Below are 1,153,433 nucleotides of genomic sequence, written 5' to 3'. Positions count from 1 at the left end.
AGATCGTAAAAAAGGGAAAAGTACTTACATGTACAAAAATATTTATAGCAGTTCTTGTGATGACAACAAATTGAGGAGATGCCCATCATTTGGGGAATGGCTGAACAAGTTGTGGTCTAAATGTAATGAAATACTATTGTGAAATAAAAAATGATGAGCAGGCTGATTTCAGAAAAACCTGGGAAGACTCACACGAACTGATGCTGAGTGAAGTGAGTAGAACCAGGAGAACAGTAACAGCAAAGTTGTGTGTTGATCAACTATGATAGATTTAGCTCTTTTCAGCAATACAATGATCCAAGACAATTTCAAAAGACTCATGATGGAAAATGTTATCCACATCCAGAGAAAAAACTATGAAGTCTGGATGCAAATTCAAACATAACTATTTTCACTTTTTTCCCTTACTCATGGTTTTCCCCTTTTGTTTTGAGTCTTCTTTCATAGCATCATTAATGATGAAACATATTTAACATGATTGTGCATATATATCTTATGTCAGATTGCATGCTGTCTTGGGGCAGGAGGGAAGGGAGGGATAAAAATTTGGAACTCAAAATCTTATAAAGATGAATGTTGAAAACAAAAACAAGAAATAAAAAAGAAAGTTTGTGAGCCTTTAATCTAGTAATTACCAAGAGACAATATAGGCTTATCAAGAATAAGTTATGTTCAACTAACTTGATAGAACTAATAGATACTATCTTTACTTGCAATTGGAAAAAATAAAATAGTATTAAATGGAAAAAACAAAATCCCAACTTCTGTAAAAAATAAAATAAAGGGATAAGACTGGAAAAAAAAGAGTAAAATGTGAACAGCAGAGAACAAAAGAAAACCTACAAGGACACAAAAAAAGCTGGGTAGCTTTGAGAACAACATGTGGTATTTATTGTATCGATTTTCTTGAAAGAGAAATTTATTGTTTGTATTGAGTGCTCTCATGTTCTGCTGTGTACATGGCAATTTTTTCCTTTTCTTCTTTTGCATTTAAGTTCAAAAAACCAAAAATAAGTAGAATTAGTAGATTGTTAGGTCAGGTATTGCTGTGGACATAATTTGCTTGAATTTCACTGAGACATTTGAAAGTTTCTCATCATATTTGTGGGCAACATAGGGATATGGACTGGACAGGTATTTAGATGGATTCAGATCTGGGTGAGCAGAACCCAAATAATGAGTCATCTCTAGTGGAGTGTCACAAGAGTCTTTCTGATGTTATTATATTTAATATTTTTATCACCTCTATGAAGACATGGATAGTATGCTTATCAAATTTATAGATGACATGAAGCTGGAAGATGTAGCTAATATGTAGGATGACAGAATTGCAACCCCAAAAGAGCTCGATGGGCTAGAAGGTGGACTACATCCAATATGATAAAATTTACTGTGGTTTTAAATGTAAAGACCTACCTATGTTAAAAAAAGTCTCATATAGAAAAGAAGGGGATGGAGATGTGAGAGAACTTTCACTGGTCCCTTCACACTACTCACTAGATCAAGTCAAAATGATTTCTGATATTTCTTCCAGTTCAGAAACATTCTCTCATCCTTGTCTCTCTCCCCATTTCCTTTCACAAAGGACTCCTTAGATATCTTCATGGACAGCATCAATCCCCCAAATTAAAAAAAAAACCCTACCTGGTCATACTCTCCCTATTCCAGTGATTCAGAACCCTTGGCCATCATTGTATAAACCTTATTGTCTGTTTCTCCACTATCCATTTGCTTGTTCCCATTCCACTCTAGAGCTATCCACCCCTTCCATTATGTTTTGGAGAATGCCTACTCAATAGATACAAAACTGGAGATTTCTTCCTAAATCTTTTCCTTTATTTCTGTCTCTTTTTTCTGGTATTCATTGAAAACTAGTTCTCACTTGATGACACAACCTCCCTTGACACCCTGATCAGCACTGGTTATACTTTCAGTTATCTGCTCTTAACTCTGTCACTGGCCAAGCTGAAGGAGTTGTAATAATTCTTTCTTTGCACTGTCATTTCCAGGCTTTTGCTCTATCATCTTTATTCAGTGGTTTTGAGGTTCACCCCTAGCCATATATACCACCCCATCTTATAGCTGTTCCAATATTGACAATATTCTCCTTCTTTTCTCATTAAGTTCAATGCCTAACTTCCAGTCTTTCTTCCTCAACTTCTACCCTCATTCTATGTGATTTCAGCATACATATTGATGCTCCCTAAACACCCTTTCCTCCCAGTTCCTTGACTTATTCATTTGACTTCTTCTACTGCTTCCTCTACCCCACTTCAGCTACACACAGAGATGGTCAGGCCTTTGATTTTGCATTGCCCATAAATGTGCCACTTCTATGTTTATGAACTCTGAAATTCCCATATCTGATCACAACCTGTTGTCATTTCACTTCTCCCTCTGTCTTGCAACCTCAAATTTTATTCTTTGTTCTTATCATGACCTCCATTCCCTTGACCCTTTAGTTCTTTCTTGGGCCACCACTCTTGTATAGTTTCCACTCTCTGCCCTTCAACATCATGACCCCTTGATAAACCACTTCAACCGTACATTGTTTTTTTCTTTCAAGTGCCTTACCCTATTTCAGATCTTATGCCTCAGCCTTGGATCATTCCCACCATCTACTGCCTTTGCTTTTGCATATATGCTGCTGAATGAAGATGGGGAAAGTTAGGAAATCATGCTGACTGGGTCCACTATGAATTTACGTTATATAACCTCCACTGGGCCCTCAATGCTGCAAGGCAATTCTTTTATTCCTCCTTAATTAACTCACTATTCACTCACCATAATGGCACTTCATGACCTTTTCATTCCTCTTCAAATCCTTTATAGTTTCCCCTCTCTCAACTCAATTAACTGAGAATCTTGCCTCAACCTTCACTGAAAAAAAAATTGAGATCATTTGCTGAGGGCTCCTTCTTTTCCCCTCCCCTTCATTATCCCATCACCCATCTGTCTTCTGCCTCCTTCACCCCTGTCTCACATAAAGAGGTGTCCCTTCTTATCAAGGAGGGGATGAAGGGAGGAGAGTGAGTCAATTTATTATCTGTAGCCAATCTTTGTCAGCAATGTCAAGTCTCACCCCTTTTATGAATATGTTCTGACAGATTTCCTACCTCTTCTATGTGATATGTCACTTATACTGATAGATTTGTAGAATTCTAGGACTGAAAGGAAGGTTTTCTTGGTCCTGGAGTCTGGGCTCAAACTCTGCCTTAATGCTTCCTGAACTTGTGATTTGGGGCAAGTGACTTAATCTACCTGGGACTTAGTTTCCTTAGTTTCCTTCCAATGAGGAGATTGAATTAGATGTTCTCTCTGATCCCTTTCAGCTACGTATCAGTGATCCTATCAAATAATATAGCCCAATTATTATAGCTTATACGTTTTATTTCCCCCTCTATTTTGATAAAGATAACCATTAGGCTTCCTGCACCTCAGGGGAGAAATATCAGGGAAACTGAGCTCTGTTGTTTTTTGACCCATCTATTTGTTTGCCAACTTTGGTCAAGTTATATCCTTTCCCATTGATTAAGTTTCTCTAACTCTATAGTATGCTGGAAGCAGGATATCTTAGAAACATCTCAGCAGTGAATGGGACCTCGAGAAACTACCTAATTTTGCTTCTTGCTGTGGAGAAGCAGACAGCTGAGAGAAGTTCAGGATCACTATCATTGTTCTTTTCCCTATCTGTGAAGGCCAATTCCAATCCAAAGTGCACCTAGTCTTTATAAGTGGGTGGATGTGAATCTGGAACTGGGACAGTTCCAAGTGACCTGAATTGGCTTGGAGCCCCACGATGACTAGTTGAGATCTGATCATTCTTGGGCGTAATGGGCAGTAACTTCAGGATCATCTGGGGGTCCAGCCAGCTCTGATTTTGGCTCATGGGCACCCCCAATCCAAGACTTGCTTCAGAATTGTTCTAGTTGTCTGTTTTCCTTTCCTGCCTCTGTTCCCACTACTCATCATAGGGAGAGGAACCATGAGGAAGAAGGATAGATGGGAAGCATTTAAGCTTTTGTTATTTAGTCCAGGGACAAATAGGAGATGATCCATTGAGACAAAATCTAGGGAAAGGAAGATGAGCAAAGGTCTCAAGCAAGGAAAAGGAAATATATGATAATGTATATCATATGTTATAGTATATAATGTAATAACAACAGTCTGGTAGGTATACTAGACCCAGGAAACTGGCACCCAGTGCATGTCAGGTGGGTTGAACAGAGAAGTTGAAATGATGCTTTAGATATACTGAGTACCAGGAATAGTTGTCACCTGCAATGGTAGCCTTGCTACCCAGTGTCCATTAAGTACATAGACCAAGTCTCTTGGGTCTTTGGGGCTGCTCTGGAGAAGAACAGCCTTCCTAATATCCTCCCCAGCTCAGGGATAACTTCCAGCTACCTAGATTTAATTTAAGTCTTATCTCATTCTGTCCTCCTGAGAAGAGGTATTTTCTTTTTTTTCTTCAAAAATTTCTAGGAACTCTGTGTATGTCATGTAAATGTGACTAACAGTTCCATCCACCCATATTCCTCTCTCCCAAGTCAGGAAATGTGAAACCCTACACCATTGTAGAAATATTCCTTCACAGCTTCCCCCTCCCCTCAATTCTCCACAATGCCCATTAGACTGTCACATTTAACGGTCTGCCTCATAAAACAAAAATATTATAGAACAGTAGAGGGTATGGTCTGTGCAGGAGCAAATGCAATTCTGAGAAACAGGATTCTTTTCTTCCCGGACATCTGTAGGTTCAAGTCTGGAACCTTAAGGACAGTCTGGCCCTATTTTCTACTCTGAGCGAATAAATCAACTCACCAGGTGGCCTTAGTTAATCCCTGAATCCTCTTGAGACCTCAGTTTCCTTTTGTATGAAATGGTATGAATAATCCCTGCTTCCTGCTCATTTTAGAGGGATATAGCAAAGATAAATTGAGGAATATCTTGTAGAATCCTTTGAGGCCCTTGGAGAAAGAAAGTGCTGTTTAAATGCAAAGTATGATGGGAATTTACATAAGAGAGTTTTGCAAATACATATATAAGCACAGTACAACCATGGCAAAAACCTCTCTGTCCATCTATTCAGAATATAAAGGGTACAATCAAATAATCATCTGTGTACATTATTCTGTGAAAGCAAACTCCGAATCTCCATGAAGAGCGTGATTTCCTATCGCGGTTCACTTTTCTATTTTGGTGTTGCATACACAGGGCTGTTCTGTTTCATTACAGCTGCCTGGCTTTATGACAGATCAGGAGTTCATGATGTGTACTAGGAGGAAATTTCTTAACGACATCAAGTACTCCATTCTCAGCCTCACTCAACATCTCCCTCCCCATTCCCATTTCCAGACTCACATGAGCAAGTCCCTGGGGAGAGAGCCCCTGTCATTCACTCACTGACCCCTTCCTAAAATTTTTGATAACCGGGTGACTGTTGGAAAGGGAAAGACATCCAATCCAGCAGATTGAATAACAGATTGTGGGCCATACTTTGATTTTTATTGCCTTGGAGGCAGTCGGGAATGGTGGTCTATCTCAGTCAGTAGTCCCTAGAGTGTACTCTCTATTTCCCACCCCCTCCATTATGATACCAAAAGAAAAAAACGTAGGCTTAATTTTGTAATGTCCTAGTAATGGCTCTGAGGTATGGAGAGCTTGGGCTCCTGAATGTCTGTAGCTTTCAGAAGCTTGGCTCTCTGCCTTTCTTTTAAGAGCATACAGATGCTTAGTCTACGGGATAAAGTCTGCTACTGTATTGATCTCAAATCAAGAGGACTGTAATAGTGTGCTTAACCCATGGTCCTCTGGGGCTAGCACCCAAATGAAGGACAATTAGTGTTTTCTGGATTTGTGTCTGCTGTTGATGACATCACCTCTGCCAATATCATATTGACCTTTCTCCAAGGGACTCCAAATACATGGTAGACATGATCTCATTTGTCCTCATAAACCCCATGGAAGACAGACATAGAAGGACAGAGCCTCCTTGCTTTATAGAAGGGGAAACTGAAATATTAGCTCAGAACCCTCTAGCAAAATGGAACACAGGGCTACTGTGGCCAGTTCATTTGCCAGAGGCTGGTAAACCTTGATGTTCCTGTTAGAACATGGCACCTTGTGCCATTTCATTTTTCATTTGGCTGTTTTCAGTGGCAGGAACCTATCCTGGGGCCTCTGCTACTCTTTCCCTTACTCTATTTGCCTGTACCTGGGAGCAGAATTACTTGTATGTATCCTGTGTTCCTAGACAAATCAGTGGGCCTTGCAATCTTCATTCCAACATTTGGAGATGTGTTCTGCTGATGTAGCATCACCCTTCATACACAAATTCAGCACACATTTGTCACGTCTGCTCTAGGTCAAAGTTCTTTAGAACTCTGAGACATCACAGAAGCTTTCCATCAACAAATGTAGACAACCCTGATTAAGTTCAAATAGATGAGAGGCAAATATAAAATATTACACTTGGGGTTCAAAAACCCAGAAGTATAAGTTGTAGGAAATGTGACTGCATAGCAGTTCACTTGGAAAAAAAAGATCCGAGGGCTTTAGTTGACCGAGAGCCCAATATGGGTCAATTGTGTTGTGCTAGCTAAAGATGCTGCCTTAGAAATTGACTTTAGGCACTTTCAGAGAAGTGCTATACTTTCTGCATCAGTGAGACCACACCTGTATTAGTATGTTCACTTGTTGGTACTAAATGTTGAGAAGTTACTCCGAGGAGGGTGGCTCCAACCATAAAAAGCTCAAGTTTATGCCATGTGAGAATTGAAATAATTGGGAATGTTTGGGAGAACACGATAACTGTGTTGAACTGTTGAAAAAGCTGTTGTGAGAATAGCTGCATGGCTGGGGACTTAGCAGTAATGGGCAGACACTACAGAGAGTAAAACTGAGGCTAGATGTAATAGTCATAATAATGGTTAGCATTTCTATAGCACTTTAAAATTCCAAAGCACTTTACCAATATTATTGTATTTGATCTTCACAATACAATAATATTGGTAAAGTGCTTTGGGAGGTAGATGCTATTATTACTCCCATTTTACATAAGGGGAAACTGAGGCAAACAGAGCTTAAATAACTCGCCTGGGATCCATCCACACAGCTGGCCAATATCTAATGCTGGATTTGAACTCAGATCTCTTGACTCCAGTGGCAGTGCGCTATATATTGTGCAATTTAGCTGTCTATAAGGAAAAACTGTGCAATCATTAAAACTATCCCCAAATCCACTGGGGACTACTTGAGGGAGTGAGAGTGAAGACCTTCTTAGAAATCTTTAGGCTAAGACATATTGGGTTATTGTTGCTTATTATCTGCATTGCATATATTCTGTGTGAGGGGACTTGGTAGCAAATCAATAAAAACATGTCCCAGAGTCAAGGTACTATGAAAATTGTCCTTCCCATCTGCTGCCCCACCTCCTAAATTACATGAACCACACAAGGAGAGGCCATTCAAGGCCAATACAATACGACAAGCCTCTTTTTGCATATCTCTTGTTATGATTCTATTACAAATTCATCATTCTAGCTTCTCTCCCTGTTTATTGCCTTATACTGAGTTCTTTGTAAAGTTTTCTTGATCTTTTTGTTGGCACAGAGGGAATGGAAAGATGGTGGCCTGCTAGGTGAGAATCACTGGATGTGTGGTGATCAGTAGTGTGTTACTTATCTTGAGAATGCTGTGTACAAAAGTGAGAAGAGTGGTACTTGGTGTTGTCCATTGGAGATGAGTATCAAGGACCCTACCCATGTTCCGGAAGGCAGGGACTAGTATTTAAGCCATCTTTATATTGCCTCTCATATTAGTACACACAGGTCAGACTGTCTGAACCCTTGTATAAATTACGGTGAAGAGTATGGAAGAGTAAGAAAGTGGGTGGTAGAGAAGACTCGGAGAGGCTTACAGTTTCTTGGCTGTGATGCTACCCCCATGATAACTCCTTGCTCCTCTCTTGACGTTGTCCATGCTTATGGAATGTTTGTGTTTATCTGGAGGTTTTATGTGTTTCAGCGTTGGATCTCATATTACTAGGGAGTCATGACAAAGATGGGCTATAATAGTAGTTAATATAGAATGTATAGTAAATCAAAATGGATTCATGAAACAAAAGTTCAAAAGGGAAGCTGATCAGTGATGACACAATCCACAGCTTCAACCACACAGCTGATTCTTTATAACTAAGCTCAGTGCCTTATCACTTCAGAAGATTGCTTTGGTGGGCATCCTTGTAACAGATGGTGATGCAGTGTAGTACTGCTAACTGAAGTGTTCTGACCTTGTTACACATTCTTCTCCTCCACACACTGCATTAGAGTCAAACTGGTCTATTGGTTGTTCCTTGCATATGACATTCCATCTCCCATTATTATCATATCCTGTATGGCGTGTTCCCTGATTCCTCTCTGCTCCTCTACAATATATTTCTATGTGTGCACATTGTTTTTCTTGATAGAATGAGCCTTTCTGGAGCCAAGGACTATTTTGTTTTTGTCTTTGTGTTTCCAGCACCTGGCACAGTGTCTGGCAAGTAGCAGGGACTTATTGAATGTCTATCGATTAATTGATTTCTGGTTTCCATATCTGGAGAAGGGTAATTCGCACATCAGGCAGCCTAGAAGATCCAGAGTCTGAAGTGAGTCAGGAAAGGCCTAGGAGGTCATTGACGAGGAGAGTAGGATGAAAGATTTGAGAGGGAGAAGGGTCACTGCCTGCAAAAGACTTAAATCTCTTCTCCCAATGCTTCTACCCTACCCTTCTTCTTTTCACTCATTGTAGCAATGTACAGTTTATGAGCAGGGCTGGCCCTTACACGTAGGCATAGTTGGAAGCTGCTTCAATTACATGATTTGTGAAGTATCACAAGATCTTGCCTATCCCAAAGCGTCTCTTCTAATAGTCTTTTCCTCTTCCCACTTAGCCAGAAATTCTCACTGCTTGTTAAACTCATTATTAATGAGTCTTATTAGACTCTCTGCTCTGGGTTAGATGAGAAAGGTAGGGGATTTTCCCCCCCATGGATGGTCCCTGTTAGAATGCATCTTATGTCATCTAGGAGAAAAAAGAATACTTTGGAGGCATTCTAACCCTATTCTATTCACACATTAGCAGGATCATTTTGCTCTTCATTATTCACCTTAAATAACAGACTCTGTGCCCTGTCCCACCACCATGATACATTGAACTACTAAATTTCAGTAGAAGATGAGAGAGAAATCAGCATCTATCCTTGACATGAATAGGGCATGTCAGACCTTTATGGAGGACCCAAGCAGTCTCTGGACAGTAGAAGATTCAGGGAGAAGTAGACCCTAGTTGATGAATTCCAAGGAGTAAAAATGACAGATAATAATATTCACAAAATTATAAAATTTAGAACCCCCATAAAGGACCTAAGAGGTCATTCAATCTACTCCCTCCCACCATTTTATAGAAGAAGCAAATGGAGAGAAAGAAAGTGACTTGCCTAAAGTTATACATAAGATAAATGGGGCAGGTAGGTGGTGCAGTGGATAGAGCATCAGTGCAGGAGTCAGGAGGATCTGAGTTCAAATCTCATCTCAGACATTTGGCACTCACTAGCTGTGCACTTAACTCCAATTGCCTCATCCTGGGTCATCTCCAGTTATTCCGATGAATATCTGGTCACTGGATCCAGATGGCTCTGGAGGAGAAATGGGGCTGGTGACCTGCACAGCCCTCCCTCACTCAAAACAAAGTTAAGTGCAAGTCATGCCATTGTTTCTCTGAGGGCATGGTCTTCTTCAGCAATGAAGGATGAACACACACACATATGATAAATAACAGAATGAGCTTGGAAGTCAGGTCTTTTGACTTCCAGAACCAGTGATCTTTTTATTTCACATCTTGTATCTCTATTAATGATCACATTCCACTTTTATACTTTTCATAGTATTTTCATAGTCAGTCTCCTTTGTCCTAACTTCTCGTATTATATCATGCATGATATGCAATATTATATATATGTATATATAACTTAAACGGATTAAATTAACCAATTTTAGGCATGCAGTGATATTTTGAAAAGCCTAAAGCCCTCTCAATGCAAGGTGGCATTATTACCTTTCTTATTGTATGTCTTTCAAAACTACCAGGTAGGGTGGGCATTATGTTGTCATTATTATCATTTAAGTGCTATTTTGGTTTTGTAACAGTTACTTCCAGGTGGTCTTTTGGATAGATATCCTTATTCTACAAATGAATAAACTGAGGTCCAAAGAGATTAAGTACTTCATTCAATGTCATACAACATGTTTTGACAGAATAATATCCAGAATATGATAGGTTACCTGACTCCTAGCCCTGGGATCTTTCCACTACACTATGTTATCCCTTCCTACTATTGCATTGGTTGGTTCTGGTTGGGTGGAAGTTATTCCTTGACTTTCATGGGGGGGGGGGGGGCTTTTCTTCTTGGTCCTTTCTTTCTTTTCTTGAATAGGGATAAGAACTCTTTCCCCATACATAAACTTCAAAGTTGGATTTATTGCTTATGCTTATTGAGGAGTTAATTAAAACAGTTGATATTAGCAAGGATTTATCTTTATTTTATTTTATTTTTTAAAATTTATTTATTTAAGTTTTTAACATTCATTTCCAAAAAATTTTTGGGTTCCAAATTTTCTCCCCATTTCTCTTCTCCCCCCAGCCCAAAAAGCTGAGCATTCTAATTACCCCCATCACAAATCTGCCCTCCCTTCTAGCATCCCTCCCCATCTTCTCTTTTGTCCTGTAGTGCAAGAGAAATTTGTATACTCTGTTACCTGTATTTCTTATTTCCTAGCTGTAGCAAGAACTCAACAGTTGTTCCTAAAACTTTGAGTTCCAACTTCTCTTCATCCCTCCCTCCCCACCCATCCCCATTGGGAAGGCAAGCAATTCAATATAGGCCATATATGTGTAGTTTTGCAAATGACTTCCATAATAGTCATGTTGTATAAGACTAACTATATTTCCCTCCATCTTATCCTGCCCCCCATTTCTTCTATTTTCTCTTTTGACCTTTTCCCTCCACAAAAGTGTTTACTTCTAATTGGTTCCTCCTCCCATTGCCCTCCCTTCCACCATCCCCCCCCACCCTGCTTATCCCCTTCTCCCCCACTTTCCTGTATTGTAAGATAGGTTTTCATACCAAAATGAGTGTGCATTTTATTCCTTCCTTGAGTCAAATGTGATGAGAGTAAGCTTTATGTTTTCTCTCTCACCTCCCCCCCTTTTCCCTCCACTGAAAAGTCTTTTACTTGCCTCTTTTATGACAGATAATTTGCCCCATTCCATTTCTCCCTTTCTCCTCCCAATATATTCCTCTCTCACCTCTTAATTTCATTTATTAAATATGATCCCATCCTATTCAACTCACTCTGTGTTCTCTGTCTGTCAGTTTCTCTGTCTCTGTCTCTGTCTCCCTCTCCCTCCCTCCCTCTCTCTCTCTCTCTCTCTCTCTCTCTCTGTGTGTGTGTAATCCCACCAACTACCCAGATACTGAAAAAAGTTTCAAGAGTTACAAATATTGTCTTTCCATGTAGGAATGTAAACAGTTCAACTTTAGTAAGTCACAAATGATTTCTCTTTCCTGTTTACCTTTTCATGCTTCTCTTGATTCTTATGTTTGAAAGTTAAATTTTCTTTTCAGCTCTGGTCTTCTCATCAAGAATGCTTGAGAGTCCTCTATTTCGTTGAAAGGCCATTTTTTCCTCGGAAGTATTATGCTCAATTTTGCTGGGTATGTGATTCTTGGTTTTAGTCCTAGTTCCTTTGACTTCTGGAATATCATATTCCACGTCCTTTGATCCCTTACTGTAGAAGCTGCTAGATCTTGTGTTATCCTGATTGTATTTCCACAGTACTTGAATTGTTTCTTTCTAGCTGCTTGCAATATTTTCTCCTTGACCAGGGAACTCTCGAATTTGGCTACAATGTTCTTAGGAGTTTTTCTTTTTGGATCTCTTTCAGGAGGTGATTGGTGGATTCTTTCAATATTTATTTTTGCCCCCTGGATTGAGAATATCAGGGCAGTTTTCTTTGATAATTTCATGAAAGATGATGTGTAGTCTCTTTTTTGGTCATGGCTTTCAGGTAGTCCCATAATTTTAAAATGGTCTCTTCTAGATCTATTTTCCAGGTGAGTTGTTTTTCCAATGAGGTATTTCACATTATCTTCAGCTTTTCATTCTTCTGGTTTTATTTTGTAATTTTTTGGTTTCTCATAAAGTCATTAGCCTCCAACTGTTTCATTCTAATTTTTAAAGAACTATTTTATTCAGTGAGCTTTTGAACCTCCTTTACCATTTGGCTAATTCTGCTTTTGAAAGCATTCTTCTCCTCATTGGCTTTTGGAACCTCTTTTGCCAGTTGAGTTAGCCTGTTTTTCAAGGTGTTATTTTCTTCAGCATTTTTTTTAGGTCTCTTTTAGCAAGGATTTTCTTGCATCTCTCTCATTTCTCTTCCCATTTTTCCTCCACCTCTCTAACTTGATTTTCAAAATCCTTTTTGAACTCTTCCATGCCCTGAGACTATTGAATATTTATTTTGGATGTTTGGGATACAGAGACCTTGACTTTTATGTCTTTCCCTGATGGTAAACATTGTTCTTCCTCATCCAAAAGGATGGGAGAAGATATCTCTTTACCAAGAAAGTAACCTTTTATAGTCTTATTTCCCCCCCTTTTTTGGGCATTTTCCCAATCAGTTACTTGAGTTTTGGGTCCTTTGTCAAGAGTAGGGTATACTCTGGGTGTCTGTAAGATCTCAGTTCCTCCAAGGTGGTACAATCAAGTGTGTACATTGGTCTGGGAGCAGGCAGAAATTTTTGTTCCCAGAATCTAAGGAATAGAGTTTCCTCTTCACAACCACCTTGCCTCCAGTTCTGCCAAGTCAGCGCTGGGGCTGAGATTCAGATAAGCTGCAGGGGCAGGTCTACCATTCAGTGTGAGATAAAGATCAGCTGCTCAAATCCCCCAGGAGTATTAGGTGGGGGCAGGGCCTCTACACAGGGCTGAGGTAAGAATTAGCTGCTCAATGCCCCCAGGGGTTTTATGATTCAACAATGGATGTGGGCTGCTGTGGAAGCTGCTGCCCACTGCCCAATGTGGCCTCTTCCTGAGGCCAGAGCTATGGGAAGGCCCTTCTCCCTTCTTGGCCAGTTGAAAAAACCCTGTCATTGACCTTTGGTGCCTATGGGTTGAGAGATCTGTGAACCGCTGCTACTGAGGTTGGGAATTCCACCTCCAAGACCTGCTCTCATCCTCCTCCCAGAGCTGCACCATATCATCAAGGCTCGGCTAGGCTCCGTTCCACAACTGGTGTGGACAGATGTTTCCCATAGGCCTTTCAGGTCATCCTGGGCTGAAAAATCTCCTCCACTCTTGTTCTGTGGCCTCTGCTGCTCTAGAATTTGTTGAGAGTCTTTCTTTACAGGTATTTTATGGGCTGTAGGGGGAGAGCTACTATATGTGCATCTTTCTACTCTGCCATCTTGGCTCCGCCCCAGCAAAGACTTATCAAAGTACTTCCATTAACTAATTCTCATGGAGATACAGAGATGTAAAGGTAGCTAGCTGTCCAAGGTCCCATAGCAGGGAAGCAATAGATTTGACACTGGAAGCAAGACATTCTTGCTAGAAGAGGAATGCCATGCTGAGGCAGCTGGAGAGGAGGACACCCCTAATCACCTCATCCCACCTCTGACACTACTTCTAAAGCTGACTCCTTTCAATGTTGTGTCTCCTCACAGTGGCAGTGCAGGGCCTGTGGTTTAAAAATTATGACAGCTGTGGGTTATTCCTTGGATTATTTTTTAAGCAATTCATCTTTTTAGTTTTATCTGGTATTTTTATGTGTCCTCAGCTGTAATAATCTTTTGGAATTTGAGTACTTTTAAGGAAGAACTTAGTGCCACCTCCAGCTTTATATGCATTTTCCAATCTGAAAATAAAGGGAGAGGTGGGGAAAATTTCACAACTACCCACTGACAGTAAACAGAATTTAAAACTCAGACAGACGCACCATTTTCCCCTTCAATTCTTGGGAGATATTGAATGGGTTGCTTTTTTTGAAGGAGGTTCATTGAAGGGAGAAATCCTGTACAGAACTAGACAGAGGAAAAAAAATATCACTATTCTGAGGGCTATATGATAGGTAAGGACAGTATTACCTCACTAGTGCTGCAGAGTAAATACAGGGTTGAGTAGATTGCACTCACTCCTCCTTGGGAAGAGGCATTAGTAGCAAAAGGCCAATATACTAGAGACCACTAGAAGCAAAAGCACAAAAAGTGCTTACAAGTCAACTTTTCAAAACAAATTAAGTTTGGTGGTTGTGGTTGTGGGTAAGGAGAAACCTCAGGAAGAGATCTTAGAATACCTGACCCCCTGGTGGGGTACATAGACACATCAGGACATCAAATCATGTCTGGAGTAAAAAAAAACTGGGTTCAAATCCCTCTGTGCTACCTGTGTGACCTTGGACATGTCAATTAACCTCTCTAAACCTTAGTTTTCTCATCTGGAAAATGAAGGGACTTGACCAAATGATTCTTGTTGTCTTTTCTAGCTCTTTTCCTGTGATCCTATCCAAGCTAGAAAGGAGATCACCTGGGATATGCCTGCTAGAGGACGAAGAAAACTATAATAATTTCCACTGTTAATTATTCTTATGTTATGCTTAGTTTGTTTCTATCTTTCGAAGGAGTAAAAATGCTGCCAAGATCCTCTAAACTTCACTGTCCTGGGAGAAGCCCAGATTGCCCCAACCCAGCTATATAACTCTTCTATTGATGACTCCCCTCCACCCCATCAGTTAATCTTTCAAAATAGCCCAACCCAAGGTTTGTATTATATCCTGGTAGTATGTACTTTCTAAACTAAGCTCCACAATGACAGAAAAGTCCCTGCTATTATTGAGTTCTGAAGGTGTGACCCTCTTCCTTTCCCCCCCCATTTCTTAACCACATGTATTATTTTGAAAACTCTCCTGCTATTTCCATGGTCACAATTTCTTTTTACTTGCCCATTTGTGTTGGGCAAATATAGAAATTTACACAAGTTTGGAAGCAAAAAAGATTGAAAAATGGCTTACTAGAACTCCATGTGCAAAAACCCCTAACATCCCCCCAAAACCAAAAAACCTAAAGTAACTTCAGTGAGTTCAGTATGAGTAAAAAATGTACCATGGAAGCCAGAATTCCATAAACACCCTGATACCATCAAAGACTGCATTAATAGAAATGGAATATCTAGAATGAGAGAAGTGAGATTTCCACTGTATATCTTTGCTGATATCAGGCCACATATGGTTCATGGTCTCTTTTAGAGGTCAGATTATAGTGGGGATATTGACAAATTTGAAAGCATTCAGAGGATGGTGATCAGGATGGTGAATGGACAGGAAGTGGTTTAATATGAAGAACTTTTGAATGGGAAATATTTTTATTAATTAATTTATTTTTAATTTTCAACATTTACTTCCATAAGTTTTACATTTTCTCCCCCTTCCTCTTCCCTTCCTCCCTCCCCAAGACAGCATACAATCTGATTTGGCTCTACAACACATTCCTCTTAAATACATTTTCACATTGATCATGTTGCATAGAAGAATTATAACAAATGGGAGAAATCATGAGAAAGAAAAATGAAACAAAAAAATACTTTTCTTCACTCTGCATTCTCACTCCATAGTTCTTTCTCTGGTTGTGAATGGCATTCACCATCATGAGTCCTTTGGAATTGTTTTAGGTCCTTGCATTGCTGAGAAGGGCTAAGTCTGTCAAAATCAGTTGTCACACGCTGTGGCTGTTTCTGTGAATGATGTTTTCCTGGTTCTGCTCCCTTCACTCAGCATCAGTTCATATAAGTATTTTCAGGATTTTCTGAAGTCCACCTCTTTATCATTTCTTATAGCACAATAGTATTCCATTACATTCTTATATCACAACTTGTTCAGCATTCCCCAATTGATGGGAATCCCCTCAGTTTCTAGTTCTTGGCCATCACAAAAAGAGCTGCTGTAAATATTTTTGCACATGTGAGTCCTTTTCTCTTAATCAGAAATATTTAGCTTATGGAAGAAAAGACTTGGAGGATGGAGAGGAGACATAATTACTAATAATTGAGGAGCTATCATGTGGAAGATTCATCAGACACTATGCAGCTACACATGGGCAGAACCAGGATGAAGATAAGTTGCAGGGAGGCAGATTTTGGTTCAACATAAGGAAAAGCAATAATTAAGATTATAAAAAATGGAATGGACTGCCTTGTGAGTTTGAGAGTATTTAAGCAGTTTAAATAAAGGGGGTAGGCTAGAGGATCCTTAATGCTCCTTCTGACTCTAAATCTTATAATCCTATGATGTATGAAGGATGTTTTGAAGGGATTCATACATTATGCAGGAAGTTGAGCAAGACAACCTCTAAGGTCTTTTCCAACTGATAGATTCTGTGAGTCTCTGGGAAACACTGTATTAGGTAATGTGAGTTCTGGTTTCTTTCTTTCTATTTTTTGTCAATAATCTACCACATGACTTTGGGCAAACCACTTTTCTCTGTCAACTCTTGTTTTCTGTTAATTCTCTCTGTCACTTTTTCCATCTCCTAAAATGGCTGTATTAATAATAGGAGGTACATAGGTATATAAAGGATCAAATTAATGGCTTGAAATGAATATTTAAGAACAAAAAGAGGAAAATATTAAATTGGGATATGATTCTTTGTAGTCTCATTGCTTTCCCCCTCTTGTTGCTTCCCAGAATCTGAATATCCCTGCTTATTGTTGACATTAGGGCTTCTAACTCAGAGAGAATCAGCTTTAAGCGAACTTAAAGGATAATCAGTTCTACTTCCTCATTTTATGGATAAGGAAACTGAAATCTAGAGAGCTTAAATGGTTTGCCCAATGTTACATAGGTCTAAGTTGCTGAGGTAGAGTTTGAACCCAGATCCTTTAACTCCAAAATACTTGCCCTTTCCATTGGGCCATATATCTACCATATTACCTGAAGTACAAGCAAAGAGATTGTTTGGCATTTGTTGTGTGCCCATGATGAATTATGTGCTGTATAGATTTAATAGAGGATCTATTTTAGGGAATTCCAACACCTTAAAATTCACTGAAGAAAGGTATATATTAGTTTCATTTAATGTTCGTTTTTTTTTTAATTTCACCCAAAGTGGAAGTGATTCAGAGGTGATCAATTTTTATTACAGGTTGACTCCATCCATCCTATATCTCCTCACCAGAATAGATCTCCTAAGGGGCCACGGAGAAAGGGAGGACAAGAAAACGTAGGTGCCCTGTCATAGTTACAGAAATGAGTGTAAACATGAGGCTGTGTTTACACAACGCAAAAGCAGTTAGTTTAAAAATTAAGTCAATCAACCAGTATTTTGCTCAGGGATGTTTGTCTGACAATTGGTTTCCTGGCCTTTTGACTGAAATGATTGAATCAGTTGGCTGTTTGATTTCAGGAGAGTGCATTTTTAGCTAGGGTCAGAAAATAAATTGAAATGAAGACATCCTGATTCTCAGTGCAATGTGTAGCATCAATTTTCTTGATCTGATCCCTCCTTAGCTACTCAGGTTCTTGGTACTATTTGAGTTTTCTTCTTAAATTTGTGGCTCTGAGCCCCCACCAATGTGTCTTTATACCAGACCAAGCTAGCTGACACATTTATTCAAACAAAGCCATTGAATTAAAACAGAATGGCAAGTTAATAACTAGGAATTGGATTAAATACTAAACACACTTGTGACTCATTCCCAAATGATTATATGAAGCAGGCTCTACTTGGTCACTCTATTTCCATCCATTCTAAGGGATATTCAAGCTTCTTAGTACAGAAATTAGAGCCCCTAAAAAGAGTCTGGTCATGAAACCTGGAGTTGGACCTTTGAGTATTAATCATTTTTATGCCCATACTGTAACTTATAAAGAGATTTAGAACCCTAATCTAACAGCCAAATGGGTTAAGTTGTGGCACGCAGGAGACTCTTTTCACATTGGTTAATAGAAAACTTTGGGATTGATGGACAGTGGATCCTCACAAGTGACCGCATGAATCTGGAAGTGAGTTATTGGTCTAGTGTAGACCCAGTTTAACATGGTGTATTCGTTTTGGTCTTCATCCTCTTGAGAGCAGCTACTTCTAGGGCCGCATTCTGCTGTTACTTATTCATGCCTGGAGGGACTTTTGTAATTTTCTGTGTCATCTTATTTTTCTCAGGGTTATAGGTGTGGGCAGGGAGGTGGGGGGCAGAGAGTATTGTTTGGGTTCTTTTTTTCTAATTAGGTGGAAAGAGATAGAACCTCAGCTGTGACTCTGCAGCCCATTCTTCATTCTCCCTAGTGCTCCCAGTAATGGTACTTACTGGAAAGACAAAGCCATTTATCTTTCCAGCTTTCCAGCCAAGAGCTCAGGGAAACTGCTGCACTGCTGTCAGAAGAGATATTAGGGGCTATAAAAAGCCACCTGATTCCCTCCCCTTGTTGCTTCCAGCTTGTGACCCTCTTTTCCAGGGAGATTGGCCCAGTGATTGCTGACTCTCTGTCACCTGGAAGTTATAGGACTTGAAGGTGTTTTATTGGAATTTGGCTGCCTTGACCATCCCATTCTTCTTCTTCCCACTTCCCAGCTCCATCCTTTCTCTTCCAGAGACTCTAGCATCAGAAGAGGGATTTTGCCTTCCTAGTTTATTTGCTAGTTTTTAAGAGAACAGGTTTGCATACAGAGGATGTGAAAAACTTCACTCTGGTATTAGGAAGGGCAAGGTCAACTCCTCTGAGACAGGCAGCAGTGGAAAAGATACTCAGAGTTGCTTAAGAAAGAAGAATTCAATTCATTTCAACAAACATGCATAATTTGTGTGTGTGAGACACTGTGGTAGACCCTAGAAAAGACACAAAAGTTAGATAAAACAAAATCTCTGTCCTCATGGAGATTTTAGTCTCATAGAAGTATATAATAACCATGAACACATATATTTACCTCTCTCTGTATGTATATGTATGTATATGCACATGTATCTATCAATATAGCTGTTTTTTAATCTTTATGGTTGTGAAACTAGCTCTCATTTCACTACCCCACCCTGACTCTACATGCACATATGACACAACACAACATAATGTAATGTAACGGAATGTAAGATTATTATCTATATTATCTACAAGTCTAACCAAACTCATTTGTGAAAGAGAGAAGGGGTTTAAATACACAGGACTTGGATTTGAATTTCATCTTTTCTATTAATTGTATGACCTTGAATAAATCATTCAAACTTTCTCAGATTTTTAAATTCTTGTTGTGATCCTAAATGTCACCTACTCCAAAGTCTTCTTGGCTCTGCAACTTTGGGAAAGATGCTTACCATCTCAGGCTCTGTTTCCTCATCTGTAAAATGGGAATAAGAGTTTTTTAATCTGCAACATTGGGTTAAGTATACAGAAAAGATTGAGAGGGTTGGGCTAGATGACCTCTACATTATGTTTGAGCTCTAAGTTTGATTGTAAGTGAGAGAAAGAGACTTGCATTGAGGGTCCATGATTCCCTCGGTGTGGAGGTTCCTGTCTCAAGTCACAGTACCTCTACACTTTAGGATATGGTTTTTGTGACAGAAAAAAATCATCATCAGATGGTCAACATTTTGGTGATTAATCTCTCCCAACTTCACTGGTTCTCAAATCAGACATACAATCTATCAGGAGGCCTGTTCTTGAAGGTTTTCTATCTTGGAAGAACCTGTTGGGGCTTCCACTCTATTGGCATAATGTTTGGGAAGGTCAAATCAGTTCTATGTCACGAATGATGATCCCTTCATTGGGAGAACACATATACATACACAGATACGTATACATATACACATTGGAAGAACCACCCCCTCAAAAAAAACCACACACACATACACACACACATACAACAAAAACATGAGATGAATTCCCAAAAGAGGAGGCAAAACAGAATGCTCGGTGAAGTTGGAATTGGGAAAGCTCTTTATCAACTAGGGACATTAGGGAAGACTTCTTGGATGAAGCAGCATTTGAGTTGGGCTTTAAAGGACTGTTGGAACTCAATCAGTGAAAAAGAGGAGGAACACTAGGCAAAAGAAGCATTCAGTAGTTTCTGTTTATATAGGGTTTTATGATTACCAAGTACTTTACATATTATCCCTCTTGGCCCTTGCAGCAGCTCTGTGGGGTAGCTCTGACAAGTATTATTATTTCCAGTTTCTATATAAAGAAACAGAGTTTAGAGAAATAACGTGATTTACAAGGTTGCATAGGTAGTAAATAAGCAGGGATGCGGGCAAGACTTGTAACTCCCTGTTGCCTCTAGGATATAATACAGACACTCCTGTTTGGCATTTGAAGTCCTTCACAATCTGGCTCCAGCCTTCTTATCCAGGCTTATTACACATTACTCTCCTTTACATACTCTCTGGTCCAATCAAACCAGTCTGCTTACTATTCCCCATACACAAACAAGATTACATCTCCCACCTTTGGTGCCTTTGCACAGTCTATCTGACATGCCTGGAATGCCTTTCTTCCTCACCTCTGCCATTTAGAGTCCCTTGCTTCCTTCAAAGCTCAGCTCAGATGCCATCTCCTACACAAGGCATTTCTTGACGTCTTCCCTTACTTGCTGGTGCCTCTCTCCTCCTTGACCCTCATCACCTTGTATTAACTTTGTAAATCTTTTCTGTATACTTAACTATGTACGTGTTGCATCCCCCCTAGGTATGAGAATAGTATTATTTTTGTTTGTGTATTCCTAATATACATCGTGGTGCCTGACTCATAGTAGGTGCTTAATAAATCATTATTGATTAATTGGTTGGGACACAGATCTTTCTATTACATCACACGCAGAACATCCTCCTCCCCTCTTCTGCACCCAAGTCCCTTGTTATTCTGTGATGCCACTTGGCATTTGACAGGCTCCAGAAAAGGAAGACCTCTCTTTCTTATATCTCCGTGGCTTTCTGCCCACCCCACCCCCAAATCTCCCAGCAAAGGCCGTTGCTTTTAAAAATAAATCTCTCCAAACAGAAATTGGACCGGGAGGGTTTTGGAAAGGCTGTCACAAGGTATGTTCAGCCTGGGTTCCTTTGGGAAGAAGACTTGTAAAATCACAGTCTTCTAGCATTTTCACAGCAACTTTGGCAATATAAACTTACTGCTTGTTATGTACACATGGACTGCCTGGGGGAGTCTTGGAAAATTCTCTGTACTTTCTACTCCCTATTGACAGACTGTTGATTGCTCACAGAAAATATGCTCTAGAAAGCAAAATCTTGGGGGGTTGGATTCAAAAGGCCCATGTTGTCTTTTGACTCTTCAGGGTAGGGAAGGTGAGTTGTTTGGTTGCTCAGAATTACAATTTACTTGTCTACGAAAGGTGCGTGCATGTGTGTGTGTGTGTGTGTGTGTGTGTGTGTGTGTGTGTGTGTGTATGTGCATTGGTTTGTAGCTATAGCCAGTTATTTCTTGCTTAGGACCATAAGGTCAAGAATTTAGAACTGGAAGGAATCTTACAAGTTATCTGGTTCAGCCTCATTATTTTACAAATGAGAAAATTGAGGCCAACAGAAGTTTAGCAGGGCAGCATGGTATTGTGGGAAAAGCACCATATTTGGAGTCATAATTTCAGAGCTAAAAGGGCCATTGAGTCTACCTGTTTGATTTTACTGGTGAGAAAACCAAGACCCCAAGGATAAGCAACCTGGCCAAGGCTTCACAGCTGGTAAGCATAAGAGGTGGAACTAGAACCCAGGTCCTCCAAGGCTAGAGACTTTCTGGTTTCAAACTCCATTTCAGATACTTTCCATTTGCAGAGCATATTACCTCTCCCTCATCTGTTAAATGAAGGTCTTGACTAGATGACCTTTAAGGTTCATTTTATCTCTAAATCTATAATTGTCACATGACTTTTCTAAGGTTACATGTGAAGTAAATGGCACTAGTAGGATTCCTCAGATGTTCTGACACCAAATTAAGTGGTTTTTTTGCTATATGACTCAAAGAAGGAAGGGAACATGCATTTATTAAATGCCTATACCAGGTGAAACAACAAAGTGTCATAGTATATAGAGCACCAGGCCTGGAGTCAGGAAGATTCAGCTTCCTGAGTTTAAGTCTGACCTCAGAAATTTACTAGCTGTGTGACCCTGGGCAAGTCACTTAACCATGCTTGCCTCAGTTTCCTCATTTGTAAAATGAGCTGGAGAAGTAAATGCCAAACTACTACAGTGTTTCTTGCCATGAAAACCCCAAATGGGGTCACAAAGAGTTAGATAGAACTGAGCAACCACAACAAAATATTCCAGGCACTGTGCTAAGTACTTTATAAATATTATGTCATTTGATCCTCACAACAACCCTAGTAGGTACAATTATCCCCATTTTATAGTTGAGTAAACTGAGGAAATAGAGGTTAAATGACTTGCCCATAGTCACACAGCTAATAAATGTCCAAGGATGGATTTGAACTCATTTTCCTGATTCCAGACCCAGATCTTTATTCACTATAACACCTAGTTACCTTAAGGGGTAAGCTTGCTGTTTGTTGAGTTGTGTCTGACTCTTCGTTACTCTGGGGACCACAGCATGCCAGCATGTCTATGAGGTTTTCTTGGCAAAGATATTGGAATAGCTTGCCATTTCCTTCTTCAGTAGATTAAGGCAAACAGAGTGACTTGTCCAAAGTCACACAGTTAGTAAGTGTCTGAGGCTGGATTTGAACTCAGGTCTTCTTAACACCAGGACCAGGGCTCTGTTCACTGAGTCACCTGGCTGCCTCAAGGTATATAGGTTTCTCCTCTTCTCCATCTATTTACAATTCTACCTATCAAATTTCTATCCATCATTTGATGTTCAGTTCCAATGCCATCTCTTCCATGAAGCTTCTCTGATTTTCTGAATCTGTAGTGACCTTTCTCTGCATTGACCTTTGTAATTTTGTTCCTGTACTTTTGCATTATGCCTTGTAATAAAGCTATAATATTTCCCCTGCTAGATTGTAAGCTCTCTTCATATATTTATATTTTCCAAGACCTTGACCCTAGCATCCTTTCAACATCGAATGTCTGTTGAATGAATAAATGAATAATTTGTGTTAGCAGACAAAGATAGTCAAGCCACAAGTAGTATGTTCTGTGACTTTGGATAAGTCCACTTTCTCCTTCTTGGTGTCTCAGTTTTCCCCTTGGTTTGATGGTGAGCAGAGTACATCTTACCTCAAAATAGTTTCTTCAAGAACAATAGAACCTAAACTCTAGGGAAAAATATGTTCATTTGAATTCACTCATTTTTCACATTCTAATTATATAACTTGGTGGTGTAATGAAACTGGAGATGTTAACTCACTTTCCAGAGGAGGAAACTGCCTGAGAGAAGGACAGAAAAGAGCAGTTGACTATAGAATTAACCATGGGAACTTTTGTGTCTTGTATTTAATTTCATGCCACAGGGACATGTTGATTAGTGAAAGCAGGTAGGCAGTGTATTCTTTTTGTAATGTTTATATAGAAGGAGAGGACCTTGCAGGGTGGGTTAAAGCTGGTTGTTACTGTGTGATGAGGTGTATAGAGGGGAGTGGAGGTGAGAATATAAGTTGGCTTCTAACAAAATAGTAACGTATACGTATATATCACTTTGTTGGAACAGTACATTACCTCATTTGATGCTTACAATAACTCCATTGGGAGGGGGTGGTGAACAGAGCAAGTTTTATCACCCCTATTTTGTAGATAAGGAAACTGAATCTGAGATGCTAGGTAATTTGTCCAAGATTACACAGCCAAGGAGGCTTTAGTAATAGGAGGCTTTGAGGCTCACAACAAAGAAAATTAAAGAAATAGGGAGGCAATATGGTATAGGGGAAAGAGCGCTGACTTTGAAATCAGACCTGGGCTCAGATTCTACCTCTAATGATTACTGCCAGTGTAGTCCTGGGAAAATCACTTCACCACCATGGGCTTCAGTTTTCTCATATGTAAAATGAGAAGGTTAAACTAGATGGATACTGAGGTTCTTTCCAGGCATAGATCCATATCTAAGTACTTTGGATGCAAGTTAGCCTTGATTTATGGTGCACCAGAGGCTGCACCACCAATGGACATATATCAGCAGCTATTTAAGATATTTAAGTACATATGGACACAACAACATCCTGTTGTTACAAAAAGAATCCCCAGAACATTACCTGATATAGGAAAAGAACTCCTCTTTTGTCTTTCACTGACTCTATTTCTCTGTCTCTGTCTCTCTCCATCTCTGTGTCTGCGTGTCTCTCTTTGGGTCTCTCTCAGGAAATGTGGTTATAGTCATATGTAACCTTTGCTACAAATAAATGGAAGCAGTGTAGAACAGAGATTTATAATTTAAAAAACCCCAGATTCAAGTCCCACTTTTGTAATTTTATCATTTTTGTGATTGAGGGCAAATTAATCTGTTAGATCTTCTGTTTCTTTGTCTGTAAAATGAGATGACTAAGTGATCTCTGGGGCCCCTTTGGCTCCTATGAATTTATAATCCTATAGTCCTGACAACAGCTTGGTCTAGGTGTAGTAAATTCTCTTGAGGAGTTAGGCTAGATCTTGACAAGAAAGGACAGGTGTAAAGTCATTATTTCTGTTGTGTCCATTGTCTATTACCTCTGTTGTGTTTCTCCTTCATTCTCAAAGAGGACCATGACATTGAGATGATGACACGACTTGCAGTTGACTTTGATTTGACTGAGAGAGGGCTGTGCAAGGTCACCAATCTCACTTTCTTCTCCTGTGCCATCTGGATCCAGTGGCCTGATATTCATCAGGACAGCTGGAGATGGTCCAGGAGGCAATGTGATACCATGGCCCTTTCAGGCTAAGGTTTTATAGCATTCTCTCTTTGAGTAAGATACACCCATTCAATGAATAGACTTCCTTAAGTAGTTGCTCAAGGAATGGTCCCTTTAATTAAAAAAAGTCAAAATGGGAGGAGAAGACCTTCAGGTAAAAGAGAAACAATTACTATTTAGTATTTAAAAACACTCTGTGCTAGGTGGGTGGATACTTGTTGTCCAGGCTATGAGCTCCACAGTGAATTGGGTTTGAGGCTTGATCTTTGAGCAAGAGATGTAGCCAGTAAACCTAGAGGAAAAAAGGCAACTTTTGGAGGTGGAACACTGGAGGAGTGGGAAGAAGCCTATTCACTGAATGGGCATTATCATACTTTAAGTGAGTACCTGAAAAGGCCTTAACCTAAACGGCCAAGGTCTCCCATTGCATTCTGGGCTGTCTCCAGTCATCCTGATGAATATCTGGTCACTGGATCCAGATGGTTCAGGAGGAGAAAGTGAGGATAGTGGCCTTGCACAGCCCTCCCTCACTCAAAGCAAAGTCAAGTACAAGTCATGTCATCATTTCTCTGATGTCATAATCCTCTTCAAAAACAAAAGAGAACACAAATCAAGGCATAACTGATGTAATAGTTGCCTCAAACAAGTGGATAGAGATAGTTCTTCATGGAATCCTTAAGTTTAAGTCCAATATACTTGACAATGCTAAACAGAATTTCTTTAACATTCTTTGACACTGCTTTGGACTTGAAAATGGCAAATCTCCTTTATCAGAGATAGTGGGTTAATCAGTTTCAAAGAGCTGGCAGTGGACTTCAAAAAGAAAGCATCCCACAAAAGGAAATCTCTTCTTCATCCCTCTTAGTGTTGGCAGATCTCCTGTCTGATGACAGGACTTTGTGCATCTTTAGCACCCTTGAATAAATGAATATTTCTGTTACCATGCAAAAGGTATCAATGACTATAATTATCAATACTGTAGTAGGTACCTAGCAATACGACTGTCAGCCAAAACAAACAAAAAAGAACATAAGAATCTACCATTCTTTCTTTGGTGTTTTTTCCAAATCTGGCTATTCATGGTTAATATTTAATATATTTATATTCTTTAGTAGGGCAGCTAGGTGGTGCAGTGGATAGAGCACCAGTGCAGGAGTCAGGAGGACCTGAGTTCAAATCTCACCTCAGACACTTGACACTCACTAGCTGTGTGATCTTGGTCAAGTCACTTAACCCCAATTGCCTAATTCTAGGTCATCTCCAGGTATCTTGATGAATATCTAGTCACTGGATTCACATGGCTCTGGAGGAGAAGTAAGGCTGGTGCCCTGCACAACCCTCTCTCACTCAAAACAAAGTCAAGTGCAAGTCATGTCATTATTTCTCTGATGGCATGGTCTTCTTCAGCAATGAAGGATGAAGACATTCTTTAGTAACTTCAAAAGTAAAGTTGAGGTATGAGCCTATATATGAATTTTGGAGTCTGAATGCAGAGAGAAGCAGACTATTTGATTTCCTTTTCTTTTGTTGTTTTGTTTCTTCTTTCTTGTGGTTCCTCCGATTAGTTCTAATTCTTCTTTATATCATGATGAATGTGAAAATAAGTTTAATATGAATGTATAAGTAGAGCCTATATCAGATTGCACACCACCTTAGGGAAGGAGCAGGAAAGGGAGGGGGAGAAAATGTAAAACTCAAAATATTATGGAAGTGAATGTCTAGATATCCATATAGATATCTATATCTATATGGCTGATCGATATCTATTCTAGACAGATAACCTGTCTACAATCAGTGTACTTCCCTTAAATCTAGACAATCTAAACAGTGAATCAACTTTTTAATACCATCTTTTTGTACAAGGAAGGACAGCAGGGATGGCAACCAGGAGCTCTCTATGGTCCTGAATAAACAGCGGCATTAAGATTTCTGTCCAGTGGTTGATAGCTCCATGTGCTTTGGGTATAGACCCAGAGTTTGTATATTAAACACTCCCACACTATGTCTATGATAATTTCAACAGAGATATAGCTAAAGCTCCCCACCTAATGCTAGGGATTAAGCAGGCATAGGGTTAATGATGTTTATTCAACTCTTCTGTGTTTGGGAAATAGGAGGAGTGTATCATAGGGGTTAAAATCATAGCACAAACAGATAAAATAAAAAAGAACAGGCAGGTAAGTTGTGTAGTTGTAAGGATCAGAGGCTGAAGGTGGAGTCTGAAGAAGTTGTGTTTCCTAAACTAAGAATTGCAACAAAGTATGAGAAACTGGCTCCTAAGATTCTAGGTTCAGGCTTTAAGTTTGGACTAAACAAGAAGCATGGTGTAGAGCTAGACAAAGAGTTACCTCAATCTATGGCAATTAGTTTGTCTATAGAAACCTGTGTGTTTTATGTGCAGGTATACTGACTCTCTATTTTCTTTCTTTTTTGTATAATTTATTTATTTTTGGTTTTCAACTTTCACTTCTATAATATTTTGAGTTTTAAATTTTCTCCCCCTCCCTTTCCTGCTCCTTCCCTAAGGTGGTGTGCAATCTGATATAGGTTCTACTTACACATTCATATTAAACCTATTTTCACATTAGTCATGATATAAAGAAGAATTAGAACTAATCGGAGGAACCACAAGAAAGAAAAAACAAAACAACAAAAGAAAAGGAGATCAAATAGTCTGCTTCTCTCTGCATTCAGACTCCAAAGTTCTTTCTCGGAATGTGGATAGCATTTTCTGTCATGAGTCTTTTGGAGTTGCCTTAGATCCTTGCATTGCTGAGAAGAGTCAAGTCTATCAAAGTCATTCATTACACAATATAACTGTTACTGTGTACAATGTTCTCTTGGTTCTGCTCGTTTCACTAAGTATCAGTTCACATAGGTCTTTCCAGGTTTTTTGAAGTCCACCTGTTCATCATTTCTTATAGCATAATAGTATTCCATTATATACATGTATCACAACTTGTTCAGCCATTCCCCAATTGATGGTCATCCCTTCAATTTCCAATTCTTTGCCACCACAAAAAAGAGTTGCCATAAATATTTTTGTATATGTGGGTCCTTTTCCTGTTTTTATGATCTCTGTGAGATACAGACCTAGGAGTGGTATTGCTGGGTCAAAGAGTATGCACAGTTTTATAGCCCTTTGGGTATAGTTCCAAATTGCTCTCCACAATGGTTGGATCTGTCCACAACTTTACCAACAATTCATTAGTGTTCCAATTTTCCCACATCTTATCCAACATTTGTCATCTTCCTGTTTTGTCATGTTAGCCAATCTGATAGGTGTGATGTGGTACCTCAGAGTCATTTTGATTTGCATTTCTCTAATCAACAGTTATTTAGGGCACTTTTTCATATGATTAAGAAAACTTTAATTTTTTCCTCTGAAAACTGCCTGTTGACATCCTTTGGCCATTTATCAATTGGGGAACTTGTATTCTTATAAATTTGACTCAGTTCTCTATAATAGCTTTTAGAAATGAGGTCTTTATTACAGATATTAGTCATAAAAATGGTTTTCCAACTTTCTGCTTTCCTTCTAAACTTAGTTGCATTGGTTTTGTTTGTGTGAATACTTTTTAATTTAATGTAATCAAAATCATCCATTTTGCATTTCATAATGTTCTCTCTCTTTTGTTTGGTTATGAATTCTCTTCTCCATAGATCTGGCAGGTAAATTATTCCTTTCTCTCCTAGTTTGCTTATAGCATCAGTCTTTATATTGAAATCATGTACCAATTTGACTTGATCTTGGTGTAGGGTATGAGATGTTGGTCCATGCCTAGCTTCTGCCATATTATATTCCAGTTTTTCCAGCAGTTTTTGTTAAATAATGAGTGTTTATCCCAGAAGCTGGAGCCTTTGGATTTATCAAATAGTAGATTACAATAGTCATTGATGGCTGTGTCTTGCATACATAACCTATTTCAATGATCCACCACTCTATTTCTTAGCCAATATCAAGTGGTTTTGATGATTGCTGCTTTATAATACAATTTAAGATCTGGTACAGCTAGGCCAGTTTCCCTTGCATTTTTTTTTCCATCAATTCCCTTGGCATTCTGGATAAATTTTGTTATTGTTTTTTCTAGCTCTAGAAAATAATTTTTGGTAGTTTGATTAGTATGACATTGAATAAGTAATTTAATTTAGGTAGAATTGTCATTTTTATTATATTAGCTTGGCCCACCCATGAGCAACTAATATTTCCACAATTATTTAGATCTGACTTTATTTGTGTGAAAAGTGTTTTGTAATTATGTTCATATAATTCCTGGAATTATTTTGGCAGGTAGACTCCCAAACATTTTATAATATCTACAGTAACTTTAAATGGAAATTTTCTTTCTCTTCCTGTTGGGCTTTGTTAGTAATATGTAGACATGCTGATGATTTATGTGGGTTTATTTTATATCCTGCAAGGTTGCTAAATTTGTCTATTATTTCAAGCAATTTTTCTTCATTTTCTAGGATTCTCTAAGTATGCCATCATATCATCTGTAAAGAGTGATTAATTTGTTGCTTCTTTGCCTGTTTTAATCCTTCAATTTATTTTTCTTTTCTTATTGCTAAAGCTAACGTTTCTAGTGCAATATTGAATAACAGTGGTGATAATGGACATCCTTGTTTCACCTCTGATGTTACTTGAAATGCTTCTAGCTTATCCCCATTACATACCATGCTTGATGATGATTTTAGATAGATGCTATCTATCATTTTAAGAAAGCCTCCATTTATTCCTTTGCTCTCTAGTGTTTTCAATAGGAATAGGTGTTGTATTATGTCAAATGCTTTTTCTGCCTCTATTGAGATAGTTAATGTTACTTCTGTTAGTTTTGCTGTTGATATGGTCAATTATGCTGATAGTTTTCCTAATATTGAACCAGTCCTGCATTCCTGGTATAAATGCTACCTTATCATAGTGTATCATCCTCAAGATAAGTTGCTCTAATCTCTTTGTTAATATTCAATTTAAAAATTTTGCATCTATATTCATTAGGGAAATTGATGTATAATTTTCTTTCTCTGTCTTAGTTCTTTCCATTTTAGGTATTAGTACCATATTTGTATCATAAAAAGAATTTGGTAGGACTCCTTTGCCTATTTTCACAAATAGTTGATATAATATTGGAATTCATTTTTCTTTAAATATTTGATAGAATCCACTTGTAAATCCATCTGGCCATGGAAATTTTTTTCTTAGGGAGTTCATTGTGGCTTGTTTTCCAATCTCTTTTTCTAAAATGGGGTTATTTAAGTAGTTTATATCCTCTTCTATTAATCTGGGCAATTTGTTTTTGTACATATTCATCCATTTCACTAAGTCTGTCAAATTTATTAGCATACAATTGGGCAAAATAGCTCCTATATATTATGATTTCTTCTTCATTGCTGGTGAATTCATCCTTTTCATTTTTTGATTCTGGTAATTTGGTTTTCTTCTTTCTTTTTAAAATAAAATTAACTAAAGGTTTATTTTATTGTTTTTTTCATAAAACCAGCTCTTAGTTTTATTTATTAGTTCAATAGTTTTCTTAATCTCTCCTTTAGTTTTCAGAATTTCTACTTTGGTATTCAGTTGAGGACATTTAATTTGTTCTTTTTCTAGCATTTTTAGTAGCATGCCCAATTTATTGATTCTTCTTTCTCTGTTTTGTTCATGTAAACATTTGGAGATATGACACTTCCCCTAAAAACCACTTCCACTGAATCCCATTTGTTTTGTTATGTTATCTCATTATTGTCATTCTCTTGGAGGAAGTTATTGATTGTTGCTGTGATTTGTTGTTTGACCCACTCATTCTTTAGGGTTAGATTATTAAATTTCCAATTAATTTTTAGTCTATCTTTATTACATGTAATTTTTATTGTATCATTTATTTTTATTGAATTATTGAAAGAATACATTTAATATTTCTTCCTTTCTGCATTGGATTGTGAGGTTTTTATGCCCTAATACATGCTCAATTTTTATGTAGGTGCCATGTACCACTGAGAAAAAGGTGTATTCCTTTTCAATTTTCTCCAGATGTCAATCTTAACCAACTTCTCTAAAATTCTTTTCGTCTCCTTAATTTATTTCTTGCTTATTTTGTGGTTAGATTTATTTAGTTCTAAGAGCAGGAGTTTGAGTTCCTCCACTAGTATAGTTTTGTCATCTATTTCTTCCTGTAACTCTCTTAACTTCTCCTCTAAGAATGTGGATACTATACTACTTGGTCCATATATATTTAGTAATGATATTACTTCATAGTCTATGGTACCTTTTAGCAGGATGTAGTTTCCTTCTTTATCTCTTTTAATTAGATCTATTTTTTTTTTTGCTTTTTCTTTGCCTGAGATCAGGATTACTACCCATGCTTTTTTATTTTACTTCAGCTGAAGCATAATATATTCTGCTCCAGCCTTTTACCTTTACTCTTTGTGTATTCCTTTGCTTCAAATGTATTTCTTATAAACGACATATTGTAGGATTATGGTTCTTAAATACACTTTTGCTATCTGCTTCTATTTTATGAGAGAGTTCATCCCATTCAATTCACAGTTATGATTGCTATCTGTATTTTCTCTTCATCCTATTTCCCTCCTTGTCTATGCTTTTCTCTCCTTTCTCTCTTTCCCTCCTCTCTAGAGTTTTGCTTTTGACCACCACCTTCCTCAGTCTGCCTTCCCTTCTATTTGCCCCCTCCCTTTTCTTCCTCTTTACCCTCACTACTTCTTCCCTCTCTTCTAGCCACCCCTCCCTTCTCTTTCCGCTTTCCCCTCCTACCTCCTACAGAGTAAGTTCGATTTCTCTACCTAACTGATTATGCTATTTGAGCCAAATCTGATGAGAGTAAGGTTCAAACAATGCTCATCTCCCTCCCTTCTTTCCCTCTACTGTAATAGGTTTTTGTGCTTTTTCATATGATGTAATTTACCCTTGTCTCCCTCCTCCTTTTCTCTTCTCCTGGTACAATCCCTTTTCATCACTTAATTAGACTTTTTTTTTGTCATCACAACAAAATTAACTCATACCCACACCCTCTGTCTTATTATGATATCTTAAATGTCATAATGACAATACATTTCTCAAGAGTTGCAAGTGTCATCTTCCTTTATAGGGATATAAAGAGTTTGCCCTTATTAATGACGTTTTTTTCTTTTCTGTTTATCTTTCTATGCCTCTCTTGAGTCTTGTATTTAAAGATAAAATTTTCTGTTGAGTTCTGGTCTTTTAATCAGCAAGGTTTGGGAGTCCCATATTTCACTGAATGTTCATCTCCTCTCCTGAAAGATTATGCTCAATTTCACTGGGTAGTTGATCCTTGATTGTAATCCAAGCTCCTTTGATTTATGGAATATTGTACTCCATGCCCTCTGAGATTATAATGTCGAAGCTGGAAAGTCCTATGTAATTCTGACTGTGGTTCCATGATATGTAAATTGTTTCTTTCTGGCTGCTTGCTGTATTTTCTCTTTGACCTGGTAATTTTGGAATTTGGTTACAATATTCCTTGATGTTTTCAATTTGGGATTTCTTTTAGGAGGTGATTGGTGGATTCTTTCAATGACTATTTTATCTTCTGGTTCTAGGACCTCAGGGCACTTTTCCTTGATGATTTCCTTAAAGATGCTGTCCAGGATCTTTCTGTCATTATGGTTTTCTAGTAGACTAATAAGTTTTAAAGTATCTCTCCTGGATCTATTTTCCAGGTCAGTTGTTTTACCAATGATGTATTTTATGTTTTATTCTATTTTTCTTTCTTTTACTTCTGTTTGACTGATTCTTGATATCTCATAGAGTCATTAACTTCCACTTGCCCAATTCTAATTTTTAGTGAAATGTTTTCTTCTATTAAATTTCATACCCACTTTTCCATTTGGCCCATTTTACTTTTTAAGGAGTTGTTTTCTTCAGTGTACTTTTTTTTCCAATTTGGCCAATTGTATTTTTCAAGGACTTGTTTTCTATAGTCAATTTTTGCCTTTCCCTTTCCAAGCTGTTGACTCTCTCTTGCGTGACTCTCATTTCTTTTCCCAATTTTTTCTACTTCTCTTATTTGACTTTAAAAATCATTCTTGACCTCTTCCAAGAAGACGTTTTAGACTTAATACCAGTTCATATTCCCATTTGAAGTTTTGGATGTGAGTATATTGACAATGACAATTGACAATATTGTCCTCTTCTGAGTTAGTGCCTTGATCTTCCCTGTCCCTATAATATGAATCTATGGTCATTTTCTGCTTTTTGCTTATCATGTTTTCCTATTTCCTGGATTTTAAAGTTGAGCTCTCCTGCTGGAGTGCAGGGGGCACTGACTCAAGCTTCTTGTGTTGGGAGCCCAGGACCTGGTCACTGGCTTTGTGTACTGGGACCTCAGGTGCTGGCAGCTGGAGGTTGTAGAGGTTTGGCAGTTTACCTGATGCTGAGCTGGGTTGGGGTAAGGAGTCTGGTGCCTGGGAAAGCCTACTCACTCAGACTTTGAACTCAAATGTTTGGTTGCTGAACAACATCTGCCATCTTGGAGCTGTGCCTCTTGGAGTTGTGCTTCCTGGAGTTGTGCTGAAGCACTAGGGGATTTGGCTGCTGGAGAACATTGGTTCATGTGGTGGTTTTCTGAGCTGGTCAATGCCAGTTCCCCTGCCTGTGCTGAGATACACAGGGGCTCCTGGTGTTAGTGCTTGCCTGTTCCACACTCTGGGGCTCAAGATCTCCCCCTGGTTTGCTGAGGTGGGGCATGTTGGGACATCTCCCATCCCGTACTGCTCCTCCTCCTCCCCCAAGGTGAGAGGGGCCTTTCCTGTTAATTCTCCAAGCTTCCTTGGCTACAAGACTGCTGCAACCCATCATTCTACTGGATCAGCTGTTCCAGAGTTTTTTTTCCTGGGGAGATATTTTCTGGGCTGTCAGAGGTTAATAAGGGAGGGTGAGAGTGACTTACTTCTTGTTCCTCCATCTTGGCTCCTGGAAATGGACCATTCTCCATTTTCTTCTGACTTCTTTGAAAGGGAGTAATTCTATCAGTGTTACTGCCTCCATTGCTCTCCATGGCAACAGTTGAGTCCACTCTTTATTGAACAGGTTTCTCCTTGGAGAAGTTTCCTTCAGAGCAGTGACTCTGGACATGTGCAGATCAAATGAACTTTTAAAAAATTACTTTCTTTTCCTTAAAAATGTAATATATTTCTGTTTTTGAATGTCACAGTCATTTCCCAGCCAGCCCTGCTCTACACTGAATATTCCCCTATAACAAAGAAAAACAGTTAAGTTCAACCACCCAACAAAGTGAGCACATCTGACAGCACATGCACACTCCATCCGGGAATCCTTTTTTGTAGCCAACTTTCATCTTCTATTCCCCAGCACTGAAATTTGTTACAGCAATTAATCTGAGTCTGACTGCCTTTTATTAGGTAAACTCTTAATGAAACTTCCTTCCTGGGCTCACAAACCTTTCTCTGTAGTATCTTGTGACTGGTCTTTGCCTTCCTTGTATCATGAGCATATGTGTCCTACTTCTGTCCAGGCACTGATTAAGAGGAGACAAAGGATCATAGAGTTAGGGCTAGAATGCTTTGCCTCTTTTGACTCTCAGAGTGTGAGTCTGTGGCTCTCACATACAATTGATAGGGATTAGCCTCAGATTAGACTAGTGCCTGAGTCTTACTAGGCTAAGGAATCACGTATCCAGAACTAGGAAGAAACATGTGAGAGAGAAAAAGAACTTGTCATAAGCAAAGACCTACCCAGTTTGCAGCTCTAATATCTTTGCACATACTAGAGAAGGGAAGGTTGCAGTATCAAGGTGTTATTAGTCTCCTTACATGAAAAGGCTATTAGTGAATATAGTTTAATGGTTGAGGGGGGTGGGAGAGGCATCCACCTCACAGTGATGTGGAAAGAGGCATGAAAAAATAGGCAGCTATTGTGTTTGGCTTTCAAGGTTACCCATTAAGATAGGACTGTTTTTCCCCTCTGGCTGGGAAAAGCAATTCTTTTCTCTGTTGGCTTCATAATGAAGAAGAAAGGCCCTATTGTTAACAACACCTTATATTTATCTCACATTTTTTTTTTTTTTGCCAGAGAAGCTCCAAGTGCTTCAGAGATATAATCTTGTTCATCCTCAGAAAAGGGAATTGTAAGGACCTCCTGGTGATTCCAGCACTTCTCTCTCAGTTCCAACCTGTTTTACATAAAAGCTTTTCCCTCCTGACTATGATTAACATTTGTGAGCATAGGGTCACTGACACATAGTAGGAAATAGAAAATAGGGCAGATGGCAGAGAACCTATACCCTAGTGAGTATGGGAGCTCACCTTGCTGTCTGTTGTTTCCTAATATTGCTACATGGACAATTTACTTTACTTCTCTGGGCCCCATTTTTCTCACATTAAAAAACGGAGGATTGAACTAATTAAATAACTGAAGTAATTAGATTATAAGTCTAATGCCCCTTCTGGTTTCACCATTTTATGATTCTATCCCTACCTTTAGATCCTAATTGTTTATGCCAATGAGTTACTCTTGATACTGCCATCCCTGTATGTTCCTTCTGTAACTCTAGCTCTTAGACCTGTTATCTTTTTTACCTGTCAAAATTTATCTGCCAAGTTGGATTCCTGGTCTTCACCCCTCTTGGGCTTGCCTTCAATATTGTGATGAACTGTGGCATAAAATGTGTACCTTTTGAAACCTTGATCATGCAGCCTTATTTAATAGTACCTAGAATGGACCCAAAAGGGGACCACCAGCCCCTTTCATTAATATGCTATTTTTTATTTCCTTTTATTTTTATTCTGAATTTGACAAATACTAAAATTAAGATGAACATTTCCATGTTGTAGATCAGGAAAGGTTTGCACATGAAACTGTAGATCTCTATTATGTATAGCTTGCTTATGTTTTAAAGTACATAGCAAATTCAACATTTGCCTTTTAAAGCTACCCTGCTTGTTTCTGATTCCTTGTGGCCTTTCTTTAGTTTTCTTCCCTTCTACATTTTTTTGTGGGAAAGGATTCTATCCTTTGTCCTCCTCTCTCTCCTATCTCCTCTGCCACCCAAAAAGAAAAAAATCAAGCTGCAGTAGTAAATAGATAGAATCAAGTAAAAACAAATTCTGTTATGTTCAAAAGTATATGTCTCATTCTGCATCTTGAATCCATCACCTGTCTGACAGGAGGTAGGTAGCATGCTTCATCATCGGTCCTCTTGCCCTGAGTATTTTCCAATCTGATTACTGTTCTGTCTAAGATTGTCTGAAAACATGACTTTGACAAATTGAAGATCTATTGAATTAAAAGGGAACACTGTCCAGATAAAGCTCTGTTCCTTGAATTTATTTCTCTGATTTCAGGATGTAAGAAGGATCTGAAGAAGACATTTTTAGGCCAATGATGAAGCTTCCCTCCCATTATTCATCAGTGAAGGGATAGGCCAGAGATATGGCACGAGGTATACATTTTCAGCCATAATTACTGTGTTGATTGTTGCTTGACTATACTTGTTTGCTTCAAGAGCTTCATTTGGGGTGGTTGGAGTGTATGTATGAGTTAGATGGAAATGTCATCCATATATACATACGTGCATACATATACATATCACCAATACGTTGTAAAAATGGGCATTTTCTTGACTTAACGGGGTCCAAACTTTTTGAAATTCAACAGAGTACCATGACTTGAACCTAGAAGTGCCGGACTGCACTACAGGTAATTCCAAGTTGTAGGTCATACATCCTCCCTCCTTTGGGGCAATGATACAATGTAAGTATAAGACCTGCATGGATGTCCAGGGATAGAAACTAATTCATGATCCCAGTTTGGCTGTTCACCTCGTTCATTTGCTTCAGGAAATCTGCTAGGTCTTGCCTCTGAGGCTATTTTGAATTGCACAGAGGCCAGGTTACAGCACAGGCTCTCAGGTTATCTGAGCCCCAAGCTGGAGCAATACAATTGCAGTCTTCTTTGCTTGTCCATAATTTCCTGTGGTATGGTGTTGTTCCATTACATTCCCATACTCTAACTTGTTCAACCATTCTCTAATCAATGGACAGCAGTTTAACTCCAGGTTCTTGGGACCACAAAAAGAGCTGCTATAGATATTTTTGTATATGTATCTTTTTTCCTCTCTTTCTTCGATCAGCTGGGGGTATGGCTTATTCCAATTACTTTTTGAATGACTCTCTAGACTCCAGAGAGGCCCATAAAGCAGAGAGAGTAAGAAGGAATACTGGTTAATTAAAAAATCCCATCAAGATCTGATTAGGACCACTTCTAACTTGTCTGTCTCATTCTTTCCTTTGGGTATGTGTCACCACATTTGCATATCTCCAGAAGAATCTTTATATTGGAAAATTTGTCTTCTTTTTGAGAATAAAAGTCCCACAAATAGAAATGTTCTTGGAAATGTTTAAAATAAACCAAACAAAATCTGCTCTTGGTAGAAAAATGTGTAGATGTTTCCTCCACAGGCAGCCACATTTCTGACCACCCTTCTCATAGGGTTAGCAATCAAGACCATAGAAAACAGTTTCCTAGACAAATGGGAAAGAACACCAAACAACCACAGCCTGTCTACTGCAGACCCTATCTCACCTCACCTGGCTATTTATTCCCATACTCTATCAAAGTTCCACACACAGTATTCTGTGATCCTCACAAAAGATGGACCCATTTGATGATCTCACTGCAACTAGGTCCTTGCAAAGTTTATTTTTTTCCGTTAGATGTTTTTCATTTTATAAGTGAAGAAAATGAGGTCCTAAGAGGGAAAGCTACTATAGATAAAAAAGAGTAGAGTAAAAAGGGTAGAGTAAAATAGAAGAGAGGGAAAGAAGAAGGAAAGGGAGAAGGAGAAAAATAACAGGGTGGGAGGTGGGTGTTAGTTCTCCCGTCTTCCCTAGGTTGTCTTGGAAGACAGAGCTGGGAGTTCTCAAAAACAGGCAAAGCCAGTTTAGGCTTTGTTGAATCATTCAACTCCAGGTTTGTTTTCTGTGACCTTGTGCTGGGCATATTAGTTCTCTTTACCTTGGCTTTGACTGCTGCTCCTAACTCTGCCTACCTTCACTCTGACTTTCTATGCCAGACCACCTCTTATAATATATTTTTTCCTGGCTTGGACTTCTAGAACCAGTGATTCAAGAATATAATCTGGCATTACTCCCAGTGTCCTCAAATGGCATTTACTAACTCTCCTCCTTCTCAGTACATGTGCTGTCCTTTAGTTTTTACAAACAGAACCCCAACTTAGCTTCTCCCTAGGAGGTAGCTGCCTGCCAGGGGCGTAGTTCCAAATCCTGGCTCTTGGTTGCCCTCCAGTGGCAGTGTGGTCACTTCTGGACTCTAGATCAGCCCTTTATGTGTTGGAAGAGTCTGCTTGGTGTGTTGCTCAATACCTACGGGTCCCCCAGCATTGTTTCCCTTGCTATGGTACTTTGGAAACTAGTCAAGATACTGCTGGCTTTCATGTGCACCTACCATAACATAATATAACTAGGAATAAAATGTGCTTAGAACCCCATAGAATGCAGTCATAGGAACTTAGAAGGCTATACATGTGCAAATATTTGGGTGCCCATGAGTCAGAAATTCTCAACCCTTCTAGTAGAGCACCAAGGTTTATATCATCCTTACCTTTACTTTCATGTTTATAATAATTTATTTAAGCTAATAGTTACACAAATGATAGTGGTGATGACAATAACTATACAAATCTGTAAAACTAGTGAATTACAATATCATAGAAAAAGTACTGGATTTGAAGTTTGAGAAGTTTTGAGTTCTATGCTGGCCCTTATTAATTATGTGACATTCAGGCCTCCCCCCCCCCCCATAAAACTGGAATATAACTATGTACACAACTTACTTGGAGTATTATGAAAAAAATATTCTGTAGGGCTTAGAGTATTATATAATGGTGTTTTAAAATTTTTAAGAGATCTTAGAGTTGAAAGAGACCCCAAGAGATAATCTGGTTTAGCATCCTATTTTGAGGTCCAGAGAGTGTGTTACTTATCCATTATTACATGGCAAACGGGAGTAGTTGAGATCAACAGGTCTTGTGACTAGCAAACTCTGACCTCTTGCTTCATGAACCTCTGTGATTTAGAGTCATTGTATGCTGAGATAAGAACCCTTCTCATGGCTATTTCTCCCAGGTTTCTCATGCCTATGGAACTCAGACATACTTCTCCCAATTTGTTATCTCCCTCTGCCCTCTCTTTCTACTGTGCCCTTTGGAAATCAAACCCTTATTCCTTCTGGATTTCTCACACTTATTCCTTCTTTTGGTCCTGTGTTCTTCTGGAATAGAAGTGGCACAGTGGATAGAGTACAGGCCTAGTCAAGAAGACCTGAATTCAGGTCTTGCATCTGACACTAACTAGCTGTGTGACCCTGGGCAAATCACATAACTTCATTCTGCCTCAGTTTCCTCAGCAATAAAATGGATATTAATAGTAGTATCTACTTCCCAGGGTTGTTGTGACAATTAAATGAGGTGGTATTTGTAAAATACCTAGCACAGTGCCCAGCATATAGTAGGTACTTAATAAATGCTTGTTTCTTTCTTTAGGGAAGATACCACATCCCTTGCTATCCTTGGCAGAGTTTATTGTTCTTATGACATCTCTACCTTGCTCCCCACTTCAACTTCCAGACTTTTCCTCCACAACCTCACCTCTTTTGGGGTTTGCTTCATCTGTCCACATAGTCTGGGTCAGACCTGTTGCTGTTGTCTGCCGTCTTTATCTTGAGGAATTCATCAGTCTTACCTGCTGAGGTGCAGTCTCCTTCCTTGGAGACTTCCATATTTACTTTGATGTCACTTCAAACATTCTGTGCTCACTATTCGTCATCCTCCTAAATTCCCATGCACTCTGTCTTCATTCTACCTCCATCCTCCACAGGGTTGGGCACAACTTAGATTTCACAATAGTGCTACCTCCATGATCCTGAATTTTAAAATTGTCCTTCTTCACTATACTTTCCTCTTTTTGATTCCCCCTCACTTCTTAATCTCAATGAAACCTCTAGCTCTTCCAGGGAGTTTTTTTGGGGGGGATAAGTTGGAATTGTGTTAGATTTGTAGCAAGAGGACTTGGATTGTAATCCCTCTCTGTCACTTAGCATTTACCTATGTAACTTTGGGCAAAGTACTTTATCTTTCCAGGCTTCTGTTTCTTCATCTGCAAAATGAGAAGATTGAACTGGATGAACTCCTAAGATCCTTTCCAGCTCCATATCTATTCTATGTCCCAGCCCCTCCTTATTTTGCTAGTCTGTCACCTGTGACCTGGTTTTACTTTTCTTCCTTTACGTTCTTATCCCTATGGTGAATCAATTAATTCCTCCTCTCCCTGAATCCTTTGCTCCTTTCCTTGTCCTTCCACAAATTACCCTACAGTCCTCAATCTTTGGTTGACTCCGCCATCTGCCTTCTCTGCTATTACTCCTGAGTTGTGGAACCTCTCAGGGGGAAATCTCACAACTGTACTGACTGGATCCACTATAAATCCACTTCCTCACTGCAAGAATGGGTTTACTCCAAGGTTCTGTCATGGTCCTTCTTTTCATTTTCTATACCCTATCCCTTGGTGATATTATTCAGCATTGATGGAGTCACCTATCTCTATTTGAATGACTCTCAGGATCTACATTCAGTCTTAACCTCTGTCTTGAACTTCCTGAATATAGCACCTCAAGCTCAATATATCCAAAACTGAACTTGTAATTTCTGCCTTTAAATTTTCTCTTCTTCCAAACTACCCTACTTTTTGGAAGGTACTATCTTTCTCCCCATTGCCCACGTATACAATCTCATCGTCATTCTAGATTCTTGTCCCTCATCCCCACTCCTATCCCAACCACATTAAATAAATGACAAAATATTGTTAATTCTATCTCTACATAATTTCTCAAACCTGTCTCCTTCCCTCCATTTGCACCTGAGTCAGTTCCTCCTTACCTCCTATCTAGATTACTGTAATAACCTCCCTCCTTTCAATTTCACTCTCTCTAGTCCATTCCTCACACAGCTGCTAAAATAATCTGCCCAAGGTCGAGATTTCACTATGTCAATCCCCTGCCCCAAAACTGAATAGTTCCTAGTTACTTCTAGAAAAAAATTCCCCTAGCTTGTTGTTTAAGAGCCTACAGTTTGGTTCCCACTGATCCCTTCTCGATTGTATAGTTTTTATGTTCCCACAAAACCGAGGGACTGTACTAACCATTCCTCAGTTTTTCCATTTCCCAACTTGGTATATCTGCACAAGCTGTCCTTCATTCTTGGTGTATGCCTTTCAGAATCCTTATCTTCTTTTAACACTCAGCTCAAAGGTCATCTCCTTGGTGAATCCTTTGGATTTCTTATCTGTTAATGTTCTTACCATCCTCAGTCAATATCAGCGTATAATCAATATTTCTAGAGCTCTTTGTCCAATCATTTTTTGCCCCTTGTATTTCTGTCTTGTATTAGGATAGACAGGAGAGAGAGAGAGAGAGAGAGAGAGAGAGAGAGAGAGAGAGAGAGAGAGAGAGAGAGAGAGAGAGAGAGAGAGAGAGCACATTTATTAAGGATGGGCAGGCACTGTCTTAAGCTCTGTGGACACACAGGATGGTACTAAATTGTTTCTCATGTTGGTTGTAAACTGCTTTGAGGGCAGGGACCATTTTTTTCCTTTGTATCCCTACTATGTAGAACATTGTCAAGCAATGAGCATTCCTTTAATATGACGGTATAAATGAAAACAAATCTTAAAGACTTAAGTACTCTGATCAGTATTCTAGAAGATTGATGATGAAGTATGCTTTCCACCTTTTGGCACAGAGCTGAGAGACTAGAGGTGTAGAGTAAGACATAGATTTTCAGGTATGGTAAATGTGTGAATTTGTTTTGCTTGATAACATTTTTGTTGCAAGAAAGAACTTTTTTTCTGAGGAAGGATTGGGGGTTAGTGCATGAGTAGTGATAGCAAGAAATAAAAAAAGTCAATGAATTATTTAAAAAATATATAAGAGAGAGAAGAAAGTTCAGAGGGAACACAGAGAAGCAGTACAATGTGGGTAATACCCTGTTAAATTTTACATATTATATGTGTGTGTGTGTGTGTGTGTGTGTGTGTGTATACTTAAAGCAAGCTGATATAATGAATCTTTTTCCATGTTTTCATATACAGTCTTCTCTTTCTGTCTTTTATATATGGAAATATTCATGTATATTGATGCTTAGGTTCCTAATTAAAAAAAGAAAACAAAAATTAGAAAACAGTTTAATAAATTATTTATTGAACTGAACTGTGCATGATCAAACAAAAAGATATGTACAGCGCATTGAAGATTTTAAGTGATATGTCACAGTTTTAGTATTGTAGAAACTTGTAATGATGACTTCAAAAAGTGAGATTATTAATGCTTAAAGAAAAAAGATCTCTTCCTTCTCTATCTTTTTAATTCTCTCCTTTTCATTTCTGAAGGCTCTAAAGGGAACAAGGAGGATAGGTGGAGGGGTATAAGAGGTAGAACTGTCCCCATTTTTTCATTTTTTTTTATTACTCCCAAACACGTCAGCCTTCCCCAGGAAGATGCTTCTCTGAGCTGTGATACAAAGGTCCTCCTCAGTAGCAGGTCTGAATCTTTATTTGAAATAGCAGCAGCTATTGGGACCACATTAAGGTGTTTGGACATAAATACCTTCCAATTCATGATTAAGTCCTTCAGCTAGTGTTCTCATAACATTAGCCATAATGAACTCTTCACATACTGATGCCAGTTTAATGTGCCACTTCCCCAGGAAGGGCCTGGTAATTTAGTGTTAATTAATGATGACTTATTACAAATTATGTTACTGACTTACTGATGCTCCTGGGTGACATGCACGTCTCCCAGATGAAACCATAACATTATTACTTAGCATTCACACATCACTTTACACATGCAGAATACTTTGCAATCATATTTTCAGTATTGTCATTATTTCTTCTCCTAATACTGCTATACAAGTTAATACAGTGGTCCCTTATTAATAAATAAATTTCATAGACTATATTTCCAAACAACAGAACTGATAAAGCAAAGAACTTTGCTTTGAAGGTGGGAGAGTTTTGTGCTTAAGGAATCTGATAGCAGAAATTTATCATATTAGATGGTGGTAGCTACTGGTTAAAGCATAATATTGCAAGCTAGCTCTATGAAGCATTATAAATAACTAACAAAAGGAATGGGTGGGGTAAGTTCCATGAGCTGTAGTTGTGGAATGAGGTGACTCTTTCATTTGGAAGAAATGACTATATCTTGGGAACAGGAGAGGGTGAGCATCAGTTGGAAAGAGGACATTATGGTAGTGGGAAAATGCCAATAAGAAAAAAATACTAATTGTTTCATTAGGACTCCAACTTATAGGTGCACCTTCTAGCTATCTTAACCTCTCCCTTGTAAACATTTTCAGTATAGTTTACAAGACAGGATTTTCAACGGGAACAAATCTACAATTTTATGTAAAATCAGTCGTAGCTCATGTTTATATAGAGCTTACAGTTTTCAAGATGTTTTCTTTGAAATAATAATGTGAGAGAAGCAAGCAACCCCATGAGACATGCAATGGAAGGAACTTGGAAAAGAAGGAATTACTTAGAGTCAACTTCATGAAAGCATATTTATGCCGTTCAGTGCTAAGGAGGGGGAAAATTCTTATGTAACTCCCTTATTTTAGAAATGAGGAAATTTAGGAACATGGAGATGTAGTGATCACCTAAGAGTAACAAAGGAAGGAGGAAATGGAAGAGGGAAAGCTCTTTGGTCCCCTGAATGATGCCTGGTCTAGTTTACCCCTCCATAATCTCAGTTGTTTGCCTGCTGATGTTGACCTTTTGTGCTGGATACATTATATAGTCTGAAATATTAAACAGATCTGTTTGAAATAATGTTTTGAATTCTAATAAATGATAAGGAGAGGGGAAATGAGATTCCCTTTAGGCCAGAGGAAGGTCAGCTCTTTACTCTCTATGGAAAGATTATAAATCCATTTGATTTGTGGAGTTGGTGTCAAAATTAAATTATTTTCTCAGAAACTTATTTTATAAAAAGAGCCAACCAAACTCTGCTTCTCTTAAAGTGACTCAAGAGGCATTAATATCAGCTTGATTTTGTTGCCACACTAAGGCAAACTCTGAATCTTTAATTAAGACATACTCTTTACTTTTATTACTGTGTTCTTATTTCATTGTTCTCCTGCATCCCATGTTGTATGAAAAGCACCTTGAACTTCACATCAGTAGATTTTGTTCCAAGCCATGAGACTGAGGGCAAGTTACTTTACCAGTCTGAAAAGACTTCTCATGAGTTCTATCATTAGGATTTCTTCTTTCAGTAAAAATCATGACCACTCCCTGCCTTAAAATGTAAACAACCACCATGAGTTGTAGCCAAAACAATTCTTCACGTGGTGGCTGACTCTGTAATGATAAGCCTTTCCAGCCCTGGCTAGTTTGGACCTTCGACTAGACTAATGTCAATTTAGGGCCTGTACCCAAAGACTTTTTATCTTCATTAAAACATTACAGAGCTTTTACTCCCCAGGAATAATCTTTGGGAAGCTGAGGTCACTCCCACACAATGACTGAAGCATTAAAAGAGAACTTGAGGATAAATTATAAAGTATCATATAATCAATCCCATTTTAAAGAGAAAATTGGCTGCAGAAATAGTCAACAAAGAATTAATTTTATGATGAACTCTGAGTGGAGTTCATATCAGAAACTTTCACTTATTACTTTCCATCTTGTGCATCTAAAACAGTTGGCAGAGCTCAAGCAAACCATCCAGGCATTCAAATGAGATCAGCAATTTACACCTTTCTGTAGGAATTAGTAAAAAATTCCATTATTCTAGGCAGTTTTCAGAAGTAGAAATCAAAGCTATCTATAGTCATATGCAAAAAATGTTCTAAATCACTATTAATTAAATAAATGCAAATTAAAACAACTTTAAGGTACCACCTCACACACTAATATGACAGAAAAGAAAATGATAAATGTTGAAGAGGATGGGGGAAAACTGGGACATTAATGCATTGTTGATGGAGTTGTGAATTAATCCAACTATTCTGGAGAGCAATTGGGAACTATGACCATAGGGCTATAAAACTGTGCATACCCTTGGACTCTGCAATACCACTACTAGACGTATATATGAGAAAGATTTAAAAAAGGGAAAAGAACCTATTTGCACAAAAATATTTATAGTGGTTCTTTTTGTGGTGGCAAAGAAATGGAAATTGAGGGGATACCCATGAACTGGGGAATGGCTGAACAAGTTGTGGCATATGATTGTGATGGAATACTATCATGCTATAAGAAATGACAACCAAGATGGTTTCAGAAAAACTTGGGAAGACTTCTATGAACTGATGCAAAGTGAAGTGAGTAAAACCAGGAGAACTTTGTTCATAACAATAATATTGTATGATCAACTGCGAATGATGTTTTCTCAGCAGTACAATGATCCAAGACAATTCTGAAGAACCTGTGATGAAAAGTGCTATCCCCTCCAGAGAGATGACTGATGGAGTCTGATTGCAGATCAAAGCATATTTATTAAACTTTCTTTCTTTTTTTGTTTGTGCTTTCATTTGCAATATGGCTAATATGGACATATTTTTTGTATAACTGTGCATTTATAATCTACATTAAATTACTTGCCTTCTTAAGGAGAGGATAGGAGTGGCAGAAAAGGAGAAGATTTAGAGCACAAAAATAAAAAAAATATTTTGCATATAATTGAGAAAAAATAAAATAAGGGAAAAACAAAGAAAAAACAGTGTTCTGAAGCTTCACCAAAAACCAACAACAAAATCAACTGTCAAGTTATGTAATTTTATTTGTATTTGTGACTGTGTCCCTTTTAATAACAATAACCAAAATATACGTCAGGCAGGATTTGGGGTATTCAGAGAGTCAACTTTCTCTTGAGTGTTGGGGCAAAAGTGAAGGAATGTACTGAAAAAGAGGAAGACTTGAGACCCAAGTATCACAGAGAGGTTCCTGAGATCTATACTTTCTCCCCTTACACCTATCATTTTGGGCATACTACTCTGAGGACCCTAGCATGTCAGGTCAGTGGACCCCAAATCAATTCAACAACACAATCACCATTTATTAGGTGTGTATTACATGTAAGATTTTCAGGGGGCATACAAGGATAAATTACACTCTGCCTTCAAGGAGCTTACATTTTTGTAGGAGAAATAAGATATACATACACACACATATACACACACATGCCCATGTGTAAACAAGCATAATATATGCCAGAATGTTAATTCAACAATACCAACAAATACTGATACCCACTATGTGCAGAGAATTATGCTAAAGATAGGGAAAAGTCATCACTAATGGGGACTGAGGAACTGCTTCATGGAGGAGATAGCATTTGAGCAGGGCCTTAATGGATGTGTAGGAATTCAGCAGGTGAAGGAGAAATAGAGCAAAGACCTTGAGACTGTGAGATTCCAGTATACATCAAGAGGTTAGAGAGCAGTCCAGAGGAGGAGGAAGGGGTAGCTTGGTGGTGCAGTGGATAGAGCTCCTGTGCAGGAGTCAGGAGGACCCGAGTTCAAATGTCACCTCAGACACTTGACACTCACTAACTGTGTGACCTTGGGCAAGTCACTTAACCCCAGCTGCCTCATCCTGGGTCATTTCCAGTCATCCTGATGAATATCTGGCTACTGGATTCAGATGGTTGTGGAGAAGAAGTGAGGCTGGTGACCTGCACAGCCCTCCCTCACTCAAAACAAACTGAAATACAAGTCATGTCATCATTTCTTGAATGGCATGGTCTTCTTTGGAAATGAAGATGAACACGTAGAGAGCAGTCCATTTTGATTGGTGTATAAAGTTTGTGGAATGAAATAAGGGATAAAGCTAGAAAACTAGGATGGTGTCAAATGGTGGATGGCCCAGGATGCCAGGGAAAGGAGTTGGAACTTGGTAGACAACAAGGAACTGTTGAGGATTTTGAGCATAAAGATGATCAAACAGAGAAGTGAGAAGTTTAATTTATATATGGGAGGGAAATTTTAGGGAGGGCTTCATGGAAGAAGTGTCTCTTTAACAAGATCTGGAAGAATTGTGGAGCAGGAGTTAGAACTTAATGAATATTTAAAGAATGCCTTCATGCTAGGTGAACGTATAAATAAACCTTTCACTTTGGATTTGTTTTTCCTGATGTGTTAGGTCAATTTGAAAGTAAATCTCAATATTGGCATTAGTTAATATTATTATGTTTTATTGTGTTTGTTATGTCAGATTGTGAATTGTTTGAGGGTAAGAATTGTGATCTATGTATTTCAGTGTACCCACTTGTGTCAATTTTGAAGCTCTTGGGAGTCTGGATAAACTATAAATGGACAAACTGTACCCCCAAATCAAATTCCTGTGGTGTCAGTGTTGCTTCAAGATGGGTTGCCATTTGTTCATTCAAATTCATTCCCCTGGAGCCTCCCATGACCTTTCACAATTGGAAAATAGTGTTATCAATAAAGACTGGTCCTCAATAACTCACACAAACACACACAAATTTCCTAGAGAGAAAAAGGCTATAAATCATTCAAAACTAGAATGAATAGGGACTATTTCAAGGAAATTTCTAGCTCAATACAAACTTGTAAATCTTATCAAAAATAGCTTCTATAAACTGAAAATCTACTTATTGATACACATCTTAAATGTCCATCAACACACTCATTCAAGCAAGGAAGGTGGAATTGGATTATAAATCTATACCTTTCCTAAGTCCTGATGTGGGCAACTGATAGGTCTACCTTTCTGAAGCCAGTGGAAGCTGCTGTCTCCCTTATATTTGTTACAAAAGAGAAGCTCTGTGCTTTATACATTTTATACTCCTGTATGGGTCAAGTAATCATGCTCTCTCTGTCATGTGGTACATATATGGGGTCTGCTTTTTATAATGATCTATGATCTGTCTTTTAAAAATAGTATTTTATTCCTCCCTCCAATTTCATGAAAAACTATTTTAACATTAGTTTTTTAAAAAAAGCTTTGAATTCCAAATTCTATCCTTCTCTCCTTCCCTTGCCCCCTCTCTGAGATGGTAAGCAATCTGACATAGGTTATGTATGTACAATCACGTAAAACCTGTTTCCATATTAGTCATTTTGTGGAAGAAAACTCAAACTAAAAAAATAAAAGAAGGAAAAAAAGTGAAAAATAGTACGCTGTGGTCTTTTTTCAGAGTCCATCAATTCCATCTCTGGAGACAGATAGCATTTTTTCATCATGAGTCCTTTGGGATTGTCTTGGGACATTGTATTGATGAGAAAAGCTAAGTCATTCACAATTGTTCATCATACAATATTGCTGTTACTGTGTACAGTACTTTCCTGGTTCTGCTCGCTTCACTCTGCATTAGTTCATGTAAGTCTTTCCAGGTTTTCCTGAAATCATCCTGCTTGTCATTTATAGGACAATAGTATTCCATTCCATTCATATACCACAACTTGTTTAGCTATTTCTCAATTCATGGGCATTCTTTTGTTTTCCTTTTCTTAGCCATCACAAAAGGGCTATTATAAATATTTTTGTACAAATAGACCCTTTTCCCTGTTTAAGAATCTCTTTGGGGTTCAGACCTAGTAGTAGCATTGCTGGATCAAAGGACATGCACCATTTGAACATAGTTCCGAATTGCTCTCCAGAGTAGTCGCATCAGTTCATAACTCCATCAACAATGTATTAATGTGTCTCAGTTTCCCCACATCCTCTCCAATATTTTATCATTTCCCCTTTTCTGTCATATTGGCAAGTTTGATAAGTGTGAAGTGGTACCTCAGAGTTGTTTTAATTTGCATTTTTCTAATTAATAGTGATTTAGAGCATTTTTATATGCATATAGCTTTGATTTCATTGTCTGAAAACTGACCATTTTTCAATTGGGGAATGATATGATCTGTCTTGATGATCTAACTCTTTATAGAGGTTTGGGGGCAAAGTTATCTTTCTGTAGTCTAAACTCTGCACTACACTTGGTCACTAGCTTCATTTTGGAGATGCTATCTCCTTTAAGAGACAAATGGATTTGGGATAAAAACGATCCTGTCTTGTGCTCAGCACAAAGCTGCTCCTTTGACTCATTCACATGGTTCTCCAATATGTCCCCATCTAAAATCTGTTGTTACAATGAAACTGGCAGACAGAGGTATTGCTATCCTGACTCCAAATGGCTAGAAGACAACACACATAATGTTACCATTGATATTCATGTCAGAAGCCTCCTAATACTGATGACAAGGCAAGCCTGAGTTAAAATAATCATACAAGAGAAGTTTATCCTTTATATTATCTTTCCTTCTCTTTCTTTGACACTTTCCTTTCTTCTGAAGCTCCCATCCACTTGGAGTACCTATCCTATGTCCTATTTCCAAAGTACCTAGAAGCTGAAACTACTTGGTTAGCAAAGGACCTGACAGACCAATACTACTAATTTCTGACTCCTTCCTCTTAAAAATTAAAAGGAAGCATTCTCTATCTATGGGATTTTAGGCATTAGGTCAAGCCAGAGGTGAAGATACTTTTGGACATAATGCCTTTCCTATACCTCCTCAAATCACACTACGTACTTCACCTACATAAAACTATCTCTAATTGAGGGTGATTTCTAATCCTAACCCTTTATAAAGGATTAGGAAATGCCCATACATGATTATACTGCTATGCTAAACTCCCAGGAGGCAGAATATATAGTAAGCCTGGAACAGAGAATATGAGATAATTTTTCTTTAAGAAATACCAAGGACCCTGGGACCAGCATCATTGTTCAACTCTCATAATCAATTCAATAGGTTTTTAATGTGTCTACTATGGGTAATGAACTGTCCTAGGTACTGGGGATTTAAAGAAAAAATGAACTGGTATCTGCTCTCTATGATCTTACATTCTACAAGGTATAAGAGTGTGTGTGTGTGTGTGTGTGTGTGTGTGTGTGTGTGTGTGAATAAAATCAATAGACATTTTAAAGTGCCTACTATGTGCCATATATGGTACTAAGTACTGGGGATACAGAGAAAAACATAACACTTCAAGGAGTTCACAATCTAATAATGGAAAATAACATACGAAAAGACTTCCCAGTGGGAGTAGGAGAGAGAGGATATTCAAAAGGGCATCATGTAGTCCTGCAGCCAGGGTGGGAAATAATCTGAGGAGATGTGTTACAGAATTTAATTCTTCTTGCAGAATGGTGTTTTTCTGAAGATTATGAAATCTAGTAGAGCAGCCAGGTAAGAAATGATGAGGTGAATTTCCTACATCCTCTCCTTAAAAGGTGGAAGATCTGAGAGGACCTCTCAAATGTCCACCCTCCACCTTTTCCACTCAGAAGGAAAAAGGGGCCCCAGGGGCAGAGGTGATGAGGAAGCATGAGTTTCAGAGCTGATTTCATTTTGTAGAATGATGAGTTTCTGGAGATCATGACACCCATAAAACAGCTGGGTAGAAAATGACTGTGTGTATGAGATTAGTGGATAAGCCTTTATTAAATGTCTGCTACATGTCAAGGAGCATGTTAAGCACTAGAGATACAACGAAAGGCAAGATATTCCCTACTCTCAACAAGCTCACAGTCTAATTGGGGAGGCGACAGGCACACAACTATGTACCAACAATATGTATGTATTTGTTATGTAAAATAATTTGGAGATAATCTATAGAGGAAAGGTGTTAACATTAAGGTAGATTAGGAAAGGCTTTGAGTAAAAACCTTCAGATATTATTTGAAGCAAGTCAGGGAAGCCTGGAGGTGGAGATGAGAAAGGATAATTTTCCAGGCATATGTAACAGCCAGAGAAAATGCCTGGAGTCTAGCGACAGTGTCTTGTATGAGGAATAGCAAGGAGGCCAGTGTCACTGGATCCTATAGCATGTTGTGGAGAGGAAGGCGTAAGAAGACTGGAAAGTTGAGAGGGAGCCAGATTGTGAAGGGCTTTGAATGTCGAATAGAAGACTTTATATTTTATTCTAAAGGTGACAGGGAGCCACTGGATTTTATTGAATGGGGTTGGTTTGATATAGTCAGTTCTGAATTTTAGGAAGACTAGTTTGACAGCTGTCTCTGTGTCTGTCTGCCTGTCTGTCTCTGCTTTTGCCTGTTTACCTACCTGTCTGCCTGTCTATCTGTCTGTCTCTCTCTTTGTCTTCCAGGCTCTCTTTGTGTCTCATTGTCTCTGTCTGTCTCTCCTCCTTTCAAGGACAGAACAAGGGCAAAATAGAAGAGGTGGGTTTTAAGTGAGATCCAAGGGAGAACACTATGAAGATACAGAAATAGATTAACAATAGAGGATATAGCAACTAAGGTATGTATCCATTATCCGGGGGTGAATGCAGCTCTGTTCACCCACAAGATATCAGGAGTGTATTTGAACTGCTTTCAGCATAACAGCATCAGCCTAACTCTTTGGAGTTATGGGTGGATCAATCAGTACTTCTGGGTGGGGCCATTATTTAGAGTAGATGGAGTAACTGTTCATTCAGGAACCTTAAGATGGTTCTACAATCAGGCATCTCCAAAAACTCAGGATCTTCTTGAAATTCCACTATTTGGAAGTTCTCAAAAGGCTTTTTTGGTCTTCTAAGTTACATCTTGATAGGGTTAATAATCTTAATCTTTATAGAATAACAGCCTGTTCAAGAAGAAAAGGTCCTTAGATCAGGAGTTCTTAGCCTGGAGTCCACAGACACTAGATTTCAGGAGGATTATGAATTTGGTATAGAAAAAAATTGTCTTTTCAATATCACTTATTTCTTTTATTATCATATGTATTTCATGCACTTAAAAACATATTCTGAGACAAGAGTCCATAGGCTTCACCAGACTGCCCAAGGGGTTTATGACCCAAATAATGTTGAGAACCCATACTTTCGACTGTGAAATCTAACTTCCTCAATTTATAAATGAGTGAACTGAAGCTAGGGAGGAGAGGTGACAGGTTGAATGGCAGAGCTGAACCAAGAATCTGACTCTTCTATCTCCTAATCTGGTGACCTTTCTGCTATATAACAGACCTGTTACTTCTGAAGAAAGTCACCAGGCAGGCCACGTGAGGGACATTATTCCCACCTGTCACCAACGTTATAGTGGAACAAGTATTGATCTTCACATTACCTACAATTTCCTAAATTAGTTGGATGGTAATGGGAAAAAGGAGTGAGAGAGAAGGGTTTTTGAAACAAAACAAAACCACACAAAACTAGCTCGGTTGCTGCTGAAGCATATGCAGTGTTCATCATGAATGCACAGTGGGTATGAGGCGTGTGGCACACCATCTCAGAATATCTGCTCCCACTGAGCAGCTCTAGTCAAATGTGCTATCACTTGTCTATTCTCTTGAACTTCCCGGTGTGAGTAACACCTTGTGAATGCTTAATTTCTAGTCACAAAAACAACACCTCCCTGGATGCAGACTGGAGCATTGCAGGGAGAAGAACTATGAAGCAAGGGGAAGCTAGGAAAGACTTGACTCACAGAAATTCATACCAAGAATTCAGGAACCTGGTCATTGGATTCAAACTATGTGAGAGAAGGTGAAATGCGTGTTTCCCCCTGTGCTATTCCTCCCCATTCATTGTCTTTGTTTTCTGTGGTGCCCATTCATTGATCTGCCTGAAATCAATGAACACTTTATGTTTCAGTGTACTTTATTAAGGGAATTTTGACTGAATCCTCAGAAATACTAGATGACATTTCTAAAAAAGACTGGTGTTCCATTTAGAGCCCCCCTGGGTGAAACAAGGAGACCGGAGCCTTGTTCTCCATCATAAAGGACAACGTGAAGCAGGGCTGAGATGTCTGAAGCTGATCCACAGGGGCCCATCAGCATTCAGGTCAACCAACCAGCTGGTCATTTCTGTTTATCTGTCCAAATGAGGTACTTGTTGGAGCCAATAGTGATGGTTTCAAGCTCCCCCTTTCTCCCCACTTTGCCTTTCTCCCTGTATCCAGATTGTGTCAGACAAAGAGAAGGGTCATTGGGTAAAAATTCAGAGCTAAAAGGGACTCATATAGTGGGTCCCTCTACTCCTATTTCCCATTGGATAACTCAGAGACTGTCTAGACTGATCCACTCATATTATAGATGAGAGAATTGAGTTTCAGGGAGGGTAAATGATTAAAAGTTATACATTAAAGGTTATACATTCCTGGGACTGGAACCCAGGACCTCTGACTGAAGAACCAATGGCTCTTTCCATGGTATCTTGCTATCTCAGAAAATGTTAGAGCTAGGAGGAACTTTAGAGTTCATATAGTCCAAGGATCCTTAATCTGGGGTCTGTGAACTTGTTTTAAAATTTTTTGATAACTATATTTCAGTGTAATTGGTTTCCTTTTTGCTCGTTCTTCATTCAGGTTATACCCTTTAACCATAGGCCCTTGTGAGGCTCTTCTCTTCTCCATCCCTGCTAAACTTGGTGATTTCATCAAGCTCATATGGATTTAATTATCATCTCTATGCAGATAATTCTCAAATCTACTTTTCCTGCTTTAATCTCTCTGCCGACCTATAATCTTGCATTTCCAACTGCCTTTTAGACATCTTGAACAGGATATCCAGTAAACATCTTAAATTCAGCATGTCCCAAACTGAACTCATTATTTCCCCTGCTAAATCCTCCCAGTAGGTCTATATGGTAACATGCTTAGTAAACATGAAATAGATGAAATGTGTTCCTAGTGCCTTTTTCCCTCCTGTTGCTTCATGGACCCACCTTCTATCCCATGCCCAAAGGGCTGCTCACTTTCAACTAGCCAGCTAGGTTTAAAAGAAATCTGTGATACTAATTGGCCTCTTGTGTTTCTTGGGAATTCTTGCATTTGTCAGGAGGGATGGGGGTTAGAATGAATGATATCTAGGGACTTTCAGCTCTAGGATTCTATGATTCTAGATTGCTTTAAAGAGGAAGTAGTTTGGTAGCACACAGACCATAGCAGGTTTACACTACAGATTTCTGGCTATACTGACCCAGAGGATCTTCATTCAAAGAGAAGAATTTTATAGGTACATTAGTGCTCTATTGGTGGAGTTGTAGAGCCCAGCTATTCTGGAAAGCAGATTGAAATGAAGCACCTAATAAAGCTTTTAAGCTGTTCATACCCTTTGGTCCAGCAATATTGCTACTAAATCTGTACCCCTAAGAGAAAAGAAAAGAGAAAAAAGAAAAGGACCCACATGTACAAAATATTTATAGCAGCTCTTTTTATGAAGGCAATCTGAGGGGGTGTTCATCATTTGGAGAATGGTTGAACAAGTTATTGTACATGAATGTGATGGAAAACTATTGTACTGTAAGAAATGATGGAAGGGATAGTTTCAGAGAAACCTGGGAAAATTTCAAAACGAAGTGGGCAGAACTAGGAGAGCGATTTACATAATAATAGCAATAGGTAAAGATAAACAGCTTAGAAAGCCTTAGGAACTCTGATCAATATAAGGACTAACCCCATTTTCAAAGGTCTCATGATGAAACATGCTATCAACCTCCAGATAGCTGATGCACTCAGAGTGCACTTTAAAGCTTCTCCTCCTCCTCCTGCTCCTCCTCCTCCTCCTCCTCCTCCTCCTCCTCCTCCTCCTCCTCCTCCTCCTCCTCCTTCTCCTTCTCCTGCTCTTTCTTCTTCTTCTTCTTCTTCTTCTTCTTCTTCTTCTTCTTCTTCTTCTTCTTCTTCTTTCTCTTTTTCTTCTCATGACTAATATGGGAATTTGTTTTGTTTGATTACACAATTTTAAAAGTGGATTTTGTTTCTCTTGCCTTCTCAATTTAGTGGAAAGACGGAAGTGGGAAGGAGAGATTCAGAATGGAAAATAAAATTGAATTAAATACAAACAAAAAAGCAATTTTAAAATTAAAGTAATAAGCAGCCCATGAATCATTAAGGGGTCTCTTTACTTGACATAGGGAGAGATAAAATTCTTGTCATGGCCTCCATGTCCTGGTTGGTTCTTGGATTAACTGTATGCTATTCAATTCAATCCAACTCAATAAGTCTTTATCAAGTACCTACTGTACATAAGGTATTGACTCAACCTTGGAGAGATGGAAACTGGTCAGAGCAGCCTCATTCTTGAGGCAGAGATATCAGAGTTCCACACTACTAGTGTGCTTGATTCTGCCAGTAATGCCAATGTCCATATTCATGTTTTTATGGACATTCTTGAAATTAACCTTGTAATTCTGTGTTTATGAACTTTATATTTTTGGTTGTTAACTCCGGCTTAACATTTTAAATCATTCAATCTTGCCTGTAGATTTCCCTAGAACAGGGTCTTATGAACTTTCAGTGAAGCCAAAATATAATATTTTATTTTGGGCACTAAAAGCATGCTTAAAATTAAATTTAATTTGACAAACATTAAATGCCTACCATGTGAAAGGTGCTAGAAAAATAATAATGTCTGACCCATAAGATTTTATGTACATTATATTGCTTGAGCCTCCCAAGGAAGGAAAAGAAACATATTCATTAACTTCCAACTTTGTTCCAGACACCATGCTAAGCACTTTATAAATATTATCTCCTTTGATCCTTACAACAACCCTAGGATGTAGGTGCTATTTTAATTTTCATTTTGTAGTTGAGAAAACTGAGGCACAAAATGGTTAACTCCTTGCCCAGGGTCATACAGCTATTAAGTGTCTGAGGCTAGATTTGAACTTGAGTCTTGTTTCTAGGTCCAGTGTTTTATCTATGGTACCACCGAGCTGCCTCAACAATCCTTTCAGGTAGGTAGTCTGACAGATACTATTATCTCATTTTATAGATGAGGAAACTGAAGCACATAGAGGTTGTGTAACTTGCCCATGGTCATGAAGCTAGCATATGTTGGAGACAGGATTTGAACCTAGGTTTTTTCCAATGTTACGTCCAGCATTTATCATGCTGTATTTACTATTGAATGCCTTTGCATAACTTAGGCCATGTTACAGGCTCTGCAGGGTACTGAAATCTAAAGGAAACATGACAATTCAGTCTAGAAATTCCAAACAAATCAGGATACCCAAAGCTCTTTGCTTGAAGACAGATCATTTTCTTCTCCAAACTTTCCATTAATGCTTTGGGCCTACAACACACACGGATACTTAATGAGAAATTGCTGTCTTATTTTCAGACATGGGAATGAGTTTTGCCTCCTCAACTAGGCTGTGAGCACAGCAAGGACAGAGACTATATAGTCTGCTTTTGCTCTCCCTTGAACATCCAGCACAATGCCAGGCACAGAGCTCAAAACTGTTTTTATCAATGGATTTATTCTCATTTTGCTGTTTCTTCTTATGTGGTCATTTTTTTTCTTGGATGCTGAGTAGGAAGTAGTTTTCAGTAGGAGGGGAGAGAAAATGCTGGGGGATGGGGTAGAGTCATCTAGTATGCATTAAATGCCTACTATGTGCAAGGTACAGTACTAAGCTCTGGCAATACAAACAAAGGCAAAAACCAGTTCCTGCTCCCACCCCACCCCCAACTCACAATCGAATCAGTTGATACTAAGAGGATTTTTTCCCCCTTTTTTATTTAAGAGTGGGTTTGTACAGGGACCTTAGAAAAGGGCAGGAGAAACCCTGACTAGGTATGATATCTGTTCTCCTTAATGTTCCAAAGGGCCTTTTTCCACTGCCCTCCACGTCTTTCCCTGGGTAGAAAGAGAGATAGAGAATAGAGGAGACTAATGGAGAAAGGAGGGGAGAGAGAGGTTAGGAAAAACCCAGAAGGAGAAAAGAGATGGAACAGGCATTTGTGAGGGAGGCAAAGGACTTGCCGGCACTACATCCTTTGTTGCTAGGAAATCAGCGTTTGGAAATGTGACTGTACATGAAGGGTTTTTTTCTGACATTTTTTTTTTTTAATAAAAGATGAGAAGGGACTATAAAGGAGATTAAGGTCAGAGGCATATGGAGAGAAGACAGGGTACCTTTTTACCTGAGTATAAGACTCAGGACTGTATATACTTCTGACCTTTCTAATACCTCTCACCCTTCACCCTGCCATTATTTCCTTTCTCCTGCATCTGCTTCTATCTCTTTTTCCCTAAAGAAAGAAACTTTATCTATTTGGTGCCTTATTCTAGAACTTAAATAGTGGTCCTCTCTGTCCCTTATTCTCCCCTCCCTGGGCCCAGCTACCTGCTTCTTCAGCATGTTCTGTCTTTGCTAGCTACCTGAGGCTAAAGCCTGAAGGCAGGAAGCAAGGTTTCTGACCTGGATGAGGAGTCTGAGTTGCATTATGTTGCCCAGGGTAACCAATTCTGAAATCTTTTCTGCCCTAGGCTTGATTGTAGCTGTCTTTAAGAGAACTTTCCTAGGGACCTAGAGTTCACAGGTCTCCCTCAAACACTTGAAAATGGATTTCTTTCTTTTTTTTTTTGGAGAACTATCAAGGAAACTGGACCTCTGGGTCATGAATATGTTTTCCACTTTGGTAAGACCCTTTGGGAAATCTTTCTTCAGAGATGAGACTGAAAAATCCTATACCAATCTTAAAAGTTTCCTAATAAGCATTCGTTCATTCATTCATTCACCAAAATTTAAGTACTTACTACAAATACTAGGCTTTGGGGACAGGATAGGGAGGGAGTGACATAAAGACAGATAAGACATGGTCCCCTGACCTCAGGGTACTTCCAATTCAATATTTATTAAGTGTTCACTTTGTATAAAACACTGAATAAGAAAGGCAAACAAAAAGGGATAGTTGTGTTCTACTATATCTTGATTAGGTTATATCAGGAATAGTATGTTCAGTTGCTGGTACTTTCTAAGACAGTTGTTGACAAAGACAGAGCAAGCAGATCTAGAGGGCCACCACAACGATCAGTGGGAGTCCAAACCATGCTACATAAGAAATCACTCACACATCACAAAGAGTCACTTTCTCTCTGTTATGTGATAAATGGCTGAAGGAATTGGGGATGTTTTACGTGGAGAACCCATGACAGTTGTCTTCAGAGATGTTTGATGGCTGTGACATGGAAAACAGCTTAAACGTATCCTATTTGCAACTTGAGTTTAGTCTTAGAATGAATGGGTGAAAGTAACGTGAAGGATTTTGGCTCAATATAAAGAAACCCCCTCCCCACCAACAACTGCTCCAAGGTGGAATGGTTTGCCTTGGGAAATACTGAATTTTTCCTCCTAGGAGGTTTTCAAGAAGTACTGGGTTGTTGTAATGTTGTAACTTGAGTTCCTGTTTCTGGGATTTAATGATTCTATTAACATGTAAGTGATAATACTGAATAGGGGAAGCGACCAGACTTTCTGAACTAAAAATCAGAAAATAAAGTCTGAGATTATATATACATATGTCTATATATACATATATACACATACATACATACATACATACACATACATATGTGTGTGTGTGTTTGTGTGTGTGTACATATTTGCAGAGAGACATTAGAAGTGCACTTTCTTTTTTGGAAATTTGGAATGAGCCAGAACATTTGGGATGTTTGATCCCTATAGAGGTGAGTCCCTTCCTTTACCTTTTCCTCATTCTACCACTCTATTATTGAACTTTTTGTAATTAAATTTTATTTTAAAAACATTTTGTATTTGATCATTAACAAACACAATGCAGGTCTAGCACAAAGGTATTCTTGGAGTTGGAGTTGTTAGTGAATAACAGGAGGATTTGGTTCCCTCCATCCATGCTCCCCCCCAGTACTCCTTGCTATGGGGAGCTTATTGGGAAGACTGGTGAGTATACAAATATAATCTCTAGTTATAAAACCAAGGGACTTTCCCCCTGTGCAAAAGTAGTTTATTAATTTTGGCAAAAGCCCCCATTATATGACCTTGAGTGTGGGATATTTGCTGTGATCATGATTATATCTTCTTTATTACAATAGATATCTGTTGAATTGAGTCACAACTAACCACAGCCAATTATTATGGATTATGAGTTGCTATGATACAGTGGAAATGAACACTGGATTTTGGTTAAAAAGATATGTTTTCAAGTCCCAGCTCTGCCACTTAATACATCTGTGACGTGGGCAAGTCTTTTATCTTTAGGGTCTCAGTTTCCTCATTTGTAAAATGTATAGTTGGGGTTGGTTTATCTCATAGATTTATTTCCAGCTCTAAATTCTAAATTCTAATTATTAGTGGGTAATATATCTCTCTCAGATGCTGTCAGAGTCTTTGCCTTATGGAACATTGGATCAAAGAAGGAACAGATGTTTGGATATATGGTGTCACACTGGCCATTCTGCTATTGCTGGATCCTAGGATCTATGATCCTATGAATTTAAAAAATAAAATTTCTCAGAGGATAAAATATATTTGGTCTGACTAAGAAAGTATATGGACCAAAAGCAGTTTCTTCTAGAGATCTGGGCTGGTTTTAAAAAATTTCGAGTGCAGAAATTATTGTAGCAAATATGTCTCCACAATACTAAGGCTACTTGGAAAACTATAGGGAGTGAGGGAATTAACAGGTTGGTTGCCAAGAGTGACTAGTGACTAGCCCAATATCTCTCACATAGTAGTGAATTGATAAATATTTTTTGAATTGGCAAAATTGAAAAATGGTTTGCCTTTCTCACTCTCCTACTTTCCTTGCTATACCCTCCCCCACTTCCTATTACAGTTCTTCCTTAGTTATCAGGGATCTCATTTTTTTTAGTGCCTCCATCATTCCCCCCCTCCCCCAGTGCATGTTGGGGGAAGGGTGAAATAGATTTAATCTGGTCTAATACCAGAAATGAACTCATTTACCCCTCTTTTCCTCCCTTATCCTCCTCAAAGAAAAGCAACTTCAGTCATCTCAATGTAGTTATCTCAGCTAGGGGTTAGAAGGAAAATAAATTGATGATCTAATTTTCACTAAGGTTTGATTGATATTTAGCTCCAACTCTCTCAGATGCATTTGCATTTTTGAAGGAAAATGCTTATTAAGGAAAGTGAATCTTTGGTCAGTGGGATTTCAGGATGATGAAACAAAGCAAAAAAAAAAGTGGTAGTGGTAGGGGAAATACTTTGGGATAGGGGGCCACCTCTCCTTAGCAGTCTGATTCTCAGGGTCAACTTCCCTATACAGCTGCTGCTTCCCAGCCTTTACATCTGAACCTACAGATTCTCAAATATTGCACTTGGCTGTGGTATCAGAAGCAGCTGGGTTCCAGAAGTTGGGGGAGGAGATGGGGTGACCATCTTGTACATATAGGTTATTTGTAAGTGGGCCACTGCTTTTGTATGAGATGGGAAACTATTTAGAGGAAGTTCTCAGAGGTAGAAAATGAGGGGGATGCAAGGCAACATGTAATTTACAATAAGAAAGACAACAAAATGTGCTAAATTAAACATAAATAGTAAAAGTGAACTTGCTGCTGCAAAAGCCCATCTCTTTAATGCTGATATTCTCCTGGCGATGCTAGATGGCTGTGAGTCATGGAACACCACAATCTCTGAAGGCTCTAAATTACACAAAACCCAGAGGGGGCATAATGGACGTAACAAGGGAGGGAATCGTATGTTACCAATAATAGCTTGCACATGAAGAGTAAATAGGAGACATCATCAAAGACCTAAAAGACTGGAAAAGTGGGCAGGATGATCATATAGTAAGAATGAGAGGTAACATGGTCACATTGGCACATTGGCATCCTCCTGTTATTAAAACAACCAAAAGAAGCCCTCTGAAGCATGAGGTGCAACCTCTATGAAGGAGTTATAGGAGGAAAAGGATAAGAATGGGATGTGTGATGTGTGAATGGAGCATTAGACCTCTAATCAGGAAAACCTGGTTCAAATCCTTCCTCAGACACTTAAAAGCCGTGCAATCCTGAGCAAGTCATTTAACATCTCTGGGCCTCAGTTTCATCATTTGTAAAATAAGGGAGTTAGGCCTGATACTTATAAGGTCCTTTCCAACTTTCAATCTGTGCGTCTGTGATTCTAGGTATGGAAATTAAAAATTATGTAGTTAAAGGATCCATAACAATGAAAGTAGAAAGTCATCAAAGAATAATCAAAGCCACTATTTCAAAATATATCAAGGTATATCAAAATAAAATAAGTGAACATGGACTCCTTTTCTGTTATTCCAAAAGAAGAAGCCAGATGCTGTAAAGAATAGTTAACATGAAGGCTCTGTGACCATTGAACTACCTCTGACAAAAGTTTTCCTGTGAGAATAAGGAAGGGCTCAGAATGCATCATCCAACAGTAAACTTTTCTTGACTTTGTGACAGAGTTATTCTTTGTAGCTCTTTAGCAGAGACTACAGTGAGATCTCAAGCAGAACAGAGGACAGCATAATGGCTAAGAATTTTCCCAAGAACACCTACAGCCCAGAGGAACATAGTCATCAATACACAGGAAAGACACTCAGGTAGATCACAAAGAATTGCACTATGCTCTCCCTTCTTCAAACATAATTAACTTTACTGCTATAACAAGTTTAAGGAACACTAAACGAGGGAGCCCAGCTCTCTTTGCTTTTAAAAGGATTGCCATCTACACAATATACAGAAGCTAATGAGCATAGTAACCTAGTGTTTGATAAATCCAAAGATCCTAGCTATTGGGGCAAGAACTCCCTGTTTGACAAAAGTTTCTGGGAAAATTGGAAAGTAGTCTGGTAGAAACTAGGCATAGATGAACATCTATTATCCTATACCATGATAAGCTCAAAATGGATACATGATTCAGACATAAAGGGTGAGATAATGAGCAAATTAGGGTACTGTGGAAGAAATTACCTCTAAGATCGATGGTTAGGGGAAGAATTCATGACCAAACAAGAAATAAATAAGTTCATGGGAGGTAAAATAGATAATTTTGATTATGAAAAATTAAAAAGTTTTGGTAGGAAACAAACCAATGTAAGCAGCAGTAGAAGAAAAGCAAGAAACAATTTCACAATACGTGTCTCTGATAAAGGTGTTATTTCTCATACATACATACATTATATATGATTGAATCAAATTTATAAAAATAAGAGTCATTCTCCTATTGATAGTCAGAGATAAGAACCAGCAGTTTTCAGAGGAAGAAATCAAAGCTATCGATAGCCATATGAAAAAATGCTCTAAATCACTAATCATTAGAGAAATGCAAATCAAGATAACTCTGGGATACCACCTCATAACCATCAGATTGGCTAAGATAAAGGAAAAATAAAGTGCCAAATAGTGGAGGGGATGTGGGAAAAGAGGTGCATTAATGCACTGTTGCTACAGCTGTAAATTAGTCCAACTATTCTGGAGAACAATTTGGAACTATGCCCCAAAGGCTATAAAACTGTGTGGATCTTTGACTCAGAAATATTGCTACTAAGTGTGTGCCCCAAAGAGATCAAAGAAAAAGAAAAAGGACTAATACATATCTTTTTGTGGTGGCAAAAAGATGGAAAATAAGGGGATGCTCATGAATGGGGAATGGTTGAGCAAGTTATGGCCTAGGAATATGATGGAATACTATTGTGCTGTAAGAAATGATGAATGACGTGGTTTCAGAAAAACCTGGAAAGCCTTATATGAATTGATGCAAAGTGAGCAGATCTAGGAGAACAACGTATATAGTAATAGCAACATTGTAAAGACAAACAACCATGAAAGACTTAGGGACGCTGATCAGTGCAATGACCCACCAGAACTTCAGAGGACTCATGATGAAATATGCTATTTATCTCCAGATAGAGAGCTGAAAATTCTGAATGCAGATTGAAGCATTCTTTATTCTTCCCTTCCTCCCTTCCTTCCTTCCTTCCTTCCTTCCTTCCTTCCTTCCTTCCTTCCTTCCTTCCTTCCTCTCTCTCTTTCTTCCTTTCTTTTTTGGAACCTGGCTAATACAGAAATATGACTTCATATGCATCATGAGTATCACATTTCCTACTATCTCAATGAGTGAGGAAAGCTTTGGAGGGAAAAAATTAAAATAAAGTTTTTAAAGGGCTATCTTCAGACAGCCTCGGAGTGGAAGATAAACTGATGCTCTCATTAGGGTTATTAGCAGCAGCTGCCAGCTTCCTGATTCACAGGTTCAAATTCCTGGCTTTCATGATTATAGCAATAGTCTAAATATCTGGTTTGTTTGGATGAAGGGTGAGGAAGGGAAGGCAAAAGTGGGATACGTGCTTTAGGCACTTGATTTCTGGCATCCCAACCCATATGGGTATTGAGCACATGACCTGGGCTCATTAGTATTACGTGTTCACTAACTGAACTAACCAGTGACATTGACTGAGGCCTCCCTTTGGGCAGAGCCTGGGGATCTCTTGAAGGCAAGGTCACTGGTTATTTGGGAAATGATTGTTAGTATAATATTCATCATGAGTCTCATTTACCTTTTAGCCCTGGAGTGGAAAAAGTAAGCCATTCGAGCTTTCTCTTTCTTTTGCTCCTGGATTCATTACTTACATGTACCTTGACTTGAGTGGAGAATCACTTACTTGAGCAGGTGGTCTCTGTGGTCCCTGGCAAAGACCGTTTTCCAGGTTACTTGAACATTTCAGGGACCTGTGATTTCTTCAGCATGGTTTCTTCCACTGACACTAATCACAAATATGTTATATCTAGTGATTTGTGGCTCCTGAAAAATTCATCACTTGGTGACCAGCCTAGTGATGATTAATTTCTCCACACTTAGACTCTACTATTAGATCTCTCCTCAAAACCATTCCAGCTTGTAAGAACCTGCCAGAGTTTGCACTGTACCAGCATGGGTTTGAAGAGCCCAGGATCACCTCTATGCCACAATGGGGCATTAGGGAAGGACTGCTTGAATATGGCACCAAAAAGTGTTAGAGTGTTGGATGGGAACAGTGCCCTAAATCATATGATCAGGAGATTGTTTGGTCACATATGCTGCTGGTACCAGAGATGCCTGCTTTCTGGTATGGATGGCCAGGTTCATGTAGAGAACTGATATATTGTGAGGCTACTGCCCGTGGTGGATAGGAAGGACTAACATCTGCTGTTCGTCGCTCTCTATCTCCTGGGACAAAAAAATCAATATCACTGAGAATAAATAAATGATGAAAATAAAAATAATGCATATTTATAATGAATAAGAAGTGACTTGATGATTAGAGAAAAAAATAATGCATGGAATCTGAGACAATGGACACACTGGAAAATGTAGTACCTTAACGATGGTGCTTTGCAATAAGAGACAGTAATGTTGCTAAGATTATAAATTGGCTTTCAACTTGAGTTAATAAGTTCATTTCAACTATATTATGTGTCAGTATAAAAATGTGTTGAAAAATAGTTGCTCTCAGAAGTCTTTGGGCAGAGCTGTAACAATGGAATGACAAACACTGGCTGATAGACCAGATACTCAAAAGACCAACATCAACTCTTACTACTTTTGCTGGTATACCAGGCAGAACCATCCCAAGGAGACATGAAGCTTAATTAGGGTATGGCTCTGAAAGAAGTCCTGAATCAAATGGTGGGACAGAGTGATGTTAAGATAAGCTCAGTTATGGATGGGTTTTTCCAATATCCTATGTTAAGGAACTAGGGGTTCATTTTGAAACAAACTAATTTGAAAATACAATACAGAAATCAGTAGCTGGTGATGCCAATGTCATCAAAGGATGATGATGATGACACAAAGTAGCTGGTTAATTTTGTGTGGTTATAATGATAGAATAAGATTGATTCAACAGGCTATATTCCAAAATCAGTCTTAATTACTCTAAAGCCACAGGTGCTTTTTGTTAATTAAGTCCAGATGAATCAGAGAAACAAGAATTAAGTGAGAAGAGAGAGGGCTATCTTTCCAAGGCTACAACCACAAAAATAAAATAGTTTTAAAGCTTTTGGTGGTGGCAGTATAAGTAGCTAGTTTTATATAGGTTATTCTATATATGAGAGGCTGCAGTCACAGAGGGTCTGATAGTACCTCCCTGTGAATTGTAGGATTTGGAGCTAGAAAGGACCTTAGTAATCATTTTGTCTAACTCTTCATGAAAAAATGAACATTTTTATGTGAACAAAAGTCTATTTTTTCTCCTTCCATCCCTTGTTCCGCATTAAAAAAAGAAAAACAAGATCTCTGTAACAAATATGAATAGTTAAGTAAAACAAATCCCCCCATTCGTCATGTCCAAAGAGTACATGCCACATTTTGTACCCTGAGTCCATCACCTCTCTTTCAGGAGTTGCTGCATTATTGATTTTCTCCAGTTCTAATTGGTCATTGCATTGCAATGATTTGAATTTTTAAGTCTTTCAAAGTCGGTTGTTGCTAACATTTACATAGCACTTTAAGATTTGTGGAGCCCTTTTCATATGTCGTCTCATTTTGTCTTTTTGATGTTGTTATTTTATAAATCATTCTCCTGGTTCTCCTCACTTTATTCTGCATCAGTTCATACAAATCTTCCCAAGTTTCTCTGAAACCATCCCTTTCAACATCTCCTACAGAGCAATAGTATTCCATTTCACATATAAATCATCATCTACCTCAGTCTCTTCAATGTAATGAAGTTGAAAGAGATCAAAGAAAGAGGAAAATGGCTTATATACATAAAAACATTTATATCAGCTCTTTGTGGTAAAAAACAACTAGCAACCAAGGAGTTAATTTTTAATTGATGAGGGCCTCCTTGGTTTCCAGTCAATTTCACCACAAAGAGAGCTACTATAAATATTTTTTTGTGCATATAGGTCCATTTCTTCTTTCTTTGATCTCTTTCAATCTTTTGGAAGAAGAATCTGAAGGAAATAGTGGTACAGTCGATGGTACAGAAATCATAGTACAGTTGAGTGCTGGGCTAGGAGTCAGGGAGACCTGAGTTCACATCTGGCTTCATTCTCTTACTAGTTGGTTAGCCATGGGTAAGTCATTCAGATTTTGTCTGCCTAAAATTTCCTCAGCTATACAATGGGGGCAATAATAGTGCTTACCTCCCAGGATTGTCATGAGGATCAAATGAGATATTCATAACAGTGCCTGAGACCTAATAAGGTGACTTGTCCATCGCAAAGGAGTGAACCCAGGATTTAAAATTAGGTCTTCTGATGATAAATTTGGCATTCTTTACACTGTGCCTTATGGTCTATCAATATACCAGCTGTAGAATCCATTTAACCCTTCAGAATCTTGGTTTCCCAATCTGTAATCTGATAGGATTGAATGAGATGATGTCTAAGATCACTTCCAACTCAAAGCTATTCCAGATTCCATCACTGGGTGAGGTAGAGGGACACATGGTCAACCACCATATTTTATTTCACCAAATGTAAAGAAAGAAATGTATCCAGATGCTAACCAGTCAGGCCATAATTCCTGTGGCTCACAAGAGTAGCTCATGTTTCTAGAGCTTTAGAATGTTTGAAGTGCTTTCCCCAGTGACAACCTTGTGAAGCAGGTAATGTGAGGATTACTTAAATCTGCTGAAGTGTCTCGCCCCTAGTCATGCAACTAGTAAGTGTAAGATGGAGGACTCAAATGATTTCAAAAAGAGTGGTTTTCCCACTACACCAGACTTCCTTTGCTTCTCTGGCCTTGATTTTTCTTTGGCAATTGGTATCTAGCTCAGTTTAAGGAATTAAAGACCCATCTATGAAATGAGGGAGGTGGATTAGATGGCTTCTGAGGTCTCTTCTAGTTCTAAATTTGTGATTTCTTTCATTCCCTCATTTTACAAATGAGGAAGAAAGAGAATGGAAATGACACGTCCAGGGTTATACAGTTACTATCAGAATTCTATCAGAGAAAGAACTCAAGCCCTGGTTCTTTGACTTTAGATCAGGAGCTCCTGAACCTCTGCCCTTCTGCCTCCCTTGAGTACCACTCTGCCTTTTTTTTCTCTTTGCTGAAATCTTTGCCTCCCTGTTTCCCAGAAGCAGATGCACTGAGCAGTTACAAGTGTGAGGCTGAAAGTCCTATAGCATCTCAGTGGGGGAGTCAGGATTAAAACTCAGGCTTCCCAAGCCTTTGAGAGAAACATGCTGGTTTGGAGCTGCCACAATTCCTGCCTCTCTTTTACCTTCATCTTCTTTCTGATGCTTCCAAGACCCCTCATATTTCCATCTATAACTCCCTACATGCTGCCCGCCTGCCTCCCAGGTGACCATCCCTGAGCCTTTGGCTGCCAACATTAGGGCTTCTCTTTTCTCTCTCTGGGCTCCCTGAGAGACTCTGCATTAGTGGGCTTTTATCTGTATTTATTGTGGCTGCTAAGTGCCTGCCACCCCCAGATGGGTGCTTGGCTAGCAAGCCCAAGTGCTTGGAGGAGGCAGTTTGTATGCTAATTCTGTTGATTGCTTACATCTTCTGATGCCTCTCCCTCTGTCCCCAGTAAAGGCCTTGGGGAGCTGTTACCCACCTGCCCTCCCTCCCCCAGCCCCAAAGCTCCCAGAGAGACAAATACATTTATACTCGACTCATTATATCTCAGGCAAAGGCAGAGCCTGCCTTTTCAGAACAGTAACTAAGTGCACAGATTAAAATGCAGTCGTTGGAGCTGAGACAAGAGCCTCAGGGATGCCACCCTTATTTTATCTCTTCGCAAAAACAATTGCTTCCATGTGTAGAGTGCTTTATGGTTACAACGTGCTTTACCTAAATCATCCAATCGGATTGCTCAGTGATCGTAGGAGATTGGTTATTGTTGGTCAGTTTTTTTCAGTCTTGTCTGACTCTTCACGACCCCATTTCATATTTTCTTGGCAGAGTTACTGGAGTGGTTTGCCATTTCCTTCTCTAGCTCCTTTTACAGATGAGGAAACTGAGGCAAATAGGATTCAATGACTTGCCCAGGGTCACATAGCTAATAAGTGTCTGAGGCTGGATTTGAATTCAGCTTTTCCTGACTACAGGTCTGGCCCTGTATCCACTGCACCATCTAAGTACCCCAAGGAGGTTGGTAGGGCAGGTGTAATTTTCCCTATTCTGTAGAGGCATCTTGGAAGAATGGCTTTGGTGCTGGGCATGGAAAGTAGGCACAAAATCCCACCTCTTCATACTTGCAGAGTGAATGGGCAGCACCAGGAGAACAGTTATATAATAGCAAAAATGTTGTAAGGACAAACTACTTTGACAGATTTAATTCTGATTAATGTAATAATGAACCACGATTGCAGAAGACCAATGATGTATGCACAATGAGTCACTCTTTTTGGACATGGTCAATATGGGAATTTGTTTTGTTTTGCTATGTGTTTTTACAAGGATTTGGATTTTCTTTTATATTTTTCGGTAGAGGTAGGGAGAGAGAAAACACTTGTTCATGGAAAAAAAACTACACTTGCCCAGTGACCTTCAGTAGGTCATTAAACCTTGTGTACTTTGGGACACACTCTAGGACCAGCTTGTTATTAGTTTAGGTCAAAATCACAGATCCTTCGTATATAGGGGATGACACTGAATGCTAGAGAGGCTTTCTGATTCTGGCCCAGCACCATTTTGCTTCTCACCTACCTTCCACTGTACGCCTTTTCCTTAGACATTATTTTTTGACTCATGTAGTTGTTCATCATTTGTCCTGTTGTCTAGATACTCCTTTAAAAATTATTTATTTTTATGTTGAACTTAACCAACACCAAATAAAATGGGCATTTCCATATACATGGTCGGATAGAAAAAAAGGATTATATGTGAAATTGCATATCTATTATGTGTAGCTTACCATTCTTTTAAAGTATATGATAAATTCAAGTTTGTAGCTTTCAAAGCTGTCCTTATTTGTACTCTGGCTGGCCTTCCTTCTTTCCTTTTCAGTGCATTTAAAAAAAAGATAAGCTTGAATCACCCTCTTTTCTTTTCATTACTCTTTCATTCCTCCTTCCCCCACCCACCATTAGAAAAAAAGAGAAAAACAAAGCCCCCAGCTTGGTTTTGAAAACATGGGTCTTCTGCTTCATATTGAGTCTATGAGCTTTCTGTCAAGAGATGGGTAGAATGTTCCGTCATCAGTCCTCTGGAATCCTGTTTGATCATTGCATTGATCAGAGTTCTCAAGTCTTCTAAAGGTCCCCCCTCCATGATGTTGTCATTGTGTAAATTGTTCTACTACTTCTTACTTCACACTGCCCCAGGTTTCTCTGAAACTATACATTTCATCATTTATTATAGCTCAGTAATATTCCATTCCATTGATACCTGATAATTTATTCAGCCATTCCCCAATAAATGGAGACCTCTGTTCATATACTTTTATACCTTCCAGTCTTTTTAGTCTTTGATTATGACCTCCCAGAACCAGAAGATTGTGCAACCCACTCACACAGCACCACCACGTGGTAATAGGCATTTGGTAAGTGCATCCTAGAAGCTGGTGGTGTTTGTTATTAAGGAATACTTAACAAGGGCCTCTAGACTGTAGAAATTCTTCTTAAATGTCTCTTCAGGGGAGTATAGTCCTTGTTACCTACAACTGTCTCAAAATTCCCTCCTTAGAGATTTTCTCCCCAGGGTGAGCCTGTGCTCTATCAATGCTGACTGAACTTCCAGTGGGCATTCTTAGGACAAGGGCTCAGGCCAGCTGGGACTTTGGCACTACAATTGAAATCACTCTGAGCCCCTCCTCACGACTGCTTGTTTCTTGTCATCTTGTAGAAAGTTCCAGAATCTCCAAATTGCTATTATTTCAAAGGCAGATTACTATTTATCCAAGGAAATTCAAAGTTTCCCCAATGGGGTTTGTGCAGCAGGGAATTAAGAGGCTCTATTATCCCTGCCTGAAACTGCTATGATCAGTGGCACCTGGGAAACTTTGAGTACTTTATTACAAAGCAAGGCACTATTGCACTCTAATCAAACATATGGTTGGAAGGGGGCACCATGGACTTTGGTCTCACAGCTTTTGTACCTGCTGGTGGCACAGGCTGTGCTCTTGTCCATTTGTTGATGCTTAAGGAAAAGCAAGACACACCAGTTGGGAACAGAGGAAAGGAAAGTCTTGATCCTGGTTTGGCTTCTGCTTTGCTTTAGAAACATAGACCAAAGAGGTCTTCTTCACTGATACTTAGTTTACTTATTTCTGAAATGAGAACAATACCAGGATCCCAGGAATGGGAGACATACCTTGTGTATCTTCATTAATTTCAGAATCATCATTAATTTCAGAAGTATCTAGATGTTTCTGTTAGTGCTTGACATGCCTGGGAGAGAAAGGTTAGATTTTATTGTAGTTCCCAACCAAGGCTTGCCCTCAGTAAAAACAATAAATACCTAGTTTTCAGGCTCCACCTTCTCATCTCTGTCCTTGTCTCATTCTCCTTGGTAGGGTGCCCCTCTGTGCTTCCCTCCTTTCTTCTTCCCCATAGCTATTTATTATTTTTCCAACATGGTCCCCATTGGGACATAGTATCACATACTCCTTGTGTTTCCTCTTTCCCCTACCAACACTTACCTGTTCTGTGCTTTGTTTCTCCAGGAATGCTAGCACTAATCTGAAAAATGAATTCTATAGGAGGTACCATAAGATATTTATGGTAGATTATAACTTAGCATTATCACTTCTAGTTCCTGGATGGTGAATGTGATCTAAGCCATGGCACAGTGCAAAGTGTGTCAGAGTTAGAGTTAAAGGACCAAATTTTAACTCTCTGTTTGCCACAGGTCACTCTGGTGACCTTGGACAAGTCACTTCTCCCTTTTGGAGTAATATGCTGAGAGTATCTGGCTAGTTCAGCACTGTGGTGCTCCATAGCAGTTGAGTTTTGTAGCTTGGTAGCATCTTTGCTCCTGCAGTGTGCATGAGTGCATTGCCAAGAATGTAGAAGAAGGAAAGGGGGCTGTTACCAGGACTAGACAACTTTTGTATCTTTAGGTGGTTTGGATTGCTCACAGAGTGAGAGCAAACCCTCGAGACATGGGAATGATTCTGATTCATTGTCTGGATTTCCTGAGGAGAAATTTTCCTGACAGTGGGAATATCTTTGTTTTTCTAAGGGACAGAGAAGAAGCTAAATGAAGAATGTGTGTCTAGGTGTCTTTTCCCTAGGTGCCTGGCGTCTTGTGTAAATGCTCAAGACCTTTACAGCCCCAAGCCTGAGCCTCCCTATGAGAAGGCTTGTCAGCAACAGCTCTGGCAGAATTCTGGCAGAATGTTTGTTCTGAGTGCCTGCTTCTTCTCCTCATAGATGGATTTGTTAGGCCAGATATAACAGTTCCTGCTTACCATGGGACCTGCCTCCCATGCTCCACCATTCTGAAGAAACGGGGAAGGTGCTAGAGGGAATAATGAGAGCTGCCATTAGAATTAACCAGGACTTCAAGAGAAGGATGAGAAACAAAGAGCTTGGAATGGATCAAAGGAACACTAAGCTTTGTGTTCCAGAACTGACCTCAATGCAGGTTCCCACCTCCAATGTCTTACCTCAGTGTCTCTGTGGTGTAGAAGTGTGTGTGTGTGTGTGTGTGTGTGTGTGTGTGTGTGTGTGTTCAAGGAGGCTATGATAATGGGGTGTGAACTCTGGCAGTTTCTTTTGAACTGGAAAGATCTGAATATAAATCACTGATGATGAGGCCCCATTACAAGTATTTGTTGTCAGAAAACCAGACAAGTTAAGTTTGAAGAATCTCATCACCAGGTTGGTCATATTATGGTAACTTTTTCCCATCCTTATTAACTTTTAAAGGCTCTCTACTAAGCCACAGGGCAACTAGGTGGTGCAGTGAATAGAATTCAGTTTCCTCATCTGTAAAATGAACTTGAAAAGATATGGCAAACCAGTCCAGTATCTCTGCCATGAAAACCCCAAATGGGGTTATGAAGAGTTTGACATGACAACAATGCTAAGTCACAAGAGAGGTTTGGATCTGTGTTGCTGGGAAGAGTGAGGACACTGAGGAAATTATATATTTTTGAAATATTAGAAAAATGTTTTTATTTTATTCCCCTACTCTACTGTTGGTTCCACAAGGGTAGGAAACAAACCTTTCCTAATTTCTAAAATTTCTAAACAATCCCAAATAGCTTGTTATCTACTTTTTGTTTTTGATCTGTATCTACATCTATATCATCTTTATCTGTACAGACAGAATGTAAGAGCTTTTTGAGCACAAGAGCCATTTCACTTTTGTCTCTGCATAAAGAACAAATTATAAGGAACTGATAAAGTCAGTTTCTGAAAAACCATGGTCTTTTGGGGAAAATGTAGAAGAGGGACATAGAGTTTTTGAGGAGCAATAGGACAGGGCAGCAATGGGACAGGAAAGTAATTCTCAAACTTTTTGATCTCAAGATATTTTACTCACCTAAAAATTGTTAAGGACTCTCACCCCCCAAGGAACTTTTGTTTATATAGGTTCTGTTGCCATTTATTAACATATTAGAAATTAAAATGTCTTAGTATTAGTATGAAAATAGTTTTGACTTCACAGATGCCCCTGAATATTTCTCAAGGAACCCCAGTGGTCCTTGGATTTGCTCCAAAGGAAACTAAAACTCTATTCAGATTTGTTGGTGTTAGTTCAACTTGAAAACATTTATTTGTTCTCCCTCTGCTCCCCTTATTTTGCCTTGTTCTGTATGCCAAAGGCCCAGGCTAGGGTCTGTCTGGTATTGAGGTTTGAAAGAAAGGGGAGGAGAGTCATGTTACTGGAACAGTCATTTGGAAAAACCTGTACCATCCCATTGACGTCCCCCCTTTTCTCTTATCCCTTCCGTTTTCTCTACCTGTGCTCTTCCTTTGCCACTTTAACTGCTGAACCCCTCTTGAGAATTCTCCTGATTGTACCTTCTCACTAACCCACTATGAGATACATAGGTCCTGAGATAGTGGTTTGAATCTAAGCTCATCCTAGGTAGGAGACTGAGAAGTTTTCTGTTTTATTGATTTATTCCTATTCTTGAGGTTTTAAAACTAGAATTTGGTGGGTGAGGATTAGGAGCAGGGAACCTCATTTCTCAGGCAGGAGGGGAGCAGGAAGATCTCATTAACACCTTTGCACAGAGGGAAAAAAATCACATTTCAGCTTGCTCCCTTTGTATCATCAAGCGGTGATAAGGTGCCGCCAAAGTGCCAGTCTGTGCTGCGTTCAAATGAAGGATTACTCTGATAAGATGGAGGGGAGAGATGTTTGTAGAGGGGGTGGGGTGGGTGACAGAGAGAGGGGGAAGATGGTTTAAGGTTATTAAACAGGAAATGCCCAGCCTCAGCGAATCGACGGGAAATTACACATTCTGTCACATTTGCTTATTGAATTCTGATTCTATTGAAGCTTAGAAAGGAGGAAAAAAATGAAATAAAATAACCCCACCCTCCATCAACCTCCTTGTATCTCTTATTAGATTTCACAACCTTTCAATATTAAAATGCCAGCAGTGGTAGTGAAATTCCTCATCTGTTTTTAATATCACTGGGGGCCTATAGAAGGTATAAGCAGGGTGGGGGAGGAGGAGGAAAACATCAAATCTACAGAAGCCAAGCCTGTAGATCTTGATCTGTAACTAGCAATCTGACTATACGCTCCTTCACTGTGTCCTCCCTGCTTCCCCAACTCCAACCCCACTCATTGGGAAGTCAGGTTGTGAGAAAGAACCAAGAAAGGTAGCTTCATGAGATTTGGGTTCTGTTCTTTCCTCAGTCATTTACTGACTCAATGACCTTGGGCAAATCATTTCATCTGTCTTAGTCTTTGTTGCCTCTTCTATATGCAGCCCATATATGACCAAGAGAAGCCAGTTGGCCAAAGCTGACAATGTAAAAAAAAAAAGAGTGTTTTCTCTGGCCTAGATCATGCGTTGATCTATTTGATAAATTTTCTGTCTCCCTCCAATCCATCCTCCACGCAGCTGCCAAAGCGATTTTCTTAAAGCACAGTGTTCTATTGCACTCATGTGTAATTATCCCTCTCAGTAAAATCCAGTGGCTCCCTATTACCTTTAGGAGCAAATCTCCACTCTTCTGTTTGGCATTTCAAAGACTTCACAACTTTCCTTTCTGTTTTGTCATTTATTACTTCCTTTTCCTGGCTTTGTCATATGTAGCATTGTATTTCCAGACTCTGCCTTTGAACTGCCTGTCCCTCATGCCTGGAATGTCCTCCCCCGCTCTCCTTTGCCTCTTAGAATCGCCAGTTTTCTACAAGATTCAGCTCAGGAATCACTTCCCACATGAGGCATCTCCTGATCCTACCCACCCCCATTGTCTTGCTCCCTCCCCAAATCACCTGTTATCTATTTTAAATCTTTTTTTATATTCCTCTATCCATACATATTATATTCTAAGATAAGATATAAACTTTTTGAGAACTGGGGCTGTTTCACTATTGTCTTTGCATCCCCGATGCTGAGCAAAGTACTTGGTACCTAGTAGGTACCTAAGAAATGCTTAAGATTGATTGATTTACTTGGTAAGATATACAAGGATATTCCTGTTGAATATGAATGAATCTAGGTGAGACCCCCTTGAGCCATACACTTGGAGTTGGCCTTCTAAAGGGAGAACAGGGCGAGGAAATTCAAGAGTGAGTTGCAGACTCTGGTTCCCTGGAGGGAAGCTGGCATGGCCCAGTAGTAATCAATATGGAGGCAGCTGTGGAGTGGAAAAATTTCTGGACCAAGCTGGGAGCTTCAAGGACTTGAACTGTCAGTGCAGGAGAAACAGTGGCAGAAAAAGAGGCAACTAGAGGGCACAGGGGATAGAGCCCTGAAATTGGAGTCAATAAGACCTGAGTTCAAATGTGACTTCTAGCACTACTCAACTGCATGACCCTGTCACTTAACTATTGTCTGCCTCAGTTTCCTCATCTGTAAAACAGGCATAATAGTAGCACTGATCTTCCAAGGTTTTTGTGAAGATCTAATGAAATAAAATTTCATTCAATAAAGTGCTTTGGAAATCTTAAAGTAATATGTAAACGCTAGCTAGTGTAACAACTGAGGAATTCCTAGACAACTGGAAGATTTCCTGGAATGAGCCTTCTAGGAACAAAGTAGAAGTCTCTAGATAATTCCAAGCTCCTAGACCAAACCTTTCGAGGCAATGTTGATAGTTTTAGGTCTAAGCAGAAGAGTTCTTTTATCTCACAGCTTGGTCTTGGAACTCCTCACCATTCTATTTCTGTCTCCATCTGCTGCCTTCTCTGGGGCCAGTGGATTCTTTCCTCATATGAAGCCATGTATTTCACTGATAAACATAGTTCCTTTGGGGCAGTGGTGTCTTGGTAAATGTTTAACAAGCAGCTCTGGGGAAAGATATTCTTGACATATTTTTATATTTAGTCTGTGTTATTAACATTTCTCTATCGCTTTCTTAAGGCCAAACAATCAACAAAACAATAAATAAAGCCCTGATTTGTAGCATTTGGTGATTTCCAAGGTGTCAGTGCTCACAGGGAAAATTGAACAATGATGGAAAGTTGGAATTATGGAAAGATCATTCAGACTTCTTTTTTGGGAAGTGGTTCTCTGTATTTCTAATTGGCTTTTCCTTGCTTATCTCCACTTTTCATTCTCTTTGTTCTAGTTTTGTTTCAGCTTTCCCTTTTTAATGCCAGCTCCAAGGGTGTGGCTTAGGTATATCTAATGGTGACTTAATCAGTCTTCTTCCATGTGGTATCATTTCCCCAACAGTACCCAGGTCAAGGGTACCCCATCAAGCAGATATTATCAATAGTAGAACAATTATCCTTTGATCTTGCTACCTTCACCAGAATCTTATCTACGTATCAAAATGAGGTATTTGGGCTAGGTCTCTAAAGTCCTTTTCATCTCTAAATCTAAATGATCTACTTCTCCTCACTTGAGCTTCCTCATTGTCCACCAGCAAGGTTTCTCTGATACTAGCAACTGTTCACTTGCTGGTGAATTGGCTGAAGGTATGAAGTGAACTGTGCTTCATGCTGCCAGTAGCAGCTGGTCATGGTTAGGGAAGAACCAGAGCTCTGCCATGGAGAAATGCCAAGCTAAGCGAATCAGGTTGGAAGGAAATGAGGTAACCTCTGATGAACCAGAAATCTATTCAAGCAACCACAGCAACAACTTATCCAAAAGTAGATCCTCACTATTCTGTTACTTGCCCTACTGTTAAAATATATCTACAATTGTGGATCAGCCATTTCTTGATCATCCGTGTGCTTAGTGCTGTCCATAAGTGTCTTTCCATGGCTCTGACTGAATATCCATACTTCTACTTACTATAGATGCTCCCAATGTGATTCCCTGGTGCAGAACAGACCATAAAGAAAAATGTGGAGTCTGAATGGTGGGAGGAACACACACACACACAAAAAAATTAAACATTTTATTTTTTAAAATTAATTTATTTAACTTTTAACATTCATTTTCACAAAATTTTGGGTTCCAAATTTTCTCCCCATTTGTCCCCTCCCCCCACCCCAAATCACCGAGCATTGTAATTGCCCCTATCACCAATCTGCTCTCTCTTCTATCATCCCTCCCTTCCCTTGTCCCCATCTTCTCTTTTGTCCTGTAGGGCCAGATAACTTTCTATACCCCTTTACCTGTATTTCTTATTTCCTAGTAGCAAGAACAGTACTTGACAGTTGTTCCTAAAACTTTGAGTTCCAACTTCTCTTCCTCCCTCCCTCCCCACCCATTCCCTTGCGAAGGCAAGCAATTCAATATAGGCCATATCTGTGTAGTTTTACAAATGACTTCCATAATAATCGTGTTGTATAAGACTATATTTCCCTCCATCCTATGCTGCCCCCCATTGCTTCTATTCTCTCTTTTGATCCTGTCCCTCCCCAAGAGTATTGACTTCAAGTTGCTCCCTCCTCCCATTGCCCTCCCTTCCATCCCCCCCCCACCCTGCTTATCCCCTTCTCCCCCACTTTCCTGTATTGTAAGATAGGTTTTCATACCAAAATGAATGTGCATTTTATTCCTTCCTTTAGTGGAATGTGATGACAGTAAACTTCATGTTTTTTTTCTCACCTCCCTTCTTTTTCCTTCCACTAAAAAGTCTTTTGCTTGCCTCTTTTATGAGAGATAATTTGCCCCATTCCATTTCTCCCTTTCTCCTCCCAATATATTTCTCTCTCACTGCTTAATTTCATTTTTTAAGATATGATCCCATCCTGTTGAATTCACTCTGTGCTGTGTGTGTGTGTGTGTGTGTGTGTGTGTAATCCCACCCACTACCCAGATACTGAAAAGTTTCAAGTTACAAATATTTTCTTTCCATGTAGGAATGTAAACAGTTCAACTTTAGTAAGTCCCTTATGACTTCTCTTTGCTGTTCACCTTTTCCTGGTTCTCTTCATTCTTGTGTTTGGAAGTCAAATTTTCTTTTCAGCTCTGGTCTTTTCATCAAGAATGCTTGAAAATCCTCTATTTCATTGAAAGACCAATTTTTCCCCTGAAGTATTATACTCAGTTTTGCTGGGTAGGTGATTCTTGGTTTTAGTCCTAGTTCCTTTGACTTCTGGAATATCCTATTCCATGCCCTTCGATTCCTTAATGTAGAGGCTGCTAGATCTTGTGTTATCCTGATTGTATTTCCACAATACTTGAATTGTTTCTTTCTAGCTGCTTGCAATATTTTCTCCTTGACCAGGGAACTCTGGAATTTGGCCACAATGTTTGGATCTCTTTCAGGAGATGATCTGTGGATTCCTTGGATACTTATTTTGCCCTCTGGTTCTAGAATATCAGGGCAGTTTTCCTTGATAATTTCATGAAAGATGATGTCTAGGCTCTTTTTCTGATCATGGCTTTCAGGCAGTCCAATAATTTTTAAATTGTCTCTCCTGGATCTATTTTCCAGGTCAGTTGTCTTTCCAGTGAGATATTTCACATTAGCTTCATTCTTTTTGGTTTTCATTCTTTTGGTTTTGTTTTGTGATTTCTTGGTTTCTCATAAAGTCATTAGCTTCCATCTGTTCCATTCTAATTTTGAAAGAACTATTTTCTTCAGTGAGCTTTTGAACCTCCTTTTCCATTTGGTTAATTCTGCTTTTGAAAGCATTCTTCTCCTCATTGGCTTTTTGAACCTCTTTTGCCAATTGAGTTAGCCTATTTTTCAAGGTGTTATTTTCTTCAGCATTTTTTTGGGTCTCCTTTAGCAAGGTGTTGACCTGCTTTTCGTGCTTTTCTTTCATCTCTCTCATTTCTCTTCCTAGTTTTTCCTCCACCTCTCTTACCTGATTTTCAAAATCCTTTTTGAGCTCTTCCATGGCCTGAGCCCATGGTATATTTATTTTGGATGTGTAGGATACAGAAGCCTTGACTTCTGTGTCTTTCCCTGATGGTAAGCCTTGTTCTTCCTCATCCAAAAGGAAAGGAGGAATTATCTGTTCACCAAGAAAGTAACCTTCTATAGTCTTATTTTTTTTTCCCCTTTTCTGGGCATTTTCCCAGCCAGTGACTTGACTTCTGAGTTTTCTTTCCACACCCACCATGACTCCAGATCTGCCCAGCTAGTGCTTGGGGGCTGAAATTCAAATGCTGCTTCCCAGCCTCAGGCCTTTGGGAGGGGGCGGGGCTGCTATTCAGTGTGAGATTAAGTTCAGGTGCTCAGGTGGGGGCAGGGCCACCTCATGGGGCTCAGTTCCCTCAGGGGCTTTATGCAGACACCTTCAACAACGAATCCAGGCTCCTGCCTGCTTGGGGAGCCCTTGTCTGCTGCTACCTCTGCTGCTGCCTCCCAAGGAGGCCTGAGTTATGGGGACACCCCACTCCCCTCTCTACCAGCCAAAGAGACCCTCTCACCGACCTTTGTCACCTGTGGGTGGAGGGACCTGCGAGGCAGCTGGAGATTCTGTCCCTGAAGCCTGCTCGGATCCACTCCTCTCAGTGCTGGGAGGCCAAGGCAGGGCTGGGCTCTGCTCTGGGTCCAGGGCGCCATGGACCTTTTGCGTCAGGTTTTCAGGTCTCTCTGGAACAGAAATCTCGTCCGCTCCCTTGTTCTGTGGCTTCTGCTGCTCCAGAATTTATTGGGAGTTCTTCTTTACAGACATTTTATGGGCTGTGGGTTTGGAGCTAGCATATGTGTGTCTTTCTACTCTGCCATCTTGGCTCCTCCCTCTAAACATTTTAAACATAAATATAAAACAAGAAAAGGAAAAAAAGAGAACATTTCCATGTATACAGCAGAACATGAGAGGATTAAATATAGAACAATAAATTTCCATTTCAAACTATTTACTTCTTTTTGAAAACCTATGTAATAAATACTACACATTGTTTTCAAAACTACCCAGCTTTCTGTGCTTCCTTCTACATTTTCTTTTATTCTTTTCTATACATTTTTCATTTTTTCTCCCCCTCTCTACCCTAGAAAAGGCTACAATTAAACATGAATATATATAATATACATACTTATCTAGATACACATATATACGCACATATACATATATGTAAGACCATACTAAGTATATTTCTATTGGTCAGTTCTTTCTGTGAAGGTGCATACATCTTCCTTCCTAGGTGCACATCTTTCCATATTTTTCTAAATCAACCAGCTCATCATTTCTTATATCATGGTAGTATTCCATCAATATCATATACCATAACTTCTTTTGGGAATTTTTCATTTTAGCCAATCTGATAGGTTTAAGATGATATATCAAAGTTGTTTTAATTTGCATTCCTTTAATCAATAATGATTTAGAGCATTTTTCATATGATTATATATAGCTTTAATTTCTTCATTAAAAATTGCCTGTTCATATCCTTTGAAGAGGAACACAAATTTGAAATCAGAAGACCCTAGTTCAAATCCCTGTTCTACCATTTATTAGCTGTGTGAACTTAGATAAGACTCTCACTGAGTCTGAGTTTTCTCATCTGGGGCTAATACTCATGATAGGTGACCACCACATAAGATTGTTGTGAGCATCAGATGCCAAAATACATACAAAATAATTTGTAAACTATAAATCAGGGGATAAATATGTTATTAGTAGACAGATTATATATGAACTGTCATTTCCTCTTTCCATCTTCAAAAATATTTTATAGATTTTTTTATACCACTGTCATTTTCCAATAACCCCACCCCAATAAAACCTTGTATGGTAACAAAAGCAGTAACCATACAGTCACATTAACCACGTATGGTGGCACATGGAACATTCCATAGCTGTAGCACACCATCTTCCTACATAAGCGTTTCATTATCCATTATGTACAACATATTGGTCATTACATTTAATCTGAGTTTTGATATCTTTTAGCATTGTCTTCATTTATATTAATGTGATCATTGTGCATAACTTTCTATTAGTTCTCCTTTCTTGCTTGGTATCAGGTTATATGTCTTTCTGTTATTTTTTTAATTTCTCTAGTCTTGTTTCTTATTCATTGTTTCTTATACTGCATTAATATTTCATTACATTCATATAGCATAATATGTTCAGGTTTTTCGCAAACTATAGGCACTTAACTTTGTTTATAGCTTTATTTTGCTCCCACAAAATATTGTTATGCTTACTTTGGCATGTATGGAACCTTTCTTCTTATTTTATTAAGTGCTCGGGAAGGGAAAAAGGTGTGTTCCCAATAGAGGAATTAATAGGTCAAAGAGTATGAACAGGTTAGTAACTTTTCCTTACATAATTATTTTCACAAAATTACAATCACACGAATTACTTTCAAAATTGGTTGGAACAAGTCATAACCCTATCAACTGTGTATTAATGTGCCTAACTTCACATAGCCCCTACTGTTATTTCTGTTGGACTAATTGTTATTAATTGAAAAGCAAAAGTGGAACTATACCATTGGAGACTTAGGAGCATCAGAAAGATGCTCCTTATCTCCTAAGAGCTAATCCTAATGCTCTAAGGGAGATGTGGTAGTCACCCCACCAAGGACCCAACCTACCAATGCAAGTTGGGGTTTGGAGAGTATCTTTAGTCTTTGTGCTAGAGAAAACTCTACACCTACTAAAAACACACAGGGTTCAATTTCATTTGTATTCCTTTTCATTCTCATTGTTGTAGTCATTAAAAATGTTTTCATTCTGCTTACTTTACTCTGCATCAGTTCAGGTAAGTTTTTCACCTGTCTTTGAACGTCATTAAATCTGTGATTTCTTATAGTATAATAACATTCCATTACACTCATATACCATAATTTGTTTAGTCATTTCATATTTGAAAGGCCATTTCCCAGTTCTAGTTCTTTGCTGCCACAAAAGTGCTTCTGTGAATATTTGGGATACTTCATTGTGTTTTTGGTTTCTTTGGGGCATATTCCAGGAATAGGATTTCTGGATCAATGGATATGCCCACATCAGTCACTTTTTTTCCCCTTTATTTATTTATTTAACTTTTAACATTCATTTTCACAAAATTTTGGGTTCCAAATTTTCTTCCCTTTTGTCCCCTCCCCCCACCCCAAAACACCGAGCATTCTAATTGCCCCTGTCTGCCAATCTGCCCTCTCTTCTATCATCCCTCTCTGCCCTTGTCTCTGCATCAGTCACTTTTTAGCATAACTCCAACTTTTTTTTTTTTTACAGAAATTCACAGCTCCATCAATAGTGAATTAGTGTATCAGTTTTGATGATTATAATTTTGGATTAGAATTTGAGATCTGGAAATAACAGGGTCCTTTCATTCTTGCATTTTTTTCAATATTTCCCTTGACATTCTTGATTTTTTGTTCTTTCTTGGTAATTTGATTGGTGTAGCATTAAATATGCAAATTAATTTAGGTAGTATCAAAATTTTTATTACAATGGTGTGGCCCAGACAGCACAATAAATCTCTCTCAAATTATTTGTCTTCCTTTATGTCTGTAAAGGTTGCTCTTGGTAGATTTATTTGTACGAGCCCCAAGTGTGTCTTGGTAAGTTAATTCCAAAATATTTTATGCATTTACTAGTTATTTTAAATTGAATTTTTCTTTCCCTCTTTTTTCTGGGTTTTGTTAGTAATACACAGAAAGGGTCTTCTTTTTTCCATTTATTTTTGATTCCTGCTAATTTTACAAAGCTATTAATTGTGTGATTAATTTTTTGTTGAATCTCTAGGGTTCTCCAAGTAAACCATTATATTGTCTTCAAATAGAGATAGATTTACCTTTCTGCCTATTTACTCTCTCAACTTTTTTTCTTTTCTTATTGCTATTATTGGCATGTGTAGCACTATATCAAATAAGAATAGAGACTATGGGCTATATTACTTTACTCTGCGCCTTTCCATGATTCTTCTTCACCTTTCTCCAGCTCCATATTTCCCATATCCCTTCAACTCTTTTTCTTCTTCCTAGGTATTCCCTGTTTTGATCATCTTATTGATAGTTTATTTGTTATTCCTTCTAGGAATATTGGCATTTCAAGGATTGACTGATGAGAGAAAAACAATTTTAAGCTAAAGGAACAGAAAATCAGAAACTGACATAAGCATTTCTGGGAAGTGAACTTTCCCAAATCAGACTCATGGAAATACTTTTTGGAAAGGTTGGGTCCTATCTTAGAATGCTGTTGCCATAGACCCCCACAAACTGCTTCAGGTCCATGCTTTTCTGCATTGCAAATGCCAAGCTCCAAATCCAAAGTTCCTAATCTTTGATGCTGTGACTTCAGATGATGGAATGTTCCTCCTATCATCAGATTATTTCCTTCTGTAATACACTTCTGAGTTAATCTTAAAATCCTAATCCCATTTGCTCATGAATTTCCACACTGTTTACCATCAAGAATCCCACCATATATTTGGCTGCAACATTGTCAAAAGTTGTGTGAAATGGCTAGAAATGCTTCATTTGATCTGTGACAACAGATGGACAGTTATTTAGGAATAAGGATGTGTTGTGTCCTTAGCCCTGTTCTTAATGTGTAAGGCAGGCTCTATGTTGAGGCTGAAGGATGTATGTTCTTTGAGAAAATGGAGAGGGCCATCATCATCATCATCATCATCAGTAAAAATGAGTTCCAACCTGGATCCAATGTGTGACTTTAAGCAAACCATTTAATCTGTTAATACCTCAGTGTTCTCATTGCCGATGAGGTTGCCTTTTTACTTCCACAGCTCAACTGTCCCCATATACTTCACAAAGTTGTTGAGTGGATAAAGAAAGATAAGTTTATAGATTTCATCTGAGCAGTAAGACCTCAGGACTTTGAATGACAACGAAAAATTTAGCACTATGCCAATGTAAAATAGAATTATAAAAGTAATTTTGAGATTGGTGAAAGGTGAGGAAAGTGGTTGGGATTTTAGAGTGATTGGGAAGAAAGATTGACAGGTAATACCGGGGATATATGGAAGGAATTTGATCCTAATGCCTCAGATATCGTGTGGCACATAAAAATCTACTATTTCATAACTAACTGCAGGTGTGGGGGGATTCAACCACATGAACTTCTAGTTTGATTTTTAGGTATCTCTAAATTGATTGTGTCCTTAACTGCTCCAAATTGGTTATGGCCTTAGGTGGGACTATATTTGGATGATCTCGACAGCATAAATATCTGTAGATTGTAGAGTTTATTTCAGGGAGAAAAAAGTTGAATCAAATTGTGTTAGGGTCCTTTGACCCCTGAGGCCATAGGGAGGAGCTAAGAAATTGTTGTCAAGGATATAGCTGCTTTTAACTTTATTGCGCAGAACCATGATGATCCAGCCCTTACTGTGCCAAGATACTAGGCAGTTTACAGTTCAGTTCAGTACACAAGACTGCCCCAGGGACATGTACAACACAAGGAAACAGGAGCCAAGACATAAATGAACAGCCACTCAGAAAACAAAGGGTGATCTGGTTTTCTTGCTTAGTCTTCTTTAAAGACAATTCTACAGCTATAGCATATTTAACACTTTATTTTTCTCTAATTACATGCAAAAACAATATTTAACTTTCTTTTTTGTAAAAATATGAGTTCCAAATTCTTTCCCTCCCTTCCTTCCCTTCATATTGAGAAGGAAAGTAATTTGACGTAGGTTATATATATGCAGTCATTTAAAACATATTTCTGTATTAGTCATGTTGTAAAGGAAAACACAAAAAAACTCCAAGAAAAATGAAATATAAGAAAACTATGCTTCAATCTACATCTAGTCTCTGTCAGTTTTTTCTCTGGAGATGGATAACATGTTTCATCACAAATTCTTCAGAATTGCCTTAGATCACTGTATTACTGAGAATATGGCTAAGTCATTCACAGTTGATCATTGTATAATATTTATTTTTAATTATTAATTCATTTTTAGTTTTCAACATTCATTTTTATAAGATTCTAAGTTCTAAATTTCCACCCTTCCCTCACTCTTCCCTCCCCAGGATAGCATGCAACCTGATATAGGCTTTACAGACCATTGTACAATACTGCTGTTCCTATGTACAGTGTTCTGCTTCTGCTCACTTCACTTGGCATCAGTTTGTGTAAGTCTTTCCAGGTTTTTCTGAAAGTATTCTGCTCATCATTTCTTATAGCATAATAGTATTCCATCACAACGTCATGTTCAGCCATTCCTCAATGGATGGCTATCCCTTCAATTGTCAATTATTTGTGACCACTGGATATAGCTATAATATAAAGACAATTTACAAACACTGACTCTCTCTCTCTCTCTCTCTCTCTCTCTCTCTCTCTCTCTCTCTCTCTCTCTCTCTCTCTCTCTCTCTCTCTCTCTCTCTCTCTCTCTCTCCCTCCCTCCCTCCCTCCCTCCCTCCCTCTCTCTCTCTGTAGCAGGAGAGAGACTGATGTTTACTATAAAGCCCTGGCAGCTGCTGTTATATTCTTGCTTCCATAGCACAATTGTACTGTTTCCCTGAGGATGATTGTATTTCTAGGTAGGGAAAGGTACTATGGAAAAATGTGCAACAGTTTGGGATGATGATGAGGGAGCTGTTTGAGGCATCAGGCATTATGTGAAATGCAGGTAGATACCAATCTATTTTGGCCTTGTGGACACATTTTTCTGAATCAAAGTGAATATGGTGATTTTACTTCCATTCCCTTCCCCCTCCCTCCTTTCCTCCCTCATTTCTTCCTTCCTTCCTTCCTTCCTTCCTTCCTTCCTTCCTTCCTTCCTTCCTTCCTTCCTTCCTTCCTTCCTTCCTTCCTTCCTTCCTTCTTTCCTACCTCTCTTCCTCCCTTCCTCTTTTTCTCTCCTTTCCTCCCTCCATTCTTCTTTTGTTGCTTTAGTAAATGATATGACTTTTACCTTTTCAATCCTTGTAGGTTGATATCATGTAATTTTTAGAATAATCATTGATTGGTAGTTGTCTTTTCAAAGTCTAGCTTCCATCTGTGCCTTGGAGACAATTATGAAATTTCCCCTACCTATTTCTAAAGCTGAATCCCTCCATGAAGATGGGGCTGCTATACTAAGTTGTTTGAACAGGTACTTTTCCAATGGACTTTTGGGTAACATTCATGTTTTATACTTTTTAGAAGGAAGAAGGGAAAATAGAAGCCTTCTCATTTGTGGAAACTGCCTAATGGAATGGCATCATGGGACTGCATCTGTTCCGCTTGGTGGAGGTTGCCCAAACCTCCCTTCTAGCCTTTGGTGCGGATAGTCTAGTTGAGAACCTCAGGGATGGAGAGAAGCCTGCCTACCCCCTAAGCAGCCTTTCTCTTAGTGGCAGCTTTATAAATCTTTTCTCATTAAATGGAGGCCTGGTGGGGAAGAGATGGGGAGAGGGAGTGGATGGCTTGTATTTCTGAGAAAGCTGGGTAGAGCTGTACCATTAACCTGTCAGTTCCTCCTTTAATATACGATGCTTTGCTTCTGCTCTGGGGTATGCTGTGTCTGTGGGTTGCTTCCAGTGATTTTGTCCCCCACTCTTCAAACCCCGCACCAGCCACTGAGCCCTAGCATCCTGCTAACTGGTGCTGCTCCATTCAGAAAGCCATAGCCCTTCTTCTCGGCTACATTTTCAAGTTCATTTATTTGTAATCCTCTTCCAGCTGGGTCTGGCACCAGGTTTGTTCATATGAGTCACTAGGGCAAAAGCAAAGCAGGGGGAGAAGAGACAAGACAGCCGTCTGATTCTGAAGGTCTTTCTCCTGAGTGGTCTCTTGGGGTCTCTGTTCTTCTGATAGCCCAGCTGTGGCTGATGTCTACATGTGGGCCTTTAGGAAAATGCACTTCCCTGGTTGGTAGTTGAACCAAATTGACATTAAAAAAAAAAAACCGCCTGTACATTCTTACCTGCGAACCACATATATTCCAATAGGCCCATGGGAATGACAACAGACTGCCATTCTACTGACTGTAATGCCCCCTTTCCTTCCTCTCTTTCATCCTTTCTTCCTTCCCTAATCATCCATCCTGAATTGGAGACCATTCCTCTATCCCCCCTTCCTCCATTACAAATTACTGGGCTCTGTACAAGCACAACAAATCAATGTTAGGCGATGGGGATCTAAAAGGAAGGCAATCCTTTCTAGGATGTTAGGGTGGTATAGGAACAAGAATGCAGCCCTTTAGTCAGTCAGTCATTGCTGTGTGAATATGGGCAAGTTCTTTAATCTCTCTCAGTTTCAGTTTCCCCAGCTGTGAAGACAGAGATGTGTACCTTATAGGATTGTTGTGAGGATGAAGTGAGTTAATATATGTGCTTTGGGAACTTTAAAGTGATATATATGTTCCCATTACCTTAGCTACTCCATGCCTATGTAGATGCATAAACGTGTGTATGCATATACACATATATATGTATAATATGTGCATATACACATATATCGTATATATGTGTGCATATATGGATGATACATACATATACACACATTGTTATATATGTGTAAAATGTGTATATATATACACACACAGTATATATGTATATATAATATACTACATATGCTATACACATACATACATATATACATACATATACATGCACACACACACACACACATAATACATTATCCAGAAAGTTGGACAAAGGGCTCTTCCATCGTGAAATACTTTGGGAAGAGAATGATGTCCAACTATGGTACAGGTTTTTAGCCCTCACTCATTCCTGGCTGCGTTGGTCAGTTTTCAGATCTCGTCCTCCTCAGGTATAAGATGATCTGAATAAGAGGGTAGACTTCCTTGGCTGAATGCCCACTAGCAGTCTCCATTCTAGGAACTCTGCTTGAGTCTGGGCTCTTGGCCACTTGGGAGAGGACTTCAATCTTCTTCCTCTAAGATCTGTGTAGACCCATTCTCAGAAAACTAGCAGAGATTCTCAAAACTTCAGCCTCCAAAGTTTAATGTAGAAGATTAAATAATTAGACTCCACTTTTCACACTTAAAAAATAGGACACAGTCAAATGCATTAGATGAAATTAGTTTGCCATTCTACCTCTCCTCCCTCTGTCTCAACTTGCATCTAATTGTCTCAAACTACAAATGTTTGCCAGACCCCTGTATGGTTTTGTAAATGGAACTGATGGCTACAGATATACTTTGTGTCTAACTAAGCACAATATTCCAGAGTCGACTGCTTCTCCCAGGGGCTCTGGTTGGTTGTTGTCCTTCATCTTCGAAGTTGCTTAGAATGTAGAGAGGCAGGATCACTGACCCAATTGTTTTCTTTTTTCTTTTTCTTCTTTCCTCCCTTCCTCCAAAAAGCACTCCTGAAAACCCAGAAAGGCAATTGCTTTAAAGTGTCATCTAGGTCCAATGAACAATGTTGATCTAACTCTATCCAGGTGAATACAATTCAAATGCGCATCTTTCTTGGGTAATAATAGCTCTGGAAAAGAAAAGGAGAAAGACCAAAAAGAAATATAAGAAGAAGTAGAAAAGAAATACACTTTCTGGACTAAAACAGGTGAGGGTGGCTCTGAATAGAGGGACTAAATTTGGTATCTTTCATTCTTCATTGATTCAACCACTAACAGTGTGTGGAAGGAAGTTTCTACCCACAACGATGTTCATTTGATCCTGGAAATGTTTTGGTCTCTGTCTATGGTATTTGCTATCACTCTAAGGTCTGCTTCCAGTAGTATTTTTTTCCACTCAACGTTAATATGAAAATGCTGAAGTCCTCCTATGTTTAAGTTTGGCTTGGAGGTGACCCTCGGTTTCTTGAAAGACATTCTAATGGAAAATGAAAATAGGCTGTACTAAGCAGGGCAGGCTTTGAGAGTGATCTCAACTCGTTGTGAAAGTACCAGCCAGAGTACATTTAGAGAAGTACATCACTCCAGTGGCCACAGGTCAATGAACTGTGTTTATAGCAACTCTTGAAGATTATCTCTGATGTGTCTTCCCCACTAAAATGGGAGCTCCTTGCCAGTTGGGATTGCTTCATTGAGTATTTGTATCCCCAGAACCTGCTATACAACATGTGCTTATTAAATGCTTGTTGATTGGTTAATTATCCAGTCTCATAGGGCTGTTCTGAGCATAAGTGTGATAGTAGAGATAGGGACTAGGTCTAAGGGATGTCTAGATCAGGAAACTCCCTGTACTAACACAGATTAGCACCTCTTCCGTGACTTACAGTCTTAGAGAGTTAGAGCATTTGCTAAGATGTTAAATGATTTGTCTCATGCCACGCAGTCATTATTTGTCAGATGGAACTTAAACCTAGGTCTTCTTGACTTTGAGGATGGCTCTATATTCATTGCACAAATGAGCTTACATGGGTTGCAAAGCTAAAAACCTATAAACCTATAAAGCTGTTTTAGGGGAAACAAAGTCACAGAGCAGAGTAGAAAACACCTCACTGCTGCTTCCTTGTGAGTAAATTAAATTCCATATATCATGCATTTAGGTGATCCTTCTCCACTTTAAGACTCTCCATAGTTAAAGGTAATGGATGATCTGCAATTCTTTGGTAACTTTGCCCTGGATCCCAGAATTTCTCCAAGTAATAGTATAGCCCCAATAACATTGCAAGCACCACCAGATCAATAGCTCTGAAATCCAAGGGCCATTTACTAGCTAAAGGTGTTTATTTGGCCTTTGTGTTTGGTATTAATATTATCCCCATGACATCTAAATGATAGAGCTATTTCTGGACTGGGAGTTATTCTATCAGTGAAGCTCTCATACATGCATTCATCACGGGGTTGGAAGAGAAAAATCCAGGTGAGCAAAACTCATAGGCAGGATGGATTGGGATTTTAAAAGTTGGTGACATAGTTGAATAGCACCCAATGCCTTAGCAAGCAATGGGAACAAGGGACATCAGCATGGCGGGTAGGGTGGGAGTGGGAAAGGAAGGTGTAGAGAAGGAGGCAGTGTGTATATGTTGTATGAGTGTGTGTGTGTGTGTGTGTATGTGTGTGAGAGAGAGAGATAGAGAGAGAGAGAGATAGAGATAGATAGATAGATAGATAGATAGAGAGAGAGAGAGAGAGAGAGAGAGAGAGAGAGAGAGAGAGAGAGAGAGAGAGAGATGCAGATATAGGATCAGAGAGACACAAAGATAGAATTTTCCACACAATGTCATGACATATAACCCATCTTTTGCCCCTTCTCAGAAGTTACTCCTTCATCCTTCTTCTTTAAACCCTTTCTAGTTCAAGGTTAGGGGTAAGACCACAGGAATTGGAGTAAACCATCTTGCCAGCAGGTTGATCAACAACAAGGCTTCTGAGTGCAGACCCCTCCTTCCCCAAACCTTTTTTTTGGGAGGGGGCAAAAGATGGGGTATATTCAGTGATACTTTCCTCTTTTTCTTCATTTTGGGGTCCCAGTCATTATTATGGGAGTGTGATTGGATGTGGTTCCTTATGCAGCCCAAATGAGAACATAATTTACTCTTTGGGAGTAGTTTTTGCAAATCTGAATGGATGTTGGAATAATATCAGTTTTCTATGGTATTATATTTGATAACCCTTTACATAATAAGTTAACATATTCTAGTCGAAAAAGCCCTAGGATTAGAAGTCCTGAGAGCTGTGTCCTAATCCTGGCTCTGCCATTTATTACCTAGGAGCACTTGAGAAAGTCATCGCCTCTTTGAACCTCAGTTTCCTTATTTATAAAATGAGGATTATAATACTTAGAGAAACTACACGACAGCGTTGTTCTGAGAAACATATGAAATAAATATGTCTACTGTAAAGTCTTATGCAAATACAGAGTGTCTCAAAAGTCTTGCTATGTTTTTAATGTGTTAAAATTTAATATTATACTAAGATTTTTTTGGGAGACCCTTTAAAAGCATCATCGTTCATTCCTCCTTTTCCCCTGATTCCCAGCTGAGAAACCAAGCCTCATAAAGGCTACCTCTTACTTGAGGGGGGTGGAATTGGGGGGAGGGGAAGAAATCAGGTCTCCTGATGTCTCAGTCAAATTTAAGGGAAGGGGCTGGAAGTGGTAATAATGTCTGGGCTCTAATCACCACAGGCTGCTTCTGCTCATGCCCTTTGACCAGATAATAAAGTGTTACGACTTTATTGCTACACCATTTAGATGGAAAAACCCATGACAGCCATTTCCTTTTCTTTCATTTTAGCAGAAGCCTTAGGACTTTGTGATTCCAGCACCATCTTTCATCTGAGGCACTTTAAAGGCTTGGAAGACTATGGCTAAAATCTTTTTCTAGATGCAGATATGGATGTAGTAGGTCAGAGAGTACATGGGACCTGCCCCAAGCAGAGACTCAGTCCAGAAAGATCACCCCTCCAATCCCTTCCTGCCTCTCTTGTCTTTTCTTCCCTTTCTAAAAACTGGGATCTCTTTTCTTTTGCTAATTTCCCCCCTTTTGTCCCCCTTATTATTTCCTTTAATAAAATGTTTTAAAGCTGGAGTGGTAGCATAGTATGTATAGATTTGAAGTTAAAAAGTTTGGATTCAAATTTTAGCCTCTGAAACCACCTAAGTGACCTTGTAAAAGTAACTGAGAGTCAGAGCTTCAGAGCAAGAAGGGATCTTAGAAGTCTTCTAGTCTAACACCCTCTTTGTTTTTTGAAAAAATGAGAAAATTGAGACCTAGAGAGGTTGAATGACTTGTTCAAGGTCATACATGTAGCAACTAGTAGAGTCAGGATTTGAATATAGGTCCTCTGACTCCAACCACTCTTTGCTGCATCATGGGTCCTACTCCTTTCTCCTCTCCAGAACTTTGTTTGCTCACCTATATAATGGGAGATTGGGCTAGATAACCTCTAAGATCTTTTCCAGCTCTGAAATCCTGTGGTTACTCTTTTCTTATATAAAAGGTTAGTGATATCAGTGTGTTATGGCTGGGGCCAGAAGAGGATTGTGGGAGTCTTAGTTTTACAGTGTTCTCAAGGCTGTGCTCACACACATGTTCTCACAGTCATGTGCTCTTCAACTGTGGCCTGCTATTGTTTGGGAGGATGGAAGAGAGAGACTCCCCCAATTTCAATCCTGTACCTCACCGGATGGCCATACTGAATCTCTCCTAAAATAGAAGTACTCAAAAGAGACCATCACTTTTCTTAGAGCCTACAGAAGGGGGGCAGGTCCCTCCACAAGAATCTTTCTTTCATGATGCTTAGTGGCCAATCTGCTGCGATGCAGCTCTGAGTCATGGGGAGTTACTGTCATCTTAGCAAAATATATGCATGCCCTTCAGTTAGAAGACAATAGACATGTCCATCTCCACAGAGTCATGGCGCACACTTGACTCCACAGAAAATATCCTAGTCCAGTAGATGAGGTGGAGAGTGGTGTGGGGGGCTGATGGCATTCACTTCTACTATCACCATAAGTTTATGGGTAAGGCATTGTAAGTACTAGTTCTTTTATTTTACACGTGAGAAAACTGAAACTCAGGGAGATGAAATGAATTTGTCCATGGTTTCACAACTAGTGTTGAACCTGGGAATGAAACCTAAATTTCCTGACTCTGTGCTCAGCCTCCTTTCCACGCTGCTTGTTGTATGCTTATGACAAGGACCTCTTAGCACTTCTGTAAATCAATCCTTTTTGAATAGGGTCCAAGACTGATCTGAGATAGGATGAATTCCGCCTCATGGTAGACAGTGTTAAAGCAACAGCCCAGTCTATAGAGTAATTAGACACAGAGACTCTCTGTGACCCCATTTGGGGTTGTCTTTGCAAAGATACTGGAGTGGTTTGCCATTTCTTTATCCAGCACATTTTACAGATGAGGAAACCGAGGCAGATGGGATTAACTGATTTGCTCAGAGTCACATAGCTAGGAAATGTCTGAGGCCAGATTTGCACTTTGGAAGATGAGTCTTCCTGAATCTAAGCCTGGCACTTGATGCACTATAGTGCCACCTAGCTCTAAGGTCCCAGATGGAACTTTAGAGACCATCTAGTCCAGGTCCTTCATTTTAAAAGACAAGGCAACTGAGGCCCAGGGAAACTAAGAGATTTGTCCAAGTTTCCATAAGTAGTAAATGGCAGAGCTGAGACTTAAACCCAGATCATCTGACTTCCATTCTGTGGCTTTTTTCTATTATACCACACTTACTCTTACATGTATAAGACTACGTCTATATTCTTTTCTTGTTCAATGATTCTATGATATTTATAGGAGCTCCTACCATCTTCTTTTATCCTTTAGTAAGAGGATGTGATGACCATTCCCTGAGACACTCTGTTTGGGTTTTACATGACTGTGGCAGAAGTAGACTGACTGACAGATTCAATGCTCCCATTTTAATTATGTCTAAGTGATGGTACCTGGTCATTCCCCATTCTGGGCTCTTCACTGAGCCCTGTACAATGAGTGTGGTGGATTGGGGTAGTAGGGAGACAACATGATAGGTACTTGGGGTCATGGAGACCTAGGTTCCAATTCTTCCTCTAATACTGACCAGCTATGCCACTTACCTTCTCTGAGCCTTGGAGGATGATATCACCCATAGTACCTATGCACTACTATGTCACAGGAGTGTTGAGAGATTCAACTGATACAATGAGTGTAAAGCACTTTGCAAACTTTAAGTGTTATATACCTTCCCATGATGATGATGATGATGATGATGATGATGATGATGACGATAATGATGATGATGACAAATTCAGTTTTTACATGGTGTGTAGAAATCCAGTTGTACAGACAGAAGGTATGAGATGGAGAAACCTTACCTAGGTTCTAGTTCCGGCTCTCCCACTAGGTAACTATGTGACCTTCAGCAATCCCTTCTCTAGGCTAGCACAGTCCTTGGCACATGGTAGGCTCTTAATGAATTCTTGTTTGTCAAGTTAACAAGTATTTATTAAACGCCAATTTATTTATTATTTGACAGGCTCTGTGCTAAGCTTTGGGGACATACACATATACACGCACCCACACACACAAACCAGTCCCTGCTCTCAAGGAGCTCACAGTATATTTGCATACAAATAAAATACATTCAGGGCAGATTCGATGTCATCTCAGAGGGAAGACATTTGCATTGAGGAAAGGCTTCTTGTAGAAGCTGGGATTTTAACTGAGACTTGAAGAATGCCAGCCAGGAGGTGGAGATGAGAAGGGAGAGAATTCCAGCAAACTGGAAATGCAAGAAGGGCCCAGTTTACAAAAGACTTCAAGACCAAACAAGGGATTTTATATTTGATCCTAGAGGTAATAGGGAACCATTGGAGTTTATTGAATAGGGAATGCCATAGTCAAACCTGTGCTTTAAGAAGATCAATATAATAGATAAATGAAGAATCAACTAAAGTGGGGAAAAAGTTGAGGCAGGGAGACCAGCTGGAAGACTATTGCAATGTGCATGTGAGATCTGATGAAGGCTTGCACTATGGTGGTGGTGGTGGTGATTGATTGATTGCCAGACCTGAGTACCCTCTTGTAAAAATAAGGAGATGTGACTCTTAGATGGTCTCTAAGGTCCATTTCAGCTTCAAAAGACCATAATTTTCTGGTTTTTCTGCTGTCATGACTGCTCTCTGTTTTTCAGTTAGACTCTCCGGAGGGAAGAGAGACAGCCTCTATACTTCCTTGCTCGTCGCTCAAAGTCAAGTAGTGTTTTATGACAAAGGCGGATGAACGTGTCTAAATACTTAACTGGCAGATCAATCTGTGGCGACAAGGAGCAGCATTTTTTTTAAAAAAGATGAGACATCCCAGTGAAGTCTTCATTACTGGCAGCAAGCCACCCAGAGGGGCTTCAGTATTCTTGGAATATTTATGTTTAATTGCACTTGACGTCATTGAAGGAGGGAAGGATTGCCATGGAGCCTTATGCCGACATAAGGATAAGAATTCAAAATCTTTGGCCACCAAATAGGGCTAGTGAACATGGAGTGATTTAGACAAAAGGAGACAGTTCCATCGGCACAAACACCCTTGGATTAAGGAATTCATGTGTAGAGAGAACATCCTGTATGGCATCTATTGTCTCTTTTATTGCTTTGTCTTTCTCTCTGGTTGTCTATCTGACTGACTTAGGTGGGCCAGCCATTTGGCTTAAGGCTCTGTGACATCCCCCACCCAGTAATTGTGGACTGGGGCTAAGTACAGGGAAGGGATAGTGGGAGATGAGCTAAAAACACTAACGGAAATTTTGAGTGTGGGAAGAGATGACAATGAGGGTAGTAGGATGTTGGTATCAATAATGCGATGATGTGCACTTGAAATATGGGATTCTCCAAAGAGAATGGTTACCTCAACTCTCTGCTGGGGTAGGCAGGCAATCTAGCGGTATGAAAGGAATATAATTTGAAAGAGCTAAGGAGATTTTTTAAAGTGGAGCTTCGAAGATAAAGATGAATAAACGAGAATGAAGGGTGAACAGATCCAGAGGGAAAGGGAGGACTGAAGGTAATCATGATGATAGGAATAGGGACTGTCTGTGATTTCATTGGTATAGGGCACTCCCAGGTTAGGAAACTCCCTCTACTAATGCTGGTTGGCATCTGCTCTGCAACTTATAGTGATAGAGAGACGCCTGGAGAACATAAGAAGTATTTTTCCAGTAACCATTAGGAAATTTCTTAGAGAAGAACAGCAGAGAAGCTATATAAAAGAGACATGAAGTGGGGCTTGGGGCTATGAGAGCGGAAAATGAAACCTCAAATAAGCAGATCAATGGGTGGAACGAAGAAAATGACATCAGTATAAAAAGAGAGGGCTTGAGGGTGAGATCAGGAAAAACCAAGCCAAGGCTAAAAAGCAGACAAACTAGAAAAGGAGGGAAGGCATGGGAATGGGCTGGGCTTAAGAAAATGTCCAGAAGGCAGTGGTCAAGGTCAATTCAAAATTTCAGAGCCAGGTGAGACTCTGAAGTCATGTCATACAGAGGTACTATTGGTCAGAAGTAGGCTTTAAGGAAGCAATTTGGAATTAGGAGCCACTGAAAAAAAGAGTGATGGCACTGACTAAAAATTAGATAGGAGACTGGAGCTGAGAAATGCACGAGGGTAGGTCAAGATGATGAAATCAGAACTGAGATCAGTTGGCAAGCAGTAGCTAGTGAGCAGTCTAGGGCATTGATGTCAAACTCCAATAGAAATAGGAGGAGTGGAGGCACTCATTCATGCATAAGGATTTCTATGGGCTAGTTATTGACTTGGTTTTAAAATATGATGCTATCCACGTTTTAGCATCTTTAAAATTTTTGTTGAATATTTCACAATTAAATTTGAATCTGGATCAAACAGCATGCTGCCCAACTGGACACATGTTTAACACCTTGAGTCAGGGGCATAGCAAATCATAAACTTCAGATAGTTCAGTCAGTAGATAGAGGGTGTTAGCAGCAGAAACCTTGATCTTCAAGGCAACCTGGCTCAGCCAGAAGGTTTCTTGTGTAGTGTCTGCTTGGGAGAGAACAAATCACAAAGCATGGTCAGCCCAGAGTCTACAGGTGAGATTCAAATCACAGAATCTTTGAACATAAGGAGCCTCAGCCATCATCTGCTCTAATCTGTGCCTAACAAGAGTCCTCTCTCCATCACACCAATAAGTGACCAATCAATCTTTATTCAAATGTCCCATGTAAAGGAGGAACCCACCACTGTCTAAGTCTTCTGTCCTCTAGGCCATTTATTCTCTGTTCCTTCAGCCAATTCTCCCTTAGTATGGTGTTCTGTCCCCTCACCATCCTGTTCACCTTACTCTGGAAACTTTCTGGTTTGTCTAAGTGGTTCTTAAAATCTGGTACCTAGAATGAATGAAATGCTCCAGATAAGACCTTAACAAATGCTTATAAAGTACCTTCTCTATGCAACACAGTGAGGAAGTCTGGATTAATGGAGCTAGGGTTCAAGTTCCATCTCTGACACGTACTAGTTCTGTCATTCATGCCTTTATCCAAGTAATTAATAACAATAAATAGCAGAGGGTCAATGAGAGATACTTGGGGCATTCCATTAGAGACTTCTCTCCAAGTTAATGTGATCCATCAATGACTACTTTGAGTCTGAGCATTCAGTGAAATCCAATAATTCTCATTTCTTTATTAGAGAAACATTGTCAAATATTTGGGGGAAGTTTAGGTAACCTATTTTTATATTATTCTCCTGATTAGTTATCTTTCTCTAGTTTAGTTAGGAAATGGTTTCAGTCTCATATGGCCTCTTTTTAATGAAGAGTTCTGACTTTTTGTGATCACTTCGGGATCAATTTGTGGCCATTTTCTAGATTTCCATAAGTCATCCATTTAATACTACTACTACAATGCCATGATGAATCTCTGAACTCATGAGTATGTGTACTCCCACTCCTTTTCATTTCATGTAACTCTCGTCCACAACATTTAACATTCAGGTAGTATGATAGAGTGGACTGTGTTGTACTTGGAATCAGGAAGTTCTGAGTTTGAATCCTGCTTCATACCTGCCTCAGTAACTGTACGACCTTGGAAGATTCACATAACCTCTCTGTCTCAGTTTCCTCACATGTAAAGGAAGATAATAATACCTCACAGGGTTGTTTTAAGGATCAGATGTGATAATATATGTGAAGCATTCTGTGAAGCCTTAATGCTCTCTATATAAGTGTGGGTTATTATTGATGTTACCAAAAAGTGTTCCTGTACATTCCCTTCCTTCTATTGAATTTTGGACGCAATTTATTGTCCCTATGTCCAGGATGCATATACTGATAGATCATCCCTAAGGGCTATCCATCCAACTAGATTGTCTGCACAACTGGTATTCTTCATCCACTTGGTTTTTCCCTTTTGATTGATTTTATATTTCACTTAGGTGACACTGAATTTCCTGGGCCTTCATTCAATCTGCACAATGTCATCCACAAGCCAACGTCTGAATTAACTGGCGCTGGACATCTTCAATGACCCCCAGAAGCTTTGGTGAGGAATGAGTTTTCTGTTTTCTATATTCCTTGAATGAATGAATGAAAAACTTATTTGTTCAGCACTTACTGTGTACTAAGAATCATGCCAGCCTCTGAGAATATGAATAGAGAAATGAAGCAGCCCCTACTCTCAAAGATCAATTGTGGCAGCTGTGGCTAACTCAGTTAATCTTCTGTAGGAAATGGTGATCATCCATGTGGATGCCTCTTCTTTAATTCATTGCTATTATTCTTCTTTGAAAATTGATTTAAATAGGTCAAGTTGGGGTTATTATTTTTTAAATTTTGTATTCCACCCTGATTGTGCAGAGACAACAGATCCAGAAATACCCACTTATTGGTTAATGGTTGTTTCCTGTCAAGATATAGGGTCAATTAACATAGAGTGTTATTCAGTGCTTACCACATACAGGGCCTCCCATTTTCTTTCCTTGGAGAAAATGTTGATGATATAGAGACATAAGCCATCTATATAACCTGCAAACTATTTTCCTCCTTTGCTTTTTTTATGCTGAACCATATTTTCCAACATTTTTCTACTATCCTTTTCTATATCCACCTTTACATTGAGAGCTACTGAGTATGAAAGTTTAATCTGATTTAACTTGGAGGGCCTCAAATGGCACTTAGCAGAATTTTTGAAACTTCCCATTCTGTGCTAATGGTGTTGGCCCATAAGCTACAATTACTTTCCTGGTGCTCTTTCTGCTTACACTTCTCATGAACGCTGCAATTCAAGATGATGATGTTTCCCGTGAAATGACACTTCTTATTTCCTTTGGACACGTGAAAAACCAACTCTTCCAGCTCTTTTGGTTTCCTTTTTGGGTGAACCTATGAGCTTTCCTTCCATTTATCTGCAAATTTCTCATATCTTTTGCTTTCCTTTTCCAGCAAGGTCAAAATTCATATAAAAGTTCTTGATTTTCTCATTGGAGAGAGACATAGGGACAGAGAGACAGACATAGATACAGACAGATAAAGCAAGACTGAGAGAGACACAGAAACAGCAAAAAAAGAAAGAAACAGAGACAGAAGCAGAGAAAGGGAGACAGAGACAGTGAGTGACAGAGAAGTAGTCCATCAGCACTATTTCTAGACATCTTCCCGTCTTCTCTTAAGTGATGAGGCTAGCTTGCTCAAATACATTGGCAATTAGCAGCTTTTTGCCAAAGAGCCAAATAGTTGAACACAGATAATGTGTACGAAAGGCTATTCAGCTGGATACAGTGTTAAGTCCCTTTACTCTTTCATCATCCTTTTCTTTCTTTTCCAGAAAGATTGTGTTTTATGTGTCTTCTCTGAACTTTCCACTTCTTTACTGCTTTTTGTTTATAGCTAAGGGGATGCACCTGACTGGAAGGGGATTAAGATAGAGATAGGGAGTAGGATTTTGAAACTGGACCAGGTAGGCTTTTAGTACCAAGTGGTGATAGTGGTGGGTAGGAGAATTGTAAGGAACTGAATGAATTTTGTAGTAAAACTAGTCATTTAGAGAGGGCCTGAAGAAAACACACAGCTCATCCTCTTTCATGGACCACATTAAGCTTGGAGGAAACTTGGAAGTCAAGAAATCTAATCTCCCACCCTGTGCAGTAATCTCCTCTGTAATACCCTTGGCATCATTTTATCCAGCCTTTGATTAAATGCCCTTAGGTCAAGTATCTCTTCCCTTCCCCCCTTTTTGAGACTGAGTCTCCCAATATTACCCAGGCTGGAAGTACAGTAGTCACTCACAAGCTTGATCCCACTGCTGGTTGGTATAGAAGCTTTCTTTGTTTCTGACTTGCGCTGGTTTGCCCCCCCTTCAGCAGTTTGTGGCACATTGTTCCCTGGGGGCTGGATTGGTGCCGGACTTAGCATGGACACCCATTTGGCTATAGTCCTAATGCAGACCCGAACTCTCCAACTTAAGCAGTCTGTTAGCCTCAACCTCCTCTATGGCAGGAACTATAGGCATGTTGCACCATATTAGACTCATACTCCTTTCTGAGCTCCCTCTTTCCAATCTTCCATTGATGCGTGACTCCAGTTGTTCTTTTTTTCTTGAAGATTTTTCTTTGTAATTCTCCAACTCTTCTTTTCCAATAAAGTCTACCACCCTTCTGTTTGCATTTGTGCCTTTTTTTCATTCCAGCATTCTTCTAAAACATGTTATATTTCTCAGGCTCACAGATTAGTTTTCATCGATTACATTATGGGTTGGCTGCTTCCTGATGACAAGTGAGGTGTGACTACTCAAGTAATAAGGCTGATTAAAAAACCCAAGCATACTAAAACTTATACATCCCAATGGATATTGTTCTTTAAAGCAGGTCTATTGGGAAGCAAAATTCTTATTTTCGAGATGCTGCTATTGCTCAAAACATTTTTGGAATTGCCTTCACAGCCAGTTTATGAATCAAATGAAAAAATTAGCACGATTATTTTTAATCTCAATTTTACCTCTAGCTGGTATTACTTAGGGCAATCATTTACCTTATTTGCCAGATTTGCCTCCAAGCAACTTTTGGTTGTTTTGAAAAACAAATCCAATTTTGAAGGATGAAGGTTTGTCATCATTAAGGATTTATTTCTTTCTACCATCTATCTATACATATGTATAATATATATACAGATATAATATATATATTATACATATGTACATTTTTATGTACCTATCTACCTATCTACTCAAATACTTGAAAGATCTGTGGTTTCATGGATTTTGAAGTACCCACCAGCAATACAAATTTCAACATATCCTTTCTTGACTTTGCCTATCTTGTGCCATCTTGTCCATGTCCTTCCATAAATTCACTAAAAGGGGTTTACCCAATGTGCTGAAGACCACCTTTAATTTGTTCCAATATCAACAGGTTACCAGTGGAATATTTGGGTCATCTATCTGCTATCCCTTGCTTTTACCATGGTACCAATCCATCTTCCCTTTTTATTATATATTTCCTGGATATTATCTTTCACTCCTTTTCTTCTTCAAGTTTTCATTGCATATATGCTGAAGTCATCTCATCCCCATCATGCATCTCTCCATTACCATCTGTTTGATGTTCATTTTTCATTTTTTGGAGGGTGCTGGTTATGATGTCTCTTTGGCATATGGTAACATTCATACATTATGTGTAAGAGATAGAACTAAACCCATTATTTTGTTGGTATAAAGAACTCCCAGACAGAGCAGCTAGGTAATATAGTGGATAGAGCGCCAGTCCTGGAATCAGGAAGATTCCTCAAATTCAGTCTCAGACACTTACTAGCTGTGTGACCCTGGGCAAGTCACTTAACCCTGTTTGCCTCAGTTTTCTCATCTGTAAAATGAGCTGGAGGAGGAAAAGGCAAACCAGTTCAGTGTCTTTGTTAAGAAAACACCAGATGGGGTCACAAAGAGTTGGACATGACTGAACAACAACAGCAAATAAGGAACTCTCAATGAAGAAACTCCCTGTACTTAATCAGAGTGACATCTTCACTGCACCTTAATGGTCTCTGAGAGCTCATGTTACATAGCACTTTCCTCACAACTTAGGGAAGGCAGGTAATGGGAGTGTTTTTTCCACATGATAGGTGTGGGAAGTGAGGCACACAATGGTGAACTGGTTTCCCCAGTATAACACAGCTAGAAGCTATCAAAGTCAGAATTTGACCACAGATTTTGCCTAGTCTCTTTCTATCATAATATGCTTCTTTTCCTTTTCCACTCTGGAAAAGCATGGATAATACCAAAGAGGACGTATAAAGCAGGTATACTTATAGTTTTGAAGCAATATGGACCCAAAGAGAAAGTTTCTCTTGTACTTGCCACATATTTCGTCCTCATTAACATTTAATAATGAGATATATTGTTGGGATCTAGCTGTAACTGCTCCAGTTTCCAGATGAAGGATCTAAGGAACAGGTTTTGTGATATTCCCAAGACTTCAGAACAAGTGGGTTGGCAAAGTAAGTCCTTGATTTCCTATCTTCCAGGTCTGAGCTCTTAGCGCTATGGTTTGTTTGTTTGTTTGGGTTTTTTTTGGAAGCAATCAGGGTTAAGTGACTTGCTTAATACAATATACAGTTAGTAAGTATCTAAGTCTGGATTTGAACACAGGGCCTCCTGAGTTCAGGACTGGTACTCTATCCACTATGCCACCTAGCTGCTCCTCCTATGTTTGCCTGTTGGCTTTTTTCATGCAGTCATTCTCTGTTCTGTTGGTTACTGTAATTCACCCACAGGCCTCTACATGGTACTTTCCAGTATTCTTCTGGATCCCTTTACAACTTCTACTTTGAAAGAGTCCCTCTAGTCCTCTCTGTGGTCAAATAACATGGAATATTTCTTGAAACTGGATGCTTTCTCTCAGTCTGGTTTCCATTGCTGGTTTTGGGAAAAATACTCAATCAGTTATTAAATACTGTTAGATCAGAGTGAAATCCTGCCAGTCAAATGGCTCTGCACATCCGTGTGTATGTGTGTTCCTGCTTGAGACACAGGGAAAGAGCTGGCCTTGTTTGCTCCCAAATATGTTAACTCCACAATCTCATAATTAGGGAGGATGCTAATGTTCCATGATTGGAAAATGTCACCCTGTGTGACTAATTTGCCAGCAGGGTGTAATTGAAGTTTGGCATCATCTGTGACTCCTCTAATGAGAACTTCCTTGTGAGGTAGCAAGGCACCAGTAGCAGCACTGAGCCCACAAAGTGTTGATGGGGCACCAATTTATAACCCTATATTTCTCAAAGATTTTGAAGGGTTGGGTGGGAAATCAGCTGCAACTGAGATGGAATCTGTAATGAAGGGCAGAGATTGGACTGGATTAGCCCATATGCCAGGGTGGTATTTGGTAGCTGTGCCTGATCTGTGAGGAAGTCTTTTTCATATCTGAGTCCTTTGTGCATATTTGGCTAGATGAAATGGGTGATCTCCAAGGGATTTAAGGAAGCCCCCTCTACCAATGTAAATTGACACCTTTGAAATTTAATAGTCTTAGAGAGTAGTCTGGGGACTCTGAGAGGTCGCATTTAAATAGCATATTAATATTTACAGTGATCTTTCCTCGCAATAATTCTGTGAGGTTGTTAATGAGAGTCTTATTATCTACAGATGTGGAAACTGAGGCAGAGTTTTATATGATCATCATGTGATTATTGAAAGTATAGTAGATGCAGATCACAGAAAAGAATGCTGTGCTGATCAGAGCATATGGAGAGTCCTATGCTAAATACTATGAATCAATTTTTTAGAGGGACATTCTACCTGCAGGAGGTAGTTCCTGATTATCTCAGTTGCTAACGCCTTCCCCTTTCAGATTACATTATCTCCTCTGTATATTTTGTATCTTCTATGAACTTAGCAATTTATTCATTGTCTTCCTTGTTAGAATATAAACTCTTCGAGGGCAGAGGATGTTTGTGTCTTCCTCCAGCTTAGTATAGTGAGTGCTTATTAAATGTTTGTTTACTGACCAGAAAAAAGAGGGACTTGGACAAAAAGGAATGTATTCAGAGCCATGAGGGAATCAGGAAACATTTATTTAGTGCCTGCTATTTACCAGGCACTGTGCTAAGTGCTGGGAATAAAAACAAAGGCAGAAAACCATCCTTGCTCTCAACCAGTTTATAATCTCATGCAGGAAAAAACCACACACAAAGAAGATGAAAAAGGTGGGGAGCAAGTTGGAGTCTGGAGGAATATGGCTGGTTGGGAAATGAAGTATTTGTCTGGATAATGTGGGGTTTGGAGACAATGATTTAAGAAAGGTTTGAAGGAACTGGGAGTGTTTGGTATCTACAGAAGACCCAGAAGAGGCATGGAGGCAATCTTCTAATTTTGGAAGGGTTCTCATGGAGAAGAGGGAATAGATTTGTTCTGTGTCATTCTAGAGGAATGACCTAGGACCAATGAGGGGCAGTTATAAGGTGGCACATTTTTGCTCAATCAAGGAAAGAACTTTCTAAAAACTGGAGTTGTTTAAGAAGACTCCTTAGAGTTCTCCTTCACTGCCAAAGTTCAAAAGAGACTGTCTGATGCTGGCATGGAAGGCATTCTTTCAGTAGGGAGGAGTTTGGTCCATATGACTTTTATGACCCAATCTGATTAGAAGGCTTGGTGACTCTATTGATTCCATGATTCCCCAGTGGTCTTGGGGGGAAGGGCAAAGAGCACCTTTAGCATTTTTAAAGGGTTTTGGGAGAGGGGAGAAAAGAAATGGAAAGGGATCATAGGCTCAAAGGTCTAGAAGCTGTTCAGTTAGTAAATGGACTAAGGCTGGAGATAAATGCCACATCTCATTAAGGCAGAAATGTAAGTCAAACCTACAAGAATTCATTAGACATAATAAATATTAACATATATATAAAATGGTTTGCAATATTGAAGTGTATTGATTTTGAAATACACAAACATATATCACTATAAGGAGATATTATTGTGCCATAAAAATGATGAATAAGAAAAGCATAAAAATATATGGAAATGATGCAGAATGAGATCAGTAGGATAAAAAGTACAACATACTCATTGGATATAACCATGCTTAAAAAACCCCAACCCTAATGGAACTTTATAAATAACAAAGTTTCGTTGACAAGAAGAAATAAAGCAAACGTATCATTATTTTTCATAGTTAAAATGTATATATTACAATAGGTGAGTGATTTCACTGATATGGGTATTCTCTCTAATAGAGCAGAGAGCAACCCTTCCTCTGGTTTCTTATCATCTTTTGCTCCTTTATCACTTCCATAAATCCTCTTTAGGGTGTTTACTCTGTGTCTTTGGGCTTTCCCCTAGATCTTCACACACACACACACACACACACACACACACACACACACACACACACACACACACACACACACACATACACATCAGTGAAGCTTGCAGGTCGCCCAGTAGTTATCATTTACTCTTGCTTCATGACCATCCCAACTGTTTTCCCAATGAAGCATCTCTCTGATTACATCCATTATACAGCTTTTCCTACAGAATTATAGCCTACTCAATCCAACAATTATTTATTAGGTTCCTACCAGGCTCAAAGAGCTGTATATGCAAAGACAGAAAAGAAACATAATCCTTGCTGACAAAGAACTAATTTTATTTTGGGTGATTACAAAAAAGTGAGTCTCAAATCTCTCCTCATTTTACAAATGAAGTTACTTGTCCAAGTTCACACAAGAGATCTGTGCCTGGACAAGAATTTGAACCCAGATCTACTGACAAGTCCAACCTGTTTTCACTATGCAATAGAGGTTCAGATGGTTTTACTCATTAAAAAAAACACACACACACAAACTCTTTAATTAAGTAGAGCCAATGCCCCGTTAAAGACTTTCCTCCAACACCTCTGTGCACATGATAAAATTTTTATTGTATTATTATTATTTTAATTCAAAATGCAAATAGTTTAGATTTTGGAGGTTTATTTGGAGATTTGGTCTGATTGTTTATTCGTATTTGTTGTGTTAAATATATCTTTTTTTTTTAAATGGAAGAATTCATTATAAGTTCTAGGTAGAAACTTCTCTCATCTTGGCTCCTCAGTTTTCTGTTCCAGAAAATAGGAAGACTGATCTTTTCCAATCTTTTCTTAATGCCAGGAATAGAGTCAGAGGAGGAGAGGACATGACCTGAACCTCAACCTTCCCTGGAGTCACACACAGTAACTTGATGCCCTTCTCCTTATCTGACCCCCTTTCTTCCTTCCCAGCCTCATGAAAAGGCCCCAGACTCAACAAGTGAAAGGCTTTAATGAGAAATCCGCTATAGGCATTAGCCACCTTTCCTTCTCTTCCATGCCCTTGCCCTACAGTTAATTCACTAGAGAAAGCTATAATCTGATTTCGGATGTACAAGGCAGCATTATTATTCTGTTTCTTCCTCCTCTTTTCTGCCTAAGCCAATCTGCTGTCATTCTCTCTCTTGCTTGCTCTTAAAAATCATCCTGTATTGCTTTCAGCCTAGCCTTTCAGAGTTTGATTTTCTACCTCCTAATATTTAATTTTATTTTATAGTCTCCCCCATCCCTTCCCCTGCAAATCCTCCCGATGACACAACCTGGCCCAGTTTTCCCCCTTGATTCCTTTCTCTCTCTCTCTCTTTATTATCAGCATGTCAGATTAGGATCTGACAAGGGAGCAGAATCGACTCCATTGGGCCTCCGCTTTAAAACCTAAGGCGGATTATTTCCCCTGTTATAAATATAAAGGACATTTTAATTTTCTGGGAGCCAAGAGCAGCAAATCTCCCCAAGCCAAAATAGAACAGAGTTCATAGGCCCCTCCTGGGTTGTCAGCTGTTTTCTGCTCATCACCTCTTGTCTTCCATCATCGACAAAGGAAGCCATGTCTCAGGAGCCATGATTTCTCAGGGCAATGGGAACACAGAAGAAGGTGCCATTTTGCTAAACCAAGGTCAAGGCCACTTCTCTCCATGCTGGGCCATTGGACAGGGGTTTTCAGAATGGAATCCATTGACTTCACCTGTGAGATGCTCAGGTCCTTCAGGTACACGAGACTGGTCCAAAATATACAAAAAGAGAAAATAACAGATCTAGAACAGGAAGGAATCTCAGAGGTGATCTAGTCCAACCTCATCATTTTACAGATGAGGAAACTGAGGCCCTGAAGGTTAAGCGACTTCTACGTCACACGGACAGTATACATCAAAGGTGGGATTTGAAGGTCTTCCGACTGAAGATCCAGTGCTCTTTGCACCATACCGTGATGCCTCTAGGAGAGAAGGAAATCTCCAATAAAATAATAACTGAACTTATGTAGCACTTCACATGTGTTATCTCATGAGCCTCACAGCAACTCTCCAAGGTGTGTACTATAGGTATTATTATCCCCCTTCTTACAAGTGAAGAAGTTGGAGTGAAATGACTCAAACATTCATGAGCTCACTGACCATGGCTGAGTCACTTAAGTTCTCTGGTACGCAGCTTCCTCATCTATAAAATGGGGATAACAATCAATATCTCACAGAGTTGTTGTAAGACTTGAATAAGGTATGGGAAGTGTTTTATTAAGATCAACTATTATTTAAGATTTGGAAAAGTGATGTGGAACAATCTACTTTTGTTGATAATCAGTTTCCTCATCTGTAAATTGGGGATAATAATATTTTATCTTCCTACCTCACAGGGTCAAAGTAACAAAAGTGCTTTGTAAGTAGTAAAATCTTATAAATATAATAAAAATATATAATATAATTATTAGTATAACTAATAATAATTAGCAATTGTTATTGCTAATAATAGCAAGGGTGAGTTACTATTATTCTTCTTCTCCCTTCCACTCCCTGCCAAGATAGAATGTGATAAGGAGGGCAGAGAGATCCAGATAAAATGTGTTACAAAAAGTCTGAAAAGAAAAAGATCACATTTGACTATAGGAATAAGGGAAGGCTTCATGGATGAAGATGGGATGGGATAAGATCTGGGCTTTGAAAGAAGAGAAGGATTACAAAAGGGGAGAATGAGAAGAGAGCTTTCTAAGAATGAAGGACATGCATGGGGGCAGGAGAATGCAAGATGAGCTGGCAATGAGCTGTTAGTTTTTTGCATTGGAACTAGATTATGCAAGGGGAAATAATGTGAAGTAAAGTTTGTAAAGGATGTTGGAGTTAGACTGTGGAGCCCTTTCACTGCCAGTCTATGTTTTGACTTTGGAGAAATAGAGAACTATTGAAGATTTTTGATTGGAGAGTGAGTGACTTGGCCAGACTAAACTTTAAGTAGACTGTTTTTTTTCTTTTTTGCATTTGTGGGAGACAATGAAGTATGCTAGATGCTGGGACTAGTAAGGTGCATTGGATGTAGTTCTTTCTCTCATAGAGCTTACCATCTAGTAGAAAAACTAAGACAAGAACATAAAGCATTATAATATAAACTAGATTGTCTTAAAAGCCAGTAAAATTACAAAGTACTATGAATCATCTCATCAAGCCTTATGTATGTGTTAATAGTATTTTGGGCAAAACTATTAGAGGATGATTATAGATAATAGGATAAGAATGAGATATAGAAAAACTACTTTCTAGAAATTTCTCTGGTTGGTGGTGTTGTCCTTCGTTTTCAAAAAGGACCAAAATGACATCACCATGATAAAATGAAGTTTCAGTGTATCTGACTGTGGCTTATCAGACCAATATGAGCTCAGAATGCTCTACCACAGGTTGGTTACAGATAGTTCATATGAATTTTTGGGGTGGATACTCCAAATTTGCGCATCCTACATTTCCTTTGTGTTATCTCAATTTTGCTTTGCTCATAGAGCACAGTACCCTTTCTGATGTTGGCACACCATGTTGCACAGTCAAATCCAAAGTTCTTGAGAGGGACCTTGAGAGTGTCCTTATGTTGCTTCTTCTGACTACCATGTGATCACCTTCCCCATGTGAGTTCTCCATAAAATAGTATTTTTTGGCAAGCATATATTTTGCATCCGAACAATGTGGCCAGCCCATGAGAGTTGCATTCTTTGAAGCATAGTTGGAATGCTTGGCAGTTCAACTCAAGGAAGGACTTCACTGTCTGGTACCTTATCCTGCCAGGTGATCCTCAGAATCTTCCTAAGACAGTTCAAACTGAAGTGATCCAGTTTCCTGGCATGACTTTGGTAGACTGTCCTTGTTTCACAAGCATGCAACAATGAGGTCAGTACAACGGCTCTGTAGACCTTCAGTTTGGTAGTCTATTACCTCTTCTCTCCCAAACTTTTCTTCTGAGCCTCTCAAATACTGAGCTAGCTCTGGCAATGTGTGCATCAGCTTCATTGTCAATGTATACATCCCTGGAAAGTACACTACCAAGGTAAGCGAACTTATCCACAACATTTAAAATTTCTCCATTTGTTGTAATTGATGGTTCCATATGTGGATGGTGTGATGGTGGCTAATGGAGCACCTGTGTTTTCTTGGTGTTAATTATTAGGCCAAAATTAGCACAGGAAGCAGAGAATTGATCCATACTTTGTTGTATCTCAGTTTCACAGGCTGCATCGAGTATACAATCATCTGCAAACAGAAAATCATGCACCAACACTCCCTCCACTTTTGTTTTGGCTTGTAGCCTTTCCAAATTGAAGAACTTACCATCAGTACAGTAGCTGACCTTGAAGCTGTGCTCATCCTTATTAAAAGCATTCGACAACATGGCTGAAAACATCATGCTAAAAAGCATGGGAGCAAGCACACAACCCTGTTTCACTCCATTGGTGACTGGGAAGGCATGAGAGCGTTGTCCACTATCTAAAACCTGGGCAAACATGCCATCATGAAATTGATGTACAATGCTGATGAAATACTCCAGGCAGCCACATTTTGACATAATTTTCCACAAGCCCTCACAACCAACAGTGTCAAAGGCCTTGGTCAGATGTACAAACATTGTGTACAGATCTCTGTTCTGCTCCTGGCATTTCTCCTGGAGTTTTCAGGCAGCAAACATCATATCGACTGTTCCTCGACCCTTTCTGAAGCCACAATGGCTCTCAGTATATGACCATCTTCCAGGTGAAGGATTATCCTATTAAGGAGGACTCTATAGCAAGAATTTTACCAGCAGTGACTAAGAGAGAGACCCCCTGTGATTGTCACAGGACAATCTATTCCCTTTACCTTTATAGAGATGGACAATGGAGCCATCCTTGAATTCCTGGGTGATAACTTCCTCTTGCTATGTAACCTGGAAAATTTCAGTCAGCTTTTATATGAGCAGTGGTCCCCCTACCTTGTAAATCTCAGCTGGAATAGAATCAGCACCAGGTGCTTTGCCACATGAAAAGAGCCTAATGGCCCTCAAAACCCCTTCTTCAGTTGGAAGTTCAGCTGGAATTGACTTCAACCTGAGGTAAAAGGTCAATGGCCTCAGCATTGATTGATGATGGTCTCTTGAGAACATTATTAAAATTTCCAGCCCATCTCTCTAAGATCATGTCCTTATCACTAATCAATGGGGCTCCAACAACACTGAGTAGTTGTGGTGCACCATGGGTTTTTGGTCCATAAATAGCTTTCAGGGAATCTTAAAAGTGCTTTGGATTGTTACTGTCAACATAAAACTGATTTTCATCTGCCTTCTTACTGAGCCAGGAATCTTGCTTCTCTCTAAGTTTTTCTTGCACTTTGCTTTTGAAGCAATTAAATGCTGTCTTCTTAGAAGTGGGTAAACTATACTGCTGGTATGTGCTGTGAAGTTCTCATTTTTCATTTAGTAGCTTCTGAATTTTCCCATCATTTTCACCAAACCAGTCTTGGTATTTGCAAGTATTCTGACCTAGATGAGCAAATGCAGTGCTGTACACCAAATCTCTGAAAGTTGCCCACTTCTTTTCTGCTCCACTGTTGCCAACTATGTGTTGGCTCAACTATCCCTCCAAGTTAGCAACAAACTGTTCATGCTTAGAGAAGATCTCTAATTTGTTGACATTAATTCTTCTGGTAGTCATTTTGCCTTGACACTTTTGATGAATGCAAATATTTAGCTTGGAAAGGACAAGTCTATGATCAGTCCAGCACTCTGCACCACACATTGCCTTTGTCACTCTCACATCTTGTCTGTTTCTTCTCCTTACAATCATGTATTAGATGCCAGTGTTTGTTGAGAGGGTGCATCCATGAAGTTTTATTGCATTTAGTAAATGGAAAACAGTGTTGGTGATAAGAAAATCATGCGATGCACAAGTCTTTAGCAGTAAATGACCATTGTTGTTTCTATTTCCAACTCCATTCCTCCCTAAGACTCCCTGCCAAGTCTGGTAGTCCGAGCCTACTCTAGCATTAAAGTCACCCAGAATTATAAGCTTGTCCTCTTTTGGGACATTGATGATAAGGGTCTCTAGGTCATCATAAAATTTTTCTTTGACTTCATCAGAGTACGTCATGGTGGGAGCATAGGCACTGATTATGGTGACATGACATTTTCCTGTCAGTGACAATCTCATTGTCATGAGCCTGTCATTCACTCCTTTTGGCAGGCATACCAGCTTGCTGACTAGATTAATTTTGATTGCAAAACTCGTGCCAGCTTCATGGCACTCCCCTTCACTGAGCTCACTGCAGAAAAATGTGTATCCAGCTCCAACTTCAGTAAGCTGACCTTCATTTGCCAACGTTGTTTCACTCAGGGCTGCTATTTGGATGTGATACCTGTTGAGTTCTCTTGCAACAAGAGCAGTTTCAGGTCTACTGGATTATGTGTTGTCTATAACTGTGCACACATTCCATGTGCCAGTGGTGAGTGGAATCATCTTTGCAGATGTTTCTGTACATTTTGTACATTTTTTTGTGTTTCGACTGCATAGTGAGATTCCCTGCCTGCCATAGTAATCAGGCCAGGGTTGGGTAAGCAGACAATGTTTAGGGCACCTTTCCTAACCCCCTTCCTCAAACCAGGAGGTGAGCAGTGCTATTCTTAAAAGGCTGATCAGACACCCAGGGGCTACCAAGTCCCACTGCTGCTTCGAGTGAGAAGCAACCCTAGAGAAATCTCTCTACTGCCCTAACAAAGGAGGGCATTTTTTTCATTCAAGTTCCATTACATTTGAGAGTGAGCTGGGTTTGTTGAAGTATTCACTATTCCTCTTCTCCACTGAGTAGTGAACAGAGGAAGTATCTGTGGTTTGTAGGTAGGCAGTGTTCAGGGAAAGTTAGGGGGATGGGTGAAGATGTGGGACCACCTTTTAGGAGATTATTCTCTTGGATAGTTTAGATATAATTCCACCTGAAAGTAAGAAGGTGGAAGGAAGGAAATAAACAAGCATTTAATGAACGTTTACTATGTGCCAGGCACTGTGCTAAGTACTTTACAATATTATTCTATTTAATCCTCACCTGACTCTGGGAGGTAGGTGCTATTATTATTCTCATTTTATAGTTGAGGAAACTGAAGAAAACAGAGGTTACGTGACTTGCCCAGGGTCACACACTTAGGAGATAGATTAACACACCCCTGGAAACCTCTGCCAGTCTTGGGATTCCAACTAGTCTCCTTGACAGATTTATCTTGTCCAATGCCATCAGATTAGTCCAGAAAACATTGCTTTCGTTATATCGCTCCTCTTCTCAAAAACCTTCAATGGCTCCTCGTTGCCTATGAGATAAAGTTCAAATTTCTTAGCCTGTTAATAGACAATCTGGCCCTGATCCTCCTGGTTTTTTCATCTCTCCTTCTACTATTCTCAAAACCCTCTGTTCCAGATCGATATCCTCATGTTTCCCTACTCTCCAGCAGGCCCAAACTTGGTAAGCATTGTATCTTCAGTCATGTCTCTCCTCCTCTAACTTAGGGTGCTCCTTTCCTCTATCTATCCAAACCAAACTCCTTTTTAAGGCCAACACTGAGCTTCAGTCCTCATTGAAGCTTTCCCTGACCAGCCCAGTCCAGAACAGTCTGGTCCTCAGTGACATGTCTTTCTCTTTCCTACCAAGAATGTACTGTGTATATGCTGCGTTTGGCACCTTGCATATACTGCCCAGTATTCTTTAACCTTTAATATACATTAGGCTTGTCCTTGTCTCTTATTCAGTCAAGCAAGCATTAAGCATTTACTTTGTGACAGGCAATGTGTTGGGTCAAGTCTTGGGGATACAAAGACGAAAGTGAAATCATTCTGGCCCTCAAGGAGCTGTCTAGTTGGAGGAGATGACAGAGAACATGTAAATGTTTATTTATGTTCTTCTCCTAGTTTCCCTACTAGATGATAAGCTCCTTGAGGGCAAGAGCTATGTGTAAAATATCTTAGTATTTCTAGCACCTAGCACACTGTAGTGTTTCCCACAATTGCCCCCAAATCCCCCAGTCTTCCTAAAAAGGTGGCCCATAGGATAGGGGACTGTGCCTGGAGGCAGGGGGACCTAAGTTCAAATCTGGCCTCAGACTTACTAGCTGTGTGACCCTGGGCAAGTCACTTAACCTTGTTTGCCTCAGTTTCCTCATCTGTAAAATAAGCTGGAGAAGGAATTGGCAAACTACTACTGTATCTTTGCCAAGAAAATCCCAAATGAGGTCATGAAGAGTTGGACATACTAATTGACAGCAACAACAACAAAATATAAACAAAAAATTGGAGGGGGGAGGCATTAGTAGGTGGAGAATAGAGGAAAGGCATAATGTAGAAGGGACTGATTGGACTGAACCTTGAAGGAAACTAGGACTTGGAGAGGCAGAGTCAGGAGGAAGGGCGTTCCAGGCATGGGGTGGGGTGGGGTGTGGGGGAGCAGCAGCGAAGAAGCAGGAAATGGAGTGTCATCATTCATGGTTGAATCCTCCAGTGCTTAGCACAGAGTAGAGGCTTGATAAATATTTGTTGATTCGAAAGAAGCAGCATGGTACAGTGGACAAGAGCATTGAATTAGGACTCAGGAGACCGGGGTTCTGATTCTAGCTCTGGCATTAGTTGTCTTTGTTGTTCAGTCATTTTCAGTCATGTCTGACTCTTCATGACCCTGTTTGGGGTTTTCTTGGCGGAGATACTACAGCAGTTTGCCAATTCCTTCTCCAGCCCAATTTACAGATGAGGAAACTAAGGCAAACAGGATTGATTGACTTACCTGAGGTCACCCAGACAGTAAGCATCTAAGGTCAGATTTGAATTGACAAAGACAAGTCTCTCTGGCCCTATATGCTATACTCTTATTCACTATATCACCTAGTTGCCACAATTAGTTGTGTCACAGTGGCCAAATCTCCTAAACTCTCTGAGTGTCAGTTTTACTAGCTATAGAATGGGGGTGGTAGTACATATGCTACCTGCCTCATAGGATTGTTGTGAGGAAAATGTTGTGTCTATCTTGGAATAACACAGAAATGTGAATGGTTGTTGTTTTTCCAATGGTGCCCAGGTACATAGTAGGCATTCATTTAACACTTGTTAGGATGCATAGATAATCCATGTTGCTCACAGTACAGACATGCTCCTGGGCAGATTGAAAGTTGAAGAATGGATTTCATAGAATAGAGGTGGTATGGAAATAGGTGAGAAAGGAAAGAGAAGGTGCCAGGCCTAGAGGCCTGAGGGCTACCCGAGTCTTACCTTACCTGTCCCAGGTCTTCGGTTGGCCAAACCGGATAAACGTATGAGAGAAGAGACTTTCTGGAGTCGAACAAGGGTTAGGCTTTATTCAGGGTCCTGGTTACATGTGCAGGGGGAGCTCTTCCTTAGGAGGGAGAGAGAAATCTCCCAAGGAGGCAAAGATCTTACGGTAAGAGATTGGAAGTAGAAGTGTAAGTGGGGAGAGAGGGGGAGGGGAGAGCGAAGAGAGGAAAAACGGAGCCTTCTGTCCTGTCAGGGCCCCTCCGAGCTAAGAGCACCTTCGGGCTTTCCTGACCCTACTTAAGCTCTCCGGCCGTGTAGTTTGCACCTGAATACCGTGCCTGTTAGATAACAATAGGTGTGCCCAGACCCGGGCCAATCTCGAGGGCGGGGAGAGCTCTCTCCCATCACGTTTCTCACGGGAAGAGGCGGAAATACACAAGATAGCTCGGTCTCACTCCTCGATTCCCTGCTGTTTTCTGGGGGGCCTCATGAGAACTCTAAGATTTAGAAGTTCCCACCTTTACCCGCCCGAGACTGTCCACATGGAATTGAGCTTCCATCCCCAACAAGAAGGAAACCAGGAGCAGATCACAATGAACAGTAAAGGAAGAGAAATAGAAAGGAGGGAAGGCAACCAAAAGGAAGGGCCCAGTCAAAAATAATAACACAAAGAAAGGTTGGAGCGATGTGGAGCATGGGATAGAAGATTACGTGAGTGTATTTATATGTATGACATTGTTTGCTCATAATCTGGCTGCAAAAAAATGTAATAAGGAGCAGAACATTTCTCCCTGGTTGCATGCAAACTCCTGTTATCTCTCTGAAACCAGTAATTTAGAGCATATTGTGAAAGGGACTACCAGGACACGTTCTGAGAGGGCCTGAGGAGGGACAGGAGATTTCCTTCTTTTGACCTTTCAGAAAACGTGATGTCTTCCAGCTGAGGTGGGAGGAAGGAGACGTGGAGTGCCACGGTTCAGGGCCTGTTTGACCTGGAGCCTTGATTCCCTCCCTTGCCTGGGCCCTTGGGGAAATTGTCTTTGGAGTCAGACCTTCGCCTGGTCTTTGTGTACACAGAGTGTCTGGTGCTACAGAGTGGCTGCTGTTATAGTCACCTCCGGTGATGTGGCTCAGAGCTTTGAGTCTCTGGAGAAGCTGTATCCTAGAAACTCTTGGAGTAAAGATCCCCAAATTCAACCAAGATAGACAGCATGGTATAGTAGAAAAAGCATGAAGCTGGACAGAGATTGTGATGATGGTTAACATTTATATAGCACTTTAAGACGTGCAGAGTAGTTTACATACATGCATACATACATATGTATGTGTATATACATACACATATAGAGTATACACAACCATTAGGGGTTTTCTTGCAGAGATACTGGCGTGGTTTGCCATTTTCTTCTCAACCTCATTTTCCAGCTAAGGAAACTGAGGCAAAGAGGGTTAAGTGACTTGCCCAGGGTGACAAAGCTAGTAAGTGTCTGGGGTCAGATTTGAACTCAAGAAGATGAGTCTTCCTGATTTCATGTTCAGAACTCCATCCACTGAGCCACGTAGCTGCCCCAAGAACTTGTAACTTCATCAGGACATGTACATACATATACACACTATTTGTATGCATGTGGAAATACACACCCAAATATACACGTATATCTATATCTGTCTGTCTGTCTATCTGTCTGTCCATCTCATTTGACTCTCAAAACAGCCCTGGAAAGTAGCTGCTATTACAGATTTATAGATGAGGAAACTGAGACTGAGAAAAGTTAAATGACTTGCCCTGGGTCACACAGATAGTCAATGTCTCAGGGAGTATTTGAATTTAGGTCTTCCTGACTCCAAGTTCAACACATGATCTGCTGCACCAGAGATGTCCAGCTCCTCACCCCAGCTGCCCACAAAACTCAGTGGAGTCGGAACTGGATTAAATTGTAATTGGGAAATGTTTAACAAAATAAATAGAAATGCAATACAACATAGATAACGATGAGTCATAGTTTTCTATGTCAATATAGGGCTGGCAGGATCTATTGCTGTTTGAGTGTGGCACCACTGAACTACACTATATACTCCCTAGCCTCCAATTAGATCTGATTTCCACGTCTGACTTTGTTAGTTGCTATTGTATAACTTTGCGTATCTTACTTTTCTAGACCTCAGTTTTCTTAATCATAAAATAAGAGGGTTGGACTAAAGCTCTAAGGTCTTTTTTAGCTCTGAATTTCTAATCCTATGATTTCTACTGTGGTCCCTGCTACCTTCAGCCAAGCAATCAATCAAACTATCAACCAATCAACTAGCGTTTATGAAGTATGTTACTAAGTGCTAGGCACTGTACAAGATGCTAGGGATAGAAAACCCAAAGTGAGTTAGTCCCTGCCCTCAAGGACCACTTTGGCTCTAGCTCCCTTTGGGGCCCTCAGTCCAGGTCATCACATCCAGGTGGTGCTCAACACTGACCTATCCTTGCTGTTGATTGTCTTCTATTTAGAGGTTGGTGCTTAAATAGCAAGATGGGGAAAGGGACAAACTATATGGAGCTTCCTGCCTAGACTGAGAGAGGAACCTGGAGAGGAAAGGAGGCAGAGAACCACATGTATAGAAATCTAATTATGTGGCTGAGCTAACCATAGCTTGCCTTTATGCGATATTTTAAAGGTTATAAAACACTTCTCACACAATGACACTTTGTGGTCACTAATAGAGGTATTATCTTTATTTTGCCTGGGAGGAAACTGAAGCTGAGAGGTTAAGTGATTTATCCAAGATAAAGCTAATAAGTAGCAGAGCTAGGATTTAAATACAGGTTTCTGGATAGTAGGGATATAGATAACTCTATCTAGTTATGGATATAGATATGGATAAATAGTACTTTTGGTTACCTCATCCTGATGGCCATTGAAAAAGCACTGGAAAAATGGAATACTATTGTGCTATAAGAAATGATGAGCAGGCAGATTTCAGAAAAATCTGGAAAGACTTACATGAGCTGATACCGAGGGAAGTGAGTAGAACCAGGAGAACATTGTACGTGGTAGCAACAACATTGTGCAGTGATCAACCATGATAGACTTAGCTCTTCTTAGCAATAAAATGATCTAAGATAATTCCAAAAGACTTGTGATAGAAAATGCTATCCACACTGGAGAAAGAACTGTGGATTTCAGATTGAAGCATACTATTTTCACTTTTTTGTTTTTGATTTTCTCTCTAATGGTTTTCCCCTTTTTTTCGGATTCTTCATTCACAACATGACTAATATGGAAATATGACTAATATAATTGTACACATATAACCTATATCAGATTACTTGCTGTCTTGGGTGGGGAATGAGGAAAATTTGAAACTCAAAATCTTGTAAAAGTGACTGTTGAAAACTCTTTGCATGTAATTAGAAAAAGATACTATTAAGTAGGGAAGAAAGAAAGAGCACTACATACTGAGTTAAAAGAATTGGGTTATATCCACTTATTGACTGTGTAACCTTGAGCAAGTCACTTTATCTCTCTGAGCATCCTTTTTCTCTCCTGTGTAATGAGGAAATAACCCTTGCACTATCTACCTCTCTGCCTGGCCCCTGTCAAGTAGTGTTTTTCTGTCTCTCTGCCTCCTAACCTTCTTTCCAGTTCTCCAACTTGTGATCCATGATCAAATCAATTCTCCCATTGTGCCTTGATGGGGCATGCCAATCTAGTCCTCTTTGGCTCTACCAATTATCCCTTGAATTGTTTGGGCCAAAGTTCTTCTCCTTGGCCATCATTCCTCTTTGTATTTGTTTCCCCCATTAGAATGTAAACTAGTCAGTTAGGTGATGCAATGGGTAGAGTGATGGGCCTAGAATCAGGAAAATCTGGGTTCAAATACAGCTTTTGATACTACTTATGTGATTGATTGTGGGAAAGTCAACTTCTGTCTGCCTCAGTTTCCTTAACTGTAAGGTGGAAATAATAATAGTGCCTCCTTCTCAGAGCTGTTGTAAGGATCCAATGAGATAATATTTGTAAAGTACTTAGCAGAGTGCTTGACACATGGTAGGTGCTTAATAAATCCTTGTTCCCTTCCCCTTTCCCCTTCTACTTCTCTTCTTAAAAGCAGTGGCTGTCTTTTATTTCATATTTGTATTTCCAGTGCTTAGCATAGTGGTTGGCACATAGTATGCTCTTTATTGAGTCATTGATTCCTTGTTAGGAGGATCATTGAGGTAATCTAAGTAAAGCATTGTAACCTTAAGAAAATTTTATGAATATAAATATAAGCTCATCTCTCTTGAAGTTTTCCTTCACTTATTGTAGTTCCTTTGCGTGGGCTCATTGTTCTTTATCATCATTGTGTAAAGCTTAGTTATCTCTTCCCCTTAGGACACCAAGCAGGATAGAGCAGCGAGGTAGTCAAATCTATCAAAGGGGCCAATATAAATCATGAGTGACAATCATTTTGCCACTTGGATTGCTGCCTGAAGGATGAGGGAAGCACAGATGTCTTTCTTTTATGCCCAGCTGTGTGTACTTACACATATCCATGCCCTTCAGTAAAGTCCAGAGAAGGTGGCAAAGATAATTAAAAGAATTCAAGTCAGGACCCAGGAAGAGAGGTTCTAAACATGGTGGACCTAGGGTCATAGGATTTGGAGCCACAAAGGACACTAGAGATCATCTATCCCACACCTCTCCTTTATGGACAAGAATGCGAAGTCCCAGAGAAGTAAGATAACTTTCCTAAGGTCACACAGTTCTGTAGTACTGAATGGCATTTCTTGAGTTAAGGGACTAAGGGAATCTCAGGGAAATTAGGAGCAATCTCAGTGCCATTGAGGGTTTCATGGGAGGTGCATAGGAATTATTTTCTGAATTTCTCTTTTCATCAGTGAGCTCCTATTTGAGAATTCTTGGCATGAGGCAATTGGATGTAGTGAAAATAGCACTGGACTTTAAGTCAGGAGTCCTGGGTTCAAGGTCCTTTTGTTATTTGATAGCTGTATGACTTTTAGCAAGTAATTCACCCCTCTAGCCTCAGTTTCTACATGTGTATTTAAGAGGTCTTGGAGACTTCCCTTTCCCCAGCACTGCCTTCCTGTTACTCCAGCTTCCAGTTATCCTTTGGCTCAGTCTCTACTCTGAAATCTTTCTCTTTTCAGACCAAGGTACTAAAGCATCACTTGGATCTCACTTTTTAGTATAGCAAGATTTTAATTTGAAAAGTCCAATATTATAAAGCAGCAGCCAGGTCACATAGCATAAACTTTGGCAGACTTTCCCTTCCCCAAGGTTGAAGCTACTATGGAAGGGGAAGGGGAAGCAGATAATTCAACATCTAATAAATATCTTAATTCTGACCTTTATGTTCGCCACCAATTGCAATCCTACCACACCTTGGTTTCCTTCCAGGGTGGATTTTTTTTTCTTCTAGAAATCAGGCAGCTTGCTATTTTCATAATCCTTCTATTTTTTTCATCATAATGGGATAGAAAAGGATCTTAGTTGCAGCTGGTCAACAGCATTGGAAATGGGCTACATTGCAGTTTTGGGAATTCTGGGTGAGATATTAGAACTGACCATCTCCAGCTCTGCTCTTTGGTCCTTGAAATCCAGCTGTCTGTGACGTGCCTGGGCAATTAGGTGGCATAGTGGATAGAGTGTGGGACTTAGAAACAGGAAGAGTTTGAATCCTCCCTCAGAGACTTATTGTATTGATTCTGGGCAAGTTATTTGGCATCTATTAGTTTCAGTTTCTTCATCTATAAAATCGTGATAATAACACCACTTGCCTTGTGGGGTTGTTGTGAGGATCAAATAAGATGAGATGTAAAGCTCTTTGTAAATCTTAAAATAAATATGAACTTTTACTATATTGTGACTTCTAGCTTGGATCTCCCCAGAACAGAAGGTCAAAGCTCCATGGCATAATCAGGATGTGGGAGAGGAAGAAGAGGACCCTCAATGCTGAGCTCTTAGGTAGGTGAACAAACAGATGTCTGCCAGCTTGGTGGAACTCTTACATTATCTCTCATTCTTCATTCTTATTGGCCTTCTCCACTTAGCCTTGATACCACATTCTTGGTTCTTGTCGTTATTTCCTTTATCTTCCATCTGATCACACAATCCAAGTCTTATTCATACTCCAACTATCCTGGGGATGTCCCAATAATGGCAGTCACTGAGGAAACATCACCCAGAGGTCACATCTCAGACCTTGACTTGTGGTATGCTGGAAAGGAAACTGGATTTGGGGTCAGAGGACATGGGTTCAAATACTGCTGCTATCTCCTACTTGTCTGTATGACCTTGGACAAGTCTTTTTTTTAAACCTCTCTGGGCCTCATTTTCTCATCTGTAGAAAGAAGGTTTTGGGGAAGATGACCTCTAAAGTTCTTTTCAACTCCATAATTCTATGACACCTTATATATACATGTATATGTACAATGCACATATGTGTGCATCCACATATATATGTGTATGTATGTATATGTGTATCTATATTTATGTATATAATGACAAGGTTAGACTAGATGAGTTCAAGGTCCTCTCAAAATATGACATCCCATAAATCCATATATTGACCACTTTGGTGAAAGCTTTGCATTTTCCTAGAGCTCTAGGAAAGATGAAAGAGGAGATTATACAGCAGAACTTCCCTAACTGAATTTCTCACCAGTCAAACCATGTATTCCTACATACATTATGCTCCTCTCTCACTATAACATGGAACACACAAGGGCCTTTTGCCTTGTTCCCTGGCAACAGGGTGATAATGAGTTTCTATTGCATCTGTTTCAGTTTGATCTGAAAGCTTTGAGTATGGAGTTTGATGAACCTTCCAGGGATTTTGCCAAATTCCATTCCATTTACCTTTTCTGTCCCTGTTTAGTTTAGGTTCAGAAGCCTTGTTTGATGAGCAGAACTGTAGCTCCTTGTTTTGGGCTCGAGATCAAATCTCAATTGCTATCTGACATAGCCCTGGTGTTCTAGCTGTGCTCTGGAAAAGTCTTTAGGGAAAACTGTGAGCTTTTGACACTTCATTATGTCATAGATTTGAAAGAAGAGTTAAAGAAGATATTTTTCCAGACCAAACTTGTTTCTGTGATATCCTGTATGGCCAAGGGATCCAACATAATGTTCTGCTATGTTAGAATTCCTGTTTTATGAAGTCCCTTTCCTCCTCTGGGCCTTGGAAAAATAAAGGGATTGGATTACATGATTTCTTAGCTCTCTTGAAAGTAAAAAACAGTGCCAGTTCTTTTACTGCATTTAATATTAGGAGCCTTCTACTGATGCCCTACTTTGACTCAATATCATGGAGGTGACCCTATCTTCTCAAAAGCTGTACTAGCAGAACACAGGTTCTAGCAGATGCTACACAGCCATAGAGGCTCAGAGTGTAGATCTAGTGATGAGTCCTCTCTCTTTTGTTTGAGGACAACGGCATCATAGACTATTAAGAGTTGAAAGGGACCTCAGAAGTTATCTAGTCTGACTCATGTCTGAACTATAAGAGTTTAATGACCTCCAGTGATGGGGAACTCATTACCTCACCAGGTAAACTATCCCATTTTGGAACATTTATAATTGTTAGGATATATTCCTTGACATCAAGATGAAATTGACTTCCCTGCAACTTCCAATCATTGTTCCTAGTTCTTTCCTCTAAGACCAAGCAAAGCCAATCTACCCCCTCTTCCACATGGCAACCCTTCAAATGCTTGAAGATAGCTACCATGACTTCTTGGGGTAGGAGGAATATCTGCCTCCAGTATTCCACCCTGTGGATTGGGGTAGCTTTTCCAAAAACCCTAGCCCACTGTGCTTAGGTTAGTTTTTCCTTGAAAGGCATTAAAGTTGTTCTTGCCATCTGATTGACTGAGAGGACTGTCTGGGATACTGATACAGCTTCTGGGTCACCTAGAGCCAGCTTACCATGAGCCAGGGGCTCTTCCCCAAAGTTCTGGATTGACAGACCAATAGCATGACCAATACTGGGGAGCTATGTTTGACTTAAATTAATGCTTTAAAATAAATGAATGGCCTTTGCTGGTTCAGAAAGCCTCCTCCCCATCCTGCCCCAAGCAACCTCATTTTGTTGACTATTGGAATAACAGTGTCTTATTTCATTCCAATCTCCAACCTGAGGCACCATCCTAGCCTAAGCTAGACCTGGTCTACTATCTCTCTCTAAGCCTCCTCTTTTTCAGGATGAACACCTTCATATCTTTCAAATGATGCTCATGGAACAGGATTTCCAGCTCCCCTACTAGTCTGCATTAACAGAAGTATAGTGCCCAAAGTGAAGGCGGCAGTAGTCTGTCTATATCTGTTTCCAGATGGTCCTCGTTTGTAGTATCATATGTAGTTCTAGGTGCCACATTTTTAGAAGTGTATTGATTAGGTGAGGAATGTATATGGCAAACAAGTAAAATCGAATGTAGAAACTAACTCATGCAGGGATTAATAATAATAATATTGATAGCTAATATTTACATAGCACTTACTATGTGCCAGGCACTGTGTTAAGTAGTTTACAGATATGATCTCATTTGATCTGCACAACAACCCTGGGAAGTGGGTGCTATTTTTATTCCCATTTTACAGGGGAGGAAACAGAGACCAACAGAGGTTAAAGGACTTGCCCAGAGTCACACAGCTAGTACTTATCTGAGGCCAGATTTGGAAAGTCTTCCTGACTCCAGGAAGACTCCAGGCTCTTTATCCACTACACCATCTTGTCGCTCCAGTTCATGCTTATAGAGTGTTTTAGAGTTTATAATGCACTTCCCTTCCATTATTCTTAGGAGTAAGGTAAAGTAGTGAATTATTGTTGTTCCCATTTTACAGGTGAGAAAATTGAGGCACAGAGAGTTTAAGTGACTTGTCTAGGATGACACACCCAATCAATATCAAGCTAGGAATCAGACCCAAGTATTCTGAGCCATAAATTCAGAGCTCTGTCCAGATAGAGAGCTAAGTAGATAGATGGCTCTATAATGTTCACGAACAGGTTTCACTGAAGTGCAGTGAATCCAAGAAAAGTTCTCATAGCTATTTGGTGAGGTAGGCTGGAACGTTCCTATTTTCTGTTACTATTGAGGCCTTTTCTATCATGAGTCATTGTGGTATCATGGATGGCGAATGGGACTGTAAGTTAGGAAGACATGTCTGTCTTTGTGGTTTTACAAGGATTTTTTCCCCTTTAGTTAATTGGAGATAGGATGTGGGGACAGGGGGAGGAAAGGAAAGTGTTTAGTTAAAGGGATTCCAGAAAAGACGCTGTAAATTTGATTATTGTGATTGTACTTCTCTTTGTGCAAATGGGAAACCGAGGTGCAGAGTTAGGTAGAAACTTGCATGGGGTGGTACTTGAATTACTGGATAGAATTATAATTGTTTTCTTTTTATGTCTCATTCAGCTCTTTAGCCATGAGCCCACAAGATCTCCCCTCAGCAAGCTTTTGTGCAAAGAGCATTCATTTGAACAAACCCGCTGCCTCATGTCTGCCTCATTTTATATTCCATTATCATCTGGATGAAGGTTTTATTTTCTTCTCTTGGATCTCTTTTCTTCCTCATTCTGTTGCCACTGAAAATACAATTAGAGAGAACACATTGCTAATTTCATCTCAAACTAGGGACTAAATTGAAAACAGGAAGGAGGAAGCTCTTTTCTTTTCATGGCGAGAGAGAGAGAGAGAGAGAGAGAGAGAGAGAGAGAGAGAGAGAGAGAGAGAGAGAGAGAGAGAGAGGATTTGCTACTCTGGAAAGTCTTGCTCCCTGCTCTTGGCACAAAAGAAAAATAAACTGTACCATCTTTGCCTGATATGTCATTACATTGGTGCTTGGGGCATGACCCATGGATGTATGAAAGGAACTATGTCAAGGAATAGCTAAAAATCTCAAAGAGACTTTGAGAGAGGGCATTGATTGTAGCCCTCGACACCTAGAGAAGGTTGCCATGGCTCCATCACTCCAATGCTGAAGTTGCTACAACTTTGTAAATGTTGACAGGGGTCAGATTAGGGAGGAATAGATGCATGAGGCATGGCAGCAAGCTTGGAGTCATAAATACAAGTGAATTCTGTAAGCAACAGTCTCCTTTTTTGATAGTCATCAATCAAGAAACATTTATTAAATACATTCACTGTAAGCCAGGCACCACGTTAAGTGGTGGGGATACAAAGAAAAGGCAAAAATCCTCTCTACCCTCAAGAAGTTTGCTTTCTTATAGGAGAGATATGCATATAAATATGTACAAATAAAATACATACCAAAGAGATGGTAATTAGTTAGCTTTAGAGCTTTAGAGAAGAGAGCCTGCACCATTAGTTGGGGTGGTGGGGGTGGTGGCAGAAGATACCTCCTGCAGAACGTGGGATTTGAGCTGAGTTTTGAACAAAAGTAGGGATTCTAGGAAATGGTGACAAAGAAGAAGAGCAACGAAGGCATGGAGGGCAACCAATGCAAAAGAATGGAGATGGGAGATGGAGTGTTGTCTATGAAGAAACCAAGCAGCTCAGCTTGGATTCTAGAGTCCATGGAAGTGAGGACAGTGTAAGAATACTACATGAATGGGAAGGAGTCAGGTTTGAAAGGGCTTCAAATGCCAGACAAGGTGTTTTGTATTTGATCTTGGAGGAGTTACATAGGATTGAGAGCCAGAGGAGATCTTTGCAACCAACCAGTCCATTCCTTTCATTTTACAGATGAGGAAACTGATCCTCGATTTTTACCGATGACCTCATGGTCTATATGTAGGAATTTGAATAGAAATAATGATGAATGGTAGGGGGCATGCTATAATAGAGAAAGCTTTGGTCTAGGACACAGGATAACTCGTTCTGGGTCTGCTACAAATGAACTATATACTTTTAGGCAAGAGGGCCCAAGTATCATACAGCAAATAGTACTGGAGAAAGGTACGCTATCTACACAGTCCTTTTCGAACAATAAGGATCGGGGATGACAATGGCCACTAATTACCCAATTTGTATGTACCATATCAGAAATTAAAATGAATAAAATTTAAAATTATTTATTAATTAAAAATAACAATAATAAACCCATTGCATGTTCACATTTTTAAAAATGAAAAATAACTACATTTTCCAAAAGAAAAAAATTTTAAAAGAGAGGCATTGTTTTACATATTTTTGTAAGTCTCCTTAAAGTCTGGTTTAATAGAAGACAGCTGGACTCTCATATTTGCTTCTGTATTCGGTTTGTTGCGATATGTTGCTTTGGTTAAAGTATATGAAGAAAATCTGGCCTTACACAGATATGTAGTTAGAAAAGGAATGAGTATTTTACTAGACAAAAATATCTTTGTGTTATTATGAAAACAGTTTTGATCTCTAGGATCACTTGAGACCTTTCAGTGGGTCCTCAGACCATCCTTTAGAAACTACTGCGTTGTTAGTGGTCATCTTTTGTTCTAGAAGAGGACCGTGACATCAGGAAGATGATACCATGATTTGCAAGTGAATTGGACTTGTGAGGCAGGGCTGTGCCAAGGCACGAGGCTCACGCTGTCCTCTGGAGCCATCTGAATCCAGTGGTAAGATGTTGATCAGGACAACTGGAGATGGCCCTGGGTGTAAAAACAGGCATAGACCCCCATCTTCTTTTTGATGCCTTGTCAACGTTGCTTCCTCCACCCTCTTTAATCCTGAAGCAATAAAAATTTCATTTGGTTAAGCATGTCTTTCCCCCATCATAACCTATGTAGGGAAAGTCTCTAGGTCATAGGAGCATCAGTATCAGTATTTGGTCAAAAGTGTCCTGGCTTTTAGCTTATAGAATGGGAAATAGGAAGAAAAACTGGTGGACGCTTATGCTAGATGAAGCATTCATTCTCAATAGAACCTCTGGCTACTTTCTTCCTTAATAGAAACTTTTTATAGGATCATAGGTTTAGGGATGGAAGACACTCCTGAGGACATTTGGTCTATCTCCATCATTTTACACTACTAACTGATTCCCTTGGAGGTTAGTAACTTGCCCAGTATCACTTAGTTCAGGAACTTTAGCCAGGATTTAAGTCCTAGTCTTCTGATCCCAAATTCCATGCTTGTTCTCCTGTACCATTCTGTAGTGCTGTTTTAGACCACTCACTTGGACGGGTCACAAACATTTATCTGTCCTGGGAACCTCATCTTCATTGGGGTAATAAATGGGATAAAAATGCATTTTGCACTGGGATATTTATGTACATGTTGTTTTCCCTTATAGAACGTGTGCTCCTTGAGGTAATATTGTTTTGTTTTTGTTTTCATATCACTACTAACTAGCAGAGTGCTTTTCTAGCACATACTAGATATTCAATAAAGGCTTATTGATTCATTATTTCGTATGCTGCAGTGAAGGCCAAGTGACTTAAATGGAAACACCCAATATAGTCTGGGAGGGGAAGTGGGCAACAAAGGAAGGGGTAGTATGGTAGCTTGCCTCCTTCCTCTATAATCCCCTTCCCACACCTAGCCCATATCCCCTCCTGTCAGATTTCCTTTTTGAGCCTCAGTTTTCTCATCTGTGAAATTTATATTGAATACTTCACAGAGGTGTCATGAGGAAAATACTTGGTAAACCTTAAAATGGTATAGAAATGTGGGCAGTTATTGTGAATATTATCAATTTGTGGTCCATGTCCTCAGCTCTTTAAAAAATTTTTTAAAAGAGGCAACCTACAATTTAGATAAAAGGAATTTTCTCATCTGAGAATCCCTATACCAATGAAATCTCACTTATCCCTACCCTCTTGATTCTTAAGCACCTTTATTTCTGAATACATTCATTCTTCTCCCCTACCCATCCCTTATAACAAGGAATAAAAAAACAGAGGAAAAAATACATTTCAGCAGACCAAATCAACCCAGCAGCCAAATGTGACCATGCTTCTAATGTTCTGTATCTCTAGCCACCTACCTCTACCAAGAAAGGAGGGCAGTCTATCTTCTCAGCTTCTTTTCTGGGGCCAACCTTTTGGTTACTTTAAATTTCATAGCATTCAGATCCTTTTTTCGTATTTCATTTACAATACTGAAATTATTTTGGGGGAGTATTATTTTCCTGGTTCTGCTAATTTTACTCTGAATAAGTTTCATAGAAGTCTTCCTTTGCTTCTCTGATTTTTTTATTAATAGATTCTTATGGTAGTCAGTGATTAGTTATTATTATTAGTGGTAGCAATAGGAACCTTACTACATGAATACACTGCCAACAATTTAACTGTTCTAATTCTTCTTACTACAACTTCTCTACCCAGTTGCAACAAATGATCTTGGCACTATACTACCCATTGTTAAATCAAGAGGTAATGTGAAAGTTTTCTTTGGAACTTTCTTTCCTCTCCTTTCAATTCCATGGAATCATAGATCTACCACTGGAAGGGACCTTGAAGGCTACTGAATCTGGTCTTATTTTGTAGTCAAGGAAAGAGGTTTCCAGAGAAATTATGCAACTTGCTCAAGGTCATCCAGCTTGAAAGTATCTGAGGTGGGATTTGAACCCAAGTATTTTCTACTCCAAGACTGACATACTGTCCATGACCCCACTCTATGCCCTTTCCCTCTTCTTCAGTGTCTGCTCTGTTTTTAGAGAAAGGATATCTGTCTAATGTTGCCCCTGTTTATTATTCCCATCAAGGAAATGAAGCTTAGAGAGATAAAGAAATTGCCCAAGGCAACGTAGCCAAGAAGGAATCAAGCTAGATTTGAACCCAGGTCTTTGGACTCTGAGTTTGTGCCGTTACTAAAATCTGTCACATGGAGCTAAAGGAGACAGCAAACTCTCTCTCTCTCTTTGCATATATAGCAGTAATATTGCTGCAGACCTGTCCCCACTATTCCCTTTCTGATGAGCTGCCTAAATGGATTTGCAGCGTTGTGCAGACCTGCTGTGGGCTTTCTTTATTGTGTTTGTCTTAATGCTGGACATAAATCCTCCAGAAATGATTTCTGCATTTGCTTTGGAAGCCAATCTGCCTAATTGTAATAATAAAACATCATATGCAGATGTCTCTGCATTTTTTAAAAAAAAAACCAATTTCCATTTAATTAACGCTTGACACTGTTGGGGGGGCACTGAGGTGAGGATTATGGTATTAGGAGGAGGAGTTAATGAAATGGGAGAGGCTCCAAGCAAAGTTGTAGCTTGGGTTTTATTTGAATGAAACTTTAGGACAGAAGATCAAGTTAAAAGCTAAAGGAAATAACATTTAATGTTCCCAACCAAGGATCTTTAAAGTTCTTGCCAACATCAATAACAAAGAATGCATTTGGAAGGTACTCTGTGAACCATTCAGTTTGTTGAAATGCTCAGTAATAATCATGGAGAAATAGCTTGTGTTTCTGGCACACCCATCTCGAAAGAGCTCTGAGCAAGTTTTTAAAAATGTGTTAGTCGTCTGCACAATTGTTTCATGTCTTTGAGGGGTCAGAGATCATTCTCCCTTTCTTGTATACTTGGGGAAACCAAGGCCCAGGAAGATGAAAGCAGAGCCTGTACTCACTAAGCAGTTTAGTTCAGTGAAATATGAGTGGAACTCAGTCAGAGAACCATGATATGGAGAGTAGTGGAGGTTGCTTCAATGCTTAATAAATGGTTGTTCTGTATTCTTTAACTGTAGTTAATTTTTGATTTGTCCAAGAAGAGATTGTAACAAACCTGTAGTACAGATGAACATCAAAGCAAAGTGTTCACTGCTTGAGAATCAGGAGAAAGATTCTGGTTCTGGATCTGCCACTAACTCCCTATGTGACTGGACAAGTTAATATCCTTCTCTACGCCTCATTTTTCCTCACTTGTAGAATGAGACTGGCTTAAAGATGCTTTGTCTGAACTTTGACCTCATCCTGCCTTTAGCACCTTTTGCCAGCTCAGTAAATGTCAAAGACTGGGGATTCTGTAGAAGATATTCTTGCACGAGGGGTTTCAGCCTTTGTGATCCCGTCTAATATTAACATTTTTGACTCACCTTGGAGGCTTGTCTCTGTTTTTCTTTCCTAGATCCACAGCTGGAGCATTTTTGTGAGACCATCAGGCCCTAAAGTCCCCTTTGGTGTTTACTCTTCACCTCCCTTTCCCAACCATTTTCTGTTTATATCTTCTCTGGAAGTTATCTTTTGGTCTTGAGAATTCACATTCTAGGAGCCCCCTGGAACTTCAGAAGACCATGGGAGACAGCTTGTCTTTGCCTAAACTAGTGGCATAGATAGAAATCTGAGAAATGATATTGCCTAAAGTGTTACAGGGAGAATTCCTAGGCTTATGAGCCAATGGACCAAGAGGCCTCCTTCCACTTCACTATCCACATGAACAACCTTGCCAAGTACCTGGAGCTGAGGGCCTCCCTTTATGGGTCCCCAGGTTCTGTAGGGGCTGCTTGGGATCTAGCTTACTTATAAGATACCTGGAATCTGTCATTGGCACAGTGATTTGTCTGTCAAGGGCAAGAAGTTATGACTAGGAGATTTAGGTGAAACATTCAGTTTTGCTCAATTTTTTTTTTTTTGCTTTCTCTACCTATTTCTTTTTGTGTCCTTTGAAGAAAGGCATAATTCCCATTGCTCAAAAATCAGTCAATAAGCACTTATTAAGCAAAGTACCTACTATGTGCCTGACCCTGTGCTAGGCAATGGGAGAATGAAGACAAAGTGAAACAGTCCTTACTCTCAAGGAGTTTACATTTTATAATGGTCGAGACAAGATGTGCATCCATGAGTACATGCAAAAATACAAGGTGATGGTGGGACGGTCTGGGCAGGAGATCAGGAAAGGCTTCATACAGATGTCATTTGAGCTGAGTTGGGAAGGAATCAAGGAATTCTATCAGGTGCAGCCAAGGAGGGAATGCATTCTAGTTTGGGGGCAACCAGTGCAGAGACTGAGATGAGACGTGGAATGTCCTCTGTGCAGACCAGCAAGCCAGTCAGCTGAAGATCATTGTCATGTAGAAGGGGCATTTTTACAAAATTCCAGTTCCAGAGAGCATAAGTGATTACAGCTTACGTTTATGCATTATTCTAGATCTTTTTTTCAAAGCTCTCCATTACCTCATTTGGTGTTCAGAATGCCCTTTGAATAGCAGAATAGGGCAGAGATGATTATCTCCGTTTAATCACCGAGGCACTCCCAAAGTGAGTTAGAGCCCAGCACTTGGGCCACCCATTGTGGATGCTGAGGATTCTAGGTACCTAGGGGACTGTGGGGGTGGTGGGGAAAATTTGTTTTTAGAAAAAATCAAATAAACCTAAATCACTATTTAAAGTGATTTAAAGTGCTATTTAAGGCAAATTTACTTTATTTACCTTGGTGTTTCAATATATCCCTCATCTCTGTGGGGCACCTGGGAGGGAAATGCGGTGTGAGTGAGAGAGCAACACCAGAAGGGGATTTTGCATGCAAAAGCCTAGCAAGGGACTTCAGTCATGGCGAGAAGCCGTAATGAGCTGTTTTGCATCCACGACAGTGAAAGTCTAAAGCTTTAGTCAGGTAAGCATCAGAGAAGTGCTTTGTGCATGTAGAAAGACTCAGGGAGGTGTCTGTTTTGAAGTCCCTGTAACTAACTGTGGTATTCGTAACACTGGGGTAGGTGGTTTGAAATGGCAAGACCCAATCCCCTCCAGGTCTTGAGGTTCTCTGATTGGTTTTTACGAAATCTCTTTCCTCTAAGCATTTTGTGTGGATTACCTCATTCCTCTTCCCCACTGGAGAGGGAACAAGCAGATGGTGTAATAAAATAACCATAACTCACATTCATATAGTACTTCAAGGTTTACAAAGTGCTTTCTTCACAACGATGTTGTGAGGTTGAAGTGCTTATCATGACCCTCATGATCACGTTCAGAAAGATGTGTCAGAGGTAGCATTCAAGTCCAGGTTTTCTAAGTCCAAGTCCAAGGTTCTTCTCAGTATGCAATACCAGACTGCCCCAGAGTAGTCTTATTTTATAGCTAGGAAAATGGAAGGGTGATGGAATGCTATGACTTGGTCAAGGTCACAAGAAAGTTAGATATCTGACATCCAGACTCCTTGCTAAGAACTTTATCTCCCAATTAGACTGGACAACAATAATAACTTCTATCTATATAGAACCTTAAGTCTGGAAAGTACTTTAGATATATCTCATTTGATCCTCACAACAATCCTGTGAGGCACAGGATATTATTACCCCCATTCTACAGGCAAGGAAACTGAGGCTGAAAGGTTAAATAATTTAGCCAGAATTGTATAGCTACTAAGTGTCTGAGTCAGGATTTAAATTCAAGACTTCCTGACTCCACATTGAGAGTTCTATCTATTATGTAACCTAGACAATTAATTTCCTCATAAGACTAAGTTCTGTTCTTCCTCCCTCATTTCTTTCTTCCCTTCCCTCCTTCTCTCTTTTCCTCCCTTCTTCCTTCCCTCCCTCCCTCCCTTCCTTCCTCCCTTCCTGATTCTGAGGCCAGTTCTCTATTCACTCTTCTGCATTGCCTTGTTCATTATTTTTTCCAGGTACCTTCTCATGTGCTCTGTGACCAGAGAGGAGGAAATAACAAGGTCGAGTACCCAGTCCAGTTTGGGAAAAGGGCATCTTGGACCAGGGTTGCTAATGTATGTATTTCTGGAGGCAATCACAGTTAAGGGACTTGCCCAGAGTCACACAGCTAGTAAGTGTTTGAGGATGGATTTGAACTCAGGCCCTCCTGGTTCCAGGGATTTACTGTATTTACTGTACCACCTAGCTTCTCTAAGCACTACTTATATTATAATCACTCTTCTCATAACCCATAGTGTGGCTCTTTGCTCCCTGTACTAGTTATTACTTTTACACAAACTTGATTTTGACTTGTTACTGGGTTAACAAAATTCCCTATGAGAATTGGCCAAAGTATGTGTGTGTGCGTGTGCACATGTGCGTGTGTGTGTGCACGTGCATGCACGCATGCCTGTGTATCCACATGCATGACTTGTTAGTGGACAGATGAAAGGGGGAAGGGAGTTTGGAGAAGATCTATTTTCTACCCTATTTTCCCCCCTTCTTCACCCTGCCAGGGATCCAGCTGTTCTCCATTTACAGACAATTTGCGGGAGATTTAACAGCATCCTCCACTAGTAGCAACAGCTGGTTTTGATGCTGCCCCCAGAGGAGACCTAAATTATCCTGCCAAATACAAAGGAGGCATTAGTCACGAAGAGCAGACAAGGGGAAGCCTTCTTCATGAGGGCCTCTGTTCTTTTATCTAAGTTGCTCCCATCTTACCAAGGGAAAAAAGAATCTGGAGACAAACCATTGAAGAAGAGGATCCCTCAAGACTCTCTGCCTTGTTAGTTGTGTGATCTTGGGTAAATTACTTTACTTCTCTGGACCTCATTTTCCTCAATTGAACAATAAAGGCATTGGCTTAGATTTTTAAAATCTCTTTCCTAGGATAAGTTGGCTCATGTAGCCTGGGCAAATCTCAATGGGATCCAGTTTCTAGGTAGAGTTTCTAGAAACTTCTCTCTGCTTCTCCTTTTCTCCCCCAAAGTGGATAAAAAATATATCTTATGCCACAGGCTACAAAGAAGTTGTCCCAATGACCAAAGGGAAATTGGACCCTGGCAAGAGGTGAAGCACCGTAGATTTTTGAATGCAGAGACAATCTTTTTAACCAGTTTCCCCTAGCACCAGGGAAAGTGTATTACACATATTGATCCCTTAAGACTTTATTGAATTAACTGAAATTGAATCATAGAGTAATAGAATGTTACAGATGAAGGGGAGCTTTGTCCAATCTCTTCAATTTGGAAACTGAGTCCCAGAGTGACTAGGTCATGAGAACACAATGGATTGAGGATATACTTTGAAGTAGTATAACTAGTTAAGGGATGCATCACTAAAGATAATGCTTTAGTTATCCCTCATAACACAGAGATCCAATTAATTTAAAAATTCAATACAATAAAATGTTTTTAATCCAAAACTGATTGTCCTAATAATTTCTTGAAATAATCACTGCCCCAAAATCTCAGTACACCCAAAAAGTATCTGCTCTATTTCTTGCAACTTACCATAGTAACATGTGCCCTACTTTATTTGGTACTTAAATAACTTGCATATCTATTGCTTGATGTTAGTTTGGTGACCCAAGTGGTTTTTATAACATATGTTTGTGAGAGTTTTAGGAATCCCATCCAAGGCAAGAGACTTAGGAAAGAAAAGAAGATTTGGGAAGTGAACAGCTGGTTAAGAAGATGGTGCCTGAAAATGAATTTGGATTTTTGGGTCACAGCTTAAAGTACAGAAATAATAGACTCCTGACTAGAGATGGATTTCAGCTAACAAGGGCTGTTAAGAATATATTTGTTTTGGAGTATTACAGTTCTAAGACAATTTTACATAGAAAAGGGTGGGTAGGAGGGAGAAAACTGCCAAAGCATATCCAGTAAGCTAGATGTCATACAGAGTAACTACAATATCAGAAGAAGATTAGCAGCTGAAGTTCACAAGCAACTGAAGTTCACAAGCAGCCAGAAGTTCACAAGAGACAAAATCCAAGAAAGAAGCCATTAATAAAATCAGACATCTGAACACAAATGAACCAAGGGAGGGTAGTAAGCAAGTTGAAGTAGAGATCCTAATTCAAGGAGGCATTTTTGGCCTTGTAGGTGTCACTGGGTCTTAATGGGATGGGACCCATGATGAGAATATGAATCTGGAAGAGTATGGCTTATTTGAAAGAAATAGAATAGGTAAAATGTGTGTCAGGTTGGAGGAGAATAGAATGCCATTGTTTATTATGAGAACCAAGTCATATGAGAAATCCAGGCACCAAAGAGAGGAAACATAATCGAGAGCATTTGTATGAAGACTGATGGAATCAGAAACAAAAGGGATATTGCCTTTTGAGAGTACTCTAGATTACTTGGACAGAGAGAGAAAGTAGATGCATTGGAGGAGAAGGTCATAAATCTAGAAAAAAGCTAATGTAATCTTAGGTTGCATTAAGAAAAACAAACTGGATATAATAGATACCAGAAGTACAAAAACTGGAACTTTATGGTCATCCACACAGTAACTTATTCTGTTGAGGGAAATCTTCAGAATTTTATATGAAGAAGGACCTAGGGGTCTTAATGAACTTCGACTCCATATGAATCTACGGTGTGATGTGGTAGCCAAAAAAGCTAATTTGATCTTTGTCTTTAAGGGAGGCATGAATGTAGAAATAAGGTACTATACTTGTACTATACTCTGCCCTGGTCTGATCACTCCTGGAATATTATGTTCAGTCTTGCAGACCACATTTTAGGAAAGTCATTAGTAAGATAGTGTCTACAGGAAGTAAATCCAATTGGTCAAGAGTCCATTCCATCTGAGAGATGTTTAAAGAACATGAAGATATTGAGCCTGGAGAAGAGAAGGCTCAGGGAGGACAGAATAGTTGTCTCTAATGATTCAAAATGCTATTATTTGGAGAAAGGGTCAGACTTGTTCTATTTGATTCCAGATTGTAGAACAAGGAACAATGTTTGTAAGCTTCAAAAAGGGAAATTATTATTTAATTGGAGGAAAAATTTCCCTACCAATCAAGTCAATAAGCATTTCTTGTATGCCTATTGTGTGCCAGTCAAGTCAAACCAACAGGTATCTATTAAGAGATCACTTAAAAATGTGTCATTATTACGGATAGAAGTACAATCAAAAAGAAAGACATCCTTGCCTTTGAGGAGCTAACTTTCCAGTGGGTGAAGGCAACACATAAAGGAGAGCTGAAATGCTTGAATGGGAGATTTCGACATGGGGATATGGTGATAACATCTAGAGAATAAAGGATAGCTGACCTAGGCTCTTTCTCACGATGGGGGTTTTGAAAATAACTCACCAGTTAGAGAAAGGGGCTGCAGGAAAAAAAGAGAGGACAAGGCTGGAGGTGAAGGCTGGAGAATGTGCCAGGCACTAGCCAGGTCCTGGGAATATAAAGAAAAAAGTGAAATAGTATTTGCCCTCAAGGAACTTACAGTCCAGCTGGGGATGATGTGTATCTATATTTCTTCATGTCTATATCTGTATATCTTTCTCTATCTCATCTCTCTTTCTTACCTCTCTCTCCCACTCTGTCTTTTCATTGCCATTTATACATCTGTATGATATACCTAATTAAATGGATATACATAGATACATATGTATATGTCTGTATATATAGACATATACACACATACATACATACCAATTTACACACATACTGATGGCATATACATAATAGATACAAGATAAATGGAAGGGGTCAGCACTAGCAGTTGGAGGGGGCAATAAGGGCTTCATTTAGGAGATGGTATTTGAGCTGAATCTTGAAGGAAACATGAAGAAAGCAGATGATTCTCTCTAGCCGTGGTGGAAGTGGGGGCATCCTGTGTGAAGACAATCAAATCCATCCCAAAGAGAAATGGGCAACCCTCAGTAGTAATGGATTTCCCTTCACTGAAGGTCTCCATGCAAAAACTGGACAGCTACTTGTCTGTTGCATTGCTATAAAGATTTCTTTTTTGGATATGGGTTGAACTGGATGGCTGTGAGTTCCCTTTCAATGTGAAAGTCTGTAATTCTGTGAAGTGTTTGAAGGACTGTCCTGTAGAAGAAGTGTGACTTTATTAATGCCCACAGGGCGGAAGTGAGTCTGACCCTGGAACTCTGCAGGAGAGTGTAAGATAGAGTTTGATGATGGAAAGTCTTTTGAAGCTAGAGAGGAAAACGAGGTTGGCTAGACAATAAGAGATCTGGGACAACGACCAGAGGCCCATTGTGTGATATCAATATCAGGGCACTCAATTTAGCCTTGGAAGGGGGCAGTGCTGACAGATTTCTTGGGACCTTCAGAAGTGTGTCAAATTACTTTGGAGACCAGTTCCCTCTCAATTATCAGGAGGTGCCAGCCTAATATGTAGGCATGACCTTTTGGTGCTACCCTCTACTTTGCTTCCATCCCATATCTTCCTCTCTGGAGATATACCCAGGGCAGTTGTCCTGTTTCCCCATAGTTGGAGCCCTAACAAGGACAAATAGCAGAAATTCTTTCTCATCTCAGATGAAGGTCTGTTCTCACCAGCTGGGCACCCATAATCTATCTTCCTAGAGAGCTGGGAAGAGGTAAGAATTACATGGCGGAGATGTGGAGAGGGGAGACAATTGAGGAATGGATAGTCCTAAGCTTGTGACAGAGAAAAAGCATGTGAATCTAACAGAGAATCCCAAGTGAGTCCATGATCCATGAAGGGCTATGAGCCTGAGCTGTAATGCCACCAGGATAGCTTCTGATAAAAGCGAGGCCTGGCAGGATTGATGTACCATGAAGCTAAGACAGGAACAGCCTTAGCTGCTTGGCAGCAGAGGGCACATGATCCCTGAGAGGTTAATGGAGGCAGGGCATGGTCTGGTAGTCACAGCCAGGAATTGAGAGCCTAAAGTATTGACTTTGACCAGTGCTTCAGCCATCTTGTGACTCATTGGGTATCTCTGGACAAGCCACCCTATCCCACTTAACCAATTTAACTTTAATAAGGCTGATTTTCTGATCTGATTAGCTCAACTTTTTCAACTGCCCTCTGCTCAGTCTCCCTCATGTGTGACTCCCTGCCATTCTTTTTCACCATTCCTTTTAGAAAGTCCTCTGCCTGGACTGGGTTGTGTCCTGGAGTGTTTCCTGCCATGATAGAATTGGACAAATGTTTTGAATGTATATAAGGGGATGAGGTTCATGGTCATGTCAGGAGCAAAGCTTTACATTTAGAAATGGGCAAAAGCTTTAGGTGGACTAAGGATTAATACAGTAGAAAAGAAAGGTACCAAGTCAGTTCTTCCTTTCCTTAGTGAAACAGGCAAGCTAAGGGAGGGAATTTTGTAAATAGGAACTGTTCTTGAGAGGATGATGGAATGATATACAAAGATAGGCCATGTTGGGATTGGAGAAGCCAAGAGAATGATGAAGCAGAGACTGAGTCCAAGTTAAAGTCAATAGCTGGGAGCTGTTCAGAGGTCAAGTTACCCTGACAGAAGCTTCCTGTTGAATGTTCTCCTTCCCCCTCCTCCTCTCAGCTCTGCTCTGGAGTGACTCAGAGCTTCCTAAGCACATTTAGCTTGGGGCTAGGAGTGGGTCCATCTTTGCCACAATGGGATCCAAGGCTATCTGAATCCTCTACTGGGGATGTAGTGTCATCTTCCTTGGAACAGGCTTCCTCTTAGGAGATAGACTAGAGCCCACATTGATGCAGCCTTCCTTGAGTCCCCAGGGTGGTCCATGTCTAATTCTTCAAAACATGGGGACTGGTTTAGGAGACTGCCTATAGCAGTGACTTTACCTGGGCTTCTGACAAGGGCAGCAAGGACTCAAAGTGTCTTGCACAATGGAATTGAAAATGCCTTCACTTTTGCTACTCTTTGTTTCAGGGATCTTTGTTGTGATAGATTATATATAAAGATAAATCATCAACCCATTGCTGGCAGGCTTTGCCCTTTGACTCATTACCATTCTCCCCTTCCCCATCACACCCCAGTATCTATGATGACTTTGTGTTTGGATGATCATTATTTCAATTCTCCAGATACAAAAGGTTGAGGCTCCAGAAAGACTTCCGAAGGCTCAGCAAAGTTTAAGTTACTTGTCCTAGGTCTCAAAACTAATCAGTTTTAACAACTTGCACTAGAACTTAAGGTCTCCTGATTTCTGGTACAGTGCCCAGTATTCTCATTTATTTACCTTCTCCCTCTCTTTTCTCTTTCTCTTCTTCTTCTCCTCCTCACTCATTTACTTACACGCTCACACACATACACACACACATGCATATGCACACATGTCCCCTGGCACCTCAGGCTAAGATCAGACTCTGTTTCCCTAGAGAAGACTTAGGCAATGAGGCCATAATGAGTTTGCAGTGTTATCTGTCTCTGGGTCCCCTGAGAGAGGAGCAGGGAGGGGGCAGAATGAAGTTGTCATTGCTATGTGACCAGAGAAGGTCTGTAGGATAACATACAATAACCTTCCCCCAAGCTGCTAGCATTTGGGGCTTAATTGTGTTTTGTTAATCAGGAAAACAATTAATTTGGCTGATGTCTTGTTGGTAGGGTTGTTTTTTTCCCCCTTTTAAATACAAGAGATGCTGCTAAAATGATCCTGTCTGATGCCTCTAGATTCAATTTCTTTCCTCCCTGAGGCAAGGAAATTTTTTTCCACACCAGCTCCAACCAAACAGAGACATCAAGGCTGGGTTTTCATTTTATTCTTAGGAAAGGGCTTGATTTTGAAACTTTCGTACATACATTCAAAATAATGTCTGAGCAAGGGCTACATGTAAATCCTTGTGCTAAATTCCCTGTCCAAAATAAAGTAGGATAAGGCTGATCTCATACCTTCATGGAGTTTATGGTCTAGCTGGGAAGATGAACCATATAAAAAAAAATGAATCTAAGAAACGGTAACCTATGAAAGGACAATCAGAGAGAAGTGATATGGGAGTCCAGAGGAGACAACAGTTACTTCTAGGTGGGAGGATCACAGGAGAGTTCATGAAGTAGGTCACATTTGGCCTGATCTTTGAAATAACTGGACAAATAGAACTGCATGTTTCAGTGGAGGAAACAGAGATAACAAAAGTTTGGAGGGAAAAATTTATGAAGCACGTTCCATGAATACTAGGTTAATATATGTAGTTCAATGTACTGGGGCAGCTAGGTGGCACAATGGATAAAGCATCATGCCCAGTCAGGAAGATTCATCTTCTTCAGTTCAAATCCAGCCTCAGACTCTTACTAGTTGTGTGGCTCTGGGGAAGTCACTTAACCCTGTTTGCCTTAGTTTCCTCATCTGAGCTGGAGAAGGACATGGCAAACCATTGCAATATCTTTGCCAAGAAAACCCTAGATGGGATGATGAAGAGCCAAATATGTCTAGAATGACTGAACAACTAAAAATGTACATGAAGGGAGAGAGAAAGGTAGATTGGGGTCAGACTACGCAGGGCCTTGAATGCAAGGCAAAGGAATTTGAGTGGGTTGTATATTTAAAATGCTCTTTGTAGCCTGGTTTTGCTTGCCTTCTTTTTTGCTTGCCTTCTTACTCATAGGGAATTGAGTTGCAATCCCTTCCATTGTGGGGACACTAGGGCACAGACATGTCAGGGGTCATAGGTTATGGATTTAGAGCTGGAAAAGGTCATTTGACAATTCTCTTATTTAATCAGGCAGCTGGGTTGCAGAGTATAAGAGACTTATCCCAGGTCACACAGATAAGTAGCGGAGCAAAAGTTTGAGCCTCAGTCTTCTGACTCTAGGTCCAGTGTGCTTTCAGTTCCACTGTCTGCAGTAGTAGAGCCAGGAAATGAAAACAGGTTACCTAAAGGAGCTTCCCAGCTCCTTTGGCACCACAGATGAATGATTTCTATGGCATTTAACATGTGATTACATTTCCAAAAGTTTAATTTATCATGAAAAGCTGTACACATTCATGGAAATAGCATGAGAATTAGAGTCTAAGGCCCAAATTTCTGTGTTTCTGCCACAGATTAGTTGTATGACTTTGGGTTACACTTAGCCAGTCTGGGTCTCTGTTCCCATCACTCTCCAATGAAATGAGTTGGACAATGGTCTCAGAGACCCCTTCCAGCTTGAAAACTTGATAATGCTGTACGTTGGGCCTTTATTCATTTAACTGACATTTTTTGATCTCTTTCTGTGTACTGTGGGGAATGCAGAGTATAAGATAAGGTTCCTGTCCAAGAGGAGCTTATAATCTAATAAAATTAAATCTCTCTTTTTTCCCTCTCATTCTAATATGAAAAGTCTATGAAACGGGTGCTCCCAATACCACTACTGTGATAGGAACCTATACTATTAATGACTAGCACAACATGACTTCAGCTAAGTAGTTTTTTTTTTCATTACAGGGCAGGCATAATGTGGGTGAAGTTACAGCTATTAAAGTGTGTTGAGAATTCACTTTTAGCAAAGAGTTAATGCAGCCCGAGTTTTGTGTTTTGTTTTTAAGCTTCTCCTGCAAACTCTTGGTGAGAAAGTAAATCTCCTGAATTTAGAAGAGGACCTGAAAACCACAGCCACCTGTTTATGAAAGACTAGAGAATTTTCTTCCAGCTGGGTTCTCTCTGTCTTCTGGCAGAAGAAAGAAAAGAGGAAATTGAGGTCCAGAAAAGAGAAATAAATAGTCTCAGCAACACTGAGAACTAATCATCCAGGCAGAAATCAAGAGTTATGAGTTGGAATGACAACACTTAGAGTGGAAATGCTGGACAGGTCTTCAGTTTCTCTGCCTCAACTTCCCATTCAAATCCACTTTTCACTCAGTTACCAAAGTTATCTTCGTAAAGTATAGATCTGACCCTGTCATTCCCCTAATTGGTCTATGCCCGGTGTCTGTCACGCTATTATCCAGTTTTCCCTACAGTTTCTGTCAAATAGTGAGTTCTGATCCCAGAAGCTGGGGTCCTTGGGTTTATCATTTCCCTACTTGATAAACTTAAGTGAATTCCTATGACTTTTCCTTGTTGTTCAGTCTTTTCAGTCATGTCTGATTCTTCATGACCCCATTTGGGGTTTTCTTGGCAAAGATACTGGAGGGGTTTGCTATTTCCTTCTCAGTTCATTTTATGGAGGAGGAAACTGAGGCAAACGAATGACTTGTACAGGGTCACACAAAAGTGCCTAAAGCCAGATTTGATCCAGGAAGATGAGTCTTCCTGACTCCACACCCTGCACTCTATCCACCAAGACATCTAGCAATTAACTAACCAGAACCAAATACAAAATTTTTTTGTTTAGCTTTTAAAGTTCTTCACAGCCTGGCCCTTCCTGTCTTTCCAATCTTCTTACAGCTTACTCCTTTACATCAACTCTATAATCTTTTGATACCAACCTTCTCACTGTTCCTTGCACACAACACTTCTATCCTTCTAAGACTTTTCAGTAGCTGTCCTCCATAACTGAACTGCTCTCCCTTCTTTCTATTGCCTCTTGATTTCTCTGGCTTCTTTCAAAACTCAGCTAGTCACTTGTACTACTGTCTTCTTTCCATTACTGCCTTCCCTCTGAGATTACTGTAAAAGCAAGCACCTCAACATACACAGGAGGGTCTGCTATCACAGGTTCTTTGATCTGCATTTCTTAAGAGGAAAGCAACTTTTGAGGCGTCAACAATCACTTTAATCAAGCACATGTATATCATTCACTTAGTTCAGGGGAAAAAGTCAGCACCCTGAACTTCAGAGGAAATACAGAGAAATCATTAATCAACAGACAGGGCTTCCAAATGTCTGACAATAAGCAATACAGATATCACAGATCAACAAAAAATAACTATCTGATCACACATACACGATTACCAGAGAAGCACCAACATCTGTGTTTTCAAAGGTGGGGGACTCTTTAGCGTTGTCCAGAGTCTCTTCTGGCCAAACAAACACTTTCAATGAGTACCCCCAAAGTAAAACCTCACCTCGGAGTCTTTATACACTTTTTAGAGCCAAAGGGCATCACAACTCTGGAGAACTTGTGCCTCATTAACACAAGGTGCTGGCCTTCTTACAAATCTTCCCTAATCAAACTCCCCTTAATGGGCAAGCCCATTAATGGGTGGGGAAGATCTTTAATCTCATTAGCATTACAATTACATTCCAAAATCTCCAAATCTGTCTTGTGCTTGCATGTTGTCTTCTTTGTTAGAATGTGATGGCAAGGACTGTTTTCTTTGAATCCCCAGTGCCTAACACAGGTCCAGCCACATAGTAAGTGCTTAATAAATAGCACTTACCTAGTGGGTTTTTTGACTTTCAAAATTCCATTGCCAGAGGAAATTCAGAGTCTTCCTGAATATTGTGGAAGTGTATGCAAGCTGGGAGACATATAGAAGCTGGGAGTCATAAGGATCCTTTCAAGACCTTGCCTACCTACTTTTACATATCACTGGGGCTTAGAAACAGGCCTGGGATGCCAACCCAGGGTGGACAAAGTACACTGCAGGATAACCTGGACTTGTTTGAACTGGCGTCAAATCCCTTTTGTGCATGTTCCTTGGTCTTGGGTCCCTCTTTATCCATATTATCCCATTCAACCACATTAAAGGGTGGATTCCTCCACTCTTACAGAAATTCAAACCTTTGTGGAGCTATGTCTCCCAAATGGCTATCACATCCCCAGGATTTCAGAGGGTGCTAGGGCATATATGCACCTATGTGAAGCAGCAAATGCTGATGCTTGGGGCCATCGAATGACCACTAACTTTTATCTCTCCAAATAAAGCCTAAGGAAGGAAACCAAATGTGAGTATGTTCCATTTGTCAGCTAGGTAGCACATTGGATTAGTGCTGGACCTGGAATCAGCAAAACTTGAGTTCTCATCCAGCCTTAGGCACTTATTAGCTATGTGATCTTGGGCGAGTCACTTAACCTCTGTCTGCCTCAATTTTCTCAATTGTAAAATGGGGACAATGATAGCATCGACTTCCCATGGTTATTGTGAAGATCAAACAAGATAGTAAAGCACTTCGCACAATGCCTGGAAGATGCAAACAATAAATATTTGTTTCTCCCTTTCTTCTTTCTGGGATTCCTTTGAAATTAGCATCATAAATGAAGATATTATGTAAATCTTTCTGTCTATGAATGACATGTCATGTGTGCATAGAATGTTTGTTAGAAGGAACATTAGAGATGATCTGTTTCTACTGTATCATTTTTGAGATGAGGGCCAGAGAGAAGTTTTTTCCAATAGAACATGAAGCATCAGGAGAAGGGATAAGACTATCAAGGATGGATGACAGACTGATTGGTAGCTGTTAGGTTAAGCTTTTTGGAAAGCATTAAGGAGCCACGCGGTTTCTTAGTTTAACTGCCTTCATCTAACAACCTAATAATAGGGAAGCTAGCTATGAAGAGTCAAAGGTGAATTGAGTGAGACAGTGGACAAAAAAATAGCCAACCTTGATAGAGTGCTTTAAAAGTTTGTAAGGATTTCCCTAAGAATGTCTCATGTGGTTTTACTACATACTGTTTGCCTAATGAACCCTAGAGAACTCGAACCCCTATTTTCCTTATCCTCAGGTACCTTGGACAGCAGCCACAGTCATCCCCAGTAGAAAGGTCTCTATGAATATTTCTTATTCTCATTACATGGTCCCCACCTTTCTGCCAGGAAAAGAAAGGCATGTTTTCTCATTAGTCCTCTATGACTGATCATTCCACTTTATTGGGGTTCATCATGATTTATTAGAATTTTATTGCTTTTATTTTAGCCATTGTTTTCTGGGTAATGAAGGCACTGTAAGGTTCACAAAGTGCTTTTCTCCCATTGGAATGTGAGTTGATTGATAGTAGGTCTGTGTCTGGTTTTCTTTGAATCTCCAGTGCTTAGCACAGTTTCAGCCACATAGTAAGTGCTTATTAAATAGCACTTACCTTGTTGGTTTGTTTACTTTCAAAATCCCATTGCCACTAACACTAAGTGTTGGTATTCAGATTTACAAATTAGGAAACTGAGTGTGGAAGAGGTAAACTGACTAACCCACAGGCACACAGCAAACCAGGACTTGAACACAGGCCTACTGTTGTCAAATTCATTATTTTTTCCAGTAGGATATTCTGGCTTTTCCTTTATACATCTCTATTAATGACCTTTGCTTATCCTGACCTCAATTCTGGATTATCCCAGCAGGCTTTAAGAAATAATCCAAGAAGTAGGTAGTGAAAGAACCAGACAATTCCAAATACCAGATGTTCCATATAGTTTTTATTTTCAGCATTGTAATGCAGTGTGTTGTGGGAGTTTCCCAGCCTAAGTTCTATGACTTTTGGCCTCTGAGTTTATTTTTTCTGGGAAGATGTTTCCCCCAAACTCACAGTGCTCATGTCTTTTGCCTCTACCAAAAACCTGTGGTCCCACTCTGCCTCCCTCCCAGTGGATATATCTCCTTTTAAGGTTTATATTTAATTATTATTTTCGCTTACAGGCATACCAACTGAGGGTGGAGAAGAGTAGCGCAGAAGAATGCTGAGTAGCAGGAAGAATTAATGTTTTGCTGTGGATAATCCACAAAATTGATTTACATTTCTATTCCAAAAGCTAATTGTTTGCTTAATAGAGCTTCTGCCTTAATTATGGCTATTAGTAAATGAAACTGCTTTGGAATTCACAAGTGTGCCAGAATTTTACAAGTCTGGTGTTAGATTCAAGAGAGGTTCCATTGGCCAAACCGTTCAAGGCAGTGTGGTATATTGTGGAAAGAGTGCTTTTTTAGGAGTCCGAAGATGTGGGTTCAGATCCCACCTCTACTTCACATTGCATGTGGAACCTAGATCAAGGTACTTTTCCTGTCTGGGGCTCAGTCTCCTCATCTTTAAAATGAGGGGTTTGGATGAGATGGTTTCTAAGGTTGCTTCTAGCTCTAAATCCTATTATCATATGTCGAAACTTCTGTTCTATGCATAAACATTTATTTAAATCTTTATTTCCATTAGCTTTGGGAATAAAAGTGGCAATAATGATTCCCTCCCACCGATTCTAACAGCACTCAGAATACACTGCAACTAGGGAATATTTTGTCTTTCTCCCTCTCCCCAGCCTCCACAATGAAGCACTTTACCCATACCTGTCCAAATTATCTTCTCATCCCCCTAATACAAAAGTATCCTTCCTTTATTGGTTGGTTTCAGCTGGAAAAAAGAATTTAAACATCACTAAGATGTGTATGATTGACAGCCTCAATTCTCCATCCTCCTTTTTTATAATGAAAGCTAGCATTTACCTAACACTTTAAGGTTTGTAAAGTACTACATGTATACTGACTCAATTGATCCTCACAATAACCTTGTGAGGTAAAAGTTATTGTCACCACCATTTTACATGTAAGGAAACGGAGGCTGAGACAAGTTAAGTGATTTGTCCAGGGTCACCCAGCTAGGAAGTATCTGAAGCAGGATTTGAATTTAGTTCTTACTGACTGGGTATGCTACTTCACATCCAAATTCAGCTCAATTCAAACAATCAACAGACAAACATTTATTAAGCAGATAGTAAGTGATAAGACTATGCTAAGTATTAGTGGTACAATGGTAAAAATGAAACAATTCTTGCCCTCAAGGAACTTATACATTATTGGGGGAGACAACATGTACATAAGTGAATATGTGGGGCAGCTAGGTGGTGCAGTGAATAGAGCACCAGTGCAGGAGTCAGAAGGACCTGAGTTCAAATCTCACCTCTGACACTTGACACTCACTAGCTGTGTGACCTTGGGCAAGCCACCTAATCCCAGTTGCCTCATCCTGGGTCATCTCCAGTCATCCTGATGAATATCTGGTCACTGGATTCAGATGGCTCTGGAGGAGAAATGAGGCTGGTGACCTGCATAGCCCTCCTTCCCTCAAAACAAAGTCAAGTGCAAGTCATGTCATCATTTCTCTGATGGCATGGTCTTCTTCAGCAATGAAAGATGAACACAAATGAATATGTATAACATATGTGTAAGATTAATACAAGGTAGTTTTAAAGGGAAGATGCTAGGACCTGGTGGTGGGGTGGTAGATCAGGAAAGGTTTCATGAAGAAGGTAGCATCTGAGTTGAGTCTTAAAAGAAGGAAGACATTCTGAGAGGGGGAGATGAGGAGGGATACATAGGCATGAGGGGATTTAAACGCAATTCATTGGACTCCAATTCCAGCTCTCAATCCACTGCATCATGCTCCATCAAGAAATGTCTAGGCCAGTGATAATTGTCCAGTGATATGAGGAGAAAAGTCTCTTTCATCCCAAAACAGAGCACAAAGGGATCATTCAGCAGAAGTAGGTCCAGTACAAATAGTTTCTCTAAGGCAAAGAAGTGATCTTATTTTTGACTGTAGCAATGGTTGGAGGTGCTAGAGATGAATCATTTTGTTGGCTATGGGACCTGACCTGAGAGGAATTGAGATGAGAGTGTGGGATAGTGACTGTAGAGAAGGGAAAGATAGATCAATCAATCAATCAACAAATATTTGTTAGCACCTCCCTTGTACCAGACACTGTGCTAGGATACAAATACAATAAATAAACCAATCTCTGCTCTCAAGAAGTTGATATCCTGAAAGGACAGAGGAAATTGGGGATAAGTCAATAACAGGGTACAATGATTAAGCTTGCATTTAAACACTAAATGTTTAAACAATAGTATTTCCATATACATAAAAAATAAAAAGACATGAATTCATGAATCTCTATTACATATATCTTATTCTTTTTAAAAGTATATTATAAATTCACTATATTGCTTTCAAAGCTGTCCAGCTTATATTTTTCCTTTTGAGCTTATTTTTTCCCTTTCTGGTGCATTTTCTTTCAAATGCTTTTTCCTTTTCCTTTTAGCAACATTATTGTTCTCCCTCCTACTCCTTTCCCTTCTCGGCAGGAAGTCGAGGAAGGAGGGGAGCAGAGTCCTGCAGAGTGGTGACCTAGGGTGGCAACCCAGGCACTTTGAGAACTGCACCTGAGGTCCAAGGGGGAAAGAGTGGGCTGCAATGTTAAACACTTCCCTCTGGAGTTCTCTGAGCTGAGTTTTAACTGCAGATTTGAAAATTGCCTAGAGATGCATACTAACCTGATGCACCAGAAAACAGTTAAATGCATCAGGGTTTCCTGGTATGATGTGAATATTTTTGCAAGGGAGGCTCATGCGGCTGGCACTGCAAGAGGACATGCTCTTTGCTCCAGCAAGGAGCACAAGAGCAGGTGTAGCTCCCCACAGGGGAGCTTTTATCGCCAGGCCCTAGAGTAAGGCATTGAGGAGTGGCATGGCAAGGACTGAGGGCACCAGGACTCAGTGAAGAAATAGGATATGGGGCTGGGGGAAGGGCAGTGAAAGGACAAAGTCAGTTAGTCAGTAAACATTAAATGCCTACTATGTGCTAACCATTGTCCTGAGTGCTGAGATTTCAAAGAAATGCAAAAGACAATCCCTGCTCTCAAGGAGTTCACAGTCTAATGGGGAAACCAACATGCTAGCAACTACATATGAACAAGCTACATACAGGATCAATTGGGGTACTCAACAGGAAAGGCTCTAGAATGAAGGGGGATCAGGAGAAGCTGGGAATTATAATTGAAGGAAGCCAGGGAAGCCAGGAGATGGAGATGGAGATGGAAATAATGGAAAGTGCATTGAATGTAGTGTCAAAAGACCTTGATTTGAGTTCCTGTTTTTTCCTTATACAACTGAGCAACCTTAAGCTTTTTGAGCCTCAGTGTCCTTATTTGTAAAGGAGCAATAAGAACACTTGTATTACTTACTTCATAAGGTCTTTGTGAGGATCGAATAAGATAATACATGTAATGTCCATTGCAAACCTGAGACTGATATAGACCGCTAATATAACGACTCCTTAATAGCTACTGAGAGCTGGCATTTCTAGTGCTTTACTGTTTACAAAACTTCTTAGGAGACAAACCACAGAACGGCTAGAGGGGACCAAGCCAGGGCGAATTCTGCACTCAGAGACCACGGAATATTGGAGCGAGGGAGATTTCTGCTCCGGAGAGACCTGCAAACCTCTTGCGGGGGGTCCTTCGCACCGTGGACTGGGCACCGGGACGGGGAGCAGAGTGCAGCCCTGCCGCGGCCACGACACTGAGAGGAAAAGATCCAAGAGGGCTACGGGGACGGGATCTCCAGCGGCCACGCGGGTCCCCCCACCCACAGAGGGACCTGCAAACCTCTCGCAAAAGGTCGGTCGCGCTGCAGACGCAGAGCCTAGCCTAGACCTGCGGCGGCGACGGCAGCGGCGCGGCTCCGAGAGGCACAGATCTGAGAGGGCTCTGGAGGCGGGATCTTCAGCGGCGGCACAGGCCCCCCCTCCAACAGGTGACTGACGGGGGTAGGTGAGAGAGTCTCTTTGGCGGGTTGAGAGGCGAGTGGGGTGCCCCCATGGCTCGGGCCCCCCCAGGAGATAGAAGCTGAGAGGCGGCTGCAGACAGGGGCTCCCCAAGCGGGCGGGAGCCTGGATCCATTGTGGAAGGTCTGTGCATAAACCCCCTGAGGGAACTGAGCCAGAGAGGTGGCCCTGCCCCTGTCCTCAGCACCTGAACCTAATTTAACACTGAATAGCAGCCCTGCCCCCGCCAAAAACCCTAAGGCGGGAAGCAGCATTTGAATCTCAGTCCCCAAACGCTGGCTGGGAGGACCAGGAGGCGAGGTGGGTGTGAGGAGAACATTCAGAGGTCAGGCCACTGGTTGGAGAAAATGCCAAGAAAAGGGAAAAGAAATAAAACTATTGAAGGGTACTTTATCGGAGAAAAGACACTTCCTCCCTTCCTTTCTGTTGGGGAGGAACAATGCTTGCCATCAGGCAAAGACACAGAAATCGAGGATTCTGTGTCCCAGCCCACCCAATGGGCTCGGGCCATGGAAGAGCTCAAGAGGAATTTTGAAAATCAAGTTAGAGAGGTGGAGGAAAGACTGGGAAGAGAAATGAGAGGGATGAGGGAGAAGCATGAAAAGCAGATCAGCTCCCTGCTAAAGGAGAACCAAAAAAATCTTGAAGAAATTGGCACCTTGAGAACTAGCCTAACTCAGCTGGCAGGGGAGGTGCAAGGGGCCAATGAGGAGAAGAATGCTTTCAAAAGCAGAATTAACCAAATGGAAAAGGAGATTCAAAAGCTCACTGAAGAAAATAGATCTTTCAAAACTGGAATAGTACAGATGGACGCTAAGGATTTTTCGAGAAAGACAGATATCTCAGAACATACCGCACAGATTCGAAAAATGGAAGATAATGTGAAATATCTTATTGGAAAAACAACTGACCTGGAAAATAGATCCAGGAGAGACAATGTAAAAATTCTGGGACTACCTGAAAACCATGATCAAAAGAAGAGCCTAGACATCATCTTCCATGAAATTATCAAGGAAAACTGCCCTGAGATTCTAGAACCAGAGGGCAAAATAAATATTCAAGGAATCCGCAGAACACCGCATGAAAGAGATCCAAAAAGAGAAACTCCTAGGAGCATTGTGGCCAAATTCCAGAATTCCCAGGTGAAAGAGAAAATATTGCAAGCAGCTAGAAAGAAACAATTCAAGTATTGTGGAAATACAATCAGGATAGCACAAGATCTGGCACCCTCTACATTGAGGGATAGAAGGGAATGGAATAGGATATTCCAGAAGTCAAAGGAACTAGGACTGAAGCCAAGAATCACCTACCCAGCAAAACTGAGTATAATACTTCAGGAGAAAAAATGGTCTTTCAATGAAATAGAGGACTTTCAAATTTTCCTGATGAAAAGACCAGAGCTGGAAAGAAAATTTGACTTTCTAACACAAGAATGAAGAGAACCATGAAAAGGTGAACAGCAAAGAGAAGTCATAAGGGACTTACTAAAGTTGAACTGTTTACATTCCTACATGGAAAGACAATATTTATAACTCTTGAAACATTTCAGTATCTGGGTACTGGGTGGGAGTACACACACACACACATGCACACACGCACACATACATAGAGACAGAGTGCACAGAGTGAATTGAAGAGGATGGGATCATATCTTAAAAAAAAAAATGAAATCAAGCAGTGAGAGAGAAATATTGGGAGGAGAAAGGGAGAAGTTATATGGGGCAAATTATCTCTCATAAAAGAGGCAAGCAAAAGACTTATTAGTGGTGGGATAAAGAGGGGAGGCAAGAGAAAAACATGAGGTCTACTCTCATCACATTCCACTAAAGGAAAGAATATAATGCACACTCATTTTAATAGGAAAACCTATCTCATAATACAGGAGAGTGGGGGACAGGGGCACAAGCAGGGTGGGGGGGAGGATGGAGGGGAGGGCATGGGGAGGAGAATGCAATACGAGGTCGACACTCATGGGGAGGGAAAGGACCATAAGAAAACAGAAGTAAAGGGGGACAGGATAGGATGGAGGGAAATATAGTTAGTCCTATACAACACAACTAGTATGGAAATCATTTGCAAAACTAAACAGATATGGCCTATATTGAATTGCCTGTCTTCCAAGGGGAAGGGGTGGAGAGGGAGGGAGCTAAAGAAGTTGGAATTCAAAGTGTTAGGATCAAATGTAATGTTCTTGCCACTGGGTAACAAGAAATACAGGTTAAGGGGTCAAGAAAGCTATCTGGCCCTACAGGACAAAAGAGAAGACGGAGACAAGGGCAGGGAGGGAGGATAGAGGAGAGAGCAGATAGGTCACAGGGGCAATTAGAAAGCTCGGGTTTGGGGGGGGGAGGGGATAAAAGGGGAGAAAATTTGTAACCCAAAATTGTGTGAAAATAAATGTTAAAAGTTAAATTAAAAAAAAAAACTTCTTAGGACTAGAGAATTATAGATTTGAGCAAGAAAGGACCTTGGGGAGATCTTGTCCAACTTCCTCATTTTACAAAGGTAAAGTGACCTCCAAAGGCATACTGGGGGACGAGAGCAGAGCTGGCCTTCAGTCTCAAGTCTTTGGACCTCCAAATCCAGAGCTCTTTCTCCTATGTTGTGATTTCTTAAACCTCATCCTGCTTCATCCTCAGAAAAATCATCTGAGGTAAATTGTGAAGATATTATTATCTCCATTATGCGGATGCAGAAGTCAAGATACAGAGAAGATAAAGGACTGGCTGAGTGTAATATAGCTAGGAAACAGAAAGGGAGGAGGAATTAGAACTTAGATCTTCCAACTCCAAACCTAGCACTATTTCCATCATAGCACAGTAAGCAACCCTAAATATTTTTACCTCTTATTTGCACTCTGATTTCCACCCTCCTTGCCCTTGTATGCATGATAAGCATTATTTATAACCTGTCCTAGTCTAGTGGGGAGAGTTCTCTGATATTATTCCCAAGTTACTAGGAAGTTGTTTATGAAACTCATTTTAACAGGTGATGCTTTAGGAAGGAAGGAAATATACTAGTAAGTGCCTATTATGTGCTTAGCACTTTTTCTTATCTTATTTGATCTTTTTTAAAAAAAATCCAAATCTCATTGTATTATACATTCAGTTCTCTTAGAAGGTAGCCCAATGATCAGACCCTTACTGTGGCTGGTCAGAGATGGTGTATTTGTTATTATAGTCAAATTATTCTGATGTAATTGATGGATACACTTGATGCTGCTGAGATTTGGTGGAAAAGCAGACTTGATCCTTGGAAAAACTGACCCTGCATGCTAAGATATCTCCAATAATGAATCTAGAACTTGAACAGAGGGGAATAGGGAGGGAGGCCAACCAGCAACCCACAGTTACTCATAGCCATGAGGTCACCAACCAAGAGGAAAGTGTAGGTCAGCAAGCTAAATGCAATCCCTATTACAAATTGCTAATGCTTTACCAAAACTGTCATCCACCAGGTAGGCATTGATGAAGTGACCCAGGAGGTTACAGCCTCACAAGAAAACCACATCTCTCAAGAGGTGAGGTATCAAGCCCACATGGAACACTAGAAGCCCTTCTTTTCTGAAAATCTTCCCACCAGAGCTTAGCACACCACCGAGTGGAGCATATTCAAAGCCTTCCTGGGACTGGGCACTCTGTATTTGGCCTCTTGCCACATGAACTAGACCATATAGTGCATTCTGTACACACCTGCATCCATCTCACAGGAAGTTTCTTTCATCATTTTCCTCAGTGATGTCTCCACATCATCCTTGTTGGATATATGTTCTACTTTTTCCAAAGGCAAGGCCTTTTTCATGCTGCCCCAGGGCATGGTAGAAAGACCACTAGACATAAGCCTTGGACTCAGACCTCAGAACAGTCCCTTTGCTTGTACGATGTATCTGGCCCAAGTGAAGAAATTGGGTGAGTAGAAGACCTTCCTCCCCAGTACATTGGTTCCTAGCAGTGGGAGACAGTGGGTCATGACCAATCTGGATGAGCAGCTTCACACAGAAGAGTGGGTGGCTCAGTGCCATCCTGTAGCCCCTCAATGCCAGAAACCGGCCCTCCGTGGCCATGGAGGTATCCTTAGTTCCCAGGGCTACCAGGGTTGCTAGAGCCTCCACCTCCACACCCTGGGAGGAAGGCTGGGGTGCCATAGGACATGAGGCCTCCAGACCCCAGCTCCAGCAGGGCTCCCAGCTCAGGTACCAGATGCAGCCTCATTTGATCTTCAGAGGTTAAATAATAATAACTAACATTTATACAGCACCTATGATGTGACAGATACTGTACTAAGTGCTTTATAATTATTATCCCATCTGATTATCTCGATAACCCTGGGAGGTAGGTGCTATTATTATACGTAAGGAAATTTTGGTAGATAGAGGTTAAGTGACTTGTTGGGAATCATGTAGCCAGTAAGTGTATAAGCTCAGGCCTTCCTGACTCCAGGCCAAGGACTCTATCCACTGTACCACCTAGCTGTCTCTGGTGGGAGGGCAGAGGGAACCATAGTTCTTCATTGGATGAAGACCAGATAATTTCCTCTGTACAAAAGAGACTTGGGGTCTGATTCTGGGAAGCACAGTCTCCCCCGGGAATCCCCTTCAATGGCAAAGACTACTCCTGGGATACAGTGGTTCATGGCCATCCTGCAGTACCTTTTACTTTAGGGAGTGATGGAGGATTCATTGTCTCCCTTAACCCTCCACATACTCTCATTTAGAGCCCTGATCTAAAGGCATGTTACAGAGTTGGTGTCAGATTCTGATTAACTGAAGGTAGAATATACAAAAATATACAGCTCTAGGCTTGAGTTGGAGAAAAATAAGGACAGAGAGCTTTTTCTCTTGACTTTAGTTTCTCATCCCCATAGAAACTATCCCCAAGACTCAGAGTTAGAAACTAGAAGCTCATTTATTCTCCTGGGCACCAGAGGGATTTTTCTTTAGTTACAAGAACCAGTATTGGGGGAAAGAATTTCTGGGTTCTTTTTGCCTTTTAAGGTGAGTTCACTGCCTTGCTATGCCTCAGTTTCCCCACATATAAAACAGGTTACTTATTTCTCTTAGATGTAAAAAAAGCATTTGTTAAATCATTACTGTGTTCTGGGGATACAAATGGTAAAAGAGCTCATGTTATAGGTGGGAGAAACAACATACATAGGAGAGTTTGGCCGCAGAGCAGATGGAAAGGCTCAGTGGTCCTTAGGGTGTAGTTGCCCTGCAGATAGGTAGACCAAGGATTTCTCTGGGTCTACGCTCTTGGGAAAGGAAGGTTTTGGTGACAACTGGGTGGGTAAGATTTGGGCATGGGACACCTGGGGAGGGCAAAGATGTGAAGACTCAATAAAGTGAATGAATGTCCTTTGGAACTGAAAAAAATTAAGTAGAATATGTATATATATGTGTGTGTATATGTACATATACATGTATATGTATATATACATATATATGTGTATATGTGTATACATATACCCATATACATATACATATATATGTATATATATTTATGGGAAAAAAGCCCAGTACTGAAGTCAGGAGATGTCACTTAAATGGGACCTAAAAGGGCTTCTGCTCTGAGACCACAGAGGGGCACTGTTGTCTCAGAAAACCCTTATGTACGTTTTCGCAGGCAGGGTGTGGCACCTCCCTATGGGCACAGGGTCATCTCTTATAAGGCGGTTTGCAACATAAATCAGTAGTGAGAAGAAAGAAACACTTTCCGAATTCTTCCTTTCTCCCTTCCTTCCTTCCCCACCTCCCTTCTCTCTCTCTCTATCCTTCCTCCTTCCTTCTAATCCTTTGCTCCCTTTACCTTCCTTATCTCTCTCCTTGCCTCTAAGCCCATTTTCTCCATCTCATCCTTCAGTTCCTTCTATGTTCCCATACTTTCATAGCATTTTACAGATCTTGGAAGTCTCACTCTTTCACAAATCCCTCTCTTGGCAAGGATAAATGATACCAATGGGGGCCCCTAGGATTCCTAGACCCAGAATGTTCTCTTAGTTATAGAGGGAATGAAATTCCTTCAGTGGGCTTCTATGTGTCACATAAAGGCCTTTTACTCCTGTAGAAGCACCCTCCTTCACTTTTCTAAGTAACCTTTTAATCTATGTATTCTTACCTCGCCATGACAATAGTGTTAATTCACAGTTATATAATGAGTCAAGGTCTACAAAGCAACTTTCCTCACAATAGCTCATTGAGGGAGGTCATGAAAGTCTTATCCATTCTCATTTTGCAGATGTAGAAACTAATTCTCTGATCACATAAGTGACTTGCTCACTGTCAGTATCAGGATTCAGGCATAGGTCTTTTCTGACTCTAAGACTTGTGTTCTCTCAGCATCAACAGGAGCTGGAGTCTCCTGTGAATCTTCTGAATTCAGCAGATTCGGGCTCTCTGGGAGTGTCACAGGCAATGATTAGAACATGAAAACTTGCCCTGTGAGAATATGGGAACACAGACTCATACAGGTACCACTCATCCACACACCTGGAGCCATTTTTCCCCCGACCAATGCAAAGACAGTAGATCTAAGGCACAAAGATGACAAATATGAGATCATAAAAGCTCAGTCACTACTCACAGAGAAGTGTAATGGAGCCAGTGCTGGATGAGGGGTCAGAATGCTAGCTAGAATTCATGTACGGCGTTAAGATCTGCAAAGTGCTTTCCGTATGTTGGCTCATTTGGTCCTCATGAGAGACTTAAGTCATAGTACCATTTTGTCCATTTACTAGCTGTGTGATCCTGGCTGTGGACAGCTAGGTGGCACAATGGATAGAGCTCCGGACTTGAAGACAAGAAAACCTGAGTTCAAATCCTTCCACAGTGTAAATCATGTAATCTCTCTCAACCTCAGTGTCCTCATCTGTAAAATGGGGATAATAATAGCTCCCACCTCCTGGATTTGTAGTGAGGATGAAATGAGATGATATCTGTAAAGTACTTTGCACATAATTGATAATATAAGTGACTTATCCTTTCCAAGCCAGGGATAATGCCTTGTCATGTTTATGTGCCATGGTTGTTCTGACGAGCAACCTCTGTATACACAAAGGTCTACAAACTATAAGGAGGCATACAAATATAAGGCATCATCATCATCACCACCAATAGCTAGAAATAATAGAATAACTGCATTTAGGTAGCTATCTTGAAGGGTTACAAAGCGCTTTACAAATGTTATTTAATTTGATCTTTATAGCACTCTTGAGTGGTAGGGACAATTATTATCCTCATTTTACAGATGAGGAGACTGAGGCATAGAGAGGTTAAGTAACTTGCCCTGTGTCACATGGCTGGTAAGTATCTGAGGCTGGATTTGAACTCAGTTCTTCCTGACTTCAGGCCCAGTGCTCTATACTGCTCTGCTTCTAATTATTTTTTTTATTACTCTTCTGTGTCCACCATTGTATTATTATATGTTATAAGGGATACAAATGAAGTCTACAGCATTGTTTTCATAATTTTATTTGAGAGGCAAAATATACCTCTATGAAATAGCCAGAGCATAATACAGGGGAGAATGTCATTGGAATACATGAAAGGTGATTTATGAAAAATGTCTAAGATTTCATATAATCTAAGCCTACATTCCCTTGGACTGGTCCCTTTTCATATCTGTGCCTGTGCTTCTCCATCTGCCTTCCCAGAGGTCCCTGCATATGAATAGTGAGAGGAGGAGCATGGAATACACCGATATTTTTGGATGGATGTGAGATGGTAGAAATTTGAGTCCCTGATAGAGCACAAGGTCAGCCCATGGAGACTCATCCCGTGTGTAAGCTGCTGGACCCACGGGGGCACAGTGCCCATAGGGAGCTGGCCTGGGGGAGCCAGGAGGACGGCTCAGGCTTCCTCTTTCCAGCTCTGGCCAGCCAGTTGGCAGGCCGTGCTCTGGCTGAGCTGTACATAGGCTGGCAAAGGCAATTAGGTGAGAGGTGCCCATTCTTTTATGTTGTAATTAGTGGAGGCCGCTCGTTAATTCAGAATGAGTTTGTCTTTCTGCCTTTGTTCAGAGATGGGCCAAATATCTCAGAATAATGTTGGTTATAATATGTCCTCTAAAGGCATATGGAGGCTGACTTATTGTGGGGGACCAGGTTGTTTTGGGGATCTGAGGAGGCTGAGCTGTTAGTCTGGGGATAGAAAAAGAGAAGAGAGCCCTCTCCCCTGTAAACCTGGGTCAGAATTGCCTGAGTATCCAGAGCTCTTCCATTCTGAGCATCACTCCATTTTGTTTACACATATATGTTTGTATTCTCCCAATAGTGCTTTCAAAGCAAATAGGACATGCCACGGTGTCTTTCTCAGGCAACCTGGTTGGAGAAACATTGTACTGTGTTATGCAGAATTGCCTAACTCTGAAACTGAGTAGAAAGGTTATGGTTCCTGTCAGGAGCAGGGACCTTGGCAAATCAGCTTTTGCTCTGTCCCCTATACCAGGTTCCTCACTCCCTGAAACCTATATCAACCTTATGTGCTGTTTGTTCAAGGAGGCCTTATCTCTTTCATTGAGACTCCCCTGATGGGGAACTCAATAAAGCCTTTTGTTGTTGTACAGTTGTTTTTTTCATTCATGTTCAACTCTTCCTTTGGAGTCTTCTTGGCAAAGATACTGGAGTGGTTTACCATTTCCTTCTTAAGCTCATTTTACAGATGAGGAAACTGAGGCAAGCAGAATTAAGTGACTTAACCAACTAGTAAATGTCTGAGGCCAGATTTGAACTCATGTTATCCTGATTTCAGGGCTGGCACTCCATCTACTGTGCCACCTCGATGTCCTTATTTGGACCAAATTCCACTTCTTGGTCAGTCTGTTGTTCCTGGAAAACATGCCTGTGGCATGAAGGACATGAGAAACTTTGTGGGTTTCATGTCTTTTGACTTAAATTCCTATCTAGAAACTTCAGGAAATCTCTCCATTGGGGAATCCAAAAAGTCAACATTAATTTCTTCATTTGTAACATGATCTCCATAGTATATCTTAAGAAGGTTTATTGATGAGGAAAGTAAAGCAGTGAATATACTATTTCTATGTCAAGGAAATTATGTAGCAGAGCACAATGGTGCATGGGGAGACTGAAACTGGAGGATCTCTTGACCTCAGGAGTTCTAAGCTACAATGCGATAAGCTGACTGAGTTCATGTTAAGTCTGGCACCAATATGATGAGCCCTCAAGAGTGAGTGTTTAAGGAGGGGGGCAAACTGGCCCACAAGGGAAACCAGGGAGATTAAAGTTTCTGTTCTTGATCATCACTGTGGTCAGGCCTGCAAGTGGGCTACTATACTTCCCACCTGGGAGAGATAGGGAGATTCACGAAACAACTACATCAGCAAAACCCAAGTAAATTATTGTTGTTGGTCAGTGTTTCAGTCCTGTATGACTCTTTGTGACCTCATTTGGGGTTTTCTTGGCAAAGATCCTTGAGTGGTTTGCCATTTCCTTCTCCAGTTCATTTTACAGATGAGGAGACTGAGGCTAACAGGGTTAGGTGACTCGTCCAGAGTCACACAGCTAGCAAGTGTCTGAGGCTGGATTTGAACTTAGGATAATGAGTCTACTTGACTCCAGGTCAGGCATTCTAGCCACTGTGCCCCCTAGATGTCAGGAGTAAATTATATGAGCTCCAAATCCCAAATCTTCTCATAAAAAGTATTTCACAGGGTCAAATATGGCCTTAGCAAAAAGAATCTCATTGGGCCATGGAATCATAGATTTATAGCTGAAAGTGCCCTTAGCCTAATCATCTCATTTTAAGGATGAGGAAACTAAGCTCTAGAGAGGAACTTTTTCATACTGGGATCTCTTGAATTCCAATGGCATCTCTTCTAGTCAGTCTTCTCTGAATTGCTCAAGATACCCATAAATTGTAGGGAGAAAAAAATTATTTCCTTATTCAGTTGTTGGTTATAAGTTCCTCCTGGAGAACTTACAACTCTAGCAATAAAGACTATACTTAGTTTCTTTTTAATCAAATGCTTAAGTACCAGATTAATGACTAAATGGCATTTTATCTGTGGGAAGGAAAAGTCTTGGAAGTTTTAGTGGATTGTAAATTCAACCTGAATCAACAGTGTGATATGGCAAGAGAAAAGCAAATTCAGTCTTAGATCACATTAGTAGAAGTAAAGTGTCTAGAATGAGACACTATACTCTACTCTGGTTAGATTCTATTTGCAATACTGGGCTCAGGATCACATTTATTAATAAATGAGAGTATCCAGAAGAGGGGGATGAAGTGAGAAGACTTGAAACCAAGCAAATTTAGGGTCCATTGAAGGAACTGGGGGTGTCTATCCTGGAGAAGGGAAGGGGAAATGAATAAACATTTATTAAGTACCTATTCTGGGAGCAGCTGGGTGGCGCAGTGGATAGAGCACTGGGTCTGGAGTTAGGAAGACTCATCTTCATGAGTTCAAAATTGGCCTGAAATACTTACTAGCTGTGTGACCTTGGGCAAGTCATTTAACCTTGTTTGCCTCAGTTTCCTCATCTGTTGAATGAACTGGAGAAGGATGTAGCAAACCATTCCAGGATCTTTGCCAAGAAAACCTAGAACAGGGTCATGAAGAGTCAGACATGACTGAAACAACTCAACAACAAAAACACACCTACTATATGTGAGAAACTGTGCTAAGCACTTTACAGATATTACCTTGATCTACACATCAACACTATGAAGTAGGCCCTGTCATTACCTCCATTTTACAGCTGAGGAAATGGAAGTGGAAAAAGATAAGTGTCTGAGGCTGGATTTGAAATTAAGTCTTTCTGACTCCCAGCCCAGCACTCCATCTGCTGCACCACTTATCTTAGAATTAAGGTTGTAATCTAGGTAATAGATTAGATACTACGTAATCTAGGAATATATAAAGTATGCAGGACCATGAAGTAACCCTAATTCCAACTCTCAAAATTACTATCTTCAACAGGCTGTTATATGAAAGAGAGATTAGATTTATTTTTTTCTTTGTCACCAGAGAGGAGAATTAAGGGTAATGAATGAAAATTATAGAGATATTAATATAATGAATGAAATTAAGATTTCAGGTTAGTAAGAAGGCACTTCTCTTTCCTTTGAGGTCAAAGACAGAGGAAAGATTGTTTGAGAACGAGATGAAAGATTGAGGACTAATCTTTGATTTTATGTGAAAAATCTGTATCTTTTTTCATCTTCCTTCTTCCTATGACATAATCCATCTTCATCCCTTTAGTGCTCAATGGCATTCTTTATTTAACTTCTAAGAAAATTTTTTCCTAGTCCCTCCCCACCTTTGATTTTTTTTAACATCTTTTATATATGCCTTTAGAGATCCATGAGAAACTGTGAGGGGTCAGTTTGGTTCCCTTCATGCTCTTTTCTTCTTATGCTTAAACTCTTTTCTTCTTTTAAAAATACATTTTCATTGATATATTTTCTTTTTACATCATCTACATTTTCTAGCGTACTCTTCTCTTTTACCGTTCCTAAAGAGACATCCCTTACAATAAAAGAAAGTAAAAAGAAGAGAATAAAGTTCAGCAAAACTAACCAATATATCAAACATTTCTGACATACCCAGTCTTCCACATGCATGATCCCCCACCTCTGCAAAGAATTGGAGAAATGGAACAGATTAGGTATGCAAACCCAAGAAGCAATTGAATGCAGTGGCACAGCATTTGATAAACCCAAGATCTCCACTTACTGGGGTAGGGACTCACTGATTTAACAAAAATTGTGGTGAAAGTAGAAAGCAGTGTGCAGAAATTAGAGTTAGATCCAAATCTCACACAATATACCTCAACAAGCTCCAAATGAATATGTCTTGTTATAAAATATCATAACATAAACAAATTAAGGAACAGGGAAGGAGATACCTTTCACAACTGTAGATACGGGAAGAGTTCTTAACCAAATAGTCAATAGAAAGGATCATGGGAGGTAAAATGGATAATTTTGATTACAGAAAATTGAAAAGGTTTTGCACAAACAGAATCAATGCAATTAAAATTAGAAGGGAAATAAATGAAGAAATTTTAGTAGCAGATATATCCAAGAATATTTTGGTATTCAAGACATATAAAGAATTGATACAAATATAGAAGAGACAGAGGCAATTCTGGATAGATAAATGGACAAAGGACATGAAAAATAGTTTTCAAAAGAATAAAGGCAAGTTATATAATCATATAAAAGTACTTCACTAATAATAAGAGAAATTAAACTTTAAGAAACTCTGAGATTCCACCTCACATCTGTAAATTTTTTCTTTTTTAAGAGTTTATTTATTTATTTTTAGTTTTTGACATTCATTTCCACAAAATTTTGAGTTCCAAATTTTCTCTCCATCTCTCCCCTCTCCCCACCCCATAACGCCTTGTATTCTGATTACCCCTTCCCTCAATCCGCCTTCCCTTTGATCACACCCCTCCCTTCCCTTATCCCCGTCTCTTTTCTTGTAGGGCAAGATAGATTTCTATACCCCATTACCTGTATTTCTTATTTCCCAGTTATATACAAAAACAATTCTCAACATTCCTTTCTAATACTTTGAATTCCAACTTCTCTCCCTTCCTCCCTCCCCACCCAAGCAATTCAATATAGGCTATATATGTGTAGTTTTGCAAAAGACTTCCATAATAGTCATGTTGTGTAAGACTAACTATATTTCCCTCCATCCTATTCTGCCCCCCATTTATTCTATTCTCTCTTTTGACCTTGTCCCTCCCCAGAAGTGTTTACTTCTAATTACTACTTTCTCCCATCTGCCTTCCCTTCCATCATCCCCCTCACCCCACTTGTCCTCTTCTCCCCTGCTTTCCTATAGTGTAAGATAGATTTTCATACCAAAAATAGAGTGAGCATGTTATTTCCTCCGTAAAGCCAAATGTGAAGACAGTAAGCTTCACTTTTTCCCTCTTATCTCTTCCCTTTTCTCCTCCACTGAAAAAGCTTTTTCTTGCCTTTTTTAAGAGTGATAATTTGCTACATTCCATTTCTCCCTTTCTCCTCTATATAACTAAATGACCCTTTTTTCCCTTGAAGTATTATACTCAGTGTTGCTGGGTAGATGATTCTTGGTCTTAATCCCAGTTCCTTTGACTTCAAGGCCTTTGATCCCTTAATGTAGAAGCTGCCAGATCCTGTGTTATCCTGATGGTATTTCCACAATACTCAAATTGTTTCTTTCTAGCTGCTTGCAATATTTTCCCCTTGACTTGGGAACTGAAATTTGGCCACAATATTCCTAAGAGTTTCTCTTTTTGGGTCTCTTTCAGGAGGTGATCGGTGGATTCTTTCAATATTTATTTTGCCCTCTGGTTTCAGAATATCAGAATATCCTTGATAATTTCATGAAAGATGATGTCTAGGCTCTTTTCTTGATCATGGCTTTCAGGTAGTCCTATGATTTTTAAATTGTCTCTCCTGGATTTGTTTTCCAGGTCATTTGTTTTTCCAGTGAGATATTTCACATAATCTTCAATTTTTTTCATTCTTTTGGTTTTGTTTTGTAATTTCTTGGTTTTTCATAAAGTCATTAGCTTCCATCTGTTCCATTCTAATTTTTAAAGAACTATTTTCTTCAGTTAGCTTTTGAACCTCCTTTTCCCTTTGGCTAATTCAGCCTTTTAAAGCATTATTCTCCTCATTGGCTTTTTGGACTTCTTTTGCCAATTGAGTTAGCCTATTTTTAAAAGTGTTATTTTCTTCAACATTTTTTTGGGTCTTCTTTAACAAGCTGTTAACTTGCTTTTCATGATTTTCTTGAATTGCTCTCATTTCTCTTCCCAGTTTTTCCTCCACCTCTCTTACCTGATTTTCAAAATCCTTTTTGAGCTATTCCATGGCCTGGGACCATTGCATATTTATTTTGGAGACCTCTGATGGTAAGTTGTTCTTCCTCATCTGAAAGGATGGAAGAAAATACCTGTTCACCAAGAAAGTAATCTTTTATAATCTTATTTTATTCCCTTTCTTGGGCATTTTCCCAGCCAGTTACTTGACTTTTGAGTCCTTTGTCAAAAGAAGGGTATACTCTGCGGATCTGTAAGTTCTCAGTTCCTCCAAGGTGGATCAATCAAGGGAAAGGAGTTTACTCTCCTGGCCTGCACTCTGGTCTCGGAGCTACCAAAACATTTCTGTCTAGAATTGGCAAGTAGAACTCCCTTTCCAGAGCTTCCACCAGCTCCACACACCAGCCAACACTCTTCCTCACCCCTGGAGCACCACTCAAGACTGAGACCCAGATCAGTAGCTCAATTCCCCCAGAGGCTTTCAGTTGAGGGCTCCAAAAATGGATGCTGCTACTGCAGCTGCCACCTGGGGCTGGGGCTAGGGGAGGACCTTAAGAGAAAATGTTTTTTCACTGACCTTTGAAGTGTCTGGTTTTTGTAGGTAGAGGGATTTGAGAACCACTGCTGCAGCTGAGGATTCTACCCCAGAGGCCTGTTCCAGTCCTGTCCCTGCTGCGCCATGCAGTCAAGGCTGGGCTCAGCTCCATGGACTGCACTCCTCTCTGTGACCCGTGTGACAGACCCCTGCTGTCAGCCCTCTATCTTGGGCTGGAAATCTCTTTCACTCTGTCATTTTGTGGCTTCTGCTGCTCTTCTAGTGTTTCCGGTTTGGGCCTTCACATCTACAGAGCTCCTCTAGTTTGTCCATAAATTTTATAAATACAAAAAAGAGGGGAAATGATAAATGTTGGAAGGACTATGGGAAAATAGGTACCTTAACGCACTATTGGTGGTGTTGCAAAGATGTTCAACTATTCTGGAAAGCAATTTAGAACTATACCCCTCAGATCACTAAACTGTACATACCCTTTTATCCAATGATACCATTACAATACTTTTATCCCAAAGAGATTAGAGAAAGAGGGAAAAGAATATGTCTAAAATTATTTATAACAACACATTTTGGTTGTCACAAAGAAATGGAAACAAAGTGGGCACCCATAATTTTTGGAAAAGCTGAGCAAATTATGGTATATAAATATAATGGAACATGATTATGTTGTCAGCAATAACTAAAGGGACAGGTTCACAGGAATCTGAAATTATAAGTGATGCCCAGTAATGAGGGAAGAAATAGAACAAGTAATATAATGATTAAAAGAAAACAATTGTGATCAATGCAATGACCAATCACCACTTCAGAAGACCAAGGAGGAGGCATGCTTCTCACTTTCTGGCATGGGGCTCCTGCACTAGAGTACAGGTGTCAAAATTGTGCACCAAGGGTCACATGTAGCCCACAACACTCCAAAATGTGGCTTGAATCAGTTGAAATGTAGTCCTTCTATGCTTTTAATGTGCTGATGTATTAATAAAAAAGAAATACATAAGTGTGTGGTTTTCTAATTTAATGTGTAACCCAGGGGTATCCTTATATATGATTTAGTAGTCCCTGTTTCTATTTGAGTCTGTAATCTCCCAGCATTCCATTTTGATTTTGTTGTTACTGTTGCTATTTGCTTTGTTATAATCAAAGTGTACTCAAAGTTTTCGTATGACCATGCATATTCACTGTTATTTCAGTGCTAAACTGTGGGCAGAGAATGGGATTTAAAATCAGGACAAAGAGTTAGCACTGGGAAAGCCAAGGCACAGTAAAGATGATTAGATAGGGAGCAGGCAAACAGCATGGATCATGGCATGGAAAGTGGTGGTCACTATGAAGCTAAGTGTGCAGGACTAGGAGACAGACAGCCTGGAGCGGAGGGGGATACTAGGAGTGAATGTCACAGCCAAGAACTGTCAGGAAGCAGAGATTAAGGACCTGGGCAAAGACCAAGAAACAAAACATCAGAATTCAGACAAGAAAGATAGGCAACGGATATAGGACACCTACAGTGGAAAAGAAGCTTGATACTCTGCCAAATATTGGTCCTCAACCTCCCTGAATCCTTTAAGTCAAGGGCAGAAAAACATCTACAGAGTGTAGGTGGGATAGATCCCCCTACTGGTCATGGGTGGGAATAGCTAGCTATGAACTAGAAGGGAAGAGTATCTCTATTTGCAAAGAGGCTCTTCTCTCTAGCTATGACCTGCTCTTTCCTGGGGGCTTAGGCAAGGCTGAATCATCTTCAGCACCTCTCTGTTATGTGATACTTTTATTCATCTTATTGTGTAAAGAGAAACAACAGTGATGGCTCATCCAGCCCAGGGTTCTGCCTGCTCACAGCTGTACCAAAGGATGGTTTGATGTTTTGATCTCCATGATTCCAGTCTCAAAAGGCTAGTGTTATCTGGACAGCCAAACTCTCAGTTACCAGTCTAGGTTGCAAAGACTTAAGCATTAAGGTCAAATTCAAAAGTATGGTCCATCAGATTGGTTTGGTCCCTGTGAAGCCAAGTAGCAGGGCAGGCTCTTGACTGGGGTCTCTGGAGGGGATCGTTGGTTCTGCTAGAGAGTGGCAGTAATCAGGACAAGAAGCCAGGTATAGTTCTTACTCTGTGGATGGAGAAGCAGCAAGGGCTTCAGTAGACAAAGATTCATACACTAGAATTCTATGGAACTTTCCAGAGTTGGAACTTGGCATGGCAGGTAGAGCAATGGATTCAGAGTCAGAAGATTTGTATTTGAATCTGGGCTCTGACATTTCATAGCTGCTCTTAACTGAGCAAATCATAACTTGAGTTTCAGTTTCCTCACCTATAAAATGGTGATATTAATACATTATTCACCTCATAGAGTTGTAGCAAAGAAAATGTTTCATTATCCACAAAGCATTATATACATGACAGCTATTATTAGGAACTAAAAGAGGACCGTGAAAGTGGTGACTCAAACAGCTGTTTTAGGGATTTTGCTACTTTTAAAACTAGGATTGCTCAGACCCATTCTATCTACATCAGAGCTTCTTAAACAGTGGGTTGTGACTCCATCTGAGATGACATAACTGTATGGGATGGTGTAACTGAATGTGGGGTAGTAAAATATTTGGTAACAGTAACAGGTTTCTGAAGATGCAATAAGCAAAAATCAATGAAAAATCAAACGTGTAATGAACACGAGGTGTTTCTGGCAGTCCTTGCCCGTTTTGCATCATACCTTAACTGCAGCCTTGGTTCTAAATATACAATATGTGTATTTTGCACTTTGCATTCTGTCATATTGCCAGAAACATCTCAGCTCAGATTCGAGACTATTGTATGTTATGAATTGCAGTGGTTTTTTTTTTCTTACTGCATGTGCAGAATTGTTAAATGAATTTTGGCTTGGGATTAGTACAGAATTTCCAGTGACTTCTGAAATGGCCCTAAACGTACTTCTGCCGTTTTGTACTGCATATTTATGCGAAGAGGTGTTCTCAGCCCTGATGATTACAAAATCAAAATGTCGACCAACTCCGAAAAATGTTGAACATTCTCTGCATCCTGCGGTATCAAATATCCCCCCAAGATTTATATGTAAAAATAAATAAGCACATTCATGTCATCAGTATGAACATTTACTTTCATCTTTAACAAATGGCAAAATCATATGTATACCGAAGAATTGTTTCAAAATAAATTTCTTTATGATTTACTATCAATAAATATTCAATTTATAGATCTAGTTTATATACCTATATAGCCGGGGTCATGTAAAAATTCCTCCGGCAAGAAGGGATCAGGGGTGGAAAAAGTCTAAGAAACCTTGATGTAGATGACCACTTTCAATTTAAATTTCTTTTATTGGTATCTTTTTTTTTTGAGTCATCTTCATTTCCGAATGTATCTTTTCTCTATTGCCTACCCAGTAAGACATTCTTATAAAGAAGATAAAAGGAAATAAAGAAAGGGAGCAAAGTTAACCTACATATTAACCAACTCTGACAGTATTTACAATGTTCCATACTCATAGCACCCACCTCTGAAAAGAAGAAGGTGTATTTTTTCATCTCTTCTTTAGGTCCAGCCTTGGTTAACAGAGTTGTACAGCATTCAATGTCATTTGGCCTTTCTGGATTTAAAGAACTTTTGTTCTTCTCTGGTCAGACACCCTTACTATCTCCAAAGTTACCAGTGAATTTCTTGATTGACAAATCTAATGACCTTTTAATTAAAACAAATTTAATTTTAATTAAAACAAATTTAATAAGTACCTACTTCACTGTGCAAAGTGCTAGGTATTAAAAACAAACAAACAAAAAACCAAGAAAGATTGTCCTTGCCCTCAAGGAGCTTATAATATAACAGAGGCAGAAAACATATAAAAGGAAGCTGAAAAAGGGGGATGAATGCAGAGGACCTGGAATGGGGGCATAATATTCTATGGAGTTTGAAACCAAGCAGAGCCTTTTGTCAGTCCACATCCTTCTGACATTGCCAATCAATCTCTTCCCTTTCATACTCTCTTCCCTCTAGGTTTTCATGATCCTACTCTTTTCTGGTCCTCCTCCCTATTTATCTGCTCTATCTTAGGTTTCTGTGCTGCATATTCATCCAAATCACTCCCACTAATCATGGGGGTCCCCCAAAGTTCTGTCCTGGGTCTCTTCTCTTCTAGCTCTATATTATTTTATTTAGTGATCTCATCAGTTTCCACGGATTCAATTATCATCTCTATGTAGTATATGCTTCTCAGATATTTTTATCCATCCATGACCTCTTTCCTGATATCCAGTCTTACATCTCCAGCTAAATTGGATATACCGTAAATATCACAAACATGTCCAAAACTTAACTCATTATCTTTCTTCTCAGAGACCTTCGCCTTTTGAACTTCCCTCTAATGGTTGAGGGTAGCATATTCCTAACCTAGATGTGATTCTCAACTCTTCATTCTCAACCTGCCCATATTCAATTTGTTGCCAAGTCCTGTCAATTATACATTAACACCATCTCTTGTGTTGCCCACTCTCTCTCTTTAGACACTTACCCTAGGACAGATTCTTATTATGTCATGCCTGGATAATGATGTGGGTTGGTCTACCTGCCTCAAGTCTCCCTCTACTCAGCTATGAAAAGGATAGTCTTAAGGGACAGGTGTGGCCACGTCCTTCCTTCTTGCCTTCCCCCACCCCACCCCCTGCCTTCCCTGCTCAGTAAACTACAGTGATTCCTGACCACCCCCAAGATTAACTATAAAATTCTCCCTTTGGTATCCAAAGCCTTTTATAACTTACTCCTTCTACCTTTTCAGTTTTCTTTTTAAAAAACTGAACTAAACTAAATATTATTTTATTTTCACCTTTCCAGTCTTCTTAACACCTTATTCACCCCTACATACGCATCACATTCAGTGACACTAGTCTCCTAGTGCTTGTACAAAGCATTCCTTCTCTTATCGCTCAGTAGTTTTTTCAGTCATATCTGATGCTTCATGACCCTATTTGGAATTTTCTTGGCAAAGACACTAGACTGGTTCACCATTTCCTTCTCCAGCTCATTTTGCAGATGAGGAAACTGAGGCAAGCAGGGTTAAATGACTTGCCCAGGGTCATATAGCTGGTAAGGGTCTGAGGTCAGATTTGAACTCAGGAAGATGACTCTTCCTGACTCCAGCCCTGTCAGTCTACCCACTGTGCCACCTAGCTGCCCTTCCATCTCTTATCTCTAGGGCATTTTAGGGCATTTTTACTGGCTGTTATTCATGCTTGAAATTTATTGCCTTCTCATCTCCACCTCCAGGCTTCCCTGGCTTCTTTCATGTCCCAGCTAAAATCCTACCCTTTCCCAATACCTGTAATTACTAGTGCCTTCCCTCTGTTGATTATCTCCAGTTTATTCTGCATATATCTTGTTTTTACATAGTTTGCATATTGTTTCTCCTAACTAGACTGAGTAGTTTGAGAACAGAGAATGTTTTTTTCCTCTCTTCTGATCTAAAGCACTTAACCCAGTGCCCAACTCATAGTAACCACTTAATAAATGCTTGCTGACTGACTGACAGGGGGCACCTTCTTTGGATGTGCAGGGACATCTGTCCCTATGAAAAGGGGCTTAGAAGACTCCCAGTCTTTTGAGAGAGAGTTACAGAGTTGTTACTATCAACTCTAAGAGTTTGAGAAGTGTTCCTATGCACCCTGTATGTTCCCAGATAACAATCGATTCCCTTAAGAATTCATTATGGATATAGACAGTTGTGGACTAATAGAAAACATACTAGCTAAGGAGACAAGAGACTTGGTTTTTAGTCTAGTTCTGCTACTTGGAAGCTACATGACCTGTGGTAAGTCATTAACTTCACTAGGCCTTGCTGGCTGGGTTTCTAAAAATCCTTTCTAACACTACAAGATTCTGTGATTTTACAATATTATCATCCCTGACTTTATCCAAACAGGTGAACCTTTTTATACTCTTATTTAATGAGTTATTTATTATACATGTTATGATATTCAGTTGTATGGACAACCCCTGTCTAGTTTTCAGTACATATATTTTGAACAGACACTAGAGTTGGGACAAGAAATAGGAAGATGAAATTTGGTTGAATTGCCTTTGAGAAACCATATAGTTCTTTAAATGATCCCACTCTTCTCCCCCAAATAAAGACCTGTCTTTTAAATCTGAGACCATACCCCCAGTTCAAAGCAACAGAACAATGGACCCAGGCCACAGCACCTCTCACGTCTATCCCTTTCTTTATATCCACACCCATAGTCACCCTTGGTCAGGCAGTCTCTCTCCTGAAATATTACATTAGTCTCCTCATTGGTTTTCATGCATCCACACCCTCTCCACACCCTCCCTTCTCCAATCCATCTTCCAAATAGCTGCTAGATTGATATTCCTAGAACACAGATCCCACCATGTAAATCCCTTGCTTAAGAAGCTCCTGTGGTTCTCTGCTGTTTCAGAGATAAAACACTCTTTTGTTTGGCATCTAATGTTCTTTATCATTTGGTTCTGTTCTATATTACATTATTCTCTTTTTGGGGGTAATGTGTGTAAGTATGGGGTGTTAAAGGAGTACTAGAACCTCTGGTGTGAGGCCTACTGAGACCTTTTCAGGGCTGCTCATCTACCTTTGGTATTCACCTGTCACCCAAGTCCCACCTGTGTTTCCAAGAAGCTGTATCATGTGCAGCAGCCACATCCCTGTGAAACCATCTTGCCAGGTGGGCTAAACCAAGTTGAGGGTAATGGGCAGACCTCAAACCCATAGATGAGTTAGGGGATGTCTACCCCAAGCATGTGAAGATTTCCTCTCAGGGTGAATGGGCAGATGAGAACAGTTTGTTCCAATGGCCCTGTAGATAGCTGAAGAAGGCACTATGGAACACTTAGAGTTTGGTTAGACAACGAATATGTTAATGTCATCTACTGAATCTGGGGCCATGACCAGTCATACTGACTTTTGTCTTGGGCCTGGACTGATGACTCTGGAGGAGAGACGAGGCTGATGACTTTGTGTAACTCTGCCATACTTAAATAGAATGTAAGTCAAGACAACACCCCATGATCTCATTGGTCCTCTTTGAAAACAAAGGACAAACATTCCCTTTATGTGTCAGCCAGATTTGCTGTTCCCTGTAACTGGTATTCTATCTCCCACTTATGTGCCTTTGCAAGACTGTCCCCCTTTCCTGGAACAGTCTTCCCTTCTACTACCTGGTTCCTTTCTAGGCTTAATGCAAGGACCACTTCCTTCAAGAGATCTTTTCTTACACCTTCAGGTGCTAGTATCCCTCTGAAATCAATTTCCTTTTATTTGGTATATATATTGTATCATCTTCTTTATGAGCATTATTATATCCCCCCCCAGTAGAATACAAGCACCCTGATTATTAGAACGGTTTCATTTTTGTCTTTGTACCTTCAGAGCCTAGCACAGTATCATATATAAATGGAACTTCATACAGGTTTATTGATTATAGACTGAGATCACAGCTCCATTGATGAATGGAAGGGTTACCTCTGGTGGTGAGTTCCATAAATTTTTGAAAGTTTACAAAATTGCTGCCATTACTTCACAAAATCTTCCAATTACCTTTATTTCCATTTGTCCAGTTCATTTTCCTCATCAACCCCCTAGCGTTCCCAACATCTATATTGGCACAGTCCATGGTACCATCATCATTCAGTCAAACCCAAACATGTATCATAGTCAGGTAGCCTTCTTGTATACCCCTGCACCAAGAATGAACCCCACACACTATAGCCCCTGTAGATTCAGAACTGGAAAGGAACTTGAAGAATATCTAGCCCACCCCCTAATTTTTATAGAAGAGGCAACCCAGGCCCATAAAGGTTAATTGACTTGCCTAAAGTCATATAGATATTAAGCAGAAGAGCTAGGATGTGAACACATGTCTCTGACACTCTTTTTGCTAGAGAACCTTGAAGACTTTAAATATTTTCTCTCCTGATCTTTAAACTCTAGTCCTATTAGGTTACAGTTCCATTCTTTCTCATTGTCTAACTTTTCCACTGAAAGGGCTACACCTTCCTAATTCAATTCAAATTCTAATTCTGTTGCTTGTCAACTATGTGAGCCTGGCTATGTCCTTTCCCTTCTCTGCATTTTAGTTTCCTCAGGAACAGAGATAATGATGCTCCCTCTTACTAGGGCACAAAGATGTTAGGAGGAAAAGATACTGTAATCCCCAAAGTGCTATGAAATGTGAGCTCTCTCTCCCCAACCCACTTCAATTCAATTACATAGACATTATTACACATCCATTATATGCAACTCCATTTTCCTGCTAGAATATGCTTCTCATATTCACTGTTGCTCAAGGATCAAATCTCTATACCTAGGAAAACCTCCTGGAATCCGATGTCTACCCCAGCTAAGGGGAAATGAGGTATGGATGCCCCCCTTGGTTTCATGGATCAATGTGCAGGCTACATTGCACAAAGAACACTTGTTATATTTTTGTTAGAGAGAGCAATTAAATTGATCTTATCACAATTCCTATTTAGAAATGTTTTAAGATTTGCAAAGTGCTTGCCTTATAAAGATGCTTACAAATACCCTGGTATGGAGGCAGTACAAGTATCATTATCCCTGTTTTAGAGATGAGAAAACTGGGACTCAGTGACTTTCTCACAGTCACATGATCAGTAAATAGAAAGACAGACAGACAGATAGACAGATAGATAGGTGGTTAGATGGATGCAATACTTACTAACTGCTTATTATCTGCCAGGCATTCTCCTAAGTACTGGGCATGCAAATAGAAGCTTTGTCCTCAGGGAGCTTATATTTTAGAGGGGAAGGAGGATGCCTGAGCAAGACTGAGGAATCTGCAGAAAATGTCCTGGAGGACTATGCTCTAGCAAGATAAGGCAAAAGCTCATCTATCTGTGCTTGGGACCCAAATTTCCAGTGGGATAGAGATAATAGCTAACATTGATATAAAGCTTTAAGGTGTGCAAAACCTTAGAGAATAGGACCATTGGGAGAAGGCAGATCAGTAAGGGTTAGAGCTGGGAAAACCCAGGCTTACTGATGCCAAGTCCAGCATTTCTATACCATGAGTCTTGTTGCTGTTTGACTTTCATTCTTGAAGAGGCTCATGATATCAGGGAGGTGAAGCCATGACATGCAAGTGAAGAGGGTTTAAGTGAGGGAAGACTGTGTGGTCACCAGCCTCACTTTTACCTCCAGAGCCATCTGAAGGCAGTGGTCAGATATACATCAGGATAAGTGGAGATGGCCCCAGAGGCAAGACTCACTATGTAGAGGTTTGCTTCTAATGGGGAAGTAGAAATACTTTCTCCAGCATATAAAAATGGAAGTAACTAAAGAAAAGAATTTTGTGTTAGGGTCGGAGAGCTGTCCAAAAATGGAATGGGCTGTCTTGAGAGGTGATGGTCTCCCTCTTCTTGTACTCTTTGTAGATCTTCAAGCAGACACTGAATGACCTATGTGCATGTATGTGTGTATGTGTGTGTGTGTGTGTGTGTGTGTGGTGTCTATGCTTGCACATGCCATGGAAATTCTTTTTGTTCATGTTACTAAATAGTTGCTGAGACCCCTTCCAGCACTTCAAGGGATTCTGAGTATCCTGCAATGAAATCAAGTACCCAAATACCCACAGGGGTATTATGACTCAGAGCCAGATCTAGATAATTTATAACCCTTCCCTCTCCCCCTTTTGTTACCATTGGAATGTGACTTCTGGTCACCATGTTGATCCAACTTGGGAGAGTCAGAAGTGACCTGGGAATTATGGGGTGTGGCCATCATTGCCCAAAGGCTAGATCAAGTATTATCAACCAATTACCTTTCCTTTCCTTCTACTCAGGGACCTACAACTTGGAATAGGGAACCAGGAATTGCCCAGACTTTGGAGCATTTGTAGAAGAAAACAATTCTGCCTGACTCATAGATACCACTAAATGACTTTATCTACATTATCTCATTTGAGCCTCACACAGGTCCTATGAGGTAGCTAGGTAAGTGTCACTCCCTCCATTTTACAAATGAAGAAACTGAGGCACTGGATGACATTCCCTAGCACCACACATTCCAACAATATCAAATATACTTTCTGAAGTTCTGGGTAGAAACTGAAGGTCAGGCAGAATCATTCCCACTTTTCAAAACTGTTGGCCTCTTGTTCTAGAGGATGTAAAGGATGAGTGTTGGCCATGGCTAGGCAATAGTCATTCCTTTAAAAAAGCATTAAAATCTCTTGCATTGGCTTTGTGAACTCTAGAAAGCCTTGTATACAGACATGGAAGGAGCAGACTAGAGTCAAGAGGCCTTGCTCTGAGCCATGGCTGTAATATGTTGAAGAGCATTGTAATGATGGAGGAAGGAGACTCTGGGATCATGAGAGTAGTAGCTGTGTGGAAGAGTCCTTTATCTTGGGAGTCTATTTTTTTAAACTAAAGAGTGGGAGTGATAATAATAATAATAGCATTTTTGTAACATTTTAAAGTTTGCAAAGCAATTTACTTATGTTATCTCACTTAATCCTTATAACAACCTTGTAAAGTAGGTGTTATTGTTACTCCATTTTACAGATGAGGAAACTAAGGCAGAAAAAAATTAAGCGATTTGCCCAGGATCACACAAATAGTATCTTCCTGACTCCAGGTCCAGCATTATTTCTGCTAAGTCATCTAGCTACAAGAGGCTCCAGTCTCCCCCTTTAAAGAATTCTGATAAGATGAGTCTTAGTATTCTTTTTTTTTGAGGCAATCAGGGTTAAGTGATTTGCCCAGGGTCACACAACTAGTAAGTAACTTGAGACTGGATTTGAATATAGGTCTTTCTGATGCTAGGGCTAGTGCACCACCTGAGACCCTGAGCCTTAGTATTCTTCTTACTTAGAATTATAGACTATCAGAGCCAGAGGGCTCTTTAGAGATCATCACATCCTACTTAATCTTTTAACAGAGGTCCAGGGGAATAAAGCAATTTGCCCAAGGTAACACAGGCAGCATGTGGCATAATTAGAACTCAAACCCGGTTCTCCATTATCCAATATAGAACTTCCCCACTAGACCAAGCCTCAAAGGAGAAGGGAACCTATCTCTCCTCATTGTCTCTCTCTCTCTCTCTCTCTGTCTGTCTCTCTCCCTCTCTCTCTTTGTCTCTCTTTCTCTCTCTCTGTCTCTCTCTGTCTCTTTCTCTCTCTGTCTCTTTCCCTCTCTCTCTTTCTCTCTCTTTGTCTCTCTCTCTGTCTCTCTGTCTCTCTCCCTCTCTCTTTCTCTCTCTTTGTCTCTCTCTCTGTCTCTCTTTCTCTGTCTCTCTCTCTGTCTCTGTCTGTCTCTCTGGGTCTCCATGGCTAACCTGTGTCTCTTCTATGAACCTCACTCCACGTTCCTTGCCTTCCTAGATCCTAGCCAGGGCAGAGACTGAACAGGATAAACACTCAGAGAACAGGATCCACAGCCAGTATTGTTTCCAAGCCATGGAGATGCTGGAGAGCTGACTGGCCGGACTCCCAAGGCAGGCCACAGGATTCGGGGCAGCCTGACTGACGTGAGCTAGCAGCTCTGGCCTGCGGTATATGTGGAAGCTGTCATTTGCAGGGTATTCAAAGTGATAGTTTGTTTTTCACTCTGGCTGTTTGTGGTTCATTTGACTACAGTTGAAACAGAGGAGGTCACACATGGGTGAGCAGTAATAATGACAGCTAGCATTTAGGTAACTCCTTAAGATTTGCAGAACACTTTACATACCCTGTGAGGTAGGTGCGGCTATTATCCCCATTTTACAGATAGAGAATCTGAGACCAAGAAGAGTTAAGGGATTTGCTTAATTGGCCAAGGTCACACAGCTAGTAAGTGTCTGAAGTTGCATTCAGACTCAGGTCTTTATGACTTCAGATCCCTTGCTTATCTACTGTGTAACCTAGGATACCAGATGCATGCATCTTACTTTGACCCCCATCCTGCCCCTCACCAGCTTAACCTCTCTTAAATATTGAAAAAAAAGCCCAACCAACCAAAACACTGCTTATCTCCCGCTCACTGGAGTCGGCAGAAATCCTACCAGCCAGGAACAATTTGTTCATAGCGTTTTGAGCTGGAAGGGGACTTAGAGATCATCTATTGCAACCTTTTCACTGTAAAGATGAAACAAGGGGCAAAAATGTGATGCAGGTTGAAGTGTTGGGGAAGAGATCATGGGAATGGAACAAAAATAGAGAGGATTTTGTGAGCAGGTAGAATTAGAGATCACAGAGTAGTCATAATAAAAATAATTATATAATAGCCAACATTTATTTACGAGAGAGAACCATGGGGTAGTGGATAGAGATCTGGCTCTAGAATCCAGAAGACTTGGTCACAATATGGGCTGTTTGATCCTGAGCAAGTAACTTACCCTAGCAGCTAGATTAAGTGAGGCAGCTAGGTGGCTCAGTGGAGAGAGTGCTGGTTCTGGAGTCAGGAAGATCTGAATTTAAATGTGCTCTCAGACACTTGCTGTGTGGCTCTAGACAAGTCACTTGACTTCTATTTGCCTCCATTTCCTCAACTTTAAGATGGCAATGATGACAGACGCTACCTCACAGAGTTGTTGAGAAGATCAGATGAAACGATTTTGTGGAGGGCTTTGCATAGTGATTGGCATACATTGGGTGCTTAACGAATGTTTCCTTCTCCTTAACCTCTTCATGCTCTAGGCAACTGTCTTAAGACTAACTTAAGTCTGCACATAGGCAGGGAACTGGTACCTGCCTATGTGCATTGGTAGAGGGACAGTTCCACACTAGGAATTCTCTATATGGAAGAAATAATAGCTCCTATCCCATTCTCCTCTCCCCTCTCTCGTTTCTACCTTACTTTACAATGGAAAGAACATGTGACTGAATGGGCACCACAAGACCTGTGTTCAGTCCTCATTGCCTATACGGCTAGATAGATGACATTAGGCAAGTCACTCTCAGGCTCGTTTTCCTCTTCTCTAAGATGATACTTTGTGAAATATTTGTGAGGATCAAAGATGATGTTTTTGAGTTTAAAAAAATACAAAGCACTGTATAAGTGTAAACTACTATCATAATGATTATTTCAAGAACTAGGGAAAATGCCAAACACGCTTCCTCCAGGGCTTTCAGGTGCATGAAATTCTACCATTAGAGATTCACTCCTTTGTATTAGGAATATAGAGGTTGTTAAAATGCAAATATACCCAGAAGTAACACTTTAAAAGCTGTCAGTCATTTATAGCCAAATGCCAGTGAAGTTATCAGAGCCTTTCCAGAGAATATTTTTTGATTAGGGATGAGGGTGGACTTGACTTGAGAGTACTGGGAGGGAATCTGAAAGGATATTAGAAAGAAGACATGGGTGATGAGTTCTGGAGGTAGATCATAAAGCTGGTATGAAAGTATGATATAGCAGTGATAGGGGATTTCACCTGCCTGGAAATCTGCTGGAGGTTCATTTTCCCTCCTCACTCTCTCCCTTCTCTCTCTCTCTCTCTCTCTCTCTCTCTCTCTCTCTCTCTCTCTCTCTCTCTCTCTCCCTCCCTCCCTCCCTCCCTCCCTCCCTCCCTCCCTCCCTCCCTCTCTCTCTCTCTCTCTCTCTCTCTCTCTCTCTCTCTCTCTCTCTCTCTCGTCTCTGTCTCTTGGTATATGTGTCTGTTTCTCTCAGCTAAAAGCTAAGCAACTGAGAAAACTCTTGATTTGATAGGGTGATAATGTAATTTTTCAAAAGATGATGGATGCAAGGAGGGGGAACGGATATCCAATATCTAATTTGAACCAGGAAAGAGGAACTGGTTGCTGAGATACAAAAAATTAGAACTATGAGAAGAAAAAGAAATTGAAGGAATTAGAATAGGCAAAGAAGAAACTAAGTTATCATTCTTTGCAGATGATGTGATAATATGCTTAGAGAATCCTAGAGAATCAAGGAAAAAACTACTTGAAATTAATAGCTTTGAAAAGTTGCAGGATACAAAATAAACCCATATAAATCATATGCACTTCTATATATTACTAACAAAGCCCAACAGCAAGAGATAGAAAAAAAATCCCATTTAAAGCTACAGTAGACACTATAAAATATCTGGGAGTCTACCTGACAAAACAAACCCAGGGACTATACAAACACAATTACAAAACACTTTTCGCACAAATAAAGTGAGATCTAAATAATTCAAAAAACATCAGTAGGGTAGACTGAACTAATATAATAAAAATGACAATTCTACCTAAATTAATTTATTTATTCAGTGTCATGCCAAAAAATTATTTTCTAGAGCAAGAAAAAATATTATCAAAATTCGTCTGGAGTAATACAAGGTCCAGAATATCAAGGGAATTAATGGAAAGAAGTGCTAGGAAAGGTGGACTAGTCCTACCAGATCTCAAATTGCATTATAAAGCAGCACATCAAAACCACTTGGTACTGGCTAAGAAACATAAACGCAGACCAGTGGAATAGGTTAGGTACTGAAGACACAGAAGTCAATGAATATAGCAGCCCACTGTTTGATAAACCCAAGGACCCCAGATTCTGGGATAAGAACTTGCTGTTTGACAAAAACTGTTGGGAAAACTGGAAAATAGTGGGGCAGAAACTGGGCATAGACCAATGCCTGACACTGGATACCAGAATAAAGTCTAAATGTGTACACAATCTAAGTATAAAGGCTGATGCTATAAACAAATTAGGGGACCAAGGAATATTTGTCAGATTTATGGAGAATGGAGAAATTTATGACCAATAAAAAGATAGAGAACATTATGCAGTGCAAAATGGATAATTTTGATTGCATTAAATTGAAAAGATTTTGCACAAAGCCAACGTAACCAAGATTAGGAGGGAAGCAGAAAACTAAGAAAGAATTTTTACAACTAGTGTCTGTGATAAAGGCCTCATTTTTAAAATATATGGAGAACAGAGTCAAATTTACAAGAACACAAGTCATTCCCCAATTGATAAATGGTCAAGGGATATGAACAGGCAATTTTCAGAGGAAGAAATTAAAGCTATCTATAGTCATATGAAAAAATGCTCTAAATCACTCTTGATTAGAGAGATGCAAATCAAAACAACTCTGATGTACCATATCACACCTATCAGATTGGCAAACATGACAAAAGAGGAAGATGATAAATGTTGGAGAAGATGTTGGAAAGTTGGAACACTAATTCATTGTTGGTGGAGCTGTGAGCAGATCCAAGCATTCTGGAGAGCAATTTGGAATTATGCCAAAGGGCTACAAAAATGTGCAGACCCTTTGACCCAGCAATATAGCTTCTAGGGCTGCATCCCAAAGAGATCATAAAAATGGGAAAAGGACTCACATATACAAAAATATTTAGAACAGTTCTTTTTGTGGTGCCCAAGAACTGGAAATTGAGGGGATGCCCATCAACTGGGGAATGGCTGAACAAGTTGTGGTATATTAATGTAATGGAATATATTGTGTTAAAGAAATGATGAACAGGCGGCCTTCAGTAAAACCTAGGAAGATTTATATGAACTGATACTAAGAGAAGTGAGCAGAACCAGGAGAACAGTATGCACAGTAACATCCACACTATGAAGGGGCTGTTTTTGATAGACTTAGCCCTTCACAACAATGCAAGACATTTTCAAAAGACTTGATGCAAAATGCCATCTATAGAACTATAGAGCCAGAACACAGAATGAAGCAGACTATTTTCTCTTTTGTTATGTTTTGTTTTGTTTTTTCTCGTGGTGTCTCCCATTTGTTTTAATTCTTCTATGCAACATGACTAATGTGAAAATATGTTTGATAAGAATGTATGTGTAGAACCCATATAAGATTGCATGCCATCTTGGGGATGGAGGGGAAGAAAATTTAAAATTTATGGAAGTGATTGCTGAAAACTGAAAACAAATTAATTTACAAAAAAATGAAAAAATACTAGGACCTCAGTAGGAAGTAAGCATGCCATTTTATAGTTCACAATGAATAGGGAGAAGAAAGTCTGGTGCCTAGACCTTGGCAGAAATGATTTCAAGCAATTGGAGAAATGATAGCTTCCTATCTATTCATGGGCTCCTGTCCATGGTCTGAAATTCTTCAGGACCAGTTGGCTCAAGAAGATTGGAAAGTCCTCAGGTATACAACTCTTATGGTGCAAATGAAAATAATTTTGTTGAAGTAAAAAAGGGGAATGTCCATTTTAAAAGACTGATGTGACTTCATGGGGGATTCACTGACCAAGTCATATTAAAAACACCAGTTAAGATGATGGAATCAAGGACAGGTAGCTGAAAGTGAATGCAAGAGAACAAAATCCTGTAAGAATAATGTTAGCAGGGTGAAATTTGTCAATCAATTAACAAGCATTGATGAAACACCTACTATGTGCTGAGCACTGGTCCAGGCTTTGGGCATGCACAGACAAATGTCCTCAAGGAGTTTGCAATGTTTTTGGGAGATAGCATATCTCAGTAGATCCAAAATACATAGAAAATGAATAAAAGGTAATTTGGGTAGAAAAGGGAGGTTGTAACACCTGGGGAGGGGAGTGGGAATCAGAGAACGATTTATGGAGCAGGTGGCTCTTGAGTCCATCCTAGGCTAATACAATGCACATTGTCCATTTGTTAAGAAGGCTGGAGGGAGAGCTTGACAAAGGCAAGGAGAGTCTTGAGCATTATGTGCAAGGCATAGTAAGTAGGCCAATTTGGATGAAATATAGAGTGTCTGGCTGGGAGTAATGTGTAATACGTCTGGAAGATAGGCTGGAGCTAGATCATGAAGAGTTTTAAATGCCAAACAGAATGAGCTGAGACTCTTGCTGAATGGTAAGGAGAGAAGAGGCAGCAAAACAGAGCAGATAGGTTTCAAAGTTAGGAAGCTGTATGTTCAGTTCCTGTCTTTGATATGTGCCAGTTCTCTATGTGACCTCTTAGCAGCTCCAATAACTCTATTTAGACCAAAAGTTACTCAGGAGTTGCAGATTTGCATTCATGGAAGGAATTTCCATGCAGGGAGTTCTTTATAGATGAAATCACTTAGCACAGTCCCTGGCACAGAGTGGGTGCTTAATATATGTTTACTGACTGACTGATAGACACATTACAAGTCCAGATTAGAAAAAAATGAGGGTTGGTGGTAGAATAAAATAGAAAGGAAATTTACTCTGAGGGCAAGAGAAGGTGAGAGAAAGGTTGTACCATAGGCTGGGACAAATACAACAATGAAATGAATTATAAAGATAAGGTAGAACTATTTAGACAACTCTATCAGAAACATCTTTTCTTCTTCTCTTTTTATAATCCCCCTCATTAAATCACTTTTCAAGTTCTCTGGTTTGTACCCCATATTGTATCTCTCCTATCCATTGACTCCTACCAAGTCAACTTGCTACCACTGTAATTAAGTCTTTTGTCTTCTCTCACCTGAGCTATTGTAATGGTTTCCCAAGTGATCTTCAAGTTTCCAGTCTCTTTGGTCTCTCCTTCACACCACTGCCAAACTAATCAGTGCAAATCTGACTATCACATGTATGCTAAAAATTTTTTGAGGGATCTCATTAATTATACCACCAACTGCTTATTATTTTAATAAAGGAATTTGATTAAATAAGGCCAAATGTAACTTCAAAGCCATCTTGCAAAAAAGCTATATCATGGACATACGTTAAATCACACATGATTTTTTGATAAATGTGTTCACAATAGTAGCTTATTTCACCAATTTTTTGATGATCAATATAAAGTAAAGCATAAAGTAAACGTATGTTTGCTGCTGTAATAGAGGACGCCCAAGGTAGAGGTAAAATGGAAATCATTCCCAATAGATGGTAAGCATGTCCCTTTTTGATGATAATATCAGGGTGATTTCATTAAGCCCCAGAAGGTTACAGAACCACCCCAATGAGATCTACAATCACTCAGTGTCTTAATAATCTACACAAGAGAAAAAGCCTACACCAACAAATAAAGAGGAATGCCTCTTGTCCAGGTTAATGGCATTCAGTAGGTTGGGAAGCCCATTGAGTTAATCCATCAGCATATAAGCTTTGGACAGGCACTTCAGATGAACAATGAGCTGGGCCCAGAAGTGAATTGGAGGAACAGTAGGTTGGATTGCCTTTGAAGAAACTGTGTAGCATCTTTAAATGTTGCTAAACCTGGACACAAAAATCCCATCTCTTTTTTCCTTTTTAACACTAATGTTCTGGTGACACTATATGGCTGAGATTTATGGGATGCCACAATCCCACTGAGTTAAAACCATATGGGACCCAAAGAGCAATGGAGAAAAGTATTGTGTGTCTAACTTAGCTGTATCATATTATCAATGATGACTAGTGTATGAGGACTATGTAATTTCATCCAGGAAATGTACAGTTGGAAAGAGAAATGGGATGGTCCTATATCAAGAGTGAGATATAAAAGATGGACAACCAAAGTGCTGCCAGAATGCCTATGGATTTCCCCTAGCATGTTAAAAGGCCTAGAGCAAGACTTCTGATAATTTGGATTGATTTCTTGTGGGGGACTTGTGGGAAAGCATGATGAGAATCACATGGGGTGAGAAGGCATGGATGTTTTCTGATCTGGAGGGCCAACCTACATTAATGGGATCCAGTTGACATATGAATACAGAATAGAGAGCTGACTTCCAAGTCAGAAAGACTTGAGTTCAAGTGCCAGACCTGAGTTTAAGTGCTGCCTCTGACTTCTGTTGGCTATGTGACCCTAGTCATTTACCTACATTGGTAAAAAAAGTTTCCTACAGCAATTAAATTACAAGTCCAGTCCCCGTTTCTATGTATTTTTAAGCCCTAAAATGCTAAATAAAGGTCAGCTATTTTAATTGTTGAATTTAATTACTCAGCTCGTGTTTTACTTATATTCTTCTTACGAAGAGAATTTCACTTAGATCAGAAAGTATTGAATAAAAATGGTGAACAATGGAGCTGAACATCACAGTTGTAGGGTCATAGAATTGAGAGCTGGAAAGGACAGTGCTGTTGTTGGTGTTCAGTTGTCTCCAACTTTTCCTGACCCCATTTGGGGTTTTCTTGGCAAAGACACTGGAGTGATTCACCATTTCCCTCTCCAGCTCATTTTACAGATGAGGAAATTGAGGCAAATAGGGACAAGTGACTTGCCCAGGGTCACACAGCTAGTAAGCATCTGAGGCTGGATTTGAACTCAAGTCTTTCTGCCTTGGCTTGGTACTCTATCCACTATGCCACCTAGCTGCCCTGGAAGGGGCCTTAGAGGTCATCTAATCTAATCTAATCTAATCTAATCTAATCTAATCTAACCTAATCTAATCTAATCTATGGGCAGGTAGGTAGTGAAATGAATAGAGCATGGGTCCTGGAGTCAGTAAAACTCATCTTTCTGAGTTCAAATCTGGCCTAGGTACTTACTACTTGTGTGATCCTGGGCAAGTCACTTAACCCTGTTTGCCTCAGTTTCTTCATCTGTAAAATGAGCTGGAGAAGGAAATGGCAAACCACTCCAGGATCTTTGCCAAGAGAACCCCAGATGGGGTCATGAGTCAGATATGACTGAAAACAACTGAACAACAACAAAGAAGTAGAGGGAATTAGAGGAAAAGGGAGAGAATTTGGATAAATAAATAAGATAAAATTGAATTTAAAAACTAGACGCGTGTGCAAAATAAAATGTAAAAAAGGAGAGCACACTTAATTGCCTTGAATAAGTATAAGTCATCAGGCCAGTAGAAGCTACATCATAATGTACTGAAAAAACCTTGAAATGTCGTTTCTGAGCTGCTCCTGGCTATCTTTGAAATGTTATCATAATTGGAGATGTGCCACAGGACTAAAGATGGGCAACTGTGGAGAAGGTAGATTTTGCAAACCATGGAAAAATGAGCTTGTTTTTGGCCCCTGGAGAAATTCTAGATTGTATCATTAAAGGACCAGCTCATGGGCATTTAGAAAGGGGAGAGGGAGTCACTGTGTACGAGTCAGCACAACTTCATTAAAAACGGGCCATTCTTCCCTTTTTTGCCAGGATTATCAGACTGGTAGATCAGAGGAATGGTGTAGACCAGAAGTGTAACCATGTGGCCTGTATGTGGCTTAACACGCTCAATTGCAGTGGAAGCAAATTAAAATGTAATTGGGGAAATATTTAACAAAATAAGTAAAAATACAACAAGACATCGATAACACTACATTTTAAAACTCAGTCAATACATGGCCCACAGGGATACTTCTGTATGGATTAGTGGCCCCCAATTCCGTTGGAGTTTGTCACCACCAATAATGTACCTCGATTTTAACAAGGCATTTGGCAAAGCATTTCATGCTACCTTTGTAGAATGTGATTAGGAGGATAGTACAATTACATACACTTCAAACTGGTTGAATGATAGGACTCTAAGGGTAAGGGGTAATAGATCAGTTCTGCAGAGAGAGGCCTCTGGATTGTTTTAGAACTATATCCTTGGTGCTGTACTATTAATTTTTTATTTTTTTATTTTTACACTAATTTATTAGTTTATTTGTTTTCAATTTTCAACAATCACTTCCACAAGTTTTAAATTTTCTTTCCCTCCTCCCCTTTCCCCAAGATAGCATAAAATCTTATATGGGTTCTATACATACATTCTTATTAAACACATTTTCACATTAGTCATGCTATACAGAAGAATTAAAATGAATGGGAGAAGCCAAGAGAAAAACCAAACCAAACCAAACATAACAAAAGAGAAAATATTTTGTGTCATTCTGCGTTCTGACTCCATAGTTCTTTCTCTGAATGTGGATGGCATTTTGCATCCTTAGTCCTTTGGAAATGTTTTAGGTCGTTGAATTGCTGTGAAGGGCTAAGTCTATCAAAAATAGTCCTTGCACACTGTGGCTGTTACTGTGTACAATGTTCTCCTGGTTCTGCTCACTTCAGTCAGCATCAGTTCATATAAATCTTTCCAGGTTTTTCTGAAGTCCACCTGTTCATCATTTCTTATAGCACAATTATATTCCATTATATTCATATACCCCAACTTATTCAGCCATTCCACATTTGATGGGCATTTCCTCGATTTCCAGTTCTTGAGCACCACAACAAGAGCTGTTATAAATGTTTTTGTACATGTGGGGCTATTATTTTTTTAAATTAATGATTGAATGAAGATATAGATGTCTTCATCAAATTTGCAAATGACATCAAACTGGAAGGGATGGCTACCACTCTGTGTGACACAGTTGGGACCTGAGGAGATCTTGATGCATTAGAATAATAGACCAAATCTCAGAAGATGTAATTAAATAAGAATAAATGTAAGGTCTAATGCTAGGGTTAAAAAAAAAACATCACCACCATAGACTTCACAAGCAGAGGAGGGAGAAATGTGGTGAAGCAACAGTGTCTGACTAATTATGAGTCAGCTATAAGATATGCAGTAGAAAAGTATCTCCACTGAGGGAAATAATCATGAAAAATTTATGGTTATTTTCAGACCTAATGATAGGTAGCATGGTGTGGTGGATAGAGAGCAAGCTTGAAGGCAGGAGGATTTGAGTTCAAATCCAGCCTCTGATATGTACTGACTTGCTTTAAGTTGCACAGAAGGTGACAACCTTCATTAGGAAGCTGAGTTCCTTCACCTGGGAGTTCCCTATATCAAAGAAATCAGGGGTCCAGTTCCTATCCCTATCCTGACTTATTACCACAGGGGTTTCCTCTCCATACCTCTTCCAACTACTAGTCATAATATTAGGAACTAAGCCATCTGGTCCCATGGTAAGATCTGCCCTCCCCAAAGGACACAACTGAGGAAATTGGCAAGGAATTCGAGATCAGTCTCTCCTACTTCTGTTTCATGCTCACCTGAGGCAAGGGGTAGCCTTATCAAAAACCCAAAGCAAAGGAGAGATTCAATTCATTTCTATAAATATCAAGTGCTTTCTAGGGGCAACTAATTGTGCTAAGCTCTGTGTAACCAACGCTGGGGGATTTACCATGAAAAAATGAAAATGTCCCTGCCTTCAAGAAGCTTACCTTCTTCCAGGTAGGGGAAGAAGAAGGAGGGAATGCAACATGTACACAGAAAAGTATATGCAAATTATACAAAATAATTATTTGGACTTTGGTGGGACTTATGTGATTGTACCCTCTCTACTAACATCATCTGAATTGCATTGTTACGTCTCACTCTTGACAGAGAGCAAAATGATCTAAAGCTTTCTCTCGCCTGAGGTTGTCTTCTGTTGAATCTTCATCTGATTTTTCTTACTCCATGTTCATAGAAAATTCTTGGAAGGAATTTTAAATCAGATGGTTTGCGATTTCTGTGAAGGAAGGAAATAAGTGCCACTATGTGCCCAGCACTGTGCTGAGTGCTTTTTACAAATATAATCTCCTTTGGCCCTCACAACAACCCTGGGTGATAGGTGCTATTATCACCCCCATTTTACAGATAAGAATGCTGAAGCAGACAGCAGATCAATGACTTACACAGGATCACATAGCTAGGAAATGTCAAAAGGCCATATTTGAACTCAATTCTTTCTTACTCCATCCCCAGTGCTCTTAGGAGCCAGTAGAGGCTAATGGAGAATAAATCATATAAAATTAATCTTATTACTTTTTCTGAAAGAATTACTCTGCTGGTAGTCGAAAGTAACACCATAGGTATAATGTATACATCTGTATTTTAATAAGGTGTCTGACAGATTATTTCATAATAAATTAGATATAAAATAGAGAAATATAAGCTGAATGACAGGGCTAACTAGATGGGTTTGTGGGTGTTTGAATTTGCTGAGTGTTGATTAATAGATCAATAGAAACTCAAAGGAAAATTGCTAAGAGCACAACGTGAATCTCTACTTTTTATCATCTCCTATCCCACATTGTTCTCAGTTACTTGGATGAAGGCACAGAGGGGATGTTTCTCTAATTTACAGATGACAGAAAGCAAAGAGGGAGAGCTAACATGCTGGATGATAGAATGAGCATCCCTAGTGATCCCAATGAGCTGAAATGATGACCAAGATGAATGGGATGAAATTCAACAGTGATAAATGTAAAGTCCCACACATCATTTCAAAACATCAATTGCATAGATCCAGGATGGGGAGAGCTGACTTAATAGCAGCTCATATGACAAGAGTCCAGGGATTTTAGTTAATTGCAAGCTCAGTAGGACCTAACAGTGTGATATAGCTGTCAGAAAAGCTAAGGTAATTGTGAGATTGCATTATCAGAAGTTTAAGGATCAGAAAAAGAATTGAGGTAATACTCTGTCTATACTCTGCATGGCTCAGAGCATACCTAGAGGGTTGGGCCACAATTTAATGGGGATATTAACAACTAGAACCCATCCAGGCAAAGGTGACCAGGTTGGGAAGAGGACTTGAAATCATGGCATGTAAAGAATGGCTAAGGATATTTGGTATGAACAGTAGGACTTGGGAGGATATGCTACCTGCATTCAATTATTTAATAGGCTACTCCATGGAGGGCTTAGACTTCTTCCATTGTTGCTTCAGAGAGAAGGAATGGGACCCATAGATGGAAGCCAAAGGGAGGCAGATTTTGTTTTACTATAAGGTAAAACTTCACAATAGGTAGAGGTATCCAACAATAAAATGGTCTGCCTGGTGAGGCATTGTTTAAGAGAGATGATGGCTGATCGGGAAAGCAGCATAAGGAATTTCTGCATCAGGTAGAAATAGATTGGGTTGTACAGTTCTTTTCTACTATTAGATTCTTTGAGTCAATAATTCTTTTTTTTTTGGCCAAAGAGACAACAAATTGAGAAGCACCATGTTTGTTGTAATAGAAGATGAGGGCAAACATTTAGCTACCTCCTAGACAGTTACTAGGTACCACTATAGGTTCATAGAGAATAAATCATGTCAAATTAATCTTATTCCTTTTTCCAATAGAATTACTGTGCTGGTAATGCAAAAGTAATGCCACAAGTATAGTGTACACACCTGGATTTTAACAAGGTGTCTGACAAATTATTGCATAATATATTACATATAAAATATAGAAATGTAAGCAGAATGACACGGCTAGTAAAAGCTGGTGAACTTATTTTACCTCAAAAACACATAGATGAACTCTCTGTGTTGACTGGCTCCATCCCTACATCCTGGGAGCCACATTATCTTCAAGAGGACAACCACCATTCACTCCAAGAGGGCTTTTAACAACAGATAGAATGATCATAGAGAAAAATGTCCCAATGGAATTGATCTGTTTTAATCTCTGCAAGGAAACAGTGGTTCAGAGAGTGATATTCTGTTTGAATGAAGTAGAGATTCCAAAAGGGAAGACTAGGTAGGAGGTGGGAGAAGAGAGATGTGTCTTGTTTTGCTGTTGTCCTGTGAATCAGAAAGTCCCAAAATCTCAGAGTTAGAAGAACCTTCATAGTTCATCCAGCCCATCTCATACCTGAACAGGAATTCCCTCTATGTCAAACACTCAAATTCTTAAACAACTTCTTGAAGATCTCTAGTAAATGGTAAAAGTAAAGAACCCATTATATATATGTATATATATATACACACCCAATATATATATACACACATATACATGTATATACATAATTATATGAATATACATATGTATACACACATATGTATGCATACACATATATATACACATATATTTCTGTGTAATGGGGTCTGTTGCATGCTCAGAGTTCTTTGGATGACATTTCCATATGGAGAACATTAAAGATAAGATGGTATCTCTTCATGTAGAAGACTCTAGGGAGCTGCTTCTGGGAGAATCATGACAAGTGGGAAGGGAAATGATTTAGTAAGACAGACTATGAAGTGTGTGTAGACATTCTCTAACTGGTTACTCTCAGCTAATCATGGGTTGAAGAGGAAGCTCTTTGATTGGCTGTGGAGGTATTTGAAAAAGTCTGTCAGCTTCAGTTACTAGCCCTTTGCTTGCATGGGTATGTGTGTATACATATCTACATACATATATATGTGTGAATATACATATATACGTATACGCACATGTGTGTATATGGATACATGTGTATATGGATAGATAGAGGCAGCTAGTGGCACAGTAGACAAGAGTGTTAAGAGTCAAGAAGACATGAGGTTGAATCCAGCCTCAGACACTTATTTGTTGCATGACCCAGGAAAAGTCACTGAAGCTGCTTGTCATAGTTTCCTCAACTGCAAAATGATAAATAATAAGCACTAGGGTTGTTGGGAGGATCAAAGGAGATGTTGTTGTTCAGTTATGTCTGACTCTTTGTGACCCCATTTGGGGTTTTCTTGGCAAAGATACTGGAGTGGTTTACTATTTCCTTTTCCAGCTCATTTTGCAGATGAGGAAGCTGAGGCAAACAGGGTTAAGTGACTTGCCTAGGATCACACAAGTAATAAGTACCTGAGGCCAGATTTCACCTTAGGCCCTCCTGACTCCAGAACCAGCACTCTATCCACTGTGCCACCTACTTGCCCCTTCAAATAAGAGATAGATATACTAGTAAAGGACCCCAAGCTGTTTAGCATTTTTATTAATGACTTACTTGCATAGATAGTATGCTTATCAGATTTGCAACTGATGCAAAACTGGGAAGGCTAGATAACACAGCCAGTAGAGTTGGCATCTAAGGAAACCTTGACAGGCCTCAGCAGTAGACTGAATCTAATAAGGTGAAATTCAAAAGACCTCCATGCAAAGAAAGTCAACCATACAAATACAGAAAGGAGGAGACGTAGTTAAAAGGAATTTATCTGGTATGTCTAAGTCACCTCCTTTCACATTTTTTATTAATTCCCTTCATATTCTAGGACCTTCTGTACTTCCAGTTGAATTTTGTTATTATTTTTTTGTAGCACTACAAAATAATTTGTTGATAGTTTGATTGGTATGGCATTGAATAAGTAAATTAATTTAGGTAGAATAGACAGGAATTTATCTGAAAAAAATGTGGGTGGTTTTAGTGAACTGCAAGCTCATTATGAGCCAGTCCATCAAACACATTGCACTCCCAATGCTAATGGGATCTTGGGATGTGTTCAGAGAGGCCTCGCTTCCAGGAATGGGGAGGTGATAGAACGTTGCCCTGGTTAGTACACTGACCATGTCAGAGCTCATTTGGAGTATTGACTTCAGTTCTGGGCACCGCATTTCAGAAGGACATTGAAGCACTGGACAGCATCTAGAGGAAGGTAATTAGCATTGTGAAAGGCTTTGAATCTGTGCCAAACGAGGATGAATGAAATAATAGGATAATCAACTGGAGAAGAGAAGATGCAAGAGATACAACAGGTGTCCTCAAGGAGTTGAAAGACTGTCATGTAAAAGGGGTATTAGTTTTCATAGAATGATAGATCTAACACCGAAAGGGACATCAGAGCCTCTGATGGTCCAACCCGTTCATTTTACAGACAAGGAAACTGAAGCCCAGAGAACTTGGGTGACTTCCCAAGGTTACATAGGTAAGACATGGTGAGGTGGAACTGGAGTTGAACTCAGGTCCCAAGATGCCAGCTTCAGCCCTCCAAGTTCAGTGCTCTTTCTACTCCATCTGACAAAGCAGAGAACTGGCCAAACGCTGGGGGGGAGGGGGGCAGACACAGAATTAGACAAATATTCATCAGAACACAACTATTAAGTGCTTACTATATGCCAAGTATTGTGTGGATGCTGTATATACAAATACAAAAGTGAGATTATTCTTCCTATAATGGAGATCACCTACTACTGGATAGCTAGAATGTGATATACTTAATTTTATTTTAATTTTTATTGATTGAATAATATTTTATGTTTTCCCAATTACATGTAAAAGCTATTTTTAACATTGGTTTTTGAAAAAAAATTTGAGTTCCAAATCCCCTCCCTCCCTCTCTCCTTTCGCCCCTCCCTGAGAAGGTAAGGAATTTGACATAGGTTATACATGTGCAATCATGCAAAACATATTTCCATATTAGCTATTTTGTGAAAGAAAACAGACCAAAAAACATGAAAAAAATAAAGTAAAAAAAGTATGCTTCAATTTGCATTCAGACTCCATCAGTTTTTTCTCTGGAGGTGGATGGCATTTGTAGTATACTTTAGAACATAAACAGATTGTTCAGACATAATAGGGACATTATGGATAAAAATATGAGCATTTTTCCCAAATAACCCTCTTACTATCTCCTGCTTTGGGAAAACGTTACCTAGGACAGTGGTCCCCAAGCAATTTGATCACCCTCACCTCTAACAGTAAAAGCATTCCCAATGAGTATGGTTGTTATTTATTTTAAATTATATACATGTACTACCATAGTAATGTTATATATTACTATGTACAAAATAATATTAACATGCACAAAAATAAAAAGAATGAGATAAACATGAAATAAACAACATTAAAATATTTTAATTTTATTTTTCCTTCCATTTAAACAAGGATGACAGCCAGTCAACAAACATTTATTATGTCCCTACTATGTGCCAGGTGTGCTAAGCACCTGGGCATGCAAAGAACGAAGACAGTCTCTCTTCTTAAGGAACTTCTAGTCTAATGGAAGTGATTGCACAGGCTTCACTCTTTCTAAAAACTGATTCCCTTCCCTCTCCCCCCAAATTCCCCTGTGTTTGATTGGTCATTTCTCTGTTTTATTGGACAATTTGAGACTTGACGCCTTGATGCCAAAACCCTATGTATGTATGTTCTGAGGCAGTAGGACTTGAAAAGAATAATTGCTAGCTAGTAACTAATTATTCAGTTAATTTGGTTAATATAGTTAGTCAAGTAGGTAAATTTAGGATTGGGGGAGCAATTTTTCATAAAAAAATCGACAATATAACAATCAAATAACAGTATTTAAGTCAGTAATCAGGATAACCGTTCAGTAGGAGTCAAGTTTCTCTCTCTATAAACGTTTGTTGTTGTTGGGTTGTTTCAGTTGTGTCTGACTCTTTAGGACTCTACTGGGGGTTTTCTTGGCAAGCATACCAGAGTGGTTTGTCCTCTCCTTCTCCAGCTCATTTTACAGATGAAGAAACTGAGGCAAACAGGATTAAGCGACAACTAGTAAGTATATGAGGTCAGATTTGAACTCAGAAAGATGAGTCTTCCTAATTCCAAGTCCAGTGCTTTATCCATTGCGCCACATAGCTGCCCCAGATATTCACCATACATCATGCAGAAACAACAGGCAAAAAGTGAATTGTCTCTTATTTCAATAAATTTTCAATATAAATCCATTCAGTTGTCCTGCTTAATGGATGGTATCATTCCTTAAATTCTTTGTTGGGCTATATTAGTTAGATATTTTTGTAGGAGTGTGGGGAATAGGAAGACCAGTTTGGCTGAGCTCTGGAATATACAAAAGGGGGTAGTGTACAAAAAGGATGGGTCTGAGTCTTGAAAGACTTTGTGTGTTTGTATTTGGGCTAAGAGTCAGTAGGGAGCCATAGTTTATTGAGTAGGGGGTGACATGGTCAGACCTACACTTAAGGAAAATCACTTTAGTAACTGAAAGGATTGCCTGGAATGGAAAGCGCCCAATCAGGAGGCTATTTCAACACTCTAAGTGATGACAGAGTGTATATGAGTGAAGAGTAGGATCAGGATATAGGAGCTGTCATGGAATCAAAATTTAGAAACTGTTTGGTTCAGTGGGGTGAGTAAAAGTGAGGTGTGGAGGATTTATCAAAGTTGAGAACCTTGATGAGTACGATGATGGTGCTCCCCTCCACTGACATGAGAAAGGAGGGAAGACTGAGAGGTTTAGGGGGAAGGGAAAATAATATCATGAAATCTTTGATGCTGATTACAACCCATCTATGCCTATCATTTTGTGCTGCTCACTGTGCCTCACCCAAAATGGAAAGTGATGGAACGTGGCTCTTAGTCACCAGGTTACCCTGAGTGATACAAAATTCCTGAAGGGTACCTTTTACAACCATGAAATAACTTAGGTCAGGGGAGAGTACTCTGGGGGAGGGAGGTGGTCTTTTCCTGATGGTACCAGTGTAGCTGCATTGCCTACCTGGGTTTCATTAATGTTGTTTAGTTTATCCTTCATTTTCAAAGAGGACCAATGGCATCATGAGGGTGCTGTCTTGACTTGTGAGTGGACTGGGTTTAAATGGGGCAGAATGGTGCAAAGTCACCAGCCTTCCTCTCTCCTCCAGAGTCATTGGAGTCCAGGGACAAGACAGAAGTCAAGATGAGTGATAATGGCCCAGGATGCAGTGGGTGACCTTGGCCTTTTAAAACTAAGATCTTTCTTAGGTTATAACTCAGCCCCACAGAAAAAAGCCAGCAGCAGTATGTGAATGTTGTAAAGGTGCAGATTTAGACTCGATAGCAGGAGAGAGCTTCTTAACAATGAAAGCTGACTAAAGTGGAGGGGCTGCCCCTGGAGGAAGTGGATTTTTTGTCATTGGAGGTCTTCATGCAGAAGCTGAGTGGCCTCTTGTCGAGCATTTATGGTGGGGATTCCTTTTGGATATAGATTGGACTAAAGGGTCATTGAAAGCTCTTCTAATTCTCAAATTCCATGATCCTTTGATATACATTTATATCATAGAGAAAATGTATATATTCATGTATATACATATGTATATTGTGCATAAGCACATGAAAACATTATATGTATATATAAAATATATATTTTTATAACATATTTAATATATTATGTAAGTGTAGATACATTTATGTAATATATTACTTATATCATATACACACATGTCTATGTCATATACACATATGCATGCATGCGCATATTTACACATATGCATATATTATATGTGTATGTATACATACATGTATGTACATATATGTATATATACACACATACACACATATATGTATTCCTAATTCTGGGGTTTTGTAAAATAGGTCTAATCCCCCTTCCATGGGACAGAAAAGATGTCATATTCGTATGTGAGTTGAAGGTGTGTGTGTGTGTGTCTGTGTCTGTGTGTGTGTGTCTGTGTGTGTTGAGGACAGTGCCATCCAGGGATTCCATTGCCACTTTGGTAGTTCATAGATCCAGACCTGGAAGAGACCTTAGAGATTCCTTAGCCCAAGCTCATCAGTTTATTGACAAGGAAATAGAGGTCTGGGATGGTTAGAAAACATGGCCAGTATCACAGAGAACGTAAATGTCAGAGGTGGGATTTGAATCCAAGTCGTTTGACTCTAGGTCCAGGTCCCTAGCTCCCCTGTGTCATTGTTCTCTCCAGAGTCAATTAACTATCCCTTTTGTTCTAGCAGTTTCTCTGTATCTTTTCTCTGGGCCAGGCCTAGCTGGTCTGTTGGTTGCCCTCGCTGTCCAATTTTACCATTTTGTCTCAGAGTCATCTATCACCATCCCTGTGCTCCTCCCCATGCCCTACATACATTTTGTGGCCTCCTGTTTGGTCCACCCTCTTTCTCCTCTCGCGTCAATAACCCCAAACCTTTCAAACTCCTGGAAAAATGGAATCTTGGCCAAGTGGAACCAGATTTCTAGAGGCCTGATAATCTGCTAAACTAATCCAGGATGAAGTGTTAATGCTTATCTCTTTCAGATTAGATATCCTCATGGAGAGGTGGGCTTTTGGAGAAAATGCCTTAAATGCTAGGAATGAATCCCTGTCATGGAGGATCCCTGAGGCATTCTAAAAGTTCGGTGGATTTGGAATCCCTCAGAACGTAACACATGGAAAGGAAACAAACGTTTATCAAGCACCTACTTTGTGTAAACATTATCTCGTTTGCTCTTCACAACCACCCTGGGATGTCATATTATTGTTATGCCCATTTTACCGTTGAGGAAACTGAGGCATATTTAAAAAAAGGATGGCATTATATACAATGGTAAGGAAATAAGTATTTAGTATTTAAGTATATAGTATTTACTATCAAGGAAACTGAGGTTAAATGACTTGCTCCGGGTCTCACAGCTAGTAAGTATCTGAGGGCGGATTTGATCTCAGGTCTTTCAGACTCTAGACCCAGTGCTCTACCCCTTGTACCTTGTTTTGTGACACTCTTATTGTATGAGGGAGTCTCTCCTGGGAGTTTGTAGGATTCCTGTATTGACCTTTGCTTCTCTGTCTGGTAACTATGCATGTAATAGTCAGACCATTGGAATTGTCTGTTGATTTGTAACATATGTATTACTTATGGTCAGACAGTTAGAAGCCCTGTCTGTTGGTCTTTATTTCTCTGCTTGTATTTTTTCTGTTGTTACATGTGATTAAAGATGATGGTTCATGCCTTAAAAGTTGCTTGATGAGCTAGTTTACACACACTTAGTCACCAGTCAGCTAGGGTAGTTCCTAAAGAGAAGTTTCTCAGAAGGCGAATGGATTAACTTCCCCAGAGACGTAAGAGTCCAGGCTTCAGGTCCTGTGTGCAGAATACTGCTGGAATGGGGATGGCCACAGGCTGATGGTGAGGTGGCCTAGGTGGATGGCAGGATGGATTCATATATAATAGAGTGGGTGGTGCAGCGGATAGAGTGCCAGGTCTGGAGTCATAGAGACTTGAATTCAAATCCAGCCTTAGACACTTAACAGCTGTGTGATCCTGGGCAAGTCACTTAACTATCTTTGCCTCACTTTCCTCATCTATAAAATGAGGATCATAATAGTACCTTCCTCCCAGGGATATTATGAGGATCTAACGTTGGTAAAGTGCTTCACATAATACCTGGCACATAACAGGCATTATGCAAATGCTAACTGTTATTAAATAGAAAATATTATGGCTTGATTTAGCAAATCTTCATTAAAACACATAGTATGTGCAAGTCACTGGTTGGCAGATTGTCTGGTGTCACATACAGAATGCCAGAGAATTCAGGTCCTAAAGCCATTGCAGCAAGTGTTAATGTGGAAGTTAGCACACTGCCTTGTTTCCCCCAGGGAAAATAGGACGGAGCTCATTAGGTTTTACAGTCACATCTTTGCTCATTGTAAGGGATGGAGGATATGGAGAGAAATACAAGCATGCATGCAGACCTACCACTCAGTCTAGCAGGGAAAAGCTAAGGGACTCAAGGTCATTGTATCACTTAAAAAATGGGATGTAAAATGATGCTTTACTCAAACCCTTCCTGCCTTAACCCAGAGATCACATGTCCTTCTTTGCTGCCTTGCGCCATTCAGGTAGGAGTTCCCTGTACAGAGCCCATTTCCTAGAAATGGGAACAATTGGGCCTGAGTTTGAGGCATTTGTAGTCAGGTTTTTTGGGAGTTTTTTGGTTTATCCCATTCCAGCTCAGAGGGTCTTTGAAGTCAGTTGCCTCAGTGAGGTTGGGCTTAGTCTGTCCAAGGGCATGTCTCCCCTGAGATGAGAGGGAGAGAGGGAGTTTGCTTTCCTGCCTGCCTTCTTAGCTGAGAAGAAATAGCTAAGTGTTATTGATCTGGGGACCCAGGGGGAATATTTGCTAGTAGGGAGCTGGCACAAACCCATCACTTAGCTGGTATTCATTATTCAGTGATGGAGAGGGAAGCATAGAAGGGCTGGCACCATGCCCTCTGTGCCTGGCCTCAGCGCAACCACATTGACCAGAGATGGAATAGAGACACACATAGCGGGGGTGGGGGTGGGGGGGGGAAGAGAAGATTCAAGGACAACTTATTCCCCTCAAAGGAGAAAAGGTGTCTAGAAGGATTGGAGTTGTTAGAAAGAGGATTTGGGACAGATCTTTGTATTCACAGATTGCTGGCTGGCATGACCTTGGTGGGAGGAGATGGCAGATTAGGATGACTGGACTAAATCCCTGACTTTTGTCTGTTTCTCTTTGACCAAGTCCCTTCTCCTTTCTCAATGCCTCAGTTTTCTGATACGTCCAATTGGGAAAAACATCTCTGGGGCATTTTTAAAAAACGAGATGCATGATCAGGGTTTGGCAGTGATGGAAATGCTGGATAATTGCTGAGGACTGGGGTTCAACAAACTTGTCTATCTTAACTCTGCCAATAAGTCATTATGAGCATGGAAAAGTCATTTCCTGAGTAGGATCTCAGATTCCTCATCTCTCATATGATGGAGATTGTGGACTAGTTAATTGCAAAAGTTCATTCCAGTTTGAATAGTCTCTGATTCTATGACCTGAACTGCATTTGAACAATGGTCTACACAGAACCAAGTCACCATGAATTCTGATGACCACCTCGCTCTGAGACCTCGCCTGAATTGGGGGTTACCTCCTTAGACAAATCGTTGACCTCTAGTCCTTAATTTCCTTCTCTGTAAAATTAGGGGGTTGGACTAGAAGGCTTATCTTCTAGATCTTCAGAGTCATTCAGAGTATAGCATTGGTTTGCAAAAAGCCTTTTGCAGGGGGGAGGGTTGAGAAACAGTGAATAATGGGCCTTCATGGTTAAGAGAAACTTTGTAAGAAACTCTCCTTGCCCCCCAGTCACCCCATCTCCTTTATAATGAATCTTGTGGTTGGTACAGAATTAGGGGAACAATCGTAGTACTGCAAGATCAGGTAACTATAAATTTAAAGTTGCAAGGCCATCAAATCTAACTCTTTCATTTTGATGATGAGGAAATGATATGCAGAGAGGTTAAGGGATTTGTCCAGAGACATATAAACCAGTAAATATCGGAGGCAAGTTTGGAACCTAGGTCTTCTTGACTCCAAGAACAGTTTCCAATCCTCTGTGGTAAGCAGGTCATCTTTCATGACACCCATGCAACTGGAGTCAGGAAGACCTGAGTTCAAATGCAGCCTCAGACTCTTACTAGCTGTTTAACCCTGGGCAAGTCACTTAATCTTGTTTGCCTCAGTGTCCTCATCTATAAAATGAGCTGGAGGAGTCGATAGCAAACTACTCTGATATCTTTGCCACGAATACCCTAAATGGGCTCATGAAGAGTTGGACACAACTGAAAAATGACTGACCAGCAATGCATTCACAAGCATCCCTTGTTCAGTAGCTACACCTGGGACTGGAACTGTATTGGCATCTATGGGTAAGAGGCTTAGATGAAACTCACTGGGAACATATCTTCTGGTGGGATATGAGTGTTTGGCAGTGATGAAAATTCTATGTGATTATTGAGGACCAGGGAACCTGGGTCTCAGCTCTGCTAACAGGGCAGGCATAGGCTTGGGCAAGTCACTTTTCCTAGTGAGGGCTCATTTTCCTTGTCTCTCCTATGAGGGGATGATGATTGGCTAGGTGGTTGCAAGGGTCTCCAAATACTGCCCAACTTCCACATTTATTGGTTCCTAACTCTTGGTGAAACCTCAAAGGACATTTTAGTGACACAAGTTCATCCACCCTAACCAAGGCCCCTTAGATTTTAGAGGATGTCCCACTCTGCCCTTGGTCTCACAGAGAGTTGGTTTTGCCCAGTGCAGCTAACAGGAAGCAATGCTCAGAGGAGTAAGGCCCTGGAGCAAGTCTTTCCAGGTCTTTGGCCCCATGGTCTTTGTGTTCCCAGATTCCCCTTGTGCTTTGTGTTTGATGTCAGTGGTGGTTGGGGCCAGGCAGAAATGCTAAACTTCTAGATGTCTGGGGGGAGCTTCTGTACATGGAATGTTTTAAATTTATCAGAAAAATCTTCAGGATTTGTAAAAACCATTTCTCTCCCATTGTCTCAGCTGGAGACTCTCTGGCTTCCAGCAGTTCAGAGCTGTTTGCTCTTGGCACTTGGGCCTCCCTTCCCCTCCTGACACCCAGTTACATTTCTACACATTGCCTGCGGCTCCAATTCGTCTTGAACCACCAGCTTCTTAAGCATGATTCTGGGTGATGAACTAATTGGTAGTGTCCTCATTACTGACAGCTGTCAGATGTTCAAAGCAACCTGACTTGTACTTGAAATGGACGTGAGGGAGAGGTTGGGGAGAGAAGGAGAGGGAATGAATTTCTAGGGGGAAGTGTGGTCCAACTACCTTTTAGACCCCCTGAGGTCATATTAGTTAATATTCCTTTTGCTTCTGACAGCTGTCTGTCAAACATCTTGCATGCCTGATCTCTCTGGTCAGGCTTTGGGCTGGTTTTCCTTTCCTTTTGATGATGCTCAAATTGAACAGACATTTATTAAACCCCTACTGTACTCAGTGTAAGTGGAGATACAAAGCCTAGGTAAGACAACATGCTCTCAAAGAGGTATGCTGAAAAATGTTTAACGACTAGCTCTCAAAGACAAAACAACAAAAATAGCATACTTTTCAATTTAATTTGCATTATATTAACACTTTCTCCATTACTTTCTTAAGTCTAGACGATCAACAAAACAATAAATCATGTACTAATTTGCAGTGTTTGACTGATTTCTGACATGTAAACTCTCACACTGAAAAATTTAAAAATCAGCTCTCCAAAGCCCATAAGAACTAGTTCTGACACAGTCCTGGTCTCCTGTCTAATGAAGCTCATAGTCTATTAGGAGATCCTTCAGTGACTGGATCCTTGTGTTGTTACCCTTGTTCACATCCCTCTATGCACCTTTTAGCGAAAGCTTCTCACCCCTATTCCCTATGTCTCTCATCTCTTTTCCTGTAGAACTTGATAACAAAGTGAAGGTCAGTCAAACATGGAATCAGTCGGCATGATGCAGGGGGAAGAGTAATGAATACTGAGTGGGAATTTCTTGGTTCAAATCAGGCCTCTACTACTTACTACCTGTGTGTCCTTGGGAAATTGACTTAACCTCCAAGGGATTTAATTTTCTCCTTTTTAAAATGAAGGGGTTAGATAACCTTGAAGTTCCCTCCATGCATGGGATCCAAGATCCAAAGCAGTATTGCCCTTTGTACATAGTAAACATTGCATAATAGCTTATTGATCAATTGTTTTCTCCAAAAGTGATTGAGATAGATTCTGCCAGCTGAAAATGGTGAAATGCTGGTCTTTTATAAGCATACTCCTCCCCTTTGGAGGCTGGGGGAAACAGAGGCACTCCTCTGATCATCCAGGGGGCTGAGGACAGCATTAAGAGGACAGTATTGTTCAAGAGATGCCCCTCATCCACCCAGCAGAATGTTTGAAGTTTCTGAGCTAATATGTCTGTCTGCAGCTCTCAGGGCTGGTATGCCCAGTCCTTTCCTGAGGATTCTCATTATCATTCATATTAACCCTTTCCCCAAGGGCTCTGCTTGCCTCTGGTTTCCCTTTGTCTGCTCCCTCTGTGAGTCTCCCTGCTATCTGGGCCTGTGGCAGATGGCCCAGTTGAGGTGACCCAGGAAGGTAGAGGAGAAGGCATGAGCTTTATTTAACATGCGGGGAAGCAAGGAGAAGGATTACACGGATTTAAGATTCAACAAAAGGTGAGGGTTAAATTGACATTTTGATTGACTTACAACAGAAGTTGTTAAAGACAGCTTAACTACGCCAAGGACAGGCTAGGATGGGGAGAGGAGTCTGCTATTCAAAGAGTCAAACTCCAAGGCCACTACTATTCAGCACACAGACACACACAAACTCAGATGAGATGAAAGTGTGTATACGTGCGTGTTTAAGAGGCAACTTGGGACAGAGCAGTAGTGTCAGACTCAAATAGAAATGGGGCCACTAACCAACACATAATGATTTCTTCCAAATCCATTATTGACTTAGAAAACCACCTATTAATGTTTTCTTTATTTTATCATATTTTTACTTATTTTGTTAAATATTTCCCAATGACATTTTAATCTTGTTCAGGCCCTACTCTGGAATTTTGTGGGCTAAAGGTTTGATATTTCTGCTGTCGAGGATGGGGCACTGGGTTCATATCCTGACTCAGACATTTTCTAGCTCTGTGACCCCGGGCAAAAGATTTAATTTCTCTATGCATCTGTTTCCTCATCTATTAGAATGATGGGGTTGGACTTGACTGTCTCTGAGGTGCCTCCTAGCTCAAAATCTATGATCCTATATCTCTCTGATAGAGTGTAAGTTCCTTAATGGCAGGAGCTATTTCATTTTTGCCTTTGCATCCTCAGCACACAGTAAGCAAGTTCTTACTAAATGCTTTTTGGTCGATTATCCTCCACATCCTTCTGTTACCTTCCATTCTAGTGACTCTGGGACTGGATAGCAGGGATCCAAGTGATTCACCTGGGTGGAAGAGCAGTCCAGAGTACCCTTTGGGGGTCAGTCCGATGCTCGGGCTCACTTAAAACTTCATTGTTAAGGTTCCCCAGGCAGTAAGAGAATGAGTTTCAAGAAATCATTCCCATTTGCATGTAACTCTTGAGTCAGGATTCCTCCTGAAGCAAAGGTCTCTGGTGCACTATGGAATGTCTTCTTACTTTTTCTGTAGGAAGAATCGTTACTGACATAGTACCTTAAAGTTGGCAAAACACTTTACAAACATCACTTCATTTGAGCCTCATAAGAGCCCTGTGAGATAGGTATCGTTATTTCCATTTTACAGGTGAGGAAACTGAGGGTCAGAGAGGTTAACTTGCTCATGCTTACATACCTAGTAAGTGTCTCAAGTGGGAGCTCGTCTTCCTGATTATGTCTAGCCCTCTATCCATGCTTCTCAAACCCAACTGATCTGGGAATGTCAATTGCTGACATTCCCTCAAGTATATTTACAAATTCTCTTTGTAAGTACACAGGCTCAAATCAGGGTGCTCATTTATCATTCTCCTTGTTCTGCTGTACTCTTCTCACTCCTTGCAGTTTGTCTCTTTGCCAGAAGATGGCATATACTCCCTTTCCCAAAGGACCAGCTCTCCATCCTGGCTTTCCAGCCAGGAGACAAAAGATTTTCTTACATAGCTAAGAAACAAGAAGAAAAAGCCAGTCACTCCCTCATTATTCTTTTTTTAAATTAAATTCTATTTTATTTTCAGATGAAGATCCTCATTCTCACCCTCCCATATACCCTTCTCTCTTTCCATTGGGAAAGCAAGAAAAACAAAATTTCCATTTTGATTGACTTGTATAGTCAGTGGATCAAAGCAAATTCTCACATTGACTATATTAAAAAAAAATCTCAGTCTATACCTTAAGTCTATCACCTCTCTATCAGGAAGTGGGTAGCATGTTTCATCAATTGTGGTTAGTTATTGTATTGATCAAAGTCTCGAAGTCTCTCCAAGTTCTTTGCATTATTATTGTTATTCTTTAAATTTTTCTCATTCTGCTTGCTTTATTCTGTATCAGTTTGTACAGATAGATCTATCAGAAGCATCCCTGAAACTATCCCCCTCATCATTTCTTATAACATAATAGTACTACATCACATCCATATACCATAACAGGCTTAGCCATTCTCCACTTGATGGGCATTCTTCAGTTTTTGCTTCTTTGCCTCTATGAAAAGAACTTCTATAATTTTGCACATATGGGTCCTTTACCGCTTTCTTTGATCTCCTGTTTTTCTTAAGCCTTCTTTCGTACAGGATCTCCGCAGTCCCAGTAGATCGTCTATTACCCTCTACAAGTCGTTTGTTGGAATTTAAACTTGCAAGCAAAGTTCCAAAATGCACTTCCCTATCAGGCTCTCCATTTCCCATAGTCTCTTTATTCTCTCAGTTACAAACAATTAGAAAAGATGACTTTGGTGGTAGAGGGGATCCCTGAGGCTCTCTGGCCCAGGGATTCTTAGCCTTGTTTGTATTATACACCCCTTTGGAAGTCTGGTGAAGCCTATGTACCCCTTCTCAGAATAATGCTATTTTTAAAAGATAATCGAAGGAAATGCTAAATTACATTTAGAGCTTAGTGAAAATAAAGACTTTTTTCCCCTCCATCCAAGTTAATGAACTCCATAGATCCCTTAGAGGTTTATGGACTCTAAGTTAAAAAATTTTGTTCCCATCTGACCTGTACACAAGCAGGTATCCCTTTTATAGCAATCTAGACAAGTGTTTAACCTCTACTTGAAGAGTTTTGTTTGATGAGGAACTTCACTACGTTTTCAAGTAGCTCATTCCATTCCTTGATAACGCTATCCCACCCAGTCTCTTGTCTAGTCTTTTTCTCCAAAGAGAAAGAAGAACTGAAGAGAAGGGTGCATATTGTCTAGTTGTTTCAGTTGTATCTTACCCTTTGTGGAGTTTTGTTTGGAGTTTTCTTGGCAAAGATACTAGAATGGTTTGCCATTTCTTTCTCCAGTTCATTTTCAGTGTTTTGGTTTCAAGTGACTTTCTCAGAGTCACACAGCTACTAAGTGTCTGAGGCTAGATTTGGACCGAGGTCTTCCTGACTTGAAGGCCAGCGTTCTATCTACTGTGCCCCCAGTTGATTTTACAGATGAGGAAACTGAGAACAACAAGGTTATGTGACTTCCCCAAGATCACACAGCTAGTAAGTATCCAAGACCAAATTTGAATTCAGGTCTTCCTGATTGTAGATTCAGTGCTCTGTCCTTTGTGCCACTTAGCTACTGAAAAGTGCATGGGAGGGGTGCAAAAAGGAGGAAAAGAAGAGAGTGAAGGAATCAGACCCGGAATTTGAGGCAACCACCACACCTGCCATTCATCTCAGTGATAAACCCTACTTGCTTCCTGGTAGTCTCATTCCTCTGGGCTGAACCAGAGTCTCTGAGTTTCAGGAGGACCAACAGCCTGCTTTGAGGGAGGTCATTTTCCCTGTTGTCCCATTGTCCAGGACTGCATCCCTTTCTTCCTGTTCCTGCAGAAGGCAGGAGAAAGGGGTCACAGACTCTCTACCACAGTAGACCAACCCAGGGCAGGCTGGAGACAAAGCCCCAGTGGGCCCCCTGCAGCTTCCCAGCCCTGCCTCCACGAGCAGAGTCCTAATCACAGAGCTGACTATGAATCCCAAGCAGGACATCAAAGCAGGGTGATTTATAACCTCCTCTCCATAACCTTTGCCCTTCCTGTTAGCCTCTTGTCTCTCTGGTGAGGTCCAAGCAGATAGGGTTATTATTATTGAAAAATGTCTGCTCCTTGAAATTCCTCCCAGACATTTATTACCTTATAATGTTGGTAGTGATGTTCCAGTCATCTCCCAGGAGAGTGACACCTTCCTCCCTTTCTACCTTGGACCTTGGTTGTCTTTCCAGCTCCATTCATCTCTCCTCCCTCTTCCTTTTGCTCTCTCTCCCTCCTTCCTCACCCCCTGGGTCTCAGAAGTTCAATGTCTGTGACTGAGCAAGCAATCATATGGTTTAGCAAGAGCTTTGAAGGTGACCTTCGTCTGGGTCCAGAGAGAGATAATGATCTCACTGCAATCAACAAGCCTGGCTCCTCTGGATATCAAAACAGCAATTGTTAAGTCAATCTGCTCTCCTGCCCCCACCTCATTTCCCCTCTAGTTTTCTGTAGGACAACACAGAGAAAGTCTCAGGGTGAAATGGGAAATCACAGGACCTCAGCTCAGAAACTTGCTCAAATTTGTGCACCCACGGCAGCTTGTTAGGATGTGAGACCTTGGTCTCTCCCAAGCCACAGTGAGAAAAGCCCTGACTTTGGGGTTCATCTGAGTTCAAAATTTGTTTTTGTCCCCTACCATCTAGATCCTAGACAAATCACCTTAATTCTGGCCCCCATCTGATGGTCCAGAATCTTAGCTTCCTTGTCTGTGATTGAAGTAGATGACTCTGCAAGCTCCAAATCTGTCATCTCTCTAGTCTCCAAACTCCTCTTTTATCCTCACAACAGTATTGAGTGCTAGTGAGAGGCCAGAACCCTATCTTACAGAGGAGAAAAGACAAGATTTCTGATAGAAAATGACTTTCCCAAGCACCCAGAAATCAGAGTTAGAAAGAACTGAGGGATCCTGGAGTAGTGGAGAGAATGGCCGGCTTGGAGTCATTGTCGGTAGTCCTTTACTCCAAAGAGAACCAATGGTATCATGGGGCGACATCTTGACTTCCACATGAATTGGAGTTAAGTGAGGTAGAGTTTCACAAAGTCATCATCCTCACTTTCTTTTCCAGAGTCATTGAAGTCCAGTGGCAGGACAAAAGTCAGGCTGATTGGAGATGGTCTGGGATGCAATAGATGACCTTGGTGTCTGATCGAGCTCTAAGCCATCTTCACGGCCATTGGAACAAATTGTTCCTATCTGCCAATTCCACTGGGTGATGTCTTCACATGCTTGGGGTAGATACCCCCAGAACTCACTGATGGGCTTAAGGCCTGTCAGTTACCCTTAACCTAGTCTAGCCCATCTGCCAGGACAGTTTTACTAGGGTGTGGCTGCTGCACATGCTACAAGTTTATGGAGCCACAGGTGAAAGCTGGGTGATAAATTGGATAAATTGGACCCCAAAAACAGCTGAAAAGGGCTCTGCAAGCCCTCCTTAATACCCCATACACTCTACCTGGAGTCATAAAGATGATTAGATCTCTGCTTTGGGAGTATCAATATGGCATCCGAGTGAAGAATGGGTTGGATAGAGGCTGGATGTAGGGAGAACAATTAAGAGTTTATTACCATAGTTCAGGAGGGAGATGATGGGGGCCTGAATTAGGATGGTTTTCATCTGAGCAGAGAGCATTGGCTAGAGGTGAGAGATATTATAGAGATTAAATGAATATAGCTTGGCAATTACTTAATCAATCAATTAATTAACAAGACTTTACTAAGCACTTAACATATATCAGGCACATATACATACTTATATATAAGTATAAAAGGAATAATAACAACGATGATCGAGGGATAATCCACATTTGTTTGGTTTATGGTTTATAAGTGCTTTTCTCACAACAACCCTGGAGGATAGATAGTTCAGGTATTATCCACATTTTAGAGATGAGACAATTGGGACCATGAGAAATTCAAACACTTGCCCATAGGCACATAGTTAGTATGTGTCAGAGCTGGGTCCAGATATCTGCCTCCAAGTGTAGGGTTCTTCCTTCTGTATCCCACAAGTATTCAATATTATTATTTAACATCATTTTTTCATCTTGAGACTGATTCTCTCCACTGCAGAACTAGAAATATATTTTCCCCTTGGACTTACCCATAGAACCTCCACAGAAGGTTGGTCTGGCAGTGCTTGGTACAGTAAGCTCCTGGCAAATAGCAAGCATTTAATAAATGCTTTGTTGACTGACTAACCAAGCCCCCAACAGGAGCTTCGTCCAAAAGCGGGTAAGGAAGGAAATGGAGAGCATCCTGTACCATGTTCTGGAGTTTACAAGGGGATAGTGTTATAAGGGATGCAGGATGTACATATACAACCATTGTAGAGATCTTTTCGTTTTCCTTCCTGCTACCCCTATGGATTTTCTCCTCATCTCTGCTGCTGCCCTCTGTTTCCAAGGAGCAACAGTCCCATGATTGTCATCATGGCTACTGCAAAGGGCATGACAGTCTCTTGTTATATGACTGCCCTCATAATTCTCATCACTTCCTAGAACAAAGTTACCTTTTCTGGCCACCATTGCCTGAGATATGTCATTTTCTCTACCAGAATTTAGGTTCCTTGAGGGCAAGGATTGTCTTACTTCTGTAGCTGTATCCTGCCCCTTAGCACAAAAGCTTAGCACATATAGGTACTTAATAAATACTTACTGGCTGATTGGCTAAATCACAAGATCAGAGTTGGAAGTAACCACAGAGGTCATTTAGTCCTCCCTACAATATCTATGACATACCTTTGCTTGATGACCTCCAGTGAAAGGAAGCCAATTACCTCTTAAACAACCATTCCTACTTTTGGATAGCTCTAATTGTTAGGATAGTTTTCCTTATGTCACACCTGCATTTTCTCATTTATCATTTCATACATTGTTCCTGGTTCTATCCTTTGGGGCCAAGAAGGGCGAGTATTGGCCATTTTCCACAAGCCAGTCCTTCGAATACTTTGAGACAGGAATCATGTGCCCATCTTCCCTTGATTTCTCATATTCTCCAGGTAAACATCTCCAGTTCCTTCAAATAAGCCTCATATCTTGAGGTCCTTCACCAGGCCAGTTGGCTCTGCTGGACACTCTCTGGCTTATCCATATGTTTCTAACAATGTGTTACCCAGAACCAAAGACAGCATATTTCAGGTGTAGAGGAGCTAAACAAATTAGGGCCAGACTATTAACCTTTCCAGTCCTGGCTTTCCTAATGCAACTCAATTACACATTCACTTGATTTGACTGCTGTATCCAGTTGAATTTTCCCCTTAAAGCCCTTATGTCTTTTTCAGACAAACTAATCTAGCCACACCTCCCTCTTAGATTTGTGAAGCTAATTTTTTAACTTGAGTATATGTTCTTATATTTATCCTTCTTAAACACTGTCTTATTCAATTTGGCCTGATACTGTAGCCTGGCATGACCTTTTTGAGTCCAGATTCTATCATCCAATGTGTCATCTCACCCTCCGAGCTTCGTGTCACCTGAAAATTGGATAAGTATGCCATTTGTGCCTTTGTGCAAGTCAATGATAAAACTATTAAGTAGCAGAGGGATTAGATCCAACCTATCCTTTTTCTGAACCCTTTGAAATCTACCTTCACAAGTTCTAAGATGTTTGCCAAAATACATCCAGTTTTCCTCTCCTTTCCTATCAGAAATTCTGAGAAGAAATGGTCACTTCCTACAAGGCTCCCATCATTTTTACCCTTGCAGTCAATTCCTTATCATATTTTATTGAGAATCAAGTCCAGAACGAAATTTGCCCTAGTCGATTCCTTCACTTTTTGAAGGATGAAATTATCATTAATAAATCACAAAATTGACTGCTGTGCTTTTGGCAGGTAGAAGATTATCTCAGCTAGCTGGGTAATTAGACTTTGCAGTCCAAAGATCCGTCAATGAACCAATCGGTCAATAAGCATTTATTAAGCACCTAATATCTGCTAAGCGGCGTGGATACAAAAAGAAGCACAAGAGAGTCATTTTCTGCAGGTCGCTTACAATCTAATGGAATGCATTATAGTCCGAGGATCTGCATTTAAACCATAGCTCTGCTTCTTTTACTATCTATGTGACTTTGGGTAAGTCATAGAATATCTTTGAGTTTCAGTTTTCACAATTGTAAGATGAGGGACCTGTACTGCCCTTTCTAACTCTAAGTCTCTGGTCCTGTGATTTACGATCTTATGAAGTCTCTCATTACTCTAATTTGTTCCTATGTCAAATTTGCGATCTGTCTCCTGGACCCTCCTGAACCATGAACTCTATTTCTCCTTTTTCTCCTCTTGGTTTGTAGTATATCCCTGTGTTAATATCCCTACTCCTTCAACCTCTGTTAATTTTCATCTTAATGTTCTTCTTTGCAAGTGTATGTCTTCTTAAGGTGCACTATTCCTCTGTCCACATCCTCATCTCTTTTACCTACCCTAGTTCCATCTGAGCTCTTCTCCTCAGTAGAGATATCCCATAACCTGTTTAGGGTGACCGCCCCAACACTGTTCTACTTCCTGAAGCCCCAGTTAAAGCTTTGCATTCCTGATCAATTTCTGGTTTTGAATAAAGTATTTCTAGTAAAGAATCATGTGGAGGCATGAATGGATAATGCAGGAGTGTCCTGGAACAAGCTTGAGCCAACTCTGGAGAACTGATTATTAAATTTTACCTTGGAAATCAGCAAATGTGATAAGCCAAGATTTGCTCAGTTTATTATTTTGTTGATTGTCTATACTTCAAAAAGTGATGAAGAAAAGGTTAATGATGCAGATTAAACTTAAAAGTTTCTCCACTCCCCACCCCAGTGGTTGTTAAATTGTTACCAGCACACCACCAGAAAGATGCCATCTTTGATAAGGGCTGAACCCTTGTCTGTAAACTCGGGATCTGTTTGGGTGGAGAAATCCGTCTATAATTTGAAAATCTTTAATTTACTTCTCCCCAACTACCCAACTTTCAAAACTCAGCTCAAGTCTCACCCTTTCCATGAAATCTTCCCTACTGACTATATCCAGAAATGATCTCTTTCTCTCCTAAGCTCCTTTTGTACCCATTGTCTTTACCACCCATTGAAGGCTGACAGGATGTAGAGCTGAAAGAGACTATACATGCCATCTTTTCTAATCATCTTGTTTTGTAGTTGAGGGAACTTATGGCCAGAGAGATTAAGCGATGTATTTGGGAGCACACAGGCCCTCCAACACCAAATCTATTGCTCATAAAATTAAAATATAATGGTTATTTAGAGCTTAAAGGAACCCTAAAGAATCCTCTAATCATTTTACAGATGTGGAAAGTGAGGACCAGTGAAATAGGTGCTCTCTATTACACTTCATTCACATGTTATATATATATTACTTAATACTGTAGTTATTGATGTCTGTTTCATGTTCTCTATTAAATTGTAAGTTCCTGAAGGGCAGCGCTATATCGTGCATATTGTAGGATCATCCACAGCTCCTATGATGGTGCCTTGAACCAAAGCAGGGACTCCGTAAGTGTGTGTTGAATGAATAGATGGATGGATGAATGAGCAAGTAGATCATTATAGCAGAGAATATCTAAGAAAGAGGGCAGATGCACCCAGAGAGTGAGCTGGACATATGTGAGAGGTGAATAGATGCAGGAAGACAGGAAATGTCTGTACACACAAAGAGAATGAGTATGCGTGTATGTGTGTGTGTTTGGGGGTACCTCCTTGGTCATTCTGTGATAAGGGCTAAATGATAGATTGAGATTTTATAGGTTTAATATTCCCTCCCAATGCTGGGTGCTTTCCATCTGGATAAAAGGAGCTATAAATCTCTCCAGGCAGAATGTGGCTCTGCCCTGCCATCCTCACCCCCTTTTACTGAGATCTTACTTGAAAATACAGCCAAGCAGCCAATGATGAATCATGGAATCTGTGGAACAGCCCAGATAAGGGACAATTTGCATTTTCATGTGATAATTCGCCACTCTTGGCGTTTTCAAATTACCTTTAGAACCACATTAATTCTGTCACTGTAAACTGCCACTCAGTGCCTGAGTCACCATAAGAATGGGATTCAAGTGGCAGGTTTGTTCGGTTTTATGGGGTTCTGAAGGGCACCTCTCAGTACAACAGACTGGCAAAATGGAAACTGATTCCACTCTTGGGCTAAGGGGGGAGCATCCCCCCTAAGTAAATCCCTCTGGGGAAAGTCTTCAGCTCCAAATGAATCTTCCCACATTTCCAATAGCGGTTTCTCTGTATGAGTCTGGACTTATAAACAAATATAAGCTCAGTCTTTCATGGGATTATAGAGCTAGAGATGGAAGGGGCTTTAAAGGTCATCTAATCTAGTCATCTGTTCCACCTGCCTCAATTTAGGGGGTAGATAAATAAGATAAAGCATTTATTAGGTGCTTACTGTGTTATAAGCACTGTGTTAAGTGGTGGGATACAAATATAAGCAAACAAGATGGTTCTAAATCTGAAGAAGCTTATATTTTAATGGAGAATATACAGAGAACTGGGAAGCAGAAAGAGGAGACAAGGGCACCTGGCAGGAATAAGGTGACTGGTGAAGAGGGAGAGAAGTCCAGAGATTAAGTCAAGCCAAGCATGACATGTGCATAGTTTGACCCTCTCACAAAATGGTGGTTTGGGCTCATTCAGGCACCAATCAGAAGAGCAAACCTCATGGCAGAGGTTTTTCCAAGAGTGAGGAGGCAGGTGGTGATGAGGTGGAGAAGTCCAGAAAGTGTGTTAACCTGGAAATTGACATCTGTTTATAGATGAGTAAACTGAAACCTAGGAGGTCAAGGTTACACAGGAACTAAGTGGCACAGGTAGGATTTGAATTCAGGTCCTCTTCTCACAGTTCCATTATAGCCCTTATAATGATTATGTTATGCCGGTCAAAGGCAAAATGGTTTATTGAGAGATAATGTAGTATAGTGGGAAAGAATGTTAAATTTGACATTAGAAGACCTTGTTTCAAATCCCAAAGCTAAAGCTTACCTCACAACGGTGCTACTAAAGGATAGGAAACATTCATTTTACAGATGAGTAAACTGAGACTGAGACATTAAATGGTTTGCTATTCACGTCCATATAACTTGTATGCGTTCATGCACATCCCAGTCAGAACTGAGATTTGAAGTCTAATCCCCTAAATCAACTTCCATTCATTACATAGATCCATTTCTCTGCCAGTTCCCTTGTATAGTGAATGTGGCACAGTAGAATAAATATTTCGGAGTCTGAAGATCTAGGTTCAAATTGTAATTCTGTTACTTTTACTTGCATGACCTTGAGCCAATCACTTAATCTCTTCAGGTTTCAGTTTAGTCATCTGTAAAATAAGGCAGTTGAATCAGATGATTTCTAAGGTCCCTTGTATTTCTCAATTCATGATTCTCTCTCTCTCTCTCTCTCTCTCTCTCTCTCTCGCCCCTTAAGCTAAGTTCTTAGTGGAAGGAGGGCTATTCTTTTTTTTAAATTGAGTTATTTTATTTGTTTTCAGTGTTCGACAATCATTTCCATGTATCTTAGATTTTTTCCCACTCCCTCCTCACTCCCACCCTGAGACGGCCTTCAATCTTATATAGGTTTGACACTTACATTCCTATTAAATGCATATTGCAAAGAAGAATTAAAATGAATGGGGGAAACCATAAAACAAAACAAAACATAACATAATACAAAAGGAAATGGTCTGTTTCTGTCTGCTATCCAATTCCACAGTTCTTTCTCTGGATGTGGAAAGTGTTTTGCTTCAAGAGTCCACTGGAAATTTTTTAAGTCCATGCATTTCAATGAAGTGCTAAGTCTATCAGAAAAATTCCTTGCCCACTGTGGTTGTTGCTGTGTACAAGGTTCCCCTTGTTCTGTTCCTTTCACTCAGCATCAGTTCATATAAGTCTTTCCAGGCTTCTCTGAAGTCTTCGTATTCATCATTTCTCATAGCACAATAGTATTCCATTATATTCATATACCACAACTTGTTCAGCCATTCCCCAATTGATGGGCATCCTGAGGAGGGCTATCTTGAGGAACAACACGATGGGCTGTGTTGCAAGCCTTGAACCTTTCAGAAGATACCTTGGCCATTGTCTGACCTTAGCCCATGCTGCTTATCAATAAGCAGAAGGACTTCACAGGTGCCCAGGGAGGGTTACAGGAGGTCACTTAGTAACTCAACTATGTTAGAGCTCAGACCAGGAAGCAAGTGCCAGCAGGGATAGCCTCCTTGCCTCTGAATGGGGTTCATTCCCATGACCGGGCAGGCAGGCAAGAGGTGAATGCTTATTTGAAAACTTACTTTGCAGATCTGAATGAAATCTGCATGTTGATTATTTCAATATGTCTTTACCTGTTTAGCAAGGGTGTCAAACTCAAACAGAATCAGAGCCGCTAGGTAAGGATCCCCGTGGGCCACATTCTGACTTAGGAAACGTCAAATTAACATTATCTCCGTTTTATTATATTTTCATTTATCTTGTTAAATATTTGTCATTACATCTTAATCTGCTTTGGTCTCACTTGGGAGTGTTGTGTATTTGACTCCTCTGCTGTACAGTCAAGAAGTGCTTCCTAAAACCCATTTGGATTCTCTTGCTGTATTTAAATCATTCTTTCCAGTGGAAATGGAGAATAGCCCTTTCTCTTGCCTAACAAGTCCAAAAGCCTCTATATTCCTTGAAAAATTCATATAATGGCAAAGTGCTATCAAATAAGTTAATGGAAAATTTTTTTTCCTGAATAAGAATGATTTTTTTCTTTATTCTAATTTACACTTGTCTGTTTCCTAATATTCCATTCTATTAACCTTTAATCCTCTCCATCCTCCCCTCACCCATCCCTGTTCTAGTTCTAGGTAGGCAAACCAGCCTAGCTAAAGGCAGCAAAGCACCCTGAGGGAGACACAGAAGGCAGCAGGTACTTCCTTGCTGCTCCCACCCCCACCACTAATCCCTGACCAATTGCTGCTAATGGACAGGTAATCCCAAGAGCCCTGGAAATAGCAGTGCTTCCAAACTCTATCATCCCTGGAAGCAAACCCTGTGGAGATGAGATGTGGTTTGGCAATTGTTTTTTGCTGCAACCTCTGATTCTTCAGCAATCACAGCTACTGAAGATGTAGAAAACACTGTTCTTTCCATTAAAGTCCTTGGCACTGTCAAAGGGTTCAAAATCAGAAATATTATTTTATCAGTGGAAATATTAAAGATGATGCATTACCATCTGTTTTGCTGGTGTACCTTGGGACCTCTCCATCTGACTTGCAGCTGAAACACAACATGCGTTGTCTTCCCCAAAAGGACAGGAACTTTCTGAGATCAAGGATGGTGTCTGCTCTTCTACTTGCATACGGAACTTAGAATAGTGTTTTATTTACAGTAAATGTACAGAAGTGCTTTTTCATCCATACTTTCATTTCAGAAGTCTCACATAGCCGTTATCTCTGTCCTAATTGAAGATATGTTAAGGAGAAGTATCATGGTGCAGTGGATAGAAGGTTTGTCTTGAGGAGAACCTAGGTCTGCTTCTGATGCACAAGGTACGTGATCAGGGGCAAACTTGAACATAGCGTCATTTGAGTGGATGGTCACTTATTCACAGTTAATAGAGTTCAAATTAATGAAGTGTGTCTGTTATTATTGAGTTTGACTCTGACTCACAAGATGGAAATCTTGGTAAACCTTTGGTAAATTTGAGTCTTAAAGAGTGTGGGTGAAGACAGAAGATGTTGAGAGGCCATGAACCAGAATATATGTTGGAGGTGACATTACAAAGTTATGAGACTAATTTTCTTATGCTACTTATAAGGCAATTCCAGAAATGTTCAGAACAATGACAACTTTATTGGGAAAGGTTTGTAGCCTCCAAGTTGGCTATTCTGTGAAGGGGACAACATACCTTTGTAGGTGGCTCAGCCCCCCCAGGCTGAGATAAGCAAGGGCATAAACCCTACTGTCGTTCTCTTGGCTAATTTTGTTCCCACTCAGAGTTTCCTCCAGGGTCCTCAAAATATAGTACAAAGATGTGGGTAAAAGGACCATAGTTGAAGGTAACAATTCACAGTGGGTACAGGACAACTTTTATTTCACCCCACAGGCAATGTATAAGACACCTGGGACTCCTAGCAAAAAAAAAAAATTAACAGGAAAGGAATAGTAACTGAATCTATCACTTCACTGCTATAGGGAATTCCCAGGTGAGGAAATTCCTTCTGTTACTTCAGATCCTCAACTTTTCTGCAACTTATACTCTTACAGAGTCACCTAGAATCCCCACAGTTTAAGTGACTTGTCCAGGGTCCGATGTGATAACACATCTATAAATTCTGACATTATTTTTTAAAACAGTCTCATCATTATCTATAGTCATCTTTATTGCTTTACCTATATAACAGGATTTATCAAAAGCCTCTTTAAATAGCTACAGCTACAACCAAGTCTTTAAATATTTACGGATTGTTTATAACTTGAAGGTTTGGGAGAGAAATAAAGTTCACAGGATCCTAAATATACTGATTAGGAAATTGACAGACTTGCAGAGAAGGTGATGACCTGAACTGGGAGAGGTAGTTTTCTCACTAGGGAGACCACTCTATTAATTCAATCACAGATCCACTCCCTATTCTTCTTCTTATATTTCCATAATGTTGTTCTTCATACTTAGAAGATTGGAAATTATAAAAAGTTACTTAACATTTGCCAGAGAGTAAGTTGGTGCTGGAGCCTATTTGAGACTCAACCCTTTAATTTCTTCCTTTTCCTCTTTTCTTCCCATTGTTTGGTTGTTTTCAGTTGTGCCAGACATTTTGTGACCCTATTTGGGATTTTCTTGGCAAAGATACTGGAATGGTTTGCCCTTTTCTTTTCCAGTTGAGTTTACAGATGAGGAAACTGAGGCAAACAGGGTTAAGTGACTTGCCCAGGATCACACAGCTAATAAGTGCCTGAGGCTGCATTTGAACTTAAGTTATCTTGACTCCAGATCTGGCACTCTGTCCTAGCACCACTTAGCTGCTTTCTTCTCATACATCTGAACTAAAATGACAACAGGAATTGAAGGAAGTATAAGCCTCAGTTGGCAATGGCTGGAGAACATGCAGAGGTGTACTGGAGATTGTCTAGTTAGTGAGAGCTGATAGTTCAGTGTTCAGCATGACATCTTAGTACATCTAAGTACATCTTAGAAATCGGCGAATGCTAAAAATCAGGGCTTGATTTTTTGTTTTGTTGATTGTCTAGACTTAAAAAGTATTAATAATGCAGGTTAAACTTTAGATTATATCATGTGCTCGTTGTCCCCTCTGCCCCCAGAGATGGTTGTTAAACATTTATCAACACAACTTCTGAGGGCACTCAAACCCTTAGTTATATATTTCCACTAAAAGATGACTTGAAATACAAAAGACCCCCTTTCCACCCCACCCTTCCGTTGAAACTACTGTGGCTAAGAAATAGGAAGAGTCCTTAGTGGGTAAACAGAATTCCTAGTTTTCTCTGTCTGTCTCTGTCTGTCTCTATTTGTCTCTCCCTGTCTTCTTCCCTCCCTCCTTTCTCTCCCTCCTTTCTCTCTCTCCCTTTCCCACTATCTTCATGATTACTCAGAGGACTGGATATAAACTACTGTGGACCAGTGGCTGTCTATCCCATCCTCATAGCTCTCCAAGCTATAGATTGTCCTCTGCATGTTTGTAATTGTAATCCTGTTCTCTGATTCTGCCCTGTGAAGGGATAGAGGTATCCTTGCTGCCATCCTTCCTATCTTAACCCTTCAGAGGACTGAAAATCACGCCTGTACATAGGAAGACAGGACACATCATATGTATTTTTAAGGCATTGTGGTTATTACTATTTGTTACCATTTTTGTTTGTGCTTTTTTATCCTGCAGCATAACTGTCCTCCAAGAACAGATGAGTCTCTCTCTCCCTCTCCCTCTCTCTCTCCCCTTCTCTCTCTCTGTCTTTCTCTCCCCTCCCTCCTCTTCCTCCCCTCCCCCCTCTCTTTCTCCATCTCCCTCCCTTTCTCATTCTCTCTCATTCCCTCTCCCTTGTTCCTTCCTTCTCTCTCTCTCTCTTTCTCTCTCTCTCTTTCTCTCTCTCTCTCTCTCTCTTTCTCTCTCTCCCCCCCTCTCTGTCTTCCATTTCCCTTCTCCTTTTCCAGTCTTCTGATCTATAAGATAGATGACATCATCTACCATCCCTCTAGAAGTCTCAGATGTGCATCCAATTGATAATCCCCTACATGGCGGGGGGTAGGGGGAAGGAGGAGTGGGTGAATTCCAGGATCTCAGCAACAGGCTTCTGTTTCCTCACAGCATCCCCATGGGCATGAACATCTTAACAGTCACCATGGAAACCAGACTCTCCCCTTCTCTTCATGCTGGATGCATCTTTGCTTTTGAGAAGCATCCCAGGCTGGCCCCTTGCTCCATGTCTGACTCCCCCTAGTGTTTCTGTACTTTATCACTAACATAATACTATAGTGGTCTGGGGCCTTGCAGCATAAGGAACACTGTTTCTGAGGGCCCTTTTAGCATCACCAATGAGCCTTCAGATAAACAGGAGAGGGAGTCTTGAATTTATAGGATCATAGATTGAAAGAGACCTTAGGAGCTGTCTGATACAACACTCAATTTTACAGATAGAAAATGATTGGTGAACTTTTACCTCCAGTTACCTGGTTTTGTGCCCACTTTGTCACTTTCTGGTCATCTCTAATCCCTGCTACTTCACTAGCTTCCTCCTCATGCTCCACTTAGGAGAACTTAGACTCCTACCCTGCAAATCCTGGAATCTCATTAGTGAGTATTTGCCTTATATGGTCCTGGTTCTACCCCACAACTTTTTTGGGCCATCCTATGTATACCTTCTCATATGGGTGTGTGATTCCTTTCCAGCTCTCACTGCCTGTATAAATTATCTTCCCCTATTAGAATACAAGCTTCTTGAGGGTTGGGCCTGGGTTGTTTCTTTGGAGTTTAGAGTGTTTGGCAGGCTCACAATGCCTGGCACATTGTTTTAGTTCAGTCATTTCAGTTGCATGTGCCTCTTTGTGACCCCTTTTGAAGTTATGGTTTCTCATTTCCTTTTCCAGCTCATTTTACAGATGACAAAACTGAGGTAAACAGGGTTAAGTGACTTGCACAGAGTCACACAAGTAGTAAGTGTCTGAAGTCAAATTTGAACTCAGATCCTCCTGTTTCTAGGACTGGTACTCTAAACTGAGCCATCTAGCTGTCCCGTAGAATCTTGAATAAGTGCTTAAATTCTTTGGATTTTAATTTCCTCATCTGCAGAATGAGAGAATTGGACAATATGATTCTCTCCGTCTCTCAATTTCTCAGTTCATGCATGATCATTTTAATTTGCTCAGCAATGATGATGATAATCCTACCTTCTAATTATGCAGTGCTCAGAGCCATACCTAGTAATTTTTGCACCTGGGGCATATGAGGGTTTGGGGAGAGGAGGGGAGAAAAACTCATCTGAACTGCAGCCAGTAGGGAGGGGAAAAGGACGTGGAGAACATTGTACCATGAGCGGCTAAAAGGAGAGGGAGCACCCCCAAAGAGACTGCTGCTACTACTGAGCCATTTCCATTGGGTTAGGCCATATGTACCATTAGTGTCCTTTACATTTTCCATTCTGGGCAAAGCCCCTTTGTGCCACCATAGTTTTGTTTTTTTAGGGCAATGAGGTGGTGCATTGGATAGAGTGCCAGTCAGAAAACTTCGTCTTTCTAGCTGTGTGACCCTGGGCAAGTCACTTAACCCTGTTTGCCTTATTTTCCTCATCTATAAAAATGACCTAGAGAGGGAAATGACAAACCATTCTAATATCTTTGCCAAGAAAACCCCAAATGGGGTCACAAAGCATCAGATTCTACTGAAAATGATTTAATAGTAAGTTTTGGTTTTAGAACTATGCTCTGTACCTTCCAGAGCATTTTAAAATGGATTCATAGGATTTAGAGATGGAAGGAATATTAGAAATAATCTAGTTGAATCCCTTCAATTTACAGATGAGGAAACTGAGCTGCAGAGGAGTTAAAGGACTTTGCTGAGATTAGTAAAGTAGCTGAGCCAGGATTCTAATGCATGTCATCTGACCCTGAGTACAGAGATCTTGTCCCTGCTTTAAGCTGCTTTTCAAACTTCAGCAGGCTTAATATTCATAACAAGCAAATGAGGCAGAAAGGACAAAAGTTTTTTTTAAAAAAAAAATAATAACCATAGTTAGCATTTACTAAGCATCTCCCATTGATCAGTTACTAAGCCCTTTACAAACATTATATCATTTGATCCTCACAACAACCCTGTTAAGAAGGTGCTATTATTATCCCCGTTTTACAGATGGGAAACTGAGGAAAACATTGGTGAAGTAATTTGCCCAGGGTCACTCAGCCAGTAAGTGTCTGAGGCCAGATTTGAACTCGAGTCTTCCCAGATTTCCTAAACCATCTCTAAGGTTTCTTAAGATCCTAAAGACCTTGAATTGTTTACCCAGGGTTACATAGCAAATTGTTGACTGTTGGGGCTAGAATGGAGGCACAATGGATAGAATATTGGGTATGGAGTCCGGAAGACCTGAGTCCCAAGTTCAAAATCAGCTTCAGATGCTTCCTAGCTGTATGATTCTGATTAAGTCCCTTAACTTCGGTCTTTCTCAGTTTTCTCAACTCTAAATATTAATAGCATGTCCCTCACAAGGTTGTTATGAGAATCAAAAGAGATAACATTTGTCATGTGTTTGGTACAGTCCCTGGCACATAGTAGGCACTTAATAAATGCTTGTTTTCCATCCTCCTAGAACCCGGGTCTTATGACTTTTTGCACAGGGTTTCTGCCTCCCACCATGTTGCTGTTTATAAGCATTATATTGTTGCCAAGTGATAGATGTAGAGAGGCAGTGCAGAATAACAGATATAGAGTTGACTGTGAAGCTAGGAAGACCTGGGTTCAAGTCCTGATTATGACACAACTTGCCTATATGTCTCCAGCCAAGTCTAAGCTACTCTCTAAATCCAAACTTTAAGTCTCAGAGATGATACAGATAAACTTAACATTGGCAGAAGGAGTTATTTATAGCAAGGAAGTCATCCTTCTAGAATGAATGAAAATAGGATGATTAACTTCAAGCAAACTTACAATAATATGCCCAGGATTTCAGCATGCATCATCATCATCGTCATTATCAGTCTAATGAGAAAATACAGAAGTCACCCAGGGGTCTACAGGCAATAGGAGAGGGGACGACCAACTAAGGCAAATGAGCCAACAGCTTCCCAAAGGGACCAGAGATGGGCTAGGGTCCACACTAACCCACAGTACTTTGTTGGTGAGGCTTCTGTGACATAGCTTCAGGGTGGTCCGAAAACCATTTGGAAGCCAACAGGTGTGTCAAGGACTAGTGTGGGCATGGTGGTGATCAGACTAGGACACTCCAGGGCTCTGGGGAATCTCCATAGAAGGGGTCTGAAAGTCTGGGGCTCTGAAGATCCATGGTGGTGGTAGTGGTGGTGGGGCTAACCAACGTGGGAACTCAGGTAGCCCAGGGGGCTCAGGTTCAGATCAGGAAGGCTGTGTGAGAGGAAAAGTACACACACTGGAGGAAGAGTTAGTGGGAGTAGACAGAAGATTAATCTGATTCTTATTGAAGTCACACAAAGGAGGGTTGAACATATCAAACTCAACAGGGAACCAAGTGGGAAGGGGAGAAATAATATCAGTGAGTCAATAGTCATAAGGAACCAAATTTCCTGATGCTAAGGGAGAGATAAGAAGAGGGAATAGAGAAGACCTGGAATGGACAAAAATAATTGTGGCATATTTGAGTACGATAAGGAATGATTATTTTAGAGAATCCTGGGAAATAGAAAATGATGCAGAGGGAAGGGAGCAGAATAAGAACAATTTATAAAAAGATAACAATATTGTAAAGAAAAACAACACTGAAAACTTAAGAACTCTGATCAAACCAGATTAACTTCTCAGAGGACTATGATGAAACATGTTACCCACTTCCTAGGTACAGCCAAGACTCAGATTTTTGGTTAGAGCTATCTTGTGGTTTTGATTTACTTGAATGCAATTATTGGTTACTTTTTCACCTCTCTCTTTAGCTGGGGAGGGGATAGAAGTGAAGTAAGATGGGAAGGATGTGGTTAGCAGGAGTGATATCAGTAAAAAGAGGACCATGGAAACATTTTTGAGAAATAATACTTTATTTTTCCCCAATTACATGTAAAGACAATTTTTATCATTCATTTAAAAAAAATTTTGAGTTCTAAATTTTCTCCTTCTCTCGTCTCCCTACTTCCTGAGATAGTAAACAATTTGATGTTATGCAAGTACAATCATGCAAAATATATTTCTGTATTAGTAATATTGTAAAAAAAGACATAGACAAAAGTAAAAGAATCATAAAAAAGTAAAAAAAAACTGTATGCTTCAATCTGCATTCAGACACCCTCAAGTTCTTTCTCTGCAGGTCGATAGCATTTTTGACCATGAGTGGCAGAATTGTTTTAGATCACTACATTGCTGAGAATAGCTAAGTCATTCACAGCTGATCATTGTACAATGTTGCTGTTACTACATACAGTATTCTCCTGGTTCTGTTCACTTCACTTTGTATCGGTTTGTATAATTCTTTCCAGGTTTTTCTGAAAGTATTCTGCTCATCATTTCTTATTGCAAAATAGTATTCTATCCCAATCATATACCACAAGTTGTTCAACCATTCCCCAATTGATGGACATTCCCTCAATTTACAATACTTTGCTACCACAAAAAGAGCTGCTATAAATATTTTTGTACAAATAAGTCCTTTTTCCTTTGTTCCCATTGCTTTGGGATACAGACCTAGCAATACTATTGCTGGATGAAAAAATATGCAGTTTTATAGCTTTTGGGGCATAGTCATGGAAATATTTGAAAAGAATATTTATAAAAAAAAGAAGGATGTTCAGAAGGAAGCTCATCAAGCAAGACCATTTTGAAAGTAATATATGGAATTTATTAAACTTTTTAAAGCAAGTGTTATGAAATGGAGCTTCATAGCAAAATTTTCTTTTTATACTCTGCTGTACATGTAAAAATGTTACTTTGGTGGGGTGATTTAGATTTAGAATAAAAATTTTTTAAATAATATTTCAGGTCCAGTTCCTATCCACGACCCTAGGATGGAACTGACAGTGATTAGCAGCCTAAACACAAAGCCAAGAGTGTTTCTGTGCTTAAAGGTCCTTCCTTTCCCAGGCACGGAACACATGACGGGTGGCTGGTAGTTTCCATCTTTGTGTTTTATGGTTAGATAAACTCTGAGACACTAAAACAAAGTTACTAACTAGATGTGACAGGAACAGATTGGTTATGTAGAAGTGATTCATGCAAATAGGATTTGGGTGGGGGGATAAGTTTAATAATAAAAATGTCTAATAAATCTTAACATGCCTCCCTTTTAAAATCTGACTGGGGATATTGAGATGGGAGGGGCGGGTCACCGGATCTGTTTGATATGGCATCCAAGCATCAAATTCAACAGGCGTAATGCAACTGGGGAAATTGAAACATCAAATGTCAAATAAGATCTTGCAGCTCTAATTCTTTATTCAAGCCCCTGGGGGATAATGTATCCAATGTGACAATCCAATAAGCTCTTACATATTCTCCATATGTTACTGGAATGTCCCCCCTCATCTGATCTTCTAAAATATTTACCATGTCTTCCTTTCTAATAAATTTAATGGAAGTAGTGAAGGCAGATTATATATACATGCCATTATGTAAACACAATCCTACATTAAAGTCTTTCCCTGATGTTTCATTGTAGTATGGAGGCAACCATGGAGATTCAAGACTTGTGATGGGAGAACTCAAGTGGACCCTACCAAGTCAGAAGACCTTCAAACACTGGTCTGGAAATGGGTATGTCTTTCAGATTTCCTATCAAAGTTTGGAAAATCTCCTTACCAGAAGACTGGCCAACAGGTAATGATTTTATTTTTCAGATACAGAAAATCACAGTGATCACTGATAGAAGCGTGTAGAGGTGGGGTTGGGATTGGCATGATTAAAGGGATTATTCATACCAATGAAATCCTAAATCCTTAATGTTTTGAAATAAGAATATGTACATATTTATGCACAAGTATTTATATATATATACATATATATGTATATATATCATCCTTGGTGCTAAGTTCCATGCTGTGTTCTTTATGTCATAAGGCCTTTTTCACGTATATAATAATAATAGCTAACATTTATTATAATTATTATTATATAATTAAAAGAACTCATGTGGCATGAAAAAATAATTATTATATTTTTGAGAGAGGCCTTGTGGCATAAAATCACAATTATTATATACTTGAGAGAGACTTTGTGACGTGATATCACAATTTTTGTATACTTGAGAGAGGGTTTGTGGCATAATATGATAATTATCATATCCTTGAGAGAGGTCTTATGGTATAATATAATTATTATATAGTTGAGAGATACTTTGAGGCATAATATCACAGTTTTTATATACTTAAGACAGGCTTTGTGGCATAATATCACTTATTATATACTTGAGAGAGGTTTTGTGGCATTATATAATAATTATCCTGTACCTGAGAAAGGTGTTATATCCTTGAGAGAGGCCTTGTGGCATAATGTCTAGAGACCTGGCATCAGAAGCCTTGGACTTGAGTCCCTCTTTGGACACTTCTTGTGACCATGGACCTCTACCTGAGTCTAACCTCTCCCTTACCCTCTGTGAGCCTCAGTTTTCTTTTTCTATAGAATGGAGATGATAATAACTGTAATCTCACATTATGGAATCATTATGAGACTCAAAAAAGAAAAGCTGTGTAAGGTGACAAACTGTGAAGTGTTAACGTCAGTCCTGGTTTTGTTTCCTTCAACACTTCAGTTACTTGAGTGCTGTTGTTGTACCCCCACCAATCACTCTGTTCACATACATGGGTGTGTGCATGCACACATATGTGCACACACAGGGTAGGGACTGGATGGGTGTTTTCATTTATATAGGGTGAAGAAAATCCCTTTATCAACGTAGGTTGTTGTATTCTCTGCAAAGTCTTGGAGAGTTGCCTAGAACACCAAGGTTAAAAGACTTGCTGAGCATCAAACAGTCAGTAGGTGTCAACAAGGGTCTTGAACCCAGAACCCCGTGTGTGTGTGTGTGTGTGTGTGTGTGTGTGTGTGTGTGTGTGTGTACAAAAAAATGGAATCCAGGAGAACTTCCTCTTGTTGTCTCCAAAGGGACTGATGGCCTATCTCCTCCCAAGGTAGGAAGAACACAAAATAAGTCCATGGGTATCACTCCTACCCCTCTATTGCTACCTCATTCCAAACTCTTAGGGAGCATAGGATTTAGAGCTGAAAAAGGCAAATGAGGTTAGACCTTTTGCTCCTCAGGTGAGACACTCCCCTCCCCCCAAAGTAGTCTTTCCACATGTATAATAGAACACAAAAAGAAGACTGTGCCATGAAGCTCCATTTCATAACATTTGCTTTAAAAAATCTAATAAATTCCATACATTCTTTTCAAAACTGTCTTGCTTCCTTCAAAACTGAGTTTCTCTCTATTTTTTAAAATACTATCTACATTTTTATAGTATTTTAAATATGTATGTGTGTATGTACATGTGTATGTTTTCATTCCTGTACCTGGACATTGGCTATCTCTCATTTCTGGAGTGTAATACCTCCTCCATTCTGACTCTAAGAATCATTCGTTTCCTTCAGCTGAGCTCCAGTTTCGCCTCCTACAAGAAATTCTCCCCCCTTAACATCCCAGCTGCTAGTATCCCCCTCCCCAATCCATCTTGAACTCATTTGGTATATCTTCTGTATATGCTTCTGGATGTACATGTTGTCTTCCTCATTACAGTGTGAATTCCTTGAGGACAGGGTTGTTTCACTTTTGTCTCTGTATCTCCATTGTTTAATCCTGTGCACACAGAAAGTGATCCATGAATATTTTGTGCACCAGTACACACATATACATACATATGTGAAAACATGCATACAAACATACATACATGCCACATATGGTCAGGTCTGACAAAATGATGATAGAATGTAAAACTGGAGGGGTCTTAAGTCCATCCCCCTCATCCCTTCAAGAAAGAGCTGGTGAAACAGGTCCAGAGAAGGTTATGTGACTTGTTCAAGGTTGCATGGCGAGTGAATAATCAAGAGGGTTGGGATTGAGAGAAATATATATAGAGAGAATGAGAGGGAGGGAAGGAGGGAGGGAAAGACAGAAAGACAGAGAGAGAGACAGACAGAGATAGAAAGAGACAGAGAGAGAGAGAAAGAAGAAGAAAAGAAGAAGAAGAAGAAGAAGAAGAAGAAGAAGAAGAAGAAGAAGAAGAAGAAGAAGAAGAAGAGGAAATAGAGGAGACAGACATATTTGAATATTTCAACTGCTCAAAACTTTCCATGGAAGCCCAGAACTTTCCAGCCTAGTCTAACTCCTACTTTCAAGCTCAGAATAATAATAACAAAACCAGTTACTCTTCTGGGACCTTTTCCTCCCTCTAAGGACTCATTTTTCTTCACTAACCCATTGTGAGCTAAGAAGGAAAGGAAAGGTTACCGTTCTCTTCCCTGCCACAAGTAGAGAAATGGAGCCCTCCCTCTTTGAGACAGGACAACCTGGGTTTGAGTTCTGGCTTTGCTGTTGGCTCTCTTTGTGACCTTGGACAAGTCACTTATATCTGAGTCTCACCTTATTTGTCCTTTTCAGTTCTAAATCCTACCACTCCTTGAGAGTTTTGGAATGAGGCAGCAATAGAAGGGTGGGAGTGATACTTGGGGACTTATTTTGGGCTCATCCTACCCTGGGAGGGGATAGGCTGTCAGTCCCTTTGAAGACAACAAGACAGATTTCTCCTGGATCCTCTTTCTCTTCTTGATGGCTCCCTTCCTGGGACTACTGATTTGGGAAGGACCTTAGCTCATGCCTATCTTACTCTCGATTTTGGAGTTCCTTCTTCTGCCTGATATTCTTTTTCCTGGCTCTCCCCCTTATGTCTTGCTCCATTAGAATGGAAGTTTTTTGAGGGTAGGAGCTATCTCACTTGTTTGTAGTTGTATCCCTAGTACTTAGAACTGTGACTTGGACGTGGCAGGTTCTTGCTAACTATTTTATCCATCTATCCTGGGGCATTTGGCCAAGCTTGGTTTTTGTTGTTGGGCAGGGTGGAGTGGGGAGTGTGGGGGGGAGTGGGAGGAGGAGAATAGCCACCATGTCAGTGTCTTAGGGAAATCATGCCCACAGATTTACTGAGACACATTTATATTCCATTGTAGTCCCTGACCTGACTCAGTCCTGTCCTTACTTTTCAGGCTTTAGTCCTACTGATGCCACCATTATCCAGGATAGCTGCTAGTGGGCTTTTGGTGGGGATGGGGGTGTTGTTTAATAAACTGCTTACAAATTATACCCAGATATCTTCCATCCTTAAAAAAAATGACTTGACAATCCCCTTCAAGCTGTTGTATATATCCCCTGTTCCTTTCATATCCAAACTTCTAAGAGGGGAAAACTGTTTACATGTTTCTGACTTTATAGTCGCTTCTCAACTCTTTGTAATCTGGTTTCCATTCCCATAATTGAACTGAAACTGATTTTTTCAAGGTCACTATTGGTCTCTTTAAAGCTAAATCCACATTCCTTGTCTTGGTCCTCATCCTTTTTTGACCTCTCTGCAAGATTTGACACTATTGACCATCTCTACTTTCAGGATTCTCTCTCTTCTGTCACAACACTGTTCTTTTGGGGGTGTCCTCTTACTGATTAGACCAATTTTCTGTTTCTTTTGCAAGATCATTCTTTGTATCTCATCTGCCATGTATGACTGTGCCCCGTGGCCTTTTCCTGAGCTCTCTTTATCTTCTTTCTCTACACATCTTCTCTTTGTGACCTCATTAGCTTCCATGGGTTCAACTATCATCTTTCTGCAGGTTATTCCCAGTTTTGTCCTTCTCTGTCTCTTGAACTCTGTCTCTAACTGCCAGCTGGACATCTTCATCCTGAAGTTCCATAGGCATATGAAACTCAACATTTCCCAAACTGACCTCATTAATTTTCCCTCTCAGGGCCCTCTCACCAACATCCCAATTTTTATAGATGGCACCATCATTGTGCCAATTACAAAGCTTCACAGTCTAGGAATCATTCTCAACATTTTATTCTCACTTAGCTCACATATTCAATCAATTGTCAAGTCATACTGATTCTTTGTCCACATCTCCCACATCTGTTGTTCTCCTTATGTCCATAACACAAGAGCTCAAGTTCAGACCCTCACCAGCCCTCACAAGGTCTATGGGAGTCATCTCCTAGTTGGTTTCCTGGCAGCCAAATGGCCCTCTCTCTAATTCGTTGTCTCTACAGCTACCATTTTAGCATTCTGGAAGCAAAGGTATGGCCATGTCACTCTTCTGTTCAAAAAGTTTTAATAGCTTCCTATTGCCTTCAGGATAGAATACCAACTCCTCTGCTTAGCACTTAAAATCCTCCACAATCTGGCTCCAGGCTATTTCTCAGATGATTACACAATATCCTCCTTCATACCATCTATATTATAGCTAAACTGGCTGCCTTACTTTTGCCGTCTTCAGCAGCAGGGAATGATGTAATGAAAGGTCAACTTAGAGTTAGGAAACCAGGTTTAAAGCTCCACTGTACTTCCCACTCCTTGTTTGACCTTAGACTAGTCATTTATTTTAATACTCTGGACCCCAGATTCCTCATCTGTCAAATGAAGGTCATGGTAGAATAGCTGATTTCTGAGTCCCTTCCACCCCTGAATTTGTAATCATACAATCCATGCCTTTGCCCAGTGGGCTGTGTTTCTTACACATGGGATACTCTTTATTCTCACCTTGATTTTTGGCATACCCAGGTCCCTTAAAGGCTTAGCTGAAGTGCCACTTTCTACAAAAGACACTTTTTTTGTTTGACTCAGTTGGTAGGGCCCTCATCCACTATTTTAATGTATATTTTGTATTTATTTGTATACACCAACTCCAGTAGAATGTAAGTTCCTTGAGTGCAGGGGTGGTTTAATTTTTGCCTTTCTACCCCTAGTTCCCAGTGCAATATCTTAGGCTTAGGTTTAGGATTGGGAATGAAGCTGTCACCTTATTGATAAAGGAAGCTCTCAAGTAGGGAAACTATCTAACAACGAAAATTGGCATGCCCATGTTGACTTGTTGTGGTAGCAAGTTGCCTGGCACACTGAGAAGTTAAATGACTTGGCCAGTGTCACCCAACCAATATGTGTCAGAGTTGAGACTTGGACCCAACTCTTTCCAGTTTCAAGACTTGCTTTTATAGCACAATGCCTGACACATAGTGATTAATTAATAGATGCTTTGTTTGGCATACGAACACACCCACATGTATAACATTTCAGGCATGTGCTGGAGCCAGCTCCAACTAGCTTCAGAAAGCTGATGGTTAAAATTTCATTGTGAGCCTTTACACCTTAGACATTGGCTAAAACTACAAATCAGGGCTTTATTTACTTATTTATTTTTTTATTACCAAAACTTAAGAAAGTGTTGGAAAAATGTTAATAATGCAGATTAAAATTAAAAGTGTATCATGCAGTACAATTTTCCTGGAAAGCTGCTTGTTAAACACCACCTATCTCAGGTATAGCAGTTACTTCAGTCACACTCCTCGAGTTGAATTGAAGTGAATGTTCAATCTTCCATGGACACAGGAATGATCAGTCATTCCCAAACTAGGCTCTGACTCTCCAGCTTCTTTCTTTCTTTGACTTAAATCTAGTGTTAGAGTATGATCCTATGCATTAAATGCTGTTTTTCTCTTTAGTCTGTAAATTCCTTGAAGGTAGGGACTAATTTTTATGTTTTTGCCTTTCTTTGTATCCTCAAAGGATTGGCACATAATTAGTGCTTAATAAATGCTTGCTCATTGATTGATCAGGTTGATAATGGTGAGGGTAAACTCACAAGGTAGGATGACATTGGATCATTCTGTATCTTTAAATTCCATTGAAATCCTGAGAGAGGATGCCTAACAGTGTTAAACCTGAGAGTGTTGAAGTCTGGTCCAGATGATTCAGGACTGCAAACGCTTCAACCTTTGGTTGGTGTCCTTGGCTCTTTCCTCCCCCTCTTCCAAACAGCCCAATTGCAGTCTGAACCTGGGAGTGTCACCCAGCACAGTGGAGCACTGATGTGCAGATGCCCTCTCCTTAGCAGGATTGCCTGGGTGTTGGCACACAAAGACAAAAGTACAGTGGGTACAGTGGTTGCCTCTGGGTAAAATGCAGATTATCCCATTCCCAGGCACATTATTGAAGTGCTAATTGTACTTTTTGAGAGCAATTTAGTGCCAGTTGCAGGAATAGCTCTGGCACCAGCTTGGACTTTAGACTTGCAGATGAACGCAAATGGAAAGAATTGCAAAACAGGGAATAATTTGTCCTCTAATAAGTCACTTCAAAGCCAACTCCCTTCTATGATGGATGTCAGAGAAATGCAGCCTGTGGCTTGTATGTGCGAGCAACTGCACATCTGGTGCTGTGAATTCTAGTTCCACCGCTGTTGATGAATTGCAGGACAGATCATTTGTTTTTTCTTTTTAAAAATTTCTTCTTTTAGTCTGAGCTTATTGAAATGACCCCTCCCCCACCCACCCTCACCTACCTCCACAACAAAAACAAAAAATTTCCATCCTTTTTTCATTTCTATATCCAAAAATGAGCACTGGATATGAAATTGTGACTATACACCCTATATTGACAAGACACTTAAGTTTTTACTTTAGTTCCCCTCTTTGTTTTGGGGAACAAGGTTTATTTTATCCAGTTGACCAAACAGGTCTAAAGAGATTTGTACTAGCAGTTTCTGTACTAGCAGAAGAGAAGTAGGAAAATTCTAAGTTCATGGCTAAGTCTTTTTGTAAGTTGTACCTTCTAGGGCAGCTAGGTGGCACAGTGGATAGAGTGCCAGGCCTGGAGTCAGAAAGACTCAAGTTCAAATCTGTCCTCAGGCACTAGCTGTGTGACCTTAGACAAGTCACTTAATCAGCTTTGCCTCAGTTTCCTCATCTGTTAAATCAGCTAGTGAATGAAATGGCAGACCATTCCAGTATCTCTGCCAAGAAAACCCCAAATGGGGTCATGGAGGAATGAGCACAATTTAATAATAACTCCTCTGCTTTATAAAAGGAAATCTTTTTAAGGTATCTTTTTGCCACCTATATTAGTGGTGTGTTGGTAAATGTTTAACTACTGACTTCCCCCCCCCCAAATAAAATATGCATGAAATGCCATTAAGTTGAATCTGCAGGATTTATGTTTTCTCCATCACTTTCTTAAATCTAGACAATCAACAAAATAATAACTCAAACCCAGATCTGTAGCATTTGCCATTTCTGAAGTGTAACTGACTGAAAATTTAACAATCAAATTTAACAATCAGCTATGAGCTGGCTATTACATAATCCTGCTTGATATCCTTATATACATATTTAGAGAATTTAATAAGGCACTGCTATGTATTTCAGCAATTTCACTTTTTAGACAACTGAATACAATTTTCAGAATTTATTGTTCTCTATGACATGAGTCAGCCTTGAAGTCAGAAAGACCTGGGTTCAAGTCCTTTGTCTGATACATTCAGATCATATTACCCAGTTAAGTCACTTCTGCTTTCAGTGGTCAAGAAAATTCACTGAGATAAACTGCTGAGAAGGTACCCATTTCCATTGGCAAAGGAAATTTCTCATGCTAATGAAATCATAAATCTTGTCCGTTTTAGACTATGTAGAGAAATTAAGGCCCTAGCTTCCTAACCTTTAGAGCAGGTTCCACCAAATTCTCATCTCTAATTACAGTTTAATCTCAAACTAAGGGACATATCCTCCCAGGCAGGGGGAACTTTAGGAAGCTCAGCAACAGGTAAATATCTCTCTGATCTGTTACATCGATTCTTATGTTTCGGCTTTGGCTGCATTCTTTATGACCATATCCTTACTTCTTACTTCAGTTTCACTAAAGGGGTCTCTTTCTTGTCCCCAGCCACTACCTTGTTTCCCTGTCTATTCCTCTAATTTCTTGGAGATTGGGGTCATCCTTTGTCCTTTCCTAAAACCTTTATGAGGACGAGAGCCCTGCTCTTGTATCGTCTCTATCTATTTGTTTTCTCTTCATATTCCAAATTCCTGGCACAATGTACTGCATATGATAGGTTGTTGTCCATCCTTTGTTCTTGAAGAGGACCGGGGCATCAGGAAGGTGATGCCATGACATGCAAATGAATTGGATTTAAGTGAGGGAGGACCGGGCAAAATCACCAGCCTCCGTTTCTCCTCCAGGGTGATCTGGGTCCAATGGCAAGTTACGGATCAGGATGAATGGAGATGGCCCAGGATGCAGTGGGAAACCTAGACCTTCTCAAGCTAAGGTCTTTAACAAGTTTCAGTTGGACTGCGGCAATGTCCATTCAGTAATTAAGGCTTAATAAGAAATGAGGCAGAGAATGGCCTCTTTACCTAGTGAAAAGAAAAAGAAAAAAATCTGTCTTGGAGTGAAAGGCTCTTAGGGTTTCTGGCCAAAATAGAAACAAATGCTATTTACGTTAATTCAGAGTCAATCAGGGCTCCAAACATGAGCAAGTACGGATTGGCCTGGAGCCTATGCATCCAAAGTGATTTGTGGTTAAAAAAAGTTCCAGAGATTAAAATAATATTTATATTCCCTTTGGGCAGAACACTTGCAGGTAAGGGTATGATATGCTACATGTACACAGAGAAGGGAAAGAAAGAAGAAAGAAAGAAAGAAAAAAGAAAGAGAAAAGAAAGAAAGATGGAAGGAAGGAGAGAATGAAAGAAGGACTTAAATGAAGGAGGGCTGTGCAAAGTCACCAGCCTCAGTTTCTCCTCCAGAGCCATCTGGGTCCAGTGGTCGGCTGTAGATTAGAACAACTGGAGATGGCCCCTATAGGTTCTATGGGAAAAATAGGAACCATAATCATTTCATGACATCTTGATGGACTAACAGTGTAGAAATCCTCCAGTTACCTGGTGGCCTAAAAGTGAAAAGTAAAAAGAAGTAAAATATGATAAATAATGTAAAGTGCTGAGTAGTGTCATCCATGTTATTAGAGGCAGCTCACAGGTGGTCCAGTGCTAGGCCTGGATAGAGTGCTAGGCATGGAGTTAGGAAGACCCAAGTTCAAATCTAGCCTCAGACACTTACTAGCTGTGTAACTTTGGGGAAGTCACTTAACCTTCATCTGTCTCAGTTCCCTTATCTGTATAATGGGGGTATTAACAGTACATGACTCCCAGGGTTGTAGTGAAGATCAAATTTGATAATTCCAAAGTATTTAGCACTGTGCCTGGCACATGGTAAGAGCTATATAAATGTTAGCTATTGTATATGTATGTGTATATATACATATACGTTGCTGCAAAATGCAGTGGATTGGCTGTGTACTCTAAGCAGGCCTCAAAAGTTACCAAAACTAAATCTGTACCCTCAGAAGCTGAAGGATTTTCTGGAGCATGCTAATAAATCCCTGTGCTTTCAGTGTGGTCTCCTCTCTTTGACCATAGCTAGATTCCTCTCTCCCAAGAGTTCCCATTCCTCTCCTTTGTGCTCCAATAGTGCTGATTTGATTAATCAATCCTAAAGTTATTGATAAATCAGTTGATCAATCAAGTACCTATTATATTCAAGAGTTTCATGGTGGGTACCAGGGATAAAAAGAAAAGAATGAAACAGTCCTTGCTTTCAAGGCACTTCCATTTTATCAAAAGAAACATCCTGTTCCCCAAGTTCAAAGACCATGGGGAAAGGACCCCTCCTCAATGTGTCTCCCTCTAAAGGGGAGGAAACTATCTAACCTTTCCCACATACACTTTGTGAGAACTAGAGAGGACAGGAGGGCTGTGAGGCTGAAAGCTACAGGACACAAAACGTCCGGTGAGTCCTCCTTGCCTCACTTCCCCTCTGGTGGGACTTCATTCTCTGCCTATGGCTCAGAGCCAAGAGGAAAGATAGCGCATCCCCGGCAGGCAGAGACCTGTTTATAGTCTAGCTGGGTACGATAGCATCAGCATCATTTTCCAGGGGTCAGATATGTGCAATATTAAAAAGAAATCATGTGATTTGCTGTCAGCACTTAATGGGTAAAACAAGAGGCCTTATTATTCCTATACATCATGCCCAGCCTGCGACAGGCAGCAGGCTTTCAGGGACAGAGGGAGGCTGGGTGTATTTCTCTATTTTGTGTGTGTGTGTGGGCGTAATTTTCTTCTTGAAGGGATAAAACAAGGACAGAAAGCCTCTCTGGGAGCGGGGTGTCCAAGGAACATCACAGGGTGCTTCTAAGAGTGTCTAAGAGCGCAGTTGGGGGAAGCTGCCTGCTCTGCCATCTAAGGCACATGCTTCTGCACTCAACGAACCCAAAGTCCAAACTAGCTTTGTATGGAAAAATTAAAATGCTGTTCTCCCACGAAGGACTCATCTCTGCCCCTTATTGGTCATTTTGCAAATGAATGCCTTTGGTGAAAGGAAGATAAGATGTGAAGATAAGATTTGGGGAAAGAGAGCTCCAAAGGCATTCCTGCAGATGGATGATGGTTCAGAGGTATCCTCTTGTCGCTGAAATAACATGGCAGCACATGATGGAGTGGAAGATGAACTGAGTGAAGTTTAGTGAGGGGAAGTAAGGAAGGAAACAATCATTTATTAAGGGTCCACTATGGTTCAGGCACTCTGCTAAACACTTTACAAATAATATCCTCACAATAACTCTGGGAGATAGGGGCTATTAGTACCCTAATTTTATAGTTGAGGAAAATGAATCAAGCAGAGATGAAGTGACTTGCCCAAGGTCACATATCTTAGTGAATACCTGAGGCTAGATTTGAACTAAACTCTTTCTGACTCCAGGCTCAGCTATCTGTCTTCCCACTTTGCCAACTAGTTCCCTCAAATGGCCTCGTCTACTCCTAGTTCTTCCACTGACTCACTATAGGTTGTCTTTGACCAGTTGTTTCCCCTCTAGTGTCCCTTTGACATTAATATGGAGAGGGGTATGTGGGGTACTCTTCTAGGTCAGAAAAGAATCAGACAGATGAGTGGCCCTGAGACCTAATCTTAAAAACCAACCAACCAACCAAATCTGCCTAGGGCTATCCCAATGTACAAAGAGGACTTGGGAGAAAATGTACCGTATAGAAGCTTCCATTTTGACTGACCATATTTGGTCTTGATGGTGTCTTGTCAGATCAGATCTCATCACATTTTTCAGTTCAAAATAACCACTTTTGAAGGAGGATATTGGCAAGCAGAAGCTGATCCAGTAGACAGGGCAACCTGAATGGTGAGGGGGGTCTCAAAACCATGGCAACAGAGTATTGGCTGAAGGAACTGGAAATGTTTAGCCTGAAGATGAGAAAACTTATCACGGGACATGATAGCTGTCTTCAAGAATTTGAGGGACTGTCATATAGAGAAAGTGTTTGGCGTATTCTGCTTAGCCCGGAGGAAAAAACCTAAGACCAATGGGTGGAAGTTACAGGGAAGCAGATTTCAGTTCAATATGGTGAAGAGTTTCCTAACAATTACAGCCATGTTAAAATAGAATGACTTGCCTTGGGAGTCAGTAAATTCCACATCACTGGAGACCTTCATGTTGTTATTCTTAGTCCTTTGTGTTCAGAGAAGATGGTCATGAAGTAGAGGTTGGATGACCCTTTATTGTAGATACCTGTTATATGCCTTATTGTAGATTTTTGTTCAAGCAAGGGCTTGATGAACCAAAATCTGAAATCCCTTCCAGATTCAAGGGCAGTAATCTCTCTCACAACATTTTTTGTACAGATGAGATTATGTTAAAAATGAACTCTACCTCCCTCAGAGTGGGTTTTAAACTTGTTAGTGCAGTTTTTAAAATGAATTTGTTCAAAGGAGACAATGGAGTTCACAGCATGGATTAGTCAGCTTACCTGTGCAAGATCCCAATATCTTCATTAGTTTTTCTAGAGACAGGGTTCTTAACCTAAGGTCTATGAACTTATAATTTAAAAAATACATTTAGCTTCCCTTACAATAACATCTTTTTAAAATGCATTTTAAAACATTATTCTGAGAAGAGATCCACAGACTGCCCAAGGGGTCTATGGCACAAAAAAGGTTAAGAGTCCCTGCCTAGGGGCAGATGTATATCTCTCTGGATAGATTGATAATCAATGAATCATTCACTCAACAAGCATTTACTAGTGTCACTGTACTGAGTGCTGGGAACATAAAGACAAAAATGCAACAGACTCTACTGTCAAGTAGCTTCTATTCTATTGGCGGAGGCTTCATGTACATATATAGGTACATACAAAAACACCTACGGAATAAGGTAATTTATGGAGAAAGTCTCTACTAACAGCTGGCATGACTGGGAAAGTCTAAAATGAGTACTGGTGTCGCTGTCCAGGGCTGGGGGCCTGAGTATCCTAAACAAGGAGAATTAGAGACAACCACATGGAAGAAGAATGAGGACAGGCAGGAGGCAACATGGCTCTAAGTTATTGAGGGACATTTTAGTCACTTTGTTTGCATATTTATAAGTTAAGGAATATTCTTTTTAATGTTACAGGTTTACCTAGGTGAGTCAGATAAGTAGTCCAATTCTCCCATCTTAAAGATGAAGAAACCAGAGGCTCAGAGAGATTATAACTTGCACTGTGTCACAGAGGAGGCAGCTAGGTGGTATGGTAGACAGAGTGCTAGGCTTGAAGTCAAGAAGATTAATCTTCTTGAGTTCAAAGCTGACCTCAAGCGCTAGCTGTGTGACCCTGGGCAAGTTACTCAATGCTGCTTGCCTTAGTTTCCACATCTGTAAAATGAGCTGGAGAAGGAAATGGCAAACCACTCCAGTATCTCTACCTAGAAAAACCCAAATGGGATCACGAAGAGTTGGAAGCAACTGAACATTATGTCACAGAAATAGTAAGTACCAGGATTTGAACTCAGGGTCTGCAACTCTAAGTTCAGTGTTTGGTTTAGTTTTGGTTTTTTACACTGTATCCCACTTTGAGAACCAGGTCTTTTAAAAACTAGCTGGGCTGTTTCCCTGAATCACATAGCTAGGAACTCACAGAGCTTTGACTAGAACCCTGGCCTCTGAGTACCTTATTTAGTTTCTACTGGACCAGAAAAAATTCCTCATCTGGTTTGGTGATCTTTCCATCATACCACATTTGTTACAATCTCCGCAGTTGTACAATAGAATAATAGTACCTGCCCTACCTACCTCACAGTGCTATTGTGAGACAATAGATGTGAAAGTACTGTGAATTAATAAAAAGGGGGGAAAGGGTTATGCAAATGATTATTTCTATTACTTGATGAATAATACAGTACTACTAATAATGCACAAATGCACAGGTTTGAGTCCTGACTCACTAGGGGACTTCAGGCAAACTGCAAAGTCTTTCTGATCCTTAACTGCCCATCAGTATTCCTTGGTGAGTTCAGCACTGTGCTGGGTGGCCATTGGTGGTGTAAGGCAGTATTGAGCCATGATGCCTCTCGTTGAGGAAAGCATCATTTCATTGTCTAAAGTCAAATGACAATAAGGGTGGCCTCCACTCTGCTCAGAGATAATTGAATGAATGAATGAATAGCTCTGAAGGCAGGGACTATAGAAAGATCACTCACTCCCTAAGGGCTACTTTGCAACTGATGTTAGCATGAGAACAAATGCAATGGAATGGGACGTTCATAAAGTGCCTACTATGTGCTAGCATTGTGAGAAAGGGAGTGTTCCATCCTTCCTCCCCATTCCAAGTCTTTATTGGACCAAAACTCCATTGGAGAGAGCCACTCTAATACAACTGAACTTAATTCAGTTCAACAAATATTATTAGTCACCTACTATGTGCATTACACTTACATGTGTGCCGGAGATACAAAGAAAAACCCAGACCAACCATCCAAATAAAGCAAGTCTGTACCATTCAGAGAGCTTACGTCTATGGGCTGGGGGCGGGGTGGGTAGGGGATGATATGGAAACAAACTCCTTTTAGGAATGTAATTCAAAAGAACTTGAGGAAAGCCTCCAACATATTGGGGATAGACTCCCACCCCTCCCACAGTGAATTTATGGGAAAACAAAGGCAAGAATCACATTGGATAGGAAGATGTATAAATGGGCTGTTGGCAGGAATAACCAAATGGATGAGATCACAGATTCTTTATTCTGCTAATCGAGGCAGTCTTAATTAAACAAATTAGTCTTGAGAATAGAAGTGTAACTAGGAGTACAATTAATGAATATACTAACTGTTCTTTCCTGCTGTGGATATTAACTGGTAATTTGATCTTCAGATATTGGAAATATATCTATGTGTCTGACAGTGACTCTGAAGACTCTCATGGATATTAGCGTGTTTATTCCTTTTTTCTTTTTTTCCCTCTTATTGTTGGTTGAGTCCCCCACTAACAGTAAGGTCAGAGTGTGTCTGGGCATTCGAGAAGGATGGAAAGGGATTTAGGCGTTGTTAGTTCAAGAATAATCTCTGATGAGATGTAATAGAATATCAGCTCGGAAATTCTGCCCTGTGTGTCATAGACAGATACTTGAAATAAAGATGCCCATGACAGAGAAATGCTGAATAATAGTAATAGTGGCCTTTCTCTTCTCTCCTTGACTCTCCTGATAACATCCTGCCCAGCTCCCTAGTAACCCCTTATCCTCCTATCTGCCCTATCCACAAAGCCCCTTCCTATCCTCTCCAGAGATACCCTGCACCCAGGGCAGCTCTCAGGATAGAACTTTTCATGGCTTCACAAAGTTCTATTCCCATCTCACCCCCTCCCACCCCTGTTGCTAAGCAATGGTTGCGTAGGGGGCTACATCAGACCCATAGCGGCTGCATCTCACCGTTCATTCCATCTGCAATTTAAATTCCCTGACAGGCAGAAGCAGCCAAGCTGTTCGCTTGAGATTGCAAAAAGTTATATTGAAATACAAGGAATATCCAATGCCTGGAGCCCTTCATAAATTTTGCTTTGATAGTAAAGGGGAGAGAGAAGGCAAGAGAGGGGGAAAAAAGAGAGAGGGAGAAAAATATTGCAATTTAGACATTTACGGTCCATTTACATTTGATCAATGTGTTGTCTCCTTCACTCTGCCATTCAGCGAACATGCCCCTTTTCTTCTTTCTCTCTCTTCCTTCTATTCTTTCTTTCTTTTTCATCCATTTCTTTTACCCTCTCTTTGTGTGTGTGACTGTGAGCAGTTGTTCAATTCTAAATGACTATCAGTGTAAGAGGGCTAGAACAGCAGGAGAAAGCCACATGAGACACTAGGAAGAACTTCCTGACCATACGGAGCCTTGTTTTGTTCACATTCCCCAGGCTTTTTCTCCACCAAGGTGACCTCTTTCAGGATGTCTGAAGCCAGATCTCTAAACCATTTCTTTCCCAGCTCCAGACCTCTGGTCCTGCTGGTTCCTATAAACTAGAGATCCTACTGAAGCCTATTAGTCTAAGGAGACAGGTAGCTCTGCCAGCAATCTTTGCTGCATTTGTTAGCTCAGATCTATGAGACATTGGATTAGTTGAAAAAAAGAGCTTGTAGAATTTCCCTCTCAGGAGATTTGATTCTATGATTAGTTATCTCCTTCAATCCCTCTCCATTTTCACTTTTTTGTTTCTCCCCTTTTAGTCTCAATTTCCTAGAGCTTTTCCTATTCCTTTTGTGTTTCCTTTTCATTCTTCCCATCAAAGGGGTTCGTCAAGTGCCCATTTGCATGAAGGCTTTTCTGGGTGCTGTAAATTAAACAGATTAGGTGTCTATTCCCTCAGAATTTACAATCTAAGCACAGAAAAACTAGTGAATACAAATATTGAACCAATACATCATATGATCGAACTGAAAGAGGACCAGTTTGGGTGTTGAGGACTTGGATTTCAATTCCAGCTTTTATGCTGACTGTATGACCTTGGGTAAAACTCTTTGTCTTAGTGGGCCTTACTTTAATCAGATGAAAAATGAAGGACTTGGGTCAGGTGATATCCAAGATTCTTTCTAGTTCCAAATCCTATGATCTTATATAGTTGTTACTATCCTTTGGACATAGAGTCATCATTATCCAATCCTTCTGTGTTATCTGACCCTAAGACTTTGGAAAGAATGCTGTACACTCTTTTTTCATCCAAATCTTTTGGAAATCCCTTTCTTTAAGTCTTTCTTTCTACAATTAGAATGGCACCTTTCCTACTTGTACCATGCAAAGAATATGTGTCATCTAATTCTCAGAGAGACAGTATGGTGTAGTGGAAAGATGACTAGCTTTGGGATTAGAGGACCTCATTTCAAATCTTGGCTCTTCCACTTATTCATGTGTGACTCTGGGTAAATCTCTTCATCTCTCAAAGCCTCAGTTTCTTTATTTATAAAATAAGTGGGTTAGACTAAGCAGTATCTAAAGTCCTTTCCATCTTTAATCTTTATGATTTACCGACATAGAATGTTCAAATAGTGCTACAAAGATGCTGTTTTTGTCCTCCAAGTATTGATAATCTTTAGAAAACTTCTAGATCAAAATCTTTCAATAAATTCTAATACTGACACAAGTATTCTAGTGTGCTTCATATGGAATGGGGTCAAGAATGAACTTCAAGCACTGAATGCTCAGATGGAAGGACTTGGCAGAAATCATCACTTCTGGTCTATTGGGATATGATGGAAGAGAGACCTTAGTATGCGTATGTACATATAGGATCGGGTGATAGTTAGGGAGAAGGAGAGAAGGAGAATTTAAATACAAGGACAAAGACTATCATTGTGGTTAGAGAATTGGATTCAAGAGAAGGAAGACCTGCCTCAGACAAATAATGACTGTGTGACCTTGAGCAAATCACTGTACCTATCTGTACCCCCTGCAGCTCTCTCAGATGACCTGCATTGACTGAAGGAGCTTCCTCACCAAAGTTCCCTACACCTATGAAATCATGTATCAGTGGAGGAAAAATTGGAGACTTAGACGTGTAACTGTGATGACCATTCAGTCAGTCTCTAGTATTTATTAAATGCCTACTATGTGCCAGGCACTGTGCTGAGCACTGGGGATACAAAGAAAGCTAAAAAACAAAACAACACTCCCCCCAAAAACCCCAGTCCTTGCTCTCAAATAACTCCTAGTTGAATAGGGAAGATGACATGCTAACAATTATGCACAAACAAGATATACACAGGTAAATTGGGGGCAATCTCAGAAAGTGAGGTTTTAGCTGAGTCTTGAAGGAAGTCAGGGAAGGCAGGGGATGGGAGTGCTCCAGGCAGGGGAACACAGTCAGAGAAAATGCTGGAAATCAAGAAACGGAGTGTGAAGAAGCAGAAAGAACTCCAGTGTGACTAGATCCCCTTCCTCAATGAAGACGCAGGGGGAACTTACTGGAAATAAATTCCTGAAGAAATTCATGGGAGGAAAGAAAGCTAGGCTAGGCCCATCCCTAGGAAGGCTCAGGCCTGGAACAGATCATTGTGCGTAAACTGCCCTACTCCCTAATATTTTTATATAGTTAAAATCTGGGTAGCATGAATTTCAGGGGCAGTCTCAAGGAGAAAAAGAAGGGGAAAAGATGTGATAAAAGGGCAATGTGCAACCTGTAGGGTGTGTATGGAGGGGGATACTGTTGCCAGGCAACCAATGGCTACATATGTGTATATATGCACATTCACATGTATCAATATGAGCCTCAGCCTCTTTTTAGGCTCATCTGGCCACATCTTTGTTACCTGGCACCTCCTAGAAGAGCTCCAGCTTTTTGCAACATGAAGCAGTATAGGATATCTCAAAGTGCAAGGGTGGCCTTCCCCCAATAAAGACAGAACCCAGAGATATTATCCTGATTGGGTCCATATTAGGAGCAGCTTTGGACCAGGAGATGGAGTGAGATAAGTAGGGGCTGTCTACTGAAAAGCCTTGAAACAAAGGGAAAAGTCTCAATACTTATCTACAGAGTCATGAAAAACGAGTAAAAGAAGGGAAGGCTAGTCAAAGCCACAAGCAGTATTTAGAAGCATAACTCTTTCTTTTTCTCTCTGTTTCTCTCTGTTTCTGTCTGTCTCTCCCTTTCTTTCTCCTCCCCTTTCTCTTTCTCTTCCTCTCCCTCCCTCTCTTTTTATCCTATCTGCATCCTCCCCTTCTCTCACCAGGATGCCTCTTTTCTTTTCTCCCACATCCCCCTTCTTTCTCATTCTCAAGTCTTTTTTTCCCACCAGGAAGCCCTGGACAATGGCTTCAGAGTCATCTGGCCAAGGCGTTAATTTCAGACTTGCTCAAAGGAAATAGATGTTTTTCTCAGGTAAGCTGGAATGAGCTTCTCACCACTGTTTGATCTTTATGCTGCTCATGTGTCTCCTGGTTATAGAGATCTCCACCTTCCCCGCAAAGATTCGAACCCTGGGACATGACAGTCATGTGTCCGGTGAATGAATGCCAAGCCCTGTGTGGGGCTGCTTTTATCTGTAGAATGGTTGGCCTTTGACAATGGCTTTTTGTATCCCTCCAGATGAAAACTTTATCCCTTGGGGTGCTTTAGACATCTGACTCCATTCATCCTTACTATATTGTCAGGGCACAAAAAGGGTCAGGATTTTTTTCCTTCCTATTATGCTGATGGAGAAACTGAAGGCTGAAAGAGGAAAGTGACTTTTCCTCACAGCACACAGCAAATTGGGGGATATAGCAGAGATGAGGATTTGTGTGTCTTATCTCCTGGTCATCTTTTTCCTTCTGGGGGACAGTCTCAGCCCCTTTCATTCACAGAACAGAGATAGCTCCTGGAACATGTGAGACAATTGAAAGAACAAGGGAGCCAAAGAAGGCAAAAGACCCAGGTTCAAGTCTTACCCTTTCATTTACTAGATTACTGTGAGCAAGTCACTTAGACTCTTTCATCCTCAGTTATAAAATAAGAGGTTCAGACTAATAACAGTAACACTCACAAAACGTTTTATGTATCTTCTTTGAACCTCACAATCACCCTGAAGGGAAGGCTCTATTACTATCTATTTTATAGGTGAGGAAACTGAGGCCGAAAGAGATTAAGTGACTTTTCCAAGGTCATCAGCTAGCAAGTATCTGATGCAGGATTTGAACTCAGGTCTTCCTGACTCCAAGTCCAACATTCTATTCATTGATCCCCTAGCTGTTCCTGGATGACGTTTCAGATCTAACTCTTATGGGTTCATGATTCAAGCTTTTCTACACTCTCTCCTTATAACTTCCCATTTTACAAAAAAGAAGGAAAACAAAGCAGAACAAAACACCTCAGCCCTAACTCAGCAGGACAGAGTTTGCTTAGAGTCAGCAGAGCTCATTGGTATTTGAATTTCCCATTTCCTTTCCTGAGGTTGGGGGTGGGGGTAGGGTGAATCTAAGAAGCTGTAGTTCCAAGGGATTTGTCAGATGTACCTGTTCAGAAAAGGAATCGGGTCACACTGACTAGAAGTCCCCTATGCATCCTTTATCAGGAGCAGTGACAAGAGGGTCTATGGATATAGGGGAAGACAGTCTGGGAAAGAGAATGGAAGCATATGGGGAATGATGGCAAAGGTGTCTTGCCCCATCCTGTGGGTTTGGGAATGAGTTAAGGCCCAACCTCTTTCGACAGAAGGCACCCTAACCCCTTTCCTAGGCCATCCCCCTAGCTCCACATCCAGCTCCCTACTCAATTCTCCAGGGAAATAAGTCAATCTCAGATGTTCCCAAGAAAAAGGAAAACTTTCAACTTTTTCCTCCTTCCTGCTTTTCTCTATTTTTCTGCGTCAAGAGATGTTCCCCACCCAGAAGGCCTGAAAGGTTGAAGACTGGTGCAAATCCTCCTTCTAACAGCTGAGGGAGCTCCTGGCCTCATTTTCATTACGAAGAGGCCACATGTGCCAACAGCTCGGGCGTCTACCTCTTCTTTCTGCCAAACTAGAGGCTTGGAGCTGGGGAATGGCCCTGTCTGTTGGGGCCAACAGACATTGTTGAGAGGGATTGAAGAGAGGGATCCGGTGTCTAACTGACTAGGATTCTGTATAAGTTGATCATTTTATATCTTTTTCTCTAGGTCTTTCCTTACCTGTCAGAGAAAGGAATTTGGGTTGGGGGAGCTTTTCTGGTTCCAAATTTCTGTGACTTCACTGCTGGTTACTATAGAGGTATGCTGTAATGAATGCTCGATTTGGAGTCAGAGAACCTGGGTTGGAACGCCTTCTGCCACTTACCATGTGTGCGACCTTGGGAACGTCACTGCATGTCTGTAGACTTCAGGGATTGAAGAAATCATCTGGGAAGGGAGGGGTTGGCCTCCAGCTCGGGATCTTTGATACCATAATTTCCCTATCATTTTACCCTTGTCCCTGATCCTCTACCCGGCTGGTGTACAAAGAACACTTCTAACCTTGCTATGGTCATTCAGGTAAAGTGCTGAATGCAATAGTGGGGAAGCGGCTGAGCAGATTTGCGGCTAACACCTTGGGCTGGGAAGCAGATCCTGCCTTGCTGTTTGTTTATTCCCTACTCTCTCAAATGAGATCTTGCCAAGTGCCCTCACTTTTTTGATCCTTCCCTGTTTGATTGTCAGTGCTCAAGATGTAAATGATGGGCACGTAAGTGGTGCAGTGGGTATAGTGCCACCAGACCTGGAGACAGAGAGACCTGGGTTTAAATCTGGCCCCAGACACTTCCTAGCTGTGTGACTCCAGGCAAGTCACTTCATCTTGTCTGCCTTAGCTTCCTCATCTGTCAAATGAACTGGAGAAGAAATGGCAAACCACTCTGGTATCTTTGCCAAGAAAACTCCAAATAGAGTCATGAAAAGTCAGACATGACTAAATGCCATGTTGGTCTTAACAGTCTTTTGGTTATTAGCCCCACTGAGGGACAGGGTTCTGTTTCTATCTGGTTCATCCATTCACAGTATTCCTTGGTCCATCATTTATATATATATATGTATATAATATGTGTATACGCACACATAGATAGATAGTCACCAACATTTATTAATCCACTGACATACAGACATGTGCATATCAATATCTCTAGAGACTAAGTCATTTTGACCCTAATGGTAAAGACATGTTTGTTTAGAGAGGTTTCACTAAGGAATATTTATAAAATCATTAGGCAAAATTAGACTTGAATAGTTTTAGATGTGCACATGTGAATGGAAAACTGCAAAAGCTGTCTGGCCTGATTGTAAACATCACACTCTACTTCTAGGCTCTGATACAACTCCTGTATCTTATGGTATCTTATTCAATCTGATTTTCCAACTCATTGAAAACATTCTCCAGCTGCTGCTGAATGACTTGATTCAGTATATGCATGATATTCTTTTTATAGGGAATCCTGAAAAGCAACTACTTGGATAGTGAAATTAGTTTCCATTCAATAGACATTTATTAAGAGTTATCATATGTACTTTACCAAAGACTTCAAGGTTTACAAAGACAAATAAGACAGAGTCCTTGACCTTATGGAGTTTGCCATCTAGCTAGAAGATAACATAGACAATTGTGTAAGGTAATGTGATAAATACCATATGACTTCATGAAGGAGGAAACATTTAAACTGGATTTATAGAATTTTGACAGTTAGAGATAAATGGACAAAGAGTGCATTCTTGACTGAGGAGGCAGAGTGAATAAAGCTTTAGAGGTGAGGATGTGAATGGTATGATAGGAAAAGAAAGTACACTATTTTGGTTGGTGTAGCAGGTTTCAAAGAGATCATAGAAAAGGGAAAAGGACCCACATGTACAAAAGTATTTATAGCAGCTCTTTCTGTGGTGGCAAAGAATTGGACATTGTGGGGATGCCCATTGACTGGGGAATGGCTGAACAAGTTGTGGTATGTGATTGTGATGGAATGCTATTGTGCTATAAGAAATGATCAGCAGGTGAATTTCAGAAAAAATCTGGAAAGACTTACCTGAAGTGATAGTGAATGAAGTGAGCAGAACCAGGAGGGCGTTGTACACAGTAACACTAGCACTGTGTGATGATGGGCTATGATTAGCTTAGCTTTTCTCAGCAATACAACGATCCAAGACAATTCCAAAAGACTCATGATGATAGATGCTATCCACATGCAGAGATGGAACAGATGGAATCTGAATGCAGATGAAAGCATACTATTTTCCCTTTTGGGGGGGGTGATTGTGTGTTTTTCTGCTTTTGTTTATTTCTTCTTTCACAATAGGACCAATGTGGATATGTTTTACATTATTGTACATATATAACCTATATCACATTGCTTGCCATCTTGAGGAGGAGGTAAAATAAGGAGGGAAGGAGAAAAATTCAGAACTCAAAACCTTAAAAAATGAATGTTGACAATTGTTCCTACAGGTAATTGGAAAAAAATAAGATCCAAAAAAATAGAGTAGGGGGTTTGTATGTTGAAATAGTGAGAGATAAATTAGGAAAACAGATTATGGAACAATTATGGAGGCCATTGAATATTGGTCTAAAATATTTTGAACTTCATTCTATAGGTCATGGGGAGTTGTTGATGGAATATGAAGAAGGGAGTTACCTGATCAGCACTGTATTTTAACAACTTAAAAAAAAAACTTTTTCAGGGCTGTGTTTTTAAAGGAGTAATATGTCAACAGTGTTCAGGATAGATGAAGGCAGGGAGAAGCTGAAGCAAGGGAATGAGGTTATGAAGTTATTGCAATAGTCTAGATGAGACATAATGAAGTTTTAAGCTTGGCTTTTAGCTGTGAGAATGGAAAAAAGGGGATGGATGAGATAGATATTTCAAAGGTAAATTTGACAGAACTTGGCAACTTATTGAATTTGGTGGTAGTGAGGGGAAAAAAGAGGAGGAATGACTGATGAAGAAGACTGAGATTTCTAGCCTGGGTGTCTGGGGAAATGCTAACATTAACAGAAATAGAAAAGTCAGTAGGAACCGATTTTGAAGTGAAGATAATTAGTTTGGTTTTGGACATGTTGAATTGGTAGTTCTGGGGGAAACATATGAACTACCATATTTGGTGTTAGTTAGGAATAACTTCTGAAGCTCAAAAAAATTGTGGTTAGAAGCACAGAATTGAAATTCAGCTGCCTGAGATGATTGTTCAAAATCATGAATGGATAAAAATAACAAGAAAGAGAGTAGGAATATCAAAGAAACAGAAGAGTCGATGGCCAAAAACAAAACCTTTCGTGTTGCCAACATTGGGCAGGCAGGAGAAGAATGAAGAGGATTTTGAGAAGGAAGGGGACAGAGAACTATGGGGAAAACTATGAACATAAAATGCTATGGAAACCAAAAGAGGAGAGACATGGTGAAGAGACTTTGTAAAATGTCTAATTCTGTTGGAGTCAAAGAGGATGTGACAGGATCAATATGAACCAGGTTTTTCACTCTCCCACCCACAAAATGGGTTAGGCTAGTTTTCCCCTAAAAGATGACAAAACTGTTCCTGGGATTTCATCGGGGGGGATGAGGTAGGACATCAACACTCCAACTGGAAGATTCCTGGTTGCTTTTGCCTATTTCAATGTGACTTGTTGGTCACCAAAGGGCATGAAAAGACCCATGTGGGGTTAGGACCCTTCAGACTTGACAGATATTTCTCTACTCAGTGGACTCTCCCTTGCTATATGGAATGTATGATGAGCTAAGTTATAGAGTCTCCTCATGGAATATCCTTTCTATGCTATAGCTAAGTAAACCTCCTTTTATTAACTCTTGAATACCCAGGAGTAACTCATTTCATTACAACATTGAACTTCAACTAACAAGATACCAGCCTGAGTCAGGAAGAAAGAATAAAGATTGAGAATAGACTAAAGTACTGATTTGTTGATTGTAGTTTGTTTGTCCTTCATTTCAAAGAGGACCAATGACAATCATAGGGTGATGTCTTGACTTTCATATGAATTTAAGTGAGGCAGAGTTGCACAAAGTTCTTAGTCTCACTATCTCTTCCAGAGTCATTGGAGTCCAGTGACAGGACAGAATCAAGAATATTGGTGATGGCCCAGAAAGCAGTGGATGACGTTGATGTTTTCCATGTCTGACCGGGCTCTCGGTCCTCCACAGCACTTACTTCAGCCATCTTCATGGATGTTGGAACATATCGTTCTCATCCTTCTGTTCTGCTGGGGGAAGTCATTACATGCTTGGGATAGACATTTCCCTAACTCATCAACAGGTTTGAGCCTGTTAGGAGGTTATTGGTGATATTTGTGACTCAGTTCATAGAATACTGGGCCTGACATCAAGAAGACGAGTTCAAATCAGACCTCAGTGTCTTACTAGCTATGTGACTCTGGGAAAGTCATTTAACCTCGTTTTGCCTAGGGGGCAACTAGGTGACTTAGTGGATAAAATGCTGGGCCTGGAGTCAGGAAGACTTGAGTTCAAATTTGACCTCTGACACTTACTAGTTATGTGACCCTGAGCAAGTTAATTAATCTCTGTTTACCTTATTCCACTGGAGAAGGAAATGGCAAGCCACTCCAGTATCTTTGCTAAGAAAACCCTATGGATAGTATTGACATACTATGCTCCACAGGGTCATGAAGAGTCACTGAATGACTGAATAACAACAATGGTGACATTTGAGAGAACAATTTTAGCAGAGTACAGGAACTGAAACCAGGTGACTATTCTTTTTTTTCCCCAAATTTATTCATTTGTTTTCATTTTTCTACTCCTCCCTCCCCAATATGGCATGCAATCTTATATGGTCCCTACACATACATTCCTATTAAATACATTTATACACCAGTCATGTTGCGGAGAATTATAACAAATGGGAAAACCAGGAGAAAAACAAAACAAAACACAACAAAACAACAAAAAAGAAAGTAGTCTACTTCATTCTGAGATCTGACTCCACTGCTCTGTAGCTGGATGTGGACTACATTTTGCATCATAAGTCCATTGGAAAGGTTTTAGGTCCTTGCTTTGCTGAGAAGGGCTAAGTCTAACAAAATCATTCCTTGCACACTGAGGCTGTTACTGCATATAATGTTCTCCTGGTTCTCTCACTTCACTCAGGATCAGTTTGTGTAAAGCTTTCTAGGTTTTCCCGAAGTCTACCTGCTCATCATTTCTTATAGCACAATAGTATTTCATTACATTCATATACCACAACTTGTTCAGCCACTTCCCAGCTGATGGGCAACCCCTTGATTGTCAGTTCTTAACCACCACATGAAGAGCTACTATAAATATTTTTATATTGTATCCTTTCCCCATCTTTATGATCTCTTTGGGATACAGACCTAGGAGTGGTATTGCTGGTTCAAAGGGTATGCACAGTTTCACAGCCCTTTGGGCATAGTTCCAAATTGCTTTTCAGAATGGTTTGATCAGCTCACAACTCCACCAACAATGAATTAGTGTTCCAACTCTCCCACATTTTCTCCAACATTTATCATTTTTCCTGTTTTGTCATGTTAGCTAATCTGATTGGTGTGAGGTGGTACCTCAGAGTTGTTTTGATTTGCATCTTTCTAGTCAATAGTAACCTAGAACATTTTTTCATATGACTATAGATAGCTTTAATTTTTTTCCTCTGAAAACTGCTTGTTCATATCCTTTGACCATTTATCAGTTGGGGAATGCCTTGTTTTCTTATAAATTCAATTCAGTTCTTCATATATTTTAGAAATGAGACCTTTATCAGAGACACTAATTATCTTTCTCAGTTTTCTACTTCCCTCCTAGTCTTGGTTGCATTGGCTTTGTTTGTGGAAAACTTTTTTAATTTAATGTAATCAAAATTATCCATTTTGCATTTCATAATGTTCTCTAACTTCTGTTTGTTCATAAATTCCTCCATTCTTCATAAATCTGACAGATAAACTATTCCTTGCTCTCCTAATTTGGTTATAGTATCAGACTTTGTACCTATGTCATGTATCCATTTGGACTGTATTCTGATATACAGCATTAAATGTTGGTCTATGACCAGTTTCTGCCACAGTATTTTCCAGTTTTCCCAGCAGTTTTTGTCAAACAATGAGTTTTTATCCCCGAAGCTAGGGTCCTCGGGTTTATCAAACAATAGATTGCTATAATCATTGACTACTATGTCTTGTATACCTAAGCTATTCCACTGATCTACCTCTCTGTTTCTTAGCCAGTACCAAGTAGTTTTTATGATTGCTGCTTTATATTACAATTTAAGATCTGGTATGGCTAGGAGACCTTCCCTACCATTTCTTTTCATTAATTGCCTTGATATTCTGGACCTTATGTTCTTCCAGATGAATTTTGATATTTTTTTTTCTAGCTCTATAAAATAGTTTTTTGGTAGTTTGATTGATATGGCCAGGAAATTATTCTTTCAAGAACTTTGGCAGTGAAACGAAAGAAGAGAGGGGATGGTAAGTAGAGGATTTAGAAAAGTTTGTTAGGATAGGCAAGAACTGAGTATATTTCTAGTGGAGCAAAAAGAAGTCAGAGAAGAGGAGGAGGCTGAAGTTACATTATAGAGAGAGAATGATGGATAGAACAAGGGCCTAAAGGAGAATCAAAGGCATGAGAACAAAGAATATTTTTTAAACCTCTCAACTGGAGAAGACAGAGGGGAATTTTGTGGAATAGCAGAATGCAGGGAGGAGCTTTCCCAGCACACATAGACCCCAGAAATGGTATCGCTTTCCACTGAGGTCTTTTCTTTTGCTTAAAACAATAATTTATTTATAGTTTTCAGTATTCATTTCCATAAGATTTTGAATTTTAAATTTTCTCTCTCTTCCTCTCCTCCCCCCTCCCTGAGATAGCATGCAGTCTGATATAGGCTCTACTTCTACATTCATATTTTCTTTTTTTTTTTTATTAAATTTATTTATTTAACTTTTAACATTCCTTTTCACAAAATTTTGGGTTACAAATTTTCTCCCCTTCTATCCCCTCCCCCCCCAAACATCAAGCATTCTAATTGCCCCTATGACCAATCTCCTCTCTCTTCTATCATCCCTCTCTGCCCTTGTCTCCATCTTCTCTTTTGTCCTGTAGGGCCAGATAGCTTTCTATACCCCTTTACCTGTATTTCTTATTTCCTAGTGGCAAGAACATTACTCAACAGTTGATCCTAACACTTTGAGTTCCACCTTCTTTACCTCCCTCCCTCTCCACCCCTTCCCTTTGGAAAGCAAGCAATTCAATATAGGCCAAATCTGTGTAGTTTTGCAAATGACTTTCATAATAGTTGTGTTGTATAGGACTAACTATATTTCCCTCCATCCTATATTTGTCCCCCATTACTTCTATTCTCTTTTGATCCTATCCCTCCCCATGAGTGTCAACCTCGAATTGTACTCTCCTCCCCATGCCCTCCCTTCTATCATCCCCCCCACCCTGCTTGTCCCCTTATCCCCCACTTTCCTGTATTGTGAGATAGGTTTTCCTACCAAAATGAGTGTGCATTTTATTCTTTCCTTTAGTGGAATGTGATGAGAGTAGACTTCATGTTTTTCTCTCACCTCCCCTCTTTATCCCTCCACTAATGAGTCTTTTGCTTGCCTCTTTTATGAGAGATAATGTGCCCCATTCAATTTCTCCCTTTCTCCTCCCAATATATTTCTCTCTCACTGCTTGATTTCATTTTTTTAAAGATATGATCCCATCCTCTTCAATTCACTCTGTGCACTCTGTCTCTATGTGTGTGTGCGTGTGTACATGTGTGTGTGTGTGTAATCCCACCCAGTACCCAGAAACTGAAATATTTCAAGAGTTACAAATATTGTCTTTCCATGTAGGAATGTAAACAGTTCAGCTTTAGTAAGTCCCTTATGACTTCTCTTTGCTGTTCACCTTTTCATGGTTCTCTTCATTCTTGTGTTTGAAAGTCAAATTTTCTTTTCAGCTCTGGTCTTTTCATCAAGAAAATTTGAAAATCCTCTATTTCATTGAAAGACCAATTTTTCCCCTGAAGTATTATACTCAGTTTTGCTGGGTAGGTGATTCTTGGTTTTAGTCCTAGTTCCTTTGACTTCTGGAATATCCTATTCCATGCCCTTCGATCCCTTAATGTAGAGGCTGCTAGATCTTGTGTTATCCTGATTGTATTTCCACAATACTTGAATTGTTTCTTTCTAGCTGCTTGCAATATTTTCTCCTCGACCTGGGAACTCTGAAATTTGGCCACAATGTTCCTAGGAGTTTCTCTTTTTGGATCTCTTTCATGCGGTGTTCTGTGGATTCCTTGAATATTTATTTTGCCCTCTGGTTCTAGAATCTCAGGGCAGTTTTCCTTGATAATTTCATGAAAGATGATGTCTAGGCTTTTCTTTTGATCATGGCTTTCAGGTAGTCCCATAATTTTTAAATTGTCTGTCCTGGATCTATTTTCCAGGTCAGTTGTTTTTCCAATGAGATATTTCACATTATCTTCCATTTTTCCATTCTTCTCTCTTTGTTCTGTGATATCATGCTTTCTCATAAAGTCATTAGCCTCCATCTGTGCCATTTTAATTTTGAAAGAACTATTTTCTCCAGTGAGCTTTTGAATTTCCTTTTCCATTTGGCTAATTCTGCTTTTGAAAGCATTCTTCTCCTCATTGGCTTTTTGAACCTCTTTTGCCAATTGAGTTAGGCTAGTTTTCAAGGTGTTAATTTCTTCAACATTTTTTGGGGTCTCCTTTAGCAGGGAGCTGATCTGCTTTTCATGCTTTTCTTTCATCTCTCTCATTTCTCTTGCCAGTTTTTCCTCCACCTCTCTAACTTGATTTTCAAAATTCTTTTTGAGCTCTTCTATGGCCTGAGCCCATTGGGTGGGCTGGGACACAGAAACCTTGATTTCTGTGTCTTTGCCTGATGGTAAGCATTATTCTTCCTCATCAGAAAGGAAGGGAGGAAATGTCTGTTCTCCAAGAAAGTAACCTTCTATTGTCTTATTTCTTTTCCCTTTTCTGGGCATTTTCCCAGCCAGTGACTTGACCTCTGAATATTCTCCTCACACCCACCTCGCCTCCTGATCCTCCCAGCCAGAGTTTGTGGTCTGAGATTCAAATGCTGCTTCCCGCCTTAGGGCTTTTGGCAGGGGCAGGGCTGCTATTCAGTGTGAGAATTAAGTTCAGGTGGTCAGGTCGGGGCAGGGACGCCTCTCAGGCTCAGTTCCCTCAGGGGGTTTATGCACAGACCTTCCACAATGGATCCAGGCTCCCGCCCGCTTGGGGAGCCCTGGTCTGCAGCTGCCTCTCAGCTTCTCCCTTCCGGGGGGGCCTGAATTATGGGGGCACCCCACTCCCCTCTCGACCCGCCAAAGAGACTCTCTCACCAACCCCCATCACCTGTGGGTGGAGGTACTTGTGCGGCCGCTGGAGATCCCGTCCCTGAAGCCTGCTCGGATCTGTATCTCTTGGTGCCGTGGCCGCTGCCGCAGCAGGTCTGGGCTGGGCTCCACGTCTGCAGCGCGACGGACCTTTGGTAGAGGTTTGCAGGTCCCTCTGTGGGTGGAGGGACCTGTGTGGCTGCTGGAGATCCCATCCCTGAAGCCCGCTCGGATCTTTTCCTCTCGGTGTGGCGGCCGCGGCAGGGCTGCACTCACCTCCCAGTCCCGGCGCCCAGTCCACAGCGCGAAGGACCCCCCGCAAGAGGTTTGCAGGTCTCTCTGGAACAGAAATCTCCCTCGCTCCAATGTTCCGTGGCCTCTGGGTGCAGAATTCACCGTGAGTTACTTCCTTGTAGCCGTTCTATGTGTTGTGGGTTCGGAGCTATGTGTATGTGCGTCTTTCTACTCTGCCATCTTGGCTCCGCCCCCTACATTCATATTTTCACATTAGGCATGATGTAAAGAAAAATTAGAACTAATGGTAAGAACCACAAGAAAGAAGAAACAGAACAAGATAAAAGAAAAGGAGAGCAAATAGTGTGCTTCCATCTGCATTCAGACTCCAAATTTCTTTCTCTGGATGTGGATAGTATTTCCTATCGTGAGTCTTTTGGAGTTGTCTTAGATGCTTGCATTGCTGAGAAGAGCTAAGTTTATCAAAGTCAGTCATCATATGGCTGTTACTGTTTACAATGTTCTCCTAATTCTGCTCACTTCACTCAGCATCAGTTCAAATAGTGCTTTCCACCTTTTTCTGAAGTTCACCTGCTCATCTTTTTTTATAGCAAAATAGTATTCCATTATATTCACATACCACAACTTGTTCAGTCATTCCCCAATTGATGGACATCCCTTCAATTTGCCACCCCAAAAAAGAGTTTCTATAAATATTTTTGTACATGTGGGTCCTTTCCCCATCTTTATGATCTCTTTGGGACACAGACCTAGGAGTGGTATTGCTGGTTCAAAGGGTATACACAGTTGGATATAGTTCCAAATTGCTCTCCAGAATGGTTGGATTTGTTCACAACTCTACCAACAATATATTAGTGTTCCATTTTTCCCACATCTTCTCCAACATTTATCATTTTCTTGTTTTGTCATATTAACCAATCTGATAGCATTGAAGTCTTTTCTTGACAGTGAAGAGGCTTGTGAGAGATTGACCAGAAGACTGATCATCCTTTCCTCCAAAGACTCTCTCCTCTCTTGGCTTAGATAACATTGTATTTTCCTAGTTATTCTCTTTGCTCTTTGGGAACTTCTTCTTGGGATCCTTTTCTTTTTTACTCTCATCTAAATGTTGTCATCCCAAGCCTACATTCTTGACCCAGGGAGTTGATTAAACTAACTAGGTGAGTGGAAAAGAAAGAGGAGAGGGGATTCCCTCTTAGGGAATGGGGACAATGAAGAGTGAAAGTTTTGTTTGTGGAACAGGGGAGAGAGAGAAACTCTAGAGTAGGGGCATTACAACTATGGGACAGGCCCTGGGTAGGGCAATGAGATGTGCTGGGTGGCCAGAGAGGAAAACAACCAGCCATCTGAGTTTTGCCTACAAAGGTCACACTGAGGTTACCTCATCTTTTTGCCTGCACTCTAGGATGAGTTATTACCAATTCCTCTCTCACCTTGAAGGACTTAGGAGTTATCTGCATCAATCAATCACTATTTATAAAGTGTTTTTTCCAGTGACAGTCTTTGTGATGGACACTGGACATACAAAGACAAAAATGGAAAAGTTCCAGACCTCAAGTAGCTTACTTTCAATTTGGGTAGACAATATGTAAATATGCAAGTATATAGAAAATTACTATTAGGAATCCTGTGGGTGGTGGTGATGGTGGAGAATATAAGCAAATGTAGGAGCATCAGGAAAGGCCTCATGTTGAGTGGGTTAGTTTAGTGGAGTTTTGAAGGAAAAAAAGGTGTTCTAAGAGGTGGAGATGAATGTGGGAATGCATGAGGCATTACAAGTACAAAGGCCCAGACATAGGAAATGGAGTATTACATATGAGGAACACCAAGAAAGCCTATTGGACTAAATCAGGGGTGGGGAACCTGCAGCCTCGAGGCCACATGTGGCCCTCTAGGTTCTCAAGCACAGCCCTTTCACTGAATCCAAATTTCATAGAACAAATCCTTTGGAATTCTCCATCCCTGGACTAAATCATAGAGGGAGGGAAGGAAAATAATATATAATAAAGTTAGAAAGCTAGTTTGGGGCTAGGTTATAAAAGGATTTAAAAGAAAAACACAGGATTTATATTTAGATGTTAGAGTTTATTGAGTAGGAGAGTGACTTGTCAAAACTTGTCAAATAATCAAAACTGTAGGAAATTCATTATGGGGTCTATATAGAAGACAGATTGGAGAGAGGAGATTCTTGAGCTAGGGAGAACAATTAGGGGGACCTTGTAATAATCCATGATGAAGGGCTGAACTAGTTTAGTGACCATGTGAGTAGAGAGGACATGGATCAGAGAGATACTATAGAGGTAGAAATGACAAGATTCAGCACTTGTTTGTATATGTAAGGTGAGGGGGAATCTGGGAAAGTGGAAGAATGGTGGTACCTTTAAGAGAAATTGGGAAGTTTGGAAGGGTGATAGATTTTAGGAGAAAGATGAGTTTGATTTTTGGACTTACTGAGTTTGAGGTGCCAATGGGACACTGAGTTTGAAATATCCAATAGGCAATTGGAGATGCACCACAGATTGAGCTGAGACTAGGGCTATGTACATGTAGATTTGGTAGTCACCTACAGAGAGATAATGATTAAACCCAAGGAAACTGATGAGGCCACCAAATGAGATGATATAAAGAGAGAGTGGAACAGGACCAAGAACAAAAACTCACAGCTAGGAGACCTGATACGAAAGATGAATGGGCAAAGGAACCTGAGAAGAAATGATGAGACAGGAGAAGAATCAAGGAAAAGATGTGTTACTAAAAACATTGGGGAAAGATTGGAGGAAGAGGAGAGAGTGAGTGGGAAAGGAATGGGCAAGCACTGTCAAATGCTTCAGAAAGACTGAGAGGGATAAGGACTGAGAAAAGGCGAACAAATACGTCAAGTAAGTGAACACTGGAAATTTTATTTATTTTTAAAATTTAAATATTTAATTTATTTATTTTCAGTTTTCAACTTTCACTTCCATAAGTTATAAATTTTCTCCCCTTCCCCTCACCTCCCTCCTCAAGAGGGCATGCAGTCTGATATGGGCTCTATGCATGCATTCCTATTAAACACATTTTCATATTAGACATGTTGCATAGAAGAATTGAAATGAATGGGAGAAACCATGAGAGAGAAAACAAAAGAAAACAAAACAAAAGAGAAAAGAGTCTGCTTCAGTCTGCAATCCAACTTCATAGTTCTTTCTCTAGATGTGAATGACATTTTCCATCATGAGTCCTTTGGAAAAAGTTTTAGGAGATCACTGGAAATTTTAGAGAGAGCAGTTCCACTTGAGTAATAAGGTAGGAAGCCTGATTACATCATCTTCCCTTGGAACCTGATGGAGAGAGCCCAGGACCCTGAATACATGAGCTTTGGAAATGGCACTATCTCCCAAACCATCAGACCTGATTTTAGAGCAGCCCCAAGGGCCATGTTGGGGAAGGAATCATTGCGGGGAGGGGGCCCAGTTTTCTCATCACCCCAGCAGCAACTGCTTGATCCACTGCTATCAAAGGGCAGATAGGCACAGGAGCCCACCTGATCACCAGCCCTTTCATTGACTCTCCTCTGGGGATCCCAGGAGGTAGCTTCTATGGAGAAGGGACCAGTTATCCTCAGCAGCCGCTAACTACCTGCAACTCAGAGGACAGGGAAGCCAGCCTAGCTGCAGCAGCAGTGTGCCCTGAGGAAGAGAGAAGAAGAAACAGGTATCAGGTAGGTCAGAGCATCACCGCTACTTTGAGCACCACCTTCATCACACACTGATGGAGACAGCCTAAGACCTTGAACCCAAGAGCCTTTGGAATAGTGATGCTTTCCCCCCCAGCATCCTCAGCCACCGTCTTGGGAAACAATCCCTGAGGATATGTTTATCACCAAAGTCCTTGGTACTGTCAGATGATTCAATATCAGGAACTGATAGGTTTGTATCAGTGGAAGTAACATTAAAGAAGAAACAATAACATCCACTTGCTGTTCTGTCCTAAGGACTATGGGACCTCTCCATCTGACTTGCAGTTGAACTTTCCATGAATTATCTCACCCATTAGAAAGTGAACTTCTTGAGAATAGGGACCAACTTGCTTTTCTCCTTGTCTTCCCAGAGCTCAGCACAGTGCTTTGTATCTAGCAAGTGCTAAATACATGCTTTGTCCATTCACCAATGAGAAGAAATCAACCAGGAAGTAGTAATTAAATGCCTGTTATGTGCCAGGGGGCCACTTGGCATTGGATAGCCTGTCAAGCCTGGAGTCAGTAAGGCTCAACTTCCCAAGTCCAAATCTGACCTCAGATGTTTACTAGCTGTGTGACCCTGGGCAAGTCACCTAACCCTATTTGCCTCATTTTCCTCATTTATAAAATGAGCTGTAGAAGGAAATTGCAAAACACTCCAGTATCTTTGCCAAGAAAACACCAGATGGGGTCACAGAGTCAGACATGGCTGAAACAACTGAACAACAAAATTGTGCTAAGTGCCAGGGATACAAAAGGACAAAAGATAATCCCTGCCCTCACCAAGATTATAATCAAATGGGGGAGGCAACACAGAAGCAAATATACACAAAGCAAGTTATATGTAGGACAAATAGAAAATAATTAACAGAGGGAAAGCCCTAGAATTAAGAAATTGAGGAACTAAGAGGAAGGAGAGTTGAGACAATATGTGTAGGCTGATTTTTCTAGTAGTTTGGCTGTGAGGAGAGATATAGGTCAATAACTAACAAGGCTGGTAAGATCTCAGTTAATATAGCTGAGTAGATAAGGAGATAACAAGCAGATAAGGAGAGTCTGAAGAGTAGAGATGAGTTGGGGGATTATTTGGGTCACAGGCTCCTGGAGAAGGGAGGGGGTTGGATTGATTATGGAGAGGGCTGGCCTTTGAGAGAAGACTGAGTAAAGGAGAAAAGATTGGGGGATGATGTCCAGAGGTGATCAGAAGGGGAGAAGATGGAACTCCTGGTGCTTTCTCAGTGAGGTAGGAGGTGAGAAGAAAGGGAAGGGCATAGAAAGATGACATGAACGTCATGGATAAAGGGCTGGATTAGGCGTCAGGAAGAGCTGAATCCTTGAGCCTGAAAAAGTCAGTTACCTTGCTTGAGCTTCAGCTTCCTTATGTGCAAAATGAGGAGGTTGGATTTGATGGCCTCTAGGATTTTTGTTTTTATAGTTTGAGAGTTATATGTGATGAAGTGGAAGACTTGAGGAAAGAGAAGATTTGAAATCTTTTGTGGGAGGTGGGATAGATGATCCATTTGCAAGGAGTGAAGGGATCATCTTTCTGAAGTGAAGAGCCAGTAGACACAAGATAACACAAATTTGTAGTGGATTCTGATGTCCCCACTGTGTCTTTCAGTAGAAGTAATCCAGACCTGGAATTTGGCAAGGTGTGATAGGATGGGGGAGGGATTTGAGAGAAAGGGATAATAGAGAAATAATTGAATAAACTAAATAGTCTGGATTGGAGAGGGAGAAAAGTGTGGTGAGAGCAAATCTGGGAGACAACTGAGAGACAGAGCTTTGGAGGATGTGGAGAAGACAATAAATAGATACAGGAGGGGTGAGACTTAGGGAGAGATGTCATGGTAGGAGGTTATGATCTGATAATACGGCAAATCAGATTAAATGAGATAGTATTGTAAAATGCTTAGCATGCTTCCTGGTCCATAGTAGGCACTTAATAAATGCTTATTCCTTTCCCATTTCCATGATATAGGTCATGGTTGAAGTCACAGGAGTGAATGAAATTAGAAGCTTTGTGGCAGAAACGGCCTTGGATCTGGCACTAGAGGACCAAGGTTAACTCTTGGATCTTGCATTTTTCCATTTGAAGGTCTATTTGTCCTCTCTGGGCCTCAGTTTTTTCATCTGTGAAATGAGGATAATAGCAGTCATACTGCCTTACAGGGTTGTTGTAAGGCTCAAATGAGTTAATGTATATAATGCATTTTGTGAACCTTAAAGCACTAGAGAAATATTGGTCATTATTGCTATTCTATGAGGTGTGAAGAGCTTTCTTTTGGAAAAACTTCTTTCCTCCATAATGCATCCCTCTCCACTGCCCGAGTCATAACTTGAAGTTGCAGTGGTAGACTATTTGAATCTGGCCAGGAGCTCCAAACGTTTTATAGCTCTGTAGGGACCCAATCATCTGAACTGATCTGTATTAACCAGATTACGTGAGTCAAGATTAACCAGCTGGAGTGGGGTATTCAGGACTCCCCAGTGAAGGTCTCTGCTGTAATTAGGTGCAATCTTCCCTTGGCCATCTACACAGGGCTTCCAAGCACTCGCCTATTGCTTTATCAATTTGTCTCTGGTGAATCCCCATCAGGCAGGAAGCAGGGATGATTGATTTCCTTTCCTGGCTTGGGGTAGAGAAACAATTTGGCCTGTGGCTTTGCAGAAAGTCAGAGACAGCAGGGAGAAAAGAACCCAGTGTCCCAGCTCTTAGCACTAACTCTCATTCAAGCTCAGTCTATCTAGAAATGGGGAAGCCTGGCTACTCTGCTGTGAGTTCATCATCATCTTCATTACCTAAGGACAATACTGTATTGTCAACAACAGCATTCCTTGTTACATACGAAGCACTTTTATATCCATCACCTCATTTGAGTTTCCTATAAATCCGCTGAAGTTGGTAGGAACACTTTTATTATGTCCACCTTACAAATAAAGAAACTGAGATGTAGGAGGTTATGTGACTCACCCACTCAAGCATATTAGCTCATAGGATCATAGAAACACAGACTAAGAGCTAGAAGGGACTTGGAGTTCATCTAAACTAATCTCTTCATTTTACAGTTGAGGAAATTGAAGCACAGAGAAGTAGGTGACTTGTCAAAGGTCATACAGGCAGTAAGTGACAGATTAGGATTCAAGCTCATGTCCTAGGACTCCAACTTCATTGTTTTTTCTAATGTACCATGAAGTTGGAAGTGGAACATGGGGTTTCTAACTTTAAACTCAACAGTCCTTCCACTGAGAAAGTATGTTTAAAATTTACTTTTAAAAAATTTAATTTATTTGTTTTTAGTTTTCAACAATGATAATCCATAAGTTTTAAATTTTCTCCTCTTCCCTCCTTCCTTCACCCCCAAGATGGCATGCAATCTTATATGGGTTCTTATAGACAGATTCTTATTAAACACATTTTCACATTATTCATGTTGCACAGACAAATTAAAACGAATGGGAGAAACCATGAGAAAACCCAAAACAAACCAAAACAACACAAGAGAAAGTAGTCTGCTTCATTCTGTGTTCGAACTCCATAGTTCTTTCTCTGGATGTGGATGGCATTTTGCCACAAGAGTCCTTTCGAAATGTTTTAGATCCTTGCATTGCTGTGAAAGGCTTAGTCTATCAGAAACAGTCCTCACACATTGTGGCTGTTATTGTGTATAATGTTCTCCTGGTTCTGCTGATTTCATTCAGCATCAGTTCATACAAGTCTTTCCAGGTTTTTCTGAAGTCTGACAGTTCACAATTTCTTTTTTTTATTAATTAATTTATTTTTAGTTTTCAGCATTAATTTCCACAAGATTTAGAGTTCCAAATTTTTCTCCCCATCTCTCCTCTTTGCCCACCGCAAGACAGCATGCATTCTCAATACCCCTTCCCCCAATTTACCTTCCCTTCTATCACACCCCTCCCTTCTCTTATTCCCATCCCCTCTATTTTCTTGTAGGGCAAGATAGATTTCTGTATATACCTGTATATCTTATTTCCCAGTTGCATGTAAAAACAATTTTTAACATTTGTTTTTAAAACTTTGAATTCCAACTTTTCTCCCTTCCTTTCTCCCCACACATCCCCACTGAGAAGACAAGCAATTCAATATAGGTTATACATGTGTAGTTATGTGAAACACTTCCATAAAAATCGTGCTGTGAAAGACTAACTATATTTCCCTCCATCCTATCCTGCCACTCATTTATTCTGTTCTCTCTTTTGACACTATCCCTCTTCAAAAGTATATACTTCTAATTACAACTTCCTCCCATTGACCGTCCCTTCTATCATCCCCCCCCCCCCCAAACCCCGCTTATCCCCTTCTCTCCTACTTTCCTGTAGTGGAAGATAGATTTTCATAGCAAATTGAGTGTGCATGTTATTTCCTCCTTGATCCAAATGTGATGAGACTAAAGTTCACTTTTTTCCTCTTACCTACTCCCATTCCTCTCCATTGAAAAAAGCTTTTTCTTGCCTCTTTTATGTGAGAGATAATTTCCCATTCTATTTCTCCCTTTCTCTTCCCAATACATTCCTCTCTCACCCTTTATTTTTACTTTTTAGCTATCATCCCTTCCTATTCAACTCACCCTGTGCCCTCTGTCTATACGTATATAATCCTTCCAACTACCCTAATACTGAGAAAAGTCTAGAGAGTTACAAATTTGATCTTTCCATGTAGGAATGTAATTAGTTCAACTTTAGTAAGTCCCTTATGATTTCTCTTTCTTGTTTACCTTTTTATGCTTCTCTTGATTCTTGTGTTTGAAATTCAAATTTTCTATTCAGCTCTGGTCTTTTCATCAAGAATGCTTGAAAGTCCTCTATTTCATTGAATAGCCATTTTTTCCTCTGAAGTATTATATTCAGTTTTGCTGGGTAGATGATTCTTGGTTTTAATTCTAGCTCCTTTGACCACTGGAGTATCATATTTCAAGCCCTTCAATCCCTTAATGTAGAAGCTGCTAGATCTTGTGTTATCCTGATTGTATTTCCACAATACTTAAATTGTTTCTTTCTGGTTGCTTGCAATACTTTTTTCTTGACCTGGGAGCTCTGTAATTTGGATACAATATTCCTAGGAGTTTTCCTTTTGGGATCTCTTTCAGGAGATGATTGGTGGATTCTTTCAATATTTATTTTACCCTCTGGTTCTAGAATATCAGGACAGTTTCCCCTGATAATTTCTTGAAAGATGATGTCTAGGCTCTTTTATTGATCATGGCTTTCAGGTGGTCCCATAATTTTAAAATTGTCTCTCCTGGATCTATTTTCTAGGTCAGTTGTTTTTCCAGTGGGATATTTTACACTGTCTGCTGTTTTTTGATTCTTTTGGTTTTGTTTTATAATTTCTTGGTTTTTCATAAAGTCATTGGCTTCTATCTGCTCCATTCTAATCTTTAAGGAATTATTTTCTTCAGTGAGCTTTTGGCCCTCCTTTTCCACCTACTCAATTCTGCCTTTTAGGGTATTCTTCTCCTCGTTGGCTTTTTGGATCTCTTTTGTCATTTGTGTTAGTCTATTTTTTAAAGTGTTATTTTCCTCAGCATTTTTGGGGTCTCCTTTAGCAAGCAGTTGACTTGTTTTTCATGGTTTTCTTGTATCACTCTCATTTCTCTTCCCAATTTTTGCTCTACTTCTCTTACTTGATTTTCAAAATCTTTTTTGAGCTCTTCCATGGCCTGAGACTAATTCATATTTTTCTTGGAGTCTTTGGATGAAGGAGCTTTAACTTTGTTTTCTTCTCTTTGCATGCTTTGGTTTTCCTTGTCACCAAAGTAAGATTCTATAGTCTGATTCTTTTTCCAGTTTTTGCTCATTTCCGTGGCCATTTACTTAGCTTTTGCACTCTTTGTTAAAGTAGTTCTTTGTTTCTGGTAGGGGTGCTCAATCCCCTCACAATCTGTGGACCTAGAGTTCCAGAAACAGCGGCTGCCATTGCCCCTGCTGTTGCTGTGACTGTTGTCTGCCCCCTCCTCCTCTGCCACCCTAGAACTGGGATCAGACCTCTTCTCTCTCCCACAGGTCCCACAGGTTTTTTCCATTGACCTTCCAATTTGTTCTAAGTGTTTGGGGGTCATGAAGTCTGAAAACTGTTGCATGTGTGAGAGATTCAGTCTCCCAAGGCCTGCTCATGTCCTATCTGTGCCAGCATGGCCCACATTGGACTGTGTTCTGCTTCCAATGTGGTGCTAACTCCCAGGTAACTTCCAGGCTATTGTTGGTTGGAGATTTACTACATTCTGTCATTCTGTGGGTTCTGCAGCTCCAGAATTTGTTTAGAGTCATTTTTTACAGGTATTTGGTTGAGCTTGGGGGGAGCACTCTATAAAGTCCATGCTGTTACTCTGCCATTTTGACTCTGCCTCTTAAAATTTACTTTCTAGGTATGTGGTTTGTAGTTGAGATTCTAACCCATGTCTTCTAACTTTTATATATTCTTTCTTCTATACTGTAGCAGCTAGGTGGAGTGGGATTTAGAGTGCTGGACCTGGAATCAGAAGATCTTAGTTTAGATCTTGCTTTAGACAGTTCCTAGCTGTGTGATCCTGGACTAATCACACTGCCTGGGTCTGCCTCAGTTTCCCCAACTGTAAAATGAGTATCATAATGATACCTCATAATGGTACCTACTTCCCAGGGTTGTTGAGAGGATCCAATGAGACAATACTTGCAAAGCACTTAATATAGGCCCTGGCACATAGTAGGTACTTAAATACTTGTTTCCTTTCTTTTTTAGATACATGAGACCAACTCTTTTTGTTTACATTCAGTCATTTTTGAGTCATGCCCTACTCTTTGTGACCCCATTTGGACCCAATTTTCCTTTTGTTTTAAAAATAAGCGTTTATTGATATATATTTTTTTCATTTTCTACATTTCCCAGTATGTTCCTCCTTTTCCTATTCCCAGAGCTCAATTTCCCATTTATTGTTTAGTTGTTTTTTTCTGTTGTGTAGGACTCTGTGACCCCATTTGTTGTCTTTTAGCAAAGATACTGGAGTGGTTTGCCATTTCCTTCTCCAGTTCATTTTACAGATGAAGAAACTGAGGCAAACAGAGTTAGGTGACTGACCCAGAGTCACACAGCTGGTAAGTGTCTGAGGCTGGATTTGGACTCAGCAAGAGGCACTCTATCCCACCCTGCACCATCTAGCTCCCTCTAGGAAATCTTTGACATCTCACTCAAAACTTTCTCATTAAGTATTAGAGTTAGGAAATAGAACTCCATGAAACGGGATAAAATGGTTAGAAATTTTTCCACCAAGAGAAATAAAAGCTAGGGGGACAAGATTCAAGTGTGCCCATCATGCTATGTATATTTATTCAATCATTAATAAAAATAATACCTTGCTCTGTGTAATTCCTTACAGTTTATGAAATGGTTTCACATACATTATCTCAGCTTTACAATGACTCTCTTAGATAAGCTGCACAATCTGGATAAATGGCTTATCCAAGATCACATAGCTACCAGTGGCGATCATTTTCATCAAGCCGTGGAGTCCCTACCAGAATCTGAGTCCTCTGCTATTAAGTACCTGGGGAAGTCCAGGCCAAGAGGGCTGCAACAGAAGGAATTTAAGTTCAATTGTTAGAACTAATTTCCCATCTGTCACAGTTATTGTGTTGAAAAGAGGCTGTGAATTTTCTTTGCCAAACAATCTTTCACTGGACAGAGGTCCATCAATCCGGCTCAGTGCAGACCAGCTTGTGGGTAGGGTTAATATTAGATCTCTTGGGCAGATGCATTTGTTTCCCAAGGAATATAAATGTGAGATGGTTTTTTTTACTGCTTTGTCCAATTTTCTTTTGTTTTAAAAATAAGTGTTTATTGATATCTTTGATTTTTTTTTTACTTTTTCTGTATTTCCCATTATGTTTCTCCTTTTCCTATTGCCAGAGTTCAATTTTCTTTTTATTGTTGTTTAACTGTTTTTTTGGTCATGTATGACTCTTTGTGACCCCATTTGGGGTCTTCTTAGCAAAGATACTGGGGTAGTTTACCATATCTTCTCCAGCTCATTTTACAGATGAGGAAACTGAGGCTAACAGGGTTAAGTGACTTGCTCAGGATCACACAGGCAGTAAGTATCTGAGGCTGGATTTGAAGTCAGGAAGAGGTATCTTCCTGACTCCAGGCCCAGCATTTTATCCACTTTGCTACTTAACTGCCCCTTCCCCTTTTATGGCAAAGAATATTTTAAAAAGAGGGAAAAATAGTTCAGCAAAACTGACCAGCATGTGAAAATCATCTGTCATTATATACAGTGGAAAGGGAATAAGCATTTGTGTACAGCCTACTGTGTGCTAGGAACTGTGCTAAGCACTTTATAAATTTTTTTCTCATTTGATCCTCACAACAACTTTGGGAGGTTGATACTATTATTATCCCCATTTTACAACTGAGTAAATGGAGGCAAATAAATGTTATGTGCCCAGAATCACATAGCTAGTAAATATGTTAGGCCAAATTTGAACTCAGGGCTTCCTGACTCAACTCCCCAATCCCATCCTGCCTGCCCCCTGCCAGAAAAAAACCAAAGCAAACAATACTTGCTCTCAAAGAATTTAATCTGGATGTAGGAGACAACATGTAAATAAGATAAGAACACCTCCTTCAGCATAGGTGATAATTTTTATCCAAATTCCTCCTTGCTGCAAGGCCTGCTTTCTTGTGGGACCACAGGACCAGTGCTGCCCCCCCTCCATGGAGCAGCCCTCTCCACCTTCCCTGACCAAGCTAACCTTTGTCTTGAAGGGTTTTCTGGCCAATGCCATCATCCACCAAACTCTCATACCTCTTCAGGACACTTACCCAGCTGTAGCAGGTTGTAAGATGAGAGAAAAGATTGACCTGTTTCCCAAAATCTACAAGGTGACATAAACCCAAGTCATAACTATAAGTGGGCGATAAACAACATCTATTAGAAAAAATAAATAAATAACATCTCCGAAGGAGATTCAGCCTCCCTGAACCCCTCTCTTCTCTCAAAGAGACAGCTGTCTCCTGGAAGCAGGTGACTCATCCCTCCCTAACAGGGCTCATGTGTGATGAAGGGATCCAAAGCCCCTCTTGCCCACCTCCTCAACCCCTGCTCACGGTACAGCACAATACTGCAGAGGTTTCCAGGTAGAAAGATCCCTTCTCTTTGAAAAAGCTGGAGTGAGGAATTGATTTCTGGCTCATCCTTTCCCCACACAAAGGCCCAGAACTGGATGCTGGTGTGACTGGCTTACACAAGGATCAGGAAAGAGTAAAATGGCAGACCACTCCAGTAGCTTTGTCAAGAAAATACCAAATGGGGCCCCAAAGAGTGTGTGTTTGTCCTTCGTTGCCAAAGAAGACCATGCCATCAGAGAAATAATGAAATGACTTGCACTTTGACTTTGTTTTGAGTGAGGGAAGGCTGTGCAGGTCACCAGCCTCACTTCTCCTCCAGAGCCATCTGAATCTAGTGACCAAATATTCATCAGGATGACTGGAGATGACCCAGGGTGAGGCAATTGGGGTTAAGTGACTTGTCCAAGGTCACACAGCTAGTGAGTGTCAAGTGTCTGAGGTAAGATTTGAACTCAGGTCCTCCTGACTCCTGCACTGATGCTCTATCCACTGCACCGCCTAGCTGCTGCCCCAAAGAATAGAACACAACCGAAAAACAAGAGGTTCTGGTTTTGACACCAGCCATAAGGCTTAGTCCCTTCCCTCCCCCCTCACTCCCTTCCGCAGAAGGTGCCTTAGCGTCTCTGGGCTTCAGTTTCCTTACCTATAAAAGGAGGCTAGCAATCTCACTTACCCAAAGCATTGCTGTGAGGATCAATTGAGTTAACTAGAAGGCTTGAATCCGAATCCTGAATCTTCTGCTTGATAGCTGTGTGACCTTGGGTCAGTCACTTAGCTTTGAGCTTTATTATCATTGGGCCATCTACCTTCACAGTTTGGAGAGCATTAAATGAAATAATGTATGAAAAGTGCCTTGTTAACCTCAAAGTCCCTAAAAATGGCAGCTATTATTGATAGATTATAAATATGTACTACCTTTCTTATGGTATGGTTGAAGTAACTTAGTAAGAGGGCTCAAGCACTATGGACTGAATGTTCAGTTTAGTTTAGAGGTGATGGGTATTTCCCAATTCTTATGCCTCTTGCTACCTGAAGGGAGTGGCTATGTTACATTTCGTTGTTATAGTTCAGTTGTTTCAGTCACATCCGACTCTTTGTGACCCCATTTGGGATTTTCTTGGCAGAAACATTAGAATGCCATTTCCTTCACCAGCTCATTTTACAGATGAGGAAACTGAAGTAAACGTGGTTTAAATGACCTGCTCAGGGTCACACAGCTAGTAAGTTTCTGAGCCTGGGTTTGAACTCAAAGAAAGGAGTCTTCCTGACTGCAGATCCGCACACTGAGCCACCATATTCTATACTAGGACCACTGCCAAATGTGGAGGGAATCCATTTACCTCTTGATTTTTGTACATTGTATGCTCTCCTGTGCATCATCCCCAAACCTGGCCCAGCCTAGCCACTGACAGACTCTTGGGGTGCAACAAAGCCAGTGATGGGCTCAGATCATCCTATAGAATAGCTACCACCTTAAAGAAAGACCAAACTCATCTAACACCCCGTGTGCCTGGGTATATGTGCTTTGTCACCTCCTGACAGAGAGGTGATGGACGCTGGGTGCAGAATATATATATATACATTTGTTGAACATAATCAGTTTTGAAATTTGTTTTGCTTCACATGTGTGCTTGCAACAACGATTTTGTTTTACTTTTTGTGTTCCTCTGTACCCTCATACCAGTTTGGCTAGGATGGGAAGAAGAGAAAAAATTTTTGTTCATTAATTAAGTAAAAATTTAAAATGTCCAGTGTATAAGAGGCAAAATGCTGAATGGCATTACATATTCTATCTGGGTAGATGTCATAATTCCTACCAGCATAATGTAAGTTCCTTGAGGGTAGGGATGATGCCATTTTATCTTTGTGCCCACAGAACTTGTGCATTTAATAGATGTTTGTTGAATGGATGGATGGATGGATGTGGCTATTGAGCTTTTTTGTTTTTCTTTACCAATTTTTGTCTGAGAGGTGAGGTGATGGAACAATCCTAGTAGAGAAGCAAAAGAGAAATTCTGCTAAATAAATAAATTCTGTTAGCAGATAAGCCCTTTGTGGACAGGGATGGTTTAATTTATATCTTTGTATTCCTACAGCCTTGTAAGTAGGTACTTCATATATCCTAATTGATTGATTGATTTGTTACTATGTGTGGAACTAGACCAGGACTCAGAAAATCCCGGGTGCTAGTTCAGGTTCTTCTATTATCTGTGTGACCTTGGGCAAATCTCTTCACTTCTTTAGGACTCAGTTTCTTTATGTGATATAAAAGGGAGTTGTGCTATGTGGTCTCTAACATCCTAAGTAATTCATTCTCTCTCCATTTCTGTGGCATTTTTAATGAAATATATAATACACAATACATGCATATACATGTATTTGTATATATGTGTGCACATATACACATACATGCATATACATGTCTTTGTATATATATACTATACATATGCACATATGTAGATCTGTCTTTGAATGGCCAGATCAGTCGGGTTCAAATGTGGAAAAAATGGGAAAGGACAATTCATTCAATACCTTTTTAAAACTGTTAATATATTGTGTTTTGTTTTTGTATTTTTCATGGGTTTTCTTTATGTTGCTATCACATCCAAATACCACCTCCCATGGATCCCACCCTTGTAACAAAGTAAAACAGTTAAATAAAGCAAATATTTACTATGCCTGACTGTGTATGTAGCCTTTGGTGTCCATTGTCCACTACCTCTGTTGTGTTTGTCCTTGGTTCTTGAAGAGGTCCATGACATCAGGATAACGACATGACTTGCAGTTGACTTTAATTTGAGTGAGGGAGGGCTGTGCAAGGTCACCAATCTCACTTTCTTCCCCTGAGCCATCTGGGTCATTCTCAGTCCTTTATATCGAAATTGGCCATTACTTTAATCTGAATTCTGATATCCATTAGAGTTGTTTTCCTTTACATTACTGTGATCATTGTGCATATCACTCCTTATTTTGGTCTGTATTAGTTCTTACAAGTCTTTCCAGATTTCACTGGATTCTCTACATCCAATTTCTTACCATTGATTTATTACCATAGTAATATTCCATTGCATTCATGTATTTTCAACATAAAGAGCTCTATTAGATATCCAAATGTGAGCTTACCTGCACTTGTCATAAGCCCAAATGATTGGATAATTAATAATAATTAATACCTACCATTTAAAACGTATTCCTCAAAGGTTCAACTTTATTTAGAAAGGAAAACGAAGCCGAACCAAGCCCTACGGGGAATGGGGTTTGTTTCCCCTTCTTTGATGTCAGAACCAGAGCTCCCATAGGGTTGGAAGAACCAGTGAGTCCATGTGCACAGGGACTGCACTAGGTACTTATCCTAGAGTTAGTGCTGGGAGGTGGGAGCAGAGTCCCTGAGGGAGTCGTAATGTGTCCCAACAAATTCGCAGGATTGAAAAGAGTTGGAAAACAACAGCCTATATATCCTCTCAGGGATCTTAAATCAGGCCAGCACCGATCCCAGACTATTGTTTGAGCAGACTGCACGACTACTGGTTTTCCTCTGTGCGTGCTTGACAGGGAGGAGGGAGAGGGGAGAGGACACCAAACACAGAGCAAACTCTGCTTTTGAGGAGTTTCCAATTTCTAGTCGAGAAAAGCAAACACATAAGAGGAGACACCTGAACACTATCACTGAGCCATGTGCCAGAAAGTGCAGAATAACAGCTGAGGGTTCTTAACCATTTGTTTTGACTGACAGGTGATGCAAAGGGTAGAAGACCTGACTCAGAGTCAGGAAGACCGAAGGTCAAATTCAGACTCAAACACTGACTAGTTGCCTGACTGTGAGCAAGTCGGTTAACCTCTGTTTGCTTGTATCCTCATCTATAGAATGGGGATCACAATAGCACTGACCTCCCACGGTTGTTGTGAGGATAAAATGAGATAATTAAACAAGCGAGATGAAATAAAAATATATAAATGAACAAAACAAACAATAAAGGGAAATTTAATAAATAAATAATAATTAAAATATGAATAAAATAAAAATAATAAAAATAAGTGAGATGAAATAAAAAAGGATAATAAAATAAAATAAGATAATAAAGTTTTGTAAACCTTGATGTGTTACATAAGATAGTCCCTGCCCCCAGTAAGCTTATATTCTACTGGGAGCATACAACAATCACACAGATAAGTTTATTTAGAGGTGATCTGAAGAGGTGAAGGGCACAAGCAACTGTAGCCAACAGGAAAGGCTTGATAGAGCAGGGAAGACCTGAGGTGAGCCTTGATGGAAAGTGAGGAGGCCTAAGAACCTAGAACCTTGGGGTACGTGAAAGATCCAAGAATAGGGATAGGTCAGACAAGGAGCTTTGTGAATCCAGTCAGATCCTGCATATCTCAGCTGTCAGGAGCTCTCTTCCTTAGAGCACATTCAGGCAGCACAGTTTTGCATTAATTTAGGGCTAATTGTCAGGTAATGAATTCGATTTGGCTCACCATATTGAAATCCCTTCTGCTCCCAGCTGAACACCAGTAAATCATTTGCATCACAAATCTCCTGTTCTCTGAATGCTCAGCTTGCCCAGGCTGTTGCTCAGTCCTTCCCTCGCTACCCCTCCTGTTCTCCAGTCTTTGAAAACAGCTAAAAAGTCACGTTTCCCTTTGAAAGGGGGACCATGAGCAGACACATGAGAGTGAGACAGAGACAGAGAGAGACATAGGCTTGTTCAATTGGCCCCAAGAGTTCTGGGAAGTCCAATTGACGTTTTGCTTTGGACCCCTCTGGCTGAGCTGGGAGCTTTTCCCTTCTCTCTGGTTGGTAAGTGGACCTTACGTGGTGGACAGTGGACTGTCTTTCAAGTTGGTTTTACTTGAGGGGTTCTCTTGGCTTTGCCAGGGACTTCTGCATTTGGGGCGCCAGCTTCTGAAGCCTATATTACCATCAAAGTTCTCAAGGAAAGTGCTTTAGGGCTCTCACCTCTTTCAAGATCTGGTTCTAAGCTCACCTCCCTTAAGAAGTTTTCTTGGTCTAACCCTGCCCCTTGCAGATTCAGTTTTTCTCCACTGTTCTTCAAGTGCTGATTTTGGAATGAACAGAACTTTAAAGATGGAAGTTACTTTTTGTTAAGTCATTTCAGTTGTGTCTGACTATTAGTAACCTTAGAAATCACTTAATCCAAGTTTCTTTCCCACTAAGAGCCCGCCCTCCCTCTGCCCTCCAGCGGCCCAATCCTTCTCTACCCACTCCAACAATGTTACAGATGTGGAAACTATAGTCTAGGTTTAAGGGACAGTGTCACACAGTGAGTAAATGTTTCCAGATGGGCTCTAAATGTGACTTTGGAAAATTGTTTCAGCTCTGTGGGCTTTTTTTGAGCATAGGGACCTCTTCAAGTAAAAAAAAAAATCAGGGACCTCTCCCCTCTCCCATAACATTAGTTTATTGGATTAATAACTTAACAGATGACAAAAGACTACTGTGATTTTAGCAATGCTTGGAAAATGAATTTGCAGCAGCTGGTTGGCACAGTGCATAGAGAAAAATCCAAGTTCAAATTGAGTCTCCAATACTTACTAGCTGAGTGATCCTAGGTAAGTCAGTTACCCACTGTTTCAGTTTCTTCATCTGTAAAATAAGGATAATAACAATTCCTACCTTTTGGGGTTGTTGTGAGGATAAAATGAGACATGTATAAAGTGCTTTGTAAACCTTAGACTGCTTTGTAAATGCTAGATGGTATTATTTTAATTATTGTAATGTTATCTACATACATTTGAAACAGTCATACCTACATGTTTATTCTGGCTGTAAAGATATGTTTACATTAAACATTTTTTTAAATGTGGATTTTTGAACCTTGGACCCTTCTTTTGTTTCCCCAGGGACATCACTGTGCTGCATGATTTCTTGGGTCCCTGTCAGTTCCAATGGTTCTATACTCTCTCTGCTGTTAGGAACTCCCTGTCTTCTGCATAGTTGACAAATTGACATTCTTAAAACATAGGAATAGTTACTTTCTTACTAAAGAAGTTTCAGTGGCTCCCTATTGTTTCCAGGTCAAGCTCCTCTGTTTGGCATGTAAAGTTCTTTACAATCTGCGTCCATCTCACCTTTCCAGCCTTGCTGAGCATTACTCTCCTTCTATCTCTCACTTCTTTGCATAGATTCTTCCCCACACCTGGAATGGATTGCTTTACCACCTCTGTCTCTTAGAATTCCTAGCTTCTTTGAGTGTTTAGTTTAAGTAGTATCTTCTATGAAAGGTTTAGACTCTAGATGGTACAGTGTTGTTGTCAGTCATAGGGCTAAGGCTCAAATCTCAGTCTTTCTACTTATTAGCTATTTTAAAAGTTACACTCAATCCTCACCTTTTGCAGGGATAACATTCCTAGAAAATATTGTGTACAAGAATGTTGATACATTGGACCTATGGGAAATATAGGGCTAGGTTCTTTTAACCACCAAAAACTGTAGTCTTTTGCTAGAGATGGGAGAAAATATACTTTTCTGCATACAATTCTTTATAACAAAACATTAATTCTGATAATATGCACTTTTCCTAACACAGTAACCATGAAATAATCCATAAAATGCAATACAAAAATTATAATTTGTAACCTGCCAACCATTTTTTCTCACTAGTAATTCCCTAGAATTCTGTGACTTTTTGTACTAACATCTCAATAAAAAAAAACAAAACATTGATTTCAGACAATATTCATTTTTCAGAACACATGAAATCTACAGAACCATAACTACTGAACAACAAATAAAATTCTTAAAACTAAAACACTTTTTAACCTGAATGTTGCCTTTCACTCTGTCCCATGGCAGTGTGAGGGTATGGTACTATTTACTATTGCTGTAAACTTCTCTGCCTTGGCCACCTTCTGAAAACCATGGAAGAGCTTGCTGGGACTTCATTTGCTTCTGTGAGAAGACACTGAGAGTGGTGAGGTCTCCACATCTCCTCTGATGCTCTGCCCTTCAGGGCTGGTGGATGGTGTTAGAGATTGGGGAGGATACACCAGCTTGAAATCCATCAGCAATATCTGCTTGGTATGCCATTTGAGATCCTTAAGGATCTTGGAGTATGGGAGCAGAGCAGAGGGAAGTTGATATTTAACCTTGAGGCTTTAATCCAAGATGGCATCAGCAGCCTTGATGGCTCTAGCCAGGTGGGCTATTAGGCCTGGTAAGATACCAGTCACTCCACAAATTTGCACCCATTGCCCCTCTCATTTTTTTCCCTGTTGTTCATAGCCATGAATGTGCATGGTTGCCAACACAAAAGTGAAAATGAAGTTACTAATAAAATCACTCCAACGTTTGAAGTCATGAAAGTTAAATGCACAAATCTAGAAGGCTGACTGTACTTACCTGACTGTTTGTTTTCTTCTATAAAATGACAGGTTCAGACAGACTACTTGGCCTCAGCTAACTTCCAGCTCTAAATTGATGCATTCCAATTCCCTAAGAAATTATTTTGTATTTACCCATCTCTGTACACATCTCCCTACCAACTCATGGTAGAATGTAGGTTGTATGTGTACAAGACAGAAACTGTTTCAATTTTGTCTCTACACAAAGTCCACATATTGAAGAAATCTTAGATTGTGCCATTTTTAGTGACTCTTGCCCACTGACCTGGTTCTATCTCTCCCCTCTCCATTTTTTAAAAGATTATGTACCTGAGAAGGTATATATAAGCCAAAGTTTTGCTAATCAAATCATTTCCTCTATTAATTTGCATTATAATTTCAGACATTCTTTATAAATCTACAATTACTTAGTACTTACGATGTTCTGATATAGCATGAATTTGGAAGTTACTTCCCACTCTAAGCCCTGACTTTCTTGAGCCTCCAGACCCTTCAGGAAGGTAGGAATATGTAAAATCTTAGAAGATTGAGTAAAGAGTTGTAGATGAATAGATTTTAGAATTGGGAGGAATCTTAGAGGTCATCTAATCCAACAACGTCATTTTAAGGAAACCAAAGCAGAGAAAGATGAAGTAACTTGCTCAATATCGCATAGGTCATAAGTGACAAAGGCAAGATTGAATTCAGGCCTTTTGTTCCAAATCTAGTGTTCTGTCTGTTCTGAATCAGTAAATAAATCCTTAATCCACCAACAAGTCTTTATTAAGCACTTACTGTTTATCAGGGACTGCGCTAGCGTGCAAATACAATAAATGCAACAATCTCTACTGGCAAAGTAGGGGAGACAACAAGAATAAACACATACGTGGTATAAATACAAAGTAGTTGAGGGTGGGGGTGGGGGTGGGGTGGGAAGGACACCAGCAATTAGGAAAGGCTTTTTATATGGAAGGTGATACTTGAGCTGAATCTTAAAGGAAGAGATGCTTCGAGGTAGATGCTGGGGTATGCTGGTAAATGTTTAACAATTGGATCTCTGGGACACATTTTTAATTTTAGTCTGTGTTGTTAGAAATTAACAGAAAAAATAAATTGAACCCTAATTTATAACGTTTGCTGATTGATTTTGGCAGTCAGCTCTCTGGTTCCAGCACACTCTAGGCAGAGGTGAGAAAGGAATGCCTTTCAAGTGTGGGAGATGACTGATGTAAAGGTATGGAGACAGGATGTTATGTATGAGAAACAGAGAGAAGGCCAATTTGTCTAGATCACGGAGTGCAGGAGGAGAAGTAATACATAATACATAAGAAGGTTGGGGCAAGAGTGTGAAGGGTTTTAAAATCTAGATAGAGAGGAGTTTGTAGTTAATGCTAGAGGTAATAGGAAACCACTGGAGTTTGAGAAGGGGAGGACATGAATATTACATCTGTGTTTAAGGAAAATCACTTTGGCAGCAGTGTAGACATTGGATTGAATTTGGAGAGATGAGACAGGGAGACCAAAGGGCCCACTGTGTCACCTACGTGACAAATTCTGGTGGCTCCCAACTGCTTCCAGGCTCAAATATGAAATCCTTTGGTTCCACTTTCAAAGCTTTTTGCAATTTAATTGTCCCTTTCCAGTCTTTTTACACCTCACTCCTTGCCTTGTACTCTTGAATCCAGAGACGTTGGCTTCCATGTTGTTCCAGGGACAAGACCCTCTATTGGCTCGGGGTATTTTCTCTGGCTGCCTCTCTCATGTCTGGAATACTTCCTCCTCCTCTCCACCTACTTCTTTCCCTGACTTCCTTTAAGTTACCAACTAAAATCCCCTTCTCAAAGAAGTCTTTCTCAATCTCTCTTAATTCTAACATCTTCCTTCTCTTAATTATTTCCTATTTGTTCCAACTAAACATTCAATCTATGCTTCAGAGAGCGCAACTGCAGTGAGCTGGCCATGTTGCTCAAATGCAAAATGTACTCTTGCAAAAAGATTATTTTATGGAGAACTCGCATGGAGCAGACGATCACATGGCGGTCAGAAGAAGTGATACATGGACACTGTCATGAACTTTGGATTTGAATGTACAACATGGGAGACACTAACACAAGACTGCTCAGCATGGTGTGCCCACATCAGAAAAGGTGCTGTGCTCTATGAGCAAAGCAGAATTGGAACAGCACAAAGGAAATCTAGGATGCGCAAATTTGGAGTATCCACCCCAAATATTCACATGGACTATCTGTGCCCAACCTGTGGTAGAGCATTCCTAGCTCATATTGGTCTGATCAGCCACAATCATACACACTGAAACTTGAGTTTATCATGGCACTGTCATTTTGGTCCTCTTTGGGAACGAAGGACCACAACCTACCAACCTCCATTTGTCTTGTATATAGCTTGTTGGTACATGTTTGTTTGCTTGTTATCTCCCCCATTAGATTGTGAGTACCTTGAAGGCAGAGATTGTTTTTTCTCTATTTTTGTATTCCCAGTGTTTAGCATAGTGCTTGGCACATAGTAGTTGCTTAATAAATGTTTATTGATCAGGAAGACCTGAATTCAAATTTGGCCTCAGACACTTACTAGCTGTGTGACCATGGGCAAGTCACATAACTCCGACTAGCTCCAAAAAAAAATGTTTATTGACTGACTGAGACCAATTTGGAGGCTGTTGCACTAATCTAGGTGAGAGGTGATGAGGACCTGAATTTAAGTAATAGTTGTGTGAGCAGAGGGCAGCTTAGTGGCACAATGGATAAAGTGCTAGACCCCGCATTAGAAAGACTCATCTTCCTGAGTTCAAATCTGGTTTTGGACATTTGCTAGCTGTGTGGCCCTGGGCAAGTCACTTAACCCTGTTTGCCTCATTTTGCTTATCTGTAAAATAAGCTGGAGAAGAAAATGACAAATCACTCCAGTATCTTTGCCAAGAAAACCCCAAATGGGGTCACAGAGAATTGAAAAATGAATGAATAACAAAAGCCTAATTAGAGAGAATGAGTCAGATAAAAAAGAGATGTAGCGGAGAGGAAATGGTAAGAATTGGCAACTGATTGGACGTGTGGAGTGATAGCAAATAATGAGTTAAAGTTCAGGATAATACCAAGACTCTGAGAATGGAAAAATAGTGGTGCCTTTGACAGAGAGGGGAAATTTGGGAGTGGCTAGATCTGGAGAGAAGATAAGGAGTTTTATTTGACTATGTTGAGTTTGAGATGAGGCTCAACTGAGATGGTGCACATCACTTCATAAACCTTAAAGTATTAGTAAATGTTTCTTCCTCTTCCTCCTCCTCTTCTTCTTCCTTCTCTCCTCCCTCTTTCACATTCTCCCTCTCATCTTCCTCCTTCTCCCCCTCTTCTTCCTCTTCATCAGAAGGCCTCCAGTCTACTGATGACTTCATTTCCTGCCCTTCTATTGAGTTCTGGCTGAGCTTAAGGAATATTTATAGAGCTATACAGTCATGTGCTGGCAAATGTTTAACAACTGGGTTCTCAGGGAAAGAAAAGTATGCAATATACTTTTAAGTTTAATCTATTTTATCAACATTTTCTGAAGTCTAGAAAATCAACAAAACAATCAAACCTTGATTTACAGCAAATATTGATTTCTGAGGTGCAAACTCTCCAACTGAAAATCTAACAATTGGCTCTCCCATTAAAGCTGATTCTAGCACACCTTGGTTTCAGATCTCTAGGGCTGGCAGTTTGAAATCCTATAGAGAAAGGAACAAATATTTTTTAAAAGCACCTACTGTGGACAAGGTACTATACTAAATGCTTTACAAATATTGTCATTTGATTTTTACAACAATTCTGGGAGGTAGTTGCCATTTTGACTCCCATTTTTGTAGGTGAGAAAACTGAGGCAGACAGAGGTTAAGTGACTTGCCCAAAGTCACAGAACTAGTAAGTGTATATGGCTAGATCTGAACTCAGGTCTTTCTGACTCCAGGTTCAGATATCTATCCACTGCACCATCTAGCAGCTCACTAGGCAATTTGTAATGTGGGATTGAAATCTAGGAAAGAAATGGGGGCTGTAAATGGAAATGGGAATCATTGCCATAGACATGCTAATTAAATCTAGGGGAGCTGATGAGATCACTGAGGAAGAATATAGAGAAAGACAAGTAGGGAGCTTAGGACAAAGTCTTGGGCAAAATTCAAGGGAATGACTGGGATGATGAACCAGTAAAGGAGACTGAGAAGTCATCAGACAAGAGGAGGAATCAGAGAGCATTTCCAGGAGGAGAGGGTGGTCAATAGTATAATGTAGTAGATAGGCTGAGAATAGTTAGAACTGGGAAAAAAAGAACATAAAACTGGTTAATTAAGAGACCATTAGTAATTTTGAAGATTCAGTTGAGTGATGAGGTCAGAAACCAGATTGCAGAAGGTAGAGGAGTGACTGAGAGAAGAACTGGAGGCAGCTGGTATTGAAAGGGTTTTTTTTCCCCTAAGTATTTGCCTAAGAAAGGGAAGAGAGAGGATGGATGATCTCTTGAAGAAATGATAGGGTCTACTGAAGGTTTTCATAGATAGGGGAGACTTGAGCATGTTTAAAGACAGCAGAGAAAGAACCAAAAGATAGGAAGAGGCTGATGATTAGAGATCAAGGGTGGGGGTGGGGGAGATGAATGAGATTGTAATCTATTGGAGAAGACAGGAGGGGATGAGATCCAGAGCACGTAGAGAAGGCTTGGCCTTAGAAAAGAGAAGGACCATTTCATTGTCAAATACTAGAGGAGAGAGTTTGAGTTTTGACCTTGACGCTCGCTACCTGTATGACTTTGCTTGGGATCTTAGTTTCCTCATCTGTAAAATGGGATGGTTGGAATAGAAAGCTGTTTGTTGTAGTAGAAGGAGAACTACATTGGGCATCAGCAGTACTAGGTTCAAATTCTGGTTCTCCTATTTAATCTCTATATAACCTTGGATAAGCACCCTTAGCTCAGGGTTCTCATTCATGGTACTATGGTGGGAAGGATACAAAAGTAGCAGAAGAAGTGGTCCCTGTGGTACAGTGAATAGAGTCCTAAGACCTGAGTTCAAATCCTACTTCAGATACTTATTAGCTGAGTGACCTTGGGCAACTCATTAAACTGCTTTCAGTCTCAGTTTCTTCATCTGTAAAATGAGGCTAATCACAGCACTTACCTTCCAGGGTTGTTATAAAGATCAAACAAGATAATATTTGTAAAATATAAAAAATTCAAAAAATATTCAAAAATTAAAGCAGTACGTAAATATTAGCTATCATTATTATTATTAATTAGCTTAATTGGGATGCAAGATTAACCCAGGTAATGCTGCCAAAAACAATACAAGGAAATATATAATTAGGTACTAAGTGGTTCCCTCCCCCGCAGGAAGCTGATTTTCTCCCTGCCCTCAAATTTCTCTTTGGAAATTGTTTGGACTGTTCTTTATTTCATTCTCCCTTGTATCTTAGGCTTTGCTTATCTGCTCTCCCCTTTATTAGATTATAAGCTTCTTGATGGAGGAAGGGAAAGGAAACAACCATTCACTAATTGCCTCCTGTGTGCCAGGCACTGTGTTAAGTGGTTTACAAATATTATCACATTCTGTCCTCACAATCCTGGGACGTAATGGCTGTTGTCATCCCCATTTTACAGATGAGTAAACTGAGACAGACAGAGTAAGTAATCAGCTCATAAGAACTTAGGTCTTCCTGATTGCAGGTGCGGCATTCTGTCTGCTTTGCTCCCTAGCTGCCTCTAGAGCTTGGATGGTGCTACCCATAAGGCTTTGCACAAAGTAAGCGTCAACCCTAACCCTTCCATGACAGCCCTCCAGAAGCGTTCCCCTGATGTCTTGGTAATGATGGCTTTTTCAGGTCTTCTTTATTTATTTTTTTTTATAATTCTTAAATACATGTGGAATCTATATTATGGTCACCAATGTTACTGCTTTATCCTCCCACTCTCCCCATGACAATTTAATGAGGCGATTGACCATATTTTTGTATCTTCTCCAGCTCTGATAATATAGTAGGTTCTTAACATAGCTTGTCATATTGGATTGGAACTTTTTGTTTTATCTGTTCCTCATTCCCCTAATTGATCTACTTTGTATATTCTGCCAACTGATGTGTTTGTGTGTCTGTGTGTAGGAGGTAGAGTGGGTTGGGGTAGGAAGGGTATGCATCTAAACTTGAATCTGGTGCTCTGTTTTGGAAAGTGAAAGCACTGGGAGAAACCAGAAAAAGACGGGCAGAACATTTTACAGATGAGGAAGCTAAGGCAGACAGAGATTAAGTGATTTGCCCAGCATAATTCAGCTTGTAAGCACTCTCTCAATCTCCCTTCTCTGGCTAGGTGGGATGTATCCCTTTCCTCATCTCCCATCTTGTCACAGTCAGACTATTCTCTGACAGAGATGACGTTTTGTAGAATACTGTGATTATTTAGAGGGCCCAGAATGGTGCATAATCTCATAAAAGGTTAGTTAGAGCAACCCTGAAAAACAGTTTTCAAAATTCTTCTAAATTTTCATCAGCCTATGTCAAGGGTTATTTTGCACCAACTCCCCGACTGTGTATTACCCAGGAGATTTACTTTATTTTCCCCACTTAATAGTATTTCATTTTTTCCAATTACATGTAAAGATAGTTTTCAGCATTCACTTTTATAAGATTTTGAATTCCAAATTTTAGGAGGCTTACCTCAATAGTGTCTTGGTATAACATTTTTTCTGCTGTGGAGGAAAGCCCTTTGAAAACATTTTGCAAATACAAGTTATTATTGTTCCTTATTAGTACTTTAGCGGATCTGTGAGCTCATCCATGTGGGTACACCTTTCAATAGTAGAGGTGGTAACCCAGCCCATACCTTCTAAGTCCTTTATTCTTTCTCCTGTAAAGCCTCTATAGGAAATAACCTTATGCAGTCTAGGGTCTTCCATAAGGTCTAGTTCAGATATATCACAACACAAAACCATTATGGAATGAACAATGCCCCTACTCCTTTCTCTTCTTTCTCCCCAAACATCACAACAGCAGATAAAGGTTCACTTAAGTTGGCATCAATTTTATCAGTTTCCTGACTAAATGTTTGCCCAACTGGTCAAGCTTTGACCTCAGCTAAGACACAAAGGCATCTTTTAAATATTCAAGCTTGTCTGAAAGAATATCATACTATTTCAAGTAAAGAGTGGATGATGATGTGTTGGGGATTTTAAAGCCAGGTCTGGTCTGGTAGTTTGACTAAATCAGAGGTGTCAAATTCACATAGAAATGGTGGCCACTAAACTGCATATAAAGGATCCCTATGGTCACATAGTGACTTAGAAAACCACATAGTACACTATCCGTGTTCTATTTTATTTTTATTTTGTTAAATATTTCCAAACTACATCTTAATCTGGTTCTAGCCTTATTTAGGAGTGGGCTTCATACTCAGCACTTCTAGAGTAAATGAACTAACTCTGAGAATCTGTAATTCCTATTTGTTCTCCTATGTCCCAGCAACTTTTCTTTCCTGACCTTTGACTTCATGATCAAGTCATGGAAAGCTTTGACTCCAAGTGTTTTACCAATCTGGATGCTGTCCTTCCAGTTTCAAGCCTGAAAAGGGATCTTCAGTTGATTTTAAAGGTGGAAAGGAATTTAGTTGAAAAACAGAAATTTTGTGTCTTATAGGGATTGATCCTATAGTTGCTCTGCTAGAATGAAAACCTTGGTCTTTATTTAGTATTCATCAACACAGCTAGCTCCATTATAGAAAAGCAGTGTGATGTGTGGGAAAGGTCACTGAACTGGGAGTTAGGATGCCTGGGTTCTCATACCATTACTGCCCCTTACTAGCAAAAGTTACCGTTCATATTTTAGTCCTGTCTAACTCTCTGTGAACCCATTTGGAGTTTTCTTGGCAAAGATGCTGAAATGGTTTGTCATTTCCTTCTCCAGTTCATTTTACAGGTGAGGAAACTGAGGCAAACAGAATTAGGTGACTTGTCCAGGGTCACACAGCTAGGAAGGCTGCCTGAGGCTGGATGTAGACTCAGATCCTTGACTCCAGAGCCAATGTCTATCCACTGGAGCGCCTAGTGGCCCAGCCTTGCATGTAGTAAGAACTTAATAAATGTTTGTTGACTAGAATAAAATTGTACATAAAGTACCCCTCCTACTGAGGATGCTTTATGATTATTATCATTTTAGGAATCAAAATAAGAATCCTATTTAAGCACTAGCTTCAATTCTTTGCCAGCTATCAGGGAGCAAGGAGAGTGACTTAAAGAAGGTCTTGAAGAGAGTTACTTAATTTAGAACATTGGAACCCAACAATTATTTGCTTAAAAACAGAATTTGCTGAAACAACTTCAAGCTTCTCATTCTTCTCACTGTATAATAAGGTAATTAGTAATTTGTGTCATTGGTAATTTTTCTACTTCTCCTAATCACCAGTGGTGACACGGTTGCCATGTTGGCATTCCCCACACATCCACGCTCACACAAAAGTACACAGACACACACAGGTGCCATCTGAACAGTGGAGAAATGGGATGTTGATGATTTTGTTCGTTTTAATGTAAAGCAATTTGGCCCCTGTAATTATACATTACAAGAAGATCAAGAGGTAGAGAAAGGGTCAGTGAATTATCAAATGAGATAGGAATAGTATTGAACCTGTGATTTCATTTGTATAGGGAATGCCCAGGTAAGGAAATTCCTTTTACCAAGGTAGGGTGGTGCCTTCTCTTAGTTTATTGTTTTAAAGAATTGCTTAGGGCACTGAGGGACAAAGTGATTCTGGGATACTTGGGTCCTGGTACCATCTTTGCCATTTATAAGTGACCTGATATTAGGTAAGTAACCTAGAAATACTCAAGGCACAAGTCATATGACACATGATGAGGATGGTGGTAGGGGCTCTCTGGTTGAATTCATTTAGAGATTTCAGATGCTTGTCACTTGGTTTAGAACAAAAACTCAATAGACCTGTGTCTCCGTCCTGTTTACTATATCAATGTAAAAACATTTACAACAGATGATAGACAAAATCGTTGCTGTGGACCAAGCAATGTGCAAATTGTGTCATTTGGAGGATTTTGGAGATGGGGGCAGAGCAGACAATAAATGAAGAATACATAGATTCCTTAGATATGAATCCAAAGACCTGGATTAGAGACCCGGATTTGATACTAATCAATCACTCAGTTAGCATTAGTTAAACCACTACTATTTTCCAGGCACTGTACTAGGTATTGGGGATACAAGAACAGAAATGAAACATTCCCTGCCCTCAGAGAGCTTAGATTATAATGGAACTTACATTCTAACCACATATACGTACATAGGTGTGTGTATGTAAATTCCTATTTGTTCTCCCATGTCCCAGCAACTTTTCTTTCCTGCTCTTTGACTTCGTGATCAAGTCATGCAAAGCTTTTGACTCCAAGTGTTTCACCAATCTGGATGCTGTCCTTCCAGTTTTAAGCGTGAAAAGAGACCTTCAGTTGATTTTGAAGGTAGAAAGAAATTTGGTTGAAAAGCATAAACTTTGTGTCTCATAGGGATTGATCCTATAGTTGCTCTGCTAGAATGAAAACTTTGGTCTTTATTCATCAAGACAGCTAGCTCCATTATAGAAAGGCGGTGAGATGTGTGGGAAAGGTCACTGAACTGGGAGTTAGGGTGCCTGGGTTCTCATACCATTACTGCCCCTTACTAGCAAAATTTACTGTTCATATTTTAGTCCTGTCTAACTCTCTGTGAACCCATTTGGAGTTTTCTTGGCAAAGATACTGAAATGGTTTGTCATTTCCTTCTCCAGCTCATTTTACAGGTGAGGAAATTGAGGCAAACAGAGTTAGTTGACTTGTCCAGGGTCACACAGCTAGGAAGGCTACCTGAGGGTGGATGTGGACTCAGATCCTTGACTCCAGAGCCAATGTTCTGTCCACTGGAGCGCCTAGTGGCCCAGCCTTGCATGTAGTAAGAACTTAATAAATGTTTGTTGACTAGAATAAAATTGTACCTAAAGTACCCCTCCTACTGAGGACAGTCAGGATGCTTTATGATTATTATCATTTTAGGAATCAGAATAAGAAGCCTATTTAAGCACTAGCTTCAACTTTTTGCCAGCCACCAAGGAGTTACACATATGAGTGCGTATGTATATAATATAATATAATGTAATGTGACATACAAAACATATACAAGACAATCTCAAGTCGAGATTGGTGATAGCACTAGACATTGAGAGGACTTTCTGGCCTTACATAGAGAGGAGAACTTGAAATGAGCCTTAAAAGAAACTAGGAACTCTAAGGAATGCATCCCAGGCATTGGGTAGAGCCATGGAAGACATAGGGGTGTAGTCTTGAGTGTAAGGAACAATGGTAAGAGGGTTTTGCTGGACCAGTGAATGAATGGAGAGGAATAAGGTATGATCGTTATGTAATTTTTGAAAAGTAACTTAAATTTGTATAAACTGGTACAGAACGAGGAAACAGAACCTGGGGAAAATTTACATGCTGACTAAAATAATATGAAGAAAAACAACACGGAAATTGTGACTTCAGGAAAGTCAGATCTTCCTGGCTTCCTGACTCCAGGCCTGCACCATCTAGCTGTCTAGGCTCTATGCTGAGCTACTTACAAATATTATCTCGTTAGATGCTCACAACAACCCTGGGAGCTACATGCCATTATTATCTCCGTTTTACATTTGAGGAGACTGAGGCATCAAGAGGTTAAGTGACTTGCCAAGTTACGTAGCTAGGGAGTGTTTGGGGCTGTATTTGAATTCAGATCTTCCTTACTCCAGACTCAACACTCTATCTACTGTGTCATCAGCTGTCTTTGCAGCTCTACTCTGGTACTTTAGTGGGTAAGTGTTGTTGGAAAGAGACAGCTATGTAAAATAAGGAAAGAGAATTAAATAAACAATAAGGAAAAAAAACTCTCTTCCATCTCTCTGAATCTCTGTTTCCTTATCTTTAAGATAGAAATAATAATTCTTGTACTACTTACCTCTCACAGGTTTGTTTGCATTTTATAAATGGCAAACTGATACATAAATTCATTCATTCAACAAACATATGTTAAACATCTCCTATATGAGCAACTCTTAGGGGAGACAGGAGCAAAACTTGAACGAAAGAGAATCCCTTAATTTGGAGTATGCAAATTTGTATTTGAAAAAAAGTTTTAATGACTGTACTTCAATAGAGTTATTCCTCTGTAAACCTATGTATTTTATTTCATGTATTTTAAAATGCTCTTGGGCCTGATACCCCTGCTGTTTAGCATGGGAAAACTGACCTTTCTCTGTTTTTTTTTTAAAATAATCAAATGGTGTAGCTCATTTTAAATTCTATTAACATTTTAGAAGAAAATTATGATTTTTCAATTAAATACATAACTGAAAATAAAAGACTTGAGGCAATTTAATGACATCTTGGAACTAAAAGTATTCCCAGGGGAACCTAGTACCAATTTCATAATGAAAGTTGGTGAGAAAGGAGGTTCTCCTATATACATACATACACAATAGATACATGTATCTATTGTGTGTATATGCACATATACATACATACACATGGATATACATATACACATACATACACACACATAGATACATAGACACATACATATATTTCAAAGCCTTACCTGTCTATTAAGGTGAGGTTCACCTGCTCTCTGAAGAGCTACTGATCACCCCCTGAATGTGGAAGCAGCTCCATGGAGAACCATCTAGTGTCAGGGAAAGGGAAATACACTGAGTGGAAGGCTGAGTCCCTGCAATGGTTAATTCTCTCATCACTAAGTAGCTTCTTGAGAAACAAGCAGAATTACTTTTCCTGGCTCACCACAGGACCAGCCCAATATCTCCTCCGCAACCTCTGAGCCATGATGGAGTCCCACAGCACACATGAACTAATGACCCAAATTGCTATTTCAGCAGCTGCTCTTATGACTTCTGGACTCACCAGCCAGAGGGATTCTAACCTGGGAGAGGAACTTCTGCTGGCACAGACTTCTTCCTTACTGGGTGGCTCACCCCTCCTTATCATTCTTGGGCAGTCCATTTCCAAAAGGTCTCCTTTAATGTATCTGGGTCACACACACACACACACACACACACACACACACACACACACACACACACACACCATGTTCAAAATCAAAGAAAGCTGTGAGTCTTCTTTCCTGTCTCTTTTGGCTTGGGGGTGTGTGTGTGCGCGCGTGCGTGCGTGTGTAGTGAGGCTAGCTTTGTCTATAGCAGCTGTTGTCCTTCTCCCCCACTGGCCTCATGCTGACCCCTGGTCACTTAGAGCTTTTCAGTGCCATAGTCCCATGCTCCAGTGCTGGGATCATTTTTCTCCATTCTGGTAATAATAGCTCACGTTTTTATAGCATCTTCCAGTTTGCAAGACTGCAGCCTTGTAAGGTCAGAAGTTCAAGGTTATTAACCCTATTTCACATGAGAAAATAGAGACTTTTGGTTATTTACTTTTAAAAGGATTTGGGATTTACCTGGGCACAGAGCTCTTAAATTTTATGGTATTAATAATTTTTTACCTTTGCAGAGGCTTTTCAATTTTTCCAAGAACTGTCATGGATTGTGGTGGGTTGATACCTTTGTGACTATTGGAGCAAATGGGAGAATGTATTTGTAACTGGCCTTGGTACGTATTGATATTGCTGCATACCCATGCAATTTTGTGTGTGTCATTATTTTGACAACATGCAATGGTTCAGTGAAAATGTCACTAGTTTAAGAGTCAGAGGATCTGAGCTAAAATCTCTCTTCTATTATCTGTAGTATGACCATGGGCAATTAACTTCTCTGGCTCTCAGTTTCCTTATACGTAAAATGAAGATGTTGGACTAGTCCAGAGTGGGGAACCTGTGGCCTTGATGTCACATGTGGCCCTCTAGGTCCTCAAGTGAATCTGGATTCAAAGGGCTACACTTGAAGACCTAGAAGGCCACATGTGGCCTCAAGGACATGGGCTCCTGACAACTTGACTATATGGTCTGTGACATCCCTCCCAGCTCTAACTCTAGGAATCTCTGAACCTTCAGGAGCCAGATGCTGTGTTTGGAATGGAAGAAGGATGTTCAATGCCCATGGGTCCTAGGATGAGTGGAGAAGCCAGAGCAGTGGAAATAAGGGTTTGTGGTCAGAATAAAAGAGAAGTTTAGTCTCAGTAGAGAGGTCATGCTAGAAATAACATGGGACCTCAGGACCTGGGAACCTGGTGGAAGAGGTAACCTTACCATCAAATACTACATCAGTCACCAAGCTCTAGCTAGTGGTAGTATGTTAGGACAACAAGTAAAGGAAAAGAAAAAAACACAACAACTTCTAAGGGACTGCTTTTCCCAAATTATTTAATCTTCCTGAGGTTTCATCTATATAATGACTGGGATGATTTCTAAGGTTCTTTCTCTTTCCAACATTTGGTGAATCTGTAATTAAACTTTCCAATTAAAGGGAAATAAAGGTGTTAGGGTCTTAGATTTGAAGGGAAATAACTTTATGATCTATTTAGGGTTTGTTTGGTTTTTTGCTCATCTGAAATTAGAGAGGAGAGGAGAACAGGAAATGTTTTTCCACAGTTCACTCTAGTGGATGACTAAGCAGGGAGAAAGGTACCTGTTTAACATTGGCTGGCTACATCCATAGATGAAGATCAGAAAAACATCCCAGAAGGTTAGGACAAAACAGTTTGGCCCCAGTGAATTCAGGTTCTCTCTTCTTGTTTCCCTTTCCCCACTTTCTCCTGCTTTGAGACCACTAGTCATGATCAAATCAACTCTGCAATTGTACCTGGATGGGATGTGTCAATCTAGTCCCCTATGGTTCCACTCACCCCGGCAAGTTTCAGGATCAAAAAGTTCTTCCCTGGCCACCACTAACCTAGGTGATTTATTTCCCCCATTAACAGGTGAGATGCTTGAGGATTGAAACTGTCTTTGTTTTTGTACTTGTATCCCTAGTGTTTAGCACTTAGCAAATACTTCATAGTAGTTAATAAATGCTTTTTTTCATTCAGTCGCTATTACTTTCCCTCTCTGTCTATTTTTTCTTTGTCTCTGTCCATCTTTCCTTTTTTTCTCTTCTCTCCTCCTTCACTCTCTTCCTTCACCTGCCTGTCATCAAAGAGCTTACATTTTATGGGGATGGGAGGAGACACATGCAGCATGCGCATAGATTAGTAAATGCCAAATGATACTAAATAATATTAAGTGGGAGAGAGCATTAAGAAAAGAAGGGATCAGAGGAGGCTTTGTTTAGGAGGTGGCACCTGGGTTTAGTCTTGAAGGATTTAGTCTTGAAGAATTCCAAGAAGCAGAGAAGAGGAAGAACAACATTCTAGCTATGGGAAACCACTGGGCAAAGGCATGAAAATAAAAGGTCAAATAGGGAAATGGCAGCTTGACTGAAACAGAGAGTATGTGAAGGAAAAGAATAGAAAATCAGGATAGAAAGGCATGTGAAAGCTGGAAGGGACCATAGTAAGAATTCGTAGACTCCTCTAATATCATTCCCTCACTTTACAAATGAGAAAACTGAAGCAAGTTACTTGATCAGTGGAGACCCTGGACAAGAACCCAGCCCAGAGATCCTTCCATTGGAATGTTTGCTTAAACTACACCAGTGAGACAAAAGCAGGAATACTATTCCTGGATCAAAATTCCAACATCCTACTTGAAGCCAAACTATTTAGAATGTATATAGTAGCGTATTAGGGTGCTGATGGTATGGTCAAGAATCTTCACACCGTCTACCAGGTTTCATTATGGATCGTGGAGGATGCCCTCAACTGCAGCAAATGAGCCAGAATAGGAGATAACCCCTCCCCCTCCCCTCCTCTCCCCTCTCCTGAGGTAGCAGCAGGAGCTACAGAAGCAAAGGAGAGATGATGGGGAAAATGGAACCCATCTGGCTTTCAGCTTGATCAGACCCTGGATGGAGGTCTTCACACTCTTCTGATTTCTCCCAAGTCCATTCCAGATGTTGTGTCTGAGTTTACCACGTACCTAGCCCATACTAGGTACTTACTAAATGTTTGTTGATTGATTGGTCCACAGCATCCAAAGAAATTGGCCTTCTTGGGAACTACGTACAGTAAAGCCTTATCCTTACTTGTAGGCAGGAAGGCTGTATTAAAGGGCCACCCAAAAGCACAACTGATTTAGGGAAAGGGAGGGATAGGCTTCAAGCAGGGATCTGGGTGTTCCAAAATGTCCTAGCATAGTTATGACCAGCCTCACTGTAACCTGGGACTCTTTGTGAGTCCATCAGAACCATAATTAACACGAGGGAAGTGGAGCTTTGCCCCAGAATGCCCCATGTAGGTGGGGAGTGTTTTCTCCTCATGACAATGACCATCCTGCACCTTGTCTCTATTGCCTCTTCTTATTTGAGGAAAATACAGGCTATACCCTCAATCCTTTCAGGACCTAGAAGGAGCAGAATTTTTTTTTTGGCCTTTCTTTGTATCTCCAGTACTTTGCATAGTGCAAGCACATAGTAGGAGCTTCGTAAATGACTTACCTTGGCAGAGAGTGGAGTTGGAGATGAGCTGGTAGAAGAAGCCTATAGGTATTTGGGCTGAGTCTTTTTTTTTCTTTTTTTTTTATTTAACTTTTAACATTTATTTTCACAAAATTTTGGGTTACAAATTTTCTCCCCTTTTATCCCCTCCCCCCCCCAAACCCCAGCATTCTAATTGCCCCTGTGACCAATCTGCTCTCTCCTCTATCCTCTCTCCCTGTCCATGTCTCCGTCTTCTCTTTTGTCCTGTAGGGCCAGATAGCTTTCTTGACCCCTTAACCTGTGTTTCTTGTTACCCAGTGGTAAGAACATTACAGTTGATCCTAACACTTTGAGTTCCAACTTCTTTACCTCCCTCCCTCTCCACCCCTTCCCCTTGGAAGACAAGCAATTCAATATATGCCAAATCTGTGTAGTTTTGCAAATGATTTCCATACTAGTTGTGTTGTATAGGACTAACTATATTTCCCTCCATCCTATCCTGTCCCCCATTACTTCTATTTTCTTATGGTCCTTTCCCTCCCCATGAGTGTCGACCTCGTATTGCATTCTCCTCCCCATGCCCTCCCCTCCATCCTCCCCCCCACCCTGCTTGTGCCCCTGTCCCCCACTCTCCTGTATTATGAGATAGGTTTTCCTATCAAAATGAATGTGCATTATATTCTTTCCTTTAGTGGAATGTGATGAGAGTAGACCTCATGTTTTTCTCTTGCCTCCCCTCTTTATCCCACCACTAATAAGTCTTTTGCTTGCCTCTTTTATGAGAGATAATTTGCCCCATATAACTTCTCCCTTTCTCCTCCCAATATTTCTCTCTCACTGCTTGATTTCGTTTTTTTTTTTTTTAAAGATATGATCCCATCCTCTTCAATTCACTCTCTGCACTCTGTCTCTATGTATGTGTGCGTGTGTGCATGTGTGTGTGTGTACTCCCACCCAGTACCCAGATACTGAAATGTTTCAAGAGTTATAAATATTGTCTTTCCATGTAGGAATGTAAACAGTTCAACTTTAGTAAGTCCCTTATGACTTCTCTTTGCTGTTCACCTTTTCATGGTTCTCTTCATTCTTGTGTTAGAAAGTCAAATTTTCTTTCTAGCTCTGGTCTTTTCATCAGGAAAATTTGAAAATCCTCTATTTCATTGAAAGACCATTTTTTCTCCTGAAGTATTATACTCAGTTTTGCTGGGTAGGTGATTCTTGGTTTTAGTCCTAGTTCCTTTGACTTCTGGAATAGTCTATTCCATTCCCTTCGATCCCTTAATGTAGAGGGAGCTAGATCTTGTGTTATCCTGATTGTATTTCCACAATACTTGAATTGTTTCTTTCTAGCTGCTTGCAATATTTTCTCTTTCACCTGGGAATTCTGGAATTTGGCCACAATGTTCCTAGGAGTTTCTCTTTTTGGATCTCTTTCATGCGGTGTTCTGCGGATTCCTTGAATATTTATTTTGCCCTCTGGTTCTAGAATCTCAGGGCAGTTTTCCTTGATAATTTCATGAAAGATGATGTCTAGGCTCTTCTTTTGATCATGGTTTTCAGGTAGTCCCAGAATTTTTACATTGTCTCTCCTGGATCTATTTTCCAGGTCAGTTGTTTTTCCAATAAGATATTTCACATTATCTTCCATTTTTCGAATCTGCACGCTATGTTCTGTGATATCTGTCTTTCTCATAAAGTCCTTAGCGTCCATCTGTACCATTCCAGTTTTGAAAGATCTATTTTCTTCAGTGAGCTTTTGAATCTCCTTTTCCATTTGGTTAATTCTGCTTTTGAAAGCATTCTTCTCCTCATTGGCCCCTTGCACCTCCCTTGCCAGCTGAGTTAGGCTAGTTCTCAAGGTGCCAATTTCTTCAAGATTTTTTTGGTTCTCCTTTAGCAGGGAGCTGATCTGCTTTTCATGCTTCTCCCTCATCCCTCTCATTTCTCTTCCCAGTCTTTCCTCCACCTCTCTAACTTGATTTTCAAAATTCCTCTTGAGGTCTTCCATGGCCTGAGCCCATTGGGTGGGCTGGGACACAGAATCCTCGATTTCTGTGTCTTTGCCTGATGGCAAGCATTGTTCCTCCCCATCAGAAAGGAAGGGAGGAAGTGTCTTTTCTCCGAGAAAGTACCCTTCAATAGTTTTATCTCTTTTCCCTTTTCTGGGCATTCTCCCCAGCCAGTGACCTGACCTCTGAATGTTCTCCTCACACCCTCCTTGCCTCCTGGTCCTCCCAGCCAGCGTTTGGGAACTGAGATTCAAATGCTGCTTCCCGCCTTAGGATTTTTGGCGGGGGCAGGGCTGCTATTCAGTGTGAGAATTAAGTTCAGGTGGTCAGGGGCAGGGCCGCCTCTCTGGCTCAGTTCCCTCTGGGGGTTTATGCATAGACCTTCCACAATGGATCCAGGCTCCCACCCGTTTGGGGAGCCCCTGTCTGCAGCCGCCTCTCAGCTTCTATCTCCTGGGGGGGCCCGAGCCATGGGGGCACCCCATTCCCCTCTCGACCCGCCAAAGACACTCTCTCACCTACCCCCGTCAGTCACCTGTTGGTGGGGGGGCTTGTGCCGCTGCTAGAGATCCCGTCTCTGAAGCCTTCTCGGATCTGTACCTCTCGGAGCCCCGGCCACCGCAGGTCCGGGCTGGGCTCCGCGTCTGCAGCGCGACGGACCTTTTGCGAGAGGTTTGCAGGTCCCTCTGTGGGTGGAGGGACCCGCGTGGCTGCTGGAGATCCCATCCCTGTAGCCCGCTGGGATCTTTCCCTCGCTGCCGCGGCAGGGCTGCCCTCTGCTCCCCGTCCCGGCACCCAGTCCACGGGGCGAAGGACCCCCCGCGAGAGGTTTGGAGGTCTCTCTGGAACAGAAATCTCCCTTGCTCCAATATTCCGTGGTCTCTGGGTGCAGAATTCGCCCTGGGTTGGTCCCCTCTAGCCGTTCTGTGGTTTGTGGGTTCAGAGCTGTGTGTATGTGCGTCTTTCTACTTCGCCATCTTGGCTCCGCCCTGGGCTGAGTTTTAAAGGAAATCAGGGGGACTCAAATGTGGAGGTGAGGAGGGAGAGCATTTCAGGTGTGGGGCATACTTGGCGAAAAGCCGAAGTTGGTATATCACGCATGACAAAGAGCAAGAAGGTAGGTGGTGCTGGATTGTAAGAACTTGAAAGGGAATAAAGTATGAAAAAGGGCTTTAACTGTCAAATAGAGAATTTTATATTTGATTCTTGAGTTGGAATTGAGCAGGTAGGTAACAGGGACTTGACAGCAGAGTAGAGGATGGATTAGAGTGGGCCATCATCATGAGATTTGGCTCCATGAGATTTCAGGTCATGAACCTTTGGAGTCCATCCACCTCAGCTTCAATCAGCCAATCATCAGATGCTCCCTGTATCCTATCAGAAAAGTACCATTGGACGAGCTCCCATTGATGGAGACATGCCGCCTCTGATGCCTCTGAATCAAAGCCATTTCTAAGATGGCAGAACTCATCAAGTTCATCATTGACTTCCATGATCAAATCCACCCTGTTCTTCTCCTCCCTCCCCTAGCCTGTTAATGGAATTTTCTCTATAATGAGATTCTTTGGTCATTTTAGTAACCAACCAAAGTCTGTAGTGGAGTCCAAAGAAGATAAGCCTCATGCTGAATTTGGAGTCTTGGTGAGGTTACAGTGCATTAGTTAACTCTGTATACAAATCTAGGGAGCAGTGATTAAAAAAAACAAAACAAAATAACAAAAAAACCCCCAAAAACACCAAAGCAAAAAACTCCATTTGTCTTCAGGCTAATTTAGGATTTTTTTTCCTCTAGAGAAGCAAGCATGAATCTTAGGCAACAAACAGTAATTAGAAATCGTGGCTTTTTTCTTCCCCTACTATTATTTCTTTACAACTTGTTTTTGCAAATACCAGCCATGAATTGTTAAAGAATGTTCAGTATTGTGCAATGCCAAATATAAGTACTGAAGGAAAGCTGGGAAGGGGGGTGGAAAAATAATCAGAAACATACAGACTGTTAATTTGAAAAAAAGTTGGAGATACTGACATAATTAGAGAATTCCTTTTGAAGACTGAAAATTAAGAGGTTGACTTTTGTACTGGAAACCACAAGGCCCGTGTGCTTCCTGATTCCCTCCTCCTCTTCCTTCTCTTGATTAAGACAACTCAGGACATTTAGAGTTGTCTTAAGGTATGTTACTAGGAGGGAACAGACAATAGTTAGGAGGAGAATTAGCTAGCTCCTGTCTGTCCGAGGCTCAGTCCTGCCTGAAATCATCCTTTAAAAAAAAAAAAAATTTTCCTTTATCTTTACTGGCCAGCATTTCAAAGATATGTAGGTTTGCGTGGAGTGGGGGTTAGGAGGTAGCCTTTTTCTCTATCTCTACCTCTGCTAACCTGAATGAATACCACCCTTTTAACTTAAATGCGTTTGAGACAAAAGTTGATATTTTAAAAAATGATTTTAAATAATAATGATAAATATCATAGCTAGCATTTGTATAGTACTTTAAGGTTGTCAAAGTGCTTTCTATATACCATCTCGCTATTACTGTGTCCATTTTACAGCTGAGGAAACTGAGACAGAGAGATTAAGTGACTTGTCTAGGGTCATACAGTTAATAAGAATCTGAGGCAGAATTTGAATCCAAATTTCCCTGATTTCTGAGTCCCATATGCTGCTCCATTCTACCACCTACCAGCCCAATAGAGGCTCAGAGCATGGTCATCTTAACCTAAGATATCCATCACCCAAACATAAATGGGCATTTCAGTTTCCTGGGATGACTTTACCTTGTTCCTATTCCCTGTCAATCTGGGTCTGCCAACAACACACAGCCAGGCACCATTTTTTTCTCCCAAGAAGTATCTATAGGTATGTTCTACCAGCTCATCTCCAATGATACTCATTTCTGCTTCCATGATAGATTTAGTTTTCCCACCCACCTCAAGGGATTAGGGATTTCAGGCACAACTAGCTTTGCCACATTAGTAAGGTTCCTTTTACCAATAGTAAGAAAAGGGCCACTCTGTAGTTACTCATGGCATTGTTTCTAGGAAAAATTGCAAAATGGGGAAACTGTCTGTGAAGGCTAGAGTGAGCTCCCCTCCTCCCAGTTTACTTTCCTGCATCCTTTGCCACTACCTGAGTCCTTTTTCTTCCTACCCCGTTAGTGTTCAGTGACCTTTAGGTTGCTTACTGGCTGTTCCAAATCTTCCATTTGGATAAGTCAACCAGACATACCTTCTGTTATAAAATTACTTTATGTTCTTCTCTCCCTCTGATCCTATTAACATTCCCATTCCCTCAGAGGAGTGTATCTCTGTTGGTAAAAGGAAAGCACTTGATTTAACTAATTAACAGTAAACTGAATATCCAGCTCAGTGTTTCTAAGGAGATTTGCACATTTACAAGTAGTTTCCTTATACAAAGGAATAAACAACTAATAATACAGCTTTTTTGGGCAAGAAGGTCTTACCTCTTTTCGTCAGATTATATACCATGAAGGAGATCATTTATGCTGACTATAAGTAAAGCCAGACCTGGTTCTTACAAGACCAGTGACAGTTCTCAGCTGGCCTTGTCCAGGTATCTGGCCTGGATCCCTGTTTATGACTGCCTCAGTCTGTTGTCTTGAATGAGTCCATCATAAGAGTCTGTCTGGGGCTAAACCCTTAGATTTTACTTCTCACTAAATTGGCCAGGATTTGATCCCTACCAGTTTGGCCACACAGTCTGTTTAAGCCCTATGTCAAACCAGTCAAACAGGTGGCTAAAATAGTGTAGCTGCTAGATCAAGAGCCTCCTTGAAGACAAAATATTCAGTCTACAATGCATGTGGGGTGCTGGAATGTTCACACCCCACATCAATGTTCATCAGTAGGTATCAAGGGTTAGCTGCTCCATTGTGACTATTGACTCCTGAATGCTTTCCCAGAATCTTAGCCTGTACTTTGAAGAGATAATAAATGTTGTTAATATCTATTGTTTTTACATAGCCCCTATATTTGTTCTCTTCCGTCTCCCAGAGACCCATTCAATATAACAGAATTTAAGAAAAATTTTTAAAAAACCTTTTATTTCATTGTTTTCCAATGTACACGAATATGTTTTAGCATTCATTAAAAAAAAGTTCCAAATGCTCTCCCTCCCTCCTATTCTTCCCCCATGTCTTGAAAAGGCAAATAATATGACATGGATTATGCATGAGAAGTCATGCAAAACATATTTCTGTATTATCTATATTGTGAAAGAAAACACATACACACAGTTAAAAAGTATGCTTCAATCTGCCCTCAGAATTCATTAGTTTTTCCTCTGGAAAAGGAGAGCATTTTTCATTAGAAGTCCTTTGGAATTGTGTTGGATCTTTGTATTGCTGAGAAAAACTAAGTCATTCACAGCTGATGATCATTGTACAGTGTTGCTATTTTGTATACTGTTCTGGTTCTGCTCCCTTCACCTTTCATCAGTTTATATAAATCTTTCCACATTTTTTTCTGAAATTATCCTGCTTGTAATTTCTAATAGCACAGTAGTACTCCATTACAATCATATATCACAACTTGTTCAGCCATTCCCTAACTGATGATCATCACTTAGTTTCCTTCCTTTCTTCCTTCCTTCCTTCCTTCCTTCCTTCCTTCCTTCCTTCCTTCCTTCCTTCCTTCCTTCCTTCCATCCATCCATCAGAAAAAGAGTTGCTATCTATACTTTTATATATATAGGTCCTTTTCCCTTTTCTTTGATCTCTTGAGATACAGACCTAGTAATTGCATTGTTGGGTGAAACAGTATGCAGTTTTGTAGCCCTTTGGGCATAGTTCCAAACTGTTTTCCAGGATGTTTGAATCAGTTCACAGCTCTACCTACAGGACATTAGTGGCCCAGTTCCTACAGTCTAGACTACGTAAAAATAACAAATATCAACAAAAATTTATTTTGTTTTCAAAGTATAGAATCCAATAGGCATGAGGTGGTGCCTCAGAGTTGTTTTAATTTTCATTTTTCTAATCAATAGTAGTTCAGAGAATTTTTTCTTTTTTTTTTCTTCTCAAAGTACTCCCCCTTTTTTCTTTTTCTTTTTTTTTATTATATTAAATTTATTTATTTAACTTTTAACATTCATTTTCACAAAATTTTGGGTTACAAATTTTCTCCCCTTTTATCCCCTCCCCCCCCAAACACCAAGCATTCTAATTGCCCCTATGACCAATCTCCTCTCTCTTCTATCATCCCTCTCTGCCCTTGTCTCCATCTTCTCTTTTGTCCTGTAGGGCCAGATAGCTTTCTATACCCCTTTACCTGTATTTCTTGTTTCCTAGTGGCAAGAACATTACTCGACAGTTGATCCTAACACTTTGAGTTCCAACTTCTTTACCTCCCTCCGTCTCCACCCCTTCCCTTTGGAAGGCAAGCAATTCAATATAGGCCAAATCTGTGTATTTTTGCAAATCACTTCCATAATAGTTGTGTTGTATAAGACTAACTATATTTCCCTCCATCCTATCCTGTCCCCCATTACTTCTATTCTCTTTTGATCCTATCCCTCCGCATGAGTGTCAACCTTGAATTGCACCCTCCTCCCCATGCCCTCCCTTCTATCATCCCCCCCACCCTGCTTATCCCCTTATCCCCCACTTTCCTGTATTGTAAGATAGGTTTTCATACCAAAATGTGTGTGCATTTTATTCTTTCCTGTAGTGGAATGTGATGAGAATAGACTTCATGTTTTTCTCTCACCTCCCCTCTTTATCCCTCCACTAATGAGTCTTTTGCTTGCCTCTTTTATGAGAGATAATTTGCCCCATTCAATTTCTCCCTTTCTCCTCCCAATATATCTCTCTCACTGCTTGATTTCATTTTTTTTAAGATATGATCCCATCCTCTTCAATTCACTCTGTGCACTCTGTCTCTATGTGTGTGTGCGTGTGTACATGTGTGTGTGTGTAATCCCACCCAGTACCCAGATACTGAAAAGTTTCAAGAGTTACAAATATTGTCTTTCCATGTAGGAATGTAAACAGTTCAACTTTAGTAAGTCCCTTATGACTTCTCTTTGCTGTTCACCTTTTCCTGGTTCTCTTCATTCTTGTGTTTGAAAATCAAATTTTCTTTTCAGCTCTGGTCTTTTCATCAAGAAAATTTGAAAATCCTCTATTTCATTGAAAGACCAATTTTTCCCCTGAAGTATTATACTCAGTTTTGCTGGGTAGGTGATTCTTGGTTTTAGTCCTAGTTCCTTTGACTTCTGGAATATCCTATTCCATGCCCTTCGATTCCTTAATGTAGAGGCTTCTAGATCTTGTGTTATCCTGATTGTATTTCCACAATACTTGAATTGTTTCTTTCTAGCTGCTTGCAATATTTTCTCCTTGACCTGGGAACTCTGGAATTTGGCCACAATGTTCCTAGGAGTTTCTCTTTTTGGATGTCTTACAGGCGGTGATCTGTGGATTCCTTGAATACTTATTTTGCCCTCTGGTTCTAGAATCTCAGGGCAGTTTTCCTTGATAATTTCATGAAAGATGATATCTAGGCTCTTTTTTTGATCATGGCTTTCAGGAAGTCCCATAATTTTTAAATTGTCTGTCCTGGATCTATTTTCCAGGTCAGTTGTTTTTCCAATGAGATATTTCACATTATCTTCCATTTTTCCATTCTTTTGGTTTTGTATTGTGATATCTTGCTTTCTCACAAAGTCCTTAGCCTCCATCTGTGCCATTCTGATTTTGAAAGAACTATTTTCTTCAGTGAGCTTTTGAATCTCCTTTTCCATCTGGCTAATTCTGCTTTTGAAAGCATTCTTCTCCTCATTGGCTTCTTGAACCTCTTTTGCCAATTGAGTTAGCCTATTTTTCAAGGTGTTCTTTTCTTCAACATTTTTTTGGGTCTCCTTTAGCAGGGAGCTGACCTGCTGTTCATGCTTTGACTTCATGTCTCTCATTTCTCTTCCCAACTTTTCCTCCACCTCTCTAACTTGATTTTCAAAATTCTTTTTGAGCTCTTCCATGGCCTGAGCCCATTGGGTGGGCTGGGACACAGAAGCCTTGCCTTCTGTGTCTTTGCCTGATGGTAAGCATTGTTCCTCCTCATCAGAAAGGCAGGGAGGAAATGCCTGTTCACCTAGAAAGTAACCTTCTATAGTCTTATTTCTTTTCCCTTTTCTGGGCATTTTCCCAGCCAGTGACTTGACCTCTGAATATTCTCCTCACACCCACCTCGCCTCCTGATCCTCCCAGCCAGAGTTTGGGGTCTGAGATTCAAATGCTGCTTCCAGCCTCAGGGCTTTTGGCGGGGGCAGGGCTGCTATTCAGTGTGAGATTAAGTTCAGGTGGTCAGGTCGGGGCAGGGTCACCTCTCAGGCTCAGTTCCCTCAGAGGGTTTATGCACAGACCTTCCACAATGGATCCAGGCTCCCGCCCGCTTGGGGAGCCCTGGTCTGCAGCCGCCTCTCAGCTTCTCCCTTCCGGGGGGGCCTGAATTATGGGGGCACCCCACTCCCCTCTCGACCTGCCAAAGAGACTCTCTCACCAACCCCCGTCACCTGTGGGTGGAGGGACTTGTGCGGTCGCTGGAGATCCTGTCCCTGAAGCCTGCTTGGGTCTGTTCCTCTTCATGCTGTGGCCGCAGCAGGTCTGGGCTGGGCTGGGCTCCGCGTCTGCAGCGTGAGGGACCTTTTGCGAGAGGTTTGCAGGTCCCTCTGGAACAGAAATCTCCTTCGCCCCACTGTTCTGTGGCCTCACTGCTCCAGAATTCGCCGTGAGTTACTTTATACCGATGTTGTATGGGTTGTGGGTTCGGAGCTATGTGTATTTGCGTCTTTCTACTCCACCATCTTGGCTCTGCCCTCCAGAGCATTTTTTCATGTAGCTATTGATAACTTTGATTTTTTTCTTCTAAAACTGCCTCTTCATAGCCTTTGACCATTTATCAATCGGGGAATGGCTTATATTTATATAAATTTGTCTCAGTTCCCTATATATATACCTGAGAAATTAGGTTTTATCAAGAGAAACTTACTGTAAAAAATTTTTCCCTCAGGTTTCTGTACAAAGAACTTTTTTAAAGAAAAAAAAGAAGTCAGCAAAACCGAATGCATATATTAACAAGATCTAAAAATATATGTAATAGTTCTCATTTATGGGCTCCTCTTGCCCCTCTCCACCTTTGCAAAGGAATAGAGGGAACTTCTTCTTCTCTTCTCTTCTTTGGGACCATAATGCTGCTCCTTTTTAATTTTTTTTAGCCTGGACTTCTAGCCTTCTCTTGAGATACTTGATCTTTGTCTATTAATCACAATCTACAACTTTTTACTGTCCAGGGACTTTCAAGGAGGTAGGGTTGAAACAGAAATGAACTGAATGGCTCTTGGTACCACTTGTAGGCAAAGATAACAACCCTCCTGGCTTCTGTTTCCCCATCTTTGCCATAAAAGATGTGAAGGTGAAGTTTTTCAGACAGACAACTGCTAAAAATGGGAAAGGAGGCCAGGAGTTGTGTAGAAAACTTGAAAGATTTAGAAAGTTAGGTAGGTAGGTGAGATCAAGTGTGAAAGGATGAAGAATTTTCAAATTTGTCAAGGAGAAAGAGGGATGATAATAAAATTTTTAACAATTAAGGAATGCTTGTACTTAGGTCTTCATTTCTTATTATTTCTGCATTATCTGTGTAATAATACAGGAGGCTAGATGGCCCAGTGGATAGAACACAAGACTAGCTTTATTATCTGTATTTTTAAATGTTTATGTTTCGCTCTTTAGGTAGCTTTATATTAAAATATAACAGAATAGAAAAATAAGCTAATTTCTTTCAGATAACCGCAGACATGACCACAAATCATAATCAAATTAATACTCTGTCAGTAGCAGAACATAATTGTAGGTAAAGTTCCTACAAAAAAATAGTTTGAAGGATGCAGAGTTACTCTTTTAGGGTGAATTCTTAGCAATTAAACATTGCTAAAATTGTTCTAAGGTGTTTATTTCACACTATATCTGTAATATGTGTATGATAAGTCAGTCAGTTGGTAGTACATAACAGTAAATTGAATGCCAAGGCAGGAATTAGGAAGACTTGAGTTCAAATGTGACTTCAGGAATGTATTAGCTGTGTGACCTTAAGCAAGTCACTTAACTTCTGTCAGTCCCAATTTCCTCAACTGCAAAATGGGAACAAAACTCACACTTACCTCTCAGGGTTAGGATTAAATGAGATAATACTTGTAAAGCACTTAGCATAATGCTAAGTGTAATAAGGTGCATAATAAATACAAATCCTAGAATTCCTTGTACCTCTAAATCCCAAAATCATAGAAAGGGAAATATTACAAGGCAAAAAAGCAATGAAAAATTGCTACAACTTTGTCTTTCTTTTCTTAATTAAAAATTTTCAGTTAACTTTATTTTCTCTCACACCTTTCCCTTCTAACCCTCTCCATTAAGAAAAAAATAGAAAAATAAAACTCATATCACAATTATGCTTAGTTAAACTAAACAAATTCCAACATTGGCTACATCCAAAAATATATCCCATTCTGTATCTTGAATTTATCACTTCTCTGTCAAGAGGGAGGGAGTATATTTCATTATTGTTCCTTCAGAATCATGACTGATCATCTCATTGATCAAAATTCTTGAGTCTTTTGAAGTTATTTGTGTTTAGAATATATTTTGTTGTTGTTTATATCACTCTTCTGATTCTGTTCACTGCATAATCTTATGTAAATCTTCCCAGATTTCTCTGAAACTGTCCATTTAATCATTTCTATCAGCACAATAGTATTCCATTACATTTATGGACCATCATTTTTTCAGCCATTCACCCACGGATGGGTACTCTCTTAGTTTCCAGTTCTTTGCAAGCACAAAGAGTCATGATAAATATTTTTGTACTTATGGGTTGTCCATGCTTTTCTATGAATCACAGAATCTCAGAGTTGGGAGGGACCCCTGAGACCAGCTAGCACTTGATCACAAATCCCCATCCACAGTGTATCTTGCCAGTGGTCATGCAGCCTTTTCTTGATAGGTCACTTCCAGTGAGAGGTCACTTCTGGAAGCAATCCATTCCATTTTGGGGGTGACTAATTATTAAGTTGTTTCTCTCTATATCGAGGTTTAATTTGCCTCTTTGCCATTTCCACTCATTTCCTTCTTCTCCACTTCAGAATAACTCTAATTCTTCTACAAGTCAACCCTTTAAATACTTAAAGGCAATTAGCAGTCCTTAGTCTGCATACTCTTTCCCCTTCCCCTTTCCCTCACCCTGATTCCCCATCATGAAGCCTTTTCTTCACCAGACTAACCATCCCCTTTCCTATATGACCCTGGACAAGTCTCTTAACCATGTTCCCTCATCTGTCAAACTGTCTGGGGAAAGAAATGGCAAATCATTACAGTGTATTTGCTAAGAAAACCAGAAATGGCGTCATGAAGAGTTGATTGTGCCTGAAACAACTGAACGAATCCCCTAGTAAAGTAGAGTTTTTGAATTCAAGTCTAAGAGTATATTTACCTCTGTTATTTTTTCTTATTCCAGTTGGCCCATTGTTCCACTCTGTCAAGATGTTTTTGAGTCCTGACTGGCATCCAGTGGATTACCTATCCATCATAGTTTTTTCATTAGATTTTAGGTGTAGTGGAGCTTGGGTTCTGAGATTGTGCTGTTCTGTGAACATTGCTGTACAGTGTCACAGGGAGAATATTGGTGTTTAAAAGAGGGACTGTCACGGTGGACAGCAAGTAGCTTGGGAATATTGAAGGTGCTACACAGTTTTCTAATATGTCACATAGTAGGTGCATGATACATGTCAGCAGAATGAATGAATGCCTTGCCATGAGAATGATACAAAAAAAGTACTATAGGAGTTCAGAGAAAGATGAAATTACTTCCAGCTGAAGCTGCAAGCGGGAGGTGGCATTGGATGATTATTTTTTCTATTTACTATGAGTCAGAAATGGCAGAAGATAAGAGAACATCCAAAAGATATGTTTGTGTGTGCATATGCGACATAATCTAAATCAGCACTAATCAAAACAGATCTTTTCTATCACTAATTGGATAAATTACCATTGTTCTATGACAGCCAAAAAAACAGCCCTACCAGATGTTGTCAAACCTATTCATTTTGTCCTGTAATCTTTAAATAATCTTTTCATAAAGTACCATCTGAGGGAAAGACCTAATCCTTCCTTTCTCAGTAGGTGGTGAATTATCTTTCTGATGGTATAAAATAATCCTTTTAGCCAACATGAAACCAACTCTCAGCCGAAATCCTTTCTTCTTTTTCCACCCCCACAGGTAGCATCATTACAGTTAAGAACGGCATTTGAGAAATAAGTAGAAAGAGTGGAAGGGCTGTTCTGGCCCCAAAATAGCATTAAGCTGGTTCATGGCTCTCCTAAAAGCCCAGCCTTGGCACCTCACTAGCAGACTGAGGATTTTACTGCTCTCAGTAATAATGTTCCTTCGCCTCCTGGGTCCCTTGTTATTAACCTGGAGAAAAGGGCCTTTTTCCTTACTGTTGTACCATAATATTGCTCCTTACTTGTATGAGGTGAAAAGATGCTGTGCGTGAGAGAGATTAGGGCTATCATGGGAAGAAGACAAGACTCTCCTAAAATTCATTTGGAAAAATGATCACTAGAAAGTCATTGTTAATAAGCCCTAGGTTCAGTGAGGACCAGTTGGTATTATTCTGGGGATTTTTTGGCCACATCCTATATTGTTTCTTTAGTTACAAAAAGGATTGGATAAGAGAGTGTGGATGGTTCATTGCAAAGCCATCTCTATTCGAGATAAAAATAACTTACAGTGTGTGGTCAAAAGTGACAGGTCAAAGGTATCAATTCTGTAGATATGGTCTGCTTAGAGCCCTTGTCCTGAAAGACAAATGAATCCATAAATGGGACTCCTAGACGCTAAAGGAATTTGCCAACCTTGTTCACCATTGTCTAGTTTACTCATGGCTAGTGTACCTAAAGTTCGCTTACCATAGAGTAATACATTTGAAAAGAGACCATAGATTTGGAGCTGGAAATGACTGTAGATATTGTGTAGTAAAACTTCTCCCCCCATTTTACAGATAAGGGAATTGGGACCCAGGAAGATTAAACAACTTGCCCAAATTTACACAGGTGATAAATGGCAGAATCGGGCAGTTAGGTGGTGCGGTGGGTAGAGTGCTTTGCCTACAGTTAGAAAGACTCAACTTCCTGAGTTAAAATCTAGTCTCAGACATTCCCTGGGCAAGTCACTTAATCTTGTTTATCTCAGTTTTCTGATCTGTAAAATGAGCTGGAAGAGAAAATAGCAAAGTACTCCAGTATCTCTGCCAAGAAAACCCCAGATGGGGTCACAAAGAGTCAAGTATGGTTGTAGAGCAGAAGCAGGATGTGAGCCCAGTTCCTCTGACTTCAATTCAATATTTAGTAAGCTGTCCTCTGTGTCAGACCCTGCAGTAGACTCTGGAGATCCAAGGACCAAACAAAACCATTCCTATCTGTAAAGAGTTTACAATCAAACAGGAGTCAGGAAGGGGGACCTCAGCATGGAGATAAGTAGAACATAAAGAAGACTGAGGAGAGAGAGTACTCATCACTGGGGCTGAGTGGAGGTGAGCTCTCTTGGTCCTTTCTTTGTCTTCCTACATATACATGAGGCAGTATTTGCCTCAGCATTGAGGAGCCACTCAGGTTAGTGTTCAGTCATGGCAGAACTGACCAGCGCCTGTCTCTGATAAGGACAAAAGGAACCCTGGGTGACTCCATCACATGCTGTCACATGTTCTCTCCATATCCTTTATTTGAACATCAATAATTATAGCTAAGGAAATTTCTTGGGAGTGCGAGCTGTCTCTCTTCAGCTCCAAATGGCCCATTATAATAGCGCGTCTTTATTTCATGTAAAATGGTGCCAACTTTAACTCTGCATCCCAGGTGGGAGTAGAAGGAATTCTACAGCCCACTGACCAATTAGCAAAACTTGAATTTTGGTAAGAGCTCCCAAAAGAGAGAGATTAGAGGAAGTTATGAGAGAAGGGGGGTGGGCAGGATGGAGCCGTACAATTAGCAAGGATGTTGAACCAAGTCATAAGATAATGGGATTGAAGCCTTGTAAGATATCACATCAGAACCCTCTATTTTGTGGGTGAGGAAAGGCAGGCCCAGAGAGGTTAGATGACTTCACCCTTTGCATCAGAGTTGCACAATGGATAGAATATTGAACCTCAAGTCAGGAAAGCTTGAGAGTAAATATTGTCTCACCACTCAAACTATCACATAGTGCCTTGAAAACAAATTAAATATTTTAAAAATGTAAGTCTAATACCTTTACCTAGGGAGAGTAAACCTCTGGGCCATGCCTCTTATTGTCCATTTTCACTGTGAGGAGAAGCCAACAGATGTCTAGGCCTAAGAAAGAATTCAATTGGAAATACAAAAAAATTAAAAGAAAATCTAAGTATGTTGCTTCACTGTATGAAACTTCTCCTTTTGCCACTGGCCACATCCCCCTGTGGCTAACAGTTAGAGAAATAGAGAGACCCAGCAGGGTTTCCTCCAGAGACAAAGAGCGTCTCAGGTCATTACCCATGGAGATGGCCATGGAGAGCCCCCTGCCTGTCAAATTGGCTGGAACACAGAAATATAAACTCCTGCTGAGTTCTACTTCAGTACCCAGGGGCTTTGGGGACATAGTTAATTAATCAAGACACCAGCGTCAAAATTAAAGTGAGGAGGAGAAAGTCAATTAGTGATTGAGCAGCTAGTGAGGGGACATCTTTTTAATGAGGTTCCCTCTAAGTTAAGTTATTCCTTACTGCTTCCCCCTCCCTTTGAGTCTTCACTGATATTCGTTCTAAAGTACTTTGTGCAAGGAGGGAAGGAGGGAGGGGAAAGAGAGAAGGAAACCTAGCTCTCAAATTTATACATGCACATACTCCTGCGCATACCACTAATGTGGAGTCTGCTGCTGTCTGTAATGCACCGGGGCACCATAAAGCTATTTATCACCACTCCATATTCTTTTCAACAGGATGTTCATTTCAATTTGCAGTCCCCTATTCAGCTCTCCTTCAGTGGGCTTGGCCAGGCTCTTGAGAGAAGAGATAATGCCAAGAAGGGGAGACACAGACAAGAGAGAAGGGTAGAGTTGGTATCTCTAGGGATGGATCCCTTACCCTCTCACCCCAACCCCCCCATTCCCTTTTTCATTCTTCCTATCTATCTCTGGAACACAACTGGTAAGATGATATTTCAAAGGTGTTCCAAGTACATGTCAGGATTAATAAAGGCCTAGCATGGATTGGGGACACAAGGGCTTTGCAAGTCTTTTGGTCCCAGGATGGTGGGTAGGGAATTTAGGTGTCATGATTACCTAAGCATATGTGCGGGGTCCTCTGGCTGAAAGAAGCTGCTATGGTGAGCACATACTCAAAAATTTTTACTAATTCAGTAAGTGACTCAATTCAATTTCTTGATTTTGAAATTGTGAAGTCTAACCCCCTCAATTTATAGGTAAGGGAGCTTGAGGCTCACAGAGGGCAAATAATTTGACCAAGGTCATGTAGATTGTGAGAGTCAAAATTCAAATTCAGATCTTCTGACTCTAAATTCAGTACTCCAGTTCCACCCCTTTTCCATCTCACTCTTTTCTGTTGTTGTTTTTATTGTTATTTAGCTGTTTTCAGTCATGTCTGACCCTTTGCAATCCCATTTGGGGGTTTTCTTGGCAAAGATACTAGAATGGTTTGCGATTTCCTTCTTCCACTCATTTTACAGGTGAGGAAACTGAGGCCAACAGAATTCAGTGACTTGCCCAAGGTCACACAGCTAGGAAGTGTCTGAGGCCAGATTTAAACTCAGGTCTCCCTGACTCCAGGCCCAGCACTCTAACCACTGAGCCATCTAGCTGTTTCCAGACACATGCACAGACCTGGAACATTTATAGAGACAACTAGGTGGTATAGTGGAGAGAGCATAAGACTTGGAGTCAGGAAGGACCTGACTTCAAGGCTACCTCAGATACATTCTAGCAGTGTGACTCTGGACAAATCACTTAACCTTTCTCAGTCTCAGTTTCCCCATCTATAAAACAGGGATACTAATAATCTCTACCTCAAGGGCTATTGTGAAGAACAAATGAGATGACATGTAACGGTACTTTGTGAACTTTAAAGCATCGTATAAATAGTACCTGGTCTTAGTATCAAAGGCTCCATAAAGCTTTAAGCACCAGCTGCGTCATCTGTTAAGAGATAATTTCCTCTGGTGCTCTGGCCGGTACAGGGAGAAGGAGAGACATTGTGATCTAAGTGAGAGTTAGAACCAGCGAGATGGACCCCATATGATGCCTCCTTTCTCTTTCTCCTTCAATATAAACACAGTAATTTCAAGTAGGATTTTATTATTCTGTGTGGCAAAGTGGGGCATACTTAACCATTTATGTCATAGAGGTCTTTCCTATTCTCATTCTTTATGGGGGGAAATGGATTTTGCCTCATGGAACTCTCAAAGTCATCAATAGCAAAGTTTGTATATCCACCATGTTAAGGTCTTCAGGAAACCTGAATTCAAGGCAATAGTATGTCAGAAGTGATATTTCTGTAAATGTCTTTTTTTTTTCAGGACTAGCTTGGTGAAATGGAACAACCAGGGTGTCATATTGTGTTTGCCTAACTGGTGTGGTTTTTGGATTTCTTGGAGTTAAGAGACTGAATAAGAGCTGGATGTTGGTAGATACCAGTTTGTGAGTTGGTGCCACATGGGAAGTAGGAGTACAATGGAAACAAGGAGAATGGAGTGAGAAAGAATGAGGTCTGAAAGAAAAGAAAGTTGGGATAAAAGCTATGGAGAGGCTGGATCATGAATGGAATTAGTTGTGGCTGAGACAAAACTGCCTGGTAATTGGGGCTGAGGGATTTGTGGACTTCTTTTGACTGGAGAGTGACAGAGTAGCCATATGCCCTGGTAGCATCTTAAAGGACTCATACCATAAAAGCCTCTCTATTGGCAGTGACTTCTTCAAAAGTTAAAGGGAAAGATACTTTAGACACTGCAAGGCAAAGGACTCCACAATCGTTGGCCCTATGATTCCTTTTATGGAAACAAGTATATATAGCCTTGCATTTTGCTGGAAATGCACTTCTAAGAATAAGATTGCAGATTTAAATCTGGAATACAGCTTGGAAGCCACCAAGTCCAACCACCTCATTTTACAAATGAGGACTAGAAGAAGGGAAGGAAACATTTATTAAGTGGTGCAGTGGATAGAGTTATGGGCCTGGAGTCAGAAAGACTCATCTTCTTGAATCCAAATCCAGCCTCAGACCCTTACTGTGTGACCCTAGGTGAGGCACTTAACCCTGTTTGCCACAGTTTCCTCATCTATAATGTGAACTGGAGAAAGAAATGACAAACCATTCTAGTATCTCAGCCAAGAAAACCCCAAATGGGGTGACAAAGAATCAGACGTAACTGAAAGAACTGAGCAAATGTGCCAGATACTGTGCTAACCACTTTATAAATAATATCTTGTTTGATCTTCAGAAAAACCCTAGGAATCAGGTGCTATATTTACCTCCAGTTCGTATTTGAAGAAACGGAGGCAGATAGAAATTAAATGATTTGCCCAGGGTCACATAGCTTGTTTTTTGTGTTTGTCCAAAACTTCTGAATAAGGATTTGAACTCGGGTCTTTTAGCTCAGTCTAACTACTTCAGTTTTTAGCATTTATTTTTGAAAGATCCGATCATATCTACTTCTTGTTCTACAAATATTCTAACAACCTTTGGCAAAAAGCAAGAAAATTCCATCCTGGGTCTGGTAAATTCCACTAAGATTAGGAGCTCTCTACTTCCTTTTACAGAAAGTTTTCTGAGATGTCTAAGGCTCTGTAAATACAACATTTACCAATCTGTTTTTTTTTAAAGGGCCAAACCAGTTCTTACATGGCAAAGAACTAGAAATCTGTTGAGGTTGAGACTTTGACCTGTGCTATAGAGATAATCTTGGGCTGAGTTCACTGCCTCTGGATTCAGAAGAGATGGGTTCAAAGTTCAGCTTTCCCCCTTAACACATGTGATCTTGGGTGGGTCTTTTGAACTCTCATTTCTCTGTACATTGAGATGGCTGGAGTATGTCTCATTAGGATGTTAAGTTCCTGCCAGTAATTCTTGTGTCCCTAGTGCTCAGCAAAGGGCTTGGCTTGATTGATTAGTTAGATGACCTCTAAGATCCTTCGTATTTCAATGTTGCTCAGGTAGTCAGGACCTCTGTGGTACATCTGCCCAGTTCCTAATTCGTTGTCCTATACCAGCTCTTTGAGAGCTAGGAAATGAAACCTCTTGTTGATGCTGTATTCATGGTGGAATGATATATTAAAGAGAAGCAGTATATCACAGTGGGTGGAAGGTTGGCTTTGGAGCTAGAAAGAGCCATGTCCCAGTCCTCCTGTGACACATACTATTTGCATTACCTCGGTCAAGTCACTTGAATTCTCAGTGCTCTAAGCAACTCTCTAAATAGCAATTCTCAAAACTTTTGGCTTCAGAACCCCATTACACTCTTGAAAAATTATTGAGGAATCTGTCGCCTCCCCCCAAAGCTTTTGTTTATGTGAATTGATATCCATTTGATATCCATTGGTGTCTATTGTGTTAGAAATTAAAACAACTTAGTATTATTGTGAAAGAAGTTTTGACTTTGTGGGACCCATCAAAGGGTCTTGAGGTTCCCAGACCACAAGAGAACCATTGTTTGAGAATCGCTCTAAGATTATAGGTTCTAAAATTATAGGTTGCAGAGGAAGGGGACCAGTTTGATAGACGGGATTTCTTCATGGGAGTTCCCTACTCCAGTGAAATCACAGATCTAGTCCCTATCCCTGTTAAAGGGGAAAAGAGGCATCACTAATGACATTTATTGTAACTTGTTCTCCAATTGGTCCTCTGTACATGGAATATTTTGATAGAGTTCTTAAGTTTATCAAAATGATTTTTTTGCAATGTTGTCATTGTGTGTGTGTGTATGTGTGTGTGTGCAGGCACATGTGTGTGTGGTTATGTGAAGATTGTCTAATTGATGTCACTTGTGGCTGTGGGTGGCATGGATAGATATGATGTTTAGTTTACCTGTGCTGGAGTTGGAGGAGGGCTGTGCCTTTCCTGCCAGCATGGTAGCTGAGAGGAGAGATTTGCCAAGTCTAGGTGGCTCCCTTTTTCCAAAAAGATTATCAGATTAGAGTTCTTTTATCAGTCACCCCTCCAGGATGGTGTAGGGGTACGAACCTAGATTCAGAGGTAAAGCTACTTTCTCATAACTCTCAAGGAAAAATACAGACTTTGGCTTATACTATATCCCTTCGCTCCCTTCCCCATCAAATACTACAAATAATAAATATTAAGTAAATCAATTTATCCAATCAAAACAGCAAACAGAAATTGGAGATGCTCTAGAGATTAGAATATGCCAGAAAATACACAAAAGTCAATAAGTTAGAGAAGGTGTCAGCTTAAACTAGCAGTCACCACCAGGGACTTCTCTCAGTTTTCTCAGACTTTTAGACCCCAGAGGTCAAAGATCATATATGGGGCAGCTCTCACACATGTTGGCAGCTGAGGGGGCTGCCCCCTGCCACTCAGTCTTTCCTTCTTCTCTGTCTCCTTGGAGCTCCTTTCTCTCTGTGTCTTTCCAAAGAATACCTGGAAACAGCCCAGACAACCAGAATTCATGGCTTCCTTGTCCTATATGGCACCACACAAAACTGCCCCAGACTTGGTTGTCAGCCTGCTTATTACAATTATATAAATTGTCCTCCTGGTTCCATCTGCTTTACTCTGCATAAGCTCCCACTTCCCAGGGTCCTCTGAAATAATTTTTTTCATTATTTAGTACAGCTTGATAATATCCTGTTACGTGCACAGTATACTAATACATTTTAATAGAATAGCAATTCTTAATTTTACTCCGTCTATTTTATATATAAATTTCATTATATATCACCATTAACAGTTTTTGAAAATTGCTATATTTTGTTCTTATATTACCTTTATCTCCAAATAAATCTCTCCCTCTCCACACATCAAAAAAAAAAAAAAGGGGAAAATAGTCCAGAAAAACTAACACTTCAATTCATCTCATAGTACATGCACTTTTCCACACCCTTAGTCCTCTTTAGACAAAAAGAAAGGAGGAGGGGGTGTTTTCCTATTTCTTATTGGGAATATGCTTGGTCATAATTTTGCAGCATTCTGTTTCATTTTATTTTCCAACAAGTATTTATTAATGTATGTTCAGGGAAATGGAGATAAGAAGACAAAAAACCAAAAACAATTTCTGCCTTCCAGAAGCTTACATGTTTTTTAAAAGGCAAGGCAACAGTTACTTATTAAGTACTTACTATGTGTTAGCACTGTGCTAAGTACCTTGGATGCAGATACAAACACACCCCTCCCCTGCCCCCAGAACCAACCAACCAGTCCCTGACCTTAAGGAGATTATTGAGGGCAAGACAAGAAGACAAAAAGGAGCTGAAAAGTGGTATGGGGCAGAAGGGCTTCGGGGCAAAGTCTAGAAAGGCACAAGCAGAACCAAGAAGGGGATGAAGATTGGTGGCCTGGATCTTTCCCCAAAATGAAGGCCCTGTTTGTGTGTGTGTGGGGGGTGGTGGGGGTGGAACACACTAGTGGGAAAAGGGGCTCAGAAGGCCACAGGGAAGAATGACTATTGTAGGGTAAGAAGGATCCAGGCACAGAAATATTGCAATTCCCCACCCCCCCCCCCAAATGTTCTGATGAGCTAGTAGCTAAGGTATGCCAGCAAAGTCTGAAAAATCAGAAGCAGAGCTAGGAGAGGAGTGATAGTTGTTTGACCTTCGTCCCTCACCTAAATGGAGGCCTGAGGAGGAACTTACTGATTGGAGAAGGAGGGATATCACAGTGGAGGGATGATCCAGGGTGAGAAGTTTGTAGGGGAGTATGGATGTTCCACGATGAGGAAGGGGGAAAACAACACGTGTAAAGATAACTCAATACAATACATACAGAGTGAATATAAATTAATTTACCAGGGTGAGGCCCACAAACAATGAATGACATGGGAAAAGGTCTTATATAAGAGATAAGTAGGGGTTCACAGGGTTTGAAGTAAAGAGATTGTAGTAGACATATGGACAATTGTTTCCACTCATCTTGTACATGCTGACTAGGAATCCAATCCATTATAATAACAACAAGAATGGAAGTCCAATCCCTTGCTTAGGGCATAAAGCTCCATTTCCAGGGTAGGAGAAAAAATCAGGGTGCAGAGAAATAATTTAATGCACAGAGAACTAAATTATATGTACATAGATTATTGTTCACTGAATCTATCTTGACTCAGGTTAACACAAAGCCTGGGCTCTTATCGTTTTCTCACTGAAATCAAGGCATTTAACAAAATCTTTCATGTTGTCTTTGTGGACAAGGTGGAGAAAAACAAAGGCCTGATAGTGAAGTTAGAAGGATTCATAGCTAGTTAATTGACTAGATCAGAAGAATGATTTTTAATGGATTGATGTCAACCCAGAGGGAGATCTATCATGCCTACATTAGGGCTCTCCGTCCTTGGTCTTGTCTTGCTCAACATTTTCATCAATGACTTGGATGACTGTATAGAAGATGAACTTATCAAGTCTGTGAACAGCACATACCTAGGCACAGAGCTGACAGATCCAAGGACATGGCCCTGGGATGAGCATGAGCGATCTCTATTTTTAGATAATATATGAGACAGCATGTATTTATAAAATGCTTATGATTTTACGTGCAACTACTTACCCTGATTTGTTGGCTTGTGTTTTGCAAAATACTTTCTTTGCAGCAATTCTGTAAAGTGAGCACATGTATTATTATCTCCATAGTACAGATGAGGAAAGTGAGGCTTGGAGACTTTCATATAGTTACTATAATAGCTAGTATACAAGAGCTGTGATTCAAACAGATGTTTGGACTCCAAGACATATAGGGATGTTTCCATTGAAAGCACTTAGGATTCTAGGAGCATAGTCTTATAGTTATTAAAGGACCTTGTAGGCCATTGAGTCCAAGATTGCTGCTTTACAGATGAGGAAACTGAGGTCCATGGAGGCTAAATGATATTGCCAGAGTTATGCTGGTAGTGTTGTCTGATGTAGGATTTGGACTTGGATCATCCTGCCTCTGGATTCAGGTTTCTTTTCAATGTCACTTAAACAATGATGTGCAGTCTCAAGAAATATTCAGATACACCTGGAAGTTTGAAAAATACTTTACATACTTTGTCTTTTTTACCTTTATGGTAGCCCTGTGAATAGGCACCATTATTATCCCCATTTCCTCACAGATGAGGAAGCATGCTTAGACAGGTCAAGTGACTGGTCCATGATCTCAGATGTAGCACATGTCAGAGGTGGGATTTGAGCCCAGGTCTTCCTGAGTCCATGTCTAGGACTCCAGAATGAGCACAGTATAGCCATTATTATCCTCATTGTGCAAATGAACAAACTAACCATGAAAGTGTAATGGACTTGCCCGTGATAGCATTGCTGGCAAGTGTCAAAGCTGGGATTTGAACTCAGATCTTCTAACTTGAAGATCACTTCTCTTGCCACAATAACATGTTGGATATAAAAGGATTCTGAAAACTGTGATTTACTATATAGCTATGAGACATTGTTATATTGTCTAAGAGTCCCAAGATGAAAATCTTTTTTTGTCCTCATAGGATGGCTGTAGAGTGGTGCAATGAATAGAGTTCTTGGATTGGAATCAGGAAGACTCATCTTCTTGAGTTCAAATCTGGTCTCAAACCCTTCCTAGCTGTGTGAACCTGGGCAAGTCACTTAACCCTATTGGCCTCAGTTTCCCCATCTATAAAATGAACTGAAGAAGAAAATAGCAAAATCCCTCCAGTGTCTTTGACAAGAAAACCCCAAATGGGGTCACAAAGGGTTGGAAATGACTGAAACAACTAAAGAACAACAGAAGCCAACTTCGGGAGCCATCTGAAAAACAGTTTTTTGAGTATAGACCAGGCATTTCTGTTATACCTCAGGATCCTAAGTAGAGAACTGGAAGAGAGGTCAGATGCCATTAGGTCTAATTCCCTTATTTTACAGATAAGGATACTGAAGTCTAGAGCAGGTAAGTGTCATGGCCAAGGTGGTACAGGTGGTGAGCATCAGAGGAGAGATTGGACCCCCATTCTTCTGACTCCAGAGATAGCATTCTTTCCTCTGTACCTTCTTGGTCCCCACTTGGTTTTCCTCCTTTTCTCTAATTTCCTTTGGGAAATTCTAATTTCCTCCATATCTCATTCCTTTCTACTGTATTCCACAGGCTCATACAAAATATGGTAAATTTACCAGATGCATCCATTAAACTGCATTTGAAAGTCATGTTTTATTCTGAGGGATGGGCAGGTGACAGTCTGTGGAAATGATTGGGCAGTGCCTTACTTGTTAGGCTAATGCAATCTTACCACTACATAGAAGTGTCAGTCTTTCTTTTAAAACTTTCATAGGATGATATTGGACTCTTGCCAAGGTGGAGGGTGGAGTAGGTGGGAAGAATGATGGTCAGAATAGTGATGAAGGACTAAGTGTTAATTATCAGAATTAATTCTAATTTCAGATCACAGCCAGCTGGCTACAAAGCATGGTAGAGTCTCCTTGCTCACTGACCTGGGGACCTCAATTTAATGTAGTAAGAGGAAAGCAGAGGTTTTAACTGGCCTTGAAATTCTTAGGGATTTGGGAGGGTGAGGGAGACAATCTTGTGCTTCCTACTATTTTAGTCAAGACAGCTGGAATGCCACTTTGTTGTTGTGGAGTGAACCACTCAGCCTCCTCAGGGAGGAAGCATATTGTGATAGAAGAGGATGAGATTTAGAGTCAGAAGAAGATCTAGGATTCTAATCTGTAAAATGGGCAATAAAAAGTCTTCTATTTATGCTTCAGGATTACTGGGGAGCTCAAACAATGTAAATGCTTTGTTATTTCATCAATGTGGCTCTTCTTTCTAATGGTGCAGATCACTACCAACTCATGCCTTCTCATCCTGAGAGACTCGTCCCATAAATCATCCACCAAGATCCACCCTGTATTTTGGGGGCCTTTCTCCTGTTATCTTCAAATTGCATGGGTACCAATGCAGCAATTGGGCTTTCTAGCCTTTATCCATCACTCTGGCTATATACCTGGGCCATTTCCTTTTCTGATCATACATCTCTTTGATGACATCTTTTATGTCTCTTCATGTGCACCATTCATCATCCATAATATGCTGGAACCTATTTATGCCCATCATGCATCTCTCCATTGCCCTTTTGTTGACCCATAATTTTGATTCCTCCAAGACTGTGGCACTCCATGATTTGCAGCCATGTTCTATCCCTGGACGAATACTGTTGTTAAAACGATACTATTTTATTTCAAGAAGGAGCCTGGGGTCACTGGAATCTCTACACAGTTTCCCAAAGGCAATCAAGACTGCTCTCTTCTTATTCAATTCTGGGCCCAATTTTTAGCCCTTGTGCAATGGCTGCCCAAGATACAGGTACTACCAGACCAGCTCTACTGCCCACCCATCTAAGCACATAGTAGGGAGTTCCCTCTCAGGGAAGCCTCCAGGCAAAGACGAAATGACCACTCAACTAGACAGCAAGTATCCTTCATTGGCTAGTTTTTCCTTTGTTGTTAAGTCTTTTGAATGTTGTTTTGTCATTTGCTCTTAATGAGGACTGATGACATAGTGGTGATTTCTATCTCATTTAGGTGACTCCACCACCTTCTGGGGTTTGATTGAATCAGCCCCATGTCAAAGAGGAGCATATGGAGGACCCCAAGGAATGGAGCTACCTCTTCAACTTGGATGTTACTTTGCACATGCTACATGGTGATGGTGAGTCTGCATTTCATGTTTTATGCCTCTATTGATATTGATAATATTTAGGAGGTTTTAAAATAATCTGTTTTTGAATCGATCAGGGAATCTTAAAAGATCTAAACATTTACATGGAAGACGTCTCATTGGAGGAGAGCCAATTCATCTGATCTATCAAATAAAATGTTTAAAAATAACCAATCATCAGTAAACAATGGGATCTTGTCTTTTCTGCATCACTTATTTAATTACATGACTGTAAAAATGAGCTGTCTTTGACTCAGCTTGGAAAAATGTCTGTCATGGAGTGCCACAACGATCTGGGCTGGGCTCTGTGAAGTTTGATTTTATAGTTGACTTGGACAAAGGTGTGGATTGCATGCATATTAAATTTACAAATGATATTGAATGATAAAGAGCTTGACAGGCTGAATCTATTAAGATGGACTTTAATAGAAGTAAAAAAAAATCTTACACTTGTCTTCAAAAATCAGCTACATAAGTACAAGATGAGGGAAGCATGCTTCAAAAAAAAAAAAAAATCCAGGCATTTAAGTGGATTAATGGTAAGGCAACTGGATGGAATCATGGGTAGAGCCCTGGGTGTAGAGTCAAGAAGATCCACATTTAAATCTGATCTCAGACATTTACCAAGCTATGTTACCCTGGGTTAGTCACTAAGCTTGTCTGCCTTATTGTCCTCAACTGTAAAATGGGGACAATACTTACCTCCCAGGATTATTGGGAGGGTCAAGTAAAGGATTTAGCATAGTGCCTAGTACATTAGGAATGTGCACCTAATAAATGCTTGTTTCATTCCTTTCTATAAATCAACAATGTGATTAAGCAGTTACAAAAGTTAATTCAATCTTATGGTTTCAATGGAAGAATCACAGTGTTAGAGGTGTGACTGCCGGCCTTGGTCAGATGACATCTGGATTCTTGTGTTCCTTTCCAGGAGCCTCACTATGGGAAGTACCTGACTATGTTGTAGAAAATCCAGAGGAGGGCTGAAGTAGAGTCAGCAAGCATTTATTAAGCACCTATTATAAGGTCAGGAGAAAAAGTTGTAGGGATGGATTTAAGCTCATCAGTAAAGAAACACTTCCTAACAGCATTATCCCGATATAGAATGAGCTCCTTTAGGAAGGAGTGAAGTTCCCCTCACTGGAAATCTTCAGGCCAAGGCTGGATGACCACTTGCTGAGTGTTATGGTGGAGGGGGTTTTTGTTCTTGTCTAATTCAGATCAGCTGGCTTCTGTGGTCTTTTCTAACTTAGCTTCTGTGGTTCTGTGACTCTCTATGGTCTGCTGTGGAATAATGGTCTTTGAAATCCTTCTTGGTTCTTACCATCTCATATTTTCAACAAGAATGCCTTCCATACAGGGTAAATTATTCTTTTAATGATTTTGTACTGATGGGAAAGTAGGCATATGGATATGCAATTATTGACAGTTTTTCAACTGCCTTGGGAGGAAGGATAAGAAGAATGTCTGATTTTTTTTTTTTTGCAGTTGTTTATCATTCCGTCTTTCAGATATCTTGAGAATTGATCCCTTAATGTCCTTAAAACTGTGTTGCTTCCTGCACAGAGAAATGAAGGAAAATAGTTCACATTTATGTAGTTTTTGAAGTTTGGAAAATGCCTTCCTCACAATATCCTGTAGTAAAATTTCATATGTAAACATAAGCTAATACTCTTGTGAACTTACAGGGTTGAGCCAAGTCCCACTGAAGAAAGACTGTAGTGGGTGTTGAGCCTGGGGTGTGCTGGACTCTCACAGCTTCAAAGCAGGGCTTGATTTATTGGTATTTTTTTTTATTGTCTGGACTTAAGAAAATGAGGAAGAAAATGTGAGTAATGCAGAGGAAATTTAAAATTGTGTCCTGCAGCTTGTTAAATATTTACCAGCACACCCTGGATGCTGGTTCTCCCAGGTTTGATCTCCCCATTTTAGCTTCCTCACCATGTTCCTGGAGTGCCCTGAGAGTTCATCAAACCTGAAATTGGAAAACTTCCCTTGAGTAGGACCAGAATTCTTTGGCATCGAGGCTTAGGCTGGGAAAAGAGGGCAACTAGCTGGCTGGCATTTTGAACACCTCAGTTCCATTTTCAATTTTGCCAGTGGTTCTGAAGAAAGGTGAGACATTCAGCAGGGCTGTGCCTTGGTTTCCCCGGGGTGAGCAAAGGGAAGGGGAGGAGCAAAAGTGTGTCAACTTCTGAGGGGACAAAGATGACAGATTAAAAATGGGCACTGAGGGGGAAAAGCAAAGAAAGCACAAAATTAGAGTTGGCGCATGAGGGAAAGAGATTAAAAAGAAAAAAAAATCCACAGCAGCTTTAAATTTACACAGCCAGAGTTTTTCCGCTGGGCAAGGGAAGCCTAAGTAATCCAAATTAATTTCTAGTTAAAGGCAGTCACTCATAGAGCAATCAAACAGGTGACCACAGCTGGCACCAATTTCACTGGGAGATAAACCACTAGAGCTAAAAATAAGCCATGGCCCAAAGGACTTGTCTTTGAGCTAAAACAGGTGATGGCTGGGGATGGAATCAGCCTGAACCCAAATTGGGGCAGCCTCCATTGTGGGGTGGTGGAAAGCAGGCAGGAACCTGGGTTTGAATCTTGCATCTGAGATTCATACCTCTGCGACCTTGGGCAGGTCACCTGTCCTTACCACCATATAAAATAGAGAGCAGCCTTTGGAGTGGAGAGGGCAGCTGCAGGCATGAAGTGATATATCCACCCCTTTGAAAGTTAGTGCTAATTCCATATTCTCATGGGGAAAGAGCACTCTTTAGGCAGTTATCCTGGTTTAGCTTTGCCATAGCTCAGAGGAGGTGAGAGGTCACCAGAATGGGCTTGAAATCTGGGAGCCAAAAGCTATTAAGATTACTCTGTATCAGGGGATTCTTGGCCTTTTTTGTATCATGAAGCCTGTGGGCAGTCTGCTGAAGTCTATGGAACCTCAGAAGGTTGCTTTTAAATGCATGTAATAAAATATTTAGGATTACAGAGAATATTAGTTATTTTCCTATATATATATACATATATATATATAGTTATCAAATTAAAAAAAAAAACTACTCCAGGTCATGATTTTGAGATAAAGAACTCTTGATTTATGTTAATAAAATAATTATAATTCATATGTTGATCATGCTTTAAGATTTCTGAAATTCTCTCCAGTTCCAATCAGCCACTATCAGTTAGATTAGCTTTTATAAAGCAATATTTATTTCGAAGATATAGTCACAATTATATAGACCCCCCCCCCCCCCCCCCCCCCCCCCCCCCCCCCGTCCCCGCCAAAATGCGGGAGGCCTAATTTCCTATCCACTCACTGTTCAGTCTCTGGGGAAGGGAAGGGGATCAGTTAGGATATACTGCAGTCCCATTCCAAGCCCAATCCTCTCTTTGGGCTGGAGTCTCAGGGACACTGGCCTCTGGCCTCTCAGGGGTTCCCTGGTGAGCTGGTTGGGTGCACCATCCCACAACTGGCACCCTGGCTCCCGAGATACCATGACTCAGACTCTCAGGTCTGGTACAAATTACTGTTGGTGTGAGTAGCGAAGAAGAGGAACAAATAGTTCCTCCTTCTTCCTCCCCCAGGATCATTTTTCAGAGCTGGGGTAAAAGCAAGGGAGAGCAGGGAAAGGAAATCTTCCCCTCTCATCAGTTCTGTTCATGGTACCTGCCTATAAGGTGGGTAAACTGTGATCTTCACACCCTGGAGGTAACAGGAAAGGAAGTCAACAGCAACAAAACCCCCAAAATAACACAAACTAGAAGTAGCAGAAAGGGGGTACTGTCTTAGTCTTGCCAGTTTTGAGGACACAACCAACCAAAGGAGGTTATGCCCACCTATGTGGGAGGGGACACAGAATTGCCTCCATTTTAGGAGGTCTGGGTACATCCAGTTCAATGTTCTTGGGGCAGGGCCATATTTGGCAATCTAAGCTTGCTCTAAAAACTAGCCCCCATCACAGATGTTATGGACCCCTCTGGCAGTCTGGTGAAACCCTTCTCAGGACAAGTTTTTAAATAATAAAATATTTAGGATTAAAAAAGAAGCCCATGGCATTGAAATGCAGCCATCAAAAATCAACAACAGAAAAAAATAACTATGTTCAAGGATCCAGGGTTATGAACCCTTTATAGACACAGTTGAAGTATGTCACAGGTACATCTCATGTTATTCCTGAGACTTAGTTCAGGTTTAAAGTTCTCAATAGTTCTTTTTAAGTTCTCTCTGGTACCAATTTTTTTTTTTTGTGAGGCAATTGGGATTAAGTGACTTACCCAGAGTCACCTAGCTAGTAAGTGTCAAGTGTCTGAGGTCACATTTGAACTCTGAGGTCAGCCTCTGTCCACTGCACCACCTTGCTGCCCCACCTTTGTACTTAAGGCCCTTTTTTCCCCTAGGTCTTCACCCACCCCACTCCATGTTGTTATTTTGATAGCATTGTAGATCCTAATTACAGGTGAACCTAGGAGTGGCCATTGGATTATGGTTCTAATTAATGCCCTACTATTTTCTTTCTCTGACCTTGGCCACAGGCCCAACTTTTAAGCTGTTGACTGGTCCCTCTACTGTCTATCTTTGCTAACAGTCAACCTCTCACTCTGTCACTGTCTCTCCCTCCTTTCTTCCTTCCCTCTACCCCGTCTCTCCTTCCCTTTTTCTACTGTTTTAAAAAAATTCTGAAATTAATGAACACCAAAGAAAACCAGCATTTTCAATACAGAAATTAGAACAGAAGAGGATTGTACATGAAACAGCAAATCTTTAATACTTACAAGCTGGCTTTTCCTTTTAAGTCTATAACAGAGTCAACATGTAACTTTCAAAGCTGTTGTGCTTTTCTATGATTCTTTTTGGCTTTTCCTCTGTTCTCTTACAAGTTGCTTTAGTGACTCTCTTTTGTTTAATTTTCTTTCTTTTTCTCATTTCTTTCTTTTCTTCTCTCTCTTTCTTTCCTAGTACTCTTCTCCTTCCTAACTTTACTTCCCATAGTCATGTAAAAGAATTTCCTACATTGGGGAAATGTGCATTTCTCATTATTAGTGATTTAGAGCTTTTTAAAATTATTCTTAAGGTCTTGGTAACTTGGAATTCTTTCTTTGAGAGTTGCCTGTTCATATCATTTGACCAATTAGCTCTTGAAGAATCAACATCTCTTTCATAGGCCAGCTTATCTTTACTTTCTCCCCCAACCTTCTCAAAAAATACCATTTAGGTCTTTCTAACTCTGGCCCAAGTTTTGCCGTTTTGCTGTCCCCAGGCTAGCTTCCATCTATTTTCTAATCTCCCTTCCTCTAATCATATACACTATTACAACATTCCCATTTAAGGAATCACAGTAAACATTTCTGTTTTGAAAGGGAGGCTCCATTAGTTTTTATCAAGATTTAAATACCTAAAATCCCACACAGACACTTTATATTCTCATATCTTGGGTTTTAGTATTTGAGGGCATGTGTGTAAGGTGGGGGGAGGGTGGAAGGGGGTGGACCTTGCAATTCCAAATCTCTTTAAGGGAAGGAGAATTTTGACATAGCGGCTGCCATGTATTTTGCTATTGGGCTTTTAACCTCACCAAGGCTACTTTCCAATCTTAGGGACTGAGAAGAGTTTTAGCTGAACCAAGAAAGCCTGCCTACTTTTGAGTGGTAGATAACTCAGGAGAAAAAAAGGTAAAACCAAATATTTCACAGGTTGAAGCTGATAAATAAGTCAGATTAGGAGGAGTAGAACCCATTCACTGGCCTCCATGGTAAACCACGGATTGTAATCATGGAGGACTCCACATAGAGAAAGGGACTTGACCGTAGGGTAGGATATTCTCTATCAATATCCATTCCTGTATCCCTCTGTTAAGAAACATGCTTGTAGGTATATTTAGCTTTGATACCTCCTGATAAGTGAGCAAAGATTTGATCCACATGCTTGCTCCTGAGAGCAACACAAGCCATTCATGACTGAACCTGCAAAAACTCAGAACTCCTGAATAATTCATTCCACATTGGTAAATCCACAGAGGTGTTCTTGGGAAATAATAATAAGGTATTTATACAGTGCTTTAAGGTTTATAAGGTACATTGAAAGTAATTTTGTGTTGTCATTTCTATTTTATAGATGTGGAATTTGAGACTCAGGGAGTTTATGTGACTTGCTCATGGTACCATAGACATAAGTGTCCGAACCAGGGTTTGAACCCAGGTTCCCTGATTCCAAGTCTGAAAATTTATCTACCATGTCATCATCTGGGTCCTAAATTTGTGTCCCTCACAATAGAAATTGAAATAAGGATTCATTGAGTTGAAAAATGAGGGGGAAAGGCCTATTAATAGCTGATTAAGTTGCGATATATGAATGTAATGGGATACTGTTGTGCTATAAGAAATGACGAACAGGAGGACTTCAGAAAAACCTGGAAAGACTTATATGAACTGATGCTGAGTGAAATGAGCAGAACCAGGAGAACATTATACACAGCAACAGAGGACTGTTTCAGATAGACTTAGCCCTTCACAGCAATGCAAGGACCTAAAACATTCCCAAAGGATTCTTGAGGCAAAACACCATCCACATTCAGAGAAAGATCTATGGAATTGGAATGCAGAATGAAGCAGAATATTTTCTCTTTTGTTATGTTTTGTTTTTCTCATGGTTTCTCCCATTTGTTTTTATTCTTCTATGCTACATGACTAATATTAAAATGTGCTTAATAAGAATGTATGTGTAGAACCCATATAAGATGGCATGCAGTCTTAGGGAGGGAGGGGGGAAAGAGGGTGAGAAAATTTAAAACTTATGGAAGTGATTGTTGAAAACTGAAAACAAATTAATTAAAAAAAGAAAAAAATGAGGAGGAAACTTGATGAGTTTCTTCTGCTCATTTCAATTCCTTTATTTGGCAGCAAATGCCTTTCCAAATGAATCATATAAGAACCTTTCCATCCACATAAGAGAGCAGAAAAGGAAAGTCACACACAAAGCTTCTATATCCAAAGGAGATTTATTAAAGGATACTCTTTACAGCCAGCCGAAGATGGGATTTGGAGTACTGTGGGTCTCCAAATCTATGTCCATATTAGGGGAATAGACTGACAGTCATTTTCCAAAGAGAACTTCACATTTTCCCCTTTTGCACATGAAAATTCTCCTCATTAACATATTTTAGAGACATTGTTCTCTTTTTTTTGGGGGGGGGAAGGTTTCTAGGATGTTGATTGGTGGGAGACCAAGTGATATCTGATACTTCTGCCTTCAGATAAATGCTGTAGTATATTTGAGTTCAGTAATTGGTTGAGGGAGAAAGTGAGTAGGGAACCTGGAGGGTTTTATCTATGATGCCAGGTGCTGTGGGGCCTTCTGGACTTTATTCATCAGAAATGTTATTATTAGGTAGAGGAGGGACCTTCTTAGCTGGTTTTAGGAGTAAAAACCAAAAAGTAAAGGACAATTAACACTTAGGGGATACATGCTAATTATCTGCCAGTAGACTGACCTTGGGTTATTTCCTTGAGTGAGGAATTAAATCCCTCAAAGAGACAGGTATTTTCCACCTTTGTTCTACCTCCTTCTACCCCCAATCTACATGTAAAGTGTGAATTTAGATTCCAAAAGGGAGGGGGAATAAGTGCCCAATGTACAAAGATTCTAACAAAGGAATAAAACATTGCTTAATAGTAAAATAGCTAGGTATAAGTGTGTATGGGTGTGAAGAGGATGCACATAAATGTTCTATAGCAAGCAGTATTTGATTTATTTATCTTGAGGAAAGATAGCACTTGCAGTTATAAAACACTATGAAACAAAACCTTATCCTTATGTACATTATTAATATGTGTACTCATATATGTGTGTATCTGTATACATGTATACAGAGAGAGAGAGAACGCCATAGAGACCAGATGTCATAGAAAGCATTGAAGAAGTTTTGTGGGTCCTTCCACAGATCCGTTATATTTCTTAGGGATTCTGTTGATAGGGATAGTAAGTGTAATTCCAGTCTGTTAGAATGCTGTTCCACAGTTTGGTTTCCTGGTATCATAGAATATTAGTACTCAAAGGGGTCTCGGAAAGCATCAAATCTACCTCCTTGATTTTCCTTTGGGAAGGACTGCATCGTTTTTGTCTTCTCCTTACCACCTTGCATGGTGTCTTGGACATGGTAGTCCCTGAATAGGTGGTCGCTGAATTGAATTACATTTTGCTTATAAGGAAACAGATATTCAGAAAGGTCAACTTTATGATAACTATCTGTGCTGGTATCTTCTCCCACCACTACACTGTAAGCTCCGTTGATGTTAGGGGTCATGTCCTTCCTAAACTTTGTTATTTCCACTTATCACCAAGCATAGTGTCCCATATATTGTAGACACTTAATAAATGTCTCTTCTGTTGTCCTTTGCCAAGAGATTTGTTCAAGGCCACCCACCCAGATAGTAAGTGGCAAAGCGAGGGCCCAAATCCAGGTCTTTGGACTGTTTTTCTAGTTCTGGCATCCGCGAAGAGGGGGAAGAGAATGAACTTTTGCTGTAATCCTGTTGTAGGCCTAAAGTCAATACTGTAGGAGTAAAAAAAAAATTCAGATTGAATGCTGGAATTTTACTTTTTTACCCTCTGTTTTCTGGTTAAGCCAACTCGGAAAAGCCCACTGTCACAGCATAATGCCTATTTTGGGTACTTGTTTCATATCCTTAACCAGAGTAAAAGTTGTTAGGTAGAACTGTATGTGTTATGTTATGTTACTTGAACATTACATGGTCCAAATCCACTTATCCTTACCTAGTGGAACAGACTACCTTGAAAGAATGGGATTCCTGTCCTTCCCTGAAGGTTATTAAGCAAAGTGCAAATGACCATCTATGTGACACAGCTTGAGCAGAAGCTTCCTTAGAGCCAGGTAGATGAACTGGATGATCTCTAAACAGCCCTTTCAGCCTATATCTTCAGCTCCTGGTAAGCTATTCTCAGGGAGCTATTTTGGTGATGAAAATGGGATTGAAGGTCATTGGCACTGCTTGGCCTCCCCGAAAAATTGGAGTGTTGATGATCAGATGGATGAATAATAGTGACTGTGGAACCATTTTCCAGCCTTCTGAAGCCCTATTCTCTGCTGCTGCATTGGCATGCCTATAGTCCAGCACTGCCATGTTTCCCTCCTACATTGCATTGCTTTGTGGAAAGCCAGCATTTAATCTAGTGCTTGATAGACACAGAGTAAGCTCCCACAAATAATTGCCTGAGAGGCTTACAGTTTAGAAGGAGGGCTTGGAGACTTTCTCTTATCTTTATCTATGATTGGCAGGACCATGTAGGGTACATAGGAGAGTTATTTTGCGAAAGGAGGTGTGGAGAGAAGCAGTGGGCCCACTCCACTCCTGTGTCTGTCAGGAACTTGAAGAGTAGGATAACATATCTGATCTTCTTTCCCCTTAACCTTGTCAACTGTCTTCTAGCTCGGAAGGAGCCAGTAGTCGACAACAGAAAGAGAGGATGTTGAGAAATCCTTTTCCTGGCAATAAGGAGCTCGCTGTGAGGGTCAGTGAAAGTGATAGTATGTTTTCATGAAGGGCTTCCCAAGTCTTTCCCATATTGTACCTGTGGACATTTTGGGACACATTGTCCTCTCAGCCCTACCAGAACAATCCCTCTTTCAATCCAATCAGTTGTCTAACCTTTCACACTTCTTACCCCTACCCCAGGCACTCCTACTCTGGTCTACCCACCCATAATATACATATATGCCATATCATTTATATTCTCCAGATATCATACTATTTTAAAACAATTCTTTTTATTTGGTTTATTGATATCTTTTATTCTGATATCACATGCATTTTCAAATACATCCTGCATCTCTCCCCTGTTCATTGTGCTTTTCCTTGTAATTAAAATTTGAAAAGAAAAAAAAAAGAGTTCAAGAAAACGAACTAACATGTCAACCGTATTGAATATAACATGTAACATTCCACTCCTATAGTATCCTATCTCTCCAAAAAGTGGAGAGAGGTACATTTTCCCAAATCCTTTGGGGTCAGACTTGGTTATATTTATCTAACATCAAGTTTCTTTTTGTTCTTTCTATTCACATTGTTGTGGTCATCATGCATATTGAGAGGTAGCTTGGCATAGTGGATAGTGCTAGACTTGAAATCAGAAAGAAGTGAGTTGGGATCAGGATTCAAACTATCTATATAAGCCTGGACAAATCACATGACCTCTCTCAGCCTCAGTTTCCTATTCTGTGATGTGGGGATCATGAAAGCATCTATTTCACAGTTTGATGAGGATCAACCAAGATAATATGCCAATATTATTTTGTAATAATGCCAAGTGCTTTGCAAAACTTAAAGTACTAAATATATTAGCTATTATGAATATGGGACAAATAGGTGGTGCAGTGGATGGAATTCTGGGCCTGAAGTCAGGAAAACTCATCTTCCTGAGTTCTAGACACTTACTAGTTATGTGATCCTGGGCAAGTCATTTAACCCCATTTGCCTCAGTTTCCTCATCTGTGAAATGGCCTGGAGAAGGAAATGACAAACCACTCTAGTATCTTTGCCAAGAAAATTCCAAATGGAGCCACCAAGAGTGAGGCATGATTGAAACAAATGAACAATAACAAAAAGTATTAATATTGCTTTTCTATTTTTACTTCTTTTTGCATAATTTCATATTTTCCCCATATTCCTCTGAATTCCTCATATTTTTTTACATTCCTGTACCACAATTTGTTTAGTCACTCCCCAATCCATGGTTATTTAATTCTTCCCTAGTTCTTTACTACCATAAGAAGCTCTGCAATGAATACTTTGGTGTTTCAGAGACCCTTCTTTCAGTCTTTGAGCTCCTCATTGTGTATGCTTAGCAGTGTACTCCCTATGTCAAAGGGTATGGATGTTTTAATAACTTTTTTGCATAATTCTAAATTGCTTTCCAGAGTAGTTGAACTAAATTATAGCTCTACCAATGATGTGTTAATTTATACTATACCATGGAAGGTGTCCAAAGTCATTTTTGTCCTGAATTTTAAAGTAACTTGTGCCAGTAGACACATTTGTAGTAGTAGTGATGATGATGATGAGGAGGAGGATGTATACAATGCTTTAAGGTCTGCAGAACACTTTACAATAATCTAATTTTGTCCTTACAACAACCCTGGAAGGTAGGTACTATTATTATCCCCATTTTAGAGATGAGGAAACTGAGGTTAAATATTTTGCCCAGGGCTAGACATCTACTGAGTGTTTGAGGCTACATCTGAACTCATCTTCCTAACTCTGTCTACTGTGCCACCTGGCTACCCCTTTGTCAATTTTAGGTCACTTTTCAGTCATGTCCAACTCTTTGTGATCCTTTTGGGGGGTTTCTTGGCAAAGACACTGGAGTGGTCTGCCATTTCTTTCTCCAGCTTCATTTTACAAATAGGGAAACTGAGGCCAACAGGGTTAAGTGACTTGCCCAAGGTCACAGAACTAGTAAGGGAAGTTGAATTGGAACTCAGGAAGAAGCTACTAAATGTGAATGTGTTCATCAAATTTGTTGGCTTATCGTTGCTGTTGCCACTCTGGAAGATGTATTGGTTAAAATGATCTCATACTCCTGATAACAACAAGAATGACAATCAATATCTTCAACAGCATCAATAATGAATATCTTTAATAATAACCTATATTTCTAAAGCATTTCATATTTTACAAAGTACTTTCTTCATAGCACCCTGTGAGATAATGGTACAAGTATTACTTTCTCCACTGAGCACTCCAAGAGGGTCATCAAGGTTAAGTGACCAGAATTAAACAGCTTGAATCTTACACTTTTGATCAGAAGTCCAGTATTCTTTTCACTTTGCTCTGCTGCCAAGTATAACTTTTAAAAGCAATTTAATAGTATATATTAATAGAGCACATTCTATATTATGTAGCAACTTACTCAGATCCCTGTGAGGGAGGTGTAATGCAAAGTTATCACCATTTTATAGATAGATAAAGCATGGGTTCAGAGAAGTTGTCACTTGTCCATGATTACCCAATAACCAGTAAATATCACTACTAGGATTTAGCCATCCATCTTTGGTTCTAAGTTCAGTGCACTATTTCTAGGACAATAAGAAACTTGTATCGGGTTAATAGAATTTTAGATCTGGAAAGAACCTTAAAGACCATCTAGGCCAATGCCCTCATTTTATGGATGAGAAAATGAAGCACCTTAGAAGGGAATTGACCTATCCAACTCAGGGCTAATTTACTAGTGACTAGTATGGATAGAAGGGGCAGAAAAGAGGATTTGAACTCTGCTCTTTGGATTTTCTATGAGGTTCCTTTTTTCCTGGAGGACGTCAGGAGGTGACGTCTTGACTTGCAAGTGAATTGGATTTAAGTGAGGCAGAGCTGTGCAGCCATCAGTGGAGTCCAGTGGCAAGACATAGGTCAAGACTCTCAAGACGGTTGTCACTGACTCCACTGAGAAAAGAAGGAGAGTGCCCCAGTAGTCAGTAGACACCAGTTACCAGAATCTTGAGTGGGTGATGAATATAGCTTGGATTAACTTCAAAGTTGGAGAGGTTAAAAATGATAGAGGAAAGTCTAGAAGTGAGAATGCTCTCACTCCTGAGCTCTCTCTTACTCAATAGGGAGCAAGGAGTATTCCAACTCCCCTACCATGACCAGTGAGTTCAGGGGAAAGAGGGAAAGTACAACCGGTACTGAAAAGGATAGCCAGGGAAACTGAGTCATCAAGATGGAACCATATTTCAGTGAGTACAAGAAGACAGAGAATGTGAGAATGGAAGAGGTTTAAGAGGAAAGCAAATTTCTTCACTATGCAGCAGGCATTCTAGAGAGCATAGTGGAAGGGGGTACAGAACTAGCATGGAATTTTGTAGGGTAGGTTGAGGAAGATGGTGTTAAGAGAGTGGGTGGCAAGGGAAGGGGAAGTAGGGTTTGTACAATGACAGCTAAGAGTTTCAAATCACTGTCAAGGGTAGAGTCTGTTGGGGTGAGAAAATGTTAGCGATTAAGGAATGAGCTTGGGTAGATTATCAGTGACTGGAAAAAGTTCACTGAGAAAAAGAAGTGATCAGTTCAAGGCACTTCCTCCATGTCCATCCTTGGGTAGGTGATGGTGTTGAGTTCTGTAAGTCCAGAAGGTCCATGCCACAATGAGTGGAATTGATGCAGGTGTAGTTCAGGAGATTCTAAACAGGTGTAAGGGTCAGTAATCATTTATTAAGCACCTACTATGTTCTGGGTACTTTGCTAAGCTCTGGAGACACAAAGAAAAGTATAAGACAGCCCCTGCCCTCAAGGATCTCATAATCTCATACAGCTTAGAGTGGAAAGTGATTTTAGGAAGTGTGACTTTTTCATCTTGCATAGTGATGAGTTTCTGGAGATGATAAAGTCCAAGAAAACTTGCAGGAAGGAGAAACTGGTGAATTGAAATGGGTCTGGTCTGGGAATGACCTCTGGAGCTCTGGAGGAAGTTTTAGGGGGGCAAAAACTGATGCCAGAGGACCAAAACCTGAATGAAGCTTTATGCAGTGAATCTTGTTAAGATGTAGGAATTTGGAGGCCTCAGAGAATAAAGTCTATCTTTAAATTAAAAACAACAGAAACAACAGTGGAATTTGGAGGCCTCAGACAGGTAGGCTTGCATGTGGGCTGATGCAGGGCCAAAGGTAGAGGCCACAAGAAGAGTGGCATCCTCTGCCCCAGCATCATTCCATTCTCCTCCCTAAATCATGTTGACTTTGGGATTCACCTCTCTTCTTTCCCTATATGGAGTCTGCCCATTCTCAGCTCTCTCTCAGCCAATCAGAGAGCTCCCTGATTACAGTATGGATTTCTTGGGTTATTAAATTCAAAAAGCATTTATAAAATTCCTCCAGTGTGCTAAGTTCTGTCTAAGGTGCTGAATAAGACATAATGTTTAGATAAGAAATTCCTATTGCTCCATGATCACTAGGTATACTCTGACTAAGGGAATCAGAAAGAAATACAAGTGAAGTCATATAATTATATAGCTGACACTTCTCTAGTCTTTTAAGATTTTCTACATGCTTTACATACATTACTCATTCTACAATGAGGAATTGGAATATAACTTAAGCAGAAAAATTGTACTATATTTATGTAAAATATAAGAGGCAATGTGCTATGGTGGATCAAGAATCAGTATGGCGGAGTAAGAAAAACAAACACTGATTAAAGCAGTCAGAGGATCTGTTTTTAAATCCCACCTCTGTTCACCACCGCATGAGACCTTGGACAAATCATGTAACCTCCAGGTGGCTAAATGATTTCCTTACCCTTGGTCAGACAGCTGGTAAATGGAATTTGAACCCAGGTCTCCCTGACTTTAGGGCCAACACTCTATGCAGTATGCCATGCCACCTATAGATAGTGTTCTCATTATCTGAGAAAAATCTAAATAATTCAATCTGGCACACAAGCCACTCCTAAAATTCATAAAAGACAGACCCTTCCCTACTAGTTTCTCATGAATATACTTTCCTTGTGAGGAGCTTACAAGTCCCCTACGTATGTTCCTGTGATTCTAAGTGTTAAGGAAAATATTGGCATCATCTTTATTTTATACACTGAAGATCCTGCAGGATGTCAGGGGTGGGCTGGGAAAGCAGACCTTCAGTCACCTCTCTGGGAGCAGTGCAAAAAGGGTGGTTTGGATTCATGTAACCAAGGGTTACAAATATTAAGAAGCCTCTTCAGAAAGCTACCCCAAATGGTCCAAATACCCAAGAGAAAGCTGGGGAATAATTGCAGATAGCTGAAAAGCAACTGCAGCTCTACAAATACCTTTTAAATGTGATTGGAAGGCACTCTGCAGATGTAGCCATGCAATATAAATGCTAAGTGGTGATGATAGATCCCATGGAAATGAGCAAGGAGCTCACTGCCCACCCACCAATTTCAGCTTTTTAAAACAAAAATTAAATCATGGATCTGTAGGTCTCATCCAAAGCACGGGGCTGGAGGGCCATTTTAGAGCAGCACTGGAATTAAAAGGGGAAGTAAAGAGACTTAGGATCATCTCCCTTCAATTTCATAGGGGTTAATGTGGTAGAGTGGGAAGGCACTGGCTTTGGAAACAGGACCTGTATTCAAGTCCTGCTTTGGATATTTAACTATGTGATCTTGGCCAAGTCAGCTATAAAATGAAGGGGTTGGATGACTGTCTTTTGGCAAATTGAGCAGAGAAACGCATCATAGTAGTTAGTGGTCATAGCGTTCAACAAGAAAGTAGGACCCCAGCATCTATAAAGAACAGTAAAAGAGACAGAAAACAGAAGGTGATGGTGGGATTATTTATTGGGTAGCCAGCCAAAGCAGTTAGTAATGGCAGCCAGTCTTCTCTTTACTGTGTGGGCCTTTTTTCTTCCTCTCCTTTCTGTTCCTCTTTTCTCTCCACCTTCCTTTTCTTTTACTATTTCATTCATTTATTATCTTTTTTCCCCCTCATCTCCAGGCCTTAGATGGGCTAATACTTCCTATGGGCACTGCTTAACCTTTCTGACTGTGAACTCAGGCTAGAAACTTAGCTGTCTTTTGTGTTAGACTGTTATTTGCAGTGTGTGTGTATGTGTGTGTGTGTGTGTGTGTGTGTGTGTGTGTCTGTGTCTGTGTCTGTCTGTCAGTCTGTATAGATTTAGAGCCTTCAATGACTTTAAATCTATCACACATAGGGGTAACAGGAAAGAGGCAATCAAGAGAAAAGAGACTACATTTGGACTAGCACTTTGATAGTCAATGCATCTCTTGACCAATGCGCCATTTCACTCCTTTCTTGGTATGGGAAGATAAATGTTCTGCTATTTCCTTTGGAGATCTTCAACAAGGTGGTAGGAACCATTAAGTGTATTATGTCTCTTCACTTAATATTCATTTCCTGGCTCTAACTTTGTCCTCCTGAGAGAGATGAGGGACAAGGAACTTTTTCTTCCCTACCTTCCCAGTGAGCTAATTATCTGAGAGGAAATCATAGGTTATTGAAAAGAGTGCTGGATTTGTAGGCAGAAGAGATGGATTCAAATTTTGCCTCTTCCAGTTGCTGCTTATATGGCCTAAATGACACAGGTTTTCTGGGCAGTAGCTTCCTTAATGTCAAATGAGAGGGTTGGATTAGATGTTCTCAAAGAATCGCTTCAGTTCTGATGTAATATACATTCAGGTCTTCCTTCTCTCCTTCCTTTTCCTTCCCTGCAGAGATGTTTTGTTGTACTTTCTTATACTATACTGAACAAATGTCTATAGTCGTGGTTCAGTTAAGAAAGTTTAGATTTCTTGGGAAACCAGAGACAAGGAGACTTGATGGCATTGGCTTTTCTTTGTAGGTAAAAGTATGAGGTAGGAGATGGTGGGAAGAAAAAGAAATTAAAAGAGAGACAATTGGGGATATGAGAGACAATAAGAGGAGGGTTCACAGGGGACCAAAATAGAGCCCAAATGGGATGTCTTCCTCTCTATATGGTTTGGTTTAAGTAAAGTCCTGCCTGGGGGGACATTTCAATGAGGTGACCTTTGACAAGATCCCTGAGGAACTCTTGCATCCCAAAGATGAACTATTTGTTCCATTTTCCCTTCCTGTTGTGGAGGAGACCAAGGAGGACTCATTCATTTTCATCCAACCCTAGTACTAGCCTGTTTCCTCAGTACTGGAAGCTGGCACTGTTCCAGGAGGCCCTGTAAAGGACGTGCTCATGGTCCCAGGACTAATTCAGTCTTTTCCCTGTGCCTCCAGGATGCTGCTGGAAGGCCACTCTCAAAAGGACTCCATCTGAGTTCTGGGCTGACACCAGGGTGGCAGTGTGTATGGACCTGTCTAGAGGCTTATTTGTTGGCTGTGGCTGTCTGGCACTGCTAAGCGTGTAGAGGGAGATGGAGAGAGAATTCAGAACACAGCACACACTGACAGGCCCATTGCTTTGAGAAGAGACAGACTGCTAAGTATCACCTTAGCACCTGTCAATCATCAGAAAACAGCTTTCCTCCCCCACCCTCAATTTCCACCTCCTTAGGTGTGGAGAGATGTCAGTTGTTGATTATATGTCTCTAGCTCAGCATCTGTCTGGGCTCAATTTGTATTAGAAACTGCTCTCAACAGAATACTAAGCACAGAGGCCGGAGGTGGGAAGGACTCTTTTAAGATCATTGTGTTCTTGAGTGGACAGGGACCACCAATGGGAGCCCTTGGATAGGACTGGGGGATGGGGAGGAGGAAGAAACAGCAGTTGCCAACAGAATCCATCCTCCTGAGGATAATTGGGCAGGGGAAGGATTTCATGTATTCCTTACATATCCTACTTAAAGCTTCCTTTTAGCATATGAAACTGTGGGAAATGAACTATTCACTTATTTCCCTACAAAGCCCTTTGCAATTACTCTCAGCTTGCAATGTCCAGAACCCATATTATGCCATCCCTAGGGCTCACCCTTCTAGAACACTGGTAGAGTACAAAGAACTGAATTCAAAGTCAGGAGATATGGAACTTTGGTTCTAGATCCAGACTGGAAATTCAAGGTCAAAGAGTGAGTTTGTGGTAGACACAGGACATGACCTAGGCCTTTTAATTCCCAGACTCTTAATACTATGGCTCTGCTTGGGAGAGGTTGCTTTATTTTTAGCTGAGATCCATATTGCTGCTGAGCTGATCACACAAGTCAACTGTTGCATTGAGTGCAGTTATCTGATTTCCCCCTCCTACTCACTTGCATTTTCTCCCTCAGGGAAATCTTCTCTGCTCTAGCTTTATACTTCATAGAGTCTTGGATTGAGAGCTGGAAGGGACCTTAAAGATCATCTAGTCCTATGCCTCATTTTACAGATGAGTTCAGTCATTTCAGTTGTGAATCGATTGTGAAACATAAGAGCTACTAGCACAGGAACACCCAGCATGGTGTCTCCATATTAATGAAGGCACTGTGCTCTCTGAGCAAAGCTGAATTACAGTAGCTCAAAAGAAACATGAGATGTACAAATTTAGAGACATCTCCACTCCAAATGTTTATATGGACTATTTGTACCCAACCTGTGGTAGAGCTTTCTGAGCTCATCAGTCACAGTTAGGCATATTGTACCTTAATCCCAACATAATGATACCATTTTGGTCCTCTTTGTGCATGAAGGACAACAACAAATGAGCAGCCACAGATGGTTTAAGTGACCTGTACAAATTCAACCAGGTAGTAAGTGACCGAGCCAGGATTTCAACTTTGGTCCTTTACCTCCAAATCCAGTGTTCTTTCCAATGTAATGTGCTGTCTCATAGTTTCAATAAGTATGAGCCTGATGAGAGACATAGAGTAATGGGATACTCTGGCCAACTGTAGAATACTTTAGCTCAGAGAGATGATTTGTTTACTTGGGATACAGGCAAATTAGGAGTTTTACTTCCTTTCTTTTTAAGAATAATGCAATGACTTTTTTTAGAATAATACAGTGACAGTACAAATGCAACACACAGTCCAATTATTAAGAAACATTAAGGTTGCAACCATAGTTAGTGGTTATAATGCCATTTATATGGCATTATATGGCATTTATATAATGCCAAGGTTATCATTCCTCGGGAAGGGTGTGCCTGCTAGACTGGAGACAGGAAACCTCAGGAGTTTGGTTTTTACTTGAATTAGCATCTCATGTTTCATATTTTATCAGTTGATGTGACAGTAAAGAAGAGTCATTATCATCTGCTTTGCTACTACAATCTAAGGACCATGGTGTCTTTCTATGTGACTTGCAGATGAAACCTTCCATGTATTGTCTCCTCCTTGTGAAAACTTCTTTGAAAGCAGGGGCTGTCTTACTTTTCTATTCATATCCCAGCTTTTAGCATAGTGCTGCACATACAGTAAGTGCTTAACAAATACTTCATTCATTCATGTCCCATGATTCAAAGAGCTGGGAGGGAGTCCCTGAGTAGTCAGAAGCTCATAGATTCTATGCAAAAAGAGACTTAAGAAACCATCAAGTCCAAATCTTTCAATTCATAGCTGAGGCACAGAACATTTAAGTGACTTGTCCAATGTCACACATCCAACAGGTATCTGAAACATGATTAGAACCCAGGTCTTTCTGAATCCAAGTCCAGCACTATATCCACTATGCCACCTAGCTTCTATAATATTCAAAACTCTGGCATTGTGGCCATGGACACATTCCTTTATCTCTCAGTGCTTCAGAGAACAATCTAAGATTCTAAGCTGCAGTCTACCTTCAGAGATAGAAGGGGTTTCTACACCTTTGGCCACTGGGAACATTTTTTAAAATCTCAACTTAAGAAATAAAACAAGTGTTTCCATAATGTAGAACAGAAAAAAAATGATTGTACATGAAATTGAAAACCTATTATGTACTTGCTGTATCTTTTAAATATGTAGCATTATCATATAACTTTTTTCGTTTTCCCTTTTTTCTCCCTATTCCCCAGAGATGGCTACCATTAGACTCAAATATGTGTATATATGTAAAGCCATTTCTATTTATTAACTCTTTCTCTGGATGCAGATAGTGTCTTCTTTCATAGGTCCTTTGTAGTTAATTTGGGTTTATCAAAATGGCTTAGTTGCTCAAAGTTGTTCTTAAAACAGTATTGCTATTACTGTCATGATAATCTCTTGATTCTCATTTCACTCTTTGTTATTTTGTGCATCTATCCATACTTTTCTAAGATCATTGAGCTCATCATTTCTTACAGCATGATCATATACCATAACTTATTCAGCCTTTTCTCAATTAATGGGCATCCTCTCAACTTTCTCTTCTTTGCTACCACAAAGAGAGCTGCTATAAATATTTTAGAACATACAGATTCTTTTTCTTTTTCCCTGATCATTTTTGGAAACAGACTTAGTAGTGATACTGCTGGGTCAAAGGGTATAGACAGTTTAATAACTCTTTGGGCATAATTCCAGATTGCTTTCCAAAATGGTTGGATCAGTTCGCAGTTACACCAACAGTGAGTTAGTGTCACAGTATTTCCACATCCCCTCCAACATTTGTTGCTTTTCCCTTCAATCATTTTAGCCAATCTGACAGATGTAAAATATCTCGTTTGTTTTAATTTGCATTTCCCTAGTCAATGATGATTTAGAGCATTTTTTCATATGACTATTAATTGTTTTGATTGCTTCATTGGAAAACTCCCTGTTATATCCTTTGAGCATTTATCAGTTGGGGAAAGACTCACATTCTTATAGATTTGACAAAGTTCTTTTTATATTTGAGATACGAGATCTTTATCTGAGAAACTGTCTATAAATTCCCGGCCCCCAATTTTCTGTTTTTCTTCTGATCTTGGCTATATTTGTTTTATCTGTACAAAAACTTTTAAGTTTTATGTAATTGGAATTATCCATTTTATACTTTGCACTGTGTTCTTTTATTCATTCATAAATTGTTCACCTGTCTGTAAGTCTGATAGGTAATATGTTCCATGGTCTTCAGATTTTTTTGTAATATCTCTCACGTATCCATTTTGAACTTATCTTGGTAAATGATGTAAGATACTGATCTATGTCCAATTCCTGCCAGGATGCTTTCTAGCTTTCCCAATAATTTTTACCAAGTAATGAATTCTTATCCCTAAAATTTAAGTCTTTATGCCTATTAAACAAAGGTTACTATAATCACTTCTGTAAATTGCATGTCTATGTTGTTCCACTGATCTACCTTTTTATTTCTTTAGTACCAGATACTTTTAATAATTTCTGCCTTGTAATTTAAGTTCAAGATCTGGTACTGCTAAACATCCTTCCTTTACATTATTTTCATTAGTTCATTTGCTATTTTTGATCTTTTGTTCTTCCAAATGAATTTCATTATTATTTTTTCTAACTCAGTAAAATAATTTTGATAATTTAATTGGGATGGCATTAAATATATAAATTAGGTAAAATTATTTTTTTATTACATAGGCCCTGCCTGCCCATTAACAATGACTATTTCTCCAATTATTTAAATCTGATTTCATTTTTATAATAAGATTTTTTAATAATTTTGTTCATATAGTTCCTGGTTTTGTTTTGGTAAGTATACTTCCAAGTATTTTATATTTCCCATAGTTATTTTAAACGAGGTTATGTTTGCTACCTCTTCTTTCAGGGTTTTGTTTATGATATATAGAAATGCTGATGGTTTATGTAGATTTACTTTATATCTTGCTATTTTACTAAAATTAATTATTTCAACTAACTTTTTGGTTGAGTCTTTGGGATTTTCCAAGTATATCATCATATTATCTGCAAAAAGGTATAGTTTTATTGCCTCATTTCCTAGTCTGATTCCTTCTACCTCTTTTTTCTTCTTTTATTGCTCTTGTTAGGATTTCCAATAAAATATTGAATAATATTGGTGACAGTTTCATACCTGATCTTACTTGAAGACTTCTAGCTTGTTTTCATTACTAATAATGCTTGCTGATGGTTTGAGGTAAAACTTTAAAAATCATTTTAAGGAAAAATCCATTTATACCTATTCTCTCAAATATTTTTTAATAGAAATGAGTGTTGCACTTTATCAAAAGCCTGTTCTACATCTACTGATATAATCAAATAATTTTTGTTACTTTTATTATAGAGTCAACTATGTTAATAGTTTTCTTAATGTTAAACCATCTCTGCATTCATGATATAAATCTGACTTGGTCATAATGTATAATCTTTGTACTGTATTGCTGTAATCTTTTAACTAGTACTTTATTTAAGATTTATGCATTCATATTCATTAACTAAATTGGTTTATAATTTTCTTTTTCTGTTTTTACACTTCCTGGTTTAGATATCAGTATCATATTTATTTCATAAAAGAAGTTTGGTAGGACCTCTTCTTTGCCTATTATTCCAAATTATTTAATATTGGAATTAGTGTATCTTTAAACATTTGAAAGAATTGAATTAAATAACAAGTCTGTCTCTGCCCCTTCACCTTATTCTGTTACTGTGGGTGCTCTATCAAAGGAAATTGATCACAGTCATTACAGTTCCATGATCCTGTGGTCCCTCCATGCCTTAGTAGATGGTTTTGTGGGTTACTATGGAAAAAAAAAGTGCAACCTGGTGGTAAACCTTCTGGTGATGAGCACCTCCTAGTTTAGCTTGGCTAGTCATCAAATGATAAATAGAATCTAATAATGAGATTGTTCTCCAAGTCTTTGCACTTTGGTAGGAGCCTGACAGAGCATGTGCTTTGTTGGGGAATCTTTAAGAACCCAGGCTCACTTCCATGTCACTTTTCTTATAAGGGTCCCCAACCAGTTAACCATCGACTATCACTGGCTAATCTCCATGTCTTGTGGTATAGATCAGTGATGTCAAAATAAAATAAAAATGGATCTCTGCCACTACATATTGACTAAAATTAACACTATGTTATATTGTATTTTTACTTATTTTGATAAGCATTTCCTAATTACATTCTAATTTGTTTGAAGTTGTACTTGCAAGTTTTTGCTAGATTGTTACAGCTCTTGGGCCTCAAGTTTGACACCTTTGGAGATGATTTAGCATTTAAAACTTATAAACAGTAAGAGATACTTTTAAAAAATGTTTCCGATTTATAGAGGGCTCAGGAGTTATGGAAGGTCTGTTCTTTTCAGCATTGGGACAATGATGGTCAGGACTATGCGGAAGAAACATGAAAGCCTTCATCTCCTGATTAGGGGGTCATCGTAGCTGTGAAGCAAACTTTGCTGCCATCAACCATTCATTGGGGAGACACAGAAAGCCTCATTTCCACCAGCTCTGACTCAAAATAATAGCTAGTGTTTATAGTGATTTAAGGTTTGCAAAGTGCTTTGTGACTACTACTATTTCACTTGATTCTCACAAAATCCCTAGGAGGTAAGTGGTATTATTATCTCTATTTTCCAGATGAGGACACTGAGGCTGAGAAAGGTGAAATGATTTGTTCAGTCACACAGCTAGTAAAGTGTCTGAGACAGGATTTGAATTCAAATCTTCCCAACTCCAAGATCAGCACTCTATCTCTTGTACCATGTACATATTGTACATGGCTCATAAAAATACTCAGATAGGGAGACTCCTTCCCATTTAAATCAATCTCACATGAATGTCTCCTTTTCTTCCTTTGGGGTCTGGCTAGTTCCTTGTAGCATAAGGATTATTACTATTTCCTTCCAAGATTCAGGCATTGATGGCAGACCTTGACTTTGCACAGCCCTGCCTCACTTAAATCCAATTCATTTGCAAGTCAAGATGCCATCTTCGTCATATCATTGATCTTCTTTGAGAATGAAGCACAAACCACCACCACTGCCGCCGCCATTACTACTACTACTAAAGGATACAGAGTTGGGAATTTTCTTAAAATGATGGCCCCTCTCTTTTTCAGGCTGCACATTCTGTCAACAAAATTCCCTACAGCTTAACCTTAACAACTACCCAGAGGGTTACCATTTGCTCTGGGGAAGGAGACTTCTGCTCTTTCCACTCAGAAACACCTGGCTCCCAAGAGAAACTTCTCCCTGGGGGCCTTCTTCAAAGCTCCAGTCCTAATGCTTATAAGGCATTAGTACCTCTCCTCAGCCAAGCAATCAATAATAGATAATGCTCCTTGGATTTCAATGGTACTTCTCTTTCCTAGGGCTTCATTGTAATGTGATGCATTGTAAACTCAATGAAAAAAAATCCTACTCCTGTGAGGTGAGTGAGGGATGCCTCATGCTTTTTACTCAGACCTCCACGTAGAAACCCTATGGATTGTAGAATTTTGAGTAGAATTTTTTTTTGGAACTAGGTTTTTCTATCTTAGCCAGGTTGAAAGTGACTTTCATGGAAGCTGTGACTTGCTCTATTTTTGACCTGGTCTGGTTTTTCCTTCCTTAGGCATTCTGGTGACTGCTAGGGGCTTACCATGTTGATGCTGGTAGTAAGGACATTACCAGCCTCCTCACCTCCCTTGCTTAACGGATCCACCAAGAACAGGAATGTTCCTCTCTTCCCAGCTCTATGCCCATTAAAGATTCATATCCTGTATTTATGTCTTCGATCTCTTTGACAATCTGGTGAAGACTATGGACTTCACCTCAGAATTCTTTTAAATACATAGACTTACAAAGGAAGCTAATTGTATTGAAATGAAGTCATGAAAATATTAAAACAAACAAGTTCATCGGCTCTAGATGAAGAACTGCTCCATAGAGAACAGTGTAGCCACAAGGTGAAGTAGCCAAGAGCATATATAATTAGGGTTAGGTCCAGTTTTTTGAGGTTATCATCTTAGTACCATATCAAGGTAAGATAAACAATCATGGCTGCAGGAGTATGAAAGACCCGGGAGGTATCACTCCCTCTGCCTTGCCTTAGGACTTATGCACAAGACATAGCTATAAAGTGATGAGGCTCATTTAAAAACCTATCAATTCCCAAGCATTGATTAGGTGCCCACTATGTTTCAGTCACCATGCTAGAAACTGGGAATACAAAAGACAAAAATGAAGCACTCTCTGCCTTCAAGGAGTTTACAATCTGTTGGAGTGACACAACATGTGTATACATATTCATAACATACATATACATATATAATACTCACTAGACAGATATGTATGTGTGTTTACAGAACAAACACATAGGAAATAAATACAAAACAAGTTCAAGGTAATTAAGGAAAGAGGAAAGGCTTTGCGTTTACTCTCAAAGGAATTAGTGAAATGGAAGTGAGGAGGGAGCAGAATCCAAGCACAGGGGTAGTTCATGTAAAGGCACGTAGATGAGATATAGGGTGCCATGCACAGCAAGGAAAGAGGTTAGTTTTGTTGGATTGTAGAGTGCAAAGAGAGGATCATTGAGTAACAAAAATGGAAATACAAGTTAAGGTGTGGTTGTGAAGGACTCAAATGCCGAGCAGGAGTTATGTACAATTCCTAGTGACAGTGGTGTGTAGTCATGGCAGATGATTACACACAATGGCACATTTTTATTTTTTCAGATGACCTTGCAACTGTACTGTATATATTTGCGTAGATGTGGTAATTTACATGTTATGTCTTGCCTTAGAATTGGAGTTCTCTGAGGGTAAGGACCATGCTTTTGATGTTCTTTTTCTATCCCCAATGTTTAGTATAGCGCCTAATAATGTTAAACACTTAATAAATGCTTTTTGATTGACTAACTCAGAGGAGTGGAAGAATGTTGATACTCTTGCCAGAAATAAGGAAGTTTGGTAAGGGGTTGGTTTCAGAAGGAAAGATAATGAGTTCTAGTTTCGATATATTGTATGTCTAGGGGATATCCAACTTCATGAGAAGTTGATGGTTTGATACTGGAGCTCAGGAGAAACACAGGAATTAGATGCACAGATCTTGGGGGTCACTAGTATAGAGGGAAACAAGTATAATCAGAGAATCTATAGATTGGAAAGGAACTTGATTATTTTATTTGGATTACATGGCCTCAGAGGTGTGTTCCATTTCTATGTCTATGATCCTATGATCTTAGCTGGTGGCAGCTAGGTAGCACAGTGAATACAATGCTGAACCTGGAGTCAGGAAAACTCATCTTTCTTAGTTCATATCTGGCCATAGACACTAGCTATGTGACTTAAGCCTCAGTTTGCCTCTATTTCCCATCTGTAAAATGAACTAGAGAAGGAAATGATAAACCACTCCAAGATCTCTGCCAAGAAAACCCCAAATGGAATCACAAAGAGTCGGACATAACTGTAATGGCAGAACAACAAAAAATGAACTTAACTATTATATTAGCCTCATTATTGGTCTTCCTATTTCCATTGTCTTCCCTTTCCAAACCATCTTCCACATAGCTACATAAATAACTAAAGCATGGGTCTCACGGTGTCATTTTCTTATCTTAAAATCTTCCATGATTATGTATTGCTTCTAAAATAAAATATAGGCTTCTCAGCTTGGCTCTACCTGTCTTTCCAGTTTATTTCATATTGCCATCCTTGAAACTTTTTGTTTCAGCTAAACTGAAATACTCAGGGGCGTGGAGCCAAGAAGGTGGAGTAGAAAGACAGACCAGTAAAAACTCTCCCACATAGCTTATAAAATACCTATAAAAAATGACTCAACAAATTCTAGAGCAGCAGAAGCTGAAATATGACAGAGTGAAAGAGATTTCCAACCCAAGGCAGCCTGGAAGACTGCCAGGAAAAGTCTATTGCACCAGGTATGGAGTGGAGCACACAGATTACTCAACCCATAAACACCAAAGATAGCTTCAAAGGTCAGTGAGAAAGCATTTTCATTCAGGAGAAGAGAACGTGGTCTGGACTGCCAGCAGCAGTCCCTGCAGTGTCCATTTTGGGAGCCATCTGCCTAAAGCCCCTGAGAGAATTGAGAGGCTGATCTGAATCTCAGCCCTGAGTGGTGATCCTAGGGTGAGGAGAAATGCTGGCATGGTGGAGCTGGAGGCAATTGTGGAGAGGGAATTGTATTCACAGATTCTGGGCAGAAAAGTTTTTGGCTGCTCCCAGACCAGTGCACAGGCCAGGAGAGGAGTAAACTCTTCTCCTTTGATTGTGCCACCTTGGAGGAACTAAGAACTTACCTGTCCCCAGAGTATATCCTCCTCTTGACAAAAGACTCAAAAGCCAAGTAACTGGCTGGGAAAATGTCCAAAAAAGGTAAAAAAACAAGACTATAGAAAGCTATTTTCTTGGTGAACAGGTATTTTCTTCCATCCTTTCAGATGAGGAAGAACAATGCTTACCATCAGAGGAAGTCAATGTTTCTGCATTCAAAACCTCCAAAATAAATATGCAATGGTCTCAGGTCATGGAAGAGCTCAAAAAGAAGTTTAAAATCAAGTAAGAGAGGTGGAGGAAACATTGGGAAGAGAAATGAGAGCAATGCAAGAAAATCATGAAAAGCAAGCCAACTGCTTACTAAAGAGACCCAAAAAGATGCTGAAGAAAATAACACCTTTAAAAATAGGCTATGTGTGTTCATCTTTCATTGTCGAAGAAGACCACGCCATCAGAGAAATGATGACATGACTTGCATTTGACTTTGTTTTGAGTGAGGGAAGACTGTGCAGTCACCAACCTCACTTCTTTTCCAGAGCCATTTGAATCCAGTGACCATATGTTCATCAGGATGACTGAAGATGACCCAGGATGAGACAATTGGGGTTAAGTGACTTGCCCAAGGTCATACAGCTAGTGAGTGTCAAATGTCTGAGGTGAGATTTGAACTCAGGTCCTCTTGACTCCTGCAGTGGTGCTGTATGCACTGCACCACCTAGCTGCCCCCAAAATAGGCTAACTTAATTTGCAAAAGAGTTCCAAAAAGTCAATGAGGAAAAGAATGCTTTAAAAAGCAGAATGGGCCAAATGGAAAAGGAAGTTCAAAAGCTCACTGAAGAAAATAGTTCTTTAAAAATTAGAGTGGAGCAGATATAAACTAATGACTTTATGAGAGACCAAGAAATTTCAAAGCAAAACCAAAAGAATGAAAAAATAGAAGGTAATGTGAAATATCTCAATGGAAAAACAACTGACCTGGAAAATAGATCCAGGAGAGACAATTTTAAAATTATGGGACTACCTGAAAGTCATGATCAAAAAAAAAGGCTGGACATCATCTTTCATGAAATTATCAAGAAAAACTGTCCTGATATTTTAGAACCTGAAGGCAAAATAAATATTGAAAGAATCCACTGATCACCTCCTGAAAGAGATGGGACAAAAAGAAACTCCTAGGAACATTGTAGCCAAATTCCAGAGTTCCCAGGTCAAGGAGAAAATATTGCAAGCAGCTAGAAAGAAACAATTTGAGTATTGTGGAAATGCAATCAGGATAACACAAGATCTAGCAGCTTCTACAGTAAGGGATTGAAGGGGTGGAATATGATATTCCAGAAGTCAAAGGAACTAGGATTAAAACCAAGAATCACCTACCCAGCAAAACTGAACATAATGCTTCAGGGGAAAAAATGGTCTTTCAATGAAATCGAGGACTTTCAAGCATTCTTGATGAAAAGACCAGAGCTGAATAGAAAATTTAACTTTCAAACACAAGTATCAAGAGAAGCATGAAAAGGTAAACAGGAAAGAAAAATCACAAGGGACTTACAAAAGTCTAACTGTTTACATTCCTACACGGAAAGATAATATTTGTAACTCTTGAAACTTATCTCAGTATTTGGGTAGTTGGAGGGAATTATACACACATACACACACGCACACACACACAACTAGATTGAGAATGCAGGGTGAGTTGACTAGGAAGGGATGATATCTAAAAAATAAAATTAAGGGGTGAGAGAGGAATATATTGGGAGGAGAAAGGGAGAAATGAATGAGGCAAATTATCTCGCATAAAAGAGGCAAGAAAAAGCTTTTTCAATAGAGGAGAAAAGGGGGGAGATGAGAGAGAAAAAGTGAAACTTACTCTCATTTGGCTTAGGGAGGAAATAACATGCTCACTCAATTTGGTACAAATATCTATCTTACATTACAGGAATGTAGGAGGGGATAAGTGGGGTGGGGAGAATGATAGAAGGGAGGGCAAATGAGAAGAGGGAGTAATTAGAAGTAAACACTTTTGGGGAGGGACAAGTTCAAAAGACAGAATATAAAATAGGGGGCAGGATAGGATGGAAGGAAATATAGCTAGTCTTACACAACATGGCTATTTTGGAAATCTTTTGCAAAACTACACATATAGTCTGTATTGAATTGTTTGCCTTCTCAGTGGGGATGTGTGGGGAGTGAGGAAGGGGGAGAAGTTGGAACTCAAAGTCTTAGGAACGAATGTTGAGAATTGCTTTTGCATACAACTGGGAAATAAGAAATACAGGTAATGGTGTATAGAAATCTATCTTGTCCTACAAGAAAAAAGAGAAGATAGGTATGAGGGAAAGGAGGAGTTTGATAGAAGGGAGGGTAGATTGGAGGAAGGGGTATTCAGAATGCATGGCATTTTGGGGCGCAGGAGGGGGGAGATGGGGAGAATATTTGAAACTCAAAATTTTGTGGAAATGAATGTTGAAAACTAAAAAATAAATAAACATAAAAAATAAACTGAATTACTCATTATTCCTCAAACTCAGCATTTCATCCTCTACCTCTATGGATTTTTTTCAAGTCACTTCATATTTGTATAAATGGAATGAATGCCTTTCTAATTGGCATTTTTATCGCTAGCACTGAGTACAATGCCTGGCATATTGTAGATACTTAATAAATGCTTGTTTATTGATTGATCACTGACTCTAAGAATCTTTATCTCCCCTGAAGGATTGGTTTAGGTTTTACCTTCACTTTAAAGCCTTCCCTGATTTCCCTAGTTGGTCATGTTCTTTCTTAACTCATATTCCTTGGATCAACTTCTCTGTGTTCAGGTAGTACCTTTTCATTTAAATGTAAGTGTTCTTAGGGTAGGCATCATTTCATTTTTGGGTCTGAATCTCTAGTGCCTTGAGTAATGCCTTGTCCATAGTAGATCCTCCATAAATTTGAAATGAGTTAAGAGGAAGTTCTTTCAATGATGAGTCTAAGTAGGCTTCCTTTTAACTTCTGCCATCAGTCCTATTTCTGTCCTCTGGGATATCACAGAACAAGTCTGATCCCTCTCCTATGAGAACCATATTGAAATATCCAAATCCCATTCTTCTTCACCTTTTGAGACAGTATCAAACCCCATCATTCATTATGGTCATTCTTTTGAGGAGACTTTTTTGGTTTGTCAATGTCCTCTTCAAATTCTTTGGCCCAGAAAATAATGTATTTTGATGCATTATATGAGGGTACTATGAGCTTATTATTATCCACAAACTGAAAATGATAATTCTTTCAATTCAATTTAACGTTTTGTTAATTGTTAAAGCATGAAACAGTTCAATATTGAAATTACACTCCGTTGAAGAACATAGGTTTTCTTCATGTGAATTGCTGCTAAGACAGTTGTCTAACATCCTTCATTCATGTATCTGCTTTTCTTTTAAACCCAAGTTAAGGACTTGACAGTTCATCCCTGTTAAACTTAATCTCATTGCTTTTAGCCAACTTTTTAAAGATCTTCTTGGAACATTTTCTAACAACCAATATTCAGGCTATCTTCTGGAGATTTGCGTTTCTGCATACTTCATATACCTTCCATATCTTCATCCAAGTCATTGATAAAAATGTGGGAAGAAGACTGGACCAAGGACCTAGCCTTAGTTATAAGTTGTTATGGCAGTAAGTGGGAGGGAAGTTGAGGGAGAGGATTCACAGGATGGAAGCTTCTTTGGCAGAGCACTGGAAACTTCAGCCCTGGGGCATGGGAGTAGTGACAGAGAATGAGAATTGTTGAAAGGTAAGATCTAGGACCTTTGACTTGTCTTTCAACTTGTATGACTGTGTATAATGGGTGATGATTATAATGCAACATACCATTATTGGGGGAAAGAGACACTGATTAAAGAGACTAACAACTAATAAAGTGAGAGGCAAAAAGCTAAAAATTTGGTTTGATCATGTAAAAGTAATACTGATTACAGTCATTTATGTGATCTACTTCCTATTTATGCCTAATTACCAGACAACATAATAAAGATTACAACTATCATTAAGTATATATCAGATTAACTTTATTGCCAGTTTTATTTTATTGCAACAATAAATTATACACATATGGTCAGTCTTCATAGTTTGTTGCTCATGTAGCATGACTGCCTGTTCATAACTTGAAAACATTTTGAGGGAATATTGGCTGATAGGCACACTGAGTAGAACATTTTCATAGGCTGAATGCAGAGGTCTACACTTTCTTCTAAGCTGTGCCTGGGACATTTGTCATTCTTTCCTTCAAAACTTGCTCTCCACATAAATTCAAGTGTTTCTTCCCTCTTCCTCCCTTAACGCTTCCCCCACCCCCACTGCTCAACAAGAACCCAATGGTAATTTCAAGACATCTTACAAAACATTGCCCAAGATTAATATATAATAGTAATAATAGCTAACATTTTGTAGCATTTCAAGGTTTCCTAAGCATTTTACAGATATTATCTTATTTTATCTTTACAACAGCCCTAGGAGGTATTTTATTATCCCCATTTTACAGATGAGGAAACTGAGCCAGGTAACGATTAAGTGACTTGCCCAGGGATATAGAGTTTGCAAGAGTCTGAGTTATGATTGAGTTAGGATCCAGGTTCAGTGATCTGTCTCCACTGTGCCACCTTGCTGGCCACATACATCTGGGATCCTAGGAACTAAAGATCATTTAATCCTGCACTTGAGGACCTAGAGGGCCACATGTGGCCTCAAGGTCACAGGTTCCCCACCCTAATTTAGTTCAATCCCCTCATTTGACAAGTAAGGAAACTAAAGGCTAGAAAAAAATCTAAATGATTTGCCTTAAATCACATAAGCGCTAAGTATCTGGGATGCCTTCAAACCTAGCTCCTCTGACGCCAGTTCTGATGCTCTTTCTCCCCTTTTATGTTCATCCTTCTTTTCTTTTTCAAATTTTAAAATATTTTACTTGTTTTAATCATATAAGTCCCACCTTTTCACCCTTCCCCCCGACCCCCAACCAAGAACACAAGAAAAACAAAACTCGTTCTAAAAATGCATAGTCAAAGCAAATATCCGCATTGGCCAAGTCCTACCAATAATTTTCTCATTCTGCACTCTGAGTCTTTGAGTCTCTCTCTCTCTCTCTCTCTCTCTCTCTCTCTCTCTCTCTCTCTCTCTCTCTCTCTCTCTCTCTCACACACACACACACACACACACACACACACACACACGCACACACCTTAGATTTTTACTACCTGTATGATCCTGGGCAAGTCATTTAACCCTGTTTGCCTCAGTTTCCTCATCTATAAAATGAGCTGGAGAAGGAAATGACAAACCACTCTAGTATTTTTGTAAAGAAAACCCCATATGGGGCCATGAAGAGTCAGATATGTCTGAAATGACTCAACCACAACAAATATTTGGACCAATGCAATAACTCAACCTTCACAAAATTAATACCTCATCTTGGTGCCGAGGTGACCCTGGTCCTTGAAGGATGTGCTAGTGAAGTATAGGATCTGGCCAGGTCCTATCATTCTGGGGAGCATTTGAGTCCAGTCCTGCAAAAGACCATATGTTTTCTGGGGACCAGCCTAGCTAAGTACAAACAGGTTCATTGGCTGGTTGTCAGATGAGGAATTCCTTGGCTGTGGCAAGTTATGAAATGAAAAAAAAACACAAACCAGTCCTCAATTTTTTGTGGGTCTTTTTGGCATTCTTCTCCTCATTGACTTTTTTGGACCTCTTTTACTGTTTGGCCATTTTTAAGATGTTATTTTCTTCAGTATTTGTGTGTGTGTGTGTGTGTCTTTTACCAAGATGTTAAAGTGTTTTTTATGATTTTCTTACATCACTCTCATTTCTCTTCCCAATTTGTCCTCTACTTCTCTTACTTGATTTTCAGAATCCTTTTTGAGCTCTTCCATGGCCTGAGACCAATTTGTACTTTTCTTGGAGCCTTTGGGTGTAAGAGCTTTGACATTGTTCTTGTCTTCTTCTGAGTGTATGTTTCGATCGTCCTTGTCACCACAGTAATTTTTAATAGTCAGATTTTTTTTTCTGTTGTTTACTCATTTCCCCAGACTATTAGTTGCTATTTTACTCTTTGTCAAAGTAGGGTTCTGTTTCCAGGGTGAAAGGCTAACTGTTCCAAGCTTCAGGGGTTTTATGCAACTATTTTCAGAGATACTTCTAAGGAGCTGTAAGTTTTCAGTTCTTCCATGGTATGATCTAAGGAGAGGTGTTTACTCCTCTCCTGGCCTGTGCTTTGGTCGCTGAGGAAACACAAGAACCGTTTTCTGCCTTGGAAGTGTGAGGAAGGTCAACTCTCCACTGTGGCTGAAAGTCCTGCTGTGCTAATGCTCCTCCTTGCTCTGGGACTGCCACTTAGGACCTTAACCTAGATCTGAGTATGGGCAAAGCAACAGACTCCTGCTTCAATACTAGCAAAGAGACCCTGTAATCTCCTTCTGACCAGTTGTTTGACCCCTTTATCATCTGTGGACTGATAGCTCTGAAAGCAGCCCCTGCCACCACCATTGCTGATTCAGTCACTCCCACGGCCTGCTCCTGGTTTACTGGGTCCAGGGTTGTTGTAGAATCTGGACTGCACTCCACTCTTATCCAAGTGGAAGAGACCTTTCTTGCTGACCTTCTAAGGATATCTTTAGTGTCTGTGGGCTGAGAGGTCTGGAAACTGCCACTGTGAGTGACTGAGTCTTCCTGAAGCCTGTTCCAGGTTTTCTGGGTCTGGATCTGTACTGGTGCAGCCTGCACTGGACTATGCTCCTTTCCCACTCTGATGCAATAGACCTTTCCTGATGACCTTCCAAATTGTCTTAGGCTGTAAATTTGTTTCATTCCATCTTTTTGTGTGTTCTGCTGCTCTAGAATTTGTTTAGAGTCATTTTTTAAAGGAATTTGTAGGGGTTTGGGGGACAGCTCAGTTGAGTCCCTGCCTTTGCTCCTCCATCTTGGCCTACCTCTTGTGGCTCTTTTTGACAATGGGAGAAAGGAAGGGGACCTGAGAATCACAGTTTTAGACCTTTTATAAGCATTATAAAAATAATTAAGTGATTGGAGATACAAAGGAAAGCCAAAGCAGTTCCTGCCCTCAAGGAGCTTGTACATATATGATAAATTGTAGGTAATCTCAGAGGGAAGGTACTAGCATCAAGAGGGGCTAGGAAAGGCTTCTTCTGCAAGAATTTTAGGACTTTATTTGAGACTTTAAGGAAGCCAGGAAAGCCAGTAGGCAGAGAGGCAGAAGGAGAGAATTAGCAAAGGGTTTAGTAGAGTTGATTTTATTATGCATCCAAATGCAAAAAGAAACACCATTTCATGGGATATTTGGTCATATTACACATTGCAGTCCTCATGTAAGCAAAAGCAAAAAGATTATCATCAAACCAAACGCAGCTTATTGCCAAGGGCACAGAGGGAGAGAAATTCTGCAAGGAATTAGATAAGATACTCAAAATTCAATCATGTATTTTCATACTCGTAGGGGTTAATACAAAGGTGATCATAAGGAAAGATGAAAAATGGTGGAACATGTGGCTTGTTATCAATAAAGTATGACTTTGTGTCAAGAAATAAAAGATACTAACGGCCTGTAGATTACATAAAAACTTGTTTATATATCATGAATATTTTCCTTTAGAAGAGAGTCAGGAGGCCCTTGACATGGTGAGCATCAAATAATTCTATCTAAAAAATGACATTTTCACAGATGATCAAATAGGATAATACAAGTAAAGCACTTTGCAAACCTTAAAGTAAGAGATGAATGTTAGGCATTATTATTAGCATACACATAGGAACAACTTATTACATATGGAAGATTCATTTCTGAATTAGCTCTCTGTGAACAAACTATTGATTTGTTAAAGATGAAAATCAATATTAAATTAGAAAAGAGAATGAAAATGAAAAGAGATCACATGAATGAATGAATGAATCAATCAATAAGCATTTATTAAACACTATGTACCAGGTATTGTTCTAAATATGGGATGGGGGAGTGTGTATAAAGACAAAAGTAAAACAGTCCTTGCCCTCAAGGAGCTTATGTTCTAATGGGGGAAATGATATGCAAAAGACCACAAACAAACAAGATACATTCAGGATAAATTGGAGGTAATCAATAGAGGGAAGGAGCTCACATTAAGAAGGACTAGGGAAGGCTAGGATTTTAGCTGAGACTTGATTAAAGCCAGTGAATCCAGGAGATGATGGGAAGATGGGAACATTCTATGGATGGATGACAACTCATGGAAATGCATGGAGTCAGGAGGTGGGGTATTCTGTAGGAGGAAAAGCAAGAAGGATGGGATCACTGGATCACAGAGTAGGTAAAGGGGATTAAAGTATAAGACTGAGAAAGGAGGAAGGAGCCAGGTTGAAAGCCAAACAAAGGACTTTATTTTTGATCTAAGGAACAGCTAGAGTTTAAAATGTTATCAGGGTAAAGAAATCATTACAATGAGGAAGGCAGCGTAGTTTAGAAACCACCTCATCAAAACAGATGCTTGCTTTTCTTGTCAAACTGACAGATATGGCAGCCACTGGCAACAGCAGGTTAGAATACAAACTCATTTGTAAAATCTTATGGAAGATGGGGGACGTTGATAAGCAATATTGCTTCATAAAACATCAAGAAATAGTGGAGACAAAAACTAGTTTACTGAAAGCTTGGCATTTTACCCAATTAAGTCAGATCATTCCAAGAACATTTGAGGATGAATGCATAAGGACAATAAAATGAAAAGAAAAGAAAGGAAAAGATCTGTCAAGATTTCTACAACAAAATTTTTTTCTTTAGCAACAACAGTGGAGCCACTGCATTTAGAATTTACCATCACAGTCTCCAATATTCTACATGAAAAAAATAGAAATAACATTAAAAGAAACAAGCATGGGAAGAGCAGCTGGACCCAAATAAGTATGCACAGAAGAGGTCTGAGCTGACAGTGTCATAATTTTGCAAGTGTTGAGGGATTGATTCTTGAGAAATCTGAAAGATGGGAAGGTTCAAAACAATTTGGGGGGAAAAAATCACAGATGTTATTACTGCCCAAAAAAGGCAATCAAGAATATATCAATCACTTCCAACCTAGGTGCTTACTTTCTCATCTGTCCAAAATCTTTATGAGAATAGTTTACACGCATATTGAGGGCATCATTGATGAAAATATGGGAAAGGAACAAACAATACTCTGAAAATTATATTCTACAACAGACCATATCTTTACAGTCACACACATTCAGACAATTGTCTGAATGGCACAGAGGATATAAGATCCTGCTGTGTTTATTGTTGACTATAAAAAAGTATTTTATGTGGTAAAACAAAACAGAGCTTTAAAGACTCTATTTCAGCAAGGTGTTTTCTCATGTATATGTTAAGATCATAAGAGCTTGCTTAAAATATACAATAGAGATAGCTTTCTTCAATGCTCCTTTGATTGTAAATATTAAATAGGGCTTAAAACTGGGAAAGATGTGTTCCCCAAAGGCCTTTGTTGTCATAGAGGAAGCCCAATAAGCACCAAGTTCAAAAGGAGGAGGATTTCCATTGAAGAACCTCTTAAATGAGATCCAAAATCACGCAAAAGACTTATCCACACAGGAAAATGTCAGTAAACATTTTTTAAAATCTATACTATGTAACAGGCATTGTATTAAGCACTGAAGATACAAAGAAAGGCAAAAGACAGCCCTTACCCTCTAGGAGCTCACAAGTTTGTAAGGGAGACAGCATATAAATAGTGATATTGCCAACAAGATATATTCAGGGTAAATAAGAAACAATCAATAGAAGGAAGGCACTGGAGATTGAGAGAGATTCTACTCCCAATAGAAGGTGGGATTTAAATTGGCTCTTGAAAGAAGCCAGAGAAGCCAGGAGTCAGTGATAAGGAGTGATAGCATTCTCTAAGTGAGAGATAACCAGTGAAAATTCCCAGGATCAGGAGATGGAGTATCTTGTTTCAGGAATAGCAAGGAGCGTTATTTCACTGACTGTATCTGGGGGGAAGGTGAAAGAAGACTGGAAAGGTGTAGGGGGTAGTTGTGAAGAGCTTTGAACTGAGTAGATAAAGAATGTCTATTGTCCAGATTGTGATGGGCAGTCAACTCATAAAGCCAATCTTTCTATAGGTATATCCTGACATATACTGCAGGAAGAGATCAAACTGAGGCCAGAATTGAAGAGACCAGCGTCAATTGCATTTTAGAAATTGTATAACCCTTTCAATGACCTCAAGCTTCTCCCTGAAATAGAAACTCCTCTTTTTAACATTGATATCCTTCTGGTGAACCTCTAAAGTCATGACTCATGGAATTGTCACCATCTCCCAGGATTCAGAGTTGAAGGCTATTTAAATGACAATGGTAAGCTGTCTAGCGTGTGTAAATAGACTGCAGCATATGAACCAAAGACAAAGGTTGTCCAAAAGGGCATCATCCAAGCTGTATTTCTTCATCTTGCAAAATTAAAGGGTTAGAATAGCTGACCTCTAAGTTCAAAAGCTCTAATAGTTATGATCCCTTGTGGTTGGGGTAGTTATGTCTGCCTGGAAACAGAAACAGACTAAATGTGTAGTGAGAGAGATGTATCCCAGATGGCCATCCCATGTGCTGCAGTGCTACCCATATAACGTCCAAGCCCCTAAGGAAGGCTGCCAGTTGGATAGAACTCTGGTAGAAGGGTTTACTTGAGAAAATGGACAAGAGCTTCCTAGCCTGGTGAAGTGTGGATGGCTTATGATCTGTACTGTTTTGAAAGGAGTATCCACATTAATGAAATCACAGGCCTTTGAAGTTTTGAAATATGGAGTAACTAGGAGAACCAACACACTGGGGTGAAGGTGTGTTAATCAGAATGTAGATGATGAGATCCGATCCTCTTATCTTGATGGGGGGAGAGTGTCAGAAAGTAGGATTGTACTGGTGCCTGAATGAGGAGGGTGATAGAGGGGGGGAGGAAGAGGAAAAGACCACTGAGGGTGATAAGAGGGAAGAAAAAAAGTCTAAAGAAGTTAAAAATAAACAGATGACATCTCACTTTTGACATTTCTGTTTAGCTTTATCCATAATGAATTAAGGTTGTGCATGAAGGCATTTCTTTTTTCTTTTTTTTTAATAAGGCAATTGACAGCAAAAGTCCTACAGGAAACCATCTTTCTTAATGGACAACTGTTTCAACCAATCCCTCAGCCCCCAATTATTTTCGTATCTGTAGTAGATCTGGTAGAGGCAACTCTAGGAGGTTGAGTGTCCCTAGTTGGGAAAAAAAATCACTCACAAACGAGGGGTCCTTTGAGCCTCTATTATGGCTAGGGCTAGGGGTGGGATTACTCCTGAAGCCTGACTCCTTTTAGGAGTTGGGGTCAGGGCTATTCTGGAGCCAGCTCCTAAGAAGCTGGTTGTTACGGGATTCAGTGTGAGTATTTACATCTTGAAAATCAGCAAAGGCTACATACAGATCAGGACTTGATTTATTGTTTTATTGATTGTCTGTACTTAAGAAAATGATGGGCAAATATCAATAAAGCAGATTAAACTTAAGAGTGTGTTGTGCCCACATTCTCCCTCTTCCCTTTTACAACACACAGTGTCAGGTACATAGTAGTCACTTAATAAATGTTTATTGATTGATATTTATCAGAATACTGCTGGTGAGAGTCAAGAGAAGAGTTGCTCTGGGGTAGATGGCACTTAGCATTTGAACCAGGTGGAAGGCTTCTTCCAGGTATTTACATATGTCTGATCCTTTAAAAAATTATTTTAAAACAAACTCCATCAATTATTCATTCAACAAATATGCATTGAAAGCTTATGTAATACTATACTAGGCATAATGAGGAATACAAAAATGAATAAAAGTGACCCTTATCTTGTAAGAACTTTGAATCTAGTAGGACAATAAAGCTACATGTGGAAATAGCTATAATACTGGGTTGAAATGAAAGTTCTTTAAGAAAGATATAAAGAACTTTGGAATAGGAAACCAAGGTCCTGGCCTCCTCTAGTGCAAGAGTTCTTAACCATTGGTCCATGGACAGATAAATAGTTTGTGGTTAGATTTCAGGGGATGGGGGAGCAGGGCACTGTGAATTTGGATGGGGAAAAATTACATTTTTATTTTTATTAACCTTTGGTTTCCTTTACAATGTGAAGAATTTTATTTTATACACTTGAAAACACAATTCTGTAAGGGATCCATAACTTCTGGTGAATTACCCTAAACCTCCATGACACAAAAAAAGATTAAGAAACTTTTCGCCCTCTCCCGCTTCCTGCCACACCTCCCTACCCCACCAAACTGGTTATATAATTTCCCAGTTCTTTCAATGAGAAGAAAAAGACAGCTATCCCTTCTAAAACAGAAATCACTGACAGTGCCAAGGGAATGAGGTTTCTGTCACTCCTGACAAAAAAACCAGTGTACTATATGATCGTTTTTCTGGGGTCAGACAAATGGGCAGAAACAGTTGGAAGGATCTCAGGGATTAATCATGCAGTGCTCCCAATCCACAATGTATATAGTCTGGCCTCTAAGGCAAAAAGTGAGGATACTGGGGTGCCTCCTGTTTTTTGTGTGGCCTTCAAAAAGCCTGTTTTCCCTGTGCCTCACTTTCCTTTCTTCAGCCTTACCTCTCCTTTCTGAGGTTGGTTAGTGCAGATTGAGTTGAAGCAAACTTTCCTCTTTTTCCAGTTTTCGGCTGGATTTTCCCATAGCATTTTCTTTATTTTTCTTAGAAAAAAATTTAAAGCATTGTGTGTTGATCCTTCATTGCTGAGGAAGACCATGCCATCACAGAAGTAATGACATGCATTTGCACTTGACTTTGAGTGAGGGAGGGGCTGTGCACGTCATCAGCCTCACTTCTCCTCCAGAACCATCTGAATTCAGTGACCAGATATTCATCAGGATGACTGGAGATGACCCAGGATGAGGCAATTGGGGTTAAGTGACTTGTCCAAGGTCACACAGCTAGTGAGTGTCAAATGTCTGAGGTGAGATTTGAACTCAGGTCCTTCTGACTCCTGCACTGGTGCTCTATCCACTGCACCACCTAGCTGCCCTCAAAGCATTGTAGAAATTGTGATAAGAGGCAGAAAGACTCAGTTGAGAGGACCTAACAAGTTCACATGCTAAATATTTCTAAAGCTCAAGGGACATAGTTATTATCATTGTCAATCTGAGGTGGCCAACAAATGGTGACTTCTGTTTGTTTCTGCCAGAGTTCTTGGGCATTCAAATTCTGTACTATGTAGTTGCAAAGAACTCTTAAGTTTCCTGCAGTTAGTCCTTCTCCCAGCTTCCTATCAGGTTACTGGTGTCCTCACCCTCCTTTATAGATGGAAAAACAAGTAGGAAGAAGATTGAGGCCACGCCACAAAACTGTGCCAATTTGGGGCTAGAACTTAAAAGTTTGACTCTTCTCTATTCTCTTTCCTTCTCCTAGGCTCCACACAAGTTTCTTATTTAGTAATGTACATTAGGCATAGACAATTCTAAATTCTAAATCTTTTGCGTTAGCACAAATGTTTTGAATATTAATTTAAAAAATCACCACCTCTGGTAATAAATATGCCTTATGTTTTCTTCATTGGTTATGGGGTGATCAAAGACCCTGGTTTTGAGTTCTGGGTCTGATATATCAGATCATTTTATTTCTCTTGGCCTCAGCTGCCTCATGTGTAAAATAAAATGGTTGAACTGGGTGACTCTTGAGATCCCTTCTAACTCTTAAGTTGATAATCCTGTTGGATTCTGATGAAACTGCTAGGACATTTCAATTCAACAATGTGTTAAGTACTATGAAAGAAGAAGGTGATCCTTCCTCTTCAGCCTCCCAGTGTGCAGGGGTTATCTATTTTCCCTACACTTTTCTGGATAGTTAGCCACCTAAGAGAGACAGATAGTCAGAGTAAAGTAGACCCAGGGTCACCATGTCAATATTCATACTTTCTGGTAGGACTTTTACAACAGTGGTTTGTGATGTTGATTTTTTCTTGTGTTTGGGCTTTGGATGTTCATTCTTTCTGGTTGACTTGTACTCCCATGGTGGTTGTAATACTTAGTGTGGATAGGCATATGACTAGATGGGTGGCTCAGAGGGAGAATCTGGAATCAGCCCATGGAAGTAATGACTGGCTAATTTGCTCTAGGGTTTCTGGCTGTATTGTGACACTTTGTGAAGAGATGGGCTATGTGAACAATGTATGGGGAGGGAAATGTTCCTGGGGGTGAGCAACAGAAGGCCAGGTCGCATGTTTTTCCTGCCTTCCCAGTAGGTATAATGATTCCCACATGAAACAAGACAAGGTGAACTAGAGTGAGGTTAGCTAATTTCCTTTGCCCTCCTATGACTGTGAGTCTGAGATTGCTTGAGAGCCCTTGTCCACCAACAGACACTTTTGGGGCTATTTTCTCCTTTCCCTGAAAGAGCAAAGAGCATGATAGAGAAGGTTATAGGAGGATTTAAGATTTCAACTTTACCAGGAGAAGTTGTGATCTGCTGTTTTGGAGGGAACCATGATATTTCATTTTCATTTTTACTATAGTAATTCCATTTAGACTATGTGATTATAGAGTGAATTCTGTTGTGAAAGGAGGAAGACAAGAATCCAAATATGTGGGGGACAAGAGGTAAAAGAGAATTATGAGTTATTGTTGAATTTGTTCCATATCCTCAGATAGGAATGTGGAACTCTGAAAGCACTAGAAGGGAAAGATTAGGGAATGAATGACTATTAAAGCATTTATTTTTTTCATTTGTATTTATTTATTTTAGTCAACATTCATTTCAACAAGATTTTGAGTTCCAAATTTTCTTCCCATCTCTCCCCTATCCCTTACCCCAAGATGATTAGCATTCTGATTACCCCTTCCCCTAGTCTGTCCTCCCCTCTATTACCTCACCCCCTTCCCATCCCTCTCCCCCTCACTTTTTGGTAGGGCAAGATAGATTTCTATATCCTATTGCCTGTACATCTTATTTCCAGTTGCATGTGAAAACATTTTTTAATATATAACTTATTTATTTTCAGTTCTTAGCATTCACTTTCACAAGAATTTGAATACAAAGTTTTCTCCCCATCTCTCCCTACCCTCCACCCCACCCCTTCCTCCAGTCTGTCCTCCCTTCTATTACCCACTCTTCTTCCATCCCCCTTCCCCTCTCTTTTCCTGTAGGGCAAAAAAGATTTCTATACTCCATTGCCTGTATAGCTTAATTTCCAGTTGCATGCTAAAACAATTTTTAGCATTCATTCTTAAAGCTTTGATTTCCATATTCTCTCCCTCCTTTCCCACCCACCTTCATTGAGAAAATAAACAATTCAATATAGATCATATATGTGTAACAATGCAAAGCACTTCCGTAATAGTTATGTTGTAAAAGACTAACCTCATTTTCTTCTGTCCTATCCTGACCTTCATTTATTCCAATCTCTCCCTTGACCTGTCCTCCCACAATAGTGTTTGCTTCTCATTATCCCTTTCCCCAATTTGCTGTTCCTTCTATTATCTTCCCTCTCCTATCGCCTTGCCCCTTGCCTTCCTGCAGGGTAAAATAGATTTCAATATCTAATTGAGTGTGTGTTATTTCCTCCTTAAGCCAAATCCCTTGAGAGTAAGGCTCAATTATTTCCTTTTATCTTTCCCCTCTTCCCCTCCATTGTAAAAGCTCTTTCTTCCCTCTTTTATGTGAGATGATTTGCTACATTCTACCTCTCCCTTTCTCTTACTCCTAGTACATTCCATTCAACAGTAAATTTTGTTTGTAGGTATTCTCCCTTCATATTCAGTTCATCCTGTGCCCTCTATGTCTGTCTGTCTGTCTGTCTCTACATATATATATACACACACATACACACATATATACACATACACCCATGTACATATACATATCTACACATATGTAATATATACATATATACCCATGCCCACCTACATATATATGTATATATATATATGTATGTATGTATAACTTAACTACCTTAACACTGAAAAAGGTCTCATAACTTACAAATAATATCTTTCCATGTAGGAATGTAAACGGTTCAACTTTAATGAGTTCCTTAAGACTTCTCCTTCCTGTGTACCTTTCCATGTGTCTCTTGATTCTTGTTATGGAAAATCAAATTTTCTATTCAACTCTGATCTTTTCAACAAGAATGCTTGGAAGTCCTATTTCATTGAAATTGCATTTTTCCCCTGAAATATTATATTCAGTTTTGCTGGGTCGGTGATTCTTAGTTTTAATCCTATCTCCTCTGGCCTCTGGAATACCATATTCTAAGCCCTTGGATCCCTTAGTGTAGAAGCTACTAAATCCTGTGTTATCCTGATTATATTTCTACAATACTTGAATTGTTTCTTTCTGGCTGCTGGTAATATTTCTCCTTGACCTAGGAACTCTGGAATTTGACTACAATATTCCTAGGAGTTTTCCTTTTGGGATCTCTTTCAGGAGGTGACCAGTCAATCATTTCCATTTCTATTTTTCCCTCTGATTCTTGAATATCAGGGAAATTTTTCTTGATAAGTTCTTGGAAGATGATGTCTAGGTTCTTTTTTAGATCATGGTTTTCAGGTAGACCAATAATTTTTAAATTGTCTCTCCTGGATCTATTTTCCAGGCCAATTGATTTTCCAATGAGGTTTTTCACATTGTCTTCTATTTTTTTCACTCTTTTGGTTTTGTTTTGTAATTTCTTGGTTTCTCATAAAGTTGTTAGTTTCCATCTGCTCCATTCTAATCTTTAAGGAATTATTTTCTTCAGTGAGCTTTTGAACCTCCTTTTCCATTTGGCCCATTCTGCTTTTGAAAGCCTTCTTCTCCTCATTGGCTTTTTGGACCATCTTTTGCCATTTGGATTAGTCTATTTTTAAAGGTGCTACTTTCGCCATCATTTTTTGGGTCTCCTTTAGAAAGCTATTGACCTGCTTTTCATGATTTTCTTGCATCTCTCTCATTTCTCTTCCCAATTTTTCTTCCACCTCTCTTACTTGATTTTCAAAATCCCTTTTGAGCTCTTCCATGACCTAAGACCATTGCATATTTTTATTTGGAGGTTTTGGATGTAGAAGTCTTGACTTTTACATCTTCCTCTGTTGGTATGCTTTGTTCTTCCTCATCTGAAAGGATGGAAGAAAATACCTGTTTACCAAGAAAGTAACCTTCTATAGTCTTATTTTTTCCCTTTCTTGGGCATTTTCCCAGCCAGTTACTTGACTTTTGAGTCTTTTGTCAAATGGATGGCATACTCTAAGGACCTGTAAGTTCTTAGTTCCTCCAAGGTAGCATAATCAAGAGAGAGGAGTTTATTCCTCTCCTGGTCTGCTCTCTGGTCTGGGAGCAACCACAAAAACTCTTTTGTACCCTGAAGCTAAGAGTAGTACCCTCTCCAGAGCCTCCATCAGCTCCACCACACCAGCACTCCACCTCACCACAGGTCTGCTACTCAGGACTGAGATCCAGATCAGCTGCTTGATTGCCCAAGGATATTTAGGCTGAGGGCTCGAAAAGTGGATGCTGCTGCCACAGTGGCTGCTACCCTAGGGTCAGAGCAGGTCTGGGGTCAGACCGGCTCCCTTCTTACAAAAGTGAAAGAGCTTTCTTACTGACGTTTGAAACTGTCTTTGGCATTTGTGGGCTGAGTAATCTGGGAAATGCAGCTGCTATAAATGATTTCATGCCTTGAAGCCTGGGCCAGTACTGTCTGTGCTGCATGGTCCAGGCTGGGCTATGCTCTGATGTCTGTGTGATAGACCTTTCCTGTCAGCCTTCCATGCTGTCTTGGGCTGGAAATCTCTTTCACTCTATTGTTCTGTGACTTCTGCTCCTCTAGAATTTGTTTAGTCATTTTTTACAGATATATTTTGGGCTATGGGGGTAGAGCTAAAGTAGGCCCATCCTTCTACTCCACAATCTTGGCTCTGCCCCCATGTGAAAACAATTTTAACATTTGTTTTCAGAACTTTGAGTTCCAGTATTAAAGCATTTATTAATCCTTACTCTGTACCAGGAACTATGCTAAAGTGCTGGTGGTACAAATAAAAATAAAAATTTTATAATCCCTGTCTTCAAGGAGCTTGATTCAAGGAGCTTATATTCTAACAGGATACAACAACTTGTAGGGGAGTTATTGCCAGGGGGGATGTTTTGGTCAAGGAAGTCATAGGCATGATATGTAGAGGCATAGAACAGTTGATATGTCCTCTCCAGCAACTGAAAGGCTGATCTGCTTATTGTTGCCACACTTGGAAGTGGAAATTAGGTAGGATTTAGGTGGTGACTGGGGAGCAGTAGCATAATGGATAACAGTTGGGCTAAAAATGTAATTTCACCAGAAGCCCAGGAACTCAGGGTAGCAGAGGAAATGGTGAATTGAACATGGAAAGTAGCATGCAAGATCATGGCATGAAGATGGTTAGGAAAGAGAAAAATGGTGGGTCTCTGACAGGATAGAAATAGTATTCTCACCAATCAGAAACCCAGGGACTCAAGATGGCAGTTGAAGTGATGGGTTGAAGGTGAATCCTGAAAAGCAAGACCACATTGTGAAGATGTCTAGGGAAATACTAGGCTGATTTAATACTTTCTGGGTATGTGCTGCTGAAATTAGTTGGCACAGCAGCCACCAGCCACCACTCTGATTATCTTCTTACTCTCTGTTCTGCTAATGTTCCTAAAGGAATTCAGGGAAGAAAGAGTCCAACTCTGATGATCATCATCCATGTGCCTTTGAGTAAATCAACCTCCTGATCTTAGTTTCCACACCAAAAAAAAATGAGGGGATTCAACTAGATGGGCTCTGAAATCTTTTTTATTTTTTTATTTTTTTAGCTCTAGGTCTGTAATCTCTTGGCCTGAGAGGAGCATTGTTAGTGTGTAATGCATGTTCAGGAAGGATAAGGAACTGAGTAAGAGTATAATTTATTCTGATTCTTGTAATGTGGCCCTGGTATTTCCCATTAGAAAACAAGTATTTCCTATATAGGATATTTTAGCAACAATAGGGATAATTCACAATTGAAGTTCATTAGAAGATCAAGGGAAGCAGAGTTAGCCCCATCACTAGGGTTCAAAAGGTTATAGGCATGGTCATTGTGTTGAATTAGGTAAATTGGGGAAAAAAAAAAAAACCTTACCTCTGGTAGTAGCTCAAACTTGTTTAGACATCTTGTTTCTTAGTCTTCCTAAACCTTAGATCACACTTTTCTACATCATCTTTTTTTTCTTTTTGCCTCATCTTCTAATAATGGATCTTGGACACACCACCTGATCCTGGCCCCTGACTGAATGTTACCTTGTGATAAGTAGATCTCTTGCCTTGAATGGCCCACTACTTACCTCTGGCCAATCGACTGCACTGAAGATTACCTCACTCAGACCAAGCCGGCCTGCCAGCCTTACTGCCTGCTCCATGCAGAGAGAAGCCAGACACAAAATGACCAGACACAAGGCAGGACCTCCAGTTAGAGTATACTGTACAGCAGCCAGAATAAAATAGCAAAAACAGGTATCAGCCTCAAAAAAAGAAACATATTTGGAGAATTTTGTTTTAGGGAATATAGCCTAGAGCCTCTGGCAGAGACAATATTCCACCCACTCAAGGCTAACTGCCTGTTTACACATCTCTTAGACCAAGAAAAACACCCACACCAGGCAAGATGTAGGGGTCCGCCCCCACAAATTTAATTGATTGGTTGGTTAAACACATTCCTAGTAGTCCTTGATCGAAGGCTCTTCAAAACCTGTCTTTTGCCTATTTTTTCAGTAGTACGCATTACTTACACATTACTCTCCTTAACATGTTCTGTGTTATAGACATACTGGCCCACCAGATGTTCTGAGCAAAGAAAGCTTCATCTCCTGTCTCTGCACTATTGTAATATCTGTGCCCTCCCGTACCTGGGAAGCACTTCTTTCTCATCTCCATTTTTTGAAATCTCTGATTTTCTTCAAGACATAGCTCATGTTTCTAAATGACTTTCCTGCCCCTCCAGTTGTCAATACTGTACCCCAACTGCCTTATATTCATTTTCTATATATTTTGTATGTATTAAGACAACATGTGGCATGCCATTTCACCCATTAGAATATAAAATTGAGAACAGGGGCTTTTATCTTTGTATCTCCAGGGCTTAGTAAAGTGGCACGTAATAAATGCTTAATAAATGTTTGTTGGTTGATTTTTTATCTAGTCATTACTGATGATGTCATTTAAAATCTCCATTTATATCTGTCTTTTACTTTTGATCCCTGTGAAAATTACAATTTTTGTGTTATATTCTATAAATGGTACATATAATTTTTGTCTTTTTACACTTATTTATAATAATTCTATGTTCTACCACATGCTCTAATTTTGTAAAGGTAACATATAGCACTGAGAAATATGCATATTTTTATGTTTCCATTCATAAGCTGTCATAAATCTTTCCACTTTAACTTTAGCAGTCAGTTTAGTTTTACATTTTCTTTTTTTTAAGTCTTTATTAATTAATCCCTTCCTTCCTTCCTTATCCTCCTCCCTTTTTTACCCTTTTCTCTTCTCCTATAGGTAAATATGTGATTTGAAATCCAACTTCTTATTTTAAAGTGATTTTTGTCCTCATTTTTATTAATCTCTCCTCTTTTCTGAATTGTATTCTATTCATGAGCTACATTCTTATGTATTTCCTTTTCAGTCTATGTCCATTATAAGAGGTAGAGCTTCTAGAGTATCAAGTTCAACCATTTTCTTCCTCCCCATTTCAATGATAATATACTTGTTGTTCTTGCCTCATCCTCCCTTCTCCTTGCACATTTACTTGAGGTCTTCTTATGTTATACCTCACTCCTAGAAGAAGCAATGGCACATAGTGATATTCAGAACCTTTGGGTCTAGTCTTACCTTTACCCTTACCATGATAATTAACACCTGCTAAGGTCAGCATATCTGATTCTAGATGTTGCCCCTATCCTTCCGGCTACTGGCCAGCCCTGAGGACCTGAACATCTTCTTTCCTGGGGTGGAATTCTACCCTGGAAAACATAATCCTTATTGAAAGAAGGTAATCTTTTATTGCACTCCTTTCTCCCAGGAAAAATTCACTAGAAAGCCATTTTTTTTTTAATCACAAACAATTGCCCCAATTGACATTCTTTCATTCCCTCCTTCTACTTCTCCTTCTAGGATGTGACCTATCTTTCATTCTTTTAAGTCAGTTCCAGTCTCTCCTCTCTACTTCTTTAATTTTATTTTTCTACAGCTCCCCACACCTGTTGAGAGATTGAAGAAATTATTTTCCCTTCTTGAAGGGGACCAAAATGGCAGGACTTTGTTGGGGTCAGTGACTAATTGTGGCTGATTAGACCATTTCAAGCTTGGAAGGCTCTACCACAGCTTAGGCCAGTGGCAGGAAGAGGTCTCTAGATTTGCGCATCTCACATTCCTTTTGCTGTATGGTCCTTTTAGAGTGTTGCCCTTGTCTCACAATCCATACCAAAGTTCTTCAGAGAGATCTTGAGAGTGTCCTTGTAATGCTTCTTTGACCTCTGTCTGAGAACTTGCCTTGTGTGAGTTCTCCATAAAATAATCTTTTAGGCAAACTTATATTTGGCATTAGAACAATGAGACCAGCTCACCGGAGGTGTGCTCTCTGCAGCAGAATTTGAATGTTGTGACAGTTCAGCTCAAGAAAGAACCTCAGTGTCCAGGACCTTATCTTGCCAGATGATCTTCAGAAGCTTCCTATGACAATTCAAATGGAAGTGATTCAGTTTCCTGGCATGGTGTTGGTATATTATCCAGGTTGCACAGGCATACAACGAGGTCACACAATGGCTCTGTAGACCTTCATTTTGGTAGGCCTAATATCTCCTCTCTCTCACACTTTCCTTTGGAGACTCTCAAATATTGAGTAAGTTCTGGCAATGTATGGGTCAACCTCATCATCTATGTGTACATCCCTGGAAAATATACTGCCAAGGTGAGTGAACTAACACTTACTAGACACCTAGCTTTGGGCAAGTCACTTCTGCTCTCTGAGCCTTAGTGTCCACATCAGTGAAATGGGGATGATAAAGATGATGATTTTTTACCACCTATCAACACAACAACATCAACAGAGTTGTTTTGAGGAAAGGATTTAGAAAACTCTAGAGTGAAACATGAGTTGTTGTTGTTATTATCATGTTCAAAGCCAGAGGGATGCCTGAGAAGACCTTTTGTAATTCTTTCCAGTGTCAGGACAGATTCTGTTGTACCAATTAACCAGATTGTTCCTAAGATCATACAACTGCAAGTCAATTTTCCTTCAGTGTTTGTTGGAGATGGGATTAGAAACTTCAGCCTCATAACGTGTGTGTGTGTGTGTGTGTGTGTGTGTGTGTGTTTATGTGTCTGTAGTTTGTGGTATGGGATGTGTGTATTTAGGAACATGTTGAAATAAACTTTCCATCAAACTTTCCAGCTGCCATAGTTTATCCAGGCTTTTGTATATTCCTATTTAATGGAAGCAAAGAAGGTTCTGCATCTAGAAAAGTTGACAAAACATACACTGGTACCATATTGAAAAGAGAATTAGAAGAGGACCTAGAATTCTACTATGAGCTCTGCCACAATGTAGATGTGTAATTTGGGGTGAGTCATTTCCTTTCTTTGGGCCTCAGTCTCCCTATATGTAAACTGAGGGAACTGTGCTAGATGCCATCTAAGCTCCCATTCTGCTCATTCTAAGATTCATGGCTATATGTAAGGACATGTGGAGAGTGTTACAAAAACATGGCTCCACTGGGGCACCAAGCAGGTAGATGGGCTGGTAGAAAGGACACATATAAGGCAGAAGGGGAAGAAGTCTTGGTGTGCCTGCGTCCAGTTTTTCCTCTTTCCAATCTATCTGTCACACAGCTACCAAATAGATAATATTTAGTCCATTCATCAAGAACCAATTGCTAATAGCTTACTCTGTGCCCAGCATTATACCAGATGTTGGTGATACAATTACAATGAATGAAACTCAAGGAGTTTGCATTCTAATAGGGAAGTTGTTACTAAAACACAGCCATTCACTGATCAAAGATCCTAAGTGGTTCTTTATTGACTCAATGATAAAATGCAAAATCCTTTGCCTAACATTTAAAGCCTTCTCTCTGTGACATGATTCTTGTTCACCTTTCCAGTCATTTTTTATGACTCCATTTTCTATCCTCCCCATTCAAGGAAAACTGATCTGCTAGCTATTTCCTATAAATAACATTTAATCTCCTACCTCCAAGTCTTTGAACAGACTGTGTGCCATGTCTGATATGTACACACTCCTCATCTTTATCACTTAGAATGCTTACCATCCTACTGAGTACAACTCAGGTGCTACCTTCTACATAAGAGGTCTCTTACCTGCCCCCCTCTCCGTTCTTGTTCTGCCCTTGAAATGACCTTATATAACTTTGTAAATCCTTATCTGTATATACATTATATCTTCCACCCCCTTCATGAATCTCTCCCTTCCCCCATCCTTCCCACAACATAAGGCAGGACAGAGTCTAGCACAGTGCCTTTAATATGTCAAGGACCTGGGAGTTCACTGATGTGGGGATGCCATCCTGATGCAAATCCCAACTTGTCTTAGAGAATTGACTTAGCCATGGTCACACAATAAGGCCAAAGACAGAATATGAATAAGGGTTTTCCTAATTCTAATCCGGCACTCCATGTACCCTATCTCTAGCTTTGCACTTATAGATACTTAACAAATATTTGTTTAAGTTGTTAACATCTACAACAATATTATAACTGATGAGTGGTTTAAAGGAATGGTGGTTATTGCTGTTACTTTTCCTTCTATTATGGACTGGGTAGCTGCTACACGAATGAGGTAGGGTGACTGAGGTCCCTCTACCCTTTGCCACATTTTATTGCCATGTTGCAGTAGTGTTGGTATGATGCATGAATGGAAAGCACCATCTTGTTTATTACCATATTCAAAAATTGTGATAATTAGGTATATGAATATTTGTGATTGTTAGCTATAATTAGGTAGGTGGATTTTTAAGATACTTCCCTAAGACTGGACATGGCAGTTCAAATCACACATCTAGTAGGGTCCCCTTCCTTCTTAGCACAATTTCTAAAAAAATAAATCTTCCTGGTTTGAGTCTGGGTGGTATGATGGAGAGAATATGGGTCTTGGAATCAAAAGATGTGAGTTAAAAATCTCAGCTTTGACAAGGCCCTGGGAAAGTCTCTCTGTGTCTCAGTTTCTCATAAGAAAAAGATGGAGAAAAATAATGCTCAGGCCACCTTTTTCACCGTGATGTTGTGAGGAAAGTATTATCAACTTTAAAGCAGTATAAAATGTGAACTTTATTACTATTCCAGTCCTTGATCTATAAGCACAGTATGTGGCCAGTTTGGATGGACTTGACGTAGCAATTCCCTGCCCCTGGGGGTTGAGAATCAGGGTTGGGAGGACAGAAAGAGGTGGCAGGTAGGATGCAACAGGCTCCTGGATTCTGTTCTTGGCAACTAATTCATTCCTTCTGCTGAATGTGAAAGTGTGACCAGCCCCAGGGGCCTCTGGAGCTCAGCTGCAGCCAAATTGCATTCTTGGGAATAAACAATAAGGAAATAACCAGACTGTTTGATGTTCATCATCATGACTCTTATGTCTAGCCAGAGATTGACTAACTGGCCTTGGCACTCACTGTGTGAGTCTGAAAGTCAGACTGACTAAAGTTCCATTAAAAGGGGAAGGAGAGGAAAGAAAGAAAGGTGAATGAGAAGAAATTGGGGAAGGCAAGAGATGGCTGATAGCAGAGGGAAAAAATGAGAGGGGGTGGAACAAGGAGGGGAAGAAGTGAGTGAAAGCGGAGGCTGAGGTGTGCAGGAGGTGGATTGGAAAGGAGGAAGCATTGTGAGGGGAGTGGAAAAGAAAGAGCTGGGAGTAGGCATGGAAGAATTAGGGGAAAAAGAGAAAGTCAGGTGGGTATAAGATAAGTAGAAGGAGAGGAAAGAAGATAAGTGGAGGAAAGGAGAGGTAGAAGGTGAAAAGAGACTAAGATGGAAGTTGGGGGCATTGAAGATCTAAAAGTAGCAGCTTACAGTAGTGAGAAAGGGAATCATGAACGAGAAGAAGAGGTAAAACATTTGTCTTTATTAAGGATTTATCACTTCTTCAAATTCAGCTCTAGAAGAGGTCTGCGGAACTCAGTGTATTATGAGGGAGAAATCTAATGTTTAGAAATAATCCAAACTTTATTCAACAGAATAGTTTTTAGTATAATGGTCTTATTCAATAATATGTTGACTTTACATAAGTCCTCCTTGCCAATATACATATATCATACCAAAACAAGGCTTAATATTGATAGAAAGTGTATTATCCAACACGATGGGGTAGAGGCAGCTGTTCTACATTTAGTTGGTTAATATTGACATAAGGTATTTGGATAATGTTAACATTATCTGGCTAAAATTCAGAAAAGGATCTCACTTTGGGTCTTCATGAGTTGAATATTAACAAAGGACTTTAGCCATATATATGTGTGTATGTGTATATGTATATATACACACATACACACATATATGCCTACATCTGTGTATATGCATATATACAGACATATACATACTCTAATGGTTGTCATTTCACGAAGTTCATGGCTATTTGTCTATATTTTAAAAGTTTCACTCTCTTACGCGTGTGCGCACACACACACACACACACACACACACACACACACACACACACACACACACACACACACACACACACATTCTACGTACAAAACTTCCAGTGAATACAATATGAAAGTTGGTTGGAGTTGTTTTTGAGGTAAGCAGCCTTTATTCTTTTCTATTCTTTGCTCCCTGCAAAATAAATAGAGACAAAAGCTTTCAAAAGACAATGACTTTTTAGATTTTGGAAGCAAATAAACTCAGTGTTATGTTAGAGATAGGAGATGAGTGCCTCCCCCCTCCCCCATTCCCCTCTGGCTGCCTTCCCTTATTCTTTATCAATGCAAAGTTCCCTGGCTAGAATTGCAAGCCCTGTTGCTTAGCAGTTCATCTGCTCCTGCTTGCTCCCCTCCTGTCCCCAGGAACACAGGGCCATGTGTTCCCTTGGCCCACATGCTGACAAGCAACTTACCACCCAACCTGCCACCAGCCAGGGCCACATGCTCAGTTGTCTGCCCCTCTCTGTCTTCCAGAGGTAAGGGTGAGAAGTGGGTGGATGTTTGTGAGGGAAGGGAGAGAGGAAAAAGTTCCCCAGCTAAAGCAATTACATTTACCCAAGTACTCCCCCAAAATGATCTCTGGACCAAGGGAGACTTTGGGAATGCAGATGAGCCAGGATGGGCTGTGTGTAGAACAGAGAAACAAAGGCTGTTCCATGGATAGCATCTGTACTACTGATTTTGACAGTCAGCCAACTTTACATGGAGTAGTCTGGTGATGAGATTTGAATGCAGAGGCCAGAAAAAAGACAAGAGCAGAGTACACAGTATGCTTTGTCCCCTAGCATAGTGACTTTCAAATAATTTCTTCTGTCTTGCCTGTTGTGAAAACACTTGTCCTAATAAATTAGCCAATGAACATCCATTTTTGCTGAACACTGTATGAGATAGTGAAAGGAGGGTTGAACTCAGAGGGACAAGACCATTTACTGCGTGTGTAATGTTGGTCATAGGAAGCCCTCTGAGTCTCAGTTTCCTCATCTGAAAAATGAAGGGGTTGACCCAGATGACCTCGAAGGTCCCTTTCAGCTTCAAGTCTATGGTCCTATGCTCTTCTGAACTAACACATTCAGGGAATAGTGCTCAGTCTATGATGAAGCCTAAGATAAAGGAAGTAGGTTCAGGTAACTTAGAGTCCAGTTGGAGATGACAAGATATGTCCAAGACCAGATAATGAATAAAAATAGTACATTACACACTATTCCTATCATAATTCTATGATGGAGGAAGACTAAGTATTACACTGATTTTAGGGGGAAGGAGGCTGAGATTGAGAGTTTAAGTAATTTGTCTAACATTGTACAGTTAGTAAGTGAAAGAGTTAGGACTGGAAAGCCATCCTTCTGACCAGAGACAATGCACTTTTCCACTGTGCCTCATTTACCTCCCCATGAAAAGGTATTAGATTATTAAAGGCTAAATGAATAAAAAAAATATCAGAGGATGCCAGGGGTGGCAGGGAGAGGAGGAAGAGGTCTCATGGTTTAGGGTTGTCAGAAAAGCTTAGGGAAAAGGGGCAACCCTTTGGGTAGAAGCAATGTGAAAATGATCAATGAGGTACATCATAAAGAAATTAGAATTAGGTGCCACACACCCAGCAATGTGTTGGAGCCAGTTCAAACCAACTCACGAGAACCCATTGTTACATTTTTGGCGTGAGCATTTCTGTCTTGGAAAGTGGCAAATGCTACCAGAGCTTTGAGTTATTCTTTTGTTGATTGTCTGGACCTAAGAAAATGATGGAGAAAATGTTAGCAATACAGATTAAACTTAAAAGTTTATATGCATTTCAGAGATGGTTGTTGAAAAATCACTAGAACATCCTTGCATGAACACTGCTAATAACAACTACTAGTAGTTATAGAATTCTTTAATATCTGCAAAGTGCTTTACAGATAATCTCATTTTATCCTCAAAACAACTCTGGCAGGTAGATATTATTATTATTCTCCACATTTTATTGAGGAAACTGAGGCAGAGGTTACCTAACTTGCCTAAAGTCCCAAGGCTGGCAAGTGTCTGAGGTCAGATGAGAACTGAGGTCTCTTTGATTCTAGCTCCACTGTTCTATGCAAAATACCACTAAGCTGCCTCGATATGGCTTTTAAAAATTTTATAAGCATTAACATACCACACATGAGCTTTATTCTCACCATTCAGTATCACCGATGGGATGAATGCTCCATATCCCCACAGATGCCAGCTGTGGACCTGAGTTGTTATCAATGAGATAATATAATTCCATTATTAGTGGGATCAGTGTTCCCTTTTCTTGGAGCCAGTATGAAGGACGATTCTAGTGAATTGCAGGTTAACCAGCCCCTATTTTGGCACCCGGCTGTTAAGGTGTAGCTTTTGGTATGCTCGTAATTTGGCACCTCCCTCCCAACTTCTGATTGTGGTGGCTGACTTCAAAGCACATCTATTTGGACTAAACACTGGAATAAGAAAGAGAGAGGTGCCAACCACAAACCATGGAAGTTGGCTCTATTCTGGACCTCTAATTGCAGACAGTTCCACAGCTGTCAGCTGGAGCTGAGGACTGTGGAATCATGATACACAACTGGATACTTTAAATAGATTTGCCTTCTGTGATATTTAATGCTGCTGCTGCTATAGATGAAGATTAGTTAGGTTATCTGCACTTGCCAATGGATCTGGAGTTTATGTTCAAGCAGAGCCATAAATAGGAATTTTGTGCCTGGGGCAACTACCACAAAGGACATCTGGAATGACAGGCACTTTGTAGGGAGGATGGGACTCCAGCCTGGAAGGGGGGAGGAACAGTCTGGTAGTTATCTATTCTAACTAATTATTCTTGTTAACTAGATGGTAAGCTCTGTTGTTTCTCTAATATTTCTATGAAGACTTTCTATGAAGGACTGAAAGCACTGTCACCAGTTTTTAAATTCATCACCCTGTAGCAAAGCCCTGATTGCCCCATCCCAGGTATAGTTGTTTTTCAGATTTGACTGAAAATCTATATAAAGTGTTTATGCCTCTTTGGGATCTCCCATTGGTGTGTGCACATATGTAGTACACGTGTGTGTGTCTGTGTGTACGTATGCACGTGCATGCATACGGCCAGAAGAAGAGTAGGGTAGGGGAACAGAATATAGTCCCTTACCTTAGTGGGTAAGATTATGTTGTAGCTGAACTTCACATTAACAGAGTGATCTAGCTGACACAGGTAGTATTGTCATCCTTACTTTACAGAGAGGAAAACAAAAGCTTAGAGGTAGAATTTGAACCCAGACTCCAAGAGTAGGATTCTGTCTACTATGCTGTGGTACGTGTCATATATACCTATAAACCTCACTCCATTTCCTAGTCAGACACAATAACCTTCCACCCTCATCCCTTTTTTGGGTTCATACCTGTGATTTTAAGTTTGATTCTAGGGATTAACACAGTGCCCAGCACATAGCAGATCCTTACATGCTAGTTGACTGATAGATTTCATGAGAATAGGGAGGTGCCCAGCAAAGGCAAGGAAATTCCCATGACCAATACAGACTAGCAACTCTTCTATAACTTAGAGCTTTAAGTTGTCTGGGGCACTGAGAGGTAGAGGTACTCTCCCAGGGTGACACAGGCAGTATGTGTTGAGCAAGGACTTGAATCCACATCATCCTGACTCCCAGGTTAGACCTTCATCTACTATGTAACACTGCCCCTAATCCCCCAAAATTGCCAACCCTGAGATGGTGTTAGGTTTGTTGGTAGAGATGGCTCACAAAACCACCTCTATTACCAAGAACGTACGTCATGGCAACTTGTACTACAGGCTGTATTGTTGGCTAGTCAGAATGCTTATCTTCATCTCCATGTCTGAGAATCTCGAGTTTCCTTCAAGCTTCAGTTCAAGCACCATCTTCTACATGAGGCCTTTCCTGAGCCCTTTACAGTTGCTGGTTAACTGCCTCCCAAACCCCTCCATTGACATTGCTTCGAATTTTTTTTTGGTGTATGTATGTGTGCATATATGTATATACTTATATACATATATATGTGTATGTGTGTATATATGTGTATTATAAATGTTTAGGGCACTATTGGCATGTGGTAGGTGTTTAATAAATAGTTTTTGATTAATCAGAAGGCATCCCATAGTATAGACTGATTTAGATCTCTCACTTAAGCACCTGACACTCCTACCCCCATCGGGGTCTACCACTTAGCACCCACATGACTTGGATGAAGTCACTTCATGTCTAGAACTGAACTTCCTCAGCTTATAAAATGGGGAATTGGGCTTAATGACCTCTAAGGTCACTTTTAGCTCCAAATATCCAGGAAATATCTCAGGCAGACATAGGCCAAGAGTACTGAACACTCTACAGGTGGAGCTGGGAGTTTAATTAGGAGACAGAGACAGGTAGAATCGAGATTCAGAAACATGAATAAAGCAGAGACAGAAGAGGGAGTCACAGAGTCACAGAGAAGAGACAGAAAAGAGAGGAGAAGAAAGAGAGAGAGGCAAAGAGAGGGAGGGATAGGGAGAAGAGAGAAATGGCAGCTCCTGTACCTAAAGCTAGAGTTCAGGAGGGAAGGGAGGGTTGTGGCTCCAATTCCTGCTATCCTTCTAGCTTTTAGGTTGCCCAAGCAGTTTGCGATATCCTGTCTTGACAGATTGCTAGCTGTCTGTGTGACTGTGTATATGTGCTTTTTTTGGGGGGGGGGGTGATAATATTCCTTTTTTCCCTCCCGTCTTCCTTATCCTTTGTTGGAACGATTCATACCTCTGCAAGACAGATGGAAAGAGAAGAGGAGGGTGGGGGAGGAGAGTAGAGACCTTTGGATAAAGTCCTGGCTGGATAGGCCTAAGAAGCTAATAACCATATGACAGTGACCATCTGAGAGACTCCAGAGCACCTGTCTGGAATGGGACTGTGAGGCTGTATCCTGAGAAAGTATCCTTTCTCAGGGACCATAGAAGGACATCATGCCATCTTGTGAGCCCAGTGCCTCTGCATCCACTAAAACCATGTGCTAACAAGCTGTTGGCAGAGGCTGAGATAAAGGCATTTTTGAAAACAACTACAATAATAAAAAAAAATGCAAGCCACTTGTCAAGGCTGTGGACCCTCACTGCATCTCATTAGCACCTGGGGGTGGGAGGAGAGGGGGCTGCCAGGCACTGCCAACGCCCATGTGTCCCGAAAGCCAATCCAGGGTACTGGAGGTGGGTGGGATCTGGCCCAGCTTTCAATTTTGAGAAAGGCTCATGTGTTCTGTGTTTTGGTTTGTTCCTTTCTATGTACGTGCATGCACATGAAGGAATGAGTGTATGTTTAGAAGAGCAGTATCCATGGTACAATAACAGGACAATTGGGCAGGGAAATGAGATTTGAACTGGGACTCTGGCTATGCCACTAACTAGCTCCATGGCTCAGAGAAGGGAGTTTACTGTCTCAGTTCTAATTCCTCATTTGTAACAATAAGAACAACAGTTATGGTTCAAGATCAATGAACCTGGAATGAGGAGATCTGGGTGCAGATTCTTCTCCCTTCACTTACTATTTATGTGAGTTAGAGTAAATTATTTTAACATCTCATGTTGGGACTGGAAGCTCAATTCCATGTGGACGGTCTCGGGCGGGTAAAAGTGGGACTTCTAAATCTTAGAGTCTTACTAGGCCCTCCATGAACAGTGGGGGTTCGAGAAGGTCAGACTGAGCTAGCTCGGCTAGCTCGGGCATTTCCGCCTCTCCCCGGGAGATACGTGATGGGTGGAGTCTCCCTGCCCTCGAGGTTGTCCCGGATTGGAGCATACCTAGTTACCTAACAGCACGGTATTGAGATGCAAACTGTGTGGCTGAAGATTAAGTAGGATTGAGGAAGCCAGAAAGCTCTCTCTTAGCACGTGTGGAGCCAAAGAGGATAGTAGGGCTCTGCTTCTTTTCTTTCCTCTCTCCCCTCCCCCTCTCTCCCCGCTTGTACTTCTACTTCCAATCCCTTAAGCTTAGCCTCCTTAGGAAATCTCCCCCTCTTCCTCCTAAGGAAGACCCCCCTGCATTTGTAACCCAGACCCTGAAATAAAGCTCAACCCCTGTTCGACTCTGGAACGTCCTTTCTCTCATACGTGCATCCGGCGTGGCCAACCGAAGACCTGGGACAGGTAAGAAAGACTCGGGTAGCCCAATACAGGCCTCTAGGTCTGGCAATCTCAGAGTCTCGGTTTCCCCATCTACATATAAAATGGGAGAATTGAGACAGTTAACTTTTATGGTCCTTTCCAGCCCTAGATATATGATCCTATGAGCAACAATAATTCTAACTGACCCTTATATTCCAAAGGACTTGTAATACAACAAGTCTGTGAGAAAAATACTTTAACTATTATTATCCTGATATTGCCAGGTCCCGATTAACACAAGTAATGAATCCCCTGAAGTGGTTGCAAGTATTTGAATTCACAGTATTTGGAGTTTTAATTATGTAAGACATGGTAATTTGTTCCAGGCCAATGGCAATATGCAATGTGAATTCAAATAATGAGACCACTGGAGGGAAGCATTATTTTTCTCCTGGTTATACTGCAGATGAGGAAACTGAGGATTGGGCTCATAACATAGATCTGTCTGTAGCTGAAATGGATCTCAATAGCCATCTAGACTATTTTATAGATGAGGACTCTAAGGCCCAGAGAGGTTAAGAGACTGACCCAAGATCCCACAAGTGAGCTTCACAGACTTGCTTCTGATCACGCAGCTAGCCAGCATGAGAGGTGGGATTCCAACCCTGGCCTCTGTTGACTCTGAGGTCAGCATGCTTTTTTTTGCCACATTGCTTTTTTTCATCTGTAAAATCAGAAGCATTTGGATCAGATGGTCTCTTAGGTCCCTCCTACTTCTGAAATTCTGATTCTGTGATTCTAAGGTACTGAGTTCCTAGACCTCTGTGAAAGAAACATCTCCTATCTCATATACTAAGAACATTGTTCTTCTGTCATTTTCAGTTAGGTCTCACTCTTTATGACCCCTTTTTGGGGTTTTCTTGGCAAAGATACTTAAGTGGTTTGCCTGTACCTTCTCTATCTCATTTTACAGATGAGGCAAGCAGGGTTAAGTGAATTGCCCAGGGTCACACAGCTACTAAGTGTCTGAGGACAGATCTTAACCCATATTTTCCTGACTCTAGGCCAAGGGCTGCATCCACTGCACTACTTAGCTGCCACTGTACTCAGCACACAGCGTTATAAACTCCTTTTTACTTCCAAAGAAGTCTTCCTCTGATGCCTCATCCCGACTTGGAGGGAACTCTGAATTCTCAAAGCCTACTGTGGCAGAACATGAGTTTGAGCAGGTCTTCCCAAGGATCTAGAGATGGGGTCCATGTTTGTTATCTGCGGACCAGCCTAGCTAAGTTCAGAGAGTCTGATCATCCAGTTCACCCAGTGATGACAAATGTTTTGATTACTGCAACTTTTGAAAATTCTCTACCAAGGTATGAGGAGATTGTTCCCTGTATCTATCAGAGTCCTTGCAACAGAAAGGTCCTAGATGATTAAAGACTGCTTATGTATATCTTTTGTTTTTCTTTCACCTTCATTTCCACGTAAACCCCCTCCTTTACCTAGAGATCTCTCTTGTAACAAAGAATGCTTTACAATTAAAGCTAACTAACCAATGCATCAACTGATTCTGAGAATATATGCAATGTTCTCCACCCCTGAAAAGAAGTTAGGAGGTGTATTTTCTTCTCTCTTCTTTAGGGACAAGCTTGGCCATGGTAATTGCATAACATTGGAGGATTAAGTATTGAAGAATGACCTCCCTTAGCAAAACTTTAATAAGGGAAGGTTGTTGGTGATATAGATGGTCATCAGTCTTTGGACCTTCAATGGTTCCCATAGGCTGGTGACATCTTACTTTATTAGCTGGCATCAAGCCAAACTGGCCCCTATGGCTCTCATTGTACTAAATGACCCTCAAATTACACTCTGCTCCTGCCCTACCCACTGCCAGAGTCTTAATCAGCCTTTCTAAGCACTTCTCCAGGGTGTGAATTTTGGGGGTATGGGGAGATACAAGGATAGTCATTGTTCTCCAAGATTTTTTCCCTCCTAACAACTCAGAAAACACACATATAAGTCATAGGATCATGGATTTAGAGTTAGAAGTGACCTTAGAGATAATTTAATCCAATGTCCTTATTGACAGATGAAGGACTGAGACCCAGAGACATTCAACATTCAATGATTTATCCAAAGAACAAAAATTTGAATCAAATTGTCTGACTTCAAACCTAGTGGTTTTCATATAAAAGAAAATAAAAATTCTCCCCTAGTCCATTTTCCTATATCACTGCAGTATTTACTATATAGGTTACCTAAGCAGTAAAGGGTTCTTATCTTGGAATAACAATAGTTGTTATAGGAACTCTCTCCCTCGCCCCACATTCAGCCAGGCAGCCAAGGTATCAGACATTGCCACTGAATCATTCCTAGGTGGATTCGATCTTCTCTGGCAACTCCAGAATTTCATGTTAAGACTGTTTTACTGTCTTGAGATGAATCTGAGCTTAGCTCCAAAAGGATACTTCCTAAAAGATCCATAACTGAGGGCTTTGTTTAGGAGTGCTAAAATTTAGAGTATCCTGAGAATATATCTACCTCCTCAGCAGCACAGAAACTTTAACTTAGCAGGTAGTTAACAAAACTAATTAGTTAAAACAAGAGGCTACCAGATGTCCCATTTCGTCTCTTGAGTAGCCTGATAGCCACAACCTGTACAGGCTCTACTCTGGGCTGGCCCTCCTTCCCTTGGAGTGTTAGCTTTCCAGCAGTGGCCCCCACAGAATTCTCGGGCTCCTAACAATGGGGCCAGTGGTCTGTGGCATGCTTCCTATCCCCCTCCCAATAAATTTATCTTAAAAATTGTTTTAAGGATTTTTTTTCATGCAGCTTGCCCCAAGCACCAATAATAATGCTGTCATTCAGTCATTTCAGTCCTATCTGACTCTCTGTGACCCATTTGGAGTTTTCTTGGCAAAGATACTGGAGTCATTTGTCATTTCCTTCTCCAGTTTATTTTATAGATAAGGAAACTGAGGCAAGTGGGGTTAAGTGATTTATAATAAGTGTCTGAGGCCAGATTTGAACTCAGGTGTTGCTGCCTTCAGGACCAAGGCTCCACTCACTACACCACCTACCTGTGCTATGAATGTAATGAAACTAGTACAAATTATTAGTTATGTCTTTGCTTCCCAAAATGCTTCTTGAAAAATTTCTCAGCCTTTGAGGGAGGGAATTACCTGAACTAACTCTATGAACTGGCAGCAAGAAACAGTGTTAGAGGGCATGACTTTCATCAGGGTGTAAGAAACAGAAACATTCTGTCTTTAACTCTCTGACTCATTAATCAATTCTCTGCATAGGCTGGTAGTGACCTTAAGGATCTATTCTTAGATAATGGTTCCTTAAATGTGTTCCAGCTTGAAGAAGATATTCTGTTGTGATATCCAGACAGTTTGGGTGTCTGAGAGACAGAGTGGCTTCAGAGTTAGGGCAGAGACCAGAATTTAGAGTCCAGGCTCTGACACCTAGCGACTGCATGATCATGGTCAAGTCACTTGAGATCTCAGTGCTTCAGGCAATGCTATAAGATTTAGAAATTGCTAAGCAGGGCCAATGGATGTTGGTGAATTCTACTCTCTCATTGGGAGTTCCCTATATCAGTGAAACCAGAGACCTGTCCAAGGAGCTAAGTAGATGTGCATTCTAGGAAACGGTCAGCGTAGAACTTTGTGAATCACATTGTTCATCTAATAATGGTTCATAAAACTTTTCCTTGAACTTAGTTGTCTATAGCTGGAGCCCAAGATCCTAAAACAATAACTGAGGATAGACTAGCAAAACATTTTAGAACCAGAAGGAACATTAAAAAGTATAACTTATTATTCTCCTGAATGAGGAGACTAAGACTCAGAACATGAAGTGACTTATTCAAAATCTCCTAGGTAATTAGGGACAGAACAGGACTAGGATTAGAATACAGGTCTTCTGCTTCAGGTTTTCCCCCACTATACCATGTTGCTTTGAAAGTGCTAACCTTTTACAGGGACTTGTCAAGGCTCTTGTCAGGATTCTTTAGTGTACTCCTGTCACTCTGGCTATGGGGATCGTTTTGTGGATTGTGGTACCCTAGTTTTAACTGATGAGTTAGAAATATAAAAACTCAAACTTGAATGAAAAAATACTTGTTAAACACCTAATATGCCAGTCAATGAGTACTTATTAATTGCTTACTGTATACCAGGCACTAAGTGCTTAGAATACAAATACAAAATTGAAGCAGCCTTAGTTCTCACAGAGCTTATATTCTAAAAGGGAGAGGGAGTATAAGTTTATAGGGTATATGTTTATTTGCTTCTTAACATTAAAATACAAATTAAAGTCAAGACAACTTCCTGGTTTTTTGAGTAGACATTAGACTCTAACCCTCTCTCACTAGACTATAGGCTGCTTGAAAACAGGGACTGTCTTTTACCTTTCTTTGTATTCTCAGTACTTACCATAGTGTCCAGAACATAATAGGTGCTTAATAAATGCTTGTTGATTGACTGCAGCACATGAGTTTTAGGAAAATGTTTTCTTCAGAGCTACCTTGATATTTAATTTGATTTGGAATTGGTTCATCCTTGAAATAAAGGGCGGGATCTTCATTTCTAAGCATCATAGTGGTGAGAAAAGGGCAAATTTTCTGAGATTAAGGATATCCTTCCCTCCCTGAGACCCTAATATTACAATGCCTTGCTTATCTTTCAAAATATTAGAATCATCAGAATTTTTTAGAGCTGGAAAAACATTGGCGATCATTATATGAGAAACTGACGCCCCTAGGAGTCTTTGAATGGAGCTTGGCTTCTATCTCCCAAATGAGCACCACATTCAGGAACATTTCAGAAGCATAATGGGGAGAGGACTGAAGAAGTTTAACTGGGAGAAAACAAGATGCAGGAGAAACATGAAAGAAAACTTCAAATATTTGAAGGCCTGTCATATGAAATAGGGATTTGTATTTGTATTTGCCTGGCCTTAGATGGTAGATTTACGAGCCATCGGTAGAAGTGGTCAAGAGGCAGATTTCCATAACTTCTTTCTGTGGCTCTAATCATTCTGCCTCACTAACATGAAGTAATTGAAAACCAAATGATATTTGCTTCTCTCTTCTCCCCTTGAGGATGCCAGCTCTATTTGAGGAGGCCAGGGTCTATTTCCTGTACGTTTCATATGCTTAGCATGTTATGAGCCTTCAGTAAACATGGATGGATGGATGGTGTTCAGCCCTTTGAAGATGAGAAGTATACTTGAAGTGCTTCCAGCTCTATCTAGTAAAGCACTGGTAAGAAATGAAAGGAAGCAAAGATGAGCTTTACTTGCTACTGACAAACAGATAGCTCAGATGTAGCTCCTCCTTTGCTCCTGACTATGGAAACCGCTGTAATGTGTGGAATTTGGAAAGTGTCATCTCTTTGCTTCTAGAGCTGAAGCCTCAGTTATGCACATTCTCTTTTTTTCGCTTTTAGACAGCTCAGGCTTGGATGTTGCTTTCCAAATGAAAGCAACCCTGGAAGGTCGTTGGGAACAGTGAATTGTGATTATGCTGGTACATTTTTAATTCTGTCTCATTATAGCTGCTGTTAAGGCTACATTATAATAATTGCTTTAGTTCTGCTATGGTATGTTTCAGACTTCTTTAATGTAACTGTAATCTGTGTGTATATTAAAGTAAGTATAGTCAGAGTAGGGCAGTTTTATTAGGGAATAGAAAAGTGGGTGGAGGGAACACACAGTCAAGATGGCAGAAATATTCCAGTGGGATAGCAGAATAGCAGTGAAGAATGGCTAGAAGCAGAGAGAGTTGTTGGCTCCAGACCCATTAATGGATTCAGGTAGAATGGTGGAGTGTTTTAGCCTTGGGTATGTTCTGTTTAGCATTTTAAAATCATCTTTATTTCTTGGATAAAATGGGTTTATTAAATTTATCAAATTTATCAAAATCCCAGCCCAAAGCTGGGGGAAAGAGTTAATATTTTCAATAACTGGATTTATCTCAAAAATATATCAACAGGTTGAAAGGATGGACTGAAACTAATGAGATGAAATTTAATAAGGTTAAATGTAAAGTTCTACACTTGGGTTCAAAAAGTCAATTGATGTTAAAAATCAATGTGATGTTCATTTTGATCAAGTAGAAGTAGCCAGCTGTTAGTTTCTCTGTCTACCAAATGGATGCTAACATTCTTTCTGGGGGGTACTTAAAGCTCTTAGGAAGTAGACAGATGTCCTGTCCAATTCCAATTTGCCTTTCTTTGAATTCAGAGCGAATATGAACAGGGGTCTCTCTAAAGTAGAAATCTTAGAAGCACTTTGACCCCTAAGTACATGTGGACATTCATTAAATGTGATGATGTTGAATCACTCCCTCAACCTCTCTTATTCCCCAAATTCCACTCCCTCTGGAAAATAATATTTTTAGCCTTCTCCTCTGAGCTCCCACCTCTGTTCATGTATAGTCAATATGATTTACGTTAGAGAGTGTATGTATGTGTGTGTGTGTGTGTACGGGGCGGGGTGTGTGCTATATAGTTATTTTGAGTTGTTTTCTGATCCCCACTAGAGTACAGCTGTTCTTACAATAATTAAGATACAATATCTTAATCTCCATAATATGAAGGAAGGAAACAAACATTTAAGTGCCTACTACGTGCCAGGCATTGTACTAAGTGCTTTATAAATATTATCTCATTTGATCCTCATAACAATCCTAGGAGAGAGATGCTATTATTATCAATTTTTCAACTGAAGAAATGGAGGCAGACAGAGAGGAAGTGACACATAATTAGTAAGGATCTGAGGATAAATTTGAACTCAGGTCTTCCTGACTCCATGCCCAGCCCTCTATGCACTGTTCTACCTAGCTGCCTCAACTTTCCTGGAGACTTTGTTTAGCCCTGGAGAAAAAAAATGGGACAAATGTGTAGAAGTAACAAGAATATTTTGGCTTAATCAATCAATCAATAATCATTTAAGTGTCTACTATGTGCGAGTCCCTGGAAATACAAAGACAGAGTGAAACAATCTCTGTTCTCAAGGAATTTGTATTTTGTCTAGGGAGACAACATACATATATAGAAATATATAAAGAATAAGTGCAAAATAATTAAATACAGAGTAGTTGGGGAAGGGCACTAACACTTATGTGGGGGGGGGGGACAAGTAAATGCTTGTAAAACGAAGTAGACTTGGGCTGTGTCTTAAAGGAAGTGACAGATTCCATGAGGTTGGAGGCAAGTGAATTCTAGACATGGAGAACAGTTACTGCAAAAGCATGGTGGTGAGAGACTGGACGTTATTAGGAGTTCATTGAAATAGTTCAAAGGAAAGGTAATAAAAGCCTAAACAAAGGTGGTGGTTGTGAATTAGAGAGAAGGGATTACATGTGAGCAATATTATGGAGGTAAAAGCAGCAAGATTTGACAACTGATTGGGTGTACTGGGTAAGGGATAGTGAGGAGTTGAAGATAATAGATTATGAACCCATGTGACTGGAAGAATGATGGTGTCCTTGAAAGAAAAAGAGAAGTATAGTAGTAGTAGTAGTAGTAGTAGTAGTAGTAGTAGTAGTAGTAGTAGTAGTAGTAGTAGTAGTAGTAGTAGTAGTAGCAGTAATAGTAATAGTATCAATTAATAGTAGTAGCAGTAGTAGTAGTATCAGTAGCAGCAGTAGAAGTAGTTATTGTTGTTCATTTCAGTTGTGTCTGACTCTTTGTGATCCCATTTAGGGTTTTCTTGGCAAAGATGATGGATTGGTTTGCCATTTCCTTCTCCAAGAGAAGTGTAGCAGAAAGGTAGGGTTTTTTTCTGGGAAATAAGAGTTCTGTTTTGAACACATTGAGTTTAAGATTCCTCCTGACATACAGTTTGAAATGTACATTTGTCGGCAACAGACCAGTGGTGGTTTGGGACTGGAACTCAAGAGAGAGACTGGGGCTGGGTATGCAGATCTTGGAGTCACCTGCATAGAGAACATATTTAATCTCATGGGAGCTGATGAAGTTGCTGAGAGAGAATGTAGAGATTTCAAATTAAATAAGAACTCTGAAAAATGAAATGGATTGTTTTGGGAGGCAGTGAGCTTCTAATTTTTGGAATGAACTAGATAAAGCCTAAATGACAACTTTGAGAGATGCTGTAAGTAGAATTCTTGTTCAGATGTTGGATGTACTAAATGTCCTCTGTGGATCTTTCCAACTGTGTGATGTAATGGTTCTGAGTTTTTGAACACCACAGGGGGGCTTTCTAACTGAGCTCCTTAGTCCATAGTGTGAAAATTATTTAGACTAAGTACCATTTGTAGTTTCTTTTAGTCACCTTTCTCCACCAAAGTATCTGGCCTTAGGGTTGTCCTAGACTCCACACATTCAAATTCCTGCTTCTCTGGGATGAGGAAAGTGAGCCCAGTAACTAAAGCGTGTGTGTGTGTGTGTGTGTGTGTGTGTGTGTGTGTGTATGTGTGTGTGTGTGTGTGTAAACTAAAGAATGTGTGTGTGTGTGTGTGTGTTTGTTTGTTGAGGGGGGTGTCTCTTTTACAAGCTCATGAAAGACTTGGGCTTTGATCCAACCACTAGTTTACCAAACTTAAGAGAATTCCACCCTCAGGAAGTTGGCTAGTGATGACATCTGCTCAAGCCTCAGCTTATTATCAGTGAACAGAGGTGATCATCTGGAGCCCTAGAAATAGCTGCATCCCTTTAGGAGAGACATAAATGTTCATAACATAACTAACTCCAATTATGTCATTATCCTCTTAGCTGGTGGTTGAGAAAAGAAAGGTGCCAACAAGACACCTTTGAGTTGGTTCAGTTTAATCGTTTTCCCTTCTCTGAGTCACATAGTGCCTAAAATATTCCAGACAGATGAACATTTCTCCTTTCTTTTGCATGAAGATTTTAAAGCCTCTTTCATTCCTGTGCTCCATGACCTTCCAAGACAAGAAATTATTCATTGCATTCCATTTAAATCCTATCTGTTATAACACAAAGTCTTAGATTCTGACCTTCCAGCCAGTGCCATAATCCCCTTGACAACATTCCTGACAGATGGTCATCCAAGCTAGGTTTGAATATTCCCAAAGACAGAGAGCTCATTGTTACTCCAGGTAACCTATTACATCATCAGACAGCTGTTTTGTTTTTATATAAAACCGAAATCTAGGTTTGCCTTCTGGAGCTATGAAACATATCTCATAAGCATTCTCTATGATTTAAGCACTTTCACTGTTTGAAGAAAACGATCACAACTTCACAAACCTTTTCTTCTCCACTTTAAACGTAGAAATGAACTCACATAAAATCGGATTGCAGATTTAGAGCTAGAAGCAACATTAGGGGCCACTGAGGCCAATACCCCTCAATTAAAGATGAGGAAACCAAGGTACAAGAGGGCTTGATTTGCCAGTGTCTCACCACTTGTAAATGTCTGAGATAGAAGCCTGTTTTTCTTGGTACTTTAAGGGTTACCAAGTACTTTTCTCATAACCCTCAGAGGTAGGTAGTACAAATGTTATTATCCTGTTTTTACAAATGAGGAAACTGATGTTCAGAGAAGTTAGACAATTGCCTATAGACAGACAGTTAGTTTGTTAGTGAGTTAGTGAGTTTGGAAACTGAGATTTGAATCAAGAGCTTCTGACTCTGGGTTCAACCTTCTTTCTATTACAACATATTGACCAAAGATAGTCCTAGTTCCTTCAATTGATTAGAAGGGAGTATTGTTACTTGTAAAAATCACATCGATTAGAGAGTACCCAACTCTTGGCCAACTGCCTCCTCCTTCCTGTGAATTTTGCCGGCAGTTGACCCACAGAGATAGAAATACGTTCCAACAGTGCCCTCTATTGTCTATAATAAGTACACAACAGAAACCACCACAAGTCCGCCATCTATCCAAGCCAAAACCATGCCATTCTTTGTCCAGCTGGTGCAGTACGGTAGGGTTCCCCCTGCTGGGGGGCACCTTTTGCCTCCATCTGTGGTTTTGCTTACTCATCTTGTTCTAGGGTGACCTCCCAATTCTCCACTTTCCTTTCCAACAGGGACTCTGTACTCTCCCCAGAGAATTCCCCTCAATTAGTTAACACACATTCGTATCATGAGACCAGCTGAGTTCCTCCAGAAAAACCAGTGACAGATCTGAGCACCATTTGGTCTAATTAGTTCTGATATTTCACACAACATATTTGTGAGTTTTCTTTGGAGGGAGGGGGAAAAAGGCAAGGGAGAAGATGTCTATAAAAAGAACAGCAGGAGGCTTGGATAAAAGGAAGGGACAAGATTGGGGTCCATTTTCTGTGGAGAAGCAATTGGGATATTTGTGTAATCTTTAGCACTTCTCATCTTTATTTCCATACATTGGACCTTTGATGTTTAATAATAACAGAAACAACAATGATAAGTAACATATCTGTGGTGCTTACTATGTGCCTGGTGCTTTATACATAAATATATATTTGCGTTTATATGTAAGTATATATTCACGTATATTTCTATATAAAGTACTAGGTGCTTTATAAATACCTCATTTGATCCTCACAACAACCCTAGGAGGTAGGCACTATTAGAATCCCCATTTTATAATTGAGGAAACTGAGACAAACAGAGGTAAGTTGATTTACCAAGGGTCACACAGCTAGTAAGTGCTGAAGGCCAGATTTGAACACAGGTCTTCCTGAGTCCAGGCCCAGCACAACATCCACTGTACAGAACAGGCTATGGCCAACCAGACCATCTGCTTACCTTTCAATCCCACTCCTCCATCTTAATACACTGTACTCTTAGAAAATATCTCCTAAACTGGAATTTTTGGGAAACACGTAGAATCATGGATAGAAGACTAGATCAGGGAGTGAAGGGTCTGTGTTCAAATCCTGATTTGTTGCTTCTTACCTTTGTGATTTTGGGCAAGTCACCATTCCAGGCCTTGTTTTCCTCACCTACAAAATGAAGGAGTAGATGAAGTGTACAGCCTCTAGGAATCCTGTAACCTTGGTGAACTTGGCCTTCTAAAATCACTTAGCATCCTAGATTTGAAGCTGAGAAGGGACTAAATTTGGACCTTTTAACTTTTTTGTGTGTCATGGGTCCCTCAGGCAGTCTGGTGAAACTTAGGTCTGAGATCCCTTTTCAGAATAAAATTTTTAAATGCATAAAATAAAATACATAGGAACTACAAAGGAAACAGTTATATTCAATACAGTTATCAAATGAAATTATATTGATATTATATATGATTATATATTTATATATGCATATAATTTTATATTATATTGATATGTCAATTATATTATATATCTATCATATTATGTTATATATCAATTATATTATTCATCTTGTATATCATAAATTATATTGATATATCATTATATATGTCAATATGTCAATTACATTGATCTTATGTATTGATTATATTATATCAATTATATTATAACACATATCAATCATAGTATAGTATATATCAATTATATTGATAGTATATTATGATTATATGTTAATAATCTTTAATATAGTTATCAAAAATTCTTTTAAACAAATTCACAGACTTGAGCTTTGGAAACCCTGAACTGGGTGGAAAAAAAATGAGACCCCAAAGGCTGTGTGTGGTGAGTTGTTCTAGGCTGCTCCTGTACCAAGCAATAGGACTTTGAACTTGGGTCCTGTCATTTGAAATTCAGTTCTTTTATCCTGCTCCTTCTTCTGGGCTGCAGTTCCCTCATCTGCAAAATCATGAAGTCAGATTAGATTCTCTTGAAGGTCTTCCCAGCTCCAGGGTTCCATGACTTGCATCTTTACCTCATTCTTCTCCTAAAGGGGTTGCTGTAGTCTTTGCATTTTCTGTCTCCAGCGCATAGCTCTGAGGCTGGCCACTTGATGCATGCTTGCTGACTGATCAATGGATGCCAGTCAGTGGCTTTCTAAATAAGTCTCTGATCTGTGTAACCACCTTCTCCTTAGTCAGAGGAAGGGAATGTGACTAGAAGGTTTGCATGGGAATTGGGGAAGTCAGGCATCCTGAGGCCTGACTCCTTCTCCAGCCCTGCCTCGCTCTGCGACCCTTTGTGCCATTTTCTCATTTCATAAGGAGCCGAGGGGCTGGAGATTGCAAGCGGTGACACGTTTGGGAGAAGTTGGAGTCATCCCTCTAGGCTCCAGGGACCTAGCTATCTTTTATTTTGTAGCAGCTCAATAGATGGAATTTTCACTGTTAGAGAATTTATAAGTGCAGAAACTTAACACTTACATTCCTTTGTGATGTCTGCTGTCCTTGCCGGTAATTTGAAGTTATAAATCCAAATTTCAAAAGCAACTGAATCTTGGGTATAATGTTATCAGATCACTTTAGGTGCCTTCATTTCCATGGTTTTAAAGACAACCAGAAATTTCCTGCTGCCATTTTAAAAATAACATATGTATAGACAGGAATATAAGTATATACAACTCAATATGTAGATACAATAAAAATAGTCAACATCTGTATATATACTCTGTGCTAAGTAAGCACTTTACAGTTATCTCATCTGGTTTCTGTTATCAACAACCCTGGGAGGTAGGTGCTATTATCACCCCCATTTTAAAATTGAGGAAACTGAGGCAAATAGAGATTAAAGTGACTTGCCCAGGGTCACACTGCTAGTAAATGTCTAAGGCTGGATTTGAAAGCAAGACTTCCCGACTCCAGGTCTAGGGTTGTAGCTACTGCACCACCTAGCTGTTAGCCAACATTAAATAGTTAAAAATAAAGCTTTAGACTTGCTATGTTTTGTTACCCAGGGTAAGAGTGGGACCAGTAGGTTGAAGTTTTAGAGGGATAATGTTTTTGTTTGTTTGTTTTGTTTTTTGGTGAGGTAATTGGGTAATTAAGTGACTTGCCCAGGGTCACATAGCTGCTAAGTGTTAAGTATCTGAGTCCTGACTCCAGAGCAGGTACTCTATCCACTGTGCCACCCACCTATTGCCAGAGAAATAAATCTTAAGAACCTTCCTCTAACAGAGTGGATCCAAAGTGGGCTGACCTGCTCAGCAGGTGAGTGAGTTTGCTCTCTCTGGAGCTCTTCCAGCAGAGGCTGGGTAATCCCTCCATCAGGTTATTATCAAAGGACTTCAGGTGATAGGCAGGCATTTTAGCAGTTAGTCTCTGAGGTCCCTTTGGACCCTGAGATTCTAGGAATCTAAGCAATCAGACAACTCTTACAGGAAATCATCATAGGTACCATTTGCTACTTAGCTGTCTAATACTTCATTGCTGTCCACTTATTCCAACCCCATTTTCTACACATGAGAATGACTTTTTTCCGTATTTGCCCCAAGTCTTGAGTGAACTTGGAGTATATACATAATTCCAGGGCTTTGGACCAACTTCTACCCCTATCTGCTTATCTTAGTCATAGGCAGTTTATCCAGCCTGTCTAATCTATTAGAACTAATTAAACAGATGGCCACAATTTGCCTTTCTAGATTTGTAGGAGTTGTGATACAGTCATGTAAGAAGATCCAAAGGAATGAAATATACAACAAAAAAAATGAATACAACAAGGAAGCCAGGCTCTCACAACTAGTGACAAGCTAGTAGTGGTCCTTGGAAAGGGATTAGGAAACATATCTTTTTCCTCTCATCCAGTGGGGCTCGGAAGGGGGACAACGAAGGCAGAACATTGTGTATATTGTCAGATGTGGTCATTGTGCTTAGTAGCTTCTGCTGGGCCGTTTATCTTTGTTACAAGGTGGTGGTAGGCAAGAATAAGAATTTATTAAGTGTCTACTATGTGCAGTAAAGTGTTATAGTTGAAAATAGTATAGGGCCTGGAGTCAGGAAGAACTCAGTTCAAATCTGGACTTGGACATTTACTAGCTGAGTGAACTTGGGCAAATGACTTAACCCAGTTTCCTCATTTGTCAAATGGAAAACCATTCAGTATCTTTGTCAAGAAAGTCCCAAATGGGGTCATGAAGAGTCAAACATGACTGAACGATGTGCCAGAAACTGCACTAAATGCTTTACTTTGAGTATTATGTCATTTAATCCTTACAATAAACCTAAGAGGTACACGCTATTATTATCCCAGTTTTACAGTTGAGGAAACTGAGACCGTCAGAGCTTTAGTGACTTGCCCAGGTCACACAGATAGTAAGTGTCTGGGATCAGATTTGAACTCAGGTCTTCGTGAGTCTAGGTTAGGTACTCACTATTCCATCTAACTGCCTCTAGGCAGCTCTTGTTATTTAAGGGGGAGGAAGGGAGTATATCTCCAGAAATTATTCTGATGTAAAATCATGAAGCATTAATACAATTTCTTTTCGAAAAGGAAAGGGGAAAAATGCCTTTCTATAGCACTCTAGAGTTAGAAGGTATATGATGCTCCCTTTGACTTCCCAGCTTGTCAGCACCCTGGGCTCAGGATGGGATACTGTCTCAGCCCCTCTTCCTGATCCAAAAAAGGTAGAGTTCCCAGAGGATGAACAAGATGTACATCCTTCTTTTTCCAGCAGGGCCAGCAACCAGTCTTTGGGCCCTAGTTTCTGATGTGGAGGTCAAAAGCTGTTGGAGGAATGAGAAAGAGTCTTAGAACCCAAAGACTCAACTTAGCAAAAAAGAAGAATGGTCTAGTTAAGGACTTCCAAAAAACAGGAGGAACCATCTGAAAGAGCCTGAGGCTTGGAGGGTAAAAGCTGTCCAATCTACTTCATGTATTGTTAGAGCAGCTTCCTTTCTTTACAGCTGTGAGACAACTTCTACCTTCTTTTCTCTCTGACCCAATAGACTCTCTTTATCCCTAACCCCAGTATTCTGCCTATCTTAAACATTGTCCTCTACCCTTTGATCCCCCCTTGACATTGTGGTCTGTCCTGATTTATATATGACCTTCCCTTGCTTAAACCTTAGTGGCACCTACTTGTCTTGACACCTTCACTGGTGAATTTCCCAGTGACTTAACCCTTCTGCTTGTCCCAGCTGCACCCGGGACCAGCAGCTTGTTTCTCTGGCTGAGTTCCTGACACCAATGCCTTCCTTGCCATGCAGCAGAAGTGGAAAGAATTATTTTGGCCCTGTTTACAGTTTCTCTACAGTTTCCCTTAATCGTATTTCTCTACCAGTATGTTTCTTCTTCTTTAGGAGGATTGGGATAGTATTTGGATTTGTGAAGGCAATTTCTAGGTGAGGAAATTCAGTTTACTAGTGGGTTAGTGTTTCAGAGCAGGGATTCTTTTTTTTTTTTTTTCAAAGACAAATGAAATGTGTGACTTTATTTTATTTTATTTTTTTTTATTTTGTAATGTTTAACAATCACTGCCATACAATTGTGATTTTATCCCCCCCACCTACCCCCCACTCCCCCCCTCCCTCCCCACGACTGCATACAATTCTGTATAGATTCTACATATACTTTCCTATTGAGTATATTTTCACTATAGTCATGCTATGTAGTCAGACTAAGATAAATGAAAGAAATCGTATAACAAATCAGAACATGATACACAAACACATACACATACACAAACATGATCTGCTACAATATGTGAGTGACTTCCATATTTCTCTCTCTGAGTGTGGCAGGCATTTTGCCTTGAGATCCTCCATTGGGATTTTTTTTTTTTTTGGTAAGAAGTTCTTGTGTTATTACAAAAATCTAAGTCTACCAGAAAAAACTCTCACACACTGTGGTTGTTGCTGTGCATAAAGTTCTCCTGGTTCTGCTCCTTTCACTCAGCATCAGGTCATATAAGTCCTTCCAGGCCTCTCTGAAGTCTTCTTGTTCATCATTTCTTATGGCACAATAGTACTCCATTACATTCATATACCATAATTTATTCAGCCATTCCCCAATTGATGGACATCCCCTTGACTTCCAGTTTTTGGCAACTACATAGAGTGCTGCTATAAATATTTTTGTACATGTGGGACCCTTTCCCATTTTTATGATCTCTTGGGGATATAGTCCTAGTAGCGATATTGCTGGGTCAAAGGGTATGCACATTTTTGTAGCCCTTTGGGCATAGTTCCAAATTGCTCTCCAGAATGGTTGGATGCGCTCGCAGCTCCACCAACAATGAATTAGTGTTCCAACTTTCCCACATCCTCTCCAGCATTTATCATTTTCTTGTTCTGTCATGTTTGCCAATCTTATAGGTGTGATGTGGTACCTCAGAGTTGTTTTGATTTGCATCTCTCTAACCAATAGTGATTTAGAGCATTTTTTCATATGATTATAGATAGCTTTAATTTCTTCCTCTGAAAATTGCCTGTTCATATCCTTTGACCATTTATCAATTGGGGAATGACTTGTATGATTGTACATTTGGATCAGTTCTCTATATATTCTAGAAATGAGGCCTTTATCCCTGAGCTTAGCTGTAAAAATTCTTTCCCAATTTACTACATCCCTCCGGATTTTGGTTGCATTGGGTTTGGTTGTGCAAAAACTTCTCAGTTTAATGTACTCAAAGTTATCCATTTTGCATTTCATAATGCATTCTATCTCTCCTTTAGTAAAGAATTCTTCCCTTCTCCATAGATCTGATAAATACACTATTCCTTGCTTCTCCAGTTTATTCATGGTATCAATCTTTATACCTAAATCATGTACCCATTTGGACTTTATTCTTGTGTACGGTGTCAGGTATGGGTCTATGCCTAATTTCCGCCACACTGTTATCCAGTTTTCCCAGCAATTTTTGTCAAACAATGAGTTCTTATCCCAGAAGCTGGGGTCCTTGGGTTTATCAAACAGAAGGTTGCTATATTCCTTGCCTACTGCATCTTGAGTGCCAAGTCTATTCCACTTGTCTACCTCTCTGTTTCTTAGCCAATACCAAGTGGTTTTGATAATTGCTGCTTTATAGTACAGTTTGAGGTCTGGTAGCACTAGGCCACCTTCCCAAGCATTTCTTTTCATTAGTCCCTTTGATATTCTGGACCTTTTGTTTTTCCAAATGAATTTTGATATTATTTTGTCCAGCTCTAGAAAGTAATTGTCTGATAGTTTAATTGGTATGGCACTAAATAAGTATATTAATTTGGGTAGAATTGTCATTTTTATTATATTAGCCCGGCCTACCCATGAGCAACTAATGTTTTTCCACTTACTTAAATCTGACTTTATTTGTGCAAAAAGTGTCTTGTAATTGTGTTCATATAATCCCTGGGTTTGTTTTGGCAGGTAGACTCCTAAGTATTTTATACTGTCTACCCTAACTTTAAATGGGATTTCTCTTTCTATCTCTTGCTGTTGGACTTTGTTGCTAATATATAGGAATGCAGAAGATTTGTGTGGGTTTATTTTGTACCCTGCAACTTTGCCAAAGTTGTTTATTAATTCTAGTAATTTTTTACTTGAATCTCTGGGATTCTCTAGGTAAATCATCATATCATCTGCAAAGAGTGATAACTTAGTTTCTTCTTTGGCTATTTTAATTCCTTGGATATCTTTATCTTGTCTAATTGCTACAGCTAACATTTCTAGTACCATATTAAATAATAGTGCAGAGCAGGGATTCTTAACCTGGAGTCTGTGACTTCTCTCTCTCTCTGTCTCTCTGTCTCTCTGTCTCTCTGTCTCTCTCCCCCTCTCTCCCTCTCTCCCTCTCTCCCTCTCTTCCTCTCTCTCTCTCTCCCTCTCTCCCTCTCCCTCTCTCTCTCTCTCTCTCTCTCTCTCTCTCTCTCTCTCTCTCTCCTCTCTCCCTCTCTCTCCCTCTCTCTCTCTCTCTCTCTCTCTCTCTCTCTCTCTCTCTCTCTCTCTCTCTCTCTCTCTCTCTCTCTCTCTCTCCCTCTCTCTCCCTCTCCCTCTCCCTCTCTCTCTCTCTCTCCCTCTCTCCCTCTCTCCCTCTCTTCCTCTCTCTCTCTCTCCCTCTCTCCCTCTCTCCCTCTCCCTCTCCCTCTCTCCCTCTCTCTCTCTCCCTCTCTCCCTCTCTCTCTCTCCCTCCCTCTCTCTCTCTCTCTCTTTCTCTCTCTCTCCCTCTCTCCCTCTCTCCCCCCCTCCCCCCTTTATCCATCTCTTCTACCCATTCACTCTTTTTCTCTCTCTCTGTATATGTGTGTATACATACATATACATACACAGATATATACATCCTATATATATACAACTGTATTTGTTGTATATGGGTGTGTATTTCAAAATAACTGATTTCCTTTTGTACTCCTATATTTTTTTTAATCATTTAAAAACATTATTCTGAGAAGAGGTCCATAGACTTCCCCAGATTACCAAAGGGAGCCATGAAATACCAAAAAGGTTAAGACTTTCTGCCTTAGAGTGTTGTCTCAAACCCTGAGAGTTTATGTGATTTACCTAAGGTCACACAGGTCATATGTGTATGAGAAGGTACTTAAACCAGGGTTATCCTGATGTGGTGGATAGCTCTTTCTCCACTAAGTCAAGCTACCTCTCCTCTTAATATTCTTTGCCTCATTTTATTTTATTTTATTTTCATAGGATCATAGATTGTGAGCCGAAAAGAGACCATAGAGGCCACCTAGTCCCAACTCAATATAAAGATAAGAAAACAGAAGCACAGAGAGGCTAATTCAACTATCCAGGGTAACACAGTGAGCAAGTAGAGGAGGTGAGACTTGAACTTGAGTCTTTCTGACTTCAAGTCCAGTACTCTATCCATACAGCCCACCATGTTGCCTTTTATTTTATTGAGTGGCCTCAGTCCTCCTCCCTTTATTAGTACATAAAAACAGAGGATCTAGGCTGGAAAGGTTCTTAAATCTAATCTTATCCAATCCCACCCCTCTTTCACTTTACATAAAATAAGGAAACTGAGACCTCAAGAGTAGAGGGGTATCAGCATAAAATTACTTCCTTTACCTGCAAATTCTACAATTTTCTTCTGAAACAATTCTTTTTTAGGATACTATTTTTAAAAGTTGTGAATCTTCCTATAAGTAATTTAAAAACATCATTTGAACAATGTTTTAAGTGTCCTTTAATTCCATTCACCTCATTCTTATTAATTATGTCTTTAATACTGAATACAAACATTTTCTTGGTTCCTCCCTGGCTTATTGTAGATTGTACAGTTCCCTCTCTCCTCTGCCATATCTGGGTTGTATGCTTCCTCCCCTCTAGATTAGACTAGAGACTTCAATTTGAAAGGTCCACAGTACTCAGAGCTTTTGACAAGGAAGAAAAAAGCATTCCATCTTGCTTTTGTTCTATATTAGAACAAATAATTTTTAATAATTCTGTCAAACATTGAGAGTCTAGCTCATCTCCACTCATGTTTTGCAAAATTATTACGCATTATTGACCCAGATTTGCAAATTTGCACTTATCGCCAGCTTTATTTCTTCACACTCCACTCCCATATGCAATCAGCTGATGAGATTCGGTGTCCATCCCTCTCATCCATCCTATTCTCTTCATCCACATAGTGATCACCCCAGCTTAGTCCTTTAGCACCTCTTGCTTGGACTATTGAAGACTCAAGAATGATCCTTTCCTGATACTCTGAATTGTTAGTGATCCCTACATAAAAATTATTTTGCATTTATACGTAAGGTTGGCATGCTCATAAACTCACCAGTGTAGGTTGTGGGAATGACATCTAGTATGATATTTATACCCCCTTCTTCTTCTGGACTGACTGACCTACCCAACCTTTCCTTATTCTAGATTTGGCGCTTTCCTTTGTATGGGGCTGGGGGGACCAGACATGGTTGCTACTGTGACCACACAATTTATACTTTCTTAGGGTATTAGAAGTAGCCCTGGAATGGGGTTGGCTACAAATTACTATTGTCTGTTATAACTCCAGATCCCCCATTGATGTGCTTTTCTTTTACACAAAATTAATCACAGTGACACCATAAACTCCGAATCATTAAACATTTGCTAAATGATAAGGTAAAGGTAAATAATAATCATGCCATTTACTCAATAGAAGGTAAAGGGACGTAAAAGCATGAGTTTTACTCAATAGAAAGTAAAAGCAGGAGAAATCAAAGCATCACAGTCCACCCATACACCATGGTCACACTCTCCCATCAATGCGTGCAGTGTGTCTGAGAGAGAGTGATGTGGGGGGAAAATAGAAAACATAGTTACCTTGAAACATCTTGCTGGGCTAATCCTCCAACTACCTGGCAATCCAACATCAGAAAGTTCCCAACTCCCATCAAAGGGGGAAATAAAAGATAAACAGAGCAAAGACATGGTAAGGCAAACAGTCCCATTCATTATTGTGACAACTACTTTTGGTCCATGGATAAGAGACTCTGTATTTTTGTCTAAAACCATTTCTTTTTCAATTGTAAAAGTATTTGTTCACCTTCCCTTGTCTCTTGCTCTTGGATAGGGAAAGTTTTCTTATAATAAAAATTGTCATCTGCATTCCAGATACTTCTTTTTTCTCCCTTTTCTGATTTCTCTCTTTCTTTACCCCACCCTCTCCTGTGAAATGCTTTTCTTGTCTATTCTAAATTGTAGTAGAATGCTTCTGATTGGCTGTATGCTCTAAGTAGGTCTGAAAGGTTATAAAAAAAATACAATAAATCTGTACCCAAGAAAATTGAAATCATTATTCAGTTAGACCAGTACTCTTTAGTATGTTAATAAATTTCTTTGTTTTTAGTTTAGCCTCCTATCTCTGAACCACAGAATCCCCCTTACCACCCAAAAAAATCCCTCCAAACCAAAAAGTAACTCTCATCTGAGGAAATAGATAACTTCAAGGAGACCCCTTGTACCAGAGGAGACTATTGACTTAAAAATTCAGAATTCCAAGCCATGAAGCACCAAGAGTTGTAAGTTACTTCTTTGACATGCATATATCTTACATATATGTCTCACTACCATTGTACTCCAAGTTTGAGCCCATCTTCCCAAGGGTCTGTGTGTATTTGTTGGAGGACAGTTTGTCCTTGACTTTGGGTAGGGAGATAGAATATTTTGCACCAACTCTTCTTACTATACCATCTTAGCAGATACATTTGCTAAAAGCTAATTGAGTTAACTGGCTAATTGTTCAAGAGAAGCCATACTTGTGGGGATCATGAATGACAGTACTAGCAAACCAGGCTTTTAGGGATATTCCAGACCCCTGGAAGTAGTAGTAGTCACCTTCAGGTTTTCCCCTGTGAGGAGGAGGAGTTGGAAAGGGTAGGCCCAGAGGTGGTGCTAGATTTATCAAATTCATATTTACTCATATGATTTGTATTTACTTTGTTTCTTCACAGTAAAGGTGAGCTTTCTGAGGGCAGGGGTGATTTTTGTCTTTGCATCCTAGATTTAACACAGTGTCGAATATTCATTAGGTACTTAATCAGTGTCAGTGTGTTCATCCTTTGTTGCTGAAGAAGACCATGCCATCAGAGAAATAATGACATGACTTGCACTTGACTTTATTTTGAGTGAGGGAGGGCTGTGTAGGTCACCAGCCTCACTTCTCCTCTAGAGCCATCTGAGTCCAGTGACCAGATATTCATCAGGATGACTGGAGATGACCCAGGATGAGGCAATTGGGGTTAAGTGACATGCCCAAGGTCACACAGCTAGTGAGTATCAAGTGTCTGAGGTGAGATTTAAACTCAGGTCCTCCTGACTCCTGCACTGGTGCTCTATCCATTGCACCACCTAGCTGCCCCACTTAATAAATGCTTTCTGAATAACCAGAAAGTTATTGCAACCTTGAAAACCTTTCAAAGGTTCTCTGTACTGAATATAAGCTTACTACATTTTCAAGACCTCCTCCTCCACCATCACAATGAAATACAATCCTCATTTTATCATGGAAGTCAATGGAAAAATAGGATACATTTTATGGAAATTTGCTTTGTAGGCAACTTCCTTGAAGCATGAAGGAGACCTGTGTAAATATAGAAAGCCATCTTTTTTTGTAGTTTGCATTTCAAGACCCCCTTCTGAGGAGACTTTGATAAACCCTTTGACTAAAGAGAATTTGTTGTTGGTAGGAGCAATTTTGCAGCTTGAATCAGGGCTGAGGTTTCCTGGATCATGTTAGATGCTGAAACCCTTCTTTCTCTGTTGCCTGTTTGCCATCCTCTGCCAGTGCTTGTTCTCTGCTTCTGAAGTCCTCCGGCAGCTTTCACTGGACTCCATGGGGGACGAAACACAGCTAGTCTCACTCCACTGCTCCTGATACTTTGACTTTCTTTTCCCATTTCCATTTTCCTTACCTAGTAGAAGAACTGAATTCAACAGAACTAGAGTTTATGTACATATCAAGCAATCAATTTGTCCTCATTTGACCTTCTAACAAACACAAAGCAGTGTTCTACCCCTTCTGTTCACAGAATCTCAGAATTTGAAGGGAGTTCAGAGGTCACTTAGTGTAATGGATATCTGACCAAGAGTCCCTTCTACTCCCCATCAATTGGCCATTTTTTCACCTGAATACCTCTAGTGGGCATGGGAAGAGGCACTCCTTTTTAGGATAGATCATTCCATTTTTGGATAACAAAAACCACTGGAATTTTTCCTTATACCAAACCCATATCTCTGCTACATCCACCCATTACTCCTAATTATGCCTTATGGTAGCAAGTAGAACAAGTCTCTTCATCTTTCAAATAATTAGAGATTGCAATCATGTAAGTCTTCTCTTCTTCAGGGTAAATGTTTCCAGCTCCTATATTCATAGGGCAAGTTACCTTCTCTCATAGTCTTGGTTTCTCCATCTAGACTGCTACCTTGTCTAAGTCCTTCCTAAAATGTGGCATGCAGAACTGGGCACAGTGATCTATATGTGGTCCTGTCAGGGAAGAATACAGTTTAACTATCACTCCCCTCATTAATAGGTTCCCAATTTAGTTTAGGAAATAATTAGCTTTTTTGGACCACAACAACCTGCTCATGGTTCATACTGAATTTTCAGTCCACTAAAACAAACTCCTGGATCTTCCTGATATGAACCTTTGGCTAACTACATCTCCATCTTATACCTGTGAAGTTGCTTTTTGGTATACAGACTCAGAAAAATCAATCCCACAAATTCTATGGCACAAATTAAAAAAAGTCTTGTCAAAGAATTTTGTCATTGGAACTCTTGTCCACCTTGTTCTCTATCTGGCAGCTGTTTCTGGGAGTCCAGATGGTGATCCTCATAGTTCATCTATGATCTTGACATTGGAATCAATTGGACATTGGATGTCTGCCCCATTCTTTATTGGCGTCGTAAATTGCCTGTGTGACATCAGTTAAACCCATTTGGTGTCTGGTCACCTAACGAGACCGTGTGTTTCATCAGTGCAAATCTTGTTGCTGTAGCTAGGACAATGAAAGGCAAGCTGATGATCTGGACCCTTTGACTTTTAGAAGCTACAGAGTTCTGTGCAGTCACATGAAAAGTCATTACTAAGTTGCATTTAATTAAGGTGTGACTAATACAGGAATTAGATTTTTCTGGTGGGTCCCAAGGAGCACAAGTAGGACCAATATGTAGAAGGGACAGGGAAGAAGATGTGGGCTCACCATGAGGACAGGACTGGTAATAGAATTGTCTAATAGTGGGACAGGCTGTCCGAAGAGCCATCGCTCCCTCTCTTAGGAGGTCTTCAAACAGAAGCTTCATGATGTCATGATTTAGGAAAACCTTCCCACTTTAGATACAGGCTGTCCCTGAATGCCCTTCCTCTGGGATTCTACGGTTCTGTGGTTTCATCCCTTTGAATCTCAGTCTCCTCATCTGAGAAGTGAGAGAGCTGAATTAAAGATTTTCTAAACTTCCCTTCAGCTCTAGGAGTCCAAGGGGCTGGAAAATATCACTTGGAGGTGGGAGAAAGCATGACAGAGAACCCCATCTCATTGAATGGGGCTGGTCAGTTTACCGAAGCTTGACCAGGCGCTGTCAGGGCTCTCTCTTTACTTAGCAGTGCAGCAAAAGAGAGTGGTAGGCAATTAAAATGGAAGCTGACATTTCAGGTGGCAGGCTTTTGCATTCATTATCAGAGTTCCTGATTAATAATGTCTACTCAGACGACTTTCCACATTTCCCTTCTGCTGCACTCCCCCCAACTTTTAAGGTTGACTTTGGGCAATGTCTGGCCCATCTCCTCTTGGCATTGTAAATTGCCTCTATGACATCAGTCACTGACTTATTTCCTGGCTTATTTCTTCATTTGGCACTTCTCTCTTAAGGAGACTGTGGAATGTGTCAACAGAAATCTTATTGAAGTAGCTAGAGTAAATAAGGACAAGGTCACACTTTTCTTCCATCACAGCTGGGATTTATTAAGCTATGGCATGACCAGTTCTCCAAGGGAAGTTCTGACAGGGGTGGGGACCAATACACTCCTTAGTCAAAAAAAGGGGAGATGCCAGAAGAAAGCCACCAGGCAGAAAGGCAAGCCAAAGTCCCAGATATACAATATTGTGCCACCTCCTCCAAACTTCATGGGATCCTTGGTCATGGGGCAGAATATCCAGAAGATAGACAATCAGCATAGAATCACACAATAATAGAATGTCAAACCCACAGGTGATCTTCAAGGTTATCTAATGGAAATGCTTAATTTTACAGATGAGGACAGTCCATTCCCTAAAATGATTCTGAAATAATACTTGGAGCACAGTGTACCTTTTTAGATAATGTTGGAATATCATAGGGTCATAGAAGTAGTCTTGGAAGTAGCCTTAGATGTTATCCAGCAGAATATAAGCTCCTTGAGGACAGAGACTGCTTCGTGTTTCTCTTTGCAGCCCAGCACCTGTCACACAGTAAACATTTAATAAATGTTTATTGATTGATTGATAAGGTCTAGACCCCTCCCTTTTGCATGAAGCCCCTTTACAACATCCCTGACAAGTGACCATGTTACCTTCTGCTTGAGCACCTCTGGTAACAGGGAAAATAATTTCCTGTTCCTCTCCTCCCTTGCCCTCCCCCATCCCCAACCACTGTCACTGCTTTCTGGTCATGACGGATTTTTCAGGCCTCATTTAGTGACATAACCATCCCAGTAAAACATACAAATGGCCCAGCCGTGGAGCCTAACGTGTAGTAAACGGTTTTTCACCTCATATCATTTTTTATGGGAAGAGATTGGCTTGGTGCTTCCCCCTTCAGCCCCCCTCTCCTCAGGCCTCCCCCTTCACAGGTGGACTCTGGAAGGGGGAGTGAATTGACTCCACTCCTTCATCTGGCTGCCTGTCAGCTCTCTTCCCAGCACCGTTCACTCACTGTAGGGTGGGGTAGGTGGGGAGGGCGGTTCAGCTTTGATTAACTGTCCTGTGTGATATTAATTTCCGACGTGAGGCTCGTGCTGTTGTCTCGACTGGAGAGAGAAGGAGGAGGGGAAGAGTGAGACGGCAGGATTCCTGATTAGATTTCGTTATTTATTTATTTGTCTATTTGTTTTCAGAACTAGCTTCCTCGGCAGCTGTAACCCTTTCTCTTCTGCATTAATGCTGTTCATTCCTTCAAAAGAGGCTTCAGGATGAGAATTCTGCTTGGCCTCGTAGAGCGTAACGTAACTGCAACTGGGATCAATGGGTAAAAGGTCCAGGAAAGTGTATTTTTAGATCAGTGTAAGGAAGAACATCCATGACAGCTGTTCAACAATGGAATAAGCTGCCTCTGAAAATCAGAGGATAGTAACTTTGATGTTGGAAGGTACCTTAGAGGTCTGAGATTGCAGATGACTGAGGCAGAACAGCATAGTAGAGAAACACTGTTTCTGGAGTTAGAAGATCAGAGATAACATCTGATCTCTAATGTGTACTACCCAGATGACACTGGATAGGTCATTTAACCTCCATTTCCACATCTCTAAAATGAGACAGATTAGATAGTTTCTGAGGTTTCCTCTAGCTTTGGGTCTATGATCCTGCAGTTCTGTTATAGGTGTTCCAAATTAGGATGAAAGTCCTATATGTACGGGACGTTGTTATAGAAGAGATTTATGTTTTAGGTATGGATTAGAATAAATAACCTGTTGTTCTTTGCTCTCTATGATGCTGTGAGGACAGTCTGGTATGCTGGTATCTTGAGATTCCCACCATTGCCTTACTAGTTGTCACCAGGCTATATCTTCATTTCCCACTCTGTGAAATGGGGACAATTTAACTGGTAGGGAGGATGAGGGAAGTCAGGGGATCATGATAACTAGATACTAAGGAGGCTATCACTTCCAAACCATCCAAACCCTACAGTTAATGTGCCAGCATGCCCTTCCCCTTCTCCCCCCATTTTAAGCTTATTGCTTTTAAACTTCTAGGGGGAAAAAGGCAGTCTAATTTCACTGACTCCCTTTCCTTGCTTCCCCCTTACTCCTGAATCTCCTGCAATCTGGTTTCTGTTCCTACAACTCTTTTGAAATTACTCTCTCCCCTGTTACTAATGACCACCATGTTGCTAGATCCAATGCCCTTTTTCTGTCCTCATCCCTGGTTTCTATGACATTGTGTTCTCAATATTCTCTTTGCTCCTTTGCAGGATTACCATTTTACTTTTACCATATAAATGTAGGGGCTCCCCAAGGCTGTTTCCTCATATTTTCTTCTATTCTCTCTCTTTACTCTGTTCCAATCTTTCCCCGGAGCTCCAGGCTTACATTTCCAAAAGTTTAACAGCTAATTCCACCTGGATGTTTGACTATGCATATCAAATTCAATAGTCTAAAATGGAGTTCATCAACTTACTTCCAAGCCTACTTCTCCTTTAAAACTTCTTAATTTCTATCAGTGGTATTACCATCCTCCCATCCATTTGGACTCTAAATCGTTTACTATCATTTAAAGATGATCATTGTGACAAAATTTGGCCCCAGAGAAGAAATGAGATAAAGCACCTTATTCTTTTTGTTCCAGAGGTGACAGTCTGTGGGTATTCAACACTGGCTTTACTCTCAGACTGTTTTGTGTTGCTTAGAACTTTGCTGAACTTAATTTTTTCAAAAAAATGTTTTGCTAAAAGGGATGGCTTGCTAATTAGGGGAGGGGATAGGGCTATATTCACAAATAAAGATGATATAGAAACAAAAGATAAAAATAAATGAAAGAAAATGAAGATGATCATTGCCATGGATAGTAACTGAAGTGACAGATGAAGTGAATTTAGAGGGTGGCTAGTCTTAAAAAATATTCTTCACAAAAATAGCCTTGCTTGGAAGACGTCTGAGTATAGCAAACTGAGAAAACCATTGAACTTGTATTCCTGTTATGTATTTCAGGGTCAAACCCTGTAGCTTGACTGGGGTTCTTTGTTTACTCTCTTGAACTCTGGTCTTAATCCTAATACTCATTTTTATGACTTCAAATGTGCCCTCAGACACTACCTGTGTGTTCCTGGGCAAGTCACTTAACCCTGTTCACCTCAGTTTCCTCACCTGTAAAATGAGCTGGAGAAGGAATGGAAGGCCACTCCAGTATCTTTACCAAGAGTACTCCAAATGGAAGTCCAAACAGGAGCTCCCGGCCACAGGGCTGGCCCAGTCCAATGGTTGACTCAGCTTTTCCTCTTTTGTTTGGTCGTATTCAGATATGTCAGGAGGCAACTACCCTGGGGAGCTAAGTCCCAACTTGACTCCTGCTACAGGTATTTAAACCTGAGGGTTGTCGCCTACCTGTTTTTTTGCTCTTTAGGAGCTGGGCCCCCTGTCAGATTTAAGAGAGCTCTTCCCATCCTTATCCAGGCAAATGTGCAATACTAAAATGTCTTCTGATACAAATGGTGCCTTAAACACCTCACCATAGGCTTTGGTTATGTTGAGGTTTGGGGGTGCTGGGACTCCAAAATGGCAACACAAGAGTCCTGCCCAAATGAATTTGACCCAAGCCTTCTTTCAGTCAAAGAAAAACAAGGTTTATTAAAACACTGCCCAAGGTGGGCATGATTCTAAAAATATGCCATATTAGTGAGACTCTTAAGGAATCTAAGCATTTTAATGGAAGCAAGATGAATCTTATACACAGCAAGACTGTGGGAGGGATCTAGGAGTGACCAGTAATCTGAGGTGACCGGAGGATGGGCCTAGTGAAGATTTTGATGAGAGTGGCCAGTAAACTGGGGTGACCATATGTCCAAGACCCCTGGACAAAAGGGAATGGGATTTAGATAGGATCAACGGTGGGGAAGTAGCAGGAGGTAGTTCAGAGGTAACAGACAAGGAAGGGCCTGGGCTAGGTTAAGGGTAACAGAGATTTGGGCACTAGCAATAATGAAAGGCAAGTTAAGAGGATTATTATAGCCTTGGGGAGGTGCAAAGGTTTTGACTTGGACCCATACCAGTTAGTTAGACCAAGAGTATTGTTCTTGAAGCCAGTGAAGTTTGCTGGTGCATAGACCAAGAGTATTGTTCTTGAAGCCAGTGAAGTTTGCTGGTGCATAGGAAGACAAATTTTATTCTATCTTGGCCAGTATATTATGTCAAAACAATTATATGATAAAAAACAAGAGCACATTGTATATTGTTCAGATGAACTTCTTGGAGATCTGTTTGGGGGTACCAAGCTTCTCTCTGAAAGAGTGTAGGAGATTATATGCAATGTAGTAAATCAACAGGAATTTGCCAGTCCAAATACATCTACAAAGGAAACCAGATGCCAGCTTGAAATTGGAACTGCAGGAAGAGAAAACATCACTAAATTTGAGTCTAGACCTAGATGACTTCTGAGGTCCTATCCCGTACTGGGTCTATGATCCTATGATTCTGTTATAGGTGCTCAAAAGGAGGGCAAATGTCCATGTATATGGGATGTTGTAGAGAAGATTTGTGCTTAAGGTATGGAATAGAATAAATTACCTATTGTCCTCATCTAGAAGGAGAACACAGAGTGAAACAGAAGAAAATTTGGATGAGTTGCCTGGTGAAAGACACAGGAAAAAGCATAAGTCAGATAGTATTTCCCTTATATTTGGGGAAAGCTATCCCCTATGTGTCATAAGTGAGATAGGCTATGAATTGAAGCAATAGCAATGACTCAACAGAAATCCCTTCAAGTCTGGATATTGATACTGGTGTATTAAGTGAAGCAATAGCAATGACTCAACAGAAATCCCTTCAAGTCTGGATATTGATACTGGTGTATTAAGTGAAAATTCAGATTATTCAGTTTCAGCCCAATTCAGTGTTGAGTCTGAAGTTGAATCTATTCATTCAGAAGATTACAGTCACAATAAAGAAGGACAAGAACTCATAGACGAAGATGGTCAGATATACCAGATAACCGTATATCAGGCAGAGGAGACTGCCTTTAGCTCGTTTGATGAAGACCCTGAAATATCCTTAGCTAAGGATATTTGGAGGTGTACTTCCTGTGATAAAATGAACCCTCCACTTCCATCACATTGCGACAGATGCTGGGCTTTGTGAAAGCATTGACTTCCTGAGGAGAATGGATACAAGCAAATTAAAAAGCCCTACACAAGAGGAAGAAGAGAGCTTTGACTTTCCAGATTGTAAGAAAAATAAAATGACTCTCAAGAGTTATATGTTGAGGAAAATGATGAAAAAATAGTGCAGACATCAGAAGCCCAAGAAAGTGAGGATCATTCCTAGTCATTGACATCTAAAAGTATCATCTGTAGTAGTCAGAAAGATACTGGAGAATTTGAGAGAGAAGTGCAAGACAAAGAAAAAAGTCTATTTTCTCCCCTAGAACAGCAGAGCCCTGTGTCATCTGTCAGAGCTGCCCTAAAAATGGTTGCATTGCACATGGAAGGACAGGACATCTTATGACATGTTTTACATGGTCTTAGAAGTGAAAAACAGAAACCAGCCTTGTCCAATGGATAGGCAGCCAATTCAAATGATTGTGGTAACTTATTTTCTCTAAATGTGATGTACTAAAAGTGGAACCATGGAACCCTATGCATGAAATGCTTAAGAGTGTTCACACATGGCTCATGAAATTTATTTAAAATTTTATTTTTATACATTTTTTTCTGAGAAAATGAATATTTTAGTCCATTTTAGTTATCTCTAGTGCAATTTGCTTTTTGGAAATAATATTTTTATTCTCTTCCTGTAGGAAAAAAAAACATTTTGGTTGATATTTTTTTCCACTGATTTTATTAGTTTTCATTTGTATTACTTAGATAGGCAGCAGATTATAGTAGAGTATTAGTCTGGAAAGATCTAGGTCCAGATGCCACCTTGGGCACTTAAAACTTATTTAACACAGACTGAATCATTCAGCCTCTTTGTACCTTAGTCAGTTCCTAAGACTTATCTGCTAGGTCAGATAATTTGGGAGAAAGTCATAGATACTTGTATTGGGTTGAAACTACAGATCCTTTACTGTTTCTATCCACTAAGAATTACTATCAGTTTTGAAGACTGACCATTTCTATTTGTCTTCTCTAGATAGGATGTATCAGATTTTTTTTTTGAAAAATTTGTGTAAATAGTAAATTTAATAATTTTTTTTTAAGTTTAATACTGTTGGTAAAAGGTGGAGATGATTCATGAAAAGGCTTGTTTTTGAGTTGCAGATGAGATGCTCTTCTGATTTCTGATTCTTTGAAGCTTTATCTGTTCTTAGTTCCATGAATCACAGAAAATACCTGCTAGGAAAAACCTGATTTTTTTCATTTGTTACTTAGAGAGCCTTCACTAGTGCATATGTAAATGCACAAAAGAAGGATGGCTTTATCTTTTGTAGAGCTCATTGTAATTAATTTTTTGTACATTCCTTTGTCACCAGGACCACGCCATGTAGGGCCTCGAGTGCAATTTACCATTGATTCTTTGACTAAATACTAGCTTACCCGAGACCCATTTTATACTTAAAGTTAGGATTTAAATTGGGAAATGTCTGTTTCTACCAAGTTGAAAGTAATTCAGATATGACTCAATATATGATCTTGGTCTGGATATATGGCCCCAGGTAGGTGTCTAGGTTTTAACATAATTAGGGCCAGTTTTAAAAATGTTAATGAGTTCAGAAATTGCATAAATGAAAGCATATTCTTATAGAATCTTTTATTTTTTTCAGCCTAACTGCCAATAAAATATTCATTAGATTAATGTTGTAGTTAAGCCATTTGCCAGATGCTGGATTTTAATGTTTTAAAAGTTGGGGACATCAGCCATGACTGTTTAAAACATATTTTAACATGAATTTCTCCTTTTCCATGCAGATGAAGGTGAGCTTTGATCCACTTTTAAGATTTTGGATAGGGGCACCTCCAAAGTAAATACATTATGATTTGTTTTTTGGGGGGAGTAGATTTGGCTTTATAATTGTTGTTGCTTAGTCAGTGACTTCCCTGAGCCACATACTAATTTGCTGAATAGAAAGCTAATTCAGGTTTGAAAATTTGTCACAAAAATTCATGTGACTAATTGAAAGTTAATTATAAATGTGCTTGTAGAAATTAATAAGGGAAATAAGATATATTTTAAAAACCAAATGAGGTCATGAAGAGTCTAGACACAATTCAAACAACTGAACATATAGAATCTCAGAACTGTAAGAGACTTTAAAAAACAGTGTGCTTCAGCTCCAGATGTCACTGTCTGTGTCTGGTTCCTCAATGAATTAACTTGTATCAGAAATGGACTGACTTTTCACAATATGCTGCTTCCCCCAACAACTCAGACCTTCTCTGGCCGTAGCTTTCCCTTATTTTAATCTAGCTTCACCAAAGATTCTTGTATACCTTTTGTGTCAGGCCCTGTCCATGGTTCTTCACAGGGGTGGGTGATGGAAGGACAGTACAGAAATCTCAGTCATTTTTGACTTTTCCCTCATTCTCACCCTTCATTTCTAATCTGCTGCCAAATCCTCTTGGTTCCACCTCCAGCTGGGCATATATGGCACAATGTATAAAACAATGTACTTAGTATTAGGAAAAACTGAGTCCAAATTCTGCATCAGATATTAACTAGCTCTGTGAACCCAAGCAAATCACTTAATTTCTCTCTGCTTTCGTTCCTCACCTGTAAATTAGTTTATACTAGGTGGCTTCCAAGGCTCCTTTCTGGTTCTAAATCTATGATCCCATGATTACTGTCTTCTCTACTCCCACTGAAACTTCTTAATTTAGCACCTCTCCTCTTCTTATTTAGATTCTTGTTATAACATCATAGATGTGTTCCCTTCCTTCAGCTTCTCACTTCTCCAATCTGGTCTTCACATGATTGCCCAAATAATCATACTAATTTACTGATCATGGTCATTATTTTATCTTCAGATCTTCAGTGGTCCCTGAATATTTACAAAATTGAATCTGAATTCCTGATCCCCATGTTTAAGGCCCTCCAGAATATCATTTCTCTCTACTTTTGCAACCTTATCTAATAGTACGGCTTTTCTTACATTTAATAAGCCAATCAAACTGGATTACCCCTGGTTACATGCTCTTGTCTTGCTCTCTCTCATCTCTGTGTCTTTGGTAATATTGCACCTAGAGCTTCCTGTGGAATTTCCTTCCTTCCCCTCAAGTTCCAATTGAAGTTCTTTCTCTTCCTTGAAGCTTTCCCTCACTCACCCCCAAGCTGAAAATCACCTCTTCCTTTCTCTTCCCCCTCTCTCCCTCCCTCCCTCTCCCTCTGTTATAGTTCTTTGCCTGAATCTCTCCATTGCACTCACCTCATATCGTAGCAATTTGTGTACATCTTCTCATCACCCTCTTAGATTATAAGTTCCTTGAGGGCAAGGACTTTGTTCTAGTTCCCTTTGTATCCTTATTGTTTTGCACATATATTAGACACTTAGAAAATGTTTATTAGATTATTGCATTTATTTTCTGCCTCTCATTTTGTGTGACCCTGGGGAAATTAGGTAGCTAACATGTCTGGACTACCTGCTTCCTGAAACACATTCCTCACTGACCTTGGTTCTCCTCCTACCTCTCTAACTACTTCTTCTTAGCTTCCTTAGCTAAATACACATCCTCTTCATTTTTCTCCTTCTTCAGCTGTGGATATCTCCAAAGCTCTGACCTTGAGCTTCTCACTTTTCTCTCTGTACTTTAACTAAGAGCATTCCTAAATAGAGAATGACTTGGGGGGGGGGATGGGATTCTGCTATTAGCCCAAAGAGTCTACATGTGGCTGGTATTATTAAGGAGGTTGATATTAGCTGAACTTCCCCTTTTATTAAATGATATGGTTACGCTAGATGGCCTTTGAGGTCCCTTATTGCCCTAGAACTATTCTACAATTCTACTCTAGGTTCTTAAATAGAGACTGAATCTCAAGAGACTGTTCCCTTGGGCAGCTGCTTCTTTTCTTTCCTTACTTCCTCCATCTAATGGGGTAGAAGAAAGATTCTTCCATGCCACCTGCTTCCTACTCAACACCATCATCTGCCATGGTGGAGGGGATGGGGTAGAGGTGGTGCTGAAGGACAGTGAAAAGTGTGAGTTGCTGTTGTGGACAGCCCTAACCTGTCTCCTGGTCTCTAGTTCTGCATCTCCATAATGCAATTGGCCTGCCTCATCTCTGCTCCTATCATTATCTCAAACCAAACATGACCAAAGCCAAGCTCAATATCAATCCCTCCAAAAACCTCTCTTGCACCCCTTCCCTTAAAAGACATAAATTCCTGTTTTTCCAAATATTCCTGTTTCTATTGAGATTGCTGCCATCCCCTTGGTTAAGCAGCTACATAACTCAAGTTATCCTTGACTCTTCCCTCTTACTCATTTCCTACATCCAGTTAATTGCCAAACATTAACACTCTACTTCCACAGATCTCTGGCATCTGTCCTTTTTTCTCTCCTCATACTCCTATTAGACTGGCTTAGGTCCATATAACCTCTTTCCTGGGCTATTGTAATAACATTTAAATTGTTCTTCAAGCTTTCAGTTGCTCCTCTTTATAATCCCTCTTCCATACAACTGCCAAAATAATCTTTCTAATGACCAGTCCTCACTACGTCATTCCTTTGCTCTAGGATCTTAGTAGTTTCCCATTGTCTTTTTATAATCAAATAAAAACTCATTAGTTTGAATTTAAGAACCTCCACAGTCTGGTTCCAGGCTACCTTTCCAACCTCATTTCATATTATTCCTCTTTATATACCCTATATTTCAGCCAACTGGAAGCAGCTATTACCTCAATTCTATATTTTCTCTTTCACCTCTGTTTATTTGCTTTTCCCTGAACTGTATCCCCTCCCAATTTAGTCTTCTCAGAATCCTTATTTTCCTTGAAGGTTCAGGTGCTGTTTCCTCCACAAAACCTTCCCAAATCTTCCTCTTTCTACTCATTCCTAGTTATTCATGTTTTGTTCCCTCCTCAAAATTACGTTGAATTGACATGTCTATGTTGTAATCTCCCAATGGAATTGAAGCTTGAGAGTAATCAATGAATCAACAAGCATTTATTAAGCCCTTACTATCCTTCGGGCACTGTGCTAAGACATCAAAGAATCAAAGACTAAAGCAATTCAGAGTTTACATTCTAATGAAGGAGATAACACTTACCTAGAGAGGTAGAGCCCAGATATATGTCAGACACATAACTCCAGCACCTTGCACAGAGCTTTGCTCCTAGTTGACCCTTAATAAATGTCTGTTGAATTGAAATACTATGAGGAGTTGTCTACAGGCTGAATAAAAAAGTAGCTGAGCAGCGGTAAGGACCTTGCAGCATGTAGTGAATGTGGGTTTCTTGAGGCAGAGGTCAAATAATAGAAATAGAAATAAGAATGGTGGGAATGAAGAGTGAAGTTTATTGGCCACTAGGAATTGATAAGAATATAATGGAAGAACACAGGGAAAAGAATCAGGGTGGGGGGGCTTAGTGAGGGCATCTATTGGAATACAGAGTATAAATATGGCATCTGAAGAATGGATGGATATTGAACTCGAGAGTAAAAGATCCTCCAAACATTTTGTATTGGGAAAAGTTAAGGTGAGTAAGTTAAAGGAGTAAGTTAAGCTTAGCATTGGGGAGAGACCTGGGTTCAAACCCTGCCTCTGACATGTTCTGGTATCTGGGCAAGTCAACAAACCCTTCAGAGCCTCAGGAAACTCTCCAAGATTATGTTACAAAGCAGATGCTGTTCTGCATTCTTAGAATCTCCTTACTGGGAGTTCTTCATACCAATGAAATTACAGGTCTTGTCCAAACAGTGTTTTTTGCGTTTTTCTTTTCCCTCACCTCCCTTAGCCCAACCAAGAGTCTCCATCTTCCTTCTTCCAGTCCTGTAGCTGCCTCTCCCTGAGACCTGGCCTCCACCCTTCTTCTCACCACAGGCAAAGGAGTCAACAGGCAGATGAGGTACAAAGAGGGGTATGACTAAGCCCGTGATTTAGGAGACAAAAAGCATGGCAGTGAAAACAAATCTATTTAGGAGCCTCCAGCAGATTTCAGACACCTTGATTAATCATGACTTGCTACACATTATTTCCCTATAAACAAACTACAACGTTACTCATATAAACAGTTTTATCTTGACAGCTGCAAAATGTCAGAATTTAATGTAGAAGGAGCAGAGATACACCATATGTTAGCACTCCAGGCCTGGAACAAGCTCATTCACAGCACATCGCTTACTGAACAGGTGATTATCAAAAAGAGGGGCTTGGTCCTGGCCTTGTTTTAATTGCCTGCATCCTCTCCAAGTTCCCCTTTCTCCTTTGCCTTGGGTTGTAATGACTCAGATGCAATCAGGGGACTGCTCACAGTAAATGAGCAAATTCCAAGCCAAAGAGAGGATGTGTTCCCCTTAAATTAAGACTCCAAGGTGTATTCTTAAAGGAAGACTCCTTTGCAGAAACCTTCTCATTCAGGAGGAAAAAAAAGATCAATTCAACATTGTTATTGAACTCTTGATCTCCTGTTGAGAAGGATTGCTTCCATCTTTGCTACATAAAAGACACTAGATAAATGGAATGAGCTCACCAAATAAACAATTAAGAAACCAACCAATGGTAAGAAAAAACAGTACATGGTCAATCACTTTTAATATGAGCACTAGTGCTAAAAAGGGACTACTTACCTGAGAATAGTTTTATTCTGATGAGATGGAAGAAGTGTGTTTTTCTTCTTATAGATTACATTCTGTATTGATAGAGATCATGGGGTGGGGGCATTTTTTTCATCACTGATACAATATTTGTCTATTCTAACTTATTTTAAGTAGTTTTATTAAATATCTCATCAAAAATTCTACCTATCATTTTCCCTTAGAATATGTGACTTTAAGAGATATATTGCTAACACTTTTAGGCTCTGGTTCAAAAATTTCACACTCCAAGGCATGCGAAAATCCTTTTAGGCACTTGACTTGCAATGGGGTTGAGCTGCCACCAGGTGGTGGTACTGATTCAGTCATGTGGTATAGAGTTCAAATGACCGATAAATGCATAAATAAGAATCTGATCAGAACCATGAATTTTCTATTAACTATCCTCTTACAAGCAAAAAACAATCACTTTATTAAAATAGATAACATGATCCCTTCAAACAAAGAGAGCAGACAGTATATTTAAAAGATAATATACATTGTCCCTGTGGTGAAAAGATGTGAAAAGGAGGTGTTTAGGATGGATTATTGTCTGTATTATTGGAAGGAATATCCACACCAACGAAATCACAGATCCACTTGAGTATCGAGTATCTGAGTATACAGAGCACACATAGGTACACTTAGTTAATTAATTCTTAGTTATTATGGTTCTTGGATCTTTTTCTCTTTGCATAGCCTAGGATACTACCTAACTCTTCTGTGGGTGCCTCCAATCAAGGATCCCTCAGGTTCAAGGAACCCTATTGATCTCTATTTTTAAAAACCACAGTCATGAGCCCCTATGGATGTATTTAGTTTTGCTTATCCACCGGGTGATACAATTAGTTCAGTCAAGATATTTAGCAAGATCATACTCTGCACTTGGGGTGGGCAGTGTGGATAGAGTGCCAGACCTCATCTTCCTGATTTCAAACCTGACCTCAGACTTATTAGCTGTGTGACCTTGGATAAGTCATTTAACCTTGTTTGCCTCATTTCCATATCTGTAAAATGCATTGGAAAAGGAGGCAAACCACTCCAGTGTCTTTGCCAAGAAAATTCTAAATAGAATTGTGAAGAGTTGGACACATCTCTACTGACTAACCAACAACTCTGGCCACCTATGTGCTATACCTGTGAATTCTTCTTCTACTTCCTAGGTCTTTGCAGTCTAGCTTAAAATTTCACCACTCCAAAATTGCCGGTGGTCTCTTAACTGCCATATCTAATGGCCTTATCTCACACTTCATCCTTTTTGACCTCTCTGCAATGGTGTAGCTCTGCTCTTTCTCTCCCACCACCTAGATACTTTGACCTCTCTGGGTATTTTGTGCTACTTTTCTCCCTTGTTTCTCTTCCTTCTGTTTGACCCCTCTTTAGAGTCTTTTGCTATATGTTTATTTATATCATGTCTACTTACTGTGCGTATCTGCCAATGCTTTGTTTTGCACCTTCTTCTCTTCATCAGCTCACATGGATTTAATTATCATCTCTAAGCTAATGATTCATGCCTCTGTCTCTATCCCTTGCCTCTTTCCTGAGCTCTAGTCTCACACTACCAATTGTCTATTTAATGTTTTGAACTGGATGCCCTCTAGGTACCTCAGAACTCAACATGTCTAAATCATTATCTCAGCCACACCCTTTTCCAAACTTCCCTGTAATTGTTGAGGGCATCACTGCCCTTCTAGTTATCTCAGTTAGCAACCTTGGTATCATCCCTGACTGCACTATCACCCTACATGTGCAATCATTGACCAAATCTTGCCATTTATCCCTCTGCACCCTCTCTTGTATAGGTCCCTTTTTCTCTACTCACAAATCTATCATCTCATTTTAGGCCCTCATCACCTGAACTACTTCAATAGCCTTCCAACTGGTATTCCTGTCTTCTCTTCTTACTCCAATCTTTCCTTCACATCTCTATCTAAGTGACTTTCCAATATAAAAGGTTTGACTATATCTTCCTCTCCATCCCAACCAGTTGAAAAACTCCAGTGGCTGTTTATAACTTCTAGGATCAGATATGAATTCCTTTGTTTGCCATTTAAAGACCTTTGCAATCTGGCCCCTTTCTACTTTCCAGTCTTCTTACAGACTGATCCCCTCTGTATACTTTAAAGGGCAGCCACATTGGCCTACTTATTTACTTTACCTTACACACACCACACTTCATCTCCCATCACCATGTCTTGGTGAAAATTGTTTCCTATGAAGTGCTCTCTCTCTTCATTTCCACCTTTTTGAATTCCTGGCTTCCCTAAACACTCAGTTGAAAAAATGCCTTCTGTAGGAGGTCTTTCCTCCTCCAGCTGCCAGGGTCTTCTCTCATGTCCATGATTCTATGTGTATCTTGGATGGACTTCTTTATATTCATCTTGTCTTCCCCTGTAGAACATAAGCTCCTTGAGAGCAGAGACTGTTTTTGCTTTTTTTTTTGTATTACTAGTGCTTAGCATAGTGCCGGGAACATTATAAGCAATGTTAATTAATTGACAAACCTGGAACACACTTTTCCACAAATACACATAGCAATGGTGGAAAGACTAGATATATGTTGAGAACGTTTGTGGAGAAACACAAAAGGATCATGTATGCTAGGGTGCGTTCATGGAAGGAACTCATACAACTAAGGATCATGTGTAGGCACATGTGCGGAAGGGCACACCACCCTTGTGTTCCCATTGTACCTATCAAGTTCTTGCCTTATTGCTCATGTGTGTCAAGCAGTCTCTGCCAGGTTTGTGAGGATGATAACGTAGCCTCTGTGGGACATTGTTTTCTCTCCAGACCACTCCTCAACAGGACTGTCCTGGTCCTGTGGCTGCCCCCAGCTGCTGCCAGGCATGGCCTCTGTCAAGCACCAGGTCTTAGAATGTCCTAGCTTTCAGTCTCTGACTTCAGCTAAATTTTTCAGATGAAGAGTTATTTCTTCCCTTATAAGAAGAGTGGATTCTGTTATCATTCTTCTAGCTTAAATCCCAGAGGCTTTTTGCTAAAGCTCTTTTGGAAAAGCAAAGTTCTAACACACTCCATCACTAGAACAAGGAGAAAAAACCCCTTAGCTATACTCTCATGGTGGTAGTAGAAGTGAAATTGGGGGTGGAGTGGGGAAGAGAGATTGTCTATTTATTTGAGCCTTGACTAAAATGTACACACCTTCTCCAGAAGTCAAGGCAAGTCAAAAAGCCTTTATTAAGTGCCTACTATTTACCAGACACTGTGCTAAGTGCTGAAGACACATATATAAGTAAAAAAAAAATGACAGTCCTTTCTCTCAAGGGTTTTCATTCTAGTAGAAGACAGCATGAAAAAGGGGGAGTTGAAAAGCAGGGTGGCTGTGGGTGGAGAATAAAGGACTGCTGATCCTTCCTTAGAATGGGGGTTCTTGGAAGTACTTCTCCACTGAAGGAGGGAGAAGGCAGCTAAAAAGGACATTCCTTTGCTTAGTCACCAAATTCTTTGAAATTCAGAGGAACCCAGCTACTTAGGCATACAGGCTTATATCTGTGGTTGATATTTTAAAATCCCAACCTCCTGATCACCAAGGGCCAAATCCCCATCAGAGGCAACTGATACAGGCTACCCTTCCATCACTCTCCCCTCACTTTTTTCAGCTCCAAGGAACTTTTGGTTTCATTTAAACATTAATAGGAAGTAAAGTAGAAGACACAGGAACAACTACGTACTGAACATCTTTCTCTTGCCTGGTGGCATTCCTGTTTTTAATATATAAAGAAGCCTGACCTAAACTTTCACAGCTTGGCCTCTTTACTAATGTATTTAATTCAGTTTTGAAATTTGCCAGGTATTACAAAGATTACTTCTACAGGTTTGTTTGGCATAGAAGTACCCACAACTTCTTTCATAACTGCAGGCTATGGTGGATATTTCTGTCCTTCCCTTTCTCAGCTCACTAAGGGAGATCTTGGCATGGTGTTAGAAAAGGAAGAGAGAGGAGAGAAAGATCTAGCATTTCTTTTACACTAGGTCATCTTAATAAAGCTGATTTCCTTCCTCTCTTACATTTGGAGGGGGAGAGGAGGGAAAGGGGGAGAGGGAAAGAGGGGAAGAGGAAGGGAGGGGAGAGGACTATCTTTCCCCAGTTCTGTTTCCTAGAGAGTTTATATTTTTGAAAGAGAAGTGAGACAAAAAGACTGGCCTTCTCCATATCCCCTATCCCCTTTGCTTACTTACCGCCTTCTGTAGCTAGAGGTTATGTAAACTGAGACTTAAATAGGGCATTAAATTTAAACATTAAACACTTCTTAGTTGGTTCCCTTAGCAGAGGCTCTGACTTACAAAGTCAGTTCAATAAAAATGCTTTCTTTTACAAGGCTTTTAATTATAAATCCAAGCTTGCACCAAAGCATAATATCTTTTAAAAGTAGATTGAAACTAGGATTTGAAACATTTAAAATGGTTTCACGATGGTTGAAGTCTAAGTTTATTATAGGAGAAAAAATATCTTCCCCATGAGCACATCTCTAGTGTTTAATGGAAATCAATAAGAAAATAGGATTCAATTAATAGAAACTTGATTCACACACATTTTCCTGAGAAATTCTCAGGTCTGTAAATTGAGCTACATATGTAGTCAGATAAATAAAAGGTTTCATCAGAAGGTTATCCTATTACTTTGCCTTCAGAAAGAACTTTGGTCCATTCCACTTTAAAGATCTATAAAGAACGAATGCCAAAACTTCCTTGCATCTCATTCCTTATAGATTAGGTTTCTGCAAAGTCTAACCTATCAGTGTTTCCCCAGTTAGAAAGCTTTCGTCTCTCTGTTTCTTGGGTTTAAGTACATTTGGCAAGGATTTACGTCAATTACAAGAAGTCCGGCCAGCTGTATTCTGTGCAAGACCCAATGAAAGTGAAATTTCTTCCATAGAGAACATCTCACACTCTACAATGTCTTTTTCACTGCTAAAATACAACTACTTTTAAGAACTTTCCTGTAAGCTCAGCTCTCCTAACCTTGTCCCAGAGAAGATTATAATACACATGTAGATAATCTTCTTTTTCTTTAGAATCAACGGCAATCATTTTCCTGTAGGTATTGGTGGGAGCCCCAAACTACTCATACTTGCTCATAAGGTGTTAATTGATTGACTATGTGAGGAAAAAAGGAGATACAGAAGAATCATCTTGAGAAGTAGGAGAACCAGAGTATCTCTGGATCTAAAGGTTGAGAGAATATACTAGAGGACGGGCTGTCAACAGTGTCAAACCCTGCAGAAAGTTCAAACAAGAGATAACTGGAAAAATGCCATTGTACTTGGTGATGAGAAGACTGTTCATAACATTTGGAAAGGCTGATTTGATAGAAGAGTGTTGTTAGGATGCCAGATTTTCATATAAAGGAAGTAGGTATTAAGGAAGTAGAATAATCATCCATGGTAGACAGCTTTTCTTTTCTGATTAAATTTTTTTTCTGATTACATATAAAATTTCAATTTAAACATTCATTATTTTAAATTTTGAGTTCCAAATTCTCTCCCTCTTTCCCTTCCCCCTCCTTGAGAAGGCAAGCAATTTGACATAGATTATACATTTACGGTCATGCAAAATATAGTTCCATATTAGTCATGTTGTGAAAGAAAACACAGACCCTCCCAAAAAAAATCCCATGAAAAATAGAGGAAGTTAAATAACAGTATACTTCAATTTGCACTCAGATTCCATCAGTCCTTCCTCTAGAGGTGGATAACATTTTTCATTATAAGTCCTTCAGAATTGTCTTAGATCATTGTACTGGTTAGGTCATTCACAGTCTATCATCATACAATATTGCTGTTCCTGAGTACAGTGTTCTCCTGGTTCTGTTCACTTTACTTTGTATCAGTTCATGTAAGTCTCTTCAGGTTTTTCTGAAAGCATCCTGCTTATCATTTCTTATAGCACAAGAGTATTTCATCATAATCATATACCGCAACTTGTTCAGTCATTCTCCAATTGATGAACATCCTCTCATTTTCCAGTTCTTTGCCATCACAAAAAGAGGTTCTACACACATTTTTGTACAGATAATTCCTTTTCTTTCTTTAAAAAAAATCTTTTTGGGATACAGATCTAGTAGTGGTATTGCTGGATCAAAGAGTATGCACAGTTTTATACCCTTTTGGGCATAGTTCCAAATTGTTCTGCAGAATGATTGGATCAGTGCACAACTCCAAGAGCATATGAGTACCCCAATTTTCCCACATCCTCTCCAGCATTTGTCATTTTTCTTTTCTGTCACATTAGCCAATCTGATAAGTGTGAGGTGGTACCTCAGAGTTATTTTAATTTGCATTTCTCTAATCAGTAATGATTTAGAGCAGTTCCAAAAATATGACTAGAGATAGCATTGATTTCTTCATCTGAAAATTGCCTATTTGTATCCTTTGACCAGTTATCAATTGGGGAATGACTTGAATTCTAGAAACTAGACTCAGATCTCCTTATATTTAAGAAATGAGGTCTTTATCAGAGAAACTTGCTGTAAATTCACCCTCCCCCCCCCCCAGTTTTTTGCTTTCCTTCTAAGCTTGGATGCATTGGTTTTATTTGTACAAAATCTTTTTAATTTAATGTATCAAAATGATCCATTTTACATCTTTTAATGCTCTCTATTTCTTGTCTCTTCACACATTCTTCTCTTAGCCATAGATCAGACAGATAAACTATTCCATGTTCCCCTAACTTGCTTACGGTATTACCTTTTGTGTCTAAATCATGTGGCCATTTTGACCTTATCTTATTAATGTTTGGTGTGAGATGCTAGTCTATTCCTGTTTCTGCCAAACTGCTTTCAAGTTTTTCTAGTAGTTTTTGGTCAAATAGTGAGTTCTTGTCCCAAAAGCTAGGATCTTTGGATTATCAAACACTAGATTACTGTGACCATTTACTACTGTGTATTGCGTATTTAATTTGTTCCACTGATGGTGGATAGCTTTTACAAAAAAAAAATGTTTTGCAATAAAAAATGAGAGAGGTAGGATAGTAGTTGGATGGGGGGTGGAGAGAAGTTTCTGATGATTAGAACAATCCAAAAATGATATAAGTACCTTGGGAGGTAGTGGATCTTAAAGATCTTAAAGGGCTTCAAACACAGCCTGGATGTCTAGTCATCAATATGTTATAGCAGGAATGCTTTTTCAAGTGTGGGTTGGAATCAGAGGTATGATGGTAAATGTTTAACAATCATCTCTTTGTACCCAAAAGAACACATTTTTAAATTTAATCTGCATGATTAACACTTTCTTAAGTCTAGACAATCAACACAGCAATAAAACAAGCCCTGATTTGTAATGTTTGCTGATTTCCAGTGGAAGTTGGCTCTGGCATACACCTGGTTGGACTAGATGAACACCTAGGTCACTTCTAACCCTGAAATTCTGTTACTCTGTTTCTGAAAGATCAAGGGAAGGCTTTTTATTAAGAAAGCATGCTTCATGAAAGCTTCACTTTTAAGTTTGTCATTGGTGGGGGGGAGGGGGGGAGGGGGAATTTCCTTCATAAGAAGAAGCCAGAGAAAAGTGAGGGATAAAATAGAATGAATGACATTTGTGCTACTTTTTGGAGGTTTGTTTTTTTCCATTTTACAGGTGGGAAAATGCAGATCCTTGGGGAACAGATTGCTTGATGGATCTCCATTTGCCATGGAGATATGATATAAATCTTGATGCTTCTGCCCCATAGTCTTTTTGTTAGAACACCAGACAGTCTTTAAAACCTCTATTTTTAGAACTCTGAGTTGCACAATGAATAGAAAGGGATCTGTTTAGTATTAAGGAGATCCTCAGGGAGAAAGATGAAATACTATTCTCTGACATGACTTTGCCTTTAGCCTAGTATTCTCTTGGTCAGCCAAAGGAATCTTATAGCAATAATCCTGGGGCATCACCGTTTGGATAACAAGATATGTAAACATTTATCCACAGTGATTGTCTTATTCTCTAATGCTATTATGACAGAAAGGCTCCAGGGACATTGAGAATGGGTAAACATCCCACATTCCAATCACTGCTGTTCACTGCATGATTTATCATGGCATAGGAAAGACCAATTAGGTGATCCCTCTTCAGTTGGGTGGGTCAGCCAGAGAAAAAGAGCCTAAGGCCTTCAGACAGGAATCCTAGTGGCCTGAGATAAGAAAGGCTTTCAAAAGAAAAAACTGATTCCATAGCTTCAGAGTGCACCCTTGGAGGTTATTGGAAGAACTCATTCTCTGTTGCTAGGATCTTCCCTGTGTACAGGATGATCAATAATCAGTCTGATGAAAGTGATAAGTGATCTCCTCCATGTATTCTGCAATTGGTAGCAAAGATGTTCAAAGTAAAAGGAAGTCTCAGTAGGAGTGCTTACTTCTTGAGTAGAACCAGGAGAACTGGTTCTATGTGATGCTGTCGAATGATCAGTTGTGTATAACTTAGCTATTCTCAGCAATATAATGATCCAAGACAGTTCCAAAGGAATGGTGATGAAAAAATGCTATCCATCTCCAGAAGAAGAACTGATAGAATCTGAATGCAGACTGAAGCATACTATTTTTCGCTTTCTGTATTTTTTGTGTGTTTTTTTCCTTTGGGTCTGTGTCTTCTTTCACAACATGACTAATATGATGATATGTGTTGCATGTTGAACATGTATAACCTATATCAAATTGCTTACTGTCTTAGGGAGGGGAATGAAGGAGGGAGAAAGAAAATTTGGAAACCCCAAATTTTAAAAAATGAATATTAAAAATTGTCTTCATATGTAACTAGGGAAAATAAAATATATTTTTAAAAAAGAATGGTTACTTCATCACTTACACCAATAAAGTAGACTAGAAGGCTCCTTAAAACTCTGCTATCAGATATATGGGAAACCAGCCTAATCTGAGACCAGTTCTCATCAATGATGACTACCTCCTAATCAGAATAATGGAAACCAGCTTCCCAATTCTCTCAGGCACAAAGAGATGCTGGCAGTGGTCCTGATAACGTGGTTTCTTGAGAAACATGATGACAAGATGTCATTTCTTGGATTTAGATATGAATAGCCAGGCTCTACAGGAGTCAGATTGATTCATGCATACATAATATGAGCAATTCAGGAGAACAACTCCCTATACTACAGGAGCAGATATTCTGTGGTTTCAAAAGTCTTTTTGAGAAGCTCCATTTGTTACTTATTAATAACTTTTCCTTTGTAAATAGGGGCAAGTGACTAGGTCAGATCACTAGCCCTGAGCCTTAGAGGTCATTGGTTTCTATAGGCTACTAGATATGTGCAAAGGAGGAGGGTATCACCAGCTGATATACCCAGACCTCAAAGTATAGAATCAAAGGCTCTGAGCCCAGACCCAGGAGAACCAGATTCTGACCCCTTTTCCTCTGCTGCCTTGCTGTAGCAGACTGGACCTTAAACAAGTCATTTCCTCTATCTCAAACTTAATTTCCTCATCTCTCAGAGTTAGGGTAGTAGATGAGATGATTTCTAAGTCCTTTTAGTTAATGCCTTCCCTCTATTATCTCCAATTTATTTTACACATAACTTGTGTTGTCACCCCAATTAGACCGGTAGGGACTGTCTTTTGCCTATCTTTGTATCCCCAGTACTTAGTGCTGTCGCTAATATATAATAGAAGCTTAATAAATGCTTATTTTCTCATTGTATAATATTCCGTGATTCCCTGAAAAAAGAGCAGTTTTTAGCTCCGCACTTCTCACTTCTTTCCTCCTATCCTTATTTTCACATTTGTGATTTTTGTCTTATTTGCACAGCACTCTCCCCTGTGTGCCCTTCTGCGTGGGTATGTGCCTTCAACTTCCTGCACTCTGGTTATCAAATGTGCAGGCATCTGCATGAGTGATGCATCATTAGTAATCTGGCCTTAGTCACTTTCTCCTGCTTCCCTTGGCTATCAATTCTGCACAGACCTCTATGTCTCTCCTCTATCTTCCTGCTGTAAAATGTAATGGGAGAAAGAGGGAAAACTTGGCCAAAGGGACAGTCCCAAGGTGAGAGCAAAAAGAGCCCTCCTTTTTCTAATTCAAGGATTCTTAACCTTTTGATGTCATGACTCCTATGTAAGTCTTTGGATGTCTATGGATCCCTTCTCAGAATAATGTTTTTAAATGCATGAACTAAAATACTGGAATTACAAAGGAAGTCAATTTTATTGAAACATCATTTATAAATTATATTATATACAATGTATCTTTCCCTTCCAAGTCTAGTCTGTCCACAGTCCCATTGGGCAACCATGGACCTCAGTTTAAGAAACCCTTTTCTAGATCTAAGTCCTAGGTTCCTTCTCATAGATTGCCATATCAGTCACTGTCCATTTCTCATGTTTCCTCTGCGGGGCTTGACTATGGAAAACAACTAGTTTCTTAGGGTTGTGGAGTGAAGGAACTAGGAGAAATAGAAAGATGGGGCTTCTCTAATCTACACCAATTTATTGTCGTAGACTTAGAACTGATCTCTATGCATGGGTTGGGTATTATGGGACAAGTTGCAAGTAGATGGCACAGTGGAGAGTGCCAAGTCTGGAGTCAGAAAATCCTAAGTTCATATCCAACCTCAAACATTTACTAGCTGTTTGACTTTGGGCAAGTCACTTAATCTCATTTTCTTTATCTATAAAATGGGGCAATAGTGCTGCCTACCTCCAAGTATTGTTGTAAGGATCAAATGAGATAATACTTATAAAGCACTTCGCACAATTCCTGGCACATAGAAAGTACCATATAACTCTTGTTGTTTTTATTATTATTAACTAGGGAGAATAAATGAGTCATTAGTTCCAGAGCTCACCAATTAGAACACCCTAGGCTACAAGCAGCTTGGGTGATTGTGTGAGGGTCAATGTATGTATGCTTGTGTGCCAAGCCTAGAGGCCTGTATTGGGCTACCCGAGTCTTTCTTACCTCACCTCCCGAGGTCTTCGGCTGGCCACGCCTGATGCACGTATGAGAGAAAGGATGTTCCAGAGTCAAACAGGGGTTGAGCTTTATTACAGGGTTTCGGTTACAAGTGCAGGGGGATCTTCTTTCTTAGGAGGAAGAGGGGGAGATTTCCTAAGGAGGCTAAGCTTAAGGGATTGGAAGTAGAAGTACAAGCGGGGAGAGAGGGGGAGGGGAGAGAGAAAAGAAAAGAAGCAGAGCCCTACTTTTCTCTTTGGCTCCACGCGTGCTAAGAGAGCTTTTAGGCTTCCTCAATCCTACTTAATCTTCAGCCACACAGTTTGCATCTCAATACCGTGCTGTTAGGTAACTAGGTGTGCTCCAATCCAGGACGACCTCGAGGGCAGGGAGACTCCACCCATCAGGTATCTCCAGGGGAGAGGCGGAAATACCCGAGCTAGCCGAGCTAGCTAGGTCTGACCTTCTCGAACCCCCGCTGTTCATGGAGGGCCTCGTAAGACTCTAAGATTTAGAAGTCCCACTTTTACCTGCCCGAGACTGTCCACACGGAATTGAGCTTCCAGTCCCAACATATCCCCTTCTTTGTTATGCGTGGAGCGCACCTGGCTCTAGAGCAAACAATGGCTGGAGGCTGAGTGGATTAGGAAGGCCTTTAGCATATGAGTACCTTACAACAAGACTTCATTCACACAGAAATCTGCAGCTAGCACAACTGACAAAGGGAGGCATCAAATAAAACAAAGATGAAACTAAATGGCTGAGTTACAACAGGGGAAGTGCAATCAACTAAAATCCCAAAGCATATTTTAAGAGAAGCAGCTGGTGTAGGCGCCTTACACGTCACAACTCCCTTAATCTTGCAAATGGATCTATACAGGTGGAAAATTGGTCACCTCCTCCCCACCCAAGTGTCCTGGGTTTGTGATATCAAAGTCCTCATTCAGCTGGAGAAAAAAGGATGCCTAGATTGAAGCTGTCAGCAGCAGTGTCTGCGGTTGTGATGAGGGCTGCTTCCTCTCTGGGCAGCAAGGTTAAAGCTGTCAGCAGCAGGCTCAGGTGGTGTATGATCCTTCTCCGGGGTCTCTGGGCTCTCCGGGGTCTCTGCCTCCTGCGTCTCCGACCTCGGTTCCCACCTATGGATCCTTCTAATGGGAATCCACGCATTCCCTTTTCCTGTGGAGACACAAACATACCCTCGACCCCCTATTAGTATCTTAAAATGTCTCATAGCTGGAGTAGTATGTGCGCTTTTTGAGACAGCTGTATCAAGCTCTGATTGTATTAGGCCTCTTAATCTTAGCTCTGATTGTATTAGGCCTCTTGATCTTAGCTCTGATTGTATTAGGCGACCTTTTCCCCTTCTTTGTTTAGCGAGGATCGCCTTTAAGGTAAAATTGATAAGAATGCATAGTGGCTGTTTGTTTTGGTATAGCTGCTGCCAGGTGCTTACAAATGCTTGATTAACATCTGTAAGGAACCTGACTTTCCCAGATTTTTTCTTTATAACAAACACAGGAGCATTCCAGGTGCTAATTGCTCCTTAACCAGTATTTGTAATGCCTGGAGTTTTTCTGAAGTCAGAGACCATTGCTCCACCCAAATCGGGGTGTCTGACTTCCAATTCAAGGGTGGGGACTCCAGTACAACAGCAATGGCCCTTACTAAAAATTTGATAGCTTCATCCCAAGGCGGCTCATAATGTCCCTGCCCCAGATGTTAAAACTAAGTCCTGGAATCACCAACGGCCATACGGTCCTTTGGCGATCCTCTGCCTCCCACTTTACTGGGTGCATTGTCTCTAAGGTATTTTGGCACCCTCCTATTCCCCACACTGGTCTCTGGCTTTCTTTGAGCTTCCAGTGCCTTAAGGGAAGGGCAATAGCTATGGGAAGCTGATCCTGGCCCCTCCCTGTACTTATTTCTTTCTGCCCAGGGGTAAGGCAGGCTCTAGCTAAGCTCTTCCAGTCATTAGGAGTCAGAACGAACTGACCACTGAGAGTTTCAAGCATGGCTATAACAAAGGGTGAATTAGGGCCATGCTTGGTACAAGCCTCTTTAAGAGTCGCCACTCTCTTCCACTCTATAGGTATGTGGCTCCTCCGAACCCCACCGGGGACACTGGGGTCCGCTATTTCTAACACAGGAAATGTCCCTACATCTTCTCCATTCTCTATAGCCTTTCTTATTCCTTTTTCCAAACTGGACTGTGGCCCTGAACTGTCTGACCAATGGAGCAGGTTATAAGGAGGCACGGAGGGAAGGCACGGCGTATTCTCCCCTGCCTCGCCTTTTCCGTCCGCTAGATGGAGCTCCGAGTCTATTTTTTCTTTACACTCCTTAACTTTCCTCTTAACTTTCTGCTTGCCTGGGTCCTCCCCTCCCCTCTCTCCGCTTCCACTCTCATTCCAATCCCGCCCTGGCCTCTCCGGCCCTTCCAGCAGGCTTTTAATTACACCGAATATCAGGAAATCTAAATCCTCCAGCTCCCCAGGGTATTGTTGCTCGTAAGCAGTCATTTGCTCTCCGACCGCTCCCCATTTTTCTCTTGATATTCCTGCCTGCTTGAGCCAAGGAGAAACTTTCCAAATCCTTTCACAAAATTCTCGGAGGTCATCTAACTCTATTGTGACCCCCGCCTTCCTGCATTCCCTGTGAAGTGTCTCAGCCCAGACCTCCTGTTCCTCTGGCTTTATTACTGGCAATAGATTCCCCATCTCCGCCCTTTTCCCAGGGGTTTGGGAAGCTTCTCTCCCCTTTCTCTCCTTCCGAATCTAGGATTTGGGACTCGCTTCTTTCACAGCCCCTTCCGGGTGTACCCCAAAAGCACCCAGGATTATCTACGCTCCCAGTCCCTGTTCGGGCGCCAACTGCCAAGCCTAGAGGCCTGTATTGGGCTACCCGAGTCTTTCTTACCTCACCTCCCGAGGTCTTCGGCTGGCCACGCCGGATGCACGTATGAGAGAAAGGACGTTCCAGAGTCAAACAGGGGTTGAGCTTTATTACAGGGTTTCGGTTACAAGTGCAGGGGGATCTTCTTTCTTAGGAGGAAGAGGGGGAGATTTCCTAAGGAGGCTAAGCTTAAGGGATTGGAAGTAGAAGTACAAGCGGGGAGAGAGGGGGAGGGGAGAGAGAAAAGAAAAGAAGCGGAGCCCTACTTTTCTCTTTGGCTCCACGCGTGCTAAGAGAGCTTTTAGGCTTCCTCAATCCTACTTAATCTTCAGCCACACAGTTTGCATCTCAATACCGTGCTGTTAGGTAACTAGGTGTGCTCCAATCCAGGACGACCTCGAGGGCAGGGAGACTCCACCCATCAGGTATCTCCAGGGGAGAGGCGGAAATACCCGAGCTAGCCGAGCTAGCTAGGTCTGACCTTCTCGAACCCCCGCTGTTCATGGAGGGCCTCGTAAGACTCTAAGATTTAGAAGTCCCACTTTTACCTGCCCGAGACTGTCCACACGGAATTGAGCTTCCAGTCCCAACACTTGTGCATGTGGAAAACATGAGCATATTTGAAAACTCTAAAGAAAGATTTGATAAGTTGACTTTTTCCATTGTTCATATGATTTCTCTCCTTTCTGTGCATGAATCCTCCAGTAATGTCTTGCTGTCATACTTCATCATAGTACGCAAAGGACCTTGGATTCTCAAATTCTATGACAAGAGACAGCACGAGCTCAGGTCCTACCAAGCTAGAAAGTCTTCCTTAGAGTATGAACCCAAATGGTGGAATAGATGCCCATTGTCCAAGCACTAGTTGAGCAAATTTTGGAGTGGTGTATCATCATGAGTTTGATCACTGCAAAATTTTATACACATGTGTGTGTATGCACATATATATATATATATATATATATATATATATATATATATATATATATATATATATGTGCACATACATATATTTTTGGAGGGGCAGAGCAACTGATAAAGTCTTCTTAGTAAGGCATAGAATCATAAATTTAGCACTGTAAGGGGCCTCTAATTCCTTCATTTTTCATGTGAGCAAATTGAGGCATTGGGAGGTTATAAATAACTTGCCCATGCTTACCTAATAAATGTTTGAAGTGGGATTTGAACCTGAGACTTCCTGTTTCTAAATTCCAATGCCCTATCCATTATGCTATGTTGCTTCCGTATTATTGTGATCTGTTTGGGTTGTTTACACATTTGCAATCCTTGAAATATTGGCTAAGACACAGAGTTTTAACTAGAAATTCTGGTGCTCAAGGGAAAATGCATTTGAGAGTGGGGTGGGATCATGGTCCAAGGTCTTATTCCTAGCCCACTGCTCAGCTAGGCCCTTTACTACAATCCTCTCCCTGCTTATGACTGTGCTGCACAAACTATAAACTACCTTGGAGTAACCTGGGCCCCTGCCCTTGACATGTCCCCTCTCCCCAAGAACTTCTGTGTGTAGGCAAGCATTCCTCCTTCCCTGAGAAGCCTCATCCCTTTTCCAACAGAACAGAGTCAATTCCCAGCCTGTGACATGTCCTTGTGCCACTCAGGAGCTGCAGTGCCCCTCTGACCAGAACTCTACCTGATTTGGAAATGAAACTTTTTCCCAGTGGACTTTGCACTTATCTGTTCCTTATCTCAAAACAGACCCACTGGGAACTTGGAATCTCCCTCCCCTGGTCACCCCTACCCTTCAAGAAAACCACCCAGGGGAAAGAAGCATGTGGCTTTCTGGTAAGCTAGGAATTTGATTAGGCTGGTCAAGTATTAGATGCCAGGCACTGTACAAGCAAAAAGAGACTCCCTGGCAACAAGGATCTTACAGTCAAATGAGGGAAGCCCATATATAAAAGGGAGCAGGGGAGAAAGACATGTCGGCAAAGTTTGGAGAATGAAAGATGGTTTGTCTGAATTTTTCCTCAAAATAGAGGCGATAAGAATTCATGAAGGGGAAATGGGGTTATAGGGGCACAGAAAAGGCAATAAGGAATTTCCCCTACATCGACAACTGAAAATATAGTCACCCTGGTAATCATCAAATAGGGAGAGGCCTCCTGAGGAGTATACACACAAGGGGACTATTAAACTATTTTTGTAGAGCTTAGCAGAACAGAAACCTCTCTGGAGGCCACCTTTACTTGGGTATCACTGAGCTTATTTTAGCAGCTCAAGAGGAAGACTAGGGAAAACTACAATAGTGATATAGCCTTGCCCCCTTGCTCTCAGGTAAGCAACTATTTACTTGCATCTCGAGTTCCAAGTGTTCTGTTTTGTTAGATCAGAATCTTACCCAGACCATCCTTCCCCCACCATGTCAGCATCCGGGGACAAAACCCAGGTTACTCTGTCCTGCTTCAAGCTCTGTTAAAAAAGTACCTATGAGTAATTGAGTGTAGCTTAAAGTCACTCCCTCAGAGATCCATAACTTTAAATAACTGTTGACAACTTCACACAAGGTTTTATTGGGTTCTTTAGAATATACAGGCAATTGAAGGTTCGCTGTGCTGCTGAAGGCCAGCAGGGCTAAGTCACTTCTCCAAACAATGTATAATCCTCAAATTATCTGCATTTAGCTTTTTAACGACAGAGATTTTTCCCCCATGGTGGCCAGTTTACTTTTCTAACCATCATTTTGATAAGTCTAATAATAAAATTACTTTGAATTCTCTTCAGTGAAAAATAATCCAAACTTTTGACAAATTAATGACATCATGGTGTGTGCGATAAACTTGCCCCGAGCACCTTCCAAAAGGAAGTTACTCCACTTTTATGTCTAATTACTATTTCTGCCTATACCAGCCATGAAACTAAGGTGACAGTCTCTGTTAGGTACAGATGTTGAGGCCCATCTCTTGGCCTATACTCTTCACCTGTAACTCAATCCTCTGGGGAGGGGGTCGCATAAAATCACAGATACAGAACTGGAGCTTGGAACGACAACAACTCACACAGTCAGACATTGTGGCCAAATCTACTTTCCTCTTAATCTACCTTTTGAAGAATTTTGGGGTACAAACTGGATACAGTGTAGCTAATAACAGCAAGAACTTGAATTTTGTGGAACTTAAAGCGTTTGCTTTGTAACAAATCTTACAGGTAGCCAGCACAGTCATTGAATACAGCTTGCCTCATAAATCTAGTTTTGACAGTTCCAACCAATTTCTCCCAGGGACCTGCGAGCTCATTATTACCCCTGGTCCTTGGAGACGGTTAGTTTATTACAGCTGAGTTCCTCAGTTTCAGTTTGAAACTGACTTCTCTGTAACACCTGAACTTTAGTCTAGCTCTCTTCCCTGACAATCCACCCCATGTATTTTTAATGGTGCTCTCTTCCCTAAGCATTCTGTGCCCAGAAGGTCATCCCTGTTCTCTCCCTCTCATGTTTCAATTCCTTCTTTCCTCTCATTTCTTCATAAGTACTCAAGTGCCCAGTGGCTTTTTCTCAGTCCTTGTAGTCGTGGACCACCCTGCAATTAAATAGCACAATTGACTATTTCTTTCCTCTCGAAATCATCTCCCTTGGATTCCATGACATTATACTATCTTAATTCTTTTGCTATCTCTCTTTTCTGTCTTTTTTTTTCCCTCGCTTGTTCTCCCTACCCTTTCACAGGTAAGGTCTACTTGCTAAATGCGCACATCTCTATCATCTGTCACAGCTCCTCTCCTGTGCTTTCTTTCACTGACCTCATCTACCTCCATTTATCATCTCTATGCAGATGACATCTGCATTTATACCTTTACTCTCAACATTTCACCCAAACTCCAGTCTCACATCTCCCATTAATCCTGGACATTTCCTTTGGTTATCCTGAACTCACTTTAGACTGAGATTGTTGATTTTTCTTTCAAAATCTCCTGGGTCTCCACCTTTTCAATTCTTGTGACCACCATGTTAAGGCCTCACACTAGAGCTTTTAAAATAGCTTCCTAACTCATCTTCCTGTCCCCAAATGTAAAGGATATATCCTTGCATGGACTTCACTTTCCACAGTGTCTGGGACTGAGGCAACTATGTTCAGAGGAAGATTCTTTGGATTACATTTCTCAGAAGTCTATGAGTGAACCTGCTAAATTTCTTTTAAGTGCTCCTCTGTAAGCCCCAAGCATTTTGGGAGATGAAGTCTGTCCTTGAACACTTTATTTAAATCCATCCTACATACTGTGCTAGAGGAATCTTTAAAAAATTCCACTTCTTTGGTTATGTCCCTTCCCTTCTTAAAAAACTCAGTGACTCCTTCTTTATTTAATAAAGTCCTAATACTCTGACCTAGCATTTCAGGGCCCCCAATAATCTGTCCTTCATCTATCTTCCCACTTAAATCTCCCATTATTCCTCTAGTATAGCCAGTGTTGTGTGTTAGAGAAATGTTAAAGTCAGCCTCTGATAATACTAACAGTATGACTCTGGTCAATCACTTAAATATTCAGTTGTTTTCAATCATGTCTGACTCTTCATGACTTCATTTGGGATTTTCTTGGTAAAGATACTAGAGTGGCTTGCCATTTTCTTCTCCAACTCATTTTAGAGATGAGGAAACCGAGGCAAGTAGGATTGAGTGATTTGCCCTGGGTCACACAGCTACTAAATCTCTTAAGCCAGATTAGAACTCAGGAAGAAGAGTCTTCTGATTCCAGGCCTGCCACTCTATTCACGGTGCCATCCAGCTGCCCCATTAAACTCTTAGTGCCCCATGGCGACTCTCTAAAGCTATGAATTACAGGTCTGCATTAGTGGAAATAGGTTTCACAGTGGGAATCCCAGCACTGATGAAATTATAAGTCTATACTTATACTCCTTTTTTTCCTCCCTCCCTATAACCCTTTCCCAATTCCCTTATATGAACTCTCTACTCACCATCCTCCTCACATGCAGTAGTCTTTCCCACTTCCATACTGTTCGTTCCTTCCCCCTTGGAATTTGCTCCTCTTCTCCCCTCCCAATCTCTGATTGTTTAAAATTCTTTGCATCTTTTAAGGCCCTGTTCAAACTTCCCCTAATCTTCTGGTCAGGAAAGTTCCTAGAACATTCTTATGGTTCTTAGCATATCCTGCTTGTTTGTGTTGGGTTTTTTCTTAAGTCTCCTACCAGATGAAAAGCCCAGAGGCCAAGAACCTTGGCTTAGCTATCTACATATCCCCTGCAGTGTCTTGTCTCAAATGTGTGTTCAGTAGATATTGATTGAAAGAAAGAAAAGAAAAAAAAAACTCCTCCTCCTTCAACTGCAGTCCCATTGAAGCTTAGCCCTCTTGGTTCACCTTCTCCCAATGGAATTCTTTCTCTTTTAAGCAGGCTCTTTACTTTTAATCCTCTCCCCCTTCAATCCATCCCTGCACAGCTTCCTTCATTTGGGCATACTTCCTTACCCCTTCCAATCCTATTTTCTCTTATGGTTTCACAATGGATTTCTTCCCCATCATAAAATTAGGATGTCTAAAGCTTACCTTATATTTCCCATCCTGGGTACATTTTGTCTCCAAAAAAAAAAAAAAAAAAAGGACAATTAGGTGATAATTATATCACACATAAAACTAAAGGGGAAAATACTGTTCCATGTCCTATAAAGAAAAGTATATTTTAAACTGATGTGAATGAATAGAAACTCCATCCCTGCACCCCCCATACACACACCCCTATTAAGTGCTTACTAAGTGTAAAGCACTGGAGATACAGATCAAAAAGAAAGACAGCCCCTTTCCTCAGGGAGCTCACAATCTAATCAATATGGGAGACAACACATATGGAAGGTTTTAGTTGCAAGTTGAATAGAAAGTCCTGTGGTACTTAGGGTGTGGTGGCAAAGTAGGAGGTAATAGCATCTTCTTTCATGTTATTTCCATTGATAAAACCATATCCATTTCTGACATCAAACCATTTAACTGTGCCAAGGTCTTCCTTTTCTAAATCTTCAGTGGGGGTGGTTCCTGAAGATGGGGGTGGTGAGGGAGGGTGTTCAGTACTGGCAGAAACAATTGCCAGGTCTAATTGATTCCGTCAAACTTTAGGAGCTGGTTTGGAGGCAGGGCCAGTGGTCTGGGAGATGCTGTCATGCTCTTTGGCTCAGGTTCCAAGTTTCTGAGTTGAGATATTGATGTTTCCACTGGGATCTGAAGGGAAGGTTATGGTCAAGATGGTATTGGTCACTTGAATTGCCTGATACATGCTACCTCCTGTTTATCTCTCAGGGTGCCCAATCACTTCAGCTAGGCTGGCCTTTGTGTAACAGTTGGTCAACATCTGGTAGTGATGACTGTCCCTTTCTCCACAGTGATTATTCCCCTTGAGGATAACTGCTGGGACTGTGCTGGAAGCAGAGCTAGTGGTCTGTAGGGGGGTGTCACTACTAGTCTCTGGTTGAGATCATGGTTCTGGGCTGTTTCTACTGGGATCTTGCTGGGAGGTGGTGTTAGTGATTTGATTTGCCTGGCATATGCCACCTTTAAAATCTTTCCCTCAGGTGACTTCTACCATCCATTTGAATATAGCATGATGAACACTTATTTCAATACTTCTAAAGACCCATGACTTAGTGTGGTACTCAATCTAGCTACACATATAGGCTTTATCTTCCACGCCTTCCTTAGTAGATGGTTTTATGAGTTTTTATGGCAGAAGTGTAACAAGGGCAGCATAACTTGGACTTTTCCTCAGGGAGGTGAAATTTGAGGTTGTTAACAGTACTTTCAGAAGCATATAAATAAAAGCAAGAATAATTAGTTAAAATAGCAGCCTAGCAGGGAGTGAGCTAGAGTAAGCTCCCCCACATACTCTATGTGGTGGTCTCCCCACACAAATATCTCAGGGGTCTCTGCTTCCCCACAATTGGCCAGTGCCCCTTACATAGCAACCATGGGTGTGCATCATGCCTCTTGACCCTGGTGTAATTTATGCTATTTCCTACGGGTGCAAAATTTCTAGTTATGGTTCTGTGCTGTGGTCAAAAAGATTTATCATTTTCTAGCCAGTTTTGGGGTGATGAGCCTCTTGGAACTTAGCAAAGTTGGTCTTTAGATGACAGCTTATTCCTCTGCCATACTTGGAGTCTTCACAAAGCTCCAAAACTTGCCTGATCTTGTTTTCTCCTGTCATAGACTTAGAGAGGCCAGGGTTACTTACACATCACAAAGAAGCATTAGAATAGGATTTTAGAGGAGCAAGTTAAGATTTACTTCTTTATTGCCAGAGAAGTAAGTTGCCCAAGGGAGAAATTCTTTATGAGATTTTGGAAACTAAAAGAGAAAGTGATCACTTTTTTTTTTTGACAGAACAGGGTACAGTTGATAAGAGCTGTATCTTATTTAGAGATAAAGATGGACTCAGTGACCCTGTCTTTCTGACAGATATTACTATTCATTCATTCAGTAAATAGTTATTGAAAATGCTCAGCAAAGATTTGTAGGTAGAGAAATAATTTTCCTAACACTTTTTAATTTGGTGTTGACATTCTTGGTGAAAAATAAAATTGTCTAAGCACTTTCACTTGAAATGAAAGTATTGATTATTTCAAATGTCTGCTGGAGATAAAAATCTAAGAAGAAAGATTCTGGGTACCCATTAATTCTGATTCTTCCTTCACAAATTCTTCAGAAGCAGGGTGGAGCCAAGATAGCAGAGCAGAAAGACATACATATTCTGGCTCTCCCCCCATACCCCATAAAATACATGCAGAGAGGGACTCTCAACAAATTCTGGAGCAGTAGAAGTGAAGAATAACAGAGTGGGGGAGATTTTCAGCCTAGGGTGACCTGAAAGGCCAACAGGAAATGTCTGTTGCACCAGACACAAAGTACAGCCCAGCCCAGCCTTGGCCCTATGGCCTGGTTTTGGGAGGAGGATGCCCCAGGGGTGGAATCTCCAGTCGCAGTAGCAGCGGTTCGCAGATCCCTCAACCCACAGGCACCAAAAGTCAGTGACAGGGTTTTTTTCAGCTGGCTGGGAAAGGAGAAGGGCCTTCCCATAGCTCTGGCTTCAGGCAGTGGCCTCAGAGGCCACATCTGGCAGGCAGCAGCAGTTCCCACAGCAGCCCCTATGGCAGCCAGCACCCATTGTTGAATTGTAAAACCCCTGGGAGTACTGAGCAGCTGATTCTTACCTCAGCCCAGTGTAGAGGCCCTGTGGCAGCTGATCTTTATCTTACACTGAATGGTGGCCCTGCCCCTGCAGCTTATCTGAATCTCAGCCCCTAATGCTGGCTTGGTGGAACTGGAGGCCAGGTGACTGTGGAGAGGAAACTTCTAAGATTCTGGCACAAAAATCTCATCCTGCTTCCAGACCAGTGTACACCCTTGATTGTGCCACCTTGGAGGAACTGAGATCTTACAGATTACCAGAGTATATCCTACTCTTGATAAAGGACCCAAAAGTCAAGTAACTGGTTGGGAAAATGCCCAAAAAAGGGGAAAAAAATAAGACTATAGAAGGTTACTTTCTTGGTGAATAGATATCTTCTCTCATCCTTTCGGATGAGGAAGAGCAATGCTTACTATCAGGGAAAGACATAAAAATCAAGGCTTCTGTATCCCAAACATCCAAAATAAATATTCAATGGGCTCAGGCCATGGAAGAGCTCAAAAAGGATTTTGAAAATCAAGTAAGAGAGGTGGAGGAAAAACTGGGAAGAGAAATGAGAGAGATGCAAGAAAAGCATGAAAAGCAGGTCAACACCTTGCTAAAGGAGACCCAAAAAAAAATGCTGAAGAAAATAACACCTTTAAAAACAGGCTAACTCAATTAGCAAAAGAGGTTCAAAAAGCCAATGAGGAGAAAAATGCTTTAAAAAGCAGAATTAGCCAAATGAAAAAGGAGGTTCAAAAACTCACTGAAGAAAATGGTTCTTTAAAAATTAGAATAGAACAGATGGAGGCAAATGACTTTATGAGAAACCAAGAAATCACAAAACAAAACCAAAAGAATGAAAAAATGGAAGATAATGTGAAATATCTCATTGGAAAAACAACTGACCTGGAAAATAGATCCAGGAGAGACAATTTAAAAATTATGGGACTACCTGAAAGCCATGATCAAAAAAAAAAAAAAAGAGCCTAGACATCATCTTTCATGAAATTATCAGGAAAACTGCCCTGATATTCTAGAAGCAGGGGGCAAAATAAATATTGAAAGAATCCACCAATCACCTCCTGAAAGAGATCCAAAAAAAGAAACTCCTAGGAATATTATGGCCAAATTCCAGAGTTCCTAGGTCAAGAAGAAAATATTGCAAGCAGCTAGAAAGAAACAATTCAAGTATTGTGGAAATACAATCAGGATAACACAAGATCTAGCAGCTTCTACATTAAGGAATCAAAGGCCATGGAATATGATATTCTAGAAGTCAAAAGAATTAGGACTAAAACCAAGAATCACCTACCCAGCAAAACTGAGTATAATACTTCAGGGGAAAAAGTGATCTTTCAGTGAAATAGAGGACTTTCAAGCATTCTTGATGAAAAGACCAGAGCTGAAAAGAAAATTTGACTTTCAAACACAAGAATGAAGAGAAATATGAAAAGGTAAACAGCAAAGAGAAGTCATAAGGGACTTACTAAAGTTGAACTGTTTACATTCCTACATGGAAAAACAATATTTGTAACTCTTGAAACTTTTCAGTATCTTGGTAGTGGGTGGCATTACAAACACACACACACACACACACACACACACACAGAGCACAGAGTGAATTGAATAGGATGGGATCATATCTTTACAAAATGAAATTAAGGGGTGAGAGAGAAATATATGGGAGGAGAAAGGAAGAAATGGAATGGGGCAAATTATCTGTCATAAAAAAGGCAAGTAAAAGACTTTTCAGTGGAGGGAAAAAGGGGGGAGGTGAGAGAAAAAACATGACATTCATCACTCATCACATTCGACTAAAGGAAGGCATAAAATGCACACTCATTTTGGTATGAAAACCTAGCTTACAGGATAAGTAGGGGAGAAGGGGATAAGCAGGGTGGGGGGGATGATGGAAGGGAGGGCAATGGGAGGAGGGAGCAATTAGAAGTCAACACTCTTGGGGAGGGACAGAATCAAAAAAGAGAATAGAAGCAATGGGGGGCAGGATAGGATGGAGGGAAATAGTTAGTCTTATACAACACGACTATAATGGAAATCGTTTGCAAACTACACAGGTATGGCCTATATTGAATTGCTTGCCTTCCCAGTGGGGATGGGTGAGGAGGGAGGGTGTAAGAGAAGTTGGAACTCATAGTTTTGGGAACAGCTGTTGAGTTTTGTTCTTGCATACAACAAGGAAATAAGAAATAAAGGTAATGGGGTATAGAAATTTATCTTGCTCTACAGGACAAAAGAGAAGATGGGGATAAGGGAAGGGAGGGATGTTAGAAGGGAGAGCAGATTGGTGATAGGGGTAATTAGAAGGCTCAGCATTTTGGGGTGGGGGAGAGGAAAAATGGGGAGAAATCTTGGAACTCAAAATTTTGTGGAAATGAATGCTGAAAACTTAAATAAATAAATTTAAATACAAAAAAAAAGAATATTCAATATTCATTCAACTTCTTCCTCTCCCTTCCTGAACCCCTCCCCCCATCTCCTACAAATAAATCATGGTCAAAGGTAGGGAAACCAAAAAGGGCCTTAGATAATGAAAGCTGACTAATAAATATGTTGACTTATAAATGAAAATTAAAAAAACTTTTTACAGAAGCAAGGTTTCACAATTTTAATGATAAAGAAAACCAACCCAGTACAGAATAGCACCCACTAAAACTTCTAATGAAAATGCTAGAAATGAAGAACCCATCCTGATCTGTTGGCCAAATTTAGGGAACAGATTAATTTCACCAAATCATCAAAATCTCAACTCAGGAACTTGGAACCTTCAAATGACTTTTTCTAATTTGCTTGACTTTCCACTGAATTATTCTTCAGCCTTTTACTGTCATGAATTTCATTAATATTAACTACATTGACCAATGACCAGACCAATTATTTCCAGCCAAAATCTTCCAAAAGAAATTCACAAATCAGCAATATCATCTTCTGGAACAGACCATATATATATATGGCTGGGTGGGGCATGTTGGGAGTGACACAGTAGTATTTGGAGAGGATGAGAGAATTGATGGGTAAGGAGGAAATTTATTTTTTCTATTATTGTTTCAATTACACTCACTGTTATTTATTTGAACTAGGATGGCTTCATTTAACTGGTAATATTCATGGTGATACTATTTTTACTCGAGATAACAATGGGTAACTCATTACAGAATGACCATTACAAATAGCCATCATCCCATAGTTTCTAATCACAGCCCATTCTTGTTCTGTAGGTAAGCCCATCTCTTAGGCCAGGACCTTTTCACCTGTCGCCCCAAACGAATGAAAGAGTTTCGTTGTTGAAAGTCTTTTCCCTTTCCAGTTCATTTTCTTAGCATGTCACTCCCCGATTCATTCAACTCCAGTGATTACCTAATGACTCAGGAGTAAATATAAACACCTCTGGCTTTTAAAGCTTTTCCTAACCAGACCCCAACCCATCCACCAAAGCAGTGGCTCGGGGTAGAGTGCTAGACTTGGAATCGAGAGGACCCGAGTTCAAATACTTGACCCAGATACTTACTAGCTGTGTGATCCTAGGTACCTCAGTTTCCTCATCTGTAAAAATGGTGATAATAATAGCACCTACTTACTGGAGTTGTGAGGATGAAATGAGATATTTGTAAAGGGCCTTGAAAACCTTAAAGCATTATATAAATGCTAGCTACTATGATCTTTACAACCATATCATGCATTGTTCTTCTTGCACTCTACAATCCAATCAAACTGACTTTCTTACCCTTGGTTCCATGTAACACTTTGGTCTTTTTCTTTACTGCCTTCTCACTACATGTACCCCATGTACTCCCTATCTCTACCTCTTACATTCCTTTGTTTTGCTCAAAACTCTGTTCACTTGCCATGTTCTACCTGAAGCCTTTCCTGACCGATTGCACACCTTCACCCCCAGCTGCTAGAGTCCTTTTCCACCTATGTTGTATTTGTCTTTATATATCTTGGGTATGTTGTCTCCCTGAAAGAATGGCCTCTTTACCCAGTGGAATTTACCCATTTTGACCTTATCTTGGTATGTGATGAGGGTTATTCATCTATACCTAGTTTTTGCCATATTGTTTTCCAGTTTTCCAAGCAGTTTTTGTCAAATAGTGAATTCTTGTCCCAAAAGCTGGGGTCTATGGATTTATCAAACACTAAATTTCTATGGTCATTTACTACTGTGTATCGTATAACTAATCTACTCTACTTATTCACATTTCTATTCTTAGTCTGTACCAGGTTGTTTCAACAATTGCCACTTTATAATACAGTTTGAGATTTAGTACAGCTAGGCTACTTCCTTCACATTTTTTTTTATTGATTCCCTTGATATTCTTGACCTTTTTGTTTTTGAGATGAATTTTGTTGTTATTTTTTTCTAGCTCTATAAAATAATTTTTGATAGTCTGATTGGTATGGCACTGAATAAGAAAACTAATTTAGGTACAATTGTCATTTTTGTTATATTGGCTCAGCCTCCCCATAAGCAATTGATATTTTTCCAATTGTTTAGAACTGACTTTATTTATGGGAAGAGAGTTTTGGTACTCCTGTTCATATAGCTCCTGGGTTTGTCTTGGCAGGTTGACTTTCAAGTATTTTATGATGTCTACAGTTATTTTAAATGAAATTTCTTTTTCTATCTCTTGCTGCTGGGCTTTACTGGTAATATATAGAAATGTTAATGATTTATGTGGGTTTATTTAATTTTATAGCTGATTCTTTAGGATTCTCTAAGTATACCATCATATCTTCTGCAAAGAGTGATAATTTTGTTTCCTCATGGTTTATTATAATTCTTTCCATTTCTTTTTCCTCTCTTTTTTGCTATAGCTAACATTTTTAGTATAATATTGAATAATAGTGGTGGTAATGGGCATTCTTGCTTCACCTTTGATTTTGTTGGGAAGGCTTCTGGTTTATCCTCATTACAGATATTGCTTGCTGATGGTTTCAGATAGATACTAATCATTTTAAAGAAAACTCCCTTTATTCCTATGCTCTCTAGTGTTTTTAATAGGAGCTGTAGCTTGTCAGAAAGTTTTTTCTGCATATATTGAGATAATCATATGATTTCTGTTGGTTTTGTTATTGATGTGGTCACTAATGCTGATAGTTTTCCTAATATTGAACCAGCTTGCCTTTTTGGTATAAATGCCACTTGATCATAGTGTATGATCTTTGTGATATATTGCTATAATCTCTTTGCTAGTATTTTATCCAAAATTGTTGCCTCAATATTCATTAGGGAACTTGGTCTATATTTTTTTTCTTAGTTTTTGATCTTCCTGATTTAGGTATCAAATGCCATATTTGTATCATAAAAGGAATTTGGTAGGACTCCTTGGCCTATTTTTCCAAAGTTTATATAGTATTGGGACTAACTGTTCTTTAAATGTTTGTAGAAATCATTTGTGAATCCATCTGGCCCTGGGAATTTTTTCTTAGGAAGTTCATTGATGGTTTATTCATTTCTCTTTCTAAGATGGGGCTATTTAAATATTCTATTTCCTCTGTTAATATGAGTAATTTATTTTTTTGTAAATGTTTATCCATTTTCCTTAGATTGTCAGATTTATTGCCATATAATTGGGCAAAATAGCTCTTAATTGCTTTAGTTTCTTCATCATTGGTGGTGAATTCAACCTTTTCATTTTTGAAATTGGTAATTTAGTTTTCATCTTTCTTTTTCTCACTCAAACTAATCAATGGCTTATCTATTTTATTGGTTTTGTTTCATAAAACCAGAATCTAGTTTTATTGGTTGAATGGTTTTCTTATTTCCAACTTTATTAATTTTGCCTTCAATTTTCAGGATTTCCAATTTATTTTTTCTAGCTTTTTTAGTTGCATGCCAATTCATTGATCTGCTCTTTTTCCATTTTATTGATGTAAGGATTTAGAGATATAACTTTTCCCCTAAGTACTGCTTTAGCTGTATCCTGTCAGTTTAGGTAGGTTGTATCCCATCAGTTTAGGTAGGTTGTCTCATTTTTGGCATTTTCTTTAATGAAATTATTGACTGTTTCTATGAATTGTTTTTTAACCTACTTTTTTTAGGATTAGATTTTCAATTGATCTTTCCACTGCCCTTTATTAGATGTATCTTTTATTGCATTATGATCTGAAAAGGATGCATTTCATATTTCTGCTGTTCTGCATTAGTTTGTGAGGTTTTTATGCCCTAATATATGGTCAATTTTGCTGTTGGTTCCTTGCACCACTGAGAAAAAGGTATATTCCTTTCTACTTTTCTAAGATTTTATTCACCTCCTTAGTGGGCAGCTAGGTGGTGCAGTGGATAGAGCATCAGTGCAGGAGTTAGGAGGACCTGAGTTCAAATCTCACCTCAGAGACTTGACACTCACTAGCTCTGTGACCTTGGGCAAGTCACTTAACCCCAATTGCCTCATCCTGGTTCATCTCCAGTCATTCTCATGAATATCTGGTCACTGGATTCAGATGGCTCTGGAGGAGAAGTGAGGTTGGTGACCTGCACTCTCACTCAGAAACAAAGTCAAATGCATGTCATTATTTCTCTGATGGCATGGTCTTCTTCGGCAATGAAGGATGAACACACACACACCTCCTTAATTTCTTCTTTGTTTATTTTTTGGTTAGATTTATCTAGTACTGATAAGAGAAAGTTGAGGTCCCCCACTAGTATAATTTTACTATTGTCTCATAACTCATTTAACTTCTCCTTTAAAAATCTGAATGTTGTACCATTTGGCACATATATGTTCAGTATTGAAATGATTTCATTGTCTACGGCCTCTTTTAGCAAGATGTGGTTTACGTCCTTAACTTTTAATTAGATCTATTTTTGTTTTTGCTTTGTCTCAGATCATGATTGTTAACTCTTGCTTTTTTTATTTCAGTTGAAGCATAATAGATTCTGCTTTAGCCCCTTACCTTTACTCTGTGTGAGCCTCTGCTTCAAATGTGTTTCTTATAAATAACGTAGGATTCTAGTTTTTAATCTATTCTGCAATTCACTTCTCTGTTATGGGTGAGTTCATCCCATTCACAGTTATGGTACTTTATCTCTCTCTCTCTCGCCTCTTATTTTTTTTTTTTGTATCAGAGTCAACATATACCCATGCCTTCTGTCTATATATACTCCTAAGCCCTAATAGTGATAAATTTCTAGGTGGATAGAGTCCATCTCCTCCCACTGTACTTAATAAATGCTTTTTGAATTGATTTGAATAACTATGGTCTTCAGAGACTTGATTAATGGATTAGTGGGTTGTTAATGGGAGGAACTTGTCTGCAGTACTGTTCTATTCAACATTTTTATCAGTGACTTGGGTGAATAGTAAGAAAAATAGAGGAATAATTCAATAAATCAACAATCTTTTATTAAATACAGACACTGTGAATATAGGAGAAAAAAAATTCTTTGTTCTTAAGGAGCTTACATTCTAAATGAAGGAAAGAGCATGAAGTTGTATCAGTATATAAAAATATATGAATATATATAATGTAAATACAAAGCATTTTATTCATCTCCCCCCTCTATCCATGCATTTGTTTAGCAATTCACTTATTCATTCCTTTGTTTATGAGACTGGATCTCCTTATCTTGCCCATGCTGGTTCCCATCACTGATTGGCATGGAAACTTTGACTTGTTCCATTTCTGAACTGGGCTGGTTTGCCCCTTTGCTGCAAGTCTGGTGGCTCACCAAATCACTGCTGGACTTAGTGTGGTGACCCAAATAGTTTAGTCTACTGCAGCTCACAGCTCTCAAGCTCAAGGGATTCACTAGCCTCAGCCTCTTGGTAATAAGGGTTACAAGAAACCATGGAGGAGGTGGCATTTGAGGTGAGGAGAGAGTGCATTCCATTCACTTCTGTGACAAGTTATGCAAAGACATGGAGATATGAAGTGGAATTCATGTGCGAAAACAACAGCAGAAGCAGCAGTGCAATGATTTAGAACGAGAAGGCAACGCTGAAGTTTATTTGGTCCAACTCCTTTATCTTACAAATGGGGAAACTGAAAGCCCAGAGATTTTTCAACATCACACGGGCAGTAAGTGGCAGAATCAGAATTCAGACCCAGGTCCTCTGGTCCCAAATCTTGTGTCTTGTAATCCAACAAAGCACTTTCCTCACAACAATGCTATGAAGAATGCAGGGTAAGTAGTATGATCCTTATTTGGCAAGTGTTAAAACTTAGGGGTCACTGAAGTAAGTGATTTGCTCAGGCTCCTCCAGTGAGTGGTTGCCACCGTCAGGACTTTGACCCAAGTTTCCTCACTCTTAGTGATCTTTTAGCTTCACCATGTTGAAGACAAAGAAAGCAAGCTCATTGAATCAGTTGGATGACAGAATCAGGGTTCGAAAATACTTTGACAGTCTGGAATGATGAGCCAAAACTAACGTGATAAACCTTTAAAAAGATCTGTGCCAAGTCCTTTTTTAAGACATAGCTTGAGAAAAACCAGCTGTACAAGTTCAAGATGGGAGAGATTTTGCTTAACTGTACTATGCACACACAAAAAAAGAATTTGAGGTTTCAGTAGACTTCAGGCTTTACATGAGTCCTCACTGTGGCATGAAAACCATAAGAGCTCATGGAATCTCATTCTCTGTTAATAGATCTATAGTTTCTAGAACAAGGGAAGCAATTATATTTGCCACTGGTCATATCCAATGTATCGGGTTGGATGCCACATTTTAAGAATTGGAGTGCATCCAGAGGAAGGCAGACAGGAATGGTGAGGGCTCTACTCTCAAAATCATCCAAAATAAGAGACAGAGCAATTGAAGGAAATGGGAATGTTTACCTTGGAGAAGGGAAGCTTCATGGGGGGATGTGATAGCTGTCTTCAGATATCTGAAAAGCTGTCACATGGAAAAGGGATTAGACTTATTCATCATGTCTCTGGAAGGCAAAACTTGGACCAATGGTTGGAAGTTACAGGGGGAAAGATTTGGGCTTAATGAAAGAAAGAACTTTCTAACCATTATAGCTGTCAAAAAATAGACAAGATTTTCTTGTGAAGTAGTGAATTCAGTAGAACTGCAAGTCCTCTAGAAAAAAGCTGGATGGATAATCACCTGTCAGTGATAATGTAAATAGAGTTCTTTGCATGGGTTACATTAGATGATCTCTAAAGTCTTTTCCCATAATTAGATTTTATCCTGTTACACTCTATCCTATTCTATGCGACATGGATATTAGTGTGTTAACAGCTCCATTTTTACAACTCTGTAAGCCTCTCTACACACAAACAAGATGCTACTCACCAGCAGGCAAGCAGGGGATCTTTCTTGGACTTGTTGCCCTGTGGCTATTCAGAAATCTACCCCCACTTTTGTCCTCCAGCGCATTAGCAAGCTCAGTGTACAATTCTGGGTTTCTTCACCCATCACATAGTGGTTGGGTGTTGGGGTGATGGAGACTCATTTTAATGTTGGGTAGATGTAATGCAAAAAAAAGAAATCACGTTCAAAATGCAGAGAGTAATGACTTTTGACCTATTTGAATGATCTATGCCACTCTGGCGCTCATTAGCATGGATAATTGAGAGTTGGCTTTAGAATTTATTAAGTAGCCTGTCAAATACAGTGCAGTGTCTGATATGGTCCCTTTCTCTTTAAGAGTTCACAAAATGATACAGATGACATTGATTTGGCTGTGCAAATAGACATGTACAAGGTAACACAGAGATGATGATTGTACATAGTGCAGAATTAAGAATAATAAATTACTCAATGCATATTTACAAGGTGAGCTAGCTTTATTGTGAGAGGTATCTCAGAACAGGAAGCATAAGAGCTAATTCCTAGAGATAGGGGTGTCTCATGGGAGGACAGGTTGGATAGGGGAGGGAGCTAGGAATCTGAATGCCTTGGAATGGAGGGTCTTTCATCTATTGGCTGGTGCATTTGAGAAGGCACAGGAGACACATTCTCTGAACAAGCCTACTTTGGAGCTGAGTGTTGGGCATTTCCTGCTAGGAATGTTGAAAGGCTAAGGTTCTGAGAGTGCAGATAGGAAGCAGAATATCTCTGATGATTTAATTGGAAATACTTCACTGAGCACATAAGCCTGAAATATGTCAGTCCGTGCTCCCTTAATTGTCAGGCAAGACAACTCTAGTCACCAAGAGGATGAGAGACCACCTTCAATCCAGACACTCACCCTTGGCACCATTAATGTCCAATAACATGAAATAGTAAAGGAAAGACAAATTGTGAGGTGGGATGAGGTCATTCACTATAAGCTCAATAGGCCATTTCATAGACAAGTCTTAAGTGCTTGTAGAAAGGAGAACCTGGCTAAGTCTGATGGGGCCACAGATGGGTGAGCTAGGAGAGTTAGGCCTGCTTGTAAGTCAAAAAATATTTATTAGGCAGAGACAATGTGCCAGGCACTGTGCTAAATGCTGGGAATATAGCATAAGGGGAAAAGGTCCCTGCTCTGAAGATCACATTTTAATGGAGAAGACAATTTATAAACGACATTATACGATACACACACACACACACACACACACACACACACACACGCACACATACACGATAAATTGGAGATAATCCAATGTGGTCCCAGGGTCCAATGCCTTCACAGATGAATTGTGCCTAATTATCACCTAGTATCTCTGTCTCTCAGGAGTTGAGGCTGGGTGGTATAATGGCATTAGATTGGGTGTCAGTCTTCAAGCTGGAGATGTTGATAGGAAACAGTTAGTTGTTTGAGGCGATGGTGGAGAGTAGAACTGCATAGAATTACTTGAATATAGAAGGGGAAAAGCTCTGGCTTCTCAGAGAGACCACTTCAGGAACATAGATGAGATCTGATGACAGAATTAGGGAGATGACATTATGTTTGTATGGACATGTGGAAAGGGTAGTAGAACAGAGACAACCAAGAGTAGAAAGTCAGGTCATGCTTTGTAGGAAGGTGGGGATAGAGGGCTAGGTAGAGCTAGGGATAAGGATGGATCAGTTAAGAAGACTTCTTCTACCCGTATAGGTGAACACCTTTTCTGCAACTTAGCCTTAGAGCAACTAAGGAGTTATATGACTTGTGCATGGTCATGTAGCCAGGAGGTGTTAGAGACTCTCTGGATCTGAAGTCCTCTCTATTCGTTATTTCATGCTAGGAGAGAGAATGAGGTAGAAATGATGGTGACTCCTCCATTTTTTTTGCTTCAGGGAAGAGAATTTAGAATCACATTACTGACTATCTGGTTTTAGTTTCTTGCTCTAGGAGAGTAGAGAAGCTGACCTCTAAAACATTTTCTATCTTCAAGTTTCTGTGATTCTTTGACCTACACCAAGCCATAGGTCACTATGTTATTGGAGCAGTCACTAAGACTTACTTATCTTCCCTGTCTGAAAAATCAAATTTTTTTCTTAATGACTTGAAGTTGGTCTTTGTCTTTGAGATTCCTGTGTTGATGCCTCTGTGAGGTTCTCAAAAGCAATGCCACCACTGAGGCATAAATTTTGGCAGGTTTAACCAAGATGCAAATGTTCTAAGCAAGGTTCTGGTGATTGTGACTTCTGGATGAGGATCAGCCAAAGTTAAGTGTGAATGGGCTCATCTCTAGAAACTTAGTGATGACTTCTCTGGCCAGGGCAACCTGTGGAACAGGCAAAGATATGGAGGTCCCAGGTGGCTCCCTTTCTTTTTTGGAGTGATAGTGGCAGAGTAGAAAGATAGGAAGAGGGTACTAAAGAGGATACTAAGCATCATGCAATTTTTAGCTTCCTTCCCACCTCCATTAGCTTAATTTTTGGTATTCTAAATGTTAGATATTTGTCCAGCTATTAGACATAATAGAAAGACAGACAATAGATAGATAAATCACTTACTATATGCCAAGCACTGTGATGAATCATGGTGGTTGACCTTGAAATGAGGCAGACCTGTGATGAAATCTGACCCTACACACTTAGTGACTGAGTGACCCCAAGTAAGGTCCAGTTCCCTCATCTGTAAAGTGAAAGGTAAGGGTACTATGATAGGATCAATATCTACCAGCTCTGTCCCACCTCACCCTCTTTAGGAAAAAGATGACAAAGCTAAGACTTGATTGGTCCAGGGGTGGGGAAAGGTTCAAACTGTGTTTCCCTTGACAGCAGCTTCCTGGTGACCTCTTTCTGCATTGATGTGGATTCCTGGTCACTCAGGGACAATAAAAGGTCCCATCACATAGAGGTAGGGTCTCTTCAATTAGACAAATGTCTAAAAACCATACAAGTCCCATACCCTTCTCTGCTCAACAAATATTTTTCCACATGGAGATGAAAGGAAGGAGCATGTCTATAGAAGCTAAGTCCCATAGAATCCTAGTTGTATATATTTGCTGTGTTAGGGTTAAGTAAAACTCCTTTTGTTAGCTCTTCAATGACTTAGAGAGCCTTATTTCATCCTAACATTTAATCTGAACTGACAGGGTGCTGGCATCAGGTCTATCTCAAATAGATACACTCTAAGAGAATCTGAATAATATTCATATGGGCATTCTCACAAATGAAAATAGGAGAGAGTCAAAAGTTACATCTCAGTGGAAGAGTAGAGCAGAAGTTGTCTTTGGGCAGGTGGATAAGGAGGAAGATGGTTCCATTATATGCTCAAAGGCAACAAGAAAAATGATTTATTTCATGAGACACTTGGTGGTTATATCAACACTCATACCAAGTGCCAACAAACAGACTCCAATGAAGATCATTGTAGTTCAATCACCAACATCCACTAAGAAAGCTAGGGAAATTCTCCTCCTTGAGTCCCTCAAAAACTTATGGCCAAGCAATCAACAAAAATTAAATGGATGAAGAATTCATATAGTTCAGGCTATGACAGGTGGTTGGATGGACAGTCCATTTATACCTTTCCTGAACAAGTCATGAATTAGCCTAAGAGCTAAATAAGAGGAGATAACACTGGATCTCATTTGGAAAAATTCACAGTGCTTATGTTGCTCCCAAGAGGCTTCTACTGCAGACACTCAGCTTTGATAATGCTCGAATTCTCTCAGGGATGCCTTGTGACTACAAATCATGGAATGCTATGTTCTCAGAAGATTCGAAATTATTGATGACCGAAGTACAATAGACAAAAACACATAATGGGAATAAGTGGGTTATAGACAATTGCTTATGAAGCTTTGCACATGGTTAAAATATATCATCAAATGTGTACAACCCAGAAAGGAGGAGAGCAGGCTATGCAGTGAGAGGACAGGATGACAGACAACTGGAGCTTTGCATTAGTCAGCATGAAATATTAAAGAATTCTTCCCCTGCATCAAATAGATGATGTAGGGAGGCTTTATGGAAATACATGGTGGGGAAAGGTGATCCAGTAGTGGGAATGAGAGTTAATAGATAACAGATGTCAGCCCTCAAAACAATTTAAAAGACCTGGAAGAAGACCTCCTACATATTGGGCAGATCTTCCATCGAGGCCAGTTGGTATGATTCAGTCAATAACTATGCATAAAAGAAAACATTTTGTGAGGAATGCTGGCATTTATGAGGTTATAGATACAATGAGGTACTAGAAGATGGGGACAAGACCCATACCACATCAAGCAGTTTGCTCATACATTTTGTGTCTCTACTCTCACAGAGAACTCTTTATGAAGACAAACATCTTGCCTTCTCCTTCTGTACATACTCTGGCATGTAGTTCAGAGTCATGCCTCTTAGTATGTATTGGTCATGAATGAACCTCCTCCTTTCCTGCTTCTTATATAGGGCACAGTCAGGTAGGTAACGTGTTTTTCTGAAGTCCAAACAACTCTGAAGTCAAAGATAGAAATAGTCAATGCAAGAAGGGCTGTGGGAAAACGGGAGGACTAATACATTGTTGGTGGAGTTGTGAATTGACCCAAACATTCTGGAAAATAATTCAGAATTATCCAAGAAAAGTTACTGTTCATGTAAATGAAAGCTCTAAGAAGAAGTTTACTTCAGATTTACGGGGATGAGCAGTATAGATTCCAGAAGACAGATAATGAAACACATCCTCCTCTTCTTGATAGCAAGATGAAGCAACTCCTGCTGTGGAATGTTGCAAATGCTGTTAGAAGGTGTTGTGTCCTTTTGTTTTCCTTGTATTTTTCTGTTATGAGGAGTTTTATATAGGCAAGAAGATATTAGTAAATGTCTGTGGTATTTTTTAAAGAAGCATCAATAATTAAAATAAGCTCTAAAGATGGCAAATGAAAATTGGCATCGATACACAGATGTCTCTCATTCATTTCATCTGCATAGAAGAAAGTTTCCACCCCACCCCCGTAAATATGTCAATGCCTGAAACTCTTTATATCTGCTGTCACTTAGCTTGGATTCTTCTCTGGGCCCAATCTCTCATGTCCTGACCCTACAGAGAGGGCAGATTTCACAGCTTTCTGTGATTTCTGCTGCCTGTATAGGACACACAAGGTTCATGCTATAATGCCCACTTACCCATGACATTCCTCTATTCATCCTTGATAATCAATTGGCCTCTAATTGCCTCCGTTAACATTCTTATTAACTCCAAATCAGTGATCCTGAACCTGTGGGCTTCTCCTCAGCCATCTTTATGTGTCTGTGGTTCCTAGCAGGATGACATCTGAGCTTCATACTGTCTAAAATTAAGCTAATTTCAATTAGTCATTTGATAGAGGACAGAGAGGATTTCTTTCTGTTACCCTCACAGGTTACTGTGAGTGTTTCACAGTTTAATGGCCAATGTTTCCCCCAGAATGAGCTCTGGAGACTTCCCTTCCAGAGGGTTATATAGACTGCCATGTGAAATATCCAGGCTTACAGATTAAGAGTTTGAAGGGACCTTAGACAACATCTAGTTCAATTTCCTCATTTTACAGGTGAAGAAACTGAAATCTGGAGAGGTTGAGAAACTTCCCCAAGGTCCTTTGACCCCACAATCTCTGTGATAATAAGTGATCAAGGCTTATCTACAAACACCTAGAACTTTCCACACCTCAGCCCTGAAAAGTAGATCGTACAAATGATTATTATTCCTACTTCCAGGGTCACACAACTAGTAAATATCAGAGTTAGGACTGAAGGTTGCTTCTAACTCCAGGTCCAGCACTCGTCCCAGTATATTTTTAGCTTATGTTTAATCCTTGTTCATCTCACTTTATAGATGGGAAATATAGGGGCTGCAAGGGTTACACTGTCCAGTACTCAGGGATTGGAAGTATACCGCCACTGAGACATGCTCCATCCTCTGTCATCCTATCTACCACTGTTCTTTCCCTTTTTCTTGCTGTACAGGGTGCCACCCAGAACATAGGGCATCCTCAGGTTCAGAACTGGAAGACAGTCTTGGGGAAGAAGAAAAATGCTTGATTACTCCAGAATTGATAGCATTGTCAAAATGTCATGGAGGATCATTTCTGTGATGCATCTCTAAGTATATCAAGCTATATAGTCTTGGTGTGTTTTCTCCATATTAAAACTGTCAACAAAGCTTATTTCTTCCTCTGTCTCCCTGTTCCTTCCTTCCTTTTTCCCCTTTCCATTTTCCCACTCTCTCCAGCCACTTCTCACTGCTCTGCAGAAATATTTTGAGGACAGATTGCCCGATGAGAGCATTTCAGATTTTGGTCTGTTTTCTTTCTTCTGCTTCCTGCTCCATGATAGCAGGCAGTCTTCTGCTGCAGGCAGGGCATACCACAGTCTTCCTTTGACGAGAGCAGAAATAAAAACACACAAGAAATCAAACAGCCCTCCTGTGTGCTGCCAGTGCTGCTGGGTAACAATTTATTAACCCTGACTTCAAGGCCAAGGGGTAGGGGATGAATGTAGAGTTTTATGCACATCAGGAAAAGGAAGACTGAGAGCAGGACCATGGAGTGCTACTCTGTCAGTTAATCACAGATCTGGATCCCCTGTATGCTAGGTGTTACTGATGCTTAAGCAGCCTGCACAAGGTTGGAGGCTTAGGGACCCTCCTGCAACTAGTTCCCAAGTCATAGGGTCCATACCTATGGAAAATTCCATTCTTTTCAAGAGTATATTTCCCAGTCACCAAAGACTTCTAAGGCTCCTTCCAAAACTTCTTTAAATATGGCAGCTAAATCCTCTCAATTACTTGAAGATAGTATTCTCAAGCCAAGCCAAATCAGTACAATGCAATCCAATTCAGTCCTATCTAAACCAAACCACACTCACATTCACTAAACCCCATCCAATCCTAACCAAACCTATGCAATGCAAAGCAGTCCAATACAACCCAATCCCATCCACACTAATATACATCCACTATACGTAAGGCACATGCTAGGCACTGGAGATACAAAGACATATGAGAAAAGACCCAATCCTCAAGTAAGTTACATATTACTGGGAAGAGGGAGAAAGTACAATATGGAAACAGAGAAGTATATTCAGGATAATTTGGGAAGGAAGAAGTTCGCTGACAACCAAGACAATGAGGAAAGAATTCTTAGAGAAGATTATGCAGGAACCCAGTCTTATAGGAACTGAGGGATTCCAAAAGTGGGGAATGAGGGAAAAATGAATTCCAGGAATGGGGTAGACTGCTTGCAGGGACAATTAGTCAAAGACTCAACTAGCATTTATTCAGCACCTAAGATGAACCAGGAACTGTGCTAAACACAGAGGAAGGTAGGAGGTAGAGTAGAGAGTTCATGAATCAGCAAATAGGTCTGTTTGGCTGCAAGGTAGAGCATGTGAAAGTGCCATGCTTAGTAAGCCGGAAAGGGCAGTAAAGTGGAGTGAGCTAGCATAAGACTGAAAATGTCAGGAGTCTGCATTTTAGCCTAGAGGTGATAGGGAGTCAATACAGTTTCTCAAAAAGGATAATCACTCATGGGACTCTTATTTTGCATTTGGAATATTCAAAAGTCATCCTCCTCTCTCCTTAGGAGTAAAAAGATGCTGCTAAGTAGCCTCTACGCAGCAGGAAGGCTGGCAGGCAGATTGGTATTTCAAATACCAAAGAATGAGTGGGAGGGAAGCTTTTATGGGGAAATTGTAAGAATGACTGATTTCTATGATTTATCGAGCACTTCATACCTTATCTCTCTTGAATCCTCCACACAATCAGATGAAGTAGAGAGTTCAAACATTATGCCAATTTAACAAATGAAGACTAAAGGTCAGAAAGATCAGTTGACTTGCCCAAGGTCACACAACTTATAAATGGCAGAATTGAGACTAGAACCCAGATTTATTTTACTGCAAATTAAGTGCTTTTTCTACCACCTTACAATCATCCCAAGGCCTGCGGGGATAATAAGCCTCTCACTTTAAACCCTAGATTATCCTGTTTTCCCCAGTTTCTAATAGGCTACCAGTACTCTGATAATATCTGAGACATTCTGGTACCATGACTGCCAACCCAAGACTCTTTAGATCTCTACCCTCCCCTCTCCACACACAGATATGTACATGGAGTCTGAATGTACTTTTTAATTCCCACTGTTTTGTTTGTTTATTTGTTTTTGGCCTGGATATGGACAAATCTCAATTTTCCTTTTTTTTTTTCCTATTGACAGGTTGAGATATATTGGACAGACCCTGCAAATGAGTCATGAGCTAGACTCAGAACTGTCCAGAACGGGGACAATTGGCCAGATTGCCTCTGGGAAATGGTGCAGTTGTAGGTCTCCTCTTCCCCCCTGCAACATCTTTGTCATCTTGTGTGGCTTTGAGACATGGAGTGTCAAAGTCCCTAAAGGATGGAAGTTGTGAATTACCCAAAAGGTGATGAAGAGCCACAGGGTGCTGTGACAGACTGGAATATATTTCAAATGAATTACAGAGGAGAAAAAAACATAAGACATATCATTAGAGAAATTTAGTACCAGAAAAAAAATACACTGCAGTGAGAATGAAACATAATCAGTGGAGAACTCATATACTGCATCCCATCAGAAGAGAACTAGAGGAAAGCCCCCAAGGATTTCAGGGGGTCTCCCTCTAGCAGATCATGGGAGGAGATAGGCAGAAGATACACAGGATGGACAGGCATGGGAGGGACCAACATTAGTGAGCATTTGGATTCATCTAAGCATGGAAGACTACTATTGAAGACATGTGGTGGGTAGAGCTGAGACTTGGACTCTAGAGTTTATTTTATTGTGGCTATTGCAGTCTTTTCTTTCAGCTGTTGGCAGAACTACAGATTAGACTATTGTTTTATAAGGACAGTCTATATGATTTGTCTCTGTGACTTGTACTTACTCATATGTCAGAGATTATAGATTTGGAAGTGAAGAGACCTTAGAGGGCATCAGGATGCCCAAAGTCATACAGATAGTGATGCCAGAGGTAAAGTTTGAGCCTAGGTCCTCTAACTTAAGAGTCAGTAGCCTTTTCTTGGTACCCAACCACCTCTTTATCTCAGGAACACAGAAGGGAAGTTAGATCTAGTTCATCCTACCCATTTTTTACATAAGAGGAAAGTGAGGCAAAGAGTCAAAATGACTTGTTCTAGGTCACATAGGTAATAAGTGGTGAAACTGGGATAATCTATAGTTAATGGGAACATTTAGCTATAACTACTCAGTGCTAATGAGGCCAAGGTTATATATGTGGAAAAAACTTATCTCCCTGAAATCATACATAGGATAACCCCACTCTGGTTAGGGCTAGCATAATCAAAATGTAATTGGAGTTTAGACTTTTTCATGTTTACACTATTGCTAGAATAGAGAAGATGATACACAGACCTTGTATCATTAAGTGGTCTGGTGATATGGGTCAGCAGAAAAGGGAAGAAACTCATGGTGCTTAGAAAGTTTGGGTTCAAACTTCAAGAAGATGCACTGAGCAATGGAGAAGAGTGGTGTTTATTTTGGGATATTTGTTCTGAGTTGGGGTACCAGGAAAAGGACAATTCAAAGCCACAATTGGATGGCTTCTTCTAGAATGTCCATTTTAGGAGGACCCCCCAAGTCAGTTATGTCTTTATTTCCCACTAGGCTACATCAGAACTTCTTGACCATGCTCAACCAAGCACAGGGTGCTTCCATTCCTCATCACTTTCAGCTTCCTTTTATGTCTTATCTTCCCCCTTTAGAATGCAAGCTCTTTGAAAATAAGGACTTTCATTGGGGAAGACAGTGGTCGGAAGTAAAACACTTGTAAGAATGGAAGTGAAGGGACAGAGAAAGAAACAAATATGGGGAAAACAGGATGGAGGGAAAGACACAGTTATGACAACTGTAAATGTGAATGGGATGGACTCCTCCAAAAAACAAAAGGTATCAGAACAGAATAAAAACCCAAACCCTACAATATGCCATTTAAAAGAAACACATTTGAAGCACAGAAATAGAAACACAGACTAAAGGTAAGGAGCTGGAACACAATCTTCAACTGAAGTAAAAAAAAAAAAAAAAAGACAACAGAAGTAGCAATCATGTTCTGAGATAAAGAAAAATAGATCTAATTAAAAGGTAAAGAAGGAAACTATATCTTATTTAAAAAGTGTCATAATGAAGTAATATCAGTGCTAAACATATATGCACCAAATGGTATAACACCCAAATTTTTAAAGAAGTAATTAAATGACTTACAGGAAGAAATAGACAGTAAAATTATATTAATGGGGGACCTCAACTTTCCCTTCTCAGTACTAGATAAATCTAACTAAAAAATAAAACAGGAAAGAAGTTAAGGAGGTGAATAGAATTTTAGAAAAGTTAAATATGATTGACCTCTGGAGAAAATTGAATGAGAATGGAAAGGAATATACTTTCCTAGTAGTACATGGCACCTACAGCAAAATTGATCATATATTAGAGCATAAAAACCTCACAACCAAATGCAGAAAACAGAAATATGAAATGCATCTTTTTCAGATCAATGCAATAAAAATTATATTTAATGAAGGGCAGTGCAAAGATAGATTAAAAATTGGAAACTAATTCTAATCCTAAAAAATAAGTGGGTTAAAGAACAATTCATACAATCAATAATTTCATTAAAGAGAATGACAACAATGAGACAACATACCAAAACTGGTGTATAAAGTCAAAGCAATTCATAAGGAAAATTTAAATCTCTTAACTCTTACACTAATAAGATAGAAAAAGAGGAGATCAATGAATTGGACATGCAACTAAAAAAAAAAGCACTAGAAAAAGAACAAATTAAAAGTCCCTAATTAAATACCAAGTTGGAATTCCTGGAAATCAAAGGAGAGATTAATAAAACTGAAACTAAGAAAATCATTGAACTAATCAATATAACTAGAAGATGGTTTTATGAAAAAAGCAATAAAAGAAAACCAAATTACCAGTATCAAAAATGAAAGAAGTGAATTCACCGCCAAGGAAGAGAATATTGAAGCAATTATTAGGAACTATTTTACCCAACTAGATAAATTATCCAAATTAACAAAAAAGGAAATAGAATACTCAAATAGCCCCAGCTTAGAAAAAGAAATTGAACAAACCTTCAATAAATGCCCTAAGAAAAAAATACCCAAGGCCAGATGGATTCACAAGTGAATTCTACCAAACATTTAAAGAACACTACGTAAACTATTTTAAAAAAGTAGGTGAGGGAGTCCTCCAAATTCCTTTTATGACACAAATATAGTGCTGATTCCTAAATCAGGAAGTCAAAAACAGAAAGAAAACTGTAGACTAATTTCCCTAATGAATATTGATGCAAAAATTTTAGATAAAATACTAGCAAAGATATTACAGTAATATATCACAAGGATGATATGCTATGACCAGGTGCAATTTATACTAGGAATGCTGAATTGGTTCAATATTTGGAAAACTATAAGCATAATTGACCAGATCAACAACAAAACCAACAGAAATCATAGGATTATCTCTATGGATGCAGAAAAAGTCTTTGGCAAAGCATAACACCCATTCCTATTAAAAACACTAGAGAGCTTAGGAAGAAGGAGAGCTTTCCTTAAAATAAAAAGTAGCATCTGAAACCATCATCAAGCATTATCTGTAATGAAGATAAGCTAGAAGCCTTTCCAAGAAGATCATGGGTGAAGCAAGATGTGTGTTCTCATCCCTATTATTCAATATTTTACTAGAAATGCTAGCTATAGCAATAAAAGAAGAAATTTAAGGAATTAGAATAGACAATGGGGAAACAAAACAAAACTATTGCTCTTTGCAGACGAAATGGTGGTATACTTAGAAATTTCTAAAGAATCAACTGAAAAACTGGTTGAAATAATTGACTTTAGCAAAGTTGCAAGATATAAAATAAACCCACATAAATCACCAGCATGTCTATATACTACCAATAAAGTCTAGAAGTAAGAAATAGAGAAATTCCTTTTAAAATAATAGTAGACAATATAAAACACTTGGGAGTAAACCTGCCAAGAAAAACCCAGGAACTATATGAATGCAATTACAAAACACTCTTCACACAAAGTCAGATTTAAACAACTGGGAAAATATCAGTTACTCATACCAGAATGCAAACTGTATTATAAAACAGGAATAATTGAAACAATCTAATACTGGCTAATAGAGTGGTGATCAGTGGAGTAGAATAGGTACACTGTATATTATATTAAGCAACCATAGAAATTTAATGTTTGATATGCCCCAAAGATCCAAGCTTTTGGGAAAAGAACTCACTCTTTGTCAAAAACTGGGAAAACTGACAAACCATATGGCAGAAAGTAAGTACAGATCAACATCTCACACCATACACCAAGATAAGTTCAAAATGGGTTCATGATCTAGACATAAAGGGTGATACCATAAGCCAACTAAATGAACATAAAATAATTTTCCTATCAGATTTATGGATAAAGGAAGATTTTATGACCCAACAAGAGATAGAGAACATCATAAAATACAAAATGGACAATTCTGATTATATTAAAAAGTTTTTGCACCAAAAAAACCACAAAGCAACCAAAATTAGAAGGAAAGCAGGAAATTGGGAAACATTTCTTTTTACAGCACATGTCTCTGAAAAAGGCCTCATTTCTCAAATATGTAGAGAACTGAGTTAAATATATGACTACAAGTCATTCCCCAATTGATAGTCAAAGAATATTAACAGGCAGTTTTCAGACCAAGAAATCAAAGCTATCTATAATCATATAAAAAATGCTCTAAGTCACTATTAATTACAGAAATGCAAAGCAAAACAACTCACATCTATTAGATTGGCTAATAGGACAGAAAATGAAAATTCTGAGTAGTGGAGGGAATGTGGAAAAATTGGGACACATTAATACATTATTGATAGACTTGTGAACTGATCCAGTAATTCTGGAGAGCAATTTGGAACTATGCCCAAAGGGCTATAAAACTGTGTGTAGCTTTTGATCCAGCAATACCACTTCTAGGTCTATGTCCTAAAGAGATTTTTTAAAAGGTGGGATATTTATAGCAGTGTTGGGGATTTTTATTTTTGTGACTAAGAATCGAAATTGAGGAGATGTCCCTCAATTGGGGAACAGCTAAACAAGTTGTAGTATATGATTGTAATGTAATGCTATTGTGCTCTAAGAAATTATTAGCAGGATGATTGCCAAGCCTAGAGGCCTGTATTGGGCTACCCGAGTCTTTCCTACCTCACCTCTGAGGTCTTCGGCTGGCCACGCCGGATGCACGTATGAGAGAAAGGACGTTCCAGAGTCGAACAGGGGTTGAGCTTTATTTCAGGGTCTGGGTTACAAGTGCAGGGGGGTCTTCCTTAGGAGGAAGAGGGGGAGATTTCCTAAGGAGGCTAAGCTTAAGGGATTGGAAATAGAAGTACAAGCAGGGAGAGAGGGGGAGGGGAGAGAGGAAAGAAAAGAAGCGGAGCCCTACTTTTCTCTTTGGCTCCACACGTGCTAAGAGAGCTTTCTGGCTTCCTCAATCCTACTTAATCTTCAGCCACACAGTTTGCATCTCAATACCATGCTGTTAGGTAACTAGGTGTGCTCCAATCCAGGACGACCTCGAGGGCAGGGAGACTCCACCCATCAGGTATCTCCAGGGGAGAGGCGGAAATACCCGAGCTAGCCGAGCTAGCTCAGTCTGACCTTCTCGAACCCCCGCTGTTCATGGAGGGCCTCGTAAGACTCTAAGATTTAGAAGTCCCACTTTTACCTGCCCGAGACTGTCCACACGGAATTGAGCTTCCAGTCCCAACAGATGATTATTTCAGAAAAATATGGGAAAACTTACATGAACTGATACAAAGTGAAGTGAGAAAAAATAGGAGAATATTGTACATCTTAACAACAATATTGTACAATGAACAACTGTGAATGATAGCTATTCTCAGTAATGAAATGATCCAAGACAATCCCCAAAGACTCATAATGAAAAATGATATCCACCCCCAGAGAAAGAATTAAAGGAATCTGAATAGGGTCAAAGAATACTATTTTCCCACTTATTTCTTGGTTCAAATTTTCTTCCACAAAACAATTAATATGGAAATATGTTTTACATGATTAAACATGTATAATCTATATCAGATTGCTTATCATCTCAGGGAAGGAGGAGTAGAGGGAGAGAGAGAATTTGGAATTAAAAATTAGAAATAAACAAAAGGGGGCAGAACCAAGAAGGTGGTGTGAGAGCAAGTACTCACCTAAGCTCTTAGACAAATTCCTTCAGATACCCCTAAAATGAGAATTTGAACAAATTTTAGAGTAGCAAAATCCAGTAGAAGACAGAGTGTGGCAGATTTCCAGCCCAGGGTTGCCTGGGATGGGTCAACAGGAAGGATCTGTTGCACTGGGGAAGAACGCACAGCACACAGGCTGTACCAGTGCAGACCCTCCCATAGCAAAGTTTAACAGGCAGGTCCCAGGCAGTCTGCAGCAGCAGCAGCACTGGGAATTCTCAAACATATCAGCCCAAGATGAGAGTCCAGTGGAACTGAGAGAGAGAAGCGCAGAACCCCAGGTAACAGCAACAACCACTCCTGAGACTATCAGCCCACAGACTAAATGTCTGTTAGTCACCTACTTGAACTTCTGTGAGCCAATATGGCAGAGTGATGAGTATATGCTATCCTTCTCTCCTTGTTGACCTTGAAAAACCCAAAGAATATTTCCCCAGGACAAATCCTGGAACAATGGGATTAGCTGAAGGGTAAACAGTCTTTTAGACAGGTTAGGAAAATAGCAAAGGGAGTCCTTCTTGCTGTGGCTGAGTACAGGACCAGAGCTGTCCCAGACAGTCCCACCTCAGCAAAATGGGAGGAGATCCTGAGTCCTAGGGGTGTGGAGCCTGTAAGCACCAACACTAGGACCCCAGGCATGTCTCAGCAAAGCCAGGGGAATTGGGAAGACACCATCACAGACAAGGTTCACTAACTACTGAGTCTGCATGTGCTTTAGCTCAGGAAAGGAGACCTCCTGAGGCTAGACCACCCCTCCCCCATACCTCACACAGGAAGCTCTGGAGTAACTCCTGGGAAACTCAGAAAGACTTCACCTGGTCTCTGCTTTGGCACACCAGCCAGCTCAACACCAGGTAAGCTGCAGCATTTTAACTTCTAGCTGAAAGAACCAGAGGCCACAACACACAAAACTTCAAGTTCCAAGCACAAGAACCAAGGGACAGAGTCTGCTGTGCCCCAGAAGCAGATATTCACTTTAAAAGTCAGGAAAAAGGCAATCATCATGAGCCAAAAGCAAACTAGAAAAGACCATAGACTCATACTATGGGAATAAGGACCAAAACATGAATACCAAAGAAGTATTAGTCATTGAGACTGTACTCCCACGTGAAACTTCAGAAGGGAATATGAACTGGTCTCAAGCCCTAACAGCTTTCTTGGAAGAGCTCAAGAAGGATTTTAAAAGTCAAATTAGAGAAGTAGAAGAAAAACTGGCCAATGATTTTAAAATTATGAAAAAAGAATTCACTGAAGAGAACAGCTCCTTAAAAAGGTAAATTGGACAAATGGAAAAGGAAGTACAAAACCTAACTGGAAAAATTAGGCAAAGGAAAAGGAAGTGCAAAACCTAACTGGAGAAAATAATGCCTTGAAAGGAACAACTGGACAAATGGAAAAGGAGATGCAAAAGTTAACTGAAGAAAACAATCTATTAAAAATTGGAACTGGGCAAGTAGAAGCTCATGACTCTATGAGACATCAAAAATCAGTAAAACAGAATCTAAAGAATGAAAATATATAAGAAAATGTAATATATCTAATATATCTAATAACTCACCAGGAAAATAGACCCAGGAGAGAAAATCAAAGAATTATTGGTCTCCCAAAAAGCCATGATAAAAAAGGAACCTGGACAATATCTTCCAAGAAATCATCAAGAAAAACTGCCCAGAGGTCCTAGATCCAGAGGGCAAAATAGTCATTGAAAGAATCTACTGATCACCTCCTGAAAGAGATCCCAAACTGAAAACGCCAAGGAATATCATTGCCAAATTCCAGAACTATCAAGTGAAAGAGAAAATATTGCAAGAAGACAGAAATAAGTAATTCAAATATCAGTCAGGAAAGGAAATACAGTCAAGATCACACAGGAACTTGTAGTTTCTACATTAAAATATCAGAGGAATTGGAATGTGATATTCTTTAAGGCAAAGGAGTTGGTACTACAACAAAGGATCAATTACCCAGCAAAGTTGAGCATAATATTTCAGGCAAGGAGATGAACATTCAATGAAATAAGAGATTTCCAGACCTTCCTGATGAAAAGGCCAGAGCTCAATAGAAAATGTGATCTTCAAACACAAGTGTCAAGAGAGGCATAAAAAGGTAAATGGGGAGGGGGGGACTTGTTATTCAATACTGACAAACTGTTTACATCACTATAAGGGAAGATGATATTTGTTAATCTTGAGGATTGTGTGTTTATTATTATATTTAAATGGGATATACATAGATTGAGGGAGTGGGTACAAATTAAATGATGTGATGATAAAAATGTGATTTAAGGGTATGAGGGACTGTAATGGGAGATATGAAAAGGAGGAGGCAGAAAAAGGTAAATTGCATTACAGGAAGAGACACAAAAGCATATTATAATAGAGGGAAAGAGGGGAGAGAGATGAGCATTGTTTGAGATTTACTCTCACTTAATTTGGTTCAAGGAGGGAACAACAAACCCAGTTAAGCATAGAAATCTAACTAGCTCTACAGGCAGTAGGAGGGGAAAGAGGAAAGAAAAAAGAGGGGAGGCTTAAAGGGAGGGAAGAAGTAGTAAGGGAAAAGGAGAGCAAAAGGGAGGGGTACTGAAAGAAGGGAGGAAAGACTGAGGGAGGCAGTGGTCAAAAATTAAAACTCCATTGTGGAGGGGAAGGGAAAAGGGAGAACTAAAAGCATAAATGGGGAAATAGGATGGAGGGAAAGACACAGATTGTAATCATAACTGTGAATGTGAATGGGATGAACTCTCCCATGAAATGGAAGCAGATAGCAGAATGGATTAAAAAACATAATCCAACAATATGCTGTTTACAAGAAATACATTTAAAACAGGGGGATACAGACAGGGTAAAGGTAATAGGTTGGAGTAGAATATATTATGCTTCAGTTGATGCAGAAAAAAGCAGGGATAGCAATCCTAATCTCAGAGAAAGCAAAAGCAGAAATAGATCTAATCAAAAGAGATAAGGAAGGAAACAATATCCTGCTAAAAGGCACAATAGACAACAAAGCAATATCAATACTAAACATATATGCACCAAGTGGTATAGCATCAAAAAAAATTTTTTGCCAGTCTGAATCTTTATTTTTTTAAAATAGTTTTATTTATTTATTTTTAGATTTCAACATTCATTTCCACAAACTTCTGAGTTCCAATTTTTCTCGCCATCTCCCCCCTCCCCCTATCCCATAACACCTTCTGAATTCTGAATACCACTTCCCTCAATGTGCTCTCCCTTCTGTAAAACCCAACACTTCTCTTATCCCCATCTTCTCTCTTTTCTTGTAGGGCAAGATAAATTTCTATACCCCATTACTTGTATTTCTTATTTCCCAGTTATATGCAATAACAACCCTCAGTATTCATTTCTAATACTTTGAATTCCAACTTCTCTCCCTCCCTCCTTCCCCACTGAGAAGGTAAGCAATTCAATACAGGTTATATATGTGTCATTTTGCACAAGACTTCCATAATTGTCATGTTGTGTAAGACTAACTATATTGCCCTCCATCCTGCCCTGTCACCCCTATTTTTCTATTCTCTCATTTGATCTTGTCCCTTCCCTAAAGTGTTCGCTTCTAGTTACTCCCTTCTCCCATTTGCTCTCCCTTCTATCATCCCCCTCATCTCACTTATCCACTTCTCCCCACTTTCCTGTAGCATAAGATAGATTTTCATACCAAATTTAGTGAGTATATTATTCCTTCCTTAAGGTCTATGTGAAGAAAGTAAGCTTCACTTTTCCCCTCTCACCTCCTCCCTTTTCTTCTCCATTGAAAAAGGTTTTTCTTATCTCTTTTATGAGTGATAGTCTGCCCCATTCCATTTCTCCCTTTCCCCTCCCAATATTTTCCTCTCTCACCCCTTAATATAATTTTATTTTTTTATGGATACCATCTCTTCTGATTCAACTCAACCTATATTCTCTGTCTATATGTGAGTATGTGTGTGTGTGTGTGTGTGTGTGTGTGTGTGTGTGTGTGTAAGTAAAATCCCTCCACCTACCCAAATATTGAGAAAAGTCTCAAGAGTTACAAATATTATTTTTCCATGTAGGAATGTAAACAATTTACCTTTAGAAAGTCCTTTATGATTTCTCTTTCCTGTTTACCTTTTCATGTTTCTCTTGATTCTTGTGTTTGAAAGTCAAATTTTCTATTCAGTTCTGGTCTTTTCATTATGAATGCTTGAAAGTCATCTGTATCATTGAATGACCATTTTTTCCCTTCAAATATTATACTCAGTTTTGCTGGGTAGATGATTCTTGGTTTTAATCCTAGGTCCTTTGACTTCTGGAATATCCTATTCCAAGCCCTTTGGTCCCTTAATGCAGAAGCTGCCAGATCCTGTGTTATCTTGATTGTACTTCCATAGTATGCATTGTTCTTCCTCATCAGAAAGGATAGAAGGAGATATCTGTTCACCAAGAAAGTACCCTTCTACAGTCTTATTTTTTTTCCTCTTTTTGGGCATTTTCCCAGCCAGTTACTTGATTTCTGAATCCTTTGTCAAGAGGAGGGTCTTAGTGCTCCTCCTCCCCTCAGGACTGTGCTCAGGGCTGAGATTCAGATAGCTGCTCAATTCCCCCAGAAGCCTTAAGCTGAGCTGCTCAGACAATGGACCCAGGCTGCTTCCACAGTCACCGTAGTCACCCATCATCTTGCCAAATAACTTTGGCAAAGTTGCAGGTTACAAAATAAACCCACATAAATCATCTGCATTTCTATATATCACTAACAAAGCCCAACAGCAGGAGATAGAAACAGAAATCTTATTTAAAGCTATGGTAGACACTATAAAATATCTGGGAGTCTACATTCCAAAACAAACCCAATATGAACACAATTACAAAACACTTTTCACACAAATAAAGTCAGATCTAAATAAGTGGAAAAACATCAGTTGCTTGTGGGTAGGCTGAGCTAATATAATAAAAAGGACAAATCTATCTAAATTAATTTACTTATTCAGTGCCATATCAATCAAACTACCAGATAATTCTTTTCTAGAGCTAGAAAAAAATAATATCAAAATTAATCTGGAAGAACAAAAGGTCCAGAATATCAAGGGAACTAATGAAAAGAAATGCTAGAGAAGGTGGCCTAGCCCTACCAGATTTCAAATTGTATTATAAAACAGCAGTCATCAAAACCACTTGGTACTGGCTAAGAAATAGATGGATAGGCCAGTGGAATATGTTAGGTACTCAAGACATAGTAGTCAATGCATATAGCAATCCACTGTTTGATAAACCCAAGGACCCCAGCTTCTGTGGTAAGAACTCACTGTCTGACAAAATTATTGCTAGGAAAACTGGATAACAGTGTGGTGGAAACTGGGCATAGACCAGTGCCTGATACCACATGCCAGAATAAAGTCCAAATGGATGGATAATCTAGGTATAAAGATTGATACAATAAACAAATTAGGGGAGCAAGGAATAGTATATTTGCCAGTTTTATGGGGAATGGAGCAATTTTTGACCAAACAAGGAATAAAGAACATTGTGAAGGGAAAAATGGATAATTTTTATTACATCAAATTGAAAAGTTTTTGCACAAACAAACCTAAAGCAACCAAGATTAGGAGGGAAGTAGAAAACTGGGAAAGAATTTTTGCAACTAGTGTCTATGATAAAGGCCTCATTTCTATAATATATAGGGAACTGAGTTAATTATATGAGAATACAAGTCATTACCCAATTGACAAACTGTCAAAGGATATGAACATGCACCTTTCAGAGGAAGAAATTAAAAGTGTCTATAGTCATATAAAAAAATGCTCTAAATCACTATTGATTAGAGAGATGCAAATCAAAACAACTCTGAGGTACCACATCACCTATCAGATTGGCTAACATGACAAAACAGGAAGATGATAAATGTTGGAGAAGATGTGGGTGAGTTGGAACACTAATTTGTTGTTGGTAGAGCTGTGAGTGGATCCAACCATTCTGGAGAGCAATTTGGAACAATGCCCAAAGGGCTACAAAAATGCGCATACCCTTTGCTTCAGCAATATTGCTTCTAGGACTATATCCCAAAGAGATCATAAAAATGGGAAAGGGTCCCATATGTACAAAATTATTTATAGCAACTCTCTTTGTGGTGGCCAAGAACTGGAAATCAAGGGGATGTGCATGAATTGGGGAAAAGCTGAACAAGTTGTGGCATATGAATGTAATGGAATACTATTGTGCTATAAGAAATGATGAACAGAGGACTTCAGAGAGGCCTGGAAGAACTTCTATGAACTGATGCTGAGTGAAAGGAGCAGAACCAGGAGAACTTTGTACATAGTAACAACCACAGTGTGTGAGTAATTTTTCTGGTAGATTTAGCTCTTCACAGCAATGCAAGGACGTAAAAAATTCCCAACAGACTCTTGAAGCAAAATGCCTTCTACATCCAGAGAAAGAGCTATGGAATTGGATAGCAGAATGAACACACACACACACACACACACACACACACATATATATATTATATATGTGACATATATAATATATATGTGTGATACCCCTTGTCTGGATGGAATACATTCCATTCTTTCTCATCTTTACCTCAAATAACTTCTAATTTCTCAGCTTAGGTGCTTTTCCTGATCCTGCCAATTAATAACACTTTCCTTGCCTTGAACTCACTCTCTACCATGTTGTATATACTTTGCATTTTACTGTATTCATGTTCTGTCCAATTGGTACAACATAGACTCCTTGAGGTCAGGTCTTTGTATTTCCCATTCGGTCAGAGTGTCTTGCAATTTATTTGGTTTTGTCAGAACTTGGGATTTCATCAGCACAGGGAGTTCCCTGGTAAGAAGACTTTATTCCAGTCTTTTCAGATTAACCACTATTGTGCTAATTGGAGTCTTAGAAAGTTGTTTGAGGGTAAGGAGAGGTTAATTGACTTGCTCTGAGTCACATAGCCATTACATGTTAAAAACATATGTTAAAGACTTCAGCCGAGGTCTCTTCTGATTCTGACACAGCTATGACACTAGCTTACCTCTCTGCCTTGCATTTACTGAGTATTTCAAAACCTGGAAAGACTTACATGAACTGATGCTGAGTGAAGTGAGCAGAACCAGGAGAACATTGTACACAGCAACAGAAACACTGTGTGATGACTGACTTTGATAGACTTGGCTCTTCTCAGCAATGCAAGGATCTAAGACAACTCCAAAAGCTCATTATGGAAAATGCTATCCACATCCAGAGAAAGAACTATGGAGTCTGAATACAAATGGAAGCTTACAATCTGCTCTCCTTTTCTTTTGTTGTTTTGTTTTGTTTCTTTTTTCTTGTGGTTCCTCCCATTGGTTCTAATTCTTCTTTATACCATGACTAATGTGAAAAAATGTTTAATATGAATGTATATATCAAATTGTACCCTGTCTTGGGGAGGGAGAGACAATTTACAACTCAAAGTCTTATGGAAGTAAATATTAAAAACTAAAAATAAATACTTCTAAAAATAAAAAGTATACTGCATATTTCAATTCATGGTTTTAATTTCTTTCTTTAAAAAAATTAATTGAACTGAATAGGATAAAATAGGATAGGGTTGGGGACTGGATAGGATGAGATATAGAATAGCTACAGTCCAGTCTGGGCTGTAGGCTCCCCTGTGGATAAGGTTTCTCTATACACTGAGCATCTTTTCTGTGACACCATCTTGTGATCACAGCCTTGGATTGCAGCCTTGGATCCTTTCAACCATGGCCTGTAGGAATCAGTTAGCCTTGCCTGCTCTCTGTCTCCAGACTCTCACTTCTTCCTTCAGGGAACAGTCCACTTCTTAGCTTTTTGCTTCTTCCTAGGAGATGCCCCTGACCCTGGGGCCTGGGAACATACCTCTTCAGGGCCTTTTGCATCTTTTGGAAATCTCTCTTTCGGCAGAGAGCCAGCTGTCCATTCTAATGGGGGCAGAATTCTCACCCTTGTCCCATTCACTGATCCACCTGTTGTAGCCCCATAATCCATGTACTATACAGTCCTTTCTCTGCCTTGGAAAAGGAGGGTTCCCTCTCCCTCTTCCATCCTCTTGGGAGGTGTTGCTCTGGGAGACAGAGAAGAGGGGGAGTCAAGCTGCCACCAGACAATGGTACTTTTCTGAACTTGGCAGAGCATGTCTCTTCAATATTTATAAGTAAGAACTCTAATAGAGGGAGGGGAAGGAGCATTAAGCAGAAATTTTCTGGGTTTTTTTTTCTTCCTGGAAGTAAGGGGACATTAAAAGAAAAGAGAAACTACAGACATTGCATTTACCACTTGGCTATGCCAGAGAGGGAGGAGGGGATGGAGAATGGATGGGGAACTATTGTGAAGGAGTGATTAAGCCAGAAGGAAGAGGTTATTAGAACCTCCTTGTGCTCATTTTCATTCATTCAGGTCTCTGCATCTCTCCCCATCCTGGCCCTACATCCTCCGGATAGGTTCTGGACTAGTATTTCCCAAGCTGCTGTGATGCTGTGCTGGGAACAGGGACCAAACTGAGAGGAGAGGAAGACAGGAAAGCAGAGTAGAGGGGACAAATGGGGAAGACCTAACAGCTCAAGTCCCAGATAGAGTATGAGGAGCTTTCATCCTAAATCTACCCCTTAGGTGCCAGGTGACTTCTGACAAGTCACTAGCAAACAGCAAATAACTCTTTTTCTGATTCCAGGACCTTCAGAGAGGGCAAATAGGGCCTCTGTGCTCCAGGTGTGACCTGGAATTCTCCGCAATAGCTGAGACCTACTAGCTACATCTTTATCATATCTAAGCAAAGCCTGCAAGATCCAGCTCTGCACGTTTTACTTCCTCCACCAAGCCTTTCCTGATGACTCCTGCATCCAGTGGTTTCCCTGTCTCGCCTTCCCCTATAAATCATCTGCACAATTCATCATGTACTGCCTTGTGGTTATTTCTTCTGCTGTTATCTTGAACTATTATTTAAATCAATTGCTTAACTCTTCATATTCATGTTGTTTTACTCTCAACTAGATTTTAAGCTCTTTGAGGATAAAGAACATCCCTTATACTTCTTTATATCCACTCTCCCCCACCATGGTATGTAGCACAGTGCTTTTTTTGTATAGAGTAGATGATCAATAAATAATTTGTTATTTTGATTTCTCCTCCTTCCTTCCCCTTTTCTTGTAGTATTGTAAAAGAGAAATGAACATTACTCCTTGCTATTGAAGCGACCCTGTGCAAATCCCTTTGCTGGGCTTCAGTTTTCCCTTCTGGAAAATGAGGAACTAGAGCATCATAAGGTCCCTTCTAGTGTTTACTACAGCAAGGTCCCTTTGAATTCCAAATCTATAATCCTCTGATGAAGTGGTAAGGATGGTGGTATGCCATTTGCAAATGGATGAATAGAATTGTATGCTGTTGTTACCTTGTCAGTTGCAGCTGACTTTGTGATCCCATTTGGGGTTTTCTTGTCAAAGATACTAGAGTGGTTTGTCATTTCCTGCTTCAACTCATTGAACAGATGAGGAAACTGAGGCAAGCATGGTTAAGTGACTTGCCCACGATCACACAGCTAGTAAGTGTCTGAGGCCAGATTTGAAGACTCATCAGGAAGTCTTCCTGATCCTAAGCCCAATACTCTATCCACTGCATCACCTAGCATGAAAGGGTTAGAGCCAGAAGGAACCTTAGAGGTTATGTAATCCAATCTCTTGGTTTTACAGATGAGGAAACCAAGTCACAGAGACATGGAGAAACTTACTGTAGTAGATGAGCTGCAATTTGAACCTAGTTGCTCTGATTCCAAAATAAGCAGGCTTTTTATTGCCAAATTCTTCATAGTGCCTCTGTTTAAAACAAAGTCAGAGTTTATGTTCCCTGAGTGCTACATAGGTCCTTGTTGAATGTGTGATGGAGATAAGATGAATGAGATTCCTTCCAAAAACTCTACCTTGGGCTCCACATCACAAAGTGAAGAAATGGATCATCAGTGTTAAAATTCAGGAAAAACGTGTACATTTTCCTTGAGTGTCACAGTAATTCACACCTGGCCTAGTTAACTGAAGGTTAGCCTTGTATATTCAGCCATATTATCAGGGAGATAGACTAGCACAGATCTTCACATTCACTAGCAGACACACAGCTTTGTACATATATGCACAGATTTCAGGTCGTTGGAACCAGAAGGAGGAGGAGATGGGAGAAACATGAGAAATGCACTTCATGCATCCCATGAACTGTGACCTTGACCTTTTGCTCCCTCTATCAATGCAGCATTGCACTTAGAAAGACAGACTAGGCAGCCTCAGACAAAAAGAGCAGCTGATGATGCCTCCTGGCTTCCTTCCAGATACTGGTGGCTTTCCCAGTTAGCCCACAGTCCAAGAAATTCTTCAAACCCTAGTGGGGGTGGGCAGAATAGTGTTACAGAAAGAGGTCTAGGTTGGGAGTCAGGGGACTGGGAAATTTAGTCTTTGTTTCATGATGAATCAGCTGATCATTCCCTGTGACTGCATTTCTGACTCCCCTGATTTCACCACCATGAGTCAGCTGCCTTCTCACCCTGAATCATCCCTCTGCCATACTGGCCCTCTTCTCCCCTTGAGACTTCCTTCTGGGGACCTCCATTTTGGGGACAGGACACACTTCATTTCTGTCCCAGCTGTTCCTCTGACTCTCTGGCCTTTACCACTATGCTCTCACATGGGTACCTTCTCTCCCTCTCTACTCTCCACCCCAGCTTTTTAACCCCCCTTTATTGGTTGTATTGCCCCATTGGAAGGTAATCTCCATGAGATAAAACACTGTCTTTCTGCTTATTAGCACTTAGCATAATGCCTGGCACTGAGTTAGTACTTAATAAATTTATATTGCTTACCTGATCTTTGGTAAGTCACTATCACTGTGGGCCTCAGTTTCCTCATCAGTATAATAAGAGGTTTGGATAAGATAATAGAATTTTAGAACTAGAAGGAACGTCAGATACCTACTACAAACCCTACCTTCCTCCCATTTTACATATTGGGAAAATGAAGATCAATGAGATGAAGTGACTAAAGGAAGGTTACATAACAAGTTTGTCTCAGACTAGGCTAGCACCCAGGTCTCCTGATTCAGTTAATGATCTTTTCAGTGTATCACATTGCCTATCCATTTCTTCTTCTTTTTCTTTTCTCAATTTTTTTTTTTCAGTTACCAAGCATTTTTTTCCTTTCTCCCACTGAAAAACGGAGAAAAAGAGAAAGGGGAAAGGAAGAGGGAAGGGGGGGAGGGATGTGAAGGGAATGAAGGTGGGAAGGAGCAAAGGTAGGAGGAATGAAGGGAAGGAAAAAGGAACTGAAGGAAAGAGGGAGGGATGGAGTAGAGGGAAGGAAGGAGGAAGGGAAATAGGGAGGGAAGGTGAGAGGGAAGGAAGGGGGAATGAGGGAAGGGGAGAAGGGGAAAGGAAAGGAGGTAGGAAGGGAGAGGAAGAAAGAAGGAAGGAGAGAGGGAGAAAAGGTAGAAATGAGGGAAGATAGGGAGAGAAGAAGGAAGGAAGGAAAGGAAGGAAGGAAAAAGGGAAAGAAGGAAGGAAGAAGGGAAGGAAGGAAGGAAGGAAGGAAGGAAGGAAGGAAGGAAGGAAGGAAGGAAGGAAGGAAGGAAGGAAGGAAGAAAGAAAGGAAGGAAGAAAGGAAGAAAGGAAGAAAGGAAGAAAGAAAGAAAGAAAAAGAACTTTTATATCTTACAGTCAAATTCTCACATTGGCCATGTCCAAAAATGGTCTTCTTGTGCACGTTAGTCCATTATCTCTTTGTCATGATGTGGACAACATCCTATGGCACTGTTGTTGGTCACAGAGTTGATCAGAGCTCTTAAGTCATTCAGAGGTGGTCAGTTTTGATGTGGTACAAGTTGTTCTCCTCACTTCACTCTGCATCTTTTCATACAAGCTTTCCTAGTTATTTCTCAGATTGTGTCTTTCTTCATTCCTTACAGCACATTTCATCAGGTTTACGTAATTCATTCAGTCATTTCCAATTGATGGGAACCTCTTTAGTTTCCAGTTCTTTGCCACTACAAAAAAGGCTGCCATAAATATTTTTGTATATATAGGACATTTTCCTCTTTTTTCTCTTTGAGTTATAGGCCTAGTAATAATATTGTTGGGTCAAAAGGCATAGTTTAGGAACTTTTGGGTTCTGCTAATCTGGGGAGACGTAGACTGTTGGTGGAGCTGATCTACATAGTGTGTGTCTTGCCAAGAGGAGGTGGATATACTGCAGATAGGAAGGGAGAGATACTCATAAAGATGATGGTAGAGTAAGAACAAGGGCTGCTACGTAGTGCCGTAGTGCATAGAGCATGGAACCTGGAGTCAGGAAAGTTCACCTTCCTGAGTTCAAATCTGGCCTCAGACACTTAATAGCCGTGTGACTCCAGACAACTCACCCGACACCATTTGCCTCAGTTTCCTCATCTATAAAATAAACTGGAGAAGGAAATGGCAAAACACACCAGGATCTTCATGAGGAAAACCCCAAATGGGGTCACAAAGAGTTGGACATGACTGAAATGACTGAATAAAGATTAAGAATACTTGGAAAGCAGAATTGCCTGGCTCTGGTGTCTATCTATCTCTTGCAAAAATGTCACTGCAAAGCAACAAATTAGAACCCTTCTCCCACCCTCATCCTCAGTTGTCAGTAGGCCTGGGAAGAGGATCTCATTTCCTAACAAGATATGGAGGCCACTGCCTCTATTTGGAGAATGCCTTCATCCTAGAACAAATACAGTGATATCTGGAAGGTACAGAAACCACCTCTTAGTCTTTTCCTCTCATCCCAAGTTCCCTAATTCCTGAGAGATGTGACATATCTCAGGCAAACAGTCTAATAAACAAACTCAACTTACCTCTTAAGATCACCTCTGTATCTACCTTACTTTAAAATATTCCTGACTGGAAAGTCTTTCTAGGTACACTCTTCTCTTAAAAGTGTCCTAAAAAAAGTCCCCAAACATCATAAGATCCATTAAAAGTTTTTTTTTTCTTTTTCACCAATGACACCAGGTGATCACCTCTGTGTTTACCTTACTTTAAAATATTCCTGACTAGAAAGGCTTTCTAGGTACACCCTTCTAAAAGTGTCCAAAAAAGTCCCCAAAGCATCATAAGATACATTAAAAGTTTTTTTTCTTTTTTACCAGTGACACCAGGTGAATTCCCCTTGCCCATCACTGGTACTGCCTGAATCTAAGGGGTTCACTTGCTTTTATCACATTTGCAATTAAGTAGTTTTTTACCCAGGGTAATTTTTTTTTTTTGGTGGAAAGAAGAGAGCCCAGAGGACAGTCTGACTATAGGTACAACTGGGCCAGAAGAGGAGGCATTCTGTCCCCCTGTCCTCACCCCCTCCAAGTTCTGGGAAGGCGGAAGGTCCTAGGAGAGAGGGGAGTCATGGAAATGGGACCCTCAGAGTAGCTACCTAGATCTCAGGCCTAGACATGTCAGCATTAGACTTTAGACTTTCTCTCAATACCAGCCCATCCAATGAAGAGATGAAGTGCAGAGGATAGAGTTCTTTGTCCTCGAACTTCCTTCTGGGAAGCAGAATTAGATAATTAATTTGTTTCTCTCTGTGTCCGTACGGAGCAGTCATTTTCATTTCTCCCTGTCACTAATGTTTCCCTTCTTCAGTAGCATCTCTTTCAATTTAATTCAACAAACATTTGACATGCACAGCACCGGGCTAGGAATTAGCCAAGAGGAGGGGGAAGGTGTTCTGAAAGAGGATGGGAGAATAAGCACACTGAAAAGCAGAAAGCTCTGGTGTCTACCTCTTGCAAAAATGCCCCCTGCAAGCTGACAGAGAAATTCTTCTCCCACCCTCATCCTTGGTTGTCAGTAGGCCTGAGAAGAGGTGAAAAATATGCCCAATTCCTGTTTTCAGTGAGATTCTCCTCCCTGATTATCACCCTAATGTTAACAGGAATTTGCCTTTTTTAATAGTCAAAAAAGAATTTATTAGTAAGCAAATTGCACTAGCATTACCCTGATTTAACCCAAAGCCTCACGCCTTTGTTTTTTTAATTTAATTTATTTGATGCTGAACTAAGAAATAAAACAAGCATTTCTATAACAGAAGAGAAAAAGAGATTGCACATGGAACTGCAAATCTATTGTGTATAACCTGCCATACCTTTTAAATATATAATAAAGTTATTATGCAACTTTTTTTTACCCTTTTTCCTTAGATTCTTTTGTCCTTTTTTCTTATTTTCTTTTCTCCTTTCCTTTTTTTTCTTCCTCCCCTCACTCTACAGATGGCTACCATGAGCCACAAATACATATTTTCTTGTAGTGCTTAGAATGAAGTTCTAACTTCCAAATCTGTCTGACTTGTGACTCTGCAGTCTATCAGGTAAACAGCAAACCTCAGGTGTTGAGGACCCTACCCAAACACTCTTTGCTTCCTAGGACTCATAGGAACATAGATATAGATTTGGAAGGGGTCTTAGAGATCTTTAAGTCCAACCCCGTTGTTTGAGGAATTAGGAGGAAACTCATAAGGGACCTGAGGCCTATGAAATGACTTGCCCAGCAGTAATTTAGGATTAGGGACATATAGCTAGAAAGTCTCTGAGGCAGGATGCAAAGACAGATCTTCCTGACTCCAGGCCCAGTGTTCTATCCACTGTGCCACCTGGCTGCTTCAGAAGTTAGGCACTGGCAGAGCAATAGCCTGGACCAGGACCAGAAAAGAAGGCTCTAGGACCTCTGAAGCCTTTGTTTGGTGATTGGCAAGCCTGAGTCCCTTCCACATGCCAGTACACTGGCTAAATGGTGCAAGAAACATAGAAAGAAAGATAGTCCTGTTGACAGTGGAGAAGACAGCTGGGTTTGGGGCAATATGGTGTATAGCAGCAAAAAAAAAAAAAAAAAAATACTGTATTTGGAGTCAAGGCACCTGGGTTCAAATCCTGATTCTAATACTTATTTTCTCTATGATTTTGATCAAAGTAATTTAATTTCTTTGAATCTAAGTTTTCTTATCTGTAAAATGAAGAAGAAATAGGTCACTGAATTTCCTTTAGCTTGGGATTTATGATTCCACTTCTTCTCATGCTGATTCTTACTCAAAAAGCTCAGGCCTGCACAAGCCCCAATCTGTGTCATTTGTTTCATTTACTTGTTTTATTTTTATATATTTCTGCATTCTGCCTTCATATCAATGTCTCCTCCCACCCCCATCCCATCCCTTCTACATGCTGCCCTGGGCATGGTAATAAAATCAATATTACCATTGTTTCTGGAAAGGATGTGCCAGGTGTCTATCCTGTGGATCCATTGACCATCCTAGTGACTCCCCAGACCGAAACTCCCTTCCCGGTCACCAAAGCATGTATTAAGGGCTTGTTGTGTATGAGACAATGTGCAAAGCTCTGGGGGTACAAATACAAACAGAAGGTTGGTTCCTGCCCTCAAGGAGCTTATTTTTTTTTTATTTTGTAATGTTTAACAATCACTGCCATACAATTGCGATTTTATCCCTCCCCACCTACTCCCCACTCCCCCCCTCCCTCCCCACGACTGCATACAATTCTGTATAGATTCTACATATACTTTCCTATTGAGTATATTTTCACTATAGTCATGCTATGTAGTCAGACTAAGATAAATGAAAGAAATCGTATAACAAATCAGAACATGATACACAAACACATACACATACACAAACATGATCTGCTACAATATGTGAGTGACTTCCATATTTCTCTCTCTGAGTGTGGCAGGCATTTTGCCTTGAGATCCTCCATTGGGATTTTTTTTTTTTTTTGGTAAGAAGTTCTTGTGTTATTACAAAAATCTAAGTCTACCAGAAAAAACTCTCACACACTGTGGTTGTTGCTGTGCATAAAGTTCTCCTGGTTCTGCTCCTTTCACTCAGCATCAGGTCATATAAGAAGGAGCTTATTTTCTAAGAGAGGAAGACATATATAGGGAGTGGTAGATAGAGAGGAGTACTTTGGTAAGGCTGATTTTATGACTCAACACACCCCTCTCCCAAAAGTCTCCATTTAAAGATTTTTGTCTTTCACCAATGACACCAAGGGAATTTCCCCTGCTCATCAATGGTACTGCCTGAATCTGATTTTCACCTGTTTTCACCAGATTTATAATTAAACTTTTTCACCTAGTTCTCAGTAGGAAAGCAGAGCTAAGAAAACAGTTACATGATACGATGGAGGCTTGGATTTATTCCCCATATGGCAAATGCTCCCCAAACAGATGTCCCAGGGTGGGAACCTAGACTGCTGGGCTGGAGTGGAGATTGGATCTCAGGGTCATGGTATATGAAGATGACTTGGGAGCATCACTGAGGACAGGGACTGTCTAGCTTTTACATTTGTATTCTCAGTACCTAGTACAGTGTCTGGCACATGAGTTTTTAAATAGCTACTTTTTCATTAATTCAGCCATTCATTCATTCACTCCATTTCCTGAGTGAGCCTTGGATAACAAGTGAGACAACATGCTACTTGTGAAAATGGGAAAAACCTTCTCATGGTTTCTCACTCATGTGAAAATGTGTTTAATAAGAATGTATGTGTAGAATCTATATAAGATTTGCCATCTTGGGGAGGGAGGGGGAGAAAATTTAAAACTTATGGAAGTGATTTGAAAACTGAAAACAAATTAATTATTAAAAAAAAAAGAAAATGGGAAAAACCATCAGCAACAATAGAAGACTGGAAAGAGGGCAGAAAAGACCCTATTGTTTGCTACAGTCTCTCTCTCTGTCTTGTCTCTCCTTCCCGGTCTTCTTTTTTCTTCTTTCCTCTCTCTTTGTGCAGACCTCTGTTTGAGCACATGTCTGTATTACTGTCTTAGCAAAGGCTCTCCAGGAAACCTTTCCCCGATTAACTCTACAGCTCTCCATGTCTCCTTCAGCACATGACAAATACTATTTGACAAGGATATCAAACTTGAGGACTCACAAGGGTGAGATAGAATTAAGGGGGTGGCAAGAACACATTTAAAAAACAGAAAATGGAGTTGGTGTTAGATGGGTACCTTGAAGCCTCAAGAGGAGGCAAGGCCCAGTCTCCATACAAAAGTTCCTATGGGCCTTGACCTGTCCTGCCTGGCCCAGAGAGTATTTGAAGATACCAAACTGAAAAAAAGGACAGCCTTGGAAAAGTTTAACTGGGAGCCCAAAGTGTAATCCCTCCCAAGAGTGTCAGAATTGGGGTCCTTGGGCAATGGTTTGATAAAGTAGATGACAATAACTAAGTGAGGTGCCCTGTACCCAATAATTGGCCATGTCCTATGGATGTTATTTCTTTTTTTAAATAAACCTTTACAATTTTTAAGATTGATTTTTTAAAATTATTAAACATTATTTTTGAGTTCCATATTTTCTCCCTCCTGCCAGCCCCTCTTGTACCCCTTGAGAAAGCAAGCACTATGAGCCTATGGATGCTATTTCCATAATCTCTCTCATGGCCTTTCCCTCTTCTCCTCTCCTCTCCATTTAATGGCTGCCACTACTCTAATTTGGACCCTTCCCTAGTGTATTATAATAGCACCCTCACTGGGCTCCCTCCTCTTAAAATTGTAGGTTCGTAGAACCAGAGCTAGAAAGGACTTTGGTGGTCATCTAGTTCAGTGGTCTTCAAATATTTTAGATCCCATGTCCCTGTTAATGAGAACATTTGAATACATGTTCCCATATATATTTGCTTATTTGCTAATTATGTATGTATTGATGTTCTGATATTTATGTACATTCTAAAACAACACACACACACACACATTGAAGAGGATGAAACAAAGCTGGAATGATGTTTGATCTTGGAGCCAATAGGGAGTCAGTGGAGTTTATTGAGCCGGAAACAGTGACATGGTCAGACTCACACTTTAGCAAAGTCACTTTGGCAGCTGCGTTAAGAAGAGATTGGAATGGGGAGAGATTTGAAGCAGTGAGACCAATTAGGAGGCCATTTCAAAAGTCCAGGTGAGAGACAATAAGCCAGTGACTTAGAAGGGAACAGACACAAGACATGCTGTGAAGGCAGAATCAGCGATATCTGACAGCTAACGTATGAGTGAGAGTGAGGGGTCAAGGGGTCAGACCTGACGGAGAAGAAGGGGGCTTTTGCCCATGACAGCCACAAGGGCACATGGACGAAGGGTGGGGTTTTTTGTGGGGAGAGAAGATAACATGAAGAGAAATGGAATGCCAATTGCAACGCCATACTTGCTTATTCTATAGACTCACTTTGAAAAGGTGGGGAGGAGCACCACCACTCAGGAGCGCAAAGCCTGTGCATGAGGTGCACCTGCCACAGCTAGGTGATTTGGGGCCAGGGTGTGGGTACAGTTTGGAGAAGGGAGGATTTTGTCTTTGTATCTGCAAATACAAATGTCTGGGGAGGGATTAATTTGTAGAAATGAAGACAGATATAGTGGATAGAGCATGAGGCTTGGAGTCAGGAAGACCTGGTTGGAATTCCTTTTCAGACACTCACTAGCTGTGTGACCCAGGCAAGTCACTCTGTTATGCCTCAGTTTCCTCACCTGTAAAATGAGAGAGTTGAACTAGATGGCTTCTAAGGTCGCTTCTTCCCCTAAAATTCTGGGATCTTGTAATTTGTAACTGCTCTGCAGGCTGACACCCATGGGAGAAATTGGACTCTTATACATCTGAAAGTTAGCAAGAGGGGAATAGGGAAAATGTTGAGACATAATAGGTGAAGAACTTGGTGTGGCCATGTGGAAGGCAAGATTTGAGAGCTGAGGAAAGGGTGATATAAAGCCCAACTTCCCACCATCTGAGTGGCTTTTCACTAACCCCTTAGGGTTAAACCATGGCTCCTTGGTACATGAACCCCCACTTTGGGGGCCACTCATTTAGTCCAGCTTCTTTTACAGATGAGGAAAATGAAGCTTGCAGAGGTGAAGTGATTTTTTCAAAGTCATGCAGATAGTGTTGGATTGATGCTGTTTTCATTTGTTTAAATGTTCCCCCACCCACCCACCCAAAGGCTTAACTTCAGTGCAGCTCCATCCAGGAAGCTTTTCTGAATGTCATCTAATTGGTCTCTTCCTTCCTTAAATTGCCTAGGGTCCTTTATGGAGATATTTTCTTTGCTTTTCTCCTACATTCCTTCTACGGGTCTGTGTTGAGAAGAAAGGAAGGAACTCAAAAAAATGTTTAATAAATGTTAAACATCAATTTAAAATTTTTAAAGGATATTAAAAAAAGGAAATAAGATCCATAGGACATGGCCAATTATAGGGTGCAAGGCACCTCACTCTTAGCTATTGTCATCTACTTTATCAAACCATTGCTCAAAGAATCCAGTTCTGACACTGTGAGGAGGGATTATCCTTCTTTCTCCCCACTCCAGTTCACTCTGAAGCTCATACATTCAATCACAATAGGGCCTTGGCCAAACTCCATTTAATGGCTGTGTTTTGGATCCTCCTGGCTTTGAGTGAATTTAGAGTGAATATCAATGGTAACTGTTTCTCTTTGGAACAGCAACTCTGAGGGTCTTCTCCTCCCAGCTTGATATTTTTGTTTTGTTTTGTTTTGCTTTTAATTAAAGGCACCAACCCTTAACTCACTTCTTAAAGAGGGGATACCTATTCCTGGAATGGGCATTACCTGCAAAGGTACCTTTAGTACTTGCAAAGGACTTAGCCTAAAAGGGCAAAGGTCTCCCATTGCATCCTGGGTCATCTTCAGTCATCCTGATGAATATCTGGTCACTGGATCCAGATGGCTCAGGAGGAGAAAGTGAGGTTGGTAACCTGCACAGCCCTCCCTCACTCAAATCAAAGTCATGTCATCATTTCCCTGCTGTAAAGGTCCTCTAAAAACGAAGGACAAATATAACTTGGATCTGTGTCATATGCTACCATTTCATTGTAAACTTCCTGGAGAATAGTTAGTGTCTTTTATGATCTTTGCTTCCCCAGTGCTTCGCATATGTTCAGAGTAAAAGTAAGGGACTGGAGCAGAATATATTGTGCTTCAGCCAAAGGAAAAAAAAAGCAGAGGTAGCAATCATGATATCAGACAAAGCAAAAGCAAAAATAGATGTAATTAAAAGAGATAAGGAAGGAAACTATATTTTGCTAAAAGGTAGCATAGACAAGAAAGTAAGAGCAATACTAAACATATATGTACCAAATATTTTGTTATCCAAATTCTTAAAGGATATGTTAAATGAGTTACAGGATGAAAAGAGGCAGTAAAACTATATTGATGGGGAACCTCAACTTTCCCCTCTCAGAACTAGATGAATCTGACAAAAAAACAAACAAGAAAGAAGTTAGGGAGATGAATAGAATTTTAGAAAAGTTAGATATGATAGATTTTTGAAGAAAATTGAATGGGGACAGAACAAAGTACATCTTTTCCTCAGTGGCACTTGACATCCCCACAAAAATGACTGTGTATTAAGGCATAAAAACCTCATAATCAAATGCAGAAATATGAAATGTGTCTTTTTCAGATCATAAAGCAATAAAATTATATTTAATAAAGGGCAGTGGAAAGATATATTAAAAAATAACTGCATACTAAGTAATCTAATCTTAAAAAATAAGTGAGAGAATACATCATAGAAACAATTAATAATTTCATTAAAGAGAATAACAATGAGACAGTATGCCCAAACTGATGGGATGCAGCCAAAGCAGTACTTAGGGGAAAATTTGTATCTCTAAACTCTTAAATCAATAAAATGGAGAAAAAACAGATCAATGAATTGGACATGCAACTAAAACAAGCACTAGAAAAAGAACAAATTAAAAATCCCCAATTAAATACCAAATTGAAAATTCTGAAAATCAAAGGAAAGATTAATAAAATTGAAACCAAGAAAACTATTGAACTGATAACACTAGAATTTTATTTTATAAAAATAAATTCATAAAGCAGATAAACCATTGGTTAAATTGATTTAAAGAAGAAAATCAAATTAAAAGTATCAAAAATGAAAGGGATGAATTAACCACCAATGAAGAGGAAATTAAAGCAGTCATTAGGATCTGTTTTCTCTGATTATATGCCAATAGACCCGACAATCTAAGTAAAATGAATGACTATTTACAACAATATAAATTGTCCTGATTAACAGAAGAGGAAATAGAATGCTTAAATAAACCCAGTTTAGGAAAAGAAATTTAATAAGTTATCAATGAACTCTCTAAGAAAAAATCTCTAGGGTCAGAATGATTCACAAGTGAATTTTACCAAACAGTTAGAGAACAATTCATCCCAATGCCATATAAATTATTAGGAAAAGTAGGTGAATGAGTCCTATCAAATTCCTTTTATGACACAAATATAGTAGTGATTCCTAAACCAGGAAGACTGAAAACAGGCAAAGAAAACTATAGATCAACTTCCCTAATGAATATTGATGCAAAAATTTTAAATAAAATACCAGCAAGGAAATTACAAAAAGAAAAAAAGGAAATTGCAGCAATATATCACAAAGATCATATACTATGACCAGGTGGGATTTATACCAGGAACATAGGACTGGTTCAATATTAGGGAAGCTATCAGCATCACTGACAATATCAATAACAAACCAACATAAATCATATCATTATCTCTATAGAGACAGAAAAAGTTTTTGACAAAATAGTAAAAATACTAGAGAGCATAAGAATAAATGGAGTTTTCCTTAAAATAATAAGTAGTATCTATATAAAACCATGAGCAAGCATTATCTGTAATAAGGATAAGCTAGAAGCCTTTCCAGGAAGATCATGGGTAAGCAAGAATGCCAGGTTATTACCATTATATTCCATATATACTAGAAATGTTAGCCCATGAAATGCAGCAGATCATTTTTTTGTGTATTACATTTTGGTTTGTTATATGATTTCTCCCATTCATTTTAATTCCTCTATACAGCATGACTATAGTGAAAATATATTTAATAGGAAAGTATGTGTAGAACCTATATAAAATTGTATGCTGTTCTCAGGCAGGGAGGGGGAAAAAATCTAAATTATACGGTAGTGGTTGTAGAACACTGAAAATAAATAAAATTAATTAAAAAAAAGAAATGTTAGCTACGGCAATAAAGGAAGAAAATGAAGGAATTAGAATAGGCAATGAAGAAATAAAACACTCACTCTTTGATGGTATACTTAGAAAATCCTAAAGAATCAACAGAAAAACTGGATAAAATAATTAACAATTTTAGCAGTTGCAAGATATGAAATAAACCCACATAAATCATCAGCATTTCTTTATACGATCAACAAAGCCTAGCAGCAAAAGATAGAAAAAGAAATTTCATTTAAAATAACGGCAGACTATATAAAATATTTGGGGGTCTGCCTGCCAAAAAAACCCCCAGAAACAATACAAACACAATCACAAAACAATTTTCACACAAATAAAGTCAGAGCTAAACAACTGGAAAAATATCAGTTGCTCACAGGTAGAACAAACTCATATAATAAAAATGATAATTCTACCTAAAATAATTTACTTATTGAGTGTCATAACCATTAAGCTATCAAAAATATTTTGTAGTGCTAGAAAAAAATTTAAAAATCATCTGGAAAAGTAAAAGGTCAAAAATATCAAGGGAATCAAGGGGAAAAATATGAAAGAAGGTGGCCTAGCCATACCAGAGCTCAAACTATTATAAAATGATAATCATCAAAACAATCTGGTACTGGCCGAAAAAACCCAGAACAACAGAGTGGTGAATCAGTCAAAAAGATTAAGTATACAGTATATGACCATAATAATCTAATGTTTGATAAGCCCCAAACCCTTAGCTTTTGGGACAAGAACTTACTGTTGGACAGAAGCTGCTGGGAAAACTGGAAAAAAAGTATAGCAGAAACTAGTTATAGACCAACATCTTACACTGTATACCAAGATAAAGATCAAAATGGGTACATGATTTACAGTGATACCATAAACAAATTAGGAAAGCAAAGAATATTTTACCTGTCTAATCTATGAAAAAGGAAAGAATTTATGATCAAACCAGCTAAAGAGCACTACGAAATAGAAAATTTTCATTACATTAAATTAAAAAGGTTTTGCATAAACAATACCAAGATTCGAAGGAAAACAGAAAAGTGGGAAACATTTTTTACAGCAAGTGTCTCTAATAAGTGTCCTTATTTCTCAAATATATGGAGAACTGAATCAAATTTATGAGAACATATCACTCCCCAACTGATAAATGATAAATATGAACAGTTTTCAGATGAAAAATCAAAACTATCCATAGTTATATAAAAAATGCTCAAAATCATTATTGATGAGAGAAATGCAAATTAAAATAACTCTAAGGCACCACCTCACACCTATCAGATTGGCCAATATGACACAAAAGGAAAATGTTAGGGGAGATGTAGGAAAATTGGGACACTAATGCACTTTTAGTGGAGTTGTGAACTGATCCAACCACTCCAGAGAGTAATTTTGAACTATGCCCAAAAGGCAATCAAACTGTGCATACACTTTGTGATACTAGATCTGTATTCCAAAAAGATAAGGAAAAAAAGGAAAAGGTCCTATTTGTGTAAAAAATATTTATAGCAGTTCTTTTATGGTGCTAAAATTGAGGGGATGCCCATCTATTGGGGAATGGCTGAACAAGTTGTGGTATGTAATTGTTATGGAATATTATTGGGTTATAAGAAATGATGAGCAGGATGATTTCAGAAAAACCTGACAAGACTTACACGAACTGATGCAAAGTGAAGTGAGCAGAACCAGAACATTTTACACACTAACAATATTGTACTATGATTAACTATGGATAACTTAGCTTCCCTCAGCAATACAATGATCCAAGACAGTTCCAAATGACTCATGATGAAAATGCCATCCACATCCAGAAAAAGAACTGATGGAGTCTGAATACATATTGAAGCACACTATTTTTTCACTTTTGGTATTTCTTTCATTTTTTTTCTTTTGGTCTCTTTCTTCTTTTACAACATGATTAATATGGAAATATGTTTTACATGATTGCACATATATAACGTATCTCCAGTTGCTTACTATCTTAAGGAGGGAATACATGAGGGAGGGAAAGAGAAAATTTGGAACTCAAAATTTAAAAAAAAAGTGAATGTTAAAAATTGTCTTTTTATGGAATTGGGAAAAATAAAGTACTGTAAAAATCAATCATATGTTCATAGATCAAGAAGATCTGAAAGGAATCCTACAGACCACTGAGTTCAATCCCAACCCCCTTTTACATAAAGACATAAACCATTTTTTATCTTTGTTGTCATTGGTTTCTTTTATAATTCTATATTTTATTTTATCCATCTAAAAAAGGTTATTTTGGGAAGGACATAAGAGACTTTTTCAGACTACCAAAGGGATCCATGACACATAAAAAGGTCAAATTCCTGTTTTAACCCAACCCCTTCCCTTTACAAATGAGAAAAGTGAGGTCCAGAGAGATGACTTGCCAAAGTCACACAGGTAGTAAGTGGAAGAGATGATATTCAAATGCAGGCTGACTGACTCCAAAGCTTTTACTCTTTTTACTCCTATCACTATTTCTCTCCAATATTTGTGAAATGGAATTAACTTGGAATCCAGCTGAATTGAGTGTCAGTTCAGTTTCTTTTATGGGGAAACACAGAAAGTTGCCTTTTTTTGGTTAGACTACAAAGCATATAAACACAATAAAGGGCCTGTTCTGGGCCTCTGGGCTGCAGTATACCCTCAGACCCTTTGGTGGATCCCTATATGAGTCAGGAAACACAAACACACACACACACACACACACACACACACACACACGAGTAGTATGGGAATATACCTTGATGTCCATTTGTATTAATGGTGGCAAGTCTCTACAGACTGACTTGTTCCTTGTGCCCATTTGTAATCTAATACAATAAGTCATAGACCACTGGAGAATTTCCAGTTATGTGTGTGCGTGTGTGTGTGAGAGAGTGTGAGAGAGAGAGAGAGAGAGAGAGAGAGAGAGAGAGAGAGAGAGAGAGAGAGAGAGAGAGAGAGAGACAAACAGACAGACAGACAGACAGACAGACAGAGACACACTGGCTAGGGAGATTTCTAGTGAATGAGGTTGTCTCCAGGTCCCTCCCTAAGCCTTTGCTCCCCCTAAGGGGGGTTTAGGGTGGGAGGAAGGATATTGGGGTCATTTCTACTCTGAGTCCCACATAAGTCAGAGGGTTGATGTCTGCACTTGCCAATTTTTAGTGATACCAAGCAAAACAGCTTAATTGTGGTTTCCATAGTTACCAGCTATCACCACGGAGGACAAGAAGAGCAGGTCTTAAAGGGAAAACCCAGAGGTTCTGCGAAGTCAAAGAGGCAGGAGGTTGGTGCAATATTTCCTTAGAGCTGAGCCTTGAGATGGAGGCCAAGCTGGGAGAGAGTCCAGCCCCTACAACAAAAATATGATCAGCATGTGCCACATTTACAATCTATTTACGTTGTTTAGAGTCTCAGGGTTAATTGTGAATCCAAGAAAGGAAAATACTCTTCCAAAGTAATCTTCTTCTGTTAGACCATGTGTTCCAATTCCGTATTCTAAAAATGTGGTTACCTTAGACACACTCAAGAAGCAGAGGCCTTCCTGGCATCATGAGGACAAATTGATTTCAAAGGGTCGCTATCTTCACATTTCTTAGGAGGAAAATTGAGATCCCTCCATAAGAAAGATTTCTAGCTATGACAGTCAATAGGGATTGGATACGAATTAGCTCTGTGATCCTGGAAAAGTCACTTAACCTCTGATTGACTCAGTTTCTTCCTCTACAAAGTGTGGGAGTGATAATAATAGCGTCTATAACCCTAGGCTGTTGTGAGGATCAAATGAAATCACAGTTGTAAAACACTCAGCATATGGTACCTGGCATGTAGTAAGCATTTTATAAGTGTCAGGGCAGTTAGGTGGTATGGTGGATAGTATACTGACCCTGGAGTCAGGGTGACTCATCTCCATGAGTTCAAATCTGGCCTTCGACACTTACTAGCTATATGACCCTGTTTGCCTCAGTTTCCTCATCTGTCAAATGAACTGGAGAAGGAAATGGCAAACTGCTCCAGGATCTTTACCGAGAAAACCCAAAATGGGGTCATGAAGAGTCAAAAAGTACTGAAACAACTCAACAACACCACATGTAGTATTTGTAGAGGGCTCTTTATACAGTAGATACTCAAGGAATGTATCTTGCCTGTTTGTCCTTCGATCCTACCCTATACCACTGCTACTTCTGCTCAAACTCCCACCCTGAGGCTGAGCTGTTCTGATTGGCAAGGATCTGCTCTATCCAGTCATTCTCAAACCCTAGCCATCTTCTTGCTATGCCTCATTTATGCAGCACATCTATCCCCATCCCCAGCAACAATCAAATCAATACTACCATTATTTCTGGAAAGGATTCATGTGCAATCATTTTTTTTTTTAAATTATAGCATGTTATGGAAATGCTTGTTTTATTCTGTAAATTAAAAGTGAAATAAAAATTTAAAAACCAAAAAGAAAGAAAGGCTATACTGGTATTCTCTGGCCACCACTCCCCTTTATGGGTCTCTCTGGGTTAGAATATAAGCTTTTTGAATGCAAGATTGTGTTTTGCATTTGGGTCCCTGGAGCTTCACAAAGTGCCTGGTATATAGTGCATGCTTAAATAAGTTTTATTTATTAACATGTCTATTTTGGTCCTTTTTTATTTCTCACAACCATTCTCAGAAAGTTTCTTTAGAAAATATTGTATTTTTTCTGACAAGAATGAGACGATTTATTTTCAGGCATAATTGATTTTCCTGTATATTTTCCTGGAATACAATATGATGATGATAATGATGAAGGTACTGAATCTGGAGTCAGAAAACCCAAGTTTAAGTGTCCATTCTGCTACTTAGTGGCTGTGTGGCCTTGGATTGGTCATTTTACTTCTTTAGTGCCTAATCAACTATATGTACACTGATCGAGTTTGAATAGATGACAGTCATGGCTATCGTCCCCTCTAGCTCCAAGGCTCTAAGAAATTATTGTGAATATTATGTAGATGAGGAAGCCAAAGTCTTGGGAAGGTAGCTGGCTTGCCCTAATCCTATAGCCAGTCTCTGGAAGGGCTAGTTCTTGATGCAAGGTTTCCTGAATCCAAACCCAGCACTCTGTCAATTACATCATCCTTTTTTCACATTGCCTTAAATTTTACAGAGGCAGAGAATAGGGAAGTGTAGGAGTTGCAGTTCTAAGGCAAGCTGGCAGTGGAAAATGGAACCCAACAGTCCTGGGCCACATCCAGGGACACTTGCCACTTAGACCAAGCTGCTGGTTTTCCTCCAGTTCTGAGCATGGAAGTTGGCACCAAAGGGAAAGAATGATGTTTCTTTATGAAAATATTTGGATTATGTGGAATAAAAAGCAGGCCCGCCTTAGAATTATAGGCTCATAAATCAGTCGGGTGAGCGGGGAGGCAAAGGGGATGAAGGAGACCGGTGGGGTGGGGGGAGAGAGAAGGTTTGACTGGGAGTTTACAGCCTCACCAGAAGCCCTTGAAGGAATTATGGTCTCATAACTCAGTAGGGCCTCTTCCTTACTCCTTCCCTCCCAGTTTTGTCTGAACCTTTACCCAAAACCCTAAAGAGAGGCCCTCCTAGGCTGTTTGGTGGTTGCCTTAGTCCTGGTCTCACTTTCCTTGCAGAATTTTTCCAGCAGGGAGGAGAAGAAGGAGAAGCCTCACTATAAATTGGATGGGAGTGGGGTAAAACCTTGAGTCCTAGGGCTAGTGGGGCTATTGTTCAGAGGATTTGGACCAGAGACATCAGGGGTTTTTAATTTGGGACCCACAGAGCCCTTGGAGGTCTATGGATATATTTCAAGGAACCCATGAACTTGTATGGAAAAAATTCATCTTTCTTTTCACTGTAATTGGTTTTTTTATAATCCTATATATTTGATGTATATAACAACATTATTCCAGGAAGGGGTCTGTAGACTTTTCCTGGCTGCCCAAGGGCCCCTGATATAAAAAGGTTAAGAACCTCTGATGTAGTCCAGCTCCCTTCATTTTACAGATAATGGTGCTGAAGAATGGAGAGGTGAAGTCAGCTGCCCAGTGTCTCATAGGAAGTAAGTTGCAGAACCAGGATTTAAACCCAGGTCCTGAGTCTAAATCCACTGGCTATTTTTGGGACTGTTTTTCAGCTTTGTATGCCACAGTGACTAAGGAAGGAAATAAGCATGTATTAAGCACCTACTATATGTCAGACACTGTGCTGAATGTATTATCTCATTTGATCCTTATAACAACCCTGGGATATAGGTAATGTTATCATACCATTTTATAGTTGGAGAAACTGAGACAGACAGAGGTTAAGTGATTTGCCCAGGGTCACATAGCAAGTAGGTGTCCAAAGGTATTTGAACTCAGGTCTTCCTGGCTCCAGGTCTAGTGCTCTACCTACTGCACCATCTGTCTTCAGTAAATGTAGCAGGTGTTTCATAAATGTGTTAGGTCTTGAGTCAAATTGAATAGTTAGCATGCTACAGAAGAAAGATCAGTGGATTGGGAGTCAGAGGACCTGCATTCAAATCTCAGCTCTCTTTCTGTTTTACTTAATAATTGTATGACCTTGGGCCAGTCACCTCTCTGGGCTAGTTTCTTCATTTGTAAAATGAAGGTCTGTCTTATAGATTCCTTCTAGCTCTAAATTTAGGGTGGTAGGTAGATTGCAGTCCTTGCCCTTTTCTAGTCAAGAAGACTCATCTTCCTGAGTTCAGATCCAGCTTCAGACACTTACTAACTTTGTGACCCTGGGCAAGTCACTCAACCCTGTTGGCCTCATTTCCCTCATCTGCAAAGTGATCTGGAGAAGGAAATAGCAAACCACTCTAGTATCTTTGCCAAGAAAACTCAAAATGGGGCCATGAAGAGTCGGACATGACTGAACAACAAGCTATGAATCTATGATCCTCTAAGAGCTTTCTGACAATTTAGATCTAACTGAAAGTAGAATGCTTTGAGAGAGTGTGACATTCTTAAAACAATCATAATACACACACACACACACACACACACACACACGCACATACACACATACACCCAAAAATACTTTATCTTACTTGATCTGGGCTTCAAGCAAAGGCTGGAGGAACACTTGTCAGAGATATTATGGAGGTGACTCAGGCTTCAGGTAGGAAATGGACTAGATCAGGGGTGGGGAACCTGCAGCTTCAAGACCACATATGGCCCTTTGGTCCTCAAGTGTAGCCCTTTGACTGAATTCAAACTTCAATTCTGTAAAGCTTGGAATTGGTCAAAAGTTGCACTTGAGGACTCAAGGGTCACGTATGACTTCGAGGCTACAGGTTCCCCCTTCCATCAGATGACCTGTGAGGTGCCCTCTAACACCAGGATTCCAGCATTTTAAGGTTAAATAAAGCTATTTCTTTCACTGACCTTTCTTCACTAACTCAGAGAATGTCCCCATCTGGTTCATTTAGAGAACCACCAGTCTCTAATCAGGGTCCAACAAATCTCAAGTCCAAGGCCTCAGGAAAGATCAATGTCCAAGTTGAGTTCAAAGTCCTGGCAAAGAAATTTGACTCTAATATTCCTCCAGCTAGGGAAATTGTGACGTAGGGATGTGAAGCCCATAGGTTCCCAAAATCACAGAGGAAAATAGCAAACATAAGGCTGTAGAATAGTTCCAATACCATTCTAGTCTCCTCAGTCTCTTCAGCCATGACCCTTTCATTGCTAGAGTGTCTCTAAAGGTCACTAAAGGATGCAGGTGAACATTCAACAATAGGGACAAGTCACCGCTGAGGTATTTGCCAGAGAATTCTCCTCAGATCTCAAGACCCTCTAGGCATTCTCATCCTCCTTTCCGACACCATCAATAGTCTCTCTCCAGTTTCCATTGGACTCCCTTCTTGGTCTCCTTTGCTGGACCATCACCCATATTCCATCCCCTATCAAGATAGGTCTTCCACTCAACTAGGTCAGGGATTGGACTCTTCCTCCTCAAGGCATACTGTGGTATAGGTGTACTGACTGAGAGACCCAAGAACTTTCAAATTCCTAAGGTAGCTCCCCCATGAAAAATCTTTCTCAAGATTCAAGTTCTGGGAAAGAACCAAGAAGCTACCAGAGATCCCAATTCAAGTTCACTTAAACAGCATGTGTGCTTGAAGCTACCATCACCGCCCGTCCTCCCATCATACGAAGACATAGGAAGTCTATGGAGGAGAGCATCCCATTCATACATTCCAGGTAAAAGAAGGCACTGTCTCAGAGGGTGGAGCCAATTCTTTTCAAGATAACCCTTGCTATTTCACTAATTGGTCTTCTCTGTTGTAGCTTGAATGTAGCCACGTCTCTGCTGACATCCTGATTGGGGGAGAGCTAAGGTAGATCACTGGTGATATGCTGTGTAATCCCAAAGTGCTGAACCACAACATAACATGACTCACAGGAAGTGAGGAATGAGATGAAGGTGGAGAAGGACTGATCTGTTTGATACCATTAAATAAGTATCAGAGGTGAGATTTGAATCAGACATGCTTGGGGTCAACTTAGATGGACTCGTGAGAGCTGATTGTCAAAATTTCATTGGGAACATTTACACCTTGGAAATCATCAAACACTACAAATCAGAGCTTGGTTATTGTTTTGTCAGTTGTCTAGATGTAACCAAGTGATAGAGAAAACTTTAATACTGCAGATTTCAATTCAATGTTGTACATATATATATATTTTTTAATTTAACTTTTAACATTTATTTTCACAACATTTTGGGTTACAAATTTTCTCCCCTTTTATCCCCTCCCCCCCAAACCCAAGCATTCTAATTGCCCCTGTGACCAATCTGCTCTCTCTTCTATCCTCCCTCTCTGCCCTTGTCTCCGTCTTCTCTTTTGTCCTGTAGGGCCAGATAGCTTTCTTGACCCCTTAACCTGTATTTCTTATTTCCCAGTGGTAAGAACATTACATTTGATCCTAACACTTTGAGTTCCAACTTCTTTAGCTCCCTCCCTCCCCACCCCTTCCCTTTGGAAGGCAAGCAATTCAATATAGGCCAAATCTGTGTAGTTTTGCAAAAGATTTCCATACTAGTTGTGTTGTATAGGACTAATTATATTTCCCTCCATCCTATCCTGACCCCCATTACTTCTATTCTCTTATGATCCTTTCCCTCCCCATGAGTGTCGACCTCGGATTGCATTCTCCTCCCCATGCCCTCCCCTCCATCCTCCCCCCCACCCTGCTTGTGCCCCTGTCCCCCACTCTCCTGAGATAGGTTTTCCTATCAAAATGAGTGTGCATTTTATTCTTTCCTTTAGTGGAATGTGATGAGAGTAGACCTCATGTTTTTCTCTTGTCTCCCCTCTTTATCCCTCCACTAATAAGTCTTTTGCTTGCCTCTTTTATGAGAGATAATTTGCCCCATTCAACTTCTCCCTTTCTCCTCCCAATATTTCTCTCTCACTGCTTGATTTCATTTTTTTTTAAGATATGATCCCATCCTCTTCAATTCACTCTGTGCACTCTGTCTCTATGTATGTGTGCGTGTGTGCATGTGTGTGTGTGTGTACTCCCACCCAGTACCCAGATACTGAAATGTTTCAAGAGTTACAAATATTGTCTTTCCATGTAGGAATGTAAACAGTTCAGCTTTAGTAAGTCCCTTATGACTTCTCTTTGCTGTTCACCTTTTCATGGTTCTCTTCATTCTTGTGTTAGAAAGTCAAATTTTCTTTTCAGCTCTGGTCTTTTCATCAAGAAAATTTGAAAATCCTCTATTTCATTGAAAGACCATTTTTTCTCCTGAAGTATTATACTCAGTTTTGCTGGGTAGGTGATTCTTGGTTTTAGTCCTAGTTCCTTTGACTTCTGGAATATCCTATTCCATTCCCTTCGATCCCTTAATGTAGAGGCTGCTAGATCTTGTGTTATCCTGATTGTATTTCCACAATACTTGAATTGTTTCTTTCTAGCTGCTTGCAATATTTTCTCTTTCACCTGGGAGTTCTGGAATTTGGCCACAATGTTCCTAGGAGTTTCTCTTTTTGGATCTCTTTCATGCGGTGTTCTGTGGATTCCTTGAATATTTATTTTGCCCTCTGGTTCTAGAATCTCAGGGCAGTTTTCCTTGATAATTTCATGAAAGATGATGTCTAGGCTCTTCTCTTGATCATGGTTTTCAGGTAGTCCCAGAATTTTTACATTGTCTCTCCTGATTCTATTTTCCAGGTCAGTTGCTTTTCCAATAAGATATTTCACATTATCTTCCATTTTTCGAATCTTCACGCTATGTTCTGTGATATCTGTCTTTCTCATAAAGTCCTTAGGGTCCATCTGTACCATTCCAGTTTTGAAAGATCTATTTTCTTCAGTGAGCTTTTGAATCTCCTTTTCCATTTGGCTAATTCTGCTTTTGAAAGCATTCTTCTCCTCATTGGCCTTTTGAACCTCTTTTGCCAATTGAGTTAGGCTAGTTTTCAAGGTGTTAATTTCTTCAACATTTTTTTGGTTCTCCTTTAGCAGGGAGCTGATCTGCCTTTCATGCTTCTCTTTCATCCCTCTCATTTCTCTTCCCAGTTTTTCCTCCACCTCTCCAACTTGACTTTCAAAATTCTTTTTGAGTTCTTCCATGGCCTGAGCCCATTGGGTGGGCTGGGACACAGAATCCTTGATTTCTGTGTCTTTGCCTGATGGTAAGCATTGTTCTTCCTCGTCAGAAAGGAAGGGAGGAGGTGTCTTTTCTCCGAGAAAGTACCCTTCAATAGTTTTATTTCTTTTCCCTTTTCTGGGCATTCTCCCCAGCCAGTGGCTTGACCTCTGAATATTCTCCTCACACCCACCTCACCTCCTGGTCCTCCCAGCCAGCGTTTGGGGACTGAGATTGAAATGCTGCTTCCCGCCTTAGGGCTTTTGGCGGGGGCAGGGCTGCTATTCAGTGTGAGAATTAAGTTCAGATGGTCAGGGCGGGGCAGGGCCGCCTCTCAGGCCCAGTTCCCTCAGGGGGTTTATGCACAGACCTTCCACAATGGATCCAGGCTCCCGCCGCTTGGGGAGCCCCTGTCTGCAGCGGCCTCTCAGCTTCTATCTCCTGGGGGGACCCGAGCCATGGGGGCACCCCACTCCCCTCTTGACCCGCCAAAGAGACTCTCTCACCGACTCTTGTCACCTGTGGGTGAGGGGGCTTGTGTGGCCCCTGGAGATCCCGTCCCTGAAGCCTGCTCGGATCTGTACCTCTCGGAGCTGCGGCCGCCGCAGGTCTGGGCTGGGCTCCGCGTCTGCAGTGCGACAGACCTTTTGCGAGAGGTTTGCAGGTCCCTCTGAGGGTGGAGGGACCCACGTGGCCACAGGATATCCCGTCTCCGTAGCCCGCTCAGATCTTTTCCTCACGGTGTCGCAGCCACTGCAGGGCTGCACTCAGCTCCCAGTCCCGGCGCCCAGTCCACAGCGCGAAGGACCCCCCGCAAGAGGTTTGCAGGTCTCTCTGGAACAGAAATCTCCCTCACTCCAATATTCCGTGGCGTCTGGGTGCAGAATTCACCTGTGGGTTGGTCCCCTCTAGCCGTTCTGTGGGTTGTGGGTTCGGAGCTATGTGTATGTGTGTCTTTCTACTCCGCCATCTTGGCTCCGCCCCCTGTACATATATTTTAATTGAAGAGCTGGTTGTTAAATATTTATCAGCACACCCATGACTTAAACCCAGGTTCTGTGACTGCCATACTATATCTTTCTTCACTATTCAAAAGTGGCACTAACATAAATAAACGGTTTATTCACTTATTAGGTAGTGAGTTGGACTAGATCCCATTGGCCCCTAGGCTGCTATGAATCAATAAATAAAGTTCATAATCTTCTAATGCTCTCCATCTTCATCAACGGCACATACCCCTCATATAATCAGTTCCTCAGGCTCAAAAGCTTAAGCAGCTTCTTTTTTCTTCTTCAGTTTCCTTGTACTGCCCAAATTCAGAGCATAACCAATGTGGGTGCTCATCTCTGCAATATTTTTTAGATCTATTCCTTTCTCCCTTAAAAAAGATTCTGAATTTAACAAGCACCAAATAAAATGGGCATTAAGAGGATCACGTACATAACTACAGGTCTCTGCGATGTACAACTTGCTCTTAACTATACAGTAAATTCAACCTGTAGTTTTCAAACGTGTCCTACTTGTCTTTGCTTGGCCTTCTGATTCCTTTTATGCAGCAAAAACCAAAACCAAAAAAGGCCTTAACAATATGTTTTTCTTTTCTTTCTTCTTTCCCTTCCTTCCACTCCTTTCTTTCTTGTTCTTGGCTACCTTGTCCTCATTTTCCCTTATCCATCCCCTCCCACCATTGGAAAAATTACAAGAAAGAAAAGAAATAAAGAAAGAAAAATAAAACCCTTTAACAAATAACCAGGGCAGCTAGATAGTGCAGTAGATAAAGTGCTGAGCCTGAGTTTAAATCTTAGCTGTGTGATCCTGGGCAAGTCACTTAAACCTGTTGGCCTCAGTTTCCTCATCTATAAAATGAGCTAGAGAAGAACATGACAAACCAGTGCAGTATTTCTGCCAAGAAAATCCCAAAGAGGTCACATAGAGCTGTGCAGGACTGAAATGATGCAAAAACAATAACTATCCTAGCCAAGCAAAACAAATTCAGACACTGGTGTGTCTGAAAATATATGTATTACTTTGCATCTGGAGTCCATCACCTCTCTGTCAAGGCAGGCAGCCAACAAGCATTTACCAAGGGCAAAGGAGGTGAAGAATTGGCCTTAGCTAATTCCCGGAAATGGAATTTCACCCTTCCTTTTATAGCACAGTCCCCGGAAATGGAAATTCCCCACCCAGACCAATAGATCAGGACCCCAGAGCACCCAGCCATTTCTCCTCTTAGGGTTGAGGGTGTCTTTCTAATGCAATTACTGTTCATCCTGCTCTACCAGCACTGCACTGTTTAATTACCAGCTGATATCAATTAGCCAGATGGAATGAATTAGCTTTTAGTGGGAGGCATTCACTAAGGTAGCAGTAATAACTATTGGTAAACTACCTTCTTCTCCCAAATTCTGGGATACAATCTCCCACCAGTACAAACACAGAAAAGGCAAAGTGGACTCAAACTTAGTGGGATTATGTAGCAAAGGGGTGAACTCACAATTCTGATTATTAGACATCCTTTTCTCCCTTCATTCAGTCTTCATGACATTCCCCATGGCATGACATAGGATCCTTGGAGAGACCTGAAACTGTTTTTCTTCAGTGTCTAACTTGTCCTCAATTTTGGATGCAGATGCTGTGGTGGTCACTGCTAGGAAGCAGGTGAGAAGTCTAACTTTTTCCAACCTTTCAAAGTTTCCCAAGATCATTCTCTGGCCAAGGGGTGCAGGAGGAGAAGGCAGTTCTCTCCTTGATCCCAAGAGTTTCCCTCTCTCCGGTTTGGCTGAAATTGCTTTTCACTATTAGCCTGACTGGCCCCAGGAATGCCCAGGTGCCTTCACGCCCTCACGATTTGTGACTGGGTCTCTTTAGCCAATCCCAATGCACTTCCTGTGTATCCTCATCTCATTTCACCCAATGGCTTTCCCTCCTTCCAAACTGATCAATGACTTTTTGTACCTGGTTCAATGTCTTTGATTAATTGGTTGCTCTAATAGAGGTATGCTCAACTGATGAAGGTTAAGTAGGATTAAGAAGGGTTGAAAGACCCTTTGATTCAGGTGATTTTCAATTCTTGACTTGCCTTGGCTTGCTCAGCTCCTGCTTACAACTTTCCCTGGCTTACCTTCCTTATTCAGCTCACCCTTTCCCATGTTTTCTCAGTCCTTATGCCTTCTGTTTGAACTGTATCCCTTTGCTAGGAGTATGGTATCAATTAGCTACGGTTGTATAAGTGCTTTGTTGTCTTTTTATTCACATTTATTGTCTGTTAGGTTCATTTGCTCAACTTGTAGCCCCCTCAAGGACAGGGACTGTATCCAGGGTGCCTCGGACAATGATGAACACCTGGTAGTTCAGGAGATGGTGCCTCAGTTACACGAAGGCGTAAGTTAAAGTCACAAATAACATATGCAGAGCATAAAAGTATGTGTCGGTGGTGATGAGGATATCACTGGAAATGGAAGGAATAACTATCATTCACTTAATTGGAAAATCTTTTGGAATAACTGCCAAATTGGTAGGGGGTGGTGGTGGTGACAGAGAGTCAGAGACAGAGAGATATATAGAAACAAAGAGATGACAGAGTGACACAGAGACAGAGAGGAAGAGAATATTCCTGGTGCGAAAGGGTGGTAGTTTTCCTCTCCTTGGCAATCCTTTCTTCTCTCCTCCATCATTTGAGTTAGAAGTTACTCAGACAGAAGGGATGATTTGTAGCAATTTGAGAATCGGGGTAATGTCATGTCCTGGTCCCACACAACTGGTATGGGGCAGAGGTAGGGAAGGGGAGCTATGGCTGGGGGGAGAATGAGTTCTTCCTGTACCTGAGAGAGGCCATCTGGCCTTAATTAGACACAGGCTGGTGACTGGGGCTGCTGTCAGAAAGCCAAGATGCAGGTTGAGACTTGGGGGCTGGGGCAAACTATCTCCACTGCTGAAAAAATATACTTAAGAGTTTCACAAAGGCAGTTGTCCTTCTGAGCAAGGATCTACTCTGAGAGAAGAGCCGTAGGCTCCTGATGGGGGAGGACAGGGAAGCTTAGGGAATCTCTCTCCTCTAGGATGACTGGAATCAGGCCTTCCCTGGGACCACCCGCCTAAAACCCATCACTAGTGAAAGGGTCTTTATCAGCAGAGGTGGGCAAATTCACCAAAAGGATAAATATGAATGAATTGGAAAGCAGCATGTAGCCTTAATGCCAGTGACCTCCGCAGTGCTGTAAAAACTCTTGCTTAAGATGTCGTGGCTGGAGTTAGTGCGATTGGAAGCTTATGGCATAGAGGATACTAAAGCAATTACTGCAGGCTCTTCATGCTTCCTCACTACTTGTACTTTTCTTTCTTTTTTCTTCCTCCTTTCTCTTCTCCTGCCCTTTTTTTCCTTTCCTTTTTTTCATCTCTTCTTTATGGCACAAGCCATCTCCTCATAGGACCTGGGAGAATTTTGGGTGCAGAAACCCAACAAGTACCACAGCTTCCCCAAAGAAAGAGATTTCCAACGCAAATTTGTATTTCAAATGTAAATACTGTCCAAAAACTGCATCACACCAGTAACAATTTAAGCCCTGGGGGTCTGAAGCTCAATATTACGCCACATTCTGGCAACTGGACCAGTGGGTGGCTAGGTGCTACAGTGGAATAGACCCCTGGACCTGGAGTGAGGAAGACTTGAGTTCAGATCCAGTTTCAGACTCTCACTAGGAATGTGACCTTGAACATGTCACTTAACCTCTGTTTGCCTCAGTTTACTCTACTATAAAATGGGAATAATAATAGCACCTACCTCCCAGAGTTGCTGTGAGGATCAAATATGATAATAATAGTACATTATTAAATAATGGTAAAGTACTGAGTACAGTAGCTGGCTCATAGTATGCTCTATTATTAGTTATTATAAATCATAGCACTTACGTTCCTGGAACCTAGTCAGTGCTATATGTTAGCTGAAGTGATTATTGTAATTATTATTTCTGTTACCCCACTGAGTACGGTGTCTGGTACATAACAGATACTATATATTAGTTGTTCTTTTTCTTATCACAGCTCTTATCACAGTACCTGACACAGGGTAGGTGTTTAATCAATAAACATTTGTAAGTACCTACTCTGTGCCAGGCACTCTGTTAGGTGCTAGGGGCACAAAAAGAGGCAAAAGACAGTCGCTGTCCTCAAGGCCCTCCAATCTAATGGGAAGATATCAGACAAATAAAGATATACCAAGGAAGTCATATACAGGAGAAATAGGACATATAGGTTTCCTTCCCTCCTCTTTATAATTGTTCAGAATATTTTTCTGACACAAAACCTTAATTGACTTCTGTGACTTCCACTTATTGTTACTAATTCTACCCTTTGGGGTTGAGCAGAACAAGCTGAACCCCTTTCTTACATGCCTTTCAAATACCTAGAAGACTATTGTGTTTTTCCCTAAGATTTTCCTTGTCCAGCCTAAATATTCCCTCTTTCTTCAATCAATTCTCCGATGGCACGATCTAGATTCACCATAATGCTTGCCATCTCTCTCATTAGTCAATGTCATTCCTACAATGGGACATCCAGAACTAAACAGAATACTCTGATATGGTCTGTGCAGGGTAGAGAATATTGGGACAAACACCTCTCTTATTCCAGATACTCTGATTCTCTCAATGCAGCACACAATTAGTGTTCTTCCATGCCAGGTCACACTGCCCACCCTTAATGAGTGAACTATCCACTCAGATTTCCAGAACTGTATCAGATAAAGAGTTGTCTAGCAATAGTTCACCGGTCTTGTACTTAGGAAGATGATTCTTTGAATGCATGTAAGACTAGATTTATTCCCTATTCCACCATATCTTAGATTTGATCCAGTGTTTTCACCTGTTTATATATTTCTGGATCCCAGCTCAGGTATCTAACCTGTTAGTTACCTATCCTACATTTGTGTGTTCTGCAAGTGTGAGAATCATGCTATCTATGGCTTTATCCAGAGCTTGCCCAGACCAGACGCGTATATTGAAGGGTACTTACTAAAGAACTCCTTTTTTAAAAAATCATTAATGATTACTCTTTGGGTTCAGTCATTGTGACTGAACAATTGTGACTAGTTCAAATAGCATGACTTTATCAAATGCTTTCCTAAAATCTCAGTAAACCACCATTTCCTTTTCTCCTTTTTTGTTTTTCTCTCTTTCCTTTTATTCTCTTATCTTCTCTCTACTTTAAATCACAGAATGAACTAGAAGAAACTTTAGATATCATCTAATCAGATACCTCATTTTACATATAAGGAAATGGAGACCCAGAGCCATAAAAAAAATTGACCATTCTTATTTAGCATATATGTTTTATATATAAATATATGTAAATCATGTTTTAATATATATTTATGTATGTATGTGTATATTTGTGTGTATACATGTGGTATATATATGTGTGTGTATGTATATATATATGTGTGTGTGTGTGTGAGTGTGTGTATGTATGTATGTATGCATATATGTACATATATAGCCCAGGTGTCCTGGCTCTCAACCCAATTTTCTTTTCACTGCATCTCCTCCACTTCCAAGGTGAACCTAAGTAAAATTAGGATGTGACAAAGCTTGTTTTGTCCCTCCAGCCTCCCTTTCTGAGTCTTTACCACCTTCTTCCTTTATGCCTCCCTGTGTCTAGGTAAACTCTCCTTTCTTCTGTCACTTTCTTTAAGAAAGGATCCGATAAACTCAATCACACTGAGGTATAAAAAGACTGATAAAACTTAGTGTTTCCACTTTAAGGAATATTTCCAATATTCCATGACAAGCCTAAAAAGTGATAAATTTCCTAATGGTGGAATTTGAGGTATCATTTAGTGAAAAGGCGATTATTTGGGTCTGGGTCTGCCTTTCTGAGTCATACTATTAGGCACTGAAACATAGGTCCCATTTCCTCTCAGAGATTTCTGGTTTCATGAAAAGAAGTATCGAGGAAACAAAATATTGGAGTCTTGACCATAGAGATAAGGCTTAATGCTTAGTTGAGTTTATGAGGCCTCTAGTTTAAGCCATTAGCTGTTAACCAACTCTCCAGAACCAACATGCAAATGTTAATATACACTGTGAGCTATCAGAATAGATCAACAACTTTTGTCATGTGGCCAAATACAATTGAACTTGCTCTCCTAATATACTGTTGTTTGTATCTTCATCTCATTCTGGAATCTTTGATGTTGTGTGCTGCTATTTATTCATTCGGTCACGTCTGACTTTTTGCAACCCCGTGGATCACAGCATGCCATTCCGTTCTATCCTCCACTATCTCCCAGAGTCTCTTCAAGCTCATGTTCATTGCTTTCATGACACTATCTCTCTATCTCATCCTCTGCTTTTTGGCCTTCAATCTTTTCAAACATCAGGGTCTTTTCCAATGAGTGCTGTCTTCTCATCATTTGACCAAAGTATTTAATCTTCAGTTTCAGTATTTGTCCTTCCAATATTACTAACGTATTTTAACTAGCTTTTAAACACATTTTTGTTTAATAAACAGACTGACAACCTCAGTGTCATTCTCAGAATGACGGCTCACAATCAATTACCCTAAAGGATGCAGGCGTACATTCAATAATAGGGACAAATAACCACTGGGGTGGACTTTCCCCACATCTCAAGATGCTCACTTCATATCCGGTACATTGCCAAGTCCTTTCCCTTCTACTTTCACTGTATCTCTTCTATATGTCCCCCTTCTCTCCCCTGATATTGCCACCAACCTGGGCCAACCCCTCACCATGTCCTGCCTGGACTATTGCAAGGGCCAGATGATTTCCCTCCCTGCCTCATCTCTCCCTGTTCCAGTCTTTCTTCTACTCAACTGATTGGAAAGGGATCTTTCCAAAGCATGGGTCTGACCATGGCAGTTTCCTATTCAGTAAGTTTCAGGGGCTCCTAATGACCCCCAGAATCAAATCCTCTGTTTGTCATTGCTTGCAAGTTGGCCCATCCCTCCTTTCCAAGTTTCCTCCCATCTTATCTCTCTCTGCGTTCTCTATGCTCCAGCGAAACTTGCTGCTCTTTGCACGTAACATTCCACTCTATTTACTCATGATGCATTTTCAAGGGCTGTCTTCCATATCTAGAATGTTCTCTGTCCTCACCTCTGTCTCATAATTTCTCTAGTTTCCTTCGACTCTCATTTCAATAATCCTAGAGCTTTCTCTCAGAGATTATCTCCAATTTGTCCCCTCTCTATATCTTATATGTACATAACTGTTTTCATGTTATCCACTCCAAAGAATGTGAACTCCCTGAGGTATTGACTTTGGTTTGGCCTTTCTTTGAAATGTAAGAGCTTAGCACACAGTTCCTGGCACACAGATCTTGGTAAAGCTTGTTTTTCTTGTTGTTCTTGATAAATAGGATGAGGAAATTTCTCGGATTTACTGGAATTCTCTTCAAAAGAGTACATAAGTACCAGGCCTTTTGTGTCTCAGAGGACTTTGGGTTGATAAAGGAAGCTTTCCTGAACTAATGTTCCATATAATAAATATGATATCATAAAAAATGTTTTCCTAATAGATGTTTACTAAATTCAATGCTAAGTGCTTCTCTTTATTTTAGCGATGAAACAGGATGGCACATAGAAAAGGCATTGGTTTTAGAGTCAGAACATTCTATTGCTTAAGCACCTCCCTCATATTGATTAGCTTTGTGACTTTAGGGTAAGTCACCTGACTTTTCCTGAGCCTCAGCTTTCTTATCTGTAAATGGGAATAATAATACACATAATGTCAACTTCATGGGTTTGTTGTGAGGGAAGAATTTTATAAACTCCAAAGAACTGTTATATAAAGGCAAATCACAACAAAAACATGAGCATTTATGAACTAGACCTTGAAAAAGATATATCCTTTAAAGGTCAGACTGTGTATGATTTTTGGTTTGGAAAATATGTCACAGCATACTTGATCTATGGATAAAGTCAGTCCTCTTCCCCCTTATTCCACCCCTATTCCAAACCCTTTTCTGCCCATACAATCCTAATTCAGGTGCAAAAAGGAATATTCACAATAACAATTTTAATTATTTTTTTTAATAAACTTTATTCTATATTACAAATAGGTTTTTTTTGTTCTGGACTGCAAAATAGGAATGCCTTATATTTACATACACAGGTATACAATTAATTATAACAAAGGTACAGAAGCTTACCTTTACCAAGTAACAACTGGGCTCCAATTTAAATAGCATAGGTTTACTTTTTTTAAAATTTATTTTTTTATCATTTTATCTCACTAGGATAATTTTTTTCTCTTAAAAAACAAAAACAAAACCCAAACCTCCTTTCTAACAGATTTCATTCACATGTCTTTGAGGCTCATGGTAACACTGTTGTCTAAGGATATGTTTTTACAAAGGGTCAGCGTTTAAGGTGGAAGCTTTATTGAAACAGAAATTGGGGCTGGGGGATAACTGGGGCAGAGATGGCCCAGTTCCCTATCTCTGTGAGTCCCATAGCAAGCATTGCAGATGCCCTAGCTTATTCCTTAAACTACCCATTTGTCTTCTCCTTATCCATGCCATGTACTTATTTCTTCCCTTTCCAGTCTTGGGATTGAGCTGTGGGAGAATTCATCAGTGTAGAATTTTTTTCCTGACTCTCCCACACTCCAGCTCATTTGGTGATGGTCTTCTTCACTCAGTGACAAGGCCTGGGAGCGCCTGTTGGTTGCTATGGCTACCTGGTGTCAAAAGATGGGCGGGTTCAGTTTAAATCCCAGCAGAGGGAGGGAGGGCTGTAGTCCAACACTTTGTTCCCATCCTATAGTGTACTTGGCATTGCTAACCACCAGAGTAACCAATGATCAGTGTGGGCTCTCTGGTCCCAAGTTCATGAAGCACAAATCCCACGTCCTTCCCTTCCTTCCCCAACCTCTGGTAGTAATGGGGGATGGAGGGCAATGCCAGCCATTTTGAAGAACTCGAAGTAATTGGTTTCCAAATGGAAACGGATTCTCTGAGGTAAACTAGCTTTTCTTAAAACTAGCTTTTCTTGCTAAAGAACAGAAGGTTTAACAGGCCAACAGACTAACAACAGTAACCGGAGGGAGAAAATAAAAAATATATATTATATCTATGTTTGTGTGCGCATCGAACTGCTGAATGGTCTGTCAACGTGAGCAGCTTTCTGTGTTCTTTTTGTTATTTTTGGTCAGGTAGTCTGTTTTTGTTTAACGTTTCCTTTGTGTTGTTCAACAACTTTAATCTTTGCTTTGCCCTCCTGGGGGAAAGATGCCCTCAAAATAGTTTTGAGAAATCACATCAACCTATGTTGACCAAGACGTCCTTATTCTGGAAAAAGAAACTGAGGAGTACAGCAGAGGTGTGTTATGTTAGACTGAAGTGAAGGTAACTCATTCTCTCTCTCGGTCAATTTATGGCTAACAGGACTACTATGGGACTCAGTCTCTATTGAGTCTCACCTACTACCTTCAGAGGGACAGGGTATCTAACAGTTTTAATAAAGGATTACCATGAGAAACCCATACACTCAATGGTCGTACTCCCTGCAAGATTATCTGATCTACCAAAGCACAGTTACTGTAGGCAAGGTCTGCTCCTAGAGATGAGACACAAGTCCAGAAGAGATGATCAAATGAGAATTATTCAATGAGGGTCTTTTGTTCCCTGTGTTGCTCAGTCACCACACTGGACTCACTAAACAACTGCTTTTATTTACTAATGATTTTAAAAAGTGTTTTAATTGGTCATTCACCTGCCTGGAGAAGAGAAAATCTGAGGGAGCAAGACCCAAGAGCTTTTATCAAGCATTTGAAAGACTTTCATGTGGAAATGGGATGAAATCAAAAGATTTATGGCTTAGATGTCATGAAATCTAATCCCTCTATTTTGCACATGGTGAAACTGAAGTGCTCAGAAATGATACAAGTTACTCAGATATGATAAGAGGGGCAGAATTCAAACCCAGAAGCTTTGGCTCCAGATTCATTCCTCTTCCCATTACACCATGGGGAATATTCTGCTTGACCCAAAGAGCAAACTAGGAGTGATGAATGGATGAGGCTTGTTTTGGCTCAGCTTAAGAAAAACTTCCTAACAAATAAAACTTCCCTCAAAGAAGACTGAGCTATCCCAGAAGGTAGTGAGCTCCCCATTACTAGAGGAAATGGAAGCTGGATGACTACTTGTCAAGGATGGCGTCAAGAATATTTTTTCTTCAGTTATGGATTGGCCTACAGGACCTCTGGAAGCTTTCCAACTCTGAGAGTCTGATTCTCATAGAACTGCCTGGGAAACAAGGACTTCCTTGGTGGTTAGGGTCTTACTAGAATCCAAGGCTAGCCTTTCTAAACTGTGACTGGTTTTTCCAACAATGGTTCCCCAGCTGATGTCAGGTGCTGGACTGCCTTGTCAGTTTCATCTGTCACCTGCTCCTCACTTTTCTTCTTTGGACACAGCCTTCTAGGTATCCTAGGTAGTAGAAAGACTACAGAAAAGGGTATGGTGAAGACTAAAGATGTCTTGGATCAAAAGGCACCTTCTAAGTACCAAAACAATCGGATCCATTCATTCTCTGGGGGTTTTCCTAACCATTTTAATTTTTTAATTTCATCCATTTAAGAAAAAAATATTCCCAGCAAGGGCCTCCTCCACAGCCCTTGGGATTATCCCCAGGTCTCTAGCGGTCCCATGAGAATCCACCTAATTTTCATGACCTTTCCTTCAAGCCTCCCTCCCTCTCCTTCCTCAGACTCAGATCATGGGTAAGAAAGAAACAAAACCAAACCATTTTGCTCTGGATTAGGTCCAAGGTTATCACTCATCTTCCAACTGGGACAGAAGAGGAGAGGATAAAGGTAGCAGGGAGTGTCCTCTGGAAAGGATTTGAACTGGAGCAAGAGAGAATAACATGGGAAACACAAAGCAGAGATATTTGATAGAGCTGAGTTTCCCTCTGACGTGCGTTGGTTAAGAGAATGCCCACAATGAGGAGATCAAAGACTGCTTTTTTGAGGTCAAGAGTAGGGGGCATCTTTGTTCTTGTACTCACACCAGCGACTCACAGGGGCTTGACCAAAGCAGCCCATAGAAACAGCAGCTGTGGACCTACTTTGTGGAGCTGGCCAGATCAAGAAGAAATGATGGAGAGGGGGACAGAGAGAGACAGAGAGAGAGAGACTGAGAGGTAGAGAGAGAGAGAGAGAGAGAGAGAGAGAGAGAGAGAGAGAGAGAGAGAGAGAGAGAGAGAGAGAGAGAGAGCGCAAAAGGTTGGAGAAGAGCAAGTCTGATGAACGGAATAGGAGCAGGAAGTAATAGATCTGTGGTCAAATCAGAGACAACAGCATGCATCACAGATTCAACAAGCACCCAGGAGAAGCTGCCACACATGCATAGGGCTAAAGAGGGAAGAGGGACCTTGGAGGCATGCATGGCCATGAAGAGGGGCAGTAGAGAAGATGCCAGGCACCCTGAAAGTTACACATGCAGCTGGGGTCAGGTACACAGGCACAACAGGGTATGGAAGGGAGGAATTTTGGGGTCCAGGATCACAGGCAAAAACCTTGAGATGGACAATATGTGACAGAGAAAAAGTTTGAGGAGTAAGGCAGGTGGGGAGTCCAACCAGCATCTCCTTCCCCTCCCTGTGAACAGACCTAGATGGAAACTGTTCTCCACAAATGTGAGATTAATTCTAATTTGTTTACTTCTTTTTCTTTGGCATTGAATCAGTCTGGGCCTCTTTGTTCCTTCACTGCTTCTAAGATGTCTCTTCTAGCAGGCTAGGAGCACAAACGTTGGCGCCCAACTATGCGGTTGGCTGTAGCAGGAAGAAGGTGGGCTTTCAGTAAAGTCTATGAGAGGATTAAGGGAATACTTTTAACCTATCTGGTGTGCAGGCGCAGTGGTCACCCCTTTCCCATGTGACCCTGGGGAAGGTCTCTATACCTAAAACCATTTTTGAGGGAAAGAGAAGCAAGGAAAGCTTTTTTTCCATTAGGAATGGCTTACCGACTAACAGAAAAGCCGTGCCACTTTCAAATCATGCCAATGCTCCCGGATGGAGGCCAGGTGCAGACTGAATCACTGTGGGCATCAACTCCAGTAAGCTTGGGCAGAAACAGCTAGCAGGGTTTTCCTTCCTTCCTTATAGATACACCTTTCCTTTTATATTCAATATATCCAACTGTTATCACATCAATTCCTCCAAAGGGGCAGAAGTGAGAGACTAGGCAGTCCACCTCCCAGAGGGACCCTCTGAACTCCCAAGAGCTCTAAAGTAATGGAGAGAAAAAGCCTAGAGTAGGGATGGAGCGGGGAGAAAATCACAGTTCTTCTATAAGCTCTGTGATCTCAGGAACTACTTCAGCTTTGTCACTGTTTCCCCAATGCTTAGCACAGAGCTTGGCATGCAGCAAGTGCTTATTAAATGCTTGTTGGTTAAGTTAACATTGGAATGGGGAGGGAGGAAAGATCACGTCTTTCCCTCTATTCTGTCACCAGAGATTTCAGGGTTAAAATTTCTGCCTTGATAGCTATGACCCCAAGAGTCCCCCCTTCCTCCAATGACAGCCCCCTTAGAATTCAAGGGGGGGAAGATTGCCCTTTTTAATCTAATTCTCTTCTAAGTGCTTCTAATTTCCATCTACCCTTTAGATGCTGAGGCTGGCAGTGTGGAGGTCCCCGCTCCTCAATTTCTCAGCCCAAAGATGGGATGGGTCCTTTCTATTTCTGTCCTTCCCTCATCCTCTCAGCTTTTTACTTTAGTAAATCACATTTACTTTAGCATATCACATGAGCACTTAGACATCAAATGAAACAAATAGAAAGAAAAAGTGACAAACACACTTGAGATGGACTGTAGTCCATAGCCAAGGAGGCTCCCATGATTCCAGGTCTCCCAGGCTGTCTGAACAAAAGGAAAAACTGGATGCTCAGAGGGCAGGAAAAAACTACGATAATCCCCCAAATCCCTCCTCCAGAAATCAAAAACCATTTCCCAAGAGAAATAGGGAGGTTGTGGCCTTTTTTTCCCCTCCCTATTCTTTTCCAAAGATCTATACGCTTCTCTGAGGTGTTTGGAGTTTTTTCCAACAACAAAAATAGGAGGGGAAATCCTGTACCAATAAAATATTATCAATAACATCAATTATAACATTTCTTTAGAAATAAAGTTTCAATAGAACCATGACAACATTATCTTTGCTGCTTGCTCATTTTTTTTCTAGTTGTGCAAAAAAAAAAAACAAACAAAAAAAAACAAAGCCTATTCACACACACGCATTCACACCCACACTGTTTCCACTCAGCAAACGTGTTAAATATCTGTGTCTCCCTCATTTCCTCCCCGACCCCTTCACATGTGCAAACGAATTTCCGTTCTTCCTGGCCCTGCCCCCTGTTTGTTTGGTCCAGCCTGCCTGGTCCTGTAGGCTGTTGAGAGGGAAAGAGAAGGAACCAGCTAGAAAGTAATTTCTAAGTGTCTCCACCTAGCATTTCATTCACCAAAGCATTTGGTTTTCCTTTTTTCTCTTTCTTAAAATGAATCTCTTCACATTCTCCAGCTTGTTTGTCATATAACAAATACATCCTTTCTTCTCCTGTCAAATTTTCTGCTGTCCCCAGGATGTCACCATTATTTCCCTTCCCTCCCCTCCCCACCCTCAAAACGTCAAAATATGAAGCTTGGCAGGCAACTAGATTGACTTCTTTTTAGGAGGGGTGAGGTCTCCCCAATCACCTGTCTCATCTTCTCTCCCTTCTAACCACAAGTACTCCCATTTAGTAAGTGATGAAATGTTCTTAATGTGGCGGATGAGTGATTATGAGGTGAATCCTCACAAAAGACTCAAATACACACAAAAGAGAAGCCTCTCCAAATTCTGGGTCCTGTCCCAGCCAGACATGCACACATGTTCACACACTTTCCCAGACACACCTCCCCTCCCCCACAAAGGGCTGTTCCATAAACCCTGCTGGGAAATGCTATACTCTCTCCCTACTAGACTTTATTGAAGGTGGTGTCAGAGAAAGGTATTTGATGCTAAGTAGTGTAAGATGGAAGTGGTGTCCCCTTCCCCTCATACCACACAACCCCTGGAAGGTGCTTCTCTGCTCCCTGGTCTCCTCCAGTGAGGTGTCAAGCAGGGCTTGAGCTGCCTGTAAGGATTACTGGGTTGGGTGGCCTGAATGATTTCTGAAATGTCTCCTGATCCTGACCCTACTGCTCCACTGTGCAGTGTGTAGTCCCTGTGTGTATATATGTATGTGCTGCCTTGGGTTGTACCAAGATTAGAGCTGGATAGACATATGGGAAAGTTAGGATGACTCCTCCTTCAGCTCCGTCCTTAGGCCAACGTCCACTATTTGTCCTTGTTAAGGTAAGCTGAAGGTTTGAGGCCAGCCTGGGTTTTGCTTTGGCCATCTTAAAACTGTCCATGAGCACAGAACAGCTGGTGTTGTCCAGGAGGGTAACAAGGGAGGGAGTTACAGAGGAGGCAGCTTGGATGCTAATGGAACTATGAGAGGGGAGATTGTGTTAGCTGAATACTGAACCCAGGAGCTGCTGGGGGAAACAGGGAGTGAAGGAGGCTGGGGATAATTCCTTTCTTAGAACTGGAGGAAAGCGTAGTGCTTGTGGGAGCTATGGGGACAGCTTGGAGTAGACACCTCCCAGACACAATCCATGTTTCAAAGTGACCCCTGATGAGTGATCATAATAGGGAATGGAAAGACAGTTACTGGATCAGCAATTGATTCTGTCTGTCGAGTGTGAGGCCCTGGGCAGAGATGAGCCAATGAATTAGACCTGGGGAGGTGGTTTTGATTAACTTGAAAGAAAATGTAGATGAAAAATAAGAAATCTTGTTCTAGGACAGGACAATGCCTCTGCCACCCCATTCCACCCTTTCTCTTCCCCAATATACCACATTTTTGTTCTACTGGGAGCAAGACCACAGCTTTTCATAGAACCATAGACTTAAACCTAGAAGGGACTATTAGAGACCATCTGGTACATTTCCTTCACTTTACAGATGAGGAAATTGAAGGTCACATAGGTAGTAAATAGCAAAGATATGATTTGAACCCAGGTCTCTTTCCATTGTATCATTTTCTTTCTCATTGACTTTCTCCAAGGAGAAAGGAAACCAAAGGAGGGGTTTGGTCTATAAAGAGATTAGAGGGAGGGCAGCCTGGGGAATGCAGCAATGAAGAAGCAGAAGGGGGAGGTCAGTTCTCTGGGTGTCTCTTCCTGCAAGACAGGGACCTTTGCTTTAATTGGGGAGACATAGCTTTCCTTCTCAAGGCTGCTGAGTGATGGGATCATTGGCTAGAGCTAGAGATGGAGGTCAGGTGGAAAGAGAAAGCTGTGTCCCTGTCTTGCCAGCCAACATAATGCTGAGTTCCTCTGTCCATTCCCTAGGCCATGGGTCCATCCAAAGAAGGAACTGTGGGGAAACAAAAGGTAGTGACAGCAGCACAGAGATGACCCCTATCCATTGGTATTCATCTCCATCTGGATTTATCATCATCCATTGGTTGTTGAGGGTGGGCCACAGCTGGGAAAGAGATCTCGACTCCTGTGTCCTCCTGTTCACTCCTACACCACGGTCTTCCTGTCCTGTCACAATGGCTCGGGACTGGGTGGCTTGGTCCCACCAAGGATGTTAGCAGAGCAATAAAAGGAGGAGAGAGGAGGGAGAGACAGAGAGTGAAATGGAGAGGGAGAAGGAGAGAGAGAAAGAACAAGCAAGAGTCAACGAGAGAGGGAAGAGAAGAGAAGAGAAGAGAGAGAGAGAGAGAGAGAGAGAGAGAGAGAGAGAGAGAGAGAGAGAGAGAGAGAGAGAGAGAGAGAGAGAGAGAGAGCTGCTCAGGTGATGCTGCTTATAACCAGTCGGAACTTGCACTTGGTAAAGATGATGATTTTGTCTGAGGCACGGCTTGGTATGTCCCCCCTCCAAGGGAGTCTCAGAAGGACAGTTCTCAGCTGTCTATGCTCATGAGGGTTATGACTTGTTCTAGTTTGTAGGCTAGTTTCTGCTTCCCACATTGGTCATCGTGGTCCAGGGGTCCAAGAATCTATAGAAAAGGAACAAAGGAGATGCATTACCTGCCAGCATGTACCTTGGTGTGCTAGGGAGGGGGTACTGTCATAGGCAGCGCATGTAGACGTAGACTCATATGCCTAGGGTGCAGGCAGACATATACCCAAGATATGAGAACATACATATCCATCCATGTGTACACCCATGTGTACATGCCCATGCAGCATGTCAGGCTATGTGAGCAAACTATAACTGGTACAGGGCTTGTGGGGGAGGGGGTTTGAAGAAGGGAGGTGTGGCGATATATTCTGGTATATGTAGACATCTGTATACCATGCAGGTGTGTGTGTGTGTGTGTGTGTGCATGTGAATATGTGAATGCAAAATGTGAGAGCACACACTAAGACATATGGAGACTGATTCGTGATCTGAGTGTATACAGGAGAGAGTAAACAGTAGAGAAAAACTATATTAAAACCAACTGGTGCTGTGTGGCTTCAGTAGCTTTGGAAATAGACCAGTCCCCTTCCCTAGGACCATTTCTGAAGGAGATTCAGGGACAGGCAACCATTCCCTAGGATGCCCCCTACCACAGCCTTCTGCTTTGTACCTTTGCTGAGAGAAGCTGTACTATGATTAAAAGAGCACGGTCCACCAGCCTGAACTGAACCCTGGCTCTGTCCTATGGTAGCTGCATAACCTTGGGCAAGTCAAATAACCTGTCTGAGTCTCAAGAATCTCATCTGTATAACAGGGAAAAGAATACTTGTACTCTCCCCACGAGGAACTATGTCATAGTAGATAGGGCACTGGACTTGGAATCAGGAAAACCTGAGTTCAAATCCCACCTCAGACAGTTACAAGCTGCCTGAACCTGGACCTCTCTGTGTCTCAGTTTCCTCATCTGTAAAATTAGGGGTCCAGACAGTTTAAATCCAAGAGGATCAAATGAGATAATCTAAGAGCTAGACTCATTGTAGGCAGACTAAATGGTTGTCTATGGGATATTAACAAGGGTCTCTGACTCCATGATATCTGCCTCTCTAACTTGCTGGTGCCTGAAATTCCACTATCAGAGAATCAAAACTTTTCCTTGAGCTTTACCCTGCGTTGAAAAGTGACTATCCCTGGACATGTCACAGAGAGATAAGTTTATCAGTTCTTTTCCTGAGAATAGGTTTGAACTAGAGGAAGGGGAGGGTGGAGAGAGTCTGGGGTGTTTTTGGGTGAGCTGGGGGAGAGATTGGGCATAGGGGTTATTCCTGAGAGTGGGAAAGGGGAGGCAGAAGGTGCCAGATCACAATGTGTGACTTTATCATTCTGCCCAGGGCTGGTGCTGCCCTGTGAGGCCTAAGGTTGGTCTGAGAGGAAATGGGATAGAGAAATAATAACTGAGTATTTGATGCTGGCCACCAACCAGACACCTCTGTCACCATGCCTCAGACCAAAGGCTCGTAGGATGTCAGGACTGGAGGGAACTTTGGGCTTGCCCAACTGCCTTCCCCCTTTTCATATGTGAGAAATTTGAGACCCAGAGAGGGACTAACTTGCCCAAGTCTGAGAATGAATATGTGTTTTGAGTCTTGAGTTGAGTGGCTATGGAGTCCAGGAGGGAACCTGTAAGCCAGAGAAGACAGCACCCACCTCAGAGCAAATCCCATGCTAGGGTCAAGAATAGAAAGGGTTCTTATGGGTGGGAAACCTTGAGAACTGGGAAGGGAAGTGGGAGAAGAAAAATGTATGTAATGTTTGACTATTTTCAGTGGTTCCCTCACAATCACATTTGCAGTGCCAGTATTATACCCATTTCACAGGTGACAAAATCAGTCTCCAAAAGAATAAACGACTTGCCCGAGTTCACACTGTTAGTAGGTGGCAAAGCTGAGACTCAATCTGAGGTCTTCTGATTGCAATTCCAGTACTTTCCTCTACACTGGGGAGCCCAATGAAGGGAAATTGAAAATAAGACAGTTAAGTGCAAGAGGGAAAAATACTCAAGAGATGAAGATGGGAAAGAGCGTAAGATATTTGATCTGCTGTTTCTTGCTCTGTCTCTCCAGTGCTTAGAACTGTGCCTAATACAGAGGTGCTCAAAAATGCTTGTTGGTTTGATACGTCTAAGAAAGGGCTTGGCTTGATACAAAACTTCAGTAGAAAGCTCCTTGGCTGACTCCAGCTGATCTAAGCCTCTTCACTTGGAAGAAACTGAAAATCAAAAATTTCATTTTTAAACAAGAAGAAATACACTTTCATTTTCTACATGTTTCTCCTTATGCCCCATCCATTCACCCCAAACCCCACATGCTGAGAGGAAAAGGGGACCCAGGTAAGGGTCAGAGTGGATAGAATGTTGGAGTCAGGAAGACCTGAACTCAAATCCTGCCTTGGACATTTATTAGCTGTGTGGTCCTGAACAAGTCATTCTCTTTCAGCATCAGTTTCCTCATCTGTAAAATGGGAATATTGTGAGGCTTAGATGAGATAGCACATGAAAAGTTTTGCCTTGTAAACTTTAAAGTGCTATGTAAATATTTTCATATAATTTACATAAATATAACTATTTTTAAGGTATTATCATTAACTAGGATGGGCTTCATGAAGAACAAGGTTAGGACTGGGTAGCATGGAAGGTCTCAGGTATCTCCTTTATGTGTGCGAGTCCCTTGCTTATTATGGTGGGAAGGTTGGAGGTTAGAAACAGGTTTGAAACCCTGAACTCTCCTCCCCCCACAAAAAAAATTCTCTGCCCTTTGGTTATAAGTAAATTAAGAATCACTCTAGCCTAGTTGGAGCTGTATTAATTGAAACATGCTAGGGCTTTAGCCATGTCAAGGCTTTATGCAGGTGTTGGGATTATAAGACAATCTGACCCAAAAAGATGGATGAGAAGTTCATAACATTTAGTGAGATGGTGACCTTGGGAGCCAGAATTATGAAGAAACTTGGGGCACTAGAAAAACTGAGTTGAGAAAGATGGGGGATGGGGTGCTTCTTTTGGCCTTTATCCTGGGCTGAGGTCCAGGAATAGAAAGAGACTAAGTCAGTGAAATCTTGTGGGCAGAATTCAAGTGAGCTGCCTTGTCGGGGTCCTTGGAGCTTTAAAGAGAGTAAGATTAACCTGGAATTGGACAGGGGAGTCGGGGACAGGGGTTTGGAGATCAGAAAGAAATGGTCTGACATTCTTTAGTGTTCAGAAAAAACTATGAGAAAATGGTTTCCTGGGATTGGCGCTGGAAGTCAAGGAGAACTAGGAAGGACAAGTGAAGAAGATCATAAAAGCCTGATTTATTTGTTCAGTGGGGTTGAGCCAAAAATGAGTAATGAGACTGGGTTCAGGATTACTGTTCTGGGTCTAGTTTGTATCCTGAGGTTTCCATACATGGTGGCAAAGGCTGAGTGTATGTGTACTATGCTTTGGAAGGCATAAAGGGGGGACCTGGTGGTAGTGCTTGGATCCCAGAAGTACCATATTTGGAGCAGAAACCCCCAGATTTCTTGGGCAGAAGAAGCATCTAAGCAGTGGCAGAAATCTTTTGGGAGAATGTTCTGTTTGGGACAGGCCTGGGGTGGAGATTTGTCAGCCCACTACCCCCTCTCAGAAGGCCCAGGTTTACCTCCTCGCTGTATTTGCCCACATAGGAGAAGATCTCGGAGAGGGCACTCATTGTGTTGAATTCATTCATGTGCATGCGGGATTGCTCAGCTAAATAGGCATTCATGTCCTGGTCACTGATGGCTGGCATCTTCCCGATGTCTGAGTAGTATCTGCCAGGGGTTGGAATGTGAGAAGGAGAGAAAGCAGAGTCAAAGATGGAAAGAGACAGTGGAAAAACCGGGACCACTTACCTAGGGTCATGGATACACTGTAGAAACCTCTTCAACCTGGAATGATGCCACTCCTGGACTACCACTCACATGGGACTTACCCTTAGAACCCTTTTCTCCTCCCCTCCTCTCCTCTCCCCTCCCCTCCCCTTCCTTCCCCTTCTCTCCCTCTCATTGACTGGGCCTTTCTTGCATTGAAGATGGAGGCCCAAGCCAAAGTTGTCTTCATTCTTTTCCAGACTGAACTTGTGACTCGTTTTCACTGGACTTTCTCTGCCATCCCCTCCTTTTCAGTTCTTCTTTGTTTGTTTTTTTCCCTATTAGAATGTAAACTTGAGGAAAAGGATTGGTTTTTCTTTCTGCTTTTATTTGTATTTAGAGCACTTAGCATAGTGCCTAACACATGAGTTCAATTATTTTTTTCAGTCATGTTTGACTCTTGGTGACTCCATTTGGGTGTATTATTGGGAAAGATTCTGGAATGGTTTGCTATTTCCTTCTCCAGCTCATTTTTACAGATGAGGAAACTGAGGCAAACAGGATTAAGTGACTTGGCCAAGGTTACATAGCTAGTAAGTGTCTGAGGCTGGATTTGAACTCAGGAAGGTGAATCTTCCTGATTCCAGGCCTGGCATTCTATCCACTCTGCCATCTAGCTACCCCAGCAGCACGTAGTAAGAGCTTAATAAATGCTTGTTGATTGACTGATTGACCTTTGAGTCTGGCAACAGAAGTCTAGTTCCTTCCCTTGCACAAGGAAATAGGTTATCTCTTTTATAGCATCATAGACTTAGAATTGGAAAGGATCTTAGAGGCTATCTATTCCAAACCCCTGATTTTACAGATCAGGAATCTGAATCACAGAGAAGTTTAACTGATTTGCCCAGTGGCAAGACAAAACTAGTATCTGAAGCAGGATCTGAACCTGAGTCTTTCTTGCTCCATGTACACTATCCTGTTCTCTATCCAGAGGTGTCTAACTGAAGGCCTGGGCTACTTGTGGCCTTTCAAGAGCAGCCTGAACTAGATTAAAAAGTAATTGAGAAATGTATAACAAAATAAAAATAAATGCAATACAACATAGAAAATGTTAATTTGTGGTTTTCTAAATCAGTATGTGGCAGCAGGATCCATTTCTATTTGAGTTTGATACCACTGATCTGTAACACCGAGTTGCCTCTCAAAAACACTAATACTCAATACAGGGCAAGAATCCATTACCTGAGATGAAGTCTTATGCTCTGCAACTGAGGCAGGCAGGGACTCTCTTAGGCTCTCTGCCCAAGGCTCTCCGCTGCAATCCTATCTTTTTTTTTCCTTTTCTTAGGCAGCTAGTTAGGTAGTGCAGTGGGTAAGGGTACTGGACTTATAGTCACAAAGACCTGAGTTAAAATCTCTCCTCAGACACTTTTTGGCTGTGTGACCCTGGGCAAGTCATTTAACTTCTATTTACCTCAGTTTCTTCATTTGTAAAATGGGGGAAATAATAGCACCTACCTTCTACAGTTATTGTAAGGATCTCTCTCCATACATACATATGTGTATATATATATATATATATATATGTGTGTGTGTGTGTACATATATATATACATACATATATATATATACACACACACAGGTATACTTTGTGTATTTATACAAATGTATATACATATGTATGTGCATATATGCATGTATGGATAGACAGACACAGACAGGAAGACAGATAGATAGAGAAGGTAGTGTTGTAGATCAAATAGGGAATCAAGTAGAGCTGGGGGAGAGGGGAGCAGAGAAGAGCACCAGGAACACCTCCTTCCTCTCTTCTTTTCTCCATTTCCTTTCTCTCCCATCAGCACTGCACCCAAATACCTTCAGTGTCCCATGTGTACCCAGGACACTGAACCTCGCATACACAGTAGCTCTCTGGACTATCCTCTCTGTAGATGTAGCTGACAATCTCACATGCATGCTACATGTACTTCAAAGACTATTATTAGAGTTGGAGGGAATTTTAGAGATTATCTAGCTTACAGATAAGAAAACTGAGGCCCAAAGAGATTAACGTGATTTAACCCATGTCACATAGATGGTAAGTAGTGGAGTCAGAATCTGAATCCAAGTCTTCCAATCAGGGCCATTAGGTGTAGAGCTCTGTCCACCCCAATACTGGTATGTCCTCCAGTTGGTTGGTTCCAGTTGGGAACCACAATCTCTCTCTAATGCAGCCATTTTGTCCTGATGTCCTCTTCTTTTTCAAAGGATGGAAGGGGAAAGGGTGGGGATCAGGGGTAGGGTGGGGGAGAGGAGGCTGGCAGAAGGCAATCAGTCACTGTCACTTGCAGCTGTGCACTGCTGTCAACTAGTTAATTAGATGCCAGCATTTACATTTTTAATTTCTGCAATTTGACATTTTGTGCACCAAACCCCAACTCCCCCTGCCAGAGGAAAGCTGTGCAGTTTCCTAATGAGGAGCTGTAAGGCCCCAGTGCCCCAAAGACATCTAGTCCCTACTCTTCCCCATCCATCTCCGGCCCCCCTCCCTTCCCACCCCCAAGACCTCTAGTTTGTCTGCCCAAGTCGAGGAGATCAAAGTCAATGATGAGCCTGGTGGAAAAATGGAAGGAACTACTTGGGGAGTTATGGGTTGAAGTCAGGAGTCCCTGCCTCCCACCCCGGGATCAGCTGGAGGTGACCATAAAGGCATGACTTGTAGGCTATAGATATAGAGCATGAATCTCTATCTTTTCATGACTTCAGGGATGAAGAAAAGGGCTGGGTTTATAATCTGCAGTTGATTTTCTTCATTGCTTCATTATCAGGAGTATACCACTATTAATTATTGATTATACTATTACTAATACATGATAATAATTATCCCAAGCTCCCTGAGGCTATGCCATTAGAGCTTTAGCTCTAACAAATACTAACAGACTGGGTAGTTTTTGAGTATGGGCCTGGAATTATCCCTCCTGTCATCTCTGATGACATCATTATATTCCTCCTCTTGAAAGTGAGGCTGAAGTTGAGGCTTAGTTTATATCGAGTGTGAGACTCTAGTTCAACTAACTGAACCACCCATAGGGGAGGGTTCCTATCCCATAAACGACCTGGAAAGATTCCCCTCATCTCAAATTTAAGAAAGATCAATTTCCTTTCTGGACCTTTCTACTCTAAACAACTTCCTAGGTTCATGAGATAGAGGTGATCTGGGATGCAGAATATCTAAGGTGACTGCCTAACCCCTTGCCTGTGTCTCAGGTGAATCCTTAGTACCCCCAAAAGATCAGAATATTGACCTAGAAGCCATCTGGATGCTTGAGACCAGGAAAGTAAGGTCCTGGGAATGTGATGGTCCCTGGAGGTCTGGGCTTGCTTTTCTGCTTTTGAAGCAGGGACTAGGTCTGTCTCTCCAAGGGGTATTGACCTTGGAGCCATTCAGGATGAACCTGTTCTCTTTTTCCTATCAGTGCCCCGGGACTGGGGGACAGGCTAATAGAGGGGCCACTCCAGTGACACTCCAGCTTTCAGACTCAAGTGCCTCTGGTGAAATGACAGTTCAATTTACTGCCAGAGGAGTCTCACTGCAGGCGAGGGCTGGGATAGTCTCACAGCACTGAGTTGTTGCTGCTGGGGCTCGGAGATTGCAGACTCATCACTGAAACTAGAGCAAGGACCAGGGATGTTGCGATTCTAAAGCTGCCACTCAATAGCAAAGAGTATGAGCCATAGGCAAACACTGGGAGAGAGAGAGAGAGATTCTCTCCCCACAATTCCCCTCACCCCCAAGACACACACAGTGCAAACACGCACATGGATACTAGTTCTACATGATCTCTTTAATCAGGCTCCAATCTTAAATTTCAGATTTTAGATCTCAGTTCCCTTTCTTTATATGGGCAGTTAGGTGGTGTGGTAGACAGAGTCCTAGATGTGGAGTCAACAAGATCTGAGTTCAAATCTGCCCTCAGACACTTCCTAGCTATATGACTCCAGACAAGTCATAACCTTGTTTGCCTCAGTTTCCTCATCAGTAAAATAAGCTGGAAAAGGAAATAGCAAACCACTTCATTATATTTTGCCAAGAAAAACCCAAGTGGGTTCATGAAGAGTTGGATGTAACCAAATAACAAAAATCTTCCCTTTTTTTATGGCCTAGGCATAGATTTAAGAGTTGGCAGGGAACTCAGAGACTATTCAGTGCAACCCCTGTCCCTTATCTTTTAGATGAGGAAACTGAGACCCAGAGGGGCTAAGTGTTCTGCCCATTATCACATAGGTATACATGCCAGATGCAAAATTTGCACCCATGTCATCTGAATTTATACCTAATGTCATTTCGATCCATCAATTAATAAGGATTTCTCAAGTGCTCACCATGCTGTTTCTCTATAACTAAAGTTGTTCCTCCTCTCCACCCCACCCCTTTACAAAGGATCTCCAGGCTACACTGGTCCTTGATTAGAAGAGGTGGTTGGATTTAGATCTAGGAAAGGGAGTTTAGAAATCACTTTGATGATAGGTGCAAACCTGGCATTCAAACCCAGGTCCCTTCTACTTACATCACTGCTCCCGAAGTCGATTACTATCTCTTGGCAGAATCTACGGGGTCATGGAGCAAATATGGCTCTGTATGGCTTTATTTGAAGTCCAATCTATTTAATTCAGTTAATCAATCACCAAGATTTTATTAAGTGCCTACTATGCGACGAGCCCTGTGCTTGATGCACAGTGCTCAGGGAAGAAAGGGGAACTTATACTCAGACCCAGCATAAACAGATGTTGTGCAGAAATGGCTAGAGAAAAGCCCAGATCACCCTAGAATCATCCAAACAGACTCCACTATGTTGGGTAAGAAGGTATAGTCCCAGGTGGTCTTTCTGTCTCCTGGAGTCAGTTTGGGAAGGATTGCCACCTTGCCCCACTCTTCCATAGGAGGAGAGAGAAACACCAAGAATGAACCATTTCTTCTTTCATTGAGAAAGAATGAATCCCTGTTCTTAAAGTATTATATTTCTTGGATGATATGATTGATTTTTGTCCTTCATTCTTATATGTTAGACTTTATCCTACACTTCTTTAAAAATCCATTAATTTATCTGAGAAACCACAAATTTCCTTCTTTCCATAGTATTGAGGGATAGACTGAGGCTCTATGATGACACCTTTTCTTATAAAAATGAAACAAGAAAGATTGGATACTCTCTCTAATCTATTGCATAAGGCCTTATCCATCAGTATGATTGAAATCCCTAATGATTTTCTCTAAAAATACTTTAAAAATTTTTTTAATGAGGAGTGAGGAACAGAGGAGGGTTGTCCCGTCTTTTGTATAGGAACATGTTCTTCTTGTGGTGGGAATGGGTTTGCATAAAGTCATACATAACCTCTCACGTGTCTTCCATTGTTACCAAGAGATAGGATGAAGGGTTTGATCTATGATCGTGGAATAGACTTTGGCTCTCTGGCCCTCAAGGAAATAAAAGCTGTGAGTGACCCTGGCTTTGTAAGGTCCAAGGGCCTCTGAATTTGTGTGAGAGGACATGGGTATGAATCTCGGCATTGCCATTTATGACCAAGTCACTTGATTTATTAATTTCTTCATCTGTACAATGCAGGGGCTGGATGGGATGACCTCCAAGGTTCCTTCCAGTTCTCAGTTCTGTGATTCTATGATTTTTCACTGTACTCTCACAAACGAAGCTTAATATCTGTGGACAGTCCAACCTCTCTGGGTTACACTTGGATGGACAATTGTAAGGGGGGTTGAGAAGAGGATGGAGTCTCAGTCCTGTGTGCCCTGGTTTCCAGCCCCTATATGCTAGTTTCCTGGGGGTCCTGCCCCTTGGGTGCCATGGCTGCTCCCTGCAGGGCAGAGCTGGTCCTACCTTGATCCTTTGTCCCCTTCCCGCAGTGTCCTCCACATCTCCCACCCCCTCTCCTGCACCACTCGGGCCTGACAAAAGGACCCCACTGTGAGGCTCTCTCTGCTGTGCGCACAATTGCCTCCTTTTCAGGGCTTGCTGTGGCAGCCTTTTGTGCTGGGCTCCTGTACAGAGACAGCTTATTGATTGTGAAGAATGCAATTAAGCCCTGTTAATGAACTTCAAACAAGTGTTCTCAGTCAGCTGGCTATGCAGCTAGGAAGGGAAAGGTCAGACCCAGCCCCTCTACTCCAGTTTCCTCCTGAGAGATCCCTGCATGCCAATGAGTTGGTTCCCAGAAAGGCTGCTTCTCTGAGATTAACTGGATACACTCATGGCCCAAAGATGGAGGAGCTGGGCAAGGTAGCAATCCTTCCCAGGCTGACTCCGGGAGACATAAAGACCTCATAAGACTGTACCTTCTTACCCAACATAGTGGGGTCTGTTTGGATGATTCTGGAGTGATCTGGGCCTTCCTCTAGCTATTTCTGCACAGCACCTATTTATACTGGGTTTGGGTATGAGCTCCCCTCCGTTTCCTGACCATATGACCCCATTCCCACCTCTTGATCTCCTCCGCTCCTATTTGTGTTACTTAAACTCCCAACATCAGCCCTTGGGAAAGCAGTGTGACATAATGGGAAGAACATTAAGTCTAGAATTCACTGCTATTCCTATCTGTGTGATCTTGGGCAAGTGACAAGATTCCTGGGTTTGTTTTTTCATCTGTAAAATGAGGGGGTGTGTGTGAGGTGTGCGTACTAATTGAACTTTGAGGTTCCTTCCAGTTCTAAATCAATGATGGTAAGATCACCGAGCTAGAACTGGAAGCAATGTTAGAAATCACCCAGTCTAATAATTTTACACATGAGGAAACTGAGGCATGGATAGATTAAGTGAATTACCCAAGATTACCCAGGCAGTAAGGGTAAGGGGCAGGATTTGAGCGCAGGTCTTCTGATTCTAGGTCCCGAGTTCTTTCTACTGTAATACCGTTTTGGACATCTGTGAACTCTCTAGGCATTGGTTACTAGGAGTACCTTATGCGTGACACTGGGAATCTTCCTGGGTCCTACTTTCTTTCTGGGTGAAATAAGGAGGATAATTCCTCCATTAGAGGCTAGGGGATAGAGATTACACCTATGTTTTCATTGTGGCAGAGAATTCCTGGGGGAAGAAACTTCTTTTCTCAAAGCAGAGTAGTCCTGCAACCTGTGGAGGGATTGTCTTAGAACTGAGGGATAAAGTAATTGGCCTGGGTCACACAGCCAGTGGATGTCAAAGGTGGGGCTTGAGCCTTGATCTTTTGGCTATGAAGTCAGCTCTCTATCCACTATTCTAAGATTGATTCTCCCTCCCATAAAGCTGTTGTGAAATGAATAGGGTTGGATCTAAAGTAACCTGAGTTCTCTTCTTGTAATGTGGTATTCTCATTGCTTCTTAACTTTTCGGAGAGGTTAAGCTTCTCAACAGAATCACAGAGTGTTAGAGCTGGAGTGGACCAATGTTTCCTGAGATATTGTTCTTCAATCATTTCAGTTGTGTCTGACTCTTTGTGACCCTTGGCAAAGATACTGGAGTGGTTTTCCTTTTCCTTCTCCAGCCCATTTGACGGAAAAGGAAATTGAGGCAAACAAGGTTAAGTGACTTGTTCCAGGTCACACAGCTAGTAAGTGTGTGTGTGTGTGTGTGTGTGTGTGTGTGTGTGTGTGTGTGTGTGTGTGTGTGACCAGTGTGTTCTGACCCTAGGGACAGCACTCTATACATTTCACAACCTATATTACCTCTATTTATTTTTATTAGAAGTCAGAGAAAGGAGGCATTGTATTCAGGGTCAATGAAGGAAGGACATTCAGATATTAGCAATGTAGGATGGTTTCTTAGGTTGTTAGGTGAGTACTTGGGGATGGCAGAGATGGCCAGATCAAGGAAAATCATTATCAGCTTTCTCTGATCTTGGACAAAAGTAAGCCTTTCTATGGTCTTACGCTTGACTACCCACATGGAGTTTGTACCACATAGATTCTCATCCTCTGTAAAAACACTACTTTCATGGTATTAAACAAGTCTGGCCTAAGAGTATTCTTCCTGTTGTAATAACTTGCTATGAAGAAGACAGCGTGAGAGTGGTGGAGACACCCTTGAGTTGGGAGTGGGAGCCCCTGGCTGCAAATGTCCCCTCCAGTGCCTATGACCTTTGACACCTTGGGCCTATCACCTAATCTCCATTTGCTTTCATCTATAAAATGAAGGGGTTAGGGAATAGATGGCCACAGAGGTCCCTTTTAGCTCTCTATATCTCTAATTCACAATTGTGTAACACTTTACATATGCTATCTCAATTTATCTTTAGTAGAAGTCAGAGAAAAGTGGCAGTTTTCAGTCATTTATGGATTTATTTAAGATTTGAAAAGTACCTTACAGATAATTAGATATTATTTGACCCTTACAATAACCCTGGGAAGTAGGTCCTAGTATCATGCCCATTTTACTGATGAGGAACTCATACAATTGTCTGAGACTGTATTTAAACTAAAGTCTTCTTGACTTCAAGGCCAATGTTCTAACCGTTATACTACCTAGGTGCCTTACAATCTGCCACCTATCATCTTTCAAGAAATTATTAAGGAAAACTGCCCTGATGTCCTAGGACCAGAGGGTAAAATAGACACTTAAAGAATCCACTGATCCCCTGCTGAAAGAGATTTCAAAATGAAAATTCCCAGGAATATGATAACCAAATTCTAGAACTCCTAGGTCAAGGAGAAAATATTGCAATCAGAAACAATTTAAATATTATGGAACCACAGTCACGATAACACAAGATTTAGCAGCTCCTACATTAAAGGACCAGAGGGCTTGGAACATGACATTCTGGAAGGCAAAGGAATTAGGATTATAGCAAAGAATCACCTACCCAGCAAAAGTGAGTTTAGTTCTTCGGGGGAAAATAGACATTCAATGAAATTGGGGACTTTCAAGCATTCTTGATGAAAAGACCGGAGCTGAATGAAAAACTTGACTTTCAAATATAAGACTCAAGAGCCACAGAAAAAGATAAACAAGAAAGAGAAATCCTAAGGGATTCAGTAAGGTTAAACAATCTGCCACATAAGTTTAGAATTCTAAATAGTACTTCTAGGAGAGGCATAGGAGCTGAAGGTCGTAAGACAGGAGGGAAGGGCTACTGTGGGTGAAGTTCTTAAGGTTTTGGACAAAAGGAAGAATCCTAAGCCTACTAATAGCAGTGATGGTGAAGGAAGGGAATCTGTTCAACTGCAAGGAGCTGGTACCAAAAAGACTTTGAACCAGGCACAGAACAGATGAGCAGATGAAGATCTTCTCAAAGACTAAATTCATTGTGTTTTGAGGTAGAATCAGCTGACTTCCATGCATTAGCCTCTGATCTACTGGGTGAGCTGGCAGTTAAGCCCATTTATTCCCTATGCATTTCAAAGAGAAAATAAGACTGGATAAGCTCTAGTGGGCCTATTTCTTGGCTAGCACAGACCCAAGGGAAATGATTGACACTCAGTTCCCTATTCTGAAAAGAAGGGCAAAACATAACATAAAACTCACACGTACATACACCAAGAATATCTGTCCTCAAGTAGACTTGTAGAGCCCATACATGCCACATACTGGCTATTCATCAGTCAATGAATAAATATTGAATAAGTGCTCACTATGTGCCAGGTGCTATGCTAAACTCTGAGACTATAAAGAAGAGGCAAAGACTGTCTCTGTCTTCAAGGAGTTTGTAATCTAACAGAGGAGACTACAGGCAAACAACTGTATACAAAGCAAGCTATATGCAGAATAAATGGGAAATAATTAAAAGGCAAAGTACTGGAATTAAGAGAGATTAGGGAAGGCTTTTTCTAGAAGGTGGGATTTTAGTTGCCGCTTAAAGGAAGAGTTGGAGGGGAAGAGGGAGGGTGGTTGAAGCATAGCAGACAGCTCTCAAGGATGATGGGATCATGGCTCTAACTCTTGGAGGGACTTCAGGAGTCCAACAAGTCCAATCCTTTCATTTTATACATGAAGAAAATGAGGTGCTGGAAAAAGTGACTTGTCCAAGGTCACCCTCCAAGGAACTGACCTTCTGAAGTCAGTGACTTTTTAGACTGATGTTTGTGACAGAGTAGTTGCCCTGAGGCTCAGGGGCATCGTCAACACAGGAGGTACTGAGAGGTCATTTAGAGCCTCAGGCTTGATCTGAACTGGCTGTGTGAGTCTAACCTGATCATGGTTCCCTGTGCCTCAGTTTCCCAAAATAGACCAGTCAGCCAGACAGCTAGCTTCAGGGACTGAGAAGTGAATGGATTCCTTGTTCCTAAATGGCAGGGGTGCATCTGGGGAATGAATTACTAGCTTTCCCCCACTAGTCTTCAGCTCCCTCTCTATCCCCCTCCTCGCCCCAGAAATGTCCAGAGGAGACAAGAAAAGGATTTGGGGCCTCAAGCAAGGGAAAAGGTGGCATTCCTGCGAGTCTCATTGGTTGCTAAGAAACTAGTGGTGTAAGAAATGGAAACCGTCAAACCACTCCTAAAAATAACCAAGTGGACCAGGGTTGCTCGTGACCTGCAGCAGCTGCGTGAGGGAAATCTCATTTAACACCAAGCAGAAGGGAGGTCATTAGCTCAGTGTGGGCACGTGTGACGGCGACACCTCTGACAAACTGGCTGTGTTAAGGGGGAAGGGTCCTTTGTGCAGGTGTTTCCTAAGTGTTGCTACCCTCTGGTAGATCACTGGAGGAAAGGAAAGGAAGGAGAGAGGGAGGGAGAGGAGAGAGAGACAGAAAGACAGGCAGACACAGAGACAGAGGGAAAGAGAGCAAAGAGACAGACAGGAGAGAGAAAGAGAGAGAGGGAGACAGAGACACAAAGACAGACAGGCAGATGGAGACAGAGAGGAAGACAGACATAGTGACAGGAGAAAGATGAAAGAGGAAGACAGAGACAGAAATGGAAACGAGAGAAGGGATAGAGAGGGAGGGGGAAGGACAAGAGTGAGGGGAGATAGAGACAGGCAGGTAGACAGAGACACATAGAGAGACAGAGACAGGAGAGAGATAAGATGAGAGAGACGATAGACATAGACAGAAAAAGAAATGAGGGAGGTAAAGGAAAGGGAGGGTGACCGAGAGAGAAGAGGGAGAAAGAGGAGGGAAGGAAGGAAAGAAAGAAGAAGGGAGGGAGGGAGAAAGGGAGGAAGGAAGGAAGGAAAGAAGGAAGGAAGGAAGGAAGGAAGGAAGGAAGGAAGGAAGGAAGGAAGGAAGGAAGGAAGGAAGGAAGGAAGGAAGGAAGGACAACCAACAAAGTCTTACTGACTTCCCTTCTTGAATTCATGTCTCTGTGTCTGGAAGCTCTGCTGCCTGTTGTGTGGGTGGGTCCCCAGGACCACCCCCTCTATTGTCCTATCTTTCTTTACCAGCCAGTGAGCAGACCATGCTGCAGAGCCCACTCTCAGAAGAATGAGTCCACTGTCTGGGTGAAGGAGGTTGAGAGCTTTGAGGGTGTCTCAGACAGAATTGGACATGAGGGACAAAAGAAGCAGCTGCAAAAAATGCTCTCCCCCAGAGATACATGACTTCATGCTTACCACACACGCATCAGTGTGGCGGAAAAGATAGCAAGAAATGGAGAAGAAAGGGGTGCATGTGGGGGAACCACAGCTCTTTTTGCCAAACTGTACCACTGAGGCAGGTCCCAGATACTGGGGACTAGGGTGAAGTCCCTGAAGGACTAGTTGATCTGCTGGTTTTGGGGGTAACAGTAGGCAAGCTTTGCTTTTTCCCCATATCTTTTATTCTTCCCTTTCTAAAAATAGGAGCTAGTTCCCAGGAATAGGTAAAGAGAAAGGACTGTGTCTCCTTTAGGGGAAAAATAAAGGTGTATTTTCTATTCCATTTTAGGACACAGGATCATAGATTTGGGACTTTCAAGTTCATCTAGTCCAACCTTCTCATTGTGAGACAATTTAAGTTCAAGAAGATTAAATGATATGAGGTCACAAGACAATAAATGGCTGAATAAGGATTTGAACTCAGGTTTTCTGATTCTATTCCTTTTTGCTGTATCACTCTAGTCTCTATATTTTCCATTCCACATGTTTGCTTTTGAAAAAAAGTATTAGATTTGAGATTCCCCATCATGATTTCCACTGGTGCTTTGAGATCCCCAGAGAGAAGGAAGAGGACCCAAAATTTAAAGAATAGGAGTAAAAAAGCCCCTATCAACAACACTGGGCTGGAATTTGGAAGAACCTGAATCCAGGCGCTGCTATGTATCCTTTGTCACTCTGGGCAAGTCCCTTGGGCTCACCATTCATAAATTTCCACCACTGTAAAATGTTCAACCTAGTGGATAATAAGGGCAGAATTTGATTAGAAATTTGCCCCAGGATGTTCAAATATAGAGGACCTTGACATCACTCACTTGCCTTCAGAAAGTAGAAGGGCTGCCCTTAGTATGTTAGTAGGAATGATTAGTTAAACTAGGGAACTGCCAGATGTTCCCTCTCCCTGCTTATCATACCTCAGGTTCTTCTTTCTCCTACCCTATCCTTTTATATCAGTCTCTTTGTCTTAGTGTCAGTCTCAGTTCTCCACTTTGGCAATGGAATTTGTCTTTAGAAGATGATTTGAGGTCACATTTGGTGAAGCTTGCCCAAGGCACAAAAATAATATTTACAGCTCTGGCACAATTCTATTTCATAAGTTTGTTGCAAGGATTAAATGAATGAAGACAGGTTCTATTAGATGTTTGGTAAGGGGCAGTCCTAAGTTCAAGATCATAGGCTCAGTTGTCATATAGATTTTATCCTTGACTAGGCAAAGTCATATTCTACAAGCCTTTTGTGGGGTAGGAATAGGGGAGTAAAGGCAGCTGTTTCACAAATGTCACAACATGGGGCTCAGTGTTAAAGCATGGATGGATCACTACAAAGTACTACTGAAAAATGATCCCAAGTGGATGTCAGTGGTGGTCATGGTATTATCATGATGTGACCCAAAGATTTGTTCAAAGTGGTTCAGAAAATGACCCTAAAGTCTAATGAAATGGGAGCACAAAACAACCAGAAAGATTTTGCCTCTCTCTACAGTCTGGGGGAGAGGGTCTCAAATTATTTACGGGAAGGACTCCTCTTCTAAAGTCTCATAATCCACATGGGGCAAAATAGGAGGATGATGGAAGAAGGCATGTGTGCTGATAATATATGAAAATACAAAAGATCATATAACCATCTTCCCTCTTTTTGCACTTTACACAAGCATTTTAATCACTGAACTTGGGGGAGGGTCCCCATGTGGCCTCTAGTTACCTTTCCCCCCTCTTTTCTCAGCTTGAAATTCTGGAGACACTCTGGAATTGTATAGTCAATAAAGCACTGGACACAGAGTCAGGAAGACCTAAGTTCAAATGTGGCATCAGACACTTATTAGCTGTGTGACCTTGGACAAGTCACATAATGGCCCTCGGCTTAATTTTCCTCATCTGTAAAATGGGGATAATGACAGTGCCTATCCCTCAAGGTTGTTGTGAGGATCAAATGAGATAATATTTGTAAAATACTTTGTCAGTCTTCAAGTCCTATGGAAATTCAGCCACCAGTTTGTGATAGGTCTCTTGGGGATCCCTAACCTAGTGAAAAGGAACATTCCTAAGGAAGCACCCTGATTTTGATCTCTCCTCTCCCAGCACTCACCTCTCTACCCAGTTCTTGTAGCTGGGGATGTCCTTGGCATAGAGCAGTTTGTTGGATGGGGAGTCCTTGCCCAGGCGGTGCTCCGACGTCGAACAGGAATCCATGAAGGTCTGAGCCACCACGGAGAGGCAGGCATCAGTGATGCTGTTCTTGTGGATGTCAAATACAAACTGGGGGTTCTTGATCATGTTGACCCAGAACCTCAATGGCAAGCTGTGAGGAGAGAAGAAGGAAGGGGACAGGGAAGACTGTTAGCCTTGGAATGGGAAAAGGGGGTAGATTCTCCAGATTCTTTCTCTCTCCCTCCATCTTTCCCCACCACTTGTCTCTCATCAAATGATCCACCAGGGGTTAGGTGGGTTTCCCATCACTTCTATCTTACACTCTTCAGCATCAAATACCTTTTCTCTGACACCCATCTTTAACAAATTCTAGTAGGGATAGACGATGACAACTATAGTACTTCCCAACAGTCCTTTTTTTTTGGGGGGGGGGGGTGTATCTGGGAGAGTATGTGTATGTGAACATGCACATGTGTGCATGTATGGCTGAGGCAGGGCTCAGATTGGGAGAGGCTTTCTCTTTTGTGCATATTTAAGTTCATCTTATAATCCACTCATCCTCTACCTTAAGGACATTTCAACATTTGATCAATGGGCTGAGTGCTGGAGGTTAGAAGGGAGTTCTATAGGTTCCTGAAGAGTTGGACATGACTGAAATGATAAACAGACTGCTATTCTGTACTAGGAATAGGAAATGCTCTAAGAAGAAGAATGTAAGCTTCTTGTGAGTAGTAGGGATTGCTTCCTTCTATCCCCAGTGCCTAGCACAGTGCCTGACATATAGAAGGCACTTAATGGTTGCTTGTTGGATGATTGAAGATTACTGTATGTTTCAGCCACCATCTGTGACCCCCATATCTAACTTCTCTCTTCTTCGAGCTCTTAGACAAACACAACATCACAGGATGCATGCTGCCCTGAATTGTAAAAGATCTAGGAAGCAATCTTGTCCGAAGTCTACCTGACCAGGAATATCTTTAACCACATCCCAATAAAAAGTCATCTGGCCTTTGTCTGAAGATGTCAAGTTCAAGAACAACCTCCTGTCTTCCTAGCAACCCATTTTTTTCAGAACCAGGATTTACCCAAATCCTTTGACTTCAAACCCAATATTCAACATCAGATGACCTCTACCATTATATATATTTATGTATATGTGCACATATTATATACATACACACACATATATACATACACATAGACACACAAGTGTGTATGTACCGTTTCTTCCAGTAGACCATAAGTTTGCCAAAGCCATGGACTTCATCTTAGATTTCTCATATATCTTGTTCCATCTCCTGCCTTCAAGCCCTTGTCCAGGCTGTCCCCCATGCTTGGAATGTATTCTCTCCTCACTCCTGTGTCTTAAAATCCCATTTAGAGTCTCCTTCAAGTTTCATTGTGTAGATGAGTCCTTTCTTAGTTTTTTTGGTTTCTAGTTGCATCTCCCACCCCATTACTTTGTATACATTTGGTAATGACTTTTATGTATGCATGTTGTTTGCCTAGTAGAATGTAAGCTCATTGAAGACAGGAACTGGTTCCTCTTTATCCCTATTCCTCAGACTTGGTGTGGTGCTGATATGTAATAAGTGCTTAATAAGTGCTCGCTGAATGAGTGGTGGCTAAATCCCCCAAAGGAGCTAGGATGATGCTGCAGTGTGACTGAACTCCTATGCATGACTGAATTCCTTTCCAAAAGACCCAAATGGTTCTTGGGAAGACATTTTCTTGAGTCCAAGACAGACAAAACAATTTCTGATTGCTCCAGAAGGCACTTTGAGGAAGTTCTCCTTGTGAAAAATGAATGTTTATCCCATTTTATGTTCCTGGTGGCCTTCTAAGGCTCAGGGAAGAGAGCTGGGATGACGCCATGTGCATATCTCCACCTACTTTTCTCTTTCTTCCCTTTCTCCCTCTGCCATGGTAAAGTTACTTTCTTCAGTGCTGTGGGGCAGCCATTGATAGATGGTAAAAGTACTGAGGCCTTAGGGCTCACAGCAGGACTCTATACTGGTTTTAGATGTTTTCTTTTCCTTTGCCTTGTTGTCTAGGTTGTTATTCTCACTGTTGGTAATAGCTCCAGTCTCTTTATGGGTTTGGTCTTAGAACTTAAACTCTGTGAATTCAATTCAACTCAACGAGTGCAATATGTCGCTATTCTTTTGTATTTCTCAGCAGCCTATACAACACTTGGCACACATATAACCAATACTACAAATGCAGTAAAATAAGATAAAGACAACACTGAAATGCGATTATCAATCAATCAACAAGCTTCTCTGAGGTTCATTCCAACTGTAAAATTCTATGTCTATGGTCCTAAATGTTTATTGAATGCCTAGTATCTGTCCAGTAGGGGCCTGGGCATTGTGGCATTCAAATATACCATCTGGACAGCCATCCATTGAGAAAGGAAAGTCCAGGAATGGAAAAAACAGTGAAAATGTTTGTGAAATACGGAAAATATCTAAAAGCTTTCAGAATTATAGTTGGGTGTCAGATTGATCATTTAGAACTTTTCCCTTGCTCACTTGTCAGTAAGATATCATGGCTTTCCTCATCAACTGAAATCAACAAGTGTTTATTAAGAAAGTCAGTCATGGGTCAGGCACCACACTCATCCTATTGTGTGCTTCATTGCCGAAGAAGACCATGCCATCAGAGAAATAATGACATGGCTTGCACTTGACTTTGTTTTGAGTGAGGGAGGGCTGTGCAGGTCACCAGCCTCACTTCTCCTCCAGAGCCATCTGAATCCAGTGACCAGATATTCATCAGGATGACTGGAGATGACCCAGGATGAGGCAATTGGGGTTAAGTGACTTGCCCAAGGTCACATAGCTAGTGAGTGTCAAGTGTCTGAGGTAAGATTTGAACTCAGGTCCTCCTGACTCCTGCGCTGGTGCTCTATCCACTGAATCACCTACCTGCCACTCATTCTATTATGAAACAAGACAACAGCTGCATGTGTAGAGGAGAATGGTTCTGGACTCCCAACGAATAAAATTCCCTCTCTCTCAATTTCTCCTATTGGGCAGATATAAGATGCTCTCAGAGAACATCTGAGAGGAGTTGGATTCTCTGATATTTGGCTATTTCCTGCACTGGTGGGTGACGGGGTCATTGTGAGTTTGTGTGCAGGGCATGGTGGTGGTATTTCCTGCCTCCTTTCTTTTTAAAACAGTTTTGCTGACAGACGAATCAAACAAGGGGGCCACCAGCACCAGAGGCTCCAGCCTAATGAAACATTAGCATATTATTAACATTAGTGGAGGCACTAATCTCTGGCTGATTGCAACCACTCAGACTAAATGAGCAGGAGGTTTATTTAAAAGAAAAAAAAAGTAGGGGATGGGAAAGGGGGAGTAGGGTGAGAGGGTGAGTTGGAGGGCTGGGAGAGGAATGGCAAAAGGATCTCTTTTCAATCAGAGGAATTAATTCCATCAATACACAGACATCATAATTCCCAGACTGTTCTGCCTTCCCTGCACCCCTCTCCGCCACCCCTCAACCATGAGTAACAATGAGTAATCTGAGACAGGGAAAGGGTCCTTTTGAATAGGTAACCCAAACATTCTCACCCTGGATGGGAGGTGGGGTCGCCCTGTGTACTCTCTAGGGCCTCAATCTGGACTATTAATATTCTTTGTGGGAATTTCCCTTTTTCCCAGACTGGGCTATTATCAGAAACTCCCCTTGTCATCTATTAAATCGTGCCTAGAATTGAACTTATCCTAACAACAGGTATAGGGTGAAAATGTGAATAGGTTCCAAAAGGCTTAGAGAAAGATTTGAATGATAGATTCACTGTTTTGGTCCAGACCTACCATCTGATAGGTAAAGTGAAGAAGCTCGCCCTGCACATGAAACTCGGCCAATAAGAGTTGCCTCGGATGTTTGTATGTATTGGAGTTCGGATTTGAATCTAGATTCTTCTGAATGCAGGCTATGTCAAGATGAATTTTAGAAGTGATCCACAATGGGCTATTGAGGTAACCTAGGCTCTCCCTTACTTCTGATATGGGTGACTAGACAGGGAAGCCACCCTCTCCTTTTGCTGTGTCCTTGGGTGCTTCTGTCAGAGGCAAAATAAGGTCCTGGTAGAATGCCCTAGAGAGCAAGGAATTTTTCATTTTTGTCTTCTTTCCCCAGCACCTAGCATAGTGTTAGGCAAACAGTGGGTCCCTAATACATGTTTTATTGTTAACATTAAATTGTTTTATTGAATTGAACACTGATTTGAACATTGATCTTGGTCTGAATATAGTGAGACATTTTTGGTATGTGTGATTTAAATGGGTTTCAGCAAGCGAAAAAAGATAAAGAAGAGGTGATAGTAATGAGAAAAAAATCATATTTATACCATGACATTTGAGTTACAAAACATTTTCCTCGGGAGCCTAGAACTTAGAACATGGAATACAGGACCTAGAATACAGAACCTAGAACATAGGCTTATACCTGCTGGTCTAGTGGCTAAGCTTGGGGTTTCACAGATAAAGGATGAGGAAACTTTCTTCTATTTTCCAGGCAGATCAGGTACCTTCTCTGCAACGGTCAGTCTTAGAGAGCTGCCTGGGGGCAGTTAAGTGACTTCTCTTGGGTCAAGAACTTGAACTATGGTCTTTCTAAGCCAAGTTCTCCCTGTGCTTTCGTTCACTGCTTCTCAGAACTCAGTGGAGCCTGCATCGATCTCACAGCTCTTCATATCTCTAAGGAGAGCCATGGGGTGGGGGGAAAGACAGAAGCCCAGGATGAGTTAGGAACAGCTATGTCAAAGGACAAGCCCAGGGAAACGGCAAGTCTGTAAAAGGCTTTCAGCAAGTAAAGAAACAGTAAATCTGATTTTCAAAAGGCTATGCCAGAGGTTTTAGAGAAATCTTTAAGGAATTCTATAAGGATTGTGCCAACTATTACAAAATTACATATGAGCAGAAGAGACAGAAGGAGTCTAGACCTAATGGACAGTTAGATGGGGCAGTGGAGAGAGCATGACTCCTAAAGTCAGGACGAATTGAGTTCAAATCCAGCCTGACACTTGTTATCTGTGTAACCCTGGGCAAGTCACTTAACCTCTGTTTGCCTCAGTTTTCTCATCTGTAAAATGAGCTGGAGAAGGGAATGACAAATCACTCTAGAATACTTGTCAAGAGAGTCCCAAATGGGGCCCTGAAGAGTCCGACATGACTGAACACCAAGAAGTGCCAGGAAAGGGAGGGATCCTAGCATTCCTAACCTTCCTTGATCATGGAGCCTCTGCTCACTACTCAGTAGACTCCACCCCCACATGTGGGAATCTCACCAGTACTTTGTGGGGAGGGCTTCTACAGGCATGTGTTTCAGTCTGTGTCCTGCTCTTTTCTTCTGTCTTCTAGCTTCCTCTAGTAACAATGCTCCCCTTCTTCTTCCCCCTGACTCAAACATGCATCTTCCTCTGGCTTCCCAACCACATCTGACTCCCTTATCCCTATTTTCCCTACCTGATGCTCCTATCACAGGCTCCCTCTTGTGCTACCCCCACCCCACTGCATTTCCATTGTAATGCAGCCCTTGCCTCCTCCTCCTTCACTCTTCTCATGTATACCCCTTAATCCATCACTCCCTCTGTGCTTTGTAGGACCTCTGTTCACATATGGGTCAGCTCCACTAATTCTCAACATATTCATCATCTGATTGCCCTAACTTAAACCTAGAATTTTCCAGCTGCCCTCTCTTGTGTCACCTCTAATTTCTCTGACTTCTTTCCTTTCTTAAAGAGAAGACATGACCTATCTCAGGGCCACCCTTCTGTGGCCAGTTGCTGGGTTGGGTAGATTTCAGATACCATCTTGCTTCCCTGTCCCCTTGCTGCAGGTCCCAGGGCACTCCATTCTTCTTGACCCTATCCTTGCCCCAACCTTACTTTTTTGTCTGCTCCTGCCTTGCTAGTTCAACATTCAGACCTACTAATTTACCACCCTTATGCCAATAGCTTTTATTTTCACTTCAATGCCACTTAATTATACTATCCTCTTCATAGCCTATGGTCTTCTTGGATTCACTTCTACCTTACTCTTTGACTTTAGCATCTGACTCAGGAGTTTCCTTGCTATCCCATTTCCTGCCCTCCTCCTTATAAACTTAAAAAAAAAGTTGTTGATGACCCAGCCATGGACAGTTTGACCTCATGGTCCTTAGCCTTCCTTAAGGTAGTAGACCTCTTTCTCCATGATGCAGCAGCATGACCATATCCTTAATCTCGTTACTTATCATCAGCACTTTCTCACTGCTGAGATATGGAACTTGGCATCCCCTATCCACAACCTCCTTATCATCGACTTCTCCATGTTTGACTACCAGCTAGGCTGCTCTTCGCACTTTTTCTGAACCACAGAAAATCACTGACTCAGATCTCTTTTTCTTCACTCAATATCCTGGCTGTCAGAGCATTACTGGAAAAAATCAGAGAATTGAGACAGATTTGTACCACTACAAACTCATGATACATGACCTCAGAGGGACCCCTGTTGTCACCTGGCAATTCTTTTCTCATTTCTTATTGATTCCCATAGCAGTCACTCCTAATATTCTCCACTTTTCTCATGCTCCCAATTCCACCCCTCTTCTCTCATCCTCACCTTTGCCTTTGCTGCTGGAGGTGGGGCAAGGTTCGGGGAATAGGATGATCATCTTACCTTTGCTTTGACAGAGAATATTAAATGTATCCCACTCAAGCTCCTTCTTCTATTGGTTTTTCACCTCAAATTATTTGTCTCTACCTGCATCCTCTCCTTTTACTCAAAGGAAGAGAAGTTACTCCTCTGTAATATTCTTTAACCTTTTCTCTGTTGTTTTAGAGTTTTTTGTTATTGATATCTTCTATTTTTATGTCACCTTCATTTCAGAATATATTTCTCCCCTCCACCTTACTTGGGACTCTCAGTCCTATCCTTTCCTACCTCTTCTAGCATCTTGATTCCTTCTCTCTTCTCTAGTATCATTTATTTATTTAACAAACATTTATACTGTACTAGGTATGGACAGTATACATCTTCAGTCACTCCTCCATTGGATCCTTTCTCTCTGTCTATAAATGTGAACTGAATTTTCTTTACCTTAAAACGTGCTTGACTTGATCCTGATGCCTTTATTTTCTCCATTCTTCCTTAGCCCGCCCAACTTCTTAAAAATGGTCTGCCTCCACTGGCTATACCACCCTCACTGCTCCATTCAAAGCACACCCTTGAAGAATACCAATGTCCTTCTATGTATCATATCTAATGGCCTTTTCTCAGTTCTCCTTGATCTCTTTAAGCATCTTGGACTGCTCTCATCTGCTTCAGATGTTCTTCTCTCATGGTTTCTATGAACTAAAGCCATGAAATCATCTTCTAGGGAAGGTCTGGTTGAACTGATCAAATAAAGACTCCTTGAAGTAGAAGCAAGAGTAGATTTTATTAAGTTTGCCTGAGCTAGTTTCAAATATTCACCATCTCTGTTCTTTATATAAGCATTTTCTGAATTATAATAGCCTTATGCTAAGTACTGTATGGTATGCATTATAGAGTCAGTCACATGACCTCAAGAGTCTGAATCTGATACAAGGATAGTACACAGACCAGAGGAGGGATTGACATCTTTTCAAAGGAAAGAAAGGGGCAGGTACAGTGTTACTTCCGTCTAAGTCTGTCCCAATACCTTTTAAAAGACCTTAAGGTAACTAGCAGACTTCTCTCTGAAGACAGGATTTGAAGGAAGGGGAAGAAAGCAGATTCTTGGATAGGCAGGTGAGGATTATTACAGGGAGGCATTTAGGGAAAGAGGAAATGGATAAATGATTGATGATATGAGAGCAAAGAGCAGAAAAAGGTAACAGAGAGACCAGTAAGTGGCTCTTTTAAAGGTAGATCTGCCCATGGAGATGAAAAGAGTGGAGCTGGCCCCTAGCCCATCTGACTGGCACCCTGGGGGTCCTGATTCACAATTAAGTGAGCAATCTTTCCAGGTTCTCCTCTTCACTCACCAATTGCTTTTCCAGGTATGCCGGACATGGGGATCATGGATGCCATGCTTGTCTGCCTGTTCATCCAGGAAGTCAAACATGTACTTGATTGCAAGTGGTAGGGCAGATCCCCTGTGGGCAGTGCTGAAGATGGTCTCGAAGAGGTCATCCACAAACTTCTGCAGAGTGCCCTGGAGGAACGGGTGGGGAGAAGGGAAGAGAGGAGAAACAAATGTCGACATGATGAGATCCAGGGAGCCAACAACAAGGCTGAGTAGATGGATAGATGGAAGGATCAGGCATGGTAACACCAGTCCTAAGGTACCGGGGCAAAACTGGAGGATACATATGGAAAATGGCTCAGACCCCATTCTGAAGTCTCTTTTCACTTGTCCCTTTGGAGGACTCAGGACACCTTATCCCTGGGGTCTGTCTTCACAGGCTGCATCTGGGCTGGTTCTAGAACACCCATGCTTGGACATAAACAATCTCCCTGGACCCACAGTGGAATTGGTTTTATCACTCTTTGGCGGATGTTATTCAAGTATTTCTCCCAAATGCTAATGAGCAACTTGCTTGGTCACAGAAGAGAAAACCACAGTCTGCTGGTTTAATTTGGGCATTATTCACACTTGCTAATGAATAGTTGCTGGGTTTTTTGTTTTTATAGTTGTTGGGTTTTTTTTTTCATTCCATGATATAAGCAGCCAGTCTGTAGGAAAAGGGAGTGTAGAGTCAGTCTCAGGGGAGGAGTGCAGAATAGGTCCAGTACAGGCCTGAAGAACCTTGATGAATTGATCAAGTCTAATAGGAAAACTGGGCCAAAGTCACCAATAATAGCGCACATTTCAGTTGTGCTCTGAGGCTTGCAGAATATTTACAACAATGTAGATCCAACAAGTTGGGTCAAGGGAGCACATAGATTAAGAGCTGAAGTGAACCTCAGAAATCATCTAACCAAACTTCTTCCTTTTAAAGATTGTGAAAGCAAGGCCTCGGGAAGTTAAGTGACATGTCCAAGGTCACACAGACGGTAAGTATGAGAGCCAAGATTTGAACACTGGACCTCTGACTCCAAAAAAGAGCTCTTCCCACCGAACTACAGGCCTTCAGATATTATTATCCCCTTTTTACAGATGAGGAAACTGAGACTCATGGACATGAAATGACTTGCTTCTGGTCATAGCAAGGAAGGGAAAGGAAAAAATTTCCCCTAACAGGAACATCTGAGACTGACTATCATTTGCTTTTCTAGGGCAAAGTTGAAGGATATGTAGGAGACATAGGGTGTGTGTGTGTGTGTGTGTGTGTGTGTGTGTGTGTGTGTGTGTCTGTTGTCAGAGATACAGATATTCGTCATAGTGAGTAGGCATACTCTTCGGTCCACCCCAGCCTCAACATGATCCCCATACCTTGGTGGCCAGTAACCGGGTTAGGTAGATTTCGGACACCATCTTGCTCCCCCGGTCACCCTCCTTCTGGTCCCCATGTTCATGATTCTTCACAAGGTGCCACATCTTGACCCCACTTTCCAGGTCAGGTGTGATCATGGGTGTGCGGGAACGGAGGCTGTCAGGGCTCCCCGTGTACCGGATCATATTTTCTGCCAATGAGAACATGTTTAAATTCATGAGTCTTCCCATGTGCTAACTGCGGTGACAGATAATCTACTGGGAATCCTGGGGGTGCAGCTGGCTATAACTTCTACAGCCCTAGGAACTGCAGCTTTGCATTTATCCCTATTCTTTTTCATTGGTATTTTGGTATATCTTATTGCCCCTTTGTTGTTCTTCTGTTGTTTCAGTCATGTCTGAACCTTCGTGATCCCATTTGGGGTTTTCTTGGCAAAGATACTGGAGGGGTTTACTTCTTCAGCTCATTTTGCAGGTGAGGAAACTGAGGCAAACAGGAGTAAGTGACTTGCTCAGGGTCACACAGCTAGTCTGAGGCCAGATTTGATCTCAGAAACATGGAATCAGGAGGACTCCAGGCCCAGGACTCATCTAGCCGCCACCAGTCCTTTGAGGCCAAGGAACATATCCTTATCTCTTTAGTCCTTCCCAGTATGGCACCTAGCATAGAGCTTTAAACATAGTGAGCATTTAAGAAACATTTCTTGCATACAACTTGTGCATTTGTTCATAACCTTCCCTCCCTCTGTCTGTTTATCACGTCATGTCTTTCACCTACTTCAAGGCGTGATTTGAAATTCACTCCCTTAGGTCTCCTAGATTAAAACCATTTGGTCATATTCACTCCTCTCCTTTATTTGATGCCCCCTCAGCACTTAACAGCAGCAAGAGCAGCAGCAATTGCATTTAATCATGCTCTTTCATTGCAAAATGTTCTCATATATATCATTGCAAGTACATTTCTGCATTGTGGGGTCCTCATGACACATGGGAGGAAGTTCTGGTAGTCATCGTGTACTACATATAGTTATTCTATATTATATATAGCTATTTTCACGTCTGCTCCATTAGAACATGATCATTTGCCTATTTTTGTATCCCTGGTACTTAGCACAGTGCTTCCTTGGCACATGGTAGGAGCTTAATAAATGACTGTTGACCAGTTGATTGACTGACTTGCTTAAGATCACATAGCCAGGCTCAATGACTGAGCCAGGATTCAGACCCACATCTTTCTCCTACTCCATGCCCATGTAGGTTACATATTTTTCTGGCTCGTTGCTTCATAAGACTATTCAAGTTTAATTTCTCTATGTTTGGAATCTCTGACTAGCTCCTGAATGCCTGAAGAGCAATTGCTTATATCCCTTAACAAAAAGTGGAAGGCTCTCATTGTCTCCCAAACTCCCCCACTGTCCTTTCCCCTCAGCATTCTTCTCTGGCCCCTCCATAGCATTTTCCCTCTTTGTCTGGCCTCACCCATAATTACTCTCCATTCTCTTGGATGGAAGGTTCTGCTAGGTCTCCTGACTCCCCGTAAGAGACAGGAGCTGCACCCAGTAATTATGTTCCTGTTATACAGTAGCCAAACTGAATGGCTCAGTTTGAGGCTGCTGATTCCGGGGGCTTTGGATCTGACCTTCACATTACAGCCATGCTGTCTTCATGACAACCCCTGCTCAGGGTAGCAGCCTTACTTCTTGGGGATGACGAACCCTTACCGTATTTGCTCGCTGACGTCCTGGAGACGGTGGAGTTATTCACTGCATTATAGGCTGTGACTTGTTTGGAGACTAAAGCCACTACTGAGCCATCTGGTACCTAGAGAGGAAAGGTGTCTCATGAGGCAGGCATGGAAATGTCAGCCATGCCATGAAATCTGGTTGAACGGGATCGTAGGCCACAGAACCAGGAGGGATTTTAGAAAATGGGTATTTCTCTTGTTCATTACATTGTGGAGGATCAGGGTCACACTTGTGAAGTAAACCCTCTACCTCCTTCATTTTGTTAATTTATTTTCCAGTCATGTCCAATTCCCCTTGATTGCCTTTGGGGTTGTCTTGACAAAGATACTGGAGTGATCTGCCATTTCCATCTCCAGCTCATTTTACAGATGAGGAAACTGAGGTCAAAAGGGTTAAGTGATTGGCCCAGGGTCACACAGCTAGGAAGAGTCTGAGGCCATATTTGACCTCACAAAGATGAGTCTTCTTGATTCCAGACTCAACATGCTATTCACTGGGCCACCTTGTTGCTTCTCCCCTTCATTTTACAGATAACAGAGGTCAAGTGACTTGCCCAAGGTCACACAGGTAGTAATTTGAAGAGCTGGGATTAGAACTCTGGTTCTCAGACTACAAAACCACTTCCCTTTCTATGACACCTCATGGCCTCTCTCAAATCAATTGCCCTTTGAACAATGAAAAACAATGAATTTTGGAAACAATATGGGATAATGGAAAGAGCACTAGACTTTGGAGTCAGAAGATCTAGTTGGAGTTCCAGCTCTGCTACTCAATTTCTGCCTATGTCAAATGAGAGGATTAGGCTACATGAACTCAAAGGTCATCATGCCTCTCACACACTGTATGATGTGCTAGATTTGGAGTCACAGGACCTGGTTTCAAATCCTATCTTTTCCATTTACTGTGACCTTATATCTCTCTGGGTAGACAGGACTAGAGGGCCTCTAGTGCTCCTTCCTGGTTTAAATCTGATGAAATTAGAGTCCTTGGTTCAGAGATCAGGGGTTTTAGGAACTGCTGAGATTTTCCCTTTCTAAGAGAGAACTCTGGATTTCAAGAGAGAGGGAGAGAAGCTGAGCCAGGACTCATATTTGCTATTTACCACTCATACTACCTAATATTGGTTCCTGGCTGTAGTATCTCATTACTATACTCCAATGCAGATAACCACTTCTGCCTAAAAACCACTTAGATCCAGTCTCACTGACTTCTAGCCTTATCACCTTTTTCAGACTCCCAACTCACCCTCTTCAGGGGCTCAAGGGACTGATTCTTGGGGCACAGGGCTTCTATGAGGACACCCCCATAAGTACTAGCAAATGGAATGAAGGGCCTGCTTTTCAGGACAAGGGAAGGTCCTGCTAGCTGTATAATGCTTGATCTACACTGGACACCATGATAGGATCCAGCCTGGAGCTTCTTGGATCACCTGACTTTTCTTCCTCCTTACCTGGTAATGTGCCAACGTATTGAGTCTCTTCCAATCATTCTCAATCTTGGTAGTTATGTCTTCATCTTGTAGGATCATCCTAGCTCCACTTCCTTGTCGCCATTCTGTTGGAAAAAGAGATATTGTTTCAATGGGTTCTGAGGTGCATAATGAGAGTCTGGGGACTCCCATGCACACACCAGCCCTAGCATCTTGCTCATACACACAGACAATTAAGGATATGAACAGCACCACATTGATGGCATAAGCAGTCATACATTCTAATTTTTCACACTCTGCAGTTCCCTTCATAGTTGGGTGACAGGATGAAAGAATACTCTATTAGAGTCAGGAGATGTGGGCCTGACTCATGGCCTTGACATCAGTCTGACTTCAGACACATTTTTTTAATAATAGATTTTTATTCAAATCTTTTGTTTTTACATCCTCTAGATGTTTCCAGTATCCTTCCCCATCTTCCTTCCCAGACAGCTGTACCTTATAACAAAGGATTTTTTAAAAAGGGAGAAAAATATTCCACAAAGCTAATCAGTATATTGAAAAACAATGAAATCCCATGCAATGTTCTATATCTAGGAACCTCTATCTTTGCAAAGGTTTGGAGGGGTGGGGTGGGAGAATGTCTTCTCATATCTATTCTTTAAGACCAAATTTGTTCCTTATACTTTACATTCTGCTTTGAATGTTTTGAATTAGAAAGATATCTATCTATTGATTTATTCATCCATTTATCCATCCATCCATCCATCCATTCATTTATCTATCCATCCATTCATCCATTTATTTATTTATCAATTGATTTATTCATCCACTTATTTATTTATCAATTGATTTATTCATCCATTTATCTATCCATTCATTTATTCATCCATTTATCTATCTATTCATTTATTCATTCATCTTTCCATCCATTCATTTATTTGTCCATCCATTCATTCATCCATTTATCTATCTATTCCTTTGTTCCTTTATTCACCCATTTATTTGTCTATGTCTCTGACAACTATTTAGACTCTTATATAAACTCTTTGAGGGCAGGGACTGTTTCACTTTTGTCTTTGTATTCCCAGGACTTAGGATAGCATGTGGCCCATGACGGGTGTTGAATGGTAATGCTTCTGCGTAATTCTTTATCTTCTCTGTGCTTTGCTGAATATGGTTATAGGCTCCACACACACTGTAGCTTGATCACACAACTGCATCTTTTGCCTCCATGTATTTGTACATATCTTCCTTATCTCCATCTCACAGAATTAATCAAGCACAATTGAATCCTTTCCTAATCTCCTCAGTTTTTAGTACCTCTACCCCTTCAGTTTTCATCTATTTTTGTATCTATAGATGAACCTGTTGTCCTCTCTGGCTAGACTGGAAGCTCGGGGAGGGCAGGAACCATGTTGCTTTCTTTGTGCCCCCAAAGACTAACATACTAACATTAGCACCTGGCACATAGTAGGTGTTTAATTAAACTTGTTGATTCATTTCTCTTATAACATAGGCACATAGACTTTGAGTTGGAAGGCATTTTAGATACCACCTGGTCTATCTCCCTCATTTTTCCCCAATCATTTCAATATGTCTAATTCTTCATGATCCCATTTGGGGTTTTCTTGGTAGAGATATTGGAGTGGTTTGTCATTTCCTTCTCCAGCTCATTTAACAAACAGCTCATTTAACAAACATTAACAAATAAACAAGGTTAAGTGACTTGCCCAGGCTCAAGCAGCTAGTAAGTATCTGAGGTTGGATTTGAACTCAACTCTTCTTGACTCCAGACCCAGGGCTCTATCCACTGGGCCACCTAGATGCCCCCCTTTAATTTACATGTAAGAAAACAGAGGACCAAAGGATTAAAGCGACCTGCTTAAGGTAATACAGATAGTAAGTAGGAGAAGTATGTAGCCTCTTCATTCAAATAAGTGGCAAGGGCATAGCACTAAGAAGGCCAAGGATGTAACTTCTTAGTTCCATGGCCTGCCCCTCAAATAACCCTGGCAGGGATGCCATTGGCCACCAATGATACTGAGTGAAGGAAGTGTGGCTACATCGGCATGACTCATCCTCCTGGAAGAAAGCTCCATCTGCAAGTGTAATTGGTAGTGAGTCAGAACTGTTACCTTTAGGTATAAAACCCTGTATATTATTATGATATGGAGCCAGCATCTGCATCCCTGTAGTCACATTGTCTACACAAACACCTACACTGATGAATCACACATGGAGCACCATACGTATGTCCATGAGCCACATGCCAGAGACATCGGCAAGTGCACAAGGCACAGTTCATTTGGAGACATAGATATGTGCATTCCAGTCTATGGCGTAAAGTACATGGAAATACATGTGTTACCCAGATGAATACAAGCCACAGGAGAACACACACGTACACACACACACACACACACACACACACACACACACATGCACACACACACGCGCGCACACACACACACACACACACACCTCAGAATACACACACACACACACACACACACACCTCAGAATACACACACACACACGCACACACACACACACCTCAGAATAGCCTCTTAAATCCAAGTATAATGCATATTCCAGTCAAATGGCCAGAGAAATATGGCTTCCAGACCTATCCCATTCTTAAGCAGATGCAGTCACTTTCATACTTCAGATGAAGCAAAGGTACTTTTCAGAGTGCATTACGGTAATGGAAGTAATGACTCAAGAGATTAATCCTGGTGCTGTTATGGATTCAGCCCATGCACCAAGGAATCCATTTCCTGACTCACAGCCTCATTTTCCCTATTGTCAGAGCAGGGATGTGGATATTCTACTTTGCCCTGCCTTGGGCTAAGTTGTCACATTTGGGGTATTTATAGGGGTCCTGTCCCACCACTTCCTCTGCTTTCTATTACCTCTTGTATTTCAAACTGGCTACCAGACATCTCCGCTTTCCCTGTTTCTGCTAATGAAACTATCCTTCTCCTAGTCACCCAGGCTCAAAGTCTTGGAGTCATGACCTTGGATTTAGAGCCAAAAGGGACCTCAAGGGCTATCAAGACAATGGCCAAGGAAAGCCAAGAAATGAAATGACTTATACAAAGTCACCAAGGCAGCTAGCTAATACCCGGGATTCAAACTGGCTCCTCTGATTCCCAATCCAGCCAACAATCTTCCTATTGTACTATACTGCCGTTTAGTATAATGCCCTTATTTTATAGAGATGAAACAAAGGAGTCCTACCAAATAGAAGGGCCTTGCTCCATGTTGCAATGCCCAGCCAGTGCTCCTGTTGAGGTCAGGGCTCTTTTTGAATAGAAATATGGAAAGTACAATTACATGGGTCAAACAATTCCTGAATACCCTTGATGGGTTCAGCACCACCCACTTCTTGGGAATATTTTTCTCTCTTTAATTTCCACTGGGTCTCAAGATGCCATGATGACAATCCCTCACACATGTACTTCTTCCCCTGTCACCCCTACCTCAAGATGCCAGTAGATGTAGGGTCTGTCATTGGCTCCAGTTAACACATTTTCCATGAAGCACCTGTTTCTTATCTTCCCTCCTAAAATGCGTTGTGTCATAAGACTGAAAAGAGGCCACATGGTATATAACAGATGTGTCAAACACACGGGCCGTAATATAATGGGCCACACTCCTGAGTGTGGCAGAACCAGATTAAGATGCAACTGGAAAACGTGTAATAAAACAAAAACAAATATATTAGAACATTCAGTCCCATTCTTCATAACCCCATTTGGGGTTTTCTTGGCAGAGATATTGGAATGTTTTGCCATTTCCTTCTGAAGCTCATTTAACAGATGAGGAAACTGAGGCAAACAAGGTTAAGTGACTTGCCCAGGGTCACCCAGCTAAGAAGTGTCTGAAGTCACATTTGCACTCAGGACAGTGGAGTTTGACTCTAGGCTTGGTGCTCTAGCCATTGAGCCATCTAACTGCCAAATATAGATAATGTTAGTATGTATTTTTCTAAGTCAAAACATAACTTCTAAGTCAAGTTTGACACCGCTCAACTCATATAAACTATACATAAGGATCCCTGTGTGTTATATATTGACATGGAAATCCATACATGCATGTATGTTTCTTTTCCTTTTTTTCTAATACAATAACATGTTAAAATCAGATAGGAACAACATTTTAATCTGGTTTGGGCCGCAATCAAAAACGTTCATTGAGAATGTGTGGATATACTTTGATAAAGGAAGTTCTTCACCAAGAATTCCCTACATTGATAAAATCATATCTGGTTAAAAAAAAATCCTAAGATCATAGAATTAGAGCTATTGAAGACCTCTGAAGTCATCTGGTCCAGCCAGGAAACGGAGATCCAGACAAATGAAGTAACTTGCCGAAGGTCACATAAGGAGCATTTATTTACTTTACCCTTTGCCTCACGGCTATTTGCATCCTCTATATAAATGGGACCAGACAGAATAGATGGCAACGTATCATTGTGAAAATGTCGCTAGACTCAGAATCTGAAAACCTGGCTTTAAATTCCTGGAGCTGTTGTGTCCTCACCGCGATCCTGAGAAAGTCAGAAAACCTCCCTCAGCCTTAGGTTCCTCATCTTGAAACTGAATATAATAGCACTGGTGCTATGTCACAAGCTTGGGAAGAAAATGCTGAAAATGGTACATAAATGCATATTCTATTGTATGCAATTCAAAATAGTAACTTACCTTATTTTTACCATTTATTGAAAAATACAAATACACAAGAATGAAGTAGTTGGATACATATACACATACACAAACACATACTTAAATACACACACAGGTGTGTGTGTATACATATATTTACATGGGGGAAGGGGGAAGGGGAAAGGTAGTATAATGAATAGATTACTGGGCCTGGAGTCAGGAAGACATGAGTTCCAATCTGACCTGAGGCACTTATTAGCTTGTGTGATTCTGGGAGAGTCATTTAAAATCACAGCCTCAGTGACCTCATCTTTAAAATGGGATAATAAATAATAGCAGTTACCTCCCAAAGTGGTGAGGATCCAATGAGATAATATTCTTAAAGTATTTCACAAACCTTAAAATACTACATAAATGCTAGATATATTATTATTTATGATTATTATCCTATCCTCCCAACTAGATTATAAACTCTGTGAGGGCAGAGATCTCATTGATTTTATGTATTTGTTCCCCCAAAGCGTCTATCACAAATCTCTGTATATAGAGATTACAACACATATTTGTTGAATTAAATTTAATTGAATTCCCACTGCTACTGTATTAGTCTGAAGTTTCCCTACCTCTTGCCTAGCCTATTGCAATAGTTTCCTCATTGATCTCCCTATCTTGTCTCATTTCCTCCTCCATCCTCCATTACTTGCCAGATTAATTTTCCTAATGGACAAATATGATCATTTTACTCCAGTGTTCAAAAGTATTGACTACTAAGTAAAGTCTAAACTGAATAAAGTCTGGATTCTGGACAGCCTTGCATGCAAAGTTCTCAACCATCAAATTCCAATCTTCTTTTTTTTCCTAGCTATTGTGTTCCTAAAACTCATACTTGCAGTGCCTTTGCTCACACCTCTCCTTATCCCTGGAACCACTTTCCCTTCCCTGCCTAATCCCTAATACCATGGCCTCCTTGAAACCTTCCATCTCAGCCAAAAGGCATTTCTCTCTCTCCTTGGCACCTTCACAACTCCCTTTTATTCAGCCCCCTCCATAGTCTATTTTGTATTGTGGTTATTTGTGTATCTCTATCATTAGAGCAAAAGTGACTTCAGGGCTGAGATCACATTTTATTCATGCTTGTATCTGTTCCATTGCTTATGACAGACCTTTGTACCTAATTGGGACCTAATAAATATTTGTTGACTTGTTCACTAACTGCAGCCCTTGTCTGTGAGAAGCTCAAAACACATTCTGGTTTGAGGGAAAATAGCCAGTACTGCCATCCCCGCTGTGTAAATTGGTTATCTCACGAAAGGAAGGTAAGTGACTTTCCTATGGTCACAAAGCAAAACAATGTCATGTTTGCAATTAGAATCCAGGTCTCCTGCATCCTCCTCTCCCCAAACCCTGCTCTGTGGTGCCTTTTTGCCATTCACTTTTGAGATCAGTGTTGGCTATGATAATGAAAATATGAAGACGACATCCGTGCTCGATGGACCAGATGGAAAGTCTCAATAGGCCTTTAGGGACCACTCATCATTTAGCCTTGCGGATGGTAAAGCTGTTGGAATTGACTATGGTCATTAGGACTTCAGGTCAGTTGGTATGATAGGAAAAAGGAGGAGAATTGGCTACACTGAGGCAGCTGGTGACCAGTATATTTAAAAACAAATAAAAACTCATGTAAGAAAAGAAGGATCAGCTAGGCTCAAGCTGACTATGAACATTATAGCAAGGGCAGTTGAGGTTATAGTGAGGATGCCAGTGTTACCCCCAGAACCCCTCATCTGATACTGGTGAACCATCAAAGATGGTATGGTACATTAAAAAAGAAAAATCTACCCTCTTAATTCCCCCACTTGTCTGAAAAGACATGAATGTGTCAAGAATTTGAAGAGGTATTGTAGTATATAGAGCAGTCCTAGCTATACCACTTGCTCATTATTTGACTCATGTCACTTCTTTGTATCTTCCTTTTCTCATCTGTAAAATGAAGGGGTAGAAGAGAAGGCCTCTTGGGTCCCTCTACATCTATGACCTCTAAGAACAGTGGTGTCACATTCAAATAGAAGTGGATCCCTGTGGCCACATATTGGTTTGACACATAAGTTATCTATATTTTATTGAATTTTATTTATTTTGTTAAATATTTCCCAATTATATTTTAATCTGCTTCCAGGTACTCTGGAGTTTTGTGGACCATGAGTTTGACACCTTTATCTACGATCCTTCTTAGTTCTAATGTGCTATGGTTCTTTGATCTGATGGTATCTGGGGCAGAGGAGAGTTCCAAGGTGGAAAGGGTTCCTATCCGAACAGTCCAGTGAAAACTCAAAGGATTCTGGAACATATGCCCAGGAACCTGAATGGTGACCTTGGCACCTATCCATGGGAGGAACCACAGCCTGAGTCTCTGATACTCTCCCTTCATTCAGTGGCCTGAGATGACGATGGCATGGTAGTGTTGTTTCATGGCTGAAGCCCAACACTGCTGGAAACTCATTACCTTCCATTAAAATGGTAACAGGGCTGGCTGCAGTTAGATAGGGAAAGTGCCAAGCAAGGGGGGACTCCCTATAGGTGGGCAGCTACCCCTTCTCTGCCTGATCAATGTAATGACAGCAAATCTCAGCAGGACCTGGAGGGAGTCCATATGGCGTGGTGGACTAAGCAGCCATGTGTAGTGATATGGGGGCACTGAATTCTAATCTTGATTGTCCTGTTAAGTAAATAGGAGTCATTCAAGTGTGTTCAGGTCCTCTTCTGAAAAAAAAATAAGGTACACAATGCTGACTTGTCCTTTAAAGGCTTATAATGAAATGAGATAACTTTTGTATGTTAAAATAGTGCTATAGATCAATGGATCTGTGACTTGATTTTTTTTTTCCCCTCTAGTACTAGGGATGGATTAATGCCAAAGCTGGCCACCCTTCTAGTCCTTGCGGTCCATGGCATGCAGACAGAAGAACAGAATTAGAGGAGCAGCCTGTGAGACTGAGCCTACCTAAGTTACTTGGTGGTTGAACCAAACCAATAACCTTGGTCTATGAGGTATTCTAACTAGTGAAGCTACAGCCACAGACTCCTACACAGGTCAATTATCTGAAGTACTCAATAACACCACCTGGTGTTTGCTTTCTAAGTAGGCCAAAGCTCCCTCATTGACGCCTTGGGTGGAATTATTCTTTTTCCATAAAAAGGAATGATTCTTTCCTTTTTATCACTGGGGAAATGGAGGAGGCAAGCTGTGGGGAAAGAGAGAGTCATTGAATGTTCATGATGGAAAGGTCCTTAAGAGGTCTTCTGATTTCATTCCTTCATTTCACAGGTGAGGAAACTAAGGGAAATGACTGATTCAAAGTCACACAGCAAGTTAGTGGACAAATCAACAGTAAATTTTCCTTATTCTTCAGAGGCCATTCCTCTGCCCATTTTCCCAAACATTGCTTCTTCGCATCCCCACGCTGATGTCACATGGGACCATACTCTGAAGCATGGGAGCTAGCTTGAGTGGAGGCACTGACTGCCACTGTTCCTTGAGTATAGGGAGTGTGTGTACTCTGGGGTTAGTGTTTGGTACTTAAAAAAATAAAATCCTGCTGCTGAAATGGGCAACTCATTTTCCCATTTATTTAAATTAGAAGGAGATGTTCAGATGCAACAAGCAAGACACAAGTGAAAAAAATGAATGCCCGGGGCAGGCAGTGAGGAGACAGAGCAGGATGAGTCAGTGCGCAGTTGTGGCCACAGACAGCAGTCATGAGACAAATCCACCTACGTCAGCCTTCTGGTCCATCCTGACTTGTTCTCTCTGTTTCCTAAAGGGAATTTAGTGGGGAAGGCATGGAGAGTAGTAGAAATCAACCTAAATTTGGAGTCACCTGAGTTCACATCCCACTTCCAACACTAAATATGCCATATAACTCTGGACAAGTCTTTTATTCTGTGCCTCAGTTCCCTCATCTGTAAAATGAAGAGATTGGGCTAGGTGTCCTCTGAGGTTCCATTCTTGCTCTAAGCCTAGGACTTTCGGTCGGAGGATAGTATCCCACTCTGGTCTCCTAGGATTTGATAACATGCACACAGTTATTTCAGGCATTTCACTTTGTGAAATTTTCCAAAGAAAGGTATCCTGTGACTTTAGCACAGCGTTTAAAAATTAGCGTTTTGGAGTTTAGAAGCAACATGATCAAGTGGAGAGAAGGCTGTTCTTGCACTTAAAAAGACCTGAATTCAAGTCCTGCCTTGACTGTGGGAACCACTGGTGAGTCACTTCTGCTCTCAGTGCCTAGAAGCACTGTTGTTACTTGAGTTTTATAAGTGTGGGGAGAGTTTCCTCACTAGTATCTAGCATAACTGGATCTAGGATTTCATTGATATAGAAACTGCCAAATGGGGAAACTCACTCAAAAAGTGCAGTTAGTCACTTTCTCTGCAACTGATGGTCTTAGATTGCTGGACTGAAGTTAGGAAGACCTGAATTCAAATCTGGTTTCATATACTTACTAGCTGTGGGACTCTGGGCAAATCACTTACCCTCATCTTAACTTGCCTCATCTGTAAAATGGGGATAATAACAACACCTCCCTCCCAAAGTTATTGTAAGGATCGAATGAGATAACATTTGTAAAGTACTTTGCAAACTTTAAGGTACTACGTAAATGCTCACTACTGCTATCATTATAATTAATTATTACTATCACTGAGTTGACTACGTGTGTTCATCCTTCGCTGCCGAAGAAGACCATGCTAGCAGAGAAATAATGACATGACTTGCCCTTGACTTTGTTTTGAGTGAGGGAGGGCTGTGCAGGTCACCAGCCTCACTTCTCCTCCACAGCCATCTGAAGCCAGTGACTAGATATTCCTCAGGATGACTGGAAATGACCCAGGATGAGGCAACTGGGATTAAATGACTTGCCTCAAGGTCACACAGCTAGTGAGTGTCAAGTGTGTGAAGAGAGATTTGAACTCAGGTCCTCCTGACTCCTGTACTGGTGTTCAATCCACTGCATCACCTAGCTGCCCCAATTGAGTTGACTAGAGTACTTGCCGAGGTTAATGCAGCCATTATATGTAGTAGGCAGGACTTGTGTCCAAGTCTTGCTGGCTTCAAGGGTGGCTCTCCATCCACTATATCGCACACTAATATCTATGCCAATGAAATGACAAGTCAGAGGCACATAGATCCAGAGATAGACGGGGCCTCAGAGGCCACCTAGTCCAACAGAGAATGAAACTAGAAGTTAGAGTGACTTGCCCATGACCACACAAGTAAGCATCTCCTTGACAATAAAGATTGTTCTGTTTTTTTGGATTTACATCCCCCCACACCTGACATAGTGCCTGGATCACTGCAAGCACTTAACTGTTGTTGATTCATTTTTCAATTGTGTCCAGCTTTCCATGACCCCATTTGGGGTTTTCTTGGCAGAGATCCTGCAGTGGTTTGCCATTACCTTCTCCGGCTCATTTAGCAGATGAGGAAACTGAGGTAAATAGGGTTAAGTGACTTGCCCAGAGTCACACAACTAATAAATGTCTGAGGCCTCAATTGAGCTCAGGAAGATGAGCTTTCCTGACTCCAGGCCCAGCACTTTATCTACCTACATGCCCCAAGCACTCCGTATCTGCTTATTAATCTATCAGCGATGAGATTTGAATTCAGGCACTCTGATTCTACAGTCATCACTCCCTCTGCTTCTTGGTGTTATATGAGTGAGCTTATATTTTAACCCATGTGATCTGACTCCAAATCCTAGATTCTCCCTACCGCTCCATGCTGTCTCCTCTTTGCTTTTTATAAATCTTCCCTAAAAGAGATCTACACAGTCAGTCCCTGGTTCTTTTAATGTTTTGTGAATACCAGTGGGTTCTTAGGAGCTGTCCATCTGCCTACTCTCACTCTAGATATCAAACTAACCCACCTCCTTTCCCCAGTAATCCTCATTCTTAATGATCGATTTATGTCAGATCTGTGGGTCAAGTCATCATGAGTATTATGTTCTATCCTGTATACACTCTGACAGAGTAGGGGAAAGAAACTGTGTTTACTCCTCTGAATGAATGCTAACAAACTTTGGGCCATGTGGCTGTAGAGGGAAGGTCAAGGGCATCACTGGACATGTGTTGCAAGGGTTTATGGGAGGGGGCAAGAAGAAGGGTGTGGATAGTTTTAGTGCAGACTGGAAAAGTGGCTGGTAGAGTGATGAGGGGTCAGCAACACTGCCTTCTATTCTGAAGGACAACACATCCTCTCTCTCTCTCTTTCTCTCTCTCTCTCTCTCTCTCTCTCTCTCTCTCTCTCTCTCTCTCTCTCTCTCTCTCTCTCTCTCTGTCCTCTCTGCATGTGTATAGCTTGTTTAATTAGCCTTATGGGGCCCTTAGGCAAGGACTGTGTCTAATTTTATGCTCTGTGTGTTGTTGGTGTTCAACATATGCTTAATTATCATAACAGTAATGATAATAAATAGAACCCAGGCCTCCTAATTCCCAGTCCAGTGCTCCCTTTACCAAATGAGCTCCCTTAGATTCTCTGGCTAACGTTAAAATAGAAGCCCCCTCCCCTGGCTCCACAATGTGAGCAGAGGGAGAAAACCCTAATGCATTTGCTCAGGGGCAGAGAGGTAGCTTGGTCAATGTCAACCAGGAAAGTGTCATTCCTCAAGGGCTTTGTCTGAGGCCCTGGGAATGCTGTTGTGATAGCCTGGCAGATACTGCCAAGACAGGTGGGATGGAGGCAATCAGCTCAGAGATGACCCAAGGCATCAATTATTAGGAAATCCGAGTGACCTCCCCTGAAGCTCTCTTTACAGGTTATGCCTGCTCTTATTAGGTGGGGAAATTTCTATCAGCTGTACAGCGGTGGGAAATAGGACAGGGAAAGGACTGCAAACTTGGAGTCTGCCCCAGGGGCCCCTACTTCTACTGGCCCAGTTTTTGCCTTCTTTTGTTGAGGCCTAGGGCTCCACATCACTTCAGTTTTCTCTTCACCACTCCCACTGCACAGTTCTTCCCCCTTTCTGTATCATACTTCCATAAAGTTTAGATTTGAACCCCTGACTCGGTCTTCTTGTACCTTGATGACCTTTGGCATTTACCTTCTCTGAGATGAAATGAGGATATTGAGCCATTACCCCATTTCATGGGGTTCTTGTGAAGAAAGCACTTTGTAAACTCTAAAGTACTTCTACATGTCAATATTATTATTTCTCTTGTGATGATGATGATGGCGACCATGCCTTCCAGGACAGAGGAAAGAGGACATGGAATTATAGAAAGAACATTGCATCTGAAGTCAGTACACCTGGGCTCTGACCCAGGGTTCTGGAGTTTGACACAGACAACCTGTGTGACCTCTGGCAAGTCACTTCAGCTCTGGGCCTCAGTTTCCTCATTGGTAGAGTGAGGGGCTTGATGATTCATATAGTGTCTTTCAGCTCTGACTGTTGAGATCTCATTCTCATCTATACCCCTCTCTGAACCTTGCTCTAGACATGACAACTTGAGAACACTGGCCCAGATGCTTTATGGCGTCTCTTGAAGTGTTGGACGACCTATCCTCTGCATCATGCCCAACCTTCTCCTTGGGTTTGCAGGTCACTCCCCTCCCTGTTTCCACTGGGGAAACCTTGTCTTGGCTCTTGGGAATAACAGCTTCCTTTCTACCCTCCAAGTAGCTTCCATCCTCATTCCTTTAGAATCTACTGCTCAATCCTACTCATTCCATGAAGTATTCTTTTATTATTTGGGGATGGAGAGGCCCTTCTGATTTTTGCAAGAGATCATTTTTTTAAAAAGAAAGGTGATGGGAAGTCAAAAAATGAGGAGGAGAGAAAAGTCCTTATATGGCATTGCTTCCTGAGGGGGTGACTCTGCGAGGCCAGGAACCCCATTTCTTGTACATCTTGTAGAATCCTAAAATTGTAAGGGAACTGAGAGGCCTGCTAATCAATTGTACCCTCTTACAAGGGCTGTAAGATATCAAACACCAGCATTTTAAAGGGAGGTAAAAAAAAGGATATGATTCTCTGTCCTCTCTGTATCCTGTCTCTTTCTCTGTCTTTATATCATTTCATTAACATAGGGGCTTCTGTCTGTCTGTCTCCCTATCAGTGTGGACCTCTCATTTTACTAGTATAGGGAACTTTAAATATGGAATTTCCTTCCACCAAAACACACTGGCAATTCCTAGGTTACCTAACCTAAGAGAGTTGCTTGGAGTCCCTAAGAAGTTAAATAATTTGCCCAAAGTCATACCATATAGGTCAGAGACAGCACTTAAATCTAGCTTGTCCTGAATCCTGACTGACTTATCCATTAAGGTGGAGGTGAGATGAGATGTGATTGGTCAGTTTATTTTATTATTATTTTAAAACATACTTATGGTAGATATCTCCTGATGGGAAACTTTTCTTGAAATTCAGGTCTGAATTTGTTATGCAATTTAGCTTCTCAGAGGGTTGCCCCAAGCACTGGTTGAGTGACCTGCCCAAGGTCACTCATCCAGTTTGTTTTAGAAGCTGGATGAATATAGGTCTTCCTGATTTGAGGTTGACTTTCTGTCCAATACACCATGTTGCCTTCCCCAAATAGAAAATCATCTAAACTGGGATCTTTTTTTCTTACCAAAAATTCTTAAACTGGGCAACACAAAGTATTCTTTTTTTAAGTAACATTTTCCCACAATTATATGTAAAGACAATTTTAAACATTTTTTTTTAATTTTGAGATCCAAATTTTCTACCCTCCCTTCTCCTTCCCCCTCCCAGATGGAATGCAATCTGATATAGGTTATATATGTGAAATCAACATAAAATATTTTTTAAATGTTGAGCTGCTGCCAGACACGCTGTGACCCTACTCAGGACATAACTGTGTACAGAGAGACTAATAATGGATGACCGACCACCCCATGGCCTGGCGAGGGTCCCAGACCTCCCTGTGTTAAGTCAGGGAAGAGTTAAAAGGGAAAGTGGTGGGCTGTGGTGGGGAAGGAAGGAAGGTGACCCCGGCATTCATATGCATGGCACTAAATGAAAATTGCTAGCTTTGGCCTCTGCTGCTCCTGGCTGCCCAGCCTCCTGGCGCCCTGCTCCTGGCTCCAAACACAAAGGACAGACACACTCACAATCCAATTTGTTACACTTCCACCTTCCAGAGAGAGAGAGAGGTGAAATTAAAAAAAAATCCCATTATCTTTATCTGTTCTCCCCATCAGGAGCAGTGGTAAATGCAAACTGGGGAGACAGCTGCTGTGAACTCTTTATATTTCACTCAGAAGATAGTGTATCTTTTTATTGCATACAAGAATTACTTATTTAAAAAAATATATCCTTTCAGCATGACTTCAGCTGCAAGACAGAGAGAAGGAAGTTCCCGGGGCTATTGATAAAGCATTTGCATTGAATTTGAGGAGTCTCTGGAGGTCACTGCCACAAATACAGCCAAGAGAAAAAATCAGGCTTAAGATTTTTTTTAAAGGCTGTCACCATGCTGATGTGGCAGGCGAAAAGGATGCAGAGTCCGCGTCACTGCTCTTTCACTGTCTGGCTTGGTGGTTTGGACCAACTCACCCCCTTTCTCTAAGAATTCCAGATTCCTTCTTCATTTATCTCGAGGAAAGTATTAGGTGCATTCTTCTGTGGGAAGGATGATCATAGGAGCAGAGATTCCAAATTCAAAAGGACCTCAGATGTTCTCAATTCTTTCATTTTACAGATGAGGGAACTGAGGCACAGAAGTTAAATGACTTGGTGATGATGACATAGCCAGTAAATGTCCATGGAGGGATTTGAATTCAGGTGCTCTTACTCTAGAACTAATGTTCTTTCCATAGTAACACAATGCCTTCTTTTGGTGGACAAATGAAGGTTCAGAAATGAGAAGTCCTATCTACCAATATTGACCCAGGAACTAATTAGAAAGGTTTGAACCCAATCCTCAGACCACCTCTATGCCCAAGCATGATAAAGAAGCTGCCTAGGCCAGTGATCTCTAAACATTTAAAATCACACATTTATCAGTAAAAGAACTTTGAGTGCATCACCAAAATGCGTATATTTATTTATTTACAAATGTAGACACATATAATAATTGTGCACTTTGCAAAACTTACACAAAAATAGGAATTTAAAAGGATGAAATAAAAGTGAAATCATTGCCACTGTTCAATTGTTGTGTCTGACTCTTCACAACCCCATTTGGGGTTGTCTTGGCAAAGATACTAGAATAGTTTGCCATTTCCTCCTTCAGCTCCTTTTACAGATGAGGAAACTGAGGCAAACAGGGTTAAGTAACTTTTCCAGGGTCACACAGCTAGTAAGTGTCTGAGGTCAGATTTGAAGTCAAGAAGATGAGTCTTCCTGACTCCAGGCTCTATCCACTGTGCCACCTAGCTAGCTGCCCTTAAAGGTAAAGTCATTTGATCCTAAAATCAATAAGGAACCAGTAGAGTTATTAATCAGGGGAGTGACATAGTCAGATCTGTGCTTTAAAAAAAATCACTTGTGCTTTAGGAAAATCACCATTGGAAAGAGGAGAGGCTTGAGAGAGTGAAACCAATTAGAAGGTAAATACAATTATCCAGGTGAGAGGTAGAGTGGTCCAGAATTAGGGCAGTGGCTGCATGAGGATGTAGATAACATGTGAGTGATAAAGTATATGAGAAATGTGGCGGGTATAGAAACATTAAGATTTGGTAATACTTGAGGTGAGAGTAAGAAGATGAGACTAACACTGAGACTGGGAATCTGGGAGCCCAGCAGGTTGATGGTACCTCCCCAGTAAGAGGGACATAAGAGGGTGGATTTTCAGGCTAAGATGACATAATGATATTTGCAATACAGATCAGGATCCAATCATACCTGTTCATCCTGTGACCCACTGTGCCTCATCCAAATTGAAAAGACAGAAGGTAAGGTTCTTACCAGTCCCTGTCTTGAAGTCACCTGCTTTCACAGGGCACCTGCCACAACCATGAGATGACCTAGAGTTAGGGGAGAATTTTTCTCCAATGTCACCCAAGCTGCTGCTGCTATGGTTGTCTGGGAGCCCTGAGGGGCTGATGCCTGAATCCAAGGGGAGAGTTTGAGTGATTTTGAAGTAGAGGGATGGACAAGAGTCAGGGGGTATTGGGTGTAAGGGGAGGTACAGCTGTGTCAGAGAGAAGCCCTGCCCTGGGTGTCACAGGAAGAGTGAGACACTCCTTGCTACTCAGTTCCTCTCCCAAACCCTTTCTTATAGGCTCACTTGTGTGAGTTAGGGCAAGTCATTTAAATTCTGAGCCTCAGTTTCCTTCTCTGAATAATGAGGCTAATAATGCTTATACTGACTGCTTCAAATGTGAGAAGACCCACAAAGCAGTTAATATGGTTGCTTTTTCATGGCTGGCAGGGAGAAGATCAGGTTTGTTGGAGCAGGTCTAAACAGAGAGATGGGAAATTACTCTCAGCATGACATGCTCATGGTCAGGCGGGGAAGGAGTTGGCCTATATAAGAGACTTCTGTGTGGAATGGAAGAGTGCTAGAGTAGAAAAAGCTGAGTTCAAATCCCACCTCTGATTCAACTCATGTGATCTTGGGCAAATAATCTAATCTTCTGGGCCTCACTTTCCTCATTTGTAAAGTGAGGGAAGTTGACAAATGGTCTCTGAGGTCTCATTATAGATTAGAAAGCCATGATCTGTGATCTGATGGCTTGCCCAATGTCAGAGGTAACCAGTAAGAGAAGTGGAACTTTGCAGTCATCTGATTACAAATACGGTGGTGTTTTCATTGTCCTTCACCACTATGACCTTTTCTAGTAAGGATAAGAAAATATTTCAAAGAAAAACTCCGAGATTTCTCCATTCAAAGATTTTCCCCCCACAGTTGCCAGTTTTTCTTCTTCCTAAGAAGCCCAGACTAGTTCATTGCTTTTCCATAACATTCTAGTTTAATGCAGATGTATAATGGAAAGGATGGAAGACAGGGAATCAGGAGTCCTGGGTGCTAGTCCTAGCTTTGCCCCAAACTATCTTTGTGAAGTTAACATGACTGACCTTGACCCAAGGACTTCATTTCTCATAATGCTTGGAAGAGAGAGTTTTGCTTATTAGGAGAAATTCTCTGGAATATGTTTCCTGCAACACTTGGGTTACCTTACTGTGGTGCTATCAGGAAGAAGGAGGTTTAAAAAGCAGAGCTAAGCAGACACAGGATTGGCAGCATTATTTACACTCCTTGTTATTTTTATGTTGTTTTGTATCTTAATTAAATGCTTGTACTAATGAATTTATGTGTTGCTGGTATCATTTAACAGTAGAGCAATACTTCCTATGGGGACCAGGCTATGAATTGCATCAATGACCACTCTAACACAGTTATACCAAACCTTGATGTAGCAAGAAATGCTACTGGTTTGAGCCTAGGCAAATCACTTATCTGTCTGCATCGGCATTTCTTTATTTGCAATCAGATTAGTTGCTTCCTGATAAAGAAGAGAGGAACAAAGAATGAAATATATATATATATATATATTTTTTTCTCACTGCCAGTGTGGGAAGCTACAAGGCCTGGAGTCAAAAAGACATGAGTTCAAATCTGGCCTCAGACATTTATTAGCTGTGTGACCCTGGGAAAGTCACTTAGACCTGTTTGCCTCAGTTTCCTCATATGTAAAATGAGCTGGAGAAGAAAATGGCAAACCACTCCAGTATCTTGCCAAGAAAACACCAAATGGAGTCAAGAACAGTCAGACACCACATAACAGCAACAAAAATGGGGGAAGTTGTTTTACTTGATTATGCATATTTGGTACAAGGTCTTAGCTTTTCTTTTTTCTTTGAGGGGGGAGAAGGGAAGGAGAGAAAATCAATGCTTGTTAATTGAAATAAAATAAATGTTTCAAAATAAACCTAAATTACGTAGACTTCCCTTTTTTAAAAGACATTATCCTTTGATCTAGGGACACTACTATCAATCCTTTGAAGATGAGAAAAGAGAAGCTCAAACGGGGTCCTTTTTTAGTTTCAACAAGTAAGGGAAGAAAAGGAATAGGACTTAAGAATCTTGATTTTTGCGTGGTTGCTTGTTACGTACTTGAGTCTGCTTTCAGCGACCTTCCCTAGGGAATGAGTGTAAGGAAGGAGGGAGATTAGGATAAGCTCAACCAGCACAATTCAGATGGGCAGCTCTAGGCAGGATCTGATCATGGCTTCCTCACATATGTCTTCCTTTTGGGTGCATGCTCTATGTGGGACTTAGATCATCAAGAGATTCAGCCAACACAGACATCTGTGAACATATCAACCCACCCCAAGAAGAGCATGATGGGAAAGGAATTGACATTACATGAAATTGACATTGACAGTGACACCACTCCCTCCATTCCATCTTTTCCCCTCCACCAGTCTCTCTTGCACACTTGCTCTGTTGCCTTTAAGATTCGGGGATAATAATAGCACCTAGCTCCCAGGGTTGTTGTGAGGATCAAATGAGATGACACATTTAAAGCACTTTGCAAAATTAAAGCGTTATATTAAGGCTAATTATTGTTATTATAACACATACTGGATATGTGATCCAGGTCAAGTCATTTTACTTCTCAGGTCAGATTCAAAAAGACAGAAATGCAGGGAAAGGAATAAATATTTCTATCATAACGATGTGCCAGAATCTGTGGTAAATAAGCACCTTAAAAATATTCTCATTTGATCATTTGAACCTTAGGGATTAAGAATGTATTATTGGAAAGGAAGCCCAAACTCCTTCCCTGAATTTTTGGGGGCAGAACAATGGGGTTGAAAGCCTGATGACCCGGGTTCTACTGCTGCCTTTGACACTAAATGGCTCTTTGACCTTGGACAAGTCAAAGTCTCTTTACCACTCTATGCCTCAATTTCTTCATGAGTAAATGAGAGAGGAAAGAAGCAACCATTTATTAAGTACCTACCATGTGCCGAGCACTGTGCTAAGTGCTTTACAAATATTATTGTATTTGATGCTTGCAAAAGTCCTGGGAGGGAGGTGCTATTATTATCTTTGTTTTATGACTGAGGAAACTAAGGTAGAGGTTAAGTGCCTTGCCTAAGAGAAGTATCTAAGGTCAGGTTTGAATTTAAGTCCAGCACTCAATTTACCACATCACCAGCTGCCTAATAAGTAATGCCTCTCATCATCTCAAAGGCTCCCTTCCACTGTAAAACTTACTATGAGCCTATGATCTTAGAAAATAATAGCAATGATGTGCTTCATGTGTATAGAGATTTCAGCTTCTACTAATACTTCCATATTTATCACCTGGTTTGCTGTCCCATAAGACCTCCACAAGGTAGGCAGAGCGAAGCAGTTGCTTATCGTCATGAAGAAACTGACCCTTGGGATCTGAAATGATTTGCCCAGGGTTGCTGGTTAGTTAACACTGAAGGCAGAATTTGAATGCAGGTCTTCTGACTCTCAGAGTGCAATTACTCATTTGAATTGGATAGCTTAGTTGAAGCACACTCGAAGGTCAGAGGGATATCCCTTGGGGATATGTGTTGCTTTTTGTTTCTCTATTTCTTTGCCCAACATTAACATTCATCCCACCTCCCTGATGCCTCCCACCCAAGATGAACATGAAGGCTGATGTTCTTCTATACCAGGAACTGGACCCGTATTTCCTTCAAGGACACTCCACTCTGCTGCACAAAACACTCAGGCAGACCACATCTTTATATTATTTGCACCCAACATAGCTATCTATGCTTATGTAGGCTATGCTATCTATTCATAGACACACTTCAAGTGAAATCTGAGCATGGCTGCCCTGAAAGTTGCCATCTCTCATTTTTTCTCTTGTCCATTCTCATTGACCCAAATGCTTGAGGTATTCAGTAGAGTTGGTAGAGAGAAAATTGATGGGAGGGAGAAAAGGTGGGAGCACAGATCGGACGATAGAGAGGACGACAGATTGGCCCAGGGCCATCATTTGGAAAATATCCATCTAATGATAACTGGCATTCATACAGGCCTTTATAGTTTACATAACATTTTCCATACATTGTTTTCACTGGAGCTTTTTAACAACCCCAGGTAGTAGTTACTGTGAGATTTACCCCCATTTTACAGAAGTGGAAACTGATGTTTACAGAGGTTAAGTGATTTGCTCATGGTTACAGGATGCAAGAGGAAGAATTTAAACTCAATTTTCATACATCTATCTCTAGTACATTATCTACTTTGTCATGCTACCTAGACTCCCTTCCTGCTTTCCATCATTCTTTGTCTCTTTCACTCGTACTGATGAGGATGCTCAATAAACGATGAGGATAATTAAGACTTATATTGGGCTAGGCTGTCACACAACATCTGCTGTTTTCCTCTTGCCCACCATCACCACTTAGCAGATCTGTTATTTCTGGGGAAAGCGGTCAGGACATGGAGATAGTCCTCTTGGCCCATGACTCCTTACAGCAGAGATTCTGAACCTGTGGTCTACAAACTGGGTTCATAGATAGATTACAGTGGGGCTGGGAAGTTTTTTTTAAATAAATATTTTGGTAACTTATTTAAATATAGCTGATTTCCTCTGTTTCCTATATATTTTATCTTTTCAATTTAAAACCATTATTCTGTTCCATAGGCTTCACAAGCCTTCCAAAGAGTTCCATAACATAAGAAGGTTAATAATCCCTGGTCTGGAGCAACAACTAATTCACATCTGGTGTTTCTAGTCTTACATCCATCACAATCCTGTAAAATGAGGGGATTAGTCTACACTAGAGGATCTCTAAGGATCCTTCAGCTCTAAGCTTCTATAATTTGGATATCAGCATGTCTCCTCCTTCCATACATTGTAGACTCATAGAAGATTGTTGCTAGAAATGACCATTTGTCCCAACCTCCTAACCAAGTCAGGACTCCTATCTACAACCACTCCTATCTACAAACTCCCTAAGAGGTGATCATCAAACCTCTGCCTGAATACTTTTGTTGAGGACAGCAGGAAAAAAACATTTTTTATAATCTTTTCTCTCCCAGGCCCTGTCCTGAGGGGCAGACCCATTGCTCACTCACCAAGATCCATATCAGCAGCTTTGGGCCTGTGGGAGCAGGGTACATTCTTGAAGATGGCATCTAAGATCTTCTCTTTGACCTGGGTAATGGTGTCACAGTTGAGGATCTTCACTGGGATTTCAGGGCTGTTGACATTGTCTGGATTGACACAGCTTAAGACCTGGGTAAAAAGAAGCAGAAAGGGTGTATGGGAGAGAGGAGAGAAAGGATAATGCCTACCCTTGTCTCCTTCTGTGGATCTCCTCCCATCTTCACACAAGGACCTTGCTTTCCCTCTTACTCTTTCCTCAGAGGATCTGGAGCCATATGGCGGTAGACAATGAGGGAAAGACTTCACCATAATTTTTGTGTCCCCCTCCTCTTTTCCCCCTTTTTGGTATGGTAATAATATATGAGTTCTCAGGAGAGTCTTCCTTGCTTCTTTCCTTTTATTTTTTCTCTCCTTTCTCTCATCTTTTCTTACTTCCCCTTCCCTCCCCTCCTCTCCCTGCTCTCCTTCCTTCCTTCCTTCCTTCCTTCCTTCCTTCCTTCCTTCCTTCCTTCCTTCCTTCCTTCCTTCCTTCCTTCCTTCCTTCCTTCCTCTATGAATCTCTTTGTTTCTGTTTCTACCCATCTGTCTCCATCCCTCTCTCACTTTATGTGTCTCTCCCTTTCTTTCGAAAATTTCACTTCCTGAACTGGCTGCCCATTTTCCTGCCAGGACAAACCTCATTAAAATCCCAATTTTTCCATTTAAGACTGAAATCCAAATTTGTGAAATATGGAGAGGGAACACTGGATGCCAACATACATTTGTACAAACACTTGGGACTGCTTTCACCACCCCTAATTGAGCCACTCTTTGACTGGGAATGACAACGCCATGTAAGTAGGAACTCACACCAATTAAGAAATTTCACTCTTTGTTCAAAAGATATCTCAAGCTTTAGCTTTTGTTAGGACTTTTTGACTCCCCTTTTCTCCCTTTTTTTGTCTGATCTTCTGTGAACAATCTATAAAGTACTTAGCATGCTCTTTAAAAATAAAAGATGCCCTTTAAAAATGCAGGATCAGGTTATCTGAGCTCTATTCCTGGATCTGCCCATGATTAGCTTTGTGTGTGAATACAGCTCATTTTTTTGACTCAACTTCTCTCTTTGGAACCAGTCTATGAGCACAGGAAAAAGACCCCTAATGACCAAATCTTCACATTGTTTTGTCCTTAGTTACCAGGATATTTCTATCCTGTGTCTGAGGTTTTCCCTCTTACTTCTTGTAAACTGAGAAATAATTATGTTGTTGGCAACCTACTTGTGCCAGAGATGACTGAGGTTAAGATACTTAGAGCCAATGCCTCTTTTCATGGTAAATGCCAGAGAAGGCCCAGGAGGCTGCTCCTTTGGGCCTGGCCTCATTCGGCCTCTGCTCCCTGAGCTTTCCTCCCCTTTCCTTAGGTTTTCTGAACTTTCACTAGCCCCAATATCTATTTCCCAAGGGCCACATCAGGGTTTTAGAGCCAGACAAGGGTGACAGTCCTGCATGTGGTGGCAATTAAGACCTCAATTCCTCGATGTGTGCCTTTCATTAGTAACCAAACTATTGCATTGAGTTCATGTGGTAACAAGCTTATTACATTAAGAAAGAGGAAAACACACACATATATGCATACACAGAAACCTCTTAAAAACTATAAAACTAAATCCTTGTCCTAAAAAATGATGAAGGAAAGACCATGTGTTCAGGACCAGGTGTTCATCCTGTAAGATTTGGCTCTCTAGGCTGAGGGCTTCTTGAATCCTGAAAAGATGCCTTCTTCATGATGCCCACTCCCCTCCCAGATTTCCAAGCTCTTTTCTCAAACTTGAAGCGCTGGGGTGCAAGGCTGGTCTTGGAAGGAGTGGATCTGGACTCTGTCTCTTGCTACATGAATAACCTTGGCATTAGTCTCCTCCTTTGTAAAATGAGAGAAGTTGGATTAGCTAGGCCGTACCTACCAAGGGTCCTTCCAGCTCTGTGTCTATGACCCTATGCCTACTGAAACCTGATTTCTGTATGCCCTGGGCATGTCTGCTGTCAAAGTCACAAGATCTGGATTAGAGAATGTAGCAAGGAAAACAACTCTTTGTCGACTTCAGCAGGATTATGAACTCTCACTGAGATCTTGACTGAAAGCAGAGTGTAGGAGCCTAAAAATGGAAGTCTAGCCTCTCTTCTGCCCTATATAGAGCCACATTGAAACTATGCCTTGGCTTGAGATAGCACAATGGGAATTCCTGAAGGCCTACTATCCCAGAGAGATGTTAAGCAACCCATCTGCTCAGTCAGAAAGACAGTGCTCTTGACTGCATCGAAGTCAATAATAGTCCTGTTTTAGTGCCCAGTGGAGAGGCATCTCTCCCTAAAAACAGTTCATCAGGGACTATAGAAGATCGCTAACTTATAAAATCCTTGAAATTGTGGGACTAGAAGGACTTTTCTAATTTATTTCTTTGCTTCAGCTGAAGATCTATCCATTCAGCCAGCAAATATTTAGTAATGAAGCTGATAGATGTGTGTGACTTGTGTTCTCCTTCTTGTATGGTCTTGCCTTACGTCTTGGGCAGGTCTATCTTCAAATCATCTCAGGCTACCTGATTAACTACCAGTGACTTCCAGATTCTCCTGCTATCACTCTGAAGGGTTTTCCTAAATCGTTCCTGATGCCATCTAAGGACATTTTCTCTCTCTTTGCTGGAGACGGAGGTGCATCCCACACTTAATATGCTGTAACAGCCTTCCACCAATTTCAATTGTCCTTCTAGAGCTCTCTATTTCAATTAAAGTCACCCTTCTTCATGGTTCCATCTTAAAAAAAGCTGAATTTGAAGTCAAAATCTAGTGGCTTTTGCCACTTTCACTTAACTTGGGTGAGTCTCATGGATCTTAGTTTTCTCATCTGTAGAAATTGAGGGGCTGAACTGTATGACTTCTAGGTTCCATCTGGTCCAAATATCTGCTCCTATGACTGTTTCTTCAATGGCTCCCCTGACATACTCAGATTTTTCATGTCCTTTGTATATGACAGAGTCTGACGTTGGATTTGATAGGTTAACAATGATATTTCTCCAGAAATGAAATGCATCACCATTTAGGAACAAAACATTAACATAACTAATTTCATTGATTTGATGGGGGTGGGAGAGAGAGAGAGAGAGAGAGACAGACAGACAGACAGACAGACAGAGACAGAGACAGAGAACAGACAGGAGACACACTTGAACAGTACTTCTGTCTCATTAAGAAATCTATTCAGGCCTCTATTTTTAGAAAGTTTCCCCCTCCCCTTTTTAAATAGGAGCTTCAAAAGTCTCTTCTTTAGCAGACAGTGACTGTGAGGAAGCAGTGGCCTTATTCACATGCTGCTGCTTTGAATCCTCACCAGCCAAGCCAATCCCTGTAAATCTGTTAAGATGCCTATCGGAATTCATGGGGCTCTCTGAAGATGGGGGTGGGAAAAGCTGATTAGCATCAAATCATTCCCATCGAGAAGAGAGGGGCTTTGTTTAGGGCTAGCTGTTACTGTCTCCCCAGCCCACCTTGGGACTGTGAGCTTACACTTTGGGGACTGGTTGGCAGGATGACCTGAGAATCAGAGTATTGTAATGAACCCTAAATAGGGGTGAGGTGGGAGGGGTGTCTGTGAGGTTAAACCTCTGCCTTCTGTTTTTCCTCATTTCCCTGTTATTTTCATTTAACTCTTTCTCTCTCTCTCCTTCTTCTAAGGGTTATTTCTCCCTCACTTCTTTATTTAGCCTCTTTCTTCTTTTTTAGCTCTTCCTCCTTCTTCTCCCCATGTACAGAAATGGTGATGAGCTGGTCTGTGCTATGAGTAGGTAGGAACAGGAGATCTTTCTGCAGAAATATCCTAGGTGTGTATGACTGGGATAATGACCCCAAAAGGAGAGGGAGACACACACATACACACACACACACACACACACACACACTCACAGAGGCAGAGAAAGCACTTCACGTGTCTGTCACCCTACTCACTTTTGTGTCTGACATGTGGGACTTCTGGGCAGAAACATAAGACTGAAAATCACATGTTCTTGTCTTAGTGACTTCCCTTTTATGACACCCTTCTTACACTGTGCCCACTCCCCCAACCTACGATGGACTGGACAGATGACTGCATTTGCAGTCCTGCAAGAAAACCTCAAATACCTGATAGTTGCATCACCCTGGTCAATTCATTTTACTTCCCTTGACCTCAGTTCCTCATCTATAAAATAAGGAAGTTGGATTTCATAACCACTGAGCACCTTTCAACCTCAAGACCTCAGAGATTACCTTCAGGGAGATACTACTGTGAATCTCCTCTTTAAAGAGTCAGTGGGTCTGGGAATATGCTGGGCTTTTTCCTAGGTGCTTCCCTGATTTCTTCATCTGTAATTTGCCCCTTGGGTCTGGATTCAAATTCTAGCTCTACATTTTAATATTTAACATAGCCTTGGAAGTCATTTTAGGTCTTTGGGTCTCAGTTTCCTCATCTGTAAATTAACAGATAATCTCTAAGGTCACTTACAGCTCTAAATATGCCATTCCTTTGGCTATGTCCCTGCTTGACCCAACCTGCACTTTTTCTAGCAGCACCAAATGAAGACAATCATCAGGTAGTCTGGGGTTAGGGAAGCTTCCCACAGACACTCACCAGGGTCTTGTAGTCAATCTGCTGTCTAATGAGTTTGTCCTCACTCAAGGAGTATCGGGCTTCCCCAGTGATGGCATCAATGGGACCCTTCTCCATCTGCTGCTTGATGGCACAGAATAAGGAGAAGAGAGGTTCCCCGGCACATTCCTGCGGAAGAGAGGATGGCTGTGGTGATGGGAGGTGCTGCACGCACCTCAGGCAATGAATGCATGCCCCAGAATCCTGTGTCTGCTAGCTGTGCCAGATTCCCCACCTCCAGTTAAAAGGATGTTGCTCCTGGAATTCTCTCTCTTTTTCCTGCTCCCATTGCCATTCCTTTGCTCTTGTAATCCCCTCTCCTTTCACCCTCACCTGTTCTTACTTGTACCTTCATTACTGTCCCTGCCCCCCTTTTCCCACCCATGTCCTTAATGTTCTCTCTTCCATCTTCCTTGTTCCTCTTCCCTTGTTCCCTCTCTACCCCTTTTCCTGGGTGCCTCATCCCAGAGATGTTTCCCTGTAGTGCAACTTGTGTTAATGATTGGCAGTCAAGTAGTTCTCAACCTCCCAGCCACATCATGAGCTTATCTGCTGCCAATGTGCTATCTCTTTGCGCCTGCTTGTGGCCTTTATCAGCCCCAGGTTAGGGCTGATTTGGGAGAGAAGTAGTAGAGGGGATTGGAAAGGGAAGAGAAGGAGGCGGAGGAACAAGAAGGAAAGGAGAACATTAGAAATGCTACTCTTAGCTGAAAATGGGAGTATGGACCTAAGATTCACAGTCATGACCTTTCAGGGACTTCTTGCCAAGGATGAGAGCCACCATGAGGGAATGACTGTGTTTTTCTGCCTCCCTCTTTCTTTCTTTTCTGTCTCTCTGTTTTTCTCTTATGTATTCTATCTTTAGAAAAGTTATAAAACTTTCCCCCCGGAATCAGTGCACTGAGGGATCACTCATGTACTTGGCATTATGACCCTGATTCCATATAATTTGGGGTATGCCTTAAACTCAGGGCACACTAGCAGGTTTTGAAGTACTCTTTGAGAATCATGGCTATGAGCCTCTGAGGACTTCCTTCTCTGGGGTCTTCAGGGATAGAGGCCCCTTGTGTGAGGAGGAGGTCTGTGCCTTTCTTGGTGAAAACTGGGCCCTAGTGGGCATGGAGTTGGAAAATAGAGATGGGCTGGAGTGAGTGGGGCAGTGATTAGAGAGAATGGAGGCAGGAAACATTAGGGTTTTCCATGAAATACTCTGGATGCCTGTCCCCCTTACCTTCAGGAACTTGTAGAGAAGGAAAGTGAACCAGTTGGTTAGCATCTTCTCAGCCACTGACTCCGTCCTATGTCCCAGCCCCGGGGAAAAAGTCAGAGCAAGACAAGAGGAAAGGGCATTCAGTTAGTCTCACTGGGACCACAGAGAAAGAAACTGGCTGCTTCATGGCTTTCATAGGTTCATAGACTTAGAGTGGGAGAGATCTCAGAAGACAGGAAGTCTAGTTGTCCCCTCCCTTTATCCCCTTGCAGAGGATGGAACTGAGGGACAAAGAAGTCAAGGGACTTGTCCAGGGTCACACATTATTAAAGAGGTAGCATTGGTATCTGGGCCCTTATGACTCTGAGGCCATTTGCCAGGGGAGTCAAACTCAAATAGAAATGGGGGTCACTAATCCATAAATAAGGATTCCTGATGGCTGCATATTGACTGGCTTAGCTTTAAAATATAATATTATCTATGCTTTATTGTATTTTTGATTTGTTAAATATTTTCCAATTATATTTTAGTCATGTTTGGGCTGCAACTCTGCATATGTCCAACTGGCTGCATGTTTGACATCTCTGCTCTGCAGCCTTAATGCAAACCCTGTGACTCTAATGCATGTACAAGTTCCAAGACCTCCCATCTCCGTGTGACCAACTTCTTTCCACAGGACTGAGGCACTGTGATGTTCCAGAGCAGAACATTGATGGAGTATGAGGGATAGTATGGCTTTTCCTTTTTGGAGGAAAAAGAATGAAAATTGGAGGGAGGGACTGATGGGACATTACTAGTTGTCCTATGCCCTTTTGACAGAATAAAGGAAAGCATGAAGTAACAGCTCAGCCTTTGGCTGGGATGGGGGTAAAGAGAGCAACATGGCTGGACCAACCACACTGGGCATTAAAAACCGTTATAACCTCGCTTCAAAGACTCCCAGGGCTTGTAGTGATACTGAAAGATCATTTAATTTACCCTTTCCTACCAAGGTAATGCCAAACCTGAACTATTCCTGGGTCAAGAAGAATTACTGATGGGCTTCCATAGATGGCTAAACCAGAACATCTCTTAAGAAATCTATGTCAGGGTTGAAACATCTTCATGATCAGAAAATTCTCTTCTAAGCCTAACCCAAATCTCTTACACTTTAGGCTTAAACTAATTGACTTTTTTGTGCTGACTCCCGAAAGCAAAAGGTGCAACACTGGTTTCATTCTTATAAGATCATAGGCCCATAGATGTAGATGTGGAAGTAGTCTTACAAGGCATTTAGCTTTCTTGTTTTACAGAGAGGGAAACTGAGGCCTGAAGAAGTGAAGTGACTTGCCCAAGGTCACTCAGATGAAAAGTTACTAAACCAGGACTTGAACACAGGTTCTCTGACTCCAAGTATGGTGTGCATCCTCCTGAATGTCTAAATGCCAGAGGCCTCCACTTTTATTGATTCCATTTGGGGTGGACAAAACTCAGAACTCAGCTATGCTCGCAGGAAGCACTAGGTTAAGGTGACAAGGGCCATATATGACTATGGGCATTTTAAAGGGGCATTGGCCAAGAGAAAATGCCAAGATACTAGAATCAAGAAAGGGTATTTGGGAGTAGAGATGGGAGAAAAAAAAGCAGGGAAGAATCAGAAAAAGTGGGATTGAAGACAGGGCCAGGAAAAAGAAGGAAAACAAGCATCAGCAAAGTCGGAAGCAGAAAAGGCGTTGGAGGAAAGCGAGCTGTCAGTGAAAGTGGGAGATACACAGATGCGGAGAGAGACGACAAGGGAAAACTGACAGTGGGAGCTTGGCTCGGCAGTGGCAACCCTAGAATTATGGCAGTGGGCGGCCATTTGGTGAAAGTAAAACAGAAATCAAAACAATCTCTTGTGCAAACTCTTTCCTCTGTTTCTGCTCCCAAATTAGTGTGATTGTCCCAATTCATGCCTGCTTCCTAATTTTATGAAAGGTTTTGCCCAGTGCAGCAAGATCTTGAAGTGAATTCCCAGCCAAGAAGAAACTGGGAGGCATTAACAGAAGGGCAGAGAGTCAAGGACATTAATAAAATAGACCAACCAATAAGTCAGAGGCAACTAGGTGGCCTGGTAGCTAGAGTGATGGATTTAGAATCAGGAAGACCTGAGTTTGAATCTTGCCTCAGAAACTAGCTTGGTGACATCTGGAGCAAATCACTTAACCTCTCTGTGCCTTGGTTTCTTCATTTGTAAAATAAGGATAACAACTGCACCTACCTCACAGGTTTGTTTGTGGGGAATCAAATGAAATGATACATGCCAAGGTCTTTGACAACTTTGAAGTCTTATAATATAAATGTTAGCTATTGTTATTACAAAGTATGAGATTAACAGTTTCTTGTTGGCTGATTTGAAGTAGGAATTAATTCAGGGTAGAAACAAAAGAAACAGAAGATTTGACGTGAAGAGGAGGAGGCTGAAGAGAAAATTTTAACACTGTCTTCAAGTGTGCCTGGTGTCATGGCAAAGGAAGACAAGTGGTCAAATTATGCTCATTTCAGATGACGTACGAACCACAGGAAATTAGCAGAAGTTTCACCTATTTCCTTGTGCAATTTTATTTTTGCTCATGCATGGAGTTCCAAACTAGATGGTAAAGTGCAGGATAATTCAATTCAACAAACATTTATTAATGTACCCACTAGTGTAAGGATCTGTGTTATATGCTGAATTAAAAAAAAAAAAAAAAGATGGAAAAAGAGACAGTTCCTGCCCTCAGGGAGCAGAAGTGTGCTGAGTAAGTTGCAATGGAAAGGGTTTAAATTCAATGTAGACCAGAATTTCTGGACAGAGGTTAGTGTGGCATCTCCTTCTCTAGAATGTTTAAAAATACCGTAGATTCTTAAGTAAGAAGAACACTAGGTTTGGACTTGAAGGAAGTGAGCTTAAATCCTGACCCTCCAACTTACTTGCTGTTTGAGCTTGGCTTAATTTTTCTTTGGGCTTCAGTTTCCTAATTTGTAGGATGAAATAATTTCACCAGATAAACTTTAAGTGAGGCACCAAGATGGTGCAATGGATAGAGCACGAAGTCTAGATTCAGGAGGATCTCAAATCCGACCTCAGATACTGGGCAAGTCACTTAACCCTTTTTGTCTCAGTTTCATCATCCGTAAAAAAGAGCTAGAGAAGGAAATGGCAAACAACTCCAGTATCTTTCCCCCCTAAAAAACTAAATGTGGTCATGAAGAGGTGGACATGACTGAAACAAATGAACAACAATAATCTCTAAGATCACTTTCTGCTCTAAATCATGATTTTCTGAAAAGATGTATACTATGGGGCAGGTAGGTGAAGCAGTGTATTTACTGCACCAGCACCAGCTCTGGAGTCAGGAGGACCTAAGTTCCAATCCAGCCTCAGCCACTTGACAGGTACTAGCTGTGTGACCCTGGGCAAGTCACTTAACACCATGTGCCTTGCCTTCCTGCCTCCAAAAACAAAACAAAACAAAACAAAAACACGTATTCTTGATTAAAGGTAACCAGAGAAGATCCTCTGAGGATCTAAAATATCAAGGTTCTACAAAAAGAAGGATTTGGGAGGAAATGCTCAATGGTGTCAGAGGATAGCCAGAGGGGACATAAATGAAATGAAAAAGAGATGGACAAAAGAAAAAGGGAGGAAAGAATACTCTATTCATAGCATACTTTAAGATTTCCAAAGTGCTTTCTTTGTAGGTATCAGTCATCTCTATTTTAGAGATGAGAAAACCGAGGCTCAGGAAATCACTTGTCCAGGGTCACACAGGTACAGGTACTAAACTAGTAACATGGGACCTTGGCCTTGAATTCAGGTCTTCTGTTTCCAAGACTAGAGCTTTCTCCATAAACATGCTTAAGAATGAGACAAGGAGTCACACACTGTCAGAGTGGAGACGTGCGAAATGAGCCCTGCCGTTATCCATTCCAGCCTACTGCTCTTAGGCAGCTAAAAGGCTAAGTGACCCCAGAAGGTTTTGTGGGGTCTAGATTGAGGCAGCAGCCCTCCCTCCCCCCAAGCCCTCTTGGTTATTTCCCTCCCCGCACCCTTCACCTTCTGAGTAATAATTTGGGGTGATTTTTGCTCTCCAGGTTCTTGTCGATGAGATCAGCCAGTAGCTGCTTGAGCACGTCTGTAGCATACTCGAGCTTGCTCTGCAGGACTGTCATGATGAGCGAGGCCACGTTGCCCCGGTCCCGCATCGAGAAGCTCCTCTGGGACTCCAGGGTGCGGATGAAGGACAGTAGAAACACCTTGTTGTTGATGAGCTGGGCAAAGAGCTTCAGGCCCTTCTCCACACGCTCTTGCCGGTAGCCTGGTACCTAGGCAGAGCAAAGAGAAGGATGAGTCAGGCACCCAGGAGACACATCATTCCACTACCACAGTCATTACTGCCGCTGGACAGGAGAATGACAGGTGTGGTATTATAGAGACGTGGCCAGTTCTGGAATGATGCCACTGACACTGCCTGGGCATTGCATAGTCCTCTCTGACATTCAAATTACTTTGTGTTATTTTGTATATGCTTACTGTTCTTCAGTCATTTCAGTCCTGTCCGACCCCTCGTGACTCCATTTGGAATATTCTTGGCAAAGGTACTGGACAAGTTTGTCATTTCCTTCTCTAGCTCATTTTACAGATGAATAAACTGAGGCAAACAAGGTTAAGTGACTTGCCCAGGGACACGCAGCTAATAAGCGTTGAGGTCAGATTTGAGTTTAATTCTTCCTGACTCCATACTCAGCACTCTATCCGCTGTGCCACCTATCCTATATTTGTCTTTATACATGTTTTCTCTTCCCAATAGAAAGTACACTTTGTTAGGGAAGAAGCTGTTTGCTTTTAACGATAAGGATGATGCTAGCTCATATTTATATAGCGCTCACTATGTGTCCGATGCTGTAGTACGTGCTTTATAGATATTATCTCGTTTGAGCCTCACAACAACTCTGGAAAGCAGGTGCTATGATTATCCCCATTTTACAGTTGAGGAAACTGAGGTAGATAGAGGTCAAGTGATTTGCCCAGGGTCACATAGCTAGTAAGTGTTTGAGGCAGGATTTGAACTGACTCCAGGTTCAGTATTCTATCCACTGTACCACTCAGATGCCCCAGATGTTACACATGTGTGTTGAATTGAAATGCCATGTGATTCCCCATCACTACTCATGCCAGAATCATTCCAAGAAGGATCCCAGTATTTAATAGATTGTCATAGCTTCTTCTGGACAAGCTTTGGTCCCCTAGGTGCACATGGATGCTGGATAAACATCTTCAATTTGACAATCACTACAATCATCTAACTGCAATAGAACACTGTGCTGGATGTCAAGACAAGGGATTCTGGTTCTGGCTGTGCCTTGAAATAGCTGTGTGACATTAAGCAAGTCTTATAACCTCTCTGTACTTCAGTTACTTCATCTGTAAAATGAGGAGATCAGAACAGAATACTTAACCTTGTCTTAGAAAAAGAAATTGAGCAAAACATCAATTAACCCTCTACCAAAAAGTCATCAGATGTATTCACAAATGAATTTTACCAAACATCTGAAGAACAACTGATTCTAATACTATATAAATTAATTGGACAAATAGGGAAAGGAGTCCTACTAAATTCCTTTTATGACACAAATATAGCGCTGATACCTAAACCAGGGAGAGCAAAAACAGAGAAAGAAAACTATAGACCAAATTAAATTTATAGCAGCTCTTTTTGGGATGGCAAAGAACCGGAAATTGAGGGGGTGCCCACCAACTGGAGAATGACCGAACAAGTTGTGGCATGTGACTGTGATGGAATATTATTGTGTTATAAGAAATGATGAGCAGGTAGACTTCAGATAAACCTGGAAAGACATATATGAACTGATACAAATCGAAATGAGCAGAACCAGGAGAACACTGTGACCAGGAGTACCAGCTATAATGTACAAGGATCAACTGTGAATGACTTAGCTATTCTTAGCAATACAATGATCCAAGGCAATTGCAAAGGATTCATAACGAAAAAATGCTGTCCACACCCAGAGAAAGAATTGATGGAGTATGAATGCAGATCAAAGCACACTTTTTAAAACTTTCTTTATTTTTCTTGGGTTTTTTTGTTTTCTTTCACAACATGATTAACATGGAAATATGTTTTGCATGACTACATTTGTATAATCTACATCAAATTGCTTGCCTTTTCAACGTTGGGGGGTGGAGGGAAGGAGGGAAAGAATTTGGAATTCAACATTTTTTTAAAAAATGAATTAAAATTTTTATATGTAATTGTAAAAACATTAAGTATTTAATAACAAAAAATGAGGGCATCAGATTTGATTCTCTCTAAGCTTCCTTCTAGCTGTGACATTCTCTACTAGATTCAAACCCTATACTTGGGTTTGAATCCTCCCTCTGACAGTACCTGAATTATTCTGGGCAAGTTATTAACTTTCCTAGATCTCAGTTCCCTCATCTTTAAAAGGAGGGTTGGACCAGGTGGTGTCTAAGGTCCCTTTCTACTTTAGACCAATGAAAACTTCCAGATTAAGCACTGATCAACATTGAAGGGAAGAGAGAAGACCAAATTTACCCAAAGTCAATGAAGATGGTCTCAGTGGCATTGAGATGGGGCATCTTGGTAGAGGAGTGAGCACTGGCCCTGGAGTCAGGAGGATGTGGATTCAGACCCACTTTAGACACTCACTGGTCTTAGGTAAATTATTTAAACTTCCTGGGCCTCAGTTTTTTCATCTATAAAATGAGGGGATTAGATTAGACAGTCCCCCAGATCCCTATAAACTCCTAACATGTGGTCCTATGACTATGACCTCAGGTGTCTCCATACCTGGTCTAGCTCACCATCCACTGGGTCACAGTGACATTACCTAGGATCTCGAAGTCACGGCACTTGATGAGTACAGTTTTAATTTTCGTGGGGAAGAGAAAGCTTTATAACAAAGCCTCTGATCAACCCCCACATCTTCCACAGGTCTGAAAGCCCAAGAACATCCAGAACAGTGACCCTCACCACAGCCCCTTCTCAATACCTGTTCAGCTTTCATTTCCTTTGGTTCTTTACAGGATAAAAGTAAAGCAAGTTCTCTTGAAGAAGGCAATGGAAGGGATTAGAGTCAAGCTGGATACTTAGTTACAAATAGTGTTGGGGCTCTCCATTTTCCACAGCTCCAGAAATTCCCTTTGGTTCTGGCCTATAGCCTTCCCTCTCCAACCCTTTACCTCCATTCTGGTCTCTCCAATCCCTAATTTTGTAGCCCCAAACTCTAGCAGCCAGTCTCAAGGTATCTACCAGAGTTCCAGGAAAGGAATCTAGGTCCTGCTTCCCGTATGCCTGGTCCTCATTGGTACCCCCTTCTCCTGTAGGAGCTGATGCTATTAATGCTGGTAGCCAGGAAAAGGAAGAGAAACCAGAGCCTGAGAAACACAGTGACCTGGATGTACCTGCAGGTCTCAGGCTTGAACCTAACCATCTACTTACCTGTTTCTCTTTTTATCTACCTGGCTCACCCCTAAACAACTCACACCAAATTTCCCAAAGCTGTTACTATTTATAGACCCTGAGAACAGACTCAGATTGAGTCTTAACTCCCTTCTTCTGGAATAGCTCCTCCCACATCAAACTCATTGGACATAGGACTCAGAAAAAAACCTGAGTTCAAATCCTGGCCTTGCTACTTACTATCTCTGCCACTGGGTAAGTCACCTAAGTTTCCAGACTTCAGTTTCTTTTTTGCAAAATGAAGTCTTTTCTCTAAGGTTCTAAAGTCTATAATCTTCTATGTAAGGGGATCCCCTTAAAGAATAAGGCTGGTTTTCAAATGAAGAAGCAATATCTTTGCTCATTTGGGATCCTTATATCTAAGTCAAGAGAGGAAAAAATTACATTAATTTATAGATACTGTACCAGTGGTATTACTATGGTTGAATGATTTGAACCAATTAATGAATCAGTGTTGACCTAGAGGGAGGTTTCCACTGTTGTACACCACACATATCCTTGGCTCTGCTCTGTTAGACATTTTCCCCAGACATTTGCATAAAGGCATAGTTTGAAATGCTTATTAAATCTAAGAATAACATGAAGTTGAAACTGATATGCTGGATGATAGAATCTGGATCTCAAAAGATCTCATCAGTTTGGAGTAATGGGTAGAGGTTAATGAGAGAATGTTTAATATGGATAAATGTCAAGTCCTCCATTTAGGTTCAAAAAATAAACAGCACAAGTATAGAAAAGAGAAGACCAAGCAAGAAAGTGGTTGGTGTAAGAAAGAAAAAGAAAGGAAAAGAAAACCTCTTGGTTTTTTTATGAACTGCAAGATGCCTTGAATATAATAATGTTGTTTGAATTATATAATGCAACATGGCAACTGAATAAAAAGGTAATGTGATGTTAGGCTGAATTAATAGAAGAATAGCATCTAGAAAAAACAAGGTCACAGTCCTGCTGCATTTTGTCCTTATCAGACCACATTTGTAATATTATTTGTTCTGGGCACACATTTTGGTAGGTATACTGAAAAACAGGAGGAGAGAGAAGAGGATGGAGATGGCACTTAAAACCATATCATTTCTGGAGTATTTGAAAGAACATGAGATATTCAGCCAAAGGAAGAGACGATTTGAAGAGGACAGGGCCAGCAAGTATTTGAAGAGAGATCAACTATTCTGCTTGCCTGTGGAGATCAAGACTAGGAACAGTAGTAAGAGGGATTTGGACTTGGTATGGGAAAAAAAATCTCAACAATCTAAGTGGTACAAAAGTGAAATCAGGAGGTAGTAAATGCATGAAAACAAATTTATTGAGTGCCTACTATATATCAGGCACTGTAGAAACCAACACAAAGTAACTTTAAAGAGTTACATTCTAATAAGAGGAGACAACACAGATAAGGAGAGGTAGTCAGGGATGAGAGTTTGGAGCTGGGGAATCACAGGGATGGTGAAAAAAGCCAAAAGACAGAGGACTCATATCCTTTTCAGAGCTTATGGTAGAACTACTTTGATTACTGTTTCTAGAGTAAGAGGTGGAAAGTGGTAGGAGTCAGGGAAAGTGCATTGGGGAAGTTGCAGATGCCTGTAGTAGACAACTAAATAAAACAGATAGTATGGTCAGAAAGAGGGGGGCTAGAAACTATGGCCTAAATGAATTTTACTCAGTCATTCACCAGTCAGGATAGTTCCACTCCATGGCAAGAGTGGGTTTTATTTTTGTTATAAACTCAAGTGCTAGACTTTACACTTGTCTCTATAAATTTTCGTTTTATTAGATTCTGCTCATCCTCCTAACTCAGGGCTTTCGACTCAGGATTCATGGATTTTAATATACATGTATACATATATATGTATATATACATATATATGAGAGAACTATATTTCATTATAACTGATTTCCTTTGTTATTCTATGTATTTTATTTTATGCATTTAAAAACATGATTGAGAGAAGGGATCCATAGGCTTCAGCAGACTGCCAAAGGGCTCCATAACCTTCAAAGGGTGAAGAACCTCAATTCTAATTATTCAAAGGATATTGTAGTGGGAATTTATACTCAGAGATGAGTTAGACTGGCTGACCTCTAAGGTCTCTCTTCCAGCTTTCTGGGATTCTGGGAGCCTGGATAAGGCTGAGCATGCAGATATAGATGAACAGATGAACAGACCAGTGGTTAAATAGGTATGGAGGAAAAAAGAAAGGAAAGACAGCACACAAATGGAGAGAGTCCACTCTATTCCCCTAAGTGTTCCACCTAAGCCCAAGGTATACAACTAGTGAGTTCATGGGTTTGTCATGAATGGGAAAAGGTTGAGCTCCAGACCACTATGCTGCCCTTTTGGAATATTTCTTCTGTTTCCAGAAAGTCAATAGAGTGGAACTAAGGAGGCATGTGGAAAAAAGAAAAACAAGCAAGGAAAGTGTGATTCAAAGCTCCCTTGCTAGAATGCTGAATTTCACATCACCTCGGGGTACTGTGCAGCAGCAAAAGTTTATTTCTGCTCATGTCTGCAAGCAATTAATTAGCAAGTTTATTGGAAACTAGAAGGCCACATAACCTGCCCCAGACAGAGCCTTTTCTTGACAATTGGCCACCTTGTGGGCTCCTTACTAAGGGAAATAGAAGCTAAGGTGGGGTAGACTTTATTTTAACTCCTTCATGGTCAGAAGACCTGAGAGAAAGCCTGTCTTTTAGGAAAAGGTTTAGAGATCAAAGTAAATCAATAAATCAAGTAATCAATAAACATCCAAACAAATGAAAATAAAAATCCTGATTAAGACAGCTAGTAAGTATGTATTAAGTGCTTAGTATGTGCTTGGGGGAAAGAAAGACAAAAGATAGTCACTGCTCTCAAGGAGTTCACAGTCTCCTGGGGGAAGCTGCATGCAAACAGCTATGTGCATAGAAGGTGTATATAGGCTAATAACCAACAGAGAGAAGGACCAACATGAAGGGGGTGTGGGAAAGGCTTCTTGTAGAAGGTGATGTTTGATCTGAGACTTAAGGGAAATCAAGAAGCCAGGAGGCAGAAATGATGAGAGACAGGACTATGAGTCTGGAGGACAGCCATTGGAAAAACAGCCACAACCAGGAGACAGAGTGTTTTATTCAAGAAACATTTAGAAGGCCAGTGTCACTGGATCAAAGAATATGTGTGGGTGAATAAGGTATAAGAAGAAAGGAAGTAGGTAGGGGTCGGGGGAGGTTATAAAGGGCTTTGAATGTCAAGTAGATGGTTTTATATTTGGCCCCAGAGGTGACAGAGAACCACCGAAGTTTATTGACTAGGGGGCTTGACGTGGTCAGAACTTTACTTTAGGAAGATCAATTTGACAGCTGAGGAGAGAATAGACTAGAAGGAGGAGAAACTTGTAATAAGGAGACCAACCATAGAGCTATTACAGGAGGGTTTGCATCACGCAGTATGGGAGGAGAGGGAGGGGCACACAGGAGAAATATTTCAAAGGTAGAAATTTCTGGGTTTGGCCACAGATTGGATGTGGGGGTGAGACTGAAGAGTCAAGGATGACACCTAGGTTGAGAACCTGACTGACTGGAAGAATAGAGGAGCCCTCAATGGAAATAGGGAAGTTAGGAAGAGGAGAAGGGTTTGGGGGAACGGCAATGAGTTCAGCACTGGGTATGTTGAATTTAAGATGTTCAATAGGCAAATGAAGATGCCCAGACAGGGAAGACACATGCCACATGGGAAAATGAGGGTGATACAATTTATATGACAAGGACCAGGGTATATGGGCAGGGTGGGTAGGGGGTCTCTGTGTGTGTAGATGTGCTAGCATTTTACAATTATGATATATGCAGAGTGCATATCTGTCAAGTGAATGGCTAAGTCACTTGCTGTAGGTTGGCCAAACCATTCTCACAATTCCAGCATCAGAATTCTCAGTATATCCATCCCCAAATTCTAGATTCCTCTAAGGATCCTAGTGCATCAAGAGAGTTTATAAGGATGATAGTGAGTAAGTACGATCCAAACACCTGCAAATACATGTAGATTCTTCCTTGTATAAGGGATAGAAGGATCAAAAATAATATAGTTGGATGGACTAAATGGAAAATTGAAAGGCTAGTCATTTGGGGTTTGTTTTCAACTTGATGTCTCTAGGATAACATTCTGGGGATCAGAGCTTGGTCTTGTTCTGACAGTTTTATCCATGGCTTGGGTATTCTCACAGATGACCCCTTCCTTTTGGAGAAAGTAGTATAACAGAATAGCTGCCATGGTGAAGTTCAAGGTCTGGGATCTCTGTGGGGAAGGTCATCCTTGAGATGAGATCTTTAGTGACTACTTACAATAGCTCCGTGAGTTGTGAAATTGTTTAAATTTAGGGAACTGACAGCCATGGAGAGATGAACATTGCCAAAGGTTGCATAGTTAATAAATGGCAGAGTGGGAACTCTATCAAACCCAGACCTTTTGACACCAGTTCAAGTCTTCTCTTTACTCTGCTAGGCACTTCTCTCTACTATGCCAAGATTTCATTTATACCCCCAACAACTTCTTGGGTCATGAATAAGACCAAGTAATTCTATCCAAGAAACACCTTACAAAGCACTTACTATGTGTGTAAGGAACTGTGCTGGGCATGAAGCTAGCAGAGGCAAAATTGACACAGACCCTCCACTTGTGGAACTCATGTCCACTGGCAGATATAAGAGGGGGAAAACCAAGCTATGAAATGAGGAGGAGGAGGAGAAGGGAATAAGCATTTACATAGTGCCTACAATGTGCCAGGCACTATGAGGAAAGAGGAGGAGAAGACAGGAAAAGTGGGGAAAGGTACGTATACTGAGACGTGGTATGTGTCTCAGGCACCTCTCAGTATTGTCCCTGGCATCTCAGGTTCTATTTCCTTGTCTAGACACTTACACTACCAGCTCCAGACAGATGTACCATCTGACCACTGAAACACATAACAGCTTGGGTTTGTTGGTGCATGTCTGTTTTCCATTTCTATCTGTAATTCAACTCATCCATTCATTCAAGATAGACAGAGCACCTAGCATGGAATAGGTAGCATCTGGGATATAGAGCTATATAAAATATTGTTCTTGCTTGTAATAATAACAATTCCCATTAGTAGTGTGCTTTTACATAAGCAAAGGAGTTTCTTCACAAAGACTCTGGGATGGAGGTAATTCAAAAATACTCAGTTTATAGATGAGGAGTCTTAGGTACAGAGAAGGGAAGTAATTTTCCCAGGATGAAGTAACTAATAAGTATCGACTCTGAGACTCAAATCCACATCATCTGATCTTCTAAACTTTAAAGCTGCTTCTCTATTTAAAAACAGTGACATACTTGGATCCTCCACAGTTTTCCTCTCTTTCCTAGCATAAGCAAGTAACAAGAACATAATTCTCTCCACATCTCTCTGCTTCTTACCTGAGTCTGGGCTTTCTCGGGTTCAAACCTGTAATTTGGCCAAGATGTCTTATGACATTTATACTAAATGTTAGCCTTGAGGTTAAATAGACAGGTAGGTGTCACAGCCTGCTGGACCTAGAATTGGGAAGGCACCACCATCTTCCAACGTATCCAGACTCACATCCACAAACTCACCCCACATATCTAACTCAAGAAGAGCTGAGTTCAAATCCAACTGCAGACTCTAGCTATGTGATCCTAAGCAAGTCACTTAAGTCTGCCTCAGTTTTCTTATCTATAAAATGATAGTAATAATAACATCTATCTTATAGGTTGGTTGTTAGAATGAAATGAGATAATATTTGTAAAGTATCTTGCAAATCTTAAAATGTTATACAAATGCTATTGTTATTATTTTTGTTATTATTTAACACAGATTTAGAATTGAAAGGGATGACCGTAGAGGTCATCTAGTGCAACTCTTTAGTTTTTTCCCTTCATTTTATTTTAAAATATATATATATATATATATATACATATACACATATATTTCAAATTTGTTATTTATTTATTTTTAACATTCTTTTCTTTTCAAATTTCAAGCTCCAAATTTTCTTCCTCTCCTAACCTCCCCCACTCACTGAGAAGGCAAGCATTATGAAGTCAATTATACATGTGAAATCATGCAAAACATATTTTTATATATTAGCCATATTTTTTTTAAAAAGCAAGAAAAATAAAGTGATTTTGCATTTGAAGTTCATCAGGTCTCTCTCTGGAGGTTCATAGCATTTTGTTCATCACGAGTCCTTTGGAACTGTCTTGGATCACTGTATTGATCAGAGTAGCAAAGCCTTTCGCAATTGATCATCATTACAACATTTCTGTTACTGTGCACAATGATCTCCCAGTTCTTCTTACCTCACTCTGCATCAGTTCATATAGATCTTGCCACGATTTTCTGAAACCACTCCCCTCGTCATTTCCTACTCTCTCATTTTTACAGATGAGAAAATAGCACCACTGAGTTTAAGTGAGTTGTTCAAGGTCAAACAGATAGTAAATGGCAGGGCTTGGATTCAAACTTAGGTTCTACAGCTTATAGCTTAGTGCTTTTTCTTCTGCATTTGGTACCATGGAAAGAATGATGGTATTGGAATCAGAGATCACAGGTTCAGATCCCAGCTCTGTCACTTATTACCAATGCTTGGGCAACTTCTCTGGGTCTTAGTTTCTTCACCTGTAAAACGAGAGGGTTGGACTAAATGGCCCCTGAGATCCCTTATAGCTCTCAATCTATTATTTTTCCTTCACCTCCCTCTAGATTCCATTCTTTCCATCTGTAACAAAGAAGGCTCTTGAAAACCCATTCCAGGGGGAACATGCAAAGAACTGATGATGAAGGGAGTACCGGCATACTGTTGCTCACCTCCAGGTCCCGGAGAACGGGGTGATCTTCTATGCCAGGAAATAATACTCGCATGGTGTATGTGCGATAGTCCAAGAAGGGAATTCCAGCTCCATCCAGGTCACTCGTCAGCTCATGGATGTCCGTCTGTAGTTCAGCAAAAGCTGGGATAAAGGAAAACCATAAGGAGACTGCTAAACACCTTGCAAAAGACATCTACACTGAGTGCTCTCATTTCTTATCTTCTCACTTCCTCCCCTTTTGCCATTTGTCTCCTAACTTCATGAATTCAACTGAAACTTCTCTCTCCAAAGTTACCAATGATGTCTTAATTGCCAAATCTGAAGGCCTTTTCTCACTCTTCATCCTTGGGATGAGGGTAGGGAATTACTTAGAGGTAAAACTCCAATGACCATGGTATGATTCCCAACCCTTTGGAAGTACTGTGGGATGAGTTAAAAACCATAGTTCTTAAAGCTGGGATTCTTAGCCTTTTTTTGTACATTACAGACCCCTTGGGCAGTCAGGTGAAACTGATGGACCCTTCCCAATATCATGATTGTAAATGCTCATAATAGTATAAATATATGGGTTTGCAAAGGAAACCAATTGCAATGAAATATAGGTATCAAAATATTTTTAAAAATCATGGCCCCGGCTTTAAACCTAGACTCTAAAATGGATATAATAGATGAATGGTCTAGAGTAGCTACTGATTACCTCTCATTTATCCTGTGCATTTTCATATCTCTATTTCTCTATCCTGTTTGTACATAGCCTTTTTGCACATTGCCACCCTTATTAGACTGTTTGCTCCCTGAGAACAAGAACTATCTTTTTTAAATGTTATTATATATGTTACTTTACAAATATTATCTCATTTTATTCTAACAACAAACCTGTAAGATAGATGTTATTATTACTAACATTTTACAGTTAAAAGAAACTGAGGCAGAAGAGATTAATACGCTGCCTGGCACAGAGTAAGTGCTTAAGAAATGCTTACTGACTGACTGTGTGAGTGACAGGATTCAGAAAAGTCTTCCTTGTGGCATAAGGCAATTCCAGAGGTTGGATAAGCAATGTCGCCAAACTGAAAATATTAACAAGTCACATCGATATAGTACTTTAAGGTTTATAAAGTACATGTTCCATAATAACCCTGCGACATAAGTGATACAAATATTATGAACTCTCTTTTATAGATGAGGAAACTGAGATTGCATATGTGAGATGAGTTTGAGGTAGATGATATAGCATTGTCATGAGGCGAGGTGATTGAGGGGATGTCAGAGCTCTTCACAGTAAGAAGAAAGTCCAGAAGAAGGAAGGATTTGGGGAAAAAAATAATGACTTTTGTTTTAGACATCTTGAATTTAACATGCCTATGGGCCATCCAATTCAAAATGCCTAGGAGGCAGCTAGTGAAGTGGGAGATTAGGACTGGATATCTAACTATACCTATATATGTGTATTATATACGTATGTATGGAGATAATGAAGAAGGATGGAGGGAGAGGGGGAAAGAGAAGAAAAGGGATAGGGAAAGAGAGAGAGAAAAAGAGAGGAAGGGAGGGAGAGGGGAAGAAAAATAATATGCCTAGTGATCATAGTTGAGCCTCTTGGGATCTGATGAGATCATTAGATAAGGTAGTAGATATAAGGAAAAGAGAAAATGGCTCATGGCAAAACCTTAGGTGACATCCACAATCAGTGGACATGATCTGGATGAAGACCAAACAAAATAGACTGAAAGATGGTCAGATATGTAGGAGAAAAACTAGGAGAGAGGAATGTCAGAAAATCCTAGAGAGGAGGTAGTGTCCAGGGAAAAAGGATAGTCTACATTGTCAAAGGCTATGGAAAATTCAAGGATGAAGAGTGAGAAAAGTCCTTCAGATTTGGCAATTAAGACATCACTGGTGACTTTGGAGAGAGAAATTTCAGTTGAATTGATGAGGTTAGAAGACAGACTGCTGGAGTGAGGAAGTAAGAGGATAAAATGTGAAAGTATTCAGTGTAGAAGTCTTTCTCAAGGTGTTTAGCTGGGGCCTGCAGTGGTAGAAGACAGCTAGGTGGTGCAGTAGATGGAGCACTGGACCTGAGATCAGGAAGACTCATCTTCCTGAGTTCAAATGCTACCTAAGACACTTACTAGCTATATGACCTTGAGCAAGTCACATAACCCTGTTTGCCTCTGTTTCTTCATATGTAAAATGAAATGGAGAAGGAAATGGCAAACCACTCTGGTATCTTTGCCAAGAAACCCCCAAATGGGGTTACAAAGCTGAAAAAATGTCCAGATTGAATGCTGAATGTTGTGTAGTGGTGGGGAGATAGGTCAATATATAACAGGGACAGAAAGATCAAATGAGAGTTTATGAAGGAAGGAGGGGATGCAGGCATGTTTGTAGGCAGCAGGGAAGAAACCAAAATGTGGGCATTCCGACAGACAAGACTGGAGGGGATGAGATTAAGGGTGCATGTAAAGGGGTGAGGCGCAGAGTGGGAACTCAGACCACTCCTAACTCCAGATCAGGCACTTTTCTCTTGTTGCCTCTCATGGAAAGGGTCTGGGCATGATGATCACGGTGAGACTGATGTAGATGTTACCTAGGAGCAAAGAGTGAATGAATCTCATTCTAAAGGGTCTACAGCTCTACCTTTTAGAAGAGATGCATCATACACAAAACAGCTGCAACACTCCCGAATGTAGCAGAACCAAAATAAATACAGACAGCAAATAAAAAAAGTACATCAGAACACAGGTAATAGGAATATGGGGTTTTCTAAGTTGATATGTGCCCACAGGGATCCTTGCATATGGTTTAGTGGTCTTTTATGTCTATTTGAGTTTGACACAACTGTTCTAGAGGAATAGACCCATAGATAGATAGATAGATAGATAGATAGATAGATAGATAGATAGATAGATAGACATATTTTATATATGATATTATGTAGTAAAGGAGAAATAGGAGAGACAATGTAGTGTTAGGGCTAGAGAGTTGGCTTTGGAGCCACGATGACCTGGTTCCCAGTGACCCACCTTCACAATGTGACCATGGACAAATCACACACAGTAACCCTTGGCAACTTTCTGAGGCTACAGATTTCAGAGCATGTGAGGACCTGCATTTAGGGAGGCAGTTTCTTCTTTTGGTAGTTCCCAAAACCTATGAAATCACAGGTCTAGTCTCTTTCTTCTAGGAGAGCCAAGATGGCATAATGGATAGAGCACTGGCCTTTGAATCAGACAGACCTGAATTCAAATTCTTCCTCTGTCCTAGCCTAGCTATAAGACCTGGGCTGTCACTTGACTTCAGAGTCACATGCAATTAAGAGAACATTAACATTGCAGGACAATTGCTGATTTGCACTGGTTTGCAAAGTGTTTTGCATATGTGGTCTTAATTGATCCTCATGCCCATTACTAGGCTGGAGATTATGTACTTACATACATACATATGTGTGCACGTGTATACATATATACACACAGTGCTCCTAATGAGGAAAATCCCTCTTCCAATGCAATCAGCAACTGTCTTGTAGTTTATAGTCTTATCAAGTTGTCTGGGGTGTGATATGTGTGTGTGTGCATGTGTGTGTGTGTGTGTGTGTTGGAGAGGAATTAGACTGAAAAGTTAAGTGATTTATCCAGAGTCACATGGCCTTATGTCAGAGATAGAACTTGAACTCAGGTCTTAATAACCTCCCAGGTTGACTAGACCATGATTCCTATATATTTAGACCGTATATACTTAAGTATCATAGTGTAGAGTACAGAGTGCTGGACTCAGACATAGGAAGATCAAGACCAAATCTTGCCTCAACATGAACTAGCTGTGTGACCTAGGGCAAGCCCTTTACTTTTCCTGAGCCTCAGTTTTCTCAAGTGTAAAATGAGGGGATGGGCTGTATGTCCCTAAGATTTCTTCCAACTCTAAATCCAATGTCTTCTATGAGATGGATGTTCTCTCTAACAGTTGAGATTGCAACCTCTTCCATTCTTTTCCATCCTATGTAATTATTGTCTGTCTTCTCCCATCAATCCCTCTAGAGGCTCCACCAAACATGCTGAGGGGACTCCCTCTGAGTCTTTTCACATGACATGGGTCCCTCTGAAGCATTCTGGCTGTCCAGCTGTGATTCTTCTCTCCCTCTATAATCAATCGTTAATCATAATCTCTTAGATGATATTTTTATGCCAATGAAGGACCATAGACTATCAATAAACAAATGTCTTTAACATATACATACATATAATGTGAATATATGTGTGTATGTACATACCTATATGTGTGTATACATATCTATTTATATCTATATCTATATCTGGACACACATACATTCTCCATTTTCATCATGTCCTCATCATGGAATGGAAGTATCTGGGTTCCCACAGGCTACACCAGAAAAGGCATAAACAAGCTCTAGCAGGTTCTACCAACCTGGAAAGGTTTTAGATAAGGGTCTGGTGAAAGATGGTATATCATTTGTCTAAGGGCCAGTCTAGCTAAGTTTGGAGATTGGCCACAGGGTGATGATTTCCTTTAGCCATGACATCTTACACCCCTCTCCCCCGCCCATACACACAGATGCAGTACAGAGTAGTTTTAACCTACTTTGATGGAGTCATGGCTAACACTGACAAAAAATTGTCAATTGGAATTAGAATACTGAAATTGGAATTGGAGATTGGGATTGAGATGGGAATAATCAGAATATTGAAGCATACGTGAATAGGGACACATATGTAAAATATCTAAAGATTTTGAGAACCCAGAATTACCTTTATACCATGATGAGTCATTAAAGTAGGACTCAGGTTCAATCCATCTATCCACATTCCATATATACACGTGTGTGTGTATATATATATATGTGTGTGTGTGTGTGTGTAAATGTATATGTACATATATATATCTATATCTTAGCTACCTCTTACATCCTATTATACATACACACACATACAGGCACACACACGTACACATATACACATACCAGCTTTTCCTTGGTCCCAGAAGGAACTCAATTCCCTCCCAGGTCACCTTTATTGACAAACTGTCAGGAATGTGACTCCCTGTCTGCCTGCTAATTTCTCTTTCCCTCTGAAACTTCTCAAAGGGAGTCTTCGCTTGCTTGGCACTCCAGCTCTGCTGCCCCCTCCCAGCTGGGTCACTCAGCTGGTGGGGAGAAGGAAAAGGGGGAAGGGGGTGGGAGAAGCTTTCTTTTTATCAGGCTGCAGCTTTCCTTTAAGTCACCAAGCGCCTTCAACATTCAAAGCACTGTGCCAGCGACACATGAAAGAGATTCTAATCACTACACCTAATTAGAGGGAAGAGTACATTGCAGAGAAAAAAATTAAGCGGCGTAAATATAATAAAAGGCAGTAATTAACAGTCCCACAAGGCGGATGCTGTGTTGACAGCTGAAGGATGTAGAGAGGGGAAGGAAGGAATCCGTTTCCCCATCAAAAAGTAGGCGCTTGCCAGTAGGGAATTGGTAAGTTCTAAATCCCCCAGGTACAAAACCCAGCTTATTCCGTAGAAGAATCTACAGCAAAGAACCAACACAAATTCTCTCTCAGGGTCATTCATGAAAATAATTCTCTAGGGGTTGCAAGAGCCTGACTCCTGCATTTCTTGGATTGCTTATATCTAATTTCATTACGTTATCTTTTGTACATACGTGTGTGTAGAGAATTACATATCATACATACACATTATATATGTAATGTAGGTATTCATCTATTACACACATACACACACACACACACACACAGAAAGGAAGGAAGAATTCAATGAGGAAGCTCCCTCTGCCAACACAGTAATTTACAGTCAGAGAGTTGGCTGGGGCGCCAAGGTCTCAGTGACGTCTGAAGGATCACACATCCACATATGTGTGAGAGGCAAGACTTGATCCTCAGTCTTTTGGACTCTGAGGCTGCTTCTCTCTCCATTCCAACAAGCTGGCCCTGACCTCTGCAGACTGGGTGGCCCTTAGAAAGTCACTTAGACCAGGTTTGGAGGTACATAACTGTAATCTCTACCCTTAGGTCAGTCTGAGGCTAGTGGAGAACTTGACCTTGGGAGTGTTGAGCTATAGTCGGGCTGAAGTTAATCTGGTGCCTGAACCAAAGCCACCATAGATAGGATGAGTTCCTGAGGAGAGAAGGGTCATGAGGCTACTGAAGGAGGGGTTGATCTGGCCCAGCTCAAAGCTTTTGCACTGTCATGCATTTGGGATTGGGTTCACGAGTGGCTGCAGTACTTCCAGCCTGAGTGAGAAAGGAAACTCAGTTAAAAAAAAAAAATCTCATTGCCTCAGGCAATTCTCTAAAATTATATGGTGCAGTGTAGATACAGATCTGCATTGTTAGAAGGAGATTCTTCTTTGGGAATTCCTTGTAACAATAAAATCACAAGTCCAGTCTAAAAAGAAGATAGATAGATAAATGGATAGATAGATGATAGATAATAAAGCAAGGACAAATCTCTCACCAGTATGGTCCCAGGGCAGTGGTGCTAGGTAGAATGATTAAGTACCCAGCTACTAAAGGCATCTCACTGAGTAGTGTGTATATACATACATACGTATGTATGTGTGTGTGTATATATATGTGTGTGTGTGTGTACATATATATGTATATGTATATGAAACTCATCACCATTTCTATGCTGCTACTGAACGTCTTTCAAATTGCTGCTCCCAGTCATTGACCTGAGTGAACTGGCCAATGAAAGAGCACTGGTATAGCAATCAGGAGATTTATGTTGAAATCTTGGGATCTGCCACTATCTACCTTGTCACCTTGGACAAATAACTTAATCTCTCTAGACCTCAGTTTCCTCATTTTTTTAAATGGGAAGATTGGGTTATATTAGGTTCAATTAAATTCACCAGGAATTTATTAAACACATACTATGTGAACATTGAACTGGTTGCCGATGAAACAAAGACAAAACAACGACAAAACCGTCTCAGTCTTCAAGAAGCTTATGTTTGATCCCTTCCAGCTTTGTCTTCCCCATTAGACCACAAGACCCTTGAAGACAGTGACTATATATGCCTTTTGTTGTGTCCTTGGCACTTTAGTACAATGCTAGCATACAGCAGGCACGTAATAAATGCTTACTGACTGGCTGATTGATGATGACGCTATAATGTGTACTTAGAACCAGAGCTACTATGCCCTCAGGTACCTTCCTTGCACTCCAGTGCTACGCGGGACTCGAGGTTGTCCATCTGCATCTGCAACCTCTTCAGAGTGAGGTCACTCTCACGGGACTTGCGCTTGTAGGCGATGAGCACCGCCACGATGAATATGATGAGGAGTCCCCCAGCTACAGCGATGCTGACGATGGCGGGCAGGCTGAGAGGGCTGTCTGGAGAGATGTACACCATTCCAGGGGAGTATTCCATGCCCCCTACGCGGGCCTGTAGGACACAGAGCCAGAAGCAGTAGTGGGTCATATAGTTGGATGATGACCAGGAGAGAGATGGATGTAAAAGGAGACTTGAGTTAAAGTCTGTCCTGATTTGATAGTGATCCTATTCTATTGTCTACTGAGGACCGGAAGGGCTGATGGGGGAAAGAAGTGACATCGCAGTACCAGACCGTTTATACTACAGAGTTCTACCACTAGTCACAAGAGAACAGGGTGAGAGAGTGTAGCTGACTTATTATACCCCATCCCGCTCCCTGAAAACAAACAAACAAAAAAAACACTGAAGGGAATGTTCTCCTGAGGGGGAAGGAAGTTGGTAGTTTCAGTTTTCATATGGAATGAACTACATATAATTAGAGCTCTTGGAAGAAGTAGGAAATTGAATTAGTGTTTGGCATTCCTTGTATATATTCTAGTTTAAGAGGTGGGAAAATTGAACATGCATTACCCTTGGGCTACCACTCGTTTCCTCCTCTCACACAATATGGCAGTCTAGTCTGAGCCATACTATCTAGCATTTCATTCTGCCTTGACTGTTTCCTGTATGAATGTGTTTCTCTAACTCAACTTTAGGCTTTTTGAGGGGAGGAATTAATGTCCTCTCCCTGTCCCCCCCTCCTTTTTTTGTATCTGCCCAGTACCTAGGACAGTATTAGGTGTATTGTAGATAATTAAAATAAATGTCTATTAACAGGAAGTGATGATAGGTTTCCCACCACTTGCCCTAATTGTCAGCCAACACTTTCTCAGTTGGCAAAGAAAGCAATTCAGACCGGGATGTGTCTGGGGAATCTATACACCAAGCATAGTGAGTAAAAGTTGGAGGGGTCATAAGGAAAGGACCTAAGAGGTAGAGGTGTCAGTAGGGATGGTGAGATGAAAGGGCAGAGTCTTTGAATAGCCCAGGTGGTAGAAAGCTTTTCACGTGCTAGGTTTGGCCCAATGACTGCAATATTATTGGCATCAGACCAGACAACTCTCAGTTCTCCCTCCTTCCCCTCCTTCCCTCCCATCCCATTGCTCTGTCCCAGGTCAGGTTGTGCCAGGCTCACCATCACTTTGTGCCGGCCAATGAGGTTGGGAGATTCACAGAGCAGCTGGACATCTGACACTGTTACGGTGCATGGCTTCTCTCCCACCAGCACTGTGTAGTTCAATTTCATGTTACCCCCGGCCACTGGTGGGATCAAATTCTTTCCCTGGATGGACAGAAAAGCCCCATTCCCCAGCCTGAAGCTACTACCATATTCACATGGGTCTCCCCCTCCCAACCTGAGCTCATGTTTCATGTGATCATTGAATCCTAGGTGTAGAGCTAGAATGCACTTTAAAGGTCATCCAGTTCAATCCCTTCATTTAACACATGAGGAAACTGAGGCACAGAGAAATTCATTGACTTGTCTAGGGTTAGAGATCTGGTAAGTGTCTGAATTCATCTTCTCAACTCCAAAACTAGCACTCTATCCACTCTACCACCCTGGGAGCTTGCTAGGGGAATATGAAAACTGATAACAGTTTATATGGTCAGGAGAGGGTACCCCAACATCCTGTGGAAGCTACCAGAGTAATGATGTGGGATAAGCTGTGGAAAAAGAAGAAGCGGTATGAGCCTCTGACTTTTCATTTCCTGAATGCTAAAGAATAGACCCCAGATTTGGGTATCAGCCAACCAAAGTGAAATAGACTGCCTAGATCCATTCCTCTGAGTCACTACCTACCCTCCCATGTATGGATTAAGGTGTTTACTTGCTGGGGATCAGTTTTCTCAACTATAAAATGAGGAGGTCAGATTAGATTTCATCTTCAAGGCCTCTGATGTATACTCTGCTAAAGGAAGAAAAGTCATGCCATGGGAATGAACAGGGGTCATTGCCTTCCTAACTTTGGCTCAGAAAACATTTTCTTTCTCTTAACCTCATGCCTACGGACTTCCCTTTTACCTTCAGAATGATGGGAGTGCCAGGCTTAAGCTCCAAGATGCCTGAAGGGCCAAAGGCCTCAAATACAGGATTAGGGTAGTAGGTGAAGTTGGTCTTGTTAAGGATAAGCAGGGACTGGACATTGTCTAGAATGAAACCAAACTCCTCAGGCCTCTCAGTCAGGTCAGATTGGTGTTCAGGATCCACGGCGAGGGCTGGAGCCTGGCAGGTCATCTCAGTAGAATTCTGAACCTCACAAACCTGTGGACAGAGAATCCCTCACTCATTATATCAGCATCTCAGTATACAAACACAGAGTATACATATATACATATAAATGTACATATATACATATGCATATACACACATATCCCCACCCAAACTGCCCAGTCCCCCAACGCACATTGATGTGTTCCTTCCCTCCATGCTTGGCTCGGATCTGGGGATTCTGGATGAGGTCCAGGTGTGTCCCCCAGACAACAATGGGGGTGTTTCCACTGAAAGGAAAGAGAATGAGGCATGTGAGTCATTGGGTTCAGAGAAGAGGTTGATGACTGATAACACTTATGTTGAAAAATAACCATGAGGACAATAATCTTCAAACTGAACAATGATGATGATGACTATAAGTAAATCGAATAATAAAGATGATGCTCAGACTTGACAATAATAATGATGATGCTAACAGTAACCAAGTGAATAATAAAGAAGATAAAATTGCTATCAATTTCCATCTGAGCAACCTTGGGCACTGATAACTTGTAAGGTCATGACAACAAAGTTATAATCCTATGACCAAGTCACTTCTTCATCATATTTACAATTCTCTTTCTTCTCAACCTCTCTCCAGGACAGACATTCATTCTAAGGCAAGTGGGAAGACCTAGTCTGTGCTTTCCTCAAATTTACATTCCTGGAACCTAAGCTGGTCTCATCTCCAACTCTCCAGTCCAAGAAATGGATCAACAACATAGAAGGACAAATGACAGAACAAGAGGGAAAAAGGCAACCCTCTTCTCATCTGAGATTTCAGGACTGACTTAGCCTTCACTTTTCCCATCTAAATTATCAATGAATACTTAAAATAGATCAGAAAGTGTGGTTCTTGAGGGTTTCCCAAGTGCCATATTGTAGACTACCTTGGGCCAAAAAAATCACAACATTGCCAGCTGTAGGGCCAAGGGAATGGGGAGCTGATAAGGAATAGAAAGGACATCCTTATTTCTGCCTGTGTGGTTTTATTTTTTTCTTTGTAATGAAAAATAGAATTTTATTAATTTTTCCAATTAAGCATTATTTTCAAAGGAACATAGAGCCATGTATTTCTCACCTAAACAGAATGGAAGTTCCATTGACTTTCAGCTTCCAATATAATAGCCTTGCTCAAAGGCAACTGGGCATCTCTAAAGAGTACCATGATGCCTATAACAGTGTTTCCCAACCATTTTCATCACCTTACCTGTCTAAGACCTTTCTGGTGGAAGAGTGGGAAATCAACCTCTTCTTTTCAATGTCATGTTACAGATCTGGAGGTCAGACAACCTGAGTTCAAATCCTGGACCTATCATTTATTATTTATTTATTTCTTATGTGACATAGGCAAGTCACCTAATGTCTCTGTGGCTCAGGTTCTTCATCTAAAAAGAGGGAGCCAGACTTGGTGATTTCTAAGATTCCAAATTTATGATTTTGTGTTCCTTTTTCAGCACCTCATTCACTCATTTACCCAACTGTCCATCTATATGCCACACTCTTAAATACATTACATCAGCCAGCCATCTCCCTTGGTGTGACTATAGACAGGAGGTTCATAACATTTTGTGTATCATGGATGCCTCTAGCAGTTTGGTGAAGCCCAGGGACCCCAAAGGGATGTTTTTAGATGCATGAAATAAAATATACAACATTACAAAGGAAAACAATTATATTGAAATACAGTTATCAAAATATATAGGGAAAAAACCGAGCTCACAGATCCTAGGTTAAGAACCCCTGTTCTAGATCCATTCCCCCATCTTTCTTCTGGCAGATGAAGTTACATTAAAACACCGAGATGCCTTCTTGGCAATGTCTTCCCTGTGGTCCGGCTGTTCTTTCCTCCTCTTCCTCCTCCTCCTTTTCTAACACCACCATCATTACCATTATCATCACCACCAGCACCATGATCAATACTTATCAGCTGTCTCCTTAACTCAAGCTGTTTCCCTCTAATACTGACCACATGCATAATGCAAACCTTATCACTCTCAGATTTTGTTTCCTTAAGCAATAAAAAAAAAAAAAAAAAAAAAAAAAAAAAACCATTGTTTGGCTTAGCTGGTGAATTTCGAACTTGTCAGAAACCTTTCTCTGGATGAGCACATTACTCTAGGGTGGCTGCATAGAACCAGAAGGTACAGTACTATTATTTATGTGACTAACAGGCAGGGAAAAACTGCGAATTAAACAAGTGAATTCAGGGAAGAAGTTTTCTGCTCGTAGCACAGAGGTAGGGATGGGGGGGAGGAGTTGGGGTAAGGAGAGTAGAAGGCAAACATCTTGGATATCCAGGGTACTGGTTTCAAATCCTACTTTGGCCACTAATGCGATGCTATTTTTTTCCTTTCCCTTCTGAATCAAGGTGATTGCCAAAACTATCAGGCTTTGCAGAAAAGGTACAAACCCGCTGAAAAACAAATGAACTTTATTATGTATAGGAAAAGAAAGACCATATTTCAAGTAGATTTAAAATATTCCTTACCCAAAATAGCCCTTAAGATCTCAGATTCACTGGGTAACTTTGTTAGCTAATACCTCAGTCCAAAGATCCTGCTCTGATGGCTCTCTGGCATGATACTGCAGGTGGAATGGGAGGCAGGGTTGGGGTTGGGGTGAGGAATGGGTATGTAGTGGCTTGAGGTGAATTGCCTAGAGGCTTGAGGTCAGAGTTAGAACCAAGGGGCCTGAGTTCTTGATAGTTTCTCCACTACCATCTATCCCAATATTTCTCTCCATACCCCATATGCATAGTCCAGATATGTATCTGGAAGTAATCTCTCCCAGCGTCTGGGGGAAGGACAGAATTGTTTTGAATGAAAATTCTTTCCCAAGTTTGAAAGAGGAATCCCAGAATGTTAGAGTTAGAATTCATTTTCATGAAGAATTGTGGAATAGTAGGAAGAAGAGCCTTGGGCTTGGAATCAGGAGATCTGGGTTTGAATTCCAGCTCTGACATTTACTAGCTCTGTGACCTTGGGCAAACTTTGTTGGCTTTCTGGGTCTCTGTTTTTTCTCTAAAATGAGGAGCTTGGAATAGATAGTTGTTAAGGCCCCTTCTGACTCTGAAGACTAAGGCAGCAGACAGCCCGGGGCACTCTGGTGGATTTGCCAGCATCACACAGCTAATTATTGGTGCAGTCAGGACTTGAACCTAGGCTTCCTGCCTCCCAATTTGATGTTCTTTCCACCGTGCCGTATTGCCTGGCTCCTTTCTTCAGGAGCATTGGAGGTGTTTCACACACCTGGTCTCTTTTTCATAATGATATTCCTGAGAAAAGAGGGAGGGCATGAATTAACTTCTCCATTTCTGGGAACTCAAAACTCAAGCTTAGATGTGGGTCATGGAACCAGTGAGTCATGGATCTGGAAAGGGGACCTTGAGCCCAGCCCAAATCTCAACCTGAGGGATGGTGCTTCAAATTTCCGTTTTCATCAGTCTTCAAACACCGGGGAACTTGAGGACCCTTGTTCAAAATGAGGCTTCTAGTGAGTTTTTATGGAGATATCTTGACATCCTCCAAAAAAAGGTTTTTATTGCATTTGTCCTTCATTCTTGAAGAGGACCATGACATCAGAGAGATAATAACATGACTTGTAGTTGACTTGGATTTGAATGAGAGAGGGCTGTGCAAGGTCACTAGCCTCACTTTCTCCTCCAGAGTCATCTGGGTTCAGTGGTCCTATATTCCTCAGGATGACTGGATGCAATGGGAGACTTTGGCCCTTGTAGGCTAAGATCTTTTCGGGTACTCATTTAGAGTGAGGTAATGCCCATTCAGTGAATAGTCCTCTTTAAGAAATGAGTCAAGAGATGACCCCTTTAATCAAAGAGAAAAAAAATCAAACTGGAAGGGGAAGACCCTCAGGGTTGCTGGCCAAAAGAGAAACAGTTACTGTTTACACTCACTCTGAGCCATGAGGACTCAAAAAATAACCATTAAGTGGTGCTTGGGCCTGGACTTCTTGTGTCCAATCCATGAGCTCCAAGCTGAATTGGGTTTAAGCCTTGGCCTCTGAGAAAGAAGCCTAGCCAGTAAACCCCAAGTTAACTATGGCAGCTTTTGGCCATCAAAATGTATATTCCTTTGGGTAAAAAATACCCTCTAGTCTTGAAGAGGACTATGCATCAGGGAGATGATGACGTGACTTGCAATTGACTTTAACTAAGGAAGGAAGGGAGAGAAAAAAGGAAAGAAAGAAGGAAAGAATGGAGGAAGGGGGAGGGAAGGAAACAAAGATTTATTTAATGCCCACGAGGTGCCAGGCACTGTGTTTGTATTTTATAGATAATATCTTATTTCAGTCTCACAATAACTCTGGCAGGTAGATGTTATTATCTACATTTTACAGATGAGGAAACTGAGGCAAAGAGCAGTTAACTGACTTGCCCAGAGTCACACTGATAGTAAACCTTTGAGGCTAGATTTGAACTCAAATCTTCCTGACTCAAGGCCCTCTGAAAAATAAAAGTCACAGAAGCAAGAGAGGGCTGGTGATTTGGGAGCATCCACAAAGCAAGGTGGCGATTTAGGGACCTCTGAGCTTTGGAGGGTGGCAGCAGGAAAAGATGCTTTTCCAGAGATCATCAGCCCTTAGAACCATAGGCAGAAGGGGCCTTAGAAGGAATCCAGTCCAGCTCTCTCCTTTTGCAGATGAGGAAACAGATACAGAGATTTGCTGGATTCACAAGGCCTGGTTAGAGGATGGTTTGGAACCCAGGTCTTCCTGACTCCAATCAGGTAAGCCTTACCTGATAATGCTCCACTCAGGTTCGATCCTCAGGATGGTGGGGTCTTCCACGTACTGGAAGTAGAGATCTGCATGGATCTTGGCCTTGTCCACCTGTACAAGCACCTTTGACTTTTCAATCACCTCCTCTGAGGAAGTGGTGTTGCAAATGATGTGTGATGTGGATCTCCTGGGGAGAGAGGAGGAACACAAGGCCATGGGACTGGGTGCTAGAGAGAAGGGGGGCGGGGTGGGTTGTGACTCCTACCTCCACTATAGCCCAACCTCATGCCACCATATCGAAGTTACTACTGGGAAATACCTCCCTGGATTTCAGCTCACAGAACTAACAAACAGCCTTGCCTTCAAGTCAACTCAGCCCAATAGAATCAGGAACTCTCTGTCTCTGTTTCTCTGATTCTTGGTGTCTCTGATTCTGTCTGTCTTTCTGCTTCTCTGTCTACATGTTTGTCTGTCTGTCTCTCTTTATAAAATAAATATTATATACATAATATATGTATTGATTTCATATATATATATAGTTTCTCTATTTCTCTGCCTATCTCTGCCTTTCTGTCTCTTTCTGCCTCTCTGTTTCTGTCTGTATGTTTCTCTGATTCTCTGACTTTGTCTCTGTCTCTCCCTCACTCCCACCCAGGGCTTCTCATGCTCTGTGAGGGCATCTTACCCCTACTTCCTTCTTTCCCTCAGTGCTTTCCACAGAGAGATCTGTGCTCCAGAAAGCAGAATATGCCCATACCACTTGTCCTCCTCTGTTACAACCGCCCTGATCATACAATGGGTGATAGCCTCTTCTTGCCCCTATCCTTTAGGCACTCTTTATCTTCCCAACATGACTCAAGTGTGTGTGTGTGTGTGTGTGTGTGTGTGTGTGTGTGTGCGTGTGTGTGTGTGTGTGTGTGTGTGTGTGTGTGTGTGTGTAGGGGTTAGGTAAGGGTGGGCTGCTGTTCTAGGAAGCTCTGTCCCTGGACAACAGGAGAGTCAGTGACTGCAGAGCCAGGACTCAGTTCCAAACTAATCCTAGGAAATAACCTATTTCTGGGGAAGTACTCTAGACTGAATCCAGCTGAATTTCCCAGGATGATGGGGGCAGGGAGAAAAGAGAAAGCAGGGGGAGGAGAAGACTGAGGGCCACCTGGAGGAGTAACCAATAAGCTCATGGACCCAGTGAAGGGAATTTGCCTGGGACCTGTAGCTCTGCAGGGTGGATGATTCCACCTTTGCTGATATAATTTTTCAATGGTATCATACTATATATGGCCTCTAATCCCAGAATTCCAACCTCCAATAAAAATAAACATTCATTGAACTTGTTGATTAGATATGAACTGGAGTAGTTGTTCAGTAGTTTCAGTTGTGTCCCACTCTTCATGACCCCATTTGGGGTTTTCTTGGCAGAGATACTAGAGTGGTTTGCCATTTCTTTCTCTATTTCATTTTACAGATGACGAAACTGAGGCAAACAGGATTAAGTGACTTGCCCAGAGTCACATTGCTAGTAAGCATCTGAGGTCAGATATGCACTCAGGTCTTCTTGATTCAAGGCTTGGCACTCTATCTACTGTGCCACCTAGCTGCCTTCAAACTGGAGTAGAGGGCACTGCTAATGAATCCTAATGTCCTGGGTCACACAATAAAGAAGAAATACTATCTAGAAGTCATGATCAGAAATAGCTGTGCTTGGTTCCCCTGGGAAGACCCCTTCTGTAGCTCAACTTGACCTCCTACCAACTTGGTGGATGGCATCTCTACCTGAAGTCCCCACAAAGGTCATTGCCACAGGGAAGGAGACAGTTACCTGTAGAAGAGGCAAGGCTGGCTTCCAAATGTCACCACCACGTTGCTGCCCGCATTCAAGTTGGTGCCAGTGATGGTCACTTGGGTGCCCCCAGACATGGGTCCCCGAATGGGCTTCAGGTCAGACAGAGTCAGTGTCTGAGTAGAGAAAGATTCAGTTAAGAAGGTGGAGAGGAAAAAACTCCCCATCAATCGCTTACTACCTGTCTTGCTGCTTTTCTCTGGGCCTTAGTTTCTTCAGTTATAAAATGAAAAGTTTGGACTAAATCATGAGTTTTTAACCTGGTGTCTGTGAACTCTGAAATTGTTTTGAAAAGAGAATTTCAATATAATTGTTTTCCTTTGCAATCCTACATGTTTTATTTAAGTATTTACAAACGCAATTATGCAAAGGGGTCTATCTATATAGTCTTCACTAGGCTGCCAAAGGGATCGGTGATCCCAAAAAGATTAAGAATCTCTAGGCTAAATGATTTTTAGCTAGATCTTCTGATCTGTGATTACCTGGGTGACTTTTCCTCACTGAGACTCAGTGAATGCTTCTGTAAAATGAAGGGACTAGACTTTCTTATTTCTAAGGCTCTTTCTAGCTCAAAATCCTGGGATAACAGTGGGGAACTGAGACTTAAAGGCTAGACTGAGACAACATGCCAACGCCTTCCCTTTGGTATCTCCCACGTGTTTCATTGGCATTATCCTCTAGACACCTCACCTGGAAAGGGGAAGCAATTTTCCTAGGGTCAAACCATAAGGTAACTACCACTCCAAGTACAAGACTGCTGAAATTCCAGTCTGACATTCTGTTGATGAGGCCGTAACCCCTTCAGTGGCCTGGTCCAGAGAGTTGTCCATCTCTCCCAGTCAGTAAGGCAGCGTGGTGGGCAAGGGGCCAGAGGAAGGAATCAGTATATTACAAAGGCCCCCACTGCCCTTCAGCACGGATGGGGTGGGGGGGGGCAGAGAGAAAAATGTCTGTTTGTTGGAGGATTTGGAGTTGCAGTTTGTTCCTTCATTAGCATTTTAATGGAAAAACTTTCCACTCAGTCCCAAGTGAGAAGCTAGTATCTGCATTTAAATGAAGACTACCTCTCCCCCCCACCCCCCTTTTAAGAATTATGGCCCCAAAGCTTGGAACTTGCCGCAGCTCCTCTCAGCAGGCAGGTACCTGACTGACACAATGACTTACCTAGAGCCAGGGATCAATAACACCATTAGAGGAGAAAAGAAACTGAGATGACATATGCACACCAATGGGTGGTCTGTGCCTGCCCTATCACGAATCACACACGCGACAATACTTGCTCATCCACGTGTCCTTGAAAAGGCTTTCTGTTCTTACCTGTGCCTGTGTGTCCAGGGTCACTGCAGCAGGGAACTAACCACCTGGGCTCTCCTGTGGCTGCTCAGAGCACCCAGTTTCCCACCTAGCCTTCCCTCCTTTCCCCTTCCCTGACTCTTGGGCCTTGTCTCTGAGAGATGGGTCTCAAGCAGAGGTGTCCTCTATTCAGCTTCCTGTTTACCCAGGCTACGTACTTGCTCACAGGACTTGGATGAGATGGGGAGTCAATAACCACTATTTCTGATGAAATGGAGAACCCCCCAGGCTTTCCTTCTATTCTCCCCAGCTTCCCAAGGTCCTCTGGGCCTTACTCTCTGTTCTGCCTTTATCTCTTGTTGTTGTCCAGTCATTTCAATCATGTCCGACCTTTTGTGACCCCATTTGGAGTATTCTTGGCAAAGATGCCGAAGTGGTTTGCCATCTCCATTCTCCAATCTATTTTATAGATGAGGAAACTGAGGCAAACCAGGTTAATCGACTTGCCCACATTGCTAATAAGCGACTGAAGTCAGATTTGAACTGACTCCTGACTCCAGGCCTGGCACCACTGTACCATCTACCTGACCCTCCTTTATCCCTTGCAGTACCCAAATCCAATCATCTGACTAACTTATGTTACCTAAGGACCCCTGGGTCCCACTGCATTGCAGCAACTTCATCTCCTCGAATTAGAGTGTGTTCCTTGGGAGAAAAGGACTATCTGACTTTCTCTATTTGCATTCCCCTCACTTGGCACAGTGCTTGGCACATAGGATGAGCTTAAAACTGCTTCATTCATTCATTGACTCACTCAAAGAATCCTGCAGTGGGAATCAGAGGACCTGGGTTTGAATTTTGGTTTTGCATGATTTATTTAATTTCTCTGGGCCTCAGTTTCCTTATCTATTCATCCTTATCAGGATGAAGTCATTGGGCTACACTGCCCCTAAGATCCCAAGATCTCTTCTGGATCTAATATTTTACAATTCTTTTATTTCAAGCCATCCCTCTACATGTTTCCTTGGTTTCCCTCTATAAAAGGAAAGGGGGCTGATCTCCTCCCCTTAGTGACCTATTCCAGGAAGGAAGAGGACAGCAGACTATTATGAAAAGCATATGGGGTATTTGGTGGGGGATGCTGCCCAAATCCAGGGTGCTTCAAAGCAACCTTCCTTAAAACAAAATCTCCCATTTGGTTAAAGAGACTTTAGCATTTCAAGAAGCTTTACACTAGTGATGCCTGTATGTGAGGGTTTAGAGAAAGAAGTAATCTAGGCTGCCTTCACCTTTCACAGTCATGGTATAATCAGAGCCTGGATTGAAGGAGTTATTCAGAAAGGGGAGGCTATGATGGAGAAACATTTGAAAGTTGCAAGAAAAGTATTAATTATTCAAGTCATGCTTCATAAATATTTCACTGTGGGTTTGTATGGAAAATCAGATTTGGGATTATTTACTCTCTCCTCACTCTGCTCAGTGGCTGAAGTAAGAGACAAGGAAGAAACAATGATGCCTTGCTCCAGGGAGATGGCTTTTGGGAAGAACTGACTGTTTGAGCCCCTCTCCTTCCACCCCACAGCCCTACCTTTAAAGGGTGGGACCAAAACCAAGAGCTGGGAGGATCTGGCCTCCTGAATAACCATGGTGGGGTTTCTAAATGACCCCCATCTCTCCATACTATGGAGTGACTTCAGGAAGGTGCCAATCCAGCAGCTCCAAAGACTGATAGAGAATTTAACCTTTGGTTCCTGGATAATGTGGTGTGTGGCCATGGTGGGTTGAGGTGAAGGAAGAAAGAAAATATATAACTCTGTGATGCAGGAAAGGGAGTACAGGGGAATTCAAGTCCTTCTTCTATTCCCTGAAATGGTAAGAATCTGGGTGCCAAGGGGTACACCTCTCACATGTAACTTGGGATGATGGGAATAGTCTCATCACATCATTGATTTAGAACTGGAAAGTATCTCTACGGCCATCTAATTCAAGCTCTCCATTTTACAGATGGAAACTGAATTCTAAGGTTAAGTGAGTGACTTGCCTTAGGTCACACAGATATGAAGCAGAAGGGATGAGATTTGAACTCAGGTCCTTTGATTTCAGGGTCAGTTCTTTTACAATGTTGTCATAGTGTACCTTTAACCTATCATTTAAGGATACAGCTGAAGTAGGAAAGGAGAGGAATCAGGTTTTGGTAATCATGTGCCCATTGTGGATCTCTCCCTCAGAGATGGGGCTGGGCCCACCTTCCAATCCCTAGAAGAGCCCTGAGTTCACTTAGAGTCCTCCATCCCAAAAGAGACCAATGGGTTCATGGAAGAAGACAGTGGAATGGAAAGAGAATTGTTATTGTGGTTTCTCATTCATTCTCAGAGGTGACAATGACCTTACAAGGGTGATGTCTTGATTTGTGTATGAAGTATATATGAGTAGGAAAGAGCTTTGTAAGGTCATCACCCTCACTCTCTTCTCCAGAGTCATCGAAGTCCAGTGATAAGACAAAGTCAAGATAACTGGTGATGGCCCAAGATCCAAGTAGCTAACTGTACCCCAAGCTTTTACACAAGTTAGTGGAAAAGGAGTCAGAAGGATGTGGAATTAGAAGACCTGGATGGCATTCTCAACTGTTCTACTTACTACCTATATGACTTAGGATAAGTTCTCCATCTCTCTAGACCTCATTGTAAAATGAGGAGGCTTGGATGAGATCAGAGGGTCATACATCTAGAACTAGAAGGGGATCCTTTATTTGACATAAATAAACTGAGGCCCAGAAAGGTTAAGTGATTTGTCCAAGGTTACCCAAGTAGAAAGTAGAAGGATTTGAATTTGAATCCAGATCCTGTCTACTGCATCCCTCTGCCTTTCTAAAAAAACAGCTAATTTTTCTTTCTGCCTTAAAATTCTATGATTCTACATAAAAATGCTCAATAAAATGTAAGTGGGGGAGTCTGTGCTAAGTGCTCAGACAAGTGACATAGAAAACAAATGGTGTATGAGTACGAGGAAAGAGATGAGTGTAATCAGAGGACTGGTGGAGGAGAGACGATTCAAGTAGGGTCTTGAAGGATGATTTGGATTAGAATGGTTGGAAGGGAGAGTGATGACTTTTTTGAGTGATAACAATATGGGGAGAGATGTGGAAGTCTAAATGAACATGGTCTTTGAATGCAGTATCTGTGGCCAGATAGAGTAGGAAATGAGATTGGATAGGATGAGTATAAGCAGGTAGGTGGAGCAGAAGCAAAAGAAGCAAAAGCCAGGAATGGAGTGTGGAAGACTCTGATTGATGTCTATTTTGGGTGGCAGCAATGAATAGGTTGAAAAAGGGGGGAAAGGGAAGAAAAGACAAAGAGGTGATGATAGTGGGAGAGAGGGGTGAGGGATAGGGGAGTGAGGGAAAGGATAGAGTGAAAAAATGTGAGGAAGATGAGATGAATGAATGAAGAAACAGGAGAGTAGTAGGGCAGGGATAGTGAAGGGCTACTGAGGCCAAGGGATGTGGGAGAGATAAGGTGAGAGTGTGACATGATAGGGTAGGATGCAGAGGCAGTGGGATGCTATTTTGATGGAATAGGAGAATGATTGGGGGTGGCAGCAAGGACAACCTTGGGCATGTTGTGATAAATCTGGGAGAACATTGGAAGCAAGATATAATGGAATGAATCCTGAACCTTGAGCCAGGAGATCTGGGCTCACATCTCAGCTCCAAAATGTACCTGCTACATCACCATGGGCAAATTCATTAAGCTCTCTTAAATGAATTAATTAAATTAATTGAAGCTTCCTCACCTCAGACAGCATGGTGTTGTAAAAAGGAGACTTATTTTGGAGTCAGATCTTAGGTATAATGACTGATAACATGTCATTAAAATTCTCTGAGTCTCAGTTTTCTTATCTGTGAAAAAGGGATGATAATAACACTTGTACTGCCTACCTTACAGTTTGATGAGGAAAGAAGTTTGTAAGCCTTCATAGAATTATAGGATAATAAGGTCAGGGCCCTTAGGGATCATCCAGTTTGGGCTCAGGGAGGTCAAGTGATTTTGCCAAGGTTACACAGGTAGAGAGATTTTGTAACCAAGTCTCCAGGATCCAAGGAAAGTTTTTCCTGTTTCTTTTTCAATTTTCTAAATTCTCTTTATTCATACCATGCATTTAGGAATCATCAACAAACATAAATGCTGCCATATAAAGAAAAAGAAAGGGGAGCTGTATAAAAAAAAACCCAACATGCATCTCTACTGTGTATGGCTTGGATTTTTTAAAAAATGTATATATTACACTGAATACAATAGAGCCAACATAGTACTGCTTGTTGTCTGTGACCCCTTCTGAACTTCCTTCTGCTCTTTTCTGTGTATTTTTAAATGTTTCATCAATGCTCTTTTTTTCTTTTCTTTTCTTTTTTTTTTTTGCGTCTCCATCACCATCCTCCCCAACAATAACCCTGCTTTATAACAGAAAGGTAGAGTTAAGCAAGGTGCAGTGCTTTCTCACTATATTATTCAGCCTCTCTAAAACACTTTAGACATGGGAGCTATTATTTTTATTCTTCTAATTGGAAAGGACAGGATCCTGTAAAAGCCACTTGCGTCCTGGGATGGAGGTCCTGGCAGTATCTTGAGCATCACAGACAACGGTCCCTGCCCAGGGCATGAGGACTGGGAGGCAGCTGCTCTGGCAACTGTGACTCACCATGAAATAGTACAGCTTAGAAGAGCGGGCCATGAACTCGGGCTTGCACTCAGCCACACAGATCTCCACAAAACCAGCGTGCTGGCTGGGCTTGGCCTCTCCCATCTCACACACAATCCTGCAGACAAAAGAAAAGAAACCTGGCTGGATAACAGGACTAACTACCCTCCCCATGCCTGCCCTGCCATGCCTCAGAGGGAAAACAGGACATCAGTTGGATTTGGAGTCAGAGACCCTAGATTCAAATCCAGACTCTGCCTCACCATGTGACCTTGGGCCTCAGTTTCCCTATTTGTAAAGTGAGGGGTTTGGATTAGATAACTTCTGAGGCACTAGTATGCTGATTCTTGATAGCCCTCTTTTGTGAGTTTTGACAGAGGGGATGATGCCCCACCATTAAGACAGCTTAATAGGATTGAGAAAAAAAAAATTCCTGCTTTAGAGTCAGAAGACATGTATTTGAATATCAACATTGTGGCCTTGGGAAAGTCAGTTCTTACCTCTGGGCTTCAGTTTCTTTATCTGTAAAATGGGGATAATAATAGTACTTACTTCCCAGGGTGGTTGTCAGGATCAAATGAGAATTGTAAAGCACTTAGCACAGTATCTGGTACATAGTAAGTGATGTACAAATGTTAGCTATGGTTATTATTATTAAAATGAAGTGGTTAGATTGTAGATTACTTTTAAGGCCCCTTGCAGGTCTAAGTTTATGATCCTATGAATGAAGGGTTATTTGTAGTGTGCTATTGGAAAAGTGATAGGATAAGGAATACGGCCTCAAGATCTAAAGCCTAAATCTTTGGAGTCACTGTGAATGCCGTGGATAGACAGAAGAAGGTCAGGAGAAATCCTTGGGGTTCTTGGTGACACAGAAACTTTAGGGAATCTGTTCAGAGTCCAACTAAGCTAACGGAATTGTTTAAGCATCACAGCATCATAGAGTTGGCAGAGACCTTCGATTAGAGGCCATATAGGCTCTGTATCATCTTACAGAGAAGGATGCTGAGGCCCAGGTAAACTATCTGACCTGCCCAGTGTCACAAAGGTAGCAAGCCCTGAGAAGGGATTTGAACTCAGATCTTCTGCAAAGCTCTATCCACAGGAAAAGAGTCATAGAGAGGAGAGGAAAAGTGACAGCAGAGAATATTGGTTTCCCTTGTAATGCTATTTGGGAGGCTGGAAAATTTCAGTGACTCATTTCAAGGATATTCAAGGCATTGCTGGGTAGACTCAACCCTGGGATTGATGGGGCCTGGGCTGCTGTCTATTAGCTCAGGTCAGTAGATTTTGCAAAGAAAGGAGCCATTCAGAGCACGAGGAAGAGGACATATGGTTCAAGAATATAATTTTCATATTCAGAGTATGAGTACTGGCTCCTCCAGGGCAAGGGTGAGTGAAGGAAGATGTTGGACGGGGTGCTGGGAGTGGATGGGACCATTCATACTCATACTTTTATGGTGCTTTCCACTTTGTTTCAGTCTTTCCCCACCCCCACTCTACTTTCCTCTCCTTATCTCTCTGCTTTAACCTTAACTAATTACTATAGTTACTTTTTTCCAGTCCACTCCTCTAATCTTAAATCTACCTGAATGGCATGGTTTCCCTTTCCTTCCTCACCCCTCCTTTTTTTTTCTGCACTGAATGGATCCCACTTACTGTTCTGCAGGGATGTATCCATCCACCAGGGGGCTGCACTCCACCCCTGCCACCTTGACGTGGGAGGCAATGTCTCGGAATTCTAGGCCCAGGTTCTCCCCTCGGATAGTCACCTTGGTGCCTCCTTCCCGGGGACCTGTGGACGGGCTGATCTAGAGGGAGGGAGGAAGAGGGAAGCAAAACAAAACAAAAGTGAGAGGCACTAATCTGGAACTTGGGTTATCAAAATCAAAATATGTGATAAAATGGCATATTAGTTTGAAACCTCCATGAATCATCACTGCTATGTCAATCAACCAATCAATCAATACACATTTATTAAGGGCCTGCAACATGCCCTCTACCCCTACCAATTCCTATCCATTGTGGCACGTTTCAGATGATGGTACAGCCCAATAATATTTGTGGTCATTGATCCCCGCCAGCAATTGGTTTGCCCAAGCAGTCAAGTACTAGCTGGTTGGCAATTCTAGATGGAAATAATACTGCCTCACTGATGAGGAAAGGCAAAGCAATGCTTCCTCTTTCCTAACTGTGCTCGATTTCCTATTTAGTGCCAAAGCCCCAAGAGGGCAGCCTGGGTACTATAACTATCAATTAACAGTCACTTTTGGCAAAGCACTTTAAAGCCATGTCTTTTTAATGAGTCAATATTCAAAGCTCCTGATAGGATCCATAACCACTGGAAAGCAGGAGAGAAAAAAGGAGGAAACGTTACCACCCCCAATCTCTCCTAGGCTGTTAGTAGCAGAATCATGAGGACAGGTCTAGAGCTCTCTGAGCACATTCCCAGGACTATAAAAGCATTTCATTATAATCCATCCAACTTCACAGTTGGGCTTGATTCAAATCTGCAAATAGATTTAAGTGGGAATTTACCCCTGTGCATTGGTCACAGTGACTGAGTTTACTATCCCAAGGGGTACCATATGCATTAAGATCCCAAATTGGAAATTTTAGGAACCATGGTTCAGAAGGCTGTTTGAGGTAGGATCAGAATATAAATAAATGCAGTTAAGCCTTCACACTCTTAAGGGTAGTAACTAGTAAGGATAATAACACATTCAGTGCCAGGATTTTGTGGCACTTTATGGGCCAAGATGGTGGCAAATATCAGGATTCCACTGCCAGCATTCCCAACCCTGGCTCTGGATCAAGGTTAGGGAATGAATTAGTGCCAGAGCAGAGAGGAGAACCCAAAAGACCTGCCTCTTAATTCCTATCTTTTCTATAATGCCTGTAAGCAATATAACATGGCGAATAGAGAACCAAGAAGACCTGAGTTCAAGTCCTGCCTTGATCACAAACTGACTGTTTGATCCTGGGCAAATCATTTAACCTCATAGTGCTCCAGGCAATACTCTATGATTGGAAATTGCAGAGAAGTTGGTGACCTGCTTTGGGAGAGGGTTTTCTCACCTGTGAATTTCCTAGACCAATATAATCCCATAGGCAATCCCTTCCTTATCCCTCCTCCATGTACCCTGTTGAGTCAGGGGTATGGTTCCATCCCTAAGCTGGGCATAAAGAAGAAACAGGTTGGGTCAATACCTCTAAGAGAGCACCAGCCAGTGTCTGTCTTTGAGAAAGCTGGGAGGAAAAAGGGGGCCTCATTCTCCTCAGAGAGGAAAAGGTGAAGGACCAGTTGGAGAGAACTTAGGCTCTTTCCATAATCCTCATGCCAGATGCCAGGATTGCCAATGCTGACATGGTATTCCAGCCCCTACTTTGTCATACAGAAATAGGAGGATTTTTATCTGTCAGCCCATCCTCTACTCCCTGAATTGCCTCTAGTGGCAGTGCCAATAGAGGAGCTAGTAAATAGCCTTGGGTTCCAGGGAGGTTTGTTTAATTCGCTGTCTCCTCCCTGTGATTTCTTTGGACGTGGGCCAGCAAGTTAGAAGCTCCCTCCACTCATGGCAGACATGCTATTGGCAATGATTTGCACTTGGCCCAGGGAGATTGCTTTCCTGTAAATGGCTCTGGGAACAGCCTTACCACTGAAGTCAAGGTGTGGCCAGTCTTCCAGAAACTCTGAATGGGTGGGGTTCATTGGTACGTATGTATGGAAGGAGAGAGGCTCCTCTCTAGAGTAGAGTCTTGGGGCTTCTCTGTACCAAGGGCAGAGGGGAACAAGATAGGGACCAGGAGTTATGGGAACAGTGATCCTCAAACTTCTTGTAGTTGAGAATTCCTGTGGATTGGTTTTGAGCCTCGAGCTCTCAGGAGAGAGCCACAGAAAGCAAGCTCTCCATGGATGGAATGGAAAGGGTGGGGGGAGAATCAGGAGAATCAGAGAATCAGGGTGAGAGTCAGTCAGATCAGTCCTGGTTGCTGACCTTATCAAACTAGGCATCCTCTTATTTTCTCTTCAACCCCAAACCCCAAAGGATTAAGAAAGGATTGAAGGAAAAGAACAAAGGGAGAGGGCTAAAACTCTCAGTGACCACAGCACGTTCAAGTCAGCGGACAGTAGAGCCAGGACCTTAAAAGAATCAAGGAAAAATGGACCGATGTCCAGAGCATGCCAAGCTATAGCTTGGCCCGTCAGCCAGGGAACAGGGTATGGTCCTGGTAGAGGGCAGCTCTGGCCTGGGAGGAACTTCTGGAGGTCTTATTCCTTATGAAGAAAATTCAAGACTCTACAGCTCATTATGCATTTGACAAACATTTGGCTCGAGAGCTGAAAGGGACTTCAGAGGCCTGCTAGCCCAGTCCCCTTATTTTACAGATAAGGCACCGAAGCCAGGGGACATTAAGGGGTTTGTCTAAGGCAATACAAGAAAGCAACCACCAGAGATGGAATGTGAACCTCGATCCTCCGACTACAGAATCATGGAGGGCTCTTTCCACAGAACCATTTTTACTTTTGTGTTAAACTAGACTTCTGAATTTCTTTGGTCTAGAGGGCTTCTAATGAGGAACTCCCTCAATGAATTGCACCTGCTGTGCAATTTATAATCTTAGAGAATTACCTGGGGATCTGAGAAATTAAATGATTTACCCAGGGCCACAAAACCAGTCTGAGTCAGGACTTTAACCCAGATCTTCCTAATTTTTAGGCTAGTTCTCTATCCATTATGTCACACTTCTCTCAAAATAATGTCTTATTTCCACTTAATAATAATATTTCCACTTAAGTAATTATAGTAATTCTTGCTTATCACGAGTTCTTAACTTGGGGTCTATGAACTTATTTTAAAAATCTATTGATTTAGCATACTTGACTTCCTTTGTAATCATATGTATTTTATTTCATGCATTTCAAAACACTATTCTGAGGACTCTAGAATGCCTAAGCGATCTCACACACGTTAAGAATTCCAGCCTTACATTATTATTAAATAATAAATATTAAATAATAATAACATTAATAATTCAGATTTCTATATCTTCACAATACCTGGAGTCTGAAAAGCACTTTCTTCCCCAAAATTCTATGTGGTAGGTAATAGAAATATTGCCAGCCCATTTTAATAGATGAGGGAACTGAGACCAAGAAAGGTTAAGTGTTTTACTTAACAGCACACCACTACAGAATGCCAGAGACTGCATTCCAGCTGGTCTTCAGACTGTGTTGGTTTTTCTACTTATTCCCAAGATGTCCTTCTAATTTGTTAAACATCTACTGTGTTAAGAGCATTAGGCTCCGAAATAAACAATTTCTATAATCCTCAATCTCTTCCCTCATGGAAATTATCTTCTTCAGGAGGACATAGGAATATATTTGTATATGTATATGTGTGTATGTATATGTACAAACATCTGTATATACATGTACACCCATATATCTATGTATACACATATAGGTATGTATACATATACAGTACACATGTGTATCATTTAGTCATTTCATTCATGTCTGATTCTGCATGTTTCCATGTAGGGTTTTCTTGGCAGAGATAGTGGACTGGTTTGCCATTTCCTTCTCCAGCTCATTTTGCAGATGAGGAAACTGAGGCAAACGGGCTTAAGGGATTTTCTCAGGGTCACGCAGCTACCAAATGGCTGAGGTCAGACTGAACTCAGGTCTTCCTGACTCCCAGGCAGCTAGGTGATACAGTAGATAAAGTGCCAGGCCTGGAGTCAGGAAGATGCATCTTTTTGAGCTCAAATCTGGCCTCAGTCACTTACCAACTGTGTGACCCTGGGCAAGTCACTTCTCTCCCTTTGCCTCAGTTTCCTCATCTGCAAAAGGAGCTGGAGAAGGAAATGGCAACTATTCCAGGATCTCTGCCAAGAAAACCCCAAATGAGGTCACAAAGAGTCTGACACAACTGAAAAACAAATCTCCTGACTCCAGGCCCAGAGCTCTATCCACCATGCCTCTCAGCTACCCACACACATATGTATACACATATAATATTAACATATATTATTCATATATGTATATGTGCATGCTTGTCGATTATAGGTACTACACAAGGCAGGTTTCATATTATCTTTATTTTATGTATTAAGAGACTGAGAAGGTGCCAACCTGAATTGACAGAGGGAGCTTCTTTATTTGGGATGATATTACAGGTCATGTCTCCATTCCTGGTCCCTACACATGTACATATGCATTTCTGTGCATGTATGTGTGTGTGTTTTCCAGATGTTTGATTTCTTCAGCATAAGGGGCTGCATAGAGAGGAAACTCCTTCTGTATTTAGACCCACACTTCTTCTACAGTTTGGGGTCCCAGAGAGCTGTCTGGGCCACTGAGAAGTTAAGAACCTTTCCCAAGGTCGCACGGTGGTGGGGGTCAGGGGCAGCACTTGACCCTAGACCGCCCTGAATCTCCGGCCTCCTCTCTGTGCCTTCATTATGCCCTACAGTGTCTGCCATGACATTAATGATAGTCATAGTTGGCATTCACACAGTGCTTTACAGTTTACAAAATGTAAACCTGTTATCGCATTCTATTCTTGCAACGTTCATGGGATAAATGGTGTGAATGTTATCTCCATATTAAAGATGAAACTTTATTGTTGTAAAGGATCAAATCAATTAATGTGTATGGAAGTGCTTATAAGGTACATATGAAGCACCTCATAAATGTCATCACTGCATGCTCAGAGCACTTAGCATAGGGCTTGGCACACAGCAGGTGCTTAATGTTTGTTGATCGACTGATTGATTAAAAGAATCTACAGAGTGGGTGATCCATCAGGACTGTTGATTGACTTATAGAGCACAGCACAAATAACATGGGGTTTGCTCCTCTTCCCCTTTTCCTCTTTACATAACTTTAGCCAGGGCCCTTAGCCATTCTGGACTTCACTTGTCTATGAAATGAGAGGGTTGGATTAAATGATTTCCAGTATAGCTAGTAATAATATGATTAGGAGGCAAGAGTCTTGGACCCGGAAGCAGGAAGACCTGAGTCCACATCTAGCTTCAGACACTTCTTAGTTGTATGACTCTGGGCAAGTCACATAACCTCTCCCAGTTTCAGTTTCTTCTAACTGTAGAATGGGGGCAATAATGGTTTCTGTCCCTGGCATTGTTGTGAGGGCAAAATGAGATAACTTCTGTAAAGTGCTTTGCAAACCTTAAAATGCTATAGAAAGGCTAGCTATTAGTATCATTTTTAATTGTTGCTATTAATCATCATAGAAATCAGAGAGTAACCAACCAGGACTTTTCAGTTTTACTGAGTCCTTCCCAAGGCTGATGGGAAGAGTCAATTAGTGAAAGCCCACAAGCCACATCGGCCCTGGGTGTGCCCCACCTGGGGTAACCCTAGGAGATAATTCTATCCTGGCCCCACTTTGGCTCTCATGCTGTCTCTCAGAGGTCCACCCTGAACCCAGGACCTAGGGAGGAGGATGCTTTGGCTCACCTCATTGATACGGGGGTTGGTACACTTGCCATTAGTACTGGACAGCTCCAGCCATTTGTTTTCCTGGGTGGGACAATGTTGTCGGAGGGTGCATTGGCCCAGGCCTTGGCACCAGCCACACTCGAAGTCTGGGTCAGCCTTGAGGCACAGGCCACAGCTTTCTCTCATGGCCCCGCACTTGTAAAGATGAACTGTGGGCAAAGCACAAGAGATGGACCTTGAGGAAGAAGGTTAAAGAGCAGGGAGTGGAGGATGGAATTGGAGCCTACAGAGTGAAGGAGGAGCCCTCAACTATAGGGTGCAGGAGGTAAGGTGACAGCTTCATTACTTTAGCTATTTATCATTGAATGGGATGCAAGACATAGGAAGCCAGCTGACCCCACCTGGAGAGATGAGTTTAATGGTGAAATAATGTTCCCCTAACTACCTTTAACAATTTTTCTCCCATTCCTACAGGGTCTGTACTAGTCCACAAGACTACCTGTCAAAATCTAAGAGGCACAAGAGACGCTGCAAGAGTAGGAAGTTTGGAGGAAGTAAAGGGATCTATGATTTGGGAATTAGATGGTGGGGAAAGGACAAGCTTAGTTGGGAAATCCATGTACATGCCCATACATGCATACATATATGTGCATACCTTCCCCTTCTCTCCCTTCTATATGCACTTACAATACAAACGTATGAACACATCCTCAGAGTACAGGATTGCCCCTCCCCATAATATTATGTCTGAATATGCAGAGTATGTCAAAAGGATCTGTGAGTGGGTTCATAGACACAGAGGCGAGGGTCATTTGCTGTTCAGTTGTTTCAGTCATGTCTGATTCTTCATGATCCCATTTGAAGTTTTCTCAGTAGAGATACTATTGCGGTTTGCCATTTCCTCTTCCAGCTCATTTTACAGACGAGGAAACTGAGGCAAGCAGGATTAAGTGACTTGCCTAGGGTCACACAACTACTAAGCATCTGAGGCTGAATTTGAACTCAGGTCTTCCTGACTCCAGTCCTGGTGCTCTGTCCACTACACCATCTAGCTGCCCCAAGGGTCATTTCAGGGGGAGATGTTGGTCTCTTTATGGTAAAGCCACAACCAAGTCATTGGGGTTGCCAACCAGGGGAGAACATGGGACAGGGAGAGAACAAGGAAACCTGAACTTCAATTAATTATCTGCATGACCCTGAACTTGGCTTCTCTGGGATTCATTTGTAAAACAAGGGAATAGAACTAGATAAGCTAGGATGTCCTTTCCTATTTGAAGTGTCTAGGTCTGTGAGAGAGAAGAGAAGTATCCTATAATAGTTTCTTGCCCACAAATCATTTTCCGTTATGTACATTGTCTGTTGGCTGCTTTGCGCTTTGAGAAAATAACAACTAAAGAAGGTGAGAGGAGTGACACAGGGGAGAAGAGTAAAAGGGAGAGCTGGAGACAAAGGCAGGAGGAGGACTGGTGACTGGTGACAACCGTGTAGGAGTGGGGCAAACTAAAGTAGGGTCCCTGGAAGAGCCCGGACCCTGCCTCTATCTCCACTCTGTCTTTTCCTTGCCAGGTCTGCCCCCAAACACTGTGGCTGACACCAGAGTCCATACCTTTGTTCTTGGCTGGGTTGTCGATGTTGAAGCCCCCATTCCACACAACGGTCAGCTCCACAGGCAGGCTGTTGATCTCCATTCCCTCATAGGAATACTGCAGCCAAAAGGGGAAAGGAAAGGAAAGATTTCGTGTGGGATTTCCGGGAAAAAGCAGGGCAGTCAGCCCTGGTAGGATGGGGATAAGGATGGAGACAGGAATGAATTTGGACCGTGTGAAGTCCCAGGCTTACGGGATCTCTTGCTAGCTATAATATAAAATGGGAGGGTAATAGACATCTCTCCTTCTTACACAATGCTACCTAAGTTATTTTTCTTAGGTGTGAGTTCAGTCATTTTTAGTCACGTCTGACTCTTCATGACCTTATATGGGGTTTTCTTGTCAAAGATACTGGGGAGGTTTTGCCATTTCTTTCTCCAGCTCATTTTACAGAAGAGGAAACTGAGGCAAACAGGGTTAAGTGACTTGCCCAGGGTCATCCAGCTAAGTGTCTGAGGCTGGATTTGAACTCAGGAAGATGAATCTTCCGGACTCCAGGCTGGGTGCTATATGCACTTTGGGTCACCTAGCTGCCTCTTCCCTAGGTGTAGCTCTAATCATTCCTCTGCTCAGTGAATGCCACTAGTTCCCTGTTACCTCCAGGATAAAAGTCCTCTGTTTAGTTTGTAAAGTCATACACAGCTTAGCCCCAACCTATTTTTTTTTTTAGCCTCACTGGCATCACTCTTCTTCCTCTTTTTCTGATTAGCATCAGGTCCTTCCTGCACTCCTCAATCCAGTGGAACTTGCCTTACCTCTGTTCCTCACAGGTTACTCTATCTTCTGTGTCTGCCTTTGCATTGGCCATGCCTCATGTCTGGAATCTACTTCCTCCTTACCTCCACTTTATAAAGTCCCTCTTTCTTTAAGATGCAGCTCAAGCACCATCTTCTGTGAGAAGCCTTCCTCCCACTCTCTGCTTCCCAGCCCCAGCCACTGGAGCCCTCCTTCCCAAACTCGCTTATATTTGACTACTTTTAGACATTTGCATTTCCTCCTTTTGTATTTATGCAGCACAGATTTATATATGTCCTTCTTGTCTCCCCCATTAGAGCCTAAGCTCCTTTTGAAGAAGGATTGTTCCATTCTCTGTACTTACATCCCAATGCAGTGCCTGGCACAAGAGTAAATATTTCTTGATTAACCTAGAACAGAAGGATAAAGCAACGGGAGTACTAGTGAGGACACAGCACTCCCGGGTTAGATGCCCATCCTGCTGCTGATTTAAGAGTTGGAAGGGAGTGAACTATTTGCCTTCTCTGCATCTCAGTTTATCCTACTTGGAAGGGACGAGGGTCCCTGTCTGGTTTCATCTCCTGATGCTTCTCCTGGAATGTTAAAAACACATAGCTGAATTGCCTAGAGTGATTAGGTCATTGCTGATCATGCCTCCAAATTGACTCCCCTTGATGGGACAGAGGGAATCTGGGAGTCCTCCATGGTCCTCAGAAGAAGACATTCCATCTGTGCTCCGTGAGCACACATTTGTGCAGTGGAGCTTTTATTTCCTGTGATTTGACAGAGTTCAGTCCCATCCCCATGAGTTTCATGAAGATCTGGAGGTCTGTTTCCATTATCCTGAATACTCTCCATCATTTCTGGATCCAGGCTTCCCTCGCTTCCTTCAACATCACCTAAAATGTCATTATCTACGAGAAGGTTTTCCTTCCCTCCTTCAACAATCTTCAGTTTATTCTGTCTATATTTTGTTTGTAAATAGTTGTTTTCATTTTGTTTCCCTCATTGAACTCTGGGATCCTTGAGAGAAGGGACTGTCTTTTATCTTTTTTTTTTGTCCCCCAGAGCTTAACACAGTTTAGGTTCTTAATGTGTGCTGAATAATTGACTGACTGATGCCATGGGCCACAGTTCCTGAAGTCCTGCTGAAACCCCTGGATGCATGATCTGCCCACTTGAATTATGAATCCCCAGCCATTGGGTGGGCCCAAAGGCAGTAGACCCCAAATCAGCTTTGTTCTCAGGTGGGTGATAGCTCAGGTAGGGGATCATGAACTCAAGGTAAACGAGGGCATTGCAATGACATGGGAATGGAGGAATTTTCTGGAAAGGAAGACGTAAGTGGGAAGATGGGAGGTAAGAAAGAAATAAAACAATTGGGTCTAGAATTCAGTGTTTAAGTCATTTACAAGGAGGACGTGAGGAATAAAGATGAAAGTGAACAATTAGATGCCAAAGGTGTTTGTTGATGGAAGATGTATTTTTTCTGGTCTAACCTGATATTTCATGAGCTCACTTGCCTCTTTCCTGCTCTGTACAGAAAAAGTGGTCTTTTCTGTGGTCTCTGACTCACTCTTTCTCTCCTACCTCTGACCACCCACTCCAGCTGGGAGTAGGACCTGGGCTCAGACTCCTGAGAAGAGAGGGGAGGCTACTCAGAGACAAGAGAGGGGAGAGAATTTTTCTACTGGGTATCAGAGCCTGTGTCACTATGGCCATCAGTCAAGCCTGTAATTAGAATGTGAGGACCCTTTCCAATGCCATAGAGAACAAGGCAGAGGATGGGGGAATATAGGCATCTGGCTCAGGTAGCATCTCCAACATCTACCTAGTGATGTTCAATTAGACAATCCCCACCATGGGTGGCTGGGATGAGACAAAGGGAAAGAAGAAAGATGGGTAGCTACATAGAACAGCCCAGTTCTCAGACTGGGAAACAAATGAGTCCATCATCCAGGAGTAGGCTCAAATCAGCTTGGACAGATGCATTATCCTATGCTAAATATCTTTAGGGAAAGAGATTCTGCAATTATCTTCAGAGACCCTTTCTATTTTCTTACAACCCTCAGATCCAGGAAATCTTTTCTTCTGGCCATCTTTCCCTAATTTCCATGATGATATAAATACATTTTGTAGATGAGAATGATGCTGCTATATAGCCAGCCAAAAGAATCTGCATGTTGGGCTGTTTTTCTAGGAGTGGGAGAGTTTCTGTAAGCCGTCCCTCATGATGGATGGGGCTCCTTTCGGAGATGGCTGGCCAGGATTCGAGATGTGGTTTTGTGATTGAGGGACAGAGCAAAGTCAACTGACCCATGTGTGCTCAATTTTCCCTCTCTCTGTTCCTCACTCATCTCCTGGTCCCATATCTTTGCACTGTCTCTTGTGTCCAGAACTCATCCCCTCCTCACCCCGATGTCATAGAACCCTTGTCTCCCCTCAGGAATTGTCTCTTGTTCTACATTAAACCTTTCCTTCCACCCCAACTGCTAGTGCCCTTGTCCAGCCTTGTATTTAACTACCTTTAATTGAATTAAACTTATTCTCTTTATATTTCTTCTGCATGTACTTATTGGTCTCCTTAATAGAATGTAGGTGATCTGAAAATAAGGATTATTTAATTCTTTATATTTATATCACCAGCAACTAGTATAGCAGTTGGCGTATACAGTCAGTAATTAATAAAGGTTTGTTGATTGGTTGATGGGTTGATAGGGATACTATTGTTTTAGCTTCATTTGTGCCAGTTAAGTCACTTTCATTGACCTATGTCTGAAAAATGACTGAACAACAACAAAAATGTGTGTATATACATACATAATCATATTTGTGTATATATATATACATGAGAGCACACACAAATACATATGTACACACGCATATGCATGTATGTTACATGTACACAATACATGGATGTGTATATGTATACATATGTGTGTACATATGTGTGTATACACACATATGTATACACACACAAACATCAAATCTCCTTTTCAAGGAACTCTTCCTCCTCCTCATCCAAGGGCTGTAATTGTAAAAATACACTCAGATAAGTTCATTAACCCCAAGGGCTCCACATAATTTTCCAGCAAAGTTCTTTTCCTTTGGAACATTTTCTTTCATCTGTGGATGTCCCAGTCCTGTGGCTGCCTCCTCCACTCGGGGCACAGGATCTCTTTGACAGCACAACCTGGGAGCTGGGAGGCATCTCCCCTCCCCTCCCCTCATCCTTTATAGACCACTTAGCATTTATATAGCTCTTTGCAATCATCGGACAGTTAATTGAACAACCCCCCCCCCCAAGGCCAAGGAGGCTGTTACAGCTCCCCTGAGACCTCAGGAACAAGGAGGTTAAGCATCTCAATCAAGGTCAGGTGCTCCAGGATTGGGCCCCTGCTTGGTTTAATGTCTGTATAACCTTAGGTGGGAAAGCCTAGAACAGTTTTCCAGTTTTTTGAGATGGAGGGAGTACCTTTGCTACTTGAGTCCCTCCCCCTCTTCCCCCTTTGACTTCACCTTTCAGCCTCCCTGCCCCACTGCCTCCCCCCAAAAAGCTCTAACCCTCCTTGGTAAAATATGCTTCATATCAAGAGGGTAAAATCTAAACTCTGAGAAACAGTAGCCATCTGTTCAGTTCTCAGGATCACAGAGCATGTAGCAGAGGTACCATCTCCAATATTGTGTCCCTAAAGGTATAATAAGGTGGATTTTAGTGTGTGTAAGGTGAATTTTTGTTACTCTTTCTTAGAGTTTAGTTTCCCAGGATCCATGGCCATAACAATCTCTATAATCTCTATTTCACATGCTCATGACTTCTAAACATCACCACGCTTGCACAGTGTTACATAATGATAAATAATGGAAACATTGTTTTTAAAATTGTAAATATCAAATGCAAACGTGCAATGAGATGTACCAGTGAGATAACATAAACTTGTAGAGGCTATTGCTAGCAATATGCCTTCTTTATCTATTGCCCTATAAAGCAAGTGGGTACTGGTCAGTGAATGGGGAACCCTTAGAGCTGAATACACATGCTTTGATTGACCCTGATCAAGGCTTGGGGGCAATCTGTGTTTGCCTTAACCAGCTCCCATTGAGGCTTGAGGGCGTTTAGGGGAGCACACAAGCTGTGCCTGTCTCGATTGACCCCATTGAGATGTAGGGGTAGTTGCCCCCCTTTCTCTCCAACCCCTGTGAGAAGGGTGATTAGGGAATGCTGTAGGATTTGGTGCTCCCATTATCAGTAACCTTCTTGTGAGAACAGACTAGAACAAAGTCAAATTATTAACCCTAACTGAAGCTGTCTTTCTCTCCTTCCTGTCTGACCAGATCAAGTGTGAACTTGCACTAGCAGCCCTCCTGTATGCTAGTGTCTCCACCTGTCTTACAAAAGGGTTTGCTCTTTCATCTGTGGGCAAACATAGGTTCTGAGAAAGAAAGAAATTTGGTTGTGACTACATCATGTATCAACATTGTATGGTATAGTGAGGGTAGGGAGTGCAACACCTGGATGCTGGGGAGAACTAGCTGTGTAAGCACAGGTGAGTAGCTTAATCTAACTTCAGCGTCTCCATTTTCCTATCTGTAAAATAGGGGGATGTCATCTTTAAATCCCTAGGACTGTTGTGAATAGCAAATACAATTATGTGTGTAAAGTGCTTTGTAAAGTTTAAAACAATTGATAAATGTCAGTACTAGTACTGTTAACTCTCCTCCCACGCCTTAGAAACCATAACTCAGCTGGCCAGATTTTGTATGTTGTCACTTCTATTGGACTGCGAACTTCTTAGGGGCAGGGATTGCCTTTTCCTTTCTTTGTATCTGGAGAACTTAGCGCCATGCCTACCACATAGTAGACATTTTATAAGTGTTAACTGACTCGATTCTCCATCTACGAGCAGAAGAATTTTGTGTTATGTCATAGACGCAAAGTTCCTCCATGTGGACTGTTCATCACACACAGCTCTTGGATCTCCAGAAATGAAAACTAGCCACACAGATGTGCCCCTGTGAGCCACAGCTGTATTCTTTCTCAGTCTGTGAAGAACAGGACTGCAGCACCTGGGCACACCTGGACAAATCCAAGCCTGCAGAGGAAATCATGGCAAATCACAAAGTCTTAATGCTTGTATGACTCATTATTACTGCTATTATTATTACATCCTCTTGCTACCATCCTAGGACAATTTCCTTAGGGGTAACTGGAGGGCTCATTCAAAGAATTCTGAAATGAAAGAATGACCTTGGTGATTACCTCTGCAAATACCCCCATTTTACAGATGAGTAAGCAGAAGTCCAGAGAAATGAAATGATTTGTCCAAGACCACACAGCTAGCTGGGGGCTGAGCTGGGACTAGAATCCAGTTCTGTTGATTCCCGTGCCAATACTCTTTGCATTATTCCACTCATTTGCACTCATCTGTATTTCCCAAATGCCCCTGTATTTAAAATCCTGCAGATGAGTTGAGGGGTTCACAGAGCAACAGCCAGCTCAACATGATCCATTGCAGAGGTATGTTGTATTGAGCTTATACCAGGCTCTTGTTGATCGTTAAATGTTAAATGTGAGCATTTATACCTTGGAAATCAGCAAAGGCTACAGATCAGGGTTTGGTTTATTGTTTTCTTAAATATCTAGACTTAAGAAAATGATGGATAAAATACTAATAATGTAAACTAAATTTAAGTTTACTCTACGTTCATTTTTTTTTTCCTGGAAAGCTGATTGTTAAAAGCATTTACTCTCATATCACTGTTACCAGCCTTCTTAGAAGATGCAAATAATCCAAGTCTTTGGCCCTAAGCCACTTAACAAGAATCATACTGTTATTATACTAGTAGCATCTTGAATGGATAATGCAGTATGCAGAACATGGCGCTTACAAAGGTCTCATCCTCACTAGCATTAGGTCAGCTAAGAATAGACATAAAAGGGGTGTAAAGTAGCATATTGGAGATGGACTTTATAATCAGAAAAATGTGCATTCAAATTCTATTTCAGTCACTTATGAGCCATGGGACCTGGAGTATGTTATTTTATCTTTTAGTTTCTTCTTTTGTTAAATGGGGATAATAATAACTTACAGGGCTGGTATAATGATCAAATGAAATTGCCTATATGATCTATGAATGTTTTAAAAGTCTTAGTCATTATTGTCATTTCTAACTGTGGGCCAGGAGAGAGAGAACCATTCACATCTGAAGAACACCTGATATAGGAGCTGACCTCAGAACTCAGACCTTCTACTCTGGCCAGGGCTTCAGCCTTGAACCCTTGATGGTGTTTAGAGAGACTAATCTTAGGGGGTTTAGTCCCCTACAAGAGTAAGAATCCATGCTCAGTAATCCTGAAATTTGAATGCTGTCTAGGATTTTCTCTCCCCACATGGGATTTTATGACTGGGGAGACAGTTCTTAGTCAAACTTCTTCCACTGGACCTCAGGATTTAAGAAGGAATATGAAGTGTTTAATGTCTTCTTTGTTTTCAAAGTTTCTGCAAAATGATAGATTTAGCCAGCAAGCACTCTGGTAGCTAGAGGAGGGGGCAAAGAGTAGACAGAGAGAGCCATAGAAATTTGTTCATCAGTTCAAGTCCAGTGTTCAAAGTTTGTGACGTCATTTCTTGGCTCAGAACCCTACAATGCCACTTGAGCCTGTGCTACATTCCCGAGCTGTGCCTCAGTTTCTTTCTTTGACTGCTTCCCATCAATAATTCGGTGTTGTTTCTATTATCTCTAGCATCTGACAAATTCCAAGTCATCCTTAACACCCTCAAACCTAGTTACAGTGATCCTACCAATCAGATAGTCAGTGACAGATGGGGGAATGGATATGTGTCTAATATATTTCTCTCCTTGAGCACTTGGTGTTAGATGTTGGAAGGAAACACAGGAGGAGAAATGGAGAGATTGTGAGGTTTGTTGGCAGATAAGAAGGTCAAGAGCTAGGCACAAAGGAAACAAGATAGATATGGAAGTGGATAAATAAATAGCTAAGTAAGGGGCACCTAATGCAGTCAGCAGACAGAAGTCTAGGAGATAACCACATAGAAAGACAGGTGGATAAATGTGCTGGCCCTTCCGTATGCCATCATAGCAATAACAATAATACTAATAGTAATCGCACACATTTATATAACTCTCGAAGGTTTACAAAGTGCTTTTCTAGCAACAATCCTGTGATGCAGGTAGAATGAGTAGGTCACATATGTCATAAGATTTGGAGCTGAAATGAATGGTGAGGTCATTTTGTTCATTCCCCCTTCCCCCTCATTTCACAAATAAGGGATCTGAGTCTAAAACAAGTCCTTAGGGGTATTGATCTCAAAGTAGAAGGGACTTTCAAGACCACCTAGTCCAACATCTTCATTTTATTTTATTTTTAATTTAATATTACTTTTCCTAATTAATAAGCATTTATTTTTCTCTCCCTCCATGAAATGGAGTAAAAAAAAAAAGAATAACAAAATTCTGTAATGAATATGAAAAGTTAAGAAAACCCATTTTTGCATTGGTCAAGTCCAAAAAATATGTATGTTTCATTATGAATATTGAGGTTCATCACCTCTTTGTCAGAACTCCATAACTCATCTGCTAAACCCCTTCATTTTACAGACAGGGAAAATGAAGCCTGAGAAACTAAGTGACTTGCCCATGTTTACAAAAATAGTCAGTCACCAAAATGTGAATCCAGATTCTCAGAACCCAAATAAAGTGCTCCAGCATGATTATCTCAACCTATGTTACTTATGGCATGTGTGACCTTGGGAAAGTCACCTTCCTGGGTCTCAGTTTCCTCATTTGTAAAATGAGAGGGTAGGACTAGATGTTCAATTCCCCAGGTCCTAGTTTCTTTGCATGTCATATGAGGGGATGGGAGTAGATGATCTGAAAAACCCCCTTAGTTCTAAATAATAAGAGCTAGTATTTATAGAGTACTTGAAGGACTGCAAAGAATTTTAAGGATATGATATAATTTTTATCCTCACAAGAACCTTAGGAGATAGATGTTAATATTAACCCATTTTACAGGTGAAAAAATTGGGTCAACAGCAATTAAGTGAGCTGCTCAAGCTGACATAGTCAGAAAGTGTCTGAGGTTCAATTTGAACTCAGGTCCTTCTGACTCTGGGCAGCTAGATGGTGCAGTGAATACAGCTCTGGGCTTGGAGTCAGGAAGACTCATCTTCCTGCATTCAGATCTGGTCTCAGACACTTCCTGGCTGTGTCACCCTGGGCAAGTCACTTAACCCTGTTTATCTCAGTTTCCTCATCTGTAAAATTAGCTGGAGAAGGAAATGACAAATCACTCCAGTATCTCTGCCAAAAAAAAACCCACATGGGGTCACAAAGAGTCAGACAGGACTGAAATGACTGAACAGCACCAGTGTTCTGTCCACTGCACCACCTCATTGCCCATGGTTCATTTTGTTTCTGAGAATGCTCATGCCACCACAATCTCTCACCTAGTGCTCCTTGTGATGAAGAGAGGCAGAGGACCGACACAACTTAAAGATGCAGTCTATGGCTTTGGGCAAATGTTCTTTTTGATCTGTGTAGGGCTCTAGTAAGGTGTCTTGTATGGGACTACTGCTCTCAGCTCTGCATTCCTTAAAAGCATCTTCTCACCCATCGGGAGACTGGGTAAGAGAAATTATTAGCTTCGGGAAGGTGCCAGCAATGGCCTCCATATGCTTGGTACAGTGAGGAGAACAGCAATGGTTCTCCTGGGAGGCCAGTCACAGTTATAGTAAAAAATTATTTGTATATTTATAGGGCTCTGTGGTCCTGGCGATCAATCCTAGGGCTGGCTTCCTTCCTCCTGCTGCCTTGTCACCATAGCTCCCACCTCACTTAGACTACCCTTGTCATTAACAACATTGTTTTGAACAGAGCCATGTTTCTTTTTCTCTCTGTGTCTCCCCCGCACCCCACCTTGTCTCTCTCTGTGTGTCTCTGTCTCTCTCTCACCATGAAGAAGAGGGGAGCTTGAGGCACCCCCAAATTCTTAGTGTTTGGGAGGACCCCTCCAGGGAGGATCTGGCTTGACTCCAGACAAGGAGGATGATGGAAAAGTGGCTGTGGGCCAGGGGTCAGGGAGGGCAGGAGGATGGTGTGGCACTCACCGAGGTGTTTTGGCACTGCACACTGGAGCTGTTGAAACGCAGGGCAGGGACCCTCTGTTCAGTACCTTGGATGTTGAGGATGCATTCGTAGCCCCGCTGACCAGATTGTGGCTGGGGCAGGTTCTTGGCCTTCAGGGTAATGGGCTTGATCACCTCCACTGGCACCAGGATCTTGTCCACTTGTAGCAGCTGAGGGCAATCCTGAGAGCAGAGAGAGCTGAGGTCAGGTGGGGATAAAGGGGTTAAACAGGAAGGGAATGTCTCCAGATGTAGCCCCTTCCCTCTCCTCCCAAGTCCCTGTCCCTGCTGTGCATCTCCTAGAGACTTGACATCAAGAGACAAGGAGATTATCTTGTCCCCTTTCTTTAACAGATGAGGAATATGGGTCTAGGTAAGCATCCATCCATCCACCTGACCATTAATTCACACAGAGAAAGAGAAATACAGAGAGACACAGAGAGAAAGACACAAATAGAGATATACAGAGATAGTGACAAAGAGACAGATGGACACACACCCACAAACAGAGTGGGGGAAAGAGGGAGGAGCAAGAGACAGACAGACAGACAGAGAGACAAAGAAAAAGACAGAGAGACAGACAAAGAGACAGAGAGAGACAGAAAGTGAAGATGGAATGCATGTATTAGGATCAGCGAATCATAGCTTGAAACTTCAAGGAGACTTCAAATTTGGTTCAACCCCTTCATTTCACATGAGGAACTGAAGCCCAAAGAAATGATTAACTGACTCGGCCCAGGTCACCCAGAGAGTAAACAGCAGACTCAGGAATTGAACCTAGGTCCTTTGATTCAGACAAAGTACTCATTCTACTGTATTTTCTGCTTTTCTGGATACACACACACACACACACGTACATTTATATACACATGTATATATGTGTGTATATATATTCATATACAGACGTATTCATACACATATTTGTACAAAAGCACACACATATATTTACATACTATAATACACATATATACATTATACACACACACACACATACTTGGTAGGAACAAGCTGTATTTGTAGGGATGTAGAGATGGATGGAATGAGAGCGTATGTGGTGTTCGGCGCTATGTGAAGCCCTGGCCGAGGGCAGAAGGGGTGAACAGCGTGAGGACTTTAGAGTTTCTTGTCTGGTTTGAGGGACCAAAATGGCTCTGCTCACTGTATTTCAGAGTCCTTGTTGGAAAAATGGATTGGTGTGTTCCTGGGGCTATGCTGAGCATGCGTATGTGTCTAATGTGCTTTTCTCAAGGGAGGAAAAGGTAGTTTGGAAGGAGAGAGGATTTTAATAACTTTGCTGGAATAACATGTGAGGGGCATAAATCACACCATGCCGTTGTTCGTGGTTCCTAGACTACCAGCCTTCAGGGCTCTGTACTGGGCACAGAAAGAATGATGGCTCCTGGGCATATTAGCAATCCAAATCATAAGAGACCTAGAATTATTTACCAAGGGTCTTATCCCTAAGGATGCTCAGGCACTTGATGGGTGTGTAGACCAGAGGGAGGGATTACCATTTCCCCATAGCACCCCCCCCCCCCCAATAGCTCCACTTCCCCTCAAAAGGGCAGGTCAGGAAGAAAGTCAATTGTGGGAGGATGGCGGAGGTAAAGAATGGTGTCTGGAACAGTCCCAGCCAGTTCTGTTCTTGATAATTGTTCCTCCCTCTTTATAAAGTGAACCCAAACCACGCGTTCTTAACCGTGAGTGTGTGTGTGTGTGTGTGTGTGTGTGTGTGTGTGTGTGTGTGTGGTTCCCTTTGGCAGTCTGGCAAAACCTACAGAGCCCTTCTCAGAATCATATTTTTAATGCATAAAATATAGACAGTATTTCTCCAAGTCCCCGCTACACTTGGCCTTCTACAGGAAGCCTTTCCTGGTCCCTCTGAGTTCTAGTGCCCTCCCTCTGTGAATTATTGCCAATTATCTGGCACTTGGCTTGTTTGTACATGATTATTTTCATGTTGTCTCCCTCATTCGATTGTGACCTGCTCCAGAACAGTGACTATCCTTTACTTTTCTTTGTATCTGTAGCATTTAGCACAGGGCCAAGCACATAGTAGGCACCTTAAATATGTTTATTGATTGACAAAAGAAACCAATTGTATTGAAATATAGTTATCAAAATATAAAAAATAAACCAATTTTTTACAGACCTTAGGTTAAGATCTCCTTCCCTAAATCAACTGACTCAACCCAGAACAGAACACTTCGCAAGAACTAGGGCTGTGGCTGGGTCCCTTTTACTTCAGCTTTCATCCTTCCCTGGCTTTTCCAGGCATAAGAGAAGCAAGGAGAAAAAGGAGATATAGTAGAAAGAAGGGGATGGAGAAAGGGAGAGAGAAGAAGACAAGGGAAGGGAAAAGGAAGGGAAGGAGAGGAGAGGATAAGGGAGGAAAGGGGAGGAGAGGAAAGGGAAGGGGAGGGGGGAGGGGGAGACAGAAAGAACATGAACATACATAGGAACAAGTGCACCAACTGAGAGATCTATCTGCAAGCCGACAAGCAGAGCAGGCTTGCTGAAGGGGGAGATCCACAGTTCCATTAAACTAATCTCCTCTCTGAGACGTCTGATCCCTCCAGGCTGCACATGCCATTATCCAACGATGAGATAAAGAGGAGCCCCAGGAGCTGGAAAGGCCAGCAGGAAAAGAGAAAGAGGGGGTTGATTACATACAAGGCCTCAGCCCCAACATTCCAGCCAGTTGTAAGTGGCTCTTCTCTCTCTCTCTCTCTCTCTCTCTCTCTCTCTCTCTCTCTCTCTCTCTCTCTCTCTCTCTCTCTCTCTCTCTCTCTGTCCCCCCCTCCTCCCCAGTCTGTCTGTCTCCCTGTCTCTTCCTCTCATTCTAGCAGCCTCTCTATGGCACTTCAGTTATTAAAAAAAAACCTGGGAGTGTATCCATTCTGTGCAGTCTCTGTGTAATGGCTTATCTGACTCATTGTCTGTGCCCCTGTTCTCCTTCATTCCCACTCCATCACTGGTCACCATGTTTACTATAACGGTTCATAGGAATGAGAAATCACTTTGCTTGAAGCATGTCCAAGGGACCAGGGACAGCTTCTTGGAAGAGGTGACATTTGAGCTGAGTCTTGAAGGACAGGTAGGATTTCAATAGATGGGAGATAATGGAGAGAGAGGGCATAGGGGACAGCTGGGATAAAGACAGAAAGGAGAGAATTCCAATTTGACTTCAGATTAAAGTACTTGAAGGAGAAAGAGGGCTTGAATAGAATTGGGGCCACTTTGTGGAAATGCTCTGGATGCCAGTCTATCTTTCACTGACTTTAGTAGGCAATAGAGAGCCATTGAAGGGTTCTGAGCCATGCAATATGATGATCATAGCTGTGTATTAAGAAGAAGGTTAATCTGTCAGCAGCATGGAGAATGAGTTGGAGGTGCAGGGGAAGCCTGGAGGTGGCAAAGACAGGTAGGAGGCTATTTCAGGAGACCAGGAAAAGCTAATGAAGGCCTGAACTAGAGAAAGAGCAATGAAAATGAAAAGGGAAAGAGCTAAAAGAACTTGGCACCTGATTGCAGCATACGGGGGAGGGAGGGTGGAGTAAGGAAAGACTCCATGATGACTATCAGATTTTCAGAATGTTGACTGAGAAAATGATGGAAACACTAACAGAAATGGAGGAATCAGGTAATAGAGAAAATTTTGTGTAGGAAAGATGATGCAAATTGGACATATTGAATTTGAGATAATGAGAGAGAGAGAAAGAGAGAGAGGGAAAAGGAAGGAAAGAAAGAAGGCAGGATGGAAGGAAGGGAAGGAAAGAAGGAAAAAGAGAGGAAAAAAGAGAAAGGAAAGGAGGAAAGAAAGGAAGGAAGCGAGAAAGAAGGAAGTAGAGAGAGAACAAAAGGAAAAGAGAAAAAGAGAAAGAAAGATAGATAAGGGAGGGAGGAAGGAAGAAAAGAAGAAAGGAAGGAACTTTATGAGGGAAAAGTGAAAGAGGACAGGCTGAAATCAAAATCACAGAAATTTAGAGTTGTAAGGCAACTCAAAAGCCATTTAGTCCAATTCACACCTGACCAAGAACACAATATATGCATCAAGTTGTCCTCAGCCCTAGCACAAAGATCTCAAATGAAGCAGACCCCAGGATCTTCCAAGGCAGTCCATTCCCTTTTGGATAGCTCCAATGATTAAGAAGCCTCTTTTTAAATCAAATCTCAATTTGCCTCTCTATCTTTTATGCTTTGGCCTTTGTTCAGCCCCTGTAGGCAAATGAAACATGTCTGGTTTCTTCCACATGACATCATGAATATGGGTTTTCATCCAGGAGAAGAGATATTGGTAAGAGAAAGAAATCCTGCCTTTGGGAGGCAGCATTGTACAGATCACTGAATTTGGGGCCAGAGACCCTGGTTTCACCTTCTAGCTCTGTCACTTACTGTCCATATTACTTAATCTCACTGGGTCTCAGTTTCCTCATCTACATCTTTGACCCCTTCCAGACCTTAAACCTATGATCCTATGACAAGAGAAGATTAATCAGGATTTATAGGAGTAAGGTGGCAGCAGGGACTGATTCTGGGAAGGAGGAGGATGGGAGGGAAAAGAAGGATCTGGAGAAAATGTAGTGAGACTTTTGTGGAGTTGGAAACGAGACATGATAGACAATTGAATATGAAAAGTGAGAGATAAGTCAGGAAGATGCTAAACTTCTGAATATAGGAGAGGGAATGAATGATAGGGCACTGACAAAAATGAAGAGAGAACAGATCTAGGTTCAGTTTAGGACATGTAAAGTTTGAAGGGCCATCTCCAAATGGAGATACCTTGTGGGCAGTTAGCAATCCATTTATCTAGATTTTTTTGGTAATAAAATCATCAGATATGTGGAGCTATCTTCTAAGAGTTTTCTGGCTGACCCACTGGATACTTCACAGAAGACAAACTGAGGCATATAGTTCAAGGTCATCAGGAATTCTGATCCTAACTTTGGGGAATTAGGCAACACCACCAATCTATAGTGCCCTTCAACCTTTGAACCCCATTTCTAGAGGGTGGCAAATCCCCAACAGAGTGAGTAAAGGTGGACCTCTCATCAACTAGCAAAAAACCTGCTGAGTCCAGGAAGCTGCAAAGCTTGTGGTTGGCTGGCACCTAAGCCCTGGGACTCTGCTGGCTACAGTCCAGGAGAGGTGGAGAGGCAAAACCTCAGGAGAGATTCTTAAGCCTCCATCTCTCCTCTCACCTTCCATTATATCCCTCCATGGCTTATGATGAGTCCATTAATGAGCCCTGATTGCCAGTGGCTCCATAAAGGCCTAGTTTGCATATAAAAAGGTTGGCTGCTCTGAGAGGAAGTTCATTAATAATAATTGATGTGGTAGAGGTTGGGCTGGGTAGATTCTCTTCTGCTGGTGCTGTGGATTGACCCCTGTGTACCTCTTAATTGAAATGTAAAATGGCAACCTCTTCTAAGGCAATAAGGCATGAAGGAGTCATTTCTGTCACCTAGCCACCCCATCTTTCCAGACTTTGACTGTGCCCCATGCTGAATCTTCAGGATCAAGGCCATGTATAAGCCTGATGTACTTCTGCAATTTGAGAGGAATTGATCTTTTGTCATCACCTTCTTCAGGGCAGCTTGCTGGTTCAATGGATAGAGCACCAGACCTGGGGTCAGGAAGACCTGAGTTCAAATTTGGCCTCAGACACTTAGGTAAGTCATTTAATCCAGCCTGCCTCAGTTTCCTCATCTGTAAAATCAGTTGGATACAGAAATGGCAAATCATTCCAGCATCTTTGCCAAGAAAACCCCTAAATGGGATCACGAAGAGTCAAGAATCAACTGAAACAGCAAAAGTAAATCTGCCCAAGGAGCTGTCTCAAAGCATCTCTTTGTCTTGTTTGAAGACAGTTTCCCCTCAGTCTACCACCTTTCCATTCTCTTGACTTTTCAGGTTCTCTTCTATTCCATCTCCTTTCAGAATTTTTCCTCATCTGCCTGTCTTTTATCAAATGCTACTTCTTAGCCTTGACATCCTTTCTCAGCCCCTACTCCCATCTCTTGCCTCTCTACAGACCTCCCTGCCACTTTGTCTGCCCCCTCCTTCTGGGGTTCAGTTTGGATTTGGAGTGAAAAAGACCTGGGTTTTAATCCCCCCTCACATTTACTTTCTACGTGACCTCCTCTGAGCCCCAGTTTTTCTGTATGTAAAATGAGGGGGCTGGATGAGTCGACCTCTGAGGGGCCATCCAACTCTAAATCTGGGATCCTAATGTCTCCCTTGTTCTACTCTGACTCCTCCAAACCCAAAATAAACAGGGTCATTAAACCCAGAGTCCCATTCTGTCCCTCTCCCCCTAAAAATGCTTCCATTTTGTCCTAAAGGTTTTGCTCTACTTTCTGGCTTCCAGTCATGAAGGATTTGGGCAGATATCACAACAAGACGCTATTGTAATAATAACGGTATTGATTATTTTCCCCATTCTCCCCAATTGATTTTTCACTTGGTTGTCTCCCCACCAGATATAGGCTGGTCACATCCAGGAAAACACCAGCTTTTTCTGACTTCTTTAAACACATTGGTGAATGTGCAGCTACCATCAGATGCCACTAGAATCAACTGTTTCCCCCAGTCCTGGTGGTTTGGGGTCATCCCAAGGGAACTTTACCATATTTTACTATACTTTTATACAAAGACAACATAATATAGTGATGGAACATTGAACTAGAAGCTAAGAGACCTGGGTTCTAGTATTAACTCTATTGTTCTGTGACTTTGAACAAATTACTCTACCTCTCTTGCCTCAGTTTCCTCACTTGTAAAATGTGGAGAACAAAGTCTACCCTGTCTACTTCAGAGGGTTAGTGTGGGTAATATGGGTGAGAAGGGCTTGGAGAAGTATAAAGTACTTTGGAAATCCAAGGGATTATTATTATTTTAACAACATAATACTGGGGCTCACTCGGTCTATGTTCTGATGAGGATAACCACAGCAGTGATACATTATCATCAGACTGTACCACTCTGAATTGTCCCCTAAGATGCTTCCCAAGCATTCCTCTAGGATGTAGAGTCCTCCCACTCTGGAGGACGTTATATTGTCTAAGATAATCTTTTAGAATATAGGTTCCTTTAAGGTAGAGAACACAGTAATCTCAAAAGTGGCTTTGGCAAGAACTGGGCACTGTAGGAGTGAGGCTAGAAGTAGGCTGTCCAACCCCACACTTACTTTAGAATTAATTTAAACCTGCAAAGGATCATCCAGATAGAAGCTTCAGAGAGATCATCCTTTCAGAATAAGATTTAGATCTGAAAAGGATGTTGGGATTCATCTAGCTAGGAATTTCTTAACCAGCAATCCTTAGGATCCGTGGATAGGTTTGAGGGCAACTGTGAACTTGGATCAGAAAACAGAAATACATTTTTATTTTCACCAAATGCTGAAGCACATCATTTCCTTCAGAGATATGGAACCAATCAATGCTTTGAGAAGGGAGTCACAGGTTTCATCAACCTGCCCAAGGGATCCTTGATATAAAAGGTAATGATTCCTTGACCCAGATCATCCTCCTTAGTTTACAAATGAGGAAGCTGAGGCCCAGAGAGGGATCATAGAGTCATGGCTCTTCAAAGTTAATATAGTAGGTAGCACTTACATAGAATTTAAGGGTTGCAAATTGTTTTACATATATTATCTCATGTGATCCTCACAATGCCTACCTATTTGGGGAGGTAGGAACTATTGTTTTTCTCATTTTATAGATGAGGAAATGGAGACAAACAGAGGTTAGGTGACAGCTAGGAAGTGTCTGAGGCAGGATCTGAATTTGGGTTTCCCTGACTTCTACTCTAGCATTCCTGACATTGCACAGCCTGAGTCACTCAGCAGTTATTAAATGCTTCCTATGTATCAGGCACTGTGGTAAGTCCTGGGGCTACAAAAGGGCAAAAATATGAACCCTACATCCTAGGAACCCCCATTCTAAAGAGGGGAACAACTTGAAAATGATCATGCATATATAAGATATATTCAGAGTAGATAGAAATTAACCTTAGGCAGGTATGTGTGTGTGTGTGTATGTGTGTATATATGTGTATGCCACTATCTATTTAAATAGTTGAAATAAGAAAGATGAAAGGATTGATAAGCCATGACTACAAAAACATTGCCTGTGCTATACTATCATGAGATTGAAACAGCCTCCAGAGCCGCCAATGACCAGGGATGGGGATGGGAATGGGGAGCAGGCTGGCTTGTTGAGCTCCAGTGGCCTCTGATTTACAGTCTTTGACTTGTTTACCTGACTACTGCTCTAATTCTCCTCCTTATAACATCAAAGTTATCTTCCAATGCACAGGCCTTGGAGGGATCCTTGCAGAGGAGGGACAAAGAAGCGTGATGCTCTAGCAGTTGACTGAGGAGATGAGTGACGACTGGTGCTCCTCCCAAAAGACATCTCAGGCCCCATTAATCTTTTGAGATGTGTCAGTTCTCTGGGAGACCACTCCTCCCAAATTTATACCTGCCTCCCCAGTCCTATCATGCCCCAAGAAAAAAAAATTAATACCCCATGCATTTCCTCCACATTCCCCAAGTTTTTAATGCCATTAGTGTGATCTATGATTTTTCTGTTTATAGAGAGAGTACAAGTAATAATACAGAGAGGAAATGCCCATAACCTTATAGATGGGTGAAGGCAAGAAGGCCCAAGAGATTGATGGGGAGACGGTAGGCTTGGAGAGACCAGGAAGAAAAATGGGATATAATGGAGTACCCTCCAGCCCTTAAGAAGGGGTGAGGGTAAGGGCCAAGGTAACAATCCTGGGTCAGAGATCGGGCTTCCAGGGCAGCCAAATCCTAGATTTCTGGAGTTCCCTCTGAAAAATTCAAAGAGGCTCCATTCACTCTTGAGCATTATCATACTTTTCTCTTGTATCCATCTTCTTCTTCTTGTCATATTGCCACTAACCTCCTTCTGACACTCCGTAACTCTTATCTGGATTACGTCCTCACCTTCCATTCTCTACCTTTTCTGATTCTCCTACAAATCACTGCAAATCACCATCAAACTAATCTTCATAGAGACTGGAATACATCTCTGCTCACAAGCTGTTACTAGTTTCCTACTGCTTTCCGTATAAAGTTGAGAGACCTTAAATTGGCATTTGAGACCTTCCATAATCTGGCTCAAACTTCCTAACCCAGTCTTACCTCATATGATGCTACCTTGTGTATCTCATCACATGCTTCTCAAACTAGCACTGAAACCCTTTTAGCTGTCTTCTGCTTGAAAGCCTTCCTCATCTTCTTAACTACTAACGCCTTGCCTCCCAAACAAACTTGTATGGAATTATTCTGTCTTGATTTGTGTTTATTCTCTTTATATTTCTTCTGTACACGCTTCTCTGGGTGCTCTGTTAGAACCAAAGTTCTTTGAGAGTAGGGATTGTCTCCTTCTTTGTGTTTTTATTTCCAGTACTTAGCACAGTGCCTGGTATCTAGTAGGTGCTTAATAAATGCTTGTTGGTTGCTTGATTGGGCCCTTACTCATTCTACCTTCTGTTTCTAGAATGTGAGCCTTGATTGCTTCCAACTCCCAGTCAAGGTCTGCCTCACCCATACTTTATGCCTAACTTAGAATGTCACTGCCTTTCAGATATTTTCCCCTCCAGATATTCATCCCCTACTCCTAGGTAGAAGTAATTTCTTCTTCCCAGGATCCACTCTGGAATGCTGTGCCTTATTGTGGGGCAATGGAAAGAGTTGTGATTTTGGAGTCAGAGGACCTGTGAAGTTTCTGATTGGTGTGACCTTTGGGAAGTCACCTCCTCAGACCCATGTCCTCATGTGTAAAAATTAGGGGACTGTCTAGATGTTTCTGAAACTCCTTCCAGCTTTATCCAAGGATCCTCTCCTCTGCATTTATTACATTGTAATTTCTATTTGTTTATGTGACTATCTTAGCTTCCCTACTAGATTTTAAGCTCCTCTAGGATAGGATAAGTCCTGTAGTGGACTTATCTTTATATCTCCTGAAGCACAGTAGAATTGGTAGAGTTTGTCCAGGTTGCTGTGAGGGAAGTTTTTCAGGTTGTATATGATTAAATCAGGACTTCATTTTCTCCCTTTTCTGATCTTCAAGATTAGCAGAAGGGCCCTGATCGGGGACATGTGATTCACTTGAACCCAGGAAAGATGGGGTCCCTGGCTGGCAGACTCCTAGCTAAGCCAGCATGGATTCAGGCTAATTGTACTTTTCATTCTCTTAATAAAGCAAAGCAACCACAAAGCTCAATAGTTTAGTCCCAGGTCACTTCCCTTGTACTACAGATAACACTGGAACCAAAGTAAATCTCATAGAATCAGCCAGGCACCCAAGGAAAGGAAAAGGGAAGGGAATCTGGAAAGAATAAGGAAGCTTAGGGGTCTGGGAGGGTAGAGGGAGAGGGTAGCTGCTGAAAACAGTCATTTGAAGAATTTGGGGTATTGGTTTGACTTGACCCAGGGCTCCTTGCTGCTCCCAGCCCTCTAGCCTTATTTCCAAATGCATCCATGCAGCCTGAAGGAGGGACGGCTCAAAGGCATGGCTTGTGCCCCAATTCTTGGGAACCAGAGCATCTCCCTTCCATTCCTGGACCTGTCATCAGCTATATAGGCCTGATCAAGTCTCTAGCTTGTTTTCTCTGATAAATGGCCAGGACAATCTTTCTCCTTCTCTCCTTCTTAGGAGTGTTATGAAAATGAATATAAACGTGTCTAAAAAAGTCTGTGCTTTGTGGAAAAGACAAAGAAATAGGCTAAATTTAGTCCAGAGAAGAGAAAATGGGAGGAGGGTTGAAAATAATCTACCAGTGTAAAAATGATTATCACAGGGCCATTCTTCATCCCTACTCAGGAGAAAACAAGAGAAAATGGGTTTAAGGTGCAATATACAGGATTCTAGTTAGATAAAAGGATGGACTTCCTGACAGGGATATTTGTTACACACACAAATGGGTGAAAGAGGTCACTTGTAGAATCCTCTTTGCTGGAGAATTTTATGAAAAACATCCATCTCTGATATTTTTAAAAGGCCAATAAAATGCCTCTCTCCCCACACCCAGGGGATAGATAACCTGCCTCTTCTTTCTCCATGGAAGTTTTCCAAGTGTAGAGCTAACAACACATGGATTCACATGCAGGATCCAACACTTACTAGTTATGGCAAATTGCTTACTCTTCCTCAGTTTCCTCGTCTGTAAAGTCTAGAAAATCCAAGTCCAATTGGCTTACTTTCTAGACTTAGCCCTTCATCTCCACTTTCCTTCAAGCCTTAGCATGAGCTGTACCCCCATGCCCAGAATGCACTCCGTCTTCCCCTCTGCCTTGCAGAATCCCTAACTTTCTTCTAAGTTTTGCTTATGAGATAATTTGTCTTTTCGTCCGTGATTTTCTTTTCCTCAAAGCATCATGTCTATACTTGTCCATTTACATGTTGTGTTCAAACAGTAGAAGGGAAGCAGGGACTGTTTTGTATCCCCAGTGTCTAACATCATCTTCTCTGCGAGTTGCTTAATAAATTCTTGTTGCATTGGATTAGATTGATTTGAAGCTCTAAAATGGGGATAATAATTCTTGCACTATCTACCTCATAGGAAATGGAAGCTAGATAGTTCAGTGGATAGACTAGGAGTCTGGAAGTTCTGAGTTCAAATCCAGCCCTAGACACTTATTAACTGTGTGACCCATAGGCAAATGCTTAACTTCTGTGTGCCTCAGTTTCCTCCATTGTAAAATGGGGAAAATAATAACATCTATCTCCTATGGTGGTTGTGACAATAAAATGAAATATTTGCAAAGCACTTTATACGCCTTAAAGGGTTATGCAAATGCAGAACTCACCATAATTATTATTATATGACATTCTATAGCTTAAAGTTCATTAGCATAGGGTACTCCTAGAGTAGGACAGGTAGATGGAACAGTGGAAAGTGGAAAGAGTACCAGGCCTGGAGTCAGGAAGACTCATCCTCCTGAGTTCAAATCTTTCCTTGGACATTTACTAGCTGTGGGACCCTGAGCAAATCACTTAACCCTGTTTGCCTCAGTTTCCTCATCTGTAAAATAAGTTGGAGAAGCAAATGGCAAATCACTCTGGTATCTCTGCCAAAAAATTCCCAAATGGGGTCATGAAGAGTCAGACATAACTGAAACAACTGAACAGGAGCAAAAAGGTCCTAGTGCAGGAACTTCCTCCAACCAACATGGCCAGGTCTCCTCTCGCTCCAGAATTAGGATTCCATAATTATTCCAAACCCGTAAGCCACATTTATAGACTTGGAGATCCTCTGATATAATTTATATTACCCTGGGCAAATCCCTTAACCCTTATGTGCCTCAAAAAGTTCCCTAGGACTTTCCTACTCAAGTCAGGGATTGGTTAGATCTTCACTGGCAGAGGAGGTTTTCATACCAGGAGTTCCCTATGCTGATGGAATCACAACTCCTTCTTAGAATTCCAGTACTATTATTATTACTCTGAGTTCCAGGAAAGCTCTAGAACCACTGACTAGCCAGAGGCTTCAGGATAACATGAGGGAGAAATCTGGGGAGCCAAAGTCCTTTGAGGCCTGGGCTTCACCCCTTAGACCTGTTCTGAGGGAAGCCCATGTCATGGGTCAATGGAGAGGAATCCCAGCTGGCACTAAGAGAGAAGTTGACTAAGCTTTACCAATATATACATACACACACACAAACATACACACACACATATAGAGTTATATATATATACATATGTATATATAGTTATATATTTATATATGATATTATAATTATATATAAGAGCTATAATAATAGCAGCAATTCACATTTCTATAATACATTAGATTTATAAAAATATCCTTCTAACAATGGACCATGGGGTAGACAGTACAACTACCATGCTCATTTTACAGATGAAGAAATTCTAAATCAGAGAGATTCAACAACTTTGTCATGACCACAGCACTAGTCAGTGTCAGAAGCAGGGTTCTGGTTTTAGCATGTTTAGCATGTTTCCCACTATACCATGTTTCTTCTCAAAGGCGGGATGTTATTCTTATTTCTGCCTTTTATCCAGAGTCTGGATTTCCCTTACTGATAAAGTTGAGAGGAGGACAATTTGACCATGATCTGTCATCACTGAGTCAGGATCTCTCTTCTCTTCTTCTGCCTTCCATCTCTTTCCCACAAGTGCATGACCTTTCTCTTTATCTGGTCAATCTAGATTGGGACCACCCCTCCCTCAAGTAGGGGGCCTTATCTGATTTTATCCACTGTGCTCTGCTTCAGAGTGTCTGGTGCTGAAGTCAAATTACTTCTTACTACAATTTCATCATCAGTCATAATAAAATCACTCGTAATTTGGAATATAGTTACTATAACCGGCATGTGTTATTGAACATTCTATTTATAATAAGCATAATTATCCCAGAATAATTATCATTAATATAGTAACAACAATGATCAAGCAGTCCTCTGTTCTGGACCAATAACTCCACCTGAATGAGTTCTTTGTGCAGGGGGAAAAGGAGGTAATTTAACGTCCCTTGTGACTGTCAACAAAGCCAGTGTTGAAAGTGGAAGACACAAAGATGAAAACCTTGCAGGGGATGGGAGATGGCGTGGTCCAGATGAAAGGGTACTTGGCAGCAACATTTATGGCTAACAAAAGGCTCCTGTCTGGATCCCCTCACGTTGGAATTAGAAGGAAATTAAAACCTATGGACCATCCATGAAACAGCTGAGACATGGGCTTCCTCTGATGTCTAAGAGGATTGGTCTGAACTCTGCCCAGGGTGTTATGTATGCCTCATGCCCAGAGAGCACCCTCCCCTGGGGATGGGAAATCTGGAGTAAGCTCAGATAAAACAATTCAGATGGGTGGCTATGGGCTGCATCTGGAAAACATGCTTTCATCACTACTCACTTCTCCTTTTGGGGAAGCCCATTGGACACAACCCTAGACAACACAAGTATACTTGCGGATACCCACAGATGACACAAGAGATCAAAAGATCATAAAATCAGACCTGGAAGAAAGTATAGTGATCATGTGATCCAATCTCATTTTAAAGATAATGACACCAAGGTCTAGAGATAATGTAACTTGCTCAAGGTCAAAAAGGTCAAAATTGACAGTGCCAGGATTCAAATTCTGGTCTTTTGACTCCATATCCAACATTTTTATCTGTTATCATGCTGCCTTCCACATGGCTGCAATGTCCTTCAACCTCAATGTTCCTTCTCCGTATTTATGCGTCTCATTTCTCTCACTCCCAAGTAGAGACTTATCTGGTCCAAGAATAAAACAATCATCCTTTCACATTATATCATGGTCAGCTGAAAGGGATTGGATCTTGCTAATAAGGATGATAACAATACTCACATTTATATAGGGTGTCCCAAGAAACTTAGTGCATTTTCTCTGTTGGTGGAATGGGGAACCAGTCCAACCCTTCTGGAGAACAATCTGGAACTATTCCCAAAGGACTATAAAACTGGACATACCCTTTGATCCAGCAACACCACTACTAGGTCTGTATTCCAAAGAGATTAAAGAAAAGGGTAAAGGATCTATATGTACAAAAAAATAAATACGGCAGCTCTTTTGGTGGAAGCAAAGACTTGGAAATTGAGTGGATAGTCATCAACTGGGAAATGGCCAAGTGATTTGTAGTATATGATTGTGATGGAATACTATTGTGCTATAAGAAATGAGGGTAATGGTACTAGGAAAACATGGGAAGACCTGTATAAACTAATAGAACCAGGAGAACATTATACACAGCAACAGCAATATCCTAAGGATGACCTACTATGAAAGACTTATGAATGACTATGAAAGACTATGATCCAAGACAATGCCAAAGGACTCATGATAAAAAAAATTCTATCCACCTCCAGATAGAGAGAACTGATAAACTCTGAGTGCAGAATGAAGTATACTTTTATCACTTACTTTATTTTTCTTCCTTTTTTGCAATAGGACTAATATAGAGATATGTATTATATGACTTCACTTGTGTAAATGATATATTACTTGTCCTTCTCAATCAGTCAGGAAGGGACTGGATAGAAGAAGAGAATTTGGAATTCAATGTCTTAAAAATGAATGTTTAAATAAGTTATATATATATGTATATATACATATATACATATATGTGTGTATATATGTATATATACATATATACATATATGTGTGTGTGTGCATAATGCATCTTAAGGTATTTATTCCTGAGGTCTTTGTGCATTTTAAACTTAGTTTCTTTAAGCATAGTTTTAAATGCACTAAGCATTTGGGACACCTTGGAGAGCACTTTAACATTTAAGCATTTTATTGAAAATAACATTCATGGGCAGGGAGTCCAAGTAGTATTCCTCTTTAGTAGATTAAGAAACAGACTCATTTTAATGATCTAAAATATGTTGAATTATTTACTCAGAGGTGGTCAACTAGGGGCAGTGTGGTTGACTGGCTCTTGAGGCAGAGGACCTGGGATCAATCCCTGGGTAAGTCATTTCATCTCTCTGGGTCTTCATTGGCTCATCTATAAAATGAGGGGGTTGAAATGAATAGTCTCTGATAACCCCTTCCAATTCTATATCTAGAATCTTAGATGAACGTTCCATTTCCCAGATACCCTACTACAACTGACATACACACAACAAATTATTTTCCTGTTTTGCAAACCCAAAGCAAAGCATCCTGGTGTGACATACATCAGCTGGGTAGACTTAGAACATACAAATTCAACTCAAGAAATACACAGCAAAATTTTAGTTTTCTGAATTAAACCAATATCCCAGAAAAAAATGAACCAAAGCTAACTTACCCCAAGAGTGATAAGGACGGCACCTATATGACTTCCAGTTATTCTTAAACCTCCTACTACAACAAGAGGTCTGGGGGTTTACAATAACACAAAATCAACTGAAAAGAATTAGAGGGCAAAATCAGTATGTAGGCTCTTCTCCTGTACCATTTTCTCTTGCCTAGGTCTCACTCTCCTTTCTTTTGCTACCCCATCATCTTTCTGGGTGTTTCCAACAGCAAATCTCTAAGATGAAGAGAATTTTTAGTAGCTACCCCTGCCCAAGGATGACACAAATATCACACTCCTTTCTCTCTAAGTCTTTAAGGACATCACTCTTCAAGAGGAATCCCTGGTGTGTCTGTCCAACACTCAAGAAGCAGGAACGGGTTCTTTTCTCTCTCTCCCCTTTCCCCTGATATTAAAATCATCAGGTGTAAACCTCCCACCTTTATGTTATTCTTTTATCTGCACCCTAATCTCCAAAAAGAAGGTATGTGTACATATATGTCCCCCCCTCTCCATATATATATAATATATATATACACATACATACATACATATATACATACACATGTATATATATATACACACAAACAAATACACATGGCTATATATGCACATTATATACACGTATATGTATATGTATGTATATACACACAGATTCATTTAGCACAGTGCCTGGCACATAGTAGGTATTTAATGTTTGTTCACACATGCATGTACATACATACACATGTATACATGCCTTATATGTATTTACTTTCCCTTGCTTTTAAAACACATAATATACATATATGCATATTATATATACACAGGTATATGCATATATGTGAGTGTGTATATATGCACATATACACTTAGCACAGTCTAGCACATACTAGGTGCTTAATAAAGGTTTGCTGTCATATATATGTACACATATACATACAATACACACATATATACATTTGTTTACTTTCTCCTGCTTTTTAAAGCACACACACACATTTAACAACTGAAAGAAAGGGGAGACAACAAGGAAACCATAGCAGGAAGATGAAAATCTCTTTCAAGATAATTAAATGCTTGGGGGGGAGGTCATTGAAATCCTGTAGATAGCTCCATTGTTTCTCTCTCATCCTCTCTATTTACTATTCCCCCCACTTCGTTATTGTACAGTCTGTTCTACATACAATACATTCTATTAGATATACTTTTCTCTAAGACTATGATCTGTTTCCAAATGTCTCTTTATCTCTTACCAATGTGCTTTTCTCTTTGGGGAGCTTAACAGCCTCAAAGCCTAGTCAAGTATTCATGTCTCGAGTCTTAAGACCAGAGGGGACCTTCACAGGCCACTTAGCTTGTCCCCAGTCCCTATCAGAATATCATACCTAAATAATCCTTAAAAGATGTTAGGCACTGGACTAGAAGAGATTCTGTGACCTCTCACCAACCAAACTCATCTGAAATACCTACCACCCAGCAGTCAAGAAGTCTAATGTGTTATCCAACCCAAATTTTCCCAGCAGTGTTTAAGTTCATATTTTTCTGGCTTTGTTTCCAATGGGATCCTAGAATAGGCTTTTATGTATATGAATTCATATTTAACTTTCTACAGGCCTCCCACCTACTCCCACCCTCACCCCTACTCCTACATACTCTGTTTTTAAAAGGAAATAAAAGTTTTCCCCCTCCCTTTCTTTAAAAAGGGAACATCTTAAAAGCTGCTGACTTTTCTGATTTTTGCTTCCATAACAGACCTCTCTCTTTCTTGCTCTAGCCCTTAGGATCTTCAGAACGACTCCTTAGAAAGGAGGCAGCAAAATGGTCCATTTCCCATTAAAATCTGGCTTCCACGGATCTGGCTGGAAAGGGAAACAAAGGTTCAGGGTGTTGTGCTCCTAAAGACAAACTGAATGGATTGCCATTCTATTAAAGCTTGCCTTTTTCTGCCTCCATACTTTTGTTTGTGCTGTTTCCTCTACCTGAAAAGCTCCCTCTCTACCTATCTGCTTATCATCCCGTTTCCCCCTACAAAACACATCCTCCATCTTCATCTGTTGAAATCTCCTACTTCTTTAAGACCCAGCTGGAAAGGCGGAAATGATCATTCACCTTTGAACTCCTATTATGCTGGCTCTATCACTCTTTCAGGACTTGCCACATACTATCCTGCAGTTATTTATGCATGTTTTATCTCCTTTGATATATTATAAGCATTACATCAAAGGACTGCATCACCTATCTTTGTATCCTTCTTGGCTCCTAGCATGGTGCTTTACAGAGAGAGAAACAGTTTGCGTAACTAAAAATTCTGTAATTCAGAGTTAGGAGAACTGGGTTCAAGTTCCAGCTTTCCCCCTTTCCAACTGTGTGATTTTGGCAAATCACTTACTCTCTTGGAGCCTCAGTTTCCTCATCCATAAAACAGGGACAATAATACTTGCAGTATTGGACATTTCTTCATAAAATAAGCAGTTCGTGAGCCCACTACAGTGCTGTAGGAATGCAAGTGATAATTAATAGGATCTCAGCCAATATTGCTTGACTACATAAATGTCACCTATTAAAGACAGGAATTCAATAAATGTTGTTTTGAGGTTGAATGAATGAGCACCACCAGTCATCCCTTGACATTCCCTACTTTCTTTGAATGAACTTCAACATTAGATCATCCAATTCCTTGTCTCAGTGGAGCCTAATGGGGCTCATATCTGGTGTGTCCACCATTCTCCTGATCCTCTAGGCCTCAGAGACAAAGGAATAAGCCTCCTGTTGTCACCACTGCCTAGCCACAATAAGCAATTACAGATGCCCTTGTTATATAATTAATATTATGTTTGTGTATATGTATACACACACACACATATATGTATGGAGAGAGAGAGAGAGAGAGAGAGAGAGAGAGAGAGAGAGAGAGAGAGAGAGAGAGAGAGAGAGAGAGAGAGAGAGAGAGAGAGAGAGAGAGAAGTTTCACTCCAGTTGGCTTTCAGGGAGGTTCACTGGCTTCTCTCTCTCAAGCAGCCTCATGCCTTCTGGTATCAGGACAGGGCAGTCATTCCTAGGGCTGGTGGTGTACTCAGTGCTCTCAGCGTTTGTGATGATAGGCTAGGCTACATACCCTCGACAGGAGAGTAAAACCTGAATCCTACCTGGGAAGTAGAATAAGAGGGTGTAGCTTTGTTTATGGGCTTTGATTGGTTTTTTTTTGAGCGTCACCGTACTGTCTCCCCTGGTGAATTTAGTTGGAATTAATCAAAAATGATTTGTTTTCTGCAAGCTATTTTTATATTTCTCCTAAGCATCTGTACTAGGCAAAGTACTTTACCAGATGCTCTGAGTGGTATAGACCACTATAATAAATAAATAATACTGACATATACTTGTAAACAACATTCTGAAGTGCTCCCACTTCCTGGTTGCTGGCTCTTAGTTCTTTCTTTCAAATTTCTGTTCCACTGCTTAGTACTTGTTACCGTAGGCAAGTCATTTCACACCCTGGACTCAGTGTCCTCTCCCATAAAATGAAGGAATTGACCTATGGGAATTTTAAGGTCTCTTACTGCTTTAAATCTGTGATAATTTGATTTGATTTTATCTCACTCTCGGTCTTCATCTTGTAAAAATACATGGTCTAAGAAGAAAACAACGTAGAGAATTTTTGGATACTAGCACTGAAAAGCCATCAAAGGTCATTCTGTGAAATCTGGTTTAAAAAAATACAGTATAATGGGAAGAAATAGTGAGACTTACCAATGGTTACACTACTCTCATCAAATCTCTTTTCTCTCATCTTTTTCAGTTTTTCCTTCCTCTTCTATCATCCCTTCTTTCCATTCTCCTCTCTGTTTTTTTTACCCACTAGTACATATACATATATGTGAATATTCACACACACAGACTAAGTATGTGTATATACATATACATACTCTTTCTCTATAAAACACATACACACATAGGTATATAAATTTATCTCTAAATATATGTATATGTACTCTCTTACATGCAATATACACATGTATACATACACTCATTTATTTTTCCCTGTCCCTTTAAAAAAATTACACATGCACTTTTTTAACAACTGGAGAAAAGATTCGAAAACAAGATAACACAAGAACTGTGTGTGTGCGCACATTGAGGGAGAAGGTTAAAGGTGATGAGGGGACATTTCTGAGGACCAATTCCAAACAGAGGAACATTATGTTAGATGTGAGAAGATGTGAGATATACTCCCTCTCCATCTTTACTTTGAAATTGTAAATGTATGTGTATGTGTATGTGTGTGTGTAGAGCAAGTATACAGTGATACATACATATACAAACATGTAAACATGTACATATACATACACATATAGTTTATGCCTTCTTCATCTTTATTTTGAAATGCCACCTCCTCCAGGAAGCCTTCCCTGACCACTCCCCCCCGCACATGAAAATATTCTTTCTCTCTCAAATTTTCCCCAGAGACAATTGTTTTGGATCTCTCCTTTGCCACATCCCTCCCTACCTTGCATTACAGGATTGTAGAACCATCCTGACCAGTCCTTTTGAGATGAGGATGCTAGTGGAGATGGATGCCTGCTAGTATAGGGCAGAAATCTCCCAGCCACCTCCTTGCCCTATGCAGCCCCAGGGAAATTTTATCCTGCCTCTGAAACCAGCAAAACCAGCCATTCCTATTTCCCAGACCAGCAAGCTTGGGGAGGTAGAAGTGTCATCACCATGGGAGCTTCAGAGGGGTTGCAGCATGAGAACACCTGTGCTGGGGGCTCTAAATCCACCCTCTCAGCTACTTTCATGGGACTCAAACTTCTTGCTCCTGCTTCCAGTGACTCTTCTGCCACAAGTCCAAAGGTTAGGAAGGATTACCCTCTAAGTCAGTCATTCTGCCAGTCCCCAAGGACAAGGCAAAACATGGCAGGGAACATGGAGAGGGTGTCTGAAGAAGAGGAGGAGGAGGATGGAAGATTTCTTCCCCAAACCAGTAGGCATCCCTTGCTAGAGTGTGATTGTCCTTGGTCATGCCAAGGATGTTGGCATCACCAGGATGGTCATATACTTCCCTGTGTTCATGTATCTCCATTCTGTGCCCCTCTAAAAGAGAATGTAAGCTTCTTAAGGTCAGGGACTGTCATTTTTAATCTTTGTATCACCAGAACTTAGTACAGTGAGATCAGCTGCTCAATAAATGCTTGATGGATGGATGAATCAACAAATAAGATAAACGACAAATTGCAGAAAGCTGGTATTTCATTTCCCACTCCCTTAACAATAGTCAAGCTTGACTTTTGCTTTATGTAAGCTTCAGTCCAGACTCGGCCAGGTCCAGGGTAGCCATTCTAGGGGCTTCCTTGCCCTTATCCTGGGAGGCTGAGTCTCCCCTCCAGTTGAGCACAGGACTATTGGGGGCACTGGAGAAGATCCTGAGAAAGCCTGGCTTGTGCATGTGGCACTTGTCTCCATCCCTTGCTTCCTACTCCCTCTGACTATAACCCCAGTGTCTCATGGCAGCCTAGAGAAGGGAAGTGGAGAGGCTGTTGAATGATGAAGGAGATAGCAACTGGCAGCCCCACTGTTGCTCTCTTCATCTCCAGTGCACCTGCTGGTGTCTGAGAATTAAATCATAAACTTTGTGGGACTATGTACATAGTCATAGCCTTCATAATTGTACTCTGGTACTGCATGTTCCCTCTCTGCCACCCAGAACTTCATAGAGAATGCACACAGCTCTCGGGAGTGACTCCGTAGCTCACCTGGTGCCCCAGAGTGGCCATGGGGTTGGAACTCAATCTACCAGGTTTGTTCTAAGCTAGAGTAGAATGTAGAGTCCTCCCCAGACTGGAGGTGAACTAGGCTGGCTTTAGGGACAGAACGCTATGGGCTTGCTTTTTGAGTTTTCTGCACCAGGTCATCATCTCAGAATTGATTGGCCATTGATGCTAAGAACAGGCAAAGCCCTGAAGATTTTGTTTTGCTTGTCTCATGCTTCCCCTGTGACCCATCACTTATTGTGCTGCGCAGAGGTGCCCTACCTCCGGAAGCTTCACTCGACCCTCCTGGAAGGAGCAGGTCTGCGGGTCGTGAGTACAGACATGGCGGTATTTGCACCAGTGGCAGCGGTAAGGGCTCTCCACACAGGATAGGCACCTGAACATAGACCAAAAAGAAGAGGGGAAGGAAATCAGTAGGACACTTTAAATCCAAAAGAAAGCTTTTCCATCCTCTGAGTTCTAGTGGGTGATATCTAGTGTTATTTATTGTTTTGCGTGTTTCTAAGAATAGAAAGCACCCCTTACCAGCTCCATCACCTAATCACAATTTTATTCTGAGGATAATAGATTTGGAGTTGAAAAAGACCCTCACAACCATCCAATCCAATGCCCTCATCTTAACTCAAGAGGAATCTTTTCCCCACAGAAGTTAAATGACTTGCCCGTGGTCACATAGTCAACGGTAGAGCAGAGATTTAAATTCATGGCCTCTGACACCAAATCCAGTGCTCTTTCCACTGACTATGATACCTTGTACATCTGCTTCTGAAGAACAAGGAAGGAGGAATATATGAAAAAAGCTCTGACTACCTATGATACTCGATCTTAAAGATCCTCATTCAATTACTTCTTATCTTCTATGGTTCAGCACAGATGATGGAGACCTCCTTTAACTCAATAAGTCCCAGAGGAGGTCTCTCTAATTTGGAATACCACTCCTACCTTCTCCCACAACCAGGGATGCATCTTTGTGCATGGCTCTCCCTCCTTTCTCCCCTCTTGCACCGCTCCCTTACCAACGCCCCCTCCACAAAGGGAAAAGAAAATGAAGTAGGGTGGGAAGTATTGGGGAGTAACTTACGAATTGTGGACACTGCAGTTGTAGAAGACAAAACTGGTGCTGGCAAAAGTCATGCCCGTCTCCTTAGATTTGAGCTGCAGCTGGACAATGTGGTGGTCCCCTGGGAAGGGAAGAGGCAGCCAGGAGTAAGACAGGAAGGCTGGGGCCCTTTAAGCCTTCTCAACTAATCATGGTATGGAATATAGGTATATTCTAAAGCTAGATTCCACCTTAATTGATAGAGGTGGGTTCCCAATGAGCTTCCAGAAAACATATCCTATAAAAATCAGATCACTGTTGGGTCACTTACACAACCTTGGTTCCTTAATTCATTCTGGGGGTAATGGTATTCCTAAGGACAGTTTCAAAATTCTATTTCTATGTTTATTTAATCATTTTTTTGGATTCTAGATGGCCTAAATCTCTTGTTTCCCTCCATATGTATACAAACACAATACCACACTCAAATATATTTATATGTACATCATAGCATTGTAGACATACACACAGTGACTACAGATTTACAAAAGATCTCATGCATTTCTCCACACAGACATACACATAGAGAGACACAGGGATACTTCTAATTCATTTAGACACAGACTTGATCCAGATGGATTGAGGTGTTCAGTCTCACAGTAGCCATGACAAACTTCAAAATACTCTAATATGTCAAGGATCTTGTGGCTTTGTCAGTATGGTTAACCTTTTTACTAAAGCAGATCCTTCTTCCTCTATAACAAGGGTAGGGGTCCACAGATAGATTTCAGGAGGTATATGAGTTGAAGGAGGGAAATACATCTTTACTGTCATTAATTCCTAACTGAAATTCAGCATTTCCATCAATTATTTTAAAAACATTACTTTGAGAAGGGGTCCATAGGCTTCACCAGATTTCCAAAGTGGGGGAAGGGCCCATGTCACAAAAGAAGGTAAGAAGGTAAGAACTCCTACTCTGTAACCTAAGCATATATGACCTTTGAGAGTAGCTCTGACAAAAAACAAAAACAAAAAAACAAACCAAAATTCCATCATTACCCTATATCCTAATGATCCTATCTAGCTAAGTAGATGCTCAGATGACAGACAGTGAATCCATCTCCGATCCCATACTCATTTTTTTGTTCAGTCATTTTAAGTCATGTCTGACTCTTTGTGACCCCATTTGGGGTTTTCTTTGCAGAGATAGAAGAGTGGTTTGCCATTCCCTTCTCCAGCTCATTTTACAGATGAGGAAACTAAGACAAATAGAGTTAAGTAACTTGCCCAGGGTCACACAGCTATTAGGTGTCTGAGACTGGATTTGAACTCAGGAAGAGGAGGCACTCTATGCACCAGAGCACACCCAACTGCCCCATACTCAAAGCCTCCCTCAGAAATCCCTTGAAATATATGATCATAAGACTTTTGGGCTTGGAACATAGATCTAAATCTGGAGGGGACCTCAGAGGCTATGCAATCTACTCCCTCCTCATCCTCATCTGGCAAATGAGAAAAATGAGGCCCAGGGAGGTTAAGAGACTTGCCCAAGGTCACATAGCTAGTAAGCGTCATTAATGGAATTTGAACCCAGGTCCTCTGACTAGAGAGCCAATGATCTTTCCACTATACCACAACGTACAGTCCATAGTATGTTTTGCAGCTATAGCCTTTGAGAACTCTGACTCACGATGAGGCATTACAAAGAACTTTGGTGGGTGTCCCCTACCATAAGAAAGCAAATAGTTCTTTTTTTTACACATGCTTGAATTTATAGACATATATACACTAAAAATACCTATATAGATCCTTTCCCACCATCCCCTCCTAATATCCCCAGACTGAGGGTTCTGCCTGGAACAGAAATCATAGGAAATCATCAGCTGGTGCCATCGCCAGAAGCAGAACCCATGTTTAATTCACAGAGATGACCCCTGGGCTCTCCCCCTCAGTCCAAGATTCTCCTCCTTCCCAGAGAGCCTCATTAATCAATCAGCATAAAGGAAACTTGACAAGCCTAAATGGGAGGGACAACATGGAATTAATTTGCCCAGGTCTGTTCTGTCCATTGCTAGCTTTGAGAGATGCTCTCTTTCCAATCCCCTATTCCCCTCATTCCTGGCCCCTTGTAATGCTGGCTGGCAACAGGCAGTGGTGTAGTTCTGGAAGGGAAGTGAGGTGAGGGTTAGCCCTGGGAGCAGCTACACAGTGGTGCGAAGAGAAGGCAGAGAAGGCTGACACCATTACCAAGCCCCAAAGTTCTACACTCAGGCTTCCATTTGTCATGATTTTTCCAAGTCCTGATCCTACTTTTCCCTATATCCACTCCAAGTTATCTACTAGTTTCCCTGATTCCTTCACCTCACAACTCTACTGAATGTGGGAGACCTCATTCAGCCACCAGCCCTAGTTTTCACTACAGAAGAGAGGCCAAAGGTAGGGAGGTTCCCAGGCTTAGATTCACAGTGATGGAAGGATATCTTATTCTCTTTTACCATACCCATCCCCTTAGGGTCCTTTTACTGGCTTCCATTTTCCCCCAGCTTGGGAAAGAGAAGTACCCCAGTTTCTCCTTCTTAGCCTTTGCTGAGAAAGGGCAGTACATATAGATGGAAGTCATATTGGAGGTCACTCACCATTCTCAGTGATGATCCGAGGCACTTCCTTAGCTGCAGGGGAATAGCATTGGATCTGGTTGCCCAACACTAGGCCATCCATCTCAGACAGGTCTTCAAAAGTACAGTTGACACCAGCAGACAGTTCTGGGACATTATAGGTCTCCAAGACCAACTGTGAATTCAGAGTGGGTAGGGAGATATAAGAAAAAAGGAAAATGGAAAAGAAAGGAAAGGAAAAAAGAGAAAGGGAGAAATAAAATAGAAAACAGGTAGAGAAATAACAGAATAGACAAAGAAGAAAATGAAAGTGGGAAACAAGCAGAAGAAAAAGAGGAAAGATTAAAATGGAAGAAAGGAGAAGATGGGAATAGAAGAGAAAAGGAAAAGAGAGAAGGGAAAGAAAGAAGATGGAATGAACCCCACAGAAGGGACAAAACAATGAGGAATGTAGAAAGGGGAGTAGGGCACAGAGTATAAGAGAGAACTGTGTTAAGAAGCTAAAATCTGTAGAATAGAATTTAGCGCTTGGGAGCTGGAGCCCCAGTTCCCAGTCCTGAGCCAGATGCTCAGGGAAAACAAACAAAGGTAGGGAGATACTATTGACTGCCATTTAAAGTGATTCCTTCCCCCTCCCTATTGAATTGCCACCTTCCCCTCCATCTTCTACATACTATAAGGCTTGAAGAGGAGACCATTGTCCTACCTTTAATGAGAATTTTGGTGGACACTCATTCTTTAGTTTTCCCCCACTAGTCCCTAAAGAATCTAGACCACACTCTAGAAAACACTGCTTCTATTCAATATTCATTGATTCAGTCGATCCACAAAGATTTTTTTAAGAACTCTCTCTTTGGGAAGCATTGTTCAACCCACTAGGGAAGATAAATTTGTCTAAGAGCAGGTCTTGTTGTTTGGTGGTCATATTTGGAGTGAAGTCTTTTGGAAGCTACCATATGCCCAAGTTTCTCTTTGAAGACTGAGATCATGAGAAAAATCCTCCAGATTCCCTCCTCCAAGTGCCTTGGCCCTCCCTTACCAGTACATTGTACTGTGAGACAGAGATGTTGTTAGGATGCACTGTCAGACGGACACATTGCTTCATCTCGGAGGCAAACCTGCGAGGCTCCCTGGATCTCTCACACCGCTCCTTCCTGGTACACCTGGGGAGAGATACAAAAGCAGCATGTAACTTAATATGACAGAAGGAAAAGAGTCCAAATTTCTTGGTAGATTGGGGCTTTGCAGAGGGCATGACAAGTGGGGACTGCTGAAGTGCAAAGATGAATGAAAATCTATATAGTATTTATAATATAATTGTAACACTCTCTAACGTACATGTCCGATGCACATCTACATGTGGTAGCGTACAAGATATTGTCCAATGTAAGTTAAACAGATGACGACCCATCCCTCCGAGACGGATAACAGTGATGAAGTCATATTAAAGCTGCACAGAAGAATGAATGAGCATTGCATAAATGAATAAATAATACATGGGGGAGCTGTTCATGATGTTGGTGCTGTAAACAAGGCTCTCACCATTTTAGAGTCTGCATTATATTAGACTAATATGACTAGGGATTTACTGGATGTTAGGGGAGGTGGTTTGATCTCAGCATATAAAAAGTGATAATATTAGCTTATATTTAAAGAGTGTTTTTTTGTCAATGAAGTTTTTTCCACACATTTATTTACATCCATACAACAGTCTTTTGATATAGATAGTATGTTATTTTACCCATCTTACAGAGAAACTCTTGCTCAAGCTCATGTATTAATAAGATAATCATATATTAATAGGAAAGAACAGAGCGAGGAGTAAAACTTAGGTCTTCTGACTCTGTCTAACATTTTTTCCCCGCTATTATCATTCTGTCACACCTATACAAACCCATTTAAAGTGGGGTTCTGTCATATTTTCATTAGGTATAAGCAACACAGGGTAGCTAGGTGGCACAATGGATAGATTGCCAGGTCTGGAGTTAGGAAGACTTATCTTTATGAGTTCAAATTTGATCTTGGATACTTCCTAGGTGTGGGACTCTTGGCAAGTCATTTAACCCTGTTTGCCTCCATTTCCTCATCTGTAAAACGAGTTGTAGATGGAAATGGCAAACCACTCCAGTATCTTTGCCAAAAAATACTCAAATGGGGTCACACAGAGTCAGGTACAACTCATCAACAAGATAAGCTGAATAGTAATGCATGGTGAAAGGAGGCCTTGGAGATATACAAGTCAAGGAAAAGGGATTGGGAGGAATCATCTACTCTCTTTTAATTAGCTGGGGAAAGCTTTTAAGAAGAGGTGGGAGAAAACCTAGTCTGTTTGTTAGGAAAGGTGCTTTCAAGGTGTGGCCTAGGGGAATGTTTCACATTAGAATAATGTTCCAATATCTCTGGCGATTTAATTGAATAAGTGCATCTTCCTAGGACAGAAAGGGTAGGACAAGATCATGGCCACGATCACACAATTTATAATTACAATTTTACAATGTGCAAATTACAATTACAAGGACTTTAGAGCTCAGCCAATCCAAGCCTCTTATTTTACTGATGGAGGAACTGAGGCTAAGAAATGTTAAGTAACTTGCCTAAGGTCACACAGGTCACACAGGTAGTGACAGGATCAGGATTTGAAAACAGGGCCTTTGCAAATTCAGCATTGATTTCGTGTATATTTATTTATACATTTTATACGTTATTATATATTTTTCACTACTCCACTTTGGAGCCCACACCAAACTGTAAAAGACTTTGAAATAGATGGTGAGGACACCAGCCCTAATCTATAGTGGCTCAGGAGTTCTCTATTTAAACAGATCAGGGGGTAGGGAGCCTGCAGCCTGGAGGCCACAATTTGTTCTGTGAAGTTTTTGGAGTTTTTCTCCGAGCCTTGGTTCCCCTGACTAGAAAATGTCCTTGAGGACCTAGAGGTCCACATGTGGCCTCAAGGCCTCAGGTTCTGCTAGGCTGCACAGACCATTGAAGGCAACTCTGGCCTCAATGTGGAGGACTATGGAGGGTTAGGGAACCCAGAGAATTAGATACGAAGACTGACGTTAGTAGATATGATATAAAGGTTGGAGCAAGAATATTTGACAACAAACTAGATGTGTAGGATATGAAGGACAATAAACAGGGAAAGAAATCATCCTGAAGCTTCTTGATTGGAAGGTTGGTGGCAAATCCCCATGTTACAACTGCAGTCCATTTTCCTCTGCTCTGACCTACATATATTAGCCCTTCCGGCTCACCAAACCTTCTTTTCTATCTTCTTTTTCGCAGTCTAAATCGTTCCAATTACTTTTCCTCCCAAACACTGTTTTGTAGTCTTTTGAGGATCACTGAGGCTTTCGGAAGTAGGAGTCTTCCAAGTGACAGCAAAGCCTCTCCTAGGCCTGGAAGATGAAAGGTCGGATCTTAGCGCTGACACCTCAAGTACATTGTCTAGCAGATTGATAGAGGCAACACTGACTGCCTAAAAGTCTGTGGAGTTAATTTAACAAGCCAGCTCCTGTACAGAGAACTCCATTACCTTTAGCCATTAAGCTAATATTATGGACTTTTCCAGAGTGTCTGGAGCGGATATCGCTATTAATAGTGTTATTATGCCCATTAACAGTGAGTCCAGGAGAGCCGGTATGGCTCTAAATTATTCACTGACTCCCCAACTTTGAAGTTCCCATTTCCAAGTGCAATAAACTGGCCTGCAGAGTGTCTCTGATTAAATGGTGAAGAAAGAAAATGGAGTTTATCCTAGACCTAACATAACCCCAAATGGTAAACTAAGCATCAAGATTAAAAGGGAGGGACCAGGGTATCCTCTTTTTTTCTCTCTCTCGAGATTCATGGGCATTCTCTTAGTAGGTTCTAGTGCTGTCCCATTATTTACTAGTCCAATGGTCTCTAAGGTGATTTGGGGAGGGGGAACCTTGTGTAGTCCAGCTTCTCCACAAAATGAACTACCCTAGAACCCTCTGGGCTTCCCTTGGAAGTTCCTGCCACTGTTAGGGTTCTCTGCCCTTTCAAATACTTCAACAAAAGAAAAAGATATGGTTTTATTAATGGAAATGACATTACAAAAGATGCATTACTATGTTGCTTTGCTTTTGTATCTGAAGAACCTAAGGGACCTGTGCATTCGACTTGCAGTTCAATCCTCCTACATGCCTTACTTACGCTCTGTTAGAATGGGAGCTCCTTGAGAGCAGGGACTGTGTGCCTTTCCATGTGTATCCCCAGCATTTACTATAGTACTTTGCACATAGTAAGCACTTAATAAATGCTTTTTCATCCAGCCAGCCAGCCAGCTCTCCATTCAGCCATCTAATTAACCATGCTAATCTACATCCTCAAGAATTAGTCAATTTCCTGCCTTCCTCAATTCCAAGTGAGAAGCCAGAACAAAGCCTAGTTTTCTACCCAGCCTAGAGAAGGGAGGTAGGGAAGAACTAGCTAGAGTTCTCTTCTTGTCTCTAGAGATAGTAAACCCCAGGGGCAGAGAAAAAAATGAAAGGAGGAGGGAGGAAGAAAGACATTAGCAGTGTCTATGAATAGCCTTTCTGATTCCTCTTTGGGAGTCCAAGAGGGGCACAGGGAAACAAGTTACCCAAGTAGAAGACTATCAGGTTTAAGGTCAGCTCCAGGCATGTTTTGACATTTCCACTCTTTCTCAAGAGCCTATAAAAGGGGAGGCCAGAAGTGTTGAGAAGTACAGATAATTGACCTTAAGTTGCAACGTGATAATGAAGTAGGAAGAATGGATCCTTTCTGGTATCTTAAGGAGTCTGCCAAGGTCCTACACACATGGGCTTACCAAGGAAAATTAGTTCAGAATCCTTTGAGTGAGAGCTAGGAAATGTAGAAAGGGTTCATTTATGATTCTGACGTCTTTAAAAAAGTCATTTCTTCTCAAGGAGTTACAGTTGCTTCCCTAAAGTAATTTCCTCCTCTGTGGGAGGACAGGTGGGGGTAAGGGAGGAGATTAATCTACCCATTTTCTAGGCAGGGGAACCAAGGCTCGGAGAAAAACTCCAAAAAGCTTGCCCAAACAACATTAAATCTACATTTGTATATCCCCATCCCACTAGCTAATAGTAATTGAGAGAGCAAGTACCGGAGAAAAGACCCCTTCGGGGCCCCAGACACAGAGGTGACAATACTTAGACTAGCTCCTCACTGAGATCCTCTTTCCCTCCTCCACCTCACTCTGCCCCCCTGCTTCTCAGCCCTCCCTAGCCCCATAGTTCAAGGTGCTTAAAAACCTCTAGGAAACCAGGCTCCTGGGCCCTACTAAAGGTGTTATTATTCAAGTCAGTGGTTCCAATGAGATTATCCTCTCTAATGAAGCAGCTCCCTTGGCCCTCCCCTAAGTCTGAACTTTCACTGCAGGAGAATCCCCAGCCAAGTGGAAAATTAGAAGGGAGAGGAAGGGAGAAGGGAAAGGGTGAGAGACAAGGAGAGAGGTGGTGATTAAGTTCTCTTGAAATTAATTCCTAAACACAGTGATGGAAATATTAACTCCCAGTGCCAATGGCCAGGCAAGCAAATTCCTGTTTAGAAAGGGGGTGAAGCTGGGCTCTTGCTCAGGTCCCAGATGAGCCTTCTAAGAGAGGCATGCAAAGCAGAGAGGTCACCGCTGACCCCATGTCACATGCTGAGCCTCTAGCTCCTTGGAGCGCTGGATATCGGGTTAGCCAGCTACCTTCTCCACCCACAGCTTACCCAAAACTCATTTCATTTGATGTTGGTCAGAACCTTGGCTCAGAGTGCTCCAGTCAGACTGGAGATGTGCACTTTGGACAACAAAAAATTATGGCAAGAGGGAAGTGAAGAGTAGCCAGGATAATGAGAAGATTCTAAAGGAACCTCAAGAGTAGAGAAAACATGGGGGTTTAAAAAAATATATGATCTTCAAGTCTTGGGCAGCTGATGATAAGGAAGACAGTGATCAGCCGTTTCTGCAATTCTGGTGGAGTTTAACTAGGAAGAAAATGGTTGGCTCTGCTACAAAGAGAGGCACACTTGATGCCATGGATAAAGTGTTCATCTTACAGTCAACAGGACCCGGATTCCAACCCTGTCTCTGACATTTCCTCACTGTGAGACCATGGGCAAGTTATGTGGTCTTTGTGAGCCTCCATTTATAAAATAAATACAAAAATGAAGGTGATCTATGAAATGGTGGTGATAATAATGTTTTTTTCAACTCAACAAGCATTATCAAATACCTACTGTATTCAAGATAGAGTTGAGGATATAAAGACTAGAATGCAGAAGTATCTGGTTTTAAGAAGCTTACCATTCAACCTCACAAGGCTGTGGTGAGGCTCATAGGAGATTTCTATCATGAAAAATGCTTGGCCAAATTGCTAAAAACTGAGCTACACATCACAGTCTGGCTATGGTGGATAGGGAGCTTGTCTAGAATCTAGGAGGTCCTGGGTTCAGGTCTTTCCTCTGACACATACCAGCTGTTTAACCCTAGATAAGTCATTTAACAACCCAGTGCTCTCTAGGCAAACTATAAATTTCAGGGGGCAGTTGGGTGAAACACTGGGCTTGGAATCAGGAAGGTTCATCTTCCTAAGTTCAAATCTTGGTCCAGACACTAGCTATATGACCCTGGGCAAGTCACTTAATCCTGTTTACTTCAGTTTCCACATCTGTAAAAGGAGCTGAAAAAGTAAATGACAAACCACTCCAGGATCTCTGCCAAGAAAACCCCAAATGGGGCCGTAGAGAGTCACACAGATGGAAAAAAACTACTTAACAACAACAAATACATTTCAGACAAGGTGAGGAACTGCATTGGTAGAGGGAGGTTCTACCAGCTAGCAGCTATTCATTTAGGCAGGATGACCTGAGTTCAAATCCAAGCCCAGACAGTTACTAGGCAATCATTTCACTTGTTTGCCTCAGTTTCCTCAACGGAGCCACCTGGAGGCTGATTCAGTGAATCACATTGTATTCTCCTGAAGATTTAAGTTTTCTCTATTTTCCCTGGGAAAACCCTGAAAGGAAGATGGAAGCTGCTTTAACTTGATTTTTTTTTTCCTACCTCACCTGGCTAGTAACTTAACTTCCTTCCTGCTATGCCTTACTACAAAACTGGGAAATCCATCATGGTGTAAAGGATAGAGCATTGGGTCTGGTGAAAGACAGGGTAGGTTTAACTCCCACCTCCAATAATTACAATAACCTTTGGCAAGTTACCACTCCAAGCCTCAGTTTCTTAAGGTATAGAATAAGGATGGTAGAATACATGTTCTCTCAGGTCATTTCATGGTATAAATAAAACGAACCTATAATCCTACTTAACCTCTCAGAAGAAGCAAGGTACCCCAAGGAGATTGCAGATGTGAAGAAGGACAAACCACTACCATCACCTTTTCTACCATTTCCCTGTAAGTCAGGGTGAAGGCAGTCCAGGACCCTGTCACTAAGATGCACCCAGAAAGGGAGGCACTCTTCCCCCATAGACCATTGCCCCTGATTTCAGCTTGGCCTCCCTAATGCCATCATCCAGAGGAATAAAATTGGTGACCCAGGCACTCCCAGGCAGGTGTTCTAGGGAGGGGAGGGAATAACCATTCATTAAGTACCTCATGTGCTGGCACTGTGCCTCTGCCTCCTCAGCAGCCACAGAAAAAGAAAGTTATTGCCACCCAAGTCCTTGGTATTATCAGATGTTTCAACATCAGACACAGATTTGGTTTTCAGCGATGGAAATGGCACTAAAGATGATGCATTACCTACCATCTGCCTAAAAACCACTGGGCCCTTCCATCTGACCCGCGGCTGAACCTCTAATACATGTTGTTTCCTTCTATTAGACTGTGAACGCCTTGATAGTAACCAATCAATGATTAAGCATTTAAGTGGCTATTATTTGTCAGACACTGCTCGTGGTGCTAGGGACAGATATTAAAAAAAAAAACCCAACAAATAATGGAACAGTCCACATTCTTAAGGCACTTATATTCTAATGGGCAGGGTCTGTCTTGCTTTCCTCTTTGTATTTCCAAGCTTTTGCCTGTAGAAAGCATTTCATTCATTCAGTTTCCTCATATTTTTTATATGGTGGAGACAACACCACCCTGCCTCCCTCAAAGAATCATAATGAAGATCAAGAAAAATAATATGTGGGAGAAGCAAGTATTATACAATATAAAACTAATCTCTCTGCCCCCTAGATACTTGAAGGCAAATACAATGTCCTCCCCACTACCACTTCCCACTAAGACTTTTTTTTCTCAAAGCAAAATTCTCAAGTCCTTAAACAATTTTTATATGGCATGAGTTTGAGTCTCCTCAACATCCTGGTCCCCACAAAAAGTAGGGACAGGGATGGGGTTAGAGTCAGTAGCACCATGGCTATGGGCTATGGTGGAGATTGCTATAAGCATCACCATTTCTGGCATGTAGGAGCTGTGTACAATCAGGAGATTACAGGAAGGAGAATGAGACTTGCTGCCAGCAGCATGGTAGAGTGAAAAGAGGGCTGGATTAGAATCCTGTGAATTCTACTTGTGTAAGTGGGCACAGTGAGTAGTATACAGCAGGTACTTAATAAATGCTTATTGCTTGAATATTATGTGAATATGGGGCTGCACTTAACCTCTGTGGGCTTCAGTTCCTGCATCTGTGAGAAGAGTTAACTGATGAGGTCTCTTCCAGTTCTAAATACATGATCCAACTGTGGAACCTTTTGGCAGATCTGATTATGAGGAGAGACTCAGACCCAGGTAAACTCCTGGAGCTCAGGGAGAAGGTGGCTGCATTGTTTTGGATCCTGGGGAGACTCCTCTGTTGTAGATATGTGCCTATACGTCTCTCCAAGTATTCTAATCAGTGCCAAGACAACCAGAGGAGGTGGGGGCTGCCTCCACTTTTTCTTCATCTGGTTGCCTACCTTCCTGGTTGGGGGGAGGCAGGGAGTGTCAGCCTCCTGGCTGTGATTATAAACCTCTCCAGGACAGCCTGGGCTGACTCTCTGATATAACAATTGCCTGAGACTTGGACACAAATCCACCTTGGGCATGTTTGATAGCTTCAGACATAAAAGTAAATCATCACTAGGGCTGTTTGGGGTGAGAAGGATGGAGAGGCATCTGCTCCAGGGTCAAGTTTCTCGGACTCGGTTTTCCTTCTAGTCACAGAATTGTAGAAACTCAGACCTGACAACTGAAACTCCCACCACGAACAGGAAACTCCTCTATAACCTCATCGACATGCTGATCATTCCATCTCCTTTTGAAGTTCTCCAGTGAAGGGAATCTACCATCTCCAGAAGGTATCCCTTTCCTTTCTGGAGCAGCTCTAATTATAAGGAAATTTTTCCTTCCACTGAGCTTCAAACTATTTCTTCCATCCACTGCTTTTAACTCTGTCCTTGGGGCCAAGTGGAACAAGTCAGAATCTCAGGTCTATATAACATTCTTTCATTTATTGGAAGATGGATATGGTGTGGCAACCTCCTCTCCCTCACGCCTCTCAGAAAAGAGAAAAGAACTCTCATTTCTAGAGCATTCTTATAGCATTCCCAGACAAAGATGACAGAATTATAGATTTAAAGTCGAAGGGAGTCTTAGATACCATCTGGTCCAATCCTTTAATTTTACAGATGAGGAAACTGAGGTACGGTGAGTTTTAATGATGTTCAAAGTCACACAAATAGTAGAAATCTGTCTCCTCAACTGTAAAATGGGGATAATAATAACTTCCACCTCCTAGGGTTGGCATGAGGATCAAATGAGGCAATACCTGTAAAGAGCATAGTGTGCCTGGCACATAGTAGAGGTGATACAAATGCTAGCTATAATCATTATTATTGTTAGGTAGGGTTTTAATCCAAGCCTTTTGACTTCAGTGCTCTTTCTTTGGGGTGGTTAAGTGGGGCAGCAGATAGAGCAGCAGGCCTGGAGTTCAAATCTGGCCTCAGACACTTACTAGCTGTGTGACCCTGGACAAGTCACTTAACCCTGTTTGCCTTAGTTTCCTCATCTGAAAAATGGGAAGGAAATAGTAAACAACTCTAGTATCTTTATCAAGAAAGCCTCAAATAGAGTCACCAAGAGTCAGACACAATTGAAACAACTGAACAGCTAGCTCTTTCTACTGTGTCACACTTACCTCAAAGACCAATGAAGAAATGAAGCCTCTAAGACATGAACTGATGTGGAAGGGACCTTTGAGGTCTTCTAGTTTGGCCTCTTCTCAAATTATGAATCATATGTCTTTGATTAAGATGAAAATGTATTTAGTAAGAATGTATGTGTACAACCCATATAAGACTGCACGCCATCTCGGGGAGGGAGGGGGAGAAAAGCTAAGATTTATGGAAGTGACTGTAGAAAACTGAAAACAAATAAATTAATTAATAAAAAATTTTTAGTTAAAAGTATGAATCATATGTCTTAATAAAGAAGCCACTGGATAGTGGGAAGGGAGGTGAACTGGAATTTTTCAAGAGCATTTTCATATGAATGGGAAGAACAGTTGAAATCTCAGAATTGCCCCTAACTCAATGCAGGGCCTTGAGCAAATCGCTTTTCCTTCTTGGGCAGCGATCTCTAAGATGATCTCTAAGGATCACTATAGCTCTAATCAAGGCTGCTAGAAAGGAGATCTGGAGTGGCTTCCCTCTCCTTCAGCTTAAGCTCTACTTGGACCCATTGATGGATTTCCTGGATGCCAGGAAAGGCTGAGAGGTAATGAAGAAGCAACAATATGGCAGAGGAATCATAGGAAGGACCTTGGAGGTCATCTGATTTTCTACAGAGAAAACTTGAGACCTAGAGGGGATAATGTGCTCAAGGTCACAAGGGAAGGCAGTGGAAGACATGAGAATCACACCCGTGTCTCCGGACTCCAAATCCATGCCTTGCCACTGTGCTGAAGGCAGAAGCAACAGCATGTCAATCCATTTGGTACAGAAATCAGGAAGTAACAAGCAGGAGATTCCCAATTACTTGCTGTGCATCTCTACAATTACTTCGATTGATTCCAATCAGCCTTTACACTACAGATAGTTTATCCAGCATCAAAGCATTTCAGGGCCAGTTTATATGGTCAGTCTTAATCCCAGGCAGAACAGACTTCTGTGGGATCAGCACATGCTCTGTTATTAATGATGGAGCGCCCCACACCCCGTCTGTGTTTGTGCAGGTGGGTATGCAGGTGTGCATGGGAGGGGATGGAGTTCCCAAGCTTTCAAATGCAGAGCTGTACAGGCTCTCCTCCTGCCCCCATGATGACCAGAGTCATTGATGTGGGAGACAGGTAAGAGGTCATCTGTACTACTGAGCTCTTCTACACATATGAAAATGGTATCATTTAATGGCCATCACTCAGACAAGTAGGCTAAGTTCTTTAGCCTGATAATGGTGACAGATCTTTCCACTTGGTGAGTTTGTCTCTTTCCCCTGACTCTAGTTAGGAGCACACTCAAGTTATCCCAGAAGGATAAGTAAGCTCAGTATCCATCTTATAATGTGCTTCAAATATTAGAACATTACAATTGCTCTTCCCTTCAGAACAACAATGCCTTATTGTAGAATCTCTTTACTCCAATGGTACAGAGGAAAGATAATTAATAATAATAGCAGCTAATATTTGTGTTGCCAGATGCTAAGCTAAGTACTTCATAATTATTATCTTATCTGATTCTGACAACAATGCTGGGAGGTAGGTGTGATTGTTATCCCCATTTTACAGATTTGGAGACAGAGGACAAGAGTTCAAGTCCCAGCTCATGCCCTTAGACATTGTCTTTCCCTTCTCTTGGCCTCCATGTCTTTGCCTGTAAAATGAGGGAACAAGATGACATCTAAGTCACCCCCAGTGCTAAACTGTCGATCCCCCAAACCACCATACCACTTTTGTGTGTATTCTATTTCAAACTGTTTTGTATCATCTACTTATCTTTCCTGCTCATCTCCTTGTTAGGCAAGTCAGAAACTGTTGTTATAACTACTTTACAGAAGAGGAAACCAGGGCCCTGAGAGTTAAGTGAATTATTCCAGGTAACAGTGGTAAAGCTAAGATTGACAAACAGGTTGTCTGTCTCCCATGTAACAGTATTCTCCCACTATATAACCCTCAAGTCTCTGGGATGTCAGGGGTAGAAGAGGAGTTACAAGATTCCCCTTCCTGCCTTTGAACTGTGGAAGGCAGGAAAAAGGAGAGCCAGGCTGCAGAAAGAGTTTGCCCCAAGTCATAATGAGTATCAGTTGAGAAAGGAGCTGCAAAAATATCAATGTTTTGACATTTAGCCTGCTGCTTCATCCTCTAGACTGGTAGGGTGACCTTTTTGGCAAAGTGTCAAGAAAGACCATGACATTTCCTAGTAAGAGGTTGCCTCTATATAAGTAGCTGGGCAGCTAAATGGTGCAGCGGACAAGGCATCAGGCCTGGACTCAAGAAAACTCATCTTCCTGAGTTCAGATCTGGCATCAGATACTTACTATCTGTGTGACCCTGAGCAAGTCACTTAACTATGTTTGCTTCAGTTTCCTCATCTGTAAAATGATGGAGAAGGAAATGGCAAACCATTCTAATATATTTTCCAATAAAGTCCTAAATAGGGTCATGAAGAGTTGGACATTTCTGAAAAATGACTAACCAACAAGAAAGGAATAGAGAACAAAGATTGAGGGGGCAGTATGGCACAGTGGATAGGGATTGGTGTTGGAATCTGGTGAACCTGGGTTCAAATTCTGACTTATACCCTTACCACTTGTTTAGTCCTGAGCAAATCACTTAATCCTTCTATACCCTCTGTTTCCTTTTCTGTGTAAAAGGAGGTGGGGAGACTCTGTGGTAACTAAGGTCCCTTCTAGTTCCGAACCTATGATCTGCCCTTGCTCTTTGGAGATGTTTCAGGCTCTTCATTGACCGGACTATATCTCTAGAAATTGTAGCCTGACCCTGATAAAGGAATTCTGGACCATCCAGGTATCTCTGAAAAGAGAGGAAGGGTGGGGGCTGTAATTGAAGAAGACCCAGAAGCTCTTCAAGTCCTTTCCTAAGGGATCTCTTCCACAAAATATATACTTAGCCAGCCAATTAATGTGCAAAACTACTCCAGGGTGTAATGATCTCAGGGTATAGGCTACAAAGTTTGAGTAGGCAAGTTATAGGCGTATATTATATTCACAAAGAGACAGAATTTTAATGCTGGGAGGGACAGGGGATCATCCAATTTGGTCCTTTCATCATTACAGAGGGACACAGGTTAGTCACAGTGCTGTAGTTTATTTCACTCCTAAGTTGGCTGGTTCACTTGATCCCTGGGTTCCTCGGTCTTCCTTCATCAAGTTTCTCTTCTTCCGTTTTCTCATGATGTCTCTACTAGACCCTCCCTGTGCCATTCACATATCCAGCTTGGACTTTCTGAAACAGTTCTGTCTCAAAGCCATCACCTGCATGCCTTTTAATGAGTAATTTCAGCACTTTTTCTTACGCTTCAGTTGGTTTGCAGTCTTGAACATTAACCTGGTCAGTGACCAGTCCAAAGGCTTCCTTGTAGGGGATATGAAGACACAAGTCCCTGCATGGAACAAAGTGATTTCATGGTTGTCTGACTGAAGATTCACTTGGGACCTTCCTAAAAAATGATCCCGGATTCCTGTGGCTACCTCTTTGTGGTATATCTTATCTTTAGTGTCCCCTAAGGGAGCAGAACATGGACACTTGTAATCTGTGGGATTCAAACATGAAGAGAAAGCCAAAAATTTTTCTAATGTACAAAAGCTTCCAATGTTTGAACTGAGTCACAGTAAGCACTGAATCCTACCAAATCATCCCACTCCCTTCTCTGAATTAGTGCAATAGGCTTTCCAAAAAACAGAGTCAAGCAAGATAAACATTATGCACATGTCTTCTGGGAAAGATTCCTTCTAGATTTTACTAAGAGCCGGTGATGACTTAGGTACCAATGTTCAAAACATCTCAAGAATTGGACAGAATTTTGAGAAGAGATAGTATAGTTTTACTGTTGTTTACCTAGGTTGGAAGTACAGGAGTCATTGACTCTTCCCTCTCAGACATTCCTCCTTGTCGAATTACATTCTGAGCCTTGCCATCCATCACCTCCTTTCCATTCACACCATCCCCACCTGTCGTGATCTCACACCTGTCACCTGAACTATTACAATAACCTCCTAATTTGTGTCTCTCCTTCCCAATTCATTCTTGACATAGCTGTCAATTCCACATGTCTGACCATGTCACTGATATGATTAAGAAACTTCAGTGGGTCCCTATTCCTACTGGGATAAAATATAAACTCTTTTGTTTGTCATATAAAGTCCTTTGCAATATAACTCCAGCTTATGTTTCCAGGTTGAATGCCCATTATTCCCTTTCACATGCTCCACACGGTAGCTAAACTAACCCATTTTTGTTCCCCATACGTAATGTTCCATCTCCTGCCCCTATCCCTTCCCATAGGTTGCCTTCCTTTCTCTAGAGTAGGATGAATGAAATTGAAGCTTCCTAGGAGGGTGACATGATTCCCATCACTAGGACATAGGAAGGAAAAACTCTGTAGTTTTTCACTGCTGCTCCTTTTAGACAATGGTATAAGGGCACAGTAGAGTTTCCCACAATTCTTTCTCCCTCTAACCTAAAGCTAACACTCAGGCTGCCTCTCCCCTGAGATTGAAATAGGGTCAAATAAAAGTGTCTATGTCCTCCCTGGAGAAATGGAAATATGAATATGTCCAAGGTTAAGTGGGAATACTCAAAGAAACAGGTATTTGGAGGGAAGCCCTAAAGAGAAACCAAATAGGTGAAGGTGAACTCTCCTGGAAAGCCATTCCTGCAGAACAGCTCTGTGAGATTTACTAGGCTACCACTCCTCACCTCAGGGCTTGGGGGGAAAATCATTAATGGAGGAGAGGGAGGCAGCTTTAATATAATTAACTCTTGATTTTCTACCCATGAATTATTCACTTTGTATATTAACTGAGCACATTTTTAGTCCCAGTTTATCTTCTGAACATATGGAGACACCTGGCTCACCTCCCATTATTGGTTAGTGTATGCTTTGGGAATGGGAACTCACTTTTGTATAAGTCCAAGTAGAATCCAATCAGGAAGGGAAATCATCCACGAAACAACATGTGGGTGTTTGTCTATAATAAGGGTTCTTAACCTTAGGCTAGTAGATAGATTTCAGGGGATCTGCACATTTTCAGACACATTTTGATTACCGTATTTCAACATAATCATCTTCCTTTGAAATTCTGTGTACTTAACTTTACTCATTTAAAAATATTGTTCCGAGAAGGGGATCCATGGGCTTCACCAGATTACTACGGATATGTTCATATCACAAAGAAAGTGAAGAACCCCTAGTCTATGATATATATGGTTGTGTATAGGATTTAGAGCCCGAAGAGACCTCCAAGGTCCTCTTCTAGATAAGGAAATGGAGACCCCAAAATGTTAAGTGACTTAGTTGGCGTGATACAGGCAGTAAGCCTGATTTGAACTCAGGTCATCCAATTCCATAACCAGTATTTTTTCCATAGCCCTGTGAATTTTATGCTTTGCTACCAAAGCCATTGAGAATCCTAAGTGTTAATGAGGCCTCAGAATGGCATTTTAGTGACTTCCTATGCATATGTGTATGCACATATATAAAACCCTCTCCTCAAGGCCTATATGGACTTCTCCAAGAGAGAGAAAAGCTCTGGCAGAGGATACTAACTCCATATAGACCTTGGAGATGGGACTGACTCTCTTTATTTAAAACCAAGTCTGTCTCTTCTTAAAAGATTTTCATTGCCCCAGATGGTTGGATTTTTTTCAGTCATGAGAATTCATGAAACTCTCAATTAAGGCATAGAAGGGCTTTGATCTATTCTGCTGGATGATGCACCCTTACCAAATGAAGCCATAGATTCTGGATATATTAAAGGAGTGTATGTAAAATATACTCCCAAGCCAACTAGGAGGGTTGTTTTTTTTTTTGGATTATCTGGTTGTTTGGAATATCTGTGCCACTATATTAATCATAGGGTATGAAGAACATAGGGACAAACTATTATTTAAATCAATGGTGGAAAGAGCACAGAGTTTCCTTAATAGCCCACATTTATAGGGTGCTTTAAAGTTTACAAAATTCTTTCTTCACAATAACCATGAATAACATTAGTTATCTTATCCCTATTCTACAGATAATAAAATGGAGTGAATGAAACTTGGAGGGGAAGTGATTTGCCTAGGACAACGCCACAGGCACTCAAGCACAGTTCTCCATCAAACTCAGGTCACCTGAATCCAGAGCTCTCTCCAAAAACCTATGCTAGCTTCTGCTTACTACTGGCTTTGCCACTAACTAGCAGTATGACCTTGGGGTGGTTACAACCCCTCTGGGCCTTAGTTTCCTCATGTAGGGGGACTCACTTTCCTCATCTGGGTGGGGATAGTGGTGTGGACTTCATGGTCTCTAACATGTATTTCAGCTCTAACATTTCATGATTTCCTTTTCAGGGTTCTTGTCTCCCAAGCCAGGAGAAAATGATATTCAGACCTTTCCTTCCTCTCCATTCCCCTGAAACAAGAGAATGGATCTGAGGACCTTTCAAACACTGATTGATTAGCCCTAGGGCAAGCCAATTTCCTGAAAGTTAAGTGGGCTGACTTCAGGCCTTGATGAAACTAGGTCTCCAGTGGCAGCAATAACTTTCAAGCTATCAAAGTGAAGTCAAATTCAGCTTCCTGGACACCCAGACTCATGGGAATATTTTAGTGAAATTAAATCCCAAAGAGGCGAGAGATAGCTCAGGGTGAGAGACCAGAAGGGAGAGCAGGGAGTCATAAATAATTTCCCATTCCCTGAGCATTTTTTAAAATTTACTGTATGAATATAGACAATTGATTTTAAAGGCAAAATCTGTTTGGCAACTCTTCCAACTCCTTTTTCAGGTTCCATACATGCCCCTATTTCTGAATGGATAAGTTGGCTCTCTATCTATATGGTATGATTTTAGGGTGTTAGAAAGATCCTCTCCCAATATCTTCCCCAATATTGGGAATTCCCTTAACAAAGGATAAAATACTTGAGTCACCGAAGGATTAAAGCACAAACCCCACTGGGATGGGTAATACTGACTTGAATACACACTAAGGTTTAAGTGACTAATCTCAAATCATTTCTAGAAAAGCAGAGGAAGGGAGCATTGGATCTTGAAGGTGGAGGATTGGGGATGGCCACTACGAAGTGAGCATTAATGAGAGAACAGTCAAGATAAAGACTACAAAGACAACTATGAAAGACCACACATCTCTGATCAGTTCAATGACTGATCATGATTTCAGAATACTGATGCGGAAACATGCTTCCCACATCTCAGCAGAGAGGTTAGGGCAGATTACAGGTACAGGATGAGACGTATACTATTAAACACATTTAATGCGTGAATTTGATTGGCTTGACTATAATAATGTGTTGTTACAAGCAAGGGTTTCTATTTTGGGTGGGAAGAATTGTGTGGAAGGAATCAGTGGGTAGTGATACTAATAAAAAAAGAAAATTTAAGAAAAGAATAGCAATGATGTATTTTAAAACTACACAGAGAATTGTAGAAGGAAATTCAGAATGGGGTATGGATAGGCAGGGCAATTTCATTACTATCATGTTCAATTTAATGTATACTAAAAACTGAACATTACAGAAGTTCAGTTTCATGTAAAAAAATACACTTTTTTTCAATTTCTATTCCTTTGAACAAACATCTGATGTTCTTTCTGTCTCTAGAGCTAAGACTCTGTGATCTATTAAAAGCCTACCACCTGCAGATCATTGTGCCAGATGATGAGACACATACCTAGAGAAATATGATACACTATAAACACAACCTTACATTAAAAAAGTGCTGAGTCAGATGAGGAAATCCACTACCAAGCAAGAGCTTCAAGAAAAGTATTACTTGGAGGAGGAAGCACTGAAGTTGGAATTTAACAACTTTTATCAACATATAATAATGCTAATAATAGTAACATCCCATCTATTTAATGCCTACTATGTGCTAAGCACTTTACAACTATTATCTTACTTTAGACAAAACTGGGTATAGCCAACACAATGGACATCAGGATCAGGATATGAAAAGATCTTGACACCCCAGAACAATGGATCTAATTTGATAAAATGGAATTCAAGAGAGTTAACTGTAAGGTCCAATAGGTGGGTAAAAGAATCAACTATACAAGCACAGAATAGCAAGTTCCAGGGTACTTCATGTTTTTATGGCGGTCAAAAAAAAGAGGCATGATTTCCAGAACTAGAAAGGTGATAGTTTCATTGAACTGTGCCTTAGTCAGACCACATTTGAAGTATTCGTTACTACCTGTGTGACCTCAGTCAGAGTACTGAACCTCCCTAGGTCTCAGTTTACTCCTCTGTAAAATGAGGGGATTGGACAAAATTACCTTTGAGAACCCTTCCAGCTTTATATTTACAAGGATGACTCTGAGGTCTGAGTATCACATTTTAAGACGGCACCTCGAGAGGATGGTAACCAGAATGGGAAAGGCACTGAAGACCGTACCTTAGATTTTTAAGCAGCTAGGTAGTACAGCTGGAGTCAGGGGCCCTGAGTTCAAATGAAGCCTCAGATGTTTACTAGCTGTGTGATCCTGGGTGAGTAACTTAACCTCTCACAGCCTCAAATGGGGATAGTAATAGCACCTACCTCCCAGGGTTGTGGTCAGGATCCAATGAGATGTAAAGTACTTTGCAAACCTTAAAGCACCATATAAAACACTAATGATTAAAGATTTCCAGTGTCTCTTGGAATCCCTAGTTCTCTCCAAGGAATAGCTCATATTGAACCTTCCCCCTGAGGTCTCCCTTGATTCCCCCAGCTAATAGCACTTTCCTCCCCAAACTACCTTGTTTTCATTTTGTATGTTCCTATATATGTACGCACTGTCTCCCTTAATAGATTGCAAACTTTTTGAGGTCAGTGGTGGCTTCACTTTGGTCATACTATTCCCAACACCTCCGTTGTTGTCATTCAGTCTTTACAGTCATGCCCAACTCTTAATAACCCCATTTGGGGCTTTCTTGGCAGAGATACTAGAGTGGTTTGCTGTTTCCTTCTCTAGCTTATTTTACAGGAAGGAAACTGAGGCAAACAGGGTTAACTGACTTGCCCAGGGTCACACAGCTAGTAAGTATCTGAGGCTGGATTTTATCACAGAAAGATGAGTCTTCCTGATTCCAGGTCCAGCACTCTAACCACCATGCCACCTAGCTACCCTTAAAGGGTTGTGGGTTCTGCTTAATGCCCAGAGAGCTGAGTTAGATGGGATGGGAAGAAATTATAGACAGACAGATTAGGCTTGGTGTGGGGGAAGTTGTCCCTTAATAATTAGAACTGCCTTCATCTGATTAGGTTCAGTGGGGCTGGGACTAAGCAGCTTCTCCCTCACAGTAAATCTCTAAATAGAGAACAGATGACTACTTGTTGAAAAGTTGTACAGGGAATTCTTGGGCAGATATGAGTTGGAATAGGTGATCTCTGTAATACCTTCTAAATCTGAGACTCTGTGATTCTATGAAAGGGCAAAGAGGGATAGAGAGGGTATTTTATGAAGCATCATGAACAAAAGTACAGGGAGCAGTTAGAGAAAATAGCCGAGTTTGGCTTGAATAGCAAATACGTGGAGGGTAATAATATGAGACTGAGCTAGAAGTGCAGAAGGGTTCCAGATGGTGAAGGCAAAAAGAGTCTAAATTTGACTCAGAAGGCAACAAGAAATTACTGAAGGTTGAGTTTTTTGTTTTGTTTTACTTGATTTTTGTTTTGCAAAGGAGAGACATGACCAGATCTGTGTATAAGAATTAAATTCTCAGCAGTTTGGATTAGAAGAACCAGGTGGACATTACTCCAGTAGTAGAGGTAGATGGTCATGAAGTGATACACTGAAGGTCATGGAAGCAGAGGAAAGGAGAAAAAGACAAGATTATAAGGAAAGCAGGAAAGTGGAAGAAAATGTTTTACACCAAGTTTCTCTGAAAAAGAGTCTCATTTCTCATATATGTAGAGAGCTGAGATACATTTACAAGAATACAAGTCATTCCACAGTTGATAAATGCTCAAAGGATGTGAATAGGCAGTTTTCAGAAAGAAGAAATCAAAGCTACCTAAAGTCATATGAAATAATGCTCTAAATTACTATTGATTGGAGAAACACAAATTAAAACAACTCACATCTATCAGAGAGGCTAATATGACAGAAAAGGAAAATGACAAATGTTAGAGGATATATGGGGAGTTGTGAACTGATCCAAAAATTCTGGAGGGCAATTTGGAACTCTCTCCCACAAACTATAAAACTGTTGACCCAGCAATACTTCTACTAGGTCTATAACCTGAAGAGAGTAAAGGAAAAGGACCTTTTTGTACAAAAATACTTATTTATAGTAGTTTTTTTGGGACGACAGAGAATTAGAATTTGAGAGGATGCTCATCAATTGGGGGATGGCTGAACAAGTTGTGGTATATGATTTTGGTAGAATAATATTGTGCTCTAAGCAATAACAAGCAGTATGCTTTCAGGATAATCTTAGAAGATCTAAATGAACTGATGCAAAGTGAAGTGCACAGAACCAAGAAAACACTGTACACAGTAACAGAAACATTGTATGATGATCAACTGTGAATGATTTAGCTATTCTCAGCAATACAATGATCCAAGACAAATCAAAGGACTGATGATGAAAAATACTATCCACCTCCAGAGAAAGAACTGATGGAGTCTGAATGCAGACTGAAATATACTTTTTTTTTACTTTCTTTATTCTTTTTTTTCTTGTTGTTGTTTGGTGTGTATTTTCTTTTGCAACATGGCTAATATGGAAATATTTTGCATGACTGCACATGCAATAATCTATATCAAATTGCTTGCCTTCCTAAGGAAGTGGTAGGGGAGGTAGGGAGAGAATTTAGAACTCAAAATTTTAGAAAACAAATGGTAAAAAAATTTGGTTACATGTAATTGATACAAGATAAAAGTAAATTTAGATAAAAAGATGGAACCTGTCTTATTCTGTGTTCTATTCCTGAAAGGACTTGAATCTAGCTAAGACAATAAATGCTAATGGAAAGAGCCCTGTAACTATAATTAGAAGAACTAGGCTACATTTGTGACTGTGCCACTTACCAATCTAAGTGTCTCTGGGCCAACTACATGTTAGTTTTCTAACTAAGACCTTAGTTTTCTCATCTAAAAGATGAGGGCTTAGATGGTCTCCAAATTTCCTTGCAGATCTAAATTCTCTAATTTATAGATGCCCAGAACTTAGCACAGTACTTAGTACATAGTAAGTATTTAATAAATACTTTTTATTTATTTATTCCTATGACAATGTTTAAGGTATTACTCCTTCCAGGTTTATTAATATTTTATAAGCCACCGAAAGTTGAAAAGTCTTCAAGACCTAAAGGAATAAATGGTAGAATCACAATATAATGGAGAAGATATTTTTAATCTTCTTAGGACCCCTTCAAATTCCATTTGACAGGCAAGCAATTATCTTATCTCATCTTTAAATTGACCCCAAATCTACTTACAAGAGGAAATAAAGCTAGCTAGATAGGAAGGAGATCCAGAAACCAAAAAAGACGCCCAAACCATCAATATTATCATAGAAAATGGTTAAAAATGTCAGATATCAGACCTGATATTACCTTTCTCTTTCTTTTCATTTTCCTTCCTTTTCTTCTTTCTCCTTTCTTCTTCCAACTCTCTTTCTTTTTCTCTTTCTCCCTTCCTTTTGCCCTCTCCTCTCCTTTTCTTTCTTCTTGCAGCCTCTAATTTCCCTTTGCTCTTCTAGCATAGGTGACTTTGACAGCTGATTTAAATTGGTGGCTTGTAGACAATGCTGACTAGACACCCCACACTCCCAAGAGGCTCAATGGCAAAAGGTTGCTATATGTTGATTCCCCCCACCCCCGTAAAAGTTCACTGGTTTCTTCCTTTTCCACCTCAATTACCTCTGCCCCTTTTCCCTACAGGGAATGTGAGTAATTCAAGAGTGAGGTTAATTATAAAAATGTACTCTCTGCAATGGAGTGAGTGTCCTATCTAGGGAAATTCACCCTTTAGACCTGTCTGCAGTGAGCCATGCATGATGATAGACCTACATCTCTTCAATTTAGAGTTGGACTCACCCAGAGAGTAATCAGGCAATTGCTTAGTGACCTGCGGGATAAAATGTGTATAGTTGGTACTCAAATATTTGTTGAATGAATGAAGAACAAGTAAATGAATCTTGGCATGACATCTTAGAAGTTTTTCCAATATATTTTGTAGAGGTTGCCCAGTCCTGTTTCTTCCTTCACCCCATAAAAGTAATTTGTCATTCATTCATTCACTTAGTCATTCATTCAACAAACATGAAGTGCCTCCTGTGTGTGGATATCTGTGTTAGGTATTAGGGAAATAAAAAGTTTAGACAAGAGATAGTTTATGACATCATAGAGTCTAACGGGAAGGGGGATGTGTGATACTTGTACAAATAAGTATGATTCAAAATAAGTGCTTTGTGAAGTCCAAGGGGGAAAGTCATTAACATCAGTGGGAATCAGGAATAGCTTAATGGAAGAGGCAGGAAAGCTTGTAGCTCCAGTGACGGCCAGCAAACCATACAAAACAACACCGGCTTCCTTTTCCTTTGGCAGTAGAAAGGTGTCCAGGACATCTTCCTCTCCAAAGTCACATATGAAGTCTGCTCTGGGCTTGCCAAAGTAGAGAGCCACTTGTCCATATTAGTACTAGCTATTAGAATCAGAAATCCATGGAAAGTTATAGTTGTAAGAGACTTCACATATCATCTAATTAAGAGAATTTAAAGCTTTTTTATTATGTTATAGATTACTCTTGTAATCTGGTGCAGTCTATGGACTCCTCAGAATGGTTTTAAATGCGTAAAATAAAATATGTCAGATTAATAAGGAAACCAATTACATTAAAATAAAAGTGTAATTTTCTGCCATACAAGTTCATGGACTCCCCCCAAAAAATCTATTTATAGGTCCCAGGTTATGGACCCCTGATCTAATCTTACCAACCCATTTACAGGTGAGGAAATGGAAGCTTGGATTAGTTGTGACTTGCCCAGGGCCACACAGCAATTAGGTACTAAAGCAGAGATTAGACTGCAGTGCTCCTAATTCACAGTCCAGTATGTGCATATGTACGTGCGTGTGTGTGTGTGTGTGTGTGTGTGTGTTGTCCTTATCCTGGGAGACTGCTGTCTTTCATTTCATTCTCTCCTCCTTTACAGAATCTTAAAAAAAAAAAAAGAAGCAAGAATTCTTAGAATTGACTCATGCCAACAGGCTAAAAACATCCTTCCAGGGGAAGAAATCTGGAAGGGGGAGGGGGCCGTGTTGGGATCAGGGCAAGAGAATAAGGGAGAGACTCTATAAAACCTGATCTTATCTTTCCTCCTGTAGATGTCTTGGATTACACAAACCTTCCATGAGTGACGCTGAAGACTTTTCTTAAGAAAGGTAATGTCTGGGCCAATCAACAAGGCTGGGCCAATGGAGTGAGATCCTGTTACCTGCTAGGACTGAGATAGAATTCTTTGGACTGGGCACAGGGCCATGAGTGTAAAAGCAGCAAGGGGGACAGGGGCCCACTGAGCCTAGGTTGTTTGGGGGATGCATTCTTGGCCAGGGACAAAAGAAGACTGGGAGGGAGTGAGGAGGATGGAATTATTATCATCAAGCCTCTCAGGTTGGTGATTGGCTCTTCTCCATCTTCGCCCAGGCCAGAGCAAGAAGAAGGCAGCTTTAGCAGCAGAATGGAGTGATTTAAGGACAAAGCTGGTAGATGTGCTAGGAATAGGCATGATGGTCAAACATTCCAGCACTTACAATACAGCCGTGATTGGGGCAAATGAATCAGGTTACCCCTTATATGGAGCATGTGCTCTCAGTGGCAAAGGCAGAGGCAAAGGGGCAGATGGGGGAACCTCTGCCCTGCTTGGATTAGTAAGCATTCTGTGACAGCTGGGGACAAATAGCAGTAGGTAGGATTTGGTTTACATCAGTGTTTCCTAATCTTTTCTCAGTCTACAGCACACCTGTGAACTGCTTGGAATGTTTTCTTCCTGCTCAGTTTCAGCCATCTGTTTAATCACGGCCCTATTCATGACCTCAAGCACATTACACATATAAACACACACACACACACACACACACACATTTCCTAGTCATCCATCCTTCTTCCACCTTCCTCTTCATTAGTTCGCTGTCATTACCACTCAACTTTCTTTATCCATGATCAAAAATTGGTAGCAGAGAGTAGAAATCATGATGCTATAACATATCAAGAGTGCTTTCACAAGAACAATAATCCTCATGACTATGCATATATTATATTTTCCTCAAAAAAGTCCCATGAGGTAAGAAATTAAAGTCACCATGAGCCCCATTGCAATGACAAAATGGAGGCTTGGGGAGATTTCAGTGATTTGTCCCTGATTGTAGTTATAACCAGTTAAGAGTCAGAGCCAAGATTCCAGTTCCTTTTCTTGTAGCTCCACCAAAGTTCCCCGATAGATGTTGAGCCTGGGAAACAGTGGTTTCATCACCAGGAAGTATAGGAGATTTTTGTCTCTAGACTCAAGAGCCCAGTGTCTTTACAGATAGTAAGTGCTTAATAAATATTGGTTCATTTCCTCTCTTTGAGTCACCTACAGAAATATTGATATTTAGAATATCTGAAAACTAAAAAGACACTGCACTTAAAGGTGGGGAGTAGAAGATGGACTGAGGAGGGATGGGGGGATGGAGACTGACATTATCAAGGGAAGGGAAAACTCATTTGTTAAGGCCTCACCTTCTCCTAATTGCTAGAAAGTCTACTGGAAAGTTCTCTCCTATTGCCTCATAGGGAGGAATGCTGGTTCCTCATAACTAGATTGCTTTGCTTTGCATATCCCCAAAAGATATGTAGGATTTATAAAGGGGTTCACTCCTTCTCCCTTAACCCAGCTTGTCTCCAGCTCTCTCTCAACATCCCCCAAGCAATGAATTTCCAAGTTGTACTCATCCAAGTTTCAGAAAGATGCCTCATCACTGGAAGTAGTGGCTGGCTTTCATTGGAACAGCATGAAGGAAGTGAGGATGAGTGAGAGGCGTGTTAGAAAAAATAGTTAAGGAAGTTTCATCAAGCTGCTCTTTTCCACCTTTACTCTGTGATCAATGGACTCCATCATGGGGTTGGACTAGGTCCCTAAGTCAAAAGGACTTAAGTCTAAGGTCTCTTCTGGCTTTAATATTCTGACTATCAATCCATAACCTCAGCAGGTAGGTCTTTCCAGAAGAATTAAATTTCTCTCTGTTGAAAGACTTGGGCAGTGGGACCTTTCCTAGTGGCTTGCTTTCTCCAAGCATCTTATTTATATTACAATGTCATGCACACAGTAGGTACTCAAGAGTTTTGCTGAATGAATGAAAAGAAATCATGGGTTAGAAAGTAGATAGATGCCCATGGATTAGGGAATAGTTAAACAAATTGTGGTACATGAATGTAGTCATAACACTACAAGAGATGATGAATATGAAGAATTCAGAGAAGTATAGGAAGATATATAAACCGATACAGAATAAAATAATTAGAACCAGAAAAACTACTTAAACACACACACACAGCATACACACACACACACACACACACACACGCACGCATACATAACCATAACAATGTAAATGAAAAGACCACCACCACCACCACCAAAGCCAAACCGAAGTCTATATAAGTAGTGTGACCCAGTTTGGCCTCAAAGAAGAGATGGAAAAATGCAAAAATGCAAATATGTAGAGATGGGGGCCATGATTATAGATTATTGCACATACTGTCATAGTAGGTCAATGTCTTGGTTAGTTTTGTGGAACTTGTTTTTCTTCTTTCTTTTTTTGCTGTAAGGAATCAGTCCTAGGGGTGGGGTAGGGGAGGATATATTTGAAAATAAAGGTGATGCACAAACAAAAGAAAATGATAGAAAAATGTTAAGGAAAAGTTATCACAGAATGATAGAGTTTTAGAGTAAAAAAAAATACTGAAGACGTTTAGTCTAGGGCCATGGTTGCATAGATGAAGGAACTGAGGCCCGGAGAGGTCTCAACTCAAAGGTGAAGGACCACTGATAGCTTCTATTTGCAATGTATTTTAACTTTCTCACAACATTATTTTACATTCATCATCCTAATTTATCCTCACAAAATTCTAATAAACTATGCTTTATTATGCTCATTTTTTTCCAGATGAGGAGACTAGGATCACAAACATGAAAGCTAGTAGCAAAGCCAAGACTAATTCACTTTGCAGATGGAGGGGATTATTTACAATCCTGATAGTATGGATAGGGAAGCTGAGCCTCCATTGGAAACAATGCTCAGGCCTTCTACAATCCATTCCTAACTAACCCTTCACTTACTAATAGAGAATTCTTTAAACAGAGAAGATCTTATCCTTCAGGGAGGAACACCAGACGGAGCACAAGAAAACTCAGATTCTGGTGTAATTTACAGGATGATTTGCCACAACTGGGAGTATTTGAACAGAAGCTGTCCGACAATTTGTTGGGGATATTATAGTAAGGGGTTGAAGCTTCATTTAGTAGTAGGACCAGATGACCTATGAGCTTGAAGATTTTGTGACTCTGTGATTCTGTTCTGGCACCTTCTAAGCTTTTTGGGCTTTAATTCCTTCATCATTAAGATGGGAGCAATAATGCCTTCTCTGTTTAGCACACAGGGTTGTTAGGATCAAATTAGATAATGTGTAGAAAGTGTTTGAAAACTCTTGAAATGCCAAGGTATTATTCATTCATTTTTTTTTTAAATCTGAGGTTTGTTTGTTTTTTTTTTTAATTAACAAGCATTAAGTCTAGGTTGGCTGTATCTATTCGCTGGGGTAGATCTCTCTGCCTTTCCAGAGCTGCTATGACTGTTATTCACAAGAGCTCAGTGTTCTCTAGGGATGACGAGAGAAACACCTGGCAGGGATCAAAGCAGACATGGAAACCCACTCCTGAGTCCCACAGGCATCAGGTGACAGTGTGTGGACAGCTCTACCGATTGCCTATGAATGGTGTCAGGTATATGAGCCTGCAGCAGTGAGGAGCTGGGCCCTCCTTACTCTGTAGGCTCAAAGCCTCTGAAAATCCAGGTTTCTCCCAGGCTGGCCATTAGCCAGAACGCCCTGGTCTAGATAGAGCACTATCCACCTTCCGCAGAAAGCCTTTCCTGTCCCCACTCCTTCTCCTCCCCTCCTCCACTAGAGCTACTGCTTTCCATCAGAGAATCCCTTCCACTTACCCTGTATATATCTCCTATGTACACAATTGTTTGCATCTTGTCTCCTTCATTAAAATGTGAGTTTCCTGAGGGGAAGGACCATGTTCTTTTTTCCCTTATCTGTAACCTCAATTCTCAGCACAAGGATGGCACAACATAAGAACTAATAAAATGCTTATCGATGGGCTGACTGTTGGAAGGGCTCTAGATGTAGGGAATCCTGGACCCTTCCTAGAGGCTCCAGTGTACCCAGGGAGGTTCAGCAATGCTGAGCTGGGAGAAGGCCAACTTTGCCTGACCTAAAAAATTCTTCTAGCTCACTCCCTCTGTGAAACTTTCTCGGACTAAGCAGAGCTGATTTCCATTCATTACTGCTTCTTTTTTGATGAGCACCCCAGTTACTCCCCACTGTCCTCATCAGGCATATATTTACATACATTAACATATATTTCCATCTGCCTTTTTCTGGGGTACCATCATTTAGGTGTCTATTATCTGTAAGTGACACTTTAAATTCCTCAAAGGCAGGTATGGGGCCGTGGGGCCATCTTCTTAATTTGTAACTTTGCCATAACTTCATGTATTATACTCAGTGGCTGCCTTTTACAGCTACATCTTCACATTTCTCCTACATCTCCTATTTGGAACCAATCAAATCCAGCCTGACATCACCACCTCCTCATTCCCCCATTCCAATAAAGATAATGATAATGATGGTGTGATGATAATCATCATAATAAACATTTATATAACACGTTAAGGTCTGCAAAGCACTTTACAAATATTATCTCATTTTATCCTCACAACAACCCTGGGAAGAAGGTGCTATTATTATCACCCCCATTTTACAGATAAGGAAACTGAGGCACGGAGTACTTAAATTACTTGCCCATGATCACACAGGCAGTAAATGTCTAAGGCTGGATTTGAACTCGGTCTTCCCTGACTCTAAATTCAGCACACTATCCATTGTGCCACCTAGAACTGCCTCCAGTTACCAAATTGTCTCTTCTCCAAGCTAAACAACTCCATTTCTTCACCTGATTCTCAAATGCTGGTTGAAATAAATAGAATTAAATAAGGTGAGCTAGACACACTCTCAAAACCACTTGTTTCTCCCAAACACAAGCCACTGCTCTGACATTCTAATGGGACTGTTATGCTTCCCATTTCATATCTTCTATATGGCCCCAGCTCTTAAGAGGAGCTAGAAAGGGCAACGGAAGGGGGAGAAAAGAGAGGAAATTATATAGCTGTAGATAGATATAAAGGGAGAGCAGAGGACAGAAGAGGAGAACAGAGGGGAGAAGAATTCAAGGAGGGAGGGAAGAATGATGGGAATGATGGGAAGAAGAAGAGAAGGAAAAGAGAGAGATTATGGAGGAAAGCAGGTAGCAGGACCCAGCTGACCAGCAGTACTCACGTGTTGTGAAGCACACACCAACCACAGTGGGGGTCTCCTGAGCCAAGACACTCACTGCAGCTTTGATACTGACTACAGGACTCAACGGGAACTCTGGTGAGCTGTAAGGACAAGAAACAAGCGGTGAATAGTCTTGCAAAAGCCTTTGTGGTCCATTCTATGAAATACTTGACACAACATGAGACTTCAACCATAAAAAATTAAACCTTTTGATTCTCAATTTGTTTTTCCAAAAAACTGAGCTAAGAGCCCTTGCACTCCCCATGTCCTATGATTTTTATATAGGAAGTACTTTTTAAACCTTTTAGCAATACAGAAATATGAACTGTTATTACTGTTACTAGTTGGAGTAGGAGTAGTCTCTCCTTTGAACTCTTTCAGAACAGGAACTATATTCTGCCCCCCCTTTTTTAACCCCTAGCATTTAGCACAGTGCCTAGGCACATAGCAGGAACTTAACATGTTTATTGGCTAAGGGTTGGTATTTGAGTTGGAAGAGACTTTGAAGAACTAGACAATCCAGTTTCCTTCTTTGCTGAGTTGAACTGAACTCTTAACACTTCTAAGTCCTGCCCTATTTTCTCTGGCATTCCTGTGTCAGAGATCAGAGGATCTCAGATCATTTTGTCTTTTTTTTTAACTAACCTTTTTCAATGACCATGCTTATATTTTCTCTTCCTCTCACCTCTCCTCCAAGGAAAAAAGAGAGAGAAAAACAAAACTTTTGTAACAAATATGCACAGGCTTAAAATTCTGACACCATACAAAACGTAAGTTCTCTCTAGAGAAATAGCTCAAGTAAGGTCAACGAGTGGGAAATTTAAGGGATACGAACAGCACTACCAAGTTAGCGAGCATATTAAGTTCTCTTGGTCATCTGTTTCTTTCCCTCTTGGAACTCTCTCAGTATTTAAAAAAAATTATACTTGCATTATTCACATAAACATACACATGTATATATTTTATATATGTATAGCATATTCATATATAAATATTCATATACGTATATGCTATTTATATATGTATAGCATCTTCCCCACTTCCAAACGAGAAGTACACCCACAAACAATTCAGTTTGAGACATTCATTTCTTAGAAAGACAATGGACTTGAATTTTCATGTTCTCCCCTTTCTTTTCCAGAGTCCTCTTTACTCTCCCAGTGAATTGGTCTGCTGGTGTCTTTGACCTGTGCTGGACTTTCTGCTGTCCTAGAGAAACTCTTCACATCCAAGGTCATGGTTCTTTGCTCATTTTTTTCTGCTTTTCTTTCATCTTAAAAGGTCGTTTGGAGTTTATAGCTTTTGTTTTTAATTTATTTTGCTTTTTGAATATATTCCTTTCCCTCCTCCACCCGGAAAGTCATCCCTTGTGACAAGGAATAAAATAGAAAGATGGAAAAAAAGTTTTGGAAGATCAGCGAAGGTGTCAATCATGTCTGACAGTATGTGCAATATTACATTCCCACAGTCCCCAACCTCTGCAAAGAAGAGAGGAAGGTTCTGTTTTTCTTTTAAGAAGAGGCCATAAACATGTTCTTAGTGACCTTAGCTCACTCACTTTTTTAGGGTATTGACTTTAAGATTCTTTTCTTGGAGATCAGTCTTTGCTGTCTTTCTGGCACACTTCCCTTGGATTAGTAGGGACTGCCTCTTTGATGGAGAATTTGATACTATCTTTCACCAAGAGCTTGTTATGTCAAATGTCCCACTGACTTTCTCTGTTTGGACCTCACTCTCCAATTTCTTACAGTCTCCTAAAGATTACAGGGAGGCAGATTTCAGCTTTATCTGATGACAAACTGCCTCAAAACCATAACTGTCCAGAAATGGAAAGAGTTACTTCAGAGGAAAGTGAGCGCCCCATCACTGGAGGTGGTTAAACTAAAGCTATTTCCAAGGAATATTGCAGAGAAGATGAGAACTGTAACTAGTGATTTCTGTAGCTGGGGCTAGTAGTCACAGCTGGGGAGTGGGGAAGGGGCAGGTTCACCTGGGGTGCAGCCTTGGAAGTTGGGCTGGGCGGGTGAAGAGGAAGTATGTTCCCAAGCTGGTGAAGGGGAAAAAGTGACTTCAGGATGAATCTTCTACCACTAGCATTGTGGGCATAGGATGGGCAGGGGAGGAAGTATCCTGGGACAGTACTAATAGTCAATTTCTTGCCATGGTTGTTAGTTACAGCTTTAATTAATTGTTAGAATATAGTTATATAACCAAAGTTATAGCGTAGTTATAGCTTGACTGAGGATTCCTGCTTTGTAATAGGGGTCAGGGTTTTGAGACTTTGGATTCCCAAAAACCCTGACCTATGACACAGACATGCCAGAGCAAATAGGGTAAGGCTCAGGAAATGTTGTCGATTCAATTCAATTAAACAAAGATTTATCTAGGATTTGGCTATTGTTAACCTCATGACACAGAGTCATCATTGATCAACCCTTTGATGTGGTTTGTGTCCGAGACCTTGAACAGGATACAGTACAGCCCAATGCACAGGACTTTCCTTAGGGATACATATGACGTAGGGGAACAAAGACACAGACAGACAGGGAAAATCAGACAGGTAACAAGACTCTCCAAAGCTGCGCTGCTTTGCCCCAAAGAGGTCTCATCTGTCTTTCTCAATCTTTCTCTCTCCAAAACATACAGCTCTATTACTACAGTATAAAGAGCCAGGTTAAATACAAACCCAGAAGCTTGGGCTCCCTTGCTCCTTTTGTCTGATATAGTGGAAAGACTACCCTGACTTTGGAATCAGAGAATCAATATTCAAACTGACCTGTTACCAGTGTGACTTTGGGCAGCTCATAGTCTCTGGTCCTCAGTTTCCTCATCTATAAAATGATCAGGTCACTTTAGTTGTTCTTATGATTTGTGATCTCATCATGTATGGCTTTAAAACAACTTCAGAATGGGAAAGAAGCTGGGGTCACTGTTAGGGCTCTTGGCAATGACTGTTGACTCCCTGCCATGGCCCCATTGTGCTCATGGTAGATGTTAGATGGGACAACCTTTGCGCTGTCTAACTTCCAGTTCTAGGATTTGAAGGTATTTTTTTTTTTTAGCATTTTCATCCTTAAATCTATTCATATCTCTTTTATGGATACAGACCTTTTTTGATATTTGTCTTTGTCTTTCCTGGTGTTTCATTATCCTCTAGCTTTATTGTATCTTTTTTAAAAAAAGAAGTTGTTTAGTTGTTTCACTCATGTTTCCCTCTTTGTGACCCCATTCAGGGTTTTCTTGGTAGAAATACTGGAGCTGTTTGCCATTTCCTTCTCCAGCTCATTTCATAGATGTGGAAACTGAGGCAAACAGGGTTAAATGATTTGCCCAGGGTCACACAGCTAGTAAGTGTCTGAGGCCAGATTTGAACTCAAGTTCTCCTGACTCCAGGCCTGGTACTTTATCTACTTTGCCACCTGGCCTCCCCTTTTAAAAAGTAGTTTCTTTCCATTTTTTTATACCTTTGTTTTTCAGAACTTCTTTCCTACCAATCTTTCATCATAAGCAGCCCATGCTTTCCACTGTCCCATTGTTGTCTTCTTTTGCCTTCTTAATACTGTAACATGAAAGGCAATGAACCACACAATAATTGTCTATCGGTCAGCTCTACCACATCCTCCCACCATGGACAGATACATCCATGGGCTGTCTTCTGACCATGTCAATTCATCTTTGCTCAGTACCTTAATGGTGGGAGTCTCATATACCCAATGTATAGAACAGTTAGAACCAAAAGTTGAATGATAATGATTGCTATCCTTTTGTCCCCCAACAACCGAATTTTGGAGCAAGAAAGAGTCTCACAGATCATCTAGTCTAGGTCAACTCCTAGGTTCATAGATAGAGAAACTGAGGACAACAGAGGTTAAGGGACTTGCCCAGGTCACAGAGTCATTTAGTAACAGAACCAGGAACAGCATTCAGGTCCCTTGACTCTAACAAACTTTCCTTTTTAACAATAATTTCCAAATACCTAAGTTATTCACTTTTTCTCTTCTTTTATTTTTGTGTTCATATTGCTTTTTGCACCTGTTTTCTCTCCAAAACATGCGCTGAGAATTCTCACCGGTCTATCCTCCACTTTTCTGCCCCTTCTTGTCATCACTGTAGCATTGCACAGTGCTGGGCTGGCTCTGCCTCTGTCTCCTCCTGGTACACTGTTTGATACTTGAAATATTCCCTTGACTTTTCCTTGTGTTACTGCCCCTTCTCGGCAGGCACTGTGATAGAGCTGTATACTTCTAGTCATTTTTTTCTTTTTAATTTTGATATACATCTTAAGATTGAAAGCATGGTATAGAGGGAAGGGCTCTGGATTCAGTGTGGTAGAGTGGAAACAATGACAGATTTGGATTCAGACAAGGGTTCTTGTCCCTTAATGCCTGTAGGACCCAGGGCAAGGTGTTTCATCTCTCTGGGCCTCAGTTTCCTCATTTGTAAAAATGATTAAGTAGGATTAGATGGCCTTCAGTATCCTTTTAACACTACAGGCAGCTAGGTAGTGCCATGGATAAAGTACTAGGCTTGGAGTCACGAAGATGAGTTCAAACCCAGACTTATACTCTTACTAGCTTGATGATCCTTGTCAGTAAACCTCTGTTTGCTTCAGTTTCTGCAACTGCAAAATGGGAATAATAATAGTACATATCTCCCAGGGTGTTATGAGGATCAAATGAGATAATATATATAAAGCACTTAGCACAGTTCTTGGCACACCGTAGGCACTTAATAAATGTTTGTTTCCTGCCTTCCTACAATCTGGTGACCTTGCAAAAGTCATTTCATCTCTCTCAGTGCTTCATCTGCCAAATGATGGGGCTATACTAGCTGACCAACAGAATCATCTAAATCTAAAGTTCTTTTTTTAAAAAAATAAATTTTATTTTTCCAGTTACTGTAAAGGCAATTTTTAACATTCATTTTAAAAAATTTGAATTCCATATTTCCTTTTCCCTTCCCTCCTTTCCCCCTCAAAAGCAATTTGACATAGGTTATTTATGTGCAATCATGTAAAACATATTTCCATATTAGTCATGTTGTGAAGGAAGAAACAGACCAAAAGAAAATAGCCACAAAAAAGTGAAAATAGTATGCTTCGTAAATCTAAAGTTCTTCTAAATTTAAATCCTGTGATTCTATGAAATAAAGACCTAGATTTAGATTTGACTCTGAGCTCTACCACTTAATAGTTTTATAACTTTGGGCAACATACTTCATTCTCCTGGGCCTCAGTTTCATCATCCTTAGGATGGAGGTAATAGTCCTTATAATGCCTGCTTCACAAGGCTGTTGTGAGGAAACAGTTTTGTAAACTAAAAAACCTCATGATGCAGAGTCACCACTGGTCAACCTTTGGGTGTGGATGAGGGCTGAGACCTTCAATGAGAGCTATTTGAACAGGTGGATGAGCTCAGCTTACTGACTGCTGGGGACGACCTGGGTCACCTTTGCCCAGCTCCCCTACTCGTTTCCATTTCTTCTCACTCACTCACTGAATGTGAAGATTCTGGTCATGTTAATGTTTATCTGCATTAGTTAGTTTCCTCACCTGTAAAACTCAGGGTACAGAATGAAATATAGGCATGAAATATATGAAAACTTAGTTTCCTCACCTGCAAAAAAAAAGAAGTTGGTAGATCAGAGGATCTATAGGCTAATTTTCAGCTCTAATTCTTCACACAGTGGAGAAATTCACCTTGTTTCCCACACTTTCGCATGATCTTGAAGACAAATAATGGTTTGTCCCATAAAAAACCACCTTTTTTTTTCCTCTTTTACATTTAATTCTACTGGATGGTACTCTATAGTATAGAATACTATACTACCTATAGTTGGTGCACCATCTTTTCTTTTTCCTCCTTTATGGAAAGGAAGGAAACAGCTGAATCTCCCCTACACCCTTCCTTATCTCACTAAAGCCTTGCTTGTTTCCACCCTGCCTCTTTTCTTTTCTCCCATCTAGGATTATTGAGAATTCACTCACTGGCATTTTGAGAACTGTAGTTCAGAGTTCTGAAGGGGATTTGGATTTCTGCTATCTTTGAACTAGAAGGAAATCTAGAGCCATACCTAGTCCTTTATAGAGTAGTCCGCACTAGGGCTAGGGAAATGTTCCTAGATTGGTCTTATGTTTGCTGCCTGTAACAGTATTTTCAGTTTATGAGCTATCTCCAGGGGACATTTCTCTGTGCCTTTCAGAGGAGTTAGCCCCCATTCGGTGAGATATCTGTATCTACCATCATGGAGCCGTTTTAGGCCCTCTCCTTAAAGCCATGCTGCTATTTGAACTGGGGAAGCTTGCTTCCCACGGATGTCTCAGTATCAATCAGTCAATCAATCCATCAATCAATAAACATTTATTAAGGACATTCTATGTGGCAGGCACTGTACTAAGCACTATATTAAGTACCAGAGAAAGTGTCTCTGGCCCGTAGAACTCATACTCAGTATAGTCAATACATGTTTCAGCTAAAAAACACCATTTGTACAAGTGAAACTAAAAAGGTATTTTAAAAGGTAACCTCAGTTGCTGTGCTGAGTCATTGCTTCCACTCACTAATTCCAGAAGCCTGTGGCATAACTCCTTCCCCTAAAATCAAGGATTGTGAACCAATTCCCAGGTACTGTTCCCTACCTGGATTTCTTTAGGTACTTTTGAATGGTCAGAAGAGTCTTGCAATTCACATATCATGTCTTTATTGAATTCTCTTTACTTTTTTCCCCATATGTACTTTTTGATAGTCTCCCAATTCTCTCTCTCCTATCTTTAAGACTGCCATGCCATTCCATGCCATTTCTCTCTCTCTGTCATATATATATGTAAATGTATGTATGTATATATACATACTCTATAACTAAAGAGTCCCTTATGAGTAGTAACTTCCATAAAAGTTTTTATTTTTTTAATTAACAGGAATCAATTTTATCTCCATCTCAACCCTCCACCCCGCTCCCCAATACATTAAGGGGGAATATGGAAAAATAAATTCCTTGTAACAAATATGTATGGTCAAAGAAAACAAATTTCCTCATTGACTGTGTTCAAAAACATATATTTCATTCTGTACTCTGAGTCTATCACCTCTCTCTCAGGAGGTGGATAGTGTGTTAAATCATCAGTCCTCCAGAATTATTGATGGTCATTAAGTTAATCATACTTCTTACAGCTTTCAGATTTATTCTTCTTTTTGGTATCATAAATGGAAATATTTTTTCAATTACCACAATCATATTTTCACAATGTTGGTCCCTAATGCCTATATTTATCTAGTCACCAAGGAACAATACTCTAACGGATCAAATAATTTGATCAATTCCAATGATGGAAATTAGGAACTATAATATTAGTATCAGCCACAGTTATGGGCTGATTATTAAAAAACAGTTGGGTTTTTTTAAGGTATAAATCAAATAAGATGTTTAGAGTACTGTTAAAAATAAACGCTTAAGGAAGTTCAGCAGTCAAGTTTAAGAAATTCCAGTCTTTGGAACACCTAGAGAAGGCAGGCAGCCTCTTGTGCCTCTACTGGAGGGCAGTGTGGGAACATACAGGTTTAGAAAGTATTCCCATTGGAGAGTAGAGCCAAGAAGGCAGGATAGAAGCAGTAACCCTTCAAACTCTCCCAACATTCCCATCTGAACAACTTTAAAATAATACCTCACGTTGAGTTTTGGAGTGGCAGAGCCAACAAAATGTCAGAGGGAGACATTTTTGCAGCCTAAGACAACTCAGAAGGTTTGTGACATCTGGGTAGGGGCTGGCCACAGTGCTCATGGTAGCAACACCAGCGGTGAGCTTTTAAGGCAGCTGTGACAGAAGTCGTAGCAGCAGCTTTGGGAACTCTTAGCCTAGAGGCAAGAAGGGGATTGGATAGCAGGTCAGAAAAGATATTACAGGATCCACATCCAAAGAAAGAACTATGGAATTAGAAGGCAGAATAAAGCAGAATATTTTCTCTTGTGCTATGTTTTGCTTTATTTTGTTTTTTCTCATGATTTCTCCCATTCATTTTAATTCTTCTTTGCAACATGACTAATGTGAAAATGTGTTTAATAAGAATGTATGTGCAGAACCTATGTAAGATTGCATGCCATCTCAGGGAGGGACGGAGGGGGAGAAAAATCTAAGACTTATGGAAGTGTAGAAAACTGAAAACAGATAAATTGATAATTAAAAGAAGATATTACAGGGACCCTTTGCTGGCACTGGGTATAGGTGATGTTGACTGGCAACTTTCTTGCCCACATGCAGTTCTGAGTCACAGTTCCAAGAGAGATGAGGGCTTTTGGTCAGTTACAAAAGAGCAGGGGCCCTGGTCAAAGTTCCAAGGCAGACAGAAGTGCTAGCACTTGTGGCTGAAGGAAAGTAGGGGATGTGGTCACAGTTCCAGAGTCAATGCTAATCCTTGAAGCTGCAGAGGAGCAGGGGCCTTTCCTGGATAAAGATTGGAGCAAAGATTAGGAGAGCAGTGACCATACCTCTCCCCAGATCACACCATCTCGGAAGAATCAAAAACTTGAAGACACCCTGACCAAACTCTGAAAACAGCAGCATAAAAAAAATCTAAACCTTGGAACAGTGCCTTCCCACTCCAAGGAGAACAGGGCCCAACTTTAACATAAAGTTCAAAGTCAACAAATAGGCTGGAAAATTGAGCCCATAGCCAAAAACAAAAAGAATTTGACAATAAAGAGCTATTATTGTAGCAGGGAAGACCAAACACGAACTCAAAAGAAGTCTACAATGTAAAAACTCTTACATCCAAAGCCTTTAAGAAAAATGCTAACTGGACACAAAGACAAGAAGAATTCCTGGAAGAGTTAACAAAAGAGATGAGTAATAGAGGGGAAAATGGGAAAGGAAATGAGAGTGATACAAGAAAATTATGAAAAGAGAATTAATAGCTTGATAAAAGAGGCACAAATAATACTGGGGAAAAAAAACACCTTTAAAACCAGAATTATTTTGATGGTAAAAGACACACAAAAATTCACTGAAGAAAAGAACTCCTTAAAAAGCAAAATTGGACAAATGGAAAAAGATCAACCAAAGCTCATTGGAGAAAATAATACCTTAACAATTAGAATTGGGAAGCTAATGACTCTATAAGATATTAAGATACAATAAAGCAAGGTCAAAAGAAGAAAATGTGAAATATTTCATAGGAAAAACAACTAACCTAGAAAATAAATTGAGGAGACATAATTTAAGAATTATTGGACTACCTGAAAACCATGCTCAAAAATGAGCCTAGACATCATATTTCAAGAAGTTATCAAGGGAAAACTGCTCTCATATCTTAGACTCAGAATACAAAATAGAATTGAAAGAGTCCGCTGATCATCTCCTGAAAGAAATCTCAAAGCAAAAACTCCGAGGAAAATTATAACCCAATTCCAGAGCTCCCACATCAAGGAGAAAATATTGCAAGTAGCCAGAAAGAAGTAATCCAAGTACTGTCAAGTCACAGTTAGGACCACACAAGATTCAGCAGTTTATGGAGAAGAGGGTTTAGAATATAATATTCTGGAAGGTAGAAGAGCTATGATTATAACTAAGAATAACTTACTCAGCAATACTGAGTATAATCCATCAGGGGGAAAATGGATATTTAATGAAATAATGCAAGAAATTATGTTTAAAATGAAACAAAACAATAAATTTCTCAAAATCATGCTGGATGAGCCTCAAAATGTAGTCCTGCTGGTTGGCACTGCAGAAGGCATGCACTCCTTTCCCCTTTCTCCTTCCTTCTGGAAGAGGAGGAGAGGATCAGGGGGCCTTGATGAATCACCAAGTTCTTACTTTTTTCTATCCTGTCCCTTTTCCTTTCTTAATTAAAAAAGATATAATTAGCTACACTGTTACAATAACTAGCTCACATTTAGCCTAGGTGTAATATAATGGTCCTAAGACACACATGATCTCATTTTCTGCAGTTTCTGGAGGCTCAGATCAGATAAAATTCTTAGTACAATCAAGATAGTTCAGAACCTCAGTGAGAAAAATTTGCAACATTCAGAGGGAGATTTTATTTTTTGCCCTAATTTAAAGTTTTCTGTATCTCTAGACATCCCCTGGCCTTTTAATGTTGGAGGCAAAATTGGGATAAAGGAAACATTTAGGAAAAATAATTGAGCAGAGTATATTATAGTGTCTGTTACTGGATAAGCAGAAGGAGGGAAAGTTAGAGAATGGGCTAATTCTTTTTAATATCTTCTCATAATCCTTGAGAGGTCAATAAAACTGATAGCTTCAGTCAGAGCCTTTTGTTCTGAGATGCTTGCAGGGCCCAATGGTCCATCTCAAACTTTTCCTTCTCTGCTACAGCCATAGTTTAACTGTCCTTTTTAGATTTTCTTTTCACCTGTTGCTTCTATGATTCTTATGATATTATCTCATTAAATCTCATTAAAATTAAGTCTTCCCATGGTAGCTGGTCCCTCCATTCTTGTGGTCCTTGCCCCTTTCTCTCAGTCCACTATCTCAAAGGCTGTGTACCCGTCTTTTAAAACTTCTGGGCAAAGCGCAAGTACCCTCTTATGGCTCAAAGATGGAGACAAGTTCAAACTGCTTTCATTGCTATAAGAGAATGTATGCCCCTAGGAACTACACCCAGAATGCCATTCAGTTCTCAAACTGTATTTCCTGTATATGAAATTGTTAATTTCTACTATCTTTGACTTTTCATTAAAGAAAGTCTATACTAAATTGAACAGAGTACAATCAACCAACACTGTTCTGCTTCTCTGCATCACCTTCTGAATCTCCTTTCTCTTTCTTCTATGAATTTTTAAGCTTTTATTTCTTTCCTTTTTTTTCCTGGTATCACTACTTACCAGCCCCTTTCCCTGCCCCCTTAGAAATAAGCCCTCCCTAGCAATGAATTAGGCATAGTCAAGAAAAACAAGCCCACATATTGGTGCTGTCTATAAATGTGGTCTCATTCTGTACTTCCAGTCCATTATCTCTCTTTTGGAAGGTGGTAAGCATGGAAAAAGCATTTTCTTCCTCTTGCCTCATTAAATATCCTTCCCATCCTCCACCTCTACTGTGTTCTGTGATTCTCTTACATTAATCAAATAATTTTCTCTTTCCCATTCCCTAATGATGCGGTATCACCTCTTGTGTCATAACATGTTATTCTCACCGGTCTTTGTGTTAACATCCCTGTATATATCCTGTGATTAATGCTCAGTAATATCAGTGACCTCCAGCACTTAATGCTCTCCACCTCTCCCATGTCACATATAACCATTGATACTTCTTAACACATTGGCCTTTTCATATTTCTCCTTATAGGCCATTGAAATGGTAGGTAGAGGTTGGAGCAGTCCAACAGCCGTCAAAGTTCTTAGGACACACTCGCAAGTCCATCAGATCCAGGACCTTCAGCAGCTTAATTAGATTGTTTATTTCTGGAGCTGTGTTGTCTGTTTCTAAATCATTCATTTCTTTTTCCTCCTCCCCTTCCCTCTTTCCTTCTCTGATTGGGGTCCTCCTACTCCCCCATAATTTTCTCTGATTAGGGTCCTCCTACTCCCCCATAATTCTAGCCCTTTCTGGTGTATCATTCTTAGCTTCTGAAGTGATTCCTCCAAAAATTCCATTATCTTTTCCTTCTCATTGGTTACCAATTCCAGTTTTTTATCACCCAGATAGTAAAAAATTTCTTCCTTATATCCAGTCCAATACCTTTCAAAGTTAATGGAAACTTGTTCCCTTGTTTCATCCTCCATGAGCATGCATAACAATTGTTCAGCACTTCCTTTACTTAAAAAAAAATATAACAAATATCTATAGAGGGAGTTAGGTGGCTCACTGGATAGAGTGCTGGGTCTAGAGTCAGGGAAGATGAGTTCAAATCTAGCCTCAGTTACTTCCTAGTTGTGTTACCCTGGATAAGTCACTTAACTTCCATTTGCCTTAGTTTACTCAACTGTAAAATGGGGATAATAACAGCACCTGTCTGCCATGTGTTGTGAAGATCAGGTGAGATGATATTTCTGAAGTGCTTAGCCCAGTGCCTGACACATCATAGGTACATCTATATAAATGTATATTCCCATCCTCTTCCAAAAGGCATAAAGAAATGAGGCAGTAGAAAGAACACTGGAACTGGAGTCAGAGGATCTGGGTTCAGATTTTGGTTCTATGGCTCACTCTCTCTGTTACTTTACTCTGAAAAATGGCAGGATTTGACTTCCTGATGTCATGTCCCCTTTCATCTCTAAAAGTCATAGCCTCAGTCTTCTGCTTTCTGGGCTAACCAATCTAAATTCCTTTTCACTTTCATCATAGGCTCTGCCTCATCTATCAATCACTTTAATTCAAGCATTCATGGTCCTAAGACATTTTGAGTTATGGATCCCCTTGGTGAAGCCTGTGAATTTTGCTTTCAGAATAATGTTCTTAAATGTATAATAAAACCTACATAAGATTGCAAAGGAAACTGAGTATAAGGAAGGGGGAAAAACATGAATTATACACCTGCTGTGTGCTAGGCATCATGCTAAGTGCTTTACAAATATTATCTCATTTGATGCATAACAACCCTAGGAGGTAGGTGCTGTTATTACCCCCATTTTACAGTTGAGGAAACCAAGGCAAACAGAGGTTATAACTTGCCCAGGGTCACCAAAATTGGACTCAGTGACTAGCAGGGGTGGGGATCTTGTGGCCTTCTAAGTCTTTGGGTAAGACCTTTTGACTGAGCTTAAGTTTTATAGAACAAATCCTTTTATTAAAGGGATTTGTTCTGTGAAGTTTGGATTCAGTCAAAGGACTACATTTGAGGGCCACATTGGCCTCCAGGTAGCAGATTCCCCAGCCCTGGTGAAGGGTCAGGAAACATAATCATTATTTGAGAGACAGCTTTCTATTCATGAGCACCAAGGAAATGAAGGGGCTTGAAACTAGGCCTCAGAAAATCTCGAGTTCTGTTTAGCAGGCTGAGCATCTCCTGAGTCAGCCTGCTCCTCCCCAGAGCTGACTTTCACATGCCCCAACTCATTCCACAGAAGCTCCTTCTCCTCCTATCTCTCTCATCCCATCCTTAATCCTGTGAAGCATGAGAACTTTGCCTGCTGCTTTAAGTAGCTTTCTGTAAATAGTGGGCTCAGACAATCCTTTCTTGCAACTGTGGACCAACCTTTTCTAGGGGCCTCCATATAAGCCCCTCCTTGCTTCACTGCTGACAGCCGGTGAGGACCACTGGGTGGCACCAGAAACTCTCTAACCCTCTTCTCCATATCACCAGGGAAATGAAGTCACCATCTTCAAATATCTATGCCTTGATTTTATCCCTAGATCCTAGAATAAATGAAGCTGCCCATCCCATCCCCCATCTCCTGTTTCTCATGACCCTGTTCCAGGAGCCACTAGGGATACAGAGCCACAGGATTAATTAAAGTCACCCCCACACTCTCTGAATTCTTATGCCAGAGTGCCAGGCCTGCTAATGAGTCAAGCGAGGGAATTCAGAACATAGGAAGAGGCACAATATCAATTTATAGAAACAAATCAGATGGCATCATGGCCAGAATCTGGCCTCAGTAAGTCCAAATCTGTCCTCCAGTTACTACTAATCATTTATTCTCCAAATAGGTCCTGCCTAAGATTTAGAGCTTAAGGGATTTCAGAGTTCATTTCATCCAAATCTCCATTTTACAGATGAGGAAACTGAGAACCACAGACAGAAGACATAAGCCCAAGGCCACAGAGGGACAAAACAGAACAGAGGAACTTTGAACTTAAAGATTTGATCCTTTGGCTCTACAGTCAGTGTTTGTTCCTCTAAATCACATCCTGAATGCATATTCTATACACTGGAAGAAACCACTGCCCATGAAAGATATGTTCACTCAATGGTTAGTGCTGGATTCAGCTAAATTGTCCTCATTCAGTCATTTCATTCATGTTCGACTCTTGGCCACCCCATTTGGGGCTTTTTTGGCAAAGATATTTATATTTCCTTCTCCAGATCCTTTTACAAATAAGGAAACTGAGGTAAACAGGGTTAAGAGACTTGCCCAGAGACATATAGCTAGTAACTGTCTGAGATCATATTTGAACTCATGAAGATGAGTCTTCCTTACTCCGGGCCTGGAACTCTATCCACTCTGTCTCCTAGCTGTACTTGTATGGAGTAGGTACTTAATTATTTAAAGTAGGTACTTAAATAACTGCAATCTGTAGACAAAGGTGATCCTATTGGTACACCATCAGTTGGATATACGTTCTGAGTCACTTTCCTAGTACTGAGGATGGCTTTAGGCTGATCTACTTGCATGCACTTGTACCAAGTGACACAGCTTGTTCCTTTAAAAATAATTGGCTGGTATTCAGGATATAGTGTGTGAGAGGCATGGAAGAGAGGAGAGTGACCTAGCTTACATAGTAAGAAACAGATTAGTGTAGGGGAGAGAGCACCCTCTCCAACCTGGCCTAGAATTTATGCTACCTATACGCTAGTACTAATTTTATCACTATGGAGCAGGACAACCTTGGTCTAGTAACTCAACCTCCCTAGACTTTGTTTTCCTCATTTGTAAAATGAAGCAGCCTGCTATAGTGGAAAAGAATGGTAAGACCTGAGTAGCTGGGTTCAAATACTAGCTCTGATATGTCCCAGCCATTCAGGTTCAGTTTTCTCATCTGCAACATGATAAAAAAAATTGATAAAAGATTTCAAATGCTTGTACCTGACAGATTCATGTGGATCAATGTGCTTCACCAACTTTAAAGAACTATGGAGATGTGAAGTGTTATCTAAGGTCCTGGAATTTTGTGATTCAGATAACTGAACCTGTGATATCCAGTGTGTCAAGAGTGGAAAGTAGCTCTGATATCACATGACCCAAGTTCAAATCCTACTTCTGATTCTTATCTTTGTGACCCTGGACAAGTCATTAAACCTCCCAGAACCTCAGTTTACCTGTAGGTAAAATTGAGGACCGGCTTGGATGGTCCCTGAAGTTCTATCCAACCCTAGATCTATGATCCTATGAACATCCTGAATTATAGCTAAGGGTATTAGCCAAGAAGGTATTTGGGAGCATGGAATTGAAGTCACAAGGCTCCACATATCCCAGACTGTGATCCTATTTTTCTAAAGTTTCAGAAATACTTCTCTCCAAGGGTTGAAATAAAGTCCTGCTCTATCTGTGACTGTCAGCATCTCAGAAGATGCCGCTGGTCTGCTGATTGCAGTCAGTAGAGTTTTATAGATATAGTATGCTGTCTATATCTAATTTGTTTAAGCATTTGACATTCTGGTCGAAATGTGAATTATTTCTCCACTTCTACTCTTTTAATTGGATGCTAATGCTACAGTGGATGCATAGAATCTGATGATGGGAGTTAATTTAAATGTCCAAAAGGCTTCTTAAGTATCCAATTTCCCTCAAAATTGTCAAGATAAAAATTTTAAAAAAGGAAGATCCTTCAAGAAATTCCAAGTAGCTGGTGGGGACACTGCCAAGCTGGGTGGCGACTGTGATGGGCTTCATCTCCCCACCAAGACTCTCTTCCCCATCCCCCAAAGCAAAAACACACATCTGGCCTTACCCTCCTCACCTGACTTCAGCAGGGACTGGAGCACAGTAACCAGAGAAATATACTGCAAGTGTGTGCATGTGTGTGTGTGTTTGTGTGTGTGCCTGTGTGTGCGTGTGTACACATGTTTGGGAGGTGCTGGGAAAAGGGTGGGGAGAGAAACTGGAGACTCCCTGGCAGGGATGCACTAACAAATGTTTAACTTCTAGCTTTCCAGGAAAAAAAAAATGTATGTACAACACACTTTGAGTTTAATCAGCATTAACGTTTTCTCTATCACTTTCTTAGTCTAAACAATCAACAAGGCAATAAATCCATGCCTGATTTATAACATTTGCTGATTTCTGAGATGTAATTATTCACACTGAAAACTTAACCAAGATGGCTCCCACATACCACTGTTCCCTTGAAAATTCTGTAATGAAATAAGCCCCCGGAACTTCAATAGGCAGACTATCCTGTTGGGCTTCTCTAGAGCATACAGATTCCAAGCTTGATCCTAGCTGGCGATAAACCTCAAAATCCAACAAATGGCTTGTAGCCAAGTGAGAGCCAAGCAGAGGCCCTTGCAGCCGGGCAGTGCTTGGAACCAGTTTACTCACAGGCTGGCAGCTGTTCCATCAGGTTCTCATCCTTATTTCAGGTCACACTAGGCAGCCAAAAGACATTCATTTTTGAGCCTCTTTCCTAGAAGTAGGGAGTACCTTTGATTGAATGGTGAGAAAACAGCCTCAGAAATGGCCCAGGGGATTTGAACAGAGAGCAACAGAGAGCACGCTAAAGATTTTCAGTGGAGCCTCCACAGTGGTAGAGAGGTGCAGGAGGGTAGGTATGGGATATCAGGAAAGAGGTGATTTAAAAGTGGGAGGAGGGGGACAGTTTAGCTTGGTCAGTTTGTTTTGCCCAGGCACCAAAATTTTAAGCTCCCCTACAATGGGTGTAGATGGAGCCATTCATTAGGAAATTATACATATGTACTTAGGTTTACAATTAAAACATAACTCTTCCCATGTCCCTGCACTGAAAATGATCTCTCCATCCTATACATATAACAATGGGCTTTAGGCCCACTGGGAGATTTAGCTCCTAGAAAAATACATAGAGACGTTTTCCTCAATGAGAATAGGATTCTGCAGACTTGGCTGACTGAGATGGAGCATGACCGCCCCACAGGAACCATTGTGCTGACTTCTTGGTTGCCCAAGTGTCGGGAAATGATTTCATCTGTGTGTCGGCAAGAAGAGATCGTTAGGAATCTTCCCACTTCTGGGATTTCACATTTCCTCTTGTTCTTCCCCGAGCATGGGTTGGGGTCATGGGGTTGATAGAACAGGCCAAGGAAAACTCGAGTTCAGCAGCCTTTCTCCTCTTCCTCTTCCTCTTCCTCACCCGAGTCAGGGTGATTGCTTCCAGGACACTGTGACATGATAGATGAGAAGCGGTTTGGCCCCTAACAGATAGAGCCCTGGACTGGTGCTTAAATCAGCAAGATTTGGGTCTAAATCCCAGCTCAGACACTTACTATCCCTGCCTCTGGGGAAAGGCATTAAGCTTTCCTCGGTTTGCTCATCTGTAGAATAAATAAAATCTCAGTTTCTTATTCTGTAAGATAACAAAGCTTGCTTTATATAGCACTTCAAGGGTTGCAAAGCACTTTACATTTTATCTTCACAAAAACCCTGAGAGATAGTTGTTATTATAATCCGCATTTTACTGTTGAGGAAACTGAGGCAGAGGTTAAATGACTTAACTAGGGTCACATAGCTAGTATATGTCCGAGGTTACATTTGAATTCAGGTCTTCCTGGCTCTAGGTCCTGTGCTTTATCTACTGTGTCACCAACCTGGAAATAGAGGTTTGCTATGAGTCTCAAGTGGGATAGTGAGAGGCAAAGAAAGCACTTTGCAAACCTTTATATGCTAAATAAATGGAGGTGATTATTGTTAAGATGCTACTCAGAGCAATAAAAAGGGGGAGCCCTCAATGTAACATGGCTGGGGAAGCCCCTGATGTAACAAAGTTCAGGGAGCTAAGAGACGGACTAGAAATGCAGAAGCTCTGAGTTCCAACCCTGACACTGAAGCTACCGAACATTAAGGACATCCCTCCCTCTTTCTATGCTTTGGTTGGCTCACTGGAAGGAAAAGGAGACAAATGCTGCATTTCTTCTAGCAGTCTGGGCCGGCCACAAAATAGTACTAATAAAAATGGACTACAGAACACAGAACACTTTGCAAATGGAAAGTAACAGATGCTGCAGAGTGCTGCAATTTGCTGCTATTACTAAGTATAAATGCCTAATAGGAAGCCAGTTTACTCTGGGAACTCGGACAGCCAAAGAGTGAGCGTCAAAGCCGGAATTATCAACATATGTTCCTCCTCATTAAGCAAACAGTACAGCTCAAATGCTGGGCAAGGAGCTTTTGTTGGCTTTCTCCAGGGCCCTCGCACTGCTCAGGGGAGGGTCCGTCTTGCCGAGGCACACTTCTCTTACTGTTACATACCTTCAAGGTAAGAAAAGGCATCAGTTTGCCTTTTCTTTATTAGCCCAATTCACAGATAGAAATGCTGAAACTCAGAGAGATCTCGCCAAGGACCCACAGCCCCACTGTAGTAAATGGGAAATGGTGCTGAGGCAGCTAGGCACTATTTGTTCCTGATTGCTTTCTACCTTGCTTGCCTCCTGGTGATTCAGCCTCTTGGTTTTCTAGTACATATATGTGCGTATATATGTGTATATGTATGTGCATATACATATATATGTATATGTATGTGCATATACATATATATGTATATATATATGGATGGATGCATGTGTGTGTATGTATATATACATGTGTATATATACATATAAAAAATGTGTGTGTGTGTGTGTGTAAAATCTGTGTGTGTGTCTTAAGGGCTGGCTAAGGGCTGGTGCTGAGTGAGAACTTTCAGCAAGGGAAAGCCACCCACCACCACAAAGGCCAACAAAGGAATAGTCACTGGTAAGAACTAACTCTAATTCTTCCAGGTGGGTTAAGGAATGCTAGTAAAGCTTATGCCCAGCTCTTCCAGGAAGCTCTGCCTCACCAGGTCAGAAAGGCACAGACTCAGTCTTAGACAACATGCGTATCTTTGTCACAGATCTTAATACTTGTTTTTGAATCATTTCAGTTGTGTCTGACTCTGTGCCTTCTTTTGGGATTTTCTTGGCAAAGATACGGCAGTAGTTTGCCATTTCCTTCTCCAGCTCATTTTATAGGTGAGGAAACTGAGGCAGACTGGGTTAAGTGACTTGCCCAGAGTCACACTGCTAGTAAGTGTCTGAGACCCAATTTGAACTCAGGCCCTCCTGACTCCAGGGTTGGTGCTCTATCCACTGCACTGACTAGCTTCCTTAACACTGGACATAGCTAATTTTTAGCTGGTAGCCCTTTTAACATTTCTAAGCTAAATGCCATCCCAAAGTAACATTGTCTCTGAGTTCTCTAGCCTCATTCCCACAGCATAGAGAAATTAGTAAATCTCGAATGAATAGGTTAAGTATGGACTTTGCCCAGTACTTCAAAATTCCAAACACCAAAACAGAAGTCTCCTCCTTTGGGGTCCCAATCCATCTGCCTATTCCCAAATCTGAAGTCTAATAAAAATTGTACTGCCTTGAGATTTGAGTTCTCTGTGATTTAATTCCTCCTGCTTACTACAGAAGTAAAAACTCTACCCTTAATCTTTATGTCCATAGAATGGTCTTAATGGCTTTGGTGCTTCCTGACCTTCCTGGGCTATGTTGAATTAGGATGGATGAGGTTATGCCTATAAACAACTTTTAGCTCTTTGGAAATAGAGGCCAGATCTATTGTACTCTGCCATATTTCATCAAGTCCTAGCAGTGTGAGTAGTAGATAGAAGTGTGGTTTCTGAGTCCACAAAGCTTGGGGGTTGACCTGTGACCTGCCTCTGGTGCATACTAACTGTGTGACTTGTGGATAAGTAACTCAGCTTCTCAATGGCCCAAGAAAGTCTTTAAGACTAGACTTTGTAGGGGAGATTCTGATCCTATTTTGAACTAGGTAGAGTCAAGAACTAAAAATGTGTGCGTTGATTAATAATGTCTAGCTAGGTGGCACATTGGATAGAGTGCTATTCATAAAGGCAGCAAGATCTGAGTTCAAATCCAACCCTACATACTTGCTAACCAGATGACTATTACTTATATCTCTTTCTACCTCAGTCTCCTCAACTATAAAATGGGAATCATAATAGCACCTATTTCCCAGGTCATTTTTGTAAAGTATTTAGCATGGTGCTCATTCCCTCCTTCTCTCCATTTACAGTTCTACATGTATAATCTACCTTTCCTCAATGCTCTATAAGGAAATATGCACTAATATGAATGTGCATAAACCCAAATGTTCCAGCCCTTCAGGTTACAAATGAAAAAATAAGCCAAAGAGGTTGTGATTTGTCCAAGATCACGTAACTAGAAAGTGGGGCAGTATACTGGAAAAGAGAGATGTATTTGGAATGTGAGGGGCTGGGTTTGAACCTTGGATCCCTGCCAGTTACTACCTGGGTGAATCTGAGTGAGTCACAACTTTTCTGGACCTCAGCTTTCTCATCTGTAAAAGGAGAGTGTTGGACTATGTGGCCCTTCCAACTAGACCTGTGATCCTCCTATGCATGGTAATGCTGGTACTAAAACCCAGGATTCCAAATCTAGTAACCCCCTGGACACTTGCTGTTGCTCAAAATGCCCTTTCCTATCTTTTCTTGATTGGACTGGGACTAAAGATAGATACGGAGCATCTGGAGAATGTAGTTGAGAAGAGGATGTGACATCTGCCTCCCTTCTTGCAAACACATCCCTGAACCCAAGAGGCTGGGAGGAAAGCTTTTCAAGTTGGGGATCAAAAGGGAGCTCCCATTTCCACAGTCTTGGCCCTCCTGTCACTGACAAAGCCCATGGCCCATGGGAGCTGGGATCGAGACCTACCATTGGGGGTGGGGGTGGGGGTTCCCAAGCCTGGCCTTTGGAACAGTGGTCTTTGTTCCCAGAGCCAAGGAGGAGGAAGGGGGAGAGAAGGGGGGTTTGGCACAGTGACATCTAGATCCAGACCACAGCAAATGAGCTAAGCTGGTCCCATGGCATATGCTGAGACCCTCTGGCGTGCTGGCACAGCCTTTGGATGGGAAGTAGCATGGCTGGGCTGGGCTGCTGAGATCTCCATCAGGGAGAATCCTCTCCTGCCTTTGCCCTAGTGTGCTGTACCCTCCCCTCCTCCTCCCCTACCATGTGATTTTTCCTTTCTAATTTCTGTTGAGGACAATTCAGCATCTACCACCATTCTCTGATCAGGCCAAATGTCCAATGACACTCTGCCTCTAAGGGCCTGAATGTGTGATCAGCAACGTCCATTTGCACATAGCCAGGTGGGCGTACAGGAATGCATGTGTACATGTGTGCATATATATATATACATATATATATATATGTTTGCATTTAGCCACATGCTTAAGCATACATAGGATTGTGTTTGTCTATATGCATGTATACATATACATACATGTGTATATATGTATATATATACATTCATATATAAATAGATACACATGCTGCATTGCAGGTGGGTATATGTACACATGTGCATATATTATTTATGCATACACACATGTATATATACACATATAGGCAGACACACATTTATATACATACATGCAGATGCATGTGTATATACACACATATGTAAATACAAATATGTACACATACCTATTCATATATAAGTATATGAATGCCTTGCATTATGTGTATACACATGCACATGTACACAGACAAATATGGGTACATGCATATACATATGTATATAGACTCACATTAAAATTATATTTATATTTATATAGAGGAAATATACATCATATACATATGTAAGTTTACATACACATCATATATACATATCTACATGTGTATATAATACATATATGTACATGTACACATGCACATATGTGTAGACACACATAGACAAATATACATCCAATATACATGTGTAACATATAATATGCACATTCCATACACATGCGAATACACATTCACATAAATTCACATACATATATAAAACACCTTATATATATATGCATACACACATATACATAAAATACCTTTTATATATATGCACACATAGTCACACATACATATGTATATACATAATCCATATATATAGACAAACACACATCTTGTCTGTCTGAGTTATGCGTAACCTTTGGATACACTAAAAGTTTCTTCCTTCAAACAGAATTAGTCAGGGAATCTGACCCTGGGAAAAACCACAGAGCCCTGAATGAAAAGAAACAAATATCCTCCTTCCCTACATCAATATTCTAGGTTCCATCAACACCCCAGCTCATTCTCAGGATGCTGGGTGTTAGTGATGACAGAAGAGCAGAGTCTATGGCAGAGATCCTCTGAGGCTGCAGATGTCTCCTCATTTCCCCTGGCTTGGTTCCTTCCTGACTCCTCCCATGGCACATATAGTGAGCTACGTGGTAGGCTTAAGCACAGATACACATTCCCACCCCGCCCTCACACACAGAGTGGAAAGAGTCTCCTCTGGTTCAGACATGTCCAACTCTCTGTGACCCCATTTGGGGTTTTCTTGGCAAAGCTACAGTAGTAGTTTGCCATTTCTTTCTCCAGCTCATTTTACAGATGAGGAAACTGAGGCAAAGACAGGGTTAAGTGACTTGTCCAAGGTTACACAGTTAGTAAATATCTGAGGTCTGATTTGAACTTGGGAAGATGAGTCTTCTTGGTGTTCTATCCACCACCTAAGGTCATAGAATCCAATTCCCTGAACATCAGGACAGTTATGACTGGTCACGGCTGGGGAAAGGGTCTTTATTCCCAACACAGGGTGGAATGCGGACATGCACATTCAGGGCTTCTGATGAAGTGATTTCTGAGCTCTAGGGCATAAAGTGAAAGAATGAGAACAATTCCTCACTCTGCGCCAATCCATGCCTGAATCTCAGCCTAGGTAACATAAACAGCATCTGTTCTGTCCCCTTTCCAGCTCATAGGAACCTTTTTTTTGAGGAGAAGGAAAGGGAAGGAGACTGTCAGCCTGAAAGATGATTTGAAGTTCTTGAAATAGAGCATGTACTAAGACATAATGTCCTTATGATTACATACTGTTATCACTGTCATTACAGTGAACAACAGTCGGCTTGGGGAAATAACCAGTGTTTAGGAGATCAGCTTTTGGGTCATCAGTAGCTTCCCTGGAGAAATAACAAAGCCAGCAAGAGCTTCTGCGCATGTCTGAAAGTGAGGTTCCAAGTAGGGATGGGATTGGACGCTCCCCTAGACTGGAGAGCTGAATGGGGAAGGGTAGCATCTGAAGAGCACTCCGGGGCAGTGAGGGCTAAGCTCAGGATCTCCCTCTGCCAACAAGTTAGACAACAGAGCCAAGTTCCTTGGACCACTTGGTTTTTATTAGGAAGCTCATTTTCTGGGGTGGAGGTAGGAGTGGGAGTGTTGTAACTCATCTATTTTATTTTACATGCAACTGGGCAACCTGATCTATGCCAGATCAGGGCTTGGAATAGATTTTCCCTTTCTCAAATGAAGAGCTGATGGTGAGGGCTAAATTTAGATCGAGAAGGAGTGGAGGTCAAAAATAATTACCAGTCTAGCCTGGGCTGCCTGATTGGGATTGTTTTGTCCCCATTCTCAGAGAAACTGGCTTTGTAATGCAGGGGGGAGGATATCAGGGCAACTTAATGGCTCCTTAAGTGTCCACAGTGACTTCCTTGGAGGTTCCAGCTGCAAATAATCTCCAATACAGATGTGCCATAATACAATTACACCTGGGAGAAGTATACAAAATGCATACCAAAGGTCACCTGAATTCTAGGCTGTGACTTTAGTAAAGTCCCCTATATTTACTTTTCCTTTATGGTATATACAACCTTTTCACTTGAATGCCATGGCATCACCTCCATGATGTCATGGTCCTCTTCGAGAACAAAGGGCAGACATCAGTAAGGTGTTCCAAACCTCTTAGCTTTAATAGTTTAGAACCACATTAAGACACCCTGCTTCACATACACACATACATACTTACATACACACACACACACAAAGACTATATATGCCTATTTGTATATGGAAAATGCATATGTAGATGTCTGCACAATAGTTACATATTCATAATCCCAACAGACAGTAAGATAAATATACCCTCTTCCATTTGGCTTTAAAACCTTTTTTTTATACTTTGACTCCATCCCACCTTTCCAGCTTCATTATATATCTTTCCCCTCATTTTAAGGTGCAGCCAAACTGGCTTTCTTTGAATTACACACACACACAGTGGTCTATCTCTTGTCTCTGTACCTATGTCTTGGCCATGCTCCATTGGTGGAATGCCTTCCCTCCTCATCTTCACCTTACAGAACTCTCCATTTCATAGCACTTTCTACATGAAGCTTTTCATGACTCCCTCCCCTAATTACTTTGGTTTATAAGTGTGTGTGTGTATATATATATATATATATGTATATATATATATATATATATATATATATATATATATATATATATATACATATATATATATATATATGTATGTGTGTATGTATTTATATATATAGATAGATAGATAGATATAGATATAGATATAGATATCCCACACTTATGCATGTATACACGGCTTCCCCAATAGAATAGAAACCCTTTGAAAGCAGACACGGTTTCAGTTTTGTTTCTGTCTCCCCAGTGCCCAACGCAATTCCTGACCCAGAGTAGGCACTTAATAAATGCTTGTTGATTGATTGATGTCCAGGTTTTTTATTTCATTAGTATAGATAACTCCCTGATATGGCAGCTCCCTCCACTGATGCAGACTAGGATCTTGATTGTAATTTAGAATTTTAGAACATTGCCACTTGGCTAAGGTCACCCAGATAATACGTCAGAATCAGGATTTTAACCCAGGACTTTCTGACTTCAAGGCTGGCTCTCTATCCACTAAGAGACTTCACAGCAATAATTTACCATCCCTACATCAAGACTTTAAGCAGTAGTGTCTTTCTAAAGGTTTTTATAATGTCCCTGAATGTCTCTGTGCTAAAATAATAATGGAAACATCCAAGGAAAGATAGGCAGTAGGGTCTTACAGCATTGATGCTGAATGTCTTTTCAGATGTCTATGTTGTCTTGCCCAAAGGAATATAGGTTACTTGAGAAAAGAGGTTATTTCATTTTTATATTTGTATCCTAGTAGGGATTAATAATTGTCAGCCTGGTTGTGCATTGTGACTCCTTGGCTTTATTTCTGGCCCACTCTCCTTTGACCTTGGTTAACCTCATTCACTTTCCAAGCCCTCAGATCCCCTCTACCTTCAAATAGGGGAGGGACATTGAAAGTGAATTCTAGTCAGTTCTAGCACTGGTCATTCCATTTGGGGATTCTGTAGGACCTTGTCTCCTCTTCTTCCTCTTTCTTCTTGTTTGCTTGCCTATTAACCTTCCATAAAACACTGGATTATAGAGAAATGGAAATTCTTGTTAGCTGTTGGTTGCCAGCAGTTTTCCTGAAAGGGTAGATGGGGAAGGAGGTTCTCACGATGAGGCAAAATGAGATTTGGGGATCAGACTTCTTTGTGGATCCATTTTATGTGGGCTTTTACTCCATTGTAATTCTATGATCATTCTTTCTTCCTCTTCATCTGACCTCTGGGAGAGAGGACTACAGAACGAAGAAGTTGGTCACCACCATTGTCTGTCTCTTCTTTAGCTTTTTAGAGCAGATATTTGAAGGAATAATCAGAAGTTGGCTGTAGGTCTCAGGCAGGAGAAGTGCAGGAACTCGGCCAAATACCCGAAGCAAATCGGTTTGCTAGGGCTAGCTTTGTGAATTCATTGGTTGACATGGCTGTGTCTGGCAGACCAGGCTCAGAGCAGCATGGCCCAGCGTGGTGATGTTGGCATTGGCAGTTACAACATCAGCTGTTCCAGTGATGCTGGGGTCTGGCCTCTAGACACCAATGAACACTGACTGTTTGCTGAGTTTGCAAACACACCTGCAGGGCACAGGACAGGCGCAGCATCACACAGACAAATGTGACCATTTAGGGCAGACAGTAGGTCATAAACAGAATCCATTTGAAAATGTTTTTCTCCCCCATTAAACATGCTTACGTTGCTAAGTATACAGACTGACCTGTGCCCACCTTTGGACATTTCTAGAGCTGACTTGAATGATTCAGCAATCCTGGCTCAACAATGCCATCCCTCCTTAGGTGACACAAGCAGTTCCTCAGGGCTCCATTTGACCCAGGTGGCTAATTGGAAGGGAGAAAAGGAAGGGAAGAAGGAGATGGTGGTCCTAGGGCCATACAGGAGCTGCAGTAAAGAACATTTTAGTCTCTTAAAAATAGATCTCTGATCCCCCTAGAGCAGCAGCTGTGATATGCTAAAGGCTAGATCCTCAAAAGCTAAAAAAGAGAAAGGGAATTCTTGGTGGTCAAATTCTTACTTCTCTATTTCTCTTTTTCAGAAGTCAGATGAGAACAAACGAAAAATGATCAGAGTGACTGAGACTGAGGATTGGTACTAGGACTCAGAATGAACTACTTTCTAATTCTAAGTCTGTCATTCTGTGATCATTTTTCATTTGTTCTCATCTGAATGATGAATGAATGAAGTCCTTACTACATTACCAAGTATATGGTTGGAAATTCCAATACAAAGAAGATACAGATCCTGTCCTCAAGTGGAATATAGTTTAATAGTGAAAGACAACACATATAAGAAATATGGGGGAAAGTTGGTTTGGAGAGACACAGGGACAGAATTCCCAGGAAAGGAGAATTCCAAAGCAGAGGGGATTAGATTCTCTGAGGAGCATGGAGTCTGCAGTGCTCCTGGAGAAGATGCTGGATCTTTAGTCCAGCAGACAATGCTCGTTTATCTTTACTTGAAGACTTCTAGTTTTGGAGAACCCACTACCCTCATGGCAGCCTGTTCCACTTAAGGTTTTCTTTAAACTGACATAAAAAAATCCATCTTGGCAACTTTTGCCATTTACTGTAGATAGATTACACACCCAAGATTCACTAGTAGTGCAGGAAAAAAATAGCTGTGCCTTAGAATAAATTATCCATGGGCCACCCCACAGTGGATGTAGAAGAGACAAGGCATCACTGAAGAAGAGAAAGAAAGAAAAGCTTTAATGACTACTTACAGGATAAAATACAGGGTTTTTTTTTTCTGTTCGGCATGTAAAGCCCTTCTCAATCAGGCTTCAACCTATCTTTCCAGAATGATTTCCCATAACTCTCCACATGCACTCTATATTCCAGACAAATTGGTCTATTTTCTGTACTTTGGAAATGCCATTCCATTTCCTCCCTCAAGACCTTTGTCTGAGCTGTTCCTCCAACTTGGAATGCCTTCGCTCCATACCTCTTTTTCTTAGCATTACTAGCACTCCTACAGGAGGGCTTTCTTGATGCCCTCAGTGGTTAGTGACCTCAATCTCCTGAAATGACTTTGTGTTTGCTTTCTGTATTTTTGTATTGTCCTCCTACATACATGTGATTTTCATCTAGTACAGGAACTCTTCATATTTCTGTGTGTCATGGATCCCTTTGGCAGTCTCAGAAAAATGTTGCTGCCTACATGTATAATCGAAGAAAATGCTCAATTTCAGATAGCTTCACACGGAGCTAATGAAAATAATAATGCCATTTCCCCCATCTGAGTTTATGGAACTGAAATCTGTCTATAGATCCCAAGTTAAGAGTCCCTAGTTTAGCAGAATATAAGTTCCTCTGGGTTTCATTCTTGTCTTTGTATCTCTAGCACCTAGCTTGCTGGCTGATTGATTCACAACACTTGAGGATATTCTGAGTTTAGGGAGCTGAGGATTTGGGGCATCTAAGAAGCTATGTTTTTCAGGGCCCCAGGTTTCTCGTTGTTTGTTTTTTTTCACTAGGCTGGGTTGAAGCGGTATGGACTTGCCAAAAGTCTCTGTCATACACATGCTCATTGCAAACACTTATATAAATGTGTATGTTAATCATTAATAAACATTTACTGAGTGCCTGCTATGTGTAGGGCACTATGTTAAGCATTGGGAATGCAAAAGGTAAGGGCTTTCTAGGAGCTGATAATTTAATGGGAAGATGACGGAAATAACTATGCATAGGGAGTTCTGTCATAATGTGACATGTGCTCCCCAAAACCGTGCTAGGCAAATCATGAATTAAAACACTGGAAAGCTTCATCAGTGACATACAAAAATCTAATAAAAATGGTAGCAGTTTTATATGTGTTAAATGGTTAAAAACTGTGTAAATGCTACAATACATAGTGTCATCAGTCTTTGGCCTTGGATGGCTGCTTGGGCATGCTGAACCCTGGGCTACACAAGCAAGTTGGGCAGGGGCAGACTGCAACATATGGCCTTGGAGAATAGTGGAAGGGGAGGTGAGGATGGGGGTAGGGCTAGTGCTAACCAGTCCTTCTCCACTCACAGTTCCAAGGTATACAATACAAATGACACTTCACCTTGACAAAGACCTGAAGTTTGCTTATGGAAATAGGTCTCAGAAGGGATGAAGCTTGTGAGTTGTTGTGAAGGGATGCCATTTTCTGCATTCTCAACGCTTTTCAAGGAAAAGATAGCGCAGAAGCAAACTTGAAATTTTTATGCAAAAAATGTTCCCTAATAGATCAACCACATTGAAACAGATTCTTGCTTTCAAAACACATTACAGCAGAGCTGATTCAACCAACAAGTGATATCCAGGATAAATTGCAGATGGATAAGTGGATACTAGTGCAAGAAATTATGCTAGATACTGGGATACAAGGACAAAAACAAACAAACAAATCCTTTGCCCTCAGGGAGTTTATATTCTGTTATGGACTGAAATATGTAATATGAAAATAATATGAAAAATAAACAGATAAATAAATAAAAGAGAACATGAAGAGCATTAAGTTTATTAGTTGTTTCTCCTTCTTTCTCCAAGAAAACTAACAACTTCTGGAGGGTAATGTCTTGACTTGCAAGTGAACCGGACTTAAATGAGGAAAGGCTGTCCTAGAGGGTAGAGTCATTAACCAACCAGATCAGAATGACTAGAGATGGTCAGGATACAGTGAGAGGCACAGACCTTTTTAAGCTAAGGTCTTTCCCAGGTCTCAGTTTGTCTGGGGCAACATCCATTCAGTGATTTAAGGCTGGATCAGAAATGAGGCACAAGATGGTCTGGTTTGCCTACTTATAGAAAAAAAAAAAAAAAACCAAACTGGGAAGTGAAGACTCTCAGGGTTTCTGGTTAGAACAGAAACAATTGCTATTTATACTCACTCTGAGGGATCAAAATCCAAAACATGACCAAGTGAAGCTTGGGCTAGGACCTATTATTGGCCAGTATGTGGGAGCCAGAGTGATCTGGGTTTAAGGTATGATTGAATAGCTCTGTTTGAATTCCAATGGGCTTTATCAAAGATAGGTTTTCCCAGAGTTTAATATCAAGAAATCAAAAATGAAACTCCACAGGAAAAAAATGGTTAATTGTCCCAGTTTTTAAAAGATGATAAAATAAATAAGTAGGGAAGAGGAAAAAAAATCTAGCTCCCAAACCCCAAGACACCTTGAGAGGTTTCAGTAAAGACTTCCTGAAGGAAGTAGAAACTGAGCTGAGCCTTGAGGAGACGTGAGGATTCTTAGACGTGGAGAGGAAGCTCTACCTAAGTCTGGAGGATAGCTGCTGAGAAAGCACAGGTCAACATGGTGTTCCATTTTGCACCATGCTAATTTCTATATATGTCTTACTTTTTCTCTCCGACTAGATTATAAGCTCCAAGCAGGTAAAGACTGTGATTTCTTTTTGGTCTTTGTTTCTTCCTTTCTTCTGGCACAGTAATTTGCACAAATTAGGCATTTAATATGTGTTTATTAAATTAATATTGCTCACTTATTCCATTCTGTAGGCCTAGGGATGGAACCTGCTCCGGCAGGGTGGAGTATCAAGGGGGATGGATTTAAGAAACAATGTAAGGGATGAAGGGGTCAAATTTTGTAAGTTGTACCCCCACCCTCCACCCCTCACTGTCACTCAAATGTTCAGAGAATACCTAAAGTCCTAAGGAATTAAAAGAGAGAATTTAGTCCAAAGAGTTTGATTATGTGGTAGCAAAAAATATCCAGGATGTGTCCACTTGCAAACTAACTGGTCAACATAAATGATCAGAATGCTTGCTTGCCACATTTTCCCAGACTGATGGATAGTTTGTGCCTGCTGCTCTGTATGGCAGGAGAATAATGGATAATAGCCTCACCCCTCTAGTCTAGTCATCCTGGTACCTTTGAATGGAAAGCAAGCCTGACCTGTTTACAGGTTCGGTTCTGTTTGGATCAGGACAAGCCTGAAGAATGACTTGACTGCATCAAACTTATCTTCTTATCTCTTTCCCATTGTGCTTAGCAATTTCAGCCCCAAGGTAGGAAATACTATATTTTTGGTACATAGCACACAATGAAATAAAGAATAGTTGAGGAGTGAAACAATGGAGCAAAGGATTAAAATAGTTTAGTCCTCTTGCCAGAGTTTCCTCCATCTTGCCCACCACAAAATGGTGATTACCTCATTATCCTATTTGGTCCTAGAAGGAAAAACTGGTAGCAATGGATAGAAATTACAGAAGCAGATTTAAATTTCATTCAAGAAAGAACTTTGTGACATTTGGAACTATCCAAGAGTAAAATGGGACACCTCATGAAGTATGGTAGTGGGTTCCTCCTTTAGAGTGGAGAGAGCTAGATAACCGCTTATTGCAGGTATGGTGAAGGAGTTTCTTGTTCAGGTAAAGGTTGGACCAGCTGGCCTCTGAGGTCCATTCCAGAACAGAGACTTTATAATTCTGTGACCTTCTGGTTGACTTTCTCTAACTTCAGAGCGCTGAGCATTTGCTCCTTCCAGCCCTTCAGCACCTCAAGAGTGTCAGGGAGCAAGTCATTAAGGGAGCCACCCATCACCTGAAACCAGTCTGGATAGAGCCATTTCCTTAGTACAGACACACCTGCCTCCCTGTCTCTTCCCCAAGCGCTGCCCCTTCCAAGGTTAAACTGCACAGCCCTCCAGCACAGTTCAAGTCACTTCCTATTGTTCTAGGATAAAATATAAGCTCCTCTCTATGGCATTTAAAGACCTTTACCATCTGGCTCTAACATACCTTTCCTGGCTTTTTGCATATTACTCACCTCCTCCTGCTCTATGTTCGAACTAAACTTGCGATTGTCTGTCTATACCTGGCATTCCACCTGCTGTCTCCAAAGCTCTGCATGGGCTGCCTACTGTGCCTGCAACGCATTCCTCTCCCTCCCGTGTCTGTGCCTTTTAGAACTCCTTGCTTCCTTCAAGGCTCAGTTCAACCCCCCACTTCACATGGGAGCCTTATCCCCCTCACCCCAATTTTACTCAACTAAAAATGAGGGGATTGGGCTTAACGATCCTTCCAGCTCCATATCTAGAGGTTAGTTCAAAGAACAAAGTGCTGGGCATGGAGTCAAGAAGACCTGAATTCAAATCTAGCCTCTGTATCAGACTGGTAACCCTGAGCAAGTCACTTCATCTCTGTTTGCCTCAGTTTCCTTGACTATAAAATGGGGACAATAACAGCACCTACCTGCCACAGTTGTTGTGAGGATAAAATGATGAAATATTTGTAAAGTACTTAGCATTATGCTTGGCACATAGGAGATATTTAACATACTTGTTTCCTTCTTTCCCCTTTCTTCCATCTTTCCCTCGTCCTTCCTTCCTTCCCTTCCTTGCTCCATTACCTTCTTCCTCCATCTTCTTTCCTTCCTTCCTCCCTCTGATCCTACTTTATATTTAGTTTGTATATATTTTGTATTTAATTTTTCTGGATGTCCCTAACCCTGAGAGAATATGCATTCTTTGAAGGAATGTCTTTGCATCCTCAGTACCTGAACATAGTGACTGGTATACAGTAGGCATTTAATAGATGCTTGTTGAATGCATGTACTCTTTCACCAATGGCATTACTCTCTCTGATGAGCTTCCTCTGTTCTCTATCATAAACTGAGAGTTTTGCTATCAGCTGAGACACTACATGGTCTCCTGAGCTATCATGGACAGGAATCCACAAGAGTGTTCAATAATCAGGCCATGCCTAGGCTCCAGCTATCAGAATATTAGTGTTGAATGGAGCATTGAACCAAGGAGGACCCAAGCGGCCTTTAACCAGTCCAAATACATCATCCCTCAAACTACTTCCCATAGTACCATGGAAGGCCACAAACATCTATCTTACCAATCTTCCTTGCGCTCCCCTTTTCCATTTCTTTCTTCCCCTTGGGATCTTGACCTGGCCCTCTAGCCCAGCAAAGCCTATATTCACTAGGCTAAAACCAAAAATCAATTTTAATTATAAAAATCCGTTTACTGTATCGATAAATCATCCTTGGCCCTGGCTGAGTTGCAGGAGAAGGTTACACCTGGAGTCCAGGCTAATAAGTCACTCTCCTTCAGCTGCAACATTCTGCTAGGACCTGCCCCCCTGCTTTCCTGCTACAATATTCATCTTCGTCATTATTCTGTGGATTATTAATGATGCCATAAGGTGATGGATGGGAGCTGAGATGCTCTGAAACAAATTGTGCTGGTTGTAACTTGATTTCCAGCCGACCCCTTGACAAGAGACCCTGATGGGTTTTTTCCTATTGGTGGTGGTGGGGAGAGGGGAGAGGGTGCATAGTGGGGAGGTGGAAAATCCTTCACAGTTGTCTTCATTTCAGGGTGTGCGAGGGATCAGACTGCACTGCAGATAGCAGGGCAAAAAGGCAGGCTAAAAAGCCAGTCAGCTTAAAAGAAGTCTGGCATTCTGCATAGGGTTCCCATGGCAATGGAGTTTCTGAAATTAATTAACCGATCAATTAATACTGCTATTAGGATCCTTCCTCATACAGTTCTGAGGAGGGAGGGGAATGGGGCCAGAGATACATTAGGCCCCATTCAGATGGCTAGTTTGGACCAACGGATTCTCATAGGGTTGGGGATCTGCAAAAGCCACATTTTACCCATTAAGGAAGTATGATGCTGCTGTTCGTGGGGGTGAGGAGTAAGCCGCCTCTCATCTGTGGCTATCTTGCCCTTGGAGCCACTATGCAATATAGCTCATGCTGTGGGTTCTTCTCTCTAATGAGCTGCTTACCTTGGCACAGAGGAACACTTGGTGTGACTTCAGTTCCAGCCTCCTCTCTTCCCCCTCCCCCAATCCTGGATCATCACATTGCCAGCATGGGATACTGGCCATGTTATCAGGCAGAAACTATAGGGATGCCTCATTGCAGCATCACTCCACCACTGGGGAAGGGGGAGGGAGACTCAAAGTGTAGCTCTGATAGCAAAAGGAAAAGCAGTCCGGTGGAAGGGAGAGGATGGAAAGAAACCAGGAATTCCCTGAGATGCTTTAAACCAGTGGTTCTCAAACTTTTTGGTTTCAGGACCCCTTCACACTCTTAAAAATTGTTGCAGGCCTCCCCCCAAAAGCTTTTGTTTATGTGGATTATAATAACTACTATTTGTATTTATCACATTGAAATTAAAACATCTTAGTATTATTATGAAAATAGTATTGGTCTTATAGACACCCTGAAAGGATTTCAGGGACCACAGACCGTACTTGCAGAACTATTGCTTTAAGCCATAGGGAACTCTTTGTAGTGCTAGCATTCAGTCCTTTGATTGCTGACAACTGAGATTCATAGAATGACTTTAAATTTACAGATTCCTTTCCTCACAACTCTTTGAAGAAGTTAGTGCAGGGGCAGCTAAGTAGCCTAGTGGAGAGAGTACTAGACCTGGGGTCAGGAAGATCAGAGGACATATCCAGCCTCACATATTTACTGGCTTTGTAAATCCATCAAATCACCTCATAGTTATTTGTCTCAGTTTACTCATATGAAAAATTGTAATAATATTAATTGCATCCACCTCTCAGAATGTTGCAAGAAAAAAATGAGTGTCTTGAGTATCTGTAACCATGTTTGTTGCACTGATCTATAGCCCAGATATGGTCTATGATCATTTGTCTTGAGTTCAGCAGTAATTTCATATCAAATTGGACAACTTCAGGCCACTCCTCTATATTTTAAAGTCATGTAAGTTCAAGGCTAGGAATAGGCTGGCACCAATAAGCTTCATTGTCTGAAGAGTCACCTGTATGGAGCCAGAAACGTTAATCTCAAAGCACATCTGTTTGAGTCTCAGGTTCATTTCTGAAGACATATTAGGAGGGACATTCACAAGATGCAACTGGTCCAAAGAAGGGTGAATAGTAGAATGTGTGGATTTGAAACCACACCGAAGTGGATTCTAGAGAAAAGGCTAAATTACTCTTCTCAAATTATCAGCCTTATGGAAGAGGGGCTAGACATTCTGGCTGATTCCAATGTCCAGAACTAGCACCAATGTAAAGAAGTCTGAAGGAAGAACTATGTCAGGAAGACTTTCTTAACTAGCTGAGCTGTCCAAAAATGGGAAGGAATACCACCCAAAGAAAGAAGATCCCTGTTACTAAAGATGTCAAAGGCAAGGGCTGAGTACTGACTGATTTCCTATTTACTGGGGATCCAGATCTAAGGGTCAAGCTAAGTGATCTTTAATGTTCCTCTGAGCTAAGATTTTAGGACATGGTCATTTATGCAACAGACCAAGCACGAGTTACTTGCATCTTCTCGTTTCCAGTTAATCTCCTCCTCTATAAAATGGGGACTTTGTGAAAACTTAGGGCTCAGCCTAGAGATAGCTTTTAAGGTTTTCTTCAGGCAACATATCTGTGATTGTGAGCATTCCTAATGGACTCTTCTCACCTCTCCTTCTTCCCTCCATAGATTGAGTTAGTTGAAAATCTATTCCGTCTATGTCTTCCCAATTTAATAATCACAGTTATTACAGTTTTCTCTGATAATAGGGGACATGGATCAATTTATTCCAAAGTCTTCTTTTAGCCATTAGTTTTAACTTCCTTCTCTCTCCTGCAACATGCATGGACTACAAATAATTAATGGTATTTGACCTTTGGAAATTGCCTCTCCTAGTCTTGTCCTCCTGGCTGCTGTAGTAAAGATGCTCAAAAGTGTTGAAAATAAACCAAAGGAAGGCATCGAGGAAGTGATAGAGTACTAGATGACTGGATATATCCTATGGATAATAGGATATAAATTGTGTCCAGATGAAGCCTGATTAGTTTTACTGCACTGAACTGAGGGTGTAATTCTCTTCTGTAATGTTTAAAGCCATATGCCAGAGAAACAGTCATTGTTTCCAGGTGTTTGGGTTTAAACACCTGCCCTAGATTGAGACTGTGCTTCCTTCTCCAAGATCTGGGGAGGAAATGAGCCTTTGTCCTAAGTGTTACTTTAAAGAAAACACTTTCTGGGATGGGGAGGAAACTGGAAGTTAGGACAAGAGGCTTAACTCCTAGCTTTGCTGCCATGTTGCAGCAGGAAACTTGGATGGTCCTTTCCCTTGTGGGTGTTTCAGTGCACCTACTATGTGAGGGAGACCATAGTCTGGCCTTCCTCTACCTTTCAGAGATGGTTTCAGGAGGAATACAACTGCTTTCTATCGCTTAATCACTTTTGGCTCCCTAGAGAAGGACAGCTGTAAAAGACTAAATGTGAATTTTGTTGACTGGAGGCAAACTCATATTTTTCAAGGTTCTGGAGCAAGTTGCCCATTACGTAAGTCCTTTCCAGTGTCATGTGCTGGAATAAAAGGCACCCTTGATTGCCACCAGTTAAACACCTCTTTGCTTTCAGGAGTAGCCTGAGACAAAGAGATGAGGGCTTCCAGGGCAGATTTTAATGACTAAAGTCTGAGAGTTCTAATCTCAGCTCTACCCTGCTGTTCTGACATGGCCTTGGACACACCCCCATGGCACCTCTGGAGCCTACATAAAATAAAGATATAAATACTAATTGGAGAAGCCTGTTGGGAGGGATCAGTAATGAACATGATAATGAAATGAACATGCAAGAATCCAGAGAAATGATCATTTCTAGTAATTTAAGAGGGATCATTCAATCTAGCCCATAACTTCCTACCAGAATAGGTTCTGAGGAAGATGCCACCAGAATGATTTCCCCATTGGGAACCTCACTGTCCCTGCTCATTCATTGTCAGTCCAGGATAGGAGGAAAAAAAGAAAAAGAAAAGAAAACCTATGTAGCTCTCAAATGCAAGTAATCAAGGCCACATGTCCAGAAGTGTGAGTGAATTTGGAATTTTCCCCTGAGAAGCAGGAATTTCCTGTCCTTCCCCCAGAAGTCTCTGCTCAATAGAAAATCTGAGTTGCACAAATGAAATGAAGAATCTATCAGGGGAAGTGACCTCACTGTGATGTAGTGGAGTCAGGTGACCTGAGGTTAGGTCTTGATTCTGCTACTGTATTCCATTTTGAACTTGGGAAAGTCACTGAAGCATTCTAAGCCTCAGTTTCCTCATCTGTAAAAGGAGAAGAAATGGACCAGGTGATTTCTGAGGTTCCTTTCTGCTTAAGATGCAGTGATTTTCTTTTACCCCTTCCAGAGAGTCTAACTTGTTTATGACTGACAACATTTTTGCTTTCTTTGACCCATATGCTATTAAAGGAAATGGATGTCACAGAGATGGGTCTGTGTATAGAAGTTGAAAATAGACCTCTCAGAATCACAGATCTAAAACATATTCCCCAATAGACAACTAGTCAAAAGATAAGAACAGACAGTTCTCAAAAAGAATTGAAAACTATTAACCATATAAATGAATGCTCCAAATCGCTAATATTACAAGAAGTGCAAATCAAAACAAACCTGAGATTTTACTTTACCCTTGACAAATTGACGCAAATGATAAGACATGGGGAGAGTCCATGAAGGAGATATTGTGAGAAGACAGGCACACTAGTGCATTGTTGGTGGAGCTATGAATCAGTACAATCATTTTGGAAAGTAATTTAGAATTCTGCAAATAAAGTAACTGAAGTATCCACATCCTTTGACCCAGAGATTCCATTATACATTTATATACCAAAGAAGTCATTGATAAGAAGGAAGTTCCTATACACAACAAAGCTTTTTAGTGCAGCTCTTTTTGTAAAAGCAAAGAACTAGAAACAAAGCATATATCTATTGATTCGGAAATGACTAAGTAAGTTACTGTAGGCAACTAAGTGATGCAGTGAATAAAGTGTCAGACCTGGAGTCAGTAAGATCTTCCTGAGTTCAAATCTGACCTCAGACACTTACTAGCTGTGTGAGCCTGGGCAATACTTAACCCCAGTTGCCTCAGTTTCCTTATCTGTATAATGAATTAGAGAAGGAAATGGCAAATCACTCCAATGTCTCTGCCAATAAAACCCCGAATGGGGTCATATAGAGTTGGACACAACTGAAACAGCTCAATGACAACAGCCACCAAACTGTGATACATGAATGTGAAGGAATATTGTCTGCTGTAAGAAACACAGGAATACACAGAATCATAGAAAGATTTACACAATATGATACAGAATGAAGAAAGCAGACCTAAGAAAACTATATGTGTGTGTAATGACATTATAAATGAAAAGAATAATTAAATTCAAATTATAAAGTACAAGCATAACTTGAAAGAAGAGATTTGAGAAGATATCCTCCCATCCCTTTTCAGAGTTGGGCATTCATAGAAGTGGCATATTTTAAACATTTAAATATTTTTTTCAGTGTATTGATCTGTTTGCTTATTTTTTCCTCTTCTTTAAAAAATATTATTTGTTAACCTAAATCAAATTGCTTACTGTCTTAAGAATGAAGGAAATAAGGGAGGGTGAAAATTTGAAACTCAAAATTTTTCTTAAATGGATGTTAAAATGTATCTTTACATGTAATTGGAAAAAAGAAAATACTATTTAAAAATTAGATATACATGTATACACACATATACATATATAAATATATGTATATATATATATGTAATTTGTTACATGGGCTAGTTCTCTGGGAAGGATTGAAGGAGAGAAATACTACAGGGAAAATTTCATGATATAAAAACAAAAGATAGCAATAAAACTTATTCTAAAAAAAGGAATCATGGATCTAGACTTAGAAAGTACATCATAAGTCATCTAGTCCTACCTACTCTCTACAGATGAGGAAACTGAGGCCCAGAGGGGTTAACTGGCTTGCCCAAGGTTACACAAGTAGGAAGTGTTAGGGGCAAACTTTAAACCCTTTGAACTTTTGACTCTTGGACTCTGGAGCTAAGAGTCCAAGAATCCTATCTTTCTGACACTCCACATCCTTTCTCAGAAACCAGAATGCAAGTTTAAGCATTTGGGGCATTTGGAACACAGGAGCTATATGAAGATATGGAGATGACTGGGTGAGAATTAGCTTTAGGTTTTGTCTATACCTTCGGTGCTCTTCCTTCTCCTTATTTCAGCCTTTCTTTTGGCTACTTTGGTGCTTTTAGCACATTCATCAAAGCACTTGTAAAGACAGGATGATGAGGTAAAACACTCAAATGAACTTTTTTTTTTAATTATAGAGGGTTTTAAAGAATCTCAGAGTTGGAAGGGAGCTCAGAGATTATCTTCTCCACTGTAGGCTTTAAAAGAAATACTCTGTAAAACATCACTGGTAAGCAGGCATCTCACCTTTGCTAGAAGACCTCCAGGAATATGGGTCTTCCTGACTCCAGGCCCCCAACTCTATCCACTATGCCACCTAGCTGCCCTAGTTTGTCAATATCCTTCCCAAAATGTGGTGCCTACAGTTGAGCACTATTCTAGATGAAACCTGATGAGGATTTCATTTAATTTCATTCAACTTAAGAGAGACATCACAATCCATTGCAAGGGATACTAAGTTCACAGATTTCAAGCTGAAATAGACATTAAAGGCCACCTAATCCAGCCAAGATTTTACAGATGTGGAAACTGAGGTCTCAACAGTTTAAGTTCTTGCCCAAAGAGGCAGAGATGGAATGGTCTTCATGAGTTGCTGTAGCTGGAAAAACATTGTAACTGGATAGTCATCCCTTTTGGTGACAACCATCTCTGAACATAGCTAGACTAGTCCTTAGGATACTGTGCCTATTCTCAGTAGGTCAAAATGGAGTTTATAATTCCTAGAGAATCTAGAGTCACCTCCAAGCTACAAGGAGGCATCCAAAAATGATACTGTAGTAAAATAAAGCATTCAAAACAAACCAATTAAAAAAAACCAAACCTTTAAACTCAGAGATTGAGCCCAGTGGTGAAGAACTGTCTTAATTAAATTGAAAGCACCTGTGAGGGGGTCTGGTAATAGTGTTAATTGTTATTAAGGAATCTATATCCCATCGGAAACATCTCCCCTGGTGTCTGCTTTATCCATTTGCTCTGCAACAAAAAATGCAATCGCTGCCATCCTTAGGATGCCGCTGCCTGAAGTTTTTGCAGACCAGTGTAGAGGGGTTGTCGGGTCTGAGCCCTGAGAAGTATGCAGAAAGTTTCTTATTCCAATTCTGACTGGCCCTGTCACTGAGCCTTTGACCTCCATTGAAAGTAGATTATGCCGTTACCCCCCCAAAGTGGGCCAGAATAGGTAAAGCTCCCTTTTTTAGGATCCCTCTGCTATTCACTTATGCCCTGTAAGGCTTTTATGGGCATTATGCTCTCCTGGCTGCCTACAGTGAGTACACTCGGCATTCACACCAGTTCAACACCATCCTTAAGAGTCTCTCTGACATTCTCTCCCCACATCATAAGTTTAATGAATCACAAAACCCTACTTTTCCATTAAGTGACAATGAGTAAGAATTGATTAATGAACTTATCTCTGCTAATAATAATAGGGATAGGCTAGGGTTGGTTGTTCAGTCAACAGGCACTGATTAAGTTCCTACTATGTGGCAGGCACTTTGCTAAGTAATGTGGATTAAAAGGAAAGGAGAAAAACAAAAACATCTTTCTTTCCATCAAGGAGTTTACATTATGGAGGAAACAATATGCAAGTAACTATGTACATAAAGGACATATGAAGTGAAATAGGAGGTAATTCCAGAGGGAAGACCCTAACTGTATGATGGGAGTGGGAAAGACCTTTGGCAGAAGGTGGGATTTGGGCTGAGTCTTGAAGAAGATCACAGAAACCAAGAAGACCAGTGGCACTAGATCATTTAGAAAGCATGGAGAGGAGGAAAGAATGAGAAAGGAGGTAGGAAGGGACTAACCCGTGATTTCACTGGTAAAGACAACAACCTGTTGAGAAGACTCTCTCTTGACACCTGCTCCACAGCTTAGAGTCTTAGAGTATGGTTAAGAGACTTGTCCAGGGTCACCCAGTCAGTGTATGTCAGAGAGAAAAACTGAAGCAAGGATTCCCTGCCTCCAAGGTTGGTTCTATATACACTCTATACCACCTGCCTCTCTAATGGTAACAACTTAAATTTATCTGAAGGGAGGAGATGATTCCAGGAGAGGCGAATGACAGTCATTTGGAGGTAGAGGTGAGAATGAGCATGTCTTGTGTAATATAATGAGATCAGCACAGAGTCAATTCGTTCTGTAGCATTGGAGTAAGTAGAGCATGATCATATCATAGAAGGTCTTGTAACCCAGGCATAGGAATTTGGAACTGACTCAGTAAACAACAGAGAACCAACCATCTCAGATTCTTGTCCAGTGCAGTGGCATGATAGAAGCTATTCTGGAAAAAATCTGCTAACAGTTGTCTGGATAGGTAGGAGAGGAAAAGTTGTTCAATGCAATTTAACTCAGTTGGATTCAATTAAAAACATTTAAGCCCCACTGTGTGCCAAATAGAGTACCTGGATTATTATAAAATAATAATAATACACTATTATTATATATTAATATAATAATTATTATAATAGCTAAAGTTGAGTGTTTTTCTCCTCAAAATTTTTGTAATCCTTTTCCTGGATGTCTCTTTCATTTACCACACTTTGCCTTATATCAGAGTTATTTACATTCACATCAGACTGTAAATTCCCAAAGTGCCAGAACTGTGTTTTATTTCCTCTTTATATCCAAGGCAGATTATTGTGATTGAAAGGAGACAGAGCTCACTTTTAGCTTTTGTAAGATTCCAGGTGGGCAGTTGGATTGTTCAGTGGATAGGGTACTGGGTCTAGAATCTGGAGGACCTGAGCTCAAATCTGGCCTCAGACACTTACTAGCTGTGTGATCCTGGACAAGTCAGTTAACCTTGTTTACCTCAGTTTCCTCACTTGTAAAAATGAGCTGTAGGAGGAAAGGGCAAAGCCACTCCAGTATCTTTACCAAGAAAGCCCCAAATAGGGTCACAGAGAGTTAGACATGGCTGAACAGCAACAAATATTCCAGATATGAGACAATAAAGGTCTGCATTTGGGGGATGAGAGTAAGAGCAGCAAAGAAGGGGAGGCTGAAATACAGACATGATAGGCTTAGTGAAATATTGTATACAGGGAATGAAGGAGAAAAGAAAGCATCTCAGATGGTTTCAAGGTCTTTAGCCTGGGGAAACTTCTGACACACTCAAGAAAGCTGATTCCCATAAGGTTGCTTATTGGTCAACAGCCTGAATGCAGCTGTCAGGTATCCCTAGTACAGACCACCAAAGCTGGGGTGACTTCAGAGGGCCCAAGACCACTGGGAGACCAATTAGCACTGGGAGAGCATCTGAAATCTAGCTCCAGGCCACAGTCACTTCCGGAGGCCCCTGTGAACTCAAAGACCTATAGGATGGCTCATTGGTAGGATTCCTATCAAGTAGAGGAGCACTCCAGAGAAGTCCCAAGGCAGCTGTGGGCTTAACCTATTTCCAGCCTGAATTCCTGGGGTCCAGGGCATGGAAAGGCAAGAAATCCATCCCTGGCAATGCAAACATGGCTTTGGGTGCCTCTTGGGGGATAATTGCCAGCTACTCACCTGGGCTTCTTGACCCTGTCCACTCTTTGGTGGAAGTACTAATGAGCTGTGAAATGGTCTAAAAGCAGGCAGCAGGAGGGCAGAGAAAGAGAAGCAAAGACCTTGGAAAATGTGCAGATTAGATAATCATCCTTTTAATAGTGAATAGTGGGTTGAATAAGAAAGAGAAGTCAATCCTGGCCATCGCATGGGAGGTGGGGGGATGGTGGGAAATGAAGGGTAAAGAGTGAAAAAGAGGGTGTTAGGGGTTCTTAATCTTTTGAATATGTGTCATGGGCACTTTTGGCAGTCTGGTGAAGACTGTGGACCCCTTCTCAGAAGAATGTTTTCAAATTCAGAAAGTAAAATGCATAGAATCATAAAGGAAATTAATGATATTGAAATATAGTTTCAGAATTTTTTTAAGAAGATAGGTTCATGGACCTCAGGTTAAGAGCCCCTAACCCTAGAGGCTGATGAGGAAGCTAGAGTTCAGTAAGTAAATTAGTTCAGTGAGTGAGAAAATTTCCCCTTAGTGAAAACACTACAAATGCAATCTATGGTAAAAGTCCAGCTCCAAGGAATGAAAGAGTGGTATTTTTTTTTCCTTTTAATTCCATCACAACCAATTATAAGAGCTCTGTTTTCCCAGACTGCCAGGCCAGAGTCAGAAACTGCATGCAATGGAAATCTTCAACCTTTTTTAAAATTACCACAAAGTCAAAAGTCCTAGTGTCTTTGGATTAAACATTGTGCTGGGTAATGACTGCCCTATTTCTCATTCTTCTTCTCCCCCTTGAAATTACTGATTGTTGTCTTAAATTAAGGCCCTATTTGCTCTTATTAAATTAACAAGCCTGCAAAACTCTTAATGAATTGAAACTCATCAAATGTTTGGAAACTTAATAACAGTGTTGAGGTCTTCCCCCTCCCCCTTAATATATCTTCATGTGAAATGCTCAATTTTCCACACAATCTCTTAGGTTCAAATGGCCTCACTTCCTGAAAGATTTAGCGTGTGTGTCTGATTCAGTACCAGCCAACAGATGTCTAAAGAATGGAAAAATCAGGTGGCCCCTCTTCCATTAACAACGTATGGTTTCTTCTAGAGTCAAGGCTAATGTCCATGTGCCAGCATGGTGGTCTGGAAAGAACACTCAATGTGGAGCCAGAGAGTCTGAGAGTTCAAATATTGGCTTTGCTACCTTCTGCCTGTGTGACTTTAGATAACTTATAGCATCTTTCTAGGTCTTATTTTCCTCATTTATTATACAAGGAGGAGTCAACTAGATAACTTCAAAGGAGTCTTCTATTTTTACATTTTTATGACCCTTCTGGCTGGCTAAATCACTTCAGGTAGTTTACTAGGTCTCCACTGGTCTAGCCTTGTGCTCTTGTACTCAATGAAATGCTTTTGAAAGGTGGATTTCGGGGCCTAGTGACTAGACTATGACCAAGGCAGCTAGACTGCACAATAGATGGGGTGCGAAGCCTAGAGTCAAGAAGACATCTTTCTGAGTTCATATTTGGCCTCAGATGCTTACTGGCTATGTGACCCTGGACAAATCATTACTCCTGTTTGCCTGTTTTCCTCATCTGCAAAATGAGCTGGAGGAGGAAATGGCAAACCACTTCAGTATCTTCACCAAGGAAACCACAAATGTAGTCCTAAAGAGTTGGATTCTACTGAAAAAAACTGAACAACCACAAGTCTTTAATCAAAGACAGTAGATATTTCTTGATTGTCAAGTTCATTGGCCTATACGGGGATTGAACCTGTGACCTTATTAGTGTTTTGAAAGGCATAGACTAGTTGCATATGAGTTAATGGGATGTTCTGTAGTCAAACCATCAACGTCAAGGACCATAGCCTAGCTATAAGGCAATGCCAATCCTCAAACCTTCCAGAAATTTTCTGGATCTCCCAATAATTAACTTGGAACCAAAGAAAGAAAGTTCCCTCTAAATTGTTGCTCAAGCATGGTAGGCTAGGATGGATGACTGTGATTCAAACCTAAGGCTCTTAACTAATCAGGGCTCATAATGGACCAGGTCCCCCTGAATTTTCAAGTACTTAACACAGTTCTCTACACACAATTATAAATGTTTTACTGAATAAAGAATGCTGAGCAAGAGTTCAATGCTGAATGTTACTTCTGAGAGTTGCATTCCAGGTTAGTCTGTCTGCTTTTTTGATTTGCTAGAAGAGTAAGTAACCACTCAGGATTCCCTGGGGACAAAACCATGTAAGGAACAGCCACTCCATGCTGCCTTTTCAGGACCATGTGTGTTCCTTTTTTCCCGTTTTATCCTAGAGGGCTCCATCAAGACTTGGCTATGTGATTTGGTATCTTCAACTGTTTTACCTACAAAGTTATTTATCCAAAAGAACAATTAGGAGAACAAATGAGTCTTCCCTGATGGCACAGAAAATGTTATATTTTACCACAGTGACATCTGAGGACTTCTTTTCCCCCAAAGTCAGGATCCTGTTTTCCTGATTTCTATCATACACTTCATATAAAAAATTTTTCTCTCTGCATAGCCCCACATCAATGCCCAGACAATATGATTCTAGTTAAGAAGGGTTAACCCCACCTAAGTTTGATGCATAGCCAGTCTGTTACCAACACTAGGGAACTAGGGCCATGGAGGACCATGCCATAGCCAGTATTGATCAGCTTGCCTGATTAGTTGGTTAATTGAATATCACTGCTTTCTAATATAATTAAAACAAGATAAATACTTTGGGCTCAGTCCCATAAGCATGTGCCATTAATAATTATAGCACACACCATGATTAAAAATGCAATAGAGTGTGAGGATAATTTATGAACTAGCCAGCCTCTAGCACCATGTTATGGTTCAGGAACCCTGAAATTCAGTGAGACTATCAAATGGATAAGAAACCCCCTAACTGAGCTTCTCTGGTTCCAGAACTGACCAGAGCTGGGAGATGTGTGTGCATATACAATTGCAACACTTGGCATACAGCAAGAACTTAAAATGCTCACTCATTCATTGATTCATTCATTCAGTCCTATTTCATAGAATGACATGTCTCCATTCCATGCCAAATGTAACCTCTCTGCCTGGGCTCCTGTCCCACCTGTTCTGGGGACTTTACTCCATCATCACTTCTCCCCCAACTCCCATGCATTTGCAATCTCAACTTCTCTGTGGAGTCCTTCCAATCTGCCTACAATCATGCTCAGATCTTTCCAGTACTAAAAAGAAACTCCTTCTTTGACTCTTCTACTACCTCAAGCTACCAACTCATCTTTCACTTCCATTTTATGACTAAACTTGAAAAAGTAGTCTATACTTGGTCCCTCTGTTTCCTCTCCACCTACACTGTACATTGCCTTTGAAAATGCTAAAAGAAAATGTTTCTTGAAGTGATTATTATTGTTCAAGTGATTGCTTTTCCTTGCAGGTGAAACTATTTTGTATATTGCTCACAACCAAGGGATCAGAGAGGAACATAATAGTATAGTGTATAACCAGGCATCTCCTCTTTCATTCAGTTTCTCTGAGGCAATGGGAGAGAACTGTATGAGTGTAAAGTTGAACCAGGGAACAAAAGCTGGACCTCCCAATCTCCAACTTGCTTCCTATTAGGCATTGCTTCTACTCTCTTTCTTCGGTTGTTTACCTACATTACTCATATCTTAGTCTCAGTGGTTAGGTTTCCAGCTGGTCACTTAGTATTGAATTATCTGGTTAGGGAATATTGTGGGGGAAGCTTGACTAATGAGAGGGGACATCAAAATTCTTCCTTTGGAGTCTTAAGTAGGTCTCCTCTGTGGGCATTAGAAGATTCAGGTGCCCTTTCTTGCTTGGGATTGTTATTTCTTTGCAAACAACAAAGAAAAATGCTTGAAGAAAAATCTTTTCTTCCTTCCTTGCTGCCTTCATTCTTTCCTTCCTTCCTTCCTTCCTTTATTTCTCTTTTTCTTTCAAATAGCTACTAGCTTGAATGGTGGATAATTAAGTGACACAATGGATGGAGTTGTGGACCTGGAGTCAGAAAGACATCTTCATGAGTTCAAATCTTGCCTCAGACACACACTAGCTGTGTGACCCTGGGCAAGTCACTTAACCCTGTTTGCCTCAATTTCCTCATCTGTAAAAAGTGCTGGAAAAGGAAATGGAAAACTACTCAAGTATCTGTACAAAAAAAATGGGATCACAAAGAATCAGACATGACTGAAAACAACTGAACAAAAAAGCTTGAATGGTGGCATACTATATCAGATCCAACTGAATAGAAATTCCATCCATCCTTTGACTATGGTCTGTTGCCTCCTGAGTCATCTGCTAAATCAACTTGTCTGGTACACCAGACAATGTAAACTGTTGCCATTACTTTTTAAATAAATCTAGTGAAGAGAAGGGCCTTCAAGACCAGAAGTAAAGAGTCCTGGGGTCTTTGCAAATCTCTCACCATGTTGTCTTTTGTCATTTGCTTTCCCTCTTGCCACCTTAGTTTTCCCTGCTGGACACAGAACTTCATCTTTGCCTTTAGAAGATTGGGTAAAAATGAATGATGATGGTAAAGTATTCTGAACACTTCAAAGGAAGGTATATAAAATTCAAGGCATTATCATTCCATTCACTTATGTCCTTAATTTGGGGGCACACATCCAGATAAGCACTGGGTAGCCAACCTAGAGCTGCTTGGTTTTTCAGCTGACCTGGAGCAGAATGGAATGTCAAATAAGCTTTTCCAGAGCTGGCCTGGGTCGTATGGAGTGAATGGGGATAGTGGAAAGTAAAGTGTATGTGAAAAAGTCAGTAAGAATTGAAGACACAAGTGTAGCTCAGTAGAAATAATTTTTAAAAGCTGGTCGAAGAATTGCCATTCTGACAAAGACATTTTCTTGTCCGTTGTTGTGCTTCCAAACTCCTGTCTCTGCTGGTTTTATTTCTTTCTGAGTGAGTGACTTCATATCTGTCCTTTTCCCTGAGTGGATGTTAGGTTTGAATGAGCTGGGAGACACTGCTGGGTAGCCTGATATTTCGATCAACGTTAAGGAGAGGGAACAGTGAGGTAAATAGATAGTCTTGCAGAGGTCAGCAAAAGCTGCCCCTTGTACATTAAGGGAAGTCGGTGTCTAGGCTCCACCTTTAATGGAAATCTCAAAGAAACGTGCTCAAGGGGATGGTAGGAATAATTGGGAGCATCAGCATGCTAGAAATACATTCGGTTCACTCCTTATGTTTCCCAAGTGCTGAACTCATCTCCCTAAATGCTTATTTGTAGAGGAAACAGTACACATAGAGATATATGTAGACACAGAGAGCCATGGATGCACTCCCTGATGTGCCTGTGTTTTACCTTCCTAAAATATACATGCATATTCATTCCCATACTACATGCTGAGGGCTGCCAGATGTGTTTCTTTCACAAAAAATTGCTGTGCTTGTGAATCCTTTAGCTATATGCACTATAGAGATGAGTGCCAAATAAGTATCTAGAGATAGGGATAGACCTATAGATGATACACTTTTTTAAAAATCCAGAAATTATAGACTGAGAGAGGTCAGCAAGAAGCTAGTTATCCAATACATCCCGTGGGGGCCAGAGCCATCCTCTTTCCCAGAGCACCAAAGTGCTCAGCAGTTTCATTAGGTTGAAAGACAGAACAACATCATAAACTCAGACTGTGGATGCTGTCATTTAAAATTCAGATGGATGTGTCAACCAATCACTTAGAGAAGCTGGCATTTTGACTGCCTGCCCAGCTCATCTCCCTAAAGTAAAAAGGAGTAATGGAAGTTACTTATATCTGTGAGATAGGAGAATGGGAGAAGAGAATTTCTTCATTTTTACCATATACTTGGTTATCTGACCACAAGGCTGTTTCTTTTTGAAAGTTCAGGAAATCAGAACTGGTACCAAGCCTCATGCAGTAGCAAGGCAGAGGAGCTGTCCTCTAATCATAGTTCTGAAACCCAGACTCACAGACTTTTAGGACTGGAAGGAACTTTTAACAGAAAGAACATTAGTCTTCAAACCATAGGATGTCGAATTTGAAGGGAATTTACAAAAATGAGAAGCGGAGATCTAAGAGTTATATATATATATATATATATGTATGTATGTATGTATGTATGTATGTATGTATGTATGTATGTATGTATAGAGAGAGACAGAGACAGAGAGACAGAGAGACAGAGAGAGACAGAGAGAGAGTCATATATGTAGAATAGCAAAGTTAGTCATAATGGTAATAATGAGGGTATTTATATAGTGCTTCAAGATTTAGAAAGCACTTTACATACTTTATCTCATTTGATCTTAATAGCAACCCTGGAAGGTGGGTGCTATTGTTATCCCCTTTTGCGGATGAGGAAACTGAGGGAGACAGCAGTTAAGTGACTTGCCCAAGGTCACACAGATAATGTCTGAGTATCTCAATTTCAGTGCTCTGTTCTCTGCACCACCTAGATTCCTGGTATTCAAACTCAGACCCTCCACTGTCAAGTCAAATGCTCTTTCTATTACTTCAGGCTGGTTCAAACCCAAAATTCAAAACTTACTAGCTATGTGACCCTGAACAAACAACTTCTATGAATTTCCAATATAAAAATAGAAAAAATATATACTTTTCCAACCTGCCTCATAGGCATTATGCAAACCTATATCACTTACCTAAAATGATACATAAATACAAATTATTAGTCACATGATCAAAAACCAGAAGGGACCATAGAAATTACTCAGTAAAACCCTCCTCTCATTATCCCCCATTATACAGATGAGGAAACTGAGGCCCACCAATCCTGGATTCAAAATCAAGCCTTCTGAATCCAAAGCTAGAGCTATTTCCATGGTACCTATCTAATCTTTGCATAATAGCCTTTAAATCAATGCAAAGGGGCAGGAAAGGGGAAAAAAGAATTTTCTATTATATATTAGAGACAGCCATTGAAGGACTATTCTTCAATTTCTCTAGTTTACACATTTCAGCAAATAACAGAACCAATATAGCAGCATTACATGAAGATGTCCTAATTAAATATAATTAAGCATTTACAATGGCAAGGACACCCATTCACTCTCTTTATCAAAAGTGCAACTGGAATTTCACTGATTTATCCTATGGAACAATGTGAGTGATTGACAAAAACTGAGGATTTCTTGTATTCTTGTATGTGTTACTATTTCTTCAAGGGTTGACCTGCTTTCTTTTAAAGCAGAAGAAATTGCATTATTGATGCTGAGGGGTCCTTCTCATCATATATAAGGACAGCATTCTATCAGCCTTACTCTAGTAGAATATAGAAAATAATAGAGGCTAACTATCTAATGCACCATGGAGGACAATGAAGACTGAGAAAACGTCATTGGATCTGACTCAGAAAAAGACAATTCTCAGCTTAGAAACAATTTTTTTGCAGTGGAGGAACCATACTAGGAACCAGAAAGGGACTGAATGGTAAACAAATGGAGACAGCATGGATGGACCATTTATTTGAGAATTTTGTCAGGAATAAATGTGGGGTTATTATTGGAAGAGCTAGTGTGGTTAAGTTAAATTTCATTCAGAATGAAAGGGATAATGTTGAAATAAGAGAAAGAAGGAAAATGGAGGGAGAAATTGAAGAGAGTAGAAAGCAAAAGTGGATAAGAGATCAAAGTCTCTAAGAAGTTAGGTTCAGGAAACAAATGGGAGTAGATTTGGAGAAGAAAAAATATATCTGAGATAAAGTAAATAGTAAGAGGATAGCTGAAATGGCAGGGAAATATTGAGGTTGAGAGAAAGGTAAGTGGGTGAATCTAGTAGTCATTTTTTTCCTGGTGAAATTGCTACTTTAAGTTAAATGTTTGGGTGGGCAGGAAAATTAGGATGGAGGCACCAGTAATGTACGAGATTTTGTAATCTTCAACATAGCACTATGGTGGCTTTTCCCCCCATACGTGGGGGTTACTTGTTACATAACCTTAGTTGGATATCATGGGTAAGTACCTCCCCATAGCACTATCCACTTCTTTTCTCTACGTTCTCACAATGATCTCATCTAATTCCACGAATTCAACGTGAGGACTCTTAAATGTTCAAAATACCCAAATAGGTCTGTAATCTCATCCATGTGGATGTGCCTCCCATTGATGTACATCACATCTGTGCCTGTCCATCCTGTATAACAACTGTCCACATTCTCCCACAAATTCATGAGAGGAAATTTACTCTATTTTATAAGGGCTTTAAAATTTCTCTTGATATCAACTTAATATTAGTGGAGCATAATCTATCCCTCAGTTATCCTTTGCCTTTTCCATGTGACCAGACCATATCATGTTTTAAAATATTTCTTTAATGATATCCTTTACTCTAAGTTCTTCCTAGTTCCATATTTGTTATGTATATATATCACTGTATCTCTCTGGAGGAGAAGTGAGGCTGATGACCTGCACAGCCCTCCCTCACTCAAAACAAAGTCTGATGCAAGTCATGTCATCATTTCTCTGATGGCATGGTCTTCTTGGGCAACGAAGGATGAACATAACAGTCAGTCCCAGACACATTTTTCTCTGAGAATCATAATCAAAACATTATTACTGCCTCTGAAAAGGCAATTAACTGCCCTGTCAGTTCACTTACCTTCCCTGTGACTTCCCAGGTCAAAAGACCCTTCAATAGGCACCATTTCCCTATGTTTGTTGTTTTCTCCTATTGGAATGTAAACTTGTGGGCAAGGATTGCATGTTTATTGTATTTGTTTCCCTAGTGGATGACAATAGTAAATGTTAATAAGTACTTTTTTCATTCATTCATTTGTGTTATAGATTACTCAAGGCCATCATATACCTCTTCATCATTTTGAGAAATATTAATTTAATTGAATATATTACCCTTTGTTTTAATGAGGAATTTGGGTCATTAAAGAATCTATTCAATTTCCCACTTTCTTCCTTCTAATTCTATGCCCCAGTCATTATTTGCAGTGACAGTCAAGGACATAGCTACTGAAGGATGAGATATAGGTTGTCCATCTAACTGTATCTCATAATCTGAACACTAGTCAGTATTTATTACCATTTTTAACCCTTCTTCATTGGGTTTTCTTGTGTGAATTATTAGGCCAAACTCTTTTGAGTGGTTATAGATCTCAATGAGAAGACTCTGCATTGTTTTGGGGCTTGGTACAACTCACATAGCATCTTGTAAATAGGAATATGTGGAGGATCTCATCATTTAAAGGAAATTCTTCTTCAACTTGGACTCTGCATTGTTTCTCTTCCATGACAAATGAACCATTTTAGTGAACATACTCCTCTCTGTATTATACCTCAGTTCTTAATGATCAGAGAGAAATCAAACATGATTATCCTCCACTGTTATCCCTCTCAAAGAAACTTGAATAATTTTGATGTTTATGTGAGGTAAATATTCGTGGATAATTATACATGTCGTTAATTTGGTGGGGAATAAATCACTAACAACTAGAAGGGAATCACAGAGGATACAGCATAGGAGTTGAGCCTTGAAGGAAGCTTCAGAGAGGTTGTATTGAAGAAGTGTACATGTCACTATACATCTAAAATCCAATATTTCCAAAGCATATGTCAAAGAATCACATAATTTGAGAGTTAGAAGGGACTTTAGCAGCCACTTAGAAAAGAAATCCCCAGTGGTAAACAAGTGATCTCTGTTGGCTGACCCTCAAGGAGGGGGAACTTACCACCTTTGAAGCAGTCCATTCAGGTTGGGTTTTTTTTCCTGACATCAAGCCTAAAGTGACTTTTTTGCACTGATTCCCCCTAGTCCTTAATTCTGGAGCCAGACAGAACAAACTGAATTCCTCCTTTACATGACATCCCTTCAAAAATGGAAACTCAACTAGCATGTCTCCCCTGAACCTTCTCTCCTCCAAGCTCAGAACTTCAAATTCTTTCAAACTATTTACCACCTCCTTCTCCTTCAAAATTTTTCACACTTCCTCCCTCTTTTTAGTCACCCCAGTTCACAAAATCAGGCATTCTATGTTCTACTTTCATCCTACCACCCTCATCCAATCAGCTGCTAAGTCTTATTGATCCTGTTTCCACAGCATCTCTTGCAGCTTCCCTTTCTCTCCACTCACCTACCACCCTAGTTCAGACTCCCATCACCCCTCACCTCGGCTTTTATAATAGGCTTACTGCTTCTAATATTTCCCTTTTGCAAATCCATCCTTCTCATAGTTGCTGAACAATCTTACTAAGACGTAGTTCTGACCATGTCACTCTCTTGCTCAAAAATCTTTATTGGTTCCCTACTACCTCTAAGATCAAACACAGATGCCTCAATTTAGCATTTAAGGCCCTCCACAATCTGGTTCCTACCAGTCTTTCCAGAAATATTTTATATTATTCCCCAACATGAATTCTAGGTGCCAGCCAGATCAGACTACTGGCTTTCCCTAAACTCAGCAATCTACATCTTGCTTCTGTACTCTTACAAAAGTCTCCTGTCCCTAAAATGCACTCCCTCATCAACATGGCCTCTTTCAATCCTATTCTTTCCAAGTGAAGTCTAAATACTTCTTAGTCCTCTCCTCTTCACCAAACTACCAGGTATTTCCTTTGGGGTCTCTTTCTATGTTTCTGCCCAGTTGAGGGCAGGCAGGGCTTGCTTGTTTTTTGCATCTTCAGTGCCTAGCACTGTTTCTTACATGCAATAAGTGGTTAATAAATTTTGGTGGATGGAATTGAATAGGTAGGATTCAAGGATCTTTGATAGTACTCCCAGATTCACTAACAACTTGCCAAATGTCTGGGGCTGATTTACTCAACCTCTCTGTGAGGCATCACTCTGACTTATTAATGCGGAAAGGAAACTGCTGTTTAGTTCTCATGTAAAAACTAAAGAGAATGGAAGACTAAAGGGAGGAGTGGAGAAAGAATGGATTCAAACTAACATAACAGAAAATAAAACCAGAATCCTGCTTGAGGAATTGCGTATTGCTGTGGAGTTTTCCTGTGATTTACTGAACACAAACAGAAAGTACTAAAAAAATATATTCCCAATTATTCCTGTCACATAAAGCTCTAGGAATTAGGTGGCTGGGGTTAAATTCACCCTAGGAAATATGCTAATGGGTATCGATTAGAAAACAGTTTCCCTTTCTCCTTTGAAGAAGTGACTATGATGTGGGGTTAAAGGGTTTTAATTAATGAGAAAGCTTTTTTATGGAATCCAGGTGGTTGGCAAGCCATAACGCCCATTTATGGGCAGACATGTTGTAACAAGGTCTTGCATGTAAAAACATCCCTCCTTCTAGCTGACTCAACTGATTAAATTCCTAGTAGCTTCAGGGCACCTACCTTGTTGGTAGTTCAGAGTTTTCTCTCTGTATAGGTGGCAGTATTACTTTGGGAATAGGCTTAGTTTGTTATTAGTCCTTTCTCCTTCCCACCTGATCCTCTATCCATACTCGCCCTTACCCATGGATCTTCTATGTAGTGCCTATTACCACAATACCCCATGAAAGAATTTGGAGAAGAAGCCATTACAGGACACAACTCTTCTCTGGTCTTAACCTCCTGGTTGTTCCTACCTGCTCCTTTAGTACATGAAGAATCAGCTGTAGACAGCTGGGTCTAGCACTAACTCTAACACAGAGTGGAACCCTTAAAATTGCCACAACCTCCAAAAGCTTACCTCTAACGTGTCCTTCAAAATTCAGGTCAAGGGAGACTTTCCTGGAACTTCCTAGGTTCTAGTAATTCCCTCCTCCCTCCAAAAAAGCAAAAACCAAAACCAAAACCAATCAACTCATAGTATTTTGCATATATGTCATATATACTTATATATGTATATATGATGCCCCACTCCCCTTGAGAGTAGGAACTATTTAATTTCTATCTTTGTATTCCTAATGCCTACCACTTAATTTTATAAGAAATGCCTGCTGAACTTTGCAGGACCTAAGAATTCTGACCAATTCAAAAACCACAATTTCAGAAGACCAATAATGGAACATGCTACCCACTACCTGATAGAGAGGTCATGGACTCAGAGCCTAAATGGAGACATACGTTGTGTGAACACGACCAATGAAGGAACTTGTTTTGCTGGAATATGTATGTTTCTTTTTGTTGTTTGTCTGTTTTAATGTGAAAAGAAGGTGGGAGGGATAAAGCATAGATTTTTATTAGTTGAAAAGAATTAATTTTTAAAAATGCTTTTTGATTGATTGTCCCTTGTTGGCTTGGGCATCTTCTCTCTCCTACCTTAATCTTTGGACAATGCATCTCCATGACTGGAAAACATCTTTCATACCTCCTCCAAAATGTCTTATTTCACCTTCCTTCATATTACTCCATCTCTTTTCTCATACGCACCTCTAACACTATGCTACCTAACCCAAACCACATACAGAATAAAAGTTCTTTTTATTGTAAAACCAAGAGATTCACAATGAACCCTCTGTCACTAGACTGGCTTTACCATCTTGAATAGCTCTCTATGACTCCTCCCTAGCTCTTAGTGATTGTCCAGTTCTTCCTCTTACATTCTTTGACTCTGCCCCTATTGACCCTTGTAAGGGTGATCATGGTGAAGATATGTGACTGCACTGCATTAGAATTAACCCAGCAAGAATGATGAGTAAAACCCTAGAGGATTCCAGAGGATATTTAAGAACTGCACATATTTTAACCTACCTGCTCCTTTAGTACATAGTTTCTATGTACTAGTTTCCCACAGTTTCTCTTTCTCTCTAATTCCCCAATTTATCTAGTTAGCACTGTCATTATTCCCCAAGAATATGGTCTGTCTGGTTATTCTATACCTTTAAAGTGAAGATGGTAGTGGTGGTGGTGATCATGGTGTGTGGCAGGGGGAGAGAATAAAAGAAATCTCTCCTTTCCCTAGATGAGTGGACATCCTGAACTTATTTCTACCTTGGAAATGTGGCAGCTGTTTCTGAAATGACTTCTCTGTGTTGGGGGTTGACTCTATTTTTATGGTCAGTGGGTAATAGCATTTCCTGATTTATGTATTGGCATCTGTGGGAGGTGCTGAGCCCTTGTATGAATTCATCATGGAGAGAGCTGTTATATAAATACTCCTGTCACATAAAATTATTGTCTTCATCTGGATTTTTTTAAAGTTTTCTTTTTGGTAGTGGTTGGTTGTCTCTTTTCTATTTTATTTTAGAGGGAGGAGGGTAAAGACAAGGGAGCAGTCCCTAGAAGGGAACGTACTAGTATTCACTGCCAACAGTGGCATGCTTATTTGGCAATCTACCTACTGGTTTAATTCTTCTGGACAGATTTTGAATTTTGCTTAGGATATAGACTTTCCTTTTAGGACAAGAGATCAAAAAGCCAGGTCTCTTGGGTTCTATTCTGTAAAGTGTTTTGCCAACTTGAAAGTACTAAACACATAACATTATTATCATCTCATTTTTCTTTGCTTTCATTTCAAAGGAAGTCATGATTTCCTCTTCCTAACCTCATCAGATCAGTATTAGAACTGAGATGGTGCATAAGCTCATTGAGGTGAGGGACCCTGTCAAACAGTGCTAATGCATCCCTCCCCATCCCACACCCATAGTCTCAAGCTTCACAAATTTTAGCATATTGCTGGATACAAAAGAAGTGATTAGTAATACTTGTCAGGTGGAAGCAGGAAAAAAGACTTCTTGGCAGAGTTCAAAAGATTAAATGAGACTGTGTATGTTAAAAACATTACCAGAAAGCATTCTATAAAAGAGCTGTTGTAGCAAACCATCATCATCATCATGAGAAGCTGCTTGCTGTAGTGGATAAAGACCTGACTGTAGAATCAGAGAGCCTGGAGTTCAAATTTGTCCACTAACATACACAGACTGTGTGATACTGGGTAAGTCACTTAACTTATTACTTAACTCTAAACAACTTTCTAATACTAAGTTGTAGGACAATTCCTGATCAGAATTGGTAGAGAGGGGTTTCCTTACCAGGAGTTAACCATGGCAATCAAAACACATCTGGCCAAAAAAAATTTCTATATTTGTATCTATATATTATATTATCAAAGAGGTATCCTGTTAAAGTAAGATAGAGATCTAGACTGAGAGGCAAGAAGACTTGAGTTGACACATGCAATCCAAGTGACTGTGGGCAAGTTGAACAAAATCTTAGTGACCCAGTACTTTCTAAGACAAGTGTCTATCTGCTCAGGTGATGGGAGTTTCACACTGGGAGTCACCTACATCAATGAAATCACAAGTCGGGACCAAAAAGTATAGGATTTCCAAAAAGTCTTAGTGGAATAAGATTTGGGGACATCCTACCTCTATGCAGTGATGGCAGAAGTATGGTGGTGACGTTACTTGTAACCGTAGTGGGAGTAGTGATACTATATATTATTTGGAAAGAGGATACAAATATGAAATGAAAGTTGGACCATATGACCTCCTAATATGTACCTCTATGATAACATAATTGTTTTGTTTGTTTGTTTTGGTCAAACTTTTTGATTTGATTGGTTCAAGGAACTCCTGATGAGGAAACTCCTTCTACCAGAGCCAATTAGCAATCATTAAAATTGTATTATTCTACAGGCATATGTTTAATAGTCCTGCAATACACAAGTATGTATGCCTTACTATAAGAAAACCCTGGACACCAAAATCTGAACCAATAGTACATAAACCAGGAGTGACTGTTCACACTGAAAAAGGATTCTTTCTTTTATGGATGTATTAGCCACAAGGTTCTTTGCAATAGTGAGCTCCCTTGATCCATACAAGCCATGATTCAATTCTACCATGAGTCAATTTGCAAACAACTTTCTTACCCCAGTATTTATAGATGTCTTCCTGAGCAGCAACAAAAATGCTTTACAGCCATGATCTCCCTCATTATGGCAATACTCCCATGAGGAGGGGAAGGGGCAGGGATCACTCCCCTCATTTCACAGATGGGGAATTGGAAGCATGGAGGGGAGCAGTGCCTGCCATAGATCACTCAGTGAGTCAGGGGCAAAGTCCAGGGCACAAGCTTCTGAAACCCAATTCTCAGGCTTGGTCTCCCGGGAGAGAAGGCAGTGCCTCGCAGCTATACTCAGTGGCTGCTGAGCAGTCTCTGGAGCTAGGGTTCTAGCTGCTTCAGAGTTCAGGAGTCTCTGTTCATCACACTAATTTATTTCTTTGTTTTCATGGCAGAATAAACTCCAAATTTCAGAGGTCAACTAGGCTCCTGCCAGCAACCCATGCGCAGCCAAAAAAGCGTGGTGCCATCAGTCAATGCCAACTAGTTAATAATGACCAGGCTCTTTGCTAATGGCCAGAGGCAAAAGGCTCAAGGGCAGCTAATGCTCCTAGAGAGAACCTTTCAAACTGCCAGAAAGAGAGTAGCCTGGGAGGAAGCAAGTAGCCTGACTACTTTCAAGGGTGTATCCAGCCATGCTCAATTCTTTAGAAAGGTGGTAATTAGGTTTTCTTCCCTCAGTGCACACTCTAAATGCAGGAGGATTTGGCATTTGGAGAGCCACTGGAGGTTGTCTCTTGTCCCTGGATTCCTCCTGGGTTTTCTGTCTGTGACTCAGCCTTGACTCCGCTTTGGAAAAATCCATATTGGTGCAGGTGCATGGTTCAGATCTTGCCTGGGGAAAATAAAGCAACTAATTTCAGGGCCAAGTTGCTGCTGGAGAGAGTGTATGATTCCCCATACATAAACTCATAGAATGTTACAGCTAGAAGGGACCAAAAAGGCATTGACTAGTACAATAACCTCATTTTGACCAATAAGGAAGCTGAAAAGTTCTGGTCAAACACATGATATGAGTTCAGGGTACCCCATTTAAACAGCCTGAATATAATTCAGTTCAATTCAATAGGTGTCTACAAAGCACCTCTGTAATGTGCTAGGTAGGCACTGGGATGTAAAGATAAACCAGAAACTTAACGATCACACCGTGAAACTATGGGGGCAGGTGAGTCCTTCAGAGTCACTTGTCCCATGTGGTTGGCTTTTCAAGGCTAACTTTAAACTGTATGTAATGTATTCCACATTGGATGCCCAAGTGCCATTCCAGTTCCACTCCCATCTCCTAGTCTGGCTAAGCCCTCCTTAAAAAGTTAATAACAATCAGAGGTCATAGCTTGAAATTTTTCCACCTGAGAGAAACCCTGAAAACCACACCTGGGTCAAAGAATATGAAATCTGACCTCAGTTGTGCAGCAAGGGAGAGAAAGAGGGGAGAAGGGAGGGAAGAAATGAGAGTGAGTGAGAGAGACGGGGGTGGGGGGAGGGAGGAAGGTAGAGGGAGAAAGAGAGAGAGAAAGAGAGAGAGAGAGAGAGACAGAGAGAGACAGAGACAGAGAGAGAGAGAGAGAGAGAGAGAGAGAGAGAGAGAGAGAGACAGAGACAGAGACAGAGACAGAGAGACAGAGACAGAGAGAGAGAGACAGAGAGACAGAGAGAGAGAGACAGAGAGAGAGAGACAGAGAGAGAGAGACAGAGAGAAAGAGGGGGGGGGAGAAAAACATCACAGTATTTTCACACAGGTAGGCATCTTTTTTAACTAAGTATTCTGGCTAACTAGAAGCTAATCTCTGTGTGATAATTTGGTATATGGGCCTGCCTCACTTCACTCCACATCCAGTCATGATTATTACAATATTAATGACAATCACATAGTTATGAACTTTGTAAATTTGCATAGTTAGGGCTTTGCCAGTTCACAAAGTCCTTTAAATACAATACTTCATTTGTGTCTCACATCTACCTGTGAGGCAGATAATGCAAGTATTATTATTTCTATTTTCCAAATGAGGAAATTGAAGTTTAGGGAGATTAAGATTTGACTTCCCATCATAATAACATCAAGCATGCGTATAGTCATCCCAGCCTCTCCCTCAATAGGACCCTGAGGCCGATTCCAGCTCTACATCTATGGTATTATGAGCCTGTCATTCTGGGCACAAATAGAAGAACCCTGGTCTTTGCACTCCATTGGCAGGGGGACAGGGGGTAAGAAAGGAAAAATGAGATGAGGAGGGAGAGAAAAGGGAAATGCATCAGAGAAAAAGGTTTCAATTAAACTTTACAAGGGAGAAAATGTGGAAGAACAGAAAAAAAATAAAAAGAAAGAAAGGAATAGGGAAGGAAATGAAGGGGGAATGCAGGAGAAAAGAGAGAAACTGATTCCGGGCAGAAACAGAATAGCAAGGCTAGTCAAATCTGAACAAGAAACTTCACCTCCCTTGTTTAGTGCCGAGCCCTAAGAATACAGTAGGCTCAGCTTGGCATGTCCTTGTTTGTAAGGGAGTTCTTAAATTCCTCCTGGTTGAGGTTCCCTAGAGGGTATTTGCTTTAGACAAATTGTGAAGGGGACTTTAATGAGCTGGACACCAGACTTCTCCAGGAGCCATAGGTAGCTGACTCACTCAGGATCAAGAGACAGAATCCAAACTTTCTCCCTTGCCACCAACCAGACCCATAGACAGCTGACCTTTCAGCTAGGTCCTAATGGGAGAGCTCTTAACGCCACAGGGCACATCTTAGAAGGTTAGAAGCAAGCAAAAATCAGAGGATCTAATGGAAGCAAGTCGGCAGCCAGTCAGTGTTCCCTTTACCTTTCTGCCCAGAACGTTCAACAGACACCCCCCGGGGAACCTCTGCATAGCACAGAAGTTATTTGGCCACAGATAGCATAACCCTCGGGGCACACAAATGAGGTTTGATGGAGGCAGCTAGGTGGCACAATGGTTAGAGCACTGGACTTGGAGTCTGGAAGATGAGTTCAAATCTTGCCTCTCTCATTGGTAAAATGAAAATAATAATAAATAGTAACACCTACCTCACAGTGTTTTTGTATGGATCAAATAAGGTAACATCTGCAAATCACTATGTGAACCTTAAAGTATTATGCATTTGTGAGTGCATATGTAATACATAACATAACATTACATATTATATATACCTGAATATATCAATGTGCACATATATGCAATATATAAGATAGTGTTATATAATATATATACATACTTGTATATGTCAGCATAGATATCTATACATCAAGACTGATATCTCTATCTTTATCTATCTATTCTATTACAAAGAAGGTTAAATGCTCTCAGATATGGACACTGGTTACCTGAGAAGTTGGCAAGGTGAACAGAAAAACCATCCCTCCCCAAATTGTTATGGCTTCAGGACTATTTCTAGTCTAGTTGAGGTGAGAGGGACTGAACTGTAGAAGCAGCCCTGACTCAGTTCATTTCATATTTTGCCACAGGAACACGAAGGCAGTATTACCAAAGTCCATTGCCAAATCATGAAAACTTCTATTATGTTGTTCCTTTAAACAGGTATTTACAGCAATGCTCTCTATGGAACTAACTGCCCTGTGAACTATTTCAGGAAGACTTGGTCATCAAGGGAAACTGTATGCATGGTGTGCCCATGCTCAAGTTACAGGGATATAGACAGGCTAATAGCCTCACTCACCAAAGTTTAGAGGTATAATTTGGTGCTTGCGGAGAAATGGGAAAGGAGCATGGGGGAGATATAACCTTAAATAGTTAACGAGGTCAACTTCAGTGGTCCTCCCCCCCACCCCCACCCTGGGAATAGAGCTGACAAGGTCACAAAAACAGGGCCAAACCTAGTGCTGGGTGATAATACAGCACAATATGAAAAAGAATTCTTTTGCAGTGAGAGAACCTTGCCAGATGATGTTGGGCAGCACTTAACCTCTTTGGGCCTTGCTTTCCATATTTATAACATGATGGATTTGGGCTAGACAGCTCTAAAAGTCAAGCTCTAAGATGAGTTGAGAAGGCTGCCCCATGCCTCCAACAGAGCAAGGATTTCTATTGACAAAGTACTGGACCACAGCAGAGAGTTAGTGCTCAGGGGACTATGAGGAGAGGTGGTTCCACTCTTGGTTTTTGTATCCTCAGAATCTATGTTAGTGCCACATATACAACCTGAAGCTGAAGAGGGAAAAGGATGGGGACTTCGGAACCCTTTTCTTCAGGGACTGAGGAAGTTTCCTGGAAGAGAAATGTCAGTAGTTCTTAGCCTTTTTATGTCATGGACCCATTTGGCAGTAAGCTGAAACCTGTGGCCTCCTTCTCAGAATTAGGTACTTAATTACATAAAATACTTTGGATTATAAGGAAAACTGATGATACTGAAATACAGTTATCAAAATTTTAAAAAAAAGTTCACAGACCCCTGGTTAAGAACCCCTGAAATAAATTAGCATAATAAACAAATTGAACAATGACTCCAGAGGCAGGTCTAAGAAAGGAAAGATCAGCTCCTTAGAAAAAGAATGAAAAAGGGAGAGTCTAGAAGAGACTAATTAATGCTTTAAACATGTGCCAAGGTAGTAGAATAATAAGAGGCTGTGGAATTGTGATTTACCAAAGCGGTATGTGCCTTGCAACCTGAGCTTTGTTTGTCCAGAAGAATAGAGCTGGGGATTTTTTAAAATGTTTCTAAAGGGCTACAACAGAGGAGAGGCATCTGGAAAAAAAGTGGAATGAATGAATGAAAAAGTATTTACTAGCACTCCTTATATGCCAAGCACTGCTAAAGTGCTTGGGATATAGTAACAATAACTAGCATTTGCATAGTATTTTAAGGTTACCAAAGTGCTTTAAATATATTTTCTCATTAGATCCTCACAACAATCCTGTAAGTAGACTAGAAAGAGGTTTGAATGATCAGTCTAGGTTTGTGCATCAATCACATGACCATACTTCTTTGTAATGGAGAGGCAAGAAATAGTAAACTTTCCAGTACAGAAAAAATCTAACTAGCAACTTCCTCATCTATTAAAGAATAGTCTGCAGTGTTCTTTGCAAAGCCATGTTTAATAGACATCTTAAAGTGAGCTTTTTACAGATGAGGGAAATTCAGATTGAGAGAGGTTAAATGACTTGCCCAGGGTCATACAGTTTTAAGTGTCTGCTGCAAGGTTTGAGATGAGATCTTCTTGGCTCCATGTCCAGATCTCTATCTAGGGGATCCAAAAACAAAGAAAACATAGTCCCTGTTGTCAAGGAACTTATATTACATTCTAATAGGAGATAACTGGTGGCCAGGAAAAGGTATTTTGGTTTTGAAAGTTACAGAGATAGAAAATGGAACCATAAGGGAGGATACTGAGAGATCCTTTCCAAGAGCAACGACAGGGTTGGTTTGACTATGATTCCTGAAAGGGTGTCATGTTGGAAAGAGTACACAAATTGTGGAAAGGGGTGTGTTGTGTGGTGATATGGCTGGGGCTTTCCTGAAATATCAACCCAGGAGAGGCAGTTAACAAAGGCGAGCAAGATGGAACAGCGCAGAATTTCTTTTTTTCTTAAATTTTAATTGTTTTTAGTGTTTTACAATCACTTCCATATAACTTAGATTTTTTCCCCTCCCTCTCTCTCCTTTCCCCTCCCTCCCCCCTCCCTCCCTGAAATGGCATACAATTTTATATTGGTTGTACACACACATTCCTATTAAATACATTTTCACATTAGTCAAGTTGCAGAGAAGAATTTAAAATGAATGGGAGAAATCATAAAACAAACCAAAACATAAGACAAAAGAAAGTGATCTGCTACATTCTGCAATCAAATTCCATAGTTCTTTCTCTGGATGCGAGAGGTATTTTGCCTTAAGAGACCATTGGGAATTTTTTAAGTCCTAGCATTGCAACAAAGTTCTAAGTCTACCAGAAAAAATCCTCACACACTCTGGTTGTTACTGCATACAAAGTTCTCCTGGTTCTACTCCTTTAGCTCAGCATCAATTCATATAAGTCTTTCCAGGCCTCTCTGAAGTCTTCCTGTTCATTATTTCTTTCAACACAATAGTATTCCATTACATTCATATACCACAATTTATTCAGCGATTCCCCAATTGATGGGCATCCCCTTGATTTCCAGTTTTTGGTCACCACAGAGAGAGCTGCCATAAATATTTTTGTACATGTGGGATCCTTTCCCATTTTTATGATCTCTTAAGGATACAGTCCTAGAAGAAGTATTGCTGGGTCAGAGGGCATGCACATTTTTGTAACCCTTTGGGCATAGTTCCAAATTGCTCTCCAAAATGGTAGGATCAGTTCACAGCTCCACCAAAAATGAATTAGTGTTCCAACTCTACCACATCTTCTTCAACATTTATCATCTTCCTGTTTTGTCGTGTTAGTCAGTCTGATAGGTATGATGTGGTACCTCAGAGTTGTTGTGATTTGCCTCTCTCTAATCAATAGTGATTTACAGCATTTTTTCATATGACTATGGATAGCTTTGATTTCTTCCTCTGAAAACTGCCAGTTCAAATCCTTTGACCATTTATCAATTGGGGAATGACTTGTATTCTTGTACATTTAACTCAGCTCTCTATATATTTTAGAAATGAGACCCTTATCATAGACACTAGTTGCAAAAATTCTTTCCCGGTTTTCTGCTTCCCTCCTAATCTTGGCTGCATTGGGTTTGTTCGTGCAAAAACTTTTCAATTTAATGTAATCAAAATTATCCATTTTGTACTTCATGATGTTTTTTATCTCTTGTTTAGTCAAAAATTCTTCCCTTCTCCATAAATCTGATAAATATACTTGCTCCACTAATTTGTCTATAGTATCAATCTTTATACCTAGATCATGTACCCATTTGGACTTTATATTTGTGTACGGTGTCAGGCATTGGTCTATGCTTTGTTTCTGCCATACTGTTATCCACTTTTCCCAGCAATTTTTGCTGAACAGTGAGTTCTTATCCCAGAAGCTGGGGTCCTTGGGTTTATCAAACAGTAGATTGCTATATTCATTGATCACTGTGTCTTGGGTACCTAACATATTCCATTGGTCTACCCTTCTGTTTCTTAGCCAGTACCAAGTGGTTTTGATAATTGCTACTTTATAATACAATTTGAGATCTGGTAGAGCTAGGCCACCTTCCCTAGCATTTCTTTTCATTAGTTTTCTTGATATTTTGGACCTTTTGTTCTTCAAGATGAATTCTGATATTATTTTTTCTAGCTCTTGGAAAATAATTAATTGGTATGGCACTAAATAAGTAAATTAATTTAGGTAGAATTGTCATTTTTATTACATTGGCTTGACCCACCCATGAGCAGCTGATGTTTTTCCACTTACTTAGTTCTGACTTTATTTGTGTGAAGTATTTTGTAATTGTGTTCATCTAGTCCCTGGGTTTGCTTTGGCAGGTAGATTCCCAAATATTTTATAGTGTCTACCATAGCTTTAAATGAGATTTCTCTTTCTATCTCTTGCTATTGGGCTATGTTAGAAACATACAGAAATGCAGAAGATTTGTGTGGGCTTATTTTGTAACCTGCAACTTTGCCATAGTTGTTTATTGTTTCAAATAGTTTTTTACTTGATTCTGAGGGACGAATTTTTTGATAAAAAAGAGTTAATTATGTGGCTCATAGGATCACAGACTTAAAACAAGAGGGGTCTTAGAGGTTATTGAGACTGACCTCCTCACTTTTAATATTAGGAAACTGAAACCTAGAGAGTTTAAAACACATAGGTTCCTAAGATCAAAGACTTTGGAGGAGAAATTCTTTGCTCTTATACCCAGGGAATGACAATGGAAAGTTACATAAGAGAAAAAAGGTAAATGGAATCCAGCCAGGAAGCCTCCTTTTTGAGGCCTTCATCAAACTGGCATATTCAGGTTGTAATCTAGGTCAGTGACTCACATCTGGACCACTGTAGTCACTGCTTGGACCTGGCTACATAAATGGAATTGTAACTTTTTTCTTTTCTATTTTAGAAGTTAATCAATTTCCCAAATAGCACCATCAGAATGAAAGTGATGGGCTGTCTCTCATATAGAAAGACAATGTTCTTGCCTTGTATAAGAAATACATATTTTCTTACATGAGTTTTCCAGGAGTTAAGATGAGTTTGGGCTGAGTATCCAAATTCAATCATCTGCTTCTCCTTGTGACCAATAATTGCATGCATTTTTAAATGTCAAAAATAGGGTAAAATCTTTGGCCAAGAATAGATTCTTTTTTCATTTTTGTAAAGCTGTATTCCGCACACAATGAGAGGGCACATGACTTTGATCTTTTATAGCAAGAAAACCTAGGACCTTGACCTTGATAGTGCCATGGCTTAGAAAATGTTAACCAACACTGCTGAATCCATCTAAGTCTAGGAGGACAAGTCCAGTGAATCTTAACATGTTTCTTTGGGTTTTGTCTTCTGTCACCAGATCTGTGATGTCATTGGCATAGAAAACTCCTGGCAAGACTGACCTTTTATCAAAGGTCATATAAACTCCTTTTATCAAGCAGATCTATACTTGATCTGAAACTTATGATCTTAGGGAGTTGCCTGAGGTTACTGAGAGTTAAAGTAACTTACCTGGGGTCACAGAGCAAGGATGTGACAGTGGTAGGATTTGAATTGAAGTCTGCCTGACTCTCAAGGAGTTTTGTAAAGACTATGCCACTCTACTTCACCAATGTCAACATTTCTGATTCATTTCATTTTGTACTGGAAATGTCTTCTCCAACATAGATTAGAAAGGAGTTTGAAAAACTAACCTAGGCTTGTGTTTCACATGAGCATACTTCTTTGTAATAGAGAAGCTAGAGATGGTATACTTTCCAGTGTGGAAATAAACTAACCAGTAGCTTCCCCATCTGTTAAAGAAAAGCCTACAGTATTCTTTGCAAAGCCATGTTTAACAGTCATCTTAAAGTGAGCTTATTTGCATTTCCAAACTACTTAGTTTAAGCTAAGATTCAGGCAAGGCAGAAATTTTCCCTGCTGCATCCTCTTACTACTGGGATTCCTTATATGTATCCATATCTATATTCATATCCATATCCATACCCATACATACAGACACATATATATATATACATATATCGAAAGAGATTCCTACATATTGTACCTATAGAATATATACACACATATATGAATTCTATACATAGAATGTATATAGTCACTGCTATAGGACTACTATGTCATTCCAATACATCAGAGAGAAATGTGAAGGGAACTGAAATAAGTCTAGTAGTGTAGAGAGATTCCCAGTGATTCTGAGTTTACAGAGCATAGACTAATAGATATCACAACAGCTTCAGACAGTGAAGGAAGATAACTCAGTTTATTTAGGGAGAGTTAATAATAATAATTAATAATGATAACAGGCATTTAATGAGTGGCTTAAAATATTGTTACCATTTTACAGATAAGGAAATTGAGGCTTAGAGTGGTTAAATGCTTTGCCCAGAGCTGAGTAATTAGGAAGCATATAATTTGAACTTAGATCTTCCTGATTTCAATCTTCCTGATTCACTCTATCCATCATATCATATTCAGATATTCTGGTAGTGGTAAATTGGCAAATATGGTGGTAGCAATTCTTGGCCTCTGCACAGTTCACTCAATGGAGATAATGAATTATAAACCCAATAGATCCCAATGGGATAAAAAAATCAAAGTTGACAAAAAAGAATATTACACATATTAATATAATGAAAAATGCTTTTAAAAGTTTTACACGGTCTGTCTTAGTAACTGATATAAATATCATAAAATTATGTGTGAAAATATTGTAGCATGTAGCAAAAAATGTTCAACATCTGCTTGTATGCATATTTGAGATTTACTACAGGCTAATATGTACCTGTATGCTTCTATCAGTGTTCCACTCATGTTCTACTTATGTGAGTATCCTGATAATCTCTGCTTCAAATTAATATGTAACCTTGAAATTACTATGTTATTCGATCTGAATTTATATCTCTAACATCTTTGTCTCTCAGTAATGCTTTCTATTTTCCAACAATAGTTTAAATTTGCTATTAATCCCTCAATGACAGACATGATTCTACCATTTTGAATTTCTACTTTGGTGCCTATATTGCAATTTGTGAAGTCATGAATTAGTAGAGACCTTTTTTTTCCTTCCCTTCTTCCACTTTCCTGGATTGTGGTAAGGCAGGAAAATGTTTTGTGGTGGCAAGTAGATCCAAATAATTTGAATAACCCTTGGGACTAGAAATCATACCTAGAAAAATCTTTATGATTAAAAGGTAATAGGGAGAAAATGAGGGTGACCCATTAACTGTGAGGCTCAAAAGAGATGCTGATGCTGGTTGGAAACCCATTAGGTATGAGCTGGGGAAAGAATACAGGGTACAAAGTCACCGTGTCTCAACCCAGGGCTGGTAACAGACAACAGTTTAGAGGTGAAAAGGCAAGGTATGGGAGATGTTGTGTGAGGTTGAAGCTTTATAAAATCATGGCACATGGGAGACTTTTTAGGGTGGATATCACATGGAGGGAGGTCACTTGAACTATACTTGGGAGGAATTGTGTTTTGTCATAATGGGGATATTCTAAAATACTTCCTTCTCCATTACAGAGTTGGGATAGCACAAAGGCTTTTCCCCTGAAAAGGAGTCTAAAGACAGTATCAGCTTGGAGTTATGTAACACTGACTTTATGGAACACTGAAAATGGAGGGATCTTGAGAATTGAAGAAGAGATTGGTGTGGTCTTCAGAGAGCTCCAAGTTGAACAGCAGGAATGAGACCAAGGTGGTTTTAGAGGAGCTGTAGGAGAAACAACAAATGAAAACCAGCTCTTGGGACCTACAGAGAGCTACAGTGCACTCAGGAATTCCATGAAACAATGCCTTCTGGGAAGCCTAATGAATAATTGAACCTGCACAGGTCTATGTGGAAGTGTTGCTTACTGGGAAGAATCACTATTATTTATGAGCTGTGCTATGAATTTTATTTGTTTTCCTTTACATGCAGATATGCTTCTCCTTCCTTGAGTTTGTGAACGGTACACCTGCAAGGGGAATTTGATGACAACGTACTGAATAGTGTCATAGAGTAAAGTTCTAGCATTTTGCTGATAGAGGTAATGAGGCAGAAAGGTGAGAAATGTCCCAAAATGTGCCTGGGTCCTTGGTGTCATATAAGAACCTTCTACATGAGGGTTACAATGACATGCTATAAAGCCATCTCATCTCAGAGTCCAAACCATATCTGAAATAGAAATCTGCTCCGTACCATCCTTAACAAATGGCCTCACAAACTTTACTTGAATAGAGTAGCATGTATTGCCCCATTTCTAACTAACTCTCAAAAGTCTGGTTTACAGAAGGAGGGTCATAGAAAGCTTTTGTTCTTCAAACATCCCTTAAGGATATCTCCTTAGGGATTATGCTTTCCTATACTATACTTTCCTATACTACAGAGTATAGGACTTCTCTAACATAGCACTGTTGTAACTTCTAGAATAAGAATCACCTTTTGCTTCTTTTGTATCTTTCACAGTGAGTGGTTAATGGGGGGAAAAGGGGGTAATGGAAAGGAAGGGAGAAAGGGGAAATAAAAGGAAAGGAAGAAAAGAAAATATAAAAGAAAGAAGAAAAGGGAAATATGAAGGAAGGGAAGGAGGCAAGGAGAGAAGGAAGAAAAAAAAGAGAGAAGGGGGGAGGGAAGGAGGGGAGGGAAGAGAGGGAAGAATGAGGAAGGGAGAAAAGGGGAAATGGTAGCAGTAGCCTGAGTCTCCTCTTTTCCTGTACTCTAGAGTTTCCTCATCTGGAGCTAAGTGAAATATTACAGGTGGTTTGCTTTAAAATAGCACTTTAGATTGACCCAAAAACCATCGGGTCTTTGCCAACAAGTTGAAAAGAGATATGACTGTCAGAGCAATTGCTAGAGACAGATGCTTAATGGAGTTCAGGATTAGAGAGCTGCCAAAGCTTCTCTTCTAATGATTGGCCGATTGGATTTCTTTTCCTTTTCTCTTCCACACACCCACTGCTCTCCTCCTCCCTCCTTACACCAGCTTTTCTCCTTTTCCCATTGGAACACTTTGGTTCCTGATAAGACAGAGTATAAGGTGGAAGGGGTAGGGAGCTTCAGAATAGTGGGGATAAAAGTAAGAAGTCAGTGGCTTGTCAGGTTGCTCTCCCCATGGCTTTCTCCATAGCTCCATGGCTCTGCCAACTTCACATGATCCATATAGCTTAACTCAGATCTATTAAAAACCTATTTCAAGAGGAAAGGAGGACCGTAGACTCTTAAGATCATATACTTGGAGCTAAAAGGGGCCTTGGACATAGTTTAGACATAATCTCATTTTACATAAAAGGAAATTGGCTACCAGATAGGTGAAATTAATTGTCTGAGGTCATACCAATAGAAAGAAACAGATTCAAGATTTAAATGTAATAGAGAGGATAAAGCTAGGCCTGCTCTTAGATTATTTTTGGTACAACCAGAGATCTTTGGTTGGTCCCTTTGTCCATATGTTGGGGGTTGGGGGTGGGGAATGGAGACATTGTGAAAAAAAAAAAAAACAATTGACTACTGAGTCAGGAAAAGCTACCCAATCAGTAGGCTTAAAAGGAGAAATAACTTCTGCTCTTGTTCTCTCTTCTCTCATTGAGGATATCATGTGGGACTTTGATGTTCTCCCTTAGAAAAGGGAGTGGAATGTGAGATGGGATTAAACAGAATCCCTAAAGGGACCCTTCATGGCCATCTACTACAAGCTTGCCTAAAAGAATCCCCACTATAACATAACAATCTCTGTGAGAAGGCCTTAAAATAGGGGAATCTCCACCACCTCTCAAGGAAACTCATTCCAAAATTAGACAGCTCTAATGAGGAGGAACCCTTTTCCGAAATCCAGCCCAAATTTGCTTCTTTTTACCTTGTCTTGGCCCTTTATAGCCAAAAAGAAGAAGTTGAATTTCTCCCTCCTATCACAGTTCTTCAAAGACTTGAACACAACCATCTTGTGCCCCACCCCCCCACACCCCCAGTCTTTTATCCAGGCTAAATAGGCCCCATTCTTTCAACTAATCCTTATGCAATGGACTCATGGTCTTTCATTCACTCCTCAGATGGTCAATGTCTTTCTTACATCACAGTGCCCAAAACTGAGCACGATATTTGAGATGAGATCTGACAACAGTGAAGTAGAGTGGGACCTATGTCCCTCTTAATGTATCTCAGGTTGACATCAGCTTCTTTTTGGCTGTCACATCACACCTCTGACTTATTTTGAGTTTGCAATCCACTAAAACCCCTGTATATTTTTCAAAATAACTTTCTCTCTGTGTTATAGTTGTGGACTATATTTTTTTTTGTAGTCAAGTATAAAAAAAACCCAAACCTTTACATTTATCCTTACTGAATTGTATAATATTAGATTCATCCTAATGCTTTAGTTAAGCTGTTTTCAAACCTCTGAAGGGTTCCCAATATCTTTTCAAGGGGTCCACAAGATCAAAACTATTTTTATAATAATATGAATATATAATTTTTCTATTAAAATACTCTTCCTTTTTTCAACTAAATGTCTGTGTGAGACTGGATTATCTTCATAGACTTCAATCAAAACAACATATCGCAACAGATTGAATGCAAATGATGATACAAGTATCTAGCTGTCTTCTATTAAACCAGGAAAAAAAGAGAGTTGCAAAAATATATAAAATTACCAGTCTTCTCACTAATTTCTTTTAAAATATAGTTATTTTCCTTTTTAAAATAATGTTAACATGTAATGGTTTGTTATTGTTTTAAAATGAATCATGAGCTATATTTTATCAGTTTTAATTTCCAACATGGTAAACATCCATAGATATAACCCATATAAACTAAAGCTCTTTGGGGTCCTCGATAATTTTTTTTTAAATGTGTTGGGGTCCTTAGACCAGAAACTTGGAGAATTGTGCCATTAGTCCATCAAGATCTTTTTGGGACTCTAACTCTATCTCCACTGTGTTAGCTACCCTTCCCAGTTCTGTGTCATCTTCAGATTTACTGAGCATACCCTTTATGCCTTTATCCAAGTTATTGACAAAAATTTTAAACAGTTTACGGCCAAGCGCAGATCCCTGAGGTATGCGCTCCAATGGTGATGTCCTATCATATTAATATTGAACCATTAATAGCTGCTCTTTGAGTCCATCCAACCAATTCTGTATCTATCAGATGTGTCTCCATCTTCTCCACAGGAATATTATAAAATACTCTATCAAAAGGTACGTGCATGCTCAGCCACATCAAACCTTAAACAAAAATGAAGAAAAAGCAACAAATCTTCTCATTCTTCCTTGAAATTCTTTCAAGAGGAACCATGAGGTCTCCCTGAAAAGGATTCGTTTTGAAAGCAAAATATGGCCAGGATGACCAGGAGGCCAGTCCTTTCTTCTGGAAGATAATGTTAATGGGTAGGCAAGAAGCCTTTATTTCCTGAAGTAGTTGCAATTAAACTCCAGGTGATTGAAAAGTGGGTCGTTTACCTTTGTTCCCCTCTCCTCTTCCCACATCTGTGACTTTCTCCTTTTCAATAACGCTCTACCCCCCAAAAGCCCCAGGACTTTCATATTCTTCCAGCATCTTCTAAGTTAGTTACACTTGCATTAGATGATCTCTAAGATACTTAACAAAGCTGAAAGTATATGAAAAGCTGTTGTTGTCTTAATACACTACTCCACTCTCGGCATTTTAGCATAGGCATAGGGGAAGAGCGCAACCCTTCCCTCAAAGAATGAGTCTGTCATGATAGACTCTAAGACGTTAGTGAGAGAGATATCTGGAAGAGAGTCTCCCCTGCTTCAGATCACAGACTTAGGCCAACCCATGACCACTCCACTAACCTGGAAGACCAGCCCTGCCCTGAAGAATGAGAATAAAAGATGCTAACAAGAGGAGGTTGTTAGGGAGGCTCAAAGCCATGCCATAAAAGGAACTATTGAGAGAGCAGGGAATGGTTAACTTGAAGAAGAAAAGACCTAGAGGAGAGATTTGATAGCTGTCTTCAAGTAACTGAAGGGAGATCATGTGAAAGAAGACTAGTGGTCGTCTGGCCAATCAAAGACCTCCAGGGACAGACAGGGAACTCCCCAGCTACCATTCAACTTTTGAACAGACTCAATTATTATAGGGTCCTTAGTTATAACCAGGCAGCTAGATGGTACAGTGGATAGAGTCCAGAGCCTAGAGTTAGTATGACTCATTTTCCTGAGTTGAAATCTGGATTCAAACACTTTCCCGCTGTGTAACCCTGGGCAAGTCACTTAACCTTGTTAGCCTCAGTTTCTTTATCTATAAAATGAGCTGGAGAAGGAAATGGCCAACCATTAAAGTATCTTTGCCAAGAAAACTCCAAATGAGGTCACAGAGAGTTAGACAAGACAGAAACAACTCAATAACAAAGTTATATTGAGATGAAGTCTTATTGTGTAATTTCTACCTGTTGTTTCTAATTCAGATCCCTGCAGCCAAGCAGAAAAAGTTAAATCTCTCTTCTTCTAAGGTCCTTCTAACTCACAGTCTGTGATTCTCAGTAATCTCTTCCATGCTTTGCTCAGTACCTGCAGATGTTCTGCAGTCCTCAACATAGGTAGAAACCTGGGTAAGTTACTTCATCTTTCTTGGTCTGTTTACCTTTATCTTGGGAATTGAGGAGGTTGGACAAGGGGATTTCTATCATCTTGTCCAACTTTCACATTTTTAAACTATAACTAATCCAGACACTACTTCCACTGACTATGGGACAAACTTCCTCTTTCTGATACCTATATCCGTCTCTGCAATCACAAAATGGAGACCCATTCTTCCTCGTTGTGAAGAAAAAGAAGAGAAAACATCCTAATAACTGCATGTTAGAATCTTGGGGATTGGCTCCAGACAAATATAAAGGCCTCCTCCTCCTCCTTCACCTCTTCCTCTTCTGCCTCTACTTGAATGGAATCAGGTAGAATGTGGCCATGGCTTTTGTCTTCATCTGAATGCCTTAAGTAGCTCTGCTTTCTGTCACTCACTGCCCAAGACCTTTCACTTATGGTTCTGCTTTCCCAAGAGTGATCAGAGACAGCCCAGACAAAATGCCAGAAGCAACCATCCAAATGGGGTTGTCATGGTGTCAGCCATCCCAATGCAAACTGGAACCAACAGCTTAGTTAGCCCCTTTGGGGGCAGATAAGTGTGATGGAGAGTCAGCTGTGTCACCATCAAATGTACATCACACTGGGGGGGCGGTGTGCCTGGGGACCCAATGACTGGCTGAGAATCAGAGCACATTCTGGGATTCATTTATTGGAGGCAGATACCTTTAGCGGCAGAAACTATCACTACACTAGTACTTTATATAACGCCTCCAGGGAACTCTGAGAACTTTAGGCTCATCTCATATCACTTACTCGCAGAGCATCACTGACATCTGTGCTTTGCAGACATGTAGGATACTGAGAAACCCAGAAGCAAGGCACTTGTTCAAAGATCATGGAACTAAAGACAGTCAATTACATACCTAAAAATTTAATGTAGGGATCCTGAATCCCAATACATGATAAGTCTTCTCTGGGATGTAATACAGTCTGTTGTTAGCACAGCAGGGAAAGCAGTGCATTTGGTCCATGGAGGTAAGAGGGGAGCAGGTGGAGTCATTTCACTCAGTAAGAATGCAGGCATTTCCAATTTCACTACAGCTACTTCCAGTCAGAGCATTTAAGGAGAAAAAGCAATGCTAGAATTTTCTGGTATATGAAAATAGCTCACAGAACCCTGCAATTGCTATACTTTTTGGGGGGAGGAGGAAGAGTTAGAGAGTTCTCTAGTGCATAGTGGGGAAGCTACACTGTGATAGTCTAGGGTATGTAGAACATTTTTCTTTTGCTGTTTGTATGCCTGATGGTCAATTGGCCATCTCAAGAAGGTGCCCACAAAAGTCAGTTATAGAAAAATAACTCTGGTCACACTATTCAAGCATAGGGAAGAGTTTTGATAAATTTGTACCTCAGGTTCAGGGTAAAATGTGTACCTAAAGAGACTCTTGTCTTTTAACCAGGGTGCTTGATCAGTTCTGTGGCCAGTTTAATACTATTAATACTGACATGCATCTGTGATTTCACTGGTTTGCATATTCCCTTTATAGGAGGGAAACCCATCTATATCTGTCTGACCTGTGCTCTATTTTCCCATGGTCTCCCATATGTTTACCACAAAGGGTCTGATCAATGCTCTTCCTTATTTCCTTCCTTATTTCCTTCTGACACTTCAAAGACACAATGGATCACCTCTAGTATTACTCCTCAGTTTTGCCATTTGGAAATCTCTTCCAAATCATTTATTTCCCTGATTATATCCATAACTCCAGCTCATGTTTGAAGTTCTTTATTTATTAAACATTGCAACCCGCTAATTCAATTAGAGTACTTCAGTGTTGTCCTCACTGTGGTACTCATTTTTAATTTCTCAGAGGTTCAAGTGTTCCATCATGGCCGGTCATATAACTACAGAACATTGGTATTAGAAATGTGATCTTTGTTATGGGAGAAATTTGGGATAATTAAAGTGGCTTTGCAATTTCCTGAAAGCAATCCACTCTCTTCCTGTTTAATTTTGGGCCCAATACATTCACACACACACACACACACACACACACACACACACACACAAGCACAGATGGACAAGTTCTATAGGTTGTGCATCTGATTTCATATCTTTGCCAAGAAAACTTCAAATGGAGCCATGAAGAGTCAGAATAACATGCTTTATCAGTTGTATCAGTGACTTTTGTCACAGCCCTTTTGAGGTAACCAGTTGAGGTAGCCAGCCAAGTGGCACTATCTAGGGAAAGAGCACTGGAACTGGAGTAGGAGGACTTGTTTTCAAATCTGCCTCTATCACTTAACTTAGAAGATTTTCAGCAAGTCACGATTTCTTTGGACTTTAAGTCCTCAGTCCTCAGATGTAAAATGAAGGGCTAAGTCAGGCATGGGGAACTTGTGGCCTCAAGACCACATGTGGCCTTCTAGGTCCTTGGGTGCAGCCTTTGGACTGAGTCCAAGTTTGACAGGACAAATCCTTGGATTTGTTCTATGAAGTCTGGATGCAGTCAGTATCAGAAATTCTCAAAGTATGGTCAGGGAACACTGAAGGTCTCCAAGATGTGAAGGTCCATGAGGTCAAAACTATTTGCACAATGATATCTAGATTTTTAATTTCTAACACAGTAAATATTGATGGATATAACCCATATAAACAAAAGCTCTTTGAGGAGGAAGGAATTCCTTAATAACTTTAATAGTGTAAAGAGGTCAAGAACCCTTCAAGCTTGGTCTAGGTATCCTCTAGATTTTCTTCTAGTTCTAAATCTATGATCCTATAGATGCAGAAACTGATTTCTAGATAATTTTTATGGCTTACTCACAATCATACACTAGAGCTAGAACTTCAACTTGGATCGCCTACATCAAAATCTGACCAAGCACGGCTGGTTCTCTCTCCCCCTGCTTCCCTACGAGACTAAGGAGTCTAAGCTGGACCAACTCCAAATCCCATTCCCATGGCTTCCAGAAGCCTCTGTCTCCATAGTAAACAGCTAGGGCTAGTGAGTAACTACCCACTAGCTTCTGTGCTTGGTGCTAAGAGACAGGCTGTACCTTCCTCTAGGACAGATGCACCCTGAAAATACCCATTCCTACCCACTCTGAGGGTAAGAAAAAAGAATGGGAAATGACAAAGGTAGAGGCCACCCTAGTCTCATCTCAAAGAGGAGAGCGTCATATCTGCAAGGCAGAAACATGTATTTGAGGGCCTGCTCTTTAGTCGGGGAGAGATGGGCATGTAGAATGTTTCTGGTGATGTGATTTCCCCTAGTACCTGTTCCTTCTCTGGGCATCACAATCAGGGACAGGCTTGGCTCAGGTATGTGAGTCATCCTTTTTCCGTGATGAGATGTCTCTCTGAGGTATCAGTAAAACTGCACCACCCCCACCCCATCTTCTCCTTTACTCCCCCAGTGATATTTTTCTTCTCTTACTTCCCTGATATCTGTTTGGCAGTGTTTCATCAGAGGGCTTGAAATATGTATTGACATCTCCTTGAGGTATGGGGAATTTGGGCAAATGCACACATATGTGCACCCGCACAAAGTAGAGAGAGGCTGACAAAGACAGACAGACAGAGAGGGAGAAGAAGGTGTACGCCCAGAAAAGGTGACATCAAGAAGCAGGGTTTAAAACTTTAAAAAAAAAAAGAGATGCATACTTTATACAGGTACAAAGAAACAAAGCAACACCTATGGCTAGCAATACACAGACACATACACACACACACAGATCTTCCATCAAAATCTGCTCTGGAGCCACCTTATAAAAAAAGTTTCCTAATCCCCTATACCAGGGGATCTTACTGTATGTGTATATATATACACACTATGTATTATATATTTATACATATATATGTGTGTGTATATATATATAAAATATCACCATAGTTTCCCTATTATCCCTCACCTTCCCAGAGAGTCATCCGATATAACAAACAGTACTTTTTAAAGACAAAAGAACAGGAATAAATCAGTATAACTAGTCAATACATTGAAAAAGTCTGAAAATATACGCTTTGTGCCATATTTTTGGACTTCCTGCCACTCTCAAGGGGGTTGCATGGCATTCTTAACCTTTTGTGTGTGGTACGTACCCCTTGGTGAAGCCCTTCTCTTCTTAGAATCATGTTTTTAGATAACTAGTATTTGTGTGTATGTGTGAGTGTGTATGTGTGTGTGTGTGTGTGTATTTCCCCTTGATGGTGTGCTGTGGTGTGGATGGTGGTCTGGTGAGCACTGAGAGTCTCCAAGACTCTATCAGGGGGTTGATGAGGACAAACTATTGGCTATTGACTGAAACTGATTGTTAAATTTTCTGTGTGAACATTTACATGTACAAAATAAGCAAAACTATAAATCAGGACTTAACTTAGTGTCTAGAATTAAGAAAATGATGGAAAGAATATGAATAATGCCAATTAAATTTAAAAGTGTGTCCACACAGACTGTGTGGATTTTTTAAAGAGCTAATTGTTAAACATTTGCCAGCTTCCCCCATCAAATACAAGCTCTTTGAAGGATAGGATTGTTTGTCTTTGTCCTTGTAGCACCAGCCACTAACATAGTGCCTTGCACATAGCAGGCCCTCAAATTCAGCCTCAGACACTTGTGTAACCCTGGGCAAGTTATTTAATCTGTCTTGCCTCAGTTTCCTCACCTGCAAAAGAAGCTCTCTATCAGGGCTGTTGGGAGGATGAAACATGAGAGCAAATGCAAAGTGCTTTTCACATCTTAAAGTGTCATATGGATGCTGTCATTATTAGTGAACTAGAAACTATATACTACAGTGGGAGGAGCAACAGCTTTGGAACCAGTGAACTCAGGTTCAAGTCTTGGCTCTGAAGCAGACCACTTGTCTGACTGTGAGCAAGTAAGGATGCCAGGTAACAGTGGATAGAATGCTGAACTTAGAATCAGGATAAACTGAGTTCAAATCCTGTCTCAGACACTTATTAACTGGATGACTCTGAGCAAGTCACTTAACTGCTATCAGTCTCTGTAAAACAGGGATAATAACAGTACCTACCTGCAGAGTGCTGTGAGGATCGAATGAAAGATTATTTGTGAAAAGCTTAACGCAATGCCTAGCAGAGTGGGTGCTGTATCAATACTTTTGTTGGTCAGCTGTTTCAGCTGTGTCCGACTCTCTGTGACCCCACTTAAGAGTTTTTTTGACAAAGATACTGGGGAGGTTTTCCATTTTTTTCTCCAGCTCATTTTACAGATCAGGAAACTGCAGTAAACAGGGTTATGTGATTTGCCCAGAGTCACACAGCTAGTGAGTGTCTGTGGCTGGATTTGAACTCAGGAAGATGAGTCTTCCTGACTCCAGGCCTGGCCCTCTATCCACTGTACCACCTGGCTGTCTATATAAATGCTAGCTATTGTCATCATCATCAAAATCTTATAGGCACTGGACTGGGTGGCCCCAATGATTTTTGATCAGAGAAATAACATAATTAAAGTTCTTTTATAAACCTTAAAGCACTATAAATAGGCTAACTATTTATTATTACCAGAGACTTGGCTTCCTCATCTATACAATGACTAGACGATCTCTGTGCTTCCTTCTCCCTTTAGTCTGTGACTCTATCACTGATGGATGCTGAAACCTCCACCAACAAAAAGGAACCTCCTTGGAGCAAGGGACTATTTTTCCTTTTCTTTGCACCTCCTGCACACAGAAGGAGCTTAATCAATGCTTACTGAATTGAACTGAAAGCAGGGTGACCTAAAACCATGCAAAGTGACAGACGCACAGTAGTATCCTCACAAAGAGGACACATGTGCACACATATTCTTGGCTCATTTCTGCAATGTCATTTTTTTCTCCTTGCTCCCCACTGTCACTATCCTACCTTTCCCCCAAATCCTGCAGTCATAGATTTGACACCTTCTAGCCTTTAGAATTTGAGAGTCTGAGTCCCAGGATCCACTCAGGTCAAATGGAAAGGAAATAATACTGTGAGAATCTTTCCTGAGCTCCATTCTGGAAGACCTTCTGGGCCCAGGCTCCATTTGGCCTAGAGCATAAGATAAGGTTCAAAACATTTCACCCATTTGCCAAGGCTTTCTTGGTAAATCCCAGACTATGCAGAGAGCAGTAACTGGTCACTTGGTGTGATGGTGCTCAACAGTGGTCCAACAGAGTCAGGAGAGATCAGCTTCAGTATGTTAAAGAGATAGGTTAGAAAAGTTCTACAGCCTTGACCTTCCTGGGCTAGTCAGCCACTCAGGAGGAAAGTTTCCTAGGTCCAGAGGCAACAAATCATAGTTTGTTGAGTTGCGGACTCTCCCAAAATAATCTGTCTCAGCACAAAGTACAGGCTTGCTATCTCGATTTAACTCCTTGGGTACCAGCAGCCAAAACCCTGCCTAGGAAATCTAAGTCTTGCCTGGAATACAAGTCATTTTATGGTGAAGACTAGGAAAAAGAATTTAAGAGGTGAGAGGGTAAAGGAATGAAATGGTGGTATGGGTACACACATGTGTGCACATTCACACAAATGTGCACGCATGAACATGCAAGGCCATAACCTTATGGGATCCTAGATTAAGAACTGGAAAGGCCATCCAAAAATTAGAGGCCATCAAATCTCACTCTCCCTCACTTTACAAATGAGGAAGCTGAGGCCAAGATACAGCAAGGGATTTGCCCAGATTTGTGCAGCTACTAAGTTTCTAAAAAGAATTTTATCTCTGATCTTCTTGACAAAAAAGAAAGGGAAGAGAGGAAGAAGAAGAGAAAGGGAAGGGAGGAAGAAAGAAAGAAAATCAAAATGCTTATGCTTCACATAAGGAAGAACCCAGAGTGACTTCACTTCATCCCAGTTCTTTCAGTGAACACTGCATAGTTAATATTTCAACATCTAATTAACTAAATTGTGTGATGGGAAAGAAAAGGCAGGGATGGTCAATACCAGCTGAGGCTCATAGCCCAGGTTCATGAGAAAGGGTCCCTTGATCCTTGGAGGAACAATTTTCTTCTACATTGTTCTTGCTTAACACATGGTTCCTTGACCTAGTCTGACTAACTGAATGGAATTCCTAATCTTGCATCTCTTGGCATGTTCTGGTAAAGAATTTGGCATCACCTTGGTAAGACTCCAGTGCTTCGCCCTCCTTGTTTTCTTTTAGTTATACTTCCCACACCCTTCTGTTCTTGATGGCATCTTGACTGGACCTGGGCTTGAGCTCCAAACACCCTGACTTCCCCTTAGCTTCCATCACTGGTCAGCTGAGTTGGGGGAGATTAGGCACTAAGGGAGAAGTTGAATGGTTCATGGGCAAAGTCATAATGGGGGTCAGAGTGGGCTCCCTGTAGAGTGTATGTACTCTGACAATTATTGACCTGGGGGGAAAACTTGGACCATGCTGACTGCTGAGCCTCTTTTGAGAGAAAACTATGTTAAGATTTTCATAGAGATCAGCAACTGTCATTTTAAAGAGTCCCTTAAAGAGTTCCATTCCCTAATTCAGAAACATTGGCCCACAGAGCAGATCTCAAAAGAACCTGAGGTCATCAGTGATCTATGTTCTTCTCAAGTGACTTCATAACATTAAAAAAAATCTGCTCCCATAATTTATCAGAGATGGGCAGGGAACAGATAGTATCTGGCCTAGCTAGAGGGCAGGAAACTGTTGCCCAAGGACATCTGCCAGGCTGAAGGCTAGATCTCAGGAGCCCTGGTTCCCATAGCAGAAATCGACCCTCTAGACCCAGTTACAGGTCACAAGGGCCTCAGCTGGGTGGTCACAATGGGTTCCAGTGTGACTGGAAGCTGGGGGCCTGAGGAGCCCCACATCAACAGAAGATGTCATCGGAGATTCTGGGGAGGGTGGGGCCAGCATCAACTTCCCAGGCATAATGCACAAGCCTTGTGGGTGGCATAATGTGGTATTCATCTCCCCCACTGTGGAGAGGGGCAACCAGGCTGGAACAATTCGGACTCTGTCAGGCAGTTCAGGCTCTCAGCCTCCCTAATGAAGATGAATGAGAGGGGAGGGGTTGCCCCCTTGCTTCGACTGCTGCTGCCACAGACACTCTCTGGAGTCTATGTATAAATATTCATGGCCTGGAGAGACAGTACCCTGGGAAGGCACACTGCTTTGAACTCAGTCATAGGTCTGAAGATGGACCTTGGACATCACCATGACCAACTCCCTCATTTTACAGATGAGGGAACTGAGGCCCAGAAAAGAGACCTAACTTTGCCCAAGGTCATATAGCTAGTTATTAGAAAAGACAGGATTAGGATTCACATCAAATCAGGGTTATTTTTATACCACCACATTGAAAAAATTATACAGTTTAGAGCTGGGAGGAACCTTAGGGGTCCTCTAATACAAGGGAAGCAAAAATTTCATAGAGGAAAAAACAATAATGTGGTAGACAAAGCGCTGGAATTGGAGTTATGAAAACGTGAGTTCACTTTTTATCTGTGTGACCTGCTAACACCTCTCTGCCTCAGTTTCTCCATCTGTAAGATAAGGGGTTTTACTTGATGGACTCCAAGGTCCCTTTCAGCTCTAAATTTACAATCTTGTGAAAGACCTACAAAGCTTAAGTGATATGTTCAAGGTTACATAGGTAGGAAGTCTCAGAATCAAAATTCAAACCGAATCCTCAGACACTAAATCCAGGGAGTTTTCCTCAACACCCAGCTGGGAGCAGAGGAATCATGGTGACCACAGCCCATTTCACTCTAGACTGAGTATTTTGTGCAGGCAGGGAAGGAGGAGGAAAGGTGGAGTCAATGCTGCTTTCTCTTTTGCAACTGCTAATCTTTTCCCCATTTTAGCATTCAGGTACATCAATGCTTGGAAAAAGAGGTTTCTTGGAAGCCAGTTCACCTTCTTTTACTAAGCCTGAATTCAGGGCTACCTATACAATCCATCTGAGAATTCAGTTGAGTTCCAGGTGATGGTACAACTTAGAGACCCAGAGCCTACTCAGCATTCCGTTTCAACATTCCACAGCTGCTGCTCCAAGTTGAGTATCATGGCGTTTGCTTGGTGGGAAGCTAAGAAACTATCTCCTAAAGTGGCTGACCAATTAAAAAGGCCACAGGAGGCCCGCCCATATAGTGGCATGTGCACCGACCCACACTTCTGATGATCTCTTCAATGGGCTCCCTCTCAGCACTTACCATATGATCATCCCAGATCATCCTGTGTTCCCGGAAATAGTCTTGATGGTAAAAAGGTGCATATAAAGGACAGAGAGCCAATACCAGGAACCAAGAACCAGGAGTGCAGTGTTACAAGCAGGGGCCTGTTGGAGTCAGCTCTCAAGGCTCTAATTTTCAGTGCAAGCATTTATACTTCAGAAATCAGCAAACATTATGGACCAGAGTTTGAGTTATTCTTTTGCTGATTATCTAGGATTAAGGAAGTAACTAAGAAAATCTTGATAATGAAGATAAAAATTAAAAGTGTGTCTTAAGTCAATTTTTTTCTGGGTAGGCAGCTGGTTGGTAAACATTTATCAGCATATCTTTGAACAAGGATCTCACTTTCCATGAAATATAAATTTGGAAGATAAAGGAATTGACTCTGAATCCAGAATGCTCTTATTTATTTTTTTTTGTTTTATTGTTGCCTTTTTTTGATGCCACCTTTTTATCAATTTTATTTTTACAGATTATTTTATTGATATCTGTTTTCATTTCCTCATGACCCTTGCCCCCACTGAAGGCTCATTTCTAAGTGTTAAGCAAATCAACAGAGATCAAATACACAAAATTTCACATCCACAATACCTCAATTTTTTACTGTTTCATCTGATTTCCAAAACCCAATTTTCATATAATCATTTTTATTGATTCTCTTTGTTTTTACTTTACTTTTATTTCCAAATATATCCCTCAAACTCCTCACCCATCCCTTAACCACTGAACCTTCTGGAAAAAAAAGAATTCTCAAAGTCAACAACACTGACTAAATTTGACAGTATATGCAGTATTCTATACCCACAGTCCCTCATTTTGCAATGGAGTGACATCACCATCGTCTTTAAATGAAAGGGTAATTTTTAGACTTGCCTATCAGATGACCATTATAAAGCACTGAGGTCTTCCTCTCCTTCCCACTCCACCTACTTGTTCATAAATTACACATTTTGAATTGTAGATAAAAAACCAAATAATAAAATCTATTCTGCTTCCAACTTGTCCTTCATCAGTGTCATTGACTAGAAAGCAAGAACTTATCTGCAAACTAATTTCATATCCTTCCCCCCATTCCATCTCAAAAGCAAGAGGAACTTAGAAGGATATGCTCCAAATGAATTTTAAAAGAGCCAAACCTCTTAAAAAGAATCAGCAACATCAATGGAGTCTTTGGGTTGTCTTACCTGTCTTTCTGACATGATGTAGAGCTGCTCATGGTCCATGGAGAAGGCCATGTCCCTGAGAACTGGCCCAGGATCCACCACCTGCACTGTCTCATACTGTAGGGCATTCCCCCGGGGTCCATCCACACGGATCTGAAGAGAAAAGGAGATACGTCAATAATGTCTTGGCTCAATCAAGAAATGAGATCTTCAGAGCATTGCTGGCCACCCAGAAGGTCAGTCTAACAAAAAATAGGGCCAGAGTGAGCTCTACCTATAATGTGCCATGGGATTATTTTTAACAGTAATAATAATATAACAACAGTAATGTCATGTAGCACTTTACATGGCAAAATGGTTAGAGCACTGGACCTGGAGTGAGAAAGTCCTGGGTTTGAATTGACTCAGAGGATAAGTAGCTATGTGACTCTGGGCAATCTCCCTTAGTCTGGTTTTCCTTATCTCTAAAATGAGGATTGTAAGAATGAACATCTACTTCGAAAAGTTGTTGCTAAGTACAAATGAGGTACTCCACTTTATCTTGAGTGAACTGGGGGAAGGAAGGAAGGAAGGAAGAAAGGAAGGAAGGAAGGAAGGAAGGAAGGAAGGAAGGAAGGAAGGAAGGAAGGAAGGAAGGAAGGAAGGAAGGAAGGAAGGAAGGAAAGGAGGGAGGGAGGGAGGAAGGAAGGAAGGAAGGAAAGGAGGGAGGGAGGAAGCCTTGAACATGATAGTGAATCAAAAAATATTTCTGGATTGTCATATAAACCAGATTTTTCTCAGATAAGGACTAAAATGTTAAAATTCATAGCTCTAGGCCATTCTGGAGTGTATGCTACTTTTCAGATAGTATCTAGATGAGTGTAATGGCTATAATTTGGACCCTCCTGGCTCTCAGTGAATTTAGAGTGAATGTCAATGGCAGCTGTTTCTCTTTGGAACAGCAATCCTGAGGGTCTTCCCCTCTCAGTTTGATTGTTTTGTTTTTAATTAAAGGGGCCAACCCTTAACTCATTTCTTAAAGAGGTGAGGCCTATTCCCTGAATGGGCATTACCTCACTTTAAGTGAGTACCTGAAAAGGCCTTAGCCTAAAAGGGCAAGGGTCTCCCACTGCATCCTAGACCATCTCCAGTCATCCTGATAAATATCTAGTCACTGGATCCAGATGGCTCTAGATGATAAAGTGAGGCTGGTGACCTGTACAGCCCTCCCTCACTCAAATCAAAGTCAACTACAAGTCATGTCATCATTTCCCTGATGTCATGGTCCTCTTAGAAAGCGAAGGACAAAAACAATATAAATGTTAGTTTTCATGGCTACTATTATCACATTTCATCCTTAAAATCCTGTGAGGTAGATAGTACAGATATTTTCATACCTATTTTGCAGATAAAGAAACAATAAACATTAAATGGGCTTGCCCAAGGTTACCCAGGCCCTGGTGAGTGGTGAAACTGGGATTCAAATTCAGATCTTTTGGCTATAAAACCAGTTTCTGTCTTCATATGACAACTTGACACTTCAAGTGAATTGTGGAGTCAAGGAACAAAACTGAGGTAAATAACCCCCCACCCACCCCTACTCCCCACAAGACCTCATGTTGGAAAAGAAATAAGAAATAGGAAGGGTTTCTTCCAGGTGCTACTGATATCTCTATGTGTAACCTTGATCCTAATTCTCTCCTATCTTCCCCAGAAGACTGTCTAATTGACAGTTTCTCTCTAGCTGCTGGTTTCTTCTCTGCTGCCTACAAACATACCTGCCTCCCTCGTCCTTAAAAAAGAAAACACTAAAACCCCTCCTTAGGTTCCACCACCATTCTTCCCTCTCCTCTTTTACAGCCAAGCTCCTGGAAAGGGCCACCTAAACTCACTCTGGCCTCAAAACTCAACTGAAGCCATTCCCTCCAAAGTTACCAATGGTCTCTTAATTGCCAGTTTTAATCTTCATCCTCATCCTTGTCAAACTCTTTATAACATCTGATATTTTCAACTACACTCTCCTCCTGTGTGCTTTAATCTGGAAACTTTCTCCTCTCTGGCTTTTTGGGATACTGCTCTCTCTAAGTTCTTAGCTTACATGTATTACCACCTCTCACTCTGCAGATTTATCAAATCTTCTAGAGCTCTGTTCTGAGTCCTGGTCTCTCTTTTCCCTCTTCTCCTTCACATGGTGAACTCATCAGTTTCCATGGGTTCAAATACTATCTCCAAGCAGATGATTCCCAGGTCCACATCTGAGTCAGTGGGTCAGTTGGTCAGTTCCCTGCCCATTAGACCCCTAAGCTCTAGTTGGGGATTACCAACTGCTACTTGGACAATTCAAACTGCCTATCCAGAAGGCATCTTAAACTCAACAGGTCCAAAATAAAGTTTATTATCATAGTGCAGTGGATAGAACATCAGTGCAGGAGTCAAGAGGGCCTGAGTTCAAATCTCACCTCAGATACTTGACACTCACTAGCTGTGTGACCTTGAGCAAGTTACTTAACCCCAATTGCCTCATCCTGGGTAATCTCCAGTCATCCTGATGAATATCTGGTCACTGGATTCAGATGGCTCTGGAGGAGAAGTGAGGCTGGTGACCTGTACAGCCCTCCCTCACTCAAAACAAAGTCAAGTGCAAGTCATGTCATTATTTCTCTGATGGCATGGCCTTCTTTGGCAATGAAGGACGAACATACACTCCTCTTCTAAACTGTTAGGATCTACTCTTCTTATAACTCTGGCTTGAAACCTCAGTGTCATTCTTGATTCCTCTTCTTCACTCACCCACTAATCCAATGAATTCCTAATTAAGTCCCTGATCACTCTCTCCTGGATTACTGTGATAACATCCCATTTGTTCTCCCTGTCTTAAGCCTCTTCCCACTCTACACCATCCTCCACACAGTTATCAATCTGGTTTTCTTTAAGTGCAAGTCTAAGCATGTTAATCCTCCCCTCCCCCCACTCAATAAACTCTTGTGTTTCTTGAGGGTAGGGGCATGAAAGTTCAAGTAACTGAAGGATGACACAAATCTAAAGTTACATCCTTGAATTGTAGTCAGTGCATTTGGTATCAGAACAATTTCAGTTGCATGGTTGGAAACCATCCACTACATAGGTTTCTTCACTGAAGTGATTCAGCATTGACCAGCCACTTTTTTGGCTAGTAAAAGTAGTTCCCTATAACACAGATCTACACCTGGGTTCAGATGTTTCAGGATCAGATCAGAGAGATGTATTAAGTGGGATCTGGAGTTATTTACTCAGAGGCCAGTGAAGATGGAGAGGGAAAAGTATAGGGAAAAGTCAGCTCCAGGTTTGACTCAATCTTCAAGGTTCAGAGGACAAGAGGGGAAAAAAAGAATTAGTTTCAAGTTATCCCCAAGAGGAGCCATATTTAAAAGAGCTAGGAGATCTTTGAGGGGACTTAGAACTAACCTGCTTATCAAGGCTTCTCTGGTTTAAGAATTATTTTGAGCAAACTGAGGTCTTCCCAGGCTATGCCTCTATGCACATTTGACCTAACCTTTTCCATAAAGAACTCCATTGACTTGGACATTTATCATCAAGTACCCTAAATGTAACTGGCTTGAAATGATGGTAGTTAGAGAATCATAGGTTTATTGATTTAAAGATATAAAGGATCCCAGAGCATTCTAACCAAGAATAAGCAGGAAGGAAAAGAGGTTGTCCCATACTGGATTCTGAACCTGGGGTCATTATTATTTATCACATTCTTGCATTCCATACATGGAATTAACTACCCCCTGTAATGTTTCATTTAATATCATGTGTTCTCAGAACAATCAATATGTTAGATGGGGTATCTGACTCTTTGTAATTCCAGGGGCTTACTGCTATCTTGCCTTAAGTATCTGAGTACAACCCGTGAGCTTCGGTGGGAAAGCTAAGCATGAGCAATCCTCTTCTTGGCTCTCCTCATTTATCATAAAAAATAAACAGAGAATAAAAGGAAGAGAGACATGGTCAGCCTTGATCCAATCTCCCTCTTGCCATCAGGGTTCCTGATGACCTCCTTCTTCAACACACTTCCCCATTCCACAAGGAACTCAGCCTGGCCAGGGCTTTCTTAATCTGAATGAAAATGAGAGTTTGTGCAAAACCAATTGGGATTACCACCCAAGTCTGACCGTGCACTGATGGCCTTGGCCTCTGGCCCAGCCAGACTGCATCTCCAGATTTGAGGCCTGGAGCCATGACGTCAGAATGATATTGAGAGGTCTGGCCTCCATCCAGCCAGCTCCAGGCCTTCAGGCCAAAGCCTCCTTCCCCCGGGGAATACTTCCGGAACTAAACCCCATCAGATGTCCCTTGCTCTGATCCCCAAGGTAAATTACATTTCATGCCCAAATATTGCTATTTAGCTTTTGGTCCCAGCACCTTTCCTCCTTAGGGGTGAGGTTGATCCACTTGAAATAGATGGACACCTAAAAGCACCGAGGTTCATGGACCAAATTTTCACATGAAATGCCTAGAGAAGCTGGGTTGGGCAAGCCACTAATCTGGCACATGGGGGAATACATTTAGCTTTTTCCTAAACATATGGTTCCAGAACTGGAAAAGAGCCCATTTTATGTTAGCGTGGTCACTAGAAGAACCCAAAAGAGCCAAAGAAAGGGACAAGAACAGATGCTATTGCTCTTCAGGAATTGTGCTGCTGTTTCCAACACAAGAAGGCATTCAGGGAGAATGGCAGGGTATGTGGACTGTCTTAGTGGAGCAGCACTGGAAGAAGAACTGACCCTGACCCTAGCTAGCATTTGGAGAAGAGCAAGACTAACGCTATATGGAGTGTGGGTAATCCTGTGCTTTCCTTCCAGTTCGTGTTGTGTATAGCCCCTTCAGCCCACTGAGACAGTAGTAGGGGAGTGGGATTGGTGAGGTGGGAAAGTCTGTGTAGGTTTTGTATTTGCTCAAGGATTAAGACCTATTTGGAGTGGGGGGTAGTGGGGTAGATGTGCTCCGTTCCTTGAAAAAGTGATTTTATGATGATGGAGTAGTTCAGCTACGGCTAGATATCTAAGTAAGTGAGGTGAGATCCTTCCTGTTTGTCCAGGGGTACGTCTCAGACATCCTTAAGATCTTGCACAATAATCCTTTTGCTTTGAAGAATTTCTGCTTCCAGAAGTAGAAGGTATTCCAAACAGCAGCCTGGAAGTTCCCACCAAGGCATCTCTGACAGCCAAGTGATGGTGTAGCCATGAGAAGATGGAGTTATAGCATGTCCTTGGGAGCTGGAGGAAGACTGTATCCTCAGGGCAGTAGACTCATGGGCACTATCTCTGTATCACTCCCCAGAGAACAACATGACTGATGTCAGGCAAATGCAGCCTTTTAGGTGGGGGGAGTGGGAAACAACATGGTTCAAGTAAGAGGATATCGTGCCTTTAATCTCATAATATCCATGTGGATAAAAGGGAATCAATCCACCGGCTAGCATACACTAATCATGATAATTCCTTATGCTTACATCATGTTTTGTACATTTCAAAGCACTTTCACCTGTAGGATCTCATTTATTCTTTATTACCATACTATGAAACTGGTAGGAGTCCTGTTATTCCTGCTTTATAGATAAGAAAACAGCCACAGAACAATCAAATCCATGGCCTAAAGACATGCAGTAAATCAATGGCAGAGTTACGATTAGAACTGTAGTCTCCTGATCACAGTTCAGAGTCCTAACCATGGGAAGGAAATAAGAAAGGAAGGAAGGGAGGAAAGGAGAAAAGGAAGGGGGAAAGAAGAAGGAAAGGAAGGAAAGAAATAAGCATTGATTAAGTACCTACCATGTTCCAGGTCCTGTGGCAGGCACTTTACAAATATTTTTGCTTAAGCTTTACAAATACTGAGAAGTAGTTGCTATCGTTATCCCATTTGAGGAAACTGAGGCAGACAGAAGTCAAGTATCTTTCCCAGAATCATGCAGCTAGTATGTGTTTGAAGCTGGATTTGAACTCAGGTCTTCCTCACTCTGGGCCCTGTACTCTATCCAGTGCACCAACTAGCTGCCTTCTATCTACCTGCTTTCAAAAGACTTTTGACAAGGTTCCAGACCAAATAAAAAGCTGTCAGCATGGAATATAGCAGAGTGTGTCATCCTGCCCAGGGATATCATCTATAGATAGGAAAGACAGGTACTCTGTGGCTACACGGATTCTCGGAATAGAGCAGTGTACACAGATTCCCAGAGCGTCAGAGAGGGGCTTACTTAGCCTCTTTATAAGAATCTGAAGGAAAGAGTGTACAATGAGGACTTTGAAGTTCACAGATGGCTCGAAGCTCTTCGGGATAGTAGAAAGCCAAGCTGATTGATAACAGGAGAGATCTTTTGAGGCTGGATGAGGAACAAAGAGGTGGGAAATGAGTTTGTGGGCAAATTCACCTGGGGTGGGGAAGGACTCCAAACTATACCAAGAACTGAGCCTTGAGTTATGACTGAGAAAAAGGGGCCCAAGGATTAGTGCTCTCTCTCTTCCCTGCAGACACCTGCCCCTCAAAGAGCCAGGCCAATGAAACACAGGACAGTCTCCAGAAGGAGTTGGTTCCCCGTGACTGGAGTGTACTTCATCACCCCAGCCTCACAGAATGAATCCCCAGTTTCCCACAATGCATAGCTTAGGTGATGTCCCCCTTCCCCCACTCCCCCTACCCTACCTAGCCTCCTACTTCCTCTATTAGCACTCTCTTGTTGAAATCACTTTATAATTCTTTGTTTATAGTTTGAATTTACTTATTTGTGTACACAATATCTTAAAATTAAGAGTTGGAGGGGACCTTAGAATTAGTTTACATTAATTGGATTAGTAAAACAGCCCTCAGTTTCTGGATGAGGAACCTGAGTCTGGTAGAGATGGAGTAACTTGCCCCAGGTCAAACAGGTGTTAAGGGGAGCTGAGGTCCTCTAATTCCATGTCCAGTGCCATGCTGCTTCTATGTTGATCACCCCAGCAGAAGATGCACTCCTTTAAGGGCAGAGACTATTACAGTTTTGTCCCCAGACAGGGTTTCCTGGGTACCTAGCACAGCATCTAGAACACAGGAGAAGCCAACTACCTGTTGAATTGAATAAAATTTGAACACTCCATGTGGCTCTGGTCACCAAATCTCAAGAAATATAAAGTGAAATGAAGGAAGGGCAGCTTGGGCGGTCATAGGCATGATTCTTCAACTTGGAAGGATGAAGGGATAAGCATACAGCATAAGACTGACATCTATAAAACTATAAATGGAACACAGCATAGATGTTGTCACACAGTCACCATGAGGGCAGGGAGCTTGCCTCTGAAATTTGGCATCTTCCCACTAACACAGAACCCCAATTAAATCAAATCAGGTGGAAAGCATCCAGGAGGTACTTAGCAAATGTTCAGTAAAATTGAACTTGAGGACAAGAGGGAACTCCTTGAACTTAGAAAGACATTACATTAATGGAATTCAGAGCGCTAACAGACAACTGAGGTAGAGAAGACAGAGAGCTGGCCCTACAACCATTAACAGAGGGAGTTTGCTTTATCTGAGGGCTTCCTCTAAGAGTGAAATATTAGCTCCAGTCCCAAGCTGAAAATATGAATCAATTCCCAAAATGTTTAGGTAAATTCATGGAGGACAAAGCCATAATCAGTTACTAAAAATAAGCTCTGTGAGGGTAAGGACCATTCCATTGTTGGTTTTGTATCTCCTAAGGCCTAGCAAAATGTCTGCCACATGGAAACCCTTAACAAATGTTCACTGATTACTTAATTTGTCAATGGCTTAAGAGAAACCAAAAATGTGGGTCTCTAACCTTTCAGAATGGTATTTTGAGAATGGAAGAAAACCAGGATTTTCTACAACCTGTCCCTTGGTGGATTTTTAAAGCTTGAACACTTATTCATTCATTCACTTGCTCATTTGTTCATTCAGTAACCATTTATTGAACATCTACCATGTGCCTAGGACTATCTTTGGAGTCCTCAAGACCCCTGTCCTCATAGACTATAAAACCTGGTTGAAGAGATTGGGCTAGAGATTGGAATGTTAGGACGTGTTTGATTAGACTGTGGGATGGTGGGTCGTTTCTTATTTTGTTTCCTTCACAAGCCACATGTATAATCATCCCATGTATATATTTTGCAAACACAAAATCTCTAGGTAGATGCACTCTATGCACCATTCAATCATGAAGGCAGCTAGTGTTTAACATAGAATCCTCCCCTCCTAAACATGTCACCTTGTCTCGTCCTACTTCATCTGTAGCCTTTATCTAGATGGCATATGTACACACCCCCAGAGTACACACACATAGCAATCCACATCCCCCTGTGCATTCTCGTTCCATAACCCATTCAGGATACACACTTTCCAGCCTGGGATTTCCTTAGACAGCAGAGCCAGCTCTAGTTACCTCGAGGCCTTCTGGCTCCCAGCCCATCCACCATACAGCACTGCCACCTATCTCCATCCCTGGCACGGTGAGTGTCTGGGCTGCCAGGAAGCCTGCTATTAAAAACATCAGCAGGATGGCCCCCACAAAGGTCAGTTATCCAGGGAGCTCCTGGCAGCTGCTTGTTTGTTTATTTGAACATTATCTGGGCCGGGCTGTTTATTTACATCCATTGAAGTATTAAACAATAAATATCGGCTCCCAGTAGCAAACAGATGCTTGCACTCAAGCGTTCTGGCTACCATTAGACTTGGAATGATCTTCTTAATGAGCAAACAACACTATTAATCTTTAAAGATGCAGGCTCCTCTCTGCCCCCTGCTTCTCCCCTTTCTTAACTTCCTCCCCTTTTCTTTTACTCCCACCCTCTTTATAGTTTTGTCAATGTTTAGTGGCAAGATTTCCGGCTCTGGCCCACAAAATGATGCAAAGACCCATCTCATGAGTTCATGGGCTTAGACGATGGTAATGGTAATGAAGAATATGTGAAACTGAGAATGGGAAAGGGATTTGAGGGAAAGATTTAGAGCAGATGACTTAGTGTCAACCCTGAACTCTGAAAACCTAAATACCAAGACACCCTTAGCACCATACTGGCATTCATCCACTCTACCCCTCCCCTACAGACAGTTTAAAAATTCCTTACCTTCTACCAACACACTTATGCCTATATATAACATTCATAGCAAGACTAATTCTAGTGGAAAGTAGGGTAGAGGATAGCATACCCCATTAGGGCTGGTTCTTGAAATGCATGGAAAATCCAGAAGTCTTTGAAGTCTAGTCTTCAGATCTCTCCATCTTCTGGAAGGTTTTAATTGGAACAAGGTTGTAACTTAGCAGTTAGGTGGCATAATGGATAGAGTGTCAGGTCTGAAGTCAGGAAGATTCATCTTCCTTAGTTCAAATCTGATTTCAGAAACTTACTAATGGTGTGACCCTGCACAAGTTGCTTAATCATGTGGGCCTCAGTTTCTTCATCTGTAAAATGAGCTGGAGAAGAAAATATCAAACTGCTCCAGTATCTTTGCCAAGCAAACTCCAGAAGGGATCATGAAAGGAGATCATGAATGAAAATGACTATGCAACAGCAATGATGTGACTTAGCGAAAAGCTAAAAAGCAATTAGTATTTAGCTAGGTGACCATGAGAGTGTTCACGAATAAATGATGAAGTATTTACTGTATTCCAGGCACTGTGCTAAGCACAGAGCATACAAATACTAACAAACAAGCACGACTCTACCCTCAAAGAGCTTATACTCCATTAGGAGAACATAAAACACGAAGGGGAGCTAAGAATAGGAGGATGGTAGATACACAGAGGCATGGTTTGGAAATGACCAGGGAGTGGCATGGAGGCCTATTAAGAAGAAAATCCTTCTATCAGAACCAGAGGACCCAGAGGCAGAGTTCACCAATCAGAATCCATGCATGTAAATTGGGATTTTGATAAAAAGGGCTTATGAGTCCCTCTAGACTCTATTTCTCAACATTCTCTCTAGGAATCCCATGAAAAAGATATGACCTTAAGTAGGCTGCTTTAGCTCTCTGTGCCTTAACTTACCTAGGTGAGGAAGAACCCATCCCTGACTAGAAAGACTGACTTATTTTTTGCTCCCACCAATCCTCCATTAAGCCATAAGCAGGACTGGTTGATGCTTGGTGAAACAGAGAAGTCAAAAATCACCTCCTGTGCATGAGAAACTATTTATGCCATTCTGTTCCAATATACTACATACATCATGGGAGTAGGGGGCAGGAAGCCTCAGTTGCCCTTTATTTAAAAGGCAGAACTTGAGGTTTACAGATTCAGCCCTTAGAAAAGAGCAACAGAAACAGCTCCTCTAGCAGGGCACAAGATCCAGCCCCTTGACACCAACCTCCACAGCAGGACAATGGACCCAGTTAGAGAACTGACCTTCACAGCCTGCAAGCTGGCAGAGAATCTAGCTAGTGAGCAAAGACCCCAAGAGACAGGGGCTAAGGGAAGCTATGACCGAAGGACCTCTACTTTGGCTGATCTGAAGTATGGGCCTATTAGAGGAAGGAGAACCTTACTGAGGGTAGTCTAATGCTGTCTCACATCCTGCGGAGAGTCTTTCCTTCACAATGCCTTTGCAGAGATGGTTTCCTATCCCTCATCCTGAAATCAGTAGCAGTCATTAGCAGGTATCTAAGGATTAAGGTCACTAGACCAAGAATGTTTGAACCAAGGTCAAAATCATCCAGCAACATCCTGTCATTAACAGGAAGGCGAAAAGGAGATAAACCAAGCTGAAAATAAAGTCCAAGGGAGCAAAGCAGAATCAAAACTGGAAATTATTCCTCCTTCATCAAGGAGCAGAGAGGAAAAAAGAGATGTTGGTTCAGGGTCAAACTGCAATTAGAAGTCCATAGAGAATCCTGCTGGGGTTAGATCAAGGAACAATGAGTTTGCATTAGAGACTTGCTCCATAGGCAGTCAAGGCCTTAGCCCTTTTCTCCCTTTCAACTGTTCCTCTTTTGAACTCCCAGGCTCCAGGCAAGGACGGCCCGAAGTAATATTATAAATTAAGTAAAATTTGCCTTTGGCAAATTCCTCCACTCCAAACATTCACATGTTTGGTCCTCAACGATTACTGCCTTCCTGTGGCCCCTGCCTAGGTTTGAAACTGTCAGATTCTCTCCCCACAGAAAGAGCCTGAGTATCTCATTCCCTCTGGACCCAAGATAATCAGCTACCTAATCTGACCAACTAATGGATGCAAATGAATGAGGACCACTGGGCTTCTCTGGTAAATATTTGCATTTTGAATGTAGATATGAGCCCAGTCTTCATTGTCTAACTTGTAGGTGATCCTAAGGGTTGTGAATTTCAAGCTAAAAATCATCTTAGTGTATTGGTAGGGGTGGATACTATTTTTTCCTCCTCACATCCTTAATATGACCTACCTTACCTACACATAGAATCCTGTCAATTTCAAGGACCATGAAGACAGGTTTCCTCAGGGTCCCTTGTTCTCGCTTTAGACCAAAGAGCTAGTGTTCTCTTTGTCTAGTGTTTTGTTTTGTTTTTTCCCAAAGAGAAGATGCAAGTTTGGGAAGAGAATTCTCTACAATTATAGAATATTACAATCAGTCGAAAAGTACCGTAGAGGTCATCCATTAAAGTACGTACTATATGCCGGGCACTGTGCTAAGCTCTGGGAATACAAAAAAAGAGGCAAAAGACAGTTCTTGTCCTCAAGAGCTCATAATCGCATGGCTGTGGTCCAATGTCTTGCCAAATGCCAAGATCCTTTCTATAATATAACTAATAGGGGTGAAACACTCTCTCACTTCCTCAAGAGGCAGCCCCTTCCATTTCTATACACTGCAAAGGTTTTCTTTACATTCATCTAAAATCTGCCTCAGAATATGTTCTGTTCTCTAGGTTACTGGTTCTAGTTTTGCCTTCTAGAGAATGAGCTTAATTCTTCTTTCACATGATAGTTCTCCAACTATCCGAAGATAGCTAAATTTCCTCTTTATCTAATAAAGATCTCCTGTTCCTTGAAGTTATCCTCGTATGAAATGATTTCACACCACCTTGTCAATCCAATCAACACTCACTTAATGCACTTAAATTTGTCAGTATAGCACCAAGATGTAAGGCCAGTGTTCTAGGTGTGATCTGGTGAACATGAGGACAAGGAGATTATTGCCTCCCTAGGTCAGAAAGATTGTAGTGTTTAGCCTGGCACATAGTAGGTACTTAATAAATTCTTGCTTCCCTTCCTGTCCCATCCCTTCTCCAACAAGTCATTGAAGAGTTAACAGAAGGAGGTTTCCTTTGTCCTAATACAGTAAAGATATCCAACCAGGCTCTCGTGGGGGCAGCTTCTCTGGACATGGTTCCTCCTTATCTTCATATGATCAGCAAGGTGGGGGTATGGTGATTCGAGTGGTCTTCAGAAATCTACCAAGTCCCAAATAATCAACAAAAGTTTATTAAGGGTTTACGACATATAAGGCATAATACTAAGCATTGGCAATTTGAAGAATTGCTTAAAAGAATCCCTGCCCTCAAAGAGTTTAAATTCTAATAGACGAAACTACATGTAAACAAAACAGGTATGGACAAGGTATTACAGAGTAGATGGTAAGGTAACCTTGTATAGGAAAGCACCAGTAGTTGAAGAGACTAAGGAAAATCTTCTGTAGAAGGTGGCACAAGTCTTGAATGAAGTTAGGAATTTTAATGGCAGGGGCTAGGGATGGAGAACATTCTAGGTATGGAGGTCAGTCAGTGAAAAGGTACAAGATCAAAGATGGTCTTCTATGTTTGAGGAAAAGCAGTGGAAGCCAGTATACCTAAATCCTTGATTTAACAGTGAGTATCAAATTTTAGAAGACTGGAAAAGGTTGAAAGAGACCAAATTGTGAAGAGTTTTAAATACCAAACAAGTAGCAATTTCATTCCTCCCAGAAAATCCAGAAGAAATTGGTGTCAGGATCCATAGAAGAGCCATGTGTCTTGGCCCTCTCAACCATTCATTTCCCTTCTACATTTGCTCTTTACTCTAACCTGGCACATATTAGGGGTTTAATAAATACTTACTGAGATTGACTGACTATGACCTTAAGTCAATTCCTTGAGTTCACATATACTTCACCGCAAGCTGACTGGTACATTTGTCACAAGGCAGGGTACTGGAACAGATGCTCTCTTAAGGTCCTTTCCCCTCCAATATCTATGATTCACTTATCCCTCTATTGTCACATAGACTTATTGAGATCTGAATCACAGAGGCTGAAGAATCCGGTCAAAGGAAGAACCAGTCATAGCATCATAAATCCAAAGCTATGATAGAATCAGGGCTCCCCTCCCACTTCTCTTGTAAAAAGAATTAGTTTTTCCTAATAGATAATTAAAGTGTCCTTAAGATTTGACTGGTCTCTCCCTTACTAGTAGCTTTCTGGTCACTTTAAGGTATAAAAAGTCCTATCCATTCAGAATCAGGCCCCTCCAACTTGGTAGATTTCTGAAGATCACTTGACTCACCATACCCTACCTTACTGACCATATGGAGATGAGGAGGGGCCATATCCAGAGAAAGCTGCACCATGACAGCCTGGTTGGATACCTTTATTGTTAAGACAAAGGAAGCCTCCTTTTGTTAACTGTTTGATGACTTCTTAGAGAAGGGATGGAAGAGGAACCAGCACCTACTAAGTACCAAACACTGTGCTAAAGACTTTACAAATATTATCTCATTTGATTCTCATAAAAGCCCTGGGAGGTAGGTGCTATTATCATCACCGCATTTTATGGTCAAGGAAATTAGCAGATAGAGGTTAAGAGACTTTTCCAGGGTCCCATAGTAAGTGTCTGAAATCATGGGTGCCTCATTTTGTCCCAACACTGAGCCTGAATTAACAGCGTACTTGAATTAGGCATACCCTTAAAACCTCTCATGTTAGAGATTAGAAAACTAAGGACTACAAAGTAGCTAGATGACACACTAGATAAAGGTACTGGGCCTGGAATCAGGAAGATCTGAGTTCAAATCCAACCTTAGACATTTACTAGTTGTATGGCCCTGGGCATACAACTTAACCCTGTTTGCCTCAGTTTCCTCATCTGTCAAATAAGCTGGAGAAGGAAATGGCAAACCACTCTGGTATCTCTACTATGAAAAACTCATATGGAGTCACAAAGAGTCAGGCATGACTGAAATCACTCAACAAAACACAGAGACAAAGTGACTTCCCCCAGGTCACACAGGACATGAGTGGCAGAACCAGCTCTAGAAGGAATATCTCCTGGACTTCCAGTCCTAGGACATTTTCCATTTTATAGTCTTCTAGCTATAGATCTAAAATGGAAAGGAACCTCACTGGCCATGTCTTCTTAGCCCCTCATTTTACAGCTGAAGAAACTGAGACCCAGAAGGCCAAATAACTTATTCCAGATTGTACAGACAGTGACTGTCAAGAGGTGGAATCTAACTCTAGAACCTTTCAACTGCATGAGGGTGTTATGCATACCACTTGAAGATCTATGAGGCTGAGTTACATATCTTCCTGGAGAATCAATCCCCCCTTACATACATACCTCTAAAGTATCTTTACCCTAAAACATATGTCCCTTTACAACATATATGTCCCTCATAACACTCATGCACACACACGTGCACAAAAAAAATCATTCTAGCCCTTTCTCCCTACATTTTGTTGTGGCTTTGTTGTTTCAGTTATGTCTGACTCTTCATTATATTATTTGGGGTTTTCTTGGCAAAGATACTGGAGTGGTTTGCCATTTCCTTCTCCAGATCATTTCACAGAGGAGGAAACTGAGGCAAAGAGAGTTAAGTGACTTGCCCACAGTCACACAACTAGTAAGTATCTGAGGCTGGATTTGAACTCAGGTCTTCACTTCACTGTTCTGCCTAGCTGCACCCTTTTAATAGGATTATGACATAGCCAAAGATTACTTCCCCACCCCTCAAGTTATGCTTATCATTTAGGGATGGAGAGGCTGAGTTATCTATCCCCTAACAGGGATGTAGAGGATACTAACTATAGTCTGGTAACTTGCGTGAAGGATTCTTGAGCACATGTGCATGCGCGCGTGCACACACACACACACACACACACACACACACAGTGCCTGTCTGATTAATTATTGTTTACCCTTTTGCCTTTCCTATTCCACAGTGTTGCTAAACATTGTCAGAGAAAGCGGTCCCTCTGTGTTTCTCACCGCTTTATTACGGCTCATACAAAACCCAAAGACTAAGCAGCCCTTAAATACTTATCTTTAAGCTTCTCAAGGGTTATAACACCCACCCTCTGCACTTCATGCTCACCTCTGCGAATTAAAGAAGATAGCCTGTGTCCCTCTCCCTCTCTCCTCCCACCTCTCTTTCTGGGCAGAAATAGAGCAGATGAAATTGTTAAAATATGCAAAGTGCTTTGAGCTCCAAAAGGGGAAAAGACTGGGCAATAAGAAGGAAGGGGGAGCTTGGATATTGCAATAATAAGCACAAAGGAGGTAGTAGAAAAAGGTCCAGGCCACCTATGTCAAATCCAAGTGATGATATATCAGCTTTTCAAGTTCCCCACCTATCATCAGTATGTTTGGTTAGAGCAAAGACCTAGAGCAAAAGAGACCACTGTTTCAAATTTAATCCTGAGATGGGTCACAGAGGCAGCCTGATACATTACACTTGGATTGAGAAGACCTAAGCTGTCACCCTACAAACTGTATGTCCTTGGGCAAATCACTTAACCCCTCTGAGTATCAGTTTTGTCATCTGTTAAAAAAAAATTAAAAAATGAAGCTGATGCTGGCATTGCCACATCACAGCTTAGCCCCACGATGGACAAGGGAACCGCTAAGAGCAATGTGATGGAGAACAAGATTGAGATGGTTAAAGGAGAGAGCTAAGATGGAATGTTATTACAGAAAGCAAGCCAGTCTTTTGTGTGTGTGTGTGTGTGTGTGTGTGTGTGTGTGTGTGTGTGTGTGTGTGTGTGTGTGTGAGGAGGAGGATTCAGTATGCAATATGGGAGAGAAAGAGGGACAGATCAGGAGTATCACTCAATTTGCCAGGAACCATGGGAGAAATACAGAGCTAGGAGGAAGTCTGTAGAGAGGCAGTAGGGTAATATATATGCCTATTTAACCTAGGAGAGCTGGAAGATATGTGCTTTTCAAGACTCCGCCATCCATATTGGATTGATGGACCTCATCTGGTACTGACATGCACTATCTACCTCACAGGGTTGTGAGGACTAGATGAGATGACGTATGTCAGATCTCCTTCTTTACATTTCTAGGTGAAATACAAGTGAAAGGAGTTATCATTAAAGACTGGTCTCCCAACCCTAGCCCAAGGCAATGACGTTTTGACACAGGGCACAAAAAAAAAAAAAAAAAGGGAAAACCCATTAAAGACCATTGCTGGTCTTCCCTGCTGCTAACAGCTTAGCAGAGTCATCTCCAAAGGTAAGAAGCAGTATATTACCAGAGAATCTGAACTCTTTAGCTCTGAGGATCAAGAAATGGCATTAGAATTCCATTTCAAAAAGAATTATTTTTCCATCGCTGCATAATTCCTATAGAAGAAGAAATGACCTTCATTTACAGAGGGAGGAATATACTCAACAGAGAGGGTATTTGGTAGGACCAAGAGCTAGAAAGAAAGGTGAAGGAATATTGTCCAGCCTCAGTTTATATGGAGTTGAATAGCTAAGAAAGAAATTGAAGGGGAGGTATCATCTCCCATGGATAGGTGGCAGGGGACAGAAAACGAGTTCTATAGTTCCCTTAGGCAGCAGGACACACAAGGGAGACTTTTGGAAGAGAAAATCTTGGTTCCCATAGTATGTGAGAACGAACACTGAGTTGAGAATTAATTAAGAGAGACCCAGTTTTACACACTACTTCTAATAATTTTTAGTTGTGTCTACACTCACCTCCTATGAGTCACTTAACATCTGAGTCTCAGTTTCCTCATCTGTAAAATGGGGATAATAATACTTGCAGCGCTTAATTCCTTGGGTTGCTTTGAGGTTCCAATGAGATAATGTATTTAAAATGTAAAGTACTTTGGAAATCTTAAGACACAATATTATTTACAAACGTGCCATCTGACTCTCCCTTTCAGCAACAGAGATTCTCTGAGTCCTCAAAATTGCTTTTTTCCAATTAAAAAACCAAATGATGGCTGAAAACTGAAAACAAATAAATTAATAAAAAATAAATTAAAAAAAGTTTTTGCTACTTTACTGGATGATACAGTGCATTGTAGACAGTGTGTTTCATAAATATTTATTGACTTGGAAAAAAAAAACATAGTATAGGAAACCCTGAGGTTGATTTAATCAGGGGGTGATTCACAGGGCCAGAAATTATATGGAGAAAGAAGAATCAATTCAGCTCATATGGTTTGACTGAGAAACAAGTGGGGAAATGGAATTAACCACAATTCAGTCTTAGGTGGCCTAGAAGGGAGGGGGAGGTATCTCTGAGGGTCTACTGGTACAGATTCATGAGCTGACAGGAGGAAACAAAAGCAAAATCAGAGAGATTTCCTTAAAGAAGATCCCGTATGATACAGTCTGAGAGAGGGAGCAAGGGAGGGGGAGAGGAAGGGGGGGAGGGGAGAGAGAGAGACAGAGACAGAGAGAGAGGGAGGGAGGCAGGGAGAGAGAGAGAGAGGGAGGGAGAGAGAGAGAGAGAAAGGGAGAGAGAGAGAGGAAGAGAAAGGGAGAGAGAAAGGGAGAGAGAGAGGGAGAGAGAAAGGGAGAGAGGGGGGGAGGGGGAGGGGGAGAGAGAGAGAGAGAGAGAGAGAGAGAGAGAGAGAGAGAGAGAGAGAGAGAGAGAGAGAGAGAGAAAGGGAGAGAGAAAGGGAGAGAGAAAGGGAGAGAGGTGGGGGGGGGAGAGAGAGAGAGAGAGAGAGAGAGAGAGAGAGAGAGAGAGAGAGAGAGAGAGAGAGAGAGAGAGAGAGAGAGAGAGAGAGAGAGGCCATCCTCATCCAGGGAGCCAGACAGGTATTTCTCATCCCACCTATTTACCCTACAGTTTTGACTAACCACAGCTACCCCCTCCCTCCACTCACTATTCAACACAGACTGTATCAGTGTACTCTTCTCACAACAGGGAGAGAATATTACCTGCCCCCTCTCCCTAATTGGCAAGGCTATTGCCATGATGAATGAATTAGTATCTTAAAAACACTTTGAGCTCCTTAGACAAATGTGCCATGTGAATATTAGGTGCTGCTATCTAGTCACCATTTCTCTCATGCTGGAAATGAAACCCCCTCTGGAGTAGGACACAGCATCTGCTTAACAGCTGTGTAGGAAGAAGGAAGGAAGTAGCAACTGGTTGAGACTCTAAGTTGGGTAGGGAGATGAAGGAAATGAAATGCAGTAACTCAAATTGAGTGAAGTCTGGAAACGGAGAGACTCTTACAGTATGTGTTGGGGTCCATCTGCACATGGAGGGCTTAGGCAGATGGTCAGGTGTGGACCTGAAACCAGGAGTCTTCACCACCAGAACAGTCCCAGACAGGAAGCTCAGATGTTCTTGGAGCCAGGAGGTTGGCTTCATTCCCTTTCATTCCCATCAGGTTCCAATGCCTGACAATTCTTCCTGGGCAATGTCTTTTAGATTTGTCTTCCTTTTTATTTTCTATGCTAGCTACATGATTGTTACCATCTCTCAGTGAGTCTCACTGTCTCCAATTTTTCTTCAGACACTGTTTTGATCTCCCTACTCAGACACGTAGAGTGGCTCTCTACTGTTCCTTTACCCAAGATTTCCGCCCATATAGTGTTCAAGGCCCTCCCTCACCTGCCCCTCTTCTCCCTCACTGCCAGTCCTCAACATGGCTCTTTCCTTTCTTGTCCAGCCAAGATTCTTACTGTCACTGCACAGTCTAGTTTTGTTGATTAATATCACCCAGCCTTTGCTCGTGCTGTTTCCTCTGTTTGGAAATCTGCCTATCCTTTGCTTCCTTTCAACCAATCCATGACTACCATTTTCTCTGATGCTTGCTCCAAGACACCTCTTCCAAAGAGCTTTTTCTAACTCAAGTACCCTGTGGTCAGATGGTGCAGTGGATAGAGGGCTGGACTTACAGAAAGGAATGTCTGAGTTTGAATTCTGACCCACAAACTTACTTAGCTGTATGACCCTGGTCAAGTCATTGAACCCCTGTTTGCCTCGGTTTCCCTGTCTGTGAAATGGGGATAATAAGAGCACTTAGCTCCTGGGTTTGTTGTGAAGATCAATTGAATGAGCATAGATGAAGTATTTCACAAATCTCAAAGCTTTACATAAATGTTGTTATTATTGTTATTAATCAAGTCAGTCCCTCGTTTCACTTTCACTCAACATTTTGCACACGCTTCAACCATGCAGCTATTTTCTAACATATAAAAAGCTGTGATTTTTCTCTTTGTTTCAAGCATGTTTTGTCTTCATGACTAGATTGCAAGTACCCTGAGAGAAAAGGGATCTTTTACATGCCCCATCGTGTCTTGAAAAGCCTTATTCATATCAGATGTGATTAATAAATGCATGATAAGAAAACGAATAGGTGGCTGGAGGTCCATAGAAAAGGGAACCCATCAACTCTGGGTCCCAGCAGCAGGACAAGGCCCTGTAAACACCAAAGAGTAGAAGAGATGAACCGCAGTGGAGTGAATCCCTTGTCCTTAGAGGTGCTCAGTTAAAGACATGACGACCCATTGTAGGAGATTAGCTTTCAACCCTTTAATCTTCACACTCTGGATGTCTCCTGCGCTTCCCTCTCTTTTAAGTGCCTACCTACATACCTGTTCTGCACAGGACTATGATTCCTTTCTTTCTTTCACCACTGGAGGCACTAACATTAGCCAGAGCAGTAGGGTTTCCAATCAGATGCCTTCTCCCAGGATACTTCTCCAAGCCCTTTACTCAGTACCCTACTCAGCTCCATACAATTCCTGAGCAGCCGTTCCCCCCCCCCCCCCCACCTTGGCACTGCTTGGACAATTTTCCTGACGAGTAAATAAACTGGGAAGCATCAGGCAAGTGTACATTATATTGACATCTGCTCCTGATGAGCTGTGTTCTGGTCCCCTGCAGCCCCAATCAAACTGCTCATGCATTAGCCCTTTAATGGAGAGTGAGAGGCAGTATCTAGAGCAGCTGTGAGTGTATGTAAAGTAAAAGCCTGCATTTGTTTAGGGTAAAGAACTCTAATGTGGGCTTTGGAGAAGGTAAAGAACTGAATCTCCAAAACTAGGTAGGAGAGAGTCTTGGTGTCTCAAGTTCATTCATGTTATTTTCTTCTTCAGATGCCCATTAAAAAATGTGGTGATGTCTAGAGCTGTGATGGTTCCCTTTAGGACATGCTGAGAAGCAAATTCTCCCAGTGGGCCACCATGCTGACTTAGAATCATCAGACTATGACATGTTAGAGAATCATCTAGTCCCCCTCTCCCCATTTTAAAGATGAAGAAATTGAGGCCGAGAGATGAGGGATTTATTCAAAGGCATCTAAGTGTGAATGCCAGAGTCAGCCTTTGAGCCCATAGTCTTTGCTTCCTAATAGAGCACCCACAGTTAAGGTTTTTAAGTACTTCAGATCACTAGTGTTTATTTATTTTGGAAGTTTGGATTCTAAATAAACTAAGGTCAAAAGTGAGGATGGAACAAAGGTAGCAAGTTTAATCACACCTGAAGTAGCTAGAACAATATAGTAGCCTTTGACCACTTTGACAGAATGAGTCATGTTAGGCTTCAGGAAGGATATCCACAATTAGAATCCTCAATTAGAAGACAAAGGAAGCTCTTTATCTGAGTCAAAGGAACAGCTCACGTGGAGGGATAGGTAGGTAGATGGATGGATGGGTAGATGATGGATAGATAGATAGACAGACAAAGGAAGTTAAGTGTTTACTATGTACCAGGCCCTGGGGATAGCAAAAATAAATAAGCAGGATAGTCTCTGCCTTCCAGGAATCTACCTTAGAAGATGAGAACATATGTAGGAGTTGTAGAATTGTTGTGTGTGGAGGGGTAAGTGGTAGAGGGGTATGCATGACCTAAAAGATCATCTAATCAAATCTTCTCATTGTATAGGTGAGGAAACAATGACCTGGAGAGGTTAAGGGACTTAACTCAAGGTCATATAGGTGGAGACATTAATGGGACTTTAACACTGGTTCTCTGACTCCAGGGCCAAGGCTCTTTCTATGGTGTGGCACTGATATTATTAGTAATAATTCAATTTAATTTAATAACATTTATTGATCAATAGTGACACTTTACAAGGAAAGCATCATGTTAGATGCACCAAAAAAATCTAAGGAAATGAGAGGCATGTTCTTTGCCTTGATAGAGCTTATAGTCTAGTTAGGAAAGACAAGGTATATACATGATTACAATGGAAGGCAGAATGTGTGACTTTTAACAATAGAAGCATAAAGGAGTTTAGAAATCACCATTAAGGAAGGGATCATGGAGGCAATGGAATTTTAGACTGAATTTGAAGAATGGGTGCCATCAGAAATGATAATATTGAGATGAACTATTATCTAACAATAACAAAAAGTTTCAGGCAACAGTAAGCCTCACAGTTTCAAGACATAAGCCTGTAATGAAATTAAATGAAAAGCTTCCACCCAACCCCTTCCTCTACCCTATATATTCAGCATGCCTCATAGAAGAGTCCCAGAAAAGAGAAGCAACTTTGACCAGGGTTGCTCACCCAAGATAGAATTGGAATCTAGGAGTTCAAAAACCACAGCGTGAGGAGTGTAAAAGGTACATGGCTGGAGAGCCTGCTCCCAAGGGCCATGGGAAAACCACTTTCTGCAGATGCAAGGGAGAAGAGAGCTCCTGTGCTAGGATGACATCATTGGCCAAGGGAGGAATGCAGAGATGCAGAAAACTGAGGGGCCCCCAGGCCAGGGAGGGAGATTGGCTGTGACATCACAAAGGGCCTTTTGACCACCCTACAGTCCCCAGGAAAACCACACAGACTGGGCTTTAAGCCGCCCCCGTTGTGTGCATGCCTGAAGACGATGCTCTCTCCAAATGCAGACAGGTGACCTTTGATCCCAAAGAGAGACAGCTTGGGAAAGAAGGAGAAGCACCAGCACTGAAGTGCTATAAAGCAAAAGAAAAAAAAACTTAGCAAGAGCCTATATAGAATACTCATTCTGCCAGAAACATGTGGAGTTAATTGTAGAGAAATGCATTTTAAAATAAGATATTGGAAAACCATCTTCTCCGTCACTGACCACAGTTATTACGATTATTTATACGGCACCACTGAGGCTCACAGTATTTCACAGCAATTAAACTATCGATCTTAGTATCACTGGGGCTCTGAGCAATGGAGTGCATGGCCATTCCCTGCCTTTCTGTAGCTTTCATCTCCCCAAGTTTTAGATAGAGAAACTGAGGCTACAAGTCAATCAATCAGCATTTGTCCAGCTTGTACTATGTGTCAGACACTGGCAAAATCCTGGAAAATGAGGAAGTGATATGACAAAGATGTAGCAAAGGAAGACAGGGACAAAGACTGGAATATTCATTCATTCTTTTTAAAAATACCCAACTGAATCTCTGATCTGTGCACTGTACTCTTCTAAACACTGTAGGGGATGGATACAAAGAAGTATATGGTTCCTGTACACAAAGTGTTTGACTTTACTGAGAAGACCTACATATGAAACAGTTAAGAAACAGTTTCAGGCAAGATGTGACACAACGTCAAAATGAATGGAGGGGTTAAATCATTGTAGTGGTTGTTGAAGACCCCCTCTAGGAGATGGAGTTGGGCATAGCTAGATTTCATCTTGTAGGCAATGGGAATCTGGGAGATTTTTGAGCTGGGTGAATTCTCTTCCCTTTGTTTCTTTGATAGCAAACTCTCAGTTCTCCTTCCTTTTTGATAGCTCCTTCTCTGTCTCTTCTTCCTAATGCCTTAAGGAGGGTGTTCCTCAAAGTTTTGACCTAAAGCATCTTCTCTTTTCTTTGTACATTTCATTCTTTTCAAATCTCATCCACTTCCATAATTTCAACCATTACCTCTCAGTAGATAAATTCTAAACCAATCTTTTCCTCTATTTTGAACTCCAGATACATCTGCATTTCTAATTGTCTATATGACACCTCTACCTTGATGCCCTTGGCATCCTCTCAAATTAGTTATCCCCCCATGTTGAGCTTATCTTTGCTCCAGACCTGATCTTCCTTCTGGCTACATTATTTCTGTCAGCAGCAGTACCACCACCATTCACCCAGTCTTCTCCCCAGTTTGAAAATCTGCTATTAACTTTCATTGTTTTGCTTTCATCTTTCACATCCAACCATTTACCAGACCCAGTTGATTCTTTGCAACATTTCTCACCTCCATTTTTTCCTTTCTATTACCTAGTAATAGGTAATCACTCTGGTACAAATCACCCTGGTACAAATCTTTATTATGATTCATCTGGATGATGGTAAGAACTCCTAATACAATTCCTCACATCTAGTCTCTCCCCATCCAAGTTGTCCTTTATATCTCTTCCACCCTTTCTTACCCATAGATTTGGGTACTTTTATGCCTAAAATCTTCCAGTGGCTTCCTAGTGCCTATGTGAATGACATTTACCTGTTATTCAAATTCCTCTGCAATATGGGACCATCCCATTTTCCCAGCCTGCTACACACTTTCTTCCCACCCATCTCCACTTTATACCTCCTGCACTCCAGTCATCATCTTCATTGACCTTGTACCAGATACCCATCCCCACCCTTACCCTGACTTTGTTAGATAAGTGTTTGCCTTATTTTACACACTGAACACATGTGGTACTTTCTGCCACATGTGTGTTCTCCTCCCCCCCACTTTCCACTTCATGTGTTGTCTAATATATTAGCTCCTAGGGGTAAAGGATTGTCTATGCTTCTTGCTACATGGTGTCCCAAAAGCTTAAAACTTCATGAAGACCTTTGAGACACTCAACATTTGTTTTCCCAGTGTTTAGCACAGTACTTGGCACATAGTTGATATTTATTTAATAAATGCTCCGTCTCTCTATGTCTCTCTCCCTATGTTTCAACTAAACTGGACTGTTCTCTATCCCTGAAACATTCCCTTTGCTTTTTCTGCCTTTCTGTCTCCCATGCCTTACCACTTTTTCAGTTCATCTCCATCAAAATCAAATTCAAATAGCATTTCCTCCATAAAGCCTGGCTGGTAATAATAGCCTCTCTTTTTTTTCCTCTCCAAACCTTACACAGCAGTTTGTTTTGCATTCCTCCGACACACTTGCATGTTACTACTTATTACGTTTATCTATGTGTTTTATCCATCTACTAAATTGGAAGTTCCAACTGAACTTTACATTTGGCACACAGTGGGCACTTAATAAGTGCTTGATTGATGCCCACAGTGGTTAGCACAGTATTAATAAATGTGCGTTGAGTTTTGCTGAATGGGAGTAGGACAGTAACCACAGGAATGGAGAGGAGAGGGACAATTCAAAACACATTGCCAAGGATGACTTATTAGAACTTGTGATTCTGTGTACAAGGGTAAAGATTAAAAGAAGGCTGTGAGACTTTGAACTTAGGTGAGTTCAACAGTAAAGTTTCCATCGATATAAATAACAAAATTGGGAAAGGAAGAAAGAGAGTTCTGTCTGAGTCATGTTGAGTTTGATACATGACTTCCAATCGAAGATATTCTGTTTGTTGCTGAAGGTTTGAGACTGGAGCTTAACTGAAAATATATAATATAGAATGAGGTATCATTGACATAATAGGCAATATAGCTGAAGTGATGAGACAGGATCAATTCACAAAGGGAAATGGCATTTATAAAAAGGGTCAAGGATTTAGTCTCGGGAAAATGTCTGAATTCAGGTGACAAGAAGAAGAAAGATAATAAAGGGGATGAGGGAAAGAACAGTTTCAAAAGTAGGAAGAAAAACAGGAAAGTACAGCGTCATGGAAGCTGAGATCATTTTTTTAAAGGTGTTGGCTAATGTCAAATGCTTTAGAATTGTCAAAAGGAAAATAAGGAGTAAGGAAAAAGTCATTGGATTTGGCAAGTAGGAGGTCACTGGAGACCATCAGTTGTAGTTTTGGTGGAGTTGTGGGAGTGGAAGCCAGATGTTCCAATTCTCAGTGCCCAATTCAAGTCACTAAATTAGGCTGCCACCTCCATTTACTCTCAAAAGACCCAATTTGACAGAGTGCTTAGATGGAAGCTAGACAGACATGCGAAAAATGAAAGAAAATTATACAGTTTCTTCAGCTGCCTTTCTTGTTCTTAGAAGCCCCCAAAAGGCTCACGCAATTTCAGGATAGGACAGTTCTCCCATTGACACACCCAGCAGCCAAAACAACAAATGGGAATGTAGAGCTGAGAGTTGCCTTCATGGTGAGATTTGAAGGATTATAGGAAGACTAGTCAACCCCCCAGATGTTCCTGTCCACCAGATGCCAATGTGAATTAGAATGATTCTTGCATGACAGGAGAAATTCAACCACTAGGGAGTCATTCTTTTTGGGTTCTTTCATTCATTCACTTATGTTTGTGTTCCACATTTAAATACTTTGTATGTATAGAGTACCCACCAAGGAAAATGCAAAGTTTAGATAAGACAATGATTGTCCTTGCCCTCATAGATATTAGAATCTAAGCGGGATAGGACACAAATTCAGATCATGATAATATAATATTTTAAGATAAATCATCTAAGAGTCTCAAAACACAGTTCTGTGCAGTTTCTGGGGTAGAAGGCTTTTGAGCAATTGGAGCAAGCGGAAAGACTAAAGAGTGAACTAAAGCTAAGAGACAGTAGAGATGGGAAGACTCATTAGAGGGCTTCGCAGTAGTCTAGATGAACAGGTGATAAGATCTGCTTGATGTAGATAGGCAAAGGGTTAAGCTTTGCCTCTCCACAAAGGCCTCTTCTAGGAATGCTACACTGTCATTCAAATTCTAGTGTGAACTAGAAGGACTCTTGCATGACAGGAGAGAGACACACCTACCAGAGAATATGCCTATTAGAAAATGTTTCTTGAGGGAAGTTAGAGTTTCATTTACTGTTCCTTTATATCCCTGGCATCTAGTATAGTACCTGGCATACTACAAGTGTTTATTCAAGGTTTGTTGATTGATAAAAAAAAAAAAAAAGAAGCCTTCCCTATTACTTAGCACAATATTCTGTCCATGCTCTGGGAATACTCCAAAGATTTGTAATCTTATTAGCATAGGTCACTCCTAGTAAAAGAATTCCCTCAGCCAATCTCTTATGACTTAAAGGGATTCTTAGTCATTTTTTTTGTTAAAGACTCCTTAAGGAGTTTGAGAAAGTTCTTCTTTCAAAATAATATTTTTAAATGTATGAAATAAAATACATAGGAATATGAAGGAAACCAATTACATTGAAGGACAGTTATCAAAATAGGTGGTATTTTTTTTTTTAAGTTCATGGATCCAATGTTAAGAGCTCCTGATGTCAAGGTCCCAGGACAGTGCCTAAAGCACATAGAGGTTTAATAAGTGACATACCCAGGGTCCCAGGCCAGTGTCAGAGGCCCATCTGAAGCCAGATGCTCCTCAGTCCAAAACACTCTACTATGCTATCCTGCACATAATGTTAGTTGAAATTAGTGAGATAAAGTGGTCAATGGAAGATAGGGATAACAAAAGAATATTGAAAGGAAAAAGGACCAAAGAAAGAGGTGGTAGAAATTGTTGGATAAGCTTTGCCCCTTTGACAATTTTGCCCAGGGCTGATTGTGTTACTTTTGAATGAAAATTCTCTCCAAAATTTTTCTCTTTCATAATGTATATGTATCTACAGTCTGTTTTTCTCCTCTCACACCACCCCCAAATCAAAGTTTATGAGATTAAAACAAAATTCATTCTCTGGTCCACCCTGGAGTCAGGAAGACATCATTCTGAGTTCAGATCTGGTCTCAGACTTACTAGCTGTGTGACCCTGGGCAAGTCACTTAACCTTGTTTGCTTTATTTTCCTCCTCTAAAAAAAATGCGTTGGAGAAAGAAATAGCAGACCACTCCAGTTTCTTTGCAAAGAAAACTCCAAATGGGGTCACAAATGACTGAAAAATGACTGAACAACAACAGCTAAACCTCTTAGCTTTTTCTTCCCACATTCTTTCTAGGGTGGGACGTCCATTGTCAGAGCCTATGGTTAAGAAGAGGTTTTTACTTTGGGATCCTGGATAGTCAGTGCTGGCAGAGACCCTGGAGATCAATAGTTCAACCCTTTGTTTTGACATAGGAGACTAAGGCAGCCCAAAGTCCCCCATATTCTCCTGTGTCCAAGCAACTCATCCAGGTCATACAACAAGTCAGTGGTAAGAGTTATGATCACTTATCCTAACTCTCAGTTTAGAGCTTTTCTCTGGGCTATTTGGTGTTTGTATCATCCATATCCCAATGCCCAACACCTAAGAGCAAGATCGCTTCCCCTCCCCTCTTCCTGACTCTTACTAATGTTTGCCTGAATGGGAAACATCTTGGATCTAGGTGAAAGAGTTTAGGGAGCAGAGAGCCAGGGTTAAATCATATCTCTTTAGAGAAAGTTTCCACCTGTCACATAAAGATAGAAAAGATTTCCTAGGTCTAATTTCTCTCTTGTCTTGGCACAAGAAAGCTGTGATGTAGTTGAAATGGTGCTGGGTTTGGAAACCAAAGACTAGGGATTAAACTTCACCCTGTTTTCTTTTCCCTTTTCTAGGACTCAGTTTCCTTACCTATAAAATGGGATCATACTAGGAGAGACAGCTTACAATAATAAAATAGCAATGGGTTTTAATCCTAGTCTTCATTTATTACTCTAGGAACCATCCCTTTACATCAAGGGTCCTTAACCTGGGGTTCATGACCTTTTTCAAAAAAAATTTTGGTAACATTTCAAGATGATCATTTTTTCCTTTGTAATCCTATGTATTGTACATGATTCTCAGAATGAGTTCATAGATTTTTCCAGACTGCCAAAGGGTCCATGACACACAGATGAAGAGCCCCTGCCTCCAATCCTCTAGATGACAGCACAATCTGTTCACAATCTGTTCTGTCCCTGGACTACTGAAAAATCATAGGATTCAAACCTGGCCGACTAGACCCAAGTGCTTATTTCCAAAGCTCTCAAGGTGGGCCACAGAGAACTGTTAAAGGAAAACACCTCTTTGTTCCAGTTTTGACCAGCAGGACACCAAGTGTGTGTGTGTGTGTGTGTGTGTGTGTGTGTGTGTGTGTGTGTTTATACATACATACACACACATACACACATATACATACATATACATATATGTATATATATACGTGTGTATATATATCAAATATACATATATATATATATTGAATATATATTGGGTATGTTTAACCAGGGAAAGGAAGAAAAAGAGAGAAAAGCCTGAAACAGAATTGTCTCCTATCATTTAATTTCTTCCTAGTTTTTTAAGCAAGTAATTATTTCTGTAGCCTCCAATGGATGGCAAAGACTTTGGAGCATTTTTATTACAGACAGTACATAAATAAAGGTGTCAGATAATTAGAAATAATCTTTTCCTTCACTCTCAGAATCATTTTTTTCCTATTCACTAGAAAACATTGTTTATTCTTCATTTTATAATATCCCCTTTGCTTTGGCACTGAAACCAAAGCCAGTGTGAGGCTTTGGGAGGAGTTGCTCCCATTGGAATCAGGAAAAATGGAGCCCTGGGATGGTATCAGAAGATAGACACTTAAAAGAACTTTATTTTAAAAAGAACTTTTTGCTGATGCTCCTTTTCTTTTACATTGCTGTTAATTCTCAATTTCTCTCTCCCCTCCCTTCCCCAATAGACTTCCCTGATAACAAAGATATATAATTAAGCAAATAAATTAACATACCAGCAAAGTGAGATACTGTATGCCTCATTCTGCACCTATAGTCCACCACCTTTTTGCCATGAAGTTGGCTATGCTTTATCGTCAAACAACTACAAATAATTGGTAGCAGCATTAATGTGAGTTTCACTGTCAATTTCCTTTATGTTATTGTGATCATTGTGTAAATTGGCCCGATTGCTTTGGTTACTTTGCCTACAACAGTTCTAACAAAATCTAAGAATTTTTCATGACTTTTTATCTCACTGTGTGGCCTGTACAGGGAGTGTGCTAGTAAATATTTAACAATCAACTCTCTAGGGAAAAATGGACTCACATCTCACTTTTAAATTTAATCAGTATTGTTACCATTTTCTCCATCGCTTTCTTAAGTCTAGAAATCAACAAAACACTAACTTAAACCCTGTGTAGCATTTACTGATTTCTTAGCTCTTAGGAATGAGGTGGCACTGACTCCAATACACTCCTGAGCCTACATCATATCACTTGACCCTTGCTTGCCTTGTGTTCCCCCTCTGTAAGGCAGCACTAGGAACAGGATTCATTAAAAGGTGGAAGGATGAATGAGAGGAATTTCTATTATAGAACAGATCCTGACTAGTGAGGCAGTAAATGCTGACGTAGGAATTACGGGAACCATGGGAGGAAGGGACCACTGGATTTTAGATTTTAGGATAGAGGGGATGGAAGATAAACTGTAGTCTGAGGACCACAGAGAGAGTACATTTCCAAGAAAGGATAAGTAAGAACCCTTAGCTTAAATTAACATTCACAGAAGAAGGGAGATAGGAAACTCTAAGGAATGAGATTCTGAAGAAAAATAATTCCAATTAGGAAGAAAAAGGAGAGCTTTGCAAATGCATATTATCAATGCCTTTTGTCATTATATGACAAAAAAAAAAAAAAACTCAGCTTCAGCCTTCTCTCCAGACGTAACTGTCAAAAGGAGAGCTTTTAAAAGAAATCAATATCGATTTATAGTAGCCTCAATGACCAACTTAGTTTTTTTTTCAAAGACATTTATTGAAAGAGGAAACAAAGGAGGATAATGAAAAAGGATATAAAAGGGGTGAAACAGTCTTGTAAAAGTATTGTCAGAAGTACTAAAATTCAGAGTGAGCTGAGGCTGGAGATGAATGATAAAGACCAAAAAAAGGACTTTTTAAAACTATGACAGAAACAAGAGAAAGATGACTGAAGAGAGAGAGCTGGTGCTAAGGGTAGGTGAAATAATGCTAAGAGATGACAGAAAAGGCAGAAATAGGCAACTTTTATTTTGCTTCTCTTGCCTCTACCAAGGAGAATGATCATCAGATTGGGAAGGAAAGTACCCACATGTTTATCAAAGTTGAAGGAGAAGCTATAAAGTGATGGTTAAAGAATATGGTGCTGTCCAAAATGAATTCAAGTCACTATATCTCAAACTACCTATTGGATTACTAAAAGACCTGACATATTATTATCATGCCAACATCAGTGATCTTTGGAAGATCACAAAGAATGAGAGTTGCCCAGCAATAGAAGTGGCAAAAGACAAATCTCCAAATTATAGGTTAGTGAACATTTTCAATTTTGGGCAACCTTCTAAACTGTTTTATTAAAGGGATGATTTGGAAGCATTTAATTAGGATGGGAAACCATACAACTAAAAAGAGCAAGCATAGTTTCATTAAGAACAAATGAACTTATAGGTCATGGAAATGGCATAACCATTGTATTCTTGAATTTCAACAAAACATTTGACAGTTTCATGTCACCTGGTGGACTGGAGAGACAAATGTAGAACAGGCAAGGGTAGAGAAGGCAGATGAAGAACTGGTTGAATGATTAGACTCAAAGAATAGTCTTTAACAATCATTAGATTGTGAGCTTTTTGAAGGCAAGAATTGTCCTTTGCTTTTTTTTTTTTTTTTTTGTATCCCCAGTACTTACCATAGTGCCTAGAACATAATCGGCATTTAATAAATGCTTATTGACTAATTGATTGGTCAATTTCTTTAATGTGGAAGGAAGTCTCTAGTGAAATATCCCAGGAATATATCCTGAGACCTATACTATTTAACATATTTGTCAATGACTATAAAGGCATAGATGGCAAACATTAAATTTTAAAATTTCACAAAGCTGGCAAGAATGGCCAACATGATGGATAACAGATTTGAGACACAGAGGTCTCAACAGGGTAGAATTAGGGAACAAATCTAACAAATTGAAATTCATTAGAGATCAAGCCCTAAAAATACCCAGCATATCCTTAGTCTCAGAGCTAGAAGCACTCTGGGAGCTCTTGCTTATGTGGGTACCTCTATTTCTCCATCATTCCCAGGCTTCCTGAGTGTCCGTGAAACTAAGGGGATTACCTGAAGCCTCTAGCAATTTGGCCCCACAATTTGACCAAAGATACAAACCTGAGCAACTCCTTTACACACACACACACACACACACACACACACACACACACACACACACACACACACACCATGGAAAATGTGTTTACTCATAATTCTACTTACTTGTGTTAATTTCCTAATCACTCTTTCTGCTAACGTACCATCTCGTTTTCTAAGCACTCAAACTCCACTTACAATACACTTCATTACAAACACCCAGGGACCATTGTCCATATCATCTACTCCACCAATTATCAACATCAGGAAAATGTCCTCATTCGCTCTTATAGTCTGGGGGATGAAGGGATGGGAGGGTAGGAAATTCATCACCATAGGAAGGTGTAATTTCTCTTCACTTAGATGCATAGCTGCCTCTCTTTCAAGCTGTACATCCCTAGAGTCTTACAGACATTGATAAAATGGAACTCACTCAAACCAGGATGGTAGGGGACAGGATATCACATCATAGGAGAGGCCTGATGAAAGAACTGGGGATGTTTACTGTGGAGAAGAGGAGATGTAATGTTTTTTGTTTGTTTTATTTTGTTTTGCAGGTAGAGGGGGATGTTTATTGTTTCAGATTTTTGAAGGTCTGTTATGTGGAAGAGGAATCAGTCTTATTCCCTTTGACTCCAGAGGTCAGGACTTAGAATAATAGGTGGAAATTGCATAGGCACATTTTGGCTAGATAGAAGAAAAAAAAAAACTTAATAATTCAATGTCAAAAATCTGCCTAGAATGGGCTGTTAAGGGAGGTGGTGGATTCCTCCTAACCAGAAATCTTCAGGTGGATGCTAGACAAAGGCTTGACTTAGTGTATCACCCAGTAGTACCACCACCTGCTTTCCCATACTATCCTTGTTCATGTATGGATTATCTTAGTCTAAACCATCACTCAGGTCCATTCCAACTCTGAGTTTTTGCAACTATATCATCTCTAATGTCCATTTCAGTTTTCAGATTTTATTACCTTTAATATTTAGCATTGCCCTTAATACGTGACTCTTCTTTGTGTACAAGAATGATGCCTACCATCATTCACATCTGTTTTCCAAGGAGCAGAAATGGACTGCATCGAGCTATCTATGTTTTCCTGATTTCTTTGAGTGAGGGAAACACACAACATCTGGCTAGGGTAAAGGTTGCTTTCTATGTAATCTGGTATTTCTTTGAATCTCTACAGACTGCATAGGAACATACTAAAGGAAGATGGCGTCAAGACCCCAGAAGAATCGTAGAATGCCCTATCATGCCTAAGGGAAACTTCATAAAAACCCCACAAAGATGAGAAAAGGATCTACTCCTTTGGCCACATGTGCACTAAACATGAGCCCATTGGATCTCATGTACTTGTGGGAGAGTGTACCCCAGGTTTTGGGGGGGGAGATGTTTTCTACCAACTATTCTTCCTATATCACCTTCCCATACCATCAATAAACACCCATTTCTAAAAGTTAATTAAGTCTAACTGCCTAATTGATATCACCTGAAAATCACATGGGGTAAGCATAGTTCAGGATCAAAAAAGAAAACCCCCACCCCAAGGGTCCTCTAAAACAGTGATGTTAAACTCAACTAGAAATGGGTGGAGGCCTCATATATAAGGATATCTATGCGGCATATACTGACTTAGTTTTACATGTAATATTATCTATATTTTACTGTATATTTATTTATTTTGTTAAATATTTCTAATTACGTTTTAATCAGGGTTAAATAATATGCAACAATGTTGTGGTTCCCATGTGGCAGGTTTTTGAAGCCACCTGAAGGGAGAAGTAGTATTTGCTCCCTGGGAACCAATGGGCTAGTGAGAATTGGGGCTGAGAGAGCAAACTCCAGAGCATGCGCTACAGAATATAACAGTATTCAAAAGTAGGGGGCAGCAAGGTGGTGCAATACATAGAGCACTGACCCTGGAGTAAGGAGGGCCTGAGTTCAAATGTGACCTCAGACACTTACTGTGTGACCCTGGGAAAGTCACTTAACCCTGAATACCTCAAAAAAAAAAAAAAGAATTAAAGAAGCAATGTGGTATAATGGATAGAAGGTTGACCTGAATTCAAATCCTACCTCTAACACATACTATCTGGGTAATGATGGACAGGTTATAATGTTCCCCAGGGAAATCTCGAAGACTCTAAGTTAGGGAACATATGTTAATTTGCATTGGTAAAGGGGATTTTCAAATCTGATATTCCTTATAACTATTAAAATACATTTTTAAAATATAAACAAATAATGGAAGACAGTTTTCCATGGGGACTAGAGAACTGTTCTTGGAGCGCACAAGACCTTGGTTAAAGTTCATGTACATTCTGGCTGTGTGATTGCCCCAGTGCTCTAGGCAACCCTAAGGTGCCAGGATGCACTAATGAAGGGAATTTGTTCATCTGGGAGTTCTCTATAGTGATAAAACCATAGGTTCAGTCCCTATCCCTATTAAGTAACAATAATATAATATATATTATATTATATATAATATATAATAATAGTGATGACCAAAAATGTTAAAATCTTCCAGGAGGTAATTGGTTCCAATACCTTCTCAAGCACCCTTTGAAGAGGGGAGATATTGAGGAGAACTGAAAGAGTCCCTACTTCTCTCCTTCCTCCCCCTGGCTCAGACTCTGAGGTGAGGGACGAGAGGACAATAGAGAGAATGAGCAGAGAGGGGGAAGAGAAAGAGAGGAAGGAGAAGGGAGGGAAAACAAGCAGAGTAAGAGAGGTCACAATGAGACCCAGGAATCTGCCACTCCTGGGAAATGCAGCTATCACTTTCCTCTAAAAACCCGAGGTAACTGGGTCAATGAAACTCAATCCAGAGTGGTTTTGACATTAGGTCACTGCCAGACACAAGACAAGGTGAGTGTAGGCCATTACCCATGCGAGTGGCTGGCTCTCCACTGCTTGGCACAAACCCGACTGGCGACTCACAACCTCATCAGCCACTTCTGGATGGTGCCCCTCCCTCCTACACAAACGGTGACTCAGACCTTTGCCTCTTCTCTCTCTGGGAACTTTTGTGATGGCTGGCAAAGGCCTTGGCTGGTCCATTACCAGATTCACACAACTAGTTCTCAGCTCAGGAGTGAAAGATAAAAATCACAGAAAGGACAATTTGGTCACTCAGTAACAGAGTTCTAGACTCCTCAGGAACAATGCAGAGGGAAGGGGCAGGATATCCCACAACACTTTTGAATATGTGACAAGCAATTTTTCCTCCCTTTTCTCTCTGTTCTTTCTTCCTTTTCCCTTTGGGATTGAGAGCCAAGGAGGAGGTATGGCCCTGTGGAAAGAGCCCTGGATTTGGATTCAGGGCATCCGAGGTCAATCTCTGGCTCCCCTGCTTAGGATTTATGTGCCCTTTGTAAGTCACTTAACCTCCTCCTTTCTCATCTGTTTAAAAATGAGGAGATTGGACAAGGTGACCTCTGAGGTCTCTTCCAGCCCTAAATCTATGAAAATCTCATCTGCGATACTTCCCCCTTTTCTCTTCCCCTGTGTAATATGAGTGTTTGCACAACCCTGACCCTCACATCTGTACCCTCTGCATTCCCCACCAGAAGACAGGAAGGAAGGGGACGTCTTTCCAGATCCTCTGGTTTCCATCACGCATCATGTTTCTTTCTCTCAAACACTCTGACCTACCCTAAGAGACTGCATCTGTACCTGCCAGGACAAGTGAGGAGATGCTTGGAAGGACTAGGCAAGGCAGGGAGCTTTTAGGGTATGGGGGGAGACGATTGCAGGCCTGGCTTGATTTTTTCTAAATCACTTCTGCGATGGATCTGCTGGTGCATTCAGGGAAGCTTGCATCTCTTTAGCTGACCAGTAGGTGGCGGAGCTGCAATAGGCCACTGATTGCAGTCCAGCCCAGCTCATAGGGATGCTTGGCACCACCAGGAGCCCAGTGGGGTCTAGAGGAGAAGATGGTGCCCAAAACCCCCAGGGAGATTCTGAATCTGATTACTTAAAAAAAGCAAGAGCTTTCCAGGAGGCCTTGATCTTCACCTTTGTCTCATCTCCCCATTTTTTCCATTTGTTTCCTAAGTTTTCAACCCCAGGCTCTCCCTTCTTCATGGTTTGAAATTTCAGCAGCTCCATGAGTTGATCAAATCTGACCCCCTCTCATTCTATCCTCATTCCCCCCCCATAAAAGGGTTGTCCCTGCCCTGCCCCCCAGCCCTGACAAACACTTTTCAGCTCCCTTCAAGTATTCCTGACTTTCTTTCCCTCTTTAAAAAACATCCTTAGTCATCTAGTCCACCATTGTCCCTCAATTGTACTCCCCTCCTGACAAACTCTCAAATTGGCTTGTGCACTCTCATTGCCCCAGATTCCTCTCCCAAAAGTCTCCTCCACTCGGTTTCCTTCCTAGTTACTTGACTCAAGTTGTTTAATGAAGCTATGAGACCCTAGAATCCTATTAGAGCTGGAAAGGACTTGGGAGGTCATCTGGCTTGGCCCTCTCAACTTGTAAGTAAGGAAACTGAGATCCAGCTGGGTAAATTAACTGCCCAAGGTCACACAGCTGGAGATGCCACCTCAGTCTCCTGGGGAATTAAAGAAATGCCACAGTGGATTCACTTCTGTATAGCCACTGATTTGCTATGTGACTGTGATCCAATCCTCTCCATTTTCTTTGTGCTTTCCTATAAAACAAGGACAATTGGTACCATACCCTTACATATGCTCATACTGACAGCAATAGCACTAGACCCTTGAGCTACAGACTCAAAAGTTTCCCAGGTGAGCTTCTGGATTCTGCTGTGGCACCTTAGTCAAGTCACCTCACTTATGTTCACTGATCTTTAAGGTCCCTTTCCAACTACAGCATTCTACAGCACTGCGACTTGAAAAATTGAACCACAATTCAGTTGAGTTAATCCCCTTCTTCTGGTGGGCACAGGGGTCAAAAATGCTTTTCATGCATTACCTGATTTAAAGCAATTCAACCAAGCAAATGAGTGACTCTGTTTCACTTAAAGAAAGGGCTCAAGTGATCGCGAAGGCAGGGTCCTCTACTGACTTCCTTTTGTGTCTAAAAATCTCCCCAGGAGAGAATCCGGTTCTCTAGTGCCATTGCTAAGGCTATCTCAGCACACACTGCCCTTTATCCTTCCCATCCTTTGGACTCCTGTGGGCAGCTGCCATGTCCCCCCTCCCACATTGTTTCTCCAAACTCTCCTCTCTCTTTTCTCACCTGCCCACCCTCTTCTCTCTAACTTGTATTTCTCTAACCTCCCTCCAGCTCTGCATTTTGACAAAGGGAAGGACTTGGCAGGGGTTGGTTAAGTTTAGTCTACTCACACACTAGACAAACTGTTATTTTTCTATCTGCTGAGCTGCTGAAGGCAAGGATGTCAAACCCAGGACCCGAGTAATAGAAGCTCTATAGCCATCCTGGAGTGTTCATGTGCTGGAGGATTTGTTGTTTGTTTGTTGCTTGTTTTACTGTGGTCAAATTCCCAAGGAGATGCCACTGACATCCCCTTGGATCATTGCTATCCTTGGTCATTCCAAGACACAGAGAGCAGGCACTGTAAACACCAGACGGTGGGTCACCTCCTGACATCTCCTCTGCACATTTTCAATCCCCTGGAAGGGGCTGTTCAAAGAAGCCCTGAACTGGGAAGGTGGTACAACATGTTTGTGTTCTAAGTCAGTACATGTTACCTGGAAGACAGAAAGGCTGATTGATGTGGGAATGGGGGCAGGGGGGTGGAGTGAAGAATGTTAAGTTTTGAATCTCTTTTTAACAGTTCCAGACAGGAAGGAAAAAATAATTTCTGGGGGTCCTTGGATGGAGTCCATGGTACTAAGATCTTGGTCATGTATTCTGTGGTGATCTGTGACTAGCTCCTGGTACAATGTGCCTAGAATGCTGGATTAAAGAATCATAGATTATAAATTGGAAGAAATCAGAGAGGTCAATCAGACCAATCCATAATTGAAAAGGAAATTACTCTATGATATCCCAATAAGTGGGTCTATAACCTGCTTTAAACACCTGTCAGTAATTCTAAGGCACTTCATTCCACTTCTGAATAACTAAAAACTCCTGGAAAGTTCACCCTATATTAAGCTAAAATTCATCTCTCTGACACAGAAATTGTAGGATTATAGGATCATAGATGCTGGGGTAGAAGACACTTCAGAAGGTATGTGGCCCAATATCCTCACTTTAGAGATGAGGAAATTGAAGCCAGGAGGGATCAGAGGATTTGTCCTAGGAAGCAAGAGATGATTCCATATCTAGCTCTCTTTCCCCTTCATTATCCTGCCCTTCTGATCATAGTTGAGAAGAATCTTAGCAATCATTTGGTCTACTCCTCTTATTTTGCAGATGAGGAGACCTGAGGTCAGAGAAGTTAAATTCTCTGCTTGTGATCACATAGCTGGATAAATGTCAAAGGTAGGAATGGAACTCAGCTCTTTCTGATTACAAGTCCAGGACTCTGATCTGCTATGCTCATTGCTCCCAGCTCCTATGTAAAGCCATCTTTCACAGGATGATCTTGCCAATACCATCATGCATCTGCCATATCCCCTTTAAATCTTCTATTTCAAAGATAAACACCACTTATCTTCAGAATTATCCAGAAACTAAATTGCTTAAAAGGACATGGGAGATCATTTATTTCATCTTGTCCCTAAATAGGAATTCTTCCATAGCATCCCTTTTGTTATTCAGTGGTGATCACATCTGAGATTTTCTCGGCAAAGATACTGGATTGGTTTGCCATTTCCTTCTCCAGTTCATTTTACAGATAAGGAAACAGGGGCAAGCAAGATTAAGTGACTTGCTCATGGTCACACTGTTAGTAAGTATCTGATGCTGAATCTGAACTGATTTCAGGCCTGGCACTCTATCTACTGCACCATCTAGCTGCATTGCAGCATCCTTGGCAACGCAGTACTATAGATACTGTCTAAAGACCTTCAGTGATGGGAAACCCAACTAATTTCTGAGGCAGTTCATCTTATTTGGGGATAATTCTAATAATTACTAAAGTTTTTTTTTCTTATCTAAAGTCCTTGTAACTTCAACTCCTTACATTTTATGGCTCTCTATCTCCTTACCAGCTTATCAGAAAAGATAACCTGCCTCTCAACATCTTCTAAATTGTCACCATACTCCCTAAAATGTGTTACCTAGAACTGAACGCCATATTCTAGATGGCATCTAGCGAGGCTAAAACAAAAAATGGGATTGTTTTCTCCTTCATAATCTTCCTACAGAACATTTCTGACTGGATCTCTTTGCTATTATACTTTTTCTTTAATACTTTGAGCTAGCCTTTTTGTTACCATGACGCACTATTGACTTATTGACTCTACCCCACAAGCCTTTTTTAAAAAAAAACTGTACTCAGTTATCAACCTATGCAGAATATCTATTTGAACCCTAGTGTAGAACTTGAGACTTATCTCCATCAAATTTCATCTTAGTCGAGTTGGCCCACCATTATAGCCTGTTGAGTACTGTTTGGAACCTGATTCTGTCATTCATAAATTTTATGTGAATACCCCTCTGCTTTCATTCAAGGCACTGATAAAAATAGGGAACAGAACAGGGCTGCACACAGATACCTGGGCCATTCCCTTGGAGGTCTCCCTCCAGGTTTATGCAGATCCATTAAACATGGAAATCACAGGAATTGGCTTTGAACGAGAAGTCAGCAGGGTTAGGAAAAATAATTGGGGACCTGAGGAAGGTGAAAGGGGGAAAGAGGCAGGATTGTCACCTCTCAGATTATTTTCCATCTACATTGTATGCATCTTGAATCTGCCTAGTTATTTACATATTGATATACCCTTATTAAAATGTGAACTCCCTGAGGACAGGGACGATTTTTGTCTTTCATCATATCTCAAAGGCTTAGCACAGTACCTAGTATACATAGTGAGCTTTTAATAGATACTTGTTGACTGACTGATTTTAACCCTGAGCTACATTAGTTAAAACAAATCACAGTGTACATTTAAGCAAGTGAGAAAATTATGCAACAACCTCCTTCTTTCTCAACAGTGAGTTTTATCTAACTAATGAGCTAGGTGAATTTAAGCAAGTTATCCAGATTTCATGCCTGTTTCCACAAAACAAAATAAAATAACAAAAAAGCAATAGGACAGTAGTTAAAATGAACTGCCACACCTTGCCCCCACCCCATCCCCCAAAATATTTTCCTGTAGAATAGATCTGATCATGTCACTCTGCTATGCAAAAACCTTTCATGGCTCCCTATTGCCTCTAGAATAACACTCAAAATATAGATCTCTTAGTTTGTGTGACTCTGGGGCAGTTCACTTAAGTGCTATCTGCCTTAGTTTCCTTATCTGTAAAATGGGACTAATAAGAGCACGTGTCTCCAGGATTGTTTGGAAATTTAAATGAGATAATATATGTAAATCTCTTTGCATAACTTAAAGAGCTATCTAAATGTTAGCTATTATCACTCTAGAATCAGAATTCAAAAAGACCTTGACAAACTAGAACATAGGAATGAATCTGACAGGATGAAATTATACGTATATATGCCTATACTTGGGCTCAAAACAAGTCAACTCCACAAGTGTAAGAGGAAGTATAGCTAGATACAAATTTATTTGAATAAGAGATGATGACCATAGTGGGCTGCAGGTTTAATATGAGTTAATATGGTACAGCAGCCAAAAAGGTCAATGCAATCTTTGGCTACACTAGAATAAGAATGGTCTTCAGGACCCAGAAAGTGATCCTCCTGTGGTATTCAAAGTCTAGAGTTTTGTGAAGGGTATTGATAAGACAGAGAGTGCTGGTAGTGGGGTTTGAGACTACAAATCATATCAGTATATAGAGGGTCAGACCTAGAGTCAGGAAGATTCATTTCCCTGAGTTTAAATCTGGCCTTAGACACTTCCTAGGTGTGTGACCCTAGGTAAATCAGTTAACCTCTGTTTTCCTCAGTTTCCTCATATATAAAATGACAACAGTAATAGCATCTAGGGCAGTGAGGTGGCACAGTAGATTGAGTGCCAGGCCTGGAGTCAGAAGAAACTGAGTTTGAATCCAGCTTCAGATACTTTCTAGCTATGTGACCCTTGCCTATGTGAGCAAGTCACTCAACCTGTTTGCCTCAGTTTTCTCATCTGTAAAATGAGCTGGAGAAGGAAGTGGTAAGTTACTCCAGTATCTTTGTCAAGAAAACCCCAAACAGGGTCACAAAGAGTTGGACATAATTGAAACGACTGAACATAATAGCATCCACCTCCTAGGATGAAAGAGGCACAATTCTTACAATTATTAATGAGATAATAATTGAAAAGTGCCTAGCAGTACCTGGCAAATAATATGTGCTATATAAATTTTAGCTATTGACCAGGGAAGGGTCTTGAGATCATATCATGCTGGGATCAGTTAAAGGAACAAGGAATGTTTAGCCTGGAGAAGAGAAGAGTTTGGCAGAGAAAGGGATCTGGAGATAAGAGCTGTTTTCACATATATGAAGAGCTGTTGCATGAAATAGGGATTGGACTTGTTCTTCTTGGCCCTAGACAGTAAAAAAGAACCAGGAATAATAGGTAGAAATTCCAAAGAGGCAAATTTAAAGAAATTTATATAATATATATATATAAGGAAATTTGAGGAAAATATAAAGGAATATAAGGAAATATATGTATGTGTGTATATATATGTATATACACACACACACACACACACACACACACACACACATATATATATATATATATATATATATATATATATATATATATATATATATATATATATATATACAGAGAGAAAGACAGAGAAAAGTGTGCATACATATATGGAAAAATCTTTATCACAATTAAAACTATCCCAAAGTGGAGTAGGCTTGAAGTAGTGGTTTCCCTCTTATGAGAATTCTGGAAGTAAAGACTGAGTGAACTATTTGTTGGGGTATACAATAGAGAGCATCCTTCTTCAGGTACAGGTTGAACTGGTTGTCTACTGAGGTTCCTTACAGCCACAGAGTTTGGTGATTCTGTGAATTAATCAGCGATTGTAGTGATGAAAGGTTTTGTTAGGGGAAAGTGTTAGAGAAAGATTTGCTGATGGAAATCTAATAAATGTTTGTTGAATTATTGAACTGAATGCAGGGTACCTTGGCATAGTGGATTAGATCAGACACCCACTGAATACAAAATTAGGGATGTCTCAACTTTAACTTGAAATTCTCATTAAACTACATACAACAGCTAGAGTCTGTAATGTTAGTTTCCATTAGAATAAGAACTACAAGAGGCGACTCTGGGGACATTTGGCTTGAAGGACAGGCAGACAGCTGTACATGGAAGGCCAAACAGACTCATAGCAGACCATGATGCCCCAAAGTGTTTACTACTCCTAAGGCTACACAAAGGAATGGAGATGTTCTTTTAACTTGGATGATCACTGTTTGACAGGGAGATGGAAAATACAGTCACTGAGTGTTTGTGACATTGTGTCAAGAAGGGAGTGTTAGCATGTGTAGAAAAATGGTGGACAGTGGCTGAAGTTAGAGTTTTGATCATAATGTTATCATTATAATAATTATAGCTAACATTCATGCAGTGGTTAGCTTGCAAAGCCCTTTCCATATATTATCTCATTGATTTTTGTAACAGCCCTGTGAGGTAGGTGCTGTTATCAACTCCATTTTACAAATGAGGAAATCAAGAGTGTAAAACCGTAATTTCTGGACCAGCTAGGGTGCAGTGGATAAAGTGCTGAGCCTGAAGTCAGGAAGATTCATCTTCCTGAGTTCCAATCTGGCCTCAGACACTTACTAGCTGTGTGACCCTGGGCAAATCATTTAATCCTATTTGCCCCAGTTTCCTCATCTGTAAAATGAGCTGGAGAAGGAAATGCCAAGCAATTCCAGTATCTTTACCAAGAAGACTCCAAATGGGATCACAGAGAGTTGGACATGACTGAAAATGACTGAACAACAACAAGACCAGCATCTCGAGAGATCAGAAGTAACTGAGTCTGGATTATAACTTAGGTCTCCTTGACTCTAGACCCAACGCTCTATCCACCATGCGACCTAGCTGCCACTTGCATTACAATCAGAATGTTCAAGCTGATGTAGTGGTGTGACCCAGAGGGTGGCTGAAAGCTTGGCTTTGCCCCTAGGATGAGCCTTGGTTTGTGGAAGTGTGAAGAGAATGGGTTCAGAAACTAGGTGGAAGTTTGAACACTGGGCTTGAGAAAATGTGCCCCAGGTCCCATTGGTGATGCAAGTGCTGACATCAGCATTTGTGGAGTGATGAGGAGAAAGTCCTAATACAGGTTATACCTGCATGGTATAATTCTGATCCCCCTCCCACCCTGTAATCTCCACATGGGAAAAGAGAGCTCCTGGAGGACACAGGGGGAAGGAGGGTGCATGCCCACAAAACTCAGAGCTTAGAGAGTGAATGAGAGCAGTGAGCACATAATCCGTGTAGATCACCTGGGAAGTCAGCGGCATCCCCAAGAGTCCCTAACCTTACAATAATCCAGATGTTCCTCTTCCTTTGCAAGCCTAATCACAAAACATGAGACAATAACAGGCCTTCAGCCCTCTCTCCCCAGATTCAAATCCCAAGCTAGCAATTCCCAGGCTTTGGGGAGTTGGTCTTCCTTGTCACTGATACTTGTGTATATTTAATATATTTTTAAAATTGCATGATACATGTCTACTTCTAAAAATACCATGTGGGCTATGCTCTTTATTTTTACTTAAAGCAAATGAAATTTGAGAATTTCACATTAGATTGTGTATATAATATATTATATATTCTAATAACTAGAAAAGACACTTGATACATTGTTGAATTGAATTTATAATTGTGAAGAGCTCCGACTTCTGACAGACCCTGACTGCATAACCCTGTAATTTAACCTTTCAGTGTCCCCCAGGTAACTGCGTTGGATAATAAAGTGCAGAACAAATTTCAGTCTACAATGGTACAAAGTTGTCCTGCATTGTTGAAATCATAGATTTCACGAGCCCCTCCCCCCCGACAAAAGAGCTAGATCAATGCAAGTTGTCGTTTGAAAAATTAGTATCTTTATACTATCAATTTAGATCCTATCTGGAGTGAATTGTGTGACATCTAAAATTATGTTATATTAATGTATCACGTCTTGACATCACAGTCATCTCCCACCCTCCCTCCAGACTGAACTCTTTTGTGACAAATGAGAAAAATACACAATCAAAACACCTGATGCAGAGACTGTCTGACAATACAGTATATCACACCAGTAGTTCCTTACTTCCCTGCCATGAGGGAGGTGGTATGTCTCATTGTATCTCTTCCCTGATATGTTTTTGGTAATTCTATTACTTAGAGTTCAACTTCTTTTTAGTGATTCTTTTAGTGATTTATGATATAGGCTGGTGAAGTTACTTTGCATATTGTTTTCTTGGTCCTGCTTATTTTGTTTTGCATCAGTTAATACAAATTTTCCCACTTTTTATGAATTGCTCTTATTTTTTCATTTCTTAGCAATATTCCCCTGTATTTATAGGCTAGAGTTAATTTTAGCCTTTTGTGATATTTTTGAGATAATTAGAGATTCCTTGAGTGGCAGAAGTAAGGGGTGGGGGTGTGTCTACAAAGATAAGGTCCTTAAATATGACATCAAAAAGGCAGCTACTGTCTCTGAACACATCTCTGGACAGTGTGAGCCTGGAAGGCTTTAACACAAGAAACACAAATGGGAGCAGGGGGACAGGACACATTTATATTAGTACGTTCTCCTGTGACACCAATGAAATACACCAGGTGGCATAATGAAAATTCATGCAGGCAGGAGATGAATGGAAGGAGTAGCTCATAATTCAGGTAGCCACTGAGCTGTGATCCCCAGGAGTTCACCTTGTCTACCCCTTCCCTCCTCTTCTCACTGTAAATACCTCCTCGTGTTTGCTGCTGGGAGCTGGTGGCGGATGCTTCATAAAATGTAAAAGACAAATGCCTTTGGGAGAAATTGATACCAAATGGTATCAATTGATACCATGCGAGATGGGCTGTCCCAGGATTCTGACACCACTAATCCTGGGATTAGTTTCAGGATCTGAAATTTTGTCCTCTTAGTTTTCCAAGTCCCAAATCTTTTATCCTATGGTCCTGGTTTCTACTGACCACAAACTGCTGATTCTTTATAATGACACTGAACTGGAATGAGATAATAAGAAAGCTATCTAGAAAAGCAAGGGAGACAGCATAGTCTAATGGCAAGAAAACAGAATGTGGGTCACTAAGTCCAGAGTTCAACATCCTGACTCTGATCCTTACCCAGTTGGGTGTTCCTTAGCAAGTCATCCAAACTTTCCTGACTTCAATTTAAATTTAAGAGGTTAAATTAGGTGATCTCTAGGGTTTCAGCTCTAAGTCTATGAGCTCATGATCAGATGAATTGCTGAAGTGTTTCCTCATCTTCCTCCTCTTAACATTTTACTTATTATCCCCTGCCTCTCATTTGATACCCTAAGCCTTTCTCTCTCTGGTTGCTGGTCCCTGTACCAATGGCTTAAACATCTGGAGAGAAACAGAAGGTACAGTGTGATGAAGGCACGAACTTGTGGTCAGATGATCTCCATGTAAACCCAGGCTTTGCCCCTTGTTAGCTGTGAGACCTGAGAAAATTTGGAACTTCAGTTTCCATTTCCTCCCTTGAAATATGGGGTAAGTAAAACCTCCATTACCTACCTCAAGATGTTGTGGTGAGGCTCAAATGAGATGATGTATGTAAAAGTACTTTTTAATCACAGAATCAGAGTGTTCAGAGATGGGAAGGACCTCAGTGGCTATCCTGCCCAACTCATACCTACTACAACATAAGTAACAAGTTGGCATGCAGCCTTTGCTTGGCACCCTCTAATGATAGGGAGTCCACCACTTACCAAGGAAGCTCTTCCTGATATCAAGCCTAAACCTGTCCTTTTGCATCTTCTGCCCTCTAAGTCTATGATCCTCTCATCCTGGTTCTGCTGCCTGGGGTCAAACAGAATAAATCGAATACCTGCTTGAAAAGTGCTATACAAATGGTAACAAGGAATAATGTCTGGGTTGCCAATTTTCCCTACTTGGGTCCTTCCTTTGGGGTGCAGGTGGGAACTTATGCTGATGTGAGGATAGTGGAAAAATCTCAAACTGGAGAAATCCTAGCCCATATGCCTAACATGCAACATTTAGGCATGGACTAGAGTTATGTACCCCCTGAAATTCCTCCATACCACCCTGTATAGACCAACAATACCAAATCCTCCCCTCCTCATCCCTAACTAAAAGCTCACAACATTCCCCAAAAGGGGTGATTAATACAGAGTATTTTGGGCATAATTTTCTCTGATGCCACAGGGTAAGAACGCTACACATGTTAAATGATTACTGATGGATACCCAATGGGTGCATATTACTAGGCTTATGGCGGGCAGGGGGGTGTTCAAAAGAATGAATAGAACTCTGTTTAAATTTTCATTTTGAACTAGAAGACCAGATCACTTTCATTGAAGGATTTATAATCTAAGGGGAGGATAATGGTTGTGGTGGGGGGAGCAGACAGGGAGAGCAGAGCAGCTATAGATGAGAAAAGATCTAAAAACACACACAAAAACAATAACCCATATTTATATCACAACACTTTGAGATTTCCAAAGCACTTCAGACAAACACTGTGAATCAAGCAATGCCAATATGATTATTTTCATTTTACACAGGAGGACAATTGAGATCCAGTTAGTAAGTGTTAGAAACATAGTCTCCTACCCTCCAGGTCACCTGACTCCAGCTGAAGTTCTTTCCACACATTCCGCACTGTTTCTCAGTAGCATGGACACAATGCCCTACTTATAGTCAAGAAGACCTGGGCTCAGATCCCACGTTTACCACTTGCTGTGTGACTTTGGGCAAGTCACATAAACTCTCAGGCTATTATTTGGAATGAGACTTGTAGAGTTCCTACCTTTCAAGGTTATTGTAAGGCTTATATGAGCTAATGCAATGTAGATTAACCACTTTGCTAACTTTAAAATATTGTTATCAGTTGTTGTGTTTGTTGCAGTGGCAAATAGCTTACCTCGAGTTTGGAGAGGATACTGAAGTGATTGACTCAGACAGTAATAATCATATGAGTCTGAACAGAGGGTAGATACATAGATTGGGAAACCAATGTTCAGGAAGGAGCAGCAGTAAAGACCCTGTTCTATGGCCAAAGAAGCAACAAAGAACTCTAAAATGTTAGCGTTACAAGGGACTTTAGAGTTTATTTAGTTCAATCCCTTTATTTTAAATATGAGAAAACTCAGAAAGAAGGAAGTAACTTACCTACCCAAAGCCACATGGCTCCTCAGGAATATAACTGGGATTTAAACCTGGGTTTTCCATCTCTAAATCCAGCACTCTTTACAATAAACCACTATGTAAGAGAAACCTATAGTTTCCAAAGTCTTTACTGAAACAAGAAGGGAAAGAAAACAGATAACGGGAAGACCTGAACCAGATGGTGGAGAAGAGCAGAAAGAGAGAGGGAGGAAGCGAAAAAAGAGCTGTGGGGCTGAGGCTCTCATGAAAATGTCCTAGCAGACTTGCGTTTCCTAGTAACAATCATTTCTATTTTTATTTATTCTGGCAGGGTTTCCGTGTCATGCAATCATGGTTTTAGTTCATTTCCCCCCAACGATAGATGGTGATAAGTCAACTTTGTTGTTAATAACATTACAATTTACCTAACAAATTTCAAGCTTGTAGTACAGCTTCATTAATATGTTTAATTTATCGTTACAATTCCTTCAGGTTAATGGTTTGAGAGTATGCTGGAGTTTAATCTGAACAGTTATTATAAACTGCTTGTTTCTCGTTAAGATGTAAAACCTAGACACCCAAGATTTACTTATGATAAACAAGCCAGAAAAAAAGTACTCTCCTCTTTGCAACAAGAAGGAGATGAGAACTGCCCATTAAAAATGCTTTTTTAAAAAAGATAGAGAATCCCTTAAGATAGTCTACAAGTCATGTTGGAGATTAAACTGCTGTTCTTGAAAGCTAATAGGGAGATAACTGAGTGAAAAGCCCTTTTTGGAAGGATTTGCTGTGTTCTCCCTCCATAGTGCTCCATTGTCCATGGACAGGCACCTTGGAGAAAGCAGAATTTAATGAAAGTTCATAAGTTCTAACATCTGTCTGCCCTAGGAAGAGTATTAGTGATAGTCAAATGCTGAATAGTCTTTCCATGCCTCTAGTACCTTCAGCCAAGAAAATCATGTTAACCAAAGTGCTCATTTAAGTATATCACAGCAAACCATGAACCTCAGAAAAAAAAAACCATCTTTCTACATTCAGATTAAAGTTTATGTGACTTTTCTTTCCTAGAAGTATGGGTAAGATTTACTGAGTTACCTTCTAGAGATAATCAGAGACCTTCAAACCAACCTCTCTTCTAGATGAAACCTTTTTGTCTTTAGTGACTGACTTAGGCCTAGAAAGAAATCCTTTGTACTCTCCTGGTAGAAGAAACTCCAAGGGTAGTTATTTCCAGGAGCCTCAAAAACTTCCCGCAGACTTAAGGTGTGGACTGGAGGACACATATATTTAAAAGCAGCTCTTTGGAGGGGGTGTAGATTTTAAGTATATTTTTACATTTTGATAACTATTTCAATCTAATGTGTTTCCTCTGTATTTCACTTTATGCATTTAGAAACACGACTTTGAGAAGGGGTCTATAGGTTTGACAAGACTGCTTAGAAGGTCCATGACACAAAAAAAGCCAAGAATCCTGAGTACAATGGAAAGAGCACCGGAGATCTGGATTCCAAACCTAGCTATACCAGTGACTGGCTGTGTTGTGTTCGATAAATTACTTGCCATAGTCTGTTCTTCAGACGCCTTACTTGGAGAATGAGAGGTTTGTGTTATGATCTCTCTCTATGAATCTAAAGTCTAAGTCTAAAGTCTTGTACCTTCCCAAAACATTAATTTTTATTCTTGGTTGTGTTTAGTGTGATTTTACCAGCATTATTAGTTTCTTTCAAGGATGAATTCAGGTGTCCCCATGGGACTATTCCCCATTGGTTGTTAACAGCCTCTCCCTCCTCAAGAGATATTGCATTTATTTTTCTGTCAAAAAGCAGTGCAGCATGATGGACAGGGAGCTGGCCTCCAAGCCAGGAAGGTCTCTGACACAGACTAGTGATGGAACTCTGAGCAAGTTGCTTTAAAGACTTTTCTGTTCTCTAGGCAACTCTTTGAAGACTAGAGCTTGCAATTGCTGATCCAAATCATTATCCCTTGAATAATGGGTCCAAAGAGTAGAATGTGTAGGCTCCTCTGGGATCCAAGGCTGTTATTTGGTCTTGCCTTTGGAACTTGAGAACCTCAGAGCCCAGCACAATGCCTTATAATCAGTAAGTGCTTAATAAGTGTACATGGAATGAATGAATTAACTGTACAGATGAATTTAAGATAGTAGATCATGCTTTAAAATACTACCTTTGTCTAAGAATATCCATCTTAGTAAGAAGTAGAAAGGTGGTGCAGGGGATGGAACACTGGTCCTAGAGTTAGGAAGACTCATCTTCCTGAGTTCAAACCTGGCCTCAGACCCTGAGCAAGTTCACTTAACCCTGTTTGCCTCAGTTTCCTCATCTACAAAATGAGCTGGAGAAGGAAATGGCAAACCACTCCAGTATCTTTGCCAAGAAAATCTCCAATGGGATCAAAGAGAGTCAGATATGGTTAAACGACTCAACAACAAATAGAAAACATGAAACACATTATGTCCTGTCCTGTCTGATTTCAGGCAGTTTAATAAAACAATCCAGGAACACATCTACTTACTATCTAAAGAAGAGTAGGATATGGATAATAATTCTTCAATCCATGAGAAGAAGGAATAGGAGAACAGTGCTTAGTATAGTGACTGGCACACAGTAGGCGTTTCACAAATGTTGATGAGAGAAGACAGGAAAAACAGTGGCAGTGGACACAGAGGATGAAGACATGAAGAAGGAAAAAAAGGCTGTACTGAGGAAGTAAGCACATAATACTAGAGGCCTGATCCTAGAATATCCCCTAGAACAGAGGATTAGGAATCCTTGTCATATTTAGTACAAATGATACCTGGAAGGCAGCTAGGTGGCACAGCGGAAAGAGTGACTTGAGTTCCAATCCACCCCCAGACACTTACTAGCTGCACTCTCCTGAGCAAGTTACTTAACCCCTGTTTGCCTCAGTTTCCTTATCTATAAAATGGAGATAATGATATCACATACCTCCCCGGATTGTGGTGAGGATTAAAGGAGATAATAATTGTAAAGTGCTTAGCACAGTGCTTGGCACATGGGAAGCACTACATAAATATCAGTTACTACCACCACCACCACCACCACCACCACTACTACAACTACTACTACTACTACTACTACTATTAGCTAAAAGCCTTGCTTGCATATGACAGGACTCAGTCTTTAGGTACCTGGAGACGTGAAGTTTTAGAGGTATTGGGTAAGCAGCAGGAGTCTTTACAAAGATATCTTGGCTGAAATAGTGGCTGAAGGCCACTTTCTTACCAGTTCATTGTGGTAGTACAAGTAGAGAAGAAAAATGAAAATAATAGCAATAATATTTATAATAATAATATCAGGTAACATATATTTACATATATGTCACTTAAAGGTTTGCAGAGCACTATATGTGTGTGTATAGGAATGTAAAATCACTTCTGGTCCTCATGACTACCAAGTAGGGTGGTTCTTATTATTCCTATTTTACATATCCAGAAACTGAGACCCAGAGATGGTAAGCGATTTGCCCAAGGAGATGCAGTTAATAAGAGTCTGGGGTAGGATTCAATTTGGTCTTCCTAGCTCCAGTACTCTATCCATTAGGCCAGATAGCTATCTGTAAAAAAAGAAATAAGAAGATGTTGGCTCTCCTTAATTCCTTCTATAATGCCTCGCTGTGGTATGGAGGTCCTCCAGCGTTCTCTAAGGCTATGTGTCAGTGGAGAATAAGCTCTGGCAATTCTTACCAAACTTTCAGGGAGGTAGAGAGGGAAATGTTTAAAAGTATGGGCCTAGTGCACATGTATGATGTATGACATGTTATGTACATTTTCCACTTCAAGACCAATCCTAACCAGGTATGGAGAGACTTGTCACCATGTTGGTCACAAATCAATGACTTCTTATCTACTAAAGCATAAAGAGGTTGTGATTTGCCATTGGTGGTAGAAGTATCTACACTGAAAATTCACACATCCTTAAAGCATTAAAATAAAAAATGATAACTCATGATTATGTCACAGCCAAGCTTCTTCCTCACAACGACTCATGATTATGTCATAGATTTACAAAGCTCCTTCCTCACAACAACCATGGGAGATCCCTCCCGAAAAGTGGCCATTCCAAGAGGAAGTATGAGCTAATGGTAGTACAATTCTCATCCACCCCAGATTTCTTTATGTCCAGCCCCATGATGTCTTCACTGGACTGCGGTTCAACCATCACACACAGCAGAGGGAGACAGTGCAAAGACAGAGCCTGTCCTTCTGCTTCTGTATATGAGGAGACAGGTCGGATCTCTTTGAATTCCATAATTGAGGTCCTTTTTCTTAACTTACAGTCTCTAGCCCTCATCTGAAGGGGAGATGGGAGAAAGGCAAATGCTGCCACATTTGTTTAAATTCCTGCTCCAGATGCCAATTCCTTTTCAGCATCTGATCTTGCTATGTGCTGTGGTTTCATTTTCCTGATGCAGTGTTAAGCAGAGAGGTCACCAGGGTTAAGACGATCCTGGCTCTGGTTCCTTCACAAAGATTTTCAATTAGAAAGAGACAGAGCTTTCAAAGAAGAGAATTTTGCTCTAGGCACATCCTTGTCAATGTGTCAAGCAGAGGACTGTTCTCCAACATTCTGACCAAGAGCTATTTTGAGACACCTTCTGAACTGCCTTTATGATCTTCCTGATCTGGGTCACATACCCCATTCTTTCTCCATCTGGGGAGGGCTTAAACAAGAGTGGTGCATTCAGAGAGATGCCTCAGGGCAATCTACCCCCACATCTTCTACCTCTAATCCAAGCTTAGTCAGGGAGTAGTTTAGAATCCCTACCATCTGACATCCAGGAAGGACCACCAGATGCCTTCTGATCCTACTTTGTATACCAGAGTGCATTCCTGGACTCAGGGATTAGGCTATGGCATTCCTTTGGAGGATGTTTCAGTGGAGGGAGTGGGGGGTGGGAAACTGACAGGGAGTACCTTAACAAAAGCACTTGGTTTTTCTCAGCGTGGAAACTGTTCCCTATAGTTCTCAGGCCAAGGAAGGCTGAACTTAACAGCAACATCCATTAGGACCTTATGGTCCCCACCAGGCACACACATAGCTGATGGCTTCCACTAGGCATACAACTGGATCCACTGGTTAGAAGAGAGAATCCAAGACAACTTGCTACCCTTGGCAATCCTTAAGGAGGGCAGAGAAACATTTCCAAGCAAGTGCAGAAGAGTTCACTTAAATGAACTCAAAGGAGAATAAGAATAAAAATAAGCCTGGGAATCTTCTAAATGTTCCTCAATACTCCTATCAGAAATAGGGCATTGACCTGGATGGAGCATGGGCCTGACTCTACAAGGCATTTCTAATATTATGCTCTCCTATGACAAGATAGTCCTATAGCTTGTCCTCTCGTAGACTAAATAAGGACTGGTTCAATGAAAGAAAAAAGTCATAAGGTCATAGGATTCAAGGTTTAGAGATGAGAGGGACTTTGGAGGCCATAGAGTCCAACCCTTGTATTTAAAAAAATGGGAAAACTGAGGCTCAGAGAAGTTAAACAATCTGACCAACTAATAAGTGTCTGAAGAAGGATTTGCATTCCCATCTTTCATGTTTCAAGTCTAGCACTCTACCCACTAAACAACCTGTCTGCCTCAAGTCAATGTGAAACCACTGAAAGGGCCCTGACTTTAAAATCAGTCAGAGAATCTAGATTCAACACATTTATCTTATACGACACAGTGGATATGGTCCTGGGCCTAGATTGAGGAAGTATCCTGAGTTTAAATCTAGTGTTAGACATTTACTAGCTGTATGACCCCGGACCTCACTTAACCTCCATCTATCTCAGTTTCCATAACTGTAAAATGGTGTTAATAATAGCACCAACCCAATGAGATATTTGTAAGGAGCTTAGCACAATGCCTGGTGCTTAATAAACAATTGTTTTCTTCCCTTCTCCCCCTTCCATCTGTCAGGTACTACATTAGGTACATCACTTAACCTTTCTGGGGCTCAGTTTTCTCATCTGTAAGTAAGGAAGTTGGGTTAAATGGCTTCTGACCCCATGAACTCCTTCCTCTTTCAATCCCCCACCCCAGTCAGAAGATCCATGCCTCTCCAACTCACTAGCTAAGGCCCTATCTAACTACGTTGGAGGAAATGACCCTTACATTCCCTCTGTGACCCTCTTAGGGCATTGCTATGAAAGGAGGGCCATGTTGATGTGGGGTTGGGGATTGAGGAGATGGGGGATAGGCTTTGTGAGAGGAGGCAGGAAAAGGGAGATCAATCTCAAACACAGAGATGTTAAAAAGGGAAATGTTGGTTACTGTGCTGCAGGGACAGTGTCACTAGGCACCAGCCACACTCTGGGTGTCAGGCTTCCTGCCTGACATGCAGGATAAATAATACAATTGCATTCCCTGACTTTTGCTGGCAGCACCAATATATTGTAGGAGACTGGCAGCCTAATAAAACTCCTAATAAAACTCAACACTTCATGGTATCCACCTGACAGGGAGAGGTAGCATTCAAAAGGGGGTATTCTTGTAAGATGGAGTCCCTTTCCTACGGTATTTCTAGTGTCCAACAGGAAATAAACTTTTTCTTCTTTTTAGTTTTTGAAAATTTTTTTTAACATTTTCTTTTAAAGTTTTGAGTTCCAAATTCTATTTCTCCCTCCTGTCCCCTCTCCCTGACAATGGAAGCAATCAGATATAGGTTATGAGTAAGCAACCATGTAAAACATTTCCATATTAGTCATTTTGTACAAGAAAACTCAAATAAAAGAAAAAAATGAAAGAAATTGAAAAATATGCTTCAGTCTATATTCAGTTGATATCACTTCTTTCTCTGGAAGTGGATAGTATGCTTCATCATGAGTCCTTTGGGATTGTCTTGGATCATTGTATTGCTGAGAATAGCTAAGTCATTCACAATTCTTCATCAAACAATATTGTTGTTACTGTGTATAACATTCTCCAGTTCTGGTCACTTCACTATGCATCAGTTCATGTAAGTATTTCCAGAGTTTTCTGAAATCATCCAGCTTGTCATTTCGTATAGTACAGTAGCATTCCATTACAATCGTATATATCCCAGCTTCTTTAGCTATTTACCAATTAACAGGCATCCCTTTGACTTTCAATTCTTAGCCATCACAGAAAGAGCTGCTATAAGTATTTTTGTACAAATAGGTCCATATGGGCATAGTTCCAAATTGTTCTCCAGAATGGTTGGGATCAATTCACAACTCTATTAGTAGTGTCTAAGTATCTCAGGTGCCCCCTATCCCCTCCAACATCCACCATTTTTCTTTTTTGTTATATTAGCCTCTCTGATAGGTATGAGGTGGTACCTCAGAGTTGTTTGAATTTGTATTTCTTTGATCAATAGTGATATAGAACATTTTTTTTCATATGACTATAGACAGCTTTGATTTCTTTGTCTGAAAACTGCCTGCTCATATCCTTTGGCCATTTATCAATTGGAGAATGACTTGTATTTTTATAAATTTGACTTGGTTCCCTATATATTTGAATAATGAAGCCTTTATCAAAAATACTTGTTGAAAAACTTCCCCCAGTTTTAACTTTCCTTATAATTGTGGTTGCATTGTTTTGTTTTGTTTTTTTGTGAAAAAAACTTTTAAATTTATTTAATCAAAATTATCTATTTTATATTTTGTAATGCTCTCTATAACTCCTTTGGTCTTAAATTTTTCCTTATCCATAAGTCTGACAGATAAATTATTATATGCTCTCTTAATTTTTTCATGGTGTCACCCTTTATGTATAAATCACGTACCCATTTTGGTATGCTGGTATACAATGAGAGATGTCAGTCTACTCCTGGTTTCTGTCATACTATTTTCCAGTTTTCCCTGAAGTTTTTGTCAGATAATGAGTTTTTGTTCCAAAAGCTTATATCGTTGAGTTGATCAAATACTAGGTTACTATGGTCATTTACTATAATGTAATTTATACCTAATGTATTCCACTGATCCACCACTCTTTTTCTTAGCCAGTACCATATTTTTTTGATAATTACTACTTTATAATACAGTTTGAGATCTGATACAGCTAAACCATCTTCTTTCACATTTTTTTCATTGATTACCTTGATATCCTTAAGCTTTTGTTCTTCCAGATGAATTTTATTATTTTTTCTAGTACTATAAAATAATTTTCGATAGTTTGATTGGTATGGCATTGAATAAATAGACTAATTTAGGTAGAGTTGTCATTTTTCTTATATTGGCTCAGCCTATCCATGAGCAATTAATATTTTCTCAATTGTTTAGATCTGACTTTGAAGAGAAGTTAGATTAATCAGAAATAGAATCACTCACTTTTTAGGGCTGGAAAGGATATTGGATATTGTCTAATCTAACCCTTTCATCTTAAAGATGAGGAAAATAGTGGTCAGGGACCAGTGGATAAATGAAAGAATAGAGAAGGTTAGACCTAGCCAGATGTCCTAAAATTCAAGTGTAGTGAACCTTGGGGTAAATTGATGATGCAATATTGCCATTCTGACTCTTGACCTTCCTAGATTCAACCCAAACTAATACTAGGTAATTCCCTCTTCCAGGAATAGCCTCTCCAATTTCTTTACCTTGATCAATTTAACGATTCAATCAAACAGACATTTCTTAGATGCCTATCGTGTACCAGTCTCTGCAGATACAGACACAAAAATGGCATAGACCTGTCTCTCACAGAGAAGAAAACTGGGAGAAAACCTCATATATATATACAGATACACAAAAAAAATGCATACAATGTAAAATCAAAGTAACTTTGAAGGGCACTGTCAACTCAGGTTGAGATGGGACAAGAGAAAGGCTCAGGCTAGGTATCCTGTAAAGAGAGTGAACTATAAAGAGAAAGTCAAGAATTCTACAAGATGGAGGCAAAGAAGGAAATGAATTCTTGGCATAGGGAAGAGCCTGTTGTAAAAGTATGGAACTGAGAGATAAAATGTGCAAAGGAACAGTAATTAGGTCTATTTGACTGAGACAGAATGCATGAAGGTGAATAATATGGAATAAGCCTGGAAAGGTAGTGCAGAACCAGATTGTGAAGGGCTTCCAAGTGTCAAACAATGATACTGGAGGAAATGGGAAGCCTCTGGAGCAGGGGAATGACAACAGTAATACACGTGCTTCAAGAAAATAATTTGGTAATTGGGTGGAGGATAAAACTAAATACCGGGAGGCCAAGTGGGAAGCTAGAGTCACGGTCTAGCCAAAAAGTGATGAATACCTGAATTAGGATGGTGACTATGTGAGAGAAAGGGATAGATTCAAGAGGTACTGGAGTTGAATCAGTAAGATTTTGTATTTGATTAGATAAGAAGGTTGAAGGAAAGGTAGCGCAGAGTATGATTTCAAGATTGTAAAACTGGATGACTAGAAAAATGGCTGTGACCAGTGAAGTTAGGTAGAAAGGAGGGATTTGAGGGGGAGGGAAAGAGATAATTTTGTCTAAAATGTTAGATTTGAAATATTCTACGAGATACCCAGATGGAGGTGAAGTCATCTAATAAGTAATTCATTATACGGAACTGGAGTTCAGAAGGGTAGCAGGGATGGATCTAGAGATCCAGCAATTATCTGTATAGAGGTGGTAATTGAATTCATGCAAACTAATAAGAAAATCAGGATGGAGTGAAGAGGAAGAACGGAAGAAGGGTCCAGCACAGAGCGATTTTTGGGATCTAGCCATGCACAAGAGGTAGGACAAAATGAAAATAATCGTAGATAAAGATTTATATGATATTTTAAGGTTTATAAAATACTTTTAATATATTATGTTGGTTGAAATTCACAATAACCTTATGAAATAAGTACTATTATCATCTCATTTTGTAAATGAGGAAATTGAGGAGAGGAGAGGTTAAGCGACTTTCTCAGGGTCACACAACTAGTAAATGTCTGATGTAAGATTCAGAAATAGGCTTTTCTGACTTCCAAGTCCAGCATGCTACCAGACTGCCCACTGAGGACAGAAACTCTTTTGAGTTTTGTTTTTATAAGTTCAGTGTCCTGCACAGGGCTTGGCACAAAGAAGGTGCTTAATGAGCACTTGCTTGTTCATTGATTGATTCTAGGGAAAACCAACCACAGTAGATGGTGTTTCCCATATCCCAGGTTCTTCTGGTCCAATTCTAGGATGCTTAACTGGTAATGATCAGCTATGATTAAATTGGACATTCTCATTAGCAATTAGAATAACCCATAAGAATAAACAATTCTGCTTTCAAGAAATCATCACTTAAGAATAAAACATGACCCATTTACCATCAAATATCTATGAAGATAAAAGAACCATTTAGGAATTTAAAATGGTTCTTAGAAACCTAGAAGGTGAGCAGGGCCCTTACAAATGTTAGTAGTTTCACCTCTGCCCTTTTAAAAAGACATGTTCCTGTTACAAATAAGTTTGACTATTTCTTTCTACTATATTTAAAAATTCATGGCAGTCTATGTAACTCAAATCACATTGGCTCCAGTCCAATGGCCCCCTGCTTTCTCAGAGGCAGGGACAAAAGAGGTTCCCTTACCTTGGAAGACACAAGAGGGACCTTTGGTAAATGACAGTGTTACCTGGGAGTGGATCATTAAATCTTTCTTCACCTCATTGGTTTTCCGTTGTCTAGCCTTAGCACACTGGCCAATTTTAATGACTGGTTCCCCTTGCTTTTCAGTAGTGGTTTTGGGTCTGAGTATCTGTCTACAACGCTGCTGTGATGTTCTTTATGGTCCACTGCCTAGCAAAATGCCTTGCATATAATAAATTAATGATGATTTGTTGAATTGAATGGTAATACATGTTGCTAGTAAGTTTTATGCCCAGAACAAGAACTGTACCCAACTCATCCTCTTACCTTCTCTCTCTTCCTCAGTTCCCTTGCCTGGACTTGCATACCTTTTGTGTAACTCAAAGGAGGTAGAATGTTATTCATCATGCTCTCAGGTGGGGGAAAGCTGACCCTCTCTATCCTGCAGCTGTTTCAAAGGCCACATCCATCTTTAGTATTCCTCTTATAAAGCAGTTTGAGAGTGATGGTGGAGAAATATATGGATCAGTAGATGGGTTAAGTGGAGAGAAAAGAAAATGTGAGCTATAACTAGAAGAAAAGAAGCATCAGGGGACAAAAGAGTGGGGAGAGAGACAGAGACTGAGAGAAAGAAAGTGAGGAGGGAAGAGAGGGAGAGAAGAAGAAAGACAGAGAATGAAAACCTTTAAACTATCACATCATGCTCCCAAGACACTCATTATGACCTGAACCCATTACTTTCATTTGCTAGGAAGTTGCTGCTAAGGACTTATATCCAGAAACCTTTAAATCAGTTATTTGTTGTGACCACAGTGCTAACAGAGCTGTAACTAGGGTGGGGTAGCTGAGACGTTTTTCTCAGATACCAACATTTCGAATGGATGTACTTCTTCTCAATGTGGAATGGAGACTGCTCTCTCAATGCATAATAGCCCTTCACTCATGAGCATCTCCAAGATCACTGGAAGAGGGAGAAGGACCGAGACCAGTGAAAGCTAGAAGAAGAGGCAGACAGGAAAGGGGACAGACTACACCATTCATGCAGTTAGATGCATGCCCTTTGTACTTCTCTCTCCTCTACTGGTTAAAAAAATTTCCTAGGAATACTTCTGAATACTAGTGATGCTGGGTCATGGGCTTCATCCCTATATGTGCTTCTTAGAATCACACAGGGGAAAAGAGTTCCATGGTTCCCAGACCAAACCACTAACATCATAAGGTCACTTCTCAAGTGTGCACCAGGGCTAATCCTAGACCTTGCCCACGAATAAAATGCAGCTCCAAATTCATAAGAACTTATTTCTATATAGAACTTCATGGTTAGGTAAAATGCTTTCTTGTGTTCATTATCTTTTCTGATCATCACAACAATCTTTGAAGTACATAGTAAATGCATTTTTATTTCCATTTTATAGATTAGGAAAGTGAGGCATAAATATTGGGCCAAGTGACAGATTGAGTTAGAATTGAGCCTAAAGCTTTTAACTGAGTCTAACATCATCATTATTGATGATGATGAAGACAAAAATGACGATGATGATGATGATGAAGCAACACATTATGATGTGAAGCCTGTACCGATGGTATTATTACCTTCTCCATTTTATATGAGAAAATTGAGGCACAAAGAATTTAAGTGACTTGCTCAAGGTTACATGCCTAGTCAATAATGGGGGGAGGGGATTTTGAAGTCTTCCTGACTGCAAATCAAGCATTCTATACACTACACTATACCTCCGCCCACCTGAATCATTCTTCTCCAAGACAGTCTCTCTTCTCTGAGTTTTTGTGGCGCTGCTATCTCTTGGTTCTTCTCCTACCTGTCTGCCAGTCTCCTTTTTAATTCATGTCATGCCCACTAATTGTGAGTATGCCCCCAGGGTTCTGCCCTGAACTCTCTTCTCTTTTCTCTCAATACTTTCTCACTGAAGGATTTCATCAGTTTCTATGTGTTCGATTATTATGTCCATGCAGGTGATTTCCAGATCTCCCTCCTGAACTCTGGTGCTGTATCACAAACTGCCTACTATATGCTTCAGACTAGACAACCTGTAGGCATTTCAAACTCAGCCTATGCAAACTAGAACTCATTATCATTCTTCTCAAACTCACCCCTCTCCTCTACTTTTCTACTACTGGTGAGAGTACCACCACCCTTCCAGTCACCCAGGTTCAAAACCTCAGTGTCATCCTAAATTTCACCCTCTCATTCACCCCATATATCCAATGAGATGTCATATCTTTTTGTTTCTAATTTCACTCTATGTCTCACATATGTCTCCTCTCTGCACACATGGCCACCACGCTACTTAGGCACTTATCACCTCAACTATTTCAATAGTGTCCTAATTGTTCTATCTCAAGTCACACTCTCTCTGCTCCAGTCTCCAGTATTCCACTGCATAATCGTTGCAGATTTTGTGCTGAACTTTTTTGCAAAAAAGTGGAGTGTGACCATTATATGAAACTTTTTTTAAAAATTTGTGCCAGTATTATTTAAGAATCATTTATTACTCAACTGTCTTTGGTGAAAGATTAGAATGAATGGAATACTCATGAATATACATTAAAATTGAATACTGACCATGTGCATGTGCTAAGAATTCTAGGTTTGTAGTTCACAATGCATGAGAGATAAATGCATATCCACATGCCACTGGTGAATACATTGCTGCCCTGTTTACTTTTTAAGTGGCATGATGAACAGAATTATATCATGTAATGATTACACGATGGAAGGTTACAAACCAGTTTTTGGAGTGAAAAACACAGGGTGCGGTGATTATGTGGTGGTGACAATTATTCAGTGGAACACAGTGTGTTCTACTCAACTGCTGTGGGGATTTTCCTAAACCACAAGTCTGACCATGTCTTCCCCACTTCTCAATTAACTCTAGTGGATTTCTGTGACATGTTGGAGCAATCCCACCTTCCTCCCCTGTTCTTCCTTTCATAAATAAAGAAGCTGAGAGTCAAGACAGCTTGCCCAAGATCCCATAGGAAGGGAATGGAGAACAGGCCTTCAAACTCACCTCTAGTGGCTCCAAAACCTTACCCGTCAGGCCGGGCTGTTTCATGTATCCTGCTGAAGACTGAGAAGTACCAATTTACAATTTCAAAAATGGCATGTCACCAAACAAAGGAAAAGGCCAATAAAGAGGAGAAAATATAGATAAAAGGAGTTTCTTTATTTCCCTGCAAACATCCTGACCACCTTTGGCAGCTCCAGATTGGCCTGGGTTTCTCGGTTTCATGGCCCGTTGGTCATGTTCCAAGGATCAAGGAACAACTCATGTCAGGACAGAATAGATATTGGAGGGATGTGGGGGGGAATGGGGAGATGGGGGGAGGGAGGAGGGTTAAAAAAAAATCAACCCTGGCAGTAGCAATAACTCCTTTGCCATGTTAATGAGAAGCTTTGTTCTGCATCACCTAGCTGTATAATAGCAGCAGGAATTAATACGACCGCAAATTAATAGCGCAGAAGAGCAATCAGTACGGAGAGAGAGATACATTCCTAATGGGCTTACTGGTGAGCAACAAGAAGATGGAGATGGGACCGTCTTCGTTGCCCTGGCCCCTGCACCCTACCACCTGGGCCAAGACCAGAGAGCTTCCCTTTACCAAGGGTAATTTGGACCCTTGCGAGGTTCCCCTTGCTCTCTTGCCCTCGGCCCCCACCTGCTCTGACGCACTGCTCTGCTGCTTTGGGAAGCAGGCTGGTCGAAGTCTCTCCATGTGTCATTCCCTGGTGAAGTTAAAAACATTTCTCTCAGTCGCCTTGCCTGGGATCCTGCGGTTACGGTGAGTGGTCAGGAGCGATTTTCCATTAGGGCCGAGTGAACTGCTCACTCAGCCATCACAGCTAATAATAACAATAATAAAGCATAACCTTGCATTTACACAACTCCTCCCATGGTAATCATTTGTGACAATTCTTCTCCCTTTGCCTCCCCCCCACCTCCTCTCTCCCCTCCAGGCTTCTCCTTCAGGGATCTCAAAGCACTGCTTTGATCCCATTTCCCCTGTGCTGACTCTGTGGGGGCCAGGATGTGTAACCAAGAGTCGGGTCTGCTCCCCAAGTGATCAGTCTCACCAGCTCAACTGCAGGGATTTGGGGAATTGGGTAGATGGGCCACGTAAGGCATGAGTCCTTTCCCCCTCTCTTCCTGTAGGTAAGTAAACGGAAGCACAGGGAGGGTCTCACTTCTCTGTCGTCTCAATCTTAGTCTTTTCTGGACTCCTTGAGAGACTTCATGGACCGTCACTTTGTCCATTTCTGGTCTAGGGACAAGAGCTTGTGTGGTAGAGACCCGCAGAGTGATTGAGACACGCTTACTTTGATCCTTCAGTGGTTAGCTCATCTCATCGATGTGAGCATTCCCCTCTGCTGGTGCAGATAAAAACCCATTCATGCTGCCTCATCCTGCTCAGCTCTCACCTGGATCTTTCCATAAAAACTCCACAAAAGATCCACATGGAACTCAGGAGGTCTTTTTCTAGATATTTTCATAGTTCTTTTTCAGGGATGGTGTATTGTCCACTCATCTGCTCTTGCCACTATGGCAGCTGAAGTAGGTGCTGTGGAGCACTATATTAGGGGTGGGGAACCGGCATCCTTGAGGCCACATATGGCCCTCTAGGTCCTCAAATGCGGATGTCAAGGGGTCACACCTGAGGACCTAGAAGGTCACATGTAGCCTTGAGAATGCAGGTTCTCCACCCCTGACTTAGAGCTTGGTCAGACACTAAAGATGCCAAAGTCATCTACTGCATCCTGGGCCACCGACAGTCATCTTGACTATTTTCTTATCACTGAATTTTGATGACTCTAGAAGAGTGAGAGAAGCTGATGATTATGCAGCCCTGCCTCAGTTAAATCCAATTCACTTGCAAATCAAGACATCACTCTGTGATGCCATTGGTCCTCTTCAGAAACAAAGGACCACCACCATCAATAACAACACCTCCAATTGTGATGGGACCTAAGTTCAAATCTCAGTTGTCCCGCTCACTATCTGTGTGACCTTGGGCAAGTCACTTAATTAGTCTGGGCCTCAATTGCCCCATCTGTAAGAAGGAGTTGGACTAGATGATCTCTAAATTCCCCTCCAAATCTAAATCTATCATCCTCTAATACTTTTCAATTTATATATGCCATTTTATAATACTGTTTCTTTTACTTCTTCTTTACATATCATAATTGGTAGGGTCACTTGCAGTTTTGAAACTTCTGAAATCATGATCAGAGACTGATGGTATCATTAAGACTTAGAGAGACCTCAGAGTCCACATGATCCAATCTTCTTACTTTGCAGATGAACAGACTAGGGTCCAGAGAGGTGTGAGTTGTCCAAGGTCACACTGGCAACGAGTGGAAAGGATTTTGAATACAAGTTCTTTGACTGCAAATACAGTGTTCTTCCTACTGCTCCTTGTGTTTCATAACCCACTTCCACACAATCAATCAACAATCAATCGACACTTAGTAAGTTTATGTAAGTAAAAGTATAGGGTACTTTGTGCTAGAGATATAAAAAATAGGCAAAAGAGAGTTCCTGCCCTCAAGGACCTGGTAATCTAATGGATTCACCAGGTGCATGGTGATGTTAATGGATTTCATGTGTATGTATGCATGAGGGTGCGTGTGTATATATGTATGTATGTATACACATTGTTTTATTCCCATAGAGAATAGCTTGGAATCATTGAAAAGACTGGATAATTGGATAACTTGGATTAACTGTCCAAAGGTAAATCAGCCTACTCTCTTACTCAATTCTGAACCCAAACCATTCCGTTTTTAGTCCTTGTTCAAAGTGTATGAATAGAAGAATTCATTCATTCAAAGGAGTTATCTATGGAAAATCCTATCAACCTTAGTTCAACCTGTAGAAGATATGTTTCATTGGGAGTCTGTAGACCCTCCCCATGGTGGGATTCAGGCCCCCTCTGATATTGCTAACTCTTAGTCACATTGCCACAAAATTCTGAAAATTTCACCCAAAGGGTCAGGATTTCTAAATCTCTCATTGGGAGATGGGAAGTAAAGATGACTTTTTCCCATGTCTATGGATAACACAAATGTGAGGAATTATCTCTAGAGGCATTCAGATCCAGGTAAGTGGGAAGAACTTCAGAACAATGATAGTTGGTAAACACGTAAAGAGGCAATTAAGAGTAGTGTGGAATCTCTTCTAGAAGTCTTTTTTTTAAGTTTATTTCTCATTGACTTAGGTTTAGTTCCACCTGAAGACAGAAGGATAGACTAGTCACATACACTCTAGACTTCAAAACCAGAATTGTTCATTGCTATCACCTAAATATGTATTTCCCTCAACAATTGGTCACTTGTAAATGGAAGGTAGGATGGAGGCTAGAAAGGAGTTCTCAGAACCATTTCTTGTTTCTCTGGGCTTCATTCACTGTGATGTTAATTTGACAATTAACATATAGGTTGATAATGGACTCTCCCTATCTCTTCCAAGTCCTGCACCTGCTCCCAGCCTTGAACTGGCACTAGGAGGGACAGAATGAAGAGGAAAATGGGGAGGAACCAAGGTGACAACAAGCACCAGGCAACCATGGGATAACTTAGGCATGGAAAAGTACCTGGGGAAATTGTTGCCCCCGAGTCTGAGTGGGGAAGCTGCTAACGGGCTCACTTGAGAGAGCAGGCGGCTGCCGTATGGAACAGCAGTATGCCTTTTAATTGTGTCTGGTGCACAGCTGTTAGCAAGACATTTCCACTGGGGGCTCTTTTCAGGAGAGGCATTAGGGGTAGTTCAGGGAGATGGGAACTGGAACTTGGGTCAACCTATAGATAAGGGGAAATGGGAATCAAAGGAGTAGGCAACCTCTTGTGGAAAAACCCCTCAGTGACCTTCAGCAACATGATTTTCCCTCTGAGACTTCAGTCTCTTCAGTGACATGGTGAATCATCCTGCTGTCCCACTTCCCAAGGATGCAGTGGGGATGAGCTGGTGAGAAACTGTCAAAGGATTTGTCAGTGTCTTGTCCTATCAATATCCAGGAAGTCACTTTAAGACAAGGCCAGTGGTTGGTATAAAACTTCCAATTCCAGCTTCCACGTTGTCAATCTCTTCCTGCTTTCCCCTCTTTCTTCTACATGTCCAGAATTTAACTTCGTCTCTGGGGGCTATTTCAAAGCCTAATTTTTCCATGTTTATAAGATACTTCAAATACTACAACACTTAGCAGACACGTTAAAGTACTTCTGTTGTACCAATTACATTTATTTAATAATTGAGCCTTTTATTGCAATTTAAAAAAAAAAAACATTGTGATTAAATTCTCAAGCTCATTAGCATTTCTGTGGCCCAGTTTTCAACCCTTCTTGGGCTATGGGGAGGAAGTGGGAGGAGGGGAGAGACCGGTGAAGAAGAGGTAGTTTTCACCCAAGGAATACAGTAGGAGAAGGAATATTTAAAGAGTAGCAGACTCCTTGATGATTATTTTTCTAAGGAGATTGATGGGATTTGGCTTATCCACACAGCACCAATCATTTTATTAGCCTTTCCTCCACTGTCCCCACCCCCCACCATCCATTCCCCCAACACACACACACACACACACACACACACACACACACATATACGCACCCATTTTTTTTTTTTGAAGGATAAAAATAAAAGATTAAACACGAACATATCACACTGGAGTCATGGGCAGGTTCAGACTTTGGGGCCGCATGGTTTTTATAGATTCGCAGACTTGCAGAGCTGAAATGAACTTTAGGCATTATCCACCCCACTCCCTCACTTGATAGATGATGCTTCCTCCATTGATGATACATCAATAGTTGACATTTATATATGTTTCAAAATGTGCAAATTCATAAGAAACTTACAAAATGCAAGCACAAGCATCCTCCCCATTTCATAGAAAAGAAACGATGACAAAGAAAGATAACTTGAGAGATAAGAGAGAAAAGAGACATTTGGCCAGCGTCACTTAGCACCTATTTATTATCCCCATTTCACAGAAGAAACTGATACCCAGAAAGGTGAAATCCCTTGCCCAAAGTCACACATGAAGTTAATGGAGAAAATGAAGTGAGACTGGGGTCTCCTGATTCTGAATCCAGTGTTCTTTGCACTGTCATATGTTATGCAAAGAATAATTAGATTAAATTTCTAAGGCACTTGGGCAGCTGGGAAGAAGATAAACTTTTCTCCTTCTCCCAGACAAATCCTCAGAGGATTCAAATCTCACCAAGTGTCCACTGGATAAGGGAGGGGAGAGTAGTCTTAGCAAACAGGTCTCCTGACATGTGGCTCAGTCTTCCAGATGCCAGAGACACAAAAGTGTCCTATTCTTACCACTTGTATGAAGTTGCAAGTCCCCTGCTTTTCAGCTCCTTTTTTGTGTTGTCTCCATATAAGCTCCTTGAGGGATGGGATATCTTTTTCCCCTTCTATTTGTATCCCCAGAGCTTAACACAATTCTTGGCACACAGTAGATGCTTAATAAATACATGTTGCCCCGCTTTGCCAAAGGTCAGTAGAAAGGCACATGGGGTGGGGGGAGGGAACTTTCAACACATTACCAGTAAAAATTTATATATCAGAGGCAATATAAAACATATCATAGGAGAAATATGAGAGAGGGGGGGAAATGAGTGAATCATAGAGCAAAGGTGAGGGATTACCTATTTACTCCACTGGTGCCCATGAAAATGTCAAGAGATCTAACTGCTCCTAGCACACTGGGTGTACTGCATGGAGAGAATTGACTGGAGAACATGGGAAAGATGGCAAAGTCAGACAGAATAAAGAAGTATGATGGGTTACAATCTGCACCATTGAAAGGTGGCACCCAGCATCCGTGTGATCCCAGAAGCATCAAAGTATTTAGCAGCATCTACACATGCTTGCCCTCTAATGTCTGTACATGGCTTGAAGGACTTAGCTGGAGAAATAAAAAAAAAGAAAGAAAGAAAGACCTATTCTACTGGAGTTACATTTCTGCTTCTTGAGTATTCTAGTCCAGGCAGAGAGATGTTTCTGGTTATAAGATTTAATTAGCTTCATTAGTAGTATAAATAAGAATGCTAATCGTTTGCTTTGTTCAGAGGCAGTGATGGGCTGCCTCCTGATGTGCTAATAGGTTTATTCTCACTTCCTGATTCAAGGTGCTGAAAATCTAAGCTGGCCAACATAGCCTGCCCAGTGCAAGCTCCAGTACTCCTCCCACCCCCTTAACTAACTTCCTTTCTTCTCATCTGGCATCTGTCTAATACTTCAACTGGTTCAGCTTTACCTATGTCCCAGGACAAATCTACTGGAGGGGTCATTTATATAAACACTCCTTTCTTCTTGTTCTTCACTCATTTAAATTGTGTCCAACTCTCTGTGACCCCACTGGGGGTTTTCTTGGCAGAGATACTGGAGTGGTTTGCCATTTCCTTCTCCTGCTCATTGTACAGGTATGGAAACTGAGGCAAACAGGGTTAAGTGACTTGCCCAAGATCACACAGCTAGTCAGCATCTGAAGGTGAATTTGAACTCAGGAAGAGGAGTCTTCCTGACTCCAAGCCAGGCACTCTATGCACTAAGGCACCACCCAGCTGCCCACAAATATCTTTTAACCATGGATTATTCTCTAACCCTGTTACTGTATGTGTAACAAGATAAGTCTTCATTCCCCAAGTGGATTGGTGGTTCCCTGAAGGTAGAGAACATGTCTTATACTTCTGCATCCTTCTCAGAGCCTTGGCTCATAGAAGAAACCCAATAAAACTTTACTGATTAACTGGCAGGTTCTTAGACTTGAACAATTTTTTTTAATTGGACCAACCGACTTCTCCTGGCACAAACTTTGCGTCTAACCCCTGGCAGTTTTCTGTACTTACTTGTCACCCTCACTCCCAAGAAGCCCTAACTTTCAGCCAACAAAAGCTGCCTCCTCTTATCCACTCTGCTGTTGTAATAACAAACCATAAAATTAACTAAATTTCACCGCAGAGTAATGTGCAGCAGTAGCAATGTGTCTGCAGGATAAGAAGCGTTACTGCTGAAATCAGTCTCTTGACTGCATTGCCAGCCCATAATTCCCACCTCCCACATTGGGGTGTGGGGAGACAGGAGCAGTACACAAATAGAACGGATATCTGTGAATGGCCAATGTGCTGTGTATGCCCAAATGTGCATGTTTCCATGTGAAAAACATACGTGTACGCACCTAGGAGCCATGCATTCATGTATTCTTTAGTTTGCACTAGTTGATTAAAAGGCTCTATGTGCAGAAGAGCACCCCTGTGTATAAATACACCCAGATGATGCAATATACTCATCTGATGCACATGTATGTCCAGACACACCCAAACACACACACACATGTTCTTTTGTGTGTATTCACGCAGAGATGAATGCAATTTTCATCTCTGTTTTAAATCAGCATCACTAGGTAATCGCTATGAGGGCTTCCTGCAATCTGCCTCATCACTGGAAAAACTGAACCCCCACCAGCGTCCTCTTAGCGGGGCCACTCACTCCACTGTACCTTAATTGCTTTCACTCAGTTCAGAGCAGGAATTATCTAACAAAAAGAGAGAACAGCTCAACTCCTGGCCGTTGCTCAGAGAATACAGTCAAGGAAGCTTCAGTAGGCTGTTATGGACTTGGTTTTTGATGGAAGGATAGGACTGGTCAACCAAGAAGAAAAGAAGTGGGCACTGAACACCCAGGGTCTGAGGAGATGATCATCATAGCCCATGTCCAGGCTGGGCATGTGTCACTTTGTCTTTTGAGCAGCATTTCCTCACTTTGGGGTAGAAGAAATGGCACATGAGATAAAGAAGTCCCTGCCAGGGAATGAGTAGGATGTAAAGACCTACCTTCATCCCATAATCCACCCCCCTGTCCCACTCCTTCAAATCAGGAAGTTCTCTCTGATGTCTGATCTAAATCTTCTCACAGCAAGGGGAAAACTTTTTCATCCTACTCTGTCCACAATGGAAATGAAAATAATTGTCCATCACTGTCTTTATGAAAGTACTCTGAAAGCCTGCTATTAAGTCACCTTTCAAATTATGGGGTTCCATCTTGAATTTATCATAGCTTTCCTGCTCTGAGCACTTGATATTTCCATTGACAAGATATGGGTGACAGTATTCACTTAAAATCACAAGATCATGGAAAGGTTGAAAGGGTTTTTTGGAGATATCTGGACAAAAAGAAATCGTCATTCTTAGTTTTGAAAAAAACCCAGCAGAGATGATAATATACCTATGGTGCTGTCAAAACTGGTTGCTTGTGTTTCTGTGTTGAGTAACTTCATAAATGCTTTTGAATGAATAAATGAAGGTCACCTTAATTCAATAAGTTTTTGATGATATAGAGCATGTTAAATCTTTTAATTTATAATTTTAAAATGGTTTAGGCTCTTGGTGATTAGAGAGAAATAAAAAGTTAAAGGATGACTTTCATGAAAGGCGACATGATGGCATCCATATTGGTATGTTGTATTTGAAAAAGCTGGAATGGCTGAAATGAACCTTGGATCTGGAATGGGATTTGTCCAATCCTTGCAACAGAATCACCTCAGAAATCCTCTTGGTCCTTCTCACTGAATTTCCCCTCCAAATACCATGAGGATATCAGGTAGATATTCACACGTTCTTCCTGACAGACGTGTGACTTCTTAGAAGAAAGGTATATTACTAAGTATGGAAACCACAGTGACTTGCCACCAGCTTCAAACCCATCTTAGTACTTGGCTTCCCCTTCTCACTGATAGGAAACATACTTTTTCTTCAGGGAGTAGATACATTTCTGGGCCCCAACAGCTCCCAAGAGTGAAACCAGCAGCTTTTGTTGTCCTCTTGCCAATAGTGAGAAGCAAGAAGCAAGATGGCTGAAGTCACTGCCAAAAAGACGGCACTGTAAACTTACAACTGTCTTCCGTGCCGTGGAAGGAGGCCCAGAAGATGGTCCCTTTTCAGGAGGCTGAGATATCTGGTGAGGAAGAACGCAAGTCCATGGATCTTCTAATTACATGAGGCAATTTCCAGAATACTGAGAAGCCCAAGAAAGAGAGAGACAAAACACATGCTCTATTCTGACTCAGGCTGTACTGATTAATCAGTTACTAGATGTAAGTATTTTTGCCATTTCATAGATGAGAAAACTGAGGCACAGTGATGAGAAGGGATCTAGAAGTAGGGCATCATGGAATGTTGTAGCTACAAGTCTCCTTAGAAATGATCTAGTCCAGCTGGGATGCAAGCATAGCTAAGCGGCTAGGTGGTGCAATGGATAGAGGACTGAGCCTGGAGTCAGGAGGACCCGAGTTAAATCTAACCTCAGACTCTTCACTTACTTTGTGGCCTTGGGCAAGTCACCTCATCTATAAAATCAGCTAGATACAGAAATCACAAACCACTCCAGTATCTTTGCCAAGAAAACCCCAAATAGGGTCACAAAGAGTCAGTCATGACTGAAATGACTGAACAACTACAAGAACCCTTGAGTTTAAACAAAATATTAGCATAAGTCTAACAGTAAAATCCTTCATAATTATTATTTTTAATGCCTGCTAATAATGTATGGTTCATTTTTAAAAAAATAATAGCTAGCATTTATAGAACTCTTTGAAGCTTGCAGATCACCTTGCAAATATTAGCTCAATTGATTCTCAGAACGACCCTGATAGAAAGGTAGTATTAATTATCTCCCTTTCACAGATGAGGAAACTGAGGCAGACAGAGGCTAAGTGACTTGCCCAAGGTCACACAGCTAGTTAAGTGTCTGAGGCTGGATTTGAACTTGGGTCTGACTCCAGGTCCTGTACTCTATCCCCTGTGCCAGCTAGCTATTGTCTAACAAACTTGGGGTGTTTCAGTGTTCCTGGAAGCACAGTTTGAGGAACCTGGCTTTAGTCTGATGCTCTCGTTTCAGAGGGGAGGCTCCTAAGCCCCAGAGAAGTGACACTCAGCCACACAGTCAGTGAGTGGCACAGCTGAGCTCAGAACCCAGGCCTCTAAATTCCCCATCCAATACTTTTGCAAATACAACTTACCAAGAGGGACGTTATCATGTTGCTTCTCCTAAAAGTAATCCTTCAACTAGTATTTCAATTTCATTTTCTACTCATCAAGAGCCCAAGTCATTTTTAAAATAAATTAAAAATTAAGCATGTACTCATCGAACTAAGGTCACCTTAATTCCTTCATTCAAGAGCTTTCCTTAAGCTACTCAATACAGAAATACGAGAAAAACTATCTCCATTTCTGTAGAGAATGGGAAGGAATTTGAAAAAACCATTTAATTCAACAAACATTTATTAAACATCTACTATACATAAGACATCATGCTAATCACATTAAAGAAATAAAGAAAAAATAATAATCTCTGAACCCACGGAGCATCCATTCAATTGGAAGGATGGACTTTATGTATAGAGGAGTAGATACAAAGGATATTAAAAATACAGATTAATTTCAGAAGAGGGAGAATACTAACTGGGGGGGGATCAGAAAGGGCTGAAAAGAGGGAGGGCCTGCCTTGGATTTTTTCAATATCTCCCAAGATAGCCCATCCTAATATAGGCCTAATATTATATATTATACAGTATAATGAGCTTAATTTTTAGGAGGTTTTTCTTACCAGTGAGACCAAAATCTGCTCTTTGAAACTTCCACCCTCATTCCAGGTTCCACTTTCTGAGGCCAAAAAGATGAAACCCAAGCCTTCTTCTATATGACAACCTCTAACACTTAGAGATAGTATTCAATTTGCCCCTAAATCCCCTCTCCTACTCTCTAAGTATTCCCATTTGTTGATCTCCATATACCACACCCATAAAGCACTTCACCATCCAGACCACCCTCTAGATATTTTCCTGTGTGACCATCACACAACATGGAGCCTAGAACTGAATAGGGTTCCAGATAGATATTGTCTTATCAGAGCAGAGTATTATGAAACTATCGCCTCCTTATTGCTGGAACTTAAGCCTTTTAAATACAGACCAAGGTTGCATTCCTATCACACTTGAATCATACTGTGCTTGAAGCCTGCTAAGACCCTCAGATTTTTTTCAAGCAAACTTCACATCTAATTATGCTTTTTCTATCCTACAATTGTGAAATAAATAAATTAGAGTTCAATGTGAGTAGAGATGGTTTCATTCTTTATCCCTATCTCCCACTTCTTGGCTCATAGTAGGTGCTTAATAAATACTTACGGATTGATTCAGTTTGGATTTTCCCTAGAAGCCTCTCTGAAGTCATTGAAAAAAACTCTCCTGTGGCTCTTGACTAAGAAAACAGAGGCTGAGCCACATGATCAGGAGAGAAATCTTTGAACAGTTCAAATTATCCTAAGCCACTATAATATATGACACATTTAATAGACATACAAAGAGGCTAGTTAAAGACGGCCAAAGTCAAGGATGAAATTCCTAATTAACAGCGTTAGTTGCCAAAGTCCCACATCCAGGCCTCATTGGGTCACAGAGGTGACCAGAGGTTCTCAAAGGCTGTGGCAGCAAAGCTCTGGCAACTTGGATCAAACTGAAAACAACTTTGAATATGGGCCTGGTGATGGACAACACATCTGTCATCCAAAGACTTGGCTCCCTAAAGTTAGAGAGGTTCATGACCAGAGCTGTAGCCACCAGATGCGAACTGCTTTGGACCACAACAACTCTTTAAACCAGGGATTATTAACCGGAGGTGGGGAGGTGTTAATTTTTTTCAAATACTTTGATAACTGGATTTCCATATAACTGGTTTTCCTTATAATCCTATGTATTTTATTTCATGTATTGAAAAATGTTCTTCAGGGAAGAGGTTCATGGACTTCCCCAGGCTTCCAAAGGACTTTGTCCATAATACAAAAAAGATTAAGAAGATCTGTTTTACACACCAAACTTTAATTGTGATTTGCACAACTAGGAGTCCCCACACTAGCAAAAGCCCTATATTACTGGAGTACTTAAGGCTCTGAAGTAGTGATAAGTAGAATTATGGACAGAATAAATCTAAATGACTTATTATACTCTCTAGTCCTGGACTTGAACCCTTCCCTGCCTCTGGTCATAAAGAGTCCCTGCTGAGAATAAGTTTTAAATGCATTCCATCCATAGCCCTTAGAAGCAGAACCATTCAAAACACATTGCATAATCATTTCACCACACCTCGTTTTTTTTTAAAGGTGGAGTTTAGGAGAGATAGGTGCATGATGCAGTGGATAGAACACTGGGCCTGGAGTCAGGTGGACCTGAGTTCAAATTCGGCCCCAGATATTTACTAGCTGTGTGGCCCTGGTCAAGTCATTTCACCTTTATTGCCTCCAAAAATTAAAATAAAAAAGCGGGGGGGTAGTCCTGATTAGTGGAGACACAACTTGGTACTGCAGACAGAGAGAACAGGCATCCAGTTCTACCTCTGACCTACCATGGCTATGTGACCCCAGGCAAATTACTTATCCCTTCATCCTGCCAGGCAATTCTTTAAAACTATGAGCTGCCAAATAGGTACTGATTTCCATTGGTAGAAAACTAGCAGATCTCACTACCAATGAAATCTGAATAAAATAGCCATTGATAACACCTTGAAGGGAAGGTGAAGTCACAAACTGCATAATATAGCCAGTTAGGGAGCAGTGCAAAAGAGAAGAGGAAGACTTTGTTCCTAGGCAATCACCCTTAATACTGCAAGAGAACAGGCATGGCCCAGTGCAAAGAATGTGGAGCGTTGAGTCAAAGGCTCTGGGTTCCAGTCATAGGATCATAGGTGTAGAACTAGAAGGGATATCAGAGGCAAGTGACTGCAACTCTCAAATCGAGGCACAGAGAGTTTAAATACTTGCCTGAGGTCATCTTGCTACGAAGTGAAAAAGTAGAATTTGAACTTATGTCTTTCTTGACTCCAAGTTCATCACTCTATCCCATAATCTATTCTTTCTTTGCTCTGATGCTGAGCTATCCATGTGACCTTGAGCATTTAATCACCAACAGCGAGATAATGACAAATAATTACTTAATTTCTTAAATGCTCATCTGCAAGATGTGGATGGGAATATTTGCACTATTTCTCTTTGTAAATTTGAAGGCACCATAGCAAAGTTGTTGGAAGGGTGGATGGGAACTGTCTGGGAGGCCCAGGCTGCCTTGTGAACAGCAGCTCTCTCCTGCAGACACCTGGTCCCAGCATCACTGATAGATATCCCCAAAGTTCAGTACCCAGAGTGACAGCTCAGATCTGCTACGCTTTGTCTAGTGGAGAGAGACAGAGAAAAGCGAAGCAGGAAAATAAGAGGTGGTGGGAGAAGACAGAAAATAGGCAACAACAAAAAAGAAGAGTAAGTATATGAATGAGAAATGGGGAAGTGAAGAAGCCTGTCTGTACCAAGGCAGCCTTGCAAAGGCTCCAATGAATTGCAGAGCAATTCAAGGGCCTGCAGAGTCCTTGAGAAAGGAGGCAGAGGCTGAGTTTGGGGCTTCACTTGGGAAGTTTTCCTCATCCCCGCCTGTACCTTCTCTGACCATCTTCATTGCTTATTTTATCCAGGTGTGGCTTCCTGAATAAAGAGACACTGGGATAGCAGGGGTGGCGTGCTGGGAGGAGATGACAGCTCTGTTCTGTCATCTTCCTGTGGTTCAGTTTCCAGGGTTTAACCATCCCAGGGTATAGTGCAGTGGAAGGAACTCCATTTGGAGCCAAAGGGACTCAGGACTAATTCTAACTCTATTAGTTCTCTGATGCTATGTGAATCCTTGGACATCTCTGGGCCTCAGTTTTCTCATCTGTCAAATGAAGGACTCAGATTACCCCCAAGGTCCCTTCCAACTCTATATTCATTATTCTACGGCTCATTGTCATTGTTGTGTTTTTTTCTGGGATAAGGAGGGAACAGCAATGGCTAACAGTCCACCCTCTCCCCTTCCCCACTATTTGATATCCTGTTTTCAGGTGGATTTTCCTGGTCTCTTGTTTTGTTGTCTCATTTTCATTTTCCTTATCTGTAACTCTGGAAAACTTAGTCCAAGACTCTTCCCCCAACCTAGGAGATTTGTGAGCCAAAGCTAAAGAATGCTCTTAAGAAGCCACTATAAAATTCTGAAAAAGGAAAGCCTCTAGATATGGATAATAATATTTGACAAAGTTAAGAACAGAAGTAATAATTGTTAATAATAGCACTGTACTTGGCCAATAAAGACTCTACTATTATAATGAGTTAAGACCAGATTCGTCTGGTCTATAAACACAAGTCATTATTGTGGCTCCTAGAAATTAGCTTGGCCCAAAAAGAAATCAAGCCTGAGTCAAGGATGGACACACAGCTCCTATCTTAGAGATAGTATTTCTTCTGCTAAGTTACACTCAGTGCTACGTGAGAGAAAACCAGTCAACATTTTGGCAGCTAAGAATTTACAGGATGAAACACAATACCATCTTTGGGTGAACTGGGACTCCCGGTATGTCAACGTGGGGGAAGAAAACAGTTCAAGAAGAAGTCCCCTGCTGGTTTCTTAGTTTGCCAGCATTGATTAGTAGAATAAACATTTCCCCTTCTAAGAAGTTTCTAGGTGATTTATGGAAGGAAGGACAGTGGTGCCAGGAGGAATTCCACTTTGAGGCGAGAGGGCCTTGAAAGAATGGCAAAGAGTGACATTGGAAGGTTCAGGACTGGTAACAAAATTGGGAAGAACCAGGTGTGTGTGTGTGTGTGTGTGTGTGTGTGTGTGTGTGTGTGTGTGTGTGTGTGTGTGTGTGTGTGTGTGTGTGTGTGTGTGTGTGTGTATGTGTTTAAAGAAAAGCAGAGTGTGCAGGCACGAAGACCCATGACAAAAAGGATAGAAGGTTAATGTAAAATTTTAATAGAGGGTAGTTGTAGCCTCTGCACATTTATCCAAAGGAAATGATGTCTTTGAAGGAAGTTTGAGTTTCTGTTACATGCTGCTCCTCTAGAAATTGAAAAAAAATGTATATACATATATACACATATACATGTATATATACACATGCCTATCTATCTATTTAGCTAGCTATCTATCTATCTATCTATCTATCTATATATACATATATATATATATACATAGGTGTATGTATACACATACATATATATGTGCATGTACGTATATGTGTATATATGTGTGTGTGTATGCATATACATACATATATTCTTCTCACAATACCCCATAAGGTAAAGAATCTCTTAAGTACAGCTGATCCCTTTTCTCCAACTGGGATGCAAGGCCCAGAAAGGGAGAGGAAGAGATTTGCCTGGAATCACATAAGAAGTAGGCTCGGAATATGATCACACCCATATTTATTACTCCCGCTGTACAGCATTCACTACCAGCTTCAACTACCTGCCTCTCTTTATAGAATGATTTAAGGGCAGACTAGATGACACAGAGCGCTGGGCTTGGAATAAGAAAGACTCATACACCCTCACGAGTTCAGATCCAGCCTCAGACACTCACCAGCTGTGTGACCTTGGGCAAGTCACTTAACCCTGTTTGCTTCAGTTTCCTTGTCTATAAAATCAACTGGAGAAGGAAGTAGCAAAACCACTCTAGTATCTCTGCCAAGAAAAGCCCAAATGGGGTCATAGAGTCAAATGCAACTGAAAAATGACTTAACAACAATTGAGAGGCAGGGAAAAAAATCAAATGATCTCTCAAAAGCCTTCCTGGTCTCTATCATGCACTTAGCCAGGTATCCCCATACATAACTGCTAGGGATAGATACCAGGCCAAAGTTAAGTCATCATACCTTCTTTTTCCACCTTCTGGTAAGTTATTATTTAACTTCTATATGAGTCATACTAATGTCTGTCAAGGAATAGGGCATACTTGTGAAAGCCATGCCTTTCCAACAGAGTTTAGCAATAGGCACCTGGGAGGAGAGGAGGACTCTAAACTCTGATGGGATAACCACATGGACAGAGCATTGAAGCCTACTGGGCTGAAAGCATAACAGAAAGCCATTAAGGAAGAACCAAGCTCCACCAATGCCTGTTTTCTATAACCTTCAGCATTCTAGTCTCATTTTTCTCAACAAAATACACTATAACACATCTCATCTATTCAAGTATTAAATTTAGTAGAATCTGAGGCACAGTAGCTGTTTGGGATAAATAGGGAGCCGAGAGATTAAGAAAATTTGAAAAAGGGAGATCCAAAATGGCTCGTGTTCAGGTCAACCAGTTAATTTCAATCACATTAATATTACTACTTAGAGAATACATTTTATAAGTTTTTTTCATAAGAATGATGTCACTTATTTCTCACAAACACCTTGTGAGATGGATAATAGAAGTATTATTATCCTCACTTGAGAGATGAGGAAATTGAGATGTGAACTAATTTGTCCAAGGTCATACAGATAGTGGATAGTGGAAAAGTCAGGACCAAGAATCAATTTCTCGGGCTCCATTCTTCCTATAAGATTCTGCCTCTCTCAATGCCAGCTACTGTTAAATATCCATCCCTCCCATGCCATCCTCCCAAAACCCCAACAACACAAATTTTGCTGAATACTTATAAGTTACCATATCTTGTTATTTCAAAATGTAAGACTTGAAATCTAGTCAATGGAAAAAAAATATTGGTTCCTTGCAAGGTTACCCAGATAATGGCATCATCAGCCAAAATTAGGAATTTTAATATGTAGGCATATTATATTGCTGATTAGTATACATATACTATTAACTGTTAAAAACCCTCTCCTCTGATAGAGAACTTATATTTTTCCAAAATATTGTACTACTCGGTGGGGTGGGGGTGGAGGACAGGAAAAGGATGAGGTTTACATACCAAAATTTCTTCTAGGAATGTACAATTATAAAAAGCCAGGGTAGAATATCAGAAGTTTCAGCAAAGCAAGCAGGGAGGGAATTAACAATTCATGACCACTAACACTTCACTAAAAGTTCATGTCATTTGGTTACTCTGGGAACTCCAAAGAGTTGAACCCCATACAACCTTCTGGCCCCTGCCAGCCAACACAAAGAGGGATCATCCCTCAAACAACCACTACTAAATTCTTTTCCTGGCAGGGTCCCAGCCTCTTACCCAAGAGCAACTGAACAGTGCCATTAGAACAACCTTTGCTTCTTGAAAGGGCCCAGCTGGACCATAAATTGTTCACACGAAGATAAAGGCACACATTTCCTTTGGCTCAAAGAACATAGGCATAGTAGATTGCACTATCCTCTCCCAGGCCAGCACAGGACTTCCCATGGCTTCCCCTCCCTTCCCACATCCCCGTTTTTCTCACTGTCTCTGCCTCTCTTATTCAACTTTTTTCAACCCATCTGCTGCATGATCTATGAGTTCCTATAATGTATGGTCACTGGAGCTATATATCACTCCAGAAATGGACAGAGACACGGCAAACATTTGGCCTTCATTTGAATACACTTCCTAATGGCTTCCTCCCATGTTTCTGCATGGAGTGACATGCATGGTTTGGGGAAGGCCTTGGTAGACCTACCTTCGAAGGCTACCAGAAAGAGCTTAGAGCTAGCTAGGAGGGAGGAAAGCCAATATAACCCAAGAGCATGGGGTTTGTCAAAGCGCCTGGATTCAAATCCCTCTTCTGTCACTTAATATACACATGATCTTGGACAAGTAACAACCTCTCTGGGCCTCAGTTTTCTCCTTTGTAAAATGATTGGTTTAAAAAAAGATCATCATCTTTGTAAAATGAGGAAATTAGAATAAATTATCTTCAAGTTTCCTTTCCAGTTCCAAATCTTCTTTTCTCTAACTGTGGCCTGTTTCCCTTCTTGATCTGCAGCTTTCAGGATGTTTCAGCTCATGGGCTCCAGGGCAAGTTTTCCTACCTTTTTTTTAATGCCTCAGTTACTTCTTCCCCACTTACAGAGTATAAGTATATTATCAGCTGCCTCAATATACTTACTGAAAAGAGTGAGGATATAAAAGGAAAACGCATTATCTAAAGGCCCTTGGAGTTCTTTGGAGTTCAACACTGTATAGATACCTGAAATATTAACAGATTCTAAGGCTCCTACAGAGAACATCATTGTGAACTCTGAAGTAAATACTGTGGATAAGATGTCTACTCCAAGAATTGTCATAAAAGATGAGAAATGTTGTCTTCGAGGTAACATAAAGGGTTTATGCAGAGGAAGAGAAGGGAGAGAGAGAAATGGTTAAAGGAGGAAGGAGGACAGTGTTTCCTTTGCTGGGCTAAGCAAAGGTTATCAAAGGTAAATAATACTGACATTACCCTTTTCCCTTTAATTCATCCTTCCCTTGTGCCCTCTTAGGAAAATTAACCAACACAACAGGTTCGTGAGAAAAATGGGCTGGGCTTGGTTGTCACCTCCCTCATTTTCCACCCATCCAAACAACTTAAATTAGATAGTGTTGAGGTACTTACAGGTGGTGGTAGAAGGGGGTGGGGGGATGAGAGCCACAACAAGAGGCTGAGGACAAATCTAAACCTTTCTTTCCTTTCTAGTCCAGAGAGGTTACTGCAGAGTAGCTCAAGAGCCTGTGTGGAGTGAGGCTGGGATGTGTTGCCATGGCAACTACCCAGGCCCAAGGCCAGCTTCATCACCTGGAAACTAAGCAAGATACAAGGGAGGGGTGATGTGCATAAGAATGTTTGGTTTAGCTGTGTATGTGTGTGCGTGTGTGTGTCAGACAGACAGACAGATAGGCACACAAGCACACATTTAGAAGATGGAACGAGAAGACAGAGTAAAAGGCAACAGATGAGCTAAGGAGGTCTTCACTATTTTTCTAGACAAATACTTCTGGCTGCCTCAAGAAAGGATTTCTTCAGGATGATTTAGAGGGGAAATACTTGCTGTATCTCACAATGTGCCCATCTTCCCTTTCTACCCACCGCCCCTCTACTCTCTCCATGCTTACTTCAAGCCCACCCTCCCACTAGAAATATAACAGGATATTATTGTACTGTACAAAATGACAAAAGGGATAGATTCAGAGAAACCTAAGAAGATTTGGATGTACTGAAGCAAAGTGGAGTGAGCAAAACCAGAAGAACAATTTTCACGGACTATAACATTGTAAAAGAAAAGAACTCAGACACAGTGAAGAACTCTGATCATTCAAAAGATGATAAAACATGCTTCCTACCTGACAGAGAAGTGACGGCCAGGGGTACAGAATGAAGCATACACTTTAATGTACACCCAGTGCAACACATATTTGCATTTTTCAAAATTATATTTACTTGTTACAAAGGAGGTTTTTACTGAAGGAGGAGCACTGTGGGGGAAGTGAGAGGCAGTGATAGTGAAAGAAAAATTAACAATGAAATCTGAAAAACACATAAGTGAGAACAGAAGGAATTTCACAAGGGGACATAGCCAAGCAGGGCAGTGTTATTATTACCTGGCTAAAGCTGATGTATACTTCGTTAAAAAGCTGTATACAATTTCATATGCAAATCTTTTTCTGTCCTCTCTATATGGAAATATTTGTTAATGACTGTCATGTTCATAATACAAAAAAAGAAGAAAAAATTAAGGAAAGCAAGCAAGCCAGCTCATAGGGAAGTATTCAGAGAAGCCAAGGAGGAAAGGTGGTAGTAGCCATGAGTGCTGGTCTATATAGGATATGGTAGGGAAACAATTCTTGAATAGCTTATTCATTCATAGGATCACAGGCTTAGAGATAAAAGGAAATTTAAGGGCTACCACGTCCAACCCCTTCATTTTACAGATGAAGAAACTGAAGCCTGGAGAGGTTAAGTTAGTCCTTACCCAAAGTAAGTCAGTTAGGATGCTCAGTGGATAGAGCATTGGACCTGGACTCTGGAAGACCTGAGTTCAAATTCAGACTCAGATGTTTACTAGCTTTATGACCCTGGATAAGCCACTTAACCTTTGTCTGCCTCAGTTTCCTCATCTGTAAAATAGAGATAATGATAATACCTACCTCCTATGGTTGTTGTTTGGATCAAAGAAGATATTTGTAAGGTATTTTGTACTATATAAATGGTGGTTATCATTGTTACTATAAAGACACAGTGACAGAAATGGGATTTGAAGCCAGGTCCTTTGACTCCAAATTCAGAGGTCTTTCAGCCATCTCATGCTAGTCACACACCATTTAGCTTTCCCTACTGCCTTCTCATATGCTGCAGAAAATTGAGATTGGGAGAAAAAGAAAGGGGGAAAACAGCTTACTTTCCTCATAAGCCAGGAACCTATCTACATGTGCATCCACATTGACCCTTTGTTTCTCACCTCAAATCATAAAAGCAGAACCATAATTAGAAATATCTATGCCTGGGATGGCACAATTTGTGCCCTAGGTCAAATGGTACAAAATGTTCTAGCATCTCACTTTTTAGTGTCAGGGATTAAAGATCTATTGATAATGAGTCTTGAGATGAGGAGCATGGCCCAGACTGGTCCTAGGAACTCATCTAGCATTGACCATTTGACCATTTCCTATTTTAAATTGTTCTTCTTATTAATTAGGTGGTGAGCGCTGTAGTTGAAAAAACCTGTTGAAAAACTCCAAATGTTTCAGTGCCCTCTAAATTTAGCACCCTTAAGCAAAGCCCCTATGACATAACCCTAGTTATGACTGTATAAAGAGAGTTGCTCCATGAAGAACAGAACGTGAATTACATTCCCACGCTATTTCTTTGTTAAATCAGAATAATTAAACTTTATTCTCACCTTTACCAACGATTTACTATAGAATTCCTTTCCCAAGGGCTTTCAGGTAGAATACAAGAAAAAATATTCCCCTCCCTCTCCTTGGGTGTTTGGAGCATAGGGACAGGAAAAGAATTATTTGCTCTAAAGCAGAGCAAAATGTGGTGAGGATGGGGAGAGAATCAGCTGGAGTCCTACCAAGTTGTTGAAGCTCTGCACTGCTTATGAGGCCAGGTAACTAGATAGTGAGACAAAGTATCACGCTTAAGTGAAAAAGGAAATACAGGTACTCGGAAAGGTCCTTCAGAGCATCAGCCACATACATCAGCCTAGAAAAGAAAACTAGCACATTGGAATAAAACATAAACACCTATTGTGTGTGCAGAGAGTCCTTTGAAGGGGTAGTAGAGAACAGGACTTGTTAAACTTTTTGCAACCCCTCTTGGCATTTCCACAACATTTCTTGGCAGTATGTGGCCTGAGGGCATGTGCAGGGCAATATGCAAATACTTTGTGTTCAGAACCAAGGCAGAGGTGAAGTTGAGTCATGTAATATGGGCTACCTGTGCGGTTAAAAACCTCAGATTCATCACACATTTGATTTTTAATTAATTTTTGGTCATTGTATGTTAAGAAACCCTTTACTGTTGCCAGATTTTTCCATGACCCCATATGGGGTCGAGATCTGACTTCGGTGTCAGAAGCCTAGCCTTGAATCACCATAATTATTCACTACCTGAGTGACCTTAGGCAAATTATGTCACTTCAATGAGCTTCTGTTTCCTTATGGTTAAAAATGAGGAGACTAGACTAGATACAGTCTGCTGGGGTAGAGAGAGTACAGGGCTTGGAGTCAGGAAGACCTGAGTTCAAACTTGTCTCAGACTCTTACTAGCTGTGTCACCCTGGGCAAGCCACTTAACCCCTTTTGCCTCAGTTTCCTCATCTGTAAAATGGACTATAGAAGGAAATGGCAAACCACTCCAGGACCTTTGCCAAGAAAACCCCAAATTAAGTCACAGAGTCAAATAGGACTGATCAACTAAACAACAAAGAATAGCCTAGATAAGGCTTAAAGTCCCTCGCAGTTCTAAAATCCTATGACATTATGACTGAGGCCATATGCCTGACAAGACTACCCCTCTCCTATTTCCCTCCTTCACACACATTCTTCAGGTTACACATTCTTTTCTTAAAGGCATGGTCCTAATCACTTGACAAAGTGGGGGTGGGAATGCTAAAAGGGAAAGGTGGGGTAACTTAGTGGTCACAGTAAAGAAACTTTACCACCCACCCACACAGTACTTGGCCTTGAGCTGGCCAAGTCATTTCAAGCCTAAGAGGGATCATCTATAAATCTTTGCTATACTTATCGTCTGCCCCCTCATCATCCCTGAATCTTTCTTAACCACTTGTTATAAGGAAATCTAGGATAATCCAGGAACTCAAGGGGCCCACATGTGGGACACATTACAATCCATGGGACTCTTCAACTTGCCCCTGGGGAAGGGACAAGCCATCTCTCACTAGACACAATTCTTTGATCACATTTGGGGACTTTGTATTCCTAAAGTCAGTGGAGGGGCAAGACATTCCCCTTTCATTTCTGCCTCCACGCCTAGTTTATAGTCCCATTCCTATTTACTCCTTCATTCAATGTTAGCAAATAACCTTCACCAGCTGCCTTCTGGCTCCAGAATCTTCTTCTAAGACACAGTGTAAAAAGCAGGTAAATCAATCAGATTCAGGACATTAGTGGCCATGGCTGAGGGAAAAAGGCAGCATCTACCTCATCCATCTCCAGCACATGATAGGATTAGAGCCTTCAACTAAGCATCCTTAAATCTCTCAGAGTGCTGTGGGCCAAGAAGAGGCCACGGGGAGGTAGAACCAGGGAAGGGGAGTGAAGAGGAGTCACTGCTTGAGCAATGATTGTTCTCTGGGAAGGATGCCCTCCATGAAGGCACAAATTCTCCGAGATCCAGGCCAGGCCGGGCAATGAGCAGATGTCTCTTCTCTGATTCAGCCATGTTTCTAAAGTGGGAGAAAGACCTGACCCAAACTCAGGACCACACTTATCCATAGACAGACAGATGGTTGGCAGTGATCTACACCCTATGATTTGAAGTATACTGGGAAATCCCCCTCTCACAAACCACTTGATGATGGCTGAATTACTGCCCTTGAACGTTTAAAAGAATGTTTTCCCTTCTGAGGGACAAACACTTAAATCTTTAACTGGTTTAACACATTAGTGTCAATTAGCTTATTAGCTACATGTCCTATGAGATAGATAACTGAAGGCATATTTGTATAGGGGAGAGAATGAGAGAATGAAGACCTAAGGTGAAGTTTCTCCTCCCTCATCATTCTCTAGTTCTCAATACTGAGACAGGAATACTATAGACTGAAAGTGGGAAAGTCCCCATGGCCAGCTTCAATTGCTTTTTGCCTACAGATGGCCCAGTCCCTGATAAATAGAGGAAGGCTCAAGGTCCCATGGGACCACAGAGCAAAGTGGGCAGAATTCCTAAAAGAGAGTCAGGACTTTGCATGATATAAATTAGGATCTTTCCTGTCCTTAGGCAGCTAGATGGCAGAGTGGATAGAGCTCTGGACTCAGAGTCAGTCAGCAAAACATGAGTTCAAATCCTGCCTCAGACGTCTCCTTAGCTGTGTAACCTGGACAAGTTGCTTAATCTCCATCTGCATCAGTTTCTTCATCTGCAAAATGGGGGTAACAAAGTTCCTGTCTCCTAGAGTGGTCGTAAAAATAAGGTGAGATGTCTGTAAAGTGCTTTGCAAATCTTATAACACCATATACATGTTTGCTGTTATTGTCATTGTGGTCAGTAAAAGGGAAACAGTGTTCAATGCTTCCAAGTTCACAAACTCCAAGAGATCTGCTCGAGGTAAATAACAGCAGTTTGACATTACAAAATAAAAGAACTAAGGTGTGTCATTCTCAGAGGAAGGTCTTGTTTTGATTTGTTTTTGAAGAAAAGATTATTTAGTGGTGATTTTTTTCCTCTCTCTCTCTCTCTCTCTCTCTCTCTCTCTCTCTCTCTCTCTCTCTCTCTCTCTCTCTCTCTCTCTCTCTGTCTCTGCATCTCTGTGTCTCTATCTCTCTGTCCCTCTTTCTCTCCCTTCCTCCTTCTCTCTCCCTCTCTCTCTACCTTTCAACCCAAGAGCTGCCAAAGAAGTTACAAACTGAGGCTATCTATAGCAACCACATCACTCACTACTAAAATAGAGCAGTAATGCAACACCCCCACACACGGTTTGGGGTGAGAAGTGAGAGCGACTGCACCCAGCCAAAACAGCAAGGTGGGGCGGGGCAGCGCAGAGGGCAGTAAGAGGCCCCTGGAAGGTATTGCACAATGATGACATTATCTAAGGACCAGATACCACCTACAGCATGCCAGGTATGCTCCTGGGCAATGGCTAATATTCTACAGAGTACTAACACACGTGGAAGGTACCATTTTTAGCAACAGGAGGGACTCTGTTTTAGGTTGTCTCATTCATTCTTTTATCCCTATACAGTTTGAAAAAGTATAAAGAGACGGAAATATCTCTACACATTCTCCTTCTAGCGTCTCCCAGGCTTTATGGAGGAAAAACCTACCTTAACCAGGAAATGAAATGCCTTTTCCCTGCATTTTAAATGCATTGTTTCTTGTGATGTCCTTAGCTGAGAAAGAGAACAGCTGGTCACTATCTTCTATATAATAACTCCTCTTGTTTTTGAAGATACTTATCATGTAGCTACTCACCCTTATCTTTTTTGTATTCATTAGCTCCAATTTCTTTAACATGGATTCAATGAGATCAGCAAACTTCAGGTATTTCTATCACTCGAATTTTATAGTCACAACTTCTGCTCAAGGAATATGAGGAAGTCTTTCCCAACATCCCTTACCCAGGAGATGAGTACCAGGCTTACTCTCTATTGACTCACTACTGTTTTCCCTAGAACATGCTAACCCCCAATCTTGCCTCATAAACATCTTGTGTTCTCACTACATATCACCATGAGCTCCATGCTATAGGATTTAGACCTGGAATCAGAGTGTACGCACCATAGGACTTCCCATTCAGTCTCTGTTGACCTCTTCACAAACTCTGAAGAGAACACAGATGTGAAATATCACTGACTTTCAAGTTTTAGAGAGGTCATTATAGAGGTAAAAGCACTGTGACTAGGAGTGAGGAGTCCTGGGTTTAATGCTCCTCTACTCCCAACTTGTTCTGTATAACCTTAGGCAAAGTATGTTTCTAAGACTTGTATGTTTCTTCATCTGTACACATGGAATTGGGCCAGATCAGGAGTCCTTAAGCATTTTTGTGTGTCATGGATCTTTCCTTCCTGGCAATCTAGTGAAGCCTGTGGATGTTTCTGCAGAATAATGTTTTTAAATGATTAAAGGAAATGCTAAATTTCAGTTCGAGGTTATTGAAAATAAGGATATTTTTTCCCATCCAAGTTCACAAACACCCTGAAATGCATCCATGGGATCCCACCGTGGACTCCAGTTTAGGAAATTCTGGGTTAAACGATCTCTATCATCATTTTTTACTCTAACTTTCCTTGACGAGATCTGTTAAAAATGGGGAGGGGCTGGCAAAAAAAAGGCAAAAAAATCCCATCCACAGAGTCAGGGATTAATATTTCTACTTGTCTTACTATGGAAACCTCAGCATAGTGAAGGTCAATATGTTGTCCATGGTTCTGACATGAAGCTGCTATCGGGTTGGGCAGATTATCTAGGAATCCTCATTCTCTGCCAGAGTTACGTTGCCTGGGCTGAAAAAGAGCCAATAGGAGCTCTGCTGCGAGCTTGGAAGGGAGAGGAAAGCCCGCCTTCCTCCTACTCCAGCTTCACGTTGTGTCCACTCCACTCCGTTCAGGAGAAAAGAAAGGGGCGAGAAAAAGAAAGACAGAAAGAAAAGAGCATGCAGAGACCAGTTGGAAAATAAAAGGGGGCCAATTCCCTCTTATTAAGCCTGTTATTAGGCTGAGAATCAAATTAAACCACAGGGCTTTCCACTTGCAGAGTGCTATTTTAAGGCTTATTAGACTATATTAGGATTGGCATACATTTCCACTGACATAATATGGGCCTTTAATTGGATTTAAGGGCGAGGAGGCTGCATTCAGCTGGAATCGGCCCTTGCAGGGAGAAACTTGGTATTCTCCTCACAGCTCCGACACTTCCCCTGCTGGCATCAATCCCAAGCGGTAGAGCGGGCCCTGTAACCCATTCAAACCCAAGGCACAGCTGCCCTCTTCCTCCTCTTCCTCTTCTATTGATAAACTGCCTGACCTCCAAAGGAAGCTAGCTTCCAAGTGTGCTCACACACACACATGCATGTCCATCACAGCTTATTAGCAAGTGTGGTACCCCACAGATCTGCCAGACTTCCTGTGCCCAAACAGCTCCCTAGGGATGCACATCTATCTGTGTGCAGCCACTGAATGGGGATGGTCAATTTCCAGACTCTGGACAGAGAACCCAGAGGATGGAAGTTAGCCTCACCTTTCCCACACTCATGAGGAGTTAGAAGAAGTAGGAAGATGACAAGGGAAGATCTTGAGACTCCATGTCAGTGTACCATTTGCTCTATGCTGAAGCTTGTTGCCAGGTAAGCATAGACAACTGGTAACTGAGGATGGTCAGTTAAGAAAAACAATGTTTACCTTGAGCCACTAGGATTGTCCTCTATCTCCACTTCTATCATCCCAATCACGAGCTCTTTAACATTCAGAAAAGACTCATGGAGATAAATGTGTAGGCTATTAACTACAGAAGGCAAGAACCAAGTAATACAGAGTGTCCCAAAAGTCTGAGTGCATTTAAGTTTTTATAACTTAAAATTAATTTACACTTTAAGATTCGGTGGCTTAAAAGCATACTAAGACTTTTGGGACACCCTGTGTTCTTTTCCACATACTCTATAGTCCTAGCCCACTGCTTTCGGCATAGTGTATGATCAATAAGTATCTGTTGGATTGAATTTGGCACCCAATCCATATCATCATCATCATCATCATCATCCTAATAGATGGCATTTATATAGCACTATGGTTTTAAAATAATTTTATATGATCTAATTAGAGTCTCACAATTACCTTGTGAGTGTAGTTACTATAGATATGATTATCCTCCTCTTACAGATAAGGAAACTGAGGGTCAGAAAGTTTACGTGGCTTCTGCCCATGATTCTAAAAGAAGCATCACAGGCAGAATTAGAAGTCAGGTCTTCCTGGCACCAGATTCAGTATACTGCTCCCAGCAGGATGAGCCCAGGATTTTTATATCAGATAGTTGGGTTTGAGGGAGTGGGAGAGTTTTGGTGAATCAGAAGTGAAAGGCTAAGGTATTCCCAAGAGCCACTCCAAATCCTTAGCCCCTCACTGATCACCTGGTGATATGGGGCTTACCCTTCCATACAAGAAGGGAATGAAACACCCTCTCTTCTATTTAGTCTTACATCCCTAGGACTTGCTTTTAATCACCTACTTTCACTTCCAGATACCTACTTTTGGGGTGTACAGGAAGGGCAAGTCAGTTTGAGAGAAGTTAAACTGTGTTTGCTGTTGCCCCATGGCTGATTTTTAAAATTGTTTTTTAATCATATATATATGTATATATATATATACATATATGTATATATGTATATATATATATATATATTCAATTAATCAGCTGAATGAGAGAGAGAGCTTTTATTAAGCATCAACTATGTGCCAAGCACTGGGCTAAGTCCTGGGGATACAAGTAGTGAAAATGAGATGCTCCCTTGAGCATGAGTCTCCAAGAGTTCATACTCTAATTGGACAACACATAAAAGAAGTTTGGCTGCAAGACATGGAAAGGACCAGAATTCTTAGGCTGCAGATGAAGAGCAGTTGGCAAGGCCCAAGGTGCTTAAGCTACTTCACTAGGACTGATGATAGTGTCTGGCCTTCAGGATCCTTTGTGCTAAAGGAATACATGCTATTGAGTCATCTTCATGTGTAGTAAGAAGAAAATTAATACTAGTGTTTTATTTTATTTTTAAAAATTCCATCTCAAATAAATATTCTATAACAGTCTTGAGCCCATTAGTCAAGACAATCATAATGAATATTTTCCAGTATTGCAACAAGTACATGTGAAGTACCACCTTCTGTACTGTGGCCAAGATAGGACAGAGCCTCAATTCCTTAGCTAATGTTTAGCTAATACATCTGAACAATGGCCCATGTTTGCTTTAGTTCCCCTGCCAAAGGTCCCATGCTCCCTTATTTTTCCCTTCAGCTATTTTTGTGATATTTCTACTGAGTGAAATAGCTCTTATCTATAAATATGCATTATTATTGGGTCTTATAATGGGGCAAAATGTTGAGCTTGATAGCTAAGATTTCCTAGTTTATTATTGGAATCCTATTCCAAAATGTTGCAGGGGAGGGAGAGCACTGGACAGAGAGTTGGGAGATCCAGATACCTCTCCCATCTCTGCTATAAGGGAGCTTGTGACTTTGGGTGAGTCATTTAATTTCTCTAGGACTCAGTTTCCTCATCCATAAAATGAAAGGGTGGGATTGATTGATCTCTTAAGCTCCTTCTAGAGCTATTATTTTTTTCAGTGATTATTATTTCCAAATTAGGTGGTGCAGTGGATAGAGCACTGGGCTTGGAATCAGGAAGATTCACCTTCATGAGTTCAAATTTGGCTTCAGATACTTATTAGCTGTATGACCCTGGGCAAGTCACTTTACCCTATTTGCCTTAGTTTTCTCATCTGCAAAATGAGCTGGAGGAGGAAATGGTAAACCACTGTAGTATCTTTTCCAAAAAAGGAAAAAAACCCAAATAGGATCACAATTCAGACATGACTGAAAAACAACTGAACAACAAAAAGCCTGTTTCTGTTCCTTCCTTCCTTCCTTCCTCCCTTCTTTCCTTCTTTCTTTCCTTCTTTCCACTCTCCCTTCCACTCCTTTTCCTCCTCTCCCTTTTCTTCTTCTTCTTCTTCCTTATTCTCTTTTTCATCCTCCTCCTCTTGTTCCTCAGGCCTGTGATGACTTCTAAGCGAGGACTTGAACTCAGATCTTCCAGACTCCACAGTGGAACTCTATGATCTACACTAGTGTTGAATTAAAATAGAAATAAATCCTTACTTGTGCATATTGACTTAGAAAGCCATAAATTAACATCATTTATGTAGCACTGTATTTTTATTTATTGTTAAACCTTTCCCAATTAAATTTGAATCTGTTTCAGGAAGCAATCGGGAATTTTGCCTCAGTTTGCAGCCCCATCCCACCACATAATACGCATAGTGTCAAATTCTTTGTCTTAAAAAGTCCCATAGAGCTAGCTGCTCCTGGTTAGCTTATGATCACTATTATGCCCATTGGAATGAATCATCTTGTCGCCTTGTAGTCCTGTTATCAATGTAGCTGTACCTCACTTTTAAACAATAGATCTATTCCTGGAAAGTTATATGCAAATCCAATTTTATGTAAATCAGATCCCATTTAAATACACTCAGAGTTCCTATCAGTAATGAGAATTGCAAGTAAGGGCAGGACGGGAGGGAGGGGAGGAGTCATTCCTTACTTCAGAATTCCCTCTGTCACTCAGACTCAGACGGGATAATCTGTCTGGGAGAAATGCAGGGGCAAGCTTCCTTCTCCCCATTCGACAAGTGAAGAAATGGAGGCACAGAGAATGCTCTGCTATCTGAAGGGCTTTGAAACTTCTGTGGAAGCCTGGGCCCCTTTTAAGTCAAGCCAGTGTTTCTCATGGAGACCAGGCCTTTCTCTCCTACCCTCAACACATGTCTCCTAGGATCATTCACTCCCAGTGAGCACCAGAGTGGGAGCAAGGACCTCACAGGATGCTCTCCTGTGGGAAAATCAAAGGGTCACTGCAGATGGGGGAGAGGGGATTGAAGAGGGGACACTAATGGCAACAGACTTTTTTTTTTTTCACTGTCGAGAGCATCCATGGCTATAGTATAGATAATATATGTGCATATGCCTGCATGTACAGCATATATTTATGAGGGAACATATATGGGAACACATTATCTGCTGAGTCTTTTTAGAGCTCTTAATTCATTTCAAAGAATTTTTTTTCATAAGCATGTTTTATCTCTGTCAATGAGGTTTTTAATTCCTAAAAGGCAGAGACCATATTTTAGTTCCTCCTTTTTCTGTAGCCTTTGCTCCTTAAGGCCTAGCACAGTACTTTGCACATAATAGGCATGTGACAAATATTTTGTTAATGGACCTATTGTCTGTGTATATATGCTACATGCCCATACACACACACAAGTCACAAATGTCAGGCGTTAGCTTACGTTGTCTTTTATCTATATCTCCACTAGCTCAATTTTTTTCTGTTTTTCTCTCAGTTGATACATTTCCTGTAAAATGTACATTTTGTCCAGTGCAATTACATTCAGCCTTGTGTGCAAAGTGTTCAGCTAGGTACTGAGGATGCAAAAAAAAAATCTTCTGTCCTCAAGGACCTTACATTCTGCTGTCAGGAAGGATATGATATGTAGACTGGAAAAGTAAGTATGATACAAGATAGGAATTGATGGAAACAAAAGTGAAACCCTAACAAAATTCACAAGCAAAACTTAAGTAGGAAGAGACTGCTTTTGCCTGGAGAGATCATGAAGGGCTTTAATGAAAGAGGTTGCACCTGCTGAGCTTTGAAGGAAGAGAAAGATTTTAAAGGCAGAGATATGGAGAGAGTGCATTACAGGGATGGGGGACATCTTAAAGCAAATATACAGACACAGAAGTTGGTATATTGAGTTTGGGGACTTGCTAACAGTCCAGTTGTCAAATGAGACAAAAATGGTAGACTGGTGCAAGATTATGGAGGTCCTTAAATGTCTAATTTAGGTGTTCGTATTTTATCATACTGTGGCATAGGCGCTGGGGCTCACTCATCCAACTTGGAATTGGACTACCTAAGGGACTGGTGTCTTCTTCTTTCAGGATTCTACTTTTGAGGGGTTGGTTTTTACCTTAGTACTAGGGCTCAAAAGCCTCCCCCCCCCCCCCCCGCAGTGTTCTCTCCCCAAAGATTATGGATTGATATCAATTATCTAAGTAAGACTTAATTAGCTTTTGGAAGTTAATATTTACTAAGGTAGTATAGTAGGATAGTTGGTACAAAAACATTGCCACCGCACCCACTTCCAACTCAGACACAGGTCACATTCTCACACAAGCACATTTAGAGTCCAAGGGAAAGTATAAATTGCAAAGGGGTTGCTGAAAGTCTGTTTCCCCTTCTCCTCATGAAGTTTCCTTTAGGTATAGTATAGCTTTCTGCTCTCTTCTCCACTGACCTAATTTGTTCTCAGCTCCCAAAGCCAATGGGGCAGTGCTGGGGACACTGTGAGGCTGCCAGGGGGAAGTTTGAAATCTTCTGCCCTTTTATACACCTTCTGAAGTGTATAAGGTTCTCTTCTAATCAAGAAAAGGAGAGAAGAGACAGAGACTCTTCTCGCCTTCCCTGCCCCTACCCCATCCCAACCAAACAACTCCTTCTCTAGACAAACACTGGAATTTGGAGGTCCAAACTGGCTTGTCAATTTATGTAAGACCCTCAGGGCAGGACTGGTTATCCTGTGACAACCCAAATGCACTTCCTGTATAATGCCATTTTTTTTCATCCAATCACCCCATTATTCCCAACTTGATTAACTAGGTTGTCGACACTCAGTTTAGTGAATTTGACTGATTGATTGATCCAACAAAGGTGTTCACAGCTGATAAAGACATTAGGGTTAGGGTATCTTTTCAGCTACTTTGAGGGAGGTGGAGATGGGTTTATACCATCATAGCCCTCTGACAATAGAATCAGAGATCCAGGCCTGGAAGGGATAGCAGATTCCACCTAGTTCAATCTTCTCATTTCATGCACAAGAAAATTGAAGTCCAGGAAGGTTAAGTGACTTGCCCAAGCCCACAAAGGTAGCAATTGTCAGAGCTGAAATTTTAACCCACATCCCCCTTACTTAAGAACCTGTTTCAGGTTCGTGATTAATAGTGAATCACTGAAGGTTTTTGAGCAAGCCACTGACATGGTCTAACTTGGGCACCAAAGATCAATTCATCAATCAAAAAACAAAAAACCCAATCATTTTCAAATACTTGCCACGAGACAAGCAGTATGCTAGGTACTGAGGATACATGTAAAAAAATGAATATTCCCTACCCTCAAAGGGATTAAGGATAGAATATGTTCCCAGATGAGTAAACATAGGATAGAAGCAAAATAAACATGAAGGGATTTGGGTAGGATATGCTGACAGTATGTGAAAAAGAAAATGGACTGGAGAATGCGAGATATGAGAAGCAGGGAGACTAATCATTAGATGGCTATGACAATAGTCCAGAGAAGAGATGGCACAGACCTAAACCAGGGGAGTGGCCACGTGAGTGAAGGGAGAGGAAGAGCAGTGTGATATTATGGAGTTACTATGTATAAGGTAACTGGATGAACTTGAGTGGAGATGAAGTGGAAGAGTCATAGATGACTACAGGCATTTAAACCTAGGAAAGGTGGTGGTGGAACAGTGTATAGACCACTGGCCCTAGAGGCAATAAGTCATGAGTTCAAAGATGTTCTCAGACATTTCTTTGTGTGATCCTGGGCAAATCACTTATTAAAAAAAAAAACTCATTCTGCCTCAGTTTCCTCAACTGTAAAATAAACCTCTGCTAATGCTGGCTACTATTGCTTCTTTTGGGTTTGGGGGAGGGTCCAGAATACAAAGGGATCTGTATGTGCTGAAACTTGACTCAAAATTGGTCTTTCCCAAGCAGCTGCTTTAGGAAGGAATATTTTATTGGGGGCAAGCAAAGATATTTCGATCCTGATCTCCAGGGGGTATTCAAGTGGGTGGGTGTCCACTGCTCTTTTGCAAGCCCACTCACTATTCCCAGAGTCTGAGCTGTGGGCCTGATGGTGCCCAAGTGTGAAAGCTGGAACCTCCAACGTGGCTGTTTTGTAAATGGTAAAGTGGGGTTGATAGCAATTTAATCAGCAGCATTAATAATGTCACCGAAGCTTAATGATACCAATTATAACCATGGCAAACATTGCCAAGCAGCTTACAAACAGCAGTATTTGAGATGAACTTCTTGCGTACGGTCAATGATGTTTTTAAAAAACAAAAATAGGAAGGTTTATGTTTTGAACATGCTTATAGCCTCAATCTTGCTCTGAAGGGGAGAAACCTCTAAAAGGGCAAACATGTGCTGAGGCTGAGTCTCTTTCCCCTCCTTGTCACACACAGCTACACTGGTTAAATCTGCCATAGTGGAAACATGTCTAGAGCACAGGAGGCATAGAAAGGAGTGGGATACAATATTCCCCAAATGGCTCCGCCAACAGAGACCCAGGAAGAGAGGCATTCAGGTTCAGCAATTTAGATTCCCTGACCTAAGCAATTCTGCTCACACAATTCCTCACAAATAACTTGCTACAGTCTACTGATATTCACCATGCATCCTCCCATTGATTTTGGGGTTGTCTGTCATTTTAATGTACCTGAGACCATGGTGTTCCATGAGTTGCACTCATTTACCATCATTGGGAGAATATTTGGGTAAAAGAGGTAGACTTTGGCAAGTTGTTTGGGATTACTGAAGGTACAACTTGAGTAATTTAACAGAGACCATGAAGAAATGAATGAAAGGAAAAGGAATCAGGCTCATCTTATACAAGAACAAGATGCAAGACCTTGCTAAAACAAATGGCACATTGACACACCAGAGATACCAAAAGAACAAGAGGCTGTTTATGGTAAAAGATCCAAAGCGCCCAGGAGAAAAAGGCATGGGGGAGGGAGAACTCACACTGATGAATCATGAATCTTTCAAAGTATCCAAATAAAGGCAGAAGCAAGTTGTAATGAACCTACTGTGTCCAGAAGAAAACAGTGAGATATTCAAATGATACTATTTTGCAGTGGAAAGAGCCCTGATTCTAGAGTAATAGAGCCTGCATCCAGATCTGATACTTACAACCTACCTGTTGGTAGCCTCTCTCAGCCTCCATTTCCCCACCTATAGTTGGAGGGAATTGGTCTAGATCAGGAGTTCATAACCTAGGGTCCATTAACTCCTTGGAGCCCATAGACTTCAGGAGATCTATGAGCCTGGATTGGAAAAAATTACATCTTATTTTCATTAACTTCTAAGAATCTAATCCTTAGAATCTAATTCTAAGAAATAAGAACGCGTTGACCTCTCTACAAGGGACACCCTCTACTTAACTACTATGTATTTATTTACATGCATTAACCTCTAAGGAAATTTAGCATATTCTTCCATTTTAATGTAAAGTAATTTTATTTATTAATATATTAATTAAAATAAAATATTAACACATTATTTGTTAATTAAAAATTAATTTAATTTAAAAATTATTCTAAGAAGGGATCCATACATTTTACCAGACTACTCAATGGTGTCTATGACTCAAAAAAGGTTTAGAATCCCTGGTCTAGATGTCTTCTGGTATCTCTTCTACCATTGAACCTGTGATTCTTTCATTCATAACTTGAGGGAACCTTAGGGATTGTCTAATTTTCTATTTCCTTTTCCTGTTTTAAACAGAAGAAAAGTGAAGCCCAGACATATGAAATGCTTTGCCCAAAGTCACACAAGTTTTAAGTCATAAAACCACACAGATTTAAGTCTCAGAGCCTTTGCAAAGCCAAAGGGGACCCATTCAACCCTAGAGGAAGATGGCTGAAAAGAAATATAGCAACTGGCTCTGAATCTGTAGGGGATTTTTGGAAGGAGGAAAGTAGTTTTTTTTTTCTCCATCTTCAATGAAAGCTGACCAAGTGGCAATTGGCCCAGAAATTTTTCAAGCTAGACAGAAGGAAGACAGTAAAACATGTGAAAAAAAAACTCCTAAGGGAGACTGTAGAACTACTATCTACCAAGGTCTTTAAAGCTACATTAGACATTTATCCATTTGTGATATGCTCCAGCCTGGCAGCAGAAGAGTATACTGAGTGGGTCATGGAAATATCTTTCAGCATAAACATCCCATGAAAATGATCTTGCATTCCAAGGAGCCCCTATCTCCTAAATCGTACACTTTCTCCTCTCTTCTTGTTCCCCTTTTCCTTGGGCAGCTAGGTGGTGCAGTGGATAGAGCACCAGTGCAGGAGTCAGGAGGACCTGAGTTCAAATCTCACCTTAGACACTTGACACTCACTAGTTGTGTGACCTTGGGCAAGTCACTTAACCCCATTTGCCTCATCCTGGGTCCTCTCTAGTCATCCTGATGAATATCTGGTCTCTGGATTCAGATGGCTCTGGAGGAGAAGTGAGACTAGTGACCTGCACAGCCCTCCCTCACTCAAAACAAAGTCAAATGCAAGTCATGTCATCATTTCTCTGATGGCATGATCTTCGGCAATGAAGGACGAACATACACACACATATTCCCCTTTCCCTGTTTCAATTTATTCATCATGTCAAATAGCTCTTAGATGCCAGCTTCCCAGGTCTGTAAACTCATTTGTAAACTGCTAGGTGTTGTGCTTGCTCTCACCCTGTATGTCTACCTTCATTATATTTCCCACATGCCTTCTCTTTGCTCATAGACACCATCTTAGTTCAGATCCTCATCACGTCTTACTCAGCTATATTGCAAAGACCTCTCTGCCTTAAAGATTTCACAGCTCCAAACTATCCTGCACAATGCTACCAAAGTGATTTTCCTTAAGGAACTGACCACATTACATCCCTACTCAATCAGCTCCAGTGGCTGGCTCCCTATCGACTTTAGGGTAAAATATAAACTCTTCTGTTTGGCTTTTAATCCTCTTAAGCTGGTCCCAAGTTATCATTCCAGATTCATTGGACATTTCTCCCTATCTTGTATGATTCAATCCAGTCAAACTGGATTTTTCTCTGTTCCTCCTACACTATGGGCTCCACCTTCCATCTGGGTGCCTTTCCCACCCTCCACTCTGCCTCCCAGAATACCTCTTCCTTCAAGATGTAGCTCAAGTATCATCTTCTACATGGAGACTTTTTGGGGTCCTCCAACTGTTAGTGCTCACCCTCCTTACATTACACAAAGGACACTCCCTGTTTAACCATGAGGTATTTGCATTCGTTCTCTTTGTATTTATTTATGTTCTTGTGCTAAAATGGAAGTTCCTTATTTGGAAGAATTGTTCCATTCTTTGGATTTGTATCCTCAGTGCCTAGGACAGTGTTTGGCACATACTAGACACTTAATAAATGCATAACAATGAGAACAATCACTGGCATTTCCATAATGCTTTAAGGTTTGCAAAGCACTTTACAAATATTATCTCATTCTATTCTCCAGACAACCCTGGGAGTTAACAGATGAGGACACTGAGGCAGAGGTTGCCCAGTCACAAAGCTAGTAAGTGTCTGAGGCTGGATTTGAACTCGTGTTCCTGACTCCAAATCCAGCCCTCAATCCACCTCGCCATGTTGCCCTCTCTGCCTCTGCATTGGTTGATTCCCTTCTTGGTGGTAAGAATGGATTGATCAATTACAACCTCTCTGAGTCTCAGTTTACTCATATGTAAAAGGGGGAGAACTCTCATCCTCCTCTACAGGATTATTGTATGGAAAGCAGTTATTTACCTCAAATCACTATGGCCATTTGAGTTTTTATTGTTGTTGTTAACATCATTAGCACTTTGTTTTATACCTCTCTAACACTGTGCACATTTTTGTAACATTGTGCACAATAGCTACCTACGTCTGTCTCATATTCCCATAAAACTCCAAGACATGAAGGGCCCCATTTTTTCTAACTATTTCATTTCTCCCAAGAACATAGTGCAATGTTTTACATATAGCAGATATTTAATAAATTCTTTTTAAATTTTATTGATACTTTTTAAAAACATTTTTATATCCAAGTATATCTGGTACTTGGCCTCCTACCCAGTAAGCCATCCCTTGTAACAAAAATATAAAAAAGAAAGATTTTTTAAAAAGTTCAGCAAAGCCAACCAACACGTCAGTAGAGTCTAACAGTATGTGGAATGTTCTAAACGTATAGTCTTCCACCTCTGCGGAATAAAAAAAAGGAGGGGGGTGGATTTTTTCACTTTTTTCAAAGCTGAACTTGTAATTTACACATCATGTTAGGTTCATTCTTAATAAACATTTGTTCAATGAATGGACGCATAAATTATTATTTTTCCAAAATATAGAAAGGAAAGAGAGCAAAATCAGGGGAAATGGTTTGCCATCCCAAATGAAATGTTTCTGTCCTGACATATAATCTAAGAGAAAATTGGATAATGAGTATCTTGTACTCCTCCTACGTAGCCTCAATAGTTTAAGTCCACCAGAGCTCCTTACATGACATCACAGGCATTTAGAGCACCCAAAACATTTTTCAAGAAGATTGACATTTTCTGGTTCCCCCTCCTCTTGCTCACAAGTTCCTAGTTTATTCCTCTTTGGAGCACAGTGTGAGATTTCTTTTCTGTCTACCTTCCTCCAACTACACACAGCCTTGCTGACAGCTGACTCTTCCTGGGGACTTCTCAGTTGTGTTTGGAAATTGCATTGTGTATTTTTTTATAGGTCTGCGTGTATGCCCAGTGGCCTCAGAACTCTGCAGGCAAATCTAATAAATAAATAACAGCGTTGGGTTGAGCCTGAGTTAAGTCAAAGGATTTTGTTAGGCTAAAGTCAGAGAAAGGAATTTATAAAGGATATCCACGCTAGAAGGAAAGATACTCCTGGATACAGAGCACTCCATTAGGAGGAAACTACATTTTCTCACAAGGCATTTCTGTGGAAAGGAGAAGCCTCCTCTACTAACTAGTTCCCTAGGCTTAAAACTTAACCTTTTAGTAACTGGGTCTCTATGACATCATGGGTCTGGATCATAACTGAGAATGAAGCAATTATCTGGATATTTCCAAATATATAGATGCCCTTCATCTCCCTCTAGTTTTCAGTCAGATGTTTTACATCTGTTAACAGCCTGTGACTCAAATCCCCCATGTGAAAAACTGGAAAATTAAAACTCGGCTGCCTCAAAAGGAGTCCATATAGATTAACACAGAGACTCTTCCACCTTTATCTTAAGGATCACTGATATAAGCAGATAGAAGCAAGATCTTTGGATGCAACAGGAACACAAGCTGAAGTATGTGGGTTTCTGTAAGAAGGAATAATTTTTTCTACTAAAATAGTAGGTATATTGCCCTTTGTGGCCTCTGTCTTAACTGCCTTCTCCCCTAGGAATACTCTCATGACCTGTGGTTCCCTTCTCCCATGGGTGAGTTCTTCTTTGACCCTCTGTTTTGAGGAAGTGGAGCTAGCCACCCCTCATTCCTGTCCCAGCTATGCTTTTAACTGTCTAGATTTCCCCACTTAGGGGGATATTTCCCTCCCCCATCTCACTTTTCAATTCCCTTTTGTGTGCTGTCTTCCCCCATTACAAAGTACATGCTTGTAGGGTAGGGATTTTCTTTCTTTTTTGCTTGTATTTCTATTTACAGTGCTTAGCACTGTGCTCAGCACAAAATAAGAGCTTGATAAATGATTGCCACCTGCCTTCCCTTCTCCAGGTAGTGCTGACTTAAGAACCAAACCACTTTAGAGGCAACAAGAAAAACACCAGATTCACCCAAAGTCACGTAAGTAGCAGAATGGAAATTTGAACTTAGGTCTTCTGACTCCAAACCCAATGGAGTAGAGTCTGCTTCTATATCTAGGAGCTCAAAGCTTGAAGATGCCTAAGAGATCATCTTGTTCAATTCCTTTATTTTACAGAAGAGGAAACTGAGGCAAACAGGGATAAGTGACTTCTCCAGGGGCACAAAGCTAATAAGTGTCCGACTAGTATTGAACTCAAGTCCTACTGACTCCAAGGCTAATGCTCTATCTACTGTACCACCTAGCTGCCTCTCTCATTTGCTACTACTTTGCTAGTCTTGCAAAGTACTAGTTGATTTCAGTGGAAAAACACTAGATTTGGAAATCAGAGACTCTGGGTTCAAATCTAAATTCTGCCACTTACTATGTGACCCTCAGAAAGTCACTCAACCCCTCCAGGCCTTGGTTTTCTCCTTGTAGGAGAGGGAGTTGGATTGGATAATCTAAAATTTCCTTCCAGCCCTAGATTTAAATCTTACAGTTTCCTCATCTGAAAAAAAAAAATTATCCTATCTGCTCTGTAAGGTTGTTGTAAAGATAAAATTAGATCATGCATGTGAAAAGAATACCACAGACTGTAAACCTTACATGATTGTATTTTTATTTGTATTGTACAATCTCAGAGGGGCAGTGGATAGAGCCCTGAGCTTGGCAACAGGAAGACTCATCTTCCTGAGTTCAAATCTGACCTCATACACTTAGTAGCTGTGTGACTCTGGGTAAATCACTCAACTCTGTTGGCTTCGGTTTCCTCATCTGTCAAATGAGCTGGAGAAGGAAATGGCAAACCACTCCAGTATTTCTGCCAAGAAAACCCCAAATGGGGTCATGGAGAGCCAGAGGTGACCAAAGTGACTGAAAACAAAAGAATCACAGAGTCACAGCCAGGAGAGTCCTTACAGATACAATCTTAAGATTTTAGGTCTCTAATTAGAATGGAACTTAGCTAGAACAACATACCTTCTTATTTTTTAGATGAGGAAACTGAGTACCAAGTGGGTTAAATGGCTTTCACAAGTTTATACACACAGGAAGCATCAGAAACAAGACCTGTACTCAGATCCTCTAACTCCAAAGAGAGAGCTTTTTCCATTGGTCATCTATTCCACCTTCTTACTCCAATTTTATAGATGAGGCATTTAGGATCAGCAGTAGGACAGGGACTATCTTCCAGGCTCCCAGACCAGTGTTGCTGTGCTTATGGTTATTACTGACTGATGAATTATTAATTCATATTTTAAGTCATCAGGGCCAACCTGGTTACACAGGAATCTTTACAGAGAGAAAGAGAGTGTAGACAGAAAGAGAAAGCCAGACAAAAGAGAAAGAGAAAGATGTTTAAAGGGATGGAGAGAGATTTGGTACTCCAGCTGTAGGTCTACGGCATCATTTACAAGGAGGGGGCCATTCAGATCAATAACTTATCTCCCCCAGGGAATAGTGACCTAATCAAGATGTATAATTGCCTGCCTTATCTAAATGAAAGCATCTTTTGAGTAATGGTAATGGTTCTCACCGTGGATTCAATTGCTATAGAGTTTTCAATTGCTATGGAGTTTTCAATTGCTATAGAGTTCAGCCACTGAAGGGTAATTATAATGTTTAACAAATATATTCCCTTTAGGGACCTGCTGTTAAAGACCTGACATCCTTTTTTCTCATCCCACCAAATTGTATAGTTTATAAGACCACCAGGGAAAAGCTTTACCTTCTCTGTTGGCCCCCTTCTCACCTGCCCAACACAATTATCAGCAGGATGGGGCTTCTTAAGGTAGTTCAGTTATTCCCTGGATCTCCCCAGATGGTTGCTTTTAGACCTAAGCCTGGTAAAGTTAGGAAGGCCATTCTGAAGTCAAGAGGACCTTCAGGCTGGTCCTAGTCTATTCCACACAATCAGGTTGACTGACTCAAAGACCTAGGCAATGAATTCACTATTAAGTATAGATTATGTATTATTATCAGATCTATCTACTACAGAAGTTCAATGATTCTTGCCAGTTTCTAGTTATTATTACCACTTCTCAAGCCTGTCAGCATTAGCAAGAGCATGATCTTCAAAGTCAAGAAAAAGACAGCAAATGAGGGAGTCCTAAGCAAAGAGAGCACTGGAAGGGACCTTGAGGGTCTAGTTCCATCCCCTTAATTTAAAGATAAGTGAGTTCCTGAAGTGAAATGGTTTCCCCAAGTTCTTGGAAGTAGTAAATGGCAGAGCTGGAATTTGAACTCAGGTGCCCTGCTTCCAATTCCTCATTCTCCCCACTGAACCACAATGTTTCCACCTACAGTTGCCTCACAGTAATATAGGAGCTGCCGTCATCTAGTTTACATCCAAGATGAAGTCAATTATTTCATTCTTCAGAGCCCAAATGTCATAGAAGCAGTTGTGCATCAGGCAGAAAACAGGATAGTGACAAAGAAAGAGGCTGGACCTGTGATATCATTGGTCTGGAGACCTCTTAGGCAATGCAATACTCCTACTGATGCAAGTCAGCAGCTTTCTTGAAATTTATAATCTTAGAGACTTTCCTAGAACAGAGGTGTCAGACACCCAGCAGGCAGCAGAGCCTGTAAAACTCCTAAATTTGGCCAAAGAGATTAAAACATAATTAGAGAATGCTTAACAAATGTTAATTTGTGGTTCTCTAAATCAATATTCAGGGCAGCTAGGTGGCACAGTGGATAGAGTGCTAGGTCTAGAGACAGGAAGTTCAAATCTGGCCTGACACTTCTCAGCTGTGTGGCCCTGAGCAAGTTCTTTAACCCTGTTTGCCTCAGTTTCCTCATGTGTAAAAAGAGCTGGAGAAGGACCTAGCAAACCACTCCAGGATTTCTGCTAAGAAAACCCCAGATGGGGTCACAAAGAGTTGGACGTGACTGAAACAACTGAACAAGTCAATACTTAGAGATCCCTTATTATCTGAGTTTGATTCTACTGGTCTAGAGTACTCAAGGTCACACAACCAGGATGTGTCAGAGGTGTATCTTGAACACAGGTGTCCCTGGCCTCTATCTATTACATGACATTGTGTCTTCCTCCAAGAAGAAGAGGATAAAAATGAACTTACTTAGAACTAGAAATCCAAATTCCTTCACTGGTTGCTTCAGAAAATTCTCCCATTTCTGCCCACAACAATGACATGATCACAGTCTCTCCATAGGGGATCCAACTGCTTCCAGAGGCCCTTGGTGTACCTCAGTGATGATCGCCTGTTCCAAGGTGCTGATTTTAATCTACAGAGGCCTGCCTACTCCTACTCCCCCTTCTCCCCCAGACACCCTGACCACAATTAGCATCAGCTTGAGATTTGCTGCTGCTGCACTCCAGATGTAAATTCCTTAGACATCTTTGAGGAGAGATTGAAAGGAACTAGGAGAGACAGAAGTTTCCCCAGGTGCTGATTTGCAACCAGCATGGAGCTCTCTACATATGGATTCATTAAACCTTTGCCTATTTGGTGACAGGGTACCAGCGATTCCAAGTTGGGAGCTAATAGAACCTCACCTTCCTGATGGTGATGAGAACAGAAATCAGTTCCTGTCAATAATGAGAGTTATATCTCACCAGCTCATGGAAAAGGATGGGTTTACTTCTTGATCCATTTGGCTATCTCACTAAGAATGAAGGGTGAATTTCTTAAGATGGGAAGGGAAGAAGGGCACAATCTATTCTGGGGAAGATTTGTCAAGACTATAGTGGCCAAGTTCAGAAAGCAAACTTACTCACAAGTCCTCCCTTATCCCATAATTCAGAGAAAACTTTTCCAGCCCACATTAATAAGAAAAAATAATGAAAAAATGTGGAGGGGGAAGGAAAGAAAGAGGGGTAGGGTGGGAAGAGAGTGAGCAAGGCAAGGAATTTACTTAACAGAATCATTTCGGTGCCTCCTTGAACACTTTGATTAAAGCCATGGGACCTAAATCAAAGCCACTGAAAGGAGAAATAAAAAGACGTCTGAGAACAATTTCGTTTGCTGGAATTTTTCCTCCTGCATTTTATTATGGGAAGGAGAGGGAAGGAGGAGGGAAAAGAGGAAGAAAGAGTTCTCTTTGGCCCTCCCTTTGATCTTTCAAAGTAAAGAATTAAAAAAAAAATAAGAGAAGAGAAATTGACACCCATCTTGTTTCCTTTCTTTTCTTTACTCGCATCAATAACTCAACTGGATCTGAAACGAAGCATGAGCAGCAATGGAGCCAGGGCAGCTAGAAAAATGGGAAGCAGAAACTGAGCCTGCTACAGGAGGAAGTTTTGTAAGGGGCATGGAAAACCCACAGGACCACCTGACTGTGTGCCTCTACCTATTCCCCTTTTAAGGTGAGACATTGTTGTTGATGTGGCCAAGCAAGACAAAACTGGCCAGATGTCAAGGTTGTATGTGTTGACCCAATGGACTAGCCATGGAACCAAAAACCAGTGTCATTCTCCTCTTTGCATTAAAAAGTTATGATGCTTATTTTTTTTTTTAAATGCTAACACAATGATCTAATAAGGAAGATTTGGGGCATCAGAACTTTAGGCAGATTGTGCCTGCACACAGGTGTTCAGTCACTACAATGGGCGATTTTAGAGTTCCTTTGTTCCAAAGAGTTCAAAGTCACATCGTCAAGCTCCTCTTAATGAGTGCTTCTTGAATTCAACTGAAGGCAGAACCACACAAAACTATTTGCCTTCCTCCTCTTTTTGTTTTTCTACTAAGGATAATGTTTTCCCCACTGAAAAGGGCTGAACTGAAAAGGTCCTATGTAATTGAAGCTTATGTCTAGAACAAGGGACATGATACTTCTGTTGAGTTCTTCCCACATCAGACGTCATGCAGCTGAATGCATTTGGTGATCCAGCACATTGGCCTATTTTACTGCCCTTCACACACAACATTCTGCCTCCCCATCCCCTATGCCTGGAATGCTCTCCCTCCTCACTTCTGCTTCTTAGTTCCCCTGGCTGCCTCCATGACTCAACTCAAATCCTGCCTTCTGAAGGAAGACTTCCCCACTACCCTCAGCTGTTAATGCCTTTATTTCTTAGAGGACTTCCCATTTCTTCTCTCCCTTCCCCTCCCCTTCTTTTCCCTCCTTTTTTTCTTTTCTTCTCCCTCCCTCTGTCTCTCTGAGAGAAAGGGTTGATGGAAGACATTTGTGTCTATCTATGTGTGTGTGCATACATGTATATAATTATCCACATAAGATATATTTATATATGCATATACTATATATACACATATATCTTCTATATACATAGTTATATACATGTTGTCTCCTGCATTAGAATATGAGCTTCTTGAGGCAAAGGACTGGGTTGTTCTGGTTTTTTTCTTTGTACTCCCAGTGCCTAACATAGTATCTAGTAAAGTAGATGCTTAGTAGATGCTTGTTGACGGACTGGGTACCACATTTTGAAAAGGAAGTCAACAAGCAGGAGCTCATCTGGAGTTGGGTGAACAAGATCATAGGTGGACTTGAAATCATGCCATATAAGGATGAGATGAAGAAACTATGTCTGGTTAGAAGACTTTGGGGAGTGGTGAGACAGAACACCTGTGTTCTTCAGGTATCAATAGCAGAGTTTCTTAACCTGGGAACTTGTGGATGGATTTTAGGAGATCCTTTAACTTGGATGAATACATTTCTCTTTCCTTCCTCCCCCACTAACATCTAATTGAAATTTAGCATTTCCTTCAATTATAAATGTAGGCAACAAACCATCACCTTCAGGAAAGGGTCCATTGGTTTTACCACACTGCCAAAGGACGGACTCTCTCTCTCTCTCTCTCTCTCTCTCTCTCTCTCTCTCTCTCTCTCTCTCTCTCTCTCTCCCTCCCTCCCTCCCTCCCTCTCTCTCACACACACACACACACAAACACATGCACACATGCACACGCGCACACTCCCTGACTTATAGGATTATTGTAAAGAAAATGAATTTAACTTGTTTTTCTTGGCCTAAAAAAGGAAACCTAGGATCAGTGGGTGGATGTTATGGAGAGGTATCTTGGGTCTGATGTAAGGAAAATCTTCCTACAAAGTGGAGCTGTCCAAAAGATAAAGAAGCAGTGGTGAGCTTATAGGTTCTAGAGTTAGAAGGGACCCTGAAGGTCATCAAGATTAACCCCCTCATGTTACAGATGAGGACATTGAGACCCAAAGAAAGTGGTTTGCCCAAAGTCATGTAGGTAATCAGTAACAGAACTGAGAATGGAACCTTGGTTTTCTGACTCCAAACACTTTACTATGTCATGATCAATCAACTAATCAATCAATAAACAAGCATTTATTAAGCACTTAAGTTATATGTCTCTCCAGATCCCCATAACTGGAGTCTTCTGGCACAAGCTAGATGAGAAAAGATTGTTGATCAGACATGGAGCAGACTAAATGACCCTTCACCTCAGCCAGGGCATGATGCTATAGCCTTAAAATAGAAAATATTAAAGGAACAGTGTCTGTTCTCATCATCAGGCAGGCACATGCTCCAGGTCACACACAAAGCTAGCAGAGGACCCAGACATGGGTATTCACTCTCAATCTAAATACACTGCCCACTGATCCCCTCTGCCAGGCTTGCTTCTTATAAAATGGGGATAAAAATAACCTGCCCTCACAAGACTGTTGGGAGGCTCCAGGGAGCTAATTTATGTAAAACACTCCACAAAACTAAAAGTGCTACATAAACGTCAGGTTGTTGTTTTTGTTTTATTGTGATTGTTGCTGTTGCTGCTGCTAAGAGCTAAAAATGTCAGGCAAGAGCTAGCCATCTTGGGTTGATTTAGGGGCAGCACATGGAGACCTCCTTTGGGAAGCCAATGAGTCATGTTTTTCTTCCCCTTCTTTTCCCCTTACTTCTGCTTAGGACCTGGTCTTCTCTGGCCCAATCCTGACTTTGCATCATGCATGGCAGACTGAAGGTCCTACAGCTTGTGAACAGCAAACCTGCCGCCTGCCTTGTGCTCATGGAGCATGTGTTCCCTGGGCCAGGACCCAAGAGCACTGGCTTGAAAGAACATACCCACTTATTGGCAGCTATATTTCCCTTGGCAGTGGGGGAATCTGTTCTGATGCTGCTTGGACTGGGTATCTGTGTATGGGAAGGGAGAGAAGGATGAAGGCCTAAGAAGACTGAAGAGGGAGGAATCTATTAGCATTGGACTTGTCATATATTTATATCCAGGACAAACAAAAGAAAGCTTCAGGGACACTAGGCTTACAAATATTGGGTAGAAATGCCTCCTGTCCCCAACAAATACACACACACACACACACACACACACACACACACTCAAAGACACACAACTAGCTACCTTCCTTTGGACCACTACAGGTAAACTGCTGGGGAGATCAAGGTCTAGCACTGAGAGTCCAATATTTAAAGTCTATTTTTTTTCTGAAGTTAGGGAAGAAAAGGGGCATAGAGAATGATAGAGCTAGAAGAGAATTTGGAGTTCATCTAGTCTGACTCCCTTATATTAGAGTATGGAAACCAAAGTGAAGCCAGAGCCCATACAGTGACTTCCCCTGGCATGACCTAATTTATTAGTGGCAGTGCTAACTAGATCATTGAGTTTTCTGATTTTCAGTTCAGACAACTTTCCACTATACACTCGTAAACTACCTCCTTAATCCCAGCTTGTAGTTAAGAGGGTTAGCTGCTGGACATCCTTCCAACGTATCACTTTCTTCTTTTTTATAGAAACAGGACGTGGGTCTTTGCACCAAAACAGACTAATAGCTGTCTGTAGCCCACCTGATGATTCCTGGTGGGACGGCACCTAAAGCAATCCAGACAAAGGAGCATTTATCGTTTGATGGTAAATATGCATTTCATAGATTTGCTGGGAATATTAGAGTGATTTAAACTGGGAATAAAGCCCAGAAGTTATGATCTAGCTTTCCACCATCTTCATCCCATTGTTTATCATGTTCATTGTTATATTCATTGACTGAGCCTGTGGATAATGTTGAGGGGAAGTGGGGGAGGGGATACAGAATCTTGCCCAGGATGATTACAATGAAAATTCAAACCTGATATTTCTGAACATCTGGCCTTCCCAATCAGGTTGCTAGCCTATCCCTTGGTTTTTAGAGATGGGCAATCTCAAGGTGACAGTGCCTTCCCTTCTAGTTATATGGTACAGAAATTCAGCCCAGATGATCTGCCTTATGGAAGGATGAGTCTGGATTCATTTAACAGCTCCATCAGTAATGTGTCAGAGAAACTTAATAGGGAGTTAATGAAAAACATTGGCTAATAATAACCCTTTGAATCTGTAAGGCAGTCCTTTATCCAAATGACTTCATACTTATCACTGAACTATGAGAGTCAACAATGGTGCAGTGAGGAAAGAACATAAGATTTGAAAACAGGAGAGACCTGGAACAGATTCCTGCCTCCAGTGCCTGCTGTGTGACAACATGGATGAGTCACTTTATCTCTCTTGAGTCTAGTTTTCCTTGTCTATAAAATAGATACAATCGTAACTATAAGACCTACCTCACAGGATTTGTGATCAAAGGGTTTTATGGATGTAAAGCACTCTGCAAACCTTAAAGTGCTTTATAAATATCAGCTTTACCGATATTATCCCCCCAGAAAGCCAGTAGGTGTGGTGGATCTCTGGTTCAGTGAGGGGGAAAGGGAGGCAGGACAAGGAGGTGGCTGGTGTAAGGACATTGGTGAATAAAGTTCTCCTGCCCTAATTTGCAATTCCGCAAATTAATGGCTAGAAATACAGAGGGTGGAAATTTAGGTTGGACATCAGGAAAATAAATAAATAACACACACACACACGCACACACACACACACACAAAAGGTGGAAAGTCAGTTCTTTAAAACCTGAATTTAAAATGGTACTTTTAAATTACATGACCTTGGGCAAGTCACTTCCCTGGGTCTCAATTTCCTTATATGTAAAATGAGTAAATTAGACTAGTTGACCTCCAAACTTTATGTCTATGACCCTGTGGCTAGATATAAGAATACTTCTTGTGCTATAAGGGTAAGTAAACTGATACAGAGGAAGAAATAGGGTCAGTGATGGTGAAAAAAAAACACCTGAGTCTATCATCAAGTAAAATCTAGGGGAATTAATACAAATTCAGTATTATAGTTTATTTAAAAGCTCCCCTATTGATGGAATTTTCCCTTTCCTAGAGAAGTAGGAGGCCCACAGAGAAGGTAAAGAAGAAATTAGTCAGTGAACAGTAAGATGTGTATGTGCTGAGAAATGGAGAGAGGAAATTATACAAGGCAATAAAAAGGAGAACATGGATGGTGATGAGGAGACTCTAAAGAGGATAGGAAGAAAAGTGACAAAAAATATATTTCTTAATGTGTTTCCTTTACCAACTTGTAGTTTCCAATAAGCAGACAACAACACCACATCAGGGTAATGCCTTTTGGACACTCCTGCTGCTGCAGAAGCTCCCATCTTTGCAGCTGGGAGCACCAAAACCCATCTGGGCTGCTTGACTGCTCATTTCATCTTGGAGAAGATGGGAATTACCAACTCAAAAATCAATCAGGCTTCACCATTTACCCAGGCGTTATCTGCCTTGCCTTTGTGCCTGGCAGCTGCTGTCTACCGCCACCCCTACCTGCCAGCCAACCTAGTGAAGTGGCTGAAGGACTCCTAAGTCTGGTCATTGCTTCCAGTAATGAACACCCTGAAGACCTCTGGGCTTTGCTATGTGCCTTCTGGCTGAACTTTCTTCAATCAGAGGGTGAGCTTCTGGAGAGTGGGGAATATCCATGCTATTTGTATTTGTGTTATCAGTGCTGCGATCAATGATTAGCACACATTAAGTGCTGATAAATATTTTCTTCCTTCCCTCCCTCTTTCGTTCCTTCCTTCCTTCCTTCCTTCCTTCCTTCCTTTCTTCCTTTCTTCCTTCCTTCCTTCCTTCCTTTCTTCCTTCCTTCCTTCCTTCCTTTCTTTCTTTCTTTCTTTCTTTCTTTCTTTCTTTCTTTCTTTCTTTCTTTCTTTCTTTCTTTCTTTCTTCCTTTCTCTCTCTCTCTCTCTCTCTCTCTCTCTCTCTCTCTCTCTCTCTCTCTCTCTCTCTCACACACACACACACACACACACACACACACACACACACACACACACACCCTACCTCAAAGGAGGAGGGTCCAAAGGGAAAAAAATAGGAAGACAACAACTGTGACAAAGAGGAAAAGCATGCAGTAAGAGGACAACAACAGAAACCACAGGGGCCATTTATGATTTATTCTGGAAGATTTGTTTGGAGAAAGAATCGACATCTCCTGGTTGGGCACTAGCAATTGCATTAAACAAGCTGAGGATGAAGAAAATTTTTATATTATTTATAAATGAAATGTTTGTTCGAGACAGCACAGTGATATATATAGTTACCAAGACATTGTGATGGCTCAAGTCTTTGAGCAAATAAAAGGCTGCATGGTTTGGGGTATGCATGTAAGGGGGGAGGCCTCAACACGAGGTCAACCTGTAGCAATTAATCGGAGGTGGGACTGAAACAAAAACATTGCTGAAGTCTTTTGTCTGGGAGCAGAGCAAGCTGGCCTCAATGCATGGAGCACCCATGCACTTGCTGGAAATGTTAATCAAGGGAGCATCTCAGTATGAGGCCTCTCATGTTTCACTGCTTCAGGTGTGGAGAACAGGCGCAAAAGAGAATGCCGTGCACCAATGATACACTGGATAATGTGTATGGCAAAAGGAAACGTATTGGCTCCAACGGCCTAGAGGTAAAAAAAAAAAAAAAAAAAAAAAAAAAAAAAAAAAAAAAAAAGAACACATAGACCCAGAAGAAAGGAGAGGCAGCAGGTGCAAAAATCATAGACCTCACTCAGGGCATGGGTGAACAGAGCCTAAAGGGCCAGAGATAAGGGGAGAAAGGAGTTTAGCAGCAAAGAATGGATAAGGGAATAGAGGGGACCACAGGAGGTGGAAGAGGGACAATGAGGGGGGGAGGGGCAAGACACATAAAGAAGACATAGAATCAGAGACGAATGAATGAAAATCGGCAAGACTAGCCCTCTATCTGTGAAAGGCACAGCAGAAGCGACAGCCCGTCCAGATGAAGGCTCAAGCTGGCAAAGGCTGGTTTGTCAAAGGATAGAGGCAGGAGAGAAGGCTGGAAGAAAGACTCTGGTGATGGACATCATGGGGTTGACCAGGAATTTCCTCTGAATTGCAAGACCAAAGGAAAAGGCAGAAGATACAGAGATGTAACAGAATAGAAAAGGAAGTAATTGGGGGTGGAGGGTGTTAAATAATGTAAAGAGGACAATTGAGAGTAAGGGTCATCCAGCTTAACATTACATCATGAAGGGGAATGGGGATAGACAAGAAGGGGCAGTGACAGCATATTTCTTTCCAAGCCTTTTTTTTATTTTAACAGTTCATGAAAGTCAACAAGTAACAAAGAATAATTCAGATGGGAGAGAAAAAAGAAGACAGTTAATAAACTGATAATATGGGAAGTAATGAGGGAGGGGTATAGGAGGATGCAATGAGAAAGAAGAAAGATTGGTCCTGAATATGCTGAATTATCTCTTACTTTCAACCCCCACCCCCTCAACCCAGTCTCTCATCCCAGCAGCTCTCACTCAGCAATGCCTTTCAGGTGACAAGTGAAGCAGATGTCTAAAGCACATTGAAACTGGCTTGGACTTAAGGTAGAATCAGGGGTACTTCTCCCATCTATTCAGGGTCCACTACCATCCAGCTGCTATTCCTGAGGCAGATTCTGCTGCCCCATCCTATCATCCCCTACTTTGCCTGACATCTGGACCAGGACAGGACTGGAACTAGCCTTCCAAGAAGCCGACTGACACATGTCAATAAACAGCCACCCTCGTCCTCCAGTTGCCCGCATGGGCCCTGAACCACATGACAGACAGGTGAAATCTGTCCTACCATGCTCAAAGACACCAGGTTCCTGTTCTGGGCACAGTGCCCAAATCAGTCAGCAACTGCTGACAGGCTTGGGGACCAAACCGAAGGAAATTTGCATGCAAGCATCTGCTGGGATGTCTGACACATCTGTCAAGGAATGGAACTGGACTCTTGAAATTAGAGGTTCTTAACCTTTCTTGTGTCAGGGACTCCTCGGGCAGTTTGGTGAAACCTTTGGATCCTTTATCAGGATAATGCCAATTTAAACATTCATAAAATAAAATATATGAAATTCCAAAGAAGATTGTGTTGAAATACAGTGTCCCAAAAGACTTAGTATTGTTTTAAACTACCTAAAAACTGCAATAATTTTGGAATACCTTGTATAATTAACAAAATATTTTTAAAAACCAGTTCATGAATCCCCTGAAATTTATCCATGAGCCTCACGTTAGGAACCCGTATTCTAAACAGTACAGTGGCCAGCAGGAGACGTGTAATAGCCAAAGGCTAGGGAGTGCCCTGAAATTCTAAATTCTGACCTTGGGAAATCGTGGCCTATGTCAGGTTTTCATTTCCATTCCTGCTACAAATGCTAGCAACTCATAAAATACTTCCACCTATTGGCATGTACTTGGTGGGCTTCCTCTCCCTTCTTCTCCCCACTCCCAACTTTGTGGAGCAACAGCAGCAGCAGGCTTGGCTGCTGCCTCCACTCCTAAGGTCTCTGCCACTTTTCATTTGGACTTGGAGTTCTAGGTTCTGCCCACCCTGATAAGACCTGCAGACCCAAGCCCAGACTCCTTCCTTATAATGAGATGAGGGATTCTTAGGAGCCTTTTTCATTTGACCAAGGCAGCTCCTTTCAACTCTCATCTTCCCCTCGGGCAAAATCAACTGCAGAGGCAACTCTAAGCTGAGCATCCTAAGTCTCCTGTTTGATTTTTAGTCCCTGTAAACCACTGAGGGTCCAGCAACCTGCTAAGATGCAGCATTAGACTATGCTGATATTACAAGCAGCCTTTCCTCTGCTCCAGAGAACTGACAGGATGATGCACCTCAGGGATGAACTGAACAGAGAACTTCCCTTGGGCAAAGTGGGAAGGGAGGACAGCATGGTTCAATGACTTTGGTACCAGGTCCATGATCATAAGGAGATTTCCAAGGGGGTAATCTGGTTAATTGCTCTGGAGACTCAATTCATTAAAGAAGATAAAGGGGTGAACTGAAAAATGGGAAGGGGGCAAGAGGGAGAAGGGAGTGAGAGGGAAGAAGAAAGAAAAGGGAGGGGGAGAGAAGAGGAAAGAAATGGGAGGAGAAAGAGAAAGAGAGAGAGAGAGGGAGGGAGAGAGAGAGAACCCATTATTAGTATTGACAAGAGGAAAAAAAAATTCCACTCCTGCATCAGCTGTGGAGCAGGCATGTCATTTCTGCCCTGAAACCATAACTTTGAAAAAGGCATGCATCAAAGCAATGGAATGTTTCATGGGCTCTCTATAAAGGAATCATTCTGATGCCCAATCTGCCTATTATGGCCCCCTAGGAAGCGTGCACACAAGGGTGACATATGGGTACCCTAACAACAAGAAGAGGGTGTAATTTCTCTACCTGAATGACTGTGTCCTCTACTAAGTATAAGAGGAGCAATGTGGGTATCCCTGCTTTCCAGGCCCCAGCTCCTCTGTATTGTATGGCAGGTGAGTTAATATTTCTCCCAGAGTAACTTTCTGATGGCAAGTCTGAGAAAGGGAGATGCCCATCACTACTTCACCAAAGATATAAAATGTAGGAGAACAAGAAGGAGAAAAGAGAAAACTAAAGGATGCAGGAGCCTGGAAGGGAACTACTTGTGTACTTACTAGTCTTCTACTATACAAACTGTGGAATTCTCTTGTCTTTGCCTAACAGGTTTCTGCCTTTTCCTCTCGTATTATATTCTGAGATAGTATAATACAATCTCAGCTTTCAAAACAGTTTCCAAAATCAAGGGCTAGTGTATGAGAATGTGGGGGAGTGGGGCATTCAAACTATGCATGAAAATAACTTTCAAAAGATCTTCAGATTGTAGAAATAATAATTAGCCAACAAAGTGTGCATTGCCCTTTCTGACTAACCTCCTGATTAGTAGAACCACCTCTCCTTCATCTTCCAGCCCCTCCCCATATAAATAAACAGATAAAACCATATTTGAATTCTTTGTTCATTTGATCCCTATAAGTACCCTGAGAAGTAGGTGCTAATTTTATCCTCATTTTACAGAGGGGAAGTATGAAGCTAAAAAGAATTTGAGTGACTTGCCCAGGGTCACACAGCTAGTTAGTGAATGAGACCACATTTGAACTCAGGACTTCCTGACTCCAGGCTCCAAACATGACTATGTGACAGGCACTGGGTATACAACTATAAGAAAGAAAGGCAGGTCCTTCCCTCAAAGAATTTAAATTCTAATGGCAGAAAACAACATATAAAGTGATCATCAATAGGAAATGTATAAGATGTCTTGGAAGCCTGAGACCAGGCAAGATCAGAGTTGAGTGACCAAGGTGCAGAATCCAAGGTCCCAGTGGGAGGTAGATAGGGATGATGGTTGGGGAGCAGAAGGTATGGTGGAGAGATTGGGGAATGTGGAGGAACTGCTGCCAATTGCTGACTCTCCTAAGGCCACAGTTACTTATCTCTGGTATATTTAAAGAATAATCTCAGTCTAGGAAATAGAATAACCCCAAATGTACAAGGGTTTGCAACCCTTATAGAAACCTGCCAAATCTCCAATCTCTCCTGATGCCCCTCTTTCCTATTCTAAGGCTATATTTTCAAGAATCTAATGCATCTTGCATGAAGTAGGCATATAACATTTGTCAGGTTGAATGGAACTGATGTAAAGTCCATGCCTAACATGAGATGTCATTTAGTGTGGTGTCTTAGAATGAATTAGTAGTCCTATTCTGGGGAGAGAGGAAACTGAGGCACTATAGAAAGGAATAATAAATCAACCAAAGGTCACAAGAGATCTAGAGGAAAGTCAGAACTGGAAGAGAGATTTTGAGCTTCCCTGTTCAAATCTTTAACCAACATTTGGGGTGTGGGGTAACTGTTAAGTTTGTCTCAAAGAGAAAACTATTTAAGTGAAACCTGCATAATTTTCAGTCATTTCTGACTCTTAGTATTGAAGTGGTTTGCCATTTCCTTCTTCAGGTTATTTTACAGATGAGGAAACTGAGGCAAACAGTGTTAAGTGACTTGCCCAGGGTCATATACCTAGTAAGTGTCTCAGGCCACATTTGAATACAGTAAGATGAGTCTTCCTGACTCCAATTCTGGCACTCTAGCCACTGTACACCTAGCTTCCCTGTAACCTGCATAATGCCACAATCCAAATTAATCTACACTTCCCTTTCATTTGACCAAAACAGTCACTTTCCACAAGTGCAAAGGAACAGAGACAACGAGCTTGAACAACTCAATGAATGAGTCTCCTTTCTTCAAACAGCTCCCTTTTACCATTTTCAGTTTTTAAACTCACAAGATGTGGCTTTTCTTCCTACTTATACCAACAGTTATTTCAAAGGCCTAGATAAAGGTCAGGCCAGGCCTTGTATTCTATTTTCCCTCCTTAAATTTCTGAGTCCCTGGAAAATGGCTGTTTGCAAAAGGCTTAAGAAGTCTGATCAATGCTATGACCAGCAACCACACTTCCAGGGGACTGATGAGAAAGCAAGCTAACCACCTCCTGGCGGGGAGGCGATGAGCTCAAGGTACACAATGAGGTTTACATTTTTAGACATGGGCATTGCAGGAATTTGGAGGTGGGAGACAGGGAAAGGTGAAATCATCAGTGTCTAACATTCTACAGGATGTGATACAGGATGGCAATGAGCGAAATTCCCAAGAACGAGCAGTCTTTTTTATTTTTCTTCTGCTACATCCTTCCTTCTTTCCCCGCAGGGGTCAGGAACCTGTGGTCTTAAAGTCTAGGTCCTTGTGACTGAGTCCAAATTTTATAGAACAAATCCTTTTATTAGGGGGATTTGCTCTGTGAAGTTTGGATTCAGTCAAAGGGTCACATTTGAGGACCTAGAGGGCCACATGTGGCCTCAAGCCTGCAGGTTCCTCACCCCTGTGGCTTAGAGATTATGGGATCAGATATTTAGAGATGGAAAGGCTACTGGAGGCAATGGTGTACAGTGCCCTCTCTCTCTTTACAGGTGAAAAAAAACATAGGCTGGGAAAGATCATGCTTCATATTCCTATATAGCCTCTTGGAGTATGATGTCCAGGACTCTCTTGCCAATGAGTCTCTCTAGTTCCATAGCATTGTGGGATATTGGCAGACTTCTGGAGGGGTCCATTTCACATGAACAAATTTGTTTGATTTTCTTCCTATATCAGACCCTGACCTGGATACTATTTATTAGAGACAGAAAAAAAAAGCAAGAAAAGGTCTTTTTAATACTGTTCATGTTTAGTATCCATTTTAAATAAGTTTCTCTAGACTACATGTAAAAGACTAAACTGAGGCTTTACCCTAGTGAAAAATGAGTATGAAAATAAAGTAGCATTTATTTCAGCACAGCACTTCTCTGCCTAAAGGGTCACTCACCTGAAAGGAAAAGGGTCAGAGTCAGGCAGGCTACATGGTGATTTTTCCAATGCCCCTCCAAGATTCTATCCATTTGATGTTATAAAGGTTATAGCAGTTGGAATTATCAGGGAGATTTGAATTCTTCAGTCATTTGTCAAGGTGAATCATCTAATCATTAGAATTTTCTAGAAATGGAATGGGCTGCCTTAGAAATTCCCAGTTGTTGTTCAGTCATTTCTTTCATGTCTGATACTATAACCCCATATTGGGTTTTCTTGGCAAAGATACTAGAATGGTTGGTTATGTCCTTCTCCAGCTCATTTTTCAGATGAAGAAACCGAGGCAGACAAGGTGAAGTGACTTGCTGGGGTCACATAGCTAGTAAATATCTGAGATTGGATTTGAACTCAGGTCTTCCTGATTCCAGATCTGGAACTTTATCCACCTAGCTGCCTTCCCACTCTCTCTCTATAATATAAAACAAAGCTATCTATCTATCTATCTATCTATCTATCTATCTATCTATCTATCTATCTATCTATCTGAAATATAGCTCGAGCTATACTTCTGCTATAGCAGATTTAACCAGTTCTTCAAGAAGCTATGGACAACCACTTGGCAGGGTATTGCCGAGGGGATTTCCCATCAGGTTGAACCAGAATAGATGATCTCTGAGATCCCTTGGCATTCTGAGATTCTCTGATTCAGTTATAGATTATCCAGGTTCAATTCTTTTAAGGTTTGGGTTTTTTGGGGGAGGGTTGTTGTCTTCTCCATCACCAGGCAGTATATATTTAAGCCCCTTTCTCCCTTCTGCAGAAGAGTATGCTTGAGGAATGCAAATTGTTGGGAGAAGGAAAAAAAATCCTAGGTGGGTAAAACTATGGACAAATTTTCCAATATACACTAAAGTCAAAGTTTAAAATTTGACTTTAAAATTTTAAAATAAAAATAAATGAATAAAAATTTTAAATTTAAAACATACATTCCTTGGGTTATCTGTGACAATCTCTTTGCTCTCTTGAAAAAGAGTTATATTTAGGTGGACACTAATATTAATGGTGACCTTGGGCCACTCACTTCCCCTGTTGACATCTCAGTTTCCTTATCTGTAAAATTAGGAAGCTAGACTAAAGCATCTTTGAGTTTCCTTCCAACTCTAGAGCCAGGCCCTTTCCAGGACCCCCCGGTACCTCCCCTTTCAGATTACTTTCCACGCACCATATATATCTTGCAGGTACACAGCTATTCAAATGCTGTTCCTCCATTAAACTATACACTCCTTGAGAGCAGGGACCCTTTTTCTTTTTGGCCTTCTTTGTATCCCAAATTCTTGGCTCAGTTCCTGGCACATAGTAAGCATTTAACAAACGCTTGTTGACTGGCTGACTGAATGGAGGCAGGGGACTGTGGGGCCTCCACTCTGTGCTCTTATGAGCAGGGCCAAGCCATGGTCATTCCAGATGTACCTACTTTTGGTGAACAGAAGGCTGACTCAGGGAGGGTTAGAGAAACCACAGAGGCAGCTGCAGAGGGTAGATTCAGCATGCCATGGTCATCAATACCTCCTGTAGCAGGAGAAACACACGTATACTCCTTTTTCTTCTTTTTCCTATTGAAACCCAGATCATATTAGCCCTCAGAAGCCTAGAAACCTTTTGAAGTCATTGTGTGCTCTCACTTTAAAAACAGACACACAAAAACTGTCGGGTCTTCATTAACAAAGAAAAGCTGTTGGATGGTTCGGACTATTAATTGCTTTTTGGCTTTTTTTTTTTTTTTGCAGTGGTTTTAAATAATGAGGCCGCCCACGGAAATGGAGGGGTGGAGAGGGGGAAATACAGTGGCAACAAAGGAGAGGAAACTGGGAAAAAGGCAAACTTTCATCTGAGATAAGAAACCCTTGCGGCTCCCATTAGAGTTTCTGCTCGAGCAGGGAGGTCCCCTGGCTTTAATAAAATCTCATTTTCTCTAAAACTCTCCCATGTGGTAAAAGCCCAGAGTTTAATGGAGGGGGGAGGTGGTGATTCAAACCTTAGACTCAGGTGGCTTAAGACATTTTCCTGCCCTCTAACCAAGCAACTGGGATAGATTGGGGATACTCCCCAGTCTCTCCAGGAGCAAGAACAGAGAGAACTGAAAATGAGTGTGAGTCATTTAATTCAAGCCTTGGTCAAAAACATAAATGGTGGCCAAGCTTCCCATTGACTACTTTGAGAGGAAATCAACTTACTCTGGCCGTGGTTCAACCAGGATCAGGGATGTCAAAGTATCTTCCCACCAAGCTTTACAACATGTGGTTTATTTGGGGGGCATCTGCATTTGAAAGCCTCTGTGGCTGGAATCCATGCAGAATTTCCTTAAATTCCCATTAATACTGGGAGATTGTGTTCATTAGAAAATGCTGATCTTGATGGATTCATCTCTTTTGTCACATGCAGTTCTGCATGGGGGTCTCACTCACAGTTCCGAAAGGATGATCCTATGCCTAGTTAATACCAGATGATGCACTCCTTCATAAAAATAAGCAAATAAGTAATCTGAATGTTAAATGCTGAGATGTGAGATGCCAAGTCCAAAACCGGGATGACTAGAGGGATATGAAGAGAGGGGTTTTCTTAATTAAAAGTCACCGGTGGGTATCAAGATGCATCCATCAGAAATGTGCAGAAATAAACACTTCGGCAGTAAGCCCAACTAGACCCAGAGAACAATGTTTCAAGGACTGGAGTGAGGTTGAGTCTTTCCTCCCACTGGCCAAGAAGAATCGCTGGCTTCAAAATATAGATCTTTGCCGTGAACCCTCTAAATTCCATCTTTATCACTGCTTTTCGTGACCTTGACAACAAAACAAACAGCACATTTTTTTGGACTAGTTTCTCCTGTTTTCATTTCTTAACAAACATACATGAAAAGTACCCATAGATAATACCACTAATTAGGCAAGGATCCTCAAACACTGAAATCTTAAAACTTAATGGGAGCTTCAGAGGCCATTTAGTCCAACCTATGCCAGAATGACTTAACATGTAATTGAAAGATGTGTGACCCCTATACAAAATACCTTCATGTTTGGGTGAAGGAGAGCTGAAGACCTCAGGTGGTGACCCATGCTGCCCCATGCAACGACTTGTCACTGATGGATTCTCAACTCTGGGCAAGTCGTCCATGATGACATGGAATCTGTATTCATGGGAAGGAGTCAGAGAAATCACACCTACTCTAAGTCTTCGGACTTTCCCTTCTGTCTCAGCAAATATGGATTTATTTTAATGATAATAATTGCTCCCATTTCTCTTTTGGCTTTATTTGAGCTTTTCATTTCATTTGAGCTTAGAAACAACTCTTCAAGACAAAGTTCTGCTTAGAATAGATACTGAATGACCCTGTGTCAGTCACTTAACTTCTCTGAAGAAAACTTTCTAAAATCATTGCATAATAATTGCCTAACTGCATTGACAGATGGTTTCTTCACCTAGCCACTCCCTATACATTATAGGACATTATTGGTCGCACTCCATCCCCAAACCTCTGTGTCCTCAAAAAAAACCAAAAACCAAAACAACAGGTAGGCTGCACAAGTATTATTATTCCCATTTTACAGAGCCCAGAAGTGACGCTCTCTGAGGTTGTGAATTTCAGAGTCATAGAGTCAGGCGCCACTCAGTAATTCTTTCCACTGTACCATTACTTCTAGAGACTGGTGGCTTTCAGGAGACAGTAATAATATGGAACTTACCACATGCTATATAGATACTATGTGTCAGGAATGGTGCTAAGCGCTTTACAGTCATTATCTCATCTGATTTTCACACCAGCCCGGGGAGGTAGGTGCCTTATTATCCCCATTTTGCAGAAGTTATGAAACTAAGGCAAACAGAGGTTAAGTACCTAGAGTAATACCCCTGCTAAGTGTCTGGGACTAGATCTGAACTCAGGTCTTCCTTCCAGGCCCACTTCTCTATCCACTACACCCCCAAGCTTCCCACAATGTCTCATTTAAAGGAGGGAAAGCTCTCCCTGTGGAGTTAACCTTTCTCCTAGCCCTTCCTACCCTGGATCAGTCCAATCTTTTTAGTTTTTTTAATTCTGTGTCTCTGAACCACCCCACTTCCCACCCCAAGAGTCAAAGAGAATTCTATAGGGTTTTAGAAAGTGCAGTTCATGAAACCCTACAGATCTTTCCTCGAAGATGAAGATCATCTACCTCTTCTGAATGAGATGGTGAAGACTACATAGGTCTAAGGGCAAGATGTGACCAGAAGTGGGCATCCTCCCATCTGGAGCTCACAATGCAAGGCTGGGGAGTCTCCCTCCTGTGACTCTAAAAGGAAAGCCTTGGTTTTCTCATCTGTAAAATGTGGGGGTGGTAGTAGGCGGTTTTAAGTTTCTTTCCCTTTTCTAAGACTTAGGAAAAGAAACAATAAGGAAGCCAAGATAAAGGAATAAAGGAAGGGAGGAGAAAATGAATCTTCAGCAAACACAAAAGAAAGAGTCTTCTATTCCTGCAGCCTTCCAGAGAAAGGGCTTCTTTCTTTATCTCCATTTCCAATCAGCTCTAGTTCTTTCCCAAACACTTTTATTCTTTAAGGGTGCCTTTAAAATATATACACACACACACACACACACACACACACACACACACACACTCACACATACATATATACATACATATACATATATACACATATATACCTGTATGTATACATAACATACAGAATTGTAGTTGGTCAGTCAGAGGATCCCATATTTTGGGCTGGAAAAGTCCTTGGAAGGTGTTTGAATCCAACCCCCTCATTTTACTTATGATGAAACTGAGGCTGGGAGCAGTTAAGGGACTTGCCCAGGGTAACCAAGCTGGTAAATATCTGAACCAAGATTTGAACCCAGGTCTTCCTGGTTCCAGCTACCAGGAAGGGATCTCTTCTCTGATAACTATTTTTCCAGGAACTCTGATCACTAAGGCAGGAAGGGAAGGTCTTTTGGGACAACCTAATCTCTACTCTGGACTAATATACAAGTTATTCAGTCTTGGGCCACACCTATCCACTCTGGTCCAAATTTGAGAATAGTTATTCCTAATTATTCTTATAAAGGAAGGCAGAAATACAGATAGAAAGCCCAGGGTCACAGCCCCACAGCCAGTCCCACTCCCCCCCCCTCCCCACTCCACTCTTCCTTGCCTCTAACTTTCCAATCCACCCAGACCCCTGTCTCTTTGTTGCCTCTCTCCCACTTTCCTGGCCGGCCTCACACTCTAGTATGAGAGGCAGAGAGTTAAATCACTTAGTTTGCTTTCAGTGTGAAGTGCAGATTCCTGCCTTGGGCAATGTTTGCTTATGGAGTAACTTATCTAGACTGTCTTGCTCTCCCTTACATTCATCAAACATGAATGTAAGCAAAAAACTCCTTCTCCGAGGGAGGAAGGGAGAGACGGAGACAGAGAGAGATCCAGAGACCCAGAGAGAGACAGAAACACAGACAGAGGCACACAGAGAGAGATAGAAACAGAGAGAGACAGAAAGACAGATAGACAAGAGACAGAGAAAGAAGAGAGAGGAGGGAGGGAGGAAGAGACAGAGGGGGAGAGAGAGAGAGAGAGAGAGAGAGAGAGAGAGAGAGAGAGAGAGAGAGAGAGAGAGAGAGAGAGAGAGAGAGAGAGAGAGAAGAAAAAGGAAAGGGAGAGGGAGAACAACCTTTTATACCCTAGATGTTCTCTGTAAGACAATTAGAGGGCATTCTCTTTCTGGTTTATTTTATGGTTTCACCTGTGAGGTTTTTTGGAGAGTTTTTTTAGATGGGTTGGTAAAATACCTAGGCATTGGTACTTCTTGGGAAATAATAAGAGGATAAAAGGTTATTTTATTTTAGAAGATCAAAGTATTTGCAGCTGGAAAAGTGCACAGGGATCATCCAGACCCATTCCCTAATTTAACTGATGAGAAAACTAAAGCTCAGGGAAAGTGACCTGCCCAAGGTCACACAGACAGTATGTAGCAGAGCCATGCAGATGCAAGACTTTTGACTCCAAATCCAAAGCTCTTTTCATATACCATGTTTTGAAAAATTTCAGCACAGTGTGCTTCTCTATAGGGACCCAGCTGGCAGAGAACCAGAAGCCAGAAATCAAGTTTCTTTCTCTTTCCAACAAAATTCTCTCAAAGGATGACAAGCTAATTTTTTTTAACCTAAATGCATTCTAGCTAATTGTCATAGAATCTTGAAGGGTGTCATTCAAGGAATGTCACTATTTAATAAGTGCAAAGATTTCCAAGCAAGCACAATTTTATTCGTGTTTACATTATCCTCACTAAATCAGAAGGAAGCAGAGATTATCTCTACTTTACCAATGAGGAAACTGAGGCAAACATGCTCTCCTACCCTACCACTTAATGTATTTTAGTATGTGACAGACCTGTTCAATCTTCTGTCTCCCAAGCTAGTGCTCTCAGATCTTCTAAGTCCATGTCTCAAGCTCCTTCCACCACTCCTTGAATCTTCTCTCATGTGTCTCATAGTAGCAGCCTCCATACAAGAAGATTCATCCTTCTCTAATTTGGTGGATCACTAGCTTTCTTCCTGATGTGGTGGCAAGACACCTGGATTTCAAGTCAGGCTACAGATTCAAATCCCAACTCAGCTATTTACCACCTGTGACTTTCAGGGCACATCATGGAACCTACCTTTTTAGGCTCAGGTTCTTCCTGAGGAAGACTAGACTAACATTCTCTAAATACTCTTCCAGGCATAAGGTCTCCTCAGGAGGACCTGCAAGAACCAGTCTCTCACCTTCCTCTCTTACTGGAAAAAAAGAAGGAAAGAAAAAACTCTTCTAACAAATAAATATAATCTAGCAAAACAAATCCTCATATTGGCCATAACCAAAAATCTGTGGCTCATTCTGAATATTGGTCCAGCACCTCTCCATCCTGAGGTGGACAGCATTCTTTATCATTGATCCTCTGGAATTTTGATTTATCATAGTGCTGATCATAGTTAAGTCTTTCAGTATTTATTTTACAAGAAGTCAAGTCACATGTGTTACAACGAAGGTTCAATAACTGCCAACAGATCATTTTTAAAAGCAGATCTCAGAGATGCCCTGTCTGTGCTCTGCTGATAGGAATAGGAAGGGGTTGTGGTGAAGAGAGCTTTTCTCATGACAGTCTTCTGCATAGTAGTTGTTCTCTTTACCCAGATGACGACTGTTTGACTTCCCTTCCTGATGACTTGGGATCAGCAGAGAGTGATTCAGGATGACAAAAGAATTCTTCCCACCACTTGCCCACTCCTTGCAAAAGTCATCAGGAGATGTTTCTGAGTGCTGCAGCCATCTATTAAAAGTCAGGAATAGAACATTTAATTGTCTCTGTGACCTTCGGAAATTGACTTCAGTTCTCTGGGTATAAGTTCTTTCATCTATAAAATAAAGTGTTGGATTGATGATGTCTAAGGCCCCTTCTGGACATGTAAGATTCTCTGAAATATGATATTTAGAATGAGACATGAATTTTTTGTATATGGCCCATCGGGGAAACTACTTTGCTTGACTGTGTATATTTTTTTACAAGGGTGTTGTTGTTCTTCTTTTGGGGCTAGAGGTGGGAGAGAGTGAAAAATAAATGCTTGTTAATAGAAAAAAAAATTAAAAACAATTAAGGTATACAGAAGCATAAAGCTCTATGGTTCAGTCCATCATCATGAAACAAAATGGTAGCTATAGCTAACTAAAATTTTGAAATGATTAGATCTTCCATCATTTATGGTAAATTCCAAAGATACCTAGTGAGTAGAAGCTGCAGGCTTACCAATTATTGAACTGAGTGATATCTGACATTCCCATAAACAGTAACATATATGGAGGCTATCAGTCACCAAGTGGTCAGATACTAACCAAGGTCAATGAGAGCCAAGACTAGGAAGTTTGTTAACTCCCCATCCAAGAATCTTTATCATCCTATAAATGAAGTGGAAAAGAATGTAATATTCAACTAAATCTTTCTCTCCATACATCACTGGAACTCTAGAGGGAAGGGACCTTGAAGATCACTTCCATTTCAACTCCCTAGGAAATGAAGTGACTTTTACAAGGTCACATGGACTATCAGAAGGGCCAAGACTTAAACTTAAGACCTTTTGAACTAAAATACAGTGCTCTTTCTAATAGCACATCTGGTTGTCTTGTAGTCATAATCACCAGGCTGTGAGCATTTTGATGCAGGTACCAGGTCTTCAGCTATGCACCCACAAGTAAACATCCAGGCACACACACACACACACACATACACACACACGATTAGTGCAGTATTCTATGTGTAATATAATAGTATTGACTTACTAACTGACTCGCAAGTAGGCTAAAAGTTAGAGTGAGTCTAACCCCATATGGGGATTCCGAGAGTAGACATAGGCCCTTCCCTTGAGGCTTTCATGAACCAGTGACAACTTTTTAATGAACCAAAATGCTAAAGAAACAGTCCCTCTACCTTTCCCTCCCCTTGGACAGTTATTATCTCTTGCCCAATCTTTCCCCCAAGGATAAGTCTCTGGAATTTGCTCCACTTTGGTCATGTGCAAAGGGCACTACTAGGTCCCATGGTGATAACAACATGGCATATTTATCCAAAGCTTTGTGTCTCAAGAGGTTGTTATGCTTTAGCTATAATCCTGATCAATACTCAAGTGTCCCTGGCCAGAGCTTACTCCTGGAAGCTTTGGGAGGCCATGCTATGCATGGAAATGAACACTGTATTTGACATGAACCGTATATCTGAAGAAAAAAAAATAAGGGTTCAAATCTTGATTTTGCCGTTGTTATTGGTGAGAATATGTGACCTTGGGCAAAATATTTCACCGCTATGCATTTCCTTATTTGTGAAATAAGGGGATGGTTCTTGCATTCAGTGGTTCTTAACTTAAGGTCCATGGACTTATTTTTAAAAACTATCTTGATAAGTGCATTTCAGTATAGTTTGCTTTGCAATCCTATGTATTTTATTTTATGAATTTATAGACCTTATTCTAAGAAGGGGTCCATGAGTGCATTTCAATATAGTTTGCTTTGTAATCCTATGTATTTTATTTTATGAATTTATAGACCTTATTCTAAGAAGGGGTCCATGAGATTCATCAGACTGCCAAGGGGCTTCATGACAAAGAGAAAGGCTAGTTAACTCCTGAACTAGATCAACTATGAAGACTCTGGGTTCTAAAATTCTAGGGTTCATGTGATAGGAAACTCTTAAGTGATTTTCAGGGAAACTGAGTGAGTGAGAGAAGAGGGCTGCCAAACACAGGTGCCCAGTTCCTAGACTTTAGAGATATATGTTCTCTGCAGGGATCTCAAAGCACTAAATTGACATGTTCTCATAACAACTTCTAGCATTTTTAGAATGAAAGATGGAAAATAATATTAATAGCTGAAAATTATTTAGCGCTTTAACAATGACACCTGCCCTTCATGGCAATGCAAGGACCTAAAACATTCCCAAAGGACTCTTGAGGCAAAATGCTATCCACATCCAGAGAAAGAACTATGGAATTGGAACCAGAATGAAGCAAACTTTTTTCTCTTGAGTTATGTTTTGTTTGGGCATGGTTTTTCTCATGGTTTTTCCCATTCATTTTTATTCTTCCACGCAACATGGCTGATGTGAAAATGTATTTAATAAGAATGTATGTGTAGAGCCCAATAAGATTGCAAACCATCTCAGGGATGGCAGGATAAGGGAAGGAGGGAACATTTAAAACTTATGGAAGTGATTGTTGAAAACTGAAAACAAGTAAATTAAATTTTAAAAAAGAATGACACCTAAGTTTACATATATTAATCCACTTGAGGCTCATAATACAGAAGGTAGGATAGTATAATGGAAAGGGTGTATTTGTAGTGGATTCAAATCCTAACTGTGGTACTAACTACCTGTGTCATCCTGAGCAAATCAGTTAACCACCTTTGCTGGAGATTTCAGTCATTTGTTGTGGTTTTTTCAGTTGTGTCTGACTCTTCATGACTCCCTTTGAGGTTTTCTTGGCAAAAAAACTAAAGGGGTTTACCATTTCCTTCTCCAGCTTACTTTGCATATGAGGAAACTGAGGCCAACAGGTTTAAGTGACTTGCCCAGGATCACACAACTAGTAAGTGTTTGGGTCCAGATTTGAACTCAGGAAGATGAGTCTTCTTGACTCCAGGCCTGGCATTCTGTACATTGTGGCACCACCCAGCAGGCTGAAGGTTCCTCATCCTTTAAATGAGGGGAGTTGAACTATAAGGTTCCCCCAGATCCCTTGCATCTAAGATGCTATCACTGTGAGGTAAGTACTCCAGGCATTATGATGCCCACTTTACAGATAAGGAAACTAGGGGTCAGAAAATGCAAAGTGGTCATCTGAGGCCACTCCACTGAAAAGCGCCAGGGGAAGGATTCAAACTCGTTTCTCTCTCCACTCTTCATAACCACCATGACTTTTTGTTATTTTATTATGGAGATGGAAGGCAAAGGAAGGAAGAGGGTAGGTTACAGATTAAAATTATCATTAAAAATGCCAGGAAGAAGTCTAGTTCTTCTTCATGGATAATACTTTAGAAAAAGAGGTCTAACCCCAAGAAAAGGATCTTGGCCAGACTTCAGAAAGAATAACTACCTTTATAATAGCTCACATATCTGTAGATTTTAGCTTTGTAAAAGCACTTTGCTCCTCCTGAGTGGTAAAGTCACAAATGAGCAACATGGGTCAGGTTAAGTTGCAGGGACTTCCTTCCCCAGACATCACAAAGTACAGGTTGGAGATTCACATATGGGGGTAGATTAGAAGCAGTCTCGTCTAACTGTAAATTGTGAACAGCGAGTACCTCTTCTACCCTAGGATCCCATGAGCTCCACATGTCTTTTTACATCCCTAAGGAGGAGCAGAAAAAGGATACTAGCATAAATAGGAGAAAACTCAACAACTACACTAATACTTCCCATACACCGGGATTTTTCACCCTTTGGGCAAAAAGTTAGACCAAGTCTGATGGGATCTAAACTAAATTGGAACAAAAATATAAACGATTTTTCCAGCTCATAATACCACCTGCTCACAGCAGAGGCCAGCTTCTCTTGATGGAGACTAGAATTTTAACTGAGAGTTAAAATGGGCAGCAGCCAGAGATGACCACGTGGGCACATCCTCCTCTGGGGCCTTGGGCTACGTCCTGCAATATCCCATCCTAGAGAAGGAGCTGTAGGAGCTGTGAGATGCTGGTCAGAATTCTGATCACCTCCCCCCTGCTGCCTTCCCAAGCTGCCTGATGCATCCCACTGATTTTAAATGGAGTTGTTCTTAATTCCACAGACTTTCAATCAGTTATTCACACTTATATCTGTTGGCTTGCTTGGAGAGAGAGGGAGGGAGGGAGGGAGAGAGAGAAAGAGGCAGAGACAGAGAAAAAGACAGAGACAGAGGGAGAGAGACAGACAGAAGAAGACATAGAGAAAGACAGACAGAGACAGAGAAAAGAGAAGGTAGGGTAGAGTTACTAACAGGAGACAAATAAATGGGAGAGTAGGAGAAAAAAAGCCAGGAAGACTTTGCCTCTCTTCTGTATTTAAGATTAGTGCTACTGATGCTTTCAAATAAGTCCCCCGAGTTTGTCCACTCAGACAAAGAAACGGGCAAGAAAAGATTTCTTTCTCCACCAGAAGTCCTACAAAGAGGGCTATGGAGACAAGAGACAATAGAGGCTTAGCCACAAGCATTAAGACTCTCCAGCCAGGCCTATGCGCTGACTGTCTTCAGAATCTTTACCTCAGAGAGAGAGGCAAGAGAATACGCTGAATAGAATGCAGTGAAGATGTGGGGAATGCCTTTTCTAATCCTGACTCTGCCACGAGTTCATTCTATGATTCTGGTCCTCCAATCCTCCCTCTGCCTTAGTCCCAGAGATGGAACTAGGGTAAGGTGGCTGAGACTTTGACCAGAGGATGGCAAATTTACAAGGTGTTGACTACACTTGTAATGCCTCAACAACGTATAAACAATAAAGCTTAGCACCTATTTAGCATGAATAATTAACTATAATTGGAGGGCCCTCCCCCCTCCTCCACTAGAGTCTTTTTCTAGCATTGCTAGTGTCCTGCACTGAAAAGGCGTCTGTTACATACTCACACTTCACCTGAGGATTTTGTCATTGTTTAGTCATTTTCAGTCATGACTCTTCGTGACCCCTTTGTAGATTTTCTTGGCAAAGATATTAGCGTGGTTTGCCATTTCCTTCTCCAACTCATTTTACAGATGAGGAACTGAGGCAAACAGGATTAAGTGACTTGCCCAGGGTCACACAGCTAGCAAGTGTCTGAGGCCAGACTTGAACTCACATCTTCCTGAATTCAAGCTCCACACTCTATCCACTGTGCCCCCTAGACGCCCTGAGGATTCCTCAACATAAGATCACTCCTCTTTGAAATAGAGAAGGCAATCTTAGTTCACTTTTCAGGATCAAAGTCAGCCTGAAACCCAAGCTCTTTCCAGACAAGGATCCACAAACATTTATTGGAGCCTTTTCTCCAAGGGTGGATGATAAATTTGGGTGACAGGGTTGAAATTTTTTGTTTCTTAGTTTTGTTTTTTTTTAAATCAAAACCTAGACTTTGACAAAGCAGAGACTGTCACTTTATTGCTTTCATGACTCAAACCCTGTAGGGCAACTTGGCATGATGTGGGAGTACTCCTATTGCTATGATGATGATACATACAGGGAAACAGTCATATCTTAGAAAATAAGATTATGCCATAGGGATAGGTACATGAACTGACCTTAGAGGTGCACTGACCCTGGGCCAGCTAGGTATGTTGGCTGCTAGAGCAGTACTGGACAGGAGGGATGGTTGTACTTTCTCAAAGAAAGGTGGGGGAAAGGTATTAGATTCTCATATTTCCCTTAACTCAGAAGCAAGCAGTCCAAGTAGTAGTTGTACACTCATCCGTTAGTTCCTCAGAACAGACAGGCTAGTAAACACTAATGTATAATCATAAAAAAATCATAATAATAGCAGGTGCTATTCAATGGGTCCAGTGGGTGTTCCTCAGAGTTCAATGTGGTGAGCTTTTAAGAGTTGAGGATGAACCCAGAGCACATTCACTTTTATTATAGCCACCAGATGACTGCATTCCATGGCTAACGTGTCCCCTTGCCCTCATTCATCTTTTATTACGTTTCATATCCTATTGAGCCAGGTCCACGTTAGCAACAGTGAAAGGATCCAAGGGGCACAGGAGGAACGGTGGGAGTCAGGGCTGCCAAGTCTTTGGAAAGGTTCAGCGACCCCCTTCACCTCTTCCTTTCTTCTCCCTCCTCCCTCCCAACTACTGCTATTGATGAATGGAGAACAGGGCTGAGCCTCTAGCCCATAGGAGACACTGTCCTTGCCCTTTCACAGTGAACATGTCTGGGAGACAGGACCAGCCAGCCCAGACTGAGCTCTTTCATGATAACTGACATTTATATGGGACTTTAATGTTTTCAAAGCATTTGGGTCTCACAAAATATGTTGTGATAGGCAGTAGTAGTAACAATAATAATAAATATTGCAAATAATAATCACTGCAATTACATAGAGATTTAATGTCTACAAAGTACTTTTCCTGAATTAGCTCCATGGTGACTCCAAACAGCCCCCCAAGGGAGATATCACAAGTATCATGACAGTCATTAGAAGGGAACAATGAGGCACAGTAAGGGTAAGGGGGTCTATTTGTGGTCACTCAGCTCTTAAGGGTCAGATTCACCATTGGAACCCAAAGTCTTCCTGACTCCAAGCCCAGTATTGGGACTACTCTGTCTCGCCACCTTTCTCTAGGTTGCTTCCTTATAACAATTTCTGCTGCATTAGCCTAGGATCCTTACGAATCTCTACTGTAAGTGGTCTTTTCTCATCTCTAATGTGAAGATGGCTTGACTTTATGGTCACTAAAGTACTTTCAACTTCTAAGAATCAATGGATACAATAGTATTTTTAAGTCTGTAAAAGTTACTTTTTCCTCATCTTCTGAATTGAAGTTTGGGGCAGTTATGAGGAGGGAGAAGCGAGTGGGAAACTTGACCTTACCCTTCTGCACACGTCCATGTACACACGTACACACACACACATACACACACACACATACACACACACATACGCCTGTCCATACGTCTGTGGGCTCTTTGCAGGTATGAAGGGATTTCATTTTGCTTTGTTGCTTGTCCTTCATTCTGGAAAAGAACCAAAGACATCAGGAGGGTAATCTCTTAACTAATGGGTAGGTAAGCCAGCGTAAAACCATCTCATCCAAGGTACTTAAGGCCACACACAAACCCTAAGAAGTCAATGGAGTCTACATCCCCTTGGGTTTATCAAGTTTTCTCAAAGCAAGAATTCTACCCTCCAATGCTTGAGGGAGTGATTAAGGTAACCAAAAATGGCTTGGTAGTATAGAAGGAAAAACAATAGATTTAGAATTGGAGAACCTAGGTTGGAAACCTGACTAACATTACCTGGGTGGCCTTTAGCAAGTCATTAAATTTTTTGTGACTCAGTTTCCCAACATGTAAAATATGAAACTACAGAAAGGCTCTTTGATGTCTCTAGTGTAGGTAAATCCATGGACATGGATAGAACCCAACCCATAGTTCAGTAGATTGCCCTGTGACTTGAGGCACAGAGATGTGACATGACTTAGACCAAGTCACAAAACTAGTGAGGATTTAAACCCAGATCTTTCTGACCCCCAAGCCTAGGACTTTATTCATCACACTTTCTTTATCATTTATAAGATAAGGAGGTTGAAATAGACAGTCTCCAAAGTCCACTCAGGGTATCTAGGTGTTGTAGTGGATAGAATGCTGGGTATGGAGTTAGGAAGACTCATCCTCTTGAGTTCAAATCTGGCTTTAGATACTTGCTGGCTGTGTGACCCTGAGTAAGTCTTAACCCTGTGTGCCCCAGTTTCCTCATCTACAAAATGAGCTGGAGAAAGAAATAACAAACTACTCCAGTATATTTGTCAAGAAAATCCCAAATGGGGTCACGATGAGTCAGTTATGATTGAAAAACAGTCATGTTTTGAATTGAAACATTGATGAAACACTTCAATTCATGAACTGAATTGAAAGTCCACTGTGGTTCTAAATCCTATGATAGTAGAATGGTGGTAAAAGGCCAAATGAAGTATCTGGTAGCAGTCTCTTGGCCACAAGGCAGAAGTTTAAGGATTTAGAGATATTTCTGGGGTCAAGTTCTAGGGGATCGCTGCTTCCTGCTATCTTAAAACTCTTTTACAAATCTGAATTATGCACAAGGTTTTCTCAGTTTAGTTCATAGCTGGGGAGCAGGCTTGCCAGATTTATTGTCATTTTGGATGGAATCTAGGGTCCCATATGGTTTCAACATACTGAACACAAGCTTTGATGAAGGAGGAGGTGGTAAGAAAGATGGCAGGTTAAATGAGGTCAATCAGCAGCACTTTGTAGCATTTTAACAGAGCTAGGCCACAATACCCAAGATTTGGTCAGACAGGTTTCAATTCACTTCATTTCTTCTTCAATTTTGCCCTGATACTTTCAGCAAATCAATATAAGAAATTTTAGTTTTCAAAACATTGTAAGTTGGTTATTTATTCAACAAGCATTTATTAATCATCTGTTATGTTCAAGCATTGTGCTAAGCCCTGGGTATACAAAAAAAGGCAAAAACTACTCTCTGCACTCAAGGAATTCATGGTCTAATGAAGGAGACAACATACAGACAACTATGTGCAAACAAATCACAGACAAGAAAAACCTGGGAATAACCAAATTTGTTAAGCAATTACAATGTGGCACTGATGAGGATGTGTCATGGTATACTGTAGAGTAGAAGGAACACTGACTCTACTGGGTTAAAATCTATGATGCTTCCTCTGTGACACTGAACAAGTCACTTAACTTCCCTGTGTCTCAGTTTCCTCATCTGTAAAATGGGCACATTGGACTAGATGGTATCTCAGGTCCCTGGCAGCTCCAGATCCCTGACCCCACAGTGGCATATTCAGTACTCTATATCATCCAAGAACCTCTGCTATGTTCCCTGGCCTTACATTGTCTGCCCACCCCGGATTCTTAGGATCGGGAGTTGTAACAGATCTTAGAGATCATCTTTCCCAGTTAAGGAATTTGAAGCTCAAGGTCACTTAGGTAGCAGAGCCAGGATTCAAACTTGGGTTCTTTGACTCCGAATCTAATGATCTTTCCAACATATCACATGGACTCTTCAAGAACAGTTTAAGTTTAAAAAAAAAAAAAGGTATGTGATTGTTCACCGGTGGAATGGCAGCAAGAGGACATGTATGGTTTAGAACAACCATTCTTAAAAATTTCAAACAGAATCTGTGATTGTGTCATCATAGGGAACTCCAGTGGGGAAACTCCCTCCATTAAAGCTCAGATTGCAAGCCATCTCACACTTAATGGGGAAGCACACAGAGGTAAGTGTCTTGCTCAGTGTTGGGTCTAGTCAAGTCAATAGGCATTTCTTAATCATCTGCAACATTCAAGGCACTGTGCGAAGCCCTGCAGGTAAAAAGAAAGACAACAACCAGTCCCTGACCTCAAAGAATTCATAGTCTAATGGAGGAAACAATAGTAAACAACAAGAGATAGGAAAAACTGGAAATGGTAGGAGGGAAGGTACTCGCATTAAGAGGACTTGAGAAAGACTTCTTGTAGGATGGGAGATTTTAGCTGGAACTTGAAGGGAACCAGGAGGCAAAAAGAAGGAAGAAGAAAGGCATGAGGGACAGTGACTGAAAATGCCTGAAGTCAGGAGATGAAACATCTGGAGAGAAGAACAGCAAGGAAATCAATGTCATTGAACCCAAGAGTATGAGGAAGAGCATAAGGATTATGAAAAGGTAGGAAAGGGCTTTAAAAACCAGTATCAAGGCAGGCAGATGGCACAGGAGATAGAGCACTGGCCTTGAAGTCAGGAGGACCTGAGTTCAAATCTGACCTCAGACACTTACCAACGTGACCCTGGGTAAGTCACTTAACTCCACTGCTTAAAAACAAACAAAACAAAAAAACAATAGCATACAACTCCTAAGTATTTGAGGTAGGATTCAAACCTAGGTCTTCCTGACTCCAATTCTAGCATTCTATCCACAGTACTACAATGCCTCACAACCTATCCTCACTCATGGAAAAAAAAAGAAACAACCCAAAAGTAATGCTTTATAAAAAACATGATATTCATATGCACACACATGCACACAGTTCTAGAGGTTTCATTGACTCTAGTAACGAGAATGTTCCGATGATTACAAAATCTCAGGTTGACCAATGATTCTTCCTGCTGTGAAGACCTTGAGGCATGCCTAATCCAGATTTATTTATAGCATCCAGCTAGACCATCATTATCCTCATGAACAGAAGAAAGAAGTGACTTGTTCAAAGTCATCCAGCAATCCAGAGCTAGAATTGGGACCAAAAGTCAAGATCCCCACATCTTTTCAAGAACTAGTCTTGAATACCGTTGAATATATTTTTTAAAAAAATAGCAAGTAGTACATAATTTACTCACAGTTTTATATACAATCATCTTTTTTTCTTCTTATTCTACCATGTTATGGAAATGTTTGTTTTATTTCTTAAGTTTAAAATAAAATGAATAAAATTTTAAAATAAATATATATTTCACATACACCCCCAAATGGAATGACCTCAGAGATTCAAGATGATCATTGGGACAGCAGCCTCTGACAGATTTTGCTAAGATTCATGGGCCCTCTGCTCATAATTTCTCATACAACTTAAATTTATTATAGATGATAAGATAATAAGGTTGGGAAGGAGATGAAGGAGTAGATCTGTGATATCATTTATGTAGGTATCTGTAAGTATCTCCCAGTGAGCAAACTTTCTCACTTTCCTGACTAAAGCAAGTTGGTACCTACTGTGAAACTTATAGCGATACATTTATATAGCAAATTATGGGCACTTTGCCTATAACAGCTATGAGGTAGGTATTGAGAACACTATCACCACCATTTTATAAATTAGATCACTAGAGATTAGAATGGTTAAATGATTTGTCTAGGCTTATGTAGATAGCAAACATTGGAGCCTCAGCTTAGACTGAAGAACATGTAGAATTAATCATTCATTATCAGAAAGTATTCACGGAGCAAAGATTGTGACTTCTAACAGTGCTAGGTACCGGTTTGGGGGTAGTGGTCCAAACCAGGTAAGGATTAGAATAAAGGGTTTAGAATAAAGCAACATATCCAAAGTAGCTTTCTAGACTAGGCTGTTTCTTTCAGACCACCCCTAAAGTAGACTGGAACACCAAGAGAGGCAAAAGCTGGAAAAGCAAGTTGAGCATTTACTAGTGAGAAAACTGGATTGTCCTTTCCTGTCTGACCACTCCCACAGACTTCTGGGATGTAGCCAAAGGACTGCAGGTCAAACGCCATGTTGACTGGGGCTGGCCCCTTTCCTGTTATGACTGCGCAAGGTCTCACTAACACACAATCCCCATGTGCAGGCCAAGGGAGGATCTGGTCCCACTACACTATTTTTAAAATTTTAGTCTTAGCTCCTCTCAGAAGGTGTTTAGGCTATAAGTGAATACAGTCTGTGGACAAAGTACATGGCCTTTGCCAACTGTCTCCAACACTCTGGGTTCTGTGATCACAACTGCTCTCTCTCCCTTGTTTGCTAAATACCCGTTTCATGACTCCAGTGGGGAAAACGATCTCATTTATTCAATCCCACCCCCAAGACATCAACCGTTCTGAATGGGAAATAAAGCAATAACTTTAGCCAACTAAAGCAATAACGTTTTAGCCTCAAAAGTTAGGTAAATCTAGGAAAAGGATTTGATCTAGCTAACATTTTAGCAGAGCCACAAAGTATCCCTCAGGGTCAATCTCTGTACTATGAAAGAGGCAGAATTGACATGGATTTTTGGAAGGTCTACGGCCAAATCCTAACTCTGATGTTTACTACATATTTGAACTGGTTAAGTCATTTAGCTTCTTTAAGCCTCATTTTCCCTACCTGTAAAAAGGGTTGTTGTAGGGAATACATTTTGTTAACCTTGAAGTGTTTTGCATGTCACTGTTGTTATTGATATTATCTCATCATCCCTAACAAATTTTAGTTGGGAAAAAAATCTGTAGAAAGATTCCATGACTCTTGGGCAAGTACAAATATATATATATATATATATATGTATGTATGTCTATACACACATATATATACACATATATGTATTATGCATGTGTATGTATACACACACACAATAAAGCAATTAACTTGGATCTCTTGGGAGCTGGCCATCCATTTTAAAACAAAAAGTGAGCTCTTGTTCCTACACAAATCCTAGAGGCAGGACTCTGGGCTAAACATAGCACCTACTGTCTCAGTTATGCCCACTCTCTATAAGGATATGGCTGATCCGGAGGGACCCTGTAAGGAAATGACTGTAGTAGAAATGTTCTGAGGCTGGATAACTCGCAGGTTTTACAATCATAGCTACAGCTTCAGTACTTTGTGTTCACCTGCTGTCATTAGACAAAAGGAAGATGATGCTTTCTAAGACACGAACTTTGAGTTCAGTTCTGATACTCACTCGCTGTGTGATCTTGGGCAAGTCAGTTCACCTAAACATGACTTTTCTCATCTATAACACAGGACTAGATACTTTCACTATCTTCCTTACAAGATAGTTGTGATGATCAGAGACCAATAATATATGTGAAAGCACTTTGCAACCATAAAGCCTTCTAGAAACACAAGCCCCATTATGTCAGTCAGAGCTAAGATCTTTGAAGACAAGAACTGTTTCTGTGTTTGTATCACTATTGCCAGGAATTTAAAGGAACATGTGTCCTATCAGGCCAAAGGATGACAGGATTATACATTTACAGCTAGAAGGGAACTTTTAGTCTAACTCCCTCATCTTAAAGAAGAGAAACTGAGACAAGTAACTTGCCTAAGATTTTTATTGTTGTTGAGTGGTTTCAGTCATGTCTGACTCTTCATGACCCCATTCGGGGTTTTCTTGGCAAAGATACTGGGGTGGTTTGCCAGTTCTTTCTCCAGCTCATTTTACAGATGAGGAGACTGAGGTAAACAAGGTTAAGTGACTTACCCAGGGTCACCAAAGTCAGATTTGAACTGGAACAGATGCATCTTCCTGATTCTCAGCCCAGAGCTCTATCAACTGCCCTAACCTAGCTGCCTAAGGTTGCACAGGTAATAAGGAGCAGAGCCCTTACAAGGCAATCGCTGCAGTACTTTTCAAAGAACTCAGGCATTTTCTTCATAATCCAGTCCAAGGGTATGCTGGTAAATGCTTATCCACTGGCTCTCCAGAAACATAGAACACATTTCTAAGTTTACTCTGCATTATTAATGTTTTCTGCATCATTTTCTTAAGTCTAGACAATCAACAAAATAATCAATCAAGCCCTGAGTTGTAGCGTTTGCCTGCCAATTTCTGACATATAAATGCTCCCAATGAAAATTGACTAGCCCTGCTCTTCAGAACCCGTAGGATCTGGCTCTATAGCACATGCTTGATTCCCATCTTCCTGTACAAAGGAAATACTGAGAGTGGAAATAACCTGTAGAAAGAGGGATGGAAGAAAGAAAGCACAGAACAAAGGTCAACATAAAGACATTCCATGAGATCCAGGTAACTGGGTATTTGAAGAAAGAGAGAAGAGGAAATGGGCCACTTTCTTCACCATGCTCTGCTATTGGGACCAGGCTGACTCTCTGGGTCTAGGAAGCCCTGTAGCGTGGGACCTTCTAGTGGAGACAGCTCAGCTTCCAGAGTATCCCTGCATTCATTTACCAGAGTTTAAATCTAGGTAGTTTTATGGCATTGAAAGTCAAATGTTGAGCTTGGAGTCAGGAAGACCTGAGTTGAAATTCTCCCTCAGATACTTATTAGCTGTGTGAGCCCAAACAAGACATTTAAACTCTCTGAGACCCAGTTTCCTCATCTATAAAATGGGGATAATCCTAATACCTACTTCATAAGATTATTGTGAGGATCAAATTAGATAATATATGCAAAGTGCTTTGCAAACCTTAAAGCACTGTGTAAATGATATTTATCATCATCATCATCATGATTATAAATAGTGCTCTGGGAAGGATTGGCCAACCAGGATTATAGCATCCTAGTCATCTAACATGCCACCCTCTTGGGTCTGATCTCTTTTACCTTGAGAGCAAGGTCAAAGAAGAAGGGAAGAGGGAATCAGGTTAAGCCAACAGTAGTGAGAGAGACCAGCCAGATGGGAGACAGGTAGACTGTTTATTTAGATCATGTCTGCTTAGCTGGTTGGCTGGCTGCTCAGCACTTGATTATCATTCACTGAGACTTTGACGCCACTCAGCTGGAACCATGTTCCTAATCTGCTCAGCCTAGGCCATTAGGCGCTGGCTCAGCTCTGTCTCTGCCATACCATCACAGAACCTGAACCCTCTTCTGAGTCTGCGTTCCTCCACCTCCCAGGACTGGTCTGTTTTGAACTTTGGTTTGGGTCTCACAGGGCAAGGCAGCTTTAATTAGCTTTAATTATTTTCCATAGAGGATCAAAATCAGCAGAGCCCTTTGGTTAAAATGTTGCATCTGTAGACCAGTGAGGGATGATGGAATTAGCTGACACTATGTATATATGTGTGTGTGTGTGTGTGTGTGTGTGTGTATAAAATGTGTATATAATAAATTTCTATATAGACATACATACTCACATTATGTACATAAATACATACATATGTGCATATGTAATTGTACATATATTTATATACACAAAGATATGTACATATGGATATACACATGTATACATATATATGTATAAAATATCTACGGATACATATATATATTTTTACAGACGCATATATAATCATTTAAGGTTAACAAAGCTCTTTGCGATTTTTGCTTATTAGTTTTTGACATATCTGGTCCTCACAGCAGTTCTGTGAGTTGTGAGAGTCAGGAAGACTTGACTTCAAGTCCTTGTTGGGATATAACCTGGCTGGGTGACCTTGGGCTACTTAACATCCCAGTGCCTCAAGCAACTTTCTAAGAATATAAATTATGCAAGATAGACCCATTTGCATGGATGAAGGTCATTTCCTTACCGGGCTTTCCCTACCCTGATGAAATCATCGATGTGGCTAAAAAAAAGTTACTGGCTAAACATAAAGTTCAAAGACCTGGTGTCAAATACTTATTTTCAATCAGACCTTGAGTAAGTCATTTAGTTCCTCTGAGCCTTAGCTTTATCGTGTGCGAAATGGGCACAATAGGAACACTTTCCTCCTACACAAAAGCTTTTCATCATTTATAAAATGAACACAATAATAATACTTTCCTCATGAATGTGCATCATCTCTTTATGTACATTGTCCTAAAGGACAAATAAGGAAATGCATGGAAAGTATTCTGCAATATTGAAAGTCTTTTTTTTTTTACAATTAACTTGTTAAATAAATATATATCTTTTAAAAAATAAACTAAGTAACAGATTTATGGTTTCATATACAATTCTCTGTTTCTGTTCTTTTTATGTAGAAATGTTTGTGTCTATTGATATTTGACAAGTTCAGTATAACAAAAAATAAAATACTGAAAAGAATAGAAAAATGAGATTGTCCCTGTTCTCAAAGAATTCACATTCTTTTTTCATTTTTAAAAATTTCTTTATTTTTAATTTTCAACATTCACTTCCAGAAGTTTTAAATTTTTTCCCCCTCCCTCCTCCACCCTACCCCAAGAGGCCAAGCAATATGATATGGGTCTACATATATATTCCTATTAAACATATTTTGATATTAGTCATGTTGCATAGAAAAAATTATCATGAATGAGAGAGAACATGAGAAAGAAAAAACAAAACAAAACAAAATAGTCTGCTTCGCTGTGCATTCTGACTCCATAGTTCTTTCTCTGGATGTGGATGGCGTTTACTGTCATGAGTCCTTTGTAATTGTTTTAAGTCCTTGCATTTCTGAGAAGGGCTAAGTCTGTCAAAATCAGTCATCATATACTGTGGCTGTTTCGGTGAACAATGTTCTCCTGATTCTGCTTGCTTCATTCAGCATCAGTTGATATAAATCTTTCCAGGATTTTCTGAAGTCTACTTGTTCATCATTTCTTATAGCACAATAGTATTCCATTACATTCATATGCCACAACTTGTTCAGTCATTTCCCAGTTGATGGGCATCCCCTCTTGGCTACCACAGAAAGAACTGCTATAAATATTTTTGTACATGTGGGTCCTTTGCTCATTTTTATGATCTCTTTGGGAAACAGCCTTAGAAGTGGCATTTTTGGGTGTGCACATTTTTGTAGCCCTTTGGGCATAGTTCCAAATTGCTCTCCAGAATGGTTGGATCAGCTCACAGCTCCACCAAAAATGAACCAGTGATCCAACTTCCCCACATCCTCTCCAACGTTTATCATTTTCCTGTTTTGTCATGTTAGCCAGTCTAATAGGTGTGATGTGGTACCTCAGAGTTGTTTTGATTTGCATTTATCTAATCAATAGTGATCTAGAGCATTTTTTCATATGACTACAGATAGCTTTAATTTCTTCCTCTGAAAACTGCCTGTTCATATCCCTTGATCGTTTATCAATTGGGGAATGACTTGCATTTTTGTAAATTTGACTCAGTTCTCTATATATTTTAGAAATGAGGCCTTTATCAGAGATACTAGTAAAAATTCTTTCCCAGTTTTCTGCTCCCCTCCTAATCTTGGTTGCATTGACTTTTTTTGTGCAAAATCTTTTCAATTTAATATAATCAAAATTATCCTTTTTGTATTTCATAATGTTCTCTATCTCTTGTTTGGTTATAAATTCCTCTATTCTCCATAAATCTGACAGATAAACTATTCCTTGCTCCCCTAGTTTGTTTATAGTAACAGCCTTTATACCTAGATTGTGTATCCATTTGGGCTTTATTTTGGTATACAGTGTCAGATGTTGGTCTTTGCTCAGTTTCTTCCATACTATTTTCTAGTTTCCCCAGCAGTTTTTGTCAAATAGTGAATTCTTAACCCAGAAGCTGGGGTCTTTGGGTTTATCGAACAGCAGATTTCTATAATCACTGACTACCGTGTCTTGTCAAACTTTAAAGTTTTATACATGTGAGTCATTTATCACTCCCATTTTACAGATGAGGAGATGAAGGCTCAAATAGTTTAAGTTACGCAGGAAGCAAGCGTTGTTCTTTGTGCTTCATTCTTCAAGAGGACCATGACGTCAAGGAGGTAATGCTATGATTTGAGAGTGGACTGGATTTGGGTGAGGGAGGGCTGTGCCAGGCCACCAGCCTCACTTTCTCCTCTGGAACCCTGTGGGTTCAGTGGCAAGATATGGATCAGGACGACCAGAGATGGCCCTAGATGCAGGGGGAGACCTTGGCCTTTTTAAGCTTTCACAGGTGTCAGTCTGACTGAGGCACTGCCCATTCAGTGACCAAGGCTAGATAAGAAATGAGGCGGAGAATGGCCTTTACAATTACTATTACAAGGACATGACAGTCCCTTTATTTTAAGCTTAACATAAAGTTAAAATCAACCTTTAATCTCTATGAACCCACTTGTGGGCATTTCCTGGATTTGCCTACCAAAAACACACAGGGCTTCTAAAACAGTTATCAATGTTTGGATAATTCTTTTAAGTTTTGTGAAATGTTTGCAAAAACACATATTACCTTGTTTGGATCTTATAGCAACCCCATGAAGTAGGCATGGCTAATAGCATGATCCTTTCTGTGTAGATAGGGAAACTGGATAATCAGAGAGGTACAGTAATCGTCTTAGGAGGCGAAGAAAATAAGCATTTCTATAGTGCCTACTATGTGCCAGTCACTGTGCAAAGGGCTTTTTGCAAACATTATCATATTTGATCCTCACAAAAACTCCAAAAGGTACATGCTGTCATTATGATACTTATTTTACAGATAAGAAAAGAAACTAAGGAAGACACTAAATGGCTTGCCTGGAGTCACTCAGCCAGGAAATCTGTCTGCAGCAAGATTCAGACTCTGATCTTCCTGACTCCAGGTCCAATCATCTATGCACTGCTCCACCTAGTTGCCTCTAAGAGACTTGTTCAAGGTCATATGGCTAATGAGTTTGAGAGACAGAGCTCAAATGTGTCTTCTGAGTCTGGTGCCCCTTGTACAATTCTACTCACATCAGGAAGGAATGAAGCTTTACATCCCCAGTGCTCATCACAGAGTCTTTCACACAGTAGATGTTTTAGAAATTCTTGTGAAGAGATCGGTTCTTCAGTCTAGATCACCACCCTCATCTAACTACCAGTAGATAAAACGTGTCCAGTAGCCTTCCCTCCTTCTAACATAATCTCATTCTCAAAATCCAACGTAAATAACTTTGTTTTGAAATGAGGATGAGTAATAAATGCGGTGCAGATAACGATAAGGTGTGAGATACTCAGTGGTGCAATGGAAAAATACTAAAAGAAATACGCAATATCGTGACTCAGACATGTCAGCCTGAGGCTACAGAATCGCTCCTTTTATAAGACGAAGAGTAAGGTTTTTAATTTCCTCACTGTCACACACACACACACACACACACACACACACATGCACACACACCAAATTTAGTGAGTGGCACAAATAGCTGGCCCCCTTTTGTAGGTTATCATGCTACATTATGAAGGATGACCATCTGCATTTGCACTGTATTTCCCCACTGGATTGACAGCTTCCTAAGGGCAGGAACTATGACTTTGAAACAATCTTTTCTTCCCCCAGCACCTAGCACAGCGTGCTTGCAAAAAGTGGGCATTTGGTATTTGCTAAATGAATGCCAACTTTTTTGTTGTCTTCTAACATTTGCAGTCTGACCTTGGCAGTCTCCATGGGTGGCTCACCTTCCTTTGCTGAAAGGTGGATTGCCACACCTCTGTCCCTTACCTTGGGCACCCCTCTGTATTGTAACTGTGAAAACAGCCAGGATCTAGGCTCAAGACAACCTTGTTAGAACTCTGTCTGCTGTAGTTCACTGTGATATCCAGAACCACAGATTTCCAGTGGTCAGCATAGCTATGTAAGAAGAGCTAGCAGCCAAGGGAGCTAGAGGGAATGAGTTCCCCCCCAGAAACCTGCAGTTCAAGGCATCTCCTCACCCAAGCTACAGGAGTACCAGTTCCCCACATTTGGTCTCCTTTAGGTTGCTCCTCTTTACAAGGGTGAGGCCTTGGATTGGTTCTGGGCAATGGGGGGGGGGGGGGAGAGAGAGAAAGAAAGAGAGAGACAGAGAAAGAGAAAGAGAAAGAGAGAGAGAGAGAGAGAGAGAGAGAGAGAGAGAGAGAGAGAGAGAGAGAGAGACAGAGAGAGAGAGAGAGAGAGACAGAGAGAGAGAGAGACAGAGAGAGAGAGAGAGAGAGAGAGAGAGAGAGAGCAGGGTTTGGAGTGAGGAAGATCTGAGTGCAAATCCTTCCTTACACATATACTTATCATTTCGGACTGTATTTTCTATCTATGCAAGCCTGTCATTTAATACAATCAATTAAGTCACTCTCATAGAATGTTTCCTCATCTGTAAAGTGCGGATAAAAAGGGGGGGGCACGACTTGTTGTTAAGATTAAATAAGATAAAAGATAAAATATGTAAAAACACTTTGTAAACCTTGAAGTCAAAGCAATGCCCCTTCCCATATTGTGGGTCTTGAGCTGACATCAGAATCTCACGTCTAGAACTTTAGAGATCTCCCTAGGAACCAGCAAAAGTCTCTTTGGTTTTGGCTCTTAAATTGGATAACAGGAGAAAGCAAGAGAAGGCATTGCAGAAGCTAAACTATAGGCAAGAAAGATTGTCCTCAAGCCTCGTCAAGGCCAGATCTGGTCCATGATTATCAACCATTCAGCCCTCTTATGGTTAGCTTGTTGTGGTTCAATTATTATCAGCTATGTCCAATTCTTTGTGACCCCATTTGGGGTTTTCTTGGCAAAGATAGTGGAGTGGTTTGCCAGTTCCTTCTCCAGCTCACTTCACAAATGAGGTAACGGGGCAATAGGTTAAGTGACTTGCCCAGGGTCACACAGTTAGGAAGTGTCTGGGGCCAGTTTTAACTTAAGAAGATGAGTCTTTCTGACTCCAGGCCCAGCACTCTATCACTGAGCTACACAAAGAGCCTGGGAGCAGGACCCAGGAGACCCGAGTCTGCAACTAAGTAGCACAAATCTTGTGTGTACTAGAAGAAATTTCTTAACGCGTAGGGAGAAAAAATGTAGTTTCTGGGCAACACCTGAGGGATGCCTAGTCATCACTTTCTGTAAGATTTTCTATAACTATTAGACCAGATGAATTCAAAGGTTAGCCTTCATGCTATATGAGATGAAACCTGCGCAGCTCTTTTAACCAACGAGTTACTGCTCTTTGACATGTTAGAGCATGGGCTGGGAATATAGATGACAATCACAGGATCACAGACTTGGAGCCTGAAGGGACCTTGAAGCTTCCAAGTCACATTCTCCACTCCCCAGGTCCATTTTATAGAAGAAGTTGCAGCCCAGAGATCATATAGTTAGTAAATATCTGACATAGGATTTGAACAAGAGTCTCCTTCACTCCAAGTTCAGAGCTCTATCTGCTCTGGTGGAGAATATGTAGAAAGCCTGGATTTGTGTCCTGGCCCCATATTCTAGCTGTATAACCACAGGCAAGTCATTTCACCTCAGTTTACTCATCTACAAAATAAGAAAAAAATAGGATAATAATTCTCATCCTAACTACTTTAACAGAGTCTTGGGAAGGAAATATTTTGTAAGGCTTTAAAAATGTTATGCAAATGTGGGCTGCTGTTGTTGTCTTTCTCTGACTTGTAGTGCGACTAAGACTGAGTTATAGGATGTTAATTCCCTTTTTGATTCCAGGAACAGAACTATTCAGACTAGACCCCCCACAATTTCTCTTTAACAATTAACTCCCGCCTTGGGTCTAAGGATACATATATAATACGTAGAGGAAGTCTTTCTTTCACATGCTCAGTCAGCTCTGACCTCTCCCAGTCCTCTGGCAACCTGGCTAGCAGCCATCCAGACATTTTTTCCCCCAAGATCTGGCCAAGCCCCTCAAAATGCTAAGGAGGAGGAGAGAGAGCAATTGGAGCTGGGGAATAGCTTAGGCTTATGCAAAGCCTCCTTGCTCCATGTAGCCTGTCTGTGGGGATGAAGCTGGCTTTCCTCTGAAGTGATGCCTAGGCAGTAAGCTGCCTCTTGCCAACCCCCTGGAGACACCCAGACTGAGCTCTGTGCAGATGGCACCAGCAGATGTATGTCCTTAGGAAGACCACCTCCTTCCCAGAGAAATCAGGGAGGAGGTAAAAAGGGACTGAGAAAGAGAAAGTCCATTGGCCTGGTAAGAAAGAGATTGGAATTCTCAGGTACACTCCATCACTGTAGACCTTGGTAGAACTCTAGTTTCCTTAGATCAATGGTGTCAAACACAAATAAAAACAGGGCTACTAAACCATATTTAAGGATCCCTGGGCCACATATTGACTTAGAAAACCACAAATTAACGTTATCTATGTTTTATTGTATTTTTATTTATTTTGTTAAGTATTTCCCAATTACATTTTAATGAGGTTTGGATAGAATGGTAGGCTACATATTGACATCCCTGCTTTAGATCACAGATAGAAACCTGATATTAGATATTAACGTCCTACCTACTCTTCCCCATCATTTTACGATGAGGAAACTATGGAGAGGTGAAATAATTTATTCAAAGTCACAAAACCAGATAGCGGCAGTAACTTTGGAGCAAAGGTTATAGTTGAGCCTGGGAGCAGGTATGGAAGTGGGACAGAAGAATCAATAAGGGAAACCAAGAATCCTTATGCCAAGATTTAATGACACTAAGGATTCCAGATAAGATCTTCTACATTTGTCCTATGTCTCCAAAGCTAGTTAATAAAGCAGCAACTTATACTTGGCAATGTCATCATAGATTTGGAACTGGACAGGACCTTAGAGGTCATCTAGTCCAAACCTCTCACTTTATAGATAGGGAAACTGAGGTCCAGAGAGAAATCACGTGCCATGCCCAAGTATCAGAGCCAGAATTTGAACCCAGCTTCTTTGAGTACAAATTCAACTGTCTTTCCATTGTGCCATGCTGCATCCATAATAAATAATTCACATTAATTTTGCATGTTAAGGTTTATAAAATGATTTATAAATGGATTCAAATCTCCCTACCTTTCTTCTCTACAAATCCCGCCCCCCACCATCTCATTCTGCACCAATCAGTATCCAGAGAAACAGTAACCTAGGAACTCAGATAGCCAACTTGTGAAGTCAATGCAGTCAAGGGCACCAACCTTCTTTATCACATGCAAACTGTGTTCTTTTCAGCAGCTGTGCTGGAAGCTAAGGCAGGCTTAGGCTACAGGATTTACAACCTGCCTCTTCTCCATGCCTACAGCAAACAGGTAACAACCACTGCAGTTAATTAGGAGTCACTGGGCCTATTGATCAGATAACTCCACTTTTCACACTTCCAAATAAAAGCAGAAGTGCCTTATTAAGTATTCTAATCAAGACTTGGAGAACATTTGACTTCAGCAGTTGTACTTGGGGTTCTTTGAAAACAAGAATGATCTTTGCCCCAAATTGGATTACATGGCAGAAGGATTTGCAGAGGCTTAGGCCAGCGGGACCAAGGAGAAGGGGAGATGAGACAGAATATTTTACCCAAAGAGAAAAAATGTTGGCAGGATGAATGAAAATGGAAGGTTTCCTTCTACCCAGTGGTCCAGAGGGAAAAGCCCTGGATTTGGAATCAGAGAAATTGGGTTCAAATCCCATGCCATTACTCACTGTCTCTGGGCTTTAGTTTCCTCATCTATAAAATCAGGGAGAAAGGACTGACCTACTGATAACTCCTTTCAGTTCTACATTTATGATCATATAGTCTTAAAAGTGGAGAAAATAAAATTACTGAGATGGATCTTTGAAAATGCTGTAAGAAGGCAAAAATCAGATCTCATAGAGAAGAAAGTTCCGGAACACACCACCACCTGAGCTGGAGGAAGAAGAAGAGTAGAAATCTAAACTTGCAAGAAATAAAAAGAAGAGAAAGAGAAGGGGAAGGAAGGAGAACAGGGAGTGGAAAAGAAAAAGGAAGAAAAAGGAGAAGAGCAGAGGAGAAGGAAGAAGAGGAGGAGAAGAAGGAAGAAGGAGACGGAGAAGAAGGAGAAGGAGAAGAAGAAGGAGGAAAAGAAGGAGAAGGAGAAGAAGAAGAAACCATGTAAGAAAAGGATGAAGTATATACAATTCTTATTGTCCTTTCTGCTTCTGGAATTGCCTCTAAGATGCCAGCAGAGGGAAGATGATCTTACGGTCCAATACTTTCATTCATTTACTAAAAGCAGTCATTTCAATCACCTGTACAACAGTCTACTAAATATTATACATAAAAAAGCAAGAGTAGGATCATGAGTTCTTCCAGGAAAGTTTTTATCAGAACTCCATTGACTAAAAGAGTTGTTATTATTCAGAATAATTATTTGAACAGGACCTGTGATTTCATTGGCATAGGGAACTCTTCATGAGGAACTTCCTCTACCAGTGCAGATTCTATACATTCTATAGCCTTGAAGAGTTGTGTAGGGCCACTGCAAGGTCTTAGCTGAATTGGAGCAGTCACTGAACCAGCAGTCTGCTCAGAACAAGAAACAGCTTAGGCCAAAAGTGGTCCTTCTATGATGGAGATTTGGATATTTGGAGACTCTTTATCTAGGGTATGGAGAGTATTGGTATGGGTATGGACTTCTTATCTAGGGTATGGAGGAGGAAGGGATCCCGACCATGGGGGATTGCTCCATAGACACCTGCTGGTCCAACAACTGAGCCAGACAGAAAAGAGACTAGACATCTGGGTACTCCCCTGGGGGATACCCAATCATCTCTTTTCAGCCTAAAGCTTCCCTCTCTGTGGACTCCACCTTAAATTTTACAAATGTTGGAAGATAAAAGCCCAGATGAATGGAGGAGGTTTTGAAGAGGTAGTGTTTAACATCAAGATTCCTCTGATGTGAGTAATTTGGATTCTGATGCATTTCTGGATTGTTTGTTGAATTATGCATTAGCAGCTTCTGTTGCTGCAAAAAGCAGCCACCGTCAATGAGGACTGATCGGAAACCTGCAGGAACAGAGACAGTTGGATTCACAGTTTGGAAACTGAGATTTGTCTTATATGACAGTGAACCAGACAAAAGGGGAGAGGAAGAAGGCCTGGGGTAGTGGGGAGAAAGGGAAAGTGGGAGGCAGAGGAGAGAGCAAATCAGATCGCCCTCTTTGCTCAATGCTCACAAAAGCAACATGTCTGGAAAGAGCAAACCCTGGCAAGGGTGAGAGCATAAAGTGCTTTGCTTCCTCAGGTGGAAAGTGAGGGAGATGGATCCAATGGCTTCCAAGGCCTCTCCAACTCTCTAGGTCTACAGCCCTTCCCTCAGCTCGAAGAGTTCTAAAGCTCCTTCCAGTATCTAGCGCAGCATCTGACACATGGGCACTTACACAATGCTTGTGCATTTGAATCCTGAATGAATCCTAGGATGCTATGAATAAAAATGAAATAGTTGAAATTTCAAGCATAAATAATGAAGAGTCACGAGGCAGTACTTACCTACCCTATTTCCTCTATCCCAAACATACCCAAACACACCGAAGACCCTATGTTATCCCATATTATTATTATCTCACCACCACTGATTGATAATTTCAATCTGAAACCTCAGGGTGTAGGGAGTTGAAACCTGGCCCTGGAGTCAAGAGGGCCTGGAATTCAAGTCTTAACTCTGAGCTACACTAGCTATATAAACCATTTAATCTCTCAGTGACCCCAGGCAACTCTCTGAAACTGTACATGGGAGAATAGTTGCCAATTCACACTGGTAGAGGGATTAACTTCACTGGGACATCACTATACTGATGAAATCACAGATCTGGTACCCCCAGTCCCATAACAATAATGATCATAATTATTACTGCTAATCAATACTAGTAATAATATTTACGGTTGCCAATCATAATTATTACATATGAGTGTATATGTAGAGCCTATATCAGGCTGCACACTGTCTTGGGAAGGGGGAGAGAGGAAGGAGGGGGAGAAAATTTAAAAGTTTATGGAACTGAATGTTGTAAACTAAAAATAAATAAATTTTAAAAAATAATTATTACTAGTAATGATATTACTGATAACCTTTACTAGTAATAATAATTACTACTATCAATAATTATTATTCCTACTAATAAATTAATACTAGTAACAATTTTACTATTAATGATATTATAGATATTACTAGTAATAATAAGTACCATTCTTATCAATAATTATTAATATTAATTATGCTAGCAATAATTATTAACAAAAATGATATTACTGGTAATTATTTCTATAATTACCACTAGTAATAATTATTGTTACTATTGATAATAATTGATATTGATAATTATTACTAACAATAACAATCACTAATAATTTATAAAGTACATAAAGACCTGCAAAGTGCTTCATATGTATTATTTCATGTAATCCTCACAACATTGTAAAGTGGTCACTATTATTATCCCCATTTTTCAGATGAGAAAACATTATTACAAAGAGGTCAAATGACTTGCCCACTGTCACACAGCTAACAACAACTGATATTTAATATTTCAAAAGTCACTTTGTATTTATCAGCTCATTTTTTCTCATGCAAACAGAAACAGGGCACATATCTTTTATGCCTATTTTCACAGATGGAAGAATTGAAATGATAATCTGTCAACCCAAACTGCTGGTAAAGGGCAGAGCTCAGAATCAAAGCCAGGTCTGACTCCTGTCCCCCCACCTTTAGACTAGATCATGCTTCGTAGAGTTGCACTCAGAGGATGTTAAAGCAGGAGAGAAGCTTAGAGGTCATCTAGTCCAGGCTCTTCATTTTGTAGGAAACTGAGGTGTGTTCCCTCTCCTCATTAAAGGGTGTTTTGAGGTCCTCTGACTCAGCAGCTTATTAATGAAGAGGTTCACACCCTGAATACATTCACCTGGAACATCCCAAATTCAGGCCGTAAAGGAAAAGGATATCTGCCATACCCCTGTTGCTGGACTCTCCCCTTAGCAAAGCATCAAGAGTCCTGGCTGGACAGCAGCCAGGAGGCATAACCAAGAGCAATCCTAAGTCCCTTTGGAGACAAAGAAGAAAGAGGGAGTGATCAGTAGTAGGAAAGGATAGGGCAAGGCTCGAACAAATTGCTTATGTGTTTCCATATAGATTAATAATGATAATTCACATTTCTCAAAAGCTTTAAAGTTAATGGAGTACTTTCCTTAAAATAAGTGCAAGTATTAGCACCCCCATTTTGTGACCAAGGACACTGAGATTCAGACAGGTTAAGCAATTTCTCCATTGTCACACGACCAGTAAGAGTTAGGTCTGGGATTCAAACCCAGGACTTCTCCGACATTCTTCTTATTACACTATTAGTCTTCTATTAGAACCCATTAAGCCTAGGTGGCCTTCATGGGAGACCTTGTGCAAATGAACATCCATGCCAGGCATCAGTTCCATCCAACTCCAAATGCAGCCTTCACTGGCAGGAACCCTGTCCTCTCTATTTGTTCATTCCAGGACAACTGTGAATCAAAGACATTTTTCCTAGGCTAGACAGTGATTTTATAGGTAGGACTCCTGGGAAGGAGAGACCCTTAGTCCAATTATAATTCCTAAAAGGGGATCATCATCATCATTATCATTGGCTCCCAGATGCCACCCTCTTACTCTCTGCCAGGCACAGGGCTTGTGAGCAGTAATTAACATCAGATGCTAAAGACAAATGCAAACCTCATGAACAAGGGTGCCCAGGCACAGAGCAGTAGGAGTCAGGGAGGAAGGATAAGCGGTTTTTTCATGTCATTCATCACAATGCCAGGTATAGAATTGCTACTTCCAAGTGACACCTACTTCAGGATCAAAGTGCTAGCATCTCAAGTAGAACAAATTTGAGGTCTTCTCCTCAGTTAGGCTGCAATGCCGTCCACAGTTTTCTCTAAGTACTTTACACTATCAATAACTCAGATCTTCTCTACCAGAAGTATCAAACAATGACCACCTGAGAGGATGGGGAACCACACTAAAATGTTCATTGGGAAATATGTAACAAAATAAATAAAAATACAATAGATCATAGATAATGTTAATATGTGGCTTTCTAAGCCAATATGCAGCTGACAGGGCACCTTTCATGTTGCTTAGTGGCCCCCTTTCTGTTTGGTTTGACACCAAGGCACTATTTCAGAATTTCTTAACCTTAGGGCCTTGAATTTGTTTGTTGTTGTTTTAAATACTTTGATAACTGTACTTCAGTAGGATCAGTTTCCTTTGTAATCCTAAGTATTTTATTTTTTACATTTAAAAACCTGATTCTAAAAAGGTGTCCATAGGTTTCACTAGACTGCCAAAGAGTTCTGTCTCTCTCTCTCTCTCTCTCTCTCTCTCTCTCTCTCTCTCTCTCTCTCTCTCTCTCTCTCTCTCTCTCTCTCTCTCACACACACACACACACACACACACACACACACACACACACACACTCACAAACCTTTAAGAACTGATAAAAGAACAGAATTCTAGCCACCAGATGCATGTATCACCCTCTCTTCCAGGCAGTACTTCATCTCAACCAATCTTTTTTGCATAAAGATTTGCATAAAGAATGTTTCTAAGATGAAAATCACAACTGTATTGGTGTGTGATTTATCTACATGGCACGTGGTTTAATCCTGTGCCCAGTTGTCACTGGAAACAATATGGTGGTACTAGGGGAAGATATTTCGATTCAGAGGCAGTAGACCAAAGTTCAAACCCCTGTCCACTACTAACTACCTGTGTGAGCTCAGAAAGTCTCGTAAGTTTATTCATCTGTAAAATAAGAAGAATGGACAAGATCATCCTCTGAGGTCCATCCTTACCAGCTCTAAGTCTATGAGCTGATCCTATGAGGCATTAAAAACAAAGAAATGTGTATGGCTATGGTAAAGTAGCTTACAATCAGAAATATCATAGATTTAACACTGGAAGGGCCCTTAAAGGCTATCTAGTTCAATTCCTTTGTTTTACAAATGAGAAAAATGAGGCATAAAGTGGTTAAGTGACTTGCCCAGGATCACACAGGTGAAGTGTTTAAGGTGAGATTTGAACTGAGGTCTTTTTGGCTTCAAGCCCAGAGCTCTATCCACGTGAGTTGTGGGGTGTTGTAGAGAGAAGATGTAGGTGCATGAAACATCAAGAAAATGAAACTAAAATGTATACAAGACGTGGAAGGGAAGAAGGAAGGAAGGAAGGAAGGAAGGAAGGAAGGAAGGAAGGAAGGAAGGAAGGAAGGAAGGAAGGAAGGAAGGAAGGAAGGAAGGAAGGAAGGAAGGAAGGAAGGAAGGAAAGAAGGAAGGAGTGGACTTATGGTCAGGAAGCTCTTCCTTTCTTAGGATTTTAGAATTTTAGGACTGGAAGTGGCCTTAGAAATTGCCTAGTTCAATTCTGTGACTTTATTGATACAGACAGAAGGTGAAGTTCAGAGAGACTGTGCTTCAGTTCACACCCTGCCTCTCATGCTTAATACCTGTGTTACAATGGACAAGTCATGTATTCTCCCTGGTCCTCAGTTTCCCCATATATAAACCAAGAGTATTGGACCAGATGGCTGCTGGGGTCTCCTCCAGGTCCAATGACTTATATGATCCTATGAAGCAAACTCCATTTCCCTAACATTCAAGCCCAGTGATCTCTCTCTGCTATTCAGTACTGCCTCTTTTCTCTCCTGAGATTACAGTCCTCCTAGCAGCACAAACACAAGATACTATACCTCCTGATTCCACACTGGACTTCACGACCAGACCATCAATGTCCCCATGGACACACCCAAGGTCTACCCAGGGCCCTCTGAGGAATCATTCTGATGTCTCAAACAAAATGTGCATCCTTCATTGTGATCACATTAGATCTTTCAAAATTCCTTGTCTACTGAAAAGAAAGATGACCTCATTTCTTAAGACTTTGTGCTGGCCTTGGAGATACTATAGTCCAACCACATCAGGTTTATAAATGAGGAAATGGAAGCTCAGAGATATATAGTGACTTGCTCAAAGAAATAAGTGACAGAGCCCCTTGACCACGTGGCCTAATCATTTGTATGTGGGTCAGTTCAGAACTTTATTGGTTTGAGCCAAAGGCCAGGGCAAAGCTTCCAGGGCAAAGGACAAAACAATGAAATCAGCCACTTATGTATAGCACCATTTCCTTCCAGGCCAGAGCTGGGAAGCAGATCCCCAGTGCCACTTTCCCCCCTCAAAGTTGTAAGACTTTCTAAGGAAGGCAGCTCCCTACTTTTTTTTTACAGGGCACCCTGAGCTTGGAAACGGCATCAGTCAACATTGGATCAGATTATTTCTCACTTGCAGTATTGCACAAAGAGGGAAAAATAATGCTGAACATTCTGTTCATGGAAGAAAAAATAGCAGCAGAAAACTGTCACATTGTTTGGTCTATTTTCAATTTCATTCTCAAGCCCTGGAAATATCAGTCTGCACAGGCAGGCCAGGGGAGGACTCTGGTTCCTGACAGATCGGTTTGGTACTAAGTTTCTTAGTGCTGGCATGAGGGAGGGCTAGCATTGACTAAGTTCACTTGTAGGGAGGGAAAGGGCAGCTTAATGGTTAGGATGCCAACTGGGATTCCCCAGCTCTGATATTCTGTGCTATGCTCATACTCATAGAGATGGAAAAGAAGGATCAACAAGTATTGATCTGAATGCCTACTGTGTGCCTCTGCTGTGTTAATGAGCTATTCTGTACCAGTACAATGGAGGCTGCATCAGTAGAGGATACCAAGAGATAGAATATGTTTATGTGTATATACACATAAACACATATGTACCTTGGATTTCAAACATAGTACATTTTTTGCTGTATTCCCTTTCTGATTTCTCAGATTAGGAGGGAAGCTTTGTGTGGGCACATCTGAAGGGCCACCCCAAAATGCAAAAGAAATGATCCTAAGTCTCAGGGTTAGATATGCATGCTCAACATTCATGAATACACACCGATGTACAAAAATGTTATACATAAAAGAGAAGCACCATGATATAGTGTACAGAGGGCCAGTTTGGGAGAAAGGAAGACCTGGTTCAGTTCCAGCCTCTGATATCCACTGGCTGTGTGACCCTGGGCAAGTCACTTAACTTCTCAATGCTCTAGGCAACTCCCTAAGACTATAAGTTGAGGAAAAAGTGCTAACCTGTATCAGAAGAGGGAGTTTTTTACTAGGAAATTACCTATGCCAGTAAAATCACAGTACTAGTCCCTATCCCTATGTACACATATACATATACATATGAGTATACATGTATAATATAATATTATTACAATAAAAATAATATAAGGTATTGTAAATAATATGCAATAGTATAATATTTATCTATAGAAATATCTCCCAAATATGTGCATATATTTCCACATATGAATTGGAGAGAGTATATGCTATATGTAAAATTATATTATATGTGTATATGTAACTATATATACATAAATGTGCATATACATACACATATATATATATATACATATGTGTATATATATATATATATATATATATATATATATGTATACATGTAGGAGAAAGAGAAAGAGACAGACAGACAGAGAGAATGATAGAGAAAGAGTCAGTCTCCCCAGATGGATTATAATCTTGAAGTCAAGAAGCATATCTTATAGCCCCTCTTGCAAATTAAGTTATGCCCTCAAAAATCTTTCTAATTTGAGAGATGTTACATATACAGAAGAGAGGCAGTGCAATGAGTAAAACAGATATTTGATTTGTAATCAAAGAATTTGGGTTCAGATCTTCACTCTTCTAGTTACTATTTAATTGACCTGGATCCAGACCCTCTCTGGAGCTCAGTTCTCTCATGTGTAAAAATGGGAATATTTGACTAAATGATCTTTAAGGTCCTTCACAAATTGGAATTTATAATCTCATGGAAAACTACATAATGATAAAAATTTGTGATTAAATCTCTATCATTATTGCTGGATGGATGGATTCATGGATGGATGGATGGATAGATGGATGGGTGGTAGAGATCCAAGTTGGAAGAGACCTTAGTAATGATCTAGTGCAGAGGTGTCACGCATATACTCACAACACTCCCAAATGCTCCTGAATAAGATTAAAATGTAACTGAGAAATATGTAACAAAAAATAGAAAAATACAATAAAACATAATGTCAATACATGACATTTCTAAGGCAATATAGGACCACAGGGATCCTTATGTCCAGTTTCCAGTGGCTCCCTTTCTATTTAAATTTGGCAGCACTGATCTAGGACAATCTCTATCCAAATGCAATAATCATTACCTCTACAACATGCCTGATAATTGTTCATCCATGCCTGGACACTATGCAAGCAAACTGTGTTATCCCATGACCCTGAGAAGTGGCTTAGCCTCTCCATGCCTCAGTTTCAACATATTAAAAATAGAACAGATGGACTTGATGGCCTCTAACTTGATGGTCTTCCAATTCTAAATCTACGATTCTATGAACCTATGACCTTCAATTACAGGGACCTTATTATCATATCAATGGGCATGAATATTCATCACATGAATATTGCATTTCTGTACCATTCTATCGCTAGGAAATTCTCCTTTTATTGAGCTGAATGATTACATAAGGAATACAACAGACAATGTGCTAGGGAGTTCAAAGAATGCTAGAGTGATCAGGGGAAGGGTTCATAGGGGAATGGGACTTAATGAATGAAGATAGGATTTAGACAGGAAAGAGAAAGGAATTCTAAGGTGGGGGGAAGAAAATGAGCAGAGGTTCAAGGCTGGGATTGATGATGATACATACAAAACACAAAGAGGAGGAGGAGACCAAGTATACTGAAAAGAAAGGTAGATGGTGCAGAGTAGAACTGGAAACAAAGTAGGTTCCCCTCAACTGGGAAATGTCTGAGCAAATTGTATAATGAGATATCATTGTACCATGAGAAATGATGAAAGAGATAGTTTCAGGGAAACCTGGCAAGATTTGTATGAACTGATGCAGAGTGAAGTGAGGAGAACCTGGAGAACAATGAAGACAACAAGAATAACATTGTAAAGACAAACAGCTTGGAGTGACTTTAGGAACTCTGATCAGTGCAGTGACCGATCGTGATTCCAGAAGACCATACATGAAGCATGCTGCACACCTCCTGACAGAGAGGTAATTAACACAAGATGCAGAATGAGATCTTCTTCATCTCCTCCTCCTACTACACCAACTTTTTTCATTGGAGAAGGGGGAGGAGGTGAAAGGCAGATAAAAATCATGTTTGATGACTGAAAAATTCAAATAAAAACACTAAGAGACTGGAGAGGATCAGAAGATGGCAATAGTAGTGATAACTGAATCAAAGGACTTAGAGTTGGAAAGATCCAGTGGTCCACTGGTCATTTTATTGATGAGGAAACTGAAATATTTCATGACTTACTACAGAACACTAGGGAGTAAGTAGCAGAGAGTGTGTTGGAACCCAATTTTCCTGACTCTGAATGTCATGAGCCTTCTACTACACTCTGAGGGTTTGAAAATAGAGTCTCCATACCTTTGCAGCAATACCTTGCCTTTCTGAGTTCTAGTATCTAGCAAACTCATCCAGTCAAGGACTGGGAGATAAGAAGAATGATTTCCAAACAACCAAAAAGTAGAAATGAATTCCATTTACTAAATTCACACCTTGTACTCACAAGAGAGAGTCCCTCTGGTCTTCACTCAGAGTCTATTTACTCTTCATTTTCACACAATTCAAACAACCTTCTGTATCTAGTTTAAAGGCCATGCAGTATAGTGGCAAGGTAAAGCTAAGAATGAGCTGGGGGAGGGGAGAAGGGCAGATCAATTAGCAGTCTGATTAAGTCACTTAACCACTCTAGACTTCAGTCTCTTCATCTAACAGAGGGACCATATCTGCTGTATGTATGTATGTATTTATATGCATGTGTGTGTGTGTGTATATATATATATATAGTGATATGTACACTATATATATACACACACATACATACGTATACATATACACATGATTCCACACAGAGTAAATATAGAACATAAGGGTCCAATGACAGAATATGTGTAAAATACTTCACAAACTTTAGATCAGTATATTAATGTCAGCTATTGTTATTATTCTGAGCACATCAAAAATTAGAAAAAGTAAATGAGAATTGGGGAGAGGGGCTGCTAGAAGCAGGAATGCTGACAGCAGTGGGACGTGATAACTGACACACTGACAGCAAGGAAGGAGAGAGAGAAACTATAAAAAGGAACTTGGAAAATATACCTAACACCAGGAGGGCATCTTTACAGGGACTGGGAGGCTTCCAAGGAAATTTTTCAGATGCTCATCTACAAGTTTTCAAAGTAGGGAGACTTTCTCCTGCTTTTCCCTCTCTCTAAATACATTTGTGATCTTCAATCAGCTGGGGGACCCAGTAGATAGAGTTCTGGGCCTAGAGTCTGGAAGACCTGAATTCAAATCCAGCCACAGACACTAGCTGTGTGACCCTGGGCAAATCATTTAACCTGTCTGCCTCAATTTTCTCATCTGTAAAATGGGCGTAATAATAGCACATAGCTCTCAGGGCTGTTGTGAGAATCAAATGAACATAGTAAACACTATAGAAATGTTAGTAATTATTAGAATTATTACATGCACTCATATGTGACTACACACATTCTAATATACAAGGATGAAAGTCAGTGGACAGACCTTTCTGATTTCCATAATATTTTAAGTATTTATATGGTTAGTGTCACCTAAACTTATTTCTGGTTTCTTGCATGCTTTCAGATATCCGTTCTCAGTCTGGTCAACTTTAATTGTAAAGTAAGGAAACTGATCAACAAGGAGAAATAGTCAATGACTCCCCAGGACTCACAAACAGAAAAAGACCAGTTCATATGTGGTCCCTAACTCTTTTGGATTCTGTCCCATAAAACTGTCTCCGGTAGAAAGCTAATCATCCACTCATGACTTCCCCTTGTGCCACTAAAGGGCAAAAGTTGCTGAATAAGCTGGTGAATATATAGTCTCCTGGCTGACTGTTAAAGGGAATTCGGTCGGTGGGGGCTCATATAACATAATAGTAGGCTCCTGGACCCACAGAGCACCCTCGAGATTGAGGGCAAGTGCAGCCTAGGAACGTGATCTGTAAAATAGTAAGGGCCAATCTAGGGAGGTACCCTGTAGGGAACAAATAAACACAAAATAAGTAAATAAAATAAGGAAAAATACTTTGAGGGGGATAAGAACATTAACAAACATAGACATAGACATGTAAATATCTATGACATTATCCCTGTGGTGACAACAACCCTCGTGCAGTGTATGTAGCATGTTGTTTAGATGAGGCCATAGCCCAGAACACACTCCAAAAGCTAAAGCTACTTTTGCCATGAGAAATTCCAAGTGTTATCTCAACTGTTTTGATTAACCATGCTGAACCAAAAGAGTGTGCCATTCAACACCTGGCACATCCAGAGGTCAATGAGTGAAGGATGGCCGACTATTACATGATATAGGGAAGGAAAGAAGGGAGGGAGGGAGGAAGGAAGGGGTTTTTTTGCATTTATTCATATACGAAATGGTGGTGACTTAGGATAACAGGATTACTGAGAACTGAAAGGGACCTTAGAAGCCATTTAGTCTAACCACATTATTTTATAGATGAGATGCCCTGAGAGGTTATGAATTAACCATCACACTGTGGTAGAACTGTAAACTAGCTTTCTTTCTCTCTAAATTCAGTGTACACTGTGCCCACTGCTTCCAGTGAGATCCCTAAAATTCGCCCTTCAGTATTTTAAAGCCTCTGAGATTGTACCAGTGTAGGCAGATGCTCCATAGCTATCCACTTCTCATCCTGTTCAATTCTTACCTTATGTGTTTCCTTTATCTAAATACTTTGATACATGAATACCATCAAGATAAATTTGTTTTATAGTTTGTATCCTAATAATTGTTATGCGATGACATGTTCACACTCATAAAACATACTGGCTCTGTAGAGATAGTCAGAGATTACTTAGTAGCATATAGTTTCTATGATAAAACCCCAGCTGGTCCTAACTCTTTGTAAGGAAAGGGGAGTGGGAATATGGCTCTGTTATCTCACCCCACTTCTACCAGGGCCTTTGTGGGTGTCCTTGACTCATTCACTCCATCTTTTTGGTGATCCCTATTAACCCACCTTTGAAAGATGCAGGTATAGAACAGCCCATAAGCACAGTGAAAAACAAACCCAAACAACCCTTAGGCGGGCCAGAATGCCACTGTATCTAGGTTTAATAATGACATTGTCATCACTCCCAGAGATGGCCCTGAGCCTATTCTCACAACTGGCTGCATTTTCACTGGGACCCTGGCTTCTAAGGTCTTGACAGCTGACTGTGTGACTGTAAAGGCATGAACTGAGCTTGCAGTCTGCCTCTAGCCAGCCTCCAGTGGACAGCCTCCTACATGGCAGCAGGGGTAATTCTTCACGTCTGTATTCTTGCTAAAAAGGACTCATCATGAGCCCCTTACCTGGAAGGGTCCATGACTTGCCCCAAACCCCCTGGCTACGTAGTGAGGCATTAGACAATACTAGAATCCAAGAATTTTGTGTATCCTATCAACAAAGGATACAGAGTAATGGGAGCCTTAGAAGTTATCTGGGAGCTCAGCTCCCTCTTCCATCCACCCTTCTTTCCCCCTTCCCCTTACACTGGCATTCTTTCTCTACCTCACATATAACTCAATCTCCAGAATTTTGCCTTGGCCATCCCCCAAGTCTAGAACACCCTCCCTCTTCAGCTCTGACTCCTGGCTTCCCTGACTTCCCTCAAGACTCAACTCAAATTCCACCTTCTGTAGGAATCTTCTTCCTTTCCCCCAGCTAGTACCTTCTCTCTAAGACGACCTTCCATCTATACTTGTATATATCTAGTATGTACATAGTTATTTGTATATTGTCTCCCAGATTGGAACGTAAGTTCTTTTGGGGCAGGGATATTTTTTTTTTTTTTACTTTTTGCCTTTCGTTGTTTACCTTCCTTCCCTCCCTTCCCCCATTGCCCCCCTCCCACCAGCAATGCCTGGGCACATAGTAATTGCTTAATAAAAGTTTGCTGAATAACTGACCAATGGAATCCAGTTGGGAGCCCAGGTCCGCTAACGCTAAATCCAACATTCATTCCATTGGACCAAGCTGTCTCTCTAACACCAGCAAGTTCTTTTATTAATGGGAGTGAGGGTGGGAGAAGTGGTAATAGTCCAGGTGATTTGAAGATATCAAGAGGAGGCAGAGTCATAACTTTTTGCACCTGGGGAAAGTGACTAAAGTGGAAGAGAGAGAAAGACTTAAAAGGAAGGGTCACTTGAGGTAGCTACTGAAAGGAGAGAGTGTATCCCAGGATGTCTCTGAGGGACTGGCTATCACTAAAGAAAGAGGGCCTGTGGGATGGTGAGTAGGAGAAAGAAGTACATCTCAGTGAAGACCAGAACCTAGATGTTGGGGGTGGTGGTGAGACCAGGCAAGAGAGGAATTAAGGTATAATGGAAATTTGGATATGGTGCTTTCTATGCCCTCTAAATTTCCCAGATGTAGAAGGGAGAAAGTATGGCCCAGGTCAAGGTCAGTCACCTGACCAGGAAGGGTTAGACAAAAGAGAAGCTGGGAGAGGAAGAATGTGCATCCTCCATAATACCGCCAGTAACCTAAATTTTCTGCCCTGTGAAAAGGCCCTTTGGCCTATAGGTTACACCTGTGGAAAAAGGTATTTTCATTATTTCCTAACTTTTCCTTGGTTTCAAATAGTTGTTCAATTAGTTATTTCTGTCCTGTCTTTCTCTTCGTTGTAAACAATGCAAAAGTCAAAACAAAGTCAAGTGCAAGTCATGTCATCATTTCTCTGATGGCATGGTCTTCAGCAACAAAGGATGAATGTGATCCTGCCAGTAGATGCAGCTGGCTGAATGTTAGCTGGGTAACTCACCTCCTGCTCTCCTGTCTGCCTCCTCTTCCCCTTTCTTCTCCTCTCCAAAGGAAGATGGCCAAAGGATGCCCAGTTGACTTGGCTTTTACTGGCTCCTTTCCTACTTCCCTCCCCTCCTCTCCCCTCCCTTCTGTCCTGTCCCAAAACCTTAAACCTATGGCACTCTGAAACTGGGACTCCATTGGGGCCCTGCCTGAGGGCTCCTGTGGACACTCCTAGCTTGAGAGTGATTATCAATAGTAACTGTTGTTGTTTCCCACCCAGCCTGATGTCTTTCTTTTTCTAGACCTCGTTAAAGGGGCCATGCCCTGGCTACTTCTTAAACAAGCCTATTCAATGAATTGGCGTTGTCTCACCCTAAATGAGTGCCTGCAAAGACCTTGGCCTAAAGGGCCCAAGGTCTCCCAGTGCATCCTGAGTCATCTCCAGTCATCCTGAGGAATATCAGGTCTCTGGATTCAGATGACTTTGGAGGAGAAGTGAGGCTGGTGACCTGCACAGCCCTCCCTCACTCAACACAAAGTCAAGTGCAAGTCACGTCATCATTTCTCTGATGGCATGGTCTTCTTTGGCAATGAAGGATGAACATCAAGTATTATTAACCAACCCACACTGAGCAGTGGTCATGTATCTTCTGTGAACCTATGCTTTTATCCAATCTAGCTTTAAAAAAAAGAAAAGAAAAAGAAAATCCTTCTACTAAGCCCTACGAACGATATCTTTTCCAAGCTGCCAAGATTATCTTCATCCCAAAGTACAAATTAGGGAAGGAAAAGTAAAGTGGGTGAGGGAGGTTTAAAGGAGGAAAAGGGGGGCTATAATAAAGCTCAGCAAATATTTGGGTGAAGGGAGAAGTCTGGGCACAGGGGCATTGGAATAGTAGGATCTGGGTATCATCAAACTTTAATTTCTAGTTAGGAGCATTGGCCAGGTCAGGTGACATGTTATAGTCTTGTGTGGTTTTCCAGACACAAAACATAAATCATCTCCCCTTTCACCTATAACTAATCTTTTTTTTTTTTCCCTTGCCATGTCAGCTAAATTCCAGAACTGGCTTGGGTTTAAATGGGGACTTTTGTTCCTTTCTGGTCTTATCTACTCTCTCCCTTCTCAGGATCTTCTCCCTCCCTTCAAGGAGGCTGTGGCTTCAACACTGGCCAGCAGGCTCTGAAAGGCTGGCTTGCTGTTTGACGCTAGGCCCCTGGCCAAGTCTGTGTGGGTTGGGTTGGGAGCTCGTGGAGGGGGAAGGTTGGGAAAGATCGAGGTTTCTGGTCTACCAAAAGGAGGCAAAGGAACAGTCAGCTCCGGAGCAGGGCCCCTTTGGGCATTCCTCCTTCCCAGAAAACTGCCTCCCCATTTCAAAAGTAGTCATGGGAGTCTGTCACAGATCCTCACTTTGCTCCCAGAGGGGACCAACTCATCAAGTAGAACCATCTGGGGAGGATTAATTAGAGCCATACACAGGGTGAGGATGAGCGTCCAGGCAAGAGACAGCTGCCAAAGGGACTGATCTGTGGCAGCTGTGGTTTGGTGAAGAGATCAGTGGAGTGGCAGTTCAAGAGACCTACATGGCAGTCTCAGTTCTGCCACTGAGTCATTGGCTAGGCAAGCCTATGAGTCTCTAAAAGTGTTTCTACAGATATTGTTTGTTTTGACATGACAGTTATTTCTCAATATAACCTCTTCTTGCCCTTCACTCATTAGGACTGAACCTTCCTTTCCAAAAAAAGAAAGGCAATTAAATAAAAACAATCAATAATACCCTGACCTCATCTGACAATGTTTCCAACATTCTGCTCCCATAGTCCCCTACCTCTCTCTACCAAGAAGAGGAAGGCCCATTTCTCTTCTCCTGATCTTGTGATTATTTCTATGAATTTTAAGTATGATTATAAACAGGGATATCCTGGAGTCAGTTTATATCAGTTCCCAAGAGTTAATTATTAACTTTTTTTAGCATGGGCATTTATACTTCTGCCAATGAGGGCTTGATTTATTGTTTTGTTAATTTATAGACAATAAAATGATTGGGAAAATGTTAACAAGATAGACTAAATTTAAGAGTGTGTCCTACATTTTTCAGGGAGCTAGTTTTTAAACAGTTACCAGTGCATCCCTGAGTATCATTACTCTATGAAAGAGCTAAGAAGTGAGAGTTTATAGTCATAGACTATTAGAGCTGGAAGACATTTTAAAGATTAAGTATTTCTCTCTCTCTCTCTCTCTCTCTCTCTCTCTCTCTCTCACGCACGCACGCACGCACACACACACACACACACACACACCATTTTAAGGACAAAAATCTAGGGCCCACAGAAGAGGTATGACTTGTCCAAAGTAACACAGTAAGTTAAATCAGATCTAGAACCCAGATCTCCTGACTCTCTCAAGTCATTCATTGTTCTCCATTCTCCATCATTTATTTCTCCCTCTCCTTTTGTTTCCATAGGTCCCTAAGCACCTAAGTGACGCAGGATAGTTGAGATTCCCATGGGAAATCTAAATGGAGGTTCTCACCCTAAATCACTTCTGGGGCCCTCATCTTATGTAACTCTATAGAAGGCTGACATTATATATCTGTGGGAATCATTTATGACTCAATGGAAACAGTTCTGGATTTAGTCACAGGATTCCAAGGTTAGGGAGGTAGGAGCAGAGTCAGGATTTGGATCTGGGTTTGCTAAAGAAATATGTTGTTCTTTTCCCCCATGCCACAGCTGCTGCTGACCAGTCCGTTCAGGTTCAAATCTTGCCTCTTTCACCCACAAAGAATGTTCTGAGAGGATGCCCATCCACTAGGGAATGGCTGAACAAGTGGTGGTATATGATTGTAATGGAATATTTTGTACTATAAGAAATGATGAGCAGGATGACTTAAAAACAACAACAACCTGGGAAGACTTACATGAACCGATGCAAAGTAAAGTGAGAAGAACCAGTAGAACATCGTACACAGTGACAGCAATATTGTACGATGAAGAACTGTGAATGACTTAGCTACTCTCAGCAATACAGCAATCTGAGACAATTCCAAAGGACTCATGATGAAAAATGCTGTCTACCTCCAGAAAAAGAACTGATAAAATCTGAATGCAGATTGAAGCATTCTGCTTTTTACTTTCTTCATTTTTTTCATGGTTTTTTTGTCTGTGTCTTTTATCACAATATGACTAATATGAAAATATGTTTTTCATAATTGCACATATATAACCTATATAAAATTGCTCACTGTCTTAGGGAAGGGTAAGGGTGGTAGGGAGGGAGAGGTTTGGGAACTCAAAATTTTAAAAATGAATGTTAAAAATTGTCTTTATACGTGATTAGTGAAAAAATACATTATTTTAAAAAAGGAATATCTTTAGAGTATCCTAAGCACCACAACTCAACTTTTTTTTTTTTTTTTTGCCTCAAATTCCCTCAGATGTAAAGGTAATATAGAACTGTGGGGAAATGACTAATGATGCAAGAATACACCAAAACCTTCCAGTGTTAGAATTCTCCCCATTTTGCAAAAGAACAGATGAAGAAATACCTTGTCTAACCCTAGAGTTAAATTACAAGGCAGAAACAAGAGAGGATATTGACACTTAGATATAATGCACCATAAAACTCTAACAATAACTGATTAATAATCTCTCCGTGGGATCTTAGACTCTTCAAATTGGAAGGGGGTGCTCTGGGATGGAGGTTTGCCTGCGTTGCTCCAAAACACTTCTTAGTGCAGCAGGAACCACCTTAAAATGTAATTGCGAAATATTTAATAAAATAAATAAATAAAAATAAAATAGAATAGATTGTGTTAATATGTGATTTTCTAAGTCAATATGTGGCCTACATGGATCTTTATGAACAGTTTAGTGGCCTCTGTTTCTATTTGAGTTTGACATCATTGATCTAGAACAGTTCCCTCATTTTACAGAAAAGAAAACTGAGCCCCCAGAGATAGCATGTGATTCACTTAGAGTGTCTCACTAAAAAGAGTTTCTGGTGTATTTCTTTCAATAATGGCATTTCGTTTGCTGACACTATGATGTAACCAGCATTTGCAAGGGTGTCTCATCTAATTCTCCCTCCCCCTCCCCCCCCACACAGACACTGTGGAACTCTTTAGAATTGAAAGAGACTGTTCAGTCAATTCAATTAAACAATTGGTCAACCAATCTAGATTCTCTCATCATTCCTGAAATGCTTCCAGGATGGGACAAATTTCAGATGTAGTGGACAGAATGATGGGCGTGGAATAAGGAGAAATCTGGGTTCAGTTCCTATTTCCTACACTGACAAGGTATGAATTTAGGACACTCATCCCCTTTGAGCCTCAGTTTTTTCACCTGTAAAATGAAGATAACAACATCCCTAGTAGTTACCTCATAGAGTTTTCCTCGGGACTATACCTATGACTTTATTGGCATGGGAAACTTTGGATAAGGAAATTATCTCTAGCAAAATGCAAATCTGTACCTGCTTTGCGACGAACTTTTTTTAAAAAAAAACATTATTATATATACATTTCAATATGATTGACTTACTTTCAATCCTAGGTGTTTTATTCATTTAAAGACTTCATTCTGGGAAGGGGTTCATAGGTTTCACCAGACTGTCAAAGGGGCCCATGACACATAATAGGTTCAGACCCCTTGTCTTAGAAGGTTTCCTGAGGCACTGAGAAATGAGGCCATTTGTTCAGGCTCACACAGCTAAGATGTGTCAGGGATGGGACTTGAACTCAGGTCTTCCTAACCTGAACCTGACTCTCTCTTCTTTACTGTTAAGCTGCTTCTACTCTCACTGATTTCGTGAGGATACAATGAGATAATGCATATAAAATCCTTCCTAAACCTTAGAGTGCTATCTATTAATATTATCATTAGCTAGTAATGTTGTCATTCACTTAATTTTCATCTCACTTTCTCGGCTGTGCCTGCCATCCGATACTAAAGAAAAGTTTGAAAGGCTCCTCATTGGCTTCCAGACCTCTGGGGAGCCCTAGCCTCCTTTCCAAAAGTGGGGGAGAAAGGAAGGTAGCTCAATAGCCAAGACAGAAAGGTCAGAGATCAGAACTCTTTAGCATCCTTCTGTTGACTTCCTGACCATATGTGGGTAACACAGACCTATTAACCCTCCAGGTACCTCACTATACAATCTCAGGAAAAGAGGAATATGCTCCAATGGAAGTAAATAGTAGAGACAAAAATTTGGGTGGTAGGTGGCACTTCAATACAATAAAACCATCTAATGAGCATTTACTATGTTCAAGACACTTTGCTAGAGGCTAGGCTTATGAGGACAAAAATGTGGAAACCATCCTGTGTCCATTCTGCTTAGGGACATGTACATGTGCAAGAGTTAGAGTCCAAACAATTCCCCAATCAGGACAGTTGGTCAGGAAAACCCAGGATGCAAGTATAGAAAGTAAGAGAGAGATAACGTTACTGTAAAGAGTCATCTACCTCCTTCATGGTCCTATAAAGTACAAAGGGAGAAAAAGGATATTGAGGTTCTTCAGTGCTGAAAATGTAAGTTGCCTTGGTCACCCATGACCTTTCATGTGTGCCTTCCAACCATGGTACTCTTTTTTTTTTTACATTCATTTTTTAAAAATATCTCTCGCTTTCTCCCCCACACGCTGAGAAGGCAAGCAACATAATACCTATTAAACAAATGAAGTCATGCAAAACATTTCCATATTAGCCATGCTGAGAAAAAAAAACAAGAAAAATAAAGCAAAAAAAATGTTTCATCTACCTTAAGGGTTCATCAGTTTTCTGTGTGGAGGTGGATAACATTTTTCATCAGGAGTCCTTTGGAATTTTTGTGATTCGTTGTATCACTGAACTCTTTCCATGAATGTTATGTAAGTATTTGTGGGAGAGAGTATTCCAAATCTATTTTGGCTATTGTTACTATCGTGTCATTTAAATAAATGCTCTTGCTTTGAGCTACCTAAACAATCTCCTGGCTGGCTGTTAAAGGGAAGTTCAACAGTGGGGGCTCATATACCATAATAGTAGGTTGCTGGACCCACAGAGTACCCCTGAGCTTGACAACAAGTGCTCCCTGGGGAACTAGATCTGCAAAATAGTGAGTGCCAACTTAAGGAGGTACCTGATACCCCTATATAAATATGTGATAAATGCATCACAAAAAAGTAAATAAAACATGTAAATAAAAATAATTTGAGGGGGATAAGAACATTAGTAACCATGAGGAACAGGGAGGCACTCATATCTCTGTACTTCCTCAAGCCATCTCCCAATAGGTGAGCAAAGTAATTGGGAAGGATTCAGCTCCATTAAATACCATCAAACCGCTGGGTTCTGATCTGCCTTTTTTAGCCATGGATAGCGGACGACCATTCTGGCTAGGCCTCCACAAACAGGCCTGGATTGATAGATCTAGAGAGACGTGTATTGACTTTTTGTTTATCCCCTGTGTCCTCTCACTGCAGATTCACCCCTGTGATGAGAGAGGAGCTCATTACCTCTGCCCTGCCTGACCCTTCCCAGAACATAGGACTAGAAGGACCTGTTCCTTCCTAAGCATTTCCCAGTGTGGGTGATCCACTGATCAGTGGAGACATGGATGGAACTGACATGAATTGTCAGGGTAACTGCATGTATTGCCATGGTGATTAGTACAGGATGGTTCATCAATCCCATTTTATATTGCAAAACATGTGTTTATACAGCCATTGATCCAGCACAGTGGATTCCCTCCAGGGCAAGTAATGCTTTATCTACAAAGTCCCAAGCTCTGAGCAGGTCCCACATTCCTGTGTGCCTCCAGGGACACATCCATCTTGCTTTATTCGTATTACTGGGGATGTATCTATCAATACATGGCTCCTTGTCTGGACTGCTAGTATCCTTCTGGAGAGCTAAGGGGAGGTGAATCCCATCCTTTCCCCAGAGTTGCCTTTCTGGAAGAGACTTAGCACTTCACAAATGTGAAATGTTAACACCACCAGTAGCCGGTGTTATGGTCCCTATTGCATCATGGTCATTCCAGGACAAAGATCAAAACCTGAGGTTTTCCCATGAGAAATACAATTTATCCTTACACATGTCCTTGAGAAAATCTTATTCTAAATAGCTTTACAAAGCTGAAACATGAAACAAGTAAGCACTTTAAGAATCTTAACAAATGCTGGCTTTTGTAGGTTTTTCTTAGCATAGCTGTTCTTTAGGGTTAATGTTGAAACAAGCTAGTGGCCTTGGATTTGGACAATTGCAGCTGAATAACCAAATGAAGTAGTTAAGTCACTCTATAAAACAAGCAGTACTTTAAAAGAAGGACAGAGAATGGAGGAAGTGTCAGAGTTCTTCTCACAATAAGGATTTTTGCTTATGGAAGCCATGTCATCAAGCCAGAAACAAATCTCCAGGGGTAATGAATGTTCTGTTGAAAGGTTGCATCCTAAATTCTACTTCTAGTATTATTTTTATATTGTTTTCCTGTTTTATTTCATGTTCCCCAGGACAGGTTCATTTTTATCTCAGTATGCCCAAAGACTTGCATAGTTAACGCACACAGTAGGTATCTTTAAAATGTTAGTCATTTTCAGTCCTATCTCTGTGACCCCATTTGAGGTTTTCTTGGCAAAGATAACGGACTAGTTTGCCACCTCCTTCTCCAGCTCATTTTACAGATACGGAAACTGAGGCTAGCAAGTTTAAGTGACTTGCCCAGGGTCACACAGCTAGTAAATAACTGAGACTGGGTTTGAACTCATAAAGATTAGTCTTCTTGATTCCAAGCCCAACTATATTATCCTCCCTGATTCCAAATCTCGCTGCCCTTCTTTCAAACAATGCACACACATCAATTGATTGATTTATAAATTCTCCCTTCCAAACAAACTGGCCTACTAACAGTTCTATCTCCCACCTCTGTTATCTTTGCATCGGTTGTTTCTGTCATTGAAAAGTATTACCTCCTTAGAATCCTTAGCTTCCTCAAGGCTTAACTCCTATACTTGGCTTTTCCTAATCCTTACCCCAAGACCCCTCCCCCCACCACTACACACACACACACACACACACACACACACACACACACATATCCCTTGTTATTACTCTCCCTCTCAAAATTTCATTTTATTATGTATTCATATACAGTTTTTATTTACCTATATGTTATAACCCCTATTAAAATATAAACATCTTGAGGACAAGGGCTATTTAATTGTTAACTTTGAATCTAGAATGCCCTACACCCAAAAAGTGCTTAATGAATGTTGGTCAGATTGAATTATATTGGTCCTGTGTACTTATGTCCTATGGACCCTGGTCATTTCATGGAGACTTCCCTGACTACCTCTGTCCCCATGGTTCTCTCCCTTGGCATTAACTACCATTGACCATTAGCTTTAGAAGGGATAATGGGGGTCATTCATTTCACAGAAGTGGCTGGGTCAAAGCTAAGGATTCAAGCCCACATCTTCTGACTCCAAGCGCTAGTTGTTTTTAATACTACACCATTATTTTGGCATGCAACGAAATCATGCCTTGTCCTGTTTCTCAGTTTCATGTGTGTTGTCTTGTTAACCTCAGTAAGAATGTTTGATCCTTGAAGAGTATCCTGCTGTTTGTACTTTTTTTTAATTTCCCCATCAGGCACAGCACAATGCCAGACAGGGCAAGGTATTCAATACATATCAGTTGTAAACACTCAGCTCGTGAGGTGACAGGCACAGTGGACTTGGAGCCAGAATGCTTGGGTTCAATCCTCAACTCCACTGTTCACAAGCCATGTGAACTTAAAGAAGTCTTTGGACCCCTCCGAGTCTCAAGAAAGGATACTTATCAAGCAGTAATAATACCTACCTGTCTCATAAGGTTAGGAAGATCCAAGGACTTGATATATTTAAAATATTTTATAACAGTAAAACACTGTGGAAATGTATGTTATTATCATTTCTGCTGTTGTTGCACCGAATAGAAAGGATTCTCACATTGGATAGAAATTTAAACTAGTTGATTCCTTAAGGTAACTTCCAAGCTAAGATTCTCTGATTATATGAATTCTCTCCTTTGAGCTTTGGCTCAAACAGTCACTAAATGAATAAAATAGGAATTGTTCCCTTCCTGAAGTCATTGAGTATGGGTTTAAAAAATGCAGAACTAAAATTCCTTGAGGAAAAGTAAATGTTTGATGATCAGAGACATTACTAGGGTAGGACAGCAGGACTTTTGCCATGGGGGTACAAGCATGTAAAAAGTACTGCCATCCTAAGATATGCTTATTCTCCCAAGTAATTGCACCCACCTCACCCCCAGCTGCCAGATGTAGTCAGTCCTTTAGTAGCTCAGAAATCTCACAGTGCCATATGACATACTTTTTCTCCTTCAAGGCAGCACCTCAGGTAAAGTCTCTCCTGTCCTATCCACCCTCCCCTACGAAAAATGGTAAGTTGTGGATCTGGAGATTATCAATAGTGTTTTAAGTGATTTTAAATGACCAGGAATATTTTCTTAAGATCCCATATTTATATAACACTTTAAGGTTTATCAAACCTTCTCCTCACAACAAGCCTATAAGATATTATTACCATTTTATAGATGAGGAAACTGAGGCACAGAGGTATCAATCTCACAACAGTTAAGTGTCAGAGCCAACATTCAGATGCAGATATCCTGACTTCAAGTTCAAAATTCTTTCTACTACATCACTCTGATATCTCTTTCTTTTCTTCATGCAATCTTTGCCAAATTCATTGCTCCTTGTGGAAACTCAGCAATGCCAGGCCAGCAGGTAATAGGGTTGGCATGTAGAGCCATAACTATGGTGGAGTAGCAGAGGCTTTTTCCCAGGGTGCCAAACTTAGAGAGTCCTGGAAGCACTTGTCCTCCCTCAGTGACATGTAAACAACTGAACCTAGTTAACAAGAACAAATTAGTTAAAAGTCACCTACCAGATGGCATATTGGAAGTGGCCTGCTCTCTGCTGCTGGTATATTAGAATGTCTCTCTCCCTCCCTGTCTCCCACCTGAGGACCTGTTTCATCCCATTTATCTAGGGCAAATTGATACCTGCCCTAGGAACAACAATTTCTAGCTATGGTTCTGGCTACATGATGTCTAGATTATTCATGTGACTTACACCCCCTGAACATATGAGTCCAGTGGGCTTTACTCTCCTTTGCAAATGGAGGTTGAAGGCCTCTACAAAGCCAGCATCATACAGCATGAACAGTGGAGACATTATAAGCTATAAGCCTCAACAATTCCTTTCTTTGCCGATACTCAAAGAGTTTTCTCAGTATTGCCTCTGTACATCATCCCAGCATCCCTAGAAGGAAAGCAATGGGTAGAGACAATTCTCCTATCTTACTGAACAGTGACTTGAAGTCTTGAAATTTGAAGTGACTTGCTCTGGGGCAGGCAGCTGACTACCAGCACAGCAGGGAGCAAGACCCCAAGCTAGTACTCTTTCCCCAAGCTATCAGGCTTTTTCATTCACTGGAGTAATTGCTGTGATTGTCCTTGTTCCAACCAACAATGAATAGCTTTGACAGTAATAGCTGATCTACAGTACTTGAGAGGCCTCTGCTTGGGTGAAAGAAGCCAATCATTTAAGTATATTGGTTCCTTGGAAGAGGGACAGGTAGAAGGCCTTGCAGTTGCTGGAAAAGTCTTTCCAACTCCTGCTGCTTTCCCCAAAGAATGAAGCAACAACATCAATGAATCCATTTCCCCAAAACCTTGAGCACACATACCAGGAATCATTCCTGTCCGTTGACATATAAGAAAAATCTAGGATTGGAAATCTACCCCTTCTGACTCCCATGCTCCAGCATCAAAGCATCAGGCCACAAAACCCCTGACAATTCCGTTACTGGGGACAAACCGTATCCCCCGCAGTACCTCTTGGAAACAATTGCCACTACTCAGTTATTATCATCCCCATTTGTGTTTGTCCTTGGTCCCATATCACTGTCATGGATTAAAGATGCACAAAGGGCGTTAATGCAATGGGGAGTTTAGAAATACAGAATTAGAAAAAGAGAGCTCTTGCACTCCAGCAGCACAAGCTTAATGCATTCCAATCTGGCTCAAAAAAGGGGCCGTTTAACTTCTAATCAACAAATTGCTCAGTTTGTCCAAACAACTCCACCATCATTTCCCAGTGAATGAAAACACATAAGTTCTCCTAAAGCCTGGGGATCCATCAACCCCTTTACCTCCTTCTCTGGAGCCCAGCATCACACACCTACAGCCAAATGGAGAACATGCTTCACCTGTCATCTCTCCATCCTCTGCTGGTCCACCCAGGAACCTTTTCAGAGGCACCAGAGGGACTTTCAATGTTTCCTTTACAAGACTGTAAACAATGAGCCACACTTCAGGCCATCATTACTTCTTGTCTTGACTATTGCAAGAGCCTCCTAATTGGTCTCCCTGCCTGGAGTCTTTCCCCTTTCCAATCTATCTGCCACGCAACTGACAAAATGATTTTCCTAAAGTATAGGTCTAAACATGTTACTTGCCCACGCAGTAAATCCCGCAATGGCTCTCTGTGGTGTTTAAGGTCAAACAGATGATTTGTTTACCTTTTAAAGTCCTCTCTTCTTGACTACAACCTACCTTTCCAACCTAATTAGACACTACTTCCCTTCTTGCACTAGGCAAGCCAAACTAACCTCATTATCTTGCACATGTAACACTTCATCTCCTATTGCCACACCTTTGCATTGGCTATCCCTCATGCCTGGAATGCCCTCCCCACATCACCTTGGCCTCTTAGAGTCCCCTTTGTTCCTTCAAATCTCTTCTCAAGCAATACCTTCTATCCTAAGATTTTCCTGAGTCCCCTAGCTACTACCAACTCCCCCCCAAAAAATTTAGCTTGTATGTATTTGGTTTTTATTTATATGTAGTCATTTATGTATACGTTGTCTCCTTTGAAAGAACATAAGTTATTTGAGGACTGGTATTGTGTTATTTTTGGTTTCGTAACCCTAACACCTATCATAGTACCAGACACATGGTGAGCCCTTCCCTAATAAAGACCAACTGACCGATTGGTTGATAATGGAGATTTTATGGTTCTTCTTCTCACTCCTTATCTTAATCTACCGAAGTAGCAAAGCACAGAAAAAGAAGTACTGGGTTTGGAATCAGAAGATCTGAATTCTTACTGGTCCTAACACTTACAAAACACATTGCCTTAGGTAAGTCATTTCACTTCCCTCTCAGATCTTCAATTTCCTCATCTGTGAAACGCAGTAGTGTGCTGGAGATACCTTCTATAGGCTTGGGAGAGCCAAGCTTTCTGTGACAGCATTTATGCCTTGGTGATCAACAAATACTACAAATCGGGGCTTGGTTTATTGTTTTGTTGATTGTTGAGGCTCGAGAAAGCTACAGAAAAAAAGTTGACAAGGCAAATGAAACAAGTGTGTTATGTGTACATTTCCCACCCCTACTCCCATCCCCTTTGGAGAGTCAGTTGTTAAACATTTGCCAACCCTGCTCCCAGGGATCAGATTTGAAATCCCTATAGGTAAAAGCACTTTGATGTACTATAATGGAAAGGTCAGCTAGTACGATTGCTGTCATTATAACTGTCTTGAATAGAAGCTAGTCATGACATAGACATCACAGGACTCAAGGAAGAGGCTGGACTTTGTATCATTTCCTCCTAAACTTGTCTTTATATCATTTTCATTAGCAAACATACTCTTTCCCTTGAAATATCAAATGAGTCTTCCCTAATAAATTTGTTTGTTTTTAAATTCAGCAAAGCTAATGAACACATTTACCCAGCAACAGACATTATTCTACACCCATAATTCCCTTACTTCTTTAGCAAACAAAAGGAGACTCTCCTCCAGAGATCAGTTTGATCATTATAATTAAAGTCTTCTAATTGGTGTAATTCTTCTTTCTATTTATAATATTTTAGTAACTGTGCAATTGTTTCACTGGTTCTGCTTAGTTCACTGTGTACCAGTCCACATATCTTCCCTGTATTCTTCATATTCATTATTTCTTAGAACCTAGTAGTATTCTATTGCATAGCAATTCTCCAGTCAATGGTCACCCGCTTTGTTCCCATCATTTGCTACCACAAAAAGGTCTGATATGAATATTTGGGGATTTTTCCCCGGTGTTATACTTCTTGAGGGAGGGAGGTGGGGTATATCAGGCTTTTGTGACTGGTGCTGCTGATGCTTTCAACTGTGAGGTTCTATCTAGACCCCACATTAAAATTCTACCACTTACCCACTATAGCTGCTGGCATGAGTACAAACTATTTGTATCATTTACATCACATCAATTTATTCTCATTTTACTATTTTTTCAAACATACTGTTATGTAATTTTAACCCAAAAGATACTTCCTAACACCTAAACGAACAGGTGCCTCGTTGTAAACACCTTATAGCAAAATATATCCTCCAAAAGAGTTAGTTTACAGATATATAATGAAAGGAAAGCTGTTGCTTTATCTCTGCCAGAATGGCACTTACATTGACCATTGTATTTGGTAATGGTTCTATGGTTTCTCATGTTGATTATTTATATTTTTAGAATTATTGTGTATATTGTTCTTTTGGCTCTGTGTTCTTTTCTTTGTATCACTTCATATAACCTCCATGTGTTTCTCTAAAGTCTTGATATCTGTCATCTCTTATACACTGTAAGGAATTCATATACCACAATTTGTTCAGCTATTTCACAACTGTTAGGCATGTATTTTATTTCCAGATTTTTGTTATCATAAATAATGATAACATTGAACTATGAACTTTCTGTACATAAGGGTCTTTATTTTTGCTGCCAATAAACCAAGCAGTGGAATCTCTGGGCCAAAGAGTATAAACAATTTAGTAACTTTTCTTGCACAATTCCAAATTGTTTTCCAAAACAGATGAATTATTTCATAACCCTAATGTACCAGTGAATTAGTCCGTAGCTTCAATTTGGACAAAAGAAAATGGAGGTACAAAGGAAACGAGTGAGTGGACTCAAGTCCAAGAGATGGTGGTTTTGAAGCCAGAACCCAGGAATCTTGGTTGAAGTCCAGTGTTCAGTCAATAATTCATGCCAGACCTTATTCAGCTTATACTCATAGTGTCATCTTCTGCTTTCTCACACCAAGAACTTTGCAGAAAACTCCATCTCTGGGTCACATTATCTCTGTTGTTATAGACAACATCTCTCTTTAACACATACACACACACACACACACAACTCTCAAGGTGAGTGTCACCAGATTGAACTCAAGTCTTCCTTCAGATAAGTTTCTGTCCTATTCAAATCACTTGATTTGACAGAGATTTATTCAATTTCTACTATCGCTGAGATAAAAAAGTCATTAAATTACTATTCCAGCCCACAGGGAGCTTATCTAGTAGGAGGGTTATGACATATTCATACATAACTATGATACAAAATAAAAGATAACAATGTATAATATAACAAAATAACAAAGTATAATATGAGATGTGAAAAAGAATCACTTCCACCTGGTAAATGAGTGGAGGGGCAGGAAGAAATCAAGCACCTCCAAGGATGAGTCTGCTGGTGGGTCTGTCTGCCCCAAGTCTATCTCCACCTGAGTACATCCTTTACTACTTATCAAAGTGATTTTCCTAAAGTGCAGATGTGATCCTGTCAATCCCCTATCTGATAAACTCCAAAGGCCCCCTATTGCCTCCAGCATTCAACATAAAATCCTCTGTTTGGCTTCTAAAACCCTTTATAACCTGACCCTTTTGTACCTTTCTAGTTCTCCTAAACCTTATGTCCCTCCACATATACTACAATTCAGTGACAATGGCCTCTTGGCATCTCCTAATTCCACGGCTTCTCATTGGCTGCATCCTATGCCTTAAGAACAGAGCCTGGGTTGTTTTGATTTTTTTGTTTTGTTTTTGTTTTTTTTTAACTTTACATTCCCAGAACTTGGCACAGTGCCTAGCACTTTGTAGGTTCTTAATAAATGCTTGTTGACTTGATTTAGGGAACAAGGGAAGGGGCAAAGGGAGGAAGATAGAAAGGACATTTCAGTATACGGTATGAGGGCACAGAGGCTTAAGGATGGCTCAGACTTCTAGTACCCCCCATGTTCCTCTGTTGCAAATCTGTGGCATCCAAGGTCACACCATACCCTGAGAGAACCAAGCTCAAGCTTGAGCATCAGACTAGCTGCTTGGCACAGGGCCCAGAGGGAAAAAGAACAAGCATCTTGGGAAAGCAGTGGGGTGGGGATAGGGAGTGGGGTACCCAGCAAGGGCTTCCATAGTGAATGGAACTAGTTTTGCTTCCCCAATAATATCCAATGGGCACCATCCTGAACCATCTCTGACATTCCCTACAGGCGTTGCCGAGAAATCTGAAATTGCAGAGAGGAGGGGAGGCAAGGAGGAAGCAGCATCTATCTCATGCTCAGACATACAAAATCCTGTAGAAATAGCATACACAACCTATTAGCACTACCAGCATACAGGGCAATTTCTTTTTAATATAATAAGATCTTCCTTGGAGGAGATTATATGGCACCGATAACTATCAGGTGACATGTTGAGGTTTAGCAGATGGATTAATTTCTGTTTATATTAGGTTGCTTACAGCACTGGGGACTTCTGGGTTGGAGGGGCGAGATAGGGGAGAGGACTGCTGGGGAGAGCAGCCTAGGTAATATCCTTTCAGGTATTATCCTAAGGAGCTTGTTTCCTGCTGTTCACACAGAGGCGATAACAGACGAAAATCAGCCCCAGGGGAATCCTGGGGAGAAATCAGGCTGTGGGAAGCCTTGGCTGGGTTTTTACCTTTCCCTCCCTCCCAAGCCTTCTGAATCAGGGAAACTCAACCTTTCCCTGTACCATGACTGAGGAAGCGCAAAGGGACTGGATCCCAAGCTTACCGTTTGAGATCTGCAGAAATAAGGTCACTTGATAAACAATAGCTTTTATGCGTCAATGTGTATATTTGCATGTGCCAAAGGATAAGCATTGTGTATGTTTATATAGGTGCTGAGTGAATGCAAGTGCTTGCCTGTGTGAAAATGCAAAGTGTAATCGTGTAAGTAGAGGTTTGTCTTTCATCTAAAGATCTGAGACTCTGCTGCAAACATTCATTCCACTTTCCATTCAGCATAAATTCTCATTAAATATTTATTAGGGTATAGAATATGGTGTTAGGCATTGGAAAACATACCAAGATTGAAAGAGACAGAGCATAAAATTCTTTGCCCTCAGAGAGCTTTAAAATCTAGTAACCCTCTATATTTCTCAGTGGCAAATTCTAGTCTTCCTGCTTTACGAAGGGCTAAGGCCCAGAGAAAACATGAGTCACCTAGTGAAACTGCTTTAGTTCCAAGGACAGAACTCAGGAAACCACCTTCCTAGACTCTATGCACTGAGCCACTCACCAGGGAGTAAAGGGCATCTCTTGCAAAGCAAATATGTTGGTTCTCTGGACAGTTCTCTCCCAACTTGACTTCAGGTATGAATAGATCTATCCAGTGAGCCAAAAACAGCTTTCTGAACATCTAGCCCCAAGGTCACTAAGCGTATGTGGAGCTCAAGTCCTTGCCTTCCAAAGGACACAGCTATATCCTGCTCTGTCACAGTAAACCAGGGTTTCTTAACCCTTTTTTGTGTCACAGATACCTTGAGTAGTCTGGTGAAGTCTATGGACCCCTTCTCAGAATCATGATTTTTAAATGCATCATATAAAATACATGGGATTACAAAGGCAATTATATCAAAACATAGTGTTTATATATGTGTGTGTGTATGTATGTATGTATGTATATGTATTAAGTTTATAGTACTCAAGTGAAGAACCCCTGCTCCAGAGTGTTGGAGATGGGAAGAAATCCGTTAGCCCGTTTTTCTCAGAGAGAGGTCTGGGGCAGAGTTGTTCTCAGTCATTAGTCTATGCTGCTAAAACATAAAAACATTTACCTAATGCCTATGTGCTAACACTGCCAGGTACACCTGGCATCAACATGCTCACTGGTATTTTCAGCAAACAGAGGCATAAACGCATCCAAGAACTTCACTAGTTGTTAAAATAAAACATCACCCATCCAGGTGGAAGTGACTTCTGCCTTACCTGCTCTTAGAGCATTTCATTCTCTTCTTATGCACTTATATTCTAATTTGTATTATATTTATCTGTATATATGTCTTATCTCTCTACTATAGACTCTAATTTCCTTGAGATCAAGAACCATATTTTTTTTATATCATCATATCTCCCCCCTTGCACAGCACAGTGTATTGCATATAACAGGGGCTTAATAACTATTTAATGGAGGGGATGAAAGGATGAATGAATAAAGGAAGATATCCAAACCTAAGAGGTGGTGCTATTTTTCTATACCTAATGCAGAGTGGTATGGAGGATAAAGCACTTTCTTGGCTTGGAATCTGGATAAGCTAGGTTCATCTGTCTCTGTACAGCTAACTAGCTGTTGTGATCCTGAGCATGTCACTTAACCTGTTTGTATCTTAGACTAAGCTCTAGGTCTTCTTTGTAAAGTACTTGGCAATTTAGGATCTACAGCAGTTGATGTAGTTTTCCACCCTGCTTCAATCATTTATGTACATTACCATTTTCCATGGTCACCATTCACACATCATACACCACCCACACACTGCCACACCACCAACTCTCTCACACAAGTACCTTTTATGAATATACGCACCATTACATTTTCTACCCAAGACAATAAGCATGGAATCACTAACATGAACTCATAATCTTTGCATACGTTCCTTGCCCACACATAGACACAGTCCTAATTACTATTACAGAATTCCAAGTTCAACCAGACCTGGCTAACCTCCTGCTTCAACCTCACCCTATCTTACACACTTCTCTAAAATGGTCAGAAGACCATTGCCACTATCCCATTCCAAATATGACTCTCTGACTCTCTCTCTCTCTCTGTATACATATACACATACATGTATTTCCATATTATACATATATGTTTACATACATATATTTTTGTTGTTGTTCAGTCATTTCATTCATGTCTTTGTGACCCAATTTGGAGTTTTCTCAATAAAGATAAAGATACTGGAGTAGTTTGCCATTTACTTCTCCAGTTCATTTATAAATGAGGAAACTTAGACAACCTGTATTAAGTGACTTGCCCAGGGTCAGAGAACTAGAAAAGGAGAGATTTGAACTCACAAAGATAAGGATTCCTAACTCTAGGCCAAGCATGCTATCCACTGTGTTACCTAGATGCCCCTCCAACACATACATACACATATAGTTGCCAGAAGACCACCGTCACTACCCCACCCCAGATATGACATCTATATCATACATACATATAAATATATACATAGGTACATATATATATGCACATGAGTATATATACACACTTGTGTATATAAATAGGTATACAAATACTGTATATAGATGTGCATTGTGTATTGTGTGTATATGTATAGGCGTATGTTTCTATACACATATATTTTAAACACATGGACATATGTTCCCACCTTGCTCATCTATCGCAGTCAACTTAGCCTTCAGGGATTCAAAGCCAAAGGGCCCCAGTCCCTATGATGGTTACAACCTTGTAAGGATGTGAGATGAAGTTCATTAAGTAGTTTGGCACAGATGAACCCTGTTGCCACTGTGATTAATAATTATAATAGATAGTGAGCTGGAGAAACTCCCAGCTGTGGCTACCAAGGCCCAGATCTGGGATCCCCCTCCATCTCCAAGTGAATAATGGTTTGGTTTATTGGAAATTCTCTTTTCATTTTTTATGACTTCAATTAGGTGACTGGGGGAATCCATCATGTAACCTTCTCACTCCACTACTAAAGATTTCCAGAGGGGAAAATATTTATCAAACCCCAAATGCCCAGTATTGATGCTGTGGTAAAACCTATCCAGAGGCAAGGGGGTGGGAGATTACCCAAATACAGGTTCCTTGCATAGACACAGTCTACACCAAACCTAAAATAGCTTTCCAATTGCATGACACCCAGAGTATATCTCCTTCACCTTAAATCTAGTTTCCTTCAAGGAAGAGAGGTGGGGAGCAGTGATCTGCCCACCTTTATATCTGTGGGAGATTTGTGGTTGAATGGAAACAACACTTCACTAGGAATCAGGAGATCTGAGTTCTAGAGTCTATTTGTACTGCAAACTTGCTATATGACATCTGACAGGTCACTTTACCTCTCCAAGACTCAGTTTCCTCATCTGTAAAATAAAGGAGGTTAACTAGACCTTTCTTATTCCAGCCTTACAGTCTATGATTCTATCATTCATCAACCACAGCTAAAGTGGGAAGAGAAAGGATGTGAATTCTGGGAAGAAGATCTCATTGGCTACCATCTTACACTGGAACCACCCAATTTTTACAGACATGTTGCCCCAGGGGCTGAGCTATCCTTAGCAACAGGTGCCTATGCTGAGAGATTTCAATTCTTTCTAAAGATTCAGGCTTTCTAAAATCCACAACCATTATAGTGAGTGACAGAGCAGCCCAAACTCCCTGACTTGCTAGCGTTTTCCCCAAAACTGGATGAGAGAGGGAGAGAGGGAGAGAGAAAGAGAGAGAGAGAAAGAGAAAGAGAGAGAGAGAGAAAGAGAAAGAAAGAAAGAGAGAAAGAGAAAGAAAGAAATAGAGAGAGAGAGAAAGAGAAAGAAAGAAAGAAATAGAGAGAAAGAGAGAGAGAAATAGAGAGAGAAAAAAAGAGAAAGAGAGAAAGAGAAAGAGAGAAAGAAAGACAGAAAGAGAGAGAAAGAGAGAGAAAGAGAGAGAAAGAGAGAGAGAGAGAGAGAGAGAGAGAGAGAGAGAGAGAGAGAGATTCAAAGCGACCCATCCCAAATTCATTCAATTCCTTAACCTCCTACCCCTGACCCTTAATTGGCCCTTCCCCTCTGCCTGACCTCTGCCTAGCCACCCCTATCAGGAAGCAGAGTTGGCACTTGCCCTGCCCTCTGAATTATTCACACCCCAACTCCAGCCACTAGCATTAATCTTTCATTTGCCATTTAGACACTTTATCATTGAGGCTGGATTGAAAGATGCCGCTTGGGAGCTCAAGCCTGCTAGAGGTGAAGCCCAAAGGCAGCTTGAGATGTGCAGAGCAGCCTGAGCCTGTGGAGGATTAATGGGGTCAGCCCCCTATTCCTTATAGCTGACAGGAGGAGGGAAAGGGACAATGTAAAGAAGACACAAGATGCATGTGCAGGAGGGCAACCCTTAGCTCAGATTGTTTGGCAAGGAGAAAGGGAAATTCCATCAGCTCAGGTCAGGCTTTGAAAGACTAGATAGAAGCTGCAATTGATTGGACCAGCTGTGACTTGGGAGCAAAAGAGACTGAAATAACAGGGAATTAGGCAAGAGTCGGGGAGGGGGAGACAGAGACCGAGACAGAGAAGAGTCAGAGACACAGAAGTGAAAAAGAGAGAGACAGAGATAAGATACATACACAGAGACTTTAATATAATTGTGTACTCTGTGGTTCTGGACTAGACTGAGATCAGAGTTGTAACTAGGGTGGAGGCTTTGCTCCAGGGTACCCAACTTGTGGATGCTGACAAACCTTACAGGTCTTCAGCAGCAACAGAGTTTAATACTTACTTAGCAACAGTAATTCACTAAAATAAGAAGCTACCAGATGGCAGGATGGGGTGAGCTCTCCTTCCATCTTCAAAATACAGTGGCCTCCCTATCACTGAGGTGGTGGGGGGTGCCCTGGGGTTCATTACTCAATCCATGGTGTGGTACCCCTCTCCTAAGAAGGGTATAATTGGTACTGATGACCCTGTGCTTTGTCCGTGGTACTTATTCCTACCATAAAAATCCCCAGTTATGACTCTGACAGGGAATTAGTTCAGACTACTTCAACTGGCCCCTTCACCTGTCACTACTAATCAAGTATGAGTTTTGGAATACTGGTAAAATTACAAGCACTGGAAAATAAATAGTAAACACGGTGCTTGGTCAGGGATTCTTAATCTGGGGTTTATGAACATGTTGGGTTTTTTATAAAAAAATATGTTGATTATTGGATTTCAAAATAATTGACTTCCTTTTTAATCCTATATATTTGATCTTATACATTTAAAAATGTGATTCAGAGATGAGATCCACAGGACTGTCCAAGGCATCCATGATCCCAAAAAGGTGAAGGACTTCTGCTCTAGTACAACAAGACAGAAGGACACCTCCACAAAAGACCCTAACCACCCTCTAGGGGAAAGGAATGCCTACCCCTGCCATCTCTCTCCACATATGGAGACATATACTTTCCATCAGCATTTCTACACCTGCCACTGAAAGAAGAAACATCCTCAGGACGAAAAGCAAGTTCAGCTTTGGCCCTAGGCCTTGAAATAGAAATGAGGATCAACTGGGTGAAGCTACTGGAATAAGGGAGGGATTTCATGATCTCAAGGTCTCCCTGAAGAAATATGGCTGTAATTCCTCCTTGCTTCTACTCAAAGCCCCAAGGCATCATTAGACCTGTTTCTACTTGAAAATGCAAGCCCACCCAGAAAGGGTGCCATTTCCCTTTAATAAAAGCCTGTCAGGTATGTCACAGTCAGCACTCACTATATCCTCCTCCTGATAGCTCTCTTAGGGCAAAGTACTCCTGGGGAGCCCTCTGAGAGTCAATGATGAAATGGGCCCATGGTGCCCCCAAACAGAAGCTTCTCCCTCAGTGTTCCTGCTCATGCTTGGCTTCCCATCACTCCATCATGCTGTTATCAGCTCTGGTTTCTTGAATACAGATCCTATCACTCTTTTGTATTTTGGTCCCTTATTTTCCAGCCACTCTAAAAAGAGACTTTTTTATCCTCAGTCTTTGCTACTCTTCCTCATCCACCATGATTCCTGCAATCTGCCCTTGGTTCCCTCCCCTTTTTCTTTAAGTCTTCTCCCCTAAGAATCAAGGGTCTCCTCCACTTCAGACTTTGTTGGGGTCTTAAGTGCCAAGTCTTTGCTTTGGATTCCTTTCTGTTCCTTCTCTACAGATTCTCTTCAGCCCAAACTCCTCCTCCCCTCTCGCCCCACCCCCAACTCCTACCCAGTCATAGCACATAACTCCTTTACTTCAACAAGAGAAGATCTTGGTGTATAAACATATTCAGAGAGGCCAGTTGTTGACACACAGCCTCATTGCCAACACTAGCTTGGCCCAACTTAATGCAGGAGTTTCATTCCTAACAGGCTTTTTCAGTATCATTCAGATGTTAGCTAGCTCAGAATCCCTGGGGTCCCTCAGTCCTTCTTGGCTAGACTCTGGGTCTGTCCTCTCAGATCCATGTTGAAACCAGGCACTTTTTTTATCTAAACAAAATTATCCTGGGGGCCATCTCTGGCATTTATCCTGTCCTAGCTGATTACAGACCCTATACTCTATGACTTGCATCAAATTACAGTGTGATATAGGAGAAAGGGAAATAAATATGCAACCCAGGTACCTGAGTTCTGATCCTGGCGCTGTTACTTACCGTTCATGTAAGCCAATTCACTTTCATGGTCCTCAGTTTCCTCATCTGTAAAATGAAGGGGTTGAACCCGAAAGTCCCCTCTAGCTCTAACTGATAATAAGATATTTGTGTCCATTTATCTAATATGAATCTTATTATTTTGCATATTCTCTCATTTGCCAGTCATTCTAATTTGTTTTTCCCTTTTGTTCATCCCTACTTCCCATGATTCCTATTACCTGTCCCTGAGGCCCTCTTTCTGATTCCAAGAGGTCCTTCTCTATGTGGATTTTTCCTTTATGACTTTAGCATTTTCAAACATCATATTTACATTTTTATTATCCCTGCCTTATGGAAAACAGAAACGCAGACAAAGAATCACAATAATTTTCAAATGGAAATGGAGGGAGGGAAGTTGCCATAGAACCCCACATCGCTAGCTCATTATTGACCTGGAAGTAAGATCATCTTGGACTGCATCCACCACCCTGACTTTCCTAAAGTCTCTCATCCAAGCTAGATTTAACCCAGGTTAACTCTAGAGTTCTGGCATGACCGGGCTCCCTCAAAGCATCTCTGAATTTCACATTAGCATTGCAGTCACCATTGTTGCTAACATGGTGTTCTTGGCGTTCACTGAGTCAACAATGCAGTAGGTGTCTTAGGGAACAGGGCTTGGCTCAGTTCCTTGCCCCTAGGCTCATAATTGAAAATTCAAGGGACATCCAGGTCACCATGGCGAAAGAACAGAAGAGAACGTGTCATTGTTTCTTCTGTTCCTGCTTCTAAGACCAAGGCTAAATTGTTTTTGTGAGCAAGTTATTAATTTTCTCTTGAACATTAACAGGAGAAAAGAAACAGAGTGGCAGTGACAGGATAGGGGAGGACTAATGGAAGGTGAAGGGACAAGGACAAAGAAGAGAGAAGAGAAGGGGAACAGGAAAGAGAGGGAGAGAAGAGCCCAGACAATAAATCACAATGTTTCTGTTCTTTATAGATTCTTATCCTTCACTTCCTTCAGACATGGTTTTGCCCCCTGGCTAGGGCCAGTGATTTCCTCCCATTGATCTCTATTGATGTTTGTCAATTATATCCGTGACACTTTTCACAATGTATTTATATACACAAAGCCCTCTAGGATCCTGCTTCTCATCATCCAACCCATGAACTTTCTCTTGTTACTTCTATATTAGCTCAGTTGACCCAGGGAGATCAATAAAGGGGTACTTGGATGTCCTTGGGTCCTGGGACATTCATGGCTTTTGGTCATCCTAAGATCACACAGCAAGTCAGGTATCAAGGTCAGCATTACCAACTTTACTCAAATAGATGAATGAGACTAACACAGTCCTTCTGACAAAGTCATGCTCTCTATTCCCACTGCCATTTCCCATTTTCAATGGGTCCATATTGTTGTCATTTTTCAGTCATATCCAATTATTTGTGACCCCATTTGGGTTTTCTTAGCAAAGATATTGGAGTGGTTTTCTATTTCCTTCTCCAGCTCATTTGACAGATAAGGAAACTGAGGTAAACAGGGTTAAGGGACATGGCCAGGGTCACACAGCTAATAAGTTTCTGAGGCCACATTTCAACTCAGGTTTTCCTGATTCCAGGCCCAACACTCTAACAACTGTGACACCTAACTACCCTCAATGGTTCCATAATAGATTGCAATGGAGTTACATTTGTTTGCTCAAGACTCCTGGGAGCTATCTACTTTTCCAGTCCCTTTTACCCACGGTGCCACTGACCCTCAGCTAGTGCTGCCACTACCACTGGTTCTGTGGGTCCTTGGCAAATTACTATTTATTTCTGTCCTTCAATCTCTCCATCTGTAAAATGGAGAATATAATGACTTCAAACATCTCCAATATTTTCAGTCTTCTAGGGGAACTTCACAAGTAAAAGGCACTATTTCTCTATATTTTTATCTATCTGTCTCTTTGTCTATCTGTCTTCCTCCCTAAACACTATAGGCACCACATCATTCAAGTTGGTCCATCCCCAGTCTAAACTGATCGTGGAAATCCTGAGGTTCTGACTCACAGAGTCATGCTCCAAGCAGCACCAAGTAGAACCAGCCTCTCTCAGGGTAACAGTCCAGTCTCCTTCAGATACAGCTCTTCCTAATTGCTACCAGAAAACCAGCAAGGGATGAAATACTAGGTGGCTTACACCTTATGTTAATGCGTGTCTGATAGCCTTCCCCTTCCCCGACTCACTCTCTCCCCTTCCCATTTTCTCTTTCTGCTTTGGCACATTTATTGCTTGGGGCTAATTATCAATGCAATCATTAAAATGAACATTTGATACGCTATTGGCTATTGGGTCCAGGGAGTCTTCTAGATCACCAAGCCCACAGGAAAATTTTGCACATATGCCCTCCGTCCCCTTATGCCATGCACAGAGTGAGAGTACTTCTCCTCTCTAAAATTAACTTGGGAGGGTAAGAGAAAGGCTCGTGGGTGTTGGTGGTCATGGTGGTATTGATTCCAAAGCACCTGCCTTCCTCATGAAAGGGTGGCTGCCTCATTCTCCACCACTACCATCCTCCCTCCAATGGAAGGTTCCTGTCCATTTTCACATGATAACTCCTCAGACTGCTCATAGCACTTTGCCATGGGCCTCTCCTTTGTACTTAACACATACTCCCTGGTGTCTTATTGGGATTTTTCTTCTTCTCCTGTTAGACTTTAAGCTATTTCAGAGAAAGGCCTCTGTCTTTACACTAGCCACCAGACTGCTGTTGAATGTTGCATGAATCCTCTCCAGTATGGGGTTCACATGGTCTAGCTTTCCCCTAATTGAGTGACCAGAGAAATAATTCAGGAAAAGGAATAAGGATTGTTCTCTCCCCTCTCATTTTCTAGATAGGGAAACTGAGAGATGAGAAGAGAATACATCAGCTTGCTTACTCTCTTCCCTTGGTCCCAAATACTTCAAGAGAAGAGGGAAAAGCCCTGTCTGCACTGAGGAAGAATTCCACATCACCCCATTTTTTAAAAACTTTTAAGATGCAGGATAAAAGTTTGCAGAAATAATTATAGAAAGAACAATGAACTGGACATCAAATGACCTCAGTTCAAGTTCCGACTGCGTGACCCTCATTAATTCTTTTTCCCCCAAATTGAATACATCCATTGTTGTTGTTCAGTCATTTCAGACTCTTGGTGACCCCACCTGAAATTTTTTGGCAAAGATACTGGAATAGTTTGCCATTTCTTTCTCCAGTTCATTTGACAAATGGGCAAACTGAGGCAAGCAGGGTTAAGTGACTTGCCCAGGGTCACATAAATAGGAAATATCTGAGGCTGAATTTGAACTCAGGAAATGAGTCTTCCTGACTCTAGGCCCAGGACCCTATTCAGTAGGTCACTTAGCTGCCTCTGACTGATCCTTTGAATCTCTTTTGTCCTCAGTTTCTTCATCTATAAAATAATGATAGTAATATTTGCACCAAGCATTGTAAGTGGAGGTTGGGATGAACATACTTTGGAAACTGTAAGAACCAGATGAATAGGAGTTACCGTTATAATTAATCTTATTCCTCCTCCTAATAATAATGGTGCATCATTGACACAACCCAGATCCTTTTGTTGTCAGTCCAGGGCTTGATTTAGGAAGTCACACTTTTCCTTAACTTGGTTGCCTTTACTGGGGATTTTGATAGAGCCAAGGAGAGGGGACAGGCTGTTACAAGCCCTAGATAAAGGCTGTAGCAGCTGAAAGAAACTGGCTAATTTGTGCATTTTTAATGGTTCATCCTCCACCCTTCCCACAAAAGCAGAAGGCTTTTAACTGACCTGGAATTCCTTTCTCACATTCCTTTGCCTTATAGAAATGACCCAGCAACAAAATATCTGACTGCAACTGGGCCCTTCCTCCTCTACTCCCTTTCCCATCCCCTCCCCCAACCTTACAACATTTTCTGTTTATCCACATCCTGTGTCATCCTAATTGTATTATTCACATAGCAACGGATATCGATAGCAGGGACTGGAGCCACTCAAACGTCTGGTTGAGAAGCAGATGACAGCTGCTGAGGTACCCACATTACGCTTCATCCTGCCCCCTTCCACCACAAGCTGTGCCGGTGCCCAGGATGGCCAAATCCACAAGTCCTGCCCCCACCAAAGCAGCCAACCCTGCCAACTGAATTCTTTTTATCTATTTATTTTTGATCACTTTTATTTAAAGTTTCGCGTTCCAAATTCTATTCCTCTTCCCCTCCCGTCCTCACCCAGACGGTAAGCAATCAGGTATCTGCATTCCTTGGAGAGGGTAAAAAGTGTTCCTGAAACATCCAGCCATGAACAGCCAAGGAGAGAAGCAATCTGCCTGGCCATGTATCACACTCTAGGTCATGTAAGTCAGGTAAGAAGGGTTAAACAGCTCTATAGATGAACTAGCCAAGACACAGGAAGGAAAAGAACATTGAATGAATTCATGTCAGTCTGGGTAATAATTATAATTTACAAGCACAATATAGATTATAATAATATAATAAAGTATATAATGTAATATAAAAATAACTCGTAATAACAATCTAAATGATAATATAATAAAATAGATAATATAATAATAACTCACAATTATGATACAGATTATCTTAAGGCTTTAAAAAACCTTTCCTCAAAAGAATTCTGTGAGGTACAAAGTGTAAATAAAATTATCCCCATTTGACAGGTGAGATAAATAAAACTCAGAGAGCTTAAGTAACTGCTCTCTAATGCTAGAGTTAGCAAGGTCAAGAGAAGTGACTTGCTCGAGGTCACACAGAGAGCTTAAGTGACCACTCTGATTCTAGAGCTAGCAAGGCCCCAGAAGGTGATGTGATTTCCTCAAGGTCACACAGGAAGTAAGCATCAGAGGTGACATTTGAACTTGGGTTCTCTGACTCCAGAGCCACTACTACTTTCTACTCTAACATGACTCTTCTCTTTCCTCTCCAAGACACAGATTAATTAATATGTTTAATGGCCATCGGCAAAATATGCCTAATTAGGTACTTTTTAAAAAATTGGTTTTTTTGAAGTCATAAATTTTCTACTGGCCAAAGATTGCAGACACTTTTAAAGCTAATTGTGTGTTTCTAGCACTAACAAGGGAATTGGTAGAAATTAAAACCTGGCAGTTTTATGACCTTTTGTGGTGAGGGGAGGGAAGAGAAAAATGGCTGATTGACATCCCCCCACCTTGGGGGCACCTCTGGAGAGGTTAACATCTGTAGATCAGTGTGCCCTCCCAAGACCTGTCTGTAATATCTTTCTTGGCTCTGATTCCTCCCTCTTTTGCCTCTCAGGTATGGGTGTAAGAATGAAAAAAACCAGAAATACCTAGAAAGTGGATTATAAAAGAACTTGTAAGAAAGAGAACAAGAGGAGAAAAGGGGAAAAAGAAAGCAAGAGAAAAAAGGGAAAACAGAGAGAGAAGCAAAAGTCAAATTCCTGGAGTCTGTTTCTCGTTTATTTTTCTCATTAAAAAAAAATCTAGCAGTGAGCCTGAGGTGTAACCTGATTCAGTTCACAAGCGTCTGTGACCACACTTAGCCCGTTTCCAAACTAGAATGAGAGAGAGCCTTCAAAGCCCTCCGGCTCCCTTCCCTAGTTCCACTGACCCTCTTCTGAAGGCTTCATATTCCCTGGCCCTGAAATTGAGAAAACACATCATAAAACCTCAGTCTAGAGGCTTCATTACATTGACTTAAAAGGAAAGCAAGATGCCAATGCCTCCAGCTCCTTCCAGCCTCCCAGCTGCCCTGAATTTTTTTTCTGCTTTATCAAGGGAAGCAGCAGACAGGTGTAAAAGATGGGCCATACTAAGATGAGTGGGAGTGGAGTGGGGTGGGGGGAGGAGATGGTAGTGGAGTAAGCTGCATGGCTGATGGGACTACTCCACTTGTAATATTGCTCCCATTCACCTCTCACCCCAACCACCCACCATGGTTAGGTCAGCATCTTTGTAACTACCTCCACCACCCATGTGTAGGGAGAAACAAGGTTACTCTATCTCAAGGAAGGTGCGTAAAGACATAAGAGAAATGTGTTGTTGCAACATCTATTGTAACTACTGTGGTTATAGTGAATATGCATGCTGGATTTGTAGTCAGGAAGAGCTAAGCTAGAACATAATAATGGCAGAGTCATATAATCATGGCAGTTTCTCTAAGTTTCAATGTCCCCAGCTGTAAAGAAAAGATATTAATACCTCTACTGCCTCATTTACAGCGTTTATATAGTACCTACTATGTGTCAGGCACTATGTGAGGCACTTAACAAACAATATCTCATTCAACAACCCTGAGAAGGAAGTATTATTATCCCAGTTTTACAGATGAGCAAACTGAAGCAAACAGAAAGTGACTTGCCCAGGGTCACATAGCTAGTTAGTACTTAAGGTCACATTTCACCTCAGGTCTTCCTGACTTCAGGCCCAGTGCTCTATCCACACATGTAAAATCCTTTGCAAACTTTAAAGTGATCTATCTATCTATCTATCTATCTATCTATCTATCTATCTATCTACACGTATATACATGCATACATACATACATACACACACACACACACACATATATGGAGAGAGTTGTTGTTGTTTTTACCTCCTGCCTTCTGATTATGTCATGGAAGCAAGAGCAAGGGAAAATAAGTTGAATTTGGAATCAAAGGACAAATCCTGACTCTGCCACTTACCGTCTATGTAACCTTAACAAGTCACATAATCCATCTGGGCCTCAGTTTCCTCATCTGTAAATGGGATGGTGGGACCTCTGAGGTCCCTTTCAGCTCTATATCTATGATCCTATTATCTGAGGGCAATACGATACTATGATTTTATTCCCCATGTGGCAAAGTGCCATATTTGTCACCCCCTTGAGCCCTGGTCAAGGTGCTGAACAGCTCTGCAGATGAGCTAGCTGAAACCCAAGGAGGGGAAAAGCCCTGAATGAACAACAGGCTATGTTAAGAATAATTCACATTTACAGCATGTATCACTTTAAGATTTACAAAGACCTTTCCTCAAAAGAACCCCATGAAGAACATAGTGCAAATATAATTATCACTATTTTACAGATGAGATAACTAAGGTTCAGAGTGATGAATGACATCAGGAGCTCTAATCCCATAGTCAGCAAGTTTCCAAGCCAAGACTCAAACTCAGTTTTCCTGATTACAAGTCTAATGAGACTGCACTGCCATGACTGTACTGCCATCCTGGACTCTGGTTCTTCCTTTTTCCTCTCAGATGTGTATAAGAGTGAGAGATAGATTGTTTAGGAAACAGAGAATAACAGGGAGAAAAATAGAAGCTGAAGGGGAGGGTGGGGTTGAGGGGATAGAATTTTCAGGGAGAGAAGAAGAAAGAGAAAAAGGGGGGGGAGTAAAATTCTAGTATCCTGTGTCCCATTTATTCTTCTCATTAAAAAGCTATTCAAGTTGGAGTATAACCTCTTCAGTATAGTGTACTAGGGAAGGAAGGAAGGAAGGAAGGAAGGAAGGAAGGAAGGAAGGAAGGAAGGAAGGAAGGAAGGAAGGAAGGAAGGAAGGAAGGAAGGAGCCCCTGTCCTTAAGAAGTTTACATTGGGGGAAAGGCTTGGGAGAGCCCTGAATGCCAGCCCAGCAGGCAATCCTGAAAACAGCATCTGGAGACTGAAGGTTCTTATTACAAGAATGGGTGATGTGGTGGGAAGATTTAAACAATCCAGCAGTATCCTGTAATGTTTGGGTCCCCTGTTCAGACGATACCCTTGCACACAGTAGGTATTTAAGAAATATAAGATCATTAAGGACAGGGATTGTCTCATCTGTTTCTGTGTTCCTAGCATCTAGCACAGCCCCTTTCAGTTTCTGTTTTGTTTTTTCTTGGGGGGGGGGGGGGTCAGCCAGTGAAGAAGCATCCTCTACCAATGCTCTTCAGTAACGCCTTGATGTTACTTAGGGAGTGGACTGGGAGTCACCTGGGAGGCACTGAGCATTTAAGTCACAGGATTGTAAATTTAGAGTTGTCAAGGACCTTTGAAGTCATCTAGGCCAGTCTATCCCTTCATTTTACTGGTGAGGAACTGGAACCAAGAGAGTGATTCACATATGGTCACTTAACTCTTAAGTATATGAGGTGAAAAGTGAACGCAGGTCTCCCTGCCTGGAGGTCCATCATTCTCTCCACAATACTCTCTCATAAGTGACTGACCCAGGGTAATGCAGTTAATGCATGGCAAACTTAGTCCCAGGTGTTCTATTACACCACACTATCTCTTAAATGCTTGTTGTATTTCTTTTTAAACTAGCCATCTGAAAGCTGAGTTCCTTTCACTGGCTTAGGCTGTAAAGAAGTTGGAAAACCCCAAGGTTCTAGTTCTTTCAAGGAACTGGTCCCCTTTTCCTCCCTCCATTTTCCTGGGTTGGGGGCATCCCAAACCTTTCCATTTTTCCTGGCAAGAACACACAAACAACTCAGTGCCAGGAGGAAAGGGCTTTGGTCCTATTGGCTTTGGGGAGAATCCTCTAGGGAGCTCTACCCACGTCACTGAAACCCTGGAGAGAAGGGAAACAACCTGGGGAGGGTTTGGGGAAAGGCAGGAGCAGGGAGGGTGACCTTTATCTGAATGATGTGGCTGTTCTCTGAATGAGTCAATAGATGCTTCTTCTTTCCCCCTCCCTGGCTCAGAGACTCCAAACCCTGAGCACCAAAGTGGGCACCGACATTCTTCTTAAAACCCCACCCTACCCTCATGTTGTGTGTGTGCGTGTGCGCGCACGGGCGCGGGCGCGCACCACTTGGGAAGTCTGGTGGAGGGAGCCCTGGCTGTCTGCCACGTCCTGATCTACCTCCCACTTCATTCCCTGCCTGCAATTGTTTCCAATAGGTTTAGGAAATAGCGCTGAGAACAATTAGAAAAGATAACGAGAAAAGAATTACATAATTAAAGTCTGCCTGGATCTCAGGCATTTTGGGAAAGTCTGGGCAAAGCCCACGGGAAAAAGATGGGGGAGGGCCAATCCAGCGACTGATGTGGCTTAAACTCCAAGGCCAAAGGAAAGGGCAGTGTCTTGGTCCCTAATTTCCCGGTGCTCTCCTTCCGCAAACACTCCTCCCTTTGGTTAATGCCTTCCTCACTGCTGGGTTCATTGGAACTTTGAGGGGACCCAGCACTTTCACTCTAAGGACCAGAGGACCTCACGCACACATCTCACATAGCTGAAGATTTAAAGTTGGGGGTAATGCCCTACAGTAGGAAAAATGCTTCCTTCAAGAATCAAAGGAACAGGGATTAAATCCTACCTGGGACACCACCTGTACAATTTCCAGGAAGACACTTAACCTCAGTTTCTCTCATCTATAAAATGAGGAAACTGTACCACATAGCCTCTGAGGTCCCTTCCAGCTCAAAATCTATGATCTTATGACAAGAAAGGAAGCAGTCGATTGGGAAGGGGGAGGAATCATTATATCAAATTTCTCCGATAAGGGTCTGATATTCAATATGCAAAGAGAATACTCATTCAAATATTTGACTAAGGTATTTCCCAAAGGTATGAACAAACAGTTCTCAAAAGAATTGCAAACTGTTAACAACCATATTAAAGGATGCTCCAAAACACCAATAAGAGAAATCAAAGCAACATTAAGGTTTCACCTCACACCTAGTAAATTGGCAAAGATGACACCACTGGAATGTGAATGCTGGAGAGTCAATGCAAAAAAAACACAAATCAACTATTAGTAGAATTGAGTTGATCCAACCTGTCTTGGAAAGCATTTGGAATTATGCAAAGATAGTGTTTAAAATATCCATCCCCTTTCCTCTCAGATTCCTCTGCTAGGCTTATGGCCCAAGGAGGCCAAAGACAGAAAGATGGATCTCACACACCGCAAAATATTCATAGCAGCACCTTTCTGGTAACCAAGAACCAGAAACAACCAAAATACCAAGAAGCAAAATAAATGCCCACTTATTAGGAAATGGTCATACAAATTGTGTCCAAAAAAACCGTAATGGAATATTATTACTCCATAAGAAATCATGGCTGTGAATATGGGAGGCAGGTGGTTAGCACAGAGGCTAGAAAGTTGGAGTCAAGAAGGTCTGAATTCTCATCCTGCCTCAGATACTTGTATCAGTGTAACCAGGCACAACTCACAAAACCACTGTCTGCCTATTTCCTTACCTTCAGAGAAAAAAATGAGAAAAAATAGCTCAGGGGTGCTGTGGGTATGGAACATTGTATGGACTGTGTTGATTGGTTTTGATGAAATGTGTTTTTTAATTTCTACATTTCAAGGAATGACTTATTGGATGGAGTAGGGAGAAAGGAAAGTGATGTAGAAACAAAAAATAGCAATAAACATTTTTAAATGAATTAGGAGGGATTTTAGAAGAAATCTACCTTAGCCCAGCTAGAGTACAAATGGAAATGGAGGCCTAAATGACTTTCCCAAGGTGATTTAGGTAGTAAGTGACCTAGTCAGTACTTGAATGCCTTATTGTCTGACTTCCCGTCTAGTGTTCTTTTGGTCACGTTGAATTGGTCAAAAAATAGGCTCAGAGGTGACTGGTCTATAAGGGGTCTCAGTCCCACCATGGCTTTGCGAATAATTCAATCCAGGCACACAGCATAAGCGACGACCAACTATGCCCTGCCATATAGCAATGAGGCTCCACCTTCCAACATTTGTAAAGTGCTTTGAAATCCCCCAAATTCTTCTAAACTTAAATTGTTCCCCTTCCTTGCCTTCTGACCTTGGAGCTACAATTGGAGGAAGTTTCTTCTTTGGGTCGTGTTAGCACACCAGGCCAAGCTACTATCAATCAAGCAATATCTAAGGCTTCTCCAGCAACCCTTGCCCAAGACATCCTGGCTGACTCTGAGTTCCCATGAGCCAATTGGAGTCAGGAGACCTGGGTAGCTTGGAAAGAGGTTTCCCTGACTTGAAGAGTGATCTTTTCTCTCCTGGTGCATGCTCATTAGGAATAAATAGAAAAAGAATTCCATCCATTCATTTTTGCCCCTAGCTGTCTCATCAAGTTCTCTCCCCAGAGTCTCAGGTAGGAAAAGGCTGACAATCCCCCTCCTCTCCCTCCTCTTCAATCTCCACCCAAGTCAGGATTGTTTTCAGCACAGCAATCCCCTGCTCCTGTTGCCTCTCCTGGGAGCTGGGAAGCAGCTTTAGGAAATGGTTTGTAAATACAACTTATCCTTTTTTATTATTGAGATAGGCAGTCAGGGGTGGGGGGACTGTTGAATTTAAAAGGGAAAATGTAATAGCAGATTGAGAGCAGAGGTTTTCATTCTATTCTCTGATATGCCTCAGATTTAGGATGAGAACTTAAGTCATTTCCATCAGGTCAGCTCTTTCCACCATGAGAGATCAGTGAGCATGCCCCAATGCCCCTTTTCTTCTGCTACTGCTGCTTTCCTACCTTTGTGAGGGAAGAGGGCTGAATATGGAACTACTGGACCTAAGCTCAAATCCCAGCTCTGTCACTTAGACCATTTGTGCACTTAGGTAAGTCACGCTATCTGGGCCTCACTTTCCTCATCTGGAAAGCAAAAGGAGTTGTACTAGATGACGCCTCCTTCTATCCCCAGATCTATGATCCTATGACATACACACCATATCAGGTGGGGGTCCCAGCTCAGAATTTGAAAAGCCAAAGTAACTGGCAGAAGAAAATTAAGGTCATGGTACTCCCATGGGAGAACCTTTTGCATCTCAAGGGTTAGCCACATGCTGTGCTTTGGGAGGAAACTGCTTTGTCTGGAAGAGCAGACAGGCATGGTGTGAATGCTGCAATCTGCACCCAATTTACAGTGAAACACATAGCGGAGAGGGGTCACCGAAGGCAAACTTGCCTCCTTTGCTAACCAGGAACAGAACAATGGGGAAAGGGGCTGTGAGGGTGAGAGCATGCTAGGCTCTCCACCAACAGCTCGCTCTCACCCTCCTGGGAGGAAGGCACAAAACACCACCCCCTCCTCATGCAGGCTCATCTGGTTGCCAATGGAAACCAGGCAATCATATTGGTCTGGTCCCAGATAAAAGTGCCATCATCAATGGAGAGTATTTATCCCTCTCTTTGGTTGTGAGAAGTTCAAAGATTTTTTATATCTATTACTTTACTGTCATCATACCTGTGGAGGTATTGTTACAGGGAGAAAGGGGACAGAGAGGACAATCTAGTAAGCATTTATTTCAGTCCATTCCATTAAGTATTTATTAAGCACCTCCTATGTGCAAAGATAGATAGAATTCAGGTCTCTGGAGTCAGGAGGACCTGAGTTCAAATCTGGCCTCAGACTCTTACTAGCTCTGTGACCTTGGGCAAGTCACTTAACCCTGTTTATATCAGTTTCCTTATCTGTAAAATGAGTTGGAAAAGGAAATGCCAAAGCACTGCAGGGTAACTCATATTGATCTAGTTTTTTTAAAGTTTCCAAAGTGTGTTCCTCCCAACCACCACATAAGGTACCCAGTGTCAGTGTTATTATCCATATTTTATAGATGAAGAAACTAAGGACAAAAGATTCAAAGAATCAATCCGAGGCAGCTAGGTGGCCCAGTGGACAGGGTGCTGGACCTGGAGTCAAGAAGATTCATTTCCTGAGTTCAAATAAATCCAGCCTCAGATATTTCCTAACTACGTGACCCTGGGCAATTCACTTAGCCCTGTTTGCCTCAGTTTCCTCATCTGTAAAATGAACTGGAGAAAGAAATGGCAAAGCACTCCAGTATCTTTGCCAAGAAAACCCCAAATGGGGTCATGAAGAGTCAGACACGACTAACTGACCAAACAATGACAATGTACAAAAGTACTTTTCCAGGTGCTGGGGAAAGAGACAAAATGACAAACAGTCCTTGTCTTCAAAGATATTTGCATTCTCAGCCTCTTCCATTCTACAAATAGAGAAACTACAGTTCTGGGTGAGTACAAATTAGATCAAATTAAATGGATGGATATTAACTGCTTAGAGCTGCTCAGAAGTAGGAGGATCTGAGAAGTACAAAAGACCAGAACACAGGTAAATACCACTTAAAATTGTTTATTACATTCATATTTTTATTACTAGAAAATGTAATAATAAATTATACTGAAATATGGTAGTAAATTATAATTTACTATCATGTACATGAACCGTATCTGACACATAGAAATGCCAAGGAAGAGTCAGGAACTAAAACAGCAATTTTAAACAGAAGAGGATACAGGAGTACCAACAAAAGTTTTTATGAGGGATACATTTGGTAAAGGAATGGTGTTGTGAAAAGAAGACTGCATTTGGGTTCTGAAACCCATCATTTACTCACTGTATGACCTATGTCATGTCATCATTATGGGCCTCAGTTTTGTCAGCTGTGAAATAAAGCACCTTGGGTAGAGGGAGGGAGGAGGATATGACAGATTTCGTTGAGGTAGAATCAAGACCATGTCCTGTAGATAAGCTACTCTAGGGATTTTTGTACTACTTTGGGAAAGGAAGTGTGGTATAATTAAAGGATCCTAGGATTGGGATCCAGAAGAGCTAGATTGGAGACCCTGGGTCTGTGACTTGCTAACTGTGTGCCTTTGGCTCATTGCACTTGGTCATTCATTTCTCCGAACCACAATTTTCTCGCCTGGAAAATGAAGTTGTTGTTGTTTTAGTCATTTTTTTCCCCAGTGGGACTTATTAACAATAAGTGGACTCATTCATGTCAGTGGACTTATTAATAATAATAGCAATTATATAGTTAGCAAAGATTTGCAAAGCCCTTTTTGCATGTTACTTCATTTGAGTTTCACAACAAACCAGTGAGGTAGGTGCTATTATTATACCCATTTTACAGATGAGAAAATAGGTTTAGAGAGATTCTAAATGACTTACCCAAAGTCACAGTTATCAAGCAATCTTAATGAACTCTGACATTTTATGCTCAAGATGAGCCCACAATACCTTTTCTGTGTATTTTTCCCTCCTTTCCCCTTTTTCTCTTTATCCCTATATTTCCTGTCTCTGTCTCTCCTTCTCTCCCCTTCCTTCTATCTATACATCTATCTGTCTTTCCCTCCTTCTATTTCTGTCCCTCCTTTTCCATCTGTCTCTCTCCATGGCTTCCTCTGTCTGTCTGTCCCTGCCTCAGTGTCTGTCCTTTTCTCTCTCTATTTCTAATGTTGTTTACAACTTCCCTCCAAGGCAAAAAAAACGCAGTCTGCTGATTATGATGTCACCCATCCCTGACTTTTGTGGTGTCTCTTGTTACTACAGCAACTGGTTGTATGTCACCCCTTCATTGTAGAAGCCAAAAGGCTGTCAAGAAAACAATTGCTTGGGGGTTACAGGAATGAAATAGAAATAGGAAATCTTAAATCCTAATAGGAACAAAGTGGCCAAAGAAACCACACCCCCATCCCCAAGAAACCAAAGGTAAAAGAACCCAAAATCCTCTAAACCAACCCCGTCCCCTACAAAAATTTAAATAAGGCAAAAGAGAAAGCATATAGCATATAGGCAGAATTGTTCCTAAAGAGGATGATTCACAGAGCTTTAGGTGATTTGTTAGCTTCTCTTTCTGTTAACAATAGCTCTGATTCCCAGCTATAAGACACCATCAAAGCAGCCTCATTCGGCATTTCAGCCAAGCCAGAGAGGGCTTTCAAGCATACTGTCTGTCTGCTCTGAAATGATCCTGAAATTATTCTCAGCACTGGCTCAGTCAGACTTTTGTTCACCCCTGTCCCCAGCACCATTTTCCTTCTTATGTTCTGGCAACACCCAAAACCATTGGGAATCAATTCAACAAACATTTATGGAATGGCTACTGTATGCAGGGGGTGATGCTAGGTGCTAAAAGAGATACATGTAGAGATGAACAACACACAAAAGATAAATGGTCTCTGCCCTCAACAAACTTACCATCTAGTATGGGAGATATGACATGGATACAAAGAACTCTAAGAAAAAGATTTGCTTAGTGTCTGAGAGGTTAGAAATAGCCTGGTTTGGCAGTTAGTGTGGGACCTTGAACTCAGGAAAATTATATCTGATATTAGCTATACTGCCATGGGCACACCAGTAAACTTGGGGGAACTTCAAACAACATTCTCAGTCACATATTGACTGTGGTCAGTCACAGATTGACTGTGGTCAATATGAGTAGAGACTTTTCTGATGCACTTGACCATGGTGACCACTAAGAGAGGTACTGTATGATTTCAGATGAGAGACCAAGTACAGCTGGAGGCATTGTGGAAGAAAACAAGGAGATGTGTTTTGCTGGGATTTTAGGTCTAAAAATCAGGGGAGGGTATTCCAGGCAAGAGAAAAAGGATTCCAGGCAAGAGCAAAAAAGAGATGCAAAGTGGTAAGACAAGCTTGAGGACCTATTTGTGAAATCCATAGGATCACAAAATAAGAGTTGGAAAGAGATCCCCTCAATGGTCCAAATCACTCTGGAAAAATAATCCCCCTATGGGAAACCTGACTAGCAGCTGAGACAGACTGTTTGCTATAAGGCACCCAGCAAGGGAAGAACTACTGCCTGCCAAACTAGCCCATTCTAGACTGTCATAGTTCTATTTGGTAGGAAGACTCCAGCCCCTTCCTCAAAGACAACCATAGGATTATAGGTTCCTAGCATAGAGAGGGGAAAAGGTCAGAATGTGATGCCGAAGACCAATCATGTGATCAGAAATTTAGTGCTGAATAAGATCTTTAGGGTCCAACAGATAGAGCAGGGGCTCTTCTTTTTTATGTCATGGATCCCTTTGGGCATTCTGATAAAAACTGAAGAGTCCTTTATTGAATTAGGTGTGTTCCCTACAATTCATAACAGAAGGAAATGTTGAATTACAATTACAGGTTAGTGACAATGAAGATGTGGGGTTTTTTCCCAAGTTCAAAGACTTCTCTGAAATATATCTACATACCTCTAGGTGAAGAGCCATTTATCTAGACTAACCCTTTCATTTTACAGAAGAATAAACAGAGACAGAGAAGTTAAATCTCAAGGACACCCAAGTCATAAGTGACAGAGTCAAGATTTGAACATGGGTCCTAGGAGTGTAGATCCCAGGGCCCTTTCAACCACATTGCCTTGGTAATATAAATCTAGCAACTCCTATCTTTTATTATTTGAGTGAGAGAGAGAAGAAAGAAGGAAGAGAAAGAAGGAAAGAAAAGGAAAAAAAGGAAAAGGGGAAGGGAAGGGCAGGGGAGGGGAGGGGACAGGCGGGAAGGAAGAAAGGAAGAAGTAACTCTCAGAAAGGGAAACTGGGTAAAAAAATCAGCTCAAAGTCATTTTGAAAAGTAAATACAGGATCTAGACATCTAATCATTACTGTCACTGGACCATTCTTTATCAAGCAATTCTCATAGATTAATTGAACTCCTGTTTCACTTTAGTAAGGAAGGTATGATGGGGGTGTGCAGCAAGTTATCTCTTCCAGAGATTTACCAAAATTATACTGCTGAGATTCTGAAGAGATTAAAAAATCGGCTGAACCTGGACCACGTCCCATAAAGCTAGACTAAATCTACTCTTCCAGAAGCTAGGTCCCAACATTAGTAATACGGTCACTCATTTTTAGCATTTACAGAGAATTTTTCCCTCATAACCACCCTCTGTAGTAGATAGTACAAATGATAAGATTTGAGAATTACTCTCTCTCTCTCTCTCTCTCTTTCTCTCTCTCTCTCTCTATATGTATATGTGTGTGTGTGTGTGTGTGTATGTCTGTATGTATGTATATATACATACAGATATATACATATACACACATACATACATATACGTATGTGGGTATTACCTCATGATCCCAGTTTACAGAGGAAAAAAACTGAGGCTCAGATAAGTTAAATGACTTTCTCAGGATTACGTATGTCCCAGAAGTAGAACTAAGACTGAACCCAGATCTTCTGGCTCCAAGCCTAGCCTCTGAGGTCCTTTCCAACTCTGTGATTCTTTGTGTTTATGTATTTTCCATAAATTGTGCTGCATTTATACATCACTTTCTTCTTTTCCAAGATCTTTCTATCATCTTATTTTGGACTTCATGACATCCTTGTAAAGCAGTTATGGCAGACAGCTTTGACTCTATGTTACATAGAGGAAATGGAGGCACAGAGGTGGACAGTAGTAGCTTAGAATTAAGCATAGGATTATTATATTCATCCAGAACGTTTCCACAGGCTGACTCCTGACACTGCTCCGTGTGGTCAATCATCTTCCAGTCATGGGTTGTCTCCACTCAGATTTGGGTGTAAGAGCTATGGCAGTCCTCTCCAGCATAAGTGGAACATATGGCCCATGTTATTGTTGGGTGTGTCTCTCAGGCCTTTAGTGATGACCAAGATTCAAACTCCGATATTCCATACAATTAGAGGATCCCAAGGACATAGGGTGGCAAGCTGTCCACGCAGCTGTTTGATGCAGGACTCTTAGCATTGTCTGGTTCTTTTCCCCTTGTCCATTAGCTTTTGGTGTCACCTTGGCACATTCAGGTCTTCAGTTTATTCCCCTGGAAAATGGGCATAATAGCAGCAGCTCCAAGAGGCCTGGAGAAAGGTAGTCTTTCTTCCTTTCTCACCCCCAAGGAAGAAAGGTTGCCTTTCTCCAGGCTCCTTGGTTTCTCAAGGAACATGCCCTCATTTAGCAGGAGATATCCTCATCATAGGAACTTTTCAGAGTTCCCCTCCCAAATGGACAGAGACGTACTTGGGCTAAGCCTGGAAGACTCTGCGGGCTGTTCATTCTTGGTTGTTTGAGCCCAAACTCCTGCTTGCCATGTACCAATATCCCAGGCTGGGGAGGCAGGGAAGGAAGAGGAGCTGAGAGAATTAAAGGCAAGGGGAGGAATTTGTGAGAGGGGTGGGTAAGAAAGGTTCTGAAATCTGGACAACATCAAGAGCTTGTTTCCATGACAACCCTTCCTTATTACAGTTGCTCAAACTGCAGCCTGTTCTAATCAGACGAAGCATTGCCTATGAAGTCTTTCATTCAGTCTGCAGCAATGGCCTGGCTGGCCCTTCATGCCTTGATTCCCATTAGGGCAGGAAAGGGGAGATGTCTCAAAGAGTCCAGAGGCCTCCAAAAGGCAGCATCAGGAGGACATCCAAAAGACAACTTTCTCCAACAAAGCACAGGAGTCTCAGAGCAGGAGGAATGGGGGCCTAGGAGGGATGGCGGCAGGGGGAGAGGGGGAAGAGAAATGAGGTGAGAGGGAAAGAGAATGAAAGAGGTAGAGAGAGACTGACAGACACGTGGGTGTCATCCATAGCTGCATGTCAGTACAACTTGTGTCTGTGGATTCTTATCTGTGTGTCTGTACCCATCTGTGTGCCAGCTTGACTGTCTGTCAGTGTGAGTCTGTGTGCGTGTGTGTCTACCTGCCTGTGTATGTGTGTGTCTGCCTGCCCTGCCCCCGCTTTCCTTCCTTTTCCCACCGTTGGGTAATCCCTTCAAATCCTCTGTTTGGCTTTTTAAATTCCCTGTTTTCTGGTTCCTTCCTACCTTTCCAGTCTCCTTATGCTTCAGTCCCCTCCATACTCTGTGGGCTATCCACACAACCCTTCTTGCTCCCATTTCCTGACCTCCTGGAATTCTCTCCCTCCTGCTCTCTATGATTTTTCCCTGGCTTCCTTCAAGGCTCAAGCCAAGTCCCACCCCTCCAAAAGGCCTTTTCTCCTGTTTCCTCACCAAACACTTCTCCCTCTTCCCCCAACCATTATTTCTTCTCTCAGAGGTTACTTCCAATTTACAGGTTGTCAAAAGTCTGAGTGCACCTTTAAGCTATTAAAGCTTCTAATGGCACTAAGACTTTGGGGATATCCTCTATATCCACTATGTACATGGTTTATCTGCATGTAATCTCCTTTATTAGAATATGAGCTTCTTGAAGGTAGGGACCACCTTTTTGCCTTTGTGTGTGTGTGTGTGTGTGTGTGTGTGTTCATCTTTCGTTGCCGAAGAAGACCACGCCATCAGAGAAATGATGACATGCTTACACTTGACTTTGTTTTGAGTGAGGGAGGGCTGTGCAGGTCACCAGCCTCACTTTTCCTCCAGAGTCATCTGGATCCAGTGACCAGATATTCATCAGGATAACTGGAGATGACCCAGGATGAGGCAATTGGGGTTAAGTGACTTGCCCAAGGTCACACAGCTAGTGAGTATCAAGTGTCTGAGGTGAGATTTGAACTCAGGTCCTCCTGACTCCTGCACTGATGCTCTATCCACTGCACCACTTAGCTGTCCCCAAACTGTGAAGCATTATAAGAATATAGGATAGGCAGTTAATTAAGCTGTAGACTGATACAACATAGATCAAATAAGAAATATCTGAAACCATAGACTTTCTGCCTTTGACAACTAAGGAAAAGACTGACCACACTTAATAAAAATGAAATTTTCACACTTTTATGGTAAAAAGAATTTAATCCCTCATAAGGAAATCTCAAGTTTGCAAAATGAAATCTTAATATTCCAGTCATAAATGGAAAATCAGTTAGTTTTTCATTTTTATTAACAAATAAGTGGACCATATATTTATAGACAAAACTTATCAAAAGGTATCAAGAATACCAAATCCTATTGTTTTAAGAGAACAATATTATATGTAGCCTGAAAAGCCTCTCCTTCAACAAGGTGCCTACTATACATATGAGTATCACACAAGATTACTTGACATAAGCAGTAACAGAAGTAACTTTTTTTTTTGTACTTCTAACTCAGAGCAGTACCTGGCATATTGAAAGACGCACATATGCCAGCTCTTACCCCACAGCCCATAAAATACCTGTAAAGAAGAACTCTCAACAAATTCTAGAGCAGCAGAAGCCACAGAACAATGGACGGGAGGAGATTTCTATCCCAGAGAGACCTGAAAGACCAACAGGAAAGGTCTGTCGCATACTGGATGCGGAGCAGAGCCCAGCCCTGCCTTGGCCATGTGGTACCAAGGGGAGCAGATCCGAGCAGCCTTCAGGGACAGAATCTCCAGCAGCAGCGCATCCCTCAACCCACAGGCACCAAAAGTCTTTTTACCTGGCTGAGAAGGGAGCAGGGTGTCCCATACTTGGGCCTCCTCAGGTGGCAGCAGTAGAGGCAGCAACAGATGGGGCTCCCAAAGCAGGCAGTAACCCACATCTATTGTTGAAGGTCCCATCATAAAATGCTCTGAGGGAACTGAACCCTGTGTGGTGGCCCTGCCCCTACCTGAGCAGCTGATCTTAATCTCACACTGAATAGCAGCCCTGCCCCTGCCTAAAACCCCTGAGGCTTTGGAGCAGCTCATGTGAATCTCAGCCCCCAGTACTGGCTTGTTGGAACTGGAGGGGAGGTGGTTGTGGAGAGGAAACTTAGAAGTCAAGTAACTGGCTGGGAAAATACCCAGAAAAGGGAAAAAAATAAGACCATAGAAGGTTACTTTCTTGGGGAACAGGTGTCTCCCCCCATCCTTTCAGATGAGGAAGAACAAGGCATACTGTCAGAAGAAGTCAAGGCCTCTGCCTCCAGGGTCTCCAAAGGGAACTTAAACTGGGCTCAGGCAATAGAAGACCTTAAAAAACAAGTTAGCGGCTTACTAAAGGAGAACCAAAAAAATGCTGAGGAAAATAATAGCTTTAAAAAGAGGCTAACTCAATTGGAAAAAGAGGTCCTCCAAAAATCCAATGAGGAGAAGGAGGTTTTAAAAAGCAGAATTAGCCAAATGGAGGAGAAGGTTCAAAAGCTCACTGAACAAAATAATTCATTGAAAGAGAGAATTGAGTTCAGGGAAATGAATGACTATGAGTTAAACCAAGCAGCTAGTAAACCAAACCAAAAATTTGAAAAAATAGAAGATAATGTGAAACATCTCATTGGAAAAACAACTGACCTGGAAAATAGATCCAGGAGAAATAATTTAAAAATTATGGAACTACCTGAAAGCCATGATCAAAAAAAGAACCTAGACATTATCTTCCATGAGATTATCAAAGAAAACTGCCCTTAAATCAGAGGGTAAAATAAATATTGAAAGAATTCACTTCCCGGCCGATGCAGCAGTGTTTTAGTTTCCTCCTCCTCCTCCTCCTGCTCCTGCTCCTGCCGCTGCTGCTTCTCCCCCCGTTCCCTTGGAGCGGACCGTCCTGGTGCCTCTTTTGTGAAGCGGCGGCTGAGGAGACCCCCGGACTCGCCATGGCCGACGAGAAGCCGAAGGAAGGAGTCAAGACTGAAAACAACGACCACATTAATTTGAAGGTGGCAGGGCAAGATGGTTCGGTGGTGCAATTTAAGATTAAGAGGCACACACCACTTAGTAAACTAATGAAAGCCTATTGTGAACGACAGGGTTTGTCAATGAGGCAGATCAGATTCCAATTTGATGGGCAACCAATCAATGAAACAGACACACCTGCACAGTTGGAAATGGAGGATGAAGATACAATTGATGTATTCCAACAGCAGACAGGAGGCGCTTACTAAAAAGAAAATCTACAACTGTACTCCAGAACTGTGCTCCCAAGGAAGACAATACATTCACAATTAGAAAACCAAGATTTGGTTCATCCACATCCTGACTACTGCAGTATAGTTTTCTCTCTTCTTTGATTCCCTTCCCCCATTCCTTTATTGTACATAAAGTAACTGGTGTATGTGCACAGGCATAATGCGTATTTTTTTTTTTTTAACTAAATGGCCGATGGTATGTTTTGATCAACGTCAAATGGAGATGGGGAAGGGAAAAAACAAACTGGTTCTGTGAAAATATCCCTTTTCTCCATTAGTGGCATGCTCATTCAACTTTTATCTTTATATTCCAGTAAGTTATTTTGCTCTCACTGTTTAACAACAACAAAAAAAAAACCTACAAAAAAAAATCCTTGCATACCTTGTTTGATTGGATAATTTCAATGTTTTTCTTTTATCATTGTAAAACCAAGGACGATTTTATAACTTTTTTGTACGTAGCTGTTACATGTAGGGCAATCTCTGTCTCTCAGTAGGGATAAATTACTATAAAGAAATTGATCCTAGATAGTTTTCCCTTTAAGTCAAACATCTTGTTGTTTAAATAAACTTCTTGTTTAAAATAAAAAAAAAAAAAAGAATTCACTGATCATCTCCTGAAAGAGACCCGAACAGAGAAACTCCTAGAAATATTGTGGCCAAATTTCAGAGTTCCCAGATCAAGGAGAAAATACTGCAAGCAGCTAGAAAGAAACAATTTGAATACTGTGGAAATACAATCAGGATAACACAGGATCTGGCAGCTTCAACATTAAGGGATAGAAGGGCTTGGAATGGGATATTTCAGAGGTCAAAGGAACTGGGACTGAAACCAAGAATCACCTTCCCAGCATATCTGAATATAATACTTCAAGGGAATAAATGGTCATTCAGTGACATAGACGACTTTCAATCATTCATATTGAGGAAAAGACCAGATCTGTATAGAAAAATTTGACTTCCCAAGACAAGAATCAAGAGAAGCATGAAAAGGCAAACAGGAAAGAAAAATCATAAAAGAATCTCTAAAGCTGAACTGTTTACATTACTACATGGAAAGAAAATATTTTTAACTCTTGGATCTTTTCTCAGTATTTGGGTAGATGGAGAGATTGTACACACACACACACACACACGCACACGTACACATAGACAGATAGAGAGTACAGGGTATGTTATATCAGAGGAGATGATATCCACACACACAAAAAAATAAAATAAAATAAAAATTAAGGGGTGAAGGAGGAAAATACCAGGAAGAGAAAGAGAGAAATGGAATGGAGCAGGCTATAACTCATAAAAGAGATAAGAAAAATCTTATTCAATGGAGGAAAAAAGGGAGAAGGGGAGGGGGGAAAAATGAAGCTACTCTCTCCACACATAGCTGAAGGAGGGAATAACATGCTCACCAAATTTGATATGAAAATTTATATCACATCACAGGAAAGTAGGAGAGGAGGTGACAAGTGGGGTGAGGAGAAGGTTAGAAGGGAGGGCAAATGGGAGAAGGGAGTCACTAGAAATAAACACTTTCAAGAAGGGGCAAGGTCAATTGTGGGGGAAAAACAAGGGGGAATAGAGTAGGACAGAGGGCAATATAATTAGTATTACACAACATGATTATTATGGAAGTCTTTCACAAAAGAACACATATTTAGTCTGTATTGAATTGCTTCCCTTCTCAGTGGGGCTGGGGGAGGGGTAAGGGGACAAGGGAGAGAAGTTGGAATTCAAAGTAAACATTTTAAACTACTTGTTGACAAAATGACTTCCTCTAAGCCTGTCTTATTTCTCTTTCCCCTAAGAGTCCAGAGAACCTAAATATTAGTTCAAGATGAACTATATAATTGGAGGCCAAGTTCACAGAACAAGTTCTTGGAGAAAAGCAGAGCCCAAATATAGTTGGATATATGTACCTGGAGAGCAGGGACATTTCATGTTCTATTGATTGCTTGATTTTTGTATTCTCTGTACTTACAGACAGTATAGACTGGTCCCAGAATTGGGTCCAAAATTAAGAGAAAGAAGAGAGGACTAGATTGTCATCAAGAAAATCCTTTAATAACCTAAACCTGATGTAAACAAAGCTCCAACTTTTTAAATGCTAGCATCCTACCAATAGGCTAGTGTTATCCTATGACTGCAGGTCACAGAACAACAGCATGACATCCAAAGAATGAAAACTGAGTCCCACACAAAGGATAATGGAGAGGTGCATAGTGGGTGCTGTCAGGCTGCCACCTAAAACAAACAAAGGAGTTCAAAGGAGAGCAAAGGAGACAAGGATGTGAGCAGGAGTAAATGCATGATGAGGGAAAGCCTGAATGTTCCACCAGGATTCTCTCCATGACAGGAGAAAGCCAGAAAAGACATCAAAACACTGAAAGGATGAGGACAAGGGTCCCACAGGAAAGGGAGACATGGATGGGTTGTGATACGTGTCCACACTGAGGAGATCCTAGGTCCTTTAGAGTGTTGGGGTCCCCCCAATTCCTGGCACATAGTAGGCACTCAGTAAGTTATTGCTGGGTGAAAGGCAGTGTCATCTCCATCTTCTATTTGATGGTTTTCAGAGACAGAGGTGAAGGTAGATGCCCTATTTTAGGAAGTTGCTGTTATACTGAAAGAGGTTGTAAGTCAAAGGCTTCTCAGCACAGGTGTATTGTCTGTGACCAACCAGCCTAGGAGTCAATATTGCCAGACAAGCAACATTCCCTGGTTAAGAAAATTGTCCTCTATCCAACATATGGGGAAAGTGAGGTGCAGAGTGAGTCAAACAATGTGTCAAGGAACCAGCCACTTCATTTGGTGGCAGGGAAATGTTGATCTCTGATGAAGTTTAAGTCTCTACAACCAGGTGGGGGCCTCCTGGATAGAGGGCTGGGCCTGGAGCCTAAAAAAACCTGAATTCAAATATAGCCTCAGACACTTACTAGCTGTGTGACCCTGGGCAAGTAAGTTAACCCTGTTTGCCTCAGTTTCCTCAACTGTAAAATGTGAATAACAACACTACAGCCTCACAGGGTTGTTGTAGCAAATGAGCTAATACTTGTGAAGCCCTTAACACAGTGCCTGGTATATGGTAGGTACTTAATAAATGCTTATTTCCTTCCCTCCCTTAATCTCTCCCTCCTTCCTTCCTTTTTTCCTTCCTTCCTCCTTTCCTTCCTTCCTTTTTTCCCTTTCCTTTGCAACCTTGGAGCTTTCCTATTCTTTCATGCTAAATAGTTAATGACCCAAGTAGTGAAGAAAATTACTGTAGAAGAAATGGGATGACCGCATCTCCCACTGAGGGAAGTCCATCTACAAAGAAAAGCGATGTGTTTTATATTTTGACAGCCTAGGAGGGAGGGGAGTGGGGAAAGGTAAACTCTAGTGAGGTAAGGTCTTAGGCGATAAAGCCTAGACAGCTGCTCAGAGTAATTAATTCTCCCATCCATCTTGGGGCCCTGGGAGTGGCTATGTAAGGCTCGCCCCATAGATAAGTGGGGACAGGAGCCATTCTTCCCTAAGATTTAAAGCTCCCCATCTGCCTTCTCCCCAGAAGTTCTTAGAGACAAAGCAACAAAAGCCAGAGCCAAGGGAGGCTACAATCAGATGATCCTCTTTGCCCTTTAGTTCTCATCTTTTAAAAGTTTACCAAGGATCCTTTTCTGTTAGTTACAAACTCCATTTCCAAGCTGCCAGAGCTGGAGGGATGGGTTTGGATGAAGTGAATTCTAAGGTCTCTTTCAGCCCTAAGTCCATGATCCTATGTTCTTGCATTATTTAGTAATCAATGAACTGTCCAGGATCACAAGAACTAAGATATCATTTAAAAAAATCTGTGGGGAGGGATGAAGGCGGAAAGAGAAAAGAAGGTGGGGAGGGAGAATCTAAGAAGACTCATACTTTGCCTCTGGCTGAGAAGTGCTCTTAGCTTGATTTGTCAGTCAGTGATCACTTACTAAGCACTTGCTACTTGCTGTGTATCATACTATGTGTTAGAGATACAAAAGTGAAACTGAAACATTACCTACCCTCAAGAAGATCTCCTTCTATTGATAGATTCCTGAAGTCCTGGGACAAGAAAGGACAATCAAGGTGCTTGTCCATTCCATCCCTTGCCCTCAGGGAAGGCTGTATTCAATCCAGAAAACCAAAAGAACACTAGAACTGGCTGTCCTGATGTGCAGAACACCATGCTAGGTAATATTAGACCTTCCCTATGACCTGTAAGAATATCTCTTTTAAGAAAGAGGCTGTCCTGGTGTCAAAGGTGGCCACAAAAAGTTGAATTCCAAAGATGCCCAGCTCAGGGGGCCAAAGAGCTTCTCACCAAAAATCATTCCCTTTCCTTTGAGGATCCAGAGGCTGAGCCTCAACTGGAGCCAAAGGTACCTGGAAAGAAACCAATCACTATGAATCATATACCTGATGGGGAGGAAAGTTACTACAAGGGACATATGCGTGACTGTATACACGTGCTTGCGCATTTCCACAGATACACACGAGCATACACATGCGCACATGAGCACACACACAAACTAGCTTGCATTAATTGGCAGCATGTAGGTGTATGTGTGAGAGAGCGTGGGGAGCCATACATGTGACTGTGTGCAATTCAGGATCATAAGTGTAAGTAAGGGCGGCATCTGTAGCAGAGAGGGAGCCAAATCTGGAACTGTCGCACCAAGAAATCCTTAACCCTTTGTGCCCTGCTCCCTTTTTCACCCTATCCCACCAAATCCCAAGGAAAGCTGTTTCTCTTCTGATTGTCTACATTCACATACTGACCAAGAAACTTGCAGCACAACACTTAAAGCACAATCCCACCCACTGAGAAATATATGCACATGCGTAAATCAGGTCTACACACTTTGAGAGAATAACACTTAAGAAAGTTTATGCAGCTTCTCTATGCTGTCATTGAGTGAAAAACAACTCAACAACACCCTATGATGTTAGGAGCCCTGGTCATTAAGGAGAATCTAATGTCCTCCCTGAGTTGTTAAAGAGAGGATGAATCCTTGATATGGGAAGTAGGTAAGAAACTCAGCTAGGGAATCTAGTTTAGGGAGCCCAGTCTGGGAGAGAAGCCTGGGATCAAAGCCAGGGGAAGTGGTGGCAGCTATATTCAGTTAGTATTTGTGGATGTGGGAGGGTACAGCCTGCTTAGTTATAAGTAGGCAATCCAGATATATGGGCCCAGAGATGAAATGATTTGATTGCAATTCATATATGACCAATGATCTTGTCAAAATATAGCCACAGGTATGAAAATGCATGGGTTTGCATACCATAGAGCATCTTGGCACACATGGACAGACCATGACTGAAGTTCCTGTTGACATTAGACAGCTAATCAGCTGGCATCTGAAATTATATGGGGAACAAATAGGGACAATAATCATATGATATTAACATTAACTGAGGACCCAGTGTCAGTAGTAACCAGTTTGGCATGGCACCATATTATTTCAGCTCTTGACAGATTTACCTCCTAATCCCAACACACATACATATGAACACAAATACCTATGTGCTATTGGAATAAGTGATCCCTCTGATATACTAGAGTATCAATGCCAGTCACAGTCCACCCACACTCTCTCATCCTTTGTAATTCTCCATCATATATGCCTATAAATCCTCCACAGAGAGTCCACTTAGTGTGGTGATAGCCTTCCTCTGCAAACCTCAGCTTGTCCATCTGTTTCCCCTTCCTCTCATTATGAACAACGTACTTGCTTTGTCAGGCACAAGTGTCCTTTGTGTGGTATCTTTTCACATGAAGCAGCTAGGTAGTACAGAGGGTAAGAAGGCTGGCCTTAGAATCAGGAAGGTCTGAGTTCAAATCCCACCTCAGACACTTATTGGGTGTATGGCAAGTCACCGAATCTCCCTCAGTCTCTCCTCATCTGTAACATGGGGATAATAATGGTATCTACCTCACAAGATTGTTATAAGGATCAAATGAGACAGAATGTATACCTAGAACTTTGCAAATCTTAGAACTCTGTATAAACATTAGCTGCTATTATTATAGTTAAGAATTTTTATTGTTATTATTTACTTAAGAAGTTATCCTTGGTATCTTATGATATGGTAAAATGCTATACCCATGATGCAGCTTTCCATTTATCTTTGGTCATATAGAGAGAGAACTAATGTGGCATGATGAAAAGACTTAGATTCAGATCTGAGTCCCAGTTCTACTACTTACTATGCAGCTTTACACAAGTCCTATAACTGTTCAGTCTTCTCATCTGTAAAATGGGGATGATCATTCCTCTCTCTCTCTTCTCTCAGACTCTTCTCTCACTCTGCTCTCTCTGTCTCTGTGGCTTTCTAATGAGGAGGAAGAAATCCTGTGGGTCTCTGAACAGAAATAAAGGTAGAGGTAGCAATGGTGTCAATGACAGAAGCAGCCTCCCGCCATCATCTACCTTATTTCCCTACCTGGCTGCCAGGTGGTCATGAAGGTATGGCACCCGTTTCTTTTATCTCTTTGTGTTTATTCTTTTCTGTTCTTAGGACAATGAATACTAGATATAGAACGTTCCTTGGGAGCTTCAAAGGGGCAGAAGATCCATTAAAATTTCCCTCAGTAACCAGGCTTATGCCATCAGTAGCAGAGCCCAGTGAGGAGCCAGCCCTGAGTAATAATCTATCTGACCCAATTCAGCAGTGAAGACAGGATATCCAACATCAAGGGTGCAGTTTGTCTACTAGCTACGCCACACCCAAAAGTGAACTTGGTGGGGATTCCACAGATGGAAAAAAAGGATTCACGGGGTCAGGAAGTACCCCCTATTTTGAAGGTAGGGTATGTTTTATAGAAAACACGTTAAATTTGAGCCCAGTCTCCCAGAGACCAAATTGATATGTAGAAAGAAATGTATGCCTTGGTTAAAGTGGGGATGTTTGTAACAACCCCTTTGAGTTTGAGTTCACTCTAGCCGGGGTTCAGGAGGTTGTATCAAGGATAGAGTAGTTCCAGGGGATGTTATTCTTTTTCTGTCCTTGATATATTTTGATAGTTACATTCTTGACGTAACAGTAGTTCAACTATCCTTCTAAAAGGATGTCAATATAATAAAGAGGTATTTTCAAAATTAAGCCAAAAAATAAAGACAAATGCAGTTTATCACTTTCCCAGAAATAGTTAACAGAATTCTGATGTATTAACAATTTTTAATGAGCAGTGACCATCTGTTGAGTTGAGATTGATAAGAGAACTGTCAACACAGGCACCAGGACTAATTTGCTGATCATTGATGGACATTGGCTGATTGATGAACTTTTACAATGACAGAAAGAGAACCACATTTCCACTATTTTATATTAAACTGTTCCACCCAGGAGCTCTAAATCTAAATCTAATCTTCTATCTCCGATACCATACACTTAGTAGTAAAATAACTCATTAGTAAACTGTGGTCTCTGGTCTTAGAGGAACCTTGGTGAACAAAAGAGCACCTGAAGACAAGCAAATTACCCATTTTTCAAAAAGAGGAAGATGAGCCCACAAACTAACAACTGATGAGCTTCCAAGAAATTCTTGAAAAATTAGGTTTATTAAATGGATGTTTTTTGAGCACTTAGAAAAGAAATCAGTGATCAATAGGAGCCAGCTAGAATAGGTTCACCAAGGATAAATCATAAGATGCTAATATCTTTCCTTTTTTCCTCCTAGGGTTATTAGTCTAGTAGAGAATAGGATTAATGTAGATAATACTATATTTAGATTTCAGTAAGACATTTGACAAGGCCTTTCATGATATTTTTGTGAACAGGATAAATTGCAATATGAATAACAATGGGATGGATTTGAAAATGGTTTAGAGACCAGAAATAAAATATGTTGATTTATGAAAATCCATGTTAACCTGAAGAATGATATCTAAAGGTACATAGAAGAGGTCTGTCTTCATCCATGGTTTCTTTACAATTTGTATCAATGACTCAGATGACAAAAAAGACAGCATGTTTATTAGATTTATGGATAAAGAAAAACTAGGAACACTAGCTAACTTGTTAAGGGACAGAATTGGGATCACAAAATATTGGGACAGATTAAAATGATGGGCCAAATGTACTAAAATGAAATTTAATTAGAATTAATGTAGAGATCTTTACAAAATTTAAAAAATTAGCTGCAGAAGTTCAGGATGGTTAGGGCTTCAACTGAAAATGAACTGAGACTTAGGCGGGTTGCAGATTCAGTGTGGGTCAACAGTCTGTTGGGGCAGCCAAAACAATGCTAAATGAGAATTTAGTAAGTAGTATCAAAAGCATGATGCTCAAAATAAAGAAAATAATAATCACGTTGTATTCTGTCCTGATCAAACTAGCTCTATAAGTATTATATTCAATTTTGAGCACCAAGTTTTAGGACATTAACAAACATGGGACATGAATAAAGAAGAGGGCTTGGGGTGGTGAGGATGCTTGAATCTACATCATATGAGGGTCGTTTGAAGGAAATGGAAAAGTTTAGACTGGAGAAAACAAGACTTAATAGAAGCAAAGTTACAGTCTTCAGTTCTTTGAAAGTTTGTCATGTAGAAAAGGATTTATACCTACTGTACTTGCCTCTAAAGGGAAGACCTGGGACTAGGATTGGGAGTTATGGGGAGGGTGATTTCAGATTAGCAAAAGGAAGAACTTCAAATAATTAACTGTCCAAAAATGAACTGGATTTCTCGTAATATAGGCTCTTTGTCACCACTAAAGAACCAGGGGCTGAGGAGATTGTAGAGAGAATTCATGAACAGGGTAGGAGGTTGACGTAGCTATCCTTTAGGGTTCTAACTGTAAGCTTTTATGATTATTAAAATATGTAACAGATATAAAACTGATCTTTTCCCTATTTCTTTTAAACCATTCATCACAACTAGCAATAACAATAATGCCCCCAATCATTATCACATAAAAGTGCCAAGAACTTTAACACTCACTCATTCAGAAGTCCTGGCAAAAGCAGTTTTCATTTTATTTCTGTCCTGAAGGGAAGTAAGTTGACACAGGAAATGACCTAAGTGAGAGCCAATTGCTATAACATTCATAGCCTCAGTTGATAGATGCCAAAGGTTTAATTATGCATCCCACCTTCACTGAATGTTCATCTAACTCCCATATAGGAAACTCATCTGAGAGAAAGCCCGTTATTATGATAGCTTTTCTGTTTTCACCTAGGCCTAGCATGTCATCTGAGGACAAATGGTGCATCTTTTGGGATCCCCTGAGATTGAATTAATGCATAGTGTTTATAATATGTAAAGTAGAAATTATAGAAACTTTGGAAGGAAAGTGGCCATTCTATCTAAGAATGTATGAGAAAGGAGAAGAGGAAAGTCAGGTATATTCTGACATGCTCCCAGGATTTTTAGAGAATAGTCAGTCAATAAACATTTATTAAGGACCTATTATGTACCAAGGGGCAGCTAGATGGCATTGCCAGACCTGGAGTCAAGAAGACTCATCTTCCCGAACTAAAATCTGGCCTCAGACACTTAGCTGTGTGATCCTGGGCAAGTCCCTTAACCCTGTTTGCCTCAGTTCCTCAATTGTAAAATGAGTTGGAGGAGAAAATGGCAAACCAGTCCAGTATCTTTGCCAAGAAAACCCCAAGTGGGGGTCACCAAGAATAAGACACAACTGGAAAAGGCTGAACACCAACAAACAACAACTATGCACCAAGGCACTGTACTCAGTGCAGGGGATGCGGATACAAGGAAGGTAGTTCTTGCCCTTAAAAGAGTTTACAACCTAATGGGAAAGACAAAATGCTAAAGGAATCTGAAAGGGGAGGGGGAAGGCACTCAGTAGAGGAGAATGATTGCGGCAAGAAGTCCAAGGCAAGAAGCCTGGTGTAAAATGAGACAGATGACTGTCCTAGGTGCCCATCTTCCATGGAGGGCTTGGGAGGGGCTCTTTTTTTTCCCACTCTCCAGGGTTAGAGTTAAGGGATTCAAATTTCAAGGATTTCAGAGAAATAATAGGTAGAAGCCCATAAACTAAAATTCTATAGGGAAGATATACCAGGAGGAATGGAAAGCTCTTAAGAATGAAATTCTCAAGAACCAATGAGAAAATGTTGCCTTCAATAAGGGAGCAAAGGGATGTTTGTTTAAAAAGACACATGTGGGTACAAAAGGAACTCAATGACCAACCTCAGGTTCTTAAGAATTTATTAATTTCTTCACTCAAATAATTGTATTTTCCCTAGAATATGTGTTTAATATGAAATTCTCTAAGATCCTTTTAGATTTTGTTAAAATGCATGTTCAGATGATGTAAGCAAAAGCAATTAACCAGGAGGTAGACACACAAGTGTGGCAAGGTCCTGTAATAATAGTGCCAGAAGCACACAGTCCCCCAAGGAGCTGAGGCTGTCAAAAAAAAGAAAAAGAAGACAAAAAGGAGTGATTCTGAAGAAGAATATGGATTAGAGAATTGGTAGGACTTCTATTTGGGGGGTGGATGGTACAGCGATAAAGGATAATGGAGAGAAAGCAAAACTGTTCAGTGTTTTAACTTTGCTTCTCATTTTTCTGTCAAGAATGGTTTTGAGGCAGAACTAAATTGTCCAAAAGGAATACAAACGCCATGATAAGTTGGGAGATGCTAAAACTTTACCTAGTTGCCCAAAATATTCTCAAGCCATCAGGCCCAAAAGAATTCTATCCTGGGGCTAAAAGAATTGGTGGATGGGAACAGTGGATGAACCAGTGCAAGTGATTCTTAAAAGATCATGGAGAATGAAAAAGGCATCAAAGGACTAGCAGGAGAAAAAGATACACATTCTGATTTTCTCAAATGAGAAAAGGATGATGTTGGCCAAACACAAACTACTGAGCTTGCCTTGATTCCTGGCAAAATTCTAAATTAGGCATGACTAGTAAACATCTAGAAAAAGAGGAAACGATCTCAAAAAAGCCAGTATAGGTTCATTTTGGCAAAGTGACCACCCAATAGATAAGAGAAATGGTATAAATATAGTTCACCTAGATTTTATCAAAACATTTGACAAAGGGACTTATAATATTCCTTTGGTCAAGATCCTTGATAAAACGGGTTTCTTTTTCTTTTTTTTTTTTTTGTAATTTTATCACTAGTATCTTGCATTGGTGCCTGTCTAGGGGCACTCTGGATAGAGTGTTGGACTTAGAATCAGGAAGACCAGAGTTTAAATTCTGATTGAAACACTTACTTAATTGTGTGACCATGGTCAAGTCACTTAACTTCTCTCAACCCGAGTTTCCTCATCTGTAAAATGGGGATAATGACAGCACCTATCTCACAGGGTTGCTGTGAGGATCAAGTAAGGTAATACAAGTAAAGTGCTTTAAAAACCTTAAAACGATCTCTCTATAGAAATGCTATATATATATGTATATATATATACATATATATGTATATATATATACATAATAGGTATTTAATAAATCCTTGTTGATTGATTGATAAGACAGAAAGATGTGGGCCAGACAGCAAGGTGGGTTCAGAACTGGCTGAATGATTACACCTGAAGAAGAATCATTAACAGATTCAGTGTCAAATTATAAGAAGGTCTCATCCCAATGCCTGTCCCTGTGCTATTTAGTGTTCTTTAGCAAAGACATGGGTAAAGGAATAAATGGCACTCTTATTTAAAGAAGACCTGGGAGAGATAGTTAACTAACTGAATGTCAGTCAGCATTCAAAAAGACCTTGACAGGCTAGATCATTGGGTTAAATCTAATCATATGAAATTTAATGAGGATGAATGTAAAGACTTATACTTGCTTTCAAAAAAAAAATCAACTTTATAACTACAAAATGGTGGAGGCATGGCTAGATAACCATTTGTCTGAAAGAGACATAGAAGATTTTAATGGACTGCATGTTCAGTGTCAGTTATTAATGTGATATGGCAGCCAAAAATGGGGATTTGATCTTAGATTGTATTAAGAGAGGCATGATATTCAGGAGGTGGTGGTCCTGTCAGTCTATGCCCTAGTAAAACTACTTTTAGAGTGTTGCGTGAAGTTCTGGGCACCACATTTTAAGGAAGCTGTTGATCAGTTAATTGGAGCTCACTCAAAGGAGAGTAAGCTGAAGGACATCAATATCATACCACTTGACAATCCATTGAAGGAACTGAGAATGTTTAATCTGGAGAAGAGAAGACTTACGGGTGACATGATACCTGTTTCCAGGTATTTGAAGAAGTATTTTGTGAAATGGGGATTAGGTGTGCTCCTTTCAGTCTCAGAAGGCTGAGTACAAGAACAGACACAAATTGCAAAGATGCAAATTGAGACTAAGTGGATTAAGTCAACATCAGAATCAAGAAGACCTGGGTCAATTTCTGCCTCTGACACCACTATCATTGTGAACTTGCCCAAGTCACTTGACTTCTGAGTGCCCTAGCAACTATACATTACATAGCAGGTGCCAAACTGCACTCATAGAGAGAATTTCTTTAATGAGAGATCCCAACACCAATAGCATCACCAGTCCCAAAATCAAACTCGTCTGTCCTTCTGTCACTGATATACAACTCTTGGATGTCATGGCATTTTGGAGAGAATTCTAGCTATGTGTTCTAATTATTTCTTGGGTGAGTTTGGGCAAGTCATTTGCCCACTGTCTGCCTCAGTTTCCTCATCTGGAAAATGAGGATAAAAATAGCACTTGCTCCCTGGATTGTTTGAGGATAAAATTAGATAGTATTTTAAAAGTGCTTTGTAAACCTTAAAAAGCTAGGTAAATACTTCTGCTTTTATTATTGTTATTATCATTATAATTAATTCTGAAGACTCTGGATCAACTCTCACCCCAGACACCCATTATCTATATGACCTTGGCCTGAAGAGTCAGTTTCCTTATCTACAAAATGAGACCATTCTTGGAACTTTTTTCATGAATTCCTTTGGCAGTCTGGTAAAGACTACAGACCTTTCCTCAGAATGTTTTTAAATGAATGCAATAAAATACAAAAGATTATGAAGGAAACCAATTCTATAGAAATACAATTATCAATTTTTTTAAGTTCATGCACCTCAGGTTAAAAAGCCTGGGACTAGGATGATCTCCAAGATTCTTCTCAGCTCTGGATCTATGATCCATGAGCATGTTTTCTCATGTCTAAAGTAAGAGTATCACCAAACTTCACAAGGTTGTTGTGAGAGTCATGATATAAGATACATAAAACTCTCTGTAAACCTTAAACTGCCTATGAATGTTAGCCTGCCTATGAACTTCACTGCCACCTGCCTTCAAAGAAAAACACATACACACACACACACGCACACACACACACACAACTTCTAACTAGAATAATGTCACTCTGTGTTGACAAAACTGTCTTCTTTCACTATTCCTAGAATCATTCAGATCCCTGTGGGTTCTCCCCTGGAAAGCAGTTCTCATTTCTTCTGGGTTGCTTCCTTTTCCCCCCAGTTGTCAAATCTCTCCAGATCACCACGACTCAGCATGAATAACATGATGACACAGAACCAACAAGTTTTGAAACTCTACTTCTCCACCTTCCCCAATCCCTGACTACCTGAGTCTTCCTGCTCCTGCTGCTGTCTTGGAGCTAACCATCCTGAAACTGCTTAAAAGATCCTGACAGGTAATTTATTCTGCAGCAGAAGAGAGCAATTTCACTGTCCAGAGGCAAGAGACCCAACTGCATTGGCAAAATTCTTACCCTCATGGAACACAGCTTTAATATGATAACAATTCTAGGAGTGCACAGGACTAATTCTTTCTGTCCTCTTCTCACTTTCCCCCAAACAACTCTCAAATGTTTTTACACAGTTTGCGTTTTTAACCTCTTTCCTGTGAATCTCTATAGACTAAATCAAATATTTCACCCATGAAGAGTAGTCATCAGATGTTTGTTTGTGGAAAGGACCAACAAAATGGTGGGATTGGGGCTCCCAAATTAAGTTATTGATAACTTTGCATTGAGTGAATTTTTATAAATCAGTATCTGCCTCTCTTTTCTGAGGCCCTGAAGGGTTGACTCAGCATGAATTTATTTGGAGAGAGGAGCAAGAAAGGTCTTTCCATCTAATTCATTTTTGTTTTTAACATCCTTCAAAGCCCAGGGTAATGCCAACAAAATACCCATAGCCGCTACTATGAATATGCCTACGTATTCCCAGGGTTTGTTTGCAAAATATAATAAACTGTTTTCCTCTAAGACAAAACCAAAATATTTATTTGCAACATTACAATTAGGATACCAGAAGGCAAAATTTAGTAAGGTACTCATCACCAATCCAGGGAGCACAGAAATTGCAAGAAAGTTCCCCTAGGCAAGTTCTTCCCTCAGCCAGTTTCTTTCGGCCTGCTTCTGTCTCTGCCTACAGCTTTCCCTCCAAGCAATACAAAATATACTGCTTCCAATCAAAGACTTGGCACTTGATTGGTATAGTGCTACAAAGCTTTGAAATCAGCGCTTAATTGGAAAGGTATGGGAAATTGTGTTGCCCAGAGTCTAATTGACTCTGCTCCAGGGTTCCATGAGAGGCCTAGTAATGGTTGGGGAAGATTTTATATCCCATTAACCTTATATTTGGCCCCAAGATCTTATATGACCATTACGTAGGCCAATGGGACTTTAGAGGAAACTTATATCAACATAATTCCCATGACAATATAAAAGGGACATGAAATAAACACATCATAAGCCTATACAATAAGTATCAATTGAAGAATGATAAAACAATAAGCAATATATGATCTCAGGGTGGGAGCTTGAGCACAAGCACCCAGCTCAAAGGCTTCATGAAGTCATCATGACATGACATCATGACACAGTAAAGAGAAAATCATGGTCAGGGTATCCTCGGATACCCAAACTCTGACATTTTCTACCTAATTGACCTTACACAAGACTTTCAACCTTTTGGGGGCCTCAGATTTCTTATCTGAGAAATGAGAGGGTTAGACTAGATGACCTCTAAGGCCCTTTCCAGCTTGAAATTTAGAAAGCCTCTCTCAGCTAAAAGTAACCTTTGCCTTGACCCTTCCTACTTGCCTTATATACTCAATATATTACTAACTCTGTGATCCTAGTGAAATCACTGAACCTCTCCCAAACTCAGTTCCTTAAGTACAAAATGAGGATTATATAGGCACCTACCTCATAAGGATGCCATGAGGATCAAATAACATATACATATAAAGTGTTTTGAAAATTCTTCTAACATATTTAGCATATGTAGCATGTCTTATCTCCCTTACTAGCCTGTGAACTCCTTGAGTGAAGTTATATTTCTTTTCAAGCTCCTTGAGAGTAAGGAACATTTCATTATTTGTATCTATGAATAGAATGCCAGGTCTGGAATCAGGAAGACTCATCATCCTCAGTTCAAATTTGGCCTCAGGCACTTACTAGCTATGTGACCCAAGGAAAGTCATTTAACCCTGTTTGTTTCAGTTTTCTCATCTGTAAAATGAGCTGAAGAAGGAAATGGTGAACCATTCTTATGTCTCTGACAAGAAAATCCCAAATGTGATTATACCTATACCCCTTGTACGATGGCTGGCATATAGTAGGCATTTAATAGGTGCTGATTGATTGATTTATGCTTTCCTTTGTGACCTAGCATTTACTGCATATAGGAGGTATTTAGTAAGTACTTGTTGAATGTCCCATGTTAACTAGGAGAGATGTCTGTCTTATCCTTGCTCTCTAACTCTGTCTGATAACTCTTATGGATTTGAAGAGCCATCTGTATGATTTAACATCCGGCTATGTCCCTTTCCTTCCTAGGAGAGAGGGAGATGGTACTATCATGCCTGTTTTACTTATGGGTAAATGAAGCACAAATTTAAACTGTGTTTACTCATCTGGAGAGAGAGACAGAGACAGAGACAGAGAGAATAGATGAGTCCTATAGTCAAATTTGAATAAGAGAAATTCATGATTTACTAGGAAATCAGTGTCAGGAAACCAGGGTTCTAGAATTGTCTCTCTATTTTTCTGTGAGACATAGGAAAAGGCTTTTCACTTTTCTGAGACTTTACTTTCCTTATCTTTAAAATGCGGAGATTAGACTTTGTGGTCTCTACAATCTAGCTCTGACATTCTTTAGCAGATCTCCTGGCTCCAAGTGCCATGCTCCTTCTACAAGACCATTTCTTTAGTCCTGGGAGGCAGCATGGTAAATTGTCTAAGTCACGAAGATCAAGATATCTAAGGGATCTGATTTCTAATCTTGGCTTCTTCTGTCTATGTTGGGTGACCTCAGGCAACTTGCCATAGGGGGAAACTAAATTTGGAGCCAGAGGAGCTAGCTTTAAATACCAATTAACCAAATCATTTCAATTCTTATTTCCTCATTCACAAAATAAAAAGATTGGACTAGATCAGGGGTTCCTTACCCGAGATCAAAAGACCCAAATTCATAGGGTCCATGAACTCAGATGGTTTAAAAAATGTTTGTATTCTATTTATCTGTGTACATATAACGAATCTCTAACTGAAGTTTAGCATTTACTTCAATTATTTAAAAACATAATTCCCAGAAGGGGAAATATAACCCTTACAGATTTAAATCCTAACCTTTAGTTGACTTCTCTGTAAGTTAAGGAGACTGAGACAGTTCTAACTGATGATTCCATTTTTAGGTATGCCCTGAAGGAAGGGGCATTTGTCAGAGGGTCCAAGTCCAATGTCAAGTGCAGGTATCACTCATACTTTTCATACAGTGACACAAGAGACTTTTTGCTAGCTCTAACATTTGAGCTCACTTGATACTTTTTACATTTTGTTGGAAGAAAATGTCTTTGATTCTCCAAGAAGTTCCTGGGAAAAGGAGGGCAGAGAACTGACCACATCTACAAACTGTAATCAGGAAACAGTAAGCCCTTTCTCTCTTTCTACCCCCACTGGGAGTCAGGGAAATCACAAAATTGTCAAGTGTCAGACTTGGGAGGGATCTTAGACATTATCTAGTTCAAACTCTTCATTTACAGCTAAAAAAACCAAGTCAGAGAAACTAAACGACTTATTTGCCAAGGTCACCCCAAGGGTAGCACTGGGTCTCAATTGCTTCATTTTGGATATAAGGTTGACTGTATTGCATTATCAACTTCATAATCTCTTGTAAGGAAAATATTTTGTGAACCTTTCAGCACCATATAAAATATAAATGATTTTTAAGACTCTCTATCATTTGCTTCCATCCTACCTTTCCAATATCATTTCATACTACTCCACTTCACAGGCACTACAATCCAACCCTGAATACAGCATTGCATCTTCCCATCTCTATGCATTGGCAAGAGCTATTCACCATATCTGTAAAGCATTCCCTCCTCCTCTCTAAGTCTCAGAATCCTTTTCTTCAACATTCCATTCAAGTGTCATCTCCTCCAGTTGTTAATCCTCTCACCCTCCTCCAATTCCCTTGTCTTTGCTTGTCTGTGAACCATGTTGTATTCAGCCAATAGAATGTAAGCTCCTTGAGGTCAGGGACTGTTTCATTTTCATCTTTGTATCCCCACCTAGCATCCCTCCCTTTTCCTCCTCCCCTCCCCCTTCCTTCCTATCACTTCTCCCTAAAATTAGGGCCTATCTTTTTAATGTCAACATCCTACCAGATGAGTTGCATGACTCTGAGTCTTGCAAAGCTATAGTCTTCAAAGAATTAAAACTGAGCAGCACTAAGAGGACCTTGTAGAGGTGGGTACATGATGGGTATGAGAGGCCTAGAGCACAACTTGAATAAAGAGTGTGTTATCAAGGAAATGCATGATGAAAAATGAAGAAAGACTCGTCATGGAATCTGAGTGAAGAGTGACCATTGGAAAGACCACTGATATTATCAGAATATTATCAGAATGTCAAGAGAAATTAAGACTCCCAGTATATTGGGGAAAATCCTTGGGATAAATGTATGGGAAGAGCTCGACAGAGTCCCAAAGTGGAGCAGGTGTGGATAGCTTAAGATGCACATCATTGTAGAGAACATCCACATCTATGTAATCTCAGATCTCCTTGGGGTTTCTTCAGTCTTATCATGACATAGAATCTCTATATGTCAGGAGAGAGGATGTCCTCGGAAGAAGGTTAAACCCGATCAATAACATTATCTATCCTCTCTTTCCAGACCCTCCCTGGTAAGGGTCTCCAATCATTTTTCAAATAGGACTTTGCCCCTGTTTCTCTACGTCCCAGCAAGGGTGGGAGGGGAGAATTAGGATTGCCATTGTTAAAAACACTTGGTCTCTGTTGCCCCATCCAGTTAAGCCAGTCAGAAGTGAGAGAAGACCTTGAATCTCCTGAGTGTGGTTTGTTGATTTCTCTGTCCATCACACTGAGTTTGCCTTTTCTGACCAAACTGTGAAATTTAGAGTGAAACAGAAAGGGGGGGGGGGAAGGGGGCCAGGTTTGGGAGGGCAGAGAGAAAGATGTCAATCAGAGCCAGCAGGATCGGGGAGGAGGTAGAGACAGAGTAGTCTAATCTAGTGTGTCTGCCACAAAAGCTTTTAAAAAGTTGTTTGAATGGAATCACCAAGCAGTTGATTCACAAGAAGCTATCATTGTCCAACATTCAAGGCCAGGGCCAGAAGATCAAAGAAGCCCCCAAGCTAGCAAGGCTAAAATAATGCTACAGGTTGGAGATGAGACAATATTCAGACAGCCAGAGGAAGTAAGGGAGGCAAACACCTCCAGAAAGAGGGACTTGGGGGACATCCTCTAGAATGCTCATCATGTTTAATAAGGTGGTCTTTCCACCTTCTTTCCTCTAGAGAATATCTTAAAATTCTTAGTGTTCACTAAGTAGTCTTCCCCATGTTCTGAATTTCCTTCCTGAATTCCAACTGACTCTTCTTCAGGACAATTCTGCATGTAATCCTTGACTCTCTACTCCCAGCTGCCATGATGGTGTCACTCACCTAAGCTCCCCATGGCAAGCTCCATGATAAATTTGCCTTCACAGATCCTTCCTTCTATTGTCTGATTTTTAGTCTTATAAGGTGAAGGGATAAAAATCAACCTCACTATGGGACAGTGGAAAGACCATTGCTTTTGAGGTCAGAAGACCTGGATTTAAATTTTACCTCTAACATTCACTACTTATATGGCCATGAGCAAGTTTTCTCACCTGTAAATTAAGAGCATGGCCTCTAAATGACCTCTGAAGAAATACAAATTAAAACAACTCTGAGGTATCACCTCACACCTATCAGACTGGCTAATGTGACAAAAAAAGGAAAATGTTGGATGTTGGAGGTGACGTTGGAAAACTAGAATACTAATGCACTGCTGTTGGAGTTGTGAACTAATCTAACTATTCTGGAAAGCAATTTGGAACTATGTCCAAAGGGCTATAAAACTGTGCATTCCCTTCGATCCAGCAATACCTCTGCTAGATCTGTATCTCAGAGACATCCAAAAAAAGGGGAAAAGACCTATTTGTACAAAAATATTTATAGCAGCTCTTTTTGTGGGTGCTAAGAATTAGACATCAAAGGGATGCCCAGCAACTGGGGAATGGCTAAACAAGTTGTGGTATATATGATAGCAATGGAACGTTATTGTGCTATAAAAAAAATGACAAGCAGGATGATTTCAGAAAAACCTGGAAAGACTTACATGAACTGATGCATAGTGAAGTGAACAGAACCAAAGAATGTTATACACAGTAAAAGCAATATTGTCTGATGAAAAACTGAATGACTTAGTTATTCTCAGCAATACAATGATCCAAGACAATCCCAAAGGACTGATAAAGAAGCACATGATCCACCTCCAGGCAAAGAATTGATATTGATTGAGTACATACTGAAGCATGCTATTTTTCACTTTCTTTCTTTTTTTATTTGCATCTTCTTGTACAAATTAACTAATATGGAAATGTTTGTATAATTGCACATGTATAACCTATATCTAATTGCTTGCCCTCTCAGAGAGTGGGAAGAATAGAATTTGGAACTCAAAACTTTAACTAAACGTTTTAAAAATTGGGAAAAAATTACTTCTGATGGCCCTGCTAACTCTCTGCAAGCAAGATGCTGTGATTTTGTGGTCATATCATCCAACCCTTTCCTTTCAAAGATTAAACAAACTGAGGTCAAGAAAAGTGAAACTGATTTCTCAAAGTCATAGAGCAATATAATGGAAGTTCAAGTCTCTGGACTCCTCAGACCCATGCTTTCTTTTAGATAAAAGGCAACCCAGAAAGGCTATTTTCTTGGGGCTCCATGAGAAGGGTCCAAAAAGTTCTACCTCATAACAAATAAGGATATCTAGTTCCATTCCCATAAGAACTGTTCCTCCTTGCCCCCAACCAACCAACAAAGAACACAACCAGTCTACAATCCAGTAGATAAGCCCTAGGGAGTTGTTGGAGGCATGTATAGGTAGTGATTTACTCAGAGTCACACAGTTCATAAGTGTGGGGCGTGGGGACCCTGGACTTCCTGACTTCGATCCCTGTATTCCATTTTCTCCATCATACTGTTCCTATACAAAAACTAAATGATAGAGACATTAGCAAAATGAAAACAAAACACTGGTAAACACGCTGACTCTGGGGGTCAAGAACCTAGGTCCAAATCCTACCTTGGAAACTACCTGTGTGACCTTGGGCAAGTTACTTCCCTCTCTGGGACTCAGTTTCCTCACCTGTAAAATGAGGAGCTTGACTTAGATGACTTCTGAGCTCTCCTTACAGCTCTAGATTTGTGAGCTTATGAACAATTCACATTGATACAGCACTTTAATATTTACAAAGCCCCTTGGCAAGATCTTTCTTGGCACCCAGTCCAAAAAAGACAGATTCTTATTTCAATACTGTATCCCATTACACTCTCAGATTCAACAGACTGTCGAGGACTTACACCTGGTTTTCTTTTAGCCTTGATGCTTTCTAGGTTTCTGTTGACCAGAAAAATCTCTGGCTTCCTAGATCCTGCTACTTCAGGCAAAACAGTTGTCTTCCCTGGAGTTGATTCACTTGGTGTTTTTCTTAGAATCAAATTTTTTCTTGCTTCCTATTTTTCTTCTTTCCTTCCTTCCTTCCCTCCCTCCTTCTTTCCTTGTCTCCCTCCTTTCTTCTTTCCTTTCCTCTCCCTTCCTTCTTTCCCTCCTTCTGTCTTTCCTTTTTTTTCCTTCTTTTCTTCTCTCCTTCCTTTCTTCCCCTCTACAACAGTTTTTCAAATGAAGTCTCTTATACCCGCTCATCAGTTAAATTTCAGCAGCTAGTGATTAATATCTGTGTTTTCTATAGCTCCTCAGGAGCCTAGAAAATATAATCGAGGAGGAGGAGGATGACAGGAAAGCTGGTGTCTAGAGCTACATTTTCCCCTGGAATCCTCAGCACATCATCCTTCCTTTAGATCTGTCCCTCTTAATTAACCTTGTGCCTGCTGCCTCCTCTTATTACACAGAAAGGGAAATCCTCATCTGCAGATTTCAGAAAAGAAAATGCAAATGCCCAAAGGGTACACCATCTCCAGGCTACCCTTGATTTCCTAAATTGGCACTTCTTTTCAAATTAAATAGTTTTTGGCATAACTAGTTATTTTTAAAAAGAACTTGTGCTTCCAGGAAGCTCAATAATAGACCTGTTCCTACCCTACCAGGGAGTGGGAAGACATATAAACTCTCTCAGTCCTCTGGGTAGTCTTTAGTGCACTGAAACAACCATTTGGTAAGTGGTACCTGGGGAGATGAATACCTCTCTTCAAGGTGAGCGGAGGAACCCACCTACTTGACTTTTCCTCCCCCAAATCTCTCATTCACAAACTGAGATGAACTCAATATACTTATTTACTATACTTCTTTGCCCTCAGATCTTAGTAAAAATGAATCCTAGGGGATGACCATGAATATCTGGGACCAACTACTCCTCTTCTTTTGATGACAGAGACCACACTTCTCTCTTCCATTCACTTCACTAGAAATGAACCAAAAAACAAAACAAAGCCAAGAAACATTTAGCTAGTTAGTGCCAGAGCTTCCCTACTCAGGAGCTGTCAGAGTTTCCAAATTGATTCCCTCCCATTTGAAGGGACTTATTTTCTCACAGTTACACCCTTTCCATGTTAAGTTCACAAAAGTTCTTTGCTTTCCTTCAGTTTTATTCATTGCCAGACTTTCTTTTTTTAAGTTAATTTATTTATTCTTAGTTTTCAACATTTGCTTCCCAAAGTTTTAAATTTTCTCCACTTCCTTCCCACCTCCCCAAGACAGCATGCAATCTGAAATAGATTCTACATAGACATTGCTATTAAACATATTTTCCCATCAGAGTTTCTTTCTTTTCAGATATGAGATACTGGTTTAGTTCTGAGGTCTTTCTCCTCTTCTTGGGGGCATAAGAACATTGTCTGATAATTGGAACCCTAGACTTGGGGAGTATCAGAAGAGTTACATTTCTTTGACATTAACCTACTGAGTATTCTGAACAATTTATTTCTTCTTGATGCCTTGATTTCTCTGTCCATATAATGGAGTGCAAAATGCCTTCCAGGACTTACAATGAAATGTATGGGAGAAATCTGAAAAGCACTTTAAGCATCTTCAAAAATTATGTTAAGAATGAAAATATGTGGAACGGGATTCAAATCCTAGACATCTCTACATGATAAGTCAATCATTTAATAAGAACTGCTCATATTTACGTGGTACTTCAAAGTTTATAAAGCACTTATCTCACAACATCCCTGTGAGATGGAAAGTGAAGTTTTTTACCCCAAATTTATAGATGAAGAAACTAGGGCAGGAAGCACTCAAATCACCTGACCAGGGTTGCACAGCTCGTCAATGTCATAGAATTATAAAATTTGAGAGATGCAAGGACCCTCGGTGGCCACCTAGTCCATCAGATTCAAAAAAAGAATCCTCCACTATGATATCATTGACAAATGGTCATTTGGTTACTACTGGAAGACCTCCATGGAGAGGGAACCCACCATTTCTGGAGGAAATCCAGTACACCTTTCATCAGCTCTAATTGGTAGTTTTTCCTACCATTGTTCCTAAATCATCCTCTTTACAACTTCTATCTGTTGCTCCTCTCTCTGCCTTCCAGGGCTATATATGGAACAAGGCTAATTCTTCATCCATATGACAGTTTTTAAATACTTGAACACAGTGATTAGATTACTCTGAGTCTTCTTTTCTGTAGAAAACACCCATTTCCTTCAACTAATCCTCATATGTCATGTTCCTGAGACCTCTGACCATCCTGCCTGCTCTCCCAGGGCCGATCAATGCCCTTAAACTAGGGTGCTACGAAGTAACCATCATTGCATGAGCTTTTTTTTGGCTGCCACATCAAATACTGGTTCATATTGACCTTGCAATCCACTAAAACTCCAAGACCTTTTCCAAAATAACTGTGGCCTCCCCATGCCTCCCTATTTTATATTTGTGATTTTGATTTTAGGGTACCCAAGTTTTAAGACTCTACAGTTGTTCCTACTGAACTGTATCTTGTTAGCTTCAGCCCGATGTTCGAGCCTACCAAGAGCCTTTTGAATCCTGACTCTATTCTGACTCTATCATCCCTCATGTTAGCTATGCCACCCAATTTTGTGTCATCTGCAAATCTGATGAGCATGCCATTTATACCTTTCTCCAGATCATTGATAGAAATGTTCAACAGTATAGGGCAGAGTAGAAATTCTTGAAGTATTCCACGGAAGACTTCTTGTCATGTTGATGTTAAATCATTAACAATTACCCTTTAAATCCAGCCATCTATTCAACCAGTTCTGAATCTATCCAATTACATTATTGTCTAATCCAGCAGTTCTTAAATTGTGGTCTGCAAACCCTTTTAAGGACTCCATGAGAAAAAAGGCTATTTCCATAATAATACTAAGATATTATTTGCCTATGAAAACACTCCTCCCTTTTCCAACTGCATATCTGAGGACAGATTTTCTCCATACACTTCAACCAACACATCATAATCCAACAGATTGAAGGCAGAAATAGTTATGAAAATCCAATTGTCTTCTATTAAGTCAGACATTAAAGAGACTTACAAAAATATGTAAAATAATGGTTTTCTTTCTCCCTATTATTTTTGGAAAATATGTTGTTTTTCATGTATGAATTATTTATGTTAACATGTAATGAATGTATTATCATTTTAGATCAATTTTAAAAAGAATTAAAATAATATTTTGAAATTTCATCAGTTTTAATTTCTAATGTGGTAAATGTGAATAGATACAACTCACAAAAACATAAGCTCTTTAGGGTCCTCAATAATTTTTAATAATGTAAAGGGATCCTGAGACCAAAAAATCTGAAAACTGGTTTAATTCATATGTCTCCATATTCTCCACAAAAATAGTATGAGACACTTTATCAAAAAATTTGCTAAATTCTAGATAAACCATAGTCACAGCATTCCCTACTAATCTAATCTACGAAACACACGAATTTACTAATCCTGTAAAAAAAAAAAAAGATGATGAGGTTAGTCTGGAATAACTTGTTCTTGAAGAAACCATCCTAACTTTTTCTAATCACTGCTTCCCTTTCTAAATTTTTGCCAACCATCTCTCTGACATTCCAAGAATTTCCTCTAGAATCAAACTCAAGCTCATTTGCCCTTTATTTAGAAGGCCTTGCTCACTTCCATGTTTTGAAAATTAGAACAATACTTGCCCTCTCCAGTCTTGTTGCACCTCCTCTGTTTTCCATGGTCTTTCAAATATCACATGCAACAGATCTATAAACATCTTCCAGTTCTTTCAGGACCCAAGAATGTAGTACATCTGTCCTTGAACTGAATTCATCAGGGTGACTTGAATTCATGATGGGCAGCTAAATAAACTCTTATTGTCTTATTACTATCAACTCCCTATTAATTATTTTTTGTTTTGTTATTTCTAGTATAAAGGTCATTCTCTTTTGTAGAGAAAACAGAAATAAAATAACTATTGAACAACTCTGTCTTCTCTTTCTTATTTGTTGTCATTACCCTACTCACCTCAGGCAAAAGTCCTATCCCTAACTCTTCCTTGATCCTCCTTTTTTCGCAGCATAAAAAAGCCCTGTTTATTGTTCTTAGATTCCCTAACCAGCCTTGACTTATTCAGACCTTTAGCATCCCTGACACTTTTTTACAGGGTCATGCCAGATACTCATATTTATATTTTGTTCACTGACCTTCCATTTTCCATCTTCTGTACATCTTCTTCTAAAATCTAAGTTGATCAGAGAGTCCCCTATGGATCCACATTGGCCTCTTCAAACAAATGCCATTTTTCCTTCTCCTGGGAATTATTTCCCTTTGTGTCTTAGAAATTTTATCCTCTAGTGACTCTCATTCCTTCTAAGCTGACTTCTACTGAAGCTTTACAGTCTCTGGGATTCTATCTTTCTTCCAAACCCACTGAAATCTGCTCTCCCCAAATATAGAATGCACATGAGATTATTCTCGGTTTTCCTCTTCTCTATCAGAATCTTGAGAATAGAGTGATGACTTCCCCTCAAGATTCTTATCATGTCCAGTTCAACAACCATCTCTTTTGTTAGTGAGAATTTGATCCAGAATTGAATTTCTTCTAGTTGGTTCTTCCACCTTTTGGAGGATTTAATCATCACTAACTCAAGTTAGTAAATATATTAATCAACAGTGTTACCCCAATTGGGGTAGTACTTTTATTTATTCTACTTTGTTTGGATAAAGTTTGTCTGTCCAGAGCCATGGTCCAGTAACAAAATTCATTTCACCATGTCTCACTGATACTTATGAGATCAATTTTGCCCTTTTATTAGGACCATTAGTTCCTCTTATTGTTGCCTGAACTTTGAATATTTTACTACTGGATTCTTTTTGGGTTTTATCTCCTGGAAATTTTGGGGCATCTAAGTTGCTATTTTTCTTCCTTCTTTGAGGCTTATTCACTATGGTATCTAATCCTGCGGAAAGGTAAATGCAATCTTCTCTCTCCCTTTTTAGTTTGGAGTCTTTTTGATTAGATTTGGAAGACACCTGTCCAATACATAATTACTAGCTTTTGTTAGGTGTACTTCATCTTTGGCTCCAAATCTGTTAACCCATATTGTAAGCCATGATACAGTCATCCAAATCCTATTCTCAGACACCATTTTATTAACTAGCTGTCAACTTCCCCAAATTTTCTCTTCTTAATCCCTTGGCTTCAATAAGGGATGATGAAGAAAGGCAGCCTGTTCCCCTATGATCTTAATTTCTTTTCCAGGACTTCAGAATCATTGATAATAGTCTTGTCAGAGCCAGAAAACTAATCTCAAGTCACCTGGTACTAAAATCTGCACTGTCTACCTGTAGAAAGATGGATGAATGGTTAGAATGCAGTTTTGTTGATAGGAGAGTGATCTACCGATTCAATGACTAGTAAGCTTTTTGCCTAAAAAGTTTTCCAATAAACAGATAGATTTACCCACTTACATGTGACCAACATCCCATACTTCTCTGCAATCTGCCATTTTAACTTCCTTAGTTCTCTGCTCTAATCCACCTGACCTAGCAAGCTACAGGGGACACCTAATCTTCATTTTTATCTACTTTGGCTGACTCCTCTGGATTATTTCCAGGACAAAAGTGGAGAATTGTGTTTAGGACTTCTCTCTTCCTGAACTACTTACTTTACTTCCCTGCTTCAAGTCCCCAAGTCCCCTCCTTAATAGCAAATTGCCAATATACCTGCAATTGTACCCACTAATTAAATTTCAAATTCTCCTTGATTATCACAAATGCCTCCCAAAGAATCAGGGTCCTAATTGCCTGGTATCAAAGGAGAACAGCAAGGCATGCTATTTATCTCCAGGGTGCTAACCAGAAATTATGCCAATTTACCCAAGTCAATATTATATAACTGTTACACTTGAACTTTGGGAATGAAAGTTAAGTTTGGGCAATTTTTTTTCTGCTTTCAAAATGCCGTGAAAATTTTCCATAATCGGGTTCCAGGCTTGAAATATTTGGGTTAAGGAAGACAAACATGGGAATAACATGCAAAATTTTCTCCAATTACATGAGCAAGATAAGCTCCAATTTTTCACTTCATATTAGAGAAATAAAAGATGGGCAGGTAGGGGGAGGAATATATGAAGAGAAGCCTTATGTATTTCTCTATAGTTGAATCTCCTCCCAACTCCAACTGGTCCTTTTTAGGGGACACTGTCAGCTTCTTTCAGGTGCCCTTCAAATGACCTTTTAGATTTCTTTGGGAGGTCAATCAGCAAGGTGTACTTGAAAGATTCTAAGGAACTATTTTTCTGTTTAGAAGCTCAGAGCCTCAGTGTCCCTTGCCTCAGGGATCTCCAGTAGACCAGATGACCTCTAAAACCCATTCAGGCAGCATCCAGGTGGTGCAGTGGATAGAGCATGGTCCTGAAATCAAAAGGACCTGAATTCAAATGCAGCCTCAGACACTTGACACTTACTAGCTATGTGACCCTGGGTAAGTCATTTAACCCCACTTGCCACACATATACATATACACACAAATAAAGTCCATCCAAGCTCTAAATCTAAAGTTCCATGATCACATGATATATTCTTTCAATCTCATGTAATGTGAGAAAAAAATCACGGGGAAGGAGGGGAGGAAAAGGAAAGGGGAAAGGAAAAGAATTCAAGAAGTTTGCTATATTGCCTTGCTTAAAAATCTTATTCACCTAAGTCTCTGATTTCACATTTGCATGATCATTATTATTTCACATGGAACAAACCAAGAGCCATTAAAATATACCATAAAGTAGTAACACGACTGAGAAAGATCACTTTAGAGTCAATTTAAGAAAAGACAGACCCCATCATCCTGTCTTTAGCATTTATTAGATGGATGACCTTGGAAAAATCCCTTGTCCTTCCTGGGCCTCAGTTTCTTTCACAGGAATAATACCACCTGAAAGTGTTTCATAAATCTTAAAAAACATTATCATCATCATGGCAACAAATGAAACTCAGGAACAAATTTTCTTCAAAGAAGCCTGTACTTTGTCAGTGACAGAAACATGAGTGAAATTTAGACCTCTAGGTTCCCAGGAGAGCTGGTCTGCCTACTACCCTACTGCCCTCTATAGCAGATACGTGAGAAACAGAAGCATTCCAGGGGGAATAGAAGAATTTGGTTTTATTCCAAGGGGCCCCATGAAGAAGGCTGGTCTACCCACTATTCTCTTGCCATCTATCTATCTATCTATCTATCTATCTATCTATCTATCTATCTATCTATCTATCATCTATCTATCTTCCAAGAGAAATGAAAACTTTGGACCAATTTCTTAGCGGACTCTTGCATTTGACTCCCTCTCTCTCTCTCTCTCTCTCTCTCTCTCTCTCTCTCTCTCGCTCTCGCTCTCGCTCTCGCTCTCGCTCTCGCTCTCACTCTCCATTTGACCACATCCATTATGCGCATTTCTATTAGACGTGTTTTGCCCATGATCTGTTGATTCATTATATTAGAATTGCAAACAAATACTCTCATTTTTCTTCACCAACATCACCCCCCTTTTTCCCCACCTGCCTCTCATCTGGAATTCAACATTGATTTTCCTAGTACCGCTCCATTGCCTGACTGACATTTCTGGTTGATTTCTTCCCTTGGCAATTCCCTTTCCTTCCTCACCAGTCTCCTGCCAGGGCCCAGGCGCAGAGGTAGCACAACACCTGTATTAGCTGGTCCTTCCTTTCCAGGGCTCAGCCTTCAAATCTGAACACAGCCAGACTGCTGAGCTCACCCACTCCTCTTCCAAGGAACCTCCCAGAAAAGCTTCAAAATTTGTGATGGAAGTGGGTAGATAAAGGAAGCAGGTGGGCCTGTGCAAAAGATAAGAGCTGGTTTGTTTTAACCCCTAAGTGGTCCCATTTTCTAAGACACCAACCAATTAACACATTTGAGCCTCACCCATGACTCTGGCTGCTAAGGAAAGGTTACCGTGAAATAAAATTAGATTCACACTGTTCAGTAAAGGATTAGGCTGGGGCAGAGGATGTTTAGTGAAGGATGTGAAAAGACGGATGGAACATCATTTGTAAAAGGAGAGGACATAATCTTTTAACTAATCCAAAGGAAAAGTTTCATTTTGCTCTTGCTTTATGAAACCAGTTGTTCCCAGTATCAGAAAGTACTTAGAGAAGACCACAAAAAACACAATTTATGTGCTGGTACTATTTCTTTCCTCTTCAGTTTCTACTTTGCTATAAGAATAGATACTATGGGGGACTAAAAGCGCATGGAACCATGAAAAGCTAGAGGTGGAAAAGATCTTAGTTAAGCTAGCTCACTGTTTGGGAGGCTCCAAAGGAAAGTGTGAGAGAGAAGTATTAGACTGACTACCAAACTGAAGGTCTACAGAGCATTGTGCTGACCTCATTGTTGTATGCCTGTGAAGCCTGAACAGTCTACCAGCACCATACCAGGGAACTGCATTGCATCATTTGAACTGTCTTAGGAAGATTCTGAAGATCATCTGGCAGGATAAGGTACCAGACACTGAGATTCCTTCTCAAACTAAACCACCAAGCATTCAAACTCTGCTTCACAGAGAGCAACTCTGATGGACTGGCCATGTTGCATGTACACTTGCCAAAAAGACTATTTTATGGAGAACTCACACAGGGCAGGCGTTCCCATGGTGGTCAGAAGAAGCGATACAGGGACACTTTCAAGGTGACTCTTAAGAACTTTGGAATTGTGATATGGGAGACACTGGCACAGGACTGCTCAGCATGGCATACCCACATTAGAGAAGGTGCTGTCCTCTATGAGCAAAGCAGAATTGAAACAGCTCACAGGAAAAGTAGGATATGCAAATTCAGAGAATCCACTCCAAATGTTCACACGGACTTATTTGTGCCCGACTAGTGATAGAACATTCTGAGCTTGTCATGGTTTGATCAGTTACAGTCGGACACAATGAAACTTGACTCTAGCACAGTGATGTCATTTTGGTCCTCTTTTAGAACAAAGGACAACCAACCAACCAACCAGATCCAAAACTAGAAGGTATATACTAGGCCAACCCAGAGGAAGGCTAGATTAAGCTACTTGTCTAAGGTCTCACAGGCAGTGCCAGAGATAGGGCTTTGAAGCTAGGTCCTCTAATGCCAGGATTCCTTCACCGTACTACCTCCCCTATGATCTCCCTTGAGGTAAGCACAGTGGACAGAGGGCTGGCCTGGAATTGGGAAGTTCAAATCTGACCTCAGACACTTACTACCTGTGTAACCTTGGGCAAGTCACTTAACTTGTTTGCCTCAGTTTCCTCAACTGTCAAATGGGGATAATAATAGCACCCACATTACAGGGTGCTGTAAGGATCCAAAGAGATAATATCTGTAAAGCACTTAGCACAGTGCTTGGCACAGTATATAAATGCTTATTCCCTTCCTTTCATGGAGTCTAAGTCTCTCATTTTATAGAAGAGATGTAAAGCGCTGATATGACTTATTCAAGGCCATAAACCTAGTTTCTAGCAGAACTGGGAGCAGGACTTCCATCTCCTGACTCTTAGGCTAATGGTTTTTCCACTGTACCCTAATGTCATACTGAATCCAGTTAAAGACACTTCAATAACACTCAATACCAGTGGCATCTTCATCTCAGTCATCTCTGAGTTCCCTCTAGGCTTCCACTTCTGAGAAGTCTCCAAAAAGGCTGGGGGTAGGAGGAGGAGGGGTTCCTGGGAGATTGATTGAGTTTCCGATTTTTCCCACAGAGATAGGGAAATGCAAGCAAGCAGCTATTGGTGTATGTCCCTGGCTGACATCTGGAGAACCAATATTGTAAATGCCCCTGACATACTGACTCCATTGTTAATGGGAGAGCTTTAAGAGCCCATTAATTTCATTACTGTTCTATCAGGAGCAAGTGATGGTGATCCTCCCCCACTCCCCCCACCCACCCACTACAACCTACTGCTGCTGCTGCTGCCGCTGAAGAGTCCCAGCCAGAAAAGACAGAAGCCACCGCCAAAATCCTGGTGGAGCTGGGGGACATTCCAGAATTCCCAGGTGAAAGGAGGGGAAGATTCTCAGACATCTCAGTGTAGGCAAAGCACCTTGAGAGTCACCGACAGCCAAAGCCTTCGTGTTAATTAGCACCCAACAGCCTTGAGGCATCCCCAGTTGACCTTGCAAGATGCCAGGGCAATTCCTGCCTACAGTTATCAAAAGAGTAAGATACAAGTTCATGGACCCCAGCCTTGAGGGATCATAAATTTAGAGCTGGACTGGACTTTATAGACCATCTAGTTCAAATCCTATGTTTTACAGAGAAGGAAACTGAGGCCAAGGTCATACATGAAGCAAGTAGCAGATGTTGGATCCAACCCATTTCTATTTCCTCTAAATCCAGTCATCTGAACTAACCTATAGGAGATGGCTCAGGATAGGGCCTGCAGTGCTCAGAACATCCTCATATCCAAGGACTATGGAAGACTGTCTCAGGGTTTGAGATGCTGCTACTTTTTTTTTCTTCATTCTTTTTTTTCTTTGAAAAAATATTCTTTGTTACATGGGATACTACTCTAAGTAAGGGAGGAAGAAGAATACAAGGAAAAAAATAATGATATCAATTTTAGAAATCATTTAGCTCAATCTCATAAATTCCCTCTATGGTATCCCATCAAACCTTTCTTTACAGACTTCTAGTGAATGAGGGCAGTGAGGTGGTGTAGTGGATAGTGTGCCAGATCTGGAGTCAGGAAGACCCATCTTCCTGAGTCAAAAATCTATCCTCAGACACTCACTTGCTAAGTGACCCTGGGCAGATCAGTTAAGCTATGCTTGCCTCAGTTTCCTCCTCTGTATAATGGGCATAATAATAGCAATTCCCTTTTAGTGTTTAGCACAGCATCAGGTTTAAAGTGGGTACTTAAAAATACCTATTGATCTGACTACTTGTTAGAAGGAGCAAATGATATAAGATATGTCAAGAGCTTTGCCAACCTTAAAGGGCCATCTAAATGCTATTACTATTCATCTATGAAATGGGAATAACCATACCTGTCCTATCTATTTTACAGAGTTGTTGTGAGGAAAGCTCTTCACAAAATCTTCCAGTATTATGGAAAATAAAAACTAATATGACTTGAATGCCCACCCATAGGGGGCTTAACCCCCTGGCGGATTATAAGGAGGGCATCATGCCGCCTGGCCCTCAACGAGCTAGCTGTGGATGCACAATGCACACAAATGAACATAAAAGTGATATGTCTAGCAATATACAAGTAAACGCAGAGTGACGTCGACCATCTAGTTGACCTTAGCTGCTGAATTTCTACATCTCTGGCCTCGGGATAGGAAGGTATGCTAGATTTGGTATCAAAGCACCAGGGTTCAAATCCCAGTTGTGCTCCTCCCTACCTGTGTATCCCTTAACCACTCCAAACCAGTTTTCTCATCTATAAAACAGAGGGTTTGGAGTAGATGATCTAAGATCCCTTTCAAGTCCAAGTCTATGATTCCATGATTCCCTTTGTCAACTAAACAGATCTCCCACAGGGGAAAGAAATACTTCAAAAGGATCTGTGACTTGCGCTATCAGCCTGTAGAAGAGTCTTACGAGTGTCTAAGCATGCAAGGACACATGAGGTACATACCAGCCACTGGGGTTCCTTGGGGTTGGGGACAGAGCATCTCTTTTCTAGCTCAGCACCTAGCTAATAGGACCAATGGGGCCACTGGTAAGAGAGTTAATGAAGGAGGTCCATGAAGCAGACAGGAGGGCAGAGAGCATACTCTGTGAATCCTAAGCAGTCTCAGAGGTCCCACCTGAAAGGAGGTGGAATGTAAAGAAAGGGCTGGGGTCAGCACAGGCACAATTATGAAGAATCCCAGGGGCGGGAACACAAGTTTAAAGACAGGGATGACCTTCTCTGAGGTGAGAGCCAGGGCCAGAAGCACTGAGCTCTCTTTGCCTTGGCAGAGAACTGAGTTTTCTCCAGCTTGCAGTAGATTTGATGCAGGGTGAACCTTCTTCACACAGTACTACTCCAGGCAACTAGGTCATAGTGTAAGACCAGGAAAAATGATGACCTCTGCAGCCATCATTTCTATGGTTACAGAAATTTTTTATGAAAATAATATTAATAATAACTTGAAATTTTACAAAGAAAACTTCTAAAAGAAGGGGGCCTTCCTTCCATCTCCATTCAATGATTTTAGAACCAGGACCTGACCTGGAAGAAGCAGCAAAGTGAATGCGGCTTTTCTCCCCTGCTAGTCTACCAAGGGAGAATTTCTCACAAAAGCCCAAAACACTTTTTTGTTGCCAGCTGTCTTTGCCTCTGACCAAAGGCAGGGGAGGGGGGAAGGAAAGTTTTCTGCAGAAATAAAACTTAAATCTCCTCTTTCCCAAGATAATTCCCTTGATGGTGAGAGAACATCACCTAGCCTTTCCCACACCAAGGGACCTGAGCTCTATCCTGGGGAGGATGGAGGGAGGAGAGAGACAGAGAAAGAGAAAGAGAGAGAGAGAGAGAGAGAGAGAGAGAGAGATGGTTGACATAGCACTTCATTTGGAGAAATAAGGTTTGTCCACAGATGCAGATTGGGTTGGGGATAGCTATGAAAGGGTGGAAGATAGTTTCAGAAGCTTATGAAAAGTAGTTTGGCATAGCATCAAGGGCTCATTTCCTCCCACCTCCCATTCCAAACTTGTTATTAGACGGTTCACACCCTAGAGGAGACACAAGACTGGTGAGCATTTCTAGTTCTCTATGAGGGCACAAGAGCAAAGAATCTCAGTTGAAAGGGACCTTAGAGGCCACCTAGTCTAACTCACACCTGAGCAGGAACTTAGTTTGAGACAATTCATAGTTTAAAAATCTGGAGCAAAAAACTAGCTCCAGACACTTGATAGCTGGGGGACCCTGGGCAAGTCACTTAACCCCACTTATCTCAGTTTCCTCATCTGTAAAATGACCTGGAGAAGGAAATGGCAAGCCCCTCCAGTATCATTGCCAAGAAAACCCCAGATGGAGTCACAAAGAGTTGGACATCACTGAAAAACGACTGACCGACAACCACAAAAGAGAGTGAAGGGATGTCAGAGGCCATCTTTTGTACAGATGAAGCTATTAAGGCCCAGCTCAAGTCATCAAGAATTTATTTAGCATTTACCATGTGCCAGGCATTGTGCTGTGCACTGAGAATACAAAGAAAGGAAAAAACAGTCACTGTCTTCCCAAAACTTAGACTCTAATGGGGGAATAACACATAAACAGCTATGTACACAATGGCCCAGGAGCTTGCCCATGGTCACATACGTACCAGGTAATGTGTTAAGTGCTTTGTAATTATTATCTCATTTTATCCTCACAATGACCCTTTGAGACAGGCACTATTATTATCCTCATTTCACAGTTAAGTAAACTAAAGCAAATAGGGTTACATGACTTGCCCAGGGTCACACAGTTAGTACATGTCTATGGGCAGATTGGAACTCAGGTCTTCCTGACTCCTACCCTAGAGTTCTATCCACTGCACCACCTCATGGCTCTAAATCTCAAAAGTGGAATTTGAATCCAAGTTCCTTGACTCCAGAGCCAAAGGCAGACCAGAATATTCTTTCTACTATACCATGCAATGTATTGAACACCTATTTTTTTTGGCCAGGTATTATACCAAGTGCTGCAGGTACAAAGAAAAAAATTCAAACAGCCCTTGTCTTCAGGGAGATTATATTCTCATGTCATGTTTCAAATGAGATAATCCAAAAAATGTTCTAATAAAAAAGCTGAATGCTTCCATTTAAAGAGCCCCACAGATCCCCTTCCATGACATCCCAAGGATGGCCAACCCTTTCATTTCTCTGGGAAAATGAAAGAGAAACATTACCATCTCCATCTTCTTTCCCTCTCTATTCTGGCAACAAAACCACTGGCTTAGAATCTATATAGTTTGGTAAGAGGAATGACTGAGATTTCATGTGAGAGGTCAGAGGAATGAGTATCAGCTGTAAGACCTCTCCCTAGATGGTCAGAAAAGAAGGGCCTAATTACAATTCTCTATTGGCTGTGACCCTGGGTCACCACACACCAGTAATTATTTACTCTCACAAAGTGAGGAGGGATTTGAATGTGGGGGAGGCTGAAAGGGACATATGTTAGAAGGACATATGAGTTTAAAACAGGAGTTCTTAACCTGGGGCCTGTGAATTTCTTTTTAAAAAATATTTTGATAACTGCATTTCCATGTAATTGGTTTCCTTTGTAATCCTATGCATTTTTTTCAATATCTAAAAACATTATTCTGAGAAAGGGTCCATAGGCCCCTTCAACAAAGGAGCCAGTGACACAATAAAGGTTAAGAACCTCTAGTTTAGAAAATTGTGATAGCAATTGAGAAAATGCCCTTTCTGTATGTGCCCCCTCCTAATGGCAGTCCCACAAGGCTAAAGCTTGGCAGGTCTGAGTTGTTTTTCTTCCTTAACGGCCAGTCAAAATATTTTCATACTGAAATATAGGAAGGGGGAAGGAGACACAATGAGGAGAAAAAAATCAGGGAGGAGCGCTGAAGAAACAGTCACTTTCTAAACTTTCTTCTTTTGGAACTCCCCTTTTCTACAACTGCTAATGCTCCTCAAAATCCTGGCCACCTCCCTAGAGTGGGGGTAGAGAAATTAAAAGCAAGAGAATAGTTTCCCAGGAGATGGGAAACTAAGGCAGATAGCATGGACTAAGGATAGTTTATTCAAGATTAAAAAGGATTTTGAAAATTATCTACTCTATCCTGTTCCTATGATACCCTATTGGAAGTTAGGTGGCTTGGTGGATAGAACAATGAGATTAGTCAGAAAGATCTGATTTCAAATCTAACCTTGGATCCTTACTATCTGGGTGAATCAGAATAAGTCATTTAACCTCTAGCTCGGTTTGCTCCATTTGTAGGACAAGGGGCATCATAGCATTTACCTTGAAGGGTTGTTGTGAGTATCAAATGGGATATTTTGTAAAGCACTTATTAACACAATGCCTAGCACAGAGTAAGTGGAGAATAAAGGCTTGTTTCTTTCCTTCTTCTCTGCCCTCTCTCAAACCTGAAGGGCAGAAAGAGCAATAAACCTGGAGCCAAAATACCTGGTTCAGATCCAGTCTCCTTCAAACACTACCTCTGTGATGCTGAACAAGTTGTCAAGCTACTCTGAGCCTCACTTGCCTTAGCAGAGTGCACATAGTTCAGTTCATTTATTCATTGATGTAGATACCAGGCAAGTCAAACTATTGACCACACCTTCTCTCATGCTCCAATGGAGATAGTCTAGGACTCTGAACCCAAGAATCTTAAGAAGAGCAATGCCCCCATACCACTAGACTTTTCTTCTAGCATGGTCCTTGGGGTCATCTTTGGTGGAAGCAACCCATGTGGAAGAGGGGCCCAACGTCCCTACTAACACTAATGCACAACTGCTACTCAATTGCCATTGGTCTGCAGTGAGCTAAACCCAAGAGTCTTGGGAGTAGCAGCATCTCCAAGAAACTGATTAGTCCTGTTTCCAGCTGAATCCCAGCCACCATCATCCTATGAAGGTGCAACTTGGCCCCTGATTCTTCGGGTGCTAAAGTGACAGCTAGGGGAAGACCCAGAAAATAGTTCTTGTCACCAAAAGTACATGACACTGTAGAATGGTTTAACCTCAGAAACAGATATAGTTTTATCAGTGGAAATGACATTGATGAAGATGCATCACCATGTGCTTTGCCTTTGCATCCTGGGTCATCTCCAGTCATCCTGATGAATATCTGGTCACTGGATTCAGATGGCTCTGGAGGAGAAGTGAGGCTGATATCTTGCACAGCCCTCCGTCACTCAAAACAAAGTCAAGTGCAAGTCATCATTTCTCTGATGGCATGGTCTTCTTCGGCAACAAAGGACGAACACACACACACACACACACACACACCCTAAGAACCATAGAGCCTTTCCATCTTATTTACAGCTAAAATTTCCTATGTATATTGTCTCCCATATTAGAATGAGAGCTTCTTGAGATGAAGGACTGTCTTACTTTTCTATCTACCAAGATGTTTTGTACATAGTAAGCACTTTTCCCCCATTCACTCATCTGTAAAATGGATATAACAGCTGACATTTCTATAGCTTTAATGTTTATAAAGAAAAGGAGCCACCTTATACATACCCTTGTTCATATTTGAACCTCACATTGACCTTGTGAACTACAGGGATTATCATGCCCACTCCACAGGTGAAGAAACTAAGATTCAAAGTAGTTTAGTGACTTGCCCCAGGCCAGACAAATAGTTGAGAGTCAATGGTGGGCCTTGAACTGAGCAATTTTCTGGCTCTAAGTCCAGGAATTTTCCCGCTACATGTCAAGGTTAGTGTAGGATCATATGAAGGTAATGGTATTCATACTACCTGTCTCACAGGGTTGTTGTGTGATGAGTGTCTTGTTAAATTTAAAAGATTTTATAAATAAATGTGAATTGTTTTATTTCCAAAGCTTGATCTGGGTGGTGCTCACCTTATATGAAAACATTTGGGGCTACCCCAAAAGAATGTGCCATTCCTGCTCAGAGACAGAGTTGTGAACTTAGAGGCAGAAAGAGCTGAGTTCAGACCTTACCTCAGACATTTACTTATGTGATTGCCTCAGTTTTCTCATTTTGTGAAACAGGAATAATGCTAACACCTAAATCATGGGATTATTGTGAGGAATAAATGAAATAACAGATGTAAAATGCTGTGCAATCCTTAAAATGCTATATAAATATTATTACTTTTTATTGTTAGTATTATTAGTGAAAGCACTATTGTTGGTGTTAAATTGTGCCCTATGAGTGTTTTTCCTCCAATAGTAATCATGAAATTGCATAGAACCATTCCCATCCCCCATCTGAACTATTTTTCCCCTCAACCAAAGATCCTTATATGTTCAAAATGGCTAATGAGGTTTAGAGATATAGTTGGTAAGCATGAAATAGAATAAAACTAACTATCCCAAACAAGGACTAAGTCTTTGTCCTAATTAGTGTGAGGCTCACTCACTGAACCAATAGTTAGTCAAGACCTATCTACCTAGAGTTCTTAAACTGGCATATGTGAACTTTTAAAAGAATCGATAATTATATTTAAATCTAATTGTTTTCTTTGTAAACTCATGTATTTCATTTTATGGATTTAAAAACTGGGAAAGGATCCCTTGGCTTCTCCCAACTGCTCAACAGTCCATGACGCACAAAAAGTGAAGAAAACTTGCTCTAAAGGCCCAGTGCTTTGTTGATGCTCATGAATGTCTCTCTACCTGCCTCTTTTCCTATCCGCAGAAACAGAATTCCCATTGATTAATTCTGGAGATTTCATGAGCTCAAGGCCCAGCACCTTGGACAGCTGTCACATCACAGTGTGACTGATAATACTATATCACCAAGTTATCTCCCACCCTCTCGCTCCCTGTTCTAATCAGAAACTTGCACTGCCCATTGGGTCATTATGTACACACACACACACACACACACACACACACACACACACACACACATAAGCACACATCATACTCTAACTTAAACAGGAATACTCAGATTACTCATATAATATACAATCTACCTATAAAGTATTCAGTATGTGTAACTCTTCCCTATGCCATAATAGTCCCTCAATTCACAACATCTACATATTCTCCCAGGTACTCATACCACCAGTACACCCGTCCCTACTCCTACTGTCCTTCCTCATTCCCCCAATCCCAAATGATTTACAAATATCCTTCTCCCATAAATAAGGAAAGAGTTCAAAGGAGCCCTCTCAGTTTCTTTGAATTAAGTTTGTTATTTACTCCAATCAAACTGCCTTCAAAATTCAGCAATACAGAATCTGAGAATCTAAGAGTTTAGAAGGGACATCAAAAGCCTTTTGATTCTCCTCTTCCTCAGCAAGGGGTCACCCAGGTCTGCATGAAAATCTCCAGAGGAGGAACCCAAAACAACCCATTCCAATTTTATAAAACTGATTTTAGAACCATTGTTATCCACTCATGGCTCCAGTTTTGCCATCTAGGACCAAACAGAACAAACCTAATCCTTCTTCTACATAACAATTATTGTGGGTTCTAAGTCTCTTCTCCAAGCTAAAAATACCTAATTTCTTCAGCAACTCCTCAAATAGCATGTTTATCTAGTTCTCTTGACATCCATTTCCTGCTTCCCTCTCCAGAATCACTCCAACTTGTCAATGGCTTTCCTAAAATGCAGTCCCTGCCCCATACTGAACACAGAACACTCAAGGAATGAAAGTTCATGTCACTGGCAAACATGGCAAGGATATCCTCTAAGTTGAGGCAACATGATGTAGTAGAAAGAGAGTTGGGCTTAGAATCAGTACACCTGTGCTTCAATTCAAGTTTCAACACTCCAACCCAAAGATATAAGCTGGGGCAAGTCACCTTCACCTCTCCTTGGCCTGATAGAGATAGATAGGTATAGATACAGATAGAGACATACAAAACTCTAGCTGATAAGGTCAAAGACAAATCCTTGAGGCTCAACACCAGAGACTTCCATTGAAGTTGACATCTTCTCATTAATGACTCCTCAGTTGGCTGGATCATTCAACCAGGGAATTTAACCCTCCTAACTCTTCTATCATTTGGCATTTCCCCTACACTTTATCCACAAATGTAACATGAGACACTTTTCCTACAGCATTCCCCTAATCTACTTGTCTGATAACTTTGTCAGAAAAAAAGAAAATGAGGTTACTGTGTCATGAGTGGTCCTTGATAAAGCCATATTGGCATTTCACCCTTTGCAAGCCAGTCCTTTCATAATGTGTTCTAAGATTTTTCCTGGAATATGTCAAACTCACTGCTCTATAGTGTGCAAACTCTTCCTGATTTCATACTTTAGAAAATGAAAACATGTGTTCTTCTTCAGTTCTGGGGAACATCTGCAGGATCTTTAAAAGATCACTGACAGAAATTCTGCAATCTCAACTATTCGTTATTTCAGCATTGGTGAAATGCTGTTCACCAGGGCCTGCTGACACACAATAACCCATGTCAACTAAATTCTGCCTGACCACCTCATTACTTATCCTGGGCTTCCATTCCAAAAATTTCTCTTCTTTGAAAAGAAAACAAAAGCAAATTAAAAGTTGAGCAGCTCAGCCTTCTCACCATTATTCTTCTTTCAATCTTTTTTGTTTTTATTTTATTTTTCAATTAACAAAAATGCATTCTCTTCCTGCCTCTCGCCAATTAAAAAAGTGAAAAATAAAGCCGTTATAACAACTATGCTTAGGTAAGCAAAACAAATTCCTACATTGGCCATGTCCAAAAATACAGGTCTCATTCTGCACCCTGAGTCCCTCACCTCTTTGCCAAGTGATGAGCAACATGCTTCATCTTCAGCCCTCTGCAATCATAATCATTGCATTTATCAGAACTCAAGTCCTTCACGGTTGTTTGGTTACTTGTCTTTACGATGTTGTTGCTATTGTATAAATTGTTCTCCTGGTCCTTTTCCCTTCACTCTGAGTCAGTTCATAGGAGTTTTCTCAGGTTTCTCATTTCTTTTTTCTCCCACCATCCTTCTAATAACCTCAATAATCTAATCTCTTCTTTGATCCTTTACTTATTCCCAACGTAACCCAACAACAATAATGATGAACATATGTTTAGCTTAGCATCATGTGTCATTAGTCTCAACCCATACTCAGCTCTTGACACCATTTTAACAGGACCATATTCTTCTTTTGTTTTTATTCTCTGTTATTTGCACTGGATTTTATTTTCCAAATATTTATAAATATGTTTGTTGATGATTTCCCTATGCATCCACATTGGTTTCTTTAGGCAGATCCCTTTCCCTCCTCAGCCTAATCATCTCTGCCATTCTCAGAATTTTTATTGTTGAAGGCTTCCCATCCCTCTTTGGCCTTCTTCTGCTTTAAAATATTAGGTCATTGAATGCTATTTATCTGAATTCTTATAATACCTAATACAATAATGTGTCAGGCTATGCCTGGTTTTCCTGCCTTTCTTTATCATGAACTTTATGATGGCGAGATCCCTTGCTCCCAAATTTCTTCCCATTCCAAACTTCTTTCAAAACTTCAACAACCAGTCCCTCTTCCTCAGTCAGAATTGTGTCCAGAATAAGTAAACTTATTAGTAGTAAACTTTTAAAGAATGAAACTGTCATTAAGGCAAGCCATGAAAGGGTCAGTTTTCTGCTTTGCGAAGAGAAAGAATTCCAGCAGACTTGACATAGTTGAGGTCTAAAGTATTATGCATCTGGGCCAGGTTTGTGATCAGTCTCCCAAACACCTCATCTCATTCTTCCTTCTGTCTAGGTGGTCTATATCAGTCCGCCTGTAGAGAAACCCACAACAATACTGCTTTTGAATCTACTCCCACTTATAGTCACCTAAGCACCCTCAATCATGTTTTTCCTCCCAGGTTTCTAGATTTCTTCACTTGAGTTCATATTCCTGGGACCTGAGGCTCATAGATTTAGAGCTCACAAGGACTTCAGAGGTCATCTAATCCAACCCCTTCACTTTACAAGTGAAGGCAGGATTATATAACCTTATGACATTTATACAGGTAGCAAGTGATGGAGATGGGATCTGAACTGAGATCCAGTATTCTTTCCATTGAACCATACTACCTCTTCTTGATATACCTCTATTGACATATAATATCAATCCACCTCACATTTTATTTTAGTCTGAATTATTTTTATAAGGCACACTATCTCAAGCCAAATTCTAAGCACGTCTCATCCTACAGAGTCATACCAAGGATACCTATGAAGTCAGATTGATTTCCATTATTAAGCTCTCTAGTTTACCCTATTACCCATACTTTATACATATATATATGTGCATCTGAGGCCATGGATTTTGCTAATGGTTCTCATTTTGGATATTGGTTTTTGTGAATTACTGGCTCTTTCTTCTGCTATTCTCTGTAGTAGTAGTAGTAATAGTAGTAGTAGTAGTAGTAGTAGTAGTAGTAGTGGTGGTGGTGGTGGTGGTGGTGGTGGTGGTGGTGGTGGTGGTGGTGGTAGCAGCAGCAGCAGTCATAGTAGTAACAGTTTATTAGTAGTAACAATAACAAGTATTTATATAGCACTTATATTTGCAAAGTGCTCTTCAAATATTATCTTATTTTAATCTCATAACAACCCTCAAAGGTAGGTACTATTATTATCCTAATTTTACAGATGAGAAAACTGAGGCAGACAGAGGTAGTGACATAGTTAACAATGTTTAAGGCAAGTTTTGAACTCAAGTCTTCTTGGTTCTAGGCCCAGGGCTCTATCCGTGGTGTAGCCTAGCTGCCATCGGTAGCATTAGGCTTGGCAGATTTACATGAGCAATTTATTCTCTTTTCTTCCCTTTCCAACTTAACACGCTTTTGTTGAACTTCCCAACTTCAAACAAATATGTTCTTCCTGGTCTTTTTTAGGTTTCCTTTAACCCTAGCCAAAAGCCCATCATACCTGTCTTTTAAGTCATCACCCAGAAAACTAAATTCATTTTCAACCACGATCTTCTTAGTCAATTTTTCACTTCTCAAATCTCCACTTCTCTTCTGAATTCTTTGACACACAAACACCACCTGTACCCCTTAGTAAAATCCTTAATAATATCTTCTGGGTTTTTTTGGTAGTGTCATTTGTCCTCGTGTAAATCACCAGAAGTGGGAAATGGCTGTCAGGCTTGACAGTTCTTGGGAGGTGCATTTTCTTTAGTAAAACAGAGAACAATCTAGTTTCACTATGAAGTGGCAGAAAGAGAACTGGACTTGAAGTCAGAAGTCAGAGTTCTGTCATTTACGACCTATGTGATTTAGGAAGCCAGTATACTTTCTCATCTTCAGTTTCCCCAATTGTCAAATTATTATAGTTTCCACCATTTACCTCACAGTCGTTTTGGTTTGGATTTTTTTTTTTGAGGAATAAATAAGGTATTAAACGTCAAAGCATTTTGTAAACTATAAAATACAAATAAAAGATATGACAATGTTGTTTCCATGGCCACCAATAAGAAAACAAAGCTGCTATCCTTTGAGTATCCTTCCATCCACCCTGAACAGGATCAGGATGAGTAGTGTAACAGATAAGGTGAGGCTAGGATGTAGAAGGAAAAAGCTTTTCCTCTTCTATTTGGAGCCTGCTTACCTTCCCCAAATCAAAAGGAACTTTGGAATTCTTGATTCTTCCTGAGAATGAAGGCTGAATCTGTCTCCTCTAGGCAGGTGAATGCAGTCTATGGAGAAGCCACCCGCTAGAAACAGAGACTGATGTGTTTCTGTGAAGATGAGCAGATCTGGAAATCAGGAAAGTCATCCTGCCCCTTAGCCGCCCCCATTTTTCTCAATGTGTCTCCACACTCATCCACTGCCAGAGCCTCTCAAGCAGCTTTAGTGTCTGGCTATCAGGTGCATGAGGAGAAGATATAGGAAAATGCGTATTTATAGTGGGGAAAAAACTTTATATCTTGATAATGGAAAGGGATGCTAAGGGATGGAGGGAGGAGGGAAAGCACCCTGAACACAGAACTATGTAGGGAGGAAGAGAGAGAGACAGGTAGCAGCTGTGCAGTGATGTAGAGCAGGAAAAAAGGAAGGGGAAAAATGCCAGACTACTAAAACATAGACTCTGAAAACGTGCCCATACGGATCTGTGTGTTCAAAAATCATTCATAAGCATGTGCTGGAACTACACGCATTTACATACACACGCACCCTAATGTGCAGAAAGCACAGAACATCTGACAGACAGGAGGCTCCCATAGATCAGTCTCTGGATGGAAACATAATTCATTGCCTTTGCCACAACATGTTCTTTCATGAACTCAAAAATAGTGTATCAGGAGTACAGCTGTTTGGGGAGTAAATGTATTCAATCAACAGAAGCCTAAAGCACAAAGTCTATTCAGCCTGAGACTGCGCCAGTGGCCCTGATGTATCTCACCCTTGGTTCTTGGAGTGAGGGCACTAGGACATATTTCTTAGCATTTGAAGATTTTGAGAAACAACTTTGGGAACTCTAGCCTTCCTCTCTCCCCTCTCCTACACTTGTCTAGCTCATCCTCTCTCCAGAATTAAGGATGTCTATGAGAAATAATAGAGGTGGGGTGGGAATAAGCCTTGGAAAGGGGATGGAGAAGAAATAACCCTTTAGCGTGAGTTACTCTCTGAAAACAACACTAAGATGAAAGTGAAGATGTTTCCCTCTCCTGTTTCTGATTCTGATAAGTATAGAAACTGCCAGGAAGAAGGCAGGATGGAGACGAAAGCTATATCTTATTTGTTTGTTTGGCGGGAGTGGGGGGGTTGCTTGCTTTAATAAGGCTTCTTTCTTTTGGTGATTTTGTTATTGTTTTGTTTCAAACTTCCCTCTGAACTCCCATCCTGGCTAATTTGCACGGAGGGGGCTGGGATAGGAAGAGCAAAGCCAAAAAGACCAGAGGGGCTAATCAGCTGGGTCTGTACAGTGATAGGATTAAAGCCGGTGACAAATTTTATTATGGAGCTTTAACAGTGCACAGATAAGTGTGTGGTGGGCTGATAACAACTCAGCTGTGAGCTGGGTCGGCCACTTGGGAGATGTTAACAGAATCATCCTGGCTATGGAGCTGGGAAAAGCAGCAGCAGGAGCAGTCTGACGAGTCAATCAGAGGGACTGAGAGCAGGACAATGGGAAGAAGGCCATCCCTTCCCCAGACACCTCTCCCAACTGGGCACACCAGCCTCCACCAAAGTCTTAAGATGGATGGTACACCAGGTCCCACAGAAGTAACTATCCTATCTATCTCTCCATTCCCCCATCTTAATTTTTGGTGCTGATACCTAAAACAGGCAAACAAGCCAAACTTGTTATCAGTTTTCAGATCCTCTGCTGCCTCTGAGCCCTGCCTTCTGCCATCCTACTAACAGATGGGTTTGACACTTAAGCCAGGACTCCCGGGTAGATACCTTTAAAAGTATTTGGTCCAGTTCATCTCATGAGCTCCTCTCTCCTTGAAGGAGACAAAGGCTGAGAAGAGAGGCAGTGGGGGAAACTTTGGTGGATATTATTTGAAGGCAGGTGCTGTGAACCAGTAGAACAGAGTTAGGGATGACTGTACCAATGGAAGGTGCTTAGGGAGGGTCTCAGGTTAGAATGATGGAAAAATGTTCTGGCCCCACCACTGTCACCTGAGTGCAGTACCTTTTTTAAATTCAGTAGCGGAAAAGAGAGTAGCACATGTTTATCTTAGGATACACAGAGAACTCTGCCCCTTCCCCTCATCCATTCAAGCCCTGCTCTGAGCCACTGGGATGGAGAACTCCTATTATCTGATAACAACATCTGCCCACAAATACATTAAGGAGTTGTTAAGAGCGTCAAAGGAAGATAATGCTTGTGAAGATACTTTGCACTTTCAAAAGTATGGAGTTGGCATTCTTAGCCAAAATTGTGGGCACTTCCAGGAAGACTCAAAGGGCATTATTCCCAAAACACACCTCTTGACTACTACACAATTTAGAACCTGATCCAGTGCCCAGAGATCATGAGCTTAAAGCAAAAAGGAACCTCAGGAGTTTTCTAGCTCAAATTCATTTTGCCAATGAGAGAACCGCAGACAACAAAGGTTAGGTCACTCAGGTAGGAAGTAGCTGACCCAGGACCCAGGGTCCCTAATTTCAAATCCCAAACTCTTTCCACTGCATAACACTGTCTTGGGTGGTCAAATCCATCCTCAGGCACTTCCTAGCTGTGTGGTCCTGGGCAAGTTACTTAACTTCTTTCTACCTCAGTTTCTTCAACTGTAGAATGATAATAGCAATAATGATAGCACATACCTCTCAGGGTTATTGTGAGGATCAACATGAGATAATACTTACAAAGCACTTAGCACAGTGCCTGGCACATTGTGAGTACTGCAAAAATGGTTATTCCCTCCCTCTTCTCTGCTTGTTTTACATACCTCAAGACAAAAATGTTATCTCTTCAACTGGAAGGTACGTTGCAAACTTTGGAGTGCTACATAAATGTAAGTAGTCATTTATTATCGTTACAGATTGAAAATTCCCCCAAGGACAGAATCCTGCTGTTCTACCTCATAGAATCATAGATGGAGAGTTGGGAGGGGCCTCAGAGGAGTCTAGTCCAACCTCCTCCCATTACAGTTAAAGAAAGCAAAGTCCAAGGAGATTACAAGTGGTTACACAGGGTTACACAAAAAGTAAGTACCAGATATGGGACCTGAAACCTAGGTCTTCTGACTTTCTGTATTCATTACCCACTAGGCTGAGCACCCTATGGGTATTTAATAATACTTGTTAACTTCCCTTGACTTAGATCATTCCCCCAGGATGAATGACAAACCGAGACACCCCTCCTGCTGCAAACCTGGAAGAAGAAGTCAATCCGCCCCATGGAATCAAAACAACCCTATAGAAAGGAGTGAATTTGGAATGGGCTCCCCTGCCAGAGCCCATCCTTACCCAGGGCTGTCCTCAGCAGAGAGTAGTTCTGAATGCCTGATGGGACAAGCGGCAAAAACGCCGTCTATGCATTACCATAATTATATCTCTGGGAACATGTAAAGCACTCATTTTCACTTCATGTCTGTAATGTTGCAAGAATGTGGGATACAATTACAACCGTGAAATATACAGCTTGGCAGACGTAAATACATACATACACAGAGGTCTAGGGGCAGCCTGCCTGTATGTTTAAATGACATGCCTCCTCAGAGATGGCCCTATATCGCCAAGTCTACCTATTGCTAGTGAATAATGAAGGGTGCTGGATGTAGAGCCCTTTGGGCACATCACCTGGCCCCAACCCATTAGCAGAAGAGTGCCAAGACTGCAGTGGGCAAATTTCCCCTAATTGCCAAATGGCAGGACAAAAACCTCATTGAGATTGTGGATAGACAGCTGGCCCTGGCCCTACATTCAACCTATATTAGCTCTACAGCGAGGGGCAAATCATTTCTTTTGGTGTCCTCTGGCAACCTTTCTCCGTGCCCCAGGTAAGTCCCTGAGACTATAGATTACAGACCAATCTCCATCTGAATCCGTGGAGGGAATTTCCACACCAGGAATTTCCAGGACCAATGAAATGACAGGTCCTCCTCCAGCCTTTCCCCAAACAAAAGGAAAGAAGAAAAGAAAAATGAGGGAGCTCAAGACTTTTCTGAAAGATTTTTTTAAAATTTTATAGGGAAATGTTTTTGGAAAGGGATCTTTTTTTTCCCCTTTTCCACTTGAAATTAAACCTCCTCGGTCATTATCTGTCATTCAAAAGCAAAACAGAGTGGGAACAAAGGTAAAACTTAGCGATCTGCTTTCTCTGGCAGTACAGAGAAATGCCAGGCAGGAACCAAGGAGCAGTAAGTGGTCTACAGTCAATTTGGTTTTGTAAAATTTTCTCACTGTGAGGAATATCAGGGACTTGGTGACACCCCAGGAAGAAAACAAATACAGACAGCTCTTGATTCAGAGGCTCTGGATTACCTAGAGTAAAGGTTTTTAAGCCCAGATTCCCCTGCCTGGCCCTAAGAGGCTACACTCCTAGGCAACTTCTTCCCTTGGTTAGCCAGCATGGGGTAAGAGAACCTAGTATCATGTGGACATCACTCTGAGCAAATTGTGATCATGAAGGCAAATCTGGTGAGGGGAAAAAGAACCTCCCCAAACAACAGGATGTGTTCCAAAGCAAAGGACAAATGATTCTGGAATAATTATTGGCTGGTTTCAATGATCTGTGTCAATGCTTTCTTCTATATATTTGGAGGTCTGGAACTGACCACATGCATCTCCTCCTTCCAATGTCCAGTTTTGAAAATTACATGTTCTCAAATGCCTCCCCCTTTCTCCCCACCTGCAACATACACATATCACCTCAGCCAACCACGCTTAGCAACAAGCATGGAATGGCGTTCAGTTGGTGCTGCACATCCCTTGGAGATAAGTACCAGGGCCACCTCCCAGATCCAACAAGCACTGAAGCCAGCTCCGTCCCATTTTCATTGTTGGTGGACTCTGGTCAGATGGATATCAGGGCAGTATACGAAAGAAGGGGTAGAATACATAGCCAAGAAGGCTCCAGGGAGCTTGCACCCACTAGGTAGGTCATAGAAGGCCAGTGCTGTCCCTTTACATCTTCCTTGGCTGGAGGGGGTGGGGGTGTCACAGAATCACAGAATTTTAGAGCTGGAATTTACCTGAGTGGAAGAGGTTTTGTGAGGCTCAGGCTGCTCCTCCCTTAGGAGGAAAGTGAACCAGGGGTTTGTGGACAGTGCCTGTTTTTTCCTGAGAGGTCTAGTACAATGTATGACCAACAGGCAATCAGTCAATAAGCATTCATTAAGCACTTACTATGATCTGAACCCTGTGCCAAGTGCTGAGGATATAGAGAAAAGCAAAAGCCATTCCCTGCCCTCAGTAGCTAATATGATACTTTAAGGTACCATACATATGGTGTGTGTTGTGTGTGTATATATGTCTATATATATTTATATATTATATACACATGTGTGTATATATACATATGGCAGCTAGGTGGTACAGTGGTTAGAGCACCAGTGCAGGACTCAGGAGGACCTTGAGTTCAAATCTCACCTCAGATACTTGATACTCACTAGCTGTGTGACCTTGGGCAAGTCACTTAACCCCAATTGCCTCATCCTGGGTCATCTTCAGTCATCCTGATAAACATCTGTTTGCTGGATTCAGACGGCTCTGGAGGAGAAGTGAGTCTGGTGACCTGCACAGCCCTCCCTCACTCAAAAAACAAAAGTCAAGTGCAAGTCATGTCATCATTTCTTTGATGGCATGGTCTTCTTTGGCAATGAAGGATGAACACACACACATATACATGTATAGATATGTATTTACACACTCATATATATGGCCTCGTATATATATGTACATATTTTATATAGAGAGAGATATATATAGATATTTGTACATAAGGTACACTTTACATCTGTAAACTCATTTGATGCTCACAATAACCTTATGAGTATGAGTGGGTCTTGGAATCTCAGGACCTGGGTTCAAAATTCAGCTTTGTCGTTTACTAGCTGTGTGACCTTGGGAAAATCACCTAACCTCTCTGGACCTCTGTAAGACGAAGGGGTGAGATTAAACGACCTCTAGAATCCCTTCTAACTCTAGCTCTGTGATGCCTCTGTGATTGTTCAATAATTGGAGTCAGAATACTGAATGAGTACATGCCAGAGGAAATCTGAGCAGTGACAGTGTGACCTACAGATTTAGCCTCAAAGTCACGTGGCTAATCCTTTCAGAGCTTCATCCCCCAATGCTGGGAGAGACGACTGACCCACTGAAGGGGGGGGGGGGGCCTTCTTCACATACAACAAACACACACAGACACACACATATGTGTGTATAAGCCACATGTATGTATACATATGTGTGTTAATGTGTGTATGCACATGTATACATGGTGTATATATGTCTGTGTGTATATATGTATATGCCTATGTATGTGTATATGTATATACATATATGTGCATGTGTGTATATGGGTACATTCATATGTATGTATAAATGTGCATATATGTAGGTATATGTGTGCATGTATATATGTCCATTTATGTGTGTGTATATGTGTGCGTGTAATATGTGTGTATATGCACACACACATATACGATCCTTACTATCATCCTGTCAGTCCTGTGACAGTTGTGATGACAAAAATTCTACTCTCCCAAAGTATCTAGCTTGACTACTCAAAAGTTTCAAGTTCAGATGGGGGACAGCCTAAATATATTATCTTTTTTGAAAAAAGGGTATTTTGGATATGGAAATTCTCACTTTAGCCTTCTGAAATATGCAACATTTACATATGAAATCCAAGAACATCTTTTGCCAGAGAAATTCAAACTATAAACTCTCCTAAGTGCCTGAAAAAAATAGCTTACATGTGCCTTTCCTCCCTGGGTGCACAGAGTTAGCATCATGAAAGACAGATGAGCAGCATTCTAGCCCTCTCTAGTAGTCAGAAAACGGCTGAGGTCTTCTGCCAGGGTGGGCATGGAACCCAGGATGCCAGCTTTCCACTAGTAGTGAAAACTCCTAAGCTTCTGCTTGCAGCTCCAAGGTAGACTTGCTGTGTGACCTGAGGCAAGATACTTCAGCTGTCTAGGCCTCTGTAAAATTAAAGGGTTGGACCACATGAGCCCTCCAATCCTGCCTTTCTTCCATGGTACAAAATGTAAATGATGATTATTCCTGGTATATAAACAGAGAAGGGGAAGGAGGTAACAGAGAGGAGGTGGGGAAAAGAGTGCAAAGTTGAGAAGGAAGAGAGAAACTGCAAGCAAAGACAGACAGAGATAGAGAAAGAATGAGAATGAACTTCATAGCTTACCCAGGCATCATAGCATAGTGGATAGAGCACTGGACTTGGCATAAGAAACACCTAAGTTCAAGTCCCACCTCAAATACTTATTAGATATAGGCTCCTGAGAAAGTCATTGAACTTCTCTGATTCTCAATTTCCTAACTTGTAAAATGAGGGAGTCCACACTCAGTGACTTTTAAGATCCCTTCAGCCTCTACATCTATGATCCCATAATCTAGCTCACATGATTTCCCCAGTCCTTCTTTCCAAGTGTTAAGGCTTACCTGAATACCTCTAAAAACTAAAGAAGATTTTTTTCATCTTCTGGGAAATTAACCACAGTTTGCTGAATTGAATTAGAATCATTATTATTATTTTTAAGAATCTATTCACATTTTCACTGTGGCTCAGAGGCCCTTAGCTGTGAGGACTGCTGTCTCTGACTTCAGCCTGGACCATGAATGAAAATCCCTAAAATCCAAAAACAAAAACCCTCCGAGCAGTAACCCAGCCTAAGCTAAAGCAAACAGTGAGAACCTCCCTATCAGACTTCCTTCCCTCCAGCCTAATTCCTGTGGGTGGAACACAGCTAAATTCACCACTTTTCGATCCACCCCCTCACTTTTTCCTTTGTGCGCTGAGCCACTAGGGGAGAGGGAATCCAGAAATCTGCCTGATGGGTAATGGAGCCAAGAACATTTCTCTCCACGGTACCCCTTCCCCCATTTCCCCACCAGAAGAGGCTTCTATGGCTGAAACCAGGACTAGCCATCAGTGGCAGGCATAAGATATCTATCAGACTTGGAACAGCAAAAGACTTGGAAAAAAACTTGGAAACTTACATCTGAATTTCAATGTTACTAGGACACAGTTTGCTGTAATGATACCAATTAACATCTTTCCCCATTTAACAGTTTCCAATGCAGGATGAAAATAGCAGGGCCTGTGGGGCGATGCTAAAATATGTAAAATAATAATGGGAATAAATGCCAGCAGGGCCATGCTCACACTCCCCCTGGAAAGCAGGTAAGCTAAGGGAGAGTGTGACAGTGGGCTGACAGATTGATGCTGTGACAGCAGACAACCCACTGGTGTCCCAGAATCTAACAATGCCTTGCTCTCAACCACTGTGGAGCACCAACTTTTCGGGTCACATCAAGGACAAGAAGACAAAGTAAGTCAGTTGGCTCACACCAGCATTTCAAGAATTGTTTCTTTAAGGAATTTAAGCCAACAGCTAGAAATCAGTTACCTGCTAGAATTAAAAGATATGAGGACACATAAACCATGATGATAGAAAATTAAATTTAAGCTCTTTGAATGCATGTATGGAGCGAAAATACAACATGCTCCCTTCTTATCCAGCCACCCCTCCACAAATTGGCACACAAGTATAGACCCCTGTACACCCACACCCAAATCTAAAACTCTAGAGCAGACTCATGATATTTGAATAGGATTGGGGGGTCCACTACATTGTTCATAAGGATCCCTACTGGCTGCATATTGACTTAGAAAACCACTTATTACCATTATCTATCTTCTATTGTGTTTTCATTTATTTTAAATATTTCTGGATTATGTTTTAATCTGGCTCAGACTGAATCTGGGAGTATTTCTAGCTGATTCAGCCTTCGAGGCCACTATTTGGCATCTCTACTGTAGTATGTGCCAGACAGATGGGGTCATAAAGCCAAAAAAAAGTGCCAAGAAATCTGGGTCACAGAGATGGTTACAGAGAAGTTTTTAGTTCCTGAAGGAATCCACCTCCTTCTAGGCAATTTTAAAACTAGAGTATGTGGGGATCAGTTACAATCATTCCTGAAAAATTCAAAGATATTACCATAGCTAGAAAGATCACAGGGTTTAGTGAGAGGTAGAAGGTGGAGGTGGGTAAAAGGAGGCAAAAAGAAAAGCTCTTATAATGATTGAGCTCATTTCTGGAAAAATCTTTCATTCATTTATTCAACAAGCATTTCTTAAACCCCTACTATATGCCAAGTATGATGCTAGAGAATGGGGACATAACAACAAAAAGGAAACAATCATTCAATAAACATTTATTAAGTGCCTACTGCATGCCAGGCACTGTACTAGGTTCTGGGAATATAGAGACAATTATAAAATAGCTCCTGCCCTAAAGAAGTTTACGTGCTCCTGAAAGAGATGAGTAGACCTATAAGCATGTTCCAAGAGGCACTAACAGTTTGGGGGAGAAGGAAAGGCCTCCCAAGTGAGGTAGTGTTTGTTCTGAACTCAAAGGATTCAGAGGGAGTATGTTCCAGACATGAAGGACAGCCTGTACCAAAGGCACAAAAAGGAGAGAAGGAATATCTTGTGTGAAAAAGCAAATCTTGGCTTCAAGGAGCTGAAGAGATTGAGCCCAACCCCCTGCCCCTCCAGCTAGAAAAGTATTGTCCATATTTTGTAGGTAAGGCAACAGGGTCCCAAAAGGTGAAGTGATTTGCCCAAAATGTCATAAAGCTTGTTGTGGAGTCTAAAGGAGAGGGTAAAGGAAGAGAAGATGTGAATTTCATGTCCTATGTCTCCATTTTACTAATGTACATTTCTGAGTAAAAGGACTTGAAAAGAAAGGAGGGAGGGAGAGAGAGAGAAGCAGAGAGAGAGAAAGAGAGAGAGAGAAAGAGAGAGAAAAGAGAAAAAGAGAGACAGAGAGAAAAAGGGAGACAGAGAGAGAGAGAGAGAGAGAGAGAGAGAGAGAGAGAATCTTCAAGAAGGAGAGAACCAAGCTTCTTCTCTTCTCCCTGAGTTAAGGAAATGACTGCATTCATAGTTTAAGATGAAAGAAATGAAGGTCTTCAGATTCTCTTGACCTTTTGATGTATCAGTAGTGGGTACAGAGTGGAAGTTTGGGACAGCCAAACATCATGGCCAAGGACCAGAACTAAGGTGATGTTTAGGTCAACACCAGGCAGAAGAAAGTCAGAAATGAGGGTGAGAAGTTAAAGAGATTAGGTAAATGTCCCATAGCTGGTACTGAGAGCCAGGATTAACACCAAGAGCATTTGTAAACTGTGGAATTGTTAACCTTTTCATGTTACTATTAAACCTAAACACCACATAATGCTTCTTTTAGTGCTTCCTGATAAATTGCCTTTAAATTACTTAAGAGGTCAGCATGTTTTTATGGGGATCAGGGAATAAAGAAAAGGAAACCCCTATGTACATGGAGCATGAAGTCTTACAACCAAAAGAAGGGGACAGATACAACCAGTGAATCTAAGCCTGCTGCGAACTCTAAGACTGAAGTTAGAGGGTATAGAAGGGGGGGGCTGGCAGGCAGGATCATAACTAGGAAACCGTTCAATTGTGAAAAGCAGTTGAGCAGACCAAAGAATAGTGGAATTCTTAGTGCTGAAAGAAGAGGACCATACCCTAGTTAGGCCAGCCAATTCCCCCAGGGGGGTTAGAGGGAAGGCGATCTCCAGAAAGTGAGTGCCTAAGAGACATGACCTTGGAGGTGTCAACCTGATGTCAGGCTAGAGATCAAGGTTATATCATACAATACAAACTGGCTTAAGACCACAAGGCAGAAAACATAGGGGACCAGGATGTCTAGACTACAGGAAGAAGAATGTCCCTGGGACGTCAGCAACCTGGGACAAAACCCTGGTTGCCTCTGTACTAAACTTCCAAACTTCATGCAAATGATGACGTTTCCCTCCAAAGTGATGAAGTTCAAGCTTTCATCATGCCATAGCCACTTTCAATTGATCACCCTTTTCCAAACTTAGTCAGCCAGTCATTAGACAAGAGTCAGGGAGACTATCCTTGATTCCTAATCACATTTTTTCCTGAGGTCTATGGCTCACCACAGCTTGTACTTCACTGGTCATCAATCAACAAGCAATTATAAAATGAACAGTCAGGCGTTATACTAGGTGCTGAGGACACAGAGATACGAAGATAGTCCCTGCCCCCAGGAGCTTACATTCTATTGGGAAAGACTACAATGCATATGCGTGTATGTGTGTGTGTATATGTACATGTATATGTATGTATATGTATATAATAAACCCAAGGTAATCATGGGAAGGCAACTAGTAGCTGGGAGTGATCAAGAAAAATCTCACGTAGGAGGTGATGTTTCAACTAAACATATAGAGGACTCTAGACGATGATGGGGCTTCAAAGGAAGATTCCGTATGTATGTGTACATGTGTACTCTTTCCACTAAATTCCTGGAAAGACTAAGTACGTATTCCCTGAAAACCCTCCTCCAATACCCCATTGTGATGTGAAGGTGACCCTAACAAGCTTAGAATGTTTCTAGTATAAACCGGGCAAGGCAAAGCGTGCCTTTCATCTGAGGACTAATTTAGTGAAGTTTGAAAAGTCTTATCACCAGAAGGCTGGCCATGTAGTGACGAATCTTTTTTTTTTTTTCTATAAAAACTCAGAAAGAAAATCTAGTAAGTCATGAAAGGATTGAGATCTTTGTTGGGCAAGGGAGTTTCTCTTTCTGATGAAATCGAGTCTTTTTCCAAGCTAGCTCAATTGGTGGTGTAAGAGCCTAATCTAAGGGTCGTAGGTCTTTCTCCCACATTGAACACTACTGCTTTTTGAGAGGCAGTATAGTAGAGTGGACAGAGCGATAGAAATGGAGTCAGGAAAATCTGGGTTTAAATCTCACTTCAGATACCATGTGACTAAGTTTCCCAGGACTCAGTTTCCTCATCTTTAAAATGCAATGGGTTTGAGCTGGATGGTATCTGAGTTCCCTTCTAGTGAAAGAAATTAGGTCTTTTGTCTGACTCGCTCAATTCACAGAGCATGGAAAAGACCTCGGGGTCCAACCCCCTTAATTTTAAAGGTGAGCAAAGTGAGGGCTAGGAAACTTAAATGAGTTGGCCAAGGACAAAACTGAAGGGGTGTATGTGTGTATTTGTGTGTGTGTGTGTTGTGTGTACACATATACAATGTATAAGAATGCAAAAAACCCAGCATCAATAATGTATTGTTTTGCTGATTAGTCCCTGCGCACCACAAAGAATAAATAGACTACTTTTCTGACAAGCCAGTGAAATACAGCCAGGCAGGGAAGTTTCTTGCTCTCTTGATTCAAGTGGGAGAGTCTATCAGGAGCCCAATCAATGCTTCCCCATGCTCCCACAGGAGCTAGATGCCTCTGATTCTGCCTCTTTTACTGGTTATCCTCTCCTACTCTTTGCAGAAAGAGAGATGGGAAGAAAAGAGGAGGAAAACACAGGAATGGATGCTGTCTGGTGATGTCATTGACTGGCAAACAGGCCTTCCCCAAGTATTTCGAGGAATACCCCGTGATATGTATACACTGCATAGACAGAGTGGTGCATATATATTCATTCAGAGAGGGAAAAAATTATGTAACAAACCAGCTGTTCATTTTCGCAACCCCAAATGAAATTGAAATCAATACTTTAAATAGGGCATGGTACTATGCAAATTTCAGTAGGCAGTAAGGACAAAGATGCTCTTTGAGGCTGGGTAGCTTCTTTCCTCCTATGGAATGGATACTGCAAGCGTAAGTATCCCTGTTTTGCAGGTGAGGAAACTGAGGTTCTGTCACACTGTCACATAGCTAGTAGAACCAGGACAACAAGCCAGAAAGATTCTGCACCAAGTCTAGAATTCTTTCCACCCTACCATACTTCCTTGCCTGTGGGCCCAGAGATGATATAGGACTGAATAGGAAGAGATGAGAATCCTCCAGCCCATTACCTGCCTTGGCTGAGCATGGGCAAGTTCATTTCCTTTCTGGAGATTTCAATTTTCCCATTTGCCTTATACTCTTCCTGATAAATAGGGTGAATTTGGGGAGGGGAGAGGCAGGAAGGAGTATGAGGCTTTCAGCTAAGTGTATAGGAAGTTCTATGCACGCTAAAAATAGGTGCATTGTTGATCTCTGAAGTCACACTCATTGGCTGATTATCTTTCAGGATTTGGGGAGTTTCAGCAGCTTCAAACTACGGGAGGTCAATTTATCCAGAAGACACACAAATGGTTGTCTTCCGTCTGCTCATCCATAACTTTGAACAACTGCCTTGCTCTCACCCACAAATCAGTCTCTCCATCAGCACTGAAAAGACCTTAGCCTAAAAGGGATTCTTTCTTGCTTTTCCCTTCCTTCCTTCTCTCCCAAGACATTCATTGTTCAGATGTATTACCAGTTCACATCACACACCCATCATACAAATGTGGGATCACAGTTATTTTATGGAGGAGACCTGCAATTTTAGTGATATGCAGAACTTCCAATAAGAAAACCCCTTCTGCCAATTCAGATCAAATCGACTCTGCCACCTGGGGCACTGAGAGCTAAATCTCATGCTCAGGGTCACTCAGTCCGTATGGGCAGGAGGTGGACTTGAACTCATGTATTCCTTACTCCAAGACAGCTCTGTCTACTACACTGCACTGCCTTTTGGGTTTTGTTTAGGGCTGAAGTTGCTCTTGTGGATAGTTTTATGTTACTGGACTTTATCTTGTTCTATGAACCTGAACTCTCCTAGAGAGTTTTTTCTTTATTTTATTTATTCCAGAGACCCCACCAAGAGCCTATAAGTGATAATCACTCACATTTATGTAGCCCTATGGAGTTTTTAAAATATCCCTCATCTATTATTCAATGCAACGCAACAAACATTGATTCAGGCCTACCTTGTACAAAGCACTTATTTCAGTCCTCCCTATGACTCTTTAATACAAATAGACCAATTATTACGGTTTTTTACAGATAAGGAAATTGAGGAAAGTTAAGTGATATGCTTAAAGTCACTCAATTAATAAGCAAAGGGGACAGGCTTCTAACCCAAGCCCGATAAGTTTGAATCCAGAGATCTTTCTGGCACACCACACAGCCTAGAATACCATGACATACCACAACGCTTGGCAGTTATTAAGACAAGGATAGACTTTGGTTGAATCACTCCCTCCATTTACCTTTCTGCTGTTTCTTTCACATCCTGCCTCTATGCTTTTCTTTTAAATTTAGGGAAGAAAACAAGCACTCCATCACACAGTATAATAAAATAAAATTCAATATAATAAAATTCCATACTTTTAACTAGTCTATCCCCTCTTGTTGGTATCTCTTGGAATCCCAAGCTTGCTTTAAGACTCAGCCCAAGGGCCACCTCCAACATCAGGCACATCCTGATATCCTTAGGTGCTTGTATCCTCCCCCCCCAATTACTTTAAATTTGCTTGTATATATTTTGAATTTACTTCTCTATGTTCGTGATTATTTTTCCCCATAAAATATAAGTTCCTTGAGGTCAGGTTAGGGGCATTTGTCTTTATATCTCCAGCACTGAGCAAATGCCAGGCCCATAGTGAGCACTTAAGGAAAATTGAGTGAATGAATGAATAAATGAATGGATTGTTCAGAACCAGATGTAGGAAGCAGAGAATGACTCAGAGACAAAGGAAGAAGATCTAGCAAATGAGAGAGAACAGGCCAAAATAGGGGGAAGCCTATATTCGAGAGTGGGAGGAGCAGAGAAGGCAAAGAGAGAAAACCCCATTACTCTCACATACCAAGATTGCCAGAGAGCCTCACAACACTGTTCTGGGCTGCCATTGAGCATAGATAAATTTAGCACCAATGATGTCATCTTGCATACCAGTCCTTGGTCTGCCAAGACTCAAAGGAAAATACTATAGCTTCCCCAAGGTAGAAACTGAACAGGATTCCTGAGTCCATGATCGTGGGGTGAAGGTTAAGGGCAGGGGAGGGGGACCTGTGGCCTCAAAAGTGTGGCCCTTTGACTGAATCAGTCAAAGGTTAGCAGGATTCTTACTCTTCTTACAGAGGAAGAGCCTGAAGAACTGGAAGCTTCTCCTGATCTTTCTCAGCCAGAAGCAGTCCCTCTCTACCAGAACCCCTCCCAGGCCCTTGTTTTCTAATTTTTATCAATTGTATAAAAATTCTAAGTTTGTGTGCATCTCATATCCCACCCCACTAGAACGTAAGATCTTTAGGGGCCTGGCCTGGCATTTTCATCATTGTGTCTCCATTGTTAAACACAATGCCCTGCACATAGTAGGTACCCAATAAATGTTTGTAGAACTGAACGATTGCATTTAGTATGTTCACAAAATCACAGAATTTGAGAGTTGGAAGGGCAAGAGAAGAAGCATTTATATAATGCTTACTCTATGCTAGGCACTGTACTAAACACTTTACAAACATTATCTCATTTGATCCTTACAACAACTCTGTGAGATAGATGCCACTATTATCCCAATTTTGTAGGTGAGGAAACTGAGGAGAAAAGAGGTTAGGTGACTTGCCCAGAGTCACACAGAGAGGAAGTGTCTGAGGTCAGATTAGAACTCAGATCTTCCTGACTCTGGACAGCTAGGTGGCACAACGAATAGAGTGCTCAGGCAAGTCACTTAGTTCCCTTTGCCTCAGTTTCCTCATCTGTAAAATGAGCTGGAGAAGGAAATGGCAAACCAGTCCAGTATCTTTGCCAAGAAAACCCCAAAAGGATAATGAAGATTAAGACACAAAGAAACAACTGAACAACAAAAAACTTCCTGACTCTAAATCCAGTGCTCTATCTACTGCACCGTCAGCTGCCTCAGTAAACCGTTAGCCCAATGCAAAAAGAAGGTATCAGCATTAAAGCCTACCTAACAACTAGTGGTTCCATAGGCCTCTTGGGGTGCTACAGTGGATGAAAAAGAAAAATTCAAAGCTTATACTATACTCAGGACTTAAGAGATAGGATATAATCATTGAACTTTGAGATGGAAGATAACTCAACAGTTACCTGGTCTCACCCAACTTGCTCTGTAAAATATCCAAGTGTCATCCATACTTTGCCTGGAGACCTCCAAAGAGGGGGACTCCACCACTCTGTTTTCATCCTGGTTCCCAGTATCCCCAAGGACTTTTTGTGAGGATTGGGGAGACCATTTTTTAAGATGAGCTCACAGATGACAACTCTTCCTGGGTCACAGCTGAGCAGGAAAAAGTCATCAACAGCTCAGTTGTGATTTCAATTAAGCTTATATTCTAGTGGATATAATAGTGTCAAGAAATGGAAAGAGGACTAGATTTGAAAACAAAAGACCTGGGTTTGAATCTGGATACTACACCTTATTCCCTGTATAAACATGGGCAAATCACTTCATAAGAAGATGAGAATTTAAAAATACTTCTAAGGACCAAGCAAATTCTTACACCAATGGATACTCCAGGACCTTCTAGTGTTTTAATATTTCCAGTCCTCAGTTCCTTGTCTACAACAAAAGGGGAGGAGTTGGACATCAAGGTCTCCAAGGTCTCTTCTATCACTAAATCTGTTACTTCATGCTCCTCCTATGACTCGGATTCAGACCTAGCTTGTCATTGCTTCCCAGTGCCAGTCTGGAGAATTATGAAGGCTCCTCCATGATTTTAGACTGCAGGTAACTATCATACAGTGCCTTAAGTGACCTATTGTTAAGTGTAGATGGTGTGCTACAGCTAAAAGGGAATTGAATTTGGAATCAGAGAACCTGAATTCAGATATCAGCACTATTACTGTCTAGGTGATTTCTCTAGGCCTCGGTTTCTTCATCTGAAAAGTGAAGGAACTGAACTAGATTATTTCTGAGGTCCTTCCAAGTTCTAAATCTAAATCCCACAGTCCCTTATAGTGCTAATAGCCCATATTTTCATATTCTAAGTCTTATGATTCCTTCCAGCTCCAAATCTATGATCCAATGAGCTTTCCCTAGTGTCTGTTCTAGAACAATTCATGATAAGATGTATGTAAACAGCAGGAACAAAGCCCACACTTCCTAATATAAAAAGTGAAACTGATGCACAGTAAAAGAAAGTTATTGCCCCTAACTCTTGAATCAATGGCAAAGAAGGGGTTAGAGTTTGTCACTCTCTCAAGCTCCGCTGGACACGCCATCCCAGCAAGCAGATCACATTGCTTCCCTAAGGTCTTGCCATCAGTTTTGCATTTCATCTGAGTTGTTGGAACCCTGTTGGCCTATTTCCCTGGAGTTGGGGGTGGGGTTGGGTCTACTTCATGGGCAAGCTCTCCACTCTTTTTAGTTTTGGGTTCTTGGATACACAGACTATCCTTAACCTTGTACATTGCTGCCAATAAGAAGGGAGCTGATTTTTCTCTCCTCTGGGACTCAAGGTACCAGGCTCCCACATGCTGATTCCCATCACAAGGCTCTGGTTCCTGAGTGATAGGGACAAGCTACCAAGATCCTACAAGAGAAGGCTGTACAAAAATAACACTAACTCTAGAAAGACATCACAAAGATAAATCAATTGAGTCATTCTTCCCTCGGGGCCTCAGTTTTCTTGTTTCTTTTTTCTTTTTCTAAAAAAGCCTAGGTCTCTTTATCTTGTCCAGGATGAAAATCCAGAGGTTATGCCTTTGCAGACCTAACCCCACTCTAACTGGGATAAGAACTTTGACCAGTTCCATTTCCTACCCAGGCTGACTCACACTTCCTTAGACAACCTGGTAGCTCTGACATTAGTGCAGACAGCTGACAAGCTTAGCTCACTGAGGCTGAGGACTCACTAGTTTAGAACTAGGGATAGGAATGCACCACAACGCTTGGCAGTTTCCCTATTTCCAACATAAAGCAGTAGGATTCAATTATTTTAGGGTATCTTCATAGGATTATTGGTCTACCTAGTCCAACCCAACCATTTACAGATGAGGAAACTGAGGCCAGCAGAGATCAAGTGACCTGCTGAAGATTATACAAATAATAAGTAGCACAACCAAGACTTCCTCCATTCAACCTAAGATCATCTTCAGTTCTAAACATCTTTGATTCTGTTCCACCAAAAAATGTGTATGAAAGTGATAAGCTATCCTACTCACACTCCATAGGGCCTATGGAAAACAAGAGCCATACAGCTCCCTCCCTGCCAGAGCTGGTTGTCAGCTCAGGTGCACAAATATTAGGACTTTAGGATGGCAAGGTTAAATCTGAACATACTATGTTGTTCATGCCCATGTCAGCTCCAGTCATATCATAGAAGATCAGCTCCCAGAGAGCAAGGGCTGTGTGTCTGATGAATTCCACAGGGTACCTGATATATGGAGTGTCAATGGAAGGTGATGGGTGACAGGGAATCGAGACTTACTAAGGAGAGGATTAGGGAACCATATAGAAAAAAGTTCTCTTTGCTGCTGATGGTATAAACATTGCCATACTTAAAAAGGAAGTGAAAAACCCCTCCAGACTACCAGGAGTGGAATTGACAGTGTCCCTTTAAATATAGTGTTTAGAGGAAGCTGCAAAAAATAAATTGCAAGGTATAGGGGAAGAACTGACACCAAGAAAGCAGGTTGACAGAGATGCTTAGGAGCACCCAGAGGGCAGAGATGCAGCCAGCAGCAGCAGGGGGAGAGGAGCTCTAACTAGGATGGCAATCACAATGTCATGCAAACTCACATACACACACACACACACACACACACACACACACACAGCAGCACTGGGGCATTTGGGGGACAAGCTAAATTAGTTCACATTGGGAGCCATTCATCCTGTAAAGGCAAGACAAGATTTTTCCTTTTTTTTTTTTATCCCCCCACCGTTCTTTTAATTAAAAGTTAGCTCATAAATCAAAGACCTTGTTTTCTAGACTGCAGGAAGAGGCAAAGAGGGACCTATGCTTTCTATTGCCTGCCATGAACTGCTGGTCCATATTCCCTCTCTCACCCAGATTACTCATACCAATTACAGGGCCCTACGTGTAGTAAATATCCATTGATTGATTAGTTAAATTACCTACCTTCCTCCTCTCCACTTCCCCACCCCCCCATCTTCTTTATATTTTCGGCTCTTCATCCAAAAAGAAAACTTGATCACAAAAAATTGAATCCCACAGAAATGAGTTCCTCTTTGGGGGACTTTTTGATGTTTTCCTCCAGAGAACTCTAGCTCAGTCACTTTCCACCTTCCACTCTCCAAAAGTCTAGAGTGCCAGAATTCTGTTTACGCATTTATTGTGAGATGGATGAAGCCCCGGTGTTTCCATCATCTCAAGTTTCACCTGGCTTCTCTTTTCCAAGGGTGTGCTACAAATCTGAACCCCCAGGATCCTCTGCTCTCCTATGGGCCCTTTGTTGTTTTGTGAGTCTAGCAAAGAAGGAAGCACTGCAGTGCCCATTTTATGGAGGGGGGAAGATGAGGCGATAATTTAGGAACAGAGGTGAGGTTTCTCAGCTTTCAATCAAAAACTTAAACAAACAAATACCACTGCCTCTTAGGGGAAAGGAAAGGAGGGAAATGACTAAGCTTTTACTAAGTGCCTGCCTACTATGCGCCAACCCCTGTGCTAAGCTCTTTTCAAATATGATCTCATCTGATTCTCACAACAACCCTAAGAGGTAGGTCCTACTGTTACCCTCATGTTGCAGATAAGGAAACTAGATTAGCAAATAGCAAAGCCAGTCTTCAAACCTAGGCTCTCGGATTCCAAATCGAAGGTTCCTGCCACTTCACCAAGGTTATTTCTACATAGAACTGACATGGAGACTCCCCAGCATAGATGAAGTCAGATGCACATTGGCATAGAAAGGCACAACTGAGTTCAAGTTCAAAGTCACCCCATCATGTGAATAAGATAGGAGGGGGAGGGGAGAAACCCAATAGAAAATTACTCCCTTTCTTCCATCTTCCCCTCCTTGGCCTTTAAAGGGTAACTAACTAACTTTCCAGGACCCCTGAGAGCAAAAAGTAAATTTTGTATTTCTGATCACCCTTCACCTAAGGTTCTCAAAGCACTTTGTATGACCCACACTCACATAACTACTTCCAGAAAAACTGAGTCACTCTTTTGATGAAACTGAGTCACCAGGAAGAGGCAGTAACTTCAAGACATCCTGGAAGTCAGAGATAGGAATAGGATTCAGATCTTAACTACCAACTGTGAATGCCATCCATTAGTCTAAGACACTCCTCTGTCTCTGGCTCCCCCTCTACACCCCCATCACTTCCCTCCAACACTAACCTTGTGTTTAACAAAGAAAGGGTCAACAAAGGCAAAGGTTGCAGAGAAAGCAAAGGTCTCCTTTATCCTGGCCCTGTACTTGAGCCCCTCAAAAACAATCAGATCCAAAGAAAAAGATTAAATTATCACTAAGCTAATTATGGGAATCGCACTTAGGCTGGCTGCCGGGAAGAAAGGTCAGCAGGCAAGAGGCATTAAAATTAAAGGCAGATGTGAGGGGCACTTAAAAAAGCAACTGGGAGACTCATTACCCCCGCAAAGGAAGGGGGAGAAGAAGCCTCTCCGAGGTTTCCAAGGTGCTGTCCATCTGGGCAATAAGCTGAGCATTTGACAGCTGAATTGCTCCACTCTGTCATCATCACGAAGTCAAAGTGGTGGAGTCAGTAAGATTAGATGATGTGAGGCTAATTTCCCGGAGAAGGAGGCAGGGAGAGGCTGGAGCTGGAGCAATCCACAGTGTCTAGGGCTGCTCAGGAGCCAGTGAGTGTGAGAGGGGGGCCATGGAGGTAAAGGATGTGGGAGACAAGTAGATGCAGATAAAGACACAGATATAGATGTAGATACATAGATACACATAGATAGACATGTGTATATACATACAAATATATATGTGCATATAATATATGTACATCCATGCTTAGGCACATATTTGTATACGTGCACACAAAATATGCACATACATATGATTATTCATACATATATATGCACATATACACAGTGCATACATATATGTATACAGTCACATTTACAGATATATACCTATGCACGCACACATGTATATGCATACACATATAACATATACATACACACATGTACATACAATCTATATATACACCATATACTCACATATACATGAATATGTCATATATGTGTACATGTATGTTTGTACATGTATGCAGCGGTGGGCAAGGGGTTACAAAGGAAGTGGGCTATATATGTACAAGTGTCATGAACTTGTGTTGGGAAGAATGTGTGCATGTGTATAAGCAGGCATGTGTACGGAAGAGTGCCAAAAGAAGTAGACTGTGCTTATGAGTGCATACGTAAGCATGAATATGTAATACATATGAAGTATATATGACAACATTACTAACATGGACATATGTTTTGCATGACTATACACGTATAGCTCACATCAAATCTCTTGCCTTCTCAATGAGGAGAGGAGGGAGTTGAAAGAGAAAATTTAGAACTAAAAAATTTTTTAAAAGAATGTTAAAAAATTTTTACATGTAATCAGGAGGAAAACAAAATATTACCCTCCCCCCAAAAAAGTGTGCCTGGGCACAAATGTGTACTTATTCAGTGTGTGCATGTGTGAGTGTGCACATGTGTGCTAGGCAAGGGTTGAGAAGGCTCCATTTGGTTGCTAGGACTATTACGATCAGAACTTCAGCCAAACAAATACCTTTGTAGGGTTCGGGATGTTCTCTGATTTCTCTTGATGTTCAACAATGGTACAAGTTTGGAAAAAACTGATGAAAATTTGATATGCTGCAAAATTTGTCAGAATTACAACCATATGTGTTGAAACCAATCTGCTGGGCAGATTCCTCCACAGTGCTCTTTCAGAAAAGAAAGTTGAACCTTGGGTGTTTAAAAAAATGCAGTTGATACCCTGAGTCCTACAAAGTCTTATTAGGTCCTACCATATGTAAACAGTGGGCATTCACAGACTCATTGAAGGTTGGTAAATGGTGTAGCCTATACCATTTGAGAATCTCATAACTTTCCTGTGAGGTAAGTATACAGAACCTCTCAGAGGTTTTTCAATCTAGTAGGAAAGATAGAATAAGTAGCACTATAAACAAAACAGAATAAAGGTATGTAAGTGAAGAAAAACCATGCAAGTGGTGAGGAGAGTTCACAGGAGAGAGAGATTGGCATCACTCTAAGGGTATTGTTCCCTATTGGTCTATAGTCAATAGACAAACATTTAAGCATCTACTTTGTGCCTGGAACAGTTCTAAGCATTGTGGATATATATAAAAAAGAAAGACAGTCCCTGCAATCAAGCACTTTATACTCCAGTGTTCTAGTTTCAAGCCCAAGCATCATCTCAAGAGAATGAATTCTTTTCCTTTACAGACCCTCTCTCTTAACACCATCACTTTCTATAACTATGTGATCTCTCCCTTATTATTACCTCAGCCTCAGTTTCTCTATTTGTCATGAGAATGATGGGTTAGAATAGCCTTCCAGCTAGCTTATGATTTTTCAGGATTCTGCCTTTCTGGGGAAAGTTCTAAATGATGCCCAAGTCTGTCCAGGAGGAATGGGTAAAAGACTGGAGAGAAGACTGAAAGTGGATCATAGGATAGAATCCTGCTCTTTTCATTTCACAAATGAGGCAAGTAGCATAAATAGTTTGGGTGCCCAAAGTCACACAGTCAATATACATCAATGCCAAGCCTTGAACCCAGGTGTACCTGACTCTTAGGTCCAGTTTTCAATCCAGTACCATCACAATGAGCAAAAAACTAACAAACCGAAAAGCCAGTTGTCCACAGGAGGAGGATAAAACCAAGCTCCACCAGATAAGGTCACATAGGCTACAAGCAATTCAGGATAAAAATAGAGGCAAAGAAATTACTGGGAATTTCGACAGGTAGATAATGGTTGAATAGGAAAACTAGGCCTACCTACCTTCCTCCAATTATAACCCTCTCTGTTCCCCTCTGTTATCACACCTTTCTCTCCCCCACCCCCACACCTTCAGAGCTGGATCCATGCTTCAGTATAATTGTTCATGAAGAGAGAAAATTGCCCATAGAGGCAGTTTGGTAGTTCGCGTGCTGCAGTGTGGGTGGGAAACCCATTGTTTCTCAGGTGGGAACTTCTTCCCTGGTATTTAAATTTAGGCAGAGCCCTCCAGGAAGGAGAGAGGCCTGGCTGAGCTGCTAGACTAGAGTGAGAAATCAGGGCCTTTGGGAGACGGCTGCCCCAGGGGCAAAGAACATCTTGACTCTGGTCTGCTCTTCCCAAGCCCCAATACTGCAGCCAACAGTTCTAAAGAGAACTTTCTACCTCCCATAGGAGCAAACTTTTTTTTTTTTAAATAAAGGTAGTGAAACCACGTTTCAAGGAAAGGGGAAGCAATTTTTCAGTTATTAAAAGAAGTTCATAAGAGAATAGAGAAGAAAATCCATGAGTGCTGGCTCCCACCCCAGAAAAGTAGCTTACAGCTCTCTTTAGGAAGACAGCATAAGTCCATAGGGGATGCACAGGATTTGTGTAAACAGAGAAAGGGGGTACACTAGGAAGAATGCTAGTTATGAATAAAAGAACAGGGGTGAAATGAGCATCTTCGAATGCTCTGAGCACATTCAACAAAGGGAAAAAAGACAGAGGACTCTCTCCCATCTGGGGCACCAGGTAGAAGTAATGGAGTGGGGAAATCACTACTCCAGGCTGAGATCGGCACTTGGGAATGAGAGAGTGCTCTTGGGCCAGCCCAGGTCACCTGAAAAATTCTCAACAAGCCAGGTTTGGGTAAGGAGAAATAGAGGCAACAGGCAACGTGAGTTCCCTGAGATAGAAATCAAACCCAATGCCAAATTTTCAATAATTTGAAGATATAAAACTCAAATCACCTGAAGGGGAAGCATCCGAACCCACTGCACCATTCGTGAAGTGAACAGGGGCCATCTCAGAATCTCCTCCCAGCACTCTGGGGCCCTTCAGATGCATTCCCACACAGTCTGTCACTTCCACTTTGGCTGTGGTGGGACGTTTCTTTTCACTCAAATCTCCTGTGTTCTCTAACACATCTGCCCAATTAAAACAGAGCTACACTGCCAACCCCAGCCTCAGCAACAGGCACGTCCTCAGGGTTTCCATCAGAGATGTCAGCTTATCATGCCTGGCAAAAAAAAAAAGCCTGCCTCATAAACACAGGCCACTGCACTTTGGGTCCCCTAGGAACACCAAGCACTTTGTAAGCATCATCTCATCCCCTGTCTTGTCAAGGGGCTGGCAAGAATCATAGTAACACAGAGCTGGAAGAGATCGTAAGGCATCATCTAGTCAATCCCCTTGCCTCCGGCAGGACCACAATTCTCCTTTTTCCTAGAGAAAAATCAATGTCCACAGAGAGACTCAGTGTAAACTTAGCAAACCATGAGTGGAATAGGCTGCCTTACAGACTAGTGATTTCCTCATCAATGGAAGTTTAATGGATGAATGAATGGGCATTTATTAAGTACCTACTATATACCAGTCCCTGTGATAGACACAACAGAATGGGGATACAAAAATACAAGGCATATAAAGATAAAAGTGAGACAGTTCCTGCCCTTAGGAGCTTAAATTCCAATAGGAATAGATAACAGATTTAGGGTATTGGTGACTAGGGAAAAGAGTTTTTTCTCTAGAGGAGCCACAAGAATGGTGAGTGGATCCACAGGGTGGGCCATTAACAAGTCTCTTCCAGAAGCAATATGGGTATTAATTTGGATTTTATCACTATCCCCAGAGAAAAAGGTGGAAAAGCAAATGGAAGATGAATGAGCATCTCTCAGGGATATTGTAAATGATCTCCAAGCTTCCCCTATCCCCAAGATTCATAAATATAGTCCCTGTTCCCTCAATAATACTTATAAAGTTGGTTTTATTTTTAAAATTCACATTAGAAGTATCTTTTACCTTTCTATTACTATCACTCCCCCATTCACCTTCACACTGTTTTCTCCATTATGACAAAGAAAAACAATTAAACCACAGCATCTAATACAGAAACCCTGTCTGACAGTGTCCACAAGTTTCTGTCCTGTAAGTCCACCACCTCTCTATCATGAGAGAGATGAGGGAGGAGGTATAGGTAATTATCTCTTCTCTAGAACCTTCATTGGTTTTTCATAGCTCAACTTCCTTTTGGTGAACTTTTCATTTACACTGATGTATTTTGGGGGTATACTGCTCTCCAAGTTCTGATTATTGTGCTTAGCAATATTTCACACAAATCTCATATTTCTCTGAATCTTTTATATTTGTCATATTTGCTACACAATGATATTCTGATTAAAACCACATGCCAGAATGAATGGATCTGAAGGCTAGACTCTAAGTCAGGAAGACCTAGGATCAAGTCTTGTCAATGATACCTACTGTCTTACATGTTTTCTACAGCATGTAAGCTCTTTGAGAGAAGGCTTTAGATTAGGTTTAGTTTGGTTTCTGTGTGTGAAAGTGTACATGTGTGTGTGTGTCTGATCTTTTGTTATCTCAAGGCTTAGTGCAGTGCTTGGCACATAGTAAGCCCTTAATAAGTGTTTTTTGTCTTACCTTGTCTTGCATGTCAATTCTTTTCCCTGCACAGCTCAGAACCTCTCAGAGTTCTACTTCTAAGACTATAAATGGAAGAGAAGGTACCAGCTTGCATTGGTAGAGAGTATTTCCTTATCCTGGAGTTTCTTGTACCAATGGAATCATAAATCCAACCTCCATTGCTATCCCTTTTCATAAGTCATAATTTCTTCAGCCATTTCCAGGTGGGTTACATTAAAAATTCTTCCACTTAAAATTCTACTTTTTCTTGTCTTTACCAAAGTGCAGAGATAATCCATAATTCTCCAAAAGCTATGTTTCAACAAAAGCTCAGTTTCTACTAACCTATGATAAAAATAATAATAATAAGGAAGGAAAGAAGGAAGGAGGAGAGAGAAAGAAAGAAAGAAAGAAAGAAAGAAAGAAAGAAAGAAAGAAAGAAAGAAAGAAAGAAAGAAAGAAAGAAGAAGAAGAAGAAGAAAGAAAGAAAGAAAGAAAGAAAGAAAGAAAGAAAGAAAGAAAGAAAGAAAGAAAGAAAGAAAGAAAGAAAGAAAGAAAGAAGAAGAAGGAAGGAAGGAAGGAAGGAAGGAAGGAAGGAAGGAAGGAAGGAAGGAAGGAAGGAAGGAAGGAAAGAAGGAAGGAAGGAAGGAAGGAAGAAATATAAAAGAAAGAAATATAAATTTACTATGGGATTTTGAGCACTGGTGTAGTGATGGCTTAAAAGTCTGTTCTATGACTAAAATGTCTAAAATTAGAGAATCTTTTCATCAGAGGGATGGACATCCTATGGTTATTGTGATGATTTTGTCCAGGTGCAGAAACTCATGAAGACAGCCTTCTAAGGTACAGAGATGTTAGATCTATATTAGTGAAAGAAGCATCCACACTAGTATCTCAGATCCTTCAACTCTATTGAAGAAGCACACCTTAAATTGACTTCATTTCTTCTGTTTCTATCCTCTTTCCCTCTTTTCATAGACATGAGGAAAGAAAGGAGCATGCAGCCTTTAGTCAGTTAGTGAGCACCAAGCCCTAACTCCTAGACTTTCATGAGAAGATAGGATATACATGAACCTTTCCTAGAAAGCTGACATTGGTTGAGAGCAAGATTTTTTATATATTTATGAACATAAATAGCATGGGTAGAATGACCAAATGTTCCATTTCTAATATATGTCCCAGGGTACTAATAACTCTTTGGTGAATACCAATTTGACTATTTTTCCTTGACATATAGGTAGAGACAGAACATATTTATAAATGCAAGTACCCTATGTCCTCTAGGGCAGACCATTTACATGATAAGAAGCAACATGGTGTAAGATGTGGAAGGGCAGACTTAGAGACCTGAAACCTGGGTTCAAGCCCTGTCTCTTACAATTGTTTATGGGACCATGGGCAAGTCACTTTGTCTGTCAGTAACCTAGGAAACACTCTAAAACCACAAATCACAGACAAGAGGTCAAACTGTGTTGGGTGAGGGAGGTTTGTATACCAGGAGTTCTCCAAAGCTGAAATATCTGGATATCAACACACACACATATACAAATATATGGTCATATACATATGCATATACATATGCAGTTATATACAAAATGGTTATATATGTATACTCACATGTGTTTATAAACCATTTTCCTACTTCTAGGTTTCATGTTGCTAACAACAACACCAACAAAGGTTTCATATATTCAAGTTTTTAAAGAGCTGACTGAGGAACAATTCAATGAACATTTATTCCACAGTCAGGGCATCAAGGGTCAAATCTTGCCTCTTACACTTACTGTGATCAAATCACATACCCTCCCTAAGCCTCAGTTTCCTCATCTGTAAAAAGAGGGGGTAAGACCAGATGGCCTCTGAGGTCCCTTCCAACTTTCTAGGATACCTTATCACAGGCTGGCACATCAGACGCAGCCACTCTTTGCTAATTCTTGAGGAGAAGGGACCCAGCAATTGGTTCTGCAGGTGCTGTAGCACCTCACCTCCTTCCTTTCCCCTCTCTGTCCATATTCACGGTTACAAAAAAAGTTTTTGCCAGTGAAGTCCTTGGCACAGCAAAGTGACTGAGCATCAGAAACAGATAAAGTTTTTATCAGTGAAATAAAATTAAAGAAGATACATTATTCTCTGGGTTAGCCTTTGCAAACTAAGGATCGCTGGGGGTCTTTTTATCTGATTTGCAGATAAAACTTCAACAGTAGCAATAATAACTAACATGTACGTTACGCTTTACTGTTTGCAAAGCACTTTACAAATATCTCATTTGATCTCACACCAACCCAAGGGAGAAGGTACTATTATTATCTCCATTTTACAGATGAGGACACTGAGGCAGACAGAGGCTAAATGACTTGTCCAGGGTCACACAAACGAAATGTCTGAGGCTGAATTTAAACCCAGTACGTCCTGATGAGAGATCTAACATTGTATTCACTCAGCCACTTAATTACTCATTTGTGTCTCCCTCTATTAGAATTAACATTCCTTGACAGCTCTGGACTGTCTTGTTTTCCTATTTGCACCTTAGAGTTTAACAGACGGCTTCACCTGTAAGAGCTTAACAAATGTTTGTTTTTTTTTTAATTCATTCATTCATACTTGCATGAAAGGAAGGGAGAAGAGTGCCAGGTGAACCAATGATGAGGTCAGAGCCTAGACCAAGCTGCAAACCAGGGAACACAAAAGAGTGGAGTAACCATGCCAAGGAGGACAGCAAAATTTAGTTGGGAGTTCCAGCTAAGTCAAATTCATGGAAGCTGGAAGACAGAACAAGTATTGGGATGAGACTACAGTGTCAAGGTGTGCCAAAGGAATTTAGGAAAGGGAGAAGAAGCTTGCAAGGTGGATAGAGAGTTGCATTCTGAATGAAAAAGATCTAGTGACAAATTCCACCTCTAAGGCATTGGGCTGAGTCACCTTGGGTGAGTCACCTAATTTCTCTGTGCCTTGGTTTCCTCATCTGTAAATGAGTGAGCTGGAGGATGGCCTCTAAGGTTTCTTTTAGCTCCAAATCTATGATTCTGTCATCCTAAATGGCATTCAGGTCTAGCCCACATGAGGGCTATCCTCCCTCATGTCTCTCAAGGGTGAAATAAAATAGTTTGCACACTTAAATCTCTATAATAATATTATTATTATCCTTCTCATCTTTTTCTTTACTTAAAGAAGACAATCTGACATGCTAGGACCTTGTATGGCAGAAAGTTGGAGGGGTGGAGCAACTTAAGATACCTGGAACATTTTTAAATAACTTTCTCATGTTGTGATAGGGAATGGCAGTGAAATAAAACACACCCCAGTCCTATCAAGGAAGGAAGGAAACCTCAATGTGAAGTCCATCCAGGGAAACCACCGACGGAGAAGCGGGCACTGTTGCCAGGACTCAGTGAAACCCAGAGGGGCTGTGGAAACCAGAGCGATTCGAAACAGTTCAGGCCTCTCTGAGTTCTACCTCCTAAGAGGCGTTATTGACAATAGCCAAGAGACAAACAAGTCAGGATTTTTTTCCCAAAGCCATATTCAAACCTACCCCAGCACATTTACCCCAGTCAATGTGGCAAGGTGCCCTTCCAACTCGGGTCCACCCTCATCTGGCTTGCTTTTCTTCCCCCTCTTTCCCTTGCTTATCATATCTCTCCCCCCCACCCCCTTTTTCCTGCTTTGTTGTCTTGGTTACATGGCCAGACTCCTGATATGCTGCTAGTTTTCATTTTAATGATATGTTCTTGTAAAGCACAATATTTTACTTCAATTGCATGTGTCACTGGATAAATTCCTCCGGCACGTCTGACATTTGTGTATCAGCTGACTGAGTATGCCGTATGAGTCGGGGTGTTTCCACAGCACTTTCCCTGATTTTAATGTCTTTGCATCTTAATTTATGATCTGGATCTTTCTATGCAAAAATATATATACACATATGATTCAAAAAAAAGTGGTTCATGTATCAATAAATTTTAAACTGGCAAAGCTTCTTTGAAACGATCTCCCTGATTTACGTGTGCTGGTGATGATCATTTGGGGAATAGTCGGGTTTCCTAGGGCTGTTGCAGGGGGTATTCTCTCTCTTGAAACATCTCCAAGCATGGTTCCAGAACTAGAAGGACACTCATTCTTTACTCTCACCTTTGCGTGTGTTCGTCCTTTATTGACAAAGAAGACCATGCCATCAGAGAAATAATGACATGGCTTGCACTTGACTTTGTTTTGAGTGAGGGAGGGCTGTGCAGGTCACCAGCCTCACTTCTCCTCCAGAGCCATCTGAATCCAGTGACCAGATATTCATCAGGATGACTGGAGATGACCCAGGATGAGGCAATTGGGGTTAAGTGACTTGCCCAAGGTCACACAGCTAGTGAGTCTCAAGTGTCTGAGGTGAGATTTGAACTCAGAGTCCTCCTGACTCCTGCACTGGGGCTCTATCTACTGTACCACCTAGCTGCCCTACTCTCACCTTTGGGACACAAGCAAAACGCAGACACACAAAGTTTCCCAAAAATTTTAATGCAGTTCTAAGTCATTAACATCTTTTATCAGAGGGTAGCATGGTATAATGGGGATGGGGAAAGAAAGAAGGAAAGAAAAAGAAAAATTTTGGACTCAAGAGTCAGAAAGCCTGGGTTTGGGTCCTGGCTGGGACATTTAAAACTTACCAGCCATGTAATCACAAATCAGGTTGGGCTTCTTTTTTTCTTATTTCCAAATTGAAGGTAATGGCTCATCTGTCTACTTTGCAAGATTATTATTAGGAAAGTAATGATAGCAGATAATCTGCTATAATTGTATTAATAATAAAATCAGGAGTGCCACAGGATGCAAGACTGCTTCCACCTGAACCCCACTGAAAAAGATGTTAAGAACACTAATAGGGACAGACAACTCTTGATACCAATACTGATCAGTCCCTTACCTAAAATGGAGAACCTTACAGGATTCCCTGAAGCTCGAAGAGGGGTTAACTAACTTGCCTAGGGTCATGCAGCTAGTATGTGGCAATGCTTGAACTCAGGTCTGCCTGGCTATAAAAATCTGCTCTCTCTCTCTCCATTAGCTCAGACCTGAACTCTGAGGCACACGAGCTATGTGACCTTAGACCAGTCACTTCATTTCTTCATGTCACTTTGCTCATCTGTTGTAATAATCTACAATAATGCTGAAGGAGAAATAGCAAATACCAGATAGAACACTCTCCATATTTCTATTATTATTAGAAAACCGAGTTCAGCGTAGGGCAGAATTTGAAAGATGTACAATAAATCAGAAGGGTCAAAGACAAAGGGATGAAAGGGAATAAAATCAGGGGGAAAATGGGATAGATGAGGAAAAGTTAAAAATAAAATTATTATTTAACTGAGAGAAGAGGAATTGAGTGGGAGCTTAAAAAGGTTTTCAAGAATATGAATGCCTATAAAAAAAGAATAGTGACCAGCTGTTCTCTATTTCATCTAAGAACAAAATGGGTAAACAAACTGAATTTGCAACAGAAGGAACTGAGATCAAGAATGAGGAAGAACTTTGTCAATAAATAGATTATATGATAGAAGTGTCTGCCAGAAAGTCTTTAAAATCTTCTGGCTTGGGGAATTTAGAAACAGATTCTCTCCAGAAGCTGCCTACTTCTAGAGTCTGGAAAGGAGAATGTACACCTCAATAAGCGCAAGGAAGGCCATTATAGTGATACCTTCCACAAGGTGGGGGCTAGGGGCATGGCCCCCCATGCTCTGGAAAATCCATGTACAAGGTTTTGGCCCTCCCTTCATACCAGAGAAGAAGTCTGACTTTTTCCTTTTTGTTTTATATGGAGTTTACAATACCTTATTTTAAAATTTGGGTTAATATTATACAACACTATACACACACACACACACACACACACATACACACATATATGTATATATATATATAGTGTTTAGAAATATATATATATAGTTTAGAAACCCAGAAATGCATTATATATATGTGTGTGTATATATAAATATGTATTATAAATATAATATAAATTAATATATATGTGTATGTATAATACATTTCTGAGTTTCTAAACTTTTTCTGTGTCATCTGCTGCCTCTTACGTGACTTTTGCAGCTTCCACAAAACTCCTCAAGAATTCCCATTTAATTTTTATGCCAACCCATGATATACCAAAACTGAGATAGGGAAAGTCACGATAAAATGGAAGAGATAACTACTTTCTACACACACACCAGTCACCCCAACAACTTTTTCCCTGAATATTCTACACAAAACCTGTTTGCATTCCACAAGTTAAACCTCAAATCTAGACCCGGTCCTTCATTCTTACGGGGGAGGGGTTGGGAATGCAAGACAGACTTTCAGTTGTTTGTTTGTCTGTAGTAGTGAGGACAGTTTGCACTCATTGTCCCAGTTGCCAGGATGGTTAAGACCCTGTCAGGACAAGGTGAAAGGTAATCCATGAATATGAGACAGAGCAAAGCTAACTGCTTCACATGGGGATCACATGTCCAACCTTGCCTTCATGGGTCCCATGCTCCAATTCAACAATTCCTGCTCTTTGGAATTTGGACACCCTGCCAATGGATGGATGTTATGTCACCTATCTACTTCCTTCCCTAAAAACAAAACAAAAAAGAAACCTTCAATGACATGCTGCTTTTGTTTAGTCATTTTTCAGCCATGTCCCACTCTTTGTGACCCTTTTTGGAGTTTTCTTGGCAAAGATACTGGAGGGGTTTGCCATATCCTTCTCCAGCTTATTTTACAGATGAGGAAACTGAGGCACATAGGGTTAAGTGAGATCACACAGCTTGCAAATGTCTGAGGCCAGATTTGAATTCAGGTCTTTCTGACTCCAGGTCTAGCTGCCCTAAATGGCATGTCTTCATTTTTTAATTAATATGCAATAAAGTTAGAGAGATTTTAGAAAGAATTCCAAAAGATGTCTTTAAATAACCAGGAATATTTAGGGTGTTGAATGACTGGAACTGGTCACTGGCTTAGACATAGAAGAAAGATATGCTCATATAAAAAACACACTTACAAACAATACTTTTGGGAATAAAGTTTAATTTTCTGGTCACCTCTCCTTTGTCTTCCAAGACACTTGTGGTAGTGTGAGCTCAGGGAAGATAGATAAATGGATAGATAGATAGATAGATGATAGATAGATAGATAGATAGATAGATAGATAGATAGATAGATAGATAGACAGATAGATAGATAAATATAAACTTATTTTCTTAATAAGATAAGAAAAATGTGAAGTTCAAATCTGCAGAAAGCATATTACATAATAATAATAGCTAAGACATAGAGAACATTTAGGTTTGCAAAGCACTTTATCTCATTTTATCATCACAAACCAGGGAGGTACAAGCTACAACTGTCCCCATTTTATGGATGAGAAAACAGAAGCATCAATTAAATGATTTGCCTAGGATCATAAAGCTAATAAATTTCTTAAACAGGATTCAAACTCAGGTTTTCCTCACTCCAAGTCTAGCATTCAAACAATATCACCCAAATCCAAATATAGATTTTCTCTGCATTATCAAATATTTTTGATTCCATGCTAGTGCTGCTCTCCAACCACAGAAGTGCTACATCCATATATTATACATCATAGTTAATATATGCAGATATATTACAAGCATGTTCAACTTTCTAGTATTTACCTAAATGACTAAGAGCTGGGAGAAGCAGCCCTGAATTACCCTGCAGGGTTCAAGGATCAACATTTGTTCATTGGTACCCAAAACCATGAACTCCCAACTCTCCTTGAGATATAATTTATCAAATCAGCCCTCCCTCACTTAAACCCAATTCACTTTCAAGTCATGACATCATCTGATGTCATGGTCCTCTTCAAGAACAAAGGACAATCCACACAGTGTTTATCAAATCATGCAACAAAGATGCAACCCACCCCCAGTGGCATTTTATGATGAGATCCAATGGGTTACACCATGTATTAGCTGCCTCACCTTTGGGTCTAGTATGACCAGCTCTAGGTTCTCAAAGGCTATGCCGGTAGAATCTAAAACCTGCTAGGTCCCACTAAGCTGGAAGGAAATTGAGTGAGGGTCTAGCAGTGTGGCCTGTATCTTCTGTCTGACGACCAATAGAGCTATGACCTGAGACACTCATGACCAGCACTGGTCACCGGATGATATTATTTTTTGAAGAGGCCATAGCAACCCATGATGACTTTCCTTTAAAGCATGAAAGTGTTGTGATTTATACAGGTCTAGGATAGGAGTAGGGATTATTAGCTTTTTTCATGTAATTAACTACTTTGGCAGGCTAGTAAGACCTACGGACCCTTCTCAGAATCACATTTTTAAATGAATAAAATAAAATTCGTAGGATTACAAAGGAAACAGAGATATTCAGATACTTAAAAGGCAAGTTCAGGGCTCCCAGATTAAGGCCCTCTGATGTAGGGGGAAGGAGCACTCACATAAAGGAAAACAAGTATACTTGAAGTATTGGACATAAGTATAGAGTGGTGCCAGGAGGGAAAAAGATAGGATGATGCACAGACAGATTGTTTAGAAAGAAAAATTTAAAGGGTATGGGGGAGAGAGACCTCTTCTGAGACAGGATAGACCTAGTGACTCGCCATCCAATATGCCAAGAGCTTTCAGAGAAGCTCTACAGACGCACCTGCAGCCAATCAAAATAGCATTTTTCTCTTGAGATTTTTCTTTTAAACCAGAGCTTGAAATCTTAATAGGTCGTGCCTTCTGGCTAAGGACCCCACAAAAGCTGACATCTGTCACACTGATATAGCATATCTCTAGCATGCACATGCATATAAAATTTACCTTTTGAAATAGGCTGCCAATATCATCTACAGCATATACAACATAAAACAAAACCAAAAGAAGGGGGGCATTTAAATGGGTAGTTCCCCAACATTCTCCCCCCAACTCTCCCCATATAATGTGCTCACAGTCTCCAAGAAATAACGGTAATCAGAAACAAGGCTGAAAGGATGTATCCCTTTCAGATATAATCAACAGTCAGCAATTTGAGGGCTGTCCTCAGAGTGAACCTGGATGGAGCGTAGCTTCTGGACCCCTGAAAACATCTACTGAAGCCCCCTTCCCCTCAGACCCGTACCCATGCCCACTCACGCCCACACTCTCCATTCCGAGGCCCCTGTCATACTGCAGAGAGCTCTGAAAGGCACTGGATAAGCACAGGGGATTATTACAGGGTTGAGGCAAGGCAACTCTGTAATTATGACTGCACTGTGATTTCCATTATTGTAACCCCCTGGTTTTCAGCAGCTCACAAAACTTCTTGCAAAATCCTCTTCAGCATGAAAGCTTTTCACGCCTGGTTTTTTGCCCAAAGGTGATTTTGGTCCAGATAACCTCTGGGAAAAGCAGGCCTGAGTTATTACAAGGAAGGGGAGTAAGGTGGGAATGGAGGCTGGTTGGGGAGGGTGGGGGTGTGGTGTGTGACATTCCATTGTTTAGGGAAAAATAAATAAATAAACTTGCTACTTTCATTTTTTATTATTTCAAACAACAAACCCAAAGGCCCGGCTTTCCGTTCTCAACTCAGACAGTCCCTCAGGGGCTTCTGTGCTGACTAGCCATATGAACTATGGCTGGGATTTGGCAATATTATTAAAAAGTGCCACCATTCCAAAGTTTTGTGGCTGAGTAGGCTTTGCTTTTCTCTCCAGGGCACCATTGCTCATTTCCCTCCATAGGACCAAGGGTTCAGCCCTTTCCCTTCAGGTATGTATAACTCCACTCCTATCACCCTGGAAATTAAGTGTTGAAACATTGAAAGACTATAGAACTCTGATAAATATAATGACAAATTATGATATAGGGAGGACTGAGGATGAATCACACCTTTACTTCCTGCCAGAGAAGCAGTGGACTTAAAATCCTGAATTAGACGTGTATACTTGGACATGGGTAACGTGGAGATATTTTGCTAGACTACTGAGCATTTATTATGAGGGTTTGGGGGCTTTTTGTTTGGTTTTGTTACATTGTTCTATAGGGGACTGGGAGGTTGCAGAGAGGGAGAGAAATAATTGCAAAAATAAATTTTAAAATAAAAAAAAACCTTTTAAAATTATTTTTTTCCTTCCCCTTACCACAACCCCACCCCACCCCCAAATTAAAAAATGAGTTTTCCAGGTGACTGAAACAGTTACACCCACCTACATAAACCTACTAAGATCTTAGGTTAGAAAATGGTAAGACCCTAACTACTCCCTGTGTGAACATTACCACATTCACAGCAAAACTGCCTGACCTTCAGATAAGTTTTATAAGCCACAGCCCTTCCCTTAGCTTTCCCTAGGAGGCCTTTCTCTTTAGAATGCTGGAGATTTTGACCACGGCTCCTAATGATGTGCACACATGATCACATAACCCTTTGATGAGGAAGATGACACTGTTGACCCAACTTCCTGAGGACAAGGGCTATGGAAATCCCTTTTCAAGAAAAAGCCAGCCACTCTTTCATGGCCAATCTCCCTTGAAGGGATCCAATCCAATCCAAAAAATATTAAGTGCCTACTATGTGCTAGTCACTGCTTTAAGCACTGACTTTCTCTCTGCTAAGTAACTGGCCTTCAAGGCCAGTGAATCCTTAATCACTATTACTTAATTATTTATTACTTAATTTCTTAATTATTCATTACTTAATTTCTTCATTAGTTAGTCTTTTTCCCTGAACCCAGAAAAATGCTTTCTTGGTACATAGTAGATATTTCATAAGTGTTTCTTAAATGAATGAACAAATTCTCCAAATAGCCCAGACAATATTTCAGTTTCCAATCTTCCCAGCCAGTCACTGGTAGCTAATGAAAAGGTCTTCCAGCCTACCTGAATTAGTTTGTGCTCAGGTAAAGCACTCAACTCCTTGAGTTAAAGCACTTCGCAGATTTTTGTGCTTACTGTTCAGGTTGCTTATAGATCAACTGGACCTGGCAGAATATGTCCTAATTGTACATTACATATTATTCTTTAAAAAAGTATATATTGTATAGCTCGCTTAGCCAGCTATTTAAAATGCAGTCAAGAACCAGAAAATTAAATTTTTTAAAAAATCTGTTAGGAGTGGAAATAAACATTTTGAAAGTCCCTTTGCTAAACCTCAATGCATTTTACTTATTGGCAAGTCCATAGGCATGCATTTAAATTCCATTCACTCTTGACTTACACACAATTCTAACAAGCTTGGTTGTGTGGTTTCCCAACTCTTTGCAGGTTAAGGACTAGACCTGTGGTTTTGTTGTTATAAGGAACCCCAGGGTGTGGAAACTCCCTTTACCATTGAAGGTCATCACCTTGTCTGTAACTTGAGAACTGCCTGGGGCAAGTGGCTCGCCCAGGGCTACACAGACAGTATATACCAGAGGCAGTCCATGCAAAGCTATGAAATAAGGTACAGGTTGGGGGGAAAGGGCCTACTACAAGTAGGCACTAAAAATATGGTTAACAGGAGGAAGATACCCAATAGTGGAGGAGGAAGAAGAATTAGAGAAGTCAAACCCAAGGAATCAAAGAGTATGATAATCTGGAGTCATATATTGCCAAGGCAAACAGCCACATGCACTTCCTTAGCTTCTAGTGGCACTACTTGTTTTCAACACAGTGTAATAACTGATGTGTGTAACAATCACCAATCATACCAAATGGGTAAATTATATTTGTCATACTATGTACGGAAGACATCGTGAGTCTAAGGACTTTCATAAAAAATAAAAACATTTTGGGAAATGAGGGTATGTACATCAGTTATCTGGGGAAAGAGGATCTATAAGGAATAATACTTCATTGCTGCATGATTCTAGATAAATGAGGCCCTATTATACACCATCTTTGCCTAGAGTAAACAGAAGATGACTGACATATTTTCATTCACTTACATTTCTTTTCCAGGAACCAACTAAGAAAGAGAGATACCTTGACTCCAATCCTCTCCTCAGTTTACTATAGGCCATACTACAGAGAACAGAATGTCTAAAATAAAACAACCTTGACCTGGCTGCTCCAGAATGGGATATTCTGTCATACCATATGATTTATCATATACTATCACTGAAGATTTGTACAGAGTGTTTCTACTCTGGAGATCTGTGGTCATAGCCCAGGCATACAACAGAGAAAAACGAAGGAACACAGAGCATCTGCTTCATGCCAGAGAGCATTGTTTCACTCTCGCCTGATTTCCCCTAATTTCTAGTGTATCTCACATATCCAATTGCTTTGCTCTGACATGGAGGTGACTCTAGGTTTCCAAAGCCTGTGCCAGCAGAGCCCTGGCAGGCCCTACCACACTGGGAAGTCTTCAAGGACAGGCCTTGTGGTAGATAGACTTTGTCTGTCATCTAAAAAACAACCTTTCTGTGTGGGGAGAGCCTCATCACCAGGTCACGGTTTCTTTTAGTTACTGCCACTCATGAAACATGGAGGTCATGCAATTTCGGCTGGAATATGGGGTGCACACTGGTGAAATGACAGGTTTTTCAAAGAATCACAATTACAGCCTATGCAAAACAAGCATTTCTTGAGCTCCACATGCAGTCAGAATTTTCCTTGGCAAAGATTGTGGTTCAATTTTAAGCCAACAAAAGGGGTGCACATTATATACAGTCACAAAAAGGCTCGGAAGCCAACTGAAGAGGTACGTGTCATACAACATGTATAATGTGCTGTGGCCCTGGCTCATTCAGCTCCAGTGCTGCTAACAACCCACAACAGAACTGCACTGGTTGATTTGGAAGAGACCATGTTCTGGTAACATTCAATGCTATCTCACCAGAGGTCTTCAGCGCTATGGTATCAGCCACACCCAGCACACCTTGATGGAATTACAATAAAAAGTCAGGTATATCTAAATCCCCTAGAGAACTCCCTAGCTTTGATGGTAACTGCTGCCACCAGTTCCATACCAAATTCACATATACCTGCCTTCATTCAGCACCATAATCCAGCAAGCAGTCTGATTGTCCCCACTAGCAGCCCCAATGTTTTCTGCTCTTTCCTCACCTTGCCCTAATGGAAGCCTTGGCATTACCAAATGCATTGGGTACAAATGGACTGCCAACTCGAATCACCAGAGTCAGAGTCAAAGGGGCCCCATCAAACTATTGCAGTCACAGAGTTGCCCTCTTCAGTTAGTTTCTAACACCTTATCACCTGTAGCCAAACCTAGAGAGCATGTTCTGGGTCCAAGAAAGGACAGAGTAAAATAGTAATGGTTGTTGTGTGACTGCTGAGTGATGCCTACTTCCAAGACTGATAAAGTTACTCCAGAGGGTCACCACTGGTTATCATGATATCATTAACCCATTTCCTTAGCTCTGGCCAACCAGGAACAAGGTATAAAAAAGATCAGACCCTAGGGTGTAACCAGCCTTAGGTTCCTGAACCTACCTCCTTAATGGGCTCATGTTTTATTGGGGTTGCCCCAATTCCACTTCCAGAGGTTTTCCCCAAACCAAGACTACCATCCACTTTTCCTTGGCCCTTCTTAGGTAGAAGACAAACATTTCTTCTCTGCTTGTCCCAAAGAACTCCCATAAGATGTGAAGGATCAATGGAACATTTTACTACTCAAAAACTAGGCATGCATAAAATAATCCTGCATCCTTCCAGGATCTATAAGTTTATCAGTGGGCTACCCACCTCCTGACTCAGATCAATACCACCTCTCCCAAGTCGTCACATATTAGCAGATGTTCTTTCTGGAATTCTAGGGCAAAAAATAAATAAACACCTGGTAGCCAACCTTTATCTATTCATATACAAGAGGAAACAGAAATAAAGACAGCACACTAAGACTTTCAGGGCTTTGCGATGTCAGCAGTGATATCCATGTGTTTCCCAGTTTTTTCTTCATCTCTCTTTTTAACTACCTGATCTCAAGCAACATGCTTTTCTCTCTGAGACTGACAACACTCCCCTTTCAATCATTCTTTTTCCTTAGCAACATCATAGACTGCCAAGTGTTGCTCTCCTATCTCTACATACCTATGCATCTGATCTCCTACCTTTCCAGGGCAGGAAGACAAAGGAAACAGACAATAACCATTCAGACACTTTGGAATCAATTTCTTGACTCAGGGTATCTATATAGCTCCATAAGACACAAAGCAAGATAACTTTAGGACTATAGGTGTCCTTATGAAATAGGAAAGAGATGCACAGATAGACCAAGGGGCTTTCCGAAGGTCTCACTGCAGTTCAGTTGCAGAACTAGGAATGATCTAGTTCAAAATCACAGAAATACTCCATTGGCAAAGTTCCTACCTTTTTCAGCTTGCCACTCTTGGTACCCACGAAAGCCAATGAGTGCTCCTTGTAAACATAGGCGATGACTGAGGTCATTCGGTCCCTGTCCTCTGTGAAGATGGGCATGCCACGTACCATCTCTGAAACGCCAAGGGGTGCATTCATATCCAGGCCACAGAAGTTATCATCAATGGTTAGGAGCTGAGGATGGCAAAAAAGAAAAATTAGGGGAAATCAGGGTAATAGAAAGAGCACAGAATTCCTCCCTTCCTTTTCCACATTTCAGTGACCTAGAGTATCAGTCAATCATCGTCATCATCCTCCTCCTCCTCCTCTTCATCATCCAAAGCAACTTGGAGGCATAGAGAGATTTCCATCTTCACAGATGGTGGAAACTCACACACATGTGAAATCATATTTCTCTAATATTAAAAGAAGAACTTTAACGGAGTGTGTATCCATATCCAAACTAGATAGCATGGCAGGAAGAAGGAGGACTTATTGCCCCAGCATTCTGTTTTCATTCACTCTTTTTTGTTACTGCCGTCCATTCATTTCACTCGTGTCCAATTCTTTGTGACCCTACTTGAAATTTTCTTGGGGAAGATACTGGAGTGGTTTGCTATTTCCTTCTCAAGCTCATTTTGCAGATAAACAACCTGAGGCAAACAAGGTAATGTGACTTGCCCAGGGTCACATAGTATGTATCTGAGGCCACATTCGAACTCATGCTCTCCTGACTAGAGGCCTGGTCCTCTAATCATTGTGCCACCTTCATTCAGTCTTAGCTTATGGAAGGCACCCAACTGCTCTGGTACTCAAAGTCCTCCATTTTGATCTAGCAGAAAGCACTCTCAGTCCTTGGGAGCCTAGAATTTTTTTCCTAGCCCTGTCACTGATATTGGGAAAGTTAGTTAACCTTTCTATGACTTCTACATTATAAAAACAAGGAGAAGTATCTAAACTTTCTACTGGGGTTCCCATAAAGATTACGGAGATCATGGGTAAAAAAGTCTTTGAGTTCCTCAGGGAGAGGTGTGAAATAAAATACAAGTTGTCATTTTTCAAAAGACTTCAGTTGAGCCAAATGAAAAGACATCTGGAGAACAGCGGGAGGGATCCTGCCAACAGAGCAGTGTGACATTAGACAACTTGATACTTTCCAAATTCCCAAGCAACATCCCTTCTTAACATGCATGTGTGCACGCACACACTCACACACACACATGCAAAACAACACACACCTGAGTAGCCAGCTTCCCAGAAGATTCTGTATGTTGAGTAGGCATGGTGGGTAGAGTTGGAAAAATCTCCCACTAAAACTCTCTCTGTGACCTCCCCTTTGCCAATATGATGGAAAGCCAGCCTCCTGGTAAAAGTTGGAGGATTATTTCAAGACTCCAAGGAAACACATTCCGCTCCCCCAACCACTGTCCCAAAAGTGACATGTGGGAGACTAGGGAATTCACAAGAGACACCATAGATCTTTCTTTCAAAATAAGGAATTGGAAAAGGAGGAAGAAAATGGACAAGGGTAGAATGAGAAGATGAGTGATAAGGGTATGATTGAAGATGGAGGGACATGAAGTGGAAAGAGCCCTGGCTTAGGAGTCAGAGGAACTGGCTGTGATTTTGGATTCTTCTACTAACTACCTGTGTGACTTTGGGCAATCGGTTAACCTCAATAGCCTGTTTCTTCATAGGAAACATGAGAGGGTTGGAAAAAATAAAATACTGAATTGGTCCCTTGCAGGTCTAGATCTTATGTGAAAGGAAGACATGACTGTCAAGGTAGCCAGACCAACACTGAGAGAAAGACTTAAGAGTCTCTGTACTGAAAATTTTTCCATTCCCCATTTCTGCAAAGTTAGGCTGGTACCTCAACTCTAACAGTCTTGACCTTAGACTTTGTTCCATAGAAGGGTTTTCATATCAGGTTTTTTTTCTCCTCTGATCCAAATCGGTGGATTAGAATGATTCTTCACATTGCATAAGGGAAACTGAGGCATGAGGAAAGACAGCTCACTATCCATGTCCTGAAACCAACCTTCCCCAGAATTCCATTTCTGAGTGGGTACAGGGACTGAGATTCTCACCTTCCCTCAGCTTGGAAACAAACAAACTAATAAATACAGTGCTTGTAAAAAGAGAATGGTACATTTAACCACTTATCACTTTAAACTGTCAGCTGCTCAAGGTCAGGACCTCAAGGACTTGTGTGTCCTATACAGTACCCAGCTCTATATTCTGTGGGCAGTCTGTAAAGCATTCACTGCATCAAAGGGAAGCCATCTGTCAAAGCTTGGGGTTGGTAGCTTGAAGTTGTTGTATAGGAATCCCCTTTCCAGTTTTCTTGGAGGTTCCCTGCCCATAAGGCCCTCTGTAACTTGCCAGGCTTATCTGTGCCTCCATCTTTCTGGACTGGGCAATAGAGAAGACAGCCCTGGGTACTGCTGGCTGGGCATGGGAAAAGATTGAACAAAGTATGCTTAGTAAGGACATTGATGTGGATCAGTATAAGGGCCTGCAACTTTTTTGAAGAAGGGGAAGACAAGTGTTCAATGTATAGGAGTTTTTTCTTAACAATAAAGTCCTTGAATAGAATAGAGGGATGAAAACCCCCAGCTGATGCACAATTCTTATAAGAGGGAATCCTGACTCAGTGGTAAGCAGGGCACCAGGGAAATAACTAGAATGAGGCGATGGGAAGAGGAGCAGCTAAATGGCACAGCAGATACAGCACCAGACCTGGAGTCAGGAGAACCTGAGTTCAAATTTGGCTTTAGATTAGCTGTGTGACCCTGGGCAAGTCACAAGTTTGCTTCAGTTTCCTCATCTGTAAAATGAGTTGGAGAAGGAAATGGCAAAAGTCAGACACAACTGAAATGAAACAACTGGACAATGACAGTGGGAAATGCTACATGTAGAGTCCTGGGTTCAAATGCCACCTCAGACAATTGCGCTATGTCACAAAGGCCAGTCACTTAAATTCTGAGCCTCTGTTTCCTCATTTGTAAAACGAGATAATAATTATTATAATAATTATAACATGATAATTATTATAATAATAATTACTTACAATACTAATAAAACTTACATTATCTCTCTCACAAGATTGTTGTAAGGCAGTGCTCTGCCAGCCTTAAAGTGCTACATGAATGTATGGTTGACATTATGAAGCTAACAGGTAACAATTTGGCATTACCTAAACTAAGCCTTAGGAAGAAGCATTGTGTTTAAAGGATAGAGCCATTCTCAGATCAAGAAGATTTGGGTTCAAGTCCTACCTCATATAAACAACATACATATATATACACATACACATATACATATACATATCCATATATATATGAACTGTGTGGCCTTGGGCAAGTCACTTAACTTTATTTACCCCCAGAAATTCTCTAAGATGCAAAATTTCAGAAGACAAACCATTCTGCCTTGGTAGAGAAAATTTCCTCATTGAGGATTCCCTCCACCAATAAAATTGCTGAGCAGGTCTTAACAAAACAAAATCTTGCAACAAATAAACAAAATCATTCAATAATTTAGCTTCCTCATCTGTAAAATGGGGTTGTTGAACTACAACCAGTGACTTTCAAACCTTTTGCCAAGTTAGAACCCTTCAGTGAAAAGTTCTGTTTTCTGGAGAAACTTTTTGATGGTAGAAATCTTCTAAAATTATTATTTTTAATGCTAACAAAAAATGCAAGGCTCAGAAAAAAACCCCAACAACCCTTGAAGCCCAGCTTGAGAAGCTTTGTAATAGACATCACCTAATGTCCCTCCCAGCTCTAACAATCTGTGATGTGAGATCTACCCTCGCTCAATCAGAACTTGGATTACAGTTTTATCTTTGTTCATGTCATGCACCCCCTACCTCAAACTTCCCACCAAAAAAATTTAAATTCCTTGAGCCCAGGAGCTGTATTGTTTGTATTTTTGTATCTCCAGGTCCAAGTACATAGTAGGGGCTTTATAAACATTGGTGGGACTATTGAGAGATAGACAGACAAACAGAGGTGAAAAAGAGAGAGGAGAGACAGAGACAGACACTGACAGAGAGAGAAAATCAACTCCTTGCCCAGGAGAAGGAGGACAAAGGAAGCAGCCCTGAATCTTCTCGATGTGACCTTTAAGTCCCATAGATCTTTCCCACTAAAGTAGGTGAATAACTAAGTCTGGGTCAGTAGCCATCAGGGAATTTAAAGAGTCAAGTGATAAACTGACCATAGGTTTATAGTTGATAGAATCAAGAGTTTAAATAGATTTCAGAGCATTCAGAGGGAGTTCAGCGATCATTTAGTCGGACCTCTCTGTTTATGGGTAGGGAAATAAAGTGACTGCCCGGTATCACATAGGTCATAAATAAGATTTTAGGGTAGTAACTCTAGACCACAGAGGCCGTCTAATCCAAATTCCTCATTTTACAGATATAGAAACTGAGACCTTGGGATATAAAATGATTTGCCCAAAGTCACACAGGAAGTAAATATCCAAGGTGCTGTTCAAATCCAGGTTCTCTGATTACAAAGCTAGGGTTCTTGCCACTGTACCATGGTACAGCTGGAATCTAAATCGAGATCTTCTAACTCAGAGCCAGTGCTCTTAAGCACAAGAAAGGGTAAAAGTGTCCAAGTGAGTAAGATGTTCATAGACCAGTTGTGGGAGGCACAGGCTTGCAAACACCTGGACCCTCTATTTGCTGAGAAACACAGCTTAACTACTTACATCATTCCACAGGTTGAAACTGCTCAGAATTGCAGAGAGAGGGAGACAGTCCTCTCTGTGGTTACTGACCCTGGTGCAGCCTCACCTAAAGATCCCCATTAGTAACAAGATGAGGGCAGCAACGTGGAACTCACAGACTGAAAGTGTAACCTGTAAGCACAAAGTGCAGGCAAAGAGCATTCACATTTCCCTCTCGTAGCCCCAGTGGATTCGACATGGAGCAGCACCAGCCAAGGCTTCCTGCTCCCCCACATATACACCTTAGCAAGGAAAATGTCATTGCAGGATAATGCAGCCATGAAAGCCATGAGGCCATGTTCCACAGTATAATTCTGATTTATCAGGGCAAACATCTATTGCAAAAGAGATGACAAATGAACATAGACTCCATGTGTCCGTTTTGGCCCCATTCCATGAAGCCAGGAGTACCTCTGATGCAGACAACCTCAACACAGATGTTTTAGGCAACACGTTAAAATGTAAACTGTGCTGGACTTGTAGTTAGCGGTCAGTCCATGAGCCTTTATTAAGTGCCTACTATGTGTCTGACACTGTGTTAAGTTCGATGGCAAAAAAGCTCGAAAGGCAAAAAAAGTGGTTCCTACTGTCCAGGACCTCAGAGGCTCCTAGAGGAAAAAACACGCAAACAATTATGTATAAACAAGATACATACAGGATAAATCAGAGAAAATCTGCAGAGGGGAAGGCTCTAGCACTAAGGGCTAGTCAAGATTTGAAGTCTAGCTCTGATATTTCAGTCAATCAATAAACATTTATTAAATGCCTGCTATCAAGTTCCAGAAACTGTGCTAAGTGCTAGGGATACCCAAAGAGGCAAAAGACAGATCCTGCCCTCAAAGAACTTATAATCATATGGGGAGAGAGCAATCAAACAGATATGTACAGACAAGCTATATACAAGATAAATGGAAATAATTATAGAGGGAAGTCGTTAGAATTAAGAGGGGTGAGAAAAGGTTTCTTGGAAAAGATAGGATTTTAATTAAGGCTTAATGGAAGTTCAGGAAGACAACAGGAAGAGTTAGGGAGTGAGAGTGAGAGCATTCCTGGCATGGGGGACAACCTGAGAAAATGCCAAAAGTTTTACTAGCTATGTGATGAAGAATATGTTCTCAAGCTTTTCCAAGCCTCAGTTTCCTCATCTGAAAGCTATGAGAAAATAATAACTTGCATTTCTTCTTGGAACTTAAGGTGTAGAAAGGAATCATTTGAAAATGGAATGAGCACTAGACCTGGAGCCAAGATTTCTGTCTGAATCCCACCTTTGATCTTTATTAGTGGGGTAACTGGGCAAAACATACTTTAATTTCCATATCTTTCCTATGAAGGGGACAGACTAAATGACCTCTGAAATATTTCCTACCTCTAAATCAAAGATCCTATGATCCTACCCCAAACCTCAGTTTCCTCATTTGTCAAAGGGAACAATCATGCCTGTCTCAGAGAACTATAGTGAGGTTTAAATGAGTCAATAGATCTAACTGTGCTTTGAAAGAATTCACATACTATGCCATCCTTCCTTTCTTTTTGAACTTTCCTCATAAGAACCTCGTGACACAGGCAACACTAGTATCATGATCTCACATGTTGCACGCAGGGGAAATAAAGTCAGAGAAGCTAGGTGATTTGTGCTTAGGAAAATGCATAATGCTTCTAGTCCTTCTCAATCCCTGGAGCAAAGGTTCATCTCCTTAAACACAAAGGTTCTGGCAGTCGTACTGTTGTATTTCAAATCCTGAACTGTCACAATCTCCTAGAAACTGAAACCTCCCGCAGGACAATGGAGAGACGGAGGCTTGACTAAACTATGGCAGGTTCTGAGGGATGATCTCTATACGAAAATTAGTTTAAAGGATCATGCCTGAAGAAATGTGCCATCAGAAAAGAGTGGGTGACAACAGAGAGATGGCCACTGGTGAATGTTCCAGTGGTACAAATGAACATCAATACTTAATAACTAAGCCTTAATGGATTGATGAAAAAGACCTAGAACAGAGGTTCTTAACCTTTTTTATGTTAGGGACCCCTCCTTGAGTCTGGTGAAGTCTGTAGACCCCTTGTTAGAATCATGTTTTAGATGCATAAAATAAAACCCATAGAATTACAAAAAAAGTCAATTATATTGAATTGTTATTATTGAAATATTGAAAAAGCTATTGAATTTTCTTGAAAAGTCCGTAGACTCAAGATTAGGAACCTCTGACCTACATGAAAGGTTTCAGTAGATTAGGTAGCTTCTGTATGGAGAACAAGAAATTTGTTGTTGTTCAGTCATTTTAATTGTATCCGACTCTTCGTGACCCCATATGGGGTTTTCATGGCAAAGATACTGAAGAGGTTGGCCATTTCTTTCTCTAGCTCATTTTATAGAAAAAGAAACTGAGGCAAGCAAGGTTAAGTGACTTGCCCAGGGTCACACAACTAGTAAGTGTCTGAGGCCAGATTTGAATTCATGTCTTCCTGATGCAAGCCAGATCCAGCACTCTATCCAGTTTGTCACCTAGGTACCTTAGAATAATACCACCATGGAATGAGAGGCCCCTCCTGCCATGTGGGGCGGGGCCAAGTTGACGATCTCAAGCCAAGTACTGAACTACTACTTTAAGAATAAAATACTTGATGACAGATTGCGGGTAGAGAAGTATTGACTAACTCTTACTTCCTACATCACAAAATTTTGAGGAAATTATTATATGAACTTCAATTCAGTTGGGAGTTGTTGTGAGGACTACTAAGACTTGGGAATCCCTTCTGTCATTCCCTCTCACCTGCATTAAGGGAATTGAATCTCTTTGATGATAACTCTTTATAAATAGGCTCAAATGAGACACTACGGCATAGTAGGTAGAGGGCTAGTGTAGAAGTCAGGAAAATTTGGGTCCAATTTTGTTTCTGTAGTTCACATGCTGTATAACCATAGTCAAGTCCTCAGTGGGTCTACATGGCCCCCAGATTCCTTCCAGCTCTGGAATGAACCAAAGGACCTTTAAGATCCCTTTTTGCTAGGGATTCTGTACAATATGGACAAGAGACCATACTGGCAGCTAGCCACTTGGCCATCAGGCTGGTCCAGGTCTATTTCTGTCCCAGAGGGTCTCCCACTGGAGCATCTTTCCATGGAGAGCCCACCTAGCCAAAGCAGTTGCAGCTTAGAGAAGCCAGCTGACCCTTGGAATGACAATCTAATAGCTCACCTCGCTTCATTCCTGTCTCAGCAGCAAAGGTTACTGTGCAATTACGTGTTGCTACGTACAAATGACAAGAGTCGTTACGGTTACTTTACCAATTAGGGGGAAATCGCTCCCGCTCTGCTGAGAGTCTCCCACTCCAAAAATCTCCATCATCACAGAGAGCCAGATATAAAAGGCAGACAATGCTACTCCCCAGTGGTAGCCACACAGGGTTCTAGGGTAGAGCTGAGAAATGACTACAGGATCGATGCCAGAACTGAAAGGAAGAACGGCTGCGTCCCAGTGGAACGTGCCCTCGGCGCTCTCTTCAGGAAGGCGGACAGAGAGAGCATATTTGGGGCATTCACCCTGTGAGATGGAGGCTGGGGACAAGCAGAGTCTTCCCTGGAGATCTGAAACCTCTAGTCTATGACTTTTTAACCTGGGGTCCACAGTCTTTCAAGGGGTCTGTGGAGAGATTTCTGGAGTCTATGACCTTGGATGGGAAAAAAAGTATATTGTTATTTTCACTAACCTTTTACTGAAATTTAGCATTTCCTTCCATTATTTAAAAACATTTTTTCTTCTAAGAAAGGTTTCATAGGTTTCACCAGATCACCCAAGGGATCCATGACATAAACAAGGTCAAGAGCCCCTGCTCTGGTTGCAGTCATAAAGGAGCTAATGAGCATCCTTCAACTCATCCTGCATCTGAGAGGGTGGGGAAGGAGGGGAAGACAGGATCTTCTCCTTTATTCAATCTCCAGCCTCCCTCACCCCAGCTGGCCCATTTCCCAGGTCCGCCACTTGCTCCTCGTCTCACCTCCCTATCTAAAACCAGGGAGTTTCATCCTGGGTCCCAAAACTTACAAAACCCTTGCTTACTGGCCTCAGCAGCACAATTATAGTATTTCAAATATGGAAGAGACCTCAGAGGTCAACTAGTCCAACCCATACCTAAACAGGTCTTTGAAAAGTCAGTCTGAACTGGTCAATGAATTAACCAGGTCATGGTCATGGGCTGCATCCATGGAGTCTAGTTACCTTTCCTTCCAGGGAAATACCCAGGTGTACTCACAGCTATGGGCAGTATTCCTGACCCTCCCCCCCCCCCCACCCAGCTGTCTTGTAATAATGTATGCTGCTATGATGAGTCAAAAGAAGGGTGGAATGTAAGAAAGTATGGGTCAAAGGGCATCACAGACATAGGGCTGGAAGGGACCTTAGACCCAAATTTTACAGATAAGGAAACTGAGACCCAGAGAAGTTAAGCAACTAGCCCAAGTCAAGAGGGTAGTAAGTGATAGAGGCAACTGGATGACTAGGTGACACAGTGGATAATGGTGCTGGGTCTGGAATCAGGAAGATCCGAGTTCAAATCCAGCCTCAGACATTTACTAGCTGTGTGATCCTGGATAAGTCATTTAACCTGTCTGCCTCAGTTTCTTCATCTGTAAAATGGGGATAATAATAGCATCCACCTGCCAAGATTGTTGGGAAGATGAAATGAGATAATTTGGCACAGTGCCTGGCACATAGTAAATGATTTATAAATATCAGCTGTTACTAGTAACATTATTATCATTACTGGTGCTGGGTGAATAATGTATCTTCTCACCCAAGGGTAATACATACAAAGCTAAACCTGATCTTTGAGGGGATTGATTGCTGCCTGGGTTGTTCCTGGCTGCCCAGTGTAATGAAGAGAGTCTTCTGAGTAAACTTCACTCATCTTGCCCTCTCTGATAATGGGATTAATAATGCTCAGCTTTGTCCTGAGGACTTGGAAGCTGAAAGCACTCTATCAACATAAAAGCCAGAGCACCTGTCCTGAGCCCCTGGAACCTGGGAGTAATTGTCTCCATCCCATTTTATAGGAGGAAAGGGAATTGGGACTTGTCCAAGTTCCGCCAGTAAAGAGTCCTAGTTCTTGGCTCCTAGCCTCTGGCCAGGACAATAAAAAGCTGAGGTTCAGAGGACAATGGAAGATGAACAGCTTGATGGCTCTCCAGTACAGCAGTTAGCAGAAGCCTGTCCTTATTCTGTGCAGAGATTCATCTTGCTGGGTGTAGGTGACCATGGCTCTTGGACAGAGACATTGCATTCCCTGAGGCTATGGAGGGAAAACATGGGAGACAGTGATAAGACAAAGCATTTGTGCACCCTGGGCAAAGGGTGGAAATGAAGGAAGCCACAGTGGGCTAACGGATAAACCTTGGCAGCAGAAAAACCTAGGTTCCACCCCTGCTTCTTACAATGCTACTTATGTTACTGGACAAGTAACTATATCTCTCAGAGACCCAAGACCACTCTATGATATGAGTTCTTCACCTGGGGTCCATGAATTCCCAAGGGATCTGTGGATAGATTTTAGAGGTATCTGTGAACTTGGACTAAGGGGAAAATTACATTTTCCCCAATATATTTGGTTTCTTTTGTAATCCTTTTTTTATTTTATTCTATGCTTTTAAAAAGGTGATTCTAAGAAAGGGTTTAAAGCTTAATTAAACTGCCAAAGGGACCCACGACACAAACACACACACACACACACACACACACACACACACACACACACACAAACTGAAGAACTCCTACTCTAAGATGCTAAAGTGTTACAGAGGAGTTACCCCATCAGTACCTCTGGAGGCAGTTTTCCTACCTGGAGTTCCCCTATACTGGTAGATGACTGCAGATTCTAGACCAAAACAAAACAAATAAAAAAAACCCTGAGCTAAAAAACCTCATGTGGTGTGGTGTGGTGTGGTGTGGTCCACAGAGTTAGTTATCAGAGTCTGGACTAGAATCCCATATTTACAGGATTGTAGATTTATAGGAAGAAGAAACTCCAGAAATCATCTATTCCAACAACCTCATTTTACAAAGAGGAAAACTGTGGTCAAGGGAGGTGGTGGCTTGAATGAGGTCAAACACAAATTTCCTAACTCCCAGGCCACCTTCACAATAAAAACAAAAACAAAAAACCATGGGATCTGAACCTTAGGGTAAGACTCTAAGATTTACTCTTTCAGGAGATTTAGAATACAAGAGAGAAAAAAGAATCAAGGAAAGGAACAGTTAGAGAAGTAATCACTCCTTCATGAACAATCCCATCATTAATCATAGGTTTAATTATTTAATTAATTTAATTAATTAATCATAGGGTTATAGGTTTAGAGTTTGAGAGAACCTTAGAAGTCATAGGCTTTGATCCATTCATTCTATAGATGGGAAAATTGAGGTTCAGGGACCTTAGCTTGCCTAGGGCCACAAGGCAGGAAATATGAGTAGGTACTCTACACCTATCTTGGCCTTCTATGACTACTGGTAGAAAGACAAAAGTTGAATGGGATGAGACTCAAAAATGTTCTTTTGAGCCTCAGGCTAGTGCTCAGTGCCCAAGGTCATACTACCCTGAAGCAATTTAATCAGGGAGGGGAGAACATGGAGGAGAAATGGAAAGGAAGATGGAAGGAGAATGAGGTTTATTAAGTTCCTAGAGGATGGATGAGGGAAGGGGTAGGATCTTCAGGCCCTTCCCACTCTGTAGCCTCATATTTCCCATCATTATTTCACATGCACTCATATGCCCACTCACAGCTCACCACAGCAAACCTACCTAGTAATTGGCTAATCAGGGAAGTGCGCATGTGGGGACTTCTTTTTAAAAGGGAGGTATTGATCAGATAAGCTGTAACCTTTCTTGTCTAAGTGCAGATTCCAATTGTAAAGCTCTCTGTGGTGGGGAATGATAATGATCCCCCATTTACGGGAAATCATATCTCCCGTGCATCCACTGACCCCAGTGGATTCCATAAATATACTTGGCAGCAGAGGCAGCTGCCCAAAATGCAGCCCCCTCTTGGGAGGCTACCACAGCACCGTTGCCAAGCACCAGTCCTCATAGGGATAACAGAAGATGCTGGGCCCCTTTGAAAGAAGAAGGGTCTTCTAGAGAACAGAGGTATATTTATCAGAAGAGATTGACTCATAAAGTGCTTTGGAAACCTGGAAGTATTATGGACTATAGAATTCAGTTTGGTTCAAGAATAATTTATTGTTTCTACTATGGACTAGATGCTGGGTGCCAGAGATGCAAAGTCAAAAATAAAATCTGCCTTTGAGAAATTCGTATTCTACTTAGTGGGAAGAAATATGTGCAAAAATAAGTAATTAAAAATAAATACAAAATAATGTGGGGGTAGCATTAACAATAGGGAATAGCGACTAGTTAAGGTGGGAGGCAGCCTTGAAAGTAGCTAGAGAGTCAGAGGTAAAAATGTAGAGGAAGAGCACACAAGAGCACGCAAGGCACAAAAGGGGGGGGGGGGCATCATTTATACCAAGGTCTAAAGGTAAGAAATAAATTGTGTCATTCTGTGGTACACAGGGCAGAGTAAGTCGAATGGTTTGGCTGAAATGAACATGAATGTCACTTCCATCAGCATGGTACAGTGAAGCCTCAGAGCCAGGATGATCTGGGTCCAAGTCTTCCCTCTGACAACTATTGGCTGTGTGATCCCAGGAAATCTCCGAGGGCTCTAATCTAAGACTTTGAGTTGTAGCAAAGGTTGTTGTTTGGTTCTTTTTCAATCATGTCCAACTCTCTGTGGCCCCATTTGGAGCTTTCTTGGCAGAGATAATGGAGTGGTTTGCCACTTCCTTTTCCAGCTCATTTTACAGATATGGAAACTGAGGCAAACAGGGTGAAGTGATTTGCCCAGGGTCACGCAGCCGGTAAGTGTCTGACGCTAGATTTGAACTCAAGGAGCAGGGTTTCTTGCCACCAGAACTGGCATTCTATCCACTGAATCACCCTAGCTACCCCTTGCACTGATAGGAGTTTTCTTTACAAGTTTTTTAGATCAATGAAATCACCTGTTCCCTATACTATCATTATCATCATCCTCCTTAATAATATTGATGCAAATATCATTGTTGTTATTTATTGTCATTATTTACAAAATAATGAGTTTAGGCTTCTAGCTTATCAGAATGATCACATGTCTCTGGGGGAATAAAAGAAAATCCAGGTTCCTATGACAGAGAGATACAAAACCCTAAACATGGGAAGGGGGGGCACTCCCTTGGCCATATCATTCTGCACGTGTCAGGTTTTCCTTATTTTGACATCCCTCTTCCTTTGCTGAAACTGTAGAGACTCGTTCTCTTGGAGTCACATGCCAAGATCTGCTGGCTGTGTGTGTACTGCCCAGAAGAGATGAAAGTTGTGACTAAAGAGCCCATCCACTTAGTTACTAATGCATTATCTCAGGATGATTCTTTATTGTGTCTTTCTCAATGAGATTGTGGAGGAAATGAATATGTAGGGAAGGAGAGCCAGCCAGCCACAGTCGCAGCCACCGTAACCTCCTTAGACAAACTGGTTATTGAAAAAGCTTAGCCAAAAGTATCTTGGGAATTACACACACATACACACACACACACACACATGCGTGCACACACACTCACAAAACTAAAATATATCCAATTCAAATTACATTACGTCTTAATAGAGTATAAGCTGCCTGAGGGAAGAAACTAGCTTCTAAATTTGCAAGCGCATTACCTAGAACAGTGCCTGACACATAGGCTTGTTTAATACATGCTTGTCATTTGCTTAACTAGTCTAAGCTATCCAAATATCAATATTCTCTCCTCTTTGCCTTTCCTTCCCCAACCCTTCAATTGGGAAATGACATTTGAAATGACAGCCATTGAATTTTAAGAACATTTTGGTCCTGCCATTTGCCATTTGCCAAAATGTTGTTGTTGTTCAGTCATGTCTGGCTCCTCGTTACCCTATTTGGGGTTTCTTGGCAGAGATATTAGACTGGTTTGCCATCCTTCTCCAGTTTATTTGAGAGATGAGGAAACTGAGACTAACAGGGTTAAGTGACTAGTCCAGAGACACAACTAGAAAGAATCTGAGGCCAGATTTGAACTCAGAAAAAGCATCTTCCTGATTCTAGAACCACTCTGCTCACTGTGCCAACATGGACACATAAATACACACACACACTCTCAGCTACCACCAAATATTCTACTCAAATAGTATGCACACAGAAGTATATGTATGTATATACACATTATATATGTATGTATATGTATATATATGTACGCATACACATGCACACACAGAGATATATAGACAGACCTATATAGACACATGCCTATATACATGTATATGTATCCATATGTACATGCATAAGTGTATGTACATATACACATTCACACACATATATTGCTTTTGACATGCTCTTCATGACCATCTGTGACCCAACTGCACGCCTCCCTAAATGATCTTTCAGTAATAATGCTAACATCCTGTTCTTCACTCATGAAATCAATGCTATTGACCCACCCTAAGTAGGACATGAGTTATGTCTGTCTCTCTCTTAGGACACCTCTTATTTTCTCTCTTAGACAATGGTTATTTATTCACTCATCACTTCTATAACACCACAAACTTCTTGAAAGCAAGTACCACATCTTTGTACCCCCCCCCCCAGGAAGTACCTTGCATGGTGCCTTGTCCAGGGGAGGGGTTCAATAAATGCTTGTTGAAGGAAAAAGAATCAGTAGTGGGGATGGGCTTCATTGAGCCAGCCACACTCTTTTATCCAGTCCCTGTTGTGATCAACAGACTATATTCATGAAATGACTGGCTGGAATAGGGGTGCAATCTGTCCTTGGCTGAGAAAACAGGGCAAAACTAATTGGCTCCTGTGGTAGTTGAACCTATAACCTTGGCCTCATTAGCACCATACTCTAACCTGCTGAGCTAACTGGCCCAGACAAGCCAAGAGTTGTGTTACAGTGACCTGTGAAGGGTCTGATTTTCTGAGCATTCTGCAGGACTAGGTCAGCAAGATGAACAGGATTCAAACGATGCATTTGTCCACACTGATCAAATAGGATTTCTAGTTTGTTTTTTCCCTTCACTTAACCAAACACAGACTTTTTTTTTTCCAGTGGGGAAAGAGAATAGGGAAATATTCTCAGTATCATGAAAGAACGATACTAGCCAAAAAGTCCCCAACATCTGCCTCTCTTTATTGGTGCATCCATTAGAAGTGCTCCTCTGTCAAGGGAAGATAAATCCCACACAGCCCATTAATCCCACAGTTCCAACTCTCTTTCCCAGAGTTCATAGCATAAAACCTCAGCCACCACCAGGACTGTAATTGAAGCTGGGGAACGCCACAATGATTAAGTCTGTGTGTTCTAGCAGGAGCTTGGAGGCAGTGGCCCAGCTCCTCAGGTTGAGTTATGGCATAGGTCATTCCCTCGTTAGTGGGAATAAATTTTATTAGCCCCACTCTTGCCGCCATGTGTCTTCTTCTCTTGCTCCTTAGGTTTGTGTGTGGCGAGGTAACGTCTCTAGCTTGCTGGATAAATCAGCTGAACACATCCCATTATGTCTTGGAACGCTGACAGAGACATGATAATGACTATGAAATCAGGGAAAGATGTGAACTTTTTTTCATGCCTGTGTCATCTACATAGGTAGCACATTGGACCAAATTTGCTAGAGGGAAAATTATTTTTTAAAACTAGAGAATAAATAGAGAAGGAATTTCTTGGTAGTTCCCTTTTATCCTTCCCAATAATGACAGTAATGAGAAAAAAATATGCTTGTTATACTACTGTTCTGTCATTACATTCTACCTTACTTTAAGTGCTAGCATAAGTTAAAAGCAGGTATGTTCCAATTTTAATGGGAAAATGGCCTCCCATTCAAAATACCATAATTTAACATCCATAATATGTGCATTATGCAAGGGGAGAAAGCAAAAGGGTCATAGACCCATAGATTTATAGGTGAAAGGGACCTTAGAGGCTAACTCCTTTCATTTTATAGATCAGAAAATTGAGGCCCAAAGGTTTTGGAAAATTATTTGCCTGAGATCCCATAGGTAGTCATTTAAACCCACAGTCCCTGACTCCAAATTCAATAATTTTCCAAAGTCATTATATGTGGGTCTACATGAAGCTTGATGAAGATCTTTTAGAAGCAGATGTGGTGGAAAGGTGGGAATTATAAATCAGAGTGTATTATAAGTGTGAATTTATCCTGAGTTTACTAATATTAATAATCCTCTACTTATTTCACAGAGTTGAGAATTAATTGAGACAGTTTACGTGACAGTGCATTGAAAAGTGTGAAGTACTCATACGAATGTAACGTTGTGGTAGTAATAATTTGTAGATTTTCTTTCCTAAGGAATAATTCCGCTTCCATGTCCAAATTTTCCTATTTCTGAGGGTGTCACTATGCTTCCGCTCATCCAGGTACAAGACTTTATTGTTACTCTTGACTGTTCACTCTTCCTCACCATTGGTTTACCAGTTGTCATTGTTTGTATCTCCACAATATCCTTAGGATCTGACCCCTTGTCTATACTTACCCAGCTACCATGCCTAGATCACTTCCTAATCAGCTCTCACCAATCAACTCTCCTCATCAACTCTCACCAGCACAATTACTGTAATCTCTCAGTTGGTCTCCATGTCTCAAAGTTTTTCTCTCTCCAATTCATCCACCATATGATTTCCTAAAGTTCAGGTCCAACCATATCTCTCTTCCATTCAAAAACTCCAATGATTCCCTATTTCCTCTAAAACCAAATTTAAGCTCTTTTCTTTAACGTTTAAAGGCCTTCACAACCTGCCCCCAACCTTCTATACCAGCTTTATTACATCCTATTCCCCTTCCCACACTCTGCAGTCTGGCCAAACCAGTCTCTTTGGTGTTCATCACTTCTATTATCATCTTCCTCATGGCATTCATATAACACTTTAATATTTGAAAATGCCTTCATAAATATTATCTCATTTGACTCTTATAATAATCCTGGGAGATAGGTAATATCATTATCCCATTCTGCAGATGAAGAAACTGAAACAATCAGAATTTAAGAGATTTGCCCAGGGTCTGAGGCTGGATTTGAATTCAGGTCTTCTTTACACATGACACTCTATTTTCTATCCCCATTCTTTTGCAACAGTTGTCCTCATGCCTACCTCACTTTTACCTCTTGGAATTCCTCAGTACTTTCAAAACTCTGCTTGTCAAACATTTCTTTCTGGAAGGTGCTATTATTATCCCTGTTTTACAGATGTGGAAATTGAGGCAGACAGAGAGAGGATAAGTGACTTGCTCAGGGTCACACAACTACTCAGTATCTAAAGTCAAGTAGAAACAATACTTTCTACTTAATACAGCTTTTGGTACCCTCTCTCCCAAAATTTACCTTTTATTTATTTCACATATGCTTCTTTTATGTACATGCCATCTTCCCTTATAAAATACACATTTCTTGTCTTTGTGTCCCCACTGCATAGTGCAATGCCTGGCACTAACAGGAGCTTAGTAAATACTGGTTCATTGATTGATTTTTCAATCAAACCATTTTACCAAGATGGTCTACTATTCCAAAAGACTTTATCACCCTCATGTTACAGAGAGAGAGCCTGAGATTCATTTGTAAAATGTAAAAAAAAAATTGTAAAATGTAAAAAAAAAAAAAAATTGTAAAAGGTTCATTGTAAAATGGGCTGGACTAAGAAATCCGAGCTATATAATTAGAGAACAATCTGAGTGATCCAAAAGTGGAATGAGCTGCCTCTGTCATTGGAGCTCTTTGGTGCAAAGTCTAAATCACCACTTCTTGAGAAGTTTTTAGAAAGGATTCCTCTTACAGTTATCCTTTCCAAATCTCAGGTGTTAGGGGCACAGTGTTCCTGCCATCTGGGAAATCCTTGTAAAATGTTTTGTCCTTCCCTTCATCCCACAGGAGGTCTGAATTTTGTCTTTTTTTTTTATGGGGTGTTTACAGCACCTTATTGTCAAATTTGGGTTAAGAATTTGGTCATAGGCTCTGCGTTGTCTGCTGGCCTTTGCGTGTCATCTGTGGCTTCCACAAAACCCCCCAAAATTCCCATTTAATGTCTTGTGCCAACCTGTGATATATCAGAACCGTGATAGGGAAAGTCACAATGTAGAATTTCTATTCTTATTATCATTTGTTGTTCTTGTTCTGGTACCTTCTAACCTGGGATTGAGTGATTCTGGAAGTGCAGTTCTTCATTGTTATAACCCAAAATTAGTCTCTGTTCACGTCTGGGTTGAAGTAGACAGCCACGGAGGCCCCTTCCAAAGTCTATGCTGCTGTGAGCTAGTCTCGAAGGCTGTTTTCCAGCTCTGGCAGCCTATTGTCCTAAAAACTCCTAGCTTACATTTACCCAGCAGTTGAAGGAGCTAGCTTGAAGACCCCACTAAAAGAATCTTGGGGACTAAAAAGAGGATAAAAGTTGAGGATGCGAGAAGCCAGATTATCCTACAATTGGGTTTCCTATTTTTCTTGAGCTAGTGGGTATGTGGTACCTTACCTCTTCGTCATGGCTTTTATATACAATTTTATATATATACAATTCAAAGTTTGCACAGTGCTTTACAAATATTCTTATTTAGTCTTCATAACATCTCTTTGTGGTAGGTGCTATTATTATCCCCATTTTACAGATATGGAAATTGAGGCAGAGGTAGAGTGACTTACTCAAGGTCCCACAGTAAATCAGTATCTGAAGCCCGGTGCAAACTCAGGTCTTCCTGACTCCTGGTACAGTGCTCCATCCATCATGATACTGTGTGTGTGTGCACGCACATGTGCATACATATGTATACATGCATGTGTATATGTGTGTGGAGAAACAAGAGAAAGAGACAGAGAGAGAGAGAGAGATACCGAGGTTAAGAGACAACAACAGAGAAAACCTCAGGAGTACTGAATGTGTATATGAATATGCAGGTACACAGGAATGTATCTATGCATATGTCTCCATGAGGTGAGAATAATGAAGCCCTTGTACAGCCCTTGTGCATCTGTGCCACAGCTCTGTGTGTGTGTGTATGTGTGTGTGCACGCATGTGCGTGCCCTAATACTGGTCTTCGCTCCCTAGCTAACTTATCAGTGTTCATACTACATGAGCAGCTAGGGGGTGCAATGGATAGAAAAGAAGCCCTGGAGTCAACAGGACCTGAGTTCAAATATGACTTCAGACACCTCCCGGCAGGGTGACCCTGGGCAAGTCACTTAACCCTGTTTGCCTCAGTTTCCTCATCTGCAAAATGACTTGGAAAAGGAAATGGCAAACCACTCCAGGATCTTTGGCAAGAAAATCCCAAATGGGGCCACAAAGAACCAGACATAACCGAACTGAACAACAACAGAATGTATGCTCATTGAGAGTAGGGACAGTTTTGTGGTGCTTTTGTATGTGTATCCCCAGGTCTCTCTCAGTGCCTTATATACAGTAGGAGTTTAATGAATGCTTGCAGAATTGAATTTTACAGGTGGAGAAATTGACACTTGAGGGTTAAAGTGACTTGCCCAGGATCACAAATGTCACAAACCCAGATATCCTGAATCCATGTCCATCACTCTTTTCACTGTCAAGGATAAAGCATCTTCTAGAGAGTCAGGCTTCTGTGAGAACCAGAAAATGGAAAAGGATCTGAAAACATAAGCTTTTGGAAGAAAGGGAGTTTGTTCATGATTGAGTAGAGTTCTCAAAGGATATAGTGGAGGAGGGAGGGTGGAGGAGTTCAGGGACCATGGAGGGAGAGGGTTGAACTGGACTAGGATTCGAGTGCGGGGAAAGGCTGAAAAGGAAAGGAGTTTATCTGAGGCAGAAAGCAATTCTGAATCATAAGGATTAAGGGAGCAGGACATAGCACTTAGCTAACCACAGGACAAGAGAAATGCCAATTGCTAATTGGAGCTGGCAACAGGACTGGTGCTCCCAGGGTTCAGAAAGATCAGGTAGTGATGGAGCCCACTCATCTTAGGCAGCCACATCACTCCCATCATCATAATTCTTGTGAGGGGCTCATGGTGCCAGGGCCAGGATGGTCTAAATCAGTAGCATCCAAGAGGGCCCTGGAGCATGAAGGCCTCTGATTGCAGATGAGAATGAGAGGTCGCAAACACTTTCTAGCTGTGACACCCTAACCAAGTCACTTAACTTCTGCTTGCCTCAGTTTACCCATCTGTAAAATGGGGATAATAATAGCACCTATCATGGAATTATTGGAAGGATAGACTGAGATAACACATGCAAAAGCATCTTACAAACCTTAAAGTGCCACATAAATGCTAGCTATTGTTATTAATATTACTATTATTAATATTACTAAATAATTATTTGGTAATATTATTTAATATAGCAATTATTATAATATATTATTATATTAACTATATTAATTTCATAATAATTATATTATATATAATATTATTTTAAAATATATATTTATAAATTATATATAAATATATTATAATTCATATAATAACTAATATTAATATTACTAAACTCAGTCACAACAGGAAACAGCCAAAACTAGTTAGGATTTCCTAGATTAGGAAGAGAAAGTATTCCTCAGGGGAACAAGGGAAAGTAAGAGCCTTTGGTCTTGGGTGACTTTTTGTTCATTCTGGATTTTCATGTTCCTGGTCCTGCTACAGGCTGGGAAGGGGGTGGGGAGGATACAGTGGATCTGTAGGACACCAATAATCTGTAAGTCTTTATTACTGTTCTACCATATGCCAGGCAGTGTTCTAGTTTGGGGGGATATTAAGGCAAAAGTGGTGATGGCTAGGTCGTGCAGTGGGCTAGAATCAGGAAGTCCCATGTTCAAATCTGGCCTCAGACATATTTTAGCTGTCTACCCGGGGCAAATCATTTAACCTCAGTTTCTTCAACTGTAAAATAGAATTAATAACACATCCGCCTCCAGGGTTGTTGGGAGGGTGAAGTGAGATGACATTTGTAAAGCTCTTAGCACAGTGCCTGGCACATAGCAGCCTCTATATAAAAATTCTTATTCCTTTTCTTTTCCCTCCCCCATCTATCTGTTTCTCCCCATAGAATGTAAGATTTTGGAGGCAAGGCCTGCTTCATTTTTGTCTCTACATCCCCAGTTCCCCAGGAAGTGGACAGAGAGGTGACCGTAAAGCTGGAGAGACCAGAGTTTAAGCAAACTTTTGACACATCCTGTGTGACCCTGGGTTAAGTCACCTCTTTAATATTCAAGGCAACTCTCTAAGTATGGAGGGATCTTAAGCCCCCTGGATGAAGACCCAGAGAAGATACAGACCTGCATTGGCAGAGAAAATTTCTTTATTCAGGCGTTCTGAGTAATACCAGAGCCTGGCACACAGTGGGTGCTTAAACCTTGTTAAATTAATGGAATTCAGTATGAGGACTGAGATGATTCAAGAAATGATGGGACAAGGGGCAGCTATGTGGCACAGTGAATAGAGCACTGGCCCTGAAGTCAGGAGGATGTGAGTTCAAATCCAGCCTCAGACACTGGACACTTTCTAGCTGTGTAACTGTGAGCATGCCATTTAACCCCAATTGCCTTGCTTTCCCCCCCACTACAAAAAAAAGAATAGCAACAACAAAAAGAAGTGATGTGACAGGTGGTCTGTGATGTGGCTCCAGAACGCAGAATTGGAAGAAGGGCCCAGGAGAAGTCTTAGTCTCCTGGTTGCTTTTCTAATGCAGAAGAACATCCCAGCCCCACCCCTCTCCCCCCGCCCCCCTGCCCCAAACCTGGAGGGGAAGCTGAGTAGCCAAGTGTGAGTAAGTATGTGAGATGGATATGCTAAGACCCATCATTCTGGCTTGCTCACAGCTCCAGCTCCTTCCAAGAGCCAGGAACATAAGGACTTTGGGGCTTTCAGGTGTCAGGAGGTTGCCCACCTCATCTGGGACCAGGGGTCCCAGACACGATCTGAACGTGCTCTTCAGATCACTTACAGCAGCGTGGTCACCAACCCAAGTGGCGTCTTGAGATGTACAGCTGAGGAGAAGGCAGAGGAGCCCAGCTGGGACCAGGTGGGGGGAGGGAGGTGGGCAATAAACTTAAGACCTGGAGGATCACAGATTTAGACCCTAAGGGGACCTCAGAGGCACAAACAAGGCCCCTCTCAGGAATAGAAATTAAATAATTATATCATTAAGCATCCTGAACTATCATTAGTGAAATCAGCTTGGGATGTTGTGTTTGGGTTTGTTTGTTTTTTTCTTAAGTTCCCCTGGTTCCCATGACAAATGGTTCTGGTGACATTATAATACTACACCTTTCCACCCCTCTTCTTCTGAGAAAATCAGAACAATTTACAGGCACTAATCTGTTTGTTCTGGAATATGAGGAGGCAGGCCAGGGCAGGGCATCAGAAAAGGCATGCATGGGACAGGGACATTAAGAGCTATCTACACCCCTACACCTGATCCCAAAGACTGCCTTTACCCTCTCCGCCTCCCCCACCCCTACACACACACACACACACACACACACACACACACACACACACACACACACCTCACTTCATTCTCCCTGGGGCCTCTAGCGCTGTCCCAAGACAAGTGGTTCTGATGACTAATTCCAGCTATGTAATACTGCCTGTCTCCTTATCCTGGTGCTCGCTCTCAGAGACAATTACAGACACTGAGCTGCTTGTTCTGGGGTGCCTCTCCTTATTTAGCAAGCTAGTGGGGAAAGGAGGGCAGGGCGTCAGAGAAGGCATACGAAGTCAGATAGCTGCCTCTTTCCATCATACCTATTGTTCACTTCATGTTGTTCCCCAGGCACCAGACCCTATACCCATCTTGGGATTCACATTTACAACATGCATTTTTACAGCAGCAGAAATACACCACACAGTCCCAGGAGATGGCCTCTCCTCGCTGGCTAGCTAGCCCTTATCTCTGATGGGAACAGAGCTAACCTACCACAATTCACTTCAGATTTTTTTAAAAGGCCATTAGTGCCCTCTGGGGTCCCCCAGGATGGCAGGCTCCACCTCCTCTCCCTTCTACTTGAACTTCAGACATTTGACTGTACAGGGGGAAACCCCATGGGCATTTTAGGCCAGCCCTGTCTTCCTACTCAACAGAACCAGAGGTTATAGCAGGACATATCATTGTAGCTGGTGGATCCATCCCCCACAGCTCACAGTCACCTTCCAAAATTAACCAGAGTTAACAGGCAGGAAGCCCACCCTTCTGGCTTCAGGGTAAGATGAATTTAGAGTAGGGAAAGGACGGGGTGTGGTCAAGCAAAATTATTTCTTGAAAGTGCATCATAGCATGAAATGTCAAGCTAACTCAAAACAGAAAGAACCAAAAAATAATAATAATAAAGAGCTGATTTTATCCCTTTTTTAAGCACCTCTAGACAAAACCAGAGCATTAAAGGCTAGAGGTGACGCTTGTCTTCTGAAATGTTGAAGGTAAGTGTCCTAGCCTTTAATCTTCCTTCTCGTTTTCTTTTGGAGACAGCAATTCCAGGAAAGAGACCATCAGTGAAACTTGCCTTCCACACCTTAGCCCTTGAGGAAACTGCAGAACTCTAAGAGATCCATTCCCCCCACTTGAAATAGGAAAGGGAGGGGATTTAACAAGCAGAGACTGGAATAGGTCCCATAAAACTGAGTTTCCTCAAGAATGTCTGCATTCTTCAACATCACTGTTCAGTAGCTGTGTGGTCTGAACGAAGCACAGGTAAATTACAGTCAGAGCATCTAATGAACGTAAACTAGCTATCAGTCAAATCAAAGGAAACTGATACCATGCGTCAATACCTGACTCAGCCTTTCTAGAAAGCCTGACTGAAGAGGCAGCCCCAAGCCCTGTGTGGGGTTTCCACTGGCCTCCTTCTTGCCTCAGCCCTGAACTTGCCTCAAGCTTGAAAGGGCTAAGTAAGGCCAGAAGAAAAATCAAAAGCTTCTTATCTGGCTCCATTAAGTCCAGTCCTGGCATCAGTCAGTCCCGTTTTCCTGATTATTCTATAAAAGTTTCCAGCACACTGAAGGGAAAGGAAGACAAGGGAAGGGAAGGAAGAAAGGAAAGAAGGAAGGAAGAAAGGAGGGAAAGGAAGGAGGGAAGGAAGGAGGAAGAGGAAGGAAGAAGGAAGAGAGACAGAGAGACAGAGAGAGAGAGCATTTATATACTACCTACTATGTGCTAGGTATTGTGCTGAGCTCTTTATAAATATATCTCATCTAATCCTCACAATAATCCTGTGAAGTGGGATTAACTATTATTATAGAATTATTATAGGATAACTATTATTATCCCTATTTTATAGTTAAGGAAGCTGAGGCAAACAGAGAGTAAGTGACGTGTCCAAAGTATAAAGTTAGTAAGTGTTTGAGGCCAGATTTGAACTTGGGATTTCCTGACTCCAGGCCCAAAGATCTATCCACTGTGCCGCATAGACACCCTCAATGAATATGAATTTACTTTATGTTGGAAAGAAAGGACACAGCAACACCCTTCCCCTCTCCCCCACCCCAGCACACCAAGGGATCACCAGGAAACCACTCTTGCTCCTAGAATCACAATTTTAAAAGACTTCTCCCGTCAAATTTCTGATGAAAAGCAGTCTCCAAAAGCTCTTTGGCATTTCTATTGTCTAAAGATCTGACAAGAATCTGGTGTTATCAAAGGAACTACAAAGCACATATGTGTCAATTCCTAGACAGCCACACATAGAGAGATTGAGGATGCACTAGAAGATATGTACACACATTCTATAAACCCATTTATTAATGAATACACAGTCAGCAACTGGAATTGGGAATGGAAACCAACAGTCTAAGCTCCTGGTCCAGGACCATAGCTAGCTGGTCATTTAAGAAAATCCCTGGGATTAAAAGCCGTGTTCCAACTTCCATTATAGCCTTTCTAAACTATATTACTTCCTTTCATGTACTCTTCAGTCCAATCAAACTACTCATCTTGACATTCCTCATACATATCACATCTCCTACTTTCATGCTTTTACATATACAGGCTGTCCTCCTACACCTTCTCTCTTCACCTCTCTCTCTTAAAATCCCTAGTTTTCTTCAAAATTCAACTCAAACACCATCTTTACCAAGAAGTATTTCCCAATCCTTCCAGTTGCTACCTGTCCTCCCAAAACAAATTGCTTTTTATTAATTGTGGATGTACTTCTACACAGACATGTTGTTTCCCCTTATAGAACTTAAGCTCCTTGAGAGCAAGTATTCTGTTGTCTTATACTCACTTAATCAATCCGTCAACAAGCATTTATTAAGTGCTTACAATGTACAAGTCACCGTATTAAGTACCAAGACACAAAGGAAAGCAAAAACACCCAAAAAAGATCCCTGTCTTCAAAGAGCATACGTACAAAAATTGGAGAGATAGCTGATGAACAAATATGTAGGTATAATGTACATACATGATGTATAGGTGCATACAAGATAGATGATAACCCTAGAGAGGGACGACTCAAGTGGCTGGGTGGGGGCAAAGGAAGTCCTCCCAAAGAAGAGGAATGTCTGAGCAGACAATAGAAGTTTAATAAATGCTTGTTGAACAGACTGTAACCTAAACTAACAAACCTCACCATCTAAGCTCTGGTCACCTTCTCTAACTAGTCCCTCTCCAGGATTTTCCTGTCTTCATCTCTATTTTTCCCAATGGTACCTTAATAAAAATGGAAGGAATGGAAAGGGAAAGGTCTTACAGATATACATGTGTGTGTGTGTATGTGTATGTGTGTGTGTGTGTGTGTGTGTGTGCCACTGGAGTCCCATCCTACTGTCTTCTCATAATGGATAAGTGATCTTGGGTTCCTGAGATCTATTGAGCAAGAGAACAAGGCCATAGGGATCAAAGTTTGATAGGTCCTATAAAGTTGGAAAGGCTTTGACTATGAGCCTGATGAAATTATGTGTGTGAGGAATTTAGCAGGGGGGGAGGGATGTCAGAGAGCCAGCCTCTATAATTAGGTGAAAGGCTCATCGCCATTTCTAATCCTGACTTATTTTAGCCCCAGTAACTCATGAAACAATCAATTAAAGATATGGAAGGGTTTATGATCTTTATAAATTGAGTGAGTATCTCAACTATGAAATCACAGATCCTTTAAGTATTAAATTGAATATATTTGTGATGATGTACTATACTGAGTACCTAGAGTTTACTGTATTCACCTGGGAGCAAACCATGCAGAGTCATTACTAGGGCAAGGTGACTGACACTTTCCCCAAGGTATCAAAATTTAGAGAAGGTCAAAACTGTTAAGTGATGTTTTCTCCAATATTATACAATATTACATTCTATTATATTTACATTTTGACAGCATTTTCACTTCTTTAGGGATATAGAAACAACTGGATATAAAACCTACTTATGAAGAATTAGTTAAATTAGGGAGCTACAAGTTTCATCATCCTTGATCCTATGATGACATCCCAGGAGGGCATTTTGTTGGTCTTGCCTCACACAGCTCCTTCCTAGAAAGGCAGCCTTTCTCATAGTAGCCTCAAAGTGTCCTGTGGTTTCTGGATCAACCCCAACAGGGGCCAGTGCCTAAGGTCTCACTCAAAAGGGGCCAGCATCCTGAGATACCCACTGCCTCTCATTCAACTGAATTTATCTTAATTTTTTTTCCCGTATGGTTTTAAACATTATAAGTTACACAGCTGATTTGAGGTCATGTTTTTTGCATGTTTTCCCCAGGCACCAAAACATTTAGTTACAACTCAAGCCACAGTCTCCTCAAATCTGAAAAAAAAACTTCCAGACTGACTTCTCTGAAGTTGGAACTCAATCAGTAGAGCAAAAGAGGAAAAGAAAAGAACAAAGGTAAGTATCTCAAAGTTCTAGATCTCAAATTTAATATGCTCATTCACCCACTGATTGCTTCATTCTAAGCTTCTAGAAAAAATTCATCTTAGATTTGGATCTGGAAAGTGCCTCGGGCCACATGGAGTCCAACCCCTTCATTTTACAGATGGTGAAACTGAGACCAAGAGATATTTGTCCAGGCTCATACAGCTAGTAAGTATCTAAGGCAGGAGTTGAATTCCAGTCTTCCCGATTCCAAGTCCAGTGCCCTATCTACTACACCATACTGCCTTACTCACTGTTTAAGATTATAAACTGGATAGATATTCTTTCTTTTACTTGTTTTACTTATTGAACAGACTAGAACCTAAACTAACCATCATCAGCATCTCCTTCTCTACTCACTCTCCTGCTTAGCATATTATCTACTTACTCTCTTTGTAGTGTCTGGAATGGGACCAAACATCGGTGGATATTTCTCCAATAAATGGTTCTACCCTCTACAAGCAATTCCTAATATTCTATAATTCGAATCAACAGTCCTTTAGTAAGCACCTACTATGTGCCACTGTACTAAGTGCTGGAGATACAAAGAAAAAATGGGAATTATTCCCTGCCCACAAGGAGTATTCATTCTACTCAGAGAGGAGACACCAATGTATACACAGTTAGGTGGTACAGTGGAGAGAGTGCTGGACCTGGAGTCAGAAGACCCAAGTTCAAATTCAGCCTTCGATACTTACTAGCTGTATGACTCTGGATAAGTCATTTAACTTCTCATCTATAAAATGGGGATAATAATAGCACTTGCCATGGTTGTTGTGAGGATCAAATGAGATAGTTGTAATGCACTTTGTAAACCTTAAAGCACTATACAAATGCCATATTATTATTATTATTATTATACACAGATAAATATAAGACATATTCAAAATCTTTTGTTGTTGTTAGGGGTAGAGGGAAGCACAAACAGTATGGTATAATGTAGTGGAAAGAACATGAGACTTGGAGGAAAATGTCTTAAGTTTCTATTCTATATCCATTAAGTGTGATGTGGGATGTCATTTTACTTCTCTTACAATACTATTCTCATTCCTGCGAACAAGGAAATTGAGTCTTGGAAAAATACGAGGATTCATCCTTGGTTCCCTCAAATATAAACTGAGAATAGTATTACCTGAATTATACTTACTTCACAGAGCAGTTTGTGCAAATAGTAATCAATAAATATTTTGTCAATTCAAAGTAGAAAAGAAGAAAAAGCTTTCTCGGGCAAGGGAAGCTCTGAATGCCACTAGAGAAACTGTTGCTAATATTACCCACTGCTATGATGTCCCACTGGTCTCATCAGATTTTCTGAAGGCCAGCCCTGACTCACCGCACTGCTACAGGGGATATCCTTCACTTTGAGCCAGGCAAGGTCCAGAGTGCCCTCCCCTCTGTAGCAGGACTGTAGCCTCTCCTTGATGCGATCATTAATCTGTTTCAGGACAAAGATGCACAGGGCAGATTCATCCAGTGACTTCATTTTCCGCTTCTGACCCTTGGAGAACACAGTAAAGAGGATGTCATCATCTGATCGTACTCCCAAGGTCCGAGCCAAGAAGGCTCCTGCCTTGGAAAGGTAGGCAGCTTGCAGCAGGCGATACTCCACCCCATTGTGCTCACAGCCAATGGGCACCTCCACGTAGGAGTTGAAGGCTGTATCCTCCTTACACAGCCTCACCAACTTGGAGGTGTAAACTTGTTCCTTGGTAGTGGAGCCTGGTGGGGACATCATTTCTGGCTGGAGGGTCAGGAAATAAACAAAGTTGCCACTGCTGAATCCATAGACATAATAGATGTCAAAGTCAGGGATGATGGTGAAGGTGTCAGAAGGTATCTTAATCATAGAGGCCACGAACTCATCGTGGAAGACATAAGCAAACATGCCATCAGCTTCGGAATTCTTGGTCAATTTGCGACTGGAGATAGTAGGAAAGTACTCTGGTTTCCCATCCACGGCAGTGGCAATGAACAGTTTATCATCCAAGTTGTTGTAGGAGACAATGACGCCAAAGACGGAGCCACTTTCATTGACCCCAGACAGGTAATGTTCTTTCTTGTGAAATGGCTCTCCTAGTTTGAAGAGGTCCTCCAGTCTGAGAAGCTTACAGATACCCTGGTACAGACTCCCACAGGCAATCAGTCTGTTCTCCTTGTAGTCAATGAGGAGCATTTTGTTGACATTATTGGTGGTTGTAAGGGGCTCATTGCAGGTCTGAACAATTCGGGGTGGGTAGCACTTGGGGTTATCCTCATCAGGCCCTGTCTGATGGGTCACCAGGACCTTCAAGTCACTGGACAATTTATAGATACGGTTGACAGCCCCTAGGTAGATGTGCCCTGTCCTTTCATCCACTACAAGGTGGTTGAAGCCCTCAGTAGGGTCTGCAGTGAACGTGAGAAAAGACCGCTTCTGGGGTGAGGACGGGGGCTGTCGGGAGAGGAGGGATGCAGAACCCACCCCCAACAGCAGGAGATGGGAGAGCAGACAAGTCCAGTTCCAAGGCATGGCCTTCATCTCAAAAATGGGTCCTCTTGGCCACAGGAAACGTCACACACCAAGAGGAACTTCAAAGAATCCAGACCCAGGATGGGTTTTCCCCTGTAAATAGGGAAAGAAAAGACAAATCAGGATGGAAAACAAGCACAGAGCTTCAGTCTACTCGAGAGCCTATCATTTGGGTTCTCGGAGCATTTAGTACACATTGAAGTAGGATTTGTAGATATGTTAAGAATGAGACAAGCAGGTAGCACACTGGATAAAACCCTAAACTTAGACTCAGAAAGACCTGAATTCAAATCTGGCCTCAGATGCTTACTAGCTGTGTGTCCCTGGGCCAGTTGCTTAAAGTCCCTTTTCTTCCATTTTCTCAACTGTAAAAATGGACTAATAATAGCATTTACTTCCCAGAATTATTATGAGAATCAAACGAGGAAATATTTATAGAGTGTTTTGCAACCCTTAAACATGCTGCATAAATGCTAGCTATTATCCTTGTTATAAACAGATGTGCCTTGTACTTACAGGGCATTTTATGATAACAAAGCACTGGATCTCATGCATTACCTTAACTGATATCTCACAGTGACTTTCTGAGCCAAGCAAGTCAAGCTGAAGTACTGCTGCTTTCCAGAAGAGGAAACCCAGTCCCAGAAAAATCCAGCAACTTGTCCAAGGTCACACAGCTAGTGAGAGGGCATGATGAGGATAGAATTCAGGTCTTTAGACTGTTAAACCCGGTGTTCTTTCCGTTATACCTTCTCTGACTAGAATCTGGCTGACTCCACTCCCACCATTGATGACGAGGGCAACCATAACTGGACAGTCACATCAACAGGGGCCCAGGGTTGAGAGGTGATATTGTAGGTATACAAGCAGCTTAACCTAGAGCTACAGAGAGAAAGAGAAATCTGCTCTCACACACACACAGTGAAAGCTGGAAATTCAAACTCTCTTCCTTGGCTCCCAGGTTATCAGGTTATTAATAGAGCAATTCAGTTGAACCAACATATATTAAGCATCTGCTGTGTACAAGCCCCCAGAGGATGCTGCCTCTCTCTAGAAATTACTGTAGGAGAGCTAGTTTGTGTGTATGTATATACTCTGTGTAGGTACATAGAAAATCTGTTCATTCTTCAGGGTAGAAAAGACAGAGGAAGACACAAAGAGAAATAAAGAGACAGAGATAGAGAGACAGAGAAAAAAAGTTATGTCTCTTTGTCTCTCTTTCATACAGAGAGAGAATGAGAAAAAGTGGGGGCAGGAGAAAAAGAATGGGTCCATGCCCTAACTCCAACTTAGTAGATAAATCTCTTTGAATAACTTGGAGCATATAAAAGTGAAATGATTTTGCCCAGCCTCTCACAGCCAGGAAGTATCAGAGACAAACTAAATATAGGTCCTCCTGACTGCAAGCCCAAAGTGCTATCCTCTGACCCATTGCATGTATATATGCCCTAAATACTTTCTATCTCTCCCAGTGCCTCCTACCACTGTGCTCTGTTCCTCAACTGTGATGAACCATCAAGTTTCAGTGCCTTTGGACTTACTGTTTGCTGTACCTGGAGTACTTTTCCTTCTTCCTTCCAGCCTGACTTCCTTCAAATTTAGCTCAAATGATCAACTTCTGCAGAAGATCCTTCTAGATACTCTCATCCTAGATATTTGAACTATTCCTTCTAAGGTTTTCCTTGTATCTACTTTTAGGTAGCTAGTTATTCAGGGGCAGCTGGGTGGCACACTGGATGGAGTGCTAGGACTGGGGCTAGGAAAACTCATCTTTGTGAGTTCAAATCTGGCCTCAGATGCTTATTCATTGTATGACCCTGGGCAAGTCACTTAATCCTTTTTTGCCTCAGTTTCTTTGTCTGTAAAGCGACTCATAGAAGGAAAGGACAAACCACCCGAGTATTTTTGCCGAGAAAACCCCAAATGGGATCATGAAAAGTGGAACCCAGCTGAAAAATGATTAAACAACAACAGCTAGTTATTTACATGGTATCTCCCCAGTTAGAATGTATTCTCCTTGGAGGCAAGAATTATTTTTGCTTTTTCTTTGCTTGCTTGGCATACAGCAAGCACATAATAAATACTTTTGGAATGGTTGACAGCAAGCATTTAATTGTTGTAAGAATGAATGAATTTTTACACACACACACACACACACACACACACACACACACACACACAAATTCTACTCTAGCACCATTTTTTTTCTTCTCCGCCTTCCTCTGACCAACCAATAAGAGCCAAATTGGAAATCCAAATCCCCAAACCCTCTCAATTGTAGCAGCAAGCAAACAAAGTCCTTTGGGTAGGCTGCCGGGCTTCCAGCCCTAATGTCATCATAACAAGGCAGTTCTTGGCAGTGTCCCATTGTAGGACCTCCTCAGAGAGGTTTTCATTAAAAGGGGGGAAATGCCTTAAGAAGTAGCGGAGTAAATAAATAAATAACTCCCTCTGTAGGGAAAACTTTCAGTTCTAATGACCCAGTTCATGTCCATTCAAGATGCTTTCTGCCAGTTTCCAGAAGACTCCGTTTCTTGCTTCCAATTTATGTAAATTCTGGGCAGAAACTGCTAAGGGCTAGGGGGATCAGGGAAGAGTCTTAGTACTGTGGAATTTCCCGGAAAACTGGGTGGGGGGAGGGGAGTCTCAGGCACCAGGAAGAAATGCTTTAAAAAGGCAGTGCAGAAGGCTGGAGTACTGCAGTTAAATATGAACAGAAGTAGAGAATTGAGAAGAAGAAGATAGTATTATCCAGAAGCAACAACCTCAGCCAAAGTCTGAGTTGTGCAGATCTTGTTACACAAATGAATAGGGCTTCAGGACTTGTAAATGGCAGTGTTCCCTTCCTCCTCCAGTTCCACCAATAAACATGAATTCACAGTACTAAACTGAGGCATTCCAGCGCGGCAAAAATGATATGAGATTTGAAATCAGAGGACTTGAGTTCAAACGTTGGCTCTGCCATTGACTATCCTTGTGAACTCAGTGACATTGACACAGTGGATAGAGCCAGGAGTCAAGAAGATCTGAGTTCAGATCCAGCCTCAGATAAGTCACTTGACCTTTGCCTCCATTTCTTCAACTATAAAGTGGGGATGATAATAGCAGCTCCCTCCCAGGGTTGTTGTGAAGATCAAATGAAATAATATTTGTAAAGTGCTTGGCACAGAGTGGCTGGCACACAGTAAGAGCTTAATAAATGCTTGTTTCCCCTCTCCTTTTCTTTCTTTCCTTCCCTCTCAAAGTCTCAGATTCCTCATCTATAAAATAAAAAGATGATGTTTCATCACTGTTTAGGTCCTTCCAGCTGTAAATCCTGGGATTCTATAGGCTAAACTGTCAGAGAGAGAGTCATCAGGGGAAGTCAGCAGACACTCCTGCCCTGCTGGGAAGGAAGGGTATCACCCTAAGGGATTTTGAGGACAGCAATTGGGATCACATGAAGAAAACAGTATGGAATGTGAATTGGATGACCCAGCTCCTTGTTTTCTCAAGTGAAGAGATCTGCTAGCTTTACCAATCCTTTCTTCTCTTCTCACTTCAATTATGTCCATGAGAGGTAGGATGGCCTAGTGGTTAGAGTATTCAACTTGGAGCCAGGAAGACCTGGGATTAATTTCCACCTCTGTCATTTACTACCTGAGCTACCCTGGGTAAAAATGTCATCTGTAAAATGAGAGAATTGGATAAGATGGCTTTCAAGGTCCTTTCCAGTGATAAATCTATGATCTTATGCTATCTAGTTGAGACTGGGCTTGAAGGAAGGTTTATTACATTTGTGATAGAATTCCATACTTGGAGGGATCCTTGGAATGGAATGAATTGGGGGATGTCTCTTCCAATTAAACTGGTAGCTCTTTGGGAAAAGAAACTATTTTATTTTTTAAATCTATATTTTCACTACTTTTTGTCTTGACATTCATCATACAGTGGGAAAGATGCTGGTTCAAGAGTCAGAAGAGCTTGGTCAAAATCCCAGTTATAATACTACTTGTATAACTTGGCCATATTCAGTCTACCTGCCTGGGTCTCAATTTCCTCATGTATCAAATGAAAGGGTTGGCCTAGGTGGCCACTGAAATTCTTCCCCATTCTAAATCTATGATGGTATAATCATCCCACCACTGGATGTGAGGGAGGGTTGTTCCTATCTTGGAGCCTGAATTCAAATTCCTGGGATAGGAAAGTATAGAAAACCCTCTTCTAATTTATAAAAACCCAAAAGGCACAGGACCAGAAACATAAATCCCTCAACCCAGCTGGTGCCTTGTAAGGCCTCTAGGAAAGGTAAGGCTATGGAGGAACCATAACTGTCCAGCAATATTATGATGAGGGTACTTTATGGTGGTGGTAGGAGTGGGGGAGACAACATCTAATAAAAGAAAGAGACTTACATACATACATACATACACACACACACACACACACACATCAATCATTCCATAGACATAGGGCACAAATCCAAAGGGAGCAGTCCCTAGGAATATATAAACCAGTATTGTTTTTCCTCAGTGCTTAAACTCCTAAAACCTGCATTCCTGCTCACCCATAAGTGGTCATGTTTGCTGTAGGAAGGAGAAAGAGATGGGGCATATGCTCATACACTGAGTGATGGAGGGAGGAAACAACTGGACTGTCACTGGTCTCCTTCCCTAAATGTTTCAGTCTCTTACTCAGATTCCAATCAAGATCTAACCTTCCAAGTTGTTGACTTGGAACACCTCGGGACCCTAGTTGCAGGGGGTACTTGGCCACTTATACCAACTGCCATATATCCTACTGCTCCACCTTAAGGATTCCTGGATCTTGCCTTACAACAGAGCTCAATTAGAATGGTCACTCTTTGGGAAAAGAGATTTTCTCCCTTTCTTATTTGCATTCCTAACACTTAGCCCAGTATGTAATAAATAGTAAGCAACTGATAAATGCTTTTCCATTCCAGGGATCCGTCAAAGCACAGGATTCCAGGGTTATCATCACAAATGTAATGTTCCCACCTTCCCCCACCCCCATTCTCAACTAGATAATATAGATATAATACAGATTTATCATTAGAGGTGGGGGAATCTTGAAAGCCCTCTTGTCCAACTCCTTCATTTTACAGTTGGCAAAACTGGAAGGACACTCAGAGAAGTTAAGATTCTTGACCAAAGTCACACAAGTAATAAAGGTCAGAGGTGAGAATTAGACCCAGGTCTTCCTGACTCTGAGTTCAATACTCTAACCACTATGTCTTCCTGTCTTTCATGGACATGACTGAAATGAGGGGGAAAGAAAGGATTGGGAAAGCTAGCAGATCTATTCACTTGAAAACATAAAGGAGTTAGGATGATCCATTCACATTTACTCAATGCAAGTATGAAGGTTTTCAATCCACTTCTAAAAAGTTCATAAAATTTCCAGAGCTGGAAGAGACCTAAGGTATGTTCCAACTCAACCTCCTCCTCATTAGGATCAGGAAGCTGAGACCCTGAAATGTAACATTGTCGCACAGCTCAGTAATGGCAGAGACAGAACTAGGACCCACTTTTCCTAACTCTTCTTTCTTTTTTACAAGTGGGTCACTCTTTCATCATTTCCCTTCCAATGTGATTCCAGTCTCACTTCAAGCCTCTACTCATCATAGGAAGGTAGTTCAGAGACCATGTAGTCCAACCCTCTCATTTTTACAGGTAAGAAAACTGAAGCCAAGAGAGGTTAAGTGACTTACAGGATCATGGATTTAAAGCTAGAAGGGACCTTTGAGGACATCAAATCCAACCCCAATCCCTTCATTTTATAAATAAGGGAAAAAAAGGCTCAAGATAGTAAGTGATTTGCCCAGGGTCACACAGGAAGTGTCTGAGGTTAGATTTGAACACAGGGCTTTATGACTTCAAGTCCAGTGTCCTATTCACTATATCACACTTTGCCTTGGGTCATCCTTTTGTATTCAGACTAAATCAGCCATCAGAACATCTTCATCATTAGGGAAGATTACAACTGGACTGAATTAAAAACTCAGTACTGATCGATACAAGGTCAGGACCTGGTTCATCCATCCTTCTAGATGTGAAAACTCTATAAGCCATGACACAATCTGTCACTATTCTTCTGGAAAGATGCTTTCCCGAGTACCCACCCTCACTGCAAACACACAAAACCTCAACAAACCAATCTACATTTCTCTAGTTGCCGAAGAGGCGAGGCGAGAAAGCCTGTAATTACGAATTTACTGAGCAGAAAGGTGCCTCAGCTCCTTCTCCATCTTCTATTAGGCACTGAAACGAGACACAGTTATGCATCTCAAACACTTATCACCCTCATCTGGGGATGGGGAAATTACAGAGATGGGAGGGGAAGAAAAAAATCCACAGAAACAATAATGTGTGATAGGAATATCCAGTCTCTCATTTCTCACAACATGAAAGAGACTGATTAGAAAACAAATAATGGGGGAAGCCAGAGATAAGCAAAGTACAGAGAAAAATAAAACAAATCCCAAAAAACCCTCCAAACCCCAACAAAAACAACAAGGGTATGGATTCTGGCTCTCCTTATTACAGAGGCTTCCAGGTAGAGCCCCCTCATTGTAAGAGTGGTACTCAGTGCTCCCTCTACCCTGGGTAAGGTCATTCTCGATGGTCCAACTGGCCCTAGTTGCTGTTAAAAGCATCAGAACAGCTAGTTCAGTGTCAGGTACCCTTAAGAGGGATAGCCAGGTGGTGCAGAGGATAGAGCACTGGAAGTAGAGCCAAGAAGAACTGAGTTCAAATCTAGCCTCAGATATTTATTGGCTGGGTGACCCTGAGCAAATCACTTAACCTCTGTCTCAATTTCCTCATCTGTAAAATGGGTGTAATAATACCACCTACCTCGAAGGGCTGTGTTGAGGATTAAATGAGATAATACCTGCAAAGCACTTGGCAGAGTGCCTGACACATAGTACCATTACTATGTAATAGGCAGCACTTATCCACTTTCCTTCCTTCCTGCCATTAGTAGAAGTAGAGTAGCTAAAGCATGGAGGTGATATTTCCAACACACTCTGCCATAGTCAGAGCACATTAGGATTGTTGTACTTGGTCATGGATGCTATATTTTTGGAAAGAATCTGACAGGATAGAATGTACAGAGGAGGACAAACAGGATAGTGAGAAAACTTAAACCTAGTCCTAATAAGAAATTCCATCACCTGGGGAAGATGCAGTTTGTTTATGTATTTATCTTGGAAACTGGCAGATGACCAAGAGAAGCAAAGTACCCCTGTCATAGTGCTGATGCCACATGAGGATTGGTGACGGGCTCTAGAAACAGTTAATACACAGAAGGGAAAGATGAAATTGAAAACAATAGCAGCCTTCCCATATCTGAAGGACCATCCTGGGGAAGAGAGATTAAAGAAGCACATGTATGGAGGCTCCTGTAGGTCTTAGTACCATTTGAAGATATTCAAGCATAAAAGCTTTAACAAGCTATAGAAACTTAAAACTGTTAAGACTGTTGAGATGCCCTGTATACGTTCTGCTAAGTCCCAGAAGGCAGATCAAAGTCTAAGCTCCTTGAGGACAGGAACTATATCCCTTTTATCTTCACATCTCCATGACTTAGCATGGTGCCTTAAACATATATAAATATTTGAAGATCCATGATTTTGTACATTGGGGGAATTCTCAGTGTAGTAACTCTATAATGAGCTCTGTGATTGAGTAGATCATTCCTAGGGAATTTCCTAAGATACACAGAGATTAAGTGACTTGCCTAAGGTTACCCAGCTGGCGAGAGAGGCAGAATTATCCAGGTCTTCTGACTTCAAGCATAACACTCTAGCCATTGTATCGCATTGCCTCTATATGCCTTGCACATAGTAGCTGCTCAATAAATATTAAATGAATAAAAAATATGTGCAGGCATCAGTTGGGGAATGGCCAAACAAGTCATGGTATATGATTATGATGGAATATTATTGCTATATAAGAAATGATGAGCAGGAGGATTTCAGAAAAATCTGGAAAGGCTTAGATGAACTGATGCAAAGTGAAATGAGCAGAACCAGGAGAACATTGTACCCACAACAGCAACATTGTATGATGACCAGACTTAGCTATCCTCAGCAATAACATGAGCTAAGACAATCCCAAAGGATTCGTGATGAAAAATGCTATCCACCTCCAAAGAAAGAACTGATAACATCTGAATACAAACCAAGGCATACTATTTTTCACTTACTTTCTTGTTTTCTTTGTTTTTTTGGTTCAAGTTTTCTTCCACAAAATGACTAATATGGAAATATTTTACATGATTACACATGTAAAACCTACATCGTATTGCTTGCCATCTCAAGAAAGGAGCAGGGAAGAGAAGGAAAGATAGAATTTTGAACTCAAAACTTTACAAAAAATGAATGTTAAAAAATGTTTTTATACGTAATTGCAGAAAAAATCATTTAAAAAATCACAGGAGGACCATTAGGCCCATGGTTATAACAACTATATCTCCAGAACCAAAAACTACAACCTCTGATTGACTAACTTTGCCTTGGTGCCACAACTGTGATTATTTGAGCAAATACAGCAATGTTTGTGGATATTATGGTAAGAAAGATCATGGGTCACTGCTGCTATGCTTCCTAGGCAGCCTGCAACATAGGCTCATGCATGGCTAAATGCTTACATAATGTGGGTTAGCATTCATGAATAATCCCCCAGCAGTTGCAGGCTTGGCATTTCCTGGCCTGAAGGGCAGCTCTCTGGTTCCCTGCCCCTTGCTAAAGGATAGTAGGAACTCCAATACACGCACACACACACACACACACACACACACACACACACACACACACACACACAATCTCAGCCCTAAAGTTAAGTTTGTTACATTCACTATTTTAGTGTTTTCTTTTCAAGGAAAAAAAATGTCTCAAGCATGAAAAAATCAAAGACCTCTTCATTTACTCCAGTGAGGATATTATAACCCTTAAATATTTGAGGTTCTACCTCTGATAGACATTTTTTAAAAAGTCTTGTCTGTTACATACAAAGATGATATCATCGACGCACTGTGAGAATAGAAAGCTAGTAGAGAAAAAAGGACACTTAGATTTTCTAGGGGACTAGGACGTCAGCGGGGAAGGTGGGGAATGAAGCTAGAAGGATTCTACCATGAAGCTATGTTACCTCACTACTGGACAAATATCTTCCTCTCTAAATAATTATAAACCCTAAGTAACCTGAAGCCACATGTTGTTTCCACACCTGGTCAGTATTTCTATCATCCAAAATCAGGGTTACCATCTGGGATCTCTAATCCAGCATCAATTTTGTCCTTTGCCTTATACAAGCCGGAGTTCAAGTGAGGTTTACAAGGGCTTATTCAAAAGTGAAGATTTAATCCACCCAAAATATGAAGCATATTAAAAATCTGGTCTCCTTTCTAAGGACATTAAGAATCAGTGGCAAGCTCTTCTATGTTCAGTCTTTTGGAAGCTAGCTAGTTCATCCCTTGCCCTTGAGCGGGTCCATCCCATGTATCATGGATTATAGAATTTTTCCTTCTCAAAGGATGGATGAACAAGGTCCTGACCTTGTATAGATCAGTACTGAGTTTTGAATTCAGTTCAATTGTAATCTCCCCTGATGATGGAAATGTTCTTATGGCTAATTTAGTCTGAAAATAAAAGGATGTCCCAAGGAATATGCTTTTTCTTACAGAGTATGACATAGTTTAGAGGGCACTGGATTTGGAGTCATAAAGAACCATATTCAAATCTAACCTTAGACACTAACTCTATGACTCTGGGCGAATCACTTACCATCTTTGGGCCTTTGTTTTTTTATCTATAAAAGGACAGTGTTGGGGTTGTCCAGGGTAGAAGAGTAGTCACAATTCCCATCAGTAACTGCCCTCAGGGTTTCAGGATATAGAGGCCATGCTCTCACACCACAGGAGGCAGATGTAGGAGACAAAAATTCTTTAAAAAAAAAAGTCCCCACTACCATTCACCTTCAGAAAGAACATTGCTCCTCTTTCTATTTCATCTAAGAAAAAAATTAAAATTGGCTCCCGGAAAACAAAATGGGCAAGAGCTTTTTGTGGCTACCCACCACAATCCCTAGCCCTGTTAAAAACTCGTCAAACTGTTTAAAGATAGCCATTTCCTTAGAGAGCAATTCTACAGCAAGAGTCTATCTATTTCTGTTGTCTTTGCCTCTTATTAAATGTGTGATATTGAGCAAGTCAGTTTCATCAACCGTAAAATGGTAAGGTTGGATTCGGCAGCCTATGAGGTCCCTTCTAATGCTAAGCCTAAGATAACCAAACCAGGGGGAGGTAGAAGGAAATAGACATCCATTAAAGTAATGGATGGATCCTCAAAAAGCTGGAATGCTACAAATTATGTGAATTCTGCCCAAAACATACACCTTCTCTTTATCCTCACCCCAAGACCATGCATTTTGTCTTTGTCCCTCAAACTCTGATCCTGGTATCAATCCCCTACTCCTAATCTATACATGTCTACTTATGGTCCCTTGGCTCAGTACCTTGTGTCCTTGGCAATGCTTGCTGGCTCAACAGGACCAGTCTTCTGTTTCTGGTACTTCTCCGAGTAGGAACTTCCAACCATTTTCTATCATTCTCCCACAAAACAGGCTTTAGCTAATGCCATGAAAAATTCAGAAGTGTCATCCCATGGTTGATCCCAAACATTCAGAATGATGGCCTCAGTACACAGAGGCTTCCTTTCTATTTGTACCTGTTTCTTTGGGTTTTGAGTTCCTAAAAGCTTGGGGCCATGAATTGTTTTATTTTAAACTTTCACCCAAATGCTTTTATTTCCAATACCTATGGTCAGAAAACTTAGCTGGTTAAAGCAGTGGCAATAGGGCCAAGTTCAATCCCAGGGCCTGTCCAATTAGCTTTGGTCTGCTTTATCCCTATAGATTACCTTGTAAATAAATACACTGGCCACCTCAGCCAGATGCCCAAAAAGCTGGATAATGACTTGTTTGAGGTGTTATAGAAAAGATTCCCATTGAAGTAAGGTTTGGCTGGATCTCTAACAACTCTAAGATTCTATAAAGTGTGTTCCACTCATCATGATGGGGACTGGATCAGGAAGTGTGGTTTATCACTACAGGCCATCCACACTAGAGACCAGCGTGTCACTAGACTTTTCACATTCCATCTGCAAAAGTCTTCCTGAGGGTAGGTAGGTATCACTACTTTTGTCCACAAAGGTGAAGAAGAGGTGACCACTTCATAACTATTATTCAAAGGATCATAAGATTAAGAGGTGAGAGGAAACTGAGAGATCATTTAGTCTAAAACCTCAATCCCCACCCATTTTAAAGATGAAGATACTGAGGCCCCAAGAAGCTAAGTTTGACTTGTTCAAAATCACATGGGAACCAGGTCCAAGTCAAAACACAGGTCAAATTCAGAATATCACCAGTCCATACAAAAGAGTTAATCAGTATATGAGGCAATTCCACCCACCCCCCCTCCTCCATTCACTTTTCCCCCCTCCACTTCTGCCCCAGTGTTCTCAACAATAAAAATCCAGGAGATGTGAGAGGAGGAGGGGAAGAGGCCAGACAAGAGGGGAGGATGAACTCAAAAGAGGGAAACCAGAGCCAGGCACAGATGCTGAGTCCCACCGCCTCCCAGCAACCAACCATCTCCCAGAGAAATTCAGCACCAAGCTCAGCTACTTAATCTCCCTTCTCTGTTAGTCCTGGCTCCTTTTAATAAATCGTGATTACCATGGACAGGGTTTTTTGGCTGTGGAAAGGAAAGAGTCTCCATGGGGTACTCTGTCAGCAGATCAGACAGAAATCAGAGCCTAGCTAGACCTCTCATGCTGTACCCACAGTTTCCTCTCCTCTCCCTGCTTACTTCCCATCCCCCTCCATCCATCTTCAGCTTCAGCTCCCCTATGGAGTCAGGCTACCTTCCCCTAGCCAAGCCCTCAGTCCCCACAGAGCAGAGTAGAAACTACAGTACTATCCCAGGGACCCAAGGATGAAACTTCTTATTATGGCATCGATACAGCCCTTTATATTCCAGGGACTTTTTGTCTCTGGGTAGTAGAGTCACTAAGCAATGGCTTTTTTTTTTTTACTCAAGGACTGACTATGACGGTTTTAAAGCACAACACTCTCAATGGAGGCCTGAAGTCAGAGTGCAAAATCAAAGACTCCTCTCCAGCTTCTTTTAAAGAAACAGTCCTGCTGGAGATTCAGGGTCAGACATCTCAATGAGACTAGGAGTGGGACCTGTCCTCTAAATTCAATATTCACGGCAAGGGGTGAAATGTGTACCAACAGGTGCTTCCCAAGACTGTGGCACGGTACTTTCTGTTTGGGGGATGAGGGATGAGAGGGAGAGGGATAGGTAGTGATACATGTCTGTGCCCAGGATGGCTCTGCATTCTCAGTGGGTTAAAGGGTCATGGATAAAGATGGAGGAATCTTAGAGGCCATGAATGAGGTACAAACCAACCTCATTTTACAGCTGAGAAACTTGAGATGTTAGTGACTTGCCCAGGGTTAAGCACACAGCATCAGAAATGGGACTTGAACCCAGGTCTTAGTGACTCTCAGACCAGCTTTCTACCCACTACACTTATCTGGCTCAAAACCACTAGATATCTCCTTTTTTGGTGGGCCTTAATTTCCCCATTGGTAAAATGAGAAGAGCAAAGACAAGAAAGGAAGGTATCGTCCTCTTTCCCAGAATAGATGAAAAAATAATCGAAGCCCTTGGCCTTCAAGGAATACTGACTGCCTGAGCAATAACGATGTTGCAGGATTACAGAATGAAGTATACAAAAGGTGCTATGCTGATACTCATAATTGCGTTGATTATAACACCCAGGGGTGATAATCCCCTGAAAACAAACAAAAAAACCCTTGAGAGAAGCTTATCTCCTGTGACTTTTTCTTTCTCTACTTAATTGGCTTTTAAGTCTAAATTGTTGGGAACCTGGCAGGGGGAGAGACTGCCATGCAGGGATTCCAAAGCCTGCCTCTTTGGTTCTTCAGCATAGTCTTCTATAAAGTGGCTCCATACATTCTTCTTGGCCTTCGGGTTATTACTTGTAAATGGGAGGAGGGCAGAGGAAGAACTTGGTAATAGAAATATTGGCCCATTCTGGAATCAATTCTGCTCACCAAACATTCATCAGGTGACTACTGCACCTAATGTGCCTACTACACCTAATGTGCCTACTGCATGCAGGCACTAAGGGAAAATGCTTAATTTTAGAGCAGATTCTACCATCTAGCAGGGCAACATGAAAACTCCTAAATAATTACAGTATAAAACAATATAGAAGTGTATGACAGTGATGCAAGTGAAGTATCTTCCAGTGACTCAGACTCCTATCCTAGGGGTCCCTTGACTGGTCACTCTCATTAATCACACATAACTGTTGCCAACTCCTGTCCTTTCTACCTTCTCCACATCCATCTCTTATTTACGTTTCTTCTCCCTCTGACACAGCTGCCACCCTACCCTGGTACAAGTTTTAATCAGAAAAGGCCTGGGCAATTACAATACCCTTTGGGTTGCTCTCCCAGCCTCAAGTTTTCTCTCTTCTCTAATCAATCCTCCATTCAGCTTCAAAAGTGATCTTCTGAAAACACAGGATCTGACCATGTCACCCAATCCCCTACTCCGTAAACTCCAGTGGCTCCCTATTATCCCCAGGATCAAATATAAAATCCTCAATTTGGCTTTTAAAGCCCTCCACATGTCCAATCTTCTTACACTTTATTCACTGCCATGTTACTCTAATCTCCAGCATGACACCCTAGAATTCTTTCTGCTCCTCTAACATTACACACAATCTCCCAACTCTGTCCTTTTGCAGTGGCCTTTCCTCATGCCTGAAATGATCTTTTCCCTCACATCTACTTCCTAGCTTCTCTGGTTTCCTTCATGACTTAGCTCCAATCCCAAGCCTCTTCTAGTCCCCCAGATACGAGTGCCTTGCCAATGAGATTACTTTAAATTTACTCCACACATCTTGTTTATGCACCTAGCTGTTGATATGTCTCCCCCATTAGAACATGAGTTCCTGGAAACAAAGACCATGTTTTTGCCTTTCTTTGTTTCTGGTACATATTAAGAACTTAAAAATGTTTGTTGACTTGACTTGAATATGTGAGAGTCTGAAGTTGGGAGCAGGAAACCATTCTTTACTGTGGTAGATCAAGGAAGGCTTCATGAAACAGGCAACATCTCAAGTTGGCCTTTAAAATATGGATAGGAATTCAACAGGTAGAAAATGGAATGGGGGCTTATGAACAAATAGAGACAGATCTTGGCTCGGTGAATTAAGACTTCTATGAGATAGCGCTATAGTTCTAGAACTGAAAAGGAACTCAAAGACCAACAAGTAAAACACTCTCATTTAACAGATGAGAAAACTAACTCAGAGAGGTTAAGATTCCTGTCTAGTCACATAGGCAGTAAGTAGCAGAGGTGGGATTTAAACCAAGGTCTTCCTATCTCCAAATTGAACACACTATCAGTTTCCTCATCTGCAAAGTGGAAATAATAATAGCACCTCCCTTAAAGAGTTGTTGTAAGGATCATATGAGATAATATTTATAAAGCATTTTGCAAACCTTGAAGTGCTAGATAAACGCTAACCATTGTTTTTACTATGCCACAGTGCCTCTCCTGGCTAGGCTTAAAGTGAGAATAAAAAAAGAGAGAGAAGGATAACAGATCTGTTCTGCTGGAGAAATAAAGGGTGGCAATGGGCTTATTCAAAATCACCACATACAATGCAAAGTTTAGCTAAGGTAGGCTTTCAGCACACCTCAAAAACGACAATAGAATTTTTGAGTCCAAAGAGACCTTAGGAATCTCTCAGACCAGTTCCCTCTTATGTACATCAGGAAACTAGGGTCCAGAGAGATGAAGGGATTTCTTCACAGTCATACAACAAGTTCACTATAGACGGACAGTATCCAGTTTAGGTTTTCTAACAATTAATCTTTTTTTTTTTTTTTTTACTTCTCTGACTCTTTCTTCCAGATCTCTATGGTACCCCTGAGCATATTGGAGATTCAGCTTACTAAGTGATCAGCAAGAGCTCTCCCTCACAGAAGATCCCATCTTCTACCACCCACTACTAAGGACCTAATTTAAACCCAAGAGGGATTCTCCATCCAGCAAGACCCAGTCCATTTGCTCTCTGGCAAGCTAACCTATCTCTCAGGCTGGTGTGAAGTTTTAACTACATTTCCCTTACTAACAACAACAAAAGAAAAACAAAGAAAAGAAAATCAGTAGGTTTGGACATAAAGTTAAATGAAGAATGTTTGTGTTGAAGCAAGCTGGGAGCTCATTCTGAAAGCCAACTCCAGCTTCCAGGGCTCTGGACATCCCACCCCAGTTATAGTCTCCCCAGCTTCCACCACTGTTGCCCTATACCCCTGGGGATCATCCTTAAGCTTCCAGTCTTCCAGTTCCAGGGGGGATTTACACTGCAAGGAACCTATCATTCCACCAAACAGCAGCACTGTAAGGGAGCAGGCTATTTTGGTGCTTGTTCAGGCCAAATGACAGGGTTTCTGTTGCCATCTAATGTCTGGTGGGTAAGCTCTTGCACCAACCCCCACTACTTTTCTCCTCCTCTACCCCTCCCTTTTTAATTCTAGGGAAAATCAGGAAGTGAACAGTTGTCTCCCTCACTGGTCTATATTCATGTAATTAGTGCTATTTAATTCCAAGATGAGCCAAGACTCATAAGATACAAAACATATTTCAGCTGCATGCCTCCAATCTTGGCAGGAGTCTCTGCTCCAGCCGGAAGCAGAAACCAGTTATATTCGCTCCTTAATTTAAAAAAAAATTTAAGCAGTATAAAGTTTCATGGCAGGCACTTCTTCCTAAAAGGATCCAGGGAAGAAAGTCTAAGAACCAAGGAGGTGACATCTTTGTGGTCCTTAGAGAGAATTCCTCACTCCAATGAATGTTTGTTGTTTTGTTGTGTTTTTTCAAAGCATCCATTATCAAGTGAGAGACAGCTTGCACAGCCTAGCTTGGTGGAGGAAGGACTGATCACTGAGTCAAGAAGACGTGGGTTTAAATTCTACTTCTGATTTATATTAGCAATGTAAAACTGGGCAAGTCTGTTAACCACTCATTTAACTCCCAGACCACTCCCAAAGTCACTGTAAGTGATAATCCAATTTTCAACCCTGAGGGGAGGGTGGAGGTCATCATTTCTACATGGTGATTTCTCTACACCAATGAAAAAACAGATCTAGAAAAAAGTAATTCATTACCCAGAAAATTTTTAAAAATATATTAAGTACCTAGGAGAGGCATTGTGGAGAGGTAGATTTGAAACCTGAACTCAAATCCTGCCTCTAACAGATACTGTCTGTTACCTTGGGCAAATCATCTAACTTTTCAGTGTCCCAAATAACACTCTAAAATGATAAGTTAAAGAGTAGGGGCCAAAGTACCATCTGCATTGGTAAAAGGGGCTTCCTCTCTTCTGACCAATGAAATCATTTGTCAGTTCTCAAAAAGACAACCTGTCATCCTCCATAAAATGATCTTCCTGATTTCTCTCCTCCTGCTGCTACATCCAAGGCATTCACTTTGGGCTATATATCCAGGAATAGAGAAAAGTTGAAGCCAAATAAACATATTCCCTCCTTTCTCTCTTTTAATTGCTTCTAGGACACATACACTTGACAGGTTGGGGAGCAATCAAAGGTCATATTCAAATTTATCTGACACTTCTCCCTCCCCCTTCCTACCTCGTGTCCCTCACATTTTCTTTATTTACCTTCACCACATCCTTTAAAAAATCATACTTGAATTAATATCCCCCTTCCCTTCAAAGATGTGCAAACCAAGGCCAACAAGTTGAGAGAATAAAACTATAGTGAAAAAGGAGCAGGTCTCCAGTCTCAAATTCCAGTTTTCCTTTCTGTTAAGCCTGGTAGCTCCTGTAACCCATCATTAAGCTGGATAAAAAGCACTCACCCAAAGTGTTAAACATTGTTCTCTTTCCTAGCCCTCTCCAGATCTCTGGTTCATTCCCACAGCCTCCCAGAGAGATGAATAGGTGGGATTCTCATTTTCCAGAGGAGAGCAAGAACAAGGAGAGAAGGTAACTTGATTTGGCTCCCAGAGTGAAGTTAGATTAGAGACTAGATTAAGGCTAGAGACCTACATAGAGCCTTGACTCTCAGAGGGCAGGACTTCACTTCTGCCTGCTCAAGAACTGTGTAAATGGAGATGGAAGAAGGTAAATTACTGCCCAACGTCATGCCATGAAGCTATGTATCCTGGGGTAAAAAGCAAGAGGATTTTGTATAAGCCTGTGGATTCAAGGCAATTCCTTCTTTGCTCCTTCTCTCTGCCCATGACCCAGTGATTAGACGAGCCAGTTGCCTCCACAATGGGGCATAAGGACCCAGCCACATGGTCCCAGTTGACTACTCTGCCAACCCCTTCAATCCTACCTGGTCTGAAATTTATAACACTAGAATTATTTCTTGGGAGTATATAATAATAATGCTCCACATTCCTATGATACTTTATGATATAATCTCCCCATTTTACAGATAATAAAACTGAGGCTCAGAATTATTAAATAACTTATGATGATCACAATGCCAATTAGGATTAGAACTAAATTCAAACCCAGCTATGTCCTAACTCAAAGGCCAACCTTCTCTTCATTATGAAATTTTGTACACTAAGAGTATTGCATCCCAAAGGCCACTGAAAATAGAGATTTATTATTTGAGGGGAGAACAAAGTCCTCTCATCATCATTTTAGTCCATCTGCTAAACTAATCAGACTAATTATCACCATGTGAAAAACACAGAAGGCTTGACTTGATGAGATACAGAATTGGTGGTGGTCATTGCAATTAGCAGTAGCATCATTGTACATTTGTCCAGCAGCATCTATAAATTTCAAGGTGAATTTATATCCATCTTCTGGCTTATCCTCACAAAGGATGACATGAAGTAGGCAGAAGGGGTATCACTATCCCAAATTTACAAATGAAGAAACTAAAGTCCAGAGATGAGCAGTGAGACCCAAGAACACAGAGTCAATAAACAGCAGAATAGGATCTCTTGATGTCCAATCCATTACAGAACAAGGAAGTTTCCATGAAGAAATTGCTTATTCTCACTTTTTAGATGAAGAACATGATGCTCTGAGAGGTTCTTCAATTTGCCACAGTCACACAGCTAGTTCAGTATCTGAGCTGGGATTCACATCCAGGACCCCTGACCCCACGTCTAACAGCCTGTCCTTTCTCTGAAACTTCCTCTCTTGGGACAAGTAAGAAGACCTCATGCAGGATGAATTTTGCCTCAATCATGACTTTGCATCAGGTTGACCATGAGCTAAAGACCACGACTCCACCCAGCTGCCAAATTAACAGTGCTCTAGCACAAGACTACCTGCATCATTCAGCTACTCAAGATGCTTCAGTGAAGGTAAGATCCAACTCCTTTGTTTGCCATTTTAAGCCTTCTGCAGTCTTACCAGTCTACCTTTCCACAAGTATTGTGTACTATTCCCCTTCCCATTCTGTATGTTCCTGCCATCATGCCTCCTTATTGTTCTCCCTATACAAGATTCCATCTCCTGTTCATATATCTTTGCATAGACAATCCTTTGGTCATGGGGGCCATCTCCAGTCATCCTGATCTATATCTGGTCACTGGACCCAGATGGCTCCAGATGAGAAAGTGAGGCTGGTGATTTTGCACAGCCCTCCCTCACTTAAATCCAGTTCACTTGCAAGTCATGGTACCACCTTCCTGATGTCATGGTCCTCTTGGAGAACAAAGAACAAACGACAACCTGTCATCATACCTTGAACCTACTCCCTCCTTACTCTTAGAATCTTAAGCTTCCCTCAAGGTTTAACACAATTGCCACCTGTCAGCAGCCCCTTCCTGACTCCCTCTTCTCATTGTTGTCCTCCCACCGTTATTATTTGGTATGTATTTCATATTTATATATCTATGTGAAGATGTTTCTACCCCTGGAGAAAATAAGCTTGTTAAGGGCAGGGACTATTTATTTTGTCTTTGTATCCCCTTAGCACAGTACCTGGAACTTCGTTGTTGTTCAGTTGTTTCAGTTTTATCTGACTCTTCATGGCCCCGCTTTGGGATTTTCTTGTCAAAGATAATGAAGTGGTTTACCACTTCTTTCTCCAGTTCATTTTACAGATGAAGCAACCAGGGTTAACTGACTTGCCCAGAGTCACACAGCTTGTAGGTGTCTGAGGCCAGACTTGAACTTAAGAAGTTGAATTTTTCTAATTCCAGGCCCCATACTCTATCTGCTTTGCCACCTATCTACCCTGCCTGGGACTTAGTAGATACTTAATACATGCTTATTAAATGAATGAATGATCTTAGATCAGAAGGGTCAGATGCGTGGCCTACAGGCTTTAATTCCTATGTGCTGAGGGAACTAGATTAAATGTAATTAGAAAATTTTCAACAAAATAAAAATACAACATAGTGTTAATTTGTGATATTCTAAGTCAATATGTAGCCCACAGGGATTTTTTTAAACTTTGAAATCATTGCCATAGGTTCTCTCAGAGGAGTAAATCAATCAATAAGCATTTATTAACTGCCTACTAAATGTCAGACATTGTACTGGGTGCCAGAAACACAGATATTAAAAAGAGAAACAATCCCTGCTCTTGAGGAGCTTTACATTCTAGTGGGGGAGACAATAGGTACCATATATAAATGTGCAAAATAAATAGAAGACATTAAACACAAGGTAATTTGGAAGGGAGGGGTCCAAGCAGTTGTAGAGAATCAAGGAAAGCTTCATTCAGAACGGAGGTTATTAATCTGGGGTCTGTGAACTTTAATTTTTTAATCTTTTGATAACTATTTCAATATAGCTTCCTTTGTAATTATATGTATTTTGTTTTATTCATTTAAAAACGTTGTTTTGTCTAGGTTTCACCAGACTTCCAAAGGATCCATGACATAACAAAGATTAAGAACCCTGATACAGAATATGGTGTTTGAGTCAATCAACAAACACTTATTAAGTGCCTACTGTGTGTCAGGCACTGGGAGGCAGAGAATCAGATAATTTCAGAGTTGGAAGGGGCCTTAGGGAGCAGCTAATCCTATCCTATCAGAGCAGGGGGTCGCTCTACAACATCCCTGGGGCCAGTCATCCATCTTCTCCCTAAAGATCTCCAGTGGAAAATATACATCCTACTACATTTTGGATCATTTTAACTATTAGGATGTTCTTTATTTTGAGTGCACGCGAGAGCAATAGGAAACAGGGAGTGGGAGAAATAAGGAAGGAAGGAAGAAAATAATTCCCCTGAGTGCTTGGAGATTCAAGAAAGGATGATACTTCCTATGGTGAGTGACTAGAGCCTAGGGGTAGTTGGCAGAAAGAGTCTCTTTATAATTTTTGCTTGAGGGCTTGGGAGTTTAAAATGTGTGCCCCAGGGAGAAGAATTATTAAAGAACATCTGTTTCATTGAGAAGAAAATTGTATATGCTTAGGAAACACACTGTTCTGGGTGCCACATTTTAGAAGGGACGTTGACAAGCTGGATGGTGTCCAAAGGGAGACAACTAAGATGATGAGGCCACTCGAAATCCTGCCAGGAGAACAGTTCAAGGAGCTGGGGATGTTTAGCCTGGAGAAGAAAAGCAGTCTTCAAATATTTGAAGACTATTTAAACCTGGGAAGATGAACCAGAAATGTTTTCCCAGCAACTGACTCAAGTGCATAAAGTGACCATATGGAAGAAGGAGAGCCCTTGACATCCAGAAGTGAGCCATGGGAAGCCTGGATTCCCATCCTGGTTCTGTCACTTTCCATTGGGATGACTTTGGAAAGTTCCCCCATCTCTCTAGGCCCGGGTTTCCTCATGTGTAAAATGAGGGATTCGAGCAAAGTGATTTTTAAGGTCATTTCTCTGAATCTACAATTACTCTTTAATGTTGCATGGACTTCCAAAGTGTTTTTCCATCTATTCTCTCAGTTAATGCCAACAACAGCCCAATGAAAGAGATAGTTTAAACATTATTTATCCCCATTTTACCAATGAGAATAATGAGGTTGAGAAGAGTGACTGGGATAGGGAGAGGAAGGGGTTCAAGTACTTGAAGGGAATAAAAGACTGGCAATCAATCCTGGCGAGCAGAGTGATGCACTCATGCCACAAAGTACCAAACAGATAAATACAAAAGAGAATTAAAACAAAATGAAACAACTTCTAATGACCAGGCAAACCAGGAGCAGTCAGCAATGAATCAACGAGGCAAAAATGACTGGCCTGTGAAAATCAATGACAAGTAACCAATGACCTGGACTCCCCCTTGTATTTGTACCTGATTAAGTCAGAGTCATGCTTGTTCTCACCCAGGCCACCTGCCCTGTGACTCTGACACATTCCCTTGCTTCAGTATCCCAACCAGAAAAGTTTCCAAATAGTCCTAGGGGGCAGGCAGCAGAAGGTACAATCCACCACAGTCAGAAAACCTGAATTCTAGCCTTAGTTCTGTAGCTGTGCAACACTGGGCAAGTCCCGCCCCCCCACACCCCCCCCACCCCCGTTTTCCTCTTCAACCACTGTCCTAATTTTTAAAATCTAAGAATACTTGGAGGGCTTGTGATTTCAGCTTAGGGGACTTCCACAACCTTACTACAACTTAATTGGGAAGTTCTAGGGAGTTGCTCATAGCTAAGACAGGTGACTTAGTTTGTAATAAAAAAAAGAAACATTCAACGCTTGTCATGTGCCAGGAAGCATTAAAAGACATAAGACAATACAGCGTGTGCCCTCAAGGACCTTACATTCTAATGGGGGGACAACTTGCTCATGTATATGGCGCCCAGAACATCTTAAGCCAAAGTGAAACCTGACAACTGCACCAGGATATTTGGGACACTTGAAATGTACAAAACACGTAGAGAACAGATACAATGTAACCTTGGAGGGGGATCCAGGGACCCCTGGGAAAACCAGGAAAGATGTTAGGCAGAAAGAAGGTGGTGTTTTGAGCTGAGTCCTGATGTAAACCAAGCAGGTGAGGAAGAGGGCATTCCAGGCAAGGGGAAATGAGGAACTGTCAGAGACAGGATTTGAATTCATACCCGCCTGACTCCAAGCCCAAACTCTATCCATTCTGCATCTACTTTTAATATTGGATCAATAATAACTAGCCTGTCCATATCGCTGGGTTCCTGTGAGGATAAATTTGAGGGAGAAACTTCTTTATTACGTGAAATAATAAATTAAAACCCTTGGAGCAGCACATATGCTATATGAATCAGAATGCTAACACTGAAAAGAGTTAACTAGTCTAACACTTTTAATCTCACAGATAAGGAAACAAAAGAATGAGGCCCAAATAAGTAACATGACCTTCCCAAGGTCACACAAATTGCTTACGTCGGAAAGAAGAGTAAAATGTATTGGTCCACTGATTTTTTTTTTCTTGCACCAGACTAACACTAATGCGAAGGAATATTATGAATAAATGCTTTGTGGCTCACCTGGGTGGAACATACCCTGCTCTTTTCAGGTGACTGTGCTATGTATCCTGGTAGCTTACCCCTACCAATGCAGAGACCACCACGTTAAGTGGCCTGCCCCAAATAAAATTTCTTACTTTTAAAAGAAAAACTTGAACTGCTTGTACATGTAGAATCAAGATAAGCAACCTCTGATAGTGCTGGTGCCCATGGAGGAATGATCTAGCAAATGTTTAACAACTGGCTTTGGGTGGGGGGAGAATCTACTGACAACACACTTTAAGTTTAATCTGCTCAGTGACCATCACTTTCTTAAGAGCACACAATTGACAAAGTAGAGAATCAAGCCCTGATTGGTAGAATTTTCGAATTTGTGAGGTGCAAATGCAGATACTGAAAATTTGACAATTGGCTCTGGAAAGCCAGTAGGAGCTGGCTTCTGCACACCCACTTATAACAATGGATCCATAGTGGAAGGCAGCATTACCAGGCTGATACTTCATTCTTTTTCTCCCTCCTCTATGATAATTAGGGGTGCAGTGGAGAACAGGGGGAGAGTTGAATTCTTCTAGTACCTTTCCTACGGGGCAGCTAAGTGGTACAGTGGATGGAGTGCCAGGCCTGACAATTCATCTTCCTGAGTTCAAATCTGGCTTCAGATTCTTATTTAATGTGACCCTGGGCAAGTCACTTAACCTTGCTTGCCTTAGTTTCATCATCTGTAAAATCAGTCAAAGAAGGAAACAGCAAACCACTCCAGTATCTTTACCAAGAAAACCCCAAATGGAGTCGTGAAGAGTTGGACACGACTGAACAACAGCAAAAGATCATTCCTGACTCCTCCCCAAACAGGTGGTTTAAGGAATGTCATCTATTTTCCAGTCACTAAGAAAATTCTTGTTCTGTCTATCAAAGCCCTTAAAAGGCAAAGAAGGGATCCGAAGACTGTATAAAGATACCATGAAGCAGATAAGTTGAGGGCTGTTGTTCAGTCATGTCCAACTCTTTGTGACCCCATTTGGGGTTTTCTTGGCAGAAATATTATAGTGGTTGGCCATTTCCTTCTCCAGTTCATTTTACAATGAGGAAACTGAGGCAAACAGTTTTAAGTGACTTGCCCAGGGTCACACAGCTAGTAAGTTCCTGAGGTCAGATTTGAACTCAGAAATGAAGGATCATAGGTATAGCTATAAGAGAACAGAGAGGCCATTTAGTCCAACTAAATTTATATTATGTGCCAGGGAAAGTAAATAACTCATCCAAAGTCACACAGGTAGGAAGCATTAAAGACAGGATTTGAACCCAGTGCCACTGCTTCCGAATTAGTATGTGAGTGACTTGTCTCAGGGTACACAGGTTATAAGCAGTAGAGGCCAGGCCCTCTGACTGCAGAAGACTCTAGTACTCAGGCTACTACCCTACAGTTACATTACTCAAAGGGATCCTTTGAATCAGGCAGGGGCTGGCTTCCCCGCCTCCATTACCCTCCCTCTGAACAGTGTAAGTTTGGAGCGGGGAACCTCTAAGGTCCCTTCCAGCTTGAACACTCAGAGAAGATGAGCTCGCAGCCATTCAAAGGTCCTCCTCTCTATCACACTCCCAGGGGTTTGCTTAAAGAAAAAAGCCCTGGCTTTCAGACAATACTATTTTTCTCTCATTTGATGCTCCTGGGCTTCCGCTTTCCTCTTTCTGTTCTCTGACTAAGGCCCTGCAGCTGCTCTTCCTACCTTAGGGAGTTTGAGCTCACTGGACTCATCAACTTCTTCTTTCCAGGAGCACACAAATACATCCACCCAACCCTGGGATTCTCCAGGGCTTTCGGGTCCCCTTCTGATGAGTCTTTCGTCCCTCTGATCCTTCTTTCTCTCCCCACCTCCAGGGCCCAGCCTGGGCATCCTGTTTGTACCCAAGCCAGCTCACTCCTCTTCCTGGACAGATGAAGCCTCATTTCCTTCATCCTTTACAGGGAAAGTGTGGACTGTAAGGTCTCAGGAAAACTGCTGGCCAACAAGGTCTTCATCTCATACAGTTTTAGCTGCTTTGCTGGAAATAGAGTAGAAAAGGTGTCCCACAGTGATTTATTTTGGTTTACTTTCTGAGGCAGCCAGATTGGGCAAAAGAAATAGTCTCCTTTACACATAACATAAAGAGCAATGGAGCACAAGAGGGAGGATGTGGGTGCAAATGCCATCTTGTAAATAATTCACTGGGTGACTTTGGGCAAGTCCCATCCCTTCTCTTGGCCTCAGTCTCCCCAAGGGGAGATGTAAAATAAAGGGAGCTAGAAAATAGCTACATTCTCGTCCAGTTCCAGAGTTCAGGATCCTCCCAGAGGAGAGGTTATCAGATTTCTGGATCTCTGTTATTTGAACTACTTTTCAAACTGAAGTTATTCTCTCTCTCTCTCTCTCTCTCTCTCTCTCTCTCTCTCTCTCTCTCTCTCTCTCTCTCTCTCTCTCTCTCCCCTCTCTGTCTGTCTCTCTCTCTCCCTCTGTCTGTCTCTCTCTCTCTGTCTCTCCCCACCCCAACACACTTAATCTCCTTGAGGTCAGGGATTGTCCTTTGCCTCTTTTTGTACCTCCATAGTTTAGCATGATGCCTGGCATACAGTATACACTTAATAAATGCTTATTGATTGATTGATTGGTCATAGATACTTTTAGATGCTTAATAAAAATAGGAACTAAATAAATACTTCTTGACTTGTCCTGGATATAGGGCAAGTTTAACTTCTCTGAGCCTCAGTTTCTTCATCTGTAAAAAGAGGGTGATATAATTCAGGATTGTTGTGAGTTTCAAATGAGATAATATACATAAAACTCTTTGCAAACTTTAATCAAACTTTTATTGACTACTTTGTACCAGGCACTGTGTTATGTATGTGCTGAATAAAAATATCAGAAATTATTACTCAATACAGGACAGTAGAGAAAGAGTACCAAAGTACTGAAAACCAAAAGAAAGAAAAGAAAAGGGAAAAGAAGGAAAAAGAAAAAGAAAGGAGGGCACCCCAGAGAGTGGGAAAGTTTGCCTGGACATGGCCTGACTTAGAAAAAAAACTGTTCTAAACACAAAGCTATTAAGAACCACAGAATGGGGCACTTGTTGCCGAGAAGGAGTGGGTCACCCAAAGTGAACGAGGAAGTAAATGCCTTTCCTCTGGGTGATTTCTGGGCAGAAGTGTAACCACCAGGTATTATTTAACCAGCAAAACAGTCCTTCCCTACCCGAAAATATCAGGACTAAGAATTTGTCCCAATGCTAGTTCTCTCCCCCTCTGCTCCTTCCTAGGCTGAAATTGACATCAATATAGGATACCTTTTTTTATCTTAAAAAATTTTATTGGGTTTTAGACTTTTTTTGTACTCTTAGGTACATGAATAAATGACCCATGAAAGAAAAGGCAGGGGGTAGAGATGAGGTAAAATCCCCACACGTATGATCCATTGAAATATTGAGAACAAAATTTGAGTTTTGGCTTGGATAAATAGGCTCACTGCTTCCTTACAGCAGCAGACTTCATAACTTCATTCAGACAAGTCAGTAGTCCCTTGGAAAGTTTAAATTGTTTTTCATATGTAGGATAACTTTAAAAATTGGGGATCTTAGAAATTACCTGGTAATAACAACTTACCTAGTGCTTTTGGATTTCCAGAGAGCTTTCCTCACAATGATCCTGTAAGGTAGGTGGGTCGTGTAAATAGAACTTTCCCTATTATACAAATGAGGAAGCTGAGGTTCAGAGAAGTTTGCCCAGGGTGACGCAGAGAGTTAATATGGGGGACGGGATAGTTGGTACATATTTCTTTCCGTATTGTCTCCTCCATTGAACTATAAACTCCTCAAGGCAGGGACTAACTTTTTTTTTTGCCTTTTCTCTTCATATCCCCATCACTTAGCATAGGGCCTGGCACACAGTAAGCATTTAATAAATGCTTATTAACTGAATGACTTTCCAAGGCCAGTGTTGTTGACATTTGGAAGGGCTATGATATAATCCCAGCAGGCCTGGGTTCTTTTCCTGGAGCCCATGAATTTTTTAAATAATATGTTTCAGTTAACAATAATAATAATAGTAAATGAGAGCTAACATTTCTATAGTACTTACTATGTGCCAGGCACTAATTATGACTATTATCTCATTTACAATGGCCCTGTGAGGTAGGTGCTACGATTATACCCATTTTACAGATGGGGAAACTGAGGCATGTGGCAGTTAAGTGGCTTGCCCAAGGTCATACAGCTAGTAAGTGTCTGAGGCCAGATTGTAACTCAGATCTTCCTGACTTTAGGCTATATACATAGCTATGATCCAAATCATAGTAGTATAAATACATAGGAGAGGTCAAATAGGGTCATATAAGAGTTATGTGTAGAGAAAGATCACTTCTAACTTGGATGAAAGCTGTCCCTAAGCTGGTAAAGGAAGGATTTCATTAGGCAAAGACATTGTGGGTAGTTAGTATCAAACATGAAGGGAAGAGACACATGTATGGTGTTGGAAGAAGCCAGGAAAAGATGAGGAGATCTGGCTGGAAGCCCAAGGACAGAATGGGAGGAGTATAAGATCAAGCTGCTGTGGTAGGTTGAAACCTGATTGTGAGCAGCCTTGAATGTCAGGCTATGCTAAGAAGGTTAAATTTCATTTGGTAAGTAATGTGGAAATAGCTGATGTGTGGGGCTTCATTTTTTCAGGCAGGGAAATAAAGCTATCAAGCCTACAAATTAGGAAGGTTACTTTGGAAGTGGTATGAAGGATGTATCAGAGCAGGAAGAGTCTAGAGTCAAGGAGATGAGTTGAAAGGCTGTTAGAATAATTTTAGGTGTGAGATAATGATGGCCTAAGCCAAGGTGGTGGCAGCAGAGGTGGAAATGAGGGGATTGAAGTGAGATATGTTGGAGGCAAAAGCAACAGGACTTGGCATTTGATTGGATGTCAGGATGGTGAGGGAGACAGGAATCAAAGATGAAGTCAAGGTTTCTAGCCCGGTGACTGGGAGGATGAAGGCTCCATCAATAAAAAGAGAAGGTTGTCAGGGGAAATGATGAGTTCACTTTGGGACATGTTGGGTGTGTGTCAAATGTCCCACAGGCATTGCAGCTACAGATTCAGAACTCATCTGCACAGAGGTGATAATTGAAGCCATGGGAGTGGATGGGATAGGTTAGGGAAAGAATAGTTGAGAAGCAACAATGTGGGGGAGAGAGAGAGAGAGAGAGAGAGAGAGAGAGAGAGAGAGAGAGAGAGAGAGAGAGAGAGAGAGATATTGAGAGAGAGAGAGAGAACTGGATCTACAGTCAGAGAACCTGGGTCCAAATTGTTGTGCCTCTAACACTTACTATCTTGTTACCATGGCAATGGTTCCTTAAATTCTCTGGGCTTCACTTTAATCATCTGTAAAAAGAGAAGCTTGGGCTAGATGATGTCTAAGGTCCTTTTAAGTTCTAAATTTATGATCCCATAAGACAAAATGAAGTCTTTGGCAGAATCTTGAAAAGAAATTTCCCCAGTTCTCCCTATTCCCCTTTGTAGGACGAAAGAGACATTGCAGAAAGGATCAAAAAGGGAAGTGATCCAGAAAAGAGCAGTGACTCTAGGGAAGGGAGGGAAGGGGTCTGTCTTCTCATTAAGGTGGAAGTAGAGGTCTTCTTTGGATAGAGTACCAGGCCTGGAGTAGGAAGACTCATCTTTCTGAGTTCAAATCTGGCCTTAGATACTTCCTAGCTGTATGACCTTGGGCAAGTCACTTGTCTCAGTTTCTTCATCTGGAAAACAAGTTGGAGAAGGAAATAGCAAAATCACTCCAGTATCTCTGTGAAGAAAACTCCAAATGGGGACACAGAGGTGGACATGGCAAGGAGAGCTCTTCTGCTAAGACACAGGGAGTAGAGATGGAGTTAAGATCTGAAAGAAAAAAGGTTTGAGACTACTGCTGGGGAAAATGTGATGGGGAGTCAAAAAGAGATTACAGTAATAAAAGGGGGAGAGTTCGATACACATTGGAGTCAAAGGATCTGAGTTTGAATCCCACCTCTAACCATTACTACCTGTGAGACTTCCTGGGATTCACTTGATATTCTAATGTGTCAAATGAGGAGTTAGACTAGATTTCCTCTGAGGTTTCTTCCAGCTCTACATCTATGATCCTATGATGACCATTCAGCAGTGAAAGCCCATTGGAGGTTAGAGAGCCTGAATTTGTGGTCAACCTCATTAGTGCAGTTATGATGGCTCTGCATGTTCCTTTAGCAATCTCAGAAATAGGAAGGGAGAAGGCAGATCACAACTTCAGAGCTGTAAGGAGTTCTAGAGGTCATCGAGGTTCATCGTGTCAAACTCAAATAGAAACAAAGTCACTAGACCATATATAAAGATCCCTGAGGGCTGCATATTGACTTAGAAAACCACACATTAACATCATCTATGTTTTATTATATTTTTGTTTATTTTGCTAAGTATTTTCTAATTACATTTTAATCTGTAGTGTTGCAGGCTGCATGTGGCCCATCACATGTTTGACCTCTCTGAAAATGAACTTTATTGTACAAATGAGGAAAAAGATTCATAAACCTTAAGGGATTTATCCAAAGTCACAAAGGCAATACGTGATAGAACCGAGTTTAGACTCAGGTCCTTTAACTCCTGACTTAGCACTTTTCCCACTGTACCTCAATGCCTGCCTAAGATGATAGTAGTAAACTACAATAATAGTAAATAGTATATATTACTATTGAAGCTATGGGAGTGGACGGGATAGGTCAGGGAAAGAATAGGTGAGAAGCAACAATGTGGGGAAGCAATAATACACTACAAGACAGTGACAGTAGAGGCAATTAGGTGATGCAGTGGCTAGTACACCAGGATTAGAGTCAAGAAGACTCATCTTCCTGAGTTCAAATCTGGTCTCAGACACTTACTGGCTGTGTGACCCTGGGCAAGTCACTTAACCCTGTTTGCCTCAGTTTCCTCAATCAGCCAGAGAGGGAAATGGCAAACCACTCCAGCATCAAGAAAAACCCCAAATGGGATCTTGAAGAGCCCAACATGACTGAAACAAGTGAACAATAACAACAACCCCCCGGGACTGTTGTAAGGATCAAATGAGTTCATATTTGTAAGGTCCTAGCTGTTATTATTATTAGGAAAAGTTCATCACTGCAGGCTGAACAAAAGGTAATCAAAGTAAGAAAGTGTTCAGGATAAGGTGATATGCGGGGAAAAAAAGGAGGGAGGAAAGGACTACGGTGTGAAGATGGTAAAGAGAAGGTTCAGGCTGAAGAACCACTCATCCTAGGAAAGGTCTTCCTCAAATCTCAGGATCCACCATCAAGAAAAAACACCTAGAATTCTACAAGTTCAGAGGCCTTCTAATCCATCCCCACAAGTTGAAGCATGAATTCCCTCTACATGTGATATTCCTAAGGCTTCCAATATTGGGAAATTCATTACTTCCTAAGGTAACCAATTCCACTCCAATTATTAGATGTCCTCTCACATATCTTCTGTCAAGTGGTCCTACTTCTGTCCTCTGGTGCCAGGCCCAACAAGTCTAACTCCCCCCATTCAAAATACAAGTATTTGAAGATAGTGATCATGTCCCCTTTTAAGTCTTCTCTTTTCCAGGCTAAGAATCCCCAGTGACATCATGGTCTTAGTTGTTATGGTTTCCAGGATCTTCACCATCCTGGCTATTCTTCTGTGGACATGTTTCTCTTGTCATTATCCTTTCTAAAAATGGAGAAACAATACTCCCATTGTAGTCTGGCCAGTAAAGACAGTAGTAACATCAGCTCCTTCATTCTGAAACATCTATTACTATTAATACATCCTAAAATCAAATTTCTTTGGGGGGCAGCCATATCATTCTGATGGCCCATGTTGAAGTAATAATCCACTAAAATGTTTGTCTTTTTCTCATGAATTGTCTCCTTGCCACATCACCATCATCTTTTTCTTGGACAATTGACCTTTTTTTCCATACCAAAGGACTTTGAATTTCACCCTATTAAATTTCATCTTGTTAAGAGCGAGCTCATTATTCCAGGCTGTCTGTTTCTTTTTGTATCCCAATTCTGTCATCCAGTGTATCAACTATCTCTCTCAGCTTCATGTCATCCAAAAATATGATAAGCATTCCTTTTATGCCTACATCTAAGTCATCCAAGTTACTTGACCCTGACAAATGGTCATCTATTCATCAGAAACTGACACCTAGATCCCTAATCAAGAGCAGCATTGTCAAAAGTTGGTTGCACATACCATCTGGTCTCCCTACTTAGTGGAATAGGCCCCCTGGTCGCATTCATTGTTTCACACCAGCACCAATGCCTCTGAATTTTCTGGAATACCACACCAAACAAAGGTATTCCAGAAAAATCAGAGGAGTAGGTTTGGTATGAATGGAGATAAGAAGAGGAGAAGATCGAGGAAGGACAAAAGTAGGTAGTTCAGGAACCCCAGAATACTCTCTTTCATCTTTACAATGGTCCCTTTCCCATTCCTCCACCTTCTGAGTGCAAGGACCATATCCTTTTATCTTGTAACACTCGTACCTTGGATGGTATGGCATTGATTTATTGTTCTTCCATGATGAAGATCTTCAAGTTGAGTAATGGCTTCCCCTCTGCTGTCCTCCTGGCATCTCACCATTGTGATAAGTCCTCTTCAGCTTGTCATAAGGGAAAAGAGGGTAGTGCTTGAAGGTTTTTGTTTTCTTTTGAGGATTGCCTTAATTAGGCTACCATGATGGTGTTTACCTCCAAGGAGACACATTTGTTCTGTAAACTTTTGCCATTCATGTTTTCAGGAAAGATTCATATCTAGTTGTCCCATTTTATTGAAGTGGAAGATGCACTGGAAAATGGTGAAAAAGCTAGAAGAAGACCCATTCCTCCAGATTCCAAGATTCATGCTTGTTTCATTGTTTTTTTAAGTCCAGGACCGATAATTTCATCAGTATAATGAACCCCAAATGCAGTGATTCCTTCCAATGATATACTATGGGATTCATGCGTCACTTTCAGTCTAAGAGAGCCTCCTGGGACACCGAGAAATGACGTGATTTGTCTAGGATCACACTGTCAGGATGTGTCAAAGGCATGACTTGAACCCAGGTCTCCCTGATTCTGAAGCCAGTTCTCTATTTGCTTGTCTCCCCTTGTTAGTATCAGGATCCCCATGCCAAGACTATACCTCTCTTTTTTTTCTCCAGTCTTTTTACTATTAGGAAACATCCTGTTTTCCAGAGCTAAGACCCAGCAAGCAAGCTGTGTCCTGAGCTTGGCATAACAACAATCCTTTGAACTCACCCTCTGGATGATCTCAGCCACAGCAAAATCCCAGAATTGTTTCATATGAGTATCGGGTGGTCCCTGAGCTTGGACAAGCATCTGCAGTACCCAGGTTCTAGTCACGAAGCCCTGCTATGAATCACACTGGTCTCACTGTTGCTGTCACTTCTCATTGTCAGCACTACAGTTCACTGCACGGTCACTAGGATAGGTATTGAGATTTGTCCGCACTAGAGCTGGTCTCCTACTATGGCGGGGGAGGGGTGTCAGCACATATATATATAGTTTCCCTCCTCCAATAGAATAAAGAAAGTTTCTTACTTACAACCACTGTTAACTCTTTGGTTCTATTTTATTTTATTTTTAGAGTTAACTGTGGTTTTGCTAACCTGTGTGAGCTCTCTGGGATTTTTTAGAGTTAACAACAGGTGCAGAGCTTCTGTGGCTCCTTGGCCATTTGATCAGTAGTTAGAGATTTCCAAATATATTTTACTCACAATCTCTTCTGTGTATTTTCAGGGCTTTCTGCATGTTTGCCTTTTTTTTCTTTTTCCCGTCTTCAAGATTCCCCTCCCTTCCAAACACACACTTGAAATAAGAATCAAGATGTTTCCAACATTAGTCCCAAATCCTCATTACTTCCCCTTAGAAATTCTCCTCCAGCCTCTAGTCTTTATCCCTTCCACTTTGTCCATGTCTTATCCTTTCCACTTTTTTCATCCTTGAGGAATTGCCCACAATTTACAAGAAAAAAAAATCTGATTCCTTGTTCCATCCCCAGCTCACTATACACACACACACACACACACACACACACACACACACACACACACACACTGCTGTGCTGCTGCTTCTAGTTTTCCAACTCAGGATCAGGATGATGAAACCAGCATTTGGAAATTGCACAAATTAAATAGTCCAAAAGGGAGGGAAGGAGTTTGGGGATGAACTTGCTCTGAAACACATGGGCAGAGCCTCCAGGATCCCTTTCCAATCACAGTAAACATGCCAGATATAGGCAGCTCTAGTGAGGCTTCAAGACACCTGGAGATTAATTAGGAAGCCAGTCCTTTAATGAAGCATCCCAGAGTAACCAACCAGGAAGAAGTTGCTGCGAGAAACTGGAAGGTTTTAGAATCATGGGGACCTCAAGGAATACATAGGAGTCTCGCTGGAAGAAAGAGTGGGCTACGGTGAAAAGAGAGACGGATTTGGGGGCCAACAGTCTGAATTTGAATCCTGGCCATAATGTTGACCACCTACAGAATCTCGGATAAGTTGCTTCATTTGTAAAATGATCCTGTAAGTTCTAGAGTTATGAGTCTAGAACTGGAAGCAACCTCAGAGATTATGTAGAGTCTAACCTCCTAACTTTTACAGATGAGGAAACTGAGGCCCACATAGGGTAAACAACTTGCCAAAAATGGCAAAGGTATTAAGCATCAGAGGTAAGTCTTGAACCCAGCTTCTCTGAGCCCAGAGACACTGCTCTTTCCACTGTCCTACAAAAGTACAGTTGTCTAGCCCAGCAAACACCCCATTCTTCCACTACTCATGGCTGAGCCTTAGACCACTTTCAATAAGGATGTTCACACAATCTAAGAGACCCAGATCCCAAATTTTTTCGGGTTGCAGCCCCTCAGTTTCCACTGTCCCCATCCCTATCTGGGATACTCAGATTCCCCCAGCCTTTCAAATATAAGCAAGAAATAAAAACACTTTTCCTTAATCTGATTAAAATTTGTGCATTATGTGCAGAGCACTATATTAGGTGCCAGGGAAGATACACAGCAGCTCATAAATAAATCATAAGATCATAGAATTAGAAAGAATCTCAGAAAACATCTAGATTCACAGAATAAATCTTGTTTCTTGTTGTAAATCTTGTTCCGTGAAGTTTGGATTCAAAGGGCCGCCCTTGAGGACCTAGAGGGTCACAGGTAGCCTTAACGCCAAAGGTTTCTGATCCCTGACCTAGTTCAACCTCCCTAAGACATGACCCTACCCTCCTAGAACTTACAGTCTTGTAGAGGAGTGGGAACCATGCTCAGGTAACTGTAATACAAAATAATACACCATTAGCGTATTGAAGAAATACAAAGTGTTATGAAATGACCAGGGGCAAAAAGTCTTTCGTGACTGAGACAAGAGAGTAAGGAAAATCCTACTGCAGTGAGAAATTAAAGAGGAAGGTAAGATCAAATTAACAAATGGCCTAAGATTCAGTGATTTGAAGTTATTCTTTTCATATATCCATTTATCTATCTATCTGTCTATCTTTCTATCTATCCAGGACCCTAAAGAGATGAATTGTTTTTATCAGAGCTGTTAAAAAAGATGGCTTAAAAAATGAATACTTCTCTCCCCACTCCTCCAAATAACCTTCTGGAAGTGAATTTCAAACAAAATACCAGTCCATTGATGAAAAGACAGAGCTCATCTTTTGGAGGTACCTCTTAACCGTTTCCATTGAAAAGGGATGGCTAAATGCTACCTTAGGCCCACACAAGATTAGAAGAATTTTAAGAAAATATTTCAGAATTTACAGATATGAACCAAAAAGTGATTAAAATGTCCATCTTCTTGGATCCAGAGTTCCCACTGTAAAGTATACATCCCTAAGGTAGCCAAAGACAAAGAGTAAGTTCCCATATATACCACAGTACTCGTAGCAATATTTTGTAGTAATAAAAGCCTGGAAATGGAAACAATGTAGATGCCTATTAATTGTATAATGGCTAAACAAATTTTGGTACATGAATATAATGGAATATCCCCACACCATGACAAAAAATAAGTATGAAGAATTCAGAAGTACATGGCAAGCTTTATATAAACTGAAAAAAAGTAAACAGAGCAGGGGAAATAATATGCACAATGACTTCAACAATGTCAATGGAAAGATTAACCATTTAAAAAATATAAAACAGTGCTCCACAACTATAACAAGAAGGAAGGCTGGTCCTGGAGAACAGCTGAAAAAAGTGTTTCTCTCTTCTTTGCAGGGTCTGGAATACTACACACACTGTCAGGTCCAACTGATGCTTTGGTTTTATGAAACTGCTACACACACACACACACGCACACACACACACACACATACACACACACCCCTTTAAATTAAAAAAAAAGCTTTGTCACAATGCAGAAGACCGAAGATGGATATATGGGACATTAAGGTTATTTTTTTAAACAAGATATAAATTCAGCATTTCAAGTGATTCACCCAAGCCTCAGAATTTGGGACAAGGTCAAAGAGTAGAACTTCAAGAGTTTATCTAATCCAATACCCTTATTTTATAGATGAGGGATTGAGTGAGGTCTGAAGAAGTAAAAGGACATGGCCAAGGTCACTCAGCCAATAAGTGGCTGCAAGCTAATTAGTGGCTGAGTAAGAATTCAAATGCTGACTTCCTGACTCCAAATTCAGGGTTCTTTCTGTTACCCCACACTAGTTTCCTGAAAGCTGACTTACAGAGCTAATGACTAGTGACCCCAAGGTGTTCGTGACCTGGAACTATCCACCTAGCCAAGGCTGGAACTAAGGGAATCAAAAGACTTTCACTCCCAAGTCTTACTAATATCTAGTTAGGAAAGGGGAGGGAGAGAGAGAAGGGAAGCAGAGAGACCAGGAAACAGGATGGTAACAGATACGTGAAAAAGCCAAGGTCATAGAGCTCCCTAAAAATAGCATCATGGGATTATACATTTAAAGCAGAAAGAGAACTTAGATGTCATCTAGTCTGTTTTATATGTCCCTGATTTTACAGGTGAGAAAATTGAGTCCCAGAGATACTGCGACTTTTCCAGTATCACCAAGGGGCAGAGGTAGTATTTTTATCCAGAATCTCTGATTCCAGATCCAACACAATGAATGAGAGTGAGATGTGTAACAACAGCAACAGTCAGCACGTATGTAGCACTTTAAGATTTATAAGGCACTTTACAAAAATTGCCTCATTTGATCCTCACAATATTGTACTATTACTATCTATTATATAACTGTTAGGGCAACTAGATGGTTCAGTGGATAAGGCATTGGGCTTAAGAAGACCTGAGTTCAAATCCAGCCTCAGACACTTACAAACTGAATGATTCTGGGCAAGTCACTTAACCCTGTTTGCCTTAATCAACTGGAGAAGGAAATGGCAAATCACTCCAGTATCTTTGCCAAGAAAACCCCCTGGACAGTAGGGTTCATGGCTTAATGAAGGGTTGGACAGCACTGAACAGCATTCCTGTTACTTTTATTACATTTCCTATTATTACCTACCATATTTCCTATTACGATCCATTATGTTTCCTATTATGACCTATTACACCTATTGCAACCTATTGTGCTGTGATGCATTATATTTCCTATTACTACCTATTATATTAATATTGTCTCTATTATGTACCTATTATGACCTATTATACTATTATTACTATTTTAGAAATATTACTATTATTACAGTTGCATTATTTGTCACCTATTACATACCTATTATACTGCCTATTATGCTGGTGTTACTCATTATATGCCTATTACACTGCCTATCATATCCTATTATGCTGTTATGACCTATTACAGATCTATTGTGCTATTACCTATTATATTTCCTATCATAATAGGTAATTACTTACTATATTAGTAAATATATAGTAAGTTAGTAAATATGTAGCAAATACCTAGTACATTACCTACATAATTAACTATAATAATAGTATCTATTATTAACAAGAGGTAATAATCCTGTTATTAATAGGAAGCAATAATAACATCTATTAAAATAGGTGTTACTATTATGTCCATTTTACAGATCAGGAAAGTGAGGCAAATGAGCTTAAGTGACTTGTACAGGGTCATGCGGTTAGTAAGTATCCAAAACAAGTTTCAAACTCAGGTCTTGCTGGCTTCTGGCACTCTGTTGACTACATCACCTAGCTACAGTCAAGGAAGAAAGGAAAACACAGGAGCAAATGAAAGATAAAAGGGGACCGCTTTCCTCTGGATCAAGCCATTCTCTAAGCCTGGAGAGTGCCCACTGTCAATTTCATGGAGCCACTGTCATGGCTAGGAATCTGGATCCCTGCCCTTGGGCCATTTATCAGACCAACAGAGGGGAAAATCCCCCATGGTAGACCAGCTTCTACTCAGGATATGGAACACATTGATCTTACCCTGACCCTGAAATGCCTCTGTAGCATTTCATTTCCACCTAGAAAAGATGTCAAGGGATCAGTCATCTCCCTCTCCAGCTGATCCACATCTGCCACCCACACATGTGGAAAAAAAGCTGTGTGTCTGGGGTTTGGAACCACTGGAGGCAGCTGCAGCTTTTATCTTTCTAGTAGTGTTCTACTGCCAGCTTTCTAGGTAGGTGGAAAACACCATTACTTGGTATTTATAGAGTGTCTTCCCTCCTGGGAGCCCAGAGAACTTCAACAATGAGATTGCAGCCTTCCTCACACTTTTGGAAAAAGAAAGGGAACGGGTTTGTGTTCTTTCTTGCCTCTGAGAGAAAGTGGAGCAGTTTCTGCAAAGTTGATTTGCTCAAGTTTTCAAGACATTAACCCCAAAGCCCTGGGAGGTAAGGTATTTCTCCTCCCTTTAACTCTCCAAGGAAAGACTGGCTGACCACTCTTTTGGGCAGAGGCAAAGAATTATAAAAAGGAACCTTATTTAAGTTTGGATTGGACCAGATAGCCTCTGAACCCCCATCCAGCTCTGAAGTCGTATGATCTCCCAGCTGAGGACTCAGTTTTCTCATCTGGTATTAACATCTTTAGACATTCAAAGTACCTGTAAGTTTAACTGGGAAGAAATACCGAAGATGCTTGGAATATTTTGTTTGTGTCCTCTTCTGTCCCCCCAAGGATCAGAGATGATCAGCTAAGATAGTTCAACCAGCCTGTGAACCTTTGCTGATGGAAGCATGCAGTGATCCAAACCAATTACCCAAATTCAAAAGCTAAATCAGCAAATTGTAGAAAAATTTTAGTGCATGTGCATATACATATATAGAGAGACAGATAAATAGTTGGTACATACATACATACATACATGAGACTAAGTTTCCTTATCACTAGAATAATAGATCTGCAAGGTTTCCACATTCTATAGGTCTACAAAAGTTTTTCCTCAGGCTACCAGACATAGCACGAAGGCGTCTGAGGGGAGACTGACTTTTCCTGGTCCTGAGTCCCTGCTTGATTTTTGAAGAAGCCATGGAATAGTGGATAAGGTCCTGTCAAGTCATCTAACCTCTCTGAGTCTCAGTTCCTTCATCTGTAAAATGAGGGAATTGGACTGGATGCAGCCTTCAAGCTCTAACTCTATGACTACCTTAAATGCCAGTGCTCATTCCCTTCTCTGTTTATCATTTGTGTCATCTGTTTAGAGACAAAAGAAAGTAAGGTAGGAGCTTTTTCTGTCATTGCATTCACAGTGCCGTATACACAGTAGGTATTTAATAAATGCTTGTTGGATTGGACTGGATACTCCGCTGAGATCTCCAGGTCACACTTTCTGTTGCCCAGAAGTACATAAGCCACATATTCGCTTTCACTGGCTATCTACCAACATTTCACATTATTGTCATCTGGGAGACTACCTATGAGCTGACTCAAGTGTCACACAGGAATCACAACTTAGACGTAACAGGTTAGGTGTTACAGGAAGTATTCTAATGACAAAGACACAAAAGCAAAATGTTATAGCAGAGTTTGGGTTTTTTTTAAGCAGGAGATGGTTAAGAGAGCAGAAAACTGGGGAGCAGAAAACTTTCTACATACCTAGAAAGGTAACTGGACAGAAAGACAAAGCAAGAAAGTGGTAATAACAACCCTAAAAGGAAAAATCACTATTTTCCCAAAGCACTTGCTTTGACCTCCCATTTCATACCTTCCCAAACTGCCTATTTTCCCTACCTTAAAACCTGCTCTCCTTTACATCTCCCCCCACTCCCTTCTGCAGACTCTGCCCTCCCCTCTCCTCCCCCCTCACTCCAGTCCCTCCTCCCATTACAGGTAACTACAAGCGTGTTAAAATGTTCTTTCTCCCACAAACCATTAAACTGTCAAACTGAGGTGGAGAACAAACCCAGTGAGAGCTCGGGGCTGGAATGCTAATGGCAAATATGGCAATTATTCTTTCGGTTCTGGACAATTCCTGCATCAACTTTATTGGCCCCAGGTTATATTTTGTGATCTTTGGATGCTGATGGAAGAGACACAGCTTGATATGGGAAATAATCAGGAAGATTAAGTCTTGATAGAGAGACAGAGGTAGATAACAGAGAAGTGGGTGGTTTTTTTTTCCCTTTTTCTTAATCATCCACGCAGGTGACATGTAATGGTTTCTAGGTATAACCACCACCACCACCCCCATTGAAATGGAAAGAAAAAAACTTTCCATAAATACCTTGCCCACATCAGGAGAATAGCTAGGTATATTACACACTTGAGTACCATTTTTGAGGACATTTTAAATAGAGCACTGGTAGCTGACTTCAATTTAATGTGTGAACAGGAGCTGTTGAGGCAGGTGGGGGTGACAGAGTGCTAGGCCAGGCTCACAGATCTATGGGCCTGCTCAGACTTTTTAACTGATCCACTGTTGAAACCAAGGCATAGCTAGGATCCCTTTCAATGTTCACTCTTCATTTTTTTTTTTTATCAAATACAATTTTGTAATAACGAGTTCTTCTCCCTGCCTCGTCTATGAGACCAAAAGGCCATGAGTTCAGGTGTATAGGGATACTACTCTAATGGTGGTGGGAAATATAGGCTTTGCCATTGTAGAAAGCCTTGCTACACATAGATAGATAGATGGATAGATAGATAGATAGATAGATAGATAGATAGATAGATAGAAAGAAAGAAAGAAAGAAAGAAAGAAAGAAAGAAAGAAAGAAAGAAAGAAAGAAAGAAAGAAAGAAAGAAAGAAAGAAAGAAAGAAAGAAAGAAAGAAAGAAAGAAAGAAAGAAAGAAAGAAAGAAGGATGGATGGATGGATGGATGGATGGATGGATGGATGGATGGATAGATAGATAGATAGATAGATAGATAGATAGATAGATAGATAGATAGATAGATAGATAGGATAGATTGGATGGATGGATGGATGGATGGATGGATGGATGGATGGATGGGCAGATAAGCTATTTAGTTGTCTTCCCCACTGAATCTGGTCTGACTGTTAAGCTTCCCCATCTGTCTTATCAGGTCATAGAATAATAGATCTAGATAGATCTCAACCATCTATTGCAATTCACTCATTTAATAAATGAAAAACTGATCCCTGAGAGTGAAATGGCCTGTCCATGAGCAGAGGTGAGGTTTGGACCTAGGTCCTCTGACTCCAAAACCTCCTCTATTTAATTTTTTTCATAGTTTAGGATAGTGGGGATCTCACTATCCTAACCTGGGGTTCTGCCCTTCAATTCTCAGGCTTTTAATGACATGGATTGCACTTTGAAATTGCTGACGGATAGGAAAACATCAATCCTGGATGCCATACCTGCTAGAGCCAGTCCTTTCTAGTGGTCTCCTTTGATCCTGAGATCCCATAATCACCAAGAATTTGGAAGGTTAAAATAGAGAGAGGATTAACATGCCTCTTCCATTTTATATTGGCTCACATCCAAATCTTTCCCTCCCTTTCCAAAATGCCTAAATATCATGATCATCATTTTAAAAGTAATACAAACTCACATTTGTATAGCTCTTTCATGTACATTTTCTCATTTGATTCCCTAAACAACTCTGTGAAGATGACAGTACAATTAACTTTCCCATTCTATATATGAGAAAACTGAGGATCAGAGAAATGAAATTCACTTCCATTCAATTCAAAAAGATTTCTTCAGCACTATGAAAACAGAGAGCACATTGATATATATACTTTGGCAAAAAAAAAAGCAATAATTATAGGATGATGATGATAATGATGATGATGATGATGATGATGATGATGATGATGATGATGATGATGATGATGGGAGGCAGTATGGTTTAGTAGATGGGAAACCAATTTCAGAAGACTTGGATTTGAGTCCCACTGGCTATATGATGACAGGTCTCCCCAAAGGTCCCTCTTCTTGTTTTACTCTATATAGTCTCACTTGGTGAGATCATCAGCTCCCAAAGGGTTCAATTATTATCTCTATGCTGATGATCCCCAGATCTATATACCCAGCCCTAGACTCTCTCCTGAACAAAAATCCCACATCACCAAATGTATTTGGAAAATTTCAAACCAGATGTCCCATAGGCATCTCAAACTCAACATGTCCAATCCAGAACTCTTTATCTTTCTGCCTAGATCCTCCCCTGTACCAAACTCCCCTATTGCTGTCAAGAGGATCATTGTCCTTCCAGTCAACCAGTCCCTCAAACTTCAGTATTATCTCTGATTCTTTATTCTCATTCATATCCAATCTGATTTCTATCACCAACACATCTCTCATACATATATATATGTATATATGTATATATATATATATATATATATATATATATCCACTTATCTCTACTCACATAGCCCTTATTATCTCTTACCTGGACAATTGCAATAGCCTTCTAATTAGTCTCCGTTTCAAGTCTGTTCTCACTTCAATCAGTTCTCTATTTAGTTGCCAAAGTAATATTTTTCTAAAGTATCTGATCATGTCACTCCCCTGCTCAATGAACTCCAGTGGCTTCCTATTACCTCTAGGATCCATTATAAAATCATATGTTTTGTATTTAAAATCCTTCACAACCTGGCCCCATACAACATTTCTAGTCTTCTTATACTTTAATCTCTTCCAGGAATTCTAGAATCCAGCTATACCAGCCCCTGTCTAGTCGTCAAACAAAATACTCCATCTCCCATCTCAGTGCCTTTATATTGCTTACTCCCATGCCCTGGAATACTCTTCCTCTTTACCTCCTCCTCTTTGCTTCCCTGGTTTCCTGCATGACTCAACAAGCCTAACTTCTATAGAAAGTCTTTTCTAGACATATCCCCCATCCCCTCAAGCTACTAGTGCCCTCTCCGTTGAAATTACCTTCTCTCTACTCTGTCTACATCTTGTATGTACCTAGTTATTCATTTGTTGTCTCTGCCATTGGAATGTGAGCCTCTTGAGGACAGGGATTCTTTTTTAGCACTTTTAGCATACCCAGTATTTATTTAGTATAATGCCTGGCACATAGTTAACAATTAATAAATACTTATGACTGACAACCTCTTAGTGCCCCCAGAAATTCCTAAGTCTAAGAGTGTAAGTGCTGAACTGTTACCCTCTATCACTATTGATTGAGCAATAATCTTTCTTTATATTGAACCAAAATCAGCCTCTTTACAACTTTCATGCATCAGCCCAAGATCTGCCCTCTGGAATTAAACAGAATCTTCTACATGACAAGCCTTTATATATTCCAAGACTGATACTTCTTTCCAAGCTCAATATTCTGTTTCCTACAGTTAATTCACATGCCACACTTTCAAGTGTTCTGATCACCCTCTGGACATGCTTCTGTTTGTCAATGTCCCTTCTAAAACACCCAGAACAGGACACGATTTTTGTTCAGTCATGCCCAACTCTTCTTGACCTCATTGTAGGATTTTCTTGGTAGAGACTGAAATGGTTTGCCATTTCCTTCTCAAGTTCATTTTTCAAATGAGGAAACTAAGGCAAATAGGGTTAAGTGACTTGCCCAGGGTCATGCAGTGAGTAAGTATCTGGGGCCAGATTTGAACTCAGAAAGAGAAGTCTTCTTGACTCCAGAGCTAGCACTCTATCCACTGTGCCACCAAGCTTCCCTAGACAAGACACAATACTCTAAACATCTTATCCAGTGATAGTATAGAGGAGCCTCTCACCTCTCTTGTCTTGGAAACTAACTTCCTGTTAATGCAACCTAAGATTCCATAAGCTTTTAGATCTGTCATATTATATTGCTAATATTTTAGGCTTGAAGTCTACTGGGAAACTTAGATCTTTCCTTCCATCAATTCTTTTTTAACATGTGTTGTTCATTTAGTACTTGTGATGTTTATTTTTTAACCAGCACAGGACTTTACATTTATCTACAAATTAATTCTAATCCCATTTTTCAAACAAAATGCTTTTCGTGGCTTTCTCTGGTCAAGTTATTAGTAAGATAGAGTTCAGCTTATTCTTATGGAATAAAGAAAACAAATACCCAAGAGCATACTTTCTCAGGAATGTTTTCAGAATGTTATTCCAACTTGGAGGGGGAACAGGGATATCTCCTTTGGGCATCTGTCATTGATAAGTAGTTGGCTTATGTGTACTAGGTTCTTCACTGGGAACCATTTATGGTTTGGCTATCCCTGGTGAGCTAGAATGTGGTACTTCATGGAAGGAATGTCCAGTCCCCATCTAGGTATGTTGACAGAATGCCAAGTTTTGGGTCTAGCAATGGTCATTCTACCCAACAGAACCTGTTCAGTAACAAGGAGGGAAGGTGCCCCAGCAATTGAAGATACATGATGGTGATGATAACTAAGATAAGTTTAAATAGCACTTCTCATACACTATCTCCTCTGATTCTTACAGCAATCCTATTATCATCTCCAACTTACAGTGGAAGAAACTGAGGCTCAGAGTAATTTGTCCATGGTCCCAAGACTAGTAAGTGTCAGAGATGGGACTTGAATCCAGGTCTTTCCTGACTCCAAGGCCACCATCCTCATGAGTCTACATCATACTTCCTGCCACAAAAAAGAGAAGAGGGATGTGTGTCTCCCTGTGTGAGGACAAGATTAATTCGTTTCTGGGAGTGGCCAACACAACACAAATGAATCAGGAGAAAACAATTTAGAAGTTCCTCGTTTTGAGAGTGAAAGCTATGTAAAGGCAGGGGCTTTGCTCAAAAAAAAAAACAAAAATAGTGACCGTGAGATCTGGCAAATTCAGGAGTTCCCAGACTCCCTTTTATTAATAACCAAGGTACTCAGGGCACTATGTCAGAAGTCAAAGGGTTCTACATGTCGAGAATGACAGAAAAGTGGGAAGTGATCATGCTGATTACAAAAGGTAACAAGCTGTGCAAAGTCCCTTTATATGTATCTCATTTGATCTCAGCAATAGTCCTATGAGGCAAGTACTACAGGTATTTGGAAACTGAGGTTTAGTTAACTGAGTTGCCCAAGGTCATTCACTGGTGTCAGAAGCAGGATTTGAAACCAGGGTTCCCTTCTTTCCAATCCAGCACTTTATCCTCCAAGTCATGGTGCTCTCCAAAATCTCTTCTTGCATGCTACCAAATGATATCCAACAGCCTTCATGGAAAGAAGACCTTAAATGACCCACCCACCAGCTTACTCTACATAAACTTGTGCATGAAAAAAAAAATCACCTAAAAACAATCACACAGAAAAGCGAGCTTAGATGGTCTTTTAGGGGGAGACTTTTTCTATCATTGTCTACTTGTATTTGCCAAAGCTTTTGCTCCACTGCGTTGTGACTAATGGGTTTGTAAGTGGAGCGGTGCCGTCTTCTGCTGTGAATCTCTCCAGTTTCTGCATGGAGACTTAGATTTTTGAAGTATGATCTCCTGAAAGAGTTCTCTTTGTCATGCCATAGGTGTATTACACAATGCACATGTACATGTGGGTTTGTCTGTCCGTGGGTCAATAGATAGATGCTCTTGAAAAATTCCAAAAGGTTGAGGATTTCATTGAGGTGTGAGTAACACCAACATGATCATGAAAACTCATCATACTTTTATAGCATTTGTGAATTGTTATGGCCAAAAAGAAGATCATCACTGAAGGTCAGACTTTGGGTGATAAGCCTTTCTCACCTTGACTAGGTTGATCTTTAAATGATACAAAGTCTGTTGCCAAAATCTTCTCAGCATGAAAGGATCTTGCTACACTGGCATAGCCAGCCTTATTACATATTACATTATCAAACAAAGCTCTGCACATAGTAAGCACTTAATAAATGCTTCATTCATGCATTCATTCAGACTATACCCTTCATTGTCTCTATGGCTCAGCCAAATTGACCTGTTGTTCCTCATATGAAGCAGTACATCTCCCATCACCATGCCTTTGCACAGGCTATATCCATGCCTAGAATGCAATCATTCCTTACCTTGACCTCTTAAGAATCCCTAGTTTCTTTAAAAAAAATATTTATATAAAAAAAAAATACCTAGTTTCCTTCAAGGCTCAGCTCATGAATCTTCTTCTGCATAAATCTTTTCCTGACCCTGACAACTGCTAGTGCCTTTTCCATTCCCATCCCACCCCCCAAAAAGATCACTACATCCCGATTTTGTGTATACTTGTATAGGTATATGTTGCCTCTTTTGATGACATCATAAGCTCCTCAAGGACGAGGCCTATCTCACTTTGCAACCCCTATGCCTAGAACAATGCCTGACACATAGCCCATATACTTAATCAGTATTTCTGATTAACATTGATCGATTGATAGCTGATGAGAATCCAAGGTCACAACCGGGCGTCAGAGGAAGACTGAAGAAAGATAACACCCATGTATACAGGGTGTCCCAAAAGTCTTAGTAAAGTTTTAAGCTACTAAGCTTAAAGCTGCACTAAGACTTTGGGGATATCCTGCACACGTGGGCATACATGTGTATACACACACAAGTGACTTATGTAAGAATTGGATTTAAATGAGGCTCTCTCAAGAGGTCATTGATCCTCTTCAAGAACAGAGAATGAGCAACATCATATAAATCCATGTATATCTACGTGGAAGAAGTCATTTTTTTCAGTATGGATCTCCTTCCACAAAATCAGATCCTCACCCATTTATCACTGAGTAAGTAAGTGCTAGGGAGTTTCCTGAGCCAGATAGAGGTTAAATGACTTGCCCAGAGCCACACAACTAATGACCACCAACATCAGGATCTGAGTCATATGTGCTCCTTGATGCAGCCTCTCTATATGATTTACGTGCAGAGATAATATGTGTTTCCTCTTCTCCATTCCATTAATATCTGTGTCAAAAGGTAGCTGCCTGTGAAGACATCACTTCTGCTTTCATTACAGAGGGCTGAGAGACGATCTCAGAAAGCAAAATGGTCCTCCAGGAGGAACTACAGAATTCCATCAATAAATGATGGGGTTTGACATCTATCTGCTCTATAACTCGTGTTCCATTATGAGTGGTAACAATAAGGCATACCTGTTGGAACAGGTTGCTCATAATTCGGGTACCCCCTCTTCCTTTATTCTTAAATTGTCAGGAGCAAATCAGGGAGCTGTGCAGGAAGCAAACATATATCTCCCTGCAACTGCATCCCCCTCCTCATCATGGGAACTCAGGAGTGCTATCCCTACCTCCCTGCCCCCCCCAGGCCATTTAAAAACCTCATTCCAAATTGCCTATTTCAAAATTATCCCTCTGGATCAAGGGTCTATGAAGCTGTTTTCTTAAATATTTAGATAACTCTATTGCAATGTAAACTGACTTCATTTTGTAATCCTGTGGAAGGGAGCTTTATTCAACTTTAGCATATTCATTCCCAAAAAGACCCAAGCTATTAATTGTGGCAATAAAAACCACCCAACTTATGAGGGGAAATGGGGTTGGGACACAGCACTCAAAAACTTTGTCAGTGATACAGCTTTAAAAAAAGGATAGGAACCTAATTTTGAAAAGGGATGTAACAGTTTTATATATGTTCAATGGTTTTTAAGAAGAACCTACAAAATGCTACAATAAATAATGGCTGAAGTTGGGGGCCTCCAGCTGCTGCTCCCCCTGTACTCCCAGCTTCAGGAACAGGTTGGATAGGTCCACTCTGGGCCTTCAGAGTCAGAGGCCATGAGGGAAGGGGTTAGGTTAGGGTTAGTATAGACCAGTGTTTCTCTAACCACACTCCTACTGTACCAGAAGATATACAAAGAATATGATGCTTTACCTTGACAAAGGCCTGAAATTTGCTTGCTCAAACAAGACTGGAAGGGCTGTAGCTTGTGAGTTATTGGGAGGTAGTTTTCTGAGTTCTCTTGACATTTTATGCCCTAAATGTTCCTAATATATCAATGAAGTTTGAACAAATTCCCATTTTCAAAACATGCATGATAACAGATTTATGTTTTATTTTATGCACATGAATTCCTGGGAGGCAGAGACTCTTTGGGCCTTTTTTGTGTGTCCCCAGCTCCTGACACATGAATGAATGCTTGCTGACTTGAGTTAAAACCATTATTCTGTGAAGGGTCCCATTGGCTTCACCAACCTGGGGAAGGGATCCTGAATTCAAAGAAGTTCTACTTTTCAATGCTTCCAGAAAGATTTCTTATCCACTTAGAACCAGCTATTGGCTAACAGAACCTGGAAACTCACAGCCTGCTACCAGTTCAGATATCTGAGGCCTCCTTTAACCTCAGGGAAATGGAAGATCTAGTCTGTCCAAGGAAACTGTGAGTTGTAGTGGAAAGAGACTGTCTCTCCCAGTCTCTCCCACTGTTTGCATGACGTTAGGTTAAGTCACCTTCCTTTGGGAAGGAAGAGGTGGATGAGGGGATCAGATTTCTTAACTACAAAATAAGGAAGTTCAACTTAGGTGACCTATAAGGTCCCTTTCAGTTCTATGCCATTATGCCTAGAACTTAAGTGTCTAGGGAGGAAAACAAAACTGCGGGTCATTGTAGATCTATAAGCCTACTCAAAGCATTCTTGAGGACTAGAAAGCCTGAAGTTAACATATTCAATTAATAAACAAACACATTCTTTAGGAACCCCCCTATGTGTAAGACAGAAAGTCCTAGTAGACAGAGAGCTGGCATGGGAATCAGAAAAAAAAGAAAACTGAATTCAATTCCAGTCCCTGACACATACTGGCTGAGAATCTCCAGGCAAAACACTTAACCCCACAGTACCCTGGGAAGCTCTCTAATTCAGCATTACAGAGGAGCTAATGATGCGAATTAGTAGAAAAGGTTCCCTCTACCAAGGAAAAAGACCCAGTTCAAAAACAGTGTGTAAGGTACTAGGGTTAGCTATTGGCTATACCATTTTTTTTTTTAGTGACTGTCTCTACCTTAAAGAAATTCAGATTCTACTAGAACACACACACTTCTATACATACATATACACACACACTATATACATATTCACATCTATACATATAAACATCTATGCTTTTTAGGAAAATTGTTATTTATATATATATAAACATACATCTATAAATATTACATAAATACAAAAATGTACATATAAAAGATAAACATATACCTATGTAAAGCACTGAAATCCAGTGGTAAGGAACTACAAAAATATCTATGTATTTGGGCCCAGGGTCATTTATATGTGTCTGTAGGTAGGTATGTATGTAAATGTTTGTCACATAGTAAACAATAAATGCTTTTCCCATTCATTAATTCACTTTAGTAAGCTAAGGTGGGATGAAGGAAAAGGAAAGACAAACAAATTATGTTTTAAAAAAATTTTGAAGGAGAGAACACTTTCAACTGGGGAGGGAATCAATTTAATATTTAAGCAACCACTATGTGCTAGGCACTAGGGATACAGACAGAAATGAGAGGCTCTTAACCCTCAAGGAACTTATATTCTATCTGAAGGAAATAACATGTATGTAACTAAGTATATACAGAATAAATAATAGGTAGATTGTGTGTTCATCCTTCGTTGCCGAAGAAGACCGTGCCATCAGAGAAATGATGACATGACTTGCACTTGACTCTGTTTTGAGCGAGGGAGGGCTGTGCAGGTCACCAGCCTCACTTCTCCTCCAGAGCCATCTGGGTCCAGTGACCAGATATTCATCAGGATGACTGGAGATAGCCCAGGATGAGGCAATTGGGGTTAAGTGAGTTCCCCAAGGTCACACAGCTAGTGAGTGTCAAGTGTCTGAGGTGAGATTTGAACTCAGGTCCTCCTGACTCCTGCACTGGTGCTCTATCCACTGTACCATCTAGCTGTCCCTAATAGGTAGTTTAGGTAAGGAATGAAATGAACATTTATTTTGTACCTACTATGTGCCAGAAACTGTTCTAAGTGCTTTACAAACATTATCTCATTTGGTCCTCACAACAACCCTGGGAGGTAGGTATTATCATTATAGCTATTGTACAGTTGAGGAAACTGAGGCAAACAAATTAAGTTACTTGCTCAGGATCATACAGCTAGTGAGTATCTGAGGTCAGATTCAATTCAGGTCTTCCTGACTCCAAGGTCCTATCTACTATGCCACCTCTATGCAAGAAAGAACTTTAGAAATATCTCATATGATAATATTTACAACTATTGAAAAAAGAGAAAGATACTAAAAGACGTGAGGAGAAAATGAATTACGAGCATCAGGGGTAACCTAGGTGAATGTATGGCTGAGACATGCCAAGTTAAAGGAACTTGTAGTCCAGTTTAGCGAGAGCATAAGTGAATGAAAAGGAATAATGTCAAATAAAGCTAAGAAGGTAGATTGGAGCCAGGTTATAGAGCACCATAAATGACAGACTAGAGTCTGGACTTGATCCTAGAGGCAATAGAGATCCTGATGAAACCTCTTAAGTAAAGAAGTGACAGGGTCAGGCCTGTGCCTTAGGATGCTTATTCTAACAGCTGTGTTAAGGGTGTGTTAGAAAAAGGAGAGACTGGAGGTAGAGAAACCAATTAAGAGGTAATTGAAATGCTCCAGGAGCAAGGTGATGAGGGCCTGAACTAAGATGGTGGTCCAGAGAATAGAGAGAAAGGGAATAGACGCAAGAGGTTTTGTAGAAAAGGAATAAATGGGACTTGAAAACTAATTGACCCGAGTGGAAGTGGAGGAGGGAAAAAGTTTAAGGTTAGTGAAGCCACGCATTTCTGACTTTAGCATGCTAAGCTCTCTGAGTAGTTCCACTGTATGTGCTCCCCCATGTTCATTGTAAATATCCATCACTCTATCCAAAAACTGTGACTAGATTTCTCTGCCTATAAGAAGGGGAAATCAATAATAGCACCTTTTGCGGTGTTTTCACCGGAGAAGAGGTGAGAACAGGCAAGAACTAGAAAGGGGTGATAATGGTGACCAAGGTGATAAAAAGAATGATTAGTGAAGGAAACCAAGGCAAAACAGCAGCAGCGATGGACTGGGGAAAGGTTGCCTTATTTGAGGCTACTGTTTAAGCACAGCAAAATAGACATGCAGAACTATGTGCTGCTAGACACATGAGACCAGGAGTTACTAACTATTTGCCTTGTAGCTAATGGAGCAAACTTGAACTTGTAGAATTGAGGCAGGGCTGTTAGACGTGCCAATGACCTGCCAACCCTGGGATCTGGGCTGAAGGGTCTACGATCTTGGGTAAATCAACCCAGTTTAATCAAAGCTTTTGAGAACCCTGTATGGAGTGAATATTTGTATTGGCTGAACCCATTGGTTTCCCAGGGGCTCTCTGTAATATCAAAGTCAGGCTCCTATTCTCTGCTTCTACCATGCTGGGACTCCTTCCTGCGGATAAGACCCCTGTACTGTGGTAATAAGGACATTATGAATCTCCTAGAAAGCCTCTGACCACAACATAGAATAAGGAAATCTCAAAATCTCATGGCTATAATATCTCTGCCACAATGTAACCAGTTTTTACTTATATCTTGAATACAAAACCACATACAACAAGCCTGAGGATCTGAAGAAGAGAAACCTGGTACAGTGGATAGCAAGTTAGTTCCTGGGTCAAGGAGATCCGAATTCAAGTCCTGCCTCTGAAACTTCTGGCATACACTCACTGTGTGACCCCGTGTAAGTTGTATAACCTCTCAGTGTCCTCAAGCAACCTATAATCCATCTTCCTAAATTCAAATCTGGCCTCAGACACTTACTAGTTGTGTGACTCTGGGCAAGTCACTTAACCCTGGTTGCCTCAGTTTCCTCATCCGTAAAAATGATTACAAGCCTCAGAATAGCTTATGCTCTGAAAGTTTAGAGCAAGTTTTCTCACCTGCAGCTCTTCTACCGCAATGAAATCTCTTATCACCACTGTCCCCCTATAAAAAGAGGACTTGAACCTAATAACGGGTTGGTAGAGCAGATATAGGGTCCAATAGTTGAGAAAGCATTAGATTTGAAATTTGAAGATATGAGTTTGAATTCTGACTCTACTACGTACTAGAGCAGGGCTTCTTTCCTTGAGTTCTATGACTTTTTTAAAGATGTTGATTACTATATTTCAATATAATTAATTCCTATGTATTTTATATATTTAAAAATATCATTCTGTGAAAGAGTCCATGATGCAAAAGACCTATGTACTAGGGTAACTTGGGGTAAGTCATTTCATTTTCTGGCCTTTTTCTTCTTGTCATTGGAAAAATAAAGGCACTGACCTATAGGACTCCTTTGGTCCCTTGTAGTTCTAGAACCTATAATGTTACTTCCTAGAAATCTCTTGATTCTAGGTGTTTCTGCCTAATACTTCATGTTTAACCCCTGACTAGTCCAAGTCCTTCTTCCATGGCTCTTCAAGAAGGCATTGGTCTTTTTTCTAGTTCTACAAAGATCCCATTTCTAGTCCAGAGTCATCTTTCCCATGTGCCCCTTAGTCACCAAAAGAAACACTAGGATGCTGAATATAATCTAGACCCAGCAGTTTCTTCTCTCAGTCTTTTCAGCCAGCAATACTCCCAACCTTATTTCCCTAACCTACAAATGGTGTGTCTTTTCCAAACTCTATCTTATGAATGATTTCTTCTCATTACGTGACAATCTAGCTCCTCTACTCTGGAAGCCTAAATTCCCTTTTGGAGCATAAAAGTGTTGGACCACTATTCTCACTCTCCTAGTTGGTTCAGAGAATCACCTGGTTCTCATTTCTCATAATCTCAGCTCTGGAATGGGTCCAAAAGGAGATCTAGGCCAACCTATCCATGAACAAGAAACCCTCAACAACATTTAAGCCAACACGAGTAGGAACCCACTACCTTCCAAAGTAGTTTTCCCCTTAGTATCATTTTAAATACATTTTAATCATGTTAATGTATTTATCACTTAGATTTCAATAAGAAGTAACTATTTTTCTCATTGTTATGTCATTTTTTAATTGGTTTGGGAAATTCCCTGCATTATCACATATTGTGACATATCTGTAACTGACTATTGCCTCCTATCTATAATTAATAACCGTACAGAGCTGTTGAAGGTTCATGGAAGTTAGACTTGCTCACAGTCTTACAGCTATAAATGTCAGAAAGAGGATTTGAACTTGGGTCTTTGTATGTGACCCAGTGGGCAGCTAGGTGCCGCGATAGTTGATAGAGCACCAGGCCTGGAGTCAGGAAGACTCATCATCCTGAGTTCAAATCCAGTCTCAGACACTTCCTAGCTTTGTGATCCTGGGCAAATCACTTACCCTGTTTTTCTCAGTTTCCTCATCTGTCAAATGTGCTGGAGAAGGAAATGACAAACTACTGTAGTATCTTTACCAAGAAAACCCCAAATGGGGTCACGGAGAGTCTGACATGACTGAAAAACAACTGAATTTCCTTACTCCAAATCCATCACCCTATCTGTCACACCATACTGTCCTGGGCTAATATCTATAAATAGTTATTTGAAACATATACACAGAATGCAAATTCATGAACACACTAAGACACTGTAATATATAGGGGCAGCCTGTGGGGAACTTTTAACCACATCCTCTCATCCCCTAACAGGAAACTTCAGGCTGGGAGTTGGGGAAAAAGAGAAGAGATGGCTTCTTTCATCTTATTCATACTGTATGTTGACTAATCAGAAATATTGGTCACTTCGATCATAGGCATTTGCCCAGCCTATTTAAGAAGATGAGAACCTACCCTTACCTAAAGAACTTCTAGAGTGGGAGTTCTTACTGTGGAGTCCATGAACTTATTTCTTTAAAAGTATTTTTATAATTGTATTTTAATAAAATTGGTTTCCTTTGTAATTCTGTGTATTTTGTTTTATGCATTTAAAAAACATTATTCTGGGAAAGGATCCATAAGTTTCCCAAAACTGCCCAAGCGGTTCAGGTTAAGGACCTTCACTTTAGAGACCCTTTACAGTTCTAGAAAACAAAGGAAATTTCTTTTCATTCAGGCTTCCAGGAACAGATAAAGCAAATTACAAAGGAGAAGTAGTTTGGTACAATGAGGAAAAAAACATCATCTTTAGAGTCAGAAGATTTGGATTTAACTCCCTCTCTCCTCTGTCACTTAAGTAGCCGGTGTGACCTTAGCAAAGTTCTTTCACCTCTCTCCTCATTTGCAAAAAGATGGGGAGATGCTGGACTAGCTGGCTTTTCACTCATACCCTTACAGCTCAAAAAAATGTAAATCCATGATATACAATCGTTAGCATAGCACTTTAGGATTTGTAAAGCCTTATGTATCTAATATATGTGTACATACACATATAATTTATTAGTTGTAAGTATATAAGAGAAATATAACATATAATAGAAATATATTATATAGAACCAAGTGATTGATATATGCATATATATATACACACACACACACACACACACACACACACACACACACACACACACACACACACACACATATATTACTTGGTTCTCCCAACAACCTTGTGAGACACATGCTGTTAATATCCCCATTTTCTCTATAAGGAAACTGAGGCTGACTTGCTCAGGAGTCATACAGCTGGGAAGTGTCTGAAGGAAGGATTTGAACCCAGGCCTTCCTAACTCTATGAGTAACACTACCCACTGCTACCTGACAATGCCAGGATCTTCTTCTGTCTATTCAACTTTAGCTTTCCATTTCCTCAGACAAGAGGGAGGAGAAAACCGATTTGTGTCTATTATCACATGTGAATCAGTCTCATCTTTCTATTTTCTACTTCCCGAGGAGTTAGGACAGCAGGTGTTTTTTCAGTGTCACACACACACACACACACACACACACACACACACACATACACACAAACGTGCCTTCCCCAGGCCCCACCCCACCCCACCTCTCCATTTCCTCACCTTTCCGTGGCAGGCAGAATGTGGGTTGGGAAAATTCCTTAAAGTTTTTCAGGCAGTGCCAAATACTAAAAAGCTTCAGAGGACTTAAAGATCCCAGAGGTTACTTGAGGTAAGGTTTTCACACAAGTTTAGGATGTGAATCACTGGCACATGTCTAAACCCTGTCCTTGAAAAGTAACACAAGAAGAAAAAAATATGCTTTTTGTAGTTCTTTCAAACCCCCCTCTGCTTGCTGGGGCTCTAGCAAACATCAAGGTAGTCCTTGAGCAGAATTTCCCTGGAAAGAACAGTACAGAAGAGGATGTTGTTGAGTCTGCTGGAGCCAATAAACACCACGACCCAAGTGTTACTATTTTTCACTCTGGCAAAAGGGAAGAAAAAAAAGGAGGAGGAGGAGGAGGGAGGGAGGCTGGGGGAGAAGCTGCGGTAAGGAGAGCAACACACAATCACATGAGATTCTGCCTCTTTCCCCTCACGCGCCATCCATTTTCCCTGTACCACAGCCCCAGAGAGAGACCTTTTAAGGAGGAAAAAGCAGAGGGACCTGTCCCTGTGTGCCCTGAATTTACTTTGCAGTTCCTTGATCTGGCTCCCTCCTTGCTTGGCCAGGCCTATGAGTTCCACATGTTTCACAGCTGGAGTCTGTTGGACGAAAGAAAAAGGAAGGAAATGTAACCGAAGAAAAGTCTTAAATGCGGTCTGTGGCTTTCCCAAAGTGGAGGCTCTCAGGTGGAAGCTATTTACAGGGGTATCTGTGAGAACAGCTCTCCAGATAAGAGGGCCTACAGTGTCTGAGACTATTAACTGGGGCCCAGACATTTAGGATCAAGAACAAAAGGGGCCAATGGTGATCTCACCATAGGAAGAGAATTTGTTCAGATGTACTGGGGAATGGATGGGACCAACCATTAATGAATACAAGCTTTAAGGGGATTTTTAGAAATACACACACACACACACACACACACACACACACACACACACACACACACACACACACACACACACACACACACACACACACTAATCCAGCCTAGGAAATCACCAAAATGAACTTTTTCTTAAATAACCTGTGAAACTGACTCACTTGGTTTTACTACCTCCTCCCCCTCAAAAAAAGACACCCAGCTCCAAGGAAATAACAGGTGCATCTGCAAAGCTTGTTCAAGCAGCTGGTTTGTAAAGTGAACAAAGTGTCTATCTCAGAGTCAAAGATCCAAGCTGAAATCCTGCCTTAGATGATAACCAGTTCCATGATACTGGGCAAGTAAGTATCTGGGTCCCTGTTTCCTCATCAGTTTTTAAGTTGTCCATGACTCTTTATACCCCCATTTGGGGTTTTCTTGGCAAAAAATACTCCAGCTCATTTTCACATATAAGGAAACTTAGTTAAGTTTCAGGGTTAAGTGACTTGCCCAGGGTCACACAGCTATGAAGTGTCTGAGACCAAATTTGAATTTGGTTCTTCCTGAACCCCCCCTTCCTCATCTATAAAATATGGCTAATAATAGCATCACACAGTTGTTGTCAGAATCAAGTGAAATTATATAGGTAAAGCACTTTGAAAACCCAACATTTAACTGAGGCCTAAAATTTACACAGCCCTTTAGTAAGTGATACAGGTAGATCCAAAAGAAACAGTCTTAGTCCTCAAGTAATTAGCAATTAACCTGGGGAATATTTTTTTAAAATACTCACATGAAATAACTTGAGAAGTCATATGTAAAGATGGCCAATCCACCCTCCCACCTCCACCCCCAAATTAAACACAAAAGACCAACCTTCTAAATTAATCACCAGCACCTCAATTAATGTAACTGACAAGATAACCTGTGCTGATACCATTACCAGGTGAGAATGCCTCTTTGATTGAGACCTCCCCCCCATCCTTATACATGTAAATACAAAAATGATGACTACATATGTATACGTACATATATATACATATACACACATATTCATACATGCATGTGTTCATATACATATATGTGCTTATACATTTGTAAGATGCCGTCAGAATATTATCAGGACTAAATGGGGCAGACTTACTGAAGGAGGTGGGTTTTAATTAAATATAAGAAGATGAGGTCATGCTTGGTTGTTCAGAGGGGAAAGGGGACGTTCCAAACAGGAGAAATGAATCAGCAAAGACTAAGAATGGAATATGCCACAGAAAGATGGGTTCTACTTGCTTAGGCAGCTAGGCAGCGTTGATCTTGGAATCAGGAAGACCTGAGTGTGCATCCCTAGTCAGACACTTACTAGCAGTATGACCCTTCACAAGTCATTCAACCTCTGCCTGCCTCAGTTTCCTCATCTGCAAAATGGGATAGCTCCTCCCTCACAGGTTTGTTGTGAGGATCAAAAGGGATAACACAGAGAAGTGCTTTGCAAACTTTAGAGTGCTAAATGAGTATTAGTCGCTGTTTTTACACTTATGTACCTAATAGAGTAAAGGAGGGATGAGGGTATATACTTACAATTATCTTGTAGTTCCAAAACACCAAATTCATCAAGTCACTCCCTTGGGCAAGAATCTTTAATGGGTCCCCACTGACTCCTTACCAGGATCTCCCCTGAGCCCCAAGACATTCTGCTCCTGTATCAATCAGGCACAGAATTCTCTCACAGGCCTCTTTCTGCCTCCCCTTCACATACAATACAGTCCAGCCAATCAGGTTTTCTTACTGGTTCTCCTGTTCAACGCTCTCATCTCTCATCCCCCATCCCTGTGCCTTTGCACTCCCAGTGCTTAGAAAAATTCTGTCTTCATTTCCAGGTCTTAGAATGCCCATTTTCCTTCAGGGACCAGCTCAAATGCCAGATTCTACAGGAAAACTTCTAATATTTTCCCACACACATACCCACAGCTGCAAGGGCCTTCCCCCATTACCACGAAAACTAACTGAATTTATTTTGTGAATGTCTGGAAGTGTACACATCTGCTTGGGCTAGCTTGAAAGCTCCCGAAAGCTGGGACTGTTGGACTTATGCCTCTGAATCCCCCTTGAACTTAGCACAATATTATTGGTCAGTTCTTTTTCAGGCATGTCCAACTCTTCATGACCCCGTTTAGGATTTTCTTAGCAAAGATACTAAAGTGGTTCCTTTTAAAAATTTCCTTCTCCAGCTCATTTGACAGATGAGGAAACTGAGGTAAACAGGGTTAAGTGACTTGCCCGGGGTCACACAGCTAGGAAGTGTCTGAGGTCAGATTTGAACTCAGGAAGATGAGTCTTTCAGGCCTGGCACTCTATTCACTGTGCCACCTAACTGCTCCAAACTTAGCACAATAATCCATATATAGTTGATTGCTAGAATCAATATTTAAGGGTGAAGGGTCACCCATACCCAGCAAGGTAGGTAAAACAAGGCAGCAAGTCAATGGCCTCTCCCCCAGGATCAAGGTCACTTTGGCTGTCCCATTGTTCTCACCAAATGATCTTCCAGTCTGCCTGTCTAGATAGAGTCTTCCTGTTCCTTCCAGACATAGCTGACTTCCTTAGACTTAACCTCTTGCCTGTCTAACCTGCGTATCTGTGCCTGACTATTTCAGTCCTATTTTTCTGGTATCTGCTGTCACAACAATGGCATCTGTTAGATCACATCAGGTTACCAGACTCCTGGTCCTTCACCCCTCCTGATTTGCCACCAGTCTCATTTGCCACCAACATAGGCCCAGTTCCATGAGGATATGCACCATATCTCAATTAAAATTTGTATTTCTCCTAGGCACAGTACTCTGCATCAGGGAAACATTTTTAATATTGAATGAATGAGTCAAACTGTTTTGCCTGGCTTCATGTGACCCCACTGCACCCCCCCATCTTTATCGCCCTAGTTGCCATCCAAAACAAAGTTTTTCAGAATGGCAGAAAGGTTACTTCAGTGTCCCCTCCCCTGCTCAGCCTCACACTAATTTGTTCACCCTGCTCCCCTGGTCTGGAAGGCCTTCTATCTCCCCAGTGCCTGTCTGCATCCTCATTAGCACCTCTCTGCAAAGGAAGCAGAGCTCGAGCAGGTCGAACGTCTGACTTCTTAGTCACTCATGGAGGCGGAAGGGGAGGCTTATGCTTCTGAACTATCTGTGAATTTTTATTATCTGCCTTTTCCCTGATTCAACTTTTCCATATTCTCCTCGTGAATATTTCTAAAGAGTATTATCACAGCTCCTTCCCTGCACTTTGATTAGACTCCATTTAACATTAACCAAAGAAAAGGGGCATAGCGGGCACATGTTAAACATTTACTGTCATGGTTGGCCCTAACTTGGGCCCCTCAACTCATTAGAGCAGGGATTCATGATTTGGAGGTCTCTAGGGAAATTTTAGGGGCTCCATGAACTTAGATTTGGAGGGGGGAGGAATTTTATATATATATATTTTTTTCACTAACTTATTACTGAAACTTAACATTTACTTCAGTTGTTTAAAAATATTATTCTAAGGAGTGCATGGGACCCCTTCCTCAGACTGACAAAAGGCACCACATGGCACAAAAGAACCCCAGCCTTGGAGCCTTTGTTTCTAGGACTATTCCTGAGGGCAAGTAGTGCTGAGTGTCTGGTGAATGGGGTGGGTGCAGAGCAGTTTGGGAGCTGTGCATCCAAGCCCCATCTCATCCTGGGCTCTCCAAGAAAGAGGCAGGACCATAAATCAGATCCTCAACTCATTTACCAGCTGGTGCAAGAGAGTTAAAGGAGTGGGACACTATTAGCCCAGGACAAATAGGACCCCAGAAAAGGGAACAAGAAATGGGGGGTGGAGTGTACCTAGAAAGTAGCGGGGGAGTAATGCATCCCAGAAAGAGCTGCTTTGACGCTGGACCAAAAACAACCGTAAGAATCAGAGAGAAGCCCCCTTCAGTAATGGCCTGGATTACAGCAACGTCTCCTCTCAAAATTTCCTGGACATTCAAACTAGTTAAGTGTTTGAATTTGGGAAGTGAGGGAGAAGGGAACACATACAAGCTTGGTATATGTTAGCTTGGATACAGCCACCTGATTTAGTAAAAAGAATCCACAGATTTGATTGTGGATGCCAAGTAAAACACTAACTAGCTGTGTGACTAGGGGCAAGTCACACACTTTGTAAGCCTCAGTTTCTAAATTTGTTACTGTGAGATGGTTAGGCTGAAAATACTCTAAGACTTCTACCACCTCTGAAGCTTAAGATCTCCTAAGTCACTTTGCCTTTTGGGGACTCAGTTTCCTCAAGTGATTTGGACTATATTGTTTCATTCTTTGCTAGTGCATCCCCATCGAGCAGCACGGTGCCTGGCACAGAGTAGGGACTTAAAGAGTACTTGTTACTTGATCAGATCTGTAAAGTGAGCAATAGTTTGGTTTGGCTATTTTTGTTTTGATTAGCTGATCTCTATCTAAGGGTCTGACTTTCTCAATTCCATGTTCTGAGCCCTCCTCACGAACTCAGCTGCAGGCAGTGACTTTAAAAAATGAGCCCCCAGGGGATGACAGGCCTGACTTGGCACCGAACTCCAGAGGAGCTGGGTTTCTGAGTGGAAGAGATGCCTCCTCTCTTTGTAGCGACAACAAGACCCAAGCAAAGACAGATCACCATGACCAAAATAGGCCAGAAATCCCATCCCTGACGCACACACAGACCCAGGGGAGTCTGGGCAGGGGCCTCTCTCAAGCCATCCAAGGAAAAGAAGGGAAGAAAACGTGAAACCCAAGGCCCACTGTACTAAGCGACAGCCTCGGGCTCTCTCTATCAGCAGCTGAACTCCCAGGGGCTAAATGAAGAGCTGGGTTCAGAGAGCCCAGGCTCAGGCAAGGTCCTTTTTGCAAAGTTTTTTTAGCTAAAGAGAGTTTCTAGGAATGCCATTTCCCAAATCAGAGCTGGAATCAGGTGGGGTTTGGTTTCCTGGAGGGCCCTGGATGGGAAATAGCTCTCAATTAATATACTGGGTTAGGGGAATTCTATACCTCCCTCTTCTTTTTAAATCAAATTAAGGCCAAATTAACTCGAGGCTTGGTAAGAGCCCTCCCCTACCCCCAGTTCCAGGACCGTTGAAAAACATTATTTATAATCTCCTGAGAAGCAACAATCAAGGACACCTGTTTTTTGTTTGTGTGAGTTGGTTGGTTTTTTGTGGGTAGCAAAGACTGCCACATGGGAAGGGCACTCCATCAGCTGGTAAGCATCAGGGTGGTATGGCGGATAGACCTTGGAGAGAACTGAATTCAAATCCTTTCTCAGATGCTAACTGGATGAGTCACTCCAGCTCTCTGGGCCTCAGTTTCCTGATCTATAAAATGGAGATAACAATAGATCTATTCCTCAGGGCTTTTGTGAGGATCCAGTGAGATAACCTATGTAAAGCATTCGCCAAGATTATGGCACCATATCATTATTAGCTATTATCGTTATTGCTTTGCTACAATTCCAACCTCAAAAGACACCTTCCCTCACCCCCATTCATGCAGTCCATTCAGAAATAACCTGTGTTTTTTTTCCTTTCTTACCCCCCTCACCCACCCCAATCATAGCACCTGACCTGGAGGTTCAAGGTTGACGCTGTTTCTGAACCAGATCACCCCAATATTACTACCTTTTGTGATCAACAGGCATTTCTTTTTCCAAACCAAAAGGGTGGGAACAAAAAACCCCAATTGGTTCTTTTCTAATTTGCACGAACAAAGGGTGTCCCCAACCCCTGTTACTAGAAAGGAAGCGATCTCCCGATTACTGTGTACACCTGAATTCCAAGATTTCTCCTGCTTGGTATCTTGGTCTAAATTATCCTGTTCAGATCTTTTCCCTCTACCACAGGCCTTCCTAAATTGCTTGTTTCTGTTGGGTCTTTGGTTGTCCCTTTTAAAAAATCTTATTATAAATCAATAACCATCAACAAAAACATTCAAATGAGCAAAACGTAAAATCCTACCTCCAAACTCTCCATCTTTAATGAGGCAGACAATTTAAAAAGAACAAAGAAACTATTTTTATTCCAAGATTTTTGGAAATCCCACCTCCTGGGACTCTCTTCATTTTCTCTCCCATTTCCCCCTACTTTTCCTCCTCCCTCTCTCCCTTCCCTGTCTTTCCTCTTCCCTTCTGCCCTCTTCTGTTCTCTTGTATCCTCTCCTCATCTCTCTCAACCTTCTCTTCCCTCTCATCCTCCTTTACTCCTTTCTCTTACTTCCTTTCCTCTTCCTTTCTACCCACTCCTCCTTCCTTCCGGTAATGTCAAGCAGTCTAGGACTAGAGTTCAGGAGATAAATCGGGGCAGGATATAGAGATCTTGGAATTGTCTATGTAGGCATGATAATTGAAGTCATGGTAAGAGATGCTATGACCAATGGACAGTGGGGGACAAAGCCTTGAAGGGCACGTGGTATGGTGCCCTATGTCCCCCCCAAACTGCCTCATGTTCTTTTTTATATATTAGCCATGTAGGTATAAATGTACATATCATCTCCTCAAATAGAATAAAGGAGATAGTTTCACTTTCATCTTTGTAACCCTAACCCTTAGTACACTGCCTGGCATACAGTAGTGGTTGATAATATATCTGGCACTGAGGTAGAAAAATGAAGAGAGGCTGGACTTGGAGCCAGGAAGACCTAAGTTCAAATTTTATTTCACATACTCACTAGCCGTGTGACCTTGGGCAAGTCATGCAACCTCCCTCTGCCTCAGTTACCTCCTCTATAAATTTGGGATAATCATAGCAACTATCTCACATGGTTGTTGTGAGGATCAGATGAAACACATAGAGCACTTTGCAAGCCTCAAGGCACTATGTAAATACTAGCTGGTATTACTAATAAATATTTTGATTGATTGAATGAGTGAGTGATAATACAAAGTGAGTTAGAAATAGAATCAGAGGACCTCAGCTCTGTCAGGCTCTGTCAAGAACTCTCTGTGCAACTTTGGTCAAGACCTTTCCCTCCTCCTTGTCTCTAAAAGGAGACAATTGGACTAAATGATCTCAGAGGCCCCTTCCAACTGGAGTCTTGGATGCTGCAGACACAGCCAAATAAGCTGGCAAGCAGAAGGGGAGAGGAAGCACTGCCCTGCTCTCATGTCAAAGGCTCCCTGAAAGCAACCAATGAAATTTGCCTTTGAGTAAGAATCCTGAAGACTTCCTTTCAAGCTTTTGTCCTGAGGGATCGGAAGAAGAAGAGAGGGAGAAGCTCGGGTGACTCCAGTCATCTCAGGTGCTCAATTCCTACTAAGTCCAAAGTCCTCATGCCCCAGTCTAGTTCTGTCTGAAGTACTGAAGTCTGGAGCACAAAAAGCCAGGGTCGAGGACATTCTCCTCACAGCTAAGGGATAGGGGACAGCCAGATGACCTGCCATGTGCTGGAGGTGAGGGGAGGACTCCAAATCTAGGACCCTTTCCAAGGCACCATCCTATCTTACTAGTCTTAAGTTACAGGGATTCTCAGTCCATAGACCCTTCAAAGGGGTAAATATTCAGGGAAAAGAAGGAACCACACAAGGAGGCCATTAGTACATAAGGAGTTTACTAGATCATAATCTTGGCAAAGGAATGGTCCTGTGATTATCCAAGCCATGTGCTTAATAGCCATTTGACAAATGAATGAATGACAGAATAAATGAATGACCCCCCACAAATGCATTCTATTTCATTTGAGAACCTCTCCCCAACCTTTCTCCTAGCTGCTGATTTTCTTAAGAGACTACTTCTCCTTCTGGCACCGTTCAGTACGCCAAAGTCATAAACATGTCTTCAAGGAAAAGCTTAACACATTTCTTTGCATACATGACTTCATAGTATTATCCTTCTATAGGATAAAATAAAAATACTTTTTTGGTTTTGTCTCTTTGTAGGTTCCTCTGGCTTTTGTGATGACAATCTGGTAGACAAAGCACTGTGGAGAGGTCCAAGGACTCCTGGGTCCACTTTCAGAACCACTGACCCACATGGACAGCTCCTCAATGTGTAACTAATCCACCTGCTCTCTGCCCCTCATGGTCAACTGAATACTGAATAGAGCAGAAGAAACCAACAGGTATCCCTATAAGAAATCTCCAAGCAGTAAACTTGTCAATGGTATTTCAGGCCAAAGGCAATGAGAAACATTATTATATAATAAACATATTAGCGAGGATGACTTACCAATTTGTTCTTTATAACAATATTCACCAGACCACCCATGCCACCCTACTGTAATGCAGGAAGGTATGAAGGACTGTGTTTGTGTATAGCCCCCAGCTACCTGACCATTAGTTTCCCCACAGAAACAGAAATATATCTCTAAAGAGTAAAGGAAAATATAATAAGAATGTAGAGTTCACCTTTCTAAGATGTTGGGGACTGTCAACCAAAGAGATTTAAGTCCTGGGAAAAACCCTGGCCATGTCCTTTTAACATCCAAAACTAATCCTCTTCACACCCGACATCGATGTTATATAAACAGAAATTTCCATTAACCTGCACCTCTATACACTTGGAAAGAAAAAAAAGCTCTGTGTCACTCTCCCTTAAATGAATATACTAATTAGTACACTAATAAATAGCTGAATGGAATCAATGAGACATGCAATCAAAGCCTGACCAAGAGTCTAGGCCAAGTTGAAAGGGGGAGGGGAGGGAAGGGAAAAAGAAAAAGGAAAAAAATCTTATTAGCAGGTTTGTTGAGGAAGGAAATATAAGGTCAATGCTCCAAAAACCACTGAGACATAATAAGAATGACAGTGTATGCAAAGATATGTGTTTTCTACTTTTCTTCTTGGCTGGGGAAGTTTATACAGGAAGGAATGTGACCCAGGTAGAAAAAAGATGGTTAATTGGGAATGAAAAAACCACATTCAAACATGCAAAGTGTGTCAGGACCTCAGCTGGGGAGGCTGGCCAGAACCTAGATGCTTGAAAACTGGCTCCCAGGCCTGTCTTTAAAATGTCAGAAGAGAAGAGGCTGCTGGTGTTGATTTATTCCCTGAGAAACATCTGCTTTAAAAATGAAACTACAATGAGTTATTCTTTTCTCCACATTAGCTGAGATGCCTGACTCTTGTTCCCCAACAAAAGCCCTGGCAAGCTGGGCAGCTGCTGGGTAGCAGTTCGGCTCCATAAGGCAGGTCAGTGGAAATCAGACGACCAGAGAGACTGGAGGGATCTCTCAGGGGGATCAATTCCAGGTTCTGATTTTCAAGAGCACACCTCTACCATGGCAAAGGATCGGAGAGGGTGAAAAGAAAGCAAATTAGTTGGCAAATGAGCTTCCAGGCTGCGATCGGGTGGTCAGATAACCTTCATTTCAGTGCACTGGGAAAGAATCAGCAATTCTATGCAGAGTACGAATTTCATAGGATGAAAGAAACGCGACCTTGGAGGTCATCTAATGATTCCTCTCCACCCCTGTCCTGTACAGAAACCCTATAATATGTTGTTCCTGTTGCTCAGTCATTTCAATAGTGTCTTCACTATTGAAGAGTCAATAGTGACTCTTCGTGACCTCATTTGGGGTATTCTTGGCAAAGACACTGGAGAGCTTTGCCATGTCCTTCTCCAGCTCATTTTACAGGTGATAAAACTGAGGTAAACAGTCATACAGATAGTAAGCGTCTGAGGCCAAATTTGAATTCAGGTCTTCCTGACTCCAGGTCTGGCCCTCTATCTACAATGCCACCTAGCTGTCCTCAGTTCTGTGGTAGGTACTACTATTTTCTTCACTTTGGAGATAAAGAAACTGAGGCCGAGAGGTTAAGTGACTTGTCCAGAGTCACACAGCTAGCAAATGTCTGAGGCAGGATTTGCATTCAGGTTTTCCTGAGGCTAGGCCAAGTGCTTTAAGCAGTTAAGTGACTTGCTTGGGGACAGGAAGAATCTGAACTCTGGAACCTGTGTAATCCCTGCTCCTGGGAAGGATGAGAATGGTGGGTGGGTTGAGCTGGGGAGTTCTGAGCTTCTGGAGGGCTTGGTGAATCATGGATGTTCACGCTAAGTTCGGCAACAATGGGGTAATAGTACCTGGGAGAGACAGAGACACCCAGCATCCCACCTTGCCCACCTCCCTCCCACACATTTAAACTCATGTCTGAGATAATATTGGCACTTTGCTTAGCACAGTGTTTGGCATATAGTAGGTACTTAATAAATGCTTATTCCCTCCCTCCATCCTTCCTTGACTCAAAGTCCAGTACTCTGTCCACTGTGCCACTCAGCTAGCTATTCCTTTGTTGAATTGAATAGGACTCCAATCTCTTCAGAGTCTTCTTATTTCTTAGCTATGTTCATAGTAGTAGATGTTTTTCTACTTCTGGGAGTCCTGGGACACAGCCCCTAAATGAAATCCTGGATACTGGCCCTTTGGAAGTCAGATAATCTAGATTCAGTTACCTTACTACCACTTACTACCTGTACAACCTTGGAGAAGTCACTTAAAAATCTGTGGGCCTCAGTTTCCTCATCTGTAAAATGAAAGGACTGGATTAGATGGTCCCTCTCAAACAGGATCCTAGAGTCCTTATTGTACTTTTTAAAAAAGTGATATAGATTGTCCTATTATTCTAATTTTATAAATAACAAAAATGGGGCACAGAGAGAAGCAAGGTGATCTGCTCAGGGTCACCTAGCCATTGTGTTAGTTTTGGGAATGTAGTCTTTTGATTCAGTCTCTTTCTCATCCACATCAAGGTCACTGTCATCCTATATCTCTCCCTTTCTTCTTTCCACTTATTTAGTTCACTTTCCCTTAAATGAGCATATTATGAAATTTGATATTTTTATATGTTTGTTGCTTCACTGGATGCATATTTGTTTACTATTCTTTATTTTTAAAATTGAGAAGGGCAGGGGCAGTTAGATGGTAAAGTAGATAGAGCACCTGCCCTGGACTCTGGAAGAGGAAACTAACCTTCCAAGATCAAGTTACTTGGCCAGGATTTCATAGCTAGTACATGTCTAAAAGAATTCAAACTCAGATCTTTCATCATTCCAAGTTCAGAGTTCTATCCTCTATGCTGCTAGCTGCCTCTAACTGCTAAACATTAGTCCTGGTTCTGCCCTATAAAGCTAGACAGGATAAGTCTGTTCCCTTCTCCATATGCCAGCCTTTTAAACACTTGAATACCATTTGATAGACATATGAAGATAGCTATCATGTCCCTTTTCTCCCCCTCCACCCCAAGCTTTCACTTCTCTAACTTCAAAATCTCCAGTTCCTTCAACCATTCTTCATATGACAGTGATTCCCAGGCCATTTGTGGTCCTGGTCATACTGTTTTGGAAGAAGTCTAGTCACCATCTAGATCGACTAGTGTAGTTGATCGCCATCTTTAAAATGTGCTCCAGGTGTGATATGACCAGAAAAGAATATAGTGATTTTCCATCTCTTATCTCCTTTGATCTGGACATAGCATTTATAGTAATACAACCTGAGATGAGCAGCCACCTCACACTACTGGAAGCAAGAATGCCAGTTAAGAGAGTTTCGTAACTCTCTGGTTAACATATTAATTGCTGTTGAACCATCCTGTACTTGCACAATTAATTTTTTGAACCTAAGTTCAGGACTTTATCCCTATTAAGTTGTGTTAGTCCATCATTCCAACCTAGGAGAATCTTTTCGAATCCTATGTCCTCTCTCTGCAGACAGATACCCTTGGGATATAAAACTCCAGAGAAAACTGAAAAAAAGCCCACAGAACATTTTTCTCCCAGAGATCTGGCAGGGTATGAAAGACACCCATCTTTACAAGCAAGTGCACTTGCCCTGACAGGGTTTGGCAGGGATAGCCCTAATCAATTCAATTAAATAAAAATTTATTGAATTTCTACCATGTTCTAGGCACTGTCTCACAGCGAGCTGGAAGTGGGGGTGAAGAAGAGATAGAGTGTGCTTACTTAGGAGTGAAAAATAAGAAGGTAAGGGTAATACTCCTTCATAATCCTCAGGAGGCTCAGGGGTACCCAGACCCTGCCCTGTTAGGTGTTAAACTGCCTAAAGGACAAAATGGCTTCTAGAGAATCCTACTGCATCAGGATTCTGTGATGCTATAAGATGCCCCCCACAAAGAGAGAGAGAGAGAGACAGAGAGAGAGAGAGAGGGAGAAAGAGAGAGAGAGAGATCCTGTGATCAAAAGCCAGACCAGGCTACTAGAATATAGGGAAGAAGGCAGATTTCAAGTTTGAGTGAATGCTTGAGAAGGAAGTCAGCTGCAAAGTGCCATGCTCCTACCTTCTTTTTCCAGCCTTTCACCACATTAGTGCTAATGGTGCTCTGCCCCAGGGGGCTCATAGCTGTGATGGATGGAATCTCTTGCTTCCTCAGACCTTAACAGACTTATGAGGAAGTTGGAGGAGAGCATAACAGTCGCCTGACCTGTAAATGTAGCATTTTCACATCAGCCTCAGTATGAAGAAAGTTTTGGAGTAAGGGTGGAGGGGTACTGGTAGTGGGAAGGCTGAGTCAAGTCTTACAACCAGGAGGAGCTAGGAGAAGCAGCAAGAGGTCATAAGAAGACTATTAGTTTTAATGTTAAGAGGCATGAATTTTAATTAATGCTAGCAACAATGTTTTCTAGCTGTATGACCTTAATTCTAAGCCTCTGAGCCCCAGTTTCCTATCAATAAGCTGCCCAATGAGGTAGCTCGATGGTGAGGTGGACAGAGCAACAGGTTTGGAGTCAGAAAGACTTGAGTTCAAATCTAGACTCAGACACACATCAGCTCTGTGACCCTGGGAAGTCACTTACCCTGTTTGCCTCAGTTTCCTCATCTGTAAAATGGACTGGAGAAGGAAATGGCAAACTACTCCAGTACGTTTGTCAAGAAAACCCCAGATAGGGTCATGGAGAGTCTGACATCCCAGAGTGCCAATACCAAGCTTCTACACAGGATTGTTGGGAATAAAGTACTTTATAAACCCTTAAGTGGTATGTATTTTGGTATTGAAAATGCCATCTGTACTCTCCTCCCTCCCTCCTCTCCCACCCCATGCCTAGCCTTCTTCTTCCCATTTAAATTCCACCATAATTAGAGATTCATTTCTTTGTGTTAAATATCACTTTCTCTTTAAGGACTTCTCATTGCAAAGAGTTCTAGTTCTGAAATTGGAGGATCCAGGTTCTACTTACTACTATCTTTGTGACCTTGGCCAAGTCATTTAAACTCTTAGTCTTATTTTTTTCTATCTGTAAAATGAGAGAGTTAAACCAGATACTCTCTGAGGTCCCCTCCATCTCTATATCCATGATCCCATGAGTCACATAATACCTGATTATAGAAATAGAGAATGGAAAGGGACCTTGGAGAGTATCTGATCCAGTCCCCTCTTTTTTCTGGTGGAGAAACCGAGACCCAGAGGGGTTGTTACTTGCCCAGGGTTGAACAAATAGAATAGCAGAGCATCAGACACCAAATCTGGCATTCCTTATACTACCCGGACACTGCCTCTTTGCTGTCAATTCGTCCACCAGTTATTTTCCCTCAGGGCAGGAAAAATGGCAGACATGAATGATCCATAAGGCCCCTCTTCCAGCACTACATACTATGATCCTGTCCCTCCTAGTCTTTAGATACTATAGGGTCTGGCACAAACCATTATGCTTTCTGTGCAGGGCACTGCCCTCAGTGGAAAGACAGACTCTTTCACAGACTATCCATGATCCAGGCCCTATTCTCTATGAAAATAAGCCAATCACACAACCTTCTAAACTTCCTCAGTCTTCAGTAGCTTTTGGACTATGACTTGTTTCTATTCCTCTCCCAGTTAGAAGGAGACAGAGATCTACAAAAATGATTTTATCAAAGGAAATGGTATTTGAAAAGATGTATTACTACCCACCTTGCCACTGCATCCTAAGATTTGGGGACATTGGCATCAGCTTATAACTAAAACCTCTTTTATATGGGGTCTCCCCCTATTAGAATATGAGCTCCTTGAAGCAGGCATTTGTATACCCAAAGCTCAGCACAGTGCTTTGTACACAATGAGTGCTTAATAAATGCTTTTTCATCCATTTATTCACAAGATCCATCAATACTTAAAGTTCAAGTAATCTGTTGTTTAATTTCACTGATGCCAGGACTGAAGTGCTCAGAGAGCTGAGCATGTGCAGAGTTCCATGGTGCTTTAGGCAAGGAATTCTACTGGAGAAGCTGGACACAACCTGAGAACCACAAAAGACCCATAAGATTGGGCAGGAGGCTAAGTTGCCAGCAACCAGAGACCTGGGGTTGAGAATAGCAGAGACAGGGTTGTGTTTTTTTCCTCAACAAACATCCTTGCCACATGCCCAAGAATATCTCCAGACCGATTCGTGTCATGAAACATTGGATCCATCACCCCAAGTCCCTCTTTGATTGGTTTAGCTCCTCGGGTTGGTTGCTGGTAAATTAGCAGATGCTCTGGACCTGCAGTGCTGTGGGTAATTAGCAGGTAGGCTCCGGGCAACAATTACCTACTAATAGTTAGCAGCAGCCACTGCATTGAGCCAGAGCCAAGATTCCCCATCTACCTCCATCCAAAGCCAAGGGAAGGTCTTGGGTCTAGATGGTGAGCTTGAAATGACCAGGAGTAGCAGCGTCAGACACCGCCACCACCTGGTAAGAGTAATGTGTTTGCCAAGGGACTACTGCCACAGACCCTATGAAAACAGAAATAAACTTATATGTGTGTTTTGGCCCAGAAAAGTAATAATAATAACAATGTGGTAAACTAGGTAGAGAGCTAGCCTTGTAGTCTGGAAAACCTGGGTTCAAATCTTCTTCCTGACAAATACTTGGCTGTGTGACCCTGGAAAGGTCACTTAATTTCTCAGTGCCCTCAGTTAACTCTTTTAGAACATAAGTTACTCATTGAACTAGTGGATGGAGTTTTCTGTATCCATGAAATCACAGGGATCTAGGCAAAAGATAATAATGGTGATTAATACAGTGATGGTAATAGTCACCAAGGACCAATAGATACAGAGACATTGAACTATAAAATCCCCCAACCTTCTCCACTTCCCCAATCTTTAGTAGTTTCTGAGCTGTGAACAGTACCTTCTTCCCACTCTCCTTCCAGTCTGAATTCTCCTGGTGATACAGGCATATGGTCCAGTAGCCATCTCTGAGACCAGTACAATAACTGGAGAGGAGCAACCTGGTATTTGTCAAGTCAGTAAGCACTGTGTTACAGTGCTTACTCTTTGCCAGGCACTGTGTGGCTTTGTCTGTCAGCACCGAAATTTAGAAAGTGATGAATGCAGTTGTACTTCTTCAGAAGTAAGAAATAAATAATATTAGCACCTGGTTAGCAAGAATAATTAGTTAAAAGAAGAAATTACTAGATGGCAAATGGCCTTTGCCCACCCCTGTCAGCTGCACCTCACATGAGTTCCTCCCTCCCTGGAAGAGCCTTGTGGTATCTGTTTCTTTAACGACAAAGCAGTGTCACACAGTCCTTTCAAGATGTTGAATCTCAAAATATAAAGTCTCTCTCCTCAATTAAGGAACTTCTTTTAATGCTATCCTTGGATACCAAATTGGACAGTTATGGCTCTGCCTAGGGCTCAGAGTTGTATTTCCACAAGTAACAATCAACAAGGATTTGCTATATGCCTACTGTGTGCCAAGGATTTACCTAGCCACTTAGGTTACAAAAAAGAAAACTTGTCCTCAAGGAGCTTATATTCTATCCAGAGAGACAACATGAACATATTTAACATATAGAGATTATATACAAAATGATAAATGCAAAATATTTTGGAGCGAAGCTGTTAGCAATTGGGGACAATCAGGAAAGACATCACGTAGAAAGTGACAAGCTGAACTTCAAATGGATTCTGAGGAAGGCACATAGCAGGTACTTCATAAATGCTTATTATCCCTTCTTCCCTCATCCTTTCTCCCTCTCTCCCTCCTTTCTTCCTTTCCTTTCTTTTTTCTTCCTCTTTCTTTCCTTCCCTCCCTCCTTCCTTCCCTCCTTCCTTCCTTCCCTCCCTCCTTCTTTCCTTCCTTCCTTCCTTCCTTCCTTCCTTCCTTCCTTCCTTCCTTCCTTCCTTCCTTCCTCTCTGCCTCTTTATTTCCCTGGCTCAAACCTCCACCTTCTACATGAGCCGTTTCCTACCTCCTGGTATTTTCCCCTCTCAGAGCACTTCGCTGTACCTATCTGGTACATACCTGGCTATTTACATCTTGTCTTCCCCATTAGATTGTATGTTTCTTGAAGGCAGGGACTGGTTTTGCCTTCCTTTGAATCCTCAGAGCTTAGCCCAGTGCCTGGCATACAATAAATTCTTAACAAATGTTAGTTCACTGACTATTGTTAAAATCAGCTCATGGATCACTTTCTCCAGGAGGCATCTTTCCTGATGCTGTCCCCCATCCAAACTACTAGTGCCATCCCCTCTAAAGTTACTTCCTCTCTCCTTTGTATTTATCTTGTATGTTCTGGTTTCTACATTTTGTCTCCCTATTAGAAGTTTCCCCTTCACTGCTGTCCTTGTATTGAAACTTAAATTGCTTCCTTTTGTCTTCCCATATATCTTTATGAGGGACCATCCTTCTGAAAAATGGCAGAACCAAAAGTGCCAAAGTGTCCAAGAGCTTCCAGGTAGTTGGTACCCAATGAGAGGATGGATTACAATTGTAACCACACCTGGACATTTGGTAGCATTGCCTCATTTGCATCCACCCAAGCTCCAGCTAAATACCCTTCTCCCACCAGCTATTTACACTGTCCTATACCTCCAGACACATCATGGCATAATTTTATATCATATGTAATATAATATGATATAATATAAAATGATACAATATATCATAATATATATGCTATATAATATGGCATAATATTGCTACACTAAAGGTTAATGGGTTTGAATCCTGACTCAGGAAGTAGCCAGTTGAGTTTCTTTCAACAAGCCACTTCACCTCTCTGGGTCTCAGTTTCCTCATATGTAAAATGAGGGGGTTGGACTGGATGACATCTAAGTTCTCTTCCATGATGTGTCATCTGGACACATGTTTAGACACATCTGCTTTTATATGACCTTGCCACACTTCTGAGAATTTTTCATTCCATCTCCTCTCAAGTTATCCTGCAAACAGAATTGTGCTAGTAAATGTCTAACAATTAGTTCGGGGTGAGGGGGTGTATTCACAACTCACTTTTAAGTTTAATCTGCATTGTCAACATTCTCTTCATCACTTTCTTAAGTCCAGAAAAATCAACAAAACAATAAACCAAGCCCTGATTTACAACAGTTGCTGATTTCTGAGGTATAAATGCTCACACCTAAAATTTAACAGTTGGTTCCAGGGCCTTTAGGAGCTGGCTCCAGCACACCCCTGCCTGCCCACCTTGACAACGACCCCCAGCCCCAGCAGGATACTGAACAGCCATCCACTGACCCACTTCTGACCTTGAGCTAAGGTGTTCCCACCTTGCACAGAGAATATTCCTTGTCTCCTCCCTGTCTCCATCTCATTGAGACATAGAGTCAGCCCTGTCTGTACTCTGACCAGCAATGAGCTCTCAATCAATGTTCAAAGTAATTACAGCAGAAACAGCCCTCCATCATATCCAGGCAAGATTGAGCCGTTACCTCTCCCTCGAAAGGTCCCCAAATCAGCAGCTGAAACACAGGCACTCAGCTCAAAGGAAACAGGCAGAAGGGCACCTTCTTCTACTTGATGTCACCCTGAAAATTAAAACTGTCTTTATGGGGGTTGGGCAGGTAGGAAGAAAGGGAAGATAAGGAAAGGCCTGCAGAGCCAACTGCTGAGTGTCAATCATTCCCTCTCATTTCATCCCTTTGTCTTTTGCCTCATTCTCATTCTCCTTCATCCTTTCCTCTGGTCAATGGCAATGAGGGAGGGGTGCTGTCAAGGGGGTCAAGTTCTTATAGTTTCCTTATGGTAGGAAAATATTGACAGATCTTGTTTGATGATCAGACTACATTGTAAGTATAGCAGTCAAGGTCCCTGACTGATTATGTGTTCACACACCACGTCTGTTGTTACTACGGGAAAGTTAAATATAGAATTCAAAATAACCTTTGCAGCTGAGGAATTTAGTTGCTCTGTGCCTTGTTCTTCCTCTGTCAAATGAAGGAACTGGATTAAGGGATGTCTAGGTCCATCCTAGCTCTGACATTCTATGGTCTGTGGCCTATGATCAAAAAAATATAACTGCTATCTGTTATGTACAGTTTAAAGGAATTGTTATTCAGCCATTTTCAATTCTCTGTGACCCAGTTTGGGGTTTACTTGGCAAAGATACTGGAGTGGTTTGCCATTTCCTTCTCCGGCTCATTTTACAGATGGGGAAACTGAGGCAAATAAGATTAAGTGACTTCCTCAGGGTTCCACAGCTAGTAAGTGTCTTAGAACAGATCTAAACTCAAGTCTTCCTGACTCTTGGCCAATACTCCATCCATTTTGCCACCTAGCAACCCTCTTTAAAGGAGAGCCTCTTCCTAATTCCAGTGGGTTTAGATTTCATTCAGTTCCATCCAACCAGCCTTTGTCAAATATCTCATGCTCCAGGCACAGTCCTTGGCACTAAGAATACAAAACTCTGCTTTCAAAGAGTTCACATTCTGCTGAGAAAAAATACATGTGTACAGGAAATTAAATATAAAACATACACCAAATAATTTGGGGGAGAAATAAAAACTGGAGACATTAGGAAAGACATCACGCAGGAAATGGCATTTGAGTTGAGCCTTGAAAGGAAAGCAAGAATTCTTAGGAGCAGGGGTGAGGAGGGAGGGTATTCCTTTCCCCAAAAAGACATGGAGGTAAGAAAAATTGTGTTGTACAAGGAACAGACACTAGGCTATTCTGAATTATGCTCTCTATTACCCAAAGGTATAAGATATTTAAGTTTGGAAACCCAGTGTTTAAGCTGGAGGACAAGTGAGGAGCCATGAAGCATGAAGCAACTAAGTTCTTGTTAACTTCTCACTTTGTAAAAAATCAGGAAAGAAACAGAAAAGGGCATGGTAGGGTTAAGTAGCCAACTGTACTACAAGCTTTTAGCCAAGTCTCTTAGACTTCCCAAGTTGAGCCTCAGACTAAACCTGAAACCCTTTAAACGCTTCCAACCAAGTCAGAGCAAAAAGCAGTAATGAGCTCCTCCTCATCTGTAAACTGAGAGGCTTGAACTCCACGGCCTTGGAGGTCCCTACTCCAAATCGAAGGACCTTAAATCCTACAAAGGGTGTGACCAGAGACTCTCAAATGCAAAAGTCAAATAGATATTACAAGTAAAAATAAAGTTTGGGGGATGGGGTTGGTGAGTGGGGGTAGACTATCTAACTGCAAATTCTCCTAAAAAGGCTAAACTGACTCAGTCCTTATTCTCCAATCCCAGAGCTTCTTTCTTGCTTCTGAGGGAGGGGAAGTCCAGGACTGAGGACAAAGCACGTCAGTTCAATTAACACAATCTTGTTCTATTCCAGGCCCTGCCATAGATTCACCACGCTTATCATTTCCCTTTTTTGGAACACCGTCCACTAGTAGGAAAATATTTTGCCACCAGATAACACACAGAAAAATAACTGACCTCTCACTGAACAATAAGCACTGAACATAAATGTATTAAGTTTATGAAAATAGTTGTTTACTCTGGTGGGGGTGAGGAGGTGGGATGAGGGAGGAGGCGGGGTGGAAAAGCAGAAATCCTATCATCTCTGGGGGGCTCTTGAAAAGCTAGATCTCAAAAATACCTAGCCTGCTCCTGTTCCCACTCAACCAGAGAGCAGCCAGTACAAGCCATTTCTATTAGTAGCACCAATGTACTGAAGAATGATATAGAAAGGACAGCAGCACTGTTGTTTCACTCCAAATCTCGTTTCAATTTTAGAGCTTAAAGGCACTCTTTGGGGCTGCTGAGAGAGAGCACAGCATTTCAGAACAAAGGCTCAAACAGTGGCCCTTCTGCCTATGCATGCAGCACTGTCTAATGATCTCTGAGCACCTCACAGGAATTGTGTGTACTTCCGCTGCTGAAAGCTGGTAGGGAAGCTATGTGATGACAATGCTAGTACTTATATAGCGCTTTAAGGTTTCCTAAGGATCTTAGACAAGCTCCTCATGACAACTCTGGGAGGTAGAAGCTATTATTATCTCCACTTTACAGATAAGAAAACTGAGTCTGAGAGAGTTCAAGTAACTTGACCAGAGTCACACAACTTGCTTAGGGGTCACATTGGTTTGTGTGTGAGGCAGGAGCTTTACTCTAAGTCCAGTGTTTAATCCATTGTACCATCTAGCTGAGCCAGTATAGTACAGAGGGTTTTAAGAGTCAAAGGACCTGAGGTTCATATCTTATATCTGATGCTTAATGTTGATGTGACCTTGGGCAAGTTATTAAGCCTTCTGGGCCTCAGTTTTCTCATATGTCAAATGAGGGGTTTGGACTACATGGCCTTTGAGATCCCTACTGCTTTAAATCAGAGGCATGTAGTCCAAACCCCTCATTTGATGGATTTGTGGGTGAAATTTCCGATGTGGAACCTCACCCTAGTGGGGTATATTGATGATGACTCATCTATCACTTCTTGACTCAGAGATATTATTTGAGGGTACCAAGAGGTTGAGACTTAATCAAGTCTATGGTCTCACAGCTAGCAGGTCTTCATGACTCTAGGGTTAGTCCCCTCTCCATTACATAATGCTAATTTTCAAAGACAAATATAAGGAATAAATCCATGGGCTTAGGTACTTAGTGAGCCATCCCACTCCATCCCAACACCAGTATACCTCAGGGCCCAGAGAGCTAGGATTAACCCACTCTTACTCAGATGTCTGGTGGCCTGATCCATCTGTCACCTACCACCTCCTCACCATTCCTCTAAAGATCCTTCTTCTCTGTCCCTTCCAAAGTGGCTTTTTCTCTTTATGGACTCTGGATCCTGTTCAGGAAATCTGTGGAAACTGACCAGAGAATAATAATGAAAATGTTCATAATAATGAACATGCCCAGAGTTCAGTCCTTAAAGTTTTCAAGAAGCTATGGATCCTCCCTCACTCATTCAGATTGTAACCCCTCTGAAGCTTAGGGACAACTTTTTATCAGATGTTAAATTTGTCATTGAGGGAGCAGCTTTCTAGTGATAAGCCTCTCCCAGGGTGGCTAGCCTGGTCACAAGATCACAGACTCATAGCTGGCAGGAAACTTAGAGGTCAGTGAGTCCACCCCTTCATTTTACCAATATGGCCCAGAGAGTTTAAGCAACTTGCCCAGGGTATACAGCTGGCAAGTATCTAAGGCAAGATTCAAACCCAAGTCTTTCTGACTCCAAGGCCAGTACACTGCCTGTGACCTAATGTTTACTACAGGATCCAATCCTTGAAGTCTCTGCAGCTTAATAGAACCTTACAGTGCTCATGCTCTGCCAGCACTACCTGTGAGAACCAAGACTCTCCATCACTCCATGTATCAGAGTGGGTCTCTAGTTGACGACCATAGGCCCATAGTAGGGAAAAGCAAGAATGATTTCTCCCAATTGACAGAGAGACAAACTGAGGTTTAGGCCAGGGAGCAGACTTACCAAGAAAATTTCAACAGAGCCCAAATAATAAGCTAGACTTCCTTACTCCCGAGCATCTGTGGATGAGTGGATGGGTAGGGGAACACTCAGACTTATACTGCAGGAGGGAAGTGAAACTACAGAGGCTGTGGACATATATCCAAGGAGCTCCATTCGGAGGGCATTATAACTTCCATAAACTCTTCCCCATAGCGCTGCAATTGTCACTGGCAACATGACAGCCTTGCAGCCTTCCAGAAGTGTTCCTTTTGTTGTCTTTTCCTACAGATACTTTAGTAAGAAGAATCAAAAAGGACTCAAGCAGAAAAATAAACCACATGGCCAGTGCCCACAGAACCAGATTTCCTTCTAGGGAAGTATAGGAGTCCTGCTCCCATTCCCCCATCGCTCACCCTGTCCCAACCTACCCTGTGGCCCACATGTCCCCATGTTGCTGCAGTTATGGTGTTTTGTTGTTGGGATTGGTTTTTGGGTTTCGGTTTTTTATGAAAACCAACCATTTGTGGCAGAAATGAAATGGCAATTTCCTTGCATGGCAAGGAATCAATACAGGCTGTTGTCAGGGTTTTTCCTTTCAAAAGGGTGGCTGCAACTTCTCCAAAGTCAAGAATGACAGAGCTCCCATGCTTGACTTACAACTGCTTCATCTTGGCGAAATATTTTTAATTTAAAACCCGCTGCAGTTGGGTTCAAACTCAGCTGGGACTTGATTTACTGCTAATTCATTTCTCCGATTCCTATAATTCTAAACTCAGTCACCAAACAGTTTAATGCTGATAGAATCACCAGTGCGATGCTTTATGAATGGGCACCAGGGGAATTTTGTTAGTAAGTGCATGTTAGCAACTGTTATTCACTTTGGAAAGGAGTAACATTGTGTGGTGCAGCCAAGCAGCCAGCTCAATGTTTTAGAGTAGCGCACTAACAGACGGTGTCTCTAGGTGATCACAACCCAAATAACTCTGGGCTTGAACCCTCCCCTCTACCCACAATTCTCTCACACATTCATCACCTAAAGAGAATGAATATGCAAAGAGAGAAAATGCTTCCTGTGGGAAATTTGAAACTCCAATCTCCAGTTTGCCATCAGATCAGGGACACCATGGGTCTTCCAGTCAATGAAAACAACTAATAGAATATTTAAGTCCCAATCCAGGTTGGCAGATGCTCCCTCAGTAATACATTGATTGTGTTGAACCAGTATTTAGAGGTATGCATCTAAACAGCTGAAGCTTTTTTCTTCCATTCCAAACATTTATTTTACCATTTAGTTTGATGCCTCTGATTCAATATCTACAACTGAAATAAATGTTGCAAGGAAATGTCATTATATTCAACATTCCACAAACATCCATCTTCATTCATTACTTCCATTGGAAAAATGGAAACATTTGCAAGAAACCGTTTGGTCCAAGACTGCCAATTCGCTTTCTGAGGATAGTTCCACTAGAAAATCATGACAGCTCCAGACAACATTTCACATCAACTTTATGTGAAGCAAGCTAAAGTCTGGCAACCTACTCTATGCCATTCATAAGCAAATTTTAAGGAAAAGTGCTTTTGGAATTTAAGTATGGGGAGGGGAAGTGGGAGGATCAGGAAGAAAATGTGGCTCCCTGGGAGTTGTTGGGTTTATTTTTTTTTTTTTCTCGCTCCCATCCTAAACGCAAACTGGCTCAAAATCTAGACAGCTATCCTGCCTGAAATCAGGACAGCTCCTCTTCCTGAGTTCAAATCCAACCTCAGACACATTAGCTGTGTGACCCTGAACAAAGCACTTAACCTTATTTGCCTCTGTGTCTTCATCTGTAAAATGAATTGGAAAAGGAAATGACCAACCACTTCAGTATCTTTGCCAAGAAAACCCCAAATGGAGTCACAAAACTTTAGACACAACTTAAAAGCAACTGAACGACATCAATCTTTGACCTTATCATTACCTGAGTATACAACTGCTAGCTACAAATATTCTCAGAAGACTCAGTTCTAGAAGCCACTATGTTAATAGAACACCCCAGCCAAGCCAGCCTGGAAATCATCATCATCAAATTATATTGATAGGGTGCTCATTTGTGGACAGGACTATAATTTACTTGGCTCAAACCAATGCCTCCCAAGCACCCAGGACAGCATAGAACTATCCAGCTCAGACCACTGCCTCTACTAGAAAAAAATTTCTAGAACATCTAGTCCAACCACCAAAGATTTTTACAGATTTGCAAGCAGAGGTCAAAGTTGTGAGAGATCATAGCTAGAACTCAAGTCATCTAAGTATTCATCTGGTGTTGTTTCTCGCCCCCTATGATGTTTCTTTTGTCTTGGTGGTGGGAGAAGTGTATTTTAGCTTTAGCTTTGTTATTATTGTCATCATTATGGACCTTGGATGTCATCCGTGTGGAAAACTACTGGTATAGGAATTTTCTCTAGGTTATAATTCAGTTTTTCTATGACATTGAGTCTTAAAGAGTTGCCTTGGGGCATCCAGGAGCTCAGTCACAGCTAGTATGTGTCAAAAGGCAAAAGGTGAACCCAAGTTTTTCTGGCTCCAAAATTAGATCTCTTACCACTGTACCATACTGTTTCTCAGTATTTTTTGTAGGCAATTGGGTTTAAGTTAAGGGTGGGGAACCTGTGGCCTCGAGGCCACATGTGGCTTTCTAGGTCCTTGAGTGCAACCTTTTGACTGAGTCCAAGTTCTACAGAACCAATCCTTTTATTAAGGAGATGTTTTATGTGAAGTTTGGATTCAATCAAAGGGCTGCACTTGAGGATCTAGAAGGCAACATGTGACTTTGAGGTTATACATTCTCCATCCATGGAAGCAACTTGCCCAGGGTTACACTTGCCCAGCTAGTAAGTGTCTGAGACCAAATTTGAACTCATATCTTCCTAAGTCCAGGGCAGGTGCTCTATCTACTTTATCATCTAACTGCCCCTGCCCTTCTCATTTTAAAAATAAAGAATAGTAAACAAAAATGCATCCAGTGAAGCAATAAACATATAAAAATATCAAATTTCATAATATGCTCATTTAAGGAAAAGTGGAAAGAAAAAAGGGAGAGATATAGGATGACAGTGACCTTGATATGAATGAGAAAGAGACTAAATCAGAAAACTACTTTCCCAGGACTAACACAATGACTAGGTGACCCTGAGCAGATCACCTTGCCTCTCTCTGTGCCCCATTTTTGTTATTTATAAAATTAGAATAATAGGACAATCTATATCACTTTTTTAAAAAGTACAATAAGGACTCTAGGATCCTGTTTGAGAGGGACCATCTAATCCAGTCCTTTCATTTTACAGATAAGGAAACTGAGGCCCACAGATTTTTAAGTGACTTCTCCAAGGTTGTACAGGTAGTAAGTGGTAGTAAGGTAACTGAACCCAGGTTATCTGACTTCCAAAGGGCCAGTATCCAGGATTTCATTTAGGGGCTGTGTTCCAGGATTCCCAGAAGTAGAAAAACACCTACTACTATGAACATAGCTAAGAAATAAAAAGACTCTGAAGAGATTGGAGTCCCATTCAATTCAACGAAGAAATAGCTAGCTGAGTGGCACAGTGGACAGAATACTGGACTTTGAGTCAAGGAAGGATGGAGGGAGGGAATAAGCATTTATTAAGTACCTACTACATGCCAAACACTGTGCTAAGCAAAGTGCCAATATTATCTCAGACATGAGTTTAAATGTGTGGGAGGGAGGTGGGCAAGGTGGGATGCTGGGTGTCTCTCTCCCAGGTATTATCACCCCATTGTTGCCGAACTTAGCGTGAACATCCATGATTCACCAAGCCCTCCAGAAGCTCAGAACACCCCAGCTCAACCCACCCACCATTCTCATCCTTCCCAGGAGCAGGCATTACACAGGTTCCAGAGTTCAGATTCTTCCTGTCCCCAAGCAAGTCACTTAACTGCTTAAAGCACTTGGCCTAGCCTCAGGAAAACCTGAATGCAAATCCTGCCTCAGACATTTGCTAGCTGTGTGGCTCTGGACAAGTCACTTAACCTCTCAGCCTGAGTTTCTTTATCTGCACAATGGAGATAATAATAGTACCTACCTCTCAAAGCTGTTGTGAAGATCCAGTGATACAACACGTGCAAACCTTCAAGTGATATGTAAATGCTAGCCATATTATTATTATTTGAAACCAAACCTGTTCACCAATCATAGCGAAGCAACTCCTTTTACCAATGTAAATAACTGCTCCACAACTTATAGTCTTAGAGAGTTGCCTGAGTTCTAAGAGGTTAAGTGATTTATTCCAATCACAAAGTATTAGTCAGGGACAGGGCTTGAAGCAACTTACTTACCCAAAGGAGAAGATACCAGACTCGGAATCCAGAAGACCCAAATTCAAATGCTACCTCAAATAACTCCTAGCTATGAGAAAATTAAACTTAATCTCTATGGGTCTCAGTTTCTTCATCTGTAAAAAGAGGGGGTTGAACTTAATGGCCTTTATGGTAAGGGACCCTTAGATCCCTATAGGAACCATGGTCCTGTCCTATAGGACTTGAGCCTATGTCTTCCTAATTGAGAGACGGGCTCCCTATCCACTATACTACACTGCCTCTGAAATAGTAAGTTATTATACCAGTTATAAGGCTTTGCATTAGGCACTGGACACTGAAAGACAAAGATTAAACAGTCCTGCCCCTTGGGGAGCTGGGGAGAGGGCAAAACAGAAACTAGGAAGTCCAACATTCATAGGTAAGCAAATATGAAGTTTCTATAAAGTAATGCAAAGTCATAAGTACTGTATAGTAATAAGTACTGGAATCCAAAGTCTCTTTCAGGAATTCAATGATTTGACCTTGGAAAGAAGGGGACAAGTATTTATTAGGCACCTATCATGTGCCAGATACTGTGCTAAACACTTTCCAAAAATGATCTAATTTGATCCTCACAAAAATCCTGGGAGATAGGTGCTATTATTATCCCCATTTTATAGATGGAGAAACCGAGGCTGAAAGAGGTTAAGTGACCTGCCCAGAGTCACACATCTAGTAAGTGTCTGAGGCAGGATTAGAACTCTGGTTTTTCCTATTGTCAGGCCCAGTATTCTATTCCTTATTCCACCTAGGGATTCTAGGATATGGAAGGGGAGAAGTGATATGGTAAATGGCCAGGGCATTTCTGTAGACGGTGAGCTTGGAGAGAAGACCCTTGGAAAAATTTCACTTTGGAACCTAAAGTTATCAGTTACTTATTGCATCACTTACACAAGTGGCCTTTCATTAGACCCACCAGAGCTCAGCTAGTGTCCTCAGAGCAGAAGTCATTACTTCATTCATAACTATAAGCTGGACTATCTGGAGGGGGGGAGAGAGAGAGAGAGAGAGAGAGAGAGAGAGAGAGAGAGAGAGAGAGAGAGAGAGAGAGAGAGAGAGAGAGAGAGAGAGAACTAACTGCACCTGTGCAAGATGGGATGGGTTTCACTCCAGCCTGTCCTGAGGCCTAAGCTAGGTTGCATGTCCTATTCATCCACACCTGCCTCCCAAAAGGAAGGAAAAAAAAAACCCACCCCCAATGTTCTGTTTCCAGTCCCTGCCCTTAACCTCTGAGCCGCAGCCCAGAAATGCCTCATTCCCCTTCTAGTTACAGAAACCAAATGACCCTCACGGACATCTCTCTCTACCAGTGTGAAATGAGGCAATTGAGTGTACTAAAAGAAAAATGAACAGTGTCCAGGGATCATGGAAGCCTTTACATGGCTGGTTTCTTTTCTGAGATTTTTAATGGTTTCTCCCCATATGCCTACTTTGACTCTAACTTTCAGAGGGACTGTTTCTTTCCTATAGGAGCATGGGATTGGTTCTGCTAAGGCTGTTCCATACACTGTCTGCCGGAGAATATCCTCTTAGCAAGTGATCTGTTTTGTGTCAGAGGGGACAAAACATCCCTAAATCCAATTTGCTGTATCCAAGGACAAGGTTGCAGAGGGGGGCAGGGGAAGTTTCCCAGAGTCCAGAGGGTAGACAAGAAAGTGCCTGGGAGCTTGCAAACACCTGTTAACTGTTAGTCTTCTCAGGGCCCTCTCTTCTGTGGGGATTTAATCCTAGCCTGTCTTTCATCTTGCCAGCAGCTGCTGGGCCAGTGACCAGATGATGAAGAAACTCCAAGTACACCAAATGAGTCCCTTTCCATAAAAGTAACAGTTGGAATACTGGTCAGGCAAGGAAAGTCTCATCCATCTAAAAGAACTGGGAGGAATTTCAGAGACCTTCTAGTCCTGGGGTCAGAAAACTATGACCTGTGGGCCAAATCCGGCCTGCTACCTGTTTTTGTATACTCCTGAGTTGAGTTAAGAATTTTTTAACCTTTTTTTAATACAATAAAACTTTATTTTAAGATGTAAACATCATTCTCAGCTCAAAGACCATATGAAAAATGCAGGCTACAGTTTGCTGACCCTTGATCTAATCTAACCTCTTTATTTTATAGTTAAGGAAAGATAAAGTGATATTAGGAGGAAATTAAGTGATTTGCCCAGGTTACACAGATAATAAGTGTAAGAGCTGAACTTGAATCTAGAGTCCATATCTACCTATTATATCACACTTCCTGAAGGATGTTTGTGTCTTTTTAATGTACAAATATGTTATTTTGCATTATAGTGTACATGTCAGATCTCACCATGTGAGGTCAGAGACTATGTCTTAACCAAACTCTGCCTCTCTCTTAGGGTAGTGTACAGTGCTCCACATACTGCCGGTGCTAAATGAATATTCATTGATTTAATTTAAATACATATGTAGGTTGCATGTCTTTTTGGAAGGAAAAAAAAGTAACAATAATCCAAAGAGACCTATCCAGGGCTGTTTGGAGAAAAATTGGGTTGGAGAGACATGAAGTCATCTAGTTCATCTGCCTGCCTCTGGGCAAGATTAGACACAACCACTCTCAAGCATTTGACTGTATATTCTCAAGGTCCTAAGCAAAGGGCTCCCACAATCCTCCCCAGGTACTTGTCCCAACATTGTCATGGTCCTCAAAATCAGCAAGCCAGTCCATCAGCCCCAGTTCATGATCATCATCTCTACAGAATAGTCCATTCCAGGTCTAATACATGCTAGCCCACTAGAGTTGCCCTCAACAAGTCCAGACCAGCCGAAGTCAAGAGGCCAGTTTCTAAAGGGGAGGCATCACAACTCCAACATGCAAAAATGTCCTCCCTACCCCACCCCTAGGATTCCAAAATCAGGAACCCTAGAACAAAGTCCACTAACGGTATTCAATCAGCTGTTGGAAGGAGCAAAAAACATATGCCTCATGTATTTCAGAAAAAAAAGTGGATCCTTAGCTCAAAGACTCCCCCTGCCAATGAAGGGAGGGCCAGATAAGTCATAGCTGTAGTCAGGAATAACTCTGCTCAAGACACTATCAAGCTATGAGCATAGTCTTGTGTGAATTTACATCCAAGAAAAGAGTATGGTGAAAAGTGGACTGGGTTTAAGATTCAAGTGATCTTTCCCCACACTGAGCTCTTCCCATTGTGGTGGTTCTTCTTAATTTCCTACTACCCTTTTCAATCCATCAAAGGGCAGCTCATATAGAGTACAATAATCTTGGCTCTGCCCCTTATTGACTGGATGGCTTCATTTTCATCCTCTATAAATTGGAAGTATTAGATTAAATGACTACTACTTTAAAAAAAAGTGACTTTAAGATCTTGAGTCTATTCATTTTTCCCATTTTGCATACAGGAAAACTGAGTCTCAGAGAAATATATTGATTTTCCCCCCAAGGTCATAAAGTTATCCAGTGACCAAAAAAACCCTAAAAACCCAGAGGCAGAGTCTCTGGATTCATAGATTCATTGAAAGTTAGAGCAGGAAGTCACCAGAGATATCCTCTAAGCTATTTCCATCGTTTTATAAAAAAAGAATTCACAGAAGTTGAGACTCTCTCATGTTCCTCAAGTGAGGATTCATATTCCAAGACAACCAGTGCTCTTTCCCCTAAACCACTCAGTATCCTCTAGTGGCCCAGAGCGTCCTTCCTCAATAGATCTTCCTGTTTGTATGCAGGGCACGGCACAGAATTTTCACATGGAACAAAACCAATGAAAAGACGTATACAGTATTCTCACTTTGGATGTTCACTGCTCATCTTTCATTAAGGAGAATCTAAGATTAATATCCCATGAGTAATGGATACCTTTCATCATTAACAAATGACTTTCATTCATTCATTCAATAAGTATTTATTAAGGGCCTACCTACTATGTACCAGGAACTGTGCTAGACTCTAGGAATTCATAGACAAAAACAGAATAATCCTGTGTCTTCAAGAAACTTAATCTACTGAGTGGAGACAACATACACACAGATAAAAATAAATATGAAATATATGCAGAGCAAATGCAAAGTGATATGGAAAAGTACTTACGGGGGAAGGAGTAAGTGGGAAAATAAGGAGGGTCTCATGTAGGAGGTATCACCTGAGTAGAAGTTTGGAGGAAGGCAGGGATTCTAAGAAGCAGAGAGGAGAATCAAGAAAACTCCAGACATGGAGGACAGAGAGCCTATGCATTGGCACAGAGTGGGGATGATGGAACCTGTGTAGAGGAGGAATAGTGAAAAGGCCTCTTTGGCTAGAACAGAGAGTATCTGAAAGGGAATCACATGCAATAAACCTAGAGAGGTAGGCCAGAGCCTGACTGTTATAGGCCTTTAAATGCCAAGGTAAATGATACAGTGAACAGAGAGCTAGACCTGCAGTCAGGAAGTCCTAGGTTCAAACCTAGCCTCGGACATTTACTCATGGTGTGACTTTGAACAAACCACTGTTTGGCTCAGTTTCTTCAACTATAAAATGGAGATAATAATAATACGTACCTCCTAGGATTGTTGTGAGGGTGAAATGATACAATGTGCTCAGCACAGTATCTGTCAAGCATATAGTAGGTGCTTAATAAATGCTTATCTTCTTCCCTTCCAAAGCCTCAGCCTTGAACCAAATCTAGTACCCAGAAAATCTATATAAGCAATCCCGGTAGAACAGAATCTGGGAGTGGGGTGGGAGGGAGGTTGGCTTTTGTCGTTGTATTTCCAGCACCTAGCCTTGTGGCTGGCACATAGTAGGCATTGTAAAGTGCTTGCTGAATTGAATTGAATTTAACATCTACCAACCAGAGGGGCCAAGCCTCAGGCCCACAGAAAGAGGGCATGTCTCTGCTCTCTGAATCATGATGCCTGCCTTGTTTTCTTTTTTTTTTAAGCGCATCTATTATTGCCTGGAAGCATGGGTTTCCTTCAGTCTTACTGCTGACTCTAGCTTTATGCTCCAACTTTAATGTTATCGACTTGACAGAGGGGAGGGGAAAGTAAAAAGTGAGGGAGGGAGAAGAAAGAGGAAGGGGTGGGAGGCTATGGGAGTGGAGGTGGTATTTTACTCCTTATTAATAGCCAATGTCTGCATGGCTCTGAATGGACTAAGCAGTGCTCATCAGAGCCTATAGGGCAATTACCCTCATCATGTGGATCTCCTAAACAGCCGCTTGATTTATTAGCCAGACGTCTTTTTTTAAAATGCCGCTCTTAAATATAAATAACAATTAATCATCCAGCTGTCGTTAAGTTCATGTTATATTGATTTCTTGGAGTGCCACAAATTTGAGGGCCAATGGACAGGCGGATGTGTGCAAAAAGCCAGGAGGTGGATTAGTCAAAGATGGGAGTTAGGCAGGTGCTTATGTAGAAGGGGAAAGGAGAAGTCTCTTACAAGGCGCTTGGAGTCCGGTCCAGTTTCATTTCAGAGGGTACCTTGGACAACGGTACACTGTTGGTCCATTTGTTTCCCTGTGCAGACATAGCCTATGTTTATAAAGTAGATATCACCATAACCACCACCACCAACCTACTCCTCCTCACATCTTGTACTTTCTAAAGCTGCCACACACATTATTTTATTTAATCCTTGTATAAACTCTGTAAGGTTGGTAGGGCTGGTATTATTATCCCCATGAGATACATAGATGGGAAAACTGAGAACCAGGAAAGAAAAGAAAATATTTGCCCTACTTCACATGGCCAATAAGTGGCAGCGCTGGGACTCAAACCCAGGTTTTCTGGCTCCTGGTCCATTACTCTTCTTTCTACATTAAAAAAAAATCCCATTAGATTGTGAGGTCCTTGAGGGCAGGGACTGTCTTTTGCCTCTTTTTCTATCCTCGGCACTTAGCAATGCCTGGTACATAGTAGGCGCTTAATAAATGTTTACTGACTGATTGACACAACCGTATCAAGCAGTCTCTTATAATATCTGTGATCCATCACCACTTATATGCCTTATTTAAATGACCATGGGGAGAATGGGACTAAGATATGCGTTTTCTAGAACCTCTCTCTTTCCCAATCACACAGTGGTTACAACTACAAATTCAGGTTACTTAAATTATTATCTTTGCCCCAATCAGCCCACTGACACCCCCAAAGATTTCAGTTCCCAAAAGATCCTGTCTGTAGTCCCAAACGATGCTCATTGTGATTAAAATAATAGGGGAGACAGAGGGTAGGTAATCCATAGGCTCTGCTATTCAGATTTCACTGCAGAGAGGAGCAGCAGTGGGCAGCAGGAGGAGGGGTAGATGGAGAGAAGGAAAAAGGAAATAAGTTAACTGTCTCCTAGTCTTCCAAAAAATATTTGCCAAATATCAGTGTGCATCCAAGAAAAAGTCCTCTGAAAGTGGGAAAAAAGCCTCCAAGGAGGGTGGACATTGTCTCTGGAAGCCCAAGGGCAACTAGCTTTCCAGCACCAACCCAAGAAAGCTTGTAACATATAAGGCATCCTAGATCTGCCATACATAATCAATTCCTTCATGGCTGGGATGTTTGTTTTTTTTTTTTTTTAAACACAATTACCTGCAAAATGATTAAGACCCCTGAAAAATTAAAAAGAAAGAAACAGAGGTATATGAGGTGTGACACAGTCCAAGGCTGGGTAAGAGAACCAGGAAAATAAGGTCCATTACACATAGGTTTTGTACAGATGTTAGTCAATGCTTGATTTGTACTAGAAACCAATTTTATGTATATTGCTTAGTGGGAAAATGTAGGGATTTTTGAACCTAGAAGCTTAGCATAACCACTCCTTGCTTTGAATGAAAATGACATCGAAAGCAATCTAAATTCTTCTTTTGTGCAAACATATGAAGGCAGAAGAGATTGGGGGGGGGGGGTTGTTATTAAAGGAAAACAGGGCTGTAGAGAAGCTAAGAATGGATCAGGAATCCAGGGGGAAGATCTGCAAACATTTGACAGACCTGTTCCTAAAACCCTTTACCCCAAACAAGGTCTTATGAGGGAATATTTGTTTACCTGGGAGGCATCCCACTGTTGCCATAGTACAATATTTCTATAAAAATCCATGTGCTGCTGAATGTTTGGATCACTTGTCCCTTTCTACATAATTTGAGAACATAAATTCAGGTTCCTGTTGCAGCACAGAAAAGAGACTTGTTCTGGGCACTATTGTCAAGCAAGGTTATGCAATCGGACGTATACAGCCAGGCTCTGAGGGCATGTGTGGAGGAGAAAGTGAGAAGGGGTTGGATGTGTGAAGATTCACACCATTCTGAAAAGGGAAATCATTTTTGCCCCCACTGGGCTCTTTCCATTGTGGTGACTTTTCTTTATTTCCTCCCACCCTTTTCAATCAACCAAAGGGCAGCTCACATAGCACATAAGAATACAATCCTCCTCCAAGGGTACAAGCTCTGCCTCTCCCTGTCCTAATCAGAGACCTAGAATCTGAAAAAGTTTGGAAATGACAGAAAAGGAGACTAAGAAAGATCATCATTTCCATGCCTTTCTTCAAGGATCTGCAGAAATTATCCCCTGGGGAAACTCCACCCAACCTTGACCTCTTATTTGAGGGTGTCTTTTTTTCTTTCAACTTCTTTATTTGCTTGGAGACATACATCAGACCTTCCTTCACTAGTTCAGAAAACTTCCCTTCCCCCAAAAAAAATCCATGATCTTTTAACAGTGCATATTTATTCTTGTCATTACCAGATTTTCCAGTGCAATAACTTGCTAAGGATAGATCCAAGTCTGAATCTATATCTACAAATAGATTTATACCTATATTGATACCTATCTACACTATATTGTCAGGCAACCCAGGTTAAATCACTTTGGTTCTAGATCACCCATCCTTCTTATTCAAACTTTTGATTTCCAGTCTGAGTCGCTCTTTGAATAAAGCTGGGAAGACCTTTCTGGAGCTTCCAGCCTAGGAAAAGTTTAGAAAATGAGAAGCATATGGTTGATCAACCAAGGAGGCTAGGGAGAGCTTTTGGAAGAATGAGGCAGCCACCCTAAAGGCTTGTAGGGATGCTGGTGCCCCTTACAGATAGTACAACAGTAAGATCAGCTAGGCTGTGGAAGATTGTATCTAAACCAAGAAAGCCTCTTACTTAAAAGACAGTTACCATCTGGATGGTGGTGAGATGAAAGTGTCTCCACCACTCCATCCCCAGGCACCTCCCCCAAGGAATACTCCCCCCAGTCCTCTTCCTCAACTACACACCTCTAAAGGAATGTGACAGGCTTAGACAGAGTGCGTTGGGAAGGGGAGAGATCAGGGGGAAACCTATTTGTCCCACACTATACAATAAAAAGGGAAAGCAAAGGAGGGAACCCGGTCAGGTGTCCCTTACTCAGTTTTCCCCAATCCTGTCTGAGCTTCACCCAGTGACTACGGCTGTGAGTTGGTGAATCCCAGAGGGCCCACACAGCCTCTGGACAAACCAATATAAAAGTCCCTCGAGGGAAGCATTCCTTAAGCCCCCCAAACCTTGAACTCATTTCAACTCAACTTTCATTTCTAGAGAGGCAGTGCTGTACTGTGGCTCATAGTGGCACTCGAGCTGCCTTTTACTGGGGAAAACACGTTCTGGCTTCCAGAGTATACCCATTTACTTCTCCAAAATTATAATAATAATTAAAATTCCAGAGTGTTCCAAAGGACTGCCGAACAGCGTTTGCACAAGGCGGATCTCAGAAGACCTCCGATCAGGTTTCAACCCTCTACCTCACCCCAATCCTCTCCCTCCTTAAAAAAAAAAAAAAAAAAAAGCAGGTACACTTGAAAAGCTGGGAACTCAGAAATACTCCCTCAACTGCTACGGGGAGAGGGAAATGTATGCTGAAAAAGATTTTTTTTAAAAGGAAGGGAAAAAAAGAAACACCATTAAAGTCATGCCGTGGTGAAATCGGAAGGTAGGGAGAGTCAGAAGAGAGAAAAGAGGAGAAACACCTATTCTCGTGGATCTGCACCTAAGCAGGTCTCCAGGTGGAAAGTGAGTGTGTGTGCGTGTGTGTGTGTGTGTGTGTGTGTGTGTGTGTGTGTGTGTGTGTGTGTGTGTGTTTGGTGGTGCGCACGATTGGTTGAAACCCGGCTGGTTTGAGGGGTAAGTGGGGTAATCATCAGGACCTGGGGACGTTTCCGCCCAGACACCTCCCTTCACCCACTTCCTCTCCATCTCTACACTACCCTCCCCGAGCCCAAGGATGCGGCGGACAGACAGATAGACGGACAGGGAAGGAGCCCCCGGCCTGGCCAGGCCACTGCTCTGTCCTCCTTCCCCGGCAGGGACCCGCACGCAGCTCAGCTTCTTACCTGGGATTGCCGCTTTTCCCTCCTTCAGCGGGAGCGCCGCATTGACACTGCAGATGGTGTCTCTGCCTCTCTCCCTCTCTCTCTCTCTCTCTCTCTTTCTCTCTCTCTCCTCTCTCTCCCTCTGTCTCTCCCTCTGTATGTGCGTGTGTGTATGTCTCTCTGTATGCCTCTTCAATCCCAAATCCCAAACAAAAATACTCCACAGATGCAAAGGAAAGGGGTTTAAAAAGGAAAAGAAAAACCAAGAATAATGTAAAGCCTTTGGCTCTGAACAGATCCTCTTCCAACGTCCGAGGGGGAGAAATGTCCAAAAAAAATTGATAAACGATTCCAAGCACCTCTCTTTCGTCCAGTTACCCCCAAAAGCCGGGCAGCAGTGGAGGCTCTCCGCGGCTGCAATGACGATTGGGGGCTGCCCCCTGCACCCCCACCCCACCCCCCCGGAAGGCTCGATGTCCTTGATGCCAAGCGGGCAACGGCGGCGTCACTGAGCGCCGCCCATCGCCCAAGTCCGGCGGCTCCCCAGCCCCGGGTGCCCGGGTGGCCGGGCTGGGAGCGCTTTCCCTTGGCACTGCAGCTCTCCCCAGCCAGTCGGGGCTCTTGCCTCCACCGTGGGTACCCTCCCCGCTCCCCCCCAACCCCTACGCGGCCACCAGCTCCGGAGGCAGGCGTCAGCTGGCCAGGCACCACTCGTGTCCCCCCTGGAGGGCTCGGGGGGCAATGCCAAGGGACTCGGGGTTCGGCAGCTGCTCCCCAGGGAGAATGGGTGCTGCTGCTGCTGCTGCTACTGCCGCCGCTGCTACTGCTACTGCTGCTGCTGCCGCCGCCACTGGAGCTGCTGCTGCTGCTGGGGCTGCCGGGGTTGCGGCGGCGGCGGCGGCTGCGCCGGCTCCAGGGGCTGCTACTGGTGCGGGTCCTCTGGGCTGTCCCCCTGGCCCCTCGGACGAGCTGGCAGGAAAGTTTGCAGGGGGCAGCGAGCTGGGCTGCCGCTGGCTCGGCCGCCGCCGCCGCCGGAGCTCACAGGCTGCCTGCTGCCGCCGCGGCTCGCCGCTGCTGTGCATTGAAGCCCGGCCAAGCGCTGCAAAAACTCCAGCTGCCTGGCGCTCTCCGGGTC

At 40.8% G+C, this 1,153,433-nt stretch overlaps 1 protein-coding gene, 2 long non-coding RNA genes and 2 pseudogenes across 3 annotated transcripts; 3 read left to right on the top strand and 2 right to left on the bottom strand.

Moving 5' to 3' along the window:
* The first annotated feature begins 71,195 nt into the window (after positions 1-71,195).
* LOC140531252 (uncharacterized) lies at positions 71,196-131,855 on the top strand. The gene is made up of 5 exons (XR_011976306.1): positions 71,196-71,409; positions 96,788-96,894; positions 118,789-118,879; positions 130,406-130,504; positions 130,946-131,855. It is a non-coding gene; the product is annotated as an uncharacterized lncRNA (long non-coding RNA).
* An 18,117-nt stretch (positions 131,856-149,972) lies between these two features.
* LOC140531885 (mitochondrial carrier homolog 1-like) lies at positions 149,973-150,936 on the bottom strand (annotated as a pseudogene).
* A 347,135-nt stretch (positions 150,937-498,071) lies between these two features.
* Positions 498,072-1,062,541, bottom strand: PLXNA4 (plexin A4). Its single transcript, XM_072652713.1, has 31 exons — positions 1,061,276-1,062,541; positions 1,033,321-1,033,503; positions 747,609-747,740; positions 665,401-665,501; positions 637,679-637,802; positions 636,661-636,814; positions 634,067-634,166; positions 633,247-633,361; positions 611,417-611,617; positions 601,511-601,607; positions 599,923-600,113; positions 594,096-594,247; positions 592,437-592,554; positions 586,425-586,561; positions 584,628-584,795; positions 580,023-580,116; positions 579,641-579,880; positions 578,753-578,899; positions 577,455-577,689; positions 570,271-570,413; positions 560,008-560,276; positions 555,972-556,038; positions 554,723-554,869; positions 550,051-550,210; positions 529,367-529,470; positions 527,893-527,992; positions 526,172-526,362; positions 524,781-524,950; positions 516,714-516,926; positions 502,887-503,037; positions 498,072-499,306 (listed from the first exon to the last, which is right to left on the bottom strand). The coding sequence occupies exons 1-31, from the start codon at positions 1,062,458-1,062,460 to the stop codon at positions 499,211-499,213; spliced, it is 5,685 nt and encodes a 1,894-aa protein (XP_072508814.1). The 5' UTR covers positions 1,062,461-1,062,541; the 3' UTR covers positions 498,072-499,210.
* LOC140533233 (uncharacterized) lies at positions 905,855-910,375 on the top strand. The gene is made up of 2 exons (XR_011976849.1): positions 905,855-906,053; positions 909,303-910,375. It is a non-coding gene; the product is annotated as an uncharacterized lncRNA (long non-coding RNA).
* On the top strand, positions 950,064-951,091 carry LOC140533232 (small ubiquitin-related modifier 2 pseudogene; annotated as a pseudogene).
* Positions 1,062,542-1,153,433: the final 90,892 nt, after the last annotated feature.

The sequence above is a fragment of the Notamacropus eugenii genome, chromosome 3 (genome assembly GCF_028372415.1).
Source record: "Notamacropus eugenii isolate mMacEug1 chromosome 3, mMacEug1.pri_v2, whole genome shotgun sequence".
In the NCBI taxonomy this organism is placed as follows: domain Eukaryota; kingdom Metazoa; phylum Chordata; class Mammalia; order Diprotodontia; family Macropodidae; genus Notamacropus; species Notamacropus eugenii.
Note: the sequence above shows the minus strand (reverse complement) of the source record. Positions and strands in the feature narration are given on the sequence as shown.

Coding starts and splice junctions, on each gene's coding strand:
- PLXNA4 (XM_072652713.1), bottom strand. CDS start 1,062,460: ATGAAGGCCATGCCTTGGAACTGGACTTGTCTGCTCTCCCATCTCCTG. Junction 503,038..516,713: donor TACAAGAACTGGGTAGAGAG/GTGAGTGCTGGG, acceptor AACCCCTGGCAG/ATACTACTCAGACATCGGGA. Junction 499,307..502,886: donor TGGGCAAATACAGCGAGGAG/GTAAACCTGGGC, acceptor CCTTTTCTATAG/ATTCTTGGACCCCTGGACCA.